Source organism: Pelecanus crispus, chromosome 1 (genome assembly GCF_030463565.1).
Source record: "Pelecanus crispus isolate bPelCri1 chromosome 1, bPelCri1.pri, whole genome shotgun sequence".
In the NCBI taxonomy this organism is placed as follows: Eukaryota; Metazoa; Chordata; class Aves; order Pelecaniformes; family Pelecanidae; genus Pelecanus; species Pelecanus crispus.
The window spans coordinates 169,858,481-171,011,913 of record NC_134643.1 but is presented as its reverse complement, the minus strand read 5'-3'; the positions used below and the strand labels follow the sequence as shown (position 1 = coordinate 171,011,913).

General features: G+C 37.9%; 1 protein-coding gene across 1 annotated transcript; it reads left to right on the top strand.

Annotated features, from left to right (window-relative positions):
• Positions 1 to 371,355: 371,355 nt before the first annotated feature.
• On the top strand, positions 371,356 to 1,149,481 carry GPC5 (glypican 5). The gene is made up of 8 exons (XM_075726418.1): positions 371,356 to 371,521; positions 390,920 to 391,081; positions 497,995 to 498,689; positions 522,664 to 522,797; positions 526,921 to 527,046; positions 645,580 to 645,700; positions 815,598 to 815,760; positions 1,149,324 to 1,149,481. Exons 1-8 carry the CDS (start codon positions 371,356 to 371,358, stop codon positions 1,149,479 to 1,149,481), a joined length of 1,725 nt encoding a protein of 574 aa, XP_075582533.1.
• The last annotated feature ends 3,952 nt before the right edge of the window (positions 1,149,482 to 1,153,433 follow it).

Genomic DNA, 1,153,433 nt, shown 5'->3' with positions numbered 1-1,153,433 from the left:
GTGAAGACAGGAGGCAAATTTTGTTTCAGACTGCTGCTGCTGATTGGGTTTTTTCCAGTTGAGTGAACCAGGTTAGTAATTTTGCGTTGTGGGTACAACTGCATGTCAATTTACTATAATATATAGAATCACAGAATCATAGCATGCTTTGGGTTGGAAGGGGCCTTTAGAGATCACCCAGCCCAACCCCCCTGCAGTGAGCAGGGACAGCTTTAACCAGATCAGGTTGCTCAGAGCCCCATCAAACCTGGCCTTGAATGTTGCCAGGGATGGTGCCTCCACTACCTCTCTGGGCAACTTCTTCCAGTGCTTTAGCACACTCATTGTAAAAAATTTCTTCCTTATGTCCAGTCTAAATCTTTTCTTCTTTTAGTTTAAATGTGCTTTCTGAATAAATCTTGGCTGTTCAATTATTTAATATTACCAGCTTTTTTAGCAATCAGTTAAAATGTTAAGTCACACTGCATCCATGGGCTAGACTAATTTTCAGCTACTTGACAACAGTAAATTATTTAAAGCACTACAGAGGACCCGTGTTTTCTTACCACTTGACAGCTTGTGAAACAGGAGCTGAGGACTTAGTAAGGCTAGGAACTTCCATAGCAAAAGCTGGAGATCACAAACATTTTCTGAAGTCTAAACCAGCCAAGAATAAGGGTACTTGGAAGAGACAGCTGTCACCTGCTCAAATACATTTACGTTGCCTTGCCCTGGTGACACTGGAGGTGCAAATGGGCTCAGAGAATTCACGTCTGTATTTAGGTTTTTAATGGTGTGCTATTTAGAGCTTCAGCTTAGCCTTCAAAGCAGAGTTGAAGCTAACTGTAAGTTGCCACCTAAAAAGTTAGGTGGAACCTTGATGTATTAAGTTGAAAAAACAGATTCAGGCAGGAAGAGGAATTCACCCTGCTCTAGGGAGTCAGGGACAGGGGCAGGGACAGGACAGTGGCAGGGGAGAAATTCTCTCTTGTTCCTTTCCCATCATGGAAAGAGGAGATGAAGAGAGGTTCCAGGTCTTCCCTCAGTTGTTTCATTTCTCATTTCCCAGAGGAAGGGCAGATGAATCTATTCAACAGTATGAAGGAAAGGTTTTAGTGATATCAATATTGCCATAAACACTTCAGAATTTGCAGCAGAAAATTGATATTCCATGAGCAGGTAGCAAAGAATACTCTTGACTTTTCTAAGCCAGGTGTTAATAAAGAGCTAAGCAGAATTTACCTGTAAGTAAAAAATCATTAATCTTTCAAAAGCACCACTTACCTTTTCTCTGTCTATGAAATTTTCTGCAGTTGGGCAATATAGACACGTTAATTAAATAAAGAAACAATTTGATTTTGTATTTCATAAAAGTAAGTTGATTTACAAAGCTCATTAATGTTGTATTGTTTACAAATATACCACCACAGTTATGAACAGTTACTCTTGTAATGCTTTTTTGCTTTTGCACGAGTGCAGGTAACACCAAAAACTATTATCAGTTGCTAAAACTGCCTAAATGTAAATACACTGGAGCTAAGTCTCTTACATAAAGGGGAACTATAATCTGCCATCTGAAAACTTCTAAAAAAAGACAAAAAAATATAAACATTTTTCTATTGCAACTGCTGGGCCTGGTCCTGAGGCAGTTAACCAGAACAAAAAGATCTTGAGATTAGTTTTCTCAACTCAGCCTGAAGGTAGCCAATAATAGCTTTACTGTAATATGCTGTTGCATGTGTTTATTAATCTTTGCTTTGCTCTGCATTAGAACTTTAGGCTCATTAAAAGTAGCAGTTTGGCTTTTAAGAGGAGCTGTGAAAGTTAGGTAATAAATGTTATTGCTAAAGAAAATACAATGATGTATTTTTTTCTGTCTTTGACCCAGAGGGATTGGCACAAGTTTTCAAATTAATGCTTTTAAAATAAATTATAGCATCCCTTAGGTCACCATAAATTTAGCACGCCCTTGTTTCTGCTGAGAATAGGCTAATTGCAGATTTATTGCTGATGAGCATCATATTGTGTAATAAATATGTGAAAATTTCAGTGAAGCATCCTTTCTTTTCAGCATATTTGCATGCAGAGGACATTCCCTAAATACACAGGTTCAACTTTATTAAGAAAGAAAAAATACACATTTGTTATAACTAAAAAGATATTATAATTATTTTAATCTACAATTTCTGAACAAAAAGGCATTCCAAACATTATTTTTAATGTGATTAAAAAATATACAATTAGTAAAATAATTAGATTCTCCTGCCTCAGCTAGTAGCATGTTTGTCCACAAATAGTATGACTGACATTGTTAGGACAACTTGCAGGGAACAGTACTACTGAAGATGACTAAGTGACACAATCTAATCCAAATGTATTGTACTTCAATGATCATTCTCAAGTATTTTTATGCCGAAGCAAACTTTCCTAGTATATTAAGATAAAAACTTAGTTTTAATCATTTTTTCTCATCCTAATTGCCAAGATGCTGCAAGTTCCGTTCATGCATGGACATCTCGGTAATATTGATGTGTTTTATATTTAGAAGGGACAGTACTTCCTTCTGCATCTGCACATTCACAGCTCATCTTCTCAAATAAATAGGAAAACAAAACATCTGTAGTGATCTTTTCCATTACATTTGAAACACAACATTAGGGATTCTGATCTGGAAGCAATAAGAGAAGATGAAATATGTGATAGAAAGATGTTGACAAAACTCAGGCTTCACAAAAGCAGAAACATGCCTGGTGTCACTTTTTGAAAAGTCAGCACAGACTAAATACAAGCTTTCAGTATGTGAGAATAAGAGCACACAAACCAAGAATAATAGTTCTGCTTTCATATAAATTGTTTCTTGTTATGAACCTTTAAATTTTGGTTGCAGTATGGGGGAAAAAAACCACCAAAAACAGAACCACAAAACCAAAAAACAGATGATCCCATTATCATTTGCAATATTTGTACAGTGCAACTCTTAAACCCATGGTACTAGAAAAAAAAAATAGAAAGAGGAAAAAAGTATACTTTCCTGCTACTTATTAGACTGTATTGGTGTATACAGTTTTTTAAAAAGGCTGCTTGCATCCTGTTGCAGGTAAAGTACTGTTTGATAAATGAGTTTAATACACAGATGTCTGCCTCAGAGAAAATTCTCCCTAAATTTCACAACAGCATTTGTGCCTAAAATCTGTTTATCACATTGTCTAAGCCAGGATGTGATCAGCTCTTGTACTATGGAAAAAGCAGACAGACTTCCCATTAGCATTTACAGCAAATTATTTGTGAATTACAGAAACTAAAATAAATACAACTAGAGACTTCATGCCTTGAGAAACACCATCATACTTTTATATATAGGTTGTTTCATGAAACAACCATATGTATATATGTGTGCAGAAGACAGTGTCTTCTTGGCAACCGACCTACTGATCCAGCTGTCATTTCACAGGAGACCAGATTAAGTGGGGTTTTGTTTGGTTTGGGGGATTTTAGTTTGGTTTGTTGTGGGGGTTTTTTTAATAGTACAAGGCCCATTTCCTTCAAAGAAAGAACTTCTTACTAGATAGAAACTACTGTTTTTCTCTTGTGCGTGCTATCATTTCAAGGGACACTCTGATGTCACTGTTATGTGGGAGTGATTGAATGAATGAGGATACTTGGAATTTGCCCAGATCTTGTTTTTCCAGAATTACCTAACACCTCCAATAATAGTGCCATCCATTACCCTTTACTTGTTGCATCTTCATATCACAATGTACAATAGACTCAAGTTCCTCAGAACTTGCATTTTTTGATTTTCACTTGTTAAAGACATTATTGTTTCATATAGTTCCTGCTCATATATTCTTAGTGTAACTACCTACATTCAAAAATCAATCAAGTCTTACTCCATGTTTTTCAGTTTTTCTGCAGTACTTCAGACATGGCTATGAAAAAAAAGAAAGCTATTGTAGCAGTAGTTCTTATACAAAAAAGAAAGAGCATAATGCTACAAAATCAGAATATCACATGCCTTTATTATTGGAAGCTGATAGGTGAAAGGCACTGTTTTTGAAACAAACAGTAAGGAGAGTACAGAATCAGAGATTATAAAAAGAACTGGACATTATATCTCGATATAATTAAAATAAACTTCTACAAAACATTAAAAAATAAATTTATAAACCATACTTGAACTAGTGGACTTATTTTTAGGAAATCTGTAATTTAATATTTTAATAGCTATTGACTTCTGTGCATGTCAAACAAGTCCATGTTCAATATTTTCTCAGTAATGACAATTTGTCTTTAAAATTTGGTTGATGTAAGGCTGCCTGTGGTCTAAGCAATAATGGAGTCTGACAACTTCATAAAGTAAAGCTTTACTGAGGCATTAAGAAAGACCAGCACCAATGCACCCATAGGGTGACTCACTCAATCAATACAAACAGAGGATCGCAAGCAATGCCATGGCAGTGGACCGCCAGGGATGCTAGGTGTCAGGGTCATCTGGCAGCAACAGATGATCACACAAATGGCTTGTGAAGGTGAGTCACAGCACCCCTTGCCTCCACCGGTGGCAATGTGATTTGGTAGAAGCATACCTTACATGGATAATGTGGGCAGCATCCTGCCTACGCTGCTGACGTGAGTCAAAGGGGAAGGTATTGGGGGCAGGGTGTCGGCAGTCTGCCGATGCCAGATGCCAACAATGTTGGCCAAGGGGCAGGGAGTTAGGAGGCAGGGTATCACTTCCACCCCTTGATTCTTTCAAATCATCGCTTGATGTGATGGTTAGGGTTAGCTATATAATAACCTAGGTGAGGCTAGTTTCTGAAACCTGGAGGGTACAAGTTACATAGTCAAAAGTCAAAAGCTGGCAAATCACAAGATGGGTACCAGGAGTGTCACATATCAAAATAATTCAAAAGTCTATGTCTGGCATAACTGTAAATCCTAGTGAAGTATCTCTGAAAATGCATTTTCTTTGACTTTTTATGGCTCTTAATGCCATTCTTTGGAAACTGAAACTTTTGGAAAACTTTGTAGCATGTCCTACACATCTCAATACAGAGCTATGTAATGTGATCTGATTGAAAGGTAACTGAAGTTAATTGACAAAATCCTGCTCACTTTGTGGATTTTGTATTGGTTCCTATGATCATACATCCCTTTGATGAATGGGAGAAAAATGCTTCCAGTGTAAGTTATAGACATTTATGATATTTAATTCTGACCTTCACAAAAAAAAGGCAATGAATGTTTTTAACTCTAAGATTTCAAATTTGGTAAACTCTTTGTTTTCTGTTTTTCATGACAAAGATAATATTAAAAATTTCTGTGCACAAAACGAGCTGAAGGATGAGAATCTTGTTAACTGACTTAATCAGTTGTATTTTTACTAGAAATTGGTAATCACAGTTTCAAAATATTTTTCTGTAGGATCTTACATCAAATTGTCAGAAGATACAAGCACCTTTTTAGCTGCTACTTTAACTTAGCACAGCCTAACTTTTTACTGATGCAGACAAAATTGACTTCAAATATAAATAGTTTGTGAGTTACTACTGAAAATGCCAATTAGAAATGAAAACTGTACTTCTGTCTGCTGTTGTCATCTTAGTTATGCATATGCTACTTACATCTAATTTTCTTCAGAACTCTTAGGGATTCAGGGAAAAAAATGATGTGTTTCTGCTTTTTTTGCTACATTCTTTAAAGAATTCTTCAATGGACTTCATCTTGCCTTACAGTCTTATCAACTGCTAGATGTCCTAATTACTTCAGCTCTCCTGATGTGCTTACCTTTAGTATTTCTCCTTCTTCATCCCCTGGGAAATTTATGTCTATTTCTTAGACTTATCCTCTGTCACCCTTTTTAAAACCGAAGCAAATCCATTTTCTTTTAAGTGACATCTGCCTCCTTTGACAATAAATTACCTCTGCCAACTTTCATAGCGTGTTCTGTTTCTCCTGCTGACCCTTTGTTCCTCATATACTTGAAGATTTTCTTCCTAATCATAGCCCGTTGTGTGACCTACCTGCTACATCCCCACCTTTGGTTTTCTCATCTTCTTTTACACTCAACTTGATTCTGTGGTCCTTTCTCTTCATTTTTGTATTTTGTGTTTTATACCACTTACACAGGTCTGGTTTAACTATGTTTGTCTGTATTAATCTTTCTTCATTACTAGTGTGGCTTTAGGTTTGTTGTTTGTTAGTTTGTTGTGTTTTGGTTTTAATTCTAGATAAATTGCACCTACATTGTCTATATTCACATTTTCAAAACTTTATTTTTGCTCATGATTTTAAACTATTCTATTTCCATGCTTATTTTGAAGACTGGACACCGAACTTAGGTTTTAGAGATGGTATTCTTCCCTTTCACTTCTAATCAGAATCATTATTTTAGCAAAAGAGTAGCTTCATAGTTTAAAGTGTGATTGAGTTTCCTTCTTTTAAATTATCAGATTATATCTGTGCAGAAAAATAAAGTTTAATGAATTTGATTAGTTCTCTTAAGATAGACAGGAACGGTGTAGCCACTGATACATAATTCCTCTGCATTCTGCTAAGGTTTTCCACTAAAGCCAAAACCAATACAGGCACTGTTTCAAAAAGTCCTTAAAACAAAAGCAGCCATAGAAATACTAATACAACAAACACAACAGCGAAAAAATGCTTTTACAAAATGAACCTCTATAACTTCAGGTATGTTATTAAGTTTAAATTCTTCACTGGTGTAAGAACAGAGCTTAGTATGGAAATTTCCACCACTTTATCAAAATGTGTGCTTTTGGGGGAGCCCTAACTTCCAGTGTCCTTTGTTTAGGTGTCCTATAACTACATAGCAGGATGCTTTCTATGTCAGGCTTGAAGAGTAAAGGTGCCAATAAAAGAGGAATGCAGCCTTCAGTGGAATTAAAATGCTACCACTTGAAATATGGTTACATAAGAATCAATTTCTCTTTTAAAATTAACCAAGACAGCTACAAGGAGCTACAGTTTCTGTGTACTTATTAGACATTAAATAATGACTGAGGCTGGAGAAAGCATATCACTAAAAGAACATTAACTCTATCATTTCTGGATAGATTAAGTTTTCATTCTGCTTAAAGCAAAAAGGTGTAACAAAATGTTACTGTAATGTCAGAAATAGAAAACTGACATCTCTTCTTATCACTGCTACCTGGGGGAGGTGGGGGGGTGGTCCCCCTTTTACACAGGAATGGGAATGGGAATTAAATATATGCATTAATTTAGAGAACATATAATATTCTGATATATTCTAGATAATATTTTTAACCTAAACTATAATAGATCTTTTAATTAGAATAAAAATATTCAGTGGTTCTGAATAAGATTATAATTTAATGCAATTTAAATAACCTGTTTTAGAAATTATTGTAGTAAATTTCTTTAAGTTTCCCATGTATAAAAGTTCTTGATAGTGATTTGATAATATGACAAATGGGATTAGGTAAGAGATTCATGATTTGAGAGAGAGTTAGAGTGACTTTAGGGAATTATTCTTTTTTAGTATACTTTACATGACTTGTGACTGTTGAGGAAAAAATAGAGACAGGAGGAAAATATCAAGATTTTCTAATCCATAGTGATAACCAGAAATCTTATATGTTTACATTTGGACAATGGACTCTTGACCAGGCTTTGTGCAATAGTATTCTTGCTGTTGCTTTCTTGAGATTTGAAATCCTGTTAGAATGAAAAGCATGCAAAAGCAGATATGTTTCCATAGATCCCACAGTCTCGTAGTCTGAGATTTCACCAAAAAAAAAAAAAAAAAGGATCCTTGTTTATATTATGCAGCTTTATGCATAATACATAAAAGACCTTATCAGAGTGGAAAGTCAGAAATAATAGCAGAAAAAAAGAATCAGAAGATTTCCCCTCTCACCTAAGCACACCAACAACAAGGCTAAGAACTGTTATACATTTCCTTCATTATGCTGTCCCTGAAATTCTTGCATTTCTGGCTCTGAAGTAGTTTAGAATCAAGAAAAATCATGCTTCACAATTTTGGGGGAAGTGGAAGAGGTGAGTTTAAATCAGGGAGCCCTACTGAAGCCAAGCTAAACCAAAAGACAGTTTGGCCTGATATTTTATTCTAGAGACAATAACGGTATGTTACCTCCCCAGCTGCAGGCAGACATGACTATTAATGGACTGTGCTGTGAGATGGAAGGAGGAAATGTGATTAACAAAAAATACTTATGCAGTTGCTGAAAGTATTGAGACTGAAATCATACTGGAGTTTTTGCTGAACACAAGCCAGAATGAAACTAGAAAAAAATATATGATTACAATTTCAGAATAATGTAAAAGGTCTCCTGTGGTACTTTCACTAAATACATGAATATCTATTTTTTCAGTCATATTGGCTCCTGATGCCATTTGGTATCACATTTCGGTAATAGTTGTGCCTGCTTAGAGCTGAGGAACTAACACTATCCAAGCACAGTGGCAATATATGGCTGGGACAGAAACACCGACCATATAATGAAACCATAGCCTTAAATGTTCAGACATGTTTCTTTTCCTGGAGCTTCCTGTTGGCTGGCTCAAGTTACCCACTCACATATCCAGGTGGCCAGTCTAAGTCCCTTTCACCAAAGGTTCTTGCTTATTCCTATTCATTACAGAGAGGGTTTCAGTGTTGAGCTCAGCACAGATCCTTATAGAGCCTTACAGCTCCAGATGTGAAGGTGCTGAATGCCTACTTTCTTGTTTCTGATAGGGAACACGCTGTCTTCTGTGTGTTCAGAGAAAAACAAAAAAAAGTTATTATTTAAACCAATATTTTTTTATTATTTTTAATAGTGGACTGGCTAAGGAGACAGAAAGTAACTACTCAACACTTATGTTCTGGTAGGTAAATAAAGACTAAAGTAAGAAAATATGTTTTTCACTTCAGCTTTAAATACAGTAAAAAACAGACACAAAAATAATAAAGCAAGCAGTATTATCTTTGGATTATTGGTCTTACCCTGAAGTCCAGAACTGTCAGTATTACTTTTGAATATAAACATGAAGAACGTGTTACCACAAAGGTGACTTTAGTTTCTTTGCCACGGAGTCCCCAATTGCTTTATCACAGCAAATGTAACATGACTAAAACTGAAATTTATAATTTCTGATCCTTTCTCCAAAATAGAGTGACAAGTCAGTAATACAACACTTCCATCATACATACAAATACTTTCATCATTTGAGTGTTGCTCACAGTATCTTGGCTAAAGATATTTTATGTCCACCATGACTTGGGTGCATGGTTCCACAGTAACATTGCACGAGAATAGTGTCCTTTAAAACAACGGTACTGAACAAGTTAAGAGATGAAATTTTTTATTTTGTATGTCCTCACTCTTAACTGTGAACTCTAATACATTCCACAGTTAAATCTTACCCCCACATAAGAAAATGAAAATAGTTTTACCGTTGACATTGGGAGTGGTTCTTTATCCAAATATGTGTTTCTTATTACAGATACATGGTCAGATAAAATCAGGTGAAGTGGAATATTAATATTCTTCAAATATTTGCTTCATTTTACTCCCAGGGTAATTCCAATTATTTTAGGAAGTTTTATTCTAGTGTTTTGTTTTCCATATATATAATTGCAATAGCCTTCATTTTCTAACCCACTGCAACACCTAGAGTATGATCCAAAGTCCATGGAAACCATGGGGGGTCTATCCAAGGAAATCTCCAATTGAATTTCTCTTAAGCTAATTCTTCAGGGTATGGCAACAATTCCCAAGAGGTGAAGATATGATTCTATGATTCTATGTCAGGTATAGCAGTTATTCTATTTAGATCTTACACACATTTGGAGCTATTACAATTTTTACTCCCACAAAACATCATAGCGTCTTCCTTTGCATACAGATTAAAATGAACAAATCATCAATTCAATAACCTTGTTACACATGTGAAAGTTCTTGATTTTAATTTTGTGGAAATGTTTAACAGCAAATAAATGTCAGTTGATTATGTAAGAAAAACTTCAAGGAGGAAAAAATAGCCAATTCTCAACACTGGAAATTTAGTTTAACTAATTTTCCAATAACTGAAAAATCATGCTGTGCTCAATTCAGAAATTATGAATCCACAATACTGTAGTAAATTATTGATATAACTTTATTTAAAAATTCTTCGGTTTGGAAGTTGGATTGCAAGCTGTTTGTTTTCGTGTGTTATATTTAATAGGTGGATCCTGATAATGCTGAATTTGGTAGTTCCACTGAATGTAATGAGAATGCAAATGTAAGTGAAGCTACTTGTCTGAATATATGTTTGCTGAATTGGCTCCTAACATCTCAATTTTTAAGGTAGAGTGTGTTCATTTAGATATGTGATATATTCTAATGGGAGTCATACTACTAAATCTCTGTGAATCCCCTTGAAAATTAAGACATAGAAAAAAGACATTCAAAGCTTTTATTCATGATAGTACCATAGTTATTATCATGGATAAATGGCTTACTCTGTTTGACCTTTTTTATGAATAGACCTAAAGCTACTTTGTCCCTTTGCTACACAAGAAAAATTACTTGGGTTTTTTGGTTTGTTTTTGGTTTTGGTGGTTTTTTGGGGTTTTTTCCCACCTGAATAATGACTTGTTCAGTTTACCAGGAATCTGTCTTTGTACAGTGCAAAAAATGTTCTTACAATATAATTATATACAAAAAATCTTTCTTTATATGTTTGGGATTCGTACAGGTATTTAACAAAGTCTGTAATTTATACAGGGCTCAGAATCTGGTATGTTGTTTAAATTAGTCCAATGTTTTTCATTGTCTGTTTAACAACTTTGAAGACAAAGATTAAGGTAATGGCAAAACAATAGCCTTGTGAAGATACAGGAAAACATTACTTTGTCTAGACTTTTCTCTAGACTTCTCCTCTTTAAATATTAGTCTGTGACTCCTGCTAAATAAATAATTAGTATTGAGGAAAGTGCGGGGGGGTTACATCTTTTTTATGTTTGGAGTGGAGTCTTACAATTCTTTGGCCTTCTGGGTTTACCTGCCAAATAGCTCAGCTCAACTCAGCAAAGAATCTGTTGGACATTATTTTATCATATTGTATCAAATTCCTTTTCCTGGTATCAAATTAATTTACTCTGAATAGGCTCAATAATATTGAAATCTATAGCAGCCGATATATTTCTCTGGCATCAATACTACCTGCTATTGAGCACAGTTGGTGACTTGTATGTTCTGGATATTGAGACACAGGCCTCAGTAGCAATGAGGCTAATGCCTTTTCTTCGTGTAGGTCTGGTAAACTGCAGATTACTTCAGCAATATTGTCCATCTGTGCCATTTCCTTAACTACAACTCAGCTGATATTATCAATCTCCTTATACCTGCAGCAACTCTTTGGTATTCTTTACACCACCATCCATACAAAAGCAAATTACAACTATCCTCAAAGGCATAGAAAATGTAAGTGCGGTAGTCACATTTTCAGATATATTGACAGTATTTCAACTTCTACCCCTTTTTCTATTTTTATTATTTCCCTTTGGCTAACACAGTCCTATTGCTGTTGTTGCAGAAATCTCCTCTGTACTTTTTAACTGTCTCAAGCAGATTACTTTTATTTCTCATTCATTTATGTGTCGTTATTCCCTTCTCATTTGAAATCTCCTATATATTTTTACCTTTTGCTAGAATAACATAGGTAAAATTAAACTTACTCTAGAAGTATTTCTTTTCCTCCAATAGCAATAAAATGGGCCTTGGGTTAGTCACTGAGGTACAGGTTTCCAGACTGTAGTTCTATTAATTACATAAAATTAACCTTACCCTAGGTGTCTTTCCAAATCCAAAACACAAATTCCATGGCAATAAGTCTTGATCAAGATACACAGTAAAATAATGCTTCTTCTTACCCTTTTTCCTTGCATCTTAAAAGTTTAGCCCTGTAAGGAAATTGTTTTAGCTGAGTTCATCTCTTGACACTAGTGTTTTAGTAAATGACTGGAATACAAGAATGTTTCTGGGAATATTAGAAAATACTGCTAAAACATGGATTTTGAACTCAGTAACATGAATATTCAATACAGAAATACAGTCACAAGGGTTTACTTCTTTAGTTTAGGAATTCGAAGTGTTGCATAACTGAAAACTTTCATTTAACGCCAACTTACTTATTCTCCCTGGGTAAAACCCAGAATAGATCAGTCAACAAAGGAAACAAGTGCAATCCATGTGTTCCTGACTATGTGATACTCATTGAGCGAGACAGAATCTGCCCTCATCACAACTTAAGTATATATACACTTGTATGTGAGAACACACAAGGGACCACTTGATTTACGATTTTCTGGTATATCTTGCTCCTGAACTCAATTGCAAATAAATTAAAAATGGGAGAAACAGAGTCTAAATCTCTAACCATTGCAAAAGACTGATCACAGGCAGCTGGCCCATTAGGTTACAGGGAGGATTTTATATGTGCAAAGCTAAAGTAAGCCAAAGATTTTTTTTTTTAAGAAGAGCAGCCACAAGGCAAAGGATTTCTTTTGGACAAGGGCCTATAGATCAGGCCTACAATGTGCTGCACATTTTTGTATTTCCAGAAGACTGTAGGAAATTACATCTTCAAAATCACTTACTTGGCACGTCATCATTCCTTGAGGGCATCATAAATAGTTTTTTTTGGATTTATTTGAATGTGTTTATGCAGTTCCCTTTTCAGAGTCATCACTGATTGAAAATGTGCACTTATCTTTAAGATAGATATTTCTGTTGCTGCTGTTTAGTATTAATAAATTGATTATTGCTTTATCACATGTCTACATTACATTCAGATATTAAGTAGTCACAAAAAGACTTGAATCACTTGTCAAAAAAATGCTCCTAGCAAAGTTAAAACACTAAAAATCAGCTTTGAGAAATACAGATGTGAGGAGACAGAAATGACAATTATTTCTGTTTTCTGTGTAATCTATTCTGTTAAGTTTTGAAACATTATAACAAGTTTTCTACACAGTTGGCAAGTTATTCACATTCCAAGAATGACTATGTTTTTTAAGGGAAAAACACCTTCAAATATTCACTGTGTTAAACAAATCTGTCAGTAAGGTTCTTTTTTCTTTATTAATTAAAATTCCTTTATGTTAAAAAAAAAAGACTATAACATTCTAGTAAACTTTTGCACAAAATCTTTTGTGACAGAAAATTGACTATAGCACAAAACATTTATTGTAGGACCTAGAGTCATTTGCATATGAGGTAAAGAATTAGAAGCTACATATATGCTGTTGCACCACTGCATGTCCCACCAACATATGGTGGGTTGAGGTGATATCTACTGTTTTTAAGAACAAAGAAGGATTTGCATGTGAAAAAGAAGCATTAACTGTGAAGAGAGGAAACTAACACATGAAATGTATGACTTAAGCAAACTGAATGCCTTGGTTAACATTATTAATACTAGTGTGAGAAATATTCCAACCACCACAATTCAAAAGTGGCAACATAGTGTAAGAATTTTTACACCATGGATTAATTTTAACTGCCTGTTTGGCAGCACAAAGTGCTTTCCATATACCCCTGGACACTTTCCGTAGGATCATTTCTGTTGGATTTGCTCTCCAGTGTCACCTTGTCCCACTTTGATGTCCCCATTGAAACCAGGACTGTGTCCATTCCTCCCTTGTACTCTGACTACCCTCATCCATCATAGGTATCCACATGCCATGTCCGTGTATATCTTTCATCCACGCTTCAACCCCAAGACTGTAGCCCTTCTCCAAAAAAAAAAAAAAAATCCTTTGGAGGATGAAGAACTAAAAGAACAACATCCTGTAATTTAAGCTACTGTGCTCAAACTTCTACTATCTGCGCCATACCCATTCCATTGAGAAGGAGGTAGAACAACGTTGATAGTCCAACTGAAATAAAAATACTTCCTCTGAGAAGAGCTCATCTTAATTCTTATACTAAAATACAAATCTTTAAATATTTTAAAATAACCAAATAATTACTTAATACATGGTACTCTTTCACAAAACCTGCATATTACTGCACCCAAACAAATTACCTAAAATATAGTCTGTATCACTGTAACTTTTCCAAAAACTTATTTAATGTTCATATCATTATTGTTTATGCTTCAGCATACAATAAATCCTTGAAGCACAGTGAGGAAACAAAGTAGGAAGGCATTTTATTTAACAGTGGATAATTTTTTTAAAAAAAGTTTTATCTTGCTTGTTAAAGTAAGATGAGAAGTTTTCTATTAACTAGGCTGGGAAGCCTTAGGGGCCACTGAAAGCTTTTTAATTGCATATTTAATTAGAAATGTGCTAGAGAGCTAGTGTTCAGCTTTTCTGAAGCTCATGGCTCCTGACAAAATGTCTGCTTTTAAGCCATTTTGTCTCTTGAAATGTTTTCTAAAAAGTGGGTTGAACAGGAGAAGATTTAATTTTGGCTATTTTCACTTCAAAGGGATTTTATTGTTTTATCAATCCTACTGTAAAACCAAGGTGAAATGACATCTTCAAAAATAAGCATTTTCAGGTAAAATGAGACCTCTAAAAGCACAAACTTTAAAGAGTCTAACAATTTGCTGTTCTGCCTAGCTCACCAGCAACAGTGGAAGATGAAAGAAAGAAAGAAAAGGGGGATTATATCTGGCTACTACAGGTACAGAGCTTGCAAAAGCAAACCATCAGCCAGTTTTTCCAGAAGCCAGTGGCTCGAGCTGAAGAGAAATAAATTCATAAATATTTTCCTTATATTCTGGGCAGAAAATGTTGACAGAACTGCCTGCAATTTTCAGGGTTCCCAGCATTTGCTCTAAACCTGGACAAACGTGACAGCCCAGTATGTCTTCTGCCCAGTGCTCAGTCACGCCGCTTTTACCAAAAAAGTTGTCTGACAGAAGTTTGCTTGAAATTTAGGTTGCCTCAGAAGTGCTAGCTTCCCCTGAGGTAATTTAATGGATAAAGGAGGGCAGCCCCAACAAAAGCTGACAGCCCTTCAACTCCCAGCATTGCAGGTATGAATACACATTAGTTATGGCTGGATAAAAATGCCTCTGAAACATAGGCTAAACCAGTAAAGTAAGCTGTTGGTTTTTTAATGAAACACAGTATTTGAATCAGTACAGTCTTTTAGAGGAAGAATGGAAAGCTTTTTTGTTGTTTTACATGACAAGCCCTGTTTTCAAGGTAGTTTGCATTTAATAAAATGTTAGAAATACATGGAAATTAGTTAATTAAAAGTGTGATTTTGTGCACTGAAAAATAAATATATGCTGACAGATAGCTAAATAATTAAATTACATGTTATATTAGACAGTACATCTAAATGATGAGAATGTGCAAATGTCTTTTGATACACACAAAAGAGAAATGCACCAAACTTGACATGATATATTAGCAGTCACAAAGCTTTATAGGAACATGAAAGCGCTAATACATTGCTGTCCTTATTTCACCTTCACTCAATAACACAGCCAGAGACTTGAGATTCCCTGGAGTATGTCTACTCAGATAACTTAATCTGTGCCTTTCATGACTAGTAAAATCCAGCAAGTAGCGCCCAGACCTTGTATTAACACCAGAGCTGGAATTTTTCTATTTTCTGAGTGAACCACATCCATACTTTATGATAATGCATGTGTTTGGTGATAGAACATGGCAAATATATTTGAAGGGTAGGAAATAAAGTTTGTTAGAAATAACTTGATTTGAGGAAATAAGCTTGAATATCACCCAATCCTAGATCTTATGAGGGACTCTCATTTCATTTCTGTCATCCACTATTAATTATCAAACATATTCAAAATGCAAACCTATTAAAAATATTTCAGCTCAAAGACTGGTCTTTGAGAGTAACAATCTTTCTAATTATCTCCTGCTCTGCAACTTTACTATTTATTTATTTATTTGTTTGTTTGTAAATGAGGAAGGTCTTTAATATGTGTTTACACACTAATTCCAACAGTAGAGACTAAACAAGTGCTTCAGACTTGGCTATGGAAGAGATAATTAACTCTGGTTGGTAGATGTGTTCACACAGTAGCCAGAAGTGAATCTCTACTAATTTTAGGTGTAAGAACAGTATTCATGTTTTTAATCATCACTTATATATACAAACTGAAATTACAGATTTGACACAGTTTTATGGAATTAGAGTAGGGTGGCTTCGTTTATACCTTTACTTATAGAATCAGTTGTATATATTCATTCATTGTTCCTCCATTCTTAAGATTTATACAAGTAGCATTGTGTAGAGTTCAGTCTTGGCACTTGCTACACAAACCTGTAAAACACAGGTGTGAGGTGAGATGAGCTCCATTGTCATCAGTACTCCAGTGATGTTCAGTTCTGTATTTCCACATCAAAACCAAACAGAGCTGATTCTCTAGTAACTGTGTCTGGCACAGAGTCCTGAGGGAAAGCTGGCTGGTTTAGCCTAAATCATGTTAAAAAGACATGGTGCAGCCTGGCAAGAAAAAATCCTTGAAGTAGTTGTTGGTGGCTGTGACTGCACCTTCTGCTGAAAGCACCTCCTAATGGAGTTCCAAGGTTAGGGACAGTCCTAAACTCTTACTAGATTATTGTTGATATTGGATGCACAAATGGCCACAATGGCTGAAAAAAGCTAAACTCCAAGTGGCCAAGAGTGACTCAATTTTTGCCATAATATCTTTCCTTCCTTTCTCATGTTCCAGCAAAGTTAAGCTTCTCTAATACTGTCTGGGTAGGATGACCCTTTTAGTTACGTTTGCATATGTGAGAAATTTAGTTTAGTGAGAGAGCGCAAAGAAAATTGTCTTAGTGGCCCTTTAATCTAGGGACATCCAGTTCATCTACTGAAAACCCATTTGCAAAAATCCTCAAAGACTAGTGCGTTATCCACTGAAAAGGCACATGCAATAAAGTCAAAGCTATCATCTGTCCCTATCTTTTTCAGTTAAAGCTACAGTGAATGATTTATCCTGCAAAAGAAAGATCCACTGGGTATTTTGTTGTACCACACCAGCAGATTTAGGAATCAGACACACAGTCTTTATCTCAAATATTTTTAATCTAGATTGACATTTTAGAGATGAACAGTGGAGAATGTGATACAGTTGAAAGCACTATGAATAAATTATAATGTTTTACTAATTTCATATAAGTTCCTCATTCTTAAGCTTTTTAGTAACCAAATTAGTTAACACATCTCTGCAGATACACTTAGTTCATAAAACTTAAAATAAGAAATGTCTTTAATAGAGCAGGTTTGAAAAGCAGGCTGGCTGCTTGACATACAGGCTTGGACTACTGACATATTTTACCCAGTGCTACAACAGTCAGTTTTAACAGTTACAGATGGACAAACCACTGTCTTTACTTAAAACCACTCTGCTTTCAAACAAGGCCTTGTTTATTTCCAAGATAAAAACTCACAACTGGGAAAAAAATCAACTTAAAGTATTGAGTACAGATCTTTTAAAGCTTCCCAAATTAAGTCCTTCTCTTTAATTGAGAAAGAAATATTGTCTTAACATTGGCTAAGATCCTCAGGCAAAATCTCTGCAATATCTTTCATGGCTTGTTCATCAAATTTAAGAGTACCCTGTTTACATATGTTGCTTTTATAGCAGGAAATGTATAACCTTTTCAACCTATTCAACAGCCTGAGCACCAATGCTTCCTGTTTTCAGTTCTTCCAAACTGTTCTGGATAAAAGCAGGTGATGCTATTTCCAAATTTTTTTTCCTGCTGTCTCTGAAGAGAGATGAAGTCTTGCAATACTTTTTTTTTTTTTTTTTTTGTGGGCCATAAGGTTGCTCCAGAGCTTATAGAACATGCTTCTAATTTTAAGAGGCTTCGGGGGGGAGGCAGGTGCCTTTGAATGCCTGTTCATTGCTCAAGGAGCGATGTCTTAACATCAGCAAAAAAAAGACACTAAGGGCTTAGCTCGTTTCTAGCTGAATGGAATCTACAGAGGATTAGAAGACATCAAAAATATGTTAAGAGCCAAGTGAAGAACCATACTTCTATACGATATTTAGACACATGGAAAGATATCTGAAATTAGATATGGAAGCCAAGGAAAATCTGAAGGATTCAGCACAGGAGATGAAGCAGGGTGGTATGTCACTCCACTGCATTTTTAAAGATTTGGATTCTCAATGACAATTTCTATATTTTTCCTTTATTTTATTTTCTGACAGCACCCAGCTTTTGCCTCACAAAGAGAAAGGCATGCTACTTCACAGAATCTACAAGAACTCAGCAAGAGTGGGAAGCCTTTCCTTTTCCATGTTAGATGTCTACATGTAGATGTTAGATTGCCTATATCTAACAACGCACCTGCTCCTATCTAATGGTTTCTATAAAGTTCCCATTTTGCACAGACTGACAGCTTGTGGTATGAAAGTTAGCAGTATTACCACAGTCTAGAGTTCAGCAGGAGTCCTGCAAGGTAAGTTACTATCAATTAGTTCTTCACAAGTCAGTAAGTGCCAGGGATGCTGCTTCACACAAAAAGCCCAGAATTATTTTTTTGCAAAACAGCAGATCTTGAGCCAACAGGAGCTCAGTGGCATACTCCCACTTCCCCTGTTACCCAATTCATTAGAATTGCTAGAGAAATGATAGCAAGCTGTACACATATGTTTGTATAAGCGTGTGCATACCTCTGTATGTATGTGTGTGTCTAGGTGTCATACACAGACCTATGCTTCAGGATATGTTGTAACTGGGTTGTTTTTTTTTTCAAATTCACTTCCTTGATATAGAATCATAGAATCATAGAATGCTTTGGGTTGGAAGGGACCTTGACAGATCATCGAGCCCAACCCCCCTGCAGTAAGCAGAGATTGAACCTGTGAACTTGGCGTTATTAGCACCATCAAAGAGGCTGCTTGTAATCTAAGTGATCTTGTTCTCTAATCACATCTTCTATGTCCCAAAATCACATCTGAATTCAGCAGGTATTTGCCAGAAGGAACTCAGAGAAGCCAGTGATTTGTTTTTCTTCACCAGTGTGGAGTTTTTTCGGTGCTGGATCCCTAGCATCTTTGAGGCAGTGAAGTGAGATACATGAGTTTTAACCCATTTTGCATCTTCCCTATTTAATTAAAGAAGCTACCTGATTCATCACCATAGACAATTTACAAAATGTAAATACTTTATTAAAGTTGGTTGCAACTTTTGTAGTTGGAATAAAGGATTTCTGTTTTGCATTACCACCTTCATTTCTTCCTTCCATCCCTCTGGAGGTCTCAGATTTTGTCATGAGATCTGTAAATTTCAAATTTAGCAACCTTTTTCATCTTTACAATCCCATTTTGATGATCCAGTCTTATGGAAAAATAGTTATATTTAACTTTACACTCAGCAATTATACTCCTTGCTTAGTGGATATTATGTACCAATAGATTGCTTTAAATTATTACAGATATTTGTTGGTAGGAGATATGACTTTGTAATAGATTTTTTTTCTGGTATGTTATTATTTAAAACCGGGAAAATTAATAGTAAACCTTAGGAAAATGCTGGGTTAATAGGCAGAAACCGATACTTGTGGTAGCATTCTTATGACTGCAATTTGTCCACTATGGGCCTAAAATGCATGAGTTGCGCTTATATATAAGATGAAAGATGTCATATTCATTGATTAATCCAAATCTGAATAATTTAAGATTATTTTATTCATCTTTCACCTACTAATTCTCTCTCCTTGTTTCTCATATCAAGCTACTCCAAAGAATTAAATCAAAATTATCTATGTATAAAAATTTTCCCAAAAAGTATATACTAATTATTTATTTGAGGACAAAGAGTTTCTGGGGGGTTTCTTGATGAAGAACCAGATGCTCATTATGAAAAATAAATACTATTTTTGTAAGAAATTCCAAATCAGCATCTAAAGCCTTGGGACACCTGGTTTTTTCCTAACAGTCAAGAACTGCCCCAGACAATTCATGACCCTTTGATAGGCCTCAGTAAGCAAGAGGAGACCACATAAAGGAACTGTCACCCTCCAACATATTCGCTGTGTAAGTATTTAACTTCTGAAATGTAGCTGAAAGGGAAACACCTTCCCCCTTTCCTACTGTGGCTGAAAATTCCAGAGTAAATGATGCCCAAGCAGTTTAGCAGGATTAATTAAGGACGGTATAAAAGAACATGCAAGTTAATAATCTGAATTCTAGTAGCACTACACAGGGTATTGAATGACGCTATGAGACATTACACTTCAGGACTTTGATCCTGCCTGAGACATCATACAGAGAGTAAAAAACATATAATTGTACTCTGAAAAGGAATAAGAGTGATTGTTTATGCAAAACAAACCTATAAAATTTGCTACTGTGACAGAAGCTGTGGTATATTTAGTAGCAAATTAATAGTGATATGGTCTTCAGACTCTTCTGAATGCACAGTGGGAAGCAATATCAATAACTTCTGCTTCTTTCCACTCTCTCAGTTGACTCCAAAATATGCGTCTAATCATAGAATTGTTTAGGTTGGAAAAGACCTTTAAGATCATCCAGTCCTACCATTAACCTACACTACCAAGTCCACACTAAACCAATCAAGGGTAGACTAGACTAAACCATGTCCCAGAGTGCCACATCTGCCTGTTTTTTTAACACCTCCAGGGATGGGGACTCCACCACCTCTCTGGGCAGCCTGTTCCAATTCTTGACCACCCTTTCCGTAAAGAAATTTTTCCTAATTTCCAACCGAAAACTCCCCTGGCACAGCTTGAGCCCATTTCCTCTCATCATATCGCTTTTTACTTGGGAGAAGAGACCAACACCCACCTCACTACTACCTCCTTTCAGGGAGTTGTAGAGAGCGATAAGGTCTCCCCTCAGCCTCCTCTTCTCTAAGCTAAACACCCCCAGTTCCCTCAGCCGCTCCTCATAAGGCCTGTGCTCCAGACCCTTCACCAGCTTTGTTGCCCTTCTCTGAACACGCTCCAGCACCTCAATGTCTTTCTTGTACTGAGGGGCCCAAAACTGGACACATTATTCAAGGTGTGGCCTCACCAGTGCCAAGTACAGGAGCACAATCACCTCCCTGCTCCTGTTGGCCACACTATTCCATTTATATCATAATTAATCCTGGCCTTCCCTTAACTGTTATTCTTTTCTACTTGACATCCTCTGAGTCACACAAACTTATATTAAGATGCATCAGAGAACAATATTTTGATTGCAAAAGAGACCATACAAATCTTCATATGGTCTACATATGAACAAGTCTATAGGAAACAGTATTTGTGAAATGTTGTTTATCTTAGATAAATCATGTAATCATAGAATGATAGAATGGTTTGGGTTGGAAAGGACCTTTAAAGATGTCCTGGTTTCAGCTGGGATAGAGTTAATTTTATTCCTAGTAGCAGGCATACTGCTGTGGTTTGGATTTAGTAGGAGAAGAATGTTGATAACACACCGATGTTTTAGTTGTTGCTAAGTACTGCTCATGCTAGTCAAGGACTTATCAGCTTCCCATGCTCTGCCAGGTGCACAAGAAACTGGGAGGGGGCACAGCCAGAAGAGTTGATCCAAACTGACCAAAGGGCTATTCCATACCATATGACGTCATGCTCAGTATATAAACTGGGGGAGGGTTGGCTGGGGAGCAGCGATCGCTACTCGGGAACTGTCTGGGTATCGGTCGGTAGGTGGTGAGCAATTGCATTGTGCATCACTTGCCTTGTATATTATTATTGTTATTATCATTATTATATTGTTATTATTATCATTACTATTTTACTTTATTTCAATTATTAAATTGTTCTTATCTCAACCCAGGAGTGTTTCTCACTCTTACTCCTCCAATTCTGTCCCCCATCCCATCGGGGCAGGGGGAGTGAGCAAGTGGCTGCATGGTGCTTAGTCGCTGGATGGGGCTAAACCATGACAAAAGATCATCTAGTCCAACTTCCCTGCCATGGGCAGGGACATCTTTCACTAGATCAGATTGTTCAGACCTGAGCTTGAACACTTCCAATGATGGGGCATCCACAACTTCTCTGGGCAACCTGTTCCAGTGTCTCACCACCCTCATCATAAAAATATTTTTCTTTATATCCAATCTAAATCTACCTTTTTTCAGTTTAAAACTGTTGCCCCTTGTCCCATTACTACAGACCTTGTAAAAAGTGTCTCTCTTTCTTTCTTATAAGCCCCCTATACATATTGAAAGGCCACAATACAGTCTGCCTGGAGCCTTCTTGTCTCCAAGCTGAACAACCTCAACTCTCTCAGCCTTTCCTCATAGGAGAGGTGTTCCAGGCCTCGGATCATTTTTGTGGCCCTCCTGTGGACCCGCTCAAACAGGTCCATGTCTGTCTTGTACTGGGAGCCCCAGAGCTGGATGCAGTACTCCAGGTGGGCTCTCACAAGAGCAGAGCAGAAGGGGACAATCACCTTCCTCAACCTGCTGGCCTTGCTTATTTTTATGCAGCCCAGGACATGTTTGGCCTTGTGGGCTGCAAGCACAGGTTGCCGGCTTACGTTCACCTTTTCAGCCACCAGTATCCCTGAGTCCTTCTCCACAGGCTTGCTCTTAGTCCCTTCATCCCCCAGCCTGTATTGATACCAGGGGTTGCCTTGATCCAGGTGCAAGGTGGCCTTGACCCAGGTGCAGGACCTTGCACTTGACTTTGTTGAACTTCATGAAGTTCACATGGGCCCACTCCTCAAGGCTCTCAAGGTCCCTCTGAATGGCATCCCTTCTCTCAAGCACCATTCAGCTTGGTGTCATCTGCAAACTTGCCAAGGGCACACTCAATCCCAGCATGTAAGTCATTGATGAAGGTATTAAATAGTACTGGTGCCTGCACAGACCCTCAAAGAGTACCAGTAATTACTGGTTTCCACTTGGACATTGAGTCATTGACTGTAACTCTTTGGATACAGCCATCCATCCAATTCCTTATCATTGTAATGGTCCCTCCATCAAAGCCATATGTCTCCACTTTAGAGGTAAGAATGTTGTGGGGAACTATGTCAAGAGCCTTTGAGAAGTCCAGGCAGATGACATTTATAGTTCTTCCCCTGATTCAGTGGGCAAGGGAAAATGAAAGAGAACATCATTTTATCCCTAAAATTATTTCTATGTCAGGTGTCAGATCTATAAATTAGAATTGGGTCATACCTGACAGCCAAGCAAAGAACTTACACCCAGTTAAGAGATGGTGAAATAATTGTGCAGGCATTTTTTTTTTTTCTTTTTTTTTTTAGCACATCAGCAAATGGATCAGAGAAGCAGCACAGAATGGGAATCTAAGCTTGCCCACCAAGGTCCTTTGGATACCCTGTACACTGTCATGGTTTTCCTTGGACAAACAGCTCTTACATTTCTGGCATCATAGTGGTCCCTTTCTAACAAAAGGACTGGAGTCTCATCAGATATTCCCCATTGATGAAAAGACTACTCAGGGAATGAAAATGTGTAGGTCTTAATCCTACCAAGACTATTAGAAAAAATATAGATACTATCAACTGCTGTATTTCTGAATTATGTTCCTGAGCACAACCATACTTCAAAGACCTAGAAGGAGAACCTCTGCTTTGTGGATCCCAAACATGTTTCAGACATAAGATATTTGTCCAGCTATCCATCTGTCTCTTTCAAAGTTTTCAACAGGAGCCAACAGATGTCAAAGAAGGCTTCAGAAGTGGAGTTTTTTGACTCATCTAAAGTCTTTCAGAATTTTAATCTTTATGTTCAAAAACTCTTTGGATCTTGTTGTAAGTGCAAAGATGTCTTTAATCACTGAAAGTTACTTACAACATTAGGAGAAATTAGGCAATTGTGTATGTTTAGACTGGCCATGAGGTCCACTGATACATCTGAGAAATTAGTCCTAACTGGGAAACCATTACAGACTTGTGGGATGTCTTCTTTAATAAATGTGTGAATAAAAATCACCCATTTTTAAATCTTATTTTAAGAGCATTTAAATTCAGTATTTATTTATTTATCTATCTCTATAGCTGTAATCTGTATTTGAAATCTTATTTTTATATTTTCTGTGGGTTTTTTTAAGATATAGAAAATGAAAGGATTGTTATTTACTGTATCATCCACAGGTTGTAGACTCTTGTGATATGGATCCTGTGAGTAAAAAGTTATTGTTTTTATTGCCTCACTTTCTTTTGATTTAAAACTTAATACACACTGATAATGATTTCACAATGTCATGGCAAATGTCAAAGCATTTTCTAAGCTGAAATGTGACTGTGATGCAAAGCCTATATTAGCCCCTACTAAAATTCAGCTATATTAACAACAGTATTTGGCCACTCTCTAAGACTTTTATTTCTAATCAAGCCTTAATTTATCCTGAAAGACTAGTCTGCAATGCATGCATTCAGGACATTACACTATGAATTCATTCATCTTTTGTATGTCCAGAAGGGAAGAAAAAAAATGTAATATAACAGGATACTACTTCACTAATCTAGAACTGGTTGCCATATAAAAACAGAAGGCTGATTAAAATGCATATTTAAATTCCATAAATGCCACAAATATTTTAAATGTAAAGGATTTTTTTTTTCCTGCAAATATAATGGAGAGCACTCCACTTTGAAAGTTGCTGACTGTATGCAGCAAGAGTCTGAGAAACCTCACTCCCTCCCCTGAAGTTCAGCATGATCTGAAAGGCACTCAGAACCTCAAAGGAGCAAGCCAAGAACAATTACTTAATATGAAATTTGTCCAGGTGCCTACCAGGGTTGATGGTGAGTGGGAAGATTTATTTTTATACTGTGAAAAGTGTGCTTTATGCTTTGCAGGCAGGATCAAGAAAAACTGCTTGCCCTGAAGATCTCAGAGGCTACTTACAAAAAGCTTTCAGTGTTGCACCTTCTGTGTAAGCCCTGAGGAGCAAAGATCTTTGAACATTAGGGAATAGTTGGAAAATATATAAACTATGCCATCAAAAGGGCAAGAACTGTAGTTTATATTGTAAATAATAGAAACCCCTCCTGTTCCAGGCTGGTAAAGGAAACTGAACATAGGAGGCAAGAGATATAGAACCTGATATAAATCACAGAAAGATAAACAAAAATCTCTCATTGTTTTCCCTGAGCTTTGGATAAAGGTACAGCTACCTGTTTAATCAGCATGTTATTCCTTCTGTTAGTCCCTCTGGGGAACTGGGAGCAGCTCCACATCTATCAATAGACAACTTCAAGTTCTCTTGATTGATCATTATTTTTCTCAGTGCTCTGGAAATAAAATTGAATAATTCTGTCATCTTTCTGTACAAAATAACATTTGGTACCTTTCTGATCCCTCTAGAAGGAAAAAGGAAGGATTTAGAGAGATACTAATATGTAAGCTTTCACATAAATTATATAAACCTACATTACTAATGACTAGAAAGACAACCTCAACATTCCTGAACTCATATGAAAACAGATTCACATTTTGTCTATATTAAGAAAGGTTAGTGCCTGTGAAGCTAATTGAGGTTTTTACTTTGCTCTAGAAGCCTCTATTAAAAAAAAAAAAAAAAAAAAATCAGACCTCCTTCTGAATTTTAAAGTCTTAAACGTTCTTTTCCACAGTTATCCCATAATAAAATATATATATATATCTCCATACTTTATTACATTTTTAAAATACTGTGGTATCTATAAACATCTTCAATTTTTGGACTGAGTAAAAGGTAGCCAACATTTTACAAGGTATGTCTCTTTGCAGTTTACTATCATCACATTTCTGAAAAAAAAGTTGAGATAACACACATTATTTCAACTGGATACAATTTTCATCAAAATAGTCTGAATAGTTAGAGGATGGCTCATTTTTTTTAATTTAAAAATTAAAAAAAAAAAAAATTAAAAGTTCTCTAGTTTTCCCCTAAATAAACCTTGACAGCTGAGTTCTGTACAAAGATAAGATCTTTGTAACTGCCTCATAAGATTAGTAGTTTTTTTGGTTCAGTGACAGAATTGAAAACTAGTGTGAAACTTAAAACTAAAATTCAAGGAAAAATATTTTTGTATTGGGTTTGCATGGCAAGGTTTTGGTAGCAGGGCGTCTACAGGGGTAGCATCTGTGAGAAGCTGCTAGAAACTTCCGTTATGCCAGGTAGAGCCAATGCCAGCCAGCTCCAAGACAGTCCCATCACTGGTCAAGGCTGAGCCAATCAGTGACAGTGGTAGCACCTCTGGGATAACATATTTAAGAAGGGGGGAAAAAAAACCCACTGGAACACAAACTGCATCTGGAGTGAGAGGAATGACTCTGCAGACAACAAGGTCAGTGAAGCAGGAGGGGGAGGAGGTGCTCCAGGCACCACAGCAGAGATTCCCCTGCAGCCCGTGGTGAAGACCATGGTGAGGCAGGCTGTGCCCCTGCAGCCCATGGAGGTCCACGGTGGAGCAGATATCCACCAGCGGCCCATGGAGGTCCCCATGCTAGAGCAGGTGGATGAGCCTGAAAGAGGTTGTGACCCTGTGGGAAGCCCACGCTGGAGCAGGCTCCTGGCAGGACCTGTGGACCCGTGGAGAGAGAGGAGCCCACGCTGGAGCAGGTTTGCTGGCAGGGCTTGTGACCCCGTGGGGGACCCACGCTGGAGCAGTCTGCTCCTGAAGGACTGCACCCCATGGAAGGGACCTATGCTGGACCAGTTTGTGAAGAACTGCAGACTGTGGGAAGGACCCACATTGGAGAAGTTTGTGGAAGACTGTCTCCTGTGGGAGGGACCCCACTCTGGAGCAGGGGAAGAGCGTGAGGAGTCCTCCCCTGAGGAGGAAGGAGTGGTAGAGACAACGTGTGATGAACTGACTGCAGCCCCCATTTCCCGTCCCCTCGGGGGGACGAGGTAGAGAAAAATCAGGAGTGAAGTTAAGCCTGGGAAGAAGGGAGCAGTGGGAGAGAAAGTGTTTTAAGATTTGGTTTTATTTCTTATTACCCTACTCAGTTTTGATTGGCAATAAGTCAGACTGATTTTCTCTAAGTCAATTCTGTTTTGGCCATGATGGTAACTGCTGAGTGATCCCTCCCTGTCCTTATCTCAACCCACGAGTATTTTGTTATATTTTCTCTCCCCTGTCCAGTTGAGAAGGGGAGTGATAGAGCAGCTTTGGTCGGCACTTGGCATCCAGACAGGGTCAGCCCACCACAATTTTACATCTAGATTTATATTGCTCTTCCACTAAATAGTGTTCTGAACAAAGAGGTAGACTAGTGTTTAATTTCCATTTTAAGGCATTTTATATTATCAGCCCACTACACTTATGGCATTGTCTTGTATCTCTTTTTTTTGTTTAAACTTTTCAAAGTTGAAGAACTGGCATTCATCAACTTTATGTTTTAGATCAGAAGGAAAGTAACAGAAAACTGTTGATTCCAAAAGCCTTGAATATTTTATCCTGCTACCAGGCAATGCTCGTGTGTTCATAATGATGGTAAGGAATTACTAATCAGTTAAGTAGAAGGAAAGAGATTCTTAAATCATAAGACCTTTCCTACAGGAGAGATTTAACATCATTATTTTTGAAATGTGACCTTCCCAGCAGCATTTGTAATTCTGCTTCCAAATTAGAACTAATATACTCTCAAAACCAGTCTCTCAGTTACTGAGTGTATCAATTCCATTCCACAGAAAAAGTGAGCTTTTGAAATAATTTTGGAAACTTTATACTACAGAGAAATGCAGATATTCTTGAATCCTAAACAATAATAAGTATCATCTATTTGGAATGTTAAATGCAGATTCATCTTGCTGTCAGACTTGAAAATAAGATGTAAAATGAAATAAAATGAAATTTACTAATATTAGAAACTTTTTTTACTCTTCTGCCTACTTCTGTGTATTAGTATAATAAATAGTGAAATAGCAATTTCTATACTGTTCACAAGCTAATATATACAGTTATTGCCAGATTTCTTTTTGCAGATAATTTAACTTATATTGTATTTTATTTATGGTGTACAGCTGAATCCTGAATCATGAGTTAACTGAGACCTTATGATAACAAAAAGATGGATAACACAGTGGGAAGACAGTGGGATATTCTAGAGGTTGTTACTGAACTTCCTATCTCCTGTGGTAGGGGGTCTTCAGAGTAGACACAAAACTGTTCAGGCTAATGAAAAAAAAAAATCTGCTTTGTGACACTGAGGTAATAGATTACTCCAGAGTGAGAGGGTAAACATTTCTGAGAGGTGCACAAACCACTTTTCATCTTCTTTATTTCATATTAGAAGACTTGGTTTGATTCTAAACTTCTAGGAAAAGAACATGTCTGTAAGTTTTCTCAAATGTTAACACAATTCAGACAGAGATTAGCGGTAAGAGATTTCATCTTCTATCTCTGAGGATGACTTGATGTTCAGCATACAGAAAGGTACTCATCTGAGTGCCAGGTACAGATATTACACACCTAATGGTACTCATCTAGCTTCCAAAGCATTTGTCCCACACACAAAATCAGGTGCACTGTACGCAACCTTTTGAACAAATGCCTCTACACCTTTCACGTGTGGCGTCCAGAGCCATAGTCTGTCACTGAAAAAGATACACCTGGAAGGAGGACTGAAATCCTTTCCCACCAGCTGTGCCTTAACTGCTGGGACTACAGATCAGTATATATGATATCCTGCTCTCATTTTGATCCTATTATTCTTATATTTGCACCTCTACAATTATTCACCACAGAAAAAAAAAAAGGCAGAGGACTATTTTGTAGTGCACAAGACCAGTCTTTTAACTGCCAAGGGGCTTTCATGGACAATGGCAACAAACTTTGTGGGGGTAGAATACAGCTGTTACTCTTCCCAGGAAAACATTTTTACCAAGTCACACAGCAGTATTTCATCTGTCTTTGTTTTGCATTGACAGCCAATGCAGCTGCCATGCGCTGAACCCACTGCTGCCTGCTGTGCATACATCTACATTTGAGTTTTAGTTCCCATCAAGATTAATTTGAAGCAAATCTCCCAATTTCCCCCACTTACTATACTTTACTTCATATCACAGAAATGAGTTCTTTTTGAAAATGAAACAAGAAAACACACTCCAGAAGGATACCTAATGTGGCTAGTTGCTAATAGACATTCAGTTCATGGGACCAGACAAGAGCTACTCCAAAATGAAACACCTGAACTGTGCAGTGGGGACATCAGGTCCTCAGCACCAGCTGCTTTACTCTGTGGGTTTACACCTATTCCACCACACTGCAAACATAGCTTATGTGTGTTGACCAGTCAGAGCAAGACTAATTAATACAGCCATTTCAGAGACCTAACATAAATTGAGGTACTTCTTTGTACTAGCAAATAAAACAGAATAAGGACACAGGTACAGACACAGGTACAGAGTCATCTGTACGTTTTCATCATTAACATACTCACAGCTTTTTGGTCTGTGCAGGTTAAAACATCTCTTAGACAATGGGCATACACAGAACAAAGGAAAGTGAAAGCCAAAGACTCTTCCCAAAACTGCTTATGCCATGTTCTGAGGGAAAAGTTCACCTCTTCGTGAAAGGTGTTGCAGACATGGTATCTTTCTCACGTAATACTGTTGTGATATGCACCAATTCCTGTCCACATCAGCTGGGCTACTCCAGGATAATAAGTTGTGAAAGAAGTTGGAGAAGTCTGCAAGTGGGGACCTATAAGAAAAGAGTTCATACAGACTGTGAATTCTTTATTAAATTCTAATATTTTATTCCTTATATCTGAAAGTAACTTATCTGATATTTATTAAGAAAATTCTATGATACTAAATAGAGAAGAGTGAAAAACAAATCACTCTCCCAATACTGGTCAACTTAGCACTGACACAGAGTTAATATCTATCCAAAAGTTAGCTTTAAAGAATAAATCCAAGAAAATACTGAAAGTGTTCTGGTGTCAACGGTTTCAAAAGAAAATTATGCTTGTATAAATGAGAATAGAAAAGAAGACAGAAAAGGGAAATTTGCTGTTAGACAAAGATAAAAAGACAGTAAGAAACCTTAAAACCATGAATGAATGGGAAAAAGGGCATTCTAGAAAAACATATGAAGCAGTAAAATAAATCCAGTTTCCAGAGCATGGCATTTATTTGGGATTCATGAGACATTAGTAAGATCATTATTACCTAGTGTATACAATTTTCAAGTGCTTATCTTATGGTAGGACAAAGAATTCAAGTGTGTTTTGGAAAAGGGTTCTGTTTTCCATAATATTTAAAAAAAAAAAAAATGGTCTCACAATGTCTACAGTCAATGAATGCAGAATTAGTGCATATATGCATATGATACCGGAAGTACCTGAATGGAGACTTTTAGGCATTGATTGTTGTTGCTTATAGCTTTCAAAACAGACCACAAACCCTTTGAGCTAAATTTTTCCATGCTCATTTTCAACTTAAAAGTTGTTGATTTTTTTTGTTTGTTTGTTTTTTTTAAGGTGTAGGAAAACATGAGTTAGCTACTTTGGAGTTACCTGAGCATGAAAATGTGTTTTTCATGCCTAAATATGACCTTTTTTGCCCTTTGGTGATTCAAAAATAATTTCATTTTCAAACTTGGCATATAGCATCTACTGTCACCTACAAGAAGCATATGCTTTGAGAAACAGAGTAAAAATTAAAAATAAATGCATATATATAAAAAAAAATTATATGAGCTGTAGTCAGTTCCTGAATTTGTTGCTCTTGTTCTCCTTCTGCATAGTGGGAACGATCCTGCTAAAATGTTTGTAACTGTAAAATCCTATATTGGTGCAATTTTACTGTTAACCATGCACATATTTGGAACTAAAGAAAGCAAATCAACTGCAGTTATTTCATCTGTGCCAAAATGCAATAATGTTAGCATATAAACCAAGAGAAAGCAATGCATATATGCCAATAAACTAAGCTGTAACTTTCAGTACCTTGCATTATGTATAACATATTACATTGAAGTATTTTATTTTGTTGTGGGTATACTGGACTTTATAAATCATTATAATTATGAAACATCTCACAACAAGCAAACCCTTACTTTGAAAAATGGACTCATTATATAAATTATACAACTGATTTAAGGCTTGGACTTGATTACAATCAATAGGTCAAACTTTCATAAGCGGAACAGTCAGTAGCGAACTGCAGTATCTAAAGTCACTGTGAAAATACTTTGAGCAACTTAAGGATAAATCCATGCTATACAATAAAGTACTCTGGGGCATGCTGAACCGGGCTGGGGTGTGTCTCTAGCATCATGTGGCACAATCACATCTTGGCAGAGAATTTGGAAGCTAAATTAGCTGCATCACCTATGCTTGAGTCTCACCCAAGAACAAGACTGCACTTGGCAGCAACATTATGCTCCCACATGTTTTGATGATTGCAGTCATAGAGCCAGTGTCATTGCAACCAACTGAGAATGAAGGCTGTGGTGGAATGGGGCATGTACTACCACTCCATTCTATAAATAAAACTGTTGGTTGAAAGACAAGAAAGCAGAGCATATCAGTAAAAGGTTAGTTGTCACAGTGCAGGGAAGTCACCTAGAGAGCTTCAAGGCTATTTTAATATATACATATAGATGCATATATATATTGAAATAGCTGTGTGTATATATAAATTAAAATAGCTGTATTTTATGTATGGGTGTATATATAAAAAACATCTGGAAAGGTGAGTAAAGAGTGGAAAGTTGGCTGATTTTATAAAGCTATTCAAGGGAGTAAGGACATGGCAGCTTATGAAGGATGTTATGAGATGTTATAAGGCAATAAAATGGAAGATGAAGTTGACTGTAGATTAATGTAAAATGTAGAACACATGGAGAAACTATTCCAGCTCCATATATTAAAAGCCAGGCTTGGCAATGACCATTAATATTCAGAAGCAAGACAGGGAATTTCATAAAAACATCAGCTCAGTGCTTGGCAGAAGTCAAAAGAAAACAAGTGAAGTGTAGAGAATTATTAGGAAAGAAATAAGGAATATAACCAGGACATTATGGCACTGCGCAAACTCAGGGTCTGCCCACAGCTGTGCAGTTCTTGTCTCCTCAGCTCTGAAGAGGATACAGGAGAACTTGAAGAGTTTCAAAGGGGTACAAGAGCTAACTTAACCTAAGAGTATATTATAAAAAATTGCAAAACAAGTGGTTTTAATATCACGGACAAGAACCAACTGTTCTCTGTTTTTTCCCATGTAAATTCTAGGACCATGAAATGAAGGGTGTGAACATTATATAAAACATAAAATTGGCTAGATGGATCCTTGATAAGTTAACCTTTATTATATTTTGGTGTTCTCAGTGAACTGACACTTCAATCCTTCCTGGATTAACCCTCATCAACCTAGACAAAGCAGGTAGTTTACCTGTGAAAATATAAATTGAGATTCTTTTTATCAAATGCATGCCCTAGAATAAAAAATGAAAAAAAAAAAGAGTTGTTTATATTGCAGGTTTCTTTGGCAACCATCAAAGTCTAGTATGGTGATGGCTAGGTTTCCTGAATATTGAAGGCAAGATATTATTTAAGTCCACAAACTACAAGGCTCTGAAAGGAGCTGCATTGCCATCATGTCCCTAAAATGAACAAGAATATCAGTGCACATAGTCCTGAAATGGAGCAGAAGGTTTGGTAGTCATCACTAGGTACTATTTCCACTTGCCAATTTGTTTCCCATTTAATATTAATCATTTTGTGTGTATATGATACTGTAGAAGGATATTGTTCCTTTAGTGGCATCCACAATAGTCTTCACATTCAGGTAGCAAGGGTAGGAAAAAAAGTTTTAAAGAAAAAGTGGTACTATCGTTTTCCTAGATGAGAAGACCTTAGATCCAGCCACATAGATATTCAAAAATATTTAGCCATACCTGGGTTTAACATTTCAGTGCTCAAGCAATTTGAAAAACAATGTCCAGAGCCAAATTTAGGTGGAATATGGATAACTAAATCTGTATTGTGACCCTCAAGCCCTCTTAAGAATATGAATCGTTGGGATGCTCCAGTTCCTCAGGTACCCAAAATTCTGCTTATCATTTTGTCTAAAGCACTTTGAACTTGACAGTAATGATTTACTACCTTCTAGATCAAGCCTGTCTTCCACAAGAATCCACAAAAACTTCTTTTTTTACATTTTTCACTTTCAAGGTCAGAGGATTGAGAAGAGCACAGGCAAGAGGGTATTCACAGAACACATTTATTGAATGAGCATCATAAAAAAAGCAGACTTAACTACCATTTTTCTGAAGAAGGAGACCAGAAGAGTTGTCAATGTCCTTTAGATAAGGATTTAGTGCTTAGGACATTCATCCAGGACATGAGATATTCTTGGTTTAATTTCTCCTCTGCATGAGGAGACTTAAAACCAGAGTTTCTATTTATGCACTTCATACTTCAAATACTTAATCAGCCCTTGGAGCTGAATCCAAACTCCAGATGTCCCAGAGGAAAGTCATAAGCACTAAATTACAGCCCTTGTTTGCTCACTTTTTCTTTGTCCCATCTCCTCTTCTCCAACATGGTTAGTCCAGAATTGCTTTAGACCAAGTGGAAAAACTTCAGACAATGCAGATGGGACTCCTCACACGCTCACTCCTCATTCCTCAGCCTAATCCACTGTCCCCTGGCTCTAGAGAGCCAGCCCACTGCTCTAGATGTAAAACACCTGCAGCCCACAGGCTGTGCACTCACTGGGCAGCGCAGTGTTTCAGGACTTAACTGACTTGTCTTGGGCTAAGAGAATCTTAATCTATGCCTATTGCCTAAACTGTTTTAGCTTGAACTGTGCCGTAGTATGGTAAAAGCCCAGTAGTTGCTGCATAACACAACAGTAACCCTGCAGTGCCGGGGGGGAGCGGGCGTGGGGGGTGCTGCTCTCCATCTTTCACAGTTTAGCCAGCAGTTGAAGAGAAGCAAGCAGGCTGTTTTAAGAAAATATATAAAAAGTCATCCAGGCAGACCCAAGATTGCAGTGGAATGGGCCCTCAGGACCAGTACTAGACTCCTCCAAGCAAATACATTTGGACACTAATGACTTGCTGTGTTGGCCCACCTCTCTTCCTGAGGAAGACAGTCACCACTGACCTAAAATCCAGGGGGTCTTTGGAAACATGAGCCTAATGCCAGTAAAAAAAGAAGATACAGTAGGTTGTTCTGTGTAACAGTTTTAACCATATAAGCTTTTATTATTAATGAAGTATTAATGAAGTATTAATTCAGACTATGACTTTTAGAGTTTCTGTGTCTGGACTAGTACAACTGTTGAATTTTTTATTAGACTACTAAAACATTAACGAGATTTACAATAAATTCTTGTCTACCTATATATGGGGTGTTCTCTTTTGTCCATAATAAGATTTTGTTTGTAACAAAAAGAATTATTACTGTCTAATTTTTTAAAGAAAAAGTTTAGGCTTTTGCTTTGGAATAAGATTGCAAGATATAATGACAAGTGGAAGGGAATGCTAAATACCCACTGTGCAAAATGCCTAATCCAAAAAAGGACAGGGTTTAAGACACACCCTGTCCTTATTACTTTGACTTTGGATTCCCACATGAAGTTCTTGTTCAATTTCTGAGCTTTTGCCAGTCTAACATTTCTTGTTCTTACCATGGTCTTATGAGAAACCTGTTCCAGCAATCAAGCAACTAATACTTAACATCGTGATGCTCAGTATTACACTATTTACATTGCTCTTGGGTTTGGACCCTGCTTTCACTTTTAAAAGTCATCTACAGTTTACAAACCCATTCAAGTTAAATGGAGTTTCAAGTTAGATTTTTCAAAATAATTTTAACACATGAACATTCACATAGATTAAGTATACCTATAACAAAAATATTACATATTGAAGTTGTTCTGAAATTGGTAAGAATTAGACACTTAAATACCCAAATGGCACAAGATGGTCTTTATATTACCTAAGCAGTGGAAGCATCTAAACTACAATGAAAATACTAAAGTATCTAAATCATGTAAACAATTTTGAATATTCCATTTAGTATATATTGTCATATATTATGCATTTAACAGTCCTCCATAAATTTGGAACAATCATTGAAAAACTTCATTGTACAGATTGGTATATTATATTAAACATAATTTAATTTATGAATCAATAGCTCTTACCCAGCTTGGAAAAATCAGAAAAATATTGTGTGACTCCTCCAAGTTTCAGAGTCTAGACCCGAAAGAATTGTGTTTATTGACAAGTCATTGTTATTAATTACTTTTTTCTTTCAAATATCCTAGCTACTTAATCATGATGCACAAAAAATCCATGTGATCAAACATCATGCAAAATCAAATCCATGTGATCAAACATCATGCAAAATCTAAGTGGTGGCAAATCTACATAATTAGTTTTCAGACCATCTGTATGTTAGAAATGAGTTATGTAGCCTACACAGTGAATATTGAACAGTAGATTCAGAAAAGAATTTGAAAGAATTTGCAAGAGATTTTTTGAGAAAATGGACTAAGTTTGCTGTAAATATTAAAAATTGTTCAAACAGCCTAATGACAGTTATGATCTTTTTTTGTTGAATGAAGGAACTACTGAAAAGTAGTTCTGGTTTGGGATTTTTCTGTTTGTTTGTTTGTTTGTTTTTAATTGACCTTTCAATACCCCAAAATTACACTAGAGAACATATGTGGTCTGAAAAATAAACATGGTTCCAGAATTCTCATCAGGTCCTCTGCTACACAAACAAATGCAATTTAGTTACTCCATTTTATAGTCTAAGATTAAAAGTTGATGATAATAAATGTCAAGATAAAAAGAACATTCAGATACTTAACAAACATGTAAGTTAATTAACTATTAGTTCCCTTCTTAAGGAATTGCTTCTCAAATTCTGTTACTGGCAGCTAACAGCTGGTATATTAGCTAATGGACAAAAACAGTTCGAAGGACAAAGACAATAATACAAAACAGCAACTAACTTTAGGAAAGATGGATTTTTCAGAAGACTGCTGATATTTTACAGGGTAGCAAATATTCTGTAAACAAATAATACTGCAATGAATCTATGTGGCGTCATTAAAAAAAAATTCAGTTACAAAAAAACAAATAATTTTATTAAAGCTAAGAAGGTCTCTTGATTCAAACATTATTATTTAAATTTATTGAAGAACCTTGGGCAATACTTTGATTCCAATAAGAATATTCAGCTCTTTTACACATAAAAAAATTGGGTTTTTGAACAGCAAATGGTAATAGTCTTAATACAGACATTGTTAAAAAGGTGAACTTACGACCAGTGTACTAATTTCAACAATGAACTCACAGCATGTTTTGTCGAATGAAAAGCGAGGTAAAGTGAACTAAAACTTGGTATATTGAATTCACAGTTTGGTGCATCTTTGCAATTATAAGAAAATACATTTTATTTAAAATTAGTACCTAGGAATGTATTTTCAAAGTTGACGTGAAAAGGAGGATAGGCGGAAGTAAACTTTAGTGCCATTCTTAAAATCTGTTTGGGATTTTGCTTTTTTATTTTGACATTTTTTATTTAAGAAAACCTGCAAACTGAGCTATTTAAAAAGTTCTAAACCTATGACATTAAATCAATAAAATGTGTTTTGTTTGTTTAAGAAAGTATACATTCATATGGAAAAAAAAATTTAGCTTCAACTAGCATTTCTCTCCATCATTAAGAAAGGGACAAGGGAAAAGAATTTTGCAGATGCAAAAGGTATAAGAAGTAATTTCAAACTAATCTTGTTTTCCCAAAGTGAACAATTACAGCTTTTATCAGAATGTCCCATTTTGTTTTGCATATATTTTTTCTACAAGGCTGACAAAAATAGCTGGTGATCACTAGAAACTTTATGTCAGATTTATAATATGGTTGTATAATTTTGTTATCTCCAATAAACTTAATAGAGTTACTACAACCAAGGGACTGACAATTTGTTTTCATGAGTATTTGGGTTTTTCTGGCAAAAAATAAGACAGAAAAATGTGTTGCATTGTCTAATAAACCACTTGACCTGTAGATTTTTGGCTCATACACCTGTATAGCTTAAGTAAGAATCCACAGAGAGTTACTCATGTGAACATGAGGTTTGCATTATACAGCATTTTGTTTTATTTATTCATTGGAGGTCTGGCTATGGAATGACAAAATGATGTTTAACTTCCAGCAAAACTCTAAGTGGTTTACAGCTATAGTTCTTCAAAACATTTTTAAAAGGTAAACACCATAATCATTAATAATATTTATAATCAATAGTGTTAAACCAGGCTATAGAAAGTTAAATTCATAAATTCAAATAAATGTAATAGGTAGAATGATGAGTCAAAGAGAGCTTGAGACTAGATTACCCAAGAATTCCTCAATAAAGCAAAGAATGGAAAAATTTCCATCACATAATTTTGTTTCCAAGACAATTTTCAAAATCAGTTTTACCTTTCTTTTGCAGCATGTCCTGAAATACAAGACAGATTTTCACTGTGAGTCATAGCATATTTTGATGGTGTACCGCCATAATCACATATGCTGCTGTTTCAATAGTGTGTAAAAAAAAGCATGAAATTGTTGAGTTAGTGTGATATTGAAAGAAGGTCTAAGCAAGTCATCTCACTAGAGATTTCACAATTGATTTCTTTCCAGGTTCTGCCTCTGGCTCAGTCCTTGACATGAGCAAATCACTAAGGAATGCTTTAAAAATAAAAGTCCAGATACATTGATTACTTCTAGAAATAAATATACAATATAAGAAGTTTGAAATTAAATCTGACAGCAATGAATTAAGTATTTCACCCTGTTATTTATATCGGAACACATCTGAAAGTAGCAAAAATTATGATAAATGCTGGCATTGATGTTCTTATCTTTATTTCCTGACCTGTGTATTGAAAAATATATGACCTATGCAACGCAAAACAGAATAGAAGCAATAATCAGTACATTTCTATATTGTACTTGGATCTTCCTTTGCATCTTTAAGAAGGAGTCCTGCTAGCAGTTATGGAGATCATCTGTCACTCTGACATAGAGTGTGTCCCACTTGTAGAACAGAAAAACATCACTAGGATAAATAGTGGAATATTCTAGTTTGCCCACAACCTTGCAGAGAAGGGTTTGTTTTTCCATTTCAGTCTTCATCATTTGCTCCCTTATAACACCAGTTATCTACATGAACATTCAAGTAGATCTATTATTGAACAGATGGGATATTGCCATCTGAGGATGTTCATTTATGCAACCATACACAGAGTAATTTTTCTGTATTACTTCAGCAAGTTATAACTTTTGTCCAACATATTGGTAAAAAATAATATATACTTCCCCAATCCTTTTATCAATGATTATGTGAGAAACTGTAAGACTTGTTTAAAGTCAATATCCTTTGCTGCACTTGTTAGTTATGGTTAATAGTCTGGGAAGGATTAAAAATGGAGAATTCTTTCCTGTGAAGATTTGGTCTAATTTCTTTCATCAGTTCATATTCAAATATGAATTCATTGTTGCTTGGGTGAAAAATATACATTCAGGCATCCCAAAATCAAGTTCTGGTGAGCAGAGATATATCAATATAGTTGTCAATTCAATGCTCAAAAAAGTATATAAAATTCACCCTTGAAAACACTTGCATACTAAACTGAGCTTTCCTTAAGAACCTTATGTCTTCAGAAAAAAATTTAGGCATAATCAGTCAAAACATTTAACAACATGTTTGCATAACTCTCATGTACATGAACTGAATTTCAAGTTCTAAAAACTATGGGTGAGATTCAGTTCAAGATGCGACTCCTACATTTGTGTACATGACAGATGACAGTTATAGTCATTGGAGATTATATCAGCATAAACTGGTTACTGAAGCCTGAAGAGCACTTTAGTTCACTAAACTGACTTGACTAACATTCAATTCAGTTGCCTAAATGGGCATGTAATGCAGTCTGAGAGAGAGGCATTTGGGTTCCCAGGATGTCCACGTGGGTCTGGAAGCTTAAACTACCATAAAAAGGGAAACCCTTTGTTCTTCTGAAGCAGCAGCTGGAGTTCAGATGGGATATCCCATAGTAGCTAGAATGAGATTAGGCTATGTCTTCATTAAAAATTAGTGTGAATCAATAAGAATGGATCTGTAGAGCAACAAAGTTAGTGCTGAGGACCTGATGTCTCCATTATACACATTTAATGGGAAGATTACTTCATTTCTGTCTTTGTAGACCAGTCCACACTTTTAAGTGTAAGTGGGAAAGGTGAGAGGTTTGCTTTAAATCCTGATCCTAACTAAAATTTTGGTATAAAAACACACTGTATATCTACATGCATACAACTGAATTAAGCCCAAGGTGTCTACTTTAAGCTGAGACGAATGACTCTAAAATCCACAGCCTGTATTGAATCTGGGCTTGGTGCTGTTGTCTATAGTTGGGTTTATAATGCTTCTAACGAACTTACAGCAGGCCTACTAGTTACTCTCCAACCTTTTGAAACGGCAGCTGGAGACCAAATGGAATAACTGTGTGCATATCATTTAGTCATAGACACCTGTGTTTAAGAGCCTGAAATGAGCCCTTAATCTTCACTAAGTACAAAACAAATTTGCACACCATATATACATGTAGACACTTCATTTTGATGTCTAGCTTTCAACCAAATCTAATCATCTCTCTTTTCAGACATTTAGATACATCACTCTTGTAATCTTTTAAGGATCTTTTAATAGCAAAATGCTGTGACAACTTGTGTCCTATTGACGTTAACATTTAATGTAAAGTTATTTGTAACATCAAGATATATTACCTGCTTGTACATCTGTAGCTATATAACTCCCAAAAATAGACAAAAATATGAAAAAAGTACATATAGTAGATTTTATTCAAGATTCTGAAATAACACCATAAATTTTGCTCTTTTTTTCACATTAGCATAATCTATCTTAACGTCATAACATCAGGTTGAATGAGGCTTTGAAGAACATGATCCAGTGAAAGTTGTCCCTGCTCATGACATGGGGGCTGGACTAGATGATCTTTAAAGGTTCCTTCCAACCCAAACTGTTCTGTCATCTATGATTCTACAGTCTTCTTTGTAACATCTACAACATATGCAAATTACTTTTCAAAAGACTAGAGGGAATTGCATTATACCTTCTCTGACAGGATTTACTGTTAACATCATGTAGCAATATCTTTTAATTCCAATGTTAATTCCTATTATGCAAATATCTACCAAAATGATCTGGAAGAAATAATGTTTTGTCCACGTTTTTTCTAGCTGAATTACATTTCTCTGACACCACAGTTCACTACCATATTCATTCTACCTTAAGAGTAGACAAAGCAGGTTGTCTACCTTTAGACAAACTGGCACACAGGAGATAGAACAACTATAGAGACTATAACAGACATAAGTTGATATCTGATTACCTCTTGTTCTTCCCTTTCTTATCATTGATATCTCTGTTTCACAAGTACCAACTACCCATGTTTTCATGTCATCTAATTGATTATATTAGATTAAGAAGAATGTTTGCATATTATATTTCTGCTGGTTTTGGCTGGGATAGAGTTAATTTTTTTCACACTAGCTAGTATGAGGCTATGTTTTGCATTTGTGCTGAAAAAACACAGGGATGTTTTCATTATTGTTGAGCAGTGCTTGCGCAGAGTCAAGACCTTTTCTGCTTCTCACACCACCCCACCAGTGAGTAGGCTGGGAGTGCACAAGAAGTTGGGAAGGGACACAGCTGGGACAGCTGACCCCAAATGACCAAAGGGATATCCCATACTATATTATGTCATGCTCAGCACATACAGCTGGGGGAAGAAGGAAGGGGAAAATGTTTGGAGTTATGGCATTTGTCTTCCCAAGTAACCATGATGCGTGATAGAGCCCTGCTTTCCTGCAGATGGCTGAACACCTGTCTCCTGATGCCAAGTAATGAATGAATTCCTCATTTTGCTTTGCTTTCGTGCGTGGCTTTTGATTTACCTATTAAACTGTCTTTATCTCAGACCATGAGTTTTCTCACTTTTATTCTTCTGATTCTCTCCCTCACCTGGCTGTGGGGGGCATGAGTGAGCATCTGTGTAGTGCTTAGTTGCCAGCTGGAGTTAAACATGACAGTCCTTTTTAGCACCCAATGCGGGTCTCAAAGGGTTCAAGATACTACCCCTTAATTGGTTTAGTGGTGGACTTGGTAATGTTAGGTTAATGGTTGGACTGGATGATCTTAAAGGTCTTTTCCAACCTAAACAATTCTATGATTCTATGATAATGACAGGTTTGACTGGAATGTGCTAGATTGAATTTATAGCTATTATTGCTGTTTAGCTATTAATTGGCAGGCTCCTGCGCTTGCCATGGGGCTTTCTTGCCTCACTGTATATTGGAGTCTAGTGCTCCTTGGTGGCTGCTTTTTGCTTTTGCTGTTTGCTATACTCCTTATCATCTTACTGTGCTGTGCCTGGGGACACTTGGGCTAGCAGATGGCCAGGGCATTGCTGCAGTTTCTGTGTTGCTGTACTGGACAGGCTGGAACTCCAGTGTCCAAGGGACTGTGACCTGTGGATGAGTCCATGCAGGAGCAAGACAGCCTGAAGCACCTGTTGCTGTAGATAAGCCCATGCCAGAGCAGGTACATCTCGAAGTGTCTGTGGCTGTGGTCATGTCTGTGCCACAGCAGATATACTTCTGAAGAGATTGTGGCCAAAGGATAAGTCCACGCTGGAGAAGGTACACCTCAAAGTATATGTGGCTGTGGATAAGTCCATGCTGCAGCAGGTACACCTTGAAGCATCAGTAGCTGTGCATGAGGTCATTCTGGAGCACTTTAAAGAGTCCGGCCATGGATAAGTGCATGACAGAGGAGGTACTCTCCTGGAGGGACTGCAGCCATGGGTAACGCCATATTGGAGCAGGCTTACTTCTGAAGGGACTGTGGCTCTGGGCAAGGCCACACCAGAGCGGGTACATTTCTGAAAGCATTGTGACCCATGGAGAAGGCCACCCAGGAACAGGTGCACCTCAAAGTGGCTGCTGCTGTGGATAAATCGATGCCTCAGCAGGTAGAACCCTGAAGAGACTGTGGCTCATAGATAAGGCTCCACTTGGAGCAGGTACTCCCCTAAGGGACTGCAGTCTGTGGATAAGTCTAAGCCCAGAGCAGGGGCAACTCCTGTTCATTGTGATGTTAAACCAAATGGTCTGGTGCAAAGGCACCAGGGGTGGAGATTATTATGGAAATACCTTTAAATTGTTGTAAGTCAGGATGTGAGTTGCATGTTATGGGAATTGCCATAGCAAGAACCCCTTGTTGCTAGCCATGCTAGGAGAAAGAAGAGGAGTTCATTGCAACATTAAACCCTATAACCTGGCCCAAAGGGACCAGGGTTGGAGACTGTAATGTAGTTATGCGTGATGGGGCCCTGTTTTCCTGGAGATGGCTGAACATCTGCCTGCCAATGGGAAGTAGCGAATGAATTCCTTGTTTTGCTTTGCTTGTGTGTGCAGCTTTTGCTTTACCTATTAAAGTGTCTTTATCTCAACCCATGAGTTTCCTCATTTTTACTCCTCAGATTCTCTCCCCCATCCCACTGTGGGGGCAGCGGGCAAGCAACTGTGTGAGGCTGAGTTGCCTACTGGGGTTAAACCACAACATTGCCTCTCTTTGGTTCTTGTGAGACCACACCTGGAGTGCTGTGGTCAGTTTTGAGCTGCCCAGAACAAAAGAGGCACAGACAAACTGCAGCAGATCCAGCAAAGGGCCACCAAGATGGCCCTTGGGCTGGGTCAGAGGTCATTGGAAGAGAGTCTGAGGAGGTGGGTTTTTCATCCTGCAGATGGAAACAGGAAATCTTACTGCTATCTACCATTATGTAACAAGAGAGTAATGGAGAAGGTTGAGCTAGACTCTTCTTACAGGTGCAAAGTGGTAGGATAAAAGGCAACAAATGCAAGTTGTAACAAGGGAAATTCCAACTAGATAAAAGGAGAACCTTTTTCTCCATGAATATGGTCAAATAGTGATTGATACAGGTTTGCCAGAGACGCTGCAGAAACTCCATCATTGGAGATATTCAAAACTCCCCTTAAGACTGTCCTGAGCAAACTGTTACAGGGGTTTTTGGGGGGGTTTTGGGTTTTTTTTATTCACAGCATGCTAACGTCTCCTATGTTTGGAAGTAGACTATGGATTTAGTTTTTCAATATCATCTAAATGAGGGATTCATTTCTTAGTACATCTGAAATCAAGGTCCTACTATTTTACTTCAATATATCCTTACTGTATATCTTTACTGTATATCCCCCAGTATATCCTCAGCTCCTAATGTCCCTAAGTATTAAAAAATATCCTGAAGATATATATGAATACCAAAAATGCTCAGAAAATTCTGAAGCACATAGTACAATCTGTATTTCTTACATTATCCAGTAGTCCTTTCAACTTTCTTACTTTAACAGTGTTAACACTTAAACCAAAAACTTCCCCAAAATCAAAGTACTCAGCAAATATGAATATGAGAAAAGGCCTACTTTTGCATAATGCACTTTCCTGATGCAAGTCCAAGGGTTTTCATTATTCAGAAAGTGATGTGTTATTTTATGCTAAAATCATATACAAAACCAGAATAAACCTTCAGTGTCTTTGGGACAGTGAAGAAGTGTGAGGTACTTGTAGGGATTATTTTCTTTAGAATTGATTTAGACAAAACAGCCAAAGGATAAATGCAATATTAATAGATATGCATGATACAAATGCAAATTATTCTTAGGAAGGGATTTGTTACTGTAGAAAGCATACCAAGGTTCCAATTGCTTTACTATAAATTGATGAAAAATTTGAAGAAATGATCCCAAGGTTAGTATTCCATAAACAACATCACTGACAATTTGACAGAGTGCTGTGACTCCTCCTAGTTCCACTGACTTTTAGAACAAATTTCTAATTTTCCTTCATAGATAATTGAGAATATACATAGATTCCATTGCAATTAAATTGGAGACCATGTGAAAAGGCCTGAGAATAAATAAATTTAATTTATTGGTTTTATCTTTAACATGGAAAGTTTTAATCTGCTCTCACTCAATACTAAAATAATGAACTTGTATCAATTGTTACCATCTTGGAACATTGTACTATAGGAAAAAAAAGGATCTGTGTATATGAGTTCATCTATTTTTGCACAGAAAAATAAAAGAAAAAGATAAACATTATTTTTCCAAGAATGGCAAATTAGAATTTTGAACTCCAGATGGTAATCTTCACTGGGCTAGATGTTAATTTCTCTACAAGATGGTCTTATGGGACATAATAATACAATACAGTCTTATTTTCTATGAATTTTCTTATTTTCTTCTTGGATAAGTTCACCAGTTTTGACAAAAATTACAGTAATTAGTTGGGACCAAATAAATATCCTTTGCACAGATGAATTCAGATTTTTTTTTATTTCTATTCAAAGTACTGGAAGTGTGGAGCTTTTTCCAAGGAGTATTTTGAGTATATAATTTGAATTTAGTATTTTGAACAGATAATTTCAGCGATAGAGCTGAACTTAATATAAATTAATGGTTTTGCAACATTTGCTTTTCTTTAGCTGGAATACTCCAGTCCAGAATGGAATACAATGGCCTGTTTTATTTGTGCTTTTTAATTTTTTTTTTAACTTCTACATTTCCCTTCTCCATGTTCCTTGCTTTGTGTCAATAAATGCAATATACCTGTGTGTTAAATCTTTGGCCTTTGAAACATTCCAGTTAGCAAAGCATACCTCCACCTCAACACAGATTAAAATTATATCAAACTCACCCTTCACCCTTATCTTGGTTTCTTCTTATATTCAAGTCTCTCATCCTAATTTCCATAGATCTGCCCATGGTAAGAGTAACACCTAGCTGGGCAGGAGACATGACTTTCCCTTGTGCTGGCACAAGTTTGTAGGGCTAGCTCCATCAGGAACCAAGGACTGTCTCAACCATGACTGGTTTTTTATTCTATGACAGGCATATGTTTTCAATCTTGCTTTAAGTAACAAAAAGATACAGCAAGCACAGCTGTAAACAACTCTTGTCATTTTCCCACTGAGGAGAAAAGAAACCAAGAAGATCGCGTCTGACAAACATGAATCATAAAATGAACAAGACTTTCTGGGAGGGAGTTACAATAACTATATAAATACAGTAGGATTCTCTTTTAGATTTTACCAATTTTCCAAAATCAGTGGACTCTGTGCAACTGGTATCTGCTTGCTGTAATAATGCTATTTTTTTCTAATGATCATAGGGTTCCCATAGGTATCCCATGATATGGGATGGAAAACACCTTTAAGATCATTGGGCCCAACCATAAACCTAACACTGCCAGGTCCACCACTAAACCATGTCCCTAAGCACCACGTCTACATGTCTTTTAAATACCTCCAGGGATAGTGACCCAACCACTTCCTTAGGCAGCCTGTTCCAGTGCTTGACAACCCTTTCCATGAAGAAATTTTTCCTAATATCCAATCTAAACCTCCCCCTGGCACAACTTGAGGTCATTTCCTCTCAATCACTTGTTTCTTGGAAGAAGAGACCAACACCCGCCTTGCTACAACCTCCTTTCAGGTAGTTGTAGAGAGCAATAAGGCCTCCTCTAAAAGCCTCCTTTTCTCCAGGCTAAACAACCCCAGCTCCCTCAGCTGTTCCTCATGAGACTTGTTCTCTGGACCCTTCACCAGCTTTGTTGCTCTTTGGCCACAGTCCAGCATCTCAATGTCTTTCTTGTCATGAGAGGCACAAAACAGAACACAGTATTCAAGGTGCACCTCTTAATGTGAACTATTACCACATTATGTATCTATGTGCAGCTTTACTCTTGTTTTTGGTAGAAGTCTGAAAGAGATCCTGATCACCATTTCTCATTAAAAACCTCACATTTTCACTTTTTGAAGCAGAAAGCAAATCAATTTTCCTGTGTGGCCATAAATTCCAGCTGGATCACTTCTATTTACAACCATTCTCCAACTTCAGAGCTGCTATTACATCTATAATATGTAATACCAACATTATTCTTGAATGAGTGATATTCATCTTAACCTATGTTAATGCATGTCATGACACAGCTGCTTAGTTCACCACATTGAGTAAAATTACTCCACTGTATCATTCACCTGTCTGACAGGATGGGTATAATTAGTTTCTGTTTAGAAAGGATTTTGTGATCTTCAAAAAAATTACAAATTTCTAACTACTGTTTTAACAATAGTCAGAATTCTTGAAATGTAATACAAAAGAGGAATTCACAGGGCTGAAAAATATATAATTTGAAAAGAGAAAAAAGTGTTTGCACGATGACATGAATAAATCATACAATTGACTGGGGAAAAAGAAAAGATCAATAAGGTTCTGAAAATTTGCTTTTCAGTTTGCACATATTAGATATTGTTGAATGAATTACCTGGGATTTAAGCTTCCAGATATGTTTTTAACCAGACATTTAGGTACCATCAAATACATTGGTGTTTGTGTATATCAAGATCTGTTTTCCTTTTCTTTCAAATGAAAATTGTATTAGAGATATCATATTTATATATGATATTAGAGAAAGTATATTTATTCTAAAGAATGCAAAAATCTTGTCTGAAGTGACGTGGTTTCTCAGGTTATGCAGCTATTTAAAAAATTTACTGTGTAAATAAGTATATTTGCAATTTAACTCAGATATGTTTTCAGCTATGTAAGCAAATGTGTTTGTGTATCTCTTTTCTCAGAGATTCTGTAATTTTTTTTTCAAACACGTTAGCCATGACTCATATAAAAAACATGCTTTTAGTCCTGTCTTGTCACTAACATAAATAGAAACAATTGATTTAATGTGAGCAAATGATAAGGCATTAAAACAGCTCACTAAGTCTCCTGTTGTGGAACTGAGCCACAGTTAACATTTCTTTCTAATGCTCCTGTGACAGTTTTAATCATATTGTAAATATACGTTCTTGTCCTGAACACAAAAGAGTTACAGTTGCTTCTATAGGACGACATTATCACCTTCTTCTGGCAGAATTTTGGCCCAACTCCTGTTACTACGTATGTTCATATCTGTGTTCAGACACTCAGAGAAGAAACAGTCAGAGGTTATCATATCTTTTTTATCTCATTTCCTTGTGTTTCTTAGAGATCCACTGGGTATCTCTTTCCAGAGATTACGTGGCAAAATATGGTGAACAATTGGATGTGAAGTTGAAGGTATTTTTTTCTCTGACCAGATGAAACCATATAAACAGATAGTTTTCAGGACAATGATATAAATGTTTTCAGTTCTAAAAACATTCTAGCTACATGAAAATAATTATTGAATTATTGAAGAGCTAAGTTACCTTTTGGTTTAGTATTGGTCTGTGGTTTAATTTTTTTTCCTTCAAGAACACAGGCAAAAATATGGCAGCCCTGAAAAATGAAGAAAAATAAAAGCGTAACCACATTTGAAATCAGAACATTGAGAAGTGCAAAAGATTCCAAAGATAGCATGCCCAAATAAACCTAGTCTCCAGACACTCCCAATTGTTTTTTTCTCCTTATATGAGGGATATAATTAATATGCTAGTAAAATCAACACACTTAATTCTAATCATACCATACTCAGACTGAAAAAATGAAGAAATGTTCATAGTTTTTAAACGTATGACTATCACTTTTTAGTCTTTGTTTCGAATAACTTTTTTACATAATTCTTCTCTATTGTTGTTCACTCTAAGATTTATTTGGGTAGCATAAGTTTCCAAATGAAAAGATAGTTTCAAATTTTTTGTGGTAATTATCCTTAAGTGGTTCAGAGCTACATGGTCTGACATATTAAAACTGAGGCCAGACCTTGAGAACACACTTTGGCATCATGATAACCAGGTCTACAAGGCCTAAAAGTTGGACTATTATGTACAAGATTATAAGGCAATACCTAATAATTGATTAGGTAAGACCTAAATGTTGGACAATTAGGTACAAGGTACTTACATTTCACAAGTTTGAATTGGACGATAGCTACTCTAAACATGAAAGGGGGGATAGTCATCTAATTTGAGATTTGCAACACCCACTGTGTCACAAGGATAACAAAATCACAGAATCACAGAATGGTTGAGATCTGAAAGGGCTTCTGGAAGTCTTCTGGTCCAACCCTGCTCAAGCAAGGCCTCCTACAGCAAGTTTACCAGCACCATGTCCAGATAGCTTTTGAATATCTCCAAGGGTAGAAGCTCCACAAGGTCTCTGGATAGCCTGTGCCAGTGCTTGGTCTCCCTCACAGTAGAAAAGTGTTTCCTGATGTTCAGACAGAACCTCCTGTGTTTCAGATTGCGCCCATTGCCTCTGGTCCTGTCATTGGACACCACTGAAAAGAGCCTGGCTTGTGTCTTCTTTACACCCTTCCTTCAGATATTTGTACATATTAATGAGATTGCCCTTGAGCCTTCTCTTCTTCAGGCTAAAAAGTGCCAGCTCTCTCAACCTTTCCTAGTAAGAGAGATTCTTCAGTCCTTTAATCATCCTTGTGGCCCTTTGCTGGAATGTCTTCAGTATGTCTATTGTGTCTCTAGTACTGAGGAGCCCAAAACTGGACCCAATACTCCAGGTGTGACCTCACTAGTGCTGAGTGGGGTAGGGATCACCTCTCTCGACCTGCTGGCAATATTTTGTCTAACACAGTCAAAGATACTATTCACCACCTTTACAGCAAGGGCACATTGCTGGCTCATATTCAACCTGGTGTCCACCAGGACCCCCAGATCCTTTTCTGCAAAGATGTTTTCCACCTGGGCTGCCACCAGAATACACTGGTGCATGAAGTTGTTCCTCCACAGGTTCAGAACTTTACACTTCTTGTTGAGCTTCATGAGGTTCCTGTCAGTCCATTACTCCAGCCTGTCAAGGTCCCTCTGGATGGCAGCACAATTATTTGGTGTATCAGCCAATCCTCCCCATTTTATATCATCAACAAACTTGATAAAGATAGACTCTGCCTCATCATCCAAATTGTTAATGAAGATGTTGAGCAGGATTGGACACTATATTGACCACTCACCTCACTGTCTGCTCATCCAACCCATACATCATCAGCTTCTCTTATGAAGATGTTATGGGAGACAGTGTTGAAAACATTAATGAAGTAAAGGTTCCTAAACCAGGTAAAAGTAGACACTAATAGATGTCTCAAAGATATCTTTCATGGGCTTAGGTGTTTGTCTCAGAAATACGTATAGGTATCTCTGCAAATGGGGATGTAACACCTGAAACTCATATATAACACCCAACTGTTTTGCACAGAAGTTCAGCATTGCATTAAGTTCAACATTTTCCATACTAAACATAGTATCATCCTGAGAGAGTTTGAATGTACTCTTTAAGTAATGGAGCACCTTGAGTAAAATATCTGTCCATTCCCTCTTCTGTGCTACTCTGAAATTGAAAAAAAGAAAAAAAAAAACAAAACCAAAACACCAAAACATGGAAGTCCAATTGAAAAGTATGCATTTGTCAGTATGGGAAAAGACACTCGTTCCTGAATGACATACTCCAGACTTTTTTTTTTTTAACTTTTTTTTTTTTAACTTTTTTTTTTTCCTAGTGGAGAAGTCATTGTTCTACCATGCCATGTCTGGGGCATTCCTCAGACTGATCAGAGATGTGAATGATGTCATCCTCTGTGGGCAGAAAAGAGGCTTCAGCTCTGCTATTTCTTGGTTTATCAGGAAAAAATAATACAGTATATTATCAGCATTTCCTCAGGGTTAGCTTTTAGGAAGGTTATATATAATTTGACCATGTTTATGAGTCTGTATCTCAATGACAAATATAAGGGGAATACCTTCTGTTTTAAGTATGAATGGGCACAAGATCAATCACATCACCACTGGCAGGACTTTGCAGTTTTGCCTTTTACCAGTACTGTGCAGAATTACACAAATGGTATTATTTTTGCAATGCAGAAAGTATTTTAATGCATACCAAAATATGTAACTTTTCATTTATTTAACTTGTTGAATATATAACTTATGTTTACATTTTATCTTCTCCAATTCATAATAGAAGAGAAATTGATATAGAATAAGAAACATAATATAAAACATTGACTCATAAATATAATTACTTTTTTTATTCTTCTCTGCTATAAAAAGAAACCTGTACAGTTATTTCATGACACAAAAATACAGAAATGATAAAAAAATCAGGCTGATGATTCGGAAGTTAACAAAGTCATTTTAAACTGCCACAAAATAATGCTTTGTTTATTCACCAGCAGTGATCAAAGTATTGAACATCAACTGCAGTATACCAATACGAAACTAAAATAATAAATTGGTGAATAACACCTCTTTAATAGAATATTATTAAGACTGTGATTTATGGATGCACTAAAGACTCTGAAAAATAGAAATTTATAAAGATGCCTAAATATATATATGCTGATACACAAAACACGGAATCAGTTAGCACAACAGCATGTCATTTCTTTCTGAAAAGATTATAAGATTGACAAAATAAGATAACAGAAAATAGAGAATTCCAAAATAAGATTATTGAGGAAAATTGTTAGGACTTCACATCTGAGATGTGGGGTTAGAGGGGTTAAGCATGCTTTAAAAAGCTGCCTTTATCACTTCAATTCTGCAGTTGCCTCAGAAGTATTCAAAGCACTGACTGTTGTTCTAGCATTTTCTATGCTTCCTGTTCTTTTGCTTCAACTAAAAGATAAGTTTTACTTCCTAACTCTGGTTTTGGTCTCTATTTTTTTTGCTACACTAATTTACCTTTCTTTCATTTCTGAGAGCAGTCATGCCAGTTTTTACCACTAGATTGAATGTATGAGTCAGAATCCTGAACTAGACTCTTTAAAAGCATTAAATTCTATTATTATTAACTTTTAAAGTTGCTACTGGTGTGGAATTCTATTTACTTTGTTATATATTGGCTAAGGGTCATCCTTTTCCTACTGAAATGAGTGGATGTTTCAGCAGATATATCAGTCTCTGAAGGAATCCAACAGGCTGGATAGCCAGCCATAACAAGCTATAAGTCATGTATGAGATAATATGGTTTCGTGCTTTTAAAAATTCCTAATTTGGTTTTAATCCACGTAACATGAATCACATAGATAACACGGTTCCAGCTTACTCTGCATCTGGCCTGTCAAAATTTTAAATCCTGCCAAACCTTCTAAGTCTAAAAACATCACTGAGGTGTTAGGTCACCACATTTGGAGTCCAAAATCATGCCCTCTTGCTAACAAGAGTACGCTTGCATCTATAGTGAAAGCTTTCTCATAATGCTCTCCTTCCTACATAAAGTCTTGGTCTTACTTATACACACATACAATTAATTTCATACACTCTAACTAGCTCTACTGATGTCAATGGTCCTACTCAAAGTTTGCATGTTTAAGGACATGAACAAGTCTTTGACTACTCCTCTACAAGGTTTTAAACAGCACCCTCTACAATGATAACAGCCTTTCGCCCTTCCCTTAAATGTAAATATTTATCATCGGTGTCAACGGTGGCATGTTTACCTGCTTTCTAAACACCAGGCTGTGATCACAAGTCCATTCCAGATCTCCCAAGGGGGAACAGCTGGCCCATGAGGCACCCTCACAGTCAGATAGAACCTCTGTGACCTGTCCCTCTCTCAGGACTGGCATATGTTAGAGGATGGCTCATGTTCTTTTTAATTCAAGTAATGAGGGCTTGGCTGGTTGGTTCATTTTCTTCTGCCAAAAATGTATGTGGCTAAAAATAACTCCAAATTCACAGTTTTGCCTTGACTTTGAACTTCCGTTACTTTTCCCTTTGACAATTGCAAACCCAGATTTGGCTATTTCTTGCCTTATATCCTTTAACTTCTAAAACTGCGTGGGGCAGGCCAATCTTCCTCATCATGTAAGCCAAACCCCAGAACCTGCATAGGACTGACAAGTGCAGACCTATTTTTGCATTAAGGGGAGTTTGGAAGGTACACAATTTATCTTTAAATGGTCTGGTCTTTTTAAGTCTGGTCGTGTTCAGTGTACTGAACTATCATGATTACAGATGCACAAATAACGTAGGCACCTTTCATCTAGTCATGTTGCCTGAACTACCACAGCCACACTTAAAGCATCTGGTCACATTCAGTGAGAACTATCACGCTAGACCAATGAATCAAAGCAATTTATTAAAGCAACAGACACATAGGTTCTTTGGATTACCAGTGATAAATTCACTGGCTGCAAGGCACGTGCGAATACCAAAAGTATGAATAATACAGATGCATCAAAAGGTATAAAGCAACTCTATAGAGGTTTCTAAATTTCCTGGGGAGGCACTCGGTATAACCAAGTCTTTGAATCTTACCCAAAGGCATCCCGATTTGGGGGGAAGAGAGGCTCAGCCCGTCGACTGATCCCAGAAGTCAGAGTGGTACATGATAGCATCTTCCCTAACATCCCTTCTCTCTTAGGCTAATTTATACTACTTTTACCTTTCAGGTGGAGCTTGAGTGACTCTAGTCATACATACTTTTGTTATGATTGATGTAAAACTTTCTCACTTTGCTTTAAAGGTATAGACCAGGAAAAATTAAAAGCACAAGCTCAGTGAGGAGTAGTCGCACCTTAGAAGTGGGTAGATTTGGGGATGGAGGTGTGTTTTTGTATTATAATGATATTATAATGAGCAAGGCTTACCAAAGGACAGCATTCTGTCAAAAACATGACAGGCTGTTGGCCCAGGGTCTCATATTATACCTTTCCTATTGTCCTTCCTCATTCATCTGTCATTTGCCCAAGTTCTCACAGTGTTCCACTATACTACAGCCTGTTCCTTTGGTAAATACATCTACAGTAGATCATTTGCCATGTTCTGGCACAGTCAGGGCTATACAGGGATCAAAAGCAGCAGCAATAAGGTGACGAGTGCTTCATCTTTCCATGTCCATAGATAGACCAAGTCTCCAGGCTTGATGGAGTGTACTGGGGAATCCAAGGGCACGGGAGCTGCCCTGGCTGGGCAGAATGCTTCACAGCAGTCCCATCTGGGGTGCCACACAGAGCCTGGCCACGGTGTCTCTACACCGCTCCACCCTCCGGGCAGTTCCCCTTAGAGCCAACACACCAGGTTCCCCTGGTGTTGCCGACGTCTAAGGTTGCAGGCCTAGTGAACATCCATGAAATGGATTCCTTGTATGCCAGCCGCACTCCACCCTGGAAGCTTCTTCAGTGCTGTGCCTTTTCTAAAATTGTGAATCCAAGTTTAATTTCTAAATCACCTCCAGCAATTACTCCACACCTATATTTTGGTTCTGTGTTAGCTAAAAAATATGGAGGCTGAGCAAGGGCTGGGCTATGTGTCCTGTTTGATCCCATGATAACTCCTTAGGTTAGGTTTTTGGTTATACCACAAGAAGTTGGAAAAAATTTCATTCTTTTAGTAAAAACCTTAAACTTGAAGTTTTATATATTCCCTTCAGATATCTTTTTTGTTGTTATGATTGTAAAAATGAAAACATTGTGGTGTGGCCTGTTTCTTTTAATCTTCCTAACACAGTGCAAAACGTGGTCCTTACATCAGTGAATGACCTGAAGCATTGCCAAATGTCTTTGTTATTGTTTCTTTTAACACATGTAAATGAAATATATTAGTTGGGGTAAAAAGTCAAATGCTGGAGGATGAAAGCTGTTGCATTGTACTGTAATGTTAACTGAAAAGCAGGTGGAAAAAAACAGGTGTCACAAATGACATGCAGAAGACTGTTATGGATAAAAGAGAAGTGTAAATGTGGTGTTTAGGCCCACGAAAAGTTAAGATGAGTTAAATTTTTCTTCTCTGTTCTAAAGAATTTATATGCAAGAAGGCAGCTGCTATTCTTGAAGTCATTTAGGTTTTGGTTTTGTTTGTGTATATACATCAGTTTTAATTTTTTGCTTTATTTGACACAAAGTAATCTAGGGGGGAGCCTTTTTTCCTTTTGTCCTCTTTTTGCTTTGTAAATTAATATTTAGTGACAAATGGTGGGAAAACCTCACTTTGTGTATTTTATGGATTGAATACAAACATGCTGTTTCTAAGAAGTATTTAATAATTGGTGTTCTACAAGAGACAAGAAACAATTCCTCTGATGATATAAAGGTAGTAGAAAAAGAATTAATATAAACCAAAAGGATATAAATGGTTGTAGAATTAGTGCTTAAAAGCAGTGGAAGCCTTCTTTCAGCATCTTCTGATGCTATGTGCAATATGATGAGGTCTAAGTGTCATGTTTCTTCCCTTGGTTGAGGGTCTGCAAATCCATGTTCTAGGCAATGTTTTGCCACTGTCCTGAGCTGTGATCTTTGCCAGCTTGCTGCATTTATGATTCCCTTCTCATTCTTTTGAGTTTTTTGGGGTTTTCTTAAAATGAATGTAAGGTCTTCAAGGAAAATAACTGTCATGTCTTTCCATAGTTCTTGGCACTAATGCAATTGTTGTGTAACATTAAGTGAAATGTAGTGGGGACTCAAGTAAGAGGAAGATAATCAAGATTTCAGACATCTATCTGCTTTTTACATTACTTTATTAGAGGTTTTAAAATAACATAGTAAAACCAAAACAGCAGTTCAGGGATCTTTGTCTCAGTTCCCTAGATTAGTTGGATCCAGGATCATTTATGTCTTATTTCTTCCTAAACTGTTTTTTGACTCCACAAACTTCAACAGGAATGATGGATAAATTTCCCCTGGAAATAATATAAAGCCTAGTCACTACAGCACCTAAGTGGGTAACAATTTCCCTTTTCCTCTGTGAGTTACATAACAGCTAGCCAATTTATACTTCTATTTTTTTATGTTTTCAGTGGAACTTAGCTGACCTTCAGGTGGTCTGTTTACTTAAATTTGTTTCATAACAGAGCTAGAGGCAAGAAGATAAAAACACCTATCCACCTATCTCCTCAAAATAAATACTTCCAAACACGTCTGGAAGACAACAGTAGATCATGTAGTCAGGAGCCAAAAGAAATATTTATAATGTTTTTGTATTACATTCAGTAACAACATCACTTAGGCTAAAAAAAAATACTAAAACTTGTCATTCTCACAGATATCTTGTTTTTATTGTATTATTTGCTCGTAAATCTGAGTTGGTAGAGTTGGCAAGAATCCAGTTCATAAGAAAAAGAAGAAAAAATTAGTCATGTGAAACACTGCAGTTAAGTTCTGTAAAGACCATGAAATTCACACACATCCTCTTGTGTGGAGATTCACACAAGTAGCCTAATTGTTGTGTCATAAACTTGCACATGTTGAAACGTTAAACGCAGCCTAATCTGAGAAGTCCTAGTAGGAAGCATATAGAAAAGGCAGTGGAAGAGCTTAGAATCATTGTACAGGTCTTATTTTGTGGTTAATTTGCTCTATTTTATTTATTTGTTTGTTTATTTGTTTTGTAACAGAAGGCACATGTAAACAACTGTGGTTTATTACATTGTTGATTATCATTTTGCTGCCTTCTGCATCTGGTAAGCTTTCTCTCAAACTTCATTCTTGACACTAAGGAGAGCTCTGAAACCTGGATGCGTAATATCTCTGGGAACTCTTACATAAGAACCAACTGATATGAGATAACAGTTTTAGAATGAGGTCCTTAGTGTCTGCCAAATGATGTTATTCTAGAAATAGCATACAAGGTAGAAGCACTTGACATACATACTTAGTCAAGAATTAGAGCCTTGATAAAGTTTTATTATGTTCCTATAAAATTATTCTAGTTCACAATGTAGAAGGATCATCCTACATTGGCTTAAAACAAATGTATTCAGTTAAGACTGACTTCCAACAATTCCCTGGTTTTTGGTCCCTCCATCCCTTAGCAGAAACTATTCGTTTTACATATTGCATATTACAAAATATTTCATGAGATACATGTCAGAAGACTGTTGTAAATGCTCAAAGTGTTATATTCTAGCCTTTTCCTTGCATATTTTATAGTTTTCCCAAAAGGTCAGCTAACTCCACTGTGCTTCAAGTCTAGCCTGTTCTTCACAGGGACCGGACTGGCCATATAGGTCTCAGACTCCCCCTTCTCATTGAGTTAGGTTTGAGACATAGAAAAGGACATACATATTTCCTAATATACTTTTATATAACTATTTAACTCTTCAATTTTAACTATGTCTTAACTATGTACCTATTTTTTTTAATATACTTTTCCATATACCACATATACCATTGTTGCAACGGAAGTTTTGTGTAAATGCAAATAAAAGTCTCCAAGTCAATATTTTTAACAAAACACAGTTCATGTTACAAAAAATAGTACTGCAATGGGCAGTATTGCCTAAAAACATCATCCTTAGAATGACATTTAAAAGAGTTTGCAGCTATGATTTTAACACGTGACCACTCTTCTGTTGAACTAATGTCTGATGTTGAACTTGTTATCTGTGTCTGTGTATTTGGGCAAGTGTTCAGACATCCTACAGGTTCCTAACACAGGACTGGCTGTTATTTTCATTGGTGTTCTCACTGATAGTACAAGTTTAGGCAGAAGATGGTCTCAAGGACTCATTTTGAATTTTGACAGCATACTAGTTACAATGTTCAGGTTAGGAACCTTGATCTTAATTTTCAAGATTGGCTGAAACCAGAACATATCCTATACTTTGGCATTTCTCTTTCTGTTTATACTTTCAGTTGTTTTATTTTGGGGAAAGGATTGTCTTTCATTATGTGTATATAGAACTGAGGCCTAGTGGGACACCAAATCTCAGTATAAATATTTTTAATTATACAAGACGATTTCAAATTAGCTGACATTAGGGCATCACTTCAGATAAATAATTGTTGGTATATAGTGTCATTAAAGAGCTCTAAGATACACAGTTTGGCACCCACGAGTCTGTTTGGAAAGATGCATGGCTCCCATTGGTTCTTTGTTATAACTGCCAGACTGTGCAGATGATATCACAGTTGGCTAAACTGGCAAATACAACACAAGACTAGCCATCTATAGCACTAGACAACTATTCTTAAGCAACTAAATAAAAGCCCTTACGTTCTCCCCTAAGTCAGACAGTCATAGGCACCTCCATCCCAAGATAGTTTTATATATAAATCAATTTATTGACCTTTTAAAGATAGTAGTCTCTCTCTACATATTGTCTATAGAAGACTAAACAACTTCTGTATTTTATTTACTTTATGGTGTTGTGTTTGTTTTTTTTTTTTTTTCTGAACAACTAAAGAAAGTGAGCTGAACTAACTGTAACAAATTTTCTACTAATGAAAATTAAAAATCAGACCTAGAAGGAAGGTTAGGAAAATTAATTTAGAACCAATAAGCCTACCCCCCAGCTCCCAAACTAACTGTGAAGACTAAAGAAACATGACTAAGATGCCACTTTAAACTATAGTTCTCTCTAGCAGTGACATTTTCTCCCCATCTACATAAAAATTCAGATTTCACCTCCCAATGCATGCTGACATATAAGGCCTATTTGGTCACTGAAATACTAAAGCAGTTAAAGGTTTCCAGGGAAGTGACAATCACAACAGTCACTCATATTCACAACAAGCACTTCACTAACATGCTGAATTTGATCTGTTTTGAGGCTGAAAGTAATGCAAAGAAGGAAAGTTTGTACTATAGCAACAGCCACACGAGTCCTGACATGTACATGCATGCCTTCTACAAATCATATACTGTGCAAACTCTAGTATATAAGAAGAGCTATTAGATGACCTTTCAATGCTGGAGTCTACCTTTCTCATCTTTTAGTGCATTATTTCCCAAGGAAATTATTACATAGAAGATATACTTGTATAAGGTTCTAAATTAATTTATCAAGATTTTAATATGAGCGAAATGTAGTAAATTATACATAATGCCAAATTACTTTTTAAGGCAAACTTTGACTGCTTTATAACAATGTATAACTTTTTAATTGCTAATAAGAATGTCTTAAGGAGTTGTAAAACACAAGGACGTAAATTGGTTGGCTCAATAAAATTAGCTGCAGACATTTTTCTACATTTGCTCATTACCAAATCAGGAAATATTTTTAAATCAAGGTTTCAATAAAACTAGCAAATCCTCCTTCTCAGTTGAGGAAATTTATTATTGTCAGCAGAGAAACAGATCATCCAATCTGATACTGGTTTAGAAAGCGTATTTTATTGATACTGTTTATTGATATATGTAGACAAACAACACACATCACATTAGGTCCTCATAGTAATACACCTTTATTATTCTTTGCAAATGGCAGAGACTGACTAAAGAAAAAGGCATTCAGTAATCCAGGCACAGAAACCAATACTAAGCAGTAACTGAAAATGATGTGTTTGCTTGGAAACTGCTGAGAACACTGCTTTGTTTCAACGGAAGAGAAAAATAATGTAGACATTTAAATAGTAAAACCTTTTCCTTCCTAGGTGCAATTGATCTTAGTTTTAAGAAACTAACAGAGAACACTGAGTACGGTTCTTCAGCCTCAAAAATCTCTCAAGACAAACCACAAATGTTAGAAGATTTATCCTAAGATTAGTTAGATAACATCAGACAATTCAGATGGAGTTATTAGGCTATGGATGCATAGACTTAGACTAAGATTAACAGTAATGAAACATGCCTACCAAGAATAATGGCCCTTTCAGAAAAGAGTACATCTAATCAAGTGTGTTACGCACCATTGAGTTTTTGTTCAAGGGGCTTGCTGTTTAATAGCTGTTTGGTGGCATTTGGAACTGGATGCAGTTATTAAACAATGTAAAAAGCTAATTTGTTTCTTGGCAGGAGGAGTTAGCCCTTTTACTCTCACTCAGATTCAAATAAAATGACCCTCAAGTTAAATGACTACAGAGAAGGTAAAGCATACGCATGTGATAATGAAAAAACTGACAGCCTATTATTCACAATCTTGCAATATTCTGTTGGAAGATTTCATTGAAAAAAATGTAGATCTATTTCAAAGTACTCTGAATCTGAAAGCACTCAATAAAATAAGGAGAATGGGGACAGAATCAAGAATATTGTCTGTAAAGAAAGTATTGGTTTGGTTACTCTTCATTTGTCTAGTGAAAATATACTACAGTATAGCTCATAATAGTACTTCATAAGATATAACAACAGCATAAAAACTATAGGATGGCAAGATATCTCTGGCCTGGCACCTTTATCCAAGCAAAATCCCTCTGAAATCAGTTTACAGTGATATAGGAACGGTATTCATAAGAAGTATACAACAGTTTCATTAATGAAACCTTTCAGCAATTGTAAGATTTAATTTGATTTTTACTTAGCTTCACAATACCAGACTACAGTTCAAAATCTAGATGCAGTGAAGTCAATAAAACAATTAGCATTTGCCAGAGATTCAGAAATAATGGAATCATTCCCAGTAGTTCCTTTATAAAATAATAATTTTTAAAAATTGTCACAGATGTCTATGAAAATCTGATCACTTTTATTTAAAGATAGTCTACAAAGACAATTTAGAAAGTTAGGGCAGGCATTTCATAACTGCCACACAGCAGTCATTTATTGCATCAATTTTTGTGAAACTTGGATTTATCTGACCAGGTACAGCTAAACAAGTCGTTGCAAACTCATATCATTCTAATACAGATTTAAATCCAATGACTAATTTAACATTCTAATCTAAATAGATCAGATTAATTTTGTGCAGGAAGGTCATATTCAGTTGTCTAACCTTAGGTATCTAATGCCACCTGAGATATACTAAGATGTTACATCTCATCACCATCTGTTAATTCTAAAGGTTGCAGCTTGTAAATTACTTCTTTTGACATATGCCAGCCCTATGCAGATAGACAACCTAAAACTCTAAAATGGCCCAAGACGTCTATGTTTAGACAGTTGAAGTGAGCCCACAGTGCCTATTCATCTCTACTGTTTACAAAAAAGTTTAAAATGCCTAGCTCAGATTTTGCTATCCACATTTGGTTAGATGACTTCCAGCCACAATGACTGAGTACATCTGATCCTGCTAAGGTCAAAAATGGACAGTTTAAATTGCCTCTGAAAACACCTAGTTGATTTTGCCCTGAAATAGACTAAGAAATTTCACAGAAGTCTAGATTCATTCTGTCTAACTGTGTATACTTAACTAAAGTAGGTCCACCTGATGTCCCGGTGTATGCCAGTCTGTCTAAAGCCCAAACTGACAGGGATCAGTCTGACCTCACTGTAGATGACCTAAAAATATGTGACTGAAATTGTGTGGAAGGGTTTAACACTCATTATTGTGTAAATGTGGATGCTCATATAAGTTTCAGCTCAACTCAGACCAAGTTAATCATCCAAACATTAAAGTTTACCCCTGGATTCTGTGGGTATATTTGTAAGCTAAACAGGGACAGACCACTGCTTTTAGCACTGGTATGTAATTTCCATACTGTTAAATTCTTAGCATTGCCCTTCATCCAGTTTTAGCCTGTCCTAAACTTGTGATCTTGAGCCAGTGCTCAGGCAAGGCAAAATCTGCATGTAACAGAGATTCTTCTCAATAGATAGGTTGGTTATGGACACCCTGTTTGACCAACATAGACAGAAGCTGTGCCCTGCAACTTATTTTTAAGGTCAAAGGACTGCCTTTGGTCTGGGTTTGTTTTATTTTTTTTTTTTACTAGTACAGTTTATTCTGCATGAATAGCACAGTTCCTGGCTCATTTCGGACCTTTACAACTACTACTCTCAAAAGGCGGTATGGACAAGACTGTATCAATTTATACCCCCTTCATGCTCTGTAGTCCTCTAACACTATTCTGGCAGGCATTGGGCTAAGGCACAACTTCCCCTTACTGCAGACACTCCCAACTAACATGCATACATGATTGCGCTTATGCCTTAGGGTCATCCCATATGTCCTGGAGGAAACCCATAGCCAAGTACCATGAAGACATTCAGACTTGGCTTCAGTTAGAGAACAGTGACAGGCTCTGTTTTACATAGCTGTCTGTCCATCCAAGTTTAGTTATCATTCATCTACACTGAATTCTGTTGTTTCAGAGGTATGGACTGCCACTTTAATATGCTTGTAAATCATTGTGATGAGGCATAGAATCATAGAATCATAGAATTGTTTAGGTTGGAAAAGACCTTTAAGATCATCCAGTCCAATCATTAACCTAACATTACCAAGTCCACCACCATACATCCAAGATTTCCCATACAAGAAAGCAAGGCATTTCTAAACTTACGACCTCCGTTTCAATACATAAAGGAATAAAATTTAGTTAACCTGGAAAATACATTTCTCACATTTTCAGCATAATTTTAGTGAAGCGTATTTTATGATTTACTCAAGAATTCCCATGTGACTTTCTCCTCTTTCCGAAGTATCAAGCAGTGAATAAGCAATTTTAGCCACTTCAAATTCTATGGAATATTAGATATAACTTTACATAGAAAACCTGCTCTTTTTTAAAACATTAAGCCATTTGGAAAATAGTTTCCAGTTCTTGAAGGAAGCAATATCAATATGAAATTATCTGAATGGTTCAGAATACTCACAATATTGAATTCCTTTTATAATTATTTCAAAATAACAAGACACACTTTGACAGTGAAATATGTTGTTTGCCAAACTGCTATTTATCACAACAAAGGAAGTCGTATTTGGAGAAAATCAAGCATAATCCTATTAGTCTCATCAACCTGTCATTTTCTGTGGTACCTACCTTAATTGTATATAAGCACTCTTCTGTGAATCCACATAATATGTAAATTAAAATGTTAAGTGGGTTAGCCAATTTTAAGATTCTGATATGTTTAGTAGGAATTCAATGTCAAAATGTGAAAGAATTTATAATAATTTTTAACTGTCTATTCTAATATTTTTCTGTTTCCATTTAGGGATGTTACTGCCAAACTACAATTTGAAAAGTAAAAGAATGTATTATCTGATAAAAATCATATTCATTTAACAGATTACTTTAAAAGGCAATTTGACATTAAATATTAATGTTGAATACTGGGTGAGCTCATCAATCACACTCTTAGGAATTTGATGCAATGTTCATCCCCATAAATGAAATAAATAAATGCATTTTGAAGAACTTAATTAGACTACACCTGGGAAAAGATATATTTTTTTCCTATAAAATATAATATTCCAGGCTCTCTTATATCAAGTAACAGCTAATAACACTCCCAGGTAGAAATATTGGTCTTGACTCTGCTTCAGTCTAAATTATATTTTTCTACCAAGCACAGTCCAGTAGCAATCCTATTATAGCTCTATTTTTCTTTTCTAGGTCATGCCTACATACATTGCTTCTTAGGATGCCTACACTTAATCCCTTACATATAGTATTTAACTGTCAGCTCACTGTCAGGATCATTTTGGACTATCCTCTCTTCAAAACAAATACACCACAGAAAAGCCCACTCCTCAGCAGTGTGGGTGCAAACCAGCTTGTTGTCCTTTGGGTTTGGACCAAGGACCAGAACCCAGCCCTCCTTTATTTAGCAATATCATCATAATTGTAGGATTCTACTGCGTCTGAGACATACACAGTGTCACGGTGTTTCAGCACATATCTCCCACACCCTAAAGGGAAACTCAAGAATATTTCTTTCTCTTGCCTTTAAATCCTCATTTATTTTTATTTTATAGAGAGTTGGAAATGGGATTTTTCTGGTGGCGTTATAGCCAGAATCCAGACAAAAAGATGTTGGAACACAGTGCAAAGTCTAGGTGAACTATGCCAAGAAGCTTAGATTTTTTTCTTTTTTCACCAGGTCCTTAATCATTTCCTTCCTTTTTGTGAATATAGTGTCTTTCTTCAAAATTTATAATTATTGATGGTTTTTGTTTGCTTTTCAGGATAAGTCTGGTTATCTTGTTAATGGCTGTATTCTACAAGTATTCTCTTCTTCAATTTCTGCTGAAATAAGGTGAAACTCTTAACAAAGTAAAAGACTGTCATTTTTTTTTTAAAGTGATTGAATCTTCATGATCTGCCAAACTGCTTGATTTAGAATAATGAAGAATAAGTAATAATAGAAGTCAGACATGCATAGAATGCTGTTTTAAATGAGTCAGCAGATTTCAAGAGCACCTAAAATGTTGTTACTACTAGATCTTTTTTTTTCATATGGAAAACTCTTTCATACATATTCACCACTCTTGTGATGACATGTCATATTTTGCTACTGTTCTTTTCCAAATGAATCTTGCCCTTATGGCTGTTGCCTTTTATTCCAATGAAATGAGGTTGGATATTGATTACTACAAGCCACCATGGAATTTCAAGTCTACACAAAGGAGAGGTTTGTGGGAGTTTTTGCCAAGACAAAATGTTAAACCATTTTGAATTTTTCAAACCCAAGGGATAACACCAAATGTTGTGCTCCATTTTAAGTTACTCTGGTCGTGTGATAAGTGCCCTTTCACTGTAATGAAACATTTTTAAATTGTAGATAGAAACAATCTACTCAGGGATTTCACTTTTAGTCTGTGTGTTCATCCTGCTGCAAATTATTAAAATTCAATAGACTAAGAAGTATGCAGGAATAAGGATAAATCTTTGCTCGGGAATGTTGTAGAACAGACAAAATTGCATGAACAATTAACTAGAATATTCATATAAGATTAAGGGTTTTCATTTCTATTGCATAAATATACTTTTTATTGCATCTATTCTACATTTTAAAAGATTCCTGTGGTACTCACTACTCCTGGAAAAGCCTCTTAACAGGAAAAATATTAATGACTAGTACAGTCAACATTCACTTTTGTGCGTTCTTATCCATCAGCCTCCTTTGCAATGATGAGAGTAAACTGGATATTTTGCAAGGGTCTTTTTCTCTTTAAGGCATTTTGCAACTTCTAGAAAGCTGTTTCAGGGAGCTGTCAATCTGACAGTGTTCTACTTTTTCTCATACTAAGCAGAAAATCTTTATCCACAGAAAGAAAAGATGTTAATAATATATGTAAAAGAATCTTAGAGGGACCACGGGCAAAATTCTCACAGATTATCAAGATCATTGTGACTTTGTTCTTAAAAAGTGTATTAAATATTTCCAGCTGTTTGTTTATCTTTCTTGTTCTGTACTTCATATATATACATCTACCCCTGAGCACATTCACTGATACAGACACGTTATGTAACAGAGTATGTTACTTTAGTTAAAATATTTTTTTCTCTAGTAAAATTCCTATGTCCCAGCAGTATAGTATCATACTATATTCATTGCATCTGAACTGACATTTTTAAGGAAAATTTGTTTGAGATTTCCTTAACATATTAGCTCATTTTGTCATTTTATTGAAGAGAGAATATTTCCTGCTTTTCTATTTAAAAACAAAATATTATTAGGAGGAACTGGCAATACAGAACTTTCTTACACTTGCTGAAAGAACAGAAAAAGAAAAAAATATAGTGTTTTAATCTATCATGGTATTTCTTTCTAGACCCCTTCTTCCTACATGCAATTGCACATGCTAAGCAAAACCACCTCCATGCAGCATAGATGTCTTATAGGAACACAGATGGAGATGAGAGGATTTTTGCCCTAATTCATACACTGCAGTTTAAATTAATTAATTAAGAATTAATTTAGGGTTGTCCTATGACCTGATCACAGTACTCCCTTCTGATTTGTTGGTTTAGGAGTACACAAATATAGAACAGCATAACAGATGTCCTAGCTTTGTATAAAAGAACCTGCCTACCATATATTTCTAACAGTGTCAAGAAAATCTGTAGGGAAATGTCTGGACCATATGCTTGATGTTGCATATCAGGCAAGAATTGACCTTCTAGATAGAAATGTTCAAGCCAAAAGCCTTAGCAGTGTCCTTTTCATTTGCTTTACTTACTTCATATTCAGTTTACAATAAGCACACTAGAGGATTGAGAGCTGATGGCTGTCACATCTGAGAGGCGGTAATAGCTCTCATTACATCTGTCACTGCAACTAAAAATGCAGATTCAGCTGACTAACCATCTAAATTTGGCTGAAGGATGGAAAGCCATTTCACAGATCAGAAATTAAAAATACTATGATCCTTCATTTTGTTACTCCAACTTTACACAAATACTGGACTGAATTCAGAAAATGTACACTTGCAGAAAATCGTAAAACAGCAAATCAGGCCTATATATTTTATTATGGGGAAAGAACTGAATCTCTTAATATATACCCACAACCAAAGAGAAGCGGGTCTTTGGCAGAAATGTCAACTTTTTTTTCTAAACACTGCCTTCTCCATTGTAATGTCACATAATCTCTAAAAGCAGTCTGCAGAAGTGTGGGAAAAAAGGCCTATACATTGCAAGTTGTCATAATCTTAAGGATCCTATTGGGAAGAGTCAGGCTGATGGACAATGGTTGTAAAGACCCTTTTTTCAGCTTGGTGAAGAGGTAATCACATGCTTTCCAAATGCTTCCAAAGAAACAAAATGGACTCAGGTGAACTAAAACCACCTTCTTCTTTTAGAGCAATATTATATCCATTTAAATGGAGACTCTACTGATTTATCTCACTGAGAAATGTGCAGTCTACAGGCTTTCAACTGTGCATCTACAATCTGGCCATCTTATATTCAAGAATTTTTTGTTATGAATGAATGCTGCTTAAGGGGCTAGGGGATGACAGAGGTACTTCTCTGTCTCTCGGTGAAATATTTTTTAATGCACATGTGGAAGGTTAAGTTGCCTTTTATTTCTGTCAGCCACTCTTTACACCTAGGAAAGGGAACATGTTAACTGCAGAGCATTCCAATTTACAGATTTTATTATCTCAAACCACTGGAAGCACTAACTGCATGTAAACCTGATGGCTGAGGTTTAAACTGTATGCAAAACCCTCCCATCCTCCGACCTGATTTTACAGAACTCCAGAGAAGAGAACAACGTTAAAAAGGGAGTAGCTTGAGTGAAGGTGGTGGTGTGGAAACAAAACAAATGGAAAGGCCAATGGGTAGGCTTTTGACATGGTTGTTTTGATTGTATTGCATCACTGTTTGAAAGGCATTCCTGTTAAAAAGCCACCTATAGCATGTGTTTGCAATGTTAGCAGTGCATGGAAATCTAAGCCACCTAACTCTACCGAAGTACAGTGAGTTGTTATTCAACCTAAAGAAATAGCTTATGGTGTTGGCATGCAAAAAGTCCAAGAGGCAAAGAAATCAGCAGCTTTTCTGTAAGCCTCCTTTAAACAAGGAGGAAATGGAAGAATTTGTGCATGCACCACCTATGTAATGGGAGATGGCATTTATTTTCCAATCCTGTGCCTATTCTTTTAAATATAATATAATAACACTTTTTCTTTTTAACTACATACAAAATGTTAGTACATATTTTGGAGTTTTCTAGGGGGGGCTGGAAGAGTGTACAGTTGATAGAGCCATGGTTAGAAGACATAGGAACAGCATAAGGGATGGACAGTGGTAGCTGCTAGTAGAACAAGGAACTTCTCATAGAAGAGGCTAAGTGCAGGGGTACAGCTAACAAAAGTAATCCCCACTCGAAGGTTTTCAAAACCTTAAAATGTAATGAAGGTTACTGCAGGAAGGACAAGTCAACTAGATGGTGTATTTTTTGCCTTCACAGAGGAAAGACTGTAACACTATTATGATTATATAATAAGAATTAGTTATTATTACCCTACCTATTTATTTACAACTTTGTTAGTGTTTTGTATATCCCTTTAATAAAAATACTATTTATTAAAATGTAATTTATGTCTGCACATGGGAGACTTAGTTCTTTGAGTACCAAAAGCCTAATACAATTATCCCAGGCTTGCTGATAGATTCTTGAGCTGGTGTTTTAGAAGCAAGCCCTTACATTTTACTCTAGCCTTTTTTGCTGTCTGTCAAGTCTTGACAGGAGGGTTACACAATCCCTTTTTTAGAAAAAGGATTATATCAAATTACAAAATGAATCCAATTATCAGATTGATAATATCCTTTCTCAATTAATCCCTTAAGCTCCATAGGACAAATTTGGATTGCAGTAGTTCTGCTTAGCTATCAGTCCTCAGAATAACAAAGTATTATCAGTTCAATGACATATGACACAGGAAGGTTCCAGCCATGTAGCTGATACAGGATGAATGAAGTCATTCCTGGGTTAAAGTGAATGTTGAGACCATGGCTTAAAGGTAGCCTGCCTGAACTGTATTTTAATTACGGTCAGAGGATAACCTGATTCCCAACAATGAACTCTCCTACATAGGACTTAATATAGGTAATATTTAAATGATAATTATAAATTAAAGAAATAATCAAATGGTACAGATTAATAAATATCTGCTGCTGAACATACAGAGGCATTATTGTATGCAAATGCTGAACATTGTTCAACAATTCCTGTTGAACTGTCTTAGATGTTTCAAAAAGCTCTACTCTACAAAAGTCCATGCTAAACACAGTTAGAACTTGCATAGTCCATAAAAAAAAAAAAAAAAGGCAATAAATAATAATGAAGTCACAGAATATAATAATGAATGGTTGCAGAAGGGAGTTCAATAAGTTTCTGGAAGTTGATAGCTTAGAACTTTAGTTAATAATTTTAAAGACTCCAGGATTCAATTTTGAAGAATGTCCTGATGGGTTGGCTACTTGCTTGTCAGTCTCTAACCACAGATGTTGCTGAAGCCATCAAAGGCCTTTGACAATGCAGAAAAATTACAAGCCTCTGTATCAAGTATGGTGATATTAAGAGGCTAAAGAGTAGAAAGCATTGCACAGAAGAAATTAAAAAAAACCAGCAAGTAAAACTGTTTTCAAATAGAAAACTGTATTTCTTCTTGCATTTTTTGAGACAATGGTTTGTTTCATTTGTCTCCTTGATAATTCTTCAAGAGTTGTTTAAGGAACTAGAGGGTACTCTTCTCACCTTAATAATTTCCCAGAAAAATACCTTATTATTAAAAAAGGCCTTCCTATTGCAGTCATTTGGGGTGAGAAACTATATATATATATATTTATAAATAATAAAAATAAACTCAATGGGTAAATCAGAAGTCAGAGAGATGCTGGGAATTGCAAAAGTTAAGGCATTAATTTTGTTTCCTTGAAAGCCCTAATTCAAAATTCAAGACTCAAAATTTAAAACAATTTTTAAAATACAAGTTAGCAAAAAAAATTGCAACCAGAGGTATACACTAATTACACATGAATTCTGCTACAAATAAAGACAGATAGTCTTTATATATATATATGTAATGTGCTTGTAATTCTCCTTTATTTTTGGAACTCAGCTTTTCAACTTTTAATAGTATGCTTGACATACAAAACACAGCAGAAATGTTATATATTAAATCAGTGTGAAAAGCTTTTTTCCCCTAAAAATATATTTTGAGAGCTTAAAATTTATACACTTACATGCCTCAAAGGGACAAGATTCCTGTCTGCTACATCTCTTGTAAAAACTTATCTGCAGTCCTCACATGATGGTTCTGGTGAAGTTCTTTATCATGTCTCAAAACTTTACTTAAAAATAAATCTTCAGATTTCTCTTTCAGTACTTTTTATCAAACATCATTATGACTGTGATCCATGAAGCATAATAAACTTTTAATATTCCCAAAAGGGGAAATGCAAAATATGAATCTAAATTGCTAACATGATGAATATGTATGAAAATATAAACATTTAAAACCACAATGATGTTATACAGAAAAAGATTATTTCCCTAGTGTAGAAGTTCAAATAAGGAAGACTGGACAAAAAAATTATCTCACAGAGAAGATGGGAATTGTGAATGGCTTTTGATTTAAGTACAGTTTCCCTAATCTACAGCAACCTAATAAAATCTCTTGATGAAGCCTATTGCCAAGACAATCTCTTCTGTGCAAAATCTGAAGGAAGTAAGTTTAGGCTGGAAATAAGTGAAAGGATCTTCCTTCCTTTAGCAAGAAGCTTTACCCTTTTCATTCTGCTACCCGTCCTCTGTGCACATTTTAGTGGGCAGCTTTTGTCTTATAATTTTTTCCATGACTTTAGAGGTCAAGCTGAAACACTTGTTAAATTAATTAATACCACATAACGAAGTTGTAGTCTGACTGAAAAACAGCATAACACTCAGTATTTAACCCAGTATTTGGGAAGAAAAAGGAGCAGCCTTCCCTCTCTACCCCATCTCTGCTTCTAGCATTTTGTTCTCATCCTTTTGAAAAGCAGAAATGTAGCTCTAGCTATAAGGATTTTGTTCATATTTACCCCTCTTTGCAGATTGCTTTCACCCTACTTTTACCACCACAGCTCTGTCTGAAGCTACCTGACATACTTATTTTGTAATACATCTAAGTACAAAACAGTTTGGGGTTCTATTACTACACCAAGTACAAGATGATTCCTTATAAAACTGGGAAATCTGCTTTCAGAATTTTTCTCATGTTCCTCAAAGGCATGCTTGGTCCCACTTTACTGAAATGAAAAAAAATGGGAAAAAAACCCAAACCTAAAAAAAAACCCACCTTTATTTTAAGCTGTCACAATTTGGACACTAGATAGATTTATTTAAGATACATAGTGTCAGAAATTATTTGCTTCACTGAATTTTCTAAATCATGTCTATAGTACTTGTACATTAAAAAACTTTTACCAACTTGAAAAATTTTGCTAGTTCAACCAGTATTTTCTATTGCTAGTTAATGCAGTCTTTGAGAAGTTTTTAATTGTCTCCCCCTTTGCTACTACCTGCCACTGTATTATGCAGATAGCTCTTGTGGTGATTAAATCATACATAGTTTCAAAGTACAATCAGAAATAGTTAAATGTAAGAATAAAAAAGGTGGCTGACATGTCAAAACTGCTACAAACTCTACCCATTAAAAATGCAAGTCAGCAAACATTTAGAGGCAATCTAATAATTTTCTATTATTAAATTGTTTCTCATAATTATACATATGTATAATCTGTATGCAAGCTGAATGCGGAGTAATATGCATATAGCAGAGGTGTAGTTACTGGCACAGAGTGGGAATTAGTGAAGAGTGCTGTAGAGTTCCCTTTCTACTGTTAGTTCTTCCCTGAAGGATGCCACAGACTTCATTCCACATGATGGGAAATTCTGTGACACTGCAAGATCCCCACAAATGCCAGGCCTGTCTACCTCTGGCCCTGGCCAATTTATCACTGAAATTCTTCATGAGGCTACCAAGAAATACTCTTCTAGATTTGGTAACTGAGAAGATTTTTTAAATTTTCTTTTTGTCAAAGATCAAAAACTTAACAGAAACTTCCCCAGTTCCTGTACTAGAATTATGACTAGTTTCAATGGATTTATAAAGAGAAAAATGGAAGACAATTTGAAAAAAAGATAAAGTTATAAATAAAGATCCTTATACAGGATATATTTGGCACATCAATAATAGTAGATAGTAAGCACTAACAATTGTCATAGAAATTATGTAAACCTGATTTTTGCTCATCATTTTGCTTCTCAGATGCCTATAAATGTAACTGTAAAATTCTCAGTCTAATTGGTTGGTCAGTTTGAGCTGGAGATTTTCTTTCACATGAATGGAAGTTCATATAATTTGCAGGGGCAGAAACCAGAACTTCCCCCCCTCCCCACCCTTAGACCAAATCTAATTAATACACTTTTCAATCAAGTAATGTATTTGAAAGATTTATAAAACCTAAACATTTTAAAAGCTTTAAAACAGTTATGAAAACTGTCTAAAATTATTGAACTGGAATGTGTGAAGTAAATGAGTCTTGAGATGCTTTTAAATATGAAAATCATATACTGCATAGTTATCCAAGATTAACTTGTATCAGCCATCATAGAAGAGAACTGCATATATAAATAGTCAAATGTCAAACCTCTCTGAGAATGATTACAGTAGGATCTTCTAGCACTAAAGACCTCCTGACATCTTTATTATCTCTGTAGGTTACAGTCATGATATTTTTCTCATTGATGAGAAGGTGAGAAGACTAGTAATTATTAGTTGTTAAGTACCATGAGTCATATTCGGGCCTCAGTTTTGTTGTATGTCTAGCCACTCATTTAGGACAGAGGATAGTCATGTATATCTGGAGTTAAGTCTACAGTGATACTTCGAACTTTGGATAACTATGTTAATAAAAATATACAAAAAGGTAGGTTAATAGGGAGGTTTGTGAGTTTTCATATTGTGTAGTGGAGCAAGACTAATTTTACTAGGCTTAATAATTGTTCTATTTAGGACTCTTTTAACCATAAAGTGTTTTTTCTTCAACAAACTATGAGGTTCATAGTAATTTTTAACTAAGAGGGTGTGTCTCATCATTTTTATCAATCCTGTCATTACCTTATCAGTCAAGTATAAACAGTCCTGCAAAAATTACATTTTAAATTATTAGAAGTTTTCTTTGGAGCAGTTCTATACACACTTCCATGTAATTTAAAGTCAACTAGTTCTATTAAACTATAAATTCTTCACAGAAAGATGAGTATTTTCTTTAATATTCTTTCCAGGCAGTTTCTAAAGAACATCTGTAGGTTTTTTGCTGTAGGAATTTTTTTAAAAAAGAACAAGACTCTCTTATTGTACAAGACACCAAATAAGAAGTTCCTTATTACATTAAGCATCACTTCTACCTGGCAACAATTACGTTTGCTCAGGAGACATGGAGAGAATTACTGGACTATTGACCATTATGAACAGTCATGTAACAGTTACTATAGTCAGGACAAAATAGCCTGTTATTGTCCATAATTTAATTTTGGGGTTTAATACCAGCTCTTCAGTAAGACCAGCAAACTGGGCCTTAAGGATATTATTTTCACCTGTGATATTTTTGTTACAGGTGTTTTGTAGCAATCATTTAAACTTATATCTCTTACATCTGAAGGCATGTAAAAACCAAGCAGTTTGTTGTTTTCAGATTAGAGTTGCACTTTCTATTGATAATATTTAGGCACTTTTCTCAGAAAACCTACATCCATGTTCAAAATCTTTCATAAGCAGAGCAGGGTTCTAAATATTGGCTTTCCTTGGTCCAGCTGAATAACTAGAAACATTACCTATAATCATTTTCAATTGCTGCTAATATATGGGCCATAAATAGCTTTGGCTTCCTTAAGGCATTCATATAGCAGAGACTCCTTTGATAAGATGAAAAATAAACTCCTTAGCTTGAGAATCCTACTTTTGGCTCTGCGATTTAAACTAAAGTGAAATCTCAGAGAGTAGTCTCAAAAGCCAGGTGAGTTGCACACACTCACTGGTATGTACCTACGGGACTGGGATTTGGATAAATGGAGTGGGATTTTTTTTGCCTAAATTTAAATAAAATCAAAGCACTTACCTATACGTGGGCTAGTGTCTTGGGTTTGTGTGGTAAGGTTTTGGTAGCAGGGGGGCTATGGGGTGGCTTCTGTGAGAAGCTGATAGAAGCTTCCCCTATGCCCGACAGAGCCAATGCCAGCCAGCTCCAAGATGGTCCTGCTGCTGGCCAAGGCTGAGCCAATCAGTGACAGTGGTAGTACCTCTGGAATAACATATTTAAAACGGGGAAAAAAACCCCAAAACACCAGGACACAAACTGCAGCTGGAGTGAGGAGTGAGAATATGTGAGAGGAACAACTCTGCAGACACCAAGGTCAGTGAAGCAGGAGGGGGAGGAGGTGCTCCAGGCACCACAGCAGAGATTCCCCTGCATCTGTGGTGAAGCCCATGGTGAGGCAGGCTGTCCCCTGCAGCCCATGGAGGTCCATGGTGGAGCAGATATCCACCTGCAGCCCATGGAGGTCCCCATGCTAGAGCAGGTGGATGTGCCCAAAGGAGGCTGTGACCCTGTAGGAAGCCCACGCTGGAGCAGGCTCCTCGCAGCACCTGTGGAACTGTGGAGAGAGAGGAGCCCATGTTGGAGCAGGTTTGCTGGCAGGGCTTGTGACCCCATGGGGGGACCCACACTGGACAAGTCTGCTCCTGAAGGACTACACCCTGTGGAAGGGACCCACGCTGGAGCAGTTTGTGAAGAACTGCAGACTGTGGGAAGGACCCACATTGGAGAAGCTCATGGAGGGCTGTCTCCCATGGGTGGGACCCCACGCTGGAGCAGCGAAAGTGTGTGAGGAGTCCTCCCCTGAGGAGGAAGGAGCAGCAGAGACAACATGTGAGAAATGGACCACAACCCCTATTCCCCATCCCCCTGTGCTGCTCGGGGGGAGGAGGTAGAGAAAATTGGGAGTGAAGTTGATCCCGGGAAGAAGGGAGGGATGGGGGGAAGGTGTTTTAAGATTTGGTTTTATTTCTCATTACCCTACACATGTTCTCACTCTTCTCTCCTACTCAGTTTTGATTGGTAATAAATTAAACTTATTTTCCCCAAGTCAAGTCTGTTTTGCCTGTGATGGTAATTGATGAGTGATGTCCCTGTCCTTATCTCGACCCACGAGCTTTTTCATTATATTTTCTCTCCCCTATCCAGTTGAGCAGTGGAGTGATCGAGTGGCTTTGGTGGGCACTTAGCATCCAGCCAAGGTCAAATCACCACAGCTAGGCATCTAGAACTCCGTCATAATTAGTGGAGATCACCAATACAGTCAGTATAGTCTAATCTCATGATGAAGCAGACACCTCTCTAGACTCCATTGAGTTAAATTCCCAGCATCATAAGTAGATATTTTTTAGATATTGTAGGTAAGACTCAGTTCTCTAAAAATTTATTTGTAATACATTTTTGGTACCTTATTACATCCTGTCCAGTCTCCAGCTGCCACCAAGAAAGCCACAGGACTTCCCTAAGTTCAGTGTTTTATCTTTCAAACATCTGCAGGTGCCTCAGAAACTAATAGGGCATCAATACTGATAGTAGACAGATATGCTTAGGCAGGTGAATCCCTCATGAGTCTATCTGGATATAAACTCTATTATTCTAGCTGAAAATCTCATTCCCATTCTCATACTGTTTTAAATCAGATATTAGAGCATGAGGAGTTCAGCCATACTTTTTCAGAGCAGAGGCTGACACCACCTATGTTCTGATGACAGATAGCAGTGAAGGTTTATAGAAAACTACAGGGAAGAACTATATGATGGAAAGGGTACTGAAGTACTGGTAGAGCCGATCTGTCTTCTTTACAAGACATTTTTAAGGGACAGATTAGTCAAATGTCTCTGACAGCGACTGTAGGGATGCAGAATTAATGCCTGGGCTTGGATTAGATCATTTCTTGAAGTGAATTCTTGTCTTTCAGCTGTGTGTTTCTCAAATGGTAGTTGAGTGGACAGCAGAGATTAAGATTATGGAATTGGCTTTGTTTAGTTTTTTTTTTCTTTTTCTTTAGGCCAAAATGGAAAAGGTTTCATCAGGTAGAATATTTGACATTCCTGAATAACATAACAAATATTCCAATGCTCCAAACATTTATAAAAATGTTAATAAAATTTATCAAACTTTATAATATAAATATATGCATAAAATTTTACCATGATTCATTTATAAAATTATGATAAGATCTACTACAAATCCTTACAATTTTTGAGAATGAGTGGAGGGTGGTCTTAAAAAAAAGAAAAACTCAGGAACAGATCTGGTGATAATGGTCATCTATACTCATCACTCCTGGACAAGAACAAGATATTCACTGCATACTGATAGGTGAATATTTGTTTCTTTGTTTCAAACAGGTATTTAGGGCATATTTAGGGCATTATTTATTTGCCCATGCAAAAGAATTTAAGAAGACTGCAGATAAGCCCTTCTTTTCCTAAACATATTTTTAATTCAGGTTTGTATCAAGACTTCACAAAGACATAAAACTTACTTGGCCTCTTTGAGACTATGCCAGCTAAACAAATTGCTTACTTGTCCTTGCCTCAGGGTGTCCAGCCCAGTTTTGAACACAATTACAGTAAACAAACACCAGCTACAAAACACAATATTCTATTTTTAAATATGCTTAAAATCAGCTTCCTTTTTTGTTTGTTTGTTTGTTGGTTTGTTTGTTTGTTTCTGGTCTGATCAGTAAAACAAAATTACTCTTTTTATCTAGGAAACCATTTATGGCTAGACATAGAAAATGCTTATAAAGGACTACTGACTTCATAATTCGGACAGTTTCACCATGTAAAAAGAAAAGGATGAATTTTCATTGTAAGTGCTCACATAAATAGGGAATTAATTAAGTAATGTTAGGCATCATTTGAGTCACAGACCAGTCTGAACTCCTGATCCAATAATTGTGTCTGGGTTTCAAATCCCAGTTGTAAACTGTCCAGTGACCATAGTATAGCCATCAAACCACCCTCATCAGAGTTGTTTAAAGAATTGGAAAATAAACTATTAGAAGCATGTGAGTTGAGATTCCTGTAAGGTTCTCACTACCACTACTGATTTTCTATAGCTTGAAAGGAGCCAGGATAGTTTCCTTCTCTCATGGAGTTCCTCTCCTTTTTATGAAGACAAATAGCAAAGTGCTTCACTCTATCCTCGAAAAAAAAAGGTGTTTCTATATAGTCCCCTGATTTTCACTCAGAAACTGAATGAACACAATCCTGCCTTCACCTCTGTAAGTTGGGAGAGGGTTGTCATGTTCTTTAATCGGTTCTAGCTCAAGAGGCTTGACAGAGATTGGCTTTATCTTTATAGTCAGGTAGTATTAACGACTTTAACAGAACATATGCTTCTGCAGTATCCCTTCTGCAGTGTCTTCTCTCTGATATGAAGCTCTATCAGTTAAAAGTGTAATTTCCAGTACCATAGATAGCACCAAATACCTGATAGCTGTATATGTTGTTAAATTAATTCAAGTTCCAACAGATCCTTTGCCTTCATTTTGGCATTGGTTTTGTAAGGGGTATCTATCTAGCCTGAAAGTGAGTAAAGCAAACTTCTAAATAACTACAGAAGTACCATTGAGTTTTTCTCCTCTTATGAATCTATATGCTGGTTTCATACCTGTCAATAAATGGGAAGAAACTAATTTATAAAATTAGAAAACAAAGGGTGCTACCTTCAGGAATTATATTTTTCATAAAATCTAGGTGAGGCAGTAGCCCTGTCTGATATTACACATATGCAAATATGCATGGTTTCACATTTAGCTCTAGCTAGTAGATCTGATATACCTATCTGTGATTCAAAGAGATGGAGGCTGTCTTTACTGCTATTTAGGATAGTAAAGTCTTTAAAAATCAGACTTAGGAACACATGAAATTTCTTTTCTGTTCTGTCTTCCAGTAGTGCATCCAAGAAACACTTTGGACAGACACTGTCTGATTTTTAATTAGAAACAGCAGAATTCACTGCCTGGATGTGAGAAGTTAACACATTCATCTTCTGATTAACACCATATCAATTGTCTCCTTGTTACCCCTTCTGTAAATTCCTGCAGCTTCCATCTCCCCTGGGAGTTTGGTTGCCTGTGTCTCAAGGATCCAAAGCCCAGCACTAAACCAGCGCAATTTTACCTTGACTCAGACTTCTGAGGAAATTTCTGAATTGTGTGGCAGAACAGCTGTAGAAAGGTAAGAAAGGTAAATTCGCAGACAGAAGTTGAATGGTTGAGGTAGGAATCATTTCTATCTCAAAGATTCAAGAGGAAAAACATCAACACAGAAAGATACATAATTCAAAAAGAAAGAAAACAAACAAAGAAACAAACAAACCAAAACAGAAAATTCATCAGTCATTGATCAGTGTCATCAGTTTTATCAGTGCCAAAAGATCTACCGGAAGATCGCAAATCAGCAATGTTAAGCATCAATCCAGGGAGCAGTGGAACTGCTCTGAACTGATGCCTGCCTTGCCAGCAAAGTTTCCTGGCTGTCTTAGCAGGGGTGATGAGCACAGAAATGCCTTAAATCCCATCTCGTTTTCTGTGTGTTAATGAATAAATAATTGATTTACATGTTTAAGCTTTCTGCACCCTTTTGTAGTGCACAGACAAAGATGCCCTCAGGGATAAAGGAGCAGAAGAGAGCTGGCAGCTCTTTAAGGACTTTTTTCTTAGAGTGCAAGAGCTCTTGATTCCCATGTGTAAGAAGTTAGGCAAGGAAGACAGGAGGCCAGCATAGCTCAGTAAGGACTTACTGGTCAACCTAAAGTGTAAGAAGGTAATGTATAGGCAGTGGAACCAGGGACATGTATCCTGGGAAGAATGTAAGAATGCTGCCCAGATGTGTAGGGATGGGATCAGGAAAGATAAGGCACAGTAGGAGCTGAATTTGGTAAGGGATGCAAACAATAAGAAGGGCTTCTACAAGTACATTGGCCAGAAAAAGAAGGCTAAAGAAAACATCCCCAATAAATAAGACAGGAGAACTAGGGACAATGAACATGGAGAAGACTGAGGTACTCAAGAAGTTTTTAGCCTCAGTTTTCACTGGTAATCCCATACCCATTCCGACATCACTCAAGTCCTTGAACCTCAAGGCAGGGACTATGGGAACAAATTCCCTACTACACTAAGATCAGGTTTGAGACCACCTGAGGAACTTGAACAAACACAAGTCCATGGGACCTGATGAGATGCACCCCAGCATGCTGAGGGAATTAGCTGATGTAGTTGCCGAGCCACTCTCCATCATATTTGAAAAGTCATGGCAGTCAGGTGAAGTCCCCAGTGGAAAAAGGGAAACATTATGCCTATTTTTAAAAAGGGTAAAAATGAGGACCCTGGGAACTACTGACCAGTCAACTTCAATTCTGTGCCCAGTAAGATCATGGAACAGATCCTCCTGGAAGACATATCAAAATGTATGGAAGGCAGTTAGATGATTAGAGACAGCCATGGCTTCACCAAGGGCAAATCATGCCTGCCTAACCTAGTAGCTTTCTACTATGGAGTGACTGCATCAGTGGACAAGGGAAGAGCTACAGATGTTACCTACTTGGACTTCTGAAAGGTCTTTCATATGGTCCCCCACAACATTCTTGCTGCTAAGTTGGAGACATATGGTTTTGATGGATGAACCATTAGATGCATAAGGAATTGGCTGAATGGACATGTCCAAAGAGTTGTAGTCAGTGGCTTAATGTCCAAGTGGAAACCAGCAATGAGTGGTGTCCCTCAAGGGTTCCTACTGGCACCAATACTATTTAATATCTTCGTCAATGACATACGTAGTGAGATTGAGTGCACCCTCAACAAGTTTGCAGATGACACCAAGCTGAGTGGTGCAGTTGATATGCTTGAGGAAAGGGATGACATCCAGATGAACCTTGAGAGGTTTGAGGAATAGGTGAGTGAGAACCTCAAGTACAACAAGGCCAAGTGCAAAGTCCTGCACCTGAGTCAGAGCAATCCCCAGTATGAATAGAGGCTGGGGGATGAATGGATTGAGAGCAGCCCTGTGGAGAAGGACTCAGGGATACTGGTGGATGAAAAATTGGACATGAGCCAGTAATGTGCACTTGCAGTCCAGAAAGTCAGTTGTATCCTGGGCTGCATAGAAAGAAGCGTGGCCAGCAGGCCACTCTCCCTCCCACCCTCCACTTCTACTCCACTCTCCTGAGACCCCACCTGGAGTACTGCATCCAACTCTGGAGCCCCCAGTACAAGAAAGACATGGACCTGTTAGATCAGGTCCAGAGGAGGGCCATGAAAATTAACAGAGATCTGGAACACTTCTCCTATGAAGAAAGGTTGAGAGAGTTGGTATTGTTTAACCTAGAGAAGGGAAGGCTCCAGGCAGACCTTACTGTGACCTTTTAGTACTTAGAAGGGTCTTATAAGAAAGACAGAGAGAGACTTTTTACCAGTTGTGGCAGGAAAAGGAGCAACAGTTTTAAACTGAAAGAAGTTAGATTTAGATTGGATATAAGGAAGAAATTTTTTACAGTGAGGGTGGTGAGACACTGGAACAGGTTGCCCAGAGAAGTTGTGGATGGCCCATCATTGGAAGTGTTCAAGCTCAGGTTGGACGGGGCTTTGAGCAACCTGATCTAGCAAAAGATGTCCCTGCCCATAAAAGGGGAGTTCTTTGAAGGTCCTTTCCAATCCAAAGCATTCTATGATTCTATACCCAAAATGAACGACCTAAAAAGGGGTGGTGACAACACTAAGCCTTTTTCTCTTATTCTTTAAGCTGAATTCCTATGAGGCACTATGTTATCATAGTAAGGAAACACAGGAGAAACAACTTTTCTTAAAGACTTCTGGTTTACAAGCTCTGCTTTCTTACAGAGTTTCTGTTTGGACTCTTGTTCACTAACATTCTCCTTTCGAGCTACCCATTTAAACAAGAGCATCTCAAACTTCTGACCTCTCATCCCATCCTATTTCTGAGAAGCAGTTTACAATAAAACTACTTCTTTTCAGCCTCCTTTTCTTGTTCTTTTGGAAAGGAGACAATGTCTCTAAATTCTCCTTCTGAAGAAAAATATTCTTTTTTTCTTCTCTAGTTAAGTGACCTAAAGGGTCTACAATTCCTTGACAAAAAGGAGGCTGTAGGATGATTTCTGTCTGGAGGAAGGAACTTTAGGTCTTGGAAACAGAAAAGAAAAGGAAACCACCAATCAAAGAAAAAGCTTTTTTTTTTAAAGAAATTTTTAACTTATTGTAGGATCAAAATTGTCTATTAACTAAATCTGAAAAATAATTATCTCTAAGTAGAAATTGAAAGCTGACAACAAACAAAATGAAGTGTAACAACTTTGAGCAAAATGTCTATGACAATGCATTTCCAAGAATATAAAAACTTCCTTTATGGTTTGGGGGTTTTTCAGGGAAGCTGGCACCCTTCCTGTAGGAAAAAAGTTTAGTGAATGTCCTTGTTTCAGCTGGGACAGAGTTAATTTTGTTCTCAGTAGCTGGTATAGTGCTGTGTTTTGGTTTTAGGTTGAGAATAATGCTGATAACACACTGATGTTTTAGTTGTTGCTAAGTACTGCTTATGCTGGTCAAGGACTTTTCAGCTTCTCATGCCCTGCCAGTGAAAGGCTGGTAGGGAGCACAGCCAGGACAGCTGACCCAAACTGACTAAAGGGCCATTCCATACCATATGACATCATCCTCAGTGTACAAACTGGGGGGAGTTGGCTGAGGGGCGGTGACAGCTGCTCGGGGACTGGCTGGGCATCAGTCGGTGTGTGCTAAGCAATTTCATTGTGCATCACTTATTTTTTTTATATTCTTTTATCATCATCATCATTATTATTATTAATTTTCCCTTCCTTTTCTGTTCTATTGAACTGTCTTTTTCTCAGTCCATGAATTTTACTTTTTTTTCCCCTGATTCTCTCCCCCATCCCACTGGCAGGGAAGTGAGTGAACAGCTGTGTGGTATTTAGCTGTCTGCCAGGTTAAACCACAACAGTGAAAAAAAGAAAAATCCAGCCCTGATTTCTGGATTTCTTACTGAAATGCTGATTGCTGTATCCTGTAGCCATGTTACAGGTCCAGAGAACTAGTCTGTTGATAGGTAGTATCACCCTTACACCAGACAATAACGTAAATATTAGTTTCATATTCAGTACTATCCAGACACATGCAAAATGTGTCTGCTAAAATAATACCCTTGGTCATTTCTTCATTAAACTTCTTAACCCTTATTGCAATGAGGATAATTATATTTCAGCTCAGTGAAGAGAAAAGAAAACAGAGCAGAAATATGATGACAGCTAGAAACCAAAAACCTTTGCAATAATAAGAAAGAAAAAAAGCCTGTAGTATTCATTATGTGACATTGGCTGCAGTGTGGTGAACACACAGTGCAAAGGTGGGAAAAAGATTCTAGTGAACCAAACAGTTATCTCCAGTCCTAGTGGAAAAACTGATCTTCCTGCAGGTAAGAGCAGAAGCAACTCACTAAAAGGACACCTTTAGGGGAAAAGTATTTGCCAAAAAGAATGGTGAGGAAACATGGCTCTTGAACAGCATACCTTTCAGTATGACAAACTCACCTGCCTTTCATGGAGTTAAGGAAGAGGGTCTCTGGGCACTGCAAAAATTCCTTTCCTTCTCATGGTTTCCTCTTTATAAAGTTCTTAGGAGCAGAACCACCAGTATCTTATGAGTTAGGCCTTTTATCCTTTCCTTTATTCCATTTTATTCTCCATGTATTTCTCCAGGGAATCTGTAGAAGAACCAGTAAACTGCACAGGAAAAATTTATGCTTCTTCTAATAAGGCATTAGTGAGAAGAGTAGTGCCAGAGAAGGCTGTAAGAAATTCAAGATAGTTAGACTGAGGCATGCTAATCAATTCCTTTAGATTTATATCTTCTGGAAAGATCCAATATAATTAGGAAAAAATGCTCTGTTTTGTCATAGGGAAATGTATATATTGTTGACACATAAAAACGCACAGAGGAAAGACTTGTAAAAGGAAGACTATGTTGCAAAAGAGACAAGATATTTTATATGGCTGACATTTTTTGACGGAAATTATTCTTGTAGAGTTCGACCTTCAGTTTGAAACAAGAAAAAACCTGCCCTTTTGCAGTTTTTATATCTTAAAAATCTTCCCACAAGCCCACTCTTCCAGCAGTTGTTTATGTAAGTAACTCCATAGCTACCTTTACCAGTAGTAGTTTGCTAGAATAATGAAGTATCATCGCAAACTTTTTTTGCTAGAAGGTGCTCAGTATAACAAAACTAAAATAATGATTCCACTGCCTTAGAAGTTTACTTTTTCATTCATGGAATTAAGTACTCCTTTAAGCAAACAGAGGGCATGCTTCATCTGTCTTTAGGCAATACAAAGTGACATAAGATTCAAACAAAATATTTCAATCTAATGGAACATCTGATGTTGCATTACAATAGAATTCCTACAGAAATGTATACTTGTAGTATCTGCTTTTGCACCAAATGTGTTTTTCATGATCCATGTCTCTAGCAAATACCAATAGAAAGGTCTACAGTAGCAGTAATAATCTGGTGTCCAAAGTCATTACTTTTTAGCCCATTGAGAGAAAGGAATGTAAAGTTCAATCATTACCTGTTGCATTCGATAGCAGGCAAGTGACCAAGTAACATACCTTTGTTCCAGCTACCCAAGTAACTCTTCGGGGGGGAGATTAGAAGACAAGCTAGGAACCCAAGGAATGTGATCATGGATTAACTGGACCAGATGTCATAAAGGTAGACTGAAGGAGTAGGTAGGAATGAGACAAGATTAAAAAAGACAAGAGAATAATTATAGATATTGAAGAGGGACTGTTGCAAACAGAGGGGCGTGACGATACTAAGACATTTCTTTCTAGAGAAGAACAGGAATCTGTAGGAAACTAGGTACAGTGGATTTTACTGATGATTAAATAATTTGCTTTTTGTTTAACACTATACTCCTTACCAGTTCTGAGGTCTTATAGCAACTGTTTCCTGACGTTGAACACAATACACTGGCCACTCCTAGTAACTAGTAGTTTTATCAAAGCAAATTCTTTTTATTGCTTTTTATTGCCTTTTTTTGTTCAAATTATAATAGAGTGCATACATGTAGACATTTATTGTATCGATTTCTTCTATCCTGTATCCATGCTGAATCATGTCTAATAATGAGGAGTATTTTATTTTGGAAAACATGTTACTGCAAACAGAGAGTAAGGTATGAAAATCACAGTCATCAAAAAGAGAGATAAAAGATTGCACTGCTAATGTACCACTGATCCCTGCAAGATCTGATAGCATTTTGTTCAGAGCAGTAATAACCGTCCCAATCAGATCAGTTTCTGTAACTGCCTTAGAAATTTATCCCAGAGGTTAAGAGATCTCTCTCTGTCAGGAAATTTTATACTCCTCACTCTAATTTTTGCCATCCTTTGTTTCAGTCCATTATTCCTGATTAACCTTCATTTATCACCCTAAATCATTACACTTTCTCCTTGGAGTTTAGTTTCGTGAATATTTGTAGTTGATATGAAATCTTATTCTTTTCTTAAAGTTAACTCCTCAGAAGTCATTGTTTCTACTCTTCTAATAGTGATTGTTTTCCTGTACTCTGAACTCTGTCTAAATTGTCAGTATCACTCTGGAAAGTGGTTCTAATGACCAAAAAGAATATTTCATCTGGAGGACATAATTTTATTTCTGTTAGAAATAGTCCAGTGAAGAGCCACTAGGATGACTAAGGGGCTGGAGCATCTTTCATATAAAGAAAGGCTGAGAATGCTGAGATTGCTTGAGAAGGAGGTTGAACCAGATGACCGCCACCATTCTGTGATTCTGTAATTCTGTGATTCTGTGATTCTGTGATTCTGTGATTCTGTGATTCTGTGATTCTGTGATTCTGTGATTCTATACCTTTATCGATGACCAAAAGCATGCTGTCTTTTTCCTAATATAAATATGCACATTACTTGTACAGACCTTGAAGATTTTTTCATGTTTCTTCATTCCAAATTTTTCATTCTTATTTTCATACTGAATATCAGTGTTTTAGAATAGACATTTATGTCCTAATGTCTTTTTTTCTGGCTAAATCTTATGTTGCTTTCATTTCTAATCTTCTGCATTTCTTTTTATTGTGTTGCTATTTCATTGACATTTACAATGTTTCTTAAATTATCATCAACAAACTTTTATGAGCATGTTCTATTTCATATTTAAAAAGTGAACTCCATTTCTCAGCAGTGAGTCAGGGTAGGTCCTATAATGTTCTTCCAAGAACATCCAGCTGAGTCTGGAGAAAGGGCAGGAGACAATGAGTTCCATGTCATCTTTTGCATATTCCTGCTCTTTGTTTGTTCTAGGACCTGAATGCCAATGTGCACACAAAGAAAAATTTAAACATTTTCTGTGGCAGCTACAAGAAAATTATCTTGATAGGAGACCCACAGCATGAGAAAAGAACATGCTTCTTAGCAGAGAGATTTGTTACTTTCTTATTCAGTAAAATGCATATAGCTAGTTGACAGATCTGCCAGTTCTTTGTCTTTGCTCTCTCTAACCATTTTGTTGACATTTAGAATAGGGAAAATATCACATACTCTGTTTACTGTGTATATATCTGAAAAAATCGTAACTACTTTACATGCAATGTTTTGCTAAGAGGCATTCATTCTTCTTTGTGAGTTGTAACTAGCTTTTATTTATTTTTACTTCTGTATTAATCTTCCCCACTACCATATTGTTTAGTTTTTTAAGAGTCTGCAGCTTGATATTACTTTTTATGTTCCTACTCATCTAAATTAGCCTCTGTTGTTCTCTTATCTCTTCAGACTTCTCTGGGATACGTTTCAGCTAAGGCCTTTCCAGCTATGTCTGTAATCAAAGCTGAAGCCTCCTGGAAAATTTTGTAATGCATTCTATTTAAAATCAGTGACAAGTAAAATATAAATGTTTGGAGACTTCTACCTTGTCAAAAGCATCTGGACAAAAATTCTTTCTTTTCTTTCTAGTATTTTAATTGTTCTTCTTTCCCATATGCATTTGTCTGCTCTTTCTCTAGCTTGTAGAAATAAACATCTGTACCACCAGAAATAGGGGTGCTTTATAGTACTTCAGTGTTTGTCCCATACAGATACCGAATCCGTAACAGGAAAAGACATGGGTCCACGCAGGCTCCTTTTGGACCCTAGCTTCCACAGAGGGAAACTTGGACACTTTTTCCAGAGGGTAACTGTAATAAGTTCCAAAAGATCCTTCATCTTCATTTCAAGCTGGTCCATAAGTTGCCCGATATACACCATGATATACACCATGATATATTTACTTGACACTGTGCCCATGCCTTCTCCCTGGACAATATCTCATCCTTTCCTCTCTAGCTGACCATAAAAGATACCATCTTAGCTTTCAGCCATATTTTTTTATCAGATCCAGCATATCTTTACTGTCAGTTATTATTCTGTCTCAGTCTCCCCTTTCCAATGATTTCTCTCTCATCTCTAATCTTTTTTAGTATATATTTTTGGAGGGCTTCCCTTGACGTCGACACACTTAGGCTTTTTAAGGCATTGATAAAGCTTATTAGAAGAGATTTATACTTACTTCAAAACTCTCTCAAAATAAAAATGTGGTATTTATTATGTCAAACAGATCTAAGAACTGACTGCTATCTCCTAAATAGTCACCACTGAGAAATCATCATCAGTGGGTGGTTTCCCTTGGTTCCAGAGCAGTAAATACAATTTCAGTGTTGTCCAGGAAGAAATACAGTAACAAAGAACTTCCTGACACCAAAAGCCTGATAGAAAGGTAGAGAGAAAAGAGAACAGAAAAGTCTCACTGAATGAATTTGAATAAATTTAGCTATTCAAAAAAATTTAATTCTAGAAGATCAGGTACAAAGCAATATATTTAGGAGCAACTAATGCAAGCTAATGGAAGATGTATTCTGGAAAACCCTAATTAGCCATGCAATTGAACATTAATTGCTAGGGCAATGCCATAGCCATGTGACTAAATGTCATACATATTTTAAAGCAGTGAGAAAGAGTACTAATTTTATCATTAGATACATCACTGATGAGACAGTATGGAAAAAAACGTTCTGAAGTTGCTGTTTTCAAAAAGATGCTAAGAAACAGGGGAAAGTGGAGGAAGAATGGGAAGAGACCTTTTTGTTGATAAATATAAGTCATTCTGTCTAGCATATTAAAAGGTAATAGATAAGAAGTTTCCTTGTATTGTCCAAATGCATCCATGACAAGAAAACTCTAATACTAAGAGGTTTTGCTCAAAATGCAAAAGGTCACAGTGAATACAGCAAACCAAAAGGGAAGCACAAGTAATCATTTTGATAACAATAACAAACATGAGAAGCCCTTGCATTTTTGAAACTGCAAAATCATTATCAAGCTTTGTGTGTTTGTATATATATATTGTAAAGGAGAGTTTAATGGTTCCATGCTTCTTTCAGGAGAGCAGTGAGGTGTCTCTCTGGATGTTCACTGTCAGCTGCTCTCATACTGAATGTGATGAGAAATCATAGAGGTTTAGCCTGAAGAATTTAAAAAAAGGCAAAGTAAACAACATACAAAGTAATCTCCTGACAGCTCATCACATCTGAGAGTATGGAATTAGACAATGTAGTTCTGAGTCACACCTTGATAGGAGTGTTTACTGTGAGTGAGGATTTGATGGTGCTTTGCCTATGTTGAGCTTGGACTGCCAGGTGGAGGGAATGATAAATACACAGACATTTCAGTTCTGCTTTATTCTACTCATTCCATGACGAGTTTTCCATCTTCCCTCTATATTCGCTTCCCATTATCTGAGTGCAACACTATATGCTCTACATGCTTCTATATTTGAAGGCCCATGTTAGTTTGATATTATTTTGATTTTTATCTTTCTTTCTTATTTACAGACTTCACTACAATTTTTATTCTTTGTTTTCCATATCTTTTTGAAAATCTAGTCTGCTTATCGTCCTGGATGACTTACATACTGGCTCCCATTCTTGTCACCTCCCATCTCTCTCCCTGTATCTTTCTAACTGTACCTTAAATGATACCTCTTGTTCCATACAAAACAAAATAAAACAGAGATTGTGTTATATCCTCCGAAAGCACATTAAAATATCTTTTCTCTAACTAATTTTGCACAGAACTTCAGGTTTTCCTCCAAACAGAAGAAACTACCATATTTCCAAAACAGGCAGCATATGATTATGTGAAAAATTTTTTTTTTAAGAATACTAGCGCTAAAGATAGATTTGTTTGTCTGCAGCCATGATTAGGTGTGGAGAACTAAACATAGAGGATGCATTTATTTCTATTCTTTATTGCCATAACATAACAAGCATTTGGAGGGCATGCAAGTCAGACAACATTACTGAACCTAGCTCTCTGGCGAATGTAAAAAAAAATGGAAATCAGCAGCCAGAGGTAGTAACTAGCAGCTTAGTGTGAAAATGGCATTGTAAGGAGAATAACAGCGATGAACAAAAAACACATTCATAACACTCGCCTACCAGTCACCTACTTACAAAGTTGAACTATCATTCTTGCTAATATCCCACTTCATGCTAATATCCCACTTCGTAAGTTAAGGCATTTGTTTTTCCTTTTGTGTTGGGCATGTGCTCAGTCCCTTGCGAAATCAGCAGCACTTAGAATTTGGTTATTGTGTTTTGCTTAATAAAGATGAATTTAAGAATATGCTTAAAAGGTATGATTGAACTGAGGTCTAGGGCTTTATTCACAAGATTCTCCTAGTGTCTGAAGAGTCTCACTGACTATTAAAAATAGTAGGCATTACTCTGATAATGGTAGACTGTGTGCATGTCTCAATTGTCTATACATGTAAGTCAAACAGAAAAAATCATCTGAATGCTCTGAAGTGAAGGAATGTCAAAGCAGAAGAGATTAGGTAAAGGGAAGCTAAGAAATTTGTATTGAAATAGAAGAAAAAAGAAGACTGTAAAAGCAAGGCCACCACTATATAAATCAGTGGAGACTGACTGAGATCTAGGTCACAGTCATATCTAAGAAAAATACAGAATGGACCTTCCATAAGACTTCTTTTTTTTTTTTTTTTTTAACTACACAATTTTATATTAAACTCTGAGAACACAAAGTTTGGCTTTCTTTCTGCCAAGACTGTGAAACAAAAAGGAAAGCTTTTATAACTTTCCGTCTGAAACCATGTGAGGTCTTCAATAAGTTTGAACAACATACAAAAGATAGATTCCCAAGTTAAGCACATTTGGAAAGACATTGAAGTATTGTTCATGAACCCTAATGTGACTTCCCACATGTGTCTCAGTATCTTTGAGTTTAAATCTGATACCTTGATTAAGTCAAATTCCCAGTTTTGTGTGTCTCAAGTATACAATACTATATTATTACAATAGCTTCCAAAAAACACTAATAATTCTGTTAGAGTCTTCAAACTATCTTCTTGCTGTAAATTAGAACTGAGCAAATAAAGGGGGAAGGAAAACTTCCTTTAAAAACAAAACAAAACAAAACAGACAAACAAACAACAAAACACATGATTTTTCTCTTCCATTCCTATAGGTCTGATTTCTGAAAATAGTCTATTGACAAAATTTCACTAGTAAAAATGTTTAGAAAGAATGAATTCTTATAAGAAGCTTTTCACAAGAATTCCTTTTTAAATTAACATAGAATCATAGAATCATAGAATCATACAATCATACAATCATACAATCATACAATCACACAATCACAGAATGGTTTGCGTTGGAAGGGACCTTAAAGATCATCTAGTTCCAGCCCTCCTGCCATGGGCAGGGACATCTTCCTCTAGACCAGGTTGCTCAACACCCCATCCAGCCTTGCCTTGAACACTTCCAGGGATAGGACATCCACAACTTCTCTGGGCAACCTGTTCCAGTGCCTCACCACCCTCATAGTGAAGAATTTCTTCCTTATATCTAATCTAAATCTACCCTCTTCCAGTTTAAAGCCATTACCCCTTGTCCTATCACTACCTGCCCCTGTAAAAAGTCCCTCTCCAGCTTTCTTGTAGACCGCCTTCTGGTACTGGAACATGAACAGTATATGTGTCAGAAACGGTTTATGCTTAACCAGCCATTGCACAAAACCATTTATCTGCTTATTCATAGCTATGAAATAGAAATTAAGCTTTGAAATACCACAATCAATGCAGAAGAGGTAAAACACAAAGTGGAGAGTAAGTCCCCAGAGTCATGCTCTGGCTTTAGATGCGTTACATAAGGAGGAAGAACCTGAAAACCACTTGCATCTATTATTTCTTGTGAAATCTTAGTGCAACTCTATCAGCTCTAAGTCTTTCTCCAGATGTAGCTCATCTTTTTATCCTCTTTTTGTTGTTTGCTTTTTTTCTAGTTAGTTAGTTAACAAAGATATCAGCTACTAAGTTTTATGTTGAATGTGTCAGCTAATTAGAAATACCTGAGAATACAACCTAAATTAAGACAATGTGCACTGTGGGGCAAAGATGCCCGTTTTTACTGCCCTTCGAACTATATTTTTTATATCTTTGCAAAACTTGCTTAGAACTGCAGCAGTATAGAACTCATGGTAATAAAAACTTTAGAGCTTACAAAATGTCATAAAAAGCTCATGGACTATTTCTAGAAAAATCATGAATTATTTATGAAGTAACTTTCAGAATTAGGTTTTCTGTCCTGCTTCCATTTATATTATACATCTCACGGTCATCAATTTCCGTTTATTTTAACTTATGAATGATAATCTTTCATTTTTGCACTAGAAAGTAATAAACTTTGGGCACAGTGTCAAATAAAAGGGAGCCAACCACTTATGTCATGTATGCAAGATATGCTTATTAATTAAACATAGACATTTAAAAAGAGGAAAATTTTAAGTGTCCACAGCTTCAAGGCAGCTTAAAATTTATGAGAGCTTTACGAAATCTACAGATCCCTCTCCAAGAAGGCCTGGAAGGAGGATCCGGGGAACTACAGGCCTGTCAGCCTGACCTCAGTGCCGGGGAAAATGGAGCGGTTCATCCTGAGTATGCTCAGTAGGCATATGCAGGTCAACCAGGGGATCAGGCCCAGTCAGCATGCATTCATGAAAGGCAGGTCCTGCTTGACCAACCTGATCTCCTTCTATGACCTGATGACCCGCCTAGTGGATGAGGGAAAGGCTGTGGATGTCATCTACCTGGACTTCAGTAAAGCCTTTGACACAGTCTCCCATAGCATTCCCCTTAGGAAGCTGGCAGCTCATGGCCTAGACAGGTGTACCCTTCACTCGGTAAAAAACTGGTTGGGTGGCTGAGCCCAGAGAGTAGTGGTAAATGGAGTTAAATCCAGTTGGTGACCAGTCACGAGCGGTGTTCTCCAGGGGTCTTTTTTGGGGCCAGTCTTGTTTAATATCTTTATCAATAATCTAGATGAGGGGATTGAATACGCCCTCACTAAGTTTGCAGATGACACCAAACTGGGTGGGAGTGTCAATCTGCTGGAGGGTAGGATGGCCCTGCAGAGGGACCTGGACAGGCTGGACCGATGGGCCGAGGCCAACTGTATGAGGTTCAACAAGGCCAAGTGCCGTGTCCTGCACTTGGGTCACAACAACCCCATGCAACGCTACAGGCTTGGGGAAGAGTGGCTGGAAAGCTGCCTGGCTGAAAAGGATCTGGGGGTGTTTGTTGACAGCCGGCTGAACATGAGGCAGCAGTGTGCCCAGGTGGCCAAGAAGGCCAACAGTATCCTGGCTTGTACCAGGAATAGTGTGGCCAGCAGGAGCAGGGAGGTGATTGTCCCCCTGTACTTGGCACTGGTGAGGCCATGCCTCAAATACTGTGTCCAGTTTTGGGCCCCTCACTCCAAGAAAGACATTAAGGTGCTGGAGCGTGTCCAGAGAAGGGCAACAAAGCTGGTGAAGGGTCTGGAGCACAGGCCTTATGAGGAGCGGCTGAGGGCACTGGGGTTGTTTAGCCTGGAGAAGAGGAGGCTGAGGGGAGACCTTATCGGTCTCTACAGCTCCCTGAAAGGAGGTTGTAGTGAGGTGGGTGTTGGTCTCTTCTCCCAAGTAGCTAGCGGTAGGATGAGAGGAAATGGGCTCAAGCTGTGCCAGGGGAGGTTTAGGTTGGATATTAGGAAAAATTTCTTCATAGAAAGGGTGGTCAAGCCTTAGAAGAGGCTGCCCAGAGAGGTGGTGGAGTCACCCTCCTTGGAAGTGTTCAAAAAAGAGGTAGACAAGGCACTTTGGGACATGGTTTAGTCTTGTCTACCCTTGATTGGTTTAGTGTGGACTTCGTAATATTAGGTTAATGGTTGGACTGGATGATCTTAAAGGTCTTTTCAAACCTAAATGATTCTATGATTCTATGAAATGATTTATTCCAGTTTCATCTGATAATTAAAGTTGAATAAACAATTTGCAGCTAAAAATTTTTTTCCTAGCAAAATCATTCTCTTCTTCTGTTTGAAAATTGAGTAACAATATGCAGATTCCTGTGGTGGGTTGACCTTGGCTGGATGCCAGGTACCCACCAAGCCACTATATCACTCCCCTTCCTCAGCTGGACAGGGGAGATAAAAGATAACAAAAGGCGCGTGAGTGAAGATAAAGACAGGGCGAGATCACTCACCAATTACCCACTCATGGGCAAAATAGACTCTACTTGGGGAGATCAGTTTATTACCAATCAAATCAGATTTAGGATAATGACAAATAAGAACAAATCTTAAAACACCTTATCCCCCACCCGGCTTTCTTCCCAGGCTCAACTTCACTCCTGACTTCTCTACTTCCTCCCTTCAAGTGGCACAGAGGAATGGGGACTGGGGGTTGCAGTCAGTTCATCACACATTGTCTCTGCTGCTCCTTCCTCCTCACACTCTTCCCCTGCTCCAGCACAGGGTCCCTCTCATGGGATACAGTCCTTCATGAACTGCTCCAATATGAGTCCTTCCCATGGGCTGCAGTTCAAGACCTGCTCTAGCATGGGTCCCGTCCACGGGGTATAGTCCTTCAGGAATGCACCACTCCAGCAAGAGTCCCCCACAGGGTCACAAGTCCTGCCAGCAAACCTGCTCCAGATTGGGCTTCTCTCCATGGGGTCACAGGTCCCGCCAGGAGACTGCTCCAGCATGGGCTCTTCACCAGCTGCAGCCTCTTTCAGGGCACATCCACCTGCTCTGGTGTGGGATACTCCACAGGCTGCAGGTGGATATCTGCTCCACCTTGGACCTCCATGGGCTGCAGGGACACAACCTACATCACTGCGGTCTTCACCACGGGCTGCACGAGAACCTCTGCTCCAGCACCTCCCCATCCTTCTTCACTGACCTTGATGTCTGCAAGGCTGTTTCTCTCACATGTTCTCATGCCTCTCCCCCATCTGCTGTGCAGCATTTTTACCCTTTCTTAAACATGTTATCACAGAGATACTACCACTGTTGCTGATTGGCTCAGCTTTGGCCAGCAGCAGGTCCATCTTTGAGCTAGCTGGCATTGGCTCTCTCAGACACAGGGATAACTTCTGGCATCTTCTCACAGAAACCACCCCTGCAGCTCCCCCACTACAAAAACCTTGCCATGTAAACCCAATACAGATGCCCAGCCCCATGCTTTGCAGGGAGACAACAAGTCGCACATAGGATTGTCTCTTCACTTCTGGGTTGTTTTTTTCTTTTTAATCATTTTATCTTATGATAATAAAATTATTTTTATATCATTTTATTTTAATTAGAATTATCATTTAAATACACATTTATCACACAGTCTACAATCTTCACAAACTTCACTTACCTCAACAGAAGAGTTCCACTCACCAAAATCAAAATAACATCATCACAGCACCAACAAAGGTGGACAATTTACACACAATCCACCCCTCATTCCTTCACCATAATTAAAACAACAAAAATTCCTCACGATTATTCTTCTCTCTAGCAATGTTCAGTCCATATTTTGCCCATTAGCTCTCCAATTACTATCCTTACCTCGAATTCCTCTTGCCCCCCACTGGGTGCCAAAAAGGACTGTAGTCTGTTGACCTTGGCTGGCTGGCAGGTGCCCGCCAAACCTCTCTATCACTCCCCCTCCTCAGCAGGACAGAGGGGATAAAATAAGATGAAAAAAACCTCATGGGTCAAGATAAAGGCAGTTTAATAAAGAAAAGCAAAGGCTGCATGTGGAAGCAAAGGTAAACAAAAAGATTTATTCTCTACTTCCTATCACCAGGCAATGCCCAGCCACTTCCTGGGAAGCAGGGCCTCAGTACGTGTAGCAGTTGCTCCAGAAGACAAAAGCCTTAATAATGAATGCTCCCTCCTCTCCTCCTTTCTCTTAGCTTTTGTTGCTAAGCTCAATGTCATGTGGTGTGGAGTATCTCTCTGGTCAGCTGTTCTGGCTATGTCCCCTCCCAATCTCTTGCTCACCCCCAGCCTATTGGCCTTTGGAGGGCAGGTTTGGAGAGACATCCTTGATGCTGTGCAAGCACTGCTCAGCAGTAGCCAAGAGATTTGTGTGTAATCAACACCGTTCTAGCTACAAATGCAAAGCACAGCACTATGAGGGCTGCCATAGGGAAAGTTAACTCCATCCCTGCCAGACCCAATACAGTTCCCTAATCAGAAAAATAAAAGGTTGTGTGCAAGCGACTTCTATTACATCAGCACATGAATAGAAGCAGCAGAGTTTCTGTGGACTAAAATGCTAGTATGTCATATACTGTTGGACAGACCAACCACGGCCCATCCTTACAGCCTCAACATATACTTTGAAAACTGTTGTTCTTCTCTAGCAGAGCTGTAGCACCAACAAGTGCAGGAATATCCCCATTAGACACAAGCCAAAGACTAAAAACAAATCTAGAAGGCATGTTTGTCACTGAAATGTTAGCATTTCCATGTATGAATGAGTTTTCAAGTTGTGTTTTTGAACCATCTGAGGGAAGTTAGTGAAGGACTGGGGGTTGAGGGAAGGCTGAACTGGAGGATAGACAGTGCTTCTCAGTGTTTATGAGCTGAAAGTACAAACTCATCAGCTTTGCAATGGGAGGGGAAGGAGGGTTTCTGTTTGCATTTTGGTGTAGACGTGTATCTCCAATCGTCTGCCTAGACTCCCCTTACGGAAAATAGGGAGCAATTACAAATTCTACAGTAAAATTCATCTCATTCTAAGGAGGATGACTACATTTGGTCAGATAAACTATGTAACAGATGCACCTATTTCTCACAGCTGAACAGAAATGGAGCTTAGGGCAACCATCCCAACTGTAGATGTTTAAAGCCAAGCGAGATGAATTCTGCCTGTGATCTTTGCCTTCAGAATACACATGAACTCATAAGTGTGTCTTTCAGGATCAGATCAAAATTCTTTTCTAATAATCTCTAGCAATTGTGAAAACTGTAGCATATGGTAATGAACCGCCAATTGCTGACTTCTGTTGAGTCACTGCACATATAAACAACATATTGTTTTGCACTTCTGGAACAACCAATGCTTAAGATCTTTTCAAATAATAAAACATTTTGGTAACAAAACAGTGAAGATAAATCATTGAAAAATGTAATTTTTACAGAATGAATATAAAACATTCCTGGTATTAGTTGATAAGGACAAACCCAGCTCTTCAGAATACTGTAGTTTATCTAATATCACTGGCCAAGATATTTTTTTTGGACTCAAAACATTCCAACCTATCTATCTTAGTGAGAAAATATCAGATTATACAGCACTGAGTAGAATGCAGGATGAAGCTGAATTGTCTAGCTCAGTTCTCTGACTTCTAGTTAACGTTGCAATAATTTACCTAAATCAAGCTAGGCATTGTAAAGCCATTATCAGAAATGGAAGCGGGGAGTGGAAGCAGCCAGGAGTTAAAAACCTGTTATAAGCTTAACATAGTCACCTTTCCTGCTGAACACAGGACTGAGTTTCTCAAAGTGCTAATGTATACTTTAACAAGAAAAGCAATCTAGACCTTGGAGGAATCAGAATATCTCAAGTTGGAAGGGACTTATAAGGATCATTGAGTCCAAATCCCTGCTCCTCGCAGGACTACCTAAAACTAAACCATACGACTAAGAGCATTGTCAAGATGCTCCTTGAATTTTGACAGGCTTGGTGCAATGACTACTTCCCTGGGGGGTCTGTTCCAGTGAGTGACCACCCTCTCAGTGAAGAACCTTTTCCTAATGTCCAGTCTGTACTTCCCCTCACACAGCTTCATTCCATTTCCTCGTGTCCTATCACTGGTCACCAGAGAGAGGAGATCTGCTGCCCTCCTTGAGGAAGTTGTAGACTGCAACGAGGGCACCCCTCAGCCTTCTCTTCTCCAAGAGGAATAAACCAAGTGACCTCAGCCAGTCCTCCTAAGTTTTGCCCTCAAGATCTTTCACCATCTTGGTCACCTTTTTCTGGACACACTCTAATAGTTTGATGTCCTTCGTATATTGAGGCGCCCAAAACTGCACAGAGTACTCGAGCTGGAGCCACATCAGTGCAGTGTAGAGTGGGACAATCACCTCCATTGACAGGCTAGCTATGCCATGCTTGAGGCACCCCAGGACATGTTTGACCCTGTTGGCTGCCAGGGCACACTGTTGACTCATATCCAACTTGCCATCAACCCAAACCCCCAGATCTCTTTCCATGGGGCTGCTCTCCAGCCTCTCATCCCCCAATCTGTATGTACAACCAGGATTACCCTGTCCCAGGTGGAGAATCTGGCACTTGCTCTTGTTAAATTTAATACAGTAGCTGATTGCCCAGCTCTCTTGTCTATCCAGATCTCTCTGTAAGGCTTCTCTATCCTCGAGGGAGTCCACAGCTCCTCCTGGTTTAGTATCATCAGCAAACTTACTTAATGTACGTTCAATTCCTGCATCCAGATAATTTATAAAGGAAAGGAAAATAAAAGGGGAATAAAAGGAAGGGAAATAAAAATTTTGCTTGATAAATGTTAGTTTTAAAAGTGATGAATAGTGAAATTTTTCATCCTTTGGTTAGAGAAAACAAAAGAATGAAGTTAATTTATAAACTTCATTACTGGTGATGTTAATTGCATTTAAAATAACATTGACTGTAATTCATTTCTTCATTTATTTCAGTATACCTTTGCATGTGCATACTATTTCAAATCAAAAGTAAGTCTTTACTATGACTTTTTTTTTGCTACTATGAAGGATGGGACAATCAATGCCAAAAGTTCTGTATCAAACTGAGGTTACCTTGGTATATTTGCATGTTTACTTCTCAAATGAGAGAACCAAATACCATATAGAGTAGGCAAGCCATTCATCCAGGGAACTCAGGCCAACAGGAGTATTCAGTTTCACAAGAAAAAAATCTCAAAAATTGACTTGAACCAGACAGTAAAACTCCTTTCTTCTACTCTCTTAAATTAGTTTTTCACTTAGGTAACCAAAAAAATTTCCAGAAATAACATCGTTCCAAGCTTAATAACTTATTCATACACACACTAAAAGAGTTAACTATAATAGTGCTAGATGATGACGCCTGCTAGAACCATGCATTCTGACTACAGCTTGTCATAGGATATTTTAAATAGTGTTAAACTGCAACATCCTTTCAGTGTGATGCATAAAAAGGGTTGTCTAATCATAAAAATGGAGTAGTACATGTACATGCTATGGTATTCTATGGATCTACATTAAAGAATCGATCCATCTCCATTATAAAAAACAGGTAGAAATATGTCCTAAATTTCATATGGAGATACAAACACTATAATCATGAACAAAGTTATATTTTCTTTTTATATTTCCCCTCAGAATTACAAACTATGTTTTTATCCTTCCATGTTGATGAATTGCTAGAACATACTACATCAAGTACAACTGGAAAATTCTTGCAATTTTATCTATTTGATTTTTTTAAAATTTTGAGTTCCCTTTCACCCCTGAATATTTCAAGGTATGGACCCCAGAAAATCAGATGAGAAATCTACACCATTTTGCCTTTTGTATAATGTAGGATCTATCAACTTTACTTTGCTCTAACACTCTATTTGATATCCACTGCAAAAATGGAATCTGAAATCCACAAACTGCACAAATTTAGTCTGTAATTTTGTAACACCCTGTAATTACTTTAGACTATGTCATCATTGACTGCAGGTCAGCTCTCCAAAATATTTATTTTTAAATCCTGGCAGGCACATGGAAGTTTGTTTGCAATATAGCAGCTTAGGCTTTAGACAGGGTTTTCCAAAATCTGCATATTCAATCGCTAGTTTGTCACTCTCTGATATACTGCCAAAATTTCTCTAAGGCATCACTAAAGAATTCTAATGACACTGTCAACCTGTTGCATATAACTGACAGTTTTAACCTTTATGTTTTGAGAAACATTCAATAGTTCTTCCCATACCACTTCCCAATAATATCTATTTTCATGTTTCTGGATGATGTGTTTCAGACAGCCTCCCGCACACCAGGTTATTCAAAGCTGCAATATAAACCACAGTTAAATAGAGAATTATATGACATAGATTTCACCATCTGGCATAGGAGCTTGATCTTTTTTAGATGTTCTAAAATTATTTGTCAACCAAGAATAATTTCATTAGATAGCTGTTATGCAGTCACAATACTCTTCATTATATGAAAGTATACAAAAGTGGCACTAAAGTCCAGGCTATACACACTTTAGGCACATCTGCACAATTGGGTACAAAGGCATTTGCAATGATTCTAAAATACCTAATGTATGTGGCAACTTAGTCCTGTAAGCACTATGGCTACATTTGACTAGCAATGTGCTGAAATCTGTAAGTCCAATCTGGAAGGAAAGCTTACAGTAGTACAGCACAATTTCATATTCACAATAACAATAAGGATATTGATTTCAGGTAGGAGTTGATCCAGACATTCTTGTACAATGCCATTAATATATACCAGCTCTTCACTAACTCAGAAATTTTTCTACAATTATTCACTGTGTAGACATGTCTTCTCACATCATTCTGAGCTGACAAGAGGAATTAAAAATATAATATTGTCTGAAATGCTTGTTAAGGTGAGGTCCTTGGGTCACATAAATAAAATAACCCCTTGAATTTCAACAGAGCTGTATCAACTGAGTTCTGTCATTCACTGACTGAAAGAGCATATCTATTTGAGGGTTTATTTTAATTTGCATTACCATAAACAAGGGATGTTTTGCTTAGGAATCCAAAATTAGAAACAGGTCATCAGTGCTTTTTACTAGCACTACATGCTTTACTACAGTCCATTTTGGGGAATCACAGATCTGAAAGAGGAATATGATAAATTGCTGAACAGGTTTTTTGTGTGTATTTTAGTGGTTTAAAATAGATTGATATATAAGAGAAACAACAGCCTCTGGTAGCAAAGAATCCAGTGCCAGTTTTTTAAAAAAATACAAATGCCTAAAGTCACAGAGAGATACCGTCAGGACTGTTCAAGATAAACCTTGCAACTCCCAAAGGACTCTACTGAAAACCTCAGTGAGTGCTCATCTGCTCTTACAGGTACCTTAATTTCTTTAAATCTGGCTGACAGTTCTTAAAAACTACTCTGATCATGCCTATTCACATCATTCACAAACTGTGACAAACTTTTTAAAAAGTAGATTTTTTTAAAAAGTATTTCTAGATCTTTCCTCTATTCATGAGAACTTCCACAATGACGTCAACAGATCAGTCAAGTACCCTGCTGCTCCAGTGTCCCGACACTGCCAGACTGGTAGTTCTTCTTAGTAACTATACAATAGTGACTCCTAGTTGTGAGTAATCAGAGAGGAGGCTGAAACAAAATAATAAAAAAGTGAACTGTATAACAGGGGAAGGAGGGTAAGCTTCTGGCAAAAAGACTTGAGTGGGAAGTTGCTTTTCTTCCAGGAACCTGGCATTCTGATGAGCCATTGGTGATTGAACAGCTCATGACCGATTGCACACGGAAGCAGCCAAGTCATTTGAACTATGATTTGGCCATCTAAGAAGAAAACCTGAATACAGATAAGCTTGGCTGCTTGACTGAAGTGCAAGGGCTCCTTCAGCTCACCAGGTTATGTACAATGTAAACAAATGGTACTGAATGCAAACAAACACATGACGGATTTTTATTACCGCCTCTAACCTAGGCAATTTCTTCAGCTAGCAGATGGATTAATCCAATCAGTATATTTTACCTGAGCCTAAGATTGTGGAGACGAGAGCACAGTAACTGAACATGTAAAATCAATCCTCACTGCAATTGTTAAATTATCAGGACAATTACCTACACCGTCATCTTTGTGTCAAACTATGTGATAAGTAAGTAGCCAGGAAAAGGGAAGGCAGGAATCCTTTGATTTTACCCTTCTTCTACCAGCATGCATATCTTATTTCTATGAAATAATTTATAGAATTCTTTCTGGTTGTCTACAGAAAGCTCAAGATATTTTTATGTATCATTAAAGAATCTGATGACCTATATCCACATGTGATGGGGAGGTCTCATGGGCTCACTTAAAACTCATATCATTACCTACTTTAACTCTACAAGGTACTTGAACTGAATCCGTTATGCTATTGCATTTCTACCATCAGCCATTTGACATGCTCAAGGGTATGAATGCAATCAGCTAAATGCTGCTTATTTTTTGACAGTCATTCTCTGACAGGACATGGATAGGGTTTGCTGAACTGAAGAAACTACAGTTTAAAGTCATAGACTGTGCTTTAAAAACAGAGTAAGTAAGGTTTCAGCTACATCATTTTACTGTAGGTAGACTAATGTAGAAAGACTAATTGTCTTTCTGTAATCTGGAAGCTTTAAAAAGAAAATTCTCAATGCCCATGCTGAGGTAATTAACATGAGTAAGAGTTTCAGCATTTGGTCCTCTATGCAGATTATATTTCAAACTGTAAATTTTTGCTAATGGACTTTTCAAAATCCATTTAATGCAGAAAAAAAGAAAACATTGTGCAGGAGCCTGAACTACTTCTGGCAAAATGCCTTATGAACCTAATGAAAATGTCTAGGGAAAAAATGCAATGATGGACCTTTTTAGCTACATACAGCAGAAAACAAAAATAATTCCTTTGAAGAATCTTATTGATATGGAAAAAATAAATCACAAAGCTAGTACTCATAGCATGTCTAGTTTCTATTGATAGAATTAATCTCATTGGGGCAGGCGGGTGGGGTGCAGGGTAGGGATGGGTAATGCAATTGCCTACCTTTATTTTTGTAAACAGGCCACACTTTGTTCAGAGCTTGTTTTCCTTGGCTGAAACATGGCTTTGCCTAGTCACTACTGTTATTAGACTATATTTCTTTTCTCAGTTTCAAATATTTTATCCAGCTCACCACAAGCTTTAAGACCCCAGAGGGACCTAAAACTTCTAAGATCTTGTGCAAAAATAGGCGCCTCAAACCAAACAACACCTCAACAGGTAAGTGATTTGAAGTTGGTTTCTCTCAAAGAGAAGTTCATCTTTCAAGGGGAGCCAACATTTTAGAGACATGTTATGACTTCATTGTCAAACTCAAATTCATAAATTCTCTAACATGTCTGTAAAACCGGGATAAATTCACTCTTGGTTTTGATCTGAGAGACTTGCAAATATTTTTCTTTATATTTATTTCATTTTTTGCCATTTTGCAAAAATATGTTCTTTTTTCTGTTTAACTAATATACCTTAAATGGATACAATTGTTTTCATTGCATCAGTTTCAGAAGCACTTCACTACAACTGCACATCCTTGCTTTCCCTCAGCATCATTGAAAATGTCAGAATTTATCTGGGATAATATTAGTCACTAATGTTTCAAGAGCATAAAAGGGAAAACAAGTTATTTTTTGTTGATGAGTTTTCTTCCTCCTGAGGAAGAAATTAAGTTGAAACATTTAGGAAGGAAGTTAATTCTGTCTTCTTCATGGTGATATAAGGGCACAAAGTAATATGACTAAAAATAAGTGTTCTATTCTGCCCTAAATAAAAGAACAGGAGAATCTGAACTAGAAGGCAGCATTGAAGAACAATTCTTTTCTGCACAAGAGGTTAAAGAGACAAAGGGACTGCATGCTTGAAAAGATCCATGCAAGAAAAACCCTCAGTTGATCCTCCTGTGAAGTCATAATCTTCAGTATATATACAGGCAATCAGATGAAATACAGGAAGTGGCTGGCCTTTTTTCTCTGGCAAAGCAACTGTGTTATACAAGAGCAATGGTTTTATACCTCTAAAATAAGAGGAGTCAGTCTTCCACAAGTAATCATGAAATTCTTTATTTAACCCATTTGATTTATTTTGGTGAAAGCTGTTAGAGTTTTCCAAATGTGCAATTCTTCATAATAGGTGAAAGAAGGTCCATACATCTAAGATAACGTGTTTGCAAAGATTGGAGTAACGTTATCCATCTGTTTAAAAAGTATTTGTGAAATGAATGTCTCCATACATGTCAGATTTAATATGTATTAGTTAACAGCATTTCATTTTTGTAATTGTTTCGTGTCAAGCTGAATTTAAGGAAAATTATTTATTTTCAACAAAAGAAATAAATGATAAGATGAAATTTGTCTCCTTCAGTGTAGAATAACCTACCCTTCAATCAGCATTATAGATTTTTGAAAAATGTCCTGAATAATTCCAAGGAAAAACATGTTTTGTAAGAGATCAGTAATGTACAAGAAAATACAGAAAAGTAAAGCAAGGGAGACCCCTTGTGGCCTGATTCTCATCTAATAAAAACGCCATTCAGAGGTTCTACTATTGATTATAATAGACCATGGAAATAATTATATTTTCTGTAAGCAGGTATTATAAATAGTACTCAAACAAACCTAAATGTTTCATAAAATCAATATATAGATTTTTGGCATAAATCAGTATGTCTTGGTTTTACTCATGGAGTACATGGAAATATGTACTTCTCTCCAGTCTTTAAAAATGAGAGTGCTCTCTCGGATAATCCACAGTCTAAAATTTCTTACTGATGCTGTTAACTTAAAATGAAACATATCATTCCACTTTCAGGTTATTTTGATGGCAAAAATAGCAATTTTTAGGTGTAATTTTAAATCAAACTGTCTTCTTGAGGCTGTAAGTTAAAACATTGGTTGTTAAAAATATCCAAATAAAAATTTCTGGCTTTTCTAGACAAAATTATGTGTGAAATTTTGCTCATATACCATAATAAGCATGGTCACTGACAAAACTTCTCTCCAGGAAATACTTACTAACTGGGGTGGGGGGAGGAGAAAATAATTTGCCTGGCAACTTGTCTGGTAAAGCAGACTGTCTACCAAAATTGCTTTTTTTTTTTTTAATGTAACTGAAGAGAGTTTGCTGTAGAGAAGCAGATAACCCATAAGCATTTAGACAACCTCAGGCAGAAAGCAAGACCTCTGGAAGTGAATGAGGGGGAAAAAGAAAGCAAAAAGATTAGAAAAAGACTGTCAGGCCCTCAAGATGAATTCATAAGCAATGGGGAAAGGGAATTCATGACTTTACAAGATGAGGAAGTATCTAATAGATAAAGGAGTAACTATCATCCTAACTCAGTTAACAGAAAAATTATAAAAAGCCTGGTGGCAGTCAGAGATAAATGCCTTAGCAGTGCTGGTTAAAGCTACAGCTGCTCTAGATTTCTGAGCAGTGTCATCTTCTCATGGGGGAATGGGGGCACCAGAGGAATAAACTACTCTGCTCTTAGCTAAAACGGTCAGTCTCCACTTGTCTTTCCTCTGTGGTTTCATTGCAATTAATTCAATACAAACAAAGGAACAGCAAGTCATAGGTGAGAGAGACCTTTTGCAAAGCACAGATCCCTTCTGACCAATGTGCCAGTCACTTCATTAACCCTCCCCTCAACATAACTTGAAGAATCTGGGCTATTTTTAAAAATAAAACACTTTAATAAATCATGGGGCGCTAGTAAAACAAACAGACAAACAAACAAATACCTCGTGACTTGGTTTTTAAGGCAATCGTGACAACCCTTTGAATCTTTCTTTTCTTTATTTAAGTATCCTGATGAGAAACTTGGCTGTTGTTGCCACATAGGCCTACAAAAGAAACATATGTAACGTAAACAGGGAGATCACCTGCTGTGTTATGTCACCATGTCCTGGTTTTGGCTGGGATAGAGTTAATTTTCTTCCTAGTAGCAGGCATAGTGCTGTGGTTTGGATTTAGTAGGAGAAGAATGTTGATAACACACTGGTGTTTTTAGTTGTTGCTGAGTACTGCTTATGCTAGTCAAGGACTTTTTCAGCTTCCCATGCTCTGCCAGGCGCACAAGAAACTGTGAGGGGGCACAGCCAGAAGAGTTGATGCAAACTGACCAAAGGGCTATTCCATACCATATGACATCATGCTCAGTATAGAAACTGGGGGGGGTTGGCCAGGGAGCAGCGATCGCTGCTCGGGAACTGTCTGGGTATCGGTCGGTGGGTGGTGAGCAATTGCATTGTGCATCACTTGCTTTGGATATTATTATTGTTATTATCATTATTATATTGTTATTATTATCATTACTATTTTACTTTATTTCAATTATTAAACTGTTCTTATCTCAACCCAGGAGTGTTTCTCACTCTTACTCCTCCGATTCTCTCCCCCATCGCATCGGGGTAGGGGGAGTGAGCGAGCGGCTGCGTGGTGCTTAGTTGCTGGCTGGGGCTAAACCACGACACATCACCAAAGTACTTACATTGTACCCATAACCACATTATGACTGGGTCACAAGGGGAATAGACTGGCTTGGAAGTGTAAGGCTAGACGGAAATGGAAAGATTGGCTGCTGGGTTAATACATAAACTTAAGTTACTACACTATGACAACCGGGGTTTTTCTTCAAGGCTGTCTCTATGAGACCTCTCTTCTTGCATTATTAATGCCAGGGAGCTACTCTGGTGCGATGCTTCAGTCCCCATAAGCACCCTGGCTGAGCCCAGCCATTGGCCCTGTGGCACCTGGCCTGGGGCGGCTCCACAGCTCTTGCGATGCTCAGACCCTTGTTATGGGCAGCCAGGAACATACCACACATATGGGCCATGAATTTATTGCTAGCCCAATTAATATTTTAAGAGTCTAACAGTCCACATTATCTAGTTATTACAGAAAGGTCCATTAATCATCCCCTTAAATCTGTTAAAGGTAAAATCCTTCTTAAATTCTATTCTTTTTTTTCTGGTGTTACGCTTTCCCATCCAGTGTTTCTCTGGAGCAGTTTCTGTTGACCATTTCAGCCTTGCTCAGGTAGGCTGGGGCCTGGGGACCTGGTCATGTTGCTGGTGCCCTGTGCTCACTTGTGGAATGAGTGGGGCACCCACAGCAGGTACAACCCCCTTGACCAGGGCCCTGCTTGTGTCTCTGGGGGTACATTTCTCCTCCCTCCCTGCCATTTCCTTCTGGGGGCATCTTGGGAGAGGGCAGCAGGTGCCCCTCCACCCTGTGACACAAAGGGTAGTTGCTGCCCTGCCGTTTGTCTGCTGGCAAGAGATAATTAGTCTGTCCTCCTTAAATTTCAGACTTTTTATGGATGAGTATGCATATCTTTCTCCATAAAAGTCATGCCTTGCTTGTTTTCATGTAACTCATCAGGTTGGGCCTATAATTGCATTTGTATATGCATGTCTGTACTGGATCAGCCCAATAACCTATTTCCAGAAGTGACTTCTCATGGACTCCTATGAAGAGTAACAACTAGATAAACATGTGATACGGTTGCCAGTACTCCCAGTCTCTCCTGGTTTCAGCTGGGATAGAGTGAATTTTCTTCCTTGTAGCTGGTATAGTGCTGTGTTTTGGATTTAGTATGAGAATGATGTTGATAACACACTGATGTTTTAGTTGTTGCTAAGTGGTGTTTATACTAGTCAAGGACTTTTTACCTTCCCATGCTCTGCCAGGTGAATTATTTATAGCTCAGTGGGGCCATGACACCTCAGGTCATCAAGGAAGAGATGCAACATATAGATGGGCTCATGATGAAGGAGTGGACTTAACCATGGACAGTATTGCACAGGTTATCCATGAATATGAAATATGCGCTGCAATCAAGAAAACCAAGTGGTTAAAGCCTCTCTGGTATGGAGGACAATGGCTGAAATAATAAATATGGGGAGGCCTGGCAGATTGATTATATCACACTCCCACAAACCCACCAAGGCAAGCACCATGTACTTACAATAGTGGAAGCAACCACTGGATGGCTGGAAACATAACCTGTGCTCCATGCCACCACCCGGAACGCCATCCTGGGCCTTGAAAAGCAAGTCCTATGGTGACATGGCACCCCAGAAAGAATCGAGTCAGACAACGGTGCTCATTTTGGAAACAACCTCATAGACACCTGAGCCAAAGAGCATGGCATTGAGTGGGTATATCACATCCCTTACCATGCACCAGCCTTGGGGAAAATTGAGTGATACAATGGACTGTTAAAGACTGGTGGGACATTCAAACATTGGGATACACTTTTAGGAAAAGCCACATGGTTACTCAAAAGTAGGAGATCTCCCAATCGAGCTGGCCCTGCCCAATCAACACTTTCACATAATGTAGAAGATGATAAAGTCCCTGTAGGGCACATGAAAAATATGCTGGGGAAGACAGTCTGGTTTATTCCTGCCTCGGGCAAAAACAAACCCATTTGAGGGACTGCTTTTGCTCAAGGACCTGGGTGCACTAGGTGGGTGATGCAGAAGGATGGGGAAGCCCAATGTGTACCTCAAGGGTATTTGATCCTCAAGGGGATTTGATTTTGGGTGAAAATAGCCAATGTCGTGGTTTAGCTCCAGCCAGCAACTAAGCACCACGCAGCCGCTCGCTCACTCCCCCTATCCCAATGGGATGGGGGAGAGGAGGAGTAAGAGTGAGAAACACTCCCGGGTTGAGATAAGAACAGTTTAATAATTGAAATAAAGTAAAAGAGTAATGATTATAATAACAATATAATTAGATGTAGTATGAGAAGAATGTTGCTAACACACTGATGTTTTAGTTGTTGCTAAGTAGTCAAGGACTTTTCAGCTTCCCATGCTCTGCCAGGTGCACAAGAAGCTGGGAGGGGGCACAGCCAGGACAGCTGACCTAACCTGACCAAAGGGCTATTCTATACCATATGACGTCATGCTCAGTATATAAACTGGGGGGAGTTGGGCTGGGGGGCAGCAATCGCTGCTCGGGAACTGTCTGGGTATTGGTCAGTGGGTGGTGAGCAATTGCATTGTGCATCACTTGTTTTGTATATCCTTTTATCATTATTACTATTATTACTATTATTATTATTAATAATAATAATTATTATTATTATTATTTCTCTTCCTCTGCTGTCCTATTAAACTGCCTTTATCTCAACCCACAGGTTTTACTTTTTTTTTCAATTCTCTCCCCCATGCCACTGGGGAGGGGAGAGGGTGAGCGAGCGACTGTGTGGTGCTTAGTTGACGACTGGGGTTAAACCATGACACAGTCTCAGACTGTTTTTGGCTCTGAAACACCATCCATGGATTGAGGGTTGTCTTAGGCCTGTTAAAGCTTCTTTACAGTAACCTACATTTGATCAGTCCTTGAATGCTTGTTCAAGCTTCTTGAATCTTGCAAACTTGAACCTGTAACACCCCTTGGGCAGAGTTCCACAGGCTACAGGCAGATGCTATCCTTCAATACTTCTCTAGTTCTTGTTCTGGAAAAGACAAATTGTCTTTTATCCATGCTCTTCATGCTACTCATTTTGTAGCTCTTTGACATATGCTTCCAAAACTGGGCCAGGTTTTAAATTATTAAGTAGATAGAGATTTCTAGGTATTTAGAAACTGTTGTGCATGTAAGTCATGCCACAGGAATCCCACTAGATGACTTGCTGTATCTTGATATGTCTAAACAGTTATAAAAATCTGCTCAAAATGTGCAGAATTATAAAAAGCAAAAACATATCTCATTGCTATTAGCAGTTCAGACTACTTTAAGCTATTATATTTAAAAGGGTTTGCATCAGCCTGACTGAATTTGCAATGTGGCCGAATGGTTGCTAGGATCAGAAAGACAATTCTTTTCAGGACAATATTGATAGATACTATTTCCGAGCTTCCTTTCACTGTGGAGGCATGTTGACTCCATATATCATTTATGAATTACATTGATTTGAAAATGAAACAGAATTGTGACCATTAGGTTCTGCCATGCCTTGGTTCTCGGTGTTCCCTGCCCTTCCAATTTACTGTGTTGTCTTTCTGACTTTATGAAGTGGACAAAAAGCACTAATGTTATGAGCATAAATAATGATATGGGACAGAACTAATGCAAGCTACTCCTAACACATAGACAAGTGTAGGCATAATCTAAAGTTTTACAAGCAAAATAAAAAATGCGTATGTATTCCTGTATTTTCTACTCAATATTTTTTCATCTAAGCTATGCTTTTCTTTAACATGGGATCTATTCAATATGTTATGGAAAAACAACTTTCTGCATTTGCAGATCATCTATGAAAAGGAGATATCACCTTGAAATTTTAAGAAATGGCAAGGCAGAAACCCTGTGTTTGTACACAAAAAATACTTTCAAAAAGAGCCAAACACAATTTTATTTCATAATGTAGCACACTGAGAAAGCTGAAAAATTTTGCTGTAGGAGAACAATGTTACACACCAACAAAACTTGCTATTATAAGCAGCCTAGGAATTTGACTGTGGTGCCATTATAAAATATAACTATACTATTGTTTTGGAGAGTAAGTGTTGATTCTTTTTTTTAATTTAGTCTGGACAGATATTTAGATCTACACATTGCCAATGCCGAGCCAAGGCTCTAAATTTAACATAACTTTCTTTTCAAGAGTTTCAATAGCTCTGTAGCCAGCATGTTACTCTCCCTGGGGCACCACATATCTAGAATCTGTCTTTTGTGCCTGTATGGCCCTTTGTATGGCCTTTTTTTGTGGCTTTTTTTATGGCCCTAAATTAAGAATGACCTCATATGACCATTCTTTGTTTTCTTGAGTGTGTAACGTCCCAAGTACTACATTTTAAAGCTCCATGCACATTACCTATGTAAGTGTCATTAACATTTTTTTCCCAATAAGTGTTTTTTTTTTGTTTGCTGCTTTTAAGCCTTTAATACCATGCCAAAATACTAATATCATTCACAGTAATAGACTTTAGTAATTGCCACAAAATTCCACATTACTTAGCTAATTACATACCATGGTAGCCCATCTAAAAACCATCATTTTCTGTATCACATATGTAGCTAAAACAAATTTTAAAAATCTCTTTCAAGGAAACAATACATAGATAATACCACTGTTTCTTTTCCTGAATTCATTTTATAAGCTTAATTGCACTAAAATTTGAAAATATATATATACAAACTGTTAAAACACATCAGTCACTTAGAATGTTTATAACCAAGTATATAGAACAACTCCAATGATATTTTATTTTATCAGAAAGTACGTAGACTTTTTTCTTTGAAGATGTCACTAATTAAGTGTTCATAATATTTTCACTTCCTCTTTTTCATTATCCTCATAAGGAAAACAGTGTTTACTGCCCAAAACGTTTGATCTTTATACACTATGTCCTATCCTATGTATACAAAACAACAGAAAATAAAACAGAAGCTGGAGAAATCTGCAGTGGCTAAATGAATTTCTGGACAGTTAGGTATGCAGAAAACCTGTTGGCCCTCATGTGGAAAGAATGTGATCAATAGTGTAATGTCCAGATGACAGCCAGTGACAAGCAGAGTATCCAGGGCTCAATACTGGGGCCCATTTTGTTCAACATCTTTATCAGTGGTCTGGACAATGATCCGGAGTGCAACATCAGGAAAGCTTTTAATGGCAGTAAACTTGGTGGAGTGGCTGACACAAGTGGCAAAGTGTCAATTCAGAAGGACCTCAAACAGTAGAAGACTGGGCCAACAGAAACCTCATGAAGTTCAAGAATCACAGAATCACAGAATTGTTTAGGTTGGAAAGGATCTCTTGAAATTATCTAGTCCAACTGCCCCGTTCACACAGTGAGCTAGAGTACATCTGCTGAGAAGAGTCTGGCTCCCTCATCTTCACTCCCTTCTGTCAGGTATGTATGCACATTGATATCTCCCCCTGAGCCTTCCCTTCCCCAAGCTGAACAGTCCCAACTTTCAGGGTCTCCACATATGAAAGATGCTCCAGTCTCTTACCCATCTTTGTGGGTCTGTGCGGGACTTGCTTCAATAAGTCCACATCTTTCTTGTACTAAGGAGTCCAGAACTGGAGACAGTACTCCAGATGCTGTCTCACCAGTGCTGAGTACAAAAGGAGGTTTGTCTCCCCTGAACTGCTGGTAACACTCTTCTTAATGCCAGGATACTCTTGGCCTTATTTGCTATGAGAAATGATTGCTGGCTCATGTTCAGCTGCTGTCTACCAGAACCCCAAAGTTCTCTGCAGAGCTGTTTTCCAGACAGTCAGCACTCAGTGTGTCCTGGTGCCTGGGGTTATTCACCCCAGGTACAGAACTTTGCATTTCCCTTTCTTGAACTTCATGAAGTTCCTGTCATCCCATTTCTCCAGCCTATCTAGGTCTGTCTGAATGGCAGCACAACCATCTATCAGCAAGTCCTCCCACTTTTGTATCATCTGTGAGAACTTGCTGAGGGTGCACTCTGTCCCAGCATACTTGCTGTTAATGAAGATATTAAACAGTATTGGCCCTAGTATCAGCCCCTGGGGTACACCACTAGTGTCTTTCCTCCAGCTGGACTTTACGCCGCAGATCAAAATCCAGCGGGTCTGGTCTTTCAGCCAGTTTTCAATGCACCTCACTGTGCACTTATGTAACTCACAGTCTGTCAGCTTATATTTGAGGATGTTGTGGAATACAGTGTCAAACGCTTTACCAAAGTTAAGGTAAACATAATCCACTGCTAAATTTGACCTATATTCAAAAAACATTTCTTCTTTTCAGGAGAAACATGTTCAGTATTACTTAGAATTTTGGTTCTTTTATTGCCTTATATTTGCCAAACAAAAACTAAGGAACCCCAATCAGTAGGTGACTGAGAAACTTTGGCACAAGATATTTCTTTATCAGTAAAAGTCTATCACAATTTGAATGTTACTGTTATAATAATAGAAAAGTATAAGCAATACACTTTAAAAAAAAAAAATACCATTACAGTTCTGTATATGTGTGAATTTATCATCAATTCAGGGTATTTACAATCTCATCTATGTTCAGAAAGAGTACAAGTATATTTCTTTCTCTTCATGTATATTGTTTATCCAGATATAGGTTACTTGTCAAAGGTCCAGCTGACATTCATTAACAAAGACCACCAAATTCTGTCCCCAATTCAGTAAGATACATGGGATGAGATTTTTGTGCTGACAAAAGGAGCTAAACCCTGATTCCCACTGAAGCTGCACACAGTGTGTATTCCATGTAGAATTCACAGTTGCAGGATTTTGTGAGTTCAAGTATGGAATAAGTAGACAAATTCATGAAAGAAAAATGCAAGTGGCTATTAGAAACAATGGCCAAAAAGCAATGCCTCGCTGAGGAAAACAAGAAACTTCTGACTTCCACAAGCTGGAAAGATATATGATTTGCAGGATCAGTCTGTACCTCTGTTGGTTACAATATTTTTAATGGTTTGCTACCGTCTCCAGTAACATCACTAACAAGTTGAATTTTAACATTACCAGCATCCTGATTTTATGTTCTTAAGCTCAATAGAAGAAAAAAAAAGCTTTGAGCAATAGGAACCTGGATAGTCCTGCTGAATTCAGTAGGATTACTCAAATATTTCAAGTTAAGAATGTGCATAAATACTGTATTTCGTATGAGCTTTTTCTCATTTTTGAAGTACAAGTATTTATTTGTTCAAAAGCTAGTATAAGGGCAACATTTTTGTAACATCAAATCTATATTATAGATAGAAAGTGCTTCCCCTTTTATTTTTCATAGAGAAGTACTTTATTTGACTTTAAATGAATATGGTTGTAACTGCAGCTCCAATCACAAATTGATTATATCACGTCTCTAGACAGTAAAAGAGTTTTTCAAGGACTAGTGCCACAGATGGCTGAACTCTGAGTGGTTTGTACTGCTGTGTTGTAGAAATTTTGGAAACAATCATTACTTCCTGTTAACATTCTCTGACATTTTAGGCTGCCTTCAAGGTAAAGACTTCGGTTCTCAGGAGGTGATTTGATTTCATTTACCAATTCATCTCCACACAATATTTCAATGGAAGAGTCTGTTCTGAAAAAAAGTCTCCATTTTATTACTATAATGTGCAAGATTATATGCTAGATAAGGTCATATATTCTGTTGTTTAAAGAGAAAGTTAAGAATGGCCAATGTCTTCTGTTCTGTCAGCCAATAGATACCTGAAATCACCATAGAGCTATATGGATTGATAAAAGAAGTGAAATCATTAAGTTGCAAGATCGCTTATAATCAGATTGAGAAATCAATGAAAAATAAAACCTTAGTGTGAAAACATAAGGAAAAAAATACCATGATTCTTTCCTGTCTTACTAGTGAAAGTGTTCATTAATGTAATGAGTATGTAAGCGTCGTGGTTTAGCCCCAGCCAGCAACTCAGCACCACGCAGCCGCTCGCTCACTCCCCCTACCCCGATGCGATGGGGGAGAGAATCGGAGGAGTAAGAGTGAGAAACACTCCTGGGCTGAGATAAGAACAGTTTAATAATTGAAATATAGTAAAATAGTAATAATAATAATAACAATATAATAATAACAATAATAATATCCAAAGCAAGTGATGCACAATGCAATTGCTCACCACCCACCGACCGATACCCAGACAGTTCCCGAGCAGCAATCGCTGCTCCCCAGCCAACCCTCCCCCAGTTTATATACTGAGCATGACGTCACATGGTATGGAATAGCCCTTTGGTCAGTTTGGATCAACTCTTCTGGCTGTGCCCCCTCCCAGTTTCTTGTGCACCTGGCAGAGCATGGGAAGCTGAAAAGTCCTTGACTAGCATAAGCAGTACTCAGCAACAACTAAAACATCAATGTGTTATCAACATTCTTCTCCTACTAAATCCAAACCACAGCACTATGCCAGCTACTAGGAAGAAAATTAACTCTATTCCAGCTGAAACCAGGAGAGTAAGTTATTTACATTTAAGCCTACATATGTCATTTCAACTTGTTAAAATACCAGCATTTTTTATATTCCTTACTGATGGTAGTACTTAGGCAGATGCAATAATAGGTGTCTAGTCAAACTTCAAGTCACAGAATAGCTGGTGTGAATAATTAATGACAAATAATTAGGTGGGTAGAGCCCTTTTTGTCTCAATGAATTCCTTATGCTTTGATGTAACAGTTACTTTCATCATCATTAATATTATTGCAAATTTTCATTATTCATAAATGATGAAATAATAAGAAGGCTTCATTACACAGGCAATTCCAAATTACTAACTTCAGTTACTAATACATGAATGAACCATTCCTGGAGATTTTTAACTTCATGATGGATTATTATAAACAGATCAACATCAAAGGAGCATCAGTAGTGTCTTCTTTCTGTTGTTCATATTTTGTTCAAAAAATAGCAAACTGCAGGAATATTTCTGAAAACCAAAATGGACTGTTATATGTAATTCAGTGGGCTTTGCTATGTTCAGTTTCAGCAAGAAATGTAGTTCAGCATATAGAATAAGTAAAGACAGTTTAAGGAATAGCTTTTCCTCCAATCAATGTGGTCACCAGAAGTTGATGGTTCATTACTAAGGAAAAGAAAAAAAGCAATTCTTTCAAATACTCCAGAAATTGTTAAGCTTTCCAACCAAATATGAGGCTCTCCTTATCTAAACATGCATATTAATGAACAGGACACAAATAAGACTTACCTTGCATATGAAACATAACTGGTCCAAGCTAGCATCTGGGCCATACTAGGCCATTTTCTTCCTGAAATCAGGTGCAGTTTGGATTTTTATTTTTGTGATGCATCTGAACAGGCTCTAATCTGTCATTTTCTACAGTCCAAAATAGCTGGAACAGTACACAAAGGAACATTTTAAGATTTAGCAGAAATAGAATAGTTTATAAATCCTAAAAAAAAAAAAAAAAAAAAAAAAAAAAAGTGGTTTTGCACCTGTTTATACAGTAAGGAACATTCCTCACTCTAGTTACTTTTTGCCCTAACGTGGGGAAAAATAAAATCTTAAATGAGAAAATCCACTCTTCACAGGTATCTCATATGTACATTTCTTTAGTAATTCTTTAAACCAGGTTTGTTCTTATTTTTTTTTACCTGCAATGCGCAGATGTATTCCAGTTGTATTATTTTTTCAAAATTATGATATCTTCTAAGTAGTTCTGAGTTACAGGAAACTTCTGTAAGATTTGGCACACAGCTTACTCGCCTGGACAGGACTGAGTGTTGTTTCTCAGTACAACCTTACAAAATAAAATTCTGTGAGAGATATGCAGGAAATACGCAAGTGTTTATTTACTTCTTTAAGTGGTTTTACACTTTAATTGCCTTCTGCATACCTGCTTGTGCCTCTGACACATAACTGTAAATATTTGCCTATTGGTTTTGAACAGGATTAATTATTAACAGAAAATCACATTGCTTCTTTGTGTTCTTCATGGCAGACATTGATGGTACACAGTTCACTTACTTGGTCCTATGCTGTTTACAATTCTTTCTCTCTCGAACCTCTGCAGGACTAAATTAAGTTTTTCCTTGAAAGTTAATGTATTTGGGCTCCTCTCTCCTAGATTTATTTTTTATTATATCACTTCAAAAAGAATAATCCCAAAACAAAGCCTGCCAGAACTTTTAAGTCACTTCTCTAGCCAATAATTTCATGCTAGAATGCTGTTTTCTGTCATATAAGTGTAACTTTTATGGTTTTCCTTGACCTAGTAGGTCACCTTTATTTTTCCAGAAGTTGAACATGAGAAAAAATTCTCAAAGGCATTATGAAATGACATGTTACATGGGATTTTCATTTTAAGTATTTTTGTTTTGATCTCAATGAGAGACATGAACTCCTTTTCTTATTATACAGATACTAAATTAAAAATAAAAAAGAAAACTCCTTGGAGCAAATATAAGAACAGCTGTTTCTCGGGTGAGTTCCTTACCTACTAAGTTATGCACAGGCTTTTTCTTGTGCTCTCTCTTTATGGTCCCATCAATTCTGTATGCTCATCTACGACAGGAGAAGTACAGACAATCTGCAGTCTGTTCTTGATGATATTCTTAGCCTAAACAGGGAGGCTGTAGGCATAACCTTGAACCTTCCAGTACACAGAAAGAAGGAGCAATTTAACCAGACTTTGTGCTTCATGCTTACGTTGACACTAGGGAATGAAAAGGACAGAGGTATGCAATGCCTTTTTTGCAAGTGAAAAGAAAACTGTTCCTTTGTCTGCAAGAACATTTTTAAGTGTTCATCATGATAAAAAGATTCAAGGTAGATTGTTCCAATTAATTTAAATGGCTAACCTTTCAGGATAGGTAAGATTTCAGACAAACCTGCATGCTTAGCATTTCTTCTTGGCTAACTCTAATCCACCTAATGTCTAGTATGTCATTCGGATGAGTCTGAGACATAAAACCCTCTCCATGCACTGAACAAGGCATGTAGGCAGCAGCATTTAGATTCTGGATTATATTTTTGAGGTGTAGAAAATGAAGTACTGATTCACTGACTTGGTAGTATCAACTTTCTTTTTTGAAAGGAACCCGTTGTCTGTTATAACTTTTTAGCCAAATTGAATGAATATGTCAAAGAAAAAAAAGACTACAATAGCAGTTTGCATTTTGATAAAATCATTGAATGAGATTGGGAAGAAAAAAACAAAATGACATTTTAAGTCAATTTTCAGTATTTTTCACTTTCAGCTATATAACTATTTAGTATAGGGACCAAGTATTCGGTCCAGACCTTTTTGGCTTTGAGGTCAGTAACTGATCCCTCTTCTATTTACAGCATAGATGTAGCCTTCTGTGTAATATGAAACATTGAGGTTAGAACAAAGTTTTCAAGCTGAATACCAACATAATTTTTGTGTTTGGGAGCAAAAATGAAAACATCATCTTCTTGACAGTTCTGTTGAGTAATTATTTGGATTACCTTCTCATTTTAATCAAATACAATAGCACAGAAGAAAGCTTAAAGGAATTGATGGTTACACACACACATGCACAGAAGCAACAGAACATCCAGTAGTCTGCCCCTTCTTCCAAGATTCTCCTTTTTTCCCTGAGTCCCAGCAAAAGTTCCCTATTCAGCCAGGCCAGTCACCTTCTCCGTGGGTTCATCTTACAGCACATGGGGAAAGCCCGCTCATGCACCTTTAAGACTTCCTTCTTGAAGAAGGTCCAGCCTTCCTGGACCCCTTTGCCCATCAGGACTCTCTCCCAAGGGACTTTCCTAACCAGCGTCCTGAACAGGCCAAAGTCTGCCCTCTGGAACTCCATGGTAGTGGCTTTGGTGGCCCTCCTCCTTACTTCGCCAAGAATTAAAAACTCTATCATATCACAGAATCATAGAATCATTTAGGTTGGAAAAGACCTTTAAGATCACCCAGTCCAACCATTATCCTACACTACCAAGTCTACTCTATCATGGTTGCTAAGCCCAAGATGGCCTCCAACCATGACATCTCCCACGAGTCCTTCTCTGTTTGTAAACAGCAGGTCAAGCGAGGCACCATCCCTGGTAGGCTCACTTACCAGCAGTGTCAGGAAGTTATCTTCCACACACTCCAGGAACCTCCAAGACTATTTCCCCTCTGCTTTGTTGTAGTTCCAGCAGATGTCCGGCAAGTTGAAGTCCCTCACAAGAACAAGGGTTAGCGATTGTGAGACTTCTGCCGGCCACTTATAGAGTGCTTCATCTATCTCTTCACCCTGGTTGGGTGGTCTATAACAGACTCCCAGCAGGACATCTGCCTTGTTGGCAGAAGGTGAGAGGAAGAAAAACCAAACCAAATGAAAACAAACAAAAAACCCCAAACAAAAAACCCTTTCTGCTGGGTTATTCCCATAGAGTAATTCAAGGGATTTACCTTTTTTTTTTAGTTGGCTTTATTATGTTTGTTCTATATTTCTCCTTTTCAAAAAGGAAAATATTTTCCTTCCCGTTTTCTTAGTCTGTTGGGTGAATAACCATAATTTTTTTCAAGTTTAACAGTGTAACTTACAGAGTCTTTGAATAAGGCTTTGATTCTTTGCTTGATTCTTTGTTGTTGTTTTCTGCACTCGTTAATGACACTAGGAAAAGAGAGGAAACTTAAATCACCAACTGAAATAGGTTTCTATCCAGCTGGATCTCAGATTGACCAGGGACATTGCCTATCAAAGACAAGACACAAAAATTTGTCCTGGAACTGTCAAAAATCTTCACATTTACAATCAGTCCTTGAGGGACAAACCTTTTTTCTCTCTTTTTTTAAAATGTTTTCCTCTGGCCTTTCTTGTTAATATATGTTCTCTGATCATAGCTGACTTTGGAAACTGATTTGTAAAAAAAGGAAAACATTCCTTTTTGAGTAGGCTAGGAACAGTTTGCTGTAACCCAATTAACACTTCTACCACTGAAGAAATGAGTAAGAGAAAAACGTAAGTTGCTAACCTCTATATTTTGTTCCTATGGTAAGATTATATAGAAAGGAAGTTCATGGGGAAGGGTAATAATAATACCAGCTGATACAGAACAAATAGACAATTCTTTATTGGCAGATGCTATATGATGTGATGGAGACACAAAAAAAAATAGACTACAGCACTGTCTTGACTCAGCACATGACTGGGGCCACCCTTGAAGTACTATGTCCTGTTCTTGGCTCCCCAAAACAAGAGAAGTATAGAGCTACTGGAGACAGTCCAGTGAAGAGCCAGAAAGATGATTAAGGGCCTGGAGAATATCTTCAATGGGAAAAGGGTAAGAGAGCTAGGACTCTTTAGCCTGGAGAAGAGGAGGATCAGGGAGAATCTCATCAATGTGTACAAGTATCTGAAGACAGAGTCAGGCTCTTTCCAGTGGTGCCCAATGACAAGACCAGAGGCAATGGGCACAAACTGAAACACGGGAGGTTCCATCTGAACATCAGGAAACACATTTTCACTATGACGGTGACTGAGCACTGCCACAGGCTGCCCAGAGATGTTCTGGAGTCTCCTTCCTTGGAGATATTCAAAAGCTGTCTGGACATGGTACTGGGTAACCAGATCTAAGTGACCTTGCTTGAAGAGAGGGGCTGGACCAGATGACCTCCAAAGGTCTCTTCCAACTTCAACCAACTTATGATTCTATGATTCTCTTTACTTTTGATTTTTGCTACAGTTTTAGCATTTTTTTTTACCTTTCCAGCAGTTCAGACATAGGGACTGAGCTGAAATGCTCTTTAAAGTAGGGCTGACTGTCAGGGACTGAAAGAGTTAATGTCTCAATCATTGTGGTGAGCATCTATCCTTATGTGTGTATCTATCCTTATTCACATAAACAGTTGACCAAGTCTGAGACTAAGATTAGACCCAGCCACCCCAAGACTTCTCTCTGGAAAGGAGTTTAGAAAGCAAGGAGATCTATTCTGAACCTCATGACTCAACGGGAGGGTCCCCCTTATCCCCTGCATCTAATACTAAAGTAAACTCCGTAAAGTAATTAGAACCCACGTTGCTTATCATGGTGTTTTTCTGGTTTGGGTTGCCTACCATTATGCTTTATAAGTATTTGAATTAGAACCCACGTTGCTTATTGGGTTGCCTACTATTGTGCTTTCCCAATTCGGGTTGGTGTTTACTGTCAATAAACTGTTTAATTGATCGTTTGGTGTCCGTTCACCTTAGTTTAGCCCAAGGGAATTACAGAACCTCCACAATCTTCTCTGGACAGTCCAGTTCAGGCCGTGACACTGACCAACCGTAGTTTTTCAGAGGTTAGATATAGCTGTGGAAGAAAATTTATCTGATCTCAAGGAATGTGTGTTTCTCTGTTAGTAGATGTACTGCATGCAGTTACACTTCCCAAAAATGGGAATATAAAATTTCAGTATTTTAATAGCTATACCTTTCATTTAAAATTATCATGCCAAGAGATGCCAAAGAACTCACAAATTTCAAAACCAGGAGATATATAAAATAATATATATTTTAATTTACAATAAATTTATATAAAAATATGTATTTATGATATAAAATAATTCTTCTGTTATTGTACATAAGTTGGAACAAAGTGCTGCAGCTGAATATGTGTGTGTATATACATACACCAGTTAAAGAACTGGAGATCATTTTCATGGGAGTGTTTAGAAGACAATGAATCAGACAAGTTTTAAAATTCAAAACTTCACTAAATTCACTCATTAACAACACATTTCATGATATTGGTTTATTCTGACACATTATCAGTCATCATCTCTACATATACAAGACTGTTAGTCTTTAATAATGCTATCCCAAATTACCTGTGAGTGTGCAATACCATATGTCTGATGTCATATAGTTAGCAATGGTGGCTATGGTCGGTGCTGGGTCTTAGTACCAGGAGTCAAAGTGATCAGACTTGAGAACTCTTTAATGAGATAACTTCAAACCGAAACAGTCTTGTCTTTTTAAATTTCCATCTTCCCTGGGTCATCCTTAGTGCTTTATGCTTCTTATCCTCCCTCCCTCAAAGGAGCATCTGAACTGCTTGTTGTACTGCTTGTGTTGCTTTCAGTTTTGCTTCTCATCCTTGTGTTTTCAGCACGACGTCCTGAGTATTTGCAGTCACCAGTATTTATGCCATCTTCTGTCTTGCAACTCTTGTTACTCGGATATCTTCCACATGCAACTACAGACTTCATTGTTTGCCTTTTTTGTGGTCACATTGGTCATATACTTACATAAAATGCTTATGGATTTTGTCTGGGTATGCCAACATAGTGTTACAAAATATGTAGCATTGGTGGCTGCAGTATTTTAGTTTGCATATCTTTATATTCACCACAAGATAAATTATATACTGATCAGTGCATTTTTAATTTGTAGTTGCCAGATGTATCTGTTTTGGCTACAAAGGAACTCATTAAAATTGAGACAACTCATCTTCTAGATAAGACAAAACAATAGGTTGGACAACAAAGCGATTCCTCCTGCCCACTATGTCTTCTCGGAATGGGTTCTTCTCATCAATACTCTCCTCAGTCCAGCAGTTTTCATGGTTTCCTTAAAGCTGCCTAAACTCCACATATTCTTTTCCAGGTCACTGGATCTTTTTTATTGTTATGTTCAAGACACTTTTCTTAGCTCTGGGTTTACTTCCTAATGGAAGCAGGCAAGCAGGCACTTTCAAGAGGTGGCTGCTGCTTCTATTGCAGTCTTCTTCTCTGCTATCTTACTGATTACCTTTCAGCTTGTCCTGAACCCCTGGAGGTTCCCCAAGCCTAACACACACATTTGCTTTCAGTTGACCCAGAAGGAGGTTCAGTTAGCCAAAAACACAGTTTCATAACCAAGGCAAGCAGAGTCTGTGCTTCTGTACTTTGCTATCTTACATATACAGTCATGAAATCCGGGAACTGACCCAGCTGAAACTCAGCTGTCCAAAAAGGAGAAAAAAAAAAAGAAAGAAAGAGATTTCTTTTTGGCCATATCTGATTCAGCTACCTTGCAGCCACAGAAAGAGTAGTGCCCAAAGAAAAATATCAGCGGCTAAAGAAAAAGAGGAAAGAACCACTTCTTAGCAACAGGTGCTAACCAACCATGCAACGACATAGCTAGTGTTACTGAATTTACAGCGGGACAAAACAGGCAACCCTATTCTCTACCACACAGCTATTCCTGTTGCAAGAAAATGTGCTCTATAATGAGCATGTAATAAGCCACGAGCAGAGAATAAAGCCTTCCATCACCATATGAAGGACAATTTTATTACATTCCCAGACCCAAAAGAACTGTAGAGTCGGGTGTAGAGGCATACCAGTACATACAGTCAGCTTCATTTTAGCAAGACTTAGTTCTGCCTCAGTCCCAGCTTTGCAGGGCTCAGACAGCTTCCTGCAGAGCAACTCAACTGTTTCTCCCAAGCTCCACAGAGTCAGAAGGGCTCATTACCTGGGACACTGGAAAAATACACAGAGCCAGCTCTTGCCTACTACCGTGATTGACCTAATAAATTTGCTCAGAACTTGGTGCTCTGGAGGCCATGGACAAGTACAGCTAACATTGAACCAGAGCTAATAAGCTGTGCAACTTTGAAACTGATGGTGTGTTTGAATCTGTTTCTGCCATTCTCCTTCATGCTCCTCATTCTAGGAACACAGTGGAGTGGTATGAATGGCTTTTAGACCAGAGCTATCTCTGGAAGTAATAAACTAAGGCATAATGAATGTGTAATGTATTGCAGCTCTTTTATTAAACAGTAAGCACTCATTCCTGCCATTCCCAAATGCATACACATATAGTTAAAAATTATACGAGCTTCTTTGGTTTGTACTCTGACTGCTTCTGTGCTCCTCCATCATACTCAGCAGCGCTCACAGCTGCAATAGCACAGTGCAGGGTTACTTGAGCTGATTCTTCTTTGTGAAGTCTAGGTAAGGGAGGAATTATGGGCTCAGTGCCATGTTATATACAACTCCCAGTAACTACGGTTTCTACTGTCTTTCTTTCCCTTTTCCTTACCAGCCAGAGACTGCTTCTTGCCATGTTTCCTCCCACATTACCGTTAGCTCTCTCACAAAGGAGGACAGAAAGGCAGATGGGTTAACTGTCAAAAGAAGAAACAAGAAGTTTCAAGAGATAGAAATGGGGGAAAATGTAACAAAAGAGGAAGCTGAGTTGCCAAATAATGGTATGCAGAGTGAGAAACCCTGAAACTGACATCTGACACAAGCAGAAATATGCTAAAAAGACAGTATTGGATGAATGTAACAGAGAAGATAATCCCATAGAATACCAATAATTCAACTAATGCAAAAAGTCCTCATTAAGGTGATGATGCAGTTAACAGCTATCATTAATTGCATGGCTTATTTTTTTTTTTGCCTAAATAAATTTTTTTAGAAGTTGCACTTACTTGTTGCACATAATCCTCTTTTCTTGGTTCTCAGAGGTTTGGGTTTGTTTTTTTTTTTTACTTTGTTTTTTCCTAATCTTTCTTGTTTCTTATTAACCATCCTTGTTTTTATTTTAGAAATGCTCAGCTGTGGCCATTTTAACTTTGTCTTTTTTATTTTTTATTCCATGTTATATTATACAATATTATATTATTATTTTATATTACATTATTACATTAATTATTTATTATTAATTATTACATATATTATACAAATTTCTTTTTTCCCTTCTTTCTCTCCAGTTGCTTATGTTCATCTGCCACATCTTTTGTCCTAGTCTTCCTTCAATCTGTTGCTTAGAACTTCTTTTCCCCTACTCCTTTTCACATTGAAAAAGGTTCAGGAATGAACTAGAATGCCTGGAGACAAGGACTTAGCATTACAGATTAAAGAACAAGGTGTTGAAACTAACACAGACATCTAAAATTACAGACAGTTTGCCCTAAAACCTGGAGCCAAAATATGATATCTCAGCATTCAGTATGCTACATGAAGAAAAATCCTATGCATGGATCCTTAGGAACTGAGAGCAGCAACCTCACTAAACTAGCCACTAGGGCAGTATAAATGAAAAGAAGCTATGTAAAAATGGCTGTATTTTTGTTGTCTTTGCTACCACTCCTGAGTCAGGAGAACATCCAGACTCCTTACAGTATGTAAATATTCTATCTGAGGATGTATCACCTTCTCTTCTGCACTCATGGTTTGTCACCACAGAAGCCAGCTGATGTGCACTAGCATGGAGCCAGTGTAACTAACCAGTTAACTAAGTTTCAAGGGTGAAATTCAGACATCTGTGACTTAATATAAACATACATATCCCAAATTAGCGGGAAAGTCTGTGCATATGAACTAAGGTCGATGGGAGTGAACTTTATATTCAAATATTTGGGACTTAGCAGCCCTGTCAAAAACTTTCCCACTGCTTTCTGTGGGGTTTAAGTCAGGACTTATAAGAGTCAGTCTACCAAATGTACAGAAAAAGGCTAGAAGGTTATTCTCTATAAATGCATGTGTAGGAAAAATAAATCTGGTATTTGAGAGCAGAGCCAAATCCTGTGGCCAGCTGTCACTACTGAACTTGTTTGTCCTTGATGTGAGTTATTTCCATCTTAATCAAACTTTGGAGTTTGTTCCATCAGCAGGGTGGAAGTTGTTGGCAAGGGGATGTGCTCACAGAACCAGTTACTGAGAAAGGTTATGAAGAGCTAATGTAACCGGAAGACTAAATACGTGACTGTGCACTAGATTACACTATGTGAGCTCTGACTTCTGGGGTGACGGAAAATATCACTGAATGGGAACACACCTGGGTCCAGAACTCAGTGGACCCCCTGGTGAACCATTAAATTCCAGGAAGATGTTTTTCTTTTGGAAATAACATGCAGATAGCATCAGATAATACCCTGCGGTGTTCCCAGTAGGATATATTGTCTCCCTTTATGTTATTATATACTTCTGATTACAGGTATCACATAAAGAAGCAAGACTAACTGAAAATTGCTAAATATAAAATTCCGTGACATTTATAAACACCTGAATATGCTGAATTTAAGCTATATAATTTTCCATTTTCAAAGACAGTAGAGTAAAACAATTACATTTTAAAAGAATCAACAATAAATTCATAAAACAAGTGTTACTATTTAGCTTAGTATTAACCATAAGAAAAATATGAGGAAGTAGGAATATATAGGTAACAAAAATTGTCTAGATCCCTGAAGCAATCAAAAACAAGCTCAAGGAAAAAAAAGATACCTATAGTAATTAATTTACTCTGTTATGGTCAAGTTAGATAAAGATATCAACCGCACTAAAGCAGTGCCAGTGAGACTTACAAGGTGCTTAAGATGATGTAAAATGATGCCAGGGTCAATGGTGTCTGGAGAAGATGATAAATTGAGTAAAATGAGCCATGAAAGGACATTGTTAACAGCCTGAAGATGAAGGGCGTTGCAAATGTTTTCAAGGGCAATGTTGACAGAGCACTCCCATTTTAAATTAGCGCTATTATCAGGAGATAGTAGGTATGGAAATGAATCCCTAACTGTGTTGTAAAAACTTTTTTTTTCAGCACTTCTGTAGGAAAATTAATCAATTTTCTTACTGATAAGTCTTGAAATTATTAAATAGATTATAACACTTAAATTTCAAAGGTTAATGTAACAACAAATCTGTAACGCATTACCCCCATTAACAGGAAAACAAAAATTAACACATTGCAATTAAAGATAAGACAAAATAAGAAAACAGAGAGAGCAAATGATAACATCACATAGTAGAAATAGAAGACAAACTTTCTCCATTCATAAAATGGCTTAAAATAAATATTATAGAGTGCAGTTGCAAGGAAAATAATAGATTTACATTAGAAATGTAAAAAATGTCATAGTAAATTAATGTGTTAGCATTGCTAACAGCTTTTTGTGGATGATAAAAAATTTATATGGGATACAATCTATTTCCTAATAGTGAATGAAATAACAAAATCTGGTGTATAAATAGTAAAATCTGTTTTAGTTGTCACTATTTACAGCAACATGAATGATATTTTCGCAAAAGACAGAAAAACTACCAATATTCTTGCACCGTAATTTAAAAGATTAAGTAGCTCCATGCTAAGGACATAATCTTAGACATATCTTGATTTAAATGGGTTAAATTCTACCTGTGTTGTCTCCATGAGTGTTTACAATTAGGAGTCTCCTTTGGCCTAGAGCCTTTTTAGTGGAAAGATGAGGAACCAGGGATTTTATCAGAATTTAAGCCATCTGAGCTGACTACCCACGGAACACAGCACTGGTACACAATCTAGCCACATCAGTCAGGTGCTAGCATCTGGTGTCATGAGCCTTATCTCAACTGTTCAGGACAGTATTACAATCTGAAAATAGTGGTTCTTACAGTGAGAACAATCCTTCACTGGCACAACCTCCCAGGGACATGGTAGAGTCCCCATCCCTGGGGAGGGGTAATATGTTTGGACAGAGGGCTAGATAATCTCATTTAGGCTCTCTTTCCCACAAAAGGTTGGACCAGGTAGTCTGTTGAGGTCCCTTCCAACAAGGTCTCAATCTGAATTTTTTAAAAAACTTTAATGAAAGGTTGATAGCTGGCTTTTCAGTAATCAGTTCCCCCAGTGTTAATTGATTCAGACACTAAAAATCACTAGCGATTTTGAAACTCTTAATTATTATATTTATTTGTAAAACAATTGAACATAAATGTCTCGGAAAAAAGTCATCCAGAACTTAATCTACACAGATAAGTCTGAAAACTTCAGTCTTTTCTTAATTGCATATTCTGACCTACAATGTTTTGAAGAAAATACAGGGTTTGATTTTTTTCCTGAAACAAGGCAAATTACAGTTCCTAGAAAGAATTATTTAATATCAATGTCATAGTGGCCAAATCATAGTCAAAACTCTAGAAAAGTTAGAAAATGTCATATGAGACAACTAGTACCAGTAGAGTAAAAGTTAATATTCTAAGCATTCATAAACAGTAATCTTAAAAGAATATTAAATATAGTGTGGTGTTGTGGGATGGCTGTAGCTGGCTGCCAGATAGCCACCCAGCCTCTCTCTCACTCCTCTTCCTCAACAGGGCAAGGGGAGAAAATAAGATGGAAAAACCTGAATATCAACATTAAGACAGGGGGATCACATACTGATTACTGTCAGGGGAAAATTAATTTAATTCATTGCTAATTAAAACAGATTTGGATGATAAGAAACAAAGACAAATTAAAACAACGCCTCCCCCCCATCCACCCCCTTCTTCCCAGGCTCAACTTTACTCTTTCATTCCTGACTGCTCTACCTCTTCCCCACAAACAGTGCAGGGGGTTGCGGAATGGGGGAGTTATGGTCAGTTCTTAACAGGTTTTCTCCACCCCTCCTTCCCTTTCATGCTTTTCTCCTGCTCCAGCACAGACTCTCCATAGGCCACAGTTCCTTCAGGGCACATCCACCTGCTCCAGCGTGGGGTCCTCCACAGGCTGCAGTGTGGTGAATATCTGCTCCATCGTGTTCCTCTCCATGGACCGCGGAGGCATACCATACAGCGAAATAGCTGCTTCACCATGGTCTTCTCCACTAGGATACCATACAGCAAAATACCTGCTTCTCCATGGTCTTCTCCACTGGGTGCAGGGGAATCTCTGCCCTGACACCTGGAGCACCTCCTCCCCCTCCTTCTTCTCTGACCTTGGTGTTCATGGGGTTGTTTCTCTCACAGTTTTTCCTCAGTCCTCACTGCCTGTGCAGAATTTTGCCCTTTGTTAAGGCCATTTTCCCAGAGATGCCTACAGCTTGGCTGATGGGCTCAGCTGTGTCCCATGGTGGGTCTGTTTTGGAGCCATCTGGAATCGTCTGTATCCAGTACAGGGCAGCCTCTGGCCTCTTCTCACAGAGGCCATCCCTGCAGTCCCCTGTGACCAGCCCCTTGCCACCTACACCAAATACAAGTGTCCAAACTGAACTAGGCATACATTTTCCTACTTTTTTGGTGTGGTACCTTTACATATGGGTATGGATATGATCATAGTATTTGTATTCTTTTTTTATATTCTTATTTCAAAACCATATGCAACTATTGAGGCTTTTTTTAATAGTCCAATTATTGGGTGTAAAGATCCCATGCATGTAAACCCAAATAAGCAAGAAGAATTGGCATTCAAATTAAAATAAAATCTTCTCTTTATAACTCCATTAATAGATATGAGGGGAAGAATCTGAGGAAGTGATGACCTTCAGTTCCTGCTCCTACAGTCTACAGACAATGGGAATAAAACCAATAATCTTGGAAATTTTGTGTAAATAAATATCTACCATAATAATACTTTTACATTGCATACTTTCACATATAGGTGCTTTATATAACTCATACCCTGGGATATGATAAATCTGCTTTTACCAGATAAACATCAGCAGTGTTGGCTTTTCTTAATGATGACTGGGTTTACAGGACATTCATAGTTTTTTTAGACAGTAACAGCATTTTATATAGCTTTCTATCATTGAATTCTCAGTCTTGCAAACTTTTTATTCAGGTACCTAATTTTACCAGGGAAAAGAATGTTGTTAGATAATAAGGATAAGTGCGTGTTAAAGTGACTGCAAGACCAGGCCTACCATACAGATTTTAACTGACAGTAGGTAGAAGTCAATACAGAATACATATGGTAAGTTTCTGGGATTTCTCTGAGTCCATAATGGTTTACTTATGCTAGTTATAACAACTGTGAGATTAGAACAAGTGTATGTTTTTTCTCCACTGGCATTGTTCTTTGTGAGAAAACATAATAGTATTTTTGGTGAGTAAAGATTTAGTAATAATAATTTTATAATTTTGTTATCTCTGACAATTTAATGTCAGAATCAATTTGCCAATTGTCATGCTTTTTGTTCTTAGTAAACTATATCTCGGCTGATGTTCCTTGTGATATTCCTTGTCTCAGTTCCTTGTATCAAACCAACAGAATAAGAAAAACATCAAATACAGGGTTTTAATAGAAATGTGGACAACCCATTACATACAGTGGTGCTGTTGGGCATCTTTCTTTCTTTTAGAGTTTCTCAGCAATAATTTGTCCTGTGCCAAACAATATTATAACAGAAAATAAATCTATTCAATCTGAAATGTGTCTGTTTCAATTTCAAAAGATAATTTGATATCAAGACTGCAAAGGAAGCAAATTAAACCAAAAGATAAAATCACATCAAGACAACTGGTTTGCTATCCTTTCTACCTTTATACTATTTGATGTTATAGATAAGCCCAAAGCAATATTACAAATTGGACCAAACTAAGATCTTTGTGGGTGTTTAGACTCTGGAATAAGTACATCTCAAGACTCTCCAGTTATTTTGTTTCACATTTTGAGATCTGAAAGGCCTTTGGAGGCAGAAATTAATTATCCAAACCTTCCTTGAATCAGGCAGAGCCAGTAAAGCTCTGGTACTAGAACAGAATAAATAGAAGTCAGAAAGGTCTGAACAATTTTGTCATTTCCTTCTGGTCATAGTCTCTTCAGCTGTCATTTCCTAATTGATAGATTTTGTGTATACATTTGGAATCCTGTTCATAAAGTAATGACGTGCTGCACTTTGTGCTGTGGTTCCACTTATGCTACACCAGCCCTGTTAGTCTGACATCACTGCAGGTCTTCCTTGCCCTTTCTCACTCACTGCTATTATTTCCAGATACAGCTCAAACTGGAGTTCCTCCAGTCTGGGCATGCTAAGTGCACAAAGCACAAAATTTTCCTGGGCACCTATACAGAAACACCAGGAGACCAAAAGACAAAGAAACAAACTTTTTTTTATTGTGGAGTCATATAAAGAGTTAGTGTCAGGTTTTCCAACTTCTTAGATATGAAATACTAGTGACAGAAACACCTGAAATGGTATGCAAGCATTGTACCAAGGGTTTAATTAATTCTACTGCTAAAGGAAACCTTGAAAACAGTGTTAGCGTGCAATTTGAAGGCATTATTCCTACTAGTGGAAAGCAGTTTATTATGATTTTTCAAGTAAGTCAGTAGAATTTCACTGACCTGAAGCACCTTCATTTCATTCATCTGAAGAATGGTTTGAAAGAACAATCTATTTACCAAATTAATTGTTCTTCCTTCATAATGATGACAAAAGGATAATAATTTTACACACACAGGAGCAGTATTACACCTTATACCTTTCTTGTGAACACACATGTCCTTATCATGAATCATCCTACACTCAATATTGTTTTCAAAATCCAACCTCCTGTAATTTTAAGGAAATTAAAGCTCTTCTGCATTTATTTATTTATTTATAAGGGAATAGCTGCAAAGGAAATGCTGGGGGGGGGGGGATGGGGATGGGGAGGGGAACAGCTCTCAAGCATCTCAAATATTAGCAATTAAAAAAAATTAAAATCTCAGAAATTGGCCATTTGTTTATATTCTTACTATTCGATATTTTCAATCACATAGTTAAACACATCCCAATTACAAAATCAAAATTAGGGAATATGTCTAGAAAGCAAAAATTTTTGTGGGCATAGGTTATCAAAATATTTTTTAAATGTTTTTGTATTTAACATAGTTTGACATGTAAGTTTCATGTAAGTAATTTTCCTATCTGTTACTGGTCATTGTTAGAGTTATTCTTGAAATAATCATGTTTGGTGACTTCCTTAAAATATGTTAGAAATTAAAGATTTCCTATGACTCTTTAATAAAGGGTTGATTTTAATTACATTCCCTTATGATGTAAATTACTTATAAATTATTCAGTTTATTAATAACATATCTGGAGTTGCAAAATAAATGCCATTTACATTTCATTAAACATACTTACAGTTCTGAGCTCTTACAGAATATGCATATTTAATTATGTCACAATTTAACAGATTGTTTTACTGGTTAAAACAATGTTTCTTGTTAGCTGATTTAAAGATTTGTAAATGTAGTACAGATGCAGGCACTTTCTCTCAAAGCTGATAGGAAAAAAATCTATGAAGTTCATTTTCATTTCAAAATGCAAATTAGGCTACACTAATTTCCACCTTGCATTTGAATCTGTAATCATATAAAATTAATACGATGCTCCTTCATGCTTTTCTGAACTACATTTTCTGATACAAACTCCTGTTTCTAGTATGAGAATCAACAGTTTCTAACACTGTTGCTTAGGACTGAATTTTTTCAGACCTTCAGAATGTTTGAGTTGCATTGCAAGATTTGAACATGAGGACAGACTATATGTCAGTGATGTAAGATATACAATTCAAAAGAAAAAGTTAATTCTGTTTACTTATTGTAATCATGGAAAAAGGTGATAACAGTAATTCTTCTGCTACCAAAACCTTGCTGCCATTATAGTTTCTTTTTTTTAAATTTGAAAGTACTTGACAAATATTAAGTAAACCCTTTGATTCTATTCATATTTTCAAAAGCCAGAAAAGATGCTGAGAGAGGTTACGAAGTTTGTTTAATGCCTGACAGCCAACTAGTAGCAGAACTGGCCATAAAATGTCCAAGTTCTTTAATCGTTAGTTCATACAAGTGTTCTCCCCCCAAAAGGGCAACTTACCTCTAGTATATGCAGACAAGGCTGCACTTTACATGTTTGAATCTCTTCTGGTAATAAATCTAAATATTTTGCATATTTTCCTTTAACTCTTATTCTGTCTGCAATGTGGAGGTCCTTAATCTGCAAAGTTTTCGACGAGGTTCTACACAGAATGAACTACTGCAGAGAAGTTACTGGAGCAGCTCACAAATAAAGCACAACATACGCAAATCTATAAACAAAGCCATAGTTTCAGTACCCCTATCTTCTTCTATATGCTGCAAATGACTTCTTTGGTGCTTTTTATAAACAGGTTTTCAGAAAGTAGTTATATTATACTGGAATGTTATTTAATATTTAATTAATGTTGTTTAAGAATTAAAGTTAAAAGTCTATTACACATATCTGCATTAAATCAAACGAGTTCGTCATGATAAGTACTATTACAACATATGACTAATGAAAGCAGAATTAGAAGATAGAATGAAATTCTGGTGAAATTTCATTTCCACTTTCAAAGCAAATGGAAGAGGTCTTAGGAAGGTTTTGTATCTCCATTACTAATATTAGTGCAGAACTGATTAGTATTCAGATGTTATTCTGGAGCAGAAAGGTGACAGAGTAAAGCAGCTTTTCTCCTATCTCACAAAATATGTCCCCATCCCCAAATCCTCCCATTTTTGAAAACTCTCCAGTCCCCTGATGTATATATGATTCTGTATAGATAAGGGAAAGTTCAGTCAGGGCATGTCTGCCTAAAGTTCACTTAGTGTCAAACAGCTATTCAGTCTGCCTGCTTTTCCAGGTTAGCTGACCCTGTTAATTCCCCCTCTTTAGCTAAAAGCTAATTGTGTCACCCAGGCACCATCGGACCTGCTTGTTCTGATGCAAAGGACACCTGCCTCTTGAAGAGAACAGCGCTGAAATTCAGGCTTAGGAAAGCAGACACATATTTTGCGGACTGTGTTTTGGAAAAGCAGTCTCATGGTAAAAATGTTGATCCACAATGTGGGAAAACCTGAGTTTTCCCCCTGAGTTGGAGAGCGCTTGAAGACACATAGCGGCATAGTGACCTGGAGTTCCCAGCAGCACTCCCCTGAATGAATTTTATGTTAGATGAATATTCAATGAAGAGCAAAAAAACATTCTCAGGTGTGAAATAGAGACTTAGACCTCTTTGACCACCTAAATGACTGAGCTATGTACTACCTAATAACCATGCTCTTCCTTGCTGGTTTTGCCTTTTTTCGCTTGTTTGTTTTAGACTCCATGATACGTGGTTACAGCAAAGGCTTTGATTCAGTGCCAGGTTAAAAACAGCACAGAATTGAATCTTTCCACTTTCAGGAAGAATGCTTCAATGAACTAGATTATTATGTGAAAGGTGGGCAGTGCTGCCACTATGATGCTTTATTATATTGCTCTATTTGACGTCCCTCTTCTGAAGAGGACTCATCCTGTACATGCCTACAGGACCATTCTGACATATCTATGTTCTCAGTAGTCAATGGACAGTGGATCCCTAAGGAACAATTACTCTCTGCTTTTAGAGGTGCCTTCTTCCTTCCTTGGACATTACAGGGAATTTAAGTGGTTATTTTAGTCAGAATGGATCACTGCCATTTGGGAACACATCTAACATTTTAGTTAGGCAATGAATGATGATTACTTAAACTAGTCACCTAAAACTGGATTCCAAGATTTCTTCAAGTTACAGCAATATAGATCTTCGTATTCTGTGTTTATACCAAGACATGTGCAGGTTTAACTAAAATTACATTTTAACTAAAATCTCACTTTAATTATAGCTGCAAAATTACTACAAGGTTTCAATGAGAATAAAGAGAAAGTCCTTAAGCGAACTAAGTAGTAATTGGGACATCTATGTACAGACAGAGTAGAATCAGTAGAAGAACTACAGAGCTAATTTTGGAAATCTTCGGGTTTCATATTATTGAATGAAGTAAAACTAAACTTCAAAATGTTGTCCAATTAATTCATGTTTAAAATGAGTGTCATTTTGTATTTTTAAAAAATATTTAATTTCACCTGTTCCTCAATAACTGTGACTATTGTTTTAGCTATTGATTACAGAATACTGACACCACACTAAGAATTCTTGGTGTGAAACTTCTATGTGAAACTAACCTAAATGTCAATAACCTGAATTTCTATCTGTGTATCTGGTTTTTGTGGTTGATATTGTTATGCATATTTTAGCTGCCAGGTGACAACGTGCTCAGAAATGGCTGCTGTCCTTTTCAAAATGAAGGTTTACATTAATATGTCTTTGCTGAACATCTTTCTCTTTCAACTTTGCTCTTCTCAGTTCTGGTTTCATGAGAGCAAGATCAGATTTAAAAAAAAAAAAAGTATCTGTCTTAAAAGTTATGAAATTCCTTCATGAAAAGATTTGGAAAGGAAATCGGTGTTTTCTGTTTAGATTTAACATATCTAATTACTTCAGATTTAACAATCAAACTAGTCAAACCATTGAAGAAATTAAAGGAGCCATGACTGTTAATATTAGTAGAGCTTTAGGTTCTACACCTAAAAGTACTTTTCAAGCCACCAATAGAAAAAAGTGTTGTGGCATAGCACATTATTAAGCAGTCTTTCAGTTCCTAATACTGCTAGTTTGCTACAGATGCTACTTTTGAAATAAGTAACATTAGAGCTGATTTTTTTAAATTATTATTTAAAAAACTGTGCAGCTGTTGTTCCTGTGAATTTTACAGCACCAGTAACTTTCTGATTGTAGTTTGTGTAGAGTATGCTGTTTTACTTATTCCTTAAAGATGAAAAGAAAACAGAAGTATTTTACATCATTGTGGGTTAATGAATCTAATTGTGGACATGCAAATACCAACAAAAACTATTTTCAACCACACATTTCCTTGTCAAACTACTGTTCAACAGCCATCATAAATGGACTTTCAAACTTATATAATTACACATATATCATTAGAATATTATATTCAACAAATGCCAGGCCACAGAATTTTATGTGCCTTAGGCTGCATTTCTTGGACAAGTTATCAAAATAATTATATTCCATTGGGAACTGATGATCAGAATCAACAGTAAAATGTCCTCTATAGAGTCAAAGAGAGTTACTGTTTTCACTTCTGAAATTAATCTTGCTCAGTGTCAGACTGCTTATGGCATGTGCCCTTAATCATTGACACAGAACCCCTCTGCAGGCTTACCACTTGAAAGTGTTAGATGAGAAGCAGCATGAGAATAGATTTCCTTGAAAAGATGGCATACCAATGTCTTCTGAATATAAGCATATAAATTCTGAAAGGAAAAAGCTGTGGTCTAAAAATAACATTAGAAGGAATCAGGGAAGAAAACTCATTTACAATATCTTTCTCAAAATGGGCAAGCCCAAAGGGAAGCCTACAGAATGTGGATCTTCTTTGGCTTCTGTCACTTCATTCATTCAAAATAACCATAACGATCACACAATAAGGCACAGGAGAAATCCCTGCACCTGTGAATTTGTAGATGATGTAGCTGCTTTTATACTAGTCCTGAAAATTGTGGTGTAAGGGACAAAGTCAAAGACTGGGCCAGGAGTTGAATGCAGTAGATTCCAATTGGTCTACAATGACTGGGATATAAAATGATCCTTACCTGAACCCTGAAAAGCATAAATGTAATATAAAATATATTTTATGGGGGTTTTGTTTGTTTGTTAAATATAATTTTGTCCTAGTTACTGTACGGGCTCTAGCACTTTGGGTACATGTGTTGTAACTAGTTTGGTACAAATAACAAAATGTTATTTTTCATTTACACACATAGCTTCACAGCTTATTGGAAGTAGTCACTCCTTACTCCTCCAGCACAGATGCATGTTTTACAGTCTCACCTGGGATACCATTCGCCAGTGTTACATGGTATCCAAGCTCTGGCCTTCGTATCTTTTTAAACATTTCTTTCCACTCCTTGGTTTCCTCTTTTCATTCTAACACAAAAGCTCAGTTAGCTCAAGGGACTGGTCCTGGAATACAGAATCATTTGTTTTCAAATGGCCTTCTTGCTGTTCAGTGATCTGTGTGAAAAAAAACAGTGGCTGAAATTCAATTCCTGTAGTACAATTGCTCCACAAAAAGTAAAACTACCATCAGTTTCATCAGAGGGACTAGGCATACCCTTACGGCCGGTGTTAGCACTGAGATATCTTTCTGTTAAGCAACTCGCAAAACTATTTCCTCTTTGTATTAGTCTCTAAATACAGGGAGCACTGCAGCCATGAATATTTCCAATCTGTCAACCTCCAAAAGCACTACATTAACTTTTTAATTATTATATGTCTGATATTAATCACCTGACAGCCCCTGATCAACACTTACATGCATGAAACTGAGAGAAAGCATAAAGAATGCCACCAGGCTCATTTCTATGTTTTTATCACCAAAATTACTTTTAGCATTATCTCTTGGGACACCAACGGCTCCAAAGACAGAACCCAGGTCCCTCCTTCAAAGCCACTTACAAGTCTTCAGGAGCGGTCTAACTGCTGCACCCCTTTTTGGAGTTTCTCTGAGAACTCCACCTTGCAGAGGTTCCTCTGGCACAGCCAAGGTTTACAGTCTCCATCATGACACTGGGCCCTAAGAACACAACTGGGGTGGTTCAGTCATCTAACCAGAGTTTTTTGATATAGCTGTCCAAGGTCTTCACGCCCTTGGCTGCCTAGCTAGCTACTACTCTGGAAGGGTGTGGGGTGTCCTGTAGGTCCATGCCATCTCTGTCAGCTCCATGTGAATTCCTCAGACACCTTAGACATTTCGAATAGCATTCAAAATAACCATTTTTAAGTAGCATCTCATCTGGCTCTGCTTTTTCATCTGGAATTTTTTAAAAAGTGATTTTTATTTGGTGTTTTCTTTGCTCTCCGCTTTTCTGTTAACCTCAAAATGAGTTTTTTTTGCTGTGGGGCTCAGCTTGGTTTTGGTTTCTAAACAGCAAATAAAAACTCTTGTATGTTAGAATAAAAAGGGATGGATACTGTGCTGGAAAGGCACTGCGAATTATAAAGTCATAATTCCAGAGGTAATCATTGTCTTTAAAGTTTTGTTTCTGCTTAGTTTTAAGTTAGTTGGTCTGCACGTTTCCTGAAGGCTTGTATTACTTAATCTAGAAATGTATTAAGAGTTCAAAGTTTATTTGGCTTCAGTGATGAAGTATCTATCTTGAAGGCAATTTATCATATATGGGCTTAAAAATTTCTAGCTTTTTTTTGTTGATAGGTTACAGAGCATAAAACATGCAATGAAAAATTACTTCAATGTGACTTTTGAACTATTCTGTCAAAACACTTTATCACTCAGCTAGTGGGACTAGATTTGCTGCTGTGAATTAGCCCCTCCTTTCTCTCTTCTCGGTCTTAAAGTCTCAAGATGTGAGATGCATCTCAAGATGCCACATTAGTCATCATCAAAGAAAGGATCAAAAGCTTAATATAATATACAAAGTGAGATACATCAGGGTGCAAAGTACTATTTTAGCAACGTTAAAATGAAATCATTTTCAATCACTTAAGATTGAAGCAATTCAATAACAAGATAGCACCAGATAGCCTGAAAGCACATGTGTTTGACTTGTGTTCTTGCCAATTTCTGAACTTAGCGGTTGTGTTTGATAGGCACAAAATCATTTATATATCACTCATTAAGTACATATCTATGTAACACAGATTTGTTTGAGGGTTTTTTTCCTTTCTTTTTTTCTGATGATTCACCATGCAATTAACATAACACAGGCACATTATTTTTCATACTTCCGTGAATATAACTGAAAGTCAGATATTGGAAGCTATATTGTCCATGCCCCAAGCATATGGATGGTCTATGACTAAAATGCTCCATAAATTAAATAATACTACTTTCTATCACCCTATAAACTAAATAAGCTATGGTACTGGTTCCTTGCTTACTGTGGGATATTCTGCAACCTTCCTGTATTTGGGATTTGTCATCTTTTTCTCTCCCCCTTCTGGGTGGAGGGATTTTTTTTACTGGTTTTTTTGAAGCTTGTCAGGAAGGCTAAGTGTACATCAGTAAAGTAAAAAGGACTCAGAAGTGGGCCTTAGCAATGACATATAATTCGCCACACTTTTGACTATTAGGACAAGCCATGTCATATTTTTAGCCCATGCAGACTAGCATTTCCACATTCCTCCACATGGCAGGTCTGGGCTGTCTGTTAGAACTAATCTTGACAGGCAATTTGAGTGCCCTCACACCTGAGAGTCCTCCCTTATTTGGGGAGGAAAAGAAAATATAAGCATGATGTATGTACGTGAGCTGAATGGGTATGGGCTGCACCATGTCAGTTGGCCTCAGAATCAGTGAACACTTCCTAGACCAAATTAATAACTAGAATAATTTTAAATTTTGAGTACTATGTTACACATTATGAAGTATTATTTATATCAATTTGAAAAGTAAAATCAGTAGTTACATGTTCAATGATAAATTTGCATGTCAGCATTTTATCAATATTTGCATGATAATTCTTCAAAATATTTAAAACCAGTTATAATGAAAGATAATGAAAAAAAATAACTACAACTGCATCAGTGGTATTATTCCATTTTACAATGAACTATGAAACAGAGTCACATCACTCCGCTGAAGGAAAACCCACAGAGATCCAAGGAAGCGCCGAGGCTGAATAAACTGTGAAGCTAGAATGAGACTCAGTGCTGTAGTTCCGTAAAACCTACATATTTCTTCCCAGGATAGGCAGTCTGTCAAACAGACACTATCACTGAGACTGCATAAATATTAATAAGTTCTATATAAAGGAAAATAAACCATGGATCCAGAATATTTGCACGAGTCTGCATGGGGAGGACATGAGAATCTCTATAAGGAGCTCAATTCTCAATGAGGTAATTCTTGATGAGTCTTTATAAAACTACATCAAACAAAAGTATAGAATTAAAAGGAATTTGCAAGATTCTCAATTCAGAGTTATTTTCCTGCAGAAAGTATGTCATATGGTCAATGCCATATCATAACCTACTTCTTATTTAAAGTTGTTAACTTTCCCATTTTTTTGTCCTTCCACCATTGTGTTTGGAAGGCTGTTTTAAAAACTTACTCTTCTTACTATTACAGATCTCTGTTTTCTCTCTAACATTTGTCGTTATGTTTAACTGACTGGGTTAATCCAAATCCAAGTCTTTTGGAAACAAAACAGCAATAGGTAAATGTTATGTAATTGTTACTGATTTCACACTTGGTAACACATTTGAGGTAGGAGACCAAGGGGCTGACAGGAAGTCTGCTGACAACTGCTAATTGGTTTTACATGTGAAGAAAGCCCAAGAGCTTGGCCTGAGACTACATGTTTAGTCATGCTCCTGGTGGCTTAAGCTGAAAATCTAATTTAGAAAACAATAAATGGTTAAAACAGAAGGTAGAGGGAGGAAGTGGCTCCACATGTGGACACCTGACACTGTGTCAATGGCTCAGTCTGAGGCAGATCCCTTACACACAGGGGACAAGCCACCAGGCAGTACTTGGACATGCTCTTTGCTTCTCTGGTCTTCTTATTCCCTGTTTTACTTTCAATTACTTTGTTGTGAACATGTGTGATCAGACCTGCAGTGAACCCATCTGAAGGACTGGTGGTGGTTGTTAAGCCAAGAGGTGCAGAGTGTCTTATGTCCACATTTCTCAGACCTAGCCCCTTTTTAGAGCCGTTATAAAGGTCCACACTGCATAGCTCTTGATTGTATACATCAAAGTGTGTTTTCAAACCAGTGTTCAGATAATGTAAGGGCTATGGCACAGCCCATCAGAGTGATGATTTCACATCACATCACCACACACAGGTTCTGGTTTAGAGGCAATTTGGGGTTTTTGCCAAGAACACAGCCAGAAGTGAGCTAAGATTTATGCAATGTGGATAATAATAGGAGCAGGGTCCAGGGAGAAACAGGCAGCTGTGAACTGACTGTGAAGAGGTATGCTTAAGTTGCTGAAGAGTTTGGACATCTTAATGGCTCCTCTGTGACTTTCAGGAACATGACAAAGAAGGGAGCGATGATACTGAGATGGTGCCGGGTACACAGCAATTTCACAATCACATAGAATGGAGGTTAAAAGTATTATGGCCAAATTTTCTGGAAAGTAAGGCATTATATGGTGCATTTGCTATCATTTCATTGCTTCATGACTACTCTCCTACTCAAGTAAAAATGTTTGTGTTCATACATAATTTCAATTTGCTTCTACCTGGAAGAAGTTTGGTCCGATAAGGATGCTTTGCCAATTACATATGATTTTCTTCAGCTTCTAAATAGAGGTCAAGATAGTATAGCTATTTGTCAAGAGGACCATAGAGCATATTGAGCCAGAGGAAAGTGTTAGTTGCCAACAAATACATCTTTTTTTTTTTCAGTCTGATGGTAATCTTAGGCATGGTCAAAATTGGTATTTGCTTCTGTGGATACACACAACCTGGCAACATAGTGACAAATATCTTGGAATATTCTGACGCAAAATGCTGTGAAGTATTTGACCTGGCATGATCAAACATGTGAGGACAGAAAAGGTCAGGTTCTCGTGTGACTAATTCACCTTGCATGGGACTCACAGATAGCACCTGGCCAGTAGGAAAGACTCTGTTAAATGGTAAGAAAGGGACAAGCTCCTACAGTTCTAGTTTGAGTAAGGCAGCAACAAAGTGCAGCATAGCATTGCCTGGACAGTTCTGGCTGGGCACTTAAAAAAAAAAAAAGAACAGAACTGGAAATCTCAACTGAGTGAAAAACTCAAACGGTGGCATTTTCACAGAGAGGGTGATCTAAATGGGGTCAAGCAACATGCAGGAACAGAGGAAAATTCTGAAGGGTCAGGAGAACAGTGGCTTCCTCTTGTCACAAGGTGTTCCAAGGAATGGATACTGCACGGACCTAACCTGCAGACTGTTAGACTGTGCAATATGGGAAATATAGAAGAAATAGCTAATTCTCAAGTAGTTTAATTGAATAGTGGAAGATCTCTTATGTGATAATAACTGAACGAGAGTTGCAACTGAACTGCTCTTATGATAAAAACTGAGAGATTCAATTGAAATCTTCTCATTTCCTTCAGCACTAAGAACTCTCCTGATTTGAGTAGACCTACTAATATTTTTGCTTCAAAAATTAAACTGAGTCTGAAAACTGGATTTTAAATTCAAACTTCTGGACACCATTTTGCCAGAAGAAAGAGCCATCAACTGGTAACAGCACGAAATAAATTAGAGTGAGAAGATCATGACAGAAAAACCAAAACATATCACTTGTTTCTAGAGCTGACGGGTTATGGGAACATTAATGGGAAAAAATTCTGCTAGCTAGTTTTTTTTCATCCTAGTTATCTGGCAAAAACTTACTATGAAAAGATAACATTGTGACTTAATCATAGAAATATATCCTTCAGAATCAAAAAGTAAGTATGTGCTTGTGCTATGTAGTGCACTGTAGGAAAGATTTAACAATATATACTTGACTTGAAGAAATTCATGTTTTGTACAGAAACAGCTTTAGGGCCCTAGTAATCCAGAAACTGCACAAATTGTATGATAGAACTACAGAGAAATTGTCTTTACATCTAGTCTTGTTTTGTTGAAACTACAGGTTCATTGAAAATGTAGCAGCATATATAAAAACAATATGCCACACTTCAGTAAGTACTCTCTGTATAAAATTGAGAAACCGAAAGTGTATGACCTATCAAGTAAATACAGAAAAAACATACACTATGCAGGAGTAGCAAAGTATGTATAAAAATATGCACAGGCTCTCACCTGTGCCTCAGAAGTTACACAGCAACTCATAAGGCTGTTGACATATGTACTTAATCTACCAGAGTATCAAAAAATGCAATATTCATCCATTTGTGGATCCCAAGAGCAGCTGACAGTTGTCCTTGTTTGAGTGACACTTCTGCCACTCTTTCTGAGAGAACTGAAAGAATGTTCATAGCTAATCACATATTTTATCCATAGATCTCTCTTCCAGAATAAATTTGTTGGTTGCTTAAGGGATTCACATAGGTGTGTCCGTGATGCTGTTCATGCCCATCTTTTTTTTCTAGGCCAAGTAAAATATTAAAGTAAATTATTCAATACTTACAATAACTTGAAGCCTTAGTAAGATACTATTAGGAACATTAAGATTATGGTGTTGTGAAGTGAGAGCTGGTCCAAAGACCTGCAAACGGTATGTACTTATGCTTTATAGCAAGGGTGCATTCTCCTTTTTCCCATTTCCCTTTTATATTTTATTCTTTAATTTCTGGGATGTGTACCTAATTTCTGGGATGTGTACCTTCAGCTAGATTTTATTGCTTTGGATAATTAACAGTAGAGTACATCTTCAGAAAGATAGCCAGGAGCTAACCAGTTCTTACATCCCTTTTACTTAGTTGCCTTGTATAAACATTTCACCTTGGTAGGTGAAGTAGGGAACGTAGAAGTCTACCTTCTCCAGCAAATAAAAGTTCAGCTTTCCCTGCTTTCTTTACCACCATTCCTACATTCTGTGATAAGCATGGAAAATGCATCATCAGATCTCTTCTGTGTTCTCAGCAACTTGACAAATCTTTTTCAACAAGCCTCCCCATTATCTGTGCATTACAATTGTGAAAAATGAACAGATAAAAAAGTGTCTACACTTTCAGGAAAAAAAAAAGCAGGAGAAATAGTATTTTCTAATGAGGAATTAAGTTATCATTTTTAATAGGACAAATGATGCATACTAACGTGAAATGTGTGATAACCAGGTAGCAACTAACCCTGTCAATCTGAGAAAAATACATGGCACATTTTAAAGCACAGCAAAAACTCTAATTTACTTCTAATTTATTCAGTAGGATGCCATGGTTAATAAAAAACAAATTATTTTTTAATATCCTACAGCTTTGAGGTGTGCCTAAAGCCTCAGCAGAGATATTCGCCTGATAATATAAAGTTCATGGTTTATTCAACCACAGCAGCTGTTGTAAACCCTAGGTTGTCATTTATTTTCCAGCTCTTGAAAAAGATTTATAATCTGTTTTTAAATGCAAGACGCACTTAGCCCTCAGATCTGTAGCAAAACCAGTCACACTGACACTTTACTAGAGCCAGAAAAAGAAGGGAGAAGATATCTTCATGGTAATAAAGAAACAAAGTGAAAATAACTGGACTTTACATTTTTTCTTTTTAAACACCTCTTCTAAAATCTTCATTAAAAAGAGAAAAAAGGAATCATCATGTCTTCCTTTTTTCCTAGTTAGAATTACTTTTTTGGTGATGAGGGGCAGGCAAATAAAATCAGACAGGCCTAGACTATTCACTGATGTAATTATACTTCTCATCATTCAATTGGATTGAATAAGGATGTGCTTTTCTCCAAATAACATAATGCAAAATATTTAAATTTTAGAAATTGACACCAGATTGTGCCTTTTGTCTAAAAGATCCACACCCCAATTGCTTATACCTACCAAAATATCTCATGTTTGCTGAGATTATATGCTGTATCCAGATGTTTTCCCAGCTACAACCATTCCACAAATATATTAGAGGCAAATCCATGTCCATAGTGCATGGGCCTCTAACTCCATACCCGAGCCACTTTTGTCACTATTTCTAGAGTGTTTCTGCCGCTGTAATTGTTTTCTTGCTGTTAACAAGCCAGGTTTATGTTAACATTGTTATATATCTGACTCCAAACTAAATCCATCCTGTTCCTGCACATACATGGGTGGTGGAACACTGGAACAGGTTGCCCAGAGAGGTGGTGGGTGCCCCATCCCTGGCAACATTCAAGGTCAGGTTGGACGGGGCACTGAGCAACTTGATCTGGTTGAAGATGGCCCTGTTCATTGCAGGAGGGTTGAACTAAATGACCTTTAAAGGTCCCTTCCAACCCAAAGTGTTTTATGACTCTATGACACATGAAAATGAATTCTAATTCCGCTATAGAATCAGTTTCATAGTGTCTTCTCCAGGATTTAAAGCATACTGAGATATTACTAGAATGCTATATTTTACTTATTGCTCTAAAGTACTGAAGAATATTTTAAAAAGGATTTTCTCTGTCCCTCTAAGCAATAGAGAGATGTGTTCAAAATCACAGTGATTTGGAATGCATATTGGCATTCATTAGAAAAATAGAGAAGGATTTCCATATTTTAAATAGATTTTTTTCTATTTTTAAATAAGTATTAAACCTCCATCATCTTCTCTGATGCTTTTGGAGAATTTTAAAGGTATTTTAAGGAGTAAAGAAACATTCTCTAAGACTATTTTAAGAGGGAAGCCTTTCTTAAACCCGGAAGGAAAGATTTAGTCAGAGAAAAAAGATGCCTTGTCTGAAATAATAAATGTTTGTGCATGACTAATGTTATAGGTCAAAATTTGGAACCAGCAAAACAAGTAGCATACTATGAGCAGTCATTACAGTACTTATGCATATCCATCACGGTATACTGCATGCCACATAATTTATTATTCTTTGAAGTCTTGGCAGTATGGGTTTAAAAGACTGGACACAGTAATTTAAAAATAATAAACTTTTATATTTTTACCAACCGATTTATTGCATTAATCATAGAATAGAATCATAGAATCGTTTAGGTTGGAAAAGACCTTTAAGATCATCCAGTCCAACCATTAACCTACACTACCAAGTCTGCTCTAAGCCAATCAAGGGTAGACTAGGCTAAACCATGTCCCGAAGTGCCACATCTACCCGTTTTTTGAACACAAAAATCATTCTGTTGATCCTAAGTACATGAGAATGACAACAGGCACAAATAAGCTCCTTTTTACAGAGGCAGTATGTCCTCCTGAAACACTAGCCAACGTGTGGAAACAGCAGTGCTCCTACAGATTGCTCTTTGTGAGGAAGCCCCTGTCCCAGTGACACTGGAGCAGGGCCGGTCTCCAGCTCCGCAAAGCCCTGCCCTGCCCAGCCACCCACGACCCATGTCTCAGCCCAGCCATAGCCTGGCTCTGTCCCCAGGGAGATGACCAAAGCCTGGGGCTGGGCTGCCCTGGTGCCCCCCAGCTGCCCTGCTCCTGGCTGGGGCAGTGGGACAGGCCCTGGCTCTGCCCTGACACCCCTGGGGACCCCCCACTGCTCCCAGCACCCCAGCAAGCAGCCAGCACACAAGGTACCCGACAGAATAATAATTACCCTGATAAAGCATGATCTGTATTTTAGACTACAGATTTTAATTACAGGATGCATAAACCTGCAAAACAGAGCTAAACATATTCAGACTTTTTATATTTGTGTTTAAAAAGCCTAAGTGCCTAGAAAGTCATCATATCAAAACTTCCCCAAAGCATGCTTTTTTCCCATGTAACTTGATATGCTACTATAGAAAAGCTGCATGAATACTCACAGTAACTGTCAAATTTAGTTTGGGTTTAGTAGGAAAAGACATGCATAAAAGTATTTTCATGCAAAGAATAAAAACGTGCTTAAATATCCTTCCCATGGCTACCATAAGCTACAAATGTATAATTTTCATCTATATCCCTAGTCACTCACTCGAAGGCAAACTGCAGATTCATCCATGTGAGTGACTCACCTCCTTCATCAGGCCAACAGAAAGTTGATACACACTAAAACTTTCTCTTTGGATATGTGCAGTCACACTTCTGCATCTTCCCATGCATCCCTAGAAGTGCTGTACTTTAATTAATAGTCATTATTTGAGTATGTTTGGCTTCTGTGGAGCAGTAGCTCAATAAACAAATAAGTTACTGGGGTTTGTATTCATTTTGAAGAGGTAGAGGTTCAATAGTTTGAGAGAATAATACACAGCATACATGATAATTTCTCACTATGATTCTAAATTGGATGCTTGCATTTAAGCTTTTAAAAAGTTATTTAAGGCCTCTAGATAAACTGCCCACTTTCCAAAGTCACTAGAGATTCTAGTTATGTTGCAGTACTATGAAAATCAGCCCACTAACTTAGGAGCTCATATACAAATATACAAGCCAAAATCGTAGAACACACTCATGAAAAACTAGACTGTCACCTTCCTTTACTGGTTTAAAATAAGAAATATTTTCAGAAAGTTATTCAACCTTTTATCAACCATGAATGAATTAGACAATCTGCTGCTGGCTCCCCCAGGTCATTCAAGGAAGAAAGTAATGACCATTTTAGTTACAGTATTTTCTTCAGCCTGTTAACAAATGTATGTCACAGTTGCTGATTAAAATAAATATGTAACACCATAGATTGTCTTTCGCTTGTTGGATTCAGCTACTTCACGAGTATTTGTCATCAAATTACTTTTTTACCCTCATTTGGATAAATTAAACAGATTTTACTGTCTGTCTGTATGAAGCAGGTTTTCTTGTGTCTAGAACTTCTTATAGTTCTTTCCTAAATCCACATGTATTTCCAGTATTTTTCACATGTGCAGTCAGAATACATTCACCAGGACTAGAGACAGTGATAATGACACCTTCCTAGTGTTTTTTCTCCAATAATATCTGTTTGCACATTTATAAGTTACTTGGAGCACCTGAATGGGAACTCTTTTTGAAGCGTTTATTGACAATGTTTGCAATCCAACAGACGGTTTTCTATTTTGCAAAAGTGACCATCATCATTCTTATTTTGGACCTTAGAAATTGTAGGTCAATTTCTGTGTTAAATCTCATCTTTAGAAGGTTAGATTAGGTAAACATAATGCTTCCAGCTTTCCTCTAAACCTCTGATTGAAGACAACAGAGGACTCACAGGGAATTAGGATATGCTATGATGGAAGCACAAGTATCTATCCATCTAAGTATATAGCAAGAAGTAGCACGCTTCTTGTATGAAATAATGCAAATACAATATAGGGCTTCTACAGGAGATATTAATAAATCCTGTTCCAAAGATCAGTCTGGCGAAGATGTCAGTACTGGGGTTATAACATTGGGATTATAATCTGTATATAACACAGGATTAAAATTCTGATAACCTCAGTCCTTCCAATGACCACGTATGGAAGCCTACTACCTTCAGTAGATTTCAGTATATGCACAATATCAGGACCTAAAATGTTAAAGTTAGCAGGAGCCATAATCAGTTGATGCTTTAGAGATGCAGCTACTCCCCAAGTCCCTAAAGTGTCAAAGAAGTCTGTGTTTCATAGGTTTCCTATTCTCTTTCCTTCTGTACAGAATAATGAAGGAAGCAACAATCAAATCAGACACACTCTTCAGTAAAAAAGTAAGATGTACTTTCTGATTGATTCTACTCTTACCATCCTCCCAAAACAATTGTGGCCTCAGCTGTTCTCCAAGTGTTAAATCAATATCAATGCTTAGTGGACATAAGTATTAGTTCTTATCTCTGGTTTGTCTAGTTTTGATTATATGACAGTATTGTACAAGACATCTTTTCTAGTGTCTTAATCAGTACATAAGTATAGCTGATTTTAGTGCTATATTTTGCCCTTTTTTTCTCAGGAGGGCTATTCTGCTTTTTTCACACTTTTTTCCGAGGCATTCTGGATTATCTTATTGTATACATTATCTCCGTCATTTTCTGATGACTATTTTTTATATACATTTTATCTCACTTTTCTTCCTGTAATTTTTTTCTTTGTTTTTTTATTACCAAGTAACATGTTTACTTTCAAGATACTATCTTTTTTTCCTTCCTCTGGAGCTATAAATTCACTGTATTTTGGAGAAAAAAAAAAGGGGGGGGGGGGGGCAGGATTTTTTCCAGAATTATCATTTCCTGTCTGGAACTGATCAGTAAATGCAAAAGAAAAAATCAAAACTTAACTTTGCCTTTATATATCCACTATATTTTTTCCCCTGATACACAGATGTATTTTTGCTGTATTGCTTTAAAATGAATAAGCCTCAATGTCATGGTCCATGTTAATCAGTATATAATTCCATTATTAGTTTTCACTAAATCCTCACTGTCTTTTTTTTCAGGATTGCTCTGCTTCATGAATACCACAAGATCATTTTCTGTATTTTTAAATTCTTTATTGTTATCAGTTGGCTTTTTTACTATTCAGCTTTTGATCTTCATGAATCCCACAAAACTTTAAGGACCGGGGGGGGGAGGGCCTAGATTAAGGCCATAAAGTTACTGAGTTTAGGCCCACCTTTATAGCCAGTGGAGGGGGAGACTGGGGGAGAACTAAGATCAGTCCTGTTCATTTCAATCTGAGTCCATGGGCTGCAGGGGGACAGCCTGCCTCACCATGGTCTTCACCACGGGCTGCAGGGGAATCTCTGCTCCAGCACCTGGAGCACCTCCTCCCCATACTTCTTCTTGGACCCTGGTGTCTGCAGGGCTATTTCTCTCACATATTCTCACTCCCTTCTCTCTTCCAGCTGCTGTTGCACAGCAGCGTTTACCCTTTCTTAAATATGTAATCACAGAGGCACTACCACCATTGTCGATTGGCTCAGCCTTGGCCAGTGGTGGGTCCATCTTGGAGCCAGCTGGCATTGGCTCTGTCGGGCATAAGGAAAGCTTCTGGCATCTTCTCACAGAAGCCATCCCTGCAGCCCCACACACCACCAAAACCTTGCCATGCAAACCCAGTACATTATGTTGGAAAAACATACAGCTTATCTAGAATATTAACTTAGGTACACCATTTAAATGTCTGAGTTTAGATGGGCTAAACATTAATACAATTACTTTTACATGAAAATTGCACTGATAATAGAATTTTTAGTGATAAAACAAAAGAATGTTGTTATTTACTTCTAAATTGCATGAAAGAAAACAGTTATTGTCCTTGCATAGACATTAACTTTTCAATCATTTTTATCAAAACATACTATTAGAATCATGATTCTCATAACCTGAAAGAAGTGATATTTAACATTCATCCCACTTATCATTAAAACCTTCTTCGATCTTCTGGAGCAAAAATTTCTTACATGTTATTAGATGTAGTATTTATAATGAAATGTACGCATATTATGTTACTATGCCTGGGTATTGTTCCAGAGAGGATCCATCCACAGTTATAATTGTAAATGTAAGAGAAAACACCAGTCAGCTTTAATGCCACAGGCAAGATTTCTGGGTTATTTTTTTTCCTTTTCAATCAGTGCAAAGCAGCCGACTTCTTTTCTTTCTTTTTACATTGGTTACTGTCTTACCATATCTGGTATCTTTATGCCATACACACTTCCTTAACGTCAGTGAGGTTAAAGCTGGTTAACACCTGTAGAAATAAGAATAAAAACAAGACACAAATATTAGGATATTAAGAGTGGGGGAGATATGTCTTTTTTTTTTTTTTTTGAAACATTGAGTCCTTAAAGTCAATGGTGATTTCAATATTTACTTTTCATTTTATCGCACAGACAGGCAAACACTGATCTCGTCAAGAAAGAAGTCCCTCTGAGGTTTTTCCAATTATTTGTTATAAGAATTTTACCATGGTCCTAATGGTTCTAATCTCTAGTCTTTTAAATCATCTACCTAATAAACTCTATGAGATGTGGTGGCCCAGGAAGAACAAGGAGAAACACATTCCACTCTGTTGCCAAAGAGAACCATATGGTGAAAGTTTCAGTCTTCATTCTAATCTTTTTTATCTAGAACAACTGAAAAAACTATATTTCATGTGGAGTAGTATTAATTCAATTAATAAATTAATTGAAAACAAATGTGTATTATTTTAACATTACCCATATTTCTTCAGTCCATTACCTTATAATCCCAAGGGTTTTTTTTTAAAATAAAACATTCCTATGCATTAAACAAAGATTGTCTTCAGTCATGTCTAGGCTGTAAAATAACTTCATTTTCTGCTTAATTCAAATTCTGATTCCTTGGATCCTCTTCCCAAAATTTTCTATGTTAAGCATTGACTCACTGCCACCCTCTCTTCCAGAGAGACTTAAATAGTTCCTTCTAGAGTGAAAACAAAGCACAGTTCAAAGGAGAATGCACTCCAGAGACCACTCTCAACAATAGGAATGGATATGGACAAAAACTGCAGCAGATCTGTATCCCTTCACCTCACAGCATCCTACAACAGTACAGAAGATTTTGTATCCTGAAATATCCACACCTATCCTTCATGCCATACTTCTGCAAATGCAATGCATACCTTCAGTTTTCATATTATAAAAGCACAATTCTGGTAGGCTAAAAGATAATTTTACATTTTTTCAAGCACTTTTAACAGTGAAAAATAATGAACACACATGCACATATTAGTAATTGTGACCTAAGGCCAGAAGGGCACAACGCAGGGCCCAAACAAGACCCAGGACCAAACACTGTGTAACACAGGTATAATGAATCTCTTCTAGACTGTGTTAGCCCTGTACAGTGAGGGGGTGGGCCACACTGAACCAGTCAGTATCTGGTAGTTAAAGTCAGAGTTGCCTCAAGTCATATCCAAGTTCCTTTTTCCCTTAGGAAATCCAATTAATTTAATGCTAAATAGCTAACAAGCTGACCAAGTATTCCCAACTGTTATTATTGTATTGAATTAGGCAACAATGACTTTCACAAAAGTTAAAAAATACTTACAGTGAGTAATGAGTGAGGAGAGAGGATATGCAGTCTTCCAGATGACATGCAAACCCAAAATTCTTTCTATTAGTAAATTTAATTCCTTCAGACTTTGTGAGTACAATTCAGCTCCAGATTATAGACATCAAAAACTGGGTACCCAATTATAGTGACCCATAAATAGTAGCTAAATACATCTTTAGATTTCATTCACTAGGTTGACTAGGGACTTGATTTGCTTCCATTCACATGGGCATTTAGTACCTGTTCATATACTCTGGGGAATGAAGGATGCATACATGTGGCCGGCAGATGCAACACAGGACCAACAGAAGACCTGTACTATTCTGAAGGTATGGTTAGAGAACAGACGGAGCGCATCAAAGGGTATTGGATGCCTATGTTTGGACAAGTGAATTAAGCCCTTGACTTCCAATGACTGTAACACCTTAGACAAGTAACTCAGATGCTGTGAAACATAATTAATGTGTTTGAAATCTTTGGAAAAATTCAGAAGGAAACCAGTGGAGAAAACTAGAAAAATTTAAAGGGCAGCTGAGAAAAACAAGCGGCTAGCATGTGTAAGACTGGCATAAGTACAGTGGAATAAATAGTCCTATTGTAGATAAATAGTCTTAACATAAATAACTGTAACTACTGTCCAAGCAGAGACTTGTGAAATAGAAAGTCTGATTTTCATTCCATTTGGATTAAATGCAGAAAAGACACTCTTAATTAAAATGGAGTGTGTCCATTGTATGGTTTCCATCAGAGTAAACAAACTGGTTTTAAAACCATCTATAGGAAACCACTGTAAACTCCATGCGCAACAACAGTCTACCACTTCTGAATTAAAGTGTTATGCTCTTTCTCAGCTTCTCCTATAACTTCCAATAATAATAAATAGAAAAACTTTCCAATAACAGCAAAGAATAATTTTTAAAATTCAAATTTAATTTAAGTTATAAAATTTGAAGTTCAACAATATTGAATACAAATGGCAAAGTTGTGATAACTTTACCTAGGTAAAAATAAGATGTCAAAATGAATAGAAAATGATGAGTGGTGAGGTATATATGTGCATAATTAGAAATCCTCACCTCCTTGTGAGGTTTCAGAATATGTAAGGCTGTAAGAACAAGGACAAAGAGAGATAAATGTATTACTGTGAGAAATTGAAGTATTCCCTGACTATTCAAATGACAGCAAGAAACCCTTTCTCTTGTAATCCCTTGGATTTCAGAGGCCTACAGAATACTGGTGAGAAGTTAATACAGACCACCAAAACCACACAAATAAACATACCATAGTACAGTGAAAAACAATAAGGGGTAAAAAGAGGTGAACTCTTAACTCAATGGTAGGCTACATCCATCCCTTTTCCACTTTTGCCTTCCTTATCTGTAAAATTGACTCTCCTTTGTTAGTCTGTTTTCTTCCATTTCTTTCCTCTCTAATGCCTATAGAAGATGTTTCTCCTCACTTAGATTTTGTTCTGCACTCATTCTGCCCAGACTTTCTGTCCAGTCCATACTACACAGTCTCTTAAGGGTTTCACTCTAACACCTAGATTTATTTCCAAGTATTTCTTCTCCTTTTGTTCATCTCTGTAGAGATACTATTGTCATCCAGAAGAAGTAGAAATAATAGGAAGAAACAACAGGAAATTTCACAGAAAAAAAATGAAACTGTCTCATGTAACTTGATCTAGTCCTACTCTCTGTAGCCTCAGTCTATAGAGAAAGGAGAAAGAAATCTCACTGCTGCAAAATGTCTGAGGGAAAATTAAGCACAACTAGTACTTGATTATGTAACTCCTTTCATTAAGAATCGCATGTACATTATTCTAATTTAAGTGTACATATTTGCAAATAAACTAATAAATATAGAAGAAAATTTTAAGGAATAGAAAATAAAACTTGCACTGCCGTGGAGCCATGAATAACACCATGTATTTCCAAAATATTTTATATGTCTGTGTTTAAAACACACTGACAAGTTTTAGGCTCATTTGTTATTTAAAAAAAAACAAAACAACCAAAAACAACAACAAAAAACCCTTATTGAGTTGAACTTACTGATGCTTTCAAAAGGAAATTTACTTTCCAATAATGTCGTGGTTTAACGCCAGCCAGCAACTAAGCACCACACGGCTTCTCACTCACTCCCACTGCCCTGGTGGGATGGGGAGAGAATCGGAAGAGTAAGAGTGAGAAATCTCCTGGGTTGAGATAAGAACAGTTCCATAATTGAAATAAAATAAAATAGTAGTAGTAACAATATAATAACAATAACAATAATATACAAAGGAAGTGATGCACAATGCAATTGCTCACCACCTGCCGACCAATCCCCAGCCAGTTCCTGAGCAGCGATTGCTCCCCCACAGCCAACTCCCCCCGGTTTATATACTGAGCATGACGTCATATGGTATGGAATAGCCCTTTGGTCAGTTTGGATCAACTCTTCTGGCTGTGCCCCCTCCCAGTTTCTTGTGCACCTGGCAGAGCATGGGAAGCTGAAAAGTCCTTGACTAGCATAAGCAGTACTCAGCAACAACTAAAACATCAGCGTGTTATCAACATTCTTCTCCTACTAAATCCAAACCACAGCACTGTGCCAGCTACTAGGAAGAAAATTAACTCTATCCCAGCTGACACCAGGACAAGTAATCATCTTGGAAGTATTTCATTGTAACTGACAAAGTTATTGCTACAACGTTGCAGCCTCCAGCTTGCTCTAAGACAACTTCTTTGACAGTCATCTTAAAAGCAGGTTTCCATGGCTTCCATTTCCCCAAAATAAAAGCAGCTAGTCAAATAGCATTCAAAGAGCACTCTTTCTCAAAAATAATTGCTAACATGGAAAATTGCTTCGTGTTGTCAATAAATACCCAAGTTTTCTCACATTTAAGTTTATATTTATTGCTTTTTTTCTATAGGCTTACACAAAATGTCAAGAAAAATCAATGGGACAAAATTAACTTGAAGATACAGATGGACAATTTCTGTTGCAGTGAGAAGTCGTCATGTATGCGTACCTGAAAGCAGAATTTGGTTCACTGAAAAAAACTTTCCAACATTATGAATTTGCATGGACAATAGAAAGTAAAGCAGAAGCTCTCACTCGTTTTCCATATTCTACCCATTAAGGTAATATTCTAAATAAGAGTGCAGAACTGTCATGACATTAGCATTTCACAGTAGATATTGCATTGTTATATGCTCCCCTAAGCATCTGTTGCTGCTCTGTGCTGGAGGTCTAGACAACCTAAACATTTGGTGTGAAACAGTAAAGTAATTCTATTCTCATGGCTAAGTACTCAGAAGTCAGGAAGTGCAGCGTTTATTGTGCCACCAACTTCACATGAGAATGGTTGAAATGGAAGACTGCATTGGCAGATGCTATTATACAGGATTGATGAGGAAATTCAGGAGGAAAGTAAGGACCATTCAATTGCATTTAGAAGGCAAGGAGCATAGAACATTGCCTATGAAGCTGGCCGGAATGGCTCAGATGAAAAAGTTGTCTGCTATGTATTACTTCTGCTGAAAATAGATGAATTCTGCTGTGGCATGGAATTTTATTACTCTCAGACACAGACTATACAAAGCAAATAGCATTATTTTAATATATGCTTTAATTTCTGTATGACACGCTGACATTTCATCTACCTATTCCTTACATTTTGCAAGTATGGATCTGTTTACAGAGCTTTGGTGTACTTTTCCACAACATTATTATCCCGCTCTATAATTAACCTTTTGTTTAGCAACAGCAATTATAATTAAATTAGCATGCTGAACTATATAAAATTTCATGCTAAGCCTGCAGCTGTTGACTTCATTCCAGTTTGAATATAACCAAGGTACTGAAATTGATTTTTCCCCATATCATCTTATTAAAATAATTATAGGCATCTTTTAAAAAGTACACTCTTAATGAACTTAAATTAACTTTTAATTTGAACTACTGATTTTGTCATTAATATATTACAGATGTTGTGGCTCACTGTGAAACATCAAACATTTAAGGAATTAAATGGAACATAATTTTAATTAATTCCTACATACCGAAATGATACTCAATTCATTGTGCTTTAAAACATCTGTTAAAAACACTGTTTGTTTTTTGTCTAATCCCTTATAATTGCTTGTTGTTCTTTCTTTTTCCCTTGTAGCCTTCTTGACACCTTTTTCACAGAATTGTTCAAATGTCTGTTATTAAGACTGCCCCATAACTGTCCAGCAAGTTTATCTGCTGAATATTCTGTTCTGCTGCATTAGATAATGGTTCATATTTCTTACAAGAGTCTTTAGTTCAAATCTGGTGTAGTTTATATCACCTCAGCTGTCATTCACAGCTTCCATCCTCCTGAGTCATCTGCTTCTACATACGTGCTTATTCCCATTCTAGTTTTGTGAATGCAATATCAGGTTTGAATGAGCCCATTAATTCATTCTCAACTTTTTTTTAATATCATTTTATATCCCACCCACAGGGGGATACTATAATCCCTTCAAGCGTTGGTCTGGCTGTCATACAGCAGGAAACTAAGAAATATGTGGGCTTACTGCTAATTACTAAATATGTATTCCCAAAATAGAACCTTATTCTGGTGTGTAATAATGTTGTCAGCTTTCCAGTTCTCCAAACCAATCCAAGTCATCCCACAGTTACCTACTTTGTTCTTCTTGCCATGATAAATTTCTTATATTTAAGCTTCTTGCTTAGCTGAACCTTCACTGAGACCAGTCCTCGCTTACTGACATGAAGCATGGAATTCATCTGACTAAATTGTAAGAAGCACATTTTGAGAGGGTGATTCATCTCATATGAGTATAGAAATCTGGAATAGTTTAGATTACTAATATTCTATTTCTCCCATGCAATACAAAGGGACAATACATGTTAATTCAATTACTTGAAAGCATTCTGCTCTGGCTAATTCCACAGCAGTATTTATCTGCTGGAAACTTTTCCACTGTGTGGTAGGTTGACCACAGCCAGCAGCTAAGCACCCACACAGCCACTCGCTCACTCCCCCACACACCTCCAGTGGGACGGGAGAGGGATAGGAACCTACCTGTTCAGCAACAGCCAAAACACTGAGGTATTATAACATCATTTTAATCAGAAATCCAAAACACAGCACCATACTGGCTGCTCCAGTGAAAGTAACTCCATTCCAGCCAGACCCAGTACACACAGCCATCTCCAAATAAAAATAGTTTGGCCCTTATTTCCAGTCACAGTAGTTTGAACTGTAGGAAGGGTAAAGGGTAATATTATCCTACAGACTAAATTTCTCTGTCTATGGAGAAAGGAAGGAACAGCTTTTGCCCTATCTATTTCCCTAGATGAGGACAATCTTTTTAGCAAGGCCTGTTGTGACAGGACAAGGACTAATGGGTTTAAACTAAAGAAGAATAGATTTAGACTAGATGTAAGGAAGAAATCTTTTACAATGAGGGTGGTCAGGCACTGGAACAGGTTTCCCAGAGGAGGTAGTGGAGGCCCCACCCCTGGCAACATTCCAGGTCAGGTTGGACGGGGCTCTGAGCAACCTGATCTGGTTAAAGGTGTCCCTGCTCACTGCAGGGGGGTTGGACTAGGTGACCTCTAAAGGTCCCTTCCAACCCAAAGCATTCTATGATTCTGTGATTATATGATTCAACATATCAAAGGCAGTAATGACCAAGCAGTTTTCATACTGAAAACAAAAGCAAGCCTTTAGCACTTCAAATATAAACAGTCATTATAGAGTTCTTTTTGACCGGGCATATTTTCCATATAATCTCAGCTATAAACAAGGTACAATTTTATAATTCAGTTATAAATCTTAGAAATTAAAAGCAGACATAACAGTTCCCTGTAGATGAAACTTTTCAGACTTGTGTTTCCTCTCTCTGTTTAGTATGCACTGTTCTATGCAGATGCTTACTAAAGCATCTCTGCTCCAGAAACAAATCCACAAAATGGTATTGTGCTCTACAGTATTTTTTCAGTACAAATGTAGTCTGCTTTGGGGATAGTGGTGCTAATTGCATAAAACCAAACTGAACTCTGTAATACCCTTTTCTAGCTCTTTAAATCTTCAGTGGACTTGATGCCTAAAATAAACAAATCAAAAATGCCTTTCCAGTAGGTTTTCCATCTCTCTGCAAAAGTTTCCTATCTACCTTCTCTGGATGTAAGTCACCCCTTTTTTTAAGATTTCTTTAGTTATATTACTACATGCTTTATTTTTAGACATCTAGTTGTCTAGTGACATTTGTTTTGATACATACAGGCTAAACATTCAGGCTCTATATCCAGTGCATAAAAAAGAGTTAATTGGTTAAGAAAACAACAAGACCCTGCATGCTGTGAGTCTCACCTAGATGGGGCAGTAGGGATGGAATTTATCTGCCTTATGCCTGAACTATCCACCCATTACAATCACTGGAGAGAAATAGACATGTTCAGAGGCTAATTCACCTGTCCTGTCTCAGGTTTTTGTCTTATGAGGAGATGAATCACCCCCTAAAGATGACAATTTCTCTCTTTTGCATATAAAGGTTGACTGGAATGATCAGATAACTTTTAGATAGTGAATCAGAACAGGGGACTTGGGCTTAGGAATATACCTTACAGTATGCTCTGTCTATACTCAGAATTCACAGCTTTAAGAGCAGGACAGCAATTGATATTTCAATCCCTTCTTCTAAAAGGTGAATTATTTCTTAAAAAATATTGCAGGAGCATCTAGAAGAAAGATTTTAATTCCATTCCTTAGTCCTAAAATATATTATCGCCTTTTCATTTATGTACACACACAAGCACACGTATATAGTGATCTTTGATTATATATATAATCTACCAGAAAAATAAGGACTTGAACCTTGTCACACTCTAATTGCTTCATGAAAATGCTTCACAAAAAGTAAAATAACCTTGCCAAGATGAATCACAATAGATTTCTAACAGGACATATTATGATGTAACAGGGCAGTCTACTGGATAAAGCAGGTTCAACCAACCATAGCCCAAACAGGAAACTGGACTCCAGGCTCTGCAATTTTAAGTCCAAGTATTCCTTTAGCTGTGGCACATTTTGTACCAAACAGACCAGTGGCCCAGAACAAAGCACAAATCTGAATGCGAAAAAGGCTGTGTTGGATGCTTCTGTAGTTGTTCCTATTACTGGAGTCTCCGCTTGGCTCTTTTCACTGTCTCTCTCTCATCAAAAGACTTTTTTATTAGCATCTGAGAACACAGGACAGATCTGACTTGGCAGATAAGATATGCAAAGGAGCAGGCTGTAGATATTACAGTAGAGGCGAAGCTATTCTGCAGTACTAGAAGTAAAATGTCTCTGGCACACAGAGATTCTGATATTAAAGATCTCTCTGTTCTGTAACAATAAACATTTTCAGTCAGTCAGCAACTAATGGGGGTTGGGATGCAGGAGTTAGCAGGTTTGGATTAGGAAAACATGTAGAGATAGTTAGATACTTAAATTTCATGTAAGTTGCCTAGCCAGTAGGCATTTTTTAATATTTAACACATAGGGGCAACTGCCTTTTGTCTGTATTGACTAACAGTTTATCCATCTCCATCTAAAATACTCCACAGACGGACTAATTCCTTTTGAAGACAAGCACAAGTAACCTTTCTGCCAAATGTTGACTCACAGCCAAGCTGGCCAGGGTCAGTTTCTGAGCACTCTTTCTAAAAACATTTAAACAACTCAAGCCTCCACCTAGACACCCAGGAAGTTACCAACATGAGTACAAAGTCATGTTAGCACGGAAAAATTGATTGGAAATTACAGCTCACATATCAAGCACTTGAAGAAACTGATTCAGTTCCTGGCTCAGTGCCGTACGCTGGTTCAGACCAAAAGTGGCTGCTGGAGCAGCACCATATTCTCCCTGCCTTGATCCTTCCCTTCCTCACCTAAGGGAGGAGTATAAGGAGGGACTGTTCATCTTTGCATTCAAAGACATAATTGGCAAGCCTCCCCTCCCTGAGCCAGGCCCATACTTTCTAGACATCACACCACAGGATTTACAGATATCCCACTGAAAAATATTAACATACACTTTGAAATACTTCATGTTACCACTTTTGGTTAATCTATTCATTAATACATATTAAGTTTCATCCTGAAGTCAAGCAGATTGCTCCAGATATACTATTAAGTATTATTTCAAATTTTACAGTGGTCCTGTAGCTCCAGTGACTTGATGCAATTTTTCCTGATTTACCTCCAAATGACTAAAATTGAAGTCAGTCTAGGATACCAAAAGTTTTAAAGGCCAGGAGGACAAAACCCTATTGTTGGCAAGTTCTTCAAAAATCAAATGAGCAACACTGTTTAGGGGAAATTCTCTTACTAGCTACTTTTAAGAATAATTATATAATAGAGATAATTAGGACTGCTGTTTGTATAAATGCTTGAGTTTAAAATAGCATTTCACACTAATTATCTGCAGTTCAAGCTAAGAACCATTATGGAAATAAACTTAGCTTTTTAGCTGGTATAAGTCATCATGGTCCATTAATGTCAGTACGGATAACTCTGTATAGATTGCCAGATTATACCAGCTAAGAATTTTAGGGGTTTTTTTTCTCCCTTCCCTGGAGTGGATTGGTAGTTTGGATACATTTGGGGTCACTACCTAGCACTGCTGTTTTCTCTCTGAAGATGAGTTGCACTGTACAATGAAATTATGCTGATAAAAAAATGACATCAGATAGCCCTTAGGGAAACTGCTTTGTCATGTCACCCAGATTTAATTAGGCAAAACTAGAAGAGGAAAAAGAAAAGCTTAGCTGACATTGAATGTCATTCCTGTATTTCTAAGATTAGAATTCCCTATAACTTTGTACTGAAACAATAGGAAGTCATCTTATACTTGATGATGATTCAATTTTAAGAAAACAATTTATTTTTTCAATGTAATTAGCTGAGTAGTGAAAAAGATATGAATAAATTCCTTAGTGAAAGTGTTTTTGCAGCTCTCAGACTCTTTTGGTTTTGCAGTATACATTACCATTTCTGGGTTTTGGTTGGGGTTTTTTCCTCTCCTCTTTTTTCTTTTTTTATGATTTAGATAGTACATACAGCATCTACAGAGACAGGTAGTTAGTGTCCTTTTTTGCCCTTATGGAAAAAGGAGAAATTTATTACAGTTCAGAACATTTGCATATGTGCTTAACTTTGGTTTCACAGAACAGCTTGATTGAATTCATATAATAGCACTGAAATTCAGTGTAGATATTTTTTTAGTGATGATAGCTATACACAAAAAAAAAAAACCCAACAAAAAAAACCTTATACAATGATGGACTCTGAGCTTACTACTGCTATTCAGAGACAAGTTCCCAAAAATACAATGTGTGGTTCTCTGAAAAGATCAGTCTACTGTTCAGTAGTAATCAAATATTCAGCTGAAATTTAGGAGTTTCTAGGAAAGATGACAGATAACAGAAAAAAAAATGCCACTGCAAAATCATGCTGCATGTGGCTCATATTTTGTACAGCTCTTGTCCTTCCATTTCAAAAAGGATGTAATAAAATAGAGAAATGTTCAAAGAGGAGCAAAGGGATCATCAAAGAAGAACTTGGAGGAACTTGGAACTGAGAATCTAGACTGGAAATGTGAAAAGCAGAGAGAGAGAGAGATGGTGATGATGGTGATTGATGATGATGAAATCTGTGAAGTCATGAACAGCACAAAGAAGGCAAACAGTGAGTGTCTATTGACTTTACTTTTCAGGAACTAGACCTTTGGCCTGCCTTTGCTATGTTATGGTCTTGTGCAGAATCTTGAGCCTTTCCACATAAGAAAAAAGAAGATAAACACAGCGAAAAACGTTTGAAGAAAGTGGTCTTAATCTCTAATTTGTATGCTGTAGGCAGAAGTAATTTTCACAGTAGAGCCACTGGACTAGTAAATAATAAAATTTGACTTATTTGAGAGCTATACTTCCTGAGTTCTTTCAAACGCCTGTGAAAGCCTGACCTTTCCATAGGAGCCTATGTAATCCAGATCAGAGATTTCAGATACTGCAGGGAATATAAAGATCTCATACATTAGAATTAATTTTTGGTAGAAATTATTTGCAAGATCTTTCTTCTCTACAATCTGTTCCTCCATTTCTGAAGGAAAACACATTGTTCTCTTTCAGTCAAACATTGTGAACATAACAAATTTTCATATTACATGATATGGCATAAGGTGCTGGAAGTTAGGGCATGCTAGAGGAATAGTAAGGAAAGGACACTCTGGAAGGGTAAATTCTGGAAAATTGGTAGTAAGATTCTAAGTGGTTTGCCTACAAAAAAATATTTTTCTTCTACTATTCCTTTACAAGCAGTACTTAGTGTCAGGATTATGGTTCCCAGCTCAGTTTTCCATGCTACTAGGCCAGATGCCAATAGAATTCAGGTTTACTTAAATCACAATAATGTAACAGTTTCATTTTCCAATACTAAAATAGCTTTTCAAGACTATGTGTCATGCTATATGACTACTATATGAGCTGTGAGGCCTTTTAAGAAATACTTTTTTTTCATTTAAGTATTTTCAATGTGGAAAAATTAATGAAATAAGACTTACTAATCTAAGTCATTAAACTGAATGGTTTCTGCCATAAGCTGGCATAGTTGCTAGATGGATAACGCAGTAACAACCATTGTCTTGGCTTCAAAACTGCAAGCTAAACATTTTGCAGAAGCGTTCTATTACAGGAACTCTCACTATATTCAAACACTTGTGGTTTTTTCTTTGTCAGAATAAATTGTCTGTGCTGGGTACTCCATGGACTTCACATAAATAAAGTTCCTAAAAAGCCAAATGGACATTTAATATAATATTATTTAAGAATATACCCTTCTCATTTTTCATTATAATTTTTTTAAAACTCTTATTGGAATCAATTCTTGTAGCTAAACTAAATATGACCATTTTATTTAGCTATTTCCTTCATTATATTACAACTTTTTCTAGAGAAAATACAATGAATTATTATCAATTGTATGTAAATAATGTGTATATTTATAAAATGTGATGCATCAGCTTTTTTAAAAATGGTACCCATATGCTTACAGGAGTTTGTCCCTTTTTTGTCACTACCAACATTATCTAGTGAATAATTTCTGTTACTTTTAAAATCTATGTGAGTTTAGGAGCTTTGCAAGCGAATAATACTGGCTTGAGACTTGCTAAAGTAGGTGGCTATTTTCTAAGCTTTCCTTGCAAATTTTGCCAATACTACTCCATTCAGAGTGGCAGTCCCAGAGGCTTGTGTATGTGCTCAGATTTCAGGCTGTCCTCTCTATTTAAAAACAAAACCAAATCAGAGATTTAGACATGCATAGCCAAGAATGCTGTTGACTTGATGTACTTCTTGAAGCCAAATGCATAACTGGGAGGAATGAGCCATGTGTAAATTTAACTAAATCTTATTAATCAGGCTTGTAGGCTAAGTTGTGTTATGCAGTTTGGAAGAAGAAGAGTTCTGCAAGTATGTAAAGTTTCTTTGTGACTGAATGGAGGCATGTTGTTTTTCTGCCCTTCCCACACCCTTCATAGGTTTTAACAGCTTAGGCTAGTAACTTCAGTTTCAGGTAATCCAAGGGTCTGTCTCTTCTGCTAAATAAAACATGCTCAAGCCTGGAACACTGATCAGATCCACACAGGATTTAAAAACTGAATCAGTCCCTTGTTCTGGTCTGGGGTGCTTCAATGACTCTCCTGTCTCCGGGTAGGGCTCATTCTGGAGAGAGTTCATCCCGCACACTGCTTTGAAAAGGGCAGCTTGGAGAAGACTGGTCTGGTTTTGATTCCCTCTACCCTCAGGAGCTCTCCAGTGCTACTCCAAAAAGCTTTGCGCCTGCAAACAACCTGTGTGCCTTAATGCTATACCAGATCGCAATGTTTAGTAATTGAATCCAGCCCTTCTTAAGTTCAGGAGTAGATTTCAGCTCACTTAAATGTAGGTGACTATGTTTCTATTATTCTCAGTGAAAATCTAATAAGAACAGTAGGTGGAATTCAGGCATATTTATCATACTCTACCTAAGATAGACTTTCATTATCTGAATTTTTTGTTACCTGAATATCCTTCTGGACTCATGGTTGTATTGATCGGGGACTTACTTCCGTTTCCTAAGCATGGGAGCCTAACATCATATGAAATTCTTTAAGATTTCCAAAACATCTGCCTGAGGCTGACAGGCATAAGACAGGACCTATAGAAAATCTATGCCTGTGGGTGGGCCCAGCTCAGCGGGGCCCAGTGTTGGGCAGGGGAGGGCTGTGTGCAGCTGGAGACCAGCCCTGCTAAGCTATCACTGAGACAGGGGTTGATGGCCCCAGGGGGGTGACATGGGGTCCTGGGCCATGGGCAAGGTCAGGGAGCCCCAGTGGGGTCTCAGCTGGGACAATGAGGCCTAGTGGTGCCCTCAAAGTGCTGACAAACTGAATCTTAATCATCAAGTGATAGTAAACTGAATATCATGCTAGATATTGCTCAGTTGGTTAGAGCATGGTGCTAATAACGCTAAGTTCACAGGTTCAATCCCTGCTCACTGCAGGGGGGTTGGGCTCGATGATCTCTCAAGGTCCCTTCCAACCCAAAGCATTCTATGATTCTATATTTCCCATTAAGTAACAGTCGTTGATGAGAACTTCTTAAGTGTAAATTTTGGATGTGGTATTTACACACATTTGAATGAAGTTATTTACATTTTGCCCAAATGTACATAAGAAATCAGTTTAAGAGTAGATCTAATGGAAAAAAACTACTGAGTGAAAAGAGATAATAGCTCAAGGTTGTAATTGTATGCGATTCCCACCAAAAACAAGAGAAACAAGAAAGACTGAGATGGCTAGAGAAGACACAATCAAATAAACCAGTGGAACAAGACAGCTAATTCTGAACAAAAATGTCAAAGCACAAAAGTCCTGATATTTGACCACACATAAATAACTGAAGTTTATATCTCAGTCTAAATTAGCTGTAAGGTCTATGCATTTCAACCAGCAGAATTAAGGATATTAAAAAAAAAAAAAAAAACCCAAAACACTAGAAAACAGTTATATTTTCCCCATATTAATACAATACATTCTCACATAGGCTGTTCAATGGAAAGTCAAAGAGATTTGCTGATGTAAGATTGCACACGCCTAGACTCAGATGGTAAAATTTTAAGACACATGTAGCCAAGATTTCCTACATATTTATTTTTCAAAAGCATTAAAATCACTAAAAATTTCAGAGGGACCAAAAAAAGTACGTTTCAGAAATAACTACCTCGAATCTCCCTATATGAATAAGTGTCTTATTCAATGAGAGGTCCACAGTGTTAATAGTTTTGCATTAACACATTATTCAAATTAGAAACGCATTCTTGAGGTGCTGAGTTATTCTGTGATAGCCAAAAAAAATAAATCTTGTTCAGGCACCCACAGACATGACAGAGATAAGCAAGAAGCAATGAATTGCAAATTTTACAGAAATACCCACTGTGCTTATCTGGAGATAATTTATGGTTTAGAGAATACACCAGATGAATTTGAAAGGATCTGGAAGCAATTTCTAAAACACACATGAAGGGATTCACTTAATTCGAGATCCAACACTTAACTGCTAGCATGTGGCTTAACAACTTGTGTAATATGCATAGGTGCTAAGTGTTTGACATAAAGCAATTTTTTTATTCTTCATTCATTTATGACTTACCATTTCTTTTACCTTTCAATGTGTACCTGGAGAAGTGTTTACCACAATCCAAAAAAAATACCAGTAAAAATTATGGCTCTTATCATGCCAAGATGTATTCATGGCTGTAGAGGGTTAGTTGCTAGGTAGACAAAAGGAATACTGAGAAACCTTACTTTAAAAATTGGAAGTTTAAAAATATTTACTTCAATATGAACTATTATGGCAGCTGTGATTATTCTAGTTTATTTCTAGCTACAGCTCCATGACTTTTATAAGGACCCTTTGTTTCTGAAAATATTACTGTAAATTTTAAAATTAAACATTTTTTGTGCTTCTTTCTGGTTGGGTTCATACAGTGTCTATTTAATTTATAATGCATGTTTTCCACTAATTCTGGTACACTTGAAGTGGATATAAGATTGTATATGTTATAAATTTTTTTTTTCATTCAGTAATACTCTTTCCTATTACCTGAAGTCATTCTAACCTCTCAAAAGCTCAGACAACAGACCTTGAAAAACTTATTTTCTTATTAAAAGCAATGTTGTTAACTTAAAAAAAAGTAATTTTGGCAGAATCATATTCAGGTGCACTGCGTGCACAAAAGTACTGTGTATTCCTGTTATTGTGTCACAACAAGAGCACAGTTTCTTCTCAGGTCTAACACAGGAAGGGAACTGTATTTTGCCTTAGTATTGCTGGCTCTTCTGTTGACCTTTTCTGTTAAAACCGCACAGGTTCTTAAATACGTAAGATTATTTGTGTTTGCAGGAATGAATGTTTGTAAAATACAGCTACAGTGCTTTCTTCAAGCCTTATTCAGTGAGCTGTAAGCTGTTCCAATGAATTATTCTAACTAAACTCCAGCTCTTGTCCAGGTGAGGACAAATAAAGTGTGCGAGGTCTCAACTACCTGGTTATTAGTCTCTACCAGAACATGCCCTTTTGTATATTAACTCTTAATTTCAGTGAAAGCCATCAAACATAACCTATATTTTTCCTATAATTAATGTTAAACCATTAAATTCACATTTGTTTTTAAAAAGGCAACGTAAGTAACAACTTAGTTTTCCAGACCTTGCTGTGCAATGGAGATTTCATATTGTCAATATTTTGGCTTACCTTTCTCCTGTCTCTTTCGCCAACCTGAGTATAGTCTCTTTGGATTTTATCAGATTACCAAGTGATAGATTTTCATAGCCCAGAAAATTTATTTTCAGAAACAGCATGAAGTTTAGCTGGGAGCAGAAGTTCAGGGTCTGTTACCTCTTTGATAACACCTTTCTTGATCTGCTTAAAGTCACTCCTCCAAGTCTCTGTCCTGAGGTTAAGATCTGCAAACTAAAAAACTCAATTCACTGAAATTATTTCTCTCTCACTTCTGACTGCCTATAAATCCTCTTGTGGCACTAGTATTGATTAGAATGTCAATGCTAATCTGACTGTCTACCTGACTATCATTTGCAGTCTAATTGCCAATAATGGCATGTGAAAAGATATTACAGAACAGAATGGAATTTCTTTCATATTTAGACTTATGAGATTTCTCATCAACTTGAACTCCAGAGACCTGATGGGTGAAACCTTACACCAAAATCATTCCCCTAGCCAGTACAATATGTCATTTTTAGTAGTATTTTCAGTCAGGACAGATGAATAATTGGGAGTGGGGTGGATGGGGTGGGGGGTAGATACAGGATGCTAGTGCATAAACAAATAAATCTGAAATTCTTCCAGATGTAGAAACATTTAAAACCTTTTTATTCTTTCCTATAGGAATACAGATAGATAGTACAGTGGTATCTTGAATCTGACCTCTGGAATTGATTTTCAAAATCTGAGTGGAGCTTAACATAGATCTTGCTATGACTTGGCTTCTCTTTAGTAAGCTAATAGGAATAATCAATACCTCAGTTTTTTTCCCAGGTTTTACAGGATTTAAAGTATATTTCTTTCAGCACTTTTTCAAATTCCACATTTACCGTGTATCATATTTCCAGATGAGATTTTTCTTCAGTGATGACACTGTAGGGATTTGAGTGTCTCTCAAAAGCCAGACTAGAGTTGTAGACCTGAAACTCACTGTCAAAGAAATTGTTCGGCGATTGTCTCTAGTCTTGATCAACAGCTAATAACAACATTTAAAGTAATGGCTTTTATATCTTGTAACTATGTAGTACAATTCATATGTAGATTTCAGTATTTACAGTATACAAACATGATAAACTGACAGCAGAACCTTCTCTTCCCCACCTTGATAATACATAGTATTCACAATGTGTTAGAAATTTCTTGTAGCCCAGTCAATTACCAGGACTATTATCAACAATTTTTATCTGTAATCAGGATGGGAGATAGACCTACTTACTTACACCTAACTGACATTTACAGTAGAGTGATAATGTCACTTTTGAAAGATAAGAAGTGGTAGTGAATAATCTTTCAAGAAAGTTGCCAGAGCTAATATTCAAGTTTAGTTATGAAAAACTAAGAAAGGAGTTTTTAATCTGTGCATACCATGATACACAAATTTTCAATTCCAGATCTTATTCCATGAAATAGTACATAAGACAAATACTTTTTTTTTTCTTTTTCTTTTTTTTTTTTTTTTAAATAAGGACGAGGTACCAACCTCAAGAAGTCTTTGTCATCATTCTGACTACTTGCTAGTTGGATGAAACAAAACCAGAAATTTGGAAGTGTTATAAGGTACAGGTAGCTATGAGCTTGATTCTAAACTGTTGGTGCATAAAATGTAGAATAAAGTATTGCTTTATTTCTACTCAAGTTTGTCGGGTGCAAAGAGTAATTTCAGGCTAAAATAGCAAAATGTGGTATCTTCGATTCCTTAATGTAGGAAAAAAACCTCTTAAAAACCAGGTTGCAAAACATCTTTTCAGTGTACAGTACCCCACAGCAATCATTGAGCATCACTGTTTTCTTCTTCTCTTAATAATCACCATGGACTATTTTGTGTGGAAGCAATGTAGCACGCTGCTCTTGAAGAGATGTTTCCCAGTGCCTGATCTTAAACATAGGTTTTTAAATGTGTAGCTGGACACTGTGGAGTATGTCTAAACATCAAGATTTGCCAGGGAATTTGTAACCCAAATGAAAAGCAACCAGCTTTTTTACTTTTTTTTTTTTTTTTAAAGAAAAAGAATATTTCTGGGGATTTCTTTTTTTCCTTATAAACTGTCATCTCTGGCAATTTATTCTAGTATATGAAGTTAACATGAGTTAATTGTCTTATACATAACACTGCCATTCCTTTTTACTTAATTTTTCTGCTTCTTGTAGCAATAAACCCTTTTACCATACTACACTCTAATGTAACTATGTAGGGTTTTCCACCACAGAATTGTGAGTGTATAGTGTTGACAAAATTGCTGAGCACAACAAATGTTTCAAATTTTGCCAGCACCTTCAATATTTTCCATAAGTTTCTTTTTTGACTCAGAACCCAAATTCCCAGTCAGCAGCAAAAGCCTAGCTTAATACCAAATTGCTTAGTTCAGCTGTGAATTAAATTGTGCTAACATATTCCTTTTTATGCAACACAATAAATATGGTTAACAATATTTTCAGGTTCAGCGAGCTCTCTTTGAAGCCTCTTCATGACCTTCTGCCTCCGCTAGGTTTTTGTGTTTTCAGAAACATCATCCCCACTGCAGAGTTACGTGTGTTGCAGTCTGCCATTTGTCTTCATCCACAAAAATAATTTTCCCATCCATTTATGCTTACATGCCATAATATTCATTACATTTTGTGTAGCTGTGTAAGCAAAACTTTGTGAATAAGCTCATGCAGTTAGAACTTGAAATGTTGCTTCTGCAACTGAATTTATGCCATTGAAAGTACCGTGCCTCTAAGTTTTTCAGCTTAGTAATGTGTATGATAATAGACATAGGGGCTCTGATGTCCCCTTTTGGAACATTTCTGGATAGATGTGCCACAACATAAACATATGCCTTAAAACATGAAAAAGCTCAAGTTCATGGAAAGATGATAATTTTACAAAAGATATTTGTTAGAAGCTATGTGATTTTTTTTTTTTTTTTACATTAGCATTACTAATGTGCTATTGCACATAGATATACATTCATGACAGTCTCTAGGCTCTTTATTTATTTAAATTATTTCGGTATACCTAATGGATCAGATAAGCGATGCTCTATGATTCTATAGATTTTAAGTATGAAATTCTCTGTGTGCAAAGGGAGGAAAATTTACCCAATTGACTAAAGAGATGCTTATAAGTTGTCATGGTCAGTGAAATGGATTATTCATCCATCTGTGGGAGGTAATCTTAGGGTATTGTTCTATGTTATAGAAAACTTTTTTCAAATAGAGTGTTTTGCAAAGCCTTTAAAGACAGCAATACCCAATTAAAGTTCTCTATGTTAGGTAGTTTTTTTTTAATTTGATGAAGACCATCCAATTGGCACATTGCTAAAAGGTTTGAAGAAAAAGAAATTAAGGTTTCAAGGCAGACATAGTACTTGCACTAAGTAAGCAATTTTTAATGTCTATACTACACTGCCACTAGCTTCACACTAGTCATAAAAACAAATCCTTTAGTTCTATCAGAAACTTACCTCTGAATGTCTTTTCTGTGAAATCTGAAGAAAACTTGTTTCTTAAGGCAAGCTCCAACTCCTTCCTTCATGTACGCTAAAGCACAGATGATTTGCAAAAAAAAAAAAACCAAGCACCATACAGAATAGATTAACTAAATTACTTGTGTACAGGACAGGAAAAATAAAGAGCTTAAAAAAAAGCTCTCACAAATGTTCCAAAACAATCATAAAGCCAGGAAAAAAAGAAAAACCTAGTGATGATTTTAAATTTTATTCAAAGCAGATGATTAGTGGATACTTTTTAAATAAAAAATATTTGAAAGCTATTGTTACAGACAGCTAGATCACTGACAAATAACAAAATCTAAATGAAAAATTCTTATCATAAATATCAAAGTCAGAATAGGAACATGAGCATAAGTGCAAATTTTAGGTTTTTAAGCTCTTTGTCAGAAACTACAGTATGGGATGCATTTCAGCTCCAGATTGAGACAGCCACAGTCAGGTTTTTAAAGGATGCAGCTGAACCTCACACTTGGGGTCTTCACTCAAACACAGCTTCTTTGGGAGTTTCTTTAGATTATAGGTGTAGAATTTTGATTTGTACCCTTCTGTATAGCTTGTCATAGGGTATGGCTACAGATCTGATTTTAGTAACATGGTTTAGTTTGTGTCACAGAAACCCATACTACTGTCTCTAGAAGTCTCCAGCTCAAATTCCCAGTCTCTGCCAAGATGAGGGCTGATACGTATAAATTGGCAATAAGCACATGTATAAGCTTACATGTATGCCTTGGCTTTGCAAATTCCTGTAAATTTTTGTAAATATATTCTCTCAGCAAAGATAAAGGTGAGACTGAAGGGAAACAACCTAATCTGACCCCTTTAACATCTGGAAAAGCATTCAAAAGATTTTTCACCAACATATAGAATTTACTGCCACTTCACAACATAGTTTTAATCCAGCAAAGTAATTTAAGGAGGCAGTATTATTAGAGACAAAACCAGAATACTTACAGAAATGCTACTCATCCACACCTACAACTTCTTTTCACTACTGAAAGAGGAGATACCATCCAGCTTTAGTATATCACACCAATATCCTACCTCACCTTCCTAAAACATTATTAAAAATGCCTGCCAGCAACTCCATCTCTTTCAGAGTGTAGCATCCCCAGCCTGAACAAGCCCAGTGATTGATTATGGTAATCTGCCACAGGCTGAGAGCAGTTAGTACATCTCAAGTCATTACATTTTATTTACCATGAGGTTTGAATTTTATTTTTGCATTTCTTATTAGCCATAAATTAATTTTTCAGGTTCACCACAAATAAAAAAATAGAGCATGGGTTTAAAAATGTCTATAGTTTATCTATATGGAATACATAAAAGGAAACATATACATAGTGTAATAGTAGTTGCAGTAATCTTGGCTAGGCATTCATCAAATTCAAGGAAGATCAAGCTTTTAGCTACCCAAAAGATTACATAGAAAAAGTGGAACATAGAAACTGCAAGTTAATCACATAATTTATCAAACATACTGAAATATAATGGTCCTATTACAAGACATACATCGGAAGCCAGATTTGGGTACCCCCATTTTTGTTACATAAATCTTGACTTCACAGAAGTCACTTAGTAGTGGTGTTGTACTGACCTATCAGACAAAATTATTCAGAATGTACCAACTCAGCATTATCAGTCCCTTGATGGGTGCAAATGTGCAGCAATGCAAACCCAGGTTTCATAGATTTAAAAGACACGGATCGAAGACACCATGCAAAAGTATCAAACTTAATTTGATCCCTTGTAGCTGTGCTACCCAGGTAGCAAAAGACTATCAGCATCAGTCTGGAGTCTGCCCTCCAGATTGCACTTGTAACACGCAGCCTGAGTATGTCCCAATATATGAGGTTTGGTGCTTGTAGTTGCAATGCTGACAAAGCCTGATCATAATGAGACTTCACAGTATTAGCAAGTAATAACAAAGAGAAACATATGGTTCGCACAAGAGTTTGCCTTTTTCTCTTTCTATGTTTTACATTGTTTATATTGGATAAAATATGTTTCATTTCAGCAATATTCCCTTAGCCTGGGATAAGCTACCTTCTCCTTAATGTGCCAACTATTTTAGCCTAAAGTTTCTTCATGTGTGTGTAGAACTCAGGTGGAATTTGCTTGAGATTGAGAGCTAAGTGTAGATACCTAGATAGGAATACCTACATATAAGCATTCACAGTAATCAGTGGAGATCCATGGTTCAATTCAGTTGTTCAGATGTGGACATTTAGTCCCATCTGGGATGCATTGGGGTATCCAAGATGTCTGCGCAAAACTGGCACGTACAGCAGAGAATTTACAGGAGCTTCCAGCCTTCTAGGTGGCAGCTGAAGGCCGGGTGGGCGACTTTATGCATCTCAAATGGCACTAAGTGCCATGCATAGGCAACTGAAACCCATCCCAAAAGCAGTAAAATGGAAACTGATCAGGGTGACCATCTCGAGAGAGAGGGTCCAAGCGAGCTGCGCAAGCTCCGGCCGTTAGCATCATTTGGAGTACTGTCGGGTAGACTTCCTGACTCCTGGCTACTGCTGCAGATGAACACAAGCCGCCCACAGAAACTTTGTCACACAAAATCTCCATGCATGTGTCTCAGACATTGAGATATCACGCATATCGACCTTGCTTTCTCAGGGAGGAAAACTGTGCAGGCAGGCCAGAGAGGACCCCAGTACAGTCCTAATGCTGGCATGCTGGGGACAAGGAGGGGTCTGGGAGCCTGGAACTGGCTCCAGCTGGCATATGCAGCCTGGGTGCTAGTAAGGGAATGCACAGAACCTCCATGGTCATCATATGCATCCTCTACAACACTTACTACAGTATGTACTGGTAAACATAATATGTTACACAAATTATGGAAAAAAACTTTTAGGGACTATTGCTATGAGAACCTTCACAATACAATTCTAAAATTATCTCCACAAGTTTGTTTGGGAGAAAAATTGTATTTTTATTGGCAATCAGAATGAGACCTAAGAGATGATGATGATCTCTTCTGAACATTTATACAACATGTATCACTTTTTTTTGTAAATTCACAGGGTGGACATTAAGGAATGCCTGTAGTCCTCAATGATACAGCATGCAGACTAAGCAAAAATGTTAAATTCCAGCTATGAAATGAAAGCATATGTGTAAGGAATCAAGGAGAGCGTAAGTAGCATGCTGTTCAAAGTTGTTAAGATTTTGATAGCCGTGCAGGAACATGCTGACAATATGCTTAGAAACAATGAACATTCTGTCTGACAAAGATATTGTAAAAGGTATATGTAATGGAAATATTGTTTAAAAAATCACTTAAGAGTCTAAACATGCAGACTGTGTAACAACAGAAGAGTGAAGACTTGAAATAACAGATCACAAAAGGGATTCAATAGATTTTAGTAAACATTTTTGTATTTAAATCTTGTTTTGAGCCCTTTGTAAATAATACAAGTATTAACCAAGAGTAACATAAACAACTCGAATGGAACAACAGGAAAATATTGCAATTTTTCTTAACTACCCCTCAGCAAAACTGAAATTTCTTCAGTATTTTATTTTTTCCTAGAATAGTGTACATAAATCATAGCATTCTGTATTGCCATTAAGAATGCATGGAATAAAGACATAATTTGGGCAAAAAAGATAACATGGTGTTTAAATCCTCTATATTTATAGTCCGCAAGATGGTGTCTTATTTTATGATAAAGATAAAATCTGTTTCATCATTTCCAAGTTCCTAACATATACTTTAAAAACAACAGAAAAAGCTACCCTGTTCTTTCCATATAATCTAGCTAGAAACTTTTCAGAGACACAATTCAAAATCTGATTTATTATGTTCAAAATTTACTCTTTTTTTTTTTTTTGGTAATTTTTAGTTTGGTCTTGTGAATAAGAAAAATTTTCAGAGTTTTTTTCCTTGGTAGCTTTGAAAAATTGAAAAAAAAGGACATTTGTTCTGTCTTGTAGCATTGGACTAAAGATTTTTTTTCATAGCATTTGTCCAAATAGAGATGATTGCATGAAACTGCATGAAGCTTTGCAATACCATTTAAATTTCCAGTGATTTTCAAAGACCATCTAATATTCAAATCTTTGGAGGTCTATATTAAACTGTCTGCTGTGGAACTGACCTCAAAGGAACAATGCAGAATTATGCAGTTCTCTTTCTATTTTTGTCATTGGTTCACACGCAAAGTTACACTTTACAAACCTCAGTCAAATAGATCTGCAAGCAAGTCAGTCATAGTAAATTGAAATCATTGTGAATCTAACAGATTAAGTACTGACACAAGAGAAAGAAGAAAAAAAAATATATGCACATTTTTGCCTCCTTATTTTGGGACTTAATCCAACTTTCACTGAAACCTGTGGGAATTTTTCCACAGCTGTCTGAGACTTTGGAATAAAGATTATTATGTCTGCCTTTGGTATTTCCAGTATTCGTAGCATGCTGGTCCCGAGGACTTGCATTTTCATATCACATAAAATCTAATTTTCCTTACTCACTTTTGAAACCAGAGGAAATACCCACAAAATTATATGCAGTTTCTTATGAATGTCAGAATCTTGTCCTTGGTATTTTAAAAGTTAAAAGCTCTAGTGGGGTTTTGGGGTTTTTTTTGTTTTTTCTTTTATTATTCTGTAAATAAAATGGAAGAGCATTTGATGGTCTTACTTGTAAGTAGACAGACAAGGATATATATCTCCTATTTAAAATCTAAGAATGCTAAAATAAAGTGTAAAATTATAATTTATCTAAACTAGCTATTACCTACAGCCAGCGTGTGTGACCTTGACAAGAACAAATGTCTGTTAGATGAGTAGAATCATAAACAATATTTAATCCAGACTTATGAATTAAAAGATAAGAGTTATTAACTTTTTTGGCCTCTGGTGCATCTCCTGTTACACTATAGAAATATCCTTCTGCTAGAAATGTTATTTACTATTTTTTGCAATGTACTTTTGTATCAAACTTTAAAGATTTGGGTAACTCAAATAGCGAATCCTCAGAAGAAAATTCTGTAGTCCTTTTATGTGTATTAAGTTTCTAACATGAGTTTAATCTCTCCTATTAGCACTACTTCTACTAAAGACAAAATTATGATTACGAGTCAAGCATTTGCCAATAACACAGATATGAGAAAGGAACTAAAACCAAGGAGGAAACCACTTTGGCATTTAAATTTCACATTGTGATAGGATATATGGCTCAGAAAAGCTAGGCCACTAATTTGTTCATCCCATACACCTTTATTTGTGTGTTAACTAATTGCCCTGAACAACTTTTCTACTGATAAATGTTAATTACATAGTGATGGCTTCATAACTTGCTTCTAGCTGTACACATAAATTTAAAATCCCTACTGTCTCATGAATAGCTCCTGAATTCTTTTTTTTCCTTTTTTTTTTCATGAAAATGCATTGCCAGTCCAGTTCATTCTTCTTAACCCATAAATAAGACTGCAGTCCTGGGAGTTCAGTATACATTACTGAATTTTAGCCTAAACCAAATGCTCCACAAATTTTATCTGGTTGATTTTTATAGTCTTTGCATTCTTCATTGTGAAACAACAATACAGGCTATCTTTGCCTTTCTCTTTCAATACCTTTTCAGCCTGTCATTATCCATGCCTAGAAAGGAACTTAGGTCCCTAAATGTTTTGTTAGGCCTATCCACTTAACCAGAATTTAAGCAAGTTTATAATGGGATCATAGTGTGATTTAAATCCTCAGACCCCTAGTTAACCTTCAGGCATCTAATTCTATATTAAAGATGCCCAAAACCCAGTCTTTTTTTTGTCTGCAAGCCTGCGGTCTTCACATATACTTCTTTTGTAAGATCTGTTGTTCTCCACAAATTGAGTCTACTTCTAAGTTTCCCCAAGAAACTCAATCTGGAAAGTATTGCATTGTATCCAGCATGCCATAGATAGTGTTTTAATTGCTTTACCACTTCAAAGGATTGATGGTTCTGCCTCCTGTTTCCTAGGACCATGCCCCAGCTATCAGGCCTTAAGGCTTAGTGGGATAGCTGATTCACTGTACTGATTTTGGCCGGGATAGAGTTAATTTTATTCATACTAGCTTGTATGGTGCTACGTTTTGGATTTGGCATGAAAACAGTGTTGATACCACACCCATGTTTTAGTTATTGCTGAGCAGTGCTTACACAGCCTCCAGGCCTTTTCCGTTCCTCACACTCCCCATCCAGCAAGTAGGCTGGTAATGCGCAAGAAACTGGGAGGGGACACGGCCAGGACAGCTGACCCCAACTGACCAAAGGACTATCCTATACCATATGACGTCATGCTCAGCAGTTAAAACCTGGGGGAAGGAGGAGGAAGCGGGCCCTTTTGGCTTTATGGCATCTGTGTTCTCAGGCAATCATTACGTGTGATGGAGCCCTGTTTTCCTGGAGATGGCTGAACACCTGCCTGCCGATGGGAGGTAGTGAATTAATTCCTTGTTTTGCTTTGCTTGCATGTACAGCTTTTGCTTTACCTTTTAAACTGTCTTTATCTCAACCCACAAGTGTTTGGCACTTTTACCCTTCCAATTCTCTCCCCCATCTGACTGGAGGCGAGTGAGTGAGCGGCTGTGTGGTTCTTAGTTGCTGGCTGGGGTTAAACCATGACATTCACTTTGTGTACAAGTGATGATCTATTAAGCTAAAAGGCAACTGAAAAGCAATAGGACTGCTACTTTCACCAAGAGTAGGGGCTATGCACCTGTGTGGAAAACTGCATCTAGATTTCTGTCCCCTCTCCCAAGACTGTTGATGAAATCTGTGAAGACAGTTCACTTCTGGTCCTTCTCACTAAATGGATACCAGAGTGGTAACAGAAGGCCTTAGAGCTTCTGGAAAAGATGGAGCCCTCTGTGAGGACAGCTGACTGGATGCATCAGACTGCATACCTGCTCTGTTATAGTTTACGATAAATGTTTTTAAACAGAAAACAGCAAATATTTATGTTTGATAGTAAATGACATCAGGAGGGACTGTATGGTCTTTGGCAGGAAAGACTGCCCTACACAGTGCCAGAACCTGCAGTGATGTCTTATAGGTGCCAGAAAGGAAAAACAAAAAGAGACAACACAAAATGCCTCTGTTTTGCGGTAAGGAGTGAGCTGGGATCTTGCTGAACACTTTTTCCACTTCAGAGAGCTGGCACCCAGCAAGTTTTCTTTTAGGTGGCCAGCAGACCAGCAGATATTGGCACATAGATATTAGTAAACTAAGCAGAACAAGGAACCATTCTCTGGCCCCGAGGCCAAGTGGCGTGGCACAGCCACCTCTGCACAGCACAGCGCTTGGCTACAGATCTTTTCTAGGCTTTATGTGGTGTGTTGTTGGCAAGGAGACCTGGTTGTTTACTTTTACCTATTTTTATCAGTTCAAAGTCTCTGGAAAAAATTCTACAGCTGACACTGAAATTACACGATACATACACTGAAGAGCTGCAGCACAGCATAAAAATATGTGGGGGACTTTGAGGAGTCAAAACCTGCTGAGATAGAGCTAGGGAGCAAAACAGAGCAGAGGGACCTAAACATGGAGCAGTGTTGTCCATAATGCCTTCTAGGAGTGTTCCTTGGCATCTACTATCTTCAATTTGTGCTCAGACAAAATTTGAGAGAATGCTATTTGGCACAGCCAAAAACGCAGCAGTGATGACACTAAGAATTTAGTAAAATAATCACAGGTTATTTCTGAAGACCATCCTCTGGCCCTGTTTTATTTTTTTAACATAGACATAGTCAGAAAGGGTTTGGTTGAAGTCACAAAAAGAAGCTGGTGAGAGCTGCCCTATTTGAACTAGGAAAGACAATAAAGTTCTTACACCAAAGCTAATACAATTCTTGCCAATCTAGTAAAGTTTTCAGGCTAAACCAAAGGCTTGGTACTATTCATGGGACATAACCAGGACAGACTGGCTACATGAAGGTAGGTAGTGTAAGCATCAGTATGCTGGCCTTTCCTCACAGAGTGCAAATGCACAGTTGTTTCAATGCAAAGAGGTCCCACAGATCCAAGATATTCTTTTCACCTCTTTCTCATTATGTTATTCTTAATCTTGCACTCTTTTTTGTACAGTCTGTGAGTGAAAAGTGTCTAATGTTTATGACAGACTCAGATCTACCCTCTGTAAGTATGATAAACTTAGCCCATATAAATCCATGCTGCAGTGAAACAAAAGGTTCAAAAGTTTTCCAGGGAGACTGTAAGCTCCATCTGGATTTAAAGTAACTGGGGATCAGCTGGATGTTCCCTTCACTACAAAACAAATGGACAGAACTGAATAAATCTTCTATACAGGTTCTAACATGCAATGTTTGAAAAGACAACAGATCTTTTGAGCTTGCAAAGCTTTTAAGACTGACACAACAAATTCAAAAAGAGCTGATCTATGGCTCCAATGTATGATGACTCATCACATGCTAAGCTGACAGCTACAGCAGAAATGATCTTTGATTTTAGTTGCTCTGTTAGGTTTTCTGGGAGATGGGAGATCTGATGACACATAGTATCATTACTATTTTTTTACCCCTCTTAAAAGTTCATCCTTATTTTTCAAATCTTAAAGTACAGATTCTGCAGATTCTAAAAGCATTCTTCATCACTATTCAGGTCTTTATCACCAAATGTTTTTCCCTCTGCAGTAACTGTCTTTGAGATTTGAAAAATTAAGTCTTCGCATTAGGCCAGCTTAAAGTAGTATGGAAAATATTTCCCTCATTATTTGGTGTTCCCAGAAGACTTCTCATTATTAACTTTTTACCTCAGACTTCTTCGCATATTTTGCTCTAACATCTCTCTGCTTTATCTCAGCTCGCTTTTCAACATTAGCAAGTAGCACATATTTCAATAACAGTTGGCCCTATTAACTTAAAAACCTGCCTTTTCAGCTGAGCAACAACACACCTCTTTTGATTTATTCTTTAACATTTCTCTTATCCTCTTTCATAAGTTATAACATTTGTTTTCTTTTGCCTATACTCATACACAGTTCCTCTAGACTGAGTGTCATCTTTATTATAGAATCATAGAATCATAGAATCGTTTAAGTTGGAAAAGACCTTTAAGATCATCCAGTCCAACCATTAACCTACACTACCAAGTCCACACTAAACCAATCCATGTATTTTTTCCTCCTCTGACAAGGAACTACTCATTTCATTTTCATTTTCATCTACTTCATTAAGCACAACTAGTGCTGGCATTTAAAGCACTAGCATATGGCAACAATTAATTTTAAACAGTCAAGCTGCTTTGCCGCCAAAGGATAGGAATTGCTCAAGTTAAATTAGAGGAATAGACTATGAGGGCAACTAGTACTGCATAAGCAGGTCATCTGTACTATTGCTTGAGGTTGCTTGTATTAAATCAAACTGCTAGCATTTTGGAACAAGTTATTTGGCCTTCCACCTTTTCTGCTGTAGCCTCAAAAAAGATGAAAACTATCCACAACCCAGCAGTTCTACTATGCCTACCAATAATTGAGTGCTTAGAAGTATCTCACATGTCCCAAAAGTCAAAAAAGTCACTTCCATTTAATAGCAACTGACATGAGCTGTAGCTTTTTGCAGAAGCCATATACACTGTCTTTCAAAACATCCCTCCACCTCACCTTCTTCACTCTTTACCATTCCTAATTCCTCATGAAGATGTTGAACCCTAATCTGGTCCCATTGCTTCTAACCATCTTTCCTGTCCTTTGACAGCAGTGCTTTCTTAAGACTGCATAAGTAAATTAAATTCCTTCCAAGAAAAACAATTTTTGTGACTTTCACAACTGCTTTGCCATTTGGGAGTAAGAGTGTGAAAGCTTTCCCTTTATCTAGGAATAATCTTTTGTTGTTTGTTGCTTCGCATGAACTGCCATTGTCTTGTTCCATTGTTCTCCAAGGTTTAGGCCTTAGGAGGAATTCAGAACCTCTCCTGATCCAAATGACAACTAAACACAAAGTAATGAAGCATAATATATAGGGCTAAACCTGGGATCTGGAAGACAATGACTGTACTGGACCCAGGTCCCACAATGCTCCTTATTTCCACATATTTCATCCAAAAGTTGAAATCCAAGTATATGTATTCGTGACCCTGCTTGAGCAGGAGGGTTGGACCAAATTACCTCCAGAGGTCCCTACCAACCTCAACCATTCTGTGATTCTGTGATATATCTGTTTGTTGAGTCTGGGTTTATGTGGCTTTACCATAAAAATGCTGTTTAAAAGAAGAATCCATGAAAGACAATGCTCTAGATGACATTGGATGACAAGAAATTGGGGAGTCTGGACTTTCAAAGCAAACAATACTTCAGAATAAATTTCTGGAACAGAGATGGATTTTTCCCTAGTTTTCTTTCTGTTGACAATTAATATCTGGTGGACAGAATTTTAATGGAGCTTTTGAGTTAGCTTTCTGGCCAGCACATGAGCTGCATATTACAAGTGTCCTCTGTATTGGAAAGCTTTCTGAAAGTGACTGGATTATTTCAGAATCTATTTTTAAGCTTTATGGGAATTTGAGCTTGTATCCATCCAGTCCAATCAGTACCGGTGAGATGTCTCACAAAGCTTCCAAAATGTATCATTCAACCCTGGTGCATTCTAAGAAGAAAACTGCAGCAGAAGGCATTTAAATCAATGCTAGTTTGGAAAAGGAGCAAGAGTTCAAAATTATACTTGATATAACGTGGCTAATGTGGATTGGTTAAAGCACTTGTATGAGGTGGTTCCTCCAGCTGGTTCCTCTTCTATCTCTCCAATCAGATTTTACCTAAACTGGAAATAGGTTGTAATTTAGAATCATTACTAGCAAAATATATTCTGGGATATGTGTAAATGTTGATAATTTCTATGCCATTCCTACAAAGTCTGTAAAATAAAGCAGTAAAAACTGCAGAACTTTAAATGCCTTAGTAGTGGGCCTTCTCATTTTGACTCCAACACAATGTAAGAGTTTCAGATTAAATATCAGAATTGTGATTTTGCTTTTTCAGACTATTTTAACCATGCTGTTTGTCCTATACATAGAGATAGACTGTTTTTCTTTCTTTCCTTTTTTAACCAGATTATTTCTTTTCATTGTTTCTTCAGGATATAAAGAAGATATAACTGCTAGAGCATGTATTGTGTTCGGACAAAATACATTCAGCCTTTTCATATAAGTGGCTTATATGTAGAAAACAAAGGAAGATTTAAAAAATCCAAGGACAAGGAAAAGGAATGCATACTAAGTGGCCTTGCATCACACAGAAGAAAGAAGAAAACACCAAAGCCTGCAGTGTGATACTTAAGAAGAGTAACAAAGCAAACGAGTAGAGCACACAATAGTAGAGTGCACAAACAGCACAAGTAGATACAAATAAGGGGAAATTAATGAAATGTTCTTCTAAAAGAGACTGAATTATAAGTGCTATTCATATTTCTAGTTATCTCTGAAGAGAGCTTAGTGGAAAGGAAAAGTAACAGTAGGAAACACAGAGTGTGATATAAGAACTTAGGCTGTTATAATAACTATTCAGACAGTTAAGAGAATGGTCTTTATAGGAAAAAAAATGTAGGGTTAGCCTATTCTAAGGGTGGCAAAATTCTGAAAACAGTTGAAATTACTCTCAACCTTAGTCAGGGCTATTATGTACTAACACCAGAAAGTTAGAGAGAACACTTCTTAAATATTATGAAAAATTTTCAAAGTATTTACACTCATTTTTGAACAAATATGTATGCACTGACCATTAGAAAGGAATAAATCAAGATTATAGTGTATAGATACATACAAATACATGCTCTTGCTTTCAGATGCATCATGTTTCTATGAGTCCGTTTTTAAAAGATAGAGCTGCCATTTTGTGGGTAACAGGGACACAGAGAATATGTCCATACAATACTACATGCATTTCCAGACTCATTTAATCTCAGGCCTTAAGCATGCAATAAGGAAGCAGGTGGGTGACTGAATACTTGCCCTCAGCCCATGCAACGGTTACCTTACCATTTGAAGAAGACACACTTAGGTATGTCCATGTCCGTGGAGTCTTCCACTTACTGATGTCTACTGGTCTGTCCTTCTATCACCCCATCAGTGCTGGGGAAGCAAGTCTCACAAGTTTTCACCTGGAAGAGCCTCCAGCATCATCGGATTTGTAAGAAGAGGCATTTCATGTATGTGAGCACATATTGACTATCTACAGTGATAAGTAGTGAAAGAGCAAGGGATGAGCCTAAGCAAAGTGGTATCAACTGATTTGTATCTACATTGCTTGGCTTAAGATCCCTGTAGACAAGTTTTCTCTTGGAGAGAGCCAGCCCAGCCCAGAGCCAGGGAGCAAGCGAACATTTAGGCAGCAACGGCGGTCATTGGTCCACTCCCTGACCGCTCTTCACCTAGTAACACATATCCTGTGGAGGACAGATCAGAGAGGCAACCATTTGCTTTATTAACAGTTCATGTAACTGAAGAACACTTGTAAACCACCTCTTTAATGTTTCAGCTGCACTGTATTACAGTGCCTTTCCCTCCACTTAAAACCATAGTCCCGCAACAGCTGTTCTTTCTATGATCAAACCATGTTTTTTCCTTCCTTTTGGTGTACACTAGTTTACAAGTCCATTTTTTTTCAGACCTGTATCACCTCAATGAATTTGTAACTAGTAGAAAATGAGACCAGAGGATTTATATTTGAAGATACTGAAAAATAAGTTGATTCAAACTAGAGGAAGCTGAAGAACTGGATCCCTACACTACCCCCATCAGAGCTGGGTAATAACTCATGCTACAGTATAGAATTACAGTGGCTTTGAAAATTAAATGTGTCAATGTGTAGCTGAAATATAAAACTCCTCTCTATTTGACAGAAGGAAAGAAAGTGTAGAAACAGGCTTTGTTTTATGATCTCCATCCGGAATTTTAAATGGACACAAAAGTTCTAACATAGGACAGCACTAAAGTAATCCACAAGCAGAGCATCATTACCTGAAGGAATAAAGTTCACTATACTGGAAAGAGAGGGTTAGGCTTAATAAGTCAATCTGAACAATATTTAAAGAGACAGTTTGCTTTAGTTATTTAGTTATTGCTAGAAAATGCTTATTAAATTTTATCTGCTATTCATCAATATCCTAGACAAACCTACAATCTGAGGTCCAGTATTTTACCCAACAAAATATTCTCTCTGAACTAATATATATGTGTGTGCAATGCAAAGAGCAATTGTCTCCACTCTTTTCAGTTCCAGTTCTCTATAACACATGTTTAATGATCTAAAATACTGAGAAAAATTCAGAATCTTACTTTGTAAATTCAACTTGAATGTTTTAACGTAATACTGTTTATATTCCAAGCACTCAATAAAAAAGATTAATTATTACCCATTATTATAAGGATAAGAACTTACAGAGTTATTTTTTTATGAGATATAACTGAAACTGTACCTACAGTTAATGATTTCACTGTAGATTGTAAACAAAGCTTCAATTTTATTTACAACAATGATCCCATGAACTCCAAAGAGATTATTCTTTGATATAAAAGTATGCATAAGCTTAAATGTTTTTAGGATTGAGGATTGAGTGTGTGGTTTTTTGATAATGATTTTCCTTTTCTTTTTGTTTTACTCTTTGCTTAGCTGTGGCTACTAATCTGATGTCTTAACAGGTATTTTTGCTAATCTTTTTATATGAGGTAACAGCAAATATATATATATATATAAAAGCAAGGTTCGAACTTGACAGGAAAGTGGAATTTCACAGTGTCTTAAAAGTATCATGGCTTTTACTACCTGTCCATGGAAAATATGAAAAAAACCCGATTCAATTACATCTCTACCCCAGATGAAAGTTGGGGGAGGGGAAAAGAATGTCATACACATTATTAAACAGATTTCATCACTGCAGATTTAATGAAAGATGCACCACACTGAACTCTGGCATTTCATTACTTACAAAATAACCCATATGCTTACATGAGGGAAATCAACGAGATTGAGACAGCCAATAGTGCTGCAGCTTTAAAAAGTCTAGAGGAATAAAATTGCTTTTGTTCACTTCACTTATATGTACATAATAATGGCTTTTACCAGTATTTTATTAATCTATGCTTAAAAAGAATTCATTTCCCAAAATGATAAGGACAGCAACTGTTTTGTATCAAGAGTAAAAACATAATAAAATGAGAGAGAAATGCATAGACCAAAAAAGCAACAGAAACCTCAGCTAGGTCTCAGAGAACATATTGCTGAAATAAATATATCATTTTGTCGGCTGCAAAGCAGCTTTCTTGAACAGAAAACTGAGTTAAGGATACCTGTGATTTAGGGGCTAGATTTGTTATATCCATTATGACGCGTCTCTTTGTCCTTTTTTTTCCAAGGCACTATGTAGAACATACAGGTACACCACTATTTGTGTTGTTCTATACTCTTAAACAGAATATTTAAGATTCTTCTTATTTTAAATAAAGCAAAGCACTCTCCAGCAGAGGATTTGAAATGCTTTTGTGCTCTATGCTTTAGCTGGTTTCTTCTGTAGTAGATAAGAAGTCCATAGTAAGTCCACAGAAGACAAATTTTTAGGATGTTAGAAAAATCTGTTGAAAATTATGCCAGATAAAGGTCATGCCATGGAAACAATGTATAATTAAAATGTTGACGCTTAACCAAAACAAGATGGTTTTATCAAGAGCAAGTAAATGACAGATATTCAGAGAGATAACAGCAAGGCTATCATTAATGTGTTACAGTAATGGAGAGACATTTAATCTCTTTGCCTCTGTGCATAAGATATCTAGTCTGAACATTCTCAGATATAACTGTTATACCAAACTTACTAAGGGTAAAAACTAATAAAAAATAAAACCAACTAAGAGATCTGAAAAGGTGACAGGACAAAACCAAGAGAGGTAAAATGATTAAATTTAGTGACTCTCCAAAGAGCAACATGGTATAATAGGTTACACTGGATTTCATTTGATTGTAATTAAAAATTGAAATCAATAATTTAGACAGGAATGATAAATGCATCACAGTTTTATGTAGTTATGGTAGAATACCAATATTTTAAAAATTTTGAATTTGTGATTTTTGTGAAAGCACTTGAAAAGTTGAATTGTGGAAATCAAACATACAAGGTAGTTCCTGTAATGGTCATTATATAATGTAATGTAATGTAATGTATATAATGGCATTTCATCTGTAGAGAAATATACCCTCAAAAAACATTTGTTCAATAACTTGAGAATGAAACAATTTAAGAGAATGAAATCCAGACAACTGGAATCCAGACTTCTATTTGAATGAACTGAAGAGACTGGCAAAGAGTTTTAGTACTTCTAAATCTTATCTTGCCATCAATTAATCAATACTATCAGGATTATTCCCACTAAAGATTTTAAGTACCCTAGATCACTGAAAATCTTAACCACAGTGTCAGAACAAGTGTGTAAGATTGCATTCTTCTTCAGCAACTTTCTTCAGCAGCTGTGGTTTTGTCACTCTTCTGATTCAAATCCAAAGTACATTAAAAAGTTAATGATAAAATTTTTAGGTATAAGTAATATTTTTCCAGTGATTTATTACCATTATTTTATGAATTATTTTTTTATATAAAGCACGCTTATGTCTTGATTGTTCAATCACTCTGTAGTTGTGGTGTTTCATGGATTTCTCTGGCTACTCATTCTCACACTTTCTCTTGATCCTATAATAACTTTCCTTTATGTTTATGGAAGACTTTGCAAAGATTTGAAAAACTGTCATGACTGTCCACCCATTATGAAAAACAAATAATGGGAATAATCTATTGGTACTTATATGGAAAATGTGGCTCCTTAATCATTGATGCCTCACCTGGAACAGGTAGTTAATACAAAATCTTTCCACCTACCAGTAAAGTCTTTCAGTTTACCTGCTACTTCATACATTAGACTGGTAATTTTTCTGCTTTTCTGTACTTAGGAATTAATAGTCACTTTAATTTTATATGATCTTGTTCCTTGACTAAAGTTTTATGCCTGTAAATTTCATCTCTATTTTCAGACCCTTTAGATTCTTTATTACACTTGATAACATATCTGGCTTCATAACCTGAAAAAAACTCCAGAAAGTTGCCAGGACATTCCTTCCTCCTTTGGGAACGTGAGAGAACAACCATGCTCCATTACACTGATTCTACCAAAACGTCACATGGTGGTTTCCAGAAAGTAAATCAGTTGTAAGTTCCTCAACAGTCCTTCTAAAGCTTCCTCCTAAACTGCCAAGAAAAACCAGCATAGCAATTTACCCCCATTTGATCTGTAGTTTCTGTAGCCAGACAATCCACTACATTCCTGTTTCCATACTTTATCCAATGAACTCATGACTTTTTCCTCATTCTCGCTTGCTTTCTCCTCTCATCTTCTGCCTTTTGGACCTTACCAGTCTTGAATTCTGGTTTGCACAATGTTTCAGCTCAACTGAAGAGCTGAAAGGTGGCTCCTTCCATACTACTTTATAATCTAGTACTGAATGCACTATCAGGGAAGACGTGTCTTCAAATATTTTCATGCTGAGGAGAGCACTGAATTCAACACTCCAGCTCTCGCCTTCTCCAAATTTCTGACTAAATTAAGTAATCTGGACTATTATTATAAAGCTGAGTAAGAACACTATCAGAAACTGGTCTTAAAAGAGGAGACTGAAGTTATTACTCAGATTAGAAGACATATGTTCTTGAGTGCAAGAGTTCCAGACCTGAATCCAGTCTCACATGGCTCTTAATTCAGTGGTAGTTAGGTATCTAAGAGAGGGAGATGATTTTAAACATGCCTTTATCTTCACATTTTTATTGGCTGACATAGCAATCTGCTTTTTTTAACACTTCTGCCAAAAGGTTGGGAAGGGTGCAGCTGAATATCTATGTTCTTTACTGGCTCTGGGTCCTCAACTTTCTTTTTAAGGTGAAGATATCTATTCTTCCACCTTTTATTTTTTCTCATATCAAAGAGTTCTTTGAGGTATAAGCAATTTCTTTAAAAAACACAAAGCCCAGTGAGAACCGCAACATCCGTCAGGGCTTATACATGCTGTTATACAGCATTTACTTAACATTAATTGTAACCAGTCCATGAGGTGCAGTCACTGATTGATGAAATTAATGGTCAGTTGCTGGCTGACGCTAAGTGAGGCAGTATGATTCATATTTATCTATCCAACTACAACACTAATGAATCACAGGTCACAGCTGCATTGCTTCTACAGGATTAACAAAAATGTACTGTTAACAGGGCAACCAGGGAATGTAAGGGATGGCTGCTTTTACTACCCACCTTTACGTGAGGAACAACCAGGGTACCTGAAGAGCAGTAAATTGGTCTCTTTCCTCCTTCCAACAAATCTCTTTTTAGCAATGGTACTTGAAGATAGGCTGCTGAACTAATTTTCTGACTCTGCATCTTCTCTCATCTCCTCCATTAATCTCCATTTGCACAGAGGACTGGCCATAATTTTGCTGTGGGCAACCCTCCACTTCCACAGACATGGGCTATGGCAGTACAGTCAATTAAAACACTTTTGCTTCTGTATTTTTAATGCTCAAGTCTGTTTCTTTTGAAACAAGTAACTTCAAGACATGCCTATAGAGATTCTGAGCACTGGGCTAGAAGGTTTCACTTGCTTATTTTCAAGGGTAAGTGGCAGTCCTTTTTGCTTCTTTCCTGCATTAGCTTCCTTGTTCCTTATGACACATTTCATGCATGCCTTCTTTAATAAGAAAATATTATTGCCATGTTTCATATTGTCCATTTCTTTTTTACCAATCTTAACTTTATTCAAAAGTAGGCACTTTTCTATCACTTTTACCCTTTCAGCCAGCCTTGAAGGAATTGACTTCCAGTGCCCTGGTATTGAAATCACATAATCCAGTTGTTAATTTACCAAGATCCTCTTAAAAGTAGTCAAGCTGCTGGCTCCTAGTACTTTTAGCGGAAGGCTGTTCTAGGACTTCATTCTTCTGTTCTCATAATTAGAATCTTCCTAATCTCCGCTTTAAATGTATTAAATGGCAATTTTCAACCCTGTTTCTGAGCTCTTAAGTAGGTTTTCCCCCTCCCCAGTATGCCTCAGATATATACAGATAGCGGTCAGTCGTCTTTTCGTTCTCCACTAAACAAGTCTCCACTAAACAAGATATTTGAATGACTACATCTTAAATGGACTCTCCATTCTCCTATACCATTCTAGCAATCCTTTCCTACATCTTTTCCAGTAATTCTTCTTTCCTAAGGACTTGTGACCAGCCTTGTACAGATATAGTTGCATCCTGTGTTTTACGCTTCCTCAAAAATATCAGTAATACACCAATTCCATTGGTAATATTTTGCCTGATGACATTTGTCTCTCCTACAAATGTTATCTCATTCACATCTGGTCTTACAACTTCTAGATTGTAGTAGAGGTGAGTTCTGCAGGCCTTGTGGTCTTGGGTTCCCAACTACAGGGATCAAAGAATAATTTGGAAAAATCCATGGCCCTAATCTGAACTTTACAAGTAAACTAGTTCATGGTTGTGGAGTCAGTCTGATAATTAATCAGAATACATTTCAGCACATACCTATTTGAAGGTTGTGGTAAATAATCTTGGGAGTAATAACAAATATCAAATGGTAAACCTATTTTTTTCTTTTCGTCTGTTGAAAGCTGTGATCAAAAGATAAACCTGAAGTGAAAGTGTAAGTACATATCTTTCTTGTATAAGACAGCCCCCCACTTCCTGAAAAGATACTGTGGCATCACAGCATTATCTAGTCAAGTTCAATCAACCTTAACAATTAATACAGAAAGAGTTACCAGCATTACCTGTCTAATTTTTATCAGATATTTCTGGAATTTCTGTGTGGAAGCTAAACCTTTTCAGGAAAAAGTGTCATTAAATATAAACATGTTTTGAATACATTTTAAGGTTTTGTTTTCAAACTCCAGTGAACACAGTTAAGGAAGTAATTATTTCTGCCTAACTATCTGTCTCCTGAGGATGAACAGTTGGTGGCATTGATTATTCAGTGAATTTCTCAGTTTTTTACCTGCAAAAATATTCCCAGTCTTTCCAGAAGCAGTCTTGATGGATTGAGCAAGAAGCATGTACACTGTAATTTTTCACTACATTATAATAAAGTGAATGTTTTCTAAATGTCACAGTTTAAATTTCATGGGGCATGAAATCTACTTTTGAAATGAAATTTAAAGCCCTTTTCCAAATAAGAAGTCTAATCTTACAGTCAAAACCACTTTATATTTCCTGACATTATTAACCTTGGAGGGCTGCCTGCAAGATGATAACACTATCTGACATTTTAAAACTGAATTTGCTTTTATATAATTATGTTACAGAATATTTAAAACAGATAAGGTCCCAAGAAAAAATATTAATATGCATTTAGCAGTATTTTCATTTACTAATAATAAATCTAACTGCCCTTCACTTTAACATGTTAATGTTAACACAAATACTAACAGATTACTTCTAAAGAAAACTATTTTGGGACTAATGATGGTGCTTAATGTCAAAAAAGATAACACTTTGCAGTAATCTCAAGGAAGCTCAACATTAAATATTCTCACTCGCTATTGACTCTATAACACGTTGCATTTTCTGTTTGCAAAGAGAAGGAGAACAAAGATTTTTATCACATTCTAAATAGTTGTAATAGCTCTCATTTATATAGCAATCAATGATTAATTTATTTATTATTGTGACACCTAAAACCAGATGTTTTCTACAACAATTTTAAAAGAAATATATAAGCAGAACTGAAGATTATCACAGGCTTCAACTCTGAGTTTCTAAAACCCAGACTAGGGAAAAAAAAAAAAGAGAAACCCATATAACACTTATAAAAAAAGCAATATTTGTTTGGAGCCTATCAGGTTTGATAAGAATAAAAAAAATATTTTGCCTTTTCTTTATTTTTGCTTTTGAACATTAAAATTGGTGCTATTTCCATTTCAACAGTCTGTTGTATAAGCAGAACAGTAAGATATAAAGATGTATAAAAATAAAGATTACTTTTTACGTCAGCATAGTGTTCTCCCTTGATACAGAACAAATAGTGAAGACTTTGATCCCATGTTATTTAATATCTTACTTCACTGTAAAGCAGCCATATATTCAAGGATAACACAACTTAAGAAAATAAGCATGAAATATCAATTGTGTTCACAGCCTTTTTTTTAGTGGAAAAGTATTGGGAAGTTACCAACTTTTCTTATAGGTATCAATAAAATGTACTTCCAGTTGCAGAAACCAGATGTTTAATTGGAAAGGAAGAATAAGTCTGATTGTTTAGACATCAGGCTGAAATTTAGAAAACCTGGATTTAATTTCTGAATTCAGCACTCCTCTCTCTCTACTCATATACTTGTTAATTTGATCATGATCTAGTCTCCAGTGAATTCTACTTGTGTTCCAAGAATTAGCCCTGGATCAGATCCTTCATATTCCAGCTCGGAGAACTGTGCTTTGCTTGTCCCTTTAGACTTGCAAATCCTCTGTTTACCTTTTTTTACAGGTAATGCATCTTCCACAGTTTTGTCCAGGATAAAACTGCACTCAAATCAGTCTGTTGGAAACAGAGGCAGCACTCAGAAAAGCTGCTGTATCTCAGGTGTCTCTCTTTCCTTGGGTGTAGTGGGATCCATCCCCATCAGAAGTTGATAGCCCTCAGTAAAATCTTGTTGAGTTTCATTTCCCTCTGGGGCTAAGGGCAGATGGCACATGCTAGCACCACGACACATCACGAGAGGAAGTACACAGCAGCACAGAGAGACTAGACCTCAGCTGGGATTCCCCTGGCTACCCAAAAAGTCACAGGGGTGGGTATACAACGACATGGGCTGAGCATGAGAAACCATGAGTTGCTTAGTCCTGCTCCCGCATTTATCCTGTGATTTCAAGCATCAGATAATTTGTGAGGCTTTGTTCTGAAACTGTGTGCTTTGACCCTCCTTTTTATGATGAAATTGAACCACAGATTTTTGGTGCTGAAAAAACAAGGTCAGTGACAGCGCTACGGAGTTCCCATGCCTTCATGCACCTGTGCTGTAGACCTCAGTGCTGCTGAGTGCTGGCTGCCCCCGAGTTCACAGAAATGGCCACGTGGCAGCACAGGCTGAGCATGAAAAGAGGCAAGCAGGAGAAAGCAGCAATGTCCTTTACCTTTATCATGGTCATTTTGGGGAGTTCAACATATAACCATTAAATATCCTCGATTTAGTATTGTCATGATAACATGTAATTTATACTGTTCTTGTTTTGTACGTGTCATGACCCAAACTGGACCATCCAGAGAGAGTCGTGGAGGTTCTGTGATTCCCTTGGGCTAAATTAAGGTGAAACAACACCAAACTATCAATTAAACACTTTATTGACAGTAAACACCAACCTGAACTTGGAAAGCACCATGATACAAAGGGGATAAAGGGGACCCTCCCGTTGAGTCATGAGGTTCAGAATAGACCCCCTTGCTTTCTAAACTCCTCTCCAGAGAGGAGTCTAGGTGCGGCTAGGTCTAATCTTAGTCTCAGGCTTGGTCAACGGTTTACGTGAATAAGGAGGCAACACAGACCAGGACAGCACCACGATAAACAACGTGGGTTCTAATCCAAATACTTATAAAAGGAAAGGAAAAGGAAGAAAGAGGAGTGAGAGAGAGATCACCACCCTTGGGTCAGCGATATCGGTGATAAACGTGGCAGTCCTCCAGCGGTGGGCGCGCTGTTCCCGGAGCGCGGGGCCGCCGGCTGCACCAGCAGTGGGTGGGGGAGCCCGATCCAGAGCAGGGGCGGCAGCACCATGGGGTCCTCCGGGGGTGGGGTGCGCCACGTGGCTCCTCAAAGTTGTGTCTTTTATAGGCCAGTCCCCGCCTCTTGTCTCATCCCCCTTGAGGCTTGCTCCAGAACGTTCTCCATCTTCTGCGCAGGCGCCACTGTGGTGAGGGGGTGGTCGCAAGGGGTCTTTTGGGTGGTCATGAGCCCCTTCCTCAAATGAACTCTTCATGACCTTCGGCCATCAGAGGGCGGAACTGCGTGCCCTCCGACCCACCTCCCGGCTCCAGCTCAGTGACAAACAGCTCCTCACCTGTGGTGCTCTGCAGACCCCAATTCATCACTGTGGAGACCTTAACTTGTCTCTTTGCAGACCTTAACTTGCTTCACCACAATGTTTGAGGCATTAACTCTTTCAATCCCTGACAGTATGATACTGTTCTGTTAAACTTCCAGTGCTTTGTACATAAGAATGGATGCAGACACACACACACCTCTACCACAAAATATTGTTTTGGGATCCCCACAAGAAAACACTTTAGCCACTGCCACTTGCAGACACCCATTTACAGTTACCAGCCCTACAAAAGCAGTGGTGAGAGCCCTCTGTGACAGCTCCTTATTCTACTTCAGGAAAAAAAAAAAAAAAATTAACCAGAGCATAAAATCATCTTTATCAACTGTTTAAATTCCACTTCATTTGACATAAAGCAGGCAAGGAGTGTTCACGTGATCCGTTGTACCGTATTAAGTTTCTGGTGTCTTCAGATATCTAAGTCTAGAAGCACTCGAGGTCAGGTTCAGTGTAACTAACTTCAGACTTGAAAAAGTTGCATTCATGCCTGATGCCAGAGGTTCCCTTGCTGGGAGAAAGACATGCTTCTAGGCAATTCAAGGGTTCTACCTTAAACACACCTTAGGAATGAATCATCCTTAGGAGGTACATATCTTTCTTACTTGGCTGATAGGGGAGTCTAGGCTGACTAGCTCATATTTAAGCATCTGACTTTCAGATGCTTAAATGATGACAGAAGAAGCCAATTCCATTTGTCTATGGCTTTAATTGGCACCATGAATTACTACAATAGAAACACCTAAGAAGTGTGTGTCTAAGAAATGTTACTTTCCTGCCATTAAGAATCTTAGAGACAATGGTGATAACATCCATTAAAGAAAAACATTTTATCCACTGTCCCCCAAGATTTCTTATGTGAATCTGATATTCAAAGTCTGTTATATGTGCAGACACAGGACATCCTTTTCAACTGCCAGATAAGGTAATAGAAGACAGCAAGACATAAGGTAAGGCGTAATATCTGCCTGAATGCTGTAAAACCTGCAGGAAATGTAAAGTTGTTGCAACTGTGATACGTGCCAAAAATGCATGTGGCAAGCCACAGGATATCTGTAAAGTACAGTAGCCAAAAATATTTTGAATATGTCAGGTCAAGGGAAGTACATTCCCATTTTATTGGAAGCATTTTCAAATTACAGTGCTGTCTCACTGTCATGAATATAAATCTGTGACTTCCTTTGGTTTTCTATATCACTTCATGCACATTTTCTACAAAATGCTTGTGAGACATAAATGTTTTCTGAGAATAGCCATACCACAGAAGCTCCAACTAGGCTTTCATGCAGGGTAAAAATAAGTATTCATTTGAGCAGCACTGACTGTTGTCACATTTATTCTCTGTTGTCTTCTCTGCTGCAGTCAATAAGGTGAATGTCTATGCAAATGAAACATTTTCAGTGCTGAGCTGAGACATACGTGTTGCAGGAGGTCACTGTACAAGCTTTACCCATCTGATACTGATTGCAACAGTTTGCTGTTGAACTGTAAGGCGTCTCTCAAACTCTGACTTTCCCAGACCATGCTGGTGAATACAGAAGTAAAATTAAAGCAACCCATGCTTTGCCATAGTCCAGAAAATAGTTTGAATTTAATCTCAGGAATAATAGATTATTTCTAACCTGGCATAAAAATAATCACTAAAACCTGCAATTGCTCATTTTCAGGGGCCTGGTGGAAATGAAAAGGGACACAAAGGGAGATGGGCATTGCAAAGGAAGCAAACAGAAGATCAAACTTGATGTTTCTTTAAATCTTCAGAGAGGACTTTCTGAAGAACAGAGAAAGGAAACATTTCTTGATTTATGTTTAATAGGATGTGGCTCCATTTCCTCTCTTATATTCTGAGGAGTCAGAATACTTATTTATAACTTCTATGATCAGTCTGTGATGAGGGATCTTGCTTTCATTAGACATGGTTTATTTCTAAAATCCTAAGTTAGTACTGTTTCATACTATGCTTCTGAATATAAGCTATAGGTATTAATATTACAAGTTAAATAATTTTTCCATGTTCTTTGCGACCACAAAGGATCCAAAAAAGTCACTAACTTGCCAAATAACCACAATGAGCTAGATCCGCCACAGGTGATTCAGTTCCAATGAATTCATATTGTATCACCTGAGGATATGATCCGAGCATTTCAAGGGTTTTTTTTTTCCCAATATTTCTTGTTTATCTGTATCATCTGATTGATAGTTTGACTGCTGAAAACTGTTAGATTATTGTGGACCTTTTTAGCTAGTCAAACTAAATTCATATTACTGAATTAATGTATTTTGAAGTGAGTAAAATAGAAAAGAAGTTAATAATTATCCCCTATATTCTGGAACAATGCAGAAAAGACAGAACTAAAGCTCTACTAAAGCCAGAGTGACTTGCATTTTAGAAATCATGGCCTTAGTCAACAAAAATAAAGAATTAATTTTGTACTACCTAAAAGTTTCTCTCTCCTAATCAGGTCAGGCCTGCAGCTTTATATGTTTCACATCTGTTTATACTGAGAGAGAGACATAGTCTGTTGATGTGTGGTTTTGTAGAGTCTGGCAAAAGGAGATTGTGAGCTCAGCTGGGGACTCCAAATGTTCTTGAAATGTTTGTCAGCATATCCTTGATCTTAATCATTGATCACAATAATAATAGACAATAACTGATGCCAGTGGGATCTCCATACATATATGTCATGGTTTAACCCCAGCCAGCAACTAAGAACCACACAGCCACTCGGTCACTCCCCCTCGGTGGGATGGGAAAGAGAATCGGAACAGTAAAACTGAGAAAACTCGTGGGCTGAGATAAACACAGTTTAATAGGTAAAGCAAAAGCCGTGCGCACAAGCAAAGCAAAACAAGGAGTTCATTCACTACTTCCCATCAGCAGGCAGGTGTTCAGCCGTCTCCAGGAAAGCAGAGATCCATCATACATTGGTGGAGTTCACATTCCTGAGGGATATGGGAAAAGCGAGGAGTACAGTCAGGACCCTAAATTTTAGGAGAGCAAAATTCCACCTTTTCAAGGAGTTAGTCAGAAAGACGCCCTGGGAAATAGTCCTCAGGGAAAGGGGAACACAAAAGAGCTGGCAGATCTTTAAGGACACCTTCCATAGAGCACAAGAGCTATCAGTCCCCAAGTGTAAGAAATCAGCCAAGGAAGGGAAGAGACCAGCATGGCTGAGTCGAGACCTGCTGGTCAAACTAAAGAGTAAGAGGGAACTGCACAGGCAGTGGAAGCAGGGACAGGTGGCCTGGGAAGAGTACAGGGAAGCCACCCGGTTGTGTAGGGAGAGGGTCAGGAAGGCCAAGACGAGGATGGAGCCAAATTTGGCAAGGGATATAAAGAATAAAAAGAAGGATTTCTACAGGTATGTCAACCAGAAAAGGAAGGTGAAAGAAAGTGTACCCTGCCAATGAACAAGAATGCCAATCTCGTATCAACAGACAAGGAGAAGGCTGGGGTACTCAACAACTTGTTTGCCTCAGTCTTCACCAGCAATTTCTCTCCATACCTGTCCTGAATCAATGGACCGCAAGATGGGGAGCAGGGGGATAAAGCCCCTCCCACTGTAAGGGAAGATCAGGTTCGAGACCACCTGAGGAACCTCAATGTACACAAGTCTATGGGACCTGATGACATGCATCCCAGAGTCCTGAGGGAATTGGCTGATGTAGTTGCCAAGCCACTCTCCATGATATTTGAAAAGTCATGGCAGTCAGGTGAAGTCCCTAGGGACTGGAAGAAGGGGAATGTTGTGCCCATTTTTAAAAAGGGAAGAAAGGAGGACCCTGGGAACTACCGACCTGTCAGCATCACCTCTGTGCCTGGGAAGATGATGGAGCAGATCCTCCTAGAAGATATGCTCAAGCACATGGAGGACAGGGAGGTGACTCGAGACAGCCAGCACGGCTTCACGAAGGGCCAGTCCTGCCTGACCAACCTAGTGGCTTTCTATGAAGGAGTGACTGCATCAGTGGACAAGGGAAAAGCAATGGATGTCATCTATCTGGCCTTCTGTAAAGCCTTTGACACAGTCCCCCACAACATCCTTCTCTCTAAATTGGGAAGATATGGATTTGATGGGTGGACTGTTTGATGGATAAGGAATTGGTTGGATGGTCACATCCAGATGTCTGGATGTCCACATGGAGACCGGTGACAAGTGGGGTCCCTCAGGGGTCTGTACTGGGACCAGTGCTGTTTAACATCTTCATCAATGACATAGACAGTGGGATCGAGTGCACCCTCAGCAAGTTTACAGACAACACCAAGCTGAGTGGTGCGGTTGACACACCAGAAGGACAGGATGTCATCCCAAGGGACCTGGACAAGCTGGAGAAGTGGGCCTCTGTGAATCTCATGAGGTTCAACAAGGCCAAATGCAAGGTCCTCCACCTAGGATGGGGCAACCCCCAATATCAATACAGGCTGGGTGGTGAAGGGATTGAGAGCAGCCCTGCGGAGAAGGACTTGGGGGTACTGGTGGATGAAAAGCTGGGAATGAGCCAACAATGTGTGTTTGCAGCCCAGAAAGCCAACCGTATCCTGGGCTGCATCAAAAACAGCGTGGTCAGCAGATCGAGGGAGGTGATTTTGCCCTTCTACCCTGCTCTGGTGAGACCTCACCTGGAGTGCTGCGTCCAGCTCTGGGGCCCTCAGCACAAGAAGGACATGGACCTGCTGGAGCGGGTCCAGAGGAGGGCCACAAAAATGATCCGAGGGCTGGAACCCCTCTCCCACAAGGCCAGGCTGAGAGAGTTGGGGTTGTTCAGCCTGGAGAAGAGAAGGCTGTGAGGAGACTTTATTGCTTTAAAGTACTTTCAGTACTTAAAGGGGGCCTACAGGAAGGAAGGGGGCAATCTTTTTCACAAGGCCTGTTGTGACAGGACAAGGAGTAATGGTTTTAAACTAAAGGAGGATAGATTTAGACTGGAAGAAATCTTTTACAATGAGTGTGGTGAAGCACTGGAACAGGCTGCCCAGAGAGGCAGTGGAGGCTTCATCCCTGGAAACCTTCAAGGTCAGGTTGGACGGGGCTCTGAGCAACCTGATCTGGTTAAAGCTGTCCCTGCTCACTGCAGGGGGGTTGGGCTAGGTGACCTCTAAAAGTCCCTTCCAACCCAAAGCATTCTATGATTCTGTGTGTAATAGTAACTTGGGAAGACAAACACAATCACTCAGAACGCCCCCCGCCCCTTCCTTCTTCTTCCCCCAGCTTTATATGCTGAGCATGATGTCATATGGTATGGAATATCCCTTTGGTCAGTTGGGGTCAGCTGTCCTGGCCATGTCCCCTCCCACCTTCTTGTGCACCCCCAGCCTACTCACTGGTGGGGTGGTATGAGAAGCAGAAAAGGCCTTGACTCTGCGTAAGCACTGCTCAGCAATAACGAAAACATCTCTGTATCATCAACACTGTTTCCAGCACAAATCTAAAACATGTCATCATACCAGTTACTATGAAGAAAATAAACTCCATCCCAGCCAAAACCAGCACAATATAAGAACTCAGCAAAGCATTACAACCCATTCTTGTAATTTATAACAATGATAATGATAATTAATAATATTAACAACAACAACAACTAACAGTAATAGTAACCAAAATGGTATCTCTAGATGCCCCACTTAAAGAAATTGTATAAATATGTTTGCTGAGGCTTAAAATAAAACTCTTTTTAAACTCCAGATTGATGGACTTGATGCCTAAGAAGACTTGTGTGCCCTAAAAGTCTGCAGCAGCTGCTTAAAAATTAATGGATATAAATATCAAGAATTTAAAGGTCCCCTTACTACTATTATTATAATTTACATGGCAATTGAGAGAAATAAGCTGTCACCTGAAAACCCTTATAGAGCACCACTGCAGCTTCCAATCTGAAGAATACTCTGCAGGCATGTATATGTAGCTCTTCTGACTTTTATTTTGCAACAAATTACATCTTGTGCTAAAAGAAAGTGAAGGCAGCTTCTCTCCAATATTGGGATTTCACTTAAATGTGTTCCTCCCTTCTTGAATAAAGCCCAGAATAAATACACTGAAATTCTAGCTTTATAGAATCATAGAATCATAGAATCGTCTAGGTTGGAAAAGACCTTTAAGATCATCCAGTCCAACCATTAACCTACACTACCAAGCCCACCTAAACCAATCAAGGGCAGACTAGACTAAACCATATCCCGAAGTGCCACATCTACCCATTTTTTGAACACTTCCAGGGATGGTGACTCCACCACCTCTCTGGGCAGCCTCTTCCAATGCTTGACCACCCTTTCCGTAAAGAAATTTTTCCTAATTTCCAGCCTAAACCTCCCCTGGCACAGCTTGAGCCCATTTCCTCTCGTCCTATCGCTAGCTACTTGGGAGAAGAGCCCAACGCCCACCTCACTACAGCCTCCTTTCAGGTAGTTGTAGAGAGCGATAAGGTCTCCCCTCAGCCTCCTCTTCTCCAGGCTAAACAACCCCAGTTCCCTCAGCCGTTCCTCATAAGACTTGTTCTCCATACCCTTCACCAGCCTTACCTGCCAAAAGCCCAGACAGACTTCCAGTTCCTAAGAGACACTGCTACTTCTCATAGCAATGATGAGCTTGGTGTGAATGAATCAGCTAAGAGCACTATGTAAAAAAATTGGCTTCCCTTCTTTCCCTTCTCAGACTTTTTTCAACTATTTCTTAGTGGACTAAACACCTGAAACCGGGGCTGAGTAGTGTTTAATAATAGCCATGATTTAAAAAAAAACCCCAAAATTAATACATTGGGCTCAGATTCCTTCTACCTAACTTCAGGCTCCTAAATGTAAGTGGTAATTGTTCCACACTTCTTCTCTTGTCAGCGGGGAGGAATTTCCATAGGCCAGTTCAGATTTTACTTGGGCTGCATTGTCCTCTGGAAGTGTCTCTGTCTATTGACTGTAGAGAGATCATGCACCCCTGACAGCCAAAAGTTAGTTGTCTAAATTCAGATAGGCCAAATCTGGGTATTTGTGAACATAGTTTATTGAACTAAAATTTTAGTGCCTACCTTTAAACAGATAGGTATTTAGAATAACAAATTTACATACGGAGAAGTAAAACCAAAAATTTTTTTATTAAAAAATATCCCCCTAAATCCTTTGTGAACCTTAAGTGTCATTTTGATAATTAAGACCTGTTTTCTGAAGAGAGTGAAAACAATCAGAAACCCGGGCCAGTCAACAGCAACTGGTGACAAAAGGGACGTATCCTCTTTCTAGCCCAGATTCTGCACTTCTGCATTCCTACATTGTATTTGCTAACTTCAATTCAAAACATACAGAATGTTCCCAGAGCAATACTAGGACTGGAGCCTTGTCCCGCCTTTCGCAGTGGCAAAAATGCTATCCACGTGGTCTGACTACAAGACCACCGCCTTTCTTGCATTCTCTGTCAGTGGTCCATGGCCCAAATTTTATTTCTCTCACTGAAATAGTTTCCATCAGGACAGGGAAAAAAATATCCGCATCTCATCCTTGCAGTACCTTATATTTTCTATGACAGTCTGAAGAATGTAAGAAGCTTACCAGTGTCTGCATCCGCTACTCAATTTTTAGAACAGTATTTTTCTCTTGGTGATTCTGAGTCTTACCTGTCCTATCCCCACCTCTTCCCACCTCCTACACACAGATACAGAGTGAGTGAAACAGCTTTATTGTTCACACAGCATTGGAAAGAGTTATCTTCAAAGTCAATCTTCATTTTTTCTTCTTGTTAGTATTACTGTCTTTCATTGTTTCAAACAACTTTTGGATGAGCATATTTTGGTTTTCTTCATGATTTAAATAAATAATGTGTCCTTCTGAAATTACACAAGCAACAAGTATTACTCAGGCTTATGGTCCACTGTGAACTGCAGAGGAAGCCAGGAATTGGGCAATTTGGGTTCACCCTGCCCTTAAATGTAAGTCAAAGACTATTTCTAGCTGCAATTTAGACACATACAGTCTGGTGACTTGACTATACTAAGACGACATCCACTCAGCAGAACTGCAATGCATAATATGTCTTTAAAAAAACCCAAAGTAAAACAAAAATAAAGCAAAAAAAAACCCCACCCTATGTAAACATCTGAAGCATTTTCCAAGACCTAATTCAGAATAATAGCCCAAGATGTTTTCAGCTCCACCAGATAATTATCTTCTTGCTTAAAGGATGACCATGAACAAAATGCATTCAAGAATTTAAGGACAGTGAGCAGAATTAAATTAGCATAACTGTGCAGAGTCAAAGCAGATGGACTAGATCTACAGGAATCTCAGTGTTTAATTTGAAATAAATTGCATAATTCCAAATTATTGTCACAATCTCAAATTAGTCCTGGCAGGACGATTTTAATATATGAATACAAATGGAGACACAGTTAAACACAGGGCCTAAATAGAGTCAGGCAAATAAAAAATGAGAAACCATTGCACAGTAATCCAAAGCAGAAGCAGGATGCAGATTTAAATAATGTACCACAATATTAATATGTATTTAAATAAGAAAAAAATGCAGTCTGAGGACTAGATCAAATCCTTTCTCTTTGGGAGCAAGCATTAATGCATTTGCATTTGATTTAGTTGATTGTCAGAAATTCTCCCTGTCTGGGAGGCATCTAAAATTAGCAGACATTTTTTAAAATGTCATTAATTTTTTTTGGCCCATATTTTGATTCATCATTACTGAAAAGTGCTAATGGCTAAAGACTACATTCTGTTAGCTTAGTAAGAGACTGGATTATGTTTGAGTTTTAATGAAACCTAGCATTCATAATTCAAAAAGAAATAAGGTGTTACTTCTACCCTTTCTTAAGACAAATCTAAGGCCAGCTTCTTACAAGTCTCATAAAAGATGCTGAGATGGAAATTGAGACTACAATTACTATTTTATTTTCTTCTCAAGGCCATTTTATGGTTTACAAGAAAGGAGCCAGCAATTCTACTATTGTTCATGGAAATGCCTATTCTCTGAAGACCCCAGTACCCCAGCAAATAGTCAGCAGAGGTGCCAAGAAACAGAGATGAGAGGCAACCTCTCAGCCTAAGTGGCTCATGAAGGAAGGTTTAACATTATTATAGACATCATTTCCACTGCATGGTTTTTGGTGGGGTTTTTCTTCCATTCTGTGGATGAATAAAAAGCCAGGATTGAACTGTAATTTTTGTAATTAAATTTAAAATGTGCTTTAGAAGCTATAAATCCCTAATTCAGCCTTTACAGGGCATAAAGACAATTTGACGTTCAAAATGTAACCCTTATTTTTCTTTATACAAATTCAATTCTTGTTCCTTATTTTATATACTGATTGTAGGCTCTGAGAATTATTTTTGTTTTGTCTTTACAGTACCATGCATAATGGGAATACTGTGACTGCAATTCTTAGATTCTATGACAATACAAATAATCAGCTGCAAGAAAAACAGACAACAAAAAAACCTGATTCAGTTATTCCATTTTTTTTTATGAGGGGTGAACAAGAGATTTGCTTCTTTGTTCGTTAGCTGAAGGAACATAATTAGATGGAGATTCCAGACTCTGAATGGCCCACTAATGGAAATAAGGCATACAAATGATCACAGAATTTGCTATTCCTCTCTACTTGGTATTGCAAAACATTGGTAATTGATGGACAAATACATTCAACTAATATTAACTATTATCAAGGATCATATCAAATGGAATCCTCTGTAATTTGGACAGGAAGAAGGTATAGTGAAGAGTGAAATCTATAAAGGGAGGGATAATGTGCTCTTTTTTTCTTTTTTTTTTTTTTTATGTAATTAAAGTAAAATATGAAACAGGTTTGGATAGGATCCAGTATCACTACTTTAACAGATTTTGTCATCAGTTGCAAGAGAAGAGTTTTCATCCATTCCATTCAGAGTGGTAATTGTTATATAAAGTGGTCAGGCTGTTACCTAAACAAGAAGAATTTATCATATCAATTTATCACATATATTCCAGTATATATCCTTGATGATTGCCACCAACAGCGATCATACAAATGTGTATCACCCTTGGCTAATGTGCCAATACAACCATCTGATGAGCAAAGACAGAAGGAATGGTGAAAGAAAAAAAAAAAGAAAACAGGGTGCATTTTCAAGATAACATACTTGCTTCCTGCAGTAGAATTTTAAATAATTCTTTGAAGAATATTGGCACAGCAAGACTGCAACAATTAATGAAATATAAATTGTATAGAGAACAGTGTAGATGTTCCTTCCAATTCCTATTGTAATTCTACTGATTCCACTGCAAGCCTATTAAACAAGCATCCACCATTTATGTATTCACACATATGAGTTAAAATTTCTATGAATATGCTCTCATGAGACAATGGTGCTTTACTTTTTTGCAAAAGACCCAAATGTACAGAAAATACAGCTAACAAAAAAAACTCGAAGTCCTACCACAGGAATTAAAGAATCATCAGATTGCTCTAATTACAAGGCATATTTCTTGGACTGTGCCCTCTCTAGCACATATCACTGTGTGTCTGTGCATTGCTTTAATTGCCAAAAGAAACTCTCCCTCACGCACACTTGTCTCCTTGGGAGAAGCTGACAGTACAAATATGCAGTGGATGTTAATTATTCAGTGCACTACCGTAAGGCACTCAGGTATTATGATGATAAGCACAGTGTAAGAGCACATATGAAAAATAATAGAACAATGCACACTGCAAGAGTCTGACAAAGCTGGAATAAATTAAAAGCTGAAGCAGCAAGCAAACGTTAGTATCTCTGCTAGGAAAATCTTTAACAGTTTTCGGAAACCTAATGTCCATGCTTCTTTCCTGTCATTCATATTAGCACTAACCCTTATTGTTTTTCAGACTGATTCACTTTTTCTTGGTCTTTCAGAGTACATAAGAATTTTGTGCCTCTATGAGGTCACCTATGGCTCAACAAGACACGTACATGTCTGCCATGTCTCCATTAGCTGCCACTGAAAATGCATATGTAATGCTTTAACTTGGTCCTTAAAATTCTGCAACTGCAACTCTATTCTAATCAATAGAGGTTCTGTATTGTTGCATAAAGCTACCAGAAGAAATTAAACCGGGTTCAGGCAATGTATTGCGTGCTAGATCTAGCATAGTGCTTGTTGTATATGAAAGCAACTGGGTTTTTACAGAAATATTTTTGCTCTTACTTAACTCCAGGAAAATGAAAACATAAGAAATTAACAAGTTTGACTTCAAGGTTAATGCAGTAGAAATAATTTAATTCCAATGCATTCTCTTTCTAACCTGTAATTTATTTATTATTATTATTTTTCAGTATTGTAACAGTGTAGTGGTACTTAAAACAGAATTGTTTGGGAATAAATAAGATTTTTAACATGCAGATGTTCCTAAACACTAAATACAGACTTACAGAAAATAGGGTAACCATCCTGTTTAGATATTGACAAAATTAAATGGCAAAGGAATATGTAGTCTACATCTGCCATCTACTGCAAGAAGGAAATACTGCAGGTCTTCTACTTGAACTAGAATTTAAAATAAATAAATAAATAAATTAGATTCTCTTTACCATTTCCGTTTAGACCTACTTCTGAAATCAAATCACAGCTTATTTAAATACACATCAATAAAAAAAAAGGATGACTGCATAGATGTACTATAAAAATATATATAAGTCCATTGTTTGAAAAACAGACCGCATTTTCAATTTGTTGTAAATTTAAAAATGGAGATTCAAACAGCACAAAGAAAATGAGCTTATCATTTTTGAGGTTTTGGCACTGCTGAGACGCAGTGTGTGAGTAACCACTACAAGCATCATAGTGAAAGTAACAACTATTGGACTTTTTCTTCAATGCTTGCATATTTCTCTTAATATGTAAATATAATTCCAGCTTTAAACCTTATTAATATATCCAGCTTCCAGAAATAGTGGGCAAAGATAACTTTAAATTGTGGTGCGGTTTGGTTATTGGGCAACCCCTATAGGTATGTCCACACTCCAAGGAGAAGTCAAAGGAGAGGTTTCAAGCACTGATTCCTCTATCATCTATACCATTTTTTTAGCTTTCTCCCTGGGCCTGTGCTGAATCAGCCCAACTACATATCTGCAGGTCTATAGGCTTTGAGGTCATGAATATTTCTCTGACATCCTATTTAGCAGCAGAGACCCAATTTGTGCGAACTGACTGCAGTGGCGCACAGTCATCAGCTTCTTTTACCTGGTTAGACCAGTAATAACATCACCTCGGAAAAGAGATGGTGTCAGAGACATATTAGTGCTGTATTAGTAGAGCTTTCTTTTGAGCACAGGCAAAATTTTAGTGCCTAGCTAGACAGATTTGGCCATGTTCCCTGTTGCATAGCCATCCAGGAACCCAGATCCTGAGCAGTGAAGAAGCTTCTTCAGTGGTCAGCTCCTCCTAATGACTTCTCACTGTCAACTTTGGAGAAAACCAAGATGACTTTCTTAGGCTTCAAAGACCATTATTTTAGAATCCCATCTGAAGAAGAGCATTAAAATAAAATCAAGTCAACCTGGAATAAGACTGTGACAAGCTCTCACAGAGGTATTACTTCAGTGCCTCTTCTCTGTGAGCATTCAAACGTAGACATCTTCATCTTACCACACAACAGAAAATTGAAAGCTACCCTTTGACAGACTAATGCCTGAAAAATACCATCTGCTAGCTGAATTAAGCTTATGCCACATTACAGATATATATCAGAATTATTTTTTTTAATCACAAAAAATTCTTCTAATCTGTTTCTACCTGGGAAGATAATATTTTGCTTTTTCAAGTTATCTATCTATCTATCTATCTAAATTTATAAGACATTTCTTATGCACATAATCATTATAAGACTTTCATATCATTCTTTGTGTATGTGGATGCCTCATAAATGAGCCCTCTAGCTTGAAAAAGACAATATTTTTGAAAAAGAGCAACTTTTACAGAATGTGTTTCATTTGAAAAACGCCAACTTTTTCAGGAATATATATAGAATATATGTATTTTTATATAAGCATCTAAGTTTTATGCTCCTTTTTTCTTTTTTTTTAAATATTGCTCAGAAGTGCTTTTAAATTGTGAACATACAATGTGCCAGTTGGGGGGATTACATCAAGCAAAATTTAGTCTGTTCTTTTCCTCTTCTGCTCTTGGTTAAATTTCAGTTCCCACCCTCCACATCCAACTATCACGCTGCTCTCTTTTCAGGAAGCAATAAGACTTTCACTAAAATACCAGAACGAACAAAGTTACTTTCATTATTTACTTCAGTTTTCCTGCAAAGGAAAGAGACACCGAGGATTTTGCTTCTGCTAACGCTATTGGCAACAAGACAGATCAGCGTGATGGGCTGCTTCCAGAGTTATCTGATGGGCACTTCATCCTCCGGGGTGCTTGTTTTCCACTCTTTTGGATCAGGGAGATGCTGCCACTCATTCCGAGCTCAGATACACATTTTTTCCTGTTCCATGGAGACTGGGGAACAGGAGAGCAGAGGGTGATGCACACCACACATCACGCTTTCATACAAAATCAGGACATGGCAGAAGCAGTCACCCGGACTCAAAAAGTAGTCTCAGGCCTGGCAGCTCATTTCTGTCTCACTCGCTGCTTCTTCTCAGGTACCCAGTGAAAATCCCAACCCGTCTTACATACCACTGCACTCATTTCTGCTGAAAAAAGATGTGAAGAAAAAAAAAAAGGTCATACTAATGTAAAAAGGCCTATCTTTTGCTCAAAGACCCAATATAAGCAGAGTGCCTGAATTAATTCTGCATGACAAGAATCCCTCCCAAACATGACAGAAAGCTACATTACCCAAATAATGAGGATTCCAGCTGAGGTAAGTCGGGGAAACGCATGGACTAGTATATGCAAGTACAATGCCTCATTTAACATCTAGAACATACAGACAAGTCCAAGAAGGCTCAGTGTTAATCAAAGCACATTAGAAGATTTTGAGAATATTCAAAATCCAATCATATTTTGCAATAGACCTACCTGTCCTAGAAATTCAGTATCATCTCTAGGGGATTTACTCTGTATTTCTGAGCAGCAGAGCGAGTACATCATGGTTTATAAAGATTTGCTACCATAAAAATGCATAAGGCAGTGACCTGTATAACTGCATATAAGGCTGCTATCCAAGCTTCGCATTAAGAGGAATTTCCTTCTGTCTCCCTGTCCCACTCCCTCTGGGGAAGGGGATTTGAATTGCAGATAGCATCACTCATCATAATGCAACACTGCTAACTGCCTGTGTATTTCAGTTACTAGACACTAATTTCAACAGACAACTACTCTACCAGAAGATGTAACATCTAAGAAGTACCCCCTCAGTTTTCCTTATTAGGAGTTTGTTTCTACCTGCTCTTTCAATTTCAGAAGAGTCCTGTCTTAACCGCTGTGCTATACCATTGGGAACTTCAATACTTATGGAGAGGGTTGCTTTGAAAATCACAGCTGAACGCAGTTGAAACACCCAGTCTCATGGGGTGGGAGTGTCTTGCTCTGTTCATAATTCAAGTGAAGAGTGCATATGGGAGGAATTACACATGCCCAGACTTTTGCCTCCCTTCACATACACAGAAACTGAAAAGACATTTGCCAATTTAAAGTAAGTTGTTCACTGCCAGTGCACTGACAAGACTACACATCTGGTTTTTTCCCCAGTTATTCCCCCCAAAATAGTTAAAATTGTAAGACTACATAACGTAACTGATTTATTTTATTTACCACTGTGAAGGACTCTTATAGCACATCTTGGTCTGAACACCACCTACCATTTGGGTTTCTTATTTTTCAGTCTGCAGGGTGAGTATAAAAACACTCTTTCTCACATACAGTTGCAGTAACTTGCTCACCAACTAGCTGCAGTAACTTGCTCACCCAACTGCTAAGTTTCTTAATAACTGAAGGAGTTAAACATGAAAAGCAAGAACAAGTTGATGTATTTCTCATTAAAAGAAATGTGGTTTGCAGTTGTTTCAACAACTGCCAAAGAGTTCAAAAGTATATAGCTATTTTTAAAAATATTAAAAATGCTATCTGATATATATTTAAGAAATATTCATGACATCACGGAAACATAACACTCATTGTAACTGTGGTAGGAGATAGAGAGGAAAGTTACTTCTATTTTTTATCTTTCAAATATTGATCCAAGGCTTGACTTCTTTATTTCTGAACACAGAACTCAAGTTTGTATATTATGTACATGTATAAACCTTGCTACTACTTTTGTCCCAGAGATCTATTTTTTATCACAACAGGGCTAAATTTGGCCCAGTACTTTGCTGCAAATCATGGCAAATAACTTTTAGAATAGCTGGTGAGCTCCTAGGCATCTCTGTCTTTGGGGTTCTTTCTTCAAAACTGAACATAGAACAAATTAGCAATGCAAGACAAAAATATATTATAATTAAATGATACTTTAAAAAAATTAATCATGATTCTGAAGCCTCCATCCCAGACTGACTTGTGATTTTAATAGGTCACTTAAATTAACCTACAACTGAGGAAACCATGAGAAATAGTTCAACCCGCTGAGTGTCATGGCCTCACAAAGACAGGACTATGGTATAAAAGGACTCTTTGCTAATAAATTACCAGGTCTCAGGGTTACCACTAGAGAATGCAACAAAGACACAGATCCTTTGAAAATAAAAATGTCCATTGTTACAATCACAAAGAATGGACTAATTCCCTCCACTCTCTTTTCTTTAATCCTTGGTCAGTGAAACATTCTTGCTCCTAGTTACAAGGGCAATATAGCAGAATCATTCACCTTATGTTGTACTATGAGGCTGTAAAAAAAAGAAAGTAAAAAGCTGGATGCTTTACTCTATTTTCCACATCTATTGATAAAGCAAGCCACACAGCTACTTTCTCACCTAGAATCCATATGTGTATTTTATCATTCAGATTAAATGGATATTCTTAAGCAAAACACAGACACACATATGAATCACGGTTTCCCTCCTGCAAAAAAATAAAGCTGCTTCGTGCTGTTCCTGTGGAGCAAGATAGTGATTGAGTCAGTGTAATCCATCTCCTTTAGGATCCCCTCTTCCCCAGGGACTGCATGGATGGCACACATCTACTGCAATTACTCCTATACTGCAAAACCATTCCCTTTTCCGGTGAGAATAGCACTATGGGGAGTACCCAGCTGATTATACACCTTTATTTTAGAACATGAAGACTCTCAAGGAGAAAGCGAGTCTTTGAAAGACTTCTAGTCTCATCGTCTGTGGTTTACTAGCTGTGTTACAAAAGGTCTGCATTGCTTTTAAATGAGAAATTTACCTACAAAATTCACTGCATAGGAAAAACAAAATACATTTTAAATACCATAGGACAGGTTCTCCTAAATTCCCCTGAATTTCGTAGAACTCTTATCCATAAAATACGGACTTCAGGTGCTACCCACTGGGAACCAAGGCCGTATAAAATGTGGTCCTGCACTTATCAACCAGCAGAGGGGGCAGGATGAGCAAAGGACATTCAAATAGAGTAAAGGCAATCTGCACTTTTATTTTTAGGGACAGCACTGAAAAAGTTATTAAAATAGGTTTTGAAAAGTAATTAATTCCTACAACTAGTTGTGTCTTCTCTGTATACAGTTCTGATAAGTGTAAAACTTCATGTCAGTACTTCTGCACTGACATATACACTTCTTTCAAAGGAAATGGAGACTGGAGGTGATGGATTCTACACTAGATCCATAAATCTGCCACATAAATGAACCAACTTCACGATGACATATTAAAAAGAGATAGATAGTCATACATCACCTTTTACATGCGTTAAAACCTTTGAAGAATTCTATTTTACTTGATCTTTTTCAGGTGTTTCTACTTTAAAAATAAGAATTATGGCATGAAATGTTACTATCAGTACTAAAATGAATAGAAACATGATGTCATTTGACAGGAAATACTATGTAAATGCTTCTGTCTCAGAATTAGTATTTCTAAAAGCCTACTCTTTGTCATCACTGATTAAAAGTCAATGATGCAACACCTATGTGTTTTACTTCCCCACAAAGACATGGCCAGCAAGCACAGATGTAAAATGCTACACAAAAATGGTATTATCATTATTATCTATTATTATTATTATTATTGTTGTTATTATTATTATTATTATATTTTACTCTGCAAATGCTTACACACAGAGCAAATCAGCAAGGGGAAAAAAAACACATGCAGCCTATACCAATGGCTAGATATCACAAAAGAAATCATATTTATTACTGTTACACACAGCACTACAACAGCGTAGCCTCCCACACACACATTGAGAACTGGTTCTTGTGTGTGTTATGCTCTGCTGTACTGACACAAAGGACAGGGTTTGTCTCACCCAACCTGAGATGCCAACAGCATGAGCTGTTCACAGCAGGCTCTGTATATTACCCAGGGAGACAAATAGGCAATTCTAGAGCATGATCCATCTGACTTATTTTAGACCTACAAATTAGGATAAGATGAACTGCACCCTAGAAAGGGGCCTAGGGTGATGAGATCAGATGTAGAAGTCTGCATTTGGTAAATGAAGCCCACCCACTCTGTCTGCTCCAGAGGGCCCATTGTCTCAACAGACTAGGCAGGCAAAGGGTAAAAGCTGAAGCACTGGCAAAACTATAGCAGTGCTCTTATGGCTCACTGCTCTATACACTGAACACACTGGATTTGGGAGGATTTTGTGTCCATAGTGTCCTTCTTATTTTTAATTAAAGGATTCCAACTTCAATGAGTGAAATCCAAAAGTAAAGAAATAAAAAACCCTTAATAAACCAGTATTATCTCTAAAACTGACCTATGCTCTAAAGCTGTCTTCATGGCTCATCAAAGAGCCTCTGCCCAGAATTTTGCTCCAGGCTGGCTCATTTCCTGATACGGCTGTAGAGAAAGATTACAAATATGGTCAAAATTTGTACTGTCATTACCCCTCTACAACCAGCACATTAAGGTTGCAATTTACCTGTGAGACTACGAACATTTCAGCCACTAGCTTAGCAAACTGCTTCAATCATGAAAGTGATGGAGTGATAACAAATGAAAAAATCTGGGATTTGGAGATTCTGATGGCAATTTTGAACTCAGACTGAATTGCAGCATGATAGGCAGGTTTAGAGTGGGTGAAGAAGGATATCTGTTCCTGCAATTGCAAAATATAAGAGTTGTATTCTATATGAAAGGTTTTTTGGAGGATCAAAAGTTATATTTGATGCTAATGTTGAGCTAATAGCTATGTTGGTTAAATCTCCCTGAGACATATAGACATTCCCAGTTTTTAATAGGGATTCTCTGAAGCGGATAGAATAGCAAGGATCTTTTGTAGTTTGCTGACTGCTTGTGTTTTTTTTCCTGCTGGTTTTAGAAGTTTATTTCATTTCAGCCAGTTTATTCCTTTCTAATAAGGTTATTTCAAAAGCTGTAGCTAATGTATTTATTGGGAGAAGTAGGTGCTATTGCTGTAGGATTGCTTTTTTATGATAGTAAATAAAACAGCATTCATCCAAGATCAAAGCGTAACACTGTTGCTTTCTATACAATCTCCAGCAGTAAAATCATTACCAGTGTTTTTAACTACACAGAAAATACGTCTCTTTGCATACAGTATTTCACATTTAGTGTTCCTAGGTTCACCGCTGAGTATGCAGAGGGTAGAGGAGTTTTGGTCCAGTACTGAGAAAAGAGATCATGTTAGAGTTCTTGCTTACATGGCATGTACCATACACAATCAAATTATTTTCTCAGGCTGCATGACTCAAATACTTCATTTCAATAGTACTCTAAAGCTGTACAGTGGCATAAAAGAGGTTAATTAAATATCAAGTCTTTGCAAAGGCAGCTCATACACTAAGATTCTGATTCACCAGGGATTTCAACAGGTAGCTAACTTCAGGCACACACTCTTTAATTTCAGTGGGACTATTTGAACATATTTGAAGTAATGTACCTCCTTCAGTATCCTAGTGAACTGGTACCTAAGTGAATAAAAAGCTATTGTACAACTGAATATACCAAGGTTATTATGCGTTCTTATAGAATTGGTTTGGGTTTTGAAGAAGCCAAATGTTCTGCTCTCCCTAGGATCAGTTTAGTGGATGTTGCACCCACAAAGTATAAGTGGACTATTACAGCTCTTCTAAGAAATCTGGGATTGAAGTTTTGCTCTAAGGATAGCAAAACCCTTCCACTGAATTTTCATGAGGAAAAATAAATTTTCAATGAGCTATATTCTTAATGTGGCATGTAAGGAGATTTTAGTTTTAATGTGCAGCACAGTCATATCTGTATGCATATAAGACAGATTTAACTTTACCAGAAGCAGTTACTCATTTAAATTAGGGCAGTTACAATTTAGACATACATCTACAGACACATTGCACTAGGGCTTTCCTCAGACAAAAGCTCAGTACTAAGCAAGTTCCTCAGACAATACACCATGCACACTGATATAGTGTACTCGTAAAGTCCAGTAGTTCACATATAAGCTCTGTTTTTTGTGATACCAATCATCCCACTGTTAACATGAATTATTTTGGTGCTGGTTTAGTATCAGAAAATCCTCACTGTAAGCATCAAAGAGTTAAGTTAGGTATTCATGGCTTCAAAAACCTGTACTCTTACTGTTTAAACTCCTTACCTGGGTCCTAGAAAAGCATGCCAAGCTGACCCATAGTAGTCAATTCTTACTGCCCTTATCTAAAAGGATTCCCTGCTGCAGAACAGTCTTGTGCTGCAACGGGAATGGCAGGAAACTGAAAACACTCTTTTATAACAACAGGATCTTCATTTATAGTGCACACATACTGTAAGAGCAGTCCTGGGTTTCCTATCAGCATGCCTGAGCCTAATTACACCTGCTGTAGTCCTGAATCACCAGCCAAAGGCCTGGAGTAGTACTTCAGTGCCTTGCTGAATTCAGAGAATGGCCGAGATGGAGCCTGCAGACAACTAATGTGCTCTAAGAACAATGCGGCAGTCATTTCGTGGGGTGAACTGAGGGATTTCAAGGGAGCTGCTGCAGAGACTACATATTGTTGCGGAGCAAGAGGTACTGTTTTGTGTACTGCACTTCACTCTAACATTTACACTGGAAAACTAAGCTATTCAAACCCAAATAAAACACCGAGTCTCCTGGACTAATTTTTAACATCGGGGGGTTGTTTGTTTGTTTTTCCAGCTGCTGCCTTTTTTTCTGTATGTACATCCATCATTTTTCTACCTTGTAAATAACAGAATCCCTTTCCAGTTTTCCTTCTTTCTCCAGTTTCCCATGTTTTCTTCATCTTTTGTGTCTTTGTTATGATTCCTAACACACTCGCTGCTCTTAGCCCCAGTTGCTGCTGCATGGCACAAGTGAAAATAGGGTGCAGCATTCTGGTTTGCCCTCCAGAGTTATTTCTGTAATCTGAAGCATCTGCTTCTTTTACATTTCACCTTTCTCCTAATGCAAGGGTGGAAACTCGCTGGCTCCTGGGCAACTTCTGACTCTTGAGACATTCAAGTCACAAGACTTGCTACTGGCACAAGCACAAATCTTGCTTGGGAGGGCCAGTACCCTCTATGAGGCCAGGATCCCCATCTGGGCTGGCTTTAGAGGGGAGAGGGTCCCTTTCCTCATGTAGCTGTTGCTATCTCCAGTGTCCCCTCAGATGCATTCAGCATATGGAATATGTTTTAGGGCTCTCAAACAAATAAAGATGTTAATCTAATTGTCAGGAAAGCTGCAAAATCCTACTCTACTGTGTCTTTTTTATAACTGCCTCTTGACCATATTCTAACACAGGTATTTTTCGTGCTAGATCAGACAAATGATTCATTTTGTCCACAGCTTCACTTACATGCTCTGTTAAACTTCTCAGTTCTTCGTTCTGGTAGAACCTTAGTTCTGCATAAAACACAACTGTAACTGTTGACTGAAATCTCTCTTCCAATGAATAAAATAACTGTTGAGAATGCAAGGGAATAGAAACACAGGCTGTAGTAAAAGTCACTGACAAGCTATGCCCAGTTCCTGGGTTTGTATGCTATTATAGACAAACTGTAAGGTACTCCAGTCTGTACAGGACATTTTTACTTCTCCAAGGCACAGAAAATGGAGCAGATAGCATATTAAATAAATTTTCAAGGGTTTTGCTGGGACAGCAGACTAATAAAATTAAACTTTTATATTCTAGAGAAGAAACAATGAAGGAGTAACAGGGATCCTCATACAAGGAATTAATCTAAGGAAAGGGAACTCTCCTGTTAGCGTACCCTAACCTGAAACAACTTCAAAATATAAACATGTCTTTATGACTAACAGAATACTCAGCTATGCCTGGCCACACTTGAACAACTTATGCAGGGATTTCTCTTTGTATAAAAAGTAAATGCATCACATTTTTAAGTTATCTTCCCCAGAAACAAAAACAGCAGCCATCTTACAACCTCGGTGAGAAAGCAAGGTTTCATTTTGTCTGTGCGTGTGAAACACAGCTAAATAAAAACACTCAAGGCAACAAGCTTGAGCAGTGATGGTCTCATCACCTGAACTGCTTAACTCTTAGCTACAGAGGTCGGGTTTAGACTATGCCAAGTAGCAGTTGCTGGGGCAGTGCCTGGGCACATTTCAGAGGAGAACACACATCATCTGCCATTCCCAATATGTAGTCTGAACTAGACTGCACCAGGTTTGGTTCCCTTCATACTCCATACCTCAGCAGGATTTGCAGAGCCTCAAGCATCCCTGCTGGCCCTCATGCCATATCCCAGAGACTGCAAAAGATATTCTCAGATTTATGGTACAAAAATGCCAACCCAGTGGGCTGCCCTCATATTGTTTCAAATATTTTGAACTGGGGGAAAACAAACAAACAAACAAAAAAACCCACACAAAACAAACAAAAAAAATCCCACCACAAAATGATAACTATGTCCTAGGGACAAAGAAACATAGCATGAAGCCCAGAAGGAGACCGCGAGCCAAGCAAATTTTGGTTGCAGCCAAGATGTAACACTTGGCCTGAAGGCCAGAGAAAGGTCCCTTACCATGTTTTATGTAGCAGTAGAGATGCGGTCATTACATCTGTCTAGTTATCATCTTCTTCTCAACAGTACCTAGTAGTAGATGTTAAGGGGAAAAGTGTATGAAAAAGTTCCACAGGCACATCTTTCCAAATTCTAACAATCCTCACTTGTAGGATTTCCAGGTCCAGATGTTGAATCCAGACCACTGTGCTTGATAGCTGAATTTGTTCAATGCTCTTTTTTGGACTAACACACAATTTTGGCTTCCAGAATGTCTTGTCACAGATGAGCCCTACAATTTAATTTTTCTCTCTGTAGAAAAAAAAAATCTTTCTGCTTTTTTGAAATCTACTGTGCAAGTATTTCATTGGGTGACACCTTGGGTTTTCTTTTCACTAAAGAGACTTTATCTACAAAGCTGCTTCTCTCTCAAACTCTTCCATACTTTGGTCCATACTTCCTAATATTTCTTTTCTTCCCTGATTCTATTGTGGGCCTTTTGTGTCTTTTTCAAATTCTGTGGACTTTAACTGCATGCATTAATCATGATGTGGGTGCATCATGTGTGGATGCACCACAGCACAATGATGTTCTTTCCTTAAGTCTAATAATTCCTAACATTGCACTGCATTTTGACTGCTATTGAGCACTGAGTTGGTGTTGTCAGAGAACTATCACAAGGTCTCCAAGATTTCTGCTGAGAGGTAATAGATAAATTACAGCTTAATTATGTACATATAGAAGGTATATCAACAGATAATCACCTGCTTTTACTGTCCATTTTTAATAACCTGTAAAGCACATAACCTGGAAACTAATTATTAGGTTAAAAATAGTATCAAGGTACAAAAAGATTATACACTTATCTGGAAAATATTGATTTTCCTCATGCTACTAACTTCATTGAACAAATAATACTTATCTACAAGAATAAAATGTGCACTTTAGTTCTTTAAGTGGTTACACTTCTAACCCTTTCAAGTCTGTGATCCTGTGTTGTACTGATGCCTTAAAGTTGATTCTGCACTACTTGCAAGTTACTTAAATCAAAGTCCAACAAAGACAAATGTAAGGTCTTGCACCTGGGAAAACAAAAACCAGGAGTGCAGCACAGGCTGGGATCTACCTGGCTGGCGAGCAGCTCTGTGGAAAGGGACCTGGGGGTCCTGGTGGACATCAAGCTCAATGAGTGAACAGTGTGCTGTTGTGGCAAAGAAAGCCAACAGGATGCTGGGTTGCATCAACAAAGGCATCACCAGCACAGATAAAGGAGTCATTATCCCACTCTACTCAGCACTTCTCAGGCCACGCCTGGAACACTGTGTTCAGTTTTGGTCCCCGCTATACAAAAAAGATGTGGACTGGCTGGACAGGGTCCAGAGAAGGGCCACAAAGATGATCCAAGGACTGGGAAGCCTGCCATATGAGGAAAGGCTGAAAGAACTGGGTTTGTTCAGCATTGAGAAAAGAAGGCTTAGGGGAGACCTTATCACCATGTTCCAGTATTTAAAGGGTGGCTACAAAGAAGATGGAGACTCCTTTTTTAGAAGGAGTCACATTGAAAAGACGAGAGGTAAAAGGTACAAGTTGCTCCTGGGGGGATTCCGACTGGACACAAAAGGAAAATTTTCACAATGAGAGCAGTCAGCCATTGGAATAATCTCCCCAGGGAAGTGATGGATTCCCCAACACTGGACACTTTTAAGATTTAGCTGGACAGGGTGCTGGGCCATCTTGTCTAGACCGTGCTTTTGCCAAGAAAAAGGTTGGACCAGATGATCCTTGAGGTCCCTTCCAACCTGGTATTCTATGATTCTATAACTATGAAATCAAGAACAGAATAACTTAGATAATATGACTGGCCAACACAATATACAAGCTTCTACTTACAAAATACAACAGTGGTTATGCAGAAGCACAATTCCCTATCATTTATCATGCAGTTGCAGCTGCACCTATTTATTTCTCTATATTACTCATAACAAAACAGTAACATTTTCTGTCCCCTTTGCACTCATGCAAATGACTTCATAAGCAACACGGCAATGATGAAGCCTCCTTTTTCGACTCACTCTTGCTGTATGCCCCCCGGACTGTACAAGACAAGCCTTCTGTCCCGCATAACTTACTTTTAGATGGAAAAACCAGCAATATATTAAAAGAAATAAACATTCAATATTAAAGGAGATGGTGCGAAGCAAAGATTTTTATTTTAAACAGGTAGGAACAAAGAAAGAACTTTGCTGTCATGTGATCAGCATCCCCTGGCTACTACTTGTTTTTCTTTGACTTAGACATTCATGTAAAAACACTAGTTCAACAGCAAAAAAAACCCAAAGGAATTCTATGTGGCAACAGTTTCCCAAATAGAGGACCAAAAAAGTCCCTATGGACCCATACAGTGCATTTCTGACAGATAACAGTAATATAAGCTGTATTTAAAACAACTGAACAGAGACCATCCAACTTTTATTCAAAACAAATTCATAATATATTTAATTATTCATTAAATCTTTTCCTTATCAAACTATCATTTCCTATTCTCAACCTATAATTCAAATGTAAAATAAAGGGAAACATTTTTAAAAAATCATAATTCAACTATCATTTCATTTCTCTTCTACTGAATTACATTCTGTCAAGCAATAACTGTCTTTATCTGTACTTAATAACTCATTTTTCATATTATACAAGTGCTTTCAGGGCTTTTGTATTGTGTTTCTGAGGTTTGTTTTTATTCATTTCTAATATAACCATTTTGCAGAGTCTCCAAAGAATAATTCAGACAACGAGTTGGCACAATAATGTGCCTTGCATTGAAAAGAGCTGATCTTTGGAGAGAGGGCCACTCTGTGAGATGTGAAAGTTATTGTTATCCTTATAGGGTCAATTTAGTTTAAAACTTCTGTAGTTATGCACTTTAAAAGGCCTTCCAAAGAACAGAGGAAAGACCATTTGGAGCTTTCAGAAAATTTGTGGTGACATTAATATGAAAAAATGCCCACACCTTTTCATATATTTGTTTCAGCACATTACTGTGGTGTAAATAGAACACTTAATTTCTGTTTCAGAGTAGGTAAATACTGAATAAAATCAGGTAATCAGAGAAACAGCTTGTCATGATTTTCTAGGTCTTTATTGGATATCAAGATATATAGAGAAAAGATCTAAGCAAAAAGAGGAGGGTTTAGTTCAGTCTTTCCCCACTCTTGCTTGTGCTTACTAATGGGCTCATCATTGTGAACTGGGACCTCTATTTGCTCTTGCAATACAGTGCATAGACTCATCATATATTTCTTAATATTAAAAAGAATATTAATCAAGGGGATCAAAGCATAGTGGAATTCAAATGCTGAGGTCAACTCAGATGTGTCCAATAAATGCTAGGCTTCATTTGAGTTCACAACTTAAGGAGAAACCCACTGCTTTTACTCCTCTGAAGAGAAACTCACTGCATACCTGAGTACACCATTGAACAGTCCTGCCAGTGGAGCAGAGCCTGGGCTGCTCCCAGGCTATGGATTACAGGCAGAGAGTTGCAGGAACTTCACTTTCATTTCTGGATCAGAAGCTGTATGTTGCTTATTGTACGCCATTTTTAGGTATACACCATTTGGATCAGGAGAACAGTTGCAATGTATTAAAAACACATTTTTTTTACTGACCTTAGGACATACTTTTTCTTGCTGTTTTAAACATTTCAAATTTAATTAAAGCAGAATCATAACAGTGATTTTAAGCTACACAAAGCTTATAAGCTACATAGTTTTCATCATCAGGCTTGAAAATATTCTCTATGACAAATGTAACACACTCCCATGTTTTCATTGCCCACGACAAATTACAGTGTTTGGTTGGAAAACAAAACAAAACAAAACTTCACAGTAGTGGTCTTTATGTATTTGATGGATAGAGACCTAATCAGTGTGAAGCTCTCCTATCACATTCAGAATGCCTGGAGCTTTTCAATCAGTAGAAAGTTAACAGTGAGTTCGTCATAAGCTTGTGCCATGTAGTTAGGAATTAATACCAATCCTTGAGTTTTGCTATTGGGCTAAATTAAAGACCCTGCACCAATGCACATTTAACCATTTCATAGAAAAAACATTTATAGATTTTCTTCATAAAAGAGACTGTTTAGTGCCACCAGCGTTCACCTTCCTCTTCTTTCTAAACACACATATGCACAACCCTCTGGGATGGTAAATTATGTGCAACCTGAGAGATGCAGGCTCAAATCTAAGACCAGGAAGAAATCAACTTTAGTTAGCTACTACTTGGTTATATAAAAACAGACACCATCTTCTTCCTGTCTGCTGAATCAAGTACTAACTTTCACAGCTTTTCCCTAGGTGAAATGGTTAAATTTTCTGACCCCCAGTTTGAAAATTTAATATTTACATACTGGCCTCAGGCTTTTCAAGGCATAGATTAATAGCAGAAAAAAACTGCCCAGACATAATTACTATATTAAAAGACAGCAGGTAGCAAGTTTTTGGAACCATTTTTGCTTAGAACACAGCAGAGGGTAAAATTAATTTCTCAATTCTCTTAAGCCAACCTGTTATTATAACACACTTCTGAGTCATGGGTACACTTATCAACAGCATAAATTTTTCACTAGATTTCTCCATTTTTTCAGCCCCAAAAATGTTAGCTAGACCTACTGGTGAGCATTAATCACAGTTAACATTGTGCACTTTTTCAAAGTGTACTTTGTCAAAGCCAAACTGTATTACTCAGTAGTAGGAGTGAGAAAATGTATCAAGAGGGGGTTTTTATTATTCTTTTTCTCACCTCCTCCTTGTCTCTCCTCCCACTTCCCTCTCTCACCCTTCCCCTCCTCTTCCTCCAGGAAAGGATCACATGCAAAATTCCACAAGTTCTTAATTAAATAGAACTGTGTTTGATCAGAAATTATTTAAAAACTTAATATTACTGAAAACTTTCAGATAACTAAATACACCTACTTAAGTATTTAGACAGTTCTAAAGCTGATCAATTAATTTTTTCAGAACAAAACCACACATCCCACATGGCAAGATGACTGACATAGTACTCAGTATGCTGGTGACTTACTCAGCACCCTGTTCATGGTAGCAGACCAATTTAGTATTCTTTACAAGTTCATGAGTGTACTCAAAGGAATGAGCACTTGCAAACTTAAGTGTTGAACCATCCAGTAATCACCTCGCAATATCTAAAAAAGTAAAACATCTGAACATCTGAATTTGTCACTTTCTGTTTTAGACAAGCAGAGTGATGAAGAGAATAGTTAAAGTAATCTGCCTCTGGCAGTCTTCATCTATGGAGAACTCTCACTCTGTTCATTAACAGCTATGTGACCAGTAAAAGACACAAAAAGAGAGGGAAATAAACAAAACAAAGTATTTTCAGAGTCACCCATGGGCTACAGCATTGAGACTTTCCCTAGGATTAAGATTTACCAATGTTAGCTGTGATAAAAACTCAACTTGCTTTGCATAACTATAACATTAAAGACTTTGCAATTTCCTGGTTATTAATAATGAAACCACTGTTAACATCTTAAACAGAAAGACAGCAGAAGAGGAACAAATGCACCTCTGGAAGGAATTAGCCACTTCTGAAGATGATTAAAGAAGTGGATATGAAGCTTTTTATTAAAAAAAGTGAGACTGAACTTTCAATTAATGAAGTACAGATTATGGTTTTTGGCTTGATTAATAAAGTCTGTAGCTGAATAAGAATGGTGGCAGTAATGAAGAAAAAGTAGAGCTCAAAAGTAGTAGAAAAGGGATAAACACTCTGTATATTCATTTGGAAATTTAGGAAAGTAGAACATCAATAAAAGCCCTGAAAACAATTAGTACTTTCCATATTTTTCTTTTCCCTGATAGTGTGTGAAGGCCATCACTTTAGTGGCATATATTGATGGGAGGAAAAAGTAATTAAGGTACAAAACCAATCGTGTTATTGAACTTAAGTGGGTGAACTCCTGACTTCGCCATAATTCTGTGGCTGCACCTGACCAGCTTTGTGTGCTGCAGGCCCAGGGGCAGGGTCCTGTATGATCTATGGCTTGCATGCCCATGGACGCAGCTCTACAGTGTCCATTGTGGGGTGGCATAGATGTGTGTCCAGGTAGCCTGGCACAGGTTTGCCCAGGCCATTCCCAGAAATTTGTTGCTCTCAGCCAGTGTTTTTTGTCTATGCCTAGAGCTGGTGCTGGAAGAGTCATAATTGCAATGAGGACTGCAAATGTTTCAGCTTAGAGAGGAAACTCTTCTGCCAGTTTTTCCACTGGTCTTAGAGCAAAAATGTTAACATTTCTTTAGCTTACCTTTAGCATGTGTAATACAAAAGTTAAGCCATCCTTTAATAAAACACTTTGAGATTTACTAATGCAAGCAACTATAGAAATACATAATGATATTATGCAGGTTGTTTACCTGCATGAGTTTCAGAGGCATCAATGAAGAGATAGGCACACAGCACTGAAAACAGTGTGCCACAATTGTAGCCAATGAGCCTTTGTTATTGCATGCATTAAATTTCAGCAGTCACGAAAATGATAATGGGAGATCCAACAGTCTTTCAACTGAACAGAGATATTAATATTTAACTTTTTTTAGCTTGTGCAATTTTAGGTCTGAATACAGTATTTTTCTACAGATTGTTGATGTGTGAATCTTCACAGTTAATCATTGTATAGTTACTTATACAAATAAAAAACCCTGCTACTTTTGTTTCTGTAGAGTTCTTCCATAAATAAATGGGGATGCACACACACATCACATATACAATCTTGTTACAATACCAAACTCCATAAAAAATAAAACAGAAAGAAACAAACAGGACTTATAAAATAGATATGAATTTTCATTCTTCAGGACTTATAATAAAAATGTTAGAGGAAAAAACTTTTCCCTTAGGCACACTGATGACTGAAATATTTCCTGCAAGTATCTGAGATGGGCCAGATTTAATGGCAGAATAATGACCATGCCACAGGTACAATTAAATATGACACTACTTATGATCCCAATTCCACATATGAGTAAGGACGATCTAAATTTTGGTTGTCATGGGGAAGTAACTTATGAGCTTTTTTTTCTGCACATACCAAAGGGCAATTATGTACAGTAGAGAAGTAGTCTTGTCGAATAACCTCATTTGGAATACTAAATTTTGTCCTGTGTCATGGATTTTGATACAAAAACCCAAAAATCACTTCATGGTCAGTGTGTGAGAGAAAGTGAGAATAAGATGTTATGGATTCTGTTTCACTGTTGCTCTTTATAGAAAGAAATGGTCACCTTAGCTCAATTTTATTTCTTACTAGTATTTGTAATACTCATACATTCAACGCGCTCAGCAATGACATGCTACAGTGGCAGTGGTTTGAGGAGCAAGACTGTATTTTCATACTAAGCTATGATTATCACTGAGAAGAAACTCAATTCTCAGGACACCTTTTTCTTTTCTTTTTTATTCCAGAAAGACTGGAGAGCAAGTATCTGGTTTAGACTATAAGGGTGAAGCATTACTTCCCTGCACAATTAATCCCATAATAATTTTTAGGGTTCTCAAGATTAAATAAAGGAATTAAAGTAATAAACCATGTAAATGGGCATTAGAGAAACAAAACTTTAAAAACCAGAAAAGATAATGGAAATTAAATGAAATTAAGAACTGCTATCAAATATAGTAAAAGACAGGTGTTTAACAATTAAAAGGGATGATTGTTTTAACTGGGGCAGCTGAAAATGGTAAGAGAACAGCTGTTCCTTAACATTACTTCTATATGAGTTCTATATTAACAAAGAATGCTTGTTTTTCATTTGCTTTCCTGAAAATATTACATCCCTGCTAACTCATAAAAGAAATTGGAAGCTAGCAAAAATACTTTAATTAGCACGTTCATAATACTATAAAATTGCACAATACAAATAACTTCTGAACATTTGTGCACACTGGTCTTAAGCATCAGTTGGGTGGCTATTGCATAGCTATTCATTAGACTGACTGAACATTAAAAAATGCCTCTTAACTACAGTTTCTAAAGAAATCATCATATCATGGAGGAAACAAAAAAAAAAGGTCTCCTAGAGAATCATCTGTTGACTTAACGAATGTGCTTTCTTCCCTCATTCTTTCTGGTCCAAGCAAGCCCTAATGATTCAATATCTCACTTAGTATTAGTCTCTCTTTCCAGAAGACATTTTAATGGCCAGGTATTTTACATTATTTATTTTCCAACTGGTGAAACATTTAGAAGAATTATATTGCCACTCCAGCATTTCATAGTGCTAAACTTATAAGGATGATTCACATTTTATCAGGGTAGTTTGAGAGAGTTTGCCTAATGACCAATGCTAACATCATATACATCCAAACACACAACAGATGTAAGGTTAGATTTTTTAGCCTCAGCTTCTTATTTCTGCAAATGCCATTTTGCACCCACAGCTTGATTGAAAAGGCATTTTTATACTCTTGATTGACTACCCTGCCACCAAAGAACCTCACAGCAAGCTGAAGAGAAAGACTTCCCACTTCTGTAGAAAGGAAGACTGATTTACGTCTACATCCAGAAGTCATATTGTAGATAATGTAGGTATAGATCACACAGATTATGTCAAACCCTCTTTAAAAAAATAAGTGAAATGTAATGATGAAAAATACACGTGAAATAAAATATTTACCTCAAACTTATCTGTACCTTATAAGAATTGGTCTTTTTATTTTTCTTTTCTTAATCTAATTCTCCTCTGCCTTTGGTGTCTCTGCCCAGTCCACTTTTAAAAAACGTGTGAATTATACTGGCAGGACTGAATGGACTGAGAAAAGGCCTGTGCTGTTCTTAGATAACGTGATCTAACACCCACACATTAAGTGAGAATGCACAGACATCAGCTATTGATTGTATTGGTTGCTCAAAAGAAGAGGCTTCAGGTGGGACCATAGCAACCATTTATTGACTCCCTGCTGAGCTGGCATTGCCAAAAGTACACCCCTAACCGGGACAGAACTCGCTACCAAACCTCTGGCAACTATTTACCCCTATACACTGGTACACAATCACCAAGTGTTCATGTCTTCACCACTGTTAAGCAGTGTCAGTGTTATAAGTTTATTCCTTGCACCAATTCTAATCTTTATACTCAGCCTATGAAAAAGTGGGCATGCTTCTCCTCTGAACTCACTTGACATGCCCTAACACTTATCATAGCAACTGGACCATTTTTATGTTGTTTTTTTCAGTGTTGAGTCACGATGCATTTTGAAGTTACCTTAGTTATTTACGTAGTTATTTCATCCATTTTTTTGTGTGGTGTTGTTCACAAATTTAAGAGAATTGTCAGAAAACTGTGTCTGAATGTGTTTGTTTATTTTTATGCAACTGGAGTTTATCATACATTAACTAATTTGAGGAAAAAAATACTCAACTTTTTACAAAATATGCTAAACATAAATGTTCAGAAGTAAAATATCCATATCTAGTTGAATTGTCTTGAAGTGTTGCCTGTTGAAGTGTCTTTAAGCTAACCTGACATTTCTGCCTTCAGTGTCATTAGTTAGATCTAACATAGCATTTATGTCCCTATAAATCAGAGATTACGATGCATAGCTTTTAGATGCCTTGGGGGTATTTTAAGCTTATATACCACACGAAGAAAATATTGGGACAAAGAAAATAACTCTTGTGTCAATGTTAAACTGTTTTATTTTTTAATTTCCTGAAATGAAATTGAAAGTTTCTTTCTGAAAAGTTGAACTGATGTTCAGTCAATAAATGGTACCAAACCATCAGCTTCTAATGTCACTTTTTGAATGGGAGATAAAAGACAATGATAAGATAATGGAAGATAAGGGCAATACCAAAGGCAGGTGGGAATAATCTAAGGCACCAGATAAATTTGTCTAATGATTGAGGTAAAACTTTAAAGTGACATGGCTTTCTCAGTCTGCTTAGGTGAATGTGGTCAAACAAAATGCATAATAAAATTAAGAGGTCTTTTTGCTTTCAATAATTTATTTCACTAATAATTATTTTAGAAATAACTGTTTAAAGCAAAGCAGCAGTATACTGTTTACATCATAATTAGCAATGTAAGTTGGGACATAATTTAAACATTTAGAGGTGCACAAATTGTTTCAATAGTATAAAAGGACTTTTGGTATGAAAAGTAACTTGGCACTGCAATTAAATAATTGTATTGTCTAAGACTTCTGTCTTAATAGTGCAATTTAAAAAGAAAGATTATTATATTTCAGTGGTTGTAAACAAAGTATAAATGACAAAAACAGTATACTTACATGACCATGTCCAATGTGTTTGGCATACTGTTCATATAATTAATAACACATTGAACTTAAAATGCCTTTCATGCCATGACTGCAGTGTACTTTGCAGTTATTAATAAAAACAGATTTCATGACACCATATGAACCAACAAATACCCTGAGATGAAGCTGTTCTTTCTACTGAATGTTGATTTTGCTGGTTTTGTACCACTGACCTGAATGGGGTGAAAATTTTACACTTGCAATTATCCATACCTGAGGAAATACAGATTATTCCTATTCAAACTGAGTATCTGTTACAGAATCAGGAATTAGTGTAAGTCCTCCCCAAACTATTTTTAAGACACTTTACAGTCTAAATGCAATGAGAACAAGGCTTTTTAACAACTGTATTTCAGCATGGTGAGTTAAATGTTTTAATGATTTCATACTGTTACTTTCTCACAGTGTACACAATAAAAGTGAGTCTATGCCAGAACAATATTTATTTTGATTCACCAAAAGCCATTCACTTAACAGCAGGAGAGATGCCTATATGAGGTATTTGGAACAAAACTTACCTCTAGGGTTATGCTTTGTATGGGGAATATTTTAATTAAGTTCCATTGCAATATTGAAAGTTGAGAATGAGGTCGTAGCCTGCTGTAGCATGAAAGCCTTTAATTTGCACACTTCTGTTCTATTGAATAATCAAGGAAAGTTTAATTGAGCACTCTAGAGCCCTGGGTGTTCAGAGTTTCTATGTACTTATATTGTGTTCTCTGTGCTGTGGTTTAACTCCACATAGTTATTTAGGAGCTCATTTAAGGCAATTAAAAACTACAGCTGGGGTTTTGTTGCACTGGCTGTGCTCAACACGGTTGGATAATTAGACTCAAATGGATACCTTGCACCCACTTCAGCCTCAGACTAGCAATGCTTTGTGTGTGAAACAGAAAAGTGTTTTTTTCCAGTTAGTTTTTATTTTTACAAAGAGCAAACAAATAGAATGCGTGCTTTACACTAGTCATAAGAATTATTTCTTCGCTGCTGATAGCAATTCACAGTAAGGTGACATTTTAAAAAGAACCCAAGGTAGCATATATTAAAAATATTTTGGCACCTCTTGGGATTTCTTAGTATTGGCCTAAATCCCATTTTAGATTCTTTGAAAAGCTTACTAGCTTCAGACCTCAATAACTTGAAATGTTAGCTGGGGCTCATAAAACCACAAAAGTGCCATTTATCTGTCAGTAGTTGCCTAGGTCTAAAAAGTAGGTCCTCAGGAGTCTGTCTCAGCTGCCGGGCATCCTCAGGGCTCTTGCATTACTTATGCAAACAGCTTCTTCAAAGCAGGTATGCTGGCAGCTGAGCCTCTGCTTCCAGACTTGCCCACAAATTCCCAGGCAACATCCTGTTCATGGCCGTCAAGATTATTTCACAACTATGTCCTACAGGGATTTACAAACTCTATACTGTCCTACCTGTTCTTGCTCAAGCAGCTGGGAGGCACAAAGAGAGAGGCACTCCAGGGACACCTGTACTACCAGGTAGACAAGGGCCAGAGACCCAACTCAAGCACTGGGCCCTTGAGCATCAAAACGTCCCTTGTTTACTCCCTGACCATGTGTTGTACCATCCCAACTAACTCCTTTAAAGATAAATCTGCAACAAAGGGGCTAGCCCTCCCTAGCTTGGAGGCAATCAGCACAACCCATCTTGTAAGGCCAGGGGTCAATTTTTGACTCAACAGTGATTGGCCATAGCCGGTGAGACCTTACCAGTTGCACTGAGCTTCTTCCTAAACTCAGCCAGGGAAGGCAACTGGGTCCATGTCATCCTGTGATAACATTCAGAGGTTTAATCCCCAGCTCTACCTGAGGAGATGTAGAACATCCTCAGCCCACAAATACAGGTTATTTTTAGGCAGAAATCCCTTCCTAAAATTGCTTAATAGGGGGGAAAAAAATAATCCAATAAAAAAAAAAACAAAAAGGAAACACAAAACTGATTTTACAGTTTTGTAGTCTGTCCTTGAGTTGACAAGCTTCAGCTGGAACACAGGAGACACCAGGTTTAAATCGTGTCCCCCAGATACTACATATTATGTATGAGGTGGAATAAATTCATCCAAGAAGATGCACTAAGAATAAACTGCCTCAAAACACCCCATACCTTGGCAAATAGGAAGCAGTTTTGGAAGGCTGGGGTTGGGATTCAAGAACCTACTCCAAATTAGTCAAAATAAAGGCTGAAAAACAATTTTCTGATCTTCAAAACTGACTGTTTAAATCCTGTTATGCTACTTCATTGAGGAAAACCCTGAGGGACCTATCTGCCTCTTTAATATTTTCTGTTGATTAATTTATTCATCCTCCTCAATATAATGAACTCTGTTAAACTCATCCTCAGAATCTGACTTTCCCCAGGCATACCTAGAAACGCGTAACTTGGAGACTTCAAATAACAGAAGACCTGCTTGCAACAACTCACTGTACTGCCATGCCTAAATATGCTGAGTACTGGCAGTACTCTAGGTATTTTTTTCCGCATTTGGATTCACACAATGCACTTCACAGGATTGGTTAGCCTGCACTAACTGCTGCAGCAATGTCACTATACGGTGTCTTGATCTGAGCTCCTTTGTATCTTTCCATAGTATTGTTATAAGATATGTAGACATATCTAAAAATAAAGCATCACAATGTCTGTATCAAATTTGGGCTTCTATATTTAGTTTTTGGAAGAGCATATAGAATCATAGAATTGTTTAGGTTGGAAAAGACCTTTAAGATCATCCAGTCCAATCATTAACCTAACATTACCAAGTCCACCACTAAAACAATTAAGGGTAGAGTAATAATTTCATGTTGCCTGGCTTGGTGGCTGGATTATTTTTTAATGAAAGTAAAACTAGAAATCTTTAAGGTTGGAAAGGATCTCTAAGATCATCAGTCCAACCATCAACACCACCATACCCACTAAACCATGTCCCAAACTGCCACGTCTACTCATTTTTTGAACACTTCCAGGGATGGTGACTCCACCACCTCTCTGGGCAGCCTCTTCCAATGCTTGACTACCTTTTCCGTGAAGAAATTTTTCCTAATATCCAATCTAAACCTCCCCTGACACAGCTTGAGCCCATTTCCCCTCGTCCTATTGCTTGTTACTTGGGAGAAGAGACCAACACCCACCTCACTACAGCCTCCTTTCAGGTAGCTGTAGAGAGCGATAAGGTCTCCCCTCAGCCTCCTCTTCTCTGAGCTAAACAACCCCAGTTCCCTCAGCCGCTCCTCATAAGACCTGTGCTCCAGACCCTTCACCAGCTTCGTTGCCCTTCTCTGGACACGCTCCAGCACCTCAATGTCTTTCTTGTAGTGAGGGGCCCAAAACTGGACACAGTATTCGAGGTGCGGCCTCACCAGTGCTGAGTACAGGAGCACAATCACCTCCCTGCTCCTGCTGGCCAAACTATTCCTGATACAGGCCAGGATGCTGTTGGCCTTCTTGGCCATCTGGGCACACTGCTGGCTCATGTTCAGCCGGCTGTCAACAAACACCCCCAGGTCCTTTTCAGCCAGGCAGCTTTCCAGCCACTCTTCCCCAAGCCTGTAGCGTTGCATGGGGTTGTTGTGACCCAAGTGCAGGACACGGCACTTGGCCTTGTTGAACCTCATACAGTTGGCCTCGGCCCATCGGTCCAGCCTGTCCAGGTCCCTCTGCAGGGCCATCCTACCCTCCAGCAGATCGACACTCCCACCCAATTTGGTGTCATCTGCAAACTGACTGAGGGTGCACTCAATCCCTTCATCCAGATCATCAATAAAGATATTAAACAAGACTGGCCCCAAAACTGAGCCCTGGGGAACACCACTCGTGAGTGGACACCAACTGGATTTAACTCCATTCACCACTACTCTGTGGGCTCAGCCACCCAACCAGTTTTTTACTCAGCGAAGAGTACGCATGTCCAAGCCATGAGCCGCCAGCTTCCTAAGGAGAATACTGTGGGAGATGGTGTCAAAGGCTTTGCTGAAGTCCAGGTAAATGACATCCACAGCCTTTCTCTCATTTGCTAAGCAGGTCACCAGGCCATAGAAGGAGATCAGTTTGGTCAAGCAGTACCTGTCTTTCATGAACCCATGCTGGCTGGGCCCAATCCCCTGGTTGACCTGCAAATATATTTTGATCTAATAAAGGTTGTAGATGCCTATCTATACCTAAGCAAAGAGCCAAATCTTCAAAGAGATGAAAAGGACAAATACAGTAAAAGCAACATAAAAAAAAAAATTCTACTACTAATTGAAGTTTTGATGTGTTCTGAAGAGAAATAAATATGGGGAGACTAGAAGAAAGAAAAAGGTAGTTGCAATAGTAGGACAGAAAGAGAGAACCTACTTGAAGAATACAGGAGAGGATGCATGAGAGTTCCCATAAAATACGTTTTTCCTGTGAAGTACTGTAGTTATGACTTACGTCAGAAATATAATTGGATATTAAAGCTTATTTGCCTTATTGAAGAGGTTTAGGCTTTCTGCTCCATTTAGTTATTCTTTATGATGTCAAACTCTGAAAGAAGAGAGCTCAGACTGATAATCCTCTTATGCAAGATAATATGAGTAGTAAATGTCTCCAGTAAGGAAACTATAAAGAAAAACTATTGGTTCAAAAATCTTCTTCAATGATTTCAAAGAACTATAAAGAATTTGTTTTCTTTCAAAGGCACAGATTTGGTCCAAGTTTATACTAGTATAACTACAAATGTAATTTTGCTTAATCTTTCTGCTTGATTCTTTTTCTACCTTTACTTTAAGAGATGCATATAAATTGCACCAGTGTTGCTTTTTTTTTTTTTTTCTTCAGTGGAAATCTAAGAAAATTCTGATTACAGCTTTCACTTTCACGTTAACAAGTCAAAAAGAATTCTGAAGGGGGATTAAAAAGGATGTGTATGTATCTGCATGCACATTCATCGTGGCCTACTTATTTATGTTAATTGGGCAGAAGGTTGCAATAAAATTGAGGCAGCCCTAAAATCCTCCCAAACTGTTATCAATAACAAGTCATAAATCACTCAGTTTCTTTATTAATTTCATACTTTAGTAGCATCAAATGTTTAAGTATTTACTGGACACAGTTGTGGAAGTGTAACTAGAAGTACACAACCTCTTGGATTTAGAGATAATCAAGGAAAAGCCAAAAAGAAACAAAAGATTTCTATGGAAAGTTTTCACAAAAGGAAATTTGACCTTCAGGCCAGCAGATTTGTCATTCGGCAGTATAATAGGAACAATGTGCATTTTTTAATTGACTTGTGATTCCTTTCCAATTTCCTGAAATTATGTTGATTGAGACAGCTAAGAATATAATCAAGTTTGCAACAGTAGCTGATAAATGACCTGTATTATTAATATATAACATTAGGATTAAAATCTTAATTAAATAGACAAAATTAAAAGACAGTTCATGTGTGTCCTAGTGTTCCATGATTGAGAAAAGAATTTACCAAATGTGTTCAGTGAAGGAGAACTTGTTTCAAAAAAAGATTAGTTCAAAACTTGATTGGTACTCTGTAGAATTTTAATTTTAAGGTCTTGAAAGTAGATAGTGCAAAACCTTAGCAGATTCAAAGTCCTTTTAACTACCAGTTAGTTTACTTCTCATTCATGCCTTTTTCCCTACATGGTTTAACATCTTCATATTTTATTCCTGCTCACCTTTGGCCTGTACTCAGAAATGAACTGCCCATTAAATAAACCTGTACTTTTTCATACTTAAGAAAAGCAAGCACTGTATGTATTCACACTCTTATACTTGTTCAGAATTCATTGATATGTATTATTTAGCACATGATGGGGCAACTGGATTGATATGGTAAAAAACTAAAGAGAAAGAAAGTGTAAGCCTTTCAATTTTATAAAATAAAGTATCTGAGAATACTAGTTCACATCAAAGCAACTGATTTGTTCAGGACAGCAGTCCAAAATTCTTAAATGCCATATAATGAGTGCAAGGTAGAAACCAAAGAAACAATGCAAAATAGGATGCCAGCAGAATAACAGCCTTCTGGTTTGCTACTTTTCATGTTGCGCTACAGTGAGGTTAGTCCCCACTCCTACCTCAGCCCTGTCACATCCATTGATCTGAATTCACATCCTATCCTTCCCTGTCACTAGTGTTAACTTCAGCTGGAAAATGCATAAATATGACAGTGAATTCAAAAGGTTTAATCTTTCACATAGCAGTTCAGAACCAACATAATTTTATGGGTTTTGAAGGGGCCACAGAATGAAATCTTATGACCTGCTCTGTGCAAGGGGTCGGGTTAGCTGGCCTTGAAATCTATTGTTCCTAGGATTCTTCTTATCAGGATATATTTGCTATATCATGCACGGTGCAGAGGTCAGAATTTTTTTGATCACAGCTTTTCTTTCCTTGGGTAAGAATAGTCTCAGCTGTCATGAGTCAAGTCCTGTACAAGTGCAAGATATTTCCAGACATGTTCACCAGAAAGCCAAAACAGCAAAAAGCCCCTAGCATATCTTGAAGAGCTGTTGCTTTAACAGACTCGAGGGAGCAGAGGGCCAGGGAACAGTCACATCACAATGTCATCAGTATATCCACAGATATATCCACTGTGGTGGGAGATAACCTGTCCACACACAGCACTGCACTCACTGTGCATAAGGCTGCCTGAGCTCGGAGCAGATCTGCAGTTTTTCTCGCCAGCTTCCAGACAGGAGGTGAATCAGATCTGGTCCAGAAGACCAGTTAGCAGTAACTTTATAGACTCTGCCTCTTTGGGTGCGATGTCAGCGTTGCAGATGTCAGGTTTTTGGTCATCTCAGAATAACCCTGCACTCTCACTAAACTCACATCTGCTTTATACCTGCCCCCTATATACTACATCACGCTTCACTCTGCAGAATAACAAGGATGTCCTAAAAGGCTGTATCCTCATTGCCTATTTTTAGCTACTTTTTTGGTTACTTAGGGAATATTTTAATGAACATTAGCTAACAAGGACAATAATTCTAATGCATCTTCCCTCATCAACTGCAAATGTAAGAAATGTCACAATTAGAAACCTACTGAATTAGATCAGGACTTGCAGGAAATTATAATGATTTAGCTGGAAGAAGGATATATAACCAGGAGCCACATGTAAGAAAGAAATAAAGCTCTGGTTGAATATATAGAAATCCTAGTTGTGAAACTTGGATAATTGTGAAAAAGTGAATGAGGCAAAGCCCATGAATATTCGGAGCAATCCATATTTCTGCAGAGGTAGTACAATCACACAGTAGCAGACTTACTTTTGCTAAGATAGAAGAATTCTTCAAGTCATGAGGGAAAAATAATGGGCCCAAATATGTCAAAACTATGCAGAAAATAGATGCAAATATCTTAGAAATGTCTGAAACTCGCTAGTTGAATAATAGTTAAAAATAATAAAATTAGAAAAGAAACTGCTCCTTAAATGTGCAATAGCTCAGGGCTGTGTGGGAGCAGGAGACTATACTGCAATCTTCACATTTTGCAATATACAGGAAGACAAATTTACATTTTAAAAACATTCCCCAATCATGACTCTAATTTCTGTTCTGTGCTTTGGTATAACATTAATGATTACTAAGGAAGTCATAACCAGAGAGAGAGAGAGAGAGAGAGTATTTAATAAGCACATTTTTCAGTTAGTATTGTCTGCTGGAAATGAACAAGAAAAAGACCAGTCTTTGGGGAATAGTAAAATACAGGGCTCCCTGTGTTTTCTTGTGATGGGCAGACATCAAAATTTAGATCTGTATTTGGACACATGTGACCGTGGGTGAATATACTGTATTCTTTGACAAAACTAGAGAATGTAGCAAGGTTGCAATGTCAGAAACAGTTGCTAAGACAAAAAAAAAGAAGTTAGTGGCTACAAGCCTAAAAATTTAAGGACAAACATGGAAGTCCTAAAAGAAGTCTAGGAAGTATGATTAGAGTGATACTGAAGGATTTAAATCCCCTTATTCTAATAATTTCCTAGGGTGCTTCTTTGTGCTTCATCTGAACAACTCAGTATTTTACCTGACAAATTTTCCTGACATTTCCTCACTGTCTTTAGAGGAGTTTGAGAAGGGGTAGCTCATCTAGATATATCAGCACCTGGTCTTCTCAGGCAGTTTATAACAGATGGACCACAGAAGTGACCACCCAGAAACACCAAACCATCAAGGCTTAAATGCTTTCCTTTTTCTCCCAAAAGACAAACAAGTTCCTGGTGCTCCTGGGCAATGACTTATTTCCCCATCCCAATCTGTAGATTCCTGCACTGTTCAAATTATTTTGTAATGTCTGGGATTATTAGCCTATGTCAAATGCCTGTCTGATCACAGGGAGAAGATGAGAAATTCAATCAGGGTGCTGGAGGACTGGAAGAACAAAAGAGGAATGGTTAAGGGCCAGGCTGTGCAGCCTGCAGCCATGCTGCATGGTACCTCTGTGATGGGTGCAAGCTGACTGGTTTCCAAGGGGCAGAGTATGAAAGACTCACTTGACTTGGTTTGTTGATCCACGTGTGACTTTTTGCCTATTAAAACAATTCTTGAAATGAGTGAAACATTAACGATCTCTTTTTTGCTTAGCAAGGTGCTTTATACAGTCTGGTCCTAAATTAAGTTAATCCTGAATCTTTCAGTGCTTCCTACCTTCTCTGCGCACTTCCAGTTGTGTTCTGCTCAGCAGGGGACCCGTATTGGACTGGTCTTATAGACGCACTTTAACTAGAAATACCTTACAGAACAAATCTAATAACAATCCCAGATCATTCCTGTAACAAAACTCAGAACAGCTTTTTATTTAAGAATATTACAGCCAGGATCATCTGATTTATACCTCTTCTGCAGACTTTTGAGGTATTTGCTAGGCTTTTTCTGCAAGCAAATAGAATAGACAGCACATATGTTGTTATTTTATGTGTAGGTGACGAGGGTTTGGCACCAGGGGGCTGCAGGGGTAGCCTTTGAGAGAAGAGGCCAGGGACTGACCCGTGCCAGCCACAACTGGCTCTGAAATGGACCCATCGCAGGACACAGCTAGGCCCATCAGCCAAGCTGGTGGTGCCTCTGTGGTAACATATTTAAGAAAGGGCAAAAATGCTGCAAAGGCAGAGGAGAAGGGAAAAAACCAAAAAGAGTAAAAAACAGCAGAGGGAGCACTGAGGTCAGCAAAGAAGGAGCAGAGAAAGAGGAAGAGGAGGTGCTCCAGGCACCGGAGCAGAGACTCCCTGCAGCCAATGGAGGCCCTGCGCTGGAGCAGGTATTTCTCTGCAGCCCGTTGAGGACACCATGCTGGAGCAGGTGGATATTCTCTGAAGGAAGCTGCAGCCCATGAGGAGACCCCGCGCAGGCACAGAGGATAAATGTGATGAGGGAGGAGCAGCACCGCAACCTCCATTTGCCACCCCCCCGCTCTGCTGTGAAGGAGGTGGAGAAGTTGGGAATGAAGATGAGCTTGGGAAGAAGGGGGACAATTATTGTTTTAACAACTACTCAAATCTATTCTAATTGGCAATAAATTAAATTATTTTTTCCCAAATCAAGTCTGTTGTGCACACAACAGTAACTGGCAAATGATCTCCCTGTCTTTATCTTGACCCATGAGCTTTCTTGTCCTAATTTCTCCCCCTGCCCACTGAGTGGCTGGGTGGGAGTGTAGCCCTTAGCCAAGGTCAGCCTACCACAGTTGTGCAACATGGCAGGCATGACTCTCAGACTTTATTACCCCAATCTCTATTATGCACAACAGTAAGACTGCAGAGAAATTGGTTGCCAATGACTGACTCTGGAAGCAACCAGTCACTCTGCTGTCTTCTCCACTGCTCCACCTGCCATGCTTGTTTTTAGAGCAGACTTAGGACTCATTATATTCTCAATGGGGTTGCCCACTAGCTACAAGTCTCCACAGAAAATTGAGTCAAGCAGAATGCTAACATTCAGCATAATTTTTAAAAGGCACTGACTAGGTGAGGTTTGCATCCCAGGTTTCACTTTCAGAGAAGGTAGATATTCTCTAGATTGTTTAAAATGGGGTAGAACATACCATAATACTGCAAAGGAAACATAACTGGATAAGGGTAAATAGTGTTTAGTGAGGAAATCTTCCATCTGGAAGAGGAGATGCATGCTTGCATGACATTAATACACTTCTGTGATTCATGGAGTATAAAATTTTTAGCTTTTATGCTGTAATATGTAGTTTACTTATTTTAAAATGTTTAAGAAAGCAAAGATGATAAATAAAGACTATCTTGCATAATATTGTATAGAAGAATGTATTTTCGTCACCACAAATAAGCCTAAACTTCATGAAAACAATACAACATAATTCCTTTGATTTAGCATGTCAATAACATGATTCATTAAGCACATCTAAGGTATGTCTCCTCCCAATTACTACTGCAATTATTTAAAGACTAAGGCTCCCTAAAGGTACAAAATATGACAAACTACAATAATTCCTCTAAAATATATGGTCTGAAGATATCCCACTGAGCTACGGATAATGATTTATGGTCTGTTGGCTAGAGATGCAATTTAATTGCACTTTGGAACATTCCTAAAGCAGCAATCATCATGTCACAGAGTACCTGCAAAATGTCAAACTCTAATTATTTCCATGACAGTGTTTCTCAGACTTGACTCTGGTAATCCTTCACTCTGAAGGCTTATCCACAGAAAATGAAATATCAAATAAATTATGCTCAGCTGTCATTTTTACCATGTGCCATTTTGCCTAAATATTGCCAGAGTGTGAAAACAGGGAGGTGATCTGATCTGTTATGGAGCTAATCCTAATTCCCTTCATACTTATGTAGCTTTAGTTAGTTTAGAAAATTATGCCTAGGAATTAATTGGTAGATACATAGATAGAAACTGTATTTATTTCAGGAAAACAATAAACTCCAAATTTTTAGTCCTGTGGTCAGATTCCAACCTACTTTCTTGTATTTTGACACGTGTGGAACTGTACTGCTTTTAATGGAATTAAAGTGTACACCAACATACATCTGGTCAGAATGAAGTCTACTTTTCTTAATTTCATCAGAAAAAAAAAATACAAAACCACCAAATTAGCCACTCCATGAAATTCCCATCCCCTTATCTCAAAGTCTAAGTTTTCAGTCTATCCTCTTCAAGCAGATTCACTTGCTCTCTCCCAGTGCTTCTCTAACTGCTGTGGTGAGGTGTCTGATGTTTTTTTTCCCATTTGGAAGTGCCCCAGCAATTTCCCCCGTACCACATAGTTACACTTTGATCTTTCTCTCACAAGATTAGCTCTTCAGCCAGTGCTGCAAGTCCATGCTGTGATTATCTCTGGACATACTCCCTGCTAGTATCCACATAGAGATTGTTCTTGGCTGTCCTAGACGCATGTTACTCACACCAGTGCAATTCAAACAGGAGCCTGAGGGCAGACCTTGGTTTGATATTCAGTAATTGTGAGCCTGCGTGAAGTTATTGCTCATTGCTATATTCAAGTCACATGCCTCCAAAAATCTCTACTCACGGGCACACACCATAAAGTTAGAACACAAGAATAACAACACTGAAAGACCTGAAATCAGAAGAAACAGAGGAAGACAGGAAGTATTATCTGAAGGTCAGCAATAAAAAACTATGGCAGAAAAGTGCTAGGACTTCAGTGAAAGCAACGGTATTTTGTGTCTGAGCAGTGCAAAGCAGTGTACATGGCTCTCAGATGAGACACTGCCCCTGTCCTTACACTTTGCCCAGGAGTGACTTAATCACAGATCTCAAAGGAAACAGAGAATTAGTGCCCTTCTTTAAAACCAACGACAACTATGTGTAATTTGATTTTCTAAATTATCTGAATATTATATGAAGAAATGGTGGAAATGCAGAGGTCTTTACTATAGAGACATATGCTTATAACAGTTTATGCAAGCAGATCTCCAAGAAATTCCAGAGGCAATTTATACTGTATTTCTCATTGCATGTAATACAGCTTGGTTGTAAAGTTTTTAAAGTTATTTTATATGTAAAGTTTTTGTAATCAAAGATAAGAAAAATAGTCTCTTCACAGGGCTTAATGCTTAGGTGCCACTTAAGGATTTTGAGTGAAACTTTTGCACCTTTTGTTAGTGCTCTACCACTGGGAAACTGTGAAGACACAAGGGGGGAGGAAGCAGCCTCACTTCACATTTATCTGAGAGGTGGGCTGACTCACCTGGGCCTTGCAGGCAAGAAGAGTGGAGAAAGTGTCCTCTTTCTGTATTCCACAGTGTTTTAGTCACTGCACTGGTCCATAGTGAACTGCACAGCAATAGAAATGAAGGAGCACAGAGAATGTTACCTCTGGGTGCATATTGGGTACTCAAGGTGGTATAGATGTTAAACAGGAATTTTGAGAACCTACCTTTTGCACATAAATTGCCTAATTTTCTTTGTGATTCTTCCCCTTATTTCTTCCTTATGGCAGTGTACAAAGACCTGGTCTTACTTCATGTATGTTTAGGTATAGGGAGAGAGAAAGCAAGACAACATTCTCAGCTGTATTAAACAAATGGCTTTCTTATTATCCTTTTATGGATGAGTTCCCATTGTAACCCTGAAAAGGAACAATTAAAAACAGTTTGAGGCAACAGACGTATGTTGCAAGACAAGAGGATATGTCACCAAAAAGTGTCCTGTAATGTAATATTAAGGTCTAGAATTTATGGCTGTTTTCTTTCTTGTGGTGTTTTTCAGTACACTTTTATTACAGGCTCTAAATTATACTCTCACAGAAAAGGTCTCTCTTTAAACCTTTAGGTCAGAATTGTTCAGATCTTTTCACACTGAATCAGTCAGTTTTAAAGCTGGCACAATCCTTGGCAGGCTTGTAAATCTTTCAAAAGATCTTATCCAATTACCCTTCATGGTCCACAGGTTTCTACAGCGTGACTGTTTCCTTCTATGTGAGGAATTAAGAGCTCATGAAAGGTTAGGAACCAATGGAGTTGAGAAGTAAGACAGCACATTTTTCTACAATTCAGATACTATGGCTATACCTACAGAGACAGTGTGGAGATCTATAAAGAAATTCAGTCATGGTTAAGAACATCGATGGTCCTTTGAGATGAGAAGAACAGTAAGGCCAGAAATTTTTAGTTTATTTGTTTATAAAAGACAATCAGTTATGTTAAAACTGGGAACCTCTACATGTACATCTAAGGTCTTAAATCTTGCCTAGGACCACAAAATGTATTTCATTTTATCTGTACATATCATAAACCTTGGTCTTTGTTATATGTAATATAACTTTTTCAGGAAAGATGGCAAGAAGTCATAGACATCCTAGGTTTTTTAATATGAAAAGGAATATAGCGAAGAGTGATCTTTGAAGAAAGTACTTCTTTTTGTTGTTATTTCATATACCTCTTTAACACCTTTATTAACTAAGGGAATATAAAAGATAAATATTTGTTAAGACGTTTGTTAATATCAGAAAGAATTTTAGACCTCAGCAGTTTTTAAACTGCAGTATTTATTCCAGTGACATATAAACTGCAATTACCAGGCTATAGCAGAAAGGGAAGAAAATCACTAAATCATTTTCAGATGTAGGATAAAAATATTATTTCATCTCACTCTGTTGGTCAGGATTACTAGAAAAAAAGCCCCTTCAAAAACATTACATGGGTAATAAAATAACAGTTAAGAACAAGTGAGAAAATGCATGCTGTCTCTGAGGGAGAGCTTAAATTTTCTTTTTCTTTGTAATGCAAAAAAAAAGATTGCAGTGAGAGAAATCCAGCTGCATTTTCAACCTCTGTTAGTGACCTGTAACTAAACTTTGACGTGCTGTGATTTCCCAAATTTATATATACACACATATTAAGATACATGTACTCATTTTGTTGGTACACATATATATATAACATTCATTTTTTTCCACTTCACAGTGAGAAGGACTTGCACGTCTCGGTTGAAGATCTGAAGAATTACATCACAATCCACTGCTACTCCAAGCCCTTTCTATGTCTGATTTTCAATTGTGTCCTTTGTAATTATTCCTTTATGTTAGTGCAAGACAGAAGGATTTTGAAATGTGAAACTTCACACAGTGGAACTAACTGAAAAGCAATCAAGTCAAGCAGAATTAGGTCCTTGTTAGTTTGGTTGTTTCTAATACACTTCAATTCTGAATAGAGAAATTAAGGTAAAAGGAATTTTCATATGCAGCTTTTAAAAAACTTTCAATTTTACAGTTTGTGTGTTTCATTGTATTGTTACCTCAACAGAACTTGTACTCATTTCAGACAACAATGTGAAATAGAAGAAATAAAATAAAAGCTTAATATGATCCCAAAGTCTATAATTAGGGGGGTTATGTATATAAAGAAAGTGCTGCTAGTCATTAAAAAAAATTATTGAGATGGTGTGGGTTTCTGTAGAGTTTAACCTTTCTGTGACTTTCATGTTTATAGATAAAAAAAAAATTCCATTTAGTGAAATTTTGTCCAGTTCGGATTCCAGAGAACCTGTCAATGTCATATCTCCCAAGACTAAATTGCATTTATAGACTCATTTGTCAAATAAATAAAAGGTCACTGCTTGGTTTCTAGCAAGAAATTGCTTATTATTTAAAAGGAAGTTTCCAGATCTAGTGGGAGAATAGTGCTGCATTCTGAAGAGAGGAAAGTGCATTACTAATTCTGTTGTTCATGGTTATTTCACAAAATTAAAAATTATGACACAGAGCTAGAATGAAGCAGGCAAGATCTTTTCTACATGTTTTATTTACCAGTGCTGTACTTCCTTACATTTTGAGTAGCCACCAAAAGTTGCTGACAATTGCACAGAAGGTTGGAGGTTTTTTTAATATGGTGTTTAACCATAACCTTGGAACATTTCACCCTGACCAAACCAGGACAAGAACAAAATGGAACAAAGAAATCTGCATGGAAACACTAGACACAGATTATAAATTGGGCCTCATCGGCTAGATGAGGTATCTAAAACTTCTGAATACAACTGTACTTCACTGAAAACACTTGCACAAAGATTGCATCTCAACTAGCAATGTGTGTTACAGCAGGATCAAGAATTATGTGTATGATAAATGTTATCAAAATCTGGTAGAATTTGGAGTTTTTTAAAGAAAAAGAAAATGAGGAAAAATATTTCACTGTATGAATTAAGAAAGGAACATAATTTTAAAGAAGGATGAAAAATATAAATACTTCTTTAAAAATAATATATGGATGGTTTTATTCCTCCTTTATTTCCATATTTTTTTTTACTAAAAAAAAAGAAAATCAATACTAACTGTGTTCCATAAACATTTCCCCAACATTTTTCATGGGTTTGATTTTTGACAGATTATTTGAATGATGATTATTTAAGAGAAACAACTGAAAACCAAATAATCAGTTTGATCCTGACACTATTGCAATATATAAAATTCATTCCATGTCCTGCATTTTGAGGTCCAGATGTAACTACTCTTTCCTCTCCTGTGACCAGAGATCCTCAGTAATGAGTCAAACAACCTTGACCGATACTCTCCATAACAGAAAGAAGCACTTCCATGAATCTGAGATTAGGTCTCTTGATCTAGTAACTCATTTTACTGTTTTCCGTCCTACTGACTCTCTTAATGCTTCTCCAAGTTTAAAATTTCAGCAGACTTTTACTCCCTGAGGAGTGGTTTGCTGAAATCAGATGCATCCAGCGGAAGTTTTTATCAGTGTTCTTTTCACTACTAATGTATCACGTATCACGAAAGATTGCAGAAAAAGATGACTATATGAATAAGACTTTTCTGACTTCCTGAAACATCTTTTCTTCCTTTTTTTCTGTTTGGACTTGGTTCTCATGACAGTGGGTCAGCTCAGTTTATTTGAAAAAACTTCTTAATTTATTGAGAAAATGAAGTAATCTTTTGAAGTATTTTCAGAAATATTCTTAAATTGATTGCTGTTATCTAAGGCTATGAATATTATGGTTGAAATCTAAAACAGTATCACAGATAAAACCATCAGAATGAAGCAAGCAACTGAATATTCTAGCCTATCTTTTTTTGTTTTCCATACTCTCAGACTCTTACTCAACTGATTTGAGCAAATATGGAAGTCTGAAGTATAAAGAAAACTTTTGTTTACATCTAGTATCTACAGTAGTTCGTGTCTCCTTACAAACTGTCTGTGTTAAGACATTTACCGTGCTCAGTTATCTGGCTTTGGCTATGCAGATGGCAAGATTAAGTTATCATTTACCAGACATGGGTTTGGGTAATAGCTTTTATTGTTATTTCATCTCTTTCCCTTGCCTTGATTGGGCATTGCATGAATACTTACTATATTACTTTTCTGGAATGAAAAAGGTCATACATCCTCAAATCACTAATGCTTGATGTAGAATCATGATGCATTCCAAAGATTATATAGCCATGTCAGTCATAAAGATGGAAAGTGTCTGCTCTTACTGTTAGCTCTTGCTAACATCTCTAATCATTTGGAGACTAGTTTTTTATTCCACTGTGGGCTGAAAATCATTGTTGATGGAAATGTATAAACTGCCAGCTCAAGCTACATGCAGGTAACTGTATGTCATGAGAAATGCTCCACACCTTGAAGGATTAGTCATTATGAAGAGGGCATGCACAAAACAAGCAAAGTCATACCTGGCTAAGCAAATCAGAATTATTGCAGTTCCCAGTATAATTCAGAATGTTTTTTGAGCTAGTCCAACTTGTGAGTGGCTACTTACAGCTCCAGAGGCATTCAGTGATGGCTGGGTTTTTGGAAGACCTATCTGCATGATCTCTGGCCCAGTGAAACAGCAGAGTGTCATTCCTGAATTATTTCTGCAGTGTGAACATTCACTGTGAAAATGAACTGAGATAATCAGGTTATTCCCCAGAGACTGCTTAAGAGGTACAAAACTTTTTATTCACACCTTCTACAATTTAAAACTGAGCTTCTGTAATTTTTTATTGTCAAGTTTGAATTAAATTTAAGATAAAAAAGCATTCCATATTTTGCCAAAGTTATGACTGACTTCAGCAATTACTCTGCTGGTTTGTATTATTTCATTTCATCTGACTTTTTGATTTATTAAACTGTGACTAGTAAAAAATAGAGCAAAATTTATAAAATGTCAAACAGCTTTTAAATAAGATCATTAGGTAAGTTCAAGATCGTTCCTTTATTTAATTCTTAGTATTTCAGAAAAGTTGAGGTAATTTCTTTTTAATTTAAAAGTGTTCATTTCTTGTGAAAATCCGATTCTCTTCCTCATGCTTGTCAACATATACCATTCAGATTTCCCAGGTTTTTTGTGAGCAAAGACTAATCTTCACTTCTGTGTCACAGAATCACTCAATGGTTGAGGTTGTAAGGGACCTCTGGGGTCATCCAACCTAATCACCCTGCTCAAATCAGGGTCAGCTAGAGCAGGTTGCCCAGGACTATGTCCAGTTGAGTTTTGAATATCTCCAAGGATGGAGGTTCTGCAGACTCTCTGAGCAACCTGCTCCAGAATTTCTTGGCCTTCAGAGTGAAAGATTTTTCCTATGCTTAAATAGAATTTAATGTATTTCAACAATGCTCATTAACCTTCACTGTCTCCCAGGTTCCCATCAAGCTACTCTCTCATTCCTCCTCAGCAGGACAGAGGGAGAAAACAAGATTTAAAAGGTCATGGGATCAGATAAGGACAGGGAGATCACTCACCTTTACCATTACCATCAAGGGCAAAACAAACTCAACCTGGGGAAGATTATTTTAATTTATTGCCACTTAAAACCACAGTAAGATAGTGAGAAACAGAAACAAAGCTAACCCACCATTTTCTTCCCAGGCGCAATTTCAGTCCTTCATTCCTGACTTTCCTGCCTCCTCCTCTCCCACCCAAGCAGTGCAGGGATGGGGAAGGACAGTTGCAGTCAGTTCTTAGCACTTCACCTCTGCTGCTCCTTCCTCCTCATGCTGTTCCCTTGCTCCAGCATGGGGTCACTCCTACAGGGTACAGTCCTTCACAAACTGCTCTAGCACGTGTCCTTCGCACAGGCTGCAGTCCTTCAGGAACAGACTGCTCCAGTGTGAGTCCCTCCATGGGCCACAGTTCCTGCCAGAAAACCTGCTCCTACATGGGCTCCTTTCCATGGACCACAGTTCCTATCACTAGCCTGCTCCTGTGTGAGCTCTCCACAGGCTGCAGCTTCCTTCAAGGCTCATCCACCTGCTCCTGCATGGCGTTCTCCATGGGCTGCAGGCATACAACCTGTGTCACCATGGTCTTCACCATGGGCTGCAGGGGAACCTCTGCTCTGGCACATGGAGCACCTCCTCTCCCTCCCTCTTCTCTGGCATTGGTGTCTGCAAGGCTGTTTCTCTCACATTTTTCTCACTCCTCTCTCTCCCAGCTGCTGCCCAGCATTTTTTACCCTTTCTCAAATATGTTATCACAGAGGCACCACCAGCTTTGTTGATTGGCCCAGTTTTGGCAAGTGGTGGGTCCATTTTGGAGCTGTCTGGAATTGGCTCTGTCTGACAGCCCCTGGTCTTGTCTCACAGACGCCACTCCTGAAGACCCCTGCTACCAAAACATTTCCACATACACCCAATACACACTTCTTAATGCAGCCCAGGAGACCAATGTTGTTCTTTATGACAAGAGCATGTTGCGAGCTCGTGTCCAGCTTGTTGACCATCAGGATGTCCAGATATTTCTCTGCAAAGCTGCTTTCTAGCCAGTTAGCCCCAGCATACTGGGCCATGGGGTTATTCCTCCCCAGGTGCAAGGCTTTGCACTTCCCTTTGTTGAACTTATGAGGTTCATGCCTGCCAATTTCTCCAGCCTGTCAAGTTTGCCTGTTAATGGCAGCACAACCATCTGGTGTACCAACCAACTCCCCCTAGCTTTGTAACATCTGTGAGAACTTGCTGAGAGTATACTTGGTCCCATCATCCAGGTCATGAATGAAGATGTCAAGCAGTATTGTCCCCAATGTCAAGCCCTGGACTACAGCAATAGGAACTGGCCTCCAGCTGGACTTCATGCCACTGATCACAACCCTCTGAGCCCAACAGTTCAGCCAGTTTTCAGTCCACTTCACTGTCCACTTACCTAGCCCATGTTTCATCAGTTTGTCAATGAGGATGTTATGGGAGGCAGTGTTGAAATCCTTGCTAAAAATAAAGATAAAAAGCTTCTACTGCTCTCCCCTCACCCACCAAGACAATCATTACATCACAGAAGGCTACCAGGTTGGTCAGGCATGGTTTTCTCTTCGTAAATCCCTGCTGACTGCTCCCAGTCATCTTCTTGTCCTTCACAAGTTTGGAAATGGTTTCCAGGATTAGTTGGTCCATCACATTCCCAGGGATCAAGGTGAGGCTGATTGGCCTGTAGTTTCCCACATCCTTCTTCTCACTCTTCTTGAAGAAAGAATTGACATTTTCTTTCTCCCCGTTCTCAGGAAGCTCCCCAGATTGCCATGACCTTTCGAAGATAATTGAGAACAGCCTTGCAGTAACATCAGCCAGCTCCCTGATGGGTGTATCCTATCAGGCCCCACAGACTTGAATATGTACAGGTTGTATAAATGTTCCCTAGCTTGATTATTCTTCACCAAGGGTAAGTATTCCTTGCTCCAGACTCTCCCACAGGTCTCAGAGGACTGGGATTGCTGAAGGCAAACCTCACCAGTAAAGACTCAGGCAAAGAAAACGATAAATACTTTGGCTTTTTCCATGTCCTTCATCACCAGGTCCCTTGCTCCATGCGGCAGGAGGTCCAGATTTTCCTTTAGTCTTCCTTTTGTTGTTTATGTATCAATAGAAGCCTTTCTTGCTGCTGTTCACATACTTCATGAGGTTTAACTCCAGATGGTCTTTGACTTTTCTTACCCTTTACCTGCATGCTTGGACTGTGTCTCTATATTCCTCCTGGGTCATCTACCCTTGTTTCCATCTCTTGTATGCTTCCTTCCTGTATTTGAGTTTAGTTCATCTGTGCAGACCTCCTGCTGCTTTTGCATGATTTCCTGCTTGGAGGCATGGACTATTCCTGAGCTTGGAGGAACTGATCCTTTGAAAAACAAACAGCTCTCCTGGACCCCTGTTCTCTCCAGGGCCATTGCCCTGTGATTCTTCCAAGCAGATCCCTGAACAGGCTAAAGCTCTGCTCTGCTCTCCTGAACTCCAGGATTGCAATGCCACTATTGCCTTTTTCCATCCTCTCATGAGGAACTCCTGAGGACTCTTCTATTTCATGGCCACTGCCAAGGCTGCCTCTGATCTTCACATCACCAGCCAGGTCCTCCTTGTTTGTTAGCATCACGTCCAACAAAGCACCTCCCATCATCAGCTCCTTGATCATCTGTGTCAAGGAAGTTGTCATCAATCCACTCCAGAAATCTCCTGTATTGCTTCTGCCCTGCTGTGTTTTCCTTCCAACAGATGCCAGTGAAATTCATGTCCTCCATAAGGACAAGGGCCTATAAACAGGAGACTTCCTCCAGTTGTCTGAAGAAGGCTTCAGCTACTTATTCCTGATCAGGTGGTCTGTAGCAGACACTGACTACATCACCCACAATGGTCTGCCTACTAATCCTCACCCTACTTTGTCAGGTGGATCCTGCCTCTTACAAGCAGTCCTCAATCCTCAAAAGAGGCTTCCATGGTCACAAAAACCAATTGTTGACCCCATTGTTGACATCAGCTGCACAACCAGTTGAATGTGCAGGATCCATCCACCCCTCCACAAGCCTTCCCCCCTCACCAGAAAGACTGAGAAGAATACCAAACTTTCAATTAACAAATAAAGCACTCCTAGAATGAAGGAGGCAGAGATTCTAATCTGAGTTGCAAAGCAGCAAATGTCTTTTTAAGAGAAATGCTTTAGAATTATGCTGTTGTAAATCAGAATCTGCCCCCTGAACTATTAAATAAAACAAACCAAATAGAATGTTTATTTTCCTCTATTCTTAGTCCTTTGTTGTGAATTTTCTTCAAACTTTTTATTGATTTTTTACTCTCTGCACTACTCATTCAATAAGCTTATCACCAAACTTGTCCCTAAAAGATGCTCAAAGCAAATGAGAAAGTGTGGTATCTGTTCTTCAGTAATGACTAAATTCTCCTTTGTTTCAGAGAAGTCCTCATGGAAAAAAACAGACTCTAGCAAAAAGTTGGAAGATATATTCAAGCATCATATTCACCAGCATGAACACATGGGAAGATCTGGTCAAAGGACAAAAGAACTAATGTGCATGGATATATACTTGAAAACAATAGCTTGGCAGTTAAGGTTTACTGGTTCTCCCAATGGTTTAAAAGCTGGAAATGCGGGAGTCTGTCTCATCATAAGTGGGTAGATTCTTTATGTCATGAGATACACTTGAATCATCCCCTTATAACATAAAACAGAATAATCAAGGAAAGACCAAGATCTCCTTACAGGGATCCTCTAGGATCACATGTAGGGGAGATGATGTACTGTCTCCTATGAAAAAAAAAAACCAAACCCCACCCAAACAACTAAAAACCCCCCAAACCAACACATGGACAGTCCCTTAATTTTAGAAATTCCCCAAAACCTGCATGCATCCATGGGTCTCTTGCCTCCACACAGGCACTTATAACCCCCCTGTGATATTCTATGATTTAGACTTTTTTTGGTTTTATGTAGCATATTCGTAGGCTCTGGGTTTTTAATGTGTCACTGTATATTTCAAACAACGTTAAAAAGGTACCATTCCAAAATCTCTAATAACTTTAAAGATTTTTATAAATGTAAAATAGCATCAAAAGTAAAATCTGTCTCTGTGATCATTTTCAGATATTTGACAGCATCACAGAGAGGGAGGGATCCATGTTACCTAGAAAATTATCTGTGACTCAGTTTATCTATTTGAAAAAATGTGATTTGACTGAAAGGAGTTGTAAAAAAAGAAACAAACCAGAAATAAACCATGCCAGAGAGAAAAACTCAGAGGCCCAAGAAACCCCAAGAGATGGAAAGGGTGAAAAATCCTTATTTGAGTTTTACTAGTAGGGCGATGAACTGATGTCTCCAAAGCCAGAGAAGCAAGCAAGCAAGCAAACAAACAAAAAACCTACTAAGTGGCTAAAATTTCCAGCCTACAGGTAAGTCAGAGGAGAATATTTTGAGAAAGAGGTACTGATAAATATGGAGCAAGGAGCAGAGGGGTGGGAGCTACAAGCCACCTGAGGCAGTGGGATTCACTTTGGCTTGGTGAGAGCTGAGGAGGTACAGATGAGGTGCAAACATCTCTGAGACGTGTATGCTATGGGTATAACCCCATCTTGTTAGCTGTATTCCTTTGGATGAATAAACAGTACATCCATTTAGAATGAACTAATCTGAATCACTTCTAATTAGCTCGCAAGCTTCAGGAAAGAGGTGTCTTAAAGATGATAATTACTTTAGTAAGCAGAAATGGCCATTTTGTGAGAAGGTGGAGGAAAGCAATGATATTTGGCATTCTTTCTATGTAACCCTGACAGGAGAGCAAAATTACTGGGTTTGCAGAGATATGCTCCAGATTCGACTCATCTACAAAATGTACAGGAGGAGATTTGAAACTCAGAGGTAGGGTTCAGGGAGGACTAGGGAGAGTTCATACACTAAGTTTTCCTGTAGGTCATTACATGAACTAAAAAAATGTCTTATTTGTCTCTGTTTCTAAAATGTTTAAGAACTCTCAATATTGGTTACTTAGTATGCTTGAGAAAAGGTCTTTCATTTACAGAAAAACTTTCTATGCAGGTCTTTTTAGATATGTCTTACTGTTGAATATCTTCTGTGTTCAATAAAGCACTGATTCAGCAACAAACCCCCTATAGGCAAACTCTTTGGGATTTGTCGATTTGTGGCTTCTTGCAAGATTAATTCTGGCTTCTTTTTGTCACTGTTCCTTTGGCTTGTTGAACATATCTTTACCTACAGGCACTATTTGATTAAAAAAATTAATACTCTGAAGAAATGTTTCTCATTTATTCCCAGAAGTTGAAGGGAAACTGACAGTTTAAATGTTTACTTCCATGACAGTTACCCTTGAAATTCTTTATGAGTTATTTATTCTGAGATCCCTTCTATACAGTTTTAACTTTAACTTTTGGATACAAACAATTTAGACTTACTTACATATATATGCAAATATATATAAAAACCAGAAAATATATGCATTCTTAAAACTGGACAGAAAATTCTAGTTGTGAGGAATTCAGGCAGGCTTTTCTACATAGTAATTGTATTTATTTGATACTATTCTACTGATATCAGTATCATAGACAATAATTAATCCAAAACAGCAGTGCAACAAGTTCTGCCTTGATGCTGTAGAGGCAACCCCACATTAGGGAAATTAAAAATGCAGAGCCGAGAAGTCCAGTAACAACCTATGTTTAGGTAATCATTACTACACCTCCTACTGGCTTTCACAACTTCAAAGGAAAAACTTCTATAAGAACTTAGCTAGGATCCTCTTGTGCTGGTCAATGGGTTCCTTATGTGTAGACATGGAAATCTAAAGTTACAGATAAGTGACCCCTCCATTCTAGTATTGAACCTAATTTGACAAGTCTATTGCCAAAAGAAGAGTGACTCAGGTAAACAGCTCTAGCATGTACTGGTAGCTCAGAAAGTTTAGGGCCTGATATTAAGACTTTTTGAGGCCCAGGAGCTCCAGCTGAATAACAAGGAAGATTAATGTTCAACACCTTTGGGAAAAAAGGCTTTTATTGTGGCTACCAAGGTAAATGCTGGTCTATTTCTTATTAGGAATTTGAAGTGCTCTCGGTGTCCAAGGATGCTCATATATGAACACAGATTTATGCAGGATCAGTTAAACCCTCCAGAAGAAAAAAACAGGGAAATGAAGCAGAGTCAATATTTTCATGATCTTACAAACTTTCTGATGGCTATGCTTCTGAGTATATAATAATTATTTGCAGTACTGTAGTGTCTAAAAATCTCTCTAAGGGATTATGAAAAGAGTCCATTGTGTCAGGAGTAGTCAAATTCAAAACAAAATACAGCCACCACTCCAGAGAATTTTTACGAAGATTAGATCAATAACCTTTAATCTACTTCTCTTACCTTAATAATTCTGTTCAAAATGTAGGAAAAGGAATTATGTACTGACAGTACCAGAATTAGACGAGCTGAGCTAAAGCTTCCTGTGTCATGCCAATCATTTTCTCCTAACAAAGAAATAACCCACTGCTGGAGTGTCACCTGTGATCCAGGAAACTACTGTCAAAAAATGAGGCACTGAGTATAATACATCACAGAGGACAGGAGTCAAGAGAAAAGGACACCTGACAAAACACAGATGAACCTCACACCAGAGATCATCACCTTCACCTGTTCTGATGAACTTTCCTTCTTAACCCATTTTAGCCTTGGATAACTTGTTTTATTCCCCACTGGACTTAAAAGAGATCCAGCTGATGTTAAAAGAGAAATGTGAATTGTTCAGTTACTTGAAAGTCCTGAAGTGGCAATGGTCACGTTGGGTGTAAGGAGAATGAATTTTTTTTTTTTTTCACTGACTACTTCAGTAGGACAAATTTTCACATTAAGTCTTTTAAAATTCATCAAACAACAAAATGCTAACACTATGAGTTACTTCTTTATATGATCTTTTCCAGATCACCTGAGATTTTCCCTGAATAGTACAAGAAAATAGTCACTAAACAGTATATCCTCTTCCTCAGGACAAAACACTATCACATCTCCAATTATTTGATATTAATTATCTCTCCTAGGTATCTGTACATAATGAAGATAGTGGCATAGAACATGGCAATAGCATTTTACTTCCTTTGGATTTTTTAATTAGTCAGTTCTAGGATTTTTCTTAGGTGAGCTGGAAACCTCTCAGATTCACAGGAATAGATAAATCCCATGATTTTCAAGAAGGCTGTACAAGTCATATGCAGATTTTATTGAGATTCACAGGAGTCTATTATTGACCTTAATGGAAAACAGATTATGCAGAGGAGCAGGTTATGCAGATTTGCAAGATAGACCATACCTTTTCAACACACATAAAATAGCACTATTTTGGAGAAATTCTTCAAAAGCAGAGGACATATGGTCTGGGAATGCATTTGACTTTCCAGAGAGATGCAGTGACAAAGGCAGTTCATACATGGCCAGTTACAATCACAACTTAAATCTATGGTTATCTCTTGCAGCATGATTTTGCTTGCTCATTATTCTTGTGATAATCTACCCTTAATTCCATTTATCTGAATATTACAATGGTCTTTAAACATTTTGAATTACCAGAATTGGACATTCATGGATTTTAAGTCCATAGGTGATGACTGGATACAGGTTTGATATTTCCTTAACTGTAGACTACTAATTTCCACCGACTTACTACAAACTTAAAAACCTGCCTTCATTATACCACTTCCCTGGAAGTTCATTCCAGTATTCATCCACCCTTCTATGAAAATCCTCTGCTTATCCTTTCCTTTGGATTTGCCTGATCATCTCCAATATGAAATTGGAATGTGGGCTATCTTTCTTCATATGCCTGGGTGAACAGTGCCAAGCACACTATCCATAGTCAGCACTACTGCAAATCTACTATCACCAACAATAAAAAGTCGAGTTCTGTCTGAGTGTGTGGACTACTTCCAATATCAACACTGCAGTCTTTTGGAGGGTTAACAGAAGCCAAAGGAACCTAATTTAAGTCAATGAAATTGGGGGTGTGTTCATTTCCTAGTGCTAGGCATCCTCACTTAGGGTATTTCACCAAACATAAAGCTACATTCGGGGTTTCTTGTGATCAGACCAGTTCTGGAGAGGTCAAATACTCTGGTGCAGTGTCAGCCTTTGAAATTGAAAGTGCAAGGGAAGCTGCAGGGAGTCCAGCCTCTCCTGCAGAGAAGGAGGCAAAAGGGCCTTTGCTCTGTATGCACTATTGTTTGATTATTGTCTCTTTTGTTCTCATGTTAGTGGGCCTGGTCCTACGCACCTTCCCAGAGACAACTAGCTTGAAGTCAAAGAATTTTTTGCTTTTCAGGACCAACAGGTTTCAGCATAGGCTTTCTTAGTGGAGCAAAAAAAAAATTATCTTGCTTTGCAACACAGTGATCTGTCTTCTGTATCAAAATGTAGTTTTATTTTATTTTCCTTGAGGATATATTAAGACAGCACTTAAGGAAGAGTTAGAATGATCAAAAATTAACCAAAATTGTTTGGATAATGTGTAAATTCATTACTTTCAGGAAATGTATATATTCTATAAAATAGAATGCATCTAAAAATCGTAAGTATACTGACATGGTAGGAAAGCTTTTTATTAAGCTTAATGACCCATGAATATATCTGTGTAACAGTGAACTCAGATTTATTTCTCATTAACTGGGGTTAAATTTTCTGTTACCTTTGTAACAACCAACAATAAACACTCTGTATTTGTTTTGCATGGCAAGGTTTTGGGAGCGGGGGAGCTACAGGGGTGGCTTCTGTGAGAAGCTGATAGAAGTTTCCCCTATGTCCAATAGAGCCAATGCCAGCCAGCTTCAAGATGGACCCACCATTGGCCAAGGCTGAGCCAGTCAGCGAAGGCGGTAGCACCTCTGTGATAACATATGTAAGGGGGAAAAAACCCTGCGCAACTGCAGCTGGAGAGAGGAATGAGAATATGTGAGAGGAACAACCCTGCAGACACCAAGGTCAGTGAAGAAGGATGGGGAGGAGGTGCTCCAGGTGCTGCAGCAGAATATGAACCCCATGCCAGAGCAGATGGATGCCCGAAGGAGGCTGTGATCCTGTGGGAATCCCGCGCTGGAGCAGGCTCCTGGCAGGACCTGTGGACCCTTGGAGAGAGAGGAGCCCACGGTGGAGCAGGTTTGCTGGCAGGACTTGTGACCCCATGGGGGACCCACGCTGGAGCAGTCTGCTCCTGAAGGGCTGTACCCCCCTGGAAGGGACCCACGCTGGAGCAGTTCGTGAAGAACTGCAGCCCGTGGCAAGGACCCATGTTGAAGAAGTTCGTGGAGGACTGTCTCCTGTGGGAGGGACCCCACACTAGAGCAGAGGAAGAGTGAGGAGTTCTTCCCTTGAGGAGGAAGGATCGGCAGAGACGACATGTGATGAACTGACCACAGCCCCCTGCACCGCTCAGGGGCAGGAGGCAGAGAAATTCAGGAGTGAAACTGAGCCCAGGAAGAAGCGAGGGGTGGGGGAAAAGTGTTCTAAGATTTGTTTTAATTTCTTATTATCTTATTCTGATTTGACTGGTAATAAATTAAACTGATTTTCCCCAAGTCAAGTCCCTTTTGCGAGTGATCTCTCCCTGTCCTTATCTTGACCCATAAGCCTTTCATCATATTTTCTCTCCCCTGTCCAGTTGAGAAGGGCAGTGATAGAGTGGCTTTGGTGGGCACCTGGCGTCCAGCTAGGGTCAACCCATCACACACCTATGAAGTGACAAGCCACTACAGCACCTCTAACCTGATATTTTAGAAAGGGTAGACCTACAGCAAACTAGTAAAGTGAAAAATGGTAAACCATGCTAGTACAGATTATTAAATGACAGTGATTCAAAAAGCTTGTTGCAAAATTCCTGTTGATTTGCTGGAAATCCTGAAAAGTTGTACTACTTATGCTGAATTTCTTAAAAAGTCTATATTCCTCAGGAAAAAAAAATGCACAGAAGGAAGGGGAGGTTATCTTAAAGTAGATCTGAAACTGTTTTATCTAAATATGAAACTTTTGCTTTGTACCTGGAAACTAAGCACCAATAAGTAGCTTTTTTGTTCCTAAACATAATGCAAAGAGATTCATACTAACATTAATGTAATTCAGAAGAGGCAGCATGAACAAAAATGAGAATTAAAAGATTGAAATATATTCTACCTAAACTCACTAATAGTATGGTTTTGCTTTTAGAATTCTGCTTTAGAAAGAATTAAGAGCATAATTCACTTCCGTAACTGAGCAGAACTCTGTACAGAAAACAAGGTGGAAGTGAAAATGTAAATATGTAGCTCATCCATGGAGGGAGTGCCAGAGGCTAAAGAGTATATTTTGGGACTCTCTTGGCCCTGGGACTTCTCTGACATGCAAGAATAAGCAGGAGATGGGACACCCAAGGAATTCAGCAACATAGATTCCCAGCCTTTTTGTCTTTGCTCCCCAAAATGGGAAAGTTTGAAAGGCAGCCACTATCACAAACTCTGTTTCCAAAATCAATGTGAGAGGATCACACCACATTGACCCCAAGAGTAAAAGGTTTTAATCCGAGTCATATGTGAGCTAACAGCACATATTTTGAAATGGATAACTGCACCTGAAAAACACATTTGTTACATTTTTTCAGCTGCCAAACCCTTAAAAAAATGACATTGCTTCTGACCTGAAATAAAAGAATCTTGAAGGTGAACTTGACCTTAGAATAACACAGAAGACCCAATTAGCAAGGTATAAGCAACCTGTTCTTACATGGAAATTTTAAAGTAAAACTTCTGTGTCTCAGTTCATCACCACATGTGCCCCTTTTACCAAATGAGAGAAGTGAGCATTTTCAGGAGGTGATACATCTAATTTTAAGACAGATGTGTGAGATAAATGTACCGCTTTTTGGAGATGACATTTTTTCTCTGCATTGATCACTAAGGTGACCTAGGATGAACTAGATCACATTTTGATGTCTTCTCTGTAGATAAGTTGAGAAGAAATGTTTCTCAAGTTAGGTTTTTGCCATTTCTTTCTGATATAAAATGTTCCAGTCCCTCCAATCACACAGGAGTCATGAGAAATATTTTTTCTTTAAGACTTACATTTCTCTTTCCTGGCAATATTTTTAAATGTCTATTTACCCTTCAGGAATCAAATCACATAAATTACAAAAAATATAATGAAATTGCTTAAAATTGAAAAATAAAGAAACAACTTTCACCCAAAGACCACAATTTTCTCAGCAATATTAAAAAGCTTCTCCCCACCTTTTTTTTCCACAAGCATATTAACAGTTTCAGAAGACCAACTGAGACAGAGTCCTAAGATATTGCATTTGTTTCCCTCATCTATTTGAGAAAACCTAAAGGATTCTTACCATGATACTGTGTCTTCAATTTCCAAAAAATACTATATAAAAAATAGCAAGTCCCACTGAATAGGTCATTCATTTACAATTATCATGAATTCATTAAATCCATTTTTAAAGAAAAGTATGATTTCCAAAACAAGGAAATGTACAATATATACTATATATATAGATTTTTCTCCCTTAATTTATTTGCTAAAAAGGTCGTGAAAGAGAGCCAAGAGATTTCCCTCTCCCCCCTGCTCTCCCCTTCCCCACCTCCCCGTGTTTCTTTTCATAAATTGCTGAAGGAGCAACTGTGGAAATTAAGTTAATAACCTCAGCTGATTTTTGCTTGTTAGTGTAATGGGGTTGTGTGGCCCTGTGTGGAATACAGCAGCTTTGACCATGTTTTACTTTTTCCCCCTCTTACTTCCATCATCTTGTTCCATACTGGGGTGAAGTGAAAACTATGTACAAAACATAATTCTTGATTGTTTAAAATTTTTTTGTTGAAAATGACACTTTCTTACTTCTTGTCTGAAACTGTTTTTTTTTTTTTAAACCCTAGGATCCGGTGGTAGAGCAAGTTACAGCAAAGGAAAGCGTCTGTTAGGAAGTCAGAAGAGTTTTAGACAGTCTTTTTCAGAACTAGTTTCTAGTAGCTGAATCTCACAGGCACTTCAAAGTCAGGTGAACTAAAAAGCGCCACTTTCAGTAAACATAGTATAAACATATCACGAACTGGGACCATGAAGACCTTTTCTGATATAGTCTTACACTTGAGATAGAGGTGTACTAAAACAAAACAAGACAAGACAAGACAAAACAAAACAAAACAAAACAAAAGCAATTTCCTGACATTCATTATCTGAAGAACCTGAGGGCTTCATAGCAGAGGCAGACTACCAGACTTTATTCATTTCCTCTGTGGTGGTTACTTTTGTCCATGCCTGACGTCTCCATGTCAAAATGCTAGTGATGACAATGGGAAATCTTCATAAACAACATTTGACATGTATGGTGTAAATGGCCCACTGATGTAAACTGTCACAGCTACAGTGTAAGCAAGAAAATGATGAGCATTTATAACAGCAGAAGAGCTGCTTCAAGTAAATATGCTGTCTTTCTTTAAAATGGCTTGATAACAAGGTTGAAATCTGTTTTTCCTTAAATTTCCGAATGGATGGGTTTTCCTCTCATATGAACAATTTATACAGGCCTTAAGGAAGAGAACTGGATTCTATCGAGATTCAAGTCTGTATGGTAGATCATCAACATGGTTTGGGAGGCTTTAACTACCGAATAAATTTTTCTGATTAAATTATTTACTTTATTTAGAAAACTAAAGAATGTAGCTAGTTGCTTTTTATTTCCTGATTTAGAAAGCTCATTTCACTGTATTTAGTGCAGAAAATAAGAGTACTTGCTATTCCAACAGGTGAAATATCCTGAGGAGAAAAAAATATTAAATGCTTCCTTTTCCCTAAGAGAGCTCTAATATCAGCCAAATGCATATGGCATTCCCCTCACCAAGGTATTGCTTTTTTTAAAGGGAAAAAAAAAAGAGGGAAAAAAAAGGAAAAAAAGAAAAAAGAAACAAAAAAGAAGACAAACCTATGAGTTTGAAGAATTCTGTGCATTTTTGCATTTTGCATTCTGTTCATTTTGGTGGCCCTCCTCTGGACCCGCTCCAGCAGGTCCATGTCCTTGTGCTGAGGGCTCCAGAGCTGGACGCAGTACTCCAGGTGAGGTCTCACCAGAGCAGAGTAGAGAGGCAGAATCACCTCCCTTGACCTGCTGGCCACTCTTCTTTTGATGCAGTCGAGGATACGGTTGGCTTTCTGGGCTGCAAGTGCACATTGCCGGCTCATGTCCAGCTTTTCATCCACTAGTACCCCAAGTCCGTCTCAGCATGGCTGCTCTCAATTCCTTCATCCCCCAGCCTGTATTGATATCAGGGGTTGCCCCAACCCATGTGCAGGACTTTGCATTTGGCCCTGTTGAACCTCATGAGGTTTACATGGGCCCACTTCTCAAGCTTGTCGAGGTCCCTCTTGATAGCATCCCATCCCGCAAGCATATCAACTGCACCACTCAGCTTGGTGTCAGCTGCAAACTTGCTGAGGGTGCACTCAATCCCACTGTCTATATCATTGATGAAGATATTAAACAGTACTGGTCCCAGTACAGACCCCTGAGGGACACCACTTCTCACTGATCTCCAGCTGGACATTGAGCCATTGACCACTACCCTCTGGATGTAACCATTCAGCCAGTTCTTCATCCACTGAACAGTCCACCTGTCAAATCCGTATCTCTCCAAATTAGAGAGAAGGATGTTGTGGGGGACTGTGTCAAAGGCCTTACAGAAGTCCAGATACATGAAATCCGTAGCTCTTCCCTTGTCCACTGATGTAGTCACTCCATCATAGGAGGCCACTAGGTTAGTCAGGCAGTGTAAACACTCCCAGCTCTCTCAGCCTTCCTTTGTATGTGAGGTGCTCCAGTCCCTTAATCATGTCTGTTTTCTCTATTTCCTCTCCATTTATTCTTTAAGGATTCTAAGATTATTAGCTCACACATATACAATGAGGACATCTACAATTAGCCAGACTCAAGAGCTGAAATGACCATACTTCGTAAGAAAACATCGACTTGGTTATACAGTGCAAGTATTCATTTCTGCTATATGCTTCAGACCTATTATCAAGTTTAACAGAGAAAGCTTTACTGGAATCTTTGGCATATATAACACACAGCTGTTCTGGCAGTTTATGTTTTGAAATGTACTACTTTATTTCCTGGCTCTAGAGGATTTGCTTTCTCAGTGTTTCAAAATGCTATCTTTTTATACGATTCCTTTCTGATCATCACAAATACTCAAATACTTTCTTCCAAAATACTAGTTTGTTCTGCATCAGTGGATGAACTGGTCCCTTCTTTGAAACTCGCAGGCTGAGCCATAGACAAAACCCAACCAAGTAGCTTAACATGACTACTGACCTTTCCAAAATTTTCACTGCAATATCTTATAGTGAAGACAGTGTGAATCTCGATATCGTTATAACATCTTTCAACTTTATAGCCTGCATAAAGCAGAGAAAAGCAACATCTCAGTCTAATACAGAAGCTTTTACTTTTAACATTTTAAAAAAATTATGGATTAATGTTACAAAAATATTAAAAGAAAATAAATTGCAATGAAAGAACTTCAGATACAGGGACATTAGATTCCTAGCTATTTGATATTACATATTAAAACTATTTTTAAAAGCTAAGAATATTAAAGCTCAATTACATTGAGATGTAAACATTAAAATTACACCTTTTTAATTTTTTAAATGGTTATTGTATTTGCATTATGAAAAAACAAGCTGATGTGATGTGAAAACAATCACACAGCTATTTATTTGCTTTAAAAATAAACTGCAACCATTTCAATACTGAAACCGTAAAAATATTTTTTTACAAACAGTAAATAAAAATATTTTCTTCTCTAGAGATCAAGAAATAAAAGGTCAGAATGGAAAATAGAGGAGGTGTTGATAAAGCAGGAAAACAGGGAGAAACCTCTGAATTATAGTGTTTTATCCTGTTCTTAGCTAAATGTAAAAATTGAACAATAACTGAAGAACTCATACTTCTTCCCTACTCTTCTTGATCTCTACATTCTTATTCTGTCTTCCTTTAACCCTAAAATACATACAGGGGTGTTTTTACTTCATGATTTTATTTCAAGTTGATTTTGGCTATGCAACAATATTTTCAGTGTAGCGATCTTCATGGAATTTAATATTGAAAAATAATATTTGTATACAGCAAGAATTCCACAGCAGGAATATGTCTCTGTTGCACTATCTAAGATGGCTTAGAATAAATAGAACAAGTTTCCTATGGAGTTTTAAACCAGTCTATAGAGTCCAGTATTCCTGCCACAGAATTCTGTAAAAATCTATAGGGATGGTAACATACTCTTAAGCCATACAGCATTATTTTCCACAGGGCAAAAAACCCCAGAACTGTAGTCACAAAGAAAACCAAGAATGATCGCTGTAATAAAACTACAGGCCATGTTTTATGAAGCTATAAACACAAGCTTCAGCCACAAAATAAGCTAGCTGTCTTTAGCCTTCCCAACAAATAGATACATTTCCAGATCATATAAAATATCCCAGAGCTTCTAATTAATAAAATTCCAAGCTATCACCTGTGCTGTTCAGGTAATTCAGTGAATGTCTAATAATGGTGTGCACTCGTTGCTACTGATACCTATGTTGCAATATCTAGAGTAACTTTCACAGCATTTAATGAATTGTAATTACGGATCACCTTGCTCTTGAGGGCTTGAGCTGTGTCTTACATTCTACAGGCATTGTAAGACAGAATTCCATCATAGCAATTCTTTTAAAGGGCCTCCAGTGCTCTGCTCTCCTCACAATGCAGAACTGCCACAAATGTTAGAGGAATATGAAAAAATATATACATATTAAAAAAAAAAATCAGTTGTGGTTCATATCTGCAATACCATAGAAATGAGGGTCTGGAAGATATTTCAAGAGACCAAAAAATATAGAGGCAGATTGTCCTGGTTTCAGCTGGGATAGAGTTAATTTTTTTCCTAGTAGCTGGCATAGTGCTGTAGTTTGGATTTAGGATGAGAATAATTCTAGTAACACGCTGATGTTTTAGTTGTTGCTAAGTACTGCTTATGCTAGTCAAGGACTTTTCAGCTTCCCATGCTCTGCCAGGTGCACAAGAAGCTGGGAGGGGGCACAGCCAGGACAGCTGACCCAAACTGACCAAAGGGCTATTCCATACCATGTGACGTCATGCTCACTATATAAAGTGGGGGGGGTTGGCCGGGGAGCAGCAGTCGCTGCTCGGGGGCTGGCTGGGTGTTGGTGAGTGGGTGGTGAGCAATTGCATTGTGCATCACTTGCTTTGTATATTGTTATTACTATTATTATTATTATATTGTTATTATTACTACTACTATTTTACGTTATTTCAATTATGAAACTGTTCTTATCTCAGCCCAGGAGATTTTTCACTCCTACTCTTCCGATTCTCTCCCCCACCCCATCGGAGTAGGGGGAGTGAGCGAGCAGCTGCGTGGTGCTTAGTTGCTGGCGGGGGTTAAACCATGACACAGACTCTTCTCTAAAAAACGAAAGTATGAAAATTCAGTCAAGTACATTCCGCAGCCTTACAGTGTTGCGCCAAACTTAGGATAATATTTCTCATACTAAATATAAAGCTGTTTTGTCCTTCAAATTAAACCAATGTTATACTCTTCTTCTTTATACTTACCTGTTAGATACAGGGAATAACAGATTATTTCCTAATAATGACAGTCTTAAACATCTGAAAGAACAAATCATGCAAACTGGGCTTGCCCCCCAGTTCATGCTTTCCAAACCTTTCAGTATTTTTTATTTCTCTCCTCTGAATTCTGTCTAAACTGTCTATATCTTCTTTAACAAAGGGTGCCCAAAATGGCGAGAGTACTCTGTCTGAGGCCTCTCCCATTCTGGTTAAAGTGTGATAATTAATTTCTCCACATGGGTCACGTACAGTGTTGCTGCTAATGCATCTCAGAGCGAGAACTGGCTGGTTTGCAGCACATGGTATGGGTGACTCATTTTTAATTTGTGTTCAAGTATGATTTCAAAGCTATTTTCTGCAGTCCTGCTGCCGGTCCAGGTTTTGCTCAGGCTTGGGGGTCCCCGCAGGCAGCAGGGCAGGGGCTCGCCAGCCCGGGGCCATCCCATCACCCCAGCCAGGAGCAGGGTGGACTGGGGGGCAGCCCCAGGCCCGGACATCAGGCACCTCCCTGGGAACAGGGAAAGGCCAAGGCCAGGCTGTGACGCCAAGTCAACAAGACAAGGTCAGGCTCAGGATAGCTCTCTACAACTCCCTGTAAGGAGGTTGTAGTGAGGTGGGTGTTGGTCTCTTCTCCCATGTAGTTAGTGATAGGATGAGAGGAAATGGGCTTAAGCTGCGCCAGGGGAGGTTTAGGTTGGAAATTAGGAAAAATTTCTTTATGGAAAGGGTGGTCAAGAATTGGAACAGGCTGCCCAGAGAGGTGGTGGAGTCCCCATCCCTGGAAGCGTTCAAAAAACGGGTAGATGTGTCACTTCGGGACATGGTTTAGTCTAGTCTACCCTTGATTGGCTTAGAGTAGACTTGGTAGTGTAGGTTAATGGTTGGACTGGATGATCTTAAAGGTCTTTTCCAACCTAAACGATTCTATGATTCTATGATTCTATAGGATCAGCAAGAATAAGGCCAGGCAGAGGCATGGACTGATGGCCATGGTTCCAGTGCAGCTCCCAAGGACAGGAAGGGGGAGCACCCCCACTTATCCCCAACTTCTCCCACCTCTTTCTCCTCCTACTCTTCCCCAACAGCCTGGTTAAAGGCCGCAGACCCGTGTCATATCAGAGCTGGCTTGTGTGCAGGCTGCCAAACCCTTTTCTGGGGGGGCAGGTGGTGCAGCCGGCCCTGGCCGCAGCGTTGGTCAGAGCTGGGGCCCAGGACGCAGTCGCTTGCAATCCCACCTAAAACTAACTCCCACTTTGACCAGAAGCAGCCAAAACCTCCTCTTTGCCTGTGGTTTGGCGACTATGTTGTGCACTAACTTCATGGTAATTTCATCACTATAATGAAATTTTGTTTCATCACCACGACTCATTTTTTTCTTGAGAAGAAACAATATGAAGAGCCTCGTTAGGTCGAGATGGGCGTTTCTTGTTTGGCCTCTGTTGAACAAGCAGGTTGTGGTCACAAACAAAGAGGCTACCCTGGTTTGCAGTTAGAAATTCACAGTTTTGGCCATTTTATTAGGCTTCAGCTGCTCAGACGTTGATGGCTTAGCAGGTTGCTCTGGCATCTTGTTGGGAATTAAAATTTGACCAGCAGTTCTATGATGGGTACGCAGTCAGATGGATCTCAAGGTAGAATGTTCTCCCGAAGCAAATGTTGCTAAGATTTAGGAGTGACTCAGCTGGGTGAGTCGTTGTGCTGTCAGGCATTAGCATCTCATGGGTCAAGCAAATAAATTGTAATGACGCATGTTGAAAACCCGGGCACTGGGCAACAACTGCATAGCTTATGATTTCATCATTGTCAATTATAGAAACAATATGAAGCTTGAATTTGAAAAGACTTATAATTTTTTTTTAAATAGTAGTAAGTCACCGAAGGTGAGTCAGTTATATGATCAATACGTCACTAATTCAGATACCTAAGAAGTGAAATCTGTTGTTTTGATGCCCAGATTCTTTACTCAAAACCCTAAAATCCCCCATGCTTTGCCACTTATCTCCACTGTTTTTTTTTTTTTTTCTGGCATTCCCTGTGACCTCTCCAACTTTTACTGCATGTTTTAAAATTTGTATACACTTTATTCCTTCCACCCATATCAGTCCTATATCAAGACTTTGTTCCTTTTCCCTCTTTTTATTCTCATGGTTTTTTACTCATCTCCACTGTGGAAGCACTATTTGCCCTTGCCTGTACCACTTACACAAGCAGAGATTATTTTATAAAGTCATACGCCCTGGAACCTCCATACACTTGCAATAAATATTTAATCTGAGTTCTCCTTCAAAATAGGAAAATAAAACCTGTAAATAAATGTTTCACACAATTTTGTGAGGGTCTTTTTCCCTTAGTGAAATACTGTCATGTAATGCAGTCTTGAATACGTTAGTTAATCCTGCCATCTAGCGTCCATTAGAAAAATTAAAAACCACTTCAAACATATGCATTCTTCCAGCTCCCTGACCTATTTAAGACCTATTTAGCTTTTTCCTCGATTCAATTACTTCAGAGCAGACATTCAGTGAAGTGAGTAAGGAGTTAGCTCCAAAACTGTCATTTAACATTATATTCTGGTTTCATGTGCTGAATTTAGGTTTTGTGCCAAATAGTGCAGTTACTAGAAATATTTTGGGTTTTTCCTCCCATAAAGGAATCTATATAGACAAAATGAAAATAAAAGAAATCAAGAATTTTCTATTTAGCAGGTATATGAATATGTTTATCCTAACACTTTGTATACACTTGTTTTTCTTGAATATCTATCTTTCCCATCATCAGGTTATACAAGAAAGGATATTTTCTTATAATCTGTGAAAAGAAATAAAATTAGAGACAGATAAATATCATAGATTTCAGGGGATCAAGACCAGACCTACCTCAAAAGCTATAAAATTATTGCAAACATATATTTTTATTTTAGAAGAAATCTTAGGCATGAGTGTTCCAACTTTTTCATGGTAAGAAACCTGTCAACAATTCCTGAATCATATTCTTTTTCTCCCAGGATAACTTCATTCACATCTACACCTGAAGTTAGAATACTGAACAAATACCTCTCAGGAGTCTTTCAATGACATCTGCTTTTTTTCCATTGATTTTATAGGTAGTTAAACATTAGCTTTAAGAGGACTGGGTCCTAAAACTTGAAATGCTTTACTCCAACAGAATCCCTGTTAGACTATTTTTAGCACTAAGGCTCTGGCATAGATTAAGAGCATTTGCCTACCAACCAGCAATGCACTGCTTGCGTATGTTTTATGTCAGTGCATGGGTTGGCAGGCAGATAGTTTGGTGGACTAAAGAGAGATGGAAGTGATGAACCTCTTCTTGGGCACAAACAGGCTGAGAGATCATTAAAAAAATTACATCTCTGAATCAATATGAAAAGCCTGAGTGGAATCTACTTATTATCCTCCTAAAGAGGTTAAAATTTGTTCATTCCAAAATTTTCTCATCACTCAGATCATTACTGGCCTTCCTCCTATATTTCTATGATGACTTCCCTAGAAATCCAATCTTTACTCCAATTGCTGTATTAGTAAACAACATAGATATTGCCAGTGCAGCTGCTTGTCATCAAAAAGTCATCTTTCCTAATTCATACAGTTCTGAAATGGAAAGGGGATGTATTTTTATAAAGCCTTGTCTCCATACACTTCTGTAATGTAAAAATGAACAGTTTTATAGAATTATACTGTGGGTTAACTTAACTGTAAGCCCAACTATTTTAGATACTTTTAGACCTAGTCATAATACTGTGAATCATTATCACGGTGCTAAACAGCTCCTAGAAAATAACAAGGGTAAAATAGTTCGGTGCATTTAATAAGTAAGCTTTCATTCAGATATGTTGTTTTATTCCTTCCTCCCTGACAACCATCAAAATAAAACTAGCATTAGGAACAGTTCATAGAAAAGGGGATGGGGAAGTGGCTGTTTCTGTACTTAATTCCACCATTTTATCCATAGTGATAAGAATCAGCTGCCAAATGAGAAAATTGTGACAGGCTCAGGCAGAGGACTGGATGAAAGGGGTGAAAAAGATCTCAACTATATAAAATCTAATAAAACCTTTGACGTGATGCCACATCGAAAAGTTGTTCACTTAACTGAGGACACTCAGATTACTAGATGAATTAGTAAATTAGTTGAGCTCAGTAAATAAATTCATAAATTAACTAAAGGTCCGGACAAAGTGGAAGGGGCAACAGGTTATGCAGAAAGGGAAGTTTCACCAGCCAAGCTGACAAAAGGTGAAAAATAGTTTCTTCCATATCATTCTCTAAAATCAATTTTATTTAATATTTTGATTGTGGGAGGCTCACACTAAAAGTTGGGAGATGTAGGTGGAGTCTGAATATGATGTAAAGGCTGAAGATATTCAATACTGGTATCAATATCAAAGGCTGGACTAGTGAAATGGGAAGAAGTATAGAAGTAAGAAATGTTAGATCATGCATTTAGAGGCCCATATAAGAAAACTAATATTGTGAGCTGAAAATTTAGCAGCCTAAAATGACAGAGGAAGAAAAACAATTAAGTTTCCCTGGATCCTATGAGATGCCAGTGTAGTATAGCCAAAGCAAATATAATCTTTTTCAGCTAAGAAACTATTAGTTCTGCCATCCTGCTGAGAATTTAAGGTACTGTACATAATTCTGATGAACCCGTCGAAGAAAGATGAACAAAATCTCAAATAGATCTAGAGGACATCACATGGGATCTTGTCATGAAGACAAGGAAAGAAGTCCAAAAGACCAGGCTTGCCTAATTTAGTGAAACAAAGGCTGAGAAAAGATATAATTCATGGCCCTTTACTTCTTCTACTGGGGAAAAAAGTGAACAATGAGAACCTAAGTGCCATTCCCTGTGATTAAAACCAGATATATACTGTCTATTCTGCTTTGTTATCTTCTGCTGAAGAGAGAATTCAAGGGGAGAAGAGGAAGTAAAAGGCTAGCGATTTTGGCCTGACAGAATGATCCCTGAGCGATCATTCCACCCGGCATCACTTTAAAACTAATTGCAGCTTTTCTATAAAGCTATTTTTTGCACTGTACTACTAGGATCTTGGGGCTTTCACTCTTCAGCTGTGCCTACCATGAGCTGAATCACAATGTAAGTGTCTAATTATATCAACTAATGTCACGCATTCAGATTGCAGATCTCTCAGCTAGTCACCTAAGGCTCCCTTTACAGTCAACAGAAAGAAGCGGGACTTAACAGGCACAACTTATCTGCCTTATCCTAAATTTGTGCTGCGACATCAGATAAATGGCATCCCAGAAACGCACACTGAATGATTAGCTGAGAAATGGACTTCTAAAATGCAGTACGTGAGATGAATCTCACTCTATGTTTCTAACATACACATGTTAAAGCAGAGGCTGTGTGGGGTACCGCACTCCCCAGGTACCACAGACCCAGGAGAAAATGAAAGCCATTCTGTGATAGAGATGCAGAAAGAACTCAGAACAGCTCCAGTTTGAGCCATTTATTTAGTACATATTATAGTAAGGACTACACATGCTATCTGCAGTTCTGACAGGATAAAAAAATAGCTCCAGAATGAATGCAAGGAGTGAAATTATTTAGGGAGTCCTTTTATCATCATAAGCTCTCATCATGAGAATACAACCGAAATCAGTTTATATGACTCAGCAAATCCAAAGCAATGAAAGTAGCTATGCATGCACTTTGGGACTGTATTATGCCTTTTATAATTTTTGTTTACAGCTTGGCATTCTGAAGCATCATATAAAATCAACGGCCTTCACCATTCACTGTACAGGGCTCTGAAATGCCATGAAACACTATGATGAGCAAGAATGAATACTGCCAAATTAACTTCATTTATAGACACATTCTGTCCTCGTAAGCCCATTACATACAGACTACGCTTTTGATATTTTCCTTCTTTTATGCGCAGACTGCAAAGGGATGAATATTTTTCTGTGTTTGTAGCTGTGATCACAAATTATTTTAACCTCTGTTAGCTCTATGTAAACAACAATGCTAATGACTGTGGGTTGACAGACAAGCAAATAAATGAAAACTTTCTTCTGCTATTAGCAGTTGTTTAATCAACTCTAAGATGAATTAAAAAATGACACTGAAAAATATAATCAGTTAATATTCTAAGAACTGTCCATAACCAGCAATTGTTCCTTTGTATATGCATATAGAATGTTGGTCACTGGAATGCTCATTTCACATTGCTTTTTCTGAATTTGATACAAAACAAAATAATCACAGTTATCACTGTGAAATCAGCACTTCCAACTACATACACCTGTAGATAAAAGTGATTAAGTGGATATCTCGCTATTATCTGTTTCAAGAATTTTTGGGGGTTGTAAAGACAGATTTTCCAACATTTTATTTTCTATTTTGTGTAGCACATGAGTTTGCCATAGACAATTTATTTTGCTGAGTTAATTTCTTGTAATGTCCAATGAACCTTAGAAAGAGAAGTCATTGGTTTGTGAACACAGTGACTACCCAAGTCACCTGTGATATATTTAATTGAATAAAATCTCATAACCTAATAAATAAGGTGGCTATTCTTAAAATGATACTCCTTGAATTTCAGACATCTTACTGCCTTTTATTGAATGAAGTGCATTAAGACATACTACTTTACGCAGTAACAAAATATGACGTGTATCAGAGTAGTATATGACATCTGAAACTGAAAAAGAGATCTTCAGCACCAAGTTTTTTATAATTTTGGAAAAAATGAGTTTCTGATATACTGACAATGTACCTAAGAGTTCAGCCATCAAAATAAAATATGTCAACGTGAGATACTACTGTACTGTTGCAGTATATCTCCATATGTAAAATGACCCAGGCATTTAATTCCTCTGAGATCAATAACAAGGTGCTTGTTTATGTCAGCTGCAGAGCTGATCTAATATATGAAAGTCATAAATGAAAATATTTGATTGCCTTGTCTCTCTTAAGTTGTCTAGTTAACAATGACCTCACGTATTTAAAAAATACCAATTTTATTTTTTGCATTTCATGAGATGAATGCTGTGGGGTTTTTAAAGGAACATTTGTGGGAGACCAGAATGGATCATACAGGGCTAGTAATTTCCTAAAATCACCGGCTGCTTAGCTTCAAAGAACTTAAAGACAAACTGTGCTTCTGATACCAACCCAAATGGATTTACATACATATTTCTCCAGATCTGATGTTGATCTAAGATGTTGGATGACTCATTTTGGTAGGTTTTTTGAGATTTTTAAGAGGGAGATTTTCTTCACCATGGAATATTTGCTGAGTAATGGGAAGAAATATAGGGGAAAAAATCCTTTATCTTGTAATTAAATTACTAAAGAGTAAATAATTCAAGATTCCACTCATCACAGAAAATAAATAAATGAGAAACTTACATTTTGATGTCCTGAACTGACTGTACTAAAGCTATTGATATAGCTTAAATCCAGGAAGTTGTCCCACACGTACTTTAAGTTTTGGTGTTATGCTAATTATTAAAACTGTAATTGATGTAAAATGTATTATCTAATTTCCATCATTACTCTGTTGCTTTTGTAGGATTGTCCCAAGTAGGTCAATGTTAAAAGAACAAAAAAGAGAGAGAGGGAAGAAAACTAAATAAATCATGGATCAAGTCAGTTGCACTCATATTTCATATGAGCTCACAGCTGAATTCTAAGCTAATCCCTCTTTGATCTCCTCTCTTGCCCAGGTTACCCTGTCTAGAACAAATATGGTTCCCTGTCAGGAACAAACACAAGTCAGTGATGCAGCTGATCAAAGAGTATGGGCCATGAGTTTACATCATTATAAGCAACTTGGGTGGACTCTTTTAGTACTTGGTTTGGAAAAGAAGAGACTTCCTTTTCTCAGCTTCTTTTCAGTTCTTATTTACAACTTGGAACAGCTGGAAATTATGTTTAACACAATCGACTACAACTATCCAATTCAAGCTAAAAATTATTATACTAGCCTTTCACACCTGGAAACGTGATTTTAAAGTCCTCTGAGATAAAACATGAAAATCAATTGGTAGATGGACACAATGACTATTTTCAGCCATAGTGAAAAAAAACCTCTCTTTTAGGCGTAACTAGGAGTTTTGTTAAATCAAGACTCAGGAATAAAATAGAATTCAGTTATCTCAGGACTGTTAGCACAAAGTGCCAGCTTACAGCAGACATGGCCATATTCATAAGAACTCCACAGTTTGTCTCATGTCTTAGTTGTTTCCTCCTATGAGATAGGAATGCATTTTCAGAAGATTATAAAACAGTAAGTCAGACCAGCTTTTCAGCAGCTCTCAATAGTGTAACTACCCCAGTCTGCAGTTAAAAAAGGACAATCTAAAAAGAAAATGTGTTTCTTCTAATTCTCCTAGGACTTCAAACCAACTGCAGGGACTTTGCTCTTGGCACAGAGACCAAGCATGAAACACTTCAGCTCCAAAGGCAAATGTTTCAGAAAGTTGTGGACTCTCGGATATCATGGAAATTGTTCTATGACCTCCACAACAGTGGAGACAAGTAACAGCTGCTGCAATTAAGGAGTCCAGTGGAAGCAAAGTGACAAAAATCCAACCGTGTATCCTTTTTGATCTCTGTACAGTCCTGATGCAGAGATAATAAGTTTGTGGACCAAATTCTATCACTGTGATGTTGAATTTCAGAAGAAACTCCCTTTATACATATCTGCGAGATAATTAACACTTTGGGTCACACTGCCACCATCAGCTCTGACTTTAACATTACTATTTAGTCCATTATCTTGTCTGTGATGCATTATGTTCACTTCCATGAAAACGGATTTTTACATTGACAAATCTCTGCAGATCAAAATCATACTTCTGTTTGTTGTTTTAGTTGTTGTTGTTGTACTCTAAACTAAACTAAAAACTGAGGATATAATTTTGCTTTTTAAAAGAATATATAAGTTATGTTTTCTTAAAAAGTTGCAAGTTAAAAAAACTCTGACAAGTCAGAAAAATATGAAAAAGCATATGGAATAGATGCAAATTCTAAGCAGCTATTTCAACATCTACCTAAGAAATTATTAACATCTTTTATCTTCAAGTTCCTCTTGTTTTGATGATTTTCACTAATATTGATAATTAAGGTTTTTTAATCACTAAAGAATTTAAAACTGAACTCTGACTATTTTTTTTTCTTTTTTTTTTTTTTGTCAATTCCATTTAAACTGAATCCTGGAGTCACTCTATCTCCTGTTATTTTCTTTAATGAATTTTTTGATATTTTCTCTACTCCACCTGGATTTTTTATCACATGAAAAACAATCAAATCTATCCAGAAGTATCAGGCATATTTATTCTCCACATGATAACTGTAAAGTTAGTATCTCTTTTAACCACTTAATTGTGAGTACTGTTCAGCTACCTATCAAAACTAACACCTCTATTACTATCTAAATCTGACCCTGAGATGCCACAGCTAAGACTCTGTGCAGGTAGGGCCTGAGTTGTAGTTATTACTGCCAAGGATAATTTCAGATGTGCTGAATACATGTGCCTTCATGCACAACTCAACAACTCTAGAAAATGTGATCTCTTACTCACATTGTAAATAAATACTAAAAAAATCATGTTTGCAAATACTTCTAAAAAAATCTAGAGTCCTGATCTGACAAATAGTTTTTTCACTAGTGATCATCCAGAATTTATTCCTAAATTTAATGGCAGGAGGAGAAATCCACCTACACTATCTTGAAAAATGAAAACTTACGAGGTTGCACCACTGATGTAACAGATTGCCCTGGTGCGTGATTCCGGGTGTTTCCCCTCTGCCTCACTAGGTGGCAGACTGAAGCGACTCTGGTTCCAAAGGATCAACCTTTCGAGTGTCAGAAGGGAGTTTCATTGTTACACAAAATATTGTTCAAATACCCAAAAGTAAATGATTTTTTAAGGCATCCACTTAAGCTGGACCAATTCATACTCAGCCTCGGGTTACTGTGAATTATTTAACAGAGTAACTTCCCAAGGCAGTTTATTACATCTGGAGGAATTTTGGCCTGTGTCCACTTCACAAATCCTGCGCAAAAGACACACTCTGTACTACATCTTACACAAAGTAGTCAGTCTTACCCTTAAAATAACTAAACGTACTTTCAGCATTTTGTTAAGGGCTTTCAATCTCATGTGTAGAAAGACTGGCCTTGAATGACACTGAAAGAGTAAAAATAACCGTGGCTACTCTCTTAGCTGGAAAAAAACGAACACCAAAACTTTTTTTTTCTGTTACTATATAAATTTTTAAAATATCATTCAGGATTAAAAAATCTTGAAAAGCAAACACATTCTGGACTTAAAACAAAGGAGGACTAATAAATTAGTTCCTTGCAAAGACTGTCAGTCTGAAAAAGTGTTGTGTTAATTTAGTGCTCCCATGCTGCCGCTCCAGGCCTGCAACCACTATCTGATAAACAGGTTTTAAACTGAGGATTTTGTAAGTTGTGAATGCGCCTAAACTCCCATTATTGCTAATGGAAGCTACCTACACACTCCCTGTCTTTTTTTTAAATTTCCTTGAAAAGTACATTATCTAAAGCACTTAGCACTGCAGTAGCTAATAGCAAACACGATTTAAACAGAGAAGCACTAATAATGTGTAAGAGGGATCTCAGTTTGTCTGCTCTACGTGATTCCATGCTTCCGCTGCCTTCTCATGTTTTTCCATGATGTGAAACATTTTAATTTACACTGAATGCACAAATGATACAAAAAAACAAAATTACCATGAGAAACAGCTTATTGCTCAGTTGGGGAAAGTACTAAGATTTATGGCCATGGCTTGGATATTTCTTATTGCCTATTTTAAAATTGTGTAGCTCTACTGACTGCAGAAATTTATAGCATTATCAGTGAGATGAGAGCCTGACCCTGTTTGTTTAAGCAGAAAAGAATTGTCCTACCAGCCTCAGCCAGTGTGACCCAAGGAGTTCTATCCACATTGGGGAATCTTCTCCTAGTAATACAGGGCGTTACCCAAAAATCTTCATGCACCTTGTGCAACATTTTCTTCAGCCAAGCTGCATGACTAGAAGTGGATGAAAACCCTGTATCATTCCCAGGAGAATATGGCAAGGTTTTACTTGATATTTTTATTTTATCCCAGGGAGAACTGGTTTGTGTGATATCTACACACCTCCAGACATACCAGCAGAGGAGACAAACTACTATACTACATCACCTGCAAGAAGCCATGCCTCCAAGAAACCACATTTTTCCCAAAACTTTTAGGTGAATATACTTAGTTTATGTGTTTGTATGTATCCTTCCTTCTAGCATGCAGTTTTACCTCTGATCTTCCTGTTTTCTGAGGGCAGGTAGGAGTCAGCAATCCCTCCTCCCAAGGCCATGACTAATGTCCCTTGCACGGCTCAGAAGGGATGGTAGTCTTTTATTGTGTGGCATCTTCCCATATAAATCTTTATAAGACCATCACACAAGCTGGGCTGGCAGGCTTATTTCCCCCCAAAGAACTCTTTGAAGAAGCATGATCTGGGATCTGTGTAAGAGTGGAAAAGAAGGAGGTACAGAGACAAAAGGTTGTTTATTCAAAGGAATTGTGTATTCTTTTATAACATGCAAGAATGTGCTTTGATTCGAAGTGCAATGATCAAGCACGTATAGTTTAGTATAAATTATTTACAAGTCATGTTCCTGAAAAGTGCTCCTTTGCATCTTAACCCAAATGTAAGTGGATAATCTGAAGATATGCAAAGCACTTTACAAAGATAACTTCTCAGATGAGCTGTTGTTGCTGCTGGAAATGAACCAGTATTAATCACCTTGCCAGGCTATTCCCAACAAAACAAAACAGACACAAAAAAAAAAAAAAAAAAAAAGAGGGAAAAACAAAAAATCTTATTTCAGGTATCTCTTTAGTACAACTCTGCTACTCTGCTTATTTGCAAAGGAAGATTACACAGTCTCCTTTCTTCAAAGAGAATAAACAATAGGAGGCCGTCTCTTTATTCAAAAACCCAAGTCTGTTTTTGCTGTCAGTTCTGTGCCTTAAAGAAGCTCTCTGTCTCTCTCTCGGCTTCCTCCTGGAGCGACACTCACACTGCTTCCCTCACTGTTGAGTTGTTTTCAGACCCACGTAAATTTGCCCCAGCTTCATATTTGCTTACACATGGATATGGATGTGTGAGCACATGCATTGCTTTGTTCATTTTAATTTAAATATCACAGTTATCACCTCCATTTATGCAAAAGAAAATATCTTCAGCTGCTTGGGCCAGCTTCTGTTCACAACTTGCAACCACTTAACTGCACCCTCAGATAGCTTGAATAAAACACGGATTAACAACTTATTCTATGCATGAGACTAACAGCAACATCTTTTAACACCACAATTTCCATCTTCATGTCTCTCCACAATATCTGTCTGAAGCCACATATTTAAAAATTGTTATTTATTTTGCAACATGTATGAAATATACGTGTATGAAATTCAGCCAGCTTACCAAAAAATAGCTGATCTAATTTGTGTTTAATTATTACATTAAAAAGATTTATTGGAAATGACAAAGAGATATTTTTTTAGGAAAAAAAAAGTGTTACTTTCCTTTGTGTTCTTTATTACTTTTGTGGAATAACGGTGGAAAGAAGAAAGGTCACAAGCAGTTTGTTTGTTATATTGTTCAGCTCCCACTTAATGTCATTGTATTTTATTTAGAATTAGTCATTTGCTATGGTGGTGTGTATGTGTGCCTGGAATGGACACTAACTGGGGGACACCTCAGCTATCCTGTCCCTGTTTTCTCCAGATTTTTTCATATGCTGCCGAGATGGTTTTATCTCCATCCTACCTTTTAAGTCCCTGTACCTGCACAGAAGGCACTGGCCTCTCACTCTGGGCATATCTGCTGACTTCAGGATGTTTCTCTTAGCCCAGCTATGCTGGAGTTCTCTTTATGATGCTATGTCAAATATTATGCCTTCTGAGGAAGGATGTCTCTGCATGGGATAGTCTTCTGGGTTGTAGATTGGGGTGAACTGAGACATGGACCAACAAGGGGGAAAAGGTAATTTACTGCTATCAGTGTAAAAAAGAAAAAAAATACTAGGAACTGCAGCCTCAAAGCTATTACTTGCATAGTTGATTTTAACATCGGCTCATTTGCTTTTTAAGGTTTATTTGATTTTTTTACTGTCTTATCAGTGCTTACTCTTGGTTACACAATTAAACTATTTCCTTGCCAATGTTCTAGCTCTAGCCCTCTATTTTGATATTGGTTTTGATTCAACATCAAAGTGTCTGAAAACATTTGAGTTGTCAGATGATCTTCTAGATCCTTTAGCTCAAATATAAACCACCTTCCAAAAAAATCTCCCTTCTAAATACTAAAACTCTTGTAGAGAAAGAAAGAAAGAAAGAAAGAAAGAAAGAAAGAAAGAAAGAAAGAAAGAAAGAAAGAAAGAAAGAAAGAAAGGAAGGAAGGAAGGAAGGAAGGAAGGAAGGAAGGAAGGAAGGAAGGAAGGAAGGAAGGAAGGAGAAAAAGATCTATGACAAGTAATTTTTTAAAAGTAATTTTTAAAAAAGGAAGTTGAAAATTAGTCTTAACTGTTCTGTTAAGAATACTTAAGTTAGGAATGAGAGAGCAGGAGACATATTTACTTTTTGTGAGACATTTACTTTTTGTGAGACATATTTACTTTTTGTTATATTCACCTTCACAGGCTCAGCTGTCTCCTTCAGCATGTCCATGAAAGCCAGACAGTTTCATGACCTCGTTTCAGACCCTAGTACCTCTTGTTGTGTTGCTCTACAGCTGAGAACTGTGGAAAATGGGTTGGAAGACATGGATGAGAATTGCTCTGTGTCTAGAAGCAGCAGTCTGGCAGTGAAAGAAAAAAGAAGCAGATAATTAGCAAGTAATGAAGAAAGAGATGGTAATCAGCAAGTTGTTTTTAACCCTTTGAGTCCTGCAGTGATGTGTGTATCTTGCATGCGATGTTGTATTGATTCTCCAGTCTCAGCAAGCAAACTGCAATACAACACACTTTCATAATCTACCTACAGGTAATAGTATACTTCTGGTGACACCCTGGGTGTCAGAAATTCTGGAAAGATAAGTTGTCCATCTTGTCAGTGATGGAACCAGCCAAAATGCCTTTGCTATATCAAGCGACAAGAGCATTTCCTTACTGGAAGACAAATTAATAGCAATCATTCCTTAAAATAAGTAGTCTGGCAAGGACTGAAATAAACACCTTTATTTCTATGACCGCCACTGATGTTTTTATATTGTCTATCATATCACTCTGTTAGGAAAATCTAACAGAAGACGAGCACAACTTTTATCCTTCAAACAAGTGTTGTCATTCAATTCTGAGAACTTAAAATAATTAGTTGTCCTACCTGTTCTTTGAAAATGTTGTTAATTGGCTTTAATTGCCTTTTTTGTTCTTCCTTCTCTTTTCTTAAACATCAGCTAAGCAAAAAACCTCAGTCTTACAATTCATTTGGTTTCCAAGGTCCAGTAATTGCCAGATATCTAGGCATGGTCCCCAGATTTGTGCCTGTACTATGTAGAATTACTTGGTGGTGTTAGGGGGAAGCTCGTCTGGGCCTCAATCTTTTTAGACACCAGTGCACCAAAGACTGTGCCTATATAGACATATACATATGTTTTCACATGCTGCAGGCCCCTGTTAAACCAGAGCAGCCTTGGGGCTGGAGCCAATGTGCCAATTCACAACGAGATCATGAAGATGAAACATGCTCTTAGAAGTTCAGCTTGCTATGGACATAGTTGTTATTGTAAGAGTTTCCTAATGAAATATTAACAGAGTTAATAGATTATTATGAGAGTCAATGAAACCCTTCACATTAAGCTATCAACCTGATTCTCAAATACACTTTTCCGGCTGGAGTTCCTCTGAAGTGAACGTCTCTTCGACTGTTCCCGTCTAAAAGTTCTCATTACACTATTTAATTTTTCAGTACTGCATTAGGTTTATTTTTACTTCTTATTGTTACTTAAAATATATTTTTCCTCTCTTTCACAACCCAGTACTGTTGTTGGAGGACAAGGAAGTTCACAGAAAATGGGACAAAGCCAGTTGGATTTAAAAGTATAAATAGCTATTTAACAGAATGTCTAGCAGTCAATACTGAATCTATAATAGGTATAGTACTGAAGTCACCAAAGATTGTTGCATCAGTACAGGTAATTTTAGCATGTGGACATACGATCATTTAATCTGACTCTCAATGATGAAAATTTAAATTTTTCCCTTAACTTACGTAGGAACTGGAATTGGCTTATGGATAAAATTGTGTTTAAGACTATCCTAATGTTTCTCTTGCCCTGTCAGTTATTTCCTGTATCCTTGCATACATCGTTATGTGTATACACAGAGAAAGACTTTCTTTTTTCAGTCTGTAAAATGGGATAATGAATACCTTCTCACCTCATGTAGTACTGGGAATTTAGGGCTACTTCTGTATTTTAAATTTGATTTAGGAATCATGGGTTCTCGTAGCGTAAATGAAATTACTGTGAGTAGCCCACGTCAATGAGGTCCTTAAATTGCTGTCATCAGGCCTCTACTGACGATGTATGTAGTTATATATACATAAAATGGGTCTCTCTATAAATAACAGGATGTACACTGATGATACAAAGTAGTTTAAAAAATCCAGCATCATATGCTGTCTTCCCAGTGTTTTTACAACATAAAATTGTACTTGGGTTTTATAAATTCAGCTTCTTTTTGTGAACTAACATCAGTATGTTACAGTATTTTTATATGCTGTTGAAAAACAACCATTTAATTTAGTTACTGTAAGTAACTGTTGGATGCTATATTCATCAAGAATGCCCATTACCCAAGCTGCATTAGTTAATTTCACATAGATGGACTAAATATGCTGGTGCTTCTTTTCCTATTAGCTAAATATACAGGATGTATGAGTTACTGATAATTTAAAGGAATGAGCAATGCTGGACAAACTTGTGCAGTCTTGCCTCATTTTATGCACAGTTAATAAAACACACAGTTCTTAAAAGTTGCTAGCTAGTTAAGTATGGAGAGTCCAATTTCACTCTTACTGAAACAAGTACAAATAACTGTTCTTTTGATTTGCTGTGAATGCACTGCTCTATGTTCCATTCAGGGTTTGTCAACCATAGGGAAAAAAATTAAAAAGAATTTCTAAGTTTTACTTTTTAGGGTTTTTTTTTAATTTTTCTTTGGCAAAATTATACTGAAATCCTTCATTTCTAAGGTATTTTGAAAATAAAATCTTATTTTTTTACATTTTGGAGATTTACAGGAAAATATTATTTTAACAGAAGAAAAAATCAAAATTCTTATTCAAAGAATGTCAATGCATAATTTTTTTGTCTTTTTTTTAATAGGAGCTCATAATTTCTTTTTACTTAATGTATCTGGAGAAAGCCCATACTTATTCATCATTGTCTAATTCTGAACATACAACATGGGACACAACAGGAGTGCAGTACTGGATACCACCCAGAGTTCCCATTTTATTGTTGTTAATTAGTTTATTTACCAAAAAATCTCCTAAAGTTCTTTCTCTCCTTTTTTTTTTTTTCTAAATTACAGACTTTTCTAAATTACCCACTGTTCAAGGCTTTGAAATATAAATTACTTTTGTTTTGTCTATAGAACGTACACATGTAGATGACTAGCCTGCAGCTAATATAATGTATTCATTTACTCCAGAGCAGTCAAAAACACCAGAAGTGGTTTGGAGCATTACAGCAGTAAAGTAAAATCTCCATAAAACAGGAAAAAAAAAAAGCATGATTCTTTAATATCCATACAGCTTCTTTGAGAATGTCTCTGGAAAATCCCTTCTGTGTCCAGGTCATTGTCCATGCTTGAGTTCCTTCAGCATTAAAAATCAAAAAATAGTTGCTGCTATGCTATGCTCAGCTGCAAGTTGAAAAGCCCAGTTTCTCATTTTCATCTCTACCACTGTATTAAAATTTTATTCAATGCCTAAATATCTATCCAGAGTTTGTAAAAGGTTTCTGAGTCAACGAGATGTGAAATGTATGTAACACAGCTGAACTGAAAACCCCTGTCCTCCTGGAGACAACGGCCAGCAATAATCAGATCCGGTGGTAACAGTGGTCTTCTGGTTGTGATTGACATGCTTCTCACCACATCCTTTAAAGTTTCCAGGTTATAAAATGACTTGGTTTTGAGGGTTTCATTATGAAATTAAAGCAACAGTCTTCTTTTGTATTTACTTAGTTTAGTTGGAGATGCTAACTAGGCTAGTTAGCTAACTAAGGCTAACTAAGGCTAAGACTGTTGTTAACATCTTCAGGATCAAGAGTGCCAAACAGTTTATGTATACATAAATATGCACATAAGTATAGATATCTAAAGTTCAAAAGCAATCTAAAGACCATTGTGGTACTAATGGAGAAGACATGCTTGACAAGACCAATTAAGCATACTTAGCTCTAATTTATTAAGGGCAATGGAGAACAACCAATTATTGTTTTTTCAACTAGTTCTAATTACAATAACTAGGGTTGGGGGCAGGGAGGGAAGAGATAAAGGTCCCCAAGGACAGAAATGGGAGTATACTGAGATCTTATTGGCAAGTAAACATGTCAGAAACTAAGAATAACTATAGTAAAAAGTCTGAAGCTCTAATTCTTTAATGAATAGGAACTTTTTAGCTGTTAAAAACTGATGGAAAACAATACCAAATTGGAAATGAGTGGATTTGTTCCATTACAGTCAGTAAACATAACAGCTAAAGGTTTCCACAGAGCCATTAACTCATCAAATGCACAAACTATTCATCGAAGTACACAGTAGTCCAGTCGACAGTTACAAACACTTCAGATCCACAATACTGGTAAACTACTGTTGCTATGGAAACCTTAATTTGCATTCTCCATTTATTTTTATTTTAGTTTTACAGTGTAAATAGCCTACAATATCATATTCTATTGCACTTTCTTTCCACCACCCCCCAATTAACTTAAAAGGAAAATGAAAAAATTACTAAAAGGTGGTTTACCACAGCAAACTATGCAAGTGTTAAGTTTCCATATACTTTTCTTCAGCCTGAGCCCACAAAATATTAGGTTTTCTCTTCTTTAGGGGCTCAAGTCTCCCTCTGAAAATGTGTGTATTTCTCCCACTTAAAGTCAAAAAGGTAAGATGTAGAAAAAGGAGAGAAATGGGAGGTATTTCTTTAAATATAGAAAAATCACAGGCTCATGCACACAGAAGAAATTGCCAGCTGGATTACTAACAGAGGCCATAAAAAACCTGCAAAAGCTATTCCACCTAAAAGGCAGAAAGATGGGCATAATGGGACTCCAGAATCAGTGAAGAATACAAATTTCTGAGTTTAGATTACCACAGATTTTCCCCATAATTTTGTTCAGGAATATTTTCAAGGATTTTTCATATTTCAACAGGATTTCAGATAAATTACAGGTAATGCACAGTAGCTCCACCAATATATGGCAGACCCAAATGTTCATACTAGGTAGGTTTTTCCACTGTAAGATCCTCACAAGAATAGCTTTGCTGTGCAGATGGATAGGTTGCAGAGTTAGAGATTGATGCTCCCAGGAAATGGTTTTTTTTTTGTGCGTGTGTAGTGCACAGGTTGTCTGCACATACAGTGGAAGGTCAGTGCTTCCAAGTGTGGATTTACCAGTTGTGAAGAGAAGCACCTGTGTGCTGCGTACATGGTACCATACATTGAACTAATGTCGTTTGTAACTTCTAGATTTATTGCATGTGATTTTATAAAGTGTTCAGCACTATTTCCATCTGAGAGTCCTCACAGGAAACATTCTGGCCTTAGCCTGTGCCGAGCACTTTGTTGCACACATGCAAACCAAAATTTACCAAATTATGCCAATGCAGGGACAAACTCCAGCATCTCTTTGTGCTTCCTGTTTCATTTATTAAGGCATATCTCTAATGCCCTCTAAAATCTGAGCATAACTTAAGATAGTAAATCCTAATGACACAAATCACTACGGCACAGTATCTTGCCATTTACAGATAGCTTGACCTCAAAGCAAAACAAAACAAAACAAAAAAAAAATCAGGTGTCTCTGGCCCATGTTCCCAGCACTTTTGGGTTTGGCCCGAGGATAGACAAAGCTTGCTTTGATGTCTCTGGCTTGGTCAGTGATATCTTTTGATTCACAGTGAGCTGGTTTCATTGCTTTCATGTTAACTAATCATTAATAAATGAAGAACAAGTAAATTTATGACCATTACAGAGTGCTTAAATAAAATCATCGAATCAAATCTGAAAGTCTTATGTAAATCGTGCAGTCTTCTTAAACTTGTATAAAAAGGCTTATTTGTTCTGTTAAATCAGAGATACCACAACTGTGAAACTCACATTTTATCGTGATATTTCATTTCCGAGCCAAAACCAAGAAATCTACAACTTGTGAAAAGAAACTAAAATATTTTCCAGATCTTTGGTATTTTTGTTCTCTTTATTCTCATCGAAATTCACAGCTCAGTAAGAATTCAGTTCCACCTAACTGCCTGCTACTTCTTCTAATCATTTCACAAGTCTCCTTAACCTGGAATATCATAAACAGGAAATGCCTTGCCACTCTCAACTAAATGTGTTATCGTATCTGGAGGCAATGATGTTAGCAGATAATACATCAGAGCAGATGGCAGTTGGTGTTCAATGCAAACCACAGGTCAATGTGGTATACTGTTAGTGGCCATAATAAATCATTAAGAGGAACTACCTACGACACTTCCAGGATGTGTGTTAGCCCTACATGGAATTTTTATATCACAATCCATAAATATCTTCTTAATTACATGCAAAGCAACGAAATCACGTGCAATAATCTATAGCTGTTTGGGTTTTAACTAGAAATTACTGAAGGAACAGAAAAGAAAAGCATTTCTGGGTTTTGCCATTTTAACCTTTCAGGCTGAAGTGCTCGACTTAGGCAATACATTTCAACTATTAAAATGAGTTCTTGACCTACATGTGAAATGTATTATCCATCTCAATTTCTGCATGAAAACTAATTAAATGCAAATTGATAAGCAAATTGGCAGTAATTCATATAAAAATCTTGTGTATAAGTTCTTCCAAAGCTGCAGTCCCATTTCTGTTGGAATTAAAAGGGTCTTTTAATACCAGGAAAAGGCATTCCTAGGTCTAATATTGTAAGACATGATGTTGTTGTAAAATAAACCTTTGTCTGAGCAATAGCAAACACTCAGTAGGTTCCTAGACTCTAAACAACTCAAGTTTATCATTAATGCAGTGCAAAACAGCCACTCTTCACCTAAATTAAAGGGCTTTCCAGATACATATGCTTGTGCTGTCTATTTACCATTTGGTCTGTATGATCCCACATGTGTACTGCAATCCAGCCTGGGTGGACTACTTTGTTCTGCGAGGGACATCCTGAATCTGCTTGACTCAAGGGGGCCAACAACCCTGTAACCACTTAGATAGATTTTGGCATGAGCTAAATATTGACTGAATATTTTTATAACCATTTTTAATGGATAGAGAAGTTTCATCACTTTGGATTAGTTAAAAAACTTTTGGCATACTTCTTAAATAGTACTTAACTATTACAGACATTTGTACTTCAGATATACTTTGAGATGCAGGCTCTGCTCTGCTCGCAGGGCCAGTAATCCACCCCCAACCATCCTGTGGCCATCCTCTAGGTTTGCCCCAGTCTGACGATGCCTTTCGTGCTCTGGGTGAGGAATTGTATGCAGTAGTCTGTATGTGGCCTGAAAAACGGAAGACAAAGGGGAATATTCAGCCTCCTGGCTACAGTCACTCTGGTATGCTGTTAGTTTTCACTGCTGCTAGGGCACACTGCTCACATCTGGTTAGGCACCTATCACTTCCAGAGCTCCATGATTTTCCCAGAGGAAAAAGGAAGGAACGTCTTGCTGTCAAAGGACCACCCTCTAGTTTGCCAGAGATCGTTCTTTTTCCTCTTTTAGAAGATGGGTGCAACAGTTACCTTTTCCATTCATCATGCACCTTCCCCAGTCTCCACAACCTTTCAATTACCATTGAGTAAAAACATCCCAGATGTTGCAAAGCAACAAAACTCCCATGAAAGCATGTCTGGCTGGCAGATGGGTGCCTCCATCTCCTGCAGGAGAGAATCTCTGACCTCTATCACCCACCACTTCCTTCTGGAGCTCACGCTCACAGAATACTTTGAAAATCCTAGTCAGCATGTTAAAATTTCTAAGTAGATTTTTTTTTCTTTTTTTTAAAGCCTTGAGCTATGGCTTATATCTGTAGCTTTTGAAAGTGAATTACAAAACCTACATTGACCATGAGAAATCAAGTTAAATCAAAACTAAGAGCCCTTTGTAAATTCAACTCTGTGTGTGCAAGCCTATTCTACCCCTTGAGTAAAATAGTTAGCAACTGTTTCACAGAAATGACTTATAATTCTGGTTGAAAAGTTTTAAGCAATTCTCACTTCAATGATTTCACAGTAAAAAAGGAAAAATCTCATTTCCCTGCTGATTGCCAATGCCTATATGCAGTGACTAACTAATGTTTCTCCATGTGTTTCATTTTCAAGTCATATTGAGTCCACAATGACTAGCTATTCAGACTTCTCTCCTATCAGATTATTGTTAGCTATATCTTTACTAAAAAACGTGTCAGGCTCATAACTTCAATGTACCACACATTTTTACTTTATATTCTCCACAACTGGTGTTGAATGGCTTGACTTCAATGGTCTGTAGAATCAGCTTGAAATCTCTTTTGGAGAATATTGTATCAATCAAATACAAATACTTTATCTGCACAGGTTGTCCTAGTAAGATCTATGAGACTATTCATATTATTAAAGGAACTTATCCATAGATCCTGATATAATATTAAAAACACCTATTTGATTGTATGCATTGTACTCAGTCACATTCTACAAATGCATAATCTAATATAAATGCTGCCTATTAATTACTTGGTTTTATTTATTTTTTCCCCTCAATTTTTTTACAGCTGTCCATGACTATAAAATCTCTTAACACACACAGTTATGGTTTCCCCACTCAATTAATATATATTCAGTCACACTATCTAGATATTTCTAAACTTCTAGTGTTATTTTTTATTTAAATTTTAAGGTTTTCAAAATATAAATTTCCTTCACTGTGTGCATATATAGGACTCCACAAATGACTGCCTTAAAAATAGTCATTTTTTTTCCTCTGCTCCAACAAATCTTTCTGAAAGTGAATTCATCCCACAGATAATGACAGGACATATTTTGTCTTCAGTTTTTACATTTATTACTCTCTCTCAAAAATAGCAGGTTACAAATATATTTAAATTGGAAGCAAAGAGAATGTTCCTCAGAAAAATGAATCTTCTTGGCTCTGTAAAGAAGCAATTGCACTGGGAAACAAAATAAGAAAAAGAAGGAAAAAAACCCCGAAAACAAAAAACTCCCACGAATTTCAGAACACTGAAGATATAGCATCTATTACATTTCTTCTTGGTGACAGTGTCTCAAAAATATTAAAAACATATATAACCAAAGAAGTAGATAGACTAAGAAGTATTCTGAAAGAAGGAACTTATAGTTACAATTTTCCTACTTCTTAGCCTTCTCAAGACACCTAGAGACATACCATCTGGAATACCTTGTAATCAATATATATTGAGTTCAATTATTTTTCTAGACTAAGATTGTTTCCATGACTCCTGGGATTTCCAGAGGTAGCCATAGTTCTAAGGCTGCACTATAATACATAACTGGATTTTATATGCTCTAGTTTCTTATTATTTTTCTTCATTTCATATTCTATTTAAACCTTCAGACTGAGACTATAGTTCTAAGACTTATTCCATTTATATGGATATCATCTCCTACAAAATAAGGGAAAGCTTCAGAAAGGAAAAGTGGGTTAAATATTACCTAAAAGATTGTATGTCCCATTAAACAGTTTATCAGCTAAAGAGGTAAATTTCACCAGCTAAGAAATGGACTTCCAATTTTAAAACTTTCCCATTCATCTTCATAACTGTCACAGCTACTGCTAATTATTTGTTACATGCACAATTTTATCCAGATACTTATATGGACTCTAAAGTGATTGTGCATACAGCATAAACATTATGCTGCTTAGGCACTTTCCTGGAAATCATTATTACTTTTTATCATCTCATTATTTTATTATTCCAAACCCATACATTTGGCCAAGGTTTGCCTTTAGCTTAATCTTCTTCAGAGCTGAAGTACAGATTTGAAAAGGATAATGATGTAGAAACTACAATTCTTCCAGAAGCATACGGAATAAGGCTGAGCCTTGCCTTCAGTGATGTTAGTCTTTTGTGACTCACAGAGACAAAAGACTCGCACAATGACTACAGCTAGTGACTGATCGAAGTCCCAAACACATTGTGTTCTCGCAAAGACATAAATATGTTCTGTGTTCCTACTTGCTCTAAGGATGATAAGTACAATAGGACTACTCATGCAGGTTAATGCAAGCATTTGCAGAGTTTCTTAGTGCTCTCTCATTGCGTTAACCCTAACAGCATATTCCCTTCTTTTAAAGGACTACTTTTCCCGCTCATCATTGTAGCATTGTTTGAAAACATGGAGCTTTTGGATTTGTTTGCATACAATTTAGCAAACCTCTAAATTCTGTTCAACTGTGTCGCTGGGCTTTGGATCACTTCTTTTGCCCCTAGTCCCAACTAAATTTGGTATCATACACAGTACATTGTTTTCCTAAAATATCCCCATCCAATCGGTAAATGTGAGATGCAATGTCAGAAAAAGCACATTTTTAACTGAAGCGGTTTTGTTCCTTCATCCATAAGATGGGCTTAAACAAATAAACAGAAAGAAGAACTTGTGCTGAAGAGCCTTTTCAATTTGCTTCAGTTTAGCTAAAGTGGCAGATGGCAGCTATCTCTGTTCTTCTCCCAGTCCTGCTCTCTGTATGGCTTCTCTCTGCTGTTCAAAGGAACTCCACACTCTATACAAATTATTTCAGAAAAAGGAATATTAAGGTGCTAGCTGAAAGAAGTGCTTTCATGAAAAGCAGGAAGCTGCTTTGAGGAGAAAAAACAAGCTCTTTGTTGACAGAACAGGACGGGGCAGGGGGCAGAGCAGTGCGGGTTTGAGTGGCAACAGAATGCACCAGAATTTTAGTATCACCCTAAAGCACTTACTAGCATTTCTGACTAAGCCTAAACTACAACAATATTGAAATAAAACTTGATGCAAACATTTCTGAGTCTTTTACTACGTTAAGAACAATTGCTCACCTTACAAGATATTTTGATGAAAAGAAAATTCAGCTTGTTCATTTCTCAGGACCAAATGTATATTAATTTTTTGTGAATGTTCATTTGACAAAAAAAAAAAAAATCAGTTCCATGTGCTTCTTTAATTCTCTTTAGTTAGCATCATAAAACCAAATTCATGGCATTTCTTCCAAAGCAAGTGTAAAATTCTGGTATGTGTATATACGGGCTTGAAATACTAATTCCTCAGAACTTCTTTAAGTTAAAACAGGTATTTCTGTAACTATAATTTATTTCAAGTATTACAGAACTTTTTGTATAGATAGTCACATACATTTTCAATAGGTAGCTTCTACATTATTATTTCTAGCTATTTTTGTCAACCACAAAAAATTAAAGATTGTATTTCCTACTGTTGCTTCACTTACTAACAGTATGCTTCTGACACATTTAAGGTTTTGAACATCATCCAGATTCCACTGTACTGGGTTCTGTATATATGCAATAATAGGGCATACTGAACTACCATGCTTACACTAAACACAGGAAAAAAGCTAAGAGGAGAATGGGAAAAGATTATTTTTAAGTTACAAAATAATATGGCTAAATACGAATTATGCAAAATGAATTTGCAAAAGATTATGATTTTCATTTATTTTTATTTTTTCTAAGTCTGAAACAATAATGATTTAAAGGGGACTTTTTCCTTCCATGTTCACTTGCACTTTTCCATTAGAAAGCTATGAGAGAAGTTTAATAAAAATGAAATTAGAGAACAAAACTGAATCACTTATTTACTCTTTCCATTTTTCTTCACTGAAAAATAAAAAGAAAAGTATAACACTCAAAGAAAAATGAAAGACAGGATAAGGATGAGAAGTGGAAGGTGAAAGTGGGATTTGAAAGGAATGTTTTTAAACAATTTTCCAGAAGATAGAAAAGGGAGGTAAAAACATGGAAAGAACATTTTAAAACTTCAGTTTGTCTCTGGTTACTTTTTCCTACAAATATAGCTTCTTCTCTAAGATAAAGAAAAATAATGATGAGACAAAAGGAATCAATAGAAAGACAAAGAAGCCCTGAAATTCTAAAAGGAAGCTATGATTTTAAAAATAATTACTCTTCTCTGTTTCAAAAATATATTTTATTTTACCCTTTAAAGCAAAAAACAATTCAAGATCAAAGAGCTGTCTGGACTATTTTAATGTGATTTAACTTTCTCATTTATCTCATTATACAGTTATGCTCATCCAATACCATTTATCTTTGCAGCTGATCAGGACATATGTACCTGAAGGAACAAACAGAACTGCTTTATCACTCAATTAAAAGTGTGTGTGTGTGTGTGGGGGGGGGGGGGGGGGGGGGGGGGGGGGCAAGTTTATATCTCCCTTTATGTGCTTTTTTCCATATGACATTTCCTCAGATGTAATCTTCAGGAATCACCTGATGAAAGGGATCAGACAAACAAATTCTGAAATATCAAAGCATTTGTTGGTTTGCTTTTTTTTTTTTTTTTTAAAGAACTTGTTTTAGGAAAACAATAGTGTTACCAGTATTTGAGTCCACAGCGTTGTCCATAATGAAAATTCATCCTTTTTTCAACCCGAGCAATTAGGCAAACCCAAGGTTTTATAATGATTTTTTTTTTTCCCTATTAGGTAAACATAATATTTTTATGATACAATATTCTTTATTTCTAAATTAACTAAATAATACCTTTTTTCTCTAAATATCAACAAATTAAACAACCACTGCTGCTTAGAATCCCAAATCTCCTTTTTGCTAACACTCTAGTCTCTCATAGCTAAGCGGTGGGTTGCAAGGTAAGGGCTTATGTGTCTGTCTCTGGGTCTTCCTTGTTTTCTTCCGTACGCAGGTAATTTTTCTAGGTTGTCATACATATAGCTCCAGCAAATATTGGCACAGTGCCCCATTTGAATTTCTATCTTAAGGAAAACCCTTCCGACAACAGAATTTACTTCCACCTCCGGCAGCTGATCTGTGTTTTGAATGATGGCTCCTATTTATTCAGTTACCTGTTTCACAAACCAATCTATTTACCTCACCTTTATCCTGAATATATAGCAAAAGTTATGTCCATAAGCTTCAGAAACATTTCTATTGACCCTGGGAGCAAACATCCAGTTGTCCATATTTCAGGGTACGTTTTCGCAGCATGGCCTGAACTGAACAGCTTTTTCTTTCTCAAAGGAGAAACTTCTGCTTTTCGCTTCCGTCTGCACTACCCCACACTCCTACAGCTTACTTAGAACAAGTGCTGGTGTTAATTTGATCACAGGATAAACTGATTCACCTCATTAAAATGGCAAAAACCCCTAACTTTGCAGAAAAGAAAAAATAACAGGGGCTGCAGGGTGCGGGTTGGCTAGGTTAAAGAATTGAATCTGCTGCAATCACATAAAATGCTAAAGCCAGCAGAAGGCAGGAGTAAATAATGCAGCTGATAGCAGGGACAAGTAGAAAAAGGAACCAAACAAAACATGAACCAAATGAGCTGTTAAAAATGGAATTTTTTTTCATTTGTTTTCTTTTTCTGCTACTGCTAGCCAGTAATTTGGCACAAATGTAAAGAGAAATCAATACAAATTAAACTGAGCAGGTGTTGTCAATTCATATTCAGCTTTGAAGTCTGTTGCTTCTACACCAGACTTAAGAAGGGCTTATATGTTCTTCTTCCAACTACACAGGTTATTCTAAGAAAATATATTACTTCTACCTACAAGCCATGTCTTTTCTCGGTACAACTGACTGCTTGGTTTGGTGACTATGACAGGACTCATAAGGCTGCCTGTAATATGCCAATGTATGGGCAAGATATTAGAATTCTTAATTTTTCTTGATGCTGTCAGAGTTTCAGCTGAAGGCATTAAGTAAGACAGTGGCAGCTATGCCCTCCTTATCAGACACAAAGTCTAGGAGTCAGATTTTTTTGGGATTAGGGACTGTGACAGTTTGCAGAAACTAACCAGGTACTGCTTAGGACTTCTATGAAATGATGTGTGTTGCATTACCAGTGTGTTGGAGAACTCCAGGCTGATTGCAGGTCGTTAAAACTTCTGTAAGCAAGCTTTAATCCTATCTGAAGAGTAGGAGAGGACGACTGGGGGTGAATAAGAAAAAACAAGTGTAAAAAGGTTGAAGATGCAGCTGAGGTATGGGGTATGTTACAAATGGAAAGCTAGCTGGGAAACTACAATAAAAACAAGCGTGTCAAACAATTGCAGAAGTCTTGGTTAGCAGACAAGACCTGACGTTTGAGCTCACCGCAGGGAAACTGTTGATACTTTTCTATGGGAGTGTGTGAGAAAAACTGGGTCTTGGTGTCAGGCAGAAGAAACTGATGGCTCTGCTCTCATTGATAGGGACTTAAGCCTCACTGTAGAGGAACAGTGACAGTCTCAAGTCACCCCTAAAATTAACTATTTTAACCAACTATTCAACTTACCTATGTTGCCAAATTCATTTGATATATATTCTGTTCAGGAAAGGTCATGGAGAAGAGTGTGCCAGTGATGAATCCCATTGCTCTACCCCTATGGTGTAAGGCCAAAAAAGTTCCAAGGTCCTGACTATGGGAATGCCAAAGGTCAATTCTCAGAAATGCATGTTTGAGAAATGTTTCATAAATGGATTCTCAAAGCATCACAGAGACAAATTCAGGAGAACAGAAGGAAACCTCAACATTGTTGATCTGGGAGAACAAACAAACAAAGTCCTCTATGACCCAGAGGGATTGAAAGAAACAAAGCCAGAGTCTGCATGTTTTTTTCACGTGTGTAAAAAAGTTCTTTGTTCCGTTTGATCTGGTCAGTTCTATCCATGCTATTTCAAAGCTGCAAAACTCATCACTATAGTCTCAGAATTGCATTATTTGCTCTTAGTTGAGCAAAAGATATATGCTGGGGCCAGTGTTAACAGAAACTGAACTCCTCAAGCTTACAAGATAGCGTTTTGGGTTGATATATAGCCTTTCTGCTTGCATAGTATTGTTTGTTATTATACATCTACTACATATTTGCCAAACCTACTTTTAAAAATACCAAGTATTTGAGTTTTCACTTCTTCCCTTGAGAGACTGTTCCACAGTCTATACATTTAGCTGTCAAGAAGTAAAATACTAATTCTGAGTATTTTCAGTTTCAGGCTGAATCTTTTGCACAGTTCTGCCTATATTCATACTCAAGCCTATATTAGCTACTTCATACCCTGAAAAGTTTTGCTATGCCAGCATTGTAAGTCCTAAATAATACATGAGTAACCCACATCAGGGACCAACTGGAAGTACGAAAGCTGGAACTGCTGACTGTTTCTAAATATTGTATAATCTTGAGAGAATGAGAGGAAACACATTTTCTTTCAAAGGCCTCTGCAGAGGGAGACCTCTTAGTATGTGTCAGATTACATCTCTGACATCCCTCTGGTTGAGCCTCAACACTGTTTAACTTCCTTCCAGAGCAGTATGTAGATGTTTGCTTTTTTTTATCAATTTGTGTGTGGGTTTTTTTCATAAATCTCACTATAGTGTCTTTTTCAGTGTATTATATTTAGTATATGTTAAGAGTTCTTTGGAAATGAAGTCCAGTCAACTTGAATGAATTGCTATTTCATATTTTGTTTCTCTCAGTCTAAAAATAATAACCAAAATTTTATACATATATTCAACATCATCTTCCATAAGTCATCCTTTCAGTTATCCTTTAGACAGATAAAATACACAGAACAATTTTTCTTTTTTTGTTTTTGATCTATTTTAAATAACTTTGTTCATTCATTCTATGCTTAGCTGTTTTGCCTTTTACAACTTGGTATCACAATTACTGCATTACATACACACACTACACTCATAATCTGGTATTATGTCTTAAAACTTCACTGTTTTAATGGATTTTTTTATTACACATATTTAAGAAGTAAACAAATTAATTTGTTGTGTGGCCCTTTCAACAAGTCAGAAGAAGATAATCAAAAAGTAAAGGGATTGATTTGTACCATCTGATGTCTGTTTTGCCTTAACAGTTCACGGTTATTACAATCTGAAAAGATAATAAAAATAGAAGGCTACCTGAAACATAGTACTGATAAAGTGCTGTGTCACTGCCAGCTCTTTGGAGCCTTAGTGGCATGAGAAGGTTCAAATTTCTGATTTGATAGCAGCTAATATCTACAAATTAACACATTCCAGTTGATGAGACCCCAAGTTTTGGTTCATCCAATTTTAGAAATAAGGGTCTTCCATGAAGTTCAGTTTTGAGTTATCCAGAAGGAGCTGATCCGACCTCGGAGGATGCAGGGAGGTCCATCGGCCACTTAGCAGCTGACTCTGGTCATTGTTGTTTCAATAAAGTCAGTAAGTGAGGTTTTTGGTCCCTTTCTCCAAAGGTTCACCATTAAAATGCTCCTTGCTTAAAAACAATTATATATTTTCTGTGGGTAGTGAGATATCTGTTCTCATGCTTTAATTCAGTAACTTAAAGTTATTAAATGTATCTCGAAATACTTGAAATACTAATATTACATTGATCCTTTCAGGGATTTCTATCTTGTTCTAAATGCAGAGATCTTTTGTGACTAAGCTGAACTTGTACCTTCCTAAATCTGTGGGTTTGGACCTATATCTTAGTATTAAGTTTAACTGGATGAAACCTAAAATATTCCTATAAAATAATCTGTCCTAGTACCCTGTGAACAATGGTAATTTAAACTCTTGCCAGTAACTGATATTAAGGTTTACCACCTCCTCAGGAATTGCATTAAGCCTGAGGTTGATAGATATAACCAAAACCAATTTGAGTAAAGTAATTTAACAGGCAGCAGATGATATGCACAGATGGGATTTCCCAATTGTATCACTTTGGGGATAGAGCTAGTGTTATGAAAAAAATAAATCATAACATTTCATAGATGCTTTCCGTAGGAACTCCCCTAAAGAACACTGGAACTGACAAGACTTTTGTTTCAATACATTTAATCAATGCTTTTTGACCTGGAGGGGGAAGAAAGGTAAAGAACCTTTCCAAACAAATCAGCATTTAATCCAACTTAATTTATACCTTTACTTTTTGACAGTAATACGTCCAAACTACAGATAAGCAGAGAAACCATATTGATTTAGTTGCTGACTTTGATTACTTTTTTCAATCTACTTGTTCACCCTTGCTTCACACACTAATGAGCAACTGTTCCACTTAAACTCCTAGCAGATCATATGTAAGTAACATTAACATCTAAAATTACATAGTTTAGATATAACACTAGAAAAATTGTGTTCAAAATACAAAGCCATATTTTATGCTAGCTGTATAAGTACATATACAGAAAAGTATACAATTCTCATTGACTTTCAGTGTTCATGTTATGTAAGGATGTGAATGTAAGTATGAACTGGGAATATGAACATACCAAACCATGGGAAAACTAGCTTACAATTACCATCAGCCATCTATGGGCAGAAGTAGATTATTCATGACTTCTTGAGCAACTGTTGTTTTGTTGGTGTTTCAGATAAGGTTACATTACTGTACCTGATACTTAGACCTTAAAATTCTGCTGCAGAGTTGTATTTTCCCTCTATCCAAAGTAGACTCAAATATTGAGACTGCTTTACATTGTAAGTTATGCAATCACTCTTTAAGCATCCTAAAAACTTTACTACACCACCCTATGAACCCTAGAGCTTGCTTTTCCACATCTTCCCCTACTCTGTACAGCAGCACAAGTCTTTGAATTTTTCAGGGACAGAATATATTGAGCCTGATTTGCAACTAAATTTCCCAGATTTATGACAAATGGGGCTTCACTGAAATCAATAGCAACTCAAAATTATTCTTTGCTGGCACAGTGACATTTGGAACAGGGAGGTATAGGTAGTAAATGACCTGTTTCTAGCTATGCTCACCTGTGAGGGGAAACAATATGGGTAAATAGAGCCCCCCCAGTGTACGTAATTGTGAACTCGAATTGAAAATGGCGTGTGTTGTATTTTACACACTTGATTGTAAACTGCACCTGCTCAGGAACAAATGCAATTCTGTTTAGTACAATACCATGAGAATGGCAGGCCTTGGGAAAAACAAGTGGGTTAGATCCAACCCAGCTAAATGCACCCACATATTTGAGTCACTGTCCTAGCAGTTACAGCTAACTCTCTAGAACTCAAATTAAATCTCTCCCATTCTGATTCTCTTGCATGGAGCCAGAGGCTTCTTTTTTAAAAAGCCATAATACTCAGATTACCATTCAATTTAATGACTAAAAAAGAAATCTATCAAGTTAAATGTTGGTGTGTGGAGTGTGTAATTGGAAGGTAATGTCTATAAACATTTCATTTTATCACATTGAACCTTATTATGTTTCAGGTATAAAATGGAGGGGAAATAGAAAAAGAGTTAAGTACAAAAGAAAAAAGGGATGAATGATAATTAAACACAACAGAAGGACAATGAATTAGCAAATGCTCTCACTGTACTGTCTTCATAACAAGAAGAGAAGACATGTTCATTTGAGTGAGAGGTTCATTTTGCAGACCAAATGATGTTAGGGATATTCAGTAACCTTTTTGCGCAATGGCGTTGAAACTGGCACTAGGAATAGACAGTACTGCACTGTGCCATTGCAGCTGGGTATGAACCCGAGTGCTAGCTTTTTGAAAACCTAACAAAGCTTCTTTTGGACTCTTTACATTTCAATTTAAGTGAATTGAAGTACTGACACATACCAGTTTATCTGCCATCCTTTCTGCCAATGCAGGAGCTTTAACAATAACGGTTATTGCATTTTCCCTGAGTAGTCACTTAGAAAACATTAACATTTTCACTAATTTTGGTCTTTAATAACTACTGTATCAACAAATATGTTAGAACCAAGAACTGCTTAAAAAAAAAAAAACCAAACCCCAAACAAAACCCCCAGTGAAATTCTGTGTGTACTAAACATATAAAGAAACAATGATGCTAGAAAATTTCCCCTCTCCCTTAGCTATATCATAAAGAATTTAATATACACAATTGAAAAATTGTTCCTCTGATCATTTTTCCCAGGTTAGTAATTAAAAAAACCCCAAGATCTTTTCTAAATAAGCTGTGGAAAAGATACACATTAAGGGCAAGATTGTAACACCCTTACTCGCTCTGAATAGTAATGTTCATCATAACTGGTTCCACTGTAGTCAAAGGGATTGCCTACAAAAAAAAAAAGGCAGTTTTTATCTGAGGAAGAACAATCTGAATCTAGGAAAGTAATAAGATTATGTGATTGAAAAAAAAAAAACACAGATAAATACCATGGTGACATTTACTATTTTCTACAAATTGCATCGTGAAAATCTCTTTCTATAGGCAACCAAAAAATATTGTGACCAAAACAGAACTTTAGAGAAAAACATCTCTGCCATATACTCATCAAAGACAATTCAAGCACCTTGTTTTGTTTTGCTGCATCACAAAAGGAGCACCAAACTACTGGGCGGAGGGGGGAGGGGCAACCCAAAACACAGACACATGCTCTTAATCTTTTAGTCACAGGAGCCTCCACATGACATCTCTTACAAGCCAACTTGTCTTCATTTTTCAATTGATGACGTCTAAGGCATTGATCAAACATGACTCCCTCTTGGGCTACTCTGTGTTTGGTGTGTTCCTGTCAGTAAGATTCAGGAACCAGAAAGCTGATGCTGAGTACTGCCAACTCATTTCTTGCATGGTAGAGAGCTGTAGTACCTGACTGCAGGTGTAAATTCACAGTTCCCTGAAGTAGCTACAGGACTGGTAGCAACTAGAGGTAGTTTAACTATACCCAGCCCAGTAGATGCTTCTTACTTCCTCACTCCGAAGGAATCAAGCTAATCCTAGAAAGAGATCAGAAAACATTTTTTTTTCTTTTTGTAATTTTTATACTTATTTTCACCTTTTGAAATGATCTAAAGTTTTCTAACACTTTGTGACTTGTTAGCACCTTCCTGCAACACCCTGGCATTGAGAAACACAGCCCTTGCTTATCTATGCTACAAACAGAAAATGAACCAGCCTAACAAATTCTAGCTACTCACACAACCGTATTGTCTTTCTGTCAGGATATTTGGTACTGTTTGTTCATAACAATCTCATAACATTAAAATTTTAATCGAGTTCCCTCTGGTTCCCTACTAACAGAATGAGAAGCCCCCACCTTGCAGCAAGCCCAAATGATATGCGTATCAACGCCCAAGCACCTATTGATAGGGACAGATTATTTTTCAGAAAGTGATCTCTGTTTTCTTAGCTAATCTCGGTTCCTGTAGCTTTGTTCTCAGCCACGCTGGTTATCGGTCATTCAGATGGTTCTTACAGACAGAGCCACAAGGGTAGGCTCAGGATCCCATCAGTTCTTGCAATGTCACATTATATACTCAGATCAGTAGCCTTTACAGTCCTTTCCAACGTTTGTGCAACGAATGGCAGGGCTATCCCTACTCTTAAATGTTCCCATTATGTCTCTTTAATAGAACAACGACAGTCCTTCAAAAAAACATGAACTTTTCCAACTGTAAAGAGGAGCTTGTTTCAAAGTCCAAATTTCTTTGATCACTTCAGTACTTCACACACAGGAATTGATGAGTTTCTTTGCTCAAAGTCATGGATTGGGAATAGAGTGGCACACAGGGTGTTCTTGTTGACTGTATACTGGAAACTCAGTGGAAAGAAACGCAGCATACCAGCCCTACAAACTTACGCCCTCTTCAAGAGAAGGGGCCAGCTCAAACATTCATATCCTTCTGAGCCTTTTAAAGCACCATCGCAGTGTGATGTAAATGTGATTAAAAAACAAAAACAAAAAACAAACAAACAAAAAAACCCCAAAACCCCTAATGATTTCTAGGTGACTATTTGGCAAATCATCATCCAAACAATTTCGTTAGCACGATCCTGTCTTTGGTAAGTTTTAGTTTCTCTGAACAACACTCCTGCAGCCAGCAAGATCAAGCAGGAAAATTTTCATTTCTGAAATTATATGTCAAGAGCGGATCTTTTCTGTATCTGAGTAAACATCTCCTTTCAGCAGTTTCTCCCTTTCTTGCTCTGAGCATCATAATTAGTGTCCCAACAAAGGCAACCTTATATCAGGTCTTTATGTATTTTTTTAATTATTAAACTATAGGCTTTTTCCAGTCTCTTCATGAGTTGCCCTTCTCATTATTTCTGTATTTAAAGATCCATACTGAGATGCATGTTTTCCCCTGACGGTGAACTTCCTCTCATGCAAACAGTCGAAACAATGTTCCCCAGCTTTCAGAAGTGCTGAAAACTCTCTTTTGTAGCATAATAATTTATATTAAGACAATTTAGAATTGTGTTATAAAAATCCATTATTCTTGCAACTGCTCTCAAACTACAAGTAATAATATTTGTTTCCAATACAAAAGGCTTTCTGAAACAGTCACAAGAGTACTAGCAACAGTCAAATCCAAACTTGTTACCTTAATGTTTTAAAGTCATCGTCTTGCACCCACCTATGCAGTAGTTTTGCAACATGGACAAATGCACACAGTCCATTTCTGTAACAAGTTCTACAAACTTCTTCATATCTAGTGTGTTTGAGAGTCTTCTGCTGCCCAGCCTCAGTCATCTTTTTTTTTTTTTTTTAATGTGTATTAATGAAAAAGACCTTCTCATAGATTGTTCCCTTTCCTGAAGCAATTTACAGTGCGAGGATTAACTCCAGGTTAGAAAACTGTCTGTGATCAACAGTATGCTACTACACTGGGTCACTATTAGCAGTCTTTTTCCAAAACTGTAAAAATACCATGATCTGATAGGTTGCAACCAATGTTCTTCTTTTTTCTTTTCCTTTTTTTGGTGGGGTTTGTTGGTTTTTTTTTTTTTTTCTTTTTAAAAACAACTGCAGCTTGTAAAAATGGTCAGAGAAACAAAGAGTTTAACCTGTTCCCCATTTTAGACCTGTTAAGGCTTTGGCAATTTGGATTCTCAGAGATTCCTGACCTTAAACCAGAATTTCATCATTCCATGTCTGGAACATATAATAGTTTCTGCTTTCCTGGACTCATTAAAGAAAGGTAGGGGAGTATATATTTCACCTTTTCAGCAAAAAGGTGGCTTACTAAACAGTTAAGTTTAGGAGATAAGGAGGAAAGAGAAGGAAAGGAAGAAAGTCAGAATAGAAAAAAGTAAAAGAACAAAGTAGGAAGGAAAAACAAAATAAGATGAAGGAAAACAAGAAAACAAGAAAGCAAGCAAGAAAGCATGAAAGACAAGGAAAGCAAGCAAGCAAGCAAGCAAGCAAGAAAGAAAGAAAGAAAGAAAGAAAGAAAAAGAGAGAGAGAGAGAGATATTTCCATATCTCTGAAAGGGAAACAAACCCTGGATAAGAGGAAGGTCAGGCTGTCTTTAACTGCACACCTGAAAATACTTTGAACAGGAGATTGTATGTAAGAGCTGGAATACTTGACACCATGAGGAAAGCAGTCATGCAAGAAGCCTGAAGATAAGGAGGTAAGTCAAGTTACTGAAGCAGACACTTTATATAACTTCAGTATAACTAGATTAAATTAATATTTTTGTTTAATTTCTTCTTTTATGTCTTTTATAAAGAAATGTCTTTTCCTACAAACCTCCTGCTCCCCCCCCCCCCCCCCCTTATTTCCTTAGCCTGGTTTGGTTTAAGCTAATTGGGTAATAATAAAACATTCTTCACTGAAAGGTGCAACAGAGGTAAAAGTTCGGAGTGCACTGGCTCCCTAGAACATCTCACACTGTAGCCAGAGAATGAGAGTGGCATCTCAGTTGAATAATATGGGCTAGGAGAACAGCAGGTACCATGGGCATCACAGAGGGCACGCGTCTTCCAGTGACTGTGGCAGGGACTGGAGCATCTCCAGCATGTGATAAGATACTCAGACATCCCATGGAACCTTGAAGATCCCAGAGGAGATTGTAATATGGTTTATCTTATCTGCTCAAATTTCCTTTCAAATATGGATTTTCAGGCAGACAATGCTCTATCTTTGCTCCTTCCACTTATGACCAATTGAATGGTTTTCTTTTATAGCTATTATTGACTAGCTTATTAATAAAGCCTTCAGTTTCTGCACTTGTCCAATATTTTTTAAGCTTTCCAAGATGTTGCTATATATTTCTATCATTATCATTCAACTAGGAAAACTTAAATAAACAAATAATAGTAGAAGGAAATTTCTTGGCCAGCCACTGCTCCTCCAGTTTTTGCTGCTGTAAGATTTCTTAAAACCTAATCATGTTCAGGTCTGGCTGACTTTATATTTTTAACAGCCCTTTTTGTGGATATATTTTCATCACTTACCAATGCTTAACTATTATGTTTCCATTATTGCTACACTCCCTTGTTCCACAAATTGAATTTAACATGATTTGTCTACTCATTCAAAAAGCCAAAATCATTTTCTGTCACAGGGCTGTACTTCTAAGGTTTGTAGCTTAGCAAATTTCACAACTTAGAGTGACCTAATCTTATTTTCAATCAATTTCAAGTGCAATTCCAGTTCTACCTAAATATTTAAAATTGAATCACTTCAAATTGAACCTGCTCCAGCAAGGTCTCATTTTATAAAAAAATGGATAACAGTTGCAAAAAACCCAATCCTATGCAAATTCTTTGAGTGGTCCAAATGTAAAACCAAGTAGCTCTTTTCCCATGAAGATCTATGACTGTCTGATTTTTCAACTATCAGTCTTTCCTGAAGCTCATCTTTGTCAGCCATTTGATCAAAGTTTTATTTGGAGAAAACCTTTCCTAAATGGCAGTTAGGTTGCTGGCCACCTGTTCTATCTGCCTATTTTACTCAGCTGTGCTTCCCTGGCCAGCTAGAGAAAATGCTGACAGTGGGCCAGAATTTTCAAGAGGCTTTTTTCTTAAAGAAAATACATCTCCAATCTCACTGGAACACCAAGGCAAACAAGATGCCTCATGAAAATGCAGAACCCATCCAACAGGACAGACAAGACAAAGTGTAGAAAAGAGTTTTGCCTACAACATCTTTCCAGTCTTTCTCTCAATCTATCAACTTTCAATGGTTTTTGTTGGTTGCAAAAGGACGTACACAATTCATCTGAGGTCTTCATCCCTAGGACAAGCCTCTTGACCACTGTCTTGAGTTTGGCAAGTCATCTGTTCCCTTCATAGGGATCACCTTGTGTTTTCTTTCATTCCCCTCTTCCATAATACTGTACAGTAAAAGCTTCCCATCCAAGCCTACCCTGCCCTGTTGAGTGGCTCTTTGGGATAATGCTCCCTGGCACGCTACCCTGGGGGTTGTGCCTTGAACTATTCTGCTCCAGCCTGGAACAGGCAAACTAGCCTTTCTGGCCACCCAGAGAAATTTCTTTGACATGTGATGAAATACATATCCAATAAACAAATAAAGCAGATGCCATTCATCATACTGTTCCAGAAAAGACTTTATTGCATCTCTTCTTGCTCTTTTTTTTTTTTTTTTTGGGGGGGGGGCAGGGGAGGGAACTGTCAGGCTGCCTTTAATTCCGTTTGGTCTCCATTGGGATATTGTTTTAGCTTCTTTTGCCCATTTTAGATTTCCCCAGGCATTTTCCCTGAATCACTTATCCATTTTGGGTCAGCAGAACTTGCTGAATAGAACAGGTCTATTTTTTTAAAAGAAGCCCAATCAGTGACACTTTTGTTATCCCTTCTGTGAGCTAAATATGTAGGAAAAAGTCATAAAACATAAACTGTTTCCATTCAGAAAAGAAACTGATGGTAGAATCAGTCACTTCCTTGGTGTAATCTTATTTTTTTCTTATAAACGATGTACAAAGTCTTCCTCCCTGGAGTTGGAAAGTTGGAATTGTTAGCATTCAATATAAATGCTCTCTTTAGCTTTTCCTCAATGGCAGTTACATTATCAGGGGGGTTATGTCATGCTTTCTTACTTCCTTCTTTTATGCTCTTAAGGATTTTCTCTCTACGGGTGCAATTCAGTGACAGATATGAGCCAGTTGCTGCTACAGGAGGGAGCTGTGGACACCCAGCCCTTCTCCTTTGCTTCTGCCTGCATACCCCACTGTGCAGCCCTCATCCCTCTTTTGCTATGTTTCTGGTTCTTCCTGGAAGTGTCCTCTTGGCTGATTTCAGCCTCTAAAAGAGCTGAAAACTACTCTCTTCTTTATCATGTTAATTTTCTGTTAATTTATCAAACAATCTGTTCAGTATGTCTGATAAGTGCTAGAGTGGATGCAGAGGGGGACCACGAGGATGGGGGTAGGAGGAGTAGAACCATCCCACTTTGGTAGCAGTTGGATGTTATATTAGCCATTTTTTTGGTCTGTATCTGTACATGTGCAGCTTTTCAAAAGAATAATATTCACAATCTCTGTACCTACTTTATTTACATTTCTGTGAGATAACCTCACATTTGTGTCTGTTCTGGGTGCTGACATGTAGGCATGTTTGAGCTGTGGGCTCTTTCTGTTTTATTATGGGGAAGCAATTATGAGGGATCTTAAAAGACCCTTAAAATCAAAACTCTTTTAAATGAAGGGCAAAGGCTTCATACACACACCTTATTCAGTGCACATTAACATATCCAAAATTTGCTGTGCTCCAACTGATGAGGCCAATAGTAGGAATATGTTACAAATCTTTGTTGATAACAACTTAACGACAACAACGACAAAGGCATTAAAAATATCAAAATAGTACCCCAAAGAAACCATGGAAATAAATATACAATGACAAAAAAATGGACAACAGTGAAGATACAAAGTGGTCTTTGGTGGCAATATAAAGAATGATTTGCAAAATTCTCTACTTCACCACAATATGAGATCTAGTGCCTCTCCCATTTACTCCCACTGGGAATATTTTATCTCTGACCATGTTTTATAACCTATTCTGGTTTTGGATGTGGTCCCTTGTCTTTTATTCATTTTTGGACCATATTACTCCCTCCTTGTTGTTGTTACTTTCTTTGAATGCTATTGTTTTTCTTCTTCTGCCAGCTTTAGCTCTTGCTTGATGCTAAAATTTCACTGTTTGGTTCTTTCTATTTAGCAATAAAATACAGCATTTAGCTAATGTGTTTGTGCCAGATAGGTGGAGAAAGCTAGCTGCAGGCTGCTTTTTTGTTCCCTGAACTCCAGACAAACTGAGGGCTCATCTGTGTGCTTTTGAGCTGTGTGGTGTTATGCCATTATGTATAAAACAATACACAAATAGAATTTTGGCACAGCATTTCATCCATTGCTTACACTGTGTCTGGGTCTTTTAATATTTTTACTGATTTACCTTGTCATGCACAGGATAACACTATAAAAATAAAGTAGATCTCAATAACTAGAAAGCCAACATGTCTTGTGTTTTTGTTGTTTTACATTCTGTATTTTGTTCTCCTCATTTTTTGCCTCTTAAAAGCAGCTAGAATAGCTGGACTTGTTGCTAGCACTGCTTTCTTCTCCTTTAATAGGTGATATCTTTCATGACACCGATTTAGCAACTGAGGCACCATGTTAGGAATACAGTCAAACATAGAAGGAGTACAAGTTCTCTACACACAAAGTAGAGAGAAACAGGGACATTTAAAGGGTGATTCAACCCATTTACAATTACTCTTGTCCTGAGAGACATTTACTTCTCCTAATTGGATATTCAGGGACAATTGAACAATTAAACTCTCAGTTAGGCACTTTTTTAAAGTTAGCTGGGTCAATCTGTATTTAAGAACTGTTAGAGACAAAATGCATCCTTGCCTGTTCCTTTGGTAATCAAAGTAAAACTCTTGTTTTACAATTATGTGTTCAAATCTTGTCCAATGATGGTCTGTTCTGTAAAGAAAGTAACTTCTTTACTGTCTCCTAAAAGAAAAATCCATTCTCAACATATGGAAGATGAAGTTCCCTTCATAATAATCACGTCAGGTAGTTTCTGTTCTGTATCAGGAGCATGCCATTCCATTTTCTGTTAATTTAATTAGTTTCCATGATGTACACAGTTTTAGCAATTCTGAATTTGTTTTCACTTTTACAGATTGACTGATACTTACATATTTGGCAGAATATTATCTGAGTAACATACTCAGCTCTTTGGAACACTATTCATGTAGCACTAACTTGAAAAATTTTCCATCTGTGGATTTCAAAGTATGTCCTAAATAATAGTTAATTATGTCTCTTTATACCTCTGTGAAAAATTATTCCCATTTTACAGCTGAGGAAACTCAGGCCCAGATCACTACAAAAAAACTTAAAGAAACATATTCAAGTATTCTGACTTTTAAAATATGTGACTTAGAAATAACAGATTTTTCTTCTCTCCATTAAGCAAGAAAGCAGCAACTGATAACAACTCATAAATTTAATTATACCAATGCATTTTATTTACTCTCTCTGTCTGATGTTAGAATAATTTGTATTTTATTATCTGGCTCTTACTACTGGAAACAGAACACCTTGGCAAATGGTGTCTTAAAAAATATCTGAAGTTATAACATTTTCCATCACTCCTTCTAGGCAGTCCTAATGATCTGTCATATAATTACCCTAGAAAAGTAAGAGTTGAGTATTAATCAATATCAGTAGACAGACGGAAGCCCAAATGGGAAAACAGAGGAAGAGGTTGCTGTCTGACCCACTGGGTTTGTTTTCTTCTTTAAATTAGAAGTATTTTGTCAGAATGTTTGACTGATTTATCTTCCTTTTAAATGTGCAAAAGGACATTATTCTGAAAGTTTTAACGCTTTTTTTCCACAGAGAGTCTTAGTAATATGATGAGAAGAACACACTGGCTATGTGAAACTTTGAACTATGCTCATGCAGACTAAAGGCACAGCTACTTTAACTGAAACTAAATTGACTTTGCTGATGAGAAGGTCATCCTTCCCTCACTCCAATTGTCTTCCTTGTGCATACACAAGAATTCAGGCATCAGGACAGCCCTAGGAACTGACAGCACTGGGGCCAACAACAAACTTTCTGTGTGGTGCCAGGTCTCTGCCAGAGTAGCTCCCTGATTTGGTAATGGTCTTGCAAACAACAGTATGAGCAAAAGCAAAGTGGTGGAAATTGTGGTGCAGGCAGGGGATGACAGACACTGCTTTTGGAGGAGAAACGTTAACCATCATTTTCTATTAAATATCTTAAAAGAAGAAAGCATTCACAATTCAGTCTAATACTTGCACAAAGCAAACTTCAGGTTTAAGCATCCATAGTACATATACTCAGCAAAAATTGGGCCATGCTGTACCCTATCTACTTTGCTGGGTGGGGATAACTGTATGTTACCCTCTGGCTCAGGAGGCAGTATCATATGAAACAGCTCAGCTGTGAACATTGTTGCTCTAGACTCGGGATTTCATAAAGACTCCAGTCAAATGCCAAAGGCAAGTTAGTCCCCTTCTAAGTTCAGTGACTACGTCAAATGAGCCTACACGTAAAGTACAGAAGGAAAGACCCTTTCTGACCTGATTTACAGAAAGCTGTCTAGGATTTTAAGCATTGGTTTGAATCCACAGATGAATATTAGCACAGGTCACAATCCTAACGGCAGCTACCTTCTTGGTGATGATGCTCCTTGAGGAGCATCTGCTCTTCAAAAGCTATATGGAATTTTGCTAATTCCTGTGATTTCAGCTGTATCCTAGTATTGCACATAATGCTCTGGCATGCACCTTACTTTCTTTTTAAATGAGTCAAAGATGTTCCATACTTTCTAGAAACTGCAACAGGTCCCTAAATTTGTATAGATATTAAATGAGATCTTTAAAATTATAGATAAGACATTGTGAATTTCAAGAATGATGCATTCCCTGTTATGTCAGAGGTGACACAAGAAAAAACAGTTCTTGAAAGGGAATCTACAGGACAAAATGGTCAGAAAAGATTTTTTCAAAGGGAAAAAAGATACTTTTCTCAATGAATAACTGTATGATAACTATTCTAGCACTTACATAAAAGAATGGATTTCTTAAGGAGTAGTTCATAGAAGTAGTTTCTCCTCTGAATATGGAGTAAAGAACCAATTCTTTAATGAATTAATTCAATTTTGTACAATCTTTTGCAGCAAGGTAATATCACTGTTGTTATCTTCCTTGCCCTTTACCTCATTTACTACCACTCTTCAAAGCAAGTGCTGAGTAGATACTGCTGTTTCACAGCATTTTATGTTCAAACTTAGCACAGATGAAAATGAGTTTAAAAGCTTCAAGGCAGTGGGGTATTATTTTCACAACGTCTAAGGGTCTGTCTTCATTAGAGAAATTTGTATATGAAAATATCTAACAAATTCAGTTGCCTTAGTGCAAACCCCAATTTATAACAGGTTAGCAAGCATATATTATGAACTAGTACTATTCCAAGTAAAATAGGGTGACTTTATGTAATGCGGCTAACATTACAACAACATCACAGGCCAGCTCTTTCCCAATTTAAACTGCTGTAACTCTGCTGTAGCTTCATTACAGTTGTAATAAAAGTCCTAACATGCATAGAACTTAGAGTAGTTAGAGGGTTTTTTGACAACATATACCCAGTCACACTAGGGCTGTTCAGAGCAGACATTGAGCGAGATTCACTTCACCTAATTTTAGTGCCTAAAACTAGTCAATAGAGAGAAATGGTCACTTTCTGGTCAAATCCATCCTAAATGCTTAATTTAAGATGGAATTAATTACTTTTTGGATCTTCCTTGTTTTTCATAGTAATGATCAAAGAAGTCTGAGGTAGACAGTTTCAACAACGGATGACTACCTCTTAGAAATCTAGTTTAGCCAGCTGAATGCCAACCATTACTCCTATGCAGCCACCTCTAATTTATAGTTAAATTTTAAATGATATATGTTTTTATAATTACTGATTAACACTTTGGCATAACAATTCCCTAATCTAATCTCTCTAAGCAATATAAGCCCCTAAGATGGTGTTGGCAAAGACAGTTTGATGCTTTTGTTACACAGCTCACTCATTCCAGAGACAGAGAAAGGTGATGAGAGCTCTGTACTGATAGGAAAAGCCTGAGACTTGCAAGTTATCCTACAGGTCTGATCTAGCAGCTGGAGATCACTAAAGCATAGCAGGTTTCCAAATACATTTATTTCCCTTAGGCAATGTACAAAGAAAAGCTGTATAGTAAGAGCTGCACCACACCTGGGTATTTGCACCACCCTAAGTCCTGAAGAAAGCAGTCTCTCTCTTGAGTCACAGGAGAAAGAAATGAGACAGTGGGAAGAACAGGCATCTAGTAGTTACATGTCTGTTCTAGACCAGGGGTTGGATATTTCCTTTATCATAGTCCTTTTTACCCTCAAACTTGCTCTCCAGGTTACCATGAGAAATATCCTCCAGATGTATGCTATGGCACAGAGCCCATGTGTATGACATACCTGTACTATTACAGCCTTGTAGGTTCATACAAAGGCTTCATTGCTCTGCCTTAAACGTGCATCTTTCTTCACCATCAAAGGCAAGGTTTTGTTAAGGGGTACTTTGATGTTTACTTCCTACTAGCAGCAGCAAGAGCATAGCATTAACTCCTAATAGCAAGTATGGTGTTGCTAATGCATTACGCTAGAGTTTTAAGGAGTTTAAGGAAGGAGAAGTATTGCATGAAGCATATTCAGATTGCTGACCAAATACCAACACCTTCTGCAGAAGGTGCACCACTGCAGCTATGTCACACCCTGTCTCTTTCCATAGCACATCAAGAATTTCACCACAGAGCTCATCTCCAGTGTTGCTTGCACTTGCAGTATGTTGTGGCTGGAGACCACGAATAGGCGTCAGAAGTCCAAGTACACCACAGTAACTCATTATATTCAACAGTTTCTGAAACTGCTACCATTCAAAAGAGGGTTTTGCATTTAGCTAGCTGAGAAGGATCCTGGAGTTTGACCTTTTTCCCTTCTTCCTGCACTAACTTCCCTGCTTCACCGGTGCTTTGTCCACAGAAAGATGTATAGCTCTCCCTATGCTATTTATGCTTTACCCTGAACAGCTCATCTCCTCCACTAGTCTTTTAACCCTCAGGTTTTTATCTCAAAGAAACCAGCTAGCAAACTCCTCTACTGCACTCTTAACTCTCATATATCTACAGCCTTTATCTGTTTGCTACAGTGAAATCAGCTAGCATTTTTTCTACTCTTTTCCTTGCTTGAGTCATCTTTAAAACTTGTAGAGTCAACAGTCAGGACCTCTTCATCCTTTTGCCATCTCAAAGGAAATGCCACAGCTTTTCCACTATCAGTATCCACCAATGCCCAGCTGTCTTGATCTGTGCCTTCCCTTTCCATATTTGTTAGCCTCAGGTACCACCCATTCCTTCTAATCAGATCCAAAAGGCAAACAATTCCACTTCAACACAAGGGCTTTAGACACATCCTTTTCAAGAGGGCAGACATACAGTGATGAGAAATCTATCCCTAAACCCACACAATTTTTCTGAGGCAAAGTATATGACTAACTTACATAAATTTGCAGACATGTTGCCATAAAAACTGCCATTTCAGCCACCTTTCCCTGCCCCCTACCATTCTGTCTTATGGCCATACTTCACAGCTGGTTCACCTCCCCAGCTGCAGAGCTTATCCTCAGTATCCCCATGATCATGCCACCACATCATCTCTGCACTTAACAAAAGTGAGGGAAAAACATTTCTTTTGAGTAATTCTCAGGAATCCATACCAGAAGTTTCAGGGGAAGATAAATGTTGAATAAACACTGCTTTGTCAGATTCTGCTGAAAAGAGTGAAGGTGAAAATCTTCCAATAAAGTATTGTTATTTATTTTCCTTTTTATAGAGAAAAAAAAATCAAACACACTCATATATAGAAAAAAAGATATCTCAAGTGGGTTAGTATAGTTGAATTCAAATAGTGTCTCAGTTCATTTATTTTTCAGTAGGTGCACACAGTATTTTCTAAAAGCATACATATAAATTTATAAGCTCCGGATTTCTGTATGCTGGTGCATTGCTATCATGAAACCCCTGAGTTTCTATTTAATGTTTTCAAGACAAAACAGTCTACCTTTTTATTATAGTATGCTAGAACTGAACAAGAATAGCCAGGATTAAAATGTATGAACAAGAGAAAAACACAATATTACCATTTTTGACTGAGATGCCTGGAATAATATCTGTTTTAATGCTCTGCTTATATCAGCTGGTGTAAGAAAGATACTACCTCTCCAGACAGATTAGTTCTTGCTATATTCTTTAATCATCACAGCTACAACAACATTGCTACCTCTAATATATTGTACATCATTTTCCATATAAGTATTAATCAGTTTTGGAATACTATTTTTGCTATATTGTATTTTAATTAGTGATCAAAACAGAAAATTTAATGAGTCAATATGGAATTTTGAAGTCTTGATATGGAAATGTAAAAGCCCCATTTCTTACACTAATGTATGTGAAAAATATTACCACACTCGGGAAACACTTATACAGGTTACCTTCATATAAAAGCCCATGTGACCATTGGTTATAGGTAAGTATTTAAGTATTGCATGTACTACAACTGATAGTTTTATTTAACTCATTTACTTCTTCCAATTTTATACCTATTTTCTTCATTATTTATTGCCTTACACTTATCAACCCTCAAAAAAATTTCAAGCAAAAAGAAAGAGTAATTCCACTTTAAATACCTTCTGGAGACTATCAAATTCAATGTTTAAAAGTACTGCAAACAGACTGACAATATTTCTTGCAATATATTGCCATCTAGAGGAAAAAATGTAAGTTGCTGCAAAATAAATATGAGGGTTTAGGTATTATTTATAATTCCTATGTTTTACTGTGAAAAATATACATTGTGTTTTCTAGGCAAAGTGATGTGCCATATTCACAAAATCAGCTGGACATAAATGCATAAGCACAAAACATGCAATAACACATATGCATGCATATGTTGAATACTGCATGTGACCCAATCATATATATATATATATCACCCAAACAAATGTTATTGGAATTTTCAGTCTGTTGCAGCAAATAAGAGAAAAGGGTATCTAAATAATTCACTTCATGCATCCAAAACCTGTAACTGTATTTCCAATTAAGGCTAGGTAGCGCTCTTTTCAGATAGTGGCACCAAAAATACTAAACTTGCTGATTAGATGAATGGAAATAAGTGAGATGCACTGCGGGATAGCTATGTAGCTAGAGAGTTGATTGTACCTGGAAATAAATGGGATATACAAGTCTAATACTAATGACTGGAGGTATTAGGTACGAGTTCTGACTCTCATGTAACATATAATAGAAATATACACTATATAGTACTGAAGCAGTTCACACACTGAATTCATTTGGACTATCAGGGCCTCAAAACTAAATTATGTATTCAAGTACTTTGCTGAATCAGGACCTCTGTTTTCAACTGTTGTTCTTGATTGTAAATGTGATTATCGTAAGTATATTTAGATACGAACTAATGCTAAAAAAATTATTCTGTTTTGCTTACAATTCCTTTATATTAAAGCTTTCTAGTTACTGTTTTAAATGACTGAAAAATATGTTCATGTATAACAGAGCATGTTACGAAAATAGCAAATTGGATGTAAAAACCCCTGAACCAGTATGAGGTCAATTATTGCAGCCTAACTCACATGTAGCAAGCTCCATTGCAAGTACTGTTTACCTCAGATTCCTAAAGTGCACTTAAATACAGGCTGATGTGTACCTGCAAAGTAGTGATCTTACTTTTTCAAAAACACAGCAAAAAATACGAGTATTAACCATCTCAAAGCAGCAAGAATTTGAATTCCTTCTATATAAATAAATAAATTTTTAAAAAAATGCAGACACTAGCATTTAACCTTATAAGGTTCCACAACTGGAAGTGCAAAGTCCTGCACCCGGGGAGGAACAACCCCAGGCACCAGTACAGGCTGGGGGTCAACCAGCTGCAAAGCAGCTGGGCAGAAAAGGACCTGGGGGTCCTGCTGGACACCAAGCTGAACATGAGCCAGCAGTGTGCCCCTGTGGCCAAGAGGGTTAATGGTATCCTGGGCTGCATTAGCAGGAGTGTTGCCGGCAGGTTGAGGGAGGTGATCCTTTCCCTCCACTCAGCACTGGTGAAGCCATACCTGGAGTACTGTGTCCAGTTCTGGGCTCCCCAGCACAAGAGAGACATGGACATGTTGGAAAGACTCCAGCAAAGGTCCAAGAAGATGTTGACGAAGGGACTGGCACATCTCTGCTATGAGGAAAGGCTGAGAGAGCTGGAACCATTTGGTCTGGAGAAGAGGAGGCTCAGGGATATCTCATCAATGTGTACAAATACCTGAAGGGAGGGTGCAAAGAAGAGGGAGCCAGGCTCTTTCCAGTGGTGCCCAGTGACAGGACAAGAGACAACGGGCACAATCTCAAATACAGGAGGTTCCCTCTCAACATCAGGAAACACTTTTTCACTGTAAGGGTGACCAAGCACCAGCACAGGTTGCCCACAGAGGTGGTAAAGTCTCCCTTCTTGGAGATATTCAAAAGCTGTCTGGACACGGTCCTGGGCAATCTGCTCTAGGTGACTTCTTAAGCAGGGGGGTTGCACAAGATGACCTCCAGAGGTCCCTTCCAATCTCAACCATTCTGTGATTCTGTGATATGAATACTCATAGTTGGTATTCTGCCACCTGAAGAAGGGAAATATATATATATATTCATGACCAGTGCAGACAGTGGGGGAAACCTCAACCTTCACTGCTTTTTATTATTGTCTTAGTATCTCTCCCAGAGGAGATGGAGAACTCACTAATTTTCACTTCTGGTTTCCTTCTGAGACATACCTTCTTAAATTCTTTTTCACTGAGGCAAAGCAATACAAGTATATAATTTTATATTTTGTCAGGAAATAAAGCAAATCATGCATTCACAGCAAGGAGTTTGGTCAGAGGTCATTTTGCTCCTGAAAAACACAAAGTTATAAGAACTGATGGCTTTTATGTACTGCTTCCTTGCATTTGAAGCTATTTGACTTCCAAAATTAAAAACCAGGCCACAAAGAAGTGTGGATCTGGGTAGTTTAGCAAGAGACTGATTTTTTTTAATTAAAACACTTAGACTTTATTAAAATAAAGGAAAAGAAAAACTTTCCTTTGTTGACATGAGTATTGCATTTGGATGGCCTCTGGAAACTAAATTATTCCAGTTATATTTTGTTCACTTTTCCTAAAGCTGTTCTTTTTATAAGATAATCAGTAGTAATGTAGGTAATGACATAAAAAAAAATACCTGTCACAGAGACTTCATGAAGTTTGTCAGCATCTGTTTGTTGTCAATATTAATGTTAGTAATAGAAAAGAATTTAATCGTAAAGATCTATTTGTATTCTCTTTTCACCTTTAATTAAAATCAGGTGGAATCAAGTCTTAAGTTTAATTGTCCAAAAATATCTCAAAAATTGACATTTAATGGGAGTTTTCAGTGAATAAAAATTGTAGCTAGTAGTGTAGTTAGCTGAAAAAGTAGGGGGAAAAGAAAAAATAAAGCAAATTTTACTGTTTTCTTGTATTATTACTAAATTAAGTAAGTAATAAAGTAATTAAGTTTAAGTCAGAAGGCAGTAAATAATATACTTCAAGAAAATATCAAAAAGAAGAAGACAAAACTGGAAAACTATTTTTCAGACAGTATGCAGAGACTTACTGGCTGGTGATTATTTTGATACAAACAGGCAGTCCATGAGACTAATTGTTAGATTGTTAGAATCTAATTGTTAGATTTTGTGTATATTTAGATATTTTAGATATAGCTTCTGTTACAGTTCTATGGACATAAATGAGCACGGTACCCACCGAAATAAGAGGACAAGAAAGTGCACTTTATTATAAATTGTTGATATTGGTTTGTTATCTTGCCTGTATGTGCTTTGGCATTGCTAGGAGCTAACTTAAACATGCCCTGACAGCAGTTTTGAAAACGCTGGAATTGTCACATTTTGTGATTCTTTATAATTTTCCATAATTTTGTCAGCTGGTTTAGAAAAAACATATTGTACACACATTTTATTTATTCCTATATTGTTATTACCATATAGAACTTCCAGCTGTATCTAAAGTGAAGGAAAGTGCACTCATGATATGCTCTGCAGTCCTGATCCTCCACCCGCCAGACCAGGATGCCTGCTGGAAAGCACTTCTAGTCATGTAATTTTTTTAAGGGCATCCAGAAGGATGTTAGGAAGTTAGGGGTGATGTACAATCAGCTCTTGCTGTATATGCCCTCGATCCACTGAGACTTGTTAAAAGCAACACAGGATTTGTTTTGATTGCTGTGATTTGTACACATGAAGAGAAACATGAAGAAAATACATGGTTTACATTCCAATACTGAGTGAATCTAAGATTGGCTAGTCTTGGTAATACCCAGAAATTTAATACCACTGGTGTTTCATAAAAACTGAACCACAGCCATTAAAAGCATCACTTTGCCAAGTTTAAGTAATTGTTGCTTACAGAGCATATTCTGATAGTCAAAACCAAGTTTTTCAGAAGTAACTTTTGGCTGTAGTGATGTGGCTGTTCAATGTTGAAACTGAGATGCTGTGACAGGATCTAACTAGAATAGATAGAGAATTAATAAATAGAGAACTAATTCTGAAAATCCTGCCTACAGGCAAGCGACCAAACATATGGAAAAAGATGAAGATAAGCACGAGGTTTGAAAAACTGGTACACAGACAACTTGTATGTTCCTGAAAGCAAAGATGTATATAGTGTGTGACTGAAGCACACTGAGAATAAATGCAATGTAAGTTCCTTCACCTTGTTCAAACCTCATCTTTAAACCTGTATCATTACACAAGGTCTCCAAAGGCACCTCTTACTTCCTCATCAGTTATTTCAGTGATTTGAAAGAATAGGGTAGCTAGCAAGCTTTACATATATAAAAATAAGCAAACTCATTATATCCATATATTTCTTCTTTTGTCATACCAAATCTAGATTAGCATAGAGATAATGTTTTCTTTTTTTTAAAAAAAAAAAAAATCAGTGCAAAACATAATAGTAATTAGCCATTTGATAATGAATAACTGGCTATCATATAGGGCACCAGTGAAAGAAGTGACAGCCAAGAACTTCAAATATTTTTCTAACAAAAACTTTCTTCCCAAGACTCCCAAGTAACTCATGGGGTCTTATTCCCTCATAGTCCTGTATGTCACTACAAGCAATCTTCCCCTTCTTGCTGTCCTTGCATAATTTTCTTCAAAGTTCTTCATGGCAACCTATACTCTGTTCTTTGGCTTCTTTTCTGTATCTTTCTCATGTTTCATTTGCCACCTTCTCTTTGCACTGTTACTCTTCCTCTGGGACTACACTTGTTGTAAAATGCTACCTGCATTGCTGCCCTCACTGTGCATCTGTAATTAGGGACAGCCTGCTTCAAACTTATTTGAAACAATTGACTGTAGTGGCCATTTTTCATAGTATAAAACTAATTTCCTTCCCCTTTGAAGCAGTAAAAAAGGGTCAATTTTATCTTAAACCTTGTTTCAGTTCAATTGAAGACACTGCAAGGGTATCTGCTCTAGTAAAGACACGCAGGAGACATCCTGCCACTTCTGTTACTACAATCAAGTTTAAAACAAAACAAAACAAAAACCTCAAAGTCTAAATAAAAACATGGCACTCATCATAACACTGAAGCATTGTCCATTTTCCAGCTATATTTTACTATTTTGTCACCTGTTATCATTATGAGTATTGATCGCTTCAGAAAAAAATCCTCCTAATTTCATAGTCAGCATGAAAGGACAAAATAGAAATATCTTCTAGATAGAAAAATATATTTAAAATTTCTGCTTATATTTTATTGGTGGCTTATGTAGTACTATGTTATTTTAATTGCAGTTTTTAAATGAACAACAAAGAGCAGGTTTCAGTACTAGAACTGAGATCATTCTTATTGTTACTTCCAAGTTAACTGACATTTGTGTGCACCGTGAGAAAAACTGCAGGTGACAGAGGACACCTTGAGTGAAAGAGAACAGGAGACTAAATTACCCATCTTTAATAGTCACATAGAAAAAAAACATGTCCATGACAGGGATGAAAAAAAAAAAAAAAAAGGGGTTGAAAGAGACTATACCAGCAATGCCAGTTACCACCTTACTTGCAATGAAGTTTTTAACACTTCATGGAAGCTGTTGTCCTTAAGGAAAATCTAATTAAACTTGTAACAGTTTAGTTTAATCAAACCTTCTTTGTCCGTAGCTACAGTATCTGGCCCTATTTTCAAGGAAAACTCAGTAAATGGTATGGTAAATTAAATAATTAGTATTCCTTTTAGTGTTAAGGTAGCCAAGAACACTGAAGAATACTAGCTTGTAAATTTTGTAGAAACTTAACCTTAACACAAAAGCTATCCCAGATTGTTATCCAGCACCCAGATTCCCTTTGCTGGGCAAGTGTTGGTGACCAGACTTCAGTAGCTTGTCCTTATTCCTTTTTGGTCAAGGTTGGGGTCAAGGCATACCAGAGGGAATTGCTCATGTTGCACACTGCAGGTGTGGAGAGACACAGTCCTTCCATGATTACAGTTCTGGGTGTCTGAGCAATTTATACAAATATATGTGAGGAAATGAAGAAGAGCTCTGATATTCATTTTGTTTCTTTCTTTCTTTCTTTCTTTGTTTCACATAGATCCCAGAATATATGCTTCTTTATGCCAAAACCCTGAAGTTTCAAGAGTATCAGTATTTTATACATTCCTACTTACATGTATAGCATGCACAGCTCAGAGTGAGCATGCAACCTAAAAAAAAAAAAAAATGAACCTACCTATAATAGAGTGGAGGATATAGATCTTTCTTGTCCTATACACTTCCTGTATGTTCTTCAAAAATATTTTTTGCTTGAGAGAAATAAGGAAAATCAAAATCAACCTTTAAACTTAAGGAGTGTTATAGTTTGGACATAGTTGCCATCCATTAAGACAGCTGCAGTAGCAGTTACCCTTCCTAATAGAACTGTAAAGCTTCAGGAAAATTATAAGAATCACAGTCTTAAATAGAACATATTTGCTGGTTTGGAAAATAATCTACTTTCCTGATATTTTATTTCATCCCTAAGATGAGTGACACTAAACTTTTCCGAATTTTAGTATTTCTGAAAATAGGAGAGAGCAAATGCAGAAGGAGAGCTGTTTCTGAAGTGAAACACTGATGTACATGGTCCCTGGAGAGTGCATGGTTCTGCTGTCCTGGGGCCATAGGAAAAACTGGGATTGCACCAAAAAGATCATTTTGTAGGGCTCCTTAACTGCTGTTTCTTCAATTCTGAGTCAAACTTAAAAGTCCTGTTACTCAGGATCACAAATCAGTCCAAGTCTAAATAGTTGAGGAGCTATTTCCAAAAATTGCCAAAGAGCTAAAGAAGCCAAGTTTTAACTGTTAGATACCCTGGGGAAAAAAAAAAAAAAAGTTCCAAATGGCAGGACAACTGTCATGCAACTACTTATCAAAGCAGGTCAAATTTACTTTTATCTTGAGTATATTCAGATCAAGACGTAGAACCCACCCCTTTTTCTCTTCTGGTTTCCTGTTATTGTTGCTGCAGCTGTATATTTCTTCTTCCATTTCACTTTATGCTTTCAATAAAGAGCTAAGTTGTGACTTGGCTTAAAATTGTGTTAAAATTGTGAATGTTGGTTTTGAATTACTTTACTACCTGAAGATCATTATCAAAGTGACTGTTTCTTCTTAAGAAAGGAGGTAAGAATATATCTGTTCTACCTACATCATGTTCAGATTCCTGAAGTTCCAGGTATCTCTTGAATTTAACAAATTGAATTTGGAGTGATAGATGAAAAAATAAGCTGATGATAAAATACTTGTCTTTCCTCAAAATATTTAAAACATCTTTCCTCAAAGTTTTCAGTTTATTACTAGAGCAATTAAAGCTTCCTTCTCATGAGGATTTTTTCTGATCTTGCTGTAGAACCATGAAAATGTGGGTAGGCTGCTAATATCCATAGGAGATTGCTCTCATTTCCACTGCATTTTACTGACAATTTTTCTGGAAGATAAAAAAGTTACTTTTAAAGCAAACAAAACATGCATATGTAATCTTTCTTGCTACATGTTTTTTTCAAGGAAAATGGTTACATTTCCTTTTAGATTGTTCTTTTCTAACATAATCTAGATAATTTCACATTCTTCAGTTTATAATACAGATGACAGATGACAAAAATGGTCAACAACTGAGAAACATTATTTTCTTCTTTCACAGCATAATTGAACATACATCTGTCAGTTGTCACAGTTATAGAACAGATATGCAAGCACACACCCATGCACAAATACACATGTACATTTTACAAATGAGAACATTTTTCACATTAAAAAATTAATCACTGTAGGAAAAGATTTCTTTGTTATACTTTTTCTTGGGTGTTTTTTTCTTTTTTTTTTTTGTTTGGTTTTTGTTGGGTTTTTTGTGTTGTTTTGTTTTGCTTTGTTTTGTCTTTAATATCTTCTTTGAATATCATCACACCTGGAGCTTTTTGTTTGTTGTTCTCAAATTAAGCAGAAGTCATTTGCTGTGGAATGCTGTGGAATAAAACATTCCAGGTTCATGACTGCTTGAAAGTAATTTCAAAAGGAACTTAGTAGTACCTTTCAGGAAAAAAAGTATTACTGTGTATTTCCTCAGTGATCAGGAACATGGGATTTGGAAAAGCAGTAACATTTGGAGTCTAGAGTAAAAAATGTACCGCCTCCTGCTCGGTTACAGCTGAGCATTCAAAATCTTTTATTTTTCTCATTCCTTCAACATCTGTGACTTTGTTTCCCTTCCAGATTATTAATCTAAGGGAAAAAAAACAACTCTTCTTAAGTGCAATTACAGCTTGGTCTCCAACTTCAAATGCTATCAGGCATAATATGACTTCCTCTAAACAAGAAAACCCATTGAAATCACCATCCCTCTTGTCATTTAACATTAGTCTCGGCCCACATTAGCAAGCATACTGTGAGAAGGAATCATTTTCTATCTTAATATTCATTAAAATATTCTGAAATTCCAATTCCCTGCATGTGAACCTCAAGTACAATTCATGTGGTGAGGCTCTTCTGTCTAGTACCTGTGCAGCTGACACTTGGTTAGGCGCATAATACATGGAACCTACAGCCGATATGGATAGAGCTGACAGAGTTAAGAATTCTGAGCCATGAGAGGATCTAAACAGGTTATTCTCTGACAGGCAGCTGCTTCTGGATCAGGCTCAAACTGCCTAGCCTAGGCTCTTAGTTTTCAATTTGCAGGACATGAAGGGCAGCCATCTAAAGCCAGCAACCTGATTCTTAGCACATGAATTAGAAGCCTGTATTCTGAATACAATCAGTAGCAAAACCCAACATAAACGGTTCTTGAAGAGGCTTTGGTTGAAATTTACCACCCACTATAACAAACTATGTGTTGTCTGTTAATGTCAGAAGCTGGGATGACTGAGACATCTTTCTCCTTCCCTCGCAAGCCATTTTTCCTGAATGTTTTTCTCGTGCCTGTTGTTATATGAAACACTCATCAGAGTTAAAAACGTTAATTCAAACTCATTGCTAGTCTATTAGTGAAGAAAACACTACAGCCTCCTCCTGAGGCACCTCTGAGATCCTACAAAGAGTAATTCGGTGTCTAAATTAGGACACAGTCTCTCTCCGCTCACTGTAAGCCTCAGTGTCTCTGCAGAGGGATGGAGTGCTACCATGCCGCACAGTGAGTTTCCTAAAGCAGGCCAGCAGCAGATGTTAAGAGCAGAAGTGCAACTGAAAAATGTCCTGACCCCAGGCTTTGCAGCACTTCTCTTTATTCAGGAGGCAACATTCTCTTCCCAGGGTGCGGTGTAGGAAAAGCAGGAGCACTGGTGGGGGAGATGCTCGTGGTTAGAGCACCCACCTGGGAAACAGGGGACCTGTGATGCTGGCCAGCCTCCTTCAGAGGGGATTTCAACCAGTAACTTTGTTTTCCTGGAAGGTGCCTTAAGAGCAAGTATGAAAAGGCTGCCGGGTCCATGAGCTTGAGAGACAAAGCCAGAGAGAAGCAGCCTCATTCTCCAGTCTCTGTGGGAAAGCGGAAGCCTTGGGGTCTGCTCACAATAACTGAAAAGAGCAAGTAGCTTGGGACTGGTAATAAAAACATGATAGCTGGCAGCAGTGGTAGCTGCCATGAGAAATGTGAGCTGGGGGTATCGTGGAGCACAGGGCAGATTGCGGTTGTGATTACAGAGCACGAGGAGCTGGAGTAGAGGGTGAGTTTTGGCTTCCCTGGATTCCCAGGTGGTGATGGTGTACTGCTGTGCACAGCAAAAGGGTGTTAAAAGAAGCTGTGCCCCCCTAGACAGTGAAAGTTGTGTTTCCTCCCCCATCCTGAAGCTTGAGAAAGGTCTATAAGCTCTTTCACAGCACATCAGCAGCTTGCATGAGAATAAAACAAATCATGATGAGCCTTTACTCCAGTCATTCTCAAGGGTTTATGAAAAAAAGGGGGGAACATAACCCTAAATCAGTAAGTATATACAAAGTAGATCCCGACCGAAATTACACATTTTGCTTACTTTCTTGAAAACTAGCTTTTCCCTAAATTGTATACATAGATTTCTGGATTAAAAAGAGATTTAAGTAAGTGTAGGTAGTAGGGCAAATCTGTGGCTTCCCTATTACAGAGGAATAAGGTATCATAAAACACCTCCTACTCGCCTGCTGGGAGAACAAGAATACGTGAGGCAATTTTCCCCCTTCCCATGCATGTGGGCAGAGGGTGGGTTGGCAAGGGGAAAAAAATAAGACGACGACTGATTGATAGGCTACTGAAAAGGCAAGATAGACTAAATAGGACCAAAAAACCCAATTAGACCAAAGGTAAAGATAGACCAGTCTGCCTAGTGTATAATAGGAAGAACAGAAATAATTCGTTGGATAATTCTCATCAGTTATCAGAAGCTTTATTTAAAACTTGAGTTTGTTAAATAAAACAAAAATTTGTAATAAATGAAGCAGTATACCACATGGACAACATTACTCCAACAAACTTCCTTAAAAATTATTTTGGCGTCCAAAATTAATGTTGATTTGAGTAAAGTACTATACGGTAACACCAACGTTAGGCAGGATTTGTGTTGACTGATTTATGCCATCTGTTCACGACTCAGATGTCACTTTCTCTAGCTTTCAGATAGGGAAAACAAAAACAAAACTTGCCCTTCCCAATCTCGATTAAGGTATTTAGTGAACGTAGTTGAATTTTCAACATTTACTGAACCGTTTCTTTGAAAAAATAGCATCGATATCGTAATGTTCAGTCACACTTAAGCAAAAAGCACACTCTGCAAGATATCAACATTTTAAAGCGAACGAAGAAGTATTGTAATTAGCAAATGTTTTGCTAACAGCTAGAAAATGTACATCCACTCTGTAGACTTGTTGGAACATAAACCGCTTTTTTCCTTACATCTGGTATCCATAAAAAAAGGGACCTGGCAACCAAACTTTACATATAGCATTTTAAAGAGGCAGTACACAATAAAACGCGCCTCCCTTTAAAGGATACGGGAGGTTTGTTTCCTAGAAGAAATAAATAGGATTGATAGACCGGCACTCATTCGAAGTGTCAACCGATTTAGAGATGAAAACTGTACAGATTTTCATTCTGCTGACAGCAGTTTGGGTCTGGGATTGTCGGCAATCACACTTTACAGACAGAATTCCCTTCTGGCTTGATTCCTTTGCTGTCGTTGCGCTCCCCTGATCTCCTCGGAGCCGTTTCTCCTGAGCAAAGCCTGGCGCCCCGGCAGCCTTTCGCTCACCGGCGACCGAGACTGCTTCCCGCACCCCGCAAAGGGCCCTGTCGCCCTGCTCCGTGCCCCCCTCCCCGCCCAAGGGAAGGGCCGGGCGGACCGGGCTCCCCGGCCGCCTCCCCCCCGCTCCCCAGGCTCGGGCTCGGCGGCGCCCGGGGGCAGATCCCGGGCCCGGCCCGGCCCCGCCGCGGCCGCTGGGGGGCAGCAGGGGGCGCCGCGGGGCCGGGCCGGGTGGCGGTGTCTGTCGGGCCGGCGGTCTGTCGGGCCGGCTGTCGGGGCCGGCCGAGCGGGCATCTGCATCTGGGTATCTGGGTGCCGGCGTCCCCCCGTCAAGGCCGAGGAAGGGGTGTCGCGGGAGGGGGCGAGCTGCGGCGAGCGGGAAAAGGCTGCGAGGCCGGGCGCGGGCAGTGCGGCCCCGTGGGTTTTCCTCGGCAGGTTGCAGCCTCGGGCCGCCAAAGGCGAGTGCAGCATCTGCCTCGCCAGCGAGAGCCCGGGCACTCTGCAACGGCGCTGCTCGCCGGTGCACGCCCAGTCCTGACATCACGCTACTTTCTGTTTCAAGAGAACAAAGAACTCTTACTTTCAAACAGTAACCGCTTAAATGTTTCCCGTCTGGTAACGCTGCTGGAGTAATTAGTTTTTGCGTGTTAGGTCACGGGCCAGAAAGCTCCCAAGAGTGGCAGGGCTGACAAAAACCTCCTGCGGCTCCACCTGGGGAAGGACCAAGGTCTGCACCTGAGATGACCAGCCGGGTTACCTCAGTTGGTTAGGACACGGCGCTAATAACGCCAAGTTCACAGGTTCGATCCCTGCTCACTGCAGCGGGGTTGGGCTCGATGATCTCTCAAGGTCCCTTCCAACCCAAAGCATTCTGTGATTCTATGGCATCGCCCCACGGCCCCACCGGTCCACGAGCAACTGGCCTTGGCCCGGCATCCAGGAGAGCACCGGGCGTTACAGCAGATGCCGTGGCCAACGTGAGCCCGGCGCGTGTTTTCATGGGCCAACCACATACTAGACTCCATTACGAGGAGGAAGATGGCCGACGGAATGAGGGAAGTTACTGTTCCACTCTACTGGACACTGGTAGGCAGGACCTGGAATATACGAGAGTCAGCGTCGGGGCCCCCCAGAAGGAGAAGGAGAAACTGGTCCAGTGATCTTGCTCCTGCTGAGCAAGATGGTCGGGGCCTAAAACATACGCTACAAAAACAGGATTGAGGGACCTGGGCTTTTGTGGTCTGGGGAAGAGAGGGGTAAGGAGGGACCTAGTAATTTCTTGTAACTACTTGAAGGAACATTGTAATGATGACAATAGTGCCAGCTGATGTAAAGAGGGGACAAATACTACATGTTTCATCTTGGGATGCTCAGTTTGGACATTAGGGGAAAGAAACAGCCTGGAGGACTGTTCAAGATTAAAAGAGGTTGCTGAGTGACATGAAGGTATCTGTCCTTGGAGGTTTTCAGACCTGAAAGCTGACCTGGGAGTGGGGTAACAGTCCTGTTTCAAGTAGGAGGTTGGACTAGATCTCCAGAAACCTCTTCCAACCAACGTTTAGTGATTCCATGACTTGTATGCTTGTCAAGTTTGACATTTCTGGCTTTCTACACAAATTAAGAATACAAAGAAAAGCACAAAAACATATTGGAATTTACCAATAGGATTTTGTATTTCTGTGGTACAAAATATACAGTACAACACACGGTTTGTTACTGTTGCATATTACTGCTGTATGTCCCTGCATTTGTAAATGCATTTATAGCTGAGTGAATGCGATTAAGCGTTCATTTGTTTCCATGATGGACGAAAATTCCTTTGGGATAAGCCTTAACACAGGAGTTATTGGCTTATAAGCATCCCTGTCCTGCAACTACTTATGAAATAAATTAGTTGACCTATTTTGAATCTCTTGTCTCAATAGGTATGGGTAGGATTTTTAAAGCACTTTAAATCATAATATTAAAAAGACCATAACTTTGCCTTAGACACCACATGCTGTTAAAAGATAACAATTCTGTGAAATAGGTGTTATATTATGCCTCCTGGTTGCACAATGTAGATCTCTGAATATATACTGGGAGTAATCAAATAGTAAATCTGAATCTAGACAACACAGAAATTTTACCTCAGTATCGCCAAGGACCAGCATGACTGATGAGAACTGTAACTATTAACTCCTGACTACAGAGCCTAATTTATCAAGATGCCATATAAACCACAAAATTAATTAAATTTGTGATAATACACTTGCCTATATTCAAGTGGCCTCCAGAAGCAGACATGAGTCTTGAACAACAAAAAGTTAACCTGAGTCCTGAAAGGTGTGGGTTTTCGTGCTTTTCATCTTATGTAGCAAAATTGAGTCTCAGTTTCCTCAGAAACTGTAGCTTTAGTTGAATGTAGAAATTTGGAGCATTACTGTCTGCACCTACAATGAAAAATATCCAACTGCAGTATTTAGCAAGGAAGAAAAGACTAAGCAGCTGAAATCTCCTTACATTTTTGCAAATGGTGTTTAACAGTGACAGTTAAGAAAGTAGGGTGTTTTTATCAAATCATTGCTGATTGATAAGTAATGGTCAATACATGAAAAGAGCATCCCATGTTTGCTGCATTTTAGCCAAGAAAAAAGGTGCTTTTTCGTAAGATCCAAAAGTGTGAGAGTTTATGATTGAAGTAACTAAGATTTGATCTGAAAAGTTCTCTCTTCATGATTCAACAGTCGTGGACTAAATGTACATTTTGAGGTGTTAATCAAAAAAACCTTATAAATTAAATGTACAACTCAGAATATCTTTTTTCTCATTCTTCAAAAACTCGTTTTTATAAGTGACTTAACACAGTTTACAGTATTTGTTTCTTCAACATCAAGTTACCTGCTGAATTTTATTTTTAGAACCAGTGTCTCTGTGTCAATTGGAATGACTGGAGGTAAAAACATACTCGTCCTACACTGGATCTTGTGCTAAATAATGTTTACTGTTGCTTTCTACATCATCTCTGTGCTCTGAGCCCTCAGCTGGTGTCCGTTAGGAGTGCCATGACTTAGTCTGTTAACTTCATCCACAGAAGATCATGAATATCAAGTCTTCCTTAGGAAGTAGATACTACCTACACAAGCTCCTTTTTCAATATGTAAGATAACTAAGCAAGAAACATGTACTAACACGCTTCTAAGAGGTGAAGAATGGCCTAAGGGAATTCCTTACCCATGGATGTGATGCCAATTCTCCATCCTCTCTGAAAGCAAAATGGTAATAGAAAGAAGTAGTATGACTGAATGACACTATGGCACTATTAGTGGTGTTAAGTGTTTCTGAGGAAAGAAAAAACTTTTCATGTTGCCAGCATAAATGGAGATATATGGGAATATCTGAGAGCATAGAGTAGCATCAGAGGATGATAGAGGGTGGAAGGGTTGTGGTCCCATCCGCACAGCCTCTGCAGTGAGCCAGGGGGTGGTTCTTCCTTTACAGATGGCGGGGCCCATCCCCTCAAACCTTTAGAAACCTTGGTAAAAACTTTACCAGTCTTGTTTCCCTCTTATGCTAAGTGTAGACAGTGCACGTGCTAGCAACGAGCCTGGCACAGCAACACACAGGAATGAGATGGAAGCACCAGAGCGGGTGTGCACTGTCCTCCACAGGGATTTCACCAGCTGTTTCCAACATCAGAGAGACAGGCATACGGCGGCTCAAGCTAAATGGGAAAAAAGGAGCATAGGAGAAAGTTACCAAGCCCTTTCTTTTTTTGTATTTTCCAACATAAAACAACTGAATGTTCTCATTTTGTTAGTGCTGTGATAATGAACAACCAGTACTGTTTGTGCTTCGTACAGATTTGTTTTATCAAACCTCTGGTGTGGATATGCATTTGCATGCATGCAACAAGCTGACTACAAAGTTTTCTGCTAAGAGCCACATACACCTAAAAACCATTAGAACTGCCAGTAGAGCGAACTGTTCCCAAAACTGTGTCCGGTTTTGTTTCAGAAAAGACTGGGTATTTTTTTTTTCCAAAATAAAGCCCATAAATGAGCTAACATTTACATTGTGTGAATGATAAGCAGATGAGGGCTTAGGAACAAACTGGGGAGGTATGCCATTTGATACTGTAAATGTACCTTTTGAGATTTAAAGATTTAAAGCATCCAAAACCAAATTTAAATAAGGTTTAATCATTTATATGGATTTTTTTTTTTTTCAGCTTTTCAAAATGGTAAGGAAATACCAACACATGAATGATCAAGTCAACACATAACTTTTATAATGGAGAACAGAGTTGAGCACTTCTGGAATTAAACACAGTTGACCTGAAATAGCCTTAGACGAGTGCTTTTAATGACATTCGGACAGAGATCACTTTCCCAGTTACACAAAATGGCATTTTTTGCTATTAATAATGTTGGATTCTATTTTTTTATACGAGAGTGTGATTTTGAGGCAAGTCTATAAACAGAATGATTTTATTTTAGAAATGTTTCAGTGGTTACTTAACAATTGCAACATCCAGTCATGCATTAAACTTTGAACAGCTTTCTGATAATCAAAGGGTTATTCTTCATATTTCAGAATGTGCCAAAGGCCTTATGTTTAAAGTTTAAGAAATCGATGAAACAAATACCACCTTACAGGTTTACTAAAAGACAATATACACATATAAAGATGGAAGAAATTAGGTTTAATGAGAATTATAATGTTGGATCTCTTCAGAATATAAAGAGAATATAAATAATTTTTAAACGCTAGAAATAATTTTACAGGCTGTATTATGTATCAAGACAGGAAAGTGGTGCTTATGAAAATTAACCAAACAGTCCTTATTCATTATGTTGACAAAGTGGTAATTAAGAAAGGAATTTTAGAAAATAAATATTTGGAGAAATAATTTCAGCTAAATTTAACATTGCATTGTTAATTGTGTAAATAAAACAAAGCTAATGTGCCCGCTTTATCCCAGCCGTATAGAGAGAGAGCATGATTACACTCCATACGTTATATGCGTTACTTTCAAAACAGCTGTAAATAGTACCAGCTCACATTGCTTTTTAAAATTAAAAGTGAATGACAAACTATTCTCTCCATGAATAGGTTACTTTGCATGTTAAATTAATCTCTGAATTAATTAATTCAGGTTTCATTTGAAACCTTCATAAAGTTTTCAAATTTTTTACACTTAAAACTGTCAGGTGTACACAACCAATGAAGCTTCATTCCACAGTGATTTTTAGGGTAAAATTCCTCTCAGCAGATTTTAGGTATCAGTCGTGTAAATGATTGCATGTGAGCTAGTTATCCTAGGCTGTCCTTGTAGTCAAAGGAGAGAAGAATTTTTGGGGTACAATTCATCTGGCCAGCTTTAGGTTTCTTTATTAATGTGTGATAAACTACACCAAAGAATCACCTGTTTCTTTCCACTGATTGCCAAAGAAAAGACTGGCACACATTGTACCTTTTGTCACACAGCCATCCTTTAGAGCTTTGCCTTGTATTTAAATATAATGAGTACAGTAGATTTTGCCTGCATTCTTAGAAAGCTGGATTTAGTGGATTATGTATTTTGACATGTAACAGTTTCATCATCATTGAGTTAAGTCTATCAGAGCCTAAATTACTGTGAAGATACACCAGCATTAATTTTATCTACAGTACCTCAGATTACTGAATATTAGCCTTTCTTCTTTTATTTGGCTTTTCTTTTTTTTCCCTCTGTGATTTCAACAGTTGTTCTGAAATATCTACAGATACTGTAAAGGTGTTTCTACAGGTGTCTGTATGTCTCAAATGGAAATCTTCATCACTTCAAGAGAACGAATGCATGCATGAAAACCAAAATTCATACAGAAATAGCCGAACAGGAAGATCTGTGTATGTAACTGGAACTGTGCTGTATGAACTGGCATCTGAGTGTGTGTTGTACTGAATACTGAGTTTGGGAAGGACATAGTGTACCAAGAGCATGTTCCAAAGCTGCATTTACCTGGGGCTCCTCTGTGCTTGGAAGATGTCGTCGCTGTCTCAAAAACATACATATAAAACCAGTACAGCACTCACAGTCTGTAATTTTAAGGTATATCTGATCAGTATAACTGACAGACATATCGGTTTACAGAATTTTACCTCATAACTTCATCTTGTAAGCAAAGCTAGAAAATATGAGCAAAGCTATCGCAGGCTGTTAAGGTAAAGAAGGGCTATATGTATTTATGAGAGCTTTTGTAAACAATCAGCATCAAGTTGTACATCAGTGAAATACAATTTCTTGTAGCAAAAGAAGTCTGAAAATTAAAAATGTAACAGAATATTTCATTTTCTGTAAATGTGAAGTTGTATTTAGGCATCTACTTCACCAAAACCTAAAAAACAAAAAAAAACCTAGTAAGATGCTCATTGACTTAAAAAAAAGCATTGATTAATGTCACCTGACTTTCTAACATAACTAATTTCAAATAGATCATATAGACCTATTTTCCATGTTTCTAGAGCAGTACAGAGGGAAGACAGAAATCTTCAGTGAAGTAACTCTAACTTTACAAATTAAACATCCATCGGCCTGATGACTAGGGAAACGCTCCCATTATTCCCTTTTCTACTGTCTCCTCACTGCTGTTTCACATCTGATGTTCTGGCTGCATTGTCTTGCTCTGCTCTTCTGTTTTATCCACTTTCATCAGAATTATTTCAACAAAATCTTGAGCCCAGGCTTCCAGGCACAAAAAGTTCAGATAAACATCCATCTTCCGAATGATTTTTTCTGGCTCTTCAAATTTTTGGGAGACTCGAGAATTATGTTCAGCTGTCTGCTAATCAGCATGAGAAGCTGTTTCAGTCTTTGTTTTACAATACATCCATTCTGTTAATATTTCCCCTGGTAGAAAAACCTGCAATATTGGGTGATTATAGACTGAAATCAACTATAGAGATAGTCATAGCAGGCGTGGACTGATCCATCAGATGTCAATTTGAAACAATGACTAATACATTATTAATATTTTCATAGATAAATTAATATATATATTCTCAAGGCTGAATCTTTAATTTTCCACCCTTGTAGCTCTAAAATTTTCAGTAGCACTGTCATCTTCAAGTGAAATCTTTATCAAAATATTACCAATAGAAACTTTAAAAAAACCCATTATTTAACTTACTAGCTCTCCTATTTTTAGAAAGTAAAATTATAGAACTGACAAAGTATGTGCAGTGACTGTTACTATGTCTGTTTGGAAAAGTCATTTCATTTTGGCTGGCTTTGCACCTACCTACTTCACTTACTCACCCTAAAATTTCTGTCTGTCTTAAACAAATGATTGTCCAGAAACCAAAATCTACACGGATCAATTCTACTCAACTTCAGACTGCTTGAAATTCACACCGTGGCATTACTATTAAATAGTTTTGGCTGCGGAACTGACAGCCTAATATTGTATGTATCTGTTAAGGATGCTTGAACTCATTAGAGAAAGTATTGTGCATATGACATTACAGACAAAACTTTGCCAACCAAAACTGAATTCCAGCTGAATTATTTGTTAGCTATTCCTTTCCAATGAGTAAAAGACAGATCCCAGATATTATAGATTGAAAAAGCTATGAATCTTTATATAAACATTGAGTAAGATGAAATCTTGCTTTGTGAGTTAGAATCTCAGCCTTCAAACAGCACTAACAGTGGCAGCTCATCTGAACCAGATTCTCTAGAAAGCCATGATGAGCTAAAACTCTTGATTCTTGGTTTCCAGCCAAAAATTGTACTACTGAAAATATAGTGTTGAAAATAAAGATCCAGTTCCAAACATGTCTGTTCTTCTGTGCATTTCATTACTTTTCTTCCTAAATATAGAATTTGATGAATGCAGCCACTTGTGAATACTTTAAAATATTTTAGGTATTTTGTGACAAACTGCACTGACATATAATAGCTAAGACAAGTAATATGTTGTATATCATTAACTAAAGTAATTGATTATTCTGAATATCTTAAGAATATAGCTATCTATAATGTAATGTAATTTAATATGTAGGGTTTTTTTCTCAATACCACTAATTAATAAAGCTGGTCTTTTTTAATACGTTTTCAGTGGGACTTTCTACATAACTCCACTGCTGTTCTTCTTTAGGGGTTGATTTCGGTTTTATGTTGGAAATAGTGACTCTATATTAAAGGTTGCTGATTCTCCTATTTTTTTCCAGCATGCCTTTGGAGGAAGGACGTGGAGGAAGAAACAGGCTTGGAAGGAACCCTATAATATTCAGGGGGGAGGTGGAGGGTATTGATATTTTTCTTTTAGCTCTACTTCTCAGCTCCTAGTATTAAGAAGTTCTGTTACACAATAGATACAAATGCTGTAATAACTTAAGGAAATTGAGGAACCAGCATTGTTAAAAATGCTGTGCCCTGAATCATGCCTGGACCCTGTTGCTATGTCTATAGCACTAATAAACAGTGTGAGGGTATATAGCAGATGCTCAAGTGCTACTAGCACGTGATCTCCCATACAATGCGATTTGCTAGCACATAAGCTCCTACGCTTTTGGTCCTTGCTAACTAAGGCTCCGTCAGACAATGTGCTGTCTAGGAAGTACCACTGGACGGAGACTGTTCTCTCATAGACAGTAAGCATGATGCTGTCCTGTGTGGGAATGAGAAACAATTTTAGCTTTATGGGTGTGTTTGCCACTGCCATCGGGGCTGGCAGACCAGCCTGTGTCCTTTTTATTTATTCATATAGATGTAGCCTCAGGGTTTGCCCTAGATGATTGGTAGCCAGAGAATAACCAAATAAAAGAGCATAATTTTAATGGGAGTGCTTGTGACCTGTTTGTTATCTGAGATTCTGCTTAATGCTGCAGACAAGCCTAAAGGAGGAAACGAGTTTGTCCTAGCAAAGGAGGATAAACTGCTCAGTGAAAGAACTGGAAACAAAGTTACAAAAGCCATTAAAAAAATAAAAGGCAAATTTAGAGTATCCCTTAAAATAAGTCCTTAAAGTCTGCTTATGGTTGTCCATAAGGATTTCCTAATGTGTATGTTAGCCATAAAAACCGAGGAAACAATTCAGCTACAGCCCATCCCAGAGTATTGCCTTTTGGAATCAGTTCCAAGCTTCCCTAGGGACAGCAAAACACTACCATTTCTCCCAAGCCTCCACAGTGCTGCAGCCTTGAGCAATTTTATTTCCCTTTGGTACGAATGTATCCTCTCTTTCTTTTTTTTCCATCTGCTATTATTCTCGGCCTGACTTACGCTGCCATTCAGAGCAAATTCATCAAGTAGACCTCATCCTACTTTCAGTGAGGTTGTTTGATTCCTACTGTATTATTTATTTGCACATTGCTTCTAGCTTAAATGACCTTCTAGTTAACAAGATGTTTTCTGTTAACAAAACTCCTATAACGTTTTATGAATGTACCTAAAGAAGTATTTTTATATGCATATATGTATGTGTATGTGAATGTGTATGCATATGTGTATGTGTATGTGATGTGTATTGTATGTGTGTATATACACACACACCCCAAAACTGACTTTGTTAAACTTTTGTTTAAATCTTCACAGCCTAAACTATGAAGAAGGTGTGCCAAGCAAAGGGCCTTCTTGAATATACTGCAGCTGCTTCTCTACTCATCCAAAGGGCTATAATTGCTGTCATCCAATTAGGAATCAGCTGGATTATATACTCGGATCCACTAGCTGGGAAATGTTCTTTGGTTCCTCAATTTAGACAAGTCCTTAATGTTAATAATAAAAATGTTGTTAATAATATGGGTAAAAAAATCAGACATTTTAGAATGTTTTGTCTCCTCCTGCATGCCTTTTGTCATTTTTTGAACTTCTGCCATTGTGGTAACAGATGGTAAAGAATGACAGTATAAACATTTGTTTTAATACTGAATATTAAACTTTAATAGCTCTAATGATGTTAAGGTTCTTCACTGAGCACTGGAACTAATGAAATCTGAAAAAGAAATCAGTTCACCTTATTAGACATCTTACACCTATATGCCCTGAGTTTGCTGAAGCAATCTTTCTAAAACAAGTGTTTAAGTTTCCTCGATAGTTAATAGTAAGAGTTTGTTTCATGTAAAGGCCTCAAGAGGGTGATTCTGCCTGCTTCAGTTTAACAAGCAAAGTTAAGCTAATTGGATTTCCTTATGGTATCTTCAAAAAAACCTGGCCTTCCTCATTGACTGTACAAGGAACTCAGGTGCCCTGAGAGCAGTTCAGTAGCTTACAGGATGGGATTAATCATACCTAATTTAAACTGTTTAAAAGCTGATTGTCTAGTTTAAGCTTATTGCTTACATTTCAACTATGATCAACAGCAGAGGTAAGTCTTTCTGAGGATAATTCACCTCATCCTCCGGAGATGCCCATTAGCTCCACTGACTATAAATACCCTACTGTGAAATAAAAGGTTGTCGGGGAATGAGCTCAAACACTGGATACCTACTTACTCACACTATTTAATTGCTTACCGTCTTCCTGGAAGTGCCTTGGACTGTTAGCACTTGTTTTGGCTCAGCCAAATCCACTGTATAAGATGCGGATGCAACTAATGATATTAAAGTTGTTCAGAGAGCACCAGCATTAATTACAAACTGAAGAACTCCGTCCATCATTATTAGACACCTTACACCTAAGTTTCATGTGTTCGTAGAAGCAGTCCTTCTCAAACAAGTACCTAAGTTTCCTGAAGAGCCAATAGTGCCACTGTTAGTCACTGCTTTTCAGTGCTATTCACTTTCAGGACTGGGGGCTTGTCCCTAGCCCTGCGTTTCATTCAGCACTACGGACATAACCTGTATGACTAGTTTGGGGTAAATAACTTTCAGATGGCCAGTGCTGGTGAGGTAACTCTTATCTAAGCTGTAGGTGGAAATAAGATGTCTAAATCAGGTCAACTGAATTCTCTTACTGACAAGTTCATACCTGGCAGTGAATTGGGAGCCCTTACCAAAGTTGTTTGTTTTGTTTAGTTTGGATTTTTCCCAGTGGTACATACATCTCCAGTCATACACCTCTTTCCCCTCTGCATTCCCTGGCCTTTATGACAGGCTGAGTTCATGCTGAAGCCTTTCTTTTACTTAGATTAATATAGTCTTGTCTTCCCAAGTTCCTATTTTTATGAAAACTATAAGAACTTAGGTATTTTTGATACTTCCATCTTTCTGTCAGAAGTGACTGACATTAAGCAGTAAGTGACTGAAATTAAGTTAGTAGCATATATACTACCATACCCACACAGTGAGTGTTGCCACGAGAATCTTGTTTCCTTAGGGGATCATCTGAAAACTTTAATAATAATCAGCAAAGGCAATGGCAATGTAATGTCCTGCTAAGTATTGCAACTGTTTTATTGTGATGGTAGAAATACACTTGTTCATTTTGGAAACTTTAAAAAATGTTATAGACATAACTATTAAGTGACAGTAGTCAGGAACCTATGGCCTTTTTTGGGGAATGATGACTTTCTTTCTGGCTTTATCTCTTTATTGATAGCTGGTTTCAGATATTTGTGAAGAAATAAGTATTCTTTCAGGTTGCCTCCAGGTTTTATGAGAATGGATGCACAGCTGGCCTAATAATAATTTATTATCATGTATTACGCTTGCTTACTTATACCAATATTTTTATAAACTGGGCTTATTAGGAAAGAATTGAAGAAGGAAAAGTATTGGAATAATAAAACATGTTAAATGTACAGAAAGGTATCAGACATTATATAATAAAATTTTCCAAAAGTTATCATCATTCACCTCCACCCTTAGAGTCACAGGACTGGTCATTCTGAAGGTTTTCTGCATATATTCGCTTAGGTTGAGTGTTCGCAAACTATTCGAAGTGAGAGCCCAACAGGGTGATAATAGACTCAAAGAGCAGTAAGTTTTTTCCAAGAGTTACAGCAAAATGAAAGTTTCATAATTATAGTTGTTTCACATATCACAAAACACACAAAAGCCCTGAAATGTGCTTTTCTCCCAGCTTATCATGCTGTGAGGTTACTCTCTGAGACCTTTCAACTTCAGCTAGTGTCATTTTTACCATTTCATAAGACCAAAGGCCAAAAATGTTGTAACCAGCTGGAAGCAGCAATACCCTAACATAAACAGAATGGAAAAGAATTTTTTTGTTTCTGTTCCTTCCCATAAAACTTCTGTCTAAAACAATTAATTTTAAATTCTCTTACCTTCAGTTTCATGGTTTCTTCTATGCTGTCCTTTATGTCTGGGAGAAGTGAATATATATCACTAGAAATGTTTTTTAAAACAAACTTTTACGCCTTTCAGCAGAAATCCATGTTATAATCAAGTTTAAAGTAAGATGCGCACCAATTTTAAACTTGGTCTTTAAATTGGACAGCTGGGAAATTTTCTGTTTGGACTGTGTTATCTGTCTAATTGAACTGCTTTCCGAGCAGTGCAGATTGTGGTGAAAGGTGCCCTCTAGCAAGATGGCATTTCTAATTGACTCATGTGAACTGTAGCATTATTGCTGTCTTTCATTTGATTGGGTCATGGTGAGTACATCATGATGCTTATGATCTTTAGGGAGGGTGGATCACCTTCCTAAATTTAGGATGTTGTAAATTATAGGCTACAAAAGTGTCGTTTACATACAAACAACCAACTGACTTTCTTCCTGACATGGTCTATTACTACAAAGACATTAGAGATGCTATTTTAAGTCACATGTGCAAGAGACTATAATCAGGTTGAATAATCAGGTGGCGTGGCAAATTTGGACCGTTGTTTGGTGCATTGAGTCCACTGTCTTTGTATTCAACTCTAATATTTTTTACTTACTAAGGAAATAAAATCTCCTTTCTCTTCACCTGCATTTAAATTCAGTTCACCTAGAAAAGCGGGTATACAGTTGCACTGAACTCTTGACAGTTATGTGCAAGCATCAGATATAGGATAAACCCTTGTAACTAGGGACTCTCGTAAGCATTATTATACTGCATCTGCTCTTATTTCAGAGCCTTGAATAAAGATAGAGTGAAGTCTGTGTTGCTAATGGTTTGATGGTTTGTGGCTCATTTGCTAGTTCTCCCTTTCCAAAATATTGCTTGCATATTTTGTAGTCCATGATTATGCAGAAACAAAACCACAGATGTTTATATTACTGAGGTTTCCCTCTTCTAACTGCATACTCTCTTAAGCACATCCTGTGAAAAATCCATGTCTTGCCCATTCATTTCATAATCATATTAGAGACCTTCTGGAAGCAGCATTTTATGGTCTTTTTGTGATTCTCCTCAATCTCTTTGCCTTCCATTCTTCATTTCTTTCTTTTCTTCATGTCTCATTCTATTTCATTGGCACGTCTGACTGCTGGCAGCACTGTCAAGTCATCCATTCTCTTCTGCTGCTGTGCTTCAGATTCATTATACAATCACTGGAGTGATCATCCAGTGGCCAAGCCTTGGCTTAACGTTCCTCACAATGTCAAACTAGTCCCCAGTGGCACAGTCATACCAATGGTAGATACTTTGGAACAAAAAAGTTTTGTTGTCATTCGCCAAAAATACAATATGAAGACATATGAAATTTGTTCTTGCCTTCCATCTAATCAAACTATTTCTGGAGGGAAAGGGGTTTGGGAAGGATAACTAACGGGAGTCTAATTCCTGAGGATGGAATTAACATGATCCAACTATAGCAGTCTAAATCTGTAGCTGGCCTATACTAGTCATCCAGGCTTGTCAGTCTAGAGAAATGGGAACACCTAAGGGCGCTGCATGCCAGTTATCCTAAAAAGCTATTTTAGAAGACAGGAGTCATCCACTTGAAAGACTATGCATCACTGACTATAGAGGGAACTAGCTTGTAATTCTAGTTGCATCTGCAATCTTAAAACAATGTTCTGCTTCAAGAACCAGTGGAAAGGCTAATTATTCCAGACATCTTGTATAAGTTTTTGGAAAAAAAGTAATGGGAAGGGAGTTCAAGTTACAATGACAGCAAAAAGAAGCTTGCTTTATTAAATAATTTCAGAACTCATAGATCTGTTACTGAGTTAAGAAAGCATATTTCATCACTGTCCAGAGACTGGTTAGAGTGAGAATAATGACAGAACAACTGCTATGCTGACAAGAGGCTGTTGCATTATTCAAGGGGCTTGAGATAATATTGAGTGTAATTAACCACACTTCTTGTAATTTATTGTTTGCTGAGGACATAGCTGTATACTCTTAAGCATTTATATAAATATTGTTCTTTGCATTAAAGCACTATGGTTCTCTTCAGTTTCAAAATAATCTCGAAATACATTTTTCTTTCTCTAGTCTGAACAGCATAGCTGAAAGAAAGAAATGAAAGGAAGTAGAAGTGGGGGCAAGAGGACAAGCTTGTCGGTGCCACAGATACCCTCATCCGACATTAAGATCGCAGGTTAGCAACATGCCAAATTTTTCGTAATACTGTCCATGATAATTATAAAGAAAATATCTTCTTTTTATGAAAATGAGGTTCCAAGCCCCTGGCTTTTTTTTCAGTCTGAACAATTTCTACCAAGTTATGTCATATCACATCTTCACAATCATTCAACTTTCAAAACTATCTATTTCCTTGCTTTAAGTGGAGCTACCTGCCCACATCAACGTTCTCCACAACTGATCATAAAACTAACAATGGCAGGGCACCGGAAGATCATTATTTCTGCCTCTGCTCATTTCTGGTAACATATCTTGAGCCTCTTTATCTTCTTTCTACAGAAAAATCCTGTCTGTATAGTCCTAGACTGAAACTGCAGAGGTATACTTTGACACAATTCAATATTCCTCTTCAAACTTTTAAAGTTGCACAGTTTTTTCACTTCAGTTTGAAGCTTTTTGAAATTCTATATTCAGACAGTAAGTCCACTGATGTAACTAACAGTAAATAACAGTAATAACAGCAAATAACAGTAAATAACAGTAATAGTCCTGTTGTTTCAAACTCTAGAGACATAAAACCTGAAGAAAAATCAAGTGAAATGGGACTGTACACACTAAGGAACTTGGAAGTTGTATCATATGTAGTCAGAGTTCAGATCAAATATAGTATATTATATGCCAAAGCATAAAAGAGTGCTGTTCAACAGGTGTCTGGGAGGAGTTTGAAGATCCATGATAAATTAGTTATTGTGAAAGTCTACATGCAGTGTTAACCTTCTGGGAATGAAGTGTGATCAAAAGTACTTGTGGTTTGCAGGGCTGAAAGCTACTTTTTTTAGATTAGATCTTGGTGGCTGATATGCAGATATATGAAAACATGCTATTTTGAGTAAAAAAGAGAATGAAATATTCTTGTCAGTATGTAGTAAATACATCTCATGTAGTTTTAGGTATCTACAATACCTAAACTTTGAGCTAGTCAGGGTAGACTTTATACTTAAAAGGAAAAGGCACTTTAAGGAATTTTTTATGGACTTTAGTATGTAAAAAGTCCACTCTAGAAGAAACTGTTCTTCTCTACTGTGTAAAAAGGCAGCCTAGATGACTTAGAACAAGTGTAGACACCTATAGCTTACATATATGTATTTAATAAGGAATCCCCGCAACAGTGTTGGAGCTGACTTCACCTGTAGCCAACAAAGGTCTTGACGTATCATATATTGGCTGACCACCTGATAGTAACTAAACACTGGAATTTTTTCTCAGTTAGTGACTGATGAGGAAGTGGGTTGGATTTCACATTACTCTGGTTATTTTTTGGTGCAGAGAACATTTAATGGTTTGTTTTGTTTTGGTTTTTTTTTTCCTACTACTTTGCAGTATGAACATGGGTAGATAGTCCTTATTAAAAACCAAAAAATCCAGCATGTATACAGCAAATTAACTTCACAAGAATATTAGAAAGTAGAGATAAACCCTATAGATTTTAGAGAAAACTTAAGATGAATTCTGCACAGGGTGGAAAAACATCAAGACAAAAAATACTGGAATTTACCAGAAATTCAGTATGTATTAATAGTGACAAAAGGAACCATTCTGTAAAAACCACAGACTATAGTACTTTCCAATTTGTGCACCAAGAAAAAAAATGGACAGTATAGAATTCATTGAGTATTCAAGATCCACATCCAAAAAGTAACTTTACATGGCAAAACTGAACGTCTTCCTATCTAACTACTAAATGTGTGAAATGGTATTGAATGTAGTAAGTTAGGCTCCCTTGCTGTTGATTGGAAGAACCTACACTCCTATGAATGAGCTAAACTTCTTGTACACTGAGGGGACATTTTGACAACAGAAGTGGAGATATCTCATACTAGCACTGTTCAGTTACGTGATAGTTCTTTTATCTTCTTTTTTTTTTTCTTTTCTCTCCAGAAAGCTGAGGATTAGATCCTTATTAGACTTAAGAACAGAAGTCTCTCACTGTCTAGTCTCCCACTACTGACTAGTGGTATAACAACTTAGCATTAGCAAAAGGCAGGAACTAGCAACCATACTGAATGATAGAAATCATGCTTGCAATGATTTCTGTTAAATGTAATGTCATCCATGTAAGTATACTTCTGGCATGTAGCTGTGGAGACACTTTGTTTATGAGTCTTAAATGGCTGTAGACAAGATAGGTGACTAAATTATTTACTCTGAACTTCAGCGTTTTCAGGCTTCAGAACTTCAGCTAAAGGAGCACCTCTGGCAACAAAATGAAGATGCATTTTTGGACCTCACCTTTATCTCTGATGGTGCTTGCAAGAACCTTATTTTATCATGTCTTGTTCCAAGCTGATAAAGATAGGATCTTCATGCTGGACATCCAGATTCCTTTCTGTGAAGCTTGGACCTGAGGGGCTCCACATTGTCTTTTGCACCAAACAAAAATGTAATATGCACAAAGCTAACATTAACATAATACATGATACAGATATTTATAACCAACTCGACACTAACCATGCTAACAATGCAGGAAAGTAGTAATTGTTAAGAGCCCTCCAGAACTGCTGTAGCCTAGAGATAATAAGCCCTGGTGTACTAAGGCTATGCAGGCCCACATGTTCTGAAGCTTTAAGGGTTAATTTATTTCATTTGTCCACTTATTTATCCACAAGTAGAGATGACTCAGGCACTTTTATTTTCAGTTTCTGTTGAACAAACATCAAGAGACAACAATACCTGCTTTGTGAGTGCCATTCCACAACTTAAATGCTAAATATGAACTGAATCTGTTTTGCCATCAGTTTTTACCAAGTACTTTAATAATAATCACATTGCATTAGATAAGGTAAATGTGGACTCATGCTTGCACATCTGAACTTATATTTCAAATCAAAGAAAGAAAATTAATGATCATTAAGTCACAATCAAACACTCTCAAGCATCTATAAAAATAGATCAGACATGCAATCACCTATTTAGTTTCTAGTTGAGCTACTGCTTGAAAATGAGAAATCTAGAACAAGTGAAATAATCAGGCTTTTATTCTATTAAAAAAAAAAAAGATGTAGAAATATATATGGTTTGAGAGCATTTTTCCTCTGTCATCCACCTGGATTATTTCACCTCATTTCACTTATATGTGGCCTTTACATTCTGTATTTATAGCTATGAATATATAATCTCCGTAATCTCAGGGTACAGCAAAGTATTTGCTAGATCTTCTTTGGTTAATAGTGGTAATTGTTTTCTGATTAATGTCAGTTAAGACCACACGCCCTTCCATGAATAAAGAAATAGAAAGAGTTACATGCATGAAATAAAAACAAAATTTCCTCTCGATTTGAGCTTGCTGATAGTCAGGTATTGTTAATATTGATGCATAAGCCATTTGTTCTATATCATCCATACAAAAAGGGGATGGTTACTAAACATTCTTGGAGTCATCCAAGAGCAACTTAGAGAACTGCATACATTTTCATATTATTATCAGCACTTGGGCACCTACGTTATGACCTTCAAGTTTCTCAAACAGCTTTTCATAGCTGAAGATGTGAATCTTGCTATTTGGCTTTCGTTTTCATTAGATGTCTTTGCACAGAAGCAAGATCTGGTTGCCAGTCAGGATACTTATATTAATATAACTAATTTTGCTGCATAGGTTAACATGGATTTCTATGTAGCATCCAGTATCTGATGGTATACAATGCTTGAAGTGCTTAAGAGTTATTTTTTATTCTCTGTCCATTTCCAGCAAGGTATGTATAAGGACAGAGTATTCAAACAGGCTGTTTAGCATGTCTGGGAAGCTCAGTCCTTAATCACAATCTCCAGTATCATAATCAGCAGCCTTTTCCTATTTTTCCATTTGCAGGGTTTCTAAGTTTTGAGCTATTATCAAATTAAATATGCATATCTACCTTTGCTATCAATTAAATAATCATTTGTAAGAGATGAGACATCAATACCAAAAAAACCATACAAATTCACAGAACTGCAAAGATGAAAGATCAGTCAAAACCTGAAATCATACTGAAAGCTTAAATTGGTTAAAAACACAAAATCAAAATGCAGTCCCATAAAACCAAACTGAAACACTGATGCAAAGTAATAAGAAGTAATATTATTTTCTTCTTTATATTCCATCTTACAGCATAGAGGGCTTCAAGTTTTCTTCTGCATCCAGGAAGGTTAAAACTTTTAAAAATCAAAGTTGAACTATGATATGATTGAAGAGGCATCTAAAAAAACTCCCACAAAAATTATCTGCATTTGGTAAGACATGTAGTCAAATAATGAGATAGCACACTATACAAATTTCAAATTCAGTTCTACTTAGCAGCAATTCATAATTGAAGAACAATTAATTCTCAAAAACATGGACTGAGAACATGGTGAATTCAGAGAAAAGCCATTAAGTAAGTTCATACAGCAACTTCCACACATTCCGAGCAAGCAGGTAAAACAGAGATTATTATGTAAAAGAAGATGCAGGAACAAGGAAAGGAAATCTTACATGTAGGAAACTAAAACACATATTTGAAAATTTAGTGTTGAAAACCTTGAAAAGTACAGAATTATTCATACTAAAAAATTCAAGTATTTCAAAATAAACAAGATTAAGATACCAGGAAAGGTAGTGGCATCAACAAAAAGAGCTAAAGGTGTTGAGACAGTAGATGCTTTTTGTTGATGGAAAGAAAGATGGCAATAATAACAGGACTATAGTAGATAATTCTGTTTACTGACTTTTAAGGTCAGGAACTTGTTTTTAACCTCCATGCTTGCAATGAATGTAGCACTTATTTGTTTTGCAGAAGATTTGTTATAAAACAATGGGGAAGCAGATGCTGGTTTTGAACTCAAGTAGAAGAGCAAGCCAGAGTGTCAGGAAAATAGGCTGTTTGTAAAGGTCAAAACATTTGAATTAACAAGCCAAAAATACATTTAACTATTTGAATATTAACTTCATTTACAGAAATGTATATTGATTTATAAATTTGGAAGGAAAAAAAATCACCATTAGTACTTTCTAGAGTATAATGACATTAAAGCCAACACTATCATAATATCATGTCTGGTGTCCTTAAATCTAAACTTACACGTGCATATGCACATACATAATTTCCTGAATAGACTATACTTTGGGATTTGGTTTCCATAAAGCTACAGCATGGCCTTTGGAAAAAATTCCATCCATGTATCATCTTTTTTTCAGAGAAGAACAGTAGAGAATTAATGTCCTAGTGTATGTAAAAGTCTACATTTGTTGTTAATTTTAATTGTATATATTTTGTTAGAGACCCATAACTGGTGTCATTCTGGATCATTTGGTGCATCTAGCCCAGTCTGTTTGCCTTCAATAGCTGCCAACAGATGCTCTTACATCTTGTAACAGATGTTGTATTTCCTGTACATTAAAGTACAAGAAGTGCTGAAGAAATCATCAAAGCAGACAGAAGGTAGAATCTGCGATTCCCAAAGATCATTTTTTGAGATCCACAGGTCTGGATAACAGCACACGCCAAGAAAACTATTTAGCTTTCTGTTGTGGATCTCTTTACAACAGACTCCATTGCTCAATTCTGGCCTGACATTCTCATCTTGGTTTCCTATCTGGTCACCTCTGCTGTTTTAGTTATGTATCCCCCATAGTGTGGGATTTTTGATAGGATCGTTGTATCTCATTGTTTTACCACATTCTAACCAAAATCAAGGATTTACAAATGTAATGAAACTCACTGGAAAATCTTGTTTAATTAATTTATTGACCTCCTGCTGAGGTCAGAAGTTTTGGGTTGGGTTTTTTGGTTGGCTGGTTGTTTTTTTTTTTTTTCTTTCATATGTATGAAGACAAATAATTAAATGCTGGGTTTTTTAAAAAAAAAAAAATCTGTAATTAAGTGGGAAATTTCTAGAAGACAGATTTCAACAGTTTTCCAAAGACCTGTGTCCTCATGCCTCCTCTCCCCCCAAATCAGCATATTGGAAGTATGCATTTGTTCTGTAGTAATGAGAAGTTAATTTACAGTTTCTTCACTCCTTATTTGGAGGAATCCATATGAAGAGAGGAAACTATTTTTGGCCTAGGAACATATGGAAAGAAATGGGAGAACTCACATCTCACATTAACCATGATCTTCTAAATCAGAATAAAGACAAAGATATTAACGATGAACTAACTGAACATCTTTATATCTTTTGAAAGGATAGTTAAATATAATCACATTTCTCCCATTGTTCTCTCTAGTTGTCTCTCATTATTGTGATTACATCTACAACATTCTTATTCTCTTCTGTTGTCTATGAAGTTGATTCCTCAGTTTGATAGAGCATAAGGACTTGGGTTGTAATTCACTTTATATTGTCAATATCAGTTTGACTACACCCTTTTCTACATTCTGCAAGGAATTTGTTTTTGTCTTCAGTTGGATCAAGTTGCTAGCTACCATAAGGTGTCAAAAGTCTACTAAATTTATGCTATTGATAAATCTGTCCCACGGTTCCTGGCCAGAAAAAGCTATTGAGAAGAGTCAATGTTAGATCAAATACTTTGCTTAGATACTGGACTGTGGAAAAAGATAGAGTGGTGCAACTTAAAAAGGTTTAGATTACAAAATGAAAAAATAAAATCGATCATTTGTACATATTGTACAAACTCATTATTTCATATTGCTTATACTTATTCACAAGAGTATGAGCCTGAAGTTCTCAGTTCAGAGGTCTTAAAAAACTTCTTCCTCATTATAATAAAAAGTAAACTTTTTTGCAGCTGCCACAATGGCATATAGGTACATTTCAAAACCCAAACGTATCCAGTTCAGCCTATACAAAATGCAAGAGTTTAAGTTCAGATTACTTTTAAGCTGTTACTGTCACTTGTCTGCTCGCCAGATAAACTTACTGGAGGAAGTTGACTGGTGTAACTGACCAAAGCTGAAATTGTTTTGTTAAAATAAAAGGCATGGATAATTTTCTATGCTGCATTCATCAGAGAAAAATGAGACCACGTCTAAAGAAATATTCAACTTTCTAACCAGAATTATCACTGCAGATTTCTTGTCATCAATATCATTTTATCAATAGCATATGCATACGTGTATTGTGAAAATAAATTTGTATATTTTTAATTTTGACATTACATCAAAACATCCTTTTCAGTCTTCAAGGCTGAAAGACAAAATAAGATATGCTGATTGCATCACTGTGCAAATACAACTATATGATAAATATTCTAAGTACACTTCTGAACTTGGTAATAATGAAGTAAGATGCCATGGTCAAAATATTGTGCTCAGAATTCAGCTATATTCTTATTTGGGCACACAGGGAGGCAATGAGTGTATTTACACCTCAACGTGAGCCATCAGGAGCAGAGTGCTTAGCATCTTGCAAGTTACTGGTGCTCAGCACTTCTGGAAAAAAAAAAAAAGCGCTTTGCAAGTGTGTCCACAGGGTAGTACGATGCAGCGTGATGCTGCGATACCTAAAGTAGCTGTTAGCGAGCTTAGTTTGTGTACCAGAAACAGTATTACCACGTTGATTATCATTGGGCTGATTATAGGACTGAAAAGTCTTTTTGAGGGAAAAACCTAGAGAGTGTGATGCAGATAGAAGTAGAGAAGATGATGGAATAAAATAAAATGAGATAATATTTTGAGGATAAGTAGAGAAAGTATATATTTGAGACTTTTCTTGAAAACATTTTCATTGAAACACATTTTATCTTACAAGGTGGAACAAGATTTGCTCATGTTTGGATAATTAGCATTTTATCAGAGCTGAAAATATAGAATATAATATTGTTTGCTCATGTACGGAAATAGTGCCGCTGAGGTCAAAATAGCTTTACCATTGCTCCAAAAGGAACATGACTAAGCTTAATTAATGTATAATTCTACAAAACATTTTTTAAAGGTATATCTAACAGTCATAATGAGTATATGTCCTAATGACTACATTAATTTCTTAGAGAAGGATGAGATATTTTTATTTCTCTTCATAAAAATTCTATTTTTACCTCTGCATTTGTCTTGTATTTGTTCCATTTAAATCATAATGTTATGTTAAAGTATTTCAAATTATTTGGCACATCAGCCAAGTTATTTAGCACGTTTTTAATTTTTAGTGTATCATTCCATGACAAAAAGAAAGATGCCAGATTTCTTCACTGTCTAATGTCTATAGTTTTTTTCATTTTAATAATTCTGAGTGATTATGTTCTACTTATTGAACTTAACACTATTGCCAGATTGTTTTTCATTGTAAAAATGACCGAACAACTAACTGAAACTGCAACAGCTCATTCATTTTCAAAGCTGCTCAATCTTTCTTTTAACATACATACATGTATAATGCTGACGATTCATCATTATTGCCTTCAATTTTTTACTTGCCAGTTAAGATTAACAGTTATAACACGTTCTTGTGCAAGTCTCTAACTTTATTCATGTGCTTTCTTTCATTTAAGGAAATCCATCACTTGAAATATATTTAGTTAAATTTTCCTAAATAAAAAGATCAAGATAGGAAATGTCATTGGTTGCATAAAAGTTTGGGGTTTTTTTCATCTTAAGGTAGTGGCTTCTGAATGTTGAAATATATGAAACTATGCTGTTGGCTTATGTCTCTGAAAAAGTAAGCAGCTTTTACAAATTAAACTCAATTAACAGCTCTGTTGATGATGAAAATAAAATTAGGAAAAATATACCACAATCTCTCATGGACACTCTTTTTTTTCTTCAGGTTTAATGAATAAGGATTGTACCAAATAGTTCTTGTTAATCAATAGAGTAGATATGATGCGGATTATATGCAAGGAGCAGTTCCACTGAATAAGCAGAGTCTATTTCCATAGTCATACTTCACACTATAAAATAGCTTGGTCAAATTCAATCCTCTTCTCACAAGAAGAACCCCCTAAGTGTCAGTGGAGTTTTGCTTTCTTCCACTAAAACAAACTATGGGCTCCCTCATTGTCTCTGAAGACATGCATAACATATTAAAAAGCAAAATTTTAAGCCTATGTTAAAAAGATTAATTATTTGCCATAGAATTTGAAGGAGTCTCTTAAAGCAAAACAGTTAACAGTATGTTTTTATAAATGAAATTATTTTTTGAAATTATTTAAATCCTATTATAGCATCTAATAAAAAGATAACGGTCCTCCAAATATGGAAGCTGTGATTTCTGAATTTTATTTTCAAATAATGATATTTGTTAGATCCTTCAAAACAGCATTTCTTTATGACATTATTACAGCTGTGTTTTCATTCACTCAGTACATTCATATTTATAATTGTTCCTATACTTTGCTATTTTCAGATAAATTTATGATATTATTAAAAAATGGAGATTTATTTTGTTCTGAAAAACCAGTAATATCCAGATTCATTTTTTTTCAAATTTACTCTGCTAATAAACACCATATGTCTAGGGCGTGAAAGTGACTTGTAGTATCTGAAAGCTCACGGAACGTGACATTTGTTTTGCTGTAGTTCAATATTTTAAGTTCCATGCTACAATTTGGCACAGCTCTTGAACACACGTACTATATTCAGTTAAGATGAATCTCTGTTCAAGAAAGAATCTGGACTAGTTTCAGAGTAGCTGACTGCAGATTGTACTGCAAAAATGTAACTGAGATACAACAGTGATGTGCACAACTGGAGAAAGGTTTGCTGACAAAAAGGTGATATAATTTGCCTAAATGTAGTGAAAACACCTCTTTATTTGCTTCTGCTATATACATACCTATCTGCAGAAGTAGCCTGCATGTCTAAAATATGTGTTGCAAATAGTGGTCAAACTCATTAATCAAAGGTGCTGACACAGAACCATTTTTTTTTTTCTCCTTTTTCCCCAGTCTGCTACTGCAATGTTAGCTGACCAGATAGCTCTTCTCCAAGCCTCAGTCTCTGGCAGACATTGAATTATCTTTTCTACTGAAGCAATATGAATCATAGAAAAGGAGACACGGGGAATGGAGAGTTGTGTATTGCCAGTGCAGTGACAGCATCTAGTCCAGTATCTCACTTCTAAATCTCTCAGGGGTCTCCATACCACTTTGAGTAGGAAGAAAGAAGAGGAGGCAAGGAACAGTCATAGAATTAGGCATAAAGGTATCTACGCTTACTGAGGACTGTTGGCTAGTCAAGAATACCTTTCAAGGAGCGCTTATCAACTCAAGTCAGCTGAACTGACTGATACAGACAACTTGTTGTGAGTAACATGTAGTGAAAATCACCATTAAAATAATGAAAATATTTTTAGTTCAATGCCTGAAGCCATCTAAAATGGTGGTTAAGCAATTCAGAAGAATTTCCTCCTATGAAAGGTCCTATCATCCTTCTCTTCTAGAACCAGTGTATTCAACCCAGCTTGTAACAGTCGTAAATTCTCACAAGTTGCTGACCCAACAAAGGATATTCTACATGTGCACTGATGTCACCAAGAACCATTAGTCTCACTGACACAAAGCTACTGAGAAATCTAAAATCTTGGCCAAATATTCTACAGTAGACTAGGGCAGGCTGAATGCTTATGGCATCACTACCATTTTTATTGGTGTATATGTGCATCCACACATATGTTTATTTTAGTACAGTATTTTAAGCACAGTGCCTCAATGAAGGGTAGAGTCACTGTGGTCTTCAATATACGCATTTGAACAGCCATCCACTTGAATTTACTGAGTGACTTTTCTCACTTAAGAGAGTCTGCACACAGCTAGCCCAGCTGCCCAGGCAATGCTGAAAATGATGAAATGGTTATATCTTCTTGTGATAGATAGAGTAAGATGGTTGCGCTAAAGCTACTTTAAAAGGGGAGGAAATAAATACCTGAAATTTGTTCCTACTTTGACTAATGCTATTAATTTCCAAATGATTCAAAATGAGAAGAAAATACAATTTTATGTATATCCTATTCATCTATATCCTTCTTATTGTTCCCCACCTCAGAAGAAGGGATGGTTGCGTCACAGGGCCTTGCAGGAGCTGAGGATGGCACTGGAGAGGACAAGAAGGACTGAGTGTTTGCAGAAGTGCAAAATAAGGGCATGGGGTGACATAACGGAGAGCATGCAGCCCGCAGAGGCTGGACACCTTCGTTCTCCCTTGGGATGAGGACACCCTGGCTCTGCCCAGCTCCAGATGCACCACTAAGGAGGGGCTATCAAAGGATGTCGTAGATGCATAATAGCCATTGCCTGTAGAGATGCAGGCAGTAAGTGCAAGTATAACATTTATTACTGCACATTGTCCATGAACAGATATTTAAGTCATCTCAGTCCAACGTGCAGCCCAAATATTCGGGCCTCTGGTTGGACAGCAGGGTTATGTTTGGCCAATGAAATCGTCAAATGCTTCAAAAAACATTACCATTGGCTCCTCTGAGGCATTACTTTAGTCCTGGCGCCATGCTGGTGGCTTTACACATTGACTAATTTGAGGGCCAAAGGCTACCAAGAGAGCAGGGATCTCAGAAGATGACCTGAAGTACAATTTAACATTAGTCCTGCAGATTCAGGGGACAGCCAGAGGTGTAAAATTCTTAAATACAAATGTCAAGAGTTTGTAGGTATTATTCTGAAGAATATCTTTAATAATATCTACAGGTGTTATTGTAATATTCAAAAAGTCCTACTGTCCCTTGCCGTTCAGTTATTGCTCTCACATGAATATATAAAGTCTCTCAAATTCCCATTTTTTCACCGCTCATAACTTTTGTTACACAAATTCCCTCTTATACACTAGTTCTCCCTCTCCCTTAGTCTATTAATCATCAGATTCCCAAATCCCTACAGTGCATGTGTTGTCTCAGTCCTTCCATCCTCTGTTTTCAACCTTTTCCACTCCTCCACTGTTCATGTCCATTCTCTAATTAATCCAGGAGATGGGTAGCTGTATGAAGCATTTGGGTTAGCTAACCCAGGTACAGGAATTCCTAAAAGATAACCATGTCTGTACAACTGCATCTACTTCAGTAATTGTTCTTACACATCTGTGAAGGCGTATGACACAATTATACGTGTTAATGCACCAGGATTGATTCCTATACAACAGTGGAAAAACTATCCCATGGAGTCTGGAGAGGGGATTTTGGGGAAGGGTACAACAGCCATTTTGCTTTATCTGTCCTGGCATGTTCTTTTATTTAGCCTCAATAAAGCACTGCAAGGCTTGAAACCGTGCTCGTAGTCATTTTGAATGTTCACAAAGCAGAAAAAAAGTACACGCTTTTTGCATGGATGCAAAGGGAACAGAAGGCAAGAACTACACCTACCAGTACCTAGGAAGGCTAAAGTACGGACAGATTTATTAGACATTTGTAAAAAGTGTCAGAGCATAACTTCCCTATCACTCACAGTGTGTCCCTATCACTCTCAAGTTTTTCTTTCCCTTTTTTCAGAGCCTCTTCTATAGCATCACCATCTTCTTGCCTTCCAAATCCCTTCTTTTTAAAGGCCACTCTTACACCTGTGCTTTCCCCCGCCCCCCATGTGTTTATACCTGCTTTGCTCAGAAGTAAATCCTGTGGCTTCTCCTACTTTCCAGCTGTTCAGTGCTTTTCATGCTACCTCCATCTAGACTGCATATTTAAGAGAGCACAGGGAAGATACTTAGGAACTGCGAAAAGGAAAGGCAGTGAACAGCCTGAAACAGTAAGCAGTGAGAGAGTTTCAACAGCCAAGAAAGTAAAATTGTGAGACAGAGGGCAGAATAGTTGAAGATGAAGCACCTTCTCTTCAGCCCTTTCCCCAGCCACACGTTTGCTTCCTATTGGTGAATTTGGATCGCGCTAACAGCAAGATCCCTCCAAATTATTTCAGAATAGCCCAGCAGCCTAACAAGAAGGAGGATTTCCATTTTCTTATTAGCATTCTCAAGAAACCTAAGGCACACCTTGCAGCAAAACCTGGCTCCATAAAAATCACAGAAGCAGACGATTTTGGCCAGCCTGAGAGAGAGGGGGCAAGAGCCCTCCTGCCTGTACTCAGCTGCTCCAGCCTCAGAGGGTGCAAAGCCTCAGCGGTAGAGGAGGACAGAGGTAAGGGAAACACCGCGGCAAATTGAACACTCTCCGGTTATAAACGCTCTTTGTTTCGACGCTGCTTCAGCTGTTAAATTTTCATCTCTCCGCACAAATTAGAGACTTCTATACCTCAAATGAAACGAACATCTGAAGGCAAACATTTTTACACGTGAAATGAATAGGCAGAGTCTGTGCAAACACTGATCTCCAGATAGGATAACAACATAAACACTGGGAAATAAAATTAATGGTTGAATGATAACAGTACTAAACTCCCAAGAATAATAATCAGATATAGATGTTTAACTGCCTGTGACTGAGGACTCCTATATCTTGTTATAACTCACCTCCCTACAGAGTACATGCCTCCTTCTAAATATAAATATTTGAAATTATGATTAATGTGTACTTGAGTATGATAAAATGTGCTGGAATCGAAGGCTTGATTCTAAAAAAATGGTATGACTGGAAAGCAATTTTAATCCTAAAACCAGAGAAGCCTCTTTACACCATTTTTGTTTGCTGTTTTGTCAATTTTACTTAGTGTTCTTGAAACTATAAGTGGGATAGTAAGAATTAGCTCTGAAAAATCAGTAATTCCAAAATGCTTTACCCCAGACAAGTTAATTTTTTAAAATTTTAACTGGCTCAGGCATTATCAAAGATAGGTAAATATAAAAAAGTACTTGGGGGATTTTTCATCCTGTTTTCTTCTTTCTGCCTGAAATCTACTAAATCTGTCACTTCTGCTACAGATAAACAGTTTGTAAAGTTTTGAAATAATAATACAAATATAAAAAAAGGAGAATATTTAAAGTTGGGAGTAAAACACCAAACTAGAGCAACTTCTGTTTGTTTGTCACTACTGTTATTTTTTTTAGAAACAAATGACCCTAAAATCACCAAAGCAGAATGTTGCAAACTCCTTTTTTTAATAACCCTCCCTCTCTTTAGTTTAGGAACTGCAAAGAAAAGAAGCTGGCATCACTACTGTACACCTCGTTAGATAATGACGTTTGTTTAACAAACTTATAAAAGTTTTAATTTTACTTTGGATAATATTTTTTTTCCTTTTCTTTTTAGGGGTAGCTTGCTAAATTGGCTATTTCCTAAGATTTCTTAGTAGCATGTATTGCATAACATACACATTACCTGTGATCTTGAGTGATGTATAAAGAATACCGATTTATTCCATATTCTTTATAGCGACAAAACCAGAGAAAACTGGCCATAGTTCAGGTGTCAGCCTTGGTTTTGAAAGAGGTAACTTCTGTTCCTTATTATGTCAGATTGTTCACCTGTGACATGGGAATAGCAATTGTGATGTCACACTGTGCTGTGAAGGTAAATATCATGATAAATGTGATGTGCTCAGCTACTGTAGTAAAGAAAAATAAGATGGGCAGCGGTCCATAAAGAGCAAACAGATGAGTTAGTACATGTTAAGGAAGAGTGACCCGAGGGCCTTCAGTTCCGAGTATTTTCTGCAAGATGTGGAACAGTATTTACTGTTTAACAGATTTCCACTTTAAGGGAATTCGCAGTTGTGTCAGTTTTCCTCTTAGGAAACCCCTACTCCTTCAGTGGATTCTACTCCAAAGCTACATTCAAAGAAAGTTATCTGTAGGAGAATCCACTGGAGCTACAAAACACAGCGACACGTGTGCTCATGGACGACCTATGTGCCCAGGGGCTTTATGAAGACCATTCCACTGGTTACAGAGGAAGCCAGATTGGATCCTATGGGCATAACTGTCTGGATCAGTGAAATAATACATTTAATTTTTTTCATCAATGGCATGTTTCTTCCAGGTGTGGTGAGAGGAACACAGACAGGTCCTGAATCCAGTATTTCCCTTCTGTTGCAAATGACTAAAGTAACTGGAAAAAAAAAAAAAAATCATCAGTCTTGTATTCTTTCTCATTTACGCTTTTGTTGGCTCTTTTCAGCCAGTGGACAGTTTGGTATAATGTGACGTTACTTTCCCTATCACTTCATTTACTCTAGATTCTGAGGAGACGGTACTTGCCCAGCTTTGTGGAAGCAATTTGAAATCTTCGGATATAAGACAAGGACTGAAATCTTACCTGTTCAATCAGCAGGACTATCGCCACCAACTTTGGTAAGGCCTCGAGTTCATCCGAAGCAGTGAGAACAAAAATATGCTTACATTTGCATCTTACTGATTACCTTTTGATGGCCTTTTTTGCCAAAAGTAACAGGAGAGCAGAAAAAAAAAAAAAACTGAGAAAAAAAGAGGAAAAATAAAGAAATGGAGGTGGAGCAGGGGTATAGGGTTAAGGAGTGGGAAAGGAACCTCAGCTGCAAGGGAGAACAACTTCAGTGTAACTAAAATACAATACAAAACCAACTACATTTTGTATTACTGCGGTTTTAAAAAGCAACCCTGGTTTTCAGTTGAAATGGTCCTTTATCAAATATAGTATTGTAAAATATTTTTTTTTGTGCATATAAGTAAATATATCTCTCAGCTAAAACCACCAAAACCTAAAGAGTGTGGAGTCGACTTCTGTGACATTCAACATCACATATAAATGCTAAAAAAAAAAAAAGTCTCTGAATGTTTATTACTTTCTGAAGGCTCAAACACAGCAAAACTACCTAAAAAGATAATGTTGTAGCGTTAATGAAATGTAGTTACTAGCTTGGGAACGACTAGCATCCTATTCCGAACAACTGCAAAAGAAGACGCACTGAGAACTCTAAGCATGCTTTTCCTGCTATATAGTGAAGGTAACTAGAATAACTGGTAAAAAAAAAAAAAAATTTGTTGTCTGCAGAAGTCACTGGAATGATACGACAACAAATAAAAACTCAAAGTTTTTTGGAAATGGCAAATTCAGACCACACTTCTTCTGGTCTTTTTATTCGGAAGACGAAGTGATTTCTCCATTTATAACAACGCGAGGAACTGTAGAAATGTTGGTCTACAAAATGTTGTGTAGAACACACAGAACTAAAGGCGGCCTCACGTTTTAAAATAGAAAATTGAACGCGTCTTTATAAAATAAGCATCTGTGTCACGGAAGAGTACGCTGACCTCTAACCATCACCTTCTCTCTCTCTGTCTCGAGTGCAGAAAACCGCGGTGAAAGCAGTAAGGACGCAGGGCCACGGCGGAACCTCGTAGCTCCCCACGCACGTGCCGTTTCACACCCCTCCCCCCCGTTTTAACGCCGCTTTCGCCACCAAGGGCACCCCGCAGCCGCCGGCACTTTCGGCTCCGGCAGCGCCGCGCTCCTGCTGCCGCCGGCCTGGGCTCCCCGCCCGCGGCCCGGGGCGCGGCGGCTCAGGGTGGCTCCAGGAAGGGCTGGGCTGCTCGGGCACGGCGCGCTGCTCCCGCCCGCCGGCTGCGGACCGCCACGCCTGGCGCCGCCCGGCTGCCCTGGGGGTCCCACCTGGGGGGGGGTGGTGGTGGTGGGGGGGGGGGGTGTCCCCCCGCCTGAAAGCGGCGGCGGCGCGGGATGCGGCCGCTGCCCCTCGCCGCCAGCTCGCCGCTCGCATCCTTGCCCGTTTGGGTTTCCTCTTCCCCCATTTCGGCCAGGAGTTTCCCTCGGACAAGTGCAGCCACACGCGGGACCACCCCCGCCACTCCGCGTGGGGCCGGGGACGCGGGGGGGGGGGACACGGGCGCGGCACCTCCCTCCCCCCCCGCCCCCGCGCGCGTAACTTCGCGGGGCGGCAGCGGGCGGGCCCGGCCCTGCCCATCCCGCCCCCCGCGGCCGGGCCTCCCCCGGCCCTCCCGTGAGCGCGGGGGCCACCATGTGCACCTCCTGCCCTCCCCTCCCCTCGCCGTCCCCACCGCCTGCGCAGGCAGGATGCGCGCAGCGCCGCCATCCCGCAGCGGGAGCCCTGCGCGGCGCGGCGCGGCGCGGCCGCCACCGCGCTCCCCCGCCGCGGCCCGGCCCCCGGGAACGGCGGAGACAAAGTTTGCGGCGGCGGCGGCCGGGCGGCGCAGGCCGTGCGGGCGGGCTCGGTGCATGCCTGCTGTGTGGATGAATCGCAGCAGGCGGCGGCGGCGGGCGGGGGCGGGGGGCCGCGGCCGGCGATTGGGCGGCGCGGCGCTCGGAAGCACTTTGTTTTCTATTCTAATGAGGGCGGAGCGGGGCTTGTGGATATTTACGTTGAGGCGGGAGCCGCCGCCCTTCATTCACCCACATGGTCCCCGAGCCCGGCCGCCGCTGCCGCCGGGACCTGCCTTCGCGCCACTTCCCGCCCCCCCCCTCCCCCCATCCGCCCCGCCGGGGAGCGGCGCGGCTCCCCTGGCCCGGGCTCGCCCCGCCGCGCCGGGGGCGGCGGCAGGAGGGAAGATGGTGGCGGCGGCCGCCGCTGGCGGGTGAGTGTCGCTGCCGCGCGCGTGTCGCTGACAGGAAACCTGTTGTGAGGCGGCGGCGGGCGGGGGGCGAGCCCGGGGGGGGGGGGGGGCAGCGCGGCCGGGGGGGGGGGGGGCGGCGGAGCGCGGCGCGGGGGGCAGCGGCAGCGGCGCGGGGGGTGCTGGCGGGCCGCTGTGAGTGGCCGGGGCGGCGGGAGGGGGGTGTGGGTGGGCGGCGGGCGGCGGGTGGTGGTGGGGGGGGGGTGGTGAAGGGGGAGCGGGAGCAAAGGCGCATGGCAGCGGCCGCCGCGGCGGCGGCGCCTCCCGAGCTCGCACACGGGGCGGGAGGGGCCGGAATGAGGGAGATTTGAAAAAGCGTGCGCGCCGCTCGCTGCTGCAGTGAGTCCCGCCGCCCCCTTCCCGCCCCCCCCCCCCCCTCCCACCCCCGCCGCGCTCCGGGCCCGGGGCCGCCCGCCGGGGAGCGGCCGAGCCCCCGGGGCGGGCAGGGCGGCGCGCGCGGCACAATGGCAGCTGCCGGCGGCCGGGGGTGGGAGCGGGCGGGGGTTGCGGCCCCCGCGGGGGAAGGCCCGTCCGGGAAAGTTTGCGCCGTGCCCGCCGCGGCTGTGCGGGGCGGCGTGGGGGGGGGGGGGGGGGGGGGGGGAGTTGGCGGCACCAGAACAAAGCCGCACATGGGGCAGAGGCCGCGGCGGCGCGGGGGCTCCGCTCGCCGCCCACGCCCAGCTCGGGGAACGGCAGCGGCGGTAAAAGAGGCGGCGGCGGGCGGGGAGGGCGCGGTGGTGGCGGTGGGGGGGGGGGGGGGCTCTCGGGGAGTTCCCGGCGGAGGCGCTTTGTGCTCCGCCGCCCCCGGGGGAGGGGGCGCGGGGCCCCGGGGAGGGGGCAGCGCCGCGGGCTGCGAGCGCGTCCCGGGCCCCTCCGCATGGGCTTTTGTTCGCAGGAGGGGCGGGGGCGGCGGGCCCTCCTCTTCCCCCCCTCCCCGCTCCCCCCCTTTCCCCGCCGGGGCGCGGGCGGCCGGCCGCGGGCTCCCCGCCTCTCCCGGGCAGGCGGGCGGGGGGAGCGGGCGGGCCCCGCGCCGCCGCCGCTCGGGAGCCGCGGGCTTCATTACGAAATCGGCGCGGCGGCAGCTGCGGGGCCTCGGCGGCGCCATGTTGCTGGGGAGCGGGGGGGGGGGGGGGGGGGGAGGCGGGGGACATGGCGGCGGCTGCGTGCTGGGGCCGATTGTTCCCTGTTAGGCCCGGAGCCGCGTGTGGGCAGCGGCGGCCAGGGTAGCCGCTTCCCCTCCCCCCGCCGCGGCCTCTTCCCGGTCCGGGCGGCCCCCGGGAGCGGGCGGGCCCGGTCCCTTCCCCTCCGCCCGGGCTGCGGGGCTCGGCGGGCCCGGGCCGGGCGGTTGGGGCGGGGGGGGGGGGGGGGGGCGTCACGCCGTAGCCGGGCTGTGACCTCCGCGCTGCCGGCGGCGGCGCCCCCTGGCGGGCGCGGTGCGCGCGGCCGCCCCTGTGTTCTGGCCGGAGCACGTGCTGCGCGCTGAGGGGAGCGGGCCCGGCCCGGGCAGGGCCTGCGGCCCCGGCCCCGGCGCCCCCTGCCCCGCCCCGGCCTCCCCGGGCCCCGCCGAGCCGCCGAAGCGGCAGAGGACGGACTGCGTGTGTGTGTGTGTGGGGGGGGGGGGTGTTCCCCGCCGGGGGTTGGGGCAGCGGGGCGGTGTTTTCAGGGAGCCCGCGTGTGGGGTGTCGCACGGGGCGGTTTCTGGCCGCCTCAGGGGGGTACCGGAGCCTTTCGCGCCTTCCCCGGGGGGGTGGAGTGGGGATGGGGAGCCCTGGCGTTCGGGAACTTGCTCGGTGACTTTGTTCTCTCCTCAGCCACAAAAAGCAAAATAACTTGGTGTTTTTTTCGCAGTATCGACACGTGCAGCAGGAAATAATGAAGCTTTCTGTGGATGTTGCAGTGGTGTATTTGTGGAGGAAGCTCCTTTTTACAGAAAATGGTAAGTTTTATTTTTTTAATAATTTATTTTTTAAAATGTAGAGGCAGAACCAGTGCATTCGAGGCCGAGCCTGAGACTTCGTTTAGGAGCACTAAATTCTAAAGAGTTCCTTGGGATTGTGGAGCAGTGCACAATTTCACTCATTCAGTGGAAAATAATACAAGTTTTTCAAACACTCATCCATCTAAAGTAGCTGGACAGTGAGAGTCTTAAAAATGTTTAAATTGGATATCTGGGATTTTTTTTTCTTTGAGCAAAGTTCCTTTTTCTGTCTAACAAAAGTTAGTTTTCTCGTAGTTTCAAAGTATTATATTAAGCTTGCTATAAGTATCAAGTAAAGAGAGACTTCGTGCTTACATGATCCTTTCAGTTCATATTCCTATTTAAGAAGGAATAAAACGTGCTTTCAAATTTCGAAGATAGTGCTGTCCTGCTTCATTGAACCTCGGGTTTGTAATGAGTAGCTGTAATTTGGTTGTGGTAGTATATTTTATAGCCATCATTAGAAACTGCTTTTTGTTGCTGGATAGACCAACCTAAATACAATGGTAGGAATTGTATTTTGAGGCAGGGTGGTTGTGGCAGTAACAGCAAATGTTCTAACCTGCCAGCAAACCAAGTCATTGGAAAACTTGAGAGCACCTGGCATGCCATAAGATGCGTTCTGATTTCAGAAAGCTGATGGCCTCTCTGTTCAACACAATTTTTAAATTCCCGATTACCTAAAATTGGGCATAAACTTTGTTTGTATTTGTTGTAATGCTTACTGCCCTTATCCTTTTTTTTTCTTGAGGAGAGGCAGTGGGAGTTCTTACCCTATTTCAGCCTGGTCTTTGAAAGCTAATAGTTACTTTTACCTCCGGATGCTGTGATGGCTTTCTGAGAATGGTATGGGAGAAGCAGTTGACTCATTTTCACAATTGGGCTCTTCTGCTGTCAATCAGCATAGATTTTGATACTCCTGGTATTGCGTGTGAGGGTCCTGGATTGGGCTAATGCGCTGCTTTGGTTTACTCTGAAGGAGGTCTTCAGCCCAGAAACAAAGTGTGAATGTTTGTTCCAAAGCTTGATTGTCAAAAGTGTGCAAATCGAAACCTGATCAAATACTCACTTTGTTCTTTTCTTTCAGCAGGTACAAGGTAGACAACATATCTTGAATTACTAAAAACGCTGGTTGCGTCAGAGTAATGTCAAAGTGCTTACAGTGCAGGTAGTGATATATAGAACCTACTGCAGTGAAGGCACTTGTAGCATTATGTTGACAACTGCCTCAGGAGATCTTGCAGGACTTCAGAGATTGGAAAGGTACAGTGTGGTGGTGTCAAGTGCTTTTTGTACTAAGGTGCATCTAGTGCAGATAGTGAAGTAGATTAGCATCTACTGCCCTAAGTGCTCCTTCTGGCATAAGAAGTTATGTCTTCATCCAGTCACTCAGGTTAAGACTGTAGATGTTCCAGTAGTTTTCTGCTTTGCAGTCTTCTGTTAGTTTTGCATAGTTGCACTACAAGAAGAGTGTAGTTGTGCAAATCTATGCAAAACTGATGGTGGCCTGTTATAATCTACATCAAGGAGTTTGAATGCTTTCTGCTGGTTATGGGATATTTTGTGGCCTTCCTTATTTTAACAGCAGTCTAGTGAATGACAGCTCTTGTAGCACTAAAGTGCTTATAGTGCAGGTAGTGTTCACTAATCTACTGCATTATAAGCACTTAAAGTACTGCTAGCTGTAGAACTACATATTCAGCATGTCTTAAAATTTTATTTGTTGTTTAATTGAACACTGTTCTCTGGTTAGTTTTGCAGGTTTGCATCCAGCTGTATGATACTCTGCTGTGCAAATCCATGCAAAACTGACTGTGGCAGTGACAAGTCAGTCAGTGAGTATGGAAAAATTGTACCCCTTTCTACACAGGTTGGGATCAGTTGCAATGCTGTGTGTGTCTGTGGTATTGCACTTGTCCCGGCCTGTTGAGGTTGGTGGGGATAGAGGCTGAAACACCTTCATAGCTTTAAGGAATTTCTCCTTCACTGATCCAGGAAACTTAAGGTTTTTAAGTTTCTTCTTGGAAAAAATGTTATGTAATTTTCTGTGTAACCAGACTTTTCATTTTCTGTATCTGGCCGCTTGTTTGTATGTACTGGATTTGTTGCTGACAATATGTATTTACTGAAATCCTTGAGTGTGGATTTTTTTTTTTTTAAGGCTATTATAAGCTTTCTATTAAACTGAGGTGGATACTTGTTTACAGTTTCTTCATGAATTTTTTGGGAAGAAGTGGATCTTAGGTATCGGAAAATCTGGATGAAAGTTCTAACTTGTTCAGCGTAAGCTTGCTTCTCAAATTGAAGTTACATGAAGGATTCGGCAGCTTTCTTTTGTAATGCTTTTTATTATATTGAAACTCTAATTGGTAGCAGAGCGCCTTTTCAGCCTTCGTTCTTCCATCCAGAATTTGTCAAATTCAAGAGTAATAAATGGGGTTACAGGCAGGGCCTTAATCATTCCTCAGCTATAGAATCTTTAATACTAGTCAGGTGTCCATTTCTTGCGGGGTGTCTACATTCGTGGTGAGTGGAACAGCGGTCAACTTAACAACCTTCGGAGTGAATCACTTAGCACGTGATACGTAGCAATGAAATAAAACATCTCTTGAGCTACCTGAAGAACTTAGCTGATGGAAAACTCATCCGTATGACTGCTTCAAAGAAGATGAGGTTGGTTGGGGAAGACGTGGTAACCGGATCCATAAGGAAGTGTCAGTGTAAAATCTGCAAGTGGAGAGCGTTCGATGCATCTTGGTTTTGAGTGAGCTGTGTGTTAGTAAACTACGCTTGTAGCTCAAACATTGATGGTTTTATTTCTTGAAACAGGCTTCCAGAGGACTAATGCTGTAAATTCAAAGTATTCAATTTGTTGCTTACAGCTGCCAGACTATATAGTACTCTAAAGTACCTTTGTGGTAGGAAAATTAAGAATATTTGGGTCAATGCTGCCCTTGCTGTTCTTACTTCAAATTAAAATGGAATAGTAAGCTAAATGGGTCGTTGTTCCTAAGAGTGCTGAACACTGTTTTTCATAATCAGTCAATGTATATCGCAGTGCTGCCTCGGAATATTACTCTGTCCTCTAGCAAGACATTGAAAATTTTGTTTTTGGTTTGGTATCTCTATAAATTTCTCTTAAGTTTCTTTCTGGAGTAGCCAAGCCAACTTTGTCTTTTACTATGTGCTATTTAATTTCTGTCCTTTTTTTCCTACTCCTATTTTTTCAGAATTTATGCTCGGATAGGTTTCTTATCCAAAATATTATTTTCCCAAGCTTAAAATTTTCTTTTTAGTCTTGCTGATTAGAGGAAGCTTGTGTCAGTGGAGTCAGCAGATGAAGATGCGTATCTTACCGTAGAGAAATCAGGACAAGTTTCTGCAATAACCTGGTGATGGCAGGTTTGACTCCTTTTTGAGTGTAAAAGCAATATTCTTAAAAGTTGAAGTGCAGGAAGCGTTTTAATATGTGATCACGTTTATACTGCCATGTAAGCATCGCATTTCGAAATGCCTGAAGATGTATATTACAGTTAGACAATGAAGCTAGTTAAAACCGAGTGCTTGCAGAAGCAGTTTTTATGCCCATGTAGCCTTAAATTATCCATCAGATATGTTGGAGTGTAACTAGTTTTAATACCTTTGTGTGAAAACAAACTGTGACATTTGTTAGTGTTTCCATCATTTAATCTTTTAATTGCCCAGACTCCAAAAACTACTTGTACATGGTGCAAGTCTGTAAGTAATAATTTTGTAACTGTCATACAGCATTTTAAAGACATGGTAAGCTATGCTAAGCAATGCCTGTGTAAACTGTAATATCAGTCTTCCTTGCATGCTTTCAGTACAGCTTTGGCTTATTATGTAACTTATCAGAAGTTTCAAGTTAATCACGCACACTTTCTGAAAATATCTGTAATACTTTTATACTCTGTTTCAACTCATTCTAATGTATTGGTAGCTTTCTCATGGGTATGTAATAAGTGAATATATAGTCTTGCCTTGTACATCTTTTTATAGTCACTTGAGCATCTCCTAAGAAATGATTGTTAATACTGTGTAAGTTAGTTGCAGTGTGGCTGAGACATTGAACTCTAGTTGACAGAAGACGGTAGGGAGAGGTAATGCTGCTAAGTTCAGCTGGTTCTACTGAAATAAGCAGAGCCTTGTCACCGATGTTTCTGTAGAAGGTTGGAGTGGTTAGGTAGCTAAAACAAGTGCCAGTTTAAAAATGCCGCAGAAATACCAAGAAGCATTTTCTGCAGATGTGTTCAGCCGAGTCTATTAAAACACTGTCATGTGAGTGAGAAGCTTATTTCTTTCTACTGGCTTTGATACAGGTAATAATTTTTCAAGTGAACTGCTATGAGTTAGTCTGAGCCATATGAACTTTGGTGAGCTTAGCACTAATGAAGATAAGCCTGCATGGATTTTTAGGAATTGTCTAAAATGAAAAAAAAAAATTTAATGTGTATTATGCAGGAGGAGCATAACTCAGTCTTCCTAAACAAAAAGCAAGAAATTCCAAGCAGTGTTAATACTTGACTGAAGTTCTAGTATAGCACAGTTAGCCTTATAAGGAAAACCTTGTCTGTTAACCATAGAAAACTTCTCTCTGTACACTCTTGGTATCTGAAAGCATGCTGGGAAATTAAGCAGTTGTTTTTCACTAATTTGTCACTGGATGATGCTGAAAAACCAGCTCAGTTCTTTAGAATTGACTTTCCTGTGTTGACTTCAGAATATCAAAGCAACTAGTGAGATGACTGTTGGGAGCAGACATTTTGAGTAATAGCTAGTTCATAGGTGTTAAATGAACATAGGACTAGAAGGGGATGTCGCCTGCTGTGGTGGTGTAGAGTTGTATCACTCTTGCATAGCTGACACGCTATCATGAGGAAAACGAATGCAACGCTCCCGAATGTTCTGCTTTTCACTAATTCTTGTCTTTAAAATACATCACTTATATTTGTGTAGTTCATAAGTGGTCTGGTTTACAAAGTCTTATTTAAAAAGACCCACAGCTTTCTTCAAATCTGGGACTTGGCTTACAGAGTTTGATTCCACACCATCTTTCTCCTCCCTACTCCCTTATCACTAGACTAGAATTCATTCCCTGAAGACTTCTCTCTAAATGTTTAGTTTTAGTAGCTTCAGACAAATAGGCAAATAGCATTCAGTATATAAAACACAAATACCATGGATACAGGAGATAAAGCAACTGATCATAAAGCAGTGGACTGCATCAAGTTGTGATTCTTCATATGAGTCTTGCTATGAAATCTACAGTTCTGTTCTCAGAGAGTCTTAATTTCTGGTCATTTGCTTTCCTGTTTGCTTTTTTGGATGATGCCTAAATGAGAAGATACTGGGGGGCGGGAATAAAAATGTGCCATTAGGATTCTTCTCTACTCCATTTACTACATACTACTCTTCCTGATGGATTATCTGCTGTGCTTGTGTCTTCTACGTCTGTGTAGCGGTGCTAAGCATCTGTATTCCGTCAGCTCATATGGTCAGCAGAAGAGTTGAGACTGATACCTGTTAACATGGTGCATGGGAGCTGTCAGTGGGGAATTGGTGAGGCTGGACACGCATTCCCATCCTGGTGGTGTTGCATGCTACCAGTTCTGAAGCTTCCCATTTTGGAAGGTAGTTTAAAACACTGGGGACAAACAAAAAATGTTGCATACCTTGAGCGAAGTTAGTTTTTTAACAGAGGATTTAATACGGGGTTGTTAATTACTACAGCCAGTAGGATTTGTGGCTGGAGGGCAACTGACGAAGGGCCAGATGAGTACAGACTGACAGTTGTAAAATGGATCTTCTCTCAGTTACTACAGACTTTCCACCTTTCTAAGAAAAAAACCCCAAAACATCGCGTTTCATTCTTACTGTTAAATAAATCTTAATTTTGCGTAGTTTCCCCTAAGTGATTTAATGAATGAACAGTTCTATGAATTTAGTCTCATTTTGGGTTCATGTGTTGGTTTGGGGTTTTTTCTTTGTGTTTTTGTTTGTTTTTGTTTCTTGGGGTGGGGTGTTGTGGGTTTTTTCCTCACACTTAACTCACTAGGGTGACATGACACCATGGGTAATTCAAATCTAAGTGTCCAAGTACAGAACACTTGGTTAAAAGCTGACTTACAGCTCCTTAGGAACTGGATCAGGTTCTTTAAATGGGTAGTAAACTGTACAGACAGAAGCTGTAAATGCAAACAGCTGTAACTTGTGTAGCCTTAAATGTTTTTTTGTGACTTCAAGAGATTAGCACTTCTGCTCATCAATAGAAGGACTGATTCCTTTAAGCATCACAAATTGTACCAGGTCTAGGCACCCACTGTGGCTGAGGGAGTAATCTCCCCAGTTTATTAAAAACAAAACAAAAAAAAAAAAACAACAAAAAAACTTAATGGCTTTTATGTGTGGCCAACATGCTTTATGTGGAACAGGATTATTACACAAGTTTGGTGAACAGAGCTAGCTGCGACTTGCTAAAGAAATGCTTATTTTGGTGGTGGGTGTCTTGTGCATGTCTGGGATCTGGACTGTGGTTTTGATACTGTCAGCTGGGCTAGCTGACTAATGCTAGCTACTAATGTATAGTCTGATCTCCTAATGGAGCAATGTTTGAAACGACAAAAAGTAGTCTGTGACAAATGCTTGAGTGCTAGTCTTTGTATATTGTAGTCACTGGAAGATACATCTGCCCTTGTGAGTTTGGTTGAAGAGATGTGTGTTTTGGGGAATCTGACCTGTAGATAAGTGGTAGCTGGTCATGTCCCACTTACAGTAGAAATATGTGGGCCTGTTTCCTGCTGGAAAAAGTGTGATATTCCCTGGGAGATGGGAGGCAATCAAGGATGCAGTTATAGGTAGGGAAGATGAAAACAGGAATGGATGGAGGGGAAAAAAAAAAAGTGGAAAGCTCAGTTAAGGCAGGAGACTAGTATGACTTGGGTTACTTAATCTGTATTTTCTATGCCTTGTACACTGCTGTGACTGACAAGAATGTTAGAGCAACTGTCCTGCTGTGGGGCATGTCAGCAGTTTGGATAGAAATGGTCTGGATTTCAATGATTTTAACAATGGATAAGGCATTGTACAACAATAAAAAAATCCTTTGGGTGACATGTTATAGAATCTTTAAAAGATTCCAGATACCCACATCTTTTAAATGTGTTTATGGCAGTGCTTTTTCCTGCTATAGAACAAATTAACTAGTTCTTGCTTAGTGTACTTGATGCTGAAGGAAAGCTGCTTCTACTGTTGTACAGGACTAGCACTTCTCTAGTCATTTCTAGTTCTTTAATTGTACTCTCTGCAGAGATGTAAAATATGAGCACCTAAGAAGTATTGAGTCACCAGTTAGTTGTTTTTATATGTGTGTATCTTTTTTTTTTCCCCCCACCCCACACTACTTTGGCAAAGGCCTACGTTTTATGTAGGAAATCAGCCTTAACTCTGTAGCTTCTGAATATTACTGTAATACTTGGAAAGCTTATAAGTACTTTGCAATAGAAAATTTTTGTGTGTTAAACCCTGTAAACCTCTGTAGCCTTAAGGGATTTTGCTTTCCTAGTTGTTTTCCAAAGACAAAAAAAGTGCTGTGTCTTAGAGAGGCTTCTTTTAAGTATTTCATTCTCTACAGTCAAATTGTAGAAATTGACGCTACTAGGTGGCTGATCATATTTTTCTTACTATTCAGTAAAAACATGGAAATGAAAGGTTTCATAATGAAAGAAGAAAGGCTCAGGAACAACTTTCTTAACAGCGTAAGAGTGTCAGTGTGTGTGATAAGCTCTGCTAACGGGTTTTTAATTTGGGTAAAACCTTAATTCTTATCTAGCAAAAGCTTTTGAAAAACATGCTGATTGAACAGTAATTGATACCTAGATTTTTATGATTGGAAGTTACTGTATGTGCAGTGGAGCTGTGTGGTTACATTATGTTAAACAGTTCTTGATATGACATATAACGAGCAAGATGCTGCAGTTCTGGGATGTAGTTTCTTTCATTTGCATCAATATTATCAGACAAAGTGTAAAAGCAAGTCATGAGTGTATCTGTGTGTCTATCAAAACAAGTGTTCCCCTGCAAGTCATGAATCTCTTTGAAATTACGTTATGCTTATGTTCTCAAGGTCTGTGGCAGGAAATAATCTTTCTTAGCATTTTGTGTTAAGATGTGCCCCCTTTCAGCCATCACATAGAAATTTTGCAAACCCATGTTACAGTATGATATTGCAAAGGGTGGTTAACTTTCATGTGCAAGTTTTGCTCTCTGAACTGCTCAGTTCATAATTTGGTTCCAGTCTGAAGGTCATAAAGCTGTTTCTTAACATTCTTCTGTATGTCATTACATACGTGCTCCTTGTATTTGTCAGCATCTTGTAGTAGGGATTTAGCACTGATCTTGCAGTGACAGCTACTGTTTCTAAAACTGTTGGACTGGATTTCTGTGCAGGTATGCTGTAAGAACTGGTTAGGTGTTAGAAAGCCCAAATATGTTTACTGACATAATTGCAAGAATGAATATAGAGAGTATTTTGGCGTTGTCATGATGAACAAACATACCAGAGGACCTTGGAGTATTTTCAGTGGTTGGCCTGTAAGCTTGGAACACCTCTGACTTTGGCAAACTGGGACTAGAGATGCTAAAAAATTTTTGGCTCTTAATTCAGCCTTGGTCTGTGTGCTTTAATATCTGGGTGCCTGGGGAGGCAGTCAGGGAAGTAGTTCTTTCCTATTCACATGTCTCCATTTGCAGAAAACTCAGTGATCCCAGGTGAAATCAAATGGTTGAATTATGAATAAATCCTAGTAGGCAGCACTGAGAGGCTGCTTTAGCAGGGTAGTAAAAGCAGGTTTTGCTCAGGGAGACTGTATGAGCAATCTGTAATATGAGTTATCCACGGAGATCAGTGCAGACAAAAGTGAGCATGTTCTTTGTCTGGCCAGGTCTGAGTCAGCTCCTGTTTGAAGCTGTATTCTGAATTAGGATGTTTCTTTTTACCTTTATTTCCTAGCAACTCATGTCTAAGGATTGTACTGATCACTTTGACAACAGATGTTCATTTGTTGGTATCTACTATTCGAGTTATTTTTGTCCCTTTTTAAGGTTTGCTTATTAAATTCAGCCAATAATGAAATACCCAGTCAGTAGAAAGATGCAGTTATACATGGATCCAAATATGTACTGCACTTGGAATTTGGAGGAGAAAAATACGTTTATTCATGCCATATTTGTGTGACTACAGAACTTGTAAACATGAAAGGAGGTGAGATGGATGGAGGTTAAAACTTAGGCTAGAGTAGGGGAGGAAGGGGGAGAAAAATTAATATTGAAGAGAACCCTGTATGTTGTGGAGGCTAGAACTACTCTTTCTCCAAGAAAGTGTCGAGGTAAACTGTGCTTGGAGTGATAAGCAGTGTTGTGCTGCTCTGGATTTAAAATACTGTAACAGTTGTATATATTGCAAACCTTGTTTCATTAAAAGAGAGTGAAATCCATTTCTCTGTTCGTTGTTTTTTGGTTTGGTGTGGTTTTTTGTTTTTTCCCCCCCCCCCCCCCAGAGAAGTGACAGAGGTGAAAAAAGCCTGCAGAGGTTTGTCTGTGGACCAGTGGGCTGTTCTCAGTTATTACTCATTGTTGTATCCTAACATGGCTATTGAGTGTGCCCAAGAGTGTTGACTTTTCTAAGGTATCCCATTCTGCTCTGGTGATGTGCTACACATAGAGAGGCTTAGTGGGGTATTTTTATCATTTTGTTTGGTTTGGGGGAGGTTTTGTGGGTTTTGGCATTTAAAGGAGGAAATGCATGAGTGTTCTAGTTTTGAACTATTGCAAGAAGGTGGTAGGTGAAGAGTTCGCCTTCTTTGTGACATGAGTTGGTTATAGTTTCTTGGATACTGAGAATTCTTATAGGCCGCTACTGCACGTTGGTGGTTTTCAAAATTTTTTTCACAGAAGTCAAAAACTTTTGTCTTCATAATTTTTCAATGTGAGAATGGAGAGTAGTGGTTAAAAAGGAATCAAAGCCTTGGAGAATCCATTCTGCGGTATTTTGTGATTGTGTGTTCTAAGACTGTCCTGGATTCCAACTGAAGATGACTGTACTCTTGTATTAACACTATTTTCTCCCCAAATTGTAAAGTTGTAGGCAGCGTAGCCTAGTATATCAAAAAGTAAGCCTTCTTACGCTGATTGGATGCTTCTCTGGGTTACTTTTATGTAGTAATTGTCAAAATAGCATGTCTGGACACAACCTGGAATCCGAGCTCTACCCTTCATCTACTGGTACAATTCCCACCGAAACTCAAGCAGCGTCGCTGGCTTTGACAGACATACTTCGTGCTCTGAGATGTGTGTGGTTACCTGGGGAAATAGTTTGTGGGAGCTGTGAACAGCACTGTATGTACTGAGGCATTCAGTATTGACAGCTGGGTAAATGGTGCCTGTATCTCAGAGCCACATTCAGGTATCTGCAACCACGTGGAGTTACACTTGAAAATTATTTGCTCCATCTATGCATTATTTGTAGTTCCATTTGATACGTGCTTCTCTAGTACTGATTCAGAGTTCAAAGTCTAAAATGTGTTGATTTGTAGGCCTGTTCCCCTTTGGGGATAGGGAAGCTGTAGTATGTTGGGGATCACCTACTTCTGGAAATGTGCAGATTTCTAGGACATCTAAATTGGGTTACATTCCACCTTATAGATGCCTGGGGAGCCAACAAGAACGCAAGCATATTCTTACAGGCATTGCAGAAACAAAAGAACTGTCTAGCATTCAAGAAGAATTTAAGGGACATGCTTTATTCATAAAACATGGACTATATATCTGAGTTCTGTTAATGATAAAGTCTTCTCTCTATAGTCTGAAGGAGCTTGGAAAGTCGGCCCCTTCCCTCTCCTTTATAAAAAGTTAACTGCAAGGGAACCTTTGCCAAAGAATCTAAACAACAAGTGGGTATAAAGGCTCTTTGCTAGTGATCTTCTGGAGAGTTCTGATAAAGCACAAAACTTAGATCGAAGTTGTATAAAAATGTGCATCTGTAAACTGAGAGCTAGATGCTGTAGGGGGCTACCAAAGTAGTGTTAAGGGTACTTGAGTAGTCTCTCAGCCAGAGACTGCATGCAGAGCCACTTTTTGGGGGAGGAGGAGGAAGCAGGGGGGATAGGAAAGGTCCCTTCTTGGTAAAGACTAGATTTTGTTTGGTTATAGCAAGTCACCTTAACATGCTGAAAGGAGAAGAAGCTATAAAAGTTAAGTGATATTAAGCTGGAAATTAAAATACCTGTTCCTTTGTCCCTTCTCAGGCTTGTGGTCAGTTGGTTGGATTTTATTTTATATTGGCCTTAGGCAGTGAGCAACCTGTTAAGTTTTGCTTTGTGCCCGTAACAGAAGACTCCAGATCAATCACACTTACAACCACTGTTGTGACAGCTTTTGTATGGCTTCCACCAGGTGGTACTCCCAGACCACGATTCTGGATTGGGACAAGGTGCTGGTATGGCAGAAGCAGTCCTTGGGATTAAGTTGTCCTTGCCATTGTGATGAGACCAGCCCTGTGCTTGGAAGCATGACCTTTCAAAGTCTCCTGCTCACCCAGGTTGCCTTGAATTTCTTGTTTGTGGGTGTCCATTTTTGGCCTGACGTACAAGTTCACTGGTATTCAGAGAAATAAAGGCAATGCTTCAGTACACCAGAACTTGAGCTAGTGTGCAGTGTGCTCAAGATACCGGAGTGCCACTTCCATAAGGCAGCAGTACCATGTGTTTGACTGGCAAGGCAGGGCATGTGCAGTGTTCTTTCATGTGGTAGCTGTAACCTGTAGAACTGGTGCATTAATCAGTAGTGGAATCTCCCGATTTGAACACCCTGTCAGAGCCGCAGCTAGCTGCTCCACTCTTCTGCTCACTAATGAGATCTTTATTTTACTCAGACTGGGAACATCCTCATCTATTGGCTTTTTATGGCCCCAGCAAAATCAGAACTTCCCTGGTGTCTGGGTTTCTGGTGTGCTCCCGATTTATAGTTGGGAAGTTTGTGTACACCTTATTCTGAGAGTATCGCAAATAGTAAGGACATAGACATTGATAATCCTGATTGAGCTGGTTGGTCTGTTCTAGTATCGGGGTTATGTTTGCCTTTTGTGAAGAGTTCTTGGACTCCTTTTCTCAGATCTGTTAACAAGTCTGAAATGGCAGCATTTGTAGCAGTCTTCCTCCACTTTGTTATGTTTAAAAGTTTCTAGTCCACCGTGAAGCTAACAGAAAAGGAGACAGATAGCAGAATATTAAGCATACTTCTTGGGCAAATGTGGAGGGAGTACTAAGGACCAGTACTTGGTTTTGTGTGTAAGTGCAATGGAATGTTGTAGCACTGTCTTAACAATAAAAGTGAGTTACAGGGGAATTTAAAAAAAAAAAAAGGGAACTTGGAGGGAACGTGTTAAGCAGGGGAACATTGATAAAGAGGACTTCCTGTTGCATTTCATATTTTGCTGAACAGCCCCTAGCAAAATGTACATTAGGTCTTCAGACCTAGATGTGATGCTCAGATTCCTTTGTTTAGGCAGCCTAATAAGTAGCTAAAATCACAACTGACTGATGTCTATCCAGTATATTGCTTCCAACCTGAGTGCCTTTGGAGCTTCTAATATTCCCAACTAATATGTCCAGTGATACCAGAAATGAATTCAGAGTTACTTAGCTATGATCTCACAGATTAAATTCTTGGACTTTGACAAAACAGAGGCTTTTTTGATAATGTCGTTCCAAAACCACGCTCTGATTCATGAACTTAAAAAGATGTGAATAGCATTCATTGTAATAGACCTACTTTTATTTAATGAAACTCAGTTACTTCTAAGCTGATCAATCCTTTTGATGAAACGTTTGATAGATAGCTTTTACTTTACAGCTGCCAAATTGTCACATTTCAATCACAGGTGGTCCAGTACTTTGAGCAGGTGGTTTTGTGTTCATACATAAAACCTGCACAATAATATGAGTAACAGGAGTCAAGGTTGTTGATTGGAAGGTCCTTTATCCACTGTATGGAGGTGTGGACTGTTTACATTTTTTGGTAAAAATATGTATCTCTTCCTCATAGGTTGTGACACTAGGATTCTGGGATTGAGGTTGAAGAGTGTGTATAGAGAATCTTCTTTCTGGCTCACTGCTGTTTTTGGGGTTTTCTTTGTTTTTAAGATGCTGGGAATTCTGTTCTTAAATTTGAATACAACTTTGGAAGTTTGCCTTCAGTTAGCTTCAAATGAAGTAAATTACTGGACCTAGGCACTGCTAACATTTCATACCGCATTTTTGTTCTTAGATGACAACCATGCTTCTCCAGAGTTACAGTTTGTTATTGCAAGAAGCACTAATATTGTTCCCCTTACCTATAGCTATCCATCCCACTGTTTGTGTATGGATAATTAATAACCTTTTATAGCATTGCTTAGTAATATTAAAATGTTAGTTTAAACTTGCTGCATGTGAGTCAGAATTTTAATAAATACTGTGGATTCCAAAGAACATTTTGGGGAGGCAGCTAATAAAGCTACAGATATTTGCAATTTCTCTGATTTTTAAGTTTCTCTGATTTCTCTTGACTTTTTCAGGGGTAGCTTTTCCCTGAGCATACAAGGTCAAAAGCTAATTGCTCACAAATGACATTGCATCTTTGTCCTTGAGGGGCCTGAGAAATGTGTTATAAACAAACCAGGAGCTTTCATAGTTTCTTCAGACTTCAGGAAATGTTTGTTCTTCACAGCTGCTTCTGGTCTCCCTAGTCTACATTTTTTTTCTCTCTTGCAATATGTATATGTGGCTCTGCATAGGTACATATACCTATTGTGTGCGTAAATATTATGCATATGGGGAATGCTGCTAATACACAAAAGCTAGTATATATTTATGTCCACACAATGTAGGGCAAAGAACACATTGGTTAGTACAATGACTTCCTGTGTAATATCTGCTACAAATGATCAGGAAAGAGAAGGAATCACTGTAGCCTCACAAAACATCAGCATTGTATGTTTATTCCCTCATTCTCATTGGTGGTGTCTATGAAACTAAATTCTTCCAGGAAAATGTGTTTGGGAGAAACTGGATTTTGCTTGAATGCATTTTCTCATGACTGAAGTCAGCTGTGGACAGTGCAGGTGCTGAACCTGGAAGCACATAAAGTTTTCTCCTCTTTTTGAAATCCTGAAATATTGGCAGGGTGAGCTTTTTTGCCTTAGCTGGGCTGCAAACATGGAAAGTGTGGTGGGAGTGGTGAGGGGTGCAATTGGACAAAATTAGGGGTTGGGGGGAATCCCTTAAGGGATGTTTAAAGAAGGCGTGACCGGTAATTCAAGTAGTTCTGAAGGCACAGATGGTTAGAAGGATGTGGAGGGGAGAAGTTACATTCTTCCCTAGGGATCTCCTATTATAGTTGGGATACTCAGTGAACAGAGTTGTAGTATGACCTTGCCATAGCCCTTCTTATATGCTCATGGGGGAGTCTTGTTTCTCTGTTAGGGAATTAGGTGGTCATAGATGGCTTAAATATCCGAAGAAAGGTTTGTCATGAAACTTCTCATAGTTGATCTAATAAGACATTTCTTCTTGCTGTAGAGTCTGCCTCAGTTGTATTTATAATAATTTTCTTAGATGCTTGACCTATTACATTACTTTGATGTAGTACTGAGTGCAACGTTGTGTTAAGATGAAGTAACACTGATCTGGTTTGTAAGAAGTTCCGGGCTTTTCCTAGTTGAGCTGTATGGTTGACTAGCCTAGTAGCTTGATTCTGTAGTTTATTTGTTGTCTTGTCTGCTACTTCAGGACTGCAGTGCTGTAACATAAACTCAGGTTGTTCCAAGATGTTTTGCAAACAGAAATTAGTGCTAATGTTGTACACTGGTTAAAATTCTCAGTAAACTTAAAAGCTTGCATTGTCCAGGTGTTCCTTCATGTGTGCTGTTTGAATTCAGGTGAAAATAGAATAGTCCAGTTGGAAGGGACCTACAATGATCACCTAGTCCAACTGCCTGACCAGTTCAGGGCTGACCAAGTTAAAGCATGTTGTTAGGGGCATTGTCCAAATGCCTCTTAAACACTGACGGCCTTGGGGTATCGACCACCTCTCTAGGAAGCCTGTTTCAGTGTTTGACCACCCTCTTGGTAAAGAAATGCTTCCTAGTGTCCAGTCTAAACCTCCCCTGACACAGCTTTGAACCATTCCCACGTGTCCTATCATTGGATACCAGGGAGGAGAGCTGAGCACCTGCCTCTCCGCTTCCCCTCCTCAGGAAGCTGTAGAGAGCAATGAGGTCGCCCCTCAGCCGCCTTTTCTCCAAACTAGACAAACCTAAAGTCCTCAGCTGCTCCTCACAGGACATGCCTTCCAGCCCTTTCACCAGCTTTGTTGCCCTCCTCTGGACGCATTTGAGTACCTTTGCATCGTTCTTAAATTGTGGGGCCCAGAACTGCACACAGTGCTCCAGGTGAGGCTGCACCAATGCTAAATACAGCGGGATAATCGCCTCTTTTGACCGGCTGGTTATGCTGTGTTTGACGCACATGTGGCCTGCCCTCTTGGCTGCCAGGGCACACTGCTGACTCATATTGAGCCTGCGGTCAACCAGCACCCGCAGATTGCTTTCTGCAGGGCTGCTCTCCAGCCACTCCTCTGCCAATTTATACCAGATACAGAATCCGGTGTTTGGACTTGTTAAATTTCATCCCACTGATGATTGCCCAGTGCTCCACTCTATCCAGATCCATCTGCAAGGCCTCTTGTCCCTCGAGAAAGTGAGAGTCAACAGCACCTCCCAGTTTGATATCGTCAGCAACCTTGCTAGTGGTGCATTAAACTCCACAGAATGGCAGAGCTTGGAACAGCTGGGACATTGGGCTGCCTCAACTGAGTTGGTACAGCTCAATGACAGAAATTTATGGTTAAAGTAGGCGCTGTGAGGAAATAAAATGGGGGGAATGAATACATACCTGGATTTGAAGATAAAAGTTCAAGATAACTTTTAAAAATCAAGAAAAATTATTGGCAATTGCGTGAAGGTACAGTTTGAGCAGAACATGTAGGGGTTTTTTACCAGTATGGTCTGAATTGACTGTTTCCATTTTGCTGAGTAATTTATTAACTAACTTCTATTAAGTATTTGAAAATTATGGATATAATTGTTTGCAGTGGTAAATATATAAAATTCTGTATAAAAGGCTTGTATAATCTTGTTTTTATGAACTTGTGTACAGGGAACTGTATCTTCTGTATACCTCTATCAGTAACTGTCTTTGAGTGTTTAATTGAAGGAAAAACTGGAAGAGCTTCTAGGGTACTAAGTATGCGTCGTGTCTTTAGAGGTAGCGAGATAATAATTTGAGATAAACATAATTTTTTTATCAAAAAGTTTTCAGAATTTTAATAGGATAAATATGATAATATTGTGTCTTAAGTAATGAAGGAAACTCAGTGGTGACAGAACTTACTTTGCATATTGTGTTTTGTATAAACTACTCTGGAATCGAAGTTAGGTAGTTGTTGCCATGTTTGAACAGTTGGTGGCTCCAATGCTTTGCAGCTGTCACTATACATAGTGCCAAAACAACTTAATTCAGTTCTAGCTGTATCAAACTAGTCAGAAATTTAAAAAGAAAATCAGAATCAGGAACTTAGTAAATAGCCAAACACTTCCAACTCGCATTTTAAGCCGCTATGTGAATACCCTTCTTAGTTCTTTAGTAAGTGTGAACTCCAATATTCCTGTCTAGCTTAAGATAAAACATAAGGGCTCCGTTGCAAAATGCCAGTTCAGAATCGGTAGCAATATTCTTAAAACCAGCATAGCTGACAGCATTCCTGCTCCATATTGCAGGATTATACAGGCAAGACAGATGACAGCTCTCCTGACCAAAAAGAGGAGGAGGAATAGTCAAAGAATCCATTGCTGGAAAAGAGGTAGAGATGAGCAAATACCATGTAGGCAATCTTTAAACTGACTCACACAACTGCTTATGTACTTAAAAAGGGAAGTGCTTTTGTTCAGACTTTGAAATAAAGGATTTAGTAGGCAGTAGAGTTTAGAGCGAGATGGTAACTTCTTAACAGAAGAGCAGGTGCTGATAAGCTGTCATTTCAGTCATTGCAGGAACATTAATAAACACAAGACTTGAATAGGATGGACAACTTTGTAGAAAGTGTTAGTCCTAGAATTCTGGACAAAGCCTTGGATAAATGTGTAGAAATGAGACTAGAAACTTCCAGTGATGACTTTTTCCAACTTTTTGGCCCCAGAAAATATGATTGGAGAGATGGACCATTCTTCCCTAGGTTTTCCATGTTCCAGGGAAGAGGAAAATGTAGACTTCCTCCCCCCCACACACACTGTTGGAAAATTAGTTTGTCTATTTTATTTGTATGTTTGTATTATGTCATTCTGAACTACTGCAGGTACTCTGTGTTCCTGTTTTCCTTTGTGCCTTGTTTCTCATCTGGATTGTATCACCACGCTTCATTCTTGAAACTTCTGTAGCTTATGGTGGGACCAGTGCTGCGGGACAAAATCATGGGGAATGCAGCCTTGCAGGTGCAGCTTATCCCTCCAAATTAGAGTGAGATAGAGAGCAGCTTGAGAAGACACAGGCCAGTGAAATCATGTAGTGACCAAAGCTACATGTGAGTGCAGTCTGTGTGTAGCATTTTAATTGTGCAGAGTTGACTGTTATGTGCTGATGAAGTTCTGTTTGGGGGTGAAAAAAGGGGGGTGTGGTGAGTGTGAGGAGCCGCTGCAATGTGCAAACAAAATCCCGTACTAACACCCTTAATTTTTGTTTTCTTCTGTCTCCTGGAGGAGACAAAAGAATAAAAATAGCCCTGCTGCTCAGAATTTTGTATGTCAGTTTTGATCACTGTATAGCATCATACTATCTTAGCAATGTTTCATCGAACAATATATTCTAGTAAAATGAAGCCAAAAAGAAGTATCACTCCAACACCGACCCTCACATAATTTTTTCTTTTGCTTTTAAAATTAAGATTTTTGAACTAATTTCTTATACTAAAGTTGTAAGAGTTGCACTTGAAGATAAGGCTGGAATGTAGTTAGAGGTACAGTATTTACCAGAGAACTGCCTTAGCTTTTCCTCTAAGCCTATAAAACACTTTCCAAATACGTTCTTTGTTCATTTTTTTGCCTAGTTATTCCTAATACTTCTGTTATTTTAAGGTGTTAAGTTTTCATAAATTCTACTGAAACAATGTAGTACTAAGTACTAACATTGAACTTACATGCTTGTATTTTCCTTACAATGCTCTGGAACAGTCAGTAGATAACAGCAGGCTAACCTCTCAAAGTATTTACATGCTGCAATGTCTTAATTCTTGTTCCTACAGTGGACTTCTAAGTCACTTGCATGTAATATATAGTTTCCATGAAATGTGTGTTAATGCTATTGGTGAGACAGGAAAAAAAGCACAATTTGGAGATCCTCATCCAGTATATGCCTTGAGCTAAGACTATTCAGCTCATTAACAGAGAGTAGTTTGCTTCCAGTTGGTAAAAGCTTTTGTTCCTATGTTAGAGCAAATGTAGTTTCTTTGGGAGCAGTAAGATGTGGTATGAAAATTGGTGGTGTCTAAGTAACTCCTTAAGCACTTTTTTTTTTTTTTAAATGAGGACTTGGGGCTAACTGTATTAAACAGATAAATGAAACTAGTGTGTGGAAACAAAGTGGGATGTAAACTTGAAGTACAGCTTCACAAGTAGTTCAGGGCAGCAGAATTCATGAAACCTTGTTGTGTGGTGGTTGGCTTTGGTATCCGAAGTAATCTAATTTCCATTTGAAGCTTTTTCTGTAACCGAGTCATTTATGATATCTTATACCTATAACACCAGAGAAATACCCATTAACAAGTTATTAAGGGCAGATAGGCATTAACATCTGCATAACATTACACAGTGTGATTTTATTTTTTTTTTTAATGAAATGTAAGGTTGGAAATTTACTTCTTGTGTTGTGAATTTCATTCCCAAGTTCATAAAGGTTTTGTGTACTGATGGCAATTGCATCTTGCTAAATGCAGTGTGATCTATAAAAACAGCATGTGATGTACTTAGGGAGGTTCAACAGCCTTTCAATAGAAAGTTGTGGCTGTATTTTGCCTCAAGTTGTGCCAGAGGAGGTTTAAATTTGATGTTAGGAAAAATTTCTTCACCAAAAGGGTTATCAAGCATTGGAACAGGCTGCCCAGGGGGGTGGTTGAGTCCCCATCGCTGGAAATACTGAAAAGACACGTAGATGTGGTGCTTAGGACATGGTTTAGTGGTGGACTTGGCAGTGTTAGGTTTACAGTTGGACTTGACGATCTCAAAAGGTCTTTTTCAACCTAAAGGATTCTGTGGTTCTGTGATTTATAATGCAGAAAGAGATCAGGGCTAGCACTTAAAGATGAAATACTTGATTATCTGTAGAAAAAGATTGGAGCCCAGTACTCCTTCCTTCCAGTACCCCAACTTGGTAAACTGAGGTTCTGCTCTCCCCCAGAGCAGTTGCTACAACTATTACAGTGCATGTTGGGATAACCTCAGAGGCTTTATTGCATAGCCCTATCACTTTAAAAATGCATTAATATCTCACATGTTTACCTGGGAGAGGTGTGGAAAGTTTGGGTCTGTGTCAAGCAGACAGGCAGCCAGTCACTTGCATCTTGAATGTGTGAATGGTATTAAAGAAAATGAGGGTGTCTGCATTCATTTTCTTTGATACTTATTTACATAAGATGTGACCAGATTACTGCCTTTTGGTCTGACCTCAAGATTTGGTAGGCATTCTTTCACTTAGTTCAGGTGGGACCTAACGGTGAGGTAGGTCACCTGCTCAACACTGGCAGCATGTAGCTACTAATGATCTGAAAATAAGTGCCTGGGAGTCATTACTGGTGGAAACTTAAGTCCTTACTGACTTTCAGGAGTGCCTAGGTTTGCCCTGATTTTTAAATTATTAACTTCTGGATTTAGTGCCAGTGAAGCACGCACCTATAACTGCCTGGATTATATTGCATGAATTGTGAACTAGGACTCTGTGGAGAGAAGTTGGGAAGAAATAAAAAGTTGATCCCTAAGGGCAAAACTCAGTGCAGAATTAAATTTGGGAGCTGTGGCAGGATCATTTTCAGTTCTGTTCTATGGACAATAAACCACTTGGAAAACACCAGAGCTGAAGGGAAAAACACCAGCAAGGGTTGTACCTCTGTGGGTAAAGTTTTTCTGTGAGGACTGAGATAACATTATGGGCAAACACAGTGTCTTCAAACTTTGCTGTTCAGGGTAGCTGTATGTTAAGGGTTGCAGGGGCACAAAGGAGGAAAGAACATAGACACCTTTTATGTTTGAATATCAGTTTGTAAGACTGTATATGACTAGTAGAAGTGGCACACTACTGTAAGGTAGGGTCTGGAATTCTGAAGGATGCTATAACTTGGGTTTTATTGTCTTAGTGGAATGTCCTGAGAGGCATATTTTTTTTTCCACTTTTTTTACTGTTGTTCTAAGTAGAATAAATGTGACTCCAGCTTGTTACTTTCCATGGAGGTTGTATAGGTAAGATTTACGCATATAATTGCAAGGCAAAACTCAGACATTTCTGAGATTTACAGTTGTTCAGATCTTAGTGAAACAATAAAGACTTCTTTTTTTTGTTTTGTTGGACTGCATCTTTTTGGATGTTTCTGTGTCCCCCCACCTGCTTGGGGAAAAAAGACAGCTAAAACTTGGTACACTATAAACATTTCGTTAGTGCAGTTGCAGAAGCTGAAGCATCAAGTAAATTCTGTTCAGGTGCAAGTCATGTGGTTTATACCTCTTAGGAATAGTTTTTAATGTGTTTTACCCACCAACAAAAACTGAGATGCTGAGTATCAACTACAAAGTTAGAGTAAATGCTTCCCAAGTTGCAGGTACATGAAGAATAGTAACAGAAATTGTGAGTGATTCCATTTACAGTAGGAGTGTCTATACTTGTGCGTATTGACTTATCTGCTAACTTATTAAGGTGGTGCCTGGTCCTCTTGTTGAACAAACAGTTTATGATTGCAGGTTCTCCTGGGGCATCATTGTTCTGTGTAAGTAAAAATATTGTGAACATCAGATGTGGACTAAGGGAAATCAATTCACATCTCTAGGCATGATGAAACTTGAATTTGAGTTTATAAAATGTGAACAACTGCCCCTTTGTGGCATGTAGGGAAAAGAAGAGGTGCTCCCCTGCGTATTCTGTGTTTAGAGATGACCAAAATTGTGTTGACCTTTTGCTGATGCTTCAAAGAAGAGTATTTAAACATCCGCACAAGTCTGGCTTTTTTTAATACTGATGGTGCTAAACTGAAACTGATATCAAATGTAGATTTCTTTCATACTAGGATCAGTTTGCAGAACTGTACTTCTTCCAGTTATACAACAGATCCTTCTTCTGTGTTACATGCTAGTATTTTGTAGAAGTTGCTGCTTTTCTTTGCTGCAGTCTCCTCTACTGGGCATTCCCTCTTAGGTGTTCCTTCTGATAATGTCTTAATTGTACAGGCCTGAGTTAACTATCCTGAAAGGAAGACAAGTGATATTAATGAAAAGACAACAAGAGATTAAGAATGTTCACACTAGACTATCTGAGGAAGTCTCCAAGGAAACAGCGTACCTATCAGCAAGAAGTACTCTTCAAAGTAAATGGCTCACTGCTGAGCTATGCTTGAAGTATAAATTATTAAATAAATTAAACCTTTGAAAATTTAGGAGCAATTACATTCTGGGTACAGTACTCCAAAGTGAATGCTTGAACTTAGAATTACTGTAAAGAACCAAAGCTCTTTCTATACGGGCGGGGTGCAACATCTGCATTTTTAAAACCTTTTCCCTTTAAGGGAAAAGGCAGTATTGCAGAGCTTTGAGCAATATAACTCTCGGGGAGAGAAGGGGACAGGGAGGGGACCCTTCCCCTGCATGGTGGGGCCTCTCCCATGGTCAGTCCCCGGGTGGCTTCGAGCTGGGGGCAGCTTAGAGGAGGGCGGCTGTTGCTGATAACCAGCGGGAACAAACCCAGTTGAGCAGCGTAACAGACGTGGTTAGCAGATAGTGGCATGAGCAGTAACACTTCTCAGCTCTGCCAGTGTTTTTTTGGCAGACAGTAATTTGCTCATTTCACTGGGAAGATGAAGGTGATGCGAGGAGTTACACAGAGGCAGGGAATTGGGACGCAAGTGATGCTAGAGCCATAATGCACTGGGGGAAGCAGCAATTGAAGTTTAGATTGGAATATAGAGTAATAGCAGAGTAGCATTTGTTATGCACTTGGGGGCAGGAATAGGCAATGCTGATGGGCGGGCTATGATATTCTTCTGGGCTGAAACTGCTTCCCCAGCGTTCTCTCTCTCTCATCTGTCCCTACCTGAGGTCTCAGCTGACAATTCTTTGTAATTGCAAGTGTGAAACAAAATGCTGTTTTCTTATTAAGATTTCATAAAGATCTTCAGTTAAAATTTGTAATTCATGTTTTTAAAAGAATTAAAAAAAACACTCTTTGAGAATTTATCTCCAAATACAGGTCAAACTTTTGTAATATTAGTATCAACTCTTTCAGTGCCACGGTTAAGGAACCCTTAGATGAGTTACACTTAGAATTGTGTGTGAAGTTTTACTGGCCTTGCTGTAAGTTTATGGGGTCATTGATAACAGAGTGTGGTAGTGTTATGAATCCAAATGCTGCGTAGCTTTTAGTCCTAGTTTACTAGCTTAATTATCTCAACCGAAAATAAGAGGACTTTTTACTTACCATAGTAACTATGGAATGGTTCTGCGTATCTGAAGAAAAAGCTCGTGTTTGTGGTGGTTTGGTGGGTTGGTTTGGTTTTTTTTTTTTTTTCCCCTTTCTTCCCTGTGCTGTTGCTGTAACTTCAAGATGCTCCATTTAAATGCTAGGATCCCTGCTCTATTCAAAGCTGTATAAAAAGCAACAGGATAGTATCTGAACCGAGAGCTTACAGAGAGCATGTGTTAGACCAGAAACAGATGGGAAGAATTTGCTACTGGGACATGATGTGACCATACTAGTCAACACAACAGTCCATGTTCTTAATGAAAAACTTCCTTAATTGCTGCTATATGTATAAAAATAAAATACTCATAGTAAAGAAAGCTTTGAAGAATGGTTTAAAAGAATGAGGCAGCTTAATGGATGGTTGAACTACTGTCAGTTATATGGGACAATAGGAGATAGCATGAAAGTATTTGATCATTTCAGACACTGGAGGTGGAGGCAGGTGCTGTAGTCCTCTGGAAGTGGAAACTCCCTTTTGCATCCTGAGATGGGAACAAAAAAGGGATATGCAACTGAAGCTGAGTGACTTGTGTTTGACACAACAAAGAATGTGAGAAAAGTGGATGTGGTCGAAGTGACAGGTCAGAAAGGTTATTTTCATAGTAGCTCTCTGAAGGGTTACAAACAGGGAAGATGGCACAGCCAAATAAAGTGTTTTCAGCAGTTACAAAGATGACAGCCCAAAGGAGAACATCTATGTAGATGAGCAGGAAACTTAGGTCGGCGTGTCAAAAAGAATCATAGAATTGTAGAATCGTTTAGGTTGGAAGAGACCTTTCAGATCATCAAGTCCAACCATTAACCTAACACTACCAAGTCCACCACTAAACCAGTTAAGGGTAGAGTAGCAACCCCACGCCTCCTGGCTTGGTGGCTGGATCATTTATAATGAAAGTAAAAACCAGGAATCATTAAGATTGGAAAGGATCTCTAAGATCATCAGTCCAACCATCAACCCAACACCACCATGCCCACTAAACCATGTCCCAAAGTGCCACGTCTACCTGTTTTTTGAACTCTTCCAGGGACAGTGACTCCACCACCTCTCTGGGCAGCCTGTTCCAATGCTTGACCACCCTTTCCATGAAGAAATTTTTCCTAATATCCAACCTAAACCTCCCCTGACACAATTTGAGCCCATTTCCTCTTGTCCTGTCGTTATCTACTTGGGAGAAGAGACCAACACCCACCTCACTACAACCTCCTTTCAGGTAATGGAAAGTTTCATTTGAGCTTGATGTGATTCAGAGGGGTGAGTTGAAGATGTAACCTCCTCTGGCATTGTGCCAGAGTTTCCGGTAATACAGTGGTATTGTTCATGATAATTAAGGAGGCAAAGGGAGAATTTGTGGAAATGGTATTCTTTAGTCATCTTGAGCTGACAGCTAGATATCCATGAGGAGCCACCAAGGGCACATGTCAAGGCTCTGATCAAGAGAAGAGACAAGTCTGTAGCCGATGTTAATGTTCTCTCATCAAGTTCACATATTTTTTTTTTTTTCCTGGTGTTAAAATGAGAGAAAGTCCCTTTCTTCCACATATGGTTGCAAATATACAGACAACTTCTCCAGAACATTTGATTCATGAAACTTGTTAGCTAAAATATACATTTTAACACTAAAATCAGGGAAGCTTTGAAGCATAAAACCTGCAAGAAAATGAAATTCAGTCTCATAATTAAGCCAAAGTAAAATATTTCCTTTACAGTCCCTGTGCTAAAGTTATTTAAAAAAAAAAAAAAAAAAAACAACAAACCAAAAGCAACCCCCCTAAAACCCCAAACAACCAACCCCCCACCCCATCTTTTGGACTAACCTGGAATCTTCCTCATCTTGAAAGAGCTAGTCAAAACATGTATATGCAATTTCTTACCGAAAAGCTCCCTTTTCCCTTAGCCTGTAGAACTGGAGGATAGAGGTTTCTCTGAACTGCTGCTAGTGGAAGATGGGAGGAAGCACCAATTCAATTTACAGCCATAGAGTTCTAGAGTTTTTCTAACATCATCTGTTGCTGTTGGCAAACTTCTGTGCAGTTGTGAAGTAAACAAGACAATTTTTATTTTTTTTTTTAAAGCAGGAATACTTTGTATTTCTTAGCCTGCAAGAATTTTTCCCTGTCTCCTAATACTTTATGTTCATATGTTTATTGTGAGTGCTGCGTGCCTTGTAGGTGTTGAGGTTGGCATTTCATGTTTCCCAGAACTTCCTCTACCATCTTCAAGCTGCTCAATAAGATCCTACATTTTCTGGCTCCTGTATTTGGGTTGTTTTCCCCAGCGATATTTTTCAATATTTAAAAACAAGTGTTCTGTTTAAGAGTGTTTTACTGGCTGACAAGGGGTTTGCTGCCTAGTATCAGCTTCCGTACAAGGTATTGCATTTTTTATTATTTCTATTTTTCATCTAAACCAAATCTTTTTTCCCCTTCTTTTTCCTCATGAAGGGCCTAAAATGTCTTTTGCTGTAGTTTGCTTTATCAGGAAGATTATAACCTGTCATCTATGTTGACTCTTTATAAATCAACAGTATAAGAACAGTAGAACAAATTCTATTAAAGAAAATTTCATATGATGTATGTTGGAACTTGCTGACAGAAGGAAGATGCCAGGTCCAGGAGTATAGATGATTCAAAAAAGAGAAATACTAGTCCTCTCCGCTTCTTATGAACTAAGTTGTCACTCAGACTGGTTAATATTAATGTAATGCCATTCTTTTCTTGCTTTGCTCAGCAAAGGCATGGTTGATCTGTAGTGCAAGTTTTAATAACTTATGTGTCAATTTGTTACCCATATTCAAATGGATGCATAGAATAATTCACTCTTAGAACTGTTTTTACAGTCTCGTGTTGGAATTGCTGCTACAGATAAAAGATTTAAGTTGAAAGCTGGGGTAGACTAATGCTGTAGAGTGCTGAATGGCCACCAGCGGCTTCAAAACGGACTAAGAACAATTTGCAGCTATGAGGGGTAAGGTGTGCTCTTTAAATTTGTGCATGGAGAGGATTCTTAGCTCTGGCATCAAGGAAGCTATTTAAAAGATAACCTGGTGAGTCCCAGCTGCTTCCTTGGCTGCTCTGACGGATACCGTTGGACTCTGGCTTGTAGACCCGAGAGGGTTTTGTAAGCGGGTCCTTTGTCACTTTTGCCGAAGAAAACTGAAATATTTGAAGACATCTTGAAGATAGTTCTTGGACACTTTTGTCAGAAAAGCAACAGTTTGGCGTTTGAAGCCAAACTGAACTGTGTGCGCTGGCTGCCGGTTTGTAAGCCTATCGCGAATAGTTCCTAAGAGCACTACAAATGATTTCAAATCGCTCTTTTTTTGGATGCGTTTTGGGGGTTATTGCTTACGTGCCAATGCATCGCTTCTTTTCCCTGCAGGTCTCCCCTCCCCACCCCGCACCCCCACCGCCGCGGGCGTACCTGGGGGGGGGGTCTCCCCCACCCCCAAACGTGCCGTGCCCACCTCCGAGCCCCGACGGGGCTGCGCGCAGGCACCGCGACCCCCGGCGCCGGGTGCCCCTCCTTGTGCGAGGGTGGGCAGCGGGCGGGGGCCGGGCCGGGGGAGGGTCCCGGCGGGGGCGGCGGGCGGCGCTGGCAGCCTCCCCCCGCGGCGGCGGCGGCGGTCGGCGGCGGCGGCTCGGGGGCGCTTGGGCGGCGGGCCATGGCGGGGCAGAGCCTCAGCCTCGGCGGCCTCGGCCTCGGCGTCCTGCTCCTGGCCGCCGCCTCCGGGGGCGCGGAGCCGCCGCCCAGCTGCGAGGGCGCCCGGAAAGTTTTCCAGCTGCGGCAGCTCGGCCCCCTCAGAGGCGTCCCGGAGTCCCCCCGGGCAGGTAAGGGAGAACTTGCGGGGGGCAGAAGGCGCAAGGAGCGGCGGGGCGCCGGGGGGCTGCTCGCCTCGCCCGGGGCTTCCCTGCCTGGGTGCGGGGAGGGCGGGTTTGAATTTGGTGCCGCTGTCGGTGATTAGCGGGTGGTGCCGGCGGCGGGGGGTCCCGCCGGTGCTCCCCCTGCCACCCCCTGCCCGCGTCCTTGCGGCCGGGGAGCGTGCGGGCGGAGCTGGCTCCGGGCTGCATCGGGGAGTGGTGGGGCCCTTCTCCCGGCGGGGGGGTGCCTGGCCCCTTGCTCAAGAGAGTAAATGCTCTTCTCGGGGTGCGGGCTCTGCAAAAAACTGGAGCACCCCGACACCTGCCTAAAATCCCCTTGCGCCCACGTCCACCGCCCTGTCGAGAGGGGAGAGCGAGCGAGCCAGCTTGAGCTGGGGGGGGTCACCCTGCTTTGGGCCGTCCGTGGGCCCGCACGGATACACGGGCGCCGGTGCCAACCCTGAAGGAAGGGGAGAGCCACCGAACCGCGTCTTGGACCGGTGGAGTTACCCTTGTGTGAAATGAGAATGATTTACACCACTGCAAGGGGTGGATCTGCACGTTCCGTCTACAGGATGTCTGCCTATAGCTGTAACTGAGTAAAATTCCCGGGAAAGTAATGTCTCAAGTAGTGGCAATTTCAGTACATCCTAGCACTTACATCAACGAAACTTTTTTTTGAGCGGATATCAAATGACGTGACAAAGCATGTATGTAATAAGACTTGTTAGGTTTGGGGGTTGTTTCCAGCCCTGTGAGAACATCGGTTGATTTCAGTAGTGCTAATCACAAAATAAAAATGCAGATATTTTCATCGTCAGGGATATAGCGTTGGAAAATACTTTTTTTTTTAATACACATATCTGTAAAGTGTGTTCATGTGTAGATGACAAGTTAACTAGCAAATGTGAGTCAATGCTTTCCTGACAGAAAATTACTCTCAATAGTACAAAAGCTGAATTAACATCCCTCCCTCACTTTTAAATATCAATAGTCTCTTCCTTTTTTTTTTTTTTAAGATAATCTGTGTAGTTTTTATTAACTCTGCAAGTTGAGGTGAGGCATACTATGTTTATTCCTAAAGGAATCACTTCAAAATACAGCTTTTTTATGACTCTAATGTTAAACATAACAGATTATCCTAACCTTAACACAGTTAATATTGCAGTGTGCAGTTTACAAATTAAAGTACTGTATTTTGGTTACTAGTACATTTGACAACATGTGTTGTCTTCTTACATTGTCCTTAGTTAAAGATTTTATTATTTTCTTCACTAAAAAGAAAATAAACACTTTAATTGGAAAAACTGAGTAGATACTGTGCAAATGAAGATGTATGGGAAGTGAAATCTGAGTCAAAGCCCTGTCAGTGATTTAAATATTTTGTGTTGATTATTTGTGTGAATAGCATCAGTATGAATGATATGGTATCAGTTTATCTATGTTCTTCTCACTCTGTAGTCTAGCATAACTATTACACTTTCTCTGCCATTGTCATTTATTTTGATACCATACATTCACTTGTGTACTGGGGATGGAGGGGAGACGTTGCATTGAGGGAAGAACTGTGGTACCTTCTGTATGTTTCTTCTGCCCTCCTCTCTGATTTCCTCCCTTCCTTTATAATATTTTTATAACACCACTCTCATTTTCTGCTTTTGACTTTTCTGTATTTCCTGTTCCTGAAGCAAGAGCCAGTTTTGAATTATAAGAGTAATAAAAGAATTCCTTTCTCCGCTGCTGCCCGTGCAAGCAGTGGTCAGCAGGAGGTGCGATCCAGCTGCATGGTCAGCAGCCTTTCACTCTTTGAAGGAATTACATTGCTGTGGGCAGCCCGGAAAACACCAGCCCTCGAGCCGAGTACAAACGTCAGAGTCCTCGCTCTGAGTAGCTTTGATCTCAGATACACACGAAACAAATAATTGCAAACAGTAAAGTCTATTCTGAATTGGAGATGACAAGAAAATGGGGATTAAATGAGTATTTTAAAGGTTTAGGTGTGATTTAAGGTATTCGTAGGCTGGAAACGTGATGTGAAGTGGAAAGAACTGTCGCTTTTGCTACTGATCTTCTATATTAAGCCTTCTTTTGAGGCAAGAAGTGAAAAATATTTTAAAACCTTTTCTGATGGCACTTAGAAATGTGTTTGTGTGTAATACACACACACATATATATATAAACACTTTCTGTAGGTGTCCACTTGTGAAAATACGTGTCAAAGCTGCCTTGATAAGGCTTAATTTGCTTGCTTAAATGCAGGCATCTGGCACCATTTGAGTTTCCCTAGAGTCTCTGGAATATCCCCGTGGGGCCGGCAGATGCGATACCTCTGGGAGACTCGTGTCTCTCTGGAGCTGCAGTGGGTGGCTGGTGGGATAGCTTTGGCATCTCGGATGCTCCCTGTGGGCAACTGCGCTGCGTGGTCAGTGCAGCCGGTGGCATCCAGGAGCTACTCAGTTACCAAACGTTAGGTGTAGACTTCAGAGCAAGCTGCATAGGTCCTTTGCCTGTATTGTATTGCCTACGTTTCTTTATTTTTAGTGGTACCTTAGACCTAGCTTGTATAAGGACACCTTCATTTAAGTGTCTTAAGCTGCACCATGCCTTTACATGGTGAAGGAACACTAGCTGAAAAGGAGTGGGAATGCTAGTTGTTGTATGGATTTGTGTACAATGGAAGGCTACCTCTACAGTCAGTAAAATTATAGGGAAGAAGTTGGCTTGTATCGGCCTTATTTTCATTGCATATATTAAAATAAAAGAATGTAGCATTCATAACTATTTTTTCCTCTTCTTAGTGGCCGTAAAAACTAAGCAGCCTTACATCAGTAAATCATGAAAATTGTAATGCTATTTCATCTGGGGACTGCCATATGTCTATATTTTCAATATATGTTGGCTCAAAAAACCTATGCATTATTTTATATAATTTAGTTTTGCAGCGATTGTATCTAGTTCATGCATGTTTAAAGGAGCAAAAATACCTCTGTCATCGTATGCAAAAATGCTGGATATATGCATGAAGGTGATCTTGAGGGATAGGGGAACCACAAATTTGAGTTTGTGTTATCATTCATATAATACAGGATATCATGTTGTTGAAATTGGCAACTGATATTAAAGATTAATTAGTATTTTTAACAAAACCAAGATTTTTATTGCTACCCCCCAGCAATGAAGAAACTTGACTAACTGTGCTCGATCTTTTGTAGCAGTGATTTGTGAACTATAGTATAGACTTACGCTAAGCCCCATCACAGGCTATATTGAAACATTTGCCACTTTCCTACTGATTTTAAATGCTAGTTGCAAAAATACTTTGTTTTTTCCTGTCTGGTTCTGTACAACAAGTGTGGTGTTGTTGGGACTGGACAGAAAAACCTCAATAATTAAAAATCCTAAAAGACCTTTTTCATTTTATGGAGAATCAAACAATATGCAAAGCATGAATTTAATATAAAAAGGCCTCAAAGGTTTGGGGGTTTTAATTTTAATTTTGTGTATATATATATATGACTTGGAACATTTAAAAAAATAATTGTTGTCTGCAAAATATTCTTTTTTTTTTTTTTTTTTTTTTTTTTTTTAATTTCCTGTGCTCAGTTTCTGGTATTGTAACCTAAACAATTTTCTTGAAAAATTCCACTCTTTTACCCCATATGTGCTTGTAAAGCTAGAACTTTTAGCTGATTTCAGTTGCTCATTTTTCAGACAGATTAAATGGGAGCTCTCAACTCTCCTTGTTCTCTTGGTTGCAAATAAGATTTCGTCTTTGATTTTTCTTCTGTCAGAATCTGTAGAACAGGAGAATAGGATGGACAGTAAACCAGTCACCCTTGCCTTCTTGATAAAGGGCTTCCAGTAGGTACATCAATAAACAAACCGTCAGGCTTCTGTTCGCGTCACAAAGCTGAATTCCATGGCTTATTGAAAAATGTTATGTTTGCTGGAACTGTATGTTCCTGATGAAGTAGAAAAAAGTGCTGGAGATATTTTTCCAAGTTCTCAGCAGGTTTTTTTGGTTGTTGGTTGTTCAAGTCAGTTTAAAATCCAGATCCAAGATCAACTCCAGATCCAGATGCAACTCCAAGATCATCTTTGAATTTTCATTTGGGTTTCTAGTATGATTTACATTCAGGTAATTTGGATTTTGGTTCTATCAGAAGTCAAATCAAGATTTTTTTTTTTCTTTTTGGTGTGTGCAGGCAGGGGCACTTCTAGTTATGCTATTTGTCTGATGTTCAGATTGCTGGAAATTTAGGCAGAGATGGAAAGTGAGTTGCTTTGTCACCTCAGTTATTGATGTTCATTATATCACATCTTTTTTTTTTAAAGACTCTTGCCTACAACATAATTTTTTGTGTGTGTGTGTGAACGTACACTGTTGGTTCCTGAATGCAAGTAGCATTTCACCTCTGGATCCACAAAATGATCACTGTGGAAAAAATTCTTAAAAGATTTTGAGATTAAAACCAACAAAAAAATGGGCCTAACTATGTAGCAGCTTATCCATTTCTATCTCCCATATTTCAACTTCTCTAGGAAGTCAGCAGTGCTCAGTAGCCTTAGGACTTGATCTGGCTGGCATGATCTGAAAGGCGGTGTCCATACTGCTAAATAGAGGACAGGGGACCAACTCCTGGTTCTTGTGCCAAGTGGAATAGATTGGCTGATGTCTGTGTTGCTTAAGACTGGTATCCTGTAGAAGGGACTGACTGCCCTCACTAGATGGGGTTTGCCCTTGAGTCTTCTCTAGATCCAGTATGATGCTCTTGTAATGCCAGGGCACTGTGGATTTTTAGGGTTCCCTTCCACCGCAATTCAAGCAGCCTCAAAAAAGGAAGGCTTTTCGCAGGCAGCGAGTGTAGTGTAACGCGAATGCATGTTCTGTGCCGTGAGCTGTAGCGCGGGTATATGGAAGGATGCCTATATCTTGCTAGGATGCCTGCTCGTAAGAGGATGATCTGAGAGGGTGTTATGAAGGAGCCAAACCTGTACTACAGCGTTGCCTACGGTGTCCTCTGAAAGCAGTATGTAGAATGCACTACCTCTAGAAGTGCAGCTGGGCACTGCATTGAGGGAAATCCTGGCGCCATCTGAACAGAGCCACAGAAAGAGGTGAGGTGATAGTTCAACAGTGTGGACCGTCAGGGCCAGGTGCTTGAGGCTGATCCCTGCCTGTTTTATTTAGCAATGCTGAAGTACTTTACAGCAATCATAACGGTGGCGATTAATGCTAAGTCTGGAGTGGCACTTGTAACAAAAATGAGTTAACAGATATTAAAGGGCAAGCATGAGAAGGACTCATGTCTGATACAGGTTGCAAATCCATTTTGCAATAAACCACTGGTTTGAACAACAGCTTCCAGACCCTACGGTATTTCAGCGCTGGCTTTCAAAAGACTGTTTATCATGATAATCCTAGGTCTGTTTGGGGATTTTTCAGACTCTGGATTTGATCTCATGGAAGTATTTGTCTAAGTAGACAGGCAGAAATTTACTACACATCGGGTATTTTCTCTTCCTGGCAATTAACGTCCTTATGCTGTCAGCACTTATTTATCTCAAAGTACTGAAAATATGGATTTGTACAGCGGTGACCATGAATGAAAGTTTGAAATCAGTTCCAGATCTGCTGGAAATAGGTAAATCTATACCTCAGAATAATTACATTTTATTGTTGCTGAACTGTCTTTTCTGCACCCAGCTAGATTGTTTGCAGTTGTAAAACCTTTCCTATACTATAACTGTTTATGTTAATATATATTTATTACAGGCAAAGTTATTTCACTTCTTGCTGTCTTGTGATCTTGTCTAAAAATAGATTGCAGTGTAGAGCCTTCAGAACATGGTACTGAAAAGAGCCAATATTCCTTATTGGAGCAGAAGATGTTTTCTCACTGTATTTCAAAATAATTGGTTATTGACAAAACAATTCTTGTGGAAGATAGGAAGTTTTTAGATGTGAAAACACAGAAAATAAGTGTGTGGCTTTTTAACATTGGTTGTACTGAAATGGAACGACCTGTTTCACCTGCTGGTTTACATAACCTCTTCTGAAACATTATCTGAAAGCTGTTGATTGTTCTGTAGCTCTATAAAGAAACAATCACAAAGCCACCCTGTGCGTTTTGAGCAACCGCTCCATTTTTAGTCAGTTGGGTTCTTTTGCATGTTGTATTTGGTTACTTCTTCCTGACCATTGAAAACAGCTGTGTTTAATGAGCTGGAACAGAAGTGGGTCAATAAAATGTACTTTATATGTACGTGATTAGCAGTCTTAAAGTATAAAACAAAGTTCCCTTAGGGTTGGGAGTGATATCCATGTTAAAAAGATGCTGCTTAAAAAAAATTTTACCATAAAATCAAGGCAATAAAAGAATATTGAAGAGTCAGCTGACACCATAAACAAATATTTATTACTATTTTAGAGTTTTGCTAAAAGTCTAAATGTCTTCTTGAAGCTATTCTAAAACCCATAATAAGCCTAGATAAAATTTCATATTAGCTCCTGCTTTACAAGAAGCTAAGTGCAGAAGGTTTGAAAGCTAAGTAGTGCCTAACATTTGTTTAAAATATTAAGCACAGTTTGGGTAATAGAGCTAATCTTTAGGTTATTTAATTTTAATACTAAATAAGTATTATGCGTGTTTGTGCGTGTATACATATGGAACTGCATGTGAGCAGATGCTGTGTATATTATTTGTTAATAACTAAAATGTAGTACTTGAAAGGTTGTACACATTGGAAAAATGACACAAAGGTTTTGTGCAAGATCTGCTTTTCTGAACCTCGTAGGAAAAAGGAGATCATTGCTTCTAAGAAATAAAGCTGCTGTTTACTTGTGAAAGAGACAAATATCAAGTCAGCAGGAGAATGAGGAATAGTATTCACAAGTTCTAATTTTTGCTTGGTATGACAGCTTAGCTGCACACTTCTGATTGTGAAATTATGGTTTATTATACAACAATGCCATTGACTAAAATGATGATATATGCAACACAATGTTATTTGTGTTTGAGCCAACTTGATAATAACACTTCGCCAAGTGTTCTCTCTTAAATCTTCAGTTCCAAGCAGAAAGAGGACATTTATATGCAGTTACTATCTGCTAAGATTTGGAGGGTAAGATAGGTCATCTTATATACATGCTAGTGAGGTGGGTTTTTTATGGTTTTTAAATACTTTGTAAAACAAAACCAAACCCTCTCCAAACTCAGTACAGCTATATTTTTCATTGGGAATAGTTGTAAGTCTCCTGCTGGCATTTGTGCCCATATACAAGCTGTGTTGAAGTTTGAAGATTGAGCAGTTGTATTGGGGAGACTTCTGTAATGCACAAATTTGTATAATGTCTTTCTAATAAGTCATTTATCAGAAAACTGTAAGACTGTAGTGATGTAAGAGAAGCAAAATACATCTAGGTGGGAGGTTTCCTTTTTTAGCCTTTTCAGAGTAATTTTTGTTTCTTAAATTATTTGGTATCTAGACTGTGTAATAAGTTTATTGAAGAGTTTAGTACTCATCCAGTGTTGTCTGGAGTAGTGTGAATTGTAAAGATTATGTCATGTTGTGGAAGCTAAGTTTTCTAAACCTTGTTTTCAAACCTAGAAATAATTCTGGACATGCAGAAGTCTAAGACTGAATTATCAGACCTGCTATACAGGTAACAAAGTAAGACCAACTGGCCTGCAATTCCCTCAGTTACATTCTTGCTCTTTTGAAGATAGGTGCAACATTTACTCTATCCTCACTCACTGGGGACTTGCACTGGGTCAACAGCCTTTTAAAAATAATAGGGAGTGGCCTCGCAATGACTTCAAACAGCTCTGTCAACACCTTTGGATACCTCTCACCTGGTCCCATGCGCTTGTATAGGCTGAGATTTCACAAGAGATCCCCCACTCAATCCTCTTCCACAGCTGCTGGTTCCTATCCTACTCAACCCTTGTCTCTAGGCTCAGAGGCCTGGGCTTGTTGGTGAATGCTGAGGCAAGGAAGGGAGTGAGCACCTCAGCCTTATCTGCATCCATGGGCACTAAATCACCCACCCCTTTCAGTAGCCGTCCCACTGTTCCTGGTTTATTCTTCGGTTGTTCACATAGTGGTAAAAGCTCTTGCCTTTGATACATCTTGCCATTTTCAACTTCAGTCGAGTCTGGCTTTCCTGGCACCATTCCTTCACACCTGGGCAATGTTTCTATATTGTCCCTTATAATCTGCCCATGTCTCCACCTCTCACTTACATTCTTTTTGCAGTGAAGCTGAGTAATGAGTTCCCTGTTTACCCAAGCCTGTCCCTTGATAAGTCTACCCACTGGAGTGTCAGGATGGACTGTCTGCTTGGACAAAGGATGGTCCTTAAAGACCTGCCAACTCTTCTGAGCAACCTCACCCTTCAGTGCTGGATCCCAGGGGATCCCATTTGCCAGTTCGCTGAATAAGCAGGTCTGCTCGCCTGAAGTCCAGGATCCGTACTCTGCTACTCTCCTTCCTCGCACCCCTTGGGATTGTGATCTGCACTGTTTCATGGGCACTACAGCCAAGGCTGCTATTACCTTCCCCATGACTAGGTGGTCCTTCTCTGTTAGTATCAATCCAGAAGAGTGCCATACCTAGGTGACCCACCTAGCTCCTGTGATAAGAACTTGTCCCCAGTTACCTCCAGAAATCTCCAGGTTTGCTTGCATCTCTCCATGTTCTACTTCCAGAAATTGTTGTGAGGTTTAAAGTCTCTCATGAGAACCAGGATCTTGCTTTAAAGAAGACTCAGTCCATTACCTTATCCTGACCTTGCCCTGTATCAAGTTCATACCACTATGTCATCCTCACTGGACTCTTCTTTTGTCCTGGGTCACCACATGCCATCAACCTTCAACCTGCTCCTCTGCATGAAGAGCAACTTCCCTTCTTCCCTGCTCATCTTTGCTGACAAGCCTGTATCTGTCCATTGCTGTGGTCACTCAAGCTGTTCCATCATGTCCCGGTTATTCTAACTGTGTTTGGTTCTTTTGGGCATGTGCAGAGCTCTAGCTTTGCCTGTTTGTTTCCCAGTGTGAAGGATGTTATAGAAACTGTCAAATCCAGCAGATGCTTCTGGAAATTCCTCATGGTTGCTGAAGCCCTGCTGGGCACACTGTGAGAGTTCACTAATGAAAACACGCCCTCCCTCTCCAAATCACAAGCACGTGCACATTCATAGATCCCTTGAATGTCAGCATTGCAGCCTCCCAGTCTAATATCCATGACTGATTCCCCTGAACTGCTATACCAATCTCCTCCTGCTCTCCTCTCCATCGTTAGTCCAGCTTGATGTTTGCTAGTGAACAGATGTATGCACTCGCACATTTGTCTCACAAGCTCCTCCACAGCTGCAGATGAATATTGGCATGGGCTCTCTGTCTCTCCAGTACCCATACCCGGATTCTGGGCCTCCTTACCCACCACTGGCTCACACACCGAGTCTTTGCAGAGGTAGGACTCCTCCTACTCAATGGCTATTCCATTTTGAAATTTGCTAGTAAATTACACATAAACACACAGGGAAATACAAACACATTGAGGTATTTGCTGTTTCTGGCATTTAGACCTCTCACACCTAAGCATGCGCATAGTCCCTGGTCTCTCCAGTTGCTGGTATACAGATCTTACAGCGCTCATGAATAGGGCAGAGAGTGAAATTACACATAAAAGTTACTTATGAGAAAAAAGCTTATTAAGAATATAGGCTAGACCATGGTGCTTAGATGCAGTGCTCCGTGAAGCAAGTGTAGTACACGTGACCAACCCCTTTTATCCCCCTTTCCCCTCTATTTTTGCATGCTGCTTTCTCCTCTCATCCCACCTTCTCCCCACCTTTGGCTCTTACCCTAAACATCCCATAAGAAATTTTGTACAGTCCCACAAGCCCCTTATGTTACCACATAGTAAGTTGCCCACAGTCCCAAGTATCCAACAGTACTCAGGTGAGTCTTGTTTCCCCTTCCTCATCAGCTACAATGTTCAGGCTGACCCTCTCTTACAGGCTCCGAGTTCCTTTGTAGCCCATCAGTCAGTAGCTGACAAGTTCTGGTCTTTGTTACCCATCCCTGTTATCACCTGCTTTTTAGTGTTTGTGTGTCTCTGTTTAATTTGTCATTTTTCTTGTTGCTTGCCCTTTCTTTTATACTGAATAGTCCATAACCAGGCAACTTAATGGGCCAGATACCATTACATTTGATGTAGCTTCACGTGGGCTGTGTGCATTTGTGTACCTGCACTGGAGGTGGGCCCCCTTTCAACCTGCTTTATCCTTACAGAGCATGCTCTCGCACCAATCTCTGGGTCACGTGCACTTACCACCGCTGACCTCCCTTCCCAAGCTTACTTTCAAACTGTTACCAGCATCTTCCTGACGTGCCTATTTCAAAGCCCTCCTTGCCAGGTTGGCCAGCCTCTTGACAAAGTTGCTTTTACTCCACTTTGTCAAACAGATCCCATCTTTCACTAACAAGCCTTCTTTAAAGAGGGACCCATGGTCATAAAAGCCAAAGCACTGTGTGTGGTACTTACAGGGAAAACTGCTCCGTACAAATAGTCTAAGACAAATCGGGATGAAAAGTGGTTTACTGGTTTGTTAAAGACACCTGACAACCAGTTAGTTATACATTCAGGATCAATATCAGTAATACAAGACATAAACACAGTGCTAGACACAAAATGTTAATAAACACCTGTAAATTTCTAAGCACCTTTCTTTAACTAATTCCAAAACTTTCTAGTCCCCTGTCCCTACCATGGTTATATGCAACCCCCACACCAGCTGTGCAGCATCCCTGGGTGCACACCCCTCCTGCGGGAGACATGGTTGCCTCAGCTTTGTGTGCACCCCTGCTGCTCCCAGCGCCCCAGTGATGCACCCCAAGGTGAGGGGGATTGCTGCACCCCCAGGTGGGGTCCCTGTGTGCTGTCCCTGCTCTGCCAGCCCACTGCTGGGTGCAGGCTGCTCCCGGAGCCCCCTGGGGAGGCTGCGCTGCCCGGCCTGGGCAGGGGTTGGGGTGCCCCGCGGACACTGCCTGCAGGGACAGCCCCCCTGTGACAGCTGCTGCTTTCTCTCCACCATCTCTCCTTGCTCTCACAAATATTTGTGCGTCTTGCTCAGGTCACTCCATTTCAAAAACCTTGTAATTCCCCATTTAATGTTTGATACAGCTAATGGTCATCATCTTCTTCAGCATGATGCGTTTTGGGCAAATGACTCTCAGGCAGTTCTGCGGTTTTGGTGCATCTTCCTGGTATTAACAACCGCTGTTGTCACAGATGACAGAACAGCTGAGGGGGGAAGGCACCTCTGGAGATCCTTCAGGGGAGCCCACTGCTCAAAGCAGGATCGGCTACAACAGGTTGCTCAGGACTGTGTACAGTCTCCAAGGACGGAGACTCTGTAACCTCTCAGGGCAACCTGTTCTAGTGTTTGACCATCCTCATGGTGAATTTTTTTTTTTCTGAAGTGGCTGCTTTGCCAAGGGTAGTGAATGGATTATTGCATATTTAAGTTAATAAATAGGCTGCGTGAAAAAGAATAAATTAAATTAGTTTTAAATAAACATAAAAAGCATTAACTTAAATTAGAACATGTCCCACATGCCTAAATTGTGCTTTACTTGTTCTCTTTCAGGTAAAATTTGAGAAAAATTGTGGTTTCAAGAAATCTGTACCTTTTAATTAAAAGGAAAAAGCCTCTAAAAGTTTAGTAACTAATCTCATTCAGTCCTGTAAAATGTGAATGCTTGTATGTTGCTAGTAAAATTGGTGTATGTTACAACTGAGGATAGCAACAAGAGAACATGGCATTCTTTTTTTTCTCTTTTTATTCTACACTAGGAATAGAATTGAGTTAAATGTAATGACCTTGCTGTGGTAAATGTGTTCTCGAAGGTCAAAAAGAACAAAAATTAGTTCTGATCAGGAAATATAGAGCCTAAAGCCCATCAGGAGGATATACGGTACCATTTAACATTTTACATTTTCAGGGAAGGAGTTCAGGGAAGAAGCATGATATCTCTGTGTGTATTTAATGTCACTGACTTTAATCAATGCTAGAAGCTAAACTAGTATAGCACTTTCCCCTTTTTAACATCAGTGAATTAATCTTCGCTACAGTAACAACTGAACCAAAGTGTGTACTAGTCCTGAAATTACACAAGGAGAGACGGAGAAATAGAGAGGCTGTATCAAAATTGCGTGGCAGCACCCTGTAGTTCTGTTCATCCACTGGCTGGTGTCTGCCCAGCTCCCTTGTAGGCTGTGTGGGGAAATCTTCCTACCCCTGTGCTGGAGGGGGCCGTCAAATACCTGGAGCTCGGCATGGAGCTGAAACACGGCCAGCACGCATGCGAGGACTCCGTATCTGGGGAGAGCTGCTGCATCCCACAGCTAAGATGTGCCCAGGGCCAGGCAGGGCCCAGACCAATAATTACGGAACACAATTTGTACTTCCTGAAGAAATCACAAATGAAATTCTCATGAGATCCCACCACTGTGGTGCTGATGAGGTTAAAATTCAGGAGCCCCTTTTCTCTGCTGGTGTGCTCTGATTACTGTGCACTGCCCCTATGCACGCAACTCAAAGCAGAAAAAAAAAAGCAGCGGGAACATCACAAGTTATGAATTATCAGCTTCAAGTGAGCACTCTGCATACTTTGAAGGGTTGCTTCATTAGTTGGGTTTTTGTTGTGTTGTCTTTCTTGCCTTGTGGCTGCTGCCATCCTTATCCCTAAGTGGCAGCAAGCCAAAAATTTAACTCTGGCTCTTCAGCAATAGCTGAAGCAATTTAGCTAACTGCTGATCTCATATGGCTGATTCCCCCCACACCCGCACATACACACACAGAAAAAAACCCCACAGACAGAAAAAAAAACCCAGAGGATGTTTACAGATGTCAGAAAAGAAAAGAAAACGCATTGTCCATGCTCCATTTGGATCACACTTACTCCAACCACTTACAAACCTTGCTTCTTCATTTAATAAACCAATAGCATATGTCATAGAGAAAGTCAGAATAGTTTTTTGTAATACTCTGAATACCATGGAAACACTTCTGTGATGCTCTAAAAAAGATATACTTGATATTTCAGACTAGTATTAAGATCATAGACCTAGTTCAAAACTGTAGTCAATAAAGACCGTGATCGATCTCTGCATATGTGCTCCCGGAGAACAGCTAGAAAATTTAAATTCTTGTTGATGACATTAATACAAAAGTGTCTAATTTTAATTTTTTAAATTTTCCTTTGATTCTTAGTGCTTTTCACTTCAACTGTACTGAAATAGCTAAACTAGCCCCGAAAACCAGACTTGAGTGTATTCGTTATGCTCCACCTGCAAATTAACAGTCAAACCTTCAATGTTTTTCTGCTTTTAAGACTTTCTATGCTTTATTAATTCATTAATTCTGTTTGCGGCCTTGAAAATTTATTTCCTATTGATATGCTAACTTTTTTGTTTAAGTTCATCTCTGGAAAATGTGTATATTGGACACTCCATCACTGCAGAGAAGCAAGTTGTGAGAAGCGTAGCACAGTGCATGAGTCTTCTGGGTGGCACTGCATAGTTCTCTTTTCTTTGTAATCATGTTTTCAGCTCATGAAGAAGAACACAAGAAAGTCCTAATGTAGACAATGCTTAGTAAAATTAATCTAGATTAATTTATCCTCCTCTTTGTTGTTTAATTCTAGTTCAGACTACTGCTGTGTTTCTTATTCTGACAGATTTATTGGGCTTTTATAATCATACTTAAAATATTCTGAGGTTAAGAATAAAATAAGGATAATTAGGCATCTTAAAAAAGTATGAAATCAAGAAATATGAAAATTACTGAGAATTGTGCTAGAAAATAAATATTTGGGGGTTTATATAAATATATAATTATATTAAATACTTATGAAAGAGAGGTGCATGAGATGAGTGGATTGGGGTTCTCAGGATGCTTTGTGAAATTGGAAGCGAGAGGAGCATGTTGAGAATGATTGCTTCCAGTGTCTGGTAGAATAAAAGGGTTCGGAAGTCAAAGCTATCATGAGGGATCTCAGCACTAATGGCAAACTGAAGGAGCATGTTGCAGGAAGAGTGGAGAGACCTTTTTTAGAATAATATAGGAGCAGTGGGTTGTCTTCTGGATATCTAGAAATGAAATAATTTGTTTCATGTTTTTGTCCCCATAAAACTGATGCAGCTTTGAGGGAAAGCCAAGTTCAGGGCTGTTCCGAGTTAGCTTCTGTATCAGTCTCTTAAGTAGGTGTTGAGCATGTTTCTTGCAAAGACAGGTTTTGGGCAAGGTCGGACATGAATTTAACACGTATCATCACATAGTAAAATTTCTAATAGCCCTAGAGGTATCAGCAACATAGGAGTTCATAATTTGATCCAGATGTTAGTCTGATTAGATGAATTGATGAAATGATGAATTTGCGCCTAACTGTTCAGCTTCTATTTCTTGAAGCCATCTTATGGGACAAAAATACTCTCTTAATAGGCCATTTCCATTGTAGAGTCCCAATTCAGCTGTACTTAAATTAATGGGTATATTAGTTACCAAATCTAAGTTTGAGCAGCAGTGTTAATAATGATGTACCAGACACCTCAAAATTCACGCATCTGTGTTAAAAAAATCTCTCTGTCTTAAATTTGTAGTATCACAAGTGACCTCCGTCCCCCCTGCACTCTTTCTTCATAAATCATGCTGGCTAGAAACTTCTTTATGAAGATAAAAGACTTTCCTGGAACAGCAGAATTGCAGTTTTAAGAAAAAACAAGTACTGCAAAGAATTGTAAAATTGCTTGGTTTATCAATGTGAGACCAATAGACAAACACTAATAGATCAGGTTATATGACTAATTCTTTCTTTCGGAGCTCTCTGCTCATTTGTTTGAAGGTTAGTAGAGAAATCTTATGTACAAATAATTAAAAAAATTAAATAGAGAATCTGTTTTTCAGTAAGCAAACATAAATAAATCCTTTCCTTTTCAGAAAAGAACCTAAAGAACATATATAGGGGAATAAAGAATACAGTAAGTCTGAAATTGGTATGGCATTGAAATGTGTCCGAACAACTTAATAACGCGGTTCCTCTCTTTTACAGTGTCTGTTACATGACTAGGTAGCTGCCTGCCATTTTTTGACAGTAGTGAGTTGGGTTTTGTTACAAGCTGATGATAATATTCAGTAACCAAAAAGGAAAAACGGCTGTTGTAATGGAATACTGTGAATATTGTTATCGGTATAAACATTTTTTCTCTTCATGTTTGTCAGGTGTATTGCTGCTGGCATACTACTGATGATACCTTGGCTTGTCTCGTACTGTGATATTCTTTGTGTGAGAAACTCTTTGAGAATAAAAAAAATAAAATGGGAGAGAGAGAACTGCATGTCATACCTATGGATAGACCTTTCTGGTATGATGAGTAAATATTGCTGCAGGCTTATTTATCATTCCTTTATTTTGTTTGTAGGTGGGTGGTATATTAGTCCAGTTTACTGCTTGCTGTTTTAACAGCATGTTATTTTAAAATTCTCATTTGCTGTAGCTAATATTTAAACTAGTATTCAGTATGACAGCAAATGTATCTAATCATAAGCAAGAGGATTTAAAAGGTTTAATAGAAACTTGCAGTGTTTTATTTCCTTAAACAATGTCAACTTAGATGTATTTTGCATTAGAGTTATTGCACCTGAAGTTGTATGTGTTTTATATACACACGACATAATTTACCCCTGGAACAGGTAGTATTAACATAGCTTTAATCCTTACATTTCTTGATTCGAGTCATGCACCACTAATTGTTCTCTTGGCCCATTCCCTTGAATAACCAGCTGTCTCTTTCCAGAACCAAAGTTTGCTGAAGCCATCACCACTATCCTGATAAAAAAGATTTAACTTTTAAACAAGTGTTGTAAGAGCTGCAGCTATAGGTTGCAGAAAAACAAACTTTCACATAGTTCAGGTGCCAGCTTTGCCTGTTTACAAACCTAGGTGTGGCCAGCCTTAAGCGCAAGCATCTGAAGTGGTTGCTTCGGGTCCTGTGACTTGGCCCATTCCCGCTGCTGCTCTGTCCCCACTTTTTACTGGGTTTTAGCTGCACTGCAGCAATTGCCCTCTGCAGAGGAGCCTGTGCCCAGAGCAGCTAATCTGCTCTCATGGGATGTGTATACATATGTATTATAATGCTCTTATGTGATGTAGCAGTTTCTACATCTGCTTTGTTTTATCCTGGGCTGCACTTTGGACTATTGCAGGGCATGCCATTATTTTGTGAGGAAAAAGTGGGATGAGGAGAGGAGTCTTCAGTATTTTGGGGGTGGGATCATGGTGTCTGGGACTGGGAATGTGGGAATGCTGCAGGAAGGTAGGGACGGTCAGCAGTGCAGGGGCCTCAGTTTGGAGAGCTGGTATGGACTGGTAGGTTGGAGTCAGTGGGGTCAAAGGATTGAAATCTAGCTTGGGGAAGCATGGGGCGTGCAGTAGGAGATGGAGGAGAGGGAGGCTGTGTAGAGTTACATGGATTCTGAGGTTGTAGAGCACTGGTGAACTGTATTTTTAATACTTATAATAAGAATTATTTTAAGATGCTCATTAATGTTGCTTGGAGGCAAGCAACTTTGTTTAAGGCTGGCTCTGACACTAAGCATTTTCTTTGGCATGCATAACATAAATACTAGAGTAGCTAATAAATAGATAACTTAATAGACCACCTTAATTTTGCAGATTTATTTTTATTCTTTGGCTGAATTGGAATGTTGGAGGATGGAATATGTAAGTTTTCACATGGCAAGAGATTTGTAAAGGCAGCCGTCCAGGAGAAACTACTTAGCTTGTAAATTGTAAAAATGTACATACTGAAGAACACGGACACTCTATTTTTAAATAAATGATGAGGATAAATAGCCTTCAAAAGCATCAAGCTCTATGAAGAAAAAGTTGTCTTGTAGCAGTAGTGTAATACTTAAGAAATAAAATTTTTTAGTACTCGTGGAAGTGCAGTGATTCATACCTGCATTAGAATAGTTTTAACTTTCTGTTGTGATAGTGAAGGTGTTCAGCTTCCTGGACTGTGGCTTGTAGGTGTACCGATCACTGTGTGTTAAACTGCTGCTGGAAACCACTTCAAAGAGATTTACAGAGATATCACTTGCCCTAGTTCATTTGCACATCTAGAGGTTACGTTCGTTCTTTTTTGTATGCTACCATGAAGGCAATCTCCAATTTGTGAATTCTGTATGGTAGCAGGATTTCTTAAAGTATCTACTGCTTTTCCATTAACATAATGATATTTGCTGCTGCTTATGTCTGTGAAACGCATTTATTTCAAGGCACACATTTTTACCATGGGCAGTAAACTCTTCTTGTGTATATGGAGTCAAACTTTTGCCTCCGTAAATATGGAATTACATCAATTCCTGAGCAGTGCTTCTCACTAAAATGAATTAGTTTTGCCTGAAAACTTACATCATATGACCTGAAGCATGAATCAGAAAAGATCCTTTAAAAATTAAGAGAAATTCTGTAGTATTTAATACTGAAGGTTCAAACGTATCCTCCTTCCACGCCTCCTTTTGTATGCAGGGACCAGGAATTGTGAAGGTGGAAACCACTGATGCCAGAAGGAAATGTTCAGCACATCCGAGACCATATTATCTGCAATTAGCAAGGGAAATTTGTTTATTTGGCATGGGAATCAAATTACTTCTGTGTGGTATCGTAGAGACAAGTGTTCATCCAGGAACACTGGATAACTTTCTTTTTACTCCCCTTTTTTTTTTTTTTTTAATGGTCTGTATAATTTACCTATTTCATTCTGATCTCATGCTTTTCTAAATGTGATTTCTATGGAATCTTCTGGATCTTTTCTACCTGTCTAAATATGACACAGTGGGTTCCTGCTTCAGGATTGGGATTGCTGTATGTAAATAATAACATTTTTTCCCACTCTGTAGCTGAAGTGAAGTTCCAGGGCCAGGAATCCCTTCATTAAGATTGCTTCAACCAACACATGGATGAGGAGACATAAGTTTGATATAATGAATTTAAACACTTTGCCATTTTTCCAGAATCTTCCAATCCAGCCCTCAGTAGCTTAACTTTTCATTCTTAGCTTTCTGGAATATATTATTTAAAACACCTAGTTTACATAAAATAACTAATGGAATATTTAGGGTGCAAAATGTGTAAGGCCTCCCTTTTCTCATAACTATATTTATACTACCTTAGAATGCTTTGTCAGAGAAAAATGGGGAAAAAAAAAGATCTAAAAGGAATGTTAAATCTTGTAGGTTTAGTGGTAGGGAAATAAAAGGTTAAGTACAAAGAGGTAGTGTAAGAGCTGGAAGTGGGTACAGAGGCAAGAGCAATGTGGATTTAAGTTTTGACTTTTGAGTTTCTTTTTTTCGTCTGATCATGATCTTCCCTTTTTACCTATTATGAAGGATGATGCATATACACACTATATTTGCTAGAAATCTTGTGACATCTGACAGTGAAACAGCATATCTGAGAACAGAATTTGGATTGGACAGTTAAATTTTGTATTAATATAATTTAAATTCTCACAGCTTTCTTCTTTCATGAATTTTTTGTTTCCTCATTTTAGAAAGCATTGTTTAGATACAGTCTAAAAAGATTTTAAATACCACATGATAACAAGGAAGGTGAATAAGGTATTTTCATTCTTGATTATGCTCCAGTTGTAAAAAAAGTATGAAACAGGCAGCTGTTACAACAGTACTGAATTGCCCCTCTTGAATTTCAGCGTGCCTGAAATTTGAAAAGGTATTCTTTTTTAGGAACATTTCCAGACCTGTTAGTGAAGTAGTGAATTGGCACGATGGATGGATGGAAACAGCAGACATTAGAGAAAGACACAGTAAGAGAGATTAGACTGGAATTTAGGACTGCTCCTATCAGGAATGGGCTTTCCACTGGTGTGTTTGTAATATTTAGCAGTAGTCAGCTCTTTCCAGTCCAAGTTGTACAGAAGAAGAGTGCCAGCCATGAGCTGGCCCAGCAGTTCAGTATTCTAGATGATGTACAAGGCATATCCAATGTATTTTACCAGCATTAGTTAGCAATTATTCACAGCTAGAATAAGATTACAGAGTCAGGGGAATTATATTATATGACATTAATTAACTGTAATAAGCATACTCTTCCCACAGAATTTTAGTTAGTATTCCCGTCTAGTTTTTGTTTAACAAGACCAGATGTCTTTAAAGCTTTGAATATTTCTTTTATGTGTCTATACCTAGGTTAAAAAAAAAAAGTAACTGTTTTCTATGTATTTGTGTATTGCATACTTCTGTTTCATAGTAATCAATGTAATTATCTCTTTCTCTAGGGGTTGATCTCCAGGTTTGTACTTCTAAAAATCCAACATGCTGTACCAAAAAGATGGAAGAAAGATATCAGACTGCAGCAAAGCAAGATATACAGCAAGTGCTTCAAACATCAAGCGCTACGTTAAAATTTTTAATATCTCGTAATGCAGCTGCTTTTCAGGGTAAGGCTTTTTGCTTTTTGTTTCCAAACTTGTTCATGCTTTTCTTGATTTTCATCTTTGATTAGTTTATGCATGTAATAAGTTATCTGTTAATTTTTAGTTTCTTCCTATGCTTTTATGCTTTCAAAGAAGGAATATTGAATCATGCAGGGGATTAGAAACTGCACTGCTTTTGGAATTTCTGACTTTTAAAAAATTATATTTGAGAAAAAAGTAAGAAATTGCTTTGATTCAAATTGTAAACCAGTAACTTGGTATTCCTCTTGAACTTCTTTAATTTGGACGATACTAAAATGCAAAATTACTGCCTGCAGTGCTACAAAAGAGAGGTGGTGTTATTCCAGTATTCCACCCACCATGTTCTTTGTCTTGCTCTACTAGAAATGCTTGGGTAGTTTGTTTTTGAGGTTCATTTTTGGGTTCTAGTTTTGTAAGCTTTTGAGTTTCTAAAAAAAAACCCCTTCTGAGTTTCTAAAAATAATAAAAAAAAAAATTGGAGGTTGAGTGACAGTTGTTCCAATGCACAATAGGAAGCTATCTGATAATTTAATAGTTATTTGGGCTGGTGGTGGGATTGCCTTTTAGCAATTACCTTGCATAGTATTCTGTTTTCTCTGAATTAATAAGGCATAAGTCAGTGCAGAAATTGGTTAGGAGCTGGGAAGATGTGAGAAATAGTGCCAATATGAGGTTGTATGTGATAGAAAGGGATACAGATTTCACATGTGTTGAGGACAAAGCCCTACAGTCTTGTCATTTGTCTGTTAATGTGTACTTATGGCCTTAATGATCACTTGGTTGGACAGTATAAGATGGTGACCGTACAGGCTTGGGAAGCTGTCCTGGTCACTTGTTTTTAACTTGTGAAGCTAAAGTGGTTAGCAGAATGAAAACGATTGCCTAAGGTCATAAAATGGGCAGCAAAGTTAACTCTGGGGTCCTAAAGCCTTCCCTTTTTGAAATTTAGGCTGTCTAATGCTAAAAAAAGTTGCATTTGCTCTCTACCTTCTGGGAGTATTGCCATTTAGCGGGCCTAACACAGCTGTCAATGGGTCTCATGATCAGGAGATCATTGGTAAAATGTGCAAAGAAATCTTTCCCTCGCTCACTTCTGCCTTTGTTCTTCCTTCCAACTTCTGTATATTATATATATCTTCTTTCTTTTTTGCACCATAATAGTATACTATGTTGTATTGCTTTGCTGACCTAGGGCTGTAGACTCTGTAGAGCTCACTAACCAACTGTACTTTTGTTAAGTGAGGGCTGTACTCTCTGCCTTAGTGTTTTGACACCTCCTCCTTTCCCCAATCCCTAGAAAAAAACGCAACACAACAATGCACAAAAAACCCCTTACATATGTAGATAACATACTTGTGCAATCCCAAGATTTCTCTGTCTTCACAAGAATGGGATTTAAGTGACATTTAAGTGAAGTTAAGTGAAATGAGGACCCAGAAACTACATTTCTGTTGCTTTTATGTCCTGAGGGGCTCAGTTAGTGGGGTGTTTTTAGAGTGTGTGCAGTGTACATCTCTCCATAGGTGAGTTCTCCCTGAAAGACAGGGATACATGCATGCCTTTGAGGAGAAACAGTTGTGCTTCTGTCAGGTACAATCTGAGCAGTTATTCAGGGTGTGGGTTTGTCCTGGTTTCAGCTGGGATAGAGTTAATTTTCTTCCTAGTAGCAGGCATAGTGCTGTGTTTTGGATTTGGTATGAGAATAATGTTGATAACACACTGATGGTTTAGTTGTTGCTGAGTACTGCTTATGCCAGTCAAGGACTTTTCAGCTTCCCATGCTCTGCCAGGTGCACAAGAAGCTGGGAGGGGGCACGGCCAGAATAGTTGATCCAAACTGACCAAAGGGGTATTCTATACCATATGACATCATGCTCAGTATATAAACTGCAGGGAGTTGACCGGGGGGCAGCGATCACTGCTCGGGGACTGGCTGGGCATTGGTCAGCAGGTGGTGAGCAATTGCATTGTGCATCACTTGTTTTGTATAATTTTTTTTATCATTATTATTATTTTCTCTTCCTCTGCAGTCCTATTAAACTGCCTTTATCTCAACCCATGGGTTTTACTTTCTTTTTCCGATTCTCTCCCCCATCCTCCTGTGGGGGGGGAGGGTGAGTAAGCAGCTGTGGGGTGCGTAGTTGCTGACTGGGGTTAAACCATAACAGGGTTCTAGGCCCTTTTCAGCTTGTAAAGATTCAAACTGTATCACCTGCCAGTCCAAGAGGATGCTCTAAATGACAGTTCAGAGGCTAGTGTGGGCCACACGCAGTTTTCACTTTCCCAGTAATGCCATTTTACAGTGTAGGAAGGAATTCAAGACGCACTGACCCAAAGAAATGAGCCTGCCTCTGTAGCCTAGTGATGATATGTCCTCCCTATGGAGGGATGGTTTCAGGACGGCTTGAGAATTGCAGTTTTTCACTTTTTTTGGTGAAACACGTGTGGGCAGTTCTTGTTGCAGGAATGCAAGCCATCCTTCCCAAATATGTAGCCTAACACTAATTACTTCTCCTACTGGCTTTGTTTCCACATTTGCTTTTAAATAAGTATTTTTCAAAGCATATACTTTAAAGTATATATATTTTACATACCTTATACACTTCATATATTTTTGAGGTACATGCTTTAGTACTTTTGTCTTTAATTTCCTTTTATGTAAAGAAGTCTTGGGGCCAGTTCTATTTAATATCTTTATCAATGATCTGGACGAGGGGATCGAGTGCACCCTCGGTAAGTTTGCAGATGACACCAAGTTGGGCAGGAGTGTTGATCTGCTTGAGCACAGGAAGACTCTACAGAAGGGTCTGGACAGGCTGGATTGATGGGCCGAGGCCAACTGTATGAGGTTCAGCACGGCTGGCAGTGTGCCCAGGTGGCCAAGAAGGCCAACAGCATCCTGGCTTGTATCAGGAATAATGTGGCCAGCAGAACTAGGGAAGTGATTGTCCCCCTGTACTCAGCACTGGTGAGGCCGCGCCTCAAATACTGTGTCCAGTTTCGGGCCCCTCACTACAAGAAGGACATTGAGGTGCTGGAGCGTGTCCAGAGAAGGGCAACGAAGCTGGTGAAGGGTCTGGAGCACAGGCCTTATGAGGAGCGGCTGAGGGAACTGGGGTTGTTTAGCCTGGAGAAGAGGAGGCTGAGGGGAGACCACATTGCTCTCTACAGCTACCTGAAAGGAGGTTGTAGGGAGGTGGGTGATGGTCTCTTCTCCCAAGTAACAAGCGATAGGATGAGAGGAAATGGCCTCAAGCTGCATCAGGGGAAGTTTAGATTGGCTATTAGGAAAAATTTCTGTATGGAAAGGGTGGTCAAGCATTGGAACAGGCTGCCCAGGGAAGTGGTTGAGACCCCATCTGGGGAGGTATTGAAAAGACGTGTAGATGTGGCGCTTAGGGACATGGTTTATGGATTATGATATTATTGAGATTTAAAACCTTATTTAACCTTGAAGTAGTTATTTGTGGAAAAATATGCTGTTGAACATACCACTCATTTTTGAAGAATTGCTACCGTTGCTAACTATAATTCAAGCTAAATGATTTCAGATTCAGAAACCATAAAAAGATGCTGCTGATGTTTTTTGGGTTTTGAACTCAAAGAACATAGTAAGACATTTTACCTGGTCTGAATTCAGTTTTGACCTGCTTTGAGCAGGAGTTTGGACTGGAGACCTCCTGAAGGTCCTTTCCAATCTGAATTACTGCATGACAGCATTCACCACCAAATCTTTAGGCCTTCCCTTTATGTTTAGCTGAGGCTGGACTGTGCAGCTAGGAGTGCGATTACCTTTTCTGCTACTTTGGCAACTGGACAGATAGCTCAGCGGTTTCGCAGAAAGCGTGAAGGGGATTGTTGGGGTGTGTAGAGAGAGGAGCAGGTATCGTGGACTTTGCCACTGTTGTCACCTGCCTCTTTTCAAAGTCCGTTGAGGTTGGATGCCTTGGCCTAAAAGAGGTAGAGTGGATCCAAACAGAACAAACAGCTAATGTTTTCTCTGTTTCTTACACATTCAGTAGAGAGAGGTAGGCAGTTAAAATAAGTGATCTGTATCTGCCTTTGGAGGTCTTCAGAGGTGTGTTTTTTCTCTGTACTAAATACAGGCTAGAGATACTGAGTACTTCAGGATGACTAAGTACTTTAGGATGACTGTATTCATGAAATGAAGCACCTGTCTGCCTGTCTACCTGTCAGTCTATTAACTGTATGTGTGTGCATGTATCTTTATATGAGATTAAATATAGATATATATTGACATATCTTTGTCACGTTCTAGTGTTTCTTAAAATCCTGTGGTTCTATATTGTGGTAAGTGCTGCCTGTTGACGGTAAGTGTCTATTGACAATTTTCAAATGTTGCAAAAATTCCATATCTTTTAGGACATGTCAAACTACATGGTGCAGATTGCACCACTTGTGTATTGCTTCCTAGCAAGTGCTGTTACAGTTTTTTCCTTACATTTCAGGGTGTTTCAGAACATGTATTTTCTTTTTCACTGTGAATCTTGTTTCTTTTTAATACCTTTGAGGAGTGGTAAAGGAACAGAAGGATAGGTGAGAGTGAATTTAAATAAGATATTAATCTGGTAAGTGGGAGATATATTATGGAGAGCAAGAAATCATTCTTCCCTTGGGAAAGGTGACTAGAGAACTTAAGCTGTATGATAATCATGTTTCAAGACAGTTGTTTTGCTAGGATGATATTCTTTCACATCTCTGCATTTTTAGTATTTATTACCTTAATAATAACCGAGAAAAAGATTGTGAATGCTGTACGGGGATTGCCATAACATCTTCATTCTAGTGGTAACCATAAAACCGAATGCTTTTTTAACCTTTATTTTATACGCTGTAGACCTATATAATCATACACAAACACACACACAATCCTTTTGCACAGTTCTTGGATGTTACTCAGAGTTCACACTGACCCTTGTCTATACCTCCAAACAAAAGAGGAACAAGTGCTTCCAGGGTCAACCCTTGTAGTCACAATGCAGTGCCAGTTTTTGTGTATGGGAAAAAAAAAAAAAATCCCTACGGTTTCTGACAACTTGGAAAGGAAATGAATAGTCATCTAAGACTGGTGATTTGGAGTGGGATGGAGCTCTGTGCAACAGAATAGCAGATCTTGTGTCACTTCACTATTTTTCCACACAGCTCATAACCCTTTAAAAAGTGGCAATGTATGATACAGAACAAAATAGGAGCTTGTCTGGTTGAATGGGAAATTTAGAGATAATAATTAGATTGTAGAGTCTGAAAGCAAATGGACTTTTCTTTGTGCTACAGTATTTGGCAACTCTAGTACTGTACAATTGATTTAAAAATATGGAACTGTAAATCGCTTATGAGTGTGGCAACCTGTCACCAAAACCGTGGACTTGACAAATGTGCTTCTGTAAGAAAGAGGTAATAAACTGCATTCTTGAATACAGCATTTCCTGACACATTTACTACTATGTAGGAAAACTCTACTGCCTTTGTGATGTAGGTTCTGGAGTATATTGAATCAGTTTTTTCTGATGCAGTTTCACGTTCTTCTGTGAAATTATTACTACACAATGGATCAATGTCCACTTTATTCTAGGCCAGAATTAAGTGAAGTCAAACTGTTACATCATATTGTTTGAGGTCACAGTACAATTACTACATTTAAATATAATAAAGTTGTAGTCAGTAGCTAAAATAAATTGTGTGAACTAGAAAATGTGTTGAAATCTTCTGAGCTGCTTTCTCTGGTAGCATGGTAAGCCATAAGAAATAATGGAATATCGGTTCATCCTTGTGAAACTAAATCTGCCCTGGCACTGATTCAATTGTTTTCCATTTGTGAAGTTTTCTGAAGAATGATTTGAAGATCAGAATACTCTTTCAGCAAGAGCTGCTGTATCTCACTTATGGTTTCAAATGATACATTGCCCGCTAGATCATTTGCAATGCGAAGAACTACTTTGAAATTCTAACATTTTCTCCTTTCTCGGCTCCATAATCCTTTATATTTTAACTGTGATAGAAATAAGGTAAAATCCAAATACCTGTGAATCCCAACTTCTGTTAATTAAAGTGAATGATTCTATTAAAAGTCAAAAAAGTGGACAGACTAAGAGACCTGATTGCCACTCTGTTGTTATACTGAGGGATGAGGGTCTCAAAAATGTCTCTGGTTCACCAGAGTTATGTTCCTCATTCTCTGTTGCTCTGCAGACCTTCCCCACAGCTATAATCATGTTCCCCTATGGATTGAGGAAGTAGGGAATTTTAATAACGCAGGAAAATGATTATACCCACTGGTTGGTCTAAGGAGCAAAGCTGTTACACAAACCTTATTAACTTCAGAATTTGTCTATTCAGATGGTATTTTTGATTCCTTTATAATACAAAAGCAGGATAAACAGCATGCTAGTATAACTTAGAATTGGACCCAGTATGTCTGTATATACATAAAACACAGCATTAAGGGGCTGTTGTAAGTACAGAAATCTGGAGATTTAGATTAATACTTAAAATTTCATTATTAATCCTGAGTTTTATTTCTGTATTGCAAGCAAGTCTGTAATCATTCTAGAGGGATTTACTTCCATTGTATCTCATTCTTATCTTTTAGATACTTATTTGCATAAATGTATGCTGTGCTATAGGCATTCCTGGAGTATATATACACAGGGATATGGGCTTCAACAGTTTTCACCACATCAGCCTTTTCTGAAATTGTACTTATTTAATGTGCACTTATGCTCATGGATTCTTGTCTCAGCCTATGTTTATTTACCATCACTTAATTATTTCTCCTAGTTGCAATAATACTTGAGTTACAGTTAAGCTGATGTAGGTACACTGTTCAGACTCACATACTCAGTGAGTATTAGGATTTTTTTGTAATCATATTTTTGTTAGTTCCCAGCTAACTACTGTTTTGGTTTACATCTGTGTAACACAGCAATCAGTGTAGACATATGCTAATTTAGAATTTTTATACTTTATGTAGTGCTCATACATTAGAAAAAAACTGTGGAGTACAAATTTAAAGCATCATTCCCTTGGGAGCAGTGGCTATAGAAATTTTTTGTTTTCACAGAACTGTGGATGCCTGCTTCCTGCTTATTCTGAGAATTTTGGGAAGCTGATTTGCTGGCAAAATGTAGCAGTTGGAAGAAGACTGAACTCCAACAGAAGGAGGCAGTATAAAGTTGGTAGTTTAGAGTGAATGTTTAGTGTTGTTTCAAAGATAGCATCTTCTGTAGCCTTTTAGATTTCCAAGATTTCTAAGTACATGTGGAAAAGTTTTCACTTAGTATTTTTATACTCTCTGTTAAGAAAATGAAAAAACATCAGCAAGTCAAGTCTTGTTGAAAGACAGAACTCAAAATAATCTTGACAAGTTGGAGACAATGTCTGAAAAACATGTTGTTCAGCAGGAACAAATGCAAGGTGCTATATTTAATTGGGGAGAAACAGTGGAAGACATAACAGGATGGGGCGTAACTTGGAATGGATCTGTTCTGTAGGAAAAGTTCTGGGAATAATGATGGAGCAAAAGCTGACAGAAGTTAGAAGTTTCATGCTGTTGTGAGAAAGGCAACTATCATTGTAGGAGTCTTAAAATAAAAGGTGGCAGAGAAGGTTTGTGAGCTGACACTTTCCTGTTTTGCACTGGTAAACTGGAGAACCAGTGTTCAGTTTTGGGTAGTTTACTGAACACAGACATGGACCAATTGGAAAAAAGAGAGCAAAAATATGCGCTGAATTCTAAATCTGTAACTTAAAAAGATAGACAACCCTACTTCCTTTAAAATGAGAAGCCTAGGGAAGAATTATGCTATTCCTTCAAAAACATAGGTGATAACTACATTGAAGAAAGTAGTTATCTGCACTCTGTCATGTAGTAGGTAAAAGATAATTGTTTCATACAGTAGCAAAGGAAATGTAGGCTCAGTGTGAGGAAGTATTTTCCAATGACAACGTTAAAATGCTTTTGATTAAACTTTTGGGGGGTTTCCATGTCCAGAGGTCTTAGAAACAAGCTGGACAAGACAACAACTGCCATATGTCGTAGATAATGACTGATTCTGCTTTGAGGCCAGGGGATAGATTAGACTCCTCAACAGGCTTTTCTCAGCCCTATGACAGGCTTAAAATATGATTTACAAAGAAAGTTTAAAGGAATTGAATGTTTTAACTAATTTTCAGCTTAATCTATGGGTGCTATGATCTGACAAAAAAGGGTTCACTAATTTCTTTCCAAGAAGAGATCACAGTTCTCTAACATAACGGGATGGACTGCTTCAGCCATAAAGATGCTTGGAGATGGGCTTACATTTAGAATACTCTATTTCAGTATTAAAAGAACATGAATTTGTTCAAAACTTTGTACATGAAATGCGATTTCCCTATTTATTATTCTTACAGTGGAACTGTTGTGTATAGAGCTACTAGATCTGTTCACTGTCACTTGAATAGATACTTAGTAATTACAGTAATATGAACTACATATTCCACATGGGAAAATCAAGGAATTTTGCAGTTTTTATAATATAGAAAGTCTTACTTATAGCCCCATTTTTTTCAAATTGCATCTCATTGAACATGGCATACTGCCTAGGAGAAATGGAGTCTTCTACTGCATTTTCAAAGGCTTTGTGAGAGGTAAAACCAATTTTCTTTCCCAGCAAAAGTGAACTAAAATTCTCTGGGTTTAGGTGAAATTTTTAAAGATAGATGCTTTTACATCTGAAGCAGGTAATTCTAATTGCATTTTAAGTGACATTTTTAATTAGAAAACCATCTTGTCAAAACATCAAATAAGAAGAGTGAGGGAGGGTAGAATTGCTTCAAATTGGAATTAAACAAATAAATATTAGAATATATTATTACAAAATTTAACAAACCATTTAACTGACTTTTTCCTGTAAATACCTACATCTGTACTTTAAAAAGTAAATGATGAGTAATAAAGCAAGAATTAAACCAGGAAATCTGCAAAAAAAGAACTGAACAGCAAACAAAAACCTGAAAGGAGAATTTTGCTCCTGTGGAGAAAAAAATCTGGCATTATTGCTAGACAGCTTAGTACGTGTCAAAAGTCACTAGAAACCTATGGTTAGACAGCTGAACTGAGCCCAGTGTCACCCTTGACTGCAATGAAATCTCGGACACTCAGATTTCAAATATTTAGATACCTACGCTGAGGTGTCTGAAGCTGTGCCCGGATGTGTATATTACAGACACCAAAGTAACAGCCCTCAGAAGTTCCCTACTCTCTGAAACCTTACAGCCACCCAGTCTAATGTAGCTCAAGGGCGTGAGTAAGGTCTGGGAACACAAGCAGGTTATTGAGCAATAAGTTAATATTTGAGTTTCCAGCCTATTGACTACTTGGAGGTGATTGCTTTTATCCTGAAGTAAATGAAAGCTGGCTTACTGCTCAGAGTCAACTACTTCCCTCCTGCCAGGGAGGTAGAAATGTGCAAGTACACTCTGTACACAGAATGTGAAACCTATTGTTCACCTCTTTGCTTATCATGTGACAATTTGCTCACGTGCAAAATAGGAAGTGATTATCTACTTTTATTTTTGTTCTTTTTCTGGAATGAAGTAGAAAGGTATGTCAATCTCATGTCATGAAGTAGGTGACATAGTGATTTTAACAGTGGTAATGAAACAAACCTTTACTAATATTAAACAGGTCATCAGCAGGTGTAGGTAACTGTATTTTGAGGCTTAAAAGAGCTATTGATACAAGTATTGTAATTTTTCAATAAATCTGCAAATCTCAGCTTGCATTAAGGTCTGTGCAGACTAGAGGAGAGCTGTGATAGAGATCTGCTGATCCTGGAGTTCCAGAAGAAAACGTTTTATATTCACTCTGTAAGTGCATTTAAAATGCATATGCGTAGCAGTTCACAACACAGATTTTCTGTAGATCAGCTGCATAGCCATTCAGCACATGTACAGTAGCCATTTATGTAGGATTTTTGGATGGTGTCTGAAAATACAGCAGATTACTAAGGAGAGTTGGCTGGTTTATGGGTTATTTATTTTGCAGTGTATAACTCTTAGACCTCCTTGTTGCAGCTGTTCTGGTCTGTATAGCTACTTAATATTCATTGGGACAGAAACAAAGTGAAAAATTAGCTCTGTAGTTCAGTGGTTAGGGTACTCATCTGTAACAAAGGAAGGTTGCATGTTGCTGCTCCAGTGAGCATTTTTAATTATTTGTATAATCTATAAATATAGCCTGCACTGGCATAGTTTCACCTGCCAGGCCTGAATCACCTTACAACAAGTGTTTTTTCAAGGCATCTATGAAGTCTGGGCTGGATACACTTCCAGTTTTCCATATGTCATCAATTTTGTGGTTGCCTTTTTCAATGGATCCTGTATGGTCACCAGGACTTTAAAAAGAAGGAATTACGTGCTGAATGGGAACCAATTAACTAACTTCTCTTAAAGAATGAAGAGATGCATCTGAATTCCAATGGATGTTCTCCTCCGCCACCACCACTGTGATAGCTGTGGGCTGGCTGCTTGTTTTGAATGTGATAAACTTGTGCAAAGCATAGCGTAGATGTTCTGCAGGATGAGGCTTATTACGTGGCTGAGAAAATTTCTTTCAAATCAAATTAATGTGTTATTTTTATACTGGAGTATAACATGTCTTTGTTCTGTGCTTGTGTAAAATGCAGCATGTATGTATAAAAATATTCATTTATTGTTAGATATCTAAAAATAATTAAATATTTGAAGTATTCCTTGTTCTTTATGCTCTACCTACAAGGTCTTTGTGATTTGTAAGATGGGATAATGTAGTTATAATTTGCAAGATTTGTAGATGTATGGAATGGGACTAGAAATTTTAAGTTATAGCATGGCTTTGCGTTGTGCTCCCATTATGTCATGGCAATTTTAAACATAAGTAGTTTGTAAGCTAATTTTCTCGCTTTTGCCTAACACAATTTTAACGTCATGTTATTTTAAACAAATTGCTGGTAATGTAAAATATCTGATTATCACCAATGAGCATTCAGTTTTGTCACTCCTGATATGTTACTTAAAAGGTGCAAGCAAGAATCCTGTCAGCAAAGTAAGGCCTAGTTCAACCATATTAAAATTCTATTTACATTTTAATTTGCTTTCTGCTGTGTGACTGTGTTACACTGAAGCTATTACCTGCCTCAGTGGTCCCCACAGACCGTTTCCCTTTCTCATTCTGATTTTATTGTAAATGATAGTCAGCATAGTAGAGGAAACTGCAAATTCAATTTTGATCAGTCCCATGAGGGACTTGATTCTTCATGAATTATTCTTGTTGTTTTAAAAATAAATTGAAATAGCCATCTAATTTAAGGGTTTCCTTCAGAGTAGAGGATTAAAATCTGTAATTTCTTTTATGCAAGGGCTTTTCCTTTATTGTGTTATTAGGTAGAAGCTAATATTTAAGGAAGTTTTGTAGTGATTACCCCCTTGGGAAAGATTTAGTTCTTCATTTAATATTTCCATTTTGTATTTAATGGTTTGTTAAGCTGGCTTTTTTCTTTCTTTTACACCTGGTCATCATAAACCTGCAGTTTTCTTTTAAAGATAATGTTTTCTTGAGTATTTATTATAATTTAAGATTTAAATATAGCCCTTCCTGCACTGACCACACTTAGTCCTTACTGTGAAACAGATTAATGACCCCTTTGATTTAAAGAACTTTAATTTTGCTTCCTCTCATTGTACTGTGTTACTGTGAGACAAAATAGACAAGAACGTCAAGGATGAAATAGTGTGAAGTTAGAAGGGTACCATGAGGAGAAGAGGAGGTAACTGAATAAAGAACAGAAATGGTTAGTGATACAGTGTGGTGTGACCCTCCCAGAGGCAAAGGTGTTCACAGGAAATCATTGGGATGAGATTCAGGGCTTGATTCAGCAGCACAGCAAGCATCTGTGTAGTGCTGTTTTAGCTGTCGTAGGGTGTCCTGTCTGTCCTCCAGGCCTACCTCTGCAGAGCGGTGCTAGTCCTGTTTGTCCGATGTCATATCTGCTGATCCCATGGAGAATGTCCTGCATAGCCTCGCGTAAAGCAAATGGCACTATATTTTGGGCAAAAGATTCAAGTTCACTCTTTCAGACTGTAGATGTCCACATCTAGGGTCTACATGTGAGGTAGGGGCATCTGGTCCCATAATGGTCAAAGGAGATAAGTTCAGATATGTCTGTTTTAAATGGAGTTAAGTAACTCCAATGACTACACCTACATTGACAGTGTACAGTTTTTACTTAAACTGTATATAGTGTATATTTATATTTTAAAAGTAAGGGACTAAGTTATATTAAAGCCTTAGACAATGTCACCATTACAGAACAGTCACTGGAGCCTGAGGGAGAAAAGGAAAAAAAAAATGGCAATTCAAATTGCTGCTCTTCAGGAACATCACACTTTTTGAATTAGATACAAAACAGGCAAGGTAGTAGGGTGAAAAAAAATCATTAACATGGGTTTGTTCTTGCTTCTAACTACAGATTTGCTTCCCTCGCTGAAATAGTTCTTTGATACTCAGCTTCCCTCCCTGCAGTTGCTATGGTACCTAATGCAACTGGAACAGGAGCATACTGTCAAGCAGATTTGGGAAGATGCACCCAGGCTCAAGCTTTTTGCGTATTTTCTTAACACTTAGCTCCTCCTATAAAACTAATCAAGAGGGCTTATACTAGTGTATAATTAATAAATAATTAAAAATATCCATGTCAATTAAAGATCTTTTAAAAATATCCAAGCATCAGCTTATGTCTGTGTACTGATCAAGACAATCAACTGGGGAATGGATTAAAAAACCCAAATAAACCAGAAATTAGTAAATCCTAAAAAGGCAAAACCTTGGAGAAGTAATGAGAGAAGTACAGAATTAGGGTGTTAGGAAGAAAGAAGAAGAGAGAAAGGGGGAAATAGGTGTGGTCTTCTTAATTTCTTCTTTCCTATAGAACTTTACACCTTCAGTTCCCTCACCTGTGCGGTGTACAACCGTAACCAACAGTCCTTTCTTGAAGAGATTGCAACCTAAAATGACTCTTAAGTATCAGAAAGGAAGGGGGAGGTCAAAGACAGTATTAAGAAACCAGTGTATCCAATTAATCAGCTGGTTGTCGTAGAGAATCTGGAAGGTTCCTTTTCCACTCTTCAAATGAGGAGACTACTATTTATGTAACCTGAAGAAGAGAAAATCTGATTCCTCTCCTCTCTGCATCGTCTAGCTTTAAATTTCAGTGAAATGCATTACCACTAGAAGCTGTAAGGAGTAGGTCCCTAACTTGGTCCATTTACATGCAAGTATCTACTGAAACAGTGAAAGAAGGATAAGTATGGCATCTTCGCACTGTGTATGTTGAGAATTCAGAACAAGTGATAGTTTTTTTTACTTACAATTTAAAAATGTAAAATCTCATACAGTGTGAACAGTGTTACAACATTTTCCTGAAAAATTAAAATAAAAATTCTTAACACCAAGAAAAGTCTGTTTGATGTTCTAGCAAAATAAAGCAAGAACAACATTCTATATAAAGCATGTCAAGTTTAATTCAAAGTAAAAGTAGTTTCTCAAAAAAAGCTAACCTGCTTCTGTTCCCATAATAATATAGGAAAAAGTAAAAGTTGTTACCCTGGCTTGAAACTTTAGAGTTTGTACAAATTTTGGGGAAAAACACGTGCTGTTTTACTCTACAGCACTACATCCAGATTTTCCTTTGCCCTAAACTTCAGAAGTCATCCCTATCTAATGCAGAGATGCAACTTTTGTTGTTACTTTGTATCCACTCTCACAGAGTAAATACTCAGTTATCTGAAGGACTCAGCATATGAATCCAGTCGATGTGAGCTGTTAAGTAAATCTGCGCTGGTAAATGCATCTTCTAAGCAGGGGGATCTCTGGCCATGAGGAGGTACCCAGCTTGGTTGAGGTGCGTATGCAATATCCAGGCATAAGCAGTATCTAGGCCAGTGCTTCCACAGTAGACTAACCACATCCATGTGCATAGCATTGAGCTGTACCATTTCCTGCCCTTATGCTCGGCAACATGTGATTATTTTCACAGGTTTTCTTTTTTGCTTGAGGATGTCTGAAATAATGATGGTAACCCACCAGAGTAGTGCTCTTCGAGCATGGCATCAAATGTATGTGTTGCATGCCCTTGAGTGTGGTGTTGGGGCAAATGGTGGTGCTTGAGTGGCAAAGGCTGCTGGAGCAGTGATGGAGAACTGTATAGGCTGGAGGGAGCCAGACTCATTTCTGCTGCTTTTCAGTCCCAGGTCCCTGGAGTGAAGTGGGGTTTTGTTTCAGTGGGTGCAAGTTGGCTCACATCAATCTTAGGAGCAAACTGGCATTTAGATGATATAGATGATCAGGGTAGATGGGAATGAACTGGGGAGCTAACTTGCTTGGCCTTCTATATGTAGCTATACTCTGATTAGTCTTCCAGGAAACTTCTGACAAAGTCCATCAACAAAGGTATTTAGTAGACAAGACAAACAAGATAAAAGAGAAGATCCTTGTATGACTGAATAACTGGGGGGGTGGGGAAAGAACAAATTAACATAAAGGTATGGGAAGAAATGGTTGATTCCTACAGTGGAGAGAGGTCACCAAAGCGTTCTTCAAGTGTGTGCTGTTCAACACAGAGCAAAAAAAAAAACCTGGAAGAAGGAACAAAAAGTAAAGCAATGCTCATGATCATAAGTTATACAGGGTAATATGGAAGAGAGCCAAATACAAAAAGTTGCAGAAAGGCTTTACAAGACTGGCTGAACAGGAATTAAAATGGCAAATGAAATGCAGTAAAATTACACGTCAAGTCATATATATGGGGAAAATAAATCCTGTTTCTTCTATAAAATGCTAGTCTCTGAGTTTACCAGTAATAAGATCTTGTGATTGCGATGGGTAGTTCTGTGAAAAATGCAGCTTGATGCTCTGTAGCAGTTAAAAAAGTAAATAGCATATTAGGAACTGTTAGAAAAGGAACAGGTAGCAAAGCAGGAACCATTGTTATGTTGTTACATAAATCCATGTTTTCCTGCATTTTGAATACCATGTGCAGTAGACTACTGACATAGAATTTGGAATCCCTTGTCATTGAAGCTCTCTGGCTTCTAAACTGAAAAATCCCTCAACATCATCTGCCAGTTTATCCTTTTTCGGGGAAGAATGAGAGATATGATGACTTCTCAGAGTCGCTTCAATCTATATTTTGTTCTGGGATTTTATTTTAATAGCTTATCAGTAGCTACAATATTTTGGACACTAAAGAGATCTTTAATAACTGAAGCCATAACAACAGCCAGTGTCTGGGAGCTCAGCCACATGGACTCAGATGAGAAATAAGCCATAAATTTTAATAGTCAAGGTGATTAGCCACTGGAAGAGGCTATCTATGGGGATGATAGACTATCAACCCCATCTCAAGTTCTTCAGTTCAGGTTTAGCATCAGCTTTTGAAGATGGGCTGTAATCAAATGCCAGCCACGGCCCTATTTTGTAAAGAAATATTTTGCAGGCCCAAGGTGTGCTACAGCAGTCAGATTCTACAATCCTGCTCTAGTCTTAAAAATGGTGAGTGTGAACGTGTGAAGGCATTCATCGTAGTACGGTCTGGCACTAGAATGGTTCCTCGAAAGATGAATTATGTCAATTTAATCAGAAAACTGAACACAGTCTACCCCCCACACATCCCCGCCGAGTTTTATTCCTCATGCAGAGAGTTAACGGAAGACCACTAAGTCATTCAAATTCTCCAAGCAGTTTTACGTCTAAGTGGGATTTAGTGTGGTATGTGTATCATCAAATTCTTCTCAAGTATAAATATCTCATTAAGTGTTTATGCTTGCTTTGAATTCTCTTTGCATGCTTTATACATGTTTTTAAGGACCTTAGGACCCATGCATTTTTGTCTCCTTAGTGAATCCTTTCTAGATTGCTAGGCTTAGGGGTATCAAGTCATGTTACACATTTAAGTCTTGAAGTCACTTTTACTTACTTCTTTCAACACCACAGACCTGTACACCACTGGCATTATTGCTCTGTGCTGTCAGTTTTTGTATAATTACTCATTAAGCCTTTTCTTAAAAACAGATATTATCCAAAATTTCTTCCATTTCTCTTTGCACTCTTCACCATGATTCATACAGTCTAATTGAATTTGGCTCCAGCTTTTAAGAAAGTAGTATTTAGAGCCTGAGATCCATCAGTGGATATCTTTACCCTGCATGAAATAATATTTTGCCTCCTTTGTTTAGTAGGTTAAAACTTAACATGCCTTATAAGTCACCTACATATTAAGTGAAACCAGGTTATTTTTTATACATGATTCTCTAGTGAGTATTATTTTGAGCTCATGTTCGTTTTCACTTTCCACTGTATCTTTTGTGATTCATGACTGTTACTATGGTAAGTGTATAGGATTTAGAACATGCCTAGCTGAAGGAGGTAAACAAATGCTAGGATGACAAAATACGACTTTTATATAAAGTATAATTAAAATTCTAATTTTTGCTGGATTTTATTATCTAAAATAAGTTAGGCAAATGTAGATAGAGATCATCCCCCTTATGATCTGCAGTGAGTGGATAAACTTTCAACTATGTTGTTTGAGCTCTTAAAAAGATATTACCTCTATCGACAAATCCTGATCTTATCTACATCAGTAGGTCACCAAAGCTGTAAGAACAGTACCATATTAGTCTACTTTAGATATGTGAAAATGAATCCAAAGAGAAAATTCTTGTACTCAGTACTGTCTCAATAATTAAGTTCTGCTTAAGGAGTTTCTGAAAGAGTGTTTTGCGTTCTCCACTCCCAGATCTGTTTCCGGCACCGGTATCTAGTTGCCCTGTGAAGACCAAGGCTTGTTCTAATCTGGCTATTGTTATTAACCTAGTAAAGCTATGCTTCTGAGGACCTTTGAAAAATGCGTTAAGTGAAAAGACTAGCATTTTTACTTGTGATTTACTTTTTTGTCTTGTCACTTTGATAATTTTTCAAAAATTAGATATAACAGCTGCTTCTAAGTATTTACCTGGTGAGAGCACAATGGTAAAAATCTTCCCTGAGGCTTTAATTATGCTATTTTTATGCCAACACAGACTTTGTCCCTTCCCATTCAGGGAGGGAAAAGGTGCCTACCTAGAAATGGACAGTAGGGGGACTTGGACTCTGTTCTCTGTACTATTTATGTATTTTATTTTAAACAGCCAGTGGATTCAAAACAACGGTAGAAACTGGAATGCTTCCAACACTGACATGGCATCCTTGTTCTATCTTGGAAGCAGGGACTCAACCAGTAGGTCTTTCTTCCCTTATCTGAGTTTTTGATGATTAAGCTAGAGCTAGGTTTCTTCTGCCTGCTCTCCTTCCTGCCCTGAGAATCTTACATCCCAGGCCATAGGGTGGCTGGCTGAGCTTTTGCAGCAGTAGTGGAACGTGTGTTCTCCCACACTGCTTGATAACCCCAAGGAGGAGCCCCATCTGGCTCTTCCCAGATTTAAAGAAGAGAATTTGTGTGTTTCCAGACTGAATCCAACTTAATGTTTGGATTTGGATGTATCAGTGTATGTACATTAGTGGTTTCATCTATTTATCTATCTATTTATTTATTATAAGCTTAATACAGCGCCAGGGTTTTTTTTTAGTAAGTTTTAAGTAGTTTGATTGGAAACCTGATAATTATTCTTTTAAAATTATACCATATCAGAACAATAATTGTCTTTCAATAAAGTGCTGGACTGGGCAACAGTGTTCAATCCTTAGTAATACCATAGATTTCCTACATGAAGTAACAAGTCATTTTCATTTAGTCACTCTGGGAGAATACAGTCTGTGTAAGGCCTACCTAAACTTTGACTTAAGGAACTAAAAGTGTAGCTGAATTCTGGACAGCAATACAGACCAACTACTTTTCAACACTGCCTCAGTATGTGGGTGCCTAAACTGAGTAGGTATGTCTGTTCTTGGATGTATTTCTGCTTAGAGAGAAGAAAAGGAAGTAAAGCTGGGTTGTTAGAATAGGGGACAGGAGAACTCAGAAAGTCTGCTCTGTAGTCTTGTGTGAGTGCATTTACATTAGCAATTTAGGTTGAATTAAGAGAGCTCTTTTGAAGGGAATCTCCCAGCTGTCCTCATGGACTCTGCTTTGGTTTGCATCACTCAGCAGTTGCACAGTTCACAAGCTCGACTCCTTACAGATTAATCTAAAGTGAAAGATACCTTTCAGGATTACATCTAATTTTCTCCAGCTGCTAGTGGGTATGGGATCTGTGGAACTAGAATTTGTCTGAAATAAAGTCCTCCAAAATTCAAGTAGTGTGAACACTGGATCATCCGCACCAACTGTTTCACCCTGTAGATCCATTCCTATTACGCCACAGAACTTGTTGATGTACGTAGCCTATGTGATCTTGAGTAGAGTAGCCCAATCAGCAAGGAATTGGCCATCCTTATTACTATTTTTGGAGGTGAGATTATTTAACATTTCTGGGGATCAAATTGTTAAAGGCTTCTCATTTTAAGTCATCAAAACATGTTGAAGACTGATGCTAGCTGCCTTTATTTTCATGTACATTATATCATCATGGTAAGATGGCAGAAGGCCATTTAAGACATCCTGTAGTATTCACAGGTAGCTTTAAAGCAGGTTAAGGAGTTCATGTGTTTTGCAGTGACCCTTTCACAATAATAAATTTTGTGCATTATGGAAATATAATATTCTGTTTGGGTAAAATAATTGCTACTCAAATAAAAAATACATTATATTTAAATGGAAAATGAGAATTATCTAATGAGAAGGATGTGTATTCCAGCAGGAATGTGGTAAGTAGTTTTCACAAAACTACTTGTGCACAATATCTTGGGATGTTTAATAACAGCTAGTGGCCAGGATATTGATTTCAAATCTTTTTCTTTTCGCAAATTAGCATAGTATCTTGTAATAAAAATAGTTACATGAAGGGATAAGGCCCTTCCAGCAAAAATGAGGAGGAACAAAGACATATCCAGTCACAAAAGTTCATAAGCAGATAGAGAGCATGAGGAATCCTGGTGCTTTTTGTACTTTCATATTTTTATATCAGTTGTTCTTCTTGAAGTTAAATACTTCATTCTCTTGCTCATGCATATCCATTTTCTGTCTGATTTATGTGGTGTTCCTTCTTATGCTCATAAATTTCTATAGCTATTTTTATTTCTGTTATTTTTAGTTAATACTTTCATTTGACTCTGAGATTAAAATCAGTAGTATTAAAAGCAAAGCTGTTCTGTTCCTGTGCATTAGACAAATGAAGCAGTTTTTGTGATTTACTTTCCTAAGTGCAAACATCTAATACTGTATTTGGTGACCTGACACCTCTTACCTGGCTTCAGAGGCTCTTCTGGAGAAGTACAGATCTCCTGTGGATCCTGTGCCACATCTTCCTGGCTATCACAGGTACTCTGGGGCTCTTCCAGTGGCACTGTATGTTTATGGTTAGGTAGCTGAATCCCATTCAAATTGCTTTTAAGCAGATTTTGTTGACATTAGTGTTGATGGCAGTGGAACTGATGGACAACAGCGTTTTTAACACTGCTATTTAAGAATTAGCTGAATGCAATGAGTCTGGGAGAATAAGCTATTCTTTACTTGCCAGGCATGAAAAGTTTAGTATATGTCTATAGTTTACTGGAATGCATGAGGGAATCTGGTTTCCCAGGTAAGAACAAGTAGATAAATGATATAGTGGCACCCTTTTAGGGTCTTTGCTGAAGTTACAAAGTTGCTTTGCCACATTAAGAGGCCAGCAGCCAAAGGGGCATAATTACTAGAAAGTATATTGATTCCTGCAAAGAGAGATTTGATGTCAGAGGTATAATTGCACAGATGGGCTAATACCTAGTCAGGTATTTTTTGGAAATTTTCCTTTTCCAGATATTGTTGCTCATTAAAATACCTAGGAGCCAGATTCAAATCCTGTCAAGGGGAGTGTTGGACAATGCCTTGATGTGGATCAAGGCTTGAAACATGAATTCTGTTTCACATGCCATATGTAGTGATAGAATGACATTCTCTTAATGTTTAGTGTTAAGGTATCAGAAACTTAGAATAGCATAATAAATGTACATTCATTGTTTCAATGTACTTTTTTTCTAACTAGACACCATTTTGTTTCATGATTTACATTGTTCTGATGGCAGTACTTATGGCTGCCTTTTCCTGCATCCTCTCCCAAAAAGGTTTAGAAGTCAAAAGAAACAGCATTTTCTTAGGTGTCTCTGAAAGTCTTCAAAGAAAATAAAGAGCTCTCTTTTTAGACAGTGAGAGCATTTCAGTCAAAACTAACTTGATCAAACATAACAGATGACCAAGATTTTAACTGCGCTTTCAAAAGACAGCTTTGTTGATAAAGTGGAAGTTAAGCAATTAGTTTGCTTTCCAGACTTCTCAGCTGTTATTCACAAGGAAAGTATTGTGAGAAATTCTACTGTTGCCTTTGACCCTTTCCTTCACACTTATAAATACATGAAAGTGAAAACCAATGTTCTCTGTTCTTTATAAATTTTTCACTTAGAGCACTCTTAAGAATAACCATGAAAGATTGCATGCAATGGTTTATAAATACAGTTTCTCTAATGCTTCTCTTTTGAGAAGAATAAAAAACCTCATTGTGGTTACATTTGCTTCAAAAGTTAAAACTATTTGCGTTGAATGCCTGCAGTATCAGTCTGAAGGAAAAGTAGTTTGAGTAACATTTTATAGCTAAACAGTTTTTCCTACTGTATCTTTGAACCTGTAAGTGCAGTAATCTACCAGATTTCTATTTATGTTGTCTCTTCTGGTACAGAAAAAGCAGGACTTTTTGCAACATACATGATTGTGTGTGTTCAGGTTATATCTTTTTTTCTTTTTTATAAATTCTCATAGAAAGGATAGGTATTTGTCCCAGCTCCTGTTCATACATTGAATGTGTGAAGACTTTGAAGTCCAGGATTTATATTTTTTCAGCTGAGAGGTGGTAAGCAGAGGGTACACCTCACTGAAATTAGTTTGATAGCATAGTGATTTGGCATTGAGTCACTCAAGACAGCCGAGTGGTGGAACCACTGAGATAATTAATTCATCTGTTGAGGACGTGCTGAAGAGCTTTTCTGAGACCTGTCATCTGAATTTGCCATTGAAACATACCTATTCCTTACTGTTGTCCATGCGTGCTTAGTAATTATAAGTTTTAGAAAATTCGCTGAAAGTAATTGTGCTAAATTAGGCACTTTAACTCCCAGCGTAGTGTGCGGAGAGAAAGGATAATGCAGTGCACCAAAGTCAGACTCCTGGAGATACCTTTCTCCATTAACAACAGAAAGAGCCTAGGGCCACGAGACTCCTTACTGTCTGTACTCAAGTGGAGTATTTGAGTGGCTGGACTAAATCCACAAAGGTATCAAAACCCGTCTTCCTTCCACTTAACTGGGACACCTAAATTAGGAGCCTAGCTTTACTGGGCTCCTTTGTAGTCAACAGTGAGAGAAAGGTACTTGCAGAGGAAGATTGCCTGCTTCTTCATCTCCTACCTCAGGGCCTCAATTGGTACCTGAAGTTAGATGACATGAATCGACGTATCAAGTCCCATTGATTTTAGTAGGAATTGGGTTGCCATTGTGAATTTGGGTATTGAGGCATATTTACTATCTTTAAATATTTTGGGTTTTAACATCTATCTTCATACTCCTTGTGCAAATAGAGGTTCAGCTGTTTCAGTTAGGAATCTGCTTCTCTCTGTTGGCTTTGTGGGGTGCCTTACAGTCTTGACTTACTTATTTAGCACAGGTTCCTACATCAAGTCAGTATGAGTTTCATCCTTTTGTGAGCGTGGCTTTTATTTTCAGTGTCCATGCTTGCATGTAATACCTCCTTACCTTGTAAGTGTCTGTGGTACTGGAAGGATAAAATACATTCTCAGGCTTGTGAGACAGCTGAGTATTGGAGACGTCTTTCAGCAAAAGTACCTGGTTTTGTTTCATTCAACTTGCCCCGCTTCGTTTTCATTGATTCGTATCAGACACATTTATGCTGAGAAATAGTATTCTTTTGAAAGGGGGTGGGATAGCTTTCACTGGCAGTTTTTCAGTTAAGTACCAGTTTTGATCACGGGTATTCATAAAGTTCTTTTTACTTTTCTGTTGATGTATTTTTAGCATCAGTATGAACTTTAAGGTGTTCCTGTTCCTTGCTTCGTACTCCTGCTACTTTGACAGCATGCGCTGTATCCTCTACTCTTTGTAGTTGCCGAACCACTTTTGTGGCTGCTTTGTGAACTAGAGTGGGAAAGTAAGGCTGGATAATTTTTCCTTCTGTATTATATTTAAATTGGATACTTTCCCTGATCTGCTTCATGAAGCAGCTGCGCAAACAGTTGTGTGTCTGTCTGGTACTGCAGCCAAAGACTTGTGAAACCATAGTCTAAGTCACAGTGGTTTTGAGCTGCTTCTAGTGCTTATAATAAAAAAGCAGCTATGATTACAGGTCTGTCATAACTTCTGTTTTCACAATCTTTCTTATTAGAATAGACACTCACGTTCATCCCAAGATGTAGTTGTTAACCACATCTGTTTTACTGTAAATCAAATGGGCTACTTTAAGTTCAGGGAGGGGAAGCAGTAGGGTAGTCTTGCCACTTCAAGTGCTTTGTATAACTAATGCTAAAATGTATTTAATTAAAAGGTTGACATAGTTTGTCTGTAGCATAGTATAATTCATATTAGATATTTATAATCAAGTAAATGCATCATAACCGTATTCTACTTCATAAGGGTTTGTTTGCAAATCTGTTGCATGAGTTCTGTATAGTGCAGACTGAAAATATATATAGTAGTATTTAATTAATATACAAACTTCTCTCAAGACAATAGACAGCAACAATTCTAGTATAAAACGTGAGTGATCCACAAATTAGATCTATAAGTTACTACAGAATTTCTGAACTGAGCTCTGAAATTCAGGAGAAGTTAAACTGGGAATAAATGCTAAGGTGCACTGAAGTTACAGTGATGGAAGATATGACTAATATTTCATTTAAAATATTTCTTCCATCCTTTGAAGTGGCATCCATCTGAAGAAAAAATTTTGAAGTTTAGCATCTCTCTCAGCTTAAAGGTAATAGAGATCTGGTTTATCCAATATAAATACCCAGATTTAAAGTGATAATAATTCAGAAGACAGTTATGAATCAAAGGAAAAAGGAAAATGTTTTCTTACTCTTGTAGCTGACTAGCAAAATCTCAGAAGTGGAAATTAATCTATAAGTTAATATATATTTAGAAATTAGCCCAAGTCCCAGCAATTCTTTGCTTTGACTTTGTTTCTGTTTTATACATTTCTTTTCTTTTAAGTCTTTCCCATCCAACTCGTGGTTCACATATACTCCAGACGTCCAGTTCTGGGAACTTTTGGACAGCAGAAACTTTTGGACAGATATATGTTAAGTATTTTCACTTTTTGCATCAAGGTATAAAACAGTTCTTGTATTTTCATTTATCAGTAAATAAGCATGCATATGTTGTCCTTAGTCAAGGTATATCGCATAATGTGACTATCTCTCAGCAGATTTGTAATAATCCTTAGTAATGTTGTACCCTGAGTCTGCTTGGCTTTAGTGTCATTGTTTTCATAAGATTGTATTTCTTATAAATAAGGAGTGTGAAAGATGTCTGGGTTTTTTTTTTTTTTCTTTTTTTTTTTTTCCCCCAGGGGAGCAAGTATCCCACAAAATGCGGTGTAGGCAAGCCTTTTTCTAGAGAGATTTTAAAAGTGAGGGAAACAGGCAGATGTTTGTATTAGCTGCTGTTGTAAACATCCTTTTTGATCCAGATGTGGCAGGTCCTTCTAGATGTCTGTTGTCCCAACCAAGAAAAGTCTCTGCTGCTTGCAAACGCACCAGCTCTCAGCTCTTTGCAAACAAAACCGAAGCAATTGAATAAAATGAGAAATCTGCTGGCTTTCGAACAAAAAGAAGCATAATTCATCTGGAGAGCACAAGGGTAGATTTATGTTGACAGTTCTCAGTAAGGGAGAGGTGCAACTCAGACACACACTTACATGTGGTCACAGACATGTGGCGTCACACCATGGCCATGCCTTCAGCACCTGGATACTCTCACCCAGGGTGAAAATGCTATGATCTTAGGCTCACATGCATCCTCCCTAGCTTTAGTTTGAGCTGCATCTGTACTGATAAATAACACATAGCCTGGGAGGAAGATTGAAACTATTATTTACTCCTGTTGCCTGAGCATTAGTATTTTCTCTGGTAATGTTTTAATTTGTGCCATGTTGTGCTCTCCAAAAATGTTCATCACAGAGACTAACCCATAAAGGCCATTTGGGTGAGTCTTCACCCTACGTGGACCTCAGACATTACTGTCATAACACAATACGCTCTGTTATATGCTATGAAGAGGCACTGTAACTGGCTGTGACACACCTTCCGACACTTTTGAACAGAAAATGAAAATTAAGTGCTGATGCCATAGGGTTCACCAGCTGGTTGGTGGGAAGAGCCTGTGCTTCAGAGGTGGTACAGACCACTGAAAGCTGACCTGCTCTCTGGGATGCCTCTCTTCCTTCACTGGTGCAGAGGCAGTCTGAAGTGACTATGGTCTTCATTTAGGCACCTCAACCCCAATTTAATGTGAGATCGGCTTACTCTGAATTATTTCTATCTGAACTTGCTGGGCTTTATGAAGAGCTTCCTGAGTATATAGAAAGAGGAAGATCGAGTTATAATGGCACATTTTTCATGTCTATACTTTCACTCTGTTATATATAAGAGCTTTCTGGTTTTCTGTAGGGGTCTGTACTTGAGGTATCGACTAAAGAGGAAAAAGTATCTCACCATAAATACCATTTTTTTCAGAATGACAGCTGAAACTTGTCTAACACATTAGGTTGACTTTAACATAAATTTCCAACATTCCCTCCACTCCCCCCCCAAAGCCCTGCCCAAAAAAGGCTCAATTCTAGTCACCTACGCTAGAGGGAAGCTGAGATGCCTGTTTCTCTCCATTTATTCTGCAGGGTCTAAAATGACTACCTCAAATGTAGTTGTCTGCACTGGAGGCATCTAAAATCACATGAGAGGGATCACACATGATACATCTGGGCATAACTTTTTGTCATCACATTGGAAGTATTGCTGTCAGTGAGAGAAAAAAAAATCTGTTGTGGATAATATGGATTTGCGCTTGTAATTGCAGTTACTATGATGTTAAATAACAGCAATATACCTGGGAACAGTTGCATGGTGTTTGCTTTTATCTTTGTGGATCAAATCAAAGGGACTTTACACTGTAGCAGTGATAGGTGGAGTCTCATAAATTAATAAATAGCCAATTCGTAGCAATCTCTGTGCTCTTAAAATTATAAACAGGTTGCAAGTTTTGCTAAACATAAAGGAGTAGTGCTAGAGAGGACAAAAGAAAAAAGATCAGCAGTAGATACTAGAAATTGTGAGGACTTAGAAATTGCTTATACACTATCGTGATAAGTATGAATAGAGAGAGAACCTGACCCAGTTTTTTTATCTTTGCTGCATTTTGTGGCTGATATATTTTAAAGTATTCCTTTAAATACTTTTTTGTTAGGTCAGGATAATCCAGTTTCTGGCAGTTACTACATGCTTTCCTTTTCCCCTTACAATCACACCTAAACAGATGCATTCTGGTTTTTATTTCTGTTAAAGTTGGTTTTCCCCCTAGTCACTTAGCTATATGCGACTTTTAGTAATGCACATTAAAAATGTGGAATCTAGAATACTAAACTTCTTAGTCTTACTGTATAGTATGCAAATTCACTCACATCACAGAAATTGATTTCAGAACTGCCCTTCAAAACACAAATTATTCCTAGAATAAATGAAAAATATACAGAACCTCCTTTTATTGTGTTAAAATCCTGTGGATTTCATCCCAGGGAATGAAATAGCAACATATGAGAAAAACAGCATTAAAAACAAATTATGAGATTGATTAAATCTAATAAGAATGAGGAAGGTGATTTCCATTTTCTGTTGTAATAACTGCAAATGTTCATTCACTTATAGCTATAGTGTTTATGTACAGCTTCTGGACTGTGAATTTGAAAGGACATGCATGTTAAATGAAGTCAAGCCTGCAAGGCTGAATTATTCCTTTTGTGCCCATTACTGTTTCTGCAGAAATCCAGATGTTTTAAGACACATATTGACACTACTTCTCATGTCTGTTTGGATGTATTGCTCCACTATAGTACTAATGCAAAACTCTGCGATGTGTAGCCAGTTTGTACTTTTTGATGACCAGCTGTAAGTTTTGGAGAGCCACCATCACTATCACCAACTGCATGTGAGAAAAGTATATTATTCTCCCACAGACCTGTTCATATAATTCCTTACAGTTTTTGACAGCCGGAGCCCCCTCTGAACTGTTACAAAATCTTTGGATAAGATGTGTTAGTAGATCATCTAGTCAAACATTACGTATTTACATCTGTAATGAGTTTAATAAGTAAAATTTAGCTAAAACTGTTTTCCAGAGAGGTACCCAATTTTAATTTGAAGTTGTCAGGAGGAGGAGATGAACCCATTTCTTTCTTTGATAATTTGATCCAGTAGGTAATAACACTGCATGTGAACATCTTTTCTGGTAGATTAAAAAGACCTTTAATATCCAGCATTTTCTCCATATGAATGCAATTATATCATTCTCAGTAATAGTTCCAGTAAGCTAAGCAACTCTCCGAGTACCTTATTGTAAAACACTTATCCAGTTGTCAAATGGTTTTACTGGTTCTTTCCTTCAGTATCTCTTTTTCTAAGATTAAAAAATGTTATGTTACAAATTGCATATGATTTTACAGTATAAATTATAGTAGTGCCATATACAGAAGTTACATTTTCTCTGTACTTCTACTGCATTCTTATTATTACATATTTGTATATACCTGGGCTTTTTCCTGAACCTGCCTGCAATATTTGTTACCATATCTTGTATTGCAGCTTTTCCTTTCATAATTAACTGAGTGAGATGAGGGGTGACTGCACTTCTTCCACAACAGTGTCACCTATGGTGTTTTTGTCCCAAAGACTTAAAGCTTTCACCTACTGCTCAGTGGCGCTTTTGGAGAACTTATAAAGAACAGTAACTGTAATGTACAGATAATATACTCTGATCCTGAAAATATGCAATGTAGAGTTGATACTAATAAAAAGTCAAAGGAGGAGAGTTGAAAACCCAACCCAGCTAAGTTACATACAAATGAAAGTATCATCCTAAGTCCAATAAACTCCATTTTTTCCTATAACCAAGAAGCATTAAGCCTCCTGAAAACACGGAGACTGTATGGGTTTATAGAAGACTGGTTGTGAGCTTTGTGCTTTCAGGGTGAATGAGAGGTGGGATGACGGTGTCTTTTTACTGCCGTTAGGGGCAATAATTCCCATTGTCCCTTCCTGATGTGAGAAATGAAGTGCCCTTGCACTCCATCTGTCTTTTTCCAATACCAAGAGAACGAGGAGAATTCCCTGTTTTTTCCCAGTATTTCCAACTTCTTTGAAGAGCAACTAGCATAAAAGTGGGGCCCACGTTCTTTTTTCTAGTGGGCATGAGGACAGAGGAAGGCCTCCATGTCCCATGTCAGATGAAGAGAGGAAGGCAGAGAATCTCAGGACTTTTTACGTCAAAAATACAACAAATTCTGGCACCTCTGAGCTATAAAGGAGATGTTGGTATCCATATCCCAGGAATTTTCAGCAAAGGTGGTAGGTGAAGAAAGAGGTGAAGAAACACTGCATGGGTTTTACATTTCAGGGAGGCAGTGGAGAAGAATATAGACCAGGGATCTTGTGAGGAAACAAGTTGGAAGTGAAGAATTTCGAAATAAGGACAAATATGGAGTGCAAAGAAGGGTAGCCCTGGTGAGAGGCTACACAGGTGGTTGCAGAGCTTTTAGATACAAACCAGCTCATGTTGTACATATGTGGACTCAGTATGTAGGTAAAACATATTCAAATCACCCTGCATGGTCCTACGTGGACATATCCCTCTGTTCAGATTCATTCCTCACAACTCTTAGTCATGTAAATTATAAGTATAAACACAGTGGTTTTACTTGTTCAGTCCATGGAGAGAAGTAGGTGGAGCCATTAGGGCTGCAGGCAAATGACTACTAGTCCCTCTTTTGAGATTGAGATGATCAAACAGGTTGTTAGAAACTACTGGATATGACATGATAAAAAGGCATTTGTGACAAATGCCAGTGTGTGAAGCTGACAGAAATTGCAAGTGAGCGTTGGCTGGATTTCTTAAGTAGTTAAGGGGGAGTTAAGTGAGAAATGGCTGAATGTCACAGATAATTGGAGGAGAGCATTGAAGACCATTGGGGGAGCAGAGTCTTGTGAGGCCAGCACTACACAGGTAACTGTCCCAGTTGCAACTACCTAGGTAATGATATCAGATGTTCCAAATTTGAGTATGAACGTAGCAAAACAGGGACCAAAGGGGAAAACGTAGGGATGGGTTGTGTATGCGAGAGGAGGCTGGAGTGGAGAAAGGGAGACCCAAGAGTGGCAAAAATGAGAGCAAAGAAGTGGTAGAAGGGATAAGAAGCCATGCAGTTCGTGTGATGGATGGTGGCCAAGGGCACCTGTCAGACAGCCCTGTGCCAGGTCACTGCGGATGGAGCAGGACAGCAAATCGAAACCCTTGTTCTAATTATACCACAAGTCAAACTTCTGTGGCAAGGAGGACTGGATCAGAGGAGCATCCTGCCTTTAATGTTTATTTCTCACAAATCTTTCTTAATGTTTGCAGCCTTTTTATTGATAATTCCCTTCTGCAAATCTGGCACACCGAATTCTGATTTATTCGATGACCAAAAGTGGTCTGCCCCTGTGAACAATTATGCATCTATTGGTCTTGCATGGCATTATGTTACCAAAACCTCTCCTTTTTAGAATCCTATTACAAGTTCTCCAGAAAATGTGTTTTATCTGCATCTAATTCCCATTCATTTACACTTTGTTTTATTGAAATGAAAGTGTAGCCTTTGCCCTTAACTCTTGCTCATCTTCCTTTTAACAGTCTGAATGAAAGGCATTTATGCATACCTCATAGTAAATTGAGAAGCCTTTCTTTTGTACGGGAGTATTAATGTCTTCTATTTATTAATTTACAAAGCTACTCTAATTCCTTTGGGAAAATAAGATCTTTTATTTTCATTACAGTCTTGCTAGATCCGTTTCTCTTCTGACAGCTTAAACCTCCAAGGAGAATATTGTATAACAAAGTAACATTTGTCTGTAAAACATTCTCATAGTCATTTCCTTCTGGAGTTTATGATATTCTATATTTATTTGTCAGATGCAGGATGATTTAGAAACAATTTGGATCATAAGCTAATTGATATCTCTGATAACATACTTATTTTTATGTGTGTATGTGAGTTTTTTTAATTTACGTTAAATTTGTAGGTTATTTATAGTAACCTAATTGCTTGTACCTCAGGAGTCCTATTCACACAAAGAATAATGGTTTTGTAAGGATCATACTCTAAATGGTGTATGTACGTTTCTGCTTTGCATGTCTGGGGAGAATTCTTGACATATTTGAAGCCATAGACCATTTATCTTTACAAAGGTTAATGAATACTTGTTAATAACTAACAAAATATTTCTCTGGCATCTGGCATCTTTCTCTTTCTTCTGAAATACTATATATGCTAAAAATGAGTGTGGTTTGGCTGTTCATGGAGATTAATTTCATTTATCAGTTAACAGAAATCTCAGAGGAAAACTAATAATTATTAAAGCCAAACAGGAGGGAAGAATCTAATGTTACATAGGATATATACGTACAGGATATATGTGCAAGAAGGTCTTGCTTGGATTTGGGTACACATATATCCTGTGTGTATATATTTTGTTGGCTTTGGTTGCACAGTGTTGGCAGTTGATATAAAAGGTTGCTTGCTATCATACACACAAATCCTGACTCTTTACCTTAGATCTTCCCTGTAAGATAAACCCTTCAGTGTTTTGGTGGATTTCTATTTTTTGTTCTGTCCCTTTCAACCCATAACAATTAAACAAAGTATGTTTGAGGTCAAAGTTTCGTTGTTTCGAGGTCACGTCAGTTGTTTCCACAGGAGACTAATAAGGCCATTTCCAAAATCTTTGTTATTCTTAGAAAACATTTTTCCTGAGATGATAGTCAAATTTGCACAAAGAAAGCAGTGCTTGAAGATGAGCTGATAGTGGCAATTGGGAGTTAGCTTGTTAGCTCAAAATTCATCTAAGTTTGGCCTATTTTTATAGGTTAAAAGGCATTCATTCATATGAAAGTACCATACTATCAGTGTTCCTATTTATAACAGAAGATATAAACATAAGTGATGCTGCATGTTAATGGAAATCTGCTCAATGAAGTCTGACAAATTACATTTATTACAATATTTTCCAGTTACTGTGGGAATGAATTTGGACTGGGAGACAGGATTTCTGAAACCAGTGATAGTGTGACCCAGCTGCTGTTAACATGAGGCAGAAAGTAGTGTAGCTTTCCAGAAAATATTGCAGAGGAATGAGGGTGGTGGGGAGGTGGCACATTGTAGTTGAAAATAATATGAAATTTGATAAAAAATACAAGGACTTTTAGGTGTTGAATCAGAAGAAGGGGGAACTTTGTTTTCCCATTAAGGTTTAATCAAGAGGAGCTTGAGGAGCTATAAGGAAATCAATGTCAGAACTGAAAAATCTTGTTGATTTCTGTTTTCAGTTTTCAACACACTTGTCTTCTGTTGGAAATCCACTGCAATATTTTTCAGTGATTTACAGGATACTCCTGTTCTGGAAAGCTGGTTGCTATTACCAGTTAATGAAAGTATGATCAAGTGCTGATATATGTTTTAGAACCACATAAAATAACATGTGAGAAACAATTCTCCATGTCTTTGTACTGAATCAAGTACTGTGATTTTCTGACAAAACTACAGCTGAGACTGTGTTAATATAAAAGATGGATAAAACACTGAAATTTAAAATGACCTGAGGTTTCTCAGTGTAAAATACCATTTTATTTATAGATTGATTTGCGATTTCAACCTTTTAGTTTGAAAAGAAGCTAGTCTGTTCTTTTAATATGCGAGCACAGGTTATAGGTGCCCTGAGGGAATTCATTAAGGGCAACTTATGTAACCAGCCTCGCATCAAAGAGTATATGGAGTTATCAGTGCAATGCAGAACACTTTCAAGAAACAAACACTTCACATCAAAGTGTAAAGTGAATCCTGGATATTTTCACAGAAATGCTTAACGCTGTGCTACTACTAGCACTGTGCTGCTACATTTTAATATTTTACTGCTTCCCTAGACTGTTGGTTTTTGGGGGTTTTTTTGTAGTTTTTTTGTTTGGTTGGGTTGTTTTTACAAATAAATACAAGAAGAATGTGTGTCCTTGAATTACGTGCTGTAAAGTTTTATGTAATCATATGAAGAGTGTATATAAGAACATATTGGCTCCATAATAGACTTTTACTCACACTTCTGGTTTTCAGCTTGTTCTGTATGCCACCAGGGCTAATACCATTTCTGTTACATAGGGAATCAAGTATTATACTACTGAACTTGAGAGGTTTTCTGTGTATTTAGGGGCTTCCACAAGCTTTTCCGTTCAGCTTAGCATTTGCAGATACTTTTCGTCTGAGAAAGGATTTACTGGGCAAATTAGTAGATGCTGTGATAAAGAATAGAATTAGTGAATACATAGATGAGTAATGTGGGGGGAGGGTCAACACAGATTTGTAAAGAGAGGTCATTCTTCACATTTATTGCAGATTTTGGAAACAATCAGCAGCTGACTGGATAAAGGAGTACAGTGGATACAATCTACTTGGACCTCCAAAAGACTTTTGACATGTAACTCAGCCATAAGTAAGATGCAGGTTCTTGTATGGCTAAATAATTGGTTAACAGATAAGGAATAGGGGATAAAAATAAATATTCCATTCTCAGAGTGGAAGAAGGTCACCAGTGGAGTTCTAGAAGGATATGTTTTGGGATACAGTCCATCGTATTTCTAAGTAAGCTGGAAAGGGGATAGCAAAATGACAAAGTTTGTGTGTGATACTAAGTGTTTCAGAGTAGTAAAAATAAGGACCAACTGTGCAGGGCTGCAGAGGTATCTTTGGCAAGGTAGAGCAACTGCAAGTTAGAAGGCCAGATGACAGTGTAAGTTTAATGGCATTATGCAAAAAAAATATGTATTTTATGTAAAAAATAGTGGCTCTGAGATGTTCCGACTCAGTGCTGAGATACTGGGTTTGTGGTAGTTCTGTAAGTATGTCAGTTCAATGCCCCATAGTGGTCAAAAAGACAAATAGAGTGTTAGGAAAGTGGGGGGGGAAACAAAACAAAACAGTGAAGAAAACAGAGCATTAGGATACTAAAGCAGAAAGGCATAGTAGGCTTGCATTTTGAAAACCTTTCAGCTCTTTTCTGTCCATCTCAAAATCGACACTGTAGACTGTAGAATTGGAAGGGTTCAGAGGGGGATACAAAGTAGTCAGATGTGGAAAGGCATCTGCATGAGGCATGACAAAGTAGTTCTTCACTCTTGGACTAAATCTGCTATCGGTATTCTTGTAAATCATAGAATCATAGAATGCTTTGGGTTCTGAAATAGTTTTTAATAACAACTCTTTGGCCTAGAAAATGGATTAACAAGAAAGACTATGATCGACATTTCTAAAATCCTGAGTGGCATGGAAATGATAAAGAAAGAGATCTATTTTTCCCTCTGTCCTCCAATACAAGAACTAGGGAGCATCAAATGAACTTCTTAGAAGGTGGTTCTTTGCACAACATATAAACTGTGGCACCAATGGCATCAGGATGGAGTGACTGCAAAAATTTTACATCAGTTCGCTTCCACAGAGTAGTTCACTAGTAAATGCAAATTTACCACCTCTGGCTAAGAAAGACTTCCAGTCTCAAATGGTTGGAAACTGGGAAAGTACTCTGCAGAGTACCTGTCGTATTCTTATGAGTTTCAGTAGTCATCTATTCCACCACTTCAGACAGGATATTGGTGTGGCTGGATCTTTGTTCTGTCCATGTAGTATTACAAGCTGATGCGATTCTTTCCTTTTTTTGGAATGGATCATAAAACTATGTAAACTTTAAGTAGATTAAGGGTAAAGTTAAGGTAATGGCATTGTACTTTTAAACTGAACTATTTAAAGACAGGAAAATAAAAATCTCAAGCTATGCTAATTTGACAGAGTTCTTTCTTATAGAGAATCATGACTAGATACTTTTTTATTTAGTCATTTTGAATAAAAAATTAATTGTCATAAAGTACAAAAGAAAGATTTGGATATTCATTATATAATTCTTTACACACTGTAAAAAAATATTTTCCATCAGGGGCTGTAATTATTATATCCAACAGAATAACTTCTTTTAGTTATCAGCACCATTACCTTTTCTCCAAAACCCAGATATTTTTGCTTTCTATTTTGAAAGACAAGCATGCAACATCTAGTAAACTCTAGCCAAGTCTAGTCTATTCTGGTAGCAAGGTATGTAACATCTTGCACTGGCATCTTGCCAGTATTTGTCAAAAGCAATTTTTTAGATATTTTGGTAAATTATGCTCATAATCACAATATGGAGGATTTGTTAATATTTAGTTTGAGTGGGTATTGCTAAATACTTTTGGATTCTTATATTGAAATATTGATTGGGGTATGCCTTGTAAAAACCTCAGTTCAATTTGTTTGTGGAGTCAGATCAAATACTATGTGCAGCCCCTACTTGCAAATCAAATTCTACAGTGCCTAATGTTTTTACTCTGGTCCTGAGAGAAGAATTTTAAATGCAGATTGCCTTAGAGGGTTGAGAAGGCTAATTTTGAAAGCGTATGTAGTGATTTGGGACTGCCTTATATTTTTTGCTGTGTGGTTATAAGATACCAAAAAACATGAAAAAGGTGTATCTGATCCCTTTCCCTTTCAAAGCATCATTGGTAAAGTCAAAGTAGCAAGGAGATGTCTCAGTCTAATAGGATTAAGTTTAGAATTGTCTATTGACAGCAGAAACCTTCATCTTTCTTTTTTTTTAATAAAAAGCCTCACTATTCTTTTTAAAGAAAACCAAACATATAATGAGGGGAGGAAGACCTGATACTTTGCTTTATGGTTGAGTGCCCTAACCTTAGACAGCAGATTTCCCTTGTACTTTCTGTTCTATGAAGCTCTTGTTCTTTTCTGAAGCTCCATCCAAAAAGGGAAGGGGACTTTTCACTTTTCCTCCCTCACTTTTTCCTTGCCTCTACAAAGGTTAGGGGTAAGAAATTAATGTAGGTTTTGTCATCAGCTTCACTGGAAAAAGATCTTATTTGTTACATCAAATATAATGTGGTTTTCTAATGGACCTGTAGGAAAACAAAAAGCAGTGGCTTCATAAGCTGGAGCTATGTTTTTCTTATAATATGATTATTCACTTATACATTGAAATACAGTAATTTTAAATATCAATACTATGAACTAATTTTCTACTGATGGTTTTAACAAGGATAACTTGTTTTCATAATCATGTAGAATTTGTTTGGATCCGTATTCTTGCCTTAAATAAATGTAAAATGGGTAGTCTCATACAGATCTCGTATGTTTTTCTTGCAAAACAGAACATAATAAACAAAGAACCCCATTAGCTTGTTACTGGGAAAGGATAATTTATTCTAGGTGAAGGATCATTTTTGTCAGCGCAGCTTTATGGGAAGGATCACATGCCAGATGTTGAACTTACACATCTTGGTGATCTGGGCAATATCCTTTAAAGCTCATAAAACTCTTTCCTTGGAAAAGCAGGAGAGTCTAATTATTCTACTCAGCCTCTACATCAGCGGCAAGGGAATCATATCAACAAAGGGGTTTTTTTTTCTGTAAAAAAGCACTTTCCAGAGCATAAAGCACAGTCAAAGTGCTTCCCACCAACATCTTTGTATGACTGTTTTTTAAGATGGAAAAATATTTTAGCCACAGATGTGCAAAAAAGAAAAGGAAGACAGAAGTGTTGCATTTTTATTGGTAAATTAGATAGTCCACAACCCCTTCAGTTATGATAGAAAATGACTGGAGCCAACCAAGCTGTTAGGAGATTAAATGAAATCAAGATGCCATTTGTGTTCCTCTGAGTGGAAAAATCATTATTTTCCTGTAAGTATCACACTTGTGAGAACTGCACTGAAAAGTGAATTTAATTTTCTTTCAGTTCAAGTGTCATTATGTTTGCTACATGCTAACTGGGAAATTACAGTGTAAGTTAAAATTGAATTATGTTTCTTTAAAATAGGAGGTAATCAGGCAAAATATTTTTAATTTTAACATGTATAATTTTTAAAGGATGCATTTTAGAGCTTTAGAATGAAATTTATCTTCTTTAATGTTGCTGTATTCAGTTGAGGAATAATTTCATGAAATGACATGGAAGTCAATCACATGTACGCTTACTGTAGTTTACACTTCATATATTTCACTAAAGATTTTAAAAACAGAATATGGTAGTGATAGGTCATGTTACAAAGATTTTTTGGATTTTCAAGCATTGTGTGGAGTACTTACTAAGCATATACTACATTAATGTATTTTTTATCAAAAATACTTAAAACTAAAGTACACTACAAAAAATTTCAAAGGATGGTTTTGGTGAATGATACTTTCTCTTGCATTTATGTGCTAATTTGCAGTGTTGTAGATGCTTATAATTGTTAAGCCAGATATTATGGTGAATTAACAAGATTCTGTACTGTAACAAAATCTGTCAAAGCATGACTTCTCTCTTTATTATGTCAGAGGTCAGTAGCTGCTTATTAATGAAAAAAAAAAAGACAGCAAATTAGAATGTATTTGGATTGCTGATCTCATGCTTTGGTATATTTATCCTTACTTCCTTATCTATTATTCACTAAATGAACTATGTTTCATCCTACCGACTATATCCTGTGAATAACTAATTTTCTTGGGTAACGTACACATGTTCTTTTTTCTCTTAGTGGTCAGTAGTGACCTGTTTCCTTTTTGGCATATTTCAGTTATTTTATTTAAAGTTAGCCCTATGTTTTAAGCTGCAGACTTCTCTGAAATGAGAATTAGAAATATAATGCATTGTCTCCCAGATAAGAAATGACCAGTCAGCCCAAATTTAATTTGTTTGCACATTAAAAGTTCTCCTTTTCCTTGAAAATTAAATCTAAGAATTTGAAGATATAAGCTTCTTACTTTCTTGAGCACAGGAAGTTAATGCCACGCTGCTTCTTCCCTGAACAAGGCAGAGGTTTTATACACTACTACGGCCACGAGTAGTGACATTTTAAGGCTTAATCAGTTTGATTCAGAATTTCAGAAAGTGGTTTTTGGTTACGGAGAGTAAGTGGCAAATAAGTGGAGATACTTAATACAAAGTTCTGACTATGGCACTGAAACTCCACAGAAGATGGGAATTCCAAAATATTTTTGTGTTAGGGATTTTCCAGCATTTAGTCAAAATAAGTTACTTTTTGAGGGTTGCGCAGCAGAAGAATTCATCTAATCAGTGTTAATAAAATATTAGATCATTAAATATTAAATCATTGTACAGTTCAGAGGTTTACACCTAGCCCCACCATTTGTGGGGGGTCTTAGTCACTTACTGCTATTTCTGTGAATCACCTTTCCAAAGTCAGGGACCTTACTTTTAAATACTGTGTGGTCGAAGTTAAAGATGTGTCGTGGTTTAACCCCAGCTGGCAACTAAGCACCACACAGCCACTCGCTCACTCCCCTCACAGTGGGATGGGGGAGAGAATCAGAAGAGTAAAAGTGAGAAAACTCCTGGGTTGAGATAAAGACATTTAGTAGGTAAAGCCAAAGCCATGCACGCAAGCAAAGCAAAGCAAGGAATTCATTCACTACTTCCCATCGGCAGGCAGGTGTTGAGCCATCTCCAGGAACGCAGGGCTCCGTCACAAGCAGTGGTTACTTGTCATATGATATGGAATATCCCTTAGGGCAGTTGGGGTCACGTGATGGTGCAGCCCCCCGGCCACCCACGACATCCCAGGATAAGCCCTATTGTGCTGTCATCTTGGTCACAAATGCAGGGACTTGGGTGTCAGACACTCCCTTGCCACACCTGGGCCGTCTGCTGCCTGAATTGCGCACCAGAATGTCTCAGCACGAATCGTGGCCAGAATGTAAGATACTGACCAAAGCCAATCATCTCGAGATCCTATAAATAGTGATCCAAGAGGGAGACCTCTTGGAGCTCTCGGGGACCGCAGTGGGCTGTGTGACCCAGTGGCTCCCCGGGAGCTGGGATGCCTCTCAGGGCAGATTTCACAAGGATTGAAGGACTGTCTGTCGACGATTTTGCGAGGACTCAGAGGCCTGTTTTCGCGAGGTTCACTGACCATCCATTGATGAATGCTGGCACATAAAAGTGAGTAAGTAATTCATGCAACTCACGAAAAGGGAAATTTTAATCACAGGTTAACCTCGGGGGGGGTGTGTAATTGATTCAGAACTGTTTGTGTGTCTGTGTGTGCGATTCGATTTAGAGCTGTTTTGTCTGTCTGTGCACGTGTGTGATTTGACTTAAACCCCATCTGTGTGTGCAACCCTGCTGCGTCAGGTGACCCTTGCCATTCTCGATTCTTTAACTAAGTCGCTATTTTGATTGTAACAAATTCCATTGAATCACTTTGTTAAATTCGCTGCTGTTAAAGTGCTGTTAAGAATTATACAACCTAATTCTGTGGTCTGTCTCAAAAATATTAATAAATCTTAAATTGCGGCTAAACCAAAGCCATGTAAAAAATCATATTAGCGACAAATTGGCGTAGTCGGCAGGATGGCAAGTAGTGTCATTGATTACTTACAAAAGTACGGTATTAATGTGAACCCTGGCTTCTCAAGAGAATAGACCTGTGATAATTGGTATAATTGGGAAACAGTAGAGAAGCAGCTAAATGCTGTGAAGGGTTTGACTAAAGATGGTAAGGATAAAGGTATAATCTGCAAACTGTTGGGAATATGCTTAGAACCTGCATTTAGAGAAAGAGGGGAAACAACCTGTAAAATGCAAGATCTGCAGGGTGAAATAAAGGGATGCAAAACTCCCAAACTGCTACTATCAGTAGAAATAGAACAACTGCAAAGACAACTTAAGGAAGCCCAGTTGAAAGAATGAAGATTAGGAGAATGTGTTGAAATGATGTTAACGCAAGCTCCGAAACCACCCAACATGGTTCAAATCAGAAAACTGATAGCATCCCCTGAGGACTGGAATGGTAATATTTGGAATAATTCTGATAATAACAGCTCAGACGAGGATGACCCCCTATATCCTCCTGAACCTCCTCAGTTTACGGCCAGACCCATTATAAAAGCTGAACTGCAACAGGTCCACAGGGAGGGCAGGGTCCAAGTACTCGCAAAACAATCCCATTCAACCCAATTCAGATGGCTAATTTGCAAGAACGTTACGGCAGTAAACCAGGAGAAACTGAAACTGAATACCTGTTGAGTGTCTTTCTGAGGGAGATAGAATTTTACTGAACGCTGACAAGGCCAATGGCTACTGGAGCCCTGGTGTCTTTTTGAATGCTGGTCCTGACCCCCTGAATGATCCTCATTCAATAACAAGTAGGGTGGCATACTGGGCTGGTGCAACAGATGCATTGGAGAGAGGAGAGCCTTTGCTAATACCCATTAGATCTTTGCATGAGCTCTCCACAGCTTTTACAAAAGCTGCCTGTATTCAGGCTGTGCATGAGCGTAGTTCCCTTGACGTTCCCATCTCGGCACCTGTAGACCACACTAAACCAAAGCTGTGTAAAAAATCATATTCACGACAGGTCAGCTGTCCTGGCTGTGTCCCCTCCCAACTTCTTGTGCACCCCCAGCCTACTCGCTGGTGGGGTGGGGTGAGGAGCAGAAAAGGCCTCGGCTCTGTGTAAGCACTGCTCAGCCGTAACAAAAACATCCCTGTGTTATCAACACTGTTTTCAGCACAGATCCAAAACTTAGCCTCATACTAGCTTCTATGAAGAAAATTAACTCTATCCCAGCCAAAACCAGCACAAGATGCTAAAGCAGTTTCTCTGGATTCATCGTCACTGTATGTTTACTAATGGTTTTTCTCTTGTCAGTCTTGACCTATGCTCCATCCAAGTCCCGGCTAAGAACTATGAAAATTAAAGCCATGTTTTTATTAATCAATCAATCAGAGAGTATCAGGGCACATACCTGTGTTCTGGAATTGACTGTCTGTGGTGATAATTGTCAGAACAGTTCCTTGATTGCTTGTTAGCTATGCCACCTAGCACAATACCAAAAACTTTCTGTGTATAGTTCTGTAGTTAGTATGGGTCAAGAACATCTGGTGGCAGTCAGCATGCCGGTTTGGAGTGAATGTGGGTCATTCCATGTAAATTATCTTCAGTGACAAAGGACAGTCACAGATGTCTTTAATTTATTAGTAGAGATGAACCTTAAGTGTCACAGATATTTGTAGACTTGAAGTTCTGGAAATCACTCTTACATCACTTTGATCAATCTGTTCATAGTCTGCTTTTAATAAAACACTATCATAGCAGCACATAATAATTAAAGTTCTTAGAAAGTTTAACTACTAGCTTTTGCATTTGGGGTTTGTTGGGCTTTTTTTTGAACCACAAGAGATTTGAAGCCATATTTTAATATTGTGCTGAACTGTGCTTTCTCCTTGCCTGTGATATCTAAAGGAAAAAGCTTTTATGTGGGATTTTTATCAGAAGCTGCATCTGATTAGCAATTGTGCTAATGTGAATTTCAGATCAGGTCTTGTCTTCTTTGCCTTTGCTGTCTTGACTCACAGTGGTAGAAATGGACTACAACGATGAAATTCTGTAGTTTTAATCTTCCCAGTAAGAATCAGATGATCAAACTGCTACCAAGCAACATCCTGGTCAATTGAATAGTCTCCTAGACTTTGCAAAAGAATGTGCTGAGCAAATGTGAAGGGTTCACAAAGCCATTTAATAGCAAACTGCTTGCAGAGCCGATCATTATTGTTTGAAGACTCCTACACTGCTGAACTATAGTGGTCATATGCTTTGTATTTCATAAAGGCTCTTAAAACAATCCTCAATCCAAAGGTGAGCCTGACATTGTTCAGAAAAGATTTGTGAAATATCGTGTGATAAAACATAGCTTAGAGTTTCAGTAACTTCAGAGGAATCCTCCTATCATTCGTTTCTAACATAAAAGTGATTAAGTCTTAAACTTAATCCTAATGAAAGAGTAGTTCATTAGCAATGGCACTACATTATATCTGCTTCAGAAGTGAAGAACCAGTCATGGCTGAGAAAAGCAGGGGAACAATCGGCTTGTTTTTTCTGGTAAGTTCTTGGAAGTCCAGTAATTTCTATTTCTTTAATACATATTTAAATATTAAATTATTTATAATGATTTAATTATTTCTCAGTAACTAAATGATGGCTTAGATGATTCTTGAGCCTCTTGGGAGGCTAGAATCTTTTTGTGGTAAGTTACTCTGCAGTCTTTGCCAAAGAGCTAGAAAAACAGAAAACTTGCATTGCACTGAGAGTATGGAAAAATAAACATGAGAAGTACTTTAGCTTTCCATCACCTCTACAGTGTGTCTAAAATGAAAGCATGTAGCTGTGTGTAGTAAGTCTTTCAAACTTCGGCACATACAGAATCCGTAATGGTTGCTTTTGTGCATATTCTGTCCTCCATTGAAGTTAGCATCTGTTCTTCACTGAAGTTAGCTGAAGCATTGGGCATGACTCAAGAAGGATGAAGTTACACATTTTGTTTGTAATCAACGGATGTGAGCTCTGAAAAGAGAATAAAGAAAAACATGGAACTGAAAGTATTTGCACTCACATGAGGGAATGTTAATAGATTCTCCAGATGTATAAGAGCAAGAACATACACTTTCGGCATTCTTGAAAATAATTATATACTTTTATAGCCCGTAAGACAGGATGATACAGCTTTTCTGTTTATTAGCATCTTTATAACATACTTGTGGCATATATATATTGCATAACTGTAGTATCTCAACATTTTATCAGAACTCACTTGTTTTAATACTTCTGTATAATTTACAATAAATATTGAAGCATATTGCTCAGAAAATAGTCTAACCAACTAGAAGAAAGTGTAACCAAATAGGGTGAAGTTCATAAAACAATATTTATACTCACAAATTGATCCTAATCATCTCAGTTGATAACAAGCAACTGGACAAGGAGGTTTTCATAAAGATTATTTTCTTGAGGTATGTTCATGCTTAATAAAAAGTCAACCCTGCTGATAAAGCAAATAAAAATTTGCCAATGATAAAAAAGCATAAAGAAAATAAATTTGCTTCTTTGAATTGGGATGAGGTTCGAAGGAAGAAAGTATGAATAGAATTAGTTTAATCAGGTATTGTGACCTCAGTCCTTGACTGCCTGTCAATACTACCTGCAGAAAGAGTGATGACTTAAAATGTCTTGCTTGTTTTCTTTGTGCTTGAGATATTGAGACAATGTGTTACTGTCATCTGCACAGAGTAATCTCTACCCGATTGATCTTGTCTTATTTCTGTACATCTTTGACAATGGTTGAAGCAGAGATTTCTGTCACTGTTAAACACTCCAGAACAAACATGGAACTTTGCAGGAGAGAATGTCAGGTACCTGAATTATACCTATTTCACCTCTCAACCTTGAACCCCCAATCTATTTGTGAGCTTTGTGATTAAGAGCAAAACTTGGACATAGCCGATGTAGGATAAATATGATTCCTTGTACTGTAAATTAAATTGCTGGAATTGATGATTTAGATTACCTAGTTCTATATACTTTGTCATAACATGGTTATTCTTGTATATGCATATAAAATCTCTCATAGGTTACCACTATTAAATGCAACTTCTAAGAGATGACATCTCACAAGTTATTTTGTCAGGTGTTGCTGTAGTTGTCATTGTCCTTACACAGACAGAGTCACGGGTTTTTATTTCCCCTTCCTATCATCTTCTTACAAAGAATAATTTCTCTCTTTACCTGGAAGAAAGGTAGTTTCAGTTCATGTTATAGCCTCTTTCATATCGCTTCTAAGAACTTCCAAATTCTTATTGCAATCTTATGTCAAATTATACCACAAAATAAGAAGCAGAAAAAAAAATATGACAGATGGACATCTATCTGTTTTGTGAAAAGCAATGAGATATAATTCCATTGAAGAGTATGTAAGCATTCAGATCTATGTAAAACATTTTGAAAGCATTTTGATATTACTAAAGGATCTACTAATCTAAGAGATTTTTACAGGGAGCTTTTAAAAGCCAGTGGTAATCTAGTGTTAATAGCTGCAATATACTTGGCATGAAATTTCACCTAGTAATTTTTGCATTGACAGTTGTAGCTTTTTTTTGATCTATAGCATATCTTATAAAGAGATTTCCTTTCTTGAATGAAAAACTGATGAAGGATTCATGGTATTCTTTAGGTAAGTTACTTCAGTGATTAATATCCTCAGTACTGAAAAATGTGTACCTTATTTCTGACATAATGCAGCCTAGTATTAGCTTCCATTCACTCAGTCTTGTTTTCTGCCACTTACTGTAAGGCATCTCTTACCCATGCAGGTCAGGGTAAGAGATTTCCTAGGCATGTTTTTGCTTAGCAAATCTGTGCAGACAGTTCTGAAGATTCTGTACTTTCACCACCATTTTCAAGTGTTTGAAATTCTGTTATGTGTGCATTATGCATGAGAAAATAAACTTGTTAATGCACTGGTAATGAGTGTACTTAGTCTGTAATGAGTTGCTGTGACAACTTAGTGCAAATGTCCTGCAACTGTGAGCCTTGTGTACTCCTTAAATCTGAGGAATTCAGGAGGCATAGGAGTCACTACTGACGTGCAGTTAAAGCTGTAAAAATATGGAAAGCCCTATGGAAATATATTACTCATGGTCATGTCATCTATTGACTTATCTTCCATAATGTGGGCTGAACTTAAATCTCTCATTAGAACGCATGGGTTATAGATTTGATTTGATCTTGTTGCTGTTTTCTGAATCCTTTCTAACTCTCTTGCATTCTCCTTAAAAAGATGGCACAAGTTTTTAATACTGGTTTCACTGGTTTCGTATATGGGTGCATCAATTCTGACTTGCTATGGTCCCAAGGACAGGGTTATCCTTTGTAACTGCATTGTCATAAAAGCAATCTTAGCTCAGCTCTCTCTGTATGCCAGTATTCCTGTGTCCCTCAGTATCAGTTTAGTTCAAGATATTGCATTACTTGTCTTACATTCCTCTGGCCCTGCATTTGACAGCTGTATTTTGTCTTAGGCAGTACAAATAACTGCATATTACCAAAAGATCCAGATTTAGCTGTATGATTGGCCTCACCACATCATTATTTGTATCTCCACCGATTTTATGTCATCTGCAAATTGTATCAGCAATGATTTTATCTTTTGTTCTAATAAACACAGTTAGTCACAACACAGGATCTCAGAGAACCTAGTTAATCTTAGTGATCCAACAGGGATATTTACTCCATTTTTACTTCAAACAGTGCTTGTTCTTGTCTTAATTATTAGTGCAAAGATTTTAGGTTCTCATCTCATTTACCTTTATCAACTAAAAGATCTTGTTATCTTTTTAAAAAATAGCAATCTTTCCAAGGAGACCTATTTTCCACAAAGTCATGCTTCTTGGAATTGTGCTTTTATTCTTCACCTGTTAAGAACCTTCTAATTTCATTTTTCCAGAAATAATACATCATTTTGCCTATAATCAATATCAGGGTAGAGTAAGTTAGATGAATGAGCTCTTTATCTTTTTTTTTTTTTTTTTTGTAATTACTATATACATAGTTTTTCAATCTTTCAGAAATTCTGCAGAATCAAATATTTTTTAAAGATCCAAATTATTTGTTCCAGAGGCAATTTGTAATAGCCTTGGATGAACACAATGTAGTTCTGTTCATTTAATAAAATGTAATACTTGTTAGTCAGCATAGTTATATAGAATAAAATGCCTTTATCACAATATGGTTTCATTTTCTATTTCTGTAACAGAATTTTCCTTTTTCTGTCAGTTTTCTTGAAGGTTGTAAATATTTTTCCTTAACTGATCAATGTAAACCAGTTTGATGTCGCCTTCACAGTCAGCCCCTCACAACAGGTCTGAGTTATTTTGTACTTTGTGTGGAATTTAGTTTTGTCCAAATTTAGGCATCAATGATTTGGAGGTTTATATCTGAGGTAGGTGTCCAGACTTCATTTAAAGTCACTGGAGAGAAAGAGGCACTTACACGGCAATGTGTTTTGTGATATCCTTTAGGAGGTGATGAATTGTGCTTTAAAATGCCAAGTTCTCCATATTGATTCTACAAGTACAGACTAGTATGATTAGTTTAGATGTAGGTATTTGCATCAGGACAGATGAATCTTAGTATCTCTCACATTTTCTATATTTCTGAAAAAGACTCTTTTTGGACCTACGGAATCATCAGAACTTTCCAATGATCAAATTGTTTAACCTGTTTAAGAATGGAGTGAATTGTATACTGGAGGCATCTCTTTCCCTTTATTTACTCTAAAGTGAATGTGTATGACTGATTTTGATTAAAACAACTTTATTAAACAACTATATTAAACTAGGTGAGATGAAACATCCTGTCCGGTGGATTTCCATCAAGGATGAACATGGTGTGTGTGTTTTTTGCTTAAGACAGACCTAATTCAAATGCCCGGAATGAAGGTTCTTCTTCCTTGAAACCCAAAAAAATACAACTCTGTTCAACTGTAATTAGTCTAGTGGTAAAATGTAGCACACCACCCTAAGGCATCAAGATCCAGAGGTGTCAGAATGGGGAGAAATAAGTCAACAGCACTCTGCAAGTTGCTACCACAGTTCATGTTGTGGAGCTGCAAGGGATATCATTCTCCTTGCTGATGTTTAAGCTAGGAGACTGGTATTTCCTGTAATCAAATACTTGTTCTTGCACTCTTCTTACTTTAAAATACTCAAAGGTAAAAGGAAAAAGTTGGAAGAAATCATCAGAGAGGGCAGAAACTGGCAGAACATCATTACAAGTAACTATAACAAGTAACTTTGATCTGCTGTGGTTGAAAGAGAATTACGTGGTTGCCACAGGGAGGAGAACCACACAGTTTCACTTATCCAGCATATGTGAAAAGATACTCAGACACAGGGAATATAGGAGATACAGCAGATACTGCATTTTAGAGGCCCCTATAGTACCCTGTCTGACCACTGGCTGCGGCTTCAGAAAGGGTCTTACAGGCACTGTGGCATACCTGCCAGCCTCATGTGGAATTCACTCCTGAAACAGCTTCCGTTGTTACCCAGTGCTTTAGAGAACTAGAGATACCCTCTTGGGACATTTTATTAGAGATCCATTTTCCGTTCCTCAGGACAGAATCAAATCCAGCTGAAATAAAACAAAGCCCGAGGTTGATAGGTAAATACATAGCATGCCAGATTTCATTTGCAGGTGCTGTAGTTACGCCTGTTGTATCAGTCTTTCCAGCCACACTAAGCGAAACTACTTAAGTGGTGAACTCCTTTTAAGGATCTTATTGATGTATTTTATAGATTGCTTATAGATAGGGAATGAAAGTGTCCATTGATTATACTACTTTGCAAGGTGATATTGACAAAATTTAGAATAAAAATTATTCTTACTGTTTCCCAGTCTCCATGATAGATTCACTTGATAGGTCATTCAATAGCGTACCCTTCTGCAAGGTTTCTGGGACCGAGGTTTTGCAAAACCACATTTTATTGACAAAACTATTCTTTCTGGCAGGATGTTAATTTTTTTTGGTACTATGGACAGAAATTTCTTTGCCAATCAAGGCTGTCATGCAGAAAAATGTCATAGACCAGAGTAGCTCACTTTTCAATCTGGAAGTCTCCAAATACTTAAGCAGGATCTGGACTGGATGCTGTGACTGGTGTCAAAGATCTGTAAATACTTGCTGCACTTGAAACAGGCCAGGCTCATCATTAAGTACTGATAAATTTCTTCCTGTGTGCTATTTACCCCTGTAGTTTGAAGAATGCCTTGCTTTATTTATTGGAGGACTTAAGTGTGTGTCTTGGAGGTGTAATGATCTTAATAGCGTACTAAAAGTAAACACTTCTCATTAAATTACTCAGTATCTTCCTCTCAGATTATAAAAATCTGATATTATATGTGATGTAAATCATCACCTCTGTTATGATCTCTGGAAAGATTCTGTGTTACTGTTCTGTGTTAAGAGGGAAAATATGAACAGCACATTGGGAGTATGCAACAGCCATGAAATTTAACCACTAAGTGTTTAAGTAATATTCAGCTTACTATATTTCTTTAATCAGACTTGAGATATGTTGGCTGCAGAGGCAATGTGGCATGTCTAGCTTTTTAAAAAATGAAGTGTATGCTAGCAAGTGCTGATTTTTGCAAGCTTTACTTGCTTGGCAATATAATATTTGAGGTAAGAGTCTAGTTAGAATTTAGATTGACAGGAAACAGGCCTTTTCCAGGACATTTTCATTTTTAATCAGCCCACAAATGATCTTCTGAGTCATCCTTATTAATAAATCTGCTAGAAATATACAAAATGCAAATTTGCAACATGTAAAAAAAATTTGGGAGTAGATAATTTCAGGAGAGATATTTGCAAGTTCTTTGCTTTCACTTCCACATCCGTAAATGTTTTGTCTGATACCAGTGATGTTTTGTCTTTTCTAATGGTATTTAAGTTTTTTACAGGATTCTTACAATCTGTGTACATATCAGATTGCACCTTTGCCTGAAATCTTTGTATGAATTCTCATGAGGTTCATAGCTTTTAATATTTATTGTAATATTCCTTGTATTATTTCACAGTTGTCTTAGCTGGCAGCAACCAAAGATTACAGGCACTTAAGGCCTATAATTTTCTGAATCTATCTTGAAGAAAGAAAAACGATCACCTCTTGTATCATGGTTCATGTTTTTCTAAGTCCATCACCACCAGGGCTTTGAATAATGAAATAAATAAAGGACACCCATAAGTGGTCCGTTCTTTGTACATTCATATAGGCGCATGAGGCTGTTATGAAGAGACAGTGCTATTCAGAAAACTGTGATCATGTTATTTAGAATCCACGTGACAAGGTAAATAGTAATTTATCAGAACAGTGACTCCCTATAGGCGTAATTAGTGTTGAGATCACAGTAAATCAATTGCTGTCAGTTACTGACAAAGATAATTGCTCTCCACTGGAAGCTCAGGGAAAAGGATACTGTATTTACATGCTCTTGTTGTACTTCTTGGTGTTAAAGAGACCTCTGTTGCATGCTCATTAACTTAAGAAACATTAAGGACTCTGTCTTCACCTAGTAGTTATTTAAACAGAAGTAATGACAGTAAAGCTTTGACTTAGAACCTGGTCCATGCAGCTCTTTAGAAAAATAACTTGCATTAGGAAGCTTATATGTGGGGAAGATAACTAAGATTACTTCTCACTTGGCAAGAATTATTCAACAGTTATTTTTTAATTCGTGTTGGTGGTTATTCTCTCATTTGTGTCATCAATTGAGGTTTTTCAGTGCTCCATCAAATAAAAGAAATACAAAGATTTAGCCTGTAGAAGATAAAATTTTTCAGATGAATCAAAAATCAAGTAATTAAGGGAATTTATGCTGTTTCATGTCACTCTTACCTGACTACAATTCATTTTTGAGTAGCAAAACCAAACTTTGAAACCAATGAGATTTTTCAGCGGTGTCTGCGGGAAAATAGTGACACCTTAGAGGACTTTGATGTTAGAGGAATTTGTTGTACAAAATATCTGGGAATTTCTTTGATCCACTTCAAGAAAAAGACAGAGTTAGGAGCACTGAATGTCACACAAATATTAGTGCGCTCATTTCCTTCCCCTGTGCTTTTTCTTCTTTGTTCCAGATGGTTTCTGAATTTTGCGAGGTGGAAATTTTAGGAAATTCAAATAAAGCAAAAGCTCTATGTATAGCAGATGACTAAAATGAGGAAAAAAAACAATCAAGGATTCTCATTTTATTTTACTCCTCATTCCTTTATTCACTGTGATTGAGGGGAAAAAAGAGAAACAAGAAAGTTTTCAACCAAAAATAGCAAAATATTACAAATTTGAAAGATGGAGACATAATCCTTATTTGGTAGAAACATGCAATTAAAATTACTTTAAATCTGCTTCATTTTTGTGATCCTCAAAGCTTTTAGTGGCTGTACAAATACTTAATCTTCAGTTGGGTTGTAACGCCACTGTACATCTGTGATTTTAAATTAGGCTGTATATTCAGAATAGCACATGTATTGGTCTAGATTTGGCTTTCTTATTTAGCTTTGGAGAAATGCTTTATGAACATGACCATCTCAAGCATGAATTAAAGTCTTGTTTAATTAAAAAATGTCATTTGTTAACATGTGGTGGTATTTTATTAGTCTAAGTGATTACCTTGGGATAGTATTATTTGTTATGGAGTTTCTTATCTTCATTATAAAATGTGTTGCAAAACTTGAAGAAAAATCAAAATTTCTAAAATCCTTCCCTGAATATTTTGAGATCATTATGGGTTAATAGGGGTTGATTCAGATTTGTGGAAGCTGTTCTATTTGCTCTTTAAGAAACTAAAGAGGAAAAAAGGGTTATAACTATTTTGACCTTTTTTTACCATCAGTCCGTATAACCCCCGGTTTGTTACACGTCTTTCCTGCCTAAGTTATATTACAAAATAAATAACAATAGTAAAAAATCTGATTGCTTTGTATTAGGTAAGGGTGAACCTCCTGGAACATGACTGCAGAGTGCTTCTGTCCTGAGAGGAGCTGAGCATATCAGCTGGGGGAGTCTTCCAGGATGCAGGGAAGGCCAAGCTGAGAAGGAGATATTTAGGAAGCAGTGTGCACACAGAGAGGGTGGGAAGCAAGAAGCAGGTGTTTGGCCAGGCTAAAAAAAGGACAAAAGGAAAGACTTTTCTTGAAGAACTGTTGTGGCAGCAGACCTTTCTTACCACTTCTTTTTTGCTATTCTCACTGGTGAGTTAGTCTATTTTAAAGAGTACACTGTTGTAGTAAAACAGAGGTAGTGAGATTCAAAGCCTTTTGGTGCCTTTGGGGTGTACGCTTGATGGAAAAAGTACTGGCAGACCTGTCTCAAAACTCTTGCTAACTATGGGTCATCTCACTTCACTAGAAGTCAGGTGTAATCTGTCTGCTGGCATACTGGGCTCTGTTTTATCGTACATAAGTTCACCTGTTGCACTATAAAAGAAAAATTCCTCATCGAATAAAGGGGCTTACACCACGTTGTTGCAAAATTGGCTGCAAATATCGTGGTGCCCCTACTAAATTTTCATCGTTGTCAGTTATGCACTAAGTGATATATTCATCACTAAATTTGACAGTGCAATAATGCCAGTATCTTATTTTGTCCAGATTTGTAGCCTTTATATTTTTATGTTTCCCAGCTTCCCTATTTTCAGTTTCAGTTCTCGATGTTTGTCTTTTGATATTTTCTATGTCACTCTTAGAGAAGCTAAGAGTTAATCAGACTCTCTTACACGTATCTGTGGCTTCGAGAAGCTATTGGGTACACTCTGACCTGTGTAGCAATGACTTTTGCAGGTATGATATGTTTTTATAAAATGAAATAAATCCAAATGTTCAAATCTTTATGTTACCTTCTTTATACAGTCTGTATACATATCTTTTAGATAGGCTAGCAAAGGGCATGGTATTTGCCTACTGTTCTTTTTCTGCTAATGCTGAATTACTGAACTGCTGATTCTCATTCCTTGGATAATAAAATGAACCTGAATCCCTGAACCCCTTCAACTCCTATAAGGCCACACAGCCTGAAGTTTTAATTATTAAAGTAACCTCATGGAAGTGGAAAAAAAAAAAAAAAAGGTCACAAAAGAAATACAGTTTGGAATACAGTTTGTCTAATTTAAGATGTTAAGATCTAATTTAAGATGCATTGCCTCACTTCAAGTTTAGATTACTGGGCCCCGGGGGTGGCGATAATCTAGTCTGTGCAAAACTGTGTGTTTCCTATACAGTTGATGGAGACAGTGGCCTCAGGCAAACAGTCCAGTCTGCCTAATTTAGGTTCTTTCTTCGGCTGAAAATACCAAATCTGTCCGAGTGTTCAGGGTCCAAAAAGAGTCATTCTCCTTTGGTTTGCATAGGAGTTAGAACCTGTTTCTGACATCAGATATATTATGGAAAATGTAGTTTACAGCTGTTACCCATCCTACTGCAGATGACACAAGTTTTTGGGGTTTCCCTAGGGATCTTAGGCACAGGTCGGATGCCTGTCTCCCAAAATATGTGTTGAAGTGCCATTCTAGGCAGGAGGAAAGTGCAAATCTCTCAGAAATAAGCAAATGCAGGAGATTGCAATTAAATGGCAAAGGAGCTTCCAGAGCAAAGAGGCCGCTGCATGAATAGGCACTCACAAAGTTAGGCAGACCTAGAAAGTAGGGGGATGTACCGTGTCCTGGAATATTTCTGGTAACTCTGTAGAAACATAACCAGGTTTTGCCTACTGATTCCCATACTCATTTTCTATCACTAAAAGAAAAATTTCCATGTAACAAGTAGATGAATCCATATACGATAGGCTTTTTGCTTTCATTTCAGGACTGGTCACTTGGCTAATGTGAGCAATAGTTAGTATTCATGACCATCCTTTTAGTAAGTGACAACTTCTTAGTTTCCAAAGGCAACAGTACCATGGAAAACAAAGTCCCTCACACTCTTTTTGCCTTCCATCTTCCTTTCCAATTTTCCAAGTATTGAAAGTGCATCTAGAAGCAAACAATAAATTTTATTACCAAGAGAATTGATGAAAAATATCTTAGAATGAGAACAAGCTGCAGTTTTCGTATTTGTTACTCAAACTGATCTGCAGTTACCTGTGACAAACATCACTCTTCATAGTCAGTTGACTCACAAAGCTGTAACGGTAACATATTTACAGTACCAGTACTTATACTTCTTGTACCTTGCCTAAAGCTAATGTAAGAGAGAAAAGCCATACTTCTATTATAAGGATCTATGTAAAGAATTTCACTTCCTCGCAGACTTTTGGATGTATACTTTTGAAAGATTTGGATGATAATTCTTGCTATCTTTAATAATACTACTCAGTTTTTATTTTTTCAGTATGCAACATGTGATTACACAGTGTATATTTTTTTAAGTTACAAAAAGTACACTTCAAAAGTCTGTGATGACAAAAGGCTTTCAATTTGCTGCGTTGTAAAAAATAATGGGTTAGGCAGCAATACAAATACTGTTTTCTTAGAATTTGGTACAAGCTCATAGGTTTACTTGTTGGTGATTGATAACCATAATATTTTTATAGCACTTTCTGGCTGACCTCAGGCACCAGTGAAGCTGAAGGATGTCAGGTTTTGTGAATAATTCTGCTGGAAGACATTAATACAAAGTTTCCTTAATCCTAGAAACTGAAAACATCTGCTTGAATTCTGTAGCATGGTGTGTGTGTGTGTGTGTGTGTTCAACATCAAGGCAGTTTTCAGAGAATCAGCTGATTTTGCTTCCAGCAGTGGGTTTTGCTTCAGCCAGTGGGAAATTATTTCAGAAGGATTTAGATGGTTCAGGAATAATTGGTTTAGTAAGAAAAAATAAGCGACAAGTTAAAAAATTCAAGTACTTTTCCACTGCATTCATGCATCACTTCTTACATCAACTATTTCTTAATAGGCAAGTGTTATACCTTATTTCTTTCTATTTCATGCTAACTTAACGGCAGCAATAAAAAAGAAAATAAAATGGATTACACGATAGTTGGCTTCTCCGTTATGACAATATCATAATTTTAATAATAATTTTACTGGTGCACATTCTATAGTATTTTTATGATCATTAATTTCACAATAAGGAAGACTCTCACATTTCGGTTTCCCCTATCAGTCTACAAATGAAAAGTACATAATTATTTACATTTTACAGATAATTAGTCTTAAAAATTGTTTTCAAAACTGAAAAAAAAAAGATTATAATAAAAATATAATGTTCTAGAATAAAATTTTGAAAATTCAATGTGCTGGTGAGGCAGAGAGATATTAGAGAGGGATATTACTACAGATAATAAGGAGTGTAGGAGAGCAGCTTTTTAAACTGGGGAGAAATTTCTGCTTCCCATGTAGGAATACATTTTTCTTGTAATAGCTTTTCAAATAAAAATCTCCAGAGAGAGATTCCTCCTGTCTGAATTTAGAGGTTAATTCTTCAAGGAGATCAAGAGCATAGTAATTAATCAATTCCTAACTGTAGGAGAACACAGAAGATGTATTTTTTGCATTTACTCCATTTACTGGTAATTTCAGGCCTCTGCATCATCCAAAATTAAGTGGTATTGCTGTTTATTTAAAAATGTTCGTCTCTCCAGTCTGGCTCACTGGAAATTCTTAAATAGAAAAAACTGAAGAGATAATTCTAAATTTTTTCAAGATAGTATTGAAACTTCTGTAGAGCTGGGAAGCCACAGTCAGTATCTGAACAGATGTGCCTGTCCATGGCTTCTTTTTTGCCTGCATGTTAGTGCTTGCTTCTAATGGCAACCAGGTAGTGGCAGTGAGGACAACCATGGAGTGCGCACCTGGATCTCATCACAGCATGCCCCTAGGACACAACCACGATCTGTGTCCCTGGAGAGCTGGAGACATTCTTGAGCTTACCCACAATTTCCCCATAACTGTAGAGACCGATACCACTGCCTTCCAAACAGCATCTTTGTTTGTGGAGTAGCCCGTGCACTACGAACATGGACGTATTTGAAGAACAGTTTACTGAGTTCGGTGATTCAATATATTCTATATTAGCATACACGGGGGGTGTGTGTACATGCACGCGTATATGTTTTATGCTCCTCAGATACTCTTTTACTGTTGTAATAATTTGAAATAAAAAATTGTTTTTTCATCCCAGCTGAGATGTGTTTTCACTGCAGTGTCAGTTATACTGAATAATCAGTTCACTTCTGTGTCAGTATTTCTGGAAATTTGCAAAGTTCTTAGAAAATCATTCTCTCCTCTGTCGATACCAAGCTTTGTGGCCTAACTGTGGAATATATAAGTGTCTTGCTTTGTGGGAGGTAAATAGCCCTTTCAAATCATGAATGAATAAGATACTTACATGCAGATATTTCTGCAGATATGTATATCTGGCTTTTAGTATTAATTGAACATTCTACTTAATTTTTTTTATTATCCATTTAACAGTTAGTGTATTTTGTGAGTGAAAACAATGGAAAAGTTTTGTTTCAAAGTCACTTCCTAGAACTGTTACTGTCAGTGGACTGTGTACATACTGCTGCCTGCTGCTTATTACACAAGTAGCACGCAATGTTGTTTGTTGTCTGGGGTCACTTGTAGAGTAATTTTTGGTGTGTGAGGCAGGCACTACGGTTTTTAGATGGTGTGACAGCAGTGGTTCATTGTCATGTCACTTGCTTTATCTTTCCTTTTGTGAAAAATATTTCATTAATATCTATAATGCACAAAATTATTGAAATTCAACTTTTGAAAAAATTAAGAATAGGAAATGACTGTTTGTATAAGAGTGTGCATGTGTATCCATAGCACATGTACTGTGTCACTCCCTCATATATATTACTGTATGTCGGCAACCTTGTGTGGGCCTGTTGTCTGTTTCCATTGACCTGGAATGTCATAAGAGGAGCTCAAAACTTAACCAGGTCTGTTAAATTCCGTTTGCTGTGTGCTGGGTTCCCACTAGTTCATCTAAGGAAATCAGGTGGCCACAAACCACACAAAAACAAAGAGTGAAACTAGCTTCCCTTTCAGAGCTGTTGTCAGATGTATTTTCTACTCGGTGCTCTATGATTGTCTGTAAGCAACTGCTGTAAAGAATGGGTTGAAATGGAATATACTCTGAAGGCAAATTCACTTTTGAAGCTGACTTCCTGGGCAGGTAGTTTAGCTTTGTGTAACAGACTTTTCTCCTTAGTTGACTCACAAATTTTTTAAGTCTCTTATCTTACAGAAAAGCACAAAGTGACAGGAACTATTGTTTAAGGAGAGCTGATTCTAATATGAAATTAAATCAAGTGACAGCAGAACGTAAAATACAAGTAATGTAATTGGTAAAGCATTGCACACACATTTGCACATTTAGATAATTATGCTTTTCCTATCAAAACTAAGTTACTGTACTTTTCATGATACCAGCCTTTAGGTTCTTCTCCCTTTTCAAGATTTTTTTTTTTTTGGCATTGTTTTCACCCTGTATTCATTAATAGTATTTCTTGATTGCTTGGTGCACCGTATCCTTACATCTTTCAGTTTGAATAGCAGGAAACAAATATGATAGACACATGTTATCTCACAAAAGCTTAGCAGTATCATGCTCAGGAGCTCATCAGTGACACAGCAAGGGATGTGCATCAGTTTTCTACTTCTTGTGTCATGTACAATTTAATTTTTTATACAGTATTCATTGTAATGGTTTACAATCATTTTAATTGATTTTATCTAACCCTTCAGTGATAACAGTTACAAAATATCTTCATATCCCATTCCCTGATCCTGCAGTGGATGAGGTACACAATGGAAGGACTCAAAACAGTCACACAAAGCCTAAATTTTAATTCCACACATGCAAATACTTTATTTCAGGTGTAAATGCTTAAAGTTAACAGATTAATCTGTTCCATTACAGGGAGTTCTGTCATAGCACACAGATTCACATTGCTTCCAGCCTGCCTGAACATTGTTTGTGTGGGGCTTGGGCACCTGCAGTGTTCCTAAATCCCAGCCAGCAGTTCAGTCTGTCTCCTTTCCTACAGTCTGTACGTTAACAAATTCATTAGGTGCTTTCAGATTTTGGCTGAAAATCACTTGTTAGCTCAAATTCAGTCTGTAACTGAAGAAGTGCCTATTCTAGGAAAGGAAGACACCTGCCTTGTTCCATAGCGGATGAGTTCTGCAGACAGCTAGAAGCCACCTCACACATGCAGGCCCTGGTCTTCATGGGGGTCTTCAACCACCCCAGTATCTGCTGGAGGGACAACACAGCAGGGCACAGGAAATCTAGGAGCTTCCTGAGGAAAGTTGATGACAGCTTCCTGACACAAGTGATAGAGAAGCCAATGAGGAGAGGTGCTCTACTAGACCTCACACTCACAAACAAGGAAGGGATCGCTGGGGATTTGAAGGCTGAAGGCAACCTTGGCTGCAGTGACCATGAGACGGTGGAGTTCAGGATCCTGAGAGGAGGGAGCAGGGCAAAAAGCAAGATTGTGAGTCTGGACTTCAGGAGAGGAGACTTTGGACTCTTCAGGGATCTTCTGGAAAGAGTCCCATAGGTTAAGGCCCCAGAGGGCAGAGGGGTCAAGAAAGCTAGTTGATATTCAAGGACCACCTCCTCCAAGTTTAAGAGTGGTCCATCCCACTGGGCAGGAAGTCAGGCAAAAATGGTAGGAGGCCTGCATGGATGAACAAGGAGCTCCTGGCAAAACTCAAATCTAAGAAGGAAGCATGCAGAAGGTGGAAGCAGGGACACATGACCCAGGAGGAGTACAGAGTTGCTGTCCAGTCTTACAGGGACGGAGTTAGGAAAGCCAGAGCCCATCTGAAGTTGAATCTGTGGAAAGATGTCAAAGGCAATAATAAAGGAATCTATGAGTACATAAACAGCAAAATGATGACTAGGGAAAACTTGTACCTGCTGCTGAGTGGGCAGCAGTCCTGGTGACACAGGATATGGAATACACTGAGGTATTCAATTTGTTCTTCTTCTCAGTCTTTACTAATAAGACCAGCCTTCAGAAATCTGAGGACCCAGAGACCAGGGGGAAAGTCTGGAGTTAGGAAGACTTAACCCTTGGTGGAAGAACAGATCAGGTTAGAGAATACTTAAACAAATTGGACATACCTAAGTCCATGGGCCCTGGTGGGATGCATCCATGAGTTCTGAAGGAGATGACTGATGTAATTTTGAGGCCACTCTGGATTATCTGAATGATCATGGAGATTGGGAGAGGTGCTTGAGGAAAAGAGAAAAGCAAATAACACTCCTATCCTCAAAAAGGGCAAGAAGGAGGATGCAGAGATCTACAGGCTGATCAGCCTCACTAACATCCCTGGGAAGGTGATGGAACAAGTAGTCCTGGAAACCACTTCCAGGCACATTAAGGACAAGAAGGGTGTAGTCAGCAGGGATTCACCAAGGGGAAGTTATGCTTGACCAACTGGATACCCCTGTATGATTAAATGGGTGGCTTGTTAGACGAGGGTAGAGCAGTGAGTATTGTCTGCCTGGATTTCAGTTAGGCTTTTGACACTGTCTCCCATAAGATCCTCATAAACAAGCTGATGAAGTGTGGGCTGGATGAGCAGACAGTGAGACAGGTTGAAAAATGGTTGAATGTCTGGGCCCAGAGGGCGGTGATCAATGGCATGAAGTCTAGTTGGAGGCCAGTAACTAGCAGTGTACCAGTCCTGCTCAACATCTTCATTAATGATCTGGATGATGGTGCAGAGTTTACCCTTATCAATTTTGCTGATGACACAAAACTGGGAAGAGTGGCTGTTACACCAGCTGGTTTTGCAGCCATCCAGAGGGACCTGGACAGGCTGGAGAAATGGGCTGATGGGAACCTCATGAAGTTCAACAGAGGCAAATGCCAAGTCCTGCACCTGGGGAAGAGTTAGCCCATGCACCAGGACATGGTGGGGGCCAACAGTCTGGAAATTGGCTTTGCAGAAAAGGACCTGGAGGTCCTGGTGGACACCAAGTTGAACATGAGCCAACAATGAGCCCTTGTGGCAAAGACCCCCAGCAGCCTTCTGGGCTGCATTAGGAGGAGTGTTGCCAGCAGGTCAAGGCAGCTGATCCTTCCCCTCCACTCAGCACAGGTGAGGCCACACCTAGAGTACTGTGTCCAGTTCTGGGCTCCTCAGTACAAGAGAGACATGGGCATACTGGAGAGAATCTAGCAAAGAGCCACAAGGTTGATTAAGGGACTGGAGCATCTTTCACGTGAGGAAAGGCTGAGAGAGCTGGGACTGTTCAGCTTGGGGAAGAGAAGGCTCAGGGGGGATCTTTTCAATGTCTATAAATACCTGGAGGGTGCAAAGAGGAGGGAGCCAGACTTTGGTTGGTGCCCAGTGACAGGACAAGAGGCAATGGGCACAGTCTGAAACACGGGAGGCTCCCTGTGAACATCAAGAAACACTTTCACTGTAAGGGTGACTGAGCACTGGAATAGGTTGCCCAGAGACGTTGTGGAGTCTCACGTCTTTGGAGAGATACAAAAACCATGTAGACATGGTCCTGGACAACTGACTGTAGGTGACCCTGCTTGAGCAGGGGGGTTGGACAAGATGACCTCCAGAGGTCCCTTCCAACCTCAACTATTCTGTGATTCTGTGATAGAAGAGGCAGTTTTTAAGTGTGTGTCCCACCATTACTGTCTGTTTCTCTAGCCTGAGGCAGACATACGAATTCTTCCAATTCCAACCTGAGAAGCCCAGAAGTGAGATGTCTTCAAGAGTATAAACTATTTCAATTTATTTTCTTTACATCCTAGGAGAGGTCTCTCATCCCTGATCTGGCTTATAGTGAAGATAGTACTTTTCATCTTTTTTTTCTTTTTTGTTTTCATCTGGCTGTTCTCCAGCCAGGCATACAAATACCATGAGACCAAATCTAGTATAGGTAGGTGAGAAGCTGTTTTCAGTGTAGATGCGCAATTTTGTTTGGAAAGGGAAGTCTAAAGTTCTGTTCCTTGGAATACTTTTGTTTTCAGAGTATGTGCATTCAAAGAGCAAAAATGCAAACCCAGTTCTACCCTGTTCATACCGAATGCTCCGACTGTAAAATTATGGAGCAGAAGAGGTGCTTTACATTGCAAAATGTTTATCATGAGGGACATGCTATTGTTGCTATGCAAAAGCTATCTATACTCTTCTTCCCCTAACCTCCTATAATGGGAGAAAACAAATCTTGCTCCATGAGAATGAAGGTGTCTGATATTTTCCTATTCATTCTGTATAGCCTTAGCAGGTCAAATATCAGCTCACGTTGTATCTTGGAGTAAATGGAGGGAGGGAATTCAGAACAAAAGGAGAGGGTCAGCGGTGGCACTGCCGGCAAGGATCTTCAGTTTCCTGGAGAGACCATAGGCAAGGGACAGACCCACACAGTATTGCGTTCATCTGGGAAACTGTATTTCCACAAAATACAATACCACTGGGGTAGTGGTTCTTAATTTTGGTAGAAAGTTGTGTAGAATGAATCCTGAGGAATCACATATCACAGGGTGTAATGTGTCTGGTTTGGAAATTTCTGTTTAATATACTGCAGGAGGAGAAGGTGGACATTTGAAATGCTGTAAATACCACGAAGTTGTATCCCAGTTAAAACGTACAATGGAATTGTACTTTTGGAATTTCCATGTATTCTTCACTTAGCTCTTTTAGTAACATCTGGGTTATGGTTTTCATGAAGACTTCTACTTAATGTGACAGCTAATCATCTTGGCAAGAGGCAAAATAGTGCATTTAATTTCTGATTTAATGAGGTAAATGGAGATGAGCTACATTTGTTGCTAGTTTAGGAGCATTTGTGTGACTTTCTTAGGTGTTTCTTTATATTGAATAATAATAACAAACAAACAGACAAAAAACCTCAGAAGAGGCCACCAATGATACTGTGGATTTATGACTATACCTTGGGATCTTTTTAGGCTCAGTCCTGCAGATGTCTGGACTTGGAAAGGGGAGAGCCTCTTGGTATGAGTTGAGAGCTGCACACTTGGAGCCTCTCCTGACAGAGCTCTGCAGAGTCTGGCACTTAGTTAAAACTCTTCAAAGCATTATATCTCCTTGATTATGACAGCTAAACAACCAAAGATAATAATGGAGTACCTGTTATCTTACATGACTTTGGAAATGTTTAGAAGAGCTTGTAATATAAAAATGACATAGTACTTCGGGTTTGCAAATATTATGGCATGGTACGCCAAGCATTTAACTGTGAGCTTAAATCCATTCCGAGGCAGCAATATGCATAAGCCTGTATTTAAATGTTCAGTTGAGTTGGAACCTTAATCTTGCCAACTCAGTGACCTTAGCAGATTAATGTAAGAGTTAATGCAAGCAAGACAGGTAGTAAAGCTAATGCACCTGAACAGCATTACAGGAAGTTTCCAGGTGCAGCTTGGAGTGTTGGAGTTCTTCAGTGGGTGATTCTGCTCTCCATAATGACTGCAAAGGTGGTTAATGAGTCCCCTTTGTCTGGGGCTCTCAATCACTTTTAAGTGAAATTGTTCAAGAAAAAACAAGAGAACTAAATTTTTAACTATTGTCAGTCAAATGGCTGGGCTTTTAACACCAGCTGAAGTCCAGCTTGGCAGTACTTAAACTGTGGCTACAAAGAGGACAGAGGCTGTCTCTTCACAAGGAGACACATGGAGAAGACAAGGGGCAATGGCTCCAAGTTGCACTGGGAGAGGTTTCATCTCAACATAAGAAAGAAAATTTTTACAGTGAGAACAATCAATCACTGGAACAACCTCCTCAAGGACGTGGTGGAGTCCCCATCACTGGAGGTTTTCAAGATGCAGTTGGATATGGTGCTAGATAATCTTACCTAGGCTCCTTTTCCCACAAAAGGTTGAACCAGATGATCTTTCGAGATCCCTTCCAACCTGGGCTGTTCTCTGTCTTACTCAGTTCTTCTCTTTGTTTCTGCTGTTTTATTTGACATTATCCAAGTCACCATCTTAAGCACAGTGAACCAAATTAAAAATTACTGTATTATCAAACAAGACATGATCTTTTCAGTTATCTCAAATCCATATGGTTCCTTTTAGGATATCCAGGATAATAAATGGTAGAGCTTCAGAGATTTCTTTCCTGAGGCTGAAATAAAAAGAAGAAACTGCCCTTTTTCTAAAGCATTGACTATTTGAGGGAACAGAAAATAGCATCAATATTAAAGATTCTAAAGGAAAACTTTGATTTTATATTTGCAGATTTTAATTTTTAATTCTAAGATGAAGTTGACCTTTCTTACTTCGCCTATGGCAATATACCATGCATAACAGAACTTTCACAGCCCTTACACAAGGTGAAACAGATGATGATGTTTTAAAAATATATTGTTAGATGCCATTTTGCATGTTTCTGCTTTTGATATTTTTGAAATATCTGGAGGTTCAGGTGCCGATCATCGTGTATATTTACCTGAATTAGAAACATTATTTTGCATGTATGTACGATTTGATTTATTTCATTTACACTAAAATATAAATCTGTATTTTCCCGCCCTCTCCCAGCAAACCATAAGCAGGTAAAAATATAGTTTGTGTGTGTTGTAACTTTTAACTTAAATGGCTGTTGCTTACTAATTTTTTTTATCTTTTTCATGACCAAACATTGACATAATATACAATAAACTGGAAATAAGAATTGCAAAATTGAAAATTTTACACTGTTGTCAGAAAAAGAGAAAAAGAAAAAGAAAAAGAAAAAGAAAAAGAAAAAGAAAAAGAAAAAGAAAAAGAAAAAGAGAGAAAGAAAAAGAGAAAGAACTTTCTAGATATGGGTTGCTGCTAACTAGCTTTCATTCCAGTCTGAATGGAAAAAATTACTGTGTTGATAATCTGAAAAATACTTTTATGTCAAGCAGTCAGAAAAGAAATCAGGAAGCCAGAGGCAGACATCTCTTTCTATCTGTGGAGTGCTTGGGGATTTTACATGAATCTTTGGATAGAAAGTAAACCAGAGTTTCAGTTTTCTCCCTTTCAGCTTAGTGCCCTTGCGACAAAGCCAAAGTCAGATTTCCTTTTTCTTGCTCTCCTTTGGTGCAATGGTCATCGCATTTCTACCTTTGTCTCCAATGTCAAAGGGAAGGTTGACGAACCATCTGAGTAAGTGTAATGTGTGTTAGGGCTGCTAGGCGTTGTTAGGTTTGCAGGTTCAACCAGTAGTGAAGCTGAGCATGTATCCCAGGGACAGACGCGCGCAGAGGACACCGACATGGCTGGTCGCACAGACTGCCGCAGAAGGTCACTAGTGCAGCACACACACGACACTCTCCAGGTTCACGAGCACACGCACATTCATGGATCCCCCGAGTACTGGCATGGGCCCTCTGCCCGCCTGGCACTTCTGCGTGGATCCTGGCACCTTTTACCTGCCCCATGGTTCCTGGACTTGCTGGCTGGTCCACCTGGGTGCTCGCTGCAAACACGCAGCACTCACACACTCGTCCCACAGGCACCCCACACTCGCGGGTTCCCCCAGATACCAACATGGACCCTCCACCTGTCTGATGCCCCTGCCCTGACCCGAGGCCCCTCCACACTCACTGGCAAGTCCAGCTTGAAGTTTGCCAGCAAATACACATGCACACCCTGTGCACACCCGGGTTGGGGAGATAGACACTTGCCCTCAGCAGCCAGCACCAGGCACAGGGGCTGTGACCTGTGGTCCTGCTCCAGCCACCAGAGATGAGCTCCTCACTTGCCTCACCCCTATTCCCCCAGAAGATGATTTTTGGGACACACACTCTTTGCACCCCAGTGGCTGGAGGATGAAACCCCCACTGGCCCCAGTAGCTGATGCTGAGGCCCCATTGGCTCCAGTAGCTGCCCCCAGATTTCACTTGCTCACACTCAGGTCTCACCAGCAGCTGGCACCGAGTCCTTGCAGCACACACACACGGGATAGAGAGTGAGATTACACAGAGAGAGAGTTAAGAAAAGATTTAATAAGAAGACGGGACAGACTGTGGTGATCAGGCGCAGGGCTCAGCCAGACAAGCGTACTGACCAGCTCCAATTAACATGCAACCGGCCCCTTGTACACTCCTTTCTGCCTCCCCCCTCCCCGTTCCTCCCTGCTCCCCCTTCCCCTGCACATTGCCTCATCAGTTGGCACAGTCCCACCAAGCCCCTCCGACATGCAGGACCCCCAGGTTTGCATCATCTGTTGCAAAGTCCTGGTTTGCCTGCAGTTTCTTGGTAGCCCATCAATTAGTGTGACTGATGAGGTTTGTTTCCAGTTATTGTTTGTTAACGCTAATTGGTCAGGTTTTATGTCTCTGTGTGTTTTGTTTCCTTATCCTCCCAACTGAAAAAAATAAACATTCTCACACCCCACATATCCTTATCAGTTTGTGCCACTGATAAGGTTTGTTCTTATGGTGACCTCCCTTATCATGTGTTGGTGAGGTCTTTACAGCTTCTTTGACAAGATAACTCTGAAAGGAGCAGACACCCTCCTTCCATGTACCATGACGAGGGCATCCACCTGAGATGAAGAATTTGTGTCCAAACTTTATCAAGCTGAAGATCTAGATGACAGTTGTCTTACTTTCTAGGAAAACGGTCTAACAACTTGGTGGTTAAGCAAAAGTATGTCTAACACATCACTTTGTGGGAGAGGTAGGTAGTTGTGGTGAAGGCTGTGAATAACAGGAGTTCTTTCAGGCATTTAGGCAGGAGGAGGATGTAATTTGATTTGACATTAGATTACTTTGGGGTGTAAGACGGGAACAGCCAACTCTGTTCTTGGTTCAGGACACTTCTGACCTAGGATATGCAAATATCAAACAACGGCTATCCAGAAAAATGTCAGGACAACCGAGGAAGCACGTACAGGAGTGTCTGAACCTGTAAGATTAGGCAGTGCTGGAAAATAAATAGAAGTGCTCATTATGACTAAAATAGCTATTGGATCACATCAAAGTAGATATTTCTCTGAGAATCCTGTGCTTCTGGTGCTATGGAGACACATAATAAGGAAAGTCTCAATCATAAAGTGTTCACAGTGTAAGTAAACAAGGAGAAGCAGACCTTCTCTTATCATTTCCTTTAAGTCCCACAGGTCAATCAGTGGCAGATTAAAGAACAAAGCCAGGTCTTTTATGAATTTTGATCTAGTGTCCATTATTTATATTTCATTTCATGTACAGTATTGTTGTTATTCCATTCCACAGCTCATATTCTTAATGAATGATGCAATATAGTGTGAAATGCAGTAGAGGTTCCCCCTAGCGATACTGACTCATTTACTTCTTTTGAAATGTTGTTGCATGCGTATTAAAAAGTGATGTTTTAATAGCAGCATAGTTTGGTGTTTTGCATGTCTTTGTGGTAGGATTTTTACTAATCTTTCCTGTGGAAGCTTGCGTTATACCTGTCATGCTTCATGTAGATCAGCAAAGACATTCTTGTAACATTGCAGAATCCCTAAGCATTTCTTTGCATCTTTTGAACTTCATTGGGCTGGTTTTTTTAGTTCTTTTGTTCTTGAGATTTTCTATTGAGCATGGAATTCCTTGAGTAAGCAAAGACTTTTGTCTAATACCCGGGGGTAGTAGGAAAATTCACATCATTGTGATTAACCGTGAGAATTTCCAGTAACAGTTTGTGACTATGTCATTAGAAAAAAGTCTTGCTTTGAAAATGTTGATTTTAGTGACTTGTAAAAAGCAAGCTTGTTATCAAGTTGTCCTTTACATCCCAATACAGCATGCATCGCTGTTTCACTGCAGGGGTACCTGTAGGGCTGCCCAGTCCTGTCTCCTGCAAGACAGCAGATGTTCACCCTCTGAAACTACAAAGCTGTGGAAATTCAGAATATTTGTGGTTAATGCAAAAGTATAGATAAAAAAGATTCTTAAACCAGGTATAAATAGCTAGACCATAAGCTAGACTGTAATGTAGCTGACTGATCTAGACTGTGGTAGGCTATTTGCATTTAACAAACAAGAGGAATATAGTGTGACCATGAAAATAATTAGCTGTTAGCTTGTTTGGGGTTTTATTTTTAATATGTAAGTGAATTGCTGAAGGTAAAATCTTAAGGAGTTTTCGTTATAGAAATACAAAGGAGGAATAGGATCAGTTTTCAGTTGCGGGTAACATTTTGGGTGTTTATGTTACAACGTATTATCCCTCTTTTGCTGTTAACTTGTCATTAACCATGAAATACCAGTAAGCTAGTATTGGAACTGAAATCAATGTGTATATGTGAACGAGTTCCAAAAAATACTCAAAGTGATAAATAATGTCCAGACTGTCCTAGAGGGTCAGACTTACCGTGAGCCCTGTACCCTGTCTGTGTTCCTAAATGCTTGGCAAAAGAATGTGAGAAGCAAAATTATTTTCAGGTCCTTCCCATACTGTAGCTTCACACCATCTGGCAAATGAGCCAGAGGCAGCATCCTGAGATTTCCACTGGTGGATGTATTCTCCCTGATTTTTCTGACTATTTTTGGAACTCATTTTTACTTTTGGTCTTCACAGCATCCTGTAAGAATGAGATCTGTGTACTGTACGAAAAGCATTTGTTTCTGTTTGTTTAATTATGCTCTGTGGCGACCTCATGAGGAAGTATATACCCTGATGTCTGTGTTAGAGATTATGAAGAGTGACTCTCTGTTCATCCTCATGATTTTGTACATCTGTTCATTCCCACCCTCCTCATTTCTCTTTTAAAGACTGAAGCATTCTGGTCTGTTTAATCGCTGTGGAGGAGCTGGTCCATACTTACTCATTATTAACCTCCTCTCTACCTTTTTCAGTCCTATGATTTTCTTCTAGATATGTAATGATTAGGGCTGTGTACAGTATTCATTATTTGTAATATTTCATGCCTAATCATTTATGCTGTGAAAGATGGTACTAGTTATTTTCTTCTTTTTCTCTTTCACAGTAATTCTGAATATTCCATGTTTGACAATTGCCAAGAAACCAGTTGACACTTTTGGCAAATGACTCATAATGATTCCAAGATTTCTTTCCTGAGGGGTAATAGTTAATTTAAAGTCCATCATTGTGTTTTATTTCTCTGTGTGCATGCATTTGCCACTTGGATAAATGCCATTAAGATTTTGAGATTATTCTGAAGCTCTTTGTTATCAGTCATGGTTTTGGTTTTTGAGCGAGGTCCAGGGACCCAGACTATGCCATGGCATGTATCTGCAGGGGCTGCAGCTACATGCATTTGGAAGTTCATTGAGCTCAGACGTGTTGCTTAGTCCTGCCAGTCTGGCACGGGCACAGCCTGTAGTAAGGGCAAAGCCTCTGCCATAATGGGGCTGAAGGAGGTGTGGGAAGAGCGTTAGCTTGGAGTCACAGGAGTAAACCAGCCTGATTGAAACTCTGAGTGATTCAGGCCATTAGAATAATTTTATTTTGAAGTGTTTTTATTTGTCTTGCTTTTCTAGAGAGAAAGAATGATTCTTTGCATCTCTGGAAAAGCAGTATCAACATTTTGTTTCGTGAGGGAGAAGTGTAGGAGCATGGCTAATTTATGCTGTACAGTTGTACTAGTAATGGAAGATTCCTATCTATGTATGTACTGTCACCTCTCGTTTACATTCATAATTTCATCTTTTCTTTCATACATCTACATAAATCTCTCGGCCATAATACATTCTTTGTGCTATTATTTATTATATGCCTTTTTTACCTTTTTGTCTCATCCTCACACCTGTTTAAATCCTGTCCAAATGCCGTCCTTTATGCATCTTTTCAGTGTCAGTCCTATCCTTCTGCCACACAGCTATATTACGCTGGTTTTGTAGCTCCTTATGAGAGCAGTCTACTTATAGGTTAGAAAATGTTACTTTTTGTGTTGTTCTTCTCATGTAGGTCATTAAGTTGTTCCTGTTAGTGATTCTTCCTGTATCTTCCCACTAAAGTTACCTCATGCCTTTGAAGAAAATTTTAAAGTGCATGAAATAAAAGATAAATCTGATAACAGAAATGAGACAGTAGTGCCATCAAAAATACATCCTTAATGCTTACACAGTAAAAGACAGAATATGGCTTTGAAGCCACACCAAGAGGACACAGGATACAGTGAGTCCCCCATGTCCTCATGCCTGTGCAAAGGCACTGCAGCGCCAGGGCATTGCTGACTCTGGAGCTGAATCTGTCCCAGTAGAATAGACCTAGCGCAGTAATCCTGTACGCCAAGAAGTGTCAGTGAATATCAGTACGTATTTAGGTAGTTCTCATCTCTAACACAGATTTCATAGGTTAAACTCCCCACAGAATCAAAGTATATTACCATTCCAAAATCTGTCTAAGAATGATGCTAAGAATATTAAATAATCTGTATAAGAATGATGATAAGAATATTAAATACAGCACAAAGCTAGACTTTAAAAAGAACAAAGGGTTGGGTAATTTGGGCCTATAGACAAAAACATCAAAGAAATGTACAGTTCATTTTCATCCTATATAGGACAGTAGGCAGAGGAATCAAATCTTTAAAATGTTTAAAATTAATGTTTTGTTGTAGTAATAAAGTCAGCCCGAGGGTTAAGTAAATCAGTTAAATGCAGAAAAAAAGAATCCAAAATCAGCTAACGTATTATTTATTGACAGTACTTGTTTCCTTTTAAAGATTACTGCGTTGGCAAAGGTGATTAATCTAAGCAGGAAGTATTCCTACTTACCTCAAAACACAGACTGATTATAATATTAGCACTGATTATAATATCTAAACTCAATATAATGTTTTTGCTGATTCTTACATGACACATAAGCTCTATGAGCACAGACAAAACTTTCTAATTTCTTTTCATTGTTAATTTTGTAATTGTAACTATAGGTAGGATGAAAATACTGGAAAAAAAAAAAGATTTTTTACTTTTAAAAGAAAACTGGATGTCATAGTACACCTGTGGATGCTGTGGGATCATTGGGACCGTGTGATGGCATCATCTGGTCCTGACATTAATGTGGATTTAGGATGTTAGTCTTTGCTATTTTTTTTTGTGTCAGTTCTTAGAAGAGATTAACAATGAAATCCTGGTCTCACTGAAGTCAATTTTGTAGTCCAAATTTAAGGCCAAGATTTTGTTCAACACTGGAAAGTCTTTCCCTTCCCTTTAAAAAATTATAGAGGCTGTATCTGTCAGTTAGAAAGCGGCTTGTGTTTTCTACGATGATGTTATGATAGTCATGTTTGTAGAAATTAGAATTGTTACTTCTGGTAGGATTTTGTTTTAGTAGAACTGCTATTTTTGAAGCTGTATGTGCAACTTTTATATGCCTACTTCCACACATAAAATCTCATGTTCTTTTTTGCCATTTTCTGTTTAAGATTTTCACAGCAGTATACGTAAATGCTTTATATCAGGTGGGTGCAATTATCAGGGCACAGTGAGGGTGAGCTTCTACTTATTGCACTTACAGTTCAATGCTGCAAGTTTTTTTTTCCAAAGAGAAAAATAGTGATTTTATTGTCTTGCAAGCTTCTGCAAGTATCTCTTAAAAATGGAAGAAAAAAAAATCTCATCTTGCATGAAGAGGTGGGCTCTGTGCCCAAAATATTCCAGATGTAAGAATGCACTTCAAAGAATTACTATTGTCTAAACTCCATCTTAATTCCTGGAATCAGCATACATTTAAACTTGCAGAGTTGAAATCTGCATTAATTTCATGTTGCTTTTCATCACTTATATACTTTATTGTACCTGTAGGTTTTTTAAAATCACTATGATTTCACATTTTATTTGTTAAAAGATGCTGCTTATTTATTTAGTTTGCTTGAAGAACTGATCCATAATTGGATCAGAAAAGAAACTGCGGTAACTGAAAGTTGATCAAAACTGAACAACAAAACTGCAAGTTTGTTGATTCAGTGTCACATTTGTCAGCCTATCTTACTGTTTTTATAATTCTACTCCCCCAGAATTATCTTGCACATAGGCCTTCCAACCATCTGTATCTGCTGCTTTCAGCCACCCCGGCTGTAGCTGTTTCGGCAGGTGCCTTCCTGGGTGACCAGCAAGCGGTAACGGGGGTAGATGCTGAATGTGTAGAGCAATAAAGTAATTACTGCATATGCAGTCTTTTACCCTTTTCTATAGTCTGTAAATATGAGACTATGCAAAAAGAAAGGAAGTGACATTTGCTTACTCCAGTCAGTTCTTGGGGTACCTCTGAATGGACACAGGGTCCTTTAAAATTCAGGGAAAAGGTAAGGATAGCAAAACATAAGAGCAGAGTAGTGTCAACCGGAGCAATTAGAGTCAATAAAATTTTTACAAGAATATCAAGGGAAAATGAAGGACTTGAGAGAAAGTAAGGTTATTAATAAATGAGAAGGTAGATTAAATTAATGATTAATGACTCTAAGTAGCCAAGTGCCTAAGTGATTTTAAAAAAAATCAATCAGTCTTGGGGGAAAAAAAGAAAAACAGGAAAGTCATGAGCAAACAGGAGCGGGTTGGCACACTGAGATCTACCCCAAGTCTCAGGCGAGACACGGTTGTACAATCCCGGGCGAAAAGCAGGTACTGAATCAGGAGGCAGAGATCTGCAGTCTGGCCTTGGCTTACTTTTTGTTCTCAAGTCATGCTCACACAGTTTATCTGGCAGTGCACACTGTTTCAGCTACACTGATTTGCACGCTCTGCAGCAAGGAGTGACAGCTGATGAGGAATCGCTGCCTCCTCCGTGGCCGACTGTTTGATACCTGAGTGTGGTTGACCAGAACTCCTTGCACTGCTTTTCTGTCTTACAGCCTGCGTTATGGTCTGGCCCTTAGCAAATAAGAGGGATAAATGGCAGTTAGACTTAAATCAAGTCAGAGAAAAAGAGATTTGCAAATTGTATAAATATGAATGGACCCTGTGAATTTAAACACAGTTTATTACAACTGTAATTTATTCTAAAAAATAAAATATTATGAAGGCACCAGAGGATTAAGAGAGAAAGCTAAGGTGGCATTGATCATCAAAAAGAGAAGAGGGTGGGAGGGAAATGATCCTCATAAATCCTGTTCTGTCAGTCTAAATTAAATCCTTAAGGGTGAGAAGAATACCCTTAGAAACAAATAGTAAATTAAAAAGTAGTAGGCAGCTAGTTTAGAAAAAAAGCCATGTGCACTAAGTAGAATGATATTTCAAGTCAGTAATGAATCACGGTCCCAGAATGTTATTACTGTCAGTGATTAAAAAAGAAAAGAATGAAAGAGGGATAGATGTAATGTACGTAGAGTCCTTTTCCCACTTGGATGGCGATTCGTGCTATTGGTAATTGTCTTCAGAGCCCCAAGCAGTCTATAACGAAATAACCAGAAGGCACCTCTCACCCTGTATTCACTCAAAGCAGTTCTTTTTAATACAAGTTAGTTTTGCATTCATCCATGTATATACACTCCTATATACTACTATAAATACCTACATATAGGTTATCACTGTCCATTTGCAGTATTGATCTTTTGCCCTCTGCATGTGTATGTGCGTGTATTTATGGGTTTTTTTCCCTCAAAATATTTCTCAGGCTGTGCAGTTGGAATGGGACAGTCAGACTAATAATGTTAATAAGAGGTAATAAATGACCTATTCATCTACTAAGGAGGAACACAGGGTAAGACAAATGGGTTTATTTTAAATCAACTTTTATTAGACATATTTAATAATATTTAGGATTAGAGTATGCTAGGATATAAACAATGCATTCAGACTGAGAGAGGTTATTTTGGAAAGAAAAAGGTGGTGGTGGTGGGGGGGGGAACCAAACCAAAGATTATCTCAAACACAGCCAAGAATGAGAAATCTGGGAAGCTGATCAGTTTTATTGGAATCAGCATAGGAACCGTGCCTCTCCTTCAACATTAACTTCTCTACAATTATGTCATATGGTTTGGTGATTTAAAAAAATTAAACCTACATTTCTTTCTGCAGTACTTTCATTAATCTTGAAAAATATTTATTGAAATAGACACCTCTTTTCTAGTAAATAATGTTTATTAATCTTGAAAAATAATCTTGAAAAATATTTATTGAAATGGACACCTCTCTTCTAGTAAATAATGGTGAAGGACGTCTCTGCAGATTTCATTAACATTGAGGAATATTTCTAGGAATGGTAACTATGCAGGAAATTGAAGTATTTGTCTGAATTTTTCAGAAATGCTTACAGTGCCAAGTTTTACAGGAATACACTACTAGTTTTCTAGTTAAGGCAGCCAAGCATATGACACAGTAGGGAAACTACTAGCTACAGAAACTAGCCAGTCACTTAAGGTCAGCCCTACAATATGACTAATAGGGTTTTTCTTCCTGTTTCATCTTCGAATAGCAAAGGCAAAAGTAGAAATTACACCTATCATCAGGTCTGTAGTTGTTTCCTCTTTAACAGATTCCGGTTACTCCCTTCTTCGCTTTCTGTGGGAAGTGCTTTGATAACCAACCGCAGTGCACATGTTGATGAAGCTAACAGTATTACAGGCTTAACCTCACTTCAAAGTACAGCATGATATACTTGCTACATACACTATTATACATATGTATCAAATGACTGAAAAGCCTTCAGGGAATTGGTTCTTGTTACCTTTCTTGCTTGCTATCAGTTTGCTGCATCTGTAGTTCCTTCTGAATTTTACTTGTGGGCTTAAGGTCATTACCTTAATATAATATGCATTCACAGTAATTTAAAAATCAAAATAGACAGCAAGCATCAGAAATTAAAATAAACAGCCTTTGTGTTTAATGTACTTAAAATACTTTTTGTTAAGAACTGCTGTAATTAGATAATTCACTATTAAAAAAGCATAGTGAAGTAAATCGAAAAGGAATATATCAATTGGATTCGATACTGAAAATTGCTTGTAAACAGCAATTTTTTTCTGTAGATAAAACAATACATGAAACTCAGTGGTTCCTGAAAACAAGCATCCTGTGATACCAGGTTGAGGAATAGTTTATGCAGATACTCTGCAAACAGCAGTCTGGCTACTGAAGAGTAGTATTATGGACATAAACACTAATGGACTGAAACTTTTCCCAGGACTATTGTATTAACCTGTTGTACAGAGTGTCTTCTAGGAAAAAAGTATGTCACTTAGATCAACTGTTGTATTACAATTCTGAAAAAGAACAAGCAGAACTCCCTAATACTATGAGACTGACTCAAAACACCTATGATGAAACTGAGAGCAGCAATTTTTTCTGAGCTTTTGCTATGTTGTTGGGTCACAACCATCAGACTAACCATCAGGCATGACCATCAGGCCTTATACGCAAGCTCAGATACGTATTTATGTAACTGCGCTCATATAATTCATGTAACTCCTCAGATTGAAATTGCAGAAAAAATAGCAGATACGTGTAATATTATCACAAACCCTGAGAAAAGTGAGAGAGGTAGCAAGAGTTAATTTACTTGCTAGGATCTTAATTCTCTTGCAAATGCCTTCCCTAAAGGAAGCAGAAGAAATCAGGAGAGGATTCAATCTGTGTTGTTTAGACCCCCAGCTAGTCCCTACATTTTAGGAACCTAGTGAAGCAGCCTCCTTATTGTACTTGTCACCAGTGAGGGAATCTGTCACTAAATGAGGTATAATTGAATAGAAAAAGGTAATTCTGGTTCAGTCTGGTTCAGTTCTGATCCAATCAGGAGTAGTTTGTGTTACTTTACATTGACATAACTGGGACCAGACTCTGGTCCTTTAACTTTGATAGTATTTCCTGTATTTCTGCTGCCAATGTTCTCCTCTAGATGTTTTTGTACAAATGGTCTCTACATTTTGGGGACATGAGAGATACCAAATTGCTCCTTTTTGCCTTTTTAAATGCCATGGCATCTGATTAAATGTACCTTGTCATCAAGTTTGCCATCAGTTTACAAAGGGGGGCAATCGGATCCCACAAAATCAATTCTGATTTAGAAAAGGATGCTGTATTTCCCTCAAAATCATTCTGAATGAAGTTATCTTCTGTAACAATGTAAAATAAATACATCATTTAGTATATCTAAATATACTCACTATCTGTGAAGAAAGATGGTGTTTATTTAGAATAAATACAGTGTTTAAAATGGATATGGATGGTGTCTGTAGATAGCCTTTTGAGATTTCATTAGTATTCCTCTGAATTTAAAACTTTATTCTACATATCAACCATGTTTTTCATGCAAATTTAGATTTCTGCGTATCATAATATGTACAGCATGCACATGCTTTATGTGTAGACCAAAAGGATATATAGCATACGCCTGCTATAATGGGAATATTATTAGTGACACCTAATGGGACCAATAAACAAAGAAAATTAATCATAACAGCATGTGTTAAGTATAATACCACCATCTTTGTAAAACCACTGTTTTCACTGTAACTGAGAACATTTTCTGAGTAATTAATTTCTTACCTCAAAGTTTTGTCTTATGTATCTTATTAAGTGCATTTTCCTTTATCAATTGAGTTTACATAGCTAAAAATCCATTAACTCCATTCAGGAGAACGTGTAAGTCTATGAGGACTTTGATGAGGACTCAAAAAGAGGCATAGACCTAAGTGGTTTATATATTTATATTATATGCTGCACAATATTTAGACAGTAAAATTATCTTTAATATTGCTTAGCATGGTGAGACTGTTATTCTGATTGGGGTGAATGAATGCTGTTGTAATAAAATAAAATAAAACTTATCTGGTAGTACAAAATTACCAATGAGATCAATTTTGAATGAGAAAGATGAACTATGTTTCATCTTGAATGATAATATTGAACAATAAAATCAATTGGTATAACAGAGGTAACAATCCAATATTTTTTTTTCAAATTGTGCCTATGAATCTTCTTATTTAATCATAGTTGTGAAGGCTTGAAGTTTATATTTTTTTTAACAACATTTAGCATGCTTCTGTAAAAAAAGATCATGCATGTCAAATAGATGCCTGATCATTTATGTAGTAAGCAAGCTGATTCTTACAGAGCTAAGTGGTGGGTTTTTTTCTAAAACAACCCAGAGAAACTAATAAAAGTTCTGGATTAATGGTCTTGCTTAATTTCTGTGTGAAAGCAACAATCTCATTTATGTTATAATAATGTTACTGAGTTTATTATAAAGGTGTTAAACTACATTAGCTTATTACAGGTGGTTCCTTAGACCTACTGTATACAAAAACATCATTAAGTCAGTAGCTCTGTTTTATTTGCTGCATGTTACTGGAATTTAAAAAGAAAAATTGAAGACTCTTTCCTTTATAATTTTAATTTCTTTTTATATGTCTGTTTGCTAAAATCTGTTCTCTATGAGATTTTTTATGATTCCGATTTGGGGCAAGAGGACACTATAATTTTGTTATAACATTATAATCAACATCAAAAGATAAACCTTTAGAAATCAAGCTGTGGAAATTGACATGATGAGTTATACTGCTCACTAAAAGATAATGCATTTTCAATATATAATTTTATAACTCAGCTTTACCTATAGAGATTACTCTGTAGACAACAAACCAATTTTATTTGCCCTGGTAATTCAAGATGTGAACAGTTCTGAGTTTATGCATGATACCTGTGCTGTATAAATTTTGTGAGATCCCAGTTTCTGATAGGCAATTCATAAAACATACAAAAATTCAAGGGACCCATTTGTGCACTGAAAGATAAACTAGGCTCTCTTTTACTTCCTTGAACATCTGAGTCTTTCTAGACCTAACACCCAGTTAACTTTTTCATGAGAAAATCTATGTTGGCCAAAGTGACTGGAAGATGTAAAAAACCCTGCAAGCTAAAGCACAATGAAAATAATTTCATTTTCTTAAGTAAAATCACTGATTTTAAATTTTGGCTTTTTTCAGCGTATAACTTAGGTTGCTATAGCCTTTTTGGTAGCACCTTGAAAGAGTGCACATAAATGCAGGGACATACAGGTGGATGTAAGTGAGCACTTTTTTATATATATATATTTGAATTTTGTCCCAGCTCTATATCAGTGAGAGTGCAAATTCTAAATCTGAAGCACTAGCTGAGTGATATGTAACACCTAAGAGACAAATACACAGGGAATATATGTTGAAGAAAAAGGGCTGCTACAATAGTACACCCCTGAAAGACGAACAGTTAAAGATAGCACAACCTAAACGATAGAGGTATTTAAACTTTTTCGTAAAAAGATAGCCAAGTGGACTTGAGAAGTATATTCACATGCAGAAGCAAAGAATCTGATCCTGTGTTTGGAATTATACATTAATTTTGCATCTTTTAAGCTCCTAATCATGCAATCAGCTCATGCAAAGAACTCCACTAAGTTAATGGTATTGCTCAAGAGTTTTCAGGATTGGGACCCTAATCAACATTTTCCTGCTTTCTGACTCTTGCAGCATGTGTGCAGCTAATTGGTGTTTTGACTGAGTCAACAAAAGAATGGCAACGCCAATGAATCAAAGGAAATTGTTCTCATTAGGATGTGAAGCTAGAGAAGTACTGCTTCCACAACAAATACTATCCTCAAAAAATTTTCTCATTAAAACAAATTGCCCTTTGTGGCATAACAAAATTAATGTAAAGAGAAACATCTGGCAGAATTATATAACCTACTGTAGCATAACATTTGGAATGAATTAATTTGTTTTATTGTCCTAAACTGCTTTTTGGGCTTCTCCACATTTTATCCAGATTTAAATTTATCAGTATGTTGCTTTGTGTCATTTTATAATACCTGTATTTCCTTTGAAGTAATTTTATTCTGCACGTAACAAACCTGGAAAGGTGGGATATGTTGGAATTAAAGAAAGTTCAGACAAGGTTTGTAGACCTTACCTTGTGTACAGTAGCACATTCCATCATTGTGTTTTACAAGCCTTCCAACAAGTGGAGGCACTAAAGTGCAGGTGTCCCAGTGTTGAGAAGACAATTTGCCTTACAGTAAGCAATAGGAAAATTTTGTTCAGGAACTTGATCTAGAATTTCTCCATTTTACCCTTCATGTTTATATTATAAGTAGTCCCCACTCCTTTTGCAGTCAATGGAAAAAATGAGGCACATTCCAGACTTACTCCAGTGGAACTGCATTGGATGCCACTGTAAAAGAAAATCTAGAATTGGTAGCTGACATGCACATCTACACTGCAGATGTCTGTCTTTGCTTAGATTAATCACACCATGAGTGGTATACTTTGAATTTGATGAGGTATATATATAAAGAGGTGACTTTTTGATTCTTAACATTGTTGTGAAATGTGCTCAGAAAGCTCACAGATTTGTCGTCACATGCCTACTGTTGCTGGCCGCGTAAAAATAGTTCCTACAGATTTTAAAGATACCAGAACATATGCTCAGTAGAGCTGTGAAGTGTTTGTACACAATAATAATATGGAATGCAAATAATGTAGAATAATACAGATGCCGAAGAGATGCCAGATTAACTGGCTGAATTTTATACCTAATCTTCCCAGTGTTTCAAACCTGAGCCTGCAATCATCAAGCTACCCACTTGAGAAGCCGGGAAGTAGGACATGTACTGCTTCTCCATCTCTGCTGTATGAGCCCATGGTTTTGTGAATTAAGCACTGGTTCATGATACTAAGTACCAAGAGAAAAGAATGCTCTTTGTTTACAAGAAAGAATGATGGGTTGAGACAGAGGAGAGAAAGATTTAAATTCAAAATAATCCAGAAAGCCAAACAGAGCAATGCTTTCTGGACCCCTCTGCCTTGTCAGTACGCAAGGACAAGAATTGTTAGCTGCATCTGTTAAATGGAAGTAAAGGGGATTTATTCAGAGCAAAAGCACTGCAAGCTAATAGATTGTCTCAGTAAGAAACATGCATTATGCATAGTGAAGCCTTTCACACAAGGACAGTATAACATGTAAATGAAAGAGTTGGCATAACCAGCATATATACACATTCCTCAATGCAAAATTAATTTCAGTTCTGTGATATCCTTGAATATATTTTTTAGTCTGCACTTCTTACCTGTTTTTTTATCTAGAACAGCCTGTTTTAAAACTGAAACCACTGCTCAAAATACATGAGTGTAAAAATTAAGATGCACAAAAACATTTTCTTAACTACATTTTATGAAAGTTCATGTGCTTATCATATTGGTGGTGTTTTAGTTCAGTTAATAAAGTGTTATAAGCTGTGTTTCCACTGAGTGTGTGTAGAGTAGTATGTTCAGATGTTGTGGAAGTTATACTTACAAAGCTATCTTTTGAGAGGAAGGAAAGGGATTGAAATAACAATATTACATTGTATGAAGTAGAATTCTTCATCTATTGTGTTTTCTAACAATCAAAGTCAGATCAGACACCCCACCATTTACCTTCTCAATTAAATTGGTCATCTATGATCTGTTTTCCTTTCCAGTATGTTTAAAAAAAAAAAATCCATTCCTTGTGAACAAATCTTCAAGAACCATAGAAGTTTCTCATCATTCAAAAGATTTGTATAATAAAACATTTCTTCAAAATAATCACATATGCCCAGATTCTAAATTACTTTTCATCAGATAAATGCTTTTCATTTGCCACAGCTAGCAAAGAAGGAGGTGAATGTATGTTTTCTCATAGTTGCTGTCTATCAGGCTGCTCTGGGCTCTTCAGCCAGCCATGCAAGAAAATGAATAAGCATGACATTGATAAAGCATCTGTGATACAAGAATTTAAGGGTAAAAGAACCTCCACTAAACAACTCATAGTGAAGACATACTTCCAATTACAATGTCATAATGTCGTTCAAGGACATGCCAGTAGATTAAATCCCTATATATATGTGTGTACTTTTTTTTTTTGGTGCACATGAAAATGAGTTTAATGCATGAAATTTTCTGCACTTTGCACTTTAAAAATTATTTTGAAGTATATTCTTGGAAGAAAATTTAGTCTTCTGATAGTATTCCTCAATGTGATATGTACATACTACATATTTAGTGTATACAGGAGATAAAAGCAGTTGTAAGTCTGGTCCAAAGTCCATTTAAGTCAGCTGAAAGAATTCCATTAACTTGAATGGGCTTCAGGGACAGAGCTTTTTCCACACGTATTTGTAATCTGACTAGCTGGCCTACACAAACCCTAATCAAATCATTCTTCCGAGGAACAGGAGTAATTTCTCTAGGAGTTGTGCAGGGCTTTTTTTCAGTTCATGACAATTTGACCTTAATCATCCCAGTAATCATCCCACTCCCCATCTTAGAAGACCTAAGGAGTATTTTGAAGTAACTAAAGTAGTGTGAATACTTTGTTATTGGCATCTTTGGTAATTGTAAATGGATCTAGCAGTACCTGGCTTCATGTTCAAGCGTATTGTGTCAACTAATGGAATTACATGTGAGTCTGAAAAAGTTTGAGGTGAAAACAGATACTGCTTTTTCAGTAATAGAGCTATTTTAAAGGTAATTTTGTCATGCTTTGAATATTGCTTCCGAAGCAAATTGAAGTATTTGAGACATTTAAAAAGTAAAATAATGATGTTCTTAATCGTTTGTTGAATTATGTTTGGTGTTACTGTATTTGTTATGTCTTGTCATCAAGACCATGACTGAATGACAGAGAAGTGAGGAAAGGAGCATATGTATTTAAAGGATGAAAAAAAATCCAAGTATGATATTGAAAATGCTATCTGAAAACAGCACCTATGCTTTATGATTTGCTTGTTGTAGAGGAGTTACAGAAATACAATTTTGTGAATTCAGTGTTTCCTTTAAAATGCCTAATACAGAGCAGTAATTTCAGATAGAGTTATTAACTTGGGTTTTTAAAGTACAGAGTAAGTAATAAATAGAATATGTCTAGTAAAGTGATTTAACTAAGTATTGCGGTGGGCTTTCATAAACAATGCTGATAACTGCTTTGGCATTTTCTGACAAGAGCAAGAAACAGGTGTAGAAGTGTAGAAATCTAGCTTTACAAAGTGGTTGCCACCCGTTGATTAACTGTTTGCATACACGACTGATTCTGCAATGAACAGCAGAGCTGTACTTCCAAATGACAGTAATAAAAGAAACGACATAATGGTTTTAGTTAATGAGAGAAATTTCAATCCAGTATTGTAATAACAAATGCATGAGGGAGCCCTGGCAGCTGCTGTTGGAATGCAAAACAGAACAGTTTCTGAAGCACGATCTACTTACCGTTATTGGCTTTTCTGGGCGAAGTTCTGTTATGCTTTTAAGGTCTCGCAGGGATTCATTTATTTGCCATGGGAGTGAAAATGAATTGTATTAATATGACAAAGAGTAGTACTAAAGTTTTACAAATCAGCTTCTGTAATATGAATCGTAGGTATCCAAGTTCGAAGACAGTCACTTGTTTGTGCAAGACTGGCCTCCATATTTAATCAAGACCTAGGAGCCACTTGTGGGCATGCAATTACAGATAATAGCCAGACTAAGTTCACATAAAAATAGGACATAATACTACATTTAATTTAAGAAAAAAATGTGATCCTTGACCATGTATTCAGACCACAAGAATCTTAGTGATATTTTTTATGACAACCACAAAAATATACCTATTGAATTCTAGCATGAATTCATCCATTTTTTAGGCACATAGCTTAACTACTAATGTACACTAATGGTTCTGGGTAACATTTTTAAAAATGGGTTTATAGTGCAAAAAGCTGGGATTCAACTCATCTAATTATAGATGTTTTCAGTCTAGGTTTCTACATCTGAGGTAATAATTTTTATAGTTGGGGAGAGAAATGGACATCTGCAGGTCATGACTGATCTATTCCATATTAGTTGTACATTTTATAGTGGGAGGATTCATACAGGAGTATGTTTCAGTATATTTCTCTCCATAAAGAGAGGCTGTACAGCTAACCCATATCTTGATGTTTACACTGATGATAACTAAAATTAAGGGAGAGAAATATTCCTCATAAGTTAAAACTTCAGCACAGAAGCTTTTGAAATTCAGGCATCCCTCTGAGATTGAAATTCAGAGTCCTGTATGAGGTAAAGTTACCATATTCCCTATTAAAAAAAGAAAAGGAAAAAAAAAGACTGTGGAAGGGAGGTAAAAGTTATGCCAGCTCGAGGAGGAGCCGTGTGTGTTTGTGATCCCTCTTCATGCCAAGGTCCTGGTGATAGATAGTTGGAGGGAGGAGGAAGTTTTTAAAACTCATTATTCTCCTGACCCAGAGCGTTTCACATGCCAAGTTATAATTCTTCTTCCCGGCACTGAGTTATCACCACAGGTGCTCTAGAGCCTTGAAGACTTCTCAGTACAGAGGTTCACCAAGTCTCCTGTAGGTCTCCCTGTCCTGCTAGCTCTAAAGCCTAGGTTTCTCGAAACCAAGGTCCCACAACTCTTCTTAATCCCCTCTCTCTCAGACCACCCCAAATTCCATCCTGTCTGAGACTCCAGCTCTACCTAAAGTCTCCCAAACCTTGTCCACACCAAGTCCCCCAGTATATTCTGTCCTGAGACCTTCTCCCAATTTCTTGTGAGCCCTGTAATACATCACAGGCCTTCCCCATTCCTCCAAAACCATGCCCTGCCTGTGCTGATTGCTCACCCCAGGACCATCAGCAGGGCGGCTCAGCTCCTCCTGACCCTTGTGCTGCCAGCATCCATGTGTGTGCCCCCATGTGCTGCTGATGGCTGCTGTATTCCCCCTGTGTTGGGTTTGCATGGCAAGTTTTCCGTAGCAGGGGGGCTACAGGGGTGGCTTCTGTGAGAAGCTGCTAGAAGCTTCCCCTATATCCGATAGAGCCAATGCCAGCCGGCTCCAAGATGGACCCAGCACTGGCCAAGGCCAAGCCAATCAGCAGCAGTGGTAGCGCCTCTAGGATAACATATTTAAGAAGGGAAAAAAAAACCCAAAACACTGGGACACAAAATGCAGCTGGAGTGAGGAGTGAGAACATGTGAGAGGAACGACTCTGCAGACCCCAAGGAGGTCAGTGAAGAAGGAACAGGAGGAGGTGCTCCAGGCACCACAGCAGAGATTCCCCTGCAGCCCATGGTGAAGACCATGGTGAGGCAGCTGTGCCCCTGCAGCCATGGAGGTCCACGGTGGAGCAGATATCCACCTGCAGCCCGGGGAGGACCCCACACCGGAGCAGGTGGATGTGCCCCAAGGAGGCTGTGACCCCATGGAAAGCCCACACTGGAGCAGGCTCCTGGCAGCACCTGTGGAACTGTGGAGAGAGAGGAGCCCACGCTGGAGCAGGTTTGCTGGCAGGGCTTGTGACCCCGTGGGGGACCCACGCTGGAGCAGTCTGCTCCTGAAGGACTGCACCCCGTGGAAGGGACCCACACTGGAGTAGTTTGTGAAGAGCTGCAGCCTGTGGGAAGGACCCACATTGGAGAAGCTCGTGGAGGACTGTCTCCCATGGGTGGGACCCCATGCTGGAGCAGGGGAAGTGTGTGAGGAGTCCTCCCCTTGAGGAGGAAGGATCAGCAGAGACAACATGTGATAAACGGACCACAACCCCTATTCCCCGTCCCCCTGTGCAGCTCAGGGGGAGGAGGTAGAGAAAATTGGGAGTGAAGTTGAGCCTGGGAAGAAGGGAGGGGTTGGCGGAAGGTGTTTTAAGTTTTAGTTTTGTTTCTCATTACCCTACACATGTTCTCACTCCTCTCTCCTACTCAGTTTTGACTGGTAATAAATTAAACTGATTTTCCCCAAGTCGAGTCTGTTTTGCCCATGACAGTAATTGCTGAGTGACCTCCCTGTCCTTATGTCGACCCATATCTCGAGTTTTTTTGTTATATTTTCTCTCCCCTGTCCAGTTGAGAAGGAGGAGCCAGATAGACTGGCTTTGGTGGGCACTTGGCATCCAGCCAGGGTCAAACCACCACACCCCCATTAGTGCAGCCTTTGGGAAAAATCATCCCTAGATTTGTTTCTTCCAGCTGAAATTTTGAGGCGGGTAAGGAATACAGAACCATTAGGGAGAGACAGCAAATCATCTGGGTGACCCGTTGTCCAATCAGCCCCATAATTATCTTCACATGATAAGTGACATGAATAAGAGAGAGGAGCATAGAACATTAACAGTAAAAATTCTTTTTCATTTCTTTACTTAAATGTTACTCGCATTCACTTAACTGAGACTCTTGTTGTACCTGAAAATAATAAAGACTTCATTGCCACCTAACAGAAGTCTTTAAACAGGAAACACAAGTCTTTTAACAAGGGCTTGTGAACTGCTATCTTTCAGGCAGAGAAGCGTTTCAACCTTTTTTTTGTTTGTAATGCTTCTTAAGACTTCGTCAGCAGGAGCAACAAAGGTCCCTTGCAACGTGTTGAGATCTCGTTCCATTACAGAAAACTGATTTTCAGTGTTTTGATAGGGGAGCAGTTTCACTGGAAAATGCTGATCCACAGGCACATATTGATTGAAGAAAAACTTTTGACATAAACCCCAGTAAGTATCCTTCTTGAGTTAACCTGTTTCTGGTCTCATTTTCTACAACCCTACACCGGTCTCTAGGGGCTTTGACTTTTGGATCTTGTGACTAATTTGCTTCCTTTTTAGTATTGACCTGTCTTCCAAGCTCCTCACTGTCCTGTGATTATCCTGTGATTATCCATGCTGAATAGTTCATTTATCAGACCTCCTGGCTATCAGACTGCTGAGCTCAGGTAGACTCTTAGTTCTTTATTTTCTGGGCCATGCGCTAGAGCATTTGCCAACCTCAATTTCTCATCTCCCTTGCCTTTGCGACCAACAGTCAGCATTTCCTCCTAGCATTTCCTTCCCTCCGCTACATGGTCTTGCGGATCACCAGACTTCTGTCCTGGTTTGTCACAAGGGTACTGAGCACCCCAACTAGCTGAAGAAGTCAGAAAACTTTGAAGTCTGGGAAACGAAGGCAGCATTAGGTTTTGAAGATAGAATCTCTCAAAATATTGTAGGTGACAACAAACAACAGACAAAACTAGACCGCTTTTGTCTAGCTTGTTTTTTAAAATCTCACTGATGGATACTCTGCACCCTTATAAGGCAATCTGTTCCATACCATAGCTGTCACTTCTAGTAAGTTTTTCTTTATGTCTAAATTAATCTCCCTTTCCACAGTTAAGGCTTAGTATTACTTGTACTACCCACAATGGACATGAAGAATAGTGTATTCTGTTCCTCTCTGCAGTTACCTTTTATCATGTCTTTCCTCAGTTTTAGACTGGATTCAAGTTATATTACTTAAATTTTTCATTACAAGTCATGTTTAAATCATCATCTCTGATGATTTTTGTTGTTGTGTCCTCTATTCCTTCTAGACAATCCACATACTTTTGGAATTCTGGTACCAAAAATCAAATATAAAATTCCAGCAAAAGGTGTCTTAAAGCCAGCTACAGCAGAAAGATTATTTACATACTTTGTAGGCTATGCTCTCTTTTTTATACAACAGTAGCATAGTCTTTTCCTTTCCCACATGACATAGAATACATAAAAGACTCATGTTCAACTTGATATCCACTAAAGCCCCCAGATGTTTTCTTTCCTGCAGGGAGTTATTCTAGAGCCTGGATTTGTGCCATTGACTACTTCTGCCCGAGTGTAGTATTTTTCACTCCTCTTTGTGGAAATTTGTCCTGTTTTTACAGAATATGTATGCAATATGCAGTGGTCATTTTGAATTTTAGTTCTGTCAGCAAGAATGCTTACAACTATCTCCAGGTTGGCAACACCTTCAGATTTCATAATTTCACATTTCCTAAAACTTTCATTTTGTCATACTGCTCATTAAGGAAAATGTTGATTAGGCCAACAGTAGATCCTCAGGAATCTCAAATCAGTATATTCTTGTTTAACAGGGAACCATCGACATCTCTCTGAATATAGTTTTCCAACTGGTTTTGCATGTAAGAGTAACTTAATTTAGACCATTTTTAGTCAGCTTATGAGAACATTACGTTAGTATCAGAAGCTGCACTAAAGCTTTTTTTGCCTACTAAACAAGTAAAATCTTGACTTTCTCTCTCTCTTACACATACGCCCACACCTAACCCCCCCACCTCTTACAGAAATTGTTTTTGAAAAATTGTTTTGGCTCTTGGTCGTCATCCCTTTTGCTGAGGCTTGCAGTCTTTTTGTTTGCCAATATATTCCAGTATTCTTCTAGAAATGGAAAGTAGTCTGACTGATACAGAGTCTTCCAGCTCTTTTTGCTTTCACTTTTTTAAGCATAGATAGGTAACTTGTTTGATTTTTTCCCAGTCTTCCAGAATCCCATTCATCATCCATGAGTTTTTTTAAGTGCTTCTGAAACAGCTTCAGCAAATTCTCTGTACTCCCTGAATTTCATCTTGTCTGGATGATTTAAAGCAACTAAGTTATGTTTGTATTCTCTAACCTGTTTCCTTTTTTCTACATCTTAAATGCTTTGTTGTTTGTGTTAATTATATTATCTGCCTGATTGCATCTAACCTTTTTAGTGAAGACTGAAGCAGTAAATACATTAAACATTTAGGTTTTTGCTAGTGCTATGACTTGATAGCTTTTTTTCTTGTTGAGTAGCGGACCAGCTTTTTCCTTTGTCTTCCTCTTGTAATGAATGTACTTGCTGATCTTTTTCTTTGTTTATCTTGCATGTTCCTTGCTAGTTGTTTCACATTTTGTGCTTTCACTTTTCTTAGTGTATCTTTCCATGTTCCTTGTAGTTCTGTTATTATTTTGTTCTTAATTTCTCACCTTAATGATTTGAATAGTACTCATTTTCTGTACGTATTCTTCTTGTGTCTGAACTAATGACTGTGAGTTTACAAAGTTGGGTCTCACACAGTTTCCATCTTTCTTCTGTGCTAGATAATTTACAGTCATACTTTAAATAGAATTTCTTTAAGGAAGTTCTTAATTGAATTTTTTCCCAGGGGATCTTATTTGTCATTTCTGAGTTTCCTGAAGTCTTTTTTTTTTTTTTTTAAGTTTGTATTTATGTTATTGTTCTTCCTCCTTCCCATCCTAAGAATTGAAAATGCTGTGATTCCGTGGACGCTCACCTAAATCTCTTGCCACCCATCATCCTTCATAAGGGCTAAGTCTTCTTGCTTTCTGTTTTGTGTAACAAATTATAATCAGTCCATCCGAAGAAATTGTTGGATTGCCTGCTTTTCACTATATTCCTTTCCCCAAAAATATTTAGTGAGTTAGAGATCAGAATTATCTCTGATTTTATGTTTCAGGCAATATTTATTAGATGCTTGCAAGAATTATCATTTTCCGTTCAGTCTTTCTGGTTTGGCACTAGTGCAATAGCCCCCCATCTTCCTTTCCTCATTCTTATAGAAGATAACAGATAACAGAATAAGCAGTCAATAATATAAAACATGATAGTGACATACGACAAGTCATATACTTTCATCTATTTTTTAAATATGAAAACAAAGATGTAGTATTAATGAAGTTTCAGACAAATTTAATGGCTTCATGTAGTCGTAAGAGTAGCTAGAGTATTTATGGCACTTCATGTATGAAACATGCTGATCAAATAATAAATAATCCTCACAGCCTCCTTCTCATGCAAGTAAGAAGCCTCCTTGTTTTGTTGGACATGTTTTTTTATAAAGTACTATTAATTGCTGCTACCACAAATAAGGATCTAATGGATCCAGTCTTAGACTGGATAGCTTTTAATAGCATAAGCAGTCTAACCTGTTCACCTGATGAAATACACAGTTCAAAGTGCCATTTAATTGCTCACTATGCTGTAACTGTGACTGACAAGTGATCAGTATACTGTATTGTTTATTACTGCACAGTAAGAAAACTGGAATTTTTGCTCAGATTTTAGTATTTGACATTCAGTGAAAATAAAGCTTCTAAGTGTGTAAATAATTTTTAAAACATTGGGTCAAGAAGCTAAGTTCAGAGAAGCAATTAAACACCAAACATGGCAGTTAAACACCAAGCTCCATGGGCACAGGCATCTTTCCTACATTAAGACCTGACACACATGTTTTGGTGTGATGTGTGACAGCCTGCTGAAGCTTATATTCCACATCAACCCGTAAACTGGCAGACATTCTTTATACAAGTGCGTGAATAAGCTTAATGTGTACAGCTGATAACTGGCTTTCATGTGATGCCAGGAAGAAGTCAAGTCTTATTGAACAGTAATGTTTTTGGGTGACTCATTCACGAACTTATCTTTGATAGTGAATACCAGAAGCTGGAGAAAATTTGTCTACATTCAGAACTGTAATCTGAAACCCTGCCATTGGTCTCGTACCTGACTCTATAGGTGATGCAGTTTCTAAATTCCTGAAGATGCTCAAAAACTGTGCTTCCATAAATATGTAGAAACACTTCAATTTCTAACGTTTTAAAAGCTTTTAACCTAACTGTAGTGCCAAAACTCCTTGGATCCTGGTTCTCACAGAGTGTGCAGGATTAGGCTCACTACAAAATACTGTAGCAGCCCTGGCTTTTCTTGGAGGCTCCCATGGAACCAATGGTCTTATTTTGTGTAGTAATTTGTAACACTGAACAAGATATAGGAGATTCAGGTACACTTGCTTTCCACCTGAAGAATTGGAAACATTTCTTTCACTATTTTTGACTCACTCAGCATGAAAATGCAGGCTGAAACTCAAGCAGCTTTGAAAACTTTTCAAACTCCATTCTCCAAAACAGATTTCTTTCCTGCCTGCTAAATAAAAGAACACCACTGTTCTCACTGTTAATCCAAATAATTGATTTCCTTCAGATAAGCATACTTAACACATTACTTGAAAATGCAGTAGTTTTTCTTGTCAGCATTTGATCCAAGATCTCTCTGGCTGGCATCCCATGCTCAGTTTTTCATTCCTGGGAAGAAGTAATCACCAAGTTCCACTAACACACAACATGAATGAATTTCCTGTGTGTTTCACAGTCAAGGATCAGACCACAGTACACCAAAAAAAAAAAAAGATCAAGGGCCAGTAACATCAATAAACAATGACTTCCTTATCATTATGAACAGTATGAAATTTCCAAGCTCATTCTCCCCTCTGGCCTTTAAGATCAAAGATCAACAAACGATTATGTGATAAAGCGGAAGTACATGATCCAACTCAGCAGTGTCTTGCATCATTTTTCTCAGAGAAACTTAGAAACTGTTACTGGGTAATTCTTCGTCTGGTCTGAAAAGCATTATCTGTGGAGCATTAGTGGAACCAGGCTATTTATTCTGTTCCATGCCGTACAGGAGGCCACTGTGCAAGATAGATGGATGCCACAACCTTGGCTACACTTACACATTAACAATACATTACGTTGTGTCTTATTTTCAACTGATGCACATAACTAACTGTCAGAATATCTTTGGGATATTAGCTTTTAAATAATAAATAATGTCCCTCAAGCAAGATGGAAATGATGATCGGAAAAGGAAATACTTCGAAGAATTATGTGAACCGTTTTCTCCATCTTCCACTGAACGTAACAACCTCTGCTGGCCAAAGTGTTGGTAAAACTCACAGTTTTCTTGAGATTCTTGCTAACTGAGAAAGACCAGATAGCATCAGTTGACAAAAAAGCTTTCTTTCACCTTCAGTATGCTAGCAGCTAGGACGCTGCTTAGAAATCTGTCTGTACAGCTGGCTCAACTTAGTATACAATCATTCTTGAAAAACTGAAGTGTTATTATTTAATAATCGGTGGCTCCTTACCTCCAGGTCTTGCTTCCCTGGGTGTTTTGGTCATGGGCCTTGTTAGGGAAATTAAGTTTGTTTTCTGGGACAGGGAATTGCTGCATACCTGGATTTTATCCCAGCACAGATTCAGGGAATGAGCTAGTCATGCAGCCAGACCCAGGAAAAACTAATTCTGGAGTCTTCATGTGTGTGGAGAAAAAGATACTCGGAATACTTAATTGTAGGTGGATTTTTTAGAAGTAAAGATGTAGTTCAGCCAGTCATTTCAAAATGGACTGCTATGGAAACAATTGTTTGCTGGAAAAGGTAGCTTAAATAAAGTCAGCACAGTCCAGACTCTTTTTTCATTGCAGTATTTCTTTTCCAGTTATCTATTTCTATGGGATGAATCAGAAAAAATCATGTCAATATGGTAGAGTAGTCTTTAGGAAAAATATGTTGAAATAACATCATGCTGCATCCTTACCTTGGGAATGGAAAATGGGTATTGTTACATTCTTAAATCGGTGATAACTGATCTGTATATCAAGCAACACACATTCATTAAAGTTCAAAATAAATATATTACTGGTAGATATGTACTAAAGAATTACAAAACATTAAACCTGCTAGGATGTGTTTAATAGTATATCACTGATTTAGTTGGATACATTTAATAGGATATGAGTAAGAGCTTCCTCTGCCCTTTCTCCAATGCTATCCAATGTTTCATGGTTTGATTGAACAAATCATCAATAGTAGTGTATCTCATTAATGCCAGATAAAATCAGCACAGGCAGCAGGAGCAGATTTTACCAGGTTTTTTTTTTTTTCCCCTTATGATTCCTGAGTTTTGGGGAATCTTTGCTGAAAGTAATTAATTTATGTAATGGGTTAGACCTTTTAGGCTTCATCAGGAGTTAGCATATAATCAGGTGGGAGGCAAAATTTACATTTCATAATTGTGTTAGTCTTGCACTTGAAGGCACTCGCAAAATTAATTTAACACACAAAGGTTCCCAAAAAGCAGAGATTCTTGTGGTAAAATACTTTTCCTTTTTTGTTTTTTCCATACATTAATTCAATGAAAATATCTTTGTGGCAATTGAAGACCCATGAGGTAGGTAAACTCAGTACTAAACTCACCTAGCACTAAACCTGATTGAATTTGCAGAGCCTATGAGTGGGATTAACTTTTTCTAATTTAGCCACCTGTAAAGTAGCTAAGAGTATCTCATCTATTGCCTCATTTAGGCTTAGCATAGTTCATGAAGAAAGTAAAGGAACTCCAGAGTGCAATTCATCCCATCCTGAGTTGGATGGCTGCCATAATCAGGATGAATTGGCCTTCAGAGTTGTCTGTCTGAGTGGGAACTATGGCTTGCACAGTTAAAGCATCTTTTTAATTAATCAGTAATCTTAGATTTGCCTCAGGGATAAAATATGAGGACATGCCTGTCTGAACCCACTGGTTATTGAAATAGCTAGGGTGAAGGTAAAGTATTTGAATTTTAGATAGTTAAAGTAAGGTGAAATGAATCCTGCTTTGTACTTTGAAAAGATGACACTTTGGTAGGAATTGTCTCATTGTTATGGTACTACAAATTATCATTCTTAAACATATAGAAAGGAGAAAATATTACCCACTTTATTCCCCCCCCCCCCTCCCATCTCAGAATGTAATTAAGGAAAAATACAATTGCATCATTGTCTTACATATTTATATAAACTAAGCTGACCAGGAGAAATTTAAGAACAATACTTATTTATTTACTTATTTATTATTGAAGACTATAGTTTTGGTGGGATTTTAGCAGCAAGTTATTAATGATGCATAAAGTACTGCATCAACAGTTAAAAGACAGAATAAAGCCAGAACTTTGCAATTTTTAAATTGCGTTATTATTATTTATGGTAGATTTAGAAAAGCTAAAACCAGCAAAGCCTGCGAAGCAGGGAACATTCTACTTGAAAGAGAAAATAAAAGAAAAAAACCCAGTTTTTCTTTTGTATAGATTTCTTTTTTTTTTTTGCCTTTTTTCATTATTCCTCTGAGTCCTTTTTTTGTATGTGCTATCTATAAAGACATATGACTGTAATATGAGTGTTCACAGACCTGTGTCTGCTCAGTGGAATGGTTTATGTTATGGTGCATTTTTCCACAAAAAATAGTTATGGGTGTCATCTTTTCTCATGTAGATGAAAGTTTCCTAAGCCCCATTTTTCCAGTTGATCCATAATGGTTCTTACAATGCTACTTTCTTCCATGGTTCTTAAATGACCAATGATTATCGCTCATGCCATACAGAAAGTCAGTTAATTTATGCAACCGAACCAAACCATGCAGAAAGATGTCAAGTGAAAAAAAAAAATTTAAAAAAATCCTCATGATAGGAATAAGTCAGAGAATCTGAGTTGTTTAAAGAATGTTCTGATACTCAGCTTCAGATAAGTAATGCTCATTGCAGCTTCAGAAGCACACTTCAGTGCTATTCATTGTACATGTGCTCTGTTCTTGAGCCTCCTAGCATGTGACTAGTCTCGTATGATAGCACAACATTAAGATATATTAAGGTATTTTAATTTGTGTTATCTGCCAGCTAGAGGAGAAAGGGGTCCCTTCCATGCCATTTGCTTCAAGTCAAATAACAGCTTTGTGAGGGCAATTTCCCATCCTCATGGAGACAGTCCTTCATCAGCAGTCACGCTGGTTTGAGGAGTCTTCTTGAATGACTGATAACAATACACAGGAGTCTTAAGAAAGAGCAAGACGATCCTGTATCTCTGCTATAGATGTCATCCCACTAAGGCCCAAAAATAAAGAGAGAGAGGAAATTAGTTCTCACAACAGAACATTCCTGTAATATTTAATATGCTCAAACTTCCGATATGAACTTCTGGTCACAAAAGGGAATAGCAGGGCACTTCTAAGAGTCTCAGGAGACTGAGAAGTTCCCTGGCTGTTCACCTTCCTCTTGTTTTCATGGTACGTTGTTTGCTAATTTGGAAACATACCATTTCTGCATGCACGGGATATGAGAATGGAGTGTTTTGTTGTTTTCTAGACAGATGATTTTCACGGTCATGGAGAAAGCTTTTACATCTTTTGAATGCCCTGTGTTCAGAGTAACAGTCTGTTTTCAAGAGCTGCAATTATGGCTTATCCCTTAGGATTAAAGTAGGACTAGTTTAAATGGCTTTCTTATGAGAAACATACTATTGGAACTGAAATGGAAGTTTTCTTTCCTTGGGTGGTCACAGAAGATCAGTGTTCTTGGTGTTCCTTTCCCCCATCCCATTCTCCATGGACTGCAGTGTGGAGAAGAGTTGTGGTCACATCCATTTTGTCGCTGCTAGGCAAGTGGCCAGTTCAAGAAATACTTTAATATACTATCTTCTTGTGAAACTGGATTTGGCAGGGGATTAAAAGGCATCTGCTAAATGGAGTGGAGAATAGGGCATCCACTTTCAATCTTCAGTAGATGGCACACAACTTTTACTGCTTTTCTCTCCTGTACCTCTTTTATCTCTCTGATCTCTATTAGTAGAGGGTGAGGGAGCCCCATCAGCAGTTCTGAAGCCAAGTACAAAATTTGGAAGTGAGATGAAAGGCGCACAAGAGGGACAGAACATTACAGCACTGTCTTCCAGTTTACAGAAGGAAGATTGCCCATAACTGGACGTTAGCTGTGTCAGCATTGCTAACTATGCAGGTCTAGGGAGGCATTATCAGACCGCAGGCCAAATAATACAGTGTGGCTCATGTCCACACCACTTAGGGCTAGCTCGTTCTAGAGCAGAATGACCACATCCTTTTCATGTACCACTTGGCCGTGTGTGCATTCTTGATTTTACATAACCTTTTTTTTAATGCATTTTTTCAGTCTGCAGTGATATGAAGGATGCACCACACCCACCAAAATGAACCCAAGGTGCTATGCTATACGTCCAGGGATATCAGGAGGATATATAGAATGGGAAGCTTTCTGGAGCAATATTGGAAGAGTGTGAAGAATACCAAAGCTTACAGAGTTTCATCCATACTATTTTTTCCAAGTGGTCCCTGTAGTAGGCCTGTCTATAGAACCACACAGCTTATCTTGGAGAGAACTAGGAGGAGTGATCTGAAACAAACCTGGGAGTTAGCTATTAGTTATGGGTCCAGTGGTCAAATTCTTTCCCTGGAACTTTTCTCTTCAGTGGGCTTGTTATCCATTATTGGTGGATAGCTTTTAGGAGTGTGTTAAATGCTGTCAGTGCAGTCTAATTTAACATTATAAATAAGTTGCCTTTCTTCAGTGCCTTAGAAAATAAATTTTTTTCAAGCAAAGAGATTCCACATGGATCTTTTGCAAATGCTGCCAGTGCATGATCCTTTTGGGATTCCAGCTTAATTGTTTCTTGATGTTACAGCGTGCAGGTATTGACATTTATATTATGTATTGCATGTGTCTTTTGTGGTTGTGTTCTGGAAGATGGTCAAGTTCAGAAGTGAGAATGCATAGAAGATAGGTTTTTAAAATCAAGGCTACGTTTTCAAGACACATTTTACGTATGAAGAGTGGTTGAAAATATGAGATTATCATTTGGTTGAGTCAGTCATATTCAAAAGGCAGTGAAATTCATCTGTCTATATAAGCCAAAAATAGCCTCTCTTAATGTCTTACACTCTTTTTCTTCTTATATATTTGGTTTATTAATACAGAATCAAAGTAGTTTGACAAAGAAACAAATTAAAAGATGAAAGAACTTTAGTTGATAATTTAATGCATATTTTTCAAAATTGCCTCTTTTAGTGAAGGAACAGTATATGAGGTATACAAGGTTGTGTAACATATGCATATACAAAAGGAGATGTACACACGTTTATTTTGTGTGACTACTAGGTCAACATTAAACTAACTGTAGACATCAAAAAAAAATGTGACATCACTTCCAGCTTGCTGAGGTATATTGTTCAGCTTCTGTACAGGATGTATGTTTTCTTTAAGAGTTCATCACTTTCATTAATTTCACTTCATAGAAATTTGTTCTATGTTATAGATTGTATTCATGCAGTTGAAGTTAGATGAATATATCATTTTAAAAACAGATCTAGTTGCAAGAAAATAGAATCATAGAATCATAGAATCGTTTAGGTTGGAAAAGACCTTTAAGATCATCCAGTCCAACCATTAACCTACACTACCAAGTCTACTGTAAGCCAATCAAGGGTAGACTAGACTAAACCATGTCCCAAAGTGCCACATCTACCTGTTTTTTGAACACTTCCAGGGATGGGGACTCCACCACCTCTCTGGGAAGCCTCTTCCAATGCTTGACCACCCTTTCTGTAAAGAAATTTTTCCTAATTTCCAACCTAAACCTCCCCTGGCGCAGCTTGAGCCCATTTCCTCTCGTCCTATCGCTTGTTACTTGAGAGAAGAGACCAACACCCACCTCACTACAGCCTCCTTTCAGGGAGTTGTAGAGAGCGATAAGGTCTCCCCTCAGCCTCCTCTTCTCCAGACTAAACAACCTCAGGTCCCTCAGCCGCTCCTCATAAGACCTGTGCTCCAGACCCTTCACCAGCCTTGTTGCCCTTCTCTGAACACGCTCCAGCAACTCAATGTCTTTCTTGTAGTGAGGGGCCCAAAACTGGACACAGTATTCTAGGTGCGGCCTCACCAGCGCTGAGTACAGGGGGACAATCACCTCCCTGCTCCTGCTGGCCACACTATTCCTGATACAAGCCAGGATGCTGTTGGCCTTCTTGGCCGTCTGGGCACACTGCTGGCTCATGTTCAGCCAGCTGTCGACCAACACCCCCAGGTCCTTTTCAGCCAGGCAGCTTTCCAGCCACTCTTCCCCAAGCCTGTAGCGTTGCATGGGGTTGTTGTGACCGAAGTGCAGGACCCGGCACTTGGCCTTGTTAAACCTCATACGGTTGGCCTCAGCCCATCGGTCCAGCTTGTCCAGGTCCCTCTGCAGGTCCATCCTACCCTCCAGCAGATCGACACTCCCAGCTAACTTGGTGTCATCTGCAAACTTACTGAGGGTGCACTCAATCCCCTCATCCAGATCATCAATAAAGATATTAAACAAGGCTGGCCCCAAAACTGAGCCCTGGGGAACACCACTCGTGACCGGCCGCCAACTGGACTTAACTCCTTTCACCACAACTCTCTGGGCTCGGCCACCCAACCAGTTTTTTACCCAGCGAAGACTACGCCCGTCCAAGCCATGAGCTGCCAGCTTCCAAAGGAGAATATTATGGGAGACGGTGTCAAAAGCTTTGCTAAAGTCCAGGTAAATGATATCCACAGCCTTTCCATCATCTACCAGGCAGGTCACCAGGTCATAAAAGGAGATCAGGTTGGTCAAGCAGTACCTGCCTTTCATGAACCCATGCTGGCTGGGCCCGATTCCCTAGTTGACCTGCACTTGCCTGTTGAGTTCACTCAAGATGAACCTCTCCATAATCTTTCCCGGCACTGAGGTCAGGCTGACAGGCCTGTAGTTTCCCGGGTCCTCCTTCCGGCCCTTCTTGTAGATGGGCGTCACATTGGCAAGCCTCCAGTCATCAGGGACCTCCCCTGTTAATCAGGACTGCTGATAGATGATGGAGAGTGGCTTGGTGAGCTCCTCTGCCAGCTTCCTCAGTACTCTCGAGTGGATCCCATCTGGCCCCATAGACTTGTGAGTGTCCAGGTGGCACAGCAGGTCATTAACTGCTTCCTCCTGGACTATGAGGGTTCCATTCTGGTCCCCATCCCTATCCGCTAGCTCAGGGGCCTGAGTACCCTGGGGATGACTGGTCTGGCTGTTAAACACAGAGGCAAAGAAGGCGTTAAATACCTCAGTCTTTTCCTTGTCCTCGGTGACAATGTTCCCCCCCACATCCAGCAAAGGATGGAGATCCTCCTTGGCTCTCCTTTTATTGCTGATGTCTGGACATCAATCTCTGGACAAACAAACCTCTGGAGGAGACAGAGTTTGATCTCATTTTCTACAGTGGAAATTCAGATACAGCTGTTACAGGTCAATAATAAAGAAGTTCTAAGTAATAATAATACAGAAGTTATAAGTAAACATATCAATAATACAGAAGTTATTAGTAAATTTGAAACTAAGATAACCAAGCTATACAGGTGCAATAGCAAAACTAATGATGATTGCTGTAATAGACCACATTGTTGAGCTTGTCACCATCAGCTCTCTCAACTGAAAATAAGTGAGAGGCACTTTTTTGGCATGATTCATCTCCCCATAAATATTTTGGCATGATTCATCTTCCCATAAACATCTAAAATAGGGCAGATGAATCATGCCTTAAACATCCCCACAACTTCTACTGTTGAAAAAAAGAGAATATGGTATTTAGCTGAAGTGGTAGCTGAGATGATTCACTGCTGTGTGTATTTGTGAGATAGGTGTGATAAACTGATGTGATCTTTTGCTGCCTTATTCCTTGTGGGTTTGGGGTTTGGCATTGGCATTGTTTAGTAAACATCACTACTTTCATCAGTATTGGCAGGCATATGTTCAAGATTATATATGAATTGGAAGGCTCCATAATGAGCCTTATACTTTGTATTGCAGAGGTAAAATGTGTATAAAGAGCTGACATCACAGTATACGTTACTCTAGGAGTATAATAATATAAATCAGATTCTCATGCAGAGTCATTAAAAAATACAGAAAAGGACCAAATGTTGTCACATGTCCTACTAGGTTCCACTGGAAATAGTTAATTCTGGTCAAGCCCAGCTATCACCAATGCTGATAAGACTGTTAACAGATAAAGGACCTCTTTGCACAGCTATGGAGCAGTGTTGGTAAGATGTAAGGGATCTTCACTTCAGAATTGTTTACCACAGTGTTTTAATTGTTTGGGTTTTTTTGTCAATATACACATTCTGAAGTGCACTAGTAGTCATCTTTGGATGTGTAGAGGTAGCAAAAGACTAAAAAGGGCAGGGGTTTTTTTTTTGTTAAACAGAAAAGGGGGAAGCTAGAGCATTTTAGACTGCTTAACTTCATTTCAGTTATTAGGAATAAAAAGCTGAACTATTTAGAAGCCAAATACAAGAACATATCAAGTTGATAAGTAACAATGAAACTGTATTTACTGGGGACAAGCTGGGTCAAGCTAATTGCATTTCCGTGCATGGGAATGGAACCAAAATGGGGGTATGTGAGAAGCACAGATGTTAAGTCACTTGTCTTTCCTAAGTCTTTTTATGCTATTCAACGTGCCATTCTCATAAGTAGGGAATTATCTTGATTAAATTACCAGTAAACAGATGCAAAACTTTTTGGAAACCTGCATTTGATTGGTTAGCAAGCGTATATGGTCAGAATAGAGAGACACTTCAGTTGTGGTCCTTGGGCAAGTACAGCCACTATTTTCACTACTGTGTTGAATGGTGAAATAATCAGTGTGCTCTCAACAAGTGAGGAGGGCAATAGGAGCTCATGCGCAGGCTGGAAGATAGAGCTAGAATTCAAAATAGCAGGATGCCATTCAATGAGGACATATGCAGATTCTGCATTTAGGTAGGAATAAGATGAGTTGAAGATTGGGCAAGGATTGGCTCAGCAGTAGGTCTGTTGAAATGATGTAGGGAGCTTAGTGCTTCCCAAGGTAAACATGAGTTAGAGAAGCGATGCTATTCCAAAATAGGTTAACAAAACATTTTTTAAGTACCTGGTCAGGCAGAGCTATATATGAATTTGGAACTCCTAAACATATAGCTTGTCCACTTGAGCACATAATTTGGACAATTTAGACTTCCCTTTGGAAGTCTTTAGGATTAAGTTCGACTACATAGAGCCAGAATGGACACCCTTCATGACTGAAAGAAGTGGGACTGTTAATTTTGATAAAAAGAAAAGAGAGTTATAACAGTTTTCAGGAGTCAGATTCATCACCTAGCTTCTCTGAACTGATCACCTGTATAAATAGAGGAGAAAAGCAGTGTGATTCATCTTATTTTCATGTGGACACCTAAACTAGGTCAGATGAATCATGCCATCATCCTCTCTACTGATTAGCTGAGATACAGACTCATCTACTTTGGAGATGCATTTGGTCTTTGGAGATGTCTACAGTCAGGTGGGGAGGATCTAATCTGAAATACCTAAAAGGAGGAAGAAGCAAATAATTTTTTCTCATTGGTAAGAACAAATGAGAATATGGTGAAGCACTGGAATGATTTTCGTGGAGGCTGTGCCCTCTGTATTACTGTGCATTTTTTAAGAATAGGTTAGCTAAATATGTTAAAATATGAAATCATAAATCTAGTTGAACCTGCCCTGGGTTCAAAGGGTGCATTAGAGGACATCTCAGGTTCCTCCTAGCGCTATGTTTCTGTGTGGTTTCATTATTTAGTGAGAGATATTCTGGTCCTACATAAACTAGGATACACAGCTGTAAAGGGAACGGGGAGGTAACCATCCAGTTTTGAGTCATGCAAGAGATGCGTACCCTTTGTCACATTACATGATGGGGCAGATCACATGATGGAATGGAAATCACAGTGGGATTATAGTTTGAAAGAGACATGTTTCCAGCAGCTATTATCTGCAGCTCCTTCCTGGAAAGCATTACATGCCTTGAAAATGTGTGAGTTGGCAGTGCTGCAGCAGGAGTTGGAAAAAAGGACTTAGCAAAGCATCTACAAGTAGTGGTAGAGCGAAAGGCTATTAGCACCCCCAGTAAAGCTGTATAGTAAAAGCAGATAATGTACTGGTTTTACTCATGAGGTCTCTGAATGTAGAATTTTAAAAGGCAAATTGTCTTTTGTATATATTTGGAAAGAATTTGGTGAAGGTTAAAGAGCGTTAAGATACAAAGCTTAAGGGAATAAGTTAATGAACCCATATTTACGTAATTATTCATACTATAGTAAACATAATTGATTTATGTTTAAATCTAACATCTGTTGGTCTTTGGTCCATTGAGTGAGCTCTAACTAAACATTAATAGTCATTAAAAAGCATCTTGCCAAAGAAAATCAGAAAATAATAGGTGAGATAATCTCATGAAAAAATGGGTTGCTATTAAAGAACAGGATTTCAGAAATTTCAGAGAGTAAACTGCATCTTGACAACATACATAGACTTCATAAAGAAATCCAGGTTTTGACTTCTTGTTCATTAGTGCCATGAGGCCAGAAGCTGGACTGAAAAATCAGATGGGATTTCCCCGTGGCCAGGGCCATTCTATCTGATACAGGCTACAAATGCAGTAGCTCTCCCAGGAAGTATAGGGAGAAACATCCCTCTGCCAGGTGGGGTTTTTGTTGTGGGTTGTTTTGTGTGTGTGTGTGTGTGTGTGTGTTTGTGGGGGTTGGTTTGTTTGTTTTTTTTCTACAGATATGCTCAGTGAGGGTATAGTCAGCAGTCTTATCTGAGTACATGGGAACCTTACAATAAACAGTATGTAACGGGGTTTTACCTTTTTCATACTAAAAGCCATTCTGTTAAAACTGGTTGAGCATCATGGAGAACTTTCACCTCAAAAGCCTCTATTGCAAGCTTGAATAACTGCACAAAAACCTGTAAGAGTGTTAGTGGGAGCAAGCAGAATGTAAGCAAGGGGGATTAATCTGGTTTTGTCCTTCAGCTGTGTCTGCATTCAAAAGTGTGTATGAATTGGATGTAGAGCTAAAGGCAAGTGCCAAAGCTGCTAGCAACAATGGATCATTTAACATGTATTGTTTAGTTTAGTTTCTAAAGAATGGGTTATGAGTTGGTGTAGAAATGAATTGTATTAAAATCAGGAGTCATTCTGGGTATGAAAGGGTGAGTCAAAATAGAGTGGACTATTCCAATCCTTATTAATATTTGATCCTAAGATGTTATTATCAAAAGCAGCTACACAGAATATTCTGTACAACTGTCATAAAAAAGTCCTTCTGGAAACATTTTCTCTTTCCTGAGAGTTCCTTAGTACTGAAATATCTTCTGAATGTCACTTAAATTTGATAAGTTTATATACTAAAACTGTATGTCTTTTCCTCAACAGTTTAGACAACTGGATTTTTGTGGTGTTCTTGACAGGTGCTATTTTCCTCTTGTAATTGGGAAAGAGTATATTTGTCTGCCTGATTATCCACCTCCTGAGAGTTTCTGTCTTGTCAAGTTAGAAACAGTACATTTATTAACCTGTCTGAAACTTGAAAGTGCATACTTCAAATTCATTCCTTTTTACAGCATTCTGCAAGGTAGGTACTGAAATGTATGGCATAAACAAAAAATGCTTTTGCATCACCTACTTTAAGCAGAATTTTGCACGTCACCAATCACTAATAGTGATTAGATCACTAATCACTAATACACCAGAGCTATGCAGAGGGACATACAGTTTTTCTTCTTGATGTCCAACAGTGATAGAGGAACATAGAACTAATTTCAGCGTAATACAGATCCAGTCATAAACTTCATTGTTCCTGAATCTTCCATGGAAAACATGGATGTTTGTTTAAGAAATGCAGCTTTAAAGGACATTTTTTTCCTCTCTTTTTTCTCAATAAAAATGAAGTGAAGCAAAGCAAAGCAAAGTGAAAGATAATAAATGCATCTAATCCCTTACCAAACTCTTTGGAGGCTCTTTGAAACCCAAGACATGTAGTCATATGTGAAGTAAACAAACTCCTCAGATTTCTTTGACTGGTGTGACGATTTTTAGTGTGGAATTCCTCAGACTATCAGATGCAGGAATTCACCAAACCTCAACCAACGCTTAGAAGAAAGCTGTCAGATTAAATATTCAGTGATACAAAATGAATATATTTACTTGTTTGATGTGCAAGAAATGTTTATCTCTAGAGTTGCATCTGCTAAAACCTGATTATCATTTCACTCTAACCTGTATAAAACAAAAACCAGCTCACTGAAGTTGAGTGAATATCGCCAGCATAAAACTGGGATAAGTGGGGGAAAAAAAAAATCAGGCTTGAAACTTTCAAAAATAAAGACAAAAGTTTTATCTGATGTCAGTCATCATCATAGCTTTATGGAAATCTTCCTGCGATTGTTGTTTCTCTTCATGTGTAATTCCTCTGTGATTCCCTGATAATTACTTTTTATAAAGCTAGCATGTAAAGCTAGCATGATGCTCAGGCAACTGTCTGGAAACCAAGTATATACTTTAGTTCATTCTAAGAAAAACATGTCCCCAGCTGTGCAGAAGGAAAGAGGATTTGCATAAATATGTTAGAAGTTTGTCATTTATCTACCGTCAAGACCACTTTGTAGAAGCATGATCATCTCAGCTCTTTATTCATACAAATTGCAGTACAGTATTGTGTTTGATGACACCTTCTCTTAATACCAGTTCCTTACAAAAATCTTAGGGATTCACCCTGACTCAATGCAGATCTTTATATCTGAGTGATTTGTTCTAACGTCCCTTTATAGTCAAGGGAGAGGAACAAGCAGATCCAGAGAGCAATTTGTCTCAACCAAAACTAGTGATCTAAAGTCAGACAGATGTATCATGCCTTAGAAGTGGTTTCTCTTACATGACTTTAGTGAGCTTCAGGTGACTAGCTCACACACATGTGTTTGAAGTTATGTGAGATGAATTTTACTCTTCTAATCAATTAATTTTCTGACCCTCCTATCTCAACATCATCCTGCTATAAATTCCAAATTTCCCTTTTCAAAAAATACCCTTTTCATACATCTGAGATGACTTCTTCCTTATATGTTATGGCAAATGTGTAAAAATGTGTATCATAAATCATTATTAATCATAAATTTAATGTCTTTTTCAAACCATGCACAACATTATATGTCAAGAGATTTTCAAGCAACTTCATTATATGATACCAGTTTTAAAGCTGTGATTCCCCTGGAGTGTTCTGCTTGCAACTCTGAGCATATTTCATTCTAAGTTAGTAAGCAATATATTCAGAACGTAGAAATATTTTCCTCCAATGAGAAAGCATTGCCTGTGAAATACACAGAATAATGCAAAATCAGAGAGAAAGTAAGCAGAATCCAAGAAGAAAACAAGGTTTTGGTAGAGCTCTATTTATTGCTAGTTATTTCTTCACCTGGCACCATACAAAACAATCTACTCTTGTTGCTTCCAAAATGGTAAGATGAATGGTCCCATAATCATCGCTATTAAAAGTGTAACAACAGACTGCAAAAAAAAAAAAAAAAAAGGACAGTTTGGGAGAAAAGTGGAATCAGTGAGTATAACTAGATAAAATAATAACCATGGATATTAATCTATGTGATTATTATTCATTCATTCATATGACAGTCATTCAATATTAAAATATCATCTATCAAGGTATGGTTCAATACATTCCAGTTACAACTTAGGAGTATGTTCAATAGCAGATTCTAAGGCTAGATATTTTAAAATCAACAGTAGCAAGTTTCACTGAAAAGTTCAAATAGAATTTTCTGAACCATTGGTGATGATTTTCATTAAGTTATAAAAATTAATGAAGCTCTAGAGAACTGGAAAAAAGATAACTTTATTCCAACATTTGATAAAAAACAAATAAAAGACTGGGAGATCATAGTGTCAGATCAGCTGAACATGAGTTCTGTTGCAGTGCTGGGCCTGTTATTGAATGTATAAAAAGGAAGATGGAGAATGAAAAGAAAAAAACAACTGGATTTGCGAGAAAGCAAATTCTATGTGGCAAAATAGTCAGTATCAAGATTATTAAGAAAAGATTAACACTGAGTGGTGATATTAAGTAGATTATAAAATAAGAACGAGAAGTACAATTATCAATTCAGACTAGCAAAAAGATGAAGCACAATCATGAGTGAAATTCATCTCAACTGGCTTTGGGACATGTTTTTCTAGATTCTTCAGCATATTAAATTTTCAAATAAATTTTAAATGATTTTTTTAAAAGAAACACTGGTTAAATTGGGAATGAGTTTCTTATGAGTCCACACAACTTCATTATGGGCAAAAAGGAGAGCACACCTCACATACGGATCTGAGAGAATTTGCTGTTTCTCTGATTAGTGTTTCAACAGCCTTTCAAAGTACAACAGTTCTTTTTCGTGTAATGGCAGTGACACTAATGCTTATGGCCCAAATTATCTATGATTGCTAATTCCTGTTAATATTCCAACTAAAACTGTCATACAGCAACTTCCTAGTGTCTGTGCTTTTCTCTGGTGCTATGCTCATGCCTCCTGTGCGTTGCCCAGATGAATCATCAGTCCTGAGCTCTCCACTGGCAGGAGTATGATGCTGCTGGTGGAGCTTTCTTTCATGATGGTCTTGGGCCCTCTCAGGGTTAATTTTATTTGTTTCAATCCTGTATTTGCTAATGGGGTACACTCTTACCTACCCTCTGGGTCCTTGGGCTTAATTACACCATGATTACTTCATTTTTTTTTTAGTCCTCCACATAATATTTTAAAGGGTGAGCGTGATGCAATTGCACAAAGCTAAAAAATACCCCCAAATCCCATAACTAAAAAAAAAATTACAATATCACTAAACCAAATTCAAAATCACAGGATATTCAAGAAACTCCTGACATCTGAGTATCTGAGTAATTTCCCATTGAACACAGAACAACTTAGGCAATGGTCAAATGATTCTCATTCAAGTTTCTTAATTTTTTTTTTTCAAATAGAGCTAAAATACATTCAAGACCAAAAAAGACCTGACAAATTCTGAAGTCTATTATGAGTAGTTATGGCCGTAAAGCCTGAGGTGTATCACTAACACTTGGCAACACAAAGTTGGTTGGGCTACAGGTTTAATCTGTTCTACCTGGTTTTTTACTGACTTCAGTGGTGAATCTATAATCTATGAAATGGATTAATTTGAAATATGTGTTAATGAGAAGCAGTTTTAGTGAGTCTCAGATATCTTCTGCTGGCACTTATCCTTTTGATCTCTCCCATATAACCTTCACAGGCAATGCCGTAATGAGTTCATTCCTTATAATTCATTTATACGTCTTGAAGACTTTATTCCTCCAGCTCATTTTTCTGATATGATAAATGATTAGGGGATTTTGCAGTATATCTGGCACTGTGTACTACTTTGTAGTTAAGGATAATAACCTGAATTTCCCACCTATATGTATTGCCCTATTTGATACATTTTGAACAAAGATACTATGTGTGTAATACTGGGTAGATTAATTTCTTTTCCATAATTATTCTTTTCCATAATTTTTGAGTGCTTTTTGTTTGCTAGGCTGTAAACTGTACCTGAGACATTCCCCTTGACTCCAATAGGACAATGTATGCAAGATACACTTGATTGGACTATAAATCTTTAGTAGAGAGAGTTTGATGCTTCTGGATTATTTACACTACCCATAAACAGGAGGAAAACATGTGAGATCATTGAACATTAACAGCAACTGGCAACAAGCTAATACTTTCCCACAGGATTTTTCAAGTCATAATAAGTTCATAATATTATTAGGTTTTTCAGCTTTTGCTTGGATTTAGTTATCTATCTATTCCTGTATATTGTGGGCTGATACTTAGAGTAATCCAGACTCATCAGTTTTGGATCCCCTCTGGACTGTGAAAGGCATTCTTGCTAAATACTATGTCCATAGTTCAAGGATGAATTTTAACCTGTCTGGTTATAATTTACTGAGTTCTATATCTTATCCTGTCTAAGTGTGAATTAATTTATAATATGTAATGTAGGCTGGTGATTAATACTGAATTATAAGACTTCACAACTTGTTGGCCTACTACTAATACTGGGGTTTTAATTTATTAGACTATCTTTGTGTTAAGTACTATAGATGCTTCAAAAACTAATACTCAGAATTTAGACCATGCATTTTCTCATTTAGCAGTTTGTATAGAACATTTATCTGTGTGAAGAAAGGCTAAGCTTTAAAAAATTCAGTTGCTTTTATAATAACATGATTCCATAGAAATTTGTCTTAAATTATTTTTCTAAGGTACCTGTGGTAGAAAGACACTTCGCCAAAACTATTAAGGATGAGAATTGCAGGACTTGTTTAAAATCCAGTCCAAATTCTATTTCATTAAGTGCAATATTTCCATTAAATTTGATTAATGTTCAGGAATAAAACCCAATATTTCTTTTTTGTTCTCTTTGCCAGTTGTTCTAGTAAACAAGGCATGTGTATCTTTTTGTGTCCTCTTTTAAAGCCAGTAATCCACTGGGCTGATTGCTACATTATAGTATCTTTATAATTTAGAACTACCTGTGGCTCTCAGGAACAGAAATGTTAAAGGAAGTGTATGAAAGATTGCAAATATTTTAAAGCAATGACCTGATAGTTATTTTACATCACTTTGTGATCACTTTGTTACATACACTATGATGAACAAAAAATGTATATATGTAATGGTATGAAGAATCAGATGAATAAATACAATACATAAAACAAAAAAGGGCTCATCTACTTTTTTTTCCTAGCCTTGTATTTTGTTCCTTCTTAGCAAAACCAGGAAGAGAGAGGTATTACTGTTCTTTCAAAAAATTAATGGGTTAATATATTGTCAGCCCTGATTTTTGAATTAGGTGTGTACAAGTCATAATTTTAAGTGTAGCCAAAGAAAAATAAAGTTGACATGTCAGCCACGGTAAATGCTAGACATTATTCACAGTAGTGCTGCAGAAGGTATCAGGATATTGTAAGTGGTTACTATGAAGGTCTCATAAAGGATGGTGATAACAGGCACTGAGCCTGCAGATTAAAAAAATCATTTAATATCAATAAAAAGAGCTTATCTGGGTCATCTTGGTTATATTTAAAATGTCTTTTATATCTGTTGGATTTATACTGATTGAAAACTCACTGCTTCGTTTATGTGGCTGAATAATTAAGACTGATGATGTCAGTCTGGGCCCATAGACTTAAAAGACAGAGAAACACATTTTTAAATCTATGATACGCTTGCAGTATTGAACCAGCATAACTTGATTTGTCACTGAAATCTCTGAAAGTGTTGTAAATGACATAGATTGCCATAAGGTGTTCACAGGAGCTGTTCAATATTGAAAGTAAACATAGGTCTACTTTGCTATCTGTCATTCTTCAAGCTGTCTGAGAGCAAAACAAATCTCTGGAATAGCTTTGGTGGTTATAAAGTAGGAAACATGCCAGTAGAATAAACCTGATTAACAAATTTTGTAAGAAATCCTGAAATGACAATTAAACAGCATGATGCAGAATCCTAAACGCAAGTGGCCAGTATTATCATATGCTGTTTAGAAAAGCACAAATAGTCAATAAATCATGCAGTTGATTATTGCACTCATTCATCTGTGGGTTGCTGGGGTACTAGCAATGTAATTCAATCTTGAAGGTTTGTTATTGTTTAGACCACATTGTAAAATCTATTGATTATCCATGTGCAGCATGATTTATTCTTTCATCTAATATTTGTGCTTTTGGTAATAGGATACTGCAGCCATGGCTTGTAACAGACATTTTAGATCATATACTTTTATGGTTTTCATCTAGGAAAAAGTAATAATAAAAAATTGAGAAGGGTCATAAAAACCTTATTCATGTCATTCTAAAGAGATTATTATAACATCATTATTTTACTAACATTACCTACTTTAACAAATTTCATCTAAAGCACTGGCAAAATTTGTGTAAAAGACTGAATCTACAGTTCCAAAAATAGCCATTTTCCTAGCAGACTTTAACGTTCTTCACACTTTATAATTTTAAACCATCTAAGCCAAGAATCAGTTTGACTTAAATTTTTGTCTTTGTTTTCCTGGTTTCTCCAAGCTTTTATATGAAGGGTTGTTGAGTCAGTGTAACTGGGTATCAAGAACTTAGTTCAGTTGTCTAGGCACAGCCATCTAGTACCCTTTTAAATGCCAAACATCCACACAAAGCCTGCAGATGTGACACAGGACCAGCAGGATATCCATGGCCATCTGAACAGGCAGATAAATGGCATCTACCATTCAAATTGGTACTAAACACTCTTAGGCAACTAAATAAAGCCTCCATAGTAGGATTGTACTTTCTTTGCATTCCTTGTTCCCTCCAATGAAAATGAGACATAATGTACAGTAGGATATTTAGGGCTGTAATTTATCTGCCCGTGTATATGTCCCTCCATGTGAGCTAGGTGTCTAAACTGCCTTTATGGCTGGTGGAGATCTCATCCTTGGTTGAGTCACCTTAAAGTGGGCATCTTGAACAATCTGATATGCCCTGTCTGATACGTTGTGCCTCATCGGCTGCTCCAGAAGGGCACAGGTGTCCCATACACATGGGCACACCTACAAACACGGGGTGCAGTGCAGTTGTCTCAGGTACGATCTGGCATGAGGTGCTGAGGTTGAGCAAAGTCACAGAGCCAGTGGTGGTACAGGCAGCTGTGGTCTACAGAGTTACTCACCTGGCACTTCTGCGTGTCAGCTCACGGGATAAACTGAAGAGGCTTTGCCGTATTGAATAGGTCTCCACTGGTGGGAGCCTAGCTCCGTGCAGGGTCCTGACTTTAGGAGTCTGACTTCTGAAACAAATCAAACCCTTTGCTGAATCACTGTGATATTTGGCACGTATGAATGCTTATACTGAAATTCACTTTAGGAGAGATGCACAAATGGATGTGCCATAGCAATGAAAAAAAAAAAAAAAAGACACATGGGATGCACTTTCCTACTCCTTATTGTGGGCAGTCAACACTTTTTTTTCTTACTTACGTGAATGTTGGAGTAATGGAAAAGAGTGAGATAGCAAAATCAGTCTTAAGGGTGGTGTGAAATGTGAAACTAAGAGTTAATAGATAATAGCAGAGGAATAAAGGTAATGACTGATTTATAAGCATGTATCTCATTTTTATTGGAGAAAACAAAGAATGCATAGAAAGTTTAAGCGGATTAGTTTAATGTCTTCTCTGTGATCTTTTCACAAAGCGTGCAATTTCAAACCCACTTAAGTCAGTGAGGATCATTTCAGTGACCTGCACAAGCTTTTTATCAGAATTTAAGACATTTATTCTTATGCACTGATACATATTAAAGATGTGATAGCCAGTCTTGGTTATTATATTAAAATTATTTTGAGTCTTCTGCTATTCCTTTCAAGTCAGTGACTTAACATCAGACTTCAGATTGCTTCAGTAATTGCCTGACATAGTTCGACACTATTTGATTCTGCCTATTTTTAACATCACTGTTTGGACAGTATTAACTGTACTTCATGCTTTTCCTCACTTTATTGCTATAGAGTCCCATTAAAAAAGTAAGTGTGAAAAAATAAATACATGAAAACTTACAAAGCTTGAATGAATAAAAGAAAGTTACCGAGTCATAGCCATCCAGTGGGTAAAATGGGTTGCTACTTTTAATATGTGTTTCTATGTATTTTTACTTTCAACTCTAAAGAAAGTTTCCTTTTGATCTATATCTTGCTCCTTTGCCTTCCCTGAAGTGCAAGCTTCTCAGGCAGATCTAGGAAATTCCTCAATGCGAACACTCTGTTTTTGTTTTGAAAACCAGCATTTTTCCTTACCTGCTAGTCATAGGTCAGGTGAGGAGAAAATACTTCTCCAGTATACGTTAACTGTTTTATTAAAAACTACTCAGTGTGCTTAAGGGTTGCCACCTAACACATGAAGCTCAATATAAGTTTATCCATTCAGGCTTTACCGGTTACGTAGCTCTTGAGGCTTAGAGGGGGTGTATCCATCACAGTGCCTGAGGAGAGCAGTTCTGCACGTTCCGTCACTTTGCTTGACTGTAGTAATGGCCAGATCAAACAGCAGCGTTTAAAAGCACATTCTCATGTGTGTTTGGTACATCTCCTTCCTTTGGAAGATAAGACGACAAAACTGTTTGATCTTTTAAAAGTTACGTTTTAATGGAATGGAAGAGTTGTTTCAATTGTTTAATGTTACTTTTGCCCATCCATTTAGGATGGTAAGAGGAATGACTAGAAGTGCCTGAGAGCATTTAACTTTCTATTGCAAGTTGAAAAATGAGTCGTGAGATGAGAGAGCTAATGTATGCATATACGTAGACAGGTACAGTAAAGGCTTTGTTGTATTTTGTAACTTAATAAGTCATTTTACAATTTAATTCCTTTTATATTTTTTTAGACTATTTAATATATCCTGCCAAGAAAACATATGGATTATTAATTGTGTTGCAACATTACTTGTAAGGTGTTTGCCTATATACAAAAGACAATTATCACAGTTTGTGAGAATCATAGAATGCTTTGGGTTGGAAGGGACCTTGAGAGATCATCGAGCCCAACCCCCCTGCAGTGAGCAGGGATTGAACCTGTGAACTTGGCGTTATTAGCGCCGTGTTCAAACCAACTGAGCTAACCCGGCTGGTCTAGAGAAGTTTGTCTCTTCATAAATTCTAATGCAAAGAATGCATTCAGGATAAATGTAAGATGTCCTGATGTAATTGTTTTAAGTTCTTACTCTAATTTCTTTTTAAACCCTAAAAATAATGAACTTTTTTCTTATTACAGAAACCTTTGAAATGCTCATCAGACTGGCTGAGAATTACACAAGCACACTTTTCTGCAATGCATATAGAAATATGGCTGCTGAGGCTACTACACGTGTCCAGGAGTTTTTCACAGATGTTGGACTCTTCATATTTGGCACAGACGTCAGCACAGAGGAATCTGTGAACAGATTTTTTGACACCCTGTTCCCAGTAGTCTACACCCATGTGATTAACCCTGGTCTGACTGACATTTCACTGGAATATGCGGAATGCCTCCGCATGGTGAGAAGAGACATCAGGCCCTTTGGTAACATTCCCAAAAAGGCCATAGGACAAATGGGAAGATCACTGTTACCCAGCCGGGCTTTCTTGCAGGCTCTGAATTTGGGGATTGAAGTGATCAATACAACAGATCATCTGCATTTCTCGAAAGACTGTAGCAGAGCTTTACTGAGAATGCAGTACTGCCCCCACTGCCAAGGGCTGACTTTAAGTAAGCCCTGTATGGGCTACTGCCTCAACGTCATCCGTGGCTGCTTAGCTAACATGGCAGAAGTTGATCTTCATTGGCGAGGGTATATTCAGTCCCTGGAGGAGCTCTCGAGTGCTATGAGTGGGACACACGACATTGAGCACGTGCTTCTGAACTTTCATTCACTTGTTAATGATGCTCTCGTACAGGCTCGTATCAATGGACCAGAATTATCTGAGCAGGTAAGGCACTGTTTTTATCCATGGTCAGTGCAAACATGACACTAAGAAAAGTAACACGGATAACTAATACTTGTTTGGCCATTTTTATGGTGATGAACACATTTGTATCCAAGTTCAGCTTTGGTCGACAATGCATTTTTCCAGCACTGCCAGTTTTTATTTTAATCATGTACTTGACCTGCTAATTTCCCATATTCTATTCACAAGTTTAACATCAAGTGGATTTTATCTTTTCTCATTTCCCATGAAACCACAGCTTTTTTCAAAATTCCTCTGAGTGAAAATTTTTGTTGCACAATCCAATGGAAACTTCTATTTCCTCACCCTTTTTATTTAAAATTTAACATTTTCAGTAGATGCACTGAATAGCTTTAGGTTTAACTGTACAACTGCATCTTTTAAGTTCTACTGAACAAGGGTGAACAGTGGAATGTGTCATTAGGTTTGGAAGCTTAAAATATTAATGAGAGGAAAGTAAATTATCTGGTGAAAAACTAATTCCACAAATATTCTATAAAACCAGAATTGAATACTAATCTGACATTTGTGTAAATGAGAGTGTTAAATCTCAGCAATAATACTTGTTTGCAGATTGGAAACTTGTTATACGACATACTGTGAATAATTTTTAGGAGCACAAAAAATATTTTGCATGAACATGAGTAAACTGTTTAATCACTTCATTGTTATCTTATATGCACATAAGGATAAATTTTGACAATCCTTTTAGATATCAGTGGCCTATCTTAAAGAACCTATGACTTTGCATATATTATTTTCATAATTTTGTAGGTTACAGAGAAAGTAGCACAGTGCATTTGTACCATGAACTAAATCCTTCCTTACATATACTTAAGAGAAAAAGCAAGTTGTGTGAGAGCTATGTTAGCTGTGAATGCATGAAATGAAGAATTTTAAGATACCACTAAGGCAAATATACATTATTTAGCTACACATTAGAAAGGAAGTTAGTATATCTGCAAATTTATGTAAGTGATGTAAGTAGCAAAACTTTAACTCTTCCTGTTTTATATTTAAGCCATGCTACATTTTGTAATTATATTTTTCTCTGTATTCTTCAATGCAGACTTCACTGACAGTGACATGTTCTGTGTTTAAAGCTGGGTTGAATATCTTGATCTGGGGAGCTGCCTTTAGTTTTACAGGGTGCACAGATCTGTTTGTGCCTGGGTGTCACTGTGGTGTGGCATCAGCTGAGGTACAGTAATACTTGTAGGACTACTACATCCTGCCTCTTTACGTGACTAGCTGAAGTTGAAGCAGCGTCTTCTGCTAAGCAGCTGATCTGACCTCTGACAATAAACAACTTGACCTAATATAATAAATAGAGGATTCTTCAGTTCTTACTAAGACCCGCAGTCTATTAAAATGGGTTCTCCATTCTGCTTGCAGCCAGTAACAGGGAAATTGCCCATTTTATGAATTTCCCATTTTAACTGCCTTATACCAGCCAGCTACGTTACCCAGAATCTCTCGCTGCTGAACTTCCTTGAGAAAAATTGATTTTTTTTCTAAAGGTTTTTCACTAACAGTATGGTTCAAAAGTGGCTTACCGATGTCTGTCTAATTCCTAATATGTTTCAGAGCTACAATTGCCTGTTAGGGATATTCCCTGTTCCTCCTCAGATTTTGGGTGGATCTTTTTTGCCTACAATTTTCAGGAACAAGCTAGAATAAGAAAGTAAAACCTCAAGGGAAGGCCTACTTTTTCCTGTTTCATCCTGGGGCATTTAGTTTGAAAAGTTTTAGACTTGGATTTTCAGCAGTGAACTGGTATTGGCCCAGACTTTTTAAAAGTCTCTCAGCACACTCACGTTTTCAAAATGAAAGTTTTTACTCTCCAAAATAGTACATTTCACTCAACTTTAGTAAAAAATGAAATGGGTGAAGAGTCCTCCACCCAGTCTTTTTTGAGATTGATCCAAAATAAAATGCTTTATTTTGATATTCCTGAAAAATCTATGCCTTTCTTCTCCCCTTCTCACATATGATGTAAGGAATACTGAAATTTCTTATGTAATGATATTTTGTGCCAATGTGTTCATTTGAAGATCAAATGTTTACTTCTGTCATATTAAGATCTCCTCATATAGAATCACTTCCAAACTTTAAAAACTAAATATTTCATTTTTCATTCAATCTGCATCAGACCTATGCATTTAGACATATCTTTCACTTAATCTCTATGTTAAAACTGAGCAGTTCTTTCTCTCTTTGATTATAATTTGGTCAGATACAACTATGATGCATTGATCCCTTTAAACATGGTGATCTAGTGAGTCCTGATTTGCTGAGTATGGCTTAAGTACATTTTATATTTGGCCATACATTAGTTATCAAGACCTAATTCTGACATGTAATAAATACTGTCTTTCAGCTTTAAGAGGCAGAGGATAGGAATTCTGTTGAAATTGGCTCATTAATATTTATTTATTTTATCTTCAGAGTGACTCGTGAACTGTTTCAAATTTTGATAAGCAATTAATGCATCAGTGATTCTAACAGACACAGAAAAGATGATTATGAGCGAGCTAATAATGGCTCACTTAGGCACGCAGCAGTGTCTGCAGTTTTAAAAGTGAATTTCATCACAGTTGATAGTTTTATGAGTTTTAAAGAAGCAGACAGAGAAAAAAATCCTTAAATGTTTGGAAGTATGTTATATATATATGCAGCTGTTAATATGAGAATCAACAGAGTATTCTTCTTAGTGATATATGTATTTGTACAGCTCTTTATCTAATCATGTGTATGTTTGTGTAAATATATGTAGAGGATTTTTTTCTAACATGTTGCATGGATAGCTATATTTAAATCTAATGTATATTCATACTTCAAACTCTGTGTGGTGTGGAAGGACCACTAATGCCTATGTAATATGGCTTGCTTTTACAAAACTCTTTTTTCCAGTAATTTACAACTTGGTCCCTTTTCTGCTTGGGTCAGCAGAGCAGTGCCACGCTGTCTCCATCTGGAATTTCTCTTTCCCTTTGTTCTTCCCGTTTTGAATTTGCACCTTTAATTCATGCCTCCCACAGCTCCGCTGACTGACAAATAAGTGCAGCACCTGTTTACCACCTCTATACCTGGACATTACTCTGTGCTACTCTGCAGAATCTAGTGGAGATCTGTGGGTTGTGCAACTATTGACATATATATGTTCACATATCTCTATATATAGACATATATTTAATGTCAGTTCTGTTCTGTGTTCCTGAAGTCTATATATGTCCATTTACTCTTTAGGCTCAGTGTGTAGTGGACCTTATGCTTTTTAGCTGGTAGGAGTTGGAACAGAAATTTTTTAGCAGACTTCTGTGTGTATGCTTATACAAATATAATGTAATAGAGGTTTGAGAGCTGCATCATATAAAACAAGAACAGTATTCATTTTTAAGATAATCTGAAAAAGATAATGTTATGTAGTTGCTAAGCATTGGGTAACAGGTAAAAATGCTTGTTGCTACAAAGGACTTTGTACCTTCCTCCTATGTCCTTCTTTGTGCTCAGCCTGAGTTGCCATGTGCTGGTCTGAACTTGCATATAGCCAGAGAAATCCCCGTTGAGGGCAACCATGAAGGCTAATGCACAAGAGCTTCGTAACACATTTAAGCTTTATTTAAGGAAAAACAAGCAAACAAACAAAAAGCCTATGGAAACTTGTTCACAAGTTGTAAAAAATTCTTTCATATTACCTCCATTCTGTTATGCTAGCTGCTGTCAGTGTTAAGACAGAAGGACAAAGAGAGATTTTAGCAAGATTTACAAACTTTTGGTGTGGATGGAGCCTACCATCCCCAGCATAGAATCATAGAATCATAGAATCGTCTAGGTTGGAAAAGACCTTTAAGATCATCCAGTCCAACCATTAACCTACACTACCAAGTCTACTCTAAGCCAATCAAGGGTAGACTAGACTAAACCATGTCCCGAAGTGCCACATCTACCCGTTTTTTGAACACTTAAGAGCGTGTTTTTGTTCCTTTATGCATGGATTAATGGCACGGCCCCCTGCCATGGCAGGGCAAGTTCCTGTGTCGCTCACAAGGTGGTTCAACGTCAGCTTAAGCCAGTCTTACCCTGGGTTGCCCAAGTCCTGCTCTGGCACCGTCCTCAGCTGTGTGCTCCCACCCCTTTCCCTGTGTGCACGCTGCTTCAGCAGCTGAAAATCGAGCTGGCTGAAGGAGCTGTCTGCAAGACAGAGTCCCTCTTAGCCACAGTTTTGTTTCGGTGTGTGAAGACTTGTGCTGTCACGTGCTGGGTAATGCAGCAACTGAGAGGTCCATCAGATTGGAACAGAGGACCTGAGAGGATGTGAAATGGGTCCGAGGCAAGAGCTAAAGGAAAAGGGGAAAGGAACAGGAGAGAAGTGAAAGAGAAAAGTCACAAGGATTTATAATTAAATCTTTCCTCCAAACTTTACATTAAACTATCATTCTTGATTCACAAAAGATCAGTGGTGTTAGGGATTAAAATTGAATAAAAGAGATGAAAAGGAATATTGATTAGATGTTCATTGTGTATTCTGGGCACTGATGATTTGGAGAACTGGAGGAAAACGAAGTATGTGACCATGATATTAAAAGCTATATATGCATGTAAAAATGTGGGAATTGGAAACACAACAGAAAAAATTAAAATCACACAGACAAGTTCTGGCATTTCCTAATTTTGGAAGTGAGGAATTTGTGCTATAGGTTTGGTAAAATTCTTGTATGTATTATTGTATTTAATATAAGTCTACAAAAAATTGGAATGGGATTTTCAAAAGCACTATGTCTTCACTGTGTTCTAACCCATGTGGACTTTCACCAGCTCAGTTTTCCAAACAGCTGGAGATAATGAAAATGTCAAACTTCTGGAAGCTCTCAAGTCCTTTCACTGGTCTTAGTCTAATCCTGAAAGAAGACCTAAGTTATGTGTCTTCTAAAAAATATACACAGTTACGTTGTATGAAAAGAGACTTCTGTCTTGCTATTTTTAAATCTGTCGTTAATACTAGGAAAAAAGCAACATCTTTCTTGTGTCATGGAATGCTAGCAGGAAGAAGTTAATAGACCGTATTTAGAGCGCTATTTCCTTATTGATTATTTTTGCTTGAAATGACTAGCTATAAACACTTAAACAGTCAGAACTGCTGTAATACAGTGATGTTTTAAATTTAATATTCCTATGAAGAGACATATTCACAAACATTATAAATAGAATATCTGTGGGGTTTATTCTATTCCTTCTAGGATCTCTTTTACATAGCTACTTTTTATTGGGGTTTCCCGAGCAAAAAGTCACACAGCCTTATTCCATGCCATTCCAGAAAATGAAGTGCTGTAGAAGTGCACTAAACCAATTAATTTTTTAGATTTTAAAAAAGGAATGGAAAGGAGGTGTTGAAAAACATCTTTTGATAATCCCAAATATATACAAAACATACACCTGCAAGCTATAGTATAATTGCAGTTTTTATTTTTGGAAAGGAGTAAGCTTGATTGTCAACAAAAGACCAGATTGACAGCATTTCTAATTGTGGGAAGTGCTGTGCCTGGATATTTGGTAACTTTCATAGCTTTACAGGTTAAGGCACTTAAAGAGATGTAACCAATCAGCATCCTTTGAAGTAGCTATTCTGTGAACCCACTTCCTTAGTATCTAAAATCTAATTTATTTACTTACGTAATGATATGCCTATAAATGCAGCAGCTTTATGCCTACTGCTTCATAGCTACTGCATTTTGATTGCTTGCTTCGAGTGCATTAGTCAGCCATGTGAAGTAAGTTCATAAGCTATTTGAACTTACATTAAATAATTAATTTTGTCACTCTATTTTAAACAAATTTTAAGATTAGAAAATGCTTTTTCTAAACCTTTTATATAAATCAGGTCATGAAAGAGATCTGAAATTCATCACTTAAAAATAAATTGTAGCTATCACAAAGAGCTGTATTCAGCACACCTGAAATGGCCTTCGTATCTATTCTATATGTATATAAAAATACACAGTATAATGTTAACCAAACCTGGTTATTGATTTGATAACAATCAGAGATATAATTACAGTATTTTTCTGTGAGGGAAATATTAGTCTGTACTTCCAAGCGTTATTTATAATGTCCACCCCTGATTTTGCTTGAAAAACTTATGAGTTATCCATCTAATAAAAATTCAGGAAAATAAAAGAATGGAAGAAAAAAATAAGCATTTCCATTAAAACTGAAAATTCAGGAAAATAGAATAAAGGAGGAAAATAAGAAACATCTCCCCTAAAACAATTCAGTCTGTCTAAACAGCAATGTCATATGAATGTCTTCTAATGTTATTTCCACGTATGTCAGTGCACCCAACAGAATGTACACAGAAGGGACGTACATTTATTATCAAATTTAGAGACTATGTTGCCACTAGCTTATCTTATTCTGTCTCATTATTGGAGGAACCTTTTATCATTCTTTGGTTTTGAGGACTATGAATGCTGCATACCCTTTAGGAAAATGGTTAAGGGCTTTAACCTTAATTTTGCTACTTTGGATTTTGTTTTCTTGTTTCACAGTTGTAGCATTATTCCCATGACTTGTACTTTGGATTTTGAAACTTTTAAAAGGAAATAATGTACATTTACTCTTGCCACCTTAATTTTCTCATCACTTTAACCTAAAATGAAATAAGAAATACACCATTTGGAAGTGATGCATTCAAGATTTTGTTATTTTTTAAATAAATATTAAAACTATTTGACAAATGGGGAGGTTCAGACTTGGTATTAGGAAACATTTCTTTACTGAGAGGGTCAATGCCCCAAGTGTTTAAGAGGCATTTGGACAATGCCCTTAATAACATGCTTTAACTTTTGGAGAGCCCTGAAGTGCTCAGGCAGTTGGACTCAGTGATCGTTGTAGGTCCCTTCGAATTGAACTATTCTATTCTATTCTATGCTATTCTAAATGCTTTTATGAAATGGCATAGACTGAAAATCAAAACCCTGGTTAAAAAGAAACAAAAACTACACATAAGAAGAATTAATTATGTGAAAACATAGTTTCACAACTTATTTTACTGTATATACTAGAGTAAAACTGGCAATTGTTATAGAATAACCTAATCACTTCTTATTTTACAAATTAAGCAGATTACACAGCATTGTATAATTTATGACTGCTTTGGTTTAATATATATATTGGTAATATTTAAACCACACAGTAAATTTCTCTATTGTAGACATTCTAGGTATACTTTATCTGATTGGAAATAGGTAAGTTTAGACAAATATATAGCTGGCTCTTCCAAATAGCTGACTGCATCTGTCTGTGATTCATCTGCTGCTGTGTAGACAACTTTTTCCAGCACTTGCACAATGCAGAGGCGTGCAGACAGCATCATTCTGAGGGAGTTCTCCAGTGCTGCAGAAAAAGAAAAGCAATTTGAGAGCAGAGACAACTTGCCTTATTCAAATCCCAGACTTCCCTCTCTTTTGTGCTTCTAGACTCTCCTGCTCCTTCGTCACGATTGCTACGATTACCTTGGAGGATCAATCACTCTCGCTTCATAAGAGAGCCCCGTGTATCACAAGGCTCCAGGTGCACTTGGCATGGGCAGAAAAGAGAAGCAGTGTCAGTGCTGCATGCAGAGTTTTGTGCCTCAGGATGATCCCAGTATGGACAGCTGACCTAGCTCTGCTAGCTCTTCCCAAACTGTGGTCCTATTGCCACTAGCAGTCAGGGAGGCAGCAGGGAGACAGGATGATTAACAGTGCCCTTACTTTTGGCATCAAACAGCCAAACTACTCTGTGTATATGTAAGGATGTATGTGTGGCCAGGTGGTGTGTATGGTGGATTACTGGCTTGCAGTTTCTCACTGGGAAAGAAAAGGAGGATTACCTCTGAAATAAGATGCAGAGGAATGGGAAGAAAGGGAGTCTGAGTAAGGGTGAGGGAAGTGGATTGGGGTCCTGACTAAGATGTGCAGGTCCCCCTCACTCTATTGACCCTCTACAGGTTTAGGTTACGACAGCAGCACAGGAGCCAGGGCACTGCCAGGTTTCGCTGTCAAAAACACCCTATAGCTTATCAAGAATGCAGTGTACATTGCAGGTGGGGTAACTTGTAGCTGGTTTTAAGCACCTCATTGACATCAACCAGGAAGAATCCATCACTGGCAAGAAGTCTCTGTCACTGTAGGGGAGGGCAGGAAGGCTGTGCAGTTGGTGACAGGAAGTCAGCAGAGTACCCAGCACTAGGACCCCACTGCCAGGCCAGAGCATACTGCTTCTGTGGGGGGATGATGTAGACACTGCTGATTTTCAGAGAAAAGCCCCCACTAAGGACAGACCACAATATTCGTGGGCAGAGACCACATGTGATCTGAAAGATATAGTAGCTCAGATGTGTTGCACCTTCTTCTTCTTTAGCTATTGCTCTCATTTCTGAAATTATATGTGATACAAACTACTTATTCACTTGGCTTTTGACCTGTCTCTCTATTTGTGCTGTTTCCTTTAAAAGCAGACAACTTCTGGTTGTTTTCATGCCTTGTTTCCATGGCAAAGTGTGTGACACTGTTCTCTTGTCATCCAGCATACCAGCTCTTGAGTAGCATTGTGCTGCTGCTGCCAGACCTCTGCTACAGGATCTGTTAGGGCTGCAAAGGACAAATGTCCTTGTTGAGCCTGTCCCTATTCACCCTTTCTTACTTATTCTGCCTGGGCTGTTTTCACCTTCTTTGTCTATGCGTAATGCTTCCTTTTCTTGCTGGAAACAACTGTGCAGAATGCTGTAACCACTGAAGATGTCATTGACACTTTCCAGAGCATTTTTCAGGGCACTGACAGACTGATGCAACCAGTGTCATTGTGTTTTCAGGAGGTCAAAAGTCTTCATTTTTATGGTGATGAGGGGGCAAGGTCATCGTTTCATTTTTCAGAGGCTAAAGAGGGTGAAAAATCTCATCTGGAGGGAATAGATGGAGTCTCCTATGGGAAGACTTTCTTCAAAAATAGGGTGAAAACATGAGAGGACTTGTGGATAGAGGACACACTATCCTGCTGATAGTAGTCAAGATAAGTGTGCTGCTGGTCAATCTTTTCTTGCTTCAGATGTTGATTTCAAAGGGACACACATCATGGGGGAATTGTAACCACCCTGGTATCTGCTGGAAGGACAACACAACACTGAACAAGCAGTCTAGGAGATTTCTGGAGTGCCTTGGTGACAGCTTCCTGGCATAGCTGCTAACAAGGAAGGGCGCTCTGCTGGACTTGATACTTACAAACAAGGAAGAATGTGTCAGGGATGTGAAAGTCAGGAGCAGCCTTGAGATGGTAAGAGTTCAATATCCTAAAAGGACAAAGCAGTGCAAAAAGGAGGACCAGTACCCTGGATTTCAGGAGACCAGACTTCAACCTCTTCAGAGATCTGCATGGAAAAATCCCATGGGGTATGGCCATGGAGAGTAGAGGGATCCAGGAGAGCTGGTTGACACTCAAGGATCACCTCCTCCAAGTTCAAGAAAGCTCTATCCTAACAAGTAGGAAATCAAGCAAAGTCATCAGGAGTCCTGCATGGTATAAGCAAAGAGCTCTTGACTGAACTTATAAAAAGGGAGTGTTTAAGAGGTGGAAGCAAGGGCATATCACCCAAGAAGAGTATAGAGTTGGTGTCCAATATTGCAAGGATAGGGTTAGAAAAGCCAAGGCTGACCTGGAGTTGAATCTGACAAGTGATCGGAAAGGCAGCAAAAGAGAACTCTACAAGTACATAAACAGCAAAAGTAAGACAAGGGAAGATGTGTGCCTGCTGCTGAATGGGGCAGGGGAACTGGTGACAGAGGACACAGAAAAGGACGAGGTATTCAATGTCTTCTTTGCCTCAGTCTTTACTAGTAAGACTGGCCTTCAGAAATTCAAGGACCCAGAGACCAGGGGGAAGGTCTGGATCAGTGACGACTTACCCTCAGTGGAGGAGAACAAGGTTAGGGCACTTAGTGCTGAGGCAGCTGGCTGCTATCATTATGAGACCACTCTCAATTATCTTTGAATGGTCTTGGCAACTGGGAGAGATTCCTGAAGACTGGAAGAAAGCAAATGTCACCCTATCTTCAAAAAGAGTAAGAAAGAGGATCCAGGAAACTATAGGTCAGTCAGCATCACCTCGATCCCTGGAAAGGTAATGGAGCAACTAATCCTGGCAACCATTCCAAACACATGGGCAAGAGGGTGATTGGGAGTAATCAGCATGGATTTACAAAGGGGAAATCATGCTTAACCAACTTGATATCCTTGATAGGACAGACAACTGGATAGGATATGGGTAGAGCAATGGATGATGTTTACCTTGAGTTTACTAAAGTCTTTGAGACTGTCTCCTAGAACATCCTTAAATATAAGCTGACAAAGTGCACAGTGAGGAAGACTGAAAACCAGATGTAGCTGGGCCCAGAGGATTGTGGTCAGTGGTACGAAGTACAGTTGGATGCAGGTCATTAGTGCTGTACCTCAGGGGTTGATACTGGGGCAAATACTGTTTCATGTCTTCATTAATGGCTTGGGTGATGGGATAGAGTGCACCCTCAGCAAGTTTGCAGACAATACAAAACTGGGAGGAGCAGCTGATACACCAAATGGTTGTGCCATTCAGAGGGACCTTGGCAGGCTGAAGAACTGGCCTGAGAGGTATCTCATGAAGTTCAAAAAAGGGAAATGAAAAATCCTGCACCTGGGGAGGAATAACCCCATGAACTGTAGATGCTGGGGGCTGACTGACTAGAAAGCAGCTTTGGAAGAAAGGACTTGGGGGTGCTGGTGGACACCAAGTTGAACCTGAGAAATGCACCTGCACAGCAAAGGCGGCCAACAGCCTTCTGGGCTGCATTAGGCAGAGTGTTACGAGCAGGTTGAGGGAGGTGATCCTTTCCTTCTGCTCAGTACTGCTGAGGCCACCTCTGGAGTGCTGTGTCCGGTTCTGAGCTCCCCAGTGCATGAAAGATACGGACTGACTGAAGTGAGTCCAGCCACAAAGATGATTATGGGACTGGAGCATCTTTCATATAAGGAGAGGCTGAGAGAGCTGGGACTGTTCAGCTTGGAGAAAAGGTGGCTCAGGGGGAATCTCATCAATGTGTATAAACACCTTATATGAGCCAATGAAGAGGAAGAAGCAAAGCTCTTTTCAGTGGTGCCTACTGACAGGGCAAGAGGCAATGGACAGAAATTAAAAAACATGAAAATCCCTGGATTGCCCAGAGAGGTTGTGCAGTTTCCATCCTTGGAAATGTTCAAAAACCAACTAGACATGAACCTGGACAACCAACTGTAACTGACCCTGCTTGAATAGGGATGTTGGACTATATGACCTCAAGAAGTCCCTCCCAACCTAAATGATTCTGTGATTCTCTGAAATGACTAAGAAGATGGGTGCATCAGGGGAATATTCTTACTGAGAAGCCAGCCATCTTTGAATCAGTAGCTGTGGTGGGATAGGACCCACATATGGGCATCATGGACAAGGCAGGAACCTATCATGTTCATGGTGGTCTTTTTCTAGTGCAGGATGTGGGCACTGGCTTCGTCTCATGGCTGATGAACATTGCCATACAAGGTATTCACTACTAGGGTATGCTGTTAAAACAGTCTGCAGAAGACAGTACACATCATCTATTTCACAGATCTTTGATCAAAGCAAAAGTGAATGAATTGCTCCTTATACAATCTCAAAGCCTGGATGAAATTCCCCAGGACTTGATGATAAAAATTGTGGCCAAGCGAGTAACAGCCCAGAGGTTCTGAAAGCAGTTGGTCACAAAGCTATATATCAATAACAGGTACTTTTGTTCTCAAGAGAAGTAGAGGTATTGATCATAAACTGTGGAGGGAGAATGAGCCTTGGTTTAGAGATTGCACAGATACAACCTAAATTTGATGTTGTGGGAAAATTAATTATATGGTTCCTATCACCAAACTATCTAGCTGGACTCAGCCTTGTACTCCTTTAACTTTCAGCAAGTGTGTATTCCTATTACCAATTTGTAAAAGACAAACCCCAAGTGAGCAACATGCCATATAGTTCTTTCATACTTTTTTTAAAAAAGGAAAAAAAATAAGTACATAATTTTTACAGAGCAGTCTTTGGAATAAAATCGTGGAGTTCTGCCTGAAGCTTTTGGCATATGTCTCTGCCATCATTACTTTGCTGCATTTAAATTACTTGATAAATTGATGAATTTAAATTACTTCACAAGGTCGATATAAACTGATTTGTGGAAACTGCTGAACAGTAATTGGATTTAAAGTCCTCATCTTCTACATGTCTGTATTCTAATATCATTGTGTTCTAAAGGAAGGTTTGATATCTAACCTAACACACAGTTGAACACCATCACTTTCCATTTCTCTCCATTCACAGATATGCATCCAGCTGTAGCTATGAAAAACTGTGGTGCTTGTGTAATAACGTGTGGCATATTTTTATACGTCAGTCATTGATTTTTTTAATGTAGCATGGAGTAAGTGTACTGCAGTCATGACCTCCATCTAATTCAGATTCCTCTAGTGTTATATTTCACTTCCCCATTGTTTCAAAGTGGAAAAGCTCCTTACTGCTGTCAAAAGGTTTTCTTCTGAGGCTAAACTGGGCTTCATTCATCAGAAAAGAGAATGGAGAACTATGAAAACAAAGTGAAAATCAGCAAAGCAAGTGTTTATAGCTTGTTTGTAACTAATGAAAAGATGTTTCCCTAAATAGTAGGCTTTCTTCCTATCTGAACATACCTAGTGGTTTGACAGCTCTTCCCATCTTTTCTAGTTTGATCCATCCTTGCTATATATTTCAGTAGCTTGCACTTACTGAGATCTGAAGTATCACCCTTATTTCTGTAGTCTTGTCCTCTATACCACACACTATATACTACCACTATAAATGCCCATGCTGTTTTACAGATTTTGTAACTAAAATAAGTGTTTTCCAAATAAAAACAAAAACTCTGCTACAATATTTAACATAAAAATAGTGGTAATCACATCCTGGAGCATCTTTGTATGTTGGAATCCCTGTTGTAAGCTCCATGCTGCAGAACTCTGCTCAAAATCAGTGTCCTTTTCCAGTGCAATTGGTCTACTTGCTTTTAATGTGCAGAGAAAGGGCTTCAAATCATGCATAGAATATTAGCAGAGGCAATAGTACATTTGTATTTATGCACGCATTTTGGAAAAATGTATGGTAGTGTATGATCTGCGCCTTTCATTTATCAGGGCATTACTTCTCAAGTGCAAATTGGAAAGAAAGAATAAAATTGATACACATTGCTGGACATACGCTTGCTAATATTCTGTTAGTGTCTTTATTTTAAGGTTTGTGATACTCTGGCAGATGTGCGGCGAACACTGGAAGCACTCATTTCTGTCAAGAACTTCTTAAAACTAATAAAAGAACATGAAGCCATGAAACCATGTCAGTCTAAATAGTCAATTGCTGCATTCCTCAGCTCCTCAGCAGTTGAGTATCTGGTGGCACAGCTTTTGGTACCTGTTTCAAGATACATTATTTCCAATTCCTCTTCCTTCAGCCAATTTTCCTTTCATTTATGGAAATGAGAGAGGACATACTCCTCACCTTCGGTGAGAAGAGGTTCAAATCCAGTGTCAAGTTCACGTCTCGCGCTTTTCGGAGAAGTGCTTTTTCCGATTCATTTGCCAAATTGCCCAGGTTCCTCCCCTGCGGCTCCTACAAGCGGAGCTCCTCGTCGTAGGGGGTGCGGGTGGGCAGGCGGCGGCAGCGGGGCCTGCGGGGCAGCCTCTCTGAGGGGCGGCCGGGGCTGGCCCAGGCCGGACACAGCCGGTTCCAGCTGGCTCCAACCGACCCCCGCGGGGCACGGCCCAGCCCCGCAGCCACGGTGGGGGTGCCTCGGGGGAAACATATTTAAGAAAGAGCAAAAATGGTGCCTGGCAGTGAAGAGTGAGGGGGAAAAAGTGAGAGAAACAGCCCTGCAGACGCCTAGGCCAGAGGAGGAGGAGGAGGAGGAGGAGGAGGAGGTGCTGGTGCTCCAGGCGCCGGAGCAGATATCCCCGCTGCAGCCCGTGGTGAAGCAGGTTGTGCACCCGCAGCCCATGCAGTAGGCCATGGTGGAGCAGATCTCCACACTGCAGCCCGTGGGGAACCCCATGCGGGAGCAGGTGAAAAGTGTGAGGAGGAAGGGGCAGCAGAGACGGAGCGTTGTGGGCTGACCACAACCCCCATTCCCCATCGCCCCCTGCAGCGCTTGGGGGCTGAGGGGAGGCAGAGGAGTTGGGAACGAAGGAATGAAGTTGAGCCTCGGATGAAGGAGAGGGCTAGGGGGAAGGTGTTTTTACTTTTATCTTTGTTTCTCACCATCCTACTTTATTTTTGATTGGCAATAAATTAAATTCATCTTCCCCAAGTTGAGGCTGTTCCGCCCATGACAGTAATTGATGAGCGATCTCCTTGTCTTTACCTCAACCCACGAACTTTTTCATCTTATTTTCTCCCCCTGTTCTGTTGAGGAGGGGAAGTGAGAGAGCAGTTGGGGGGGGTGTCTGGCAGCCAACCAAGGTCAACCCACCGCACTTACCAACACACACACTTGGCTTTGGCAAGCAATGCTGAGTAGTGCAGGTTTGTATAAGGTATGTTCAACATAGACTGCCAACTAAATAATGTAGGAACATATCATGGCATGCATTATGCATTCCTTATTTAATGTGTTTAGAGCAAATCCACAATTTGAAATGACTGAATCTTTTGTTAAACCCTTCAGTTTGCTGCACTTCCTTCTTAAGATTGAGATCTGTTTTGTCAGGAAAGCATAGGATCTTTAATATACCTCCCTTTTTTTTCTTTTTTCACAGAAGGTTAGGCAAAATTTGGGCAAAATGCATAGACCCAAAATGGCCTTCCTCTTTCCATTGACTGCATAGGGACTCTGAGAGCTGAAAAATGTGGAGTAAGGAGTCTGGGCTGCCAGCACGTTCTGGTTTTAGGTGACATGCTAGATGTCTAACTCTGCTTTGGCACCATGGCAGGCTTGCCTGAATGTGTCCACTGGGGAGCTGAACTGAAGGTAAGGAAGATGCTCCAAGAGGCTGAAAATAGTGCAGTCTGGTTATTCATATTTGTAGAAAGAGAAGAAAGGAGGCTTTTCACTCCTTCCCCAAAGCCAAGTAAGAGGCACAAACAAGTGTAAAGGAAGAAGTCAAATGCGAATCCTTTCTGTAGGCTGTATACATGTTTTCTTTTTTCTCTGCTCTTCCTTCTTCATTGTGAATCAGAGTAACTGTTCACAAAGAGAGCTACTGAGCTGAGCAGACTCCTGGTGTCTCAGTTGTCCCTTAAATCACTACCAACCCGTTGTACTGGAGGAGAAAAACTTTGTGAGGGAAAATCCAGAGATTTTGAAGCAAATGAGTTTTTCAGACTCTTTTGGTCCCTGAAATGGTATGAACATGTATGAGTAAGTGACTGTCTTGCACATCACAAAAGAAAAGAAAACTGGTTTGTCCAGGTTCAAATAAGAGGGTGAGGAGACACTGAAACACTTAATATGCAGATACAGAAAGCAAAATGACTAATCTTGTAAGATGTACTTCGGAATGAGGGAGAAACACCTAGGTTCTCTGAAATGCTGACTAACCAGATAGTGGGGTTTTTCCCTCATCTGTTTTTTTCAGATGGCTTTTGATTCTTTATTATTATGAAAAGGTGACCTTCAAATTTTCTAAAGAGTTGCTGACAGTGTCTTATGCTAAATGAAATAATGCATTATGACTGTTACTGTACATGTGCATGATTTTATTGACTTACATACTTTTGTTGCAGATCTTACTTACAAAACTGCTCTCCTCTTCACAATTTTGGAACATAAATTGCAGCCTGCCACAAAGTGTAAACACATTGTGCACATACGCTGATGCAGCCAACTTGTTTTGCTTCCACAAATTCTTTATTTATTGTAAGTTGTAATGTATTTTTTGTTTCAAGTGAGTAACATGCCTGATAAAGGTTATAGAGCCCCGTTTCTGCTTTCATTGACAGTCACATTCCTACTGAGTTTCTTCTGTTTTACACAGGTGACCCTGGATAGACTTGTACTTAGATTTAATGAACAACTCTGCCTGTATCAGACAAGAAGGCATAATGTTAGCCCTCTACGTCAGAGCTGTACTTGCAGGGCACACAGAAGTAAGGAGCGGTAAAGTATATTTTAACCACTAGAGAGCATAGATAAATCAGGCTAACTACACTCAGGCAGCTGATCTTTGGAAAGGGCTACTGCCGGTTTTATATAATTGCTTTTCAGAGGAGAACCACAGAGTGTTTTCACTGAACATAAATGAAACACCTTGGCATCCACTGAAGCAGACTTGGATCGGGAGAGCTGGCAGCCTCTCACAAGAAGCAGTTTTGTTGAACTGCCTTTGAAGAGTTTGAACTGGCAGTGCTGTATTCTGGCTGCAGGGTAACTTGGCTGAGAACATTAGGATTTCCCCTGACATTAAGCCATTTAAAAAAAAAAAAAAATTTCCTTCCCTCCCACCCCCATTCAGAAGGAGAAACTATTTTTACTGCCAGAATTGCTGAGTGTTTGTCCCTCATGAAAGGAGCAGCAGAATTGAAACCATTTAAGGTTTTAGTAATTAAATAGCAGAAGACACAAATTGAAGTATATTAAGTAACTCATATTTAGTGGGCTATTAGATTTTATTTTACAATCACAACATGAAAAATTATGAAGGCAATCAGAGATAATTAAGAACTGACAAAATATGAGAACAGTCTCAAGAACTTGGGCTGGAGCACTGTTTTTGGTAGATGCAGTGGAAGGAGGAGGATACGAGTCCCAGTCACATGAAAGTTGTGGACTGTGGCTCCCAGAATCCAACAGCTTGGACAGCAGTCTTTTGCAAAAAGGTATAAAAAATCGCTGATTAAAAAAAAACTGGTTTGCAAACTCTTAGCATTTTTGTCTCTTCCTTGGTCCTCCGGCTTGACAGTAGATTTCCCCCAAAAGGTGTACAGCAATGGCACTGATGCTACGCTAGTGCCAAACAGAGTGGAATAATTAGTTCAGTATCTCCAAGTTGTACTTTTTTTAATGTATCACAGAAAATTATTTTCCTTTTTTTTGCCACATGTAATCCTCTCAGTTTTTTCTGATGAGGCTACCACCGTGTTGCTGCTGGGTCTGCGTTTTGTATATCTGCAGTTTGCATTTATCTTTGCTCAATACCATCTGGTTGGGTGTGGGGCAAACTGTTACGTTTAACAAGGTTGCTTTGAACTGGATTGGTTATTTCTTGAGCTTGAAACCACTTCCAACGCTATCTCACTTGAAAAATTATAAATGCACTTTTTCATGTATCACCTGAGCTTTTAATTAAAATTTTGAATAAAATTGCTTTGAAATTATAATTATTTGGCAAGTCCATTTAAGATTTGTCTCGCAGGTGATTATAAATTGAGTAATAATTTGTGCAGGCATTATTCTAAGTATCAGCTTTACTCTGTAATTCTCTAGGCTGTTGTTCACAATGTTTGCGCCCTTTCAGCTTGTCTGGGACTTCTCTTGCAAGTTCTGTAAAATGACTAAACCTATGTATGAAACTTATAAAATTATAAGTTGCTGCTGTAACTCCAGAGCTTTTTTAGTTTTCTGGATGACTAAGACATATTGCCAACAGTCCTGAGGCTACAGTGGAGAAAAAGAGACAACTAGTCACAGAAAAGAACACAACATTTACAAAGAAAACAAAGGAAATAATACACTATTTCTGCATGATTTTCCTGTGTTGTCAGCACTGGTGGTACTCCACTGCTCATTCCTAAGATGCTCTCATTAACATCTTTTTCCTGTTCTGAAGGAAAAATGGCCTGTTGTACCCAATGCTTGTTCTCCCTATTTTCAAGAACTTGAATCTTGTCTCAGTAGGGAATACTTTAATCTTCCATGCACGTGTGCACGCTCTCACGTGTCAAAATACATTTTTATTTGCAACAGCAGTTTGATATTAAATAAGCGACTGTTACAAGCAGCAAACGATAAAAGCCTGCTTAAGTGCTTGGAAATACTGAAATGCTGGTGCCCCCTCTTGTGGTTTAACTACAAGAAGGCAAACCAGGGAAACTGGTGCTAAGCGTGTGGATATATTGGCTCCTGCAGCCGGAGCTCAGCTGGAGAGTATTACAAGTTGAAAGGAGAAGCAAATCTTACTCTGAGAAATCTTCATTTTCACCTGCTTAGATGATCAGAAAGTGCCAAACCCCTGTGTTGCCTGGTGACAGAGAAGCCATCCTCTCCTGTGCTGCTCGCAGAGGCTGGCTGGCAGAAAGAGGTGCAAAAAAGGAGTGTGCTGTATTGGCCTTCTTTTTCTGCTCTGTCTGACACACAGCCATCTACCTGAAAGTATTACACATCCACTTGCAAGGATTAAATCTGAATCAAGGAAACTTCATAAACGTTTAATGCGTTGTTTTTCTGGATGAATATTTTGGGTAGTTTGATTAGTAATCTGTTGCTGGAAAGGCTTGTGGCTCATCAAGAATCTGTTTCTTAAAGAAAGTATTCACTTCTGTATTCCTAGAAAATAAAATATAATTAACTTAACCGCAATCTTTTTGTAACAAATGTATTTTCAACCTGTCCGTCCCTGCCATCTCATTCTAGGTTTGTTTTAGAGTTATTAGACTTCAGCTGTCCATTTGCTCATGTGTGTTTGAGGGGATTTAACTGTAAAGGGTGGTGGCAAATTTGTGATCTCATAGCTAGAACTGAAAGCCACCAGACTGATCACTAACCAAAACATGCATTAAATAAAAGCAGTTTTAAATGCCTGCATGGACTATGGCCACAGTGACGGCTTACAGGGCTGAGAGACCATGTCAATCTAGTGAATACTTGACACATATCCCATTTACAGGAAATACTGGAGATATATGTGTCAGAAACTTACAGTGCTTGCTTGCTAAACTTACCACAACAAGCATGAAACAGTTAAACACAAAAGAAAGGGCAATTTTCCATCTCCTGGTTCTGGTTCCCAGCTAGAGCTGAGTCTAAGCCCAGGAGGTTTTGTATCCAGAGAAGTGTTTTCTTCCCTGTTACTCTATGTGCAGCAGTAAGAACTAGTGAAACAGACTACAGACACACTGCAAGACTAGAAGATGCTCATCTTTAGTGTATGTCACAACAGCCTATGACCCAAAGTGCAGCAGAGAGTCTCAGAATTCCTGGCACAGTGGCAGCATTTAAAGATTATGGCATAGTTAATCACCCAGACTTGGCATATCTAGTTCAAAGTGCACCACAAGACTGTGCATTCAGTTTGCTTCAGTCATTTGATGTGCAATCATTTCAGTAGAAATGCTGAGGTCAGAAAGAACCATTTCTGTAGTGGAAAAAAAAAAACCCAAGAATGTGAATGACTTCTTCTGTTGAGCATGTGGACTTAGAAGACAGAATCCCACCATTATTGATATGATGCTCACATCATTGTCCAGTCCTGTGTAAGTGTAGAGGTTTACAATGCTCTGGTTTTCCAAACTGTAAGTAACCATAAGTAGACATTCTACAGAATTGCACTGAGTAAAATCAAACTGCCATAAAGTTCATGTGTGGCACTAATTGCAATTTAACTGCATGGTTATTACAAGAGCTTTTAATTAACCCAGGCATCATACTGTGGCATACAAATTGTGCATAATAACAGCATGCTGAGTATAATGACAATAGGTTTGTCTGAACTGTGAAAATCAGGAGTTTTATCATTTTCTGAGATTTCTTTTTATGTCCTTAAATATTGTGCAGTATTTAAGAGCATTTGACCAAAAGGAAAAAAAAAAAAAAGAAAACCCCCTAGTAAGTTGCTGAGGCTTGTCTGTATTAAAATTTTATAGTAGTCTAATTCTTCCTGAAAGTTATTGAGATCTTTAATTCTCTCCTGAACAATATTTTTGCTGATTTTTCAGTCTCACTTTTCTCAGGGTATTTTCAGTCCCCTTCAAGAATCATTTTATACTCTTTTTCAGGATTTCATGTTTGAAGACAAGAAAAGTGCTCAGTTTGTGGAAACATTCAGTGGGAATACCCTTTCAGTGAAATTGGAAGACAGTAAGAATACATTCTGATCAGATACTGCTGCAAAATGGTAATTTGTTAGATCATTAGTGTAGTGAGACCATTCTCCTCCTCTCAAAGTTATGATTCCAGTCTGTGTCTCTCAAGACTGGTGGTAATGTCACTGAAAGAATTTTTACTTGGAAGGTTAATTTTGCAGCCCAAAGGCTAAAAATAAAGAAACAATGCGGCTAATGGGTATAGTTGTAGTCCTTCAGAAAACACGGGAAATACAACTAAGTGGCATTACACTTACACCATGTACTCATTCCTGGAGACCTAAAGAATGCATAAAAAAAAAAAAGAGCAGACATTATTATGGAAAGTGTATTTACCTGTTTCTTAGACTATCATCAGCCCTGTACTGGGAAATGAGATACTGACATTTTGGTTTTAAATTGTGTGGCTCACAGACAAGAACAGGCACCTGAAGGCAAGATAAGAGTATATGGCCTTTTCGTGTGCACAAGTTTACTGAAGAAACTTGGTGATTATGAAGACTGGGCCAGTGAGGGAGGCAAAAGTACATTTGGCATGCATATACAGTTAATGGTTTAAACATGACATAAAAGTGACAGCCACTGGTGAACAGTTAAAAAAAGACAGATTGGGTTCAGCTGGGTGAGTGATACAAGTGCAATGTACCAAACACAAAAAGAAGAACAGACACCACACAAAGCCAGTTGGTCAGTCAGTGGTCCCAGGGTTTAAATATCAGAGATATGAGAAAGATAACAGCTGGTGACATCATCATTGTGCATGTTTGTACATACTGAAGTAGCTCACCCTGCAGAAACTATGTATGAAGTGACTTTGCTAAAGTTTGGTGAGCTAACTTTCAGCTGTGAGAGCTGTTGCTGTCATTAACAGAATGGAGCACTCAGCTGTATGATTAGTGTCATGCGCTGCTTTGTGGGAATGACAGAGGTGTACGTGGTGCTGTACAAACACTTTTTATCATTTAACTAGTGTTGTTTTCAGAATTTTCCAAAAATGGCTTTTGGAAAAAAAATCAGTTCTTAAAAAGACATTTCAGATAATGACTGGATTTGTTATGGTATTTATATATAGAAATTTTACCTAAGATTAATTTTTTAAGAAAGATTTTATATTTGAAACTAAGGTTTACTTTCAAATGTATCAGTGAATGCAAATTTTGCACAATGCATTTCTTGAGACATTCACTCAAACAGAATAAACAGAGAAAAAGGTCATTAGACAGTATTTTGAAGCAACCACTTAATACATAAAAATAATACATATAAAACAAATATCATCCATATTCCAAGGCACTATGACTGTAAAAATTATTGATTTTCTTCATATGTTCATTTTAGTCAGAGTAAAATATAATGAGATTTTATTGTAAAATCAAGAAGTACAGATAGCTGTGGATTCTCCTGCCTTCCTCATCGAGCTGAATGCATGTGGGTTTTTTCAGTTTACTATAACTGGAGCCATTTTTTTTTTTCTTTCTTTCTTTTTTTCCCCTGACCCAAAGGACTGGTACTCATCTGCTTAGGGTCTGTGTTAGCCAGTGACTCATCTCCACCATGTTTCTCCTCCCCTCACAGGCTCCCACCCAGCATGCAGTCAGTCTCTGAGAATGCCTGGACAGCCAGGGTGCCCCTTTCAGATACGTAAAGCACCTAAGACTTACAACCAACCTACACACTTGACCCATGCCTGTCATGAGACAGAGCTTCCTTCCCAAACATCTGGATCTGACTCTGTCTGTTAAACTCTTATTTTTATTCTTGATGAGACAAAGAGTTGTTGAAGAGTGTATGGCAAGCTGGAAGTGAGGCAACCCAAACCATCAGTTGCTTTGTAATAAAAGCTGACCATAAGCATAACGCTCCCCATGTCACGTCAGTGAGCATAACAGAATATGAGCAAAGTGAGACAAGTAACAGGACAAAAGCATTTTTTCTTCTGGTAGATTGTGTTATATTGGTGTAGAGTGACCGATGGGATACACTGCTGCAGAGGGTGGCGAAATGCAGCACTGAAGGCACAGACTCACACAAGGATGGGTGAAACCTAGAAAGAGTGTAGAGACTTATGGGGGTGGAAATGGGAGTCCAGTTAAGCTGATGAAGAGCATGGGATAATGTGCTCTGAAGAAGAGCTAATGGCGGAAATAGTGGAAAAAGTGTGAGGGGGGTTTGAAACTGAATTTGAGGACAAGAACAAATGTAGTAAGATGCTGTCCAAGAAGACGCTGCCTCTGATAACAAATGGTGAGGTGAATACTTCAAGTAATGTTTAAATTGTATCCCATTAAGCCTCTTAAAAGACATTAGCTGTATGTCCAGGGACAATTATCTTGCAGGTAAATTCATGCACCTCATTTGAAGAGGATTCAAACTGTATCTTGAATGCCTAAATTAAGGCATGAGAATTACAACCAAAAAGGACTATTCACTTTCAACTTTACCCTCACTTCCAATTCTTAAGGTGAACACTTATTCATACGTAGTAATAATACTGATTCTTTCTTCTTTTGACTGGCCTAAGCAAGTATATTCAATGGGTCTTTCATTATCACCACTTACACCATGCATAAAAACAAACTCACTCATCAAAATTAGATATGTTCATTTTATTTTAAATTTTAGATGTATTTCTTCACTAACACTACAGCAGTTCTTAGTTGGAAAGGTAGTCCCTAAGACTTGCACTTTTCTCTTTACTGTGTGTGATGGTAACTTGAGATTTATTTCCTTTCTCTCTTCCTACATCTGGGGATATAAAATGCAACAGGAAACAATAATACTTATTGTATAACCTATGCACCCTTTCCACTTTCTCATGGTATCATTTTGAATATGTTTCTGCTTCAAAAATTGGATCCCTTTCTTGGACCCAACAGTGATATTTTCTCTCCCTTTTCATTTTAAAAAGGTTGACTACCTATTGAAACTGAGTTTTCATGAATCACACACAGTATTAGTTTTTCAGTAGTGCATGCGTGCTAGCTTACACAAGATACGTGCTATACAGTCTGCTTAATACCTTCTCTGATGTGATCCCCAGCATGAAGTATGTCTTATTTAATAAATATGTATGGCCCTAATTATTTTTATTCAGTAACTAGGAAGAATAAAAAGCTATGAACGTGAATTGATATCCTCTGTCATACAAAATGCTCAGTATCACATTTTACAAAGAGGAGAATGGGAATTCATGTGAATTTGTATCTATTGACATCTAGATCAGAAAGCCAGACACATAAAATCCCTTGATATTTTCAACATCTATGGTCCGAATCATTAAACTTACATCTTGGATCATTAAATTTACATCTCGCAAAGTTGTAATGCAAGTTTCCACCATGCTAACTGTTCACTATATGCTCTGGGTAACTGTGCTGAACATGCCATAATAATTCATCAACCCTGAAAGGAATCACAAAGTTCAATGCATATTAAAAATGTGATTTGGGTATATTACAGGAAAAATGGAAGTATGCTGCTGTTCACAACTCATCATGTTCTCTTGAGGTTACTCTTACTGTCTGCATAACAATATACTTTCCTTACAGGAAGAAAAAAAACCACAATCAATAAAACACATGTGGTGACTTGCTTATACACCTAGTATTCCTTCAAAAGGAGTGATTTTCTTCGGGTTTTTTTCTACTATAAAATGACTAATTATGTGTTTACTGCATTCATTATGGATGTAGTGTTGAGAAGTATGATAAATAATGGTACTTTTTTTAGCTTAATGTCCACAGAACTTACTTTCTTATTAAAATGGACTTAAACTGAATTGAGATACATAATAATTTTTGTTTACATGTGTTCTTTCCTTCTTCTTGTGGCTTTTTTTCCTTTTAGGTGAACAAGGTATGTGGTCCTCCTGTAAGGAAGCCTACGCAGTCACCAGGTTGCTCCTTTGATCAGAACAAAGATAATCAAGGGCTGAAGATGTTCTCAAGAGACAGCGAAGAAACCCTCACCAACAGAAGAAAGTAAGACATTAGTTTTACAGCCAGAAAGAAAGAATAAAGTAAGCCATTAATTTTACAACAGAATAGATTATATTCAATGCAATGGCATGCATTACTAGAGAATAAATAAAAACTGCAAAGAATGAAGCATTTCAGCAACACAATCTGCTCTGTTACATTTTGGAAAGAGTAATTTCATGACTAGATTTTGTTTTCTGAAATAATGGACATATGACCAGAGTCATTTGGTGTGGTTTAAAGTATTTAAAAGAGCGGGTAACATTGGTAAGATATGAACATTAGCTCTATCTGTGTGTGTAAATTTTCAAATTACATTTGACTTGAACATCAGCAGGCATTATTAAACCTGTCAAGAAGTGATTGTGGCTTTTATCAGAAGACTATTTGAAACAAATTGATCAGACAGAAAATAATTAATTACTGTTCTTGCATACCTTTCTACCGAGAAAAGTGAGACAACTAATCATTTAGGGCTAAGTCTTGAAATTCTCTTTCAAGCAAGTCCAGCTGATTTTTTTCTTTGGGTCTTTTGCCGGTATATAGTGAATTGAGGTGACTGCAAAGACTTAGAGATTTGATTTATACCTGGCTCAGCATTACAGGATAAAATGACCTAACTGCATATGAGCTAGGTGTTTAAGCTGCCATTGTAGTCTGTGGAAAGGAGGACTCAATTCAGCTGCCCACACAACTACAAGCATCCAGTGCCACTTGAGGATTCCCTCAGGTATCCCAAGTGATCCTCTGCTGTCAAGAAGGATGCCAGTATCCTGTAAGTTGTATCGTATATTCCAGCCTTTTCCAGATATCCTGGATAGCTGAGGGCATCTCAAAGGCCAATCTATCTTTAGACAAATTAATGAAGTCTTTAATGACTGTAAGGAGTAATAGCACTGTAAGGAGTAAGGATAGTATTACAGTTAAGACTAAAGGCCCTACTATGCAAATGAAGTACAAAGTTAAAATCAGAAATTTTATTTCTATCACAGTGTTTGCTAAAATACAGAGAGGTTTTCTTTGTCGTCTTTTTCATTTCACGTTGCAGTGCAGAAGGAAACTGAAGTGAGAGAATTGCAGGGAATAATTGCTCAGTCCTGATGTCTGGAGAAGAAAAAGTGCCTCTGAGCTTCCAAGGCAGACCATTCTTGTTAATGCAAGGTCCTTCATGTTCCAAATAGTGGAGGAAAAAAAAAACAAACACGCACAAGATTTAGAGAACATTGTGAGAATGGAAAGAGATAGAAACCAGAAGTTTGCTTTAGCCAATACAGTAGTTCATCAGGCAATACCCACTATACAGGCACATTTTCTCTGTGTTGTATAGCTAAGCAAGTTCTTGATGTTTTCTGATTGCTAGCACTCTGCAAACATGAAACCATATTCTAAAATATCACTTAATCCGGGACTGTTCCGTGTTTCAAAATAAGTGGTGTCTGGATTGGCCTCAGGGAGATTGCCCAAAAAACCCCAAGGGGCATCAGAGGCAGTGGGCAGCACAAAGCAATGTTGTTTTCCCATGACTTCCCCCTGCCTGAGATGCTGGAAATACTTTATGGCATGCAACAGGTGCTACACCAAGAAGGGGGAGGGGGGAGAAAGTTTGAGATCCACTGACACAGATTTCAGTTTAAGAACTTCATAGTTGTTACCATCTTCATTTGCTGCCTCCTGGATCACCTCTTTCCTTATTAGTCACAATCACTTTATATTTCACTTTATATTCCCATGGCAACTGTAACAATTCCTCACATGGAAGGGCGACTTCAGCGGATGCTTACGGCCTGCTTTTAAGGAAGTGCTGATCTCCAAGTCAAACTCCACTTTATTTACCTCCCATGTACTTCTGGCAGCAGGTTGCTCTCAGCAACTTTCACAGGCTTTAGCAGAAAAGAATAGGCTTCTCCCAAACTGTTGACTTGATTGATGACAGTTATCTCAAGGAAAACAAATGAACAAAAAGACTCCATTAAATGTGTGACTGATTTCCTAATATTTTTCAAATGCATCTGCAGATGAAAGTTTACATTTCAAAGTGCATGTTGGGCTGCCTCTGCCTGAACTTTTCCTAAATTATTTTTACCATCAGACCTAAGCTGGTATTTTCTAGTACTATGTGGTACAAGAAGAAAAGGAAATTTCTCTGTGCTTTTGACACCAAAAATTGTCAGGTGAATTTAAAAAATTCTAAGCAGAACCTTCTGTAGTAACATACAAACTTGAAAGTGTATAATGCTTTTTCTTCCAAACTTAACATTGCAGACAGCTTTTAGCAAGGAGAATAAAACTGTAAAAAAAAAGAACATTTCCAAATAAACAGATACGAAGTATCTGCAGCTTCCACTGACTGTAATTGCACATTTGTGCTCAGCTGCATATAATTACATGCTATCTCGTCTAGAAGATGATGATGTGAAAATTGACATTCATACCATCTGCCCTTCTAACTACTTTGGTCAGACATAAACAGGGGTTGAAATCAGTTATTACTTCTGTATTAACTTTAGCTTTGCCTCAGGATGTATTTACTAACAAACTGAATAACTGACCTTTCTGTTAGAATGCAGTTTGTCACAAGATATTATGGTAGCTGTATTTATTTCAATTTCTGTATTATACATGGATTCATTGTGCAGACGAAGAAATTCCAACTATTTACTATGAGAGGACACTCTAAACACTAGTTTTCATCCAGAATGTAAACCCAAAACATAGATAAAATCAAAATCAATCCCACTCAATGGCAAATGGAGGAAAATTGCAGACATACAGTGCACACTGGATGCAATGCTGGGGATGGAGAAATACAAGATATGATTATTCATGGCTGGGAGAGTGTGAATGAATCATATTTATATTTTTAAAATATATTGCGCATAGCCAATTATATGATGCATGGTTAAAATTGACCCTGCCCATGATTTTCAGAACTGCAATTTTAGACTTAAGGGCACTCATATCACATTTAATAGGCACAGTAATTCTCAGTCACCGTGGTCAGTGTAAAATATTTGCCCTACAATTACAAGAAAGAACATGTGGCTTTTTAAATGGTGGACTGTATATAATCACTCAAGTTTTATCTGTTTTAATTGGGAGTAAACAGTACTGAACAACTTAATTCCTTATGCCATTTTAGGCCTATGTTGACTAAATATAGCGAAATGTATAGAATATTTCTCACAGTTTTTCACAACACCGGACACTGTACAAGAAGTTAACATAAAGTGAAGCTTGCTGGCTTACAAAGCAATGAGTACAGCATTTGCTGGTGCCTTTCTTTGGGCCTGCAGGTCATAGATAACTCAGTATAGTGTGATGTTCTAAACCAGAATGAATAAATATTTTGATTTTTCACATCAGGAATGGGTGTCCCAGGAAGAGATTTTCAATACATAAGCAAACAATTTGTAAACATAAATATCACAATCCAGTTAAAAACATACTAACTAAAAAGTCATTCATTTGTTTTGATTTAAGTACAAAAACTTATCATTAGTTCCGGGCTTCTTGACAATTATTTAAAATAGCAATACATAATTTATAACCTACCAGCACAGCACACGATAAAACTGATGTAATTTTTCAGACAGTAATTTAAATATCCATTAAGTATTTAATACCTACATATTAAGCCCATTTTACCTAAATCTTGAGTTGCTCCATTAACAAATACTCTTTGTAGCATTTGTAACACTGTGTAGGGGACTAGTTGATAGCACTTTTGAAAAACAGATGACTTATTCATATACACCTATTTTTTTATTTGCTAAGCTTTTTTTTGGAACATTTTTTGGTATACTTGTACAAGTGTAACATTGCAAACTGTATCACAACTATGCGAGAAAATTTCAGGTTGGAGGAAAATACTGTTCCAGAGCATGAGTAAAATATTTTTTTTTGCTTTGACCAATGAGAATATCAGCTTTGTAAACTACTGAAGTGCATCTGAGAGAATCAAGCATATCTAACAGGAAATTGACAAATTGATTTAAAAAATAATTGGAACCAATGGAGAGTAATAGAATAAGCACATTCTTTATCTTCTTGTAGAAACGCACAACAGCAGTACTGCTTAATGTTATTGATTGACACTGTCAATTATTTCCCATGTTCCCCTGTGCAGAGAATTTATCAGCCACCTCCGGCTTTACAGAGCCTTTTACGGCGGCCTGGCTGATCAGCTGTGCGGTAATGAGTTGGCAGCTGCCGACGGACTCCCGTGTTGGAATGGAGAAGATGTTGTAAGAAGGTACCTTTCTGACTCACTTTTGTCTTTTCTTTTATATTTTATGTTTCTCTAAAGTAGCTTCCAACTCAAGTCAAGTGCATTGTTTCCCTAGGTATGTGACAAGGTTAGTCTGAAAAAAAAAAATCAGCATGAGTTTCCTTCTCTCAGGCTTCAGCTGTAAACAGTAAAACAAAAATTCTCCCTGCATCTCTATTTTGAGGAAAAAAAAAATTCTACTGTTCAGACATCTCTCCTTCAAATTTATGGCACCTAAACATATACTGGAAAAGAAAGTAGACTGGCATTTACAAAACACAATTGGAGAAAGAATATGGATTTTTGTTTGAGCTTGATCTTTATAAAATGCTCCTTTTAATCCAGAGTGTGTGATAACAGACTCAAGCTGTTTGCTTAAAACTTTGGCTCTGAAGAATTAAGTAATCTCTTAATATGTATGGTTTCTCAAGAGAGAGCTAAAAGTTAAGACACAAAGATAAAACATTTTAAAGGTGAAACACAGATATTGTTTTATGTATGCAGCAGCTTGGGAGACATCATTCAGCAGTAATGGCAAAGAAGAGATAATAATAAACTGTTATGCTCCTGGATGTATATCTCTGGAATCAGCGTATTTCACAGCTTACAAAACACTAGCATTTGTGGATGTCAGAAGGATTTTCAGAGAGCTGATCTCTATTTTGCTTTCATCACCAAAACAAGTATTTGTCTGAGCAGGAAGTCCTTGTGATGATAGAGACCAAAATATTAAGAGGTTCATTACAATTATTTTTTTATAAAGATCTTGCTGTTAATACAGCATGTATTAGTAGGTAGTATCAAAGGTCATATCAAGGAAGGTGGCTAAAGGCTGTGAGGTGAGTTAGTAAAGTGGGAGATAGCTGCTGCCAAGTAGAAGGAACAGTGACAGCCTACAGCTTCAAGTATCTCTAAAAAGGTTAGGTAGGGGCTGTAATTTATTGATTAATGATACCTAAGGAAACTTAATGGTACCCTTTCAGCAAACAGCTACAGGCCTACTTCTATTTACCTTCTAGGGTAGTCCAGTGCTTTGGCAGCACCAAGCCCCAATGAGTGGTTGACTCCCTTGATAGTCTCTTTGGGAATCTTTGTCCTAAGGTTTCAATGATCTTCTCAAGATGACATGTCCTTTCTTTAGATATCTGTATTTGAGATTTAATCTAAACTTTACCTTCTGGCTTTTGTTTTGCTGCTCTTCTCCAATCCTACCAAATGTTTCAGTAACAATTTGAAGTTAGCGTCTCGTAATTACAGATTTCCTAAGAACAAGGTTATTGTATCATTACTCATGGCTGCTTATAGTCTTACTATTAATATGTTATATCTTTTCAAACCTATATTATTATATTATATGGTACTATTATAATTTAGTTATTACATTATTATACTATTACTATGTTTATACTATAATACTAGAATAGACTAGAATAGACTAGAGTAGACTAGAGTAGGGTAGAATAGAATAGAATGGAATACAATAGAATAGAATCATAGAATCATAGAATGCTTTGGGTTGGAAGGAACCTTTAGAGATCATCTAGCCCAACCCCCCCTTGCAGTGAGCAGGGACAGCTTTAACCACATCAGGTTGCTCAGAGCCCCATCCAACCTCACCTTGAATGTTGCCAGGGATGGGGCCTCCACTACCTCTCAGGGCAACCTGTGCCAGTGCTTCACCACACTCATTGTAAAAAATTTCTTCTTTATATACAGTCAAGATCTATCCTCCTTTAGTTTAAAACCATTACTCCTTGTTCTGTCACAACAGGCCTTGCGAAAAAGATTGTCCCCATCCTTCCTATAGGCCCCCTTTAAGTACTGAAAGGCCGCAATAAGGTCACCCTGCATCCTTCTCTTCTCCAGGCTGAACAACCCCATCTCCCTCAGCCTGCCCTCATAGGAGAAGTGCTCCAGCCCTCAGATCATTTTTGTGGCCTTCTTCTGGACCCACTCCGACAGGTCCATGTCCTTCTTGTGCTGAGGGCTCCAGAGCTGGATGCAGCACTCCAGGTGAGGTCGAGCAGAGTAGAGGGGCAGAATCACCTCCCTCGACCTGCTGGCCAATGCTTCTTATGATGCAGCCCAGGATACGGTTGGCCTTCTGGACTGCAAGGGCACGTTGTTGGCTCATGTCCAGCTTTTCATCCACCAGTACCCCCAAGTCCTTCTTTGCAGGGCTGTTCTCAATCCCTTCAACCCCCAGCCTGTATTGATATTGGGGGTTGCCCCGTCCCAGGTGCAGGACCTTGCACTTGGCCTTGTTGAACCTCATGAGATTCACACAAGCCCACCTCTCCAGCTTGTCTAGGTCCCTTTGGATGACATCTTGTCCTTCTGGCATGTCAACCGCACCACTCAGTTTGGTGTCATCTGTGAACTTGCTGAGGGAGCACTCGATCCCACTGTCTATGTCATTGATGAAGATGTTAAACAGTACGGGCCCCTGAGGGACCCCACTTGTCACCAGTCTCCATGTAGACATCAAGCCATTGACCACGACCCTCTGGATGCAACCATCAAGCCAATTCCTTATCCACTGAACAGTCCACCCATCAGATCCGTATCTCTCCAATTTAGAGAGAAGGATGTTGTGGGGGACTGTGTCGAACGCTTTGCAGAAGTGCAAATAGATGACATCCATTGCTTTTCCCTTGTCCACTGATGCAGTTACTCCTTTATAGAAAGCCACTAGGTTGGTCAGGCAGCACTTGCCCTTGGTGAAACCGTGCTGGCTGTCTTGAATTACCTCCCTGTCCTCCATGTGCTTGAGCATATCTTCTAGGAGGATCTGTTCCATGATCTTCCCAGGCACAGAGGTGAGGCTGACAGGCCAATAGTTCCCAGGGTCCTCCTTTCTTCCCTTTTTAAAAATGGGCACAACATTCCCCTTCTTCCAGTCCCCAGGGACTTCACCTGACTGCCATGACTTTTCAAATATCATGGAGAGTGGCTTGGCAACTACATCAGCCAATTCCCTCAGGACTCTGGGATGCATCTCATCAGGTCCCATAGACTTGTGTACATTGAGGTTCCTCAGGTGGTCTCGAACCTGATCTTCCCTTACAGTGGGAGGGGCTTTACCCCCCTGGTCCCCATCTTTTGGTCCATCGATTCAGGAGGGGTGAGGAGAGAGGTTGCTGGTGAAGACTGAGGCAAAGAAGTTGTTGAGTACCTCTGCCTTCTCCTCGTCTGTTGATACAAGTTCACCATTCTTGTTCATCAGGGGCGGGGGGGTATGTTTTCTTTAACCTTCCTTTTCTAGTTGACATACCTATAGAAGCCCTTCTTGTTATTCTTTACATCCCTTGACAAATTCGGCTCCAGCTGCACCTTGGCCTTCCTGACCCCATCCCTACACAATCGGGTGGCTTCCCTGTACTCTTCCCAGGACACCTGTCCCTGCTTCCACTGCCTGTGCAGTTCCCTCTTACTCTTTAGTTTGACCAGCAGGTCTCGACTCAGCCATGCTGGTCTCCCGTTCCTTGCCTGATTTCTTACACTTGGGGACTGATAGCTCTTGCACTCTATGGAAGGTGTCTGTAAAGATCTGCCTGTCCGTAAAGATCTGCCAGCTCTGTTCCATTCCCCTGTCCCTGAGGACCATTTCCCAGGGGGTCCCTCTGACTAACTCCTTGAAGAGCTCGAAGTTTGCTTTTCTAAAATTTAGGGTCCTGACTATACTCCTCATTTTTCCCATGTCCCTCAGGAGTGTCAACTCCACCAGCACATGATCACTGCAGCCCAGGCTGCCTCCAGTCGTGATGTCACCAATGAGCTCAGTTGCATTGGTGACCAACAGGTCGAGTATTGCATCCCCTCGGGTAAGGGAATAGAATAGAATAGGATAGGATAGGATAGGATAGAATAGAATAGAATAGAACAGAACAGAACAGAACAGTTTCAGTTGGAGGGGACCTACAATGATCATCTAGTCCAACTGCCTGACCACTTCAGAAAGTTAAACTGTATTATTAAGAGTGTTGTCCAAACGCCTCTTAAACACTGACAGGCTTGGGGCATTGACTACCTCTCTAGGAAGCCTGTTTCAGTGTTTGACCACCCTCTCAGTAAAGAAATGCTTCCCAGTGTCCAGTCTAAACCTCCTCTGGTACAGCTTTGAACCATTCGCATGCATCCTACCACTGGATACCAGGGAGAAGAGCTCAGCACCTCCCTTCCACTTCCCCTCCTCAGGAAGCTGTAGAGAGCAATGAGGTCGCCCCTCAGCCTCCTTTTCTCCAAACTAGACAAGCCTATGAGGTCCTTATCTGCTCCTCACAGGACATTCCTTCCAGCCCTTTCACCAGCTTTGCTGCCCTCCTCTGGACGCATTCAAGGACCTTCAGATCCTTCTTAAATTGTGGGGCCCAGAACTGTGCACAGTACTCCAGGTGAGGCTGCACCAGTGCTGAATACAGAGGGATAATCGCCTCTTTTAACCGGCTGCCTATGCTGTGTTTGATGCACCCCAGGATGTGGTTTGCCCTCTTGTCAGCCAGGGCACACTGCTGACTCATATTGAGCCTGCTGTCGACCAGCACCCCCAGATCCCTTTCTGCGGGGCTGCTCTCCAGCCACTCCTCTGCCAATTTATACTTGTGCCTGGCATTACTCTGTCCTAGGTGCAGAATCCGGTATTTGGACTTGTTAAATTTCATCCCATTGATGATTGCCCAATGCTCCAATCTGTCTAGATGCCTCTGCAAGGCCTTCTGTCCCTCACAAGAGTCAACAGCACCTCCCAGTTTGGTATCATCAGCAAACTGGCTAATGGTGCATTCAACTCTTGCATCTAGATTGTTGATAAATATATTGAACACACTGGCCCCAGATTTGAACCCGGAGAACACCACTGGTGACTGGTCACCAGCCAGGTGTAGCCCCATTCACTGCAACCCTTTGAGCCCTGCTGTTCAGCCAGTTCTTCACCCAGCGCACCATGAACCCACTCATCCCACAGTTGGACAACTTGTCCAGAAGGATGCTGTGAGGGACAGTATTAAAAGCCTTAATAAAATCCAGAAAAATTACACCCACCACCTTCCCATCATCCACTAGGCAGGTGACCTTATCACAGAAGGATATCAAATTAGTTAAACAGGACCTTCCCTTTGTGAACCCACGCTGACTGTGCCTGATGATTGCACTATTCTTTAAATGCCTTTCAATACTACCCAGTATAACCTTCTCTACCATTTTTCCAGGAACTGAGGTTAGACTAACAGGTCTGTAGTTCCCGGGGTCTTCCTTCACACCCTTTTTTGTAGACTGGAATAATATTGCCTAGCTTCCAGTCAGTGGGAATCTCCCCAGACTCCCAAGGCCTTTGGTAGATGAGCAAGAAGGGTCCTACCATAACATCCGCTATCTTCTTCAGCACTCTGGAATGAATCCAGTCAGACCCCATGGACTTTTGAACATTCAGCTGATACAGCTGGTCCCTTACAATTTCTGTCCACAAAAAGAAAGTCACTGTTCCCACACTCATAGTCCTCTGACTCAGGGCACCGCACAGCCCAAGGTCTATCAATATTATTAGAGACTGAGGCAAAAAAAACCCTTGAATGGCTCCACTTTTTCTTCATCCCTGTTAGTGATATGACAATCTTCAACAAGCATCGATCCAATGTTTTCTTTAGACCTCCTCTTGCTATTAACATACCTAAGACCTTCTTGTTATCTGAAACAAGACTGGCCAACTTCAACTCTAATTGAGCTTTGGCCTTTCATGTCTTCTCCCTGCATATACGAACCGCGGCTCTGTACTCCTTCTACAAAGCCTGAAATCGTTTCCAGAGCTCATACGATTTCTTTTTCCTCCTGAGCTCCATGAGGAGTTCCCTGTTTGTTGCAGATGGAGAGATGCACTTCACTTGTAAGAGAGAAGCAGCAATATGTTTATTGGTGTAAAACAGCAATTTAACAAAGTGTGATAGTAAATGTGACGGTGGTTTAACAAGATTCGATGACAAAGTACACTTGATTATTTACTGCATAGAGGACAGGGTCATACAAAACTGTTAGGGAGACCCTCCTGTTGAGTCACAAGGTTGAGAGAGGACCCCCCTTGCGTTCTAAACTCCTTCCCTTGTAGGAGTCTAGGTGCGTCTGGATCCAAACTTAGTCCTGGACTTACTTGGTCAATGGTTTATGTCTGAAGGATTATATGTGCACAATCAATCTAGGATATAATCTTAGTAAAGCTTACAAAGTTTATCAAGCTATTAGTCACTGAGGATCTGTTGTGGCAAGGAGTCTCTCAGTATCGAGGAGTAAGGGATCTCTGCAGCAGGCATAACCTTGAGAGGCATTCCTACTGAAGGGGTGATCCTGTCATGCAGCCTGCTGCCATGCAGTAGAGGTCAAATGGTTCTTGGGCTGCTTGCTATTTATGTGCGTAAGATGATTGACTCATAGTCATATTTGCATACCAACCACAGGTTTTAGTTTCTTCCAAATTTGGCTTGAGTTGGGCATTGACCAGCTCTGTGGTTAGGTAGGTGCGTTGCTCAAATTAGCCCTTGGCTAATTTGGCTAATCTGTCTCCTGAATCCACTTTGAGCCAGATGCAGCCATCACAAACAGATGCATCCATTAGGACCACCACTGGTGGTTGTTGCTTAAGCAGGGTTATGGGAGATAAAGGTCAGGGTGGGGGGGTTAGGGAGGACACTGTCACACTGTTCAGCCAAGCTGGTCTTCTGCCCCACTTGCTTGACCCACGACACAATGGAATTGCCTTCTTCTGTGCTTCTAAAAGGTGGTTCTTAAAGAGTGACCAGCACCCATGGACTCCTAAGCCCTCAAAAGCAGATTCCCAGAGTACTCTGCTAAATAGCTCCCTGAACAGCTTAAAGTTTGCTCTCCTGTAGTCCAAGGTAGCAACTCTGCTGTCCTTTTTTTCTCATTACACTGAAAATTTTGAACTCAACCATTTAATCATCACTGTGGCCAGGACAGTCACCTGCCATCACATCTCCTACGAGTCCTTCCTTATTCACAAATAACAAGTCTAGGAGGGCATTTTTCCTCATTGGCTCACTGTGACAAGAAGTTATCTCCTACGAACTTCAAGAATTCCCAAGACCTGCTCATCTCAGTGGTATGATATTCCCAGTTGAAATCTCCCATAAGGACAAGGGCTACCAAACCAGAGATTTCTCCTAATTGCCTATAGAATAACTCATCAGTGCTATCATCCTGGCTGGGCAATTGGTAGTAGACACCCACAACAACATACCCTTTCCTTTCCATCCCCCTAATCCTCACCCAGAGGCTCTCAGCAACATCATCACTTACTGTAATGATACAGTTTGATATATGTACTATACTGTTTGATTTTGCTTGATTAGACACTTCAGTCCTTATACAGAAATGAAACATCCTGCTTAATTCTAGACCATAGTGTCTTTTAAAAGTTATTTAATTTGACTAAAAATATTTAATTAATGCAATTTATTTATTTGGGGATCAACCTAAAGATATAATTGGTGACAAAAGCACTGTATCTTAAAAGTAAGACCACTTTGATATTAGTTTAACTTATAAATTTCCTTACTAAAATATTTTGTTTTCATATGTATATTTTTATCTATGTGTATATATATTTTATACATATAAAATTTTGGTCTGTAAATTTTAATGTTAACTTCCTGAAAGAGCTGACATGTAGATAATATTTAGAAGGACAGAGTGCTGATTAAAATCAGAAGAACAGGATACTCTGAGTTGCTCTAGATTGTCAGCTGGAGCTGAGACCTGCAGATTAGTTCCTACACCTCAATACCTCTACTTGTACACTAAATAGATTGTGGTACATATTCTCCTGCTTCAGTAGCTGTATGAAGGTGCTCACATCTGTCCTCTTCCTCCCCTTCATTTTGCCTTGTTTCTCAGTCAAAATATCCTTTGTTCAATGTTATTTGTTTATATTTGTTCTTTTGTAACTGAAAGGGGAAAAAAATCTTTCCTGTGCTTTGACTGAGATCAGGGGTTTTTTAGTACTATTACAGAACTGTTAATCTAGGGAAACATGGCATTCTCTTCTTTTTGTGTTTAGACATGTCTGTGTTCTTGCTATGAAAGTAAGGCACATGTGACACAAGCATGCAGGAGAGGAGCACACACACTGGGTGTGCGGTGCCTGGAGATTTCTCTTAGTTATGGGAAGTCAAACTCAGCCTCAGAAACACACTCAAAGAAATAAATTCTGCAAATTCAGAAACAAGGGATGTTGTGTTTGAGCAAGAAAGGCTCCTGATCTGCCCCATAGATTGTGCTGGGAAATGACATTTGAAATGGATGAATGAACCAATCAACTAGCAAAGAGTTCTAATGGGAGATGAGCAGCATCAGAAGTGATTGTGTTTGGGGATACTGTGAAGGGAAATGAAGATGTCAGGCTTTGGGAATGTGGACTGGAGGCAGTGAGCCTAACCACTGTGCAGGCAAAATAGATTAGAAGGGACTAGTAACATGCAGAAACCAGGGTAAGCAATTCAAAATGATCTTGATGAAACTCAGCCTGAGCCCAATATTAGCATTTTCAGGAAAACTGTGGCATACTCGAAGAGTATTCCCAGAAGCATTGTGAAATCAATCAAGAATCTAGGAAACTCAACTTACAAAAAAGGAGTCAAAGAATTAGATTTGTTTAACCTGGAGAAGAAAAACCATTAGGAGAAAATGCAAAGTGCAAACAGGCTGTTGCTAGGGGGAAGAAAAGTATCCGTTATCTGCTAGGACACATAGCAAACACTTGAAATATATTTTGATCAAATATTAGGGAGAGTTTTCTAGTGGCAAGGACAATAAGGGACAAAACCAGATGGTTTTGGGGTCCAGCATCTGCCTGAAGGATGATGTTTAAGAATAGGCAAAGCAAGGCGCTGAGAAATGATGCAGCAAAAGCCGATTTTTCCTTAGTGATATGGAGGTAAATTGGATACCTCTTAAAATCTCTTCCAGCCCTCTGATTCTGAATCTAGGATTATCTAAATCCTGTGTTGCTCAATTTCTGTTGTCATGATCCCAGGATACTGTGACATTTTAGAAGCAATAATGACCTGAGCAGGCATCATCACTTTTCTCTGTAAATATTGAAGAACACCTGAACCAGTACACTCACTCTTTTTTCTTCTTTTTTTCTTCCACCTGTATGGTGATAAATAAAGATATTGGTGAATTCATCTGTGCAGAGTTCCTGGCCCAGGTCAGGGAAAGTCTGTATTGTTCAAATTAGTTAAAGATAAATAGATTTTATCTGTTTTGAGATTCTTCTTCATTTCTATCCAGTTTTGCCTTCTATTTAAAAATTATGTACTGTAGCTGCTGATGACTGCAGTTTTGGGCCTGACATGGGAAAGCAATATCATAAGCTACATAATGCTGGTGTGAGTGTATCAGGACCTGAAGAGATTGCTAAAACTGTTTGCTGTATCTGTGTTTCAAGCTGCAAGTAGCGATAAGCCCTGGAGACAGAAGTGGATATGTTTTCAGAAAAAATCTTTGCAGTTCTTCTTTCTCCTTTTCCGTGCATTTTTCTAAAGGAAGTAGTTCAAGGTTTTAACAGCTGTAATATAATATCTCAGATAAATCTTACAGCCTTTGCCATCTCTAATACCATCTAAGAGATTATCAAGCCTGAATGGGAAAAGGTTAGAAAAATCAAAAACCAGGGTATTACTGGAATAAAAGCTTACTTAACAGTTTACATTTCATATGCTTCAGCTGTTTCCTTTTTGGTTTAAGCCTTTTTTTTTTTTTTTTAAATCATAATGTCATGGCAATATGGCCCTGGATCCTGAAACTAGAAATTGTTCTGAATCTAGCCTGTCACATGGCGTAGGCTCATGCTTTTATCAAAACTGAGACCAGAATCCTCAAATTCCTGTATTCATGTCAGACAAGATTGGTCGTGGGCAGGATTTGCAAGACTACTGTCGCAAGGTCCACATCACTGCAGAATGAGGGAGAGGATGTCTCAGAGGAGGCTTCAGCCCTTCAACTATTTTACCCAATTGTGTGACTACAGTGGCTGAGCATGAAATTCAGACTTCAGTTTTAAAGGCATAACTGAATGCCACGATGAAATACTTGGAATTTAGTGTTATAGGATACATGGAAATGTAGTGTTATAGGATATATTAAAGAGGAATTGCAATTAATAAGCTATGCACTACCAAAGCATACAAGAATTGCATGCAAGGGTTCAGAATTTTAGTGGTATCTTAGCATTAAAGATAAAATAATGGGAATTATGCAAATAGATTGAGATTGTCCTCATGCATGAATGTAAAGTGGTTTAACTGATATTTATACAGCTTTGGTGGTCCAGAGTGCCTGGCTAGAATGTGAAGAGAGGTGGATTAAAAATCCACAGAGGAGAGCAGAATATGTACTGTACATTTTGAGACCAGTGATTCCACCGAAATAAAAAATAGCTGTGAGAGAAGTAAATAGTAAAATTATGTGTGTTGAAGGATTCAAGACTAATGGAGATTATTAAAAACAGCTAATCAAGTTTGGAAGGAAGAGTTTCATATGAAACACATATCTAAAGTATCCAAATTAAGAGGAGCTAAACAGCATGATTGATTTTAATTGCTGAACAAGTTGTTAGAAAGTGATTATAATAAGCATCTATCATCAAATAAATGCTTAGCTTTAGCACAGCTCTTAGGCTGGGGAAAGGAATTTTCTCTTTTGATTCTTAAATATTCTGAAACAAGAGTACAATCCTGAGTCTGTTCTTAGCCAACAAAAGAGGAGAAATGGTGATATAAGGAGATATAATGAATTCATCATAGTTCTCTTGTATTTGAGGTAGTCATCACTTCATAATGAAGCAGAATGTAAACTGCCATAATAGGCACCACTTGCTACCTATGCAAAAGATTTGCCTGAGCAACTTGAAATGTGGGAACAGCCCATTATGGCTCTTACTGTTTTGTGTAATATACTATTGCCAACAAGGACCAGTGACAGATGCATAGAGAAAAACAATTGTAAATATGTGTTTCCTCACAATCTGCAAATTTGGAAATGCCTGACCCAGAACTGTGAATGTTTAGTCTTCCCATGAACTCATAAAATCTTAGCACCAATAACATTCTACAGCAAGCAAAGCAGAAGTTTTCAGATAAACAAAACACAGTCGACTTAGCAGGTATATGGTGAATAAGGATACTTGTAGGCTGAATGTTTTGTAAAGAAAATGAAAATTAAATAAATTGATAAATCCAAATGCCTGAAATCTGAAATATTTTTGTTTTGAATTGCTGCTACCCCTTTGGGGATGCTTGAAAGTGAATTCACCAGCCTATGGCATCTGGGCTGTAGTGAAAAGTCAGGTCATCTGGCCTATAAAGACATGGGGCTCCAAAGGTCCTCCCCGAATTCAGGAGGATTTTTTTCATTACAATTTATACATTTTCATTTGGAAAACTGCTGACATCAGGATATATTCGATGACTAATCAGCAACAGCATTAGGTTTACCACTGCACCCCCAATCACAAATAATTTCTTGTTGATCCTACTTTGCTTGTCAGAAGAAAGAGAAGGGCTTATGATAAATTTTTCTGTGTTGAAGTAGAAAACCAAAGGCATTTCTATTTCTGGCTTCAACATGTAATTGAATAATAAAAAATAATTATATTCTGGTTGCTGACTTTCTGGAGGTAACTTTTTGTTGTCTTTTCTTTTGAGAAACCTTAAACATTATTTTTAGGTTAGCTTAATGAATTTGGGAATTATAGTGGAGAATATAATCTGAACTATTTATTCCAGAGAAAGACAAAAATTAGAAGAAAGAAGGACACTGGCTTGGTGATAGATTATGTAAAAACTAGGTAGTTTATATAAAAGCTGAAATTCAGATCCCTGTGTCAGTTGGGTTTAGGTGATCCAACTCTGACATTAGTGGAAAAAATTAAGTGGCATATAGTACGATCCCTTTGTTTATATGAATTGTGGGGTTTGTTCAATATTTTATCATGAGATAGAACAATAAATTCATTCCTGCTTTAATAGTAGTAATATCAGTTCTCAATATGTGCTTAGATAAATCTCACAACATTTCAGGATGGAATTAATTTAATTACATAAAAGCAGGAAAATATGTATTGCATTTGATTACTGTTTTTCCTTTGTTTGCTTGAGCAAATATATAATTTTCTGTAGTGTTTGTCCTAGAAACGTTTGAGTGATTTGTCATGCACAACAGGGGTTATGATAGAAGGGTTCTTACACCAAGTGAATTAATTTTTATTATGCTGGTAAATTATAATTTACAAAATGTATTGACTTTGAAATTTGAAAACACGATTAGAGCCACATTAAATAAATAAGAGCATTTATAAAGTGTCTTTCAACAGAAGACAGTTGAAAGATAGGCATGAGAAAGAATGGTGACCAAGGATATTCTAAGAGTTTCAATTACGGCATCATCATACCTTCATTTTGGAGCGATTTGTTCTTTCATTTTACACAACCATATAGAAATAGACTTACTCCAGAATTTAGTATTAGTGATCTGATGACTCTTAGAGGTTTTCCTAGGGCATTCTGGACTACTTTACCATAGTTTATGACATGAAACAACAGAGGCCATAAACCAAAAAATCTATCATCTCCTTTTTGTATAATAAGGTTTCATATTAATACCAGGGAAAACTCATGCAGGAGGCTTTGCTGCATAGTTCAAAAATAAGCCTAACATAAAATAAATAACTCTGAATCATAGCAGATTATACTAGACAGAATATTTGTGTATTCGTGCCTCCCTGAAGTTCTTATAAAAGAAATATGATCTAACTGAATTCAACTTTGATGTACAGGATATCTTTCAAATAATGTTTAGTGATATTTTACAATGAGGCCCCTTTCACACAGTGATGTTCTGAAACATTTTATATTTCTAAAAACAAATTATTTATCACCTTTAGCCATGGCAATTTAATGCAACAGCTCTCAATGAATTATTTAAACAGTATTTTGGGTTGTGAAATATCTTCTATGGGGTCCTCTTTGACTGTAATGTTCACAGCAGTCCTCTATAAACACTGCAGGCTTACCAGTCCTTACCAGTCAGAAGGAAACTTCTGAGTACTGATGTTCAGTACCGCAGCATTTACAGATGTTCCTTTCAACCTTCATATTGCTATGTTGCATCTGCTGAAGACTATAGGTCAGATTTTCATGGAGCATCCTGTACAAACTGTGAAAATACGCTACTGAAACTTAGATTATGCTGGGGATTTTTGTTTTTACATTTTCACAGCTGACTTAGATACTCAAGCAGGGTGATTTTAGAGATCTGGAGATTGGTTAGGAGTTTTATGTGAAAACCTTATGTGAAAACCACTGATTTTTCCTATGTGTCTAATTGTGAAAGTTTGCAGTAAGTTTTTCTCTATATAAGAAAAGATTTGCTTTATATAGTCCTATTATGGAGAATATTCTGTAGATTATTATGTGTACAGCTTGATTTTGTTAATGTCATTTATGTAATACAGATGATAAAAAATTGGTATTCATATAATATTATTAATGCATTCATAGAATGAGTTCACTCATTATTTTTTCTAGAAATGAATATTATTCTTTCCAATTGTATCAAACTCTTCTTGGTCTTTTGTAGTTAAAAGAATCATTATATCCTCTTTAATGAAGTAAAACCAATCTGCCATTCACAACTGTGAGTCTATGAGCAAAATACCGTATCGTCTGTTCTCTTCAATAAAAGTTATGGTTTCTTATCTTCCTTAGCAGCGCAGCTTCTTATTTTATTCTGTTAGAATTATATGATGGGAGGCACAAGTTGGCTTATATTCATTAAAATGACCATTTCGTTCTAACTGTTTCTATTCTAACTCTGCATTCTCAGGGCCAAAGTTTTTGTAGCACTCATCCACATGTGGGCACTTGGTAAAATTAAGCTGAAGACTGTGAATTTACTAATCAGTGATGTTAGCTCATTTTTGACTCAGTTCATTGAATGAATAAACCAAACTGAAGCTACTTTAATGCAGAAAGAGTGTTAATTATGAAAGTGTAGTATCCCACACAGGAATTTAATGATGTTTTGCTAGCCCAGTTAACACATTTGCATCTTTAATATGTTCCAAGTGATGTTTTGAGTTTAGCCATGTAAGCAAGTGCATATCTGCTATGACTGAAGCAAAAATTAATGAAAAGGAAACATGAACACACTTATATATGCCATGCTGCAGGCTTAGTAAATGACCAGTCAAGCACTAGTGTGAATAGCTGTGTCCAAATCTGAAAGGTTTTCATGTTCAGTTAGTGCCTAAGATTTCATATGAGAAGTTATTATGAAGAACAGACCAAAGCAGCAGAAATAAATTGTTACATTCATGCAACAGGAGACTGTGCAGATTCCTCCCAAATACATACTTGATACCTATGAGGCACAGAAAGAAAATATGAAGTGTAAAACACAGTCCAAACTCATAATGAACTGTTTTCCTTCCACAATAAAAGACACCTTTCTGCTGCTTGTAATAAGCAGGAGTACCAGCAAGACCTTCCTTCAAACTGTTAGGAATCATTATGTATATTTGAGAAAATCCCATGCTTATGGATGGAGAGATGGCACTATAGTGTACTGATGAGTAATAAGATGTAGCTTCTCCTCCTAAGGAGTGTGAGACATGAATCTCTGTCTTGTTAATTTTTAAACACATTTATGTCTTATGTTAATAGGAGCTTGCCATGTTAAAACTCATGATATTCTTCATCTTTTCTACTTCAGGTGTTTTTGTGAAGAAATGCACATCTGAATGGGCCTCTTGGCCTTTTTTTCAGTAAAGAGATAAACAGACCCTTGTAGGATGCAATTGATTTAGTCTTTAAATAGTTGGATAGGACTTCCTAGAAGGACTTGTTTCTCCCCATTGGCTGTAAAGGGCATCAGTCTAAAGGTAGTGGTAGAATTTATGTTGTCTAAGTCTAAAATATCTAGAAACTCAAATATATTTAAACAACTAATACAAAGCATCTATGATGAGATAAAAACCCAAAATACCCTAAACACTAAATGTTAAACATGGGAGATAGATTGATCCAGAACCATTATGCCTAAGTGTTTGAGATACTTCACCAGAAAACCAGGTATGCATGTTGACCCATACGCTGAAAGTAATGTCATAGAGCTGTGTTGATCAGTTTTTGCTAGTGCTGATCTTCTGGTCAAAGTGATGTATGAAGGTCACTGGGGTAAGCAGTATAAAGGATTGTGCAGGGCCAAGCACCACTCCAGCTCTTTCTCATACCTTTGGTCAAAGATGGAACATAATCTTGAATAAGGTATAAAACTTTCTGGTTTGCATAGTTTCTTAAAGTTGTTTCCTTTTAAAGGCTAGATAAAGTTAGGAATGGATTTGGAGAGAGTTAGGGTGTTTATGGAAAGAATACAAAATTTTTCTTTAATTTTCCCTCTGTTTCCTGAGCATATTTTCACTGTAGGAGAGGTTATGGCATCTAGAACTCCAGGTTTTAAGTCTCCAGTTCTTATAAAGTGCTACAAAAATTGGTATGTTCCTGTCCTTTCTCCAAATATGATGACAACAATATTTGAGAGAAGCTTATGTTCTTGTACACAAGTATGTTCCTACTAATCCTTCTTTTAATATGTCTCACTTTCATATCCTGATGTCTTTAAGAATCACACATAAGTATAACAGTAATAGAGGAAGTAATAAGCCTATTCTATGTTACAGTCTAATAAAACTGCTTTTTTTGTTTAATGAAATACTTCTGGACTCTACAAAGATAGCATGACAGATAGCTAATATTATTGCCCTCAGTTCAAACGTAAAGCAACATATTCTATTCTTTATCAGTGCCTCCTGAAATCCTTGTACAGAAGCTGTTTAAAATAAATAAAAACTAATTAAAAAATCCTAACAAACAATGTTTTTGATATAAGGATGTTTAATTTTCCATTGAAAAGTATTAACCATGGTCAGTTAACACACTGCAGCACTGAACGGTAGAAGAGCAGTGCTGAATGGTACAGGGGTTCTACACAGAAGCTAATGGAGAGAGGCTGCATACACCATTATAGTTATTCTTTGAGCAAAATCCTCCTGTATTTGCAGATTATCACTATATTTTCTTCAGTTCCTTGAACAGGAATCCCAAGATAAGGGCAACTGGCTCTTGACTGCGTATATTTCTAGCACAGGAAAGATTTGACTGTGCTCCAAACCAATGAAAGCTCATTCTGGAGTACTGCCCTTCAGCCTTTTGACAGCACAGACTGTATTCACAGAGATCTTGGCAGTAATAATTTAATTTCAAATCCATATTTTTATATCTAGAGAATTAGTTTTTCAAAGGAGAATTTTTTTACCAGCCAGTTCAAGAGCTGATAGCTCTGCCACCTCTTCTGTACTCTTACTTGCTTAGTAAAGGAATATATTTGCAGAAAAAAAAATGTTGGATCAAACAGCCAGAAGTTGTTTATTTACTTAGACACCTGTGAAAGATCTAAAATGAAAAATAATTTAGCTCACGTTTCAGTCAATACAGTTGATTCTTTTGGATTCATATGTTGATAATGCCATATTTGAGTATACAAGGAAGACTTCATTTTGGGGATGAGATTCAACTGACATCTTTAGCTATGCAAAACTTAGGCATCTAATCTGGACTTCCTGAGTCTGTGTAGTCAATGGAGAGAGACACGTCCTGCTTAGTGCTAGTGGACTGGCTCTTTCGAACCACTGTAATCACGTGGATCGAGCAGCGCAGAGGAGCTGTGTAGCTTAGATGATCTGAATCTTGCCCTCAAGGACGTGTAAGTCTGATGGAAAAAGGTTTGCACCCTAAGAGAACAAATAGAGACAATTTAAAGTGTATTTCATGGCTATCAGAAAGAAAGTACAGAAATGGGTCACTTCTACCCTGTGCCTCAGGGAGCTGTAGTTACAGGTGCACCACTGTGCACCATCCTTAGGTAAATGTCACCAGAAGATGACCACTGAAGGTAAAAGCAAAACAAGTTTTCTGAACATCAGCTGAAGCTCACTGAATTTCTTTTCGCCACTTCCTTCTTTCAGATTCCTCTAGGCTTTGAACTCCTCTGTAGAGAGAGCCTATGTGGCAGATGCTTCAATACTGCCATTGGAACAGTTCACAGTGATAGATACAGCACATATGATGAGTCAAACAGATGCTCATGACAAGAAAAACTCTTGTCTCAGCTGTGTACACAAATTGTAGTGGAATACATGAAGAGAAGCCATATGTAAAAAGATCCTACAGTTGTTGTTCAGATGAGCAGTTTTCTCTAATACTTCCGTCACCTCTGGAAAGCATTTAAACTATTTGGGATTTGCATTGCCTTTTTTTTTTAATTTATTTTTCCATAAACTTGAAATAGACCTTGAATACATAAGATTATCGTTTTGTAGGAAGAGAACAAATTATTTCTCTAGGGACAGAACAACTTGTGTTCTAGGAATTGTCATCTTCTGATAAATAGGCAGTTTAATAAGTTCATTTTTCTCATTTAGATGTGTGTATAAAATAGTTCTGAGCTTATGCATTTAAACTTGTGTGTATCTGGCAGTAATGCTACTTCACCTTCACCTGTCTGCCTACAATGAAGAGGTACACATACATACTGTAGTCAGATTTTCTGTCAGTTAGGTGTTGAACACAGCTAAATTCACTCCATTGGGAGGGCACTTTCCAGGAGATGTGAAGGTAGATTAATTCCCTAGCTGTATTAATTTGGGGGATATAAACCTGGAGGATAAATGAAATCCATCAGCTGAAATCTGCTGAGGTGATAGGACAAAAGTGGAGATTTCACCCTGAAGTTAGCTTCCATTTGGGGAAGCTGAGCCTGAGGACAGACATTGTCAAATGAATAGATCCCAGCTATGGGAAATTGTTTTTAAAGTCTTGAGGTCAGCTGGCAGTTGAAGGGAACACTGGGAAAGCAAGCCAGATTTCCAAGAAGGCATGATATTTTTATTACCCACATCATCTCAAAATACCATTGCTGTGCTTTAAAAATTGCATTTCCTAAAATTAAAATATTTTTTGCTTTTATCTTCATATTTGTCGTGAAATCAAATTATTGATTATAAAACCTTGATAATGTCAGAAAATTAAGGAAACAAACTTTCTGCTGCAAAATTTTGTTTACAAACAAACAGAAAAATTGTCACTAATATAATCAAAATTAAAATATCCCATGATGAATCCACATTAAAAAGTATTATGTTGTAGCATGTTAAAACTAGCAACCCTGGGGCATGTTTTTCATCACCAAAAAAAAAAAAAAAAACCAAAACCCGGCAGCAGGGTAATAGTGACAGTATGTCCTCCTATGACTGTGGTTTTCTGTTTAAATGAGACCACTTTCCTGGAACATTTGGAGATCTAACTCCAAAACAGATTTCCAGCACATAAACTTGAAAAAGTGAATAGGCAATAGTCCTTCACAGTTACCAACAATAAATGATGTCGGATCAGCCAACAAAAAAAGGAGGTACTTATTCACATAGTTTATAATTAAATCACAGAATCTCTGTCCCAAGATGTTGTGGAAGTCAAAAGTGTATCTGTATTCAAAGAATGGCTAGACAAATTCATGGAATAATTCATCAAGGACTCTTGATAAAGTTACAATATGATTCTACTTTCTGTAAATTACCAGAAACTGGGGGACTGTACCCAAGGAAGAGAAGGGAGAAAGTGTAGCAATATATGTTTTATTCTGAGTTGCTGCTGGTTAACCTTAAGGAGTGGTTTCTTAAAGAGTGAAGCTTCCTGAGTGGAGACATTTCTCCATATGAATTTCTTCTCCATGATATTATACTGGGTATTTCTGAACTATTTTCTTCTTACAAAAAGAAAAAAAAAGATATTGTTGGGCACTCAAATGAATATAAACCAGCTGTAATCTAATGATTGCTCACACTTGTGCATTTACTTCAGGGCGTGTGTACCGTGGATCCACCGTGTCCTGCTTTGCAGGAATCCCTCAGAACTAGGAAGTGAGAGCCAAAAGTTATAGCAGAAATGTTTTGAAGTTCTATGGACTTCCCCACTGTGACAAAAAGATACAAACTTTTTTCTTCTTAATTTAATATAATTAATATATCATTTCCTGTTATTTCTCTGGAAGAAAATACCACTGTGATTTTTTCTTTCTTTCCCTCTAAACTGTCATCCTGCTCTCATTTTTCATAAGCTTTTTTAGTTTACCTCATATTTGCACACCTTTCTCATCCAGTATTTTTCACACCTTTTTCCCATTGATTTCCATATTCTTGTCTCTACTTTATCTTCCACTTCAAGCCTTTCTTCTTTGCACTCCATTTCTTTATTTTCACTTCATTGGGGTCACATTAATCATAGTACAACAATGACAAAGTGGACTTTGTCATTTTATTATTCCATTTTTTTCTTCTGATAGCCGCAGAATAACTTTAGAAACCAGAGTGAGTCTGTCTACAAGTATTTTGGAAAGGAGTCCTTCTTGTTCTAGGGAATTTTGATAGGGGAATTGCATTCTGCATTTTAAACAAATGAGAGACGTAGTGCTTGGTGTTTTTCCCTATTTGCATCTTACATTTTCTAACCATAAATTCAAGCAACTATTAAAAGCATTCATTCTAAAATATTACAGAACTGTAATCATGATGCAAGTGAGAAGACACTTATCAGAAGTCAGCGTTAGTTTAAAACACTTCTAATGGCAATTATAGTTCGCATTTCATGATCCTATTATGATCAAAGAAACAAAAAAAAAAAGGGATTTTTTAGGGCTATGTTAATACTTGTTTGAACTGCATCCAATCTGATTAGGTCATAATCAGTCACCTTTGTTCAGAGTTTCTTTTTTTCCATATGTTCATAGCATTGCCAAGTGCACCATCAACAGAAGCAAAAACTTTAGGTAAACATTAACAGTGGAGGATATCTTTTTTTTTGGGTGGTCCTCCGCAAAGAGCAGTTCTTTCTGTTGCTGCATCCTAGGTTGCCACCCAGTGGAGAAGACTGTAAATTCTAGTCAAATTCTTCTCAAAAAGAGAAGCCTTGTTACTCACCGGCCGGCAGCCCTTTATTCTGCAAGGAAATACCTGTGGGTGGTCTTTTGTGAAAACAGTGCTTGATTTTGTTGTTTTCGGTTGCTTTAATTTAGATTTAAAAGGTGAACTAGCAATAGCACGGAATCGTAAGGTAAAGGCCTGGGGGCTTTGCCTCTGTTCTTTAGGTATTTGCTGGTTTTCACCAGTGTGTTGTATGCCATATAGCAGCCTAATACAACAATGTAGCTCCATTTATATTAATGTAAAAACTGATTAATATGGCAGTGGATCAGAGCTGTGATTTGCACCAGTGTCTTGAAATCTACAAAAAGATTACACTATTTTCAACTTCTTTTAAGTTATGTCATGCGCTGTTAAAATCTCATCTAACACAAACTTCATTTGGCCTTAGCTATGTTTAAACAAGCAGCTCACAGCTTTAAGAAAAAAAAACCAAACAAAACTAGTTTTCAGTTTGTATTACTGAATTACCTGACTCATTCTGTAGTTAAAGCTAATGTAGGCAAGTGATGGCAGCCACAAGTACTTGAGTGGTGTATTATGAGGAAATACTCTGAGTATTTAAGGGAAGGAGGACACCAGAGAAGGGTGAATTCGCGTACAGGAAAAAAGCAAGGACGCTGATCACTCTAAGGAACAGAGAAATGGAAGGCAGCGACCAGTAACTTCCATATCAGGAGCAATCCCTGAGTAGCCATCACTCTGTCCTGGTCCACGAGCCCAAGGGTGTCCAGAGCAGACCAAACACAAATGAGAGAAGATATTGGCTAAATCCTCTTTCTTTTGGAAGCCTGTAATAGGCCATCACCATGACAAAAGCCAAGTTAGAAAGTACAATCTCAAAAAGTTCTTTCTTTAGAAAGATTAAAAGCTACAGAAGCTCAGAGTCTTTTAAAATTGTCCCTCACATTTTCAACTGAAAAGAAGCCTCCTTATCTAGTCTATTAGCTGGTATTTCCATTTTTCAAGTTCTTCCCCCAAAGCCTTTGTTGGGAGAGAAAGAGAGAGGAGGGTAAGGCTGATTCTGCCTCTAATGGCTCGTGTAGGGTTTCCAAACTTCCTGTGAGAGGTTCTGCTTCTTTAAAGTCCTCTTCACATTATCATACCTCTGTCTTTTACTAATGGAACCAAGTTATAGCATTTAAGGCAGAAACTTTGGAGGATATAAGCCCTGTGCCTCAGTACTTTTCTCATTGTTTGCAGTGTGAAACAAATGCATACTGCTATTTATCCTTTTCAAAGTAAAAACATGAATGAAATCCTGCAGTTCAGGATTCCAAAGGGGGAAAAAAAAAAGATAATATTTTTTGATAACATTTTTTAACCTTGTGTGCAGGACTTCGGTTGTTACTCAGGGCTCAGAAACAGAGAAAAGCCTGGGTTGGGAAGGGACCTCTGCAATTACTGGTCCAAACTTCAGTAAGAAGTCAGGGCCATAGATTAGGTTATTCAAGACTCTGTCAAGCTGAGTCTGTAAGATTTTCAGTGACAGAAATTTCACCAATGCTCTGGGCAACCTATTCCAGTGTTTAATTCATCACAGGGTGCATATTTTTTTCATATAGCCAGACAGCATTTCCCCTGAGCAACTTGTGCTTGTTGCCTCTTGTTCTACCACTGTGCATCCTTGTGAAAAGAGTATCCCCTCCACTGTACCAATGTTTTAGGTACTTTATAAAGTGTGTGGTGAGATACCCCCTAAGCCTGGTCTTTCCCAGGCTGAACAAACACAGTTCATTCAGCCTTTCTTCATATGTCAAGTTCTCCAGCTCTCTAATCGCCTTGGTGGCAGCTTAATGGATTCACTTTGCTTTTCAGGCCTGTGAAGGCCCATATGTTGCTGTGACATTTGCAATTATGGTTTTTGTTTTGTGGTTTTTTTTTTTTTTCCCTTCAATTCCTATCTGTCTTGAGTGTAGTTTGGGAAAGGTAAAAAAAGCGCACTCTGAAATCCACTGCTCACCTTTAACATGACCTCTGTCACACTTTGGACATAGATCTGGATATTTTTCTAAGACCAATGATTTTATTACTCTATTTTATTAATTGCCAGAACTACTTATATTATTATTCAGCTTTCAGATGATTTTTATTCATATACGTTCTTTAAGATTGCAATACAGTATAAGGTTCTGCGATTTGGGCTTAATTTTTTGGTTCTGTTTTTCCCGTGTATGCTTATAATCACAGCTGTGTGAAGTATGGCCAGATATTTGTAATGTTTGATATACAAATGTATATAGTAAATGATTAGTAGGATGCAACTGAGACATTAAACAGTTAACAGCTAAGATGTGGGCAAGCTCTCAGAGGAGAAAAAAATTCCCACCCATTTTAAATCCTGAGTATATGTGCAGAAATTGAAGAGGAATTCTTTCCCCCTAAATTATGGACGTGTTACCAACCTGCTTTCTACTTGAAGGAGCAGATACAGATGTATCTACATTAGCATTTTAATTTGGATCAGGAGTGTGCTTTTGAAGCAAATCTCTCAATCATCTCCAGTTGCTGCACTTCAGTTCATGCTGTGGAGCACTCTTGGGACAAATAAACAGCATTCCTTTGAGATGAAACTCAACCTGTAAGGTGTGCCTGAAGATTGCACCTAACACACCCTGACTACTAATGGGCATTCAGTCTCATGGGATTAAAGTAGATCAAATCAAGTATTCTCTCCCCTCCAAATAGATACATTGTAGATACTGGGCCCTAAGTTTTTACAGAAACAAATTTCTGTAAATTTGTTGTTACAGAATTTAACTGCTTGCTGATGTTGGACATACCTTGGCTTGTTATGGCTCACCACAGGGAGCTGTGCATGTGTGTGGGAGGAAGAGAGGCTGGTAGCAAAACCACTGTGCAAAACCACTGTACAAAACCGGGCAAACTCAGGCACGTGAGGGCAATAGTATGGGTTTCGTTTAAAAAAAAAAAAATGGAGGGGGGTCATGTGTCCTAAATATAATTGTATTCACAATATTGCCTGTTCATTATTCTACGACTCATTATTTAAATGGATTATATATAACAATTAACATCCTTTATTAAAAAGAATCTTGATACTTGTATTGAGAAGGGAATTGTTAAATTATATGCTTGTGATTGTTTGAAATAATCATGTTTATAGCAACACAAACCTTTTAATGACGCATGATGAACTGGGACATCTACTTCAATTGAAGAAAATAAAGTGAAACACTTTTCCTCCGAAGAGAATACATGATCTGTTGCTTCAGTGGGACAATCATCATGTACAAGCCACTGTACTGGGATGTTTTTCAGCCTTAATTGCCCTGTCAGTTACAATTAGAGGTGTTAATGTAACTGTGAAATGCTACAAAATACTTGTGGCTTTTGCTCCTTGCATTCTCAGCCTGTCTTGCACAAAAAGATATCCGAATGACTGGGGTCTCTTGCTGAGTCTGTTATTAAGGTTCGCTTGTTATACTCCCTGGCTACAGTTATTCACTTAGTGTGGATTCAGTATTATGGGTGTAAAGATGGCTGCAGCAGAGTGGTTTAATCCTTTAAAGTAAAGGGAAAAATCTTCATGTATCAGGCATTTTTCCTGAAATAACTGCAAGTGTAATAGGGAATCATATAGCTGTACTGGTTAAAAAATTACTGTTTTTACCAAAGTTGTTATTAGTATGAAAACCTATGATTTTCACAGTCATATGTGTGCTTACTGATCTATAGGTATTTGCCATTGTTTTTTCTGTTATAATAAAGGAGTTGACATTTTTCGAAATCCTACCCCTGTGATCATCTAGAACAAAGGGATCATCTCAGCAGAACGACAGAGAAATTTTGACTGTTGGAGGAAACATGAACTTGAAAGTGGGGCACTGAGGATAGTGATTTGCTAGTCCTTTAATTTCAGGAAGCAGTATCAAAAGGCTACCTGGTCCAACACAAATAAATAAAGCAAAGGAGACAAATCAAATCAATGAATGAACACTATGATACTATGTGATCGATTGAGAAAAAGATGAAATGCAGGAGATTCATGGAAGGGTGGCCAAATGCTCCTGGCTGTGTAGTAGGTTAGGTCTGATCTCCTTCTGCTACTGAAAAGCTACTAAGTGCAGTCATTCAGTGGACTAACAGACTTACTTCATCTTGTTTTGAAGCAGCTGCTCTGCATTTCTGCAGTCTTAGAGATTGCATTGCTTTTTTGAAAGGGCAAATGTCTCTGAGACTGGATTAAACTCCCTAGTCTTTGCTTCAGAGCTGGAAAAAAAGGCAGATCTGTGGGATGGTTTTATCCTGTTGCCCAAAATCTTGGAACACTGAGTAAATTGTACACGATAAGGGGCACTTCAGTATAATCACCAAGTGATGGATGACTAGGTGAAGTGATAGATCACCTGTTTATCCAGTTTTGAAGAATATATACTGCTTAGTGAAGCAATTTAAAATATCAGTCATTGTTATTGGTTGTTTCTTTGGATTAACAACTGATTACTGAAACCCATAATTTATAAAGCAACATTTTACATGGGATTAATCCCAATGAAATAGTTTCTCCTTAATATCTCTTTGTTCTTTTACCTATGCAGTACAAGTATAAATATACATGCTAAAATAAATGTAACTTTAATGCCTGTAAAACCTGAATGTTAAGATCTTTTCTTTCAGCCTGTGCTTACAAGGGGAGATGTCAGGATTTGAAAATATATTGAAAATAGGAAAAAAAGAAATGAATCATTAGTCTTCAAAGGCATGAATGATTTTCAAAGGGGCTTTTTTTTTTAATTTTGAAGGCAAGCATGTGTTTGTAAGAAAAAAGAAAATTCTGTAAACTGAAAGCATTAATATGTTCACCAAGTAGCCTAAAAAGATTGTATCGCTGGTATGTGACATAGTGTATAAATGAAATCTAACATGATACTTACCAAGAAAAACCTTATTAGATGAATTCCCATATATGTGTGTTTGAGTGTGTGTATCAACTTAGCATGGTATTAAAGACCAACTAGCAAATTTATCTGACCTACAATATGTAGGAATTAAAATTGCCTAACATTGTAACTTTTTATATCATAACTGTTTCATTTTCAGTATTTCTTAGCTACAGAAAGTGCTTTGAGGGCTAGACTGCAACACTAACAGTATCACCATAAATATACTTTATGAAATACTTTTCTTGCTGAAGGGAAATGTTTCATGAACTGGCACCTCTGCATGCCAGACCTATGGGAGAAAAAGAAAGCAGAACCTTGTTCTGTTCTAAAGTATCTTGGGGATGAAGCTTTCATGCTTGCTACTGTAGGACATTACATCTCTAGCCTAGTCAGAGAAGTGGACGAAGAGTCAAAAAAAGCTACATTTCAATGCTGCCACAACAGGGTTGTTGATGTGCTTCAGTTCCTGGTCTGCAAATACTGGGAAAAATGGAGAATGGTTTTAACCTGTGCTTTAGGCATCTGACTTTGAGCTTTTTTCTAGGCTAATCTTCTTAGTCTTCCTAAATAGCAAATAGAGCTGGACAGACTCTGCAGGAAGGTGATTGGGAAGCCCTGAGTTAAGCTTCTTCTCTAAGCAGCTCTTTTGAAGAAGCACCTACCTCTTTCCCATGATAACATAGGAAGCCTTGCCCAAATCCCTCCAGTTCTTCTTTCTTGCAGGCTTCCTTTTCCTTGACTTTGTCATCTGCTTAAACTCAGACTATGGAAAGGTATTTTGGAAGGTAAATGCAGTCAGAGGGATACTGCTGAAATCAAAGGAACTGCTTATGTGTAACCACACGCTAAAAAAGTACTTGCAAAGCTGGGGTGTTAGATAATGAAGTCTTTGAGGAAGAAGCTCTCTGTTTGGCAGTTATTTGTTAAATAAATAGTAACCAGGAGGCTCTACTTTTGCAATCAGTAACTGTAGTATTTCTTTTCATGTTTGTGTTTAGATAAAAATGTATTTATGCTGAAGCTCTTGCAAAGATTGACTGAAATTTTAAAAGCCACATAGTCACTCAAATACTTTACACGTGCTTTTCACCAGAGGATGACAGTTTTACTTTTGTGTAAAGGGTCTTGTGATAAACAGAGAAAGAACTATGCTACTGTATTTCATAGATATGGCTGTATTTGTAAAGAATTTTCAACTATATTGCCATATCAATGTGCATATACATAAAGACGTTATTTCTGTTTATTTAACTCTGTTGTTTCCGATACTGGACAGATATGCTTGACCCGTTTCTAGAGCTGAAGGTGATTAACTGCAGCTTTTGTTCCCGTTCTTGCTTGTAGATATCTAGAAGAAAGCTCTAAAAAGGCCTGTTCAAGGGAAAGAAAGAAGGTCAGGCACTCCATCAGACTGTAAGAGCTGGGATTACTGTCAAACTGGAAAATCTTTTCTAGAAAATAATATTTTTTTCTATTAGTCATATAAAATTGGCATAGGTTCTGTACCATTACATTTTCTCTTTTGAATCTGTAATTCAGCTATTAACCATCTGACAGAAACAGCAGGTTAAGCTGTGAAAGACCAATGGCACCCTGAAACAGGATGGAAGATGCAGCATTGGTGTGTTTCTGGTACAAGAGACCTGTGTTGAAAACATAACTACTATGGATATTTTGCTACTGTAAGGAGTGGACAAGTCGATCTATCACCAAAAAAATTAAAATTATTTATTGTTTTACTCAGTGTATTTCTTATACCAGACATTTACTCCCTTGTCAGTTTATTAGGTGTGCTCACTGGAGCCACTGGGTGCTGCAAGCAGAGTGTAAAACAGCAAAGTTCTGATGTGACACAATATCAAAGCAAAGTAATACCCTCCCCCCAAAAATAAAAATAATAAAAGAAAATAGTTTATTGTTAATGCTTTTTTTTTCACTCAACAGATGCATTTACTGTCGTGGTTTAGCCCCAGCCAGCAACTAAGCACCACGCAGCCGCTCGCTCACTCCCCCTACCCCGATGGGATAGGGGAGAGAATTGGAGGAGTAAGAGTGAGAAACACTCCTGGGCTGAGATAAGAACAGTTTAATAATTGAAATAAAGTAAAATAGTAATGCTAATAGTAACAGTATAATAATGATAATAATAATAATGATACACGAAGCAAGTGATGCACAATGCAATTGCTCACCACCCGCCGACCGATACCCAGACAGTTCCCGAGCAGCGATCGCTGCTCCCCGGCCAACCCCCCCCAGTTTATATACTGAGCATGACGTCATATGGTATGGAATAGCCCTTTGGTCAGTTTGGATCAACTGTTCTGGCTGTGCCCCCTCCCAGTTTCTTGTGCGCCTGGCAGAGCATGGGAAGCTGAAAAAGTCCTTGACTAGCATAAGCAGTACTCAGCAACAACTAAAAACATCAGCATGTTATCAACATTCTTCTCCTACTAAATCCAAAACACAGCACTATGCCTGCTGTTAGGAAGAAAATTAACTCTATCCCAGCCGAAACCAGGACAGTATCCACCCCTTATTCTATACCATCTACGTCATGCACAGGCCCTCCCCTTTCCAATGTGTTCCAATTAATCACCACCCCTTTCCCTATCTTGATATACACACAGATATCATTCCCTTCGTCTATGGCCCATCCCTCTAAAATGTCCATTGAGTTCATTTAGCCCATGACTTTGGGTTCCATCTGTCATCACAGTCTTTCAGAGCAGGAGAGGTGGTGTGCAGTGTTGGACTGTTGCATGCTGAAGTCAGTTCTCATTCCAACATGGTTTCATCAAAGTTCATTTTCCTTAGGCTGGGCAATTCTTACTGCAATACCATTGATGCGGCATATAGCAATCATAATATATAGTATTATATACTTAATATTAACCTACTATATTATTATATTAACATGCAGTTAAGAGATAACATATAGTTAAGAGATAACATACAGTATTATAAAGCAATTAATATTATACAATTCAGTTCATTGGCTATTTTCACCCAAAATCAAATTCCCTTGAGGTACACATTGGGCTTCCCCATCCTTTCGCATCACCCACCAAGTGCACCCAGGTCCTTGAGCAAAAGCAATCCCACGAATGGGTTTGCCTTTGCCAGAGGGGGAAGTAACCCAGACTGTCTTCCCCAGCATATTTTTCATGTGCACTACAGGAACTTTATCTCCTTCTACAGTACGTAAAAGTTTTGATTGGGCAGGGCCAGCTCGATTGGCAGATCCCCTGGTGTTGACTAACCAGGTGGCTTTTGCTAAATGCGTATCCCAATGTTTAAATGTCCCACCACCCATTGCTCTCAGGGTAGTCTTTAACAATCCATTGTATCGCTCAATTTTCCCGGAGGCTGGTGCATGGTAAGGGATGTGATACACCCACTCAATGCCATGCTCTTTGGCCCAGGTGTCTATGAGGTTGTTTCGGAAATGAGTCCCGTTGTCTGACTCAATTCTTTCTGGGGTGCCATGTCGCCACAGGACTTGCTTTTCAAGGCCCAGGATGGTGTTCCGGGCGGTGGCATGGGGCACGGGATATGTTTCCAGCCATCCAGTGGTTGCTTCCACCATGGTGAGCACATAGCGCTTGCCCTGGCGGGTCTGTGGGAGCGTGATGTAATCAACCTGCCAGGCCTCCCCATATTTATATTTCAGCCATCGTTCACTATACCCAAGGGGCTTGAACTGCTTGGCTTGCTTGATTGCAGCGCATGTTTCACACTCATGAATAACCTGTGCAATACTGTCCATAGTTAAGTCCACCCCTCGATCACGAGCCCATTTATACGTTGCATCCCTTCCTTGATGGCCTGAGGCATCATGGGCCCACCGAGCTATAAATAATTCACCCTTATGTTGCCAGTCCAAATCCACCTGAGCCACTTCAATCTTAGCAGCCTGATCTACTTGCTGGTTGTTTTGATGTTCTTCAGTGGCCCGACTCTTAGGTACATGAGCATCTACATGACGAACTTTTACAACCAGGTTCTCTACCCGGGCAGCAATATCTTGCCACAATGCGGCAGCCCAGATTGGTTTGCCTCTGCGCTGCCAGTTGCTCTGCTTCCATTGCTGCAGCCACCCCCACAGGGCATTTGCCACCATCCATGAGTCAGTATAGAGATAAAGGACTGGCCACTTTTCTCTTTCAGCAATATCTAAAGCCAGCTGGATGGCTTTCACCTCTGCAAACTGACTCGACTCCCCTTCTCCCTCAGCAGTTTCTGCGACTTGTCGTATAGGACTCCATACAGCAGCTTTCCACCTCCGATGCTTTCCCACGAGACGACAGGACCCATCAGTGAACAGGGCATATTGCTTTTCATTTTCTGGCAATTTATTATACAGTGGGGCCTCTTCAGCACGTGTCACCTCCTCCTCTGGTGATATTCTAATGTTTTTTCCTTCTGGCCAGTCCATGATCACTTCCAAGATTCCTGGGCGACTGGGGTTTCCTATTCGAGCCCGTTGTGTGATCAATGCAACCCACTTACTCCATGTAGCATCAGTTGCATGATGTGTAGAGGGGACCCTCCCTTTGAACATCCAGCCCAACACCGGCAGTCGGGGTGCCAGCAGGAGCTGTGCTTCAGTACCAACCACTTCTGAAGCAGCTCGAACCCCTTCATATGCTGCCAGTATCTCTTTCTCAGTTGGAGTGTAGCGGGCTTCGGATCCTCTGTATCCCCGACTCCAAAACCCTAGGGGTCGACCTCGAGTCTCCCCTGGTGCTTTCTGCCAGAGGCTCCAGGTAGGGCCATTCTCCCCGGCTGCGGTGTAGAGCACATTTTTAATATCCTGCCCTGCCCGGACTGGCCCAAGGGCTACTGCATGAACTATCTCACGTTTAATTTGTTCAAAGGCTTGTTGTTGCTCAGGGCCCCATTTGAATTCGTTCTTCTTCCGGGTCACTTGATAGAGAGGGCTTACGATCTGACTGTAATTTGGAATATGCATTCTCCAAAACCCCACAACACCTAAGAAAGCTTGTGTTTCCTTTTTGCTAGTTGGTGGGGACATAGCTGTTATTTTGTTGATCACATCCATTGGGATCTGACGACGTCCATCTTGCCATTTTATTCCTAAAAACTGGATCTCCTGTGCAGGCCCCTTGACCTTACTCTGTTTTATGGCAAAACCAGCCTTCAGAAGGATTTGGACTATTTTCTTTCCCTTCTCAAAAACTTCTTCTGCTGTATTGCCCCACACAATGATGTCATCAATGTACTGCAGATGTTCTGGAGCTTCACCCTGTTCCAGTGCTGTCTGGATCAGTCCATGGCAAATGGTGGGGCTGTGCTTCCACCCCTGGGGCAGTCGGTTCCAGGTGTACTGAACACCCCTCCAGGTAAAAGCAAACTGGGGCCTGCACTCTGCTGCCAAAGGGATGGAGAAAAATGCATTAGCAATATCAGTTGTGGCATACCACTTAGCTGCCTTTGACTCCAGTTCATATTGAAGTTCTAGCATGTCTGGCACGGCAGCACTCAGCGGCGGTGTAACTTCGTTCAGGCCACGATAGTCCACTGTTAGTCTCCACTCCCCATTAGACTTTCGCACTGGCCATATGGGACTGTTAAAGGGTGAGCGAGTCTTGCTGATCACTCCCTGGCTCTCCAGTCGACGAATCAGGTTATGGATGGGAATCAGGGAGTCTCGGTTGGTGCGATATTGCCGCCTGTGCACAGTTGTGGTAGCAATCGGCACGTGTTGTTCCTCAACCTTCAGCAACCCTACAATCGAAGGGTCCTCTGAGAGACCAGGCAAGGTGGACAACTGTTTAATTTCCTCTGTCTCCAAAGCAGCTATACCAAAAGCCCACCGGTACCCTTTTGGGTCCTTGAAATACCCTCTCCTGAGGTAGTCTATGCCAAGGATGCACGGAGCATCTGGGCCAGTCACAATGGGGTGCTTTTGCCACTCATTCCCAGTTAGGCTCACTTCAGCTTCCAGTACAGTTAGCTGTTGGGATCCCCCTGTCACTCCAGAAATACAAATGGGTTCTGCCCCTCTATAGTTTGATGGCATTAGCGTGCACTGTGCACCAGTGTCCACTAGAGCCTTATACTCCTGTGGGTCTGACGTTCCAGGCCATCGAATCCACACAGTCCAGTAAACCCGGTTGTCCCTTTCCTCCACCTGGCTGGAGGCAGGGCCCCTCTAACACTGGTCACAGTATTCGTTGTTCACTTCCTGTAAATGTGAATCAAAAGTTCCCTGATCAAGGTCGGAAGTAAAATTAGCCCTCTTACTCTGTCTCGGGAACTGCTCACTGACAACTGGAGCTGCAATTTTCCTGGGAGAACCGCCTTTTCTAATAGTTTTTCCTTGCAACTCACGCACCCGTGCCTCTAAGGTTGAGGTGGGTTTTCCATCCCACTTTCTCATGTCCTCTCCATAATCACGCAGGTAAAACCACAGGGTGCCCCGTGGTGTGTATCCTCTATATCCTCTCTCTTGAGCATAGGGACGTTGACTCCTAATGGCTGAGACACTGGTCCGTGCAGGTGGGGAGTAGGACAGATCCTCTCTGAGTTGTTGGAACTCTTGGCATATTTTTTCAGACAGTTTTTCCACAGCCGAGACACAGGCCCGTAGGGAGGAAGAGAGCTTTTCTTCGTAGTCCCGGAGTTGTCTAGCCACTTCATCCACCGTTGGTGCCTCGTCGTCTTTCCAGGCTAGTATTGCCAACGAGTTGGAATACGATGCTGGTGCGCTCCGTACCACCTTCCGCCACATGGATTGTGTGCACCTGACTTCATCTGGGTCTTTGGTTAACCGCTCATCATTCAGGTCACTGTAAATCACCTCCAGCACGCCTAATTCCCTCAGGTACTGGATACCTTTCTCTACAGTGGTCCATTTGCTTGGGCGGTATAAAACATCCTCCTTGAAGGGATACCTTTCCTTCACGCTTGACAGAAGTCGCCTCCAGAGGCTGAGCGGTTTTGCCCCTTTTCCAATTGCTTTGTCAATGCCCCCTTCCCTGGAAAGGGATCCCAGCTGCTTGGCTTCCCTACCCTCTAAATCCAGGCTACTGGCCCCGTTATCCCAGCATCGGAGCAGCCAGGTGATGATGTGCTCGCCTGGATGACGACCGAAATCTTTTCGCATATCTCGCAGCTCACTCAGGGATAGGGATCGGGTGGTCACCATCTCATTTATGGGTTCTTCCTCCTCTGGTTCTCGTGATGGCCCTGGTTCATCTTCATCCCTTACTAAACGAACTGATTTCCTCGTGTATTTCTTCTTCTGTATAGGGGCAACTGATACCGGTGCAGGTTGGTTCTCTGGTTTAGCCGCAGTGCCTGCCACTGGGGTTGGAGTGGCTGCAGTACCTGTGGTGGGTGTTGGAGTAGCCACAGTGCCTGTGGTGGGTGTTGGAGTAGCTGCAGTGCTTGTGGCTGTGGTTGGAGTAGCCACAGAGCCTGTGGTGGGTGTTGGAGTAGCTGCAGTGCTTGTGGCTGTGGTTGGAGTAGCCACAGTGCCTGTTGTTTTGTCATCAGATCCAGAGACCTTCTCTTTCCCTTGAGGGTACTGAATAGTGTTAAACAGGGCTCTATAAGCATGGGCCAGTCCCCAGCATGTTGCAATGAGTTGTGTCTCTTTGGAGTTGCCAGGGTGAGAACATACTTCTTCCAAATACTTTACTAGTTCTTCAGGATTCTGCACTTGTTCAGGGGTAAAGTTCCAAAACACTGGAGGTCCCCACTGCCCTAGGTACTTGCGCATACAATCCCACACACCCTGCCACTCATAACTATCCAGCCTTGGGGTAGATCTCTGGATGGTATTTTTAAACTGCTTACTGACCTTTATCAAAATGGAAACAACATTCCCAAGAATTATCAATAGAAGTATCTTAACAGCCCAGGGGTGTTCAAGATACAGGAAAGTTGTTGTAATGAAGGAGGAAACATCATAGAAGAAAGCAGCAAAGGTGCCATTCTGTATTTCCTCCACAACAAGCCTCTCAGAGTAAGAAGTATAATTGCTAACTCTCTCTATGAGGTAGTACCCGAAGTACAGTAGTGACTTCTGTATGAAACCCAAATACCAAAGAATGCTCAAGGTCAGGGCTTTGATAAGGAACCTCCCAAGCAAAAGATCATGAATCACTGCAGAGCATAGCACACTACACAAACTGACAGCAAGCTTTAACGCGTGCTGCAAAAAAAAGAACATGGTGCAGATCAGAAGAACTAATATCGTGACCGGCAACTGTTAACAGACTCCTTAATACACTCTGATTAATCTGTTGTTATCTCAAGCCCCACGTTGGGCGCCAAAAAGGACTGTCGTGGTTTAGCCCCAGCCAGCAACTAAGCACCACGCAGCCGCTCGCTCACTCCCCCTACCCCGATGGGATAGGGGAGAGAATTGGAGGAGTAAGAGTGAGAAACACTCCTGGGCTGAGATAAGAACAGTTTAATAATTGAAATAAAGTAAAATAGTAATGCTAATAGTAACAGTATAATAATGATAATAATAATAATGATACACGAAGCAAGTGATGCACAATGCAATTGCTCACCACCCGCCGACCGATACCCAGACAGTTCCCGAGCAGCGATCGCTGCTCCCCGGCCAACCCCCCCCAGTTTATATACTGAGCATGACGTCATATGGTATGGAATAGCCCTTTGGTCAGTTTGGATCAACTGTTCTGGCTGTGCCCCCTCCCAGTTTCTTGTGCGCCTGGCAGAGCATGGGAAGCTGAAAAAGTCCTTGACTAGCATAAGCAGTACTCAGCAACAACTAAAAACATCAGCATGTTATCAACATTCTTCTCCTACTAAATCCAAAACACAGCACTATGCCTGCTGTTAGGAAGAAAATTAACTCTATCCCAGCCGAAACCAGGACAATAATAAGCTGGTCATAAGCCTCTGACCAGAAATTCTCATATTTACTCACAAAATACATGCAGAAACACATTATTTATAATGTGCTCTTAGCATATGCTTCACCCAGGAAAGTGAAACTAGGAGTGAGATTTTCTAGGCCTACCCAGTAGTTGCATTGCTTGTTGACACAGGAGATAGGAAAGAAAATCTGTCATAGTGAAATAGGAAATTTACTGGGACCTGTACTGCACACACATTCATTTCTCAAAGGTATCAGATCTATGTAGATCAGTTAACAACTGTTGGTCACAGTCCTAATCAAACATAATATGGAATGAGAAGGTTTGTAGTCCTAATTATTACACTCTGAGCCATCCTTTCTTTAATCCTGCCTCGCCTCTCTCTTCAGATGGGAATTTCACAGCTGATATTTTCTTACATTAGTTTTCAAATGCTACATTCTTCACATATAAGGTGGCATCTCCTAATCATGAGGCTTTATCTGATGTACCTACCTTTTTTTCCTGGTATTTTTACATCTTCACATTGTCCAGACTTCGGGTATTTATGCAGGATCCCTAATGGCTCATGGAGTGGAGAACAACGCTAATATTTTTAGATGATCTTGGTATACAGGAGAAAATATCTGAAAAAAAAGAGTTAAATTTAATAGGGAAAAGTCCGAGGAACTAAAGGTACACAGAAATAAGTGCAGTGCACTTACTGGATGAACTGATTAGGTAGTAGCTCTCCACAAAAAGGTAAAGAAGTTGTGCTGGATCACAGTCAGAATATATTCTGAGAGAGACATGCTGTTGGGAAAATGCAAACGTGTATCGCTTTATGCCAAACAGTCGTATATTTTCAACTCTATTCAGCATTAAGAAAGACTCGGTCAGAATACTGTGGCCAGCCAGGGTAAGCAGGGCAAGTTCCTGCTGAGGTCTATAAGATGTGGTGTTCACATGACAATGGCAGGTTGTGCCATGCTCACAGAGTTTTGGGTCTGTTTAGTAGTTAGTGCTTTTGTGTCATTTCATTACGATATTGGCACCATAGATACTGACAAATGTAGTTGCTATAAGGTAAACAGGAAGGATTACTGTGGGAAACATACAGAAAGAAGTAACACTGGTTACGTTGGAGATAAATAATGATAGTTATGTCTGAGAAAAAAGGGGTGATTTATGGAGGCTCAGATATCTTAGTTCCATGCAATTTATTTTGGCAGCACTCCATTTACTCCACAGTAAATTAAGTATCTCTATAATGGAATTATTAGGTATAATGCCATTCTCTCTATAGAAAGGCAGAAGTCCTCTCTGAGTTCTCTGATGTGCAAAACATTAAAGGTGCAAATTTCTGTATTTTTGTAGTCAGTTATTATTCCACAGGCATTTGCACAGGTCAGAAAAGTCTTTATCTAAGATAAAAATCGTTGCTATTTCTGCACATTTTCTTTGCAAAGAAAAAGCCAGCAGGAATCCTGAGCAGTCAGCGATTCCTGGTGAACAGAACAAGAAGTCCTTTGGAGTCAGCCATGGCTCAGGGATTTAACAGCTATATCGCAGGTGAGTACCCTGGGGTCATCACACAGTCATAGGATGGTTGAAGGGGCCTCTGGAGAACATCTAGTCCAATCCCCTGCTCAGAGCAGGGTCACATAAAGCTGTTTGCTCAGGGCTGTGTTTTGTCCAGTTTTGAGTATCTCCAAGGATGGAGACTCCACAACCTCTCTGGGCAGCCTTCTGCAGTGCTTCACAACCCTCATGGTAAAAAAGTTTTTTTCATATGTTTAAATGGAATATCCTGTATTTCACATTGTGCCCATTGCCTCTGGTTCTGTCACTGGGCACCACTAAAAAGAGCCTGGCTCTGTCTTCTTTGCACCTTCCATTCAGGTATTTATATACATTAATAAAATCAATGGCTGACAGTGGTCTGTCAACCAATCCTCCCATGTCTATCAGCAGACTTCTTGGGGGTGCATTCTGCCTCGTTGTTAGGAACATTAATGCAGATGTTAGCGTACGGGTCCCAGCATTGACGCCTGGTGTGCACCACTAGTGGGTGCTCTCCAGCTGGACTTCACGCCACTGATAACAACCCTTTGAGCCAGTTCAGACAGTTATCAATTCACCTGACTATTCACTTACCTAGCCCGCACTTCTTTAGCTTGTCAATGAGGATGTTACAGGAGACAGTGTCGAAAGCCTTGCTAAAGTAGAACTGAACAGAATCCACTGCCTTCCCCTCATTTGCTAAGCTAGTCATCTCATCATAGATGGCTGTCCGGCTGGTCAGACATGATTTTCCTTTCATAAATACATTCTTGAGAGTAGAGTGATATCTGCCAGCAACTCGGCACCCATGGGTTCATCCTGTCAGGGCCCATAGACTTTTGTATATGTCCATTTGTTCAAATGTTCCCCAATCTTCTCCCCCTGCACTGAGGGTAAGTCTTCTTTGTTCTAGATTTTTTCATGGGCCTCAAGGACCTGGGATTGCAGAAGGCCAGTGTTACCAAAAAAGTTCAAGGTGAAGACAGCATTGAGTACCTTGTCTTTTTCCGTGTCCTTTGTTAACAGGTCCCCTGCCCCATTCAGCAGCAGGCCCACATTTTCCGTAGGCTTTCTTTTGCTGTTGATGATACACTTGTAGAGGTTTTCCTTGTTTCCCTTTGTAACCCTCTCCAGATTCAACTCCAGGTGGGTTTTGAGTCTCTTACCCCCATCCCTGCACCCCATCTCTATATTCCTCCTTGGTGACCTGACCCTGCTTCCACCTTTTATAGAGTTTCTTTTTGTGTCTGAGTGTAGTGAGGCACTCCTTGTTCATCCATGTAGGCCTCCTGCCACCTTTGCTTGATTTCCTCCACGAGGAGATGGACTGTTCTTGAGCTTGGGGGAGGTGATGCTTGAAAATCAACCAGCTTTTCCGGACCTGTCCTTTCCCCAGAACTGTCTCCCATGACAATCATCCAAGCAGATCTGCGAGCAGACCAGTCTGCTCTCTCTTCCTTTCTCCCAAGTTAAACAGGGCTCTTGAGATTAACAGAAAGCGTGTTTTAAGCTACTTTGTGATCTTTCAAGTGCCATACACAGGAGCAGAGCTTCAGATATTGCTACACAGCTTGCAGGATGCTGAGTCTGTGTCCTATTTCTTCTTGTGCCACAATCAACCCCACTTTTAAATTGAGGTTATATACCTCATGTCCATTCCTGGTTTTGAGCAGTGTGTCCATACAGAAGCAACCATCTTCCCTTAGCCAGTGTGTTGCCCTCCTAAACGTATTAAGCTCTTTAAAGACACGTCTTCACTGCTCAAAAGAGTGCCATGCAGAAAGTTCCCAAGCTAGTGCCTAGTCAAGCTGGCATGTCCACCCTGCACTGTATGGAGATGCCAATCCCTGGCAGCAGTATAGCTTAATATAGCATTTCTTAAATTAAGTCATGCCTACCAATGTTCTTACTACTGTTGTATCTGAAGATCATATTTTCATGGCTGCAGCATTTGGTAGCTTATTGTGATTGTGAGATCAAGTACATTTGATAGGGACCTAAAAGAATTTCTGTTAAGTTCATGAACCTAATCTTGGGAAAATTACAAATAACATGAAATGTAATGATACAGAGCTCCATTACTCAATTTTTGAGTCCTGCTTTACCCATATTAATCACCTGTGACAATCTCTGGTAGAAATATCTGACACAGGATGCAGGCAAACTGGGTAGAATAAAATTAATGTTTACATTTCCAGTATGAAATTGTATTTATGTGGCATGAGCTGATTGAGCTTATCTAAAATATACCTATTTGGCTTTCTGTCAAAACAATTTTAGAGCACTTTAAAGATTTTTCTTTGTGTTGTAGATTAAATATCCATTCCAGGACTCTAATACCCATGAATTTCTCACAAGCTATTTAATTACAATGCACATTAGTTTCACAAGATGAGTAATTACTTTTTATTGTATTGATACACTTGTCATATGTAAAATCAAGATTTGAATTTTGTTCTAAAAATATAACCTCTATATTTTGTAAGCTGTGAAGGAGACTTGGAAGTGATTAAAGTGATAAAGTATCAACAAGTTAGGATTTTTTTTTCCTTAAGAAGATCAATCTCTTTCTGTTAAAATCCTGTCCTATTTGCTCTTGCTGTCACAGAAAGCAACATGAGTTTTCCTCAGCACCTTTACTAGTAGTTAGGAGACATCCATATGATAAATTTGACTTCTGGAATTACTGTTGGTGGTAAAAATATTAAAAGACCAAGCATCTCTGAGGGCAGATGAAATAAACACAAAAATTATGGAATTTAAATGTCAGTCTCCTTGGGAAAGAAATGCTAAAAATACTAACTCATGTGAAGATGCAATTAAACTCTTGAAGTGTTTCTAAGTATTTGCTATGTGGTTTCAGGGAGTGACGTTCACAGAGTAGTAAAGCATTACCTGAAAAATTGCTAGCAGTGGGACATCATGGCCAAATCACATGCTTGAGAATATTAATATCGAAGCTGGTGATTTGTCAATCTGTGGGCAACAGCTTTTATTTAAAACATTCTGTCTGAGATATTAAAATGTCCTCAAGAGATTCCTATTAAAATATTTGTGTGTCTTAAATCTTTAGGTTTTGAAAATTTCAAGCTTCTTTGTTTAGTCCATATTTTTTACTAATCTGAGATTTTTTGTGCTGAATTACAGTACATTGCTTTTTCTATTTTGCTATTATTATTTAAGTTTTGAGCTATAGGTTTGCCTCCATTCTAGAAGGAAATATCAATCACTAATTACAAAATCCAGCCAAGCAAACATTGTCATAAACCCCAGCTCTTAAACTCATTTTCCTTATCTTCTTCCCATTCCTCTTGCCTACTGAATCTATCCCTTTACCTAGAGAAAAATAAGTTTCGCTATGTGCTAATATTTCCTGACCATTTTCCCCAAAATGCTAATTATTATATCAAATAATAAAGTGCAGACAAGAAAAAATCAAAATAAAATCAAATACCTGCAAATTATCAATCTCTACAATGTGCTTGAATACAAGTGTATATGAACATTGGGAATGTGTATGAAACTGTTGTGAAACAGTTGCCTGTTTATGGCTGAAATAGCCAAGGATGTAAATTTAATAATTTATGCATTTATACCTGTATGTAAATTATTTACATATTATTTATGGTTAAGCTTGTAACTGTCAAACATGCAGAATGGAGACCTATACTGGGTTCCATAAATTATTGGATTAACTGTGGTTTAAATCCATCAATTGAACAAATAGGTTAATAAAAATGCCTCCCAGATTCACTTGTAAATATCCTACCTCTCTGACAATACCATAAAACCCCAATGCAATTACTGATGTTGTGGAGCAGTCACACAGCTGCAAATCTATGTTTATAATCAATCTACACTAATTCAGGCTTGAGTCACTGAAGTTTTTTGGACAGAGTACAGCTGGACATGGCATCACATAAATTTATTTAAATTATGTTTATATGTATGATCTTTAATTATTCTTACAGAAACCTCCATAACTCTGCTGAATATCTTACCAGACACTATTTATTTTGAAGAAGTCTGGTACAAAACAAGCTGTTACAAATGGACTGAGCAGAACCAGAAAGCATGTATAAGGTCCAACACACCTGGTTGGCTGCCAGAATCCTAGGAGTAGGGTGGTAGGTACAATACAATGCCATGGCCTGATGAAATTCCAGGCCAGTAAAGCAACCCAGTGCCTGAGGATCTGATCAGTGGATCAGCTGTGGTGAAGCTTAGCTCCAGTCATTGGATGGAAACGTGCTGTGGACAAAGGCGCCATTCAAGTTGGAGCAGAACACAGGTTGAATAGGAAAATTACAGAGTGGGAGTTAGAGCAAAGACATAACTGGAGACTATTGTCCTGTTGTAGCAGGCAGGAAAAATAGCACATATCTAGATTTTTCGCTACTGCTCAGGTAGAGTTACAAAAGATGCCATAAGACAAAGTATTAATAGGACAGATGGACCAACTGTATGGAATGGGGAAAGAAGAGGAAAGGAAATTAATTTGAAAAAGTTCCAGAAAGTTAACCTTTGTGTTGAAGACCATTGCATAGTGGCAACAACTTTTTAAATCAGTTTAGCTCTATAAATATTGCATTAATTTGGTACATTAACTCTTTTATATTAGCCAGGTCAGTGAAAGCAGGATTGTGCATTAACTTGAAAAATGAGGGAGTTTGTTTCCTTGCTGATTTCAGTTCTATTAATTTCTCTATTAGTTCGTATCTTTCAGAAGTAGCCTTCTGATAGTCATCTCAGCATTTTGGGTGCCTATGTTATCTATGCTTGATAGCATCCACTTTTGCCCTAGACCTTAATGAATCATTGAAGATGAACATTCAATCAGCTTTTAAAAACGTATATTGTCAGAAGTTTTTAAGAACATAAATAATTAGTGGTTCTGATTATTTTACCTAAATACAGCAAGATATATTGTATACAGTAATTTAAAATGCAATGGGTTAATATGCTGCTTCTGTGGATTTGCAGAGATGGGTTCTTTGAAAAGGCATAGAACATCTAATTCTTTCTGCAGGATGTTCAATTTTTGTGTGTCTGTTGTTTCTGGGTGGTTTCTCCTAAGCATAAAATTTTAAATTTTTTAAAAAAACATCACCTGTTTTTTCCTCGTATTATTTTTCACTTGTAACCTGAAAGGTACCACCATGTGAATATTAATTCTTGGAATACGCTACATGTGTGGTGAAAGTGGGAAATGGGGTGTTGAACACATGATGTGCAGCTGTCCCAGTGAAACTGGGGCCAAGTCCAGCCCTGAATACTATATTCTGTTTTAGCTGTTTGTTTTTTTTTTATTTGAAGCAGTCTTTGACAATATCAGGGAAAGGATGATAGGAGGGAAGAGGAAGGGATGCATTTCAGAAAATGAAAAATTAATTTAATGATCTGTGGCTCATTTCTGTTCATTTTCCTGCAGTACCCTCTAATGTTTCTTTTCTATCTGAAATAACATGCTAATGACTGTGCCGTAAGCTACAGTATGCAATTCTCAAGTGTGCAATCTCAGAAGAGTCCACGTTTTCCCCCTATCTCTATAATGTAATAAATTCCCAAGTGAATTGGGAGAAGGTACACAGAACCAGTCTGTGCTTTCAGTAACATTACCTCTAAGGTGCCTTTATTAGTAACATAGTGCAGTCATGCATTTTAAAGACTGGTTTACCATTGATCAGTATTTTTATTGTATGTTTTCTAGCAATTCTGTATATTTATATTGCACCTGTCATTCTGATATCCAAATACCAAACAATATTGAATACTGCTAGGTCAAAGTATAAGTAGCATTTTCATCTTTTCTTCTGTCACGAGAAACAGGGAATGGTTGCGTCTGCAGTTTGCTTAGTTGCACTTTTTAAAATAGCAGCATTGCTCTTAGGGATGAAAGCTGGCTTGAGGTTTGTTTAAGGATGTAGAGTTAGGCCGTTCTCAAAGAATATTTTGTGGGTAAAGATGTGATGTGGTAGGCCTTTCAGTGGCCACTGAGATTTCTAGGCCCTCCCTTTTGTCCAGGAAGAGAGCTCACTATTTTACTGAGAAAAGTTTCATTTTGCTGTGATATCCTCTAAAGCCTGGATCTTTTATAAAAGCATGGCAAGTAAATCTGTTCGGTGAGAATTTGGTGTCAGCATCCCAGTAAAGGAAAAAACAGTAGGTACTGTCAGTGAGATTCATGGAAATTTTGATATAGGAATGCGTGAAAACTGAGTAACTTTCTGTATTCTTTCAGCAAATTCACTATTTATAAGGTAATAACAATGAAAAAAAAACCCAAAACCCTGTGCAAAAAATAAGTTTGTTAAAAAACAATCAGACAATCCTTTAATAGTGTATATGTTAATACTAAGTCATCTTTTTTCCTTGTCCCAGCTGATGAACTCAGGTGACTAAAACTACAGGAACCTGCTATGCCTCTAGATGCATACCTTTTTATTACTGTCTGATGGAAGGTATAAACTGTCACTCCAAGTAGCAGGTTTTTCAGTCGATTGTTTTGCACTTAACTAAAGGTTTAAAACTGCATTATCTGAGTTTTGTCACACCAAATGTTTGGACAATATTACTCTTTTGTTGTTTTTATACCTCTTGAAGCAATATAGGAGGTAGGTAAAAGCTCCGTATAACTTGTCCTCATGTATTGTTTTCCCCCTTGCTGCTTGGCAAAGCTTGTTTTCTTTTGTTTCTCTCACTGTTATGCACCCTTCTGAATCAATATCGAAACTGTTCATTGTCCTATGGGTTCCTGAGTTACAATATTTTTGATGGTATGATATGTAATAGTATGATAATATGAAAGGAAGTGAATCTTGCATGGTGCTTATAATTAGAGTTTAATTTACATGTGAATCTCCCCAGAGAATTCAGTAGGGAAATACCTTTTATCCACACGTTACATCGAACCATGACACTCTCAGGATCGTTCCTAAAATTGCTGTTGATTAGCTGTGACTGTGGTTTACTTCTGAGTTGAAGGGCACTATCCATATGCAATAGGCGATTCTTAATGAAATGAAAATGTTTAATGTAAATCCATAGTTAATGCATCATGAGATTTGTCAGAATGTTATGTATTTCATAAAATAGTATTTGGGACCTGCCTTTGATGTAATTGAATGTGATTTCCTACTAACATCCGCATTGATATGTTTTGTAGTGAAAGTCTATTCCCACACATTCATTAATAATGAACATGCTCACAGCCATATCTGAATGGAAATGTAATGGTAATGGTGAATATTTCAGGAAGACTTAAAAATAATTGTATAGACACTTAGAATGAGGTTGTAGGGTTTAATTTGAAAGGAATGTATGGGAAAAAGTTAATCATGATCAGTTGGGCTAAGTGGTAACTAATACCCTGAGAAAGAGCATACTGTTTGGTAGGACTCCACTGCAGACTGTAGGCTGATTAAATGTTACAGTCTTCTTTTGAGTGAGCTGAACCAAACTCTGTTGACTGTATTGACTAGAAACTTATTCAGCTGAGTAAAAAATATAGGTACCACATACCAGTTGAGATGCCAAGGGTATCTGAAATATTGCACAGGGCTGGAAGGTACAGAATCATACAAATGTTGGGTGGAAAGGACCTTTAGGGATTGCCTAGTTCAAGTCCTCTGCTCTTGGTGACACAAACCTATGAAAGACCTAGGCCTTTTTGGACTGGTAGCTGGAGGCCACACACGATACCATCAAATGGCACTAGATGCATCTATTCAACCTTCTGAATCTAACCCTAGCTTTTAATTTACTGTAATGGGGGTGTAGATACCTACCTCCTGGGCAGACACCAGCACTTGTGTGTCTGCAGTCTGGAACTGAATCCCTTCCCCGCTGTTTGAAGTTGGCAGTGTTGGAAGTAGAAGAGGGAATTAGGATTGTAGACAGGCTACAGCTGTGGGAGGAGAATGGGAAAAACAAAAACTCTAAGTGAATTTTGAGGAATCTTAATATGCCTTGTGTTGAGAGCAATGTTCTAAGCAAAATGATAAAAAAGTTATTTGTGACTGTTTATGGTTTCACAGGCACATAAAAAGATAAATTGATGACTGAATATTCTGCAGTAGCAAAACACTAATCAAGATAACCTACTAGTCTTTATTATTTTCTATTATATTGCTTTTTTATTTTTCTTTTCAGCTATCCATCCTCTCTCTTAGAATAAAATATATTGTTTGAATATTAAGTGATACCTATGTTCATGTCTTCAAAGTTGCTTGCAAAATAAATGTACTAAATCATTTTTGCCTCAAAGGTTGTCAAATTAGAAACTACGTTAAAAAAAATTCATTGGACAAAGACAAGTGTTAGACATGTACTGCTATTATTACTTTAAATATTTCCCAGTTCAGATTCTGTTAAAATGGAGATCTCTGTGAAAATTACTTTGTATTTAGGTTATTTACCTTTCTGGTTTTGAAGTACCTGTCAGTTTTATGCTAACATTTTTAGAATCTCTTTCCTGATCTTATTAGCATGTGGAATAATTTTCCTACTTTTTCAATTGTCCACTCCAAAATGTATATGAGTTTTTCTGTTGATTATATAGTTCCTTACAAAAACACTCAAGAACTGCAATATTTTGTGCTTGTGAAGAACTTAATTAGAAATTTTTTGATGGTTTCCAACAGTTTTGTTGTGGTGGTGTACATGGTGTATTTACATTTGTAGCACAGCAGAAAATTTAACATTTTGCTTTTTACTGAAGCAACAGCTAAGATTTTAATTAGAAATTTGTATCATGTTTGCCAAAATCTTAAATATATAGCAGCTAGAATATTTTCTCTACTTATAATATTGTGTGTACTAAAACTGATCAGGACCCAAGATGCAATTAGACAAATTCTAGAAGATAAATCCTTTGAGTTATAATAAATATTTAGAGTCAGCTTTGGGCTTATAGGTCCCCTGAGCTGAAAGCAGATAGAAATGTTAAGGGCAAACTTATCATATATGTGCCCCCTGTTCTTGTTCTTACCTAGTCATCTGTTTAAGGCTACTGTTGCACGCAGAATACTGGGCTACACCTTTAACCAAGTAGCTGTTCTTATACTCATATTATTTTAGGAATTTTTTTTTTTTTTTAGATCAGTTTTCCATTTTTCTTACATATTAGATATTTCTTGATAGTCTTAGCCCTGGTTCTGAAAAGTTTCATATTTATTTCTGAATTTGTAGATGCACGTTACTGTGTTGTACAGTTTAGTGGGGTACTACTCCTTCCTTGGAGAAGGTGTCATAAAATACTAATACATGTTTTACCAGTTTTTCTCGTATTTAGAAAAGCATCCTCTTACTTGATTGCTGTAGCAAGGAGAATTCTATACCAAATGATTTTTAATAATATGTTAAAATTTCTGAAGATAATAAATTCATAAAGTTCATCAATTACTACCTCTGTATCTTTGAAAGATCTCGATTTCTTCTTCTCCTTCAGAAACCAGCCGACTCTGTAGAGGGTGTATGCCCAAGTTTTGTATGAGTCTGTGCAGGCATTAAGCATGTTGTTGGTGTTTATAATTTTTATTTTTATCACAGAAAAGCAGGAACACCCCTCCATCACAAGGTGACCCAGGGAAATCCTCCCCCACTGACTGAGGGGGATGGGTATCCCCTTGCAGCCCATGGGGCTGAGGCTCTCCAGGGACAGCCTTGGGAGGGCTGGGGCAGGGGCTCCTCTCTCTGACTGGGTTACTGGGGCTCCCCTGCCTGGTCTTGCCCCTCTCTGCTCCTTCGTGTTTGTAGAATGACCCTTTAATTGTACAACCTAACATGAACTGTGCAACTTTTCTTGAGTTTTTGTGAGTTTACACCGCTGTGCTCTACAAATGTAATTTATAGGTTGTAGGAATTTTTGCTTTGTCTTCTTTTCATCTCTGGAAATAACAGGGGTGGGGGCGGGGGCTTTGTATACAGTTCTGTAATGCTTGCAGCACTTAGATTCAGTGCCCTTTTTAGCTTCAGAAATTTCAGCCCTATTTCTTCTGCCTCACAAGGAGAGTGCCCTAAATCAGCAGGCTGGAGATTTGCTAGATTACAGACGCTGCTCATCCTTGTGTTGGAACTGTGAAAAGAAAAAAAAGAAAGCCAGGTTTCTGAGGCCAGAAGGAGAAGAGAAAATAACCACAACTGTGTTACACGTATATTCATTTAGGAGTGGGGAGACCAAGACTGCGTTATTTTGGTTTATTTTTTGTTTGTTTATTTGCTTTAACAGATGATTGGTAGTGATGGAAACAGGCGTTCTGCTGTTTTTCTCTCTTGCTTATTCTTCTTCTGACCTCAGATGCATTAATATCACCCTGCATGGGGCATGCTTTGCATAACTGGGCAGTTTACGGGCTTTGATGTTCCTGTATTGACCTTCTGGCTCTTGGTGGAAGCAAAGCACTGCTGAGGTAGTTATGGTCAAACAGAGAAGCATGTCACTAGTTATCTTTGAGGTCAAATGCCAGATTACAGGTATATTATTGGAGTCTTAAAGAGGACCTCCCACATACCCACAAACCACCTCCCACACCAAAAAAAAAAAAAAAAACCAAACCCCAACCAAACCAAACCCTGAAAAGGAGCTAATGTTGTTAAGCAGCAGAATAAAAGAATCTCTTAGAAGTAAAAAGATATCCTTCAAAAAAGCACATTTTGTTGTTGTTGGGTTTTGTTTGGGTTTTGTTTGTTTGTTTGGGGGCTTTTTTCACAGATAAAGAAAGTGGTAAAGGGCATAAACTCAGGCAAGCCAAGTCAGGCTAAAGCCAGATGTTGAGGAACAATTTGTGAAAAAACAAACCAAAACAAACCAAAACAGGAGAGGTATTTGCTAGTGTAAAATTCTGTGCTGGATCCGACAACCCGAGAGAAGTGAGGCTGCTGCAGCTCCATGCTGCAGGTCTGACCTGTAGCAAGGTTAAGTGTGTATTCCCTGTACACACACGTGTACAGAGCACACATATACACTACATATATACATATATACACTGTGCACCACACGGACCACAGGCAGACACACAAAGCACTCACATGGACACAGGTAGCACCAATGGCCTCATCCTGCTTCTCCCTCTGCCTAAGCAGGGTGGAGGTCTATGAGTAAGAATACATATCTATATATATATGAATGTATGTACAAGGTGGATCCTCCACAGCAGCTGGGCTCAGACGCTCAGTGGGCGCAGCAGCTGCCCCCAGATGCCAGTCTCCCCTGCTGTTGGTACCGGGACGTATGAGCCCCCGAAGCTGCAGCCCCACTCCAGCAGCTGGTACAGGCCCCCTCACTCATACACACACACATGTGCACATACACGCACACAAATGCACACAGGGCTCAGCAGGACTCCCCTGATCCCAAATAGCCAGACAAAACAGGAGAGGTATTAATAAACCTTGTTTCAGTATCATCAGGAAATAGAAAGCCTCTGGAAAGAAGCTGGGGGAGGGTTGGAGGGCACAACAATGATCCATATGTGAAGCTGATTCCAAGGAAATTAGAGATAGAACAGAAAATCTGAATTCCTTTTGTGTCTTGGTGTTCACGATGGAAGAGCCAGGAGCAGAGTATCCACCCTGGTGCTCCAGCGAAACGCGGATATGGACATGTTGCATTGCTCCTAGTGCAGTGGTACCTGTTGCTCAAGGCTGTCCTGGTGTCAGATTAATGGAATGTGGCAAATGCAGCTTTACAAATGCCTCCAAGCTGGATCCAGGGCCACTTCCTCGAGGGGTGAAACCAAGTCTGTGCAAATACCTCTGTGCAAATAAAGGAAAACAAATGTCACAATGGAGTTACATCTTACACATAAACACAGAGCTTCCCAATCTTTTTGGAAACTGCTGACATTTGTCTACAAACTGTTGACATGTCTAGAGTTAGAAGTAGAAATTTATTTATCCTTCTATATATTTGTAGATCTAAGAATTTATTTATTTATATATCTACTTATGTCTTGAAGCCAGTGGAGAAATATTTTCCTCACTTCAACAAAATTTCTGTTTGTAGGCAAGATCAGTGTTTCTGTGATGTAAGTTTTACTATTTTGCAAACTATACATTTCAAAATAAATAAAATCTATTAGAGCTAACATCAAAGGTGTGATTAATCTCATGTAATTTTAGACCCATACAGTGTACATCTTTAGCCAGTAGTAATGGAGGTCCATTTAGAGTCAGCGGAGAAAAGTGGTATTACAGAACTTGATTCACCATATCTACTTTAGAGATGAGATTCACTTTACTAAATATAGGCATCCAGTGTGCCATTTCAGATGCCAGAGGTACCTTCCTTGGCGTCTAGGTGCTATTCAGGTGTTTAACCATTTCTGTGTCATGTTTGCCAGCCCCATGGAAATGTCTCAGATACCCTATGTCATCTGGAATGCCTTGATAGATACTTATGTTTAGGCAATTGAATTCCACTCTAGAGATCAATTCCAGGATAAAAAGCACCCTCTAAATCCCCTCACAATTAAGAAAGCCTAGACAACCACTTTACATGTAGATATCCAACTTGCAGACATCTAGATTTGATCAGATGAATCCTACCAATTTGTTTTTAAAAAAAACATTCTGCAACCATTCTAATAATTCCTGACTTTCTAACTATTGTGAATAAAACAAGGGTTGAATTAAATTCTGGTATACATGGGTACAGCTCTTCTGAATTTGAAGGATTTTTTTGGTAGATGCTGGCTTGTTTCCAAGTCTTGTTTTCTGTTTACTCAACTGGAGCATTCAAGAAAACAAACTTTCAGTGATATTGTACGTATGGAAGTCCAATAAGCAAGTATCCATTTTGTTACTGTGTGTGAATCACACCACTTTTATTTACTTTTTTTGTTTCGTGTATAAAGATAAGGTATGTTGAGTAACAGAAAGATATGGAGCTAATATTCAGAATGGTTAATGATATTATAAGGTGTATTCTGAAATCACCTTTGACATGTATTCAGTCTTTTACTGATATCAGCTTTACATTTCCAAAAGTTAATACAGAGAAGCTCAAGACTCCTAGATGGCAGAAGGAACACTATTAATAGTGGGTTTTTTTTCTTATGCTTTATATGTTAAATAATCTAAAAATGGAAGGGTGTTGTGTTTTAAATAGCCTCTTGTTATTGAAATCTCATCTTAAAATTAAAAACCTATACCGTAATAACATTAGGACACTTCAGGGCATTTTTAGTGAATTATTAAAGTGCTTTGGATGGTTGAAGACAGCTGTTTTGTTACTTTATGTCTCTGAACCTACCCAAGGCATATATAAATGGACTAGCAAAACATGCCTTGGGGCATCCTAAAAATTTGTAGATGGCATATTAAAATGTTGCTGGGGGAGCAAAATTATTATTGATAATCAATCCAGACATTGCTCAAAAATTGATGTTGTTTCTTCACAGTCCAACCTGTGTTGATTAGTGCTGATGGGGCAATATTAACTCTACAGGAAACAGATGGGACAGGGCACATGTATGATAAGAAACATTAACCTAGGCATACTTTCTTCTCTAGGTAATGTAATCTGCAGCACAAGAAATAACTGATATGATTTGCCCTTATATGAGCTCACTCTTTTGTCCAGGTTCCAAAAACTTTATGTGCTTTCTGTAATACATAATATAGCTCAGGTGACTACAGGTACAGAAAATGCATTATTTATTTTAGAGTTGATTATATTTTTACTTTGAGGGAATCAGGGGAAATAGTGCCTATGTGTATCATATGGTCTACATTTTGAACTCTACAAGAATATTTTTAGTTGTGAAAATAGTTATTAAATACAGTGCAATTGAAATCAGGAAGTAGGATGCAGAATTCTGATTAATTTCATCACTTTAAATCCACATTCTGCCTATAAAAATAGAAGAGGAGTTTGTGAACATGCTGATGGAAACAAGTCAGGATTGAAAATCAATATTCAAAAGACACTTTCAAAACTAAATATAAGTAAAAGAAATGCACAAAATGAGTAGCAGAAGAAAGTCAAGTTTTCATTTGCCTATTCTCAGTCAGTGACTGATTTTCAACAATTTTTGATACCTTCAGCTTCAGGTAAAGTCAATGCAAGTCTCATATGATTGCACTGCAGCACTGGAAACCAGACCTTGGAAGTCTGATCGTGAAATTCTCAAAATATGAGCTTTATCCATGATAATTTTAAAGCCAACTGGAGTTAAACCTCTAAGGGGATTTGAAGTCAGATGAATGCACAGCACAGAAAAAATAGCAGCAGCTGAGAAGAATCTGGAGTGACAAAATAAGAGCTAGAGATTTTAAAAGAAAGGGAGGAAAAGGAAAGTTACAAAGGTGACAAAAAGTCCAAAGAAACCACTGTATGTCATGCAATGAAACAAGGATGAGCTGAAAATTTTCGGAGTTAAACATATGAGACAGGAGAATAACACTGTGAAATAAACATAGAGGAGAAAAGGTAATCTATTAAACAGATCAAACATTAAATTACCTATGAGTCACATACTTTTTCCTATTTGGAAAAAATACTTCTCTACATTCACTGGAGAATAAATATGCCTATTTGCACAAATACATGCTTCCTCTGGCCTTACTTGTATCCCCAAGCATATACAGACATCTCAGCCTTGCTAATTCTGCTGAAAATATTTTTCATTGTTCAAGCTAGGTTGTCATTTCTATCCTCCTGCCAGCTGGCCCTCTGCTGATATATTGAAATAACCTGTCATCTGAATGACAGCTGGCAGTGAAAGGACTTCTGGTGATGGAGTTGATTACTAAGCTTCATTGACAGAAGTAAGTGTTTTTTGCTCAGTCTTTCTCCAGCCTTCCTTCCGGGCAGGAGAATAAAGATAAATATTCATTGACAGACTTTGAGTTTAATGAGACTACTCAGCCGTGTGGATTTTTTTTTCCCTTCTCCTCTCTCTTTTTTTAATTGGGATGATTTTTGGGCACAGCTTCTAAATGCTTTAGAGGAGATTTTCTTCTCTGATGCTGTTTTTATGCTATTATAATATATATATATATGCTATTATGTATGCTAGTGTAATATAGTCAAGGTTATCGCTTCTTTTTCAATGTGTTACTTGGATTTTTTTTCCCTGTTTCTGAAACACGGAAACAAAGCCTGAATTGATATTTTTTCATGCTTTGAGACAAAAATGAATGTTTAATTATACAAACTAAAATACAGGGTATATTCACAGCCTTTGAAGGCATGAAGTGTCAATGGAAGATAAAAGGAAATGATCCACTATGCCACTGAAAGATACTCCCAAAAACATGCAAGCAAAGAGCTTAGAAAGAAGAGTATGGCTGCAATTATTAGTGGAGCTTTGGAAATGTTAGATACTCTGTTTTCAATGACTTTAGCAGCTGATCTTGGATAAGTAAATCCACAGATACACAGATAATAATAATTTAAACTCGGCAAAGCTACGTGTTTCCTTGGCCAAATATCATACTGGCAACCATTACATCAAAAAACAATACTAGTGCATAATTTTGAGGATTTTCTTCATCTAAAGCGATGCCCAATACATTTCTTTTCAAAACCATTCCTCTTCCTCTCACAGTCTTCTCTTCCTTCAAAAAAAAAAAAAGAAAAATAATTCTTTCTTTTATCAATACTAGATTTTCCTAGAAACCTTTCTTAAAACTAAAGAGTCCAAGCAAATTCTTTGAAATGAGGAAAGTGGGAGATCACCCTACGCCCCTTATGTCAGGATGGTTTGCAGAGGGAGTCAGGCTATAGCAAGGAGCATGCTATAACACAGAGGATAAACAGTTCTTGATAAAGCTTAATGCCAAGGCACTCTTTGTGACATCATATAAACCGAAGTGAAATGTAGTCTAACTGTGTTCTTGTAGTCTGTTTTCTACAGCATGTACTTGCGATGACTGAAATTTTCTTAGGTATTTTTTTAAATGAAATTAAAAAGTTTGGACACATTTAATGAGGAGTTAAAGTTTTAGGTTCTTGGATGTTTTTCTGGGTATTCAATACAACATAATCATAAAAACAGCAGAAAAAGAGATGGCATTTTGTTACAGTGCTCCTGCTAATGGCATTTTCAGTGATTGAGAGGATGTCAGCAGGTTAGTAGCAACAACTAAACCTAAAGTACCCAAAGTGCTCTCAGAATAAACAGACTGACTTAGAAAACCAATGTTATTTCTTATAGTCTCTTTTATATACAGTTATGTCAGATGCTTGATTACTGGAAGGAGTATATATTTTATCTTGCCAGTGTGCCTTTAAAAGGGACATTTGAAACTGTAATTCAGGCCCAATTTTTAATTGACTAATATCAATCATGGAACTAAAGCACTTATATTTATGTTCTATAAATATTATCCCTATTAACAAAGACCATAATAAGGAATAATTCTGTTACACTGTGAGAGAGACAGAAGGCAAAATTTACTGTTATTTTGTGTAATTCATTATTGTACAAAAATTTAATACTATAAATATAAAAAAGTAAATTTGCTTTGTAAAATTATTTGGATGTTAATAAATTATATTAAAAAGTTATGAATTAAAAATCTGATTGACTAATAAATGTGGAAGAAACTAGAATCCAGAAGAATAGGTATAGGGTTATGTCAGAAAAGCCCTGGTCTTAATCTTAATGTAGCATTGATTCATTATACAGCCTTTTGCGAGTCATTTTGCCTTTCTCTGTTTTCCTAAATAAGAATAATAACACTTACAGGGGTATAATCAATATCAATTAAATAATGCTTGTAAAGTATTCTGGTAAAGTATTCTGATAAAGTATCATTACTGTTTTCATTATCTTGAGGATAATCAAAACTGGGTGACCAAAATTTTACAGAACATTGTCAACTGATATAGGAAAAGACAGGATAAAATTTGTCATTGGTTCCTTAACTTCATACCCTTGTCAGACTTTGCAAGCAGACTGGGGATAATGTGTGATATTTCTTATCTAGACATAGCAAGCTGAATAAAGAACAGATTGTCAGCCTAATTTATATCACAGTGGCCCCAGGGCAGACCGAATCTTTATGGTCAATTTATGAATGCCTGAAAGGTTTAACTAGGAATAAAATAATGCAAACTGGCAACCTTAACTGTATTGTAATATCCCAGTTTAAAAATTTTCTTGCTTGAATGAATGAGTTCAGCAATGGTAGCACAGAATTAACTGTATTCCTAAACTCTCAGAACATTCATCACTTTTGCAGTTAACAGTGAAGGAACATTCAATGCATTTATTCTAATAGTTCATTTCAATAAGTACTTATATTGAATGAACAATACATCTGTTTTGTCTCCAAACACCCTCAGGGAATATTAGAATCTATATCTGTGGCCCAACTTTAAATTAAACAAGCTTGTGCACACACATAGATACTACAGCAAATAACCTGAGTGGATTTACCTTTAAGATTCTCAAAGAAATAACTCACCATAAGAAAATAACTGTTTGAAAGATAATTTAATGATCAATGACATGTAATTCAAAGTAATTATTTGGCAGTAAAATAATTCAAAGTAATACAATTCAAGCAGGTCCTGCTTGATGAACCTGATCTCCTATGAAAAGGTGACCCGCTTAGTGGATGAGGGAAAGGCTGTGGATGTTGTCTACCCAGACTTTAGTAAAGCCTTTGATACAGTTTCCCACACCATTCTCCTGGATAAACTGGCTGCTCATGGCTTGGACGGGTGTACTCTTCTCTGGGTAAAAAACTGTCTGGATGGCCAGGCCCAAAGAGTTGGGGTGAATGGAGTTGCCAGCTGGTTACAAGTGGTGTTCCCCAGGGCTCAGTATTGGGGCCAGTTCTGTTTAATGTCTTTACCAGTGATCTGGAAGAGGGGATTGAGTTCACCCTCAGTAAGTTTGCAGATGACACCAAATTGGGTGGGAGTGTTGAGCTGCTTGAGCCTCCCTAGGAGGCTGTACAGAGGGATTTGGACAGACTGGACCGATGGGCTGAGGCCAACTGTATGAGGTTCAACAAGACCAAGTGTTGGGTCTTGCACTTGGGTCACAACAACCCCATGCAATGCTACAGGCTTGGGGAAGAGTGGCTGGAAAGCTGCCTGGCTGAAAAGGACCTGGGGGTGCTGGTAGACAGCTGGCTGAACATGAGGCAGCAGTGTGCCCAGGCGGCCAAGACGGCCAACAACATCCTGGCTTGTATCAGGAATAGTGTGGCCAGCAGGAGCAGGGAGGTGATTGTGCTTGGCACTGGTGAGGCTGCACCTGGAATACTGTGTTCAGTTCTGGGGCCCTTGCTACAACAAAGACATTGAGGTGCTGGAGCATGTCCATAGAAGGGCAGCAAAGCTGGTGAAGGGTCTGGAGAACAAGTCTTATGAGGAGCGGCTGAGGGAACTGGGGTTGTTCAGCCTGGAGAAGAGGAGGCTGAGAGGAGACCTCATCACTCTCTACAACTACATAAAAGGAGGTTGTAATGACGTGGGTGTCCATCTCTTCTGCCAAGTAACAAGAAATAAGACAAGAGGAAATGGCCTCAAGTTGCACCAGGAGAGATTTAGGTTGGCTATTAGGAAAAACTTCTTCACCAAAAGGGTTATCAAACATTGGAACAGCAGTGCTAGGTTAATGGTTGGACTTGATGATCTTAAAGATCTTTTCCAACTTAAACGATTCTATGATTCTATGATTTATCTTGCTTAACAGCTTGTTCCAGCAGAAAAAGCAATCATGTTTACAGTGTTTAAAATATCCATAGTTTCTCTTTTTATTAGTCCATGAGTTTACATAAAAAATGAAAAGCTGTTCCACTAGGCAGACATATCTTTTGTCTTTGTCAATACTCTATTAATTGTATTTACTTATTTATTGCGGTATGGTGTTTTATAAAGAAGCCATCTTCTTACAGGATATAAAAAGACATTAAGCTTTCTGAAGTTAATATTGTTAAGTTCCTGAAGTTAATATTGGAAAAAAGCCCATTAAATAGATTGCATTAGCCTCTAATCTTTCCTGGTGGGAGAGGAGTCTATGGACAAGGCTGTTGATGCCTAACTGGGGAATACATGCACATAGCAACTGGAAAATCACTGGAAATGTCTTTCTCTCCTTCAATATATTCTCACATTGGCCACATTGTGGAGCTACAGCTAAATGAGTCAGAAATTTTGAAGCACCCTGACAGGTTCACTGAAACAGCAGTATGTGAGGCAAAGCATTATCTAATGTGTAGTATGTGCAAACGCCTTTTAATTTTATTATGAAATACCTTTTTTCTTTAAAAATCATATGATAATATGAACATCTTCTACTATTTTTAAGACCGAGATAAAACATTCTCTGGAAAAATAAGATGCACCTTGGCTTTCCTCCTGACTCATGCAGCTATAGTTTGAGAATAAGGCACGTTACCATAAGCAAGCAATATTACAGTACCAGAAGAAATCTTCCTTATTATCATCAGCTTATGCTCAGAGAAAGAGAATTAACAATCTCTGCCTTAATTACTATAGTTACTGAAATTGCAGTTACTGTTCTTACTCAAACATTTGGTCATATTTTTAGAGAGGAATTAGGGAATTTTCCTAGATAATGTCTTAGGTGATTTTCCAGAATTGTTTGCTTTTTCTTGTTATTTTTACTGAATTTCAATCAATGTGCATTACTGATTTTCATAGAGTTTACTTGAGGTCTTTAAACATCTGTTTCAGTTTTCTATAAAAATCATTTCAACCTAAGAGGCGCTGGCTCAGTAGCCAGATTGTTGGCTGAAGTAGTAGCAGCTTGGAGAAACTCAGGTCTTTTAAGAAATGCCAGGTGTTTGTTTTCAGAAGGTTCTGCATTTTGATCTGGGGGCGAAAAAAACAATTTTGACTTATCGGACAGGTTTTCTGAAGTATTTGCCGTGAAAAGTCATTTCTTCCCAGGCTGACCACTTCAAAACAGCCTGTTCCCTAAGCAAGCCCATCTTGGCTTGAAGTGAATGGTTTTGTAAAGATCCCAAACTATACAGGTTATATATTTTCTGTTGAAATAAATAAATAGGCTTTTTTTCCCCCTCTCTCTCTTTGATAGGGCATAGCAGCTTCTTTTTGCTTTTTTCTATCCGTCTTTCAAGGGTCAGTCTAGTTAGTCTAGTCTACCCTTGACTGGTTTAGAGTGGACTTGGTAGTGTAGGTTAATGGTTGGACTGGATGATCTTAAAGGTCTTTTCCAACCTAAACGATTCTATGATTCTATGAAGTGAGCAAAGTGGTTAAAGTTTGTGAAAACAAAGAGGGGAGCTCTTGCTGCGCCAGCAGCTGTCTGGCTGTGACACAGGCAGTTGTAGAAAAGCTTGTGCTGCTTATTGAAACCATATAGCAGAAGGGGAGATTGAGGCATGGTTTTGGAGTGATCTCTCTGGCCACTTCTAACCCTTGCCTTGCACATGTGACTGTTAGTGGAGTTACTAAAGGATTCATGCATGAAACAACGCTTAGGACCAGAGTGAAGCTTGCCATGCAGAACTGACTTTTCCCTCTCTGTTGGATTCCTTCCTTAATCTGGCTACTTTGTAAATAGTGTAAAAAATGTGTATACATACATAGAACTGAAAGCATTCATTTTGATTTTGTTTGTGATTTGTCATTTCCTTTTCAAAATGATACACAATATTAGTATCATAAAGCTTGAGTCATGTTGTGTTGAATATAGCTTTTTCTATACAAAATAGAGCATATATAACACAAGCCTCATTTCTTAAGCATATTGAAGCCTCGGTCTTTAGGTTAATAAACTAAAAATTTAAAAATCGTCATCATTTAAAAATTATCATGACAAATCAATCCACAGTTACACAGAGATTCATTTAATTTTAGTGTAATGTTTCTGAGCAGTACATGGAGAATTTTAAATATACAGCACGGTCCATATGCAAGTATTGCATCTAATTCCCTTTGTGTCTGCAGGCTGAAAATATAGCTCCCTTTTTAAAGACTGGACTGTGGAACAGCTAAATATTTGCAGTTTGGGAGGCATTTACACTGCAGGACGCAGAATGCCATCTGTGTTTGCATGTTTATTCTTCAGTCCTGACAGGCTTTTAAATGTTTAATGTGAGAGGTATTTCTTCTGCCCTTAGGAAAAAAAAAAAAAATCACTTTCCCTTCTATGCCAGTTCCTTTAATAGCAACAGCCTCCTGAGTATTGGGAAGGACTTTTTATCTTAAAATACATATACAGGATTTGTAATCTTGACTTCTAGTTATCTCCAGAAAAAAGGGCTTTTTTTTTTTTTTTTATTGGTGGTGTTTCCATTTTTACTTAGATGCCTCTGTTGTGATTCCACTGACAACCCTGTCACTTTCTGCAGCTCCAGGAAGAGCCTTGTACCTTTGAAATTTTCATTACCTTGGCTGCCAAGATTTCTGCCACCGTAGTCTATTGATGCAACAGCAGTATCTGGTACTGCCAGACCACAGACTCCAGATCAGAGGGAGAGGAGCAATGTTATCAGCATTCTTCAGAGTGTGGAGTCCAGGACATGTTGGAGTTACTGGGGAACCTGGATGAATAGTCAGACTCCTGGCTGCAAAAAACTACTACAACTGTGTTCCTGTCAGGATTTCAGCCATCTGAGTCTATGTGAGCTGCAGACATGTCTGTGATTACACTAAGTGGTAGCATTAGATTAGATAGTTATTTGCTAAAAAGCATCAGATGCAGATTGCCCTCTGCATAATGCCATTAAACAAGAGTTGCTTCAGAGTACTTTGTCATCCAGAGGAAATACAACCGCTGTTTAGAGCAGGGCTATGTCCCTGCTTGAAAAGGAGAGCACGAGGTGTAGCTGAGGAAATGATGTGGGCAGTCATAGTGCTTGCATTTGTGTGTTCTAAGGAGTAATTGATAATTTCCTCGCATATGGCACGTACAGTGCAAACTGGGAGAAATTACTCCTATTAAGGACACTATGAGTAAGTTCATTTTTGTTCTTCTGTATTTTTACAAATTTTTAATTTTTAGTTTTAGAAGGTGCTCTCCAAAGATTGCCAGTCCAGAGTTTGTGTATATCCCTTTTCAAAATACAAGAAAAAGCAGGTACAATGTAAACGTGATCAAGCCAGCAGCTTTTTGCTTTCCTTCCAGCCAGATGGCACTCACCAGCAGTGAACTGACTTTAAAAATTTCCCACTGAATCCCTTCTTTCTCCCAGTAGAAATTCCACCCCAGTGCTGGCTTGAGAAGATGGGCTGTGCAGGCTTTTTGATTATGGAGTGTGTTAGATCCAGGAATAAAGGGATTGTTTCAAAGGGAAGGGGATGACATGTATGAAGCTGCCTGGGCAGCCACCTCTTTTACATATACAGGGAGTCTTTTACCCCCATTGCTTATCATAACAGTGCTGCTTAAAATGAGGACGAGAGCAGTCTGTCAAGTGAATTGCAAGACATTAGCGAATTTATAGATCAAAAATTATGTGCTTTAACCAAAATCCAGATAGTTTATGTCTAAATATTCTTCTAGGAGCTGACATTCGCCTCCCCTGCTGATAGTTGTCTTTTTTATTTATTCATGGTGATTGTTCATTTGGTATTTATAATCCAGAACCAAATGAGTTTAAATTATTGTTATATTCTATACCAGTCACTCAGTTCCACATCCAGATGAATTATGCTTCTATAAATGGTGAAATATCCAACACACAGAAACTGAATAAAAGTTTTCAGTTAGAACAGGCTGAGCTGATATCCATTCCAGTTGTCCTGCTTCCCTGTTGGCAATTCCCAGTGCAGTCTGACAGGAGAAGGTGAGTAAAGCAAAATAATATTTTGAAATTTTTCACTGGAGTTTCTGGGAAATTAGGACTCCTGGCCAAGCAGAACTTCTGGTCACATGAGCGATATATATATTTATATATTTTTATATGTAGATATGTATGTATTTACTTTGAATATGTGTATATGAAGTAAATAGTGTTCAGGAATGCACCTGGGCATTGGAAAATTATGATCTATCCTGTCGAGTTGTTAGAACTGGAAGAGTTTTGATTTGTGTCAACTGGCACTTTCCCAAACAATTCCCAGGTATAAGTTGGGAGTTAGAAGGTTCTCAGCACTGTTCCCAGTAAGCAATACGCTGCAGTCACCCTGTTTTGAAGGCTAAGAGATTTTACAGGCAAGGGCTGTTCCACACCTGTTTATCTTGGTGTCAGTGAATGCTCATAGCACACAAATGTCAATTAATATAATACAGATAGATCAGGTATACCAGGAAGTGAATTGAAGTATTCAGATTCTGTGTGTGTTGGATATTCACCATTTCAGAGTAATTATCTTTCCTTCAGTTGTGCATCTCCCAAACTCACATGGTCTTCACCAGAGAGTTTAGCATTTAGTTTTCTCATTTTTTCATTAAAGCAAATGATTACAGTATATCCTAAAATGAACACATCTAAATAGATGCATTCTGAATTAGATTCTAAACTGAGGTGTGGCAACACCATGTGGTAACAGCATCCATGGTGTCAGTATTAGAAAACACAAAATCTTTTTTTTTCTTCTTTTATTAGTGATACAGAGAATATAATTGCATGATAACAAACTGTTGTAGTATGTTTAGAATAACATTCCTTTTTGCTTTGGAAGATTTTATATTGTGCCCATCTTTTCAGCTTTTGAGCTACATTTGCAGCAGCAAAGTAACGGTCTACATCTGGATTTTGCTGAAAGATGCCATCATTGCTATCTTGGGGCATGTTCCTGGACTTCCTTTGGGAATGATCAGGCAGGGGAGTGAGAGGGTGGACAATGTGCCCTTTTGTCTTACCTTGTAAACATTTGCAGTTCAAATACTCAACTGCACTTGAGAACTCACCAGTGTTTGTGGCTTGCATAGTCAGTCGAAGGATACTTAGGCAGACATTTACCCATTAGCTGATTTGTCTTTCCAGCATTTCAGTAAGAGAAAGACAATATTACTGCCACTCTACAGATGGAAAATAGGAACATCAAGAACTGAAGACATTTTCCCAAAGTTCTGCTATACCTGCCAACATGCTTCTGGAATTTAAACAAGAGTTTAAAGAAACGTGTCTGGTGTGTCAGTTCTCTTCTTCAATTAAAAAATCCTCCAAATATCCATCCATCCAAATACTAAGTTCTAGTCAAGCTCTCCTCCTTCAGCCTCGACTGCACCTTTGTTTGCACACCTTGCAATACAGCTTTAGTGGGTGCAGTGCATCACAGGTGCTCAGTACAGACTCTATGCAATGGAAGTACACAGCTGAGCCTTAGATCTCTTGTTCTATTCCTTAATCAAATATTGAGTTTCAGCTCCAGTTTCCTGTTTGTTTTCTCCCTAAATTCTTTCTTTAGTGTTTTTAATGGACTAAACAAACTATTTGCAACTTCCCAGAAACTGCTGCAATGACCTCTATATTCATCTGAGGTTGCTTCAGCTTAGTGATACCCAGGTAGACTTTTGTTTCTTTTGATGCATTTTCATTCATAAAAGTTTCCTGCTTCCAAATAATGTTCCTTCTGGATAACCCATTCTCCTAATCTATCTTTTGGGAACAAAACTGTCAGCCCTTCTTCTGGCTGTCTAGTGGTCATTCCCATATCTAGGTTGTGGTCCTCAGCACAGAAGAAACACAGGTGTTACACTAACAGTCTGAAACAACCAGTCTATACCAAAATTCCTTAAATTCCTGCTGACCTGCTTCCAGTCTCTTGCTCACAGTCCAAATGATGTAGGCTGCCCATATTTTACATCGGTTCTGTGGTCCTCAAATCTTTGGGTGACTTTTATTTGGTCACAGTGGAACATCTGCTTCAGAGTTACCTTTTCATAACACACAAGGCAGCATGAATTTTCCAGGTTGCATTGAGGTATATCATCATCAAAAGGACTCCACACAAATATACTTTTCCATTTACATTGCAATGTAACTTAAACAAATGTTTAAAATGAAATTTATGTCTAAAGTTCAGATCTTCAAGATGTCTAAAGTGAAGGAAAGTGATTTCACTGGCTAGCAGGTGAACACCCAAGACAGACATACTCAGCCTCCTGCTGTCTCTGTGTTGGTGCCTGTTCCTGGCCTGATGGTACTGGCATCTTCCCAATCACTTCCTAACAGTAGGATAGCCAAAAATGTCTAACATCTTGTGCACTAATACTTGCTGAATTCAAATCAGGGGATTCAAAATCTACAGAAAAAACCTAGCGAGTATTTATCTTTGATTTTAGAAGTCACATTCGTCTAACATTAGATGTCTACCATGTAGAAATGACACAAGCAGACTAGTTCATATACAGGTGTCTCTGGAAAGATATAGGATTTTCTATACTTCATATATACTCAAAAATATAGTATGCCAGTTTCCTATAGTGCTGAAAGCTTTAACATTTTTATTTTTACATTATTGGAACAAGGCTTGGGACACTTTTGGCCTGTGCCATGCATAAGTGTCCCAGGTCATGGCTGGACATACTTCTGAAAATTTGGCGTTAGCAAGGGTGGAAAGGACTGTTCAGAAGAGTGAGTCTGCATATGGCCACTTGTGTCTTGGAGCTCAAGGTAGCCTCATCATGCAGATCTGACTGGTTCCTTGCTGGAGGAACTATCTTATTAGTAGGAAGAACTATCCTATTAGTGCTCCCCAGGCACACTTACTGTTCTTCTATGGATACAATTCTGCAGTACTGTTCAAGGTGCCTATTTTAGATGTCTACCTTAGGCTAAGTTAAATTGAACCTTAAAATATGCTACAAATATTAAAATACTTTGTTGATTTGAGGTCATATGTATCATCTTTAAAAATAAATATGAATGCAAACTATATGGTATACAATGTCCTTGCATTTATTAAGAAGGAAGTATTTAATACTTAAATTTAGCCTAAAATATATAAAATAAAAGTAGATTATGAACTTTTCTTTCATGGATTCAATAATGTTGCATGTGTTTTGGAAGGCAGTTGGTATAGTGGCTCTTTGTAGCCATGCTAATATTTCCTCAGAGTATTTTAGGTGCTCCCATTAACACTGATGCAGACAGATTTCAGAAGTAATATTCCTCTGAATGGTTTTAAGTGAATTGCAGACACTAGTATTTACATTTTTTTATAAATGTTATTCAATTTATATGACATCCAGCTTCAAGACCTTGTTAAGTCATATTTGTTAAAGACTGGAAAATAGCTGGTGCAAAAACTATACTTATGTCAGTAACCTCTTTAAAAATTTAAAATATAATTGAATGTTTATAGTAAAATTATCCCATATAATAATACAGTTGTGAGAAGTCTAACTCTAGAAATATCTGTCTTCCATTCAAATGTATAAATATTTTGATTTGGATACAGTATGCTGGTTATAGTTAATTTGTAGCAACCGTATGAATCTACGGGTATTTAGAAACTGAAATTATGAAACTGTTGCAGACTTTTTCAATTAATCACATCTTCTTTTTTTGTATCATATCTTTTCCTTTCCTCTTAGTTGTTTTGCTGCATCTTTTTTGTTTCACTAATAAATTAAATGTCAAACAAATCTGAATAGGGAATTTTCTAAGTGACTTTTCATAATTTACTGACTGAGGAATTTTCTGCCTAAAAAAAAGATTATTCTTGTAATGTGATTTAAAACATTGGATTTAAATATTACACAGCAACTTTAATAATTTGAATTTTAGAAAACACAGCTGCCTCTGTTTTTCTGATCGCAAAGACCGTTTGACCAACAGAAATGTCAGTTTGCAGTCTGAGTCTGCCCAGTGCAGTAACTTCAACCTTCAGTTTAGTATTGTTATGCAGGGCTTAAGATCATGTTGCACTTCTGTTTCTAAACAAAGGCTAACTCCTTTTTAAGTTCAGTGAGTTTCTTGGATTCTTTTGATTTTTTCACAGACGTTATTATGCGAACGGACACATCAGTGCTCTGTTCTCAGTATTGCTCCTTAGCAAGATTTTGTCTGAATTGTCCAACTAATCATTTTTGTATGGTTTTTAATGAACTGGCTAGCCAGTGCATTTGGAGGGCAGTTTTTCTTTTCTGAATGCACAGTTAATGAAACCAGTCACTTCACATTTGTACTATAGTAATTTTTTATACATGCATGCATCAGCTGAGTCTCTGTGTCTCTCTCAGCAAATATATCCCAGTTGCTTTAAATCATATGAGCTGCAGCTCTGACAGCTATGTTTACATCTTCTTTCACAATCTAATGTGAAAAAGAAGATCATATATGCTAGTACCCTTTTCTTTTATAATAAACATTCAAATTACATACATACATCTACTCAAAAAGCTTCACCAAAACCCATCCAAACTGGGAAAATTTGACTGTTTTCTTCTTTACTCTGCCATAGGAACCAAACCAGCCTGTTTCATCGCTCAATCATTTAGCAATTATAAAAGAGGGATGTATTAAGAAAGCACACACTTTTTCATATTGGTATGATAAAAAGAAATGACATTATTTGGTTAATAATTATCTGAATATTGACTTTTCCATGTAGATGTACTTAAAGATGGGGGGTGAAGGAGTTTTTTCCTTTCCATCAGTTTTGACAAAATATTAATCGTCATCATCACCACACTATGAGGAAGTATGGGGCAAGGGTGGAACAGCCAGTGCCTCTAGCAGTGCTAAGGCCTAGATAGCTCCTAGTTTACTTTGAAGCTCTAGGCACCAGTGCTTTGTGTTACATAAAGTGTATTTAAAGAAAAATGTTACCTTCACCTGCTTATTAGTTTTGGACATGTCAGTCTGTATTTCTCTGTACTCTTTTTTCAAATCCTTTTTATTTAAGAACATTCTTGGTCTGTCTCACAGATTCTGTCCTTACAGCTCCCTCCATCGTGAATGAAATTTGTAAGAGCCTCTAATAATTCCTAAAAATGCATACCCTGCAAAGCCAATCTGTGAGTGAGATCCTAACCCCTCACCCAGGTCTAGGTAGCCCTCCTGCCTTTTTGGAGAAACAGGATAAAATAAGGCTTGAGCTTTGGAGCCATTTTGGCAAACCAACTTAAGCAGCATAGGATTGGAATATGCAGTTTTGATCACTGTACACTTTTTTGTCAGCAGCAATTGTGCTTTATTAGTCTTTTCATTATCTTAATAAGTTCTAGTTTAAAAGGAATTAGTCTTTTTTCCTGCATTTCATGTTTGGAATACTATTATGAACTGTGTTTTACTAATGGTTGATAGTGTCTTGATTTCCATTTAATTATTTTCATTATCCAGTTTATAATAATATTTTGTTTTGCCAACATTTTCCTTCTGTTTAAATAATTCTCTGTTTCTAAAGAGATAACTATAGTATCTGATAGGCTGTTTACTCCTTCCATCTTAGATTATCACTGAGATTTTTAAAAAAATTCCTTCCTGGTGTATGTTTTCATTTGATGGCATTAATCTTCACTTCGTCATCCTGGCAGCCATACTCTAGCACTCTTCTGACTGGAATTCATCTCTCTGACATGGTGTTGATGTTAGGCACTGTACACATTTTTCCAGAGAAGGACTTTTCACGGTAACATTTTTTTTCTCAGCCCTTAAATTTGCATATATCTCCAATGTAAAATGTATAAAAATAGAGTATTTAGCTAGAGCTTTCCTTTCTTAATAAGCTATAAAGCAGATACTTTATCAAAGTATATATCTGTTGATTTCTGCTTTGAGTAGGAGTCAGCCGTATTGATTACTGTTAAACTCAACCTAGAGTCTCCCAGAATGGGAGAAACTTTCATTAATTTAGGTTAGTTCAGGTGATTAGGATTGTAAGATTTTTCTTCTAGTTTTCAACCTGCCGATATTAACATTGGATTTAATAATCAAGAATTCTGTGCTAAGATATGTGCTGTTGTACTACAGCTTCTCACAGTAACATCTGTATATCCAGAATATATACCAAGAAACCAGCTGTTCCATAGAGTTGCCTAGCTAGAAGTGTTAGTAGAAATCTCTGTAACAGATAAAATGTGAAAAATTATGTAATAGTTTCCCTAAATATAACAGAGGGTAATTTTGTTCTGTGTTATATATAATAAGATCCATGGACTTTGTGATATATTAAGACTCATTTGCAGTGTTTCTAAGCCATAGTCATTACATGACCTAGGAGACAGTAGTGAAATTAGTTTGTGTTTTCCAGATATTTTAACTTTTTTTTAATTAACACTTGGATTCTGATGATTTTATCTTGCAACTGCACTGTTAAGCAGTAGAATAAGGCATATTAAGTAAATTGCAAAATAATTATGCATGGATAAAGTATATAAATGCATGTACATCTTACACAGATTGGGGATACAAACAAATTCATTATACAGAGAAAATAAAGTTTCACCAGAAATCCCACATAAGAGTCACGGAGTAATTTAGGTAGGAAGGGACATCTAGTGGTAACCTAGCCCAAAACCAAGCTCTGATCAGGGACAGCTTCTGTCAGGTTTTTCAAGGTCATGCCTATTTGAATTCTGGGTATCTCTGAGGGCAGAGAGTCCACAGCCTCTCTAAGCAACCTGTGCCTGTAGTTGATAAAATTCCTTTTGAACTTTTTTTTTCATGGACTTTCCTTCATTTCAGCTTGTGTCTGTTGCCTCTTGTCCTATCACTATGTACTTCTCAGAAGAAGGTGTCTCTGTCTTCTCTAGACCCTCCCATTAGGTAGCTGTAGAGAGCAATAAGTTCCCCTCAAACTGCCTCTTCACCAGACTGAACAGACGCACCTCCCTCAGACTGTTCTTGTATGTCTTCTGCCCCAGCTCCTGATCATCTTGGAGGTCCTTCACTGGTCTTGCTCCAGTATGTGTGTCTCTCTCTTTTACTGGACACAGCGCTCCACGTGTGGTCTGAGCTGAATAGAATCAGTCAATCACTTCCCTTGCTGTGCTGACTTCAGTCTTGCTGATACAGCCCAGGATGCTGTTGGCTTCCCTTGCTGCAAGGGCACACTGCTGACCTTGATCTTGTCCACCAGGACTCCCAGGTCCTTTTCTGCAGAGTTGCTTTCCAGCCCATCAGCCCCCAGCCTGTACTGAGACATGGGGTTATTCCTCCCAGGAGTAGGACTTTGCATTTGCCTTTCTTGAACTTCAAGGGATTCCTGCTAGACCATTTCTCCAGGCTGTAGGGACGCCTCTGAATTGCAGCCCTGCTTTCCAGCAGGTTGACTGCTCTTCCACAATTTGACATCACCCACAAACTTGCTGAAAGGGCATTTCCTGTCATTGTGAAGGTTATTAATAAAGTCATTAAACAGCATCAGCCCCACCATTGACTCCACTGAAGTGGTTTCCAATTAAACTTTGTTCTACTGATCACAACTCATTAAGCCTAGTGACCCAGCCAATTTTACACCTACCTTACAGTCCATTTACCCAAACCATATCTCACCAGCTTGGCTATAAGAATACTATGAGAGGCCATTTCAAAGTCTTTGCTAAACTGAAGTTATGCAACATTCATTGTTCTCCTCTCATCCACAGAGCCATCATCACAGACGACAGCCAGGAGGGTCAGGCACAATTTGCCCTTGGTATACCTGTGCTGCCTGTTCTCAGTGCTGCTGTTCATTTCTCATGTTTCTACCCATACTGAAAAAGAGGTTGTGAATATAATGACTTCAAAAGGTTTGACTTTGTAAATGGCTCATATTATGATTAATAATAAACAATGTTAAATTTATTTACTTAATTTTATTTAAGAAAGTACAACCTCAGAACAAGGAGCACCCTGCAGTTACATTCATGCAGTCATGTTTCCAATATCTCAGCTAGAACTTCCTTCTCTCATCAGACGTTGTACAGGAGACAGTACATTTTCAATGCCAGTTTTACTAAAAATGCAAATAGAGAGTATCTGTTGAGAATGAACTAGTGACTATGTCTGGATTCAGGATGATATTTCCAGAAATAAAAAGTCACAGTTTTTACAGTGCAAAGTATATCTTGAACAAAATGTTAGTGACAGGTGAGAGAACAGAATTGCCTAGGGGACGTAATGAAGGCTAAGAGAAAGAAAAAAAACAGCCATAAACCAAAATCCAAACCAGATCAGACTGCATTTGTTTAATCTTAAAATAGAGATAAGTGAGTGGAAGAGGAACGTTTCAAAGGATTGGATGATCTGTGAATGTAAAAGCAATGCAGGTCTGTGCCTGAGGGTATGCATTACAGCGCTAATCTTCTCTTGGCATTTGTCAGGTAAAATTGTTTTGTTGGGATAATCTCAAGTAAGAGACAGTGTGCTGAAATGACATATATGATGTAGCAGAAGAGCTTACCCCTCAGAAGGATTTGGTCAGTCTGAATCAAACAAAATTAATCATCTGTGCACAAGGGAACAGTTTGTCTTGTACAGCAAAATTAGAGGAAATAATTTAGTTTGCAGAGGAAGCAGGCGGGGGGGGGAATATTATAAGACTGAAAAACTGTTTCAGGGCCTGATTCAGTTTCTGTTGAACTGGTGAGAGCCTTTTATTTGATTTCAGTCAAGGGGATCTGATCTCCAGTGGCTAAGCTATTAGTATTCCAGTCATAGTCAGTGAAATAAACATAATAATTAATATCCAGGAGAGAAGCTTCATAGATTGAATTGGATGCATTTAGGAATACTTTTACACATGTCTGTAGATGGCATCAGTGTACTGTATGCAAGACAAAAATAATTAATTATGCTGATAAATCTTTCCTGACTTCTGTTACCAAGTAATCAACCAATCAACTTGGAGAGTTGAGCAAGTGCTCTAGCATCTCGAATACCAATTTTCTGAAACAGAATACAAGATAACAGGAAAAGAAGTGCACTTTTTTTTTTTTTTGTTACAGATAAGTATGGACTCTGTCCATATTGTTGGTGTCAGCATTTTTCATAAACATTGTCTAGCAGGCACTCAGAGAGACAAGTTTAACTTTCATCGATTTTTCTCCTGTTGGGTTATAATAGCAAATTCTTTCTGGCCTCTGATTTACAAAAGCAGAAGGTGGACTTGTTCTAAACTAGAATCTGTACAAATATGTTTATAGAATCAAAGGAAAGAAATGCTGTTTGTGCTCTTCCTAACCTCCCAAAAGTGAATATTTTTTATGAGTAAAATATCAGTGAAGAATATTTTCAAATGAAGCTTTTAAACAGTAGAGATTATGTCAAGGTAGAGGCTCTATTACCCCCCTAGATGGGCTCTGGGCATTAGTCTTTTTCAGTGGCAGCTGTGAAATCTCCTGTAGAGCACGTAGTACAGTTTACCACCAAGTGGGAACTAGTGACCTGTCAGGATCTGCACTTTTGACCTGCAGTGCAACAACAAAAAGATTTGCAAGCTTTAAAATATGCTGAAACATGCCACTTAAAGTCTTAAGGGCATTGTACATGACACCTAAAATTGTGACTTTAAAAAATATACACAACTGTGCAGCTCATCTTTAAGTCTCACTGTGAGATGTACAGACCAGTTTTTCTTAAGGACAGGACAGATACTGCAAAACACTGGAAGAAAAAATCAGTTTTTTTACATCAGTTGGACTATTTGGAGAGTTGTCTTAAACAATTCTGTAAGCCTTTCAGAGTCCACAATATCGTCATTATCCGGTATTAGACTAAAATTAGTTAAAGCACAAAATTAATAGTCAATAGTTAGGAATAAGGCTCTTTGCAGACTAGCATAGCAAGGATTTCCATCCAGTATGGTAATAGTAAGGAGCCAAGAGGCACTGGAGAAATACTCTAAGCTCCAGGCCTGCACTATGGACTTTTTTCTCCCTCTTTATAGTCTGCTCTGGCCCTTCCTAGGTGCAGTAACCTCCTGGTTAGGATTCCCATGCATATCAGTGGTATGCACCAGTGAGGCAAGCAGAAACTACCCTTTTATTTGGGGTTGCTGCCTGCCCAAGTAAGACACACCTGTACAGGAAAAAGTGTACTGACTTGAGCACTAACATCTGGCCATGCTTGCTGCTTAATTTTTAGAAGGCTTCCCAGCATAGTTGAGGCCTGCATCATTGTGTTTGCTGAAGATACCTTGGCAGTGTCACAGGGACAGCATGAGCAGGGACTGTTCCACACCCGTGGTGTGGGCAAGGCCACCTCACCTTGGGAAGGAGAAGCAGATAGCTGTACAGACCTGCGTCGTGCTACTTTTTCCCAGGAGCAGAGGTTGGTCTTGGTCCACTTTATTTATCAGTAGAAGGATAGTCAAGGTGACTGGGACTCTTGTGTGCTCACAACTGCATCAAAGAGCCCATACTTAAATCTTACCTCTTAAACTTTTAAACTCTTAAATCTTTTAAAGACATTCAGTAAATCTAGTTGCTGTAATTAGAATGAAGTCTAAAAGGTAAGAAAGCAAGTATCTCTAATCATGCTAAACTCTTATGTTTAGGCAACTTAATCAAACCCCAACTAGCCAGACGTAAGAACATAGACCTGGAAAAGGTCTGTTGAACCTCAGCTGTGCCCTGCCACAAAAAGCAAAATCACATAATCACCGCTGCATGTTTATCAAACTTTGTGCTGTGAGTGATTAGGCCATGTAATCTTGCCACTCTCTGGAAAAGGTATTTTTTTCATTATCTCATTCAAGTTACTTCCAGGAATTTATCCTCAGCAAATCAAAGTATACTAAAACACAATATTACTGATGCTCATTTCAGTGATCAGAAACACTGATATTTATAGCTTTCCTGCCTCCTGTGCCTTTAGCTTTTTCTAGTTACTCACCATTTTGATTAATTTCCTTTGCAGATGTGGACTTTACTATTTCTTTTCAATAATAAATACTCAATGTTGTAACATGACTTAAGTCATAAACATGACCTTAGTTTATGTGGCATCAGTCATTCTGAGTAGGTTAAGGTGACATTTTTTGCTGTTTCAGGTGGTGATTTTTAAAATAGCTTCCTCAAGTAGTAAACCCATAGCCTTTACTAAGTTTACCTGTTCCAAGTGAACTGGATTGTGTCCATTCCTTTTTCTATATGAGGGTTGAACAATATTGTCTAATGACAGAATTTTCCATTTATACTTTCATATAGTTTTTACCATCCTGAAATGTCTGAATTGCTGGGGAAACTTTAATCTGCTCTTGCTTTTCCTTTACCTGGCAGTTAAGACAAATTGCTATAATCTATCAAGGTTATAGTAGAAGGTAAATTAATTCCTAATAGTCAGCATTTGCTGATTGAAGTGAGCTGGTGTAGACTCTATTTATTTTTTTCATTGTACCTTGCAGATGTTTTAGGAGTTTTTGAAAACAAATACCATACCACTTTCTCTTGAGTACTGTAAATATACCTGCTCAGCGTAGTGTCAAAAAATGCCCAGTGGCTTATACAGAACACCAGCTGTGCTATATAAATTTGTAATAAGTAATTTTGGGACAGAGATTGCTGCAATATTTACAGAAAAAAACCAAAGAACTTCCATATGATCTCTGCACACTCCAGCATAATGGAAATACAAGTATTCCAGTCACAAGTTTCAGAACACTAGAAGAAAAAAAAAAAATAAATAAGTGTGTCAATTTCTTTTATATTTTGCTTTTACATTTTGTCACAGCTTTAACCTGCTTGCAGCTATCAAAATAGTGTTGTCCTAGAAGCTGTCTGCTTTATTCAATACACTCAGGATTTTAAGAATGTCACCATTACAGAGAAAGAGGGCCTTCAGTCACACCTGCCAGTCACACCTGTGAAGCTCATAGGAGATTTCCCTATTTACACTTCTTCTCTGTGTCCTGAGATAAAGGACTGTTTTCACAGGAAAGTAGCCAAGGTCACAGATCTTCTTTTCCTTGCTAATAAAGGGAATGGAATACACTCACAACAAACTAGGTTAGCTAAGTAGAAAGAATTTGCTGTAATGAGTGGAATAGATTCTCACTTGGTGTAAACCGGAAATGTGGGTTTACAGCAGCACAGAAACTGGCTGAAGTATTGTAAAACTGTCTCAAATGTAGTTCAGATTGCTAATGACACTGTAAGATTAATAAAATAGCCACCCTAACTAGGATCACTGGACTGACATGTCTAATTTTGCCCCAGTCATTCATTCTGCAAAGATAATTTTCTTAGATCATCCTTTGGCTTGGTCACTCTTTTTCAGTCTTTGCCTTCATGTCAGGTCCACTTGCTCCATCACATCTCAAATGATACATGCATTCATTAGTGCTGATGTGGAACTTTATAGCAAAACTGAATATGCTGATTCCAGCAGAATACCAAAGTATTTAAATAAAGCATATCTGGCAAGCCACTTGAAAAAACAAAAGTGCCAAGGTCTACCTTTGTTACTATGTCCATGGTTGGTCTTTTTCCATGACCATCCAAATACCTTGCTGATGGCACATCTGTGCTGCATCCTGATTAAGTCTTGTGAGAGAAAGCAATGCACTGATTCCCTCAAAGATAAAGTCCGAGGGTGTTACCCGGATAGGCACAACAGGGTACTCAATTGCATGAGTGATCTGAGTAGCCAGGGCCCTGGACACACTATAGTAGGTAGGTGCAGGCACATCCTCCTGTACTACCTGTGGTGGCTCTAAGAAAGCTTGACTGTTAGATTGATATGCAGTCTCAGAGTGAAACAAAAGAAAATGTGAATTAGGATTGAGGGGACATGCATCTCATTCACTGTTTAAAACCGTAGCAGTTCTGCTGCCATCCACTCTCCTTCTGGTTGTAAGGCAAGGGAAACAGCATTTAATGTTGTTAGTGTCTTCATTGCTCATACTTTAAAGTCCATATTTATGTTGACCTGTATGCATTTTGGGTGTTTTCTTTAGCTCTGTCTCCAGCATTTTGCAATATTGCTGACAAGACTATGGCTTCTGAAAAAAGCGTGAGCGGATCTGAAAACTGGCTAGTATGACTGTTTGAGTGTTTGTCATCAGCAGTGAATGGACTGTCTTTGAAATACAGATAATAGATTCTGGGGATGTTGTTTCAATAAGACTTTGTGATGAGTTGAAGTTTTATCATAGCAATGGCAGGAGAAAACCTATTTTTTCATCTATTACTATAAAGTGAATATTTTTTCTATTTTCTGACCAGTTTTGCTTTGATATATGGAAATAGGTCAAAAAATGTGAAAATAATGCTGAGTAGATAGTGTCACAATGATTTAGTGAAAAGAAAGATTTTGCGTGTTCATATTTTACTCAGCAATATGTGTACTATATAATGGATTTTCCACCCTGCTTCAAGTTACCATTAAAAAAACCCTTTAGGACAGAAGTGATGAAAAAGATCTGGATCAATCTCACTGCACATTTCAGCTCTTTCATGCTTTTCCACAGTTTTGAAAATTGAGGCAATGGAAACCTATAGTAAAATGTAGAAGTATCTAAGTAGATTAAACTAGCAAATTTTCTATTGAAAAGTGGATGAGTCTACTACAGTACAAATTTTCAAAGGTCTTCAGGCAGCTTTTTTTAAGCACACCTGGTTATTTCCGAACTAGGACTTAGGGTTGTGTGTCACTTAAACATGTCTGAAAATTACTCTTGGATTTGTGTGTCTTCTAGTTTTATTTTTTACAAAACTTTCTTTTCTAGCTTCTGCTCTCTTCATTCAATGATCAGGTGTCTAGGGAATGAGGAATACACACAAATGCCTGGACATGCATATAAGTTGATTGGTGCTGTGATTTAGAAAGGAGACCAAAGTTGAGGCCTATCAGCAACAAGAAAATAACTTCATAATTCACGTTTATTTGTTTATGTTTATATTTTTATGTATCACCCATGTAGCTCACATGATTATTAACTCTCAGCATCAACTTTCAGAAAGAAGTTAAATTTTTCTCAGTCTTCAGATGTTGAGCTCAACTGATTTAATAAAATATGATGATGTAGCAATGGATGGGTTTAGATAATACTGTGGTTAGTATGATCTCTAATCAAGCTGGTTTGTTTTTTTTTTTTTTTCTTCTGTGATATTTTCTAAAGGACAGGATCAAGTAACATAAAATCTGTGTTAATGTTAGGTACTGATGAAATGTTATCTTGTTACATTTTGAAAAGAAAAGAAGCTTTACCGGTATTCTTATCAGGAATGCAGTCATCCTTTGAACATCTTCCCTGGCATGAATGGCTTTTTAATTTAATTGACAGATCAAACTGCACATTTCCCAGTGGAAAAGGTTACTGTACATCATATAAATTAAAGGTCATCTAGTAACTCGTTTAAAGATGAAGTTTGATACTAAGTTTATATAGGATTTTGAAAATTAATTATTTCAGCTGACATTAATGCTTCAGCTATATGTAAATTATGCATTAGAATGTAACTGCAGAACAGGGAGAGATCAACTCTTCAGTTTTGGCTGAACATAAATTACATTTACACTCACTGAAAGTCCCCTTAACCCTGCCAGTAATGTGTAAATGGCCTTCAGTGTAAATGAGAAACTATAGAATTTTGTCATAAGGAAGTAAAAGTTTTGCTTTTTTTTGTTTAATTTTAGAACCTTAAATATAAATATTTCAAATGAGAAACTAGTTGTACAAACACTGCTACTTGTTCAGGGGGTGTTTTACTGAGACATACTAAAGATATTTAAAATATAACCTTTAAATGTTGTCTTGCACTGATAACTAAGTCTTTTCACTTTCCCTTCCCCCTTGTTAATTTATGAATTTTAACATTATTGTGGAAAAAGTATTTTAAGAGAGCCTTTTTTTTTTAGGAACCTCATTATATACTATACAGCATTCTGAAAGTGTTTATTTTGAAACTGAGGAGGACAAACTGAATAATACAGTACTGCATTATAATATGTAATGATGGAATTAGAACTTCATGTATAGCCTATCAAGTAGTTATTGAAATCCATCAGGAGTTACTTTTCTTACACAATTTTAATGAAAGAGGAGGCATCTTTTTGTTCTTGCAAAGATTAGGCAATTTAAAGTATGGCTTTTCTCAAGTTTGTGCCCTAAGGACCACACTGTTTTATTTGTTTTTCCTATAGTAAGTATTTATAGATTGTTAAACGAAAGAGTACATTGTGAGGCACTTTCAGTGCAGGACAAAGTTTGCTAAAAAGTGTATCTATTTCTTACATAACTCCAGGAGGAGTGTGTCTGTTTCTGTATCAGGTAGGAAGATTCAGAGAATTCATCTTAGTAATTGCAGTTCACACATCATAATAGAGTAAGTATATTGATTTAGGACAAGCCCAAACTTGTCAGAGTTATATGTAAACAAGAATATGTTGTACTGATAACAATTTAAGATGGCTTTCCTAGGAGGCTCTAGTTTGGCCAACTCTTCTATTTAATGTGAATCAGAAGACTTAGAATCAGATATTTACTATGCTGTGTACTGCATCTTACAAATAAATAGTATCTCAGATGAACGGGTGAAAACATGATTCAAAAGACTGATAAAACAAAGTTTGTGGACAGAAGTAATGTGTTCTATGCAATCAAATTACATACCTGAAAAAGAAGACATTTTTTGGGATGCAGATCTGAAACATTTGGTTGAATAGAAGTTTTGATTTCCCGCAAGGAACAAACATGTTTGATATACATCTGACTCTCTTGGCCTTAACTACACTACCACAGTAATATGGGAGATAATGACATAACTTTTTTTTGAGAGGGTTCACTACCCAACTGGTAGAAATGTTCTCCTAATTATTATTATATAGAGAAAATAAAGTACTCAGTGTTAAATCTTCAATGACCCCCCATTATTAAAAAAACCATATTTTAATAGCCTGTTATTTTTAAGAATTGCCTGTCTTGTAAAGTAGTCAGAAATACTCAGGAGTACACATTTTTTTCCCCAAATGTCAAGAAAATTCGTTATATGGTGGATATTTGCTAGATAATTGTCTATCTATCTATTTATCAATTTATCTATGCATCTATAATAAAAACTGAAGAACCATTTCACAAGCATGTTTCTGTGGGATTCCATTTAGGAATATTGTATTTTTTAATTAAAAATTCCTTCCATATTGTGGTCTTCTTTCTGGTTCTCAGAATAAAATCTTTCTTCTGTCAATTATCACAAGCACTTTTTTGTGTCAGTTTTTGGTCTGCTGGGAATGGATTTCATAGAATCATATAATCATAGAATGCTTTGGGTTGGAAGGGACCTTTAGCGATCACCTAGCCCAACCCCCCTGCAGTGAGCAGGGACAGCTTTAACCAGATCAGGTTACTCAGAGCCCCATCCAACCTGACCTTGAATGTTGCCAGGGATGGGGCCTCTACCACCTCTCTGGGCAACCTCTTCCAGTGCTTCACCACCCTCATTGTAAAAAACTTTCTAATGTCTAGTCTAAATCTATTCTTCTTTAGTTTAAATCCGTTATTCCTTGTCCTGTCACAACAGGCCTTATTAAAAAGATTCTCCCCATTTAGAGACAATTTAGAGACAAATGCAACAACTCTGAGTTAAATAACTGCAGATATTTAAAGTAGGTGCAGGCATCAGGCTTCTTTTAAGTAGAATACACACAGATTTTCTGCATTGTGGATACTTTTCTAAGAAAAATGAGCAACAAGGAATTTATCATCTACCAGCAAAAAGAACTGCAAAATATTTCAGTTTTTCAGTTTATTGATGAACACTAGTTTTTTGGAATGTGGTTATGCATACAGAATTATCTGTTAAGGTAGTCTGAAACAACATATGGATGGGGCTTCTCAAAGAAGTAGATGAATTAAGATACTCTCTGACAGGATTGTTGCTACACTTCTGATAATAAAAATGGATTTTTAGTGCAGGGTTGGAAAATACATGCTTTTTAAAATAACAGATTAGGACATAGAATTCAATTAATCTTGTCATTAATTGAATGCAAGCCACATCTAACCATGCCTTGCAATAGCTGAAGTGAAGATAGGGTTCTGCAACAGTAAGCATAGTAGGTAAAGAAAAATGTGTTATATTTAGCAGAGAGGACTTTGGAATTAATATGGAAATTCAACATATACGTTATACTCTGCTTTACATGTTGTGGCATTTATTTCTTTAATGTTGCACAAACACTTTTGGATCCTGCATCTAAAAAGCAGATTTGATGCTTAAGCAATGTGGTTAATGCTGCCTGAATTAGAAGTCTATGCTCACCTTTTTTTTTTCCAGAAAGTGAAGTGACTCCAAGAGCCTTTAAAAAGTAATTCAGAGAACCTGAGGTGGGAGCTTTCTTCTCCTGTTTGTTTGTAAGGGAGCCTGGAATCTGTGGAACAATTCAAGGCTTCCTTTCTCTCAGTGAGGAGCCAAGTGGCACTAAACCTACAGAACAACAGTAACAATGAGCTTAAGACAGCTAAGCATTTAACCCTGAGCTAATGAACAGAATGTGCATATTTCATCGAAAACTTAACAGAGGTGGCCACCAGATACCTATGGTACTTTATGGAGAAGGGTGTATAAATGGGAGATGAAATGGGAGATGTTTAATTATCGCACATCAAGATAAACAGCATGAACGGCACATATGGTGTTACTACTCAAGGCAGTGGAATGCTTGTACTTATGGACAATTTAATTAATCAGTTGGAAAATGAGAGATTTTCACATGAGTATAATAGTCTATAGAATCCTTTGCTGAACTGATTAAATATATATACACACACATATATACATATCTATATATCTCTTTAAAAAGAAGAATAACTGTATATTAGATTCTTTGTCTTGAGGTTCTCTGTCATCTACTCCTCAGTTTTTAGAACACAGTACTATGCTTTCTATCTTCCACATAGCCCTAAATAAGGAAACTTGTGAGTGGGATGTTATTTGATATGACACTTAATTTAGGTACCTGTATGTCTACAGGTAAGTTCAGTACCTGAGCTTCTGTTGTAGCCAATGAATCGTCAGCCTGGTCAGTGGTACCTGGAGAATGATCTAGCTGGTCAGACACCTGAGGCTCTATTAAGTTGTCCAAAGAGAGGGGTTTAGCACCATTTGAGGTACTATAGTGTTTCCTGCCAAGCCTTTAGCTGCAGTTCATAATGATGTACTCTTATGGGTACAGGTTAGCTTCTGGGTCACATTTGCCAGCCCCATGTAGATGTGTTGGATATACTAGGTCTCAGATAATGCTCAATGCTTATATTTACACAAGTGAATAAAGCTCCCATTGTCTATAACATAGCCTACATATAGACAATTAAGTTTAGGTATCCTGATCTCAGGCTGAATCCCAGCCTTATGACAAACGAGTTATGTTTTGAGCTGAGTCTGATCCCTAAAATTGATGGGATTACACATATATAGTGGAGCAGACCATATTGACCATGGATAAACAGGCATATCCTGAAGTGCAAACATGGGACTGATTGTGGAGTCTGCAATGCTAATAGTTTCTTGCAGCTCTTACAAAGCTAGAAAAATCTGCACCTTGGATTTTAGCTTTTATTAGCAAGTCAACAAATGGCATTGTTAAATATAAACAATAGATCACTCAGAGAAATACTTATCATACAGTAATTAACTTTCATTTATTCAGCAGAAACAACCTATAAAAATACCCTTAAGGAATACTCATTAAAAAAAAAAAAAATTGAAACATTGGTGGTCAGATAAGACTTCAGGTTGTAACTATGAGGAATTTTGTGAGAATATAGTGAAAATAGAACTGTCTCAGAAAATCCTGATTTTCCTAAATAGTAAACTTCATGTATATATATAGAGAGAGAGATTTAAAACAAAGATGTTTAATGCCTCAATTCTCTGTCTGCTGAGGCCATGTTTCTGCTTTCTTTAAGGGGACATCTTGCTCTTGAGTAAGACTGTCTTGCCTTTACTTTAAACTGAAGGTAATATAAAGTTAAGGATTAAGATCTATATCTGTATTTAAAAGGCATTAATGTATTTATTTTAATAAATTCATTTTTATCCATGTAGTAAACTTACAGCTGGAATTTAAATTCATGGGGTTTTTTTCCATAATGCAGAACAACTCTGTTGGGTTTTGATGACGACAATTTTTACATGAAAGTGGAGAGATAAACACCATATAACATTTGATTACAAGAATTATTTTTGTGATGGAGAAAAATTTGCTTTTGGATGTGGGAAAATATGCCAAGACCAATGTGGCTATGTAGCCTGTATAAACAGAACAATTTACTATACCACTGTATGTATTCAGAGAAAAGCTTTCATTTCTAAATATAAAATGATGAACACATCACTTATAATGAGTTGCTTTGTAAGGAGCTATAATTAATTCCTGTATATTTTATCTCTATAAACATGCATATCATGGTTTATGGAAAGTACTATGTAATAGATGGTTACTAAGTCAAATATTCTTTACAAGATGTTTTTAATTTCAAAATACCAACCTTTTATTGAAAATTACAACCTTGTTGAGGAACCCACCAATTTTTCCAAAATTCAATTAAAAGTTCTAAAGATGTTTTTATAAATAACAAAAAAAGATGTTTTGTTATTTAAGGAAATAAATAGTTTTAATTTTATTTGACGTCTTATTTAGAGTTTGAAAACTGAATTTCACATTAATTCTTACAAAGTAAATGGGGCAAAATGGAACAAAGTACATAATGGCCTTACTTTCGTTTCACTATCTATAGCATCCTGATTTTCAGTTGGCTGTTCAAACATTGTGATGATGTTATTTGCAGACCAGAGTATGATAAACACTACTGTACTTAATGGTATGCCATTAGTAGAATATAAATCTTACATTTATTTTTTATGTATGGTATTGTGCAGGTCTTACAGTTGTGTTCTAGTATGTGCAGAAAAACAAAAGTGTAATGATTGTTCCACAAACTTATGTTTTAAAAGTCATATGTTATATAATGAACACCCTTTTTAAACTCTAAGTAGAATCTGAGGTGAGAAAAGATAATAATCAGAAAGATGCAATTCTGTGTTTATTCAGTTTTGACTGTTTTTTGCACGGATGATAAGGATGATATTTTAGGTGGAAGGTATTTTTATGCATATAAAAATTGTGATGATAAACTATCACTGAATACTCTTGAAACACTTTTTTTATAAGCGGAGTAATGCAAAAGGTTTGCAAAGAAAAGGTTGGTAGCAGAATGTGGGGCCCTACGGTTTAGGAAAATAATTGAGAAAAACCAAGTTCAGGGAGATCATTCAACTACAGTAGGAATGTAAAGAAAACCTGAGCAGGGGGGGTTGAAAATGGATCATCGTAGGCAGGAAGCAACTGCTGTGCTCTATGACCATATTTCTTTCCCATGCAGTCAGAAATTCAGAAGGAGTTCCAAAGGCTGATCATGTGATATCTCATGTAATGAACAGGTCAGAGAAAGACAGAAGAAGCCTTTACAATTCTACACCTCATTGTAGTCAATGCACCATCAAAGACTCCTGATGAAAGATGAAAATTTCAATTGTTCTCTAAAGACTAAAAAGGTCTCTGCAGCCATTTGAAATGAATAGAACTGGGGAAAATTATAAGTCTCCTAAAGAGGAGATTGCAAACTCAAAGTCCTTGCTAAGGAACAGTTCAAAATATGATTTGACCCTGCAGGATATAAATATTCTCTTTTCTGTTGCATTTCCTACCTAGCTAATTATGTATTACCTTGCAGTTTGACATGGCAGAAAGAAAAAATCTATTGTGATTTTCTAAAATGCATATGAAGAGAATATGAACATGAAGCAGGGAGGCTGTATCCTTCTTTATATAATCTAGTGATATTATGTTCATTTTTCAATACCCAGACATCAAAAAGGTATGAATGGTGTACAAAGCATTCAATTGACTTTTGACTAATTGGATGTGATAACAAACTTTTGTATTGAAAGATAAAAGAGATTTTTTTTTCAATGTATTGCCAGGAATATAAAGGCGATGAAAGTAAGAAATGAAATATATTCCTATTGAGAGAGATATCCTGTTATAAATTATAACAAAATGGAGGAACTTCATTAAGTAAGATACTGTTAACTAGGGTCAAAATGGTACAAGAAACTATATAAAAAGAGTGTTCTTGCATTAAGTGGAGGATATACTAAAAGTTATGATAGGCCTATCCTATTACTTTTTCTTTCATTCTGTTTTTCTTTTTAAACATAATTTTGAGTTTTGTCATTAAAAAATAATTTATTTTGATTTAGATAAATCCAGAAAAATTCTTTAAAATAACATTTATCAAGACAGTCCTGGTATAATTCATTATGATTTTGGCTGTAAAACAGGTGGCCATTCAGATTTCTGCTGGAGCATTGAGTGCAGAATAAAAGATGAGACAAAACCCAAATACCTGCATAACCAATAGAGCATGGTCTCTTTTAAGCACACATGATTTCTTCTGAGTATCTAAAGGGAAAGCATGTGAAAAATGTAATTTGGGTAAAGATATGCTGAAGAGTTGCTTTGCAAATGAGGCATTTTAAGCTATAGATGCTACCTTTAGTTTTGGCAATATTCCAAATAGTTGTTTCAGCTCTTAAAGATTTTATTGCCAGTTGGATTCATTTTGTTAATCTTTCAAGTACTGGAAATGAAAAGCAGATGAATCCATGATGTGCCCAATTATCTACTGCCTTAAATAGATCTATTAGTTGAAATAATAGCAAGAATACTTGATGGCTGTTCTGTTGAAGCTGTTGCTTTATGAGGAAAAGATGGCACACTGGGACAACTTGTCTTTCCCAAATGAGTCTCCCAAAGTTTAATCTAGGGCTGGAGGAGTATTCAGTTGCTATGGCTTTTGCATAGTAAAGATGATAACATGGGCTTTTTGAATTATACTGGATGACACTATGGTAACTGGACAAAAAAATTTCAAGATTTTTAGATAAAATCTTTAAACTATTATACCATTCATAAAAGTCCATTCAGCCACGTTTCCCATGTAAAATTCAGCTACAGATAATGTTGCCACACTCTTGTTGGCAACTTGTATGACTTTACAGTGGCAAAACCAATGATAAATTAGCCCCCATATAGTGTTCAGTACTAAACTGGCTACCAGATTGGAAATTATTATGGAAATTACCAAACAAGTGTTATGAAAACTGGAATTCTTAAAGGCTGGCACTCTTTTTCAAAAATATTTGTCAACTGATGAGCCTGCAAAATTCAGATTATCACCCTTATTCTGTAAAATGGCAAAATAACAGAAGGAGAAGCAGCTGGAAGAGGAGGAACAACAGCAGGAGTGATCATAAAAGCACCGGTTTGGGGGTGATTTACACCCTGCTCACTGGCTCCAACTTACTAGTAATTGCAGAGGGGACTTGAAAGGAGAACATGAGCATGAGAAGAGCAATGGGAAGCATTAAGCCATGACCATATGTAGAAGTGTTTTGAACTGACAGGTGATACAGAAACATATTTTTATAATGATCCTCTTGGGTACCTATTCTTAGACATATCTTTTTGCAACATACACAGTTCTTAGTTTGCATGGTAAGCTTGGAATACATGCAAGTGAAACCTTGCTGTAACTAGGAGCATGCTCTCAGTCCCCAAGTGTAAAAAATCAGGCAAGGAAGGGAAGAGACCAGCATGGCTGAGTCGAGACATGCTGGTCAAACTAAAGAGTAAGAGGGAACTGCACAGGCAGTGGAAGCAGGGACAGGTGTCCTTGGGGGAATACAGGGAAATGGCCCGGTTGTGTAGGGAGGGGGTCAGGAAGGCCAAGGCGAGGATGGAACTGAATTTGGCAAGGGACATAAAGAATAGCAAGAAGGGCTTCTACAGGTATATCAACCAGAAAAGGAAGGTTAAAGAAAGCGTACCCCCACTGATGAACAAGAAAGGCAAACTTGTATCAATGGACGAGGAGAAGGCTGAGGTATTCAACAACTTCTTTGCCTCAGTCTTCACTGGCAACCGCTCTCCTCACCCCTCCCGAATCGATGGACTGCAAGATGGGGAGCAGGGAGGTAAAGCCCCTCCCACTGTAAGGGAAGATCAGGTTCGAGACCACCTGAGGAACCTCAATGTACACAAGTCTATGGGACCTGATGAGATGCATCCCAGAGTCCTGAGGGAATTGGCTGATGTAGTTGCCAAGCCATTCACCATGATATTTGAAAAGTCATGGCAGTCAGGTGAAGTCCCTGGTGACTGGAAGAAGGGGAATGTTGTGCTCATTTTTAAAAAGCGAAGAAAGGAGGACCCTGGGAGCTATCGACCTGTCAGACTCACCTCTGTGCCTGGGAAGATCATGGAACAGATCCTCCTAGAAGCTATGCTCAAGCACATGGAGGACAGGGAGGTAATTCAAGACAGCCAGCACGGCTAGACCAAGGGCAAGTCCTGCCTGACCAACCTAGTGGCTTTCTATGAAGGAGTGACTGCACCAGTGGACAAGGGAAAAGCAATGGATGTCATCTACTTGGATTTCTGTAAAGCATTCGACACAGTCCCCCACAACATCCTTCTCTCTAAATTGGTGAGATATGGATTTGATGGGTGGACTGTTCGGTGGATAAGGAATTGGTTGGATGGTCGCATCCAGAGGGTCGTGGTCAATGGCTTGATGTCTACATGGAGACCGGTGACAAGTGGGGTCCCTCAGGGGTCCGTACTGGGACCGGTGCTATTTAACATCTTCATCAATGACATAGATAGTGGGATGGAGTGCACCCTCAGCAAGTTCACAGATGACACCAAGCTGAGTGGTGCGGTTGACACACTAGGAGGATGAGATGTCATCCAGAGGCACCTGGACAAGCTGGAGAGGTGGGCCTGTGTGAACCTCATGAGGTTCAACAAGGCCAAGTGCAAGGTCCTGCACCTGGGACGGGGCAACCCCTGGTATCAGTACAGGTTGGGGGATGAAGGGATTGAGAACAGCCCTGCGGAGAAGGACTTGGGGGTACTGGTGGATGAAAAGCTGGACATGAGCCAGCAATGTGCACTTGCAGCCCAGAAAGCCAACTGTATCCTGGGCTGCATCAAAAGAAGCGTGGCCAGCAGGATGAGGGAGCTGATTCTGCCTCTCTACTCTGCTCTGGTGAGACCCCACCTGGAGTACTGTGTCCAGCTCTGGGGCCCTCAGCACAAGAAGGACATGGACCTGCTGGAGCAGGTCCAGAGGAGGGCCACCAAAATGATCTGAGAGCTGGAGCACCTCTCCTACGAGGCCAGGCTGAGGGAGATGGGGTTGTTCAGCCTAGAGAAGAGAAGGCTGCAAGGGGACCTTATTGCGGCCTTTCAGTACTTAAAGGGGGCCTACAGGAAAGATGGGGAGAATCTTTTTAGCAAGGCCTTGTGTTGTGACAGGACAAGGAACCACTGATTGAAACTAAAGAAGAATAGATTTACACTAGACATAAGACAGAAATTTTTTACAATACGGATGGTCAAGCACAGGAACAGGTTGCCCAGAGAGGTGGTAGAGGCCCCATTCCTGGCAACATTCAAGGTGAGGTTGGATGGGGCTCTGAGCAACCTGATCTGGTTAAAGCTGTCCCTGCTCACTGCAGAGGGGTTGGGCTAGATGACCTCTAAAGGTCCCTTCCAACCCAAAGCATTCTATGATTCTATTCTGTGATTTTATGATTCTATGATTTTATGATAATAGATAATAGATAATTAATAAACAATAATATGAGGCTGAACTAGACAATGAGACAATTTTGCTGAAAAGGCAGAATTCACAGGCTATAAGGAAGAGTTGACGAGGCATATAAAAATACTAAAAAGTTTCCCGTTAATGCCACCACATCAGCCCACAGGAGATGTGTACTGTAAGTAACCAGTTGTGCTATATTTCGGCCTAAAATACCTCTAATGTCTGGGTCTGAGGTAAGCACCTTATGACTACCCTCTTCTTTTTTCTAATGCTCATTCCTGCCTTAAAGAAGAAATCTGGTGTTTTATTCCTTCCATGTTTTATTCCTCCTTCCATCTACAAGAAGGGCCGGAAGGAGGACCCGGGCAACTACAGGCCTGTCAGCCTGACCTTGGTGCCGGGGAAGATTATGGAGAGGTTCATCTTGAGTGAACTCCACAGGCAAGTACAGGTCAACCAGGGGATCAGACCCAGCCAGCATGGGTTCACGAAAGGCAGGTCCTGCTTGACCAACCTGATCTCCTTCTATGACCTGGTGACCCGCCTGGTAGATGACAGAAAGGCTGTGGATGTCATCTACCTGGACTTTAGCAAAGCTTTTGACACCGTCTCGCATAATATCCTCCTCGGGAAGCTGGCAGCTCACAGCTTGGACAGGCATACTCTTCGCTGGGTAAAGAACTGGTTGGGTGGCCGAGCCCAGAGAGTAGTGGTAAATGGTGTTAAGTCCAGTTGGCAGCCGGTCACAAGCGGTGTTGCCCAGGGCTCTGTTTTAGGGCCAGCCTTGTTCAATATCTTTATCAATGATCTGGATGAGGGGATCGATTGTGCCCTCAGTAAGTTTGCAGACGACACCACATTGGGTGGGAGTGTCGATCTGCTGGAGGGTAGGATGGCCCTGCAGAGGGACCTGGACAGGCTGGATCGATGGGCCACAGCCAACTGTATGAGGTTCAACAAGGCCAAGTGCCGGGTCCTGCACTTCAGTCACAACAACCCCATGCAACGCTACAGGCTTGGGGAAGAGTGGCTGGAAAGCTGCCTGGCCACAAAGGATCTGGGGGTGTTGGTCAACAGCCGGCTGAACATGAGCCAGCAGTGTGCCCAGACGGCCAAGAAGGCCAACAGCATCCTGGCTTGTATCAGGAATGCTGTGGCCAGCAGGAGCAGGGAGGTGATTGTCCCCCTGTACTCGGCGCTGGTGAGGCCGCACCTGGAATCCTGTGTCCAGTTTTGGGCCCCTCAATACAAGAAGGACATTGAGGTGCTGCAGCGTGTTCAGAGACGGGCAACAAGGCTGGTGAAGGGTCTGGAGAACAAGTCTTATGAGGAGCGGCTGAGGGAACTGGGGTTGTTTAGCCTGGAGAAGAGGAGGCTGAGGGGAGACCTTATCGCTCTCTACAACTACCTGAAAGGAGGTAGTAGTGAGGTGGGTGTTGGTCTCTTCTCTCAAGTAGCTAGCGATAGGACGAGAGGAAATGGGCTCAAGCTGCGCCAGGGGAGGTTTAGGCTGGAAATTAGGAAAAATTTCTTTACGGAAAGGGTGGTCAAGCATTGGAAGAGGCTGCCCAGAGAGGTGGTGGAGTCCCCATCCCTGGAAGTGTTCAAAAAACAGGTAGATGTGGCACTTCGGGATATGGTTTAGTCTAGTCTACCCTTGATTGGTTTAGGTGGTCTTGGTAGTGTAGGTTAGTGGTTGCACTGGATGATCTTAAAGGTCTTTTCCAACCTAGACGATTCTATGATTCTATGATTGTATAACCTATCTTCTGGACTTTAACAGAACAATTTCCTCTTGGTTTTGCTTTTACTTCTTTATGAAAGACACTGTCTGTCCCTTCTGCACTACTTTCCACCCCATTTAAAGTTTACCCAGATGTCTGCCCAAAACCACACCACTCAGGGCAGCTACAGGGGCACACCATAATAATGCAGATGTTTGAGCTTCTCAAACTCTGCTGGTCCTTGTGTGCTCTGCAGTATGACTGAGAAAAAGTCAGCTATACTTATGGCTTAGGCTGTATCATACAGCCTCCCGCTCCTGGAGTATGTAAGGTGCTAGGCAGGGGGTCTGCTAGGAGGAGGAGGAGAAAAATGATGATAAGATGAAAGATGGGAAGACTGGACTCTGCATGGTGCAAGGACAGGACCCCACATATGGTGGAGAAAGCATGTCAGGTGTTTGAGAGAAAAATACTATAGCAAGCAGTCAGCTTAGCTGATAGGAAAAGGCTGGCAGAGTGTTTGTTCACACGGCCTGAAGTCAAATAATTTTCTGGCACACCGTTAAAGGATAGGATTTAACAGGCCTTTAGATAACATGTGAATATAATTTAATTATTACAAACAAGAAAGAAGAGTGAAAGGCAAAAATACACAAACAGACAAAATGTGGGATTTTCTAGCCTGAAATATTTACCTGAAAGTAATAAAGAAAATAATCAAATTAGGCTAGAAAAGTATAGGAGTATCTGCCTTTCTTGGCAGCCAGCGTTTCTATCACGAGATGCAGAGGCAGCAGGTGAGAAATGAACCAGATTCACTCAGCAGTAGATCCATGCTTGGACACAAGCAATTTCTTCTGCCTCCTGTAAGGCTTTAGAGAGGAACATGAACTCTCTGGAGCAGTCTGGTAGACATACTTAAAAAAAAAAAAAATTAGAAGAAACAAGAAACGGTCACTGTCAATCATTTTTCCAGACACTGAAGAAGGAGCTTACAAAGTCTTTTATCTAGACTGGGTGGAGCAAGGAATTATTCTTCACAAGCTGCAGAATAGAGCAGTTCCTGTAGATACGGGTTCGGGCATGGCACAAGTCATGGAGGAGAGTGAAGGAACATGCAGTTTTTGACTGTGAAAATTAGACAGAATTAAGGCCAAACTGAATAACACCTCCTGATGGATCATGGATGTATTCCATCCATGCAAAACCTGCTTTTGTGTTTGAAACCAAAACACATATAAAAGAAGAAAAGTGGGGTTGTTGCTCTTCAGTTGTTCAGCTTTTTTGGACTCAGGAAATGAGGAGTCCTGAATGCCTGACCACCATACAGCACTTTATCAAACAGATAACCCAACTCAGATCTAGGGTTGCCTGTTTAACTGCTCTATACAAACATCCTGTGCATGTTTTCCTTGTCCTGAGTGTCATGTGCAACCTTCCTGGGTATAAAAGGGCCTATCTGTTATAAATGTGAAAAGAAAAAGGCAGATTGGTAGTTTACAAACTACTGACTGACTAACTTAGGGGTGACTTTTCTGGGCCCAAATGAAACATTCAATTTCATTGTATCCTTTCTAATGGTGTTTGTACTTTACAATCAGTTTTATTCTATTCTTTATTATATATGCTACTTTGCATGTAATGTTATTAAAAGAAATTTTAAACAATGAAAAGATATTCCTTGCTTCAATAGGTTTTATTTTATCTTCAGCAGTGAAAGAGTACATGAAAGAGAAAATTAGATAAATCACATTCTTGCATTTACCAGACCAGTCTTGATGTTTCACCTTGCTGTAGTGCTGGGGACTTGCATTGAACCCATTAGTTATAGCTAAGATCCAAGACCAAGCACATGCTTGAAAATTAATGATCTTCTCATTTAGTCTGAATTTGAAATAAGGTTGGATGATACTTAAGATACTGTATCCTATTTTTTTTACATTCACTTTAATGTTTCTACCTTTTGTCTTTAACTTTTTTCTTTACCAGGCAGTATGTTTTATCATGACTCAAAAATAATTAAACTTGTAGTAAATTTGAATGGAGAAAATTATATATTATTTGTTTATACTTCAATTAAATAGTGTGTTTTGGCTCAGTAGGATTGAATGTACCATGCAGAACTTTGTTCCATGGTTTGGGACTGTGGAAGTTGCATTCACAGTGTGTCCCCTGAGTCAGAATAAGCTACAATACAGCTGAGACATAATCTGCTTTTTTTCACAGCAACAACTGATAGAGAAGGCTATTTTTACTTGAGCATTTAACTGAGATATGTCTCTGACCAATAGGAGTGGATGGGGTTTTTTCTCCCTTGCTGACTTGAAGTTAATTACTGACATAGCAACATGCATGAATTGACTGTGGCAGCCAATAATGTCTTCAACAGCTAATGAATGAACAGAAGAGTTTAGTTGGGTGTGTTTTTAAAGGGTCTTACATGGAATTTAAGTGCCTTTTTACAAAATACAATTTTCCTTGAAATACTAATTTTCTCTTTTGTCTTTATAATGCCTGTGCTCTTCAGCCTACAATATTTTATGGATTTATTTATGTTATAAGAGTTTTATAATTTTCTGAAATACAGTTCAAATGGTCAGTATTTAGCTGATCCATGTCAGAGTCAAAGACATTAAGACTTTCAAGGCCTGTACTGTAGAAAGCTGTTTCTAGGTCATAATGTTTTATTGTGTACAATCACAAAATGTGGTGTGGTTGGCAAACCCTGCATTGGTTTTTGAAATTAGTGTGCTACCAGTATGTTCCAATCAATGAGAAACTCTGAGCCATGAACTTTTATTGATTTATATTCTCCTGGGTAACATGAATAGCCTTCCTTAAGTCTTCCAATTTCACTATCATGACTTTTTTTTTCTGAAAACACAGCTGAAAAGAATGACAGGTTTATTTATGCAGTTGCTTTGTTGTCCAACTCTTCCAGAGCCTGAAATAAAAGTAAGTGCTACAATAGGAATAAAAATGCGATGGTAACTATATTTTTGATTTCAAGACCATTTGTTAGGACACCTATCAGTAGCGTCTGACTTCTGGAAATATGTGGTATCACATTAAACCTGTTCAGCCTTTTTGAAATGTTTAATTTTTCATTCTTTGAATGTCACTATAATGTTTTTATCACTTTAAACTGAAGGAGTGACAACACAAAATTCTAGTCATCCTGGTTTTATTAAAGATATTTGAACAGCAAACTTCAGCTTCACAGCTCAGTCCTAGTCAATAATGCCAAAGACCAAGGGAACCATGCCTATCTACTATAGGAATGAACCAACTTACTGTTCTGATGCACAGGACTCAGTGTAGCTACCTTCCAAGATCCCATTTGCTAGACATAATACTGAAATAGTAGCTCTGTAAGGAGTAAAATTTAACCAGAAATACCATCTGGATTGTGTCTGAATCAGAATGATGGAAGTCTCTTCAAATAAATATTTGGTTCGTGTTGAGCAGAGCAGAAGCTAATTAAATTGCTTATTTTTTCATTGAGAAAGATCTCATAGCTACTAAGATGTAATTATTTTAGTTATTTTCAGCCCTGGAATCTGGCTGATAAGGAAATAACTGGAAGAGAAATGGGGTGAATTAGCTTCCAGAAAGCTCCATGTTTTACAAGTCTGTCTCTGTGTATGCAACTGCGCTGCTTCAGAGATTCACACTGATTCATTTAAAAGAAAGCTGGAGATGGCTACACATATAAATAGAAATATCCAGCAGGACTTGGTGAAGGTCACAGAAAGCTTGTGACAGAGCGGGGAATTAAACCAGCCATTCCCTTAGTTCCAGATCAGGTCTATAATAATGAACTGCCTTTGCTTCCAGGTATCCAGTCAGTGCCTGCCTCTGCCAGAGATTTTCTGCATCACAAGTCGGTTAATAAATTTGGCTTTGATCCACAGAAAGATTTGTGTGCACATGTAAGAAACTGTGATCATCAAAATACCTGCCTTGGCATCAACAGTCATCAGAAAATGTAACAGGAGGCCAGAAGTTCTGCTTCTGTGCATAGGCAAAATTATCTTAGACAATTTCAAGCTGAGCAGCTACGTGATTATCTCATGTCAAATCCATACAATGTTCATTAAATTAGGTTTTCTTTTTGCTAAATCCCCTATGGGCCCTATCTGAAGACATGTTCTCAACACACCTATCAAACACTTTCTGGATGATATCCACGCCTAACATAATAGTGATAGCCAGTTTTATTTTTAAAAAAGGTGGTAACTGCCACTTGCTCTGTTAATTCTCTTAAGTAATTGTTCCATAGCTCAGCACTGTAATGAAATCCCATTTCTAGTTTGGGACTAAAACTTACGGCATTTTCCCCATTTACTGTTATAGCTTATAACATCTTTAAGCAAAGTTCAATGTTGCTTTATTTTTGCTTTATGCTGTGTATAAGAGAACAAAGACTCAGTTTGCATTGAATTATTTAAGGTGCTCTAAATGGTTTGCTGAAACACATTATGACAGTAACGCTTAGTCTGAAAATTACTCGCTATAAAATATATAAGGCAGCATATATGCATAAGCCTATATAGATATACTCATCAACGAATAGACAGATAGTTTCTGTGGCTGAACATTAACAAGCCTGAAGGGAATGTAATAAAAATATAACAAATTTTTAACTACCTATATCTGTAGGCTTGAGATAATGCCACAGATAAATATATCTTTCTGTAGCTTTTGGAGAAGAGAAATTTAAAATTTTCTTCATTGATGCCATGTTTTTTCAAGTTTTTTAATACCATTTTCCAGTACAAATTACAGCTGTTCTCATTTTCATGTCTCTCTTTGGCTTTTCAGTTCAGACCAGCTTTGTTTCCATGATATTAAACTGTATATTTTAGAGTTTATTTTAAAATAAAAATTTAAAATATAAAGTTGTCTTATTTTTACTTGTTTGGTAACTATATTGATAAATTCTATATAAACTTTAGAGTTCATCATACCATAAAAGAAAAATGTATTATTAGATCTTTATTCTCATTAGTATTTTAGCTAAATTATTTGCTTCTCAATTCATAATGGCTTTTAAGAATATTTTTAATTGAAAACACAACTAACTAGAACAGGTTTTACATCTTTCTTCCTCTTTCAACCTTTTTTCAAGGGATTATTTAAACAAGAATGTATCATTTATCTATCTGTTTTCTTACCTAATCGTCACAGCCTGCTCATAGACTTAGTGCAGTCTTTAGAAACACATGAACTCACAGAGCCAATTTCCTTTAAACCTTATGCCTGATTTAGCCAAGCGAGTAAAGAGTTCTGCTACATCTCAGTTATATGAAAGTGCATAGTAGAGGAGTGGCATATATGTCAGGTAACACATGATGTTGGCATGAACTACAGTGGTTGTACTGACAGTAGATAAAATTAAAAATTCAGGAACCTGGGGCAATCAATTCATTGGTCTGTAAATTATAGGATACTGTGGCGAATTTTTTCCTTGCATAATATATGGTTGCACTTTCTCTCCCCCCTTGAATCTTCCTATTAGAATAAGTTATTTTGACAGCCAGAAGTGATTGCTGAAGTGCAACTCCTGTACTGATAGTAATGTCTGTCTTTTTTATCATAACATGTGGAACACTTGCATTTTCTTCAATGAGATTAATATAGTTACATATTCTAGAGTGTGTATATTGGCTACCATTTGCTCACAGAACTAACAGGAAAATATCTATTACTTGGTAGGGGTAAGTCCCAGATGAGAAAAAGAGACTTTTTTCCTCACTTAATTTCTTTTTTTTTTACTGTTTACTAAAAGGTAATCATCCACATAATGTCATAAGCTCCTCAATAACGCCAGTGTACCCAGTATACAGGGAGACACCCATTTAGAAAAATGCTGCTCAAAATGTGATTATGCCATATTCTTTCCTAAATGACTGTACTGTACTGTATTGATCAAACCCAGCTACATGTAGTCCCTGATATCCTATTAGGCAGCATGGTATTTGAAATCCAGTGACCTGAATCCTTAATATCTCATTTGGCCCTCATTCATCAAATCTTAATTAAAAGTCTTGCCTGTCTCCTAAACAAGGAGCCTATGTGTCCTCCTGCCTCCTATGTTCAGTGGTGTCAGAGTCCGATACTGTCTGACCAGGTTCTTTTAGATATTCCACATGAGGAAGGTTTAATGTTTAATGTCAGATTTACTTATCTGAAGATATTTGGCATTACATAGGATTTTAATTTAACAGACTGATATAGCAATATACTGAAATCAGAACGCAAGCACAACAGCGATTGTGATATACAATTGAATCATGATACCAACATGATTCCCATTACTGGGTCCTATATGCTCAGCATCATGACACCAGGTGTCCCCAGTCACCAGGAAGGAATATGTGGGTTAAAACCACTCCAGCCCGTTTCTCTCTTCAAAGCTCCTTTCATTAGTTGTCCAGTTTTTATACTTTATGTGGGGTTGATCCACGTATACATTTCCCCCTCGTCCCACGCTGGTCTGGCTAGCTCAGAAAGACATTACTCTCTACTAATTATGTCAGGGAAAACTGTTTATACAGCCCAAAAACCCACTGATACAGCCATATATCTGCAACAAAGGTTACCCTCCAGTCCCCCATGTGTTGAGGTAAGTTGAGCTTTCTCTACACTGACTGGTGGTCGTTCCTTACCTTCTTCCCTGAGCTCATCTTTCTTGCCCATCTCCTCTGAGCCTTCTTCCACTGGGAGGGGGTGGGGGGGTGTTGGTCGTCACAAGTGGAGAGATAGAGGCACTTATAAAAGCTGAATCAGACTTACATGGGATAATTTTCCCTTCAAAGTTGCCTCTGTCTCTTCACTGACTACAGAGGGACTCACAGGCAACTGGGCGTATAGCATTAGCACTTTTAAACAATTACTTAGTAAGGCAGAATTAACCCAGGCCTATGTACCTCCAGATAATGACCTCCCACTGGAGAGCTGACTAATAGCTAATAATGCCATTTTTTTAAGCAGATCAAAAGTCCTTTTTTACTCTATATTACAATCACTGTTTGACTGCTCTATTCTACACTTTGTTCCATGTGCATTATAGCAGACTAACCCAAGAAATGGTGTGTCAAATCCCACTTCAGGGATTTGATCAATTGCCATATTTTTAGTTTGTTAGACATATGTGTCTGTTCTTGAATATATATATACACATTCCCCGGGTATGTACATGTTCACTGTATGTGTGGGTATTGGACAATTTGTGTATATGCTAGATGGTGAAAATATCATAGGATCGCATTATAAATTATCACAAGCTTCACTGTGAGAAGTTTCTGAGAAACAAAAGGAATTTTAATATCTCTCTGCATTTAAATAGATGCATATTTTATTTGGTACATTTCCTGGGATTATTCACTTAAATAGTAGTCAAAACCTGCTGGCATTTCTCTGCCCGTTGATTGGCATAAACTTACAGAATTTGTTCTAAACATAAGGAGCTCTACTCAACTGGATGTTGATAATATAAAATCTAGAAATGTTATAATCAATGGAAAATGAACACAGTTGATTGTTTATTATGTTCTTTCATACCGCATTTAAAAAAAAAAAAATTGTATTTTGACTTTTTGACTTCATGTTAACATAAGGAAAAAAAAATCTTGTGTCACTTATTCCCACTGCCCAAACATATATAGTGGCAAACCAACAGACAATAGGAAAACTGCCTCTTTGTATGTAAAGGAAGTGGCAACATCAATAGAACTAATATTGAAGTTCTTAACTGTTTCTGATTAGGTTAAGTAGAAATAAAAACTTTTGCTGCATTCATCTTTTATCTGTCACGAAAATTATTGTAAGATGTCACAGGTTTCTTACTGCAGAAATCAGAAGTCATGAGTTAACGTTATTTTGAGTGTCGAGCTGTTATCTTCCATCAAAAAAAAATGCACAGCGACAGACAAAACCTTCTCAAGTCCTGTTATTTATGCTTATGTACAAAATCTTGTTTACTCCTGTAATGTGGCTTGACAAAAGGGGTTGTCATGATGTTATAGATATAATTTCTAATAACTCCCTACGTCATATTTTATCTCCTGCAAATTTTTAATTTTCCAAACATCTGTAAACCGTATAAGTATGAAATTAGGGAATTACATTCTCCTTAGTTACACAAGTCATTCAATTAGATTTTTTGTCAAATCTATATAAAATGTTGTCTAATCCAAGTACATTATTATTTTAACTTAAGTGGCTTCTAAAATGCCCGCTTGTAAAATAGTCCAGATATCAGGTCCACACATTCTAATGAAGAAGCATTTTTATCTTTGTACCTCATCCCCAATTAACATAGTTTCTCTCGTTAAAAAAACCCTGTACGTATAATTCTTATATCAAATAGATACTTTCCAGTTTCCTCGATATCACTGGGACTTAATTTTTCCTTCTTGCATTTCTGTAAAGTTAGAAGTCTTATTATGTCAACAAACTTCTCTTGATATATGCTGTATTTATTCAAACATTAGGCACAGATATTTTCAGAGATTTTTCCCCTTCAAGACCTGGCTGTGCCAATTCCTTGTTCATTTTATGTGCTGGGAATCCGCCTTATTGCAAGTCACAGCATATCTTCCTGGCCTTTTGCAGACAAACCTACACTCATTTCAGTTGTGCTCAGAGCTGGCTAAAGGCCAGCAAGCTTCAATCTGAAAGCTGTGAATCTTTGTTAACATGGTGCTGTACTCTCATTAGGATTATCATGTTAGCTGGAGCTCACAACCCCCAGATCCAGGGCTGGCTGGCGTCCATCCAGCTTGGAGCACAGGAAAAAGAGGTATGCAAGATGCAGAGGGTAATACTAAAAATTAGAGACATTCACATGTGAAAGAAACATAGATATTTAAACAAAACATAGCAAAACAAAAGAAAAAAAAAACAACAAATCCAAGGGTTAAATTTTTGTCAAATGTATGTCAAATTGTTATTTGAGTGCCATCCTTATTTAAATAAATCAACTATCCAGTTCAATATAGATGTTAGAAACTGCTGAATACGTTACTGTTAGTATTACTTTACAGCTATGGTTAAACACGTCAGGTTTTTCCACCATAGTTCAGGGATTTATAATACTGCGTTTTCATTTACTAAGGGATGATACTTGTAGTGTGCTGTTTGCAATACCCAGAATAACTAGAATGACCTGCATGGAACAGGTAAATATAGCATGGGAGATCTGCACAGTTCTGGAGCAGCAGCTCTTGACCAGATGTGATACCTGACAGCATGTCAAATAGCCCTAGACACAAGTTTAGACAATTCAAACAAGTCCCTAATCAATTAGTGATGCGTACAAAGTGGTTCAGCTGATGAAATATACTTTTGAGGTGAGTTTGCTTTCTTGACTTCACTGAGGGTGTCACCAGATCTCCAGGGCATGATTTTGTTCCCTAGCAATACGATACTGGAGGCAGGCACAGGCTACCAGGTGTGGCACAGAGCCTGTAAGGTAATTCCAAATATCTGGAGCAGCAGCTGGAAGATAGTCTTCATAACTAATGTCTCAATCAGGGGCTGACTTCCATCAAAATATTTTAAAGTTGCATTTTAACTGTTACATTTGCATACAATGTTTAGTTTCATACAGATAATTTATATTATGGCTTGCATTTTCTGTGCAAATTCGTTGGTCGTAGTTCAAAAGGTTAACTAAATGGATTAAATTGAGGACCATTTTGGATTAACTTGAATACCCTTTAATGAACTAATTTCTTTCACTCTCTGTCATATGTCACGTCAGCTGAGCTTCAGGCACTTGAAATGTCTGTAGGGTAGGAGTTCAGTTCAGACATGTAAGCATGTATGGTACGTGTATGGTGCCTTTTTGACATCCCCCCAGTAGTCTGTTACCTATATTGATGAGATCTAAATGGGTCTCACACAAGGTTTGCTGAAGGACCTGAGAATAAAATCTTGACCATACACCTAACTTTTGCTGAAGATCCAATTTTATCTGAACATTTGGTAAATGATTGATGTAATTAATTTTCCTTTTTCTCTGGGGACAAAAAAATTTCTGTTGATGGTCAGATTTCTGTCATCTCACATGAATTTTAATATTACAAAACCAGTTTCCCCAAAGAAAAGCATTAAATTTGATTCCCTTGGTGCACTAGCCAGAAGTTTTAATATTTTTCTTTTTTTTTTTTTCCCCCCAAGAACCTAGTGAAATCACAGATAAATAGAGGAATAATTGTCCAATGTTTAGGTCACAGCTTGGGAACTGAGAAATTAATTCTTAGCTGAGAAGTTAATTCTTTACTTTATTCTGACTTCCTTTCAATCCCTTTCTTCAAAGTAATAAAAAGTTACCACTTTTGGAAGAAGAGGCAGGCAAGTCAAGAAGAGTACAACGACCTCATTAGGTCTTGCAGAGAGAGAATTAGAAAGGCAAAAGCCCAGCTAGAACTCAATCTGGCCACTGTTGTAAGAGATAACAAAAAAAAGTTTTTACAAATACATTAACAACAAAAAGAGAGCCAAGGAGAATCCCCATCCTTCATTGGATGCAGGGGGGAACATTGTCACCAAGGATGAGGAAAAGGCTGAGGTACTTAATGCCTTCTTTGCCTCAGTCTTTAATAGCCAGACCAGTTATCCCCAGGGTATTCAGCCCCCTAAGCCGGAAGACAGGGACGGGGAGCAGAATGAAGCCCCCATAACGCAGGAGGAAGCAGTTAATGACCTGCTATGCCACCTGGACACTCACAAGTCTACGGGGCCGGATGGGATCCACCCGAGAGTACTGAGGGAGCTGGCAGAGGAGCTCGCCAAGCCACTTTCCATCATCTATCAGCAGTCCTGGTTAACAGGGGAGGTCCCTGATGACTGGAGGCTTGCCAATGTGACGTCCATCTACAAGAAAGGCTGGAAGGAGGATCTGGGGAACCACAGGCCTGTCAGCCTGGCCTCAGTGTTGGGGAAAATTATAGAGCAGTTCATCTTGAGTATGCTCCACAGGCATGTGCAAGTCTACCAGGGGATCAGGCCCAGCCAGCATGCGTTCATGAAAGGTAGGTCCTGCTTGACCAGCCTAATTTCCTTCTGTGACCTGGTGACCCACCTAGTGGATGAGGGAAAGGCTGTGGATGTCATCTACCTGGACTTCAATAAAGCCTTTGACACAGTCTCCCATAGCATTCTCCTTGGGAAGCTGGCGGCTCATGGCCTAGGCAGGAGTACTCTTTGCTGGGTAAAAAACTGGCTGGGTGGCCGAGCCCAGAGAGTTGTGGTGAATGGAGTTAAATCCAGTTGGCGACTGGTCATGAGCGGTGTTCCTCAGGGCTCTGTTTTGGGGCCAGTCTTGTTCAATATCTTTATCAATGATCTGGATGAGGGGATTGAGTGCACCCTCAGTAAGTTTGCAGATGACTCCAAACTGGGTGGGAGTGTTGATCTGCTTGAGGGTAGGATGGCCCTGCAGAGGGACCTGGACAGGCTGGATCGATGGGCCACAGCCAACTGTATGAGGTTCAACAAGGCCAAGTGCCAGGTACTGCACAACCCCATGCAATGCTACAGGCTTGGGGAAGAGTGGCTGGAAAGCTGCCTGGCCAAAAAGGATCTGGGGGTGTTGGTCAACAGCCAGCTGAACATGAGGCAGCAGTGTGCCCAGACGGCCAAGAAGGCCAACAGCATCCTGGCTTGTGTCAGGAATAGTGTGGCCAGCAGGAGCAGGGAGGTGATTGTCCCCCTGTACTCGGTGCTGGTGAGGCCGCACCTGGAATCCTGTGTCCAGTTTTGGGCCCCTCAGTACAAGAAAGACATTGAGGTGCTGGAGCATGTCCAGAGAAGGGCAATGAAGCTGGTGAAGGGTCTGGAGAACAAGTCTTATGAGAAGCAGCTGAGTGAACTGGGAGTGTTTAGCCTGGAGAAGAGGAGGCTGAGGGGAGACCTTATCGCTCTCTACAGCTACCTGAAAGGAGGTAGTAGTGAGGTGGGTGTTGGTCTCTTCTCCCAAGTAGTTAACGATAGGACGAGAGGAAATGGGCTCAAGGTGCGTCAGGGGACGTTTAGATTGGGTATTAGGGAAAATTTCTGTATGGAAAGGGTGGTCAAGCATTGGAAGAGGCTGCCCAGAGAGGTGGTAGAATCACTGTCCCTGGAGGTGTTAAAAAAATGTGTAGACATGGTTCTTCAGGACATGGTTTTGTAGGCATGGTGGTGTTGGGTTGACCATTGGACTAGATAATCTAAGCAGTCTTTTCCAACTTTTATTCTATTCTATTCTATTCTATTCTATTCTATTCTATTCTATTCTATTCTATTCTATTCTATTCTATTCTAATTTTTTTTGTGTATGCTTCTTTCTTAAACATTGCCAAAGTGAGTTTAGAGTGTTCAAAGGCGCTGATAGTACCTGCCCTGCTGCCTCTGCTGAGGATTAAGCTCCTGGAAACACAGTTGAGGTAGAAGATCTAAAGCAGGATAACTAAAGGAGTTTGAAATTACTCACCATCTGAACAATGGCTTTGATTTCATAAACTTGGGTGACATCTGTCAAAATTCACCTAAGACAAAAAGAGTTGGGGTCCCAGGGCAGGACATGCATACCCCTGTCTTGGTGGGCAACACACTTGTTTAATAATATCACAGGCTGTTTAGTAAATTCCTGTTATATCTTCTGTTTTATAATATTGCAACTACATTTAAAAGACCTCCAATAAATAAATAAAAAATCAGGATATATCGGTATCTCTTTATTTCAATATGTATCTAAGATGTCCAAAACAATGATATTACAAAAATAATTGTCGTGGTTTAGCCCCAGCCAGCAACTAAGCACCACGCAGCCGCTCGCTCACTCCCCCTACCCTGATAGGATGGGGGAGAGAATCGGAGGAGTAAGAGTGAGAAACACTCCTGGGTTGAGATAAGAACAGTTTAATAATTGAAATAAAGTAAAATAGTAATGCTAATAGTAACAGTATAATAATGATAATAATAATAATGATACACGAAGCAAGTGATGCACAATGCAATTGCTCACCACCCGCTGACCGATACCCAGACAGTTCCCGAGCAGCGATCGCTGCTCCCCAGCCACCCCCCCCCAGTTTATATACTGAGCATGACGCCATATGGTATGGAATAGCCCTTTGGTCAGTTTGGATCAACTATTCTGGCTGTGCCCCCTCACAGTTTCTTGTGCGCCTGGCAGAGCATGGGAAGCTGAAAAGTCCTTGACTAGCGTAAGCAGTACTCAGAAACAACTAAAAACATCAGCATGTTATCAACATTCTTCTCCTACTAAATCCAAAACACAGCACTATGCCTGCTGCTAGGAAGAAAATTAACTCTATCCCAGCCGAAACCAGGACAATAATCCTATTTGCAATTGAGGTCTGCATTTTCCACTATCTACCTGGAGAGAGTCCTCTTTGAATAGACTCAATGAAAGATCAGGACTTAAATTGAAAATTCCTTTGAATGAAGAGCATAAGATTGGGTCTTGATTATGACAGAAAATACAGTTTGCATTAATACTGCTCTCTGTGAATGCTACAAGCTTCAAAAATTCTTCAGTGCCATTTGATGACTCAGTCCTATTCTGAAAACAAAGTAGCAAAATCAATGACCTGAGTAATGAATATTTCTGAGATGTCCTGAATACTTTGAACCAGGTGTTCTTTCTGTGACTTATTTGCTGTGTTCCTTCTACATTGGCTGGAAAGATATATCCTGATGAAAAATACATCCCAATACTGACTCAAAATTAAGTAGGAAGTAGCCAAAAAGGTTGAAATAATAGACTGCATTACTATAATTCTTACAATAAAGGGCACATTAGAATGTTGCCTTATTGTCTTGTGTGTAGAGCTCAGCAGTTCAGATGAAATTGCTGCTTCCAAGCCTTGTTAGAGTGTTTACAGCAGACTCATGGCAGCACAGGATTGCCAGCATCAGATCACAAATGGGAACTCTGCTACTTTTCCAGAACCTATTTCCAGTGCTTCACAGTACTTGTGATAAAGTTTCCCTAATAACTCATGTTGGTGTTTTAGGCTTTCATCCACCTGATATTAAAATGTCTTTTGTATAATTAGTTGAATGAGGCCTTAAGCTATAAGGAGGATGCTCAAGGAAGACAAAAGTATTTTTTCATTTGTATACAAATATTTTTAAGTGTCCTGAATACTGTTGTTTCAACAGGTATTACATTGGCATACTACAGTCTCCTAAGGAAAATATAAATTCAGTGGAGGAAACCCCTAAGTCTGAAGAATAACCTTAAGACGGTGGGGCTAAGGCCCGCTTATGCAATAGTTCTAGCCCCCAGAGAGAGAAGAAAAACTGTCAGTAGCACTGTATTTAAAGAGGAAAGCACAGCAGTAGGTAAATGTAATCAGACAGAAGCTCCAAGCAGGAGAAGAAGCATGGAAACAGCAACTGAAGTAGTCTAAAATGCAGTATTTTTTTTTCACGCACCATGACTGCATTATGCATTAACCTTGTCTGAAAGACCTGTATTGGTGGGTAGTGGGACAAAGACAGGAAGAAACAGTTGGATGGAGCTATCAGTCTACAGAGGCCATCAAATAGTAAGAAGTTACTAGGAAAATAACTGGAGTACATTCACACCATTAAGAAAAAGATGTCTAGACAGCAAGCCTGAGCACTGTCATGGTTCATCCTAATGGCTAACTTGTTAGCCCACTCTGGCTTTATTTTGAACCACTCAATGCTATGCACAGTATATGACAAAGTTCACTCCAGGAACCATTCCTAAAAGATAATGCCTCCAGGTACCCTCATGGTACCTCTGTTGCATACCCTTGGTTTCATGCAATGAAAATACCTCTCTGTCAGGTTGCCAGCTAGTACTCACAGTGTTTCAGCCAGTCTTATTTTAAAAATCACACAAAATGGTAAGGGACCACAGGGTCTCAACAGACCAAAAAGAGGCTCTAGTTTCAAGTTCTGTGTAATGTGGGCATAGCCAGCCTTCTTTAGGGAGAGTACATCCTTAGTACTTGTGGCCACAAAACCTGAAAGTGCCATTGGGCTTACAGCCAGCAATTGGTCACAAACCTCTATCATTTAACAAGATATGACAATGAACTAAAGTCCTCAAGAAATGAGAAGAAATGTCCTTTGGCTATAAGAAAAGGTGAAAAATCTTAAGTTCTTACAAATTGTTCAGTCAATGCCCAGGAAGAGTGTGCCAGCAGTCTGGTAAAGAACAATGCCAGCATGATTTTTAGTGAGGAGCAAAATCTGATCTGGAAGGTAAACCTTCCATAAGCTTTCAGGGCTACAGATAGGAATTTGGGGGACAAGATGGGATTTGTCCTCAGCTACTACTAAGAACTAAAATACGACAATACTGCTATCCTGAATTTTGGGTATCTTTAAAGAGGCAAGCAATACCATGCTATTCAGACAAGATGAGAATATATCTCACAGAAAAATTTCAAGGCTATGCCAGTGTGGCTGTGCAGCATGCACTGAAAGAAGACCAGGTGGCCTGAAATAAACAAAACATATTTATTTCCAGGTATAAAATGCAGAACAGACTCATGAGCAGGAATGAGGAGAACATGTTTTTAGAAAAGTAGAATTAGCCATCTGGGACAAATAAATAAATGTCTGAACAGAACTAGAAGTTACAATTCAGATCTCTATGAAGTATATTCAAAAGTATCAAAATTAAGTAATAACCAGAAGCTTTGGGGAACTTTTGGAGGAAAAAATGTGGAATCCAAAGTGAAGTTTTTCTGAGGGACAAAGGTTTTCCTCAAGGAGCAGTTTTGAAATCACACTCAGAGAATGAATCAGAAATGAGACTTTCTTATCTCATATTTGCATTCTGAAAATTACTGCATCCATAGTATGAAGTTTTCTAAATTTCTACTAGTTACTCTGAAAGTTATTTGGTAGATTTATTCACAGTGAGAACCTTAAATACAAGCAGAGAATATGTACTGTTAACTTACTTTCTTGAAAAAAGTATTTAGGAGCTTGAGACAGGGACCATATTACTAGCACACAAATGTAGATATTTTCCCAAAAGTATACACCCTGCAGTTCTGAGAACAAGCCTGAGATTAAGGGCTTCCAGGGATTCTGAACAGAAATATGATTTGAATATGATTTTTTTTTTTTGGTGAATTTATTCTAATTCCTTCTGTGTAGTTGCTCTCTAGTTAGATCCTCAGTATATTTACAGAACAAACTGAGAATTATATATCAGTGATGCTTTTGGGTTCAGAGATTTTTTTAATCTCAGATATAGAACTTGCTGTCAGTCTTTACTACCACTACTACCACTAGGAAAACTGCTTTCAGCTTGGATGGATTGAATCAAACCTCACATCTGCTTTTGCTGGAGGGCTTAAGGTAGAGTTTGACAGCATATAGGAGAGTTTAAGATAATTTAAGGAGAATTTAAGAGTTGTGCTTAACACTGAACTTCAAGTATTTGAATGTCTGATTGAACTGCAGCCAAAGAACTTATTCTTAGTTCATCCACAGAGTCTGGCCCACTTAATGGCCAACACTGAAGGCATATTAGAGAGCTGGCACTAAAATTTTCTGCTTTGTGGAACCTGTTCACCAAGATCTTTATACATCTCAATTACTATTCATTATCACAGAATTGCAAATTAGTTGATATGCTAATATGTTTGTTATTAACAACAGGTAAGTAAGAACCAATGTTGTCTGATGAAATGGTTTTCTATAGGAGAAAGATGGTTTGTCAGAAATGAAACATTCATAGGCTCCTAATCTTTTTCTTTGTGATCTAGTCCATTGGAAACCCTGTTGCCCTGACCAGCTTTCTGTTCTGTCTTCTGATTTGTGGGGCTCTGGGGTATTCTTTGCATCTGTGGTTTGACAGGCCATTTTTGTATGCTGTTGACCTCCCAGCTCCAAAGTAGTCACTCTACTCTGACAAGGATGCTACTCTACGAAACAAATAATTCCATTGTAGGTAGGTCCTGATCTGGAACTTGCCTGGCAGTTTACAAGAAAGCAAAGTTCCTAGGCTCTTTAGCATCCCACTCTACTATTTAAGAAAATTATTTTCTGCTGAAATCCACTGAGCAGAATAAACTATAAAGTGATCTAATTTGTGAATGGACCGTTCAACTTTCTGACTGTCTGATTTAAGAACAAAGTAGCCAAGTAGTTTGCAGCAGGCCCACAATTTTCAGAAAAAAAAATCTTTTGTTAATAACATAGAAAGCCTACATTTTTTTACAATTTTTTTACTTCTAATCTGAAATAGAATTTATGTACACAAAAAAATATTTTTTCTGCCTGGGAATTCCCAATTACCACATGGTTGCAATGATTGGTCTGAAGATTACTGATCAATAATGAAGAACTGTATATATGAGTAACACTGTGAAGAATGTAATACACAATTCAACATCAAGAAGTGAAAAATCAGTAAATACACATTCACATAATCACATTACGGTTGAGGTTGGAAGGGATCATAGAATCATAGAATCATAGAATGCTTTGGGTTGGAAGGGACCTCTGGAGGTCATCTGGTCCAGCCCCTCCTGCTCAAGCAGGGCCACGTAGAGCCGGTTGCCAAGGACCATGTCCAGATGGCTTTTCAATATCTCCAAGGATGGAGACTCCACAACCTCCTTGGACAGCCTGTGCTAGTGCTTGGTAAAGTAAAAAAGTGTTTCCTGAAGTTCAGAGGGAACCTCCTGTGTTTCCGTTTGTGCCCGCTGCCTCTTGACTTGTCACTGGGACAACAAGCCTGATGCAGCCCACTTTGCAGCAAGGGTATGTTGCTGTCTCACATTCAACTTGGTGTCAGCCCCCAGGTCTTTTTCAGGGAAGCTGCAGATACATTATCTTCTATTAAGAAATACTTGCTAACAAAAAGGGATGTATTCCTAAATAACTGTATATTCTAGACAGATTCTGAAATGTTACTGATGGTCAATTCAGTTTATTACAAGATACTGAATATCTCCCTTACAGTTTATTGTCCATCTCAGTGGATTCTATCGACAGCTGATTTAGTCACATCAGACTTTCAATAAAGTGAAGACAGAGTACTCCTTGAGATTATTATCACTTAGATTCATAGAGAAATGATATTATGTTCATTTTAAGCACTACAAAATAATAAAAAAAGTTACATGCTAAATTGGGGCTGCTTATGTATTATTTGAAATGAGTCTAAAGTGGCACTTATCAAAATTCTAGAATAATAAGGTCAACTCCTTTAGCAATCTCATTTTTTAATACCAAAACAATTGCTTCTGAGCCATATATTACTGCTGACCCATACCTTGGCCTCCAGGCCAACAAATAATATATGGAACTTCGTATCTCACTGTATAAGCTAGAGACTTGGAGGGGTGGAAGGGATATTTGCCAGGAACACAAACTAAATATGGTTATATTTGTGCTCTGATAACCTGAATACCTTATATTAAGGACTCAAAATTCTACTTTTCTTTTCCCTTCATTTTTACTCTTCAGATACAAATCCGTAATGATGAAATGTATCATCCTGGTTTTCAAAAATCTCCATGAATTTCACTTTGTCTTGCTTCTTTGATACAGCCTGATCCCTCAGAGTTACTCTTGTTTTATTCCTCAGTTTCTAGTCCACCCCTCCATATATCAGAAGTGTGCATGGCTCTTCATTTTGCTCCATCTATTTATTGCTTCCCTTTATATGGCACATACTCTTTAAACCATTTGCCAAGTTCTGTTTCATCCTTGGCTATCAAAAACCTATTTCAGGGATAAGAGTGTGGAACAGACGAATTCTAGCTCAAGCATCAACCTCTTTAGGCTTCACGTTTTAAAAGATTTGTCTGTTTTATATGCAATATGCAATCTGTTAAGTGTTACCAGAGCACGTGTAACTGATTAAGATGCATTTAAAAAAAAAAAAAAAAAAACCAGCAAAAAACTGAGGAGGATTTGGCACTGTTGAAAAGGTAGTTTCCTGCTTCCTTTAATTCAGCAGTTAGAAGAATGCCACCAAGGTAGGGAATATGGGTCATTTCTAATGCCTGTGGGTTTAGGACCACTGCTTGTCTCAAAATCCACAGTGATATATGCAGGCATCAGAAAAGGCAGCTCTCAGTCTGTCCCACTGATATTTCTTCAGTTTCTATGGATTAATTCGAGATCCTTGAGCTGAAAAAACATAGCAGGAATGACCATGGGACTCTAGGCTAATGACTGGGATGGCTTGACAGGAACTAGATGTCAAAGTCACAGTTTCTGCTGTCATGAATATTTCATCATTTTATCCAGTAACTGTAAAACAAAGAATATGTACCTTTGTATAAAGATATTTGAACCTTTATCTTTCTCCATTTCCTCCCCAACTATTGACAACAAACCGCAGTCCTTTTTCTCTCTGGCCAAATTAGTCTATAAATGAATGACCCACTGATGTGACTCACTGACTAATGCTCCGTCAACAGAGAGGAGAGTTTCCTGTATCCAGTGCTTTCTTGTGTTACAGCATGGAATAAATCTGAGGCACATCAGTCACCTGAATCATTATGTTTAATCATCTCAGTTGACAATGAAGTAGAGTAAATTCCACAGACTCAACAGAATTTATAAAAAACAGCCCAGTGAAGAGAAATAATTTTTAGGCAGCTTGACATTTGTGTGTATTGATAAAGATAAAATGATGTTTAGCTCAAGAAACTTATTAATTCCTGTTTGCCAAAACTGACTGTGCTGGCGATTGTGAATGGCTTGCTTAAACTGCTCTCTCTCCAGAGATTTTGGATAAGAAATCAGGCTGTGGTTTTCCTGACATCAGCCAATGACCTAAAACTTATGACTAAAACGTCACTGCAACACTCTTGTAGTGTTGAAAACCTAGCTAGTTTCCAGTTGCTTGTTCAATCAGGAATATGTAGAGACACAAGTGAAACCCTACTTTCCCAAGTCCCATGATACTGAAGCATGTTTTTTTCTCTCAGTGAAGGTCATCATTATTATAATGCTTTTAAAATCCAGTCATTGCTCATTAAAATTCTGATAATTTCATTAGGGTCTATGATACAGGGCAGAGATACTTAAGTTTGGCTCAGTATGTAGATCATAACAGAAATGTACGTCTGTACATATATATGTGTATGTACATACACATAAAAATATATAAATATACACAGGAATTATGTATATTTTGCAACGCAAGATTCATTTAATATTTTCATACATGTAATACTTTCTGCAGGGTGCTGTTTCCCTGAAGAACAGTTTTGGCAATACTTTGACCCCATCTTCTTGTCTTCTTTTCACAGCTTTTCCCATAGGGAAGATAGCCTGTTTGACTTGCATTATTCTTGAACACCTTGTTACTTACTTGACATTAATTTCTGTAACCAAGGCAATATCACAAGTGAAGTTAAAAATCAAATCTCTGAGAATAGCCTTGTCTAGATTGATTCTCCCTTCAGACTGCATACTAGGCAGTCACACAGAGCTTCCAAATTTACACTAGACAATAGACTTCCTCTCTTTCCTATGCCAAAGGAAGAAAGTGGAACCCTTCTTTTCTTAGGAGGAGCTTTAGATTCCAGCAGTCCATTATAATCTGTATAAATTTATCATAAGTTTTGTCCTTTAATTTGTCAGGATCTACTGAATATTTCATTAAATGAAATAATTTTAACTTCTTTAGGAACAAAAAAGAAGATAAAAGCTTGTCAGCAGCTGCACTGTTTTCTAGAATGCACTGAACTGCATGTTCCAGAAAAAATGCAAAGTTCTTTGATATCTTACTGATGCTCAGGTATATAGTTCCCATTACTGCACTAGCTAGACACACCGTAATATTTAACTCTTGTCTTTTCATAGTATCTTCCATGATACAGATAAGTAAGAATTATGATGACTTTACAAATGGAAAACTGAAAACCAGAGGGAATAATAGGCTTGCTGCAGGAAGCTTATGACTTCAGCAATGAGTACCCCAAGGCTAATGCAATCTCATTTCAGTTTAGTTATTTTAAAGTTCGGTATTGTGTCTAGACTAGTTGTCTAAGAGGCATGTCCAATGGAGATGGCAAGTCATCATTTCATCCTACAGTAGGTGCTGTATTTCCCTCAAGAGGTCCTTCTCTCACTTTTCTTTCTCTTCCCCTACTGTGTAGGGGAAGCTTAAGCAATAGATGCTTAAGTAATAGATGCCTTCTTTTTAAATAACTAAAGATAGGTAAGTGGAATACAATTGATAGTAATTTTGTCATCTTCCTTCTTCTTAAGGGGGCATTCTCAGGGGAAAACTCATATTTGTCTGAAGTCTCTATGTTATTAAGATATGGGTGAATGGGAGGAAGGTGAAACTGAGTCACTACCATATTTTCATTGTAATTTTATCACAATGGAGCAAAACAAAGAACAATTACAGAGATTCACATGATAATAAAAGTGAACTAATTATTTTTATTAGGACTTGGAAATACAATCTTCTCTATCCTTCTGTAAAAAATATTTTTACTATTGTTGTCTCCTGAACCTTTATCCACTGAAGAGAAAATAAATGCATTTACATCCACTCATTTATATCTAAAAGAAAACAATCATTCAATGTGATAAGTGAAATTTGTAAAAAGAAGACACAAAAAGGGGTGGTTGAGAAGAAAGGGAAACCCAAAAGTTTATTAAAGCTCTTAGGCCTCCAATGCAACCCCTGTCTTTAAAGAATTTAATATTAGCTATGAAGGCTTTCTTAGCTCATATATTTATTGGTTGTACACACAAAGGTTGAAGAATGAGTTCATCTTTTTAAAGAAACATTAAAAGATCATAGAATCATAGAATTGTAGAATGGTTTGGGTTGGCAGGGACCTTAAAGATCATCTAGTTCCAGCCACCCTGCCATGGTCAGGGACACCTTCCACTAGACTGGGTCGCTCGAAACCCCATCCACCTTGGCCTTGATGGTGCTACATCATACATGCATGCAAGAACCATTAGGCTGCAATGTGGAAAACACTGAAACATTCTTGAATGTGTTTTTACCCTTTCTTATGTCCCCTGTACCATGATGTGCTTTGTATACCGTGTTTACATTATTCCTATTCTGTCTGATATTAAGAATGTACATCTAAAATATGCTTTTGTGACACTGATATGATTTTGTCTAACAAAATTTGAAATGAAGGATACATGTCTCAATAAGCCAGTTCAAATACCTTCCTAGTGGCTTCAGAGACAACCCTTCAGACTTCTCAAGGCACTTCAGTTGATTACTCTGCTACAAGTGGCTTCTGAAATTAGAGTTCTTCATGCATATGCCACTGTCTTTGAATATGACTTTATTTGAAGCCCATACTCTTTGTGACTTATTCTGAAATACTTTAAAGATTACCCATCATGCCTCTCATGGAGGGTGAGAAATGTCAAAGGTTAAAGCAACCATATTTATCTTTGATATAAGGCTAGTTAAGGACCAGTACGGAATTAAACCTTTACTCAACTGTAATCGGTAAAGTACAGCATTCTAGAAAGCACTCGATTTCCCATAAAGATTAAGTAACACTAGCACATAACGCATTATACTGTAATGCTTGCTTCCATTATTTAATAGAATACAGCATTCTGTAGAGCTTGTGATCCATAACTCTGTATTTGCTCTTCACATAAGCTGTTTCACTGCACTCTGAGAAGAGGCAATGCAGGTATTTTGCAAATCAGGTAATACACACGCATCCAGCAAAGGTGCTGTGAAAAATAAAGCTGCAAAATAAGAAAAGAGTTACAGGTTAGTTCTTGAACAAACTTCCAGTTGGTGAGAAAACTCTTTTTCAGTAAAATGCCTGATATCTTTTGTATAAAAATGAAACCAATCCAAATTGTATAGTAATACAGCTGGGGACTGATTTTCCTCCCACACAGATGTACGTGAAGTAAGTATGCTTGCATAAGTGTAAAAATGGTTTGAATGAGGAGAGAATTACACTTTGTATCTCCTCAAGATAATGTTATATTCTCTAGGATTTTGCAGTATTGAAAACAAGAATGGATTGGATGAAAAATTTCATCTGTGAAAACAAAACAAACCAAACACCACCCCACAAAATGAATATCAAGCACATAGGAGTCATAAAACATTTAAGATGAAAAGCATCATGTGTGTGATAAGTGTCATCGATTCCTAGTTTGCAGCATCATCATTCATGCACATTTAGATAAATTAGGATGATATAATGAATCCAAAGCCACAGAGATGGATTGGCCACTTACATTGATTTATTATTAATCCACCAATCTTTTGCTAACTCTGAGTGTACTCTGCCAACAGAGAGGGCCAGTGAAAAGCAGCTTCACCGCCACAGGGAATTTCATTGTTTAGAATAAACAGGAAAAGATCTATCGAGTGGCTCATGTCAGTGAATTTGCTGAAATAGCATTTCACGCTTGGCATTGCACAGAGACTTAGGTTGATTCCTTCATTTGACCTTTATTTGCTGAATGACTTTCTTTTCTTTTGTTGATAATGATACTCATGTATATTATCTCCTTGATAGTCCTTCACCGTAACGTAAGTGTTATTTTGTGCTAATTTTCCATAAATTACCTCAGAAAAAACAAACCACTCAGTAACAAAGAATGGATTGTGAGAGTGCACCTTTGACGTGATTTGTAGTGGTGTAGTCCCCATGTGGCTGTAAGGTAAATATTGACTGTGCCAGCATTGTGTCAGATATAAGTCCCAAAATTATCAGGTACATTCCAAGCTCCTAGAGGATACTTTGGTTTGTGCACTGAAGGATTACGTTGGACAAAATATGAAATGTCAGGCTTCTATCTCCAAGGTTTGGTGTCCTACATAACGCCATAGTTACATGGCCCTTTTTCCCATTTCCAAGAAAAGATATTTCAGTGTCCTATAGGGGGAGCAGGTTTCTGAACTTTAGGCTTGACAGCTTTGTGTTTCCAAGTTGTTTGAATTGTTTTTCCAAGATAATTCCTTTTGTTTTTCCACCTATCTGCTATAAACATTTTCGTGCTTGTTTATGATAATTAATATCTGTCGTTTCATTGCTCCATCATTAAATGAAGGTAGAATTATCAAGGTTATAAGAAGATTTCAAGAATACTACAAAAAGGAGATGTCCTTATTTATCTAGATTTAGTATGCTTGCATATGTCTAATATTTAGCTATTTTCTAATGTAATAAGAATTTACTTTCTCAGTTTTAAACATATGAGTTACCCAAGGCAGCTAGTTTAAATGAAATATCTGTCTCAAAGCTCACCTTCAGTCCATTTCAGCAGAGCTTGCAATTACTAAAACACATTTATTTGTTAAGGTGCATTACAGATTGATAGTAGCTCCCTCTCAGATGCTTTTTCTTTTGCCTCTGTGGAGAATTTGGACATTGCTGGAGTGAGGAATTCCCCACACTAGTGTGTGATGCTTGACAGAGTTTAAGTTTCTGTTTGGCACAACACAGCTGCTCTCTGGGGTGTTTTGTCTTATTCTTCGTGGCGTTCATTTTGCATCACATGTAAGAATAGTGTCTGTGGAATTTAGCAACATGCTGCTGAGATATATACACATAGATAACTATTACAGTGGTTACCATTAATTGACAAGAAGACTAACTTTCACTAACTTTCAAGTGAGAATTCTTCAAAAGTTCTTAAACTTTGCAACAGTGTAAAGATTAGATTTTGAAGCAAAACAAAACAAAATTCTCTGACATTGATAACATCATATAGAAATTTTCTTTACAGTAGGAAATAACAGTAGTTACAGGGAAATGTATTTAAGCTTTCATAACATTTGGGCAGAATTGTTCTAGAATTCTTTGAGTTAATGTGGACTACTTCATTCAGATGATGTCCAAGAAAAGGAAGAAGGAAAATCATCAGGAAAAGATCATATTTAAAAAATGTTTTCTATAACCTTAGTTTGAAATAGATTACCTTAATAAGTTAATGCAGATCCAGACAAATTTGGTGTATTTCAAAACTGTCACAACTGTGCTACTGATCAATTTTAAGTGTGATCAGAATTTATTTACTGTTCTAGAAGAAAGCTTCAAAACATGAATTTTAACTGTGTAGATTATGGCATTTCTTCTAAAGATGAATATTTAGCTTTAGTAGTTTTCACTTCAGTAGAAGTTGCATTCTTTGTAAAAAGGATAGTCTTACTTAACAGACACACACCCTCTACCGAATTTCAGGTGCTTATTAAAACAATCCTTCTAAATACATGTTCCACACATAGCAACTGGAGAGAAGTCGGTGCTTTTGGAAGTCTCCAGAGGGAGACCTTTCTGCCTAATGAAGCTTTCAGGACATCTAGTTATTCCATTAGTGCTTCTTATTGCTTATTAACTACTTATTTTTCGAAGACACAGCTAACATCAAATCTATGATGAACTGACTTCCAACTGCTATATATAAAATCCTCTCAAAAATTTTGGTGTTCAAATTAAGATCATGAGGGTTGTTGGGTTTTTTTGAGCTTCAGAAGAGCAATTGTAGGATTAGAACATAATGGAAATTATTGAGATGATAGATCTTGTGCTTTACAAAATAACAAAGGTCTAGGTCACACTTGGAAATTCATTAGAAGAGATATTCTGAAAGGCTCTGTAATAGTTATTTTATTACATACTTCAGTGTGATTTGTCTTATTCCTGTGAACCTAATTCCAAATAAGCAAGTTTTTAATGAAATATCTATTTAAAAAGGAGTATTTCAAAGACATGTCACTTCTTTTTCAAGTGTAGAAAAGGCCAAAGGCTGACCTGGTGTTTTTTCCTTTAACAAAGCAAGTCTGGTCAATGATGAAAAATTAAACACATATCTTTTATTAGACATGTTTTAGATTAAATGACTACAGGAACATATTTTTGTCTGAAACACAAATAACACAAGTTTTACTCAGTTGTTTTCCACACTTAACATTTTCTGTAAATTTAACAAGTGCATATGCAATCAGGTTTTTTCAAATATATACCAAATTACAGATGTAAAAATAAATTCTAATTGAAAAATTCAAAGACATTTTATTTTCTTTTAAAATAGATGTTGATCAGTTAAAAAGTATTGAAAATGTCTAGAAGAAATGGAATCTGTCCTAGAATTACTACAAATACTGTCTTTGAAAACTAGGTATAAGATATTTTTGACAAATTTTCTGAGGCTAACTTTGCAATATCTACTCTTAAAAAACTATGTAAGACTAGACAAAAACAGTCAACACACCTGTCTAAGCTCCAAGCGTTTTTTATGGTTGCAGTGATTCTTTGATTTGTTCAGCTTTGTTAATTAAAATTTGCACCACTAAACACTCTTACTCATTTGTTGCTGCGCTTGTTTAATTTTTACTAGTATTCAGGTAATTGTTAATTTCTCAATTAACAGTTACCCAGAATTTTGAAATACCCAGCAGTGATGAGTATGCTAGCAATAGCAGCTGTAAACCAGCAATTATCAGCAATCATAAGGCAAGCAAGCTCAGAAGGAGTTATTAAAAATCATATCCTGAGTCTGAAATAAAACAAAAGGTAGTGGGCACACTGTGCTATCTTACCATTCTTAAACACAGTGAGACTATATAAATACAGGTGCTTGCTTGTAACTTGTAATTGCCAGCAGCCTAACATTTCTATTTAACCATTGGTTAGGTTTTCTTTGGTGGGGTTTTTTTGGTGGTTTTTGGTTTTTTTTTTATATACCTGTTAAGATGCCGCTCTTTGTAAATCATGAAATTGAGGTACTTTATGTCAGATTATCAGAAACAATTCTATCTTAAGTGTGTCTCCCTCCTAACTTCCCTTTACTGATGTATCAGCTTTCCAACTCCAGTGAATTAATGCACTGTCTGTATGTCCCTCAGACTCACTGTAAGCCTACGGGGTGTGTGACCTCCTTTACTCGTGTTCTTAAGTGGCAGGGCTATGCCATGCTGCTGTGATCCAGAAGCCATGCTGTTGTGCCTCTACAACCACATTAGAAAGTACTGCTCCTTGCTTCAGTGTTTAACTTCAGGTTGTAAGTGGGCAAAACAGGCTAATCAAACCAACCAAAAAAAGAGTCGCAGATTGGAAAAAAGAGTCCAGAATTCCAGAATGGGTATCTGGGAATGGATGTTGAAGATAGCTCTGTCGCCTATGTTGCGCAATGGGCTATCTGCACTGCAGGTTTCAATCATGCCCACCCTTACCACCTATCAAAACTATTGACTCTTCAAGCTTAGGCTAAGGTCTTGAAACACCTAGCAAGCTCAGCAGTACCTGTTCCCACTAGGTCCAATTGTCCAGCTCTGCATGGTTCCCCAGGAAAGATGTAAGCATTTTCACTATTAGTTACAATGAGATTCAACTGAAATGATTGTACTATTTACAAATATTAGTCTGGATGTAGCTCTGAACTTCAATGTATTTCTGTTTGAGTTCTGGTTCTAACGTGCACCTGGTTCTAATGCACATCTGTTCCGCTTTTACAAATTGCAGAAATTTCTAATTGAAATTTGAAATAGATTTTTTCAACTGAAAATTTTCCCTGTTTGTTTCCATAATTCATGTGTTTCTTCTTTTTGTAGTTAGATAACTGGTTTCTTAAAAGAGTTCTTTATCAGCTGTATGAAAGGCTGCCCTAAATAAGGTTGGCTTTACTTGAAACTAACGTATTATTAACCAAGAATTTGTGTTCTCTTCATACTGAAGTAATAGCAGAGATAAGTAGCAGTAAATTCATAGAGTAACAGGTCTGAAGCAAAACACTATTAACAGTGGCAGTTTAACTCTGGAGAGGTTTGGATCTAGATGAAAACTTTATGGCTCAGACCCATTTTTAGCATTGATTTCTTACTCTGTTTTATCTATTATGTGCCAATGTTACTCCACAAAGCTAGTATGAAGGGATGGAAAATCATGATCAATTGCTGACAATAAATATGATGTATCAGTATTTGTTGTCATCACAATATAGTTTGTATTATTTGTGTTGGAGGGATATAGAGGTACAGGTCTGTCTTAAGCACCATGTCCAAAATGGCTGATTCTTATGAGAATTAATGTATTCATTACTTCTAATAGCTTTTCCAGCTGCATGTACCAAGAAATCAGTGATAGCCAATAGAGCATGATCTTCTCTTTTAACATAGATATTGATACAATCAAATGTAAAACCCATCAACTGTATTCATAGCTACAATAGAAAGTAATATGAAATTTATATGAATATTCATATATTGAGCTCAGAAAATGGGCACCTTGTTATTCATCATTTTAAAACCTGTTTATAGAATACAAATATATTGGTGCTTGTTTTTTTTTGCTAGTGTTGATGAAAATGAATAGTACTTGGGGACCAAGTCTGCCTATTAAAATGATGTGATACATTACCATGCTTGCACAGAAATGAGCACAGATGGTGGGTCTATTACTTCTCTAGCAAGAAATTCGTCATCTTTTTTTTCCCCAGGATTCCAATCTGAGCAACACTTGCTCAAGTCAAGCTACCTCTGTGGGGATCCTTAAAATGTTTTTTCCATTACTTGTACATTAGGAGTAAAAGAAACAGCAAGTGATTAATGCTGTATTAAAACTTTATAATGAATGAAGTGTCTCAAACCAAGAGTCTGAGTTTTTTATATTTTTCCCCCAACTAAATAGAAACATATTTTGCATGTAAATAAATGTAAGTCTACAGGGATGAAGTTTCGTGTACCATGCTCAGATTCCCAATAGCCCATTAAGCTCTGACAGATCATGTAGTCCACATTAAAATGTTTGAAGATGTTAGATTTATAGACATTTGTTAATTAAACACAATGATATGTGGAAAATGAAACAACAACATATAAGTAAGGTTATAATTTTTGTATGCAAAAGATACCATTTCAAGCAGCAGTAGAGTAGATTAAACAAAAAGCGGTTGACTTCCATAATCTTACTTTCATAAGAATCAATAAAGTAATACTTAATAAGGCTTTGTCAATGCCTTATTATACACCTGAAGAAAGAAAAAGGGGTTTCAACTTGCTTTGTGACTTGTCAGAGCCTGTAATTACACATGACTCAAAATTAAATGATAGTTTTTAATGTCAATTGATCAAAGCCAGATCAACTTGCAGTGAAAGCAAATTTAATAGGGGTTAGGATTTCCAGTAACAGGAAAAAATGTGAATATATGCATTCATATACTTCAGTATGTTGAGTGTATTCACATTTGGGGGATTCTATACTGGCACCACCATTATTTAGCAAAGCACCATCACATGAAAAATGTTGTTCAACATTTATGCTGTGAACTGGTACACAGAGACAGTGTTGTCAAATTTGGTGTTGTGGTTTGACCCTGGCTGGACATCAGCTGCCCACCAAGCCACTCTATCACTCCCCCTCCTCAAGTGGACAGGGGGAGAAAAAATGACAAAAGGCTCATGGGTTGAGATAAGGACAGGGAGATCACTAAGCAAGTACCGTCACCGGGCAAAACAGACTCACCTGGGGAATTAATTTAATTTATTACCAGTCAAATCAGAGTAGGATAATGAGAAACAAAACCAAATCTTAAAAACACCTTCCCCCCACCCCTCCCTTATTCCCAGGCTCAACTTCACTCCCAATTTTCTCTACCTCCTCCCCCCAGGCAGCACAGGGGGACAGGGAATGGGGGTTGTGGACAGTTCTTTACATATCTCTGCTCCTTCCTCCTCACTCTCTTCCCCTGCTCTAGTGTGGGGACCTACCCATGGGAGACAGTGCTTGATGAACTTCTCCAATGTGGGTCCTTCCCACAGTCTGCAGTTCTTCACGAACTGCTCCAGCATGGGTCCCTTCCATGGGGTGCAGTCCTTCAGGAGCAGACTGCTCCAGCGTGGGTCCCCCATGGGGTCACAAGCCCTGCCAGCAAACCTGCTCCAGCCTGGGCTCCTCTCTCTCCACGGGTCCACAGGTCCTGCCAGGAGCCTGCTCCAGCGTGGGCTTCCTACAGGGTCACAGCCTCCTTGAGGCACATCCCCCTGCTCCAGTGTGGGGTCCTCCCCGGGCTGCAGGTGGATATCTGCTCCTCCGTGGGCCTCCATGGGCTGCTGGGGCACAGCTGCCTCACCGTGGTCTTCACCAGGGGCTGCAGGGGAATCTCTGCTCCAGCACCTGGAGCACCTCCTCCCCCTCCTTCTTCCCTGACCTTGGTGTCTGCAGAGTTGTTCCTCTCACATATTCTCACTCCTCTCCACCCACTGCTGTTGCACAGCATTTTTTTCCCCTTCTTAACTACGTTATCACAGAGGCACTACCAACCATCGCCAATGGGCTCAGCCTTGGCCAACAGCGGGTCCGTCTTGGAGCCAGCTGGCATTGGCTCTATCAGACATAGGGGAAGCTTCTAGCAGCTTCTCACAGAAGCCACCCCTATAGCCCTCCCACTACCAAAACATTGCCATGCAAACCCAATACCTTTGGGGAAAACCATTCTTCCAATTGGGATTGCATTATTTTTGTTCCATCCAAATGAATCAATTTTTGTCATTTACCCCTTTAGTTTCCATAGGTGATGCTTTATAAGGCATGGTCCTGGGTGAAAATTGGCATCCAGCACCTGGAGGATTAAAGAAGTAAAGAAGTAAAAACCTCACAAAGCTTGAATAACCCAGCACTTCAAAAGCATAAGGATTTCTGGAGAGACAGACAGAAGTAGCAACTCCTTTAAGAATCAAGCTGGGGCATGTGGTAAACATCTAGTAGACCTGAGGATAAACCAGAAGCCTTTGAAATGAGTAGTGATTATACCAATCCTGGATCCAAAGCTTTCTCTATGGATGTAGCCTTGTGTGTTATTTGGGGTCTGCTGGGGCCTGTAACAGACAAAAATGTCAGGAGGATGGGCTGAAATGCGTCAGTTCTCACAGAACAGGGTCTGAACTGTTTTGGGGGCAGCCAGTGCATACATTAATGTTTTAGGTAGAAAGGTGCTCTGTTCTGCTTGGGAAGGTTGTTGTGGAGGGTGAGGAGGCCTGCAGGTAGTGGAAAGTAGGTGGAATCCCAGATTCATTTCTTCTGTCAGCCCTGGAAAGGATCATGCCGGCTGCAGGTGAGAGAAAGGACAGGAGTGAGAAAGAAGGTAGAAGGAAGGGTGCTAAGCAGCTCAGAGCAAGTAAGGACAAGTAATGTGGAGGTTGTTACTACCAGTACCTAATGATCTAATAGTTGTTCAATGCTAATAGACTTAAAGTTGTGGTATTATCAAGCACTAGTGTGCTGCTTGTCATTGCTTCGATGCACGTTACCTCTGCTTCAACTTCTTACCCTTCCCCTTATTTCTTCCTGCATGGTTAGAGACATGAGTATCATCAATTGAATTAAAAAAAGAGAAGGGATATTCTTTTTCACATAGTTATGCAGTTCACAGACAAATGTGTAATAGTTGGGTTTGCAGCATTTGAAAAAAGGTGTTAATTAAGAATCCTGAGTGACAGAAAGCGAGAACATAGGTTTTGCATGCTGTGAAACAAAATGGGAGCACTGTATAGAATGGGTAGCCATAACCTTTAAGATTTTTTTAATAGTGTTAAAATACGAAGAGAAATTGCTGTGTTGCGTTAAACCAGTATGTTAAGTTAAACCAGTTGTCCATCTGCTGAGTGCAGTATTGTTCAGCTGGAAAGGGGAAGGAAGGAAGGAATTCCATATTGACTTATCTATTCTGATTTAGACAAATGACAGTGAAAGAAGGATTTTTGAGGAAAAATTTGGAGAAGGCTTTTAGGTTTAGGGTTTTTTCTTTTTTACTCAGAAGCTACCAGAAGATTTGTTGACCCTACTCAAATTGCTGTTAAATGTTTCCCCAAATCTAGCAGGCAGGCTGTGGATTTTGTGCACACCCCTATAAAAAGCTTTACCCCATCACTACAAGCTGGAAAATTGCCCCATCACTACAAGACAGCACAAAAAGCTGTCTGCTATAAACCAAAATACCACTTGGTGAAGAATATGAACCATTCATCTATTCAATGTATTCAACAGTGCTATGAAAAATTTTTTTTAAACTCATTTCAACTACCATGTTCCAGTGAACCACATTAAGTACCTTAAGCTTTGCTGTCCTGATTGTACATCATTAACATCTATGCCAAGCAATAGTATGGTTAGTGAATCAGTAAAGGGTTCTATAATGGCTTTTAGTAATGAGCTTATTATTTTTAGTATTTCCCTTTAGCTGATACAGTGTGTCCTCACTATTGGATACAGCTGACTATTTTCTCAAATGAAGAATTAATAAAGCTGGAATCTTTAACTTCTGACTAATCCTAGGTGATCATTGCTGTGATATCTTGATATGTAATTGAATTTAAATTTGATATTACATCTGCTTCCAGTGAACTTGATTGCATGCAGAAGAAATAGAGAGTACCCTTACCCTAAATACCACATGCAGAGCTGCATGTAGAAGGTCTAGAATTTTAGTATTTACTGTCTGAAATAAAATGCTTTAAAGAAATTAAGCGATGAAAGACTGCTGGCTCCTAATACCTTAAAAGTTGGGGAAAAATTTGCTGAGCCTCAGAATTAGTTCACTTTTCAAGCATTTTGCAGAACTTGTATTTCAAAAAGTATCTTCTTGTAATGCCTAAAGGAGCTACTAAGTTTTGTCACACATGAAGGCAAATTTTGCTCTCTGGGACCTATGGAAAACTTAGACTCATTTTGTATGACAGGGTTAATTTATATCTATTGGCATGGCCAATATAATTTTAGGAATGGTATCTGGATCTGTGTATGCTTCCTCAAGAATACCCTCAGTCTCACTTAAGGTGATATTTAAGCAAAGATCAAAGACAAAATATTGCTGTTATGTGGCAGCCTTGCTTTAATGAACAACATTCATTGTTTAGCATACATGGAGGGTTTTCTACAGAGCTAAGAGGACGTTCAATGTTTTTCATAAAACAGATTCTGCAAAATTTGAATATGCTGTGTTGTCTATGCTCATATGCAGATCTAATAGTCAGGAATTAGGCATTTCCTTACTCCATTCCTGATAGGGTTCTTTCCTTTTTTTTTTCTTACAGTGTAACAGCTGGCAAAATATTTTTGAGACAGAGATATATAGAGCTATCCTCTTGCAGAGTATGCAGACAAAACCTAACATATGGAGGGTATTTGCATAATGTACAGTATCTGTGATGAGAAGGTAGATATTCGGTTTTTCTTGTATAACTTGAGTATTACATACAACATGGGAAGTTGAATGAAGACTTGCATCTTAATAAGCCACAGAATTCTGCTAGGTGGTTAATTTTAGTTTCTGTATCTTGAGTTTTGATATATTAGAAATAATGTTCTACTTACTACAGCAGTTCTTTCTTGAATGAGCATATATCTGCTTTCTGTTGCTTCTTTTTTACATATCTACCTATTAAGTACATTTTGGCCTCCTTTATGTAATGCTAAATAAGTTATGCACAATTTGGTTGTTGTCCTGCAATAAATACCCTATCTGCATGTGCATTCACAAAAACACTAGAAAATTTCAGGTGTAGTTCTATACATACAATGTGTGTAGAATCTAGAGTTTGTTTTAAAAACCTGAAATGTCATGCATTTAGGCAATCACCGTGCAGTTTGTATTTAGCAAAACCAAAATGGAGGACAGTCTTTGCACACACAAAAAAACCATGCATAGGGCTGAAAGCTTCTTGCTTCAAAATGTAGATAACTCTTTTCTTTTTAAAGTTTATAGTAAAATTAAAGCTATAATAAATAATACAACTTTGTGGAAAGTAGTATTTATATTATGCTGTATTTCTTTTCTGTGAAAAATATGTGCACAAATTTAACGCCTCTCATTAAAGTAGAATATTGGTGCCATGAGAGTTAATACAAACTAGAAGATGACTCTCTGAGAGTAGAATAACTCACTAAACCATTTTTGTGTGTGTGTTTGTGTATTAAACTAGCTATACTCATCGTGTGGTTGGCAATGGAATCAAAGCTCAGTCTGCAAACCCAGAAGTAAAAGTGAAGGGAACAGATCCTGTAATAAGTCAAATTATTGACAAGCTGAAACATGTTATTCAGGTAAGCTGCTTTTACCTATAGATACAGTATAGTACTAAAGACCACTCTAGTAGTAAAAGTATTAATTTACGGTATGTTAAAGATTAATTGTTAATTCATGTTATTGCTCAGTGCATGTCAACACCAAAACACTACTTGCTTTCTGTCTCATTTCAATTATTAAAAATGATTTAGTTAAAAGGTTCACATATGGTAGATGAGCATAGGAAATAAGACTCCAGTAGCTGGGCCATTTGTACCTGTGAGTACCACAGGTGAGCATTGCAGTAAGTGTATAGAAGCACAAACAGTATAATTTAGGGATATTAACTGGGTGCATACGCTTAAAAACCAATAAACCATAATTTCCCTTTTCCCTTTTTACTAAATCTAGGTTCTTTCTTAACTAGTCTTGCTGTGAGGTTTTTTGTTTAGATGCTGGATAGAAAAAGTGGGAAGTTTGAACAAGAATAGGTTGCTTGCTAAAGAAGTAGGTGTTCAGTACCTGATGTACATATCTGTGAGTTACTAAATTTAAGGCTTACAAGCCAGTCAATTCCAATAGGGTTCTGCACAATCATAGTATTGTAATATGTTTAAAGGATTACAATTTTCTTTTGTTACATGCTGTATCTATATGCACAGATAGCCAGAACTGCAGGACAAAAACCCGATTCTATTGAAACCAACAGTTATTTTGCTGAGAACTCTATTTCAGTTTAAAAATATAAGTTTCCACTCTGATCTGAAGAGTCACTGATAAGAAATGTTCTACTGGCATTTCTTGTCAGTGAGCCATCTAACCCAGTATCTTCTCATCTGCACTAGTAAAAGGAGAAGCTACTAAGGGAGGGCATGCAAGCTTGGCACCTTTATGGTCTCCACTCCCCTTCTCTACATCATTCCCCAAACATGAGAATTAGAGATACAAGACAACTCTTCCTTGCCTATTGCATTTAGTTTCATCTAAGGACTTGCTTTAATTTTGTTTTTCTATCTTCTTGGAAACTTTTAAATACACTTTCCCAAATGGTTTCTGGAGCTGAAATAAGCCAGCCATTCTAACATTACTGAGAGCTTCATGATAAACTCTCTTGGTTCTTATTTCTCTATTTGTGAAAAATAGCTATTCTCTGACAACAAAGGAAAAAATGGTGAAATAGAAAAAAAAACACATCAGATTGTTTTTTCTTTCCCGTCTGTAAGGTTGTTTTCTGGGAGAAGTGGCATCCAGATTGAAACTGAAAGGCAATCATTATTCTTTCCTCCTTAAAAGAAATATCTTTTGTAGCCCTCCAGCTTCATCGTGATTTTGTCTCTGTTTCATTATTAAAATGGTGACTACAATGGTGAGAAAATGAATACAGTTTTCCATCCAAAAAGATGCTATGACTTAATTAAGAACTACAAATTACTGTGCAAAGAAAAACATTGCAAATCTTGCTGGGTAAGTCTCAAGGTCTTTCATCTATTAGGAATGTCCTCCTTCTCTGATATTAAATCTGCACTGTATAGTTTATTGTGTTGTTTTCCTCTAGAGACTAGAAGTTGTGTTGTTTCCTCCTTGAGTGAGGATCTAAAAGAGAGGAATAGAACAATTCCATTATAAACTATTTCATTTTGAGAGCTTATTTGCCCTTGTCTCAAAAGACTAGAGTGGGTCTTGGGGAGAAGGACATATAATTTACATACTACAAGTCTTACTAACCTCCAAATATGTTAGCTTGCTATGGGACAGTTTCCTTTCTTGCAGCTCTGAGTATGGAAATAGGGTCAGGGGATATAGATAGCATCAAATTCCTTAGAGACCTGACATACAACTACTTTTCCTCAGATAAAAAGGCTGAAGAAACTGCAGAAAAAGTTTCCTTCTCTACCATTTACTGCTTGGGAAAGGAGGATGGGAAGCGTAAATTAGAGATTCAAATACAAAAGATCATCTTTTTGTCCTTTGTGATATGAAAAGGGTGAATCACATATTAAGCTTATGATGGACAGATTATATAAGGGGAGCTTAATGGATTGCGGTGCTGCATCAGAGAAAGATGGAGTCATACTTAAGTCCAGCACTCTATCCAAGCAGTATTACTGCACTGCAACAGTTTAAATAGCTAATTTAGTAGAAAAAAAATTGTATTTGTCCTGTTTTTCAGAACTAATAATTCCTGAAATCTGAAAAAGTTTATATACTTTAATTTAACTTTAAGGTGACACAGATTGGCAGGGTGATATATAACTTGCTATTTGTGTAGGCAACGATATATATTTTTATGTAAATTCCATGTTGCTGTAACCTTGCTTGTTAAACAAGTACATTTTTGTTATTTAATTGTATTTTCTGTATTAGGAGAAAGGAAATGAGTGGTAATTCAGGTTTATATGACTTTCACATCAGCTTTTAAACATTTCAAGGTGCAAGATATTGAAGTGGCATTTCTCTCTGTCTCATGATGTCATGATAGGATATGGTCCTTCCTTCTCAACCACAGTCAGAGCTCTGTGTATCGGTGGTAAGTGTAGCCTGATTTTCTTTTGCCTGTACAGCCTGTCATGGTACCAAGGCCTTCAGGACTGAATAGTCCCTACCACTTTTTAAATATCCATACAGGGCAAAGAATCTGAAGCTTTGCTTCTGGTACTTCTCACAGTGAAAATGCTGAAATGCACTGAAATGTAATTTAATGAGTGATAACCTGTGGCATTTGTCTGCAGCAAGGGTGGAATTCAGTTCTTTAATCAGACATCTGCATTTAGGTGTTTAAGCTTCCCTTATATGTAAATCTAGACACGGACCTTAGAGAGCTGTTCATTTGGCCGTATGTAAATGTATGCTTCAGGATAAGAAGAACAGTAGCTCTTTAGTCTTGCTCAATATAAAAGGACCTTGGGTACATTGCTCAAATGTTGGCATCTACATTGTAGACGTGCAGTTAGGTGTCTGGTCTGAAGGATTTCATGCTTGTGTCATGTTTCTGAGCCCTTTCCAAGAGGTTGTCAGTTTGAACACAAAAAACCAGAAATGTATAATTTTCTAAGGAGAAATATTTAGCATATACACTGGATCTTCTTATAAGACTACCTTCTGCTTTTTCAAAGGCTATGTTGGACCACATGATCATCAAACCATAAACAAACTTAAAGTCTACTTGAAAATGAAGCCTTTTGCTTTTGCTGGTACCTGAGCTGGGCTGATTAGGATATTTAGGATAATTTTTTTTTTGTTTGGTTGGCTTTTAATTCCTCTGAAAGAACTTTTTATTTCAGAAATCTTAGGTACAGTTCAGACAGCCAGGAACTTGAGAAGATAAATGCAAACATTTGGGGAGCTCTTAAAGAAAAACAACTCATTTTATAATTATGTATTCTTTTCTAATGGTTAAAAAAAAGAGATAATTAAACTATAGAAGGACTCATTTGAAGTGGATGACCAGTTTTGCATTTAGAATACATAATTTAAGTCAGATTGAGAAATATATCTTGATTACATTTTGTCCTTCCAGACCAGAAAAAGTAATTCTCTCTAGTAAATCCAGGGTAGAAAACCTCTGTTAGAAAGCTTCATTGTTTTCTGAAACCTTCTTTCCTCTTTGTCATCAAAGCAGATGACCTCTTTTCTCACCAATTACACTAAATTTCCCTTCTTACTTTCAAGAATCCCAAAATAAGGGCAAGAAGGAAGTGGATATTCTTAGATGTAAAGGGAGAGCCTATTTAAGGGAGGGTCCACTGAGCTCTCAGAAAGTCAGACTGTACATATTTATTGTACAAATGACTAAATATTATCAAGTAGAAGAACAGACATCTTAAAGATCTGTTCCTGCTCATCTTTAATGTACACATAAAAAAAAACAGATCAAAGAGCATTCTGCCCTGCATGCAGAAAAGAACAGATGTCTCCTAGTATCTCCTTTTTTCTTGCAAGGTAGATATAGAATATCTAGATAAAGAATCAGCTTTAAAATATGTAAGCATACAATGCTTAAACATACTCTATTTTCTAGGTTCTATTATATTAAAAACTTTAAACCACTGAAAACAAACCTGTTGCATGAGGGATAGTATCTCTTCCCAGCAGGCTGTGGTTTCTGGGCACTTCTCCTTTGTGAGAGGCTCACATTAATCCTCCTTCTTTTTCTGTAAATAGTGGATTTACTGAAAATCAATAGAACTTTTTGATTCCATTGGACCCTGACAGCTATAATCTGTGCTCTGGACTCCACAGGTTCATATACACAGCAACAAAGTGAAATTAAAAGAACTAACATGAACTCTGCTGAACTAGTCAGTGCTGAAAATGGCTTGACAAAGTCACCTTCTTCTGTAAAAATCCTTACTTGCACAGACTGGTATTTTGGATAGTTTTAAATGATTGGCGCTTCTTCATTCATTTATCTTCACGGTAGGCAAATAATGGGTTCAGCGCATAGTCTCTTATGTACTGCAATCTGCAACTATCACTCTAATAGGCAATCATGATAAGCAAAGTCAGTTGCATATGGCAGAAATAATAATGGCAATTATTTTTCTTTCTTCCTCTATAATTTAAAACCACGATTAATTTGTCTTTCCTGCAAGTGCATATACTGAGGTTATGAAGTAAGTATAATATTTTGGTGCTGTGATTACAAGTGATTGGACCTTGGTCATTTCAATGTATTTCTTCTTTCAGAAGACAATCTCAAAAGGATACTGCTTTTGAAAATAATAGACATTACTTGGAGCTTGTATTTACAGGTAGAATAAAGACTTCCTAATTTTAGGAAATCCTACCACAGTAGAAAATACCCTTATGTCTGTCTGTCTAAATTAGGCAGACCAAATCTCCCTCTGGAGATCTCCAGAGGCAGCTGCCACTCTATTGACTATACTGGAAATTTAAAGGCTTCTATTAGGATAAATGATTTCCTGTTTATAGGTGCAGCATAAGATGTATGTGTCTGAACTTATTTGGAAGGGAACCCGTCTTATAATGCTATACCACTGAACTACTAGCTGATATACGTGGAATAATATTTACTTTCTCCACAAAGGGCTGAAAACTGCCACTAATGGAAGGGACGTCTACATCCTTTAAGTGAATAGAGGCCACTACTTCATAAGACATTAAATGTAGGTAAAAATCTATTTTTCCTTTACTCGTGGTCATTACTATAGCATGGTAAGCACTGTGTGTCAGTGGATGCCATCATTTACCCATTTACCTAGCTTAAAAAGGTTACAAAAACAGTGAGGTGAGATTTTGTTTTGACACTGATTTGTCATACTAACAAATAAACTTTCCAGCTGTGTTTTTTAAAGCTTTTATCAACATACTGCAGCATGGGCAAAATAATACATATTTTCGTAAGAGCTCTTCAAGTACATATTGGAAATGGTGATGGAATACATTACCTGAGGCCTTATCTGTTCATAGAAAGAACCGTGTTTTTAAATTATTCATGTGCAAGATGTGGCACTTGCAGTTGTGTTTCCCTTTGATCACTGATATCAAGTTTGTGCCTTCTTTAGTGTTATGATAATCATCTAATAGTTAAAATCCCTCTACCTCTTAGAATAGTTCAAACTGCTGTATAAATTTAACAAATTATACATTCTGATGACTCTGTTGATGACTGAAATGCAATTCTTTCTCATGGAATGAGTGAATTCTCAAGAGTACAGCATTTAATGTTCTCAGATACTTAGAGCCTTAGTTTGATACACTTTTCACTAATACTAATATGCTCTTGGAGACTCTGAAATGTTTTTTTTCCTTCTTAAATGTTTTTTTTGTTGATATATTGTATCGTGCAGTTTGCACCATTCAATAACAGTTACTCCACAGGTAATTGGGAAGTAAAATTTCAGTGCACTTTGTGCAACAGCCATTCACCATTCACTGGTGTTAGAATTGCTTTCAGCTGTGTTTGCTCCTAAACGGCCTATTTATTATTTTTGTTGCAATAGGAAAGACAGCCTAACAAGTTTTGTTTTGTTTTTCATATTACAAATGGATATGTAAATGTTAATTTTGCTTTAGATTTCATTTTTACTACCTTTTTCACTTTTTAGTTTTTTCCAAAGTTAGAACAGTCCTGCAGGTACAGGATAGCTCAGTATCTTGATTATGTTAATTTTTTCCCCAATGGTTTGTTGGCTCTCCCTTTCATATTTGATATGTTGGCTCTTTCTTTTGTTTCATTTCTGGAATTAATACTATGTTACTGTCCTTTTGAAATCAACCCCTTGGACAAATTCCATCTTTGGCAAGGCATGATAGCATAGTATGAGAGTGATGTGTTGTATTAGGATGCTCCTACTTGACAGAGAAGACTATGTCATATTTGTTGTGTGAACTATTCCTGTCTTTTGTCACATCTATGGAGAGCTGGCTTATCACACTCTATTGTCTTGAGCTCCCTCTGACTGCTAACTGGTGCCGAAGATATCAAAGATATGTTAAATATTTGACTTGAGTATTACTATTGCATATAAGATATTGGCATAATTTTTGTAAAGATATTAAACAGCTAGAAATGAGATGGGAAATTATTTTCTGAGTTTCACCATCCTCCTTTTAAAATACACTTCAACTTCCAACCTCAAAAATACATATTAGAGTGCAGAATCGCTGATGCCTTTGTATCTTTTGAGAGTGAAAAGGTTTTCTTCACAGTTCTGCAATGATGATGAAGGTATATGCCTTTTTTGTTGCTCACAAAGGTGGTCTTTCTGTATTTGTCAGTCAGAACACTAAAAGTTATATGAATGTTCTGAGATGACCGTATGTCCTGGAAAATTATGTGTAAACTCAAACCCACATATGGTTTACAGGTGGAAGGTAGAGAAGGAAAAAGTGATGAAGTTGAGCCGATGTATCTCCCAGTGCTGGGATGCCAGGGGGGTAAATTGAGAAGAACAGGTCACCAGCCACATAGTCCTTTTTGTCAGTAATTTAAATAAAAACCCAATAATCTTTTTTTCTGGTTTGATTTGTTTTTCACTAACTAGCTTACCAAAGTTATTAAGGCTAATCAGAGTCCCTTTCATTTAGCACAAATGATCCTCATTTTTGTGTAGTATCATTTTAAATAGGATTTGTGCTTAAATGAAAAGCTTTTGATTTCTCCTAATGTGAATAACAAAAGGAGAAGAGTGTACATTGTATACAGCTTTCTGGAACTAAGTTTAAGTCTCAAATTTGTGTAAAACTCTAAATGAAAAAAAAAAATTAAATCCCTAACATTTGTATTTTTGCTATTTTTTCTTCTATTGCTTATAAATCACTGCACAGTATACACTGAGAAAACATATACATTGATGCAACAGAGAGATACTATCAATTCTTATCCATTTAGTGCAGACAACAGTGGCACAGAAAACAAAACAGCCTTTCCTAGCTACTTAGGTGGATAGTGACACTAACCAAAGTATTCATTATGGTACAGATGCTCTCTACAAAAGCCTATTTTGCACCTAAATTGCTTGCTGTTATAGCTGGTAAAAACTGCTTGTGCTAGGGTTTCTTAACAAAACAGCAACATTGTTCTATCTTCTCACTTTTAAGTACAATATTAAGTGAAGGAGAGTTTTGAGATTTTGGAAGAGTTATAGCTATGACAAACAATATGATCTGGGGCACAGATTTTGTGATGTTTACTTTGAAAATCTGATCTACTTTACTATTTGCAAAACTGTGGAAAGGAAATTATTTTCTCCTATTCATAAATTATTGTTTATGCTCCTTGACTCTCTTAAAAAAGGATTTTTATTTTATTTTTTAATACTTTCTTTCAAACTTCTCATAACTTTGGCTATAGATCTCAAAGAAAACAAGCAGTTTTGTCCCCGTACCCCATGGAAGTAGTAGCAATTCTGAAAGTGAAAAGGAGCTTCTCATGCCCTTAATTCCCAATCTTAGAAAAGGAAAGGAATATATCTATTGATATATAACAGCACAGACTAGAGAGTTCAAGAGGGCCCTGATGCAGCAGTCACAATGGTATTCACTCGACCTCTCAAACTTTGGTGGGCTCCACAGAAGCCTAGTCTGTGAAAGCTGCACATTTTTCCTTTTTTCTATAATTTCATCAGAGAATAGAAAATCCTTTCTTTCTGCAGTGAGGTAGTACCCCATTAGTTGTATAGATTGATGCGACATGTTGCATAATGTGTGACACTGGATACATTGCCAGATTTTTAACTAGCTACCCAGTTTGGGAGAATCTCTCATCTGAAATAGTTTGGGATTCTTTTGGGCCATGTGTGCTTTCTCAATGTTACAAAAAAAGGCAAAACCTCCTTAAATTTATTACCCATTTCAAATTTATTAAAGGGAGAGGAAGCTGTCAATGCCTAATTTCATATTTTAACTGGATAACTTATTTAGCCTCTGTGATGTCTTGTGAGGGGTGGGGGAAGAAAACTGGTATAGGAAATGCACTTAATTTTGAGTGAACACCAGTTTAACGAGTGGTTTGTCTCTGAATACTTTCAATAGAGGATTGTTTTAGGGAGTGGTATTGCAGATTACTTTTGCTCTTGGCCTTCTCATTTAGAGAAACAATTGTTGTGCAATGGCAACCATATCACTTAGCGTATAATCAGCTAGAAATGAATTTAGCAATTCAGCTTGCAAGTGTCCTGCTCAGTGGGATCTGGATTTGTGTAAAGGGTCTTTCTTATGACTGAAGAACCACATCCTTTTTTTTTCTCATGTGGAACAATAACTGGACTTTGTAGAGATACATACAAGCCTCAGCTGCCTGCAGTACAAATAACGTTATTCATTCTGTCTTTTACATTCACAGGTCAGGTTGACAATGAACCAAAATGCAAGTGTTATGTCTATAATAGACAACAAAACAGGAAGGATATATCCTACTAATAGATTTTTTTATGATATTAGTATTCACTAGTATTTAACACATTAGAAATGACAAGAATATCACGAACCTGATTAGACTTTAATACAGTACAGTGAGTCTTAAACTAATAAGTTTTGGGACTGCCCTAGCTCATTTAGTTACAATCTGCTAACTATACTGGAATACATACATGTCCAATATTGTGAAAGGTGAATATCTGTTTGAGTATGAAATTGTAGTCATACTGCCTTGTGCTGTTCTTGTACAGCGGTAGAACTACTATTTAGTTAGTTTCTTTGCAAAATGTGTTTTGCAGTGGGTTGCAGTTTGCTATAAAATGGTTTTATCTTAAATGTCTTCTGGAATATTAAGCTAGTTTGTTTTGCAAATATTTTATGTGCAGCTTTGAATAAGCTTGATTACTATTAAAAAGGTTGGCTTAATGATATGAACAGAGTGTAAGTATAAGAATTCAGTCTTTACATTTGAACTGTTTTCCCATATCTGCACTGTAAACTAACAGAAGTGATTCTGGAGGAAGCTGCCTTAACTGAAGCTGTTATTTGCATCCAAGCAAATACTGTTTGTCACGGGTTGAACGAGGGTGGCTGCCAGATGCCCACCAAGCTGCTCTCTCACTCCCCCTCCTCAACAGGACAGGGGGAGAAAATAAGATGAGAAAGCTTCTGGGCTGGGGTAAAGACAAGGAGATTGCTTACCAGTTACTGTCATGGGCAAAACCAACTCAAATTGGGGAAAATTAATTTAATTTCTGGCCAATTAAAAGTAGAGTAGGATGGTGAGAAACAAAGGAAAAGCTAGAAACACCTTCCCCTCAGGTCCCCACTCCCACCCCTTCTTCTCAGGCTCAAATTCATGCCTTTGTTCCGGATTTTACTACCTCCTTACCCTGAGTGGTGACTGGCGGGGGATGACCCACGTCACCAGGGTCTTCACCACGGGCTGCAGCAGAATTTCTGCTCCAGTGCATGGACACCCTCCTCCCCCTCCTTCTTCTCCAGCCCCGGTGTCTGTGGGGCTGTTTTTCTCGCATTTTTCTCCCTGCTGTCTCTCACAGTTGCTGCCCAGTGTTTTCTACTCTTTCTTAAATACGTTTTCCCCAAGGTGTCAGCATCTTGGCTGAGGGGCTCAGCCGTGCCCTGTGGTGGGGCAGTTGGAGCTGTCTGGAACCAGCTGTGTCCGGCACAAGGCAGCCCCCATCTCTTCCTACGGAGGCCACCACTGCGGCCGCCCACTGCCAATACCCGGACACCTGCACCCAATTCACCATTACAATACCTACTTCTGAAATCAATATTGTTATTAGGAAAAAGGTTCTTCACTGAGAGGGTGGTCCCTCACTGGAACATGCTGCCCAATGAACTGGACACAGCAGCAAGCCTGTCAGAGTTCAAGGAGCATCTGGAAGACACCCTTAGACATATGGTTCCATTTTAGGTAGTTCTGCGCAGGCAGTTGGACTGGATGATCCTTATGGGTCCCTTCCAACTTGAGATCTTCCATGATTCTCTGATTCTATTACATTTACAAAAGGTAGAGGAATATTCCCAAACTAACACACTTGGAACAATGTATTTGGTAAAAAGGGAAGAGAAACGTAGACTTTGATAGCAAATGAGACTAAAAGATTTAAGTAAAGCAAGAAATCAACTCTCGAGTCAAAAGTGAATATCAAATTAGTGGTTTTAACTCATGAAATCTGACACACGTTACAAAACCATCCTGTAGTTAGCTTCATTGACAGCCTCTTTTGAGTAGAGGCTCAGCTACCAAATATCACATCAGGATGGAAGGTATCAACAAAAATTTGAGAAGCAGCTTACTGTTCCTGTAAGTATTAATGACAGATATGATCTGTCAATATCATAAAAACATTAACAAAATACTTTGTATGTAGGCAAACTCATTAAAAAGGAAAAAAAAAAGAGTGGAGCAGTAGCTGAAATTACAGTAGGTACCATTAAGATATAAGTGGCATATAAAGTCGCATAAAATCCCACCAGTACTATGGAAATTACTGAGTGGGCAGTTCCTCCAAGCTGATATATTAAGGGAGTAAGCAAGATAACTGTATGTCCTGGTTTTGGCTGGGATAGAGTTAATTTTCTTCCTAGTAGCTGGCATAGTGCTGTGTTTTGGATTTAGTAGGAGAAGAATGTTGATAACACACTGATGTTTTAGTTGTTGCTAAGTACTGCTTATGCTAGTCAAGGACTTTTCAGCTTCCCATGCTCTGCCAGGTGCACAAGAAACTGGGAGGGGGCACAGCCAGAAGAGTTGATCCAAACTGGCCAAAGGGCTATTCCATACCATATGACGTCATGCTCAGTATATAAACTGGGGGGGGTTGGCCGGGGAGCAGCGATCGCTGTTCAGGAACTGTCTGGGTATCGGTCGGCGGGTGGTGAGCAATTGCATTGTGCATCACTTGCTTTGTATATTATTATTATTATTATCATTATTGTACTGTTATTATTATCATTACTATTTTGCTTTATTTCAATTATTAAACTGTCCTTATCTCAACCCAGGAGTGTTTCTCACTGTTACTCCTCCGATTCTTTCCCCCATCCCATCGGGGCAGGGGGAGTGAGCGAGCGGCTGCGTGGTGCTTAGTTGCTGGCTGGGGCTAAACCACGACACTGTACCATGTGTACATTTGTATGTTAGTGCTGGCTGATCAATGCATTCTCCACATTAGTTTACTGGGTGTGGATTCTGAACAGCAGCAGAGATTAGTTCAAAGATATTTTGATAAAAATGGAAATGTATTGATATTTTGTAAAATTTTGTTGATAAAATGGAAATGTATTGCCTCTTGTCAGTCCAAGTGCCACAGCTGAGGAAAACACTACTGTGTGAACTCATACTTTATTAGCACAAGGTAATACACATGGCAACAGTCATCATAAATGCTATGGCCATGAAAACAGGTTGTCATCAACTATAAACCAAAAAGCATTAGGAAACTGGCTTCTTTATCATCAGTGATCATAAGACCATTTCTTAGAATACATGCAACACTCACTGTGAAAAACTATGATGTCTAAAACAAAACAGGTACCACAGTAGCACAAAACACTTCAGACAGGATATGCAGCAGTATTTCAGTGGTATGCCATTAACTGCTGAGAGAAAAAAGTTTATGTCCACACACTTTCTGGCCTGAAAAGTTGTACATCCTTTTTGAGCATATTGAATGTTTCCTACTTGAGACAGGCTATTTCCTTTTAGTCTCAGTCCTGGGAAATCCTTTGAGTCAGTGGCCTGTGAACAGCAGAACAGAGCAAGTCTAAGTGCTAAGTGCCAGGTCCTGCACTTGGGTCACAAAAAAACCATGCAACGCTACAGGCTTGGGGAAGAGTGGCTGGAAAGCTGCCTGGCCGAAAAGGGCCTGGGGGTGTTGGTTGACAGCCAGCTGAACATATGAGCCAGCAGTGTGCCCAGGTGGCCAAGAAGGCCAACAGCATCCTGCCTTGTATCAGGAATAGTGTGGCCAGCAGGAGCAGGGAGGTGATTGTCCCCCTGTACTCGGCGCTGGTGAGGCCGCACCTGGAATACTGTGTCCAGTTTTGGGCCCCTCAATACAAGAAAGACATCGCGTTGCTGGAGCGTGTCCAGAGAAGGGCAGCAAAGCTGGTGAAGGGTCTGGAGCACAGGCCTTATGAGGAGCGGCTGAGGGAACCGGGTTTGTTTAGCCTGGAGAAAAGGAGGCTGAGAGGAGACCTCATCACTCTCTACAACTACCTGAAAGGAGGTTGTAGTGAGGTGGATATTTGTTTCTTCTCCCAAGTAATTAGCAATAGGACGAGAGGAAATGGGCTCAGGCTGCATCAGGGGAGGTTTAGATTGGATATTAGGAAAAATTTCTTCACGGAAAGGGTAGTCAAGCATTGGAACAGGCTGCCCAGAGAGGTGGTGGAGTCACCATCCTTGGAAGTGTTCAGAAAATGGTTAGACATGGCACTTTGTGACATGGTTTAGGAGGCAAGGTGGTGTTGGACTGATGATCCAGAGATCCTTTTCAATGTTAATGATTCCTAGTTTTGACTTTCATTAAAAAATAATGCAGCCACCAGCCAGACAACATGAAATTATGACTCTACCCTTAATTGTTTTAGTGGTGGACTTGGTAGTGTTAGGTTAATGGTTGGACTGGATGATCTTGAGGGTCTTTTCCAACCTAAACGATTCTATGATTCTATGATTCTAAGTCATTGCTGCAGGTATCATCATAATTTGTTCTCCTTGTCAGTCTGTACATTAAGCAATGCATTCTGCAGGCACAAGAAATATCAGTCTGGAAAACAATCTATTGCTCTGAAATCTTACAAACAGGCATCCCATGTTATCTATGAGGGCTGTTTGCTGTGTAAAGAACTCATCTGCCTAGTCTTTTGCTCTCTGTAAGCATAGGAAATTGTAGAAAACAGCAGCACAGTGTGGTGTATTAAAGTGCTTTGCACTCCGGTAGTGTGCGTGTGAAATCTATGTGGAAAACATAAACCATATTTGAAACTGTACCATATATTTTAAGGGCACAAATTTTGCCCAGTAAAACCCTGGGGTTGTGTTGAGGGAGTCAGCCAGCAAGTAGCTGAAGGATCAGAACCAAAGGGGAAGTATATAAATTGCATGACACTTCAGCCAAACTGTTCGGCACTGTGGGTTAGAGAACTGTCAGAAACAAGCTGTACTATGCAATTTTTAATTTAGTTTTTGTTTCAAGAGATAATACAAATGAATACAAACATGTCCTGGCAGAGTATGGTTATTTGTTAGGTTTGTGGTTAGGTTTGTTAGGTTCTCTCCAGAAAGAGAAATATTACACTGCTTTGTATTTAACTGACTGATACATTAAAAAAAAAAAACCCAAACAAAACAACAAAAAAAGCCCGATACATATGCTGATTCTAAATTCCTTCTAAAATAAGCACATAATAATAAAAAAAAGCATTCATAGAAGAAAACTTGTCAAGATTCGTTACGTATATAAGAAATCATAACTTTGATAGCAATATGATTGAATAGACATTTATATATCTCTTAAAAAGGTGGGTTAGTTACTACTTTTGAAAAATCTTTTTAAAATTTTGCCTTAAAATGTATAACCAAATCAGTCTTGACGTACTTTATTAAACAGATGATGTAGTCTCATTTAAATTTGCTTTAATGCATCCATTTCTTTAAATGACTTTCCAAGAACTTGCACGCTAAAGGTAATAGTGTCTTATTTGTTGGCTTAAAACCAGCATACTTACCAGTTCCTTAATGTTCATAAAATTTCCTGTCTTTTACTCTACTCTAACCCTAGTCTGTTTCTGATCGGCCTTATCTTTAAAAGCAGACAGATGAAAGTTTTGGGGAAGATCTAGACATTCTGCCACCAAGGACCCACTCAAGTTGTTTGCAAAGTTCATTATCCCCATCCCTGTAGGCCATACACTGTAGAGAAATTGGAGGTACCTCTTTCTCCTTCCTACCCTGGAGCTGGTGATAATTGCACGAAGTGCTGTTCTGGTAGTGGGACATTGATGAGGCACCTCTGCTTCCTCTTTTCCCTGGGCTTTTTTTGTCTCAGGGACTAGTTCAGCTTGATCTATAGACTGCCTTGTTGCACTGACATAAAAAGCTGTAGGAAAAAAACCCCAAACAACAAACAATGAATGGGATCTGTAAAATACTTGTAGAGAGAGCCTTAAAACAATCCTGTTATCTCTAATTTCTTAAACACAATATATAGGCCCCAGTTTTTCTTGTATGATAATGTTTTGATTAGAAGTTTCTCTTCTTGTAAGTTGCTTGTCACTTCAATTGAGCAAAATCATTAAAAGTAATCACTATCCATATCTAGTGTTACTTGACATCTGATTACCGTAGAAATCTGCTCATAGGTACACTGGCTCATAATCCAGGCTGTGCAAATCTCAAAAGAAATCTTGTGGAGATTAAAGGTTTTTACTGACAGAAGTGCTGTAAGTTAATTTTAGATAAAAGTCTTTCTGTCCTTTCTTTTCTACCTGCTGATGGGATGCATATTTGCAGTGAAGAGAGAAGTTTCCTACCCTTCTTCCCTATAGTACTATTTTCACAGGTCCAGTCTCCCCTTATCAGCTTCCTGGTTTTGTTTCCTGACCCTCCCCAGTTCCTCTTCCTGTCTTCTTAAAGAATCCCATGGTTTTCACCTCATTCCATAAAATATTCCATTGTTGTAGCCAGCATTTCTTTTAATGGATTTCTGCCCTTCTATGTTTCCCCTTGGTATGCAGGTCTGCGAAACTGACAGCCCAGCTCGAGCACAGTCAGTCATGACAGAAAGAACTAGTTTTAAATATCTGAATTAGGGTCTTGCTGTTAGCTAGTAGTTATCCACACAGCAAAGTAGGAAAGAGAGTGTACTATGGCCTCTGTGAAACTTTTGCCTTGATTGTGGTGAGAGATAGGGAGGCATTTTAAAGTGCAAGTAATAAATGGCTATGATAAAACCACAGTGATAAGGATGAAAGGTTGCAAGGTTCAAATTCTGTTACCTTAAACTGTAATTTCCTTCTTAACTTAGCTGCTTTGCCCTGACTCTGCCTTGCAACAGAACTATTTACTCAGGCCTATGTTAAATTTGTTCTGTTTGAGCTTGTCCTGGTTTTGGCTGGGATAGAGTTAATTTTCTTCCTAGTAGCAGGCAGGGTGCTGTGGTTTGGATTTAGAATGAGAAGAATGTTGATAACACGCTGGTGTTTTAGCTGTTGCTAAGTACTGCTTATGCTAGTCAAGGACTTTCCAGCTTCCCATGCTCTGCCAGGTGCACAAGAAACTGGGAGGGGGCACAGCCAGAATAGTTGATCCAAACTGACCAAAGGGCTATTCCATACCATATGGCGTCATGCTCAGTATATAAACTGGGGGGGGTTGGCTGGGGAGCAGCGATCGCTGTTCAGGAACTGTCTGGGTATCGGTCGGTGGGTGGTGAGCAATTGCATTGTGCATCACTTGCTTTGTATATTATTATTATCATTATTGTATTGTCATTATTATCATTACTGTTTTACTTTATTTCAATTATTAAACTGTTCTTATCTCAGCCCAGGAGTTTTTCTCACTCTTACTCCTCCAATTCTTTCCCCCATCCCGTCGGGGTAGGGGGAGTGAGCGAGCGGCTGCGTGGTGCTTAGTTGCTGGCTGGGGCTAAACCACGACAGAGCTTTAATGTCAAAGCACACAGATCTGTGTGAACACAAAATTCCAGCACAATATGTCAATAAATATAAAAACATTATTTTTTAGTGAGAATATGCGAACTTCTGTATCAGATCTGTGTCACAATAAGGCTACTGTTCGTAATACTAGCCATCATTACTTTCTCTATTTCTTTATCCCCTGATTTAACACCCTTGTAATATGCAGAGATGTAACAATCTGCTTTCCAAGTAAGTGTCATACTGATTTTGAACAGTTAGATATCATCATAACCCTGGAGCATGACATTCAATAGTGTCATGGAAGCACTTCAGGAAGTGCTTCTATTTATTGTAATAATTTGATCCATTCCGTCTGTTCTTCTCCACTTTCTATTTGACTATTGCTATGCTCTATCTTATCCTTCACTAGAGGTCCTTCTCTAAACCTCTGCACCTCTGTGCCACAGTTCAGCACTTTGTATCTAGTATATACTTTATTGTAGCTGTCACCTTTCCCCCATTCTTCTGTTTAAGATCTCCTTTATAACCTTTTTGAAGCCTTGTTTGAAGTGCCAGCCATCTGGTTCCCTTACAGTTCAGCTGCACTTAGTCCCTCCTGTAACAGCTCCCTTCATTTCTGAAGTATCTTGTTCTTGATTAATCTGAATGTTTTTGACTTGCACTCATTCTTCAGTTGTAGATTAATTGTACATTAATAATAATAGAATCTAATTCTATTTTTGGTCCTATGTGTGATATTGAAAGTATGTCAGTAAATGCTGCTCTGGAGGGCTTGGTCTTCAGTTTTCTTCCTAACAGCTTAAATGTTGTCTCCAGAGCATTTTTTTTTTTTTTTTTTAAATCTACATGTACCATTAATACTCATTCCTCTCTAGCAATTTTTAGATATCTTATCTAGACATCTCACAGGGTTCACCACAGCCAGGTAATTCAGTGTGATTTCTTCTCTGGCATCACACACTGAACTGTTTGCCCACCATTTCAGCCTACCTCTAGTCCCTGTAGGGATCCCTTCTTCCAGGGAGAGGATGACTGCAAGAGGATGAAGATCTATCATCAGGATTACTTTTCTCCTCAATAGCTCACTGCTGTTCTAGTTATTTCTGGTGTTGCTAGCTCAGAGGCGATATTGCTATATCCAGGTGTTCTCTATGGGCTTCATATGAGAACGTGCGTCTCAGCAAGACTGGAGATGAATGTTCAAAGAGTACTGCTGATAAACCTCTCTGTCTCCCTGAAATTCTTTAGTTCAACAACTTGGTCTTGAGTCAAGACTTTGTCTCTTAGGGCTATGGGCTGCTCATGCACTGCGTACCTACCTGGTGCCTGCCTGAAAGCAGGTAATCACATAGGTGCATGCTGGATACTAAATGCAGTTCATTGGGAACTCTGTTCCATCTTGCTGGGGGTCTGCCTGAGGGCATAAATGGCTTAATGTACGTCTGTGTCTGATTGATTCAATTGACCTCTCTTTATGTGTCTAGCCTCTGAGTTTCAGGAGAGAGAATGTTTTTGCTGAAATCTGTTTGCCCAGTTCCTGGGCTGTGGAAGTGCTGGAGCACTTCTTACTCAAGGAAGTCAGAAGGTGTGTTCTTTTCCTGCTTTTACATTTCTGGCAGCTTATCAGAGGAGGATCAATCTGAACAGGTAGCTCTCATGTATTCTCTTAATTTAAAATGTTCTGCTTTCCTTAAAAGTCCTTTTAAACTTGTTAACACTGTTATGGTCAAGGAGACATAAAGCCTATGATCAGGAAGACATACGGCTCACACTGTGCAAGACTAGTGAAAGACTATACAGGTATTGGAGCCACCTGGGAATTTCAGGAATATTTCTTATTTTCTCAGCTGTTACTTTTATGAAATGGGCCACTATGGCTAGGAGTCAAATGATCAACCTCTCCAGGAATCCTTGATATGTTTGCAGTGAAGAATATGCACTTACTGAACCTTGTAAGAGAACTACCAGATAAGCCAGAATATGAACCACAAAATACTTAAGAACCTTTTTGAGACACTTCACATTTTTGTTCATGCACAGAATTCCATATATTTAGTCAAAGGGGCTAAGATCAGAAAGAACTTAGGGTGTTCAAATCTATTAAGCATCTCCTACTAGAAGTTCAGTAGCTACAGGCTATAGCTGGCAAAATGCTAAGAATGTCACAGAATCATAGAATCATAGAATGTTTTCGGTCGGAGAACAGCTTTAACCAGATCAGGTTGCTCAGAGCCCCATCCAACCTCACCTTGAATGTTGCCAGGGATGGGGCCTCCACCACCTCTCTGGGCAACCTGTTCCAGTGTTTCACCACCCTCATTGTAAAAAATTTCTTCCTTATGTCTAGTCTAAATCTATTCTTCTTTAGTTTAAAACCATTACTCCTGGTTCTGTGACAACAGGCCTTGCTAAAAAGATTGTCCAGTCATGATATTCTAATTCCAGTATCACTGGAAAAATAGCATTGTTTATCCAGATATCACTGGAATACTGGAAAAAAAAGAGATAAAACTGGTGAAAGCTTTGATTGCCAAGGATCAGTTAGTTACTACATATAATATTAAGATTGCATTTGTTATTGCTTATATTGCTTATACTGGCATTCTGTGCAGGTCCTTCAAGAAACCACTCACTAAGTTTGTTTGATTTTCTTTCAGCCCTTTTAAGGAAGTCTTATTTGAGGAAGTTGCTAAGATCAGAGTGTAAAGTTAGGATTTAGCTGGTGAAGTGCAGACACCTCCATTTAGATAGTTTCCAGAATATACTATAATAGTCAAGGAATGGACTTGCCTCTTTGACAGTTCCAGACCAACCACTGCATTGGTCAGATTAAAGTGTCTTTTTCTCTTAGATGACTTTAGTTAAACTCTGAAGACGTTACAAACAGACATTTGTATTTTTGGTGTCTAGAATTAAGTAAAATTAAACCTAATATAATAGTCAGTTTGATATACCTTGAGGGCATATATGTGAAGAGGTCACCTCAAAAAACTTCAGTTGTAACAAAATTATTTTCATACACATCAGTAAAAAGATTTGTATATTCCTATATAGGAAGACATCTCTTCAGTTAGAAGCATTTGGGCGACAAAAGTTTTATCAAGAATGATGGTGTATTAAAACCTAGCAAGTAATAAAAATGACAGTTTTGGGGAATTTTGAGGAATCTTTTATTTGGAAGTTTTAAAAAGAGAAAAAGTATAGGTTTTAACTGACACTTTAAATTGAAAAGATTGTTTTAACTTCATTTACTTTTCACTGCCTTTTTTTGTTTCCTATTTAATTAAATTTCTAATTTTTCCTAATACTGTTTTTCAACATGAAGAAAAAAAAAAGAAACGGTTGAACAGAAACAAAAATTGATTTAATATTTTTCTTGAAAAAAGTAAGTGAAAATATTAATAATTGAAAAACATGAACAAATGCAAAGCTGTGAATATTTAAAATCTAGTCTTTTATTTGATGTTTTTATAATAGTTTCTCTTAAAAATTTTTTCCCTCGGCCATTCTTTTCAGTTTTGATTCCGTATTCAATTTTAAAAAAAACATAACTGAAGATCTTTAAATTTGACAAATTTCCATATCATAACTCCATCTTATAATTAATTACATGTCAGTATAATCCCCTTTTTTGTGTGTGTTTTGGTTATTATTTTCAAAATAGCAGTAGCCTGCATTTTCTTGAACATTCATAGAATCATAGAATCATAGAATGCTTTGGGCTGGAAGGGACCTTTAGAGGTCATCTAGCCCAACCCCCCTGCAGTGAGCAGGGACAGCTTTAACCAGATCAGGTTGCTCAGAGCCCCATCCAACCTCACCTTGAATGTTGCCAGGGATGAGACCTCTACCACCTCTCTGGGCAACCTGTTCCAGTGCTTCACCACCCTCATTGTAAAAAATTTCTGTCTTATGTCTAGTCTAAATCTATTCTTCTTTAGTTTAAATCCGTTATTCTTTGCCCTGTCACAAGAGGCCTTGCTAAAAAGATTGTCCCCATCTTTCCTGTAGGCCCCCTTTAAGTATTGGAAGGTCGCAATAAGGTCTCCTTGCAGCCTTCTCTTCTCTAGGCTGAACAATCCCAACTCTCTCAGCCTGTCCTCATAGGAGCGGTGCTCCAGCCCTCAGATCATTTTTGTGACCCTCCTTTGGACCCACTCCAGCAGGTCCATGTCCTTCTTGTGCTGAGGGCCCCAGAGCTGGACACAGTACTCCAGGTGAGGTCTCACCAGAGCAGAGTAGAGGGGCAGAATCACCTCCCTCGACCTGCTGGCCACGCTGCTTTTGATGCAGCCCAGGATACAGTTGGCTTTCTGGGCTGCAAGCGCACATTGCCGGCTCACGTCCAGCTTTTCATCCACCAGTACCCCCAAGTCCTTCTCTGCAGGGCTGTTCTCAATCTCTTCATCCCCCAACCTGTACTGATACCGGGGGTTGCCCCATCCCAGGTGCAGGACCTTGCACTTGGCCTTGTTGAACCTCATGAGGTTCACACAGGCCCACCTCTCCAGCTTGTCCAGGTCCCTCTGGATGACATCTCATCCTCCTGGTGTGTCAACGGCACCACTCAGCTTGGTGTCATCTGCAAACTTGCTGAGGGTGCACTCGATCCCACTGTCTATGTCATTGATGAAAATGTTAAACAGCACCGGTCCCAGTACGGACCCCTGAGGGACCCCACTTGTCACTGGTCTCCATGTGGACATCAAGCCATTGACCATGACCCTCTGGATGTGACCATCCAGCCAATTCTTTATCCATCAAACAGTCCACCCATCAAACCCATATCTCTCCAATTTAGAGAGAAGGGTGTTGTGGGGGACTGTGTCGAACGCTTTAGATTCCAGAACTTTCAGTTGAAGGCCATGTTAAAAAAAATCTTTCTATGACTTTTCTGGGAAAGATTTGAAGTAGTTGTATTACTCTTCTTCTTTTTTTTTTTTTCACTAATATTCACAAGAAAGATATTATTGCTTCCCATTGGGATATTTTATTTGATGCTGAGACTTCACTAGTGTTGTGTATGAAATTCACAGAATGTGCTGTCAGGTTCTCTTATAGTGCTTTTGAAATTCTGCTTTCTAGTTTTCTTTCATGTGCTGTGAATTATTAATATGTTCGGTTTGTTCATGGCTTAATGATCTTTCCTTCTGCCAATTTGTCTGTCTACTCAGTTCACATTCAAAGTTTTCTGAACTGCCCAGCCTGCATGTCAGGCCCTTAACCATACTCTCTAGGTCCCTTGAATGTAACAATCTGTGTTTACCCATCCCCTTATGCCCCAGGTATAAAATTTTCCACCTTAAATTTACCTTAGCCCAATGTGAGAACTGCTAGCATTACTCCCAGTGGTACTTTTTCATTGTCTCCTGGAAACGCTATTCAGAATATTCCCCCATCCCCATGTCACCACCAGGTTCTCATCTTCAGTAAATCCATTACTCTTCATTCCCTCCCACTACAAGCAGGCTTTTGTTGGAAGAGCATCACCAGTAGGATGAAATGCAGCTTTCTTCATGGCAGTAGTGGGCAATGCTGCAGAGCACCCTCCTGGCTCAGATAACTTTGAAATTGTGGGCAATGGAGAAGCAAGGGGAAAGAAGTGTTTCTTAAGAACCTAGAGGGAATATATCTGGGCACAAAGGTCTGTAAAATAAATACAGAAATAAAAAGTGGAGCAAGTGGAATATATTCTTTTTCATCTTTAGTGGTCTTAGATGTTATTTGTAACAAAATCCCTCAAACAATTTTGGGAAAATGTTTTAGTGTTTTTAAATACTGATGATTCAGGTCATACCAAAAAAAGTCTTACTCAGTTTTGTTGCTGTTGTTGCCTCTAAATAAGTTAATTTTGCTGTCCTTTGTCTAAATGGGCCTGAAAATATTTTGAGAAAATGGAAGAGGTCTGTTTTAGCAGCAGAATTCACGGGAGTGTGTATATTTTGTGGATTCTGATTGCAGTAGTGAAATTTAGAGGATATGTCTTGTAATACTTTTAAAAATGTTTTAGACAATTTTTCTGATATAAAAAAATTGAGTCTGTTTACAGCAACCAGCACCTCAATTTACAGGAAATAATTTTCATTACTATATATTATTTCTATAATTTATAACTAAAAACTAATTTGATTACTTTCAAAGCTATTGTCCATAAGACATTCTGGTATTGTAGAACAACATAGAATGTTATCTGTAGACCCTGAGATTGTGTTCTTTACCTCTGTACTTCTATATTGTACAGGAATAGGTGGCTCAGGTGAAAGGTTTAATTTTATAATTTTTTTTTTAATGCTGCTCAAATTCTCTCTTTCTCTTTTCCCCTTCCTTTCCCTCTCCATATCTCTTTTGTTTGCCAATGCATTTAAAATAATAAGAACTTTCAAGCACTACAATAATTATTTTTGAGTCTTACCTTTATTGCTTTCTAACTTGTATGACATTTCCATTATTCAGGGTATGAAATATGCAAATTCCTTCAGGATAGGAAAGTAGTATATTGGTATTTTTTGTATTTCTAGAAGGAAAAAAAAAAAAACATTAATAGCTATCATTACTTTGATATTGAAAGCAAAGTTGTAGCCCAGACTTAAACTATCTTGAGTCATTTAAATCAATTACTGAGACTTTCCCTGTAACAAAGGGAAAAAGGCACCTCTAGAGGCAACTCAGACTTGAGATGGTCTAAATCATACTCTAGAATGTTTCATTTTTCTATTTTGGCATCCTAGAATGACCACAGTCCAAACTGATATATCTTTCTTAGATATATTTGGCCAAAGACACAGAATCTCATTCATTGTGGGCAACACCAAATTCTGTTTGCATCTGTTCATGTAGACATGACAGGCAGCTATCTTTCAAGAACAGATTGACCACTTTTCAGCACCATCAAAATCCTGTAGGTTCTTAAAACCTGTTAGCAGCTCCCCAGACATGTAAACTTCATTAAGAACCTCTGATGAGCTGGTATCTTGGGAGTAATTTGAGTGTACTTAATTAACTCAGGATATATTTTCATGACACAAAGCTTTAGCAGAAATACCAGTCTTAAGGATTCCCATCTGCCAGACATCTCAGTGCTCTTTTCGTCATTCTTGTTTGCAGAGTCTTTTGTGTAGCTGGTTTGGAGTGACTTGGAGGGACAAATAGGTGGGAGAGGATTGCTTTTACCCAGCTCTGATCTGCTATGCAGTATGGGACCCAAGTTATCTCAGGACTGCTGAGATAAGAAAACAGTGCTTTTTTTAAACCAATGATGTTGCATACTACATCCTGTGATTGCAGTGAATTAATTACAAAGAAAACGAAGAACAGAATTGAGATCACATCTTATAACTTTTGCAAATAAACGGGTAGATACAGTGCTTGCCCAGGAAATGTAAAACCTCAGTTCTAGGTGATTGTAAAGCTGGGAAAGAATGAATCCCAAAGTTGTTCTATAAGGAGCTTGGGATCTATAAGTCCCAAAAGGAATTAAGGGAATTACTAAGTTAAAAAAAAAAAAAAAATTATAACAACAAAAGTTTACAATAGCAATCCAGTAATGTATTTATTTGTTTAGAGTGGGATGTGTCATCTCTTTTTCAAGAAAGAATACTTCAATTATGGACAAAGTAAGCAAATAGAAAACGTTGTGTCACTCCACCAAGGTTTTTGTACAACCTAAACCCTATTCACCTAAAAAGATGGCACAGAAATGGGATCTTCTTTACTAGAAGGAATCTAAATGTAGTCTTGTGTGCTTTGCTGCCAGTGACATCAGGTGATCATTTCCCATGTTACTGAAGTGCTTTAGTCACCTTAAAAAGCTTTTTGACATTTTAAATTAACATACTGTTGAAAAAGATAGAAGCCATTCAAACACAAAAGCTCTGTAGCTAATATTTTTCTTTTTCAAAGGACAAACTGAAAAAATTAGGGATATGAAAGCAACTCTGCTGAGAAGCTAATGATTTTGAACACAAAATATATATGAATTGTAGAAACTGTCTCTTATTTAAATGTCAAGAAACAAGAGGAAAAAATAAAATAACAAAGTGGGGATACAAATCAAAATGGATCAATAAAAATGCAAAAACCTATTGGAAATAAGGGACCTGATGGAAGACTCTTTTTAGAAAGTGCAGGGATTGCATGGAATTGCCAAAAGTCAAGCTGACTTAAACTTGCGGAGAATAGTAAAACACATAGTAACAAAAATCTTCAGCAGGATTAGTAAAAAGCCAGTTAGAGAGAACAGAGCTTCACTACATCCATTTCTGATAACGAAGGTGATGTTGAATAAGGAACCTAAAGGGGAATGAATTATGGGAATGAGGTCATGGAAATAAAATGTAGATGATCAAGATCCGCCACCTGTCAGCAGTCCTGGTTAACAGGGGAGGTCCCAGTTGACTGGAAGCTTGCCAATGCGACGCCCATCTACAAGAAGGGACAGAAAGAGGATCTGGGGAACTACAGGTCAGTCAGCCTGACCTCGGTGCCGGGGAAGATTATGGGGCAGTTCACCTTGAGTACGCTCAACAGGCAAGTGCAGGTCAACCAGGGGATCAGGCCCAGCCAGCATGCATTCATGAAAGGCAGGTCCTGCTTGACCAACCTGATCTTCTATGACCTGGTGACCCACCTAGTGGATGAGGGAAAGGCTGTGGATGTCATCTACCTGGACTTTAGCAAAAGTCTTTGACACCATCTCCCACAGCATTCTCCTTGGGAAGCTGGCGGCTCATGGCCTAGGCAGGTGTACTCTCCACTGGGTAAAAAACTGGCTGGGTGGCCAAGCCCAGAGAGTAGTGGTGAATGGAGTTAAATCCAGTTAGCGACCAGTCACGAGCGGTGTTCCCCAGGTCTCTGTTTTGGGGCCAGTCTTGTTTAATATCTTTATCGATGATCTGGATGAGGGGATTGAGTACACCCTCAGTAAGACTGCGGATGACACCAAACTGGGTGGGAGTGTCGATCTGCTTGAGGGTAAGATGGCCCTGCAGAGGGACCTGGACAGGCTGGGCCGAGGCCAACTGTATGAGGATTAACAAGGCCAAGTGCCAGGTCCTGCACTTGGGTCACAACAACCCCATGCAACACTACAGGCTTGGGGAAGAGTGGCTGGAAAGCTGCCTGGCTGAAAAGGACCTGGGGGTGTTGGTCGACAGCCGGCTGAACATGAGCCAGCATTGTGCCCAGGTGGCCAAGAAGGCCAACAGCATCCTGCCTTGTATCAGGAATAGTGTGGCCAGCAGGAGCAGGGAGGTGATTGTCCCCCTGTACTCAGCACTGGTGAGGCTGCACCTGGAATACTGTGCCCAGTTTTGGGCCCCTCAATACAAGAAAGACCTTGAGGTGCTGGAGTGTGTGCAGAGAAGGGCAATGAAGCTGGCGAACAAGTCTTATGAGAAGCAGCTGAGGGAACTGGGGTTGTTTAGCCTGGAGAAGAGGAGGCTGAGGGGAGACCTTATCGCTCTCTACAACTCCCTGAAAGGAGGCTGTAGTGAGGTGGGTGTTGGGCTCTTCTCCCAAGTAGTTAGCAACAGGACATGAGGAAATGGGCTCAAGCTGCGTCAGGGGAGGTTTAGATTGGATGTTAGGAAAAATTTCTTCACGGAAGGAGTAGTCAAGCATTGGAAGAGGCTGCCCAGAGAGGTGGGGGAGTCACCATCCCTGGAAGTGTTCAAAAAACGGGTAGATGTGGCACTTTGGGACATGGTTTAGTGGGCATGGTGGTGTTGGGTTGATGGTTGGACTGATGATCTTAGAGATCCTTTTCAATGTTAATGATTCCTAGTTTTGACTTTCATTAAAAAATAATCCATCCACCAAGCCAGGCAACATGAAATTATGACTCTACCCTTAATTGTTTTATTGGTGGACTTGGTAGTGTTAGGTTAATGTTTGGACTGGATGATCTTAAAGGTCTTTTCCAACCTAAATGATTCTATGATTCTATGATTCTAAGATCAAAGAAAAAGTTTTAAAGCCTCAGTTCAGGCTTCTATATACCTAAAAGATGGACCACACTACCATGAATCAATTTAGGGAAAAATGGGCAGGAAGGCAGAAAACAGAGAACATGCTAAGAGACAACATGACCTTACAGAGAGCCTATCATGACAGGGCAAGGTAATATCTTGCCAATGTTCTAAGCAAACTACATGTTGTAGAATCTTTGCTTGAAGGCCTGTTGTAGAATAATTTCTGGGTGTCAGTAAGATAGGCACTCAAATGTTATATGAATTAAGTTTGGCCTAGTTGGAAATACAGGGTTTATAGAATTTGTAGTTAAGAACTTAACTTAAGAAAAAAAGAAAAAGAAAAAAAACCAAAGGCTGCCCTCTGTATTGAAAGAGCAGTTATTAGGCTGGAGGAAGATTAGTAGGAGAGTTCCTCAGAGGTTGGCACTGCAGTCAATATTAAACGATCTTGGCTTTAAAAGGTGGTGTTTTACAAATATGGAAATGACATAATTTGGCAATCAAAAACAAGTCAGATCATATAGAAACAACTAAGTGATTTAAGGGCCTCAGTAATAGAAATAGGATGAAATATAAAAATGTGAAATGTAAGCTTGTGCATAAGGGACAGCCTTCCAGTTAGAATTAAGAAATTCTATGAGACTGAAGCATATCAGCTGGAGGCAACTGAGGAAGGTAAGACCTGGGTCTGGTAACCGATCAAAAGATGACTTTGAGCTGCGTACATTCCTCAGTAATTTGGATTCATAGAAGGTTTATTATCTTTGGCACAACTATAGATCCAGGGATAGATTCTTATCATGCTTTCATCTTCTTCCCAGTTATTTTCTCTATAATATTTAAATAAGATGACATATGCATTCAGGGAAGGATGGAACTTACAGCTTTTTTTAAAGCTACTTCAAGTTTAAATATTCTTTTAAATTACAAACCATATAAAAATAAAATTTGCTACATTTTCTCTACCAATTCTGTATGCTATTTCTCATAGCTTTTTATTTTTATATCTTATTTTATAAATGCTTGAATAGTATTATTATTAAAATAGTAGTATATTTCAGTGTGATTGGTGAACTCTTGTGTAAACATATTAACTGATTTTTTTATGAACCCATTTGCACTACAGAATTACTTTCAACCTTTCCTAATTGTTTTTCAGATACTATGTTTAATTTTAGCAACTTATATTATTACAAGGAAGAGATGGTAGTGTAAATTTATATTTTCAGTTATTTCTGCTTCACTTAAATATTTAAATATTTCCAATCAGTATATAAATATTAAACCATTTTGTTGTGTTCTGAAGCTGGTTATGATAGCCTGCTTCCTTAAAATAAGAGATTACAAATCTTTTAGCTACTTTTCCAGTATTAATAATGAAAAAAATATTCATATTCTTTTTTTTTTTTTTTTTTAAGCTGAGGAAATGATGATTGTGTTATTTTGAGGAGCTTCTCATGAAACCAAGAAGATAATAATGACTGGGACTTAGAGAAAAATCAATACTACTTTAAAAATGACTGTAATGGTATCTTCCACATTCTATTGAATGCTTTTGAGATGCTGTTGATGAACTCATTTTATTTCAGAGTTTATTGCCTTGACAGAATCAATAATCCTACTATTAGTAAATTCAGTAAAACTAAAAGGCTCAGATTATTCCCCAAACTCCACACACACCTCTAAAATATATAAAAGGGTTTTATTAAAATTGAGTATCTGCTGATGCTTGAATAGGTATGTAGATTTATTTTAACCATTTTCTGCTCTATTGATATTTCTATATGTAATTTCACAATTACATAGGTAAAAAAGGTAGAATTGAACCATAAGGAACTTCTTCTCCCTCCATTAAACTTTTCATAGGAAAGAATTGCAATCAGAAATATCTTACAAAAGCTTTTTATGAACATTTAATTTCTTTTGCTATCCTGATGGCAATGAACACTTTAAACTGTAGGAGTGGTGAAATTTGAGCCGTGTTTCTTGTAAAAGTCTAGTAAGAGACGTGAAATTTTGCAAAATGAAAAAGAAAAAAAATCATCTTGCTTTTGTGCCATGTCTTGGTAAACCAGTACATAATTTTTCCTATCTGAATGCTGCCTAAAGGCTTCAAAATAAAAACCCTGTTCTTTTCTTCATAGAAATGAGATGATCATTGAAGAAAAAAAAAAATCGTTAAACTCTCAAGGTGCTTTCCAAGACTTAATTGTTTAGTTAAACAGTTTTGAGATGGAAAAAAAGTGCAAACAGGCTTTGAATAAGATGTTTAAGTATTTATCTCTTGTGCCTTTTGCATGAACATCAGACTCAGTCAAAGGTTTGTCTTTCTCTCCCCTTATTAAGTATAAAGCCTAATAACAATGAAAAGGATTAATTACAGTATCTACTTCCATTAGCTATGGCATTCAATGATTGTTTTATTTTTCAATGGATTATGCTTAATGTAAATCTGGATTTCAATTATTTTTTTCAAAAGCCTGTATAACTCTACTAATTATGAATTTACTTTTACAGAAAAAAAGTATTGAAAAGGCAATTTTTAAGTAATTGTTTTGAATTATTAATTTCTCAGCTGTTGGAAGTTCATTCAAATATTATTATGAATACTATAATGAAAAATATGAGTAGTAATCTTTGGTTTGATTTAGTAGCAATTATTCCTTAGGCATAGATTTACGCAACATCAAGTATCAGCACTTATGAATGTTTACTGTTCTTATTAAAAATAATTTTCAGTGTTTCTCTTTTTACTTTTTTTTCCAAATTTCTGGTGAATTCTTTCATTTATGAGAAATGCATGAATTTCATTCAGAAATCCCTTTGCCACTGATGGTCTCTAAACTACTGGTTTGTAAAATTAGCATAGCTTAAAATGACTAGATTTGCAGGCTATTCTCAAGAAGACCCCTAAATCTGAAATAAAAGAAGGGAAGTGAAAAACTTTTTCTTCTGTAATATTTTTTTTCAATAAGTGCTAACTTTCTTGCACATATTGTTACCTGTGTTGGAACAAAAATTACTCAGATGGATCTATATAATCACACTCTCTTTATTGTATTTTTTTTTAGAAATAATATTTGATTTGATATTTCACTTTAACACAAGTCAGTTATTATTAGAAAATTCAATTAATATAACAATTGTTTTTATTTTTAAAAATGTGAATATGAACCCGTTATTTATGAAAAGGCATGAAGTTTCTTCTTTATCACAATTAGTTGTCTACTGTCAAGAACAAGTTCAGTGTTTGTCTGATTTCTGATTTTAATGGAAGTTTGAATTAAAGTGCATTCATTAAGACAACATAATGTGTGTGTGATAAAAAGAGGCAATAAAGAACAGTGTTCTTAACACAGTCTGGAAGATGGGAAATTATGGGTTCTTAATTGTTTGTGGAATTTGTTTTATCTTCTGTCTGTAAAGTTTTGACCTCTTTTGCCATATACTTTCACTTAAGCTTAGTTCTGCAAGTACCATCATTTAGCTTAAATATATATGGTGTTTACTCTATAATGATTTATATTAATATTTTTTCCTTCCTTTGGTTTGTTTGCTGTTCTGAGACACTGTTTTTCATATTAAATCTCTTTGGACTGTGAATTATGTCTTTCTGCAGTTTGAGTTTCTGTTGGGGGTTTTGGTATGGATGGTATTATAACTTGGAAAACAGTTACTCCGTTAACATAAAAGTAAAGGAAGTGATGACAATGTTGACTAGCAAACAGATAAACCTCGATTTTTCTCCCCGTTGTATATTTAAGGTGGGCATTTGCACACTAATAAGATAGTATTAGAGTGAACTCAGAAAAGTTACAAGAAAGGAAAACTACACGTCAACAGCTACAAATGTGCTCTTACGTACCATGGTCACCCTTCAAACTGTATTGTAATAGCACAGCAATATGCACAATCCATGTGGAACTCAGACTGAAAACATTGGAGCCTGAAAACAAATTGCCACAGAATCACACAGTGGCTGAGACTGGGAGGGATCTCTGGAGGTCATATGGCCCACCCCCCCTGCTCAAGTAGGGTCATCCAGAGCAAGTTGCCCAGGACCATGTCCAAACAGGTTTGGAATACCTCCAAGATGTAGACTCCACAACCTCTTCAGGCAACCTTTGCCACTGTGCAGTCATCCTCATAGTAAAAAAAGTGTTTCCTGATGTTCAGAGGGAACATCCTGTATTTCAGTTTGTGCCCATTGCCTCTGGTCCTGTCACTGGGCACCATTGAAAAGAGCCTGGCTCCCTATTTTTATACCCTCCCTTCGGATACTTGTACACATTTCTGGTATCAGCTGAGCCTTCTGTAGGCTAAAACAGTTGCAGGTCTCTTAGTTTCTCCCTAGAAGAAAGATGGTCTAGACACTTCATTACCTTAGTGGCCCTTTCCTGGATTCTCCCCAGTAGCTCACTCTCTCTTTTGTACTGTGGTGCCCAAAACTGGACCCAGTGCTCCAGGTGTCACCTCACTGGTGTTGAATAGAATGGAAGGATCACGTCCCTTGACCTGCCGGCAACACTTCCCCTAAAGTAGCCCAAGTCTGTTGGTGGTCTTTGCCACAGGGGTACATCGCTGGCTCGTGTTCAACTTGGTGTCCGCCAGGAACCCCAGGTCCTTTTCTGCCCAGCTGATTTCCACCTGGTTGCCCCCAGCACGTACTGGTGCCAGGGGGTGTTACTCCTCAGGTGCAGGACTTTGCACTTCCCTTTGCTGAACTTCATGAGGTTCCTGTCAACCCATTTGTCCAGCCTATTGAGGTCCCTCTAGATGGCAGCAAACCCCAATGGTGTATCAGGCACTCCCCAGTTTTGTGTCATCAGCGAACTTGCTGAGGGTACACACTGACCTATCATCCAAAACATTAATGAAGATGTTATCAGGATTGGATCCAGTATTTTTCCCTGGGGTACATCACTAGCTGTTGGCCTCCAACTAGACTTTGTGCCACTGATCCCTACCTTCTGCTTGGCTGTTCAGCCAGTTTTCAGTCTTCCTCAGTTTTCATTGATTATACAGTCCTCTGACAGTGTGGTTCTCTTGTTATTATAATGAAGTCCTTCTGTTTAAATGTAAAATGTTCTCACCAAAAATCATTGCATTTTACTATTGCTTTTCTTAGGGTTGGGGTTTTTTTTTGGTTTTTTGGGGTTTTGGGGGAAAGCAGTTACAATAATTTTATTGTTGGGTATACATCTGTATTCCAGTGCACTTAGAACCAAAGAATGTTCTACTGTTTATCTTAGTGTTTTGTAATAATTAATACTGTCTTTAATGTTACTTTGTAAAAAACCAAATGTATTCAAGCTTTTTTAAGAAAACTCTCCAAAGATCTCTTCCTTTTCTTTTATAAACATCTGCAAATGATTAGAATCATAGAATCATAGAATGCTTTGGGCTGGAAGGGTCTTTTAGAGGTCATCTAGCCCAACCCCCCTGCAGTGAGCAGGGACAGCTTTAACTAGATCAGGTTGCTCAGGTTGTCTTGTTTCAACCCAGAACCTCTTCTAAATAGGTCAGCTGCGGTGACAAATACGAGTGATGATAAATTTGGCAATTATATGACATGTTCAAGGGAAAAAGAAACCATTTTCATTTTTGCATGTGTGGTTGCCTACAGGAATATGTTCTTTTAGGGTGTGAAGAACTACACAGGGTTGTGTCTATCTCTTCCTATTGTTTTCTCGTGGTACATTGGTGAGAGTGCTATACATGACTTTGGAACATCAGAAACAGCGATCAGTCCAGAAAAGTCTCATGCCATTGTTTCTTTGTGCTTGTTTATGAATCTGAATGTATATCTATCTTGTTTCAGTAGATTGTTCTATTACATATCCAGCTGACCTGGAAGGCAGCAGCCAACATAAACAAGTTGACTTCCTCCCAGCTGCCTAACCATGACCTTTTTAATACAGTGTAGTGAATAAAACTTGTAGTAACTATAGAGCAATCTGAAAAGCAAAACAAAACACCCCCTCACCCTACCCACCCCCACCCAAGGACATACTTGCTACATTCATCACAACAACTGAATAATTATTCTCATCCATCTTTCTTATTTTACTCTGTGTCTGATCTCCATTACAATATAGACACATTGGTTGTTTTCTGTGTGTGATGTAAGCTATTTGCCAGGATCAAGTTTTCTGTTCAGATGCTCTGCTGTCACAGTATCATAGCTCAAGGTCTTGAAGCCATATTTTACTGTTTTTCTTAAACTATGTTGTCTTAAAGAAGACTAATTTCTAAAAGGGACTAGCTGTTCATCAGCAGTTAAGTCAGCTCCAGGAAACAGATGAAATATCATTCTGAAAGCCATGAATTCATGAATTATTAGAATATGTGCTATTATTAACAAAGCCTTATGATACAAAACTGTTCCATGATTGTTATATTCTCTTTCAATTCAACTAGTCATTTCAGAGATATGAGAAAATATATGGTAGTATATACAAGCATAAAAAATTCTAGTTAATATCTGTTTCTGTAAAGGTTATCTTCTTATCAGGTTACTTTTTACAAAGTTATGTATGCGCTTATATATACATACATGCATACATAAAAATATTTATCTGTAGATACAGAGTCATATATGCTATACAATCTGTCTGTTTCTGTGGCTAGAGATATATAGCTATGGTGGAATAGTGCTTTGCTCAAAGGTAGCAGATAACAGGGGCCTCATGTCTTTTTCCTAAGGGAAAAGAAATCAGCATTATTTTGAGTTTTATATATGCTCCTGTCCTGTAACAGTGCCAGCCCAATAGCATAAAAGCAAATTTGTTTTCAGGAATTTTAGTACAAAACTGGTATCCAGTTTCTATAGTTCAACTTTTCCTAAATAATTATTTTTAATCACACAAGACAGAGAAAAAACTGTTTGGTTACTTGTTCGGCTCAGTATCCAATAACCTCTGTTTCAACTACAGCTTTACTTAGCAAGCCTAATAATATTTTGCACCTTGCCAAGATAGCATTTATCTATGTTGGTGGCGGGGCGGGGAAGAAACTCAAAGGCTGGTAGGGAACAACTTTATATCATGATTCTTGTCGAACCAGTACTATGTACACTGGAAGTGTGTCACTTGTTAAAATTCCTGTCACAAATACCTCAAAACATATCTTTATGTATGACCTCTTAAACCATTCTTTTTCTCTCTGAAGGTTGGTTTCCGAAATACTTCTGCCTCTTTTCTGAGCTGCTTTACCTGGAATGGAAAATGTTTCCATTTCTGCTTGTTTGCTATATAGGTTCCTGCAGACTTTCTTAGATTAAGTTTGATTGTTGCATTTAATTTCAGGAAGGCTTTAATTCTTGTGAGATGGCCTCACTTTTCAGTTGCTCCCATTTACAGTCATTTAATCATTCACCTCAGTGCAAACAGTCCATCAGGTCTTTAACAACAGAACAGTGACACAAAAAAATGGAAATCCATATTATGAAAGAGGTCCTAAATCAACCCTTACTTATTAATTCCTCCTTTATTCACAAAGCCTAACTCATCCTGACTGAATCAATCAAAAAGCTATTACCTTCATACTTGCAAGTGTTACTTTCAAAATCAATAAAAACTGAGTTCATTTTTAAGATGCATTATATTACCAAAATAAAAGTTCCCATTTACTTGGGCTAGAGATTTATCAAAAACAGTTGTAGTTGGTAAAATCCTGTTTATTGGCCCTGTATATTTTTTAGTGTTTTGTAATTTTCAACTTTGTCCATTTTTTTTTGGTTTCATTTACTTCAGTAGCTGGATTATTATTAGTTTTGTGAATGTGTTTTTTCTGCTTCTGTACTTGAAAGAATTTTCTTTATGATTTCACAGGAATTTTTTCCTCCCCATATACCATGTTTTCATTCTGTTTTTTAACAAGACCACAGTAAAAGTGGTCCAAATTTGAGAATTGATGGGTAAAGACAGGGCCCACCTGGCAAAACAGAGCAAAAGCATCTTTGCCAACAGGCTGACAAACCTGGGGAAGAGAGCTTTAACCTACACCCAGTGGTGGAGGGAAATTACAACCCTGTGGAAGCAGTAGACAGGGGTGGAGAACAAAGGGTACAAGGTGACAAGAACAAGAGATGCTCCAGGAACAATAAAATAAGGCAAAAGAAAGCCCTCCTGAAATATACACAAATGCATGCAGCCTTGGAAACTAAAGCTCCATGTGCAGATGCTGAATTGTGATATTATTGATGCTGCAATAACAAACATGTGGTAGGACAGCTTGCATAACTTGAGTGCTGTGATGCATTGACACAGGCTCTTCAAGAAGGGCAGGCAGGGAATAAATGGAGGAGAGGTTGCCCTTTATGTTAAGGAGCAACTTGAAGGTATGTAGCTCTTGTATAAAGCAGACAGCAGGCTGGTTGAGAGCTTGTGGTAACTTCAAATTAGAGGAGAGGTCACTAAGCATGACATTGTGGTGGGAAATTGTTCTACATCACCTGGTCAGAGTCAGAAACCAACAAATTCTCCTTTAAATAACTAGAAAAAGTCTCTGTGTCACAGACCCTGGCTCTTACAGGAGAGTTTAAACTCCCAGCTGCTGGAAGGGCAACACAGCAAAATGCAAACAAGACTTCCAGAGGGTGTCAGGGATAGCTTCTTGGTACAGGTACCAAATGGACCAGCTAGGGGACAACTCACAGCTGGAAATCATATTCAGTAACAAGAACTTCCTAGGGATATGGCAGTCAGCAGTAGCTTTGGCTGCAGTCACCATGAAATCATGGAGTTTGGGATCCTGAAGGGAGTAAGGAAGGACAGTAGCAGAGTACAGACCTTGGACTTTAGTTGAACAGACTTTGGTTTATTCAGGAAACTATTAGGTGGGATCCCATGGGAGGCGACTCTTAAGGGCAAAGGAGGTCAGGAAAGGTTTTTAAGGACAAAACACAAAACCGGTTCATCATGATACTAAGGAAAACAAATCACACATCAGGGGACTGGCTTGCCTAAACTGGGAGGTCATGAGAGCTCCAGTGCAGAAAGACAGCATACCAGCGGTGGAAACAGGGACAGCTGCAAAGGAGAAATTTACCCATATACGTCCTTGGGACCCTATAGGCTGCAACCAAGAGTGTTGAGAAAGTTGTCTGATGTCCTTGCAAGGCTGCTCTCTATCATCTTTGGAATGTCATGGAGATTTGGGCAGGTAGCTGGTGACTGTTAAAAAACCAAAAAGTCAACCCAAGGAACTACAAACTCATCAACTTCATTTTGTTGCTTGGGAAAATCATGAAGTAGTCTTACCAGGAGTAAATCATACCTTACCAACCTGATTTCCTTCTATGATAAAATGACTGCATTTTCAGACAAGGGGAGAGAAGTGGATGCCATTTAGCTCAACACTGACTCCCATAATACTTTTGTATCCAACTTGGGACAATACGGTCTGGAATGGTTGGGTACCAGAAAAGACTTCGTATCTATTGATCTGAGCTTAAATACAACAAATATGACAAAAAATATTTAAAGTGAATTGAAAATAAATATATAAAAAAAGAAACAAAGTGTTTAGAAGTTATCCTTACACAAGTTGAAAATTATGTTTGCATTTTTTGTTTGCAGAAGTTCTATTTATCTTTTCTCCACTATTGATAACAAAAAAGATATCAAAATACAAGAACTTCGTCAGGAGAAGTTTATATTTTGACCAGGTTTAATCTAAGTTTAGGATCCTACCTGTTTTATCCTTAACTCACTAGTCATATTCTAAAAGAATCCACAGATATATGTCATTAGTCATGAGAGCAGATTTGTCGTTTGTTTTCCTATCTTGTCATGGCTGGAACACCTCTATTATGAAGAAAGGCTGAGAGAGTTGGGGTTGTTCAGCCTGGAGAAGACTCCAGGGGGACCTTATTGCAGCCTTTCAATACTTAAAGGGGGCTTCTGAGAAAGATGGAGAAAGACTTTTCACCAAGGTCTGTAGCCACAGGACAAGGCACAATGGTTTTAAACTTAAAGAAGGTAGACTTAGTTTGGATATAAGGAAGAGATTTTTTTACAAGGAGGTGGTCAGACACTGGAACAGGTTGCCCAGAGATGTGGATGCCCCATTCCTGCAAGTGTTCAAGGTTGGATGGGGCTCTGAGCAACCTGATCTAGTGCAAGATGTCCCTGCCCATGGCAGGTGGGGGTGGACTAAATGACCTTTAAAAGTCCCTTCCAGTCCACACCATTCTAAGATTCTATGATTCTATTCTAGCTATTGGTATTTTCTCCACTGAAAATACCAGAAGACACAAAAAATAAGTTGATAGCTCAACGGCAATAGAATTCATTATAAGACAAGGGTTTGATTGATTTGAGGTGAAAAAGAAGTTGTTGGTTTAAGAGATGTCTCAATCTACCCCTCCAGTGAGTTTGACTCTAATACCACAATGTATTAGAGCATTTCTCAGGTGAGACACTGTACTGCAAATGTCTGTGTCCTAAATTCATGCATACGTGTGATGTAGCATATTACATCATCTGACATGCATGACCTATTATGACTTTGTGAAAACATAAGATGCTATATTCAGTAAAATATTGTATGCATAATTTAAAATTCATACTTCATATTCTGCAACATTATTATTGCTTTAGCAAGAACATATTTTACTTATTTATTATGCTTCTTTAGAAGGAAAAAAGCTAAAAGTTAAAAATAAAAGTCAGGATATTTTGGATTATCTCACTGCTGGATTTACTTGCAGTGTTTAGAGAGAATTTCTTTTCACAATAATAGGAAAAGCAGATTATTTAGTCCCATATAAGAGTATATGTGGACAAGCTTCCCAGAGGAGAATGTGAGGAGAAGCTTCTCATTGCTGGCCTCAAGTCTTATTTCTATTGGGCTTAGACAAGGTGTTGTAGACTACTTTCTCCTGTTTCACCAAATACCTATAGTTAATTACTGTCCTTATATGTCTATATGGCACTTAAGGTCGGAATACTCTAGACTATGTTGGCCTCATTATATGTTACTATTTAAGAAAGCTATTTTCTGCATCATATTGTGTTAATAATTTATTTTTAGGGTAAAGATAATCTCTTAGCTGTTTCAGGGAATGCATACACATTTTCTCTTTGCCTACTGTGAGCACTTAAGATCTTTAGTCATACAGCTTACAAATGGCCACAAAATGTCAGTTTCAAATCAAATTAAATTCTGCTCCCTGGGATGTAAATGGATCATTTCTGCTGTGCTTGTAGGCTTTTCTGGTTTGAGGAACGAGAAATACAGTCAAGCATCCAAAATTAGTTTTCCTGCAGTGTGCTATGAAAAGAGAGCACAATTAATATATCCTACACATTTTGAAAAAAAAAAAATCTTGGCGACTGTGGTGAGCAATTTCAGTGTATGTTTTAAAATGAAAAACCTAAAATAATGGAAACTATAAGATTTTTAGTTCAGTTTGATTAAAGGCTGTAACTTCTCAAGTGAGGAACTGCAGATGTTTTTGAGAAAGACGACACAAATTTTATCTATCTTGTTACCTCTCAAACAAAATTCAAAAATGTATAGGATGCTTTAAGAGTGTCCTAACTTTCTTGAGTCTCAGTCAGGGTGGAACAGTATAGAATTCACTAATACTTTCTGCTTCTTGTACATTAATGCAACCAATGAGGTTTTCACAAAGACTCACATGAAAAAGCCTGGAAAATTGAAATTCAGTATCCTTTGACCAGTTGTAAAAGAAAATGTTTAGAAGCCATTTCATTTAATGACTATGCTAATTCTTTTGTATCTGATTGTTAATAGTGTCTCTTAATTGGAATTCTGAAATTACCAAAGCTTCAGGAATCACTTTGCAATTGTATGAACTTTGTGGCTTCTTGTTTTTCTTTCTCTGCACAGAAGTACACAAAAAGCATACAATGAAAGTATAGTTATTACTGTTGCCTTTTCTCCTTTGTCAGGAACCAGACTGTGTTTCTCCTATCTCTACTTTAATGGAATCTTAGGGGTCTTAAAAGAAAATAGCTGCTGTCTAGAACTCAGCACCTACTATCCTTGAACTGTCCTGTGGGTTTATGTGGAATGACTGAAAAAGATAGAGTATGACAAATGGGTTCTTAACAGGTAAGGTTTATAACCTTACACACAGAAGTATTTTGGGGAAGGGGGGGAAGAAACAGAGTATAGCTTCCTTGAGGATGCACACGTTCTCAAACCAAATTATCTTAAAGCATATCCACAAATTAGGACTGGCTTTAAGACTAGAGAACAATCCTGTAATTTCAACCTTAAGCTCATCACACTTTGTTCCTTATATTTTCTTTAACAGTACTATGTATTTTTTTATACTTATATGTGTGTGTATATATATGTATATAAGTATCCATATAAGTGTATATACATGTATATATACTTGCAACCCTAACTACCTCATCAAAGCTCTTTTTCCTTATTTTAAATAGCAATGATTTATGTCTCTATCATGCTAAAGCAGTAAACCACAGAAATTATGACATTATCAACATCATTAATATTCTTTAGACCTGCTTCTACATCCAGCCTTTATCCAGAAGTGTAATCCTATAAAACTGAAATATGAAGGCCTTATTTAATTCTCAGTCAATAAAACTTTCATTAAAATCAGTAGGGGTCTGCCCAGTACGAACTGATAAGAATCTAAGAATTTTTTGACCTGTGCTAGGAGTGTTTGCATGATCAGAGATTTTTGCAAATAGATGCAAAGTTAATTCCTTATTTATTAGCTAGTGAAATGAAGGTATGTATGAAAGAATACTTCTTTGCTTTTTCCTCTTAAGTTTTTCAACTTCACTTTCATTTTGTATTCTCATTTGTAATTGTAATTAAAAAGAAAATGCTTCTATTTTTCAGAGTCAATATGTTATGTTCCAATATAGATTAATCCTAGGAACAATAACAGCATTGTACACGAGCTTCTGTCTTATGCATCCAGAAGACTTTATATAGCTTATGGGACGTAGAAACCATGTAGGGGAGAAACAAAGTTGTAACATAGGAACAAGCATACGTAATATTGATGACACAGCTCACTGTGGTGTGAAAGGAGGAAGTGACAGAAATACACACCAGATGTTCTTTTGCTCTACAAGGGCACAAACGAATCCCATATTGCAGCAATTATTCTGTCACCTAGCTGCATTTCTGAATACGATTGATGAGGAATACCATACCTTTTAGGTTTTTGAAACGTTAGGAAACTGCTGTTCAGGTAAACAAAACTACCTATTCCTTGTACTGAGTGAAAAGTATGTCTGATTTCCAAACTCCAGGCAGCTCAGAAGACAGATTTTTTACTTAGCTTTGCTCAGGCATCTCTATTTTTTACTGAATAGCTCCTTTTCTGCATCAGTATGGTAGATTTGTAAAGTTATCAGTATTATTATTGCTTTTGTAATTTTTCACATTAGAATTAAAAAAGATGGAAGTGAAGAAGAAAAAGACAGAATTTTGCTTTTTTTTCACCTGGTGAAAAAATTAATAATATTTTGTGGCATGATAGTACTAAGCAGGGAGTAATGCTTTATTGGAGGGGGTTCAGGGGGTAATCTTCCTCAAGGGGCTTTAAGAGGGGATGTGATTGCAGAATATTTATGGGATACTGGAAAGGAGGTGTTGTCGGTAATGCGTGGCCCCCAAAAAAGTATTTGAAGTAATAAAAGTATTTTAAGTATTTCAAAGTCCTATTCAGTCCCTCAGAAAGGATGGAGGGAAAGAAAGAAAAAGAAAAAAATATTACTGCCTTGAGCTATGGGAAAACTAAGCAGGAAGTATTTTAGGACTCACTTTGCAAAAATGGAAATATTTGAAGGGTTTTTTCTTTGTTTTTTAAATCATTTAGCTCAGTAAGATTTGTGAAGCATAATAACCACTGTACGCCCCAGTTTACTGAAGTTTCCTGCAACAGCTGCTGTTAGATGGTAGAATTTATAACCTTCCTTCGGAACATCAGCATTTGAGTGAAATGTTGTTATTTTAAATATGCATTTCTAGAGCTGGTGCATGATGCAGTGCCCTTCCATGTTATTTTAGGTATATGTAAACAATACAATCCCTCACACAGTGGGTTAGTACGGATGTTCCAAGCATTTACTATGCTTTATAGAGAAAATATCTCAAAAAAATTCACTGCAAAATTTCTCCATAAGAAATTTTTCTTCCATGAGAATGTTTTTCTCTGAGAAATAATTTTTCAGTAGCTCTTCAATTTTCTGTAACTCATTTCTAAAACACACTTTGTACATTACAGATCTCCAAAAGGACAATGATTTAAATCCCCAAATTGAATTCCCTCATCAAAGTGATCCTTTAAAAAAAAAAGAAAAAAACATAAAAAACAAAAACCATTTTGGGGCACATAGCATTCATGAAACAGTTGAAAAGACACCCCTACTCAGAGTAAAGTTTGGCCAGAATTTTAGAGGACTCTATATAGTATGTTTATGGAATTAAAAAAAAAAAAAAAAAAAAAAAAGCTGGTGAAGGGTCTGGAGCACAGACCTTATGAGGAGCGGCTGAGGGAATTGGGGTTGTTTAGTCTGGAGAAGAGGAGGCTGAGGGGAGACTTATCGCTCTCTACAACTCCCTGAAAGGAGGTTGTAGTGAGGTGGGTGTTGGTCTCTTCTCCCACGTAGTTAGTGATAGGACAAAAGGAAATGGGTTCAAGCTGTGCCAGGGGAGGTTTAGTTTGGATATTAGGAAAAATTTCTTCATGGAAGGATTAGTCAAGCATTGGAAGAGGCTTCCCAGAGAGGTGGTGGAGTCATCCTCCCTGGAAGAGTTCAAAAAACAGGTAGACGTGGCACTTTGGGACATGGTTTAGTCCAGTCTACCCTTGATTGGTTTAGTGTGGACTTGGTAATGTTAGGTTAATGGTTGGACTGGATGATCTTAAATGTCTTTTCCAACCTAAATGATTCTATGATTCTATGATTCTAAATATATCTTTTCCCTCAGGAAGCAGTTATTTTAAGGTACTCCTTTTTAAAAAAAGGAGTATTGAAATCTTGTGTGTATGTGTGTCTGAACGAGCTTATGAATCAGCTAACAGCTTTCAACTAACAAACAAACTTGGTTCCTTTTATATTAGGCAGTGGATTTCCTTCCAGCATGCTAAACCCAAGTTTTCTAGTTTTAAATAGACACATCCAACATCCTTGTCTCTTAGATATTCAATATAATAGCATTATACTGAATATACAAAATCACATCTAGCTGTTTGTATTGCAAGAGGGTGGGGAAGGGCAGCTACAAGTAAACAGTATCTCTCTTACTCTGAAAGAAGAAATTGTAAGGGTAAGTGAAATAAGTTCTTGTGATCAAGGCTTTGAAATAGAGCAAACTCTTGCAAAACGTGAATTTCAAGCTCATCAGGAATGGATTTATTAGTGCTGTCGTGCCCTGCCTCATCATTGGCACACATCAATGTGGTTCTTCTGCTGCATGGGACTTGGTCATGGCTGCTGCTGCTGCAGGTGCTCAGAAATTAAAGTTCAGATTTGCAACTGTCTATCTCTACCACTGTCCATCTCTTCCCTGTCCACAAGATATTGTACAGAAATTTACTCCAGTGGAAGGAAACTGGAGGCCTCATATCTGCTTCTCCATTTATTCTAAAGTTCATTGAGTAGCACCAAGCAGAGCATTCCCTACAGTTTCGCCTGTGCACTAGAGGCATCTATGTTCACATTTCCATTCATACTCAAGGCAGCAGAAACATAGGCAGCACTTGACTCACATTTGGAAAATTGTTCTATTATTATTTTTAAATAGAAAGTGTAGAATTTAGTGGAGTTATTCATGCTTGTTTAGGAAAGCTACCTTCTAAACTCAGATGGTAAGATCCTTCCAAGCTTCCTAGAAAACTTCTTAACAGATACTCAATTTCATTGCAATTTAGTCACATCAAACTCTGACTGGCCATTTGGTGGATTCTAAGAGGCAAAAAATTAACATTAAATAGAGACTTCACCAACATTATTGTTATCTTTTTCTTTTCTTGTCTCCATGACTAATTCTGAGAAAAAAGAAACTGACTTCACAGATGCATTGAAACTTGTATTCTAAGCATTCTGATACTGAATTGTTGGCACTCAAGTCTAGTCTTCTTCAGAGTGTTAGTCTGAAAACATAAAAAGGCTGACTATATTTACTAATTAGTATTTACTAAAGTAATGAACGTGTCTACCTTCTACTTCTTGATCAGAAATGGCTTGAGTTGCATACCTTCAAGAATTATTGAAAAGTGTGTTTGAAGATTTTCCAGAGGATGGAGGAGGGAGAAGGAAGGATAGACGGGTAGAGATTTATGGTTGAGAACTTAATTTTCTTGGCTAAACCAAGTCCTATATTTACAATTAATATCAAGAATACTTCTGGATGTTTTACAATATAACAGTGCTCTTTGGTGGTTGAAATGTGACAATTTGTACACAATTTTTTTCTTTGTGCACCTGTCTTTGTTTGTTTAGGAGTGTATTGGCTTAACACGGTTATTTATGTAGGTTTGAAAACTTTGTAATAATTCCCACTCAAGAAAGAATACTTTCTCTTATTTATTTTGCACAAGGTTATGTCTTATATTTTTTATACCTCTAGTTCTTTTGTCTTTCCCAGTTTCTGTTTTATTATGACTGTTTTATACCTCCTACTACATTTTTTTCAGTCAGCATTTTGTAACATGTAGAGGAAATATAGAAAGTGTTATAATGACATTATACAGTGATAAGCATGTGTGTCACCTATGCAAGAAGAACTGGGCGAAAATCAGAGCTGCTTTAGAGAACAATGTTGTTTTCCTATTTTTGTGTCCGCCTGTTGCTCTGGAAATGTTTTAATATATGAAAAAAATTAGAGATAGACTGTATTAAATTTATTTTCATTATGAGCTTCTTTTGAAAGACAGCACTGTAGCAGAGTTTCTTCTAAGAGGAATTAAGCAGTCACTGAGGTTTATTTTATTAAGTAGAGGAAACACCGTAATGTATGTATTCCTTCTCATCCCAATGCTGTCCTAGTTAACTTTAGATTTTGAAATACTAGGTCCTGGTAGGGTTTAGCCATTCTGCCTGAACAGAGACTGCTCATTTCTTTGCAATCCTTTTGTGTCCTTTAGGAAACATTATTCTAATGATAGTAATATACTAGTTTCTATTGTCAAAGTTATATCACTTTTACTATCTGTAAACTAGATTTGAATTTATGTTAAGAGTCAGCAAAGTCTTGGTCACTCTTTATTTATTTTAAAAAATGAGTTTTAGCCTTAAAATGGCTTTGGTCACTCCTGCAAGTAGTAGTGTCTGAATCTCTTGGCTCTTGTTATAAGCCTGTGCAGAAGATTTACAGAATATGCAACAACTAGATGTATTCTTAGGTAGTTATATGTTTCTACCAATAAATTAGCAGAAGAAAAATGGATTGAGAGCAGCCCTGCAGGGAAGGACTTGAGGGTACTGGTGGATGAAAAACTGGATATGAGCTGACAATGTGCTCTCACAGCCTGGAAAGCCAACCTTATCTTGCAGGTCAAACAGCGTGGCCAGCAGGTCGAGGGAGGTGATTCTGCCCCTCTACTCTGCTCTGGTGAGACCTCACCTGGAGTGCTGCGTCCACCTCTGGAGCCCTCAGCACAGGAAAGACATGGACCTGTTGGAGCACGTCCAGAGGAGGGCCACAAAAATGATCAGAAGGGTGGAACACCTCTCCTATGAAGAAAGGCTGAGAGAGTTGGGGTTATTCAGCTTGCAGAAGAGAAGGCTGTGGGGAGACCTTATTGCAGCCTTTCAGTACTTAAAGGGGGCTTATAAGAAAGATGGGGACAAACTTTTTACCAGGGCTTGTTGCGATAGGACAAGGGATAATGGTTTTAAACTAAAAGAGGGTAGATTTAGACTAGATATAAGGAAGAAATTTTTTACAATGAGGTTGGTGAAACACTGGCACAGGTTGCCCAGAGAGTTGGTAGATGCCCCATCCCTGGAAACATTCAAGGTCAGGGTGGGCGGGGCTCTGAGCAACCTGATCTAGTTGAAGATGTCCTTGGTCATTGCAGGGGGGTTTGACTAGATGACCTTTAAAGGTTCTTCGAACCCAAACTATTCTATGACTCTGTGATTCTCTACTGAAAAACACACATTTCATTTGTGCATATGGGATTTTAGCCAAAGTAAATGAATCAGAGTTTTAATTCACTTGGGTTCAAATTCATTTAGGCTTGTCATATTGAACAAAAGAAAACCATCAGCCATAAAGGAGCAGTCAGGCATGATATTAAACAGCTGAACTTGTCAAAATAATCAGCATGTAGTTATGAAGTTGCATTCAGTACATCACTCCTTTACATTTATTGCTATTGTGTTTGATTTTTATATGCTTTAGACAAATTGATGTAGGGAGTTGGGTTTTTTCTTTTTTTTTTTTTTCTTTCTTTACTTGTACAGTCATCATGGAAGGCAACCTTTACTTAGGTTTTGTCCACAGAGATAGGGTATTGTTAACTGTTTTAAATTTGTCCTGTTTGAATAGTTCCCCTATTTCCCCAAAGACACACTGATAGAAAGATGCCCTTTTGTTATTTATTGATAAATATGGCCAATAGATAAGGTATTTACAACCAGTTTTTCTGAGCTTTGCATTTGCTTGTCATAAAGCCATATTCCTCTGCTGAATTTTCTGATAAACTAAAAGTACATGTCTTACAAGTGCATGTGCAACTCAAAATGAACACTTCATTCTATGCAGCTATGTGAAAAAGAATTCAGTTGTAGGTCATTTAGTACTATTCTTTTTTGATCTCAATGCCCTGTTAAAACCTTAACATTAGAGTTTTCTTTTTAGTGCCATACTGAGAATTTCATAAGCAGACAACAACTATTATTAGTAAGTTACTTCATGAATGGTAAACGGCTTCAGTACAGTTCCAAATCATGTATTTTCCTGCCAATACTGTATACAGCACGTTGTGCTCTGCCTCATCAGAATAAGGGAGGACAGCTTATGTAATATTAATAAGCAACTCATTTATAGATAGGAAGTTGGTAATCTTTGAATATTAATTGGAATCATTCTAAAGGAACGGTTATAAAACAGACACAGAAAGAAGACTCCTTCCTCCGAGTGTTGAATAGCGCATTATTTTTGGACTATAAATTATTTACATGGAATTGCTGCTTAGAACCAGGAATCTTTTATCTTTCAGTCCTTGTTTTAAACCCAATCAACAAAATGACATCTAACTTCACATTTGCCCTAGAGCTTGACAGTCATGAAAGCACAGCCATTTTTAGGCAGATGTTTGCAGTTGATAAGATGCATTAAAGCAAGGACCATTAGCTGAACTGTTGTGTAAGTCGTCAAAGATTCAGGTTGTTTAACAAATGATATCTATGCAGAAAACAAAAGACAGAGAAGGTCTATGGGATGCTGCAGTAGTTCTTATTGACTGTCTTTGAGATCAACAAGAAATGCTACATTGGGCAGAGTACGAACGGAATGACAATGGGGTATGTTGCAAAACAAGCTTGAAACTGAATGAAATAAATCATTTATTAAAGTAATATATCCTCTTACTACAACTCCCAAATATGCTGAAGCAGATACTTTTCTGCCTTGTCTCATCTATTGCTGTCATATTTAAATGAATTAAAGTGTAACCTAAGCTTTGCAGAGAAACCCATCCTAAAACTATCATGTGATGCTTATATGTGAGTGCTGCATGCAGTTTACAACTACACCGGAGGAAGTGCATGACTCCCCGAGAAAAGTCTGACCTAATGATAAATATTACAGATGGAAAGCTGAACAGTAATAACTAAATAACTGAATGGAGGAGAACCAAAAAGGAACAGAGGGTCTGGAAAAGTGTAAAAGATGAAGTAAAAAAGACACACTGAAAGGTACATAAAAAGCGTGGCAAGACTCAACAGAAGAGCTAAGGGAAAAAAGGGAAATATGAGGTAAATGCTAGTAAATATTTAATGGGCCAAGACAGACAAGAAGAAAAAACAGTGGAAAAGAATGGAAGACAATATATGCCCCAGAAAGGAAGGAAGGAAGGAAGGAAGGAAGGAAGGAAGGAAGGAAGGAAGGAAGGAAGGAAGGAAGGAAGGAAGGAAGGAAGGAAGGAAGGAAGGAAGGTAGGAAGGAAGGAAGGAAGGAAGGAAGGCAGGAAGGAAGGAAGGAAGGAAGGAAGGGGTGGGGTTGAAAAAAGAAACTGTACAAGAGATGTAGGGGAAAAAAGAAAGGAATAGTTAATGATACTGTGTGTGCACATACCTACAAAGATGAGAAAATTCCTAGTAACATGCAGACTGTGCGTATCTACATGTATATGGCACTTCATGACATCAACTATGATTGTATATAGTTTAAGTTTTTAATGTCCTCATGCAATTTCCTGATAGAACTCAAAGATAAATTGTTCTGCCAAATGTTTTCACAGATCAAGTTATTTTCCCATCCTGGCATTTTTATATTAGTGATCTTCAAGTATAGTTCCAAGTTGATATGAGTATATAGGTAAATATTTTCCATAAGAACTTAGCTTTGTAAGGAATGGAACTGGTTAGGAGCTTAAAAAAATTTGGACAGGGGATCAAATGGATCTTTGCAATTGTAGATTAGTGAGGTCATTATGGTTGTCATGCCAAGCTCAGCAATATCAACCCAAAGTTTCCTGTTTATTCCTCTAGACTTTGGATTGGAGCCTGTGTCTGGTAAATAATATACGTTAGCTCTGGACTTATTCTTGTCTTATCTTTTAATACTGTATAGTTTTTCTTCCTTGTCTTTTTTCTACTAGAATCCATTACTGTAGATAAGGGGATAGATGTGTCACATTGCTTAAACACTCGTTAATGCTGACAACATTCATTAAAAACACTTTGAATTTTACTGCTACTTTCAGAAGGAGTAGAATGGGACCCCTTATACTATTGCTATACTTTGTTTACCTTAATAGAAAATTACTTTTAAAAGGCCATATACTTCGTATGTTGCTTTGTTCTAACTTAGAGGCAAAAGAAACTAATTCTACAGTGTAAACAGAAAGTTTACAGAAAACTGGAGAAAACCCGAGGCAGGTATGTGGAGGTGAATGAAGTTCAGTTCAGGGTTGCAGAACAGTGTTATGTCTTTTCCTTTTTTATTCCCCTGTCTTTTCAAATCTGGACTATTCCTACTGATGCAAACACGTAAGTTTCACCCAAGCCTATGTTCCCCTCCTCTCCACATTAATTTTTTTCCTACATACTATGCTAAAGCTTCTTTAGGCTGCCTCTAGCTGCCTGCCAGCCTCAATATCATTCCTCAGTTAAAAATGATACTCAGATTTTATTCCTTCACATTACTCCAGTCCATAAAAGTTTATCCATTACACAATCTAGTTAAAGACATCTGCTGTGTTAGCTGATTTTCTCCTAGCTCCCAGATTTCTCTGAAAAAGTTTTTCACTGATGTTAAATGTAGAACTCCTATTAACCTCAGTTGTAGAATGCTCCATTCTAAATAATTGTGTTAATGAGTAATTAAGTGGTTGGGGAAAGTTTCCTATACATTTTTAAAGATTTTTAATGTAATTTTCTGGTTGAAAGTAATTTGCTGAGTCAAATAGGTCTGAAACAAATGGTTGCACTAGACAGCTAATTTCTATAGCAAACATCTTAAGGAAGTGCACAGAGGAACTTTCTGTCTAAAACATCGTTCTTCTGGAAAATTTCAAAATAAAATGAAATAACAGCAGAATCCAATGCAGAGTAATGTAGTTGTGAATGCAATTCATAAAAACTGCCTTGGAGCAGTTATTATACAATCCTATGTGTCAATATTAATTTTATTTGTATATTTAAAAAGAAAAAAAACAAACAAACAAAAACCCCCAAACCTTATGCAAATTTTAGCATATTTTCCTACAGACTTCAAGATAAGTGACTGAGCATTTCATTGTGTAACTGACAAGGGATGTACACTACAGGCTATATATCAGGAATTAATTGTCACTTTGCAAGCAAATGAGATAACAGTAGGCACAAAAATTACACTGTCTTAAAAAAATAAATGATTCCCTGGAAAGCATAAATGAACTGATAATCAGGCAGCTAGACATTAGTGTGAAGAAATAAGCTCCTTGAAATATCTCTGTACACCCAAAGAGAATTTTAATAAGATATTACAAGCTTCAGTAGCAGAAAATCAACACCAAAATAATGGAATCTTCCAGAGTGATCATCTTAGTCCTAACCATGTCTAGAGAAAAGCTGTGAGGATTCCTCACAACTTTTCTTGTGCCCTCCTTTAAATACATAATTGAAAAGACAGTAAGTTGCTTAGGTATACCAGAGGAAGGCTATTTTCAAGTTTCCATTCATTGGAGTTTTTATTACTCTGGCATAGAGTCATAAGCTTTGCTGATAGTAGATGTGTCAGAAGAAAGGTAGGAATTTGACAGTAGATAAAAGAAAACTTGCTTTGTTTAACATCTGCAATGTCATCATGTAAACTGGCTTAGAAATCAATATGATTCCGTGACTACTGGAACTAGTATGGGCCAGATTCAGCCTCAATGAGGTTGAATATTAACCTTTTCCTTGATTTGATAGAAGCTGTAAGAAGACCTTCTATACAGTTAGTTGACTGAAACAATAGCAGCCTTTCCCTCAATCCCAGGACGGTGTCACCTCCCACAATAAAGGCATATGCTGGCACTCATGGAAGAAAATTTTCTTTGATCATTTTTTTTGTGGAGCTCAATATTTCCCAGAAAAGAAAAGGAGGACTGAAAAAAAAAGAGACAAAAGGCAATGAGACTGCAGCTAGGGAAGAAAGGTTTTGGACTAAGTGTTGCCTGAAAGAAATTTGATGCTAAATATAGAAAGTGTCTCCTTGGAGTTCTGTTGTGTCCAGGGAAAGAGAGATATGTATTTTCATTGTAAATAAACAGGTTTACATAAGGACTGTCTGACCCCACACAACCCCAAAGTTTGGGTAACCAAGTGGGTCAAAAAGGGCAGTACTGATGACCACCATAGGATTCTGTTTCCATGGAGGCAATGCATAAGCTTGTATGTTGTCGAACCAAAATGAAACAGAAAATGGAGGATGGAGAATGCATATCCCAGGAAATTTAAAGTAAGACTTAAAGTTAGATGAAGGCCTCACAAAAGGAATTAAAACAAGGTCTGGATATTTTCCAAGAAAGCGACAATAACTCCAGACAAACTCATTCTTCACACAATTTAAAAGGTCATTTCCCCCATCTCTTCTGCTGTATCTTTCTCCAGAAGTTGTCCAAATGAAACCAGAGTTGCCAGAAGCAAGTACGTGCCAGCTACTCCCAGTTTGTGGCTTGTTATATTTATTTAAAGTAAAATCAGTGGCATAGAAAATGAATGTGCCAGGCTATGAATTTGAATACCTCAGCAACCAGCACACACTCTTTGATTGTCAGTAAATTAGGAATAGTAATCTCATGCACAAGAACAGATGAAGCCTTAGGGAGAATTTACCCAATCAGTCAAATCAAAGTTTGCCTGGGAACATTCTAGTAGGTAACTTACAGTCAGAGATGAAATCTTTGTTGAGGCAGCAGTTATAAAATTTTAATTACTTAAGGGCACTCTAGCAGCACCAACGTCAACCAGGAAACCAGGGTATCTGTAGCAGGGACTTACAGAACTGAGAAATCACTGGGAGAACAAATCCTAGAAGCAAAGTCTAACACGGAAGTCAGTTTTAATCAGAAAATTGAGAAATTGAGTCATACCAAATACATGGGTAAGATGTACTGTTTACAGCAATTTGTTATCCTCATAGTCTCAAAAAGAAGAGCTTGCTCAAACTCCCTAACTTTTGAGAAAAAAAACATAAAACATTTGAAGTAAGTTATATTGATAAAAACCAAAACTGATAAAATGAGGGTTTCATGTTCCATGAAGCAAGTTTTTAGTGTTGGAGCTTACCCTGAGAAAGCAGACTGAGCTATCTTGTCCACCTACAGGTTCTTGATATATGATCTGGAGCTAACCATCAGTCTAAGTTGCCTAACCCACTGACGACTGGTAGAAAAAAGCAGGGAAAAATAATCCTGAATTGGGAGACCTTAATTTCACATATAAACTGATACTGATGGGGACTTACTAGCTATAGACAGTTAACTGAAATTGGATATGCAGCTTAAGATAAGCAAAAAAATAATCGAGTGATGTAAACTTTTTGTTGCACACAGAACCAGCAAGGAAGCAGTGATGAGTGAATAAGATGGAAACTAATGCCCAAGAATGTTATAGATACAGCTGTAAGTCCAATATGGAAGAAGGGGATTCCGAAACCACTTACATTGTGATAAGCAAAAGCAATTGTCATGGTTTAACCCCACTTGGCAACTAAGCACCACACAGCCGCTCGCTCACACTCCCCCACCCCGCCCTGGTGGGATGGGGGAGAGAATCGGAAAAAAAAAGTAAAACCTGTGGGTTGAGATAAAGACAGTTTAATAGGACAGCAGAGGAAGAGAAAATAATAATAATGATAAAAGAATATACAAAACAAGTGATGCACAATGCAATTGCTCACCACCCGCTGACAGATCCCCAGCCAGTCCCTGAGCAGCAATCGCTGCCCCCTGGCCAACCCCCCCAGTTTCTATACTGAGCATGATGTCATATGGTATGGAATAGCCCTTTGGTCAGTTTGGGTCAGCTGTCCTGGCTGTGCCCCCTCCCAGCTTCTTGTGCACCTGGCAGAGCATGGGAAGCTGAAAAGTCCTTGACTAGCTGTCCTGGTTTCGGCTGGGATAGAGTTAATTTTCTTCCTAGCAGCAGGCATAGTGCTGTGTTTTGGATTTAGTAGGAGAAGAATGTTGATAACACGCTGATGTTTTTAGTTGTTGCTGAGTACTGCTTATGCTAGTCAAGGACTTTTTCAGCTTCCCATGCTCTGCCAGGCGCACAAGAAACTGGGAGGGGGCACAGCCAGAATAGTTGATCCAAACTGACCAAAGGGCTATTCCATACCATATGACGTCATGCTCAGTATATAAACTGGGGGGGGTGGCCGGGGAGCAGCGATCGCTGCTCGGGAACTGTCTGGGTATCGGTCGGCGGGTGGTGAGCAATTGCATTGTGCATCACTTGCTTCGTGTATCATTATTATTATTATCATTATTATACTGTTACTATTAGCATTACTATTTTACTTTATTTCAATTATTAAACTGTTCTTATCTCAACCCAGGAGTGTTTCTCACTCTTACTCCTCCGATTCTCTCCCCCATCCCATCGGGGTAGGGGGAGTGAGCGAGCGGCTGCGTGGTGCTTAGTTGCTGGCTGGGGCTAAACCACGACAGTCCTTTTTGGTGCCCAACGTGGGGCTCGAAGGGTTTGAGATAACAACAGATTAACCAGAGTGTATTAAGGAGTCTGTTAACAGTTGCCGGTCACGATATTAGTTCTTCTGATCTGCACCATGTTCTTTTTTTTGCAGCACGCGTTAAAGCTTGCTGTCAGTTTGTGTAGTGTGCTATGCTCTGCAGTGATTCATGATCTTTTGCTTGGGAGGCTCCTTATCAAAACCCTGACCTTGAGCATTCTTTGGTATTTGGGTTTCATACAGAAGTCACTACTGTACTTCGGGTACTATCTTATAGAGAGAGTTAGCAATTATACTTCTTACTCTGAGAGGCTTGTTGTGGAGGAAATACAGAATGGCACCTTTGCTGCTTTCTTCTATGATGTTTCCTCCTTCATTACAACAACTTTCCTGTATCTTGAACACCCCTGGGCAGTTAAGATACTTCTATTGATAATTCTTGGGAATGTTGTTTCCGTTTTGATAAAGGTCAGTAAGCAGTTTAAAAATACCATCCAGAGATCTACCCCAAGGCTGGATAGTTATGAGTGGCAGGGTGTGTGGGAACGTATGCGCAAGTACCTAGGGCAGTGGGGACCTCCAGTGTTTTGGAACTTCACCCCTGAACAAGTGCAGAATCCTGAAGAATTAGTAAAGTATTTGGAAGAAGTATGTTGTCACCCTGGTAGCTCCAGAGAGACACAAATCATTGCAGCATGCTGGGGACTGGCCCATGCCTATCGAGCCGTGGTCAACGCTAATCAGTACCCTCAAAAGAAAGAGAAGGTCTCTGGATCTGATGACAAAACAACAAGCACTGTGGCTACTCAAACCCCCACTACAGGCCCTGCGGCTACTCCAACCCTCACTACAGGCCTTGCAGCTACTCAAACCCCTGCCCCAGGCACTGTGGCTACTCCAGCCACAGCCATGAGCACTGCGGCTACTCAAACCCCAGTGACAGACACTGTGGCTAAACCAGAGAACCAACCTGCGCCGGTATCAGTTGCCCCTATACAGAAGAAAAAATACACGAGGAAATCAGTTCGTTTAGTAAGGGATGAAGATGAACCAGGGCCATCACAAGAACCAGAGGAGGAAGAACCCATAAATGAGATGGTGACCACCCGATCCCTATCCCTGAGTGAGCTGCGAGATATGCGAAAAGATTTTGGTCGTCATCCAGGCGAGCACATCATCACCTGGCTGCTCCGATGCTGGGATAACGGGGCCAGTAGCCTGGATTTAGAGGGTAGGGAAGCCAAGCAGCTGGGATCCCTTTCCAGGGAAGGGGGCATTGACAAAGCAATTGGAAAAGGGGCAAAACCGCTCAGCCTCTGGAGGCGACTTCTGTCAAGCGTGAAGGAAAGGTATCCCTTCAAGGAGGATGTTTTATACCGCCCAAGCAAATGGACCACCGTAGAGAAAGGTATCCAGTACCTGAGGGAATTAGGCGTGCTGGAGGTGATTTACAGTGACCTGAATGATGAGCGGTTACCCAAAGATCCAGATTAAGTCAGGTGCACACAATCCATGTGGCGGAAGGTGGTACGGAGCGCACCAGCATCGTATTCCAACTCGTTGGCAATACTAGCCTGGAAAGACGACGAGGCACCAACGGTGGATGAAGTGGCTAGACAACTCCGGGACTACGAAGAAAAGCTCTCTTCCTCCCTACAGGCCTGTGTCTCAGCTGTGGAAAAACTGTGCCAAGAGTTCCAACAACTCAGAGAGGATCTGTCCTACTCCCCACCTGCACGGACCAGTGTCTCAGCCATTAGGAGTCAACGTCCCTATGCTCAAGAGAGAGGATATAGAGGATACACACCACGGGGCACCCTGTGGTTTTACCTGCGTGATTATGGAGAGGACATGAGAAAGTGGGATGGAAAACCCACCTCAACCTTAGAGGCACGGGTGCGTGAGTTGCAAGGAAAAACTATTAGAAAAGGCGGTTCTCCCAGGAAAATTACAGCTCCAGTTTCCAGTGAGCAGTTCCTGAGACAGAGTAAGAGGGCTAATTTTACTTCCGACCTTGATCAGGGGACTTTTGATTCACATTTACAGGAAGTGAACAGCGAATACTGTGACCAGTGTTAGAGGGGCCCTGCCTCCAGCCAGGTGGAGGAAAGGGACAACCGGGTTTACTGGACTGTGTGGATTCGATGGCCTGGAACGTCAGACCCACAGGAGTATAAGGCTCTAGTGGACACTGGTGCACAGTGCACGCTAATGCCATCAAACTATAGAGGGGCAGAACCCATTTGTATTTCTGGAGTGACAGGGGGATCCCAACAGCTAACTGTACTGGAAGCTGAAGTGAGCCTAACTGGGAATGAGTGGCAAAAGCACCCCATTGTGACTGGCCCAGGTGCTCCGTGCATCCTTGGCATAGACTACCTCAGGAGAGGGTATTTCAAGGACCCTGAAGGGTACCGGTGGGCTTTTGGTATAGCTGCTTTGGAGACAGAGGAAATTAAACAGTTGTCCACCTTGCCCGGTCTCTCAGAGGACCCTTCGATTGTAGGGTTGCTGAAGGTTGAGGAACAACAGGTGCCGATTGCTACCACAACTGTGCACAGGCGGCAATATCGCACCAACCGAGACTCCCTGATTCCCATCCATAACCTGATTCGTCGACTGGAGAGTCAGGGAGTGATCAGCAAGACTCGCTCACCCTTTAACAGTCCCATATGGCCAGTGCGAAAGTCTAATGGGGAGTGGAGACTAACAGTGGACTATCGTGGCCTGAACGAAGTTACACCGCCGCTGAGTGCTGCCGTGCCAGACATGCTAGAACTTCAATATGAACTGGAGTCAAAGGCAGCTAAGTGGTATGCCACAATTGATATTGCTAATGCATTTTTCTCCATCCCTTTGGCAGCAGAGTGCAGGCCCCAGTTTGCTTTTACCTGGAGGGGTGTTCAGTACACCTGGAACCGACTGCCCCAGGGGTGGAAGCACAGCCCCACCATTTGCCATGGACTGATCCAGACAGCACTGGAACAGGGTGAAGCTCCAGAACATCTGCAGTACATTGATGACATCATTGTGTGGGGCAACACAGCAGAAGACGTTTTTGAGAAGGGAAAGAAAATAGTCCAAATCCTTCTGAAGGCTGGTTTTGCCATCAAACAGAGTAAGGTCAAGGGACCTGCACAGGAGATCCAGTTTTTAGGAATAAAATGGCAAGATGGACGTCGTCAGATCCCAATGGATGTGATCAACAAAATAACAGCTATGTCCCCACCAACTAGCAAAAAGGAAACACAAGCTTTCTTAGGCGTTGTGGGGTTTTGGAGAATGCATATTCCAAATTACAGCCAGATCGTAAGCCCTCTCTATCAAGTGACCCGGAAGAAGAATGAATTCAAATGGGGCCCTGAGCAACAACAAGCCTTTGAACAAATTAAACGTGAGATAGTTCATGCAGTAGCCCTTGGGCCAGTGCGGGCAGGGCAGGATATTAAAAATGTGCTCTACACTGCAGCCGGGGAGAATGGCCCTACCTGGAGCCTCTGGCAGAAAGCACCAGGGGAGACTCGAGGTCGACCCCTAGGGTTTTGGAGTCGGGGATACAGAGGATCCGAAGCCCGCTATACTCCAACTGAGAAGGAGATACTGGCAGCATATGAAGGGGTTCGAGCTGCTTCAGAAGTGGTTGGTACTGAAGCACAGCTCCTGCTGGCACCCCGACTGCCGGTGTTGGGCTGGATGTTCAAAGGGAGGGTCCCCTCTACACATCATGCAACTGATGCTACAAGGAGTAAGTGGGTTGCATTGATCACACAACGGGCTCGAATAGGAAACCCCAGTCGCCCAGGAATCTTGGAAGTGATCATGGACTGGCCAGAAGGAAAAAACATTAGAATATCACCAGAGGAGGAGGTGACACGTGCTGAAGAGGCCCCACTGTATAATAAATTGCCAGAAAATGAAAAGCAATATGCCCTGTTCACTGATGGGTCCTGTCGTCTCGTGGGAAAGCATCGGAGGTGGAAAGCTGCTGTATGGAGTCCTATACGACAAGTCGCAGAAACTGCTGAAGGAGAAGGGGAGTCGAGTCAGTTTGCAGAGGTGAAAGCCATCCAGCTGGCTTTAGAAATTGCTGAAAGAGAAAAGTGGCCAGTCCTTTATCTCTATACTGACTCATGGATGGTGGCAAATGCCCTGTGGGGGTGGCTGCAGCAATGGAAGCAGAGCAACTGGCAGCGCAGAGGCAAACCAATCTGGGCTGCCGCATTGTGGCAAGATATTGCTGCCCGGGTAGAGAACCTGGTTGTAAAAGTTCATCACGTAGATGCTCATGTACCTAAGAGTCGGGCCACTGAAGAACATCAAAACAACCAGCAAGTAGATCAGGCTGCTAAGATTGAAGTGGCTCAGGTGGATTTGGACTGGCAACATAAGGGTGAATTATTTATAGCTCGGTGGGCCCATGACGCCTCAGGCCATCAAGGAAGGGATGCAACGTATAAATGGGCTCGTGATCGAGGGGTGGACTTAACTATGGACAGTATTGCACAGGTTATTCATGAGTGTGAAACATGCGCTGCAATCAAGCAAGCCAAGCAGTTCAAGCCCCTTGGGTATAGTGAACGATGGCTGAAATATAAATATGGGGAGGCCTGGCAGATTGATTACATCACGCTCCCACAGACCCGCCAAGGCAAGCGCTATGTGCTCACCATGGTGGAAGCAACCACTGGATGGTTGGAAACATATCCCGTGCCCCATGCCACCGCCCGGAACACCATCCTGGGCCTTGAAAAGCAAGTCCTGTGGCGACATGGCACCCCAGAAAGAATTGAGTCAGACAACGGGACTCATTTCCGAAACAACCTCATAGACACCTGGGCCAAAGAGCATGGCATTGAGTGGGTGTATCACATCCCTTACCATGCACCAGCCTCCGGGAAAATTGAGCGATACAATGGATTGTTAAAGACTACCCTGAGAGCAATGGGTGGTGGGACGTTTAAACATTGGGATACGCATTTAGCAAAAGCCACCTGGTTAGTCAACACCAGGGGATCTGCCAATCGAGCTGGCCCTGCCCAATCAAAACTTCTACGTACTGTAGAAGGAGATAAAGTTCCTGTAGTGCACATGAAAAATATGCTGGGGAAGACAGTCTGGGTTACTTCCCCCTCTGGCAAAGGCAAACCCATTCGTGGGATTGCTTTTGCTCAAGGACCTGGGTGCACTTGGTGGGTGATGCGAAAGGATGGGGAAGCCCAATGTGTACCTCAAGGCAATTTGATTTTGGGTGAAAATAGCTAATGAACTGAATTGTATAATATTAATTGCTTTATAATACTGTATGTTATCTCTTAACTATATGTTATCTCTTAACTGCATGTTAATATAATAATATAGTAGGTTAATATTAAGTATATAATACTATATATTATGATTGCTATATGCCGCATCAATGGTATTGCAGTAAGAATTGCCCAGCTTAATGAAAATGAACTTTGATGAAACCATGTTGGAATGAGAACTGACTTCAGCATGCAACAGTCCAACACTGCACACCACCTCTCCTGCTCTGAAAGACTGTGATGACAGATGGAACCCAAAGTCATGGGCTAAATGAACTCAATGGACATTTTAGAGGGATGGGCCATAGACGAAGGGAATGATATCTGTGTGTATATCAAGATAGGGAAAGCGGTGGTGATGAATTAGAACACATTGGAAAGGGGACGGCCTGTGCATGACGTAGATGGTATAGAATAAGGGGTGGATACTGTCCTGGTTTCGGCTGGGATAGAGTTCATTTTCTTCCTAGCAGCAGGCATAGTGCTGTGTTTTGGATTTAGTAGGAGAAGAATGTTGATAACACGCTAATGTTTTTAGTTGTTGCTGAGTACTGCTTATGCTAGTCAAGGACTTTTTCAGCTTCCCATGCTCTGCCAGGCGCACAAGAAACTGGGAGGGGGCACAGCCAGAATAGTTGATCCAAACTGACCAAAGGGCTATTCCATACCATATGACGTCATGCTCAGTATATAAACTGGGGGGGTGGCCGGGGAGCAGCGATCGCTGCTCGGGAACTGTCTGGGTATCGGTCGGCGGGTGGTGAGCAATTGCATTGTGCATCACTTGCTTCGTGTATCATTATTATTATTATCATTATTATACTGTTACTATTAGCATTACTATTTTACTTTATTTCAATTATTAAACTGTTCTTATCTCAACCCAGGAGTGTTTCTCACTCTTACTCCTCCGATTCTCTCCCCCATCCCATCGGGGTAGGGGGAGTGAGCGAGCGGCTGCGTGGTGCTTAGTTGCTGGCTGGGGCTAAACCACGACACTAGCATAAGCAGTACTTAGCAACAAGTAAAATATCAGCGTGTTATCAATGTTATTCTCATCCTAAATGCAAAACAGAGCACTATGCCTGCTACTAGGAAGAAAATTAACTCTATCCCAGCTGAAACCAGGACAGCAATGCATTTAATTTGTGAAATAAAGGAAGTAGGCCTTAATCCAAATATTAAGATAGGCAGTTCAGTGAAGCAAAAATTCAGCAATTCAGCTGATATTTTAAAGAGAATTCAGCAAGAAACAGGATCATTGCAAGTAAAAGTTCTGCTCGGTTAGCAGACCTGAATGACAGTTTCTTTCATATTGTTTAAAAAAACAAAACAAAACAAAAAATCCCCAACCAAAACCCAAACAAACAAAAAAAAAAAAGGAGAAGGGAAGCCAAAGGGGCCACCTTGTTGCCTGCACAATAAGTTTCAATGCTGTTCTTTTGATCAGAAATGTTAAAGAGCAATAAAGGCAATTTGGCTTTTGATTATGTAAAATATTGCTGCCACTGGTTCAAGTACATGTAATTTGAATAGTTATACTGCAAAGAGAAGGGATTAAGACATCACAAACTGTATCACCCACTTGTATTCAACAGAAAGAATGACTGAAGAAGTTTTGCTTCTCCAAAAATTAAAAAACACTTTTCGTGTTGGACCTTTAACTTTTCCATAAGAAATCTGGATCATTGAAACAGCTATAGACAAAGTAAAAATTGCCCCTGAGTTTTGGCTAATGATTTGAATCAAAGAAGTGCATAGCAAAAAGCTAGTACATTCTAATGGTATTTTCACAAGTCATTTAGATTGCCTGTAACCAACAATGGGATTCATCTCCAGATTCAGATATTATAAATGTGGGTATCTACAGTGCAGGTTTATACATGTACCCAGGCATACTCAGTGAAACAGCTTTGTCAGCTACAATGGGCAAGACTCGGTTACCTGAAATTACGTACCTAGTGATGTTTCAAATGCCCTCTTTAAGTGGTATCTGCATGGAGCTCAGACACCTTGCAAATGCAGAACCTGGAGAAGATTCTTGTCTTTCTGTAGGAGCAGCTGGATCCTGGATAACCTATAGCACCTAAGAGAGCAGTAGACACTTAAGTTCAGGCTTTGATTTGAGGGTGAGTTGAGCTCTATGTCACTAGAGTTCAATTCATTTTACTGCATATGTGTCTTGCGCCATCTGAAATGTCTGGCTCCTTGCTACCACAACAGAAGTTCATGGGTAGGTCACACATCCCACAGTACATCTGCCAGACCTGGGTAGATGTTTTGGACATCCTTGGGCTCCCTTAGATATCCTAACACATCTAAAAAACTCAGATGTTTTTTCAGTAACTTCCATTGTAACAGTGCACAGTGCACAGATTAACAGTAAATAAATAAATACTAACATTATTATAGCTTGTCTCCTTTTCTCAGAAGCTGAGGTAAACATGGCCTTTATGTTAAACTTTATTTCCTCCAACATATTCTTAAACATATTCTAAATTCTGTTATCTCGGTAATGCTGACCGTGACTACCTAATCTAAATACACACCCAGCAACATTTTAGAATGATTAAAACAATATATAGGTAATTTTCTTGGTATCAGTTGAAAGACATCTCTTTACATTTAAAAAAAAAAAAAAAAAAGAGTTCCCAGGTCCTTTGTAGATCCTGCTTCTGATTTTACATGATCAAATACTGAATTAGAAAAAACATATTAATCTCTAATTGTTAGTGCAGTTTATAGATAAATCTAGCCCTTGCATATAAAAGTAGAATTTTGGACCCAAAGTGAAAATCCTTCAATTATTTATTCTAATTACATTTTGCAGCTGAAAGTGAGGCACAGATCTGGCAATTAAAAGACGCAAATATACATCACCAAAAATAAAGTCGACTAGTTAGTTTGTTTTTGATTGTCATAAATAAGTGAATCACAGATTGCATTAATACTGAAAAAATTAATAAGGCTTCTGAAATTAAGTTTTAATAATCTAAAGTGCTTTTTATACTGCTTCTTTGTATGTTAGATTTTGTAAAATCTAATAATGAGGGTTTTTTTAATGGATGTTTGGGGAAACAGATTAACTTAATCCTGTTTTGCTGTTTTAAAATAAATACCTGAAGCACACCTAAAGCTTAGATGTTTAAAGTTATAAAATTTACAATTGAAGGCTGCCTTTTTAAAATCCTCCAAATAACAATTTTTTGTCATGTTAATTTATACTTGTCACATAGAAGAATTTTGTTCTTAATCTACCCAAGCTTCCCAGCTGTAAAAGATTAATGGCTGCCTCCTGTAGTGTGTACAATATAATTCCCAAATATAAATAGCTAAAAACCCACTTCTGTATGTTGCAAATCACACTGCAAATAATTAGAGTAAAACTAGTAGAAAGAACTGATTTATTTAATGGAATAAAAATACGTAATTTTTGTTGTGACTTTAAGTCAATCTTGTCTATGGTTATGACTACTTAATTACCTATAGTGAATATTTCTGCATCCCAAATACATTATTAATGTCCTAAAAGAATGCTCATACTAAGTGTGAATCGTATCACTGACGTTGCTTTCTAAGGCTACGTCTAAATAGTGGTAGTTAGACAGTGTCTCAGTTTCATACAGTAGAGTTATGTTCCGGGACTGTAACCTGAATGTAAGTTTTTCTCCTTGCCTCCCAAACACTAATTCAATGACAGTACTTGATAATGAAAGAGCTTCATCGTGTCCCCAGATCTTTTGGTCTAGATGATGAGAGCAGAGAGGAGAAGTGTGAGGGGAAATCAGGGTATGCCATGGAATTCACCTCCTTTGCAATTCAAATACTCAGACAGTGAAGCGTCAATTCTGCTGCTCACACACAGACTTCTGAAATGACTTAGTGTCGTGGTTTAGCCCCAGCCAGCACTAAGCACCACGCAGCCGCTTGCTCACTCCCCCTATCCTGATGGGATGGGGGAGAGAATCGGAGGAGTAAGAGTGAGAAACACTCCTGGGTTGAGAGAAGAACAGTTTAATAATTGAAATAAAGTAAAATAGTAATGCTAATAGTAACAGTATAATAATGATAATAATAATGATATACAAAGCAAGTGATGCACAATGCAATTGCTCATCACCCGCCGACCGATACCCAGCCAGTTCCCGAGCAGCGATCGCTGCTCCCCGGCCAACCCCCCCCAGTTTATATACTGAGCATGACATCATGTGGTATGGAATAGCCCTTTGGTCAGTTTGGATCAACTATTCTGGCTGTGCCCCCTCCCAGTTTCTTGTGTACCTGGCAGAGCATGGGAAGCTGAAAAGTCCTTGACTAGCATAAGCAGTACTCAGCAACAACTAAAAACATCAGTGTGTTATCAGCATTATTCTCATTCTAAATCCAAACCACAGCACTGTGCCAGCTACTAGGAAGAAAATTAACTCTATCCCAGCCGAAACCAGGACACTTAGCATATCTCAGACACCTGCATGTGGCTGGCAGATATGACATGGGACCTACAGGTGCATGCAGGGGCAACAGCTGGAGGCCATGCAGGATAGACTTTGCCATCTCAGATGACACTAAATCAATACCTGCGGTCAAGCAAATTGAACCCCTTGTCAGCACACCAACAGTGTCTAAGGAACCAGCTGATCAAATGTCAATGTCCGGTTTTACAGTGACACAAACAGCTCTGTAGACTCTATTGATTCTATTTACTAGATCTTCATTGACCGTAATGATAGTTTAGATTCCTAGCTTAGAGATATACACATGCCTGTGACACATGCATTTATAGCTAGATCTGAATTCTTGTGCAAGTGAATTTCCTCATGTGGGTGATGGAGTGAAGAAGAACATTGCTCTAGCCAGGGAAAGTATTGGCTTCTTATGTCAGTCTCTGTCTTTGTTCCATGCTGTAGCACAAGCAAAGATTCTTTTTAAAATAGAGTTTTAGGAACTCGCAGTGGCACCCAAAATCTTTTAAATTAGGTGAGCACCTTGAAAAATTCTCATTTCTGACCTGGGAATGTAAATGTTTCTGTGGCAAGGAACTGGGAGATGCAGGTTAAATACCTCCTTTCACCTCCTCCTTCCTCTTACTTTGCCTAGGAAACAAACAGAAAATTGTTGTGTATTACTTTGCAGCTAAGCTTTTTTGGTTTGGAGGGTTTTTTTCTTTGCTTGTTTTTTTAAATGATGTGGTGACCTAAGCACTAGCATATCCAACTACCACCCCCAAACAGAACCAAAGTATTAAATTCATCTTAACAAGCTGCAAAAAGGTGAGTTATTAGTCCATTAGCCTTAAAAAACGTCCTTATGTATTACTGCTACAAGTAATCTGTGAGTGAAAATTAATTGCAGTCTTTTCACTAAGGTTGTTTTATTCATTGCTAATAGGAAGAAACCCCTCAAACCGTGCCCTGATGTGTCTTGGTTTCACTAATATTAAAAAAAAACAATCAATTTAAGCCAGTGTCTCACTTTCATGTTGTATAATTATTCCAAAAAAGTATAGATACGCCTATATTCTCAGGAAGTAGCCATACCCACAGAACAGGTGACTATGCCTTTGCAAGTGGTACCCCTGGAAAATGTTTAGTGGTCTTAGATTAAAACAAGTGCAGGCAGGTTTAATGCCATCCATGAAAGAATAAACAGAAGTGTGTACAATAGAGACAGGAAACAGTATTTTTCATTTAAGTGTGTCATTAAGGAGACCAATACTACAATGCAGAGCTGAAGTCAACATTTGAAAAGGGTGTGGAAAAGTACACAAGAATACAGAGAAAGTTATTATGTTTAGAAAAGATAACCCTCAGTTAGAACCTGTTATTTAAACATATTGGGTCTGTTATTTAAAGCAAGAAAATATGAGGATGATTTGGGAATTATTTTCCTGGTTTATAATCTTCATCAGAAGGAAAATCTGGAAGTTCACCATGAGTCTGGAATTTATGAAAAATAATGAGAGAAAGGAGCCAGACACATTTGAGGGGAAAATAATGTTTACTAGTAAAGGTGGTTGACCAATGCAATAAAGTGAAGATTAATTCTTCATACTATGAGATCAGGAAGTCATGAGTAAATGCCTTCCTGCATTGTATACTTCAGTCACACCAAAGTTAGTAGGTTTATTCTGAGCTCAAGTGGTTGAACCTTAAAAGCCTGGTTAAATCAATTTTTTAACTACAAACCTATGTGTTATGATGCTATAGCTATTGGTTGCCAAAACTGCGGAAACGGCGGTGTGAAATAACTTCTCACAAGGTATATGCTCTGTCTTGGTTTTACTGGAGTTCCTTTCCTTGTGCTTTAGTTCTCTCAGCAGTGTTGGCTCATTATCCAAGAACCTTCATTGTCCTATTGATAAATCATTCAGATTTCTTAACTTTTAAGTCGTATAGTTACTTTTGAGGTCAGTGATCCTTGAGTTGGAGCTTACCAATAAAGCTTTCTATATTTAGTGCAGAAACCAAAAATGTAGGGTATGAAAGGTTAATCTAAAAACCTAGGCAGAGGGGATCAGTAAGAGAGCTATCCAAGACCTAAGTCAGTGTTCTTTTTTTCCAAAATCTTTTTACAACCCTTTTCTTGTTTTGAAAAATGTTTATGATACTTAATTTGAAATATAAACCACCTTTTTTCCCCGCCCTGCAAGAAAGCAGATCAGAGCACTTTACCAAATGAAGCTAGCATTGGCAATACCTCTGAAAATTTTTTAGCAATACTCTTTTTGGCAATTTCAAAGTTTGACTATAATTACCATAATATGTAAATTTTTTAGGGTCTGTCTTTTTCGCTTTCTCTTTCAAGTACTCTTTTTTAAACTAACTAAGGTCCCTCCCCACCTTCTCTCACAGCTACTTTATTTTGTAATGGTTCACTTATTTTCTTCACAGATTATCATGAAAAAAAGTACTTCTCTCAAACACCACTATTGACAAATTCCACCCTTCTGACATTCACTTCTCTCTGGCATGATTATTTTGTCACATATTCACAGTTTCTCTTCTATGTGATACATGAGCTTGCACTTCTTACTCAGATAGGTGGGCCAGAATGAGTGTCTTTCAAAACTACTGGCCTCTCAACTTCCCCTTGCAACTCTGCAAAAATTCACAAGAATTCCGACTTGAAAACTGTTGAAAAAATAAAAGCTGAAAAAAGTAACAGGAGTACACTGATAAAAATACTTGAACTTGCAAAAATAATTTCAAGCAGGTGGGCTGTTTGTGCCAGGGGGTACTGAAAACTTTTGAAACCATAAATCTTAGAAACAGCTATGGAGAATCCAAGGAGCAGGCAACTTTACAAGAATCATAGAATCATAGAATGCTTTGGGTTGGAAGGGACCTTTAGAGGTCACCTAGCCCAACCCCCCTGCAGTGAGCAGGGACAGCTTTAACCAGATCAGGTTGCTCAGAGCCCCATCCAACCTCACCTTGAATGTTGCCAGGGATGGGGCCTCCACCACCTCTCTGGGCAACCTGTTCCAGTGCTTCACCACCCTCATTGTAAAAAATTTCTGTCTTATGTCTAGTCTAAATCTACTCTTCTTTAGTTTAAATCAGTTGTTCCTTGTCCTGTCACAACAGGCCTTGCTAAAAAGATTCTCCCCATCTTTCCTGTAGGCCCCCTAACCCCACAACACTTGTGTGTTCAGCAAGCATGAAAGATTCAATCTGATCAGACCAAAAAGCACAATGAGGATGATACATGGGGGATGCCCTTGGGACTTCACTCTATTTGGCTACAAGGGAACAGGGTTTTCATTAAAGTCAACATTTCCACAGCTAACTGCACACTACAACAAAACCAGTAACTGAGCTCTGACACATAGCTAGCAGTTTCATTTTGCTAAACTTGTTACACTGTACCATTTATTTTTCTAAAGGTTCTCCTGATTTTTGAAAAACTAAGGAAAGAGGTAAATAAAAGAGAGGGAAACTCCAGCTTTACAGTGTCTGTAACCTTTTAAAAGACTTTGTAAAGTTTTCTTGGTAATTTCTCATTTCTCATTCATCCAGTATAGCAACTGATTGGTTTTAATATAACTGAAGTGTTAAGACCTTTGCAATTATAAATTATTTTTCTTTTTTCCTTGAACACACTATCTTTTTTCTACCTTGTTTTTTCAAAAAGAAACAATTTTCTGGGAAAAGTAAGAAAATAATTCTTAAGGAAATATTCCTTTTTCTGTCACAGCTATCAAGTTACTTCCCACATACAAAGATGAAGAACAGTTTCATGTCCCATTTTCTGTCATGCATAAAATGCAAAATCCTCCAAATTTTCATTGCTTAATCAAATTTAGCTTACAGTTAACTAGCTACAACAGAACCCCAGAAGAATAGACTCTATAGTACTGATACGTTAAATTCTCTAGACAATTGATATTCTTAGAGCTAGGACATTTATCAGCAGCTAAAATTCTACCCTTTTTCCCTTTTCTTTATCATTTCAGTCATGACTGTCTTTACTGAATTTTTTAATGTTGTTCTATTGATCCACAGTTTTGAGTTTCCTCCAGGCATCACAGAGGGAATGCATGCCCAAAGGATGAAACTAAAAGGAACACACCACTTTCCTTTGCTATTACTACATATATTTTATGCATTCTTGCTGTCTTAACTATGTATATAGTTAGCTTAATCAGGTGGTTTCAGCCTGCAGTACATAAACACAATAAGAGGGATCATAAATTATTAAAATCAATGCATCTCAATACACTATACAAGCAATATATTTTTGTTCATTTTTTATTAAAAGTATGAAATTACTGGAAAACAGTTACATTTTTTATGCTATACACCAGATTTAATGGAAATAGTCTTGTTGATTTCACTAAGATCTAGACCAGGACCATTGGGAATATATGAACATGAGTACTGTATTTGTTTAATATGTATTCTGAACTTAATAGAAAGTTTTATTGTGTATTATACCATCTGTCAGCTCTTATTTAGCAATGCAAGTATTACAGGGGAATTATTCCCTTCCATGTTATAACCATGGGGAATTTCTAGTTGTAAAATAAGTAGGACTTTTTTTTTTTTAAATAAATTGAAACAGAATTTCATAGAGCTTTATTTCAAATTACAGTGATTTAATAAACATCCCTTGGTGATCCAGAACAAAACACATATCTGAAAGTTTCCCTTCTCATTTACTGTGATGTAATACAAAACCAAAAGTAAACACAGTAATTGCTTTTGACTGATGTACTTTCATTTTTTATACCTTATCTGATAGAGTGCTTGTGGTATACAGATCAGGCACCCCTTAGAGGAGGTTACACCTTTATTATGGCATACAGATGAACTATATCATAAAACTAAATACAGCTATCCTGGGTCAGACCAAAAGGTCTGTGGAGCCCCATATCCCACCTCCAATATTAGCTAAAACACATACCTGAAGAAGAGCAAGGAAAAGGAAAATACATTTCCTTAACACACCTTCAACTGTACTGTCATTTTTACAGATTCAATAACCCTTAGATTCCATTAACTAGTCAAGTTTTCCCTTTAATTCAGTGTAACTTTTAGCATTCACAGCACCATATATCAAGTCACTCTACAGTTCTATGCTTGTCGTGGTGTAACCCCAGTTGGCAATTAAGCACCACACAGCTGCTCGCTCACCCTCACTCCCTGCCCCTGGTGGGATGGGGGAGAGAATCGGAAAAAAAAAACCCAAACCCATGGGTTGAGATAAAGACAGTTTAATAGGACAGCAGAGGAAGAGATAATAATAATACTACAAAATAATAAAAGAATATACAAAATAAGTGATGCACAATGCCATTGCTCACCACCCACTGACCGATGCCCAGCCAGTCCCCAAGCAATGATCGCTGCCCCCCAGCCACCCCCCCCCCCCCCCCCCCCCCCCCCAGTTTATATACTGAGCATGATGTCATATGGTATGGAATAGCCCTTTGGTCAGTTTGGGTCAGCTGTCCTGGCTGTGCCCCCTCCCAGCTTCTTGTGCACCTGGCAGAGCATGAGAAGCTAAAAAGTTCTTGACTAGTGTCAGCACTACTTAGCAACAACTAAACCATCAGTGTGTTATCAACGTTATTCTCATACTAAATGCAAAACACAGCACTATACCAGCTACTAGGAAGAAAATTAACTCTTTCCCAGCTGAAACTAGGACAATGTTCATTCCACAAAGTGCCCCTTTTGCTTGTTATGAAACTGGCTCCAGCTATCTTCATTTGATGTTCCTGATTTCTGCTTTGGAAGAGATGATGAGTAGTCAGTTTCAGGCCACCATGTCTATGCCAGTCTTTCTTTAAATCTCTACTGTATCACCTCCCCTGACAGAATCTCTTTTGCTTATTGAAAATGCCTGCTTAAGCAATTGCTCATAGTACAAAAGTCTTTGTATACTTTTGTTCATTCCACTACCCCTTCCAAATCTCTTCTGGTTCTTTTTCTTTCTTTTTTTTTTTTTTTTTTTTTTTTTTGAGTAGGAGTCCAGAACTGCACAGAGGACTAAATACGTGTGTGACTCATGAATTCTGAAGTGGTGAACAGTGTTCTCTAAGGCTCTTTGTGTCATTTTTTAATTCTTTCCTAATAATTTCTAGCATTTGGCGTGTATTTTTGCTTTATACTACTTACTGATCTGATATTTTGATGGAACTGGAACTAGCTGTCATAAGCCTAGTATCCTAAATTGTTAATGATCATATCAAAACCTATTGTCCTACATATTAAGTTAAAATTCTTTTTTCCACAATATGAACCAATTTACATCTGTCTACATTAAATTCCACTAGTTATTTTATTGGCAAATGACTCATAAGATACTTCTGCAGGTTGCCACAGTTGAGCCTTGACCTTATTATTCTGAGTAACTTTATAACATGAGCAATCCTTCATCCTTCACTGCCCATACCCTTTTCAAGGTATGTATTCATGAAGACATTGAAAAACATAACCGTAATTTAGGTTGGCAGGGTCCTCCAGAGGTCAACTAATTCAAGTGCCTGCTCAAAGCAGGTTTAATTAGACTGGGTTGCTCAGGGTAACACCCAATGGAATGTTGAATACCTACAAGGACACAGATACCACAACCTCTCTAGGCAATCTGTGCTAGTATTTAACCACCCTCACAGCAATTTTTTTTTTTTAATCTAATCAAAACTTCATGTTTCAACTTCTGTCCAATACCCTCTTGACGTATCTATCACCATGCACCCCTGAGAAGAGTCCCGTTCCATTACCTCTGTATCCTCTGATCAGGTAGTTGTAAACAACAGTAAGGTCTTCTCTGAGCCTTCTTTTCTCTGAGCTGAAGTCTCCCCTGGAATGTCATGTGATCCAGCTCCCTGACCATGTTGGTGGCACTCTGCTGAGCCAGTACAGCCGTGTCCTTCTTGTTCTGGGGAGTCCAAAACTGGGTGTAGCACTCTAGATGTAGACTTACAAGTGCCAAGTAAATGTGAAGTATTAGTTTCCTGGACATACTGACATTCTCACTAATACAGTCCAGGATGCATTTGGCCTTCTTTGTTGCAAGGGTGCACTGTTGACTCATGTTCAGCTTGTCCACCAGGACCCCAAGGTCATTTTCTGCAAAGCTATCTCTTAGAGTCTACCACAAGCCTGCACTGTTACATGAGGTTATTCAATTCCATTTGCAAGTACTTGCACTTGCTCTTGTTGAACTCCACAAGGCTCCCATCAACCCATTTCTCCAGCCTAATGAGGCCTTTCTGAATAGCAGCTCTTCCCTCCAACATATCGATTGCTGTCTGCAGTTTGGTGTCAACAATTTTGCTAAGAGTGCCCTCTATTCAGTTATCCAGGTCGTTAATAAAGACATTAAACAGTAATGGCCCCAGTAGTAAGCCCCGAAGGACCTCACTGGTCACTGACTGGACTTTGCACCACAGGTCATAATTCTGTGAGCCTGGCAGTCCAGCCAATTTTCTGCCCACTTATTGTCCACTTATCCAGCCCGTATGTCACCCATTTGATGATAAGGAGGCTATGGGAGACTGCGTTGAAGATCTTACTAACCTCAAGGTATAAAATATCTGCTTGTACTCCCCTTGTCTATAGCGGCAGTCACCTTGAAAGCATTGACGCTGGTCAGATATGATTTGCTCTTCTTAAACCTGTGCTGACTGCTCCCAATCACCATGTCTTTAATGTCTTTCAGAATGATTTCTCAGAGGATTTGCTCTGTAAGTTTCTCAGGGACTGTGGTGAAGCTTATACAGTTCCCTAGATCCTCCTTTGGTGAAGGACTGGTCAACAGCTTTTGGGAAACAATCTTTATCTACGTGCTCTTTGAAGAGACCTCTATTGAGTTCGTAAGATGGGACTTCCATTTAAAAAAGCCAAATTGACTCATCTCATTTAGATGGATTTTTATTCAGCTGTCCCCTTATTCTGTTCTGGTTTATAGTTTCCATGGGCTGGAGAGAAATCAGGATTACAAGCTTTATGTTCTCAGATCATAGAATCATAGAATGATAGAATGCTTTGGGTTGGAAGGGACCTTTAGAGGTCATCCAGCCCAACCCCCCTGCAGTGAGCTTTAACCAGATCAGGTTGCTCAGAGCCATCACAGAGTGTTTTCTTAAACACTGGCATTACATTTGCCATTCCCAGTCCTCAGGTACGAAGGCTGTGGTAGGTAACAGATTATATACGATTGCTGTTATTACAACCGTATTATCTTTTAATTATTTTAGATGTCCTAGGCAAATACTATCTCGTGCTGGCAGTTTATAACTATGCCCTGGAAGTACCTCTTTCTCTCCAAAGCCAACTTTGATGTCTAGCTGAGATATGAACAGCTAATCCATCCTAGTATTTTTAACACATTTTCCTATCTAATGTAAATATAAACTATTGATACATGCAGACTACAGTTCCAGCTGTAAGATCACCCTTTACTGTTTACTATAGTAAAAATATTGAAATTAAGAAATATACCTCAAAATGCACACAGAAAGTGCATGTGTTTGAGTAAAAGGGGTGAAATAGAGGGGGGGGTTTGCTTTTTTTTTTTTTAAGAATGTATCTGAGATGTGACTAAAGCTTCTGATTATTTATTTATTGCATTTATTGCAATATTCTTTAGTAATAAAAATGGTGTATAATGTGTCAGCACTAACAATCTATATGAAATGAACACAGTACAAACATGTCAAATAAGGAAAAGAACAGCTGATAACCTATCATAAAGAAGGAGGTTTAAACTGAATTCTGGAGAATATCTAGCTTTATTTTTGCTGTCCAGGTAATACTTTATATAGAGCAGTTGATTCTGTCATAGACAGAAAAAGTGTCTGTTTCTGACATTTTAAGGACTGTAAGAAGGGAGAAAAAAAAAAGTCAAAAAAGTGGCAGAAACCCCACTGATGAACAGTACAGGTAGAACATTGTACTCTGTAATTTGATTCTCTTCCTAATACTTGTGTGTTTGCTGTCATGGAAACATTTAGAATAACCCCATTTTAAATAAACAATTAAGAACTACTAAAGAAGCATGTCAAACCAATATCCGGATACTCCTTGGAGAACTATGATCATGTGACTCTATAAAGCTTGAATCAGATCAGTTTGCGATAACTTGTAGTTGTCCAATGCCCTAATAATATTCGTCTTTTATTAATTAAGCTTTATTACTGGCTATATATAAGGGATAAGAACTCAAAATGAGTCTTTATTTCCTCTCCTTTGTACTTGTATAGGAGTCAAGACACATGATACAAATCTTCATTTTATGATGTGTAAATATCTTGCATTATGCATGCTATCTAATGCCTTTACCTAGGAGTAAAATCAAAAGGGAAGAGGAATGGAAAAGAAAAGAGAATGTATAGAAGGAAATTGGTCAGTATTTTACATGCATATGAGAAGCAATAATATAGTCTTTACCATTGAATAAATTAGCATTTGAAACAAGAAAATCATGGTTAGTTTTAACTCATTTAAACGGCAGATTCAGAAATGACTGCTGTACAGCTCCTCCCTTGAGTATGTTAATCAGTAAGAAACAAGAGTCATGCTTGTTCTAGCATAATAAATATTTGTGTGTGTATGTTAATGTGTGGAGGATAAGCTTCAGCTGCAGAAGTACAAAGTACCTTCCCTCCCACCCCAAATACTTACACCTGATCATTACAGCATTGTTAGGAGAAATGTATATTTAAAGCCATAAGATTAAAAAAAGGTGACTCAATGTTTTCCAAAGGTTGAAGGAGTTCTTAAATCACCTAACTTCTGGATTTAGGGTAAAAATGGGCAATGGAGTTCCATACAAGCAATCATCCTCTACTACCAACTTGCTCTGAATGAAAGTAATGTTTCCTTTTGTTTTGTGAAATAAAAGGCTTAATCAAAATCCAGCTAAGGGCTTTGGGTTGAAATTTTCAAGTAGAAAAAGAATGTCTTCTGGGAGCATTGAGGAATATGCCATCGTTCAAAGACAGGACTGAAGATGAGCAAGAAGCCAGGGTAAGTAAGCCAGAGGGTTTTAAGATAAGAAATTATGTTCTTTGGTGTTGGAAGTATAGAACAGGAATCCTATATTATGGAGTTGTCTCCTTGGCCATGTCATGGACTCTCATTTTAATTTTTGTAAGATTATTATAATACATATGCAGTAAGAAACTGTATTAAATCAATGTGGCAGACTTAATTCTGTTTGACTTTGCAACTGTAACATTTAAATGAGGTTTCTAATGTATAAAGTTGTATACAATACGGGCTATAAGAGCAGGTGAAATAACTGACTGCTAACTCTGGAGAAGAGCTAGGTAGTAAAAATGCTAATTTGTAAATGTGAAATATTTATTAAACTCTGCAGTGAAGCCAGTCTTGAAAGAACTGATGAATTGGCAAGAGTGATGCATTGAATTCTTTTAGCATTTTCCTAAGGAGTCTGGAAATTTGTCAGGAAAAAATCAAGTATTCATTTCTATATAAACAATAGCCTAAAAAGGCCTTTGCTTATGTGTATTGCAACAGCAGGTTCACTGTGCTCTGCACAAGTATTAGAAAACACAAGCTTCACTTGAAAGTATTGACATAAATTATATGGAGGCCCAGAACTGGCTGTAATTTTTCACTGGAACTTTTTGAAATTAAAAATAACTGCTTCCAAAATTAACTTTTCTGGTTTAAGATTTTGGGTTTTGTATTTTGTTTTTAATATCAAAATACCACTTGATGTAAAATAGTTCTTATTCTATAGAAAGCCAAAGCCAATGGTTGGAGTAAAAAGATTCTCCAATTCAGTATATATTGTACTGTAGCATGATATGGTGCATACTGATGGAGGTGCCCTTGGCAAGTGTGTATTGTGCCTGAGACATCAGACTATTGGAATTCAATCCTTGTTCCACCCACAGATTAATTTTATTTTAAATTGGCCTCATCTCACTCATAAAAGTTATTGTTTTAATGGGCTGAGCCTATCCATTACAAGTATAACACTTATTACAGTGTATTAAGTGGATTTAAGGTATAATTAACTTTAAGTGAATTTGATAATTAAGATAACTTTAAATTCAAATTACATTTTACAAATAGCATGATTTGCCACCATTGATCTCAGCAGTAGAAAACATCCCACTTCCAAGGTTTTTTACTTAGTTTTGGGCTAATATCACACTGGAGAGCAGAACAGTTTCATCTCCTTGCTTAGTGAAACCATTGGAGTTGCATCAGAATTGAATATGATCCAAAACAATTAATGGAAAAATGCTTACATGTTAATAAAGTCACAGTACCGTAATAGTTGTGTCAGACAGAAACTTCATCATTGTCTATCAAGGAATGTTCAGCATTGCATGTTCCCAAACACAAACTGAAGTGCAGTAAGGTGTACTAAAGCGTGTTTGGTTAAAATACTCTCAGCAGAGACTTCAATCAGTCAGCTCTTATCTCTCCTGAGAATAAGTTCTTTTCCAAACAGCAATGTTTTCTGAAGTGGTGATTGTGAAATGCAGGATCGTTGCTGTAATTGCCTCATTGCTCAACCTATGTCACAAAATTATGCTAATCATGCAGCATAGGTGCTTCTGTGTGTATCATGTATAAAACACATTGGTGCTTCATTCTTTCCTTTGACATATGACATTGAATACATTTCTGTGCTGGCACTATTGGAGCTGTTCAGGTAGGGGACTTAGCAGTGTATTGCATAAAGGCAGACTGATGAAAGGCAGAATTTTTTTATGCAAAAGTCATTTGGAATAACACAGTGATTAGAAGATACTGCTGAAATGATAATACATTTGTTTGGGTTTAGGGCCAGGATAGTGATTTGGTAATGCTGTTTCATATTAGTCTGTCCCTGTATTGACTCTCCTCTGGTTTTCTCAGAAAAGGAAGGTATAGAGATAATAGCTGAATGTGCTTCAGGAATTCTTAGTTACCACAACAGTGTCTAGGGAATTATTATTGGGTGCTGTAAATCCAAAGACTTTTAGCTGCTCAAGTTGATGCTGGGCTGAGCTGCCTTCAGGTAGCCTCAGAATTTATGGGAACATAAACCTACCTTATACCCATTTATTCCCTCAGCAATGCCAAGTGGAATAAGTCACTCTTGCTTTTTTTTTTTTTCTCTTTCACCCCCCCATATCATTCTCTACAGCGTGGCACAGTAGAATCCAGGCTATATGGGCTACAACAGAACAAAATGTAGTAAAGAAGTGAAGTACTACTGTCTGTCTCTAAGTTATTGGGGAGAATAGTCCAGGATATCTGACAGTGTCCTGCATTATTCATAGTATCTCACTGTCCACATAGTTTGGAAGTTCTCATTTTTTGTACTTAAGGTTTTGCTATATGTCTTCTGTGGAGCACAGGGAAAGACTAGATACTCCTACATCACCTTCTGGATTTAATCTGTCCTGCATTCTCACTGTTTCAGAGAACTAGTGACACTTGCTCAGATTAGTCCTAGCTCGGATATATGTGGGCACAGATGTACAACTGCATGGCTGTGCCTAGGACAGGTGATGTCTGAATACCAGAACAGCAAGTGCTTATGAACCGTAGGGCCTTCACGCCCGAATTTTGCCAGTAAGGTTGTATTTGACCCTTTTCTGTCTTACATTGCTAAGCAAAAGCAGAGCAGGATTCTCCTCCACTAATTTTAGCAGCTCATTTTGTGACACAGAATCCTATTTTTCTAAGTTGAGGACTTCAGGTTAGGTGTACACACTCTAATCTAGAAAAATATGTCTCTTGACACTTTTATTTCTGCTGGTCCACACAGATCCAACTAAGTGTGGAGAAGTTGGTTATGTTACTTAACGTTTAAACTACTGAAATCTGATAATATTGTTAGTAATCCTTCATGCAGAGCAAACGTACATTAGGCAATGCTGACAAAGGAAAAATACCTTCTCATGAGTTATTTCACTAACTTACTGGTAGTCATCTCTCAACTGCACCTGAGAGTTCTACCAGCATTTCACCTCACTTTGCTCTATCAGCCACCACATTTTGACTACCACCTAAAAACTCCTTACAAGGAAAAAAAGTTTGTTTTCTTTTTTTTCCTGTTCCCTCCCACCCCCATGAAAATCTTGCTTTTGGGATTTCAAATCCTGTTTCTGGGTATCCGCACTGGGTCCAATTTTTAATTTCTAGTTTGCTATGATATTTTAACTTCTGAAATAAAAATAAATAAAAGTGCACATGCATCATTTAATGTGTTAATTTACTAGGCTTTTTGTAAACTTTGGATTAGGTAGTTACTTGTATCATACAAACTATAACTAAAGTATAACTTTGTGTGGATTAAGTTACAACAACTTTGTTTTATAAAGAGTTGAATAGTACTGTTTAATGAAGCATTAACAATTCAGCTTATCTTATTCTGAAGGATATAAAAGCATTAAGGTATATTTATACTTAAAAAGCTGGACTACTTTAAGCAAATGCACGCATCCAGAACTCTTGTATAAGTCTTTCTATCATTCAGAATTTCTGCAAGAGTGTTTAATTTCTGTAACTAACTCACTTTCGTGTGCACTCTCTCTGTTTTTCTGTCCAGCACAAGGAGAAAACCAAGGCCCCTTCTCCTGTAATGAAGTTGTTAATGGGTTTGCAGTTATAGTCAACAGTAATCAATAAAACAGATGTGTTTAAGTCTCTTTTTTGCCCTTTTATGCCTCAATTCCCTGCTATCCCTCACTTCTACCTGAAATCAATGATACATTTTCCATTGATTTACTATTACAGGGAAAAGATCTAGCTGCCTGCTAACAAAGTGTGGCATATTGAAACCAGGTGGGCTGAATGAATTGGTTAAACAGACACTATCCAAAACCCCTCTGTTTTTCCGTAAGTTTTTGTTTTAATAATTTTATTGTCATTGTTCTATGCCTTTATTATATTTTTAATTAAAATATTAATTATTTTTTCCATATTGCTGAATTAAGAAATAACACTTTTTGGGAAAAAAAAAAATGATCTTGCTGTTCTTATCAGTGATTTGAGCTCACTGAAGTTAAGTTTTTCCCATTGGCTTGAATGACTTCAGATCCATCAGATTATGGAGTTTCTGGAGGTTGTTAAGAATCTTGTAAATACCAGAAGGACTATATGAAGGAAGACCGTGATACTTTCAAAAGATCAGTCTTGATTTGCCTAAATTAAGGCAGTCCCAGCTTCACACTCACTGCAAGTCACAGTGTATCTAATTGTCCTCAGTCAGGTGAGCGTAAAATTGGAAAGCAATGACATGATTAAGTAGCGTCTTCATTAAAAGGTGTCATTGGCTTACAGAGAAACAACTGAGGTTAGGTTTGCAGGCATATTTCTTATCTTCATATTTTTAAGGTGAAAGAAATACTGTATTAATTTAAAATTAAAGGGGATAATTACTGGATAAAGTGGTTGAATGCAACGTGCAGTGAATAAAATATTACATTACTTAACATAAATATTGTCATACTTAATTGGTCTGATTTTTCTCTTTTATCAGTAAAAAGAACTGGCAAATTCATAGTCTACAGTAGCACAATTAATTTTAAATCACTTGTTTACATTTTTTAAGCAAACAAAAAGGTTAAAAACCGCCCTGAAAAGTGTAGTGGTTTTACAAATTCTTTTACATTCTGTCTATTGAAAGTGCACATTCCCTTTTCCAGTAAACATATTTTATCGCTTACTGTGCTGGCAATGAAGATTTGTTTGTCCTTGTAGCATAATGATCTTGACCGTTTACTTAATGGTAAGGAGACTTCCCTTGAGAATATATATAATTATTGCATGACCATTTAGTCTCTGTCCACAGTCAATACAATACAGAAATCGTGCCCAAGTATGGATCACTTCCTTTACATTTTTTATGGATTTGTGATGTTTTTTCTCTCTGTCATTGCTCTACCAAACTTGCCCCCATGCCTCTGCAAAAGAATAAAATAAACGGGGAGAGAAAAATGGTTTGGGGTTCTTTATATGTGAAAAATAAAAAATTGTACATTCATTTTGAATGCCTTTCATTTTGTTTTGTATACAAACTCAAAAGTTTGAGTTCTTTCAATCAAGTCCTAGTAATGTTTTGAGCAAAACTTAAAGGCTTGAGTTCTTATCTGATATTTTAATGATGACAGTACTGCAATATGACTATTTTGTTTATATGTATTATTTTTTACTGCCTTTTTTGTAGCTGATATATTTTTGGAGAAACTACTCTGTGGGATTCTTATAATAATGATAATGCTTTTGAAACAGAAATTCTGCATCAAACTGTATAATTTTATTTTAAGTCTTTGGTAACCTTCACAATATGCAAAGGCTGAACTGACATTGCCAAAACCAGTTGTAAATCACCTTTCTACAATAATGTTTATCAAATCAATTTGCCCAAGTAGCTCTGCCTATAAAATTATGTGCAGAAAAATCAGAATACACCGATACAGTCACTAGCATTTTAAATATCTTGTTTTTAAATCTGATATAAAAGGACATTTTAATGAGCCATCTAACTGTTTCTTAAAAATGTGATATTCCTAAGCATAGACTTTGCTTTGTTACCTTCTAATCTGGACTCCTGATGAACACAATACTGAAAAGATCAAAGTTTCAAACATTGTTTCAATCTTCACTTTAGTAAGGATGCTAATTAATAAAAAACCACACTGTCAGTGCCACCATATAAAGTGGTAACCAGAGGTATAGGTTTCACATAGAAGTTATCTCCTTAGCTTTTTGCCATTAATTGTTGTGATAAATAGTTTTGTGGTTTTTTCTTTTACTTATAAAATAAATATCTTGTCAGTGGGAGTGCTGCTTTAAATTATAACCATGAACAAAATGATTGAATTCTGTTTAAAGTAATTCTACAACACTTGTTAAATCACAAAATTAACTATATTATTAAATCTCTTTACCCGCAATGTCTCACAGTATATGTTATGAATTACACAGAATACAAACTAATGAAATATATACTTTAGGGGGGATTTATATCCTATAACTTAAAATGTCTAAAAATCAAATACTTGAGCTAGTGCCTCTCAGCTTCTTTTGTAACAAATGGAAGCAATGGGAAACAGAAGAGTATGTTCTGATAGCAGTGGAACATCTGTCTTAAAGAGGTGAATTACCACCTGCAGATTCATATTTCTTTCCATTGTCTACAAACAGTGGGAATGAATGTAGAAGGAGAGAGTTAGGTAAGTTAGGATGAAAGACAATATTGTTATCCACCTGTGATGATTTATTTTTTTAGCAAAGTTTGGTAATTTTAGGAGCAAATAAGAGAACATAGGTATGAAACATTAAAGTGATTAACCGGTTGGGGTAGAAAGGATTTGTTGCCATGAAATAGTCTTTATTTACATCGTGTGTCAAGTCTTTGTTTATTTTTATTTTTAAAGCCACTTGCTTGCTGAATGAAAGCAAGTTGCCTTTGCAAGAGCTTCTGACTACAGCTGAAAGCTGAATAGATAGGCTTTGAGGTGATTGAATCTAGTTCCTGTTTGCCAAAAGTAGGAATTTCTATTTCTCTAATAAAAGCTTGGAGTGAAAAGAAAGAAAGAGAAAGGGGAATAAAATAAAATAAATAAATACGCTTGGGAAAGAGAGGAAATTAACAGGTTCTTAAAGAAAGTGAATGAAAAACTAAGATGCAGAGTTAACAATGGGCTATGTTTAACAGGCATCTCTGTTGCCCTTGTGACTCTTGCTGTTGATTTTAAGGGAGCGTGTAATACAGCACATGAAAAAAATTCCATCTTCCTTAATCTGTCCTCATGCTAAAGAAATATAGATATAGCAGAGAGATAGAAAAGAGATGGGGCGTTTGGCAAAATAATCTGCAGATCACACAAATGACAAGCATCCGTAAATACATGCAGTAACTTATGTGGTATTGAAGTGAAACTGAGGCCAGAAACTAGTAGCTTTTTCTTTATTTCCTGAGGCCATGATCTAGAAGGAATGCTAAGAACACACCTAACAGACAAGAGAAAGAAAATACAGATTTTCCCATCAGTTTTAAAGATAAAGGGAATTTCCCACATTATCATAACTTTCAAGGTGCCTCACAGACTGATGAAGAGGGAGGTCATCAGTTCAGTTTTTCCTCTGCCTGAACAGGTTCAAAACCACCCGTCTCATCAATTAATAGATTTAGAGAAAGTCTTGCTGTTAGGGCTGAGAGAGCTCTCTGTACTGTTTGAAGTGTCTTATTGTCCCACAGGTAATAGTAATGTAAAATGACTGAGTGAGCGAAAGAGGGCATCTTTCTCTATCCTAATGTTTGTACCTAGAAAGAGGACAGGGCTTGGTTGCTGTCCCAATTTCACCGTCATTTGTTTTAGATGAAAGATCCTTTTGATAATATAATGACTTCTCCGTTAATGTAATCTGGTGTTTTGAAATCTATTCAAAATATCTAACTCTTATTTAGCTGGTGGCATCTATATCTATCTCCCAGTTATACATGCAGTGTAATGAATCTGAAGCAGAGATAATGAATTTTTGAAAAGGAAAGCAAACCAGTTTTCAAACTTTACAGTTAGCTCAGTATTTTTAGTGGTCCAAATAGTATATTTGGTCATGCCTAACAGACAGCTTAAGAAATGAAGCAAAGAACACCCTGAGCAACATCCTCTGTGCAACCCTAAACCCAAGCATTATCCCAATGCTTAGTGTTATACTATACCATGCTTGCAATTCATTCTTGTTGATGAGTTGTTTAATAACAAGTTATTAAAACAGTTTAAAAAATCCTAAAATGTTTCAGGCCTACAAAGGGTATCATCACAGGTTCTCACACCAAATCAATTCACAATTGTGACGATTTCCTTTTACATCTGCAGAAGTTGGTGCTGACTGGTGTGAGCGTAGCACTAGGCTATACTCATGGAAATAAAAAATGAGAATATAAGAATTGGCACATTTTGTTGTATTTGTGGAACAGAAGAGTATTGTGCCTGGCATATGGAAGGCACTGAAAGAGCTTGTAGATGAGTAGATCTATAGGGTAGGCCAGGTATCAAGCCAAAGATAATTCCTGGTCCTGGAGTGAGTCGTAGCCAGTCTGCTCTAGAGGATTCTAGTAATGGTTAGGAAAAAAGTGGTCTGTACCAAATGAACTGCAAAAGAGAGACTCTTCTACAGAGGTTGCGAGGAAAATACAGATGGAACCAAAGCAGCTAAAAATTGATGCAAACCAAAATCAGAATTAGTATTTATTTAAGCCAAGTGGATTTAATAAAGAAGTTCTGAAGTTCTGCTAAACCTAATACTTCAGGTATTTCAGATTACCTTTAATGATACTGAGTGATCATTAAAGAGGAGGGATTGGTTCTCACACGTTAGGTAATGGACAAACCTAAAGAGAGTTTACAAGACTACACAGGTCTATCCTGTAAATGTAAATATTGTTCTTTATTATTGAATGAGTTGAAGAACTGGACTTGTTTTTTATTTAATAGTAATATGAAGTTGTGAAAGATGTGCCATGTGAGATTAATCTCCAACATGTTTGACTGAAAACATACTTAGAAGCCTGTCACTTCATGATGCCTTATTTTTTTCTTCCAAAAATTTCTTGAGCAGAATACTGAGGTGTGGACTGTAGGGGGGGCAATTACACTATGCCACAACTTTATATAGTGTGCAGTAGACATGTTTTGCCAGTCATTTCATGAAAAATTGAAAAAGTAAGTTCCACATTTTATCTAAATAAAGGAAAAAGAAATAGAGCTGCATGTACACAATATGAACAAGCCTTTCTGCTTTTTATAAATATCTGTTGGCAGTAAAGGGAAAATTGGAAAAGATTATCTGTCCTCCTGCTATTATGAGTGAGTGTATTCTTGTTAAGGACCTTCACAGATCAGTTTCTCAACTCTCTTAAAAGTTTAAATTACCTTTTGAGGCAGACTGATCCATTATGCAAGACACTTCACCACTTGTTCAGAGGGAACAAACTACAGCATTCTACATGAGATTTTCAGAAGTAAAAAGAAACTTGCAATGTATATGACTGCAGGTTTTTTGCAGGTTTATGTCATATTACTACATTTGTCCTCATGTAATTCACAGATTTTAAATATGAAGTAATACTTTATGATTTCTAAATATTCACTTTTTTAAAAAATTGGACAGAAATCAAAAGTTATTTAGAGGGAAAGCATATAATAGCAAAGATCACTTAGTCAATCTCTACATAAGTTTCTTACTCAGGCTGCATTTCTTCCTCCAAAGCTTTACAGGTCAAATCTTGTTCTAAATGCAATAGAAATTTGGTACATACTTTAGTGACCCTACAGTTTGCATCTGTATGAGGCATTTAGTGAGGGTGAGAAACAAGCAAGCTCAACTTTCTTTTAAATGAAGATTTAGATCTATTTTAGGATTTAGAGGAAACCTAAAGAGGAGGAAATTAGAACCTTCCTTCCTCCTTCACTGACTTCACTGCAGAGAACCACTGCTTGATGAGTCAGCATGTATTTATTTCTCTTGAGTTGACAATCTTCCTGCTTATCTTGTGATAAGTTCTGAACACCTTGTTGTCTACATTCCCTTTTGTTCTAGACTAACTCTAAGTTAGCTAGATGCTTCATTATAATCAGGAAGGTTTTCACCTGCATGCACAACCTTAATTCCCTATTCCTGCTTCATGTGGTCCTGGACAGGACATTCCCAAAACAACTGCAGTGTTAGCTCTTTAGCAAGCAAATCATGTCTGGCCTCTACAAAGCTGTCTTAAAGTTTTGTTTTTCTAGTGGCAAATGGCTAAAGTATAAATTTATCATGTTTATATATTATTGCTTTGTGGAAACAAAGATGAAAAAGAAGGAAACAGAAGCCTATAACACCTTTCCTTCCTGAGAAAAATGCCCCACATAACTATCACACAGGATTTCTTTTTCATCAGTCTCAATAGACAGCTAGAACACTTTCCTCCCTGAGATATCAGCATAAGAACTTTTAATGGTATATTGCTTTGTTTGAATAGATGATGCATAGATTTTAAGATGACAAAAGAATGATTTACTATAAGTTTATTATTATGTCATGCAAGGCTGAAATGAATGATAGGCAGGTTAATAAACACCTTTAAAACCTGAGTGGTTTATTCTATGGAAATCTTATTTTATCAGTAGTTTTCTTTGTCTTGAATTATGATTATACATATGGATATACGCACCCATATAAATGATCATACGTGCACCTAAACATGAGGGCATATCAGAATACACATATGTATATCTTGTCTGAGAAGACATATGTATATAAGCTGTGTGAAACTGGCAGTGATTTCACTGCCATCTGTTAAGTGTTTATAGACTGTATAACATATAAATTTGATCTTGTTTTTTTTTTTAATGAGATTGATGCGAAGCTAACAGACCCATAGTTGCCTTGCTCAACCAATTTTCCCTTTTAAAATATTGGGGAGAACATTAGCTTGTCCAAATTCCCAAGACCCTACATGGTAGTCTGAAATTTATTAAAGAATCAACATCAGTCATCCAGACTCTCCTTGACCCATAATTTTAATGTTCTTCCCTGCAAGTTAGTCTGATTAGCATGCATATATATATCCTGACTTATCTACTACAGCCTTTCAGTTTGCACTGTGGTGAAATTCAATGCCCATATTTTATCATTTAAAAATAGGATCTAAACTGGATTTAAAACATTTAACAGCTGTCATTTAACATCATTTTATTTAGTGATGGGATAGACAGTATTTTCTTATCATTTATGGTGGAATATTTCACCTGGCTTTGTTCCAAACACAGAAATATTCTTATACTCTTTTTGACATGCTGCATCATGATTGATGAATTGGCCATCTGTGTCAACTTTAGGTCCTATGTCAGTGCTAGAATATTTTTTGTTTCCAATGTAGTGTAGTACTTATTAGCCTTAATATTTGCCTTAAATGTATTCATGAATACATTTAGTTTCCTTTAGCAATTTCTTGTATTTCCCAGTTGTCAACGTATACACATGGCTGTCAGCTTCTCTGTTTTTCCATTGGTGATACGTCTTGTTGGTGGCTCCTTGTCATTAGGTCAAAACTGGAAAAATGTTTATTGCATATTTTTCTGGTCGTGTTTTCCCTACAGAAATCCAGGAGAGCAAATATTTGTTCCTATCAATATTTTGATAATTCTTACCAGGCTTCTACAAAAGCAGAGTATGGAATGTATGGGTAACTTGCATGCCAAAGGAGCCTGCAGAATATTTGGACATAGTATCAGTGTTAAAAATTATGTGTTTAAAGAGCACTGTAGCAATTCATCTTTGTCAGTTTACTAAGCTATCACTATTCCACATTTATGTAGTTTCTTTTCAATTGTGATGCTCTGATTATTTTTGTAGAAACAGATAAGATAAAATCAAACATTGTTATTATTATTACATTTAAAACAGTTGTGGTTGTGGAAAGTGTGTGCAATCAATAATAAACTATAAAAAAAAAAAATCAGTCATGATCTCATAACCAATGATAAAGTCTATTTCCAATATAGACAAATGTGTATATTCCCAAGTAACAGTCTGCACACAGTTTTAATGAGAGATTATAAGATTAGATACTTATTCCAGATAGCACTTGACTCTGGAAGAAGGCCCACAAAAATATACAGAAGGTTGCTACTCATTTGTGATCATACATATTACAGTCTTGCTTTCTGTTTTGATTTGCTCATTTGTATGGAAGAAACAACCTTAAAATACTATTTTGTGAAACTTGTAAAAAATATTGAAATATTTGAAACAATTTTTGGTGATTTAAATGTCATGTAATGTCATGAGGTTATTCTGTAAACATATGTAGGCATATATTTGTATATATAATGAAATTTTAAGTGAATGTGATAGAGACATGAATCATAGATATTAAAGTTATGATTTAATTTAATCAAATGCCTAATATTTGTGATTAGGAAAAAGAAGCAGCAAAAATTTTCTGGGTCCAGTCATGTTAGCCCTTTGTCCACTGAACTTGTATTGAAATAAAGGGAAGCCTAGCATGAGAGTTTGAAAAATCACCAGAAGCTCTGGATGTTAAGAATAGCATACACTGTTATTACTTCTTTATTTGAATGTTCATCTCTCCGATTAGTGATGGATTCCTGCAATTTGGCTAACTGGATTATTTTTAACAACTGAAAGACTAGGCATATTTGTTATATCATTAGCTCAATAGCCAAAGAGCATTATACTGTGCAAGAATTACATTGTTATTGTTCTCCATTACTTATGGGACAACTATGATTTCAAACAGAAAGAACAAAGTGGTTTAAAGTAGGTTAGCAAACAGAATGGGAAATGGACAGGACAAGTAAAGAATTTAAAATATTTCTGGAATATTACCAAAAGCATTTTAGACAACATGAAACACATTAACATGCGGGGCAGGGAGGAAGCACAGAAATAGCAGTGGGTATAAAACAAAGAAGCAATATATCTTAATGTATTTTCTTGCAAATGAAGACTTACGTTCTGCACAGTGATGTCTTCCATTGGGATTGATCTGGCTGCCTCAGCATAAAACATCCAGTGTCAACTGGGATTTTCTGCTGGCTTCCAGCTGTTTCCACAATAGGTTGCAAGTCTCCTTTTCCTCTTGTGACATAGCTTCCAGCTCAAGGTGTGTCTTAGATACCGTGGGACTTCTCAGATAGTACTGGACACTTAGTTTGGATAGCTGAGCCCAAAATACTGGACTCAACAACACTACTGATTTGTACCTTTTTAGATATGTTTTATGAAAGATTTTATTAAAGCAAGGTTAAAAAAAAAAAATCAAGGCCATGAACCATCACATTGTACAGAAACAATACTGATGGGGGCAGTTCAGAAGGCAGTAGTGACCTGCAAAAAATTAATTTTATAAATCATAAAACAATCTGTAGCTGCAAATGTTGGTCTAGGTCAGAGTAAATATAGCACTGAAAGGCTAGCCAAAGAGGGCAAGACAAAGAAGTATGCTATATTGTCCTTACATGTATCTGGAAATGAATTAATTCCATTCAAAAGGAATGAGATTTTTAAGGTGAATTGGAAGGATTTGATTTTGTTAGCTTATTTTCATAAGATTACAGAAGATAACATACAGAAAGTGAAGAATTTAAAAGAAAATTTTTACTGTAGTTAGGGAAAACCAGGATAGTCCTGAGGTCTATTTATATACCTGAGATTGAAACGTTCTGCAATGAGTGATACCAAAGCTACCCAAGTCAGATATCAATACAGAAAATTTCCCATTGCCCAGTCTTTTCTCTCTCTCTGTCCATTTATACCACAGTTTGTTCTTATTCCTGGGGTCAGAAAATTTTGAGAGCTGAATACTGACAAATTAAGCCTTCAACACTGTTTTAAGAAAAAATGTATTATATTTCTCCACCTCTGTTTTATATAGGTATGTGAAATAATTTAAAAGGTTTTATTTTAAAAGATTTAATTCCATGCATACAAGTATCTGGTACAGTCCACTCACTGTTGTTGTTTGTTCTTTTGAGGTAAAGCTGGTGAAGTATATGGGTTGGAGGAGCAGAACAGCCGGTCCCAGATGGTGGGGATCAGCAGCATGAAGTCTACTTGGAGGCCAAGTGGTGTACACTAGGGGTCAATACTAGATCCAGTCCTGCTCAACAACTTCATTAATTATCTGGACGAAGTGGGAGAGTGTACCCTCAGCAATTTGCTGATGACACAAAACTGGGAAGCATGGGTGATACACCTGAGCTTTTTGCTGCCATCCAGAGGGACCTCAATAGGCTGGAGAACGGGCTGGCAGAAACCGCATTAAGTTCAACAAGGGGAAGTGCAAAGTCCTGCACCTGGGAAGGGAACCCAAGGCACCAGTAAGTGCTGGAAAGCAGCTGGGCAGAGAAGGACCTGGGCGTCCTGATGGACACCAAGTTGAGCATGAGCCAGCAATGTGCCCTTGTGGCAAAGTTAACAATATCCTGGGCTCATTAGCAGGAGTGTCACCAGCAGGTCAAGGGAGGTGATCCTTCCCCTCTACTCAGCACTGGTGAGGCCACACCTGGAGTACTGTGTCCAGTACTGGGCTCCTCAGCACAAGAGAGACATGGGCATACTGGAGGCAGTCCAGTGAAGGGCCACAAAGATGATGATGAATGGCCTGGAGCATCTCTCCTGGGAGGAAACGCTGAGAGAGCTAGGATGGTTCAGCCTGGAGAAGAGAAGGCCCAGGGGGGTGTCATCAATGTGTACAAATACCTGAAGGGAGGGTGCAAAGAGGGTGGAGTCAGGTTCCTTTCCTTGGTGCCCAGTGACAGGAGCAGAGGCAAGGGGCACAGACTGAAACACAGGAGGTTCCCTCTGAACATCAGGAAACATTTTTCCACTGTGAGGGTGACTGAGCATTGGAATAGGTTGCCCAGGGAAGTTGTGGACTCTCCATCCTTGGAGGTATTCAAAATCTGTCTGCACATGGTCCTGCACAACCTACTCTAGGTGACCCTACCTGAGCCAGGGGGCTTGGACCAGCTCACCTCCAGAGGTCCCTTCCAACCTCAAACATTCTGCAATTCTATGAAAATTATGACATTCAGCATTACAACTTGAATTCTGAAACTCTGGTATTCTACTTATAACTTGATTTCAGTTTATCCAATAACAAGCGGATGCTCCATAGCAATACCTGCTTGTCACTGAAACCCGAGGCCTTTCCTGCCTAAAAGTAGAGTGTTCTATGCTGTTATAAAGTGTGCTTTCTTTATTCCAGCATTACTTGTATCTTAATCATGGTCTGTGAACTTTTTTCATTACACTTTCTAGTGTGGTATTAACCAACATCTTTCACAACTTGCATGTTTTTTATCCAATCCCATAATCTGAGAAATAATGACATTTAGCAGAGTATGATTTCCAGATGTTTCAAAGGTGGTACGCTTCTAAACCAGTTAGGTACTTCAGAAGAAAACACATTCTTCCTTATAATAGTGGAAGGCTAGTTTGGCCAAGATACTAAAAAATAATTTTTCCTTGAAGTATGTATTTTATTCTTTACCATCTTTCCAGTACAATTGTCATTAGTTTAGATAAATGGAAAACAATATTTTAAGTCAAAGCAATTAAAATGTTTTTTTTTTTTGCCATGTCAGTATATCTTGTTGAATCCAGTTACTGCAACCATATGCATAAAGTCCAATTGTTAACTCCAGTCTTAACAGCACAACTACTATAGAGGACCACTCCAGAAGTAAAGCCTCCTCTGTAATACTGATGCCCAGTCAGTACCACAGCTAGATTCTGCTCAGTGTTTTTTTCCCCTTATCCCTAGAGCTCCCAGCCTGAGTCCTGTCACTTCTTCAGCTGTAGCTCATCTCCTTGTGCTATGGCCAGTTCTAACCACTAAGGACAACAATTTTTTTGGTGAAGTGAATCATAACATCCCTGCAGTGCTGTTCCAAGATTTCTGAGCTAGCTGGTAAATCTGTATAGCACAGGGCTGTGCAGAGTCCCATAGAAATACTAGTTTAAGTCCCCAAGTCAGAGTAGGTAATAACTTCCTTCCTAATACTGATATCAACAGCTAATAGCGTGCAAAGTAGAGTCAGCAAAGCTTATATTAAAAAAAAAAAAAAAAAAACACAAAACCCAGAGTGGCATTTTTAGTCCATAAATTTATTTAGATTCATTTTTAGTGGGGCTTGCTCCAGTGGGAATTTTGAAAGCAAGGAATGACTAGAAATTATGTAAGTAATGTATGTGTCCCCATCCCAAATACATGCATTGGGTCAGAGAGAGAAAAAAATGTTCTACCACCCAGAAGTTAGATCATTTACTTAGGCAACATGGAAATCAACTACATCTCCCTTTTCCAGATGAGGCAGGGAACACTGAACAGAAAGGAAAGAGAGCTCAATGACTTATGGACTGGGATATCTTTCTGGAGATGAAAAATGCTAGTTCTTGATTGAAATAAAACAGGCCATATCAAAACAGGGATTTTGAAAGAAAAGATTAATTTTCTTGTGGCTTGGGAGAGGAATCCTGAGCTGATGCTGATGCAAATTTTACCTCATTGGACCTTAGACAAAATATATATCCTGCGGATACTTAGGTGCCTCAGAACAAGCTCTGTTATATGCAGCACAGAGACAGAACTACCTAGAGCAGAATATGTGGGCTGACAGTACTGTGGTTTCAGTCTAGTCTTTCTCACAGCCTGGGGAACCATATTTATAGGTTGAAAGTGTGCCCTGGAGATAATGCTTTTTCTGTCTCTCAAGTCAAAAAGAGAAATGGTCCTTTCTTTGTTCTAAAAGACAACTCAGCTTCTGTGGAGGTCTCCTGTGGGGTTCTGTAGGCAAAGTTATTATTTAGTCCTCTGGATCGCAAAATGCATTGTAACCTGCAAAGATGAAAAGATACATTTAGTCCATCTGCATTTTAATCATATGCATTTCAATAGAATTACTCATCTTTGCATACTCTGGCATGCAAACTATAGTATGTGACTATGTTTCTACAATCATGAATATTAATTCTTTTGTCCAGAGAATTGTGTGTTCTCTTCAGAGCTAGTGGTTAATGAATAATACTCAAAGTTTCCATGTATCTTGAGTCCTAGACTTTTCCCAGAATTTCATGAAAGAGAAACTCCTGAAATGGAAAGGTCTTCTTGAGAAGTATTCTTTGTACCCTGCATGACTAGGTTTACAAGGAGTTGGTATTGTAAGTTCCTGAAAAGTAATTAAACTCTACATGAACTACTAAAAATTCATAATACTTCCTCGGTAATTTTTGTATAGTTTTCTATAGTAACTGCCAAGTACTATGGGAAATAAGATCCCTAAACAAAAGTAAAGTCAATGCATATGTGCCTGACCTGAAAGTGAATGATGATGGATGTCAATACATGGCTGTAACTAAATCTGAAATATGCTATGACTTGCAATATGAATTTCAGTTTTCTGATATCAACTAGTCAACTCACATTTCACAAGAATGAACATTGTAGTATGAGCAATAGTTTTTCATAAATCTTGGCTGGGTTCTGCTAAGTAGCCACTGGATAGCTTCCAGCCATCTGGCTAGCATCTCAGCTTCAATGGAGGCACAATTCAGCATGATTGTGGGAGAATAACTACTCAAGAATTAAAGTATTAAATATTTTGAATACTGGGGGAGGTTGGGAGTTTGGAAACTTCTGGTAAAGCGAGTATCTTTCTGTGAACAAGAAGATATCCTGGTGTCAAAGAAACATACCAAGCCTTTCTGTTTTCCTGTTTGGAATCCCACTGATATTCTTCAAGTGAAAACTTTTTTTTCCAAGTTCCTAATTGTGGAAGAGCTAAGTACACATAGTGTATTAAAGATACTCTACAATATTCTCATTACCTACTAAAGTAATAGGAGTCCTCTAATTTTATTGAACTGGTCTAGTATTTTAAAACATACCTCATGGGAGTGGGCTAGAGCTTAGCCTATTGTGGTGGTAGATTTAATTTGCAGAGAAAATCAAGACTATTCTTAAAAAGCATTAAAATGCATTCAGTCTTGCTGGCAGCTTTGTTTGATGAAACCATTCTCAGAAATATTAACCTGACAGACAGTGAATGAGCAGTGCCACTCAGTATCCTGGTTGCTGAGGAAAAAGAACCTTGATGTTGATACAAGGTAAAGGAAGAAATGTACTCTGCAGTTTGCTTTCTTAGTTGGTGTGCTTCGGTTTTGCATACTTTTTTCTGTGTAACGTATGTAAAAAAAAAAAAAAAGAAAAGAAAAAGTTGCTTTGCTTTTAGTAGCATTTATATTTCTAGCACTAAGAAATGCTTTCCTAGTGCTTTTCAACCTTAAACTCTGAATTTACCCTAAAAAAAACCACTTCCAGCAACTGAATGCTTTATGACTAAACAAGAGCAAAAGGAACAATGACTGCCTTTAGGGTTCTGTTTCCAGACATTGCAAGAAACTGAGCCTGGCAGCAGCAGGAGTAGGAGGCCAGAAGAAAAGATGTGCTACCAGCAAGGCAAAGATAATTTTTGGCCAGTCTATCAAATTCTCTTCAGAGTTGTTGTAATTATGTCTGTCTCTTCATGTCACTGTCAGTACTGCTGTCATTCTGGCCTACTATGTCACAACGGCTTTCACAAACTACAAGAACCATAGGTCTAACTTGCAGGTGTCAGAATGGATTTCTTCCAATGCATATAGAGACTTGATTTTGAACACCGAATTAAGGGCAGAAGTGGAAAATTGGGACCTTACTTGGTTCTGCTCTGATTTAATGAGAAGTGCTCCATGGAGACAGTTGTTAGTCTGATCATGTGTGTTAAGAAACTCCTTTCAGCAGAAAGATATGTCTTGATGGCAATTTGTTGTTTTGTGGGTTTTGTTTGTTTCATTTAAATATCTGGATTAATACTTAAGCTGCTTTATTGCCTTTGTATTCAAAGAATGGCAGGTAGCTGAAGTTGGAAAGAGCCATTCAAATCATCTAGTCTAGCATGCCTGCTCAAAGCAGAGCCAACTAGAACAGGTTGTTCAGAACTTTGTCCAGTTGGGGTTAGAATATCTACAAGGATGGGGACTTCAAACCTGTCTGGGAACCTGTTCCAGCCTTTGATCACAGTCACTGTTAAATGCTTTTTCTTATACTTAGATGGAATTTACCAAGTGTCAGTTTGTGCTTATTGCCTCTTATCTGTCACTGGGTGGTACCAAGAAATGTCTGGCACTATCTTCTTTACCAACCCCCATCAGGTATTTATATACATTGATGCATTACCCCGGAGGCTGAGAACAATATACTTTCAACATGCTAGGCATTTCTATGTTTTCAAGGTTGCAGGGATTGCTGCCATAAAAAATAATTTTATAAGTTCATCTGGGCAAAATGTTTCATCATTTTTTAAAAACCTATGGCCAAATAATTTTAAAAATACAGGTGATACAACAAGTTAAAAGTATAATTTCTGTAATATTTTCAAAATTTAATATATTAATTTTAGATTTTTTTAAGCAAAATTACTCCAGTTTTTTAAAGTCTTAAAAATGAAACTTTTGTTTGTCCTGAAATGAATAATTTTTCATCTTTACAGTTTTTGGAATTCTGATTCAATTACTACATTCTCTCCACTCCATACTGGACAAAAAATTACAAAAAGTATTAAAAATTGAATCCTTATTTGTTTTATTAAAATCGTACAGTGATCCTCACATTCCTGGAAATCAGAAGAAAAAGAGAAAGTTAACCAAAGTTTGGGCTTTCTTATACCAGTAGGGAAACACATTGCAAATGTAGGAGATTTTATTATTATTGTTGTTATTATTATTACTTACAGGAAATGCTCTTTTACAGTTCCAATAAAAGAGTCACAACCATGCTCAATAGGTGTAAAAAGAGTGACAGACTGAAGCATATTACAGATACTTGAGGCTAGAAGAGAGAGACTCCATACAAAGGAACTGTGATCAGAAGACTCATATCACAGTGATGCAGGGAAAGGACCAAGCTGAGGCAAAAATCCAACAAAGCTGTGCAGAATCACTAACATGTACCTCTCCTGGATGTTTCTGTATCTAGATACACTGACTGTATTTCTTTGCATTATTTGTTAACTTTGCCTATAGCATTTTCAGTAGACTTTTTTTTTTTCTCAATTATTACTTTATCAGACTCTTTTAACATTCTGGTGAGGCCTCTACCATAAGTTTCTATTTTAATTTTCTGTGCTTACAAAAGACTAGATTCAAAAAAGAACTTTAACATTGAAACACCTAACCTTTATCTATCATGCGGCTAGAAATTTCAGGTCAGTGATTGCAAACCTACAAAATATGGGAAACAGAGGTAGGAAATATAAGTGGGAAAGATACGCATCTAAGAATGAGAGCTGCTGAATTGGGTCTGTAGGTGGAACCATGTAGCTATGTATACTAACTTAAAGCTAGCTGTCTGAGAATCTCTTCAAGATTAGATAATTTAAAATTTAATAAATTTATTGTAGTATATATATGTGCAGTACGTAACAAATCCCATCCCTCTCCATCTTTTCTACAAGGCTCAAACTTACAGCATGTCTGTATTCTATATTGCAGCCATGTAGAAGAGACGTATTTTTAAGAAACAAGCTGGTTTTTTGTCGTGGTTTCAGACCAAATGATAGTGTGGAGACTGAGTGGATTCAGATAACTAAACACCTTCATCACAGATATAAACAATTTTATAAATTACATGACTTTCCTGTTCTCTGTGAGAGAACGTGAAGTCCAGGAGAGACTGGTGGATCAGCACAGGGGTTCCAGATGTGCCCTGTGTCCTCCTTTAACTTCAAGTCCTCTTCTCCTCTCAGGCATCTCTGGAAGTCAAAGAGGTGGTCCTGACCCTGTTGCAGGGCTGTAGGGTCCCTGAGGTTTTCTCCCTGCGCAACTCTGGACACTGCCCATGCTGGGATGGGCTAGAGAATACCCAAGTCTTGACTGGCACATTCAGATTCACCAGATGCTCAACAAATTACTGGTGCTGGCATTCAGTCTTCCTGTCTCAAAGGATCTCTACAGTTACAGCTTTCACACTGTTTCAAAGGTTTATGTTTAAGTTGCTTGTCTGCTTAGCTGCTCCCTTATCTTATAGGGTCAATTAAAGCTTATCCACATGCGCTAAGACTGCTTTCAGCTAGACACCTAACTTACGCTAATTGTGCTAACTGCTACAAGTTTCCATACCAAGCAATTCAATGATGTCAAGTGTTAGTGCTGGTAAGAACTTGGGACATAATTCATCTCAGTTAGCAGTAAAACCCTAAAGATTAGTCATCTAAGTTGTCTTTTCAATAGCTATTTCTCTTCACTGACTACAAAATGAGCCTTGTTCAGGTATAGATAACATTTAGGTCACACAAATCCCACTTTCAGGCATCTCTTAAGCTTAAGGAAGAACTCGGGTTTTCAGCTAGTATCCAATATTAGGTTTCTAAGGAAACAGCTAGATTTTTTTGCTCTTTGCAGAAAACCAAAACCACAGAATTAACTTTTTCCTATTAAGTTCCCTTGTTTTCGCTCCTATTTTAAAACATATGTTTTATATAATTTGTCACCTCTTTATATATTCAGCTGGTTTCTAAAAGTCTGTTCATGTGGTCATCTGAGGCTTTCCCAAATCATTTTGCCATACAATTATTTCTTAAGTCAACTGTTTACACACTGCCCTCTCCGAAAGATAGTAGCCTTCTGACAGTTTAGGACAGTAACAAAACATACATAATAATACCATAATTTGTCATTTATATACATGCACACATTTGTCATAACCTACAAAAAAAGAAGAGTATGATAAAGCACATAGGCTTTCTAACCACTGTGATCAGCACTCACCTTGTGCCATTACTGGTAGATGTTTTCTCCTGAGTTGCTGAAGTCTTTTTTGAAGCTCTTAAGTGGGAAATATTTAAAACTTTTTTCTGCTCTGGATGGAGTCACTGAAAGCTTATGCATAAGAGCTTTCATGACATCCCAGAACCTCATTTACTGTATTCTCTTGGGCATAATTCACATTGTAGTATTCAACAAGGACCTTCTCTAATTCCGTAGTAGTGCCATATTTTTGCACGTAAAAAAACCTTAGCCATTTATTTAAACAGTTTAACGCTGAAAATGTCTGGGCTCGTGTTATATTGCAAGCACATGATTTGATATTGAGTTCTTACCTTACTTCATAAGATTTAACCTTATACCTTGTGCATATATTATGAATTTGCTGCAACAGAAGAGAAGTTAATGTCTTTATATATTTGGTGTCTGTGGGTGTAAAAAGTACAACTGCACACATTAGCATTTAATTTCCTCCAAATGTCTGCCAGTTAAAGATCCCTGAGGATTTTGTTTAATTTGTAAGTGAAAGCTGGAAGCCATTCTGCTTTCTCTGAGTCTGTCCTCCACACCAGAGTTCAATTAAACATCTCCCCTATGGTTTCCTTCACCTGCAAAAACAAAGCAAATGTACTAGCAGAAAAAGGACTTGCATCTGAATTAGACAGGTGTATGTCAGTTAGGTGGATATATATGCAAGTAGGTAGCCAAGCTGTCATTCCTCACCCTTGCCTCCAGTGAAAATAAACCTCCTCTATTTACTGTCACTCATTGAATCATCCAAACCAGCATTTTTCTGTTGATTAAAACAGCTAAATCTTTCTTCTTTGAGTGTTGGAAGGTCATGGTAATTTTTTTTTTCTTTTGTATTTGTCATGCTTTCTTAATCAACAGAAAAACATAAAAACTTTGTCAGCGTGGAAGCACAGCACTTTCACAGATTAACCTTTTGTATCCTCAGATATTGAAACACAAGTGAAAGTTGTTGTGAGAAGCAATGAAAAAAGAAGACAAGAAATATATACCACAAAACCAGAGATGTTTTAACAGTGTCAAAAATTATGATGAAGATTGAGCAGAAAAGTAATATATACTTATAAATTAATTTGAGAGCTTTATTATATAACAGCAAATTACAATTTTGCAGGTAAGAAAGCTTCTTCAGCTAAAAAATAATCTGATTCAGCCAATAAGAAATAAAAATAAAACTTGTAAGATGATCAAAAATATATCTATATGAACTGGTATGTCATGTAGCGCTGGCAATCACCCAAGCCACAGAATGATAGGGAATTTCTTACTATTCTGTTTTGTCCTCTGATGGTACTACTATCATACCCAGAATTTTGAAGTTTGAGTTCAAATGTTCTGTGTGTATGTACAAGAGCAGAAGTGTGTGTGTAAATACATAAAAAGAACAAAAGGGAGAAATTAATGTAAATCATGAGTTGAAAAATATTGTTAGTGAGGTTAAAGATAACCTTCAGACATATGTGGTCAATATGATGTGGCACAGGGACACTGAAACAGTAAGTGGAAAAAAGACAATTATATTAAAGGCATTTTTTTGTACTGAAAGAACAGAGTAAATTGATAACATTGCACCAACATTTTTCAAAAACATAAATTAGGTGCTGTAGGCGACTGTCCTGATACTGAGTCTGGACAAAGACTTGAAAGACTGAAAACAGATATAGAAAATAAAAACAACAACAACAAAAAAATCTGATTTGAATTATTTATAAGAATGAGTAGGGTTTGGGTAAAAACAGGTCTTCAGAAGGATCTTGGCATACTTTAGGAGATTAATATCACTGCTGGAGAAGGTTATTATGGTACATATGCCAAACACTGGATTTAGGTGATAGGTTAGAGTGGTGATATTTTCTTTCAAAACAGTTGTCAGAGATGTGGCTTCCACAAAGACTGTTTCCCAGATTCTCAGAGGTGACATGGTATCCAAAGTATATTGAGGCAAAGTACCAAGAATCCAAGGCTAGGAGCAAATTTTTATTCTGCTGATTGATCACTTATCATTGTTCAATAGATACAGTGTGCAGTCTTGTTGTCCCCAGCCCTTCCTTAGATACAGCAGTTTTTCTTTTAGGTATCATAATCCAAATCAAATTCTTATTTGATTTAAAAGAAGAGGAAAAGATGCCATCTCTCTCAGCTTTTTTATTTGCCAGCAAATAAGTTTTCCAAAAAATCTTAGCATTGTTGTTTTTTGTTGCTATATCCCTGCAGAGCCAGATAACCCAGTGCAAATTAATTTGGTCTCCCTACTGGTTTTCCCTGACATTTGTATGTCTGATGGAGATTTATCATCATGTTTGCTAACCACCCTTGGCTAGGGGGCACTTGATCTCTTTCTTCACCTCAGGTCCAAAGGATGAAAGGATCTCATGCAGAGAGAGCCCTTTGCAGCTTGTTTTGTGATCTTTTCTACAAGAACCCATTAGGACAGTTCAGAGTGTGGTGTGATCAGCTCTACCATTAACTGTATCTATGACCTCAGTGAGAACACCTTTCAGTATTGTGTTCTTTGCTCATTAACAATATCCCTGACAACTTCCTTGCTTTTATACAAGCATCCTGGCTTGTATCAGGAATAGTGTGGCCAGCAGGAGCCGGGAGGTGATTGTGCCCCTGTACTTGGCACCTGGAATACTGTGTCCAGTTTTGGGCCCCTCAGTACAAGAAAGACATTGAGGTGCTGGAGCGTGTTCAGCGAAGGGCAACGAAGCTGGTGAAGGGTGTGGAGCACAGGCCTTATGAGGAGCTGCTGAGGGAACTGGGGGTGTTTAGCTTAGAGAAGAGGAGGCTGAGGGGAGACCTTATAGCTCTCTACAACTACCTGAAAGGAGGTTGTAGTGAGGTGGGTGTTGGGCTCTTCTCCCAAGTAGTGAGCAATAGGACGAGAGGAAATGGCCTCAAGCTGCGCCAGGGGAGGTTTAGATTGGATATTAGGAAAAAATTCTTCACGGAAAGGGTAGTCAAGCATTTGAAGAGGCTTCCCAGAGAGGTGGTGGAGTCCCCATCCCTGGAAGTGTTCAAAAAACGGGTAGATGTGGCACTTTGTGACATGGTTTAGTGGGCATGGTGGTGTTGGGTTGATGATTGGAATAATGATCTTAGAGGTCCTTTCCAATCTTAATGATTCCTAATTTTTACTTTCATTAAAAATTATCCAACCACCAAGCCAGGAGGCATGGGGTTGCTGCTCTGCCCTTTGGTGGTTGGACTGGATGATCTTGAAGGTCTTTTCCAACCTAGATGATTCTATGATTCTATGATTATAATTGTCCTTGTAACTGAGGTGCATGTTAACAATCAGTGTTGGATACACTTCCAAAGCACAATCTGTTTGTATGTGGGGAATGGAACAAGACTTTCACCAAATGATGTATGTCCTTGATAGACATATAAACTAAGTGGCACAAATTCACTTGCTTACACCCCTTACTTCTTTAAAAAAGACAATAAAATCACAAACAACAAATAATCAGTTTTGAATGCTACTATGGACAATATGAAATACTGTCTAACAGAAAAAAAGTTATTATCAAAAATTACATCCTATACCCTGTAATATGCAATAGATACACACTGGGAAATAGGGCAAGATTCATCCAGAATGTAGACAGAGGTCTGTATAGTCACAGAATCAGGATCGTGGGATGTTACCTAGAGTGTGCACAACTCACTATTAACAGGGGAGATAGGAGGATGGCATAATTTCAACTAGCTTGCCTGCTACATATGTTTCTGAGGAGAAATTATGTGTAACTTTTACCTATAAGCTTGGCAAAATTTCCTATATTGGTTTTTATCCACATCTGCATCCAAAAAAATTGGCACGTTAAATCCCATGCTTGCAGACACCAGTTGTTACTACGACACTTGGGCAGGCTGTGTTATTTGCATTTAAGTTGTCAATCTTAAGTTTGACTTGTCTTGCCTTTTCAGTTCTTCACAAAGTTGCTTTGCAGCATAGTTATTTTTGAAAAACAGAAACAGCTCCATTTGCCATTCCCTTAGAAATCATCTCAGATTAACAGCGTTGGATTCTCTAAGTCTACATACAGCATCTCATGCAGTGAACTACATAAATGGCAGCAATAGGCAGTAGGCTATCCTCTTTTCTGCATACTTTTAAGACTTAAGTTTTGCTAAATGATTTCACCGTTAATGAGCGAGCTGGCAAGTAGAGGAACAGTTATAGCCAGGAATCCTGGTTTGAGTTGAGATTTCTGGAGGGGAAGCAGGGTCTCTGAAATGGTGGTGTGGGAAGAGGAAGCTATGCAGTTGAATGGCTTCAAGCACATTGCAGGACTAAGAGCAAATGCATTGTATTGGGTGATGCCTGCAACAAAGGCTACAGATGCACTAGCTCCCTTTTTACTCAGGGCAGTCTGTACCTAGAAGTGATCAGGGCCTCCAAATGACTCTAGTCGTTAGATTAGAACAGGTCTTAGAAATTTGAACATGGTCTTTAGACTGTCAAGAGGTAAATGCTCTTTGAAATGCCCTTTTCTTTTTTAATTTTTTTTTTTTTTACCTCACCTCACAGAAAAGAAGAGACACCCTGTAGAGTGACCATGTGGCTGAAAAGTTTGTTGTTTTTTTTTTTTTTTCTAAAAAAAGAAGCAGCAGAAAGGCCCAAATGGAGCAGCATGGTTCTTTCTCTTTTCCATCTTTCAGAAAATGATTCAGATTCTTGCTGCTCTTCCCTTGTCAACTTCCTTTTTTTCTCTCCTTACACACCAAACTGTCATTTATTCTATGGGAGAATGAGGACACCCTCAGCTGTGGAAAGAGGGGTAGTATAAAGAAAGGCCAGGAGAAGGTGTGATACTGTACAAAATGTAGCATTATATATATATATCAATGAAGAAGCTGCAAAATGAATTTGTAGGGAAATGCAGAAGAAAATACTACATTATTCATTCTGATGTGGTACAAGTACAGTTAGTTGAAAATTAGAAGGCAGTTAAGCATTCATGATTTAAACTTTAAAATACCTGATGATTTGTAAGACTTATTGTGATAGTCTGAGATTGAACTTGGGCATTTTTTATGATTTACATTGACAACATCAATTCTAGTCTGCGGATTTTTAGTCTGAAGGATTAGTATTTGCCAAAGTTATAAGCACTAGAAAAACATCGTATAAAATCAAACAGAATGTGTAAGAGGTGATAAGGCCGAAACTCACTTTGATTATATTTGAGTAGGTGTAATCCAGATACCTAAAAAGAAAAACCTGTTTGTTTGTAGGAGTATGTAGACTGTCATGAATAGTGTCTATGTCCACAGCATATACATTTTCCTCATGTCTTGAAGATCATTCATTTAGTCCAGCTAAATGACAAACGTAAGTTTTACACCGTGGACATATCTGCTTATTTTCCTTTGGACATCCTTGAAGAAGCAAAATTTCAGTGAATAAGCATTTGTCTTCCAGCAGGTTAATGAAATTTAAAAGGAGCTAAATTGAATTATTGAATTGATATACAAATGCCACACCAGGTAAATAAGAATGGGAGGATTTTTGTTTCTTTTTTCTACTGTATGAAATGTAAATATGTTATATGTGACAAACGTTATACTAGAATTGAATCCAAGACTTCCAACTACTAGAAAGAGAAAGTTTGAGAAAAGTGTAGTACCTTTCTGATGAACTAACTATACACTTCTGGTTTTCCCATAGTTCTTCATTTTGACACATAATATAAATAAAAATAAATAAAAAAAACCCCCAAAACCTCAGCATAAATTCACCTTGCCTAAGTTTCCCAGTTGGAAATTTCTGTGCTTAGTACAAGCTAGTTGTCTAGGCACAGCAGCAATTAGTGGTGAGAGACAGGCATCCTCAGGAGACCATTCATTTTGTTCTAGTACAGGTGTGGTGAACTGCCTTTGGAGGAGCCTTCTTTTTTCAACTGAGATGATGATAAAATGTTAGGAGGCATGGCTGATAGACTGGATGTTTGTGCTGCCATTCAGGAGGACCTTGACAGGCTGGAGAAATGGACTGACAGGGCTCTCATGAAGTTCAACAAGGGGAAAGACAATTTCCTTCACCTGGCAAAGAATAGCCCCATACACCAGTGCATGGTGGGGGAAGGCCATCTGGAAAGCAGATAGGCAGAAAAAGACCTCAGGGTATTGATGGACACAAGCTGAACATGAGCCAACGATGTACCCTTGCAACAAAGGCCAAAAAGCCTCCTGGGCTGCATTAGGAAGAGTGTCGCCAGCAGGTCAAGGGAGGTGAGCCTTCCCATCTAAGCAGCACAGGTGAGGCCACATCTGGAGTGCTGTGTCCTGTGTCCAGTTCTGGACCCTCCAGTACAAGAGAAATATGGACATACCACAGCAAGTCCAGAGCAAAGGGCCATGAAGTTGATGAAGGGATTGGAAAATCTGTCATATGAATAGGCAATGAGAGAGATGAGACTGTTCTCCTTGGAGAAAACAAGGCCCAGGGGGATCTCAGTATGTATGAGAAAAATTTTACTGGAGAATTATAACTGATAAATAAGATAGTAAACAAAACTCAGTTTTTGATGAGTTCTATCTACTTAAATTTGCAATGAGTAAATTGGAAGTATGAACATTTTGTTTGTGAAATGAAACTTCACTATCTTCAAGATGATAAAGAATTCCAAATATAAAAAAGCATGAGGCAGAATGGAAACCAAAATATGTCACAAATATATGATGCTTCCTCAAATCCAGCTAACTTCCTCTTAAAATAAACAACATACAAAATCACATTATGTTCATATAAAATATTAAGCCTCATTTCATTGTCTACAGCTACAACATACCTTTTAAGCCCCTATGGAATTCTCATTTCCTTTTGTCTCATGCACAGAGGTGAGAATCAGCAGTAAATTATGGGGGATATACCAGCTTTTCTGCATTATACTAGCTGCAGTTCTGTATTTATGCCAGACGTCAGGTCCTCTAAATTAAATAAATAACCATTCTCAGTGAGATATCAGTGGTACCCAGTCAGCAGGTTATTTCTGCCCTTCCTTCCTGAAGGGAATTACTGTAAAGGAAAAGAGAATGTACTTATAAAAAAAAAAAGGAAAGAATGCAAGGAGGAACTTGAAAATGTGGAGACTAGTGGGAGGTGATCACTGATGACAACAAGCCAGTAAATATATTTGTTGCATATTACAATTCATGACTTTTTACATGGTTTACAGCTAACTATCTTTGGCAGACTGTATAGTTCAAGAATGGAAGTTCTACTTTTAATATAAAATAATACAACATTATTAAGTTATTCTAATATAAATTACACACAGGTTCCAGATAGTTTTATTTTTAGGCATTTTATTCTGAAGAACATAATTCTCTTCTGAAATGCATTAAATACTTCATACAAAATATCAATATATATGAGAGGAAGATTTTTAATATTGTTCCAATTTATAACAATCCACAGTTCCTATGAAGATTTGTTGGGAATAATGACACTACAGTACGATACACATGGAATTCAGTGCTGCTGGTTCTTTAGTCATAAAGAGATGCAACTCTTGCAGTCAGTCTTTTTTGAGAACTTCATTATCTTCACCATGAAGTTTTTCCTAAAGTGTAATATGAGCCTTCCTCATAGGAATCACAGCTTATTATTTCTTGTCTTAACCATCATGACAATCAAGAACAAATATTTTCCTTCCTCTTTACAATAATCTTTTCATAGAACTGAAAATTCTTATATTTCTCCTTCAACTTCTTTTCATTTGTAGACCAAACACCCCACTTCATTCTTAGACTGTATGTTAATGAATTCTGATTACTGGTTTTGAGACATACCTTATAGTCACAATATTGTCGCAAAGCTCCAGCGGAGGTCCTATCAGTATTTATGTGAGAGTTTGAGCTAGAAAATCCTTTGCATAAGTTCAGAATGCTGAGGGGCTGGAGGATCTATGTAAACAGGAACTTTTGATTTTCCCCTTGCTATTTCTGTAACATATGCCCTATATGTTGTTGTATATTTAAGAAGTCTTTGTAAAGGCAGTGTGCATCAAGATGGAACTTCATATATACTACAAGTATACTACAAGCAAAAGACAATTAATATATTAATGTTTATGAGACTATTAACTTAGAACTACCATAATAACATTGATCTCTGAAGGATGTCCTAGACTGATTTTTAGTGTTTGGTAAGTTTGTACGGGTATTTTAGACAAACAGAAATTCTATACTGCCGATATAAATTACTTCTCTTAGTAGATAACAGTAAGTTGAATAACTGAACTCTATACGCTACATATTGTCTAAGAAGCTAGCCCCTGTGTTTTCTAAATACATCTACACCTCTATTGCTGGTTTATGATTAACTATGATTTTAATGAACTAGTGAGACATAAAAAGCCTATTTTTTTCCATGATAAACATAGGTATGAATTTATCACTATAGTTATCTTTACATAGTCATGATAAATACTCATTTGGAACTTGAAAGATGAAGTCTGTTTTTTCTTATTGATGGCAGTAAAATGTTTAATAATAGGTATAAACATTTGTTGACACCTGTAATTATTGATTTGAATCTTGACAAATAAAGAATACTATATACTATGTAAAAGTTATGAATGAAAAACAATTTTCTAAATGTCTTACAGAATAATTTTTCTAAAAGTGCACATTCAGAGTGTAAAGAGTTTTCCATTCTTTTTTTCCCAAACTGAAAAAAGTAGAAAACCTTTCATTATGCCATGACTCATGCTGTTGAGATCTTATCATGTATTCTGTTATGTCAGAAGTAAAGACAAGATGAAAGATGCATTGACAAGTTGTACACATACCAGTGCCACAAAAGCCTAGCTTACATGGCTTTCTGAAAGCTGAATAGGGTTATTTACTGTAGATACATAAACTTTCACACGAATCTCACTCCTATTCAAATAAGAGCCAAGAAAGTTCAGGGAATTCTCCACTCATAACAGCTCTGGAGAAGCAGCAAGGAATCCTGCCAGTTTTACTTATGTTACAATTGCTGCAAAACTCTTGGCCCAGACACAACCTTTCGCTCAAAGACAAGCTGTAATGAAGCATTACATGGTTCTCCAAAGAAATGGGAAAAATCAGGAAGAGTATTTAATTAATTTAATAAATAAAATTTATATAATTCTGTAAACACATAAAAAATTATATACAGATTTTATATAGCTATATGTAAATTATGTATGATTTACATAAATAATATATGAATATTATAATTTGTTTTACTTACTAATTATTCTGGTTTCAGCTGGGATAGAGTTAATTTTCTTCCTAGTAGCAGGCACAGTGCTGTGTTTTGGATTTAGGATGAGAAGAATGTTGTTAACACACTGATGTTTTAGTTGTTGCTAAGTACTGCTTATGCTAGTCAAGGACTTTTTCAGCTTCCCATGCTCTGCCAGGCGCACAAGAAACTGGGAGGGGGCACAGCCAGAAGAGTTGATCCAAACTGACCAAAGGGCTATTCCATACCACATGATGTCATGCTCAGTATATAAACTGGGGGGGGTTGGCCGGGGAGCAGCGATCGCTGCTCGGGAACTGTCTGGGTATCGGTCGTCGGGTGGTGAGCAATTGCATTGTGCATCACTTGCTTTGGATATTGTTATTGTTATTATTATATTGTTATTATTATCATTACTATTTTACTTTATTTCAGTTATCAAACTGTTCTTCTCTCAACCCAGGAGTGTTTCTCACTCTTACTCCTCCGATTCTCTCCCCCGTCCCATCGGGGCAGGGGGAGTGAGCGAGCGGCTGAGTGGTGCTCAGTTGCTGGCTGGGGCTAAACCATGACACTAATAAACTTTTGTTCAGTAAATTTAACAACTTAGCATTTAAATTTATCTCATCATATGTTACATACTAAGAATTCTTTAATTTTGGCCACTTGCAGAGGTTTCACAGAATCACAGAATCTTTCAGGAAGGGGCCTCTGGGAATGTCCCCCCCGGCTAAAAGTAGGGTCAGCTAGAGCAGGTCGCTCAGTACCTTATTCAGTTAGGTTTTGAATACCTCCAATGTTACCAGGCCACCTTAGGAAAAATACCAAGTATATTAATCCATAGCCTCTCTGGATAATCTGTTACAGTGTTCAACAATTCTCACAGCAAAAAATTTTTTCTTATGTTTAAATAAAACTTCTCATATTTGACTTTATGCACATTGCCTATTGTTTGGTCACTAAGTATCACTACAAGTCTGACTCTTTAATACCCCACATCAGGTATCGATACATACTGAGAAGATCCCCCTGGGCCTTGTTTTCTCCAAGGAGAACAGTCCCACCTCTCTCATCGCTTATTCATATGACAGATTTTCCAATCCCTTCATCAACTTCATGGCCCTTTGCTCTGGACTTGCTGTGGTAAGTCCATATTTCTCTTGTACTGGAGAGTCCAGAACTGGACACAGGACACAGCACAGTTGCATGTTTTAACCATAATTCAAACAAATAATTTGCTTGAAGAAAGATTATTCTTTTCCTTTCCTTTATGAGTAAACATTGAATTTGAAAAAGCCCAGATATTCCTGTGTCTCAAAGAAGGAAAACTCAGTTTTTCTTCTAGGTACAAAACCACAATCATCTGAATCTTGTATGCCTGGGCAACACACACTTTCTCTACCTTTGAATTTTAAGAAATAATCACTGCTGGTTTTTTGGTGTGGTGGTTTTTTTTTTTCCCCCGCATCCAGAGTCGAATAATAGTTCAAACCTGTTAATCAGATCTGCTGATATCTAATTAAATGCAACAGAGTTAAATGATTTCTTCACATGTATTTTAATTTCTCTTCTGAATACACAGGAAATTTATTCCAAACAATTACATTTAACTGAGTGATTCTATGGATTAGTGCATTTTTTTTGTTTTTACTATTGAGATATAGTTATTATATGAACATTGTATGAGAAGAAGATATAAGCTTATGAAGTAATCAACACACACTTAAGCAATTTGGCTAATCTCTAAGCACTGCTTTCTTTTGAGAGGTGGGATATTTGCACAATTTTTTTAAAAATAAAGATCTTCTCTCATTTTTCCCCTGGGCAGCAAGAAAACATACAGCCATTAGAGAAAAAATTGCTGATGAAGATGTATTCATCCCGATGCAGTTGTTAAAACTGTGATCTTCTGGTAAATTTTTACGAAATACAAACCACCACCTGACATTGCCACCTCCATTGTGTGCTTGGTTTTTTGGGATATTGTGGGGTTTTCAGTGTGCTCTGTGTTGGCTGCAAGTTTTCTTATTTATTATGCTGAATTCATTTAGTGATCCCACAAACCTATAGCCCAGTTCTGACTGCCTGGTTATGAATAGATCTGAGGGGAGGAACACATCCTTCTTGTAAAAGAAGCATTAATGGCCATGCTACGAATACTAATGTAACCATTTATGGTGAACCTTTTCCTGTTCTCTGCCTTCCCTCACCCAAGTCATAGAATCATAGAATCATAGAATTGTTTAGGTTGGAAAAGACCTTTAAGATCATCCAGTCCAACCATTAACCTACACCACCAAGTCCACACTAAACCAGTCAAGGGTAGACGAGACTAAACCATGTCCCGAAGTCAATTAATGAACTGATGAGATGTCTCAGCAAGATACAAGGGTGGCTGTTTTTCCTTAAAACAAGCCATGCTGATTCTACCTGAAAAAATGCCAGTACTTGTCTGCTAGAGAGGGGATTGCTAGATAATATATGCTTATATACATAAAGAATGAAATTATATAGCTTTTAAGGAATCATGAGCATTAACGAATTTAACGTCAAGAGCATTCACTATCTGCAGAGTTAAGGCTTTGTACAAAAAGGTGAGGGTTTAATGGTTGAATTACTTGTTTGGAATTCAGGAAACATGGGTTACCAAAGTTAAAATTCACATCGACAAAGGCCCAAAGACACTAAATGTAACTTAGCTACAGTTTAGACACCTAAATCTAGGCATTTTCTTCTCAAATCCATGCCTAAATGTAGTTCTTTTTCTATGTATTCTAAAACTATATAGATTTCTCTGTGGCACAGAATGTATTGGGGGATTTCCAACCTCTACAGTAAACCGAGAGTCTAATGCATGACTAGGTAGAAGTCATGGAATTCAGTACACCAATGCTTAAGACTCTTTATGGATCTGGCATCTAGGCCAGGATGATTGATTTTTCGTTTGTACTTACTGACATGAGTACTCCACTGTTATTGCCCTATTCTAGTAAATGTTTAGCTCACTACAGAATCTCAGTGGGTCTACATTTAGGATTTCTGAAATGTGGATGGTAGTTCTTTTTTCTATTCTTTTCCTTTGTTACATACACATATTTTATGCTCTTTGAGGCAGCAGCTTTACAGAGTATGTATTTTATTTTTATGTCTGTAGCATAATAGAGTTCCAGTTTTGATATTTGAGGTCTACCTTTGGAAAAAAAAAAATTGAATTTAAAAACTGACTTACTTTGTTTCATCGCTTTGTGCCTTTGGTATTTCTTGCAATGACTATGGGTGCTAAGTGGTCGGTTGAAGTTTCTGCATTATACTTGTAGCTGAGTTTGTGATTAAAGGAAGCTGGAAATATCAAACTTACCACACAGACTGTAAGTTAGCATTCTTAAGAATACCTGTTATATACCCTGGGATGCTGTAGAATAAGCCTTTTTAATACCACCACTTGAAAGGCGCACAGATGCAATTAAAGCATCCTTAAGCACTGAACACTGTGCACTCCACAGGTGAAAATAAAAGTCTGTGTTTCACAGTGCTTCCTACAAGGCTGGTCTCTGCCACTTTCTGTAATGCTTCACAGATAGCTAGGACACTTTCTGCACTGGGTTATGTTTTCCTTCTCAGTGAACTTTTATCAATTTTAATAACACTAATAGGAGTTCAGTGTATGCTTTAGAAAGAGCCTGCTTACTGTATGTGATTTTAATAAGAACAGTTTTATTTATTTTTCTGAATGTAAAAACAAACTGAAGCAGATTGTTATGTAATTGCAAGGAGGTACTTCAGGGTGTGTTTTATGTTGCTGTTAATGAATAACTGAAGGTTGAAGGTCACTGACCCTGTGTCTCATCTGGCAATCAAGAATTGTAATAATGAGCTTTTAAACTACGCTCTGTTATGCTTCTTGTAAAAGTCTTAAATCCCAAGTCTAATTTTTTTTCTTTGTAATCTGATAGAAACTGATTTCCTTTTAAAGTGAGTTGTTGTAGGTTTTTTTTTTTTTTTTATAATTATTAGACTGGACTTTAAAGACAAGGAAACACAACACTCAGTTATGCACAAGACTGAAATGTGTTTTACTTATTATATTTTTTCTATCACAGTTTTTAAGAGAAAAAAATAGGCTTCTGCCATAAATTCTTCTTATATGCTGAGGCGTCTAAAAGAAGCATGCTATGTAGAAGAGGTCTCTGAGGAAAAATGAAATATCCTGAGGTCAAAACATGCATCATTAGAAGATATGGCATTTCTATGAGATAGATTTATAGGCGTATTATTCTGTCTTTGAGTTTACAGGGACTACTACAATTAATTGAGAAAAAGCCACACCAAAAAGCATGAAGTTGCCAATTTTGAGAGCAACAGAAGGACCTTGCACATTGTTTAAATGTCCTTTAAAAAAAAATAGACTCTTTGTTCTCTCTGGTCATGAAGAAGGGAGTTATACTTCCTTCCCCAGCCTTGTTTACATTCAGGAACTAATAATGATGATTTCAGGTCTGTTTGTAGCAACATGCCTTGAGATCAGTTGCAGAAACTACCACTCAAATCCTTAAAATACATATTTTATATTTAGGAAGCTTGTGGATTTCTCCACCCCAGTTTCCTTTCAGGTTATTTCAATAAATTTAAAATATGAAAATCGAAAATAAAACTAGAATTCTGCCATTTACTGATAAATTCAAGGTTTAATTTTACTTTAGGACAATGCAGACAAGTGCAATTTTGCTGTTGATCTACAACTGCAGTTTGTTGAATGGTGGGAGTGATGGCAGAAAAGTCCTTTAAATGTTCAATTTCACAAGCCATTGGTAACAGCAAGTGATATATGTGGTGCATAGGGATAAGATTTTTCACAGCAAGTCCGTGAAAAAAACAATAGCTGTTGTTAAAGGCCACCTATAGATGTAGCTGGAACAAGGCAAGCAACACACATTTTGTGAAAATGTATTATCCCCTTATGAAATTGCCCACCTTCATTACTAAGCACAAAATCAAAAGATGTACATAAGCTGCATTTCTGTTGTTTCACTAGCATGAAAACATGCTCTTTGATGGAAAGTGCTGGAGAAGTGCTGGAAATATTTTTCGTCACTGCTTTTCCAAGCCAGTAATTGAAAAACATCTAATTCGATAAATGAAGATACTTTACCTAATGTTGCTGTTTCTTGTAGATGTAAGTTAACATTCTGAAGGACTGCATTTTTTTTTATATACAGAACTTTTCTAAGAGGAAAGTTGAATGAGATTCATTTGGTTCCCTTTGGAGTCATAATGTTGGATATAATTTGAATATATATTTTTCAGATTGGAGAGGTTCAGAGATTAGGTAATAGATGAAGTATTTTGAACAACTGTGGAGTTTGGGATTTGGTATGTATGCAGTGTGAATGGAAATAGTTAAAAGTACCGCTCATGACTGAATTTTGCTGTAGTCTGGAGAGCATACACTGTATTAGTTTGGAGACATAAATATAACCCCCCAAATCTGTAACCTGGATTATTTTTAATTCTTCGAGTGATTTTTTTTCTATAGATTCTTTTTCATTTGCCTGTTTGATCTGCCAATTCTCTGTAATTGCAGAAAAGTATAAATATGGCAGGAGACACACACTTGTACTAAGGGAAGATTTTCACTAAAATCTAAGTAGCTGAAAAACACAGGCCCCATTGAATTTCAGTGCGACTTAAACTGCCATCATATGATTTTGAAAACTCCATGTAATATTGTGCTGGTTTTAGCTGAGGTAGAGTTAATTTTCTTCGTAGTAGCTAGTATGGGGCTATGTTTTGGATTTGTGCTGAAAACAGTGTTGATAACACAGGGATGTGTACATAAGTACTCTTTTTTTTTTTCCTCCCCTCTAATTAAAAGGCACACACTGGTTTTGAAGACTGTAGTTATTTCTTCAATATACACAGAACTAAATAGCTTTAAGTACTATTTCTTCTGGAGAGACTTATACTTGAAAAATTGCTAGGGGTACTTGAGGATCTCTTCTTGTAATCGTTTTAAGAGCTCCTACATGCTACATTTGTTACTTCCTTATATTCAGACTGTACTTGTGCAAAAAGGTCCTGCAAGTGAATGGGACATATTATTTTTCAAGTTGTCCAACACTGTTATCATTTGACAAACCCTTTAGTGTGCTAACTTGGAAAAATCTCTCTTTGCTTCTGAATAAATGCAGTTACTTTTAATTGTGAGGTATCTTTTTAATATATTTTACATGACATTTGCTAATTTATTAATTAAAACTGTGGAGTCTGAGTCCCAGCTGTCTTTAGCTAAGGGGTTATTGTAGCTAACTGCTTCACTGCACAAATTGTTTTTAAGGGAAATGTTTTGTTATGATTTATTAGTTGTTAACTATCATTTAAAGAGAGAGAAAAATGTTTTGTGACCTAACAAGCAAACTGAGATGTCTGTGGTAGGTTTTTTGTTGTTTTTATTTTCCAAATAGAGACTTTAATCAAGACACCAGACAGGAGAATTCTGCAGCAGAAATAAGTGTCAAATTATCCTCCAACATACAGCTGAAATGTAAGGCCTATTTGGCCTATGAAGTATCCTACAGGCTAGCTTTTACCTCCACTGCATTCTACATGATGGCCTCTCACTATTTTCCCTCTTAACACGGATGTGAAGCCCATGGTGATTACAAGCACCAGCGTGTGGTATTCTAAGCTGCACCTTAAGCCACTAGAAAGCCTGCAAGAGTAAGGCACAGAACTGTAGTGATGTTAGAAAATAATTAGCAAGGAGACAAGAGTAAAAATTCAGAAGCTTAACTATGACATTTCTCTTTGGCCCCCAGCAAACCAATTGCTGCTCTATAATGTCATCCTGCTTTTAGCTTCTTTCTGATTAAGGAATTTTATATTTTTCGTATGTATAGGCTGATACTGTAGAACAGGTTTGAAGGCTATGGGTTATAGGAGGTCAGTTCAAATTATGCTATAAATAACTAGCTTTCATCCTGAAAAGTCATATCCTCAATTGCTAGGTACTTCCCTAGGTTTTCCTTTTTTCCTACTTGTTGAAAAGAGAGTTGTAATCTTGGTCTGAAGTTTGGCACTACAAAAATAAAACTTACTTAAAACAAAAAAATCATTATTAATGGCTAGTAATCAAATAAGTAATAGATACCATTTAATAACTGAGCCTAATTTTCCTATTGTTAAATGTAGACGTGTGACCACACTTGTAAATGCCAATTACATCACTTTAGTTCCCCTTGTGTAGGCTCAATGAAGTCAGGAGAATCTGTCTATTAAATTGGCAGGGTTTAACGAGGAGCATTATAAGTAAATGTACCAGTTAAGTTCTGTAACCTACTTTTAGATGTCACAATCAAATTACAGTGTTTTCCAAATAAAGCTTAGCTGATAGGAATACCTCCAAATACTTCATCAGAAGGACTGTTATTTCCCAGTGACACTGTTATAAAATTTTAATTGCTGTGTCCATTCGCACTGGACTATGTGTACTATTTTGTTCATTATGAATATGTCTCTGGTAGAAATAATTTTTATATACTGATGTAGACTGAAATGGATTTCAACTTAAATAATTCAGCATCACTCTCTTCTAATCTCATTTTCAGTGTTCCAGAAGCCATAATGCAAAATACGTGGTTCAGTGTTTTTGTAAACTTTTACACTAAGACTTTGTGGTTGTAAGAGGTCAATTAAAAAGTGAGAAGTTGATGTAAGTAATCTGTTGTGAGAGGTTTGATTTCATTTCTTTTGACAAATTTCTGAAATATGTGTCCCATATGTATTACACAAAGACTGAAAGTCAGAATAGATGTATTACTTCTTCATTTGCAAGTAAATCTCTCCTGTATGTGCTCATTTAAAGTGTTACAGATCTTTCATATGTGAACTCTATTCCATTCCCTGTTGGTAGTCAAATTTACAAAAATTACATCTTTTTGGCAGTAACAGAAACTTCAGTACTATTACTTATATGATATTTACTCAGTCTTTGACTATACAACTCTAATTATTATTTCTGTATGAAAATATAGGCTAGGAAGCTGTCATGTGGCTCACTGAGTCCTCATGGCCACAGTCCACAACCATGCAACAGATGCCTAGGTTAGAAGGATCTCACAGAACATCTGTTCTGCTCTCCACAGGACCCCAATACCATATTAGAAGCGAATGTTTTCTTCCCTAAAGCTCTGAGGAGAGTAGCAATCTTAAACCATTAAAAACAAAAATCTCTTCCTCAACAGCTGGAATTGGACTGGGTTTCTTATGATTGACTGAAATTTTCTGTCATTGCACAAAACATACTTACTTCTTAGATCTTCTGATGGTTGTTTTCCTTACCATTAACTAAATAATACAAATCATACAGCTTACTTATACTTACATATACTGGAAGTGTTAGTGCAAACTTATATTCCAACAGTATGAATAGGTGGCTTTAACAGCATGGAGCCTGCTTAGCAGCTCTGCACAGTCTAGGGAAAATCTTTAACTGAGGCACCCTAATCTGAGAAAGCATTGAACATTTTGTTTTAGTTTTTATCCACACATGTTCAAACATAAAAAAATGATGTGTGCACAAATATAGGGATGAACAGAGAGACTGCCTTATTTCTCTTTGAAGTGGTGTTTGGGTTTTTTTCCGCCATTGTGTTAAGGAATTTAATGAAAGTTTAGTAGAAATTTCTAGTTTCTTGTAGGTCTAAGTGTGTGAGTGCATGAATTTATTGCAAAGTTTTTTATGATCCAAAATACACGGTATGTTTAATACTGTGCTTTGAAGTTTAGGCAACAGCTGGGAACTTCTGTCATTTATTCTGTTTTTCTTCACTTGACATCATTATCAGAAGTTAGGAGATGGAATTTGTTGCTAAATAAAATCCTAACATATCGAATGATCTGAAATGAGGCTTCCTAAAAGAGAAATCATACCTTTTGTTCATATTATGTAATATTTTATGATTATTTTCTTCAGATAGAACTGAAGAAGAACTTCACAAAAATTGCCAATATTTTTAGCCAAGCCTATCTGAAAATGCCTGAAATTGAAGCACAATCTGTAAGGTCATTCTCTGTTTTATTTTCTGTCTCCAAGTGTCCAGTCAGTTACAGTTACCTTACTCGGTGTAATTTTGTGCTTTATGGATAAAAACTGATTCACTTTTGGTTACACAAAATAGTTCATGATTTGTTGCACAGTTCACACTGACACTTTACGTTTCAATTCTACTGACATTATTTCATTCATGGATTATTGGCATGTGCAAGATTGTAGTTTGTACCTAATAACATTGAGTATTAAATACCCTAATACAACAGAGTATTAAAAGTAAGTGCAATTTTTGTTCCAAACTTGTTCTGACAAAATATGAAAAATAAACAGTAGTCAGTTTTGTGAATATTTATGAATTTGACCAAAAATATGATTTTTAAAAAAAGGAATAAAAATAGTTTGATAGTTTCAAAATTAAAGGTTATAATTTCTCAGTTAGAGGTGACTTTTATTTCACATTTTTGGTTAATTTTGTTACTTTTAACTAAACCCACAGACAACTCAAAATTTTGTGGACCATTTCAGTTTGTCCACACAATAGATTTCAAAGAACTCTGCATACTTTTTTCATTTATTTTTTATTTAGCAGTTTTTAAAGCATTTTCACTTTATTTCCAATCTCAAAAACAACCCACATTAAAAATCTTACTCAGCTCTATCATACTTCTTTCCATATAAAATTTGATTCACAAGTAGACTTCTTATTTGAAGAAGTTACTATCCGAGGATCTGATTCATTGGACCTGTCTGCACAGCAGAACATGCATTGACTTCAGATGAGAGCTATGTGTAAACTGTTTGAAGGCAAGGACTGGTGATAGACATTTCACCATACAAGAAAGTATACTTGGAAGGATGCAAAATCGTATTTGGTGTTGGTATGTTGGATGAAAAAAAATCTTTGAGAGAACTGCTGGAAGAAATCAGTTTGAGAAGGGATTTGAGAACTTTCAGTTACATTTTACAACAAAATCTTGAAATCATCTGTGGAAAATAAAATTTTATCATAAAAAAGCAGAAAAGAGGGTAGTATTCTAAACATCTTGTTATTGCTGTTATTATCAAAGTCCAATATTCAAAAAACCCAAGCAAGAGAAGTTAACTGAGGATAAAAGGTTGTCTGACTTCCACCATCATTACAAGTATTATTTTGTCAGGAGAGCTCAGAGTTTTTCCAGTGCCCATAACAATCTCAGTTACATATTTAGTCAATAAAAAAAACAGCACACACTTAGGTTTGTTAGTATCACTGTGATATAAGAGTGATTAAATACCATATCATTTTCAGTAGACTGCACAGATTTTCACACTTGAAATTTATATTTTGCTCTTCCTGTCTTTGGCTTGTAATGAGCTGCAGACGTCCAGTCACATTTTCCTATACCTCTTAGATATATATCCTTCCCAATTGCAGTTTAAAAATACATGGCTAGTACTCTGTTACCCTACCTTTCATTGGGGTGTCATGTTTTACATTGTTATCCACTGAGATTTCTTCTGAAAGAGACAGTTTTTCCTCTCCCCTGCCTGGCACAGCTGTGCCTTTTGCACCTGCATGCACATCTGCCTAACCACATGGTGAACTGGATCGGGCAACTGTTGCAAGTTAAAACGGACATATTTGGAGGATTTCATTTAGCAGTAGTTAATTTTCAGATTCAGCTTCCTGCCTGGCTGCACAAGCTCTGCGAGGGCAAAAAGAAGTGGGAAAGTTAGGGACAAGGCAGGGGCAAGGTGGCATCTTTTAGTAGCAGTGCAAGATGATGATGAGGATTATAGTGGTTGTGATACTGGTACCAGCATGCAGATCTACAAGGTCTATATTAATTTCACTTCCTTTCCTCTTGCGTTTTACCAAATAGACCATTGTACCAATTTGTGCAGGGACACAGTGAGCTGCAAAATCAACAGAAAGTAGGTGGAGCACGTGGCTGAAAGTAGAGAAGAAGGGATGGGGGCGGGGAGGAGGGCTTTCTAAATCTTTCTTTCATAGGAGCAAACGGTTAGCTCAGACATATCTTGTACCTTTCTTGTTTCAAGTCTCAGAGGAAGCAAAGCTGAAAGGCTGTCAGAGCAGCACCATGACCCTGCCTGTTGTGCCCTCCTGTTTCCCTGGCTCTGGAGGTGATGAGCACAGAGCTTCAGAGAGAGTAAATCTAGCTGATCAAACTGTCATCCCCACCCCCAAAAAAAAGGTTTCGGTCAGCGTGGGCCAGCTGCTCCCAGGGGCTGGGCTGCTAGGAGTGGCAGGGTCCCCCACAGGGCAGCAGGGCAAGGTCCAGCAGCCAGGGCCTGTCCTGTGCCCCAGCAAAGAGCAGGGCAGTCACTGGGCACTGGGGTGGCCCCAGCCCCAGACATTGGACACCTCCCTGATGCCACTCTGACTTACAGATTGAGAAAAGCTACCATAAGACCTCAAAAACTAGGAAAGGAAAAAAATGAGGTGAACAGTCATCAACACCTGCTTTTTTTAATAATAAAATTATAATAATTATAAAAATGATACAGCAGAAAAGGGGGGTTTGTTTGTCAGTTCTAAAGTCCTTTGTATGAATCTACTTTGACACCTGATATCTTAGTCATTTCGGTATATACTTGCACTTGTGACATGGTTAACTTTTCCCATATACAAGAAAAAAACCATGGTACTTTCTTCCATTTAAATCAGAGTTTTATCACACTTTGTGTTTGATCTCAATATGACCTGAAAGGAACTTCAGGTTTGTCATGTGACATTGTACCATTGCAATCAGGGAATTTTGTGTTTCTGTCAGTTGTACAAAAAGAAATTGTTTCTCATTTTCCCAATGTATTTGAAAAGTAGATGAAAACAAGGCACAGTAAATCAAAATCAACCCTTTCTGATACTAATTTTGAAATAGCTAAGCTTGGTGTCATTTATCGAATTGAACCTGTAGACTGTGCTGAATAAAAGCAGCCATACACCTTGAAGCTACCCACTATGAAACAAAACTGTCCCATATAAACTAAGTTTTAAAAAGCTCAGTAATCATAACAGAGATATGATTAGTACAATTATTTATAAAGAACAGATAACAATCTTTTAAAGAGCTATTTTAAAACTTGTTTTCATTTCATAGAATGGCCAGTATCTTTGTTTCATACAAACATGTGACTGATGATAGGCATATCTGTAAGCAATATAGTGACAGTGTCTTTCTATATGACTTTTAATTACAGATATTTACAGGCACTAGATGCAAACAAACAAACAAAAAATCATCTGTTAGTGGTGATTAAATTCCAGTGCAGAAGTTTTGTAAATTTGTAGAGAAAAAGTAAATATTTATCACTTTCTTGCCATCTACAGGTTCAGAGATTTTGACAGAATGAATTTCTGTATACTGTGTCTGTTTAAGATTTTTATTGAATTCATATATACAGATTACATACAGGATCCTGGTGAAGAGAACCTTCTGCTTTGGGGATGTCATTTCTCTGAGAAATGACTAACACATAGAAAGCAGAGTAGACTGCTAGATATAGGCTCTGTGATCATAATCACCAGTGCAATCATGGACCTTTGCATATTTGAGATTGGAACTGGTCCAGTTTTAGTGTAAAAAGTGCAATAAATTGATTTTGAAAGTGTCAGGCCAAATCATCTCTGCCAACAATTAAAGACCATTTACTTTGCAAACAACCAGAAAAAGAATTACAATATTTATTCTAGACAGCTTCATTTGAAACTCCATAAAAAAGAAAAAGAACTAGCAATGTTTGGAAGAGCTAGCTATATTAGAAGGGAAAAAGAATCATAGAATCATAGGATCATAGAATCTTTTAGGTTGGAAAAGACCTTTAAGATCATCCAGTCCAACCATTAACCTAACACTACCAAGTCCACCAATAAAACAATTAAGGGTAGAGTAACAATTTCATGTTGCCTGGCTTGGTGGATGGATTATTTTTAATGAAAATAAAAACAAGGAATCATTAGTGTTGAAAAGGATCTCTAAGATCATCAGTCCAACCATCAACCCAACACCACCACGCCCACTAAACCATGTCCCAAAGTGCCACATCTACCCATTTTTTGAACACTTCCAGGGATGGGGACTCCACCACCTCTCTAGGCAGCCTCTTCCAATGCTTGACTACCCTTTCCGTAAATAAATTTTTCCCAATGTCCAATCTAAACCTCCCCTGATGCAGCTTGAGCCCATTTCCTCTCGTCCTATTGCTCACTACTTGGGAGAAGAGCCCAACACCCACCTCACTACAACCTCCTTTCGGGTACTTGTAGAGAATGTGATAGAGAAGGAAAGATAAATCTGCATAGGATGATACCTTCTTTTTCTGATAAGTCATCACACCTCAGGGAATTTGTGGGGTCAGACATAGCTGAAGTTCTGCATATGGGGCTTACCCATCTTTCTGGTACATTTTCAGGTTAAGTGACTGAAGGTTTGAGAATATTTATTACAAGCTGAATCACTTTCTGCTTTACTTTTTGATGTGGGGCTCAAGTCATTCACCCTACATCTAATGTAGTTTTCTTCCCTGGCTCCAGTCTGGAGTGGCTATTTAATTTCCACATTGTGGGCACAGAAGAGAACTTCACTCAACAGTGTGATGGCAGGGAGGAACTACTAGGATCCAGAAAGGATCAAGACACTGGTTTCTATATGGTGAAATCTCGTGCTGTCCCAGGCTTCATGACATGGGGGATTTCCTGGCACCTGGAAGCTCAGCCCTGATGGCCACTGTTCAAGGGACAAGGTATTCCAATTCCAATCTATAAAAAAGTTGAGGGCTATAAAAAAAAGTCTCTAAAAACTTGCCATTTGGTATAGCTATATTGACCTTTATCAGGCCTTTGACTGTAAAATCATTGCCAAACCCCTACCAAGGCCTAGAAACATCTGGGGTGTAAGTGAAGTATCACATGAGAGCCAGGGGCAAGACAGATGTATGGATACTGTAACTCACCTCATTTCAGCAGTCAGGATGATCTGTCATGTGCCTGATGCAGATAGGCAGACTGTGCTTTCTTTCCGCTTTCCTCCCCTTCTTTATTTTTTCCCAACCAGACTGGCTGATCCTGTAAGTCAATGACAGATTAACTAGTGCCTTAATTTTAAGGTACACTAGCCTTTTAGAATGGTTTATTGTAAATCTATTTGCATTTTGATAGTATGTGTTGTGCTGTCTTTTTCTTCTCTGTAAACTTGTGTGATTCATTTCTTTCTCTCCCAGCAGTTCTACTTCTCTGCATGGATGGGCAACCTTCTTGGAAGGCATGAGCCTTCAGGGACTCACAGCTACATAGGTGCATAGATAGAAGAAGTAAGCAGCCACAGAGAAGTGCTGGCCACTTGTCTTGAGGGTTTTCTGATTTGGCATGTTGACATTGGAGCAGCATTTGTCATGTCAGACTGGTCTGAAATCCACCTCCAGTCTGACTGGGTCAACATCTAGGTGCAGTGGGGAGGCCAAAATACTATTGGCCTTTTCCCCTTATGAAGTTTTGAGGGTTTGGGTGAGGGTCCAGCTTACATTGCACATGGGAGGGGATTCAAGTGACTCCACATCATCTACCTGTGTGTATGCACATGTGTGCATTGATTTTTTTTTAAAAAAAGCCTTTTTGGGGGAACATGTAGGGCCCTGTTCTATTAACCTGGGTTTGTTGCCTGGTTTTTTGGTTGGTTTTTTTTTTTGTGGGTTTTTTTTTGTGTGTGTGTGTGTATGTGGATGGGAAAAGCAGAGTGGACTTCCTGTTCTGGGAAAACACAGCAGAGGATAAAGTTTCAGGGTCATTGATGTCAGCTGCAGTGGTGCTGCCTCCAGATTACCTATGCACATGTATATGTTTCATGGTGTCATTTGTCTTCCCTCCAGAGTACCAGTGAGCTGGCAGCAGTTGACCCAGGCTTTGTGAAGCTGAACTAGATATTTTGATTTTGTGTACATGGTATGGCTCTCCAGACTCCTCTCAGAAATAAAGCAAGGTGCAATAAGCCATGGTAACCCTCATGGTTTTAGGGATACAGGTATGATAAATGCCCTTAAGAGTCCTCAGCATTTAGTTAGTTGCCTGAAGGTATATATCCATCTTCAGCTTCACAGGAGTTCAGTCCTGGCTGAAAACTGCAGGTATCCAGACATGTGTGTATAGCCCAAAACAGCAGAAAGGTACAGTTCACAGTGCACACATGCACTCATAACATAGAAGCTGATGTTTTTTGAATGAAATGGAAGCTAACATGTCTCTGTTGAAAGACCTGAGAGCTGAAGGAAAACAGATATTTTGAATCTGGTAGTAGATTGTGTTCGTGAGTGCCCTACTGCCTACTTAGAGTTGAGGAGTTCAGCTTAGGTGAATGCCTGCCTGATGCTCTGGATGTGATTGATGCAAACCATGTAAGTCTAATGACAGGAAAACCAACATTTTTAGACTTTGACTACCACCATGCCCAGGCTGAATTTTGTCACCTCAGAAGGCTGTTCTTGCCCATTAAGAATCCAAGTCTGATAGATTGCAACAGTGGGGACCATTTTCTCACTGGGCAGGGGGTCTTGGAAAGTGGATATTAATGCTGAAGAGTGTGTATTGGCTCCTAAAAAGGACCTTGAATGTTGCCATTCCTGATTTAAAGCCTTGCAATTGCTACTATTCTTCTCAGAATAGTAGCACAGAATAAGATCCTACATGTAGGTACAGATGTCCTCTGTGCCAAATTAAATCCTGTCAAGAGTAGCGGGAATTCCTGACAGGGAGGGTAGTACTCAGCTGTGCAAAAGGGCAACTCTGCTCTTTCTTGGAGAAGGCTTGGGATGTACCCATCATGGATTGAGGAGATGGATGTGTGATAGGATGGTGGAGGTTGGAGGCTAGGCATCAAACTCTAGCATGTTTTGGAAAGATAATGATGTGTGAAAATGGGATGGATGATGTGGAGTTCTAGATGGAGCTCAGATGTGATTTTGAAAGGAAAAGAGGAGGCTAAGTATTTCAGAAGGAAAAAAGCAGAGCTTTATGTAAGCCCTGGTTGTGGCTCACATTGTCTAATATTGGCCCTGACTGCCATGGTCATTTTTCCATTTATGCGGCCCAGAGCAGTTTTTCTGCAGGAGGCTATGATTATATATCAGCAGGACAGAGTATAACTTTTCCTTTTCCCTCAACCACAGAAGGAATAAAAAAAAAAAAAATCAGATTTGCCTCTGTAGACTTATATCATTTTATCCAAATGGGGTATATTTTTGTCAAGAAAATGTTGATAATTTTGGGAGCAGAGTTTTAAAGTCCCTGTTGTGATAGAGAGACAAAACTGTCTCAATAACAAAAAGTTACTTGCTTCAAGCATAAATCATTTTAAGATCATTATTTGTTCTTTACAAACAATTGTAGCTCTGTTGTGTTTCTTTGAAACGATTACTTTTTTTTTAATCAATCTGTAGTTTCATTTTACTTCATATTGAGAGGATGCAATCAAACATATAACACACAGTCTCAGATTCATGTTAATGATGATCCAGCAAATTGAAGGATTTTACTCTGTTGTTCAGTTGCATTTTGTGGTTAAAGTGTAAAGCCCTATTTGAAATGATAATAATTTCAAAGCTTTCTTCAGGATATATGTCCTTGCCAGTAATCTTGACTTCATGAATTGATAACCAGTGGTTAAAACAAATATCCTGTGCTCTAAGATTATTTAAAGTTATTTATTTATCTCTATTTTTTATTTTAATTTTATGCACAGTGAACTGATAAGAAAGGTGTGCACAGAACATCAGAAAAAAATACTTTTTTATGATAATAAGTAAGAGAAACTGAGAGGGGGGAGCATGACTTTAATTTACTGAATAACAATCTTGAGAGAAAATCTGTTCCTCTGCAGTTCTGGTAATGTGAATGGGAGTTATTTACATGTATTAGGAGGCCTGTTTTCCCCAAAGAGATCATACACTTTGTATCAGTTTCTGCTTAAATAGGCATCTTAGAATAGTTCTTTCTCCTTATTTAGATATAGGAAGGCAGAGACGAGAATTAATTTCAGATGGCTTTAAGCAAATGTTAGAAAGGTTAACATCCGCAGGCTTCCAAATATCTTTTGGGCACCTGACATTTTCAAATACTAAGCTTTTTCCTTCAGCTGAATTACAGTGCTGGGCAGAAAGCAATGGATGTGTGAAATGAAATATGCCATTCAAATACAGAAAAGAAGGGAAAACCTGCTTGTAACTATTACAGAGAACAAAAGGTAAAATTGAAAGCCTTTGCTACAAACTGAGTGTTCTGTCTGAGGCATTTCACATGGACTTGACATATTTTATGTATAAGAAATGCTCGGAAACCTTTTTCTCTCACCAAAATATCTCCAAGAGTAATTTATTTTCAGATAAGGAAATTGCCTATTCAAATGAGAGAAAGATGTGGTTTAAAATTCCACAAAACCACATTGCAAGCTGAACCTGAGCAGCAGGCAGTGTTACTAACTGGACTAACATGTCTGAGTACCACTTTGGATTCAGGACGGAGCCAATCTGTTAATTTTTTTGCTTTAAAACTGATATGCCTGTAGCATGCATCCCTATAGTATGGAAAGTGAGTATGCATCACCAACATGCATATATGTACATATAAGATGCATATGATTATTGCTGGAATTAAAAAAAAAAAAAAAAAAAAAAAAGAATTTCTGACTACAGTACAGATACATGCCAATCATTGACCTAATTAAATACAATGTGATAAAGAGTTTCCCAGGAGCACTGCATCAAAATGTTTTTAATTAATCCATTTGTACCATGAGTCCAATGTACCTTTTTTTTTTTTTTCAACAGAAAATAGGTTTTGCCTAGAGAAACCTGAATATACAAATGTTGATGCCTCTGGTAACATGGATTTACTAATCAGTCATGAACATTTTTGCAGCCTCCTAAGAAACTGGAGCTTGTGCAGTGACACTATGTCTACCAATGCTCCTAATAACTTCTCGACATTTTAGCCTTCTTAAGCCACATTTAACAAAGGAATAGCTGTCACTCAGTAATGGGACATTGCAGTGATTTTGACTAACTTTATTCCTGTACCAAAAAGGAAGGGAGGGAGCTAGTAGTACTGAAGTCAGAGGAACTACTGCTAGAGCAAAATGAGGGTGTTGTAGGAGGATTTGGTGATGAACGTCTGCTAAATTATGACAAGCAAGGGATGTGGCTGTAGGGACAACCTGACATTACTGTTATTGGATGGGAAACTGCCCCAGTTCCCAGAGGAGAACAAAAGAATTGCAGTGGGGTTGTTGTAAGGATAGGGTGGAAGTGAAATCTTGTTTTAGTTCAATGAAAATAGGCAGAGGAAACCTATGGGAAGGTGGACATAAGTCCATCGCAAAACAGGTTTAACCATAGTTTTATGGTTAGTGGGACAATTCAGAAGTCATTAAATTCATAAGATAGCGATAACAACAACAGCAGCGATATTGATAGCAGTAAAACTTTCATTATTAAGACATTGTCTTCTGTAAACAATATAAAGATGAGTTTTTCTCCTACATTCATGAATTTGGCTGTAATATACATGTCAGATCTAAGAACCATAGGCAGTTCATAAGGACCATAAGATAAATGACTCAACTCAGCATTTTATTTCAGCAATGATTAGTCCTTGTTTTAAACATCACTGCATAAAAATGTACACACATCCCTTGCAGCTAGAACTCATATCAAGTATATTCTCAGCCATAACTACTAGGCTACCAAAGTGACCTTTTCATGTGTTTACTCACACTGTTCCTTAAATTCTTTGCTGAACAGTAAAAGTGGTTCCAAGGGGAGAATGAGGAGCACCGTACACATAGGATGTGGTATCACAGTCACAACCTAAGAGTGGGTGACTGCTTTGGTTACTCATCTGAAAGAATGGTTGTGATTCCTGGTGATGGAATCTACTGTGGTTACTTAAATCTGGAAAAAATGATTGGATTTCACACTGCTCTGTTTTTCTCTGCACATTTCCTCTATGAGCTGTGCCCTCTGCCAATGGACATATCCACGCTTAGTATGTAAGATATCGAATTATTATCGTGAGCTCTATACAGAACCCAGTTACCCAACTCGGTATTGATTCTCCTGGAGGCATAGAGACCTTACTTTGATTTGGCCCTGTATGTCTTTTCCAGGACTCCATTTCTAGTAAAATCAGAAGAACCCTGTGAGAAGAATATTGTTTTCGATAAATTCACAAATGCTTCCAATTACTTTTTATAGGAACCTGTTTGGACTGTTAAACTTATGAGACCAGAGACAACTTCTTTCCTTCCTTGTTATATATATCAAAATGAAAGATAAATTGTGGTGCCTGTAGGTGTAAGCGCAGTGCAATTAATAGTTGTCCAGACTTAATCTTCATTACTTTATACATCCCTCCTTTTTATGGCTGATCATGATACAGTGTTTGTGTGTTGACTTCTTTGAGATTAAAAAATCGAGCTTTTGGTTGTGATTTGACAGTATGTCAGCCAGTATTTACTCTTCACACTTTCTTCTCAACAGTGCTAACTGAAAGGACAAGATTTGATAAATACATTTGTTTAGAAAACCATGTATTTCATATAAAAGATGAGGAATACTGTCTCTATAAAACCTGAGAAATGCTTTAAACCCCATATTTTCTAAGTTATTTAAGTACATAACTCTTAGCCATAGATTTAATCATACACTTAAATATTTTGTTGAATTATGCTCTAAATATGACTGAACATATGTCTGGTTCTTGGGAGCAGGAGCATTAAAGAATGACAGCAGGCTAGACTTGGAAATTGAGTACTAACTGGCTGAACAGCACAGCTCAGTGAAAACAATGTACGTGTAACATCAAAGGGCTGTGTGACAAAAGCCTCTGTGGCTGTTGTTGGGGATTGAAAAGGAGAAGTCATTCTTTGGAATATTTTGGTCCTATAGCAAATGTAGACTTCTTAATAACATACCGAAGCTGAAATATTTAATGATAAAATGTCCAAGATTATAGTGAAAGTTACTATTCGTTAATCCACTCTTCAGTAAAAAATAACCAAATTAAACTTTCAACATTAAAACATTTTCTCATTCTGTACTGGAATAAAAATAAATTCTTTCATGGGATTATTTTTAGTAACATGACATCAAGTGTCTGACTTGCAACAGTTATCCTAATTAATAGAGCACCCAGCTGAAGGTGGGCTGTTCACCTTTCTATCTGTGCTCTGCTCATCTCAGAGAAGTCTGGAACCTCAGTCCATGTTCTACCTAAATGCCATAGTTATCAGCTCGTGGACTATCATAATTTTCATTTTTAAGTTAAGTTCCACAGTGAAACCTGAATAACTTAATTGTTGTAAATTATACATTTGTTTTCCATTATTATAAAGTTACTATGATACAAAAATGAACAAGAGGAGTTGCCAGTCAAATGTCTACAATTGTCATTTTCGTTGTTGGCTCAGTTGCCTATTATGGCTATAATATCAGTTCTGGTCTCAGTTGTTGTTGTTGAAATAGGGTATGGTATAGAGGTCTGTTTTGCCATTTTGGGAAATCAGATTTATGTCAGATGGTGGAGACATGAGGCAATCAAGCTCTATTTCTGATAAAATAGTGCTGCTGTAAAGTGAAACTGAACTATTTAAATTCTTCATTTTGCTTGATGTTCCTGTTCTTCTAAATACATTTAGGGGTTTTTTTAATCTTTTAATCAAAAATACCATTTTCTGTTAAAATGTATATTGAAGGAAAAATCTGAGTTAGGAAACAGTAGTAGAATCAGACATGAAGTAACAGAGAAATGAAGGAAGGATTAGATAATCTAAAATGGAAACTTTCTGATTTAGTTAGAAATCTCTACAGAAACAGTTGACCCAGGGTCTTACATATTTTTGTGATATCTTTAGAGATCCTTGAATGTATGTATGTGTGAGATATGTATATTAATTTCATGGGTTTAGATTATTTTGTTGTAAAATTATTCTTTTTACAGCTTTAATAGTGATTTGCCTAAAATTTATATGTGAGTAAGAATGCACAGGAGGGATCCTATAAGAGAATGCTATGGGAAATATCTTCAAAACAAAAACATTGCCATGGGATACATTTCTGACATACTCTCAAAACAGCTCAAGTAAAGAACTTCTATCCTGACTCTGCAACACCTTTGAGTTGCAAATCTCATCTGATCAAAGCATCAATACTACTCTTTAAGAAATAGATGTGCTGTTAGTTTTGTGTATTGTTATAACTAGCCATTGACAGGAAGTCAGAAATTCCTCTTTGTGAAAGAAAGTTTAGAGCAAGGTGGCCAGGTGGCCATAGCTAGCTGATGAAACGTCTGATGAAAAAAAATCACTGTTCTCCAGCCCTGCTACCCAGGTTTAATTATGCAGATGAGTATACTTGTATTCGGTTTGTATGGCAAGGTTTTGGTAGTGGGGGGGCTACAGGGGTGGCTTCTGTGAGAAGCTGCTAGCTCCTCCCATGTCCAATAGAGCCAATGCCAGCGGCTCCAAGACGGACCCACCGCTGGCCAAGGCTGAGCCGCTCAGCGACAGTGGCAGCATCTCTGTGATAACATATTTAAGAAGGGAAAAAAAACCCCAAAACACCAGCATGCAAACTGCAGCTGAAGAGAGGAGTGAGAATATGGGAGAGGAACAACTCTGCAGACACCAAGGTCAGTGCAGAAGGAGGGGGAGGAGGTGCTCCAGGCACCACAGCAGAGATTCACCTGCAGCCCATGGTGAAGACCATGGTGAGGCAGCTGTGCCCCTGCAGCCATGGAGGTCCATGGTGGAGCAGATATCCACCTGCAGCCTGTGGAGGACCCCACTCTGGAGCAGGTGGACGTGCCTGAAGGAGGCTGTGACCCTGTGGGAAGCCCGCGCTGGAGCAGGCTCCTGGCAGGACCTGTGGACCCGTGGAGAGAGAGGAGCCCAGGCTGGAGCAGGTTTGCTGGCAGGACTTGTGACCCCATGGAGGGACCCACGCTGGAGCAGTCTGCTCCTGAAGGACTGCACCCCGTGGAAGGGACCCATGCTGGAGCAGTTTGTGAAGAACTGTAGCCCACAGGAAGGACCCACGTTGGAGTAGTTTGTGGAGGACTGTGTCCCGTGGGAGGGACCCCACGCTGGAGCAGGGGAAGAGTGTGAGGAGTCCTCCCCTGAGAAGGAAGGAGCAGCAGAGATAAGGCATGATGAACTGACTGCAACACCCATTCCTTGTGCCCCTGCACTGCTTGGGGGGAGGAGGTAGAGAAAATTGGGAGTGAAGTTGAGCCTGGGAAGAAGGGAGGGGTTGGGGGAAGGTGTTTTAACTTTTGGTTTTGTTTCTCATTACCCTACACATGTTCTCACTCCTCTCTCCTGCTCAATTTTGGTTGGTAATAAATTAAACTGATTTTCCCCAAGTCGAGTCTGCTTTGCCCATGAATGGTAATTGCTGAGTGATCTCCTTGTCCTTATCTTGACCCACAAGCTTTTTTGTTATATTTTCTCTCCCCTGTCCAGTTGAGAAGGGCTGAGTGGCTTTGGTGGGCACCTGCCATCCAGCCAGGGTCAAACCACCACAACATTGATATGAAAAGGAGAAGTATTTAAAGTATTGTAAAGGGGAGGGAAAGGATGAATAGGAAATGAAAGAAAGCTGAAGGAGGAAATGGGGGAAGGCAGGCAAGAAGGCAGGAAGGCAGGAAGGCAGGAAGGCAGGAAGGCAGGAAGGAAGGAAGGGGAGCCACCTGGGGGGTAAAAATAAAAATAAAACTAGAAAAATACAAATGATAGGAAAAGACAAGAAGACCAGAAGATACCAAAGAGAAATACGTAACATTAGTCTGAGCTGTTTGGAACAACTGGACCTTTCTGACTGGTGCTTTGAGAGAGGAGTACAAAAGAAAGAGAGGGGAAAGAAACTGAATTAATTTTGATGTCTGAATGGACTGTGTATATACCACTTTGCAGGTTGAGAGCAAGAGGAAGCAATAAGGACAAAATAGTTTATGGACTCAGATTTTTTCCTGTGTATGTAGATGCAGATTTAGTAACTACTGGGGACTTACAGTGGGGTCACAAGCTGTACTTGCAATGCTAATTAAGATGAAGGCGGCGGCAAGGAGCAGTACAGTTCTAAGAAGTTAGCTAGTAGATCAGGTTGCATTATTTTAGCAGTTGTTTTGTCCCAGTAGCTAGGGTTGGTTATGAGTTTTGTGATGAAGTCTTACATATGGTTTATAAAATCCAAGGATATAAAAGTGCTTGGTGACAGAGGAAGTTTTAAGTGTAGTGTTTGAGGCTTGAGGGCAGGAAGTTGTCAATTTTTCTTCCAGTCCAACAGTTGCATTTTTTTATTTTCTTGAAATTTTCCTTTCCCTCTTTCCTTTTGCAGATCTATTTGTTTGCCTGGATTTCCTGAACTACAGTGACCTTACTTAATGCCTCAGAGCACCCTCTGTGTTCAGTGGTACTTGTACTTTGTCAGACCTGTTCTGCTCATCTGTAGTACTTGAAAACATTATATAAAGAGACACGGGGCTTGACTTTGCTATACTTGTTCCTAAAATTCTTTCTGAGATAAGTGAGAACTGATGCACAGAGAATGCAGCCTCAGAGAGAAAAGGACTTTCACTCTGCATTTGCTTTAAAGCTGTTTTGCTGTTGCCATAACTGCTAAGATTATGGAAACTGGATACATGTTCTCTTATGCTGGCAAGAATGCACTGTCACTGCATATATGAGATCAGTTAGTAATAGTAAAGTATATTCTGCATACTTTTAGGACCAGACTTAACGGTTCTTACACTTTCTGTTCAGCATCTATCTGTCTTACACAGCCTTTCACAAGGCTTTTTCTTGTGCAATAACCACTAGAATGTGCTTAGAGCTTAGCAGGATACTATTATTTTTCAAACCTTTCCCCTGCATTTTACTGTTGCCTTTTCCAACGGCATTGCAAAAATGCTGAAATTTTACGAGAATAAGGGAACAAGAGTTCTCTTTGGAATAGGTTTTTATTTCTTGATATATATTTTATCAAATTAATAAAGCCTTGTCTGACAAGAATCCTCTGGATGAGTGTGGTAAGGAATTGACATAGAGTGAATACACTCTCTTATTCATTTTTGAGTTATAGTGCATTATTAAAACAAATTTAACTCTTAATTGACTAAACATCTGATACAGGATTTTTTCCTGTCAAGTTTTACTTAATTTGCTTTTCATAATTTTATACTTTACTTGAGTTATTATAGTACGTTTACACTGTCTAAGCCCTTTCTTGCTTCTTGCTATTTCTATTTCTATTTAAACTATTGCATTTCTATATGTTATCTGCAACAGTCTGGGGAGACTAGAACTGTTGAGACACCAAGAACGAAGCATGACCTTTAAGTTTTATTTTTGTTAAAAAGACTGCAATGCAGAAAACCAGAAAGCATTATTTTAGAAGTAGCAATTACTTCAAATGACACTTTTGCTTGTCATTAAAAAATGTTCCGATGTTTACCAGGTGGGATCTGAATGACACTGGTCACTGGGCTATAACATTAGGATGTCTGCAGTGTCTTGACTTTGCAAAAGCTTTTAACTGCCACAAAGTATATATGCCTCAAATGCTCTCTTTGTGTATGTGTGTGAATAAAACTTATCTGTGAGAGGGAAAAAAGAACAAAAGGCATTAATTGCCTGAGTAGCAGTGTTACCCTTTTTACTTTAAAACATAAATTGTTGATAAAGTGGCTATACTAGCTGCCATTCATGTCCATAAATAGAATCATAGAATAATTCAGGTTGGAAAAGACCTTTAAGATCATCCAGTCCAACCATTAACCTAACACTACCAAGTCCACCAATAAAACAATTAAGGGTAGAGTCATAATTTCATGTTGCCTGGCTTGGTGGCTGCATTATTTTTTAATGCAAGTTAAAACTAGGAATCATTAACGTTGGAAAGGATGTCTAGATCATCAGTCCAACCATCAACCCAACACCACCATGCCTACTAAACCATGTCCCAAAGTGCCATGTCTAACCATTTTCTGAACAATTCCAGGGATGGTGACTCCCCCACCTCTCTGGGCAGCCTCTTCCAATGCTTGACGACCCTTTCCATGAAGAAATCTTTCCTAATAGCCAATCTAAACCTCCCCTGATGCAGCTTGAACCCATTTCCTCTCGTCCTATTGCTCACTACTTGGGAGAAGAGCCCAACACCCACCTCACTACAGCCTCCTTTCAGGGAGTTGTAGAGAGCGATAAGGTCTCCCCTCAGCCTCCTCTTCTCCACACTAAACAACCCCAGTTCCCTCAGCCACTCCTCATAAGGCCTGTGCTCCAGACCCTTCACCAGCCTTGTTGCCCTTCTCTGAACACGCTCCAGCACCTCAATGTCTTTCTTGTACTGAGGGGCCCAAAACTGGACACAGTATTCCAGGTGCAGCCTCACCAGTGCTGAGTACAGGGGGACAATCACCTCCCTGCTCCTGCTGGCCACACTATTCCTGATCCAAGCCAGGATGCTGTTGGCCTCCTTGGCCGTCTGGGCACACTGCTGGCCCACGTTCAGCCAGCTGTCGACCAACACCCCCAGGTCCTTTTTGGCCAGGCAGCTTTCCAGCCACTCTTCCCCAAGCCTGTAGCGTTGCATAGGGTTGTTGTGATCCAAGTGCAGGACCCGGCACTTGGCCTTCTTGAATCTCATACAGTTGGCCTCGGCCCATCGGTCCAGTCTGTCCAGGTCTCTCTGCAGGGTCATCCTACACTTGAGCAGATCAACACTCCCACCCAGCTTGGTGTCATCTGCAAACTTACTGAGGGTGCACTCAATCCCCTCATCCAGATCATCGATAAAGATATTAAACAGGACTGGCCCCAAAGCTGAGCCCTGGGGAACACCACTCGTGACCGGTCGCCAACCGAATTTAACTCCATTCACCACAACTCTCTGGGCTCGGCCACCCAGCCAGTTTTTTACCCAGCAAAGAGTACACCTGCCTAGGCCATGAGCTGCCAGCTTCCCAAGGAGACTGCTGTGGGAGATGGTGTCAAAGACTTTTGCTAAAGTCCAGGTAGATGACATCCACAGCCTTTCCCTCATCCACCAGGCAGGTCACCAGGTCATAGAAGGAGGTCAGGTTGGTCAAGCAGGACCTGCCTTTCATGAACCCATGTTGGCTGGGCCTGATCCCCTGGTTGACCTGCACGTGCCTGTTGAGCATACTCAGGATGACCCGCCCCATAACATTCCCTGGCACTGAGGTCAGACTGACAGGCCTGTAGTTCCCCAGATCCTCTTTCTGGCCCTTCTTGTAGATGTGTATCACATTATATTCAAGGGAATTTGTATTTTGGTCTAATTGCTGCTTAGGGATAGTCTAGAGACCCTACTAACTCTGTTCTTGATATCGTGACTTCATTTTACATAGTTTGCTGCTCCGTTTTTTTTTGTTATTATGGAAAGACATTGCTATGTGTTATTATGTATTGTTGACCAAATGTGTTTGGAAAGTCTGTTTCAACTCTCACCAAAGAAAATATCTTTGCTCCTGGCCTAAGTCTATAGGGAAATGTCTGCTACGATCACATTTTTTGTATGATTGTCCCTTGTACAAAAACGCTTAACACTTCAGAATCCTGTAAACACAGACGATCATTTCTGTCATTTAGTTTAGAGTTCAAAGTTGGGATTTGACAGATTTCTTTGCTTTGGTGTATGCTATTGCTAGCCCTTTCTTAGGTTACTCACCTCAATGGTATCATGTTTTTAATTTTGGCAGTGAGCTTGCCCACATGTTGACTCCTGGCTTATGCATTTAAACATTATATGTGGCAGTAATTCACTCATTTTCTTTTGGGTCTTTGAGCACTGCTCAGATTTGATTTTTCTGCCTTGATTGATTTCCAGTAGGTGGCATCCATGCCTAATAAAATTCTGTGAGCCTCTTCTAGTCGGAGTGGTTTTATATTTCATTCAAGAGAAAATGGTATTTCAGTACCTACCCAGATAACTAATTAAAAAAATTTAAAATATTTTACTTGAATTACAACTTCTCAATGTATTTTTTATTTCTCTGCCCGCTAGATTCTGACAGTTTTTTGAACAAAGAAATTTTTTTAAGAAAACCTTGTAATCCTTCTGGATTTGTAAAACCAGATCTGCCCATTCTCAAAGAATACTTTTGCTTTCACTTCACAATTTCTAGCTGTTATGCAGATATTAGACACTAAATTTAATGGAAAAAGGAAAACAATCAACAGAGGTAAATATTTGTAAATTCTAATTTGAAATTAGAGTTATGGAAGGAATAAAATGCATTAGTTCATTAGGCTGGCAAAAGTTTCTGATTATTTCTATGCATTTAATTTGGTCCATAAGAACTTTTTATCCATAATATAGGCACAGTTATAACCTATGACCATCATAGGCTTGTTACTAGTGTATAGTGCAGACATGTCCTCTGAACACTCCCACTTCCTTCAACTAACATGTGTGCTGTTAGGTTGCTGTTTCCCCAGCTGATTAGTTGGCCGTGGCCAAACACAACTAAACTTTACCTTCTGCTTTTTGAAATGCCTGTTAGTCATTGATTTCCAAAGACATATACAGAAATGTTGGACTCCATTCCCTCTATCAAATTTGTCTGGAATTCACTGTTTTAAAAATTATTAGGGGTGTACTGGTAGACAGGCAATGAAGTAACACAATCTTCTTTTTTTTTCTTCCAGGACAACAAATTTCTAGCTCTCCTGTCTTTTTCTGAGGTAAAAGTGGAAATATGCAAATACATTTCCCCCCCAAACCACTTACAAACTGGTATTTTCAGTATTCCAGGTTGGAATAGTCTGGTGCAGGCATGATTCTCAAGAATAGTATCTTGACCAGATATCTGAAATTCTGGGAAGTGAGAGGAACATACGGCACCACTGATGTATAAATCTTTTATAAAAGCTAATGATTCGGCCACCCTACAAAATTCTCAGCTTATTTTAGCCCTGAGATGGTATTACAGGAAACATATCTATATGATCCCATTGTCTATGTGGAGACGCTCACCTTCATTGCAGGGTAGGTCCCTTAGATAATAGAGATATCAGTGATTAACAATTGCCTTTGTGGAGGTCCTAAATCTAAATCTCTGAGACTCAGCAATCTCAGGGCAATAGCTGACTGTCTGGGGGTGCTGACTTCTGGCTGTGGGATTATGTAACTTCCCATAGATGATTACAGCTATCAGCGGCAAGGATGCAGGCAGGAAATTAAATGGATGGAGAGGGTACCAGTTTGAAGGAGTGGTAGGAAAAACTGGTGGCATGGAGTTAAACTCCTGCCTGGGGACTGTAAAGTGGAGGCATGTTTAGGGTCATAGTGCAGGAATTGGAGTGTAGGATATGAAGATTATGGTTTCCTCCTGTATGGGAGAAGGAACTGATCTGGGACATGTATGCTCCACACCTCCCAATACCAAGAGTGCACCAGTGTAACCTAGGAAGACTGTAGAATTTACTGTGGGTTTATAATTTTAGAGTTTTTATAACTTTTCTGATTACTTCATGGTTTGTCATCACAAGTTTTTGACATGCTGAAATTTAATCTTTGCAGTTTTCAGTTTTGCTAATAAAGCAGAATAAACCAAATTATTGTAAAAGCTCCTGGCTACTTAATAAAAACCATTCTAAAATCAACTATTTCAACTATTATTCATGGAATGACAGGAAGTTCTCAAAAAGTGTGGTAATACTAGACCTATCTATTTCTTGTCCTGAATCAAGACTAATAGAGCCAAGATGTCACAGGGAGTAAGATTTGGAATACAACATGAAGAAAAGACTTCAAAGAGTGTTATATACTCCTATATGCACATTCCCCTGCACAGTGTGCTGTGCAGCTACCTTGTAAATTATGAGCACTTAGGAGATAAATTACTCTTAAATAATGAAAATACATCCTCAAATACATGCAAAGTATTGAGTGTAAGTAGGAATAGTGGTGGCACGGGTCAGACACAAGCTAAAATAAGGATGTAAAAAAAAAAAAAAAAAAAGACTACCAAATACTGCATTATAAATGTAATGCAGTAGCTAGCAGAAAAGACATAGTAATTACCTTTAGTACCCTTATGTGACAGTGATTCCATTTGAAAATCAGTCAAATGGGAAAATGTAAAGTGAATATGATAATGAAGAGATTGATTACATTGTTCAGAGCAAAAAAGATATAAGCAGTAGAGCCTCACTGAATAATCTGCTTTTTCTCCTCCCTTTCCTCCAACTGGAACAGATTTTGGTTTCCATTTTGTATTTTATATTTTATTTTTATACTTTTGTTCAAGAGAAACAGTAAGAACGCTTCTTTCATTTGGAAGTGCAGAAGCTGTGATCCTGCTGGAGAAAGGTTCCAGAGCTCAGCTCCTGCACACGTGGAGCACTGGCTGATTGATTGCTCTTCAAAGTATCTGTATAATGGTGTTAGTCTTCTGGTAGTACAGCAGACTAAATCAATTAAAATTCACAGGAGTGCTATCTGTTGCACAAGGCAGCTTTCTGCATAAACTGAATTAGCAGACCAGATCTGCTCTTCCATGTCTTTGAAGATGCTGGTAGTAAAATAATGAAAATTTAAAAACAAAACAAAACAAAACAAAAATCTACTTAGGTTGCTACAGAAAAAGTTATAGAACTGGTTATGGATCATTTTAGATTCCTTAAGATGTTAGACTTACTGGTTTTCTAAATGGTGAGCAACATACAGTTATATTAACCTTTTTATTTAGCTATACTTTACAGCCTTGAAGAACCCCAAGGAACAAATGTACCATCAGAGACATATTGTCAGAAGTTCAGTCTTTTAATCATAGGGATTATTTGAAGTTTAAAATAAGCTGTAATATATGAAAATAAAATCCGGATGCATGGTTGCTTGGCAGATCCCTGAACAAAATCTACATATCATGAGGATTAAATTTGTAATCTGCCAATGAAATATGGAAACTATTCTCTCCTGAAATTGAATATATATGCAGTTTCAAGCAGGATATCTGGAAGAAGTAGTTAGGTTGTTAAAGTAAATATATGTTCAATGTAATTTCTGAATATACCTTGCTAGAATATTGGCATGTAGAAGGCTATAAGCACAAATGTACTCCACTGAAATCACGTCTGCGTTTATTGTTACTGTGCACAAGCAGCAGCAGCATCACCTGTGTTAAGTCAGAGTCTTGTGTCTAAAAGCAGAATAAAATTAAGGCTATGGCTGTGTTTGTCACAGCCATTGTTTGTGTGTATGTCAGAGCTGGGAGAGGCAGGACAGATCTTTGTCACTAGATGATTCCAAATAAATTTCTTTTCTGGGACAAGCTTTTCCTTCATCTGTAGCATGATCTCAACAACAGATATCACCCCTTTTCATCCCCAAGGATGGAGGCAGTGTGGCCATTTTTAATGCCTAAGTCCAGGAAGTCAGAAGTGCTCCCCCATTGCATAGTCTTGATATAGCCTAAAGGTCTGTGGACTGTATTGAGGAGATAAGATAACATAAATAAAGCAGTTTTGTGCTTTTCAGCTTGCTTATCTGATAAAGTATAGGTCAAAATTTTCTAAGTGATTAAAAAAGTTACAGGGTGCAACTGCTGAGAGAGCACATCATGCCATTTCTTAAAGATGACTATGTATGACATGTAGATGTGCTTTAATCTTTGCATATAAACAAGCATCTGAAACGCCTAGCTGAAACACCCGTGCAACCTTCTTAATAGCTGTCATTCAATAACCATAACTGTGTTAGTGTTTTCTATCACTGTTTATTCTCATTAGTTGTTGCTCCAGTAGTTCCAGTAGGAGGACATGCCTCAGAGCATACTCCAATACTTAACACTTCCATTTCACAGAGATTACTTCTCTGTTCTTTGATATCAGGAGTGTGTGCCTTTCATCAATAGTGTAGGGATGAGTGGCAGTCCCTCAGCTTTCCTTGATCCCCCTGAGAAGCTTCTCAGCAATATATCCCAAATGGTACCACCAGATGTCCTGGTCTCTGGAGCTATCCTTGGCTCCTCCTCAGCAAATGGCCAAGCAGGGAATCTGACAAGATGGCTCAGACTGCAGTTTAGCCTCCCACGTGTCACTTCTACATTGTCTGGTCATTGGTATCACAAGATGGTGTGTGTGTATCTCCCTTCCCTACATTGAACTCCAGCACCTCCACTAAGGGACATCCCCTTAGTGGAAATTCTTCTGCACGATTTGAGACAGAGCTACTGATATTTCCAAACCTCACAGGTGTAGTAAGAAGCCTTCATGCCTCATATGGATTTCCCAAGGTGATTCCTCTCTGATTAACTTCCATCTGTTGCTTTATTCACCTCCAGCTCCTCCTTGCTTCTTGGTTCCTTTTTGGGAAGAAGTAACAGGATCTAATGATATGTTGCCATATTTGTACCTTTTGCACTCATCCCTGGCCTCAGTTTGTTACCTACGTCACTGCTCTCAGTTTGTAGGTAGAGGAGTCAACAGAAACCCATTTTTTTTCGCAGTTGCTGTTCCCCTTTTTTAAGATTAAAAAGGAAAACAAAAAACCCAACCAAACCCACAACAGTTAGCTCAGAGTGCAAATCACACCTGATCAAGATAATATTTGTGGTGATTATGGGACTCAGTTTTAATACTAATGGATCTACCTCAAAACTCTTTACACTTTTTCTCAGCTCATTTAAAATTGTATATAGCACTATATTTTTAAAGAAGAGAAAACTTTCCTAACTCTAATGACAGCACTGGGCGTAAAGACATTTTGTCCTTTTTTTCTTTCACTACATGGGTGAGAGATTTTGGCTTTAAAGGCTGCTGCAGTTCTATTATGGCAGATGCCAGCAATGGCTTTTAATAAAGCAACTTTGCAAATGAGTTTGTTCTTGAACTTTCCAGGAGGGGACTTCTGTGGGTGCAGCATGCTTTTCCTGGTTGGAATACTGGTTGCATAATTATAGTGTGTTTACTTGATGCCAGCAAGATGCACAGTTATATGTGGCTCTGGAAAAAACACACAGTCTCTTTAATGTTTTGAATGGATAAAATGTCCAAAACAGTCTAATGAACTGCTCTTTCTCCCAGGGTTGTGCACTGAAACAGCTACATCAATGACAGTGAGGTTTTAGGCTATTGAAAGCTCTACATATTCTTTCTCTTGTCAACCCAGGTTTTTCATTGAAATGACCTAATTGTCATTATTACTTTACGTAAGAAAATACCCTATTCAGAAAAAGAACACAATAAATTCTCAAATTCCCCAAAGCCGAGAGAGAATAAAAATGAAGATTCCGATTACAATGAATAATACAACTTATACAGTAGTAGTCCCTAGATTTTTACTTGGTCATTTCTAATTGTTCACCAAAGGCAATCTGTTCAAATCTACAGGTATGACTAAGACACATAATTAATACATTAGGTTGAAAGGAGGAACAAAAATTTATAATTAAAATAACAAAAATTTAAAAACTCTGAGTACTTCACCTGCTCACTGACCCAATGTTTTGTGGGTTGCGTATCAGAAGTGAGCACTACAGATAAATTTCAAGAATTTAAAGATTGCTTGCATACGTACGGTTGGAGGGAAAATACTGAAGTGTTCTGCTTTCTCTGAGTTACAGTCCTGGATTATGTTTTTCCTCTATTAAACTTATAAATTGTTATAAAGCAGTATGTGATGAAAACAAAAAAAGAGAAAAAAATTCTATTTAAATATATGATGTTTTAACATTTACAGTTTTGGATACATTTACTGGTTTAGAGCATTACTCTGCTCGAAGGGAGTTAATTTCATAGAATCATAGAATCGTTTAGGTTGGAAAAGACCTTTAAGATCATCCAGTCCAACCATTAACCTAACACTACCAAGTCCACCAATAAAACAATTAAGGGTAGAGTCATAATTTCATGTTGCCTGGCTTGGTGGCTGCATTATTTTTAATGAAAATAAAAACAAGGAATCATTAGTGTTGAAAAGGATCTCTAAGATCATCAGTCCAACCATCAACCCAGCACCACCATGCCTCCTAAACCATGTCCCAAAGTGCCATGTCTACCCATTTTTTGAACAATTCCAGGGATGGGGACTCCACCACCTCTCTGGGCAGCCTCTTCCAATGCTTGACTACCCTTTCCATGAAGAAATCTTTCCTAATAGCCAATCTAAACCTCCCCTGATGCAGCTTAAGCCCATTTCCTCTCGTCCTATTGCTCACTACTTGGGAGAAGAGCCCAACACCCACCTCACTACAGCCTCCTTTCAGGGAGTTGTAGAGAGCGATAAGGTCTCCCCTCAGCCTCCTCTTCTCCAGGCTAAACAATCCCAATTCCCTCAGCCGCTCCTCATAAGGCCTGTGCTCCAGACCCTTCACCAGCCTTGTTGCCCTTCTCTGGACACGCTCCAGCACTTCAATGTCTTTCTTGTATTGAGGGGCCCAAAACTGGACACAGTATTCCAGGTGCAGCCTCACCAGTGCTGAGTACAGGGGGACAATCACCTCCCTGCTCCTGCTGGCCACACTATTCCTGATCCAAGCCAGGATGCTGTTGGCCTCCTTGGCCGTCTGGGCACACTGCTGGCCCACGTTCAGCCAGCTGTCGACCAACACCCCCAGGTCCTTTTTGGCCAGGCAGCTTTCCAGCCACTCTTCCCCAACCCTGTAGCGTTGCATGGGGTTGTTGTGATCCAAGTGCAGGACCCGGCACTTGGCCTTCTTGAATCTCATACAGTTGGCCTCAGCCCATCGATCCAGCCTGTCCAGAACCCTCTGCAGAGCCTTCCTACCCTTGAGCAGATCAACACTCCCACCCAGCTTGGTGTCATCTGCAAACTTACTGAGGGTGCACTCAATCCCCTCATCCAGATCATCAATAAAGATATTAAACAAGACTGGCCCCAAAGCTGAGCCCTGGGGAACACCACTCGTGACCGGTCGCCAACCGAATTTAACTCCATTCACCACAACTCTCTGGGCTCGGCCACCCAGCCAGTTTTTTACCCAGCAAAGAGTACACCTGCCTAGGCCATGAGCTGCCAGCTTCCCAAGGAGACTGCTGTGGGAGATGGTGTCAAAGACTTTTGCTAAAGTCCAGGTAGATGACATCCACAGCCTTTCCCTCATCCACCAGGCAGGTCACCAGGTCATAGAAGGAGGTCAGGTTGGTCAAGCAGGACCTGCCTTTCATGAACCCATGCTGGCTGGGCTTGATCCCCTGGTTGACCTCCACATGCTTGTTGAGCATACTCAAGATGAACCACTCCATAACATTCCCTGGCACTGAGGTCAGACTGACAGGCCTGTAGTTCCCCAGAGACTTCTGTCTGGCCCTTCTTGTAGATGGGCATCACTTTTGGAAGCCTCCAGTCATCAGGGACCTCCCCTGTTAACCAGGACTGCTGACAGATGATGGAGAGTGGCTTGGCAAGATCCTCCGCCAGCTCCCTCAGTACTCTCGGGTGGATCCCGTCCAGGCCCATAGACTTGTGTGCATCCAGGTGGCATAGAAGGTCATTAACTGCTTCCTCCAGGGTTATGGGGGCTTCATTCTGCTCCCTGTCCCTGTCTTCAAGCTCAGGGGACTGAATACCCTGGGGATAACTGATCTGGCTATTAAAGACTGAGGCAAAAAAGGCATTAAGTACCTCAGCCTTTTCCTCATCCTTGGTGACAATGTTCCCTCTCCCACATCCAGCAAAGGATGGAGATTCTCCTTGGCTCTCTTTTTGTTGTTAATATATTTGTAAAAAGATTTTTTATTATCTCTTACAACAGTGGCCAGATTGAGTTCTAGCTGAGCTTTTCCCTTTCTAATTTCCTCTCTGCATGACCTAACAAGATCCCTGTACTCTTCTTGAGTTGCCTGACCTTTCTTCCAAAGGTGGTAAACTCTCCTTTTTTGTCTGAGTCCCAGTAAAAGATCCCTGTTTAGCCAGGCCGGTTGTCTTCCCCACAGGTTGGTCTTACAGCACATGGGGAAAGCCCGCTCCTGTGCCTTTAAGACTTCCTTCTTGAAGAAGGCCCAGCCTTCCTGGACCCCTTTGCCCTTCAGGACTGTCTCCCAAGGGACTTTCCCAACCAGTGTCTTGAACAGGCCGAAGTCTTCCCTCAGGAAGTCCATGGTGGTGGTTTTGCTGGCCCTCCTCCTTACGTCACCAAGAATCGAAAACTCTTATCATATCATGGTTGCTAAGCGCAAGACAGCCTCTGATCATGAAATCTCCCTCGAGTCCTTCTCTGTTTGTAAACAGCAGGTCAAGCAAGACACCTCCCTTGGTAGGCTTACTTACCAGCTGTGTCAGGAAGTTATCTTCCACACACTCCAGGAACTTCCTGGACTGTTGCCTCTCTGCTGTGTTGTATTTCCAGCAGATGTCCGGCAAGTTGGAAGTCCCCCACGAGAACAAGGGCTAGTGATTGTGAGACTTCTGCCAGACGCTTATAGAATGCTTCATCTACCTCTTCATCCTGGTTGGGTGGTCTATAACAGACTCCCACCATGATATCTGCCTTGTTGACCTTCCCCCCTCATCCTTACCCATAAGCACTTGACCTTATCATCACCACTGTTGAGCTCTATACAATCGAAACACTCCCTAACATACAGAGCCACCCCACAACCTCTCCTTCTATGCCTATCCCTTCTGAAGAGCTTATAGCCATCCAATGTAGCACTCCAGTCATGAGAGTCATCCCACCATGTCTCTGTGATGGTGACTAACTCATAGCTATCCTGCTGCACAAGGGCTTCCAGCTCCTCCTGTTTGTTGCCTATGCTATGTTCATTGGTGTAGATGCACTTGAGCCGGGCTATTGATTTCACCCCCATGTTGCCATGCCACCCTCGGGTTCCTCTCTAGCGAGGCTGGTTATATCCCCTTACCCGTTCAAACCTAGTTTAAAGCCCTCTCGATGAGTCCCACCAACTCATGGGCGAGAATCCTTTTCCCCTTTGGAAATAGCTGAACTCCATCTGCCACCAGCAGGCCCGGTGCCGTGTAAACCTCCCCATGATCAAAAAAAACAAAATTCCACCGATGGCACCAGCCTCTGAGCCACCGGTTAATCAGGTGAGTTTTTTGGTCAGGAAAGTTTCATGTGACACTTTGTGACGGTAACCAATCCCAGATTAAGTTTTCTTTCAAATTGAATACTGAAACACAGAATTTGAGTCAGATTCAATTTTTTTTTGTTATATCATAATCTTTTGGACTTTTCAAAGTTTGCATACCCCATATGGGAAACCATTAATTAGGGTTTTGCTTGCATTCCTATATTTGATCACACTAAATGAGACTCTATTCAAAGTGTATGTTCATGATACCTAGGAGGGAACCTGTTATAGCATAACTGCTAACACAAATCCAGAAACACTTTTCTTTTCTTGTAGTCTAAAAATCAGTAATTGTAGCAAACTAAATGTTAAATTTCTTTATTAAACTAATTTACGGAGTTCTCATTACTGAAAACAACTACAGGTCCCATGCATAAAATAATCCAGTCTTTTACCCAGACCCAGTAGCACAGCTGGTGACACAGAACATTTCTGTCTCTTTGTACCCATCTGGCAGTGAAGTAAATCAGATAGACTGCTCATGAATCAATTCTTTCAAACTGGAATAATTTAAAGCATGGCATGACTCTAAAAGTAGAGTTTTAAAATGTCAGAGGAGACCAGTTTATATATTTAATCAGAAAATAAGACAGACATTCAGAATAGATTATATTCTCTAGCATGGTTCTGCACGCTATTTCTTTTGATGCTTAAATAATGCAATTTTCAAATCCCTTTTATTTGATTTTCATAACTCGTTAGGTCCTTTAACATTTTTGAATCTCTGAGAAAAACTATAATATGACTATTTATTTGTTGATAGCTTAACTATTTTTCTTGATCTTCCTATATTATGAAATTTGCAGAATCTATTAGCTCACTTTTAATAGGATATTAACCTTACATGGCATAAATGAAGGGAATATTATGACAATGCAATGTGTAACCATGGCCTTATTAATAACTTTCTAAACTATCTTTCTACTTTCCTTGAGAGAAAATAATGATTAAATGGTTGCGCTTCTTCCATACCTTGCATTTAAAAATTTTTTAGTCCCCTATTTCTTCAATGGCTGCAAATCTGTGTAGTCAAAATAAACTCAGGGGATAATAGCAGTTTACACTTACTGCGAATCAGGTTCAAAATATTTAGGCTATTCATTGCTCTAACTGATTGCTCAGTGATATAAAACATTTATAGAATCATAGAATGCTTCGGGTTGGAAAGGACCTTTAGGGATCATCTAGCTATTGGATGTTTTCTTCTGGACTTGTTCCTTCTGGACTTGTTCCTTTTTCTGCCTGGAAGGAGAGTAGGTTTTTCCCTTTCAGTTGTGTTGTAACTACAGCAAAATATCACAGTAGACAATTTCTTTCTTTAAGTTAAGGACTGAAGCTATAAGTATGACTTCTGTGCTAAGTTCTGTGTTAGCTACTAGCTACTGCGTTTGTACCTAATTGCTGTATGGCCCAAGTTATATTAAGAATTAAAGCTCACAGCTCGAAAGAATGTTAATAGAAACATTTTACCTCAGATGGCCATTTCACTGTGTGGTTTCTGTCAAAATGAAATTGGGTCATATGTCTCTTTCATAAAACTATTATGCACAAAAACTTTTAGTTTTAGGTGGCTATTTCTTTCATCAGTGTCAATGGGTTCTTGGTACTACACAGAAATGTAGCTGTCTTTCTATGACTGAGGGCCGCATTATGCATCATTAAGACAATGGAAGCTTTGTTGTGGAATCCAGAATACCATTCATTTGGATTGTTTTGGAAAAAGGCAGGTGTCTGTTTCTACTTTTTTATTTTTTTTCTTTTCATTAGTGATATTACTAGTCCCACTGGTAACTACTACTCTAATGTTACTGACAAGATATTTGTTAGGGAAGATATTTTCATTTATAAATACCATACATGTTTTAGCAAAAGCATAACCATATTTCTTGTCTTGCATGTCAGGTACTGCCACCAAGCAGCAGACCTGTTTGAAAGGTCTACTTGAACTTAAAGCAGTACTTTATCATGAATGGTAGCAATATGCTCTGTATGTATTTTTAATGTTACTATCAATATCAGAGGTTATCCTCTACCTTTAAAAGACCTTTGGTCAGCCCTTACAGATACCACCATAGTGGATATAAGGCTTAGACTGCACAGGTTTTGTTTTTGTACTGAAACATTTTTTGTTCTGTTAGTTGCTGTATGTGATATGTGTATGTGAATATAGCGACCAACAGCAAACCGAAGATTGCCAAAATCAGGATTTGAGTATTTCCATGCATATTGCTAGCTTCGAATCTGATTGAAGCACATTCACATTGTACTTAGGAAGAGTAAAGCTTAGGATGTCAGCTAGCGGATCAGCTGTAGTGTGCTTGGCCTGGCAGCCAAGTACCTGAATCACCCAGAAGGAGCCGACAGAAACCTTCATTATTCCTAATGCAGAGGAAGGTAGGAATTGTTAATTCCTGATTATTGTATGATGACAATTATTTCTAGATGGGAGAATGAATTCTTGTAGGGAGCCTTCTTTTTTCTTCATGGTTGTATTATGTTAAATTATTACATATATGTGGGAAAATAAAATATGATTATTTTTTAGTATGACTAGTCAGAAATTCGTTTGAATAATACCACTGAATCTGACCTGTTTAAAAATTTCAAGCAATTTAAGCTTTTCCTGCTACTTCTTCTGGCCTTTAATTCAAACATTTTGTGTAATGTAGGTGTCCAAAAAGATAAATTAATAATACTTTCTTAAAAACATTTCTGCAACTGATGCAGCTGTGACTGCTGCACAATAATGACATTCATTGCTTTTTTTTTAAACTCAAGTTTAAAAACTGGAGATGGACCAATAAATATCAGGAAAAATGTGAAGGATTCAAAGAATGGAATTCCTAAGATCTGATCTTTTCTTTCAGTTTTATCAAAAGATAATGTCTCCAGTATAAATTATTCCTAGAATTCACAAGTGTTATGGTTACATATCTCAAGGCATATTTCTGAAAGACAACTGCCTCCGGTCTAATCTGTCTTCCTCCCTCCCACTCAGTTTTGATTCTTAATCCAAATGCTCAAAAGCTATTTCAAATACAAATGTTCTTACCGAGTCTCTTCTATGCAAATGTTTGCCTTGTATTTGTGTCCCCATGTGCTTATAATTCAAATGTCTGAAGCACAGTAAGGTGCTTATACACAATGATATCTGTGTCATCAGATGCTGTACGCATTTGGAGAAACACAGTAGAGCAAGCCTGTTTATATCCCCAGGCTGGGAACCAGAACGTGATGTTACTGAGAAATAGGCTAGTTACATTGACAACTTTAATATATTAAAATATATGGAAATATAGCATCATCTTTATTCTAGCCCTAAATCAGAGCAGTTGCTCTGCCTTTCAAAGTTTCTCTCTCCTACTTTTTTTTTTTTTTCTTCACCACAGAGTAATGCAATATTAATCAATCTTATGTACAGGATTGTCTGTTCTGTTATTTGCCCCCAAATGGCTATTCCTTTAGTGCCAAATGATTAAGTACACCAGAATTGTCCTTTCCGTTTAGACCAGTGGTCCACTGAGTCCAGTACTCTGTAGCAGTAGGAGATGCTATTTAGGGAGAATGTGATCTTGGTCATCATCTCTGCTCCATTCCTGTTATGCTCTGCCAGCATCCACATGGTTGTATCAGAGCTGTTAGAAGATACATTTTAATTTTGGAAGGACCATATTCTTTAGCAGTTTTCACAAGAATTTTTGTAGCTAGGATTCTGGTTATGTTTTCCTTCAGAAATCCTTTCTAAAGAATTTTTTTCCTTGGGCACTTTATGTTATGCCTGCTGGGTATAAGAAAAGTTAAGGCAATTCTGATGTCATAAGTAAATCCTAACAGGGTGTACAGTCATCTCAGGTCAGTTTTCTTAGAGAGTGGATAGCAGCTCTGTTCTTCACACAACACATTCATGATCTCTGGAAACTGAGAAGTCCAAAGATATTCTTTCTTAATAAAAACTGTATGCCACAATATGTCACGTATATACCACCTGAGTGTGCTGCCCAGTGAAGACCAAACCCTGCTCATTTCATATGGACAGCCTCTCAATGACTGGTCTTGTACTCAGCTGTCTACTGCACCATACTGAATTATTATGGACGCTGTCTCTGAGGACTGTTACACATATGTATGTGTAAATATATGTGTAAATGCCATTTGCATGAATGTATTTTGTACATATGTAAAAAAGAGTCTTTCTTCAATACATAGTCCAAAATTACTTTGCTCTAGGGAGTGCTTTGTTTAGGTAGTTCTGCTATTCACCTAAGTCTGGCTCCTTGGGTCTCTGTGGACCTTCAGCAGTGCCTCAGCAGGCTTTGCACCATCAGGCACCACCACACAGTCACATGTCACAACCAGGGAGTTGCCACACGTGTTTGCTCTTTAATGCATAAGACCCACAAATCTGATGAGCTGGCACAGCTCCCTCATGTTATTCCAGACACTGAAGTAAAAAAACTCCCATGAAAGAATTGTTACATCTTAGGGTCATAGATTGCTTAAAGCAATATGAAGTTCAGGGGATGGATTGGTTCTTTGTCCCCATTTAATTAGCAGTGCCAAGGTCATAGACATATCTGGTTTTCACATAGTTTTTCAATCAGTTCCCTTTCCACGGGAGATTCCTTCTCTGTTTGCCTTTTCATGTGTCCTGTGGAAAGACATGCCTCAGAGTAAACTCAAATGAAGAAGTGCTCACGGTCTTTTTTAGTCACAATGAAGTAGGGCAGGAAGGGAAAGAGTTGCAGCTGAGATGCTGGCAAGGCAAGTTATCTCATGTGAGCTGCCCACATTATATGGCACTGTCGGCATCACATGGTTCCCAGAACCAGCTCAGTTCAGAATGGGGCAAGAAAGCAATTCTGTCTGCTTGGACAAACAACCTCTGCCCTCCACTCGTGCCTCTGGCCTTACACAATCACTTTAACTGGGGAGTCCTAAAGCGTGGATAAACCATGAAATAGTAAAATAGCAGTGATGGAGGTTAAGTTAAAAATTTGTACCTGCACTAAACCACAATGTTAATTCCCAGGTCAGTTTGCCAGGGTGTTTATTCAGAATGTGTCTGAGTGAGTGATTAGAGAGTTGTTTCAGTCATCAACATACGAATACTTGTGTGTTCACTTTGAAATGTGCATACATGTATATCATGAGAGTTTTTGGTTGCTTACACTGGTTTTTTTTTCTGTCCACCCTGCCCCTTTGAGCATTAGCAGACATAGAAAAAAACCTTAATATCTTGGAAGGCAATTCAGAATATGCAGAACTCTGGACCAGTAACCATGGTCTTATATTTTAAGTGTTTGCCTTTGCACTCAGGAGACAAATTGCCATTGGAACATATGTTTCTCCGCTAAGTGTTTTTTTCAGTAGTAACATCACCAGTGGTCCATACTTTTTCCTTAACTGAAGCAGATGGTTAAAGGTCCTGGCATTAGCTGCACTGATTAAAATTAATAAATAAATACGTTCTACTCTGCTGATTTCTTTGGCTTTGTGCCTATAAGCAATGATGGCTGATTAGGAAGTATTTCACTGAGAACAACACGAATCATGAATTCCAAACTGAGTTATGCTGTGGCTTGCTTAGAGCTCGAACAATGAATTTGTAAGTGAAAAAGCTTATTTGAAAGTGAAGAAGAAAATACCGGCTTTCACTGTCATTTCCTCGTGTTTTGCATAAACAATTTTCACATAATTTAATTTTCAACTTTTCTCCAAGGAGGTTGTTGCATGTTTTTAACATAATGTATGTCATACCCTGGAATGTCTCTCTGTGATTCCTCTCCTATTTATTGATTTTTATTTCTGACAATTATTGCTAGTCTGAGTTCGGCATACCAAATCATTCATTTGCTTTTACAGAGGATAGATTTAAAACAATTATGCTCTTCTACTTAAAACTTTCACTGTGTCAGACCACTTCTATTTCACGCTTTTGGAGTTTGATTCACAAGCCTCTGCAATCAGATAAAATCTTTTGATTGATTTCAACAAGCTTTGTATCAAGCCTTTGGCTTTTAATTTTTTAGGAATGGATCCTCAATGAGACTAAGTATTGCAATAAAGATTGTCAAAATTTACAGTTGTAGACTTTGCTACTCAATTTTACCAAATCCCCTTTTGTATGAATTTGAGGTTCGAAACTTTGAGCAGTCTAATCCTGGGTATCAACAGCTATGTGATAATTACCGACTGTCTTAGTCACCTGTTTGTCAGTATTCTTTTTGTAATATGGGATTCCTGTTGATACATGAAATATCACCCTGCTAGATTGAATGGCTGTATCCATACTAGGAAATTGCACAGGGACAACCTAAGCACTCACATGAGATCAGCTATAGTGTTTAAATGTTAATATGCTCTTTGGAAGTTATGGCCCTTGCCAGCTGATACAGTCTGGAGGATAATGAAGATGAAGGACTGCCTAAGAAAGTGGCATTCTGGGGGAAGAAGGGATGATTATGTCTGAGAACTGAACAATGGCCACAGCTCCTTTATTAAATGGTGCGGACATCCTTGTGTGGAGTCTACAGAATACAAGTAAATTACACAAGTAAATCCTCACAAGACGCTGACTTGGGAGAAAATTCCTAAACCCAAAAGTGAAATAAGTATCCAGACAACACCTATTTCCCAGTCTTCCAAATACTTTTTGTTAAATCACAGAAGTTATTCACAGTTTACTGGTTTCAGCAAAATCCATTTCATAGATTCCATGGCAGTCTTTGGAAGTGTTCTGCTTATTATCTGTGCCAGCATTAAAATGAGTCCTCAGTGTGCAAACTGTTTAATATACCATTGATACAGCTAAAATCCAGCTTTGTTAATATGTGGTGAGTTTCCTTTTATATTTAGAATAACAAATAGTATAATTTCTTACTATCAGTGATCAAACACTAACTTTTCATAGAATCCTATACATGCTGTCACTGTACTTTCTACATCTGTCTCATACAAAAATGTGATAATTCACTTTCATGCCCTGCTTTCAAAGCAGAGAAAAATAACATGGCTCTGAATTTGGCTGCAGTCTTTACTGGTTTCCCATGATTTCCTGAAAGAGTAAAATTAGTCCTGTACTTACCATTTTTGTTGACTCTCTCAGCATGCTGATTGTTTTGCAAAAAGAATTTTAAATGAGCATGGATCAGTTTCAGGAAAAATAAGGTTATACTATAACGTTCAAATGTGAAGGTAAAGATTTTTGGTAAAATCTAAGAATTGTTTGATGTTAATGTATTTAATTTGTTTTTTGGGTGTTTATGAAATATGAAACTGCCTGGCAGGCATGCAGCCAGCTGTTTTGTCTTCTGGTTTTTTTGCCAAGAATTTATTCTGTTGTTAAATCAGACTTCTGGATTAAACATAGTATCCCAAAGAGGTATTTGCAAGGGTTAAGCTGAGGTTCTCCGTGAGTTTTGTTCTAATAGCATGTCACACTGGTATGTTTGGCTTCATTTTTATAATCCTCGTGTTGCAGGAAGAAAAATCTGAATAGCGTGATAGTAATTTGCCACAGAGATATTACCAAAGCAAACTGATGGTATTTTACAGCCTGCTAATTTCCTAGAAATAACTGAATAAAATTAAAATATATGTTCTCTCAGGTTTTGGGCTACATTTGCCCTTGAAGTACTACCATCACAGTTGAAAGAATTATCCCACTGATATATTTGGCTGCTATTTAGATTTTTTTTTCTGTTTGCTTAATGTTTTCTTCAGTTTTGTTTTGAATTATGACAATTAACAATTCAGAGCTAATATGCTAGACCCATTCTGGTTAATCTGTTCATGTCTGGGGAACATTTTGTTGTCCTTACTGATGAAAGGTGGCTCTAATGTCACTCTGCAACTTTGGGGATGTAAGTAACAGCCCTTTCTCTATCTCTTGTGCTTGAAAGTAAATGTACGTAATTTCTGTGTCTTTCCCTCAATTGTCCACATCTACTGCAGACTCTAAGGGTATTAGTGTGCATTTATTACTGCTTCTAAAGCACTCTCTAGCAATCATTTAATGAAGCAGCCAAACAAACTGCTGTGTAATCTGTTAATATCAGCATTTACAATGTAATTAAGATAAAGTGTTTGAAAATGAATGTCTTATAGTTTTATGTCTAATTAGTTTCTGCTGATTACCACAAAACACTTAAAACTGTAATAGCTAAACAGAATAATTAAAATCATAAAATGAGACCCCAGTGTCTAAACTACATAGGTGAAAATATGTTCTTCTAGATCATCTATTGCTCTGAGGTCTCCTGATAGAAAATATGTCTGCTGTAATATCTCGCCTTCATTTCAATATTCCTGACTTACGCTACTTGCAAGTTGTGAATCAGAGAAAAAAGATCTGGTAAAAGATAGTAAGATAGTGACTCAATTAAATAATAGCAGTAGTAATAGTGTGAAAGCAGTTGTTTTTTATTATGCTAGAATAAACTGTATCTCAAAATCTGGTGGGCTAATGCAAGCTGTATTCTTTGCCACATTTCTGATTACTCTGTTGGAGCTGAGTGCTTGAAACCGCCCCAAATGTACAATTTTTCCATGTATTTTACTATGTGTATCCTCATCATCTTCTGTGACTACAAATTGGAGAGTAAAGGATTCTTGTTTAAACACAGTAAAAGATGGCAAAACAAATATTCATTCCTTCCAAATTGTACCTGGTTTTGGAAGACAGGAAATATTTGGATAACTGAATTGTATCATTCTCCTCCCTCTCTTGCTTTCCTCCTCCTCCAGTCAGTACTACAAAATCATCCTGTACCAACATGGATGGCTGCAAAAATCTACAAATATCTATTTCATGGCTACTCATGATGTTATTACAAATGGGGGTACACTCAGTGCTATTCTAAGGCTTTTAAAAGTGCATCTGCATGAGTGTTTAAATGTGTATCAGGAGTCCACTTGGTTGTCACCACTGAACATGCAGAGGAGTCTCAGAACATACAAACTTGATTCCTCTTAGATGAAATTTAAATGGAAGATGCACTCCTAGAGCAAATCTTATGCAATGCAGCCACAAAGAGGAATTCAGTCCAAGGGAATATACTGGAGTTTCTCAAAAGTAGAGAATTAAACGTATGAAGAGTGAGGAGCAGGTCATCAGGATGAACTGCTTTGCTGTTTAAGTCTGTTTCTGTAGATCCACAGAACTTGCTGATGTAGATGCAGCCTTACAGCAACAACTATAATCAAAGCTGGGGACCTCAGGCTCAAATACAGGATTGAATTGCTATATGCCAACTGTACCATTTACTGTACACAGTGATTATCAGCATGCACATTCTTAATCCTTGACAAGAGTGAGATAATGTGTTAGTATAGCCTTTAGTGATAGAAAGCTAACCTAATTCAAGTAATATCGTAGCAGCTAAAATCATTCACACAAACACTTACCAGGGATTTGCTGATACTTAGGGTGGGATTCATCTCAATTCAGCATGTTGCAATTGTTGTGAGATGGAGGCCTTGATTACAGCAGCAGTTACCATTTAAGAGAAACAGATGCAATCTCTTCATTTGCTGCAGCTCATGGTCTTGCTACTGCTATAACATTTGTAATGGGGATACAAATCTAACAGCCAGGTATTATCACTTTGCTGATCTGAATATAATTGCTCACAGCTTTTTCTTTTTTTTTTTTTTCTTCTCTAGTATTGTGTCTGTGGTAATAAGGATAAACTTCATGAAGTTGTTTTTTATTTATGTTCTTATTTATCAGGAAATGAGCTGACATTAACACTACCCAAGGAAAATGGGACTTAATATTGCTTCTTTTTACTGTACCAATGCACTTGAACTGAAAGAAGCTCATGGGCATATTAAAGAGGTCTTGTGTTAAAAAAAAAAAAACAAACTGGGGAGGTAGATTGTAGTTTTCAAATCTAACAGATGTTTAGGAAGATTTCTGAAGATATAAAGGTGACAGGAAAGACACTCTGGCTGTATGTACTCTTAAGAAAATTAACATGTTTGAGCTTGTTCTCTAGTGCTGCAGTCAACTGCCATGGAATAGCTTGGTTTCACACAGATATTCTTGCTCTCCCCAAAACAGGGAGACTACACCCAAACTGACAACTGGGATTTGGTTTCTGGGTGTCCTGAATTCTGAATAAACCCCAGGGTTGATTCAACCTCTTACCTTCAGTAAGGTACTTGGTGATTGTCATGAATCAAAACCATATTAACAATTACAATATACAGACAATTGCATTCTAATGCCCAAGATTGTCTCTTGGGCTGCTAAAGACACATGCTATGGATGAATACTAGCATAAATGTAACCTTAGTGTTCCATAGTTTGCTTCCTAGATATGGGACAGTCAGGCCACCAGGACTGTGGGGTGTACCATGCAGTACATCTTCCCTGCATCTTAGAAGCAGCTGCTAAGATTAGAATCCTGGTTTACATGAAAATCTTTCAGACATTGTGAAAGTTTATAAAGTATTGTCAACATTTATTAGAATTCATTGTGTGGTGATAATGTGGTTTGTTTGGGTAGTTTGTTTGTTTGTTTGTTTTTTTAAGTTACTGTGACCATTTTTATGTGTTTGCTTTATATTTATTATTTATTATGTGATATTCTGCCAATAAGTGAGGCATTCATAAATAACAAATATGAAAGATGTTATGTCATTTAAAATGGAATATAAGTCCAGAAGAAAAAAAAAATCATAGTATTTTCTTCATATGTCCCTAAGTTTGAAAGCATGCCATGCCATTTTTACATTTACAGGCATCTAGAGAGTTGGGGTTTTTTTTTAATACCTTACTATGAGTAAGGGAAAGCACTATTTTTTAGGCCTTCTGTTGTTTCATAAAAAACAATTCTTAAATCACATGTTAATGTAAATATTATTATAATTTGGTGTTATTTATTTCTCATTTATTTGTTCAGGAAACATAGACTGTTGGTTATGGTTATTATTTTGATTTTATATTATATTATATATTTTATTATAATATTATTATTATAAGGTTATTAAACATAAATGGTTATTTATGTAAGTGGTGGATGAAGTAGAGGTATGATTAAGCAGCATGTTAGTTGGATGGCTGATAAAAAGCTTAGGCGTCTTCCCATTGATGACTTTATATGGAAGAAACATTCTTTCTATATCAGGATCCAAAGTGACTCATTCTTCATGTTTGCATAATCAAAGGACTCTCCAAAGCAGAAACAATGCCAAATTACTGTATATTAAATTAATTTAGGTGCTCAATAATATAGATCAGTGCCTGAACTGAACTGTGGACACTGACAAAACTATAGGACTAGAAAACTTGTGCTGAACAACACGGCTTCACATCTCAATATATTCTTTTATAATTAACTAGACAGCAAATACAAATTAAAAACCTCTGGAGCCCTTGGTAATTATTTTGTTCTTCATTTTCTTGAATTAGAAATTGAATATTTATTTCAGTCATGGGTAGTGAAGTGAATTTGTACACTTGATGTTGTGATCTCTAGATCTCTAAATTTTACCCAACAGGGCTTTGTTTGATCACACCAGCAAAGTATTATTTAATTACTTTTTTATTGTACATATGCCATTAAATATAAAAGATCTAACTACTTAATACATTGATAACTGCATCGTATTTTTTTCTATTGTTAACTTACGATTTAACCATCAAACATATGAAATTTACTTAGATAACTACTTACAGTTAATTGATAGTCAAATCTTTTAGGAACTGATGTGAGCACACCAGAAGTTTAGGGAACATTTACCTTAAGCTACATCTGTTAAATCCCTGTGTAGGAGAGAAGGGAAGAAATCTATAGTAAATATTAGGAACCCAGCTGTGAGGCAATTTGTCCAATTTGTAGATAGAAGAATAAATGTATAGCCACTGTGCACAGAAGTAGAATGTGGAGTAGACTTTCTGGTACATTACTAAATTTTCAAAATGGTCTTAATGCATTTTGATGCTTAAAGAAATTGTTTGAACTGTTTAGGAATCATAGAATCATAGAATCATAGAATCATCTAGGTTGGAAAAGACCTTTAAGATCATCCAGTGCAACCATTAACCTACACTACCAAGCCCACTCTAGACTAATCAAGGGTAGACCAGACTAAACCATATCCCGAAGTGCCACATCTACCTGTTTTTTAAACGCCTCCAGGGATGGTGACTCCACCACCTCTCTGGGCAGCCTGTTCCAATGCCTGACCACCCTTTCCGTAAAGAAATTTTTCCTAATTTCCAGTCTAAACCTCCCCTGGCGCAGCTTAAGCCCATTTCCTCTTGTCCTATCGCTCACTACTTGGGAGAAGAGACCAACACCCACCTCACTACAACCTCCTTTCAGGTAGTTGTAGAGAGCTATAAGGTCTCCCCTCAGCCTCCTCTTTTCCAGGCTAAACAACCCCAGTTCCCTCAGCCGCTCCTCATAAGACTTGTTCTCCAGACCCTTCACCAGCTTCGTTGCCCGTCTCTGAACACGCTCCAGCACCTCAATGTCTTTCTTGTAGGGAGGGGCCCAAAACTGGACACAGTATTCCAGGTGCGGCCTCACCAGCGCCGAGTACAGGGGGACAATCACCTCCCTGCTCCTGCTGGCCACAGCATTCCTGATACAAGCCAGGATGCTGTTGGCCTTCTTGGCCACCTGGGCACACTGCTGCCTCATGTTCAGCCGGCTATCTACTAACACCCCCAGGTCCTTTTCGGCCAGGCAGCTTTCCAGCCACTCCTCCCCAAGCCTGTAGCGTTGCATGGGGTTGTTGTGACACAAGTGCAGGACCCGGCACTTGGCCTTGTTGAACCTCATACAGTTGGCCATGGCCCATCGATCCAGTCTGTCCAGGTCCCTCTGCAGGGCCATCCTACCCTCGAGCAGATCGACACTCCCACCCAATTTGGTGTCGTCTGCAAACTTACTGAGGGTGCACTCGATCCCCTCATCCAGATCATTGATAAAGATATTGAACAAGACTGGCCCTAAAACAGAGCCCTGGGGAACACCGCTCGTGACCGGCCGCCAACTGGACTTAACACCATTTATCACTACTCTCTGGGCTCGGCCACCCAACCAGTTCTTTACCCAGCGAAGAGTATGCCTGTCTAAGCCGTGAGCTGCCAGCTTCCCGAGGAGGATATTATGCGAGACGGTGTCAAAAGCTTTGCTAAAGTCGAGGTAGATGACATCCACAGCCTTTCCATCATCTACCAGGCGGGTCACCAGGTCATAGAAGGAGATCAGGTTGGTCAAGCAGGACCTGCCTTTTGTGAACCCATGCTGGCTGGGCCTGATCCCCTGGTTGACCTGTACTTGCCTGTGGAGTTCGCTCAAGATGAACCTCTCCATAATCTTCCCCAGCACCGAGGTCAGGCTGACAGGCCTGTAGTTCCCCGGGTCCTCCTTCCGGCCCTAATCATGTAGCAGAACCTGTGAGTGCATACTCTCACATACGGTTTCCAGAGACCAGTGCAACACACGTGGGGAGAAGATGGCATTCCCAGAGCAACAAAGGGAAAGTGATCGGTCCTGAAAACAAAGACTTAACTCTGCCTTACTTTGCAATATCTGCCGTAAATGTTTCACCTAAAGGATGTCCTCCAGCTGTAATTAATACAAAGAAAAGTTAAAAGTAAAGGTTACAGAATGCTTCTTCCAAATGCTGATAGGGCTGGAATCATGAAGCTCCATGTAAGGAAGTGGATCTGTGGTAAAAGTCAGGAAAGGCAAAAACTAAACCTTTAGAAGCAAGTAAAACCTTTATCTTTTGTTCCAATGATGCGCTAATTCTGGAACGCTGCCCATATTTCCCCAAGGAATGTGAAGAGCTACATATGGATTAGACCTGTCTCCTTCATTTCAGCCCTATCATCCTCTACTTACAATAATGAGAGCTCAGTGGAAAATACATACATACGTGTGTGTGTGTGTGTGTATATGTGTATATATATGTATATATATAGGTACAATGTCCCTCCAATAAGTGGCCTTTGGACACCTAGCCTGGATCTTTGGTCTCCCTGGTTGCTGGCACTTGTGCATGTTACCCCACCTCCAGGCTCACAGCCCCACTCCTGCTGCTGGTACAGACGCCCTTTGCCCACACACATCCCCAGACACACACACTAGGGATTTCTTCAGTAACTGACCTCAGACACATCATCTACCCAGCAGCCTTGGATCCTCTGGTCTCTCTTGGCCTCACACACTGACATGAACATGCAAAGGGCCTCCTGGCCCCTCCACTAGCCTACTCACAATCCCTCTGATCTCTCCAGTATCCAGCCCAGACACGTCTGCTCCAATACCTGGCTCCCAGGCCTCTTGTCTGACTCTTGAACTAGTCCAGTCCAGCGATCACACACTGACATATGGACACACGCAATATCAATGCACAACAGTCCCTCCAGTTGCTAGCATCACGGACACATGGACTTGTGTGACTGATGGTCCCCACATCAGCATCTCTCTGTCACTCAGACTGTCATACATGCACATGCACATGCACACAGACTATAGAGTCTCTTACCCTAAACAATAGTTAGAGATGGAGTTGAATGAGAAGACGGGTCAGGCTGTGCTGGTCACATATAGGGCATAGCCAGACAAATGTACACATGGGACTCTGTTTACAAATGACTGCCCCTTTTCATCCCTTTATCCCTTTATTTTCCCATGCTTGTTCCTCCCCAGGCTGCCTTGATCTCTCCCTTTCCCCATCTTTGGTTCCTCCCCTAAGCATCTCATATTAAGTCTTGTACGATCCCAAAATGCTCTACCCCTGCATCCCATGATGTGTCCCACATCCCCTAGAAGTAATGCCTTCAGTCTCTGAAGTGATCCATGGAGATCCTCCCCCACTGAGTTAGGGGGACAGGTGTCCCCCCAGCCCATGGGGCTGAGGCTTTTATGGGACAGGGGCTCATCTCTAACTGGCTTATTTGGGTTCCTCTCCAGCCATTGTGTCTGTGTGCTCCTTCGTATTGGTGGAGATGAGCATTTAATCACATATTCTAAACAGCATAGTCTTTTAACATCAGTCTGTGAGAAGAAGCTGCTGCTATTTCCCTTCTTTCCCCTCAAATAGCAGTTTGATGATTAAAGTACTATCCTGCAAGGTGAGAGATCCTAGTTCAGTTTCTCTCAGTGAGAGTGCCTCTACATCAAAGCTACAGGATCTTTGAGGGGGAAGAACTTTATATATCCTTCAGTGAGTATAACTTTCACATCTTTAACTATGAAGTTACAAATCCATGATTTCTCTTCAGCACTTTGGGCCCATAAAATATTAAGAATTCATTCTTCACCAAAACATTTTTGTAAGAATAGTTTGAGAACACGCGTTCCTTTTTCTTAATGAAACTAGACTATAGCATAAGAGTTAGGACAATAACAGAAAATGTGGGTATGAATCACTGTGGACAGGGAAAGGGCTTCAATCTAAATCTCTCTCTTTTTTTTTTTTTCCTGAAAACCCTACCAATTAAGATATTATATGAAAGAAAATGAGCGATATCTGTTTTTTCTATTGACAGACTCTTAAGGAAGGGTGAGACATGTAAATTCTTGATTTCTGAGCCATATCTTCTTCCCTAATGCTGTGCTTGTACCAATAGTCTTTGCCTCTTAGGGACATTATGGGGGCTATTTTTCTCCCAAGCTGGAGCACAACTACTGGTATATAGTGCACACTATATTGTACCAGCTCACATTAGAACTTCTTTGTTTTCTTTGCAAAGTAGTATAACCCAGCCCTAGATGTAAAAGAACACTACAATAAAACAAAAAAAAATCAAATTTTGCTATATCTGATAGATTGGAGATCTGTTAACTAATATTAGTTTATAAGTGCAACTGTATTTTACTAACATCTATACTATTTGTATCCAAGTAGTGTATTGTTGAAATGATTGTATGCAAACTCCTGATTTGAACATCTTCTAGGATTATAATTTATTAAACATTCAGTTTTTAAAAGATATAAAGAGAAATGGGAACACTGAACTCTAGAAACTAAACCTCAGACTTAACATTTTTATATATTTTGACTCATATTTTATCAAAGGCATTTGTATTTCTCTGCATTAATACTTGATCTTTTAATGATTCTTATTTCTACATAGATTTACAGAACCATGGAGAAATGAATGCATTGCAATAATGAAATCCTTGTCAGGTTAACTGCAATATATAAATTCTACTAGCATTTGAAACAAAATTCAAACTCCATCTGTCATATATTATCCCCAGAACAGCTAGGACATGCACATATGTAATTGGATTATGATAAATTGAAAAAAACCCAAAGTGCCTTATAAGAAGTCTTACGATATTTGTTCTAGGCTTTAATAATGATTTCTTAATTTTGTATTAAAGTCTTTAATGCTAGAAATTCATACTTCCAATAACATGAAAAATATATAACTGCATTGAATAAGTGTCTAGTATTTTCCCAGTTAGATGCTCTATGTGGCAGACAATATAATACAATAAAAATGGCTCATCTCAAAGGTAATCAAGATTCTTTACTTTTCATAAAAGCTTTAGAATGCTGACTCATCTATTTCTGATATTTAGTTGTTGGCATGCTTTGTGTGAAATATTTCTGATACGAGGAAAAGACTCAATGCTCACTGTTGCTGTGCTAAAGAAATGCATGAAACTTGCCATAAAAGTCTATATGAATTGTAAAGAAAATTAATAGCACAAAATATTTTATAACCTATTCTCAGTTAGAACTTTTTAATGTTTTTTCTCTATCTTTTGGACAGCAGGAAGACTGCCATGAAACTGCTGACATTTTTTTTCTTTCCTTCCTTTCTGATTGATGCCTTCACCAGACTTTTAAGGAAGAAATTATCACGCCCCCTTGAAAGGACTTAGTATTCCATCACTTCATGGTTACAGTTTTTCCATTTAAATGTTAAGGTTTCTAATTTTCACTTTGTTCTTTTTGAACGGTCACTCTCTCCCTTCATTTTCTGAAGAAGAGTAATTTTGGCCTGAATGAGCTTTTAGTGCAAGAATTCAGGGAAAAAAATCAACCCTCTTCAGAACGTGTAGTGCCAGCTAATATCCTTCCAAAATCAGTAATGTGTATGTCCATGCATTCTTACATGGTTCATTTTAGGATGAGGTCAGTCTTCCGAAGATGCTTATTTTTTCCTTTGACTAGATAAGGTCTAGTGAATCTAAAAGGTGACTAATACCACTTAACTAGCCTGCAGATATCTAAATTGAGTAGACAAATCCTATAGTGAAAAAAAAATTAAACCTCATTTATGCACAGATGCTTGGTTTCTTTCAAAACTTGAGAATAGAACAGGGAATCTGACTTTTGACTTCAATAAACATCTCTCAGTTAACTTTAGGCTGAGATTAGTTACTCGCTGGACTTGCCTTTCTTTCTGCAGAGACAGATTTAAGATTGCTAAAGCTACATGAAGTGACTCCCACCCTAACATCTGGAAAGATACATAAGCATTTTTTGTGACTTGTGTGACCCCTCAGTTTTCACCTTATTTGTTAGTTTAAGGCTACCCTAGGACATCTTTGAAAAGCTCAGGTCATTGAATACATTTTCTAGATGCTACTTTTTATAAATGTTGCCTATTTTCTAGTTGTTTGAGATTTTTTTTTTTAATAACCAAGTTTTTCATTATATGTGATTTAAACGAGGATTTCTAAGTTCTAATAAAGAGGAACATGTGCACTAGATTCATATGTCAATGAATGGTGTTGCTGGATTGATCCTGGTTTTCTGCACTGTTCTTGGAGATCTGAAGATTTCTGTTGATATCTCCTTTGTAGGTGACCAGTGAAGGTGGGTGATTATGAATAGACAGCACAATGGCAATATATAATAACTGTGAGCACATGGGCTAAACCAATGCAATGTACTGCTGAGAAAGTACTCTGATTTCCAAAGTAATTAAAGCTGTCTGTAATCTATGCACTATGCACTACGCATTTCACTTTAAAAAGAAAATGGTCCTTTTAAGTCTTCAGATAACCTAAACAATAAAATAGTTATGATAATGGAAGTCCTGAGTTTCAATGTGCATATGAAAGGATCCAGAAAAGACGGATTAATATACCTGGAACTTCTGTGCATGCTAGCTATAGGAGTACTTGTGACCTTATAAATATTTATGCAGGGTTCAAAACCATCTGTCAACAATTAAAGTATATGTCACGTTTGATAACAGTCTGCATAGATTAGCGTTACTATAATTAGACTATTGCGCACATATTACAGCTGCAAAATGGATGAGCCAGGCTTTCTCAGGAATTTCAAAAAGGGCTTCTTCTATTTGATAATAATCTGCATGGTGTTTGATTGCATCTGAATAAGTAATGTCGCAGAGAAATATCACAGGCAGCTACTTGAACTAGCTTTTCTGAGGAAAGTTATCACACGTACAAAGACCCAAAGGGATCTAAAGAATAGTTCTATCAAACGTTTCTGAGAAAGCTCTGATTTTAAAAGGTCCATTTCTTTATGCACCAAGAAAGCTGTTAGCTAATATGTGTCCCCTCCTCCACCACTTCCATACTTCAAGGGTACCTTAATTCTCTTGAAGGTTTTGAAAAAGAGGCATGATGCATTTTGACAAGACTAGGCAATAGCAACTATTTTAAGAATAGTTTGGAGGCAAAGAGGATTTAAAAATACAGCCTTCATCCATGGTAAGTCTCAATTTATGCAAAGCAGCCTTACTACACGAGTATAACCAAAGGAGTATAGTTATATAGAAGTCATGAAAATAAATGACAACTCAAGAATGGGGACAGAGGTAAATTATGTGGCAGGAAGGCCTTGTTTTAACCTCACTGAGAATTCACCTACCTTCTGAAAAGTGCCAGCACACAGTCTCAGAAACTGGAAAACTTCCAGTGTAAGGCTTAAGTGGGGCATAAATGATGTACTAGAGATTGTACTAGATTTCTGTCTGAAGGATATATGCTGGAAATGAAAAGAAGATATACAGGACCTTAAGAAAAACTTGGTAAATAATGCAGAACACTCTGGATGTATGTTTTTGCTGTGGTGTGTTTTGTGGCAAACTCTTATTACAAAATTGGGCCAAAGTCACAGATAAGGAGTGGTGGTATGCTTTTGTAATTGATACTTCATCTTACTAACCTAAGGAGATTCCTGCTTATTAATTATTTTAAGGTCCTGCTTGATTTCTTTTGTATTTGGGGGGGAAATTTTTTTGTGTAAGGAGTCCCTCCCCACCAAAACAGTGCTATAGACAACATTGTTATGGTCCACTGTGAGATAAATAAATACTGAAAGGTTTTGTTTCATAGAAATTGAGTTATGTGTTAAATTTTTTAGTTGTCCACTCCCACATCATCTTCTAGATCAATTTAGAATGGTCTGATCTAAGGAAAAAGTACATGTGCAGCTGCTGAGGAGGGAAATATATTTTTAATGTTTACATTTTGTTAAGTATGAAGGACCATTTTTAACATGTATTATCTACAAAATAATGGCTAATGCAAAAGTAAAGACTTCCTTCTACTTTCTTCTTTTAACTTGGTTTCACGTGTTTCTGGGAGTGTATCAGTTTTATAAAGATATGCTAAATTTGAATTTTTTTTTCTCTTGCTGAAAGACTTTTACCATTTGTTTAGAAACCTATAAAATTCTGTCATAATGGAATACAATGTCATAGTTTGTTGTTAATAATTTAGTGATAACTGTGCATAAGAGTGTCTAGGTTCTCTGAGTACATAAATCTCTTGTGGTAGCATCTTTTGATATCTGTATACGCCTCAGTTTTAGTGGAGATAGCTGAAGTCTATATAAAGCATTATTCTATAATCCCTCTTCTAAACCTAGAAACTATAAGGATCAATGCTTCACATGCAGATACATCAGAAAAAAATCTGTATTCCTGATTAGGTGCAGGCCACAAGTCTTTTGTGGACCTACCATCCTACAGCAGTTATTAGTTGGTAGACATAAGTGTCTTGGAGGCATACACTGTCATTTCTTGTGAGATTTCTGAAATGCTGAGAACCCCACAAACATGTCACCTGGCCCAGCTGGCTGTTGGTCTGAGCTGCTCAATTTTGCTCTTCTTCTGTGGAGATCAGCGGTGTGTATGCATACCAAGTTTACCTTTCATATGCCACTTGCTGTTATAACTTATTTCCAGAATGCATCACCCAGGGCTAAAAGCAAGATGTTTTTGCCTCCTCAAGGAATTAAAAGATTTACTATGTCCTGCTTATCAATAATTTGTTGATTATTTCCTGTTATGTGCTAGGCACTGATGATAATGGTACCTATCATCTCTCACTGATTGTACTGATAACCCATAGGTGAATTATTTCACAATGTCATCATCAGCTGTCAGAGAACAGGCTTTATAACCATTCATTAGCTTCATGACTTATTGATATAACTGAACTATGTCACACAGAATACCTGTCAGAATAACTCAGCTGTATAGAGCCTGAAAATTAGAATATTAGATTGACATGGTATGTGAATGGAAACAGACTTACTTATGTCTTTCTGACTCTCTTATTTCCTGATGCAATATTATTTTAGTCCTTTTCTTTTCAGAAAAAAATCCACAAAGTGGACATGATTGCCTTGTAAGATCCTCTTATATCTAAGACAGGACAATGGAGTCCTTCCTTATAGTGTCTTAGGAGGTGCTAGCACTCCTCATACCTGCATCCTTCATATTATGTTTTTTTAACAGTCATGGTCCCAATGAGTTTGTCCAAATTCTAACATCAAACTTTCAGACAAACAATCTTTTTTTTGTTATTAGACAATCAGCTTCCATTTCATTTAAACATATTTTTTCCCTTGCTTCTTGATTTCCTATTTCTTCACAAAAATCTGGATACGTGGTATCTCTGAAAATTTCATAAAACTGTAGAAAGAACTTCAGCTTTGGAAAGTGGTAAAAATTAATTCTGTAACTGTATCATTAATATATCTGTACTCTCTTCCAGGCTATATTTTTATTTTCCAAGCTCTAAGCAGCTTCATCACTACTGTGTGTTAAGCACACATGGCACCTCAGCTGAATGGAACATACTTTTGATCTGTTACAGGAGCTTATTGAATTTATAAAATGGTGTATGTGAAGATCAATTATCATGTCAAAACAGATAGAAAAGAATTTCTTTCTCAAGCTGTATACCATAATTAAAAAGGATTTTTAAAAGATAGTCAATAACCTAAATTAAGGTGCAAAGGCCACAAGCTGACGAAAATTCAGTCTGTTCTTTGTCTGAGGGTAACTGAATAATTCTATTGCCCTGAATTTATTAATTCATTTTTTATACAACCAAATAACAGTACAGATAAAATAGAAGCTTGAGGGTTTTTTGCTTTAAGGCAACATTCTGTGCTGTGTGTTACAATGAGAAAGGTCTCACTGAAAGCTTCATCAGCTCACAGGGCTTTCATGGAGTTTTTAAAGCCAGGAGCAAAAGAATTGCATCTTAGCAGCAGGTTTGGATGTCTTTGACTCCCCAGGTCAAATGACTAGAACTGATTTTCAACTGAATCAGCTGTGGCTAGCTTTTGGCATAATTTTGCAGAAAAACTGCATTCCTTATAAGATGCCTTAATTGCTGTGCACCTCTTCTCAACAGTGTTAAATTTTAGGATTCACGTGGCCTTATATTCACTCATCTCTGAACTGGTCTTTCTTACCAATAGAGAAAAATAGGTGGTTCTAGGACACAGTCTACCTCATCCTAGAGATAAGCCTAAAGCATGTCAGAGGAGGGGCCTTAAAGATTCCTGTTTCTTTCTGCTGACCACAGGATATCAGATGAGTTACTCAGATGTAAATACCTACATGATTGATTGACATGAATCCTATCCAGCTATCAGGAAGGTCTTCCTTTTAATTCCTAAGTTTGTGTTTGAATGATATAGCAGAAACGGTTAGAGGCACGGTTATTAACATTCAAACATCTCCTTAAATGCAATATTAGCCCTGCTGTCACCTTAGTTTTCTTGGATTTTATAGACCAGCTATTGCTTTTCCTCACTCACTCCAGAGCTCACTCACATGACGACTGGAAATGTTAGACTCCTAGAATCATAGAATGCTTTGGGTTGGAAGGGACCTTTAGAGGTCACCTAGCCCAACCCCCCTGCAGTGAGCAGGGACAGCTTTAACCAGATCAGGTTGCTCAGAGCCCCGTCCAACCTCACCTTGAATGTTGCCAGGGATGGGGCCTCTACCACCTCCCTGGGCAGCCTGTTCCAGTGCTTCACCACCCTCATTGTAAAAAAATGTGTGTCTTATGTCTAGTCTAAATCTACCTTCCTTTAGTTTAAATCAGTTGTTCCTTGTCCTGTCACAACAGGCCTTGCTAAAAAGATTGTTCCCATCTTTCCTGTAGGCCCCCTTTAAGTATTGGAAGGTTGCAATAAGGTCTCCCCAGAGCCTTCTCTTCTCCAGGCTGAACAACCCCAACTCTCTCAGCCTGGCCTCGTAGGAGAGGTGCTCCAGCCCTCGGATCATTTTGGTGGCCCTCCTCTGGACCTGCTCCAGCAGGTCCATGTCCTTCTTGTGCTGAGGGCCCCAGAGCTGGACGCAGTACTCCAGGTGAGGTCTCACCAGAGCAGAGTAGAGGGGCAGAATCACCTCCCTCGACCTGCTGGCCACGCTTCTTTTGATGCAGCCCAGGATACAGTTGGCTTTCTGGGCTGCAAGCGCACATTGCCGGCTCATGTCCAGCTTTTCATCCACCAGTACCCCCAAGTCCTTCTTTGCAGGGCTGCTCTCAATCCCTTCATCCCCCAGACTGTACTGATGCCGGGGGTTGCCCCGACCCATGTGCAGGACCTTGCTGCAAGGGAAAAGAAGAAAGTATCTTTATCATGCTGCTGGTGGATAAGAGAAAGCAGTGTGTGAGTCAGCACTGCTGGTGGATCACCTCTGCTGACCATCCACTGAATTCCATTCACTGAAGTCAGTTCTCTGGATAAATCACCAATTTATCCACTCACAATAGCATAGCAATAGGACATGTAATGTACCTCTAACAATCTCATAACAATAATCTGGTGCACATGATGGCACCATTGATTATTGAAATACAGCTTTTTCTGTAATGTCTTCTGAATGGACCTCCAGATGAAATTTCGAGTAACATGTTATTCTTATAAAGTGAAAAGCATTCCAGAAGGTGTTGATATTTTTAAAATTGTCCTTTAACTGGCTTAATATCATGCCTTTTCACCTGCAAATCTGCAAAGTATAAGGTAAAGTCAGACCATGAAATAGTATGTCTGCAATTTTCATTATCTATCATAATGTTTAATTCACTTCAGCTGTAACTTCAGTCTTATGTTTTCACTGATACTGAGAGGAAACTAGGGTTTACAGATCATTAACTCTTCTTAAGTAACAATCCATGTCATAAAAGTGAGGGAACTTCTACTTTTGTAGATATAAGCTCTGACTTGCCAGAGACTGGAAATACACAGATGGACAAGTGATGTAGTATAGATAATTTGCTGTAGAACCGAATCCTACTTTATTTTTCAGTAGTAATGTTATACAAACATGCCTGTTGAAGCATTAAATACATATTTTATTCTTAAAAGAATATTTTATTCTTAAAAGAATAAAATAAACATTTATTGTTTTTCTACTGTCATGATTTTTATTTCTAAGAAACAGCCAAACTAATAACTGATTGATAGCATTATCAGTACAAACCAGTGCAAGATAATGAGCTAATGTTCATTTACTCATGTCCATATACATGAATTGTTGCAGGTTGGTGAATTCTCTTCCATTCCACAGCTTCCTTGGTATGCTTTGGTTTCTTCTCTTATTTGCAAAACTGTCCTGTGTAATGATAGTCATCAGAGTAATTGAAACTGTCTGAGTTCAATATATGTAATTGTGATTAATTCTCCATGTGGTTTCATAAGTTCTAGTTAGCACTGAAAATGTCTGCTTTGAAACTTTTCTGAAGATCTCCAGAAAATGGAATTCTTAAGTTGTAATCAGCATTTTTAAAAACAAATAATTTTTTCTTTATTCTTGCTAGCAGTACATTTATATATAGAGGGAACATACAAAGAAATAATGAAAACTTCCATTTTATAGCTACAGCATCTAGTTAATGGTTGGGATCCCATTGTGCTTTTGTCCACTTGGTCTAATTGTGCTAGGACCTGCGTTGTTACCAAAGACAACGTGATGTCTGGCTAAAAGAATTAAGAATTCACTTGGAAAACCTTTTTGTAATTATTTCTTTTCTATAAATCTCATCTTAGACACCTGCCATTGCTCATTTGAATAGCTCCGTGCTTTCTGTTGTCTCTTTTGACTAGGATTATGGTTCAATTGCCTGTACACAGATACCTGGAGCCATTCTAGCTGCTGCTCCAGAAGGCCTTCTGCAAAATCTCCATCACATCTCTCCACACACGTAGTGCCCCAGGTACTCTAGGCCATCTCAAATGGCACTAGACAACCATGTCTAGAAAATTGAACCAAGCCTCTAACACACAAATTACTACTGAGGACCTTAGACACCTTACTTACAGAAAAACACCTAAATTTTTTGAGATCTACACTGAGATGTATGCTTCTGGAGCTAAAAGCCACCCAAAATCCTGAGTAACCTTGTTCAGAGGAGCTTTATCTGATCACAGTATGCCATGTTATTTAAATCAATCCCTTTATTTATTCTTGTTAGACGTCAGTTGTTCATTAAACCACTTGATAGTAAGCTATCTAGTGTTTCACATAGTCTGTTCTGAAAGAATTTCAGTTTTTGAAGAATGTTATTTCAGTCCACTCTTAGGACAGAAGAAAATGGTCTAATATATGTCATATCTGTTAGTATCCACCCTTGCAAAGGGAAAAAGGTCTACAAATGCACATGAGGATAAGGTAAAGGATAAAATTATTTGCAAATTATCTGAAAAATTATTTGTAATGTCTAGTGGAGGGAGTTATACTAATAACCTTCAAAGGAATACAATGAAATAGGTGAACAAAAAAGAACAGTGAAATAAAAAATCCAAGTAGATCCATAGCTCTAAAGAACAGATATTGAAGATGCTCCTACTATAGCTTTAGAAGTATTTTAAATGAAATTTGGTCAGTGACATTTTTTTTTCTGAAATTTATATGTTTCTCTTTCACTATTATTATCATCTATTTCTGCTTGTAGCTATGCTGTCTTCATGGATGGGTGAAAGGGTAAAGAACATTAGTTTCTAAACATTGATCATATATAATGTGACTTTGTTCTGTTATTTCAACTACCTAGACAGAAAGAATACAAGCTATTATTCTGGGGTTTAATTTTGCTCTCATTTGTTATCTTAGAAATGCCTGACTCATTTACTTAATTTTCTGAGGAAGATTTAAATCTACAGTGAGATATTAGCAAGACATGCATTTTTTAAGGACAAAAAAATTTAAATATTTAAAAAAAACCACAAGTTGATATTGTGCATAACTGTGCTAGCAGGGGTTGCACCGATGGACAAGAGCCAAGCTTTTGCTCCTGTATTCACCTGGAACCAGTAATAACTGGAATGAAAAGTAATTGCTCACGACAGAACTCATTTGAGAACCTGAGTTGAGGGGTTTTAGCTGTAAAATGCACTCCCAGACATAAAGCAAGATTTTTACAGCAGAGAAGACTTTGTCTTTAATAATGTAATAAATTAGGAAAAGGATATTTGTTGAGGGACAATTACATTTAGGATTTGTATCTATACTGCTAAATAAGAGGATGATCATGTATGAGAACACATACTGCTTCATGTCCCCAGTGCTTACCATTAGTCTCTTTAATAAGAGATTTACCTCAGGGAGAGCTGGTCAGAATATTCCAAAATAGATGTAAGTTACCAAGACTGAGAAAAGTAGACATTCATTATCTAATGCTCTAGCTCATTCCTGGGTTCTCTTTTATTCAGCACTGTAGACATCCCAAAAAATTGTATCTGCTATATTAAATAAAATCGGTCAGGGACTGCAACTGTCCTACTTCACAGAGAAGAATAGCCATACCCAGGCTGCCTGTTGGGAACAGTCCCTAGACTATGCAAAGACTCAAATTGGGGTCAAGCATTTTTGTGGAAAGTGCTAGTTGGATCAGTTCAAATCTATCATGGCCAGGAAGCATGTTAATGATGGAACAAAATGGACAGTGTATGCTAATGCTTGGGCCCACAACCCGGCTTTGTTGAACTGTACCTTCAGTGAAATTATTTGTTATTTCTACCTAATTCAGTAGTTAACTTTCTGTGAAAATTTTGGTTGCTTACTGAGTGGTTTTGAATGCTACATAAACAACTACTGAGAAAAAATGTCTGTATTTTGAAGGAGTAGTATAATAATAAGCTGAAGTAATTCCTTTTCCTACTATTCAAGCAGCAACTGTTTTGATCCTGAGGTAGTAAAGGTATATCAAAAAAGCACAAAGGGAAAGTTAGAGCTGTGTGGTGCAGTGCTTGCTCACAGCCACTTTACTGATCCTTGCTCATGTTCGGTAAGCAGAATGAAGGTTTATTTCTTTCTGTGTTCAGATGAATTGTCTTAGACTAGAGAGAAATGTTGTGTTACTTCCATCAGAATTTCAGGCTGCTGTTTGGCTGGTGATTTTATGGAGTAGAGTAAGTCTGAAGTCTTGAAATGCAGAGTTTTAGCCCTGGATCTTGGGCAGAAAGCAGTTGGTTTGACATAGCACTATGGGCATTGCTTGTGCTTTCTGCATCATCTCAGTGATGTAAAGGCTATAGCTGATTAGAAATCTCATTTTTCTCTTTGAAAATTTCACTGAAAAGCAAAAAATTAAAAAGGGGCTGATGTACTTCACAGAAAACTACAGCATTAAAAAAAAAAACCCACAGGGCACCATCATGAGGGACTAAAAGAGTTGTAATACTAGTTATCTAAATACAAGTCTCTAATATAAGCTGGACTTCTAAGTTCGAATACACATTTCTCTTAAGGATCTTTCGCATTATTGGAAATGAAACCCTGCAGGAGATTCTGGCCTACAGAGGCATGAGTAGTTTTTAATGAGATCACTAAAGAGAAATGCTGTATTTTTAAGTATTCAGGTATGTAATGCTAAGTAGAGGAATAAACTTTAGCATAGTTTATTTCTCTCATTTGAAAGGGTTCAAAATAGTCATGCTTCTAGAAATAATTCTTCTAGGTTTGATTTGATTAAGTAAATTGGATTCACTACTGGGATCCTTTGGGATTCCCTCCACAAGCACTTATGATACGCACATAAATGAAAGAGAGGAAATATGACTGAGCTTAGTTCACATTGACTGCAACAGAGTATCATCAAGATGTTTTTACTGAAAAAGAATAAAACAAAATCCATAGAAAATCAATGTTTCCCCTGAAGGTATATGATGTGTAAGATAAGTAAATAGGATACTAGATTTCTGTTGAAAGAGAACCAATATCACATCAGTTTCAATAGTGTAAACATAAGTTCCCTTGCCTTTCATTGTTCATCACTCATGAGAGATGAAATCACTTGTAACTTCCTGTAAGCAAAGGAAAGTAAAAAAGAATCCAACCTTCTCATTTAAACTGGATTTATTTACATGAATTCATAGATTTTTGAGAGCCAGAAGCAGCCATTTTTGTTATTTAGTCTAACCTTCTGCACACCCTGTCCTTGAGCCTCTGAATTAATTCACACATTAAGACCAAAAACTGTTTGATCCAGAACTTTTTTTTTTTTTAAAGGACCTGGCCAGAACTGTTAATAAATTATTTTTATATAGAACAACCCTCATGGTTTTTTTTAAATGTATGATATTAATAATATAGATGACTGATTCACTCTGAATGTGTAACTAGAAGTTTTTTATTCATTTGCTCTTTTCATATGCTTTGGCCTGCTACACAAATCTGTCAAATCTGTGTTTGCCATGTAGGTGCTTGCAAGGCTGGTTAAATAAATTCTTGAGGTGGTTTTTTTTTTTTGTGCATTAAAGGATGACCTCCTTGGTTAAAAACAAAAGGGGTTTTTTTTGTTCCTTTTTAACCCCTGTATAGAGCTCAATTCTGTGTTATTCTTTCTGAACAGAGGAAACAAGAACTGGATTTAGGAGTAATATAACATACCTAATCTGACTTAGTATTCCTATTTCTGTCCCCAAAGACATCCCACTAAAATCTTTGGCTCGAACACTAGTCTTGATAATTCATAGTCTGCTGGCTACTCAGGACAACCACAATTATTTTGCAGAACAGAATATTTTATCTTCTAATATGCATGTAATACAATATTTAGACTTGCAAATTTACATTTTTCTATATTTTATTGTAATATGTGTTTAAAAATTCATTCTATTGCCTGGCTTACCAGATGAGGTATCTTCTTAGGCAATTTGTCACTTCTCTTTGTTATTCAGTAGTTGTCCAGTTCCTGTAACACTGGAAGGTTTATCATTGCCATTTTGTGTTTTATACTGCTTTTCAGGTCATTAATAAAAATCTTAAATAATGTGGAAAAATTACCAGGCCCTATAGGACTATACAACAACCATACATTATTAGTGATAATTTTCCTAATTATGCTTACACTCTGAGATTTGTCAGGAAGCTTCAAATACCCTTACAGATGCCTCTGTAGCTGCTGTAAGCAGTTCTTTTTTCTTACTGAAATGTTATATAGTACCAAGACACATATTTACAGAATGCTGTAAGTACTTTATTACAACAATGTAACTTCTGTCACGCAAACCTGTATTTTCATTTGAAAAGATGAAATTTCAAAAAATGTAATAATGGTACTTTTTGGTGTTATCACCTTTTTAAGAATTGCTGTTTGTGTCAAAGAAAGCGTTCCACTAAGCCATCAGTGAAAATCACAAGGGACTTTTAGGCAATTAGGCAGTGAGAGATCTAAGCTAGAAACCCAGCTTCCCAAAGCTACATAGGCAAGGTGTGAAAGTGGAGATTCCCAAGGACGTTTCAGTTGACTTAAGCCCGAATCATTCACCTGTGCTCATGTACCACTGTAGTGGTAAGAAAACACAGATTTTCTGTGAAAATAAAATGCCACCAGCAGAGGACATGTTTTTGATATCAAATCCTTAGTTCAACAAACTTTCACCAAAATTAAGGGAAAGATCCAGCAAATCTAGCCTGGACTATTGGCATGCCTACTGCAATCTCACAACACTGGTGACATAATCCTTGCTATAACTCAGTCACACTAACATGGTTGTCAATAACATTTGCTGCTATTTTCTTTGAAATTGAAAGACAATAATGCATGATTAAACTCACAGGGTTTTGTTTTGTTTGGTTTTGTTTTGTTTTGTTTTGTTTTGTTTTGTTAAAGACAGAAATTTAATAGAATGGAAAACCTTTTTGGACACCTAAAGGAAAAAGAGATTATTTTAACCTGTGATATAAAGGGAAGAACATTTATTGTACTAGTTTTTTTGGGGCACACAGGATAGAGCTAGTAAACCTCCTTATTCATCTGGAAGACCCAGTAAGCGTATACAACAAAATTCTCCAGTTATAACCTGTGTTTCTTTGCCTTTTAAATAATAGTTTTATAAAAATTCCAGCACAACAAAATAATAATTGAAAATGCCTTTTATATTTATTTCTAATGTAAATCAAACTAGCTTTGAAGAAGTACATGGATTGTATAAATTTAGTAAAGAATTTTTATTAGATCTAAATGATGCTTAGTAGAGAATCAGCACTGAGATTTGTGAACTTATATGGAGACAATAATTCTTTCTGTACAACTAAAAAGACTGAAGAGAATAACAGAATCCAAATTACAAATGAGCTTGTTCATTTCTTAACCTCTACTCTTTCAAGTAGGGTGGAAAGTTTAGAAAAAGTTGAAGAACATTTTGTCAATGTTGAACCTGCATTTAAAGCAGTTCAGTGGGATCATTTGGGTTTTCAGATTTCTAGACATAAGTCAATAATGCATAATAAGTAGAAAGGAAATAAAGAAGAAGAAAGAGAACATAACTACTTTGGGCTGAAATTTAGAGAAGCAGCAAAATATAAAGACCTTATTAAGCCAATATATTTTTAAGACTGAGACAGCGATACAGAATGTAGAGGGGGATGCATGTTCTCAGGCTGAAAAAATGTATGTATATATGGCTCTATGCTATGGAAACTTTGGCAGCAACTCTTGTTTGAAAATCTGTCTTGTTGGAGGTTCATTCCCACATTTATGCCGCAGAACTCAGGGATAAAGAGTACCCTATCATACAGCTGGCTTTGGAGCTGTGTCATGATTTGAACTGGGCCAAAGATTTAAGAGAAGTGTCCTGTTCACCTGGGTGTAGTTAATTAAACTGGCTGTGGGGGTTTTTTTCCATAAATACTATGTTGGCAGAAGTATGGCATGGATTATACAATGAGCAGGGAGCAAGGCAGCTATACAAAGGAACCTTTTTTGTCTTAGCTAGGTAGTTTGTCTTTCATGTAGCATATAACTGTCTAATAAAACTTTTGAATCAAAAGTGCTGCATAAATTGGTTCTGCTGATTCAGTGGTGAATGGCATTCTCCTGTTCTTATACAGTGTTTCAAGTGGCTTTGAGTGACGTATTTATAGTAGTGATTAAAATATTTTTGCTGGGCATTGTACAGCACTTAATAGATCAGGTAGTCAGGGAAGCAACTCCATACTCCATAAATAAACTGAGTATATTGTCCAAAAATATGTCAAGTATTTTGCTTGAACAACAAAGCAACCACATTTTTGAAGGTATAAAACAATTGAGTGTTTCAGACTAATTAGTAGCTACTTTCAGGAGAGAAAAACATCTGATTATTAAATTAAAGAATCTGAGCCACTAAATTTTTGGCCAGTGTAAAGAAGTCTTGCTAGACTGAAGCAACTGCAATGCATGAGCCTGCTCCAGGTTGATAGTTTGGACTAGATAAAGTTATAAGAATTTTTAACATTTGTAAGAACCTGTTTCTTTAGATATTATGAAGTCTCTATCTATCTGATATGTAAACTGAAATGAATCTGGATGGGGCAGAGGGCACATTGTGTACGTATTTATGACAGTCCTACCACTTAGTATTTAAAAAGCTGGATGACAGCATTTGTACATTCGATAAATGAGAGAGATGAGCATTATTCTGGTGATGGCTCAGCTCTGCTCAACAGAACGGAGAAATGAGTTAAAGATTTCTACCTGTTGTCTTTTAGACCATGCTGGCATTATTGGCCATGTCTATAGTGATAAATAAAAAGGAGCCAGAGAACAAGCTTGTGTGCTGGACCCAAATCACCTACACTGCTTAGGCCAGTATCAGCTATCCCTTTGCTTTGCTTTAGGTCACCCTTATTAGTTCTCCCAAAACAATGCTTGGATGTGATTTGGGAAATAGTTGTCTCCGGGCTAGCACTGGCTCGAACTGTACTAGCTTGGTCGGCTGCTCCCTGATCAGGTATTTGATATTGTCGCAACACACAGAGCACAGACCATGTATATTTTGGATTCACCAATACAGAGTTGCAGCACAGCTGTCATACTATTCCAGATATTTCAAACTGATAAATCGACACAAATTAATAATTGTAGCTTAAGGCTATGTGGACACCACATGGGTATTGAAAAGATCCAGGGCCAGTTGCTATGTAGTATGGATGCTGTTTGTCTGTTTTAAAGGGGATTAGCCTGAAGGAGTGAAGACATGTCCTCCCTTCCATTTGGCCTCTGGGCCAGGAATTGGTGGCTGATCTTTTTTTATCTAGCAATAGACACAGACATTTTACAGATTTTTTTAAAATTAAAAATGAAGTATACATCTCCAAATACCACTGTTTTAAATTCGGCTGTGAACAGGGGGGTGAGGGGGGAATAAAAATCAGAATTCTCATTCTGTGGATCCTGGAGTTTTCTTTTTAAATCAGATAATTACTAGAGACACATAGATGAAATTCTGAGTACTCACTGAAATTCTCCATCTGTGCTGCTAACTTGCATACTGTATCTTGTCTTCAGCTGTTGCAGGGCAAATCATTTCCGAAATATGATAAATGGAATCTCCGACAAACAGGCAGTGGTGGAGGTTTAGATGAACAAATCAGTGGAGATTGTGACGATGAAGATGGTTGCGGAGGATCAGGAAGTGGAGAAGTCAAAAGAGTCCTGCAAATTACAGACTGTAAGTCCATGATTCTGTTTCCTTCATGCATTTAAATAGTGAATTGGCATACTATCCACTGAGAAATACCAGTGAGTTGTCTTGGAAAAGGTGTGGGAAAGTTGTCTGTATAATTTTTCCAAGATTTACAGGAATAGGACTGCAATTATAGGATTTCTATGAGCATGGCATGAATATGAGTATCAGTTTCACTGTAACACATTAATACCCATTACTATAATATAGACTGACCTCAACACGGTATTTTAGTCAAATAAAAGGTGTTACAATGACATGTCCCTGTGAATTACTACTTAAATGTAAAAGGTTTGGCAGTTAAGCAGAGATATTGTTCTAATTTTTCATGGAACTATGGGAAAACATAAGGTTTAGTTGTGGTAGCTGAATTTCATGGAGAACTATTAGAACTAATGTACTGTAGCCATCATCAACATCAATGCTATTATTACTTCTTAAACTTCTTGTTGCTTTTCTTACTGTTTTGGTTGTTTGTGTTTTAGGGGTTTTTTTGTTTGTTTTGGTTTGGTTTGGTTTAGTTTTTTTCCCTGAACCACATTCATAACAATTTTCCTCAAAAAATCATTTGTTTGTGCACTTCAGTGGCATGGAGCTGTGAGCATGAGCAATTGGATTGAAGCACAAGTTCTCTGAATCAGATGTTATTCTACACATCTTCTCCTCCCAGTGTAGAAATATAGGCAGAGATGATGGGAATAGATGCCTGGTATCATCAAAATTGCATTTCTGCATTTTGCTTTTTTTGCTTTTTTTCCTGCATTTTGCATTGCAAAATTCAATGCTAATAAATAAGAAGTCAAGGGTGGTGTCAATCCCTGAATTTATCTATTTTTACTGAATTTGAGTGTACTCCAAGTTTGCAAGCTTAGGTGAGAACCCCAGGTCCTTCTTGACTTGACAGTTAAAAGGCAGCTTAGAAATGTGGCCATAGAGAGGCTGTAGTGTATGCTTGTGCAATTCCGATTTGAACAACTGGAGAAGTGTGACTGCACATCTTGGGGCATGCCTTAGCAGGTCAGTTTGGATTCAGCTGAAGATGCTGTTGCACTGATACTGTCTATACATTTTCAACTCCTGCTATAGCTTCTGTAGATGAGATTTTAAGAGATCTGAAAAAAGATTTGGACACTTACTTCCCGAGCATGCCTTTGAAGATTTAACTTTGAAAAAAGAAGTTAGAGATCAAATATTTAAAAACAGATGTAATTTGGAATACTATATCATATATATTATATCTGTTTGATAATGACACTCTATGGTATGGAAAGACTGTAAAATAGCCTTAGATTATGACTAGGGTTATTAAGCCAGTATTAAATGGCAAAAGAATTGCGAGAATAGTACATTTTTTTCACCCTCTTTTACTGCATTAGAATTTTCTTCACATTGATATACTTAGTGTAATCTTTTCAAAATGTCAAAAATATAATTAGCCTTCATATTCTCTTTATACTACATGTATTATAAATCTCTAGAATTATAAACTATGTATTAGGCATACTGCAGTTTGCATGTAATGCTGTTTCATTTGAACCTTTTCTAAGATATTACTTAACAAAAATATGAGTCCATATTGTTCAATATTATGACTTGTGCATGTATCTTGAGTTACTAGTACCTTTGATGAGCTGTTGTGATTTTATGGATTTATGCTGGCATGCATTTAATATTTGGAATGCACCTTAAAAGGTGCCTCGAATGTATACCAAGAAAGAGTTCGAGACAACACTACTTTGTTCTGGGGTATCACATATGTTTACTGACATGGACTTTGTGTACAATAGAACTGTTAAAACTTTCCAATTAGTAAGAATTTTGTTACAATATACACCAGGAAAATCTTTTTCTTCAGAAATCACTTAAGTGTGCATTTGAGGTAAATGAAACAGCTTGAACAATCCTTTTTTTGCATCATTGTGATATATAAGTAGGACTTTAGGAATTAGAAGTGAAATTGAAAGTGAAAAAAAAATAATGAGTATATTTTAGTAAGCAAACGAAATTCTCTTCTCAAGATCTATACTTTTACATGAGGAACTAGAATTAAAAAATGAAAGATAACAATCATCACGATTTAAGCTGGTAAAATTTTCTTAGCTTCAGGTGACTGTTATCAATGTCAAGCTAAGTCAGATCCTGAACTCCTTGGTTTTAAACTGAAAAGCTAGATTTACTCTGGTGATATTGCTTACTGATCTTTAAAAAGCATGACTGAACTTCAACTGAACCTAGAGGCTGACTACAGTATGTTTGATCCTCGGTGTTAGCTTGTTAGTTCTAGTGCTTTTTTGTGCATTCCAATTTTTTTTTAGTTGGATACAAATAACCAGAAATGTCTGAGTACTCTTCTGTATTTAGATATGCTTTGTATTTTATCATATATGTCATGGCAGACCAACCAAACTTGGTTTATAGAAAGTTATATTCATAGTCCTAAGTAAACTGATATAAAAAAGAAAAAAAAAAACCACGCAGTGTGAACAAGATTGAAATGTTAGATTTGTTCAAATCCGACCCTTCATAAGCTTCTGATCTGCAAACGGTTGTAATCTTACTCAGAAGTCAAGCTCAAGAATTGCTGTACATCTGTACAATTTTACTTTGTTTCTTCTGTTCCATAACAGATCATTGTCAGGTTTTCCACTGTTATATGCTGATTCTATGCATTATAAAACACTAGCTTACCAGTGTAACATGATGTCGTGGTTTAGCCCCAGCCAGCAACTAAGCACCACGCAGCCACTCACTCACTCCCCCTATCCTGATGGGATGGGGGAGAGAATCGGAGCAGTAAGAATGAGAAACACTCCTGGGTTGAGATAAGAACAGTTTAATAATTGAAATAAAGTAAAATAGTAATGATAATAATAATACTATAATAATGATAATAACAATAATAATATACAAAGCAAGTGATGCACAATGCAATTGCTCACCACCCACCGACCGATACCCAGACAGTTCCCGAGCAGCGATCGCTGCTCCCCGGCCAACCCCCCCTAGTTTCTATACTGAGCATGACGTCATATGCTATGGAATAGCCCTTTGGTCAGTTTGGGTCAACTCTTCTGGCTGTGCCCCCTCCCAGTTTCTTGTGCCCCTGGCAGAGCCTGGGAAGCTGAAAAGTCCTTGACTAGCATAAGCAGTACTTAGCAACAACTAAAACATCAGTGTGTTATCAACATTCTTCTCCTACTAAATCCAAACCACAGCACTGTGCCTGCTACTAGGAAGAAAATTAACTCTATCCCAGCCGAAACCAGGACACATGACCACATTTTTAAACTGAAAAACAGACCTCAGCTGCAGTAGAACTGGACAGGTAGAGACAGAATGGACTGAGCTGGCCAATACTCACATAGCAAGTTAGGAATCATAGCAGAAGAAAAATTACATGTTAGAAAAATCAGTCTCCTAGTATTTCATTGTTGTTAACTTTCAATTTGTAAGAAACAGCAAGAAAACCATAAAGACAGAAAACAGGTATAAGGTGAGGCAAAGAAAACATAAATGTGGGTCATAGTCCTCTTTATAGTACAGGGACTTAGTCTTCCATCTATGTTGATAAATGGGTGAGAGTAGACATGTAAAAGACACAAATGACACCAGGATTGAACTGAAGCACCAGATAGTTTGCATGTGTGAATATGAAGTCAACTTGTAGTGTTACAGTTTTAAACACATAAGCTTGTTACAGTCATTTTGTCTAAGAAGAACTTTTAAGTAAAAGTAAAATAAAGAAGTTAACTAAAAAACTTTCAAGAAGTTTTAATAAACTCCAGAAACAAGATAATTACTTTCTTGTCAGAAATAAGCATTATTATAGGACTTTATAATGCATTTATAACTTCTGAAGCTCAAAAAAGAATTATGACTTATACAACAGATAACTTATTTCATAAGTATTTCTTTTTAATATGTCACATTAAAATGGGTGAAAAAAGAACATTTATGGAGTTTAGTAACATATGCATTTTAATTGTATTTATTATGCACATGAGTAATTCACTTTACCTTACACTCTTTTGATACATGGAGGCATACAGACAGTGTTATTTTTTCCTCACCAAAGAAACTTTTTACAGCCTTTTTCTTCTGGGCAACTTTGCATTCTCCCATAATCAGCCAGGAAAGAAAGGGGGATTACTAGACATTTTGTATTATAATAGAGTCTGCAGGTCCTCGCCAAAGGCCAGGCTCTTTTTTGTTAGCTGTTCCAGATATTTTCACCAAGGAAATTATCTTGTCTGCAACAAATTTGTAATCTAAATAAGCTGATAAAATATGATACAGAAGTAGCCTTTTTACATACATTGTTTTGTATAAAAATAAGAAGTGTGAAGACACATCCACCTTTTCTGAGGCCATGTCACTGCTTTCTGAACATATGTATGATTCTCAGACCTGGAAGGAACAGAGTGGAAGGGAGAAGATATGTTTCTGCCAAGATAAACCTCTAGCAATTTTATGTGAACGCATAGCCTCTGAAGTCAAAGATGACTTATTTCTACACTCAGTGTCACAGATGTAAGAATTGTTCTCACTTAGTGTTGGAGACTGACAAATGTGTGGTGACAGGCTTTGGAAGGCCGATGAAGAGATCTGGTATTTATGATTCAGAAGTGATAGCCCTAGCATTACACTAGTGCTTAAATTATGTTGTATTTTGAAAAATTCTGGTTTTCACATCAAACAGTTAATCCTTACATTACATTCAATGTTTCAAAGCCCTGCAATTGTGCTGACTGCTTCACTCTTCAAAAGTATGTTTAAAATATAGCAAGTTGGTGCAGCTATTTGAAGGAATGGTACTAGAAATGATAGTGTACTTTAAATGTATAAAATAAATAGTAGTATAAAGTCTTGACACTTCATTTGCTAGTTTTATTCTGCTCTAACCCAGGAGCTCCCACAGGACTATTTCATGCGTCACAATGAATTACCTCCTCAAAAAACCCTGCAGAATGCAAGAGGTAATAAGAGCAAATACTTATCACCTATATATTGATTTGAATCTGTTTTCAAATAGCTCTGTGAGGAGGGGCTAATCCTGATCTCACTCCTCTGAGGTACTCGATACCATCTATCAAAATTCTCATAAGACTTTTAACAAGACCACTAATTTTCTGAAAAGTGCACTACTATTGCTTTGTCTTTCTTTTCTCATTTTAACATGCAACACAGGTGTTTCTTCACTACAACCAGAGATCTCCTAGTTCAGAGCTCATATTAGTAGAAATACTGAGGGTGTCTGTGCTTAAGGTGTATATATACAGGCAAATCTTGTCTCTCATATTCATCCTGTCTGAGGAAAAAAGTCTCCAAAATGTTTTCTTTCTAGGACTACTTAATCTGTAGATCATTATTTTCTTGTTCAGACTATGTAATAGAGGGAAAATAACTTTGAAAAGGCTTTATGTTGCGATCTCCATATAAAAAGAATGTACTGTGATTCAAATAAACCAGCCTCTGTCTCTTCTCTGATGTTATACTGCATTCTCACGTCTCAAACATCCTTTCTCCTCTTTCTGATCCTTCACCCACTTCACTACAGTTGCTTTTTTAAAAAATCTGATTCTGATGGCATCTTCTGTGGCAAAAGCTACTTAAAGCTGGCACATGTCAGAAACTTCATTTAGCCTCCGTAATTCAAGGAGAGCAGAAGTCACTGCTATACCTGGAAATACGCAAATTCTGTAGAGGTTTTTCTATCTTGCTTTTCACCACTGGCAGGCCTACCCAGGGCTGGGCACAGTCTTTTCCTAATTAGAATAAGAAGATAAGATAAATAAGATAAGTATAACATTAATTCAGTAAAAAGCAATTCCATGAACAAGTGGAATTGAAAGAAAATGCAATTGCAACAGTGATCACGGTATCACTTCTTTGTACAGCTGCTTCTTTCAGTTGGTTATTCAGCCATTCCCACCATAGATGTGCTGGAATTGAACAGTAACTGTTCACTGAACAAAATAACTAGTAGAAATCATAGCTACACTATAACACATGATTTCACTGAGGTAATGTTCATTCAAAGTACTTGACTGGGATACAAGAAGAGGAAAAGACTGGTTTAGGCAGCAAAGGCAAATGTAACAAAATGACTGTATTTATCTAGAACTGTGTTTGTTATCAAAATCCATCTGCCATTAGGCACATAGGACCGAAATGAATGTATTGGCTTTGTGTGGCAAGGTTTCATTAGCAGGGGGGGTACAGCTTCTGTGAGAAGCTGCTAGAAGCTTCCCCTATGCCTGATAGACCCAATGCCAGCCAGCTCCAAGATGGACCCACTGCTGGCCAAGGCCGAGCCCATCACTGACAGTGGTAGAGCCTCTGGGTTAACATAGTTAAGAAGGGGGAAAAAAAATCCAATGGGACACAAACTGCAGCTGGAGTGAGGAGTGAGAACATGAGAGGAACAACTCTGCAGACACGAAGGTCAGTGAAGAAGGAGGAGGAGGAGGTGCTCCAGGTGCCGGAGCAGAGATTCCCCTGCAGCCTGTGGAGGACCCCACACCAGAGCAGGTGGATGTGCCCAAAGGAGGCTGTGACCCTGTGGGAAGCCCATACTAGAGCTGGTTCCTGGCAGGACCTGTGGACCCATGGCGAGAGGGAAGCAGGTTTTCTGGCAGGACTTGTGACCCTGCGGGGGAACCACACTGGAGCAGTTCATGAAGAACTGCAGCCCATGGGAAGGACCCATGTTGGAGAAGTTCAGGGAGGACTGTCTCAAAAGGGAGGGACCCCACGCTGGAGAAGGGAAAGAGTGTGAGGAGTCCTCCCCTGAGGAGAAAGGAGCGGCCGAGATAATGTCTGATGAATTGACTGCAACCCCCATTCCCCATCCCCCTGCGCCACTCTAGGGGAGGAGGTAGAGAAAATCGGGAGTGAAGTTGAGCCTGGGAAGAATCATAGAATCATAGAATGCTTTGGGTTGGAAGGGACCTTTAGAGGTCACCTAGCCCAACCCCCCTGCAGTGAGCAGGGACAGCTTTAACCAGATCAGGTTGCTCAGAGCCCCATCCAACCTAACCTTGAATGTTGCCAGGGATGGGGCCTCTACCACCTCCCTGGGCAACCTCTTCCAGTGCTTCACCACCCTCATTGTAAAAAACTTCTTTCTAATGTCTAGTCTAATTCTATTCTTCTTTAGTTTAAATCAGTTGTTCCTTGTCCTGTCACAACAGGCCTTGCTAAAAAGATTGTTCCCATCTTTCCTGTAGGCCCCCTTTAAGTACTGAAAGGCCGCAATAAGGTCCCCTCGCAGTCTTCTCTTCTCTAGGCTGAACAACCCCAACTCTCTCAGCCTGGCTTCGTAGGAGAGGTGTTCCAGCCCTCAGATCATTTTTGTGGCCCTCCTCTGGACCTGCTCCAACAGGTCCATGTCCTTCTTGTGCTGAGGGCCCCAGAGCTGGGTGCAGTACTCCAGGTGAGGTCTCACCAGAGCAGAGTAGAGGGGCAGAATCACCTCCCCCGACCTGCTGGCCACGCTTCTTTTGATGCAGCCCAGGATACAGTTGGCTTTCTGGGCTGCAAGCGCACATTGCCGGCTCATGTCCAGCTTTTCATCCACCAGTACCCCCAAGTCCTTCTCCGCAGGGCTGTTCTCAATCCCTTCATCCCCCAACCTGTATTGATACCGGGGGTTGCCCTGTCCCAGGTGCAGGACCTTGCACTTGGCCTTGTTGAACCTCATGAGGTTCACAGAGGCCCACCTCTCCAGCTTGTCCAGGTCCCTCTGGATGACATCTCATCCTCCTAGTGTGTCAACCGCACCACTCAGCTTGGTGTCATCTGCAAACTTGCTGAGGGTGCACTCGATCCCACTGTCTATGTCATTGATGAAGATGTTAAATAGCACCGGTCCCAGTACGGACCCCTGAGGGACCCCCCTTGTCACCGGTCTCCATGTGGACATCGAGCCATTGACCACGACCCTCTGGATGTGACCATCCCGCCAATTCCTTATCCATCGAACAGTCCACCCGTCAAACCCATATCTCTCCAATTTAGAGAGAAGGATGTTGTGGGGGACTGTGTCGAACGCTTTACAGAAATCCAAGTAGATGACATACATTGCTTTTCCTTTGTCCACTGGTGCAGTCACTCCTTCATAGAAAGCCACTGCATTGGTCAGGCAAGACTTGCCCTTGGTGAAGCTGTGCTGGCTGTCTCGAATCACCTCCCTGTCCTCCATGTGCTTGAGCATAGCTTCTAGGACGATCTGTTCCATGATCTTCCCAGGTACAGAGGTGAGGGAGAAGGGAGGGTTGGGGAGAGGGTGTTTTAAGATTTGGTTTTATTTTTCATTACCATACACATGTTCTCACTCATCTCTCCTGCTCAGTTTTGATTGGTAATAAATTAAACTGATTTTCCCCAAGTCGAGTCTGTTTTGCTTGTGACAGTAATTGCTGAGTGATATCCCTGTCCTTAGTTCAACCTACGAGCTTTTTGTTATATTTTCTCTCCCCTGTCCACTTGGGAAGGGGAGTGATAGAGTGGCTTTGGTGGGCACTTGGCATCCAGCCACGATTAACCCACCACAATGAATCATCACAAGACTAGGCTGAGATAAATTCACTGAAGGAGTTGAATATGAAGAATGAGGATTCATGGTCTGAAGTAGAAGACGACTGTAAAATGTTAAATGAAGAGCCTGGATTACTTTTATACATCTTAAAAAGTATATACCATTTAATCTTAAACCAGTCTTAATCTCTATTTTAACTCATTAGGAAGCAAACTTAAAAATATATGTATGCAAATAAAATAGATTAAACAGTCTAATGAACAATAATTCCTTTAATGACCTGATATTCCCGCAAAGTATTTTTTAGGGTTTTGTATTTGAAAAGTCCAGTCTGGATCTGCTGATTTACATCAAAATATTTCAATGCTTCTACCACAGCTATTTATCAATAGGCTTGTTATTGACTAGTGTCTTTGAGCACACCTTTATCCCAGTGTAGTGGAAGGCCACTATCTTTGTATCAGAACGTAAATCATATTAAAGTAATAGAAATATGGTCCAAAACTAGAGTCTCTTGCACAGTTCACAACCCCTTTCCTTAAACATTTATTATCTAATTAAACAAAGAAGACACAGACTAATAAGTAGACAACTCTGAAAGTTTTACTTTCAGTCTTATAAATTGTCAGCATAGTCTCAGGTAACAAAGTTAATCTGTTCCTGTGGGCTCCGGGCAACCTCTTCCGCTATTTCCATGTCATTCACCATCCTCAGCTCCAAAAGCAAAGCAATGGGGTCCAAATCATCATGGAAGTGATGTGAAGGGCTTCTCATTAGATTCCTACTATCTGTGAGCATCTCAGGGTTGAAAGACTTAAGACTGGTGGAATGCTCCAGATAGTGAAAGCAATAAAATCTCTGTTATGATGTTTGCCATCTGTTATATTGTTTTAAACTCTCATCTGCCTTCTGTATTACCTCAGTAAAGGAAGAGATCCCTTATGTCTGAGTAGGGTTTCAGGTTTTATTTTGTTTACACACAACAGTATTCTCCCTAATCCCCCATTGTTAATGTGAAGTGTTCTTATTCAGGTGTCTTTGGAAGGACTACAGGACTTCATTGTTTATATGTTCATTCAGTTCAGAAAGTCCCAATTCTATTAAAAATGAATGAAAAAAGAGTTCTTGTGGTGAGCCCCAAACTTGGTCTAAATATTGCACTAACTTTTAAGACTTGCTTTTATACTCAGATTTCATATTGTATTTTGTGGAATGGATTAACCATTTCTTGTTTAGCTAGAATAACTGACATTTAATGATGGTGCTTGAGGCATTTTAATGGAATCAAATGCAGACTTTTTTAACCTTACAAAATTCTCCAGAAATAGACTGTGTGTATTCTCTGTCTCCTAATTCTGTCTATAGTTGGTGGTTTGTCTTTGAGAGAACATGTCTGAAAGATGATTGTGGAGGATGAGCAGGAAATGAGGGATTTTACAGAACAATCCACACCATTTTGAAATGTGAGAAGAGAGTGCCTTGCCCCACTGTAGCACCCACTGTGACTTCTGCACTAATTCTAGGCAAAAACAAGCTTTCACACAGAACGTGTTTCTATCCACCACGTTTCATAGGAGTACCATTCAGAATTAATTTTATAGTCCACAGTGGGAGACTTGACATATTATTCATTGTCAGGTCTGTTTGAGCAAGGACTGTATCTGTAATTGGCTTTCTGGTCCTCTGTGATTGCTTCTGTGTTTTTTTGGCCTAAAATTAGGTGAAATAAGCAAATAGCATATTACTTCTTCATTCAGTATGTAACTTGTTGGTTCAAGCAGCTCAAAAATGTCTACATATCTGGGAGACCAATCATAAGATTTTGGATTATTTTCTCCTCTCTATCCAAGGAAACAGATTGAAGGCTACTCCTGCTGGGGAGAAGGAAAAGTTAGAAGGAAGTGGATGAATCCATGGAGATGAGTGAGCTTTTCTTCCTGCCCTGTTAATTGGACTCCCAGTATTCTCAGGGCTGGTAAATTACCCTTTTATTACTCCAGTACCACTTAAAGTGACTATCTCCTCCGGGATGCCAACTTTATTCCTATGTGTAGCCAATTAGTTTAAAGGTAGTTCAGGTGATACACAACCTGCATTGTAACTGGACCACACAATACCATATTCTGTATTTCCCTGATTATTTCAAAAAGGAGCTCCTGAAGAGCTGTAACCTTCACAGGAGCATACAGGTCAGAAATGGACATAGAGTATATTCTCTGTGTTCAAGTTCAGAAGGCAGGAGTTTTTATTGGAAGGTTGCTAAAAATTGAGAAGTAATAAGTCAGAATTTGTTCAACAGGCAGGTGGTGTACACTAACACTTTTGTCAGAGTGGCACTAGCTACTTTCCTTCTACTGCTGTGGAAGTAAGAAAGCATTTAGGCCATCCTCTATCCAGATAAATAGCTATAACATCTATTATCTTATTCCTTTTCCTCAGGAAATATAAAAGAAAGAATGAGAAAGCAATATACATTGATACTTTGCTGGAAAATTTGTTTCTTTACTGGTAACTGAGTGTGAATATTTATACATTGGTTCAAATAAATAGTACATGCAGTAAAAGTCTCCCACTTTCTGGTAACTTCAGAATTAGTTGTATTATTATAAGGTAATTCCCATCAAAATATAACCTCATGTTATTAATGCAGGTCATTTGTAATAATTACACTGCTCTGATGTGGTGTGTTTTAGACCAGTGAGTATGCTTGTTAAATGCTTTTTGATAACTTAAAACCTTTGAAGAGTAATTGTGCTTCTTTGTTTGTGTTTGTGGTAGGCTCTGTCATAACAATCTTCCTGTTGAGTGTAACATGTTAATACCAGGCAGTGCACTGTTGAAAAATACAAAATTTTATATTATCTGACTTTATTTCTGCCTCTGTATGAATTCCCTCAGCAAATTTTATGTAATTCTTCCCCTTATTTGTTTTTGAATTAATGATGCAACCTGACAATACAGCTTTAATCCATTACTCAGGTTAAATTCATCACTCAAGAAGTACAAATGTTGACTCCTGACAAAAGATTGTGTTCAAAAGAGAGAGGTGATACTCTTTAAATAGGAAATAACAAAAAATTGAAATGTTTTAATTTGTTTTTTTCCAATGGATAATATGAACGTGCAAGTCACTTCTTTTTGCAAAATAAGATACAAGGAAGTTGTCTTGTAACTTTTCTCAGTTTTTAGATGGCATTTCAAATGGAATTAGTCTGTTTTTTCTCTCACTGCTCCATGTCATTATATACACAGCAACTTTACCTGTGCAAACTTCATAGGCTGGTGAAGGTCTATGCATAGGAGTCCACAGGTGAATATTTCTTTTTTTTTTTTTTGGTGGAAGTCATTGGAACTTGTGTATCACTGTGGCTTTGTTTATGCTTCAATAATTTATATCATTATGTATTTCTGTGCCAACACTTGATCATGCATACAGAAAAATCTTTGAACTTCATATGTATTGATAGTATTTATTTTCTTGCTGAAAGAAAACACTGATTTATTGAAATGTAAATTTTCCACAGGAATGTACTGATTACAATAAATCTTTCTCTTCAAAAGATTTTCAGTTCCCCAAAAGACAAGGGAAAGAGAGAAGAACTCAGATTATGACAGTCTTCCTGTGAGAAGGAAGGGTAGGGTACCCCTAACCTCCCAATTAATATTAGCCTATGAGAACAGTATTGATGTGTTAAGTGATATCATCAAAGTTGTGTCATTTACTAATCCAATCCCCTCAAATAAGCCAGTAGAAAACTGGTTAAAGTTAGTCCTTCAAAAAGCAGCAGATTATGCCCAAGTACATTGACTCCTATCTTTACCTATTTTAAGTCTGTCTCTTTCTGGTCCAAAGACTCTTTAGTTACTTGGATAGATTAGGAAAAACTAGAGGGAGATAATAATCAGGCTAAGTCGCTAGAGCTGTGGTTAGTCATTCAGCTGGCATATGGGGGAAAAACAGAACAACCACTTCACTAGTGACTGACCTGAATTGAGGTCTTTGTTGTCCTAAAACAACTTCAAAAAGGTTTATATTTCATCCTATTAACAGATAAGAACTTTCAAAATTTCTTCAGAGAAAAGAAGATATTGTGTCTAACTCTTAAAAAAAAAAGAGTGCACATTTATGCATTTTTTCATATGAAATACTAAAATTCTTTATCTACTCTAGATTAAGTTATGTAGCATTTATTTTTGCATGTGCATCTGAGTTATGCAAAACCAAGTCAAAGTGTACTGCTTGTTTATGCAAAGTCTGGCTAATTGGAAAATAATAAGGCTAATACATTTTAAATGAGTTATGATCAAGTTCTTTCTGAAGTCAATGGGCATCATTTCACTGACTTCACAGGAGCTTGTATTTTCCAGAGAGACCACATAATGACTTTAGTAGGAGTTAGAAAGTTCTAATTATATTTTAACAGGAATTACCTTATAATAATACCACTAATTCTGAAGTTACCAGAAAATAGGAGCCTTTAACTGCATGTATTATTTCATTGAAACAATATCTAATACTATCTTTCTAATTATTCATTGATCATATTTAAATGATTCAATATTTCTTATTATTTCTAATATTGTTTGAAATGTGTTTTATAATAATAATATATTTGGGATCTGAAAAGAAGATATTTTTATAACTCTTGAGATGATCACAGTATCCAAACCACTGTTTCTGTTCTATCCATGAATGCAGTGGATGAGGATTTAGATTGTTTCCCATTACACAAAATAAAAATGAGCATGAGTTTTTCCACAAAAAAAAAAATGTTATTTTCAAGCAATTGTGTTTAAATCAATCCCTTTCTCTAAGTAGTGATGTCTAAGCCTCAAAAAATGTACAAGTTTTTTCTTCAGATAAGCATCCAAAAGTCAAGATATTTTTGAAAAACAGACCTTCTGAAGAGTCACTTTTGTCTCTAGTCGGCCTTATGTGTAATTTTATTATCTCTAAGAGATCTTTCTTTAACTCACAATTTTGAATTTTACCTTTAAAGTCTGCCACAAGTGAATTGATCTTTAAACTCTTGTTCATGTTTTGGAAAGGCTGGGATTGAAGACAAAATTAGCAAAGATCTGAATATTTGCTTTGGGAATTTGGCCTGCTTTGCATTTTTACTCCATATTTTAATATAATTTTATTTGGGGGAAAAAAAGAAAAAAGAGCAGCATCCCATGGTTGATGCCACATTTCTCATACTGTGTGTGATAGCTTTTATTATCTTTTGATGACTCTTTCATTCTTCCAGTGTATTTCTACTGTACTGCCATAAGACCTCATAAACAATGTTTTAAAAAAAAAAAAAAAAGAGGTTGGGTTTTTTTTGGTAGAAACTGAATCTTCTTACTACTTTGAAGGAAAGATAATAAAAAGATAACCTCTACACAGTTTGAAAAGTTTATCATATTCTAATAACAATTCCCTAAAATGATCAGATTGTCTACTTTAATATTACAGTAAAATCCCTACATTTTCATGACCCAAAATCAAAATGTGAATGTTGGAATACAGCTATACACTGCTGTTCATTTCTTTATTTTCCTCAGAAAATAATCTTACTTTAATAACAGTAGGTACAGGGATAGGATTTTTCTTCATGTTAGTAATTTATAATGTAAACACCTGTGCTTGCACTAATAAATTTAGGTTCTTTTTATAGTCACTAGAAACAAATATATATGTCTCACTGGAAATGAATGAACACATAAGGGCACATTTCTTTAGGCATATATTAAGCACCTCTGTTAGGATGAGAATTGTGCCCTACAATCCTTATTTCTCTCAACCAATTGTAAAAGGACTCAAGCTTCAGTAGCTCAAGTACAGATATCTAAAGATAGTTAGACAAGTTCTTCCCTAAGATAGGTTCTTTTGGTTTTGCTCTGGTTTTTATTTCATTTTGCTTGTTTTTAGGTAAGGGTTAAATATTTTTCAATGAGGTACTTTACAGTCTTATTGTCAAGATCACTAATGATTTGTTACAACATGAAATAGAGGGGTTACTTGCAAATACACCCAGTAAGACCTGTAAAATGGAATTCAAGTTCTCTGAAAAGACTCGTTGGCTAGAAGAACTCATTCCTTTTTTCTGTCTTCTATGATGGAGAAAATGGTTACTAGTGAAAAAGGATGTGGGAATGGCTGTGAGTCCCATGGTGTGTTTGGTTATTAAACTGTCTTTGGAACACAGGAAAATAAATGTTAAAATTACAACAAATCAAAAGTTTCATGACTATTGTATTTAAAAGGAATGATTTCACTGAAATAAAAAGGAACTGTAAAACACTTTTTAAATCTGCTTATGAAAGAATCTGCTTTTTTCAAAGTTGTGAATCGCATCAGACCTTTATCTTTCAATCTATATTTAAACAGATTGTAACCATGATAAATGTCACACTTCTGTATACTCAAAGGTAGTTTATAATCAAAGGTAATTCCTCTGCCTGTCATGTATCTCCAGTCTTTATTATATTCTTTAAAAAAAATCAGTGTGATCTCCTGAGAGTACCCTTTGCAACCTGTGCAGAGACTTAAATTAGATTAATTTCATATTTGCGTCTTCCACTATTAATGATTATAACTCCAATGCCTTAAATAATCTGCTTTTCCGTAATTCATGTTCAGACCATTTTTTAACTTTTAAATAAAAAAGAATCAATTAATTTCTGTTTGTTACAGAAACTTAGCACTGTTTTTTTTCCTCAAAATAATATATATGGGAGATGTGACTATGCAAGATCTCATTCTTAAAATCTGCAAAAAGTGTGTGAATATAAAAAAAAAAAATCAGCAAAAGTTTCCCAAAGAAGGGTGAATCTATTCTTAAATACTCAGTTATGACCTGTGTTCTGTGAAGAAATGCATCTGCAAGGCAGCAACTGAGTTTCCTTTTTCTTCTGTTCTTCTAAAGGGAAGCGGTTCGACATCTGTATAATTCCAATCTGGCCTATGAACGTGATGCCTCTTTTCTAGAATTAGTCTGCTAATAGGCACGAGTACTGATTTTTACTTTCTAGGAAGTAATGCATGGAAAAGATGGCACAAGGGCAAAAGTATTCCTTGTGCCCTAATCCTCATGGAAGGATTCCCCTCTAGATCAGACACCTAGTAGTACGGGTGGGACTCAGTTGCCTAGACATGCTGTCATTTTAGCAGATCATTTCAGGACTCTCTTTCAGTATGTGCTCACTACTTTCTTTTGACTCTATGAACTGTGTTTCAAGTGACTATAGTGACTTTATTGTGTGTGCCTGTCCTGTTTTCGGCTGGGATAGAGTTAATTTTCTTCCTAGTAGCTGGTATAGTGCTGTGGTTTGGATTTAGGATGAGAATAATGCTGATAACACATGGAAGTTTAGTTGTTGGCAAGTAATGCTTACACCAGTCAAGGACATTTTCAGCTTCCCATGCTCTGCCAGGGGCACAAGAAACTGTGAGGGGGCACAGCCAGAATAGCTGATCCAAACTGACCAAAGGGCTATTCCATACCATATGATGTCATGCTCAGTACATAAACTGGGGAGAATCAGCCAGGGGGCAGCAATCACTGCTTGGGGACAGGCCAGGTGTTTGTTGGCAGGTGGTGAGTAGTTGCATCACTTGTTTTTCCTGGGTTTTGTTCCTCTTTTTGTTGTTTTCCTTTTCACTAAAATTTACTATTATTATCATCATTATAATTTTATTTTATTCCAGTTATTAAACTGTTCTTATCTCAACCCATGAGTTTTCTTACTTTTCCCCTTCAGATTCTATCCCCCATCCCACTGGGGGCTGGGCGGGGAGGGTGAGCGAGCCACTGTGTGGTGCTTAGTTGCCAGCTTGAGTTAAACCATGACACTATTTCACCATTTTTCATTTTTTTTTTTTTTTTTCAACATTTATAGACTTAAATAGAAATGCTGATGTGTGTAAGACTCCAGCTCCAAGGCCAAAGGCTGGATCCTGTGACCAGCTTTAGGATGTGAGAAACAGTTCGGGGCACTTGCACAGGTGATAGTGATATAGAAAGCCTAATATCCTTTAGAGAGTCTTATGGATTGCAACAGTGACATTTGGATAATATGTCAGTTGTTAGACAGAGTGGAGACAGCTGGATGAAATACCAGAAAGCAATATCAGAATATGACCATTGTTCTTAAAGGAAGAAGCTACATATGAGCTAAATAGCTGCAAAATAAACACACAATATTGTGTTGATACCTTACATAAATAAATTCAGTCATTAGCAAAAAAAAGAAGGAACTATTAATAAAGATGAAGGGTTTCTAATCAAATTATTCAGCAAAAGCTAGTTATAGACAAAAATATTGATCATGCATTGACTTGCAGAAGTACTTGAGATTTATTAAAACATTTATTATTTGTTAAATATTGGCCACTGACTATTATTTGCAAATTGATTTAGCTGAGAAGGTATCCTCTGCTGCCCACCTTGCCTCCTCTGGAGCCGTATCTCCTCTAGCCAGTGTAGTTGAACCACGCCATAACTGTTTAGAGACCAACACTTTAAGGCAAACCAAATGTGCTTCTGCTATATGTTAATATAGGTGTGGTGGGTTGATTTGTCTGGTTGCCAGATACCCACCCAGATGCTCTCTCACTCCCCTCCTCAACAAATGATTAAAAAAATATGATAAGATGAAAAATTTCATGAGTCGAGATAAGGACAGGGAGATCAGGTATCAGTTACCTTCATGAGCAAAAAAAGACTCAATTTGGGGAAAATTAATTAACTTATTGCCAATTAAAATAGAGTAGGATGGTAAGAAAAAAAAAAACACAAAACAAACAACACTTTCCCCAAATCGCCTGCCCCTTTTTACTCAACTTCACTGCTTCATTCCCAGCGCCTTGACCTCCTCCTGCCACCAAGTGGTGCAGGGGTGACAGGGAATGGGGGTTGCAGTCAGTTCATAACAGCTCCTCTCTGCTGCTCCTTCCTCCCCACATTTTCTTCCCTGCTCCCGCATGGGTCCTCTCCACAGCCTGAATTCCTCCAGGATAAGTCTGCTCCAGCACGGGCTCCTCTCCACAGGCAGCAGCTTCCTTCGGGGCACATGCACCTGTTCCAGCATGATGTCCTCCACAGGCTGCACTGTGGTTATTAGCTCCTGCAAGGTGCTTTGCATTGGCTGCAGGGGAGTTTCTTCTCCGGTGCCTGGAGCACCTCCTCCCTCTCCTTCTTCTCCCACCTTGGTGTTCACAGGGTTGTTTCTCTCAACTTTTTTTTTTTTTTTTTTCCCCCCTCACTCCTCACACTGCCAGGCAGCATTTTGCCCTTTCTTAAATACATTTTCCCTGAGGGACTACCATCTTGACTGATGGGGCTCAGCTGTGTCCTGTGGTGGGTCCACTGGATGTGACTGAGACTAACTGCGTCCTCAGAAGCCACCCCTGCAGCCCTCCACTGCCAGCACCTGGCCACACAAGCCCAGTGCAACAGCACACTGGGTGCTAGTGTGCTGGGTACCACAGGGGTCTTTATCAAGGGGGAATCACTTTTGGACGCGGGGCCAACCCAACAGGTTGAGGAAGTAATCAGCTCAGCTTAATCAGTTGCTGCTTAATCCAGCCCTGGTCATGAGCCGGCACTCTGGACAGCCCTGTGGGCTCAACTGTGAGTCTACTGCTGTACTTACACTACAGAACGGGCAAAATTTGGAAGGGTTTGGCCTGTCAGATGGCAAAAACTTAGGTTTTTTCACAGCTTTGTCTGCAGTAAGTTAGCAAGTGTATTGCTCTGGGAATTCTTATTTTAATGTACTTTTAATTTGATCAGATTTTAAAAAGTAAAAATCAGAGAGAACATTTTGTTTGTAGGTCTGCTTATGTACACTCAGGACTTCAAATGCTCCTGTTTCTAAGCCGAGTATTTTTGATAGATTCAGGACTAGTTCTTTTGAGACAGTCACCAACTATCAAAATCCCAGTAGTTTCACACTGTGAAAAATGGTCCTGTGATTCATACCTTTGTTAACAACTTCCACAGAAAAGGGAAAAATTCAATAGATGCTAGAAATAAATGGTAACTTCTCATGACCTGTGCTGAGTGACAATGGCCCAGGACTGAGCTGCCAGTGATTGCACTTTAAGGCTCTCGTCAGTGGACTGAGGAAGTTGCTGCTTCTGCTTCTCAAGATTCACTTCTTTGAATGCACTGAGCAAGATGTGTGATGTATAATGTCATAGCATATATAATAAAAAAGGAAAATATAATATATAATTAAAGAGATTGTGATAAAATCTATTAACTCAGTAACATTTTTATGAAGTTATAAAGTAGTTTTCTAGTAAAATATCAAATATAATATTCAGTTCATTAACAACTGTCATTATCCCCAAATCCATAAACATTAATTTATTTTACTGTGCAGCAATTTCTATTAAATGTAAGTCATAAAACGTAAAAGAAAGTGTTTAGAGAGATGGATTCATAAAGAGAATAATAAATTTTTTTCCTCTTCTAGTCAGTCCTATCTATTGCCTTTTTTCCTCTTTTTTTATTGCTCCTCCTTTTTCTAATTAATTACCATTTGTCATCCTATGTCAACTAATACAATTACAAGTCATTATTTAGGATACTAATAGCCCTAGAAGCATAAACTCTTGCCTCCCACATAAACTCTCATGCCCAAATGGCCACTTACCAAAGAACTAGATTTTAATTTCTCATCATTCATTACTGTTTCGATTGGTCTGAACAGAATAATTGAAGAACAGCAGGTGATTTTATTTCAGTTCTTTAAGCTTGTTTCTTAACTTACCCTTTTAATAGCAATGTTCTTTCACAGTGAGAAGGCAATTAATTCTTCTGTATGCCAGAAGATGCCACTGTAGCACTCGCTGACAAACAGCAAAGACTGATGGCAGGGGAGAAGGGTATGAATATTATCAGGTACAGCATTTGATTGATTGCTCCTGGGCAGGTATTACTGTGAGTATCCTAAAAGTATGAGGTCTTAACTTGGTAAGAAAATAAGATTCTGCAATATTTTTTATTTTTACAAAAAAAGAAGTAAAAACATCTAGATATTGAGAATTAAAGGAAATAGTTATTTTATGGCATAATTTCATTAACTGAAACCCTAGCACAGTATTTGCCAGCTTGGATATTTATGTGCTACAGCACTGTAACAAACTTCAGTATGAGTACAAGTTCTTTCTCCAAAGGGTTTTTCTAGAAAGGATTTCCCCACTGTTTAATATATTGTATAAATCACTTAAAAAATAGTCTCCTTAGGTTACTATTTCATTTTCTTCTACATCCAGTTAATCGCAGAGCGGTTTGATATCATCTATCTACTGCAATGTCATGGTTCTTTTTTTTTTCTTTCTTTTTCTTTAAGAAAATGCTGGTAGTGAGCAGTCCATCACTAGCTTTAGAAACTAGGCTTTTCCCCAGGCAATAAAGAAACAGGGCAGCCAAAAAATACTTCCCCAAAAGGTCTATCTAAAAAGATGCTTTATTTTATTTCATTTTATTTTAGGAACAATTTGAACATTTCACCTCTTGACAGCTATTCTACTTGCTGGTGACAGAGAAGAAGAGGGAGAAGGGTATTGTGGAGCCCCACTGATGGTCAAAAAAGCTCAAATTGATAATCTATAAAGAAATACAATAGGAGAAAGCACTTTAAAACACTTCCTTTGAACAAGCTCTCTATTAATTAATTGTTTCTCCTCAGAGATAGGGTGGTACCTACATCAGAAAGCAAGCAAATACATTCAAAGTGTGTGTGCATGTATGTTTTCCAGTGGGACACTGCAATGCACTGTCAAATGTGAGTGTCACCAAACGGAGAAGAAGAATGCATTCTTGAAATTTAAGCTGTGCAGGGTTTTATGCTACAAAATGTGGAAAAAAATTATTAATCACAAGCAATGTATAATGCAAATTCTATACCATGCATTATCAGTGAAATTTTTTTTTTTTCAGTTATTACATACAGACTTCATGTCTTGAGGTCAAGCAGGTTTATCAGCTAATGTTTAGAGTTTATGATACTTCTGCCTGATTAGAAGCAGGCCCAGCTTAACTCTGTGTGGGGTTGGGGAAAAGAAGAAGGGGTTTTCAGTCAGTTATAGAATGATAGTTGGAAGGGACCCATGAGGATCATTGAGTCCAACTCCTGACTCTACATATGACAACCTAAAAATTAACCGTATATCTAAAAGCATGGTCCAGATGCTCCTTGAACTCTGACAGGCTTGATGCTGTGACCACTTCCCTGGGGAGACTGTTCCAGTGACCGACCACCCTCTCAGTGAAGAACGTTTTCCTAATATTCAATCTGAACTTCCCCTGATGCAGTTTTAAGTTATTCCCTTGCGTCCCCTCACTGGACACCAAGGAGAAGAGATCAGCACCTCCCTCTCTGCTCCCCCTCATGAAGAAGTTGTAGACAGCAATGAGACCACCCCTCAGTCTCCTCTTCTCTATGCTGAACAAACTTAGTGTCCTCATATCCTCAGCCACTCTTCATAAGTCATAACCTCTAGTCCTTTCACTATCTTTGTTACTCTCCTTTGGACGCATTCTAATATTTTTATATCCTTCTTATATTCTGGGGCTGAAAACTGCACACAGTACTTGAGGTGAGGCTGCACCAATGTTGAGTACAGTGGGACAATCCCTTTTTTAGACCAGTTAGCTGCACCTCACATAATGCACTCCAGGATATGGTTGGCCCTTTTGGCTGCCAGGGCACATTGTGGACTCGTATTAACTTTATGATCAACCAAAATTCCCAGATCCCTTTCTTCAGGGCTGTACGCCAACCTCTTGTCCCTGAATCCATATGTCCATCCAGGAATACACCATCCCAGGTCCAGAATCTGGCATTTGTCCTTGTTAAATTTCTTACGGTTGGTGATTTCCGAGCACTTTGTTCTACCAGCATCTCTCTATAAGGCCTCTCTAACCTCATGGGAATCAATGGCTCCTCCTAATTTAGCATCATCAGCAGACCTACTTAGTGTGCACCCAACTCCTGTGTCCAGGTCATTGATAAAAACATTGAAGCCATAAAACTGAGCCCTGGGCAACCCCACTAGTGACTGGCTGCCAGCCAGGTGTTACCCCATTTACTACAACTCTTTGAGCCCGACCCTTCAGCCAGTTGTTCACCCATCATATCGTGTGCATGCCTAGCTGTATGCTGGACATTTTATCCACAAGGACATTGTGAGAGATAGTATCAAAAGCTTTGCTAAAATAAAAAGCCCCTATGTCCACTACTTTCCCATCACTAGTCAAAAGTGATGATGTTTCCACATCCAGAACACCTATGCAGCCTGTTCAGTGTGCTTATTAGCTCTGCTGTTAGAAATAACTTTCATCTCTTTAGCAGCAGTAACAGATTTTGTCATCAGAATTCAGAAGTTACCATGTGCAATAAAAGCCTGGCCTCTGAGCCATGGTTTTGAAAGGCACATTGAGCACTGCCAGGTGGTGGGGAAATTGAGGATGCCTTTTACACCACTGAAACCTATGCCTTCTTAACTATCTTCATGAAACACTAACTGATCACTCTGTCCTTTCTTTCAAATTAATGAAGGAGTATGTAGGGAGGAACAAGAATCAAATGACAGAATACTGAACAGTTAATTACTATGAGACACCACTACAATTCACATACTATCTGTCTATTATAATTTTCATTAAATATTCTTATAGCGAATGTTTTTGCTGGAACACTCAGGTGACTTGAATACACTTATGAAATTGGTCTAATAATAGCAAATTGTCTTACATGACGGTAGTCCTATGGACTGAACCTTAGCCTTTTTACTAGACTCACCATAAAAATGTTATGTAGTAACAACACATTGAGTTTTTGTTTTGCTTACTATCATGGTAACTCTTTTTTCATTACTTCTCCATAACATCTCATCTTTGCATCTTACGGTTTTGTGAATACTAAGCACACACCCTAAAGCTAAGGCTATAAAATACACTTACTTTCTTAAGTTAAATTTATATAATTAAAAGGAAAAATTATGCCTTGAATGCACCACCAGAAATTTTTTGATGCACAAAACTTCTTTGCATTTTTGCAAAGATGGTAAAGTGAGTAAATCTTGTAGCCCATCTGTTTCAAAAGTACTGTCTTCTTACCAGTAACTACAACAATTTTATCTGGAAAATAGGATTTATTCAAAATATATCTACCTTATATACAACTAAAATATCTGTGAATAAAGGTATGTTTGGAAATAAAATAGAACCTCAAAAAATTACTTTTGATACTAGCAAACACCTAACACATTTTCTACCACAGTCCATGGGTTCCATGTTTACTGCTGTTTAGTGACCCATGTATTATTCAGAAGCACCAAATATTAGGTACCTATGAGTCAGAGTACTGTGTGGCTGAAGCATTTAGTATGCAACAGAGAATTTTCTCATGACTCATAGGTAGGGCAAGTGATATGGCCAGTGAATACTATGCCACTGTGCACTACAATTTTGCAATAATAAACTGCTTATTTGTGCTATTACTGCCTTGGTTTCATCTATAAAAAAGTATAATGGATCCAAAATCTTGTGTGACAAAGTGTTTAGTCACAGCTGTGCCCATTTCTCAGTCTTGTCTCATTTTGGAAAACAGCACTAGTAAATATTGTGAGAAAATATTGAAACTAATTAAAATTAAATACTTTGATGGACCACTCCTGAATATTCCTTTTTATGAAATTATCTAAATTTCACTATTATTTCATTAAATTACAACAGAGATAAAAAGTAGAAAGAAGGAGAACATGCATGTACTTTTGCAGTTTGCGTGGGAGTGTTTCCTCACACATATTTCAATTTAGATAATTTTTACAGGTCACTGGGAAAAAAAAGAAGTCAAAACTGAGATTGAAAACAGAACATCTGAAGACCCAAGCTGTGAGGTTGAGGTATCTAAAATTAAGAAAAGAAAAAAAAATTGCCTTATTTTATCAAGCCTTTTTTGTTTCTTATTCCAATGTATACCTATTACCTCATGAAAGGTAATACAGATGTGGGAAATATGAAGCAGATTATCATTGCAACCTCTTTAACTTCCAAGTGTTCTGTTCTTAAACAAATGAGTACATCAATCTAATCACAGTTCCCAAAGGCAAACAGTCATGAACAGTTTTTCTGCACATTCTTTTTTTCGTTCTTTTAATTCACAATAGCCACAATAGTGAGACATTTTACAACTAAACCCATAGTTTATGTACAGGATGCCTACTGAAGTATTAGCATATTATACTCTCTGATGAAGAGTTTTTCAACACATCAATATAAGAATCCTACAAAGACAAAGGGAAATATAGCATATTTTATTAAGGTTGCGCGTGGTACATATCTCATGGGATTATGTAGGGAACTATAGTGTGTTTTCAGACTCTGCTCTTTCTCATATTTTTTGACTATTGGTTTACAACAGGTTCAATTTTCAGCAAGAATGTCTTTTCCTCAAAATTTTCATTTTCAATTAAAAATATCCTAGTAGCATGTACTTAGATGGTACCCATGTACTTAGATGGTATCCAGTCTTTGTAATCCAGGAATTAACTAAAGCAAGATTAAAAATTGTAAATATGAATGAAGTGACTGAATAGTATATTTAGTGTACTATCAGATTTAGCAATTAGTAGGCCATGCGATCCTCAGTATTGAGAATATCTATTCTCATATTCAAATATGAAAAATAAAAGGTTTCTCAAATTATCTATTCTTGTTTGTAATGTGAATCTTTTATTTTTTTTCTTACCATGGAAAACTGGAAAATTTGTCTTGCAATCTTTGATATGTCATATTTCATTACACTATCTGTGCTTCATTTTTCACTGTGACCTAAGCATTTAGTCTATTTTGTGTTAGTTCATTTTCACAAGGAAGATAAACTGACACTGAAATAAACTGATTTTTTTTTATTAATAGAAGTCCATGTCTCATTGTTTTCCTGTGTATAGTAAGAAGTAAATAGCAGATTTATTTGTTTGTTTGTTTTGTTCATAATTCAGAATGTCTGTCTTAAAAGTACTCTATCCCTTGGCTTTTTTTCTGGAGTGTATTATCAGAGTTTTTTCTCACCATATCCTTTGCTTTCTTACTGCACTCTTTGACTGTTCTTAGCACAGAACATTTTGGTTTCACTCATATATCTGAAGCCAGCTACTAGCTCTCCTTTGCTTTGGACATAATCTCACTTCTGTCATGTTTTGAACAAGCAGTCCCTCATGCTACTTTAACAAGGTTTTCCTGAATATCCATTGCAAAAATTAACAGCTCAAAAATCAAATTTCTAATAGGTTTGAATTTCCTCCTGAGCATTTTAATTCATTTTGTTTTGTTTTGTTCCACTTTTATTGCTTCAAGCTGTAAAATTTTCCAAATTTTCTCCACAACTATAAGCAATGCTAAAAATGTATTAAAAGACATATTCTTGTAATCCCATGACTCATGGAACTCTGCCTTTAACAGGACAGCAAATATCCAGAAACTGTGATAAATTGAGACAGCTGACACAACTTTAGCTACCCTAATCCTTTCAACAGATTTCAGACTTTGGGATCATAGAGAAATATAGTCCTCATCATAACCCTGACTGTATTTATTCCTGTTCCTAAGCTTTCTTCTACAATGAGGGGGAGGAAGGGCAAGAAAGGAGGAAGGGGATATTACGTACTACACACTGTGGTATTACTGTGCCTTCATATGTGAGCAACAAACCCCATTCCTAAGCCAAAGAGACCATCTGCAGCTTCAGTAAATATTGGTTTAAAAAGTTAAGTTGTATTGATCATATTGATGAAATCAGTGACTATACAACACACACATCTGCTCTCTTCTCTTAATCTGTATAAACAAAATAACAGGTCTCTGCCAAGAGTTCAAGAACCAAAGAAATAGTAAATGGATTGCTGCTCCTTTTTTCTTTTTTTTTTGTTTTTGAGGCAATGAAGAGTGAAAAAGCAGTCAGAAGCCTGACTTTGTTTTTGTAAAAATGACCAGTTCTTGTATTTTTCTTTTATCAGTGGAGTATTGGGCTGTGAGCCATAGAGTATGGAGAATGAACATAGTTAGCTTGTTTGGTCTGAGTACACTTATTTGTATAAAAAGCAACCAAATTAAATTTTTTAGCACATTTAATGTCAAATATTGATTTCTCTACTAAATTCATTCCAACTACCAGGTTCTGATTCTTTAATAATATGGCTCAATAAAAATATAAATAACCAAACTACTAGAGAGTTAATTGAACAAACTGTGAATATTTATTGTAATTATTTTATTCTTTACATTGAAATTTATGTCCAATCTATAGTAGTGTTTTCGCAGCATATATAGAATAGCATACACTGACTAACTACATACATCCTTCTTTTTGCTTTATATAGCTTAGTTAAACACACAGAAATAATTGGTATGATGCCTTGTAATAAAAATAAGAAAATGCCTTGTTTTTTTAACTGAAATAGACCCACACTGAGCAGGAATGTATTTTATAAGGGAAGGCGGTCAAAGACTGAAAATGACAGTTGCTTTTTCTGTACTGTAAAAATTATGTGGATTAGTTTTGATCATCTAGGAATGTATGGTGTCTGAAGAAGCTATATAAGAGGAAACTGATGCTAAAAATAGATAAAAGATAATTCTGTTCTACTAGCTGATTATTGAAAGGAGAACTTGCTATGATTTTATCTTCTACAAAGGTTTCTGTATCATGGTTATTACCACAAGGTCACCAATTACCTTAAGCAACATGACTAATAGTCTGTCACATCATATTTGTTTTCCTCTTCTCTCCTCATGGAAGAAGGACGTGTGCTCTGGAATTTTTAATTCGCTACAAACCAAGGTCAAAAAATTACATCTTATATCTTAAGTGCAAGAAGCTGTGCTTCTGAGGATCTTTATCTAGCTTGGCTAACGACTTCAGTAATACCCATGCTACTGAGGGATCAAACTAGAACTGCATATTTCCCTCTAATATCTCTCTCCCCTGACCGGCATTTAAAAAGTTACCAGTTCTACGGGTTTTGGCTGGGGTAGAGTTAATTTTCTTCATAGCAGCTAGTAGGGTCTATGTTTTGGATTTGTGACCAAAACAGTGTTGATAACACAGGGATGTTTTAGTTACTGTTGAGCAGCGCTTACACAGAGTCAAGGCCTTTTCTGCTTCTCACCCTGCCCCACGAGTGAGCAGGCTGGAGGTCATCCCCAGGGTACTCAGGCCCCTGAGCTAGAGCATAGGGATGGGGACCAGAATGGAGCCCTCATAGTCCAGGAGGAAGCAGTTAATGACCTGCTACGCCACCTGGATGCTCACAAGTCTATGGGGCCAGATGGGATCCACCCAAGAGTGGAGTACTGAGGGAGCTGGCAAAGGAGCTTGCCAAGCGACTTTCCATCATCTATCAGCAGTCCTGGTTAACAGGGGAGGTCCCTGATGACTGGAGGCTTGCCAATGTGACACCCATCTACAAGAAGGGCCGCAAGGAGGCCCCGGGGAACTACAGGCCTGTCAGCCTGACCTCGGTGCTGGGGAAGATTATGGAGACGTTCATCTTGAGTGAACTCAACAGGCAAGTGCAGGTCAACCAGGGGATCAGGCCCAGCCAGCACGGGTTCATGAAAGGCAGGTACTGCTTGACCAACCTGATCTCCTTTTATGACCTGGTGACCCACCTGGTAGATGATGGAAAGGCTGTGGATGTCATTTACCTGCACTTTAGCAAAGCCTTTGACACAGTCTCCCATAGCATTCTCCTTGGGAAGCTGGCAGCTCATGGCTTGGATGGGCCTACTCTTCGCTGGGTAAAAAACTGGCTGGGTGGCCGAGCCCAGAGAGTTGTGGTGAATGGAGTTAAGTCCAGTTGGCAGCTGGTCATGAGTGGTGTTCCCCAGGGCTCTGTTTTGGGGCCAGCCTTGTTTAATATCTTTATTGATGATCTGGATGAGGGGATTGAGTGCACCCTCAGTAAGTTTGCAGACGACACCAAATTGGGTGGGAGTGTTGATCTGCTCGAGGGTAGGATGGTCCTGCAGAGGGACCTGGACAGGCTGGACCGATGGGCCGAGGCCAACTGTATGAGTTTTAACAAGGCCAAGTGCCGTGTCCTGCACTTGGGTCACAACAACCCCATGCAACGCTACAGGCTTTGTGAAGAGTGGCTGGAAAGCTGCCTGGCTGAAAAGGACCTGGGGGTGTTGGTCGACAGCTGGCTGAACATGAGGCAGCAGTGTGCCCAGGTGGCCAAGAAGGCCAACAGCATCCTGGTTTGGATCAGGAATAGTGTGGCCAGCAGGAGCAGTGAGGTGATTGTTCCCCCGTACTCGGTGCTGGTGAGGCCGCACCTGGAATATTGTGTCCAGTTTTGGGCCCCTCACTACAAGAAAGACATTGAGGTGCTGGAGCGTGTCCAGAGAAGGGCAACAAGGCTGGTGAAGGGTCTGGAGCACAGGCCTTATGAGGAGCGGCTGAGGGAACTGGGGTTGTTTAGCCTGGAGAAGAGGAGGCTGAGGGGAGACCTTATCGCTCTCTACAACTCCCTGAAAGGAGGCTGTAGTGAGGTGGGTGTTGGTCTCTTCTCCCAAGTAGTGAGCAATAGGACCAGAGGAAATGGGCTTAAGCTGCATCAGCGGAGGTTTAGATTGGCTATTAGGAAAGATTTCTTCACGGAAATGGTAGTCAAGCATTGGAAGAGGCTGCCCAGAGAGGTGGTGGAGTCACCATCCCTGGATGTCATATGGTATGGAATGTCCCTTTGGTCAGCTGGGGTCAGCTGTCCCAGCCGTGTCCCCTCCCAACCTCTTGCGCACCCCCAGCCTGCTCACTGGTGGGGTGGTGTGAGAAGCAGAAAAGGCCTTGACTCTGTGTAAGCGCTGCTCAGCAATAACTAAAACATCCCTGTGTTATCAACACTGTTTTGCTCACAAATCTAAAACATAGACCCTACTAGCTGCTATGAAGAAAATTAACTCTACCCCAGCCAAAACCAGCACAGATTAATATCTTGAATATTTAATAGATATGGGATTGAATATATGTTTGTATGATGGTAAAATCCTCTTCTCTATCATCAAGACCAAAGAGTACTAGACAGACAGATCAGTTTGAAAGGCAGCAGAAATCTCAACAGGTGTACTTGCATAGGTGAAAATGAATTCTGTTTATCTTAATTTCGTATATATAGCTATATATGTCTATAGAGCTTTATCCCTACAGAAATTTTATTATACACCCATACCACAGAGAAAGGTTTTCAAATAAATGAAGTTATTGAAGTCCTGAATTATACCCCAGCCTATACAGTGCCACTAACAATTTTTTCTAAAGTAATCAAACTCCAGAGAAAAAAACATACATGTTGACAACCATATCAAGAAGTATGAAAACTTATTTTTAGAATGAAACAATTATTTGAGTCTGGATAATCTGAAAAGACTTATGAAAGTCATATGGATATGAAACATTATTTGAAAAGAAACATCATTATTTTTCAAAATTGCAATGAGACATAATGGTCCTATTATACTCTATAACTTGAAGAGCATTATATACTCAATCTTTCTTTCTTTTTCTTTCCTTTTTTTTAGCTGAGCCTAAGAATTAAATCAGAATAAACCTGGAAATTAAATAATAATTAAATACATAATTTTAAATTATAAAATATATAAGCAAGTACATAAAAATGCATAAGTAAACATAAATTTAAGTGCATAAATATTTTGTATTTGGCTATCAGAAACATAAAATCATAATTAGGGAAATTTTCATATTTTCCTTTATAGGTTTTTTCTTCTTCTGTTTTCAGATAGAGTGGGTTACATGATAGAAATGTGATGTGACAAACAGTACTCCAGTTTTTGTACAAGACTTCATAAATTCTGTGTTTCATTCTTAAACCTACAGACACAGCTCTAGAAAAATTTTTGTAGGCTTTTTGAAGAAAGGGTCATATTTTGTTTGTATTTGTTTCCATTTTGCCTAGAGTATAGCATAATGTGTATTAGCTACAGGTGCTAGTGCAAAAGGAAAGATTATGCAATAGCAAGCTTAGAAATATATGACAGACTGAAGTCAGTGACATAATTATATAATTTCACTTACAAAGTTTGGTATAAACATATTGCTTGTCATTTGGAGTCATGCTGATCTGTAGACTTAGTAGACTTAAGGATCCTGATATAACCTGTATTTTGCAAACATTAAAAAAAACCCCTTAATTCTGATTTTTCTGAGGTTGCTATGAACACATATACTTCATATATGAATGAGGTGGAGCATTTGCCATAGAGCATTCTGGAGTCTGAATGGGGAGATCTTGACTTAATATGCTACATCTAAAATGTAAGAATGTTCAGCTTGTAAAATACTTTTCTTTCTTTTTATCCTTTAAAAGGCGAAATGAATAGGTTATTCAATCACTGATACAGTAATTGTCTCAGTTTTATTATAGAGAGTTCTCTATTTGCTGCTTAATATCTGTCAGGATTCTTTTCCAAATCTTTGTCTTTGGACAAACCAATTACTTTTTTTTTTTTTAAATTTTTACCAAGCTCTTAAAACACCATTAATTTGCAAAGAAACCAAAATAATGTAAATATATTTGGAAATCTACTTTTCATGTAAAAGAAATATTTCTGAATAAAACAAAAAAAATCCTTCCTAGAACATAATTTTCTAGCTGTCAAATAGCTTAGTGTTTGCCGATGTACTATATTAGTCTTACTGATGGCTTTTCCAGCTTTTAGTTGTTGTCATTTCTGTCAGTAATGAGTGGATCACCTAGAACTTGAAGTAAGAAAAAAAATGGGTTTACTGACTAGATACTCATGTCCAGACACACACAAAGAAACCAGTGTTATATATTGTCATTGACGTGAACGCTGAATCTTCTTGCCTTCCTTCTATTTTCTCCTGATCCCATGGGAGAGGGGAGTGAGTGAGAGGTTTGGAGGGTGTTTTGCTGTCAGCTGAGGTCAACCCACCACATACACACTGACAGACATTTATACATATACGCACTAGTTATAAATACTACACATTTAATCGGTAAAATCTAATCCAATTACATTTCTAATCAATTATTTTATCTACTACTTACCTTGTAAGGACATTTGTCCCAGAAGAAAAATTCTGACCTGCTTTGCATGAGCTCAACACATTCTTATTGCATGATTTTTTTGTGTTAATAATGAAGCATGAGTTGTTAAAGAGTAACTTAAGAACCCATCTAATCTTATGCTTAGGGTATAGGGAAAAGATAATTTCCTTGCAGTTTCTATTTGGCTTACTCAGTAAATAAGGCCAGGTGCTATATCATTCTTGAGTTTAACTCTGTGTAGCCACAGGAGATGACACTTTAAGATATTATGCTCTTATGAATGTCTACAATATAGAGAAAGACCTTTTCCCTGTGTTGTAGAAATAACATCCAAAGTTGCAATGCATCACACTATAAACAGTCTAAAGTATTTATGCTCAGAGATAATTTTTTTCATTTACCAACCTTTTTATTAATCCTTTTTCCAAATATGTAACTGAAATATATGCTCCAAATTTTATTAGCTAGCTTATGTATAACTAACCTTCAGTTCAAGTATGAAAGACTTATACATATTTTTTTTATTCTATTCATGTTCAAACAATGAATATAAGTGATACAAAGTTGTATTTGTCTCACTTTAAAAGTTATTTCCTAGATCTAGAGTAATCTATATTCCCTTTATATTCTATCAAAAAAATTAGATAACTCTAAATAAAGGTTTCTTGATGAAAAGTTATGTAATTAAGAAAACTGGGATGAATTTTTCTCCGTATGTAGCTATTTTTCTATGATGACAAGAGAGAGATTCTAGAGCACACAGAAAACTGAAAGATATCTAAATATATTCAGATGAAAATCCAGCCTCAAGAATAAACCTGATATTCAAAAAATAACTTAGGCACTTTAACCAAACATATCTTGATTCCTAAATGCCCAAGTTTGTGGTTTTCTTCATAGAAATTAGGATTCTTACAGACTGCATGCTCAAAGACAATTATGTGCCTAAATGTTAGGAATATGATTTATTTATGATTTTTTTTTTTTCAAATTAAGAGGTACTCTATAGCAAAATAACAGAAAGCACTGGAAATAATATATTTTAATTTCTGATGAACCAAAGCAATCTAATAAAAGTTTAACTTGTAAAAAGGTTGAGTTTGACTGATAAACACAGATCATAGATATGTAATATAGAAATCCATTTTTAGAAAAGACTTGGAAGATTTGGACTTCCAGATGTATGATGAGGTTAGTGATACATATGACTGGTGGTTTGGGGGGTTTTTTTGGTCAATGGAGTTGATGTTGGTGAAAACTAGCTGATTTTAATGCACTGTCTACTGAGTCAGTAAGATGATACAGCTAATAATAACCTATGCTTTTTGGTGAAAGACAATTCTTGTTTTTTAAAAATAATGCACTCATACCTTGCATGCAGTGCATTACATAACTATGCACATGACATTGCAGTCTTCCTTTTCTAAAAAACAACTATGTTTGTATTTTTTTTACTAAAATATGATAGTGGGCATGTTTGCCAAGTTTTCATTACTAACATCTGAGAAGTCCTTTGAGAACTCACTGTTTATGTAAATTTTCTTAGCAACACTGGAGAGCTGAATCTCCAGTACATTCATGAGGAAAATTCTAAGAACATAAGTAAACAGATGGAAAATTATTAATATCTCAAGAAAGTTTCATGTAGTATAATAATTACTGCATGTCATTTTCTTCATATTTCTAGTATAATTTTTCATGATTGATTTCAGTCTAAAGATACATACGTTCTGTCTGTTCCAGTAAGTATGACTATTAGAAGAACCTAGTAAATCAAATCCAGTCTGTTCCATTTCTTATCCTGGACAGTGCCAGTCTGTGCTCAGAACTCAAAGTGCTGACATAATTGATTGAAAAACAGATTTCTAACTTAAACATGAAACATAGTCTTTGCTTCTTTGCAAGGATAAACTAGGCATTAATATTACAAATGCAGAAGAATGTTTTCCACCTCTAAGGGGCTCCTACAGACTTGACCCATCAGTTACCTGTAGACTATTTACTATCTAAAACAGTTCCTCAAAGAAAACATCTGTCTCTACTTAAGAGTTAGGATGCCCAATGGAAACAATGAAAAGAAACATGCCTTCTGTGAGTAACATGAAATAATTCAATTATGAAAGAAATAATTTTTTTAAATGTGTTTATTTTTCCATAGCACTTAATTTACTTTATGTATTTTTAACTTTTTTGTTGTTAAATGCAAAACTTAGGCTGTAGTGAGATTGTTTCTCTAGTTACATAGACATGATAAATGTCTAAAAGCTTGAAAAGTTTTTGTATTAAGTTTTGCAAAGCAGCAATATATTATTTTTCTGCTTAGAAATTTCTTTCCTGTTGAAATCTCTATCTAAAATCAAAATCTCAGACAATTATTTCATACTATGAGATTAGGCAACAAAGAACATTAATAGCTATCATTTGCACTGCAGTCAGATTTTTTTAGCTGTTGCTCTGTAACCAGCAATTGGACTCTGTGTTTAGAATCAGAGTGATTTTCCAGGCAGAAGCTTTATTTTTATTGTATTTGCAAAGGTTTGCCTCAGTGTCTTGTTCTGGATGGATGCACCTTACTCTTCATAAACCATTGTTCTGAAGATATTGTTCTAAGTCTAGGTCTTGACACCTTCCTTGAGTGTTCTGTTTTGAGGGACTGGCTAAGGTGCTCTTTAATACTCAAGCACTCAACAGAAGTCCTCCAGCCCCTCCCCCTTGGGACTGGTCACAGAATTTCTCAATGATCCTATCGAATGAATAAAGGCACGAAGCCCCTGAACAAGTCGATAACACTGTTATGGTTCAGAACAACTTCAGCAAGCTGTAATCCACAGGAAGCTGACTAATTTTTGTATGATGAACATGCAGAGTGGACATTATGGATTTGCTTAGTCTATTGTGGAGTGAAGCACTGTCATTTTTAACTCCAGCCAACAATTAACCTGGGGAACTTGTTTCTTTATCCTGTATATTTTCTAGTCACCTGTAAGAAAAAAGCTCATCAACTTAAATATATTTTTTTTCCTTTGGAACGTCAGTGTTTCTTCATGAACCTCTGTTTGGATTTGTTGATGTGATTCCACCTGTATTGCTATTCTCAAAACCTTTTCTAGCTCACAAATTTTCTATATATTATTGTAAGGAGACTTTTGATAACATTTACTAAAGTTCTAAAAATCTGATCACATTTTAAGTATATTAATCTAAGGGTCTGCTCAACTGAACTGAAATGTCTGTGCTCTCCAACAGTTTCCTATAGTGGATATACTTATTCCAGGAAGAATTAGTGTTCTGCAGAAAAGTCAAGAAACTATATGGAGCAAAAGACTTTTAGCTTGTCACCTGCTTAGTGCAGTGCTTGTTTTCTGTATTCTTATATTAGAATTTGGTCTGTTCTGGTGCTTCTGGTTTTGGCTGGAGCCAGCTATGCTTTGCACGAATTTGTAAACAACTTTGATGTGTCTGTGCCTTGCTTACATACACTCTCTGCACTCCAGCAGCATTGGTATCTCTATATTCATCCTTTCCATTTTGTAGCCAAGTGCACCTGCTGCCAAGAGCTCTCACAGCTGCCTTGTCATGCTGTCATCTTTCCTGCTACTTGTAGTGACTGCCTTAACTCTTCAGTGGAGAAAGCAATATTTAATGTTATAGTAGCTTGACACTTCTGGACAATGATCTGAGGCACAATACACATTTACTGGTTGCTATAATAGATTTTTGTTGCTCTCTTCAGGGTTACTACTTAAGCACTGAACAACAAAGTGAACTATTTTCTTTACATTAAGTTAGTATCGTCTACATAATATAACACTAATACTGATAAGTAGCCAGATAGCAACAAGATTTCTTTCAGCCACAAATGCATTTGTTGTAACCAGAGGAAGATAGTCTAAGGTGAATTAGTAATCATTAATCCAGGATTTCTAAACTGTCTGGAGACCTCCAGCTGCTGTGGGAAAAAGGAACGGTTCTTTTGCTGTAAAAGCTTTTCTACTGTAGTAGCTTTGCTGAGATGGAAAATTTGGCAATTTGCCTTATTTTGTTGTTACTAAATACATAACTCTGCTGGTTCCTTGTGGATATGTGCCCTGTACTCAGTATGCTTGCTTAGTATCATTCCAAAGCTCAAGGCTTACAAAACCGCATCTCTCCTATCACTTACAAATTGTGTCATTCAATTTTTTCAATGCTGTTTTTCTTTGTTTCTTTTGGTGGAGTTGGTTGTGAGCTGATTCACATACTATCAGATGCAGGTAGAGACTGCACTGTGAAGGGACTGACCTTTGCCAATGGACAACACAAATGGTAAAAATTAAATTACGTTTTCCTTTCTCGGTCTTATAAATCTAATGTTATTAGTAGCAAAGGAAATGACATCCACTTTAAAAATATGACATTTATCCTGCCAGTGTCCTCTTAACTTTGTATTTTACAACTTTTTTTGTCTCTATTGCTAGCAGAAAGAAAGTCTTGTGGACTTTCTTTTGGGTGATTTTTGAACAGTTAGCTTAATGCAATACTTCAAATGGAAACTGACAAAGTAGCCTGAAATTAAGAATTACTCTAGGCGATGTCCCTTCTTCAACATTTGTGAGGCACCTAAAACATTCTTTGCTCTTATACAATGAATAAATAAACTAAAAGGAGTCAGTTTATAATTATAAAGCCCCTTATTTCTTTGGGGACAGTGCAATGTAAAACTAGTTGAAGATGCAATGACTAGTGTATTGTGATATGGCATCTCAACAGAAATAAGAATGTCCTCCATACAGCATATGGGACTTTGAACTGTGGGCAAAAAAAGCTTGGAGCTCATCTCAAGTCCTGCAGCAGACACAGGTCTGTGGTAGCAAGTGCTTAAATAAAAGCCACAGACTCACTCATATTAACAAGACGACAGAGGTGCATCACTCTGAAAGAAGCTCCCCGGTGCTACTGAGCACAACAGAGCAGTTACTACGCATTTTGCTTTGGCAAATTGTGTTCTTTGCCACAGAAAAGGTCCCTTACTAATTGTCAGAGAGTATGGAATATGACCAGGCCCTTTATCTTCACCTCCTGCCCAGTGGAAACCTTCTAGTGCAGTGAAGTCATCCATTCCTTCGACTCAGTGAGTGTTCAAGGCCATATCTGACTCCTTTTAAGGTAACTACTGACTTTATGTTCTCATCTGTGTTTTGGCATATGGTACAGTTATTATATGATGAAGCTTTAGCAGCTCTGTGAGGACCAATATGGCTAAACAGTATTAATTTTGAAAAGCCATTATTCCTTCTATAAAGCATTACATCTTTATCTCTGCTTTTACTTAGTGTTGTTCATCTTATTTTATGGATAATTGAATGAAAGATACGACAGAGACTTAAAGCTGTTATGGTCAACCTTGACAAAATACCCTTTGTACACATGACCTTTTGTTAATAGGTTAAAATTACTGCAGAATATTTGCTGACACAAAGTTGTGGACATGCGTAAAGGACTGTGTACAACTTAAAATACTTATGAAAATTTTGAAATACTATCAGTCTATCATGATGAACTTATTTTCGTTAAAAACCAGGACAACCATAAAAAGGCACAGTAAAAACTTAACACATTTCTTAGTTTTCAAAGAGTAAAATAATTTTTAGACTGCTATACTTATCTGAACTCTTTTCCTTTCAAAATTTGAAACTGAATGAACACATTTTTCTTGATATTTGAATTACTGTTTTCATGATTGCTCTTTGGTATGCCAAGCTTCAGTTTGAAGCACATGTTTACCATAGAGTCATGAACCCATAAAACCAAGGGTTACAGTAAAACTGCTGATGCAACGTTAACTACAGCAGTGTGAACAATTTCATTATAATTTTATTCATGAGGAAAATCCTTTCAAGGAATTCCTAAGACATTTGTGAAGGTAGCAGGCCAAGGACTGTGGGCCAAGGCTACGGACTTAATGCTCTTGTAAACTGCAGCAACACATTTGCTTAAATGATGACCTTCCTTATATTGTTTCCTGATAATTATTTTTCCTAATCATTAACCTTCTTGTATGTTTTGACCGTAAGTAAATTGTTATCCTATATAATGAGATTTCTTCGAAATTTTTACATCTGCTTGCTTGGTCAGAATACCAAAACATGTATGTCTATAGTTCTTTCTTTTATGGGACATAAGAAAAGAAACTTTTTGTAGATGGTAACTTGGCTAACTTAAGGCATGTTGTCATGGTAGGAGAGACTATTTTAACATGAGATGTGCATTTATATCATCCTGGATGACATACTATCGAAACTTGACTGATCTTTTAATTTGGACAAGGGTGAAGCAACGTAACAGAGAGGTGGTGATTTATATTCTCAGTGCCTAAATACAAGAGGCTATCCTATTCCATCACTCCCCATGCTTAGCACTTCAGAATTATATTAATTACTTTATTAAGTTACAGAGTTAATAACCTGTTTGGATTCTAGAATGTGGTACATGCTAATGATACATTGCTGGTTGTTTTCAGCCCTTGTTTTGTCCTAACTATTCTGACTGCTTTTCTCTCATACGTATTTTGCTGGTTTTCTTCTGTTTTCTGGAAGGCATGTTATATATTAATCAATCTGTACTGATTCAAAATAGGTACTCTAAAGGCAAGTAAAACTAAAATTAGAAAGAAAAGAAAAATGAGAACAGTGCCAGAGTAGTTCTGGAGGGAACTGTGTGGTCAGTAAGGTGTTTGAGTGGGAGAAGCAAAGGAAGATGAGGGGAAATGAGCCATAAAGATGCAAATCTGTTTGATGCTGGGTGGGAGATTTTGGATATCCTATTAATCAGTCTTGGAAGTAAAACCAGAACTCATTTCCTTTAATTTTTCCATGTCTCTATACCTGAAAGCACTGGGTCTGGGAAATGTCATTGCTGGCAGATGATCTGAGCTTGTTGTCATATATATCAATCACAGGACTGGTACAAAGCATTCCTCTCAGTAATACTTCATTATTATTTCTGTCTACATATTTCAAAGTACAGTCCAAGGGACACTGATGATCAAAGTGACACAAAGACACAGGTATGTAGAAAAAGGTACATATAAGATATAGGCAATTATATCACATCTGTTTAGTAACTCTCCTCACAGGTTTTAAAATTTACTTTGCTCCCCAATTTCTACACAATTTCTCGAAAGATAATTTTTGCCTTTACTCATCCTTCCCCTTACCAGGATTTTAATTTTATTAATTAAACAGAAATATGTTAAAGTACAACTTAGGTAATTTTGCACTTGTTTGTAGTTCATTAACCTATGCAAAAGTATTTTAGGTATAGTTTGTTTAACTTAATTTCAAAAGAAAAAGCATAATAATAGATTGCAGAAAGAATAACAGCTTCACAGCTTTTTTCTGGGTAAACACATATATGTCAGTGGAATAAATATAATCTCTTCTTCTTTGTATTCCTGCCTATAAATTGATTAATTAACCATAAAGAAAAAAACCCTCTTCCACTCCTGTGGCAAACCTTTAATGGTGCAGTCAGGGCCACCATATGTATAGGCATAATGTACTCAAGCTTATAGGGTCAAGATGGATCTAGATTAAGGTAGCAATAATCCTGGCAATAATCCTGTGCCTATTTTGATGACTTTGTCCAAGGGAAGGAGGACAAAGCATTTGCAGTCCAAAAAGAAGAAAAAGATATACACCTTCTGCATAAGCAGCTAAACACAGGGGAGTATTTGTGACTGGTGGATGGTACTATGATCACAGTTTCTCAGCCCTGTATGGCTTTCAGAAATCCTCCCACCAGGTCTTTGATCCAACCTATTCTCCCTTCTCATTTCCTTGAGTAGAACAGCTTGAACCAAGACCTTGCCTCTGTGTCTACCCCATTTGAGCAGCTCTGTGCTGCGAAACTGAACTGAAAAGTGCCAGCATCATCTATTAGGCAGGTTTTGGAGAAGGGCAGGTTTTGGAGAAGAAGAGTAGACTTTTGGGAGGAAGTGGATCTCAGGAGAGGATGAGAGAATCATATGCCTTGGAGATGCAAGAGGAGGCAGAATAAGCCCTGGGAACAGGGCAGCCTGGGGAAAGAAATCCCATAGCTTGGGATCCAGCTAGTACCTCTGAAATGTCTCATAGCCACATGATATCCCACTTGACTCAAGCAATGTTTAACGGAAAGTAGGAAGCACAATCAGTAGAAGCTACATGGGATGGCCGAGCTCTTAGAAAGGAGATGCAAAAATAAACAAGCAAGAAAAACAAGCAGAGAAAAATGAAAACCAGAAACAGAGACCTAGAGAAAGAATGTAAATAATGAGCAGTGAGAATAAAATGAATAAATGCAGAGGCTATAAAAGGAAAGCAATAGGTCTCTAAAGAAGGCCAGAGATTCAAGCAGGTGTGAGGATCCGTTCTGCACTTTGAAAAAAAAAAATTGCTTTGTATGTTTGAGACCCCAGTTTGTCCATGCAGATGAGGCAATAACATACTCAAGAGTATGTTTGTATGATAACGACTGATTAGCATGCAGTAACAGTGATTCTGAACACATACCAGGTGGCATACACTTGTGATTATAGGCAATATTTTACCTATATTACTATCTGGATGATGCACTAACTCTTGGGTTTTTCTGAACACTATCTTCTTGTGCAAGAGGAAATGATTTCATACATCATGTTTTATAGCTGTATTATACAAATCTCCTTCAGTTAGATATAATTACTGTGATTTTTTGGAAAACAGAGCTGGACCAAGGTGAATAAAGGAAATGAAAGTAAAAGCAAAAGTGATTTGAGGTTAGCTTTTCCTGGTATAGGCATCTTTGTGCTTCTTCATTGTCATTTTATTTATTGAAGAAACGTCTGCCCTTAAACATGACAGTCTTCTTGCACCTCACAAGCACAGATTCCACTTACACATTCACACCACTGAACTCAGTAAGTACTGTCCTCCAGTTTATGGTGGCTCCAGAAATCCTGCCCTTCAACACCATCTCACATTTAAATGTGGTTTAGTATGTTGTTATAGATTATGCATGTTTTTATAGATTATATCAGATGTAACTAGGGATAAAAACCATAACAGAGTCCCAAACACTAATGAGCTAATTTAAACAACAACAACAAAACCCCCAAAACAAAGCAAAACAAAAGCAGTAACATAAAGTAAAAGTAAATAAGACAAGAATAAGGGAATTTTAGGTCACCTAGGTTCACTTGCTGTTTGCAGATATCTCAGGTTGCAAGGTATATTTTGTTCTGTCTTTTAACTATAATCATGAAGAAATATGAATGAAATCAGGACCACAGGCAATTTGGTAGAGTATTTATAGTTTCAAAGGTCCCTACAGTGCTCTTGATGCACAATTAGAATGCTTTACTTGTTCTCCTAAAAAATCTTACAGAAAGCATTTTGAATAATTTTTTGAATACTGTAATATTTCAGTAACAAACTGTGTACTGAAGAAGCAGATAAGATAAAAGGAAATGAAAGTTACTGAACACTGAAAATATTTGCAGTGGATGGGGTATCAAGTTATTTCATTTGGTATCTCTCTATTGATGTGATGTATTAAGCAAATTCACTTTGTTCAGTGTCTCAAATGTCTCATTTTCAGTGTATGATGAGGACTTCTATTTTCTTTTCATGAAATAAATCACAGTACAATTTTCCAGTTTCTACTTTTTCCCATCACATAGTCCATGGGTTTATACTCTCCCACCTCCTGCTACCAAAAACAGCTCCCCTGCAAAAAAAAACCAAATTAATACAAGCAATCAAAAAACCCCAACCTGTCTGCAAATGGGTTTATTGTATGAGCTGCTAATTTTAAAATATTCAGTAATGGAAATAATTATACTTTCTTGGACTTAAAAATAAAATTAAACAGCAATATCTTTCCCAAGGATCAAGTTGAAAGTATCAAAAGAATTAGACATGAGAAAAATATGTAGTTCTAATTCATCTTGTCTGTCCCCATGCCAATGCAGGAACGTTTCTTAAAGTATATATTAAATGATAAATGCTGTTTAACTTTAATAATTTTAATAGTGTAATTCCTACTCCTTCTCTTCAGGGATCACAGCATAGCACAGGAAATCTCTTAGGACCTAATTCTGCCAGTCATACCCTGAACAGTCACTTAATCCACCATAATCCCATGGAAATCATTTTAAGGATTTGCAGAGGAAGGTGTTACTCAAAATGAAAAATCTGTCCTATACAAACAAGTTATGATTGCTGATTTTAACTTTCTAAACAATTTGATACTTCTAACGTGTACTCTTGTTTTAGAACTTATTGGGGGAAGAGGAGGAAGACAGTTTATTAACCTCAGTTATTTACAAATGTCCATAGTTTTTACTTTGGTAAATTGTAGGCAATCAAGATTATGTAGTAATTTCTGTTATAAGACATTGCTCTTACCTGCTTATAGCTTTGCGAGTGTATTGTTTCTGTGTGTGGAAATTTGAAGGAAAAAGAAACATCTCGGCCATTTCCAAGATAGTGAAAAAGTAAGAGAATCTTTGTTTCCCTCATGCATTCCTTAAAGATGTCTTTGAAGAATCTCCACAATTTGGAGCAGCTCATGTGTTGATTATTAGCAGATTCTGTTTGTCAATCCAGCCAGATTAGACTTATTTGAAACCTTAAACCCTTAAAACCTGTTGAGTCCCTAACCAGTAAATTTCAACACCATGAGTTTCCTGGTGGTGTACTGTTAATACATATGTAGGTGCAAAGCTAATTCTCCACACAGAGCATGGTGCAACTTGAGTAGAAATACTCATACGTTCTAATCCAGGGGAATACTTGCTGGGTTAGAAGGAGAAGACTGGAACAGGTTACAAGATAAAAAACTTATACTTGCATTTCTCCCTTTTATTACTCATCAAGAGCTAATCTTTCATTTGAGGGATAGGCAAGTCTTGCATTTTATAAAATTTCATTGCTAGCAGAAAGCCATTTTTGGCATTGTAGGAATAGAGCTCTATTTCTAATGTAGTAGAGACATTTCTCATTTTTTTAGTTACAGTACCTTTGAAATGAAGATAATTGTTCAGGATCTTCTAGGGTATCCATTAGTTACATTCCCTTTTAGAGCCAAATAAACGTCATTGACAAAATTCTGTTTTCTAGCAAAGTTTTTAGTTTTAGAAGATCAGTACATTTACATATGATGTACGGAAAGAAATATATCTTCAGTTAATGACCCTATTTCACCACTTAAATTACAGAACACATTTTCATTTCTATCTCATAAATGCTGGGCACAATGGAGAGGAGACATAAAAAAAGCAAAAGAGAGAAAAAAAGCAAGAGTCATTTTTTGAAGTTTTTTTCTTTCTCTTTCTGATGTTGTGAAGTTCTGTGGGCTTCCTGAAGGAAACAAATGTATTTAATATTAATTTAATTCAGCTGACATTTTGGTTCCAAAAGCCACACAACCTACTTTCTTCTTTCAGGCTTGAGTCCTTACTTCTAGTTTCCCTCAGTACAATGTCTAACTACTTTTAAATTACTACAGAGATTTTGCTCAAGAATGCCTTGCAAACTGTACCTGATATTCATCTGTCTCTATAGAAATGTGTGCAGAATTACACTTTACCTATACATGCATTCCCCTATTGCACTACTCCAATGTGAGGTTTCCCCAGATACCTCCACAGGACTTACATCTCTGTCAGTTTTAAATACATAGCAGAGAATGTGAGCTTTTCTTAAATATGAAACTTGATCAGAAACAATAGCTATTCTCATTTCCAGTACATGAATTTCTAGACCATCATAATTTAATTTTTCATTTCAGAGGCTTTCTTGTAGAAGCCTTAATATCCATGAATCAAATCCTACATTATTTCCTCACACAAATAACAACTGAAGTCATTAGTGGAAGAGAGAGCAGCAGAGTGAAAAGAAAGACCAGAAGGCCAGCAAGTTAGAAGCTTAAAAATAACCATGGAAAACCAGCATAACTGTCTGTGACAAATTATTAGAATGGAGCTCAGAATCTGACCTTCTCATTCCCCAAAATTAAGAGAGCTTGGTAAGAATAAGCTGCAGAAATGAAAGAGGTAAGTTTAAGGAAGTCCTGTGCCTACATTTCCAATGAGTGCTAAAGCACTGCAATGCTGGCTTTACCTGCCTGTTTTTTCCTTCTTGTGAACTATATTTTCCCAATTTGTCATTTTGAGTCACAGGGCCTTCAAAATATGTTTTCATTAAATTAAATCAATTTAAATTAAATCACGTGTTCTTTCAAAGATCTTTTATTTAATTATACATGTTCTTTATATATATTACTTGTACCCCACCTTTTAAAGGAATAAGTGGCATTGACTATACATTGGTCATTGCATATTCTTACTTTCTCTCCCAGGGCATCCAGACTTCTGGCAAATCCTGCAGCATTCCTCTGAACATAGGGAGGAATAAAAGTAACCCAACTGTTACTTGATCAGACTGGGTGGATGGAGGGGTGTGGGGAAGAAAAAGAAAAAAACAGTGTTTCTGAATAATTCTTCCAGGTTATTTTTTTTCCCAAAAATATCTTGGGTGCAGATGATAACCTGCTTAAGCGCTGTCATCCAGACTTAATTCAATGAAAACTTACCTCTGTAGGTATAGTTTTGTTACAACTGTAATGATCTAAGGGCATAAGACACACAGATTTGTGGGTAGATGTAAAGTCTTTAATTATATCTATTTTGTAAGTTATTAATCAGTTTGCACATGGGTGATAACATAAAAGCAAGGACTCACTTTTTGACATACAGTGTTTCCAAAGAGTAGTAGTTTCAGATTTGCTGCAGCTAATATGTAGCCAGACCTTGGTACTATCTTGGTGAAGATGGAAAGTTTCCTTCTTGACATATCCATGGTAAGAAGGGGGTCCATCTTACTACTAGCTGTGGGTTGCTTTTTTATTTTTTTTCCTCTGGACTGTGAGTGCCTGACTTGCATTTAGATAATTGAGGGAGCAAACTGAGGTCAACATGCTGAACATGTGAGTCTAGCGAAGACTTTATTTGCTTAATGGTTCACTTGTGCTGGATCAGGGTCCATCCAGAAGTCATGTGATTATTGCATTTTCTGTCAGAGAACTAGCTAATTACCTCAAATGCATCTATATAGCCTGCTAATCTACCACTGAAAAAGACCACTCATTACTGTTGTTGATTTTATTTCAGATCTCACAGAGTTTGGGAATTTTCTTAGTCTCTCTCTGATGAGGATACATGAGAAAATCAGTTTTCATTTGAAGTGAAGGTGAGAAGAAAAAACTTCTGTTAGTGGGAGAAGCTAAAAAATATCCTTTAAGTATTAGAAATAGAAGATAACTAAAAAAGGCATCATTATATAATTCAAATTTAAAGATTTTTGAAAGCTTGCATGATAATTTGATCAATTAAATTGTTCATTAGTAGTGGGCTTCATTCAGTAATAAGTGAGCTGTCCCTTCTTCTATAATGAAAAAAAAAAATTAAATTAAACTACTTCCACTTTTACATGGAAAGAGTGCCCAGGAGCAAACAAGTTGCAATGATGTAGTTATTAACTCCTTTCTGATCCAGTTACATCCTTCATAATATATGTATATAAAAAAGAAATTAAAAGAATTTAATTTAGATTTGCAAAGTCAAGCACCTGGAAGTTAAGAAATAATAGAGGTGAACCTTAATTTTTTGTCCTATGTGCTTGAATGAGCTTGAATGTGCTGGGATCCTGTGGCAATGCTCATAAGGTGGAAAATTACTACCCTGTGCTGCGTAGCTTTTATAATGTAAATTTTTAGGGCAATTTGTTAACATTTATTCTTTCAGGAAAAAAAGTAAACATTTCCTGTGTGTAACTTAAGAGTCCCCTTGCCCTCCACATCACAATACTTTTCACATATATAAGTGATATGACATCTACCATTTGAGTATCTGAACCAAAGGACTATCCTAGCAACAGAAGAAAGATGGTCAGAAGAAAGTTTCAGTCTGCCCTATTTTTTTTCTCTGACCTAAGATTTAGAGGAGTTCCAGCTTCCCAAAATCCAGATGCAAACTGACTGGGACCTAGGAAGTTTTGAAAGAGCATGTTGTTCCTTTTGAACCTTGCTAGCCTCCCTCTCAGGTTCTACTTTATTAGGCATTGCTAGTGTTGTTTTGTTGGAAATGCAAATTGAATCCCTAACCCGTGATGTATTTTGTGTTGCTAAGCTTACAGGTAGCTTTTTCTATTAGTACAGGGACCAGGAAAAAAAGATGGCAGTTTAACTGCTTATGTCTTGGTAGAAGCTCATAACACCATGGAGGAAAAGGCATCTCTGTAACAGAGGATCTTTGCGCAAAACACTGCAGACTATCATAGTAGAGATGTGAGATGTGGGTCTAAATAGAAGGCTCATGGTTAGTTCCCCAAGCAACATTGCAGAAAACCGAGGAAAATATTACTCTGTTCTTTTTTGCTACTTTCTAGAAAGAAACAGTAAAATAAGCTCTATTGTTAGGCTGAAAATGAGAGAGGAAAAAAAGGCACAGTCTCTGTTATGGTATTAAATAAGAAGAAAAGAAACACCTTTTATTCTTATTCCTGCTTGTAGATATACGTGAAAACATTCATTTGACGTCTCTGGAGTACTTCTTAGAAGTAAAATTCTCAGTTCATACAAACAGCGAGACTTTTAGATATTTCTTGACATTTATCCTATTTACCTACATTAAATGTATACTTTGGGAAGAAAAGGGTAGGGAATCTGACACTACATGTCTGTATCTAAAGTAGATACCTTAATTAACAGCCCTAATTTCTTGTAATTTTGATGGGGCTTTCAGGTGATTCCACCTGTGGCTCGTCACTAACTTTTCTTGGTGTCTCTTTCACCATGTGTACCTCTGTCACCCCAGCTACCTCTTCCTGCCCCTGTGGTAGTACGGGCATTTTTGCAGCTGTGCGGACATTGAGATTGGGAAACTGACTTGTGTGAAATCAAAACTGTGGAAAAAAATCCAGTTTTTCCTATGCAGTCACACTAACAGCTTTTCCAGGTGAACACATAAGACACTGCACCCAATAAGTAGATAAGGGCCAACTATTTAAACTAGCACTGAATTTAAACCTACATTTTTGGAGCACCTAGGATATATCTAGAGAATTCTGAATTCCTAGATTTGTAAAGTTAAAATGTACCAATATCATGATAAGTGTTTGTTATTAGCATTCAGTTATTGTTTACTTCATTGTTCTTCTTGATATCACTTCTAGAGGCTCAGTAAAAAATGCTATTTTTTTACACACAGAAATTTTGAATTATTTGTGTTTTCACTAATTTCCAATATGGTGTAATACCTAAAACTTCATTTCAGAAATTAAAAATTGGTAATTTGTCTTCTTAATCCAAGATCAACATTTTGTTTAGTGTTACATATACTTCTTTAAACTCCCTAAACACTATTTTGTTACAGAAAATGTTAATTTATAAAATCTCTGGTTATAAAAAGCTATTTTTCACTACACTTCAAGTTTATTACATTAGTTTTCATCACTGATTTTTAAATTAATTCATCTTAATTGTAGAAGATTTGGTACACTAATTCTTATTTTTTCATTAACTGGCAACACTAAAATTTTCAGCGTCTGGTGTATAGTTTATTCTCTGTGATAATGGTATGATGTGAATATTCCTTTTCTGTAAGGATGTTTTACTGAATAGTCTGTTAATTTGTCTTGCTTCTGTTTAATTCATATGTACTGAGAATGTGATTTTTCACGGTACTTCTATACCAATGCAGCCAGCATAACAAATATAATTATCCCTGGGCTTTAAACATTCTCATTTCTGTAGTCTAATTTTATGATTATTTAAAAAAATAAAAAAGCATAGATCTTCAATGATTGTTTTAAGCAACTTTTAAATTTATGTAAACAATCAGGTATTATGAGGAATGATAATAAGGCTTATCATATCTTCCTCATTCAAGTTTGAATTACGTTGCTGTTATTAACCAAAATTATGTTGTGCAAAGAAGCAAAAATAATAAAGAAAATATTACTGTACATAGTGGAAAAGAAATTGAAATTAGTGATTCAGAATGCTAAATGGCATTAACAGTTTATATTTATCACTATTTACTTGCGAGAAAGAGATTAGAATATTTATCAATCCAAACACCACTAAAGCTGTGTTTCGTTTTATGAATTGTTGCATTCTGAACAGATAGTTATATGCAAGTAAGATCACTGAAAGTCTAATCTAGTTGTTAGAAATATCCATTTCAAATGCACATTTATTTATCTTGATAGTGTATTGAGCAACTTCCTGTAACTTCTGGAATATAAAGAATTTCAGCTCAACATTTAATATATTACTAATAAAAATGTACACCAACAGAGAAGGAAACAGGTAAAGTGAAGGTAGTTCATTATGCTTGTTACTGTAATTTTCATTATAATACATATATACTATAATACATATGTCTTTTTCTGGTTATACTATTTCTTGAAAAAGTATTAAAAAGGGTAATAAAAGAGCCCCAGCATTTTGTAGATTGTTGTCTTGCTTTACAACTGGCCCTGTATAATCAAACTTCATTCAAAGACTAGCTTCTCATGAAATGGACAAGATTGAAATGATACATTTTTCTCCAGAGGTTCTTTGGCAGTATGAAACTGTACCTTTCAAAAATAATCTGTCCTGTGTTGATGCAGCAAACTAATAAAAGCAAATAAAAGTGTGACTAGTTCTGTTTATGAAGGCATACGGCAACCCTTATTTTTTTAAGTTAACAAAACTTGCTATGAGGTTCATATATAAATAAAAACTTAATTCCAGAAAAATATGTACAGTTGAGCAGAAATAAAACATGGAACAGCTTAGATTTATAAGATCTGATAAAGTATCATCTATATTGAAAATGTGGAAATGGGAATAATATCCCTTCCTCCCTCCATGATTCATATACGTTTATATGTTCCTGAATAAATGATGAGTATATACCTGTATCTTCTAATAACTGCTCACCTATTAATAAAACAGATATGCTGTGTGAGTTGAAATTAGAAGAATTTGTTTTCCATCACACTAAATCTTTTTGCACATTTCAGTTAGTGAGGTATATTAGCACTTGAATACTGGAAAATAGATGCTAGGTAAGAAAAAAGCTAGAAAAGAAAAAGAAGTTGCTGAGATTAAATGGAAGAAGAATCTTGGTAAATATTTTCATCCACCTGTGATATGGTGATGATTTTGTTTAAAGAACAAGCAAAACCAGCATACTGGACTGTGCATATGCCAGCATTAAATGATGTCTTCACTACTATGATTTCAAAGCATTTTCAGCTCCCGTTCTGCAGGCTGACTTGTTTACCAGATGCCAATGGCTATTTAGGCGCAGAAGAGCGTGCTAGAGCAATAAGGTAGGCCAGAGAAATTTCAGGATTATCTTCTGTATTTAAAGGTTTATATATGTGCTGTATAGACCTTAATAAAACTGCACCACCATTAATGTCTATTCTTGAAAAAAATAGAAAATCAGTAACCATGATGCGATGCTTCCAAGAGATTTACAGAAGTATTTAACATCAACCTGGTTTATCTCAGCTTACTTAAAAAAAATTGTATAGCTGTGAGATTTGTTGTGATTAAGCCACACAGAGGCCAGCATAAAGAACTGTGTATTAAAACTTTTTATTTAGTAGTACAGATGACTTGACTTCAGGTATGGAAGTCACAGCTGACTATTTTTGGTACGTTAGCAATGCTGGATGAACCTTGGGATATTCTAATAATTTGGAGTTTAGAGGTTCAACAACTTATGCAATCTAAATATGAAATTGGGGTAGACCTCTGCTTTGTAATGTGATATTTTGTAGATTCTGGCTATTTATGTATTGCACTACTTTTTCTTAATTTGTATCTGAAATTGCTTTAATGATTTTTTGAGGGGGGAGACCTAAAAAGAATGTATTGTTTTGTGGTTTATAAAGTTGACCACATTGTGTTTTGCCTGAATGGAACAATGAGTTAAGCTCTTACAGGCAGACTTTGAGCTCATTTTAGAGCCATGTTCTTTCAGAGAAGGTGCAAAGCAGCAGGAAAACTGACAGTCCCCAAAAGTCTTTCTATATGTTTTCAAGAGTTGTCCTTTCCTCTTCTCCTGTGGGAAAGACATTTTATCTTGCAACTGACGTACCTGTTGGGAAAAATCCTGGAACATCTTAAAAGAGAGAACCTTAGGTCATTCTCCCTAAACACAGATATAAGCTCTGAAATTATATGGATTCAGGGACTATATCTATGTTTCTAAAAGAGACCTATGAAAAGAAGAGACCTTATGAAAAGCTGGACATGAGCTGGCAATGTGCGCTTGCAGCCCAGAAAGCCAACCGTATCCTGGGCTGCATCAAAAGAAGCGTGGCCAGCAGGTCGAGGGAGGTGATTCTGCCCCTCTACTCTGCTCTGGTGAGACCCCACCTGGAGCACTGCGTCCAGCTCTGGGGCCCTCAGCACAAGAAGGACATGGACCTGCTGGAGCAGGTCCAGAGGAGGGTCACAAAAATGATCCGAGGGCTGGAGCACCTCTCCTACGAGGCCAGGCTGAGAGAGTTGGGGTTGTTCAGCCTGGAGAAGAGAAGACTGCGAGGAGACCTTATTGTGACCTTCCAGTACTTAAAGGGGGCCTACAGGAAGGATGGGGAGAATCTTTTTAGCAAGGCCTCTTGTGACAGGACAAGGAATAATGGATTTAAACTAAAGAAGAATAGAATTAGACTAGACATTAGAAAGAAGTTTTTTACAATGAGGGTGGTGAAGCACTGGAACAGGTTGCCCAGAGAGGTGGTGGAGGCCCCATCCCTGGCAACATTCAAGGTGAGGTTGGACGGGGCTCTGAGCAACCTGATCTGGTTAAAGCTGTCCCTGCTCATTGCAGCAGGGGGTTGGGCTAGATGACCTCTAAGGGTCCCTTCCAACCCAAAGCATTCTATGATTCTCTGATTCTTTCTATGACCTGGGAAGCAAGCAATTGCCATACTCTCCAGCACCCTGTTCAGGCCCAGTTTGGGCAGGCGCTGTGCTGGGCCTGCCTTGGGCAGTGTGAGCAGTGGAAAGCAGAGGCAAGTTTAGCTCCTGGCTATGGTGCAGCCTACCCAGTCACTCAGTGCTATACCTGCAGGCTTTGCACCTTGAGATGTCCCTACAAGCATTTACCCACAACCTCAGTTTTATGCTATGAGAAAGCTGTGCCCATAGGCTTCAGCACAGCCCTCAAATTATTTCCGTCCATTACAATGAAAAAAAAAAAAAGCATACAGAAATTTCTAATTTTATGATAAATCTGAGGGGGACACATAGGACAGGCAGGATCAAGTACAGTGTGGACATGGCCCAGTTAGGCCATTTATTTGGCCTCAGAGTTAGAAAATGGACCATGTATGTCTGTGTTTCATCTAGCAGTATAAACATAGCCAATAAGGTGGGTAAGGCTTTTGCAGTACCTCACAGTCAGGGTAGGCCAGCTGGGCATGTGAGCAGTAGTGACCTGAGATGACCTGAGGTGAAAGTGAGCAGATAAACTGAATCAAGAAGTATGTTACAGAATTTAGAACCGGAAGACTATCATTTCTTGGGGAGAAAAAGTTTAGTATGAAAATATTGAACATTACGGAAGTATTAGGACGGAAAAGTGGCAGTGAAAAAAAGAGTTAAAATAAATGGGTAATGGGTAGAATTCTGTAAAATTTGGCTTTGTTTTTAATACATATCTATATTAAAAAAAAGAAATCATTCTCACTAATTTCTTTATAATAGCTATAGGTCTGGTTTCAATATTTTGAAGAAAAATTCAAGTTTTCATATCTATCCAGTAGAATAGTACCCTGGAGCAAGGGATTTACTCATATATTCTTAGGTTATTGATATTGCAAAATGTAGTACAGCACATAGTGGGAGAAAGGATATCAAGCATATACTCTGTCCAGCATCTTCTTTCAGCATACATTTTATCTAAGTCAGTTTGTTCATTATTTTATACTTCTTTTAATAAGGATTTTATTATAGCAACTCAGATGCTTATTGGGAGTACTTGCTCTAACAGAAAAAGGGCAAATATTAATAATGCAGGTAGAATTCATGGGCTGTAAGAAATTAAAAAGCGATTTATTTTTTGCTCTACAACAGAAGTAATCTCATCTGTAATGGAAGAGGTTGAAATAGTTCATGTTCTTTGGAGTTGGAAGTTCATTACCTATACCATTCAACATGTGTTCCTTAAATAATATCTCATATTGGAATTCATTGTCAATTAAGCTTCACAATATCTGACTACCAAAGCCAGGCATCCAGCACGTGTCTCGTGACAGAGGAACACAGATGATTCCTTTTCAGTGTTAAGGGTCCATCAGCCCCTATCACTCATAGGCTTTCCCAAGTTACCAGATACATACAGTAAATTGTCAGGTCTGACCTCTGCTTATTGCACATCCCTTGATAAAGTGATAGGTAATCTTGTCATGTTAGTATATGTGACAAATTCCAGATATTCTGAGGATGTTCTTCATACTTATACAAGAATACTTAAAACTTTGCTTCAGAGTAAGCTACAGATCTGCAAGTGACTGCTACATAAGCTCTAAAGTAACAGGACCGAGCAAACCACATCCCTGTTCTACTATTTGGTGTATACCACCATTCCTCACCTCTATCTCATTCAGTCAGATACAGACTCCTTTAAGTCTTGTGACCCAGTTTAGACATCTATTGAAGAATTAATTGGACTCTAGCAATACCTGTTTCTGCTCATGGACTATCACAGAAATGTCTACAATTTAATATGGCCATAGCTGCTCAGACAAAGCATTTTCAAAGTGATGACATAAAAAAATGAGAATGCTCTTCCACCTATTTTTAATCAGAATAGAGTGAACTAGTTCTTTCCCCAAAGGAGCAATTTAGACATAAAATCAAAGAGAAGGTTTTAACTCAAATGTTAGCTAAGGGCTGTAAGTTACTGAGGGCAGGAACTTGGAAAGTTTCGTGTGATACAGACAAGCAGCGACATTACCAGGTGCCTTTGTGGTCTAGTCCTTAATAGAAACACAAAATGAGTTTGCAGATACACTGCCTTCTTTCTATCTGAAGGGCAATTTGCAAAGGAAGGACAATAAGCAATAAGTAAAGTAGGAGTCTGAGGAAAAGGCATGAGAATTTTTCGAGATTCTTGAAGATAAGAGGAGACAAATTTGAGGAGTTAAATTCCAGCTCTAACAAAGTCAGTGACAACTTTCCCATTTACTTCATTGGGAGTCAGGATTTCCCCCAGAAATATGAGCTGAATATGAATAAAGGAAGGATTCTCCTGTTTTATGATACAGCTTCTTATGTTTATGTACAACCTGTCTTCCACAGGGAAGGGCTTTAGAAACTTCTTACGATAAACAGAGTTCATGTTTCTCTGAAATGCAAGTGCATCAAAGATAAAAGGTATAAACTTTTCAACACAGCAAACCAGCAATACACAACTGTTTAATACAGAAAACACACTGTTATTTCAATGACAAAACTGCTTAAATCATAATCCGGTGGGGCAAAACATATTTTGAGCACAGATTCAATGTCCTTAGTAAATGCAAGTGATCTCCTTTGAAAGACTGCTCTTGAAATAGTTCATGATCTAATGCTATACTTTACATTGCTGTAACAGCAGATTCAGTGAGAAAAGAGGCTACTGAATGTCAACATCTCTTCCTTTGTCATATATTTTGTACAAAAGATGTGATTCAACTTTTTTGCTGTATTTATAGTTCAGAGCCATTTTGTACCTGGAGTTCCTGGAGCCAGTAAGAAAATAGAGTTGTGTCACTTATGAGAATTTTGTTTACTGCTGCTGTTTGCTTCACCCATATATATATAGCTTGTTCAGACTGGATGTGTCCACATCTGTGCATATACCAAAAATATATTTTTTTTCCTCTTTACATGGGGAAAAATGTTGTCCTCATTTGGGTTTTTTTGGAAGTTTTCCAACTAATGCACTGGGGAAAAAACCCCTAAAACCCCAGGCTAATGTATGTCAGCAGTTGCCCCCCTTCCTTTCCTTCCTCACTGAAAAAAACAAGATAGTTACAAACTGCAGAATATGACGCTTATATGGACAAGCAATCGGTAATCCAGGATATGAAGCTTATTTTTACAAAAGTAGTCTGTGAGTTTTAAAAGACAATAAAAAAAAAATTAGTTAAAACCCCATGATTGGCAGGATCTCTACTGCATCCTAAGAAATTATTTTAAACTGGGACTAGATAAATAATGAAATGTCTATGGTAGAGACTTTATCAATTATTTAATGAATGATAATATAACTGAATGTATCTCTGAAAGTCAGCAATACTGTGTGATTCCTAAAGAATCAACATTGCTGCTGACCATTGTGTGCAATACATAACTGCTTCTTTATTAAATATAGAAGTCACCCAAAGTTGCTTAGATACAGTATATTTTGTGTAGGAAAAAACTGGTTTTGAAATACACTTGGAAAAAGACTCAACAGCATAGCTTTCAGTACCTTTACAGAACTATAAGCTAGATGACCAACTGCAAGCAGGGCTTTGGAAAGTACTGAAATAATGCCAAGGAGGATACATGTTTGATTTCAGGATCTTCTTAGGGAATATCTGATTGCACAGCTAAGTCCAACCAAAATAATATGGGAAGCTTTGACTAAATAAGACTCATTACTTGAGAAAATTGATTGTAGTTTAATACTCTAAGCTACTGCCTGCAATATAGAATATCTATATTTTAAATAAACTAGATTATTTTGTAATCTATAGACTTAAATAAGCAATTTAGAGAATTATTTCTCTGATGTATTTAACATCTTAAGAGAAAGACAAAGTTTTAGCACATTACTTGGAAACAAAGGTCTAGAATTCCTACATATTGTGTGATATGGGGCAAGTTACTTGTACCTTGAGTTTTTCTGCTGCAAAATATAGCACACATGACTACTTGCCATTCAGTACTTTTGTAAAATGTGCTACATATTACTGCTGTACCACTAAATACTCTAGCAAAGTATGGGGTTTTTATTAGGATAAGTTGTTAAAATACAACTGTTTACTATTTTCTTGGATTTATATTTATTTTCTGTTCACCCTACTTTGTCAGTGCCTTTTGTATGGCCTTTTGTAGAAAATATTTGCTTACAAAACTATTCAGCTATGTCTCCATTCAGCTATAACACCAGTGTCCATGATCTGAATAAGAGACATCAATTTATGATTAAAATAGTCAGACCATCCCCTACTTCCCACACCACTGATCTGTTCATTACAAAGTATGTTTTTCACATGTGCAGCTCCACAAACGATCCTAATTTAATTAGATGTTACAAGGTGCCTTATCTTTCAGATTTTGTAATTTACTATTATTGCTAATTGGTAGTTTTGGATTAAAAAAAAATGTTTTCTCAACTTAGTTACTGCTTACAAAGTTATTTGTGATTACACTTATATATATAGGTACTAAATATTTATCATGTATTCTGAAATTTTGAATATAGCTGTCTGAGAAAAGTTACAAAGGAGTAAATGGCTTATCATATTCAAGGTTACCTAATTAACTAAAAAGGAAATGTTATGGTTGATCTTCTTTGATTGTAGCTGTACTGTATCCAGTGTTGCAGAAAAGCTCCTGAAGATGTTGGCTATAAAAGTTAAGATGTTATTGAATATCCACATTCTTCCACTCAGTGAACTGTTAAAACTCAAAGAACTGGTAAAGATAGAATGGCAATGCACTGAGCATTATGGCATTGCCTACCCTTTTGCGATTTCAGATAAAACCAACATCAGCTTCAAGCTTCAGAGAAAATCATGCCTAGTTCCTCGATTCTCTGTGCTTCTGTATCATAGCTGCAGCTATGATTAAAGGCTGCTGTTTTGGAATTGTATGGCAGCTGAATAGTTCTGGTTTGTACATTTTGTCTGCAATTGAACTATTTGAAAGGATTCATTGCAGATGGCCCAATTTTTGTGTCAACACCAAAATAAAGTGAAATTTAGATTAATTTGCAAATAAATATTAATAAAATTTGTAGATGTAACACTTCTGACAAACACCTTTTAAAAAAATATTACCATTGAGGTTATGAATTTATAAATAATTTAACTATAGTTTACTCAAAATATAATTACATAAATATTAAATATTTATTCAAACTAAGTACTATTTCAGAACTGAAGATATAATTTTGTTTTCCTTTTCTACAAAACTAAATTGTTACTACATTCTTTTTCTTCAGTGGGACAGTTTGTTTAATGTTTAAAATTATATATAAATTAAACCATCAAAACTCTTGTAAGGAAGTTTTTATGCATGACTTTTGACTTTGAAGAATAAACTTGCTATTTTAAAGAAAATAGATATAACCAGTATTTTTCAAAGGCTGTTAGTTAGAAGTATGTTTTCACTGTATTTAAATGCTTGAAGGTGAATCTAATTTCTGAAAGAGGAAATAGCAAAAATGACAGAAAGATTTTGTGTTTTCTTCAATAAAGCCAGAAGTATTTGCATCATGTGCAACCATATAGACCTTCATAGCCATTTTACTGATCATAAGCCAGTTAGCAGGATTTTTTTTTAATTGTATTTGACAGGATGTAGGGTATTCCAAATGTATGTTTATACAGATTATGCCAGAATGACACTTTTAAATATTAATTAGCTGTTCACACATGTTGTATATCAAAGCACATCTGGTCTGTGGCAAAATGTGAAAAGAAATGGCACATCAGCTTTTAAGATAGGTTGATAAGGTTGCATAGATCAGCTTGTTCATATCTACACTCAGGGAGTTTCATCAGCATCTCACTTTTTATGACATAATTTACATTTTAGGAGGCATTATAATGTATGCTGACATGCCCAAATTTTCTCAACAAACAGTTGTTATCTGAGTGGTGGAATAGAGCTTCAGGACTGGAATATCTGGAACTTCTTTCTTCCTGTCCCCAGGGGTTTAAGCTTGAATCCTCATGAGAGTCTGGCAGTTCTCAAGCTACGGATTGCACAGGCACTTGGTGTCTTTCTTTAGGCACATGGTGACTTTAACAGTCATGCCATTGCACAGCTAGCAATGTTAGGCAGAAGGGGCAAAACTGAAATAAAGAAACGGAAGTCCTGATAGTTCAGCTGGTTAAAGTAAGTGTTCCCATGGGAGAAGGAAAAGCTATGGGTTTGTTTCTGTTCCCATGTTTCTGTTCCCATGATGACTTCTTTGTCTTGTTCATCCAAAAGCTCCCTAATGCACCACATAAAAGCAGATGTAGACACCTTTGTTGTAGATCAGATGAACCACATACTCAATGTCTGAGAGGTTAGGTGAAGGTGAACTCTTGGATTCTAGCCTACTGAATTTTACATAAACCTGTTTCCAATTTAAGATCATGATATTTAGGTTCCTTAGAGCCAAACCAATTCCCATAATCTTTTTACTTCTTTAGATCTTGAGTAAGTTTCAGGACAGGTAAAACTTTTAAGAGAAGTCAGATTTTCATGTAAAGTGGAATTGCTATTTTGTGGTGATTTTTCAACTCTGGAAATCCTCATAAGGTATGGAACTAGAAATTGCATGAAACATAGGTTAAGGCATATCTGAAACAGGGCTGCTACAACATAAATACTTTTGAGAAAAGTGGTAAATGATCATACATTTTTTGAGGTAGTATCCTCCAAGATGATATGATACTAGCAGATATATTTCAGATAATGGTTTTATTATCTAAGAATCAAAAGTAGGTGCTGTGATACTAGAAATAAAATACTGCCTTTAAATAATATGAGTTAATACAAACTATTCTGAACATTCATTGAGATTGTACCAATTTCCTTGTGGTATTACCTGGAAATAGAGACAGCAAGAATGTTAGTGGCAAAGACAAAAATAAAAGAAAAATAGTTTCCTTTACAAGATTCAGCAATAATAGCACATACCAGAAAATCTTCAGAATCTGATAGTTAATTTGCTGCTACATTAATACCCTGTCCAACATTAGAAAATAGAGGTGTTTGAATTATTCTATATTATATCTGATTATAGTAAATTTTATGTATAATATTAAGGTTTGTGCAAAAACTTTATTAAATCAGATTTGTGTTATTATTTAAATGTTTTTTTCTGCTTCTTGAGTACGTTGAAGTTTTGCTAGAGCAAGCACTGATGGACAACTTCCATAAATTCTTCCGTCTGTAAAGGATGAACAATGATGCCTGTGAAGAACAACCCAAAGTTTGCATTGATTCCTATGCAATGTACTTCCACAAATCGGTGAAAACCTTTCACATATGGTTGGAAACAAATGGCTACCTACCTGAAGAAATAATTCCTAAAACCTTTGAAAATTCTGTTCTTAATACATTTCCTTCATTACACCTCCCTTCCTCTTTTCTATAGTATTCCAGTTTTCTTTTCAATGAATTCTAAGAAAGATTAACCAGAATTCATGTTTTTTGAAAGTAAGATCAGTTATCAGTCAAGTAATTAAGTTGTGCCACAAGTAAAACTCCAGATGAAGTAATTAAATGTAGGGCCTTGTTTCAGTTGTCCCAAGGTAATCAGGTAGTGCCCACACATACTGTCTGTGTGTGGGCAACTGAACTGAATTCGGGGGATCTACTGACCATACCAGTTATTGTACCTAACTTGACTACAGACAGTTATGACATGGTTTGGTTGCTGTAATTATGGTGTTTAATGTATTTTGAAATTCAGTTGACTTTCTTGGAGTATCTCCTTCTGCTGGTCCAGAAGTACACAGATCTCTTGTAAGACTTCTGCAATACATGCGAACCCCAATGGATGTTTTGGATACTCCTGGCTTCTCAAATGACTCTTGGTGCTTTTGTCTATGTTTAAGTCAGGTTGATAAACTTTGATAAAAGTCAATGGAGATCAAGGGCTTAGTCCACTCTCCAGCCTGGAGTGGGCTTTGCCACTAAAGCCGGTGTTATAGCCTGAATGTTGAAGCTTATTCCTGCTTGTCATCTTTTCTAAAAAAAATCAGTCTGTGCCATGAACAAGCAGTAAATCTGATTAATTATCTTTGGGGCAGCAACCTCCCTACAAGCATGCATTTTTATTTCCTGAGAGGTTTCTCTAGCCTTCCACCATCATATACCTGACCTTTTAGCTGATATTAGAGGCAAAGAGCACTTGGCAGCTGGGAGCAGGCTGTTGACCACTGAGAAGTTCATATGGTCTGTATGTCACTCATATGAAGGACTATAAAAGAAGCCCCTCCACACCATGTGTAATGCAAAGGGCCTCACATAAGATGCATACTACTAATTTACTTTTTTCTTCTTTGGTCCTGCTTTTCTGAAAAGACTAAATTTTTTCCTTAAATATCTAACCTCATCATTCTTTTTTTTTTCTGAAAAGTACTGCACTGAGTAGTGAAAAATAGTAGTTCTGTGTATCTAAAATGTTTTGACAAAGGCAACATGTTTTGGGGGGTATAATATAATCATACAAAGACTTCTTATGATAAGCATTAAAAACATGTTTAGAACAATAGCAATTTCTCAGTTCAGGTGAAATCTTTGAGAACTGATAATGACAAATGAATTAGTTGCTCAATAGCCCAGTAGTTTTATTAACTGTATATATCTTGTGCCGCATATGCTTACAAATAGAAAAAGAAAGTAATGTTCAGACTAAGAAATCACAATTATGGTAGTATAATAAGTCTTATTTGAGGAAGGTTATTTCTGATTATTAGAAGATTGAACACACTGCAGTACAGCTGAGTATAAAAGCTACTTATAATTTTGGTACTATATGGAGCTGCTTTAATTCAATAGTCACAGTTCTCAATGACAGTAAATCATTCCTTGTACTTTTTTGAAAACAAATATAGACACACAGTTATTGTACTCTTTTTTTTTTCTTTTTTTTTTTTTTTTTTTTAGTGAATAAGCTCCCTTTTTTAAAGAGTAAGTTATTCTTAGGGCACTTTCTAAATGGCTACAAATTGCATTTAGGGTATGACACTCAGATGATTCATATGACATTTTCTGCTTATATTAACTGAATGTTTTGAAAGGGGTGTTCATGGTGAGAAAAGTGAAATAAAAACCCATGTACACTACCAGGCAGAACTTCAGAGCTCATTTCACTGCTAAGAAACTGAAGAACACCATGAGGATTTTTAAGGTATTGGCATTTTTTTCTTTTCCCACAAGGAATAATATTTTGAGGGCAGGTAGCAACATTAAAGGAATTTTTTGACTCCTAATATGGTGAATGTTCCTAGAACAGTCTAGGTACTTCTTGAACAAAAATATTTAATATTCAGGATTATTTGCCACTTATCTTGGGGTTAATGATTTGTTGTTTGGGTTTTTTTTTTTCCCCTCAGATGCTTGGTCTGAAGAATTATGGTTGAAATGTATGGTTTTTCTTCTCACTTTTTTCTTCTGCTCAAGCAGCTAACTTGCAATATATCACAGCTGTCATTATAATGAGAGAAAACATCATGATGCAGCAGAACTTAGTCAATTCAATTATATAGAAGATGCAGTGAAATTATTTTTGATAGAAATGCACCTGCTGAGGCTGCCTGCTAGGCTAGTCCACAATTAGATACTGTGTAAAAAGTTATTAAAAAGTTCATTTAGACAATTTATCTCTCAAGTGTGGCAGGGGAATATTTCCCTGACGGAAGCATCAAAACTCTGGAGAAAAGTTTATTTCAAAAATAAAGGTAGATTATGCAGCCTTGTCCTAGTAAAGGTAAAGTGAAGACACACACTGTCTTTAAAAAAAAATTCAAAGGTCTAAAAGATTTCATAGATGTATGGGATTAAGCCACCAGTGAACTACATAGCCTTGGTCCATAGGTCTAAGACCAACACAAAAAAGATGAGGATTTCTTTAAAAAAAAGAAGAACAGTTCAAATATCAGAGTGTCTCTAATTAGCACTCCGCTGACATTGGATTTCGTTGGTAGAATAAAGAAGCAATAAAGCTTACTATAGAAAATGCCCCAGAAAAACGAGTGAAGGCATAATCTGCCTTCAATGAAGAGCCATACGGCTTACATTTTGCAAACTTCTCCACCCCAGTACTACCAGGAAGAATAACATATTTCACTGTGTGAATGACCTTGTGATGTAGATCTCATTGTTCCTGGTTGGTTGTATCACATCCAGCAACTAAGGCAAGAGCTTGTTGTGCTAACATGAAGCAAAAGCATTCCAGAAAAATATTCATACTAAGAATTAGTTTATCACATGGTGCCCATTCACTTTCCCAAGAAGGTAATAAATCACTTCTGGAGCTTAGATCTTCCTGACTGCTAGAGTTACTATGTGATTTTTTTTACAGCTTACTTTGCTTACAATCTATGACAGCTTTGTGCCATTTTTCTCATAAATGAGAGTCATTGCTACAGTAATATGACAATTTTGTGCAGTTCATATTTTGAGTTTAAGAACTACTTGATTGTTTTTACCATTAGTTTGTAAAACTGTCCTTCTATATTTTTCCATCTGTGAAGAATTTGTTTCAGTAGTGGTTCTCAGCAGTGTGAAAAAGATACACAAAACATTTTCTCTAGCATGGTATCACCAACTATGTTTTAAGTGAGTTTGAATATTGTCACTGTAAAAAATGACTTGTACCTTTGGGATTTGTTTTAAGTTTTCAAGAGCATTTGTCCATGAAGGATATATCAGGGAAAGAGTGATATCTTCTTAGTGTTGAGGGATAAAAATTCACTTCTTAAAGCTGGACAGCAGATGGCCAGCATGTCATTGATATTATTCCTCTATAAAAACACCTATAAAAATCTGGTAAAAAGTACATACACAGGGTTCTTCAGTAACCTCCCAAAAATTGTTATACTAGCAACCAAAGAAGGTTGTCATAGAAGACTTTCTAAATTACCTCTTTTCATCAAGTATATTGAACAGATGATTTGAAATAGATACATATATATGTATATTGTTTACATAAGAATAATTTCAATGTGATACCTAAAAGAAGGCACTTGATAACTCATATTAATATGTTGTCTGCAGAAACCATAGACTCCTGTGATATGTAGAGAAGTTAAGAAATTAAATAAAAATATTCTTGGATTGATTTATTTAGAGAATCTGACTTGAGTATGTGAGTGGAAGATGGAGTCTGGGTTCATAAACTCTGTTCTGAATGGCTTCCCAGAAGAATTTTGGTTCCATTTCAAATCAAACATGGCAAGTATTTGAACTTCATCTTTTTTTAAATCTTTTTTTTCCCAGCTGTTGGCACAAAATGATGCTAGTCTTGCAAAAACTAATGAAGTTTTGAGATATTTGTCTCTGGGGGCTGCAGTTATATAAGAAAGTATCACAAATTTTGGCATCTTAGAATGCCTCTCTGACATGTGATAAGTTTCAGCAACTAGCTGAGATTTGCAGTTATTTCATATCTGCAAAATATTGTATCAGCCCATTTTCTTTTATACGTTTTATCAAATATTTTTATTTGTAATTGAAAATGAGAAATATCTGTTCTCTGCTTAGCTTAACATTCTTTAACGTTGTTTTGTAACAAATATAAAGGTGTACATAACTGAAAAGAAGATTCAGTAAAGGTACTGGTAGGCAAGAAAGCCCTATTTCCATAGAGAAAAAACAATGGCATTTCTATTTGTGTATCATAGAATCACAGAATCATTTAGGTTGGAGAAGACCCTTAAGATCATTGAGTCCAACCATTAACCTAACACTGCCAAGTCCACCACTAAACCATGTCCTTAACTGCCACGTCTACACATCTTTTAATACCTCCAGGGATGGTGACTCAACCACTTCCTTGGGTAGCTGTTCCAAAGTTTGACAACCCTTTTGGTGAAGAAACTTTTCATAATATCCAATCTAAACCTACCCTGGATCAACTTGAGGCCGTTTCCTATCTCATCCTACCTCGTCCTGTAGTATATCTATGGAAGAAATTTGAATAATTATCTGTGCATATACAGAGTTCAAAATTATTCCTTTAAAATAATGAAGGAGTCTCAAACTGGCCAGTGAAAATAATTATGTAAATACTGTTAATGATTAAATCATAGTTCATTCAATAACATGAATAAATAAATTAAATTTCATGGCTTTTTATAGCAAATATGTGCTCTTCTATTCACAAATAATTAATGTAAGCAACAACAATGACAAAAACAACAGAGACAAATAAACCCATAATATATGTTGGTTAACTCCTAAAAAGGTAAAGAACATCAAATTTTTAAATATCATGACTTGACTTTAATGACCCGGTAATAGTCTGACATTTGCAGTACCGTTTTTATGTAATAACACTTCACATGCAAAGATCAGCAAGTGCAATGTAACTGTTCATCTCAAAGGAGAAAAATAAGTAGTAATGGTACAAGAGAGGTTAATAACAGGTACAGGTCCAGCCTGGCTTTTATCAGTCTCTTCAGAAAATGAACGGGGAATTGCTGTCAACTTGATTGGAAAACGGAAAGGAGAAATAGATACATATGGGAGACATCAGTCAGAGTGGAGAAGACTGGTCTGTGTGAAGGTTGTTTGCAAGGTTACCTGCTCTGATGCAATGGAAAGCTGGAATTTGCATCTCAAAGCTTTGTTTCTTTCCCAACATAGTGTCACATAAATTGTCCGCCCTGGGGTTTTAATTTCACAGATGTCTAAGCTCATTTAGAAATTAAAGTGCAGTAATCTGTGATCCACACTCTATCTCATCATTCTGATTTTTCTCAGCAAATGCTACATGATGATTGTTTTGTTTACACATCAAAATTGTACTCAAAGTTAGGGTTTTTTTTGGTTTAGTACATCTGTGCTACATATGAAGGTTAGAACACTGACTATTTTTTCTCTAAAGTCTCTGTTTTATTTTTGTGTGGGAACTTCTGATTTTTTTTTTTTATATTCTTATAATCTGTTATCTTTTATAAGCCCTAATCAGTATAGTTGGATGACAGATGCTTTGTAAAGATTTTAATTATCCCCCTTTTTTTGTTAACAGAGATATTATCCTCTAAGGTACTAGCTATCAGTGGAAAAAAAAAAATCCATTTTACTGTTCAGGAGGCTTTTCAGTACTTTAATTGTGGTGTGAAACTTAGTAAAATAGTGTATTATTGATTTACTAGAGGAAATTATTTGATTAATTTTAGTTGTACTTTGTAGTTTTAGATTTACTCAAAAATATAAACTTGCTTATTACCAATCATGATTGGCAGGACTGAAAACAGAAACAAGAAAGCAATTCATCAGCAAAACTTGAGCCAAGGTTAGCATGTAAGAATGTGGTTGCAACCTCCCCACATTAGGGGTATAATTAAAAAAAAAATAAATAAAATAAAATGGGAGATATTAATAGTCTTTATTCATGGGTACCCCAGCTCCAAAAAGTCCAAGGAAATAAACATACTTTGGAAATTTCCTTTGAAAGTCTCTTCATTTTGCCTTTGTGGATTATGTGCAACAGTTCGGGAGCTCCAGAAACTGTCCTGCCAAACAGGAGCCTTGCTACCTTAAAGCTAGTGTTCAGTTTGAACAACCTTCTCTCTTGCAGCTGTAGCAACATTTCATGGAGCATACATGACCTCTCCAGTAATCTGTTCTGCCATTCAAACCTCATAACCTGAAATTACATCCCCAACATAATACAGATTGTGGAACTTCATTCCAGTGCTCAGCTGGCACGTTTCAGTTTCTGAAGGGCATGTGTTATGGATTCATGTATTGTAGAGTTGCACAAACAGACCTGATAAACATACCACTCCAGGTCACCCTTTAATGTTCCTAGGTACAAAAGCCCCATTATATGTTTTTATACAGTCTTAAAAATAGTAGAAAACCAAAAATGTCACCATTATCTATAAGCATCATAATTAGCCCCATTAAAATGTGTCTGTTTGAATTAATTTCCTTTTTTTTCTCCTGTCTTTATTGTTTGTTGATGGCTGGCCAGACAATCTTATTAGATCAACAGAATTGCATTAAAATACAATACTGATTCAAAGCAACAGTGAAGAGCATGGTATTTACTGCTTATTTACAGTTAAATTAAAAAAGGTAAGGATTGGGTGAAAAAGAAAAAAGGATGTTCTGACTGAAATTTTATAGCTTTGTTATTGCGAGTAAATTGTCTACTCCATTCTCGCATATCTGCAAATATAGTTTGCTTAATAAAACCTTTCCTTAAGAAAGAACAATGTGCATTAATTACACACCTTACAATATGATTATCATGAAATATACCATATCAGAGGCAAATTGCCTCCAAGCCAGTTTTTTCAGACACCCCATGATTTCCCCGGTATAAAGACCTGGAAGTTCTGCAGTTTCAGTCTCTACAGCGTAGCTGCAGGCAGGGTAAGAGAGTAATAATAAAAGTGCTCCTATACCTTTTGTGGTTGGTATTTTTCAAAGCAGTATCTAGCTACCACTGAGAGTGGTATTCATCTCACTTAACTGCAGTCATCTGTATTTGACCTAATTACACTTGAATATCTTTGCTAAGGAAAGAAATAAGCATTCCTAGGACACATCTCATTCTGATATAGACATCTAGGGCTAAACTCAGTTGCCTGAATTCAAGGACTTAAAGCCATTTGAGATGCTCTAAGACATCCAAAACCTGGGGATTGGCAGATGTTTGAAACTGCTTTCCTGACATTTGAAAAAAAAAAACCCAGATATTATAGGTTCTGCAACAGATTTTTGCCTTTCTGGCACATCAGCAGAAGGACATGTGGGACATCCTAGATCAGCCCAGATGTCACTAGACATGTTTAGGCAATTTAATTGAGTACCTGGAATTGAGATGAATCATTTCCTAGACGAGACCATTTCTCTCCATTTTCTGTGGAAGGAGCTTTTGGAGTTAGACTGGATGTATATTTGATTCAATTAGTCCTCCTTGGAAGCTGCAAAATGGCCTTCCTTAACACTGTTGGACTTAGCGTTAACCTGGAGTATGCAACTCCCCAGTTATAGGCCTTGTATTCCTCAGAGTTACCTTTGCATTTGTCCCTGACAGTTGAGCTGGACTGTAAGAGTACCAGTGGCTGGACTACAATGGGAACCTAACAAGAGCCAACTGCTAGAAAACTTGTGTAGTTATAAAGTGGTGATGTGGCAGTTCAGCAGGACACTGACAAGACAGGGCTAGAAAATAGTAGTCTTGTTCAGCGTAAAAAATAATGCATGAGGCCCCAACCTGATAATAACTGGATTAAAGACTTTATTTTGAGCACCTCAATTTTTCCTTGACTGTACTGAGAGCTGTAAGACTCCTCAGAGCACACTATTGTGTTGAAAAGGCTTTTAATAAACATTCCAGCAATGGCTACTGCAAGATGTAGTGCTCTGAACTGCTACTGGAATTAGTGAAAGAAGAGGGTCTCCCGGTGCTGTGAGAAATGAGCTTAACTTACCATAGGATCCTCCTACAAACTGAAGGATCATTCTTCTGTTTTCTTGCAAAAGATCTATTGCCTTTAAAGACAGGAGGTTCTCTAGGCATTAATGAAATATTGAGTGGGACTTTTGTGTACTCTGGGTTTTTCATTTATACTGACTCTAATAGCAAAATCTACAGTAAACAGTAATGTAAAAATAGACAGATGGGAATACATGTATAGCATAGCAGAGTACTGAGAACATGCTTCCATTCTCATTGATTTCAGCAAGAACCAGATAAAGATACAACACAGCATGCTGGAATATATGTATTTATATATTTTATTCAGTAAATGAATAAGCAGAAATTGCTGTGACAGAAATGTATATGCTATGGCACAGAGGTTAGAACGGATGCATTCACTTTATATAACTGATGGTTGAAGGAAGAATTTGCTAGGCTGCTCATGGAGCAGAATAATGATTGTTTTTCATATTCTTGAAGAGTTACTGAAATGAATGTAAAAGAAATCTTTTGAAAACAGAAATACACACACACAAATATATAAATATGTACATGTGCTATATATGTGCTTCAAGACCAGATTACTAGTGTAACACTTGTCTATGTCTGCAATATACAAAACTTGCAAAAACTAATGAAGACTTTCTCTTTAAAGGGAATCATTCCCCTGTATCTCTGTATGTATGTGTACAGTGTATATACATTCCTCTATATATACAGTGTATGTATATGTATCAGCTCTTGTCCTCCCACTCAAGATGCCACATACCTCCCAACAGTATGACAAGTTTTTTCCCCACTTTGTTAACAGGAGTTCTTCATTAGTAAGGACAAGAAGCATCAAAAATGTTAATTATAATGATCTTCATTGCCTATGCTTTACTTCTTCCCAGTCTCCAGATTTAAATTAACAAAGAGCACAAAAACTTTCTCCAAGTACATTATGCAAGCTGGCAATATTCCCTTCTTTTCTTTTCACACACTGTGATAGAGGTCTCTGCAAAGATACATTTTAAATGATGCCTATCAGCACTTCAAAGCTATCTGTTGCATGGCAGACTTAAGTTTAACTTAAGCAATATTTGTTGTAATGAAAAACCCTTGACAGAAGTTGATATGCTTAGAAATAAGTCTCTGATGCTTCATTATGTATTCAGAGAAAGGTGAAAATTTTGGTGATTATCCACACCTCTGAAATGTGTCTCATTGGATTAACAGCCATAATTAGCATTCACATTTACAAAAGCCAGCTTAATAATATTACTTTTCCTACCACAGATAATATTCTTATTAATAATAATTTATTCCATGAGCAAAAATAAACATTATTATTATGCAGAATAACATTTAGTGTACTTAATTTATCACTGATTTTAAAAGCCAAGCTTTTCTATCAGTCTGAAAACCTTTGCTGATCTAAATTAACTGTACATATAAGCACATATATTTTCGGCAACACCACCCCTAAAAAGTTAGGGAAACAATTTCTAAGAGCTACTTCCTATGCCAAAGAGACACTAGAAGTAGGGACAGTCACAGTAAATTTCCATAATCAAATCTGGAAGTGTGTACTTCACTTTATTTTAACTAACAAAAGAAATTCCACACACGATAAACTTCAAGTAATGACGACTAAAGAGCATAGGTCAAATGTCTGTGTAACGCATTCAGGAAACCTGCAGTGACATAACATCAGATCACCATGGTATGGATTCAGTGTTATTGAATCATGTGTCTAGTAAAGATACTTTGAAGGTAGGGATCTATAATTTTGGTGTGTTATATAAGCAAATGCTAGTTTTGTTTTTGCTTATTTGCTTTAGTTTTAGAGCCTGGAAGTTTCTTGCTTAACTGAAAAGGTTTAATAAGTTTCCCAACAGACATATGTGTTGTCTTACAACTGCTCTATTGAGAAGGTCACTGATGGAGCAGCAGCTGCTTTTTGTGTTGCTGTGTTAGCTATAAAGCTTCACAGTCTCTACTCATTATTTCTATGTTATTACACTAAATGAAGTCAAAGCTCAGGCCGGGGCACTGTCACTTGACTGTCCATGATATTGAATTGCTAGCATGGGGATGGCACAATTTTGGCCTGAAACAATTAATACTCTGGGCATGCTTTGCATGTTAGCACAAATGCAGGGTAAGTCTGAATAGGCCATCTGCATGTGAGTATTTTCGGGAGAAGGGAGGAGAATTTCACTGTGTGTAGGTGAGCTGTGCCATACCTGCTTTAATCAGAACCAGTCTCTGTCTATTTACTCCCAAATGTATATGTAGGGAATCAGTTAGGGACACTGGGGGCACTCAAACACTACCTTATATTCCACTCATGATGCATTAGTTTTATAACGCAAGTTTGCAGCCACCACCTATATTGGAAGACTGTACCAGAATATTTTTGCTTTGCTAGAAGCATTTGATTCCCAGATTATGGTCAGTTACTAATCAGCTGTTCTCGTAAGAAAACTGGTTTTTAGCTTAGCCATATTTTTGCCTTTAATTGTTTTTTATCCACTTGATGTGTTTATGGAAAACAACGATATTTTATATAAGCCTGTCTTTTACCTAACTAAAGAAGTTAAACTCTTTATATCTCTTTATGTAAAATAAGTTCTTTAATTCCCTCCTCAGTGAAGTAGCTTTTCTGTACTAAGTCCAATCTAAAGTAATAATTTTTATATTTCAAAATGTGGTTTTACAGAAGTTCTGTAGAACTGTACTAAAAATAATTCATGTGATGCATCCAGAATAATACTTGCTATTCTCCACCATTGCCTTATCTTGATGGTTCATAGGCATCTTGCAGTTAGCTAATACATGCAATATTTCTTTATTTTTTTTTCTTTTCAGTCCCTAAGTATTTCAGTCAGTCTATACTATTGATGATTTTCATCCAATTACTGTTATTCAGTCACCAGAATCATCCGGTTATTCCTGTGAGATATTCCAATCCTTTTCTGTACTGATGAGAATCTCATCAGTGGATCTCATGAGTACAGTCCTGGTCTTTGTGCCAAGGTCATTTAATCAAAAATGTTTAAAGTCTTCAATCCTAAGAATGATTGCTGAGAAACTTAACCAAACTCTTCCCTAGGGGCAAAGATTTGCATACATATGGTACCCAGTTGTCTTCTTGATGTGTTATCTACTTGTTTAGACAGAGCAGATGAAAAGAAGAAGAAAACTAGTATGTACTTATATTTCCAATCAGCCACTGATAATGGATTTTTAATCAACTCCAGCTATAGAATGAAAGCTTGAGGCTATAGTAAAGATGTACTTTAAGGAATATTTTTCAGCATCACAACCTCATTGTGTCACAGGGACACGATGAAAACAGAGAAATGTTGGGGTGCTGCATGCACACATTTCTACCTGTTGTTCAAGTGTAACGGAGAACCAGATCAGACACACAGAACTTAATTGCTATCACAAATATGTTGTGCTTTTGTTAAGTTTACAAAGGGTTAGTATTAGCTATACTCACTTCAACGTGAACAGAATTTATTGTCTTTTTCCAGGGGTCCCATCAAACAGGTTTGTATTCAAATCTAAACACTCACAATGCTTCATAACCCTTTGAACTTTTTGATTCATATTGGACATCATACCAAAGTGTTTCCTAAAATAAGGAAAATTGCACCTATTATGGTACTTCTAGATTAATCTCTCTTCTGAGGCACTTTCATGAAAACCCTATTAGAACAGTTTTTTCTAGTCCCCCTGTCATGGTTTAGCCCCAGCCAGCAACTCAGCACCACGCAGCCGCTCGCTCACTCCCCCTACCCCGATGGATGGGGGAGAGAATCGGAGGAGTAAGAGTGAGAAACACTCCTGGGCTGAGATAAGAACAGTTTAATAATTGAAATAAAGTAAAATAGTAATGATAATAATAACAGTATAATAATGATAGTAATAATAATGATACACGAAGCAAGTGATGCACAATGCAATTGCTCACCACCCGCCGACCGATACCCAGACAGTTCCCGAGCAGCGATCGCTGCTCCCCGGCCAACCCCCCCCCACTTTATATACTGAGCATGACATCACATCGTATGGAATAGCCCTTTGGCCAGTTTGGATCAACTATCCTGGCTGTGCCCCCTCCCAGCTTCTTGTGCCCCTGGCAGAGCATGGGAAGCTGAAAAGTCCTTGACTAGCTTAAGCAGTACTCGGCAACAACTAAAACATCAGCGTGTTATCAACATTCTTCTCATCCTAAATCCAAACCACAGCACTATGCCTGCTACTAGGAAGAAAATTAACTCTATCCTAGCTGAAAACAGGACACCCCTATGGGCTTTCCTGTTCTAGCAGATCTCATTCCTAATATAACTTTATGATATTGTATCAACAATTAGCAGCTGTTTGTTTAATTGTTTAAAATATTTCAGTGTGGCTTTTTTTTGGTCAACAATATAAAGGCCAGAGGATTTGTCACTTCTCACAGGAGTCTTTGCAGGAATTTGGTGTAAGTGCCATTTGGCTCAGTGGGCTCCCTGCTATTTGTCTTTTTTGATATGTCCTGTATTATTCTGTTTGCAAGTCAGATATCACTCCATTGCACTGTGGTTTTGCCTACAAGTTTATTAATCTCTGTTTAATGTAATAGTCACCATATAAGGATATATCTCTAATACATAAGCTGTGTAAAAGTCAGCACCGAAAAAGCAATCTTGAAAGAGTAATGCTTTAAGTAACAGTTATGAAATAACATATTTGGGACAGTGTTTATCACTTTAGCTCAAACTCTAAAAATGCCCATGCTCTGTGAACTGAAAAGATTTATGGAGTGCTTAATCATACTGAGTTGGGAAACTTCGCTCTCCCTTCTCTGTAAGGCATTTCTGGACCCCCTGGAACACCAATGTGCACCAAGGTGCATTTAGATTGCGCATTAAAGTCACATTTAGTTTCAGGTTATAGTTTTAGGAAGAGTTAAAGTCCAATCTGAATTTCAGTGCCTGATTCTTACTATCACTTGTTTAATTTTAATGCCTTCATAATATGTGACTGTAGCCTAAGGAGTAGCTTTCAGTTTTATATTTTCTATCATTTGGAACCCATTAATATTATACACTAGATAATTAGATGACCACATCATATAACAGTTTCTTTTTGCACTGCACATGTGCATTGAGTTAAAATAACTGAGCTGTTGGAAATATATTCAGTAGATACTCACATTAATCTCAGTACAGTAAAAATATGATAAGGCAATCCTTGTGTAAATCTGTATGGTATTTTTTATTTCCAGACTCCAAAATGTCCTGTTTTCTGCATTTCTGGGGTATCTTTCTTAGCACATTGATTTCTGTATTTGTCTTTAAGACTGCTTCCATGATGGTTTTGTTTTCAGTCAAATGTTATTTATTTCATGCACCCCTGTAAGTATCTAGTAATTTACTGGCATGATGAATGATATTAGCTGTCCTTTATTATCAGTCATTTCTAAATGACTGTTTAGTTGTGATGGCTATACAATTTCACATTCTCCCAGTACTACTTTAGGAGTTGCAGAAATTATACTCCTGTCAGGCATTGTTGGCTATTGAAGACACTTGAGCCGCTTGACTTCAAACGATCATTGAACTTGGTAATCAGTGAACTCCTAAACCAGTGCATGATAAGAATATATATAGTTTTTTTCTTTTTATGTGCAGCCTGTTCATTACAGTCTATGAAGACTTTTTTCCTATTAAATTGTACAATGACATTTCCTGAAAGCACAAATTGAATGTCCTCTTTTTGGGTTGGTTTTTTTTTTTTTTTTCTTTTACTGTTGCTTTCTGGTACAGAACAAGTTATTGTGAAATTGACTTTCTGTCAGCTTAATAGATATTAATATATTAGCTGCAGCCAAGCATTTCCCTACCTGATCCATCTTTAAAGGTAAAGTCATTTTGCAGGAAGGTCACAATTTATTTATTGTTCATGCATCCTTTCATCTTTGGAGAGGAATCATCATGTAAACATTGAGCACATTCATGAATTGATAAAAAAATATTGTGGGTTCTCTGCTTACAAGTTTAAACTGGTAAAATCCATAAAGCTGCCAACAATATAGTGAGGCAATTTTTTTTCATTTTCTCTAGTGACAGATACTTTTTAATATTTTTTTAACATGATTCGATTCCATTAAATGAGTCTATGGAGACATCTAATCACGTGCTTATTTAAGTATATTCTTTAACAATTATATTTAATATCTGTAGATTTGCCCCAATGTAAAAGTGGTCTGAAATCTAACTTGGATCAACATTATTTAGTTGTCAATATAATAATACTTTCAAGACCAATGCAGTTATAAATTCTCAACATTTTGGAACAGTTTCAGAAACAAAATCTTTATTAGGCCTTCAAACTGAATGTAAGCCAAATGTATTCCAGGTTCCAAAAGGCAAAGTTCATCCCCCTTTGCATTCTCTGTAAATCTGAGAAAGTCTAAGTCATAGAAGGACTATGACAGAAGGCGTTTGTGATATGTTGTGTAATTTAATTTTTCAAGTGCCTTCATTAATCCGTATCAGAATTAATCAAAATCAAATTAATCTAGAGAGACAGAAACAAACTTCAAATTGGAATATAATAGCCATGTTGCCTTTGGCCAGCAGCCTTTAAATAAAATTTCCTGCAAGCTTCTATTAAAAATGACCATTATGGTTTAAATTTCTTGTTTTGAATTAATCATAGAGTATCAGTATTCCAGGATAAATGCAAACATATGTAACATGGTTTGAGAAGGACGAAAAATCTGATTTGTCCTTGCTGAGATGAGTTGAGCTATTTGCATTCATTTGCTAGTTTTCGGCAAAGAATAATAAGTTGTCTTAACATCTTTCCACAGAAAACATGACAATATTCTTTTCTATTTTCTGCCCACTGAATGCAGTAATCTCAATTCTCTGGTTTCAAATCCAGTTCAGTTTTCAAGGGCAGCTCAGTTTATCATAAAATGCTTGTTAATGGGCAACCGATATTGCCTAGTGGACAAGAAGCTTATTGAAATGTGTATTGCAAGAGAAAAACAGAGTTTTCAAATAAAACTTATTTTCTTGCTACAGAATTCTGTAAGATAAATTAAAACATTTTCTCGTAACTTTCAGAACATTTTAGAATACTTTCTTTTAGAAGTTCCAAGAATTTTTTTAACTTCTACTATAGAGTAGTTAGTATTTAAGCCTTTTCCTTAAAAAGTAGTGTTCCTTAAAGTCCTGTTTTATAACAAAACAGGACCTTTCCAGAGTTTAGAAATGCATTATCACCCCTGCTGTAACTTTCTGGGAATAGCCATCAGCAATTGCCTTAGAAAGAATCATTTACACTATATATGGCCCTCACATCTCTGTTTTTGAATGGTAAGTGCCTACTCTGCACCAAAGCTGAACAGATAGAAGCTTGCTTTCACCCACACATGCAAACTAGAAGGGTGCAGCAGCTGCAGAGTAGTCTGTGCCTTTGGACTTTATTAAAATAATATTAACAATATCCAGCACAGAACAGTGAGCTGCTGAAAGTAATTTATTAGAAATTGTGAGGAGGGTGACAGAAATGTTTGCAGGTCCTCTCCAGGGACCCGAGTCAGCAAATCATATATAACCCTTATTCTTTGCCTTAGCGTAAGCATTTTAGCCCTTTCAGAGGAGGAGAGCAATATTTTGTTTTAAAACAGACTGTCAAAAGAAGAGGTGAGGCAAATGGTGCTGGAAGCACCCTTGTTTGCACAGCAGGCGCTGGAGACATGAGAGACCAAAGGTTCAAGAGCCACTTCTTCCAGCTCTCAGGAGAACGTGCTAGCCTCACTCTTTTGCCCTTCCTATTCTGCCTTCATTAGTTTTAACTAGACTTCCCTCCCAGGCATAGGAAGCTCAGCATTTTCCAATTAGAAGTAAGTTTGCCAGGTATTCCCAGCCAGATATTATTACAAAAATTCCCAATTATTATTATTATTCTTATACTGACCACTGTCTGTTTTTCTTTCTGTAAGAAATAGGTGTGCACTATTTACAACAGAGCTTAAGTTGCAAATGTTTCGTAAAACCTTGATTTTCATGTCATAGTTGGAGCTTATTAAATGCCAAGAAGCATGATTTAATAACTTCTTAATATTTTTAGAATTGTTTTTTCTTAGTTGCTGCAGTAAAAATAAATGGTCCACAGCAATTTAGTTAGACAGACTTTTTCCTGTAATCATTGCTCACTGAACTTCATAGTTTTACAGCACATGAAAAAAATGATTGAAAAACATTTGGCTATAATGTCTTATTTTGATGGGTTTAAACCTAGTTTCTGACTTTCTCTATGTGCTGTTAGACTGTAGAAGTAAGAAAGGGAAAAGACATGACAATTAATCTTTCATTTACCAGTGAAAAATTAGTATTGATTCAAGTTCTCCCCAATATTCCATCAATCTACTTTTTAGTACTTCACACAATGTAACTTTTTGTTGTGATACTTCATTGCAAATTCAGGTGTTATTTTTTCATTCATATATATTGTAATTTAGCATATATGGCCTTATTACAGTTTCAGGTTTTTCCTTCAATACTTATTCTAACTTTGAAAAATTTAAGAGCTTAATTTCTTCTGCTTTCATTCTCTTCTCATACTAAGAGGGTGCTTTTAATCAATATTTTAACTTGTTAAACTTTATTATGACTTTCTTTCCACCTCAGAACTTTTAATTTACCAAGGCATGTCTTTCATAACCTGTTTATTTCTACTTGCATATAACTTTACCTTGCCAGAAAGAGCAAAAATAAGTCTTGTAATGAAGTCCCAGAAATTCAACCAAAATCCTCATATTTTGGACACTGTTGAAGTTTTTGAAATTGGGTTTCATACTGAACAGTTGTGGAAGAACAAGGGAAAAGAACATTTCTCATTTGTTAGTTTGGAGACAGAAAATATCAAACACAAAGAAAAATAGAAGTGTGCTTTATGTTCTAAATAATGAAATAGCACATTAAATGTGGGGAAAAGAATGACAAAACTTCTTACATCACGATTTCTTTTGCATAAGATGCAGTTCCCCTGTCAGTTAAGACCAAAAACATAGTAAATAAATCAAGACCTTATTTCCTCAGTTAAAATTGCAAGCTGGCCATTAATGGTACTCTTAAAGTGATGTTGTAAATAAATGAGTTTCTCTTCTCATTTACCAATCTTTCCACATCTTTATAGTCATCACAGCAATTATCAGTGTCCTGCATATAACTAATAAAGATTTTCCTTGTTTTCCTACTTTTTGAAACCCCAGGAACACATATAAATCTACAGTGCTTGTTTGGCTTTAAAATAATCACCTTCCTGTGTTTGGAACATATCTAGTTACAAAATGAGATATTAGGGATTACCCTTTCTATGATGAATGTCCATGTGTTAAAAAGTGATCCCAGCTGCCTCTTGATGTTCTGCTGCCTGGCCCAGAGAACCATACCTACTTCGTTTCACTTACCCTGCCAGTTTCTCTCACATCAATTTGAGTTACAGTTCTTCTCTAGTAGATGGAAACTCACAGCTTTCATTCCAATCTAATTAGCTGTATTCTGCTTTTCAGCAGAAGAACATTCCTCCAAGACAAGACTGCATAGAGTGAATGGACTTGATTACACCTAGATTAGAGTCAATCATTTAGACTTTTGCTTGCGGGGACTCAAAGCAATTCCTTCCAGGTATGAGGCAAGGCTGATATATCATGTTATTATTTTTCTTCTCCAAACTGCTAACAGGAAAAGAGCAAGCTTGTAAAGACCTTCTTCTTTAATACAGTCAACAATTTAGCATGTTCTATTTCTATAGAAAAGGAAATACTCTTGATATACAGAAAACACAAATACATAAAATGACTTAAGTATGAGCATTCACTAAGAATGTTATTGGTAATATGGCACATATTGGTTGCCTAAATCTCTGTGGAATACAGATAAATTTTGTAAATACGGTTTTCCTATCTAATTTTCCTTCCTTAGTATTTCTTCCATATTAACTTTAAATTGTTTTGTTTGTATTAGTTTAGTTATTGAAAAGACTGTGGAAATGTACACTTTATTTGAATAGATTCTTTTTTTCCCCCTCGTAAGTATTTTATTAGGTTGTAATGAGTTCCAGCTTGAGTCCTATAAGAAGCTTTTTCTTATGTATTGACCCTTGACACACACAAAACCACACTGTCTTGAATCTCTCTTTAATCAGAGGAGAGGCCTCCTCATCCAGTCATTCACCAAATAATTGTATGTGATCAACAGCCAGATTAGCCTGAAGCCAGTGCATTAGACAGATGCTCTTAAATGTTTGGCTCCTATCAAAGAACTAGTTGCTCTAGAGACTGCCACTCACACATGCACACACGCACACATGCACAAGTCCCAAACCAGCCAAAACTGATTGTAAGTGTTGAAACTAAAGTGAGAAATCTAAGTTGTGGGATGCTTGTTCTACTCATTTACAGGAAGGAAGGACTAAATCTGATTCCCTTAAATCCTGGCTGCCCTGTACACTGGGTAGCTAAATTTCCACTCAGGTCCCAGCCACCACTTCATTCTATTTACTTTCCAGCAGCACCCAAACCTTTAAGCACCCAGATCAGAAGGCACCTACCTCATTGGCCCAAAAGTGTCCCAGAAACCAACTTTCAAACATTACCTCAGAGCGCAGATGTAACCTGATCTCTTTCAGTCCAGATTTAGGAAAGAGTCCCCGGTGGGTCAACAAAATGTCAGCTACAGTAATTATAGCAGAGACACTGTGACAAAAGTCCATATCTTGAGTTGCTGGAGTATGAATAAACACAAAGAAAGATGGGTTGAAAATAACAATTTCCTTCTTCTAGGGTAGTGTCACATCCACATTCCAAGGAGCAAAGACTGGAATCCCACTTCTACGCATTCCCTTTTAAAAAGGCACAAATCCTTTTTAATTGCTCTCCTGGTCCCTTGGCTAGGCATATCAACAAAAGGAGTGGTGAGTGCGCCATGCTAGGAGTCTCTTCAGAGGTCACTTTTAGCTTTGTGAGGCTCAGGAGGACCTAGTGGCCCACTTCTAGAGTGAATGTGTCAATAGTTGTGCAAATGTTGTGGAGAGAGAGCTTTGCTGCTCTCGTCTTTCTAAAGGAAGCAGCCCTGATTTATTGGTTACTGACCCTCAGTTAAAGATTTAAATCTTGAGTAAATGTAGGACATTTTTAATGTTACTTTCACGGTTAATAGGTAGAAGGAGATTCCTAACTTAAACACATTGTGTTGTCACCTGGAAATCTTATGAAAAAGCTATTTCTCTTTACTAATTGTACAGAAAATTTTGGTAGCAAGATTTCTTATGCTCTGAAGGGAACATCTGTAATTTAGGCACATTATTAGTTATGTTCTTGTGTTGTTGACAATAAACCCGGGCATAGAATCATAGAATCATAGAATCGTTTAGGTTGGAAAAGACCTTTAAGATCATCCAGTCCAAACATTAACCTACACCACCAAGTCCACACTAAACCAATCAAGGGTAGACTAGACTAAACCATGTCCTGAAGTGCCACATCTACCCATTTTTTGAACGCTTCCAGGGATGGGGACTCCACCACCTCTCTGGGCAGCCTCTTCCAATGCTTGACCACCTTTTCCATACAGAAATTTTTCCTAATTTCCAACCTAAACCTCCCCTGATGCAGCCTGAGCCCATTTCCTCTCGTCCTACCACTAACTACTTGGGAGAAGAGACCAACACCCACCTCACTACAACCTCCTTTCAGGTAGTTGTAGAGAGCGATGAGGTCTCCCCTCAGCCTCCTCTTCTCCAGGCTAAACAATCCCAGTTCCCTCAGCCGCTCCTCATAAGGCCTGTGCTCCACACCCTTCACCAGCCTTGTTGCCCTTCTCTGAACACGCTCCAGCACCTCAATGTCTTTCTTGTATTGAGGGGCCCAAAACTGGACACAATATTCCAGGTGTGGCCTCACCAGTGCTGAGTACAGGGGCACAATCACCTCCCTGCTCCTGCTGGCCACACTATTCCTGACACAAGCCAGGATACTGTTGGCCTTCTTGGCCACCTGGGCACACTGCTGGCCCACGTTCAGCCAGCTGTCGACCAACACCCCCAGGTCCTTTTCAGCCAGGCAGCTTTCCAGCCACTCTTCCCCAAGCCTGTAGCGTTGCATGGGGTTGTTGTGACCCAAGTGCAGGACCCGGCACTTGGCCTTGTTAAACCTCATACAGTTGGCCTCAGCCCATTGGTCCAGCCTGTCCAGGTCCCTCTGCAGGGCCACCCTACCCTCCAGCAGATCGACACTCCCACCCAATTTGGTGTCATCTGCAAACTGACTGAGGGTGCACTCAATCCCCTCATCCAGATCATCAATAAAGATATTAAACAAGGCTGGCCCCAAAACAGAGCCCTGGGGAACACCACTAGTGACTGGCTGCCAGCTGGACTTAACTCCATTCACCACAACTCTCTGGGCTCGGCCACCCAATCAGTTTTTTACCCAGCGAAGACTACGCCCATCCAAGCCATGAGCTGCCAGCTTCCCAAAGAGAATATTATGGGAGACAGTGTCAAAAGCTTTGCTAAAGTGCAGGTAGCTGACATCCACAGCCTTTCCATCATCTACCAGACGGGTCACCAGGTCATAAAAGGAGATCAGGTTGGTCAAGCAGGACCTGCCTTTCATGAACCCGTGCTGGCTGGTCCTGATCCCCTGGTTGACCTGCACTTGCCTGTTGAGTTCACTCAAGATGAACCTCTCCATAATCTTTCCCGGCACTGAGGTCAGGCTGACAGGCCTGTAGTTGCCCGGGTCCTCCTTCCAGCCCTTCTTGTAGATGGGCATCACATTGGCAAGCATGTGTCAGACTATGCTCTTTGCTCTTTTTTTTTTTTTTATGATAGCTTATTGCTATTGCACTAATTTATATCCCTATTTATTATGTTAGTGTTTGCTAAAACCATTTGCACTGTTATACTCAGATGCTGCACTTCAGCTAGGACATGGTCACTGAGACGCAGTGAGGGACTTGTTCTGAAATGTCTTTCCTCTGTGACTGTTTGAGCTCTCTAAGTTCATGTGAAGGCAAGGTTCACATACTGGTTTAAATAAATGCACTTGTTTTCATCCTGACACAGACTAGAAACACTTATGTAGTCATTTACATCCTTGAGGCTGAGAGACCCTCACTAACAGCAGAGAGGCACTAGGTTCTCAGCCTCTCAGATGTCATGACTGTAAGAGTGTTTTTTATCTATTTCTTGGATAAGTCAAGCAGGTTAACCTAAATGCTCTTGCTGTAGTTGGTTCTGCCCTGGCACAGGCTGCAGCATTCAAATATACAGGTTTCCAATTTCTGCTGGGGTGGAATAAATGCAGCTGCAAATTGAACTTTAATTAGTAAGTCATAGGACTAGAGCTTTGTTTTTCTCCTGCTTTACTTTTGCTAAAGTTTCAGCCTTCTCCTGCACTAAAGCAATGTACTTCTAGGTGCAAGGTGTCATAAACATTTGCCTACTTTAACATTTTAGTTTGGGTCAAGAATGCACATTTAAAATATATCTGCTGACTGCCCCAGCCAGTGCTCGTTTTTTCTCATGGTTGAGCTGTCTTACCCTGGTGGCTTGATCCTGGCTGGATGCCAGGTGCCCACCAAAGCAGCTTTATCACTCCCCTCCTCAGCTGGACAGGGGAGGGAAAATACAATAAAAGGCTCCTGGGTCGAGATAAGGACAGGGAGATCACTCAGTAATTACTGTCATGGGCAAAACAGACTCAATTTGGGGAATATCAGTTTATTTTATTACTGTTTATTTTATCAGTTTATTTTATTACCAATTAAAACTGAGTAGGGTAATGAGAAATAAACCTAAATCTCAAAAACACCTTCCCCCCACCCCTCCCTTCTTCCTGGGCTCAACTCCACTCCCCATTTTCTCTACCTCCTCTCCCCCGAGCAGTGCAGGGGGATGGGGAACGGGGGTTGTGGTCAATTTATCACATGTTGTCTCTGCTGCTCCTTCCTCCTCAGAGGAGGACTCCTCACACTTTCCCTGCTCCAGCATGGAGTCCCTCCCACAGAAGACAGTCCTCCACGAACTTCTCCAATGTGGGTCCTTCCCATAGGCTGCAGTTCTTCACAAACTGCTCCAGTGTGGGTCCCTTCCATGGCATACAGTCCTTCAGGAGCAGACTGCTCCAGCGTGGGTCCCCCACAGGGTCACAAGTCCTGACAGCAAACCTGCTCCAGCATGGGCTTCCCATGGGGTCACAGCCTCCTTGGGGTACATCCACCTGCTCTGGTGTGGGGTCCTCCCCGGGCTGCAAGTGGATATCTGCTCCACCATGGACCTCCATGGGCTGCAGGGGCACAGCTGCCTCACCATGGTCTTCACCATGGGCTGCAGGGGAATCTCTGCTGCTGTGCCTGGAGCACCTCCTCCCCCTCCTTCTTCCCTGACCTTGGTGTCTGCAGAGTTGTTCCTCTCACATATTCTCACTCCTCTCTTCAGCTGCAACTGTGAAGGGTTTTTTTCCTCCCTTCTTAAATATGTGATCACAGAGGCACTACCACTGTCACTGATTGGCTCAGCTTTGGCCAGTGGTGGGTCTGCCTTGGAGCCCGCTGACATTGGCTCTATTGGACTGAGAGGAAGCTTCTGTTAGATTCTCACAGAAGGCACCCCTGTAGCCCCTTACTACCAAAACCTTGCCACACAAGTCCAATATATTTACAATAAGGAAACTGGATTCCTTTCAGAACAAATCAAATTGGAAGATACTCTCCAAGAGCACACATAATACACTCCAACAGCTAGAAGGAAGACAGGGCAAACCAGACCTAATCCACAATAAAACACTGAAATGTATATAACGTGAACTTTGAATACACAGTGCCAATTCCACAAATCTGCATGTTACAAATCCCATTTCTAATGGGCTACAGTCTTTGCTAATGTAGATACTGCCTTAAAATATTTCCCTGAGTTTGATAGACTGCTAAACTGCCAATGTAAATGTGACCTGGGGCAATCATCAGTATCAGTACAGACTGAGGGATGAATGGGTTGAGCACAGCCTTGTGGAGAAGTATATTGGTAGATGAAAAATCAGACATGAGCCGGCAATGTGCGCTTGCAGCCCAGAAAGCCAACCGTATCTTGGTCTGTATAGAAAGAAGTGTGGGCAGCAAGTTGAGGGAGGTGATTCTACCCCTCTGCTCTGCTCTGGTGAGACCCCATCTGGAGTACTGCATCCAGCTCTGGGGCCCCCAGCACAAGAAAGACATGGACCTGCTGGAGCAGGTCCAGAGGAGGGCCACAAAAATGATCAGAGGGAAGGGACACCTCTCCTGTGAGGAAAGGCTGAGAGAGTTCGGTTTGTTCAACCTGGAGGAGTCTCCGGGGACACCTGATTGTGGCATCTCGATATATAAAGGGGGCTTATAAGAAAGATGGTGAAAGACTTTTTCCCAGGGCCTGTTGTGACAGGACAAGGGGTAACAGTTTTAAACTGAAAGACGGTAGACTTAAGTTAGATATTAGGAAGAAATTCTTTACTGTGAGGGTGGTGAGACACTAGAACAGGTTGCCCAGAGAAGTTGTGGATGCCCCATCCTTGGAAGTGTTCAAGGTCAGGTTGGATGGTCCTCTGAGCAACCTGATTTAGTGAAAGATGTTTCTGCCCCTGGCAGGTGGGTTGGACTAGCTGATCTTTGAAAGTCTCTTCTGCCCCAAACCATTCTATAGTTCTATGATTATACAATTCTATGATCTTATATAAGGGAGCACCTTAAGTCAGGATACGTGGTCTTAAAAGTCACCTGACAGTCATGATAGTTTAGCTCACAAAGTGCTCCATGCCATCCTTGTTATCTTGCTATCAGTACCCAAGCTAACTGTTTTATTATTAGCTGAGTTAACACTGAGATGCAGCTCTCCCCTCTACTATTGCAACGTAGCTCGTACACTCAGAGTAAATCTGTGGTAATACATGGTGATTTCAGGTGACCATTTTCTGTTTTGCTTTTATTATTATAATACCATATGAGCAACTGTGCAGCAGATGACACTTAAATCCCCTCTAGCAGATCGCTAGTGACCGGAGATGGGCAGCAAATATGGTTTGTGGGTGTTTGTTTTATCACCACATAGCTTACAATCCACACCCAACTAAATGATAATTACACATAAGTAATATAACTTAAGACAGTTAAACACAAAGGGCTGAAATCAGTGAATTGTGCCTGCTTAAAGTATTTTTAGTTACCTTTAGGAGCTTATGAAATAAGTAAGCAAATTTTTTATTTTCACAGTTTTTTAAAACAGAGAAAGATAGAAGCATTACTTAAAGAAAAAAAATGTAAAAAATGGCTATTAAAGTACTCAAGTGCCTATTTTTCTTTTACATTAATAAATTGCTCAATGATCACTATAATTTCCTAGCTAATTCTCTAGTGCAACAGGTATTTCTTGAAACCACATTTTATGTTAGTTCCACTGTACCCTTTCAAATCAGCTTTTTTCCCATAACATTAGTTCCTGTGCCTTATGTATTTTAATGAAAATTCTGTTGAGTTCAATATTGATTTAGGATACTAATTATCATTGTTACACTTGTCTATAAAACATTTTAAAACTAAATGTTATTATTTTCATTTCACTTCTATATTTAGTAGGAAGTGAAACAATGAAGCATAATTTACTGACCAGGTATTCTGTGCAGATTAATTCACATAGTTTGAACAGAAGTCTGCAATCTAGTGGAAAGATAATGTCTCTTATTTCAAAAGAATAGCATTTACTGAGTTACGTTTATTTGCTGGGAAACCCAGGTGACATTTTAAAACACCATGATTGTGTATTTGAACTACATAAGAGCATCATATATTTGTTAAGTATTACTAATTGCAATACAGCTATAGCATTTGTACTTTCCGTCCATTTTGCAAAATTGTTACTTAATACAGTATTATTCAGATTCTCCTCATACAACTTTTATGATGGTATGCAAGACAAGGTTAATGTGCAGCAGGGAGATACTGCTCTGTCTTTCCACATTAGCTTCCTCCCATACAATCATGCACATTTTAAACAGGAAAATGAAACTGTGATTTCAGAGAAACTGCAACTAATAAATTTAAACTAACTACACAAACACACGTATAAACACACTCAATATTGAGGAGTTTTTATTGGTTAGCAGCACTCTTGTTTTTATTTTGGAGAAATAAATATCATTTTTGTGAATATTAGTAATATTTAACAGTTTGCATAGCCTTAGAAATTATTTATTAGACATAAAAATTGATATTGCAGGTAGAAGTCATAGACTGATTGTCAAAGTTAGTATAAATCAACAGATTCACATTTTATTATACATATGCTGCTTGGAGCAACTGAGTTACTTGGAAAAAAGGTAGTAAGAGCTAGTAAGCTCTAATGGCTTAAAATATGGGCTACTGCTTGAAAAAATAGCATTGCTTCTTGACATTTCTGTTTGGAAAACTTCCTGTTTTATTAAAAGAAACTGAAATATAGCATTTTTAACCAACTTTAATGAAGAATTCTTATTGTGGTGGCATATCTCTACATTTGCAACTTCAGTGAAAAAAACCTAGGAAGTGCTACTGCATCTCTGCTAGAAACAAACAGCACTTTCCACAGGGTCAACATAATTAAAGACAGGTTGTGTTTTGGAAGTTCCACTCCATACTGTAAAAAACTGTATCTGGAGTTCATAGTATTCTACTTGTGTCTTTTGTGGTCCGTTTTTGTTACTTCTCTTCTTCATTTTAAAATAAGATGTTTAAATTTCAGTCTCCAATAGAAGAGGTAAGTTTCATGAGAAATGTGGTTGCTTTAAAAGACATTTGCTTTTCCTACACTATCTTTTTTTTCTCTTAATCTTTTTAGATTGCATTTTAGCCTCTTCTGAACTAAAAAAAAAAAAAACCAACCAAAAAACTCAGGAGACAGTATTAAGAGATGAACTCCTGATCATCTTCATTGCTTAATTCTTAGGTTTGTGATGTTATTTTGGACATCTTCAGTTGGCTCTCTGTATGTGAGGCTAGCTGCTGGGGCTAACTCTGAGCCGTTTGGACACAAGCCAGCCCATGCCCCTCTGTCTAAGGGCCACAGACATTTATAGACATAGCTATAATAGACCATGCCTCTCTTTTCTGGTTATTTACTATTCTTCTTTATACGGTTAACTCTTACAGCCTTTAGTTTGGTTGGGTTTTGGTTTTGTTTTTTTTTTTTCCCACTAGTCTACAGTATGCAACCTTTTGTACATTTTCACTCTGTTTTTTTCTGTTCAGTCCCATATATTTTTTCTTGGACCCTTACTTTGTGGGAGAATGAATTTAATGAAGTACCGTTAAGTGGTGTTCTTTCTCTGCTCCTACATGTGCCCCGCTGCAGAAATATTCCTGTTGTGCGTTATGCTTTTGGCATCTCATAAATGACTCTTTCATGGGAGAAAACACAATATTTGCCTTTTTCAGCTTTATAGTAACAGAGGACTCCCAAGAGTCAATTTAGCACTTCTGTGTACAGCTAGGTGCTCTTACACGAGAATGTTTGGATATATATGTGCATGTAAGAATTTATATATATATATTTAATAACAGGGAGATCTCCCAGGTCTTTGACTCTAGCTTCTTCTTCTTAGAAGCCACAGAAACCTTACGATGCTCCAAAAGTCTAAATGGAAGAATAACATTTCATTTCCACTGCTGCTAGAATTCTACACAAAACTGATACTCACACACTAGAAATAAATATTCAATTAAAAAAGAGATATAAGTGAAATAATAATTGTCTTTATTAATGAGATGGAAAAGTTTATTTGTGACCTGTTATGTAGGTTTGTTAGCCAAATGGTCACCAACAAAGCAGTATTTTTTTTTTTTTTTTTCAAAATTGTAAACTGTTTAGCTATTAAAAAATTAATTGGGACTCACTTCTGGGGACCTTTCTGTGGTGCGTTTCCCATGTTGTATGGGTTTTGGGCCTGTGGACAGTGTTCCTTATTTCACTAACTCTCTTGGCTTGGTTTTATTTAAACTGGATTTCTCTTTGAACACAGCCCTGTGGTATGTGACTTGAGTAACGATCCAGTCTGAACAGGTGGGCAGAGAGATCTGCAGCCTCAGAGTGTAAATGTATGTGTAATGTAAGGATATCTGGTTTGTGAGGCTAGCTTTTCAAGGACTACTTAGTAGAAACAACCAGGGCAGGAGGCATGAGAAGTAATAAATTACACAGCCAGATACACGAACTCTAAGAATCAGGAGATAATAAAGACACTAGCAAAGACCAGAGCACTTAGATCACTGCCTGATGGGCTTTTGAAGAAGTCACCCAAAGCCTTGAGGAGGTTCAACGACAACTTTGTAACTGGTAAAAAGAGGCAAGCATGAATACAATGGGTCCATGGGAAAAGACAGACATCCTGGGATATTTGAAGGGCCTTGTTGGATTGAACAAAACTTCTTATGGGATGCTTAGGGAAAAGGCCAAAGGCAAGGTGAAGGAGAGGTAAAGGTAGATTGAGGACAGCAAATGTGGGAGGAGAGAGGATAAATGTGGCCAGGTGCATGGAAACAAACTGATCAATACTCTTCTGGTGAAGCCCTGGGCCTGATAACCACAGCCCATCTTCTTATTAAACTGTATTCCTAACTTTTGTCCTGTGCATCATGCTACCAAACTTCAAGTCAGAGTAGCTGTTAAGTAAGCTAAGAGGTCCGGGCTGTTACGGTTTTAGCAAATGAGCAGTGAAGCGCACAGTATGTTTCTTGAGTCAGGTATCATTATCTCTTAAAAATAATTATGATAATTACCTGTTGGAGGGAAGAGTCTCAAAATTGTTTCTAAAGTTGCGCAGTGATCAAAACGATTTTTGTATCTATACCTTAATTCTCAACTATATTGAAGTCCTATTTACCCCATTTTAATATCTGTAAGAGAATCAGACCTCTCATGTCTAGAACTCTTTCACAAGGACGTCAATTCCTTTTCTGCTCCTTCTGATTCCCTTCCTTTTATAATATTGATGTCCACATAAGATGCTGGTGTCTGGCTCTGGTTGTGAAAATTATAAAATGAATTTGTAACCTTATATTAAGTTTAATATATTGAATGTAACCAGAGAAATAGAGCACCAGGGAGTGGCATCACAACCCTCATGGTACAGAGATGGATGCACAAGGGACAGAAGAGAGGGATATTTCTGAAACTGTGGCTCACTTGTATTTAACCTCTGAACTTGCAACTCTGAGTATGTGAAACTCACTGCTGTATTCAGGCAGCTATGCTCTCTGTTACCATTTCTGGCTCTACTATTTTCATTGAAAAGGCAACCTTATGGTCCTGACACTGCCAAAATGTTGTTCAGTAGCTTTTGGATAGCATAGTTTTTCCAGAGTGGAGACCTGAGTTTTCGCTCTCCTTAGCCTAAATCAGGACTGAATGGGCAACAGCTGCTGTAGGTTAGGGTGGAGCAGGTGGGAGCTGCCTCTGTATTTCCAGTTGAAAACAAACCTCTTTGCATCCAAGAAGTTCAGATTCACAAAATCCTGGGGAAAGCTTCATCTTGTAACATATTTCTGCAGCTAGTAATTAGGACTCTTAGCTGTGCCTGACAAGACCTAATGTTTTCACCACTATTCCTTTGTTTGTGCCTTTCATCTAATTTTTATGTTAAAGATCAGTCTGTAAACCCCTAAAATAATTCAGAGTCCTGAATTTAGGACCATGATCCCTGCTTGACACATTTGGATAATGTTAATGAAAAATAAAAAGATAAAAGCATAGTGCAAAGATAGAAAAATTTAGACATTGCAATAATTATCAGCTCTGTCTGGATGAATGATGATAACACATCTCATTAACATCCAGCACACTTCAGCATAATACGAGGCTAAAGAATGCAGTACATCTTAAGCTGAACTCCAGAAAGGATACATACATGTAATACATTATCAAGCACAGCAAGAGAAAGTTAACAAGGTAAAAATAGTAATTGCTTTCTATACAAAGAGTCAGGCAATGAGTCTTTTTCTAAGCTTTACAATCAGAGACGGTTTGTAAAATCACACTTCTTATTTCACTTGTACAGCTTGTCCTACCAGCCAAAATAAAATGCCTGAGGAAACATATAAACTATTTCATGAAGAAAGCATTGTCCTGAAGAATTCTTTTTGCTGTTTCATTCCTTTTTTATTGTGGTAACCTCAGGGTCTTTTGACTTATGCATCAATGAATATTTCAAATCTTTAAAGTTAAAAAGAGCCCATCACCTGCATAGTCTGGTTTTTAAAATGGTAATTTTGAATGGAATTGAAAATACTTTTTTTGATACTGTGAAACTGTAGAGGCAAAAGAAACACTTTTTTTTTTTTTTTTTTAAATAATTTATATTCTTTTACTGTAGAAATACCTGATGAACATCACAGGCTGGATGTAGCCACAAAGATTATGGAAAGCTTTACAGCAATCCCATGTTTATAATCCTAAGCACAGTATGAAAAGGAAGAGTGGAAGATTGCCCATCTGTTTGCCACCTTCCTTCCTCTTCCTTGGTCCTACAGCAGATACCCTGGTTCTTTAGCCTCCCTCTGTTATAGGCACCACCAACAGAAGCAGTCTGGAGAACTTTCCTCAAGTCTAGGCAGTCATCATGCAGCTTCCATGGAACACTGCATTTGTCAGCTAATATCTCGTAGCATCCATTTTCTTGTGCTTAATGCACTTAGTGTTCCACTTATAAGTGTCCTGCTAAGCTCTTTTACACAGGCTACGAAATCACTCAACTCCTACATTCTTAAGACTAAGCATGAAACTAAATGCAACTCAGTCTTTGGGAGATCACAGCTCACTACTCCCATTTTCTTTCTGGAATGGGAAACAGGACCTCTGCCAGTCCCTGAGGAATCCCTGATGAACCCCTTCCAGCTGGGCTTCCTTCCTGCCAGCATGAAGCACATTGCCACTGCCAGACCCAGTCCAAATGCTTTTTTTAGTCTTTTGGGGGGTTTGGGGTTGAGGGTTTTTGTGGCAGAAATTTACCAAACCATTCCATTCTCTACAGTTGGCCATTTTGGGCGCTACTTTTCAGTAAAACAAAAAATGTTGGTACGTGCGTGTTACTGTTCAGTGCCTGTGGAAGAAGAAGGATACTTTGTAACCTGCTCTACTCATCCTCTTCAAAAACTACATTTTTCTCAGGTCTGCAGGGCCATCCAAAGGACTGGGAAAAGGATCACTGTGATGATCAAAAATGGACAGGTGAATACGGGTGAATCCTTTCCTCTAAGGTTTCAAACTGAGATGTGATACCACTAGTCATTGCTTAAGGCAGTAGAATAATCACAAGACAAACAGCAGATTCAGAAAGTGATTTTTTATGTGCTATTATTTTGCAAATTTGTTAGAGTTAGTTCTGGGAGTTTCTGTTGAGATTTAGCAAACACATTTGCTGTGTGGCACAGATTTCCCCCTTATTGAACACAGAGGAAAAATTGCAAAGTCGTGTATTGTTTTTCAGTGGAATGAACAAGCTTGTGACAATGATGAGGATTTAATAGAGTGCTGAGATCATGCATCTTTTACCAAGTAATAGGATAAATCTCTCCTCTGATTTTTTGTGAATAAAGAGGAAAATGGGAATGAGATAACAACAGGAATGCCTAGGAGGTTGAACACACATCAAGTATTTGCTACAGTTACTTGTTCCTAGAAAGTAATCTTCTTATGAATGAAAAGCATATTACGTGCAATTTAGTTACCAAGAATAGTGAGATACATTTTTTAAATAAAAGGTACTATATAGTCATTTTTTTTGAAATCTGTAAACCTAACTTCAGGAATAGAGCAATAATGTGATACAAGTACTTAAGTATGATCTTTTATTTACTTATTTAGTTTGTGAGTGACATAATACTTACACCAAAGGGATTAAATAACAGGAGGCAAAATGCTTGAAAAAAATGTTCAATGCAGTTTTAGTTCTAAACTGAAAGTAAAATAGAATTTCTGGTAACATTAGACTGCAAGTACAAAGAGAACTCATCTTCCTAGAACAAAACTGCAAAATTAACAGCATATTTCTACAATAATTGTTATAGAGTAGATTGACAGATAACATTAAGGTCAAATTTGAACATATACCTAAATACCAGACATCCAGAAACTATATAAAATAATCATAAAACATAAAAGTAAACAGTTTAGTTACAAACCATGGAGTTATTTTTATAGATATTTGTATAAGTGTGCATGTATGTACGTATCTGTATATATGTGTACTGTAAGAACGTAGAATGCTGGACATATAATAATGTACTATTCTTAGATTTATTATAAACTATAAGCACCAATGCTACCACCACATGAGTGTGCAGAGTATGTACAATGATATGTAGACTTCTGGCATAATAAAGTTATGCATTTTAAATTTGGCTCATTCTGTAATTCATTATTATTTCAGCTTTGATCCATCTTGTATAACGTACCTTATCATATAGAAACAGCATATGTCATAAATGAGATAAGTCTCTCAGTGGGAAAAACACCAGGGATCTTCCTGTAATGTTTATTTTAAGGAGACTGATATAAATGGTTCTCTTGGGTAAATTAGATCACTGCATTTTCACAGATGAGTTCAAGTGTACAGTCAAGTAGTAGGTACAGTTAAGAATATCACATATGAAAATAAACAGATGCATGATAATCTGATCATCTGTTTCCAAGAGAAAAATATTATTTATTTACAGGATATCTGAAATTGGATTAGAAGATCTTGTGGATTATTGTGGTTTAGGAGAAGCAGAAACCTTGGATGATCCAAGAGGCCAGTAATGGGAGAACATGCTGCCACTATCTGTAGGGCTATCCATGAAATCCAGTCCATGTCAGCAGTGATTAGGAATGTAAATTTATGTAAAAGGAAGACAAACTTTAACCTTCATTTCTCAAACTGTAATATAAAACACGATTCTTTAGAAGCTCCTACAAAATGAGTGAATTGTCTGCCCTTTTATTCACACTTGATTGAGAGTCATGACCCACCTAACCTTTCCTCTGAACCCAGCAGCAACCGCTATTTTGACCTTTGTGGAGTACTCCTTTGCTACAGAACAAGTAGCGTGGCCTGGTATGAGGAGGTTTGTAGAGAAAAACATTTGTTTGGGAGGACCAGCTCTATACATATTTGAGGGGGTTTAGTGCAGTCTAGCTCCAGTCTGGTCCTGTGGACTGAATGACAATATGACAATTAGCATTTGGAGTGCATTAGGTGCGCTCCTGGAGTGACTCTTCCAGTTCAATTTCATCCAACTGAACTAAAGCCAAATAAAAGGGGATGACTAGAAAATTCACTTTGAAAGTACATTCTGGGTGTGTAAAAAAACCCAAACAACTAATGGTGATCTATCCTTCATGTGTCTACAGTATCATGTCACCTGTCATCTCACAGTGAAAGAGTGGGAAGGAAAAATTGCAGTTGAAGGATATACTAGAAGTCAAAATTTTTATGCTAAAGTTTAATTGAAAGGAGTAGGAAGACTATCCAATTTCTGATAAAATTTCATTGTAAAAATGGACAGACCTGAATGAGAGGAAGACTTCCAAATGCATTTTGTGATATAAGCACCTTGTTTTCTAGCCACACTCACTTACCTTTATAGAAATCTTGATGGACAGAAATAAGGCTGGGTAGAACAAGGAGATCAGCTGGGTAGAGAGATAAATTAATACAGTTTTTCCACTTCTAGGCTGGTTAGTTTTATCACAGAATCATAGAATGATTGAGGTTGGAAGGGACCTCTGGTGGTCATCTTGTCCAACCCCCCTGCTCAAGCAGGGCCGCCTAGAGCCACTTGCACAGGACCATCTACAGACAGTGTTTGGGCATCTCCAAGAATGGAGACTCTGCAACCTCCTGGCAACCTGTGTCAGTGCTCGGTTGCCCTCACAGTAGAAAAGTGTTTCCTCATGTTCAGAGGGAACATCTTGTGCTTCAGTTTGTGCCCATTTCCTTTTGCTCCTGTCACTGGGCACCACTGAAAAGAGACTGGCTCTGTCTTCTTTATACCCTCCCTTATGTATAGGTACATACTGATGAGATATATTGATGAGATTTCCCCCTGAGCCTTCTCTTCTCTGGGCTGAACAGTCCCAGATCTCTCAGCCTTTCCTTACAGGACAGGTGATCCCGGCCCTTCATCATCTTTGTGGCCCTTCACTGCAGTCTCTCCAGTATGCCCATGTCTCTCTTGTACTGGAGAGCCCAGAACTGGACACAGTACTCCAGGTGCGGCCTCACCAGTGCTGAGTAGAGGGGAAGGATCACCTCCCTCAACCTGCCGGCAACACTCCTCCTGATGCAGCCCAGGATACTGTTAGCTTTTGCCACAAGGGCACATTGCTGGTTCATGTTCAACTTGGTGTCCACCAGAACCCCTGAGTCCTTTTTCACAAAGCTACTTTCCAGCTGGTCAGCCCCAAGCATGTACTGGTGCATGTGGTTTCTCTTCCCTAGGTGCAGGATTTTTTACTTCCTTTTGTTGAACTTCATGAGGTTCCTCTCGGCCCATTGCTCCAGCCTGCTGAAGTCCCTCTGGATAGAAACACAGCCCTCTGTGTTTCTGTCACTCTTTCCAATTTTGCATCATCAGCAAAGTTGCCCCACCATCTGGACCCATGTCAGACAGTTTTCAATCTGCCTCACTGTCTGCTCATCCAGCTCATACTTCATCAGCTTGTCTCTGAGGATCTTATGGGAACAGTATCAAAAGCCTTGCTGAAATCAAGGCAGACACTATCCAATGCTCTCCCCTTGTCTATGAAGCCAGTAATTTCATCATAGAAGGTTATCAGGTTGGTCAAGCATGATTTTCCCTTTGTGAATCCATGCTGACAAGTACTGATGATTTTCTTGTCCTTCATACGCCTGGAAATGGTTTACAGGTTGTTCTATCACCTTCCAGGTATCGAGGTGGCATTTACCAGCCTATAATTCTTACTGACTTCATTGCTGTGTTTGAAATAGGAAAGCAGTGAGTTTATTGAACTTAAGTTTTTTTTGTTTACCATTGCACTGATGAAGAACGAAGTACAAGCATCCAGATTTTCAGGCACTTATGTAGCTGCCAGATTTTTGTTGAGGTGCACTTCTTAGGACTAATAGCAAGTATTTCATAGGTAATGCTGAATAAATTAGTTGCCTTAATACCTATGCCTAGTGAACAGAATTCCATTAAAAAAACATGCCAAGGTGAAGAATCCATCATATTGTGCATTGACTTAAATATTGAGTTAGCATTAAATATTAATTTCTGAGCAGGTTTTTAAGGGGGGGTAAATTTTGAATTAAAATGATATTCTGTGATATGTTTTAGGACCCACTGTAGACTGATATATGGGAAAAAAAAAGCATATTGGTATGTCAGCCATCTTTTCCGTTTTACTTATTACTCTTGTTTTATAACTGTCAGTCTTCAAAAGTAGGTCTCCAAATTTTCCAGCTTTATACTTTTAAAGTACACTGTTTAATTTAAATAAAGTAAAAATCACCAGGATGGTAAAATTGAACTTTTCTTGTCTCTAAACTGGATAATATAAAACTAGCTAGGAGAAAATGCTTCATATCATACAGCTCACCGATGTCCAATAACATACAGGATATATTCTGAGTTTATTGGGTTAGGCAATAAAACTTGTAAGTCATTGCAACAGAGGGAGTATTTTTATTCATCTTGTTTGAATCTGATCAGCAGAATATCTGCCAGATATTGAAAGAATTTTTTTTTAAAACAGCAGAAATAAAACACTGTCTAATCCTTAAGGTGTTGTAAAAAGAGTTCTGAATGCATCTGTAAATGTTCTGGACACATAATACAAAGGGGATTACTTTTTTCTAGAGCATAATAAAAAAGAGAAAAGAAATAGAATGAAATGAAGAAGAAACAGGTGACATAATAAGATGAAGACACGCAAAATTATTTTCTTATCTCTGGGGAAAGCACTGGTACCCCAAATAATAGCAGTATTATTGTGTAACAACAGAGTATTTTGATCCCATGTCTATTTTATACATGTATTTTCAAAAACAGAATCTACTTCAAAATGCTCTCCTTTAGTAATCTGTGATTTTTAATACTTTTTAAAATAAGTTGGTAAATGAGGAAAGTCTTACTGAGGATGTGTCTTATTAACTGAAGTTGACATATTTGCTGCAGCTTATTACTGTTAGAAGTAGTTTTTCTAAACCAAATAAATAACCAACTTTAAAAAATAAAAATATTAGTGAGGGAAAAAGGGAATGAAATTGAATAGAATACAGTGTGCATAATCTCTAAAGTTTTAGTATTTTCTTGAGAATGTAGCAAGTATGTTTAAGTCAGTCAGGCATTCTTTTTTTGCGCTGATGAAAAGTTCTGTTATGAATCCATCAGAATATGAAATTAAATACAAGAATGCATTGACTTTTTAAAGCTGTTGTCTATCCAGCTTTATAAAATGAAATCTTTGCTTATGCCTATCCAGGGAAAAAAAAAAAAAAAAAAAAAAGCACAATTTGAGCTTAGTGGGTGAACGTAATAAGAGGAAAATTGCCTTATAGTATTTTCCTAGTTTTGAGGTCTCTTCAGATAAACTACTCAATAATAAAAAATGAAAGAATGCATGCACAGCTTTTTCTTCTGGGGACTAAATCTTCCCCATTTATTTTGCTAGTGTGTTTCTCATGTTTATAATTACTTTCTGTTAATAAGCTTCCATTTTTTGCTGTCTCATTTTTTCTGTTAAAAACTCATATTATGCTTTTGTTGAACAAATTAACCAACATTCATATTACAGCTGCATGAAATTTTGCAGAAAGAATAAAAAAAGCTCCATATGCAGAAATGATGTTTAGTACTTAGAAATTATAAATCAGAATTGCAAAATTCCTAAATCTGATAGTTGATGATTTTTAGATATTTATCAGATAGCAAATCTTTTGAACATTAAGTAATCTTTCTTCTATATGTTAAGTTTATAGACAGAAGTTTGTATATGTCCTGGTTTTGGCTGGGATAGAGTTAATTTTCTTCCTAGTAGCAGGCATAGTGCTGTGGTTTGGATTTAGAATGAGAAGAATGCTGATAACACACTCATGTTTTAGTTGTTGCTAAGTACTGCTTACACCAGTCAAGGACTTTTCAGCTTCCCATGCTCTGCCAGGGGCACAAGAAGCTGGGAGGGGGCACAGCCAGAATAGTTGACCCAAACTGACCAAAGGGCTATTCCATACCATGTGACATCATGCTCAGTATATAAACTGGGGGGGGTTGGCTGGGGAGCAGCAATGGGGGCTTGGGGAGTGGCTGGGCATTGGTCAGTGGGTGGTGAGCGGTTGCTTCGCTTGTTTTCTTTCCCTGGGTTTTGTTTCTCTCTCTTGTTGTTCTCCTTTTCATTAAATTTTTATTACTATTATTTATTTATTTATTTATTTATTTCAATTATTAAACTGTTCTTATCTCAGCCCACGAATTTTCTTACTTTTGCCCTTCTGATTCTCTCCCCCATCCCACCGGGGGGGGGTTGGGAGGGGGTGGGGGCGCGGGGAGGGTGAGCGAGCAGCTGTGTGGTGCTTGGCTGCTGACATGGGCTAAACCACAACAGTACCAAATTTATTTCTATATAATTTCACTCTAGTAATACTATGAATTTGACTTCATATTTCCTAACAGATGACTGACAGAAGAATAGATTCTGACTAGCTCTGTTACTTTTATTTTTTCATTTTTTCGTGTAAAGCAATTTCAGCTTTCTTAATACTTCTAGATCGATCATACTATTATTAAGGACAGAGATGAGACTGCCCTAAAAGATTATATCAGAACCTTTTGAACAAGAAGGTGGTCAAGATTCTGATTTAAACTTTGTAACTTGGGCATATTTTTACTCAAGTGTGAATGTATTGATATAATATATACAAAAATGTGTTTCATGTCACATTGCCTTCTATAAATTCAAGCCCTTACAGCACAGCATCAGAACTGCAAAACATTTTGTTCCAGAGCATTAGAAGAAGTTCTGTGAAAAAAAAAAAAATCTTTTAAAAAAAGAAGCCTTTCTGCAAACTCAGTATCTGAGTCTAGCAAAATACTAATAAAAGATACTAAAACATCTCTGAGCTAGAGGCTACATTCTGCCCCCTGTCTACAGAGAGGAGGATGTAGCCAATACTGATACTGTGATACAAATCAAATAATAAAATTAACAGTTGGCAAGCTTTGCAAAAGTTATTTGGTTTTGGTTTTTTTAGCGCTCAAATAAAATGCATGTAGTGGTACTCAAAAGCACACTGAAACACTTGCCATGAATGAAGGGGGAAGCTGAATGTTGAACACTCTTTGTTGTGGAGTTAATACAGCTCATTGAACTAATAATCTCAAGAACTGGCAGCCAGTCTCAGCTACTTGTGTAGCCATGCTGTACAAACAATAAGAATGGACAAATCTTGGGACAGGATGAATTGGTCTCTGAATTTTCTCTGTCTTGTTATTAGGGACCTTAACACCAAAAGTTTATACAAGTAGAGATGAGTTCATTAGTTCTGTAACTGGGCACTTTGTTAAAGTACCTAACAAACGGCAGGTACTTAACACATTGAAAATTAAAGTACTTACAGGCAATGATTTCCCCAATCCCTGTATTATCAGACTTCTTTCTATTAGTGCTTGTTGCATTTGGTTGTCTAAACAAACAGCTGGGAGTAAATACTGTTTCGTTCTCAGGTGACACTTAAAGTACCTGCAATTGGTATGTCCAGAAGTTCCCGATGAGAAGTATCTCAGCAACAGTCCATTCAAAACAGGCCAAGAAATTTACCTTGTTATCTGTCCTCAACACAACAAGATGCTATGCAAGAAGTGAGAAAAGTGTCATAGTAGGTAGGATCCTGTAACTCAGATGGGCCCAGCTGTTACTGGGGGTTGTTGACTTACTACTCTTGCAGTTCATGTTATAACTCCAGAGAATAAATACTAGTTTTTACAATTGGTTAGTTACAGAAATATACCAACATTATTGTTACAAAAAGTGTTGCACCACGCAACTGTACAAAGCTAAGCTAAAGCTAAAACACGTTGGGCGATAGTCATCTCTAGTTGTTCTCCAAGCAGACCAAGACTATCCCCCACAAAGCCCAGGAAGTCTTGAGAGCTGCTAGCAATGAGAAGACTGCATTTTTAGGTTATCAGGCTGCAGAGTCTGACATTATCAGAAGGCTGGATTACATTTGTACTTGGCTTCTGTCTCTGAATTCAGAGCAATAGAAAAAGTCACATTACATTTTCCCTGCTGTTTAATCACTCGGAATTTTTGTCTTTAAAACCATGCTACAGTTCTTAACTTTTTGAAGTACAAAATGATACAAAATACTGTCTAAAATTTCTTCTGTGTTATGTATCTCCTATAAGATTTTGCATATAAAAAGTTATGAATAGATTTTATTTTTTAAAACTCTACTTTTTGGCTCATTTATGAAGGAGTGAAGGAGAATATATTTATTTCAGTAAAATGATGGTCTGGTAGGAAGCTCCTTTCTCTTCCCACCTCCCCCTCCATCTGATGAAAAGGGAAGAGTGTTGAAATACCACTCAGACATCTTTTGCTAATTGATAACTTTACTAACATTTTGATCAATATGTCTGCCTCTTCATCCCAGAAGCCATAGGAGGTAGGAAATTGCTAATTGTTAATGCAGTTCAGAAGATCACACAAAATTCTCTGCCATAGGAAAATGAGCACTTTTTTTTCACTACTGCTGTGAGATTTGCCTTCTCAAACTAAACCACAAAAGGCTTTTTTTTTTGTTTATTTCTGATTGCAGATAGAAGTTTCTTCATGTGATTGTCCTTGTTTTCTATTGTTTGATACAAGGAAAAGCTTGTTTCTCTGGTACCCCTGCTGTGTGATAAGCTGGGCACTTTTCTGACACTGAAGCTCCATGGATATACTTTAATCCATAGATCTTAATTTACAGGCATTTCCTTAGAAGTGCTGTTGATGTTTATTTGTTATTGACACAGCATAGCTGTTTTAGTTATAAACAATTAATGTTGTAAGTGCTCAAATGCTGCACATATTCATTGCAGTTATTTCCTTCTCTTAGATCTCAAATTTTCCTTTAACAATGTTTTTCATACATAAGCCCTAAGTAGACTAATATTTCATTACTGCACTGTATTCAATACAAAATTGACTTTTTAAAATTAATTTGGGGATATCTGGTGACCTGAAATATTGCCATGAAAATTAGATTATAAAACAATGAATTAATTATAATGAAATATTAATGTATCTCAAAAACCAGTAAAAGCCTTATTGTTCCTTAATTTCAGATCATATTTTAGCAGACTTTAAATCATGTTTCTAAGATTTCCTTAAAATCAACTCTGAAAATGAAAATTGAAAAACAATCTACCCAATTTTATCTGTTCTTGTACAGAGATAATCAGATTATCAAATGATCTGAGTACTTCGTCGTCACTGAGCTAAAAAAAGGCTTTAGTATGATGAAGAAATTGATCCCGTTTTTTCTCCAGTGCTTATTGATAACACTGTCTCAGTGCGTAACAGTTGCAATTCAGTTCTGAACCAGAAACATTGGGCCAAATCTGGATCTCTTTTACTATGCAAGTAATACAGGGGTTTCAGTAGGCTAGGTAAAATCAATAGAAATTGACCTTTACATGAAAATGTTTTTCCCAGATTCCTGCGTGCAGAGTGGATCAGACCAGGGAATCTAGTATGAAAATTTAACTCTCATTAATGTTATGAATGTTGTCCCTCTTTACATTGCCGTGTAGTCCAGCTTCTAGATGGATGCCACACTACACAATCTTCAACTGGCTTTTTTTGCCTAGCTATGTTTCTTTTGGTACAGTGGTTCTCTATAGCCCACACACAAATATTGACTTCATGCTTTCTTGTCTTGTCTATTTATTTTCTTAAGTATGATGATCACACATATAACATTTAATCTGTTACTCTTGATGTTTTGTTCTACTGCCTGGACTTACAAAATAGATAGTAAATCTTTCATTAACTAGAATGACTTTCCATCAATAAAGAACCCTGCTTATATAAAAGTGTATAATTTTGAGATTTTCTTTTGCATTATACTCAGCTGACTATTTGAAGAAATTAGATTAGCTAATGTGAGTTAAAAAAGGAATCAGTCTCGTTTATGATAACTTATTGGGCAGATTTTTTTTTTGTTTTTGTTTTTGTTTGAAACTGGGCCCAGAAGAATCAAAAGAAAGTTAGTTCCAATTTCTTAGAGATTGGGTAGTGATGGGAGGTGTTGTAATGACAGTCTTTGTCTTCAAAAGTCTAGTACAGAAGGTATTCACATGGACAACCCTTTAATATTCAGGTCTCAGTTCAAGATAATACTAAACTGGGACTTAAATACTGAGCATGTGTGTGTGTAAAATTAAGTACTTAAATATGACTCATACAATGAAAAACCTTACATCCCTACACCTATGCCTACGCTTACACTTATATCTAGACCTAGATCTATTTCACCCTAGAAAATTACATGGCTTCTTCATTTTTCACTGTTCTATTTAAAAATGATAATAAAGGGGAACTGATTTAATGTTCCTTAAGTAACTGAAATGTAACATCAGTGTATGTATTAATTGATGCAAAGTCCTTGGAATACTGTACCACTGATACTGCTCACTTTTCCTCAAAGCCAACGGAGAAAAGTACAGATTACTGACTTGGGGAAGAAGGAAGTTGATCCATGCCAAGAACATTTTACCATTGGTACTTGTTATGTGCATTCTGGAAGATGAAGCAATCTCCCAGGTGTTAAGGCCATACCAGTATGATTGTGTATACCCATATTTCAAAATTACTTGGAGACCAAAATTGGTTTTAGTATTTTCACATCATGAAACGCCACCTCACAAGTGAGCCACCAAAAATATTAGTGGCTTTGTCTACAGAGCAAACCTGGATGGCTAGTTTAGAACAGATGGTTAAATTTGGACATAAATCTCATCCTGTGCTGCTTAGGTATTTCAGCATGTTCTTCATTGAGTTATGTGGTACTCTTACACTCAGGTGTCAATACGTAGAATTCCTTTCACTGTCTGTTTCATTCCTTTCATGGTCATATAGGCTTGCTCTGTAGTCATAGGGAAGAAATAGACCCTTTCAAGAGGATGATTCCTCCCAACTATTTTAGACATTTATCTTCAGATGGGATGAATCACCCTCTGGAGGTGCTTCTCTGTCTTTCTATAAAAGAAAAAAGCCAAATGATAGGTTTAAAGTAGGTTAATAATTCTTCAGCAGCCAAATATAGTTGTGATTTATTCCACTCAAGGCGAAATAGGCCTGGATAAGGGTCAGTATCTGAAATCCGTATGCAACCTTGTTGTTACCTGTAGATGGAAAGATTACTCAGGCCACCACATGACAGGTGGGAGTCAAAATGGACTCACAGACTGTATTCTGCAAAAAAATATGAATGTTAAAAAGATTAGTACCTATCAATAAATGTTTTATTTAGAGTTCTGGTGATGATTAAAATGTATAACTTATGCCAACTTCATCAGGTGAAAAGATGCAGATGGCATCTTTCTGTTAAGATCTGACTATAAAATCCTTGCAAAAAAGCAGAAACTTTTATTTTCAAAAATATTATATTTAGTTGCAAATTATATTTTATCACAGGTATTTATAACAATACTGTTTGATTCCTTTTGATTTCCAATTTCTCAACTTGTCACAACGGTTTTATACCAGTCTTAAAAATTTACAGCCACCAGTTATTTCTTGAGACGTGTCAAAAAATAGCAAAAGCTATAGTTTCATGACCCAGGCTTCTTCATTGCTGCATTTATATACTTTTGGATATTTATTTTATGCAGAATGCTTTTGGGACAACTTCTCCTGTAAATTTCATGTTTATTTTTTATCATGTACTTTTAACTTGAAATAAGGATGTTTATATCTTGATAGTTTTCTATGTAGCAGTGAGAATATTGAAATATGTAAGTATACCTTCAAAATACACAAACCTAGTTATGTTGTTATATTAAATATATATTTATCATATTTAAATGTGACTTTTTTGAAACTCACCCAGATAGTTTTGCCAAGTGATCATTAATCACATAGGCTATAGACATACATCTGAGTGCTTTGTCACAAAACTAAGCTCTAAGATAGATGGCGAGCTGGATCACACTGCCACACTCATCAGGAAATTAAGATGCAAAACCATGACATTTATAAATAAAGAATAAAGAATTATTTAATTTAAATAATTCCTGGAGGTTGGGGGGTGTGCTTACCAAGGACACAAATGTGAAAGGTATATGGCAGAGACAGAAATGGAAGCTACACTCTGAAAGCACTAATTGTGTGAATTATATTGGTAGTCATATAGTACAGAGAGACTGAGAGATCCTATGGAGCTAGGAATAGCCTTCTTCATCTGGAAACAGCTGTTTTTCCCACTGAATCTCCAAAGAACCTAAGGCAAATGTTAACGCAGTGACTTCCTTTTTAGATAGATAAAATTAGCTAAGTCCCACCAAAGGCAAGTAACATACAAAGTTTTCTGGAGATGAAAGAAACCAATAAATGTGTTCATATTTTACTCAGTTATATAAATAATGACTTTCCCTTCCTCCTTAGGCCTCCTCTTCACTTCATTATTCTTGCTCAGTTTTTAAATCTCCTAGAATATCTCAAACTAAATGTCGATTAATGGCTCTGCAAAGTGTGTGTTGTTTTTTTTTCCCCACATCCACCCTTGAAATAGAGCAGCGTAGATTTGTTCAACAAGTTCTTGTCTATCATCTTTAACCAGACAAAAGAGCAAGGTAACTTAGAGTAGTGTCACCAAAATCCCATGTCCAGAGTCAAAGAAAAGCACCATGAGACAAGGATGTAAAGGTTGCTAGATAAATTGGTTGATTCCTTAACATTTTTCATTCTCATTATGGTCTTTATAACAGGTCTTTTTAACAAGGCTTCCTTTTGAATATAGTACTCATGCTATTATAGACACAAGGACAATAAAGGTTGTGGTTTTCTCTTTTCTTATTGCAATCATTCTTTGTTAGGAGAACAGATTACTTTGGTACCATTTGTCAATCTACCCATAATCTTAGCTCTGGGATAAAATTTTGAGTTCTTAAAGTACAGAAAAAGGCACAGAAGGATCTGAAGTTTTCTGATAACAGTATATTTCTCTCCTGAGAATCTAACTCTCTTTCTTCCCAATTATCTCACTCCTGTTTGCAATGGGAGCAATTATATAATTCTGACCACCATAGATGCATTCTGACAATGACCTGGAATTAAAATAACTGATTTATCTTTTAAAATGTAATATTGATCATTATTCTTTTGACATAATCATCAGAAACTGATGATAAGTATGGCAGGTGCAGCTGTCTTCCTTTCTTTCTTCTCCAGCTCACTTGGCTAATTTATTCATTCTTTTTAATCTTATCATTTTACCTCTGCTCACTGCTAAGACAGCTTTGCATTCATTTATCTCTCTCTTCTTCCTCTTTTTAAAAAATTTCTCTGGTGAAAGCACCAGTAAAAGACATATTCTATGTAGACTGCATTTGGTATGGATATGGATTGGAAAAGCATTAGAGATACGTCTTGCCTTCTGATAGAGTACACACTACCAGGTTTTTTTTCTGAAAAGGTCCAGAGTTCACTTGCCTGTATCAAAAATTAGTAAAATTTCTTACTTGGTGAGAGCTAGGGGGAAAAACAAACAAAAAAAAGGATTGTGTGGATGGGATTTAACTCCAGGTTTTAGAGATCAAGATTTGTCTGAGCTTCTGTGTACTAGGTCTGGCTGGGATGGAGTTAATTTTCTTCACAGCAGCTCATATGGTGCTGTGTTTTACATTTGCAACTAAACCAGTGTGGATAACACACCTATGTTTTAGCTATTACTGAACAGTGCCTGCACAGCTCCAAGGCTTTCTCTTTTTCTCACTCTGCCCCACCACGAGTAGGCTGGGGGTGGACAAGAAATCGGGAGGGGACATAGCTGGGACAGCTGACCCAAACTGTCCAAAGGGATATCCCATACCATATGACATGATGTTCAGCAGTAAAAGCTGGGGGTAGTCTTTCCAAGATAGCAGTTGCTCAGACATCAGTTGGGCATCAGTCTGTTGGTGGGAGGTGCTGAGTGATTGCCTTTGTATCACTTAGGGTTTTTTCTTTCTTTCACTTATTAAACTGTCTTTATCTCAACCCATGACTTTTGCTTTCTTTTGCTCTTCTGATTCTCTTCCCCATTCTGCTGGGGACAGCGGGACTCAGCAAGCTGCTGGCCTGAGTCAACCCACCCCATCCTGCTATAGTCAATAAAGATCAACAGTGCAGGGTGGGATTTAGTTACCTAAGTGTACCATTTGAGATGCCCTAAGGTATTCTGCCTTGTCCCTGCTGGCTCTCCAGGAGGATATAGACATGCCATACCTCTGCTGTCATATCTATTACACTCAGTTCTCCTTACCCATTCCCCCTCTTCCTAGTAGGTTGGGTTTGGTTTTTTTTTTTTTTGTTGGAGCTTAAGAAAATATTACCAGATGGGCACAGCAGAGTTTGGAGAGCTACTCCTCCATCCCTAAAACAGGTCACTTGAATCTGGAGTCTTTGGAATCCATTGAGCCAATGAGCCTGGGTTTTGAGGTCCAGTGCCACATATTAGATATGAAAAAGAAGCTATGGTGATGGCTCAGTATTTCAAATTGCACTATGTGCTTATATTTAAGAAACAGAATAGATTCCCAGATATCCTTTGACTGTGATAAATGCATAGATAGTCCACCTACAGGCACTTAGATGTTGACAGGACAGAATGGAATGTAACCTTATACATAATCACTGTTCATCTGGGCCAAAGAATAGGCTTTGTATTGCTTTGTATTATTTAATACTAGTTTTAAGGAGGTAACAGCTAGAATTACCTATAAGGTTTAAAATATACATTGTTAAGGCCTCTACAAAGAGACACTTACAGCATTTTCTTTCTTCATTGCACACCAATATATGACAATATATACAGCATAATAAATTGGAGAAAAAAACTGCAGAGGATGACATGATAACCATGCATATTTTATGTACATAATCTATGTCTGTTCTCTGAGTCATAGAGTGGTATTAAATAAATACATTAGATTTTACTACTAAGTTTCAAAATGGAAGAATATCCAAAGCATCTGGCCTTTGTTTAACAGTGCATTGAAACCTGTTACTTTAATGCAGCTGAGCAAAACAAAACCTCTTAGGAAAGGCAGATTAGAAGCATTGACATTGGTAATAGGTGAAGGGGTTATAACAGGAAAGTTAAATTTGCTGGACTGCTTCATGACCTTTTCATAGAGAAAGTCCACACTAAATGTGTAGACAGGAGAATATAACAACAGGAGATTTTATCAGAGAAGGTGAGGAAGTGGGCATAGGAAATATACTCAGTTATTAAATGATCACAGTAACTCAGCTGAATAAAGAAGTGGGTAGAAGACTGTGCATGGCAGAGTTAACTCATATCTTCAAGACAAATAAACCATGTAGGGGTGAGACAGTAGGAGCCTAAACCTTTTTGTCACATAGTAGTCCAATCTGTACATGGGTAGTGTGATATCAACATCCCAGACCCCCCTTTAGACCTTTGAGGTCTAAAAGTATACAGACCTAATTAAGACATGGGTATGTAATTTATTAAATAATACACTGGAGAAGACAACATGAAAAATGAAATTAATTTATTGAAAAGAGCACATGATTTTGACCCAGATTACCCAGAAAGGAGGAGGAAGAGGCTTTTACTGGTGAGGTGAAGCAGAAAAAATGTTAAAGCTCAGACGAAAAGTGAAAAAGTATGATAGATTAGATAACAGAAACTGAAGTAAGCCATAAAGCACGTGAGTGTGGGATGAATGTACAGGGAAACAATGAAATTACACAATGATTTTTTTTTAATGAAAAGCAGAAACTAAGAAGTTAATAATTACATATACACAAGAGTGGACTGGGCAAGAAAATTACTATGTAGATCAGTTGTGGAAATAGAGGCAAGAGCATGGGAGACAGTGATTATGTCATTATCCAATTGACAAAATAGATGGGCTCCCAGACACTCTTCCCTGTGGATTCATATGGAGTCTGTTCACAGACTGGACTTGTGCTGGACTGTGGGTAAGATCCTGCCTTCTTGGCCTGTTTAGGCAGCAGAATTTAACAGGAATTAACTCTTGATCTGGACATCGTAGAGAAAAATGTGATTCGCCTTCAAGACGAAGATACATGGAAAAAGCAAGATGGTACTAAAACAAATTCTGCTTGTTTGGAATGTTTTATTTTGCTAGACTTACAAAAATCTAGGGTGGGTTTTTGTTTGGGTTTTTTTTGTTTGGTTGTTTTTTTTCTGAAAAAAACACATTAAGCAGAAGTCATTATCTTTTTCCTCCAAAATGTAATTACTGACTTTCTGGAATATAGATTTCATCTGTGGAGGGACAAAGTATATATTATTAAAAATGCTTTAATTTGCCTAACGTGTAGTACTTTGCAGTCTGTAATCCCATGTTCAGTATGCATAACTTCTTGACTTTTGAAAATGCAGCTAATAATGATATATTACCACAAAACCTCTTGCAATAATAGTTCAAACATTTTTGTGCCATTAGTTTCTTTGGTGTGTCCCTATGTGCACTGATAAATGTTAAAGTGTCTTGTTACAGGGATAGCTCCCAGATTTCATTCTCTGAAGCGTGTGAACAGGTAGAGGTTACATTATAGTGCTACTACTGACATTTCAATTCAGAGCCTAGGCCACCAACACTTACAGCTACTCCTGTTCTATTAAATATTTGTCAGCGAAAGAGACTGAGGATTGCTTCTTTCACATTTCTTGTATATACTGAGCTATACCAGAGATGAAATGTCAGGTAAAAATCAGTGCATACCCTTTTTCTGATAGCAAAACTCTTAGCTCACATACAGAAACTGTGGCCTTTCAACAATATGCTATTGCAATGCATACTGTTACACTTTAATTGAAAAGCAATGTAGGTAGATAACTGTGCAGATTAGAGACATATCCACAATGTGTGTCAATTACACATGAAAAAAAATGGAGACTTCATATGACGAGGGTGATAAAATCAGCCTGATATAATCATAGTAGAGATAAACTTTCCCCATAACTCCCACATGAAATTAGAACTTGTAACTTTTAAGTGACGCAGTGGGGGCTGGTTTATTGCTAATGCTTTTCAACAGGCCCTGCAAGGCTTGTTCACTTTTAGTTTCTTGGTAAGTACTTTAAGCATAAATGGAGCTTAAATGAACTGGCATGATAGACTTTCATTTCTGTAACACCTGTAAAATTTCCACTACAGTCATCCCCTGCTCTGTGACAGTATAAAATTCAGAGACAGGATTTGTTTGTTTATTTATTTTAAAATCTGGGGGAAGAGAAGAAAAGGAGTTTCAGAAAGCAAGTTATTTGAAAGTAGTAACCTTAATCTGCTCAGTGTACTGATAGCCTTCTAGTGAATAGCTCTGCTTTCACCAGCATACAGCATTTCAACTAATCCCAAGTGCTGTTATCAATGCAGTCAGCTATAAAAATCAAGTACCAATACAGTCAAGTGTGTCTGTGACATTGATGATTTGTGCCACTACTGATATGGAAGGGGTTAGACATAAGTTATTATTTGTACTATTTTCTTTTTTTTTTTAATTATATTTTACATTTACTTTTTTAAAAATAACTTTTCTTCTCTCTATCACCCATTCAAAAAAAGAAGTGTATTTTTTTCTCCTCTGTTTTAGGGGAAGAAGACTGAGTTTTAGTGTCTGCTAGGTCAGGGAAGGAATGAGTGAGAAGGCACCTGAGAGTCTCACTGGGGAGACTGGGGAAGACGCTGTGTGTGAGATAGGTTTTGGGGGAAATGGAACTCTGGAAAAACCAAAGATGTGTAATGTTTCTCTTTGGCAGTTTTAAGTGGGAAGTTCTCTGGATAGATTGGAAAAGTTTTTTCTCCTAACCACTATGCTGTGTCATGGTTTAACCCCAGCTGACAACTAAGCACTCACTCTTCACCCCAGTCAGATGGGGAAGAGAATCAGAAGAGTAAAAGTGAGAAAACTCACGGGTCAAGATAAAGACAGTTTAATAAGTAAAGCAAAAGCTGCACACACAAGCAAAGCAAAACAAAGAATTAATTCACTACGTCCCATCGGCAGGCAGATGTGCAGCCATCTCCAGGGAAGCAGGGCTCCATCACGTGTAACGATTACTCGGGAAGACAAACGCCATCACTCCGAATGTCCCCCCCTTCCTTCTTCTTCCCCCAGCTTTATATGCTGAGCATGATGTCATATGGTATGGAATATCCCTCTGGTCAGTTGGGGTCAGCTGTCCCGGCTGTGTCCCCTCCCAACTTCTTGTGCACCCCCAGCCTGCTCGCTGGTGGGGTGGGGTGAGGAGCAGAAAAGGCCTCGGCTCTGTGTAAGCACTGCTCAGCAATAATGAAAACGTCCCTGTATTATCAACACTGTTTTCAGCATAAATCTAAAACATAGCCTCATACTAGCTACTGTGAAAAAAATTAACTCTATCCCAGCCAAAACCAGCACACTGTAATTTTGGGGAGAAAGTCGGAGAATTTTCAGATGCCAAGAACTATAAATTTTGTAATTCTCTGAATTTTACTGTATCATTAACCATAGTGAAACTGAGATATGGGCTTCATGTAGCTTTGGGAAAGTTCCTATCCTGTGCTTCAAAGTTCTTTAGAGTACCTATTACACAGTATGATGTAGTATATTTTTCTTCAGATTGTTATATTTTGCTAAAGCAAAAAGGGAGCCATAGACAGCTGGATCATCCTTTAGAGTTAATGCTCATTCAGCACTACAGAATATTAAAAAAATGTTAAAGATATTAACATGGTAACTTCATAATTTGTAATAATATAATATACAATGCATGATGTAAGTTCCTGACATAAACACAACCTATGTAGCTAGGAGCTAAGGTAACGGCTGAGTGATTAAAAATAATGAGGAATATTTTGAAAAAAAAACATGCTGTCACTTAAATTAATGTTATTTTCCCTGTTAAAAGACTTTTAGAAATAAATTAAAATATTTTTGTGTGGATCCAAACCAGTTAAAATCTAGTATTGCATTATAATCTTTGAAATCTAACTGAATGTGGATAATATTTGCACTACACCATAATTCAGGTGACTACTGTTTATGTCTATCAACAAGTTATGTACCCTTTCTTCAAAGAAAAAGAGAAAATTAGGTGTTCAGAAGCAAAATTCTGGCAGTTACGTAGGCTCAGTTTCATCTCAGCTAACAGCAGTACTTGAAGTACAAAGATGGGAACATATTTGCCTCCCGGTTAATGAAGAAATTATATAATTCTAGACTGTAAGGGGCCTGACACATCTGGATGTGCTATTTCTTCCTACTCAAAACAGCAGGTGTGCTCAGTAACATAGTTTTAAACTCACAGTCCATTTAAACTTGCACAAGCCAATAGTTGTGCCAAAAGATGGGCTTCCCCTAGTCTACCTGTTTTTTCACTCCTGTCCCACACTCCAACATGTGTCGCACCCACATAGGCACACCAACAAATATCCAGCAGCACTGGATCCCAGCCAGAGCTTGCCACTGCAAGGTGAAGGGCGCTGCGACGTTGCACTTTCAGTTAATGCTCTGAGAGTACTGGATTTCAGTACTCAGCATTAGAAATATCAAACTTTGTAATAACTAAACCACAGCAGAACCTGCTGGAAAAAAAAATTAAAATAATTTAGATATGCTGTGTGTGTATGCACTGTATATTATTGGTAACTCACCTATGAAAATCCTCACTGAATCACACCACCAAACAAATTTTACGCAACTGCAATTTCTCAAGAAACAGTAGGCTTTTCAACTTTTATTTGGACATTGTTTTGTCTTTATAACACACAAGATCTTACCACCTATCTGTAGGATGGGCATTTATTCCCACATTTATTTATGGTAGTCACCCAGATTTTTACATATAATGGAAAGCAACACAGAAAAATATCTGGAAAGAGCAAAGAGCTATATCCAAAATTCACTGAACTTAGTAAATTTTAATGAAGACAAAAACTTATTTTCTGTCCCATGCTGTGCAAGATCCCTTATGAAGCACAGTAGGAAGAACTGAAAAATAATGGTCAAAATAAAAAGATTGTCTTTTATTTTCAATATTCAGTCTGTGTGAAAATTCAATAGTAAGTTAAGTTGTCCTTATTATTTATTTTAAGTACTTATATGTGTTTCTTACAGTTTATTGAAAGTAATTGTTCTGACTTTGTGCTTCCACTATATAATATTTGTTGATACATACACACAGAGAGCTTCTTGTGGTTTTTTACAGTTATAAGTGGATGAGCTACTGAATAAATAGATAGCAAAAAAGCACTAAACAGACATGCAATTTTTAGGTTAACAGCAACCTTAAAACTCAATGCAGGCTGAAAACATTACACTCCTGATATATAAAGAAATACATGTTCTTCTTTATAAGCATGCATAATTCCCCAAAATTTTGTGCATGAAGATAGAGTGGCCTATATGCACATCTGTGATTCAAGATTTCAATGGGTTTGCTACTGTTATTATTTCAGGCACTGTCACACACACATGCAAGTACACACACACACCCCTATCCAAGACCAAAATTGACAGGAACAATCAAATTTACTTTTTTACTTAAAAATGTAAATGGCAGTGTATATTCTTTTATATAACAGCATTTTATTGTTTTAGCATATTTTACTTTCATTTTACGAACTTATAAACTGCAACGATTACACAAACCTATGATTAAAGCATATTTTGTAGAGGACCATGATATCTATAAGGTCCTCTTCACATAAATTTTTTATCACTCATTTCCATCAGAGGTAGTTGTTTAAAACGAATAGACAAAATAAATTATTGCCTAACAGGGCAAAAGATTGTCATATGCTTTAAAATTGTCAATGCTTTAAAAAAATGTATCAATGCTTTTAAAAAAAAAATGTTGAAGAACCAGCTGAGAGCTTTCTGAACAAGTTATCTCATTCACTTTTCAAATAGTTTGAAAATGAGATAAATATTTTGCTGTTTTATTGAGACACATTGCATCTCAGAGTGTTCTGTTTTATTCTGTATCATTCTGTTTGATCTCATCAAACTGCAGCAGTGTTCAAAGTTATAATGATGTATAGCAGAATTACTGTAGTCTCTGAGGAAAAATCATGGAGATGAAAAATTGACTTCCCACTCACATACCATAACCCATCAAATTTTAATTAGAATAGTTTTAAATTAATTGACTTCCAGTAACATGTTTAAAATCTCATTTAAATAAAAAAAAAAGCTCATGTATCTGTGCCATAGATCTGTGAATTAAAGATGGTTTTGTATTGTAGTCACAAATGGTATTTTCAAAATACAGTACAAGCTCTGTTTTTACCAGCTTCTTTTCTACTGCCACAGGTAGAAAGAAGTATTTCTGTGAAGATGCTCATTAGTCTGAATGCAGTGAAAAAGATCCTGTGGGAAATTGTTTTTGAACTGTAACACATCCATTGTCAGGAATCACATATTCACAATTTATCTTTGATAAATAAATATTTACTTCATTCAGATAAGTAGGCCTCTCAAACTGCAGTTCTTAGGAGTAGCATTTCTGAAAATTGATTTATGCATATACAAGTTCACTGGATACTGCTTGTTCTTTTTTTCCATTACATTATTGAAAATAGCAATGTTTGACACATTTGTGCATAGAGATTTTTATGTAACCCTGGCAAGATAAAAGAGCTGACACATATCTGTTGCTGTAATCTAGTCTCAGCTTTGCTCACAATGTGAAAGGGGCAAAATGACTAGAAAAGCCATTTTTCCAACAATAAAGAGAAGAGAGGAGGTTCTTATTATTACCTTGAAGAGACTGAGTATTAAAAATAACACCAGAACATTTTTTAGCTGAAATAAAAATATCCATATCATGTTTAGAAAAAAATAAACATATATATTTACATGTTTAGAGAGTATACTACAGTAGGGAAAAATAACAAAAAAATTCAAAGCAAGCATCCTGTTTACCCAAGTGAAGCTTACTCAGAACAGAATTTTCAATGTTTTGACCTACATCAAGTTTTGTTTACACTAGACAGGACTGAATGTGGGTCAAAAAGTCAGAGGGCTTGCTCTGATCTTTCATTTACTTTGAATACTCCAGTGAATTTTCATCTCCTGCAATGTGCCTTCAACGCATTTTTGACAACTGATTTTGGGTTGGTAGGTTCTTTAGGGATGAGTGCAAACTGTTGAGATATACTTTTTTTCTCCTCCACCAGAAGTGTTTGAATCACAAAATGCTAGTTTGTGTGTATTAGACTGCAATGTTAACTGCCAATGTGAGGTATTACATATAGTACAATAAACAATGTGCCATTTTCAACTTTGACAGTGAAACAGGTACATGTTTTATAGAAACAATTGTTATCACAATAGGCCAGTATCCTATATTTCTTTTGTAAAATAGTAATTCTGACCCTCATTTTCCTATATATATTATCTTTTCTAAACCAAATTGTTACAAAATTCACTTGCAAATAAATTCTGGCTGTTCTAATTACATCTGAATTTTTTTAAGATCAGTATACAAGCAAAGTATGAGGGGGCACTCAAGCAATCCATGGCCACAGCATAAAAAAGTATGATTTTTTTAATCCTTGGTCTGCATGGAGAAACTTGGAGGGAGTCCCAAATGAGATGTGAAAAGTGTTAGAGAATTTGTTTCAAACTGGAAAATATTGCTGGAAGACATTGCAGAATAGATTGACAAAAAGAACTATAGCAAATTACCAGGACCACATGGTAGTCACCTAAGAGTTTTAAAGCATTTCAGGGGTAAAATAGACATGGACACTTTTGCTTGAAACTATCTTGGCAGTGGCCAAGACACTACCATAAAGGTGGCAAATGCCAATTTTTGGAGATCTTCTAAGGAAATCCTGAGATATACAGACAAAAAGCCTGACACATTTGTTAAGGAAAATGTACTTACTGTTTAAAAGAATGGATTAACTAGCACACAAACTAATGTGAAACACTGAGAAAGAGCTGAAATGCCTTTTGTAAAGGGAACCCATGACTCACAATGTCTATTAATGTGCTCTTGGATTTTCAAAAAACAATTGATCAAAGTCCCACTAAGGACTTGTAAAAAGTCTAGGAATGAAGTTACGAAAATAATAACAAAAGACATAGAGAAGAAATTATTAGTTCTTCAAGATGAGAAGGTCGTCACGGATTTGGATGTAGATATCCAATGCTGTTCAGCATATTAATAAACAGTTTTGAGAAAAGCATGAGTATTGAAGTGAACACATTTATTAATAATACAAAATGGACCTCACAGCTGACAGGTGCAAAAGGACCACACAGCACTAAGTGACTGGTAATATTACTCAGGAATTAGATCTGAATTTTTCGATAGGTAGTTCTGTAAATCTAGCAGTGCTTGGTAGGAACGAACATGAAAGCAAACCAAATGCTAAGAATGACTAGGAAGTGAAGGGAGAACAAAGCAGAAAATATCCTTAAAGGTACTGTGTAAACCCAATGGATGACAGTGTATTTAGGGAACTTCTCCCCACCTTCCCATTGCAAAAGGTCTGGATAAGGTTCATAAAGGCAGGTAGGCAATCAAAGCCACAATGTGCCTTCTCCACAGGCAATCAGTAAATACACTAGAAAATGGTGAGGAGGGAAAGGAAGAGATGAAAGAAGACTAAAATAGGTCTCTCTAAAATTATGAGTGGCATTGAAAATAGAAGGGCATAACTATTCATTACTCTCATACATATAATGTAAATTAACTACTAACAGCAATTAACATGTTAACTCTTAACTTTGTTTGACTAAAGCATGCATTCCAAGAAGGCTTGAAGTTGTAATCTGAAGACTTGAAGGAGTGGAGAATCCAGTAGTTCCCTTAATAATAGCTAAACACCTACACAGTAAAAATGATGTTTCTTCCTCTTACATGAAAGGATTTTTTACCACCTGTCACTTTCCCTGTAAGAAAGTACAAATGCATTATAATCAGGCAGGAAAAATTATCATGACACCAAATATGGAAAGACAGCTCATATTGCTGGGGGTGTTATACTCTGAAGAATTCGATTAACAGTGGGTGTAAGAGTCCTCACTAAAAATGTCTTTTTATTTAAATGCTACACACAGTAATCTTAAACTTTCAAAGATTCTGTCATCATGTCTCTATTTCTTTTAATTTTTCTTGCTTATTGTCTGTGAATCCCTTGTATGTTATAACATTTTGTTTGTGTATATGCTATAAAAGTGTTGTATACACACTTACTGGATTCGTATGTACTACATTCCCTTCCCTTCCCTTCCCTTCCCTTCCCTTCCCTTCCCTTCCCTTCCCTTCCCTTCCCTTCCCTTCCCTTCCCTTCCCTTCCCTTCCCTTCCCTTCCCTTCCCTTCCCTTCCCTTCCCTTCCCTTCCCTTCCCTTCCCTTCCCTTCCCTTCCCTTCCCTTCCCTTCCCTTCCCTTCCCTTCCCTTCCCTTCCCTTTTTTTATCTTTATTAAAAACTAACCATAGATCATAAAGTTAAAAAAATTTCAGTCCTGAATACTTCATGTAACAAAGTCCTTTTTGAGTTCTGGACTCAAAAACTGGGAGAAGAGGCAACCTGGAGATTGAAATTGCTTTAAATTTCTAAAATTCTGATTCTATCTCTTTGTAGTACAACAAAGGAATATAAAGCAAGACCATTACCGATTTGAACATGCACTATACCTAACATTCTGCCATACTGCAGACAGGCTTGTGAGAGCTAAATTGAAACTGATATTTTTCTTCCTTTAGCACAAGCATATCCGAGATGAAATGTGTGGCTGAGCTATAGTAAAAGGAAGCATTTCCCAGAGGAAAAACTCCAAAGAGGTCTCAGCCTAAATTTTACCATTTGCACAAATAATGCATAGTCCTAGGCTTGGTAGGCCAAACCTGTACCAATAACAATAACTTGTAGCAATAACCAATAATTGCTGAAAGGAAAAAAAAAAAAATATTAGTGTCTAATGTTTTTATTTAGATTTTTTTTTTCTTCTTTCATGATTTTCTGTCAGTTTCATGCTGGAACAGAACATTTCTCAGTATAGGTCTGGAGTAGCTGTGCCACAATGTTTTTGTGATGGCTTTATCAGATCATTTTATTTCTAGAGAAGACTGAACCATTATCAGAGAGAAAAGAGTGTGCCATGTGTGTTAAACACCCAAAGAAAGCAACTGGCATTACTAGCTAGAGTCATGCCATTTGACATGGATATCTATGAACCATATTACTTCTTGAATTATTGCCTGTAAGTGCCTATTAGTTCTTTCACTTCACTATTTCTTGTGTGCTCCATTTCTGTAATAGCAACAATGCATATTTCTAGCTTTTCACTGTTTCAGCCTTCATCATCATGAATGTGAAGTACAAATAGTATAGGCACCAAACCTAACCTTTGCTTCGTTCGTATATCCTCATTCCACTTATTACGGATATCAACACTTTTGTCAGAGGATTATACCTTCAGAAAGAAAATGTGAAACAAAATCATAACAGTTAGAAAATTGATAATGTTGATAACAATGTGAGAAGCAAGACAAATAGAAATTCAGGAATCTCCAGGTAACTTCATGAGTTGATGGACAGGAAACTGACCTTTAACAAAGTCATGTTTCAGCTCAGGCTGAAGGATATTAAAACCTGAGAGAATTTTAACAGAAGTCTGCTTCCTGTACTCACGGCTGGTTTAATACAGGAAATGTTTTTCGAGTATTCAATACACAGCTTTTTCATTTAGTCTGAATCGATGAAAAGGGAGCACCTTAAGATACTCATCTTCAGACCTTACTAACAAAGAGCCTGGACATTTCTAAATGAGGCTGTCTAATGATTTACAACTCACAGAGCTAAAAAAAGCATCAACATAAAAGTCAAGAATAACCCAACAAAGAGATTCTGCTTACTATATAGCTCCTAACTGATAACTGTGACTGATAAGTAGATGAAGGGATATTTAAGAAGAACATAAAAACTTGCATTCATTAAACTTTCTGCATATATGCTTTTACATACAGAAATATTATCCTTTGGTGTTGTCAAGACTGGAATTTTGCTGTGGTTCAGCTAATAATTAAAGCCACTAGAAAGATCTGACTTTCAGTCAGATGTTACAAGACTTAGTACTTCACTACAACTAAAAAGGTCTGGCCTCTGAAGACTTGGGATATTTAGATAAATTACTTAGGACTTACCTAATGGTTCTGTGCTTAAGTTGGTACCGTAATTTACTCTTTGGAAAAATGATGGATAAGCCAGAGCTCAAGTACCTAATGCTCAGAAGACATCTTTTACTTTTCTGGTATGACTTTATGCCTGCTACTGCTACCTGTGTGTGCCATGTGACTCACACCCCAGCTTTGTGTTTCTTTGTTGTTTGAGGCTGCTTTTATACCTAATGTCTGCTGGGGCTTGAAGTGATGTGTTTGTAAATAGAGAAATTCCTATTTCAGGAAATCATATTGCAGTGTAACACTGATTTTTCTTACATGGAAAAAAAGGCAACATATGAGTTCAAAGTCTGAGAATCATTCCTGTCCAAACATGTATAGTAGACATGAAGGATAATCTTCAACTGGCCAAATAAATATGTGTCTACAAATTAGTCTTTTACTTATGAGCTAATCATCTGGACACTTTTTACAAGGAATGAAAAGAAACATGTTCTGTGGGGCATGATTCATCTTCTAAAACAGACTTAAAACTCTGATGGTGGATGTATGAGAGGTATCTTAATCAAGCTTATTACAGGAAATTGCCTACTACACTTTAATACTGTAAGATAACTACAATTAAATTACTGTAATTGCTGGAGAATATGTCAAGCTTCTTGCCAAGAGCTATTAGACTTCAAAAGATCTTAAATTTAGCAAGTCCAGTTGTTTTAAGTGTTGAAAGAGCCATTCTGCCTGCTCAGTGTCTTTCCTAATCTTTTTCTGAGACAGTTTTAGAGCTTACTCTATGTCATCCAGTATTCAGGGGCTGATTCTGCATCCTTAGCAATCATCAGTTAGTTTTGTGGTGTGCAATAGCACCTGTTCAGCTAGATGCAATAAGAAACACATTTCATTCCACAGAAATATTAGAATCTAAAATTGTTTAAAGTCAGGTCATAGAATCAAAGAATATCTCAAGTTGGAAAAGACCCATGAGGATCATTGAGTCCAAATCCCTGCTTCTCATAGGACTACCTAAAACTGAATCATATGACTAAAAACATCATCTGGACACTCCTTGAACTCTGACAGGTTTGATGATGTTACCACTTCCCTGGGGAGACTGTTCCAGCGACTGACCACCGTCTCAGTGAAGAATCTTTTCCTAATGTCCAATCTGAACTTCCCCTGACACAGCTTCATTCTATTTCCTTGTGTCCTACCTCTGGTCACCAGAGAGAGGACATCAGCACCTCTCCATCCACTGCCCCCCTTGAGGAAGTTGTAGTCTGTGATGAGGGCACCCCTCAGACTTCTCTTCTCCAAGCTGAACAAGCCAAGTGACCTCAGCTGCTCCTCCTAAGTCTTTCCCGCAAGACCTTTCGCCATATTGGTCATGCTCCTCTGGACACACTGTAATAGTTTGATGTCCTTCTTGTATTGAGGTGCCCAAAACTGCACACAGTACTTGAGGTGGGGCTGCGTGAGTGCAGTGTAGAATGGGACAATCACCTCCAGCTAGCTGTGCTGTGCTTGATGAACTCCAGGACATAGCTGGCCCTTTTGGCTGTCAGGGCACACTCTTGACTCATATTCAACTTTCTGCAGGGTTACCCTCCAGCCTCTCATCCCCCAATCTGTAATATAACCAGGATTACCCCGTCCCAGGTGGAGAATGCAGCATTTGTTCTTGTTAAATTTTATGAGGCTGGTGATTGCCCAGCTCTCTAGTCTATCCGTATCTCTCTGTAAGGCCTCTCTACCCTCAAGGGAGTCCACAGCTCCTCCTAATTTAGCATCATCAGCAAACTTACTTAATGTACATTTGATTCCTGCATGCAGTTCATTCATAAAAATATTAAAGAGCACTGGCCCTAAAATTGAGCCCTGAGGAACCCCGCTGGTGACTGGTCACCAGCCTGATGTAACCCTATTTACTATAAACCTTTGAGCCCGAACTGACAGCCAATTGCTCACCCAATGTATTATGGACTTGTCTAGCTGTACACTGGACATTTTGTCCAGAAGGATACTGGGAGAGACAGTATCAAAAGCTTTGCTAAAATCCAAACCCACCATATCTACTGGGGTGATGGGTGACCTTGTCATAAAAGGAAATTAAGTTGGTTAAGTGGGACTTTCCACTCGTGAACCCATGCTGGCTATGACCATTGACTGTCCTGTCTCTCAAGTATTTTTCAGTAACTCCCAGAATAACCTCCTCCATAATTTTACTAAGCACTGAAGTGCAACTGCCTGGCCTGTGATGACCAGGGTCTTCCTTCTTACCCTTCTTGAAAAATGAGACAACATTTGCCAGCTTCCAGTTGACTGGGACCTCTTCAGGCTCCCAAGACCATTGAAAAATAATGGAGAGAGGTCCCTCAATGATATCTGCTAGTTCTTTCAGTACCCTGGGATGAATCCCATTGGGCCCCATAGATTTATATGTATCCAGCTGGAGCAGCAAATCTCAAACAAGTTCAGGGTTGACTGGGAGTTTATCATCCCCCCCACTCACTGTCTTCCAACATAGGACTCCAGGCATTCCAGGGCTCATGATTGGTGTTAAAGACAGAGGCGAAGAAGGCATTAAAAATTAAAGCAGGGAAACCACCAAGGGAATACAGTAATTTATAACTGAGTGTATTTGGTTTGCATGGCAAGGTTTTGGTAGTGGGGGTGCTACAGGGGTGGCTTCTGTGAGAAGCTGTTGGAAGCTTCCCCTATGTCAAATAGAGCCAATGCCAGCTGGCTCCAAGACAGACCCACCACTGGCCAAGGTTGAGCCAATCAGCAACAGTGGTAGTGCCTCTGTGATCACATATTTAAGAAGGAGCCGGGGGGGGGAACACCAAAAACCACAAAAAAACACCAGGACACAAACTGCAGCTCAAGTGAGGAGTGAGAATATGTGAGAGGAATGACTCTGCAGACACCAAGGTCAGTGAAGAAGGAGGGGCAGGAGGTGCTCCAGGTGCCACAGCAGAGATTCCCCTGCAGCCCCTGGTGAAGACCACGGTGAGGCAGGTGTACCCCTGCAGCCCATGGAGGCCCGCGGTGGAGCAGATATCCACCTGCAGCCCGGGGAGGACCCCACACCAGAGCAGGGGGATGTGCCCGAAGGAGGCTGTGACCCAATGGAAAGCCCACACTGGAGCAGGCTCCTGGCAGGACCTGTGGACCCGTGGAGAGAGAGGAGCCCACGCTGGAGCACGTTTGCTGGCAGGACTTGTGACCCCGTGGGGGGCCCACGCTGGAGCAGTCTGTTCCTGAAGGACTGTATGCCATGGAAGGGACCCATGCTGGAGCAGTTTGTGAAGAACTGCAGCTCATGGGAAGGACCCACATTGGAGAAGTTCATGGAGGACTGTCTTCCGTGGGAGGGACTCCATGTTGGAGCAGGGAAAGTGTGAGGAGTCCTCCCCCTGAGGAGGAAGCAGCGGCAGAGACATGTGATGAACTGACCGCAACCACCTGTGCTGCTTGGGGGGAGGAGGTAGAGAAAATTGGGAGTGAAGTTGAGCCCGGGAGAAGGGAGGGGTGGGGGGAAGATGTTTTAAGATTTGGTTTAATTTCTCATTACCCTACACATGTTCTCACTCCTCTCTCCTACTCAGTTTTGATTGGTAATAAATTAAACTAATTTTCCCCAAGTCAGGTCTGTTTTGCCCATGACGGTAATTGCTGAGTGATCTCTCTGTTCTTATCTCAATGCACGAGCTTTTTTGTTATATTTTCTCTCCCCTGTCCAGTTGAGAAAGGGAGTGATAGAGTGGTTTTGGTGGGCACTTGGCATCTAGCCAGGGTCAAACCACCACACTGATTTCCATATATGAGCTGAGAATTCAAAATTTACTAGTGGGAATTTTTTTCTCATATAGGGTTCCATTCTCCTTTAGAAAATCAACTTTTGCTACAATGAATTCAAGATATAAAAGGTATGTTAAGAATGTGACTGTGGGCAGCTTTTGAATATGCACTTTTTAGAGATGTTTATTTAAACATCTGAAAAATCATGAAATTTAAACTATAATGATCTTAAATATTAATAATAATGATCCCATAAGGGCCCTTCATATTTATTTGGAAATGTATAGTGCTTGAGTTCTTTTGCTTCATTGAGTGCTTAAGAATACAGACCAATGATGAAATTACTGGGATTTTTTGAGGCACTGAAATGCAGTTTAGATTCAAGCCAATTAATCTTCTCAGGAAACTTGCAGATCTTCACCTTTACTACACACATCAGTTGTTTAGCTGCTTCCTCTCTCTAAAAGCATTGTCTATCAGATATTTCATTCCATGAATACCATGCTGCAAACTATAAAACATTACAGAAAGTTTCTAAATGGAAGGAGGATAATTCTATCCTTTTTTTCTCAGATTTCCTTTTTCTCATACCAGTATATCAGTCCGATATAACCCAATTATAAGTGTTTTCTCCTTGATCCTTCCTGGTTACTTGTATCTGTCCGAATCCTGCACGTGTCTGTGTGCTACTTGTCCTTGCTGGCATTGCAGGACTACACTGTAACCATAAGTGGTTATAAAAAAAATGAAAATACTGAGGAAGGAGGCAAGCAGTCATCACAGCTTTTCTGTAACAAGAGAGAGATCTGTGTAAATAAATACATAATCATGATATAATTAACTTGTATAGTGGAGAAAAAGGATTAAATAGTGTCAGACAACCAGTCACTGTAGCAATAAACTGAAATTTAAAAATTATGTTTCTTACTAACATAGCTTAATACTTTGTGTCAGAGACACGTGCCGCTGTTGTATTTTCTATAGCTATGTCTAATTTCTTAGCTGACTCATTGGTAAAGTCAACTCTTCTTTTGTTTTTGTAGAATCTCCGTCTCATAATGTCTTTGGCTCAGAAAAGTTCTTACTCTGCTGTAAAACTCCTTTTGATTATCTGTATAAAAATGAGTCTCAGGATGAAATCTCTGTCTTGGCAAACACATCTGTATAAGTTTTGTGTGGTCTGTTTTTATAATACTTAAAAAAGATTTTAAGACCATTACTTTTCTATTTTATTTGGGGAAAAAAATGTGTTTTTTTCTCCTCCTAGCCTTCTAAAGATAATTTGTAGCTCCTATTTATTTGAGTAGTGCCCAATCCTGTACTCCTTACACAGTAAAATGTGTATTGACTGTACAAGACTTTAGTCTAAGCAAGGACTGTAGTTCTAGTACTCAGAATTTACAAGCTGTTTGACATTGTCTTATAATAATTAAATTACAGTGTTGGCTTTTTTATAAACACAATCAATCTCTTTCAAAATGTAATGGGTTTGGTGTGGGGGAGGGGTTACAAGGTGAATGTGTTTTCACTTCTTGATTAATTGGTGTCATTACTGGTGAACTGCCCTGATTAAATATCTATTTAAATACTTCATTTTAGAGCTGGAATATCTTTTATTTGTGTATACCAGTCTAATACCTGTTTGGTTTGCTCATTTCTCAATATCATAGCTTATTTTACATGTTATTTTAAATTGACGGTCTTTAGTACAAAAGTAATTTTTGGAAGCTACATTAAAAATGAATCTATATTTTAAAACAAGTCTATGTCTCTGTGCCTCATGATACTGAGAGTACAGATTCATCTCATCTCACTTGAGGCACTATATGGAAGCAACCTATGCATATCTGTACATTGCTTGTACTTCTGAACACTTTGGAAGGGTGTTCATTTTAATAAAGAGTGCCCGTCTCTCTCAAAAGATAAGTTCTGATAACTTATCTCCTCAAATAATCACCTATATCGTATATCTAGAACTAGGAAGAAAGAATCTGGATCTAGTGCCTAATGAAATATAATCCTTGTTCCATGGGATTCAGGATTAGACTGGGATACGTAAATGTTCTGACGGAATTTCGAAGTATTCATGATTCTTCCAAAGGTGCCTGTTGTATCAAAGGGTATCTATTCATGAGCAGTGTACAGAGTTTGATCTTAGCTCAGTGCTGAATTTTTAATGATTTACTCTTGGCTGTGGCCAAATGCTGTGAGATTTTTCGATTCCTTTGACTCCAAAAAGGGCAAAGTTATAACGTGATTTTAGGGACCAGTATTGAATCTCTTTTGAAAAGTGATCACTGGTGCAAAGCAGCCTCCTCCACAGGGATTTAAATACTTAGAGCAGCACTTCTAAGTCAAAAGGCATGGATTAAGGAGCTCAAAAATAATGGATGCAGTCAATCTCTAAGGAAAATAAGATCCTTCTTTATTAAATTACAAACTGTTTGGAAAACAGGCAAGCACTGAAAAGAAGGCCTCAAGTTTTAGAAAGATCAGGAATACAGGTGGGATTTTGATGGACATAGACTCACAAACATATGAGATGATGAGAGTCACTAGGGAGAAAAGGTTGTAAAACCAAGTGAAGGGCATTAGAACATTCAAGTTTGTACACAATGAACCAACAAAAGGAGAGAATGAGAAAGATTGAAAGTCTGAGGAGGCTTCTGTCCCTTTCACAAAATACATGATGGTTAATTAACTTTCTGGGTCTATTGCAAGCTTAAATTACACAGTTACATTAAAGTATATTGTAATTTACGTTGTGTTCTAACTGATCATTACAGAAAATGCTTATGATCACTCTAGCCAGAGGAAAAGTGAAAACATAAAAAAGAAACAACACAAAACCTCAATTATTTGAATATTAAAGCAACTAACTATGTCAGCTAAAATCAAGTAATTTGTTTATTCAGCTTTGAATATGGGGTGACAGGAAGAATGTGAAAGGTTGTGGTTTTCTCCAAAACACCCTCAGGCTATATTAATAGCAGCTGAGGACTTTGGGTTTGTCTAGTTTGGAGAAAAGGAGGCTGAGGGGCAACCTCATAGAATCATAGAATCGTTTAGGTTGGAAAAGACCTTTAAGATCATCCAGTCCAACCATTAACCTAACATTACCAAGTCCTTCACTAAACCAGTTAAGAGTAGAGCAGCGATTTCATGGTTCCTGGGTTGGTGGCTGAACCTCATTGCTCTCTACAGCTCCCTGAGGAGGGGAAGTGGAAGGGAGGTGCTGAGCTCTTCTCCTTGGTATCAGGTGCCAGGATGCATGGGAATGGTTCAAAGCTGCACCAGGGGAGGTTTAGACTGGACATTAGGAAGCATTTCTTTACTGAGAGGGTGGTCAAACACTGGAACAGGCTTCCTAGAGAGGTGGTCGGTGCCCCAAGCCTGTCAGTGTGTAAAGGGCATTTGGACAATGCCCTTAATAACATGCTTTAACTTTTGGTCAGCCCTGAATTGGTCAGGCAGTTGGACTAGATGATCCATGTATGTCCCTTCGAACCGAAAGAGTCTAGTCTAGTCTATTCTATTCCTCATATCTCTTCATAATGGGAAAAAAGGTAGAATACACTAGATACATTTTACTGTGGCAAGAAACACACATTATAAATCCCTATCATCTGATTATCTTTTCACATTGAAACTTGCTTGTAAATGCAGTAAAACTGACAGAGGTGAACTTGGTATATATTCCTAGATGAAACAACACATATTTCAAGCAGGATATGCATTTTCTAATCAACATCCTGACAGTGAGCTACCAAATAAACCAACTGCTGAACAGCAAGTACTATCTAAGCAATATGAAATATTTTTGGAGTAAATTCCTTGCTGCATACTTTCTGTGGTGAAGCTTAACATAAAGGACAGGGGACACTACAAACACACTGATCCAAAAATGGCAATGTTGTTCTGAAATGTACTAAAGGATAGTTATGCATACAAATTGTTTTGATTAATTCACTTTCTGAAATCAATACAATTGGTCCCTCCTGAAACACTAGAAGTCAAGGGAATTGTATTTATGAAAGTAAATTGAAGACAATTTTCTTTTTCTATCAGGGAAAAACTTCCATTAGCTAAAGGCAAAGTAGAGGAGAGCAGTAGTTTTTCTTGGTAAGGAAACATCCTGATAGCCCATGTGGGTCTTGCAGAACCTTAGCTGTTATAAGCTTCCTCATCTGTATATTTCCCTGGTTTATTATTTACATTTTTATAAAGTCTTGTAAAGTGTTATTGGTTTTCCAAACAAAATGTTCTGTAAATGTCTAAAAGGTTGGAGAGTTGTCTGTCTGTCATTTAGGTACTGTATACACTTAGCTATTTTTCATTAATGTTTTTTTGACAACTTACTACTGGAAAAGACTTACCTAGTCTGGCAATATTCTATGTCTCAAGAGCGCACTGAACAGGACCATACAGGAGTTCTCTTTATGATGGGCATGTATTAAGGCAGTTTTTGTTGGCACTTCTTAGCCTTACCCAAAATGCATTTTTCCTGTCTTTTAGAATGTGTCTCTTCTGATACCAGAAAGTATCAAAATGTATATTGCATTGTTTCATTCTTTTTCCTCAATTCCCAAGGAACTGATAAAATGGTGTGTCATGATCCTTGAGGAATTGGTTTTAGGAGCTCTCTAGTTATTGTATTTTTCTATAACCATGAAATTATTTTCAGGGTGAACATGCTCTGTTTCATACTTATTTCAAAAAGACTACCTCATCTCTCAAGAAAGAATGAATGTACTTAGACCCAAATGAAAATAAATTAAATAATTTGATATTTTTGAAGTATATGATATACTTTACATCTTAAATACATAGTATTTTTATTAATCTTAGTTTCCAAGACCCTGTTTCATTCTCAGTACCTCTCATATATCATATACTGTATCATCTATCTATTTTTGTATTAATTCACACCTCAGGGTTCCTGTCTCCAATAGGGTCAAATGCAATCCTTACTTAATCCCTATGTAGATTAAAATTCCATGGCCTTTGATGAGGATTTCTGTTTGACTATTATTAAATGACTTTGTCCCAGTGGAATGCTTCCTGTGCTGGAAAACAAAACAAAAAACCAAAAAAACAAAACAAAAAAAAGACAGAAAAAACCAAAAAAAACCCAAATCATCTTGGAGTCAAGGGTCTTCATTTATACTCTTCTAATGTTGCTTTGGCTGTTGTTTCTAGAAGAGTTCACTATTATTTGCTTGTACTTCTGATCTTAACCTTATATTTGTTTTAAAAACCATGCACATAACTTTAAGCTAAGATATCCCAGCCCTCTTTCAAAGAACCAGTGCTGGAAAATACCTTATTCAGGAGCCCAAACAAAAGCAGAGATTGAGAGTTACTGGTTTACATCAGGCTAAAGTGTACTAAGATAGGGATTTATATGAGGAATCTGTTCTATGGAAAGTAGAAGTAAGAATGCTAAGTGCGAAAGAGAGCTCTTAAATAAATCAGTCCCAAATAAATAAATCTCAAATAAATAAATCCTTCTGATAATCATACATAAAATAACCCACACTGCTGTTGAATAATACTTTATATTATTGATAACTTGGGAGTCAAATGCATGAGGAGATTATGATCTAAAGATAATATTGAAAGTTCTTAACTTATTTGGGTTTTTTTTCCTGAAGAAACGTAAAACAACAGAAAACAATTCCAGAATCTGAGCCTGGATTTTTTTGTGTTCTTTTTTATTTCACTCCCCAGGACCTGGTCATAGCAGTGGAGAAGGGAAAGTACTAAAATAAAACTTAAGATTTCCTGCTCTATATGTCTGAGGAGTTGGAGATCAGCTGTGCTACCCAGAATCCCAGTACCCTCCCAGGTCTCTGCTGCCAGAGCACATTTGCCTACCACCACAAAAGAGATAACCCTTCAAGCACAAGGCCCCATTTTTCAGGCCTTTTTTCTAAGTTTATCTAACTTAATAGAACTTTTTTCTCTTCCATTATTTGTCCATGAAGTGCACTGGTGAAAACTGCCTCTTTCCTGTCCAGGTAGCTCACATAGGTCTAACATGGAAAGAGAGAGAAGGGAAAGAAAATTGCTTCTTGAAGGGTGTACAGGATGAAGTAGCCTTCCAGTACCAAGACAGGGAGTCATTCCAATACCTACAGTGAGCTGGTGAAAGGTGTTTTGAGGACAGATAAGCTGAAGGAGATGAACATTCCCAATGTGCTGGAGTCCCCTAGAAGCACATATATGGCAGGATCTATGCTTTCCCGTTTTAATGCCATACTTCTACTCTCACTTACCCCACAATCTGCTGACCCATTACAGCTTCTTTCTCCCACTAGAGTCCCCATACCCTTCACCAGCTCTCCAAAATTTACACTGGTCTCACCACATCCCCATCTTAACCCCTCACAGAAGTCATATGATCCCTTCCAGTTCTCCCACTCAGTGACAGCCTACTTTACTCATGATGTTCTTGACCTCCTTTACTGACTTCATCTAGCTAGTATCCCCACTGATTGTTCCTACATCCATCCCTATTATCAGTATCTGATCTCCCCATTTAAAGGACCTAATTTCACTAAGGTGACTGAGAAGCTTGTTGAACATGAGCAAGCGGACTTGGTAGTGTAGGTTAATGGTTGGACTGGATGATCTTAAAGGTCTTTTCCAACCTAAATGATTCTATGATTCTATAAGCAATGTGCCCTTGCCACAAAGAAGGCTAATGATATCCTAGGCTGCCAGGACCTCAAGGCAGGGACTGGGGAAGCAAAGTCCTTCCCACTGTAAGAATAGATCAGGTTTGAGACCACCTGAGAGACCTGAACATACATAAGTCTATAGGAGCTGGCAAGAGGACAAGAGGAAATGGGCTTAGGACAAGAGGAAATGGGCTCAAGCTGTGTCAGGGGAGGTTTAGATTAGATATTAGGAAAAATTTCTTCACGGAAAGGGTAGTCAAGCATTGGAAGAGGCTGCCCAGAGAGGTGGTGGAGTCACCATCCCTGGAAGTGTTCAAAAAACAGGTAGACGTGACACTTTGGGACATGGTTTAGTGGGCATGGTGGTGTTGGGTTGATGATTGGAATGATGATCTTAGAGGTTCTTTCCAATGTTAATGATTCCTAGTTTTTACTTTCACTCTAAATAATCCAGCCACCAAGCCAGGAAACATGATATTGCTACTCTACCCTTAACTGGTTTAGTGATGGACTTGGTAATGTTAGGTTAATGGTTGGACTGGATTATCTTAAAGGTCTTTTCCAACCTAACCGATTCTATGATTCCATTATAAGATTTTACGGTAGGACTCGATGATCTTAAGGGTCTTTTCCAGTCTAAATGATTCTACGGTTCTACGGTATAATTCTATAAGATGCATCCCAGAGTTCTGAGGGAATTGGCTGATGTAGTTACCAAGCAACTGTCCATGATATTTGAAGTCGCAGTCAGGTGACGTCCTTGGTGACTGGAAAAAGGGAAACATTGCACCATTTTTTAAAAGGGTAGAAAGGAGGACCCTGGGAACTACCAACCTGTCAACCTCACCTCTGTGCCTGGGAAGATCATAGAAACATAGAATCATAAAAACACAGAATCATAGAATTATAGAATAATAAAATCATACGATAGTTTGAGTTGGAAGGGACCGTTGAAAGCCATCTAGTCCAACTCCCCCTGCAATGAGCAGGGACATCTTCAATGAGTTCAGGTTTCTCAGAGACCCGTCCAACCTGACCTCGAATGTCTCCAGGGATGGAGCATCTATAACCTCTCTAGGCGACCTGTTCCAGTGTACCAAGTGCTCACCAAGGGCAAGTCTTGCCTGACCAACCTAGTGGCCTTCCATGATGGAGTGACTACATCAATGGACAAGGGAAAAGCTACTGATGTCATCTATCTGGACTTCTGTAAGATGAATCGACCCAATTTGCAGAAGTAAAGGCCATCCAGCTAGCTTTAGACATTGCTGACCAAGAAAAGTGGACAGTACTTTATCTCTATATTGAGTCATGGATGGTGGCAAATGCCCTGTGGGGGTGATTGCAACAATGGAAGCAGAGCAACTGGCAGTGCAGAGGCAAACCCATCTGGGCTGCCACACTGTAGCATGATATTGCTGCCCGGGTAGAGAACCTGGTTGTAAAAGTACGTGACGTAGATGGTCATGTACCTAAGAGTCAGGCAACTGAAGAACACCAAAACAACCAGCAGGCTGCTAGGATTGAAGTGGCTCAGGTGGATCTGGACTGGCAACATAAGGGTGAATTATTTATAGCTTGGTGGGCCCATGATACCTCAGGCCACCAAGGAAGAGATGCAACATAACAGATGGGCTCATGGTCGAGGGGTGGACTTGACCATGGACACTATTTTACAGGTTATCCATGAACGTGAAACGTGCGCTGCAATCAAACAAGCCAAGCTGTTAAAGCCTCTCTGGTATGGAGGACAATGGCTGAAATATAAATATGGGGAGGCCTGGCAGATTGATTATATCACACTCCCACAAACCCACCAAGGCAAGTGCCATGTGTTTACAATGGTGGAAACAACGACCAGGTGGCTGGAAACATGTCCTGTGCCCCATGCTACCATGTACAACACTACCCTGGGCCTTGAAAAAGCAAGCCCTATGGTGACATGGCAGCCAAGAAAGAATCAAGTTAGACAATGAGACTCATTTTGGAAGCAACCTCTTAGACACCTGGGCCAAAGAGCATGGCACTGAGTGGTTATATCACATCCCCTATCATGCACCAGCTTCCGGGAAAATCGAACAATACAATGGACTGTTAATGACTACACTGAGAGCAATGGGTGGTGGGATGTTTAAACATTAGGATACACATTTAGCAAAGGCCACCTGGTTAGTCAACACTAGGGGAATCTGCTAATTAATTGGGCTGGCCTGCCCAATCGAAACTTTTAAGTACTGTAGAGGGGGACAAGGTCCCTGCAGTGCCTGTAAAAATATGCTGGGGAAGACAGTCTGGGTTACTCCTGCCTGGGGCAAAGGAAACCCATTTGTGGGATTGCTTTTGCTCAGGGACCTGGGTGTGCATGGTGGGTAACACAGGAGGATGGGGAAGTCCGATGAGTACCTCAAGGGGATTTGATTTTGGGTGAAAATAGCCAATGAACTGAATGGTATGATGTTAATCACTATGTAATACTGTATGTCATCACTACCGTGGTTGCTATATGCCAGATCAATAGTATGACAGTAAGAATCACCCAGGTTAATGAAGAATGAACTTTATGAAACCGAGCAAAGTACAGTGGTGATGGAGCCAGAACAGGTTTCAGCATGCAAAAATCTCACACCACGCACCATCCATCCTGCCCCACACACCATGGCTCCTGCCCTGAAAGATTGTTGATAGATGGAGCCCAAAGTCATTCACTAAATGAACTCAACAAACATTTATAGGGATGGCCCATAGACTAAAGGAATGATATTTTTGTGTGTATATCAAAAGACAGAAAAAGTGGTGGTGATTACTTAGAATGTATTGGAAAGCATAGGACCTGGGCGTGACACAGATGGTTTAGAATAAGGGTGGATACTATCCTGGTTTTGGCTGGGATAGAGTTAATTTTCCTCCTAGTAGCTGGTATAGTGCTGTGTTTTGTATTTACTATAAGAATAATGCTGTTAACACACTGACATTTTGGCTGATTTTAGTAGTGTTTATACTAGTCTATGACTTTTTCAGCTTCCCCTGCTCTGCCAGGTGCACAAGAAGTTGGGATAGGGCACAGCAAAGACAACTGATACAAACTGGCCCCAAGGGCTATTCCATACCATATGACCGCACTCTCAGTATATAACCTGGGGGGAGTTGGCCTGGGGGCAGAAATCGCTCCTCAGGGGATGGACTGGGCATCAATCGGTGGGTGGTAAACAGGTTGCATCACTTGTTTTTCCTGCGTTTTGTGTGTGTCATTCTCTCTTGTTGTTTTCCTTTTCATTACAATTTATTTTATTACTATATTATTGTTATTATATTTTAATTAATCTGTTCTTATCTCAACCCATGAGTTTTCTTACTTTTGCTCTTCCGATTCTCTCCCCCACTCCACTGGGTGGGGAGGGTGAGCGAGTGGCTGTGTGGTGCTTGGTTGCCAACTGAGGCTAAACCACGGCATAATTTAATTTCAGCACATACTTGCTCATGCATTATTTCAGAAAGCTTTTTTGTCATTTGTCTGTAGTTGGGCTTCATTTCTTCTTGATATTCCACCTGGTCTTCCTTTATAAGTCATTCCTTTATACCCAGAGCATGCCCACAGGTTTCAACAAATTGCCTGATTTAGATAAAATAACAAAAAAAAATATTTCAGTCAGGAATACAAAATCCAAAAGATGAATTCAAAATGCCAGTTTAGACTATGTTTTTAATGTAGTCAGAACACTATAAAAGTTGAAAGTATTAAAACCAATTCTTATTCTATGATTCTATTAAAAAAAACCATCTGAACATGGTCCTGGGCCCTGCTTGAACAGAGCGGTTGGACCAGACGACCTCCAGAGGTCGCTTCCAACCTCAAACATTCTGTGATTCTGTGAGCTTCATTTCTGTCAATCCAGGTATACAGTTCACATATGTCCATTCAGGGAATAAAAATATACATCAGACCTTGTAATTCAGACTTAACACTGACACCAAGGGTTTGTCATGGACACTCCACGCACTCTAGCCTGCTGATAATACGTTGTTTTCTGCTCCCATCTTGTTCTTTGTGCAACAAATTGACATGAACGTGACTGGACAAGATTATTATATTAAAGAAAACAATGATGCAATTCTACATGAAGGCACCTCATTGGATATACATTACCAGTGTAGTCATTTAGGGCTGGCTTCTTCTCCAGATTGTAAATACCTATGCAACTAAGCCTAAAGTAGGAGCAGAAGTTATTTGGTTCATCCTAAAGTAGACACCTACATTTTGTCAGCTCAACACCACTGAGGCTGCATTGAACTTCCTGGGTAAATCTCCATTTACTGTAATGGAAGATTAGCCATCTAGTTCACATGAAACCCCTGTACATATATACTTCAACAAGGGTGTTGAAAATATGGGATCAAATTACTGTCACGACCCAAACTGGACTGTCCAGAGAGGGTCATGGGGGTTCTGTGATTCCCTTGGGCTAAATTAAGGTGAAACAACACCAGACAATCAATTAAACATTTTATTGACAGTAAACACCAACCTGAACTTGGAAAGCACAGCGACGGGCAACCCGAACCAGGAAAGCAGGACGATAAGCAACGTGGGTTCTGATCCAAATACTTATAAAAGGAAAGGAAAAGGAAGAAAGAGAAGAGAGAGATATCACCACCCTTGGATCCTGCCACGTTGACGATAAACACGGCAGTCCTCTGGTGGTAGCCGTGCTGCTCCCGGAGCGCAGGGCCTCTGGCTGCGCTGGCAGGGGAGCCCGGTCCAGAGCAGGGGCGGCAGCACCGTGGGGTCCTCCGCGGGTGGGGTGCGCCACGTGGCTCCTCAAAGTTGTGTCTTTTATAGGCCAGTCCCCACCTCTTGTCTCATCCCCCTTGAGGCTTGCTCCAGAATGTTCTCCATCTTCTGCACAGGCGCTACACCAGGGTTTTGGGGGGGGTGGTCACAAGGGGTCTTTTGGGTGGTCGTGAGCCCCTTCCTCAAATGAACTCTGCGTGACGTTCGGCCATCAGAGGGCAGAACTGCGAATCCTCCCGCAGCCTCCCGGCTCCCGCCAATGGCTTCTCACCTGTGGTGCTCTGCACATCCCATTTATCGCTATGGAGACCTTGTCTCTGTGCAGACCTTAACTTGTCCCACCACAATGTTTGAGACATGAACTCTTTCAGTCTCTGACAATTCCCCCTGTAGGCTGGATAGGCAACAGGAAGATACAAAAAAATCTGGTTTATGCTATGCAGGGTATCTGGGATGTGTCAGGAAAATGCAGCTCAAAAATGCATTCTGCATTCTCTGTAGGGAACTAGCCCAGGTACAAACATCCTCTCTGAAAATCTACAAAGCTGAATGGGTGTTGTTTGATACTTAGACAAAAAGTCAATAACCAGTAATCTACAAGGAAGCACATACTGTACAAAATATACTTGCTAATGCTTAAAGCACGATATTATTACCAGACAAAGAAAAAACAAGCAAGCAAACAAAACACCTGGAGTGTATGATAACCATGCGATTTCTGAAATAAAACCACCTCAGGATAAATATTTAAAACCCAAATAATTTTTCAAGCTGTTGTTCAGAGGATACAATGCGTCAAACATTGTTAAGAATTAAAGAAAGTAAAATCTGTAAGTAATTTACATGTGTTATTGTTGCTAGTTGCTAACAGGGAAATTACCCTTTCAGAGTAATTTGGTTTATGCTGTTTCTGCTATTTGCTTTTAAAGTGTCTCATCTAAAGTGTCTCATCACTGTAAGGCTATTTGCTGCATCCAAGGTCAAATGCAGAAACAGGTCTTTACAAGATTTTTCTTAATGTCTGAAAATCTCTCCTCCTTGTATCAGCCAAACAAATTTCTATCTTTGTCTTTATACCAGCCAAATCATTTTCATCTTTCCTATATGCGTGTTTCTTCATGCATTCCTTCCTGCTGGTTTTTTCCTTCCATCATGGTCTCCCCCAGGTCAGTGCCCTAAGTCCTACAAGATTCCCCACTTTCAACTTACGCGATTTCCTTTTTCTTATGATTTTGGTGACTTGCATCTGATACATGCTGTGTAACCTGGAAGTCAGTGCCCATTTATTCTTACCTCAAATATGTCCCAGTTCTCACCAAGGAATTGATGTCAGATGTGGAGACAAAGGCAGGAAAGTTAAGAGGAATAAATGTATAGAAATGAAAATTATCATTGCTAACACAGAAATAAAACTAAAAAAGTGCAATGCACTAAAATTCAGTTTTCTCTAGAAAACTGAATTATATCTTACTGACTATTCTGCAACAACTGACATTTGAAACTAAAAGCAGTTTGAATATAATTATTTTAAAATCTGGAGTATTATCAGATGTCTGAAGAATAGCAAATGCTTAAGTCAACCAGAAAAACAATCCAGGCAATCTCACTAGGCTGTCCTCTATAAGATTTAGATTACATTGGGAAGAAAAGAATAATCAAAGACCTAGAAAATAAAAATAAAATAAGATAAAATACTGCATTGTTTTACAGATATAAATAATGCCAGAATAATCTAATATTTTTCTTTTTTATATCATCTGACTCTCCAGAACAAGAAAATACAGCAAACTTTATCATCTGAATTTCAGCAACACATTTTATTGGTACCACAAGAGATTTCATATCTCAAAGTAGAAAAATGGGGATTAATTCAAGTATTATAAAACTGGTGAAGAGCTGAGAAAATGAGTGATAGCAACTGGTCCATCAGGAGAAATACAGAGCTGGAAAGTTAGCAGTAGGGTTTCTTAGGATTACCCTTGTAACTAATCTTAATACCTTCAGCAAGAATTTAAACACAAAATACAGGAAAACTTTGAAGAAATTCACTGTTGGCTAAGTTGGAAGCACCATTTATATATAAGACAATAGGAGTATCACTGTCCTTGAGGACTGGAGCAATGACAATGTCATGAAACCTAATCATGTTGAACACAGAACTAAGACATATCTGCAAAGAAGATGTTCTGCTATAAACTGAGACTTTGGCAGCTGGAAATGAAAAAAACGTATCAGACAAAGATTTGTTCTGAAGATTAATCTGAGACATATGACAAATGTGATGCATCTGATGAAAAGCAAAGTGCAATCTTAAAGTTATTAGATGAAGCGTTTGTATTAAAAACTTCAATACTGTGGTATAAGGCATTGTACTCATAAGACATCATCTAGAATCCTATGTGTTTTTCCGGTCATTCACATTCAAAAAGGGTTAATTTAAGAAGGAACAGATGCAAAAATGGATCTTAACACAATCAGGAGAATGAAGAGCATTTTATTTTATCAGAGCAGAATAAAAGAATTTAATTTACTTAGCCTACCAAAATTAAGGTTAGGAGAAGAGATATAGTTACATTAAAAAGACATCAGGGGACTAAACACTGGGGAGAGAGGAAGATGTTAAGCTAAGGGTTGGTGTTGAATGAGAACAAGCGTTTGTCACCAGCCATGAATAAATTTAGTCTGGAATTTTAGGAGACCGTTTGTCAGTCACGTATAAGCAAAATTCCAGTACATCCTTGCAATAGATGCAGTAGCAACTGGAAATCTAATTCATTGTCATGTAAGGCCTGACAAATTTTTGATGGGGGTACATATAACATAAAGGGACTGGATTCAGCAATCCATGAGATCCTTTAAAATCCTATCATCATGATAAGCATATAGAAAGATTATCCCTTTCTATTAAATTTTATATGATATTTCCTTAAAAGTGTAGCATAATAAATATTGATGGTAATAGTACCACAATGATTTCATCACAATTCAGATACTGGAAGATAAAACCTTTGCTGAGTGTAATGCTGTGTTTTGAACCAAATAATGACCATTTCAATCTTTTATAAAAGCTTCTTTGATTTCTTATTCTAAGAAGACATTCTATTCTAAACCTTAACATTTATTTTATAGTATTCCAGTATGTCTGCAGTCCTTGCCTCATCGGCATTTAAATTAACATGGATTATGCTAAAATGTTCTTAATACATACTGTTTACAGGAATTAAGCTTTTCAGAGTGAAGGGTTAATTTTTAAATAACTAAGATTATTGTCATGAGCCATGTAAACTGATTTTCCTATATAAACTGCTAAGGTTGTTCTTTGGAGGCTACATCAAAAAATTATATTGTTAATAGACTGTGAATGAAAAATAATTACATATATGCTATGCTGTGGAAAAATAATCTGGTACTCATTACTCTGTAGGCTGAGGAAATTGGGGAGGATAAATGAATGTGTTAAGATATCACATATCACTTAGCAGAAAAGGATATATTCACCTATTCAAAGCAAATCTGTACTAATATTAAACCCATTTAATGTCAAATTATTCTGGAAAGAAATTGCTGTAACTAAATTTTTTCATTATGGAAACTAAATATTTCTAAGTGATTTTTGCTGCTTCTTTGTTTCTTTGCTTAAAAGGATAGCTTTGTTTTGTATGAAAAAAAAGGGGGACAGTCACTTATTTGCTTTTGCCAAAACAAAGTTACCTATTTCTGGTGGTGAAGGGGTTACATAAAAAGCATACCAAACTCAGTAGATCCTTATTGCTTGACATTCATGAGAGCCACTTCATCCTACCTAACTTTTGACACTTACTGTAGGAGCTCAGCCTCATTCTGTGCTATACTTATTTGACAAAAAGAGAATTATGGTTGCTTAAAGTTGGAATCACCTTACTCATTGTCGTGGTTTAGCCCCAGCCAGCAACTAAGCACCACGCAGCTGCTTGCTCACTCCCCCTGCCCCGGTGGGATGGGGGAGAGAATGGGAAGAGTAAGAGTGAGAAACACTCCTCGGTTGAGATAAGAACAGTTTATAATTGAAATAAAGTAAAATAGTAATGATAATAATAACAATGCAATAATGATGATAATAATAATAATATACAAAGCAAGTGATGCACAATGCAATTGCTCACCACCCACCGACTGATACCCAGACAGTTCCCGAGCAGCGATCGCTGCTCCCCAGCCAACCCCCCCCCCAATTTATATAATGAGCATTATGTCATATGGTATGGAATAGCCCTTTGGTCAGTTTGGATCAACTATTCTGGCTGTGCCCCCTCCCAGTTTCTTGTGCACCTGGCAGAGCATGGGAAGCTGGAAAGTCCTTGACTAGCATAAGCAGTACTTAGCAACAACTAAAACATCAGTGTGTTATCAACATTCTTCTCCTACTAAATCCAAACCACAGCACTATGCCTGCTACTAGGAAGAAAATTAACTCTATCCCAGCTGAAACCAGGACACTCATTCTTTCCTTTGACAATGAAGTGGCAAAAAACTGGATGGGAAAAACTCAGACCTTAGGCGTTGATTCAGCAGAATGCTTAAGTACATCCCTAAAATGCTTTACCAAATAAGGCCCAGATGCCTGAAGTTATTTAGTACTCTAAATGCCCTTGAAATCCCTGGGAAATGCATAGTCACCTTCCTTTGTGGAGCTCTGCCTTATGACAGATCTTGCAAAAAGACAAAATACCATAACATAGGGCTCAAGTGCCTTAGAGTTATGTGGCTCCTGAATGGAACAGATCTATAAAGCTCCTTAACACACGTGGGTTAAGAGCTCTGGTGAATGAACATCTTTTACATAAAAAATGAAGGCTGCAGGTACACCAAGGCAGATCCTGTGTATTGCTTGGTAGTATTTAGACACCTGAAAGATGTCAAGTCTTTGAAGATGCAATCATTACAGCTGGAAACACAGATTTTGAAACGTTTTGATGCCCTGCTTTTACAATCAATTAAGTTTGGTGGGGTTTTCTTGTAGTCAATATGGTTTTGATAATGCATCCTAATATACTTTTAAGAATATAATTTAAAATAAAAAGTATAATGTTTGGTAAACCTACTCAGAAATCTTTATCCAAGAGACTAGGAATCTGTAACCCAATCACAATTTAATGAACTCATTTCATAATTTATTAGTAATCACAGACAGAAAGCACAACACAAGTAAGAACACCATTTATAAAATTAGTTTAGAGGTGTGTGCTCATGGCACATATAGAAAAGGTGATAGCTGGAAGCAGCTGACTTTTATCAGATGCAATATTATTTTTAATTACATCTGAGAAGTAGTTAGATTATTTACTGGTTCCTAAGAACTGGTGAGTCATAGGGAAAAAACCTCAAAGTGGTAATTAAATAAGATACTAAACTAACCCAGCCTCCAAGTGTTGAAAACCGGCATAATTGTATCTTAAATATATGGAAAGCATGAAAATATGATTCAGACTTTCTATAAAACAACATCTTAGAAGCTGATCAAACAGTAAATGAAGTGTATCTAAATACTAGTGTAAGGTAACATGAGACATATTACTGATAGGGTATGTGGTACCTCAGCAGTACCTTAGTAAAGAAAATATCCATCAACCAGCTGACCATTCAATATTTTGATCAGGGTTTTGTCCTCAAATAAATATTTTTCCTTTAGTAGCTGAAAGGCAGCATTATATCCAGATGTAGTAGACTAAGAACAAATCGGTTTTACAGCACAAAGTGGCAAGGGTGAAATACATGCCACAGCTTCGTATAATGCCTGTGAGCAGTGGACTTATTTTTCATAGGAGCAATTATACTTAGATTTGCCTTAAATAAAGAAAACTATCCTTTTTATCTTTTCCCCTCTTGTTCCTCCCACTGGAGTATTTCAGTATCTGCACAGGCCCAGAATGTGGTAAAAAAAAAAGTGAGGCTGACAAGTGATGGACACTTTCTGTTTGTATTATTCAGTCTTGGGAGTCCAACGTACTGACTGCTCTACACCACTGAAAATGTACTACTCAAGGACTGTGATAGACATTTAGTTATTCCTGTGGCAATACCCAGAAAAAGCCAGAGGGGACTGAATTTCCAGTTTACATCCTAATGTACATGCTTCCCCAGCTTAGGCTGTGGTCAGATTACTGCTGACTGTTTTGTTAATACAATTTAAATAACATCTTCTGATTACTACTTTTCCTGAAAGCACAGTTACCAAATGTGGGTTTGTTACTGGTCTATTGCTTTGCCAAAAAAATGCATTTAATTAATTTATCTTGGTAGTGTTCTGATCATCCCTAACTCGAAACTACAAATGCAACACCAGTCCCATTGATAATATTCTAAAAATCACTTTCTGTCAAGAATTACTGACAAATTCATGGGGGTTCCAGACCAAATTCGAGGTACAAGCCATATGTCCTTGCGTGACTTGCATCTGTGCATCTTGCATCTTAACACAGTGAAGTGTCCCCATAGTAATAGCTGCTCACCGCAGAAAGCATTTTTTAAGTATTGCCTGCCAGATGGACCCAAGTCATGAAATACAAAGGGTCTCTTATTCTCACAGAAAGATAATGAAAACTAGAAACTTGGTGTTGCTCTGGAAGTGCATTGTTTAAAGGGTTTTTCTTTTTTATTGCTGTTGAAATAGATGTGAACAATGAAGTTATCTACATTAGATGATAGATGCAGTTGGGAGGACCATCTTTCTTAAAGCTATTCTGTGAAGTGCTATAATCTTTCGGACAAAATAAAAAGAATGTTATTTCTCAATTTATAAACAAAAGAAATACTTCAAGCATTGTACATAATGTATAAAAAAGTTGAAATAGCTAAAAACTGTCTTTATTTTTTCTTTAAAATAAGGTGCTTTTGTGCTACCAAGCAGTGCAGTTCAAAAACTGTATTTCTATTCAGTACAAAGATACATATTGCCCTGCAAAATAGCAGTGAAGTAGAAAAACATGAAGATATTGCTGTCAGATCAGACATATCTATTTTTACAGTTAGGGATAGAATTAATCTGTCCTAATTTAGGTATGCAAAAGTTAGACATCAAAATCTGAGTCCTCAAAAATATCTTTATTTGTTCAGTAGAAAGGTACAGCCACTTCCAGAATAGATTTCATTCCAAGGTGGGTCAGAGGAACAATCTATTGCAGGTTCTTCTCCATTAAGTGTAAAAGGGGACGTTATGAACTTGTTCAGATTTAAACATCTACTTACTAGATATCTAATAGCTGGCAAATTCCTAATAGGGAAAAATGTAATTCTTCCATTAAAAAACACATGAACTTTAAATACAGAAGAAAATAACAAAAGACTGTATTGCAAGTATGTTTTCTTATGTTTCTTTTCCTCATTAAAGACCTTGTCTTAACAGTCTGGCAACATAAATCCAAGGATCAACAAATTCAACCTTAAGAAGATAGGAATGAAAGATTTTGAGAAGAGCACTGGTGGCTATACCAAAGAGCCTGTCCATTAAAATGTTCTCTCCTCTTTCTGTGAGAAACCATATTGTGCTACACACATTCCAGATAATCAGCTATGTTGCATTAATATCACACAGCAATACTGAAAGTATTTTTACTTGCACTTAACTTCTAAGAAAAGATGAAAACATCTGACATTGGCTTCTTTTATATTAAAGAAAATGTTGTTCTGTGTTTCAAGTTGTGGAAACTCTTGATGAGCTGTAAATACAGTTACATAATTATCACTTCATGCTATAGAGTGTTGCTTGAAATGGCAACTGAAAAAGGAATCTGAAAGGAAATTTATAAGGATAGTCTTACCAGGAAGGCGTTGGCCTGGAACTTAGAGTCTTTGGTTCAGTTCCAGGGTCTGATGTAGCCTTAACTGTGTGGTCTTTGGCCACATCTGTAGAAATGGAGATGATGCTTTCCTGTCTCCATGGGATTTTGTAATAATAAATGGACTAATGTTTGTGAAACATGGAAATACTGCATTGATGGTGGTCATGCAAAGTACTAAATAGAATGTCAGTTTGTTAGAAAATGATTCAGCTCTAATCAAAATAAATATCTACATGAAACCCAGGAAGTAAAAAATTCAAAATGTTTTGTGTATGGTCTAAAGAATATAGACAACATACATGAAGTTAATTTGGTTTTATATTGTTATCACAGAGTCTATAGCTATTACAAACTTTTGTTATATCTACCACAGAGAAAAACAGCTGCCTTTGCTTTGTATAACAATGATGTTAACAATCAAGATCCTTAACTGACCTAATTATTTTAGCACAGGAATAGAAACCTGGTATTTCTATAAAAAGGTAGAGAAAAAGGATTCTGATGAGAATTAAAATGTTTCTTCACTTCATACATATGTTATACATAAAGCTTTGGGGGGATACTTGCTTAAGCTTATTGCTATAAAAGGCAGTGAACGGAGATGGTTTTAAGGACTGAACATTCAAGACGGGTAAATATTTTGTGCAAAAGATGTATCACTGCGCCACATTTTTAGCAAAGGTATACTCCTAACATAACAAAGCTTGCTGTGCATTTCAAGTAAAGTTGTTCCTTTCCCATGACAAAGGCCTGAACAGCACAGAAGGAAATTAACGCGTGTTCCTGTAAAAGAAAAAAATACCAAACTTCTCACAAAGAAAATACAGGCAATTTTCTTTTCCATGAGCATCAGAAACAATGAAGTCTATTTCCTACAGTTCTGTGTCTTGTGGTTTATTACAGCTTCTGATTGAAGTTTCCATTATTGGCTGAAGTATTTATAAGGTGTCTCTGGCTGTGTCTAGATGATATCTGGTCCAGCAGCCAGGAAGGCTTCCAAGATTGCAGATGTAGGCTCCTCATCTGCCTCTGTCAGGGCTCTGTCCTTCACTCTGTTATCCACACAGATAAAATCTTGTTACGCATCCCAAAGAGCTTCCATCATGAATGGCCAGGGAATCAGAATTCCAGGGGTATGTGCCAGCGTGCATCAAAGGTCTACTGAGATATATCCTAAAGTGTGAACTTGTGAATAAGGTATTTGTGCATGCCTCAGCTTCTCTATCAGACAGGGCAGCTGTAGGCTCTTCCTCCTCTCTCCATTTGCTGCTTTCACAACACACATAAACAATACCTTTTTTTAAACTTTTCCAGCATTTTTTGTTGAAGCTAGGATTGGATTAAAAGTTTACTGGGGACAGCAGAATTAAAAACATTGTACACACACATGCGCGTGTATGACACAACTGCTAAACATAATTTCTATATGACACCAGTATGCAAAGCTGGATGGTGAATGAAAAAAGCAGAATACATAACACCATGATCAAATACTTTCCTTTTTCTACTAACCCTGACATTTGTGGGGTGGAAGACTCCACATATAGGCCTAAAAATCTGTAACCAGAAAACTCGATATAACTCCATCCAGAAAACTGGTCATACAACTGGGCAATACAAAGAAATGGAATTCAATGGAACATGTGAATTCAAGTACCTTACTGTATGAGAAAAGTATTGGTATATAGTTAGCTGTGGCAGGGAAAGTTCCTGCAGGAAGTGCTGAGTCTAGAGACAGATTTTAATTACACTTATTTAAAAAAAATAAACTCAAAAAATCATCTTCTGTGAAATGGTTCAGACAAAATTCTTCACTGTCTCTTTGATGGGTAAAATTGATTTTAGGCTTTGTAACACAAAGACTACAAAAGAAACACTTGATTATGTTTAAATTACAGATGCTTATGGTATCAACTGTAGTGGTGGAGTGCATATTGTGGATATTTACTCGATTTCACCATTTATTATTTAGATATAGAGCTTTCTATTTAAAAGGACAGCTATGATTTCTAAATAAAATACTTAGATAAATAGGGATGAATGCTTCTGGGAAAGACAAGTGTGACAGTAATGTAATTCCATGCAAGGTGGACAGAGTATTTACAAGCAGATGTTGATGCTGTTGAAACTATAGCAGTCTCCTGTTTGTCATAGAGGCCTACCAATGAGACAAGAATTTCCTGTTGGTTCATAAGTTCCTAGAAGGAATATTCCTTATGTCAATACAGGACTTTATTTATTTATTTAACAGGAATGCTCAAGAAGATAGGCAAATGAAATGATATCAAATAATATATGAGCCTTCTTTGACATTGTACTCCAACTCTAGAAATTATTCATGATAAAATCATGTAAAAGCTTGTGGGCAAAAGGTTAAGAGTAAGCTCTCTGAGAATGTGCACATCTGGAGTTCCACATACAAATTCTGCTGGTTTGGCTCTAGTCCTGATATTTAACTCTTTCTCTGGTAAATGCAGTTAGGTTTTATTACTATCAAAGAGAGATTTTGACAGGAGTATTTGAGCCTACAACCAGGATTTGGTCCACATAATTTAAAGCAGAATATAAAGTGGAAGAATAACATAAGAGTTCAAAAGCAAGACATGAAAAGTGTTCTTCATTCTTCTAATCTAACAAACATTGCTAAATTCTAATTAATTTTAGTTGAAAGCAAAGTAGTGAAATGTCTAACACATTAAACATTGTGCTAAAGTGCTTTAACGCTGTTTTCAATGTTAATGTTGCTCTTTCTGCTTAGGGGAACAAGAGTTAAAGTCTATGTCAGGAAAGCTATTTTATTTCTCCTCAGAAAACCATTAAAGTCCTTTCCCCGTGAATGAAGAAAGTTAAAATGGAAAGGAAATTTGTCAATTCCTATGAAAATAAGGAAAATATTTCTTTATCTGGACTGGGCGATGCATTGTCACAGCCCAGTTCTCACCAAATTTTTGTGGAGTTAACCTTGAGAAAAAGACAGGAAATATGTTTCTATAGGTAATGATGGATTCATTTCTCTCAAAGGGCAGTATAAAAGCTGAGTTAGGGAAAACATGGTAAATTGAAATCCTAACCAATGTGATAGAAAGCCCCTATGGTGATACTGTCTGTTGCCAAGTGTAGGAAGAATGTGCCATGGCCATATATTTTAGAGGAAACTTCTCCACCTAGAATTATAATCTGTGACTGTCCAGATTCTTGGAATTGTTTCCTTAATGAATTCACACAACCTGTGTGGTACTAAGACCAAGTATAGTTAAGCCTCCAGAAATTCCAATGCAGTTCATGTGATATGATTTTTTTGGCCTTGTTAATGGCTCCCCCAATAAAAGCTATAAATGTTTCTAGCTTTTTTAACAGTTCTGTTGGTGATACTCATGCCTGCAAACAAATTCCTCTTACCCTTTCTATAATATTCCCCTCAATATTTTTGTTTAGACTCATCTATGAAAGTGAGTGGAAAGTGTGTGAAACCCATTTAGATGGGAAATTAATATTGAGACTTTTAAATTGGGACAGCTCAGGGCATGTTCAGAAGCATAACTCCAAGTTTCTTAGGAAATTCAGTGAAACAGGAAGGTATTTAGTAAATAGAGAGCTTTTCATGTAAGGAATGTTTTAGACAGTTTTGGACTTCAGTTTTGGACTCAAATCTCTCTAAGGCTTTTATTAGCTATTGACTTACTCTCTCAATACACTACGGAGGGAGTTTACTGCTTAATGCAGTATTCTAGATTCTATCCCAGTGGCTGACTGCCTAAAATATGAGATGTTGATTTTAGGTATTGAAGTTCTTGACTGGCTGTATTTCCAATATCAAGAGACCAATATGAAAGTCTCAGCCACTGAGGAAAAAAATATGAGATTATTACGTACAAGTGAAAACAGGAGGCTCATATAAAGTACAGCTTTAACTATAATTTTTATTATCACAGTACCTAGGGTATTTTGCCTTCTGAAAATATGAATAAGGGTGTCAGTTTCTTCCTCTGGCAGTCACTCATGGGTTTGATGATAGAACAGTGACTGTTTATATATATGGTCCTTTTGGATTGTGTCTTGACAGGCTCAGTTGTTTGTAAGGGTACCAAGACTTGAAATAAATTACAGCTGCTATGCCACTCTGTTTTTATGATAGTATGCCTTATATGTATACACTTGGACAATAAGCTGAACCCTACTTAATTTCTCTGCCTACTGTATTTTAATAAGCATTGTGAACTGGAGCTACAGTGTAGATTTGAGGCTGTTATTGCCACAGTTTGGCTATTTCTGTATTACAATATGCCATATGGAACAGCTGATGATCAATTAATATTTACTCTGCTATGTATTTTGCCACCTCCCACCCACTTATAAATTGCTAAAACAAGTCTTGACTTGCATCATTTTATTCTGCAAATAGTGCATCTGGTTTTACACCACAGTCTTACAAAAATAAGGAAAGAATCCATTTCCCCAGCTCACAAGTGTATTAAAATAATAGATGGGACTCCTTTTGGTTTTGGATCATGTTTGCAATTTTTTTTCTCCAAGTAATTTTGCAGTGAAGAGGCTCTTTGTAGTAGATGATCTCTTCTGTAAAGCGTCTTAGACATTAGGTCCACCCATTTTCTCTTAATTCTCAGTATGGAACACTGACCTGATAAATTAATTTTGCCTAGTTGTTGGCCAGTAATTCCTTGTGTATCCTTGAGGATATATCCTTTGTGGTGGCAAGAATGAAAATTGCAAGCTTCCAGAACAGCCAGACCTAAACATCTGCCCAAGTAACACAGGAAATCATCCATCTCCTCTTGTTTCTAGTAGTTCTGGGTAAATTCCTGAGATGAATTTTCCCTCTAACACCTGGAGTGCATTTGTAACTTCAGATATGGCTCTATTCCAACAGTACAACTACATCATCTTAGAGAAGTTCATGCAGCTAAATGTAACTGCTTCTGATAATAAAAAAAGCCTCCACACTTTTATTGGAACCATTTGTGTATACAACATTCAATTCTGTTGATGTTCAGATTAACTATACCGTTATTTAGAGCCTTGGAAATGTTTTCTTTTACACTGTGTAATAACCTTTTGGTTGATTTGGCCCCAATGGAAGATATAGCCCAAAGTGTATACTTGGAAAAGATAACATCTGTGCCTGTAAAAACCTTGCAGAATAACTTTGAGAAAAGGCAATTAAATAATGTAGAACATTTGTGACTATGTAAACTCCATGAGGGATTCCTGATAGAATCAGGACCTTTGTGACATAACATTAATGGCAACATATAGTCTTTAACCAACAATTTCACCAAAGACTCAGAGTATGAGTCTCAATAAAGAGGAAACGTTTCAAAGGAACATTGATCCAAACAATTAGAATGTTAAAGGACTGTTTAGTTAGAGAAATAAGGAAGAATTTATATATCATAGTAGGAAGAGAGATTATTATTCATCTTCACAAAAATGATGACTTACAAAGAACATCAGATCCTCCTGACAAACCAACTCGTGAGTAGGTGTCTAAGTTATTAAGACACTGATTCATGCCTTTTAAAATATAGAGAAAATTTGAAAATGTATTAGCTTTTAAGCTTACTTTGAATAATTACAGAACATATGAAATTAAAACTCATATTAAGAAATGGAATGGTGACTGTTTTTGTCTCGTGGAATTTACACTGATACTCAATGATAAGCGGAGTTGAATTCTAGTATATCACAAAAAACTTTGACCCCATCATTTAACATGACATTTATATAGAATGTGGCTTTTTAGAGCTATAGTTCAGTCTAGTAGTTCCCTTATCTTGATTTAGATTTCAACAGAACAGATTCCAAGATGGCAGTGTAGTGTCTACTACCCTAGATCCCAATCTTGCAATGTTTTACACACATGATTAGCTTAAACATATAACTACTCATGTTGCATATAAATACACAAATGTGTGTATGTCAGAACAAGACCTGAATCAGTACAGTGAGCCAGATTCTGAGTTATGATTTGTATATTTGCATATAATATATATTGTAAGCATATTTATTTTCATAAATACATGTCCCTAGCTAGAATTTTCCCAGCAAGTTTAAAAAAAGCATATTCTAGCATCAGGAATATCTGGCATCTTATTCTCTCCTTTGCTGTTTAATTCAGTGCTGTTTATAAGGAATAGAAGACTTAGGTGAGCCTATAAAATAGGAATTTCTAAAATGAGGATCCAGGATTAGATTTATACTCTTCAAGAAAGTGTTCAAATCACAGTGTAGCAGATGAGATTCAGCTGTTTAAGTGTAAGTTTCTAGTATCATTTTTAGTGCCTTAGTGTATGGGCATGACTTCTGTAGGTCCTGTGTCATGTGTGTTGCCTGTGAATACCTCAGACACCATATATCACTTCAAACTGTACTAGATACCTATGATTAGCTGGCTGAACTGAACTCACATGTAGGCACCTACACTGTGGACATGTAAATTAAAGCAAGACAAATCCTACCCATAGTTATAGCAAACTTAGAAGACAGGCAACAAGGAACAATCACCTCAAGTTGGTTGTGGGTGATCTTAAGCAAGAATCACCCATGTTACATATGCTTATCCTACTTAGATGTTTATATGATGTATATTGTATATTAATGTCCAGATGGTACAGAAAGTAAGATTCAGTGCAAGAGCCACTTGCCCCTGAAATAGGCAAAATAAAGCTTCGCTTCAATGGGTCTGTCTAATGGATTGCTGCTGCCAACAGCAAGGGTTCTGGTTCCTCCTTCCTCTTTCCTTGTTCCTCTGTCCTTCCACTTCCCTTTCTGGCTGTGCAGTTTCACCTCTTCCTCCATGCCAAGTACATCCAAGTACATCCAGACACCGCCAGGTTTGATCAAAATTACTAACTCAGCTCAAAACAATCCAGTTTTGACTACACAATTTAGTTTTCCATTGATTTAGTGTGCTGAACAAATCCACAGAGGAGTCCAAAAAGAGTCAGATAGAGCAGCTGAAGTGGAGAGGGAAGGGAAGGGAAGGGAAGGGAAGGGAAGGGAAGGGAAGGGAAGGGAAGGAAAGGGAAAGGGAAAGGGAAAGGGAAAGGGAAAGGGAAAGGAAAAGGGAAAGGGAAAGGAAAAGGAAAAGGAAAAGGAAAAGGAAAAGGAAAAGGAAAAGGAAAAGGAAAAGGAAAAGGAAAAGAAGGAAAAGGAAAAGGAAAAGGAAAAGGAAAAGGAAAAGGAAAAGGAAAAGGAAAAGGAAAAGGAAAAGGAAAAGGAAAAGGAAAAGAAGGAAAAGGAAAAGGAAAAGGAAAAGGAAAAGGAAAAGGAAAAGGAAAAGGAAAAGGAAAAGGAAAAGGAAAAGGAAAAGGAAAAGGAAAAGGAAAAGGAAAAGGAAAAGGAAAAGGAAAAGGAAAAGGAAAAGGAAGGAAAAGGAAAAGGAAAAGGAGGTCAACCTGACACTCTTTCAGTAAAGGTGAGATTTTGAAATCTGGTTTCATTTAACACAGAGATCTGATTCTCCTGATTCTTAGCAAGGATACCTACTTCACTGGAAGCACAAAGAAGAGGTTTTGCTCTTCCCTTCCTCTCCATTTTCATTTTCTTATTTGACCACATTATGACTTCATCTAGTTTTCTAAAACTGTTCCAGAAGTTTCCTACAGTTTTAGTGAGTTAAATCAGCTCAGTGAAGGGTCTGACAAGGGCTTATGAAAGCTAAAAGAAGGAAAAATACTGCTTGGCAGGAAGCAAGGGTGAGAGAGCAGAATGGGAAAGGAAAGGATAAGGCCCAGAGAATAGGAAGGAGCTGGGTTCAAGAAGGAGGAACAGGGCTTCCTCTTTTGGCATACCATGTGCCTGGATCAGATGCAGGTGAAATCATAGACTTCACTTGTCTCAACCTATTTTGTGGAACTTAGTATTCAGTGGCAAACTAGAAAGAGAGAAATTAGGTGTTTTAACAACTCATTGAGGAAATGGTAATAGTCACTACATTACACAAGATGTTATCTAATCTAACAAAGAGATATCCCTAAGCAAGTGAAATAATGCTTACTGTAATTAAGAATAAGCAAACTTTCACCTGCATAAGGAGGAGATAAAAGTTTCAGGAAGAAAGATTAAATTTGTCTGGACCCTTGGTGGATTTCAAAAGGGAGCTTGGTTACCACAATTCAGCAAGAAAATCTAATCTATAGTTAACACAAAGTGTGCAGAAAAAGGGAATACCTCAAAGCCATGAAAACTGGCAGAAAGCCAGATGGATAAGGGGGATACAGTGTACACAGGTCAATTTTATTGCTCTTTCATTTTTTAATTTATGCCTTTCATGTATATTTGCAACACTGATGTATTTTAGATGTTGTGGATAATTACTTTTATTTACATTTGATATTACTTTGTTTTGAATTAGAAGTTCATTTTACTGTAATTACATAACAGTATATCTAATGCAAGAATCTGGCAAATCTATAAATGATGTTTCTTGGACATTTTACCAGGTAACTGAAGTATAGGTTACTTTAAAAAATAACTTTAACAAGAAACAAGTAACTTTATCTAGTAGAGTTTCCATAGAACTCAAAGAGTTCTTGAAGAGTATTCCCCCATTTCCCATGCATTGGCCAGTTGGATAGCTGCCATTATACAAATCTGGAGGGTCAGAAGACCAGCAATAACTAAGAAAACAGAGTGGCACATAGGGAGATGTTGTGCTGCACATTTGAAACTGAAGGGTCCTCTAGCAGTTTGCTACAGACTTTATTTTTCTTTCTCAAATTTAGAGGAGAAATAGAATATATCATATGGAAATACTAGGATGAATATTAGTCTGCAGGAACAGATTGTCATTCTGCTTAGTGCGAAATATTTATTATACCACAGCTTAGATGCAGTCTTGACCTCTGAAGAGAGGTCTTCCAATTCTCAGGCATCTGACATCCTGATTTTGCTACGAAAGCCTATAAATTGTATCAAATTCCCAAGAACAGCCCTCCACCCATTGTGAAAGAAGCCAACAACCTTAAGATTGTTATTCTTTTTCATTAACTGCAGCAAGATATATCTGCACAGGACTTTATTACATGGATATATGCACCGTACATGGATTACAAGATATCTAACACTTGTCTTTTACTTCCTGAAACCACTTTCTGTTACAAATATTGAATGATATTCAAGATCTGTTCAATCAATCAAGCCAATGGTATCTACAAGTTCCAGGCTGAAAACTAGTGCTGATATTTCCACAATTATGGCACTCAGATACCTTTCAAAAAGGGAAATAATTTCTGCTGGGGCTAAAACTTCCAGACATTCTGGAATTAACACCTAGTGGAGCTAGGAATCATCACAAATCCTGCCACCCCTTCCTGAAAATGAAAGTCACCTGCCTCCCAGCATGACTTCTCCAGTGTCGGAGTGTGTTTGACTGCTGATTTTAGACCAAAACAAAACTAGAAACATTCAAAATGAAGCAACATGTGTGTTCTTCTTAAAGAGAGGATGAGATAATACATCTGTGAACAGCACATTTGTGACAGATGTTAGTACTATTGCTTAGAATACTATTGGACACAATCTGATACAACGAAAAATAATATAAAATAGGGATTTCTACAGTACAGAAAAAAAATTGTTATTATTACTGCTCAGTAAATATTTTTTTTACAATCAGTGGCCACGTTTAAAACTTCAGATAACGCTGGTTAATGGACTTACATGAAAATTAGTTTATTAGTCACAAAATTTCCTTCGAGTTCTAAATCCAGATAAATCTAAATAAATACTTGCAATACTTTCTGACAATTCTGTATCTAACAGTTGCTTGTAAAATCTATTTTACACATGTAAAGAAATTAAAAATACTTGCAGGTTTTTTTTTTTTTTAAGAGAAACTAACATCCATGGTTATGTTTATAATTCGATCTCACACAGGGAAATAAGTTAAAACTGAAAACACTTCCACCTGTTAGGGAAGTAGTGGTATGTTTATTTTTATTCTCTTTTATTCTTTAATATTTTTATTTTATTAATTTCCTGATGAAATTCTTCACCAATTATGATTTGTACACTGCACCGAGAGTCAATGTTTTTACAAGTTATAGGTGAGCCCAATATATTAAAAAGACATTTAAGTTATTCAGTTAGATTGTAGACAAAATTGCTTATCTCTTGGTAGTTAAACCTGGCATCAGTGGATACCTGAATTCTCCAGAACTCTATTCAGAAGCTGAAAAGTTGAGCTCATCCTCTTTTGTAATTTCATAGTCCAGCTAATTTTTTTTATCATTTTAAAATATATTATAATTTGTTGGGTTGTGGGTTTGGTTGTTTTATAGGTTGGTTTTTTGGTTTGGTTTTTTTTTTCATGTTGTGGCTCACTTCAGCTAAATTTCTTATATATTTTAAATTTTGCTTTAAAATTTTTCACACTAGTTGTATTTTTTCTTCATGTTATAAAAAAGAAATTTTTAATATTTAAGAATGTTTTAACTTCAGTAATTAAAGCTTATTCTGCTTCTTAAAGTGACTGAACCTAAACAGCAAGAGCCATTCTGTTCTTGGTTTCATCCTTGGACTGTTTATCCTTTTTGTCCTAAATAGTCACTTGATAAAAAACATAAATAACTGAAAGCACAAGGAATTTAACACAGTGATGCATTTTTCTGGATGAGTTACTTAAATATTACATTGCTAAGCCTGCATTTCCACAGCAGCCTAGACTGATGTAAATACTGGCTGCTGAAGTCCCATCCTCTGCTGCATCTCTCATTCATGTCTTCCACCTCCTTTCTTGAGCTGGCTTTGGGGTTTGCTGGGCCCTTCATTCACCTTTTCTGTGTTCAATGCCACAAATATCACTATCTGACTCTTAGGAGGAACAAACAATAACTGAACTGAGTACCAGGAAAGATGCATCAACCCACAGTTGAGATTTGGGTCAGTGCAAAATTACAACAGCTGGCAGATATGGACTCATCACCTGCATCAGGCTCTTACTTCCTGATTTTTCTTCTCTCCCCTTGAAATTTTTGACTCTATGGGGATCTAGATTCAGCCAAAAAGGGCAATCTTCTGTGTGATTAGAGAGAATTATCTGAATCACCCCAAACCGAGGTAAGAATTTAGCCTACATTTTCCTCTTGGCAGTGACTACTTTTAGTCTATTTTATCATCTAAAAGACTGATGATTTCTCTTCTTTCCCCACCAAGTTTTTAAAGGAGAAGGGCTATGCCTTGTGCTGAACTCTGTGCTCTCATATTTGCTAAGCCTGTTCAGGGCATGCTAAGTGGATTACGTCCCTTCAGAGACTTAGATCTCTACCCATACTTTAGGCCTGAACATCATTGCAGCTTGCATGAGAGCACCTCTCTTCTCAGACATTGAAGAGCTTATTTGTTTAAATGCCTGATGCTCAGTTTTGCTGCCAAATGAAATTGGCACCAGTTGGACATAATCTTCTCCAGGACTATGTGAAACCAGACAATAAATTTTCTGAATATCTCTCTGACTTAGGCACCTAATTCAGCCTAAGTATCTGAATCTTCCCTGTGTTTTCTCAAAGCAAACAAACAATGGTCCTGGATTTGGGACGCGCTGCAGTTGCTGCTCAGGAGACCCTTTGGAGTGAGAGCCATCAGCTGTGTGAATGCTTTGCACAGTGCTGCTCTGCACTGTGGCTGAAAGCATTGGTGTAAAACAGTTGATCCTTTGCTTTCATGTGTCATCCAGGCACAGTTTTGGGGGGAAATTGTAGCAGAGATTATACAAAATTACTTTATTAAAAACTTTATTAAAGACTTAAAGTGAACATACTGGAATTACTGAATACATAAATCTTTGAAGGACCAATAGTTTCCTGTTCCATTGTTATATCTACAGAATAATTGTATAGGATACCAGTATTAGATGACCCATTATTAGCATAACGTTGACATTGTAATTGATATTTTTGAACAGTTTGCTTTTAACCTCCTCTCTAATGTCTCTTTCTATACTTCTTACAGTTTGGGCCACAAGTTTGTTTTGCTTTGGTTTGGTTTTGGTTTTGGTTTTAATCTATAATCCATATAAATGAAAGAAAAAGAAGGCCATTTGAGACAATTTCATTGAATTATCCCAATGATTGCATTTAGTGATTTAAGGAAATTAAATGGTGTTTTATACAGTAGGATATAAAACATAGCGTTGATAAGCAGACATCTTCATTTCATTCTAATGAGATAGCTTGCTGTATCACTGATATTTATTTTAACATTTTATTGTGACATACCATAACAATCATAAAAGCTCACTGAGCTGCTCATGTTAGTGAAATGGCACAGAGAGAAGAGTACCAGAAAGATTAATCCATGGCAAAGAAACCAGTACAAATATAGATATTTAAAACCACATGCACAAACACACACACATATTTTTACATATATATATGGCTAAATACATGTATATATATACACATTAGCGTGAAAGACTCGAGTTGTGGTAGTGCTTATTGCATCTGAACTCTGACTGAACTGTGTCTCTGTGGTTCTTAACATTTGAGGACAAAGAAAGTAACTGCTCACAGTGTATTGGGTTTGCCTTTGAAATAATACCACAAAACTATTGACAAAAGGCTCATCTAACGGCAGAGCTGAGATAGGTGTTGAGGGTTATTGTCTTCCTCTAGTCTCAAAGCCATGTGAAATGTCAGCTAATTGAACATGGTAATTGTTCCACATAACAACATCAACTGTTTCATTCCAGGAAATGTGCTGCTCTTAAATTAATAGCCATCGATCCAGAGGTATTTCATGATTCTTCTCCATCCTTTTCTCAAATTATTGAGCTATCATTCCTTGGGAGAAAACCTATTTCACCATTTTTATTGACCATTCTATACTGAGTGACCTGGCTTCCTGTTCAGATAGACTAAAATAGGTCTATCCATCTGAATGTATGTCAAGCAGACTAAGCTGCCTAACTTTCAAAACACTTGCTGCTTCTTACTATAAATACTCAAAATGAAAACAGTTAAGTAATAGTACAGAGCAGTTATGTGGTTATTACTGATTAATACGATGAACTAGTCTCATGCTGGTAAATTGCTTTTGTGATAGCAAAAATTGTTAAAGTTGCTTTCAATAGTGTACTTCAGTCAAACTTAAATCTCGGTTTGATTTCTTATGAAGGAATGTAGGATATCTGGGGTTTTTTGTTTTTTATTTTATTTTTATTATTATTACAAACTATTTGAGTAACAAATGGCAACATGTCTTCATTATTACATAGAGAAGAATTGCAAAAGCTTTTGCATTACTTAGCTGTTATTTTGAAAGCTTGATAGAGAAATTAAGTGGTGCACAGGTATTTTTTTGCTCCATTGTAGAGACAGTTTTCCTTCTGTGTGTATTGAAAAAGTTGTCATTAAAAAAATCCAAATGTATCATTTACATAAGTTGTTGAAAACATTTATAGAGACACAAGTCATAATAATTTTTGTGGGTTTAGTTTTGTAAATTATCAGTCTAATCAATATAACATTTAATTTTACAATCAATTGTAAAATCAATCAATCTAATCAATTTTTGGATTCAAAATATTTTTGGTAGCACTGAATAAGAAAGCTTATATTTTTTCAAAGCTTACTTTTCTATTCTAACTTGGAAGAGTTTCACCTTTGTTGATATATTAAATAATGTTGTCTATTTATTCATAAGGTTTAAATTCCAGAGTGAAATTTATATGAAAAGAAGAATGATGAAAAGAGCAGACAGAAATAGAAAGCTTTTAAATAAATCTATATTAATATCTGGTTGTGCAGTGGCCTAGAAAATGCCTCCTTTAATCTCAGAAAAAAACACTCTACATTTCTGTGTTCAAGGGCTTTTACTTACAGGGGGTTGCAATTTAATGTAAACTCCAACAATTGCCAGCAGGAAAGAAAAAGAAGTCTTGTATAATATAAGATACCTTTCTATTCTTTCAAAAAATAATATCTTGGTTGCAAAGAGTTTCCATGTGTGATCTTAAGTTGCTGTATTTCTGTCTTCTCTTATTTATTAATAGACAGTTTTGTTTTAGAAACGGAAGAGAGAAATCTGATTAAAGTTTCTAGGACATCTACAGTATAAAAACAATTGAAATTACATTGCAACATAACATACATAATGAATTCAGTTTTTATATACCAAGTTTAATGCTCAATCTGGTTTATAGTTAATCTAATCAAAAGGTAAGAGAGCCAGGGAATATTTTAAGAAAAAATTCACAACAGCTCAGAGGGGATGGAAAAGATCCCCAGGCATATGGTGCTAAGCAGATGAAAGTGAAAATGACTGTTGTGAAGAATCATAAAGGAGTCAAAAGAACAAGTCACAAAAGGTGGGCACCTTTTTGCATCATTTATGCCTGTGGCAGTGAGCACGTGCACAGTTCATCCTATTTCTTGCCATTTTATACATACTTTCTCCTTGAGCAAGTTTCAGCTGCATAGTTACAAAGTAAGTGTGAATCAGATATAATTGAATGAAGAAAGCGGTTCGGTGGTTATGCAAAGCAGGGCAGTTTTGAATTGGTTATGGAGGCAAAAGTTCCTTTTCAAAGTCAAAAGTTATCTTTTCTATTTTTTTTTTTTTCAGATCCTGTGTCAGGTATTTGTCTTCATGCTCTATTTTACCCTGTTTCAAAATCTAAGTTTGCCTACGTTTCATTCATTTTATTGGTTAAAAAAAACAAAAATGTTGTTTCAAATTATTAAAACATCAGCATCATCCCTCATGTGTCACTTTAAGTTCAAGTTATTCCATCAGATTGCCAGTTTATTGAGAGCTTTTGGAAATTTGAACCACTTATGCAAATTTTTACAGCCTTGGGACCCAATTCGGATTATCTGAAAATATTTGAATATGTAAGCACAGCTCTAAGTGTGTTGCTCTCATTAATAAGCCTTGAAGATCAAAGCCATTTCTGTCCTTTAGAGCTTTATCTCTTTAAAGTTTATATTAGTAGTTAAAGGATGTCTTTCTCAAACTGATTTCACATTAAAATAACATAAAAATAACATTAATTATAGAGGTGAAGATTATAGATGTAGATAACAGTTAAACATTGAAAGTGCTAAGCAAATCTACAAGATAGCAGTAATGACTTAATTAAAGCAAAATGCATCTGTATCGGAGCACAGCAATAAAGAAAAAGGGGCAATCCACAGCAAATAGTAACAAAACCATGAACCATTCAGCCGAAGTATGTGACAGTAGCATGTAATAGATTGGCTCAGGTAAGTATAATTTATGCCAACCTTAAACATTAGCATTCTAATGCTGCCAGAAATTTAGAATATGTTGCCTTTTGAGTGCCAGGTAGTTTAGAGGGTAACTACTAATTACCCAAAAACTGAGTCATATCAGAAATGACTCAATGTTTTATTTCCTCCCATGGCCAAGCTGGCTCTGATACCTTTGCATTAGACTTCATTAACTCTGTTCCTTTATTTAAAGGGAAGCTGCCCTTTCCCAGTTATCAAATGGACTAAAATGACCTCAGCAGGGATCATTGCAAAGTTGGTGCCAAGAAGCACAGTTACATCAAGGCCTGTTCACACCGGGTGATATTCTGCCTGGTGGATATGGCCCACACTTGGCCCATGCACAACTTATTTCCTGTTCACGTCTGTTTTGAAGAAACCCTTTTATGTCTTGTCCTGTATGCTCTGAAAATTCAACCATTGGTTAATTTATATGTAACAACATTAGTGTTTCAAAAAATACATGAAATTCCTGTAACAAAGGTTAAATGGAGCAACATTTTCTCCCCCTGGTGCGGAGGGGATAAAAAGCAGCCTCCTCTTGTGTTAACTATTTCTACATAGTATTTAAATGGAAAAATGGCAGAGAACAATTCTTACTGGAGATATAAGCAACAATACATACATTATTATAATGATCATAACTACCACTTTTGCTGCCCTGTTCCTGTCACAAACCATGAAACCCAATTCAAGAAAGTACATAATAATCCTAAAAAACATTTTTTTTTTAAAACATCACATAGCACTTGCTTAGTTTTACACATGCAATTAGCTTCCTGTTAGTGTCAAAGAGAAGGAGTAACAACCTGACTCTCTGAATCATGGCAGCAGGAGGTTTATGCTGCATCCATCCATGCTATATGTGGTCTGTAAGCAAACTGAGTATCTGTTTCATATCTTGTGTTGATGTTGGTCAAGTAGAATGGTATACTGTAGGAACATCCAAAATGTCTGATTCTGCACGGAAATACATTTGGTTTATAAAAACATTAATATAATCACTTTAAATCATAGAAATTAAATTAAGATTAGGGCTTTACTGTTGGTTGAACTTGCATCACTTCGATGGTACTCTGTAGTTGTTTAATAATGAGAGATGAAAGAGGGGCTTTAATTTACATGTAGTGTACACATTACATTTATTTGCATAATTAGGAGACCCATACTGAATATTACTCTTAATATAGAAATCTGTATTGACCAAGATTATAGAATAGAATTATAGAATCATAGAATCGTTTAGGTTGGAAAAGACCTTTAAGATCATCCAGTCCAACCATTAACCTACACTACCAAGTCCACTCTAAACCAATCAAGGGTAGACGAGACTAAACCATGTCCCGAAGTGACACATCTACCCGTTTGTTTGAACACTTCCAGGGATGGTGACTCCACCACCTCTCTGGGCAGCCTCTTCCAATTCTTGACTACCCTTTCTTACCCTTTTGTTGTTACCCTGTTGTTGTTAAGATTGTTTTTAAGTGAAAAAACTACAAGCTGAATCCAACTCACAAATTATCACTATAATGTTAATTAATACCTTTACATCCCTGAAATATTTTGGTATCTTCATCTGAGAAAAAAAAAAATTGTCTTTGTTTACGTATGTGTCTGCCTATTCAGGTTCTCATAGTGTGTTCCAATATTATTAAAATTTATCTTTATGTGGGAAATATCTAATTACCTTTACAAAAGATAATATAATTAGCTTCCCCTGCTATGAAAATCTTCACATTTCTATTTGCAAAATTCTGCTCTGGAAAATGTCAGTTTAAAATTACAGAAAATTTGTTTTATGTAATACAGGAGTTACTTTATCTTAAAAAAAAAAGGAAGAGAAAAAAAGGAACATGTGATAGGCAATTTTTATAAAGATTGATCCTGCATTCATTATCTAGAGTCATACACAGTTACTTACATATTCAGAGAAAAGCTCTGTATGACTTCACTGGGTAAATGAAAAGGAAGTTAAGATTACAATCTAGTGGAAATAGTGCAGATGCAGCCTGGACAGCTAGGTCTCAGTTTAGAGACATAAAAGAGCAAATTATAAGGAAATATGAAAATGAAGAAGAATATTTTGAATTCTGTCTGCAGATGGGTGAGAAGAGAATGAAATTAGCTCTGTTAAACATGTGCCAAAAAACAATGAGAATTAATGGTTGTACCCATCAATTCTGAGAGAGACTGAACATGCAAAACATGCAGCATCACCACTGCCACTGAGAGCACCCTCTCTGGTAGCCACCTACTCCCAAGTAAACTTTAGTTTTCCATCAGTCTGTATCTTTCAGCACAATTACTTTGCCAGGGTATCTGAGCTGCATGTTCTTTTTCGTACTAAGTAAAAAGGTCCAATTTTTCTACTGGAGAGTCATCTTATTGAGAGAATTAGGTTTGTGCTGCAGTATACCCTGATGGAATATTAAGTAGATTCCATTCAATGCCTACTTCAGTTGTTTCATTTTGAAAATATCACCGTGGCATAAGTTAATTAAATTACATAAATTTCAGTCAGTGATGGAAGAAGTAATATTTGATATAAATAGCTGTAAGTTTTTACTGAAATCCCTACCAGAAAAAAAAATGTGGTGATATATCATCAACGTAATTAACAGTCTTTTTATAAGTCTAGGGGGAAGACATATCAAAAGTAAGTTAGCTGTTCCTGGGTTGGTAAGCAGGATCATTGTTGTTTCTTCTTTCCATGCCTGTAGGGCAGAACTCATTCGTAAGTCAGACAGGAAAATGTAATGATGCCCAATCTGATATTAATTGTGCATATACCTATGGGTCACAGTAAAGAGTTTGTCAGAGGTGGCAGTGTGCCGCAGATGTTTAATATCACATGATTCATAGTAATGACTTTAAGCTCCCAAGTATCTGCAACTAAAAACAATTCTGCTCTGTGCAAGTGCCCTCCAGAGCAGAGTGGCGATCTGTCAGCATAAGACAGTGGATGGCAATTGACTAGTTAGCACCATCTATGAGCCATTTTTCAACAATAAAAAAGTGATAATGGCCAACTTCATCATTAGAAACCATGGTCTTTACACTGGGTTAATTTTTAATATTTTTCCTTACTAACAATATAAAAAAATAGCAACTATCTTTATAATAAAATTGCAAAAGGCCCCATAGGCCAGACTTTAAAAACAGTAGCAATTTTTTTTAAGCTTCTTCAGCTGTATTTTCATAGACAGAAGCTCCCTTCTTTTTCCCATTTATTCCCTCAACTGAAATTGGAAGCTTGTCTTCGGTCTTCAATACACATCATGTGCAAAGAAAATGACAGGATGAGGGACACTGGAGATTTTGCCTAGTTGACAGTGCTAAGCACATTTGAAAATCCAGTCTAGAGGTTTTAGTTGACCTAAAACCCTCATGACAACTGTCTTACTTGTAAAATTTCTAGTGCAACTTCCTTCTTCCAGTCCTGCTTAGAATCAAGAGGAGCTGTAATACAAAGCTGAAAAAAAAAAAGGTAGACAATGGTTAAATGTCTACTAATTTGAAAAATATCGATCCTTCATTACTTTATTTTTCTTAATAGGAACCATAGAAAGTATATACTTATTTCACATGAGCTAGCTTGCTCAGCCCAGCACAGAGCACAAAATAATTTACTGAATATATTCTAAGAACCCATTTTCTAACTTATAATTTTAAATTTAAAGGAGCATACAATAAATTTTGAATCATAATTTTGTATTCAGAAACAACACAACTAAGTTTAAAAACAAGTCAAATGACAGAAGGGTTTTCAATGTGAGAGTTTCCAAAGCACAGTAATGGTTAACCAAATTTCAGTGATACGCCTAAGGCAGACAAGAACCCCTTGGTGTTCAAAGCATATAAAGAGGATACCTTCCAGCACCTACCTCTGTCCTGCCAACACTGGCAAGTGGAAAGAGTAGAACTGCTGCATCTTTGGCAATCAGACTTAGTGTCTGCAAAAGTACAATAAACCCAGAAGACCCTATAGCAAGACTGCATATAATATATTTGTGGTGAGGTTGCATGTTAGTATCCTTGAAGCACAAGGTACCTTCTCCAGATGTGCACCATGTCCGTTCACTTGAGATTACTGCAAACCTGCTTGACTTATTTGCAATGGAAACCTAGACATCTGGACATCCTCTGGACATCTAGAAATCTGGAAGATCTCTGCCCAAAGATCTGACATTCTGTTAAGACAGGGAAGATACTCAGGGCTAGATTCAGACACTCAAATTTAGGTGTCAGAAGTTGAATCTCTCTGCCGGTGTCTCAGTCACAAGATTTGCATATGTAGGCTCCAGTCAATGGGAAAGGAAAAAAGCGCCACAAGAAGGTCATTTGGAAGTCTATCTTAAATACCCTGAATTACTCTGTTCTGACTCTCTTGAACAATGTTTTAGTAGTTACTGTAGTAAGAATAAAGAGAAAGATTACTGACAACAGGAACCCGCCTTTCTCCAGCTGGGAAGAAAAAAATATAAGTTGAACATAAAGCTCTTTCAAGCAGAACAGACAAATAGATTCATGTTTTCCTTTTAATATGAAAGCATGAATTCATGCTACTCCTTGTACAGTGCATGTAATTTAGAAAAGTTTCCTCTTACAGCTACTTCAATAGCTAATTGGAAGTGATAAACCACTCCAGAGATTTCAGGTGGGCTAAATCATTCCCTGGAGGGGTGACTGGCTATAGAAGACAACCTTGGTGATTAAGTTTCGGAATTAGACACTTCAGTTAAGAAGATTGCACACAAGCTAAGGAGATTAGAAAAAAAAAAAAAGTATAAAACATTACAGCTAAGAGAAGGTATTAATACTCTATATGAAAAATGCACATCAATTGGAAATTTTTTCATCCTGATGGAAAAGTTTTTTCCTAATATAAGCATAATGCATATATTTTAGAGATCTCTCAGGCTGCCAGAAGTTTTGAAATTATATCTCTGTGTGTGCCCAGTTTTTCATCTGATTTGTAAAATACTTGTTACTGGTTATTCTAGGCATTCTTTCCTACCACTGTGAGTTGGGTCACACAGACCATGAAATCAGTCTTAAAAGGGTTATGGTCTGAGAGAGAGTGGAAGGGTAAATAAGTACTCTTGGTTTTTGCTAGTGAAGTTGATGACATGAAACATGTTACTTACAGATTCTGACAAATTTTAGGTATGTAAATATATATAAATATATATCTAAGAAAGGGGTTTTTGATGTGAAACCAAATGTGACCTTTAAAAAAAAAGAGGGGAGGTGGGAGAAATGATTAATGGTTTTAATGAATATGTAGAACAGGAGAGCTGGAAAAGTTACAAGTTAAATAATTTTTCTGCCTGTAAATGCAAATAGTTCCCTCATACAGTTGGTTATGCAACACTGATGAAGGAATATTTGCAAATATTTTCACAAATCCTATCCAAAAACCACAAAATGCCAACACATACTGTCGGTCAGTAAACAGATTAGAAGACACAGAAGGCAGTGTGCAATTACAAGCCAAGGAAGGAGCCAAAAGGCAGCTGAACACTCTTGGCTGCTGTTAGGTTAGAGAGGAGGCAGAACAGAGCCAAGAAACTGAAGAAAAATGATAGGCTAACCTATTAGAGATCTGTGGATAAAAATCTTGACAAAGTCTGCTTTCACAGCTTCTACGTGTTAAAATGTGCCCCAGCCACAGGACCTGCTAGTCTGTTGCTGTTGGAGAACTTGCTCTTTCTTATAAAATCTTGGAAATTTTTTGAAGGTGAAAGCCACCTTTGTTCAATGAAACATTTTAAGTAGTTTTTGATAAGAACACTCTAGTGAAATGAACAAACATATTTTGCTTGGATCTACTTTTGTTCTAACACTGTTTTGTAATGTTTATAGACAGGCATTGCAGATGTGCTAGTAATCTAATATCAAAACAGAAGCAAAAAGTTGTATAGACCAGCTGCACCATAGAAATTTATATAAAGCGTTAGCGGCTACATTAGTATCTGGATAAGTATATGAAAATTTCAGAAACATTCTGAAGAAAGGAGGCAGGAAATAGTCTTTTAAGGCACGTTGTAGACTCTGTCATCTTGTTTCAGTCTTCTGCAAGCATAAAATATGGAAAAGTTTTAAAGATCATTTTGTAGATTGCTTTTAAGGGTGCATACATTTGCATAATTTAATTTGGGAGATAGCAGGTATACAATTTTCTTCACTAGAAATGAGCTGTATCTTCCATTAATACAATGACTTTTTAAATAATGAATTTGCTCTGCTTGCATAGTTCTAGCTACAAGTGTAGTTCAGTGCACCTGCATTTAATAGTTGGGGTGAGAAGCAGATCATTCTAGAAGATCACTCACAGTGCCTAAGTGTAATGTTTAACCTGACCATGACTGCTCTCAGAAGTCTTACAGGCAGTTTTTCTTTGGAAGAGGAGGTTCTACAGTCACCTAGTCTATCATTTACAAAGAGCTGGAAGGAAGTATGCAAGCCTACCCTGGGTGCAGACAGATCAGCTGGCAAGGAAATATTATCTGGGAGCAGGTGTCTACTGGTAGGAAAAGACAGACACAGAAGGTTCTGTAATCTAGACTTCTAACAGATGCTTGTAATAGATCCATTCACAGCTTTGATCAAGTTTGGTACATCCTTACCCGGCTCACCTCTTTGAGTTGTGAGACTACTATTTCATCCTTGTACATTTGCCTAAAACAATCAGGTTAATCTGACTGAATAGAAAACTGACATGTTATAATAATTTATCTTGTTTCTTAAAATTTGCATTCCATTTCCCTTGTAGTGATTTTTTCCACATGACCAAAGCAAAGTAATGTGAATTCTTCATTGGATCAAGCTGTCCCTTCATGTAAGAAGGGCAAATAAATATTCACAGGCAGTTTATGGTGTTATGAAACTCTTTTCTCTTCTGAACATCAAAATAAGAGAGCTGTATGAATAATATTCATCTCAAACTTAATATTCCTACTTGATAATAGTTTTGACCTCACAGTTACTGACCATGGCTTTGAGCATTGATCTTCAAACCCCACATTTCTAGAGATATATGAAAGCTGCTTCATGGAATAACATGCAAGTGGACAGAACAGTTTACTCTTTGGATGTCCTGATAAGGAAGTTACATTGTTATGATCATAGAATCATAGAACAGTTTGGATTGGAAAGGGCCTTTAAAGATCATGTAGTCAAACCCCCCTGCAGGGACATCTTCAACTAGATCAGGTTGCTCAGAGCCCGGTCCAACCTGACCTTGAATGTTTCCAGGGATGGGGTATCCACCACCTGTCTGGGCAACTTGTTCCAGTGTTTCACCAACCTCACTGTAAAAATTTCTTCCTTATATCTAGTCTAAATCTATGCTCTTTTAGTTTAAAACCATTGCCCCTTGCCCTATCACTACAGTCCCTGCTAAAAAGTCTGTCCCCATCTTTCTTATAAGATTCCTTTAAGTATTGAAAGGGCACAGTAAGGTCTCCCTGGAGCTTTCTCTTCTCCAGGCTGAACAACCCCAACTCTCTCAGCCTTTCTTCATAGGAGAGGTGTTCCATCCTTCTGATCATTGTTGTGGCCCTCCTCTGGACCTGCTCTAACAGGTCTATGTCTTTCCTGTGCTGAGGGCTCCAGAGCCCAGAACACAGTTGGCCTTCTGGGCTGCAAATGCACATTGTCAGCTCATGTCCAGCTTTTCATCCACCAGTACCCCCAGTCCTTCTTCTCAGGGCTGCTCTCAATCCCTTCATCTCCCAGCCTGACTGATTATGGGGATTGCTCAGACCCAGGTTCAGGACCTTGCATTTGGCCTTGTTGAACCTCATGAGGTTCACACAGACCCACTTCTCAAGCTTGTCCAGGTCCCTCTGGATGGCATCCTGTCCTTCAGGTGTGTCAACTGCACCACTCAGCCTGGTGTCATCTGCAGACTTGCTGAGGGTGCACTCGATCCCACTGTCTATGTCATTGATGAAGATATTAAAAGGTACTGGTCCCGGTATGGTGCACTGGCTTTGGAACCACTTCACCTCATGATCATTGTGCAGAAGAAATAGATGGTTAAAACATTATAAATGTAGTACCTACCTACACTCCATTAATTATTGTGTTATGTGTTCTTAACTTACCCTGCAGGTAGAGCACTTAAGTTTGCACCTCATAGTGACTATGTGGAGGAGTTATAGAAATCACAGTTATATGACATAAGAACTAAATGAGGAATAACATTTTCTATTATTATTTCTCCTTACATAAATGTACAGTGAAGTCTCAAATATAATTCATGGAGAGCACCCTAAAGGGAAACACTGATTTCTATAGCTGAGGGAAAGTTACAGTATGAAAAAAAAAGGGTTTTGTTACATACTATCTGCACTATGGCTTAAGACAACAGTTTACTAATGGTTGCACAAAATCTTGGAAATGTCAGTTTAGTAAAAAAAAGTTTTGCAGACTGTGGACAACCCTGAAAAACCTAATTCTAAGAGCTTAGAAACTTGCCCATTATAATTCTTTAAAACAATTTTCTAATTAGTTAACAGAACTGGAAAAAAATGTAGTGGCTATTAGATATTTAGCTTAATAGAATCAGATCATAATGTTTTAAAAATTCTCTAGCCATTACAGACATTGTAACTCATGATAAGTTGTTCATCCTGTCATTAAGCATCCAGAGGTTTGACTTCTGCCAAAATGCATTTGCAAATCTTCAAGAAGAAACTTAATCTATGATGATCCTCCATTATGATGACAAGTAGCAATACTATTCTTCTCACTAAAGTGAGCTTATACATGCTTTTATGGTTTCTGAAGGATTTATTACGCTTGGCTGAACTTACATGGATAAAGTAGGAATCAGTCTGAATCTTAGCTGATACCTGAACTAGATCTTCTGCTTTTCTTTCTTATATTAACTTAGATAAGATTTTCTACTCTGTACGTATTGTTAATGGTCTATATTTATTATGGAATCTGTGCTTTTGTGCTTGCTACCATTACATGTTTTAAAGGGCTACTCAGTAGATCTGCCAGTTGAGATCTGATGTTTCGAATTTGCTGACATTGCGGTTTAAAAAATATTGGATAAGCCCTCATGTGTGTAGCAGGACACTAATAGGAAGTCTTAGAATATATAAGTCTTTCCACTCTGGATCTGTGTATCAGTGTATGTCCTGGGGCAGAAGTAACAGGAAAACCTTTGAACGCTGGCAGATTTCCCCCATATTCTATGTTGTGCCAAACAGATGGAGAGCAAACTCACTGTATTTCCTTCCTGAAAGAGGCAGAGAGGAAGGGTCTAATAATTATCATATAAATGAATGGCATTTCTGCTTGAAACATTTTCTAGAAAGCACTATAGACAAGCAACAGGCTGGTATAACCAACTGCAATCTGTAATTTAAAGAAATTAATACATCATAAAGTAGACCTGTCTTCCTTTCTAAAACTGAATAAGGAGGCCACTGATTTAATTTTCTTTAATGAAGTCTGTGGCAGGTATTTCTGACAGACGGCTAGTAATATTATCAAACCCAAATATTAACATTTAAGAGATTAGCCTAAATCACCGTCTTTTTTTCTTTTCTTAAAGTAGGGATCTGTTTCTTGTATGTTGTTTTTAAGCAATTGGGAGAAAAAGCAGTCTCTGATGCTATAGGATCCACTACCATTTATGCTCCTTTTTAGCAGGATAACTTTAAGGTAGGCATTTCAGCGTTCAATGCATCAGGCATTTATTCCACTTGCTTTTTCTCAGCAGCTTACAGAGTTCTTGTTTCTCCACCATTCCTAGATACCCTTTCCCAGCTTCATTTGAACCAGTATAAATGTGGAGGTCTTCTGCTGTAACATGATGAGTGAATCTAACCTTTTTTTTCCCTTCAGATACACTTTTAAACTAAATCACTTCAGTTACCTGATACTGAATCACTGTAAGGCGTGTTGTCACAAACAGTAATGCCTACTAAACTGAGGTGGCCTCTCAAGTGCGGTAATAGAAGAAACCAAATGTGAAACTATGGCTGCAATTTCCCTGTCTAGAGATAACACTGTTGCTTTTCTGTAGTGCTTTTAGACCTAATGGTGAAAAGCTCTTTGAATTAGGAGTTATTTTCAGAAAATTATCAGAAATTAATTGTCAGATTTTGTGTGCATTCAAGTTGTTCTGTCTGTAACAAAAACCTGAAACAGCATCCATATATCACTATCATTATTATTATTGTTGTTGTTATTGTTATTATATAAATGAAAGCAGATAACAGTATTCCATACTCATTTAAATTCAGGAGCTGGAGCTTCTAAGAAAATGCAAATATTTCCATAGTCATATTATTGTTGTCTGAGTTCTAGATACTGGATGGCTATTAAATGTCAAGCATATTCCTTGCCAGTAGCTTTGAAGTTATTACTTTTTGATTATTGGGACTGTAACTAATTAGCCACAAGATAGTCAAGTTCAGGCAGAGAACTCAAGGAAATATGTCTCCACTGCTACCCTGCTTGATTAGGCATTAAACAAAATAATGATCAAAATCCTGGGGTCACGATACTACCATGTCAAATGCTGCAAGGATTCTGCCCACTGTGCCCTTCCAGAATCTCTCAGAAGTCCTCTGGTCCATGTTCCACCTTTCACACACAGTGTTTTTGGACACTGTGTTTGTGCTTTGCATCAGACTTTTAATGTACCGAATGTGATCTGATTTGTCTTCTCTGCTGATTGCAGCCTGCACAGTGTGCCAGTTTTGTTTTTCAGCTTGTAGCAGTCTGTGTAAGACTTAGCTAATGGGTCAGTAACTGCAGCCAGTTATTCTTAGAGTTTATTGTCATAATTCCAGAGTAATATTTGGCTAGAATATTCCATAAGCAATTAATAGTTTTTTAATTTATTCTCAGTTTATTTTCTATGCCATAATGTACTTCCTTAAAACACGTTGGCTTACTCAAGATCCCTCCTGTCCCTGCAATATCCTATTGAGAATATGCAGCCCCTTTTAGAATCATGAACCATGTAGGAGAGTGCTTATTTCAGGACTAAACTCACGGATGAATGGATTAATGCTGGGCAAGAAGGGTTGAGCATCTCAATGCCTTTTGTCAATTAGGACCTTTTCTAAAGATGCAAGACCTGTTTCAGAATTCTGATTTATTTGTTATTTTTATTCCTGATTGAATATTTACCTATATTCACCTTTTCATATGTGTGTGTGTGTTCCTATTGACTTTGAGAATTCTATGTTTGAGACAAGTTCTGTCACATTAAAGGGCACTGGAAATTGTCATAAAAGGGTAAATATGCCTGACACATATATCATACATCTGCATACATAGACGTATCTGCTGTGTATCCCATGACTGGGAGGCATATAACTTCATGATGATTTCCATAACAAACAGAACTAAATGAATATTTTCTGAGACAGCTTTCAGCAGAAAATCTATTTGCTGAGACCAAAAATGTTTTAGCTTTATTTCTACATTTTATTACCATATTTACTTCTATGGATTTTATAATAATCCTCTGAAGTCTTTCTTGGTTACATTCTTGCCTAGCTACCCTAGAGCCAGAAACTTACCACCTTTTTAGGCTTGGGCAGTGTCTGGTTATCACAAGTCCCTGATTTGTGCAACCCAAAAATTTTGGACCTGTGACTTTATGGCAGACCACTTAGCAAGATAATTTTGGATAAATATGCCAGACAAACTGCTTATAAGATTCCAGAAGCAAGTACATCTAATACAGTCAGGAATACAAGAGCAATTTTTGTCCTGGAGTTGGGTACTTGAAGTGCCTGACACATTTAAGCTTGGTTCCGGTTTCTGTCACAGGGATCTCGGACATCAAGAGTTTTCTCTGATTTTCAGCATGTTATGGAAGGTGTTTTGTATGCTGTCTGTATGGGTATATATATACAACAATAAGGAAACTGGCTATGAATTATATGGAAAATGCATTAGTCAAGTAATGCTAATGCTCCTATCAATTAATGTTAGATTTATGTACAGCTATGTGGGTATGATTATGACCAAAAATCACTGAAAAGGTAGAAGGAAAGTACCAAGAACTTTGTTTTGACCTACAAGGTCTGTATATAATGCAATTCTTGCAGCGAAGCAGCAGAATGCCTTCGCTAAATTGATCAAGATTAGAGGATGGACAGCTCTTTGTAAAAACAGATTAACAGGGCAGTAGCAAACATCTTCACATTATCAGGATTGCCTTGACAATGGAAAAGAACAAATAGCACTCTGTGAATTTGAAATTACTTTCCTAATGTTACTTTCCAAACCTACCTGTTTATCTCTTGACTGTAGGAATTAACACCACACTACTTAATAACAAAAGCTGACCGGTTGATTTGAGGAATTAAGGCCAGTGCTACCATGTCTTTTGCCATAAAAAAGGAGGTGGGGGAGTAGAGGAAAGACTTGCCGTCAAAGTCATAACAAAGTAATGTTAAAGGTACTATAGTCATTGCCATAATAGTTGTTGTGGTCCAAGTTTAAAGGAAAAAATTATCTTTCCAGGATTGGCAGCCCGTTAAGAGTCCAGGCCTTGTTCCCCTCTCTAATTTTGATTACCAGGCTATCTAGTTTGTTTACTCTAGGGTGGTTTAGTTAGAAGAACTTTCGATGTATGAAGAAGTGAAAACTTGGTCTTATATATGTGGCCTGAGCAAAAATCTCTAATTCCCAGTGTAATCAGGGAAAATGCCTTTTCTGAAGTCATAAGAAAATGAGGCCCTGAGGGTTTATGTACAGCAAAAATAGTGTACCTACATGTAGTATTTAGGATCCTGGAATGGAATCCATGAAATCAGGTAAGTTTCCCCAGATTCTTGCCCAGGAAGACTGACAGTAACTAGTTAACTCTGGCACCTAATAGCATGTTAGTAGAGAGAGGCAGAGGCATGACACATGGTCTCCACCTACACTTTGAGGAGGCAGGATATAAGACAGATCCAGTCCAAAAATAGGTATATACATTACTCCAAGTCTGTGTCTGTACATAGATCAATCTGACCTTAATAGGTCACAATTGTGGCTATCACCTGCAAGAGCGCAGTTACAGGGGTTTCAGACTGAAGCTAGCTTGTGTTCTACCAATTTGGGCAGCTATCATCTTAACTTAGTTTGACCTATACTGATGTACCTCAGATCATCCCTTCAGATATTGACAGCTGGTTCTCTGTATTCACTATATGGACACAAAAGAGGAGGACCTTGTGCATAAGGTAAGCTTCCTCCACTTCTCACCTTCTATATTACCACTCTTTTGGAGAGATCTAAAGATCTGGGTCCAATGACTTCTTTGGCTCAAACACACACAATTTCTACTTCTCCAGCTGGAATACAGGCTGGGACAGATGCATGGCTAAGGTTGAAACTGGGCCATATGGCACAGCCAAGAAAGACAGGAAGGTCTGAATCAGGGAGAAAAGTAGGAAAGCATAAATATAAAATTGTAGACAGGTCTTGTGGGCATACCCAGAGCAGGAAGAAGTCCCTTGTTCTGACTGGTTCTTTTAATCCATTTATGAATTTTATCTGTTGACTCTTTTTGTGCAAACTATGTAAGTAATTTGACACAGTAGAAATTGAGGCACCTGCAAAAACTCAAACAAAACGTAAGGTGAGGGAGTCTGGATCACATTTTTAAGTGTTAAATTTCATGCAAGTTGCACTTCATAATTATAGCATGCTTTTGAATCTAGCCCTAAAATTCTTCTGAAGAAAACTGGGCTCAGAAATTACTTTTAAGTTATTTATGACTTCGAGTATTATTCCCCTCTTTTTTATCTCCCTCCACCACATATGCTTCTTAATTAGGGCTCTTCCTTCTAAAAATTACAAGCTCCATTTGGTTTGGCCTAGAGTTTGGACTTTTAAGGGAAAAAGTAAATGTCCAAATTTATTATTCAGTAACTATACAAAAGTGTTTTGTCATTGCGTGCTGCTGCATTTTTTTAATAAAAATTCTTGTCATTCCTTGAAAGTTGCTATAATACTTTTGGTACATATAATTTAAAGGCCTCAAGTCTCCAAAGATTTATTGTCCTGATTAATTTTTAACATCTGCTTAGCTCATTGATTTTTATGAGGTTACTTGTGCTCAAGTTAAGCATGTGAATATTTTATGTAAGAGCAAGGCCATGACTTACTATAGCCTAACAGGGTTAAATAATCAAAAAAGTTTAAAATACAACAACAGTTGCAAGAGCTACATTACAAGAGCCGTAATACATTATTTTACCATACTATTTGAAGTAATTGAAATAATATTACTTTTTCAGAAATGAAAAAACTATATTTACATATTCACAAAATTAAATAAGAAATTAAAATGTAAGTATAAATATATAAACCATGAGTGTTAAAATGCTGAAGATAATGCATACAAACAAAAGGGGTTATCAGATGATTCTAAGAACTCAAGAATTTCTCCAACATTCTTTATGTCAAAATAAGGTTTGTTGTAAAATACATATATGCATATATATATATGCATAGACATGTCATGAAAGTGAACATTTTGTTTACTTTTATTGCCTGTTTTTTTCCATTACACTTGTTGTGGGTTAAACCCCATAGTCAGCTAAGCACTACACAGCTGCTTGGTCACTCCCCTCACAGTGGGATGGCAGAGAGAATCGAAGAGTAAAAGTGAGATTGCTGCCCCCCAACCAACTCCCTCCAGTTTATATATGCTGAACATGATGTCATATGGTATGGAATACCCCTTTGGTCAGTTAAACACACTAAAACATCAGTGTGTTATCAACATTATCCTCATCCTAAATCCAAAACACAGCACTATACCAGCTACTAGGAAGAAAATTAACTCTATCCCAGCCAAAACCAGGACAAACAGGTAAAGTAAAAGCTGCACATGCCAGCACAGCAAAACAAGGAATTCGTTCACTACTCCCCATTGGCAGGCAGGTGTTCAGCCATCTCCAGGGAAGCTCTAGGGCTCCATCACGCTTAATGGTTTTTGGGAAGAGAAACGCTGTAACTCCGAATGTTATCCCTTCTTCCTTCTTCCCCCAGCTTTTACTGCTGAGCATGATGTCACCTGGTACGAGATATCCCTCTGGTCAGTTGGGGTCACCTGTCCCAGCTGTGTGCCCTCCCACCTTCTTGCCCATCTCCAGTCTACTCGCCGGCAGGGCGGTGTGAGAAGCAGAAAAGGCCTTCACGCTCTGCAAGCACTGTTCAGCAATAACTAAAACATGGGTTGTTACCAACACTGTTTTCAGCACAAATCAACAACACATCACCATACAAGCTACTATGAAGAAAATTAACTTTATCCCAGCCAAAATTAGTACAATACTAAATCTAGGAATCTGTTGGTGCATGCTACCTTAAGGAAACAAACATACTTATACTAAAAATACACCATAAAAAGTCTCGATAGGACTATGATGCACAAAGGGGGGTGATTCCATTAACACAAATTTGACTGTCAGACAACTGCCCGATCCTGGTTCTTCTCTTCCATAGCATTTCAATTTGAAACTCATTTGTTCTTTCTGCAGCTTTGGATGGGGAGCATCCAAGCAGCCATCAGAGGGGTGCTGCGAGAGCTGATGCCTGTCCTGCGCATGCCAGTGGCACAGCCCCAGCTGGGGCTGGATGTGGGTCTCCACAACATGTGGATAGGCAATCCTGTTGTCCCCATGTGCCATGATAGTGTGGCATATACCCAGGCGTGTGCCTATCTCCCACAGACCGCCTTCAGCAGCCTGCAGCCTATCCACGCAGCTGCTGGGTGTTGGAGACAGCACTGGGGAGAGGGAACCCTTCCATTTCCAGCCACTCGTGGCGTTTCTCTGCGAAGAGGGCACAAAGTCAGGATGATCTAGGAAATGGTCCCAACCTGAGCTTTGTGTCGAGGAGGACCAGCTACGTCCACAAGCAGCGTATGTCCTCAGCACTGTGGGGACCCCAGGGACGGCCAGGCCCTCCCCACTGAGCACTGTCCCACTGAGCCTGAGCTCAGGAGGCAAAGCTGGGGCCAGTAACGGGGCCACTGACAGACCCCGGCACTGGCCTGCCATGGTGGGAGACAGTGCCAGAGATGAGAATGGAGATGAGCTGTGGTGCAAGAACAAGAGGGGATGAACACCCCACAGCACTGGGCCTAGGCCTGGCTGGAGGCAGCGCAGAGGGGAGGCTGGGCACAGACAGCCCCGTGGGCCAGAATGGGGCCCAGCAGAACCAAAATGGGGTCTGTGGACTCTGGTCAAGGTGTCGCGGTTGAGGCCTGCCAGGGACAGTGAGTCTGGGTGGTGTCCTCGGGGCCCTGAGGCTACGTGTGCCCTGGGTATGTTCCCACCGAGCTCCCCAGGCCCCAGAACCAGAGAGGAATGGGGGAGGGAGATGCCTGCCCCTGGAGGGAGCGCTCCTGTCCGCCCGCCTGCCGTCACACGGCTCGGCTGCGCGCTGAAATGAAATGCAAACATGTAATAAGAGCGTGACGCTGCCAAGGGCATGCAGCTCACGGAAGTGACACAAACAGAGAGCAAGAGAAAGGATGACAGCGTATGGCTAGTGGCAGGTAGCTAATGGTGTGTGGCTTCTGTCCCCCCACTCCCGTTACTTCTTTCTTTGGTGCTTGGGTAGGTGTATCAAAGAGTGGGTTTTCATTTCCGTATGTAGCCTGTTGAATTTTTAGGGGGATGAAGTAGCCTAGAATATTGCTGGAGGTTATTAAAGGGTGTTCTCATAGTTGCTGTCTGCTGGATTCACACTCTTTGCTGTATTATTTGGTATACATAAATTGCTCTTTGATCCTAGAAGTGCGAGGTCAGCAGAGCCGATTATTTTGTACTGTATCAGGGTATGGATTTATTTCTAGGTTTGCTTTGCAGACTAAACAAATTTACTTTCTTCTTTGGGTAGCAAAACTACAACCTTCCAGACTTTTTGTCAAACTCACAATTTCTTTTTGGCATGGTTGTGTGACAACGTTTGATGTCAGCCAAGTACCACGCTTCTCCCTTTTGTAACTGAAATATCAAAAGGTGATGTTGCCAAACTACATTCGCCTTTACTTGAGTTGGGGAAGACTTTCAAGAATGACTCATTGAAAGCACAAGAAAATAAATAATTTATATAACAAGCTGAAGCTTCAAGATGAAAGCTTTTCTTTTTTAAAAGAAACAGGCTATATTGTTAAAAAGTGACAATAAACTGTATTTTTTTTAAATGATATATTTAAAGACAACTTAAAATTTTTTCTATAGCATCGTTAAAAGATTTATTCTTGTTTTTAGAAATAGGTCACATGTGAAAGTTCTTTGGAGAAGGAATCTTGTCGTCTTCATTGCCCATTATATCATAATATTGGTGGAAGGGTTTAACTAAACTGTAATAAAAACTGCAGTTTTATCTGCAAATTTTGGATGAACAGGTCGGTCACACAGGCGCTCATTGACAGAATGTTTGCTGAAAGAAAATTAATTTATTGGGATCTTTCACGTATGGGGAATCCAATCCCCTGAACTGGACAGTCAGCTGCTGTCTGGATGTGACAGCAGCCTCCATTACAAGGGTCCCTGTAACCAGATTTTTAGCTTGACTGAATGAGATTGCCCAAACCTGTGTTTTGCTGAATTTTTATAATTTATAATCCAGCTGGTCAGAGGTCCTACACAATCATTCCAGGATATACATGATCCATTTCTATTGAATATCTTAAACTACTTAAAAACCCATGTCAATTATCTTAGCTATGTACAAAAGACTGTCCTAAATGAACATTTCTGTATCTGCAGGAAAAATTTCTGCTCACTGTTTAGAAATATCTTAGCCATGTGCAGCTGGACCTGTCTGGGACACTCCTTGTGACTGTCTGACACTGTACCCAGGATGTTTATCAGTACATCTATCCATACAAATTCTGCTTATCAATCAGTTGAGGTCCAGCAGGAGCTTCCTGGAGGAAGGATATGTTGCCAGGACTGCCTGAAATTCCAGCTTTGAGTTTGAGTTTCATTCAGTATGACAGAAATTTAGGGAGCATCATCCTGTAGTCACAGATTCAGCAAAGTTATGTAATCATGTACATCAAAAGTACTGTGGGAAAGAAGCTTATCTTTCATTAAGCAATTGGACTGATGAACTGGTTCAGAAAAAAAATAGGTCATTGGCTCCTGGGTTCCATATTCTCATGGATTCCAAGCTAATTGGTTTCTTCTCATATCCTCACCATCCTTGCCAGCATAAAGCTTGCACATCACCTTTGATCGTTGTCCCACACCAGTTGCTGGTTGCATTTTCTGATTTAGAATTGAGTTCCTACATGGCAGGTATAGAAGGAATGAAATGTAGAGGAAAAGATTTGCATTGTCTCCTTTTCCTATTCACTGACTCCCCATTGTTTGGGATCACAAAAGCAGCAGCATCTTGCACAACACTGATGGCAGGCATATAGTTTATTGCATGAAACTCTTACATATACTTACTCTTCCACCTAGTAAGTTCTTAAACCACCAGCTGTTAGATTTTGAGAGGCAGTCTAAGGAAGGATCAATTTATACTTGCCCTGTGTCTTATATTCTTCACCTACATATCTGCAACTGACCAAAGAAAGGTTTTTGTTCTGGTTGAGTATCATGGTTCTTGTAATGTTATGTTATACATTTGTTTTAATAATCACTTCATTTTGTCTCCTTAATTTCTCCATGGCAAAAATCAGAACCTTTATCTATTGCATTCTTTAACATCTTCTTGTCTTCCCATCTATCACTAAATCCCTTTCCTCATTCTTTGCTATTTTTTGTCTTTTCTCTACCAACTGATCATATTCTGCAGTTTTCCTTTTTCCCATTACCTCTCTGTTTTGTTTCACAGATAAAAGAAAATAAAGACAAGGATACAGAAAACCATTTCCACTTTTTGTTTGGGCTTCTGTGTTTATGTAGCATTCTTACTGTCCTTATTCTTCAGCTGTTTACATTTCTCATGTGTTTTTGGACAGTGACTGTGCTTGGTATGCTAATGTCGTTAATTTTATAACACCATGCCTGAAGTTTTACTTTCCCTATTGCAGTTTCTACATTAGCAAAACCACACTAATAAAAAAAAACCCCACACTTTACTGCCCTTTCCATCTAGTATGTCACTGAGATTCCACTCAGATGACACTTAGAAAAAGCATTGTCACAATGCATAAAATTCGGCAGGAACCAGTAATAATGAAGTCAATATTTTTTTATTTCTCTGATTATGGTATCTTTATTATTGTGCTATTGGTGTTGGGATTATTTCTTGTTCATGTGTTCAGCCTCTCTGCTAAGATGATTTTGAGTAACTGAGAATATTTTGTGAATGTATAAAATTAGATGGGAACGTGTGTTCCTTATGGCTTTTTATAATTAGCCACTGCCAGTATAATGTTCCTCATTTTATCTAAAAGTTTGTCCTTGAACAAATTCCAGGCATCTTCTGTTCTCATTGTGCTTCATGATGATCTTTGCCTTTTCATTGATTCAGCACTTACCTTTGAGCCTTACTTTTCAAATATGTTGAATTTGCCTTTTATCAGCTTAAAAATGTGGATCTCATGCATATTTACATTGCAAGCTGTGACAGCTCTGGAAGAGGTCAGTTGTGTCAACTGCTCTATACATCCACAAGAAACTCTATTATCTGTTGAACAGACGCAGCTTTACAATGTGTAAAACTAAGCAGATTTTTCTAATAATATTACCTTCTTACTTTGAAACTAATAATTTGGGGGTTTAGTTATACAGTTTTAAATAAGATGGGTCTCAAATTAATACTGAAAAGAGATAAAAGTAAAGTTTGAATGATGAACCTTTGTTTCATAGTAGTTTTGTGGCTGTCACCAAGAAACTGTGTTAGTTTTAAAATGATAGCTGTGACTTCCTTGTCATTGTAATATCAGTTTTTCTGATTATGGGATGAGAAGGGCAAAGAATTTTGACAAAAAAATCAGGCATTACCACTGTTGGTTTATAAGGCTGTTGAATCGGGTATTTCATAGGCTAGAGCCGGATTCAAAACTGTCCTTTGCAGTACAAGGAGGACATAAAATATTTGCTTGTCTTTACTTTGAATTTTGTTTCATCTTTTATGTACCTGGACTAAGTCTGTGATCTAATTTAAAAAACATGCATCTGTTGATGATGATCAACACATTGGTGAGACTGGGTTTTGGCTTGAACTGGATATAAAGCTCATGGGGAAAGTCAGGGCAAAGGAAAATTACACTACTACAGTAGGTGAACCCTGTCCTGACCTTTGACATTTCAGAGTAAGAGTTGCGTGAAAGTGGAAGAGATGAGGCTAGGACAGCTGAAAAGCTACAAAGAGAAGAAATAAGGCAAGGGTTTACAAAAATAAATAGTAAGACTAACTCCTGGTGGGAACTGTTTTCTTTGTTTTAGACAAACCCGAACCTACCCATAGATATGTTCTTAAAGCAATTGCATAGTACTGCCTACACTGCTTCCGTTGACTTGACCTAAAGCTTAGCTCTTGTAATTTATATTTGCATTGGCACTATCATTGCTGCTACTTTCCTGGTTCCTGTGATCACTCTGAGTGATATCAGTCTCTTACTCTAATATGTACATTTATCTCTCTTTTACAGTGGCAAGAGCTTTATTATATTACAAAGGAAGTTATACAATATTTTTGGAGACTTATAGTGCTCTGACAATGACAGACTGAAATTATCCAGAAGGAGGCTCTAACATCCAATGAAACAGAAGGTCCAGCTCTTCCCACTGCTGAAAAAAATATTTAGAAAGTAGAAATAACTCTAATTTATCACTTATGCGAGCATCTGGCAAACACTTTAAACCCTGTTGTGTAGCTTTAAATTCTATAAATAAGTTAGTAATAAAAAGTAGAAGTTACTGTCTGAAGAAAGAGAATAAGTGGAGATATTTTTATGCAAAATCATAGAAAAGGAATTCAAAAGGAAAGACGGCAGTGCTTGACATTTTTTCTTTGAGTTAGAACAGACTTGTGACAATTTCATACAATATTTTTATAGAAGGAGGAACACTTTCATCAGAATTTTTTTTATTTTTTGAGTTCTTATTAATACATACCTTAGTGTCTCTTTAGGCTATGGAATGTATTGTTACAGGAAAATACAGTAAGATTCAGAAAGGATTTCTATGGATATTAAGACTGTTACAATTAATAACACTTATAAGGGAGTATATGAATTTCATATTTGGGGGATTATGCCTGCATTTAACTATTAGAAACAATAATGTTCTCTAATATAGAAAGGAAACTATCATTCTTCTTCAAATTGAGATGTTTGAAAGAACAGCATAGAAATCATCAGATATTATTTCTTGTGTCACAGACCCTACACTTTTAGCAAATTCTCAGTGTTATGTCTTCCATTTCTCCAGAAAAAAAAAAAGAAAAAAAAAAAAAAAAGAGAGAAAAAAGGGATTTTACCCATACTTTAGGCTAAAAAGATTGTTGTGTTTTGAAATGCATTTTCTCTCCTCAGATTTCCTTTTGGAACTTTCTTATTCCAGGAGACGCTAGGAAACAAGGTAGCTATGACTGAATGTAAGCTCTTTACCCAGGACCCATTACAGCACTAGGTCATCCCTTCTGCAGTCATTCATATTCTCACAGTTTTATCAGAGATTCTTACAGTGACAGGGAAAGCATTCAAACTGATACAAAAATCAGCAAGAAATACATCACTTTCTTGTTCCTGTTACATATCTTCCAAGAGTTTTTCCTGTTATGTTCTGACCTTTTCAGCTTGCTTTAATTAATAAAGGATAACTAGTCTTCATTTTTGTCTCCTATCATTATATTCATTCCTACTAAACCATAGGGCATAGGTTTAATATTTGTAGGAAAAAGCAAAAGTACTTAAAACAAACCAACCAAAGTTATTCCAAATATCCCTCATAATTCTGTATATTTTAGAAAAAATATTTGCACGTATCTAGACACTCTTTTGAGACACTTAAAACGTTTTTTCATATTGAGGAGCATCACCCCTTGGGAAAGAGTGTCAGTGAAACAACCACTGAAGTAAAGATGGTTTTCACTGTCAGTAAGAGTATAAAAATCTGGTCCTTACACATCTGACATTTGTTTTTAAAGTGCTCGGTACACATAATTAGCATAACAAAAGATTAAACTTTAACCTTTTTTGTAGCCTTTCAGTTTTTAGGGAAGTGATTCTGAATGGTCAGAAAGCACATGGGATACTGTCATTGCCAATCAGATATGTACATTGCCCCATAAAAATGACATAATCAATGAGCCAAGTGCAGCTTAAGAAGGACAGCTACTTGAAATTAACTACTTTAGTTCTTTATAAACACATCTACTTAACTACCTGCTTTAGAAAAAAAGTCACATTTTTGTTTCTGTGTTAGGAGGAAAGAGGAAATGGTATTGAAAACTTCGTAGATCTCTAGTAAGGGCTCCGTTTGACCACTTTTCACTCTGTTTCTTTCTATATTTGTCATTTGTGTTTTTTTCATTTTTCTGGGCATTGTGAAATTAATACTTTAATGTGAATTATTTCTCTGTTGTAGTTTCCACATTATGACTGCAGTGAATATTGTTGTTTGTAGGAAAGGCTCTATCGAAAGGCAAAGGAGTTTTATTTCTTTTTCCGTATGTCAATTGAAACAATTTATTTGAAGACTTTGAGAGTGAAAGGAAAAGCTAAAAGCAAAAAGAGACTACTAAAGTCAATATCTCCCCTTTGAGCAGTGTCAGTCAATTTGAGTGAAACAGATTCCCTGTTTGTTCAATAGGAAAAGTACTTTGTGTCACAAATGACCTGGAGAATTCTTGGGTGTCCTCATTATCAAGAAATACCTGGTGTTTTAGTCTTGTGTTGCCTGTTTAATTGGTAATGTTATATTCATATTAAGCTATCTGTTTCTATTAGACAATTTAGAAGAACATATCATTTTATTAAATTATGTTATACTGCAAGACAAGTAGAAGTTCCCATGACAAAAATTACTATGGTAAGTCTGGAATTCATTTGACATCTAAACAGCATGGTAAATTGAAAATATATAGTGGATGTTTAATCAACTCAGCAAAGACATAGGATTGAAATTTTTATAATTCTTTGTTCTAGCTAAAGATAGATTCTATCATATTTTTACTCCCTCTTATCTGTCTCATATTTTAGTGATCATTGTAGTAATAAAAAATAAATAGGGAAGAGTAAATGTACTTTAAAGATCTTTTTCATTTAAATTATATCAAACATTCAGCTTATCTATTGAATCCAACTTTCTTGAAAATATTCATCATGTAAGTCACATTGAACTTTTAAAAAAAGTAGAAATATCAGGTTTTAATAAATTATTCTAATGAATAATTTATGGTTACTTAACTAATCTGTGACTAGGTACCTAACAGCACTCTTTTTTTCAACATATCATATAGTTACTCTGTGGTTAGCACATCATGCTACAATGGGCTTAAATCGGGGAATGCTAAGGACTCCTTTGTCTGAACTTTCATAACAGGCTTGTTTTATCTGGATTTTGGCTGTATATTTTTAGCTTGTTTTGTGTTTTCCATTTCCAGTATTTAAATTTAGTCTTAGTTTTCCCCTCTTTATTTCGCTGATCATACATACAACCCCTATGCAAAACAGTGCTAGAAAAGATTCCTCTGAGGCATCTAATGAGATTTGTTGTTTGTTTTTAAGAATATTTAGAATTATTTTTAGTCCCTATTCATACCAATCTTGTTGAGAGAGTCAGATGTTAAAACCCCACACCTCCTTTTTCATCTCTGCCATAAATATTATACAATACACACACTACAGCACATAGCTTGACTATTATTTGGTCCCTTGTTGATGACAGGCTCCACACAGCTTGCTTCTGCCTACAACCCAGGCAAATTATCCTCTTCCTACAACTCCTCTGCTATATACCATATTACTATACTGGGGTGGGGGTAGAGAGGAAATAAATATCTGGTAAAATTTCCTTATAGAAATTTGGAATAGGATAGCATGGCTGCTTTCAGGAATGAGTAACTTTTATATATTGGCAATTGCAGACAAGATTTGAAGTATCAAAAATATCTGTGCCTGTTGGTGAAGCACTAATAAAATATGTTCTTAGATGACTTGACACGTTATCTTCACTTCTTGTGGTTTTGCATGAAGGATGTTGTATTCTGGACTACTTAATTACTGTTGGCCTTCTGCTTTATTATTTCTACACATTACAGACAGGGAAAGACAACTGACCTACACAAACTTTTTTCTACAGACCAAAAGTAGATTAAATATCTCCAATTTCAAAGCATTGCTGGAAAGCTTGGTATTTTTAATCCACAAGGCTCCAGCTGCTCTTCTTATGGCCACACCTATAACCAATAGAAGAAGATTAATGAGAAATTCCTATTTTCTCAAGCACTCCCCATTTAAGGAAAATGCCAAGGTGACATTTCTAACTCATCTTTCTCTTTAGCACTGACAATGTCTTACAAAAAACTCTATTCTGTCCTTATCTTCTTGACTGAGAAATATGGATGTAGTTTGCCACATGTGCTACCTGTTTTAGTTTGTATGCTTCTCCATAGGTGATAACTGAAAACAGTATTTGATCCTTCCATCAGTTAAATGAACATGCTAGATGTTACCTTTTTTTAATTCGGCGGAAATATTCTACAGTAGGTTCAACATTTCTAGAAAATGAGTGTCCAACCACTATTAATTCATTCAGTATGTCATGTGATAACATTACTCTTCATGAGTTCATTTGGTATAACTGTAATTGTTGTAAGTACTTTGGTAGGATTTCCAGAGTAATTCAGTATTAATTAAGTGGATCCATGTTGTTGAGAATCCCCTGATACACTGAGTATTTAAGTATATTGGAAACCATCAGTCTTCCTCAGAGAGAACAAATCCCTTATTGTTCAGAAAAAAACCTATGCAGAAAGGGAAATAAAGAAGTTGGTGCAGAGTAATCCTTCCTCTCTTCTACGCTCTGGTTCAGACCCTCAGGCAGTTCTTTGGAGTAGGCATTATGTTCTTTACTTGTGGTGACAATAAATATGTGGTGACAAAAAATAAGGTGGTCTTCGTGGCTGAATTATAGAAAGTGCATCTAGTTCAATGCTGTTGCCATAAGGTGTGCTAACAAGGCTACTAGGTATAACTTGCAGACAAAGGACCTTTTAATGAAAATGGGAATAGCAGGATCAGGTCTTTTATTCAGCAAATTGTACAAGTGACTATTCTTTTCTCATGCTTAGCTGTAAAACACAGGAAATACCTTTTTTTTTTCAAGTGGTTGAATTATATAATAATGCACCCCCTGCTTTTCACAACCAGAAGGACAAAAGTTTACTGGCAGCCTAGAAAAAGTTAGAATTAAACTTAAAATAATTCAACTGCTGTTTGAAAAATTGTGACTTGCAAGTAAGTAGACAAATAAGAAAAAATAAAAGGGAGAGGGACAGGGGAGGGATACTCTTGCACTGTTATTGTGAGTTATACAAGTATTTCAAGGAGCTATTATTATGCAGAACCAAAGCTCTGTCTTTATTCTAGTTTTCTTTAGAGAAAAAAATCCAAAACAAGCAAACAAAGAACTGCGGAACTGTAGAGGAGAGAGAAAGTGCCTTTCCAATAGTCGGCATCTACATTTTCCAGGGAACTGAGACATGTTCTGCTTGAAGAGACAAGTCTCTTTAAGTAAGCTTCTTGTGGCTATTGTACTACCATGTCTCAAATATGCTTCCAAAGCAAACCCCAAAATATGGCACACCATCATTGTTGTGGTGAACGGAGTTAAGTCCAGTTGGTGGCCAGTCACGAGCGGTGTTCCCCAGGGCTCTGTTTTGGGGCCAGCCTTGTTCAATATCTTTATTGATGATCTGGATGAGGGGATTGAGTGCACCCTCAGTAAGTTTGCAGATGACACCAAACTGGGTGGGAGTGTTGATCTGCTGGAGGGTAGGGTGGCCCTGCAGAGGGACCTGGACAGGCTGGACCGATGGGCCGAGGCCAACTGTATGAGGTTTAACAAGGCCAAGTGCCGTGTCCTGCACTTGGGTCACAACAACCCCATGCAACGCTACAGGCTTGGGGAAGAGTGGCTGGAAAGGTGCCCAATGGAAAAGGACCTGGGGGTGTTGGTGGACAGCCGGCTGAACATGAGCCAGCAGCGTGCCCAGGTGGCCAAGAGGACCAACAGCATCCTGGCTTGTATCAGGAATAGTGTGGCCAGCAGGAGCAGGGAGGTGATTGTCCCCCTGTACTCGGTGCTGGTGAGGCTGCACCTGGAATACTGTGTCCAGTTTTGGGCCCCTCAATACAAGAAAGACATTGAGGTCCTTGAGTGTGTCCAGAGAAGGGCAATGAACGTGGTGAAGGGTTTAGAGCACAGGTCTTATGAGAAGCGGCTGAGGGAACTGGGGTTGTTTAGCCTGGAGAAGAGGAGGCTGAGGGGAGACCTTATAGCTCTCTACAGCTACCTGAAAGGAGGTAGTAGTGAGGTGGGTGTTGGTCTCTTCTCCCAAGTAGTTAGTGGTAGGACGAGAGGAAATGGGCTCAAGCTGCGCCAGGGGAGGTTTACGTTGGATATTAGGAAAAATTTCTTCATGGAAAGGGTAGTCAAGCATTAGAACGGGCTGCCCAGTGGAGTCACCATCCCTGGAAGTGTTCAAAAAATGGGTAGATGTGGCACTCTGGGACATGGTTTAGTAGGCATGGGGGTTTTGGGTTGATGATTGGACTGATGATCTTAGAGGTCCTTTCCAATCTCAATGATTACTAGTTTTTACTTTCATTATAAATGATCCAGCCACCAAGCCAGGAGGTGTGGGGTTGCTACTCTACCCTTAGTTGGTTTCGTGATGGACTTAGCAATGTTAGGTTAAGGGTTGGACTGGATGATGTTAAAGATGTTTTCCAACTTAAAAAATTCTATGATGAAACTTAAATTTCTATTTTAATATGTATTATTGGCTTTTTCAACTGTATGCTTTCCTTCAGTAGTTTAAATTAACTTTTGTAACAAGGGAATAACAACATGTTACTGTTACATTGATTCCTTTTCACAACACAAAATGATGAGCAATTGTGTATAGAAAATGAAGTTATTCAGTTAGTATTAGAAATTGAAGGGTGACCCTGAAATCTGTCATAAAAAATAAAATACCTTTCTTCTGTTCCTTTTGTTAAGACACTTTTTGACATGACTTCTAAAGGAATGAGTTGCAGGATAATCTTTACAATCTCTCTGGCTGGAGCTTGAGTATAAAGTAGGCATTATGACAAATATCTGAGGGTATCATTACACTCTGCTTAAAGAACTAAGCAAACTTCTTGACAAAGGATTCAAGTGCAAAAGGATGTAGATAGAAGTTATGGATTTTCCAGGAACTAGAAATTATGAAATTGATCAGAAATCAAGAAAAGGTTCCAAGAGGCAAGGCACATTTCTCTAAATGCACCCGAGATGCATGTGAGTAATGATGAAAATTTTGAGTGTGATTGCATTGAAGACAAATGCAGGGGGATGACAATATACTCTTATCAAGCTGAAAACAGAGATGGAAGAGAAAATATGGAGGATGAGGGAAAGATTGGAGAACAAATAAATCTGAAAAAAAATGAAGTGTGCTTTCTGGGCAAAGAGTGTATTACCTAACACTGAAGAGAATAGGGCATAATGGCAAATGGACTCAGGAGCTGAGAGTTCATGGAGTGATAGTAAGCAGAAAGAATAAGAATTTTAATATTTTACAAGTACTTGAAGAGATTACATGCTAGGCAGCTGTTGTTTTTTTTTTTTTTTTCTTAAAGAGACATTTCTATAGTCACACAATTACAATTTAGTGAAGAATGCTGGCAAGGAATAGCTACTACTTATTCTTTGTTGAGTTGGCTTCCACCCAGGGAGTTTAAAAACGACACATAGTGAAGCTTCTCCATTTGATGGAGTTTAAAGCCTACCTTTTGCAACTATTACACTATATTTATCTTCTATCTCTCCTTTAGAAAGCATTGCATGACCCTGGGTGGTATATAAGAGTGCTATAAATCATGGAATATTATCACTATGACATACAATATGAGAACCTGGAAGGATCTAAAGAAATTCTCAGGTAATAGGTTTAAAATAAGCAACTTTAATACTTTTTCACTCAGTACAAGATATTATACCTTCCAAACAGACAAGAAAGAATTCAACAAGTTCATGGAGGAATGGTCTATCTGTGGCCATCAGACATCACATTTCAGATACAAGTTCCAGCTGTAAAAGTCCCACAGTGTTCATTTCTGGAAGTGGAAGAGCAAGGCCAACCTTATACACATCCTGTTTTATATTCTTCCATACATGTAAGTTATGGCCATCTATTAGAGGTGCTGTACTTTGCTGTGCCTGCTCTTATGGCTTTATACTCTTAACCTGGTAAAGCTTAGGTAGTCCAGAATCTGAGAAAAAAATTATTTTGGAAATAACCAATCTTTGTTTTCCAGATGACATTTTTCTGGTACAATTTTTTTTTTTCTTTTTTCTACTACAGGAAGTTTCTCCCATTAATTTCTGAATTAATTCTGTTCCTGTTTTGACTTAAAATGAGCTCTGTTTCAGCAGTGACTGATCTCATGTTTAAACCCTTTTTATTAATAGTTGTGTTTGTACGTCTGGAATGATTCTCAGTACATGGTTTTAGGAAGGAAAAGCCTAAAGTCTTTCACAGGTAATACCTGAAATCTCTAAAAGAAAAGCCAAATCAGGGCAAGCTATAAAACACAGGCAGAAACAGACTTCATAAAGTAATATTTATAGATGTAGTATTAGAGGAATTTATAGCATAGAGTTCCTATCATTCCTAGGAAGATTTAAATGTACATTTGCAAATATTCCAAGGACTGTGAAATACTTAGCTACTCAATAGAGGTTATTCCTGTCTTATGAGTTACCATGTAGTGATTTAAATTTATAAAACAGTGTTTCTGAAGGATTCATGCTGAAGGTAATAATGATTTTTATCCAGATCTCTTCTGGAAATATGGATAAATGTCTTTCTTAAAACAACAGCAACAACAACCAGAACAAAACAAAACAAAAACCCACCACATACATTATATTTTCTGGGTTCAGATTGTCTTTACATAACCAGCAAGTAAACTGAATTTCCCTTAGTATCAAAGAACAAATTTATGTGCTTTGAAAGTGCCTGGACTGTAAATCCTATAATATAAATGAAAAATTATATAACGCTCAGCAAAAAGTTCCTCACACTAAACTCATGGTCATGCAAAGCTAAAGTCAAGAGAGTGAAAAAGCAGTCTAACTGAGCATTTAGTTTTACAGCCATATTGCTAAACTGATACAGAGAGAATATTTTCCTTCTAAAGGAATATCTCATTGTTTTAGCTCATCCTTTCATTATCTTGTAGAAAGATCAGTTTCAACATAAATCTTAGCAGGAATACAAAGCACTTGACAGTACATTTTCAAATGACTTTAAAAGAACTACACGTTCCCAAGCAACATCTATTTCCCTAAACTTTTTACATTAAACAACTCTTCATAATACCTTTCATTATGCCAAAAAGATGAATGGTTATCTTAATAATAATAATTCAAGAAGCCAAAAAAAACCCCAACTACAGTGGCATTTATAAAAGGTGAAGCAAAATGATACAGAATATTATTGGGAATGGTATTGTAATTTATGCACATACAAACTCTTGAATTTTTGGATGATGAATTTTACTTCTGTTACTGCATTGTCCTTGAGAGCTAGAAGCCAACATTTTTTTTAATGATGTTATATTTGTAAATGTCTAGCAAGATAACAACATAATCTGAGTTGTTTTCTGAATTCTCTGAAAGAGACTTAGATATCTGAACCGAAAAAAAAAAAGTATTTAGGCAGGGAACAGACATAAAATTTACATTAACTTTCTCTTCACTATCTCATGATGAGGAACATTACAAGCTTCTGGCTGAATTATATTTGTTCTGCTTTTTCTTCATAACAATATCTAGCAAAATATAAAATCCTTACTAGCAGTGTTGGATAAAGAGATTCTCTAGTATCTCAAGTTGCGGACTTGAATCATACATTGAATTCAGGAACGTTTTTTGGCCCTGGTGCATTATTTAACTAGAAATATGGGGTAAAAATCTATCTGTAGATGTCTTTCAGTAGTCTAAGTCTTTCATTTTTAGGAAAAGTCACATACATGTGCGCAACCACTGGTTAAACAAATAGTGTGGGGAACACCACAAACGTCAATGTTTGCCTTCCTTGGAACTCTACCCATATGTAAGGCAGGATCAGGAATCTGTATTATGAGAAACATAGCTCTGAGAAGCCAATAGACCTTGAAACACTGTGGCACCCTTTCCAAGGGATGGACTTCACAAGGTGGCTTCCTCTGACCTGTAGAGGATGATCTGAAAGGAAATAAAACTGGTTTAGATAGATCTTTAAAATAGATACTTTGCCAGAAGGCCAAGTGGGTACCCCACTCCATATAGCTTTGTATTAGGTGCGTGTGGCAAAGTTTTGGTAGCAGGTGGGCTGCAGAGTGGTCTCTGTGAGACAAGGGGCTTCCCTATGCCAGACACAGGTTCCAGCTGGCTCCACAACAGACCCACTGCAGGACACAGCTGAGCCCATCAGCCAAGTGTGTGGTGCCTCTGTGAAAACATATTTAAGAAAGGGAAAAAATGCCAGACAGAGCAGAGTGAGGGATGTAAAAAGGAAGAAACAGCAGTACAAACACCAAGGTCAGAGAAGGAGCAGGGTGAGGATGTGCTCCAGGTGCCAGAGCCGAGATTCACCTGCAGCCCATGGAGGGGAACACAGTGAAGTGGGTTGTCCCCCTGTAACCCATAGAGAACCACACCAGAGCAGATATCCACGCTGCGGCCAGTGGACGACCCCATGCCAGAGCACGTGGATATTTTCTGAAGGACTTCAGCCCCTGTAGAGCCCACTCAGGAGCAGAGGAAAAGTGTGAACAGGAAGCAGCATCAGAGAAGAACTGCTGTGAACTGATTGCGGCCTCCCCATTCCCCATCTCCTGTGCCGCTTGAGGCAGGGGGAGGTAGAGGAGTTGCGAATGAAGGAGTGAAGTTGAATCTGAGAAAAAGGTGGGGGGAAGGTGTTGTTTTAAATTTTGCCTTTACTTCTTACTATCCACATCTATTTTAATTGCCAATAAATTACATTAATTTTCATAAAATCATAGAATAGTATGGGTTAGAAGGGACCTTTAAAGACCATCTAGTCTGACCTTCTTGACATGGGCGGGAATATCTTTCACTAGATCAGGTTACTCAAAGCCCTGTCCAACCTGATCTTCAACACTTCCAATGATGGGGCATCCACCTGTTCCAGTGTCCCACAACCCTCATCATAAAAAATGTCTTCCTTATGTCCAATCTAAATCTACCCTCTTGCAGTTTAAAATCATTGCCCCTTCTCCTGTTACTATGGGCCTTGGTAAAAAGTCTCTCTCCATCTTTCTTATAAACCCCCTTTTAAGTATTGAAAGGCTGCAATAAGGTCTCCCCGGAGCCTTGTCTTCTCCAAGCTGAACAACCCCAAATCCTTCAGTCTTTCTTCAAAGAAGAAGTGTTCCAGCCCTCCGATAATTTTCATGGACCTTTCCTCTAGTGAAGCCTGTTTTGCTCTTGACAGTAATTGGTAAGCGATCTCCCTTTTTTTACCTCAACCCACAAGCTTTTTCATCCTATTTTCTCCTCCTGTCCTGCTGAGGAGGCAGAGTGAGAGAGCATCTGGGTGAGCATCTGGCATCCTTCTATGTATCTGGACATTAAAGCTAACAAACTTCCAGTGCTGAGTTCCCCCACTTTTCCATTTATTGTGTGTAACATAGCCTTATTATTTATAAGCAGAGATAAATCATTATAGTAACTTCAGCCCCAGTGTCAAATACAGCTGGAAATCACAAGGAAAAAAAAAAAAAGAAAGAAAAAAAAAAACTCTAACAATAAAAAGGTTAAAGTCCCCACTGTAAGGTAAATTTTAAACATTGCTCCCTCTGGATGAGATCTACACATTTTCTGACAGTGCACTTTCCAGGTTCTTCCACCACCACCCCTGCAGTTAATACAGACTAGCATTATATTTCTGCCAACAAAGGATTAGGTTGGTAAATCAACATGTTTTATTTGAAAGCAGAGGCCATCCAGGGACAGAGAGACTGATAACAGAACCTGCTTTTTATTAGGGCACTTTTAGGTTTAGCCTTCAGTAAGAACCTTATTTAAATAGGAAGATTTTTGGTTGGTCCCTATGGGAGTCATAAGCCACCTGTAAATGGACAGAGTTTTACACATGAGAATATGTGGGAACTTTAGAATAACTAAAGTAGTTTTTACAAAGGGTGCAGAATATTCCTTTTATACTTTATTTGAAGTTAAAAACTGCAAATTAAACATTAAAAATGAATAAAACTCACACTGTAAGAAAAATGATGGCAGGTGAAACATAAAATTTCAGTCTAGTTTAAATAATTTGATTGCTAGTTTAATAAAATGTTCTTCCTCCCTCACTGTCTGTGTTTTTAAGCAACATGAATTAGACAGCTTGGTAAGCTATACTATAACCTGTATTTCTTTCTGCTTTTAGGTATTTTTTGCTTTACTATGTATATGTTAGCTGCAGGAGGATGCAAAGGGGAGGGAGGTGTGGGCAAAGGCTAAAGGCAAAGACATTAGCTAGCCTGCCAAATGATCAGCAGCAAGGCTAACACATGGGACCACAGGCAGGTCAACATATGCCTGAAAGCCTCAAAGCACTAATTCAGGGCTGTCCAAAATTTTCTGCCTTCGCCATCCTGTAAGAACAGCACATTCTTTCTACAGTGTTGACTTCATTTCAGACGTCAAGAGGACAGCAACCTACAGGAAGAATCAGCCTCATCCTTTCCTTACTCCCCCCGTCTTCATGTGCTCCATGCTGTATTACTGAAATACGTTTCATGTTGTCACAGCAGCTAGCATGTGGCCACATCTTTTCTAGTCCTATCTTCAACGTTCTGCCAGCAGTGTTCTACATTAAATATTAAAGCATTCCTACATGATTTAGAGGTGGGTTTACATGTTATGGATCTTCTCTAACATTAGAAAGGCTATAGGTGGCTGTTACTATGGTTTCACACTCTCACTGCCAGAGTTAGTATAATGGTGCTGCATTGCACTGATTTTTACCCATCTGTCTCTTCCTATAACATGCTCAAGAATTACTACTCACCTGAAGCTATAATAATTCTGACTACATATCACCAAAAAGGCAAGACTGATTTTCTTGGTTGCCACTTTTCGTATATAATGTTATATGTTTTATGTGCAGAAGGATCAAAGGGAAGTCTAGTGCCAAAACAGACTCAAAAGCAGATCTCAACTGCCTATCCCTCTTAACTACAAATAAAGAAACAAATTAAAGTGTCTTCCAAACACTGAGAAAACTAGTTTCTGGATCTGAAGCTGAAATGTGATACTTAAGTCCATTTCATCCTGTTCTAAATGTTAGGGATGGGGAGATAGGCTTCTTGTTTATTGGAGAGAGGTATTTGGGAAATGCCTTCAGTTGTGTCAGGAGTACTCAAATCTGGCTGAATTGGTTGCATGTGTGAAAAGAAATCTAAAGAAGGAAGTCTATACCATATCACCCTTTTTATATTGCTTAATTATTGCCTATAGCCATATAAGTATTTCAGCTACTCAAGCCTTCCAAAATACCCTTTGTTTGGTAGATATTTGTCAGCCAACAATTTTCTATTTCTCCTTGTTTCTGTCTCTGGTGTCCATTTCCAGCCTATTAGAACATCAGTAGATTTATTCATTGACATGCTATTTGAATTGCTATTCCTAGGCAACATCTATGATTACGAGGAGAGGCCAGATTAGTAATGTGATTTTCTAGTTGCTATGTGAAAAGCAACCACTTAGAATCAGGTGGGTATTTTTGGCTGCAGCTCAGTCCTTATTAATATATGCTTCCTTTTAAGTATGGTTAAATTACTAACCCTAGAATCTATAATTATGAGCAAAATGTTGTGAAATATAGAATTTTTACATAATTAATGTCTCATCTAGCAGCTCTGTAACACATTAATCTCTGAATAACCTTCAATTCATACCATAACATGGATGTTAATGGTAGAAATTAGAGCTGAAAATACCTATTTGGTCTTCTATTTCATGTAGTCACTTGATTGTTCCCTAAAGAATATTTTCCAGTGCTTTGTCTCATCTAGATTTAAATGTACTTAGCAATAAAGTTTCTACTACTTCTCCTTGGAGACGATGTCACCATGTAATAGATTTCACTACTGGGAATCTTTACCCTCTTCAATCATGGTAAGATATTTCACCTTCTCAGAAATAGGAAAGAGGAAAAACATAACAAATGCAAAAATATTTCTTGGCTTGAAGCTAGCAGGAGAGTTCACTACAAACCAGGGATGTTACTTCTCTTAAAAGCTCGTTCCTTCTATGATGCTGTTTTAATTTCCTGTAGTGTGAAATATGCTATTGCATTTTTCATCATGTTTTCCTGAGGTAAAGGCAAATCCTACATGTTCCTTTTAACTGTGTCATTTAGCTCTCATTTAACATTTCTTTTTTGTAGTTGGAAGATTGTCTTGCCCTTGAAAATAGACTGCTGAAATGTCCACATAACCATCAAATTTCTTTGTCAGATTTGTTAAAAACAGATAAAATGGATTTAAGACAAATGAAGAGACTTGTTTTGTGTCTCAAGATGCCATAACCTTAATGAGACATTATCTTCTTAGCCCCCAAAGAGGGAAGAAAATTCTATAAGCAACAGAACAAGTCCTGGCTCTGACTGATCTGTGACTTGCAAAGGACAGTTTATGAAGATAGGCTATTTTTCAAAGTAATCAGTCAGTGGCAGACATGAGGTTAGTGGTCACACACATTACTAGACCACTGGCTAGAAGATACCAAACTGACTGACAGATATGCACACTGTCACCCATTCCTAATATATTCCTGGCATACAGTGCGTAGAATATTTTGACTGGTACTTGGGTTCAAGAAAATACATAGTCTGGGATGTAGAATAACGTAGTCACTGTCAAACTATGTAATATAAAGCTACATGAAGAGAACAGAGTCAGGTAAAGGGCAAGCAAGGAAACAATAAAATCATATTTGGGTTTATTTATGTGTAATAAGGTTTACTAACAAGTTAGCATTACAGAGGAGAAATACACAGCATTTGCAGGGAAAGACAGACACATACACACATGCATACATGTGTACACCTCCCCACACTCCCCTCCATGCACAGTCCTGTCCTTAGCAGGTCCAAAGATTCTTAAGAATGAAGGGCTTCTGGAGCAGGCAGAGAGAGGGAAAGCTGCTGCTGTTAGAGCAGGCAGGGAAAGCAGGCAGCTCCCTCACTACTCCAGCAATATCACACCAATTGTGCAGAAACAGTTCTTGTGATAATTACTTATTCTTCCCCCAACCCCCTACCCCCCAATTCCGCATCCCGTCATTTTATATGATATTTGCACTCCTATGCAGTTTTAGCCTTCAGCCTCCACACCCTAGACTCTGCGCTGCAAAATGAGGGTGTTACTTTCCCAAGTAAGCATGTTATCCTGTTGCTGAGCATTTTTTTCTTGCTTACCTGCTTCTTTTCTTTAGTATGCTGAAAGCAGTCTTTTCCCCACTGTCAAGGTTGTACTTTTTCAATGACCAGTAATTAATTGACCATCTGTATATTGTTTATAAGTCTAAGTCCTCTGTTTTCAACTATATTTTCAAGGCATTTGCTATTAACCGATGCGTAAACTCTACATCACAACAAGAGACACCTGGTAGCAAGCTCCAGTTCATACAGAAAGTTCTCATAACAAGCTTAAAAGGTCAGGACAGATTCGTTGCACAGCTGGCATAAGCTTTCGTTTGCATTTTTACTGGGCCACTGTGTAGTGTCCCCATTCTCTAATCTAGCACTGAGTTTTTTTGGATATGTAGATGGTAAGGGGTGGGTGGAAAACAAGAAAAAAACTAAGTCACCTTCACTGAGTGAGCGCATACCTATTTGCAAAATTTAAACAGATGCTGCATCAACTTGCCTAATCAGGTCAAAATATCTCTGGTCAAAAGAACTTTACCTCTGATCTAGGAGAAGGCATTTTCTTCAGGCTGAAGCTTTTCTACTCTACACAAGTCTTGTACCTTGATTAAGAAATTAAGAAGGAGAAACAGGTGTTTCAGAAACATGTGGTTTGCATTTTCAATTTTCAAGGAATTAACAGATAGCACTTTGTTCTCCCATTACAGAGAAATTTTGCATTTAAGTGTAGATCAGACTATGGAACAGAAGCCTTCTGTGGCTTATGGTTTTTCGTAAAGCTAATTTATTTCTTTTTCTTGCTTGGTAGTTAAATAGAAAATAAATTTACAGCATCCCAAATTGTATTCCAGCCTTGATATTTTTGTAGCAATCAATCCAAACTCCTTCACATAATGCTATGCACATCATAGAATCGTACAATCATTTAAGTTGGAAAAGACCTTTAACATCATCGAGTCCAACCGTTAAACTAACACTGCCAAGTCCACCACTAAATCATGTCTCCAACTGCCACGTCTATACATCTTTTAAATACCTCCAGGGATGGTGACTCAACCACTTCCCTGGGCAGCCTCTTCCAATGCTTGACTACCCTTTCCATACAGAAATTTTTCCTAATATCCAACGTAAACCTCCCCTGGTGCAACTTCAGGCCATTTCCTCTCGTCTTACCACTTGTTACTTGGGAGAAGAGACCAACACCCACCTCACTACAACCTCCTTTCAGGTAGTTGTAGAGAGCGATGAGGTCTCCCCTCAGCCTCCTCTTCTCCAGGCTAAACAACCCCAGTTCCCTCAGCCGCTTCTCATAAGACCTGTGCTCCAGACCCTTCACCAGCTTCATTTCCCTTCTTTGGACACACTCAAGGACCTCAATGTCTTTCTTGTATTGAGGGGCCCAAAACTGGACACAGTATTCCAGGTGCGGCTCATTCAGCCAACTGTCAACCAACACCCCCAGGTCCTTTTCCATTGGGCACCTTTCCAGCCACTCTTCCCCAAGCCTGTAGCGTTGCATGGGGTTGTTGTGACCCAAGTGCAGGACACGGCACTTGGCCTTGTTAAACCTCATACAGTTGGCCTCGGCCCATTGGTCCAGCCTGTCCAGGTCCCTCTGCAGGGCCATCCTACCCTCCAGCAGATCCACACTCCCATCCAACTTGGTGTCATCTGCAAACTTACTGAGGATGCACTCAATCCTCTTGTCCTGATCATTGATAAAGAGATTAAACAAAACTGGCCCCAATACTGAGCCCTGGGGAACACCGCCCATGACCGACTGCCAACTGTATTTAACTGCATTCACCACAACCCTTTGGGCCCGGCCATCCAGCCAGTTTTTTACCCACCGAAGAGTATGCCCATCCAAGAAACATGAGCAGCCAGTTTCTCCAGGAGAATATTGTGGAAAACAGTGTCAAAGCTTTACTAAAGTCCAGGTAAACCATATCCACAGCTTTTCCCTCCCCCACTAAGTGGGTCACGTTGTCATAGAAGGAGATCAGGTTAGTCACTTTTTGTTGCTAATGTGTTTATAGAAACATTTTTTATTGTCTTTTACGGCAGTAGACAGATTAAATTCTAGTTGGGTTGTCCTGCTTTTTGCTGGGATAGAGTTAATTTTCTTCCTAGTAGCAGGCATAGTGCTGTGGTTTGGATTTAGGATGAGAAGAATGCTGATAACACACTGAAGGTTTAGTTGTTGCTAAGTACTGCTTATGCTAGTCAAGGACTTTTCAGCTTCCCAGGCTCTGCCAGGCGCACAAGAAACTGGGAGGGGGCACAGCCAGAATAGTTGATCCAAACTGACCAAAGGGCTATTCCATACCATATGACATCATGCTCAGTATATAAACTGGGGGGTGTTGGCCAGGCAGCAGTGATCGCTGCTCAGGAGCTGTCTGGGTATCGGTCGGTGGGTGGTGAGCAATTGCATTGTGCATCACTTGCTTTGTATATTATTATTATTATCATCATTATAATATTGTTATTATTATCATTACTGTTTTGCTTTATTTCAATTATTAAACTGTTCTTATCTCAACCCAGGAGTGTTTCTCACTCTTACTCCTCCGATTCTCTCCCCCATCCCATCGGGGTAGGGGGAGTGAGTGAGCGGCTGCGTGGTGCTGAGTTGCTGGCTGAGGCTAAACCACGACATGGGTTTTGGCCCTTCTAATTTTTAACCTGCATAGCCTCACAACATCTTTGTAGTCCTCCTAAGTTTTCTCTCCTTTTTTCCTGAGTTCCAGCCAAAGCTCCCTGTTCAGCCAGGCCTGTCTTCTTCCCCACCAGCTCATCTTTAGGCACACGGGAACAGCCTGCTCCTGTGCCTTTAATATTTCCTTCTTGAAGAGTGTCCAGCCTTCCTGGATTCCTGTACCATTCAGGACTGCCTCCCAAGGGACTCTGTCAACCAGGCTCCTAAACAGGCCAAAGTCTGCCCTCCAGAAGTCCAAGGTGGCAGTTCTGCTAACCCCTGCTCCTTACTTTTCCGAGAATCGAAAACTCTATCATTTTGTGATTGCTCAAGATGGCCTCCAGCTATCACATCAACCACAAGTACTCCTCTGTTTGCAAACAACAGGTCCAGTGGGGTGCCTTCCCTAGTTGGCTCACTCATCAGCTGTGTCAGGAAGTTGTCTTCCATCCACTCCAGGAACATCCTAGACTGTTTCCTCTCCGCTGTATTGTATTTCCCACAGACATCTGATAGGTGAAGTCCCCCATGAGAACAAGGGCTAGCAATTGTAAGACTTCTCCCAGCTGCTTATAGAATATTTTGGCTGCCTCTTCATCCTGGTTGGGTGGTCTATAACAGACTCCCACCATGATATCTGCCTTGTTGGCCTTCCCCCTGATTCTTACCCATAAACACTCAACCCTATCATACCATCGTCAAGTTCTAGACAGTCAAAACATTCCCTAACATGCATATGTCTTCATGCCATCTATCCAGTATATCATTCATGTCCTCTGTTTCATGCTGTAAAACCCAGCTTGGCAGTCTTCACTGCACTGCTCCCAGAATAGCAGAGCATTTGGAGAAGTATACAGAATAATTATTATATCTCGAGCCCACAAGAGGCCTGGGAAAAGTGCTGGGCAACAAAGAAATGCCTAGTCCTGAGCACAGTGATAAAATGCTTTCTGCAAGGTTAAGCTTGCATGCTGACAACTGCTTGTAGCATAGATGAGGTGTAGAAGCTGCAGCCATCCAGAGGAGTGCTCTAGTGACCAAGTAGTTCTGCATACTGTGGCACTGCTCAGTCTCTCTTCTTCATCCTCTAAAGCAGGTCGTAAGAGCAGAGGCTTTCTAGTACTTCATGGATACGTTTCATAATGTAATAGGGGAGTAAAACATCTTGAACTATTACTTATAAAAACTCCCTTTGGATTTTCTTGCTAGTGTAAAAAAAATGAAAACAACAGAAACCTGATTCTTGTAGTTTATGACCAAATCAGTGTGGATACTAAATGGACTTGGATACCAAAATGCTTTAATCAGAGACATATGCAATTTTATGAATTACACCATGTCCCTATTCCATGGGAAAGACGATACATTCGGGAGAGAAGTCAGGCAGGTTAGTGGAGCAGTCCTAGCCATGCGATGTGCATTTCTGGTGTTGGACGACAGGGTCTGCTGGGGTGTTGGTCAGACTGTCCCAAATCCTGGTACAGGGTCGTGGGTTCCCATCAGAGTCTCCCAGGTTTTCCTTTTTCTGGCTCCACTCTGGAGTCTTCCTCTGGCATCTCTGAGCATTCTTAAGTGTCCTTAAGTTGGGTAGAGAATGTCTCATTGGTGTTTAGTCTGATTAAATTGCACCGTCTTTTCCCAATTTGCTGTCACTGTTGTTGGCACTTGCAATTTGCTTGTTCTGGACACTCTAGGACATGTTTGCACATGATGATCAGCAGGTTGTTTTTATAGTTGGCTAACTCCTTGAGCTCACAAAACGAACATTCTGTTATTTGGGACAGATGGTTGATCATCCTTTGTTTACCTCTACAACATCAAAAAGTTGTTCAAGTTTCAGGTCCTTTATGTTAACAGGCTAACTAGGCTAAATTCATGCTGACTGCTACATCGTTCCACTATGAGGTCTGAGATGTAACACTGGGTAGAAGGGGAAAAGAGGGATTGTTTCTCTATGAAGAATTTTGAAGACGACCTTTTCTTTTCATTCTTTTCTTTTTCTGTAGCAAATATATGTGTGTCTTCCCATGAGTTGTGTTCCCACTCTGTCTTCTTCCCCCAAACCATTGACAGTTCTCTCAATAAATAGAAAGATGTGCTGTAAATAAATCTGTCCATGAAATACTCACTGAATGAGAAGCTTTCTGACATTCAGAGTTCTTTTTGTTATGGAATGTATTATTGAAGACACCATTGTATATCGCAATGAAGCATGTTCCCAGTTCTTTAATACTCCAGCTGTTAATGTAATTTATGATCAAATGTTAATAAAATGTGAGATTGAACAGCTTTTCTCTTAATGTTTAAAGAATTAACCTTTATAACCCATGCTTCTTCACTAGTTCCACAGTATTTGAAATGTACTCCCTATAACTTTAACTTTATTCAGGCACGGTATTGCTTTGTACCATTTTCCATTTACCTGTGTAGCACATCTAGCATGGAAGACTCATATCTTGATCTCAAAAAGCTTGTATGCACTAACATTAAAAAAAGAAAAAAAGTTTATGAAACTGTGTAAGAAAGCATACCTTTCCCATTGACTTAAATGAATTGTCAAAATTAAAAAGAGTATGCTGATATTAATTCATGTATATTAGATTTGAAAACAGAAATTTTCTCACAGAACTAGTGTTTAGCAATTGTAAGAAGGGTATTTACCAGTTTTGAACAACACTTATCTAATATATTTGCTTTTAATAGCAAGGAAGTGAACTTGGGTATGCAGAAGGCCTTTTCTATGCACCTAAATATGTTTAATATAAATCGGTTTTCCACAACTGCTCTATCTGCTATAATATTTCTATAAAAATATATATAAAATTAGTTAAATAGATCAGGTAAATCTCTCACATTTTTTCCCCATTTGCACTCTCTGATACCACTTTATGATCTAAACTGTGATACTTCAGTGGGAAATGCTCTCATTGTGCCATTATACTAAATCCAATATGCTTTTTATCAAAGTATAAATGGACCCTTTGACTGTTAGTCTAGAACATTGATGGTATCTCTTTTTTTTTTTTCCTCACTTAAACACATGCCGCATAATGTCTTCTTTTTAGAGTTCAAGATATGTAAAACTCTATGGAAATATAATTGAGGCGTGGGAAAAAAATTCAGTGTGGCCTGTGTATGGTTTGTGAAAAATGTAGTACCTACCAATCCCAAGCAGAAAACATTTCTTCAAATACACTCCATGTTCAATTTCATCCCAGTGGTATGAGGTATCCCATCTGGACTATTGGGAGTTAATAAAATGTAGCCATTAGTGTGAAATAGCTGGAACTAAAGAACAGTCCAAGTAGAGTTATGATTTAATCTTCCTGAAAGCTAGAAGATTTTCTATATATCATTTCTATACTTATATGAAATTTGACAGCATTACTTGCTAAATCAATGGGAATTACTGTGCCAGGGCAAAAGTGGTATAGCTGGACTGAGCAGTAAATATTTTGTTTCCTTCAGGTTTTGGTGAGATGAAACTCCAGTTATTGATTCTAAAAACAAAACAACAGCAAAACATTTAAAAATCCACATTTCCCTGAGCACTAGTTCTAATACATTTCAATGTTATTTGTATTCAAAGACTGATTCCCAGGGAACACTAGTCACCCAAGTTTAAAGAAAAATATTAAATGAACTTTTATATCCAGCACTCTTAAACTCTTAAACCTAGATTTCTCCCATTTAGAATAGACTTCTTTTTTTTTTTTTTTTAAAGAAGAAATCTTCAGAACAGATTTTGAATGCCTGAAGATGAGCAGAAAGGAAAGAGTAAAGGTTATTTTCTTTCTCTGAAAAAAGATGAAGAAAGGTAAAAGTTTTATCTCAGTAATAGACTTCATACTTAATATAAATTCCAGCAGTTATGAATTTTTTTTCATTTCAGAAGAAAGTGTCTTGATGTAAACACACAAATTCTATCATACAATAGAAGGCAGTGACAGGTGGTGTCCCTCAGGGGTCCGTATTGGGACCAGTATTATTTAACATCTTTGTCAGGGACATGGACAGTGGGATTGAGTGCGCCTTCAGCAAGTTTGCTGGTGACATCAAGCTGAGTGGTGTAGTTTATGCTCTAGAGGGAAGGCCTGTGATCCGGAGGGACCTTGACAGGCTGGAGAGTTGGGCCTGTGTGAACCTCATGAAGTTCAACAAGGCCAAGTGCAAGGTCCTGCAACTGGGATTTGGGGGTATTGGTGGATGAAAAACTGAACGTGAGCAAGCAATGTGTGCTTGCAGCCCACAAAGCTAATTGTATCCTGGGCTGCATCAAAAGAAGTGTGGCTAGCAGGTCACATCCACTCCACTCTTGTGAGACCCCACCAGGAGTACTGCATCCAGCTCTGGAGTCCTCAGTACAAGAAACACCTGAACCTGTTAGAGCAGATCCAGGGGAGGTCCACGAGGATGATCAGGGGGCTGGAGCACCTCCCATGTGAGGACAGGCTGAGAGAGCTGGGGTTGTTTAGCCTGGAGAAGAGAAGGGTCTGGGGAGACCTTATAGCAGCCTTCTAGTACTTAAAGGGGGACTACAGGAAAGATGGGGAGGGACTCTTTAGATTCTTTATCAGGGAGTGTGGTGACAGGATGAGGGGTAATGGTTTTAAACTGAAAGAAGGTAGACTGAGATTAGATATTAGGAAGAAATTCTTTACTGTGAAGGTGGTGAGACACTAGAAGAGGTTGTCCAGAGAAATTGTGGATGCCCCCTCCCTAGAAGTGTTCAAGGTCAGGTCAGATGGGGCTTTGACCAACCTGGTCTAGTGAAAGGTGTCTTTGCCCATGGCAGGGGGGGGTTGGACTAGATTATCTTTAAGGTCCCTTCCAACCCAAACCATTCTCTGACTCTGCGATTCTATGATCTAGGCACACTTCTACCATAAAATGGCCCACTCTCTAGAAGCAAATGGAGCATGGCAATTTAGGATGTCATCTTACAATCTCAAACAGGGGTGTAAAGCAGCACTGGCTATGTTACCAGAGGTGAATTCTCAGCTGTCATTTTTCAGGAGCTCTGGTGCTGATGTCTCTGACTGTTCAGGCTTGGAATCAACTCTGAGCTTTAAATGAGATTGAACCATATCTGACGTAGATACTACCAAGGATGCGATTACCTGCAAAGTCCACCATTTGTCAGGGGAAAACAGAGGAATATTAGATATTGAGCTCTTGGAGAACCCAGTGAAATACCTCTATAATTTCAACATTGATCAATACTGATATCACCTGTCTTCACAAAGGTAATGCTGTCATGGCTGAAACCAGCCTTTGTGCTAAAGATAGGTTGTTCTGTGGTATGCTATACCTACCTTATCTTTTTTCTTCTGTGATCTCTCCATCTGTAAAGACAGTAATATACTTCAAAAATGGGGCTGGGAATAGATGATAACCCATTGCATCTGTACAAATTTACCATCACTTAGTTATAATATTCACAGGAAATTTAAAGTAGTGAGGAAGAATAAAGAGCGTACTGTAATATGGATGAAGATATATATCCTCTACTTAGTGTGTTCATTCTAAGCAACAGCTACTCCTCCTTCAACAGTCTAAATGTTTTGCCATTTAGGTGTTCATGGAAGAGTACATAACAAAATGAGACCTCTTGGTTATTTTAGCACAATCATAAGAAAATCAGTAATTTTTTTGTGTTGGGTTTTTTTTTTGAAAAAAATATTCAACATTTAATCTCATAAAGTTGCATTCCATGGTTTTAATTCAGATGTCCATCTTTCTCTTCAATTAATATTTTTTAATTCCATTTTATCTTTATATAGTCTGAAAATTTTGAAATTTTCTCCCATGAAAGATTATATTGTGAAGAGCCTAATAACATTTTTGTGCAGAACATTAACTGCAACTTGAAACATACTGACGTAAATGTTTTCTTGGTATGTAATTGAATAGAACATATTATTACAGTTGCTATTCCAAAGTGATCATACCCTGCACTGTTGCCGTCTAAAACTGCCTTTAAACCCAATAGGCAGGAATGCCCTTTGAGCTAGTAGTCTTCATCATTTATCTTGACTAAACATTTAGACAAAGACTTTAAGCAATTACAGTTCACTTTCTTCTGTGGTTTAAGACCCCTAGTGATTTCTTGGCAATTTTTTGTGTGTGCTCTCTGAAGTTTTCTTTCCAGATCCTTCATAAGCTTCAGAAATCATAATGTGTGGTTTAGATTAAATTATATGACATATAATTTATTGCAGAAACATAGGGAATATTGTACATAAATGGGTAGCTTTTATAACCTTGACATAAAAGTACATTTCATGCTGGGTTTTTCACTTGTTTTCTCTAACAGTTTCTATCATTTGCATGAGGTTTGGGGATTTTAATATAAACATTCAAACAGCATCCTGATAATCTTTGTGTTGATAATGCCTATCTGATAGGGTCTAAATTTTATTAGTGTAATCTTTCTGCTGGGTTTAGAATTGACTTTGAATTTCATATCATATCTATTTTGTATACTCGATTTTATAAAGAGCATTAGAATCCCTATAGCCATGCAAGATGTGAGTTTTGGGTTTGTTAAAAATGTGACAGTTTACTTCTGTCACAGTGTAGGAAAACAACACTAAGGACCAAGTGCATTTTCATAATAGTAGATGTGTACATTTGTGTACAAAAGTGCACAATGAGAAGCAACTCATTACACTTTTAAACTTTGCAGAAAATTAAGAATATAAAACAGCGTAGGACACAAAAACACTTCAGCTTTCATGTTCTGCACTAGGAACTGTCTAAAAGAACTTCAATCACGTGTTGCTGCTCAGGCACTGTTCAGGGCGCATATATTATAAAAATACTTTTGTGTCTTCTTGGTGATTAAAATAGTTTGCCTGATTCTTGCAAAAATGAATTACCTACTGGATTTTATTAATTTATCTGCAGACATGTCAGAAGCTGAATATTTATAATGGATTTCAACATAGTTCCCTAAGGAAAAACTGCCTTGCAAAGCATCAAGCATCAGGCTGAATATGTATGTAAGGTAGATTTTCTGTTCTTTAAAAAGTCTGTTCTGCTACATAAAATTCCCTGGCTGTGAAGATTATGTCACAAGTTTATCAACAAGCAAGCTTGTTCCCCCATATTCAGTGTTAAGACATTCATTAAGTAACTCTAAGGTTTGAGTACTATTTTAACTCACCCAGCAGCTAAGGTCATCAGCAAATTATTTGAAATACCTTGGCTTCTGCCTTGTTTATGCATCTTTTAAGGAAATCTTTGTCCACAGTACCGTGTTTTCCTCCAAATTCTCTATTTGCCAGTGTATTTAGGGGCAGTTTGAGCTGCAACACTGTTGTTTTGGTTTTCTTTTTTTTCCCCAGTAAGTTGTGAAAGACCTTGTCCAACTGTCTGAGTGGATTGCTGGAAGCATGTAAGAGGACAGTGATCAGTTATATAATACTTGCCTGGGTTTATACTGTACAGGGCATAAACTGCAACACAACCAAGATGGTCTGAAAGAATTCCCTAAATTTAAAACACTGCTGAAACCAAGCCAGAAACTTTCTGTGTGGATTAAGGGGAAAGGAAAAAGGCTGGAGGGAAAGCAGGAGGTTCTTGCCATGGTAGTGTCCCTGATTTAGGAAGAGCTTTAGGATGACCAAAAAACTACAGATGAAGGCAGAAGTCACTGAGGCCTATAAGGCCAATTGTTTGTTTCCTAGGCTTGCTCCTCACCAGTACTGTAGGCTGTACCGTTTCTAAAAGGGCAATTGTTCCTCTGGGGAAAGAATGAGTGTCCTTTAAGCTGTACACATCAGTCTCTTCTTTTCTGGAGGCTACAGAAATTATATGATTTACAGGCCAATGGGACTTAGACAGACCTTTGGCCTTAAAAAATTTTAATCACGATGCTTCAGTATTTTGTGGCCAGGAAATATTTCTGCATCTTGCTCCTGTTTTCCTGGCACTAGGGAAAGAGGATGTTAAAGGGGGTTATATGTCACCTTCTGTGCCTCATTCATGAACAGAAATGCTCTTCCTGAACCCACCTGTTACAACTTGATAACCCAAAAGCATTTTGGTTATGTGATTCAAAGTAATCATACTAAGACTAGGTCCTAGGAGCCTCTGGTAGAACAAATATGTCATTTTGCCAATTAGCAAAATACTTGGCAATTGAATGTTTAGGTGTCTTTAAAAATGAAAAGAAATACAATTTACAGACTCATGTCTTTCTTGGATGTATGTCCTGGTCTTGGCTGGGATAGAGTTAATTTTCTTCCTAGTAGCTGGTATAGTGCTGTGGTTTGGGTTCAGTATGAGAATAATGTTGATAACACACTGATGTTTTAGTTGTTGCTGAGCAGCGCTTACACTAAGTCAAGGACTTTTCAGTTTCTCATACTGCCCTGCCAGTGAGTAGGTTGAAGATGCACAAGAAGCTGGGAGGAGACACAGCCAGGACAGCTGACCCAAACTGGCCAAAAGGATATTCCACACCATATGATGTCATGCTGAACAAAAAACTGGGGGGAGTTGGCTGTGAGGGGCACAGGTGCTGCTCAGGAACTGGCTGGGCATCAGTCAGCAGGTGGTGAGCAATTGTATCTTGCATCACTTGTTTTGTATATTCTTTTACCATTATTATTATTATTTTCCCTTCCTTTTCTGTCCTATTAAATTGTCCTTATCTCAACCCACAAGTGTTACCTTTTTTCCAATTCTCCCCCCATCCCACTGTCGGGGAATGAATGAAGAGCTGTGTGGTGTTTAGCTGCCTGCCAGGTTAAACCACGACAATGTATTAGGGTTTGGTTTGGTTTTTTTTTAATATGAAATTATTTTTGCTCAAGTGAATCTCAAGACTATATGCATAGAATGAACTAAATTCACATTGAGACTATGAGCAACAATACATCTCCCGCATGGATCTCTAAATTATTGAACACAAAGAAGAATGTTTTGCAACTTTGATTAGGGAATTGTTAATCAGGCCCTTAATAGTATGTAGGTCAAAAACCAATTAAAAGAGTCTGACTAGAATTTATGATTAGGCAACCATTAAAAACATTGTTTATTAAAGAAAATAAAAAGATGGAATAGATCCATAAATGTTTGGTTTTTTTTTTTTTCTGTGCTCTGGATACAGTATGACAGTTTGAGCAGCAATAAAGCAGTTAAGTTAGCAATCAATTGCTAACTTCAAGAACAGAGAAATAGTTTGGCTGATGAAAAGCTTATTCAGCCCTCGATAAATACTTGGCTGTCACAATAGTTTATTTGAAATACCATTGCAGCAACCCCAGATCTGGCTTTTATTTTTGTATCTTCCAAACAAATAAACTAGGTATGGTGTTTTGAGTTAGGCTTTGAAGTTCAATCCGTTCTGGCAAGGCAATGGTACTTCACAAATAGTAAAAATACAGTTCCTGCTGTTACTTATCCTACAGAACCATTTTCTTATCAGAAATACTTGCAAACCAAATGAGCAGTTGGATCTCTGCTAACTGTAAAGTTTTACAAAACTGCGCCATTGTGACAATAAAGGAACATAGCAACAACTCCAACATTTCAAAATGCACAAAAATTCCAAAGAAGAAATTATATCTCTCATCTGATTTTTGATCAACAAAGAAAATGACTAGTATATCTCTTCATCCCATCTTCACTTTTATCTCCAAAAGGATAAACACAATTTCACTCTATTAGGAGCTTGTTGAAAATAAGGCTGTGTCACTCAAACGTGCCTGTGTATGCATAAAGCACTTACAATTCTACCTTTGAAATTTAGTAAACATAATGCATTTCACTTTTTTTAAAAAAAAAAAAAACAAAAACATCCAACAGAATTATTTTTTGTTCAGTCAAAGTTTTTTTGACCAAAAAAAATCAAAAAGAAAAGTAATGTTTCATATTAAGTGACGGATGTTAAAAATGAAACATCCTCTTAAACTACAAACTGAAACTGAGTTTCAGGTAAATCCAGATTAAGAAATCCCAGATGGAAGTGGGACACTGAAAAGACTGTCATGCATGAAGTATGCACAGTTTAACAGGATTACCAATAATGATATGCTCATCTGTGAAGAGGTTTCAGAGGAAACTAAGGGAATCAAGTGGGTGTTGGAAAAATGACAGGGTGCAATGTGTGTCTCATCTCTTTCCAGTGTAATATGTTTATTCTTTCATAAAAATCCAGTAAGGAAGGGTGGCAATGTTACCTCCTGATAGATCCATTGTGACAGTAAATATATGAAACTTCAAAAAAGGTTCTGTGTTTTACAGAAATAAATATGCTAAATATTGGGGGGGTGGGGGGAAGAAGTGCATGTCTGTTGAGCTTTTAAAAATTGTCTTGATAATCTTTACTATTTCTCTTACTGATTTTAATGGATACCTATACATTTATTCTCAAAACAGAAAGCTGAGGTATTATGAGTATACATGTTCATATCTGAAATAATTTGGGGACTAAATCAAACCTTCAGAAGAAGAAGGTAGCTTCAACTGAATTATTTAGGAAGATTTGATAACAGTATTTTTGGACATGGCCCTACAAACACCTCCACAAGATCCGAAATCAGAGCAGCACGAGTGTTTTAATTTGCATTATAAACAGGGCAGACACAAGCATGATATAAATGGTGCTGCTTTGTCAAAAATAAAGTAGACTGGAAGCTAAAGGAGAGGATCAACAGCATTTAAGCATATTGGTAATAGATAAGGCCCATGAGCTTTTTTCTGGCCTTGAAGTCAGAGGGAAAACAGACTTGCTGTGTTCTCCCTTCATAGCATCTAGCCCTGGACCTCCTCTGGCCCTGAAAAATGACAATTATCTTTTGTGTGTATTGTCATTTCTGAGGTAGTATGAAGACTGTCTTCTAGCTCATCTCAATGAGATTTTGCACAGCATGAAACTGAGGGTAGGCATGTACAGGATGTCCTGGATATGGTATGAGGCATGTTGGAACAGCTGAAGGCGCAAAGCCTGCTATAATAGTGTTGGAGGACCAGCAAAGATGCCAGCCTGGAGCAGTCTTGACTAAAACTGCCCATAGATAGTAACTCCTCCCAAGCAGTTTCCCTTGAACTGTGCCTGAGCATTGCCCAAAAGCACGTTGACCAGAAGGGCCAGGACTATTCCAGGAACTTTGGCAGAGTGTCATTATGGGCAATCCCTGCTTGACATTCCTCCTTCCTCTTTTATATATAAGTACAGACATGACTAAAGGGGCTAGGGCTAATCTCCAGCAGCTAATTACCCAGGCTCCTCCTTTGATTAAAGAAGAAAGAGTTCAGAACTTTTACAATAAGTTTCTATTCTAAATCTCCAGAAGTGTCTGTCTTTCTCCATTGACTATAAGGAACTGCATTTGCATATATTTTTCCACCTCTCTGAAGTGGCCTCAAGACATATGTAAATAATAAATGTAAAAAACAACATTATGATATTAACAAACTAAGTTTAATTTTACAGTAACAATCAGATGAGATAGGTAGGTTTTAAAATATCCCCTGTTTTACCATGAGGGAAGCAAATGCACAGAGGGCCATATTTACACTTTTGGCTAATTCAGCCATCACAACTATCAGACTAAATTTCAAGGAAACAGTCAACTTTTTATACCATGTTTCAAAAACCCTGTCTATATTGTCACTAGAGCTATGATGCCTAGGGCAATTCTGAACAGGAGATGGCTTGAGTTACAAGGCATGGTCTTGAATTTGAATGGTGTGATGATTCCAGAATTTTATGTAAATCCAAGTAAGACGTGTAGAAATAGAATATGCTCCACACAATTTAAAGATGATAGATGTCTCTGTGTATTTGAGAACCTCCTGGTATTTGGTTTCTTTTTTAAACATGAAATAATGCTCTATAAGCTTGAAAATAGGCAATTTTCATTTTAATGTTCCCCTGTGGTGACTATGAACTTTCCTTTTATGTCCTTCCAGAGGCACAGCTGGTGGCCATGTGGACACCCCAGGGCATCCAAAATGGCACTCAAAACCTATTCTTAGGCAACTGAACTCACCCTTGGATTCATTTTATTCACAATTAGAATTTTACAGGAGGTGCCAAACAGACTACAGCAAGCACCAGCTCAGAAAATACACTATACATCTCTATTGATCCTTTTTCATGTACATGCACTTTCCAAGGGAAATGTTTTGGTTGCAACCTCTTGGCCATGTATGTAACTTTCCAAACCAGATTTTGGCTGCCTTTTGCCTCATACTAAAATGACAGCTGTCAAGTCACACAGAACTCTTTTTCATTTTATACTATTAACAGCAGAAATATTTCTGCTCCCTGAATTCTTTACCATACCATACCATAAGGAATTAGTTTATTCTTTATACTATTTTCTCCTCCAGCTCTCTTGACAACTACATTTTTCTAGTCATTAGCTATGGCTCTTTACCTGAATCCACAAATTAGCTTTCTCTTTTTACTAACCAGTTTTAAAAGTCAGCTTGAAGCTTTGCTACAACAGTCCTGGAAAACATGTGTAACTATTTCAGAAATAATTATACTCTTTTTTGTAGGTATTATACTCCCTATTCAGACAGCATGGTCTGAATAGGTAAGTAGGTAGTGTGTCCTCTAACTGTCACAGTATGCATAGACTAAAGGGAAGGACATGGAGAATAGATCACCTGATTCAGTGGGACCCAATTTTTTAATTCTCAGCAAAGATATATGCATGCCTGTTGATTCAGCAAGTTATCAGTCAGAAAAAGTATCAAGCTAAAGCACAAGCTATTCAACTTCACGTGTCTTCAGTGAAGTAAGCGATGAGAAAGTTTCTGATTCCTTACCATATACTTACTCTTAAAAAAGAAACTTACTATTAAAAATTAACTTTGACAAATCAATAGGTATAATTTGTTTTATGTTAAAAATATAGGATATAATCCCTACAACATTTCTGTTGCAATAAATTAGATGCAGAAAATTTTGATTTAGGATTTGATTATCTGTATCTATGCTTTAATTTTCAGACATAGATGTTACTATAGAGACAAAACCACTCTTTTAAAGCAATTTAATTTACAGATCATATTCATATCTATTCTGAAATCTGCCTGTAGCAAGACCGCATGCTCAGTCAGCTCCATCAGATGGTGCACAATGAACCTACCTTATGCTGCCAGGTTCCTCATCTAGAAACAGAGAAGAGAGATGGGCCCTTTCACTTCTTAGGCCAATATATATAGTTGTATCTAGATTTGTTAATGTAGAAAGGATAGAATGGAGCCAGAAAGTTTCTCTGCTGCCCATGAGCGAGCCCAGAGAAACACTGCCTATTACTCTTGCCCTGGTACATAGAAAATTCATATTTTTGAATGTAGCATATGCACATGTACAAACCCAAAAGGTCGAGTATGCATCTGGCAAATGGCAATGATGTAAATTTAGCAGCTTGGATCCATCTAAATAATATGCATCTTGGGGATACTCTGTTAAAAATAAAAGTCCTTTCTGCTCAGTGTTATGCAAACTCCCAAGTCACAGGATGGTACTATGCAACGGACTCTTAAGCCTTGCATTTTCTGAGTTAGAAAAGCAGGTAAGCACCTGTAAGTCTTGAAATAATTGCAGAGGTATTATGAAATCAAATTTTGTTTTAATAACAATGAAAGCAGCACAGGTAAGAGCAAGTCACAGTGCTACCTATCTGCTTTAATGCAGTTATTTATGCCTATCCAAAAGCTGCTGTTTGTCATACTATACGTAAAACCAACACGCTGTTAAAATAATGATTCTGAGCCTGGTGGACACATGGTATGCTTTATGTGTGCTTTTATAATACATACACTGGAGCAAAATATAGTGCCACAAATATACTATGAACAGTTATGATCCTTGTCTGTAGTTGGCAGGATCTGGCACAAATCCCAGCTGCAGGCAGCTCATGTGGAACCAGGATTTTAACCATTTAAACAGGAGTAAGAACTATTTTCTATTTGTAGCATTGCAGTGTTAATATTGATATGCAATTGGCTATTACATGAGTACACTCATATATTCATCCATATTTAATCAATCTCCTTATGTGTTCTTTGTTTCTATGTTTGTGGTACACATCCTTGCAGCATTGTTATGCTACTCACACCCATATATACACATATTTATACTTTTTTCCCCCATGCAATTTTAAATAGATATACATACGCTCATGCACACCAGCAAATACAAGAGTACCTATGAGCCATGGCATATCCATTTACAAGGTGTGAATGGAAAAATTATGAAGAAGCTACATATCTTTAGAAAAATTGTAGTGTGTAAGACCAGAGAAACAAAGTAGAAATTGTTTGGTAGATGTAATTTTGCACACGATCCCACAGATTGCTTAGTTATCTAATAATATTTACTTTTCAATATATATTAAAAATCTGGTAATTATTGTCTAAACAAAATAAAATAATAACACTTAGGGTAATTAGCTTGAAGCTCTCAGTTTTTTAAGTGCTGAAAATGTGGTAATGTTATTCTTGTATTCTGTTTCTTGCTTTTTTTTTTTTCCCCAAGAAAGCTGTCACCACTTGCATATAATAACCATAGAATTTTATATCTGTACCATGTACGTCTAACAGACCAAAAAGCAGAACATCCTGCTCAATGTAGCCTCAAGTATACATGTATTTGATCTCCCTCCAGCCATATCTGTTGATGGCAGATGATGTCTATCTGGTTTAGATGCAGTTACTTAAATTCATTCATGTTTTTAGAGTCTGTGGGCTAGGTCTCTAGCTGCAGTGTCAGCAGAATCTGGTGTTGCCATAAGACCTGTGTGACATCTGCCAGCTTTGGCCAGATGTTTTGGGTACTATGGAGTTAGCTGCCTGTGCTTAGATGCGTAAATCCCACCTCTGTCATCAAAACTGTTACCCTGTTTAGCCAGAAACCAAAAAGAGCCTGTGTCCAAAGAATTTCATAGAAGTCAGCTGCAGCGTCCGCAGTTAATTGACACATAAACATAGTTTTTCTTCAAAAGGAATCAAGCTTATGACCCTGAGCTTGTAGGCATATTTTATTTACTTTTAAGTGTTCTTCAATGAAATATCTTACTGACTTGAAAGGTTTTGTCTGGCAATTTAGTCTTTCCCTGTTTCTGAAAGATTCTTTTATAAAGCTTTGTGGCTTTCATGGAAAAAAAAAAAGAATATTTACATCTCAAGCTATCTTTATGTGTATTAGACTGAGAGTAACTCACCTTTGTTTTAATAGAATGCTAATCAAGGCTGTTCAATGTCCCGCCCTCATGTAGCCACATCCAATCTGCACAGTGTTTCCAAGGGACCCACTGATAACAAGATGAGACTCCCACACTGATGTGCAGAGAAGGGGAAGCATATTATTGAGAAAAAGGGAGTATTGTTGAGTGCAGGAAAGTCCACAAAGTCTGCCAATGCACAGCCCCTGCAGAGGCAGCACTCCCAGGACTCCAGGCTCCAGGACAGCCTTCCTGAGAGAGTGCTCCTGGACATCCATCTTTCAGCCCCTCCCTCTTGCTTCTGAACAACCATGTTTTAAGAGCTTGTGATCATATTATTTTAAACATGAAACGTTTGATTTTCAAAGAGGGAGGGAAAACAGATGAACTTTTCTTTTGTCATTGTATCTGGTATCACAGCAGACTGTTCCACTTGCTCGCTTAAAAATCACAGAAACAGCATCACATAATGGTTGAGCTTGAAAAGGACCTCTGGAGGTCATCTGGACCAACCCTCCTGCTCAAGCAGGGCCACCTAGAGATGGTTGCCCAGGACCATGTCCAGATGGCTTTTGAATATCTCCAAGGCTGGAGAATCCACAACCTCCGTGGGCAACCTTTGCCAGTGCCTGGTCACCCTCACAATCAAAAACTGTTTCCTGATGTTCACAGGGAACCTCCTGTGTTTCTGTTTGTGCCCATTGCCTCTGGTCCTTTCACTGGGAACCACTGAAAACATTAATAAGATCCCCTCCGGGCCTTCTATTCTCTGGGCTAAACAGTCCCAGATCTCTCAGCTTTTCCTCATATGTGAGATGCTCCTGACCCTCAGTCACCTTTGTGGCCCTTCGCTGGACTCACTCCACTATGTCCATGGCTGTCTTGTGCTGGGGAGCCCAGAACTGGACAGAGTACCCTAGGTGTGGCCTCACCAGTGCTGCATAGAGGGAAAGGATCACCTCCCTCAACCTGCTGGCAACACTCCTCCTAATGCATCCCAGGATACCATTAACCCTCCTTGTGACAAGGGCACATTGCTGGCTCATAGATGTTCAGCTTGGTGTCCAGCAGGACCCCCACATCCTTTTCTGCCAAACTGCTTTGCAGCTGGTTGGCCCCCAGTTCCCCGAGTCCTACTTCTTGCCCTTTTTGAAGACAGGGGGTGACATTTGCTTTCTTCTAGTCTTTGGGCAAAATATACTGTTGGATCTGGGCCTAAAGAAATATGTGGTCCGTATGGCCTTTTATTAATAGAATATAATTCTGAGTGCAGTATACTCAGACACTAAAATACTACAAAGCTTAATGTTTTGTAGGCATCACTTCATCATAAGTGAAATTTTTGTTTGGTGTGCTAATTTGCATTTGAATGCTTCTCTTGTCCCTATATTTCCAAATTATTACCAGATTTCTTTTGCAAGCAGTTCTGTGTGTCACTGGATGTGTTATCAGAAATCCTGAAAATAAATACGTTTAGAGAGTGCTGTAGTGTCAGTATCTATGAAAAGTATATTGTATTTAAGCATTTTTGTGTTTAAAACCATACAAAGAACAGAGCAAATATATAATTGTTGCACAGTACAAGCCAAGACTTTTTCTTGCAAACATCTGCATATGTGTTTAGCAATACTTGCATGAGAACAAATATTTATCAACTACTCAGGATTAATTTTAAGGGTAAATTAGAAGATTCCTTTCTGAACAAGTAGGTTCTGAAGCAGCCTTCTCATCAAATTAGCAGAGACAACAAAGGTAGCTGGTTTTAAAAAGAGTCTAGATGCTTTTCAGATTGACTAATGTAATTGCACAGGTGTGTGAAGTACAGAACTCAGTGCCTCAGGACATGTCCTCTACACTTACCTTCCTAGACTTAGGCACACAAATGGCAAATAAATGTATCTTTGGATGTCAGTGTTTGCAGGATCAGAGACTAAACAGTTATTGGATAGTTCATTTTATAGGAAGACTCTCAACTTCAATAATAAATTGACAAATTTGTCCTTGCTTGTGTATGCAGAGATTCTCTCTCATTACATTTTGTAAAATACTTTTCAAGATACTTCCAAAGAGAAAGTATATAAATGGTTAATACAATACTTATTTTTAGCTTCACATTTCTATGAAAAAATGGCAATTTTACTGAATTTCACAATTTCACTGTGATGTGAAACCAGATAAATAATGAATAGTTCAAGTGATAATTACCTTATTTCAATATTTACAGAAAACTGGCACTTCATCATCATCAAAGCACATTGAGAATTGTCTTATTATCTACCCAAGTGCCTGGTTTCTATAAATATTGAAATTTAGTAATTATCTCTAGCACTATTTCTTCCTTATCTACTTTTCAGAATTGAGCAAATAGAAATATCGTTTAGTCATTAACATTTTCCAAATACATATCTGGTTTCTTTTTAATGAGAGTGCATAGGTAAGGAAAGTAAGTTGCAAAACAAGGTCAATGAAATGGAATGAAATATCTTTGTATCAGAAGCATCCAAAAGAATAAGTTAAGACCATGTTAATCAAATATCTGGATTTAGCTTGAGTCCATTCCTAAAAGGAAAGGATACTTCACTAACAATAAGAGAATCTAACTGCCAAAAAGGAGCCAGTGACATATATACATCATGAAATGAAAACCTCTTTTTTTTTTCTCTCTAACACATATTTGAATCAGGCTGTGCAGTGCCATACAGCCTTCTTCACTGCACCAGGAAAAAATATAACATTTCTCCAGGTTGTTACCCCTTGTAAGTCTATTTGGGAGATGGTACACAGGACCAGACTGAATCTGTCTGTATGTTGCAATTTTGTTTTTTTCTGGATGTTAGTCTATGATCACACTGATCTGTACCTCAGATAATCAAGAACAATTAATCTGTAATAGAAAATGTCTGGAGATCTTTTAAACTGTCATCCTCCATAACATGCTGTGAAAACCCAAGTAATGGGACATTGTGAAAGGAATTTTACATGGACTTTAGGGAACCGCCCATACCCTGGAGACAGGGCACAGGTTACTCCATATCAGTATTAGCTGCAGTTTGTTGCATTCAAAGAGAGGAGGTATCGGTAGATCTGTTCAGTGTCCTAACTTCAAAATCTCTTGCTTTGTCAATGTATTTGTGCATGCTAAGGAGTCTAGCTCTAGTCTGGAGAAATCTTTAGCTGTGTCTGTACTAATATATAAATCAGGGCCTGTGAACAGGCTCAAGCACTGCCCAGTGATTGTCCATATAATTTAATTGTTTGCCTGCTCCCCAACAGGTTTGGCCCATGCCAGCTTGCACGCTCCCACACATGCTGAGGCAAAACATGTAGAGAATGGTCCTGAGAGTAATTTAGACAATTTTCTTATCTTATTTACTGTTTTACTTACTTATTCTCCACATTCACTTGTCTTCCTCTTAATGCATTGACCCCTAAAATTTTTAATGAGACTAGTTGGATGGGATTCATGTCATCTGGTCTGAGACATCAAGAGACTTTGTTATATTAGCATAGTATGAACAGTGACCAGAAATGTTTCCTTCACTCAGTATAGAGGGAATCAAAACAATTAATTCATATGTAGATGTCAATGACATATATCATGTCTGTAATATATATTTTGAAGGTGGATGAGCTGAATCCCGCCCTTCACTGTTTTATCAGTTTCTCTTTTTATACTCTAAGTCTCATTATGGTACATACTGTCCTTAGAGATGAACACCCTGCATATGTTTCAAATAATTCCTGATTACCTTCATTAAAGAGGAGCTCAGTCAATCTGAACTTTTCAAATGCTTCCTTCCCTAAAAAAGAATCACTTGAAATAAAACAAGTATCTGACTTTTTTTAACCACCTTCCACACAGGTATCATAAAAGGGCTGTAATGTAGTCACAGCAGTGCCTGATGCTATAGGAGTTCAGCATGAAATTATGCCATAATTAAGATCCTACAAAATAACATTAATCCCCCTCCTTCTCTAGGATTCAAGTAGCTACAGACCTAGCTAAGACAAATGTGCTTTTTTCGCATTTATTATATCTTCTAGTTGGAATGAGCAATGTAAAGTAAAACCCCCATTATTCGTAACTCAGAGATACATAATGAGTCCAAGCTGTCTAAAGAGATACAAAGTATGGATTTATTTTCCCAAATTGCTGTCATAGTGAAAATAAATGAGAAGTCCTTATACAAACATTGTACTGGTGAAACTGGTAATAAAATTTTTGGCTATCCCTTTGCAGTCATTTAATTTTCAGTCTTCTACTGAAGGAAGGCTGAAAAGAAAGTTACTTCCCTGATTATTCAATATGTTACAGAAGATAAATACTAGCATCAACCCCTGTGCACTTGTCAGGGGGCAACAGGAAAGCTATGAACCCCCTACATTTTCTTTGGTGACCCTTGAGGTAGGAAGAAGGAAATCAGGAAGACATAATTTTGAATGAATATATGAACAAGATCAGAGGTGCAATTTATTAAAGGAAACTAGAAGTGCAGAACACAAAGGGTGCTCATCCTACGAGTAAATCCTGTTATTAAAAATGACTTAAATATATGAAACCAGTAATATACCAGGTCTAGGTTATAAGAGTTTAACAAGGAACGGGGCTGAAAGTACCAGCACTGTGAAAAAAATACATTTTATATTTGTGTGATACCCCTTTTTTCTGCCATGTTAGCTGAAATGTTCCTTTTTTTTTTCTCTTTAATAAATCTGTGACTGTTATTCTATAAAACAGAAACAAGAACTTTCTCAAAATGTACAAACCTCCCTTCCATTCCTTCAGTCTTCTTTGCCTTATTGTGGCTTTTATCTCACAGTCCCAGAGGCAAGCATAAAAAGGTCTCTAGAAAGAAAGTAGAAGATGGAAAATAACAAGAAAAAGCAACTCACTTGGTAATGTTATATCTTACATGCAACAAACATAAGCTATGCTACCTTTTGGTAGCGTAACATATAATGGTTGTCCGTCCCTGTACTCCTGCACGTTCCTCGGTTTTAATTCTGAGATGCTTGTGTCAGTTAGAGGCAAGCAGCCACTCTGACAGGCAAACCTCTTTGTCTACAGAGCCTCCTAAGTGGGGCCTGCAAACAGCATTTCAACACTTCAAGGGCCTGGTCAGAACAAAGATCTATCTCCCACGGCAGGCAACCGTATCACAGAATTTTAGTCCTGAAGCATTTGCACAGCATCCAGTTCCTGAAATTCTGCATCCACCATAATCCATGAAAGAATTCTCCAGTCCTGCTAATATACAATATCTATAGTAAAGAAGTGTAAAAGCCATAAATTATAATGTGCCATAAAAAGAGACAGGAACTTGGGGGTATATTCAGCAAAGTCACCTAATAAATTGTGACATATTCCAGATTTCTGTATCATTTTCCAAGGTTCTCAAGGCAGCTTTACAAATATTGTTGAGTTTATTACTTTGGCAAGGGAAGACGGCATGTCCAAATAAAGAACATTGCAAACATTCTGTATTTTTATAAAGAATCAGAAGGAGATATTCCAGAGTATCTTGAGATCAGAATCTCAAAATTTATCATCATTCTATGTATCCTTCAGAAGTGGAAAATTGGATTCATACCATGAAAATCATGACAGAAAAATTATTTGTTTTCAAAATACAACTGCATTATATTCCTTGCTATAAATACTTCAAAAAGGTGATTCATACATCATAGATTTTTAAAATAGAGAGTATTAGTTCCAAGTAATCATGCCATTTTTAAATGTTATGCAAGAAACAATCTTGTTTAAACTGCAGAATATAACAGACAAATCAGAAATACATTTCTCAAAGTGTCTTAAAGGATTGTCTGTCAATGATTTATGAAAAGTTAATACATTTATAAACATGCATAACATTTACAGAAACGAATAATTTTAACATATTAACAACTGCTAATGTATTCTCTTTATTTAAAAGATGCATATTTCATTATAAATGTCTTACTGAATTATGAGATGGCTTTTAGAGCTGTCTTTATTTCATTTGGAATGAGTTATGGTTTATTCTAACCTGCCAGCAACCACTACAACACTCCTTACTTCATTTTCAGAAAATGTTATTTTCATTAGACATAACTTCTAAATATATTTAAAGTATTTACAATGAATTTTGAAACACGAAAATACATTTCATGTTATCATAGTGGAATTTTGTGTCAACCGTAAATGCACTGTAGATGTTTAGTATTATAGTTTTTAGGTTTTTGTCTGTTTTTACATTTATTTGCAAATGTGTACATGTTACTAATACTGTAGCTGCTGGGTGAAGAACTGGCTGAACAGTGGGGCTCAAAGGGTTGCAGTGAATGGGGCTACATCTGGCTGGTGACCAGTCACCAGTGGTGTTCCTCAGGGTTCAATCCTAGGGCCAGTTCTGTTCAATACATTTATCAATGATCTGGATGCACGAGTTGAATGCACCATTAGCAAGTTTGCTGATGATATCAAACTGGGAGGTGCTGTTGACTCTTTTGATGGACAAGATGTCTTGCAGAAGGTTCTAGATAGATTGGAGCATTGGGCAATTATCAATGTCATGAAATTTAACAAGTCTAAATGCTGGATTCTGCACCTAGGACAGAGTAATGCCAGGAGCAAGTCTAAATTGGGAGAGGAGTGGCTGGAGAGCAGCCCTGCAGAAAGGGATCTGGGGGTGCTGGTCGACAGCAGGCTCAACATGAATCAGCAGTGTGGCCTGGCAGCCAAGAGGGCAAACTGCATCCTGGGGTACATGAAACACAGCATAACCAGCCAGTCAAAAACGGTGATTATTCCCCTGTATTTAGGGTTGGTGTGGCCTCACCTTGAGCACTGTGTGCAGTTCTGGGCCCCACAATTTAAGAACGATGCAAAGGTACTCAAATGTATCCAGAGGAGGGCAACAAAACTGGTAAAAGGGCTGGAAGGCATGTCCTGTGAGGAGCGGCTGAGGACTTTAGGGTTGTCTAGTTTGGAGAAAAGGAGGCTGAGGGGCGACCTCATTGCTCTCTACAGCTTCCTGAGGAGGGGAAGTGGAGCAGGAGGTGCTGATCTCTTCTCCCTGGTATCCAGTGATAGGATACATGGGAATGGTTCAAAGCTGCATCAGGGGAAGTTTAGACTGGACATTAGGAAGCATTTCTTTACTGAGAGGGTGGTCAAACACTGGAACAGGCTTCCTAGAGAGGTGGTCAGTGCCCCAAGCCTGTCAGTGTTTAAAATGCATTTGGACAATGCCCTTAATAACATGCTTTAACTTTTGGTCAGCCCTGAACTGGTCAGGCAGTTGAACTAAGTGATCGTTGTAGGTCTCTTCCACCTGGAACTGTTCTGTTCTATTCTATGCTATGCTATACTATTCTTAATGAATGAAAATATAGTTGATATTCTTGATGGAGTGTAGAGACGGATCACCTCATGCTCAGGCAAACACACAGGATGTGATTATGTTGCTTATACATTTGAGATGCTTTCATGCATGCTGCCAGGCCTCCAGCTGTGAGTCCAGAAGAATACGGTTCTGTTGCAGTCTAGCGTAATATCTGTCATCCCTGAGAAAATGCTTTTAGGCACTTCAAGTAGCATGAGGTGCTTTTGCTTCTGTATCTGAAGCAAACTCCAATTGGTTGAATCATTCCCTTACTCCTCATGGAGGTATTCATTGAGTCTCTGTTGACTATAATGGTAATTTAGGCAAGTATAGCTCACATATCTGTACTTTTAGTATTAGGGCAGGTTGAAGCTGATGCCTGCTGCTTGCCACTGAGTCATTTTTCTAGGATTGTACTTTCCCATGTCACGTATAGTTGAGTTAGAAGATGTTTGATTTCTTTGTCCCATGGATACTATGTTATCAATCTCCCAAATTCCTACAGTACAATGTAGTTGATAACTGAAAAATTTGGCTGGGTAATAGTAATTACCTACATTAGACCATGAACTTTTATCCTTAAAGCAGTCTTGTAGGAACGAAGTGATTTGAAGATAACCTTAGGTGAAACACTTCACTTGAAGATAGTACAGAAGGGAGAGAAAAGATGAGTTTTATTGTTTTGCTTTCGATAAATGCCTTCATTGTCTTCATTCTTTGTTGGTAGCTGTCTTGTTAGATTTTGTAGATTTGGCATCACTGGAACAATTGATACTAGGACATCAAACAAGATTAACCAAAGATTAAGCTAGCACAAGAATTTGTTTCCAACAACAGCTAAAAGTAAATGTCTGGAGAAAAAACACAACAGCATATGGTAATACTTCTTCTAGCCTACAAGACTACCTGAGGCAGAAATAGTTTGTATGGATTTTTCTGACATGAATTTGTCTAGTCTTCCTATGAACCCATTTACATTTTTATCATCCACAACACTCTGTGTCAAGGTGATGCACAGTCTATCTGTAACTGTGTTTTGAACCTGACAGCTGACAGCTTCATTTGATGCCTACTAGTTCCTTTGCTGTCAAGGGGCAGAGAACAATAGAGCAGTTCTCTACATGCTCTATCATTTCCCCCTCAGTCATTGCTTTTTCAAGCAGAAGAGTCCCAGACTACTTATTTATTCCTTGTACAGACACTGTTTCATACTTTTCATATTCTTTGTTGCCCTTCTCTTAACCTTATCCAGTTCCTCTATATCCTTTTCTTTTCTGGGGACCTACATCACACACAGCAGGCAAAATGATTTGTACAGCTTTATAATTACATTCTCCATTTTATTCTGTGTTTCATTTCTAATAATTCAGTAATTATTGTTACTGAGATTCACCTAATCTCTTCATGATTTTTTCTGTTATAACTTCAAGATCTTTCCTCTGGTTGATAGTGGTTGACTCAGAGCTCAGAGTACGAGATGATTCTTTGCCATGAACATCATTTTATATTTATCTACACTGCATTTTGTTAGCTATTTTTTCCCCAATCCCATAAGATTCTTTGGTGTGTCCTTCACAGTTGGGCCTGGTCTTTGCTTCTTCAGATGGCTTATTATCATCAACAACGTTTTCACTTTGCTTTTCACCTCTTTTCTAGGTCATACCCACCCTCTTTTCTAGGTCATTTATGAATATATTGAATTATGTGGGGCCCAACACAAACTGTTATGGAACTACATTGATGGCCCCCATCCACAGTGAAAACTGGCCATTTACTGCCATTTTCTGATTCCCTTTTATAACCGTCTTTATACACTTGCGAAGACCTGTTACTCTGTAGTTTACCTAATAACTTTTGGTGATAGACTAGTCAACCAGATCTTCTTCAGCACTTGCTTGTTATAACTACAGAAAGTGAGTCAGTCATGACAATATAGGAGTGAAACTGTGTGGATATCCACCTCCAAGAAGTGAGGCTAGCTGATATAAGGGCCTCCTTGGCTCAGAGCTTTGAGAAACTCTGAAGATAGCTGCCATCTAAGAATGAATAAGAGTGTGAAGGGCATGAACATAAGGGATTCAGTCAATGAGGCTTGAGAAAGGGAGGATCGTATTTATAAACTAACAAGCTCATAAAAGTATTACAACTAGTACATTTTATTATTAAAATGCAATAAAATCATACTGAATCTTCACATTTTTCCCCACATGTCCCAGTAGGCACTCTACAGAATGAATACAAGAACAGCTATGAATCAAGTATAATTCTGGCTGCAATAAATAAGATCAACAAGCAGCCCTAAGGGTAGCTCCAGCACAGCAGTTTACCACCTTTTTTATTAGTTATATAAACAGCCTCAAGATATTTTGTCATATGATATCCCCATGGCATCTTTAAAAAAAAACCCCAAACCTTTTAATCTGCCTGTAAAAGCTTGTAATGTGTAGCTCAGCCTTGCAGGCCTTTGCCTTATCTCCATGTACAGCAAAGGCTAATTTGTCCCCTTTAAGCCTTTCACTGCAACCTGATGCTCTCTTAATCACCCCCTGAAACACTGGTCTGTTTATCCTCTTTTACAGAGACAGGTGCAAGGGATTTTATTAATGCAATACCTTCTTAAGTGGTTTAGTTTTATCCTTTACTATTGATCCAATGGTTTAAATCCATTAAGAGGGTGCGAACAGACACTTTATTCTTTGCTTAATAGAATCCACTCTAGAAAAGATAGGTCACAGAATTCTGGCCTCTTCTACACTTTTATTTTGTTCTGTAAAACCTGAGACCAACAGCAGATTGCAGAACATCTGGCTGCTATGTAATTTTGGTTGACACGTTTGTTAATCTTTAAGTGAACTATTCAGATTTTTAAAATTCATATATGACATTTTTATAATAATTTTAATATTCTAAATGTGACTACATATTCAAAACCTACTGAACTTTTCATATGGACTATATGTTACACTGGATCGTTATGTTTCCACACAATAATGCAACAGTGATAACATTTACAGTAATCCTATGATAGTGATTTTCAAATACATAGTATGTTCCATATAAGTATATTAAGGATAATCTGGATGATGGGGCAGAGTGTGCCCTCAGCAAGTTTGCTGATGACACCAAACTGGAAGGACTGGCTGATATGCCAGAGGGTCATGCTGTCAGCCAGAGAGACCTTGACAGGCTGGAGACATGAGCTGACAAAACCTCATGCAGTTCAACAAGGTGAAGTGCAAGTCCTGCACCTGGGGAGGAACAACCCCAGGCACCAGTACAGGCTGGGGGCCAACCAGCTGCAAAGCAGTTTGGCAGAAAAGGATGTGGGGGTCCTGCTGGACACCAAGCTGAACATCTATGAGCCAGCAATGTGCCCTTGTCACAAGGAGGGTTAATGGTATCCTGGGATGCATTAGGAGGAGTGTTGCCAGCAGGTTGAGGGAGGTGATCCTTTCCCTCTATGCAGCACTGGTGAGGCCACACCTAGGGTACTCTGTCCAGTTCTGGGCTCCCCAGCACAAGACAGCCATGGACATAGTGGAGTGAGTCCAGCGAAGGGCCACAAAGGTGACTGAGGGTCAGGAGCATCTCACATATGAGGAAAAGCTGAGAGATCTGGGACTGTTTAGCCCAGAGAATAGAAGCATCAGGTGAAATGTCACCAATGTATATAAAAACCTGACGGTAGCATGCAAAAAAGACGGAGCCAGGCTCTTTTCAATGGTTCCCAGTGACAGGACCAGAAACTGAAACACAGGAGGTTCCCTGTGAACATCAGAAAACAGTTTTTGATTGTGAGGGTGACCAGGCACTGGCAAAGGTTGCCCACGGAGGTTGTGGATTCTCCAGCCTTGGAGACATTCAAAAGCCATCTGGACATGGTCCTGGGCAACCATCTCTAGGTGGCCCTGCTTGAGCAGCAGGGGTTGGACCAGATGACCTCCAGAGTTCCCCTCCAACCTTAACTTTGTTTTTGATTCTGTGATTCTGTGAAGGAGTTAATGAAAATTCTGTCTTAGGTAATTTGAACATGTATTACTAATCACTTTTTGGAGAAAACTCAGAGGTCCCATTCATTCAAGATAATACTGACTTTTGTCAGTCTGGGGAAGTCTTTTATGCATACTTTCCACATGAGTTATGATACATAGCAGAACCAATCCAAACTTATAGTGTGTACTGTCCTAGAAAGAAATGCAACAGTAGCTTCCTGCCATGAACATTTTAGCAGCTAATGTAAACAAGCATAGTAAGAGACGGCAGTAAACAAGACAGGAGTAATTTTTCTTTGACTTTTTAATACCAATAAATAAAAGTAATGAGGTTTTCAGTAGTATCTGAGCACTTGCATGTTTAGCCATGGAAAACTCCCAGTCTTTATGACAATGGCAGTGGAGCCAACAAAGCACACTGTCTCCATTAGCATGACCTCAGGGATGCAGGCTGGTTCACCTCCTTCCTCGATGATTATTTAAACACTTGTTCCAGCATGACTGTCAAAGAATGATGCGTGTATATGTGTGGAGGAGGAGTTTTTAGAACAGTCCAGGCTGTTCTAATGAAAAGCAATATTCAACAGAGGCAAATTAAAATACTAGTGTCCTGTTTATACATTCAGTGGAGACGTATCAGGGTGTACAGTTGTTTGCATAACAGAGATACATCTTTTAAAGTTAAAACAGTCTGCATACATAGTAGGGAAATAGTTCTGTCATGAAACATCTATGTTTTGAAAGCTATCTGGTTGTTTTAAGTTATAAACTCACTGTGTAGAGAGGAAAATCTTGTTCTTTACCCAAGTTGCATATTTATCTAAGTTTTCCAGGAGTTTTAAAATTCTGTTTGTTCTATAAGGAATTTAGTGTTCTCCAGGTTACATTACCCAGAAAAAAATGTAGTTTTTCTACTGAAAGAGTAGTACTCCCTTCCTGTAGGACAAGAGGAAGTTTGCAGTCTCTTGCACTTTAACACATGCTCTCAATGAGTTTATTATGCTGCTATTGGCTCTGCGACAGACTGAAATCTGGATAAGCATGAAATAGTCCACTTTAGCTTGGGTTTTGGAGCTAGATTTCTGAAAGATAGTTTGGTGGTATTTTACATCCCTGCTGTCTGCAGGACCTCTGTTCTTTCTTTAAAATCCTCTCAAGATCTTGCAGTCTTACAGACGAAATAGCCATGTATTTATACAGGTGTTCTCAATACCGGAGTATAGAATGGCCTACAAGTACAGACAGAAGAAGTTGAATAAGATGACAGACAGAGGTATTATAGAAATGTTCTTCTTCCCCCTCTCCCCTTCCATCTTCTCACCTTGCAGTCTGGTTAATGTCAGTGTGCGCTGACAACACACAAGTGACACATACGAACTGCCATGGAGTCTATCACGTGCCAGCTGACTGCAGCTTGTGCCAGCTGTCACTGAAGGCAGCAGAAAGACTCCTTCCAGCCTATTTCTCTTTCAAGTCTGGGTTTTCTGTCCTGTGAGGATTCACATACTTCAAGCAAATTCCAAAAAGTTCCAAAAGAATGTCTTACGAGGACACTGCAAATCTGAGTCATTAATAGACACAGAATAAAACATGTGGAGGCTTACGCATAGAGGAGCTAGTGAAAAGGATTAAGGAGGAAGTGCAGCTTTGCTTTTTTTTTCTCAGTGTACTTCTTCTCAGGTTTCCACTTTTTACTCCTGCTTGATTTTTGTAGGATGCTGACAACGCAGTGCTGGTGCAACTATATGAAATGTTTTTTTCACTAATGCAGGAACCAAGCATTGTATCAGCTCTTTTTTATCAGGTGTCAAGGGTATTTGGTTATGCTCCCAGCTATCAGAACTGGAGGGGTTACTGCCTAGTGTAATTGCAGCCTTCCTCCATTCTGTTATTTCTGCTAGTTTCTACTGAGCCAAATCAATCCTGACAGCTGGCCAGATGCTTCTTGTGCCAGTCAGCAGGACTCTGGTCTCAAAAGAGCATCTGGTTATAAAGAAATTTTGCAGCAAACTATACAACCAATCTTGTTTTCTAAAAATATCATCTTAAACACTGAAGAAAAGGTATTTAGTGACTTCACTAATACACCTGGTTTTTTAAAGGTGAGGGTGACCACTTGACTTTTTCACTACAAATTCTGCTTATACAGGGTTAATGGAGACTTGTACAAAGCTTTTTTTAGTAGATAAACTGTATATATCATATCTTTATTACAGCCTGTGCAGCCCACAGACTCAAGAGCAGCTGCTTAGAGTGTAAGCCAACAGCACAGAATACATTTTCCCTAGTATTTGTTTAGTGAGGTCACAACATTCATTTTAATTTGGGAGGTCTTTGGGGCATGGACTTTTTAGCTGCCTTAAACATTTTTTTCTACTACAATACAATTAGCAAATAATAGGGTTTCTTTTTTTTTACTGATCAAAGCAGTTAGAACGGTACAACAATTTCCATAGAAGACATCACTGTTCTCATGCAGTTTCTTTTGATAAATCTGGACTTGTTTTCTTACAGCTAATTTTCACTTTGCTCAGAAAACATTTTAAGGGAACAATGACGAATGGGTCAGGAAAAAGGAATCCTCCTTTTTCAATACTACCTTCACTGCTTCTGCTTGATGAAGTAGAGTGCTTCTATATTTCTGGACACAGTAGAAATTCTAAGTATGGATAGGTTGCCTGTTTTTCATTTAATATTTTTCTTTCCTTAATGGGAATGACTGGGATTATGATCTGAAAATATCTATTCATCTAAGGAGTGAAGAAGAGGGAATAAAAGTTCCATACTTGACAAAGGTTACTGATATAGTCACAGTCCGGGCTATTTGTTTTTCTTATTGTATTGGTCCCTATGTAAGTACATATACTTTAGATGCCTCTGCATATACTGAAACATATTCACATATGTTTATTGCAAAACTGGAAAGGAGGTACAACTGGTGAAACCCTACTAAGCCCTCAAAGAGTCCTCCCACTTCCTGCTTGTATTCAACTGTTTTAACAATACCACATAAAATCTCTTGTTCTGCTGTCATTTCTTGTCATGAAAACAAGCTGATATTGTCTGTATATAAATTCCAGCATCTGAACTCCACATGCTGGATGTAGTTGTTTCTTCTTTGCTGAGAATATTTCTATTGGGGAAAAAAATTATGCCACAAAGTCAGAATATTTCTGGTGCAATTTGTTTATTGAATTAACATGATATTTCTGTCAACAAAGGTATTTACAAATTGCAACCTCCTTCCTGTGGGAACTTCAGGTTTTCACCTTTTCCCTCTTTTGGACTTTCTTGTTTTGGCAGTATAAAAACACTCTTTAGAGTCATTATACTAAAGAAACTCCCATACAGTTCATACACATGGTGAACTTCAGGTCAAAGTAGTGGGGAGAGAAAAGGGGTAAAAAAAGGAATTAAAATTTCTGGCTTCTCACTGTTCTTAGAAATAAATGCAAGTGCACTGGATAAAAATACGACTTTTGTCATCACCTTAGTCCTAAGTTTTCTCAGTTTATTTTTACCATATTCAAAAGGCACCTGACATATATCCTCATTTTTTTCTCTTTTGTCACAGGGCTTATACTGAGACCATATGTTAAGTGAAAATTTTTGAGGTTTGTATTGGTGTTGTAAGTGCTGTCTGGTATTAAATTATATGTCACTGTACAGTAGATTCCCCACACTCATTGTTTTTTCCAGTTAATGGAGTGTCCGGATTTGCAAAGTTTAAATATATCTTGCATTTACATCACTTCAGAAATATGGGCACAGGAGTAAAGATCCTGCTCATTTAACTTTGTCTTTATTTCTCCATTTTCATTTTCCAACTGAAAGGCTGGAAATTTTACATCTGTTTACCAATGGCCACACACCATTTAACACGATAACACCAGCCAAATGATTCTCTCTTAAGTGCAATGCTGTTACGTATGTCAGAACTGAGCAGCAGTTATTATTACCCTTAGTTTAAAGGTAGTGAAATTAGCTCCTGGGGATAAATTCCTGTTAAGCACCAATTAGTGTATAGCTCTCTTCTTTGCCATTGCCAGCACAATCTGGCGTGACCGGTGGACAGCGATTCAGAAGACCTAAACATCAGCCCAACCTTTCCACCTATTGCGTTGGGAAATACTAATTAACTTCTTTGCATTCCCTCTGCTTTTGGGCAAAGTGGTTTTGAGCTTTTATTAAAAAAAGCTCCATATGAGCTGTGTATCTTCATTATTAAGTTACCAGGAGCTATTTCTGTTTAAACATTTTGCCCACAATCTGTGTTCTTGTTTGTTTCTTCTGTGCCCCAGCTCTGTGCTACCCTTTCTGTTTCACAGGCCAGTTCCCTGCCCACGCCAGGATTAATATATTCATATTTTTTAGGTCAGGGCCAGCAGCACCAAGAGCAGCACCTGCTGATTGAAAAGGCTGAAATTTGCTGCTATGGAGAGCCAGTTGAGGAAAAAATACTAGTGGTCTGATGCCACTTGGAGCTGGAGGAATATCTGTGTGAACAGATTAATAGGTAAACCAGTACAGGGAAAAAGAGGTCCTGTGACTTGATCCTGCACTTGAGAGGCTAGGAAGTATGGACAGGCTGCTAGGAATGCTATGCCAGTAGCTGAGAAAGCAAGCAGCATTTGGGAGGACAGCTTGTAGCCTTGAAGAAATCTGAGGGATTCTGAGTAAGAAGAGCGGAACGTTTCAGTACTATTGTATTGAGTGTGACTGACATTTCTTTCCACCTTCTTAACTGTTTTCCAGCTGTCTTCTCATGATCTCCACTAATCCTAGCCCTTTTGCAGAGTATGTTCAGCGAGGTGGCTGGGCTTTCCGTGTGTATTTCTGTCTCCGGTTTCACCAGGGCTGTCTGATTCTGGCAGAACGTCATGCTTTCTCCTTCCCTTGTTCAGCCGGCTGGCCTGAGTGTGGAGGCAGGTTTCTCTGCAGCTATCACAAATGCTGTGTTCAGCAGCAGACAAGCCCGCTAATTTTCTTTCTCCTTATGCCTTTACCTGCTTCCTAGAAGTTTGGTAATGATCTCTGCTCCACATAGCATTGTCAACAGTGAAGTAGCGTGCACAGAGCATTGCTGAGGATTATAACATCTGTCACTACTGTGCACCTTTAGCACCTGCATAAAACTTCCTGCCTATGGATATAACCTGTATTTTGTATGAGAAAACAAAGTGAAGTGACTTACAGAAAAACCTAGAACAATTCTGACAAATCACAAGAAAAAGAAACCCACCAAAAAACAGGTTTTCTTTTTTGCTGGGCAAAAGACTTTCCTGCATAGCATAAATTGAGGTATAAATTACCAGTATGCTGTGTCTTGAGGTGAGTCAGTATGTATAATGCAGTTTAACTTATTCATCTTGGTGTTCATTTCCCTAAAGGTGAGTCTCACTTAAAAAATCAGCTTATTTCAACTCAGCTACCAGTTGAATGCCTGGCGAAAACATAGAAATGTTGAAACAGGCATGTTTGCAAATAGTAAGTTTTATTTTAGTTTTTTTTCAAAGGCTGATCCAAATTCTACTAAGTGATCATTGACATATGATGATCTTTATTTGTGTGTTCTTGTTTTGAGCTACAACTCATAAGAGAGTTTAAAATGACAGAACAATAAAGATATTTTATTATTGCTAAATATAGCATTTAAAAGCAGCTGTCTGTTCAATTGACACGTTAAAAATTTCTGAAATACATGATTTCATATAGAAAAGTTTTTTCTTTATACATCTTGAGTGATTTTTATATTAATTCCTTTTGTTATTTCATGAGTTTATGCTATATATACAGTCATTAATTAACCCCCAATACTGATTTTAATTCTGCCTGAAGATGAAAGAAATCTTGTGGAAAATATAGCTAAAATGTAGATGAATAGGCAGAAGCTAAATGAGTATAAATCATTTTTTAAAATAAATTGTTTCCAGTTGATTTCTGTGCTTAATAAATTCATAAAATTTAAACACATGGTTTATAAAACTAATTAGTTACAGTCCTACTTCTGTATGTATCATTTTGTATTAGCATAAAATCCTTGGGTTTTTTTAATCTCAAAATATAATTTAGCTTTAAAATGAACTATGATTTGTTAGCCAAAAAAAAGTTATAAAACAACAAAACTATGTGACTCAAAGTCTCACCTCCAATGTACACAAAATATTCCATTGAAATTAATGATGATTGACTGCCACTGATGAGATAGTTTGGCTTTCTGTAACTGAGGGAAAGAAAATGCTAGGCATAGAAAGGATTGCTGATGGGCATCCAAATTTTTGTTATTAAATCTCTCTTCTCATTGTCTTGCTCATTTATGTCTACCTTTCATCTTTTTTTTATTGAAGATTTTCTTAGGATGTGGCTTCTCAGCAAGGTATTCAATTGTGGGACTGAAAAAAAAATGAAACCCTGCAACTGTCAATGCAATCACGTGGCTTAATCAGATTGGTGAAGTGACTCATTAAGCGTAATAGTTGCCATAAATAGCAGGATTTAACACATCACAAGGATTCAAAGATGTTGTTATGATATGATTAATGCAGAAAAATAGGCACCTCTAAAGGGAAGTGGTCCACTTGTGCATGGCCACCATGAGTTTACCAACAGCAAACAGTAAGAATGGGAACTTGTCTGACTGGGGCCTGGCCTGGGGTCTTTATGACACCTGCTGCCATCCATCTGGGCCCCATGGAGTTGAAGACAAGGCTTCAGCTTATCTGATAGAGACAGGAGTGAAAAACCTCTCCTCATGCCAAACTGCTGTGGTGAGAGCATTGATTCAGGAAAAGGAGACTGGATGTTTGAGTTCCCCAGATGGATGCTGCAACCACTGGCTGGGTGACAGTCGAGTTGCATGCAGCAAAGAATTCAAAAGGTATGGAGGGAAAAAGGGAGTGTAAGAACAGTGGTCAGACAGAATTTACTCTGCAGCACCTACAAGTCAAGCTGTGTTTCTTCCCATGACACTACATCTATTTTGGACCATAGCTTATTTCTCTTTTTGCTACTTTTTTGTGAGGAAAAATAGCTTCAGCCCACCTCACTGAAGCCAATTCAAAAGTAGGAATGCTCTGAATTTTATATCTCTACTCTAGCAAGTGTTTTCAGACATGTTTCTGCCAATGACCTATCTCATATAAATCAAGCAAGAAATGAATTTCCAATTCATATTCAGATATGTTAACACATCACGTCCCAGGATTTATATTCATCTCCTCACAGAACAGAAATATTCCATGAGGCCTATCTAATCTAACCAAAATAACTTAGAAGCTTGCTGAAATTCCCACGAATGACAGAGCAAGAATTATATTCTAAATTCTTTGGGTAATGATTTCTGATAATTTATATCTTAAAAAATTACAGATGATTCATGTAGCAAAATGGTGACATTTGCTGAATATGTTTTGGGAATTACTCATCTGTCCTAACTTAATATGCCATTTGATTAAAGTCATATGCTCCCAGACTGCTAAAACAAGAACTTTGTTGTTAGGAAAAAGAAACCTAGGAAACCACACATTCTTAATACAATCTCTTGCTAAATTTTTTTCTGTAAGTACATTTTACTTTGAAGAGTAAAATTTTACATAATTTCACAGGTTGTTGACATGTTCCAATTCATTTCACCTAACTTTAGATCTCTAGATTGGTCACTCTAAGCTTCTACAGCCAGTGGAAAGGTCAATTCCAAAGGATCTAAGGCATCTAATCTATCTCATGGATACTTCTCAAGATGAGATGAATTGTCTTGGGAGACACTTTTCTCTACGTTGAGATAAAGGCCTCTATAGACCTAGACAAATTGACTCAGATATCTAACTTGTAGACACCTGAGTTAAATTTGATTCTCAGCTGCAGTTTAAGTGCATTCCTGTGAAATTAATGAAAGACTTTTTTTTTTTTGTTCTACAGAAAGTCTTAACATGGTCTCAGTTTTTTGAGAAGGCAAGAGTAGCATGAGTAATATCCATGCTGCGTTCCATTCTCCTTCCCTTTCTCTATCCCCATAATAGATAAGATAAACTTTTTTTCCTTGCTCACTCTTTTAGGAGAGTTCATCTACATTCAAACGTAAGATCAGTTTGCGTACTGCTGCAATAGAGATACCTCCTGCAGCGTGGCTTTCATAAAGCTTACACGGAAGCTGGGCCATTCAGGAGTGTCAGGTAGGGCAACAAATGTGTAATCCAAAGGCTACATATATTTCTAAATGATAGGAGAGAGATAACTCCAGGAAAGTACATGAGAGAAAAAAGCAGTCTTTCACTCCTTAATGTAGACCTAATCTAAAGCCTTATGATGTGATATTGAATCTTTTAATACAAGTTTAATGACAATCCAGACATAATGGAAGAAAACTCATTCAACTGGAACTCAGCTTCCATTTGCCTGCACAGCAAGAACTTACAGAGAAGTTAAAAGGCCTGATGTATAAATTTATCTTAACTAAAAGCATAGTTTGACTTTATTAGTGTTTAGTCCTCATTTTATTTGTTACAGCCTTTTCAACTATAATTGAAAAAGTCATGAACATTAAGAAATAAATTTAGGTGATTGACTCCTTTTCTCATGGAAAAGGGATGGAGCTTTTCTCCAGGGATCTTCTGCTGCCTTTGAACACTGAGTATTATCACTACTGACCTTCTTACAGTTGTTGAAATAACCATGGTGTCCGAATTGAAAAAAATCTGCCTCCAACCAATTGGAACTCCTTGTTCATGTCAATGTTATATCTATTTATTGCAAGTTCAATTAAGAGGCAAAATCAGATTAGACAAGACCAAATCTTCTGTTTTCCAAAAGTTTAGCATATCGCAAGACCATAAGGGTAAATGGCAACCTTTAATTCCAGAGCATGTTTTCCAATGTCTCTACTGCTGTGCACCTACTGTAGATAGATTTATGTTCCAATTTGATATAGTGACAGAGGCTGATTTTTTATAGACATAATTAAAGAAGGTATTCACTAAGGTTTGTAAATGCACAGACACTTCACAGTATATAACTTTATTTTTTTCAACAGTAGCTAACCCAAATTATCCAACAGTATTTTATGGAACAGGGTCTGCCGACCCACATTTGACTTAGATTTTATGAAAAGTGCAGCAATGGCTACCATGAGATTTTACAAGGTAGTCATTATGCTTTGTAATATTAAATCATCTTTCTGGATATGATTCTTCCATTGTTCTGTTTTCTATGACTGAACAAGTGGCTATACAGATAACTACATCCATTGCTAGTAAAATGAACAACATAATACTGTATTACTCTAGGTTTATGTAGATGTATCCTTGCTAGTGTCAATGAAATTACATAAATATAAATCTGGTTTATCAACAGAATGAATTATGCTCACATTTTAATTAGATCTTATGGGACAGTATTCATAGTTGAAAATGCATTATCTCCTATTAATGGTAAGCTTCTGTATATCTGTATTGAACTGATTTTGGTTCCGGCTAGCAATACTTAAGGTTCTCTGAATACTCTCTAAAGTTTTGTTTGTCTACTTGTTTTAAATTCTAACATTTAACATCACTAGACTTATTTTTATAGACTCATTATAGTGGGATATTAATTGTTCATGCTGAGGAGTATACAAAAAGATTAATGAGTTGTGACTTAGTACCTGCTGAGGCTTCAAGCAAAATCATTTATGCATTCTTAACACACTTATCTTTGAATTTACTCCCCAGCAAAAACTATTATCTAAGGTGAAAGCATTCATTGACTTGTAATGGTAATAATGCTATCTGGATTTCCAGGTAATATTATGCATATTACTGGTGCTGAGGATAAGATAAAGGCAGCAAAAAATCAGAATGTGTTGAGGCTAACCATAGAGGTCAATGTGAAAGAGTCAGTCTTATACAAATACATCAGTGGCAAAAGAATTACTGGGGAGAAAGCAGATATATTAAAAGGATAAAATAGTGCAGGCAATGAAACAAATGGTAATTTAAAAATAGCTGACATGTTATTTTTATTTGAAAATTCTCTTCAGAAAAGAAGTAATATGAATAATTAGCAAGGAAAGAAAACCCTGTAAAGGTAAGGTTGAACATGTGCAAATCAGCCAGCTGAGATACTGTGTTTCCCAAGATGTTAATGGATCTGTTTAATAGGTAGAAGAGATTTTCAAAGGTGTGAAGGACAAATGATGTCGTACTCTCTGCAGGTCAGTGATAGTCAAGAGCCCAATTACTGTGTATTTTGGTATACTTACTAAACAGAGACACCAGTAAGGTGTTTTCACCCTAGAAAAGAGAAGGCTCAGGGGGATCTTATCACGGTTTTCCAGTACTTAAAGGGTAGCTACAAAGAGGATGGAGGCTCTCTTTTCACAGAAGCCACATGGCGAGGACAAGGGGCAACGGGTACAAGATGCACCAGGAGAGGTTTCATCTTGATATAATATGGAAATTTTTTACAGGGACAACAATCAATCACTGCAACAACTTCCCCAGGGATATGGTGAGGTCCCCATCACTGGAGGGGACACAACTGGACAGGATGCTAAATAATCTCACCTAGGCCGCCTTTTCCATGAAAGGTTGGACCAGGTCATCTTTCAAGGTCCCTTCCAACCTGGGCTGTTCTATGGTTCTATGATTCTATTTCTGAGGAGTCATGGATAATGAGGAGCAACAGCAGCAAACTGAATGCAAACCTAGATAGTCCTCTTCTTTCCTTTTTCTTTTTAAAGAGAGCAATAAGTGAACATGGTGGGCAGAGTCCCACACGTGACTACCATTCCAGCAATACTAGAACCAATGCTCAAAGGCAAGAATCACAAACAGCTCCAAGATAGTAATGTCCTGGTAATGAAGCAGCATAGAATTATGGAGTCATTTCATTTTGCAAACTACATTCATTTCTTATACAGGATTTGTAGCTAAAGCCTTCTTATTTTATAAAATGATGGTGACCAGTAAAGGACATAGCTAAAACAAAACAAAAATTTCAGTCACACAAGAAGGAGGAGGTGTGAGGTGAGAAATGTCTTCTTTTATGTATGGCATACTAGTTTTGAGAGCTTGTTTGGTTTGTTGTTGTTTTTTTTTTTTAATAAATTAACTTTCATCTGTTGAATATGTGTGACCAGTGTTGTGGTTTAACGCCAGCCATCAACTAAACACCACACAACCACTTGTTCACCTTCCCCGCTGCAGTGGGATGGGGGAGAGAATCGGAAGGACAAAAGTAAGAAAACTTGTGGGTTGAGATAAGAACAGCTTAATAACTGACATAAATAAAATAAATAAAATAAAATAAAATAAAATAAAATAAAATAAAATAAAATAAATAATAAATTGTAGTGAAAAGGAAAACAACAAAAAAAGGAACAAAACCCAGGAAAAACAAGTGAAGTGATGCAAACACTCACCACCCACTGACCCATGCCCAGCCAGTCTCCAAGCAGCGATTGCTGGCTCCCGCCAGCTCCCCCCAGTTTATATACTGAGCATGACATCATATGGCATGGAATAGCCCTTTGGTCAGTTTGGATCAGCTGTCCTGGCTGTGCCCCCTCCCAGCTTCTTGTGCACCTGGCAGAGCATGGGAAGCTGAAAACATCCTTGACTAGTGTAAGCAGTACTTAGCAACAACTAAAACATCAGTGTGGTATCAACATTCTTCTCCTACTGAATCCAAAACACAGCACTATGCCAGCTACTAGGAAGAAAATTAACTCTATCCCAGCTGAAACCAGGACACCAACATCTTATCACTGATTCTAGTGAATGGGGTGGATATCCACATCTTGCTCTCAGGAGAGTATTTACCTGTCCCTCCCATGCCTTGTGGTAGCAGTGTGGATACACCACATTTATAGCACTGCTCTGGATATGAGTCTAGCAGGGGATCTTTCCGAGGGAAGATGAACAGTGACGCAAATCATCTCCTTTCACACCCAAAGGCCTCATTCTGAATCGAATCAGAAACTAATGCAACCCTTAAGGTACATAATGATGTATTGTCTGCTTATTCTCAGGCTGTTCACAACTTCTCCACTGAAAGAGTTGTCCTAGCAATCGGGGAGAAAATCACAAAGGTCTGGGTCCAAATGACAGTGCTGAGAACAAGAGGAATGTTCTCAGTAGCGTGTCCTGAAAAGCAAGATCTCAGTCCATGGCAATCCAGCTTCCTGCAGCTCTCTGGAGTGCACACTTACAGAAAGAATCTATAGAAATATTTAGAAAGGATTCCAAGGGAGGAAATATTTTAGCTATTTGGACTGTTTAACTTAGGAGAAGCAGATAAACTTGATAGATGTGTGAACTACACAGAAGGTAAATTTTAGATTATATGACAGTTTTTGCTGTATGACTCTTTCTCATGGTGGTAAAACAAATAGCTTGTAATGTCCAATCTGATTGAGGAGAGGGGGTTTTAACAGGGCTGTAACTACATCAAATAATATGAGATACATCCTTTCCATTTCTGTGAATGTTGCTTTCAGGAAAGCTGGTGGTATGTGATGTACAAGGCACATACAGTTAGCCTGACACAGTGAGATGCACTTGAGCAATTGCCCATGAGCTGCACAGATGGCCAGAATGCATATAGCATGCTTTACGTGTTCTGGATGCATGGCACTGATTGCATATGCTCAGCAGTCTGTTATTCAGAACATTTAAATACTTGGCCACTGATGAAAGTTGCAGCTACTGCTCAGGCCACGTCATTGGTGTTCAGAAATCCTTGAGAAGTGTTCTGCTTTCATTGGTCTTAAAGGAAGGATTAAGTCAACCTGCCTGCCTTTCCTTCTCAGCTAACATGGCACGGTTTTGAACAATAAGAACCTGTGGAATCCATCACTTCCAAGTCATAAGGGTGTGGAGGCCAAGTGCTTTTGAAGATTTAAAACAAAGATATATGTCAACCACTCTCACATGGACTCATTTCACTTTATTTTACATACTAGACAGTGACATTGTGATATAGATATCTCTATAGGAAAGGATACTCAAAATGTCCCCTAGAGATACTTATCTCTCTCAGTGACCACAAGAGTACTTTAAGACAACTCTAAACTCCAAATGTCATTCCCTTAGCTAAGTACTGAAAGTGATGATGGTGAATCTGATAAGATATGAGTAATAAAATCCTTTGTAGTTAAAGTATAAAAGATTGAATTTTGAGAAAAGAAATACTGAACAAAGAAAAGGTCCTTTGTTCTCTGTTCTCTGTGTAATATTGGAATACACAGGTAATATTCCACATGTAAGCACATGTGTTTTTCTTTTATGTTGCTCTAAAACTCTTAGAAATGGCTTCAGTTGGACATGACTTAAATAGGTGGATCACTCCTACCCTTGTATAAGTTTGGGGGTTAACGTAGTCTAAAATAATGAATATTGTTCATCAGTTGACTCAGTAAATTTGTTTCTGGTTTATTTATAGCAAATAGAGCATGGGGATTAAAGTACCTAACACTGTAATTGAACTCAAGTCCTTTTCAAAATCCCAGTGAGAAAAGCACTGCTGTACCTTTTATCTATTGTGATATAATCTTTTATTATATCTGTGCTCCACTTCACAGTTCTTTATTAACTCCCTGTATAACTATTTACTGCTCAGAATTACTTCAGGTGCCTTTCTGAATACAAGTATCCTGGCGCTAATGAAAAAAAATAAAAAAAGTCAAAGAAGGTTGTCGTTTGTGTGAGGCACAATAAGATACTGAGGCAACCGACACATCAAACATTCTTATATATATATCTATCACTCAAAAGAAGCATTTAAATATTCCTAAGTTAATAACGAGTTAAAATAAGGAAACCAAGGAAAAAAAAAATTGTTAAAGCCTTTTCATTACTTGTGATTGTCCCCATTTTGTGTTCATTAGCATTTTAATAATAAACCTGCATTTTAATTTTTTTTTCTTCTTCTTAAGACTAAAGAACACTATTGATTTTGAAGACTAGTGTTTAAAGGAATTATGAGTTTTGTCATAAGGGCCAATTCTTCAACTGCTCCTGTAATTACAAGACTGAACACTTGGCCATGGTAATTTTCATAAAGGTCAGAGTAATTCGCAGCCTAAGAGCACTAGCATTACACTAATGCTTTACTGGATATCTTCACTTATGATTCTTGAAATCAGCATTGTTCCAAAAGTCACTGGTAGTCTTTCCCTCTCTGATGTATCATGCAGAATGCTTACAAAGGGAATGTTAAAGGACTGATTAAGAAAGCTAAAGATACAATAAAAGTAGAGTTTTGTTCTGTTTTGTTCTGCGGCAGCTTTTGCCTCATCTAGCCCTAATCTAAAAGCTGGTCATCTATTCTAATAAGATATGTGATTCTCTATCCTAGACACCTCATTTAACACTTTACAGTCATCCAGCTATATTTTAAGAAACAAAAGGATTTGTTGTTTTGAGCATCTTCTTTTGCTGAATCACTTATCCCAGGCTAGCTTGATCAAATATATTTTTGATCAGTTCTCCCCTTCTACCCAGCTCCCTGGACAAGGATGTTCCAGGGTTGAATTTTCATGGCAGTACCGGCACTTCTGTCTTTTCCCCACATGTAGAAGAACAATAAAATTATTTTCATCTATGGTTTCTTTGTATGATGTCAAGTACAATTTGAAACCTGAGAAGGTTATTCATTGTATCTAGGATCCAATCCCACATGGAGCTGTGCATGCCTTACAAACTGGTTTCTCCTTTAACGCCTATTGACAGTGGTGCTTAGGGTGTTTGACATCCGATAGGAAACACTTAGCTTTTTACAGATGGGGAAGGAAAGCTGCATGTAATAATATCCCATAGGACAATTCTTAATTGCTATCTCTACTTTTATGTCTTTACTGAATATATATAAATCCCTGTGCACAGATAAATCTATTAAAAGGTGACCTGCTAAGTTTTTAATTTAAAAAATAAAATTCTGCTGTCCCCCACTCTCCCCTTTTTATGATCCTCAGCCAGGAGAAAATAATGCACCTGGGATTAGGAATATCATAATTACCTTTTAAACACAAAATTAACACCTGAATAGATTGAAAACTGAGCAGCTCCTTATGAAAGCTCAAGTGAATGACTACATAAATATCTCAGCTAAGGCCAGCACTGGGAAAAAGAACATAAAATCATGTGTTTATACATTTAGAACACCAAAAATATCAATTTATCTAGCTACACTGCAGTGTCTTGTGATCTGAGCACTGAGAATCATACAATATCTGAGACAACAAATTCACAGAATCTGAATCCTTTTTGGGAGGTCTTGCTTAAAATCTCAGAAAAAAAACAGTGGAAAAAAGATTTATTGACATCATTAAACTTTTGATCTCTCCTTGCAATATATTTCTATTCTTTACACGCTGTTCTGTGCTGTAAGTACTGTTTATGTGTTTAGTATTTGTTACCAAATAAAACAGAGAGCTTTTGGAACATAGACCAGAAAATATGTATTTTTTTTTAACTGGGACATAGAAGCAAATCTGCAATTATTTATTATATCCCTTGATTTGTGCATATTGTGTTTACTTTTGTACAGTCTTTCAGCTTTAGTGAAAGGCTTAAGAATCATCTCATTTGAGTCTTCATCTTGGTGTAGACTTGTTCATACCAAAGAGTAGGGGACTTGAACATGCTTAAGATGAGAAAGACCTGGAGCACAGGCTTTCCCACTTCTAGATTAGCTCTAAACATTACTACTCTTTGCTTCTTCTCCTCCTCAGACACATTTATTACACCTCTAATAATTGATAATGCATCTTAGAGACCTGTCTTCAGTGATCTGAACTAGTCAGGCCAGTCAAATACAGGTATTGTGTAGCTTGAAGGGCTGCGTTGAAACAGATGTTGAAAGCTAGCTTGAAATGCTTTTGTTTGCTGTCACATAGATGACCGAATGAACATTTCTCATAGCTCAGATAACTATCAGTAGAAAAGGGAAACCTTTGCCATTTAATCCCCTTGTCTTTATATTCCATATGGCTCACTGTATTTTGTCTCTTTGTGAGTGAAATGTTAGTCTCTTTCTCTGCCTTCCTTTTTTTTTTTTACTGTATACTACATGAGACCGAACTTATCTCCAGCCAAATAAGAAGAGACAACATTTCAAGATACTAGAATTTGGATGGAATCTTCCAGTTTACTTGGCAAATATATTATGTTAGTGGAAGTCCCGGTGACAGCGAGCTGCTGCGGGGGTGTGTGTGTGTTTTATGAGGGAGAAAAGGGAGCTGGCCAAGTAGCAGGATCCTGGCTTCCTTCCATGGTAAAGCAGGAGGTAATTCTGGTACTGTCCAATTGATTTGCTCAAGGTTTTTGCTGGAAATGGCTGCTGTCTTACCCATATATTGCATAGCATGAACATTTACTCTGTGTATTTGTCAGAAAGATTATTCTGGGTTTTCACAGTGCAGCATGAGTTCTTTCCTAAAACAACTGTCCTAGGTCTCCAAAGCAGATGGTGCCATTTTATTCAAAGACTTGTTTGCGGACTCTCACTCCTTTTGTTTCGTGTTAAGTAATAAATATTATTTCAAAACAGATGTTTGAAAAGGGGAGGTAAAAAGATCCATGTCAAAATGTTATTAGTCAGTGTAACTAAAATCCTTTGTGCCAAGAAAGTGATCAGATAAAAAAATCAGCAGTATTGTAGGCATAATTTGATCCTCTTCCTGGATCCAAAACAATGGAGAACAAATTCAGTTAATGTTCTCATTCTCTCTTTTGCTTTCTTAATGTAATTCAAAGAATTCATCCTAAAACCACAAACGATGAGGTGGCCTGTTTTGAGTGCCATGGAAATTAAGCAGGGGTTGGATACGTATTAGTAAGTTACTGTAGAGGAAATTCCCTAGCTGTTGTGAACATTTCTAATGGAAGCAATGATCGCTTAAAAGAAGTAAAATGACGTTTCAAAAAGAACCATGACTTGGTTAAGGGTTTGAAAGAAATGAGTGTAGAACAAACAAACAAAATGACTTAATGTGTCTAGCTTCTCCAGATGCTAATTAAAAGTTGATATAAAGTATGTATAATACAGGTATTTGAAACAACTGAAAGTACAGTTCTACAACAGTTTAAGATTATTTAGAGGTGCTGCTGCAATTGCTTCTTCCCTCCTGTACTTGTTTGTGCATTTCTGACTCGTCCTTTGCAGTAGCTGACATTCTTCTGTCCTTACTTGTGGCTATTTCAGAGAACTAAAGCTGAAGAAAGCTAATTTCTCTGGGTGGCAAAGGCACACACTCTGAAAGGCCACAATGATAAGCAAAGTGTTGGGAAGGAGGAAGATCTTCTTGGAATAATCGAATGAAATAAGATGTGGTTTAGTTTTAATTTTAAAACACCTAGGAATAAGTAATGATACAGATTATCTTCAGGAAGTCTCCTCATCCAGGATGCATTAAACTTTAACAATTAAGAGAAAATAGAAATGATATGGAGAAAAATCCCATACTGGTTGTGAAAAAAAATCATACTTTGTCACCATTTTTATTAATTTCTATTATTTGAAAAGGTGAAAAATAGTAAGCAAGATTTAGATATTTTCCACCACTAGAAAACTGCTGGAGGAATTAGAAGTGGAAAGAAATGTTCTATCATTCAGTTCTAAAAATTGTTATTAACTTTAACTTTTCTGTTAGTAATAAAGGAAAATTTTTAAATTAAAGCCTGAGGGGAAAACAACTTACAAAACTTCCTGCAATATATCCACCACAGAGCCAGTTGCATTGATTATTAATTCTTATAACTGTTATTATTTGTCTTCATATAGAGATTCATTTAATTAAAAGAAGTCTCTCCAGTTCCACGCATTAGTATATTTATTTTCTGTGAACAGATTGCACCTTTTTCACATTAGTGGAAAAGTAATACAGCACTGAATATTTAAAACAGTCAATGAAAACTAGTCATGTAGTTGAATGAAGTTATTCTGGATATATACTGATACAATGGATTGCCAATGAACACAAAGAGCTTGGAATTCAGCCACTAAAATCCATCTGCAGAGCATTAATTTAGTTCCTAAAGGGGAAACCTGGGAAATCCTACCAAGAGGGAGTCAGATGATTCCTGTATGAATGAGGACAACTGAGAAATGATTGATTGTGCTGTCCTTGAAAGGAAGGACTTACAGCTCTATTATACGGCTTCAAGGCAGCAAGAGTTTTTCTTGTGAATGAAATTTGAACACTTCTTTAGCTGCAGCTGCATACAGGCAACCACTGGCAAGCTCAGATAATTTAGATGTTTGTAAATAAAAGACTTTCATTTCTAGCTGTTCTTTTCCTGTCCATATTCCTTTGGCTACCTAAGTACCTTCAGGGCTGTGCCACTGCTGACCTCTCCCTGCTGCTGTGCACCAGGCACCTTGAAGGGTACCTTGGCCAGGGCTTCAACACCAGCCTCCTGGTAGATTCCAAGCAGGAGTTATTCGGGATGGTGGCGTGTGCGTATTATAGACTAGAGCAGCGCTTGTGCAGAACCCTCATCTCTCTTAAGACTCAGGAAATTGCAAGGGAATAAACCATTAATTTAAGACAAGTCATTCATTTCACTTTCCCGGAATTTCCAGCCACCATTTCTTTTATTCCAGATACCTTCACTTGCCTTTTTGCATAACAGAGGGAAGTGTCTATTTTTAGTTTTAGCTCTTTCTTTTGGTCTCTAAGATTTATTATTTTATTTAGGCTACATCAACAGCTTCAGAAAATGATCCAGTAAGAAATTAAGTATATCATGTGTTGAGTAAATATTTTCTTCAATAAACTTCAGGCAAATCTGTCAGGAACACATGCTTAACTCATTCTGCACAGAGTTTTAGCTACCCCAAACTAATCAGCAGTAATGAACAACAGCTAGATACTATGACTTTTGGTCAAAATGTGTTCTGATATGATCAAATTCAGATTTATAGTTCTGGCTTTTGAATATTTCATCTTACAGCTGCTGAGAGGTATGAAGCATTAGTGATCAAGGCTGATGCAGAGAATAGTGAACAAATTTTATAAGTTAGAATATTCACAGATTGTCCACATCATCATATGCATTTTGAGAGAGTAACTAGGTTTTATTAACAATAAATTAGCTTCAGCTTTTATTAAATAGTTCTCTTGGTCACAACATTGATAATGTCATATGTTATTTCTTTGTACCCCTCTCCCTCTCAGCGTTTTTAATTAAGGGTGCATGCGTGAAAGCAGTGAAGTTTCGTTAATTTGATTAATAGATTGAAAGGCCACATGACCATGAATTAACATGAATGGTGATAACTATTTTTTTGAGGAAAGAAACATTTCAGTGACCTCTAGTCACCTAAGTAAAATGAGCAGAGATAATCAACAACCAGGACACATTAATTAACAGATTAGGAAATTTAAATACACTTTAAAACAATGCTTAACCTGAATTTCTTCTAAAGTAGATACTTCAGGGTGTGGATATTTGAAGAGATCTGTCATTTCATTTTAGTTATCATTTACTATTAACCAACATATTTGCAAAGGAGAAAGAAAGATTGCTTTTTAGTTGGGCTAGAAGAACAGAAATCAAGATATCTGTAGGAATTATTGTCTTATTTTTCCTGCTAAAAAAGATGTGACTTGATGAGAGATTTTTCTGGTTTATGTTTCTCATCTGAAAAATGAAGATGTTCATTCATAAGTAGGTTTATTAAGCACATACTAAGGAAGAATGCTATGCCTATGGAAAAAAATGAGCACTTCTTTGTGTATAAACAAAGGCTAGAGCCAAAAATTTGCTATTTTTAAAGAAAGAACTTGATGGATTTTCAGAACCTCCAAGACAGCTCTTTCTAGTACACTAGTTGATACCAGCATTTGACCACCTAAAGAATAGCTAGGGTTTTTTTTTTTTTTTAATTTAGATGTTGTGTAAAAATGTGGCTCCAGAAAAACAGACAATTTTTTTGTAACAGAGGAATATACACTAAATAATAAAGTGGATTCTTTTAATACTGATTTAAAAAGATGGATTTTTTGCAGCTAATCAACAGTAAGTTATAATAATATTTAGGATGTACAAAGTCCTGAAGGATGAGTTATGTATTTGCCTTCTCTTTGTTTGATTTTTTAAATAAGTAGTTTTATGGGATTTAAACAGTTTTGTTGTATATGTGTGACATTTGTCATGGATTTTGAGAGAGGTGAATGGATACACTGTTATCTAAATATTTACACATCAAAGTTTTCTGTGCATCTGGTCACTCATTACAACATGAGAATATGTCTGAAGTAATACAAATGAACAGACATGAGTTTTATATGGATATAACAAATATACCTGGGTCTTGTCCCAGAAACAAAGCGCAGGCATATATCTAATTACACAACAATAAGAAAGCATCTTTTCAGAAGTGTGTTAAAGTAATTCTTCTCAATTTACCTTATTACTTGAAGTACCTTCAATGTTTGAGTCAGCTTATACCAGAATGCGTGTGGTCTTGATGCAAGTATGTGCTGGGTTGTTTTTGTTTATAAAATGCTACCAGAGTCACTTCTAGACTGCCTACAGATGTATACAACAGAAGTTAAATCTGTATCTGAATACCACACAGAAAGTATATTTATGGAAAAATACACTTGCCTTATGAGTAGCAGTGTTTTATGTGCAAAGAACTGTTGCACCAGTCCTGTAACATTTTCTGTCTTCCCATTTTTTTTCCAAGTACAGTTCAAGGTACTGTATTTTGCCCATAAAATCTTTTAATGTTTGACTCACCTAGGTATCTTAGAGACCTGTTCTGTCTCTGCTTTCTGTCAGTAGTTGAGATCAGCTGGGACATTTAAACTGACAGCCTCTATATTTAATTTAAATGTCATGGGGCTGGTGACACAGTCTCCCTAGAGCAAAGGCATAGATTTCCACAATTCACTTCTCCTGTTGTTGCATTAGAATTAATTTTAGGCAGACTTCATTCACTAGCTATATTCAAATAGAGCAGGTTGCTTAGGAAGATTTTTAATGGACTGGGGAATTCTTTTGTGTTATTTTCCTTTCTCACTGTCAATCTATATTGTTATGAGACATGTCTTCAGGAAGTTTTGCTGTATTTGTGCCCACAATTTTTTTCCTTCCATTGGGGAAAAAAACCAGCTATACTGGGAATTTGCCACAACAGCAAGAATGGCCTCCTGGGTGGGTACATAGAGCATTTTTTTTTGAGAACTTTGCTGAATGGAAAACAGTAGTAGAAAGTATTTTATAATTTTAAATGTACAGAATAACTCAAAATATTGTCTGCAGTAGGCACAGAGCATGCCTCACAAAATTGAACCCATCACTTCTATTTTGATCAGACTTCCTTATCTATAATACATTTTATCCTCTCATACCTTCCATTAGACTTTGGAATATATGAAGCTCGCCAGCGTGTGAAATGTTCTTGAGGATACCCACTGAGCTATTTTAGTTATACTATTCAACTTTCAGCTAAAATACAAGAAGCAGGCATGTTACAAAATATTTTGGAAATTGTCTATGCAGCCCACCTGTTAACACTGTCTGCAGGATGTCTGTTGGGTTGTCACTGCCCAAACCCATTAAATGAGGATCAAGTGATTAAAACCTCACAGAGTTAAAAGTTTACCACTGACTGTATTTCTGGTCTGTAGTTTAAGGCGTGACTGTATGCTTTATGAGTAAGTCATTAAAACAAACAGCAATTATCTTCTCTGTCCACTTGTGTAAGTCAACTTAGTTCCACTTGGAGTTATTTCAGATAACAAATACCTACATGAGCTCTGACTGATATTGCTAAGCAAAGTCAAATTTATTAATAATAATTACCTCCAAGTCATTTCCTCTCTGCACTTAAAAGACTTTGACAGTGTAACTCCTTAGCAGTTAAATGGGAACAAAGTTGGGTTGGGCCAAAACTGAAGTTTATAAATCTGTCTGAAGATCTAGCAAGTAATTGGAGACACATAATATCAAGAAATGCTTAAAAAACTTCAACTACTAACTAATTTGGCTGATTTATTTTTTTAATTAATTTTTGGTTGCTTTTGACATAATTCATTCTGTCCCTTCATTTTCACTGTTATGTTGATTACCTACACTATAAAATTCCACCTGCCTTTGGTCCCTCAGAGATCACAAATTCCTGCTGGATCATGAAAAAAGTAGAATTCCTTCACAACTCCTTTGAAGTTAAACTGGATCTTTCCTCTTAAGTATCTTCTGCTCTCAATAATCAGTTTTCTCTCCTGTTTTCCTGGCTGTTCTGGTATAGTTTGGTAGGCAACGTAAAAGGTGGAATAACAGGGAAAGAAATGATGATTTTTGCTTTGCTGGTGGCATGATCTAAACTTATGGAAACTAAAATCAGGAAGGTTGAGGGTTTATGTAAAAAATAAGTCTACATATCTGTATATCTGTTTACATACATGTGTATAAGTGATCCTCTTGAAAAAATCTGGAGAGTATGTTTTATAACATTTTTTTTAAGATTGTATGTTTATTTTATATGATAATTTTATAATGAATAATATATAATACATAAAGTATAAAATGCAGTTAATAAAAGATACACACATATAGCCTAGTGACTACATTTTAAATCACAAATTAATTTACCAGTGGAAAAAAACTGATTTGTTTTGTTAAGTATCCAGTGTAACACAAAGCTATAGTTTTTTGGATTATAGGGCAGATAGCACTGAACTTGTACCACAGCAATGCATATATAGCTTCAAATACAGTTACTTGAATATGTGCATGTATTTCTCCTCTGAAAGACAGTATATGGTTTACTGGAAAGTTGTAACACAGTCACAGGAGCCTAGTGGTTAAAAAGCTTTCTCTAATTTCCTTTTTTAAATATATCGTATGCATAGTCCAGTTTTCCTTATGTTCTTCAACAAGGTAAATTTTATCTGAAATGTTTACCTCTTTTGCATTCCAAAATGTCTACAGACAGCAAATATACCTCATTTTTTTTTAGTTAGTCTAGATAAACTAAATTCTTTTAGTCCATTTAAAGATACTCCTCATTCAGAGATCTAATCTTCTGGATCATCCAGGTTGTCTTTCTCTACACCTATACTAAGGTACTAAGTCTAAAGGTTTTTGTCTATAGCACAAGTAGCTATCAGTGTATCAGCATAGCAGCAAAGTGCATATAAACACTACGTACAGCACTGTGATTTTCACTTGAAGTAATAACATCTCCTTCTGCAGCCAAAGGAGAGAAATAATTCAAATAAGTTCTAAATCACTCAGAGCTGCCTGTCTCTCTCCTGTGATAACAGAGGGATCTTAGAGCAAATACAGTGCTATATTAGGCACATTCACTAGATTTATAAAGTTAGGAAATTCAGCAGATGGGTACTTATACTTTGGGTACTGAAAACTGACTCTCACAGGCCTAACCAGGCAAGATTCTCAAAACTCAGATTTTAGTGAGGTTGCAGATGGACAAAAAGCATCTTGCTCCTACGTCAGGCTGCACATTGCATCTTAAATGCAAAAAATGCCACAAAATACACTGTACATCTTTTAAGGTTAATTTTGCTGTCTCCCACCCTGCCCTATGTTTGTTCGATTAAAAACAATAATTTGCTACATGTGACATTTTAAATTTGTTGTTAATCTGAATGGTAGGGCAGGGAAAAAATTCCTCAAAATGAAGGAAAAAGCATCATTAATGAACAATGCAAAATCTAACCAAACATATTTCTATGCTGGAATAATATGTTTATTTTCTCTGCAGGGTTTCAACTTTCCGTTGAACGAAAGTGTTGCTATATCAAGCACAGTGCTAGAAATTATGATTCCCAGGATAACACGTTTGCTTTTCATTTATTGTCTAAACTACAACAAGGTTTCTAAGCTGTTTCCTTCCTAGATTCCATTCTAATACAAATTATTATATTCCAATTAATCATGCAATATGAGAAATAAGAAAAACTGTGATATTTCAGTATTTTACTTGAGAGTAGAATAAAGACTGCAGGATTTTTCACCGAATAAATTCTGAGATTCTGAGTTTATAATAGTGTAAGTTAACTTGCAAATAAATTATTCTGGAAACCTCTAAAGCAGTTCCAACCCTAAATCATTAGACTTGCTGTCATGAAGTACATTTCATTCATCATAGTTCGTAAAACAAGAAGATAGCAGACCTGAGCTAGCTCAGCAGCATTCTGATGACAATCACTAATGGGTTGACTCTAGCTCAGAAAGGGGTTGACTCCCAGAAGATAAATGAGTCTCCAGAAAGAAAAAATGAGCATCACTGACACTCCCTAAACCAATATGATTGTCTGACCTATGCAACACAGCACACATTGTTCTTCAAGAAATTTTGCTGTCCACTGCTACCTCCCAGAGTAGAAAGCTTTAGAGAATAATAAAGAAGTGTGTTTTAGGACACAATTCTTAAGTCTGCCAGTGGGATTCATCACCAGCAACATGAAAATCAGATAAATGAAATGGGTTTAAAACTGTGGAAGTAGAGTGAAGCTCTCTTGAGCATTATCATTGAACCTCAAGGTTGTCTGAACTTGCTGACGATAGATATTCTACAAGAACTTTAATCTGATGTTTCCAGGTGTCTACTGCTAAGCCTGTTCTGAGTATCATGGAGAAAAAAAAAAAAAAACCCACACAAGAAACAGACTACAATTTTGTATTCAGTAAAAGTGACAATACATTCTAGTTAACATACTTTCAGCATCATAGAAACTTTAGGCCATCTGAAGCAGTGACCACCCAAGCTGATTCCCCCCGCACACACCCAAAGTGACTGTTGCCCTTGTGGCAGGGACAACCAAACTGCAGATGAAAATGCAGTCTCACAGCAGGCTACCTAAACTTGCATCAGTTTTTGTCCTTGCTACAGCATTTCCTACTTCCCAGAGAGAAGAGGAACAAACATGCCTCGGAGTGGCCACTTCCAATGCCCCAGTTCAGTCTGATGTCAATGAATGTTAAACATCCAAAGTCTCACATCTTCCGGGGTACGAGGAATTATAACTGTTTTATTCAAGAGAAATCAGCAGAATAGGCACATACCTACATACCCAATATGGAAAGATTGACTTCAAGTTGCTTTTCCAAGGTTATGTACAAAATCTATGACACAATCAGGGACAGAAAAAAGGATTGGAATCTTGACTCATTTTTAAAGAGTTGCAAAGATCAATCGTCTTTAATAGCATTATTAGTAGTATTTCATAATAGGTCTCCTTCAGTTCAGTCCTGGGCCTTGGTTTTAGACTGTATATGACATAACATATAAAATCATTATGCAAAAAGGAAAGGGCAGTATACCCAGACATAAAATGAAATTACCAGTCTGGAAGTCCTCCCAAAGCCAATATGGAAATGCCAAGGTTGTCAAAACCTGCTGATGGGACATTAAGAAATCTTTCATCTTGTATTTCCCTGCTAGCGTTACTGACTGTCTTCCAAGTATTTAGGGAAACCATAAACACATGCAGTACAATTTCATATATCATAAGAGTGACAAAGAGTACCTATTGCATTAAATTAACTCTGAAAGCATGTTTTTGTATATTTTCTATATGTTACCAAGTACAACCTTGAATGTCAGTATCCTAGAAATCATTAATTATGCCCTATGCTAAATTATCATCTAATGCCAAGAAAAAAATGTTAAACTGGGCTCTATTAATTATTCATCATCTCCAATTCAATCTGAACACTGTTCTAGTTGAGTGTTAAACACTTTTGAAGAGTATCATAGAAGGTGAACACTTTTCTGACAATAGAATACCAGAAACCATGACCTGACATTTATAAAATACAGGTCCCCAAAAAATCAAGAAGATATACTTCAGGAGAAGAAACAAACATACAACAGAAGACAGACTGTTAATAAGGTCATATAAATATTTGCATAACATATTTCAGCTCAAATCCATTCATAAGGGATTAAGACTCTCAAAAATAATGTTAGAAATCTCTTAATACATAATGTCTCTCCACTCTTCCAACAACAATTTTTCAGTTGTGTCTTCAGAGTTAATGTACGTAGCCTGTTTTACATGTGCCCTTTAGAAGACTAATCTCTTCCTTCTGTGGCTATTCCTAGAGCAATAGTTACTGCTCTGGTTTGGTAGCATTTTGCCTGTACTTTGCTTGAGGATGCATATGCTGGGGAGAAAAATTAAGTGGGCTGCTACTCTTTACATTTGTGCACTGTTACAGTAGCTACATTTCCCAAAGTTAAATATTTGATGTCACTTAATGAAGGTGCTAATTGGATAAAACATTAGTATCACATGACTACTCTATAAACTTTCATATTTCATACTGTACACTTTGCAAGCTCTTCTGCTGATTCAAACAGATTCAGGTCTCACAGATCTCACCTTCCAGACTGATAATGTAATAGTAAGTGTTGGCATGGGAGGAAAAGTAAAAAACCCCACAACTCTAAAAAAGATAGAAGGTAAGTCAACGTTGTCAAAATCCAATTACTAAGTGAGAAATGGAATTTAAAAATCCCATAGTGACCTGATGACCTGATGACCTGAAAAGCCCATGGTGACCTGATGACCTGAAGGCTTGAAATTTCCTATCCAAACTGAAGTTATGCAACCTGCTTTCTTAAACATCCTCTAATATGTTTAGTTTATCTTTATTTTAGCTTATATTTGAAAATAACATTAATTGATGATTCGTAAATTAATGTATGCTATTATTGTATAGGAAAGACACTAGATGTCCTTAATTCACCATAGTAAATACTGTTCCAGAAAAGCTGCTTTACGGACTGTTTAGAAAGTGACTAGCCTCTAGCTGAACTTCGAGTCTGCCAGCTGGGAGGAAAAACTGGAGAGAAATGGAAGAATACAACAACCACCCTATGAAGTATAGCAAGAATCTTTAGTCCAGGAGAAAGTAACAATGTCCCCCTAATGCTTGTGATCTTTCTGTGTCATACTATGTATTACTCAAGTTCTGAAGTTTTCAACATTTTTGCTACTAGTTAGTAGTTCTCTTTTAATTCTCTATTAGTTTATTACAAAGTTGATTGTAAGTATTAGTGTGATAGAGTTCTTCCTTTGCTTCTCCAGATACCATGTCCAGCACATGGTCACTGTGTAATACTAAGTAATGAAACTTTTTTGTGAACCTTAAATTCAAAATAATATCTTCACATAAGTTAGGGGTAGACAGGAAACCAAGAGGTCCTCTAAATCATCACTTTCCACAAAAAAGATCAACAATCATCTATTCCCAACATCTAATTTTCTCGTAGAAGCATCTGGAGATATAGGGGACATATATGCAAAGAATTTTTTTTTCCTCTTTTTTTTTTTTTCTTTTTTCACTTAAAGTATTGACACAAATCTGTGGTGCCTTCAGCTTCCTCATGGATGCACACACCTGTACTGCTAAGTAAAAGAGAGTCAGGGAGTGAACTTGAGCACTGGATGCTTGGTCGTACTTGCTGCTTACCTCTCAGCCCCCCCTCTATCTTTATTTTGGACCTCTCTGACCTAGCTCTTGGAAGAAAAAATTGTTACAGAAGAAAAAAGGTCTAAGCAGTGTGGGTAGAAGATAGTAGTATGGATGGGTCAACCCTGTTCTATTTGACTCCAAGCCCCAGGATTGATGTCTGCCCCCATTTTTATTTAGTGGGCCAGACATAATCACCCTCTCTACCTAGATTTCTAAGTGCACTACCAACTTGAAACCAGCACTTTGAAGGCTAGATGATCTTAGTTGCATATTCATCTTACAGAGACAAGCACCTGCAGAAGGCAATATATTCACTTACTGAGGAATCTTACCTGAATATAGGTCTGTGGTTAAAGGATGTCTATCTCTAATTTAGTGCCTAAACCAAGATGGGGCAAATTTAGTGCCTAAAATGTGATGAAACAGCTATACAATCTATACATTTATACTCAAAATTTAGCAGTAGTGCTAGTGCTTCAAAGCAGCTCAGTTTGTAAGAGAAGAAAGGAGTCAAACTGGCTAGCTCTTTAAAATAAAAGGTTTTTTTTTAAAAAAATTAGTTCAAAATTCACTTGCTTCTATTTTATCATAATTTTTCCATTGTCTGCTTAATGGAACTCTAGTTTGTTGAAAGCTTCCTAAAATATTTTTAATGAATCAAGAAACAGACACACAAAATGAGGGACTGTCATTCAGATAATAACCAGGCACTGCATGATGTATACTGGCAAGTTACTGAATCTGTTTAGGTGATTGTCTGAGACCAGGGTTATGCAGCACAGACTAATTGCATATCTGCTATGGTTTATAGCTATATGGATAAATATTTATCTACAACTAAATTCTGGTGCACTCTGAAACTTGAAAAGGGTGGAAGTAAGAGTTCCATGTTAAAAGGAAAGTGACAGAAAATACATTAATGGGTAAATTTATAGTTATTTTTTGCTTTAAAAGGTCAAGGTTTTAAAACAGCAAGCACATATGAAACAAAAACATTATGGTATTTCAAGCATATCCTGAAAATATAAACATGTATACACTGATCTTTACACGATAATACAGCAGTTCTGGTTGTCCTGGTAAAATTTCTGTATAAAGGGTAATAAAAGTATTCCATTAAGAAGGAATCTGGAAGTTCCAGAATCAAATGAGTGCAATATCTTGCACCTACTATTATGCAAGAATGGTTCAGAATTGTAGAGAGTTTTTTCTTATACAATGTTGATAAAATTTACCTGTATCTTCACAATCTTTACTGTCTTTATGGGGTACATTTTATGGATAGGTGTACACAGAAACTTGACGCAGCTGTCCGTACGTGAGCATCTAGTATTATCTGAGATGCTGGAGAAGATAAGACAGCTGCATAAATTTATCAGCTGTGACACAGGATCTGGAGGAGAACCTATCACCACCAGAGGGCCATCTAAGGGCCAGATAGGCTATCACTGGGAGTCTCAACTTTTACCATCACCTCTACGTGAATTGAGCCCAGGGTTATGCCATTAAATAACAATACAATAATGAAAAGCAAAACTAAGTAGGGGACAATTTAGTTACCTGAATATAAGTGTCTCTCATGTTTTTAGGTATTGAGAGTTCTCCCACCTAGCTTCCATCTCTAGAAAACCATAGGCCTCCTACAGCTCTCAACTCAGATCTGCAGTAGATATCCAAAGAACTTTCTCAGATGCCCTAAGTCAGCGGGCACCTATGCTCGCACAACTGAATACAACCCCGAGAAACCTGTAGTCATAGTATGATTTGATGCCAAATCATCTATGATGGCTCTTATTTCCACTCCCTCTTTTTTTCATGTAGTCAATTACTTATCTGTGTCTATGAGCTTTCTTTTCTGAACCGAGATGTCTCTCCAAGAAGAACTGGAGGTGATACATAAATATCCCAACCACTACAAAGATTTTAAATATTTCTGTGATTCAAGAATAAAAATAATTCTATCAAAGACAGCAAAAATTAGAAATGTGGAAAAAAAATAGCCAAATTTATCTAGAAAGCTTTTCTATTTCATTATCCAAAGGATTTTTTACAAGTATGCTGATAAGAAAAAGACAGAGAGATGTGTGTTTCCCATATCAAACAGTGCTTGTTATTCAGTTCTTGAGGCTGCCCCAGCAACCAATGACCTGCGTGAGAACCTGTGCTGACAAGCTCCACAGGTATCCAAGCTTAATGTAGCTCTGGAGTGCCTTTAATAGATAAGCATACTCTATCTGCTCTGGCAAAGAAAAATAGGGCAGGAAATCAGACAACCATCTCCCCTAACCTGAGTGGAATACTTAACATAAGTCAAGGATAAAGAAAAGCAGTCTTCCCAGAGCAATGCCTTGAAATGTCATTGAAAGAAGATCATCTGTGTTTATACGCATATGTGTGTGTATATGTATGTATGTATGCATGCATTTATAGCAACAGGAATACAAAAATGAGAGATTGCTCCTTTGTTTTCTTAAATATATTACTTGGCAAAGCAGAAACCCTTTTTATATAATAGCCTAGATATTGTATCTAATAAAATGGCTAGAAAATTTCATATAAAACTGGAAAAATTTAATGGCAAAAAAGTGTTGACCCATGTAAAAATGAAGTTTTCCTTAGTCATTCCAGTTGTCTAAAAATGAAAATTCTAATACTATTAGGTAAGATAGCACTAAAAAAAAACCTCATAAGATTTTATTTTTTTATCACACTTTCCCTTTTATTGAGTTTTATTCCATTTTTATTGCCAATAACAATCTATAGTAAGATGATTCTGGTGTAACACTGTGTATTGCAAATTCCCTGCTACTGAATTGCTTTTTTCTTTCTGTTGATTTATACACAGACACATCCGAGAATAGAGTACAACAGGGTTTATTTCTTAATTTGTCAGGCTTTTTATTGTTATTATTATAAGATTCAAGAACGAAGTTTTAAAAAGTTACCTGTTCACCTTTAAAATTTGTCATGTAATTTTCAAACAAGTTTCTATAGGGAACAAATTCTACTACCATGAATTTAAAAGACCAGAAGACAGCTTATTAGCTTATTGGTTACAGAAGCCTTAATCACTTTTGAAGTACAAGACATCCTATGAATTGGAAAAAAATATCTCCTTGGACCAATGGAGTTGGGGTACCAATAAGCTGATAAAAAGAGAGAGGGGCGAGAAGTTTGTTTGGGTGTTCCTATTCTCTCTGAACTGTCATCTCACATGACATGATCCATATCTTAGTAACACCAGTGTTAATGTAATATGAATAATTCTGTGGAAGTGGATACTGGCAGCCAGTCAATGTTTGAAGTGTTGCTGAAGGAAAATTGTATATGGAAAAAAAAAAAGGAATTATTGGCAGAGAAAGAAGGCATCCAGGAAAGAAGAATTAAGTCAGAGTCCTACTGAAACAGACCTCATGTTACAGGGGATGACTGCCCAAACATGCAGTATTCCTGATCCGAAATGTGTAAAAATCATGAGATTTGAGAGCTAGCAAAAGGCTTTAATTCCTCCTTGTGAGGTGGGGCATACTTAGGTCTTCAGATCTGTAAAGATTAGACACTAGACATGCTTTTTCTTTTTAATGAAATCTGAAATATTTACATGATCATCTCTTTCAAGAGCTAGATATCTATGTAAAACATTAGCTATTAAGAGATTTATGACAACAGCATGAGAGCTGGCACAGTTTGTTAAAAACAATGAAGAAAGGAAAATTATACGTATGAGTTGCTGGTGTCCCTTTGGTGCTGTAGTATGAAAATCAAGTGGTATAGAATAGTGTTGCTTAAACCTATACTCACTCATACTTATTTACTGCCACTTAGGAAGCTATCGTGGTAAAACAATGTATGCTATCACAACCAGAGGTGTAAGAAAAAGAGGTGTGAATAGCACTCCGTAAAAGAAAAAAAAAACATATTTTTTAAAATTTAAATATTACTGTTTTCTCTGGCATTTGCTTTTATGATCCACCCAATATTTTAAACTCCTTTTTAGTGCTACATTCAGTGAAACATATTCAGAGATGATAAAACAAGGATAGGTTAAATATTGATAAGTAAAAACGAGTCTGAAACCTGCATCTGTGAAGAGCAAAAGATGTGTTTAATGTAATGATCTTTAGTTGTCTCATTAAAGCGGTGATGAAATTCACACTCTGCTGAAATCAGACAGAGCTTTGCCATTCTTTTGTGTGATGCCAGCATTTCACTTACAGATTCAACACCCATTGTATTTCAGACAGGGTGTGTTGGCTCTTTTGAAAGATATGGGCTTAAGAACTTTTATCTATTTCTAGAGACATTCTAGCACAGTACAAATTCCACATCATATGAGATAGAAAATGTGGGAGGGCTAGTATAGCTTGCTGCAAAATAAGATGCAGTATAAACCAGGAATAAAAATTACCAAAAATAAAACATTAAAAGAATTATTTTTTTAAACCAGAGAATATTTTTTCTGTTTTTCTTCACCAGCATCACTTCCTGTTTCTTTTTCAGCAACAAAAAGAAAATAACAAGAAGAAACAGAAAAGGAAAGTAGGAATCTAGGAGGAAAAAAGACAGAAAGAAAAAAAAAGGTGAAAATATTCAAAAGAAATATATAAATGAAGAAATAATTCAAACTTTGAAGAAATTTAATTTTAAAAAGGAAAAATGAAAACCAGAACCACAAGCAAAATCTCTTACTTGTCTTAAGCTGTAACTCTAAGGTACATCTAGACACTCAGATTCTATTGTCCACCAAAATGTGCTGGTACACTATTTGTTATATACTAAAATCCAACAGTAAAAATATTCTCATCATGGTTTTCATTCTATGACATATATTTCAAGCGTAGAGATCCTGAAATGTAATCATTGTTCTTTGGTGAGACTTTCATTGTTGTCATGTCTTCTTACTCACTTGTAAATGGAAGCAAGGTCTGGTAGTGAATCCCATGCTCGTACTGTGCTGTTTTCCAGGAGAGCGGTCACATCGTGTTTAAAACAGAGTGTATATACTCTGGGTAAATATCCTACAAATATCCTATCAGTAAAAACCCTGAAACATTTCAAGAGCTCATTTGCTTACGAGCACAACATCTGCAGGAATGATGAAAGTTTATGTGCTTTGTTGTAAGGGGAGGGAAAGGTGCCATCAGTTTGCTCCATGAGAGGTTTATTCAGCCAGCTTATTTCCACTCCATGTGTTACGAGGATCTCTATCTCCCTGCCTGGAGTATGGTTAGTTTTAAGCTGTCCCTTGTTACCTATCTTTTCCTATAACAGTTTAATCTTAGGTCATCCAGGGGTCAAACTAATGTATATGCACCTGAGATAATGCTATAAGCCATATGGATGAAACAATATGCTAGTTCATGATTATAGAAAAGCACAGTATACTTGCTTCCCCTTACTCTTTCTTTCAGCTTTAATGAGGGTGAGTGAGCTAGATTAAGAATTACATTTTAGGCTTCTCCTTGGGGAAAGAAGTGGAAAAGTGAGATTTTGTGCATGAGCAAAGGGGTTCATCTAAAATCAACTAAGCAAATTTTTTCCCTGGCTTACACGGGAGTCAAATATTAATGTTTAAGTGTGATGCCTCAGCGTTTTTAGAGCATGGGATCTTAAGGATCTGAGATTCTCAATGTAAAAACTGTGTGTAGTTATTAACAAACCCTAGAGTTTATGAAAAAAAAAAAGATTATGGTATAATTTTGTTAGATGATTCTATAAACTGTATGTAAACAAAGAGCAAATACCATTTTATTTCCATATGAGTTTAAAGTTATTGATGTAATCTGTGGGGCAGAACTGATGCTGGATTTAGATCCTCTTTCGGTGTGTTTTTTCTTAACAGCCAGACAACATTATTCTGACATGACATAAAAAAGGAGCTGGCTGTCACTACCGGTTATCTTTCAACTAAATTGTATAGCACCTGCAAATCCTTTTTTGAAGTTCTTTCTCTGTTGGGCCATACTTGAACAGATATTGTCATTCATCTTGCTGACGTTAGTGTCCTTTTTGATAAAATGCAATGCATCCTACTTTGGACAGTGAAACCAACATAAAGCACATTTTGCCACCATTGCATCCTGACATTTGAAATTACACATTCCAAGTCACATTGTGTAAGTCCATTATGTTTGGAAATGGATTTTTTTTTTTTCCTACAAAGGAACTATCCAGAAACTAATTAGATCACACACACACTGTTCAATTACTTCATTCTTAACCCTAATATCATTACTTTCTTGTCAATAAACCGCTTGCAAACCATCAAGTCACTCACTTGGAATAAATGATTTGTTGACCTCTGATAGTTGTGGAAGAAAAATCTATCAACACAAAGATATCACTTATGCCTGAGGAAGTCCCTGAACTATAGATTGTTTAAAGCTGGGAAAATAGCCTGAAAAGTATCACAATTTCCATACTTTTCACTAAACATCATCTACAAGCCATTATTAGACAAAAGGTCCCATGCTGCATGAACTTTGGTCTGACCGACTTCGCTTATGTTGTTTGCTGAGTGATTTGTTCTGTTTTCAAGCTTCTGTTCCTTTAATTATTAATGTAGTATCAGGGTGGGGTGTGGGGACAATTAGTTCCAGTCCAGGAAGAGTAAATTCAAATTTTCTATGGTGCGATGAAAGACTAAGAGATCCAAACTGAAACTGCACATATTAAAATATACACCAAACAATGAAGATGTCAACACGGTTGACCACACACAGGAATCTAGTACCATTTGATATTCCTTTAAGGCATCCAGGACCCCACAAGAGGCTGGCGGATATGATATAGGCGGCCTATGTCCTTCTGGAGTTGCAGCCCAGAGTCAGGGAGGATAGCCCAGGGTAGCCCAAACAGCGCTAGACATCTTTGGTTAGGCAATGAAACTGAGCCTGTAGTATCTTCATGTTGGTACGGCACCTCCTTTTGCTCATTTATCACAATGAACTTGGAGCTTTGCTTTGCCATCTGCCACTAAGTAGTTTTTACCTGAGCCAGGTCTCGCAAGTTTAAATGTTTTTCTGGGTTCTTTTTAGCTTCATTAATTTACTATTATTCTTCCCTACAAACTTCACCTCTACTTGTATCCTTCCATTATCATGTCCACAGATTACTTCAACAAGAGTACTGCGTGTTGCTATTTTATTCTCCATGACAAGGACAATATCCAGCAGTCCTGAAAACAGATTCATTTTGTCTGTAGGCATTTCAAAGAAGGACCATCTTTGCTGGAGTTGTGTATTTGTGTTACAGGAGGTGGCACTGGTCATGGAATCAATAATAATTTTTTACTGACTATTTTTGTATCTGTTAAAAGATGAGAACTCTGACATTATTATGCTGCCAAAGCTAAGCACAGTTTTAGAGACTTTTGATAGCCTCCGATATTTCTATACTGAATAAGATTCTCGCAATGCACATAGCGCTACAGAAAGGAACTTTAGCACATTGTACAAATGTTTTGTATAGCTAACTTTATTCCCTTGAAGAGAAAGCAAACTCCATTACAAATCTGATATGCAGGATTCTGCACTGCTTTTTACTTTCATGTTTAATTTCCCCATGGTTTCCTTCACTACTTTATTGTTTTTAATTGTCTTTTCGCTTAGCTCAAAACACCATGAGCTTTACGACAGACAGCATCTTTTAGTGACAATGTTGTTTTCGGTTTTGCTTGAATAAAAGGTGACATTTATGTTCTAGTCAAGAAAAAGGCCAGAGGAAAAAAGGAGGTTTTGTTTGCTTGAGTGCTTTGTTTACATTTGCTAGAGTCCATTCTGGGATGCAAAATACAGAACACAGTCACAGAGACTGCACTAACACTATGTGGTGCATTATGAAAACCTTTTATCACATTGAGAAATAAAGGAAGGAGATTGTGTCGCAGTTTAATGGACGTAAAACAGTCAGGTGTCTCACTGTGATTGAGAACATAGAGCTTACAAGAGCAAGTTCTTCCAGGTCTGTGTGCCATGCTCTCTGCTGGAACGCCTTGAGCACAGGGAAGGAGAATTCATCCTGCAGAGAAGCCTGACACCGTTTTGCAACTCTCCTGTGGACTAAGGAAAAATATTGCATCAAGAGCTGATTTCCTTTTCCTTTTACCTCCTTTTACAGAATCTTCTTTTCTTTTTTTTCTGCAAACAAACAATAGTATATTGCACTAAGACACTGCCATTTGAAATATCTGCTGCACAACCAAAAAGAGTGGGAGGATATAATCTTGTTTATTCACCCTCTGCTGCTCATATATGAGTAAGGTCAACGATGAGTCAGACTTGGGCATAGCTCTGTTTAAATCCTGTTTTCTAAAGCCAGCTTACTTAATTCTTGGTGGAAAGACAAGCCAAAATTCTGTCTTTTCGGGGCTTATCAGAAGCATTACATGAAGTTAACCTCCAGGGCTATTCTCCATAATACTCCCATAAGCATGTTTTAACAGTTCACAGTTAGCTAGAATGAAACAGTCACAGACAAAAGCATCATACTGTTTCTCAAGAAATTAATTTTCACTGTAAATAGATAGCATGGAAAATACTAAAAAAGACTAGTATATGGAATTCACTAGTTGCTCTTTAAAAGGAAGTACAATCCTCTGAGAAAGGATTAGACTCAAGGTTTATTGGTATGTTTATTCACACTCAACCTGCTTTTATTGGTTGTGTATAGTGCACCACTGCATGCTGTCAAATGTTTAAAGAGGGAACAACTATATACATTTACATCTTGCTCAGGAAATTTGCTATTCTTTTGATGCATTATTTTCTAAAAATTCTACTTTCCAGCTATCAGTATTCTGAGAAGGGATATCTTTTGTTTTCAAATCTTTTGAAAAGCTCTGCTAGAAAATTTGAAAAGTCATAGATATATACGCCATCTACACTGTATTTGGTTCAAAGTCATGTTAAACCAGCAGCAAGTTCATCAGCTAAGTTTTAGTGCCTTTTTGACAGAGAGTGTCCAATTTTTTTTTTTTTTTCTATTGTACATGAAGAATGTCCTATCCTTTTTCTTGCTAGGTTTGAATTAATAATTATCTGATTGTTCGGGAGCTTCATGAACTACTGGAATATCTGCCATTTTGTGGGAACAGTAGTTCATTGACAAGGAGTTTACCACTTTATGAATTTAAATTAACTTTGTCACAAGATTATCCTTTTCTTTTTCAGTTATTGCAAGCTTTGTTATGAACGTACCATCTTTTTTCATCTAGAAATTATTATTTGAGAACTTTGCAAGCAACTCAGCTGTAAAATTTCTCTTGAGACAAAGTTTGGCTTCCAAAGACTGTATCAGCACAGGGAGTTGTATTCAACTTAAAACACAGCAGTAGCTTTAGTTTGTAATGACTAATGACAAACTAAAAAGCTAAATAGAAAACAATGGGAACATACAGGAACTGTTAACGTGACAGCATACAATAACCATGGATTAGATTCTCACAAACTTTGAGAATGAAAATAACCCCCGTTAAAGAATCTTTCTGATGTTAGAGACGTTGTGTCATATGGAAGTTAGGTATTTATTTTAATGAAAGGTGAAAGTGTCATGATTATGGAATCTGGAGCATTAAGGAGATAGCAAATATCAGCCTCTTGATATTTGGATATAGTATTGCTGTACCTAGAAGTGGGGTTGTACGTGATCATGTTTCTCATCCTACCTTCAGGTGTACCAACTTGCTCATTTCAGAGTGAAAGTACTTGTGAAATATGAGGCACAAAGGATGAGAGTTTATACACCTCCCTGGGCTTAATTTTTTGTCTTGAATCTGTAATACTGCCCAAACAGATGTAACATTATAGAAGAGCAGGGATAAAGGATTACCTACATAAAGTATTGCTTTCCTCTAATAATTGGCTTTTAGTGTTAAAGCTATATTGATTTTCTTCTTAATATTTAAGCAATAAGTCCCCCCTTTTTTTCTGTGATATGGTATGAACATTTCTCTGTAGCATCTGTTTGACACAGTATTCTTGTGTTATACTCTAAAGAGTGTTTGTGATTTGCTACTGCCATATCAGTACAGCAGATTCAGTTACAGAAATATTGCATGCATAGCTGAACTAAGAGTATATTAAGTATAAAATATCTGACTCTCAGGTTTATATTGTAACATTTAAAAAACTAAAAAAAAAGTAAAACATTTTGCTATTACATGGGCATCTTCAATGATGTATAAACAAGGAATTTGGTGCATAAAAATGGTTCGTAACAGGAGCAGGGTTTATGGTAGTACATAAAGTAGGAACATAAACATAAATGCAAGATGGTGCAAAAAACCAAGCATGTGAAAGTACATTACCTTTGATTTTAAAAACAAATAATTCTTGTTTGTTGGGAAAAAACATCAGCCATGCTTACAATGCATAACAGAGTGCAGTACAACAGCAGCTGATCGAAGTTTTTAGGCTTAGTGTTACACCAGGTAGACCCAGAAGCGTGCACCTTAAATGTCAGCTGGCTGTACCAGCCTATTGCTGCACCTTGGCAAACACACTAAATTCATTATTACCTGGGCACTACACCAGGCTACTACCATGTTAATGAGTAGGGTGCAGGTACATCTTACATTTGGATGAAAACTGGCTCACATAGTAACTGTTTGGGTTTTACACATCCAGTTTTATACTTCCAGTCTGGGGTGTCTTTCTCTACTTTTTACCACTAAGTCTGTACACAGATTGGTCCAAACTGAAACACCATGTGAAAGCTTTGCACCAAGCCTTAGTGCAAAATTACTGTGAGGTCAGACGATGTTGTTCTTAAGGAATTGTTTGTCCCAAAAGGACATAAATCGTAAGTTGCAGCAGATGTTTTCAGCTACGAAAGCAGATGTAGTGCAAAGAAAGGGATTTTTTAGGTATTTTCCTAGTAATTTCCATCTGTGAAATATACAAGTAATAACATTTATTCTCCAAATTCATCTCAGCCAAGAAACATGTAAGACCAACCCTCTACCACAGGTCTGTTGCAGAAGTACTCCAAAGTAGAGCATTTATATATATTACGAGCATGGATTCACTATCTGGAGCCTGATTTGCTTATGTTTCACTTTATATATCCATGTATTTATTTCAATAATCAAGCATATAGAGGAAAAAAATCCTAAAATGGAAAAGTAGGAAAATGGAACATCATTAATGTTGAAGTAAAACAGTGTTTGTATAATAAACATAACAAAATTGAGTCAGTGAAATAGAGTAATTAATTGGTAGATTTAAAACAGAAGCAAAAGTAAGGCTTCCTGCTCTGGCTTCTGCCTGTAATAAATACAGTTAAAGCAATTTTCAATTAAGATATTTTTCCAGTTTAAATTCAGGCAGAAAGGAAGACCCATCAGTTGTTCTTACAAAGCAAGAAAGACTGCTTTTGTCTCCCCATTCCTAGGCTGTAGTGTTACTGTATGTACCACCTCCTGGTTAATAATGTGAGAGGACTCTTTATGAGGGGAAACTGGCTTTTCATTAAAAGAACCAACACTGTAAACACAAGCAGCTTCTCACTATGTTTGCAGTCTGCTTTCTGTTGTGTTTGCTCCAAAATCATCGCTCCCATAATTTGGGAGGCTTCCCCTGGCCAGGCTGTTATTGACTGCTTTCTGCAAATTCTGTCATCCTCCAAAGGAGGAAGAAGATGTCATTACATCCAATCTCTAACATGGGTTCGGACATCTTTCCTCAAAGGAGGAGACTATGACAGCCAAAGTAGTTTGGTATTTTTCTTTGTGTTCGTAAAGAGAGGTAGTGAAGCCTTCTAATGGGGGCTCTGCTCCCATAGCACAGAGCGAGCCATGTGAGGCTGCACAACAGTCAGCCTCAGCACTGGCATGGATATTGAAGGACATCCTATTGCTCTACAGCTGCCCTCAGGTGTGCTAGGTATGCTTTCAGACCAGGGTATTGGGATATGAAGGCAGCTTAAAATCATTTGTGCCTTCCTTCTTTCCCTGTTCTGAGTACAGATCTGATTTGGTCTGGGTGTGTGGATGTATTTAGAGAAGTAAAATCCATCAGGGCTATTAAATGGAAAGACATTTCATTTTCTCAGAAGTCCTGAAAACCCAGATTGCTTGAGGCTGACAGGCTATTCCAGGGAAGTAGTATCAGTAAATGCTTTCCCTGTTATTTGATTCTTCCTTAGGCATTTGCTTTCTGCCAGCATTTTCTGATTCTTCATCTGGGGACTGGGGAGAGTGGAGCATGGTGGAAGGAAACCAGAAGGTCCTTCATCTGTTTGTCAGAAATCCCACTCACTGAGCAGCAGCAGACAGGCCCAGTCAGGCTTCCTCCCTGTAACAGCCACTGTATTTTCCCTTCTTCAACCAAAAGCACTACAGTTTTCACAAATGAAAAAGGGATGAGGATCAAGCAATGAAAAGCATAAAACAGGGATGTTGAGGCTGACACCAAGCACAGCTGCCCTTGACAGTGCCTTTCACCCCCCCAAGGCCTCCAGGGTTCTGGATCTGCCCAGAGACGTGACAAAACCCATGAACCAAAAGTGGCCACTTCATCACCAGCATCCTTTCCCTCCCCTGGAGCTTATTCCTTAGATACATGATGTTGTGGTGGATGGATCTTTGGTCTAACCCTACTACTGCCGTCATTGAATTATTTTCTGAATGCAGATATGAGAATATAAAATCTTCTACAGCAGTTCCACCAAGTTCATAGCCTTGCATATCTATCCAGTAACTCATCTCTTAAGAGGGTCCCCTATGCATTAGGTAGATGTAAAGGAGCAGAATGTATAGTGATACTTGCCTGCATGAATCAGTCCCCACTTTTGGTGATCTGAAGCAGAGTCCAATGTTGTTTCTTAATATTCAATAGCTGCTAATGTGTTTTTCTTTCATGAGTTTAATAATTTCTTAACATCCTGGAATGATTGGTTCAATGGTTTAATTATGTGTGCTTTTTAAAAAAAATGTCCACGACCCCAAAAAATCCCTTTGACCCCAGTTCTGACACTGTAAGAAACTGAATAAGCATTTCCCATTTAATTTCTCATATAGGTGATTCTACTTCATGTTCTTCATCTTTCTCTTTCAATGTATTCTACTGTATTTAATTTCTCCTTGCATAGAAATCTTAAATAAAACTTTTTTGCTTTCTTTGTATCTCTTCTAGTTCTACTGTACTATTTTCACAAAGGGGAAACAGAAGTCCATACATTCAAGCTTCTGCACATCATGATATAAGGATACTTTCTTCTTTTTTTCCATTCATTGTCTAATAGTTCTTAAAATTTTCTTTTTTTAAACAATGAACTTTGAATCAAAATGCTTGTAGAACTATCCTTATTAAATCATGTCTCTCATCCCTCTGTGGCAATAGCTGTTTAGAATCAGTCATTGTATATAGTTTTGCTTGTTTTCCTATGTGTACTAATTTGCATTTATCAACACTGAATTTCATTTGCCACCTTATTGCCTATTCAGTCAATATTTTGACATCCTTCTGCACATCTTCACAGTAATTTTTTACTTTTTTTATCCTGAATAATTTAATATTATCAACAAATTTTATTCTCACTACTTACCTTCTCTTTTAGATAATTAATGAGTACGCTGAACAAGACATACTAGGAGAAAGATGGACCTAATTTGAATGCCCTGTATTGGGAAAAAAGACTGCTTATTTTATGGTTTGTTTCCTAATCTTTTATCTGCTGTGAGTGACATAATAAGGTTTTTTGTGTTTGTTTTGGTTTGGTTTTTTAAGATAACCTTTCTAGGATATGCTGAAATTTCTCTTTGAAAATTTAAAATATATGATGCCAATCTTGTTTATATGATTTTTTATGCGAGATCTCCTCCTTCCAGAAAAGGTTTGTTGGCTTATCCCTGTTCAAACATAGTTTTTACTGTGATTTTTATTAGCAGACTAGAAGAGTATTCAGCTGTACTGATTTGTAACTCTGAATCATCTCTGGTTAAAAAAAGTGGAGTTACATTTATCACCTTTCATTCTTCTGTTCCCAATGGGCATTTAAAAGTTTAGGTTACACACTGCAATCAATAAGTGGACTAACATTCTGGATATTTTTTAGTGATCATTTTGTCAATTTTTCCTACAATTTTTCTCCTGATTCTCCAGTTTGGCAACTTCTGTGTTTAATCATAAAAAAAGATGGAAGTGTGAGCATTTGCCTTATTTCTGTCATGGTGAACAGCAATGTAATGTATTCCCTTAGTTTTTCAGCTAATGCCTTTTTTTCTCTGAGCATTACGTTTACATCTTAATTACCTATTGGGTGTTCAGATCCCACTTCCTAATTTTGATGTTCTTTAAAGGATTAATTACTCTGTGTGGAAAATTCAAATTCTATGCTTCAGACTTTTAACAAGGAATTCCTCAAAGTAATTTTTGGCTTGCCTTTCTTTGTGGTTTTTTTTTTTTTAAAAACTTTTTCTTTATATAGTTATTTCTATTGATTCCATGAAGAATCTAGCAACTATCTCAGATGTACATATCCACCTTCTAGAGATACAATGCAGCTCCAAATTGTGGGCATCTAAATGTAGGTTCCTACCTGTGAGTGAGATAACTAAATTCCCTTGTAGTTAATGGTTGTCTAATTAATATAAGCATTAGTACCTGGTGAGTTAGTTAGCTTACCACATTCTCCCAGATCTGGGGAGGCTGAAGAACCTTTGAAATGCCCAGCTTGATCCAATAGCTCACATAAGATTCACTGTGGACCTAAATCCCACCACAGATACTTGGCTCCAAATAATACCTTATGTTCTGGGATAATGCTGTTTTGACCATGCAATGTCCTGCTGTTATAGGAACTTTTCAAGACAGCTGAATCTTCAGTTTTCAAGACAAAATATTGGACAATAATAATTAATAATTACATGGCATCCAAGACTTCATTCCAATGGGTCCCAACAGGTTTAAAATATATATATGTATTGAATTGTCCAGTTTCAAGGCTACTGTTCACGAAAATAATACAGCAATCCTGTAGTATAGGTATTTCTTTCAAAATTTGCTCATTAAATTTGAAGGATGGTAACTTAAGCAAAAGTCATTTAATGTAGTTATCTACTGGTACAGCTATGAATACATTAAAACCTTTTCATGTGATTGCATGAAGTTATGATTTACTTACTGACCAAGTAATTCCTGAATACCATTCATAGATACAGGTAGTCATGCACCGTAGATAAGTGCACTACTAAATTTCTCTGTACCTGTTCTAGTTGCCTAATAGCTTTAAGTGCTGGAATGTGTTCAATGTTTGGAGTGAAGAGAAAACAGAATTTGTGTAGATTGTGTATCATTTGCCTGATAAGCTCATGTTTGCTTAGTAAGCATTAATCTATTGGGAAAAAATCCTCATCTCAATGAGGAGGGAACAAGCTAAGAGGAAGGGAATATTCTGTTCCCATATAACCGGCAAATCAGACAGAAAAAAAGAAAGATATATTAGGAAAAGCAACAAAACACATTTTTTAATTGTAAGATCAGTGAAGTACTGGAATATGTGGCTGGGAAGGTTGTATAGCCTCCATCTTTAGAAAGCAGACTAGGCAAGCCTGTCAGGACAATTTAAGTATATCTGAGCCTACTGTGGACAGAGGGCATGGACCATACAATCATTTGCATTTCCTGCCAACTCAGTTTTTTCTGATTCTAGTATAACTTCTAGTCACCACCAGTGAGCTCTGTTTTTTGATGTGAAAAGTACAATTATTGCCTTAAGACAAACAATTTGGTAGCAAGTTAACAGGGACTATGTGCATGTCACTGCTTTTACTTTTATCTGTAAGATAGCTGTGATTATGTCAGATCTTCTATTTGTTTTGAAGTTTAATTTTTTAGTATTTGTTTCAAACTGCATACACCAAGCTTTTAGAGACTCTTGTTCTGTGCATGTATTAAGCAAAAGAAACAAGAGTTTTATCACACAGCTGGAAATTCATAGGCTCATTTTAGTTTTGCATGTGTTGCAGTATTTGCTCACAATAATAGACTGTAGACTCCTGGACAGTTTCCACAAAGAAGACAATCCAAACTCTGGTTCAGGTCATTTTGCTGAGGGCTGAGTCATCACTCAGATAAAACATGTACCAAAGTTAAACCCTTGCCAGGATCAGAAGTCCAGAATTCTTTTACTTTACATTTCTCCTACTGGTTTCATCTAGTATTTTTCCATTGCAGAGGCATATGGGTGGAATTCAGCTCAGATATCTAAATTCAGTTACTTAAACAGATATGCCATGTACTACTTCAGATGTCATAGTGTTTCTAAGATATCTACACAAGGCTGGCAAAAATGATACATGAGCCATGGGAGTTCTGCACCTTTTGGAAACAGCAGCTGAAAAGCCAGGGAGGATATGTTAGGGCATCTCAAATCATTAGACATCTGTGGTTAGACATCAATAAACTGACAATAGCTGAGGCATGCCCTTCAGGTCTTCGTTTTACCATAAAGTTTGTAAACAGCAGTCAAATGGCAAATTCACCAGCTCATAGAAGATCACTCACTGATTTTTGCTTTTCTTGCTCTATCACACTCCTTGAGCTAACAGGTTTTGCCTTGTTGGAAGTGCTTTTGCATTTTTTACAAATTAATCTTGTTCTCTGCCTCTTACGCTCCTCTTTCTTGACTTGCTCTTCATTTGTATCCAGACGTATTTTATTGCAGAAGCTCTCCTTAAGCATCCAAATATCCATAGTCATTTGCAAGGTGCAATCCACTTTCACAATAGTTCTGTGGTGATTGGCTTATTAATTATATGCAGACATAAATAACTTCATAGTCCCTGTAACTAGCCCACGCACTAAGAGTTCACAGAACTTCTCAATATGCCAAGGCGCAAGCAGAAATGCTCTTACGCCTCTAGCTGAAATAGTTTATGAAATTATTCCTCACAGCTGCTTGTTACCGGCCTCACAGCTGAGATGCCATAACTGATCATGTTAATTTCCAGTCCATTTCTGTGCAAAGTGAAATAGATTAGTTTAATCTACCACTGAAGCTGTTTTAAACAGATTTACTTCTTTGCATTGAAATGGAGGAGGTTTTTCCAATGAAACAGCTGTGACTCAAATTGTTATTGTTACATGGAAAGGAGTAAAACCAAGAGGAGAGGAGACATTTGGATAAAAGGTACACTTCAAACTGAGATTTAGACAAAAAAAGTAATCAAAGTTTTGCTTTAGGAAGAAAACCCTCTGATTTCTTATACTGTTTGCCACACACTCTGTATTGTCTAAACGACATTTTCTGTTTGATTAAACAAATTGTTCATTTTATTAAGCCAAAATTAACTGCGATTATTTCTCTGAAATGCTCCTAACCCCAGCAGTTCCTTAACACAACTAACATTTGCAAAGTCACAGAAAAATTACATCAGAATTTTTTTCAGAGCTGTAAAAAATTGCCAGTAGGTGGCCTGAAAACCTAGCCACCAATTGCCTTGAAAACGTGGTAGAACAAATAAATCCTCAGGGAAGAAGCTGATCAGTATTGTTCCACATTTCTCTTATTTTTGCTTTCCCTCAGGCTGGTTTGAATCATGTTTCCTGTGCTAAGGCTATATATTCAATTGTTAAACGTCTCCATCTAAGTTCAGGGAGGTTAAGGGAACTGATTTCCCTGCTTTCTTTCTTCCTGGCCTGTTTCATATGCTTAGTGACTTCCCTTAGGAAGCAGAAATTCAGATGTGTTCTGGGGAGGGGGCAGAAGGGGTTGCATATATCCTTCACCATCTTAAAGACTCTCTGTACCTGTGTACATTTATATTCACAAGCATGGATACACATGGCATAGCAGCAGAGACAGCACTGTTGGGCACTGAGCAGGTCTGGCTCTGTATAACACCTAACATAATCTGAATTGTGAAGTACTCTGGACTCCAGTGCGAGCGTCTCTCATGCACCACAGATACCCCTCTGTCTAGTCGTCATCAAACATAACCAACACCATTAAAATAAACCAGTCCTTACCAGTTACCAGCTCCCAGATGAAAAAGTCAAGTAGCTGATACAGAAGGCAAACAGGACAGAGGTTATGTCAAGTGCAGAAAGTACTTCAATGTGCTTGCAGCTACAGCTGGATGCTTCATGACCACAATTAATTAGGCTGGGAGAGCTTCTGCATTCCTTTCCAAAAGACAACAGCAGTTATAAGAATGCACTACATCCAGTTGCTCAAAGCCAAGCAGGTTATGACCTCGTCTCAGATATGTGTGTTTTACTATCTGAGCTAAGACAATGCAACATAAATGGGCATGAAACTATCAGCCTGTAGGAAACTCCAGCTGCTTCATGATTTATGGCACATCCTTTCACCAAATTAATTGGCAACTGCAAGCACACCCAATTCTCTCATCTATCTTTGCTTTCTCAGAATATTGAAATATGATGGAGTGAGCTATGTAAGCAGTAACTCCTAGAGCTCCGAGACACATGCACGTGATGAACTAGGTTTTTTGGGGAACATACTGTGACTGATCGTGGATAAACCTTAAGTGACCAAGTTGTTTTTGTGGATGCAAAGTTGTGGCTTTTAGTCTACATACTAGTAATTCTGACAGCATTTCTGAGAAGCTGAGAATTTTGCAAGAGCACTGGGTCCAATAGGCTGTGAGCTGCATACATATATGGCATGTATATGCTTAGGATCTTGAGCATTTCTTTCTCTGAAATTTTATTTCTCAATTTCATTTTTATATGAACAAAAGAAATCTTTTCATGTTCACTAGAACTGTCTAGCAAGGGAATAATAGCAGTAGAAGTGAGTGGTTAAGGTTATCTAAACACTGATTTAATCACGATATGGATCTGTTAGGTGAAAAGGGCTTATTGGAGCTCCCTTACCCTTCTCTTTCCTCTTCACTTTCTTACTTTTCTAAAGCCTTGGAATGGAAAATAAAGATGTTAGACTGAGACTGAGCCTAATAAAATGCCTTTTTAAAAAAAAGAAAAGAAATGGAACTGCTTTGAGCATTGCTGGGCCTTGCCTCCTAATGACCCTTGGCAGACAGATTACAAAGACAACACTAATATATTAAAGTGTAAGGGATATAAATACCTTCCTTTGAAGTTTACATCAGTGACCTCAGGAATGGGCAAGCAAAAGGTTTTTCTGAGCACAGCTATTTTTCTTCTCTAATCTAGTTTTTCTGACTTCTGGGTTGCATCCACTCTATGCTAGCCCAAGAATAAAGAGAAACAGTCTCTAAAATCAAGCATCCACTTTTGATACACCTTTGAATAAAAGCACCCTAGCCATTGTATTCTGTTTCTCAGGCTTGTAAAAGATTCTGTGATGGAGCTTTGATCTTGAAATTTTACTTTCCCAATTTGTCTGTCGACTTGCATTCTAAAATCAAATGCAGTTATCAGGCAAGTCCAAGGCTGCTTTTCATCTTGGATATAGAAAAGAGCTCAATCTGCATCTGAAAGCATGCTCAAACCATACAGTTTGTTCCCATTATAAAGACAGATACTGAATTATGCAACAAGCTCCTAGTGATCAATTACATTTTAATCACTGTAAAGATTTTTTCTGCAAAGACACTCCTATAGATTATTTATTTCAAAATATAGGAATTGTGCTCATATAGCTTAATTGGTAAAGTGTTCAACTTCCCCAGACAAATTTCCTGGCAGGCAGAATGTTTCAGGAGACCAGTAACTAATATTTAAACCACTTTTTTTTTTTTATTTCCTTTTTTTTCTGGGTGAGTTGTTTTTTTTTTTTTTACAGTAAATCTTTAACACAGCATGACCTATAGTAGCTAAGTCTCAGTCTACAGTTCCATTTGGTCACTCACAGCTTGCTTTCTTGGATTAGAAACTCCATGAATTATTTTTACTCTTCTTAAATGGATTGTGGTGTTTACAGTAGTTGCCTTCTGTGCTGCTAAATTGAATAACCATATAGTACTTCAAAGAAGGTCTGAAAATAGAAATATGTTACAGAATAATGTTCCACTGCAGTTAATGTTAAAATATAGGGTTTACTATAGGTAAATACATGTAATATTGTTCAGAATAGGTGATTTACTTATCATGACAAGTAAGATATAAATTCTGTAAGCTAAGATTCAAATTAAAAAATACACTAAAGATGCTTATAAACAGCATCCATTTATTTAGGTTCTGGCTTCAGATAAAATTCAAAATTTGCTGCCACAGTGTTACCAGGAACATTTGGTACATTCGACATGGAAAAACATAAAAGAGATGAGTGCATTAAAAAAGAGATGAGAATACTTATTTTTTTGGTCTTTCCACTAAGAACTTGAACATAGTTTCTAACCTCTATTTGTGTTTCCCTAATAAACTGACATCCTCATATATAGTTGCTTGCACAGTCACTGAAACTCAAAATCTTTTTTTGGTTTTGGTTGGAAAAAAATTACAGACCATGGTAAGAAACATAGAATCGTTTAGGTTGGAAAAAACCTTTAATATCATCCAGTCCAACCATTAACCTACACTACCAAGTCCACACTAAACCAATCAAGGGTAGACTAGACTAAACCGTGTCCCAGAGTGCCACATCTACCCGTTTTTTGAACACTTCCAGGGATGGGGACTCCACCACCTCTCTGGGCAGCCTCTTCCAATTCTTGACTACCCTTTCTGTGAAGGAATTTTTCCTAATATCCAATCTAAACCTCCCCTGGTGCAGCTTAAGCCCATTTCCTCTTGTCCTATCGCTAACTACTTGGGAGAAGAGACCAACACCCACCTCACTACAACCTCCTTTCAGGTAGTTGTAAAGAGCAATAAGGTCTCCCCTCAGCCTCCTCTTCTCCAGACTAAACACCCCCAGTTCCCTCAGCCGCTCCTCATAAGGCCTGTGCTCCACACCCTTCACCAGCTTCATTGCCCTTCTCTGGACACGCTCCAGCACCTCAATGTCCTTCTTGTAGTGAGGGGCCCAAAACTGGACACAGTATTCCAGGTGCAGCCTCACCAGTGCCAAGTACAGGGGGACAATCACCTCCCTGCTCCTGCTGGCCACACTATTCCTGATACAAGGCAGGATGCTGTTGGCCTTCTTGGCCGTCTGGGCACACTGCTGGCTCATGTTCAGCCAGCTGTCCACCAACACCCCCAGATCCTTTTCAGCCAGGCAGCTTTCCAGCCACCCTTCCCCAAGCCTGTAATATTGCCTGGGGTTGTTGTGCCCGAAGTGCAGGACCCGACACTTGGCCTTGTTAAACCTCATACAGTTGGCCTCGGCCCATCGGTCCAGCCTGTCCAGGTCCCTCTGCAGGGCCATCCTACCCTCCAGCAGATCGACATTCCCACCCAGTTTGGTGTCATCTGCAAACTTACTGAGGGTGCACTCAATCCCCTCATCCAGATCATCAATAAAGATATTGAACAAGGCTGGCCCCAAAACAGAGCCCTGGGGAACAGCGTTCGTGACTGGCTGCCAACTGGACTTAACTCCATTTACCACAACTCTCTGGGCTCGGCCACCCAACCAGTTTTTTACCCAGCGAAGACTACGCCCATCCAAGCCATGAGCTGCCAGCTTCCCAAAGAGAATATTATGGGAGACAGTGTCAAAAGCTTTGCTAAAGTGCAGGTAAATGACATCCACAGCCTTTCCATCATCTACCAGGTGGGTACCAGGTCATAAAAGGAGATCAGGTTGGTCAAGCAGGACCTGCCTTTCATGAACTCGTGCTGGCTGGGCCTGATCCCCTGGTTGACCTGCACTTGCCTGTTGAGTTCACTCAAGATGAACCTCTCCATAATCTTTCCCGGCACTGAGGTCAGGCTGACAGGCCTGTAGTTTCCTGGGTCCTCCTTCCGGCCCTTCTTGTAGATGGACATCACATTGGCAAGCCTCCAGTCATCAGGGACCTCCCCTGTTAACCAGGACTGCTGATAGATGATGGAAAGTGGCTTGGTGAGGTCCTCTGCCAGCTCCCTCAGTACTCTCGGATGGAACATTCCAAAAGAAGCAGTCCTTTGCATGGAACATGTTTTTATAACAAGTAGACGTAAGCTTCGCTGTCATTGCTTAACCCATCTCTGGCATTTTTGCCAGCACGAAAGAGCAAGTTCTGAAATGGCAAATGCCAATCCACTTAGGGATTTACAAAGCATACCCAAAAATTTCAGCTCCACTCAGGAAACTACTGTCCAGTGAGTTTTGTTCATGGAACGGAGATTTCTGCCGGGCTGCTGTAGCCTGCATCACTCTGAGGCTGCAGAAAAACTTCTGTGAAGTATTTCTTAGCTACCATAAGTTCTATAACTAGTTGCCTAAATCCATACATATAGCTATTTAAATAAATAAATAAATGATTAACATGGATCGATGTTATGCATTGCATAATTATGCAGTTTTTGTCACAAGAGGATTCAAGACCTACATTTTACAACCTGCAACCGATTTTATTAAACTCTATAAAAAGTAAATGGATGAAGAAATTGTATAACCTTGACTGAAGGATGTCTTCTCATCTTCTATAAAAGCTCAATATTTCTAGTGTTTTCATACGGGGGGGGGGGGGGGGGGCGGGGAAAGACACACAAAACAAAAGAAGAAAAGCTTTGATTGTTGCAATGCCTAGCTGTAAACAAAATGCACACTATGACATTGGGGAAATCACTAAATCACTTAGCACAGCTTTTTCTAGTTCTTTTGTATTCTGGAAGAAATAGAAAGTGCAACATAGTAGATATTATTTTAGCATTTCTTTCTAAAACAATCAATCTCAGTATATAATTTGCAAGAATACTATATTAATATTCAGTAATAACTAGAATTTAATTATGCACAGATGTACAATAACTTCAGGACAAGATACTTTTAGTAGTACATGTTGACCTTGATCCTTTCAAACCCATGCGCTTGGCCAGCTGTTAGCCAAAGTCTTCACATTTTCTTGATCTTTAAAAACCTTCAATATCTTAAAGAACTACCCAGCAGTGAAGATAATTCTTTCAGTAATCTATATTATCTACACTCACCATTTTAATGGGTCAATAGAATTAACTATTTTTCTTCAAACCCAGCTGCTGACACAATAATCTGAGAATCTCATCTTTTACCTGTTTATTTTTCCAATACACTTAGAGCTCTCATGATTATGAAAAAAAGCCTAATGTGTAAAGTAAGTGCAATATAACAGCTCAGAAATGAGATGGCAGCCTACCTAGAGACCTCAAATTTATTTATATAGCTTCTTGACTATTTAAAGACAATGTTATGATTTTTGTGCCAGATTCCCTATTTTTTGAGTGCTTGACGTTGTCAAAATGAAGCTGCAATAAAGCTGTGATTAAAGATTTTCCTGATGAGACCCATGACATCTGGTGTGCCAAATAAAAATAAACAAAGCAAACAAACATTAGGAGTTAGAAGGGTAAACGAAGCAGGGGAATTGAAACTAATGCACTCATGTTTAGCAGGGTTTGTTGAACAGAAGTGTTGAAATTCTAAATAGTATTTTTTTCTCCTTTTTGCTCAAACTACTTCTTTCACACTTATTTATCCACTCATTTTTTACTGTTTAAAGTCACAAACTCTATGCTAGCTGAAAAGTATAATCCTCTTGTCTGGAGTCAACTTCTCCATCTAACCTTTTTAGAGCCTCCATTTCTGACCCTTACCCATAGCTCACACCACCATGGTAATTTTCCTTTCTAGTACTTGCCAGAAAAGTTGTTACTTCACTTAATGCAAATTTATCAGCATACCTAGTGTACTTAGTCAGTGTTAGTTCAAGACTTTGAAGACAGAAAGTGGTATGTAAAGGCTTAGTGCACCACGTAGTATGGCTAGATTCCATTTAAATCATGTATCCACTGTATTTATAGAATCATTAAAAGGTGCTTGGTTCCTTGAAATAACAGAAACATGTTTCATTTTCCACCATCCTAATTAGGACATGTTATATTATTATTTGTGGAATATACTGTTTCACTGAAATGTGAGGAAACGTCAAGAGTGAAGTCAACACAAGGCTTTGTATTAGCATAAAGCTCTGATATAGAGTTATATTGCTAATGGTACAGGTATATCAACATCTCATTATGCTTTCATAATATGAGACTTTTAAAAGGTCAATAATAAAGGCTAAAATACTAACTGCTTTATGATTAATGGAAATTTTACTGTTGGATATATAGGGGCAGGATTTCATCCCAAATGTTTTGCTGTGGGAAATGAACCAATGAAGATAAAGAAGAGTTCATTTTATTTATAAAATACATTTCCATTACAAGTGTGCATCAGATCAGTAACTATGAGGGTTGCAATCAGAAGGACAACCCTAACAGGTACAACAATGATGTTACTTTATTGAATGAAGAGTATTAGGATGTTAACTCAGAAGCTACAGATTTGGTCAGCCTCCTTAGTTTTGTTTTGTTTTTCCATAGATAGTTGCCTATATTAAGAAACAGCCTAAGGAAATGGATATTTAAATTGATTTTCTACTAAAATTAAAAGTGAATAATTATTACTTTCACCTTAGAATATTTATTCTTTCTGTCCTGTCAGCTTGTGAAACCATAGTCACCCACCAGAAAACTTGCCCTTGCCATGGATTGCCTTTTTCCCCCAAGCCCTGATGTATTTATTATGTTCCTGTCCAGTGAGCCCTTTAAAATTTTATTCACAGGCACATGAAAAAAGCAACTAGGAAATCTCTTTGTCTCTTCCACTTCTTTCATTGTGATCTTGTAAATACATCTAAGACATATTTGGATAACATCAGTACATTGATAGGAACTTTTCTGAATCAGTACTTTTTCCAAACATTTTAACATTTCAATAGATAGCATCCCTTCACTTGCAAAGATTAGAATGAAGTGATTATGTCACTAGACACAGAAGCTTTTGATTAACACTTAAACCTCATGAGAATAACTGTGGATTTCATTTAAAACACAACCCCTCCCACCTAAACAGTGAAAACTCCAAGGTACATAAAAATATCTTTTGAATCCCATAGATAGATGTAAAACTGGTGTGGGAATAACTTGTAATAAGAGATAGAGTAACCATTAAAATTAATTTACTTACAAAATTCCATTATGAATTTCCTTTTTTATGGTAACAGTAAGTGCCTTTACTCTTTGGTCATCATCTTAGAATGAAGCAGAACATAGCATAATTTTCTCAACCACTGCTAAGACCCTGGGTGAAGCTCTTTGCTCAAGAAAAAGTGTAGGGATTATATATTCAAAAACTGTATATGGAAAAGTCATGAAAACAAACATAGCCATGAAAAGTTGCTATTGTTTTTTAAAAATTGAAAACAACACTTTTGAAATTAATTTTCCAACTATTCCAAGCCCTGAAAATAATAGAAAGAAATCTGTCAATTAATTGATTCACCTACCTTAAAATTCCAAAGCATTGTTTTCTCATAACTGGAAAGGTTTAGAAAATGCACCCTTTGAAAAAACTTTGTCAGAGGACTTCTGCCAGGGCAACATTTTGGCACCCTGATGACACAGAATTATTTTCCAACACTGTGGATACTGTTTGAAGGATTCTGAGATGGCTTATTTCTTGCACATTTTCCTTTTATAGTATTGCTGAGTTTGTGAGCAGTTTGGATTTCAGGGCCACTCTAACTTCCAAAATTTTCTTCCGTGCTTTCATTATGAGATTAGCAAGGCATTTACAGATTGCTAATGATGCAGCTATGCATCACAAATAATAAGGTAACAAATCACTGAGTTTACAGTAACATTTGTTTTCTGATACTCTTGCAATTTCATTTCTTTCACTTAATCAGGAAATAAACTGCTCAGGTCACCCAGAAATGACCGTATTTTCTACTGGAGTAAGGAGAATGAATATCACATTTCCCATTCCTGTTTAAAATCTCTTTTATGTACTAATGACAATGCAAAATGCGCAACAGTACCTGGAGTGAGGACCAGCACCTGGTGCTGTCCTTCTTCAAATAATATGTCTTAATGATCAGGTGACAGAATCAGGCTCCTTATTTATGGTCACCCACTCACCCTGGGCTGAAATGATGCCTGTCTGGAATTAGAAGAGGAAAGCATTGGGTTTCTGTGCATGCAGTTCAACACGCTCTCAGTGGCTGAATACAAACTCTCTCAGGCTGAACGAAGGTGAGGCAGAACACAGATTTTCTGTTTCTAGAGTGCTCACCTGAACAGATTTGTCTGAGGGTACTTGCAACAACTGATTTAGATATTTTTAATGGTAACATTTGAAAAATAAATAGTCTGAATTGCCTTCTGCAGCTCTGAATTTACTTTGTCTGTTTTCCAAGCTGGCTGGACTTAAACCGGGTCTGCTTTATGCTCCACACACATGAACAGCATACTGTAACAGAGTGGATATTCTTTACTGAGAGGCAAGATGCATTAGCTCAGGGGCAAGGTAAATGCAACTGTATGACTTCTGAGCTGGGCTGTGGTTGTTCAGCTCAAGCTGTAGAGAGAGAAGCTTGTGTCCATCCTAACCCACCTGTAGCTGAGGCAAATGTGTCCAAAGTCTGCCTGTACTAGTCTTGGTCAGAATATGATAGCCTAAATGTCACCTCTAGAGTTTTAGGATGAAATTTATCCCTTCATGCGAATTAATACATGGTATCCATGGCTTCACTTAAACTTTTAAAAATACAGGATTTGGAAAAGGATAAATGGGATTCATGTCAAATGGTGTGAATAATTTTACTCAGAAATCATGAGAGTTGAACTTTGAAATGGGGAAAAAAGTACTGAAATAGTTCATAGTTACCTACAGTGTGAAAAACTAGGTATGTGTAACTGACATAAGGCAGAATCATGCAGACAATTATTGTTATATAAAAACTGTCAAGCCAGAAAGTGCTGTGCTGTAACCTCACACAGGAGTCTGCTTTGGGTCCAGTACCATTTTCATGAACATTTTTTGGGGGTGAAACACAGAGGAGAGTAATCTAATTCAAAGAGGAAAAAAGCTAAGAAAAAATGCAAATACTTTCGAAGCAAATGCTTTTGATGACAGAACTTTAGAAAAGTATTGTCTTGGTAAGCTGGAGGAATTGCTAATATGGTTCAACCTAGATTCAATTAAATTTTATAACACTCACTTTTTTCTTAAAGGAAAAACAAAACCAGGAAAACTTCATTGCAAAGTAACTGAAATATAACTATTATAAATAATCTGGGTTTTTTCTTCCTTCACTTGTATTTAATAAACTTTTACTGTAATTGTGATCAAGATTTCATTTTTTGAATAGCACTTTATAGTGAAGTACTGTGTAGACAATGGATACCACAACAGCAAAATCAGGCTCTGAGAAAATGCATGTAATACCCACCACTTCTGAAGCAAGTGCTTGTTTTACATTGTTGCTCTGTTTAAAATAAAACATGCAACAATATCATAGATGTTGCCTAAAAGACAGATCATATTTTTTTTTGTTTTCACCTTTCAAACACTAAAAATCTGCAGCAAATTTTGAGGTACTGTAACTATACTGACACCTCTACAATTAACCTTGCTGAATTATGTTAGCAGTAGCAAAATACTCATTATATTTTAATAGAAGACCTTGCTTAATTTATAGAAATTTCATATGTTTTTTCAAAACAGAAAAAAGAGTCAAGCTTGTACACTTAGTACTGTACTAGAGAAGGATATATTTATAGCTAATAACATAACCCTTTTTATAAACCTATGGCAAAACCTTTGTGTTATAATGTCAGTGATTACAAATTCTTAACTATGGCATTCCTTTAATTTACTGTAGCAATAAACAATCAATATATGCTCTCTAAAAAAAAAAAAAAAAACAAAACACCACCACCAAAACCAACAAAAACCCAACAAGATCAGTTTAATCAGGGAAATCTGCATATTTTAAATAGCCAGTTGAAGGTCTTGTCCATCAATGTCTCTTTCAATTCTGAAGGCACCATTGACAAGCAGCTCTGTGCTCCACTAAGAAACACTGGTGTGTGAACTGATGGAGGTCACCTGTCATTTTAAAAATGGGATCAATACAATCTTGAAACTGTCCGCAGATTCATTTAATAAGTGAAAAAGGAATAGGTCAGTGATGCCACAGTGAGTTGCCTGTTGTTTTCTGAAAGGCTTTATTTTTTATCAGTGTAAATCAGGTTCTCTTTGTGCTTGTAAAAATAGTAATATTTGCATACTTTCACACTGAGAAACTCCCTAAAGAAGATGTATTAACCTATTCATTAATAATATATGGGTGAGACTTCCCATATTTTCACATTCATGAACTTTCTTTTACTTCTAAAGTAAAACCAAGCCCTGATTTACTGATTGCTCAATAGTTTGTCAGTCTTACACCAGAGAAAATAACATGAAATTAATATGAGGAGGCAACAAGAACTTAACATGTATTTCTGAATTTATGTTTGAAACCACTAATGTCTATAGGTAATAGTTGGTGTTTAAAATAAAGAAGAAAATATCTTGCTTGACCTATTGTCAAAAACATTGTTTTCTGTTAAATGTACCTCATAAAAATAATTTTTTTTCAGCTGAAAAAGTTAATTGAAGCCCTTTGCAATAAAATATTTTTATTGCTGCTTTGTGACCGGAGGAAGTAGAAGTTGGCACAATAGTGATGAAAAGTGGCTTTCTACCCGTGACGCCCAACCATTAAGTTGATTGCTCCATGTATTTTTGTCTACAGGTGGAGATTTTAAAGTTGTACATGTTTTCTTGGAAACACAGAAACAATTTGGGGGAGTAGTGTTAGAAGATAGCAGCAACAGTGCCTAAATCAGGGTCACCAGTCCTCACTGGGGGCCAGATATCAGCAGAAATGGCAGCCTCAAGCAGTGGCACCAGCAGCCGCTGATGATTAAGGAGAAGTAAGAATCCTCCCTCCCCACTGGCTCTGGGTATCCAGGCATAAGGGAGTAAGAAATAAGGGGAGAAACCAAAGAAAGGGGGAGCCTAGCCTGGGCAGAAGGGGGAGCCCAGCCTGTGCAGCTCCAAAATGCAGAGCACTCTGGACTGCTGGAAAACGCTTGCAGTAGCTGGGCACAGTGTGGTCTCCTTCCTTCGTCCTCACCCTGCCCCTTTCAAATATAAATGAACCAAAGCTCACATGCCCGTACTCTTGGCAGATGCCAAAACACCTCACTCGCAGCTAGCCATGCTAGCTCCACCTGAAATGCAGCTGTCTCCTCTTGATTCCGACAAGATTTCTCCTCAGCACCTTTTTAGCAAAGTCTGATCTTGTGCCCATCCATCATCCCTCATCTCCTGTGGCACTTGCTCCCAGCAGTTTGACCAGCCCTGAACTCCTGCTTGCTAGACACTTTGCTGGATTGCCTGCCGTGTATCAAAGGTGGGAATTTACTGTGGCACGTTGTCAGACCTCCCCCTTGTTCTGCAGAGACGGCACTTTAACGCTGTGGAAGAAACGATGGCGCGCGCTGACTTTCCTGGCCTCTGTCCCTCAGACCGTAGGTCTTCAGGCCCAATGACAAGCGCTGGAGCAGCTCACATGTCCTCAGCAGCGGCTTCATCCTGATGTTTTCTAAGGGCTTTTGCTCAGCCTGCCCTGTGATGTAGCACCTATGGAGGGGGTGGCAGAGCCACTCCCTTTCAGTGAGCCCAGCACATGGCCACCTTGGTTGGTGAAGATGTCCCCTGCATGCATGGGAGATTACTGACCCAAATGCTAAGGGCTACTGACTTTGACTCAGGACTGCTTTTACAATTCTTTCTAAGCCACTTCATGGTGTCTGGGGGTGTATTACAGGGATGTAAGATTTTAGGACTGGTGCTTTCCTTCTGATTTCCTTAGCCTTTTCAGATACATCTTTTTGTTTCTCTTTTCTGTATTACAGCAGCATGTTCTAGCTGGCTCAGGGGTTGCTTCAGATGTACGTGTACTTGGAAGGACAGCTTGGCATCCTTGTAACTCACTGGGTTCTTTTCATATCCCATAGGCTTTGCTGTTCCTTTGCTGTTCATGTAAGCCAGAACTTCTCTACTATGTAACATTAAGGAGCATTTGTCCTAAATATGATCAGAGACTAAGTCTTCAGTAGCTGGTAATGAAGTAGCACCTCTTCTTCATTGTTCTAGCGAGTGACCTTGAATCCATGCACATCTTTTGATAACCTGTGAAGTTTCATACCCTTTCTAAGCTTCCAGGTACACTCTGATAATTTTTAAAAGGTGAAGTAATATTTCTTCTTATGTTTCCCAGATAATCATCTACAAAGATGGTGATAGGAGCCATGGGACACTTCTCCTGGCCTATGCCTAACTCTTCTCTCTTGCAGCCTCTTCTCCTTTAAATGATTTCCATTTAAGTTGCAATTCAAATAAAATAAAAACAAATTCCAAAGAAAAAAATAAACCTTCATATTTACTGAAAATTCTTTTATTTTAAAAACTTTACTAAGTCATCTATCCATATATTATTGCACGTATTTCCACTAGGAAAGCAGACTATGGTTGCCTTGTGAGGAGAAACTGGTGCTCTGACCCCAATACCCAGGCCTCAGAGCTTGGGATAGGACACAAACAGTTGTCCCATGGGGTACCTTTGCCTTGCTACATCAACTCATTTGGGACCACAGACCAAGAAAAATAAGTTAGACTCACAGCCAAGGGCTAAAACTGTACAGTGTTGAACAAACAAGAAAAACTCCAGTTGAGGTGTTGTATAGTGGATACAGCAGTATTTCTTCTTTGATATCCATGTCAACAAATATGTGAGACTCCATATGGCAACCCACACACTGATTCACTGGTCTCATTTAATACTGCACCATATTGCAAGCAGGTGCTGGTGTTCAAAACTTTTGACAACATGCAGCAATACCTGGTTTGGTTAGACTATTCAATGGTAGCTGTACTTCAAAAATCTTCCATATTTAAAAATCTTGTTTGTGTGTGTGTAAGTTTGTTCCCTTTTGTTTTCACATAAATTAACCTATTTTAGTAGGAAGAAATGAAAATCAGTCTAGTGGGGGTTTTTAAAGTTTCTTCTGAAGTTACTGATACTAGTAGTAATTTGGCTTTCACAAGGAGAAAAAGGAATAGAATATGTAAACTGACAGTTCACATGAGTTTTTGATTCTCACAACATTGGCAAGACTATATTGCTTTATGCTTGTAGATCCCCACAGATCGTCTAGGCTTTTTTCTTTGTTTACTAGATAGGCAAAGCTGAAAGCCATATTCATTTTCTGAATAGATGGATTTCTTCCATGTTCAGCTAGAAACTTTCTTATGGTGGAAAACCTTTATTAATTTCAAGAGCTGTTCATATTGCTAAAGTAGGAATCTTTCTTCAAGTGACTAAAATGGCAAAATTCTGTTTGTTATTAAGGAAATGAATGTGATTCATACTGACATTTTTGTACTTGCTACATTTCTATGTTGTAAAAGTATAAGTATTTTAACTGACAAAATAGATATAGCCATTTGTTCTTTCTGTATAAAATAAAAATCTATAGACACCTTTTCACCACAGAAGACTTCTCTTCTCAGCTAGTGTTTTTCCCAGATAAAAACACAGGACAAACAAGAGTAAATGTTCCCTAAAGAGGGGCAATTGCACCAGGAGCAGCATAGCAATACCTCCACCTTAGACCTATCCATCTAAATGTATTTGAGTCAGACAGAATCCTGAAGATATAGTAAAGCTGTGAAACAGCCAAAATAGTTTTTCAAGCAGGCAGAAGTGAGAGAGAGGAAGGGGAGGGAAAAAAACCCTGAATTCTTAGTGCCACTCATGCCATATGTCATTGTTGTGGATTTCCTCTGCAGTGGAAGTTCTCAAGACTTTTACCCACAATATTAACATTCTAAAATTTTTGGGAACACCCACTTCTGTCATGCTCTCACCCAACTCTATCTCATTTTTTCTCCTTTTCCCAGAATCCAAAATATACTGACAAATTACACAGTTAATAGTGCTTTCTAGATAGCTGATGAGCCTTCCTCAGAACACTTGCAAATCTATTCATTAATTCCTTATCTATGATTCATGGAAGTAAACTCTTGCTCAAAATCTGAATACTTTATTCATAAATAAAATTATATGAGATGGAGAGAAAATAATTTGTTTTGGCTTATTAAAACTCCAGGTGGCACAGTGTAGCCATCTACAAATACATTTCAGAAGTTTGTCACACAGCATAATGTGTGCTGCACACATGAGACAGAGATTGTTATTCTGAAAACAGCATGTGTTAATTCAGCGTGGATTTTCTGGTGTGAAGCATGGGCTTTTTATTATTGTTATGGAAACCTGGAGCCTCTTCATCCAGCCACAGTCCTAGCTAGACGCGTCCTTGCTTTGGCTGCACCTAAACTATACCAGGATCATATCTGAGTTAAGTGCCATGGTGTCTCACATCCCATAGAGCTTCTTATCGGAAAAGGATCGCTGCACCCAAAGTGCTGTCAGGAACAGCTAACTTGAGCTTTCCCTGTGTCTAGCCATTCCTGAGGGACAGCTAGTTTCATGGGCCAAAACTATGCCAGGGATAATTAATAACCAATAATTAACAACCAATAATTAACAAATTATTTATAATTTACCGTAGAATCATAGAATTATAGAATGTTTTTGGTTGGAAGGGACCTTTAGAGATCATCTAGCCCAGCTCCCCTGCAATTAATGATTTATCAGTAAATAATGATGACTTTTGATGGTCCCATTCCCATACTCAAAGCCCACACACCGGTTCTGCTCTCTGCACTGGTGCAAGGCAGGAGGAGCGGGACCTGGCTGCATTTGCCCCCACTGAGAAGGTGGGGCTGCAGGTCTGCAGGAGCAGGAGGCTGGCTGCTCTGAAACTAGGTTAACGGTTGGACTTGATCTTAAAGGTCTTTTCCAACTTAAATTATTCTATGATTCTAAGTGAGCAGGAGCTACTGCAAGCTCCTACAGGACTGGCAGGGCATCTCGTGTGCCCTCCAGCCGGTGCCCCCCAGCACCTCTGCTGCAGAGCTGATGCAGCTCACTGGGGGCTGGCAGGTCAGGTGCTCCCTGGGGGAGCCTTAGAGCCCCGTTTGCCCAGGCCCTTAAGAGCTAAAAGCGATGCTCAGTTGGTGACGTTACACCAGTGCCTGTTGTTTTCTGCTGCGTCAGTAGCCTACAACAGGGAGGATGTGAATAACTTCCTCAGCACAATAATATTTTCTAATAACACTGTTGTTTTAGCTGTGATAATATAAACATAAATGCAAGAAAGGCTGTAGGGGGAATATCTATTATTATGCCAGCTGCTACAGTTGAAAAAAAATAGCTGGAATGCAGAAGTTGCCCTCAATCAGTGGGTTTTAATTATTTCACAGGATCCTAGTGAATGTGGACGTGCAAACAATGTTACCTGTCCAAGATATTAATTTCACGTTATTGTAACTAACGCAAAAGGGAAAATGCTCAAAATTTTTCCTGGCCAAAAAAGAGGCTTTAAAACTATATTCTTTGGTTTGAATACCCTACTGAAACACCCTCCTTCCCAAAATAAACAAAGCAGAAAACACCTGTCTTGAAATAAGCCCAATATGACTAATCTCAGATTAAAATGCTTCTTTTGTTGTTTGTTTTGAAAAAGGTTGAAGAGACTGTTAACCAAAAGCAATACTGAAAATAGAAAAAGATCTTGCAGTTACCAAGTAAAATATCTTTTTCAAGGGCTTTTAGTGGGTTTTTTCCACACTCTTTTAATACTGTACTCATTTTAACTCTGCTCTTGACCCATTGTGTCTTTTTAAACCATGTTGTGCTTTGCATCTCATGTGTGACATCCAGCACTATGTGAACATTTCCCAACTTCCCAAAGCAATTTCCACTTCAAGCATATTTCATGAACATTAATGTTATTTTACAAAACTGCTTTAATGTTTTGTCTTTGATTTTCAAGGCAAGTATTTTTTCTTTTGCAGTTTTTTCTCTGCTGCTTTTAAGCTGTAATGAGGTATCAACCTGGCTTTTTTTCTTTTTTTTAACTGGAGAATTAATAGATTGGCAAAGGGATCAGAAGTACTCATTTTATACATTTTTTAAAAAGCTTACTTTTTTGTGGTGCTGACTTACTAATTAAACTGGGATTGTTCTCTGCTTTTTTGGAAGCTCATTTGAGGGGTACCAAGAAACAAACAATCTTAGTGCAAGTAAAATGTGTCACCAGACCATTGTAAATTCCTCCATTTGGGCTTTATCTGTTATGTGTTGAATATTTCTAGTGATCTGCTGAGTAACTTCATTTTCCACTGCATTCAAAAGGAACTGAAGATGCTTCATATTTTGCTGGATTGATCATTTCTTTGTGAGTCTCTGCCACTCTCACTGAACAGCATTAATGACACTCCGGCTGGGGATTTGAACCTCCATTTGCCAACTATTTTCTACTAGCAAGATATTTCTAGGCTGCTTATAACTTGCCAAACATAACTATTTAGAAAAGAAAGGAAGAGCTAAGTTCCTAAGTCTAGCAGCCTAAGATGATTCATATACTTCCTGAATATAAATCAATGCTTTGGATAAGAGAGGATGGTCTTCAACACATGCTGGCAGTCAGACAATGAAACAAAGCAGATGTCCAATGACACTTTGCATTTAGCCTGGCAGTTTATGGTAGCTATCTTGCTTTTAGCAAAATAAAATATAAATTCATAAATGGAATTAAAAAAAAGGGAAATGAACCAAAGAGTATCCCTGTGCATACATGTGCATTTATTCATAAGTTTGTGTAGATTAGATAAAATAAGACTTTCTGTGGATATGAACCAGGGAACTCATTTTCTTCTTCTATTTTTCCAGCCTCATTGTTTTGAAAAACAATGGCATTACACATTATTAAATACATTTCAGACACTTAAGCGTCTAAGTGTATTCACATATTACCAGAATACATTATGGTGAGATTGCTTCAGGAAATATATATTCAGGTAAATTCTTCCAGCAGTGTTCAAGACGATATAGTTTCATCAAAATCTCTACTAGGAATATTGCGTAAACTATTTTGACTTTCATATCTGGCATTAATGTACCTGAAAATGTTATACTTTCGATTGAATCAGCTTCTGCTAAAAGATATTTGCAGTACAAAAATATAACATAAATCCATGACAGATGCTTATTTTTCTCCCATTATGTAACAATATAAAAATCCCGTATTTCTATTTGCAGTTTTTTAATTTTTAATGCTAAGACAAGTAGGCATACAAATATTGATACTAATGCAAGTAAAGTAGGCACAAGTAATATGTATGTGAATATACTACTATGCATATTATACTGTATTCTTATTATTCATGTACTGATGCATTATCTGGACAGATTATAGAAATCTCCTTGAGATGGTTCAAACAAGACATGATATTCTTCCAGTATTTTTTGTTGTATGGGATGATGTCTGCAAAGAAGATCCCTGACAACCAAATAAGCATAGTCCTTCCTCATAGACATAGCCTAGGTCTGGGAACTTAAAGGTCTTTCCTCATCATATGAAGATAAATCAGAAGAAAACCCAAATCAAGCAGTAACTCGTGCATTCATACCACTCTACAATAGGGATTTCACTTAGGATTGCAGTCACATTAGGTTCTTAGATAGGCAATGGAGAAACAAAATGCACTGTTGCCTAAAACATTTTTTTTACAGCATTGTAGTTTGCTCTGGTGATGTCTTTACTGCCTCCCATTAACTATAAATGCAGCTGTGGATGACTACATTCCTGCCTTAGGGATCTATGTTATGTGCCACAAATAGGTGGAATGAATCAGATCAAAATAGTCAATTACATGAAACAGGTAGCATGTGTTGAGATTTCTGAGAATATGACATACATAAAGCACTTACACATCAATTTTTGGGAGCATCAAAAGCAGACAGGCAAGCGGATTAGTCCATGGGGTCATACAAAGTTTTGGCAAGTGTTAGAGAATAAGGCAGAGACCAGAAACGCAGGATGAAAGTGTAGCAATAGTGAAGTTGCCCAGTGAATATTGCAGTGCCAGAGCAAGTATTGAAATGGTGGAATTGACGTCAATATGTGAGGAAGAAAAGCAAATATCAAAATGTTGCAGAAAGTGCCTGAACACCTGAGGAAATGCTTAGCATGATCACTTTAGTTTATTTTGAAGAGGACAGAAGTTACAAATTTAGAGAGGACACAAAGCCCACATTGATAGAAGACCATGAGCAGTGCAGCAGCACAATCTGCAACAGAGGACTCCTTCACAACAGCAGTCGGAAAGGAGCTGGTGGGAACCTTCAGAGGAGATGCCAGCAGTGGCTGGCAAGCGATTGCATGCTCTAACCTTTTAGCACTGTCCTCAGTGGTCAGTAAATGTAAATAGCAAAGGCAGCTCAAGTCCCATGTTAAGGAAATAATACCTAAGACTGAGCTTCTTACACAAGTGGTACATTTATAGATTTTTTTTTTTTAATCAGTACAATTTGAAAACTATATTGTGTAAATCAATTAGGCAAACAGCATTACTTGCAATATAACATACCGACTTCAACATTACAGTTTTCTTTGTGAATTAACAGCTCCGGGATACAATGTGCAATTAAGAATACTATGACTGGATTCACTTTGAGACTGTGAAGAGTTAACTCCTTCTGTTGACTTTAGACATGATTTCTTGGTTCATTTTCCTAGTGTTGATTGGGCTGGTATTTGTTTTTTGTACTTTCAGAAATTTTGCTGTTTGCGTTAAAGCAGGCAATATTTTCCCCCGTCCCTGCATTGCCCACCCTCCCCCACCCCCACTCCCAGCAAGAGGCTGATTAAGAAAGCACTGTTTACAGGGAACATAGGTATAAATCTACCTTTAGGGAAGTATCCTCAGGAAAACAAGTAGAGTACATAAAAGCATTCTACCATTAAATAAATGAGTCACCACTAAAAATAAGCTGCTTAACATTTTTTTTAGAAGTTCTGAGTCCACTCTTTCCTGCTGCCAACTTCTATTTCAAATATGAACATTGGAAATAGAAATCTTTTGCAAGTGTTGACTTTCCCCTAGTCACATTCATTTAGCTGATACCGAGACATATGTGCTGTCAATGGCAGGAATCGTGCCCCAAAGCTCTCCTTTTGCCTTTGCCAGAAGCTTTGGGTATCAGATGGTGTAGCACTGCGCACTGCCTAAGAAACTGATCTCGATTTCCCATTGGCATGGTCTTTTGCTTTTGCTGCTGCTGCCAAGAGCAATACACGAGTGTCTTGATGAGTGTCCTGGAGAACTGGAAGGACCAGGGGTGCAGGCTGAGCTTAAACGAGCCCCTTGGCTATGGACTGTTGTTACAGTTGGGCTCGATGGTGTTAAAGGTCTTTTCCAATCTAAATGATTCTATGATTCTGTGCTAGGTCTCAGGGGAGTCTTGGTGCCCTCAGTGACCCAATGCCCTCTTTCCCTGCCACAAACATCCTCAGTCTTCACAGCAGCTTTCCAGCCAGGCCAAACAATTCTCAAAATCTGCCTGTTTCCTTTCATCCACCCTTCACCTTTGCACACTCCCTTCAACTCTATGCTTGGTCTGCCACCACAGATTTGCACTTTGTTTCTAAGACGAGGAGAAAAAAGTTTATTTTGCCTTCATGTTGGGGAAAGCAAAACTCAATTTTGTCTCACGGTGCTGAAAGAAGCTTTGTACTGGCTTTGAAATTAAAAATAATTGATCTGAATCTTGAGTAATTACTTCAAGGTTTAGTTTAAAATAAACAGTTTTCAGCAGACTAGACAAAAGAGTAAAGGTTGAAAATTTTTTTAAAAAAAAAGGATAATTCATCTTGATTGAACAAAACATCTATAATTTTTAAATAACTTTGGTAGACGGGTTAAAGCTCTTTCTTGGCTGTTTGAGATGCCATTTGGCTGTTAAATGATAAACACAGGTTTCAGGCATATCAGATTTTCCAAAGGATCATTTGTTATAGTCATGATTTAACCCCAGACAGCAACTAGGCACCACACAGCCACTCGCTCACTCCCCTCAAAGTGGGACAGGGGAAAGAATCAGAAGAGTAAAAGTGGGAAAACTCATGGGTTGAGATAAAGATAGTTTAATAGGTAAAGCAAAAGCCGCACATGCAAGCGAAGCAAAACAAGGAATTCATTCGCTACTCCCCATCGGCAGGCAGGTGTTCAGCCATCTCCAGGAAAGCAGGGCTCCATCATGTGTAACTGTTACTTGGGAAGACAAACGCCATCACTCTGAATGTGCCCCACTTCCTTCTTCTTCCCCCAGATTTACATTGTTGAGCATGACGTCATATGTTATGGAATATCCCTCTGGTCAGTTGGGGTCAGCTGTCCTGGCTGTGTCCCCTCCCAACTTCTTGTGCACCCCCAGCCTGCTTGCTGGTGGGGTGGGGTGAGAAGCAGAAAAGGCCTTGACTCTGTGTAAACACTGCTGAGCAATAATGAAAACATCCCTATATTATCAACACTGTTTTCAGCACAAATCAAAAACATAGCCCCATACAAGCCACTATGAAGAAAATTAACTCTATCCCAGCCAAAACCGGAGCAGTTATTTAAAAATATATAAGCAGACTTTCCTGAAACATCAGGGTAAAGCTCTTCACATTCTGAATAATTTCCTGGAGCAAAAATATTAGGTCACTGAAGGAAAATCTCAGATTCCAAAATACATCTATTGTCTCACTTTTACAGTCCAGGTTTAATGATCCTAGGTTAAATTAATCATTTTATACAATCTGACCTAACAGTTCTTTCAAAGGTTCTGCTAGCATAGAAAGGATATCCTGGGACTGAAATCCAAAGAAATCAATAGAGAAATGACAAATAATTTCAAAGGGGCAAACAATTCCTCTTAGGTGTCAGTATTTTTTGAAGATTTTATGACTTATTTTGTGGGAGCAAATATTGATTCTTTAGACAGTGCTAACCCACAGAGTTCTCTGTTATCTCAAAAATGTTCTATGATTTTGAGAGACATGTGAAAAAAAGCTGAAAGTTCTGGCAGAGTAGGAGAACTAGCAGTGTAATAATGCTGGCTTAGGTCTCAGTAAATATAGCCTGATCAGCTAAATTGAGTTAACAGCAGCTGTGAACTTTTCTGGAATTGTTCTGTGCTTATGCTTGCGTAATTGGGAGCAGGAGTCAAACAGCACACAGTTGCACAGCATCCTGAGTGTTAGCAATACCCAAAACTACCCACCTGGCATCTTTCTGCTGCATCTGCCTACAAGGAGGTTACATCTGTTTTTTAAATGGAACTACGGGTGAGACTTACACTATATCCACTGTTCTGCCCTTCCCACATTTCCATGAGTGAGGAAGATTTTCCATGGTATATAAGCCAGTCATTGCCAATAATCCAATGTCCTTGTACTTTAAAGGTTTACTTTGCTAAGTAACTTTCTTTAGTGTTGAGGTATATATAGAAATCTAAAAGCTTTTTTTCCTATAAATATCACTAGATAAGCTTTTTTTCCTATTCAATTATAATATTTATTAGCTTTTTCAGTCTTTCCCTATTAACCATCACCTGCAAACTCTTCACTTTATTCTTATTCCTTAGGTCCTTATCTGACATTGTTTCAAAACAGTTTCTTTCCTGTAAGCTTAAAATGATATGGGTGAATATAGTATAATGCCAGTGGTAGGGAACTTCTGGAGGGATAACAGGATACTGCTGTATTTCTGTATTTGCATCTGTGTTTTGTGTGCACACTATGTTAAACATGTCTCTAAACAGAAATGAATAACAATTCAGATTTTGCAAGTGATGCTCTTAAAAAGGAGTTTAGTACAGATAGCCTGTACTATCTAAATCAAGTCTAATGGGATGGTTAAAGCGTTAAACAGTTAGGGTGAGTTCCACAAAGAAAGGTTGGCTCTCTGACATTGATAAGAGATTCACCTCACCGACCTTCAGTCTTCTAACATTAGTAACCTCAGTCTACACTGATAAGCCATTGATTATAAAAAAAAATCAAGAGGGAGCTACACGGTGATTCATGCCACTTACCTAATGTGCCATCTAAGGATGCTTCCTTCTATTCTTGTCTGTCCTGGGTTATGCTCACGGCTCATACTTAAATGTGTAACCTTTATCCAGCTGAAGGTGAGCTGAGGGTTGTTCTAAATATCAGGCCTTTTAGCATCTGGCTCCTCTTAGACCCATTTTAGGCACCAGGGTTCCTAATAAAAGGAATGGGAGGAATTACACCTTTTCTAGTACACTTGCAGCAGCTAGGTTGCTGCAAGATGAACTGCAAACGACAGCAGCAAGAACAACGAGGAGAGGGATGTGTTTCCTAATACAGGCATCAGAACTGAAGTCATGTGCATTTACTGCCAAAAGCTTTTGCCCCTTCAGCTGTTTTGGGGCTTCTGTTTAAAAAGTGGGCAATGGCAAGGTCTTAAAAGCATTAGTAGCAGTCTCTCTGTATACTAACGTGGAAGGATGAGCACTGAATGGCAGTCCAGGACGCCATTCCCTCTTCTACCTGTGGGAGTCAAAAAGACATCCAAGTTTTTTAGCACTTGTCAGCTGAAGCTATACAACAATGCACAGAGGGAAATGGTTCAGAGGAGCAGATGGAGCAGTGAGGTATTAACAGTAAGGAAAATAAACTACTGTAGGAAGACTTCCCTTCTCCCATTGCAATATTAGCATTTTATCCAATGGCTACTGGAATCAGTCTGGGTTACATGCCCTTTTCCCCACATGTAACTGACATTGCAATCCAGGAAAATATTGGCAGTTGGACTAGATGATTGTTGTAGGTCCCTTCCAGCTGAAATAGTCTATACCATTCCATTCCATTCCATTCCATTCCATTCCATTCCATTCCATTCCATTCCATTCCATTCTATTCTATTCTATTCTATTCTATTCTATTCTATTCTATTCTATTCTATTCTATTCTATTCTATTCAAGAAATACCTGTGACATCATGTTCATAGAATCATGGACTCATAGAATCAAATGGTTTGGGTTGAAAGGAACCTTTACAGATCATCTAGTCCAACCCCTCTGCCATGGGCAGAAACATCTTTCACTAGATCAGAATGTTAAAAGCCCCATCCAGCCTGACCTTGAATGTTTCCAGGGATGGGACATCAACAACTTCTCTGGGCACCCTGTTCCAGCCTCTCTCCACCCTCATAGTAAAAAATTTCATCCTTATGTCCAGTTTAAATCTACCCTCTTTCAGTTTAAAACCATTTCCTCTTGTCCTGTCACTACAGGCCTTTGTACAAAGTCTCTCTCTGTCTTTCTTACAAGCCCCCTTTAAGTATTGAGAGGCCACAATAATGTGTCCCCAGAGCCTTCTCCAGGCTGAACAACCCCAACTCTCTCAGCCTTTCTTCATAGGAGAGGTGTTCCAGCCCTCTGACAATTTTTGTGGCCTTCCTCTGGACACATTGTAAAAGGTCTATGTCTTTCTTGTACTGGGGACCCAGGACTGGATGCAGTAAGCATTTAAGCTCAAATCAAAACTTACTTTTGGGTCAGTTGCACTGCCTATATCTGGTGTGACTCAGTTAGCTCTTTTGGTAAGGATATTGAAGTATGGAATGGACTGTCTGATGCTCTGTCTTTAAATGTCAGGACAGAACTGTTTTGCACCAGCTGGCTCTGAAAATTCAAGCGCAAATTTAAAAACAGTTACCAAAACCACTCTGTTGTGCTATATAGTGGCACAGCTTTAGTGTTTTTCTGCTATGGAACTTGCTTTCCCTGTCCTGTGGGGCAGGAAGAAAACAGCCCTCAAAGCTGCATCTTGCCCATGAACCTTAGAGGTGAGTGAGGCTTTTATGGAAGGAATGCACAGAACCACCTGACCACTGGGTGGATGGATCTAGTTTCAGATCTTGATATGGATTTCAGTGGTTTTTCAGTTACTGATGTGTCAGAAATAGAGCAAGGACTGGGACGGGAGGAGAATAAGGGAATAAGGATCTTCACTGTGGTCCCCCAAACAACTAGGGAAAATTCAGTGGTGTGCTTTTTTATGTCCTCACCTTCTCAAGTATGTTTGCCAAAAAATTTAAATGGTTCTGACTGATTATTTCCAAGTTACACTACCAAATGCTTACAGCTGTTGTGGCTAATCAGTAAAGTCCTAACAAAGATGAAATGACAGCATTCTCCATTTTCTTGTTAATAGGGAAAGTGAACAGTACAAAGCAGTTCTATATCTCTAGCTAATTTTTTCTTTTTCTTTTTCTTTTTTTTTACTTTACATTGAAAACAGGATTTTAATAGTAATTGTCCCTTTGTTTCTTGAGTATATCATTGTCTCTACCAGTGAGAAGATTTTAAAAAAACCCACATCATTAACTGAATTCCTAGTGTCAGCACCCTGTGATGTGTGAATGCTGAGCTGCAAAATGCATCCCACAAGCACCAGAAAAGTACATTCTTTCAGGTACCTTTGCCCTTGTTACCCACCTTGTTCAGACTCATGTTTCTTGCACTGTGAGACTGGGCCCCCTGGGGCAGGCATTGACCTCTTCCTAGCAAAGCATAAGCAAGCCATTAATTGAAAATGAAGTGAAAGAAGCATCTTTTTTCTTTCTTGTGGGATCACTTTTACTTAAGAGGAAGCAAACACAGAAGTATCTATATTCTTTGAAGCAAAAAAATAATTGTAGTTCTGTGCTTGCCAACTCTTAAATAGAAACAGATTGAAAACAAGAAGAAAAACTAAACTGTTCTCTTCACATGTTTTTTAACAATCTCCCAAAATAAGCCATTCATTTTGGTATTTTTACCAGCAGAACTCCCAGCATTCTTCTAAAAAATGCTTATGTTTAGGGTGCGGCTTCTCACATTTTTTCATTACTGCAGAGACAAGTCTAGTTCCCATGCAAAGTCTGAGAAATCCTGTGTTATCAGACAAGGTAGGTTATTACCAGTTGCAAAGTCTAACATTTTCATCCTGTTTTTTCTACGATGGCAGTTTTCCCAGAAAGCCTTTTTGAAAACTTTAAATTCTCATTTGGATATGCCTAGGCAGGAAGGTAGGGAATTTTACCTTACCTTCTATCATTTCCCGGTCTGTGCAGCATTTGAAAATAGCAAAATAGGGCAGGGCACAGCAGAGCTGGAGCCCTGGGAAAACATATTAGCAACATTGCTGACCAGTGAGGGTCAGCTCATTGTAGCACCTTCATCTGGGAGTGTAGCACTGGGCTGCAGGCATAGTGCCCTTAGATCCTTACCAAAGTGACATGGAGCATGCCAGGGAATTGGGAGTAGAGAACAGGGAATAATCAGGCTCTGTTCCTTCTGCCCTTTGATTTCATACAACAGCAAATGGCTTTCTTGTGCCTTTCTTTGTGCCAAAGTTTGAGTGGAAAAAAAAAAGAGCCTCAGGGACGCCTCTCTGAAGTATAGCTGCATCACTAATGATGCAGTTTACTCACTACCTATGGTTCTGCTTAGAGTCACCACCTAACTTTACAGCATCTTTTGTGTGTTCTTTAAAGATTATGGAATTTTTTTTTAGCAAAATGTTTCTTTGAGTTGCAAACAGCTTCCTTGTCTCTGTTACTACTGATGTTACCTTCAGCTTTGCATGAATAGTTAAGTAAAAGACTGAAGGCACGCTCCTTCTCTTCCAGATGTTTCTGAGCACTAACTAGCGTTGCAGCCAATGGTGTACATGGACATCAAGTGCTATGACATGTGATGTCTTTGTATCTTCAGGAATATTAATGCAGCTGGGAAAAATGACATATAGGACCTTATCATTGACAGAATATGACATTGCATTGTATAAAATGATTTGGACTTCAGTGTAATAGAAGGAAGTTGTTTCAGGCTTTTAGCCAAAGACTCTGCAGTTAAATGAGTTTATGGGAAGTCTGTCTTTTGTATTTCTACTTTTTTTAGAGTATCTCTAATATAAATGGTAGTTTATCCTTGGGTGCTGATATCAACATAGTGTCAGTAGAAATTATTGGTATTCTTTACTTCCAGTACTCTGCACAACCAAACTTTTTCACTACTAAGAAAAGCACACATCATAGCAAAAATATCACTTACTTTGAGTTACGTCTCAGTACTGATTCGCACAATATATTAAACTGAAAGTATTTTAGAGAGAAAAATCCAGTAAGTTATAAGTGAAAACTGAATATGAGGTGAATTAAAGTGGTGTCAGCACTCTGTACTGATAAATAGCTTTTAATTCAAAGAGACAGGCAATACTTTCAATTAATCTTTACTATATCAAATAATGCTGCATTTAGAATTCCATTAAATACCTCCAGAAAGCATGAATTTCCAGAAATACTGAACTCTGCCACTCTGTAATTGGCAACAATATAGATATGGGCAGAAACTAGAACTCTGCAATTAAACACCCATTACATTTTAATGCATCCTGTGGATAGAGGAAGGGTAGTGTTGTCATACACCTTTATCTCAGAAGGGCTTTGGGAGTTATCACATGACAGTCTTATAAACAATCAAGGGAAATACTGTCCAGATCAAACAACTGTAATATGAACACAGAACTGGTGGAAAACTATTTTAAGAAAGAATTAACTGTGGCTCATTGTCAGAGTGAAAAGATGTTTATTGTGTGATATCACAAAAGTCTATCCAAGGCTCAGCAATATTTTTCACTTATGACAGTGGAAGGAAGAGCATCTTTATTAAATTTTCAGATATTATGAAACTCTAGGTCTGCAAGTGCTTTGGAAGATAAGATAAAATTTCAAAAAAAAATTACCTGTTGTAGTAATATGCTTAAGTAAAATATAACTCAGCAGGTAAGGACAAACTATGATACAAATGCAAAACGGGAAATAACAGGTTCTGCAGAAAAGGACCTGAGGGTCATTATGAGCTGCAAAATGAACATTTGCCAACATCTATTGCAGTATTGTGAAGAAACAGCTTCTCTGTTGGGACATACAAGCCACAATGGCATATGAACTATTTTGTAAAAGAGTTTTCACCTTCTTCCCTTCCAGTTCTTTATTTTGAGCACTGAGCCAAAGAAACACAGAATAATTCAGATTGGAAGGGATCTACAGTAGAAACTCCTGCTCAAAACAGGGTCTCTGCAGTATTCCACTTATTACCAGCCTCCAGGTAGGGTGTGACCCATTAGCCCAATCATCCAGATGGTTTTTTATCCACCTGGCCTTCTGCTGTTCTGAGTCCAATGTGGTGCAATTTTAGGAATGGGCACAAGCGGAACAGAGCATGGGCATATTGATAATTGTCCAAAAGGAACCAACAAGCTCTAGAAAACATGACCTATGGAAAAAAATGAAAACATTTGGGCTGAAAAGTCAGAGAAGGAAAGCCTGGAAAGTGCTGTGGTAACAACCTTCAAATATATTATGGTAGCTCACAGAGGAAATGTAGGGAAATTAGTGTAATCAAACTCAAAGCAAGGTCTTCTAGAAAAGGAAGGTGATTTTTTTTTTCCCCCCACAAAGTATGTAAATAGATTGATTTTTAACACTCGTACTCTGATAATTTAATTCACTCAACATACTTACATGCTCTAAGTGATCTGTTCAGGATCACTTGTGCTCAAGACAGAGAACAAGGCACAAGTCCTTGTCCTGCCTCAGTTTTTCTCTGATTGGTGGCAACAAACTATTTTTTTGCCAGATCCTTCATACACTCTAGGAGTCAGCAGCTGGGTGGTTGTTTGTCCCAGAATCTTGCTTAACTCAACTTCCTTAAATCTTAGGCCACTTTGCTGCCCATTGTAGGTTTTTCCTTTTTTGGTATACTGAGTTTTTCTGATGGGCTAAAAAGAAGAGGGCTGGTATATATCATATGCTGCAACCTTGTTGGCATCCTGGTGTTTGTATGTAAGTTCTTCACTGACGGGACATCTGTTATAAATACAGGCCACTTTTACAACCCTGTGATATGTAGTGTCTTATGGTGCTTTCCAACACATATTTCCATTCATACTTTATTCCTAACAACCTCCAGATTTCTCTACAAAAATCTCTACAGCAGGTAATAATAAAGTTGCATTTATGCTCACTGTGGATAGGGCAAGAGTTGACAGGCTTTAAGTTGCAGCAGGAAGAGTTAAACTATACATCAGGAAAAAAAAAAAAAACCCAAACCCTTTCTGAAAATCCAACCCTAACCTAGATTGCTAGTAAGGTTGTACAACTCCATCAGTGGAGAATCTAAAAACCAGTCATGGGTAGACCCTGGCTGGCAGGTAAGCCCCTACCCAGTTGCTCAGTCGCTCTCCCCACAGTGGGATAGGGGAGAGAGTCAGAAGGGCAAAAGTGAGAATAACTTGCCAGGCGAGGTAAAAACAGTTTAATAAGTAAAGGAAAAAGAAAGAGAAAAAAACCACCTCACAAAACAAATGATGGAAGGGCAATCACTCACCACCTCCTACCAGCAGACCAATGCCCAACCAGTCTCTGAGCAATTGCTACTTCAGAAATACTCCCTGCCCCACACCCACCCAGTTTTATTGCTGAGCACACCTCCATGTATGGGATATTCCTTTGGTCAGTTGGGGTCAGCTGTCCCAGCTGTGTCCCCTCCCAGCCTCTTGTCCACCCACAGCCTACTTGCTGGGGGGACAGAGTGAGAAACAGAGAAAGCCTCAATGGTGTGCAGGCACTGTTCAGCAATATCTGAAACACTGGTGTGTTATCAACACTGTTTTGGTCACAAATCTAAAGCACAGTAACATACGGGCTGCTATGAAGGAAATTAACTTCATCCCAGTCAGACCCAGTACACCAGTTTATACAAATATATTCAAGAGATATTTTAGATTTAGCTGTTTTTTCTTTGGGGTGCAAAGATGGATGACACCATCACTCTGGTTACGTTTACTCTGTAACTTGAAACAGACTAAGAGCAAGGCATAAAGTCACAGGTACAACTTGGCTCACATCCACACAGCTAAACCCTCTTGTAACCAAAAGAGATGATGACTGCGCCCAAACTTATGGGAAATGTTCCTGGCATAAGTTATCTCAGGAGCTATGTCCAGGAATCATCTGGAACTGCAGTAGCTGGCAAAGACCAAAACCATTAACATGAACCATGTTAGGAATTAAACAGTATGAATAGTCAGGAACTAGGCCTTTCACTTATTTAAATCATAGAATCATAGAACTGTTTAGGATGGAAACGACATTTAAGATCATCCAGTCCAACCATTAACCTAACATTACCAAGTCCACCACTAAACCAATTAAGGGTAGAGTAGCAACCCCACACCTCCTGGGTTGGTGGCTGGATCATTTATAAGCCTGGTTAGCTCAGCTGGTTAGAGCGTGGTGCTAATAATGCCAAGGTCACAGATTCAATCCCTGCTCACTGCAGGGGGGTTGGGCTCGATGATCTCTCAAGGTCCATTCCAACCCAAAGCATTCTATGATTCTATGATAATGAAAGTAAAAACTAGTAATCATTAAGATTGGAAAGGACCTCAGAGATCATCACTCCATCATCCCAACACTACCATGCCCACTAAACCATGTCCCGGAGTGCCACGTCCATACATTTCTTGAACACCTCCAGGGATGGTGACTCCACCACCTCTCTGGGCAGCCTCTTCCAATGCTTCACTACTATTTCCGTGAAAAATTTTTTCATAATATCCAGCCTAAACCTCCCCTGGTGCAGCTTGAGCCCATTTCCTCTCGTCCTATCACTAACTACCTGGGAGAAGAGCCCAACACCCACCTCACTACAGCCTCCTTTCAGGTAGTTGTAGAGAGCGATAAGGTCTCCCCTCAGCCTCCTCTTCTCCAGGCTAAACAACCCCAGTTCCCTCAGCCGCTCCTCATAAGGCCTGTCCTCCAGACCCTTCACCAGCTTTGTTGCCTTTCTCTGAACACGCTCCAGCACCTCAATGTCTTTCTTGTAGTGAGGGGCTGTAGTGGTTTAGCCTCAGCCAGCAACTCAGCACCACGCAGCCGCTCACTCACTCCCCCTACCCCGATGGGATGGGGGAAAGAATCGGAGGACTAAGAGTGAGAAACACTCCTGGGTTGAGATAAGAACAGTTTAATAATTAAAATAAAGTAAAATAGTAATGATAATAATATAATAATGATAATAGTAATAATATACAAAGCAAGTGATGCACAATGCAATTTCTCGCCACCCGCCGACCGATACCCAGCCAGTTCCCGAGCAGTGATTGCTGCTCCCTGTCTAAACCCCCCCCCAGTTTATGTACTGAGCATGACATCATGTGGTATGGAATAGCCCTTTGGTCAGTTTGGATCAACTATTCTGGCTGTGCCCCCTCCCAGTTTCTTGTGCACCTGGCAGAGCATGGGAAGCGGGAAAGTCCTTGACTAGCATAAGCAGTACTCAGCAACAACTAAAACATCAGTGTGTTATCAACATTTTTCTCTTACTAAATCCAAAACACCTGGGCACACTGCTGGCTCATATTCAGCCAGCTGTCGACCAACACCCCCAGGTCCTTTTCCGCCAGGAAGTTTTCCAGCCACTCTTCCCCAAGCCTGTAGCGTTGCATAGGGTTGTTGTGATCCAAGTGCAGGACCCGGCACTTGGCCTTGTTGAACCTCATACAGTTGGCCTCGGCCCATCGGTCCAGCCTGTCCAGGTCCCTCTGCAGGGCCATCCTACCCTCCGGCAGATCAACACTCCCACCCAGTTTGGTGTCATCTGCAAACTGTATGGACACATCTTCAAAGTTTCTCCCAATCCATTTTTCTATAAATATAGTACCCTGAAGTAAAGATTTGCATATTGTGTATTCTTTTGATAGAAATTATGTGGGTTGATTAGTTGTTCTTTTGTCAGAAGGAAAGTCTTTACCTTAATACTATGATAAATTCTCCAGTGGTGACACAAGGAGTAAAATAATGTTTCAGAAACAATTACTCATTCTGAAAAAAACCCAACTATTGCTTTTCACTGATATGGGAGTATAAGTAATTTTATATGTCCCTGAAACTGTTTGCACAGAAGCAAACAGTACAGCCCAGAATTCCTTCTAATGGCATGTCTGTACCTCTGTGCATTCTGCAGGTAATATTGACATATATATGGGAAAGGTAGGGAAGAAGTCCCCTCTATGCATCTGATATGAGATGATAATTACACAATGCTTGTTTAAATGTATGGGTTTTTTTTTTTAGCTTCAGTCATTTTTTGTAACTTTTAGGGAGGAATTAAATTTAAATCTGTTCTAAATAATTTACCGATTACGCACATTTATTTTCAGACAGTTCTCTTTGATGAGAGAGGTTCAGATAGTTAATGTTTTTAAAATGTCCCAACTCCACATACTGAATAGGACAATCAATACAGCATACAGAAAAAAAAATAATATGCAGTACAATCTAAACTTAGGTCTTTCCTCCTTTAGCAAGTTAAGTAAATTTATTTTTAAATTGGGGACATTTAGACTATTTAAATATTTCTGACATATTTCAAAGAACAATAAGTTTACCACCCTCTGTATTAATTTGGCACATATGTACATGCCGTGAGTTTTCACTGATTATTTTAATCTCCAAACTCTGTTTTCTATGATTAACATCAAAATCTTTATGTAAAACTAACATATGACAGATTAATTAATGTAATTTCATCTGTAACTTGCTCTATTTTGCCTATTTATATTTTGCAGTGAAAAAAAAGGAAAGCAATTTTGCATATGCTCTTTGCATATACTTTAATTTACAACAATCTTGTAAATTAAAGCTTTCTGTTTCCTTTGGAATTCATCTCTAGCTCATTTTAGGTCTGCTCATCTGTTGACTTAATAAGTGGTTTGTTACCAGGAACCAGCACAGAAAGGAATTAAATCACTAGATATTATTTAAATGCAACTTACTTAAGGGCAAAAGACTGCGGACTGTAGCCTACCTGTCTGCTATGTCAATAATACAACTGAATGTTAGGAGCAATGCTCCTTAACTCTAAATTTCCTGTTATTTTATTTTGGACTTTATAATGTCTAGAGGAAATACCATTTAGCTGCTTTTCTACACTGTTTCTCTGTTTGTTGTAATCTCTTTTTCCATAACATGTTTTTCACAAAGAAAATGTTAAACCTCTCTGAAAATGTTTGATTCCTTGAAAGCAAAAGTAACCCAAGTTCCCTGTGGATCTAAAAGTGCACTTAATTAGTCCGACCACATAATTTCTCAAAGAAAACCATTATTCCAGCAGTGTAAAATAAGGCCAACTTGCAATTCATTAAGATTTTCTGTCTCAGAATTTCACAGTTATATCTGCTTGCAATTTTTTGTTTGCATGGGCTTGTAGACCTTGCTGAATTAAAAACTGCATGTAGTTTAAATAACTATTGTCAAGAATAGATGAAAAAAAGAACTGTGACTTCCTTTGTGTACAATACTTTCTAAAATATTTGCTACATGCAATCATGTGAGATTTAGGTCAAATCATTATCATGCAAGGTCAGTCACAAACCCTGTTAACATTTCTCTTTTGGGCACAGAAGCCATAGACACCATTGGGTATAGTTGGGAACTTTTGAAAAACAATTTATGAAAAAACAAAATTATGACATAATAAGACCCTTAGTGTGACTTTAAATACAGTTGTATTGTATCTCCTAATCACAAATTCCCAAGTTCCTTGAGTGAACAACCTGTAGCTTATCAGAGTGTTCTTAGTAGGAATCTGAGAAATTATTTCCATTTTGTCTGGTTTTTAAGATCTTAAATCATTTTTTGCACTTTAAACCTTGTTGGAAAGGTAGAGTTTTCTTTGTTACTATCAAATATGCCCATGTTGACTGCAAAACTGTAAGTAATCACAGGCAATGGCAGTCTATTTAACAGATTAATGATCAGATTTATCACCGTAGCATGCGCATTAGTACATAGAACCCAGGGTACATATTGGTGTTGTAACACAGTAACTTCATTGATTTGTTTCATCTCCATTCCAGTGGACATCAGTGGGTTAGGCAATTTATGAGAAAAGAATAAAAATATGTTGTTTCCCCAAAGAGTTTGTTCTTTATACTTCTAGAGATAAAGCTATAACTTTTCTTGGTGTACACTTTTCTGAGAATCCATGTATTATTTACAGGAAATACCTTGTCTTTGCACTGTATCATGATGCAGCTACTATTAAAAACTGCCTATTCTTGTGGGGAGAGAGGATTACAGCAGCAGAATTCATAGGATCTACATCTGAACTAGTTGCTTCACAGAAAACACAGTGGGGTTTTGTATGAACACTAAGATTGGCCTAACCACCTGAAGCTCATGGTAGGATCAGCCACAGAGGATAGTTGAAACATAAATGTAAAAATAAGCTCAAGGGAAGCACAAAGATAAGAGAGAAAAGTCTAATAAACCTGTGATATGTTCTGGTACCCCAGGGTAGCTTGAAGCTTTGCTTAAGGAGTGGTTCAAGAAATTTCTGGGAAAAAAAACTCCACTAAGTTACATCTGTATTAGTAAATAAAACATGATAGGTCCTGATTAGAAGATGAATGTCAAGGCATTTTAAAGTCAGATGGGTAAACTCCTCCTCCTTTTCACCCCAAGAAGAAAAAGGTATTATTCATCATGCTTGTTGACAACAGCCTGTGGTGTAGTCTCTTCTTCAAATAACTCCTAGGTTCTGTCTGCAAAAGCAGATCAAAATCATGCCAGGGAGTGTGCTAGCCATTACTGAGGACAGATAGCCGTATATCAGTGATCAAACCTGTGCTCTTGGTCTGTATAAATTGTTGCTATAAATGGAGATTGAGGGAATATATAAAGAAGGTGTTGGAAACAGCTGTGAGGTAAAGACACAAAGGTTTTCAGTACAGAAGTAACTTACGAGACAGAATGGGGAAAATAATCTTTCAGATATGTAGACTTGGTAGTACCTTGAAATTTTGCATGTGTTCATGCCTTCATATAAAGTAGATCAAACAATTCAAGGCACTACCTGGAGCGAGTAGGTCATTTATTTTAACAAGCCTCCAACTCCTTCAGGAGGAACAGTTTGTTTCATACAACACACATTTAAAAACTTTTCTTCTTTACTGATCTCACCTGAATTTCATTGGATTGCTTGATAATAATGTTTTTTGGGTTTTTTTTATTTATTTTTCCTATGCTGACTTGATCTTAGCTCCTAACAGTACACAACACACTGTGTTCCCAGAGAACAACATAAAGGCATCTATGTTGCTATACTAAGACAGTTCAAGGTCCATTCATCTCATCTACTTTACCTATCATCTGTCTCCACTGGCTAATAGTAGCTGCTTAGGTAAGGATTTACAAAAACAACAAGAATACAACGATCATTGATCATTTCCTGGAATATTTTCCCAGTGCTTGTCAGTCTGCAACTCAGAGATTTCTTGAGCCAGAAGTAGTTGCTTCTGGTATTTAGCAAAACATTAATACACTTTCATTTGGATGTCTCCATGCAATTGCTTAGATGAAAGCTAGATATCTAAGCTTTAATTATAGTTAATGGACTGACATATAGTTAATGAACTGTCTAGCCAAGGCAGTATAAACTTGGGTACTTCAAATGACACCAGGCATTCATGGTTATGCATCTGAACCCCAGATGTTTGCTTTAGCATGAACTGAATCTCCCTTGAGGTTCTATTGACTGTCTTGACTAGACAGTTCATTAACTATACGTCAGTCCATTAACTATAACTATATAACTATAACTGTAACTAACTATAACTGTAACAACTAATAACTATAACTCACCAGCTCTGGTCAAGAAAGGAAATGTCTCTTTCAGGTTTAACATCTACCTGCAAGTTTCTATGGTGTCTGAAATGACACTAAATGCCAAACTTAAAGCAAATAAGCAGAGCCTTTTGTATTTAATAGTTCCAGCTGGACTTTCCTGCAGCAGGTTTACCCAGCTGCTTCTTGAACTTCAGTAATACATCAAGTCCACAACATCTTGTGGCAAGGTGTTCCATACAGCTCATGTATGTTTTGTGTGAGGACATGCTTCCTTTCCTTTCTTTTTGTTTCTGTTTCCTCTTACTATGTTTTGCGTCTAACAATTGCTCACTTCATTTCATTCTCTCTGATTCTTTTTTTAGCAGGAAGATTGAACAGTCATTTTCCATACAATTAATCGTGATTTTGTAGACTGCCTTGTTATCTAATGACCTCTCCGGCTACTAGGGCTCCACACTGATGACCACATCTAGAATATCCCAGATGTAATTTTTTTTATTAACTTTGAAACACATCTTGCAGGTTCAATTACAACTTTCCAAACAACTTAGTTGCCCAAAACTCTGCTAGTTCAGTCTTGGCCAATTTCCATCTGCTTGATTTTTGAGGCTTTATTCTCTTGCCAAATTCTAACTGTCTTGGGATCTTTTACTTTTTGAGACAGTCTCATTGTCTCATGCACTGTCTACTGTCTGTCTTGAATGAAGTTACTTTCCTTTTAAGTACACATTTAAGTGCTTTTCTGAAATGATGCCCAAACTGCTAGTATTCTCAACCAATGTCCTTTCTTTTTCTAATTTTATTCTATTATTTTATATATTTCAATAAAATCATCATTACAATCACAAATTTTAAAGCTAGAAAGACATCTTAAATGAAACTGGAAATAATTTAACAGTCAGTTTTCACTGAGATATGGGCTAGCTATTTAGCATAGTTTAAACAAAAATTTTGGAACCCATGCATCTTTTGTGGGAAATCAAACTAAGCAAAACATTTTCTTCTGCCTCTTTAAAAGAGCATATATTTTGAAAACAAGACATTGACTTTCCTAAAAAAAGAATTAAAAGTCTGGCCAACAAAAATTAATGAAATTAACCCAGGCAAATCACTAGGCACTCTCATGAAGCCTTGTATTCAGATAATTAGAAAACTTAAAGCAAAAGTTGAACTTCAAAACCATAGAACCTGCGATTAGGAGGGGAAAAAAAAGGTTTAAAACTCAGAAAATCAAACCCGCTGAGTTTTGTATAGATCTAGTAAGAATTCATGCTGATGGTCCTTTGGATGCCTATAGCTCGAACTCCAAAAATATTTTTAAAATAGACTATTTCAGTTGGATGGGACCTACAACAATCACCTAGTCCAGCTGCCTGACCAATTCAGGGCTCACCAAAAGTTAAGGTATGTTATTAAGGGCATTGTCCAAATGCCCCTTAAACACTGGCAGCTCGGGGCACCAATGACCTCTCTAGGAAGCCTGTTCCAGTGTTTGACCACCCTCTCAGTAAAAAAATGCTTCCTAATGTCCAATCTAAACCTCCCCTGATGCAGCTTTGAACCATTCCCATGCATCCTATCACTGGATACCAGACAGAAGAGCTCAGCACCTCTTTCTGCATTTCTTCTTCTCAGACAGCTGTAGAGAGCAATGAGGTTGCCCCTCAGCCTCCTTGTCTCCAAACTAGACAAGGCCAAAGTCTTTAGTTGCTCCTCATTGGACATGCCTTCCAACACTTTCACCAGCTTTGTTGCCCTCCTCTGGATGCATTCAAGGACCTTCACATCCTTCTTAAATTGTGGGGCCCAGAATTGCACACAGTGCTCAAGGTGAGGTCACACCAATGCTGAATACAGGGGATAATGACCTCTTTTGACTGGCTGGTTATGATGTGTTTGATGCACCCCTGGATGTGGTTTGCCCTCTTGGATGCCAGCACACATATTTTCTGTTTTGTGTCAGCCTGATTAAATATCTGAAACATTGCAAGAAGAGTAGGGCCATTGCATTCATGTCCTTGTACATAGTTTTTTAAAAAATTTTTAAAGAAATACATAATAAAATATTTTTCAAATTAAAAATACCTTATGAAATTATGAAACAGTGTTGCCTAAAGTAAAAACCAAATGAGACATAGAGTAAATCACTTATATATACACATATGTATATGTGTATATACATATACATACATACATATATATACACATATATACATATATATGCATATATATACATATTTATATACATATAGATAGATAAGTAGGTAGGCAGGTAAGTAGGTAGATACAAGAAAAATCTCATTGTCAAAAGAGACAGAGAGGCTTTGTTTACTAAATTTGGGTATTTTTTCATTCACCTTCCTCTGTAGCATAAAAATTTGAAGAATTCTAAGGGCCCTTCACAAGAAGTAGTGTTTACCGTGAAGAGGCAGAAAACACAGCTATACCTAACTCCTTAGAGATGTATCTTGGTCAGCATTTTGTACCAAAACATTTCAGAAAAAAAGTACAGCAAAGTGTAATGAATAGGTTCTCTAGTTTGGAATGAGATGCTCTCTTGACCAATGCTGAATATATTTCTCACCTAACATTCTGTTTGTTGTAGCACTGAAATCAATAGAAACACTTTTCTTTCACCCAAATGTCTAAATTTACCTGGCAAAATGCACTTGTCTTAAACTGTAAATATTTTGCTTTAAATTTCCACATGCAAATTGGATTCTTCTTGATGAGTAAAATTAATTGAGAGTAAATGTAGTTTTCATATGTCTAACAGAAGATAAAAAAAAAACATAAAAGCTTTGCACAGCTGCAAAATTTCCATTACTGTATATAAAAACCTGTCTTCAAAGTTCATTTTGAATATTTTTTTCTTAGATGACATAGAACTGTGATTAGCCATATTTTTGAAGAGTACCCTCACTAAATGAGCAGAGAAAGTTGACAACAACAGCTTGAAATGTTTGATAAATAGTAGAGGTTCCTCCATTCAAGAATATGACTGGGGCAGAATAAGAAGTATTAGAGACTCTTGGAGCAGAAAAGATTGATTCAAAAAATAATGTACTTTTCCAAAACACTAACCAAGTATTCTAGTCACAGAGCACATAAAAAGCTTAAATCAGGAGTTCTTCCAGTCTTCTATTTCTTCTATAGCCTCCTATTTCACCTCCTGAATAATAAAACAATAACAAGAAGAAAACCCACACAAAGTTAAGGAAGGTTTCATTATAAGTAAACAAGTTTCCTTTCATGAAAGCGCTATGTACGTTTCATTCTCACCAGAGATGAAGTTATATTATTGAAGGCAATGCATCAAACTACACTAAATCTTTGAACACTTATTATGACATGAAGGTGGACTAGAGTATAGAGAAAGAAGTTTTGTGCAGCATTATTTTTTTTCCAATTCCCCATCTGGGACAATCTTTGTCTTTTTTCATTCCTGTAGCCTTAGAGATGAGGCAAAGTATGACTCTATCATTCTAAAAGCGATGGAAAAGAAAGCTGCATTGATTAACTCACCTCAGTGGCTGATAATGAAAGAAGATGCTTTTTCGTGATTCTGGGTTTTGTGCTGAGAGTCTAAGCTTCTGAATGTTGTCATCACATCTATCTAATGCTGCTGTGTGGTTTGTTGTTTGGGTTTTTTTTAAATCTCTACATTAAAATATGTTTTAGATTCCAGCACATGTACTTACACTTAGTATCTGCTTGGTTTAAGAAGTCATCAATATTTACTGGATTTTTTTCAGATTATGAATCTGCTCAGAAATAGTCAGACAACTAGAATTTGTCCCTGTCATTTCATTATGATTTTTAAGATGTCATGGTCATGGTAATCTGTTACTCTATGAGGTTCAGCTGCAGCAGTATTGCTCATATTGACTGTTTTACCACTCTGTTCCTGAGGGAAATGCAATCGTAATCTAGTTTCTTCCAAACGTGCTGATATTTTAGCCTGTGACTTGCTTACAAGACAGGCTGACCAGTTAGGAAGATGAAAAATTATTACTTCTCTTTCTGGAACAATATTATTCAATGTGACAGGGGAAATGATAGTCTGCACATGAGAAGTTACTTTTTTCTATATTAAGGCAGGTGTCACAACATGACTTTTGAAGAGCAATGTAAAAAAATACAACAATTAAAATGGGCATGAAAAACATTCTTTAATTTTCTGAAATATACACATCCAAATCTTTTTATTTATTTATTTAAGAAATTAACTATTCTTCAAGCTGTAAGGAATAGCAGAAACAAGGTGATTTATTTATAGAAACCTGTTATAAGTTATCATTTTATGGGAGATTTAGGCCTATCATCCCTATTACTTTCTGAGAAAAGTGGTTTAAGATTTTCTGTGTTGCCTTGGTTGTGACAAAGTTATTCTCCACAGTAAATGCTATTGTTATGAATGAAAACATAATAGAAACTATATTACTGGAGTTGTCATAATGGTTGAGAAGAGAGACAGAAATTGGAAGAACAATAGCCTACAGATTAGGGGTCTGTATGGGCTGATGGATGCTAAGCTTCAAGTCCCTGTTGTATTTGGGGCAGATAATTGAACCTGAGTTTCCCTCTTTTCAGGTAATCTACCTACCTATATTTATCCTGGCATTTATACGTTTTCTGCTTTTTGTGGGAAAAAAACCCCAAAGCACAGAATCATAGAATCATGGAATCATTTGGGTTGGAAAAGACCTTTAAGATCATCAGGTCTAACCATAAACTTAACACTGCCAAGTCCACCACTAAACCATGTCCCTAAGCACCACATCTACTCACCTTTTAAATACCTCCAGGTATTTATGGCTCAACCACTTCCCTGGGCAGCCTGTTCCAGTGTTTGACAACCATTTCAGTGAAGAAATTTTTCATGATATCCAATCTAAACCTCCCTTGGCACAGCTTGAGCCCATTTCCTCTCGTCCTATCACTAACTACTTGGGAGGAGAGACCAACACCCACCTCACTACAACCTCCTTTCAGGTAGTTGTAGAGAGCCATAAGGTCTCCCCTCAGCCTCCTCTTCTCCAGGCTAAACACCCCCAGTTCCCTCAGCCGCTCCTCATAAGGCCTGTGCTCCAGACCCTTCACCAGCTTCGTTGCCCTTCTCTGGACACGCTCCAGCACCTCAATGTCTGTCTTGTACTGAGGGGCCCAAAACTGGACACAGTATTCCAGGTGCGGCCTCACCAGCGCCCAGTACAGGGGCACAATCACCTCCCTGCTCCTGCTGGCCACACCATTCCTGATACAGGCCAGAATGCTGTTGGCCTTCTTGGCCGTCTGGGCACACTGCTGGCTCATGTTCAGCCGGCTGTCGACCAACACCCCCAGGTCCTTTTTGGCCAGGCAGCTTTCCAGCCACTCTTCCCCAAGCCTGTAGCGTTGCATGGGGTTGTTGTGACACAAGTGTAGGACCCGGCACTTGGCCTTGTTGAACCTCATACAAATAACCTCAGCCCATTGATCCAGATCCCCAAAACTTTTATATTTCTTTCATAGCACAGTAAGAAAGCAATGTTAAAGTTGGAATTTCTTTAAACAAAAGAATATTCTGGTTGTAGAGACTTTTCTACATTTTTTTGTCTGCCTTGAGCATATAGCCAGATTTTTAAATGCATTTAGATGCCTAAACTCTCTTATGCCTGTAGGGGAGAGTTATTGTGTATTTTATAAACCTATTCTTAGATTTCTTTTCTCCTAAAGTAACGGGCTCAGTTGGATATCTATGAGCAATTATTCCTTGCTGAGTTTAGAAAAAGGCTCTCATCCAATTTCTGCAGTTTGCAGACAGTGTCCAATCCATGCTTTCTGTCACTATTACAGGCATATTCAAACTAGGTGCAGTTTTTTCAGGCAGATTGGTGTCATTCATTGTCTTTCTGTAATGGTATACAGGGCACTGTTACAAAAGGCACATAACAGAGGAGCAGATTTATTGTAAGTACTATAAAGGAACTTCCAAATTCCAAATCTGATTTGACATCTAAGTCTTCTCAAGATTCTTCATACTTGTCATGCACATCTGACAAACTAGTCTGATCAGTACTACTGCAAATATACTTTTCCTTGGTTTTCTGTTTGTTAAAAATGAAAACTCTAGAAGCACTTTCACGGTAAGCTGTATATACAACTGATTACTTTTTCAGGATTGGTAATATTACTTATCCATGCAATAATGGACAATTGTAACTGAATTTGGGCAGAGAAAAGTAGTATGTGAATTTGAATTTCAAAAATGTTTGGCTAGATAATAAGGCTTTGTCTATACCCATAAACTAAATGTGTATAGGACTCTCATATAGCACTAAAGCCAACCAGCATGGAAAATTTAAACCCTCTTGCCCGCCAAGACAGGGTGACCATATCCAAAATGACTGTTTACACGTCTCTGCTTCATACTACCTTACAGCCTGTGACTGGAAGTGGGTTTGGAGACTTCTGGTCAGCTCATGACAAAAATTGCCAGGGGCCATTCTGACAATATAGAATTGTACATGATCTCTTTTCAGCAGCTCAGAACACTCCCTTGCAGTGCTTAATTAGTAAAAAAGATGTAATAAAAGATCCAAATCAATTCTGTAGAAGCAAATTTGATTCCTACATTTTACTTTTTTAACTGATTGACTTTTCAGTCAGATAATAATGCTCTAACACATTTTTGCTCTTTTGCTTTTTGCAATTTTTTTGTCTAAAAAATCAACTGGAGGAAACTACCCCAGAATAAAAAGAAATCCTGTATTTTTTTCCCTCATTTTTCATACAGCTACTTACATTGGCTGTCAGGGGGTCTTCAAGTTTCAGATCTACTGCAAAAACTCTGCTGTTTGAACTAAAACATAACAACATGAGAAGGAAATAATGGATTAAATAATGGATTTAAACTAAAGAAGAATAGATTTAGACTAGACATTAGAAAGAAATTTTTTACAATGAGGGTGGTCAAGCACTGGAACAGGTTGCCCAGAGAGGTAGTGGAGGCCCCATCCCTGGGAACATTCAAGGTCAGATTGGATGGGGCTCTGAGCAACCTGATCTAGTTAAAGCTGTCCCTGCTTACTGCAGGGGGGTTGGGCTAGATGACCTCTAAAGGTTCCTTTCAACCCAAAGCATTCTATGATTCTATGATTCTATGAAATCAACAAATTCTCTACAGCAGTAGTTAGACAATCCCACTGTCTCTCCAATTCCAGAAGATAATTCTTTTTTCTAGTGCTGGTTTTGGTACTCATTTAAACCAATGGTAATTGATTTTGTTTGAGCTCTCTTTTCAATCATTTCCAGTTGGTTTCAAAAGTTAACACTTTTAATGTACTTGTCTTTCAGTTTCCATTTTGTTCCCACTCTTTCACCTTTTCCTTTCTAGCTTCATGTTAAAGTCAATTTGCCCCACCAGCTGATCTACTCCCTTTCATCAGATTCTGCTTTATCACTGTTTGCTCAGCTACGTTCTTCATTTGCAAGTTTGATTATCCTGTCAGTCCCACCATCTTCCTTGTCTCCCTCTTCTTTTGAACTGAATGCCCTTTTCCAGGCAAATGGTTTCCAGTCTTCACTGTATTTCCTTCAGGTTCCAAGTTCTTACTTCCCTGTCCCTAGTTTCACAGTCTTGGTATCAGGTAATGCCTTTAAATTTAATTCCTTTCTCAACAAGATATTTGTTTCCACTGCATTTGAATCAGATTATTTCTCTCCCACAAATCTGTGCTGTCTGATGCCATCACTGCTATAGAAGGAAGACCACCCTTGTTTTCATTGATGGTGCTCAGACTATGGTATGAATTCCAGCTCAGCAAAGGACTTCTAAGAATAGTATTTTTTGAAAAAAATTTAGAGGGAAGTTTTGAACCTACACCCATGTTAAGCAGGAAGCATGGTCAGCTACCGAACTATAATGATGCGGGCAGAGTTTAGTCATAACAAGAAGAACCTGAAGAGAATGCGTTCTTCAGAAATGTTAAGTGACAAAATCAACTTTCTAGTACATAAGTGTACTCAAAATTTTGTAAGTGGGCATAGTTACAGATTTGCAGTGGGGAAAAAAAGACGTTGCAAGTCACTAAAAGTGCAGTTTTTCAGCCAGTGAAACCAACAAAACTTGACTGATGATCCCACGAGAGAAGATGTAAATGTGAAACATGTAAATGTTTGGGAATGAATGCATATTTTCTTTAGTCTCTCTTTCAGATATAGTTGAATCGTTATGACTGAACATTTCCAGATAAATAATTGAATTGGAATTCATTCTACAGCCGATACTCAGAGCTCAATTTTGGCAAGAATGAAGCTTGTCATCACTAATGGAAGGTCCATAAAGCCTTAATTACAGGGGATGTTTTCAACACCAGTGAACATCTGATGGCAGAAAACATTACGCTCCTTTCAAGACATACATTACTATTCAGGAATTATTCAGGATACACAGTCTTATTTGATATGTATTCAAGAAAGATACTTCTACACAGTTTTAATAACTATGTGCAATTTGATATCTCAATAAAGGGGATTCTAGAAAAATAGCGTGCAAGACAGTGTGAAATGAAATAACTTTTACACCCTGCAGAGATTACATTTACAGGAAATATTGAAGAAAATACTATAAACACAGGTTTGACCTGTATGTAGAAGCAATTGGAGCAGAAATAAAATGAGACCCTCAGATGCTCGCTTTGCTCCTAATAGTCCTACTATCCACTGGTTTTGATGCACACAGTATTTTTGCATGCATTATAGAGGGAGAAAGCAGGAAGTAAATCAGTTACTGTAATATATGCATCACAATGTACTTCAAAAAAAAGAAGAAACAGATGTTTCTTGTGTAGGTATAAAATTCAAAAGGATTATAAAACTATCAAAGAACGTGTAATGAAGTGTAGATTAAAGAGCGCAGTCTTGTCATTACAACATATGTTCTGAACTTTCATGACATAAGATTGTATAATGCTAGACATGTATTCATGAAAACAAGAATATTGAAAGCACCTGCAAAAAGAAGTGTTCTCTATGTTCTGAAAGGTACAACCTGCAGAAGGGGATGAGTGTAGCATTAGTGTTCCATATGAGTTCTAGGGTTGAACTGATGCATAAGCATCCATTATCCAGTTGAAACTGAAAGTCCCTTTGACTGAAGACCATTATGACCAAGATACAGGTCTCAACAGTTCTTGGAATTTTTTTTGGTAGAAACAGTGCCAATTCCATCATATATGAGTTTATTTTGATTAGCACTAAAAGGAACGGACTCGTTTCAGATATGTTATTCTTTTCCAGACCTTTTGGGTAGGATTAATTTCAATTACAGATGAAAGAATCTGCCAGTCCTTGATTATTGTGCCTAAATGCATGCCCTCAGTACTTCTGCGCTAACAAGACCCAATATAGCTATCTGGAAAAAATTAGATTTATTTAGCAGGTTATGGGCATTAGGATAAAATCCAGGTGTCACTAACGTGTATCAGAATGTCATTTTTCATTTTATTGTCATCACACACCACTTACGAAGATTGAACAAAACCTGAGTTTCTAACTAATATTAGTGCTTTGTCCAAACTTACATGATCATAACTGTAACTGTGTGATGTGTGATTTACAGCAACTGATCATAAACTATAGACATAGAAAAATTATAAATACATTGCAATCCAAAAAATGAGAAAAATATGAGCTAAAAAGATATGAAAGAGAATAGCTTTGTTATGTATGAAACATTAGAAGTTCAGAGTCCTCTTGTACACACTTCCACATAGATACAAGGGAATATCTTCAAATTGTTATGCAATCTGTGAAATCTCCTCAAACCCCAGTGACAGGCACTGCAGCTGAACTAGAGAACCAACCCGTGCTAGTATCAGTCACCCCTATACAAAAGAAGAAATACACAAGAAAATCAGCTAATTTAGTATGGGATGAAGATGAACCAGGGCCATCATGAGAACAGGAGGAGGAAGAGGCAGAACCCATAAATGAGATGGTAACCACCCAATCCTTATCCCTGAGTGAGCTGCGAGATATGCAAAAGGATTTCAGCTGTTATCCTGGCGAACATGTTGTCACCTGGCTGCTCCTGTGCTGGGATAACGGGGCCAGTAGCCTGGAATTAGAGGGTGGGGAAGCCAAGCAGCTGGGATCCCTTTCTAGAGAAGCAGGCATTGACAAAGCAGTGGAAAAGGGACATAAGCCCTCAGCCTCTGGAGGCAACTCTTGTCAGGCATGAAGGAAACATATCCCTTCAAGGAAGATGTTATATGTGACCCAGGCAAGTGGATCACTATGGAGAGAAGGTATCCAGTACCTGAGGGAATTAGCCATGCTGGAGGTGATTTGTGATGACCCGGACAACAAGCAGTTATCCAAAGATCCAGATGAAGTCAGGTGCACACAACCCATGTGGCGGAAGTTTGTATGGAGCGCACAGTTGTCGTATGCCAACTCATTGGCAGTAATGACCTGGAAAGACGGAGAGAAACAGACAGTGGATGAATTGGCTGGCCAACTCTGGCAATACAGAGAAAGTCTCTCTTCCTCCTTACAGGCCTGCATCTTGGCTGTGGAAAAACTGTCCGAAAAACTGTCCCAGGAGTTCCAGCAACTCAAAGACGATATGTCCTACTCCCCACCTGTACAGACCAGTATCTCAGCCATTAGGAGTAAGTGTCCCTCTACTCAAGAGAGAGGATATAGTGGATACACACCACAGGCCACCTTGTGGTTTTACCTGTGTGACCACAGAGAGGACATAAGGAAGTGGGATGGAAAATCTACCTTGACCCTAGAGGCATAGGTATGTGAGTTGCAAGAAAAACCAATCACAAAAGGGGGTTCTTCCAGGAAAATTGCTGCTCCAGTTTCCAGTGAGCAGCTCCCCAGACAAAGTAGAAGGGGTGATTTTACTTCCGATCTTAATCAAGGAACTTTTTATTCACATTTACAAGAAGTGAGTAACAAATACTATGACGAGGACTAGAGGGGCCCTGCCTCCAGCCAGGTGGAGGAAAGGGACAACCGGGTTTACTGGACTGTGTGGATTCGATGGCCTGGCACATCAGACCCACAGGAGTATAAGGCTCTAGTGGACACCGGTGCACAGTGTACCCTAATGCCATCAAGCTACACAGGGGCGGAACCCATCTGTATTTCTGGAGTAACAGGGGGATCCCAACAGCTAACTGTATTGGAGGCTGAAGTGAGCCTAACTGGGAATGAGTGGCAGAAGCACCCCATTGTGACTGGCCCAGAGGCTTTGTGCATCCTTGGCATAGACTACCTCAGGAGAGGGTATTTCAAGGACCCAAAAGGGTACTGGTGGGCTTTTGGTATAGCTGCCTTGGAGACGGAGGAAATTAAACAACTGTCCACCTTGCCCAGTCTCTCAAAGGACCCTTCTGTTGTGGGGTTGCTGAGGGTTGAAGAACAACAGGTGCCAATCACTACCACAACAGTGCACCAGTGGCAATATTGCACCAGCCAAGACTCCCTGATTCCCATCCATAACCTGATTTGTCAACTGCAGAACCAGGGAGTGATCAGCAAGACTTTCTCACACTTTAACAGTCCTGCATGGCCAGTGCAAAAGTCTAATGGGGAGTGGAGACTAACAGTGGACTATCATGGCCTGAATGAAGTCATGCCGCTGCTGAGTGCTGCCATGCTGGACATGCTAGAACTTCAATACGAACTGGAGTCAAAGGCAGCTGAGTGGTATGCCACAAATGATGTTGCTAATGCATTTTTCTCAATCCCTTTGGCACCAGACTGCAGGCCACAGTTTGCTTTCACATGAAGGGGCATCCAGTACACCTGGAATCGACTGCCCCAGGGGTGGAAACACAGCCCTACCACTTGCCATGGACTGATCCAGATGGCACTGGAACAGGGTGAAGCTCTGGAACACCTGCAGTACATTGATGACATCATCAAATGGGGCAACACAGCAGAAAAAGCATTTGAGAAAGGGAAGAAAATAGTCCAAATCCTTCTGAAGGCCGGTTTTGCCATAAAATAAAGTAAGGTTAAGAGACCTGCACAGGAGGTCCAATTTTTAGGAATAAAATGGCAAGCTGGACGTAATCAGATCCCAATGGATGTGATCAACAAAATAACAGCTATGTCCCCACTAACTGGCAAAAAGGAAATAGAAGCTTTCTCATGTGTTGTGGGTTTTTGGAGATGCATATTCCAAATTACAGTCTGATCGTAAGCCCTCTCTATCAAGTGACCCGGAAGAAGAACGAATTCAAATGGGGCCCTGAGCAACAACAAGCCTTTGAACAAATTAAACGTGAGATAGCTCATGCAGTAGCCTTTGGGCCAGTCTGGGCAGGGCAAGATGTAAAGAATGTGCTTTACAGGTCAGCCAGGGAGAATGGCCCTACCTGGAGCCTCTGGCAGAAAGCACCAGGGGAGACTCGAGGTCGACCCCTAGGGTTTTGGAGTTGGGGATACAGAGGATCTGAAGCCCGCTATACTCCAACTCAGAAAGAGTTATTGGTAGCGTATGAAGGAGTTCGAGCTGCTTCAGAAGTGGTTGGTACTGAAGCGCAGCTCCTGCTCACACCCCGACTGCCGGTGCTGGGCTGGATGTTAGAAGGGAAGGTCCCCTGTACACATCATGCAACTGATGCTACATGGAGTAAGTGGGTTACACTGATCACACAACGAGCTCAAATAGGAAACCCCAGTCACCCAAGAATCTTGGAAGTGATCATGGACTGGCCAGAAGGCAAAACTTTTGGAATATTGCCAGAGGAGGAGGTGATGCATGCTGAAGATTCTCCAGTGTATAAAAAACTACCAGAAAATGAGAAGCAATATGCCCTATTCACTGATGGGTCCTGTTGTCTTGTGGGAAGGCATCGGAGGTGGAAGGCTGCCATATGGAGTCCTATGTGGCAAGTCGCAGAAACTACCGAAGGAGAAGGGAAATCGAGTCAGTTTGCAGAGTTGAAAGCCATCCAGCTAGCTTTAGATATTGCTGAACAGCTAGGATGCACAGAACATCAGAAGGGTCTTAGGGACTCGTTCATTCCCCAGGGGGGTTCATCCCATACCCTAGTTTCTCCCCTGCTGTGTCGTTCTACATGCCAAGTATAAAAGCACATATAAATCTAAAACATGTATCATGTCCAGGTGCAAATGGATGAATCACCAAGAGGAATGCTTAAAAACTCTAAGTTCAGGAATTTCAAGAGCTGAAAGCTTCCACTGCTAGAGAGGTCTCACAGAAAGGTACATGGTACTCTTTGGCATTGAGGTATGAGAACAGCTAGACTGGTAGCAAAAGCTTGAAATAATTTCTGAAGACCCTATTCATCCAAAATATTCTCTTCCCAAAACAACCCTAACTGGCAATTATTTCCCTTTGCTCTGAACTACCATTTTCCTTTGTTCAGCCCCAGATGCATTTACAAGCATGCGTTTTCTTGAATGAGTCTCTCCTTCTTATCTAGGTACTTTGCTTTACTTCTGCATATGCTAGACACTTCATTTCTTCTTATTATATTGACTGACAAACATGATCTTTCCATACTCCCTCTACAAGTCTGAGACATAACAAAAAATCTCTCATGCACTGAGAAGGTCTTCAAGGGTCTGTTTTCTCATCTAGATTCTTTGGGTATGAATAAATTCAGCAGTAATCAGGAACATTGCTGGGCAGTGGAATTCAGAGGTCAGTACTGTAACATGTTTGAACAGTACCCAATTGTTGTGGTTTAATGCCAGCCAGCAACTAAGCACCATGCAGCTGCTCATTCACTCCCTCTACCCCGGTGGGTTGGAGGAGAGAATCGGAGGAGTAAGAGTGAGAAACACTCCTGGGTTGAGATAAGAACAGTTTAATAATTGAAATAAAATAAATTAAAATAGTAATGATAATAGTAACAATATAATAATAATAGTAATAATAATATACAAAGCAAGTGATGCACAATGCAATTTCTCACCACCCGCCGACCGATACCCAGACAGTTCCCGAGCAGCGATCGCTGCTCCCTGGCCAACCCCCCCCCAGTTTATATGGGAAGCTGAAAAGTCCTTGACTAGCATAAGCAGTACTCAGCAACAACTAAAACATCAGAGCGTTATCAACATTCTTCTCATCCTAAATCCAAAACACAGCACTGTGCCAGCTACTAGGAAGAAAATGAACTCTATCCCAGCCAAAACCAGGACATCAATTTACAGGTACTTTCTGTGTGTACTGTGATGGAAATGTAGGAATTACCTATGTCATGGAAGAGACCTGTGGGCATGGGAGGCTGAATCCATTCTTGGTCCCTAGAAATTATGTGGATAGTGCTGGGCTTCTTTGCAGCTGAACACATCTTCCAGCTGAATACCATAAAGCTTCTTTTTTTTTTTTTTTTTTTTTCTGTTAGAGGACCATCTGTTGCAAGTTTGTCCATCTTAGCCTGCAATGCCTGCAGTTTATTCAGAAATCACATTAAAAAACTGGACTGTAGCCAAGGCTCCAAGGCAACTCTACCATGCAGACATCCCTTTATCAATTGCAAAGGTGCCTTCAGTGCCCAGGGTCTCAGGCGCAACTGATCCCATCATTCAGGATAACTTTGAAGGTCTGAAGTTTTGAAGATGTTGGCTGTTCAGCTGTCTCTCTAGTTGGTACAATTTTTGTAATGTGGATGGACTCCTGTCTCCATGATCTACCTGGCGCAGGTAGCAGGTAGCACTGGGGGGCTGCACATGCCCTTCCTGGCTACCCAGCTGCCAGAAGTCTAGTCTGATTGTATCTGTACAGAGGTGCTCAGCAGCAAGCTCACAGGTAGCTTACCAGTTTCTGTCTGTAAGTATTTGAAAGCCTACCTTCCTCAAGGAAAAAAACAAAACAAAACAAAACAAAAAACCAAACCCAAAGAACAACAAAAAAACCCCCAACCAACCAAAAATGCAGCAGTTTTTTGACTTGAAAACATTATTAAATTTGTATTTCAGTTGGAGGGGGTTTTACATCCAGTTTCACTTAGTATTGAGACAAATGTAAAAAACTTTCCCCGAATGTATTTAACTTTCAGACAGGTATATAATTTGCCTAATGTACATGTATACTTCCCAGAAGGCAAGGTATACATAGATTTACACAATTACCTGGATAAAATATTAGAAATCCCTCTTGCCCCCAGAATTTTTCTCCAGATGTTCTGACATAATTACATTCAGCTAAAGTATCCATAGCTGTTCTGTTGGCTAAATTGGTTTATTGCACACTTTGAAATAATTTAATATTATTCCTGTTTCTTCCTCTGTGTGAATCCTTGATTTTATATTACTGTGTGCCAGAAACAAATTGAAATAGATGTGCTGAACACATGGACATGAAGCAGTTTGCCCAGTAATAATTGTTTCATGACAGTTTTCTATTCTTCCAGTTCTTCTCCCTTTGGGATAGTTTAGTGGTTTGGATAGCATTAGTAAGAGAGAGACAAAGTACTGTCAAGCTAGATATTATTACTGCAGACTTGATAAAATCTAAACATTTTTGAAACAATGGTTCTCTGAATAATTAAGTGGATTCTGAAAACCTCCAAACATTACCGATTTTTACTACAATTCACAATTTATTGAAAGGCCACAAAAGAATTCCAGCCTTGGAGAGAAGTCAGCTTTGTACGACAACTGAAAATATTTTGAGAGCAGCAGATATTCAGGGCAACAGTTCTTTTTTAATACACTACATTTCAACATTGTCAATTCATAACTAATCACATACATGTTACAAATAAATAGAAATTTTCTTAAAAGTAACTTTTCAGCTTTTATTGGCATCTAACAGAAGTATTCTAGTCAGGAAATTCTCTTGTTTAGATTTCAATACAAAACAAAAAGCAATCACTCAGTCTCTAAATAAATAAATAAATACATACATACATACATACATACATACCAGCTGTTAATAATTCTTGCACATCAGCTAGTCATTGCTGTGTAAAGCAAAAATAAGTTTTGGCAGGGAACTATGAAATCTATTTAATACAGAAAGGTTTTAAAAACCTTATTCAAAAAAAAGTTTTCTGTTTCACTAAGCTGTATTTTGGCAGCTTCACAACAAGTCTGTTTGCCTAGAAAGCTGAAGAGAATTCTTCAAGTGTAATGCTCTAAGTTTAGGTCTCGATATTAATCTCATCCTGTAGGTGAAAGGGTCATTTTTAAAATGTCTTTACAAATAACACTGAAATACTTCTGTTGTAAAGTTTCCATCAGCAGTATTTGTCTTACAATTTGGCACGGAAAAGAGAACTCAGTTCAAGTTTCATCTGGTAATGTGAGAAATTCATTATCCCTAATAGATTTAAATTACTCAGATTTAATACAATGGAGAGTTATATGTTACACTATGGTATTTCTTAATTGCAGTGAATCCACAATGAAAGGTATTAATTTTAACGTTACTTTGGTTTACTAAAAATTCTTTTCAAAACAAAAAATACTTTAAGAAAAGTGTCCATCTCATTATATTTTATGATACCTTACATCTATTTTTTTAATTGAACTATTTCTCTTAGGAGGTTTTTTTTTTTTTATGTCTGTTAAGAACTGGCACAGAATGTTCTTTCTGTAACACTGAAATACAACAACATACGTATGGAGATGTCTCAGGCTGAGACCTATAACAACACTGAGCACATATTGTTATGTGTATTAGAAGAACATAACTCAGAACAGATTTTATAACATTTTGCAGTACAATATTTTTAAAATGGAGAGTAAATATTTCTATGGGTAAAGAAAGAGTCAAAACAGTAAAATATTTTGTACTTAAATAATTTATAACAATAGTTAGATGTTGACTTTCTAGCTTGTTTTATGGTGAAAAGATTATATATTTCTTTTTTCTTTGTTTTTTTCTTTTGTTTTATAATTAATAAGTTAATCCAATAAATACAGATACATAGAAACCTGTACTGAACACAGAAAGGGCTCCATAATCAAGACATTTAAATGTTAATATTAATATTTCAGTAGTTACAGAAGGGTAGATATTGAAGGTATATATCCTGGCACAAAAATATATCTTTGACTAAATATATACATTAAAAAATTGTAAATTTACTGTATTTCTGCCCCATGGCAAATTTACAATTTTGCTCAGGGAAAGAATGACAGTGCACCTCACCAGACCATAATTATATATATCTTTTAAGATCAAGCTTTGCTAAAATGCCAACTTTTTTACACTTAATGCTCGGAGACAGCTAGTGTTTCACTGACCTTGTAAATCCAGTCTTGCTGTCACTGGTAGACTCAGAAGTGGGTACAATTAATTTTATGATAGACTTACTAGCACTTGCTGTGCTTTCCTTGACTTTCTGTGGATGCAGAGTGACCACTGGGCTACGTTTTCTGGGTGTTAAGTCTCTTGAATGTCATACAAAATTGTTAGAGGCAGTATGTCCGTAAATACCTGTACTGTTTCTCTGTGGGGACAGTGTTGTAGGGGGTATCCATAATTAAACCAAGTGATGTGAACATGAGCAAACTAGATAATCATGCAAATCTTGCACCTTTCTGTCCTTAATATTAATTTTGACTTTATATAACCATGCTTAACTTGACAATTGTAGGCTTTTTTTTTTTTTTTTTTTTTTTTAAATAAAGAAGATGGTTCCTTCTTTCTGTTGCAAAATATCTGAAAATACATCTGGGAACTCTAAAATAATTACGTATTTAGAATAATGAAGCTTCTTAAGCCAAATGATCACCTTTAGTTGCATTTCAATTTGAGCCAAATATTTCAGAAAACCTGGGCTAGATTCTAAATCACTCTGTTATGTTGAGACCACAGTATAATGGAAAAGATTTTAAAAAATAAAATCACATACCTTCTGTTATACAAGGTGAAAGTTTGATCTAGGAGTTGCAGTTTGGGTAGATGTGGGTTTTTTCCTTCATACTCACTCCACAGGGCAAAAATGCTGAACACAGCCTAGCTGTAGTTTTAATACTGTTATTGAACATTTAGACCATGAACTATTTTTAAATATTCCTTTAAAAACAGAGAGAAAGATATAGAACAGTTACACAATAGGCATGGAGGAAGGCTCCTTATATTGAATCATCTGTTTCTCACGTTCTTAGCACCAATAAAGAACCCACAGAAACGACCTATACTCCCAGAAGTACAATATCTTTCTGGGGAAAGTATTTGCACGGAGGAACACTTTGAAAAATGTCATCTGAATACAAAGCATTGGGAAGAGACTAGGTACAGAATTTCTAGTGGCTAGGTTGTGCTTGGGGACTCGGCTATGACAGTTCTGAGTGCAGTGCTTCAGGTAAATGTCTGTCAGCATTCAGCTAGCAAAGACCTATTTTTCAGGAATTTATCTCTTTAGAACTTATGAATTCATTTTGAGACAAAAGTGCTCCTGACATAAATAGTGTCATATTAGAGGAATTATTTTAATTTATTTTTAATTTTCAATAGGTTTGAAAGAAGATTGTCATTTGCAAATTATAAAAGTTCAACAAATTATGGCAAAGTGAGTAAACATAAGAATTTTATTGCAAACATTGAGCATTTGAAATGTTTGCATTGCTTTCACTTTTTTAAAAACACTTTTTCAAAGTATTCTAAGAACTGAAAATCAGCTCCATGAGCTCAAGACAAGCTCATCAGGTCAGGTTATCCCATTTGTGAGCACTTATATCTGATTTCATATAATTAGAGAGTTTTCAGTTGGAGAGATAATGTGGAAGTCTGGCTAATAAGTATTAATTCCAGCTCAAGAGGATTTCAATCTGCACATAGATTAATAGATCTACAGCCAAAAGGATTCCATTTTCGGTTATTTAGTCTGATGTTGTGCATACCACAGGACACATTGTATTAAGATATCCACACGTATTCCAGATGCATCATCTAAAAATATGCTTAGGAATGTATAATTATTTAGGTCTGTGTGCTGGTTTTGGCTGGGATACAGATAATTTTCTTTATAGTAGCTAGTATGGGGCTATGCTTTGGATTTGTGTGGAAAACAGGGATTTTTTAGTTATTGCTGAGCAGTGCTTACACAGAGCCAAGGCCTTTTCTGCTCCTCACCCCACCCCACCAGCGAGCAGGCTGGGGGTGCACGAGAAGTTACGAGGGGACACGGCTGGGACAGCTGACCCCAACTGACCAGAGGGATATCCCATACCATATGACGTCATGCTCAGCATATAAAGCTGGGGGAAGAAGAAGGAAGGAGGGGACATTTGGAGTGATGGCGTTTGTCTTCCCAAGCAACCATTACACATGATGGAGCCCTGCTTTCCTGGAGATGGCTGAACACCTGCCTGCTGATGGGAAGTAGTGAATGAATTCCTTGTTTTGTTTTGATTGTGTGCGCGGCTTTTGCTTGCCCTATTAAACTGTCTTTATCTCAACCCACAAGTTTTCTCACTTCTACTCTTCTGATTTTCTCCGCCATCCCACTTGAGGGGAGTGAGCGAGCGGCTGTGTGGTGCTTAGTTGCCAGCTGGAGTTAAACCACGACAGTCTATGTGTCTTCATTTTCCTGTTTACAGTTTTTTTTTTATATCAGACAAAAACTTGAATAAGATTGACTAGCTGCCCCTAACATGATATTTTGGGTATTGCAGTTCAAGTGTGAAACAATAGGCAGTTTCAAATACCACATAGTCTTCTTCAAAAAAGTCAAAATAGAATGCATCTATAATACTTTTTTCTTGAATTTAAAAAAAATCTGGTTTACTGATGCGTTTTAAAAGAATACTAAGGTTGCAATTCACTGAATACAGAAGTAAAAGTTTTGTTTTTTTTTTTACATTCAGAATTAAATCAGTCCTTTAAGCCCCAATTTTGTAACTATGCCTAATCATGCTTTCTTAGGATTTTGATTGACATAAGGTGTAAAATATATTAGTTATCCACTGCTTATTTATAAATCAGACCACCTGTGTGGAGAAAACTGTTGTATCATCTCCTTTATTTATGCTTTCACAGTCCATATGCAGAGAAAGCCACTAAAAATAGTTTGCATCTGGCAGGTTGATCACTGTGACAATAAAAAGATTAAACAGCAAGATACCTCTCTGCTTTCAGTAATGCCTAGCAATACAGAGGATCTATTTTGTTCATTCTGTGTACATCATTCAATGCTTTCAAGCATTATGAATGCCACACCTTTCCTTTTTTTTGGTCTTGAAAAGCGACTATATTATTACTAAATTTGTCACAGGTAATGTTTTATGGGAAGCAAAAACCATCACTGAGAATGCAGAAAACTTACAAAACTTGCTTAAAGTAATCAATCTTTCAGACATGATTTTTTCCAAGAAAATTCTTTTTAAAGCCATTTATTACATTTTTTTCTATCATATTGTTAAGAAATTTTTTTTGTAAGTCAAAAATTGTAACAGTGATGTAATTCTTGATTATGCTGAAAATAATAGATTTTTTGTTTTCTTTTGCTTACAAAAACTTTTTGATAGTAGTATATATAAAACAATGTTTGTAGAAGCCTGATCTCAATCCCTTATATTTTAATATGAAATTCAAGGTTTAGAATGAACAAAGAAATAGATTCCTGTGGAAAAGACTGGGATTAATCAAGCAAGAAACGTGATATTATTTGCAATATTTACATCTGCCTTTAATCTCCACCAAAGAAATATTGTACTATAAATGAGATCTAGACTGAGTGGTGTAAAGAGAGACTTGGGGAATGGAAAGACTACAGAATAGGATGATTGGATCAAGTGGCAGGTGCACATTTCTGTGACAATATCAGCACATTTGGTTAAACCGTCAGGTTATTGAAATAATCTTTTGTTACACATAAATCTGACAAATTTCAGTGGTTTTGCCCAAATGGATTAGTGTCTTCTGATACAATTGTGTTCTCCTGCCCATTTGGTGGAATCAGCAAGTTGGTGTAAGACTCTGGAAGGCAGAGGGTCATGTCCAGGTCCCTGTTGGTGGAGCTGGCTACATTCACTTGCTACATTCCTACACTGAGGTCATCTCCAGACACGGTCCTCTCCAGTAGCTGACACTGTTGCCCTTTTTCCCACACACTCAGTCTATATAGCAGTGAACAGAGTCACACAGAAAGTGCTCCACTCTTTTCCCATAAAGGAAAAGAGTTATGCATCCCTGAAATTCCTAGCATGTTTTATATATGCAATGGATAATTTAGAACTAAAAATAAAAATCTGTCCATCCACTTAAAAGAAAGGCCTTGACTAGTCCCTTTTCCTCTTTCAAAGCTGTGTAGTCCCAGTACAGCCACCCTGCTGTAAGGCTGACACCTAGAACAGTGAGAGACGATGCTTGGGCTTCACTTCCTCAAGAGAACATGGACAGGAGATATTGGGGGCAAGGAAGCGGGGAGAGAGACTCACCAACAATTTCTTAGAAATAGCTTATAGAGAATAGCTTTCAGAAGGATGTCTAGAAATAGTTTTTAGTCTCCATCCTCCCACCTCCAGACTTTCCTGGAAAGAGATATTGACTCACTGCATATTGGTAGCAGACAAGTATCTCAAAGGCCTCCATTTCTTTGGGAGGACTGTGTTCCTCAGACTCCTCTGTTGAATGCTGCCTCGGAACATAGATACAGTCCAGTAACAGCTGGATGCAGGATCTCTCCTTCACATATATTTGAAGAACTAAAACCAGCATGTGCGACCTTCATACTGACTGACTAGTGTGTTGCTGTCCCCAGATGCTTTCTCACTTTCCTCCCAGTATGTTCATCTGGAGGACAAAGTTCACAGAAATATATATATAGACGAGTGGACCACAGTCATTCACAGGCAGATTTTATTCTAGAAAAAAGGGTTGGAGATTATCCCTGGAGAGTGTCCTTCCAGCTACTGGCATGTACCCTCAATGTCAGCAGGAACATCCTGGGGATGGATCTAACAACCTGCCCGTCTCTTCTAAAGCCCATAGCTGGTACCACAGCAGGAGGGGGCTGAGATGGGTGCATGCAACAGGAGGAATGAAGGGAGACCTGTGCTATGTGAGGGACACCGTACCAATCACTCGTCCAAAATGTGTGCCTGTGCCATACTCAGAAGAACAAGCAGAACAAGAAGCTTTTGCAGCTTTAGACACCCCCATTGGAAAGTGGATGAGGTTTTGGGGTGCTGCCTTGGGGCTGGGGGTGCTGAGAAATCTGCACAATTTAAGGACTATTTTCAGATAGTTGCTACAGAGGTATACCCATGTCCCCTATTCTAATCCTTAATGGCCCTGACCAGCCTCACCTGTGGCTTCCACCTGTGGCTTCCACCCATGCCTTCTTGACCATGGACCCAAGAGCCCCATTTCATCTCAGTTCTGCATACCTAGGCCTTCCCTGAGCTATTCTGTGGATATAATTATCTCCAGTCCTGTCTCCTGGATGGCCTCAGACCGATGTGGAAGGAAACCTTCATGTCCCCAGTCCTCTCTCTGGCCCCATTTCCTGCTGTTTTTCCTGACTGGTCTTTCTGGATGGACCTGGGTCTGATTCAACACCTCTCCTTGTCTGGGGATCACTGGACGGGCGACAGAAACTGTTACTGTCACCAACCCAGACCTGCTCAGGTGCTGCAGCACTGCACCCCACCAGCAAAAGCATGGCCTGTGTATTGGGTCACCCTCAGTGCCCAGATAGACATAGCGGCAAGCCCTGGGACAATTCATCTCACCTCTCAATGTTCTGTAACCCTGCTCCCAAACTCAGAGCTGTGTTTCTTGAGAGCTCTGTTGGCAAAGCGAGGAGACAGCATCTTGATCTGGTGTCTAGGATGGTGTTGGAGTTTGGTACTCTTCTCCTGTGACATACATTGAGCATCTCTGCTGCTCCCTAATTCCCTGCTCACTGTGAAACTGCTGCAGTATGACCAGAGTATACTGAACATGTCCTGGGACTGCGTGGAGAGGAGCATGACATGATATGACTCATTTGTGAACCTGAAGGGAAAAGAGGGCACACAGGAGGAGGACACACCACAAGGGAGGAAAGACATGTCATGACTACCACTTAAGCTTACATGACATTCCCAGACTTATAGTTTTATTGTCTTATTAAAAACCTAGAGTCTGCCTTTTCAGCAGTTTAGTTCGTCTGCTTATTCTGCTGAACTATTTTTGGATAATTTCCTTTGTCGTTTAACTTACATTAGCTTTTAAATGCATTCATTCGTTCTGCTCCAATTCTGCCTTTTTAGTTGTGTAAGAATTTCCATCTTTTCATGCCCAGTTTCTAGTTTGTGTAACTTCAGTCTTGGTCATCTTACACTACTTGTAGATTTTGATGGTACTAGTTCAGTAGTTTACTTTTCTTAATGGTGCCTTACTTTATGATGTGACCTCATCTGCCAATTTTGCCATAAGCCTTTAAAAAATATGTACCAGTGGTAAAATAAAAATAAGCCCAACTTGGATACAGTTCCCAAAATCAAATGGTTTAAAGTATACAAGAAGTTATTTTAGTATTTAGTGTGTAAGAGAAGATCTAAGTAAATAACTCGCTTTTTCCTAAGATGTAGGCTTTTTTCACTGTATAGTGAACTTTTTATTTTACTTTAGGACCCAGGCACTCTAACCCTTCACCCTATACACATGGTAATTTCCTTCAGAGCTCCCATTTGGAGTCCCTTAAAAGGGAAAGGCCGGATTGTCCTGAGACGATAGCTTGTTTCAGGACTGACTGTATTGCTAGATATAGATATAATTTGCACCAGGTTTTTCTTTCTCCATCCTGAACAATCACTCAAACCTATGCCAGTAATTTCATGGCTTCTAATTTCTCCATAAAATCACAAATCCCTGGTGTCAGGCTGAAAAAAATCCTCTGGTGGTCTGTGAAGCAGTCCTCTCATTATTCAGCTGCCATTTTCTAGAAGATGACTATTTAAAAACAAGAACAGTTTCAGGGCACCAAGAGCTATCTTATGCTTTAAACTGTCTCATATCCAGGCTCTACTCCCCTGGAAGGATTCCTCTCTCTGCTAGTTTCCAAGAAATAACAGCTGTGCTAAGGTAGGCACCTCAACTTAAAAAAATCTCTAGGAAACATACATGAATGGCAGGGATGTGAATTATTGTTCTCATGTTGTCTGGCATACATTCACAAGCTTTTGGGTACAGGCTTCTTGCACAGCTTTCTCTGCTGCACTGCCTGTGGGATCTGAGTCCAACCTTCCTTCTCTTCACCTAAAAGAAGAAGAAGGTGACTATTGTTGTCTGCCAAGGTCACCCTGTTATCATCTCCCCTTCTCCTGCCAAATGCTGATGCTTCGACAGATAACAGGGGTGTGGTGGAAGAGGTGGTCCTGATCTGTTGATACTTAGGCTTAGAAGGACATTATGCTTAAAGGACAGTGAATGGTCAGGATAAGAAGTCCGTAGCTTAAAATGAAACGAAAGCTCACAGAATGACTCCACAGTGTATCCCCTCAGTTCCCTTGACTCACCCAGGCATGAAAAAGTAGCGTCTTTAACACTTTCACATGCCTCTTCACTGACAATGGTACAGCTCAACTTACCATGCCCCACTGGAAGTAGTTCTAAAGCCAAAATTAATGCCTCCCAACTGAAAAAAAAAAAGTGCAAACTTATTGTGTCTTCAACTTACAGGTCCACACAGAGTTACTTTAAATAGAGGTCACCTTTTTCTCTTTGCTTTTCAACCCTCATTCATTGTTTACTCAATTCTTTCTCTCTTTGGATCAATATCTTCAGGCTAAAAACCTAAACTGTGAAAGTTCAGCTGTTTCTCATCCATCTGTACTCCTGTTCTCTTTGAAGAGCTGCGTTGTGACTAAAAAGCTGTTTTAAAAATATATCTAAATTATCAAATTAACTGGAAATAGCAGTTCAGTTTCTTTATGCTTAAGTTACTTAAGTAAGTTAAGTTAGGTGGGCCTCCTCTTTCAGTTAGAAGTGAGGAGCAGACATCACATGTATTTTTAAGAAGAAACTTTTAAAACCATATGGGTTTTCTTTTTATTTTGTCTTCCCTCATATCCACACTGCCAATCTGGAAAACAAAGAAATCACTTTTTTCCTCAATCTTTCTTTTCCTTTTTTTCACATGTTATCTTGAGACCTGTTATTACATTATTTGCTCTTTTTTTTAACAAACCTGGAGACTGATATCTTGCTTTTGTTAGAAACTACTTTCCCTCAGCCAGTTGACCAGACCCAATCAAGTCAATGGTCAGCCTTGTTAGGCTGTGGGAGCATGAAGGGGAGAGCAGTTTTTTTCTGTTCAGGGACTGATACCTGGGCGCCAAACAGAAGCAGCACTATTTGTGTGTTGCTGAATGGGAACCGTATATATTGTGTGGATGTGATATGAATTCTGCAAGGCCAGCTTTCCTAGGGAGAGGTAAAACTGCTACAGATACCAGGTTTAGTCTTTGAATTGCCTGATGGTTATCGCTGAATTTAAAGAATGCACTTATTTTGATGTTTAACTGTCCATTTTTAGTGACTTCAGATTAAAGATCTTGTACTTGCGGGATGCACTGAAACACAAGACTTCCTATGGCATTTCATAACACTACACACACTGAGGGATGCAGATCGATATTCTTCAGCAAGCACCACAGTATTTATCACAGACATTCATCTAGCCTGAAAGAAATTGAAATGCTCTTCCAGAAAGGACTGTGTCTGAAATGAAAATCGGAGAGCAAAAATTTCTATGAAAAATTGTGTTTTTTAAACCTCATAATCTGATTAGAAAATACATTTCTAGGACGACATCAGGAACTAGGTTCTTTTGAGTCATATGTTTTTGATACATTTTCAACATAATAGCTGAGCTAAAACTTGGGGAACCAAAAGTTATCGCACAAAGGAAGAGAAATCAGTGACTGAAGATAATCTCTGTGTTGCATTCTTATTTATAAGGAGAAAAGCTGTGCTTTTGTTTACAGGCAAGGAATGGAGACGAGGATGTCTACCTCCTTTAATGCTTCACACTTCCTTTTTTGTCAGTAATCCAGTCTTTGATGTGGGTTCAGGTCAGATATCAACAGTGGATTTTATGTTTTTCTCAGTCTGTTTCTGGGTGCTTTATGATGTTATGGTTAGCTGACAGCTTAAGTCCTTTGCCAGATTATAACAGCATGGTCCTTCTTCCTCTTGCCAGCACTTATCTGATTCCACCGTGGGGTGGTTTGAAAAGTAAGCTCAAGCTGCAGTAAAACTAACTCAGCAAGAAAAATCACAGATCTGATGGCTCACCCCTAGGAAGAGGTTCACTACAGGGATCTTGCACCTGCCAGTGCATGGCAGCAGGTGGGTTTATAGCCCCCACCTGGCAGATATGAGGAGGAAATGACATTCTGCCTTAACCCAAGATCACACATTACTTTCAGAAGTTTCAGTTCAAATTAATCTCTCTCTTCTAGATGGTAGTTTTGTATAAAACAGAATTGTTTATTATAAATTGAAAAAAAATTTTAAAAGAATCATGTGGGTAAATTGTTTCAAAGGACAGTAATTTATATGGGACATCTGACTCATAGGAAGAAAATTAGTACTGATCAGACGAAAATCCAAAGAATGAAAAATTTGCTTTACTTTTGCCCAGTCTGATTTATGGGACTTTAGTCCTATTATAATTTTATATTGATTATAAAGCCTTTGCATAGGTTAATGATAAAGGTTAAAAGTTCCTCTATAGCGAAAAGGATTGAAAAAATGGATTTCTTCATTTAAAACAGGCATTATTGACAATGCTGATTCCAGTACCCTAGAGCATTGAAGTTATAATGAGCATGTCTTATAATGAACATGGATTTAGAATCTTGCGTGAGAAAGCAATAGGAATAAATCTAATGAAGGTTACAGTGGTTCTCTCTACCTCAGATGAAAAATACAGTAATGTTTTAGTCTCTGTATGTAAAATAAAACGAAGTCTTTTAGACATCTAATGATTTGCTGTATGCTAAAACTACCTACAAGTAAAAAAGTGTACATTAACCATTTCAACAAAAATGTTATCTCCTTCTGATTCTTAAGAATGTGAAATAAATGGAAAAGTTTTGGTTTGTGACACCATTTGTTTGTGTTACATTAACTCATAAAAGCTTTGTTTTCTAAATGGAAATACTGAGTTCATTAATGTATAATGTGAAACAAATGCCACTGTCAACTTTGAAAGAAATCTTTCAAATACTAGACTATAGACTTAATGTCTGCTGCCTTTGTAGTTAAAATGACTTGCCAGACTTATGTTAAGATCATGGTTACACTCTATTTCTCATATATACACATTTCATAAAATATGCGCAGTTAAACATGTTATGTTGGATTCATTTCCTAATATATGGTTAACCATGCAGAATTCTCTTAGCTAATGCCATTAGGCAGACTTCTTAATTGCTTTCTAACAATAACGGTAATACTATTCACTTGTTTGTATGTGAGATTACTTGCATCTTGATATTCCCTGTGCATTTATAATTGCTATTTGTGTTGATTTATGCATTATTACAATGATCATTAGAATACATAAAGTCAAAAAGGAGACTTTTATATCAAATTATTTCCTCCAAATAAGTACCAATTACCTATTCCAGAAACTTTCTTCATAACAGTATATATGTTTAGTGCGTAGACAGAGAGCAAACACTGAGAGCATCTCAGTACACTGTGTTTCAGAGTTCTTACCTGCATCATGCTACAGCATACTATATTATATGGACAGTGACATAGTTTTCCCTGGGGAAACTGATGAAAGCTCTGTCACTTAAGAACAGAGTGGATAAAGCACAAGAAAGTTACTCTGAGAGAAAAAGGAATCTAATGATGGCTTGATTATCACCACACTTCACATATGGACACAAAAATCCCAGTCATTGATGATCTCCCTTTGTGGAGGCAAGCTAAACATCAATTTTCAGTTGGCTTGGCTCCTAAGTGAACATCATCTCCCTGTTCCACATCGCCTTATGGCATAGAGATCAGGTTCAGTCCTTTGGTACTCCTACTCAGGGTCTTGCCTGGGATCCGATACAGGTTTCCTGAGCTACTTTTCTTAGGAGCAGCCATGAAAACCCACATGATTGCATTTCACTGAAAGAAATGACTGGCCTATTACAGAGGTAAGACTCATGAAGACATTAAGGATTTGCTTCTAGAATTTATATCACATTATAGAACCTTCCTATGATACTAAGCAATTCTCCAAATTTCAGTGATTTAACTGGCTGTGTCTATGTTGTCAAGTAACTTAGCTCGTGAGTTGTCTCCTGGTTTCAGTTCCCATTGTCTACATTGCATAAATGTTAGTTCACTCTATGGCTCAGCATTAAGGAAAACCATCTCGGTGCCTCCAAAGCAAACCTCAAGTTCTGTGAATAATTCATTCTAAGGACTGCTCCCAAAAGGCAACACAAACCAGACGGCCAAAAGCTTGGATTTCTCTGCCCTACTCAGTCCCTCAACAGCAGGCTTTTTATTTTTAAAACACTTTCCCATGCCTGGATATCATATCCCAGAGCCTGTAATGCGCTCCTTCAGCTTCATGTTGTAAAAACACCACCTGGTGGGTTGCAGCACAGCCCTCATGTTTTTTTCAGGCACTTTGAACTCAGAACAAACAAACAAAATGATAACTGGATCTTTGAGCCAAGGAGACCACTGTTTGTGACTTCAAAGAGATACAGGTCATTGTATTGTGTAGTGGAGATTTGTTTAGCAGTTTCTTCTGCTGTCTCTGAGCACGGTAGACATAAGCCACTCAACACCACTTTGCCTGAAGGACCTCCTTCTGTGATGTGTATTTAGCTATGTAAATATAGCTGCAATGACTCTTTCTGTACTTTACCAGGAAACACTTCCATGAAGTACTGGCTTCTCAGAGATGTTTGCACACATCAGACAGTCACTATTTTCATGGCAATATGGCAGCCCTTCATCCTGCCCTTCAACACCAGATGCTGAAACCAAAAATGTTTAAAGGCAGGGCTTTAGGTATAAAAGTGAAAATATAAGACTACAGGTGAAACAAATATGAATTCAATCAATACCTGACTGGTTGGGTTTTCTTTTTTTTTTTCCTACCTAGAATTTCTAAAATGTAATCCATTTGCCGGAGCTACATGATTCAGTATTTAGTTTTGGTTTTCTACCAAAGATATAAAGCATAATGATGGGGAATATGTTGGAAAATATTCACTGGTCACTCACTGGTGAACCTGTTATGTGACTAAGCGTAGGATTTATCTGTCCAAATTCAGACTAAATATTTACATCTGAGTACTCCATCTTCTCCTTCTGCATTTACTTATTTCTCTACATTCACTATAATGGGAGCTGCAGTAACTAACTTTGATGCAGGGCAGGAATCAGTTGTCTAAACAGAAGAGCCAAAAGCCACTGGAGATGCTCTAGGATGTTGAAGACAACCTGAAAGTGCTTTATAAGAATCAGGCTTCTTTTGGACGGGCAGCTGTATGCCAACTGTGATACCCCCCTCCCCTGCATCTAAAATGTCTGTAGATGGCTATGTTTAACCAACTGAACCCTGGCTGTAGATGTAGACTATACAGATATGAAAAACTATGTGGAATTAATCATGCCTCACGTCTCGTCTGTTATTATCTTCTTAAGCTCACCACTTCAGCATCAGCATAATGCTACTTTATGCTGCATTTGGGATGGTGCTTGCACTTAAGCTTATAATTTCTGACAGAAACTGACCAATGTAACCACTATAGCAAAGCAGATGAAATTCTTTTCTGTCAAAATATGAGCTCATCTTTAATTAAAAAGCTCTACTGAATTGTTTTTAATGGATGTATTTTAAGGACTCTGGCCTTCATAGTTAAAAATGATCTTATACAGCTGAGAAGGTATAAGCACATGCTTGGTTTGTTGTTTTTTTTTTTTTTATTTTGGCTTTTCATTGCTTTTGGTTTGGTTTCTTCTTGCATAAGGCAAAGTGGCTGTAGAAAAAGTAGCATGAATTTATGAGAATTATGAGAATCATTCACTCTACAAGGATAATAAATATGTATCCCTATGCTCCAAGGCACATATTAATCACTGAATGCCAGAAGTTAGGGGTCCCAATGGAATGATTATTTAAATTTTTCACTATATCTTATTGTTTCTTCCACCTCAAAAGCATCGGGCAATGGTCACAGGCAGACTCAAATAGTGAAACAGAGACATTACTGTTCCGGTAAAACCTATTCATTTTGGTTTTGAACCTTCTTTTCTCTTTCACCTTACCTTTACTGACAAGCTATTGGAATTGACACAACCAGAGACAATAACTTATTGCACCCAAATTAAGATTTTAGACCTCATAGAAAGACATAAAGGGATAGGAATCAAAACCATTTTACAACATACAATTTTAGTATCACTGAAGACTGTTTTCTGCACTAATTTCTTTCATTGATAGGGCAGCAGCTATGTGTATGTTTACATAACAATAGGTTCCATAATGCAAAAGCCTTCATTAATTCTAAATGAATAATGCTGACTCTTCTGTTCTTTTCTCACAAACCTTGTAGGAAATGGAGCTTCACTGACAGACAACAAGTGTGAACTGTTAAGAAATTCACCTGAGTAAACTGATTTATAATTCAAATGTGGCAAACCAATGTGCAATGCTAGATAATTTATTTTTCTTTAAAATTAAAGCATAAAAAACCCCAAAGCTTCATTGGAAAGATGCTTGAAAATTTTGACATTTGTTTAGCCTCTGTGGATCAGCTGTTAATTTTTCCTTCATTAAATGAAAACTAAACAAAATAAAGCAGGGATACGTTTTTCACTAGGTTGTCTCCTGACTTAATTCTCAGCAGAGATATCTCTTATATCACTGTTCACATCTTCAAAAGCAATGTAGTCAAAGAAGCAATGTAGGTTTCTTCCCTCTGTACTACTTGTTAGTGAAATCCAGTGGGGGTTTTTTTGTTTGCTTGTTTGTTCATGACTAATGCTGAATTGTGAGACACCTAATACTTAGAGAATCACAGAATTGTTGAGGTTGGAAGGGACATCTGAAATCATCCATCCCACCCCCCCTGCTCTTTTCTGTTTCACTTGCTGTGCAATGGAGAGGGCAAAAGTTGCACTACATCATAAAAACACACAGGTTTCCTGGAGGGTGAATACATGCACTGCTGTATATGTACTATAAGAAGGGCATATGTTCAAGCATAATATAGCATATGCTTTCCTTTTAGGGACATACCTTAGCTTTTCCAAGTACAGATGTAGTCATAAAAACATGAAAATGGCCTCAAGAAATTAATCCTTTGCCAGGTACCCTTCATAATATAGTTCTTCTCAGACATCTTTTTCTCCCCTCGTTGAGACTTCATGGCCAACATCACATGAACTCCACATGGAAGAATCTTCGAATAATAGTGGAGGTATATTGTTTCTACTTTGCTTCCTAAGCACTGGATACTCATAAGTATTTTGTGATGTTTTTAAATTAATGGCCTAAACACACTAGCTGGGCAATGATCTGACATATAATAAATATTTTTTTCTCACATATAGCTGCATTTCAGTTAAGCAATCTACATATTTAAAGTAGGAAATGCAAGCTTTCACAGCATGCACCATGTATAAACTGAAACATGCCTGAGGTATCTAAACACAGCTCTGTGATCTAGTTAGCATAACTATGTTTCGAAATGTTTTAATGATATTATGTAGTTAGGAATAAAACATGGCAAAAAAACAGTAAAAGAAAGGGAGGAGACATCCACTGGAAGCTTTAAAAGTTCCAGATGGCAAAAGATTGGCCAATCAATAAAAAAAGTTGGGTAACTAATATGTCATTTTAAGTTATGGAATGACAATGCAAAGTAAATACCTTTTTTTCCCCTTTTTTTTTGTTTTTAATCAATTAATGCATTTTTAAAGTTTATCTGCCTATAGTTGTTATTGAGACCTCATTATTGTGAACTGCAGGAATCAAACTAATATGTTTTCCTTTATAGTACAAAAATATGTTGATATTAGTCAGTGTTAGTGTTTACTTAACACAGAAAGGAGATTGTCCTAGTTCTTGCTGGCTGCAAATTCCTAAATCCATTGCTCTGATATCACTGTCCCTTCATTCCTCTTAATCATTATGTTCTTCTTCTTTCTGCCTTTGCCTACAAATTCTTCAGTTTACTTTATCAGTTGCATACAAATTTATCTTCTACTTCCTCAAAACATTATCACTCCTTAATGACATCTATAAATTCACGACCAAGACACCTACATGTCATCCTTTTCCAGGTATCTCATTACTGCAAATTACATTTCCAACTTCATGTTTAAACATTCATCTACAGCACATCAGGTTTTTGCTCTATTTATCTGACCTTTATGTATTTCTTTGACCTCTCATAAAGCTTCTTCATGATCTTTCTTATGAATTTTGGGACAGAATTCAACTACTTATCGGTTCTTTTCTTCACAGCTCATGTGTTGTAAAATCCTGAAATTTAGCTTACATGTAATGCCTGCACTTGGGTGACAACAACCCCATGCAATGCTACAGGCTTGGGGAAGAGTGGCTGGAAAGCTGCCTGGCCAAAAAGGACCTGGGGGTGTTGGTTGACAGCCGGCTGAACATGAGCCAGCAGTGTGCCCAGACGGCCAAGTAGGCCAACAGCATTCTGGCCTGTATCAGGAATAGTGTGGCCAGCAGGAGCAGGGAGGTGATTGTGCCCCTGTACTGGGCGCTGGTGAGGCCGCACCTGGAATACTGTGTCCAGTTTTGGGCCCCTCAATACAAGAAAGACATTGAGGTGCTGGAGCATGTCCATAGAAGGGCAACAAAGCTGGTGAAGGGTCTGGAGCACAGGCCTTATGAGGAGCGGCTGAGGGAACTGGGGTTGTTTAGCCTGGAGAAGAGGAGGCTGAGGGGAGACCTTATTGCTCTCTACAGCTGCCTGAAAGGAGGTTGTACTGAGGTGGGTGCTGGTCTCTTTTCCCAAATAACAAATGACAGGACAAGAGTAAACATCCTCAAGTTGCACCAGGGGAGGTTTAGATTGGATATTAGGAAAAAAATTAGGAAAAACTTCTTCATGCAAGCTTAGTCAAGCATTGGAACAGGCTGCCCAGAGAGGTGGGGGAGTCAACATCCCTGGAGGTGTTAAAAAAATGGGTAGACGTGGCACTTTGGGACATGGTTTAGTGGGCATGGTGGTATTGTGTTGATGGTTGGAGTGATGATCTTAGAGATCCTTTCCAACCCTAATGATTCCTAGTTTTTACTTTCATTAAAAAATAATCCAGCTACCAAGCCAGGAAACATGAAATTATTACTCTACCCTTAATTGGTTTAGTGGTGGACTTGGTAATGTTAGGTTAATGGTTGGACTGGATGATCTTAAATGTCTTTTCCAACCAATGATTCTATGATTTAAATAATTATTTACCCTTCTAAGAAGGATTTTGCATACAACTTCACAGGAGTGTTGTCTTGGAAAAGCCACATTCTACATTCTTTTCCCATCTGAAACACTGTCCCATCCTTACTCAAATTCTTCCTCATATTTAAGGCTCATAGAAAATGCTTGTGCCATAAAAACTGTATTTTGAATCTTCCAGAACATTGTAAGAATGATGCACAGAGAGAAATCCGGTTCTTCCTCCTCTTTAAACCTTTGATAGGGTTTGTATCCAACAGGATGAGGCAGCTCATTTGGCAGTTTCATTTTCCCTTGAAGAGCCATGCTAGTTCCTATATATGTTACTCAGCAGACAGAAGATAACACAGCAAGGTGTTTGAGGTTAGATTACAGTCAAACACTTTCTGGTTTGGTTTCAAACGACCATTATTAGAGGATGTTTCATTTAAAGTGTTTAAAATGCTTAACGTCCCAGCATGGTCCTTGGTAGGCAAGCATCTACTGCTCAAAAGTCATAGCCTGTTTTTGTAATATTTTGACAATGTCAGTAGAAAAGCTCCATGTCAAATTAAAATCTTCCATGACTTTAGGTTCAACTTTTCAAATCAAGGTTAAAGGCTCTTGCTGAGTATTGGAAGGAAACTGTATTGTTGCTGTAGTTATTCTGGAGAACTTAACAGGTCAACTCTCAAGGCTGGTAGTACCATTACCTCTCACAAGCTTTAAATATGTTTAGAAAATGGTAAAAAGCATCAGAAACACTCTGCAGCTGTTATACTATAATGAGATGCTGTAGTATTTTTCACAATGTTTGGTGAAATTCTTTTACTGATTAATTTTTTCTAAACCAGAACAAGACAATACTTTAAATTGCAGCCACTAACTGAGTTTCACAGCTGATGCTGGGGACAGGTGTGTGTGATACTTGGAAGCTTTGCTTTGTACAGGTTCATTCGGGGGGCTGGGGTGGAACACAGTTCTGTTAAAACAGGCTACTTTTTAGGAGTGTTTTTCTGTTCAGTGGTTTTTTCACAGGATCCTGTCTAAATATATTTTTTGAACTTCTTATTTCAAAAAAGTCAGAGTTGTGGCATAGACCTGTGGGGCTGAATAGGTTGAAGGTTTGCTGTATGTTTACACTGCAATCCTAACAGTATACTCATTTAACATCAGAGATTATATTAAATACTTTAATGGCTTTTTGATTCATCGAAGGAAAATGTATTGGTAGGTTTGAGCACTTTTTTGAAACACTCTTTTCATGGGAACTTCCAAAGTCTGCAGTTTTCATTTGAGTCTGGAAAGAAAAGAAAAAAAGGAGAGAGATAAAATTTCCCATTTATTGAAATCTATTTTTCTCCTATTTTCCATAATATTTCCATAATACTGTCAATGAAATCTTCACTAGAAATTAAACCTGACTCTCCAGTCAGTAATTAATATCTAGTCACATTGCCTTCAGATTCAGATCACATACTCTCAACTGAAGCTGGTTACTTCTTTAACTAGGAATATTTTTCTTTTTATGATAATTATCTTTTATAATAAGTGATATCCTGGATGTTTAAGATAAGACCTTATCTTTCACTACTGTGGTAGTCTATCTGTAAATACATTGGGAAAAATCTGCTTCGTTATACCTAAAACACTTGAGGAATGGGTTTTTTGCATAGGTGAGAGTTGAATTTTTCGCTGTCTGTTGAAATTAGTCTTTTTAAATACGGGAAAACCTCACTAATGCTCTGGAGAAATTACCCAAATCTTTTTTTTGTTGTTGTTGTTGTTCTATTTACAAAACTTCCCTGAAAAAAAACCTTGATATACCCTCTTTGATGATCTACCAAACATCCATTCAGTGAAGTGCTGAGTGACTGATCTTTTTCTAGACAGGTTACTGAATGTGCATGATAAGAAGTTGTATTCCCTCCTTCTCAACATCTATTGTCACTCTTCCCCCTTGTATGTCCACTTGCATTGTACTCATAGAGCTAATTTTCACAAATTCTGGGCAAGAGCACTGGATCAATAAATCCACACAAAATAGCAGTATATTCTGCTGTCTAAGTACAGCAGCAAAGACGACAAATTCATTCGAGCAGGTTTTTCAACAACATGATTGACTCTTCCCTTAATGCATTTTTTCAAAGCTACAGGAAGGAGATTTGAGTACACACAGCAAGTTCACAAAGAGCAGCTTTCAAGCTGCTTTTAGAAAAAGAGTATTTTTAACAGAAGCACCAAAAAAGTTGTTCCTTTTAAAAATGAGGATTCTCTGTAACTTCTGTTAAACCAGCTTAACAAAGAGGATAATACCGTGACTAAAATATTTATACTTCATCACAGTCCGTTTGAATAATAATAATAAAAAAAGGATCACTAGTTTATTCATCTTTCCTAATGATACAGAGAGGAACAAGTACCTAAACAATGAATAATAATGCAGAGAAACTCAGACTGTAAAATCAATATGTCAGCTCAGTAGAGCTGTGCTTCTTTCTAATGCTGTTGTTCCAACAGTGGAGTTTACCTTCTGAATTATATATGTATTGACCTAATTACATAAATATTGACTTTGCTTTATATGAAGCGTTTTTCAGTCTCAGTGTAATTACAATGTCAATATTTGTTGCATGTAATAACACTGAATTTAGACTTGTTAATTTTGATTGATAGTGGCATGCCACAAGTTATTATATGGGATAAGACAGTTAGTCTAGAAGTATGCATAGCAAATGCAAACAGCTGACAATGTTACCAAATCTGAATGTATCTCCAAGACCTTCTATTTAACCAGACAGAGGAAATATAATGGGTGATTACATCCTTGTTTCATACAAAACACTGTTTTGAGATGGAGAAATATTTACCCTGGTCCAAAAAAGTACAAATATTCAGCTGTGAACTCAGTAAAAAAGTTCCTGTTTAAAATGAGCTTTAAAATTTTGCATTACAATGTTGGAAAATCTGTTTAAATTGTGCCAAAATGGAGGTTTTTACTTTGCTGTATACCTTCCATCAAGTATACATTATTTTGGAATAATATTGGGACCCAGGCACAAGCAATTTCACATTAAATTATTTCCCTTTTCCTTCAAATTCAAGAAAGATGTGAGTAGTGGACATTTAGGTACTACTGGGACTTGCAAAACTGTTCACTTCAGTCTGCAAATGTTTCTTGAGATATATTTCGACAAGAACAACTTTGTTCAGAGCTGGCAGACCTCTGAACTACTTTCAACGATGAATAGCCATATAGTATAGTGTATGTTTCTAGATGTAATTATAAAGTATTTTGAATTTGGCAGTAACATGAGAATTAGAAACCAAACTGTGACAGTTTGTGTACTGAGGATATTTAAATTTGTTCTTGTTATAACATGTTGCCAGTAGTGACAAGGCATGCATCATACTATATTTTCTTATTTGTCTCAGCAGGGATGCCAGACAAGACGAACCTCAGTGACGTAAAGCAAATCCATCAAACCAGCGATGGCAGCACTTTAGACACAACTGGAGCAGGATGTACAACAATGGCTGATTATATGACATTTATGCTGATTAGTTTGGTAACACTATTTCTCAGTCTTTGGTAACTGTTTAGCTCTGGCTTGATATATGTGTCTCATTGTCATCTGTTTATCCCCACTCACAAGCCTGGAGTAAGGGATCTGGTAGACATAGCAATATTTATGATAGCTTGTATAATATCAGCCTCTCTGATCTTAGGCCTGAATATTAACAAAGTTGTTTCTGTAATATTTTTCCTGTGTTTATTTTAACACCTCTATAGTCACGCAAAATCATGTTTCCTTTTATAATATTTTATGTTAAAAATAAGTTGACTATGCTAATCTTTCTCGTAAAAGCAAATTGTAAAAAAGAGATCACAGAATCACCAAGCCATGGAATGGGGCCCTGAAGATCATCTAGACCAACCCTGTGCTCAGAGCAGAGTCAACTAGAGCAAGCTGCCCAAGGCCAAGTCCAGTTGCTATTTGAATATCTCCAAGGATGGAGACTCTACAGCCTCTCTGGGCAACCTGTTCCAGTGTTTGAACACTCATAGCAAAAATTTTTTTCTTACATTTAAATGTTATCGTATTTCAGTTTGTGCCCATTGCCTCTTGTCCTGTCATTGGGCTCCACTGAGAATAGTTTGGTTCCCTCTCTTTACTCCCCTTATCAGGTATTTATATACCTTGATAAGATCCCCCCTGCATCTTCTCTTCTCCAGGCCAAACAGTCCCAGCTGTCTCGGCCTACCCTTGTATAAGACTTGCTCCTGTCCCTTAAAAATCTCCATGGCCCTTTGAAAGACTCTATCCAATATGTCCATGTCTCTCTTGTCCTTGGGAGCCCAGACCTAGACACAGCACTGTAGATACGGTCTCACCAGTGCTGAGCAGAGGAGGAGGATCACCTCCTTTGACATGCTGGAAATGCTTTTCCAAATTCAGCCCAGGAGGATGTTGGTTTTCTTTGCTGTCAGGGCACATTGTTGGCTCATGTTCAACTTGGTGTCCATCAGGACCCCCAGGTCCTTCTCTGCAAAGTTGCTTTCCAGCCAGCACGCACCAGCATGCAGTGGTGCACGGTGTTATTCCTCCCCAGGTGGAGGACTTGGCATTTCCTTTTCTCGAACTTCATGAGGTTCCTATCAAGCCATTTCTTCAGTCTGTCAGGGTCCCTCTGAATGGCAGAACAACTCTGGTGTATCTGCTACGCCTCTCATTTTTGTATCCTCTGTGAAAACTTGCTGAGAGTGCAGTCTGTTGCATTGTCCAGGACATTAATGAATAAATCAAACAGTATCAACCCCTGGGGTAAACCAGGAGTAACTGGTCTCTATGTGGATTTTGTGCTGCTATTCACAACCCTACATATAACTGATAGCAACTGATGAAACAATTGCTCAGCACTTTATGAGGTTTGTATTTAAAGTCCTGCCTTCTGGGACGTGGTCCCTGTAAAACAGAAAATGTTGAATTTGCCCTTCTGTCTTTCTCCAAAAAGGAAAAAAATACGCAGTGTAAACTCAGCTAATTTTAGTAGGAGTTACTTTTCATAGTTCAGAAAAAACTACATATTAGGTACTGTATATGTATATGCAGATATACACATAACTGCATTTTACCTAGAGATAGCAGCAAGGTTAGGATTCGATGTTGGATTAAGGCGTCTTAATCTATATGTCCACATAAAGATGTTTACATATGTGCTATGTATCTATTACATATGTGCTCTATATCTCTAAGTTGTCACTGCAGTCAGTGGAAATATAGAGTAACATTCAGTTGCTAGAATACCAGCAACAAGTGCCAATTAAGATGCTGTAAAAAACCCACCTGGTGCCCAGCTACTGCTCTGAAGAGCCTCAGGTCCTTCTGTGGGTAAGTGACCAGAGCCCTTTGTCAACACAGTCAATGAAGCCCAGTGCATTATTCAGCTCATATGAAGACAAACACCTGAGAAAGCAACTCAGTTCCCCAGAAGTAAGTGTCTGGTGCCACCTAAGATTTCTTGGAGTATCCAAGACATCCTCATGGGACTGGCATAATGACGTAGGACTTATGGGAAATTCCAAAGGCTTCCTTAAATGGGAGCCACCCAGAGTGGCAGCTGGTAGGAAAGTGGGATATCCTTGTGTATCTCAAATAGATCTAGACATGCATATGTAGGCTGATGAATGATATGCCGAGCCTCCATCAGTAATATCTGGAGCTTAGATACCTAGCTGAAGTGGTAACACATGAATGCAAATCTGAATCACAACATGAATCCCAGCACAAGTTCTTAAACTTTATAAGACGAAGCAAGCTAAGGTGTTCCACAGTACTAATGGTACATTATATATTACTGTTATAAGGTTCGATTATCCTGCCATGACTAATTCCCATGTCATTTTAACCAGAAAGTATTTAAGAATATTTTGTAGTTATTGCTCCTTTACAGTCCTTTACAAGTGAAAAAAATAAATGGTACAGTATTGTATGCACTCATACTGTACCTAGAGCTCTTCCCAGATTGTAAAAAAGTTAATTTTATATGAGGCTAAAATAAAGAAACATATGTAAACATTTTTATTCCCAAATGCATGCGTTAGTCATTAGTGCACACAGTATAGCATACAGGTAAACAGATAAAAAATTTAGAATAGCAAGTGAACATTCCTAAGAGCAATTCCATGCCCAGATAAACATCATTAATAAGCATGTGTGCCAGTGTGTACATTTCACTTGACCTCTTTTTTTCTTTTGCAGGTTTTGTAAACCAGTCTTTCAAATTTACTTGTCTTGCTGTCTCAGCATAGACTGAAATTATGACATCGGTAATTCAGGGAAAGAAAATCTGATTTCATTCTTTTCCTTTTTCATGCCAGCTCAAACTGGTAATCAATCTAGTCCAGCAACATTTATTTTGTACAATGACCAGTATCAGTCACTTCAAGGAAAACGGAATAAAGCTTTCAATAGGAGATTCAGAAATAGAGAAAAAAATTCTACCAATACTCGTTACTTAGAATTTTATTTATATCCTGAAGCACTTTGTTTCCATTCTTCACTGCCATGTGTTGTTGAAGACCTTACTGGTGGCACCAGGTAGTCAAGGAGATAATAGTTTATTCTGTAGCACCTTGGAAACACAAGCCCTATTTTCAAATACTGATAGTAATTAGGTCCTAAGGCTTCTTCAGGTATATGTTAATTACTATTCTGTGTTACTTCTGTTTTTTCATGGCCCATTCCCCTTATCTTCTACACTACACCTACACAAAATCATTTCTAAGATTCCTTCTTGAGTAGAAAATTAGGTCTCTCCTTCCCAGACACATATGAATAAATCAATGGCAATATGAATATAACAGTGGCAGGTCTGGAAGATCCCTCACTGGCCCCTTGGCCATGAGACCTCATTCACCCTCCTGTCCCATCTATCTCTAGGCATCACCACACACTCCCCATCATTGCTTAGATCATACATCATACACCTGCCAGGCTGCATCATCATATCTACCATGTTATAAAGAAATACTCTTGTTTCTTAAAGAAATATAAAAAATCATTTAAATGGCTTAGAGAAAGGAGTAGGAAGACAAGGCTCTCTGGCAATCTGTCTCAAGGTTACCTTGAAAGGGAAGTACCCTTGCAAGAAACTGTGAGAACATAGCAGGATGTTGAAGTGTAGCTCCAAGTTTGGCAGCTGGGGGAAAAAAAAAAACAACCAAACCTGAAATATTGCCTGTGTTAAAGCCAATAATGAAATGAGGAATAGCACTGAGCAGAAAAATGCGGAGTATGTTAGAGAAGCCAGGACGAGAAAAAGAAAAAAAGGCTAAACTGGAGATCACGACAATACAGTGTAAAAACATCTGTATTCACATAAAATGGTGGACCATATGCAGTATGTGTGTGGGCCACTCTGGGTCAATTGCCTTGGGATGCAGAGGCTTTTCCCAGCAGCAGGTCATACAGGCAGCACAGGGCTGCCAGCGAGCTCCCCAGATGACCTGAGAAATGGCACCTAAGTCTTTCATTTGTTTTTACT

Bases quoted from the DNA above. Each gene is read 5' to 3' on its own strand.
- GPC5 (XM_075726418.1), top strand. From the start codon at position 371,356: ATGGCGGGGCAGAGCCTCAGCCTCGGCGGCCTCGGCCTCGGCGTCCTG. The intron at 498,690-522,663 runs GTAAGGCACTGT...TTTTCCTTTTAG, and splicing joins GACCAGAATTATCTGAGCAG to GTGAACAAGGTATGTGGTCC. The intron at 522,798-526,920 runs GTAAGACATTAG...TCCCCTGTGCAG, and splicing joins ACCCTCACCAACAGAAGAAA to AGAATTTATCAGCCACCTCC.